The sequence below is a fragment of the Stegodyphus dumicola genome, chromosome 4 (assembly GCF_044657685.1).
Source record: "Stegodyphus dumicola isolate Sdum_Otavi_A_Nest chromosome 4, ASM4465768v1".
Classification (NCBI taxonomy): Eukaryota; Metazoa; Arthropoda; class Arachnida; order Araneae; family Eresidae; genus Stegodyphus; species Stegodyphus dumicola.
In genome coordinates this window covers 158,930,058-160,083,490 of record NC_140771.1, presented here as the reverse complement: position 1 = coordinate 160,083,490, position 1,153,433 = coordinate 158,930,058, and the positions used below count along the sequence as shown (strand labels likewise).

Here is a 1,153,433-nt window from a genome sequence, read left to right as displayed (position 1 = left end):
TACAACGTAAAATTATCAGTCAACTGGTAATAAAGTTGAATATAAAGTCTTCCTTTAAACTTCTTTGAAAGTACAAATATCTTATCACTTCTAAGAGGCGCTGCTAATTCACTGACGACTGCTAATAGCAGCTCAAAATCTGAACTTACCCTTAAAGTCTACCTTCAGATGTTTACTCTTACGCAAAGTAGAGGTATTCATTAAGTCACAACTGGACGGCAAGCAGCAATCATTAATTCATAGCTCTCACACGCGGTTACGAGCTATTCCTCGAACTTAAACCGCTTACCACTCCAATCTGCATAAATTGTGGAATGAGCGTGCCCATGACGAACTTAGGCAATATGAGATATGTAAACTAAAAGTCAATTTGGTTAATGAAACTCTAATATCACAGCCAACATTTGAAGATACGATAATTGAATGACCAGTGGGCTTGGCCACAGCAGACATGCTTAAGCAGGAAGTATTCCTTCAGGGGAAAAAATATAAATGAAATAGAAATTTATAAATTTTGCACGTGGTTTGTTGATTTATTAGTTATGAAGAAATATTCAGGTCAGCTAACTCGATATTGCTTCGGAATGTATTTGGCGAAAACTTTGTGTGAAAAACGATGTTGCATTTATTTTACGCACAAAGAAAAGTATTGTAAGGTTTATCCTAAGTTTTTAACATGTATCTTTAATTAAACTACTTTCCTAACCCTCCTAATTTCAGCTTACAATTTCCTACCAGAATGCGCTTTTAGAATTGCCGTTATTGCAAATGAGTAAGAGCGGTGTTTAGGACGAAGTTCCACTGACTTCGTTAGAGAGCCAGAGATTCTGATTAGCGCGCGTTTGCCTTGTCTCTCTCTACGCTCAGCCGCATTTCAGGTCCTGGATAGCTTCGCCAATATAGATATTTAGGGGCCAAGTACTTAAAATTTTGACAGCTTCGGCTATATCTTTTTAGTTAAGCATTAGTTAAGTTTGATTTCCTATTACTCTTGAGTTTAGGCCCAAGTGGAGGCCTTTCTGTAAGCTGTGAGAAAAGAGCTGACTGTTCAATTCTTATTTTGAGAAATAAAAGGTAATTAACCCTTCTTGCGTTTTACGTATCTGTTCCTGAACTAAAGCGAATATTCGTTTACCTGTTAACGAGTTTTCTACACACTTAGTTGTTAGATAAAGATTGGAACCCCACAATACAAAAATACATGTACTGCCATCCCTTCCGCAAATGGATCGATCCTGGAACGAAATTACAAGCATTCGATAGCTTTACAATCAGCTGTTTGCTCATCATATTTAATAATTATCATTGATGTTTTTTTCAAGTATGATCTTTACTTAATCAGATAGGTTTTCCGAGCATCATAATATTCTTAATTTCTACTAATACAATTGTTTCGTGAACTTTATGGATTCTGTTCCAGCGAAGCTGTCAAATAATATTTCATAAATTAATCAAGCTTTTAGACTATAGTGATAAATAAATAATAACGATAATATCATCTTCAACAACAAATTCTAATTTTGTCACCAGAAGCGTATTTTCACCATTTATTTTTCTCTTCTAACATAATATTTGAAACACAATTACAATATAAAAAGATTTTGTTTTATATATGTGCTAAATAATTCGACACTTTATAATAAAATTTAATTTGTAAAACTTTGAAAATTAAAAGGCAAAGTAATTGCATTGCTTTTTACAGGAATATATTTACATTAATTGTAGGGAGCCTATTTACACCAGACCGTTAGCATTTCAATTGCACTTTCAGATTTATTTCTGACACTTCTAAAAACAAATGCCTGTTATTTCCAGAGCAAGAGAATTGCCAATTAAAAGGAGATGGGACTGACGAAAGTGAGGCTGTTTTGCTTGTGTCCCTGTTAGCGTAATCCTGAATTTTGATGACAGGATTTAAATTAGGAATTTTTAGTGAGTTATATACTAGACATTAGTCACCAACAGTGACAGTGAGTGAGTTTAACTTAATTTATTTAATCAGGACAGAGAGAGTAGGTAGGAGTTTCTCCACTGGCTGCGTGAAATTTAGTCATTACAGAAATTTTGATTAGTTGCTATCATGTTGTCGAATCCACAAGTTACGTAATTCGTACAGTTTTCTCTTCAAAATTTGTGTAGCAGTTTGAGTACAAATAATCTTTATTTTCAAAATCGTAAAAACAACCTTGTATTTAGCGTAAGTACAATGAAACACTCAATAGATTTCGAATGCAGCTAAAGGTCCCTACTCATCAGGAGAAAGAAATACCTAGAAAGAAGAAAATAAAGGAGAAGGAGTCTCAGAAACACGTGGTCCTTATCAGCACTGCACGTGGTTGTAACTGGATTTTTAATCAGAGTTGCACTGGCCGCCTACTTTTACTGAGACAGGCTATCTGATCAAGCATAAAGGACAGGAAAAATTAGTGAAGTTAAAATAGGGAGCGAAGGACAAATGCACCTTCACGCTCAAAATCTGAACTTCAAATAAGCGTGTTTCATTAGCGTTCCATTAGCGTGTTTCTCTTCTAGTCTAATCTTTATTTTGTGTCTGCAATTCTGCGAAATTAATTGTGTATATATAAAGTTTGCACACACAACTTTTGTACATATAAGGTTGATGCATACATTTGTACATATCAATTTAGTTCGTTACTATAGACTTCATAATAAACCATAAAATTAACAAAGTTTGTTCACCGCTTTTCTCAGGTTTATGTTAACACAAAGCATTAAAGATAAAATATCTTAAAATGGACTGTATGGGAAACTATCTGAACTGCAATTATGGTTTCTTCTCAAAAGCAAAAAATAGTGATAAAATAAAGTTTAAGTAAATTTATAAAGTGATATTACCTCTGATAACTTTCACCTGCTTCCTTCGCAGCCCACCTCTGCGTGGTGGTGCTTTTTACCCGTAAATTCCTTTCATTGCTCCTTTGCTCCTTTTTACTTCGTTGTACGAAGTAAAGGAAGAATTGAAGTACGAAATACGAAGTAAAGGTATATTTCAACGAAAATATCCATTTTGACTGTTACCGAATCCATTTGAACGGTTTTTTGGCGGGTGATTTTTTGTGCATGCGGACATAATAAATGAAACGGCTGTACGTATTCACATACGCATGTATGTACGCATGCATTTACTTATGTTTGTATCTCGAATAACCGAAGAACGATTAGCCGTATATTATTGAAATTTTGTATATGAAAATGTTATAACATTTAGTTGTGCACCTTCCTTTTTTTTATTGTAATCAGCAGTTCCAAATCTCTCTCTCTCTCTCTCTCTCTCTATATATATATATATATATATACCCACTCTCAGCTTAAAAATACATACTAATTTACTAATTCAGAAGTCAAACAACAAATATCAGCGTTAATTTTCAAAATTTTCACAGTGAGCTGTGAACATTTTTAAACTGTGAAAGTTTTGAAAATTAACGCTGATATTTGATGTTTGACTTCTGAATTAGTACTTATTCGACGTGTTATTGTGTCTTAATTACATACTAACTTGTTAATAAGTACTTACTTCATTACATACTAATTTCTTAATAAGGACTTTCTTCATTTTCGCAATTAATCGGGTGTAAATTTCGAGAATTTTTTTGGATGTCTTCTTCTGAGAGTGTTCCTATGGTATCTGATCAGAAAAGAAAACATTCTCACGCAGTACGCTTTACGAGGTCATAAACGTCGGCGCAATGGGATATGGAGTTCTTTAGAAGGAAAAACGTCCAACAAGTGATGGAGGGAATAAAATCGCTTGGTAATTCAATCAAGAATCAATTCCTGACGAATCGGTTGGATGTATAGATTTTCATAGTTTTCTTAATGGGTAATGCTAGTGTACAGTCAGTTTTCTATATAAAAGTCTTTACGAAGATATCTCTTTCAATACTCTTAACTTTCATGTATTCTTTCATAATCAATCAGCCACCCAACCAGCAATCTTAGAATGACAGTGCTTATGATTATTTCAAAATTTTATTGAATCAACAGAATTACTTTTACGAAAAATATTCATGTTTATAATATTCATTCACCTTTATTATTCGTGTTATCTTCCACTAGACTTTCTGAATATTTTCCAGCTTAGTAATTTCGATTACGAAAAATCATTTCTTCAGTGAGTGAATTTTCAAGCTTTAATTCATGTTATAATAACAATAAACGCAAACAAGAAATTTATTACCTGGTTTGAATATTTTCGTGATGTGTCATAATGATTAAATTTAGGATAACATAATTCGTGAATATATGTGGAATAATAGAGTATAATTGCTTAAATATGTGTAATTAAATAAGTAAACAAACAAATGTTTTAAAATTACTTCTTGACCAAAGCTGTAAGTTTCACTTACGTGTTTTTGCTTAATATTTCCGCAAAGTCTCACAAAGGCGACTGAAGTGTTTAAAGGATTTTGATTTAAATTGATGAATAATTTCAATTAAATGTTGCATACAGTTCTGAGGAAAGCGAATCGAAAGTCTTCAGTGTATCACAGCTCCATGTCTATAATAGGGTATGCAAATATTATTTCATCCTCCACGCTGATATAACATTCATTAAATTATACAACGATTTCAGCAAATTCTATCAAGCTTAGATGTGTAGCATTTAAACTATGTAATTAGTTCCGTTTCTAAATCTATTTAATCGCTTAACAGAGACTGTGGTTCTGAGAATTTTCGCACTTATATCGTAGAAAGGTGCAAGTACTAAATTATGTAATCACAAAATAGCTAATGCATGAGGAAGCTCAAGGAATTAACTGTCCTGTAAAATTAATTTGTGGGTGTAGGAGACGGACCTCAATTTATTTAATTAATATAAAATTTTCCACAGTTCCTTAATCTTCAAGACGTATCTGTGATAGATCTGCTTAATTTCGATACCTCTAAAGTATTGGATTATATCAACTAATCTGCAGCACAATGATGTGGCTATTTAATTTACAAAGTAAATTAATTTGCACAATTTTAACACGAGATGTGTGTTAAGATGTTGTTTGATTTCCAAACTTATACGAGATGTGTGTATTCATTATCCAAAAGGTAAATTATTAAAACTCTTTGTGAGAAATTAAGCGGATTGGAAATTAATTGACAGGCTTGGTTTCTTAAGCTGATTAATTACTATTTTTTCTAAAATTAATTTAAGATAAAACAACTTTTTTTCTTAAAGCTGACAACGAGAAAATGAATATGCATCCACACGACGGAAAACTCTAATTCTGAAATTTATACTAAAACTGTTATTTCAAAATGTTTCTCTTTTGTCAGTCACCTTTCTAAATTTTATCTTTCCCCAGAAATAATAAAGATCTTATATTAAAAAGCAAATTACCTAAAATAGCTTAAATTGTAGCCCGTAAAGGTAAATCTCTCTATGTTTTCTGTTCAGGCAATAAAACGGCATACTTACCATTTAGGTTACATTAGGTAGATGAAGAGATTTTTTTCCTGCATTTGCTGAATAATGAACAGTTAAAATTCAGAATTTTAGATTTACATCTGTGTGAGGTAGGCATTTATAAAATTTTACACACTTAATGCACACTTAAAAACCCTTCGATCAAAATAGTTCTCTTAAATAAAATGTGAACCACATTCATTCAAGTAAAATTATGTTAATCACGTTCATTCAATTAAAGCAAGCAGTGACTTATGGATAATTGGTTAATTCTGTTTTAGTTTTCTTTTTTTTTACTTGGGTTAGAAGAAATTATTTACATAATTATATAAAGCAAGAGTGTTCAAATCATTAGATGTTGTTGTGTAACACGTTTGCTTTCTAATTTATTTGATAAGAAATTTTACTTTAACTAAGTAGTAGATAAATGTAAAAAAGAAAATTAAACTTTTGTAATTTGTTATGAGACATGTGCTTTCTAATTTAAGAGATTTTTTTTCCTAATATAACTAAAAGTTTTGATTGCATGTAAAAAAATTAAGCTTTTCTAAATTATGATGTTTCTATTACTTTAGATTAATTAATGCAGAATTAATTTATGTAAGTCTTCTTTATCCTTAATTGAACTTGTAGTTTTGATATGACAGGTTTTTTTTCTTCAATTATCATTTAATGATATTTAATTTAAGGGGTATCAGAAACCCCTATACTGACAATGTTAAATTGGCCATTTTCGATGTACTTTTTCTCAAAATCTGCTGTAGATACAAGCTTAAAATTTTTCTGTAATTAAAGTATACTTATCTGATTATACTGAAATGAGCTTTGAAACATTTTGAATTTTAGAGCAAATACAGAATATTTTGTTAGACATAGTAAAATTTAGCACTTTTACTATGCCTCTCACAAAAAAATTTTTAAAAAAATATTTTTCTAAGTTTATTACAAAACGCTCATTTCAGTAAATATAAGGAAACCTAATAAATAAGCCATAAAAAGTTTAGATACCTGTGAGCAGTAGTTCCTGAGAAAAGGTACATCGAGTATAAAAAAATCACGTTTGGAGAAAAACGCGTTTTTATGTAAAAATCCTCATTGATCAAAGCAGTAGATGACAAATTAAAACTAGATTTTTTTACAGTTCTAATTTTCATAGAGATTAAAGAAGGGTATTTTTAGAAAGATAAAAGTGTCGAAAATTTGAAAATGCAAAAATCCGAAATCACAATTTTTTCAAGATTTTGGGGTTCCAGCACCCCTTAATACTTCTTCATTATTTGTATATTAACAGTAAAAGAAGGGAGGCCTTATTATTTTCAAGTGTTCAACTACTGAATCTTAAATTATATTTTCCGCTACCTTCTTAATGAGTGCATTTATTTAATTTTGATAATTTATTGTTAAACTCATTAACTTCTAGCTCTCACTAAAATAGAGAGCTTTTGTAGTGTCATGAAAATTATAGCACATGAAAATACTTTGGTGTAAAATGAAAGAATATATTGAAAATGGTATAATATTGAATGTTGTATCTTGTATTCCAAATTTTTGATATTCTCTATGCGCACGAGAACCTTTCCTATAAGCAACATTTTTATCCATTTACATGAATGTAACAGGCACTGAACAAACATTCAGTGGCAGACACCTTACATGACTTGCATAGCGAGTTCTTGACCTTAAGACTGTACACGAGAAACAACCTTAATGAGTTTTGTGTGTTTTGAGAAGGGACTCTCTGGTAATTCTGATTTTTACCTCTTAGCACTCTAATTTCCATCAATGTTATGAGAGCAGCCTTTTGAACCTGCTTGAAAAGTTTGAAGCTTGGATTTATTGCCAGGCTAAATTCATTCGAGGCCAGAACAGCAGAACAGAAGGTTACTAGAAGAACAAAAAGCTGCGAGAACAGAAAGCCTTACCAGAGCCCTTGAAGAAACCCAAATGGCTCTATAGCCCTTAGTAACCTGAAGGCAGCTCAGAAACTGTAACCAAACCGAAGACCTCAACTTCTCTGTGTTCTTTTTTCCATTCCTTATGGAAGCTCCTCGTTGTCAACAGTTTTCTTTGTCCCGCTCTTTCATCAGTTTTCTCAGGAATCGTGAAGTTGCTACTTTTTTTTAGAATAAAGTTGATACTCTCGGCCAACAGGTCAGATTTTTCAGTTCATAGTTGCCCTTTTTTGAAATTTAATCTCAGACATATTTGATGTCAACTGTTTTCCTTCTCGTTATAAAACCAATTCTTTGTGTTTATTGATAAAAATTGCAAGATATTTTCTCCCTCCTTTCTGCATGCCTTTTTAGTGTAACGGTTAGCCCACTCGACGCGTATTCTAGAGGTCCAGATTCGAGTCCCGGAGAGGGCATTGTTCATTTTTCATATACTCCTACTTCAGAATAACCTAATAATATAAAGAATTAACCTAATAATTATAATAACCTAATAATAGAACCTAATAATAGAATAATTTAACCTAATAATAGAATAACCTACAGTTTCGCCCGAACTAAAATGTGGTGGATGATGATTGTTCACCACCAGGATTTGACGATTCGGCCCCTAATCCCCAGTCGCTCTTTAAAAAGGGGAATTTTCTCCCTCTTTCTTTTCTGCATGCCTTCGTGGTGTAACTGTCAGTACACTCGGCGCGTATTCGAGAGGTCCAGGTTCGAGTCCCGGCGAGGGCATTGCTCATTTCTCACGTCCCCTGCTTCAAAATAACCTAATAACTCTACAAACGTATGAAGAATGTATACGAGCGTCTAAATATTTTTTCATGATGCATGAAAATTTCTGAAACTTCCAAAATGTAAATACATTTATAAGGCTCTCACTACCAAATTTTGTGAATGAATATTCAGATCTAAAATTTTGGGGTGACCACATCCCAGAAAACTCCAGGTATATTAAAATTTTATTTCTTTGTAACAAGAGCTTTCTATCAAGCCACTACTTTTAATGTAGTCTCTTATTTGGGCGGTAGTCATTACATCCACAAAATAAATGTAATTTATTTATTTGTGTAGTAAAAGATACATTCATATAATTAAACTAATTTATTTGTAAAAAATATGTTCTTCATTTAATAATTAACAGCACACCTATATTTTCACTGAACCTCTATTTAGATTATCAGATTTAATGCAATTCATTCCTATTTTTTATTTGCATTTTACTCTAGTAAATTAGCTTTAAGCATTCCATAGATATGTAACAGAAACTTTGATGACCAGTGTGATTTTTTAGGTAAAATTTGATTGTGTATAATAGTCATCTTTTTTTTTTCTTTTTAGATATGAAAACTGTTAATATAATTCCTGGTCAAAACTGCATTCGCTTAGACCATTAATTGTCACTATTAGCAGGAAAGTAGTGCTACGAAACCACCAAATAGCTGGTTATAATTTTCTCAACAGCTGGTTATAATTCATTCGAATAACCTCTAAAACGCTTTGCCATGAGGAAAAGAGCATATGTATTACTCCTCTTGTACAGAATTTCTATCACAGATAAAGGAAGCTGGATAACGTAGTTTATCATGATTTGATTATAAAACAAATTAACTGATATCATGGAGACAGTGGTTTTCATGGTTATGCGAGGATAAACAATCAGATATAGCTCACTTCAGATGAAAGAACATTCATATTAACTATTCAAACTCAACATAGAATTATCTTGGAAATATACTGCTTCGATCATCTTGTCTGGTCTTCATTCACGGTGAAGATGATACCATCGAAACGCTCTCCTCAGCAAGGACCTGAAAGAACGTTTCAGCTCCGTGGACTTCTTGCATAAAAGTCACGCTGATCAAGCTATCAATAAACGACAGTTTTTTATATTCGAATGGTAGTAGCTACTGTGAAATGTTTCTTCGTGTCAGAAAGAAAAAATAACAGTCTTCAACTTTGGCAACTAACCTCGGTCGGCTTTGGTCAATATGACAATCAATATAACTATTCCTTTGCTAAGTGCTCTATGTTTTTCAGATCACATTTTAGCAAATAAACTCTCAGCATTCCTTTATGCTTGATCTTTTTTGAGTCTACTGATCACTGCTATTTCATTTAAATCTCAACTTCTCTCAACTGATCTTCATTTAAATGTCATTTAGATATAAATAACATCTAATCACTTTCAGACTTACCACATTACGTTTATGAAAGACACGTGTACGATATCTGATATATTTCTCTTTTCATTTGCTCGAGGCTTGCTTTATAGAGCTTCGTATACTTTGGCAACATAAACCAACGAGCTCTAGAAAGACTGTAGAGTAATTAACGTCAAAAGAAGGGCGTAAATTACCCTTTATTCAACCCCAAAGAGTTTCACCGACGACTCCACTTGGGTTTACGTAAGCCAACATTTCTGGATTAACTTAAACAAGTAATATTTAACTTAAAATAAAATGTAATTAAACTACTCTAACGGCTCACACGATAATTTAATCGCGCAGAAAGGCTCTGGCTCGTAGAACCGGCGGAACAAGCCTAATGTCTAGTAGCACTAAACGCTACAGAATCAAATCGTTATTAAACCAAACGTGGCCTCCAAGCAGACATAACACACACAAATATCAACTTCCGAAACCTTCGCTTAAATAGCACTTCTTTCTCCCTTAATTTTAATAGACGCGCTAACTGATTAACATTCTGACAGTAAAGCGCGGGTGGAAAGGAGAGTGAAAAGGAAAGGTGCTTTAATTAAAAATTAACTATTAATCAAAATAAATAAATAAATCCTCATAATTTGTATAATCTAGAGCAAATACCAACGTAACAGTTAACTTGTGTATTCAGGAGCGTATAATTGCCTTAAACAGTTATGGTGAAATTTTAAGTTCTCATTGTTCAGTTAGCATCACTTTCAGAATTAACCTTTAATTTTTAATACTGGTTATTTGGAAGATTATTTCCATCCATACTTAATGATGTGACTGATTGAATCTTTATAAGAACCTATGTGCAAAAAATTTGAAAAGAATCGCTGCGATATTAAAAAAAGAAATAGCTAAAATATAATTTTGAAAAACATATTTTGTGATGTATACATATCTCCTTTCGAGACTGTATGTAAGATTTTTAGCTCTGGACCATTTTGTCTTTGCACTATACAACACATACACTCTCAAATTCATTCTCTTTTTATTGTTGATAAGAAAACAGTAAATACATGAATTCTCAGGCTACAAATATACTACTTGTTGTACCTTTCATCATACAGCGAGGATAAGTCTGGCAACAGCTGCAGGAAGAAAAACTTGGCTGTGCTGTAATGGCAACAGCAGATGATATTCTATAGATTTTAATATTTTGATTTTGAGTCGATGTTTCCTTTGCGATACTATTGCGTTAAAACATTTGAGTTTTTGGTGAATGAAATGGAATCCGCTGTCCCGCTGCAGATATTAGTAAAATATATTTAGAAAATTAGCTGCGTTGGAAAGGATGAAACCTTGTGTTTGAATTTGCGATATTTTTCCTCCTAAAGTTGCGTCGAGTTCAGAATATTATGCCAGGCTTATTCATGCTGGTGCAGATAAGTTCAAATTTTGTTATTGTGTTTATAGTGTATAACTTGCAAATATATGAATAGAATTCTATTAAATAAACATTTAAAATTCTGGAATAGTGTTTAAAATTTTAGATGTAGAGTATTCACATTGCTATGTCGGAGCCAGTGGCAGTCAGGTGTAAAGTAAAATTGTTTTGCTCCACGATATAACACTACTGTTACAAAACTTAATTAAGTCTGATCAGCAAAACCTATATTAATATGTTCATCCGTAAAGTAAACATAGTAAGTACAGTTGATTGACTATTTCACTTATTTCGAAATTTTATTTTGAAAATTTGATACTTCAAAAATCCCATAATATTGAAAAAAAAAAGAAAGAGCAAGTACCTGCTTAAGCAAATTGGAAAATTGGTATTTATATCCATAATCTCTGCCTTCTACCACTCACAAATTTTATTGTGCAGTTTGTAAACATAAGTATTGCTGATAGGGACAATTTTAATAGCACAACAATATATCTAAACTGAACGACATAAATGTAAGGAAAAGGATGTGAAGTTTACTTTAAATATGCTAACATCAATTGCAGATAAATTAATAAAAAAGACTAGACTCCCTGTTTTCATGAAAAACGTAATCATGTTTCTATTATTTTCATGACGGAAATTAATGTAAAGATACCTTGTCAAAAGGCAATTTAAAAATGTAATTTTTATGTAATGCTCTTTAGAATACACCAAAACAAAGAAAGTTAAATTACCGCTTAACAGCAAAAATTAAACATATCACAGCTGCAAACTGTTTTTTAAGGAATACATGCCTTTTAAATATAAAGCATTTAAGTTGGAAAAGACTTTTAAACAGAGAAATATAGCAATTATTCAATAACGTAAAATACTTTTTCCAAGAAATATTTAAGCCGCATTGCAATTTACTAAAATTGTTGATTGGTACATTTAAGTAAATTTTCTAGAAAACGTCTTAAAAAGTAACAAAACGGAAAATAAATTGTAATGTTTATCAAAACCTTTTTTAGAAGAAGCATGGAGCGAGAGTCTGATTTATAAAAGCTGATTTCATTGTCTGAGTGTATAAGTGTGGTGTGCATTTGGCTGGCATAAAAATGATTGAAAGAAGAGGTGATTGCTTCTATTGTCAAAGTTAAAAGAAATGTATCCATCTATAAATAAAGATGAATAGGAGTGTATAATTTTATCAGATCTCCTGAAAATAATTTCTTATTCACACATCAAAGCTTTTGGCATTTGTTTCGTCATTACTGCATTTTTGAGCGACGTTCAAATATAAACAGGAATTCGTCAACTAAATTTTATTCAGTATAGTGAAGTAAATTAGCTACTACTTTCCTGTGTAACCACGTGCCGCTACAAATTACGTTGATTACATGTTAGTCTATTCTTATTCTTGGAAAACGTTTATGACCTGATCATTAGATTTGAATTTCTTTACCATTGCATCTTTGTTCGTTTTGACTCATGAATAGTGAACCAATGTTTCATCGCAAATTGTTATAATATGTAAACTTTGTCTCCATCCTTTTAATAACGCTTCAGAGATTGTGCAGCAAAGCTTCAGAGCAACCCGTCTTCAATTGTTTTCAGGCATCAAAAGTACAAAGCTCCTAAATTTAAAACAATCTTTAACTAATGCTTCCTCGTTTTCAATCCTTAGTTTAACGTCCTTAATGATTTTTATAACAATGATTCTCCGATCGATCGGCTTTAAGACATCACCAGTAGTCAGCTAGGCTTTATCAGTTGAGATTTGATTTTCAACCCATGTACATGCTGTACATTTTCATTTCTCATCCGGCCTTCTTTAAAAAATTAACACCGTTCATATAGATTGAGTTTCTTAAATTTTGTATGAATCTGAGATGGAATCATATCTTCGTTAACACAAAATCTAAAGAAGATTTATTGTGCACCTCATTCTCCGAATGCTCATAGTACAACTAACTACAGTAATCATAAAAGAAACTAGCATTACTACTGGCAAGTTTAAACATGCTGTGTGCTTGCCCAAAAAATCACGATTACCTCGAACTCACTACAAAAACGGAGCACAAAAATTCCAAATTTATTTTTGAACATTCTTCGTAAAAGGCATTAAACTATAGAGCACTCAGATCATGCAATACAGCCTTTTATCTAAATGACGTAATTGGATGTATGATTTTACAGCTTTTACTTATTTTTTATTTATTTGTTTACATTTCGAATTCGACATTTTAGATAACTATGATTAATTAATTAATTAATACTGGAAAGAAAAACATCTCGGTCAGCAAAATAAGTTAAAATGAAACAAAATTTTGCTCAACAATTTGATTCAAAGCAAATATTCCTTGATATGTCTTAAAGGATATTTTCTCATCTAAACAATTAAAGTGTAATACAAAACATTAGAAATCAGCATATTTGTTGTAGTATAAAAAATACAGCTTTTAATGTTAAGCAAAGCTTCAAATTAATTTCTTAGCATTCTGTGTTTTCTATCTACTGCGTTTTTGACCGAATGCCAAATATGCAAAGAATCATAGGAAAAGGGATTAGTAGGGACACGTTTTGAAGAGATGATAAATTAGAGAAAGAAATGTTGATGATTTGCATTCAAATTAAATTCTTGATGCAAGAACTATCTCATATATCTTTACATCCCTCCCTCTATACTCGCGAAATGAATTCTTTTAAATATGCATGTTACATAAAACATCAGGCAGCAAAAGAAAAAGCTAATTTATCATCAAAATAGTTTGCTATGTTTAGTAAATACAGAAAAACAAATATTGCGACTGCTCTTAATTACACAACTTCGTGGAAAACAATCTACGAGTTTAATAACTTTAATGAGGTACAACTTTAAACAATGTAAACAACCATTTATACTACAAATAATTTAATTAATTTTTTGAAGATTTTTAAGGCAATAAAAATCAGCTTACCCCACAGCTTTATGAATTATATTCCTTTTTGCTATTCAGAGTTTTCGCCTGAGTTTCATTAGTTTGGTACAAAATTTTCATTATACATATATTTCTTTACACGATGAATATTGCAAAATACAGCATTCATTGGCGTATCTTTCCCGCAGATTTTTCAGGATATGATTTTCCTGGTTTATTGTTGACAATGTAAAACGATGCACAAATAGGAAAGTATTTTGTGTAAGAAAGAACATTATTGAAATCGATAAATCCTTTAAATCCTTTGATATACGAAATATAATAACGTTAGTGTGCCTTTATGTGTGCTTTTAAATGTGCTATGCTTATCATTTAAGCAACCTCTTCGGAATACTCCGCGCATTTTTCCCTTATGGTTTTCAAGCGGTAAAATTAATAAGCAAAAGGGGAAAATTTGGAAGCAAATATGATATTTCGGTAAGAATTTCGACTCCTTTAAGGTGCCTTTTCTATTTATACTAGAGAAACACTGATAAAAATATCCATTGAGTTTTATTTAAACTTTTGAAGACGGGATGGCCATTATAGTGGCCAAAGAGTCCTCTCTTTGAAAAGACGGGGTTGTCCACTTTAGTGGCCATGTCTTTTTCCCCCATTTTCCAAGCTGAAAAGTGGGGTGAAATGTCAAATTTGACATCCCTAGGGTTTTAACCACTTATCTTTTTCAAAAGTCTTCCTTTTGCGACATAGATGCACCCCTCTGGGAATCCATTAAACTACACACAAGAATCTTTGTTGCAAATAGGAGGTGATTTCTGAAAGGGGGAAAGCATTCGGTTCAAGATTCCCCGTCCTTTGGTAGCTTTTACTGCTACCAAAGCCCCGGCCTCAAAAGGTTAAAGGCAAATTTCAGATATGAATAGCAATATATTTAGTTAGTTAGTTTAGTTTTTTTTATTATGAATAGTTAGTTTAGTTAGTTTTGTTTAGTCACTGAATTCTACATCAGCTTCCTCCAGAAGGACTTTAAACTTTTGGTAGTTCATTTGAAAGATCTTTCAATTACGGCATGTTACATAATGTTGTTGAATGTCATTTTATTGCCTTTAAATTCTGCTGATTTACAATGCAACAATTTTAAAGTAAATCTGGGAGAAAGGACACATGTTTTCTTGTTAACTGAACATCTATTAATATACTCATAAACTCTGTGATTTAAGATTTATGTTCATTATGTCTATTATGTTACCTATCCTACTACTGAGCCTTTTGTTTGCATTTGTTACAGACACATTTCTAAAATTTTTTATCAATTTAAATTTGATATGACACCATGGAAAAATACCTATTTGGGTAAATAGATGATATAACTATTCAACTATCAGTGTTAAGATGTAAACAAATTCACTGTATATTTTCATTTTTATGTAATTTGAAATGTCAACGATTCACCTTTGTATTATGATTTGAATCGGACTTTAGGTTTCTAATGTTGCTACAGATTTTGCAGCAAAGTATTTAATAGCTTTTGCGAATACGTTTTCACAAACACATTTGCTCTAGAAGTTCTTGATGATTTCGTAGTAAACCGAAAAGTATCGAAATTTCCTTTAACGTCATTTTTAAAACCATTAGAAAAATGATCGGAGTACATTTTATTAAATGCAGACTTGTTGACATGGTGACAAGGAAGCCTACCACCATATCCTTGGAGTTAGTTTGACCCCCGAAGAAGGTAAAGATGTTTGTAAGAGTACAATACTTTTGCGGCACAGGGCATTTTGAAATTTTGTTGAGCAGAAAGCACTCTAGAGTAGTTGCATAGAGCAAACGAGGGATTCTGCCCCCAGAAAGTGCTCCTTTAAAATTCGAAAGAAGCTTTCCTGTCTTTGCAAGAGTAATTTTGTCGCCCCTAGATAGCGTTTTCGGTGATGGAACACTTAAATGAGCGAACGTTTTTTTCCATTCCCGATCAGTACACTAAGTGTCAACCATTTAGAAAAGCAAGAACAAAATCTTGCTAAGTTGTTAAGTACTAAATAGAGGTAACTTTCTTGCATTTTTCAATTGCTAAAATATCTTTTTATGAAACCTGAATATTTCTATTTGAAATTGTGTTCAAACTGCATTTTTTCAATGCTATCATAATTTAATTACAATTTATGCAAAAAATTATTTCATCACTTTGATTGTTCTTCAGTATCTTTCTGTACATTCAAATCAGAAGACCTCTATTTTCTTCGATTGTTATGCCTATAGCCTAAATAATGTTTTCTTATAAAACATAAAGTGCTAAAAATGCTTGGCTTGAAAAATGAGGCATTAACAGCACATACCATAACCCTGCTGGGATTCAGCCAATTTGAACCAATTCGTCAGAGAAAATTTTTAAGGCATTTTTAATTTAGTAAACTGAACGTTAAAAAGGAATTTCATTATTTATTTAAGTAATTTATCACTAGATAAGAGTTAATTAATTACATCGCTTAAAAAGCGAATCGATTTTAATAACTTTTAAATCGCACCACTGATACAGCCGCCGATACAGCATGCGAATTGCTACTACGCTTTGTGATTCATAGAATGTGTCACGATGTTAAACAACTGTAGGGTAAAAGAAAGTCATGCTGAACTTGCGCAGTAAGATTTGTTATGCTAATAAATTTTGCTCTGTTTTTGCAGACATTACAAAGCGCAAAATTGTTCTCTCTTTATGTTGTGAAGTGTAATAAAAATAGATTTTGAAAACTTTAAAAGAAATTTTAAAAAGGTCACAAAATTTTTAAATCAAGCAGTATGAGGTCCATAGATAGCGATTTGCGTACCATGGCCTGGGTGAATATATTGATTCATCTGATGAAAAGTCATATAACCTTGCATATATTTAAATAATTGCTACATATTTTATCATGAATATATCTAATAACTTCAAAATATTATTTACAAAATATTTAAAATTCTGCTTAATCAAAATTAATTTATAATTCTTCTTATTTCTGCAGAAAACTTATATTAACATTTTCCCCTATTTCTCAGTGTAAGATGGAAGTTCAAGAAATCCCAGGCACTCTTTATTTTAATCAAAATAATCACTTTCGACATCTACATTTTCCACATTCATGAAGCCATAAAGCATAACCATCCTGAAACCCATTCTTTAATTGTGTAATATCTTCGCTAAATTAGTCATCCTTAAGAGCTACAATATTGAAGAACTTTGTAGCGACTCTTCGCTGAGTTTTTGTAAGTAACAAGTAGAAAGAATGGTTAAATTACTTTTATTTCATCTCGAAATAAATGAACAGAATGCCCCTTTTTGACCTTAAAATAAGCCTTCACTTGGGCTTTAACTCAAGATAGAAAATGTAAAACTAGTCTAATACTAAATAAAAGTAGCCAGCCGAAGCTGCACAGAATCAACCAACAGAGCTGAGACTTATTTAAGATCACCGACCTACACTAGTAGGCTCCATTCGATCGACTGTGGCATGCTGGTCTCATTTATAAATTACCTAAATTAAAGCCTCCCGACAGCTTTCTAAAACTTATGATTTCCTACTCAGAAGATCGCACTTTTCAAGTCAGATGCAGAGATGCCCTTTCAAATAAGAAAACGATTTTTAGAGGCCTTCCTCAAGGCTCGGTTATCTCTCCGGCAAATTTTAATCTGTATGCAAGTGACATGCCTAAACCCACAGATGCAAAAATTTTGAAATATGCCGATGACTCGGTGATTTTGTCTAATTCAATGAACCCTCAAGATGCAATAAACAAGCTTAAAAATCAAGTAAAAATCATCGAATTATGGTGCAAAAGAGGAAAAATTAACCTTAATCCTAAAAAATGCTGCATTGTAATGTATCGAAGATACAGAAAATACTTCCCCGTCAACATTGACCATTAGAATAGATAATGCACTCATCCCTACCGCAAGTTCCTACAAATACTTAGGTGTTTACATTGACTCACAGCTTACCTTTGCAGAACACATTAATTATGTGACTAACAAAGCTAACGCCGCTTTTATGGCTTTGTATCCACTCCTCGGAAGAAAATCTAAATTAAAACTACAGACAAAATGGACTTTGTACTTGACTTTAATTTGCCCAATACTTCTATACGCTGTGCCTGCTTGGGCTACTGCCTGCAAGACTCACAGGAAAAAATTAAGTGTTATGCAGAACAAAATACTCCGCTCTATGACAAATGCAAGATGGTTCATCAGGAACATTCAAATTTATCAGGAAATGAAGATCCCTGAAATACAAGAACAAATCTTAATTTTCTCACACAAATTTTTTAACAACGTCATTAATTCGCCGCACAATGCTATAAAAAATTTAGCGAACTATGACCCCACAGAAGAAAATACGGTTAAACGACCACGATCTATTTACCACAATCCAAAGTGGTGATTATGTAAATAGTATATGTAAATATTTCTTCAAATTTCTTGCATTTAATCGCATTTATTCATCATACCAAGTTTCAACTTTGTCTTGTGTTTCGTGTACGTATATTTATCATCTTATTTGCTTTTGGCAAAGCATCAATCAAATGACTATTGTGAACTAAAAGACTTTTTAGCCGATTATGGACTTTGCATTATTGTATAAAAAACTGTGTTTTCAATATCGTTAATCGACTCTGCTTAAAAATGTATCTCTGCGATTGGCCCACGTGACTTCACGCCCACTTCTGATAGTTCTGAAGATTTACTAAGTTTTTAAAGTATTTATTTAATTTTACAGTGTTTAAACTCAAGTAATGCTTCCCATTTGTGACTCATTCAAGTAATTAATTGCTATCAAGGGATTATGGACTCTTTTGAATTGTTTAAAAATGATTTACTACTTTTGTATGATCGACCAATCAGATTGCGACTCTCATTCACATGTACGTTAACTACTCACACGTATCCATGCTCATTCTCAGTCGACGAAGTTCCTCGTTATGATAAACTGCTCCAGCACCTACGCATAATTTTTTACGAACATTTACTGATGTTTTAATGTGAATTAATTCAACAATTATGAATTTCTTCCCCGTATGACTTGCCAGCTTTTCAATTTCGCCTGCGGGCGCGGTGCTACGTCACCCTTACAACTTAATTTTAAAATGTGAGCGGCCTCCGGCCTTACTTGAACTATAGGCTAAAATTCTTATATATTTGTAACCTAGACTATGAAAGGACGATTTTCATTTTCATTTTCTAGTAGTCACCTAAACGTCTTGCCGTAAAACCACTAAGACTAGCAGCAATAACGTTCTCGAAAGGCAGAATACGCTCTTCTACTGATGTGACCCAGTCTTCAGCTTAAATACTCATTTCTACCTTATTTGCATATATCTTAATTGTGAAAACTCACTCTTGTACGGAAATTAAGGTGAGGAATGAGAAGGTAAAGGAAAGGCTTGTTCTAAAATAAAAATAACTACTAGAAAAATAAAGTAAACTTTATAACTGTCTGTCTCAAGTAGACAATGATATTCTTAACAACCATCTTTTTAAGTAGTATTTCAAGCAAGTAAATAAATGGAAACCAACTAGACACAGAATGGAAAAATATATGAAGTATTCTTGCATAATCACGTTGTATGACAATTTTTAAAAATATTACACTGAGATTGCTGTTTTGAAATCTATTTACATTCCATATCCTAGAAATTATTGCATTCATATTGTTATCATTGCTATATTCACATCTGGAGGTTTCCAAGTTCTGATTTTGTGCAAAGTTCGGCCTGTTCTCATTAATTTATGGGAAAGGCCTTGAAAATGCTTTAATAAACCTTCTAGACATTGTCTTTAAGAAATGCATTTGATGACATAGTTTTAGACAGATATTTTTCTCCAGCTCAATTTTTTCTCTTTTCCTTTTAAATAGGCTTTTAGTTTTTTACAAATTGTGCTATCAATATTTCCAAATTTCTGGTTAAATTGAATGTTTTTGGTTAAAGATAAATCTTGTCTGGGATTAATTTCAAAACTGAATTTTTCCAGCTCATATAAATTTGAAACGAGGTTTTGGCTAACTTTTAGAAATGATCATCCTATCGTATATTCGTAATTCGTTTTTTCAAACCGAATGAAATAAATTTTAGTTCAATGCAAAAAAGAAACGATAATCTTTCGTGCTAATTTGAAAGTAATTAAATTCAAAAGTGTGATACTTAATAATTAACTTAATGCAAAAAAACAGCTCCATTTATGGATTCCATGCAGCAACTTCCCGTAAAATCAAAGCTCAAAGCGATAATCCAATTGGAGAATTTTCAAGCAAATAGATATTCATTAAGTGTAAAGAAAATTATTAGATTGTACTCTATATGCTGGTATTTATAATCAGCAGAATCTGTTTGGTTGTCATTTTTATACGCAGAAAATTCATCTTATATTTTAATTTTCCTTAAGATCTCAAAGTTTATGAGTGATAAGTTTCAGCTAGATTACATCTATTTGCCTATATTCAGTTAAATTTATTTATTAATTTTAAGCTGAATTAAACCTGAAAATCTTCACGACACAAAAAAGAAATTGCAATTTAATACAACAAAATTTAATATTTGGATGAAATTTCTATCCTATAAGTATAAAAATATAGGGACTATTGTTATCATTTGCATATTTAAATCGTTTTATGGCATTTTAAACACGAATTAACCCCTTAATATATCAGCGATAAACTTCACCAAAAATGCCTTTATTCTAAGCATAAAGAATAGGAAGCGCCAATTAGTAAATTATATAATTGAATTTCTGTCTATATCTGTGTTTCTTCATAATTCATGGCATTTTCTTCTCCGAAAGCTTTAAAAACAGGCAATAACCGATAGTTTAAGCTATAAATAATTACATCTCCACTAAATGCATTAAAAATTTAAGAGAACGCGGGCGAGCTTATCAAGAATGATTTCTTTAATGAAAAATTACTTATCAAATGATAAATTGTACTTAAAAATAACTTTAATTAATTTACAGGTATTACTAGATTTTGGGGGGATATGTTTCACCATACCTGCAATTATCAAACTGAATCATTTAATTTATTTGAACGCAATTTACTTCGAGTGAAGTTGAAAAATGCTGTTTAGAAAAGTAACTAGAGAGGAAAAAAGTATTTTTCATTGTCTTATTTTGAGAAAATTAATTGCCTTTTCAAATACGAAGTTTTGATTCTGAGATGTTACTTTTGTACCTTTGCTATTATTCGCATACATCTTCTAATGTTCACCGGCTTCCCTCTTAAATTAATTTGGTTGAATTATAAAAATTCTATTTAAAATAAAAGAGTTCAGCAATTTAGTTTAAAATAAAAATATTACCATATTTCTCAATTCGCTTTTCATCTACACTGAAAAACAGTGTAGGGATTATTTTAATTTTCTAATAGTTATTTTTAATTTTGAAACCTTTCCTGTAAATCCTTGTTTTCCACATGTAACTCCCTGCGAGAATGAGATTTCAGTGTCGCGTTTTATGTAAATAAGGTAGAACCAGTACTTAATGGGAAGTTCAAACATTTCCTTAGAAGAGCTCAGGAGTTCTCAATAGACCTTGTTCTGCCTTCGGACCACGTCGTTGCTTTAAGTCTATCTTACTACGTTCGGCCGTAGTCTTACGTGCATTTAGTATTCCTCGGTGAGCTTTAATTACGTGTCAACTCGGTTAGTCATTTTTTGTATAGCTTCGGCTAAAGTTTAGCTAGTTGGAAGTAGTTAAAGTTGTTTTCACTCATAAGAGTAAGTTAATTTAATTCTACATAATCCTTTTCTATGTGAGTTTTAATTGTTTTTTTTTTTTTTTTTTTTTTACTAAATATCGTTTTTAATTCTTTCTTCATCTTCTTAATTTTTCATTTCTAATTACGTTATTCTGCCTTTATTTAGCGACTTTTTTAAGTCCAAAATGGGTTATTAGTCATCTCCGTTTGGAAGACAATTTTTAATTTCGAATTCGTTTTATTATTTATTTCAGATTTTGTAAAACTTTAATGAATTGTTGCTTATGATGCTTTCAAATTTAATTCGTAATAAACTAAGCAATAAATACAGATCCTACTATTTTTCTACTTAAATGCGACTGATGTAAAGTTGTATTGAAATCACGAGACGCATAATTAAAAATATTCAATTTTTTTATGAAATTACATTAGTTCGACTCGCTGAAATCATTATATACATTCTGTATTTTAAGACAGTTTGTAGAGACATTAGGTATTTTGGAAGCAGGAAAGATGAAAAATGAGCAACGCCTTCGCCGGGAATCGAACCACGGACCTCTGGAATACGCGCCCAGCGTGCAGACCACCACACCACGAAGGCATGCTAAGAAGGAGGAAGAAATATCTTGTAAACTACTTTAAAGAAATAATATAGCGAATATAAAAATATGTATGGCAACCTCAAACAATCTGTCGGGAAATCTAAAGATATGCTGTTTTCAAATATTTTGTGATTTTGCTGTTGAATTGAATTTTATATGGCATAAGTTTTAAGAATGTGATATGTAATAAATAAAGTTAATAATAAAAATATTTTTAAAAAATGTAAGACATCTTAGTAAGAAAACTGAACATTTTGATATGATGAACTGAGAAAAAACTGAAAAATTATAAAAACGTACGCCAACACTTAACGCTGCTTCAATAATTTTAAGCATATGCTGTTATGCAGCTGATTAAAAATCTTGTGATTTTTTATTGAACTGTATATGGCTTAAGTGCGAAGAAAACGATGCTTAAAAATAAAAATAAAAAGTCAATAAAAAAAGAGATTAGCAATAGTAAGTGCAACAGCAGACTTGTAGACTGTGAAATCAGCCAGGACATAATAAAATCTCAAAACTCTCAGACTTGTTTCTGTTGTTGTTGTTTTGTTTTGGTATTTTATCGATAATTCTTCTTTCTCGTGTTATATTCAGAATTCGAATTTTGAATTAAATATGGACATCATCCTCGTTACTATTCCGATTAATTCAGAATTGATTGTATTCAGTGTTTATAACGCAGTAGTCCTTAAGCGTTTCATCTTCCATTCCTTTACTATTACCTTATACTTTACTGCTATTTTAATCACTCTACTACTAACTCTGTCATTCCGCTGAGACTTTAATGAAAGCAATAAAAATAAAGTTCAAGAGGCAAAAAAACCATTTATTTTTAAACTTGCAATTCACTAAAAGCACATGCACACATATACCTATATATAATTTTTTTTCTTTTAAACTTTATTGATAGATAGCATGACATGACTTAGAATTTATATGCGTCTTACGAGGCTAGCTAAGGCTCCAAATATTTGCATGCCTTACACGTTCTATTTTACTTAGTTACTTTAAGTCAAAATTCTCTGCGTTCGCTGATGTTTCGACTAAAAGCTACCTTCTTGCGGATTAAGGCACACATATACTCAACTTCGTTTTTTCCTTGTTTGTGCAATACCAGGCAACTGTTTTCACATCAAATGTGTGTAACAACTCAATTTAAAAATTTGAATTTTACTTTAAGAAATACGCTGTCAGAATTTAAATTGTCTTACGTTTTTGCAAGAGCTCGATACGTAAAAGCCAATGAAAATGTTTCTGCATAATTTAACAGTCTTTTGCCGGTATTTTAATGCACAACAGGAATATAAAATTGATAAAACCCAAATTCATGGATTAAAATCCGTGATTGAAGAAGTACATGTTAATAGCTTTCATCTATACTCACTCATTCCAAAATTATCACGGCTGAAATCACGGATTTCTCAGAAACTGAGCATTATATTTTATGAACTTGTGTGAAATGATACATAATATTATAAGGTATAAATACAAAGGAAAACTGGTATAAAACTATAACATGTAGCAAATATATATATATATATATATATATATATAATGTTTTAAAAGAAGAGTTCAAAAAAAGAAGAATAGTTCAAAAGAAATTTATAGTTTGTGAATTTAATATGAAATTAGATCTCTCATGACTTGTAGACTCGTATAACATGTTTTCATATCTTTAATAACGTTGTTAACGAGTTTTGAGAATTAAGTTCCACTCCTTGGACACAAGGCATTTAAATCTCTAGGAGAAGGATGTCTTCCATAACTTCTCTATCGAGTTAAGATCAGAAGATTTTTCTGACCACAGTTTCACTCGATGTCTTCACTTTCAAGGAATTTGGAACGTCAAAGTGATTTTCTCGATTGTATGAGCATTAACGTCCTTAAATAAAACGTTAGACCCATACACATATCTGAAAAGCCTTACATAAAGTTTTAAGACCTCATCCCGATATCTGCGGCCAGTCACAGATCTGGTGTTAAAAATGTGTAGGGGCGTATGTCCATCGACCACTTACCTACCGAAGTCAAATGCTTCGGTAGGTAAGTGGTCCTGCTGTATTGCAGGAATTCACTAAGAAAAACACTTTACGCAAAGCGATTGATTCACTATCACATGACATAACGCCTTTGTTTGCATATCAGTAACCATTTTATCACTTTTGATTGGATAATACTAATTAAGCTTGACTCTCAAACATTCCCTGCAAAACTGAATTTGATATTTCATGGAACCTTAATATTCTTTAGGTAAAGATAAATTTTAACACGAGTGCAAAATTCTTATTACACCTTGCTAAGTCCTTACAATGTATTTGAATTTCGAGTTAACTTTTTTTCTATTTTGATTACATTATAATAAATTTATGTGGTAATTTTCTTTTGATACTTTGCAAAATGCAAAATTGTTTTTCTCTTCTGAAGAAGAAATATTTTATTTTATTTTATTTTATTTTTTTTTGTCGATAAATAAGTTCCATCTAAATAAAATGTTTAGATGGAATACCAATGCATGCATGACTTATTGTTTATTATGAATTAAACAGCTAAATATCTTTACTAGAGTATTTTTCTAAATTGTTAGCTTAGTGTAATTGACCAATATCCTATTCATCGTTTAATAAAACAACAACACAGTTTACTGTGTATTAAGGAAATTGTTCATTCTGTGCTAAGTTAAACATTTAGTATGAAAAACTAATTCAAGAGCTCTGTACTATGATTCTATAATTCTAAACTAATGAGTTGACTGTATAAATAGAGAACTAGCTAGTTTACTAACAGTAACAGTAATTAACTTCATTCAGTTCTAATACATACTCTGGCATGTTGCTTAGCCGAATGCAGGTGGCCAAGTCAGAGTTTCTCTCTATATGCAATCTCTAATCCGCTGTATACTAACTTAACAAGCTCTTTCTCTTAGAATGAATATCCTCATTAAATGTACTGAAATGCACAATAATTTATACTGACATCACGAACAAATTCTTTGATACAAACAGTCCGTTTTAACCAGAGCATCAAAATCAAGTGTCTGTGGTCTCACCCTTTCAGTCGCGAATATTAATCTAAGTAAACATTTACGAACATTTCCATCAATCACACCCAAAACCCATGTTAAATAACTAATTAGTTTCAGCTGTAAAAAAGTGTAAAATAGCACTGAATCAACCTCAGTGTTTACATTGATATATAACAGAAATTGATAGCTAACGTTGATTTTCTGATTTTCAGATTCAGAGAAATTGCATTCTCTGTTCCACCTGATTGATTTTGTCAGAACTGGAGCTGTTCGTTTAGTTAAAATAAAACTTTTTTTCCTCAAAATGCCTTTTTCTAAAGTAAAAACGTAATTTGTGACAATGGACATTCCCTAAAGTAGTTATTGAATTTATTTATAGAATTTGCTTGATATGTTTGTAATCAAATATCTGGGTATTTAAGCATAATAAAATAATTTTAATTTTAAACTTATTGCTTTTAGTTAACTAATTTAAACACGAAATGCTTTGCACTTATAAAATGTATACACAATTTTAAGTACTGTATAATGCAGGCTTCTGAGCATTAATAGCTAACACATGACTTGTGGGTGGGACATAAAATGATTATTCTCCACTCGTATACTTTACACGTTTTATTTTCAGCAAATTTACGTTGCTAAAAGAAGGCGGCTCTTTAACCATGTCAGTTTCGTTCTAACAAGTAAAAGGAAGGGACAGAATATAAAGGATCTTGGACACAACAGAAACTATTGCTGCTAACGAAGTAATTCTGCTCATGTCAAAGAGCTATCGTTTCGTTAACAACGGCATCAAGTAACAAAGGGTTGACTTAATTTATATTCTGGTATCTTATACATGTTTGTAAGATTGAATGTGTTATAATCATGGTGCCCTAGAATTTTATGGGTGAAAACCCAATGAAGGTTCAAGACTTCAAAATTTCTTCAAAACGATATTAATCCGAAAGTTTTCGCAGTCTTTAATTTAGAACAATATCAAGGATCGCAAAGAAAGTTTTTACTGATTGAGTCAAAGTTTAATTATTAAAAGAAAATAGGAATACAATAAGCATTCCTACATTTAATTATTTTATTCAAGAATATTTTTTAGAAATTTTATAATAATGTTCAAGAATACCATCCCCTAACAATCACACACATTTAAAAATTCCACGTATTAAAATTAAAAGGAAATGTTTTGTAATTAGATGAGTAATTACATAATTTTTGTCACTTATTATATTTTGCTGGAAAGCGAAAAAACGTTTATACGGAATTGCCTGTTACATATAATTGCAACAGCAAATACTGAATCCTTAATTAAATAATTAGGACTTATAAAAAATTACTTTTCCTGATGTACTTAAAAAAAAGAAAAAAAGAAAAAAGAAAAAAAGAGCGGAACACTTATGTAAACAAAATTAATTTCCAACCTAATATCTAAAAAGATCTTACGAAAATATAAATTTGATTTGTCCTATTATTTTTAAAGGCATAAAACAACAAATAAATTCCTGCAAACAACTCGATTGGATAAAAAAGTATGATTGTTAGAAAAACCTTATGCGTTTTTATCCATCTCTTCTATGAAAGCATCATCAAAATGCATATTTTTGACGTGAAACGAATGATAATCGAGTTATTTTTGCATATACTAATTAATGCCGGTTATTTAGTCCCACAAAGACAACAACCTAAGTTCCAGGAATCAAAGATATCTTAAGACAAAAAATATTCTTTATTTACAGATATGATATGAAGTGTGTTGAAAGAAATAGTATTGATTGAATGATATTGCAATTTTATCCATATTTCTTACCTTAATTCTTTCTAAAACCTAGAGCTAACATTTAGCTTTACGATGGTTTTTTTATACTTTACGAGAGCTTTCTTCAAGAGCAAAACGATTTTGGGAATTTTTTTGCCCCCGGAGAAGAATGAAATGTGTTTGTTTGCCTTCAATAGTTCAATAAAGTTTTATTTAAACTCTACGCCACACAAGGGCGCTTATTTACCTAAAGTAAAGTTATACATGATATTTAAATGCAAGCAGAAATTTGACCAAATTAAATAACGTAAAAACAGTACTTATGAAATACGTTATGAATTTCTCATTGACGCATGGTAGAATGATAGCTGCATTTATTTCTTTCTGCAGGATAAAAACTTTATATTCTCTAGCAGATAACAGATAAAAATGTTTTTTTGTAAGCCTATTTCTGCATTATCGTGATTCCTGAATTTCATGATCATAAAAGTTTTCTTAATTTATTTAAATGCATTCTACGGTCAACAACATAACTTGCCAGCAGGTAATTCTACTACCAACTAAGTATCACAAATAAACATCTACGGAAAACTAGAAAAAAATATTCTCCATTCATTCCTAGATATTTCATAACAACCAAGAAATCTGAAATCTAAATGTACACGAAACCACACACTGAAAATAAATCAAGCATCCTCTGAAAAACAGATCTTTATGACTGGATAGAAAATTTGTACACTGATTTTATCTCTATGCTCAATTTAAAAAAGTTGCAGATATCTACAAGAATTTTCCACCGGGATCAAGGAAGTGTTATTTATACGCTAAAAATTTGCATCAACTTTCAAGATGCCCATATGTCTTACTTAAAGCCCTCACTTACTTTTATTTAATCACTGGTAGTGATTCATTTGTGTCCTTGCCACTAGGGTTGAGTAATCACTTCTAAATAAATTACCTTTGTACATATATTTTATTATTGCTTTTCTCATCACTTCATTGGTATTTGAAAAGTGCCTAATGCAACACATTCTCTTATCTGAGGCACTCCATTTTAAGATAGTTGAAAGAAAACTTATTGTTCCTTAGATTGTACATTTGATATCCAAGAAGCCTCTTAAACAGTTAGAAAGTCATTCTAAATTAAATCTAACGCTTTTCGCCACTATAAGGTTAGATTCGCAAGAATCAGTATTAGTCTATTCATGGCATTCTACTCATCTAAATTATAAGCAGAATATACCGTCAATATGTTAATTCTTTTTTCACGATTCTTTCACTTTTTTATTAGCGATCACGATTTTTAGATAATTCGTATTTATTTTTTGAATATAAAAGGTGATTTATTGTTTTGTGAAATGATGTTTAAAGTTTTTACCTTTAATGCACAAATAAATATCAGCAAAGAACAGGATTAAATTAAGTAGAAAAAGATTAAATATTTACTCTATCGCTGTATGGTAGTTTATAACAGATTGGATTTGAGAATTTTTACAACGGACGTGAAACAAATAACCTCTTCACAATTTTACAGCTCCTTTGTCCTTTGGGATAATATCAGTACATCCATACATCGTTCATGGATTAACAGATTACAAATAATGCATAAAATCAACTATATACTTCTAATACAGTGTGACATTTTGAATGGAAACTAATTAAAATAAAACTTTATTCAGTGGGCCCAATTTCCGTTAATTGAAGCGAAATGGTCATTTGATTACATTTCTTCTCATTTACTCTCATTTACAGTAGAATATTTGTAATTTTTTCCTCGAAGCCATTTGGCTTCATATATCTCGCAATAGAACAGTGTTTGATGTATTAATTACCCATATTCAGTTTGACTTCTGTAACAAGCCATAAGTAATAGAATGAATAATTTATTTTAATGTTATTTTGCGTTGCCAGCATTAGAAATTATATTCAGCTTGGCATCTTTACCTGTTCGATAAAATGTCAATAAGGTAATCAAATCTAAATCATCACGTTTTTCCACCACTTTGGATTATCAATTTACCGACTGTAACTAATTATAATTAATTCAATAAATTCAAAATCGCAAATTTAATTTCAATTTAACTTGCCGATTAAAATGGATTTACTGATAATTTATCAGTGCTTTTTACTGCCAGGATTTTTGCAAATCATGGCAAGAAAAAGTAGGGGTGCCAGGATATTTTCCAGTACTTTTCCTTTTTACTTCCTTGCACGAAGTAAAGGAAGTATTGTAATCACGAAAACTTCCTGGTACCATATTTCAACGAAAATATCAATTTTGTCAACTATTGAATGCAATTTAACGATGTTTTCGCTTGACATCTGTACGTAAGACCAGAATAAAAGATTTTTTCCGACCAAACGAATTAAAAAACTGACTTAAAATGGATTCAAAATAGATTATTTTTTCTTGGCGTCTGTACGTACATATGAATGTATTTCGCATCACTCAAAATCACGAGTAGCCTCAGAATGTTGAAATTTGGGACATAGGACTGCTATAATACATAGTTGTGCACCTCCCTTTTTGGTTGCAATCGGTCACACAAAAAGTATATATATATATATATATATATCCACTCTGTTGCTCGGCTAATTGAGCTTAGTCTTTTTTTATTTTTATGTGGTGGTAAATTACGCATGTTTTCCTTTAAAAAATGATTAAAGAATGTTGTTTTTACTTCCAGTTAAGGATTTTTATGCCTTTAATTAACCTGCATGCAATGTTTGCAGAATTAGCAACAATTTAAAAGTTGTTTAAGTGCGGCTAGGCCTAATTTTTGTTTGCCATAGCAGCCATATTTGTTTACATTTGAAATTTAGTAGAATAGTAGACTTTTTGCCAGTCTAAAGAAACTAAGATTCGTAACAACAAAGATAACGTCTTCTTTTATTAGTGCGAAGTAAACCATGCTTAATCCATTCTGGAATTAACATTTAAGTTATTAAAGTATCCCATGTATTGATCCGCATAGCGTCCACAAGAAATTAAGTCAGTTTCTACGCCTTTGGTGTCTTTTTACCGACTGAGACCAAAAGTAAACTTTCAATTTTGTGCACCGAAAAATCTGCTTTTTTGCCCGCTGGCCGAATTGCTTGTTTTTACATAGAAACTCTAATTTTAATTGTAAAAGTTGTTCTTTAAAGTGTCTTAACTGTATTTATGTTTCATACTTTTCAATTTTTAATAAAAATATTTTGAGGTTTTTATGTATTTTTGCTTTGTCGCGAAGTGAGAACTGAATTAATTGAATGAGAAATATATCTCTAATGAAACTCGAGGAAATAAGTTTAAATGAAAATCAGAAAAAAAATGCGTATAATTTAATATTACGTACAAGAAAGTCATGTGGTGTATTGTAACCACGAAAAATTCTGGTATCATATTTCAGAGAAAATATCCATTTTGATCGCTATCGAATGCAATTTAACAATATTTTTGAGTGTAAACTGTATATAAGGATAGAATAAAGGAACTCTTTTCCCCAAACGAATCATAAAACTGATTTAAAATGGAATCAGAAGAGATTTTGCTTCGTAGCCTCTGTACGTACGTATGTATGTATGAATCTCGCATAACTCAAAAAGGAGTAACCTCAGAACACTGAAATTTTGTATATAGGACTGCTAGAACATGAAGTTGTGCACCTCCCTTAAAAATAATTCGGAACCTAAAAGCACAATTTTGAGAACTGAACTTTTCTTAACTAAACCAAAACCTTACACTTGGCGAGGTTCCATATCGTATAAATGCGCCACTTCATCTTCTCTCTCTATTCTGCTAGGACGTAATTTCTCTGTGCTCGCGTTCTGTCACAAAAGTATCAAAAACGTTAATGTTCTGTGTACAGGCACGGCTAGAGTGCCAAGTGATTGTGTCCACGAATGATAATTGGATATAAAAATGAAGTTAAAACTGCCTCGACTGCCAAGTTTCTGAGATATTACGAACTCAACTTATTAGCATACTACGCAATCGGATTTCTTCCTCTTCAATATGGATCTACGATCTATCATGTCTAGGTATTACGCATCAATGATTGAATTATGTTGTCTTATCTTTCGGCTAAGGTTTTTATGCCTTTAGTTAATCTGCATGAAATAATTGTAGAATTATCAGCAATTTAAAAGTTGTTTATGTGCGGCTAAGCCTAATTTTTCTACTTTAGCAGCCATATTTGTTTACATTGAAACTTAGCAGAATAGTGAATTAAGTCAGTTTCTGCACTTTCAGTGTCTTTTTGCCGAGTGGGACTAAAAGTCAACTTTCAGTTTTGTGCACCGAAAAGTAGAAACTCTAATTTAAAAAATAGTATTTTTTTTTTTTTTTTGTCTTAACAATATTTGGTGTTTTATATATTTTTCTATATTTTCAATTTTAATAAAGATATTTTGAGGTTTTATGAATTTTTACTTTGTCGAGAAGTGAGAACTGAATTAATCGGATGGTAAATACATCTCTAATGAAATTCGAAGAAATAAGTTAAAATGAAATGCAAGAAAAAAAGGGTATAATTTAATGTTCCGTATGGAAGTCGTGTGTTGTACATATCAGATTTTTTTACTATGCGTTCGTATAACTCCACACTGTTCTTCATAATTTTAATTTTATTCGCTTCATTTAAATTTTCTTATTCTGAAACATCCTATTTTTAAAATCAGGGAAAAAAAGATACTGTAAAGCATATGAATAAGAAATGCGCTTTTCATTGTGTGCTCTGCGATAAATCATTATTAAGTTCTCAACTTAAAACCATGTTTCGATTTTTTACTTTTTCAAGCACGAATTTCAATATACTGCCAGCAAAACGAAAATTACTGTTTTCACAATAAAGGGTTTCAGCAGCAAATTTTTGTCGGTTGCAACTCTAATATTGTATCAGCAACAATGATCAAAATACATTCTATTATAGACAGAAAATTATCTATTTCTTTAAAAGAATACGAAAATAAAGACATTGCATTAATTTTTTAACGAACAACTATTTAGAAAGCATTAAATGTATAAAAAAGGTAAGTACAGTATTCAAAATTACATCTTTTGAAGCTTATCAACAAAGAAAAATATTTTCTAGGCGTAACTTACGCTCAGATGAAATAAATAAATGATATTTATGTAGCTTTTTCTTATATCACGGGGAAAGAAAAACCGCGTATATTCATGGATGTTAATTAGAATCTGTAAAGATTCGGTAAAAAATTAAATTTACTGTTAGGCTTTCTTGTGATCTTCGGTATACCATTCGACCAGATGCATACATCTTGCAATGAAAGGTTAGGTTGGTAATCGTTATTTGGTTACGACAAAGCACACGAGGGCTATCTGCCTTCATGGAGGTCTTTCTAAGAGAAATTGGCTTGTATTCATGCTACATGTAGGAAAACCCACAAAAACCAAAAATGAAGTCAGCTTGTTCACTAGGGTCAATCTCCCAGAATTTAACTCTCTCTTATGGAGAAAGAAAACAGCGCAAATACATATCATAGCCATGCGTGTACTTTGGTAAAAAATGCATTTATACTATCTATGTATGTATATTTACTGTACTATCTGTTAAAAAGGTGCAAATTTACCGATATTTTGTTAACCGGGTAATCTGGTTTTCCAATATCACAAAATCTACTCCCATTATTTCGCAGAAATTTAAGTAGAACTGATAATGTTCTTATTACCATATTATGTAGATACAATTAAATGTCTTAAAATCCATGAATCATGAATACCATTTCACCTGAGTCGGAACACAGAAGTTTTCTGAGTTTTCTGTTTAACACAGAACCAGAACCTCAGATTTTCATCTTTTATATCATTCCAATGGATTTTGATTTCTCTAGTGCGGAAAGTATTTGTCTTATTTGTGTTAATTCGAAATTTAACTAAACATGATATATATAAGATAAAAAATATGTGAATCAAAATGATAATTTAAACTAACGGTAAAACATTAATTCTTCCTCTCTATTCTAAAACTCATAATAACTTCTCTGCATTGCGTCATTTCTAGATCTTTCCTTTTCTTTCTTTTTTGCATGGCCTACGCAGCGCTGATGACGTAATAACTGGGAACTGAAACTGCCATTGTAAACCAACATTTCTCTTCGCCTGCTTCCATCTTGCATAACTATGCACTTCAGCTTTGCTCTCTACTGTACCAACATGTAATTCCACTGGTTTGCTTTCTATCTCAACAATATAAAAAATGTAAATCTTCTGTGGAAAGACACGATTAGGGTGCCAAGTGATCTCTGGCCACATAATGTCAATTGGAAATAAAAATGTAATTAAAATTGCCTCAACTGCCAAGTTTTATTTACGAAGTCAACACATTAGCTTACGACGCAATCAGAATACTTGCTCTTAAATATAGGATAACTACGCATCAACAGTGCTCCGTCTTTTCCTTGCTTTTATTATATCATATATATATATATATAGCAAAGTGAAAATTAAGCATATCATGAATTATTTATTTGTCTGATATAAAAGTATTCTTTACTATGTAATCAATCTTTCAGATAATTTGTTTAAGATGTTGAAGATCATAGGTGGAGAAATTATATTTAAAATAAAAAAAAAAAAAAAAAATTCAATACAAAATTCCTCAGCGCAATCCTCTCAGATTTCACAAATTTATTGCACGCTTAGCAAGAATAATTTCCTATCCTCTTTATCTGAAAACACTTTAAACAGTAACTATTTTTTAAATTAATGTTCAGAGTTTTATTTTTTGCAAAATTTCTCATTATTAAAGTGGAAAGAAGGTACGGAAGTTTAATATTACGAGTACGTGATTTAATATTACGAAAAGGTTACTATAAAGAATTTTATCTAAGTATTGCTAAACTCTTTTTGGCAACAAATTTCTTATTAATTATTACAATTAGTTATTATTAATTAAGAAGTACCAAGAATTAGCTTTATTTGGATTATTGCAAGTATAAACAGAGATAAATTATTTCATATTCACGGGGACAATAACTTCTTGAATTAGTAGCTGTAAGAATTAAAACGATTTCCAGGACTTTCCTGTGATTCAAAGTCTCGCTTGTAAAATGCATTGCGATTTTGGCACAGCTTCAGTGTAGCCCACCCGGAATTTTAAACAAAAAAAAATATCGCCAAGAGCGGCGATAAATGATATGATCTGGTAACTCATACTGTTCGCCAAACGCAATGTAAACAAGAGGATGGAATTGCGGTTACAGCTAATATAGTAGTCAGTTACATTTATTCAGTTTCAACACAAATTACCGACATATCAGTTTACTCAAAGTTTAATGCACGTGCCCTGTATTCTTACTTTTCCGGTATAGATTTCTCTTAAAATTTATCTCACGCTGCGTTGCAGAGGGAAATATAACATTTTAAATTAGAATAGAATTCTACTAAAATTAATATCTAAATACACAATACGTAACACTGTTATTGTCGATTTTATAACGCTCAGATACCGTGAATACTATTTTGTGTATATATTTTTTGACTACTTGAGGTGATATTTTTGCGTTTAGTTATTGCTTGCTCTAAAACTGCTGTTAGTGATGTTGTAATTAAGTATTGGGAGATTATAAAGGAAAATTTAAGGTGGGAGTTTTCAAACAAGCGTAAAATTTTGGAAACAAATATTTTATGTATGAATTAACTAGAGAGTATGAACTTTTTAGAGGATTTTTGATGGATTGTCGATTATTGAAGGATAACGTTTGTTGTGAAAAATATAATTCTAGGATGTTTTTTTAAGTGAAAATAGATCGATGTGTACATGGGCAGAGCTAATGTAGTGCGCAATGCCTAGGTTGTGCAATTCTCTGATGTTTTTTAGGTGGAAATAGATGGATGTGTACATGGACACCGAGCTTTGATGTTTTTCGGGCGAATACGGATCGTTGTGTACAAAGGAAAACGAGATAATGTGTGATGACGAGATGTAATGTAACGTATTTTATATGCAATGTTTAACATATCGTTTGTGTATTTTAAATTTGTATTGTTGTTTTAATTGTGAATTATATTTAAGACATAATTTTTCATTTAAATTGTATTTTTAATTTTTTGGTTTTGATATGCTTATAATGCTTTCCGGCTTACGATATATATCGATAGCCCGACGATCTATTCAACAGTAGCAAAACTGTAAACTTTGACCCTATAAGTAACTTTTACCTCATTATTATAATACATGGTGTTTGCATGTATGTGTGTGTGTATGTGAAGCACTGCTTAGTGTTCGTAATTTGTAGTATTTATTTTCTTATAATATTTTCTTTCATTGTGAGAATTTTTTTTTTAATTTATTTATGTGTAGAATTCTAGTATGCCTGCCTACAGAGAATGTAATGTAATTTAGGAATTTAAGAACCTGTTTTTCTTTAATGTGAAGTTTAAAATTTTTAGAAAATAATGAAAATTGTCTACTTACTGATATATAAGGGATTATGTTGTTACGTAGAAGAACGTTCATTTGTAAATATGATAAAATTGATATGTTCCAGAGTATTAATTAAAAAAACTTTTTTTATTTGTATAAATGCTAAAGCTTAAAAATCTTTGAAAATACTGAAGCTGTATGAAATACAAGTATGAGAGACTGCGAAGTTCTTTATCGTTGTAATAACTGGTAGAATTCGCTTACTGTATCATGATAATTTTAAATATAAACAATTTATTATACTTATTTTCAGTTACGCCTAAGCTCAGTTTAAAAAATTTGATGTTAATTTACAATAATAAACAATTCATTATTGTTTTTTTTTTAAAGAGAAATAGAAATTATGCGTAGCATGGAGAATAAATACATTGTGACATCACAAGCTTATGACGTCACAAGCTTATTCCCGCCCGTTTATGGACGTCACACAGATCCGCCTTCTCAACTATGTTGATGCAACCTATTCTACGCTTTTACCAAATTATTTATTAAAGGTGAAATAGCTAAAGGTTTCTGGTTAAAATTACATCCTTTTATCCTTAATCATTTTATTAATCATTTCTTAATATTTCTTTCTCTTAAAATCGTGTATAATAGTCGTAAATTTATTTCTAACAATTCTGATCTTAAATTTATTTCTAACAATTCTGAATTATTTACGATTTCTGGTGAAATCAAGATAGCCGCCATTTTTTGAAACACGGAGTTTCGTCGAAAATCTGGATGGCAACCATTTTTCAAAACAACATATTTCATGTGCTTTGGCGCTAAACCAAATTCGCCAAACTTTGAAGGTGGGTTATACTGAAGCTGTTCCGCGATTTTTAAATGTCTGTATATGAAATAATTTTGTATAAAAATATGTTGTCGTTACCAGTTTTAGTTATGTTTTCTGTGACGCTTTTTATTTCCTATACTAATAGGTTTTATGAGTTTTGTTGATCTACATTTATGAACACAGCTTATCCATAGGCACTAGCTGAAGCTAATATGCTTTAATTTCCGAGAGTAAACGAATTTAATGTCATTGTTGAGATTGGGATATTGTATTGAGACTTCAAGAAAACACTAGGGAGCCTTGTTTAAAAGAAATAGTCCATAATAAATTTCCTAGCAAGTTTTCAATTCAGCAAAATATCGCAATTGGAAAAACACGCTGAGTACTGTAAAAAATTTATTGCACAAAAAGACTGTTACAGAATAACATATATCTCATGCAAACGTTTTCCTTCATAGCACTCTATTGTATATTTTTCTTGGTAGTTGACTTCAAAATTATTGCTTTACAACTCCTAATGAGCAACCTTCAGCACCTAACAGCCTATGTAACAGGCACTTTTGGTTACAGCTACATAGACAGTGTTTCACACGAAGTGCAGTGTGATAAATTATAGTCAGAACAGCAATTCTTTAAAAGAGCTACTGTGAGGAAGAAAACGACTTCAGAAGCATATCTACACATTTAAAAAAGAAACAGACGTTTCCTTGAGGAAACTCATATGAAATATAATTCTTTATTTCGGTAGGTTTCATCAAAACTTTGAGTATCACACAGTAGCCCTGAACTACATAAATCTGGATGTTGGAGCTAACATCACGAAGCTTTCCATTCTGCATGGTGAATGTAAAAATAATATAACGAGGATGAAATTTTTTGATAAAAAGATAAATTAAATTAATAATACGTTGAACTTTCTAAACTTCTAAACATAAAACTGACATACAGCTTAGGCTTTACCATTGATTGAGAATTTACATTTTTTTCAGAATACTGTTTTCAATTTTGTTTATTTTCGATCAGAATTGTTTAGAACAGATAGAAAATACGTCAAAGAATTGTATTTTGAAATGCAAAAATCCTGTATCTAGTTTATGTTACGGAACGAAAGCAATTCAGTATTTCACTCTAAGGAGTACAAATAACTGAGCCATAAAAATATTACCAAAGTTTCTAAAGTTTGGAAATTTTTACAAAAGTGTTTTTCCTCTGTTTGCAACTAGCAGCTTAAAGAAAGAGTTTTTCCTCTATTACCTCTTCCCTTCAGACAGCATGTGGTATTGGAAACCTGCCAAATGTGCCTCTGACTGCCCACATATTCAAGAGTAGGAACATATATGAATATGATCGAGCTATGTTTCCAATTCTGTGACAAAATCCCTCTGCAGGAGGAAGAATGATAAAGATAGAAAAATATTTCTCACAAAGCGTAGCTTAACTAAAGTTTCCATCGTTGGGGTAAGGGATATGAAGTGGGGATGAAATATGGAACTGGTCTTCAGGGACAACAGAACCATCCTAGGATGCTTTTACCCGCTTAATTATATTGCTGGCTGAAAGAAAAGCAACCTCTTTAAAATAAAGAAAGACATTTCTCGAAAAGTGGTTCGTATACTGTTAATGAGAATTTGGTGTGCAAAAACTGCCTTCGTTAATTCCAGGAAGCAATAATTGTTTTGTTTCTCAACCATTAATTCTCATACCCCGAAAACTTCTCGCTGACTATTGAAATGTCAAGCTCATTGTAGACGCCATTTATGGATCATCAAGAACCACTTTTCAGTGAAAACAGAAACTGTTAAAATTTATGATGTGATATTTTACTAGAAAATTTTTCAGTGACTGGGTAGATGGCAAAAACGATATTGCAAAGGACAGACTATTATATATCCATAAGATATTTAAGATATATACAGATAAGATAGTTAAGATATACAGATACTATTATATATCCTTAAGATAGTTTGGCAGAAAATAGAATTGAAGGGAATTGTGTAAAGAAAAATGCTTCTAAAAGAGAGATATTGATTTTATTCAGAGTTGGATTTTTCATAACTACGCTAAGTGAGCAGGAAGAAATACACACTTTATTGAAATAAATACTAACAGCTTATAGCAAAGTTAACAGTTATAAACAACTCAAGGAGAAACACAAATGATAAACCAAATTTTCTTAAGTATGTGAAGGATATAAGAAATCACCAACATTACACACATAATAAACTTTAAGGCAGTAATCCCGCAATTCTTAACTGAATCATTCAACTCACTATCTGAAGTGCAATGATTTTCGTCTTTAACGCAGCTGCGTATATAGCGTTCCCAACTCCTCTGGAAGATTTAGACAAAAGTGCTTATTAGAACTTCAAAACTTCGTTTTCCAAAAACTTTCCGAAAGTCATTAAGTTGGCGAGAAGTTGCTAATTATTGCTCAAATATGGCAGTAGGACTATCGACCTCAGCTATTTTCACAATTTAAACTTCGACAAATTCAGAATTCTAAGATCAAGAACTTAGAAGAGGTAATAGAAGAGGTAATACATACGAAATAAACTCTTAAACACCAGCACAGAGCCATTAATTCGACGAAATAAAAATACACACTAAAATTAGTGCATAAAATCAAAGCAAATTAATAAATAAAAGCAACAGAGAGCACTACTAAATATATTGGATGTTCGGATCACAAACGCTTCATTTCGCTTACAGTTCGACTCATAAACAAATTATTTGAACAAAAAATGTCACAAATGATAAACAGTGTGTCGATCAAGCATTCAAGTCGGATACTTGCCATATATAAAGATATTTTGGATTAACAACCGCTTAACCCTCATAATTAAAGCCCGATTTCAATTGACTTCAAGAACCACGAATTTGGCCTAGAGGAAAATATGGCCAGATTGGCTTGCAAGATTGGCTATCGCACTTAGACATTGAGTAGTTGAAACTTTTTTGTTCTCTATGATACTGTGCCTGTAGGTAAAGAGATGGCTACGAAGTTAAATATTAAAGGCAAAATATTACTATAGGACTATAAAATAAGTTTACCAAGAAAGAAATTCCAGAAGCATAAATAAAAAGTGATCTTGGAAGAAATGGCTTTAGATAAAGAGGAGGAATGAAAATTTATTTTAGTTCTCTAAACTGTGAACTTTGCACATAATAGTTAAAATAAGTTTCCACCTAATATAATCAATTTCATTAAGGAGTAGCAAGCTACAGTATAAACAAGTTTCAATGCACCATAAAATGTAAGTATTGTAAAAACAAATCATTGAGTGAAACCGAAGCCCAGTGTGTTTCAAGCTGAGCCGAAGGGTGTTTAGAGACAAGTAAGAGATATGCTTCCTAAAAACAGTTTAATACACTCTTTGACAAAAACAAAAACAAAAAAAAAAAAAAAAAAAGACGCACCATGACTTACCGAGAAGATATAAAGCAAATTGGACACAAAATTGATATGCATACAGGTTTCGACGGAAAATGCTAAATTTTACATTTTGGCTGCCAATGAATGAACGGTTGTCCCTACAGCGCATCTAATCTGCGCAACTGGCAGGATATTTAAGAGGAGAAATTATGATTCCAGGTCATAAATTCTTTACGAATTTCATTCCGTGTACTCTGGTAGACAGTAACTATGCCTCGCATACAGGTGCGCGAACGATACGCGCAGATGTCAAAATTTGAGAGAGGACGTGTAGTTGGGCTCAAGGAAGCCGGTTGGTCTTATCGGCGAATAGCTCGACATTTGAGCCGTAGCGATGCCACCATTAGACGCTGTTGGCACGAATGGGTCAACCATGGCCGCACAAAGCGTCAAGAAAGAAGCGGTAGGCCTAGAGGTAACAAAAGGTGAAGACCGAGCAATCATCAGAGCGGCACTCACAGCCTTAGATACATCATTATCATCGATTGTACGTGCAACTAGTGCTTCAGTGACCGCAAGGACCATTCATAGACGGCTCACAGAAAGGGGGCACAGGTCACCGCGCCCCTTGCGCCGACTACCATTGACCTCTGTACAACGTCACGCCCGTTTGGAGTAGTGTCGGGCTCATTCGTACTTGGAATGTCACTGATTGGAGTAGAATAGTCTTAAGTAATGAGTCCCGCTTTGAACTGAAACCAATGACCAGCGAAGGCGAGTCCGAAGACTCCCCGGACAGCGGTGTGATACCAACCTGACTGTCTTTCGGCAGACAGGCCAAAAACTAGGAGTGATGATCTGGGGTGCCATTTCATTTCATCGTAGGACCCCTTTGATTGTCATCCGTCGCAACCTTACAGCACAGAGGTACGTCGACGAAGTTCTAAGGTCCGTTGTGTTGCCCTTCATGTCACGCCACCCTGGGCTTACATTTCAGCAAGATAATACCTGCTTCCACTCTTCGCATGTTTCTACAGCTTGCCGAACATTACCTTGGTCAGCAAGGGCACCGGATCTCTCTCCTATTGAGCACGTTTGGAGCATTATGGGCAGGGCCCTCCAACCAGCTCGGGATGTTGACGATCTAACACGCCAGTTGGACAGAATTTGGCACGATATCCCTCAGGAGGACATCTGCAACCTCTATCAATCGATGCCAAGCCGAAAAACTACTCGCAGAAGGGCCAAAGGTGGACAAACGCATTACTGACGTTTTCGCTTTGTGAAGCTCTATCACTTCAATAAATCATCCAATTTTACTCAAACTCTAATCATTTGTTTTTTTGTACATGTACATGACTTCTACCGATTTTCCTCCCATTCGGATAAATCCTTCTTGAAGCGCTTTTTTTTTTTTTTTTTTTTTTTTTTTGTGTGTGTGTGTGTGTGTGTGTTTGTCTAAGAGTGTATTTCAACGGAATATCTATTCCATTGGTTTAATATTGCGTTTATCTTTTTTTGTTTTATATTTAATAATTTCCATTAATTTTGACTTGTGTACTTGTGTTACCGCCGGGTGGGCGTAGTTTGTGAGCGTCAAGGGCACGCATTTGTAATTTCTAAAGTTGAATAAAAAGGGATTTAAACCCTTCTCAAGTATTGTTGCAATTTTTAAGTAGACAATCATATGTGGCCCGAGAATGAATTAATCCATTTTACAATAATCCTATGAGGAAAATTGTTTCGGTTAGCAAACATTCCAGTTGACAAACTTTCTATCAGAAACAAATCAGTTAATTGCTTCTAGGGTTTATATTTATTTTAACTAACATTTATTTTAAGTTTAAACTATCTTTCCTGTCAAGCCTTACTTTCCCCTGGAATTGCCAATGCCAGAGTATGTAAATTTTAGTAGAACACGCAAGGATTCAAATTGTCAGCGGAAGTAATCTGAGTTAAATAGAAGGGAAACGAGTTCGAAAGTGTGCTTTCTTGCTTCACGAGCGTGGAGGTGGCTAGTTAGAAATTGAAGAACCACGCGTTTCGGCCTGTGTGCTTGCCTCGGCAGATTGTTAATCTTTCAACGTAATATTCAGAAGTTTGCTGAATTATCAGCGGTATTTTAGAACAGAGCCTCGTACTTAGTCACTTGTTACTATTCTTTTCTTAGTTTCTTATTTTTATTTTACCGCCGGGTGGGCGTAGTTTGTGAGCGTCAAGGGCACGCATTTGTAATTTCTAAAGTTGAATAAAAAGGGATTTAAACCCTTCTCAAGACTTTGTCTACTTTCCAGTTCTTAGTAGTCACCACTATTGTTGCGTGCAGGTTGGAAGCGCGCAACATTACATTGGCGCCCGAACACTTGTCGAACTGAAATGGCCCAAAAATTGGATGGAAGTTGCTGGACAACAACAAGAAATGTCAAGCCGATATGAAGGATTTGGATACCTGGTCCAGACGATGAAAGCGTCAATCAAGCCAAACGTCAATTTCGACAGAAAAAATTCGGTGGCGATATTTCTAGAAGGCCAAGAAAATCACTTCCAGCTCTACCCTGTGCCTGAAAGACAAAAAGTTGCCATCGCCACATCTGCACTAAGAGGACAGGCCTCGCTATGGTGGAAGAATATAGGCAAATTTTGTTAGGGGAATTCGGAGGCCAGACATATACATTTGAAAATTTCAAAAAATCGTTATTAAAGGCCTTCCCCATAGTGAAAGATCGAGCAAGCCTAGAACCCGAACTATATATTTTTTATCAACGGAATATAGAAGAGTTGACGGACTTTATTCTGCGAAAAATTAAACTGACGGATATGCTGTATGGGAAGAAACCCGACGCGGAGATTATTGAAATAATCTTACCAAGATTGTTACCTGCTGTTCAAGACTACTTCGAAATTAGAAACCCAAGCACATTGCATGAGCTCTTCGAATTGGCGGTCAAGTTTTAAAATCGCAGAATAGCGAAAAAAGCTAGAGGAGCATCGTATTCTCAAAGTATCCGAAGGCAATCTTCAAATGAGCAGACCAGAAATGCAAACCGCTCTTATGGGGGAAAAAGCTATCAAGCTAACTCATCGAAGCTCGAAGGTCAAGGCCCAAAAAGGAAATTTGAAAACAACCGTCCGCGTACCCAGAAGGCAGAAGTTGAAAGGAAAGCTTTAAACGAGTAGAGGGGCCTGTGAAAGCGAGGTTCCAGACCCCGGAAGTTTTGTAAAAAACCCTCAAGAAGACACTTAAATACGGTCATCGTAAGGAACTCACAGTTACCAATTATACAAGTCCTGGTTGGCGATGTACCAGTAGAAGCCCTCATCGATACAGGAGCAGAAGGTAATTTTATGAGTGATATTTTTTTAAGAACTTTAATAGTTTACGGTTATTTAAAAATAAAAACACAGAAATCATAGCAGCACAAAGACAAACTTGTCAATGTATCGGAAAACTATCTTTAAAGATACAGGTTCAAAATGAAAGCCTTAAAGTATTAATTTTTGTAGAAAAAAACTTGCAAAATCCACTTATTTTAGGTATGGAGTTTTTAAGGGCCGCGAGGGCCAAACTCAATTTTCAGGAAAGTTCTATCGTGCTGGAGATGGATCGGAGGGTGGTGGAACCAGTGGAACAACCGCAAGTTGACCTTAGCCATTTGAATGACCATGAAAGTCAAGCCATCCAGCAAGTGGTGAGTACTTTTTCAAACTTGTTTTCAGAACGGCCTCGTAGTTGTCAAATAGTTACGCATGAGATACAGTTAACTGCCGACAAACCCTGTTGGACTAAACCTTATCGCTATGATAAACAAAAAGAGCAAATCATAGAACATATTCAGGAAATGTTAAAGAACATAATAATAACGCCCATAAATAGTGAGTACGCGAGTCCAGTCGTACTATGTAGGGAAAAGAACGAGTTTCCTCCTTCGGATAAAAGGGCTTGGAGGTTTGCTATCGATTACAGAAAACTAAATAGTATTACTAAATTCCCAGTTTACCCTCTGCCGATTATAGAGGAAATTATTAGAAAGATTAAATCTACAAGATACATGACTACTTTGGTTTTAACGTCTGGCTACTATCAAATAGCTATGAGACCCGAAGACATACATAAAACCGCGTTTATAACAAAATCGGGCACTTATGCATTTTTACGCATGCCCTTTGGGTTGTGTGGGGCCCCATCAACATTCCAGAGAGCTATAGACATTTTTCTAAAGCCTGCCCTAGGAAAATCACCTTCTAGATGTATCTATCTAGATTATATAATTATAACGAGTAGTACGTTGGAACAACATATTAAAGTTCTAGAAGCAGTTTTTAAATTATCAAAAGAGGCCGGTCTTACAATTAACGCCTCAAAATGCAAGTTCGTAACTAAAGAACTTAAATATTTGGGTTATAAAATTTCGCAAAAGGGTTTAGAAACTCAAGATTCAAAAATAAAAGCAATCAAGAATTTCCCACCTCCCAACACCGCCAAGAAACTTTCTTCTTTCCTTGGGTTATGTTCTTATTATCGGTCATTCATAAAAGATTTTGCTAATATTGTTGAACCCTTGTTAGTAATTAAAAGAAAGAAAAGTAAATTCACGTGGACAGCGAAAGCAAATACCGCATTTGAAAGGTTAAAAGAAGCGCTCATCAATGCCCCTGTTTTGAAATTCCCGGAGGGAGACGAAAACCTGGAAATTGCAGCAGATGCGTCGGACTATGCTGTGGGTGCGCTTCTTATGCAAAAGCGCCATCCTTTGGCATTTTTTAGTAAAACGTTGAATCACACACAAAGGAATTATTCAGCTACAGAGAGAGAAACATTAGCCGTATTAATGGCTGTACATAAATTTCGAGTTTATTTCGGCAAAGCGCCAGTAACAGTCTTTTCGGATCATGCGGCTGTTGGTAGACTTTACTCGGGAAAAACCTAACGCCCAGGTTAATAAGATGGGCTTTAAAACTCCAAGAATATAATCTCATAATCAAATATAAACCGGGTAAGGAATACAATGTAGCTGACGCATTTTCTCGTATAAAACTGAACGATGGAAACAATGAACTTAAATGCGCTGTGTTGACTTCAAAAATTTTAGATTCTAGAGATACAATTATTGCTGAATTGAAAGCTGATCCTGAATTTGGAAGTATCTATGCATATTTGAAAGACCCCGAAAGCTTTGAGCACACAGATATCGATGCGATAAGAAATAGAGCAGAAAACTATGAAATAATAGATAATTTATTATTTTATACGAAAACAACAAACGAAAATCTCGAGTACAAACCAGTCATCCCAGCCTCGCTTCGATTAAGCATTTTAAAGGAATTACACGACGCGAATACAGCGGGTCATTTAGGGGTCAGAAAGACTTTAAAAAGGGTACGCGTGGCGGTATATTTCCCGCAATTATACAAAATAGTAACTGCGTATGTCAGGTCCTGCAATCAATGTCAGTTAATAAATGATATTAATTACAGCCCGGCCGGGTACTTAAATAGCATTCGCGCTACATTTCGGAATGAAATTTTAGGCATAGATCTTCTTGGTCCGTTCCCCCAGAGTGAGTTAAATAAAAATCGTTCTCTTTTAGTAATTGTCGATCATTTTTCAAAATGGACAGAAATTGTTCCACTTAAACGCGCGTCAGCCAAAACAGTCGCAGATGCATTTTTGCACAGATACATTTTAAAATACGGTGCACCCATAAAAGTCATTAGCGTAACGGTGAACAATTCGTTAGCCAAATATTTGAAAACATATGCACTGGACCTGGCATACGCCATATCAAAATGGTTCCGTATAGACCACAGGCAAACATAGCAGAAATAATTAATAAAAACATTGTAAAAATAATTCGAAGTTATGTTAGCACACATCACAAGCGCTGGGATGGCTACATAAATGAGTTAACTTATGCTTTAAGAACGGCAAATCACGATACTACGGGAAAAACTCCAGCAGAATTATTTTTAGGACGGAAGTTAATTACGCCATTAGCTAACGTGAAGCAGATTTTAAAGTTGTGGATAAAGTGTTGAATGGGAAATTTTCTTTATCAAGTGCCCCAGACAATTTTACTGTAAAGTTAGCTCCAAAATTTGAAGGCCCCTATGTAATTCAGGAAATCAAGGGAGTCGTATTGTACCTTAAGAACGAGAGAGGGGAAATCTGTAAAGCAAGTCCCGACCAGGTGAAAAAATATTATAATCAAAATGATTTTGAAATCCTTAAAAGTTGCTTGCAGGACTCAAGCGTAAAAGAAGTAGAAGGTCCAGAAGTAACGTCACCCGTTCCACCACCCAAGAAGCAGAGAACTGAAGAGAAACCTAGCCCTTCTACAAGTCATGCGACGGTACCGAAAAGAAGAAATGAAAACGGTCAGACTCCAGCATTTAAGAAATACAAGAAAGCAAAGCCGCCGCGTAAAGAAACTTTGGTAAAGAGGAAAACACCACTTACAATGTATCGCAGTAGAAATTCTACATCGAGGAGAACGCTTCCAGGACCAGAGAGTCAGGTGCAAACAAAGCCGCCGTTCCCGAGAATGAAAAGACAGCAGGAGGAACGAAAAGACCACCACCAACAGAAGAAATTCAAGCATGATTACTGACCGGAGGACTCCAAGAACAGCCGTCCAGGGGCGAAACGGAAAAGACAGCAACCCGACGTCTACCACTCCATGAGGCCAGCATGCAGAGGGCGAAAAAGAAAAAGCAACGTGGACGACACTCGAAGGACCCTAAGGAGACGACTGACGTCGATGAAATCTATAACGTGGGAGCAGTTCTGCCAGAAGAGGATGTCGGAGTTCCAATCATCGAAAACTCAAATATAAGTTAAAATCTTTTATAATTTTTTTTTCTTTTGTTCCGAAATGTTATGCGCAAATACAAAGTTCTATGTTTTGACGGAAGTCAATGTGTCTCGGTTGAGACTTAGTTTTGTTTTACTTTATTTAGCTAAGGAAAAAGTATTATTTTCTTTTTAAGTATAAAATCTAAGAACAAGCAGTTTCTGTTGGTCGAAAGACTAATTCTGTTATGTTAAAGCCAAAATTTGGCCGAAGATAAAAATAACTTCGTATTCTTGTATTAATAAGAACTTTAGTTTCAGTGCCTCCAGCTTGGCGAAGAATGAGTAAAGTAAAAATTTATTTTTCTCTTATTCATTTTATGGTAAATTGTAAAAATCATATGTATTAGAATTTTGTAAATATACGTAAATACTTGAAAGTTATGTAAAAGTAGAATTTAGTCTAGAAGCATAAAATTTTAGATGCTAAAAGTAAATGCTCAAAAGCAATGAATTCAAATTTAAGTATTAAACTGTAGATAAAATCATGCTTTAGAGCGAAAGCCTGCATGTCTAAAGATGAATGAGGGGGAAGTTAGAATGAATGTGTTTTGTAGGGTTCTCCACCTACACTTGAATTTTAAGAATATTAAAGTAGCTCATCGTGTTGTAGAATGTCGAGTAAGGTGTGTCTATTTGGTCGTTGAATTCTAACAAATCATTGTGGTTAGGGGAAGTGTTGCAATACTAAAACACGAATATTCCCGTTTGACACCACACATGGTGGAGAGCCAGGGTAAAGTTAGATTCATGTTTGAATACTTGAATGAATGTGAATTAAGCAGTAACTAAGGAAAATAAATCGTTCAAAAACAAAAACTTATTCAGTGTCAAGAAAGTGTAAATTATAATGTATTTAGAAAGATCCTGATACTTATTCCTTCCAGATGCTGGGAGGAAGAGAACAGATTGATTGCTGAAGTCCAGGAAAGGTTGCTGTAAGAAGAGAGAATTAAATAAGTATCTACAGAAATTTATTCTACCTTTTGTGAGATAACAGATTTTTTTTATGTAAACGAGGCTCTTAAAATTTAGTTCAGAATTGTGGAAACTTTTCAACAGGTCGTTTCTAGGACCTTCTTCCAAGTTTACCAAATTCTGGCAGAGGCAAATGTAGGGTTTATATTTATTTTAACTAACATTTATTTTAAGTTTAAACTAAAACATTTCAGCAAGATAATACCTGCTCCCACTCTTCGCATGTTTCTACAGCTTGCCGAACATTACCTTGGCCAGCAAGGGCACCGGATCTCTCTCCTATTGAGCACGTTTGGAGCATTATGGGCAGGGCCCTCCAACCAGCTCGGGATGTTGACGATCTAACGCGCCAGTTGGACAGAATTTGGCACGATATCCCTCAGGAGGACATCCGCAACCTCTATCAATCGATGCCAAGCCGAATAACTACTCGCAGAAGAGCCAAACGTGGACAAACGCATTACTGACGTTTTCACTTTGTGAAGCTCTATCACTTCAATAAATCATCCAATTTTACTCAAACTCTAATCATTTGTTTTTCTGTACATGTACATGACTTCTACCGATTTTCGTCCCATTCGGATAAATCCTTCTTGAAGCGCTCTTTTTTTTTTTTTTTTTTTTTTTTTTTTTTTTTGTGTGTGTGTGTGTGTGTGTGTGTGCGTCTAAGAGTGTATTTCAACGGAATATCTATTCCATTGGTTTAATATTGCGTTTATCTTTTTTGTTTTATATTTAATAATTTCCATTAATTTTGACTTGTGTACTTGTGGTCAAAGTATTGTTGCAATTTTTAAATAGACAATCATATGTGGCCCGAGAATGAATTAATCCATTTTACAATAATCCTATGAGGAAAATTGTTTCGGTTAGCAAACATTCCAGTTGACAAACTTTCCATCAGAAACAAATCAGTTAATTGCTTCTAGGGTTTATATTTATTTTAACTAACATTTATTTTAAGTTTAAACTATCTTTCCTGTCAAGCCTTATTTTCCCCTGGAATTGCCAATGCCAGAGTATGTAAATTTTAGTAGAACACGCAAGGATTCAAATTGTCAGCGGAAGTAATCTGAGTTAAATAGAAGGGAAACGAGTTCGAAAGTGTGCTTTCTTGCTTCACGAGCGTGGAGGTGGCTAGTTAGAAATTGAAGAACCACGCGTTTCGGCCTGTGTGCTTGCCTCGGCAGATTGTTAATCTTTCAACGTAATATTCAGAAGTTTGCTGAATTATCAGCGGTATTTTAGAACGCGGTGAGGTTAGTTACGTTTAGAGAGCCTCGTACTTGTTACTCGTACCTCTCACTTGTTACTGTTTTTTTCTTAGTTTCTTATTTTTATTTTATTGCCGGGTCGGCGTAGTTTGTGAGCGTCAAGAGCACGCATTTGTAATTTCTAAAGTTGAATAAAAAGGGATTTAAACCCTTCTCAAGACTTTGTCTTCTTTCCAGTTCTTAGCTGTCACCACTATTATTGCGTGCAGGTTGGAAGCGCGCAACATTACATGCTAACTAAGGTTTTATAGAATATAAAAACTAAAATACAATCAAATAAACATAAATATTTGCATAAATTTACAATAAGAAGATATAAAAATTTTTTTCCTTACTTAAACATCATATGCCTACGCTGCATGTACGCATGCATAAATTCGTTCAGCATATAGTTCATTAAGATACGCTGTAAGGATCTTAAGTTTGACAAACGTTTATTTTGTTTTAAAACTTTACTGTACTTTCTTCTTTTCCACTTCCGGTCAGAATAAACGGGTTAAATTTGTTTATGTAAATTGTACTTGGTAACGTTTAAGCATTTAAGTTGTGGCTTTTCGTCAAGAACAAGGTAGGGAGAGAGTGAGCCTTCTTGCCACTTATTTTCACGCGTGCTTTTAATCAATTGCTGTCCGCCTTTAAAGTTTAGTCCTCTTGATATCTAAGACGTATCGTAGTTTTCTGCGGTTTGCGTTTTACATAAGTAATAATCTGAAAGGCCAACCTTAGTGTTAGTCATCTAAGTTAGATCTTATTTAAAATTAGTTAGTTTGTAGTTCTTATATTTTTCTATTCAGATCACAAGTGGTTGGTCTTTGTATCCCGAAGTGCGGGAGCACCTGTAATATCGTGGAGAATAAAGGGTAATTTTAACTCTTCTTGCTTGTGTTGTCCATTCCACACATACACGAGCATAGCTTGAGTAAGCTCCCTGCTCCCATTCAGGGCATTAGATGTTACCTAAACAGATTAGAAAATCAAGAAGTATTCATAACGCCACAGATGTTATTTTTTCATTCCCTTATACGAAATAAAGAAAGTATTGTAAAAACTTTCAACGGGAACTGTTCCTGAATCCAGTTGGACAATATTTTTTACATTACTTTTTTTTTTCCATTGCACCCTCTTTTTTCATTGCAATCGGCAGATTTAAAAAAAAAGTACAAACAATTAAATCTGAATTTTAGTGCGATCTCCCAGCTCCTGTACTTATATTTGGAAAACTTTCCTACTCTTCACAAAAAAATAAAATTATAAGAAATTTGACGTAAAAACCTGAGCGGGATAACTTCAAAACTTGCAGATTTTGATATCATTTTCAACTTACCTTGAAGGATAGTTAATTAAGTGAGCGAGCTAATTGGGCTAGCTATTCAAGGAAATAAGTTTAAATGGAATGTAACAAAAATATTTATAATTCAAAGGGCCGTACAAGCAAGTTCGCATCATAATTTTTTAAATCGCAAATATTAGGTTTTATTGAATGAGTGAAATATGTTTATTTTATTCCGAACGGAAGGAAAAAATTCTACGATTTCCTGCCGGTTTCTTTTCGTTTCAGTTTGTAGTTCAGACTTAACAATTCTTGTTTAATGTGTCCATATGTATATACCTATAAATGTTTATTATTCAAAAAAGATTTCGATTTTGTTTCCTTCATGACCTGCTGTTTTACACTTCAAGATATTCAATTCGCAATGCTAAAATAAAGTTTTTTCTCTCCCAAATCTCTAGGAAATTTCGCTGTGTTTATTTAACAACATTTTCGGCTAGCCGAAAGTCCTTTCGAGAGGTTGGCACATGGAGGTACCTCCATGGGTTGGCGATAGGGGAAAAGGGGTGGGAGAACCTGGACCCGTTCCCCTTCCAAAATTTAAGAACGGAACTCAGAAACGTCGTGCTGCCCACTGTATGGCGCCAAATGCCAACGACAGGCACAATCTTACCTCCTTGTGACGATGAATTTCGTGGACTAGTTCTGATGCTAGACAAGCGAGAATAGTCACAGCAACAGCAATTTTAGTTTACGCTTTTATGCTTGTTTTTATAATGTGCGTGCAAGGCGTTAAACGTATACTTTTTGAAATCCTTTATAATTATACAGAGCTTGAGAGAAACTTGTGAGTCCAATCTGTGTGCTTCCTTTGAATATTTCTCGATTTTATGAAAGCATACTTTTCATTAAAATGCATCTTGTCAAATAATGAAACCGAATTGGTGATGAAAGAGCTATTCTTTCACCATCGTAGACTAGTTTGGTGTTATCGCAAGAAGAAGAAGGAAAAAAAGCAATGGTTTAATATGATCTTCCAAGCAATACATGAACGGTTTTTTTTGTCAAGTAAATAAAATATATATATGAATTTCAATATTCCATTACTACATGTATAAAATGTTTTCGAATAATAGTGAACATTTCTTATCTGACACTCTTTTAATGGCCAGTTCCTGTTAGCCATCAAGCATTCATATATAGCAGAAAACAAATAATATACAAAAACAGAAAATTTAAGAAAACCTAAAACGTTTCAGACTTTAGCAGTCATAGCAATATATGCTTAGAATTTCCGAAACAGTGTTAAGTGTTCGCATACATTTTTATGTTTTGCTCAGTCTTTTCCTCAGTTCATCATATCAATATTCAGTTTTCTTAGTAAGGTGCCTAACGAATTTTTTTATCATCTTATTATTAACTATTTATAAATTAACGGATTCTTCGTACATAGTTCACATAAAATTCAATTTACAGCAAAGTCGCAAAATATTTAAAAACAGCGTGTCTTTTGAATTCGCGATTGAGTGTTAGAGGTTGTCATATATATATATATATATATATATATATATATATATATGTATATATATGACAACCTATATATATATATATATATATATATATATATATATTATATTCTCTATATCATTTGTTTAAAAACTACACCCTCGCGGAGCCAGCGGCCTAAAATAATTATCATAAAAAAATAAAAAGTATCTAATTATTTTAATGAAATCTAGCAATTTCATAAATATATTGACTATCTCTAATTATATATCTCACGATTTTAATCAATTTAATTTATTTGAATCAATCACATTAAAAAATAGGAAAAAAGTATTCTTAAGAACTGTGGCTTTTGCTTTTATACTGCTTAGTTTATTGCTCAATAACCTTCCAGAGAGAATTTGAAAGTACCTTTATTGAACGGAAACTCGCTGGCTCTTGGAGGATAAACGTATCTTATTTCCGGCAGCGGCATAGAGTCGAGTTTTGCTTCCATAGAGCCGAGTTTGATAATTAAAACTTGAAGATGAATATGTTATAGCTTTCCGAACTGCAACAGTCTTGAACACTAGATATATATATATATATATATATATTATTTGGAACAGTGCTGCCACTACTCGCTTTCAAATCGTTGAGTTAATCAAAAATTCATCAAATTTTTATAAAATATGAAATAAATAATAAAGCAAATTCGATATTAGGGCATCTAGGTGCCCATGTTCGAATGGAGGATTGCGTTATTCAAAATTTGATGGCTCTAGGTATCGTCGTTTCTCCACAATACCAGAAACATACATTTATGCATATTCTTCATTATTTAATTTTTTAAATATTACAGGGTGATAATATATGATAGGAACAATTTAAAAAGTGAAATGCCATTTATGGTGAACCAACCCGAAATCCCATTTCGAAACTAATAGCCCCTTTTGGGCTCATTGTGTGGTTAAATATGATATTTTTTGCCATACTTTGTTCAAATCAAAGAAAAAAATACAGTGTTAATGACTGTGTTATCGATAAAACTACGCAGTAGTTTTATCGATTAAGATTAAGATTTCTCTTGAAACGTTACATTACAAGTTAGCTATATCATGACGCACTTCTTTAGAGAATAATTTACTAAACTGTTTGAAAATTTCATACACCAATATGCGAAACTTGAACACGAGTTTCTTTTCTTGTAGCTATTGAGCTGCATGCAACCAGTTTTAGTTTTACACCTAATATAATATGTTTAATGCAATAAAAATTTATCACCATTATCATTCGCCTGCACCTGGTGATGTAGTAGAAAAGGTGTTTATTATTCGTCTTTTCTCTCTTCCATCTCAGAGACGTTGGACAGACGGATGAATAATGAAAGCTCTACTGTACCAAATTATATTTTTACAACCAAGTAATAAACATTATTGCATCTTTCATCTTAAATTGTTGTAATTTTGATAAATATGTATAGACCTACTGCTACTTCGTCGATTTCATCCTATAAACTCTTCAAAATATACAGGTAGGGCTGTTACACTCAGTACACTACACAGTCTGGCTACCGATTTTCGGTAATTCTAATTTAAATCGAGACTTGCTTAATTCGACCACAACAACACTATCTGAATAATATAACTCTCTAGATACGTAATCTGATAAGTTTCAGTTTTTGCAATTCAATTGCTTTTGTCATATATTTGTTTCATGCATCATAGTGCAAATAAAATTCATGAGACATATACGGCTGATTCCTAAAAATTAGGAAATAAAATGCCTTTAATTTTCGATACAAATAAATCAAACTATAATGCTGAAGAAAAAATTGTTAAAATTTTTTACAACTCAGTGGGCATGTAAAGCACATAGGACAGGTTATAATTATTTACACTGCTAGTCATTAAAATTGCAACAGTATGAACGAAAGCAAATATTAAAAAAAAAATATTTTACGCAAAGAGTATGGCATGAAGACAAAATGATTAAATTTGTAAGCAGTTTGGGGTTTACAGGGGTGCGAAAATAGTAGAAACAGCTGCCACCCCTGGCAGCTAAAACGGCGCTTACCCAGTTAGACACGGAGTCGAACTGGGCTTGAATGACAGAAATGGGCAACTCATTCCATGTTTCTTCAAGTCTCTGCCGCACTTCATCAACTGTATAAGCTGGTTGATAAAGTGCGGAAGAGGCGATCCAGTCTCTCAGCAACCCATGACCAGAATGTTTTCAATGGGTGACAGATCTGGAGAAAGTGCAGGCCAGGTCAGCAAACGAATACCCTGTGTATCGAGGAAGGTCAAAACACAACTTGCAATACATGATCTTGCATTATCTTGTGGAAGATGACGTTTGGCAGGCCTCTATGATAGGGCAAAACCACTGGACGTAGTATGTCAGAAATATACCGATCTGCGTTCAAATTACTGTCAATCCGAAATAGAGATGTGCGTGCCGTGTACCCAATGGCTACCAAAACCATCACACCAGGTGCAGGGCCCCTATGCCGACATTGAATGTAAGCAAGCGACGTGCGGTCTTCTCGGAGTCTCCAGACACGTATACGGCAAACAAAATATTGCACACAGAACTGGGACTCGTCTGAAAAGACGACATTGTGCCACTCCTGTATCCAACTTTGCCGTTCGATGCATCAGAGTCACCGTTTCTCTCTATGCTGCATTGTCAAAGGAAGTCGAAGTAATGGTCGCCGTACTGATAGTCCAGTCTGCTGCAAATGTCTGCAGTCTGAGTGCATGTACTGGGCGTGCTGCAAACATGCACATTTCCTGACTAATGGTCCGTGATATTGTTATACGGTTTCTCAGGGATAACCTTGCAATATGTCTATCATCTCGGACGTTAGGTAATGGGAAGGCTTTAAGATCATGCATGCCGTTCAGTATGACTCTCAGAAACCCATTGATTTAATATTCACATGAAACTGCTTGGATGTCGACAAATGCGACGGACGATATCACGGAACGATAATCCACACTCTCGATACGCAACGATTTTGCCTCTATCGAATTTCGACACTTGCTGGTAAGCATTTCTTATTATTATTCGAGGCATAAAATGACCATCTGATCAAACTCCGACCTTACAAATCGCTTTTCAAAAGAGAAATCCAATACACAACTCTTCTTTTATGCAGTGCTTTAGATGTCGTTTACCCTGCCTGAGGCGTTTAAAATGCACGAAAATACTAATCATTTGCATATCCCAGCCTCTTCTTCCTGTCAAGTGATTTTAAAGTTTACAATTTTAATGACCAGCAGTGTAGATTATGGCAAAGCAAGAGAGAGCTATTTGCTAAGGGAAAGAATGTCCTTTGCGGGAACATTTAAAAGGAAATTCTCTCTCATTGACATTATACATAGGAAAAAAATACGAAAACTCCTATGCAACCAGGCTTTTTGTCGGAATTGGAAGCAGAGGTGAATTACCGGTGTTGGGTAGTTTAACCTTTAGGCTGCTGCTGAACTACCTGTAAAACACTTATGAACAATAAAATCTGTTACTGGGGATAAGAGATTTAGATTCTTAGAACACGTGGCCCTAATGAGGTTCTCCTCTTACTTCTACACATAAATTGTTCAAATTAGGAGTTAAAATAACATTTTGTGTTCTCTGGAAATGGGAAAGAAGCACGTATAAAGATCTTGAAAATGAATTATTATTTTAAGACTCTTATAGCTTGCAGAAAATGAATCAAATTCTAGTATTCATCTAAATTTGAAAATATACTTTTTATAATAACGTCTTAAATCTCTGAAAAATAACATTTAAAACAAGAAAAATATTAACAATATTAATAACTACCAGCATATTAAACTTCTGTTTTATTAGTTTTCACCTTTGTTTTTTCAAGACTGAAATTAAAGCATAGAATTTCAATTTTCTCTTTGATCTGCCATACTTAAATAACCGTTCTTCTTTAAAATGAGTATTTTCTAACACAGTGAAAATTAACCACAACGTCGTAATATCTTACAAGAAGAACCAGATTTTTTATGCTTCTTTTGAATTAATGAACTGAGAACGAAAGATTAAATATTTTACTTCCATTTTTTCACCTTATTGTTTTAAGAAAAACATAAATTAATATGATAAACTCCAAAGATGAAGCATAATATATTTACTCGTATTTCTATAAAAAAAGAAAGAAAGATTAATCACATTTTCTGAGTTGAGACATAATCGATAGGATAACAACTTCTAAAATTTCATACACACCAATCGATAAAGACTTTTCACAGAGTAAGAAAATCTTGTTTCACACACATGTTAATTTCAGTTGCGGTCACAGACGTTTGCTACCATGCACAGTCTTTGAATGATGTCGCAGGATTCATCCTAGTCAGCTACATATACACATATATACATATATATATATATATATATATATATATATATGGGGGTGTATATGCATATATATACATATATATGTAAAATATAAAACAGAAAATTAAATCTATAATAAATTATTAACTTAATTAGCAATAGCTCTTTAAATTTCGTCTTTAGATTTTCATATGTCCACCTCCTAGCATCTGCAATGCATCAAAATCATTTCTAGATCAATTCATACATATAACTTAATAATGCTGATGACGTAACTAAGGCGAAACCTTAACCGAAACTCTGACATAGCTCATTCGGAACTTAAAATTTCAAGAACTGAAATTTTTCTCCTGGTAAGCATCCATATTCGGTAACTGCGCACTTCCACTTCTACTCTTGTTATCGCTAAGACGCTGCTTCTTTGTTCTTTTCGTATCTCAACAATTTCAAAATTGTAAATGTTCTTGAATAGGCACGATTAGAATACCAAGTATATTGTGTCTAGAAATGTCAATTGGAATAAAGATGAATATTTAATATTCCTCTACTGCCAAGTTTCCTGTTCATTAACCTTCTACACCATCAATATTGCTAGGTCTCTTTCATTTTATATATATATATATATATAAAAAGAGAGAGAGGTAGAGATATAGATAGATATAGATATAGATATATATATATACATTAAAATTTAAATAAAGGTTTTCCCAAGACATGATTTTATGAATCTTGTCATAGTTTCTCTGATTATACACCATTTTATGTTTCTAGTTAATCGTAATTACGACTGAAGTTGCAATTCTAAATAGAACTGCCAGTGTGAAGGAACCTGTGAAATTTTTTTAATTCTTTGACAAAACATTCTGTATGTCAAAATGTAATCAAAGTAGTATGTGTGATCACCTATAAATAATTTCTACTATCTTAGCACCATCAACTTTGCTTAACAGAAATTATTTCTAGAACAGGATAGTAGGGATATAAAACAGATATTCTGCTTAAACGCATAAGCCAAAATAAGCATCACTCAGTAATCTCAGAAAGATTTTACGCATAATCATGAAATATTATTCCTTCTGCTTCAAACATTAAGCTAGAAATAATGTAAAACCGATTGATATAAATAACAAAGCCTGAAACCCTAAGAAATAAATTTCTTAGTGTAGCTGAAAACGTAAGCAATGAATATATTTTTGCCTGACGATAAATCAGGACCGTTTCATAAATTACGCAAAATTAAGGGATGTAACAAGTCTTAATCTTTACTTCTAATATTCTTATTTATATTTCTTCCTTGTCAGTCTTAAAACAAGAGAAGCATGTCCATCCGAATTGTTTTCCGGGGACTTTAGCAAAAAGTATCAAGGCCATGGCTAACTTCTTTCGCAGATTTCTACTGAATCTTTACAGACATGTTTTTTCATAGGCCAATTAGAAAGTGGTAAGCGTCCACCTTTTAAATAATTTTCTTTTTCAATGTACGTATTCCGATTACTGTTTTAGATTAAATAATGGATGTACTGTCAGATTTGCATATTTTGGTGCATTTTCATAGAAAAAGGAAAACCTTCTTCCTCAGTAATTATTGACAAAGTGGTCAGTTTTCAGCAAATGATGCTACGAAATTCACAGGGAATAAGTTAAAATATAAAAGATGTTTACACATTTTTAGATCAAATGTTTTGAGATACCAGATGTCTGGTACGAGTTTATTGTTTGAAATGAGAACTATCCCCTTTTATTTTTAAATGCATTCTTTTTTTTTTTAATTTCCCATGCAAATAAGCTGTGGATTGAAGGATATATTTTACGTTTTCCCAAGACAAGTATTTCTCTCATAATTAGAAAACGTTGTGAAATGCATGGGATTAAAATTTCTGAGGGCAAAATAAGCAACATTACTAATCAAAAAGGGAAAACCTTCAACTATTGCTTCTACATGGAAAAACGACTCCAAACAAATTATTTTCTATTGTTTCTCGACTTTAATCGTTTGTAATAAAAGAAAATCCAACGACGAACTCAGTTGCAAAGTAAATAATAAACCAAAATTTACAACTTAAAAATAAAAACCATAATGTTCTCTCCAACTTTTTCTGTGGCATGTGACTGAAAGCAGAACAATATTTATAATTCTGGTATGAAAACTAATAAGAAAATATATTGTGCTTTTCGATAAAGCATAGGTTTCCTAAATGACTGCAAAAAAAGGTCTATTTATTATCGAAAACGAAGAGAAAAATCCCAAACCTGGTTTCGTCAATGCAGCAAGTAAATAAGGGGTTTCATTAAGGATTTTATGATTGTCGCAGGATTCTTTTACAATGGGAAATGAAAATAAGAGGACAAAACAAAATGTTAAGATCAACTCTACGTACTACCAAGATAAAGTTTTACGTCCAATATTTACAAAATAAATTCCATTTCTTTGCCATAATAACTTTCAAAAAGATAAAACTTCATAAAGGCAAAACAAGAAATCATACTTCAAAAATTACCATTGCATTCCTTGAAAAAATTAAGACTGATACAGGTATTACATATATATTTTTTCCATGTATACCTGGTAAGTCCTCTGAAATTTCATATATGAACTATTGTGCCTTTGGTCTCTTGAAAAGAGCTCTTTCTAAGCGCAAACCACAATGATTATTGGATTCTGAAAGATAGTGGAAGAAGAATGGAAATCGATACCCTTGTAAATTTAATCAAAAGCCGTTCCATCATGTAAATTATTGTGCAAAACTGGTCTAATATAAAGTGTATCAAATATAACATTTAAAAAAGTACTCTTTACATTTTAAACATCAATTAAGGGACCCTGAAATCGTTCTAAAAATGTGCAAACACCCTCTGTATATTTGCAAGTTCGAGCTTAACAGTTCTTATAGGTTATAAGACATATAAACAACCTCTCTTTGTTATAAACACCCTCTATACGCATCAAAATATTAATAATTAATCTTCAGAATATTAATCGTTACTATCCTTTTTTCTATTCTTTGCTTTCTTTGCTTCTTACTATTCTTTGCTTTCTTAGGATTTAACACATTATACTATTTCACTAATTCTCAGTCTATTATTCTAAAGAATTAGTTCCACATTAACAACGAAAGAAATGGAAATCGGTTGCACAACTTTATGAAAGTCTAGTGTTTAGTTTAACTCTCGTTAGCAATCTATTTACAACAGGAAAATTTGCGCAGTGACGATATTAAAATCTCAGTTAAACACATAAGGTAAGAAACAAAATGTTGACACATTTACAGTCGTCTAACAATGTACGTTAATTAATTTTTTAATTAATCAAAACAGCGTAGAAGATCAGCAAAGCCCACAAAATTTTCTTCTTTATTAAACGTTTGCATTTCTTGAAGTTTGGCAAGTATCATTTATAATCTAATTATCACTATTTGTTAAGGAATTTTATCCTTCTTTACCACATACCTTCGTCGTATATTTCGAAGCGTATCCGGGTAGCAGTCGTAAGGTAGGGAATTCGAATTCCGGTGAGGACGTTGCTGATATCTTCTTATTCCTGCTCTTACAAGTAACTAATAATTCTACAGGTTATGAACGATAACTCGCCGCTACCTGGATTTGGCAACTGGGCACCCTTCCTCCTCACTCGGCCTTTAATTGAGCGAGTACTTAATAAATTTTCTCCTTTTCGCGCGCTCCATTAGTTGCCTAGTGGTTAAGACCTCTGATTACTAGGAGTTCTAACCAGAGTCATTCCCAGGCGAAGGGACTGGATGTTTGGTATTAGGTGTTTTTTTTCGGGGGGGGGTGTAACACTAATATGAGTCAATTTCTCTTAAAAAGTCCTCCACAAAAGGATCTCTCATCTTAGGCAGAAAGTCCTAGTGTGCTTGTTTTTTATTTCAGTAACCTAGCATGACTTCCCTTTTCACTACTTGCCTTCTTGGTGTAACCAGAAGCACGTCCGGCTAGCAGTCGAAAGATCCGAAATTAGAATCCAGTTGAAGATATCAGAGAATTTTCATATTTCTTGCTTTGAAATAATTCTAAGTCATTCTACAAGATTGCTAGATGAAAAATTTAATAAATTCGTTTTTTTAGATCAAAGGACTAGATTGTTACAACCTAATAAAAATATAAACATACCATTTTGAGTAAGGAGGTAATTTCGATCCTGTTTGCTACAAACTAAATTAGCTGGTAAAGTTCGAGGTACTAACTAGGAAAGGAAAATTAATCAGCATGGCTTTCTTGCTTTTAATGACATGTTGATTTTTATGACATGTACCCAATGACATGTTGATTCCTTTTGCACATTGTTAAATACAAACTAAATTCGGTGAATGGATGAGTTGTGTTAGATTATTTAGATTATGGAAGTACTATCAAAGAGCTATCTTCCTAAGTGGAAGGATTCTTCGTATAGGATGTTTTAAGGAACGCTGACTCGTATTCACGTTACACATGGAGAAACCACTAAAACTCTAATACAGGCAAACTGCTCCGCATGATTTGAACACATGTTGAACTAGCGTGTTAAACCGTTTCACCACTTTGTCGCTGTTAAGCTTTCGCGGGTTAAAAATATTAGCAAATGGTAGCATAATTTAAAAATTTATCATGACAGTCTTGAAAACCTATATTAAACAAAACAGTTGCTTCGGAAATAATACCAACAACCTTTGTTTAACAAAGGACTTGATTATTCTTCAAACCGTATTTCGGTTAGACTCATTTATGATCCTATGTCTTTAATAACGTTTTAGAAACAGTTTCGTGTCTGAGATATAATACATTCATCTAGTTGTTATTGTTTCACAGAAAAATTTTCGAACATATTTAAGGGTGACTCAAAAATATTTAACAAAAATGTAAAGGCGGGTAGAAGGGACCGAAATAATGATATTTTGTAATGGAACGTGCATTCAGAGGATAGTATAAAGCTATATTGAGCAGTAGAAACGTTCTTCTTCGTAAATTGCCCTTCCTCGTTCGAATTCTGACTGTTTGTATCGTTATTATATGAAAACAGAGCTCATTAATATGCTTTTTGCCTACAGGTCTGCAGCTAAAACGGAGCGGCTCGCAAAAAAGGCACAGAAATATATTACCGATTGCCTCCTTTGGGAGCTACTCCGATTACCTTCGTATATAAAATACAAGTTGGAGTGCTCTGCCTTCATATAGCAATGCATATCACTCGAAACCACACTGGGAATGACAATTTACGCAGCAGAACTCTCTTACCTACTGCTCTGCACCTAAATGTACCATTTCAGCACACACATTCCATTACTATCTGTCTTTGCATTTCTGCCAGATATTTTTCAATCACTCTACATTACGGAAAACTAAACAGTAGATATAATTTCACTTGAAATGTTCGGTTGAGTCAGCGATGGCATAATAGACTAAGAAAACATCCAACACTTCGCTCATTCACAGCCATTTAAATTTTAAAATTAACAATAACACTTAAGGCACTACATTTTTATCTCCCACCAGTCGTTTCACTTTAGCTAATTTAAATCTTTTTCTGAAATCAACTGTCTTGCAAACAAAAGGAGAAGAGGCAGAGCAAATAAAAATAAAAATAACTAGTTAAAAGTTATAAACTTTTAAAAAGTATTAACAACATTCAAACAACAACAAAATCTTACGCAGACAATCGGAACTAATTACCAGTGTATTATACATTAAGATACTGGGTCATTCAAAATATTAAATCTGATAAAAGATTACCAGATTTGGAAAATAAAGTTAGCTATAAATCTTAGATTTTACTTTCGTATTCAATATCAATCTTATCCATCGTACTGTAGAAATATTGCAAAGAAGAAACATACTTTCTTTTCTATCCTAACTCAATTTGCTACGACTTTCGTTGAAGAATAACATCCGCTTATTGGCTTATTTTCTTTTTTTCTTTACTAGAAAATATTAAGACCGGATTTTCCGATCGTAAAGGTTAAATTTCCCCTACAACATAAGAGTAAAGCAAGTAAAAGAGCTTTGAAAAGGAGTTAGAATTGGGTAGAATGAATCGATGTAATGGTTTGATACGATACTGAAATCTTCTTCCAGCTTTTTTTATACTTTTATTTTTTAAGAACATATAGATATTTATTAGAGTTTATATTGCTTCGACATTGCAGAGTAAATGCTATGCTTCAAGAAGCAATGGCTTCTTCCTACAAAAGTTAAGAGTATAAAGGTAATTGGGAGATAATCTTAACTGCTTTTCAGTTGGTATGGGCGCCAATATGTGGATTTAGTGTGTAAATTAATACCTTAGATGTTTTCAGAAATTCTTTTCTCTATTAAGTCTTTTTGTATTTTAACCTAACTTCTGTTTCTCTTATACCACATAGGAGATAAAGTTAATAATCCTGCCTGGAAGTGTTTTTTTTTTTTTTTTTTTTTTTTTTTTTTTTTGACGGGGGGGGGTTATTATGGCGAAGCAAATGAGAGAGATAATTTGGAGGAGAAAGTTTAAAACGATGTGGTTCGTATTTACGTTATAAGCTGAAATTCCTGTTTTCAATCCGCAAGGCATAATGCGTTTCATTTGTCTTCCAAATTATCACAATATATTTACAAATATAACTATGCCTTGGTTGATGCTTTATGTTGCCTAAAGACTTCTCTAAATATTTATATTTGGCCTTTCATATTGCATTTCATATTTTTACCAGCAAACGCCTGTCCTTTCATTGTAGGAGAAAGCTTGATGCATTTAAAGCTTAGTAAACTTTATAGATATAATCACTGCCATATATAATCGAGCATTTAATTCTTCTCTCGTTTTCTTCTATTGAATGTTTATGTTATTAATACTTTTGTGGTTTAATTTAATTTGTGGGACTGCTTCATAAAGGAGCCCCGTTTTAAAGATACCCGCAACCTTAATCTGGTCAGCCATATTTCGAAAAAGCAGAAACCTGATAAGAATGCTCTGGCATAAAAGGTGCTCTCACCCTTATGGAGATTAATTTCTGAATGAAAGCATGAAAAAAAAATCAATCTTCACACAGATCTGAACATCTTTACTTCAAGACACTTCTTTTCAAAACTTAAATCGTAACATAAGCGGGGATCGTACTTGCATAAGGATGTATCGGCCTAAAAGTGCCCGCACCTTTATGAAGGTTCCTTTTTTTCAAGTTAGATATTGATCTTCTTAAGCGAGTGCACATACATTTACACCGAGAAAAGTTTTCGACTTTTAGAATTGTTGTTGATCTGCGTAGGAATGAGGGCACTTTTATGATGACGCATTGTTATCAAAGCGAACTTATTATTTTGGCTTCATTATAACTTCTACTTTCAGTATTCTCACCATAAATATGATCTGAATTCTTGAAATTTCAAATAACACTTGACAGAGCTTAAGCTGACCGTTATGTCCTACTTTAGTTTTTCTACTGATACAAGTTATCTTGCCGGTGTAACATTTTGCTAGCTGCGATTGCTTCGTAAACACTTAGCCACGGATGGGCAAAGGATTAGTTAAGCGAATTAATTTTTTACTTCACATTCTGTTTAATTTGAAATTGAGTTTTGATTGTCCGCAAGCTAGCAGAGTACTACTTCTGTAAAACTTTAAGTTTGTTAAGTTAACTTTAAGTTAATCCAGGTCGACATACTACTATACAGTTTATTTTAGCCTTTTACGTTAGTTATGATGCTTTTAATTAGAAGGCAGACATGATATAAAGACGTCTATAGTCTCTGCGGTTATCGAAGGGTAGTTTAAACTAATTAGCATAACCATAAATATTAGCAGAAGATAAAATTAACATTTCTGTCACGACAGAAAGTAGAATTTTGATTTAAAACATCGCATTGTTATGCGATGCATAAATGCTTATTACTTCCGAGGTATACAACGTATGACGTATAATAATTGCCACTTCAATGCAAAATAGATATGAGGTATTTCTCCCGCCTTCTTAACATGCCTTCGTAGTGTGGTGGTCTGCATGTTGGGTACGTATCCAGAGGTCCGTGGTTCGATTCCCGGCGGAGGTGTTGCTCATTTTTCACATCTCCTGCTTTAAAAATTACCTAATATCTCTACAGACAGACAGAAAGAAGTACAGGGGGCACCAAAACATCACCATGGGCAAAACTAGTATCGCCCCACTGCACTAACCATCTATGGAAGTGTACCCTGACCGAGCACGCTAACATCATGCTCGGGAATTTGTTTACATTGCAGCTTTCTTAATGCACAGTTATATATTAATGGTGCATAATTTACATTGCAGACAATATTGTCTAAGATATACTTTACACGGGTACTTTGCAATTGGATGGATAAATACAATAATTACAATAAGTTATTTACAGATGTATATACATATTTCTTTTGTGTTTCGGTTTGGAGCTTTGTTGGGGGGGAAAGCGTTTATGGTATGTGGTTCGTTGTTTGTTTGCTTTTTTTGTTACATTGTTCACAGTTTGTAAGTTCATTCATAGTGCAGTTCATAGTTCAGCATACAGTTTATGAATTCATTTCATCTACAGTGGCGCCCGAACTAAAAGGGTAGTGGAGGATGATTCTTCCCACCCAGGATTTGACGATTGGGTTCTCTTAAAAACCTCATTCGCCTTTTAAAAGGGAGCGTATATAAGATAATTCTCCCACCTTCTTAGCATGCATTCGTAGTACGGTGGTCTGCAAGCTGGGTGTGTATTCCAGAGGTCCGAGGTTTGATTCCTGGCGAAGATGTTGCTCATTTTTCACATCTCCTGCTTCCTAAAAAAATCCTAATGTCTCTACATAGAAATTAATTATCGATTGGATGGATATCATAGTCATGTCAATGTGTTTTAAAACTTGAGATACACTTCTCAAAATTTCGCTTCCTAAATGCTATTTTTAATCTTTTTAATATTAACATTTTTTTTTTTATTTTGCATTCTTTCAGCAATTGTTGTCATTCTTCAGCTTTTATGAAATTGGGGAAAATACCTCCTCTCAACAAAGCTTTTTGGGTCTATCGTAGCTGAATTGATTAGAGTAAAGAACTTGAGGCATATCCTCCTAAAAAGAAAAATGCCTATGTGGAGGGTCTTTTTGAGGAATCTGGATTGTATTCATATTATACATGAAGAAAACCATGAAAGCACCCATTCGAGATGCCCATTCGCTTAGATTTGCACTCAGATAAGCCAGTGTTCGTGCCAGTGTTCAAAATTTTTATCCGCTGTGCCGCTAGTGTATTGGGATCTGTGATAAACTTCTCTAATTAGAGATGCTAAAAAATAAAGTTATAACTTATAAAGGAATGCATTTGTTTCTATTAAATCCAGTTGTTGAGGTAACTTAGAGAACTTCTTTGGGAAAGGGAAATTTTCGAATTTTTGTGGAGTACAAATTAAGGATTCTAATGTATCCTTAATTTGCACTTGCCATGAATGGCAAAATCTGAGTTGCAAAAGATTGTGATTTAAAACACATTCATTTTAAATATAGTTGATTTTATTAAACTGTGCTAAATAAATTGTTCGAAATTTTTATTGTCTATTTTCTTAAATAGAAAAGTATGGTTATTCCTTACATTCCCGAAAACATATTAATAAAGTGTCCTGCGACTCTTACTCTTGTTCTTGTGATTAATACTTCTAATCTGAACTGAGCCCAAACTGGGTCCCGAAGTCATCGCATCGAAGAGGGAAGGAGTTGCGTGTGGCCTTGTTTGAGACTTTGGACAGCCTTATACGTGAAGTCCGAGTTTACTGAACTCCATCTTAGTTCTGATCGAAAACCCTCAGGAGGCAAAACCAAAAGTTTCACATTTCTAACCACTCCGTACCATTACCATGAGCTTCAGCTTGATACCTTCAAAGAGGACCCTCAGCTTAATAGTATTTTAACTATCATCTCCTATGCCGTAAAGAAACCATACATTTACAAACATCTATACCTTTTCAAATTGGAACTCATATGGCTATAAGCACAGTTAACCACCACACGAAACAGAGGGACAAATCCAGGCTTGAAAGAAGTTCTTGATCCATGCAAACTACGAAAAGGAAATATTAATCTCAATAGTTCAATATGGCAATCCAACACTGGAAAACTGTCTTCTGAAAAATGCATTAGTGGAGCATATCCCAAGACTTGAACTAAATTTATCAATGAAGTTTAGAAGCGCTCTCTACTAAAGTAAGTAATACTCTACAAAGCACTTTATAAGGAAAGGAAATTATATTTACGTTATACTTTCAGAAAACCATAAAAGCCTCATGAAATTTTCTGAAAAGTCTCATCAGCCAACCTACTCAATTGCCGAAATGGACACGAGACGAATTATCAGCTTCCAGCTATATCAGTATCGGTCACCAACTGGCCTAACTTCTTAAGGAAAGGTATCTTTACTCATGTTACATTTGCAGCAAATTCAAAAAGTTTCATTCTACTAGACGTTTGTTCAGTTCGTCAAATACTGACCTCGGAGGAGTTACACGCATACAATAATTTTATTTATTTGTTTATTAATAGACTTCTTTAAAAGATGGAATAGAATATTTAATAAGGAATTTTAACTAAAGTACATTAATTTGAAAAGCAAAGATGTAATTCCTTTCCTAAATTGACAAACAGTTCTAAGTCTTTGCTTCTAAATTAAATAACATACGCTAATTTTCCACTTGAAATGCAACAAACCTTTTCACTTAAGATTATTGCTTGACAGAGGTCTAATTTTATCCATCACTAGAATTGAAGTTATCCTTATACCTCTTACACTTAACAGAATAGCAAGTTAAAGATGAAAAATTAAATCAGAACACGAGTAAATGAAATTTTGAAAGCAACGGAAACTGTTGATATACTGATAAGCTATACTGAAGATGTAGCTAGATGATTAATTAAATGTAATCACGCAGGGGTTATTCGTTTGTGAAGATTTGTTTGCATGGATGATTAGAGGAAAGAATTGAAAACCGCTAGAACTACACATTTAGAACGTTCATTCTGTTTCGAATGCATTCCTGAAAGTAATAAACCCGAAGTTTTTATCTACTCTGTTACTGTCAGCATAAACAATTAGCTTCTTCATAATTAACACAGATAAAATATATTACAATAACTAACAGGAAAAACTTATCTGCTATTCGAAAAGTCTGCTCCAAAAAAAACCGAACTGCTTTTAAAAACTATATGTTCTGGACTGGAAATTTGTTTTCTGAATGACACTTAGTTAGATAAAAGTTTAAAAGGTTTAATATATTTGTGTGGGAAAGAAAAGTTAAAAAAAAAAAAAGAGAGAGAGAGAGAAAGAGAAAGAATTTACTTTTTTCCATGGACATTATAATTTTTTGCGTTGCTCTTTTAGAAACATTAAAAATTAAATTAGTTTGTATTCGAACGCTTTTAATGTATCTAAGAGACTTTATACATCAGAAGTTTAACTATCATTCAAGGGGGGAAAGTTCATTAAGAGATATCATCAGTTCAATTAACAATCTATGGGCATCGAAGGAAACAAAAAACTAATCTGAAATGGAGAGCCTACTTTTTGTTAGTTTTCTCTCTTTTTTGCGTCTGGAGGGAATTTCACTTTTGTTGAAAGTTGAGAAATGAACCTAAATGTTAACTTTGAGAGAATTGCACCATGAAGAAGAATAGAGATAAAATAATTCTTAATCTTAAGCTTCTCTTTCTAGGCGTTATTAAGTCACGGATAATGTAGTCTCTCGGTAAACCTTCCCTACGTTTATAAATGGAGAGTCTTTAAAACAATTCTTTGTTTAAATTATGGTAAATCAGAGAAAAATTATGAAAAATTTAATAAAATGTTTTGCCAGTTTTGATCGCTATTGTAAATCAGTACAGACATGGGTGAAAGAATACAGAGCAGATCTAACTTTTCTTTGGTACAACAAAGAATTTTTTTTCTTAGCTTTACAACTCTGGTGGACATTTTGTACCCTCGGTCAGTTTAAGCTTTACTTTAAGACAATCTTAGTTTTATTTTAAACTGCTATTCGCATTATATCTTGGGTTCAGTAAATACTTATGGAAACATTTCCAAATAATATACATGGATTGTTTCAAGATTCTTGTGATGTTCCTATCAAATAACCTTTGTAAAACGTTTTCAGATAAAGCAATATTATAGCTGGATTACTAGATTATTTATATTATGGCAAAGTACCCGAGGATTATCTGCCTATAAGTAGGCATGCATTCTTCTATAAACGTTTAAGAGAATCTGCCTTGTTATGGAATTCATTACGGAAAAATATGTATTTCAAAGATAAGGTTATTCCAAAAACAAAATATCTTTACTATAAAATGTATACTTCCTTAAATCTTAATATTTAAAATGCAATGCAAGTTAATAAGAAAAATGCAATGTAATTTAGTAAGAAATCTATGTGCGTTTATGCGAAGAGTAAAATCATCGAAAGCAATAAATGATAATGCTAATATTTTTAACCAGTCTTGGAGATAAATCTAAAATGTTTAAAAATGGGTAGATACATACGCGATCAGAAATCCACCATCAGTGATAAAGAATTTTGTTCACTTAGCTTCAAGATGAAAAAATGAACCTCATGGGATTTACTCGGTCCACTTGGCTGCCATTGTTTTCAAGTGTTACGATATCTAAAACTAACGGTGAGATTTCGAGTAATTATCACTGAAATTAGATTATTAACCCATTCATTGCATTCTCTGTCATTGCATATAGCTCTGCTTGATAAACCGAATTCATTGATTTTATTTTTATTCTCATACTGTCTATCTCCACTCCATGAAAATAAATTACCACAGCGCTACCCACTTCCCCATCAACTCCAGACCTATCTGTAAAAACGTCTATTTCGCCACCAGAAGGAAAATCAAGATCATAAAATAATCCAAATCGTGTCACTAAATGAATAATATCATCATATTCTGTTGTTGAAAGACCTTACTTATGGATATTTTCTGTCCAATTTCAGTATCTATAATAATTCTATTAGCTAATAGAAACTTTTTGTTGTATAATTTGTATAAGATCGAGAAAGGCGGAACATCTGCAAGGAAAGCAGGCAACTTCATTCGAAATAATTCTGAAGGCTCTTGTAATGGCAAGCATCTAGCCTCTCTGCATGGCATCCAATTTCATTCTAATCCTAAGTACCTCCTCCGCCCGGCAGGCTCATGCTCCAACTCCATGTAATATTTGAGGGATGATCACATTTTTAAATATCTCTCAGGGTGGGACTCTTTCTATTCAAAGTATCAACACTAAAATTATACTTCTAAAATTTTAAAGTATTATCTATGATTCTATATATATGCTTAAAATGTTCCGTAAAATTTAATTTGTTATCACTAATAATTCCTAGATATTTCATATTTTCACCAAATTCAATACGATTACCCTTAAATGCATCAAATGTATCCAAATATTAAACCTGTGTGGTTTGGCATAAAAGTAACTTCAAATATAATTATTTTAACAGCATTCAGGAAACTGTATAAGAGTATTTCAAAAGATGAGTTCTACAAATGCATCAAAAAAACGTATACGAAAGTATCAAACGATCTTTATTATAACATTTCATTTTCTTTAGAAACACAAAATGCACGAAACGGTTAAGGACTAGATGTTAACTACCCCCATGTCTTGTAAAGTACCACAGAGAATGCGAAAGGGAGTAAAGACCCTTTACTTAACTGAAATGACAGTTAACAGAAGGTTCCACTCTTGTTTGCAAACACAGCCAGCAATTATGGGTAAAGCAAGTAAAAATAAGTTAGCCTAACGGCTACACAATTCAAGTAATTGAATTATTCAAGTAATTGAATTGTTGTGATTCAAATTGGCTCTGACCCTCAGAAGAATCGAAATTAGCAACATGGTCTTCAGCAGGCAGAACTCGCTCTGATTCTACTCTATAAATGCTAAATTCTTACCTCATTTTATATCACGCGAGCTAGAAATTAATTTACATTCTGGCAGGAAAATGGAATGAGGAGGATAAGAAAATTTATTAACATAAAATAATGGTTCAGAATTAAACAAGAGCTTACAATATCATTGATAAATAGCAGGAAAATATATTCTTCAGAAATCTTTTTTTTTAAACTAGTCCTAAACGTTTGTAAACGCAGGGCATAAAATGATAAAAATAACATTTCGTCTATTAGTAGAATTAAAAGGTAACCAATATCAACATAAAAGCGATGGCTGATTTAGGGACACGGATATCTATGTATAAAAGTCTGCTCTAATGACACAGAAATCTGCACATATTTATACATAGAATTCTATACACTTGGATGTCTTTTGGGGGGGGGGTCAATTTTTTTACCAGGAGGATCTGTGTGTACCCCGAATGTATTACAATGTATTACACTTGGATGTCTTTGGAAACCAACTTCTGGAAATAAAACTGCTGAGAGCGGAGTAGTACGCCACTCTTGTTAATTTGAATGCTGTTGGCAATCGGTGTTTTTCAGCTTTGGGCAGTCGCAAGTAAAGGACAAACAAAAATTTTATCATTCACGTGAGCCCGGAGATTGCGTTTGAGAAAGCATAACTGAAGAAAACAAAACTATTGTTTTAACATCCATAGCCACCTCCCTGTTCACATGATGGTAGTAAGACAACCGGTTACCATACAAGGCCATCTTGAGGCCATCTTGGCCTTGTTGCCATAGCGTTGGACCATGGGGTTGCCATAGTGATGAATTCTAAAATGGGTGCTTGTAGAGTCTTTACAACATGAAAGCATTTAAAATACCGTCGAGTGAAAACTCCCTTGAAAGAGTTAATAGTAGGAAAAATGGGTAAGTGACTATCGGAACTATTCAGGACGGCAATTAGGAATACTTGCGCAGTCCCCTATAAGATACCTGATGCCTTCATCCTCAATTACAACTGCAAGGTCTTTCTTGCTAGATCATGCTGATTTTGTCAATCTGATCTAGATTATGTTCAGATAAGAATAGTATGTGACATCAACAACATTAATATCATGGTAGCCAGAAGTCTTGTAGGGATATAAACAGAAGCACATATTTTTCCCGAAAAAATATTATTATAAGCTTTACAGCTCTAATAAAATAATCTGAAAAGGCGAAATAACATGCAAGATCTGAGACAAAGTACAAATAATGCTAAGAAATATAATCCATAAATGTATTTTAGCAAGTAATTTTATTTGCTACAGGTAGTTTAAGAGTTGTTAATAAATGGAAACAAGGAATAAATGCATTAGTTAATTTTCACAGTTATTTCACTTTGGTTCAATTTCTTTCTCATCTCTCATTTTGAACAGTTTTCGCCAATGAATTTATTTTACTTCAAATGCAAACACGACACCTAATTCTGTACAGAAAAACCTTCAAAAATATTCTTTTCCATTTTTCCCTTGCGAATACCTATCGTTTGTAAGGATTTTTATTTTGCTAGCAAACGCCCCAGCTAATTATTTGAAAGATGTATTTTCTTATTCTGCTAAAAAAGTGAAATAAAATATTAAAATTAAGAAATAAAACAGCATGTTAATTTCAAATGTATGTTTTCCAGACATATACACCTATAAAATGAAGAGATGACTATGACCCTTCCCCTCCTACCCCTTCCCCAAAAATGGGTCAGAAGTTTTACTTAGAAATTAATCAAACAATAACAAATGTCCAAAAATGCTACTTCGATTTCTAAAATCATGTTCAGTGTATAAAATTTCACGGCAAAAACGTAAATATTTCACTTCAGTTTTCAATCTGGCTTTGCAGAGTTTGGGCGCTATTTATGGGACCCTATTTACAATTAACTTCCAGCTTATCGAGATCGGATTAACTAGTATGCGTATTAAACGGGTCTTATTTCTAAACGTTAAATTTATATATTGTGGAATGGTGGAAAATTTAAACATTAACATCAGAATAAAGCCTAATTTCTAGGGATATTAAAAAAGAAGAAGAAAATGTAGGGATAATAGCAATGAAAGCAAATAATGTCCCGGGACTTAGGACTATTCAAAATAATAAATAATTTAATTATATATAATATTTATACACAAATATTGATAAATTATGTGTTTAAAATAGCTTGATAAGTCGTAAAATAAATTTAGTATACAGCCATTAAGCTATTCTGTTCCATTTACTTCTGTAAAAATGCATAAATTGTAGAATATATTTTACATTAATTAATCCATTTTCTTATGATTTGGAATCCAACTATCACTTCTTTTGATCTAGGTCCGAGGTGTGAAAGTTTTATAGAGAGAACTTTTGTCAGCTCACTCAACGTAGTACTTTTCTGTCTGTCAGCCCTGCTACAGTTTCTATCCGCCATTTTACTAAATGAAGTAAACTTCACACTTAATAATTCCAGCATTTCCTTTCTCCTGCATAGAACTAGCGAAAATTTAGTTTGAGTTTAGATTTCCATTTCTCAGTTATTATTTCATAGTGAAGTGATAATTCAGTTCTGTAGCTTGGAAAGGCTGACGAACGTTAATTAATTTACAGAGGCTAAACCTACTAAGTAATATAAACAAAAGCACTATTCTTTGTATTTAAAAGTGTATCCTTACTCTGAATGCTGATTCTTTATAAATTTGCTTAACCAAATGTGACTAATCTCCAAATCAAACTCATTAAAAATTAATATAATTTCTTTCTTCATTATAATATAAGTTATTCTTCTTTCGTCTCCTTCTTATATTTTTAAACTGCTAGTATATTATTCTTAATTTTCGGTTAACCGTGGAAGTCGTCCCTTCATTTTCTCCTGACTAATCTAGAACCTATTTTATTCTTATTTTTATATGGTTCTTAAGGTAGTTCCAAGTACATAGTCTATCCTAAAAGAAAGGCTGCATTAATGGAATTGTGTGGTTTTCTTCATGTGTAATATTAATACGAATTGGTTGTTTTCACACAGTTCAGTATTAAGAAATCTCTATCAAGGCAGATAGCCGTGATATGCTTTGACATAATCAAATAGGCAATCAGACAGCTTTTACATTCATAACCACCTGTGCCTATTTATATTTGTAGAGGATTCATTAGTTGTAAAAATACTGCAGATAAAATATTATTATGCATAAACCTTTATTTAATCAGTGAACTTTTAACTATTCTTTAGTCTGAATGACTTCTTAACACGTAAATCTTCTTAATACGAATTAAAAATTTAAAGTACCTTTCAAATGAGATATAGCTATAATAGTATTGCATTGCTATAAAATCAAACCAAAAAAAAAATCACGTTTTGAATACCATCGTCCGAGGGAACGTCTAGCTTTATTTCTAACATTTTATGAGCATATTGGCTTTGTGTAAGCTAGTACATATTATCGCCAAGGCGAAATTTTCATTTTCAATTTGTTTCATGGCTACTTTCGAATCGATCTTAATAATTATTTTCTATTTTTTTCTAATGAGAAGACATCTTATTTTTAAAGCAAAGAATTAACATATTTAATAAAATTTTGACTAACAAACTGGGATGCATTCTAAAACAACGTTGGTGAAATTAAATGAAAGAGAATTAAAGTTTTCGGCAGAGGTTTGAACAAATACTTAATTAAGACTAAAATATAAATAAATAAAAATTCTAACTGGGACAACATGAGTAGATTTAGATTTAAATGATTTTACGGAACCGAAAATAAATGATTTGTTGTTCAAAAATGATTTTCGAACTTTCTTTACTTTACCACTCGTTTGCATAAGTAAAGAATGTGTAAAAAACATGCATAAGTAAAGAACATTAGGATTTTTTTGGACGCAGGAAAGATGAAAAATTAACAAAGCCTTCGCCAGTAATCGAACCGCGGACCTCTGGAATACCGGCCTAGTATGTTAGCCATTACACCACGAAGGCACGCTGGGAAGTCGGGAGCAATACCTTATATACTTTCCCTTTTAAAGGGCGGCTGGGGTTTTTAAGGGACCCAATCGCCAAATACTGGGTGTGGAGAATCCTCATCTAACACCCTTTTTAGTTCGGGCGCCACTGTACAGACATTAGGAGTTTTTTGGAAGTAGGAAAAATGAAAAATTAACAAAGCTTTTGCAGGAAATCGAACCGCGCACCTCTGGAATACCAGAAGTAAGCCGCACGGGTGTCCAGATTCTGCTCTCAACTGTCAACTGTCAACTGGAATACCAGCCCAGTGTACTAGCAATTACACCACGAAGGCACGCTAGGAAGGCGGGAGAAATACCCTATAAACACAAATGAGGTTTCGCCTAAAATCAGTACATACAATACAGACATATTTAACAACGAAGAACTCACATGAGGGTTATTTGCCTTGGGAGACCCTAGAGATGATCTGAAACTTCCTAAAGAAGGAAAACTAATAGAATGCTTTATTCATTTGCACCTGAATATGCTTAGATTTTTCATTTGAAATCAATGCCGCGCTAAGGTCTAGTTTTACCTACTTTTAACGCTAAATATTTTTTCGTGTCAACAAGTGAACCACTGGTAGAAGCATGCGCTAATGAAAACGTTTGTACAGATTACTAAGCGATTCTTCCACCTGCTAGCTGGACTTCTCGCCAATTACACCAGAGACAAGGAGAATTGGACGGAGCACTAGAATTTCGCCTATAGATTAACAGGTTTTGGCACAACATCCATCACGGGGCATACTGCACCTCGCCTTTTGAACCACCTCTCCAAGGAATCCACTACAGAGTGTGCAGTGTTCTTAGCTTTCTCCTACTGGGCGGCCTCTCCATGTTGCCGGTCTGGATTCCAATGTTGCTGGTCCCCGGCTACATGTTGCCGGTCTCCGATTACCAGTTACATCACGAAAGCACGAACGGGGAAAGACAGTAATTATTTTAGGTAACTTATTATAATAAAGCATTACAGGGTTATCGGGACTACCAGCGGTCAAATGGTAAAAGAAATGAATACTGGCAGTTTGCTCCGGCTTCAGATCTACACAACATGCTCACCGTATGTGAAATTTTGCAGGTTTCTTTTACATGCAGCATGAATAAAGCTAGATTCTCTTAAAAATGATTTTATGGAGGCATCTTTCTGCTTAAACAGATAACGCTAATGGGATTTACAATCTGAACAATCTAGTCGTTTGCTATTTACTTTCGGAAAGATGCATGATAGAAAACTTTATTAGAGAAAATATAAATGCATAATGCAGGATTAAAACAATGAAACCTGAATAAATTACATCATATACACAAAGTGCGTTAATACTATGAAACTTCCATACTTCAGTTGAGTGAGTACAAAGATCGATTATTCTGATGCCCAATGAGTATCCAGACCCCAGAACAGAACTCGGGAATGAATACTAGTATTTTGTGGTGGAATAGGTCTTATCCCTTCAGTTAATGAGAAGTCTAAATAATGAACAAACAAGCCGAGTTCGGCAAAATAAGAGTTATTTAAAAATTATATGAAAACTTTCCCCAATTTAAAAAAGATTGAAATATAATTAACAGCAATTTAGTATAAGCGAACGCAGATTTACTAACCAAAATACATTAATTATTTTATATCTAATGGTTAGGCGTCCTTTATTATCGTAGTCTTTTGAACCAGGGCAATTAGGATCACTTCATCAACTTTTCACAAAAGCCTAGTTCTCTACAGAAGAAAAAACGAACAAAAGATGGCATCCTGTACGTCAGATTATATTTTTTCTACTCCGATGACACTGGGTTTTAACCGAACTGATGATGTCTGTTAATGAATTTTTCCTCCCGGAACTGTAGTTCGAAGACTGAAGTAGATTCCTTCGGAACTTTAAAAAAGTTAAAAGTGTTGAAGTGCAATGTTCATGAAAGAAATATCTTTTTTCCTCTAGTTTTTCTTTCTCGCATAAATGTGTTACACTTTTTTAACCTTTATCCAGCGGATTATTATGCAGAAATTAGCTTCCAGTCAAGATCTTGTAGCTTCGAAAAGATCGTTTCAACTTTTCTTTCAGCAAATAATTTTTTCTGTCGTATAAAGGTAGTAGGTTTCAGACCCATTTTTTGTGAAAATTGCGTGTCTTTTTATTTGTTTTTTGCTGATACTAAAGAAGCAAATGCATCGTAGCTATGCATGGATTTGCAGCTAAATTTCTTCTGTGGCTGATTTCTAATTAAAATCTTGAAGTAAATGAGAATATAAATGTCTGCAATATTTTTTTGCTGTTTCCGAAATAGCAAAATGCATTATAGCGCTGCTATTACTTAACATAAAATTACAATTAAATTTCTTCTCTTGCAAGTTTCAGATTAAAACACTTGTGATATATGTGAGTGTAATAATCTACAGTAAAACTTTTCAAATAAAAGCCGAACCTTTTGTTGTTTATAACGTTGAACTTAACGTTATGCAATTCAAAAGTTATATAAAGTGTATACGCATTTTATAATAATGCAGTTTAAAAATAAATGAGGTCTTACAAGGAAACATAAAACTAGATAAATTTTTTTGAAACCATTTCTTTCTCATCGTGTAAATTGCTTCATATAATAAAAGACCAAATCAGATTTTTTTGCAATCAGATCTTTAGAGTTTTCGTTGTGAAAGTAGTAACCAAATGTAACAGTTCCAATGGAATAGAACAAAAACACATTTATCCTAAATTTCTTAAGCTATATAAAACTAATATTAGAGCAACAGAGTAAATTAGTTTAGTCCTACAAATCTACAATCTTAGAAAAATAAAATTTTTGACAAAGGAAAACTTTTATGTTTTAAAACCACAAAAAATTAATTAATTACAAAACTAATTAATTCACAATCCAACATTTTCTTAAAAAATTATATTTATCACTATAATAAATCAATCCACCAAACAGAAAAATGTATGTTGACAATGATGATTTTTAAAAGAACTCATATTATTAATTCTTAAAATTAACAACAGTCTACATTATGTTATTAAAACGCAGCTATCTAAATTACACTTACCGATCTAAATTGCATCTCTTTAGCTGATGATTTCCATGAAAGGCCGCGTAGATTGGATTTTTAAGCACAAATGACGTATTAGATACTTTTTAAAATTGAACACTTACATTTAGTAACAATTTTGAATAAAATATTTAATAATTTCTAATGCACAATTATTAACCAAAAAAGGCCAATTTCATTTTCAATATTCGTGAAAGCCTGCATTTATAAATTCTGTAATCTGTAAGAACTGAACTTATTCCACCTTTGACACAATTTATTTACGAATCGCTTGAACAAAATATTCCTGGATTATGTTATTCAAGTTTTTTAAGGAAAGAATTAATTTTCATTCTACTTATTCTAACTACAATAGATTTAATTCAGTTTATTTCTCTACATATTATATTAAAGCAATGTTCAAAATTCATCTGTTTGTTTAGTAGCCACAAAATACTCTTTACAGTTTACACATGTGAGAGATAGTTTACTTTTGTAATAATTTGAAGTGCTATTATTAATTTAAAACTCATCAACGTTTCCTTAATTTATCCTTAACTTCTGCTCGTTTTAATTTTATGAATAGATTTTGTATTTAATTAAGATTTCTGGGCTAATAGTTGGGTTTACATCTTGCTCTAAAAATATTACTTTGGTTTCTTATTTTTGGTTTACTTTACGCTACTGAGAAAAGGTACTTGCATTTTTCCAAATTAGTCTTTGTTAGCATATAAATTTTACACACATATTATGCAAAATTTAAACTATTCGTCCTATTGCTTTTTCTGTTCTTGGCTTCATTTACGTTTCTGATTTATTTATTAATTATTTTAATTTAGATAAAGAACCTTCTCGATTTCAGTTTGTAGGAATTGGACAGATAAATGCACGTATCGATTTAATTTATATATTTCTTGACTGAAGATTATTTTTATATATCTGGGCACTCGACATCTCGGAAACAGGCCTTTACTTTTAAGTTTTTCGGTAAACAATGCCCTGACGAAATGTGCTGAGAGATGCAAAACTCCTTTCTTTGCATTTTTGCCTTTCTTTTGCATTTTTCACGTGTTTGATGTGATTTTTCGTTGTTTTGTACTGCTTTTGATTGTATGTAAATTTTGAAACCGAAGTTGTATAGTTTATATATATATGTATATATAACATTTTTTATGGCAACCCTCTTGCACTTCATCACTGAATACAATTACATCTCATAATACAATCATTAGTTTTGGATTTTGCAGATGGGTAGTTTTGTTTTGATTTCATTCTTCACGTTGTTCCTAAAATATATAAATTACTACTTTTTATTAAACTTTAATTTAAAAGATTATTTAAATATTGATTATCTTGTGATTTTGAATTTTTATATTAAAAAATGTATAATTTTGCTTTTACTTTTGAATTTAAATATGAAAGTGTCGGAAGATATTTTTTCTGAAGTAACGATCTCATTTGATGCTGTTCTTAACCAAGAGCTTAAATAGAAAAGAATATTTAACTCATTTTAATTTAGTTATGATATATACATATAAATATATTTATTAACTAGCAGCTGCGCTGCTAGCCTTCATCTGGCTTTTAAATGTATCGTAAAAATGCCTGAAGGGAACACCAAACGTTAAATTTAAAAACTGCGCAGAATTTTACTCTGCAGAAAACTTCCGAAAAAAAAAACACAAATTTAAAAAAAAGATATTACATATAAAAAAATTAACCAACTTTCCGTTGAAGAAAAAAATCATGCAAAACTTTTCAATGTCTTACAAACAGTGAAATAAGCAAAAACTAACATGAAAGAAACTCAAAAAAGAAAAAATTCCGCGCAGAATTTTACTCTTCAAAACAACTTTATATACGTATAAAAAAATCAATAAAATGTATTATATACGTATATAAAAAATGACAATGAAATATGCCAATCTCTTAAAAACAGTGACATAAGAAATACAATGAAAAATTGTTGTCAAACCCACATTTCTAAAAGAATGAAACTATTTAAAATGATGCGATTTCATCAAAAATCTATCAACAACAATGAGAAAGGAAAATTTTTGCCAAAATCACATTTTTAAAAGATGTGAGAAGTGTACTTGGAAGCTTCATTTAAAAAACATTTTTAAATACAAAAAATTATCAGTTTTCCAAAATTCTTTTTGTAAAAGCAGTTGCAAGGATGAAAGTTTAACGTGTGCAAAAATCAGAGAAAAATAAACTGTACATGTAAAAATAAACGTTTTTAGAAAAAATCCCGTTGAAAAGGTGTTAAGCTCCCTTTGTTAAATAAATTCATATTTAATCGATTTATTGAAACACGAAATTTATTTTAAGTTCGTAAAATAGCTAAGTGCCTACGTTTCATGACGATGTGAAAATGGAGTGTGTAGAGTAAAATCTCGCTTTCCTATAGCCCATTATGTCTCAAAATGACGTGATTTCGTCACAAAACATAAAATTAAAAAATACTAATTCGAATTTCGAAAAAATCGCTTCGAGGTGCACTGGCTCTTGTTTAGATGCACCTATGTACCAAATTTCGTAGCCGTGGGCAGCATGAACGATAGACACGCACTCATAACTTATGATCTAACAAAATATAAAAATTTTGTCCTTACTTGGAAAAAAGACGAAACATTTTCAATCAATTGAGTTATTTTTAATTAACAGTAAATCGATTGTTCCCTTTTACAAGTCAATTAATCTGCGATCAATGACATTAACTACGTTTCCAATATTTTAAAATTTTACTTTTGAATTTGGTATTGCTGCGATTCAGCACATTTCTTTACAGATTTTAAATGGTTTTTACTACAATAGAGGACTAGATTATGCTGAGTTAAAATACTGATTAGAATACTGACTAATTTTTTTTCTTATAATTCATGGCTTTAAATTAATTTCTGTTCCTCGGAGATAATATATAAAATAATTTTTCTAGTAATATACGTATATGTATTATATATATATATATATATATATATATATATATATATTGTTACGAATTTGATATTTAAAAAGCTAATGTTAGTTCAATTATAAATTAAATGGTTTTATTTCTCGCGCAGTGCAGCGCGTGACGAATATTAAAAGAAAGCTAAGCCGGAAAAATTAAAAATACAAGAGCGCGTGCGTTAAATAAATAAATATCTCTTTTTGATTTCGAGAAAGTGCTGGAAAATTCTAGCGCGTGATTTTAAAATCTTATAAAAGGAGGAAAACATTTCAGTTTGTAGTAGTTGCTTAGTTTGTTGTTGTTTAGAAAACTACTGTTGTTGATTGTAGCGAATTCGCGGATTAGCGTTCCTTAGCTGTTTTGAATTACGTTCTATTGGACATTTGAGTAGTTAAAAGATAACTACTGTGAGATATTGTAATACTGCATGATAATTTGAGAAAATTTAAGCATTTTTGTTGTGATAATAATAAATTTTTGTTCATTTTTTTCATCGGACTTGTGCATTCATTTCATAACGAACCCGTACGCACGCAACAATATATATATATATATATATATACGTTGCGGTTAAACTCGGATGTCTGGTAAAGCCTAGATTTTAACGGTAAACCCTAGCTTTAACCAAAGTGGCTTGCTAAAAGTCCGAAGTACGGTTTAATATGATTCCATTTCGGCCTTTTGCCAAACACTTGCGGTAAAAACCTAGGAATTACCAACGGCCTACGGTAAAAGCCCGAAACGAGAGATTACCTTACGATAGGATTTTCCGTTCGCATGTATACTTTAACAGCGTGTCCCAGAAAGGTTAAAACACACTTTAAGTTTTTAATTGATAATATAAATTGTAAACGTGATCAAAATAAGGTTTGATTTAATATTATATTAACGGAGTGTCTTACAATTATTTTACCGAGAGTTACAAGAAATAAAAATAAAGAAATGCAATATTTACGCCATTAAGCAAATAAGATCCCATGCGAAAACGCTGAAATAATGCGCAATTCTCTCGGTAACTACTGAAGATATTTCAATAATTTTTAAAAATCATTTTGGCAATAGTTAATTAAATTAAATTAATAGCTGAGAAGAAATAAAAATAAAAAATAATCAATTTAAAAGATAGGAAAAATTTAGTATGTTTTTCTTTAACACTACCACTATAATACTTCTAAACCTGTTGCAACAAGGTTGACTTTTATGCCGTTTTGAATTACAAAGTAGATCAGATGATTTGCACAAACACATCTTCGTAGTACATTTCTTCGAACAATTACATTTTGAGTACTTGTCCTTCAACTAAAGAAAGATTTTTTACTACTTCACGCACACTCATTTCTTCTGTACTAACCTCCTCGATGTTTAAAAAATTTTCTTTGCCATAGGTAAACTGGTTTCATGTGTACAACAATTTTAATTAACCAAACTTAGTATCAAGAAAATAAACTCATCATCTTTAATATCTGCAATAACGGCTATTACTGGTTTTGGATCCATTTTCGATTTATCAATATCAGGTATTTTTATTTTAACATTTTATCCAAGAGTAGGTTTCCGAAAGTTTTTAGTAGATGCAGTCTTCATCTTCTTTGCCTACTTCTCAATCCTTCTTTAGCTGTCTCTCGAAACACTTTCACATTTTAAACTTTGTTGATAATCGCACCCGCTGTGTCACAACATATAATTCTTTTTTTTTTTTTTTTTTTTTTTTTTTTTTTTTTCAATTTGAACTTTATTATCTACTTCCGTCGTTATCCATGATTCTTTTTCACATGTATTATTATTATCTTGCAATTCTAAATCAACTGTTGGTTCGAGATTAGTGCTTTCATCTTTTTTTATTGACCATGCATTCATAGTTAATATTTATAATTTTTCTAAGTCCTCTACCGTGGCGATGTTTTTAATCAAATTACGTGGCAAAATTGAGTTAGTAACTCCCAGCTTCCTGTGACAACCATATATAGCTTCGTAAGGAGAATATTTGATTCCCTCGTGATATGCTTTGTTTGTAATTCCTTGATCAAATTTTAACCCTTTGATCTCTTTTCTTGTTATTTGTTTCCATTCATGTTGCTAACATGTTCTCAACGTCTCGGTTTGCCCGTTCGACTGAACCTTGCGATTAACTGTGTCTCGGTTTACCGTGAACTATTTTTATATTACTCCACATTTCACATGAAATTTGGTTGCAAATATCTCTACGATTGTCGCAATGTAAAGTGTTCGGGACTTCAAAAGTTGTGAAAAATATCCAGAAGGTGATATGCTACTTCGTTAGCTCTTTTAGTGTGTAAACTTCGGAGTAGGACGAATTTTGTAAGATAAGATTGTTACACTAAAATGAATTTCATATCACTATCAGAGTTGGACTGCACATCTATTAGGTCGACTTGGCATCGAAAGTTCATTTCGCTATGCACAATTGGTTTCATTACGGTTCCCTTTCTCACAGTTCTTTTCCAATTTTGCTTCTTTCAGTTCATTTATTAAATAAGTATACTATTTCTCATTTGATAAATACAAGCTGCTGTCGTGCTTATTTTTTACAGATTCAGAAAAATGTCGTAAAACACTTTTCGCATAACATCACTCATTTCCTTTCAGCAAAATCAAAAACGCAAAATATGTTAAAAGGGGAACAAACTATTTCTATTTTAGATCATAGACGCTTACACTTATTTGAATTCGCTCGAAGCTAGATTGAAAATTACGCAAATAATGAGGTGCAGGAACAGAAAAGTGTCGAGACGGAATTTATATGCGCAGGCTTATTCAAGGTAAATTTAAATTTCTTGTTTCGGACTTTTACCAGAAGGCGTTGGCAACTCCTAGGTTTTATGGCAAAGGCTTGGTAAAAGGCCGAAATGGAAATTAAAGCATACTTCGGACTTTAACAAGCCGCTTTGGTAAAATCTTAGTTTCTTCGGTGAAACGTAGGATTTACCATACTTCAGGCTTTAACAGTAACATATATCTATAATGGCTATTTTCATTACAAGTTTGCTATTTTGTGCCGAATCGTTTTTCCAATTTGAATATAACTTAATTTACTAAGATTATGTTTTGAGTTTCATAATTATTGTCACTGAATTAGTACACTTCATAGCACATAACTTTTTTTTAAATTTATTACTGAACTTGGGTTTGGGCTTTTGAGCTCAATATTTCCTTTTAATTAATTACTTAAGTTTTTATGTATATAGCAAATAATGTATTTTACATCTTATACATCAATTTAGATTAAATGTAAAGGGTATTGTACGATGTTCAAAGAAATAAGTAAACCATTGTTTCAAGCTAATCCTTTCTTTTAGTGAGGCCGATATTAAAAACAATGAAATGTGTTAAGTAATACGTAAATACATTATTTCTAAAAATATTTTTGCAAATTCCTTTAAATTGTAAATATTCTGAATAAAATCCATCAAATTTAGGGAACCTTTACATAATCTATTCGTCTTATGCTCCCGGCGAAAGGAAGTTCTACTTTTAAGTTATAGCACCTTTAGCAATATATCAAGCTGATTATTGATTCTTTTCGCTCGATATGAACAAGGTGTACGTCATCCAGAATCATAAATCATCTCCGGTAATGCCTCTGTAAGCAATCGTTCGAGACAAGAATGATGTTTTCAAAGTACGGGGAGTAAAATTTAATTTTGGAGTATATTGAGGGAGTAAATTGAGATGTTGAAATATAATATCGACGAAAATATTTTGATGACTTTCTTGGTTTCCTGTATGAGTTAAACAATCTAACAATTGAATAATAACTGCAAAGAAGTGTATTTATTTCTCTCTTTTAATTGCAGTATGAACTCAAAATTGATTAAATTCTATTCAACCTAACAAATTATACTATACTCACAAAATATTTGAAAACTTCTAATTAAGCTAAACAAAATTTTAAATTTTCTTTAGGAAATTATTCTTGAAATACAGGCTGCGAAAATGTATCGTACAGAAAAACACATATTTATTGATTCCGCTACGCTCATATTCCTCCATGCATCGTTTACCGTCTTTGGTGTCAAAAGAAATGCTACACATGCAACGGTTTTTATTCTCGCATCTTTCGTTTCCTGAATTATCGTTTTACTACATTCATTTTCTGTAAAGCACGTTTCATTGGCAATATCTGCCGTATCGATCATTTTGAAAACAAGTTTAAAGTAACGAATTTGAAGTCCTAATTGAAGTTACTACTATATATATATATATATATATATATATATTTAAAAAGATTTTGGCATACAACTGAAGTTGTATGCCAAAAAAATTTTAAATGTAAAATTCTTCGAAAATGTCGATCGCGAAAAATCGAGGAATGGTTCGATAACTGCTCAACTGAGACGGACTTTCAGTGCTTGAATGATGCTAAAATCGTTTCAAATGTCATAAAAACAAAAGAGGGAGAGAGGGATACTGAAAGTACAAGCGAAAAAATCCTTCCAATTCATTACATCAGTTTCGAAACAGCAATGACTTATGTTGAAACACTGTTGGATTCCGTGAACAAAAAGGGATTCGAATAAAATAATAGTACTTCAAAAAATACACACTGAAATCCATCAGATATCTAAACGTAATCAAAAACATAGTAACTACTTTTTTACGAGATAAATGCATACAATATACATGAAAATTTATAACTTTGATTATCCGTGTTTTTCAGTTATCAGTGAACCTGCGTCTCCCACATTAGCCGGAATAATCGATAGTTTACCGTAGTTTCAATGGGAAGGGACATAGGTTTAAATTATTATAAAGAAATGAAAAATAATGGCCTTAAAGTAAAATTTGAATTCAATATCAATGCAAAATGATCTGTTGCTAGTTCAGGTATTCTAATGATGAATTTTCAATTCTAAATAAAGAACATCTTTTCAAAGAAACAACGCGTTTCGTAAACTGTATTTCTAAATACAGGCCTTCTTCAAAAATAATTACATTTCATGGTTAAGATAATGTATGTAATAATTATTTTTCTGCGCTTTATTACTGAACAGAATAAGTAATTGATTATCACATTTTGTAAGCTGCACCACGAATGCTCGTAAGTAACTTAAAGCTAGTTAATTTTTAAGTAAAATTATGAGTTGAATTCGTTCAAATTTTAGCAATTATGTCTAAAATCAGAATTAGATGCTATAAGAGTTCTCCGATGTATTGCCAACATCATCATTTTAAAGTGTAGAAAATTTATTACGAATCATACGTATTGATTTGCTGATTAATTAAAAATAATGTAATAACTTTGTGATGATGCCGCAAAATTATGTGTATTAATTTTCTCAATGTATGATGTAAATTAAGAGCTTTCTCTGTGCATTTTTTCAGATGTTTCATATTATAGCTAAACACCGTAAAAGTAGCAGCTATTTACATGTGAAAAATTAGTTATTGGAAATATTGGCAATTCTGTTATTACTGTGATATTTTTATAGAAAACTGAGTGTTTTTTGTACTCGTAGATGTTTGACTTCTCGCTTGACCAAAAACTTAAAATTCGTAAATGTATACATTACTTTCTTCGCAAAAAAAGTATTTTGTAACGTTATCAATCAAAGAGGTTTTACTCAACTAATGAAAGCAAAAAGAGGAAAGAAATAAAATAAGATGGATTGTTTTAGAAGAAAATTATATTTGTTAAATATTTTGTTTTCGAGCATGGCACAATGAAATCGAGGTTAAAACATTTTAAAATAAACTAAACAGAGTAGCTTTGCTTCGAAACAAAAAGCTTTTTCGCTTTGTTTTTCTTTCTTTCTTCGCCCGCTTAAACTAGAATTTTTATTTGACAGTTTTCATTTGGCAATAGAGTTTTTGCTTAGGAGTTTATAAAACAAAATTTTTGTTCAAATAAACTTTAAAATAATCTAATTCTAAACTGTCATTCATGAGTATGGGTTGAAAATGAATTTAAAAGGAAGCCTTTTTCAAATTATTCAGATCTTAAATAGACGGGGAAAATTAAGCTACAGAAAATTTACCTCTCTTGTTATGTGATTTAATTTATACCTTGAAATTATTTATTAAGGATTCTTTCTTTGCATCGTAAAGTAATAATTATAAAGTTGATATTTGAGTACTAAAAGCATTAAATAAAAGCTGCAAAAGTTAATGATACTATTCCGGTATATAAAAGATGTTTTACTATTTTTATCTGCAATAGTTTCTAAAATTTCATTTTTATTTTGAAGTAAGATGTAGAATTGTTAAAGATAAATGATCGTGTTACATCTCAAGCTTCATATCTCAAACTATATTGTAATTAATATTTCTTTTTATATCCATGTAATCGCAGCCAAATTGCGGGTTTAATCTTTTTTTTTTACATAATGTAATTTTAGATAATCATCAAACTTTCATACTTCGAAAAGAAAATTCCTTCAGATCCAAATGTGATGAAGGGACACAGGAGATCCAAAAGGTATCAATGGACATCAGGCTTTCAAAAATTATAGAAATTACTAAGTGGGCATTAACGTCAAATTGTTCCAATAGACGATTCTCCTGTACTCTTACGAGTAATATGGAATACGGAAAGTTTAACTGCAATTTATGCCGTTACTTTCTAAAGTTGTTAGCTTGATGCAAGGATAAGGTAAGATTTTTATCAAACTGGATGAAATTTTATGTTTGAACAATAAGTCACAGCGCAAAAATTTAATTGCGGTGCCATCTTTCTCTCACACTGTTTTGGTGATTGCAACATTTTATTTCTGAATTTATTCATTTTATCGGAACTGAGAAAAGACAGGAAGCTGCTTTATGATGAACCCTTCCAATTTCTCTAAATCATGTTACTAAGCGAAAAATCAACATTTGGAAAGGTCTCTTTAAAAGCTTCAACAATTTTTCAGTAAGAATACTCTGCAAAGTAATATTCAGTCATAAAATTTGTCTCTTTTTGAAAGAAATTTATCTCCTTCTTTCATTAAAGAAACTGTTTTTAAAGCTAAGAATCTCAATTGCAATTTAAATTCCAAGTGATGTATTATTTTAACAGAATAGAGATACTATTTATTAGAACAATATGCCACTAATATCCATTTTGGAATTTCTAAAATTTTTTTAAGTTTAATGTACGCTACTTTTAGATAATTTTGCATTTTACACTTCTTTTCCTCGGAAAGATAGCTACGCTGACATCCATTTAAAGACAGATAATCTTTATGGGATTTTATCATAATCAGTTAATGAAAGTTCGTATCTTTGATATAAACGGAGAAGATGAAGAATCATTCCCATTAGCTGTAGATTCCATTGGAGCGGTATTTACAGATAACTGCCTACCTTTTTCATGTGGATGCATAGAAATCATGTGTTGTGGTTTCGTGAAGGCATTCAGTGAGAAGACTGAAAGTTTTCAAGCTAATTTATTGCGACAAATTACCCTGGGGATATCTGTATTGAAACCAATGCTTTCGTGCAGGATTTTGTAGCAAGAAGGAGTTTATAGAAAGAATCATGTTCAGAAATTAAATAAAACTTTTTTTTACTTGATCCAGTGCCGTTGCAATATTTCTGGTTCTGAAGTACCTAGACATCAAAATTTACCCTTTGTAAATCTGCTAAATAATACTTTTTTCTCAATTCTACACTAGGTTTACTGCTAGTAGAAAGCTGATATGATAATAAATAAAATATAATATGCATGGCAGCCCATTGAAGATGGATTGCATACTCAGCGAGAATAACACTCTACGGATTTATTCGAAATTTGGAAAAATTTCTTTTATTTGTGAAATTTTAGAAAATTTCCTAAAATTCACAAAATGTTGCTTTGCTTATTGATACATGCCGTTGTGCTCTTGTAGTTGATTCCTCACGAAAAAAGTGGAATAAACTTGAATATTAAAAAAATATCAAATAAATATTACCTTAATAGAAGAACATCAGGTTCCTTCTTTGATAGCTGCAAATGAATGTGAAAACCGTTAGTCAAATGCTCTCAGTAATTAAATCAAAGGGAGATGGAATCTTTCCCCTTTTCCTTCATTATCCGATATCTGGAGATGGTCTGGTAAACCAGAGGCAGAGAAGAGTAAATCGCATGTTTCCAACTTGCAAATTACCTGGGGTTGCTGATATTTTGTTTTATTAAAATTAGATTCTAAAGTTCCTAAGTTCTATTCGTTAAGTTTCTACTCCAGCCAATAAAATTTTGATTTCAAAGCAAAAGAGATTTTGCTGTGCTACCCTTGCGAGACATTTAGTAGTATTTTTGAGAAGTGTTCTTAGCTTGTGATATCGAAGTATCATTAGCACACTTCAACACGTCATTATATTCTTGGACATGCATAGAAGAGCATTCACGAGCTGAATTTTTGAAGTTTTTTTCTTAACTTTATTTTCTCAATGATATAGCGCTAAAAAGTGGTAATTGTTCTTACGTATTTTAATTTCTTTCATTTTTACTAGACATAGGCATGGGCAGCGAAAGCATATCATGGATATATTATCAAGTTTGAAAATCCTGATTTGTATAAATATGTTTACTTATTTGGAATATTTTTTCATTTTCTTCAGTGCAGGTACCTTCAATGGAGCTTTATTGTACGTTGATATCATGCAAGAAATATAATTAGTTATAGTTCTTGCACTGGCGCTCAGTTTAATACGTACTGAAGAATGTCATTTTCATCCGCATTTTACTAGAGGCTTCAAAATACAGCCTTAAATGGTACATCTTTTTTTCCAAAAGTACAAAATTTCGCCTTTGTTTTCAGAAATGTTTGTCACGGCTTCATCGCACATTCATTCTCTTTGAAAATTAGCTTGATAAAAGCCACAGCTAGAATCTTCTAATAAAAATAATCAAGAGAATTTACATTCTGAGAAATTAATTAATTTTCTTATTGGTTTTTTTAAGTTCAGTATCAACTCACATGTAGTTGATGTCCATTTCTGTTAGTTATTTTGAACGATAGTTCGATCTTCAGTGTAGTTTCGCTAGACTTCTTAGCAGTAATCGAGTCGTTGTAAATTAACTGAATATTCGAATAATTAGAGTCTTGGCATATGTGCTTAAAACTTCTTCTTAGTCCGAGCTGTGGCGTCATGGAGACCTGTTAGCTACCGAGCGAATAAGACCGCTGAATGTAGATAACTCAGTCTGAATTCAGATCTCGCAAACGAAATGGCTGTGTGGGAGTTTTCATAGTTTTTCTCATGAAAATGTAAACCAATTATCCTTAGAAAATCCTCCAGGAAAGCATGCTTTCCTTTAGGAAGGTAGCCGTAGTGTCCTTTCATAATACCAATACAATCCCCTATTACGTCGTGGGAAATTTCGTCCTCGCTTTGTTATCTCTTTCTCCCGTTCACTACTCTAATAGTTAACTGGTTAATTTCAGCAACTATTAGCCTTTTACAGAAGAATCGTTGGAGTAAGTAGAATAACTGATTTAAAAAAAATTGGTTTTGTTTACGTATGAACTAAAAAATGTAAATTGTTTGATTATACCACTGTTGGATTGCTGAAAAAATAAACAATAAATTCCTTCCTCCGATGCAAGATTGTGTTTGGAAACAAGTTCACTAAATAGTGCGGATATTGTCATTACAGGCTATTGTAGAGTTTAACTAAACATTATTACTCATTACTGAATCATTGCTAATTGAAAGATGTGATATATCTAGTGCTATATGTTCACTCGGTTCTGCGACCTCAGAAAAATATGACTTGCCATTCTACGGAAAAACTTATTTCTCTCGAACTTGATGCTTGCGCTATATACCAACTTGCAAAAATAAAACTTTCTAGAATAACTAAGGGAAATTATATAGAGAAGAAGTTTCTTATAAATGTTCATAGCATTTTAAAATCCTTTTTAGGGTACTAGTGGCCTCTATAGTTAAAGATACGTTCACAATAAAAAGGGCTTCAGAATATTTGTTAGTAAAATATGTACAGAAGGCGTATGCGGAATACATGCGTTTAGCAAAGAGAGAATGTTGTCGAATATTCAGTTGAAGTTCAATTAATTAATTACGTCAAATGGATAAGACAGAGTTAAGCTTGCTTCTAATATTAATAATAAATGCAGTTGTTTTTTCTTGGAGGGGGCAGGGATGTTTAGTATCAAAGTAATTATTAATTGTTATGGTATTTATTTGTATATAATGAAAAGCCTTATTTATGCTTTTCAGAGCAATTTTACTTTCATCGGTAGTACGCAGTTAATAATTCCTTTCCATCACGTAAAAATGAAAAGCAAACTGATAGTGACACAAAAGTATTGAAATAGCAGATATGTGTCATAGCATGTTAGATCTTTTCATTTCAAATGTGTGCTTTTATTCAAATTCTAAAAGTCTTTTATTCTATTTGATCTTTTGTTCACGCATTATCATTGAATTGCATTTTAACACAGCACAGATATATAGTATATTGTTTAAAACGCTTCCAAATTTTATTTAATAAATAATACTACATGCTAACAGCTAAGATACAAGTCATTCTCTAAAGCACATTAATTAAACTGAATTTGCAACGCAAACTCATGGAATGTCTTTTATCTCATCTGAGGTATAATTTGAGCTGAAATTTTATAATTTTGACAAACTTCCTTTTCCAGCTTTTATTCTGTTAATTGCAGTCGAACCCTGCATCTATTTTATTTTATAGATACTATTTATTCTTAATGGGTTAGATTGCAAATAAACTGAAATCAAATGCAAATCATGTTGTTGTGTTAGTCAAATTAAATTATTTCTATTGAATTAATCTTTTATGTCAATTATTCCAAATTTTGACTACACAATTGTTATGTTCTTTAATTAAGGGTGTTAGTTATTCATTTGTTAAGTAGTTTTATCATAAGAAAGTTATAAAGTCTATCATTTTTTGTCGCTTAGCTCGGTCGAAGAGACAATGGGTATTAGGTAAAATTTTGAGTATTATTTGTAATTCAAAAATATTTCTTTCATTTGAAATATTTCCATGTTATGCAGAAAAATTTTGCCTTTCTATTGAAACTACTTTTAATAATTTACGTGAAGTATGTCAAAAGTTATGTTCAATTAAGTAGATTTATTTTTATCAGAATTGGATAATTTCTTATTAGTTCGAAAATTACATTTTTAATGTAGTTTTTATCCTCTCTTTCTAAAAAGTGGTTTTTAGCAAAGAAAGGAATTTTTTTTTTTTTTTAGTCCAAAGGGGCTTTGTCCCTGAAGGACTATAGTTTTCTTTTTCCGATTTTGCGTTGAATCACTATAAATGTCTGTTTCACTTTTCAAACTGTTGCCATTGTGATCAAACAACGGTACATAGGGTCATCGGATATTGAATGACGTAATCCTCTTACGAATATGGACAGGTGGAAGAACAAATTTGAAATTTGGAATTTGTTTTATTATCGATTTCATATTTTGTAAAACCTTAACGAATTTTCGATTAACAAACTTAACAATTTGAAAGCGAGCAATGGCAACACTCTACGGGGAAAAAAAAAAACCTTTTTATCTCCAGCGCGCGGAGCTGTGTAACGGAAATTCTAAAGATAAGCTCATTTTAAAATTATTTTGCGACATTGCTATTGAACTGAATTGTATTGTTTAAGTGCAAAGAACATGATATTTAATAAATAAAGGTAACACAGAAAACGTTAAAAAAACGCCCCTTTGGACGTAATTTAAAATCTGAAACCTTTCAGTTTTTTTTTGTTTTTTTTAGATCGGGTAGTCTGTCCTGCGGACCGACTCTGAAGCACTGAATACCTGATGCGCTCATGAAACAATATAAAGAAAGACAGCCATAACAAAGCATACATAGCCGCATATGCTAATCGCGGTAATAAAGTGGAACTTGGAAATTGCAGGAGCTCTCTTTTTTCGACATTTTTGGTTGGCCTACTCTTGCGGCCTATTTTCTTCGTGCGTTGACTAGCACCTTCGACAATGGAGCCACTCTTAAACAATTCATATAAGCAACAATGGATTCTATTACTTTCTGAAGAGTAGTTCTTGATCTACAATAGCTCGCGCTCTGAACTATAGCAATTTTGTCCACATTTTTATGTTTCTATTAAATAACGTAAAGATGATTGCAATGGTATTTCGTGGAAGCTCGGTACTGGAATTTACTATAGTTTTTTCACTTTGCATCAGCCTGTTGTCAGCAAAGCTTGTCTCAAGGAGCTTCTGATTAATTCTCTTGAGGCATGTTCCGGACATCTTGCTTGAAAAAATCGTTGCCTTGTTTTCCTTCCTCTGCGCTCAAGAAAATCGAGTGTGTGAAATGGTGTCAGCAGTTCGTCAGTGGAGAATGGAATTCACTTTTCTTCGTCGACTTACATTAACAAATAAGGATCTTCGGGTTTTGTATGTTTTCCCAGTTATTGGTGGAGTCACCTTGTAATCCTGCCACCCTTCACAGCTATGTGTTCGTTTTTTTTTTTTTTTTTTTTTTTTTTTAGTCCAAAGGGATTTCAGTCCCGAAGGACTATTGCTTTCGTTTTGGCATTTTGCATCGGACTCATAAACGTCGGTTCACTTTTCAAACTGTTGCCACAAAATGTTAGAGTCCTGCATTATATTTGAAGAAATTAAATAATGAAAAATCTGCATAAATGATTGTCTATTTCTCGCATTGTGATAAAACAATGGTACATAGAGCCATCGAATTTTGAATGACGAAATCCTACTGCGAATATGGGCATCTGAAATCCCAAATTTGGAATTTGTTTTATTATAGATTTTATATTTTGTAAAACTTTAACGAATTTTTGATTTACAAACTCAATGCTTTAAAAGCGAGAAATGGCAACGTTATATAGAAAAAAAATACTTCTATCTCCAGCTCGCGAGACTATGTATATCGGAAATTCTAAAGATATGCTTAATTTAACATTATTTTGCGATATTGCTCTTGAACTGAATTTTATGGTTTAAGTGCAAAGAACATGATATTTAATAAATAAAGGTAACACTCAAAACGTTAAAAAAACGCCCCTTTGGACGTAATTTAAAATCTGAAAAAATTTCAGATTTTTTTTTTTTTTTATTTATTTATTTTTTTTTTATTTGGTTATTTAACGAATGACTCAAACAGTTCTGCATAGTTAAAATTTTTATATGATTAAAGTAGTCTTTACTAAAGTTTTTGTTTAGAGAACGCAAATTTGTGTTGGTGAATTAGTTAAATTGTTTTTTTTTTTTTTTTTAATTACATTCTGTAGAAGAGGGCTTTATATATAAGTTTTTTTTCTTCTTTTTCTTTCTTTGGAAAGAACCAAGCATTTTAAATTTTGTAGTATTATTATCCTGTGTGTTAATTCATCTTCAGGTGTTAAAGTTGATTAATTAATTAGTTTAAGAAAATGGTGCTACTTTGGTAGACGGTTGCACGGATTTTGGCGATTTTCCTTTGGCGAGTAATACAACTTATGGTAAACCCATTGCTGGATAAATTATTTATAGTAACCGATACTTTGTTGTCATTTTATTTATAAAATAATGTGTTTTATTGTGCGTAAATTCCGTGTTTAAAATATTATTTATGGCTTCTAAATATTAAAAATCAATTTAATTTTGAACTTTTATTTAAAATAAAAATTTTATTTTTTATCATATTTTATGAAATTTTATTTTGTGGATGATGTAATCAATGACGTCACCTTACTTTAAAAGTAATTCGTTTTAATATGTATAAATTTAATCTAATGTTTTAAACATTATTTATGGCTGTCAAATATTAAAATACAATTTAATTTTGCATTTTTTTAAAAAATGATTTTATTATGTATGAATTTTTAAATAATTTTAATTCTAACCGTGATGTAATAAGCTCTCTGATTAGTTATAGAATATTTGTGCATTAACTAGCTGTAATCAGCTCCCTGATTGGTTACTGACAATTTGTGCATTTCCGCGCAGTTTTAAAATTTAATTCATATATGCGAATTCCTTTAAAGATGTTATCTAAATTATGATTCTGATTTTTTTTGTGGTACTTATCAATAAACAACAGGTTAAATGACTCAAAAAAGTGTAAGTACATATTTTTCTTTTATTTTCTAATTGTATACTTCAATTTTTGTTAAAAAAAATTAATACATTATTTTCAGAAATTGCTGAGATAATTATTGTCCATATGTTTTAATGTTAATTATATTCTGTATAACGTATTTGAATTTAAAGTATTTGAATTTAATAATATTCTAATTATTTTAAATTATGATGTTGCGTGGCCCCAACTTGTCCGCAACAGTAGTAGTGACTGCTATGAACTGTAAATTATACAAACTCGTAAGAAGGGTTTAAATCCCTTTTTATTTCACTTTAGAAATCACAGTTGCGTTCACTTGACGCTCACAAACTACGCCGACCCGGCGGTTAAACCAAATAGAAAAGTACAACTAAAAATAAATGACAGGATGAATAAATAACGAAGTCACTATCTACGAGGCTCTATAATCGTAACTAACTTAACCGCGGTCTAAGATACAGCTGAGATTCAGAAAACTTACTGTTTAAGAAGTGTAAAGATTCAACGAACTGCCGAAATAGGCACACAGGCCGAAACGCGCGGTTCTTCTACCTAGCAACCTTCACGCTCGCGATTCAAGAAGCACACTTACAATCTCGTTTCCCTTCTATTTAACTCAATTTATTTCTGCTAAAATTTGAATACTCTGCGCGTTCTACTAAAATTTACATACTCTGGCATTGGCAATTCCAGGGGAAAGTAAAGGCTTGACAGGAAAGATAGCTTAAAATAAATGTTAGTTAAAATAAATATAAACCCTACATTTGCCGCTGCCAGAGTTTGGTAAACTTGGAAGCAGGTCCTAGAAACGACCTGTTGAAAAAGTTTCCATATTCTGACCTAAAACCCAAGAGCCCCGTTTACATAAAACAAACTGTTTCCTCAAAATTTACAATCATTTCTGGAGATGAATAAATTACCATATCTTCTTACAGGATCCTTTCTGGTCTTCAGCAATCAATCTTTTCTCTTCCTTCCAGCATTTGGAAGGAATAAGTATCAGTATATTCGAAATACATTATGATTTACACTTTCTTAACACTGGATACATTTTCGTTTTCGATCCTTTTCTTTTCCTTATTTAACTGCTTACATTCACATTCATTCAAATATTCAAACATGAATTTAACTTTACCCTGGTTCTCCACCATGTGTGGTGTCAAACGGGAATCTTCGTGTTTTTGTATTACAACACTTCCCCTAACCACAATGATTTGTTAGCATACAAACAACCAAATATGACACGTCTTAATCCAATATACTGAAACTCGATGAGCTATGTTTAACATTCTTAAAATTCAAATGCAGGTGGAGAACCCTACAAAACACATTCATTCTAAATTCCCCCTCATTCATCTTTAGACATGCTGGCTTTCGCTCTAAAGCATGATTTTATCTACAGTTTAATACTTAAATTTGAATTCGTTTCTTTTGAGCATTTACTTTTAGCATCTAAATTTTATGCTTCTAGACTAAATTCTACTTTTACATAACTTTCAAGTATTTACCTATATTTACAAAATTCTAATACATATGATTTTTACAATTTACCATAAAATGAATAAGATTAAAAAAAAAATTTTACTTCACGCTTTCTTCGCCAAGCTGGCGGCACTGAAACTAAATATTTCATTAATACAAGAATACGAAGTTGTTTTACTTTCGGCCAAATTTTGGCTTTAACATAACAGAATTAGTCTTTCGACCAACAGGAACTGCTTGCTCTTAGATTTTACACTTAAAGAAAATAATACTTTTGCCTTAGCTAAATAAAGTAAAACAAAACTAAGTCTCAACCGAGACAAATTGACTTCCGTCAAAACATAGAACTTCGTATTGACGCATAACATTTCAAAACAAAAGAAAAAATTTATACAAGATTTTAACTTATCTTTGAGTTTTCGATGCTTGGAACTCCGACATTCACTTCTGGCAAAATTGATCCCAAGTTATAGAATTCATAGAAGTCAATCTCCGCTTTTGGGTTTTTCGAGTTTCCTCCATGGTGACTTTTCGTTTTCGCCCTTTGTACGCTGGCCTCTTGGGGTGGTAGTCTTCGGGTTCCTGTCTTTTCCGTTTGGCCCCTGGACGGCTGGTCTTGGCGGCCTCCGGTCTGGATTGTTGCTTGAACTTTTTCTGCTGGTTCCAATCTTTTCGTTCCTTCTTCTGTCTTTTTCTTCTAGTGAACGGCGGCCTTGTTTGCTTCTGATTATCTGGCCCTGGAAGTGGTTTCCTCGACGTAGAATTTCTACTGTGGAAAGTTCTATCTGGTCTTTTCCTATTTACCAAAGATTCTTAACGCAGCGGCGTTGATTTCCTGCACTTCTTGAATGCTGGAGTCTGACCATTTTCCTTCCTTCTTTTCGGGACTCTAAAATGACTTGTAGAAGGGCTAGGTTCCTCTTCTGTTCTCTGCTTCTTGGGTGGCAGAGGGGGTGGCGTTAATTCTGGAACTTCCACTTCTTTTGCGCTTTTAGCCCACCAGCGGCCGAGCGGTAAAGACGCTGAACACTGGTAGTTCGGTCCGAGGTTCGAATCCCGCGAACGGGCTGGCTGCATGAGCTTTTTCGTGGTTTTCCCCATGTGTAACGTGTATACGAGCCAGTTTCCCTTAGAAAGTCCTCCACGAAGAGCATCCCTCCCATTAGGCAGATAGCCCTAGTGCGCTTTGCTATAATTAAATACACAAATACACACTTTTGCGCTTGAGTCCTGCAAGAAACTTTTAAGGATTTCAAAATCATTTTGATTATAATATTTTTTCACCTGGTTAGGACTTGCTTTACAGATTTCCCCTCTCTCGTTGTTAAGGTACAATACGACTCCCTTTATTTCCTGTATTACATAGGGGCCTTCAAATTTTGGAGCCAATTTTGCAGTGAAATTATCTGGGCCACTTGATAAAGAAAATTTCCGCTTTAATACTTTATCCCCAACTTTAAAATCTGCTTCACGGCGTTTTCGATCATAATACAGTCTCTGTCTATTTCTTGCCGTATCCGAACTTTTAACCGCCTCATCAATAAGTTTCTGTATATCTTTTTGTTTGAATTCTTCTTCTCTTTGCTGCACAAAGAATAATTTATCTAGTGGCGTAATTAACTTCCGTCCTAAAAATAATTCTGCTGGAGTTTTTCCCGTAGTATCATGATTTGCTGTTCTTAAAGCATAAGCTAACTCATTTATGTAGCCATCCCAGCGCTTGTGATGTGTGCTAACATAACTTCGAATTATTTTTACAATATTTTTATTAACTCTTTCTGCGGTTTTTGCCTGTGGTCTATACGGAACCATTTTGATATGGGGTATGCCAAGTCCAGTGCAAATGTTTTCAAATATTTGGCTAACGAATTGTTTACCGTTATCGCTAATGACTTTTATCGGTGCACCGTATTTTAAAATGTATCTGTGTAAGAATGCATCTGTTACTGTTTTGGCTGACGCGCGTTTAAGTGGAACAATTTCTGTCCATTTTGAAAAATGATCTACAATTACTAAAAGAAAACGATTTTTATTTAACTCACTCTGGGGGAAAGGACCAAGAAGATCTATGCCTAAAATTTCATTCGGAAATGTAGCGCGAATACTATTTAAGTACCCGGCCGGGCTGTAATTAATATCATTTATTAATTGACATTGATTGCAGGACCTGACATACGCAGTTACTATTTTGTATAATTGCGGGAAATATATCGCCTCGCAGACCCTTTTTATTGTCTTTCTGACCCCTAAATGACCCGCTGTTTTCGCGTCGTGTAATTCCTTCAAAATGCTTAATCGAAGCGAGGCTGGAATGACTGGTCTATATTCGAAATTTTCGTTTGTTGCTTTCGTATAAAACAATAAATTATCTACTATTTCATAGTTTTTTGCTCTACTTCTTATTGCATCGATATCTGTGTGTTCAAAGCTTTCGGGGTCTTTCAAATACGCATAGATACTTCCAAATTCAGGATCAGCTTTCAATTCAGCAATAATTGTTTCTCTAGAATCTAAAATTTTTGAAGTCAAAACAGCGTATTAGAGTTCATTGCCTTCATCGTCCAGTTTTATTCGAGATAGTGCGTCAGCAACATTGTTTTCCTTGCCCGGTTTATATTTAAATATTAGATTATATTCTTGAAGTTTTAAAGCCCATCTTATTAACCTGGGCGTTAGGTTTTTACCCGAGTAAAGTCTACCAACAGCCGCATGATCCGAAAAGACTGTTACTGGCGCTTTGCAGAAATAAACTCGAAATTTATGTACAGCCATTAATACGGCTAATGTTTCTCTCTCTGTAGCTGTATAATTCCTTTGCGTAGATTTTAAAGTTTTACTAAAAAATGCCAAAGGATGGCCATTCTGCATGAGCACCGCATCTACGGCATAGTCCGACGCATCTGCTGCAATTTCCAGGTTTTCGTCCCCTTCCGGGAATTTCAAAACAGGGGCACTGATGAGTGCTTCTTTTAACCTTTCAAATGCTGTATTTGCTTCTGCTGTCCACGTAAACTTACTTTTCTTTCTTTTAATTTCTAACAACGGTTCAACAATGTTCGCGAAATCTTTTATGAACGACCGATAATAAGAACATAACCCAAGGAAAGAAGAAAGTTTCTTGGCGGTATTGGGAGGTGGGAAATTCTTGATGGCTTTTATTTTTGAATCCTGAGTTTGCGAAATTTTATAACCCAGATATTTAAGTTCTTTTGTCGCGAACTTGCATTTTGATGCGTTAATTGTAAGACCGGCCTCTTTTAATAAATTAAAAACCTCTTCCAAGTCTTGAATGTGTTGTTCCAACGTACTACTCGTTATAATTATATCGTCTAGATATATTAAAATCGATTTTCCTAGGACAGGCTTTAGAACAATGTCCATAGCTCTCTGGAATGTTGACGGGGCCCCACACAACCCAAAGGGCATGCGTAAAAATGCATAAGTGCCCGATTTTGTGATAAACGCGGTTTAATGTATTTCTTCAGGTCTCATAGCTATTTGATAGTAGCCAGACGTTAAGTCCAACGTAGTCATGTATCTCGTAGACTTAATCTTTAATAATTTCCTCTATAACCGGCAAAGGGTAAACTGGGAACTTAGTAACACTATTAAGCTTTCTGTAATCGATAGCAAATCTCCAAGCCCTTTTATCCGAAGGAGAGAAATCATTCTTTTTCCTACATAGTACGACTGGACTCGCGTACTCACTATTTATGGGCGTTATTATCTGATTGTGCAACATTTCCTGAATGTGTTCCTCAATTATTTGTTCTTTCTGTTTATCATACCGGTAGGATTTAGTCCTACAGGGTTTATCGGCAGTTAATTGTATATCATGCGTTACTATTTCACAATTACCAGGCCGTTCTGAAAACAAGTTTGAAAAAGTATTCACCACTTGCTGGATGGCTTGGCTTTCTTGGTCATTCAAATGGCTAAGGTCCACCTGCGGTTGTGTCACCGGCTTCACCACCCTCCGATCCATTTCCAGCATGATCGAATTCTCCTGAAAATTCAGTTTGGCCTTCGCGGTCTTTAAAAACTCCATGCCTAAGATGACTGTGCAAATTTTTGACCACAAAAATTAATACTTTGAGGCTTTCATCTTTTACCTGTATTTTTAATGATAATTTCGCGATGCATTGACAGGTTTTTCCTTGCGCCGCTATAATTTCTGTGTTTTTATTTTTAAATAATCGTAACTTATTAAAATTCTTCTTGAAAAATGTATCACTCATAAAATTACCTTCTGCCCCTGTATCAATGAGGGCTTCTACTGGTACATCGCCAACCAGGACTTGTATAATCGGTAATTGTGAATTCTGTACCACGACCGTATTTAGGTATCTTCTTGAGGGTTTTTTCGAAACTTCCGGGGTCTGGACCCTCGCTTTTACAGGCCCCTCTACTCGTTTAAAGCTTTCCTTTCAACTTCACTCTTCTGGGTACGCGGAAGGTTGTTTTCAAATTTCCTTTTTGGGCCTTAACCTTCGAGCTTCGATGAGTTGGCTTGATAGCTCTTTTCCCCATAAGAGCGATTTTTGTTTCCGGTCTGTTGATTTGACGATTGCCTTCGGTGACCTTGAGAACAAGATGCCCCTCTAGATTTTTCCGCTATTCTGCAGTTTTGGAACTTGACCGCCAACTCGAAGAGTTCCTGCAAGGTGCTTGAATTTCGAATTTCGAAGTAATCTTGGACAGCAGGTAGCAATCTTGGTAAGATTATTTCAATAATCTCCGCGTCAGGTTTCTTCCCATACAGCATGTTTGTCAGCTTAACTTTTCGCAGAATGAAGTCCGTCAAATCTTCTATATTACGTTAATAAAAACTATACAGACACAGACACAGACACACCGGGCGAAGGACCTCCATCCCAGGTCCTCATTATACGGGACCTATTCAGAGTTTGAAATATCCAACGCCCGTGGGACCTCGTTCTCGCAGGCGCAACCCCCGCAGTCCCCGTCCGGCTTTTACTAAGCATTGGCCAGAACGATACGTTGCTAGTTTAATACGCTGTCACCTTGCCTCCGGGCACCACTCCATCGGCAAAACCACATTGTAGAAAGGTGCTCTGTCCGCTTTGTCAGTCCCCGCCACGAAAACTGAATGGGGTCAAACCCCCGGGAACTCAGTCGACAAATGCACCATGTAGCTCCACCACAGCCGAAGGAGCAGACACGACAATACCAGTACGGTCCCTGCCAAGCCTGAACCAACCTGAGTACAATACTCGGGCTCTAGTACTGTGAAGTCAAATTATATATCCCCGTGGTTGAGACTGCCTAGGCACAGATCCTAACCAGTACTTCCCAGGCATTCGCCTGAGTCAACCCCCGGGTGGGATAAAAACTATACAGCTCGGCTTCTAGCTTTGCTCGGTCTTTCACTATGGGGAAGGCCTTTAATAATGATCTTTTGAAATTTTCAAAGGTATATGTTTGGCCTCCGAATTCTCCTAATAAAAATTTCCCTATAGTCTTCCACCATAATGAGACCTGTCCTCTTAGTGCAGACGTGTCAATGGCAACTTTTTGTCTTTCAGGCACAAGGTATAGCTGGAAATGGTTTTCGAGGCCTTCTAAGAATATCGCCACCGAATTTTTTCCGTCGAAATTGACGTTTGGCTTGATAGATGCTCTCATCGTTTGGACCAGGTATCCAAATTCTTCTAATTGGTTCGCCATTTCTTGTTGTTGGAGTTGTACAGGAGCTTCCATCCAGTTTTCGGCCATCTCAGTTCGTAAGGTGTTCGGGCACCAATATGATGTTGCGTGGCCCCAACTTGTCCGCAACAGTAGTAGTGACTGCTATGAACTGTAAATTATACAAACTCGTAAGAAGGGTTTAAATCCCTTTTTATTTCACTTTAGAAATCACAGTTGCGTTCACTTGACGCTCACAAACTACGCCGACCCGGCGGTTAAACCAAATCGAAAAGTACAACTAAAAATAAATGACAGGGTGAATAAATAACGAAGTCACTATCTACGAGGCTCTATAATTGTAACTAACTTAACCGCGTTCTAAGATACAGCAGAGATTCAGCAAACTTACTGTTTAAGAAGTGTAAAGATTCAACGAACTGCCGAAATAGGCACATAGGCCGAAACGCGCGGTTCTTCTACCTAGCAACCTTCACGCTCGCAATTCAAGAAGCACACTTACAATCTCGTTTCCCTTCTATTTAACTCAATTTATTTCTGCTAAAATTTGAATACTCTGCGCGTTCTACTAAAATTTACATACTCTGGCATTGGCAATTCCAGGGGAAAGTAAAGGCTTGACAGGAATGATAGCTTAAAATAAATGTTAGTTAAAATAAATATAAACCCTACAAAATGTTGGTATGATGGTTTTTAATTCGATATTCAATTTCAGTAATATTTTAATCTAATTAAACGTTGGCCCAATGTTTTTATAGCGGTGTTTTTATTCTCTTCTTTGCTATATGAAAGTATTATTAACCTTACTTTAGTATTTTATACTCATAGTAAATGTATTTATTTACACTTGCCTGCCATCTTAAAAAACGACATTTTCAACAAAATATTAATCCATTACTTTTAATGATATTTATTTTTTTTAAAGTTTCGAATACTTTACTATGCGTAAAAACAGCGTTTTTCAAGATGGCTGACGTTTGTAAAAATCGCGCCAACAATTGCGCCAACGTAAATCGACAAAAATCCGTGCAACCGTCTACCAGAGTAGTACCAAGAAAATCTTTGCAACAATGATGATTTTTTTCAACATTTACTTTTTTAATTTAGTGTAATATTTTTAATTTGTTGTGACAATGGTGCAATCAAAGTCATGGCATTAAACGTAAAATAAAATTGGTGAAATAATGGACTACTGGCCAGTATTATTAACCTTACTTAGTAATCTATTATTATTATTAGTAATCTATTGTGCAATCATTTATATTAGATTTGATTGAATTAATTGAAAATGGTTATATTTTATTGAATCATATTTAATACTTTAATCCCCCTGGTATGATTGAATTGAATATAATGTTAATTGCATAATAAACTAAGATTTTAATTTCAAGCAATTCGTTAGTTTTATTGTTTAGCTCTCTGCCACTAACACTCTTGCTAATAAAGGTTGTTTTGGTTTCATATATGAACACAGGGCAATGGTTATACACACACAGGGCAATGGAATTGACGATTTTTAATTGTGATATTTTTGAATTGATTTTTGGTTGAAAAAACGTTTTTGGAGGATTTACTAGTTGACTCTGTTGTCTTACCAAATTAGCATTTGGTAGCATGGAGGTTCTCTTATGTTATTCAAATAAACTTAAGGAAAATTCTAATAAATAAAACATTGGTGGTAAATTCTATAAATAAAACAATGTCCTAAACATTTAGTATATTATTACATATTCTGGTTGCACGTGCATACTCGAAAATTCCCAACTCTGCATTCCCCACACGTCAAAATTGAAAGTGGGTTGAAATACCTAAGAAATTTTTGAAACAGAAATTGGTTCTTTCCTTTCTTTATTGACAGAAACTTACTAAAGCTTTCCATAATACCTTCGACACAAATGCTATGCCAAGCTATTCTTCACAGAGAAGAAATATGTAAACATTTGTTGCATTTAGGAAATATTTAAAGCGATTTTCAATGCAACAAGCATATGCAAATGATGTATGAAAGCAAAGTACCATTTCATGAAGAAAACATATTTTATATTCTTGGAAAACTGAGTGTTTTCGAAAAGTTTTACATGTGTATAATGGGACAGATTTTATTTTATGAGCAAAGATTTTAAAGAAAAAGGCCTTCTAATATTTTTAAGGTTTATAGTTAGGCAATTTCATCGTTTTGACTTACTAACATGTAATTTTCAATAAAAGCTCTACTCCTAGTGTTAAAATTTAATGGTCTAAGTAATTCTCCCGGGGTTTCGGCACTTATATAGTATTTATCTTAAACTGTAACTAAACGAAACTGTAGATGAAGTTTATGTTTGATCCCTTTTCTTCTTAACTTACAGAAGCTGTTCTGTTTATCTGTTAAAATAATAAATCTCGCTAGGATTTATTTACTTACTTAAATGAATACGGTAAACATACAAGACATGTCTCCCTCCGAGAAGGAATGTTTTTAGAGGATTTTCTAATGAAAGCTGGTTTGTAATAACGTTGCACATAGTAAAACTCACACTTTTGCAACCAGCTCGTTCACAGAATTAGCATAAATTGAGCTTCCAATAAACAGTAGTCTTACAGGTTTGATGGGCACATTTCTACAAAGTTTAAGTTTTAATAAAAGAGTTACTCCAAAAAAGCAGGTAAGACAGGTACATTTTATTTCTTTCTCTCAACTTCGAATTTTCTCTGCTTTGTTTGAATTATTTCTCTGAATAAAATCGGAGAAAATTAAGCTTTGAGATGGTAAAATTCTAATTTGTAGAAAATTGATCCAAGAAAACTTTCCTTCGCAATTTAACAAAATATATCTTTCTAATAATGTGAAAACATTTAAAAAAACTGTAAAAATAAATAAAATAACAATTTTGATTTATCAATTTAAATAAATAGCAGCATTTTAAAATATGTATTTATAGAAGAATGTGATGTAGTCATAATTTTCATACAAGAAGTGTAATCTTCGTAAGGTCCAAACAGTAAAATCAGTGGTGTAAACTAATGGAAACAGTGTAAACTAATCGAAAGATTTTAATTGCGTATTTAACAAGGATTTCAATCAATAGTCGGGAATATATATCATTTTATATATTCCTTCTAACACCACTTTTTTAACAGCTGAATCTGCATTATCCGAAATTAATTTTATTTTAGTCATTGATTGTTTTTGCTTTTGAGCACTTCTTTTTTTATAATCACAACCCCAATACACTAATCACAATCCACTATTTCGATCTGTTTCATTTATATTTCATCATTTAAATTTCTTTCCAGTTTGCTGGTCTAGCTTCCCTTAGAAAGAACTCCACGAAGGTATCCTTTCTTTTTAAACAGTTAGCTCTCATGGTCTCTGCTTTAATCCAAATCTTGGCATTTTCAGCACGGTAGCAGCCTTCACCGACAGCGTTCATTTTGCTGACCGAAAGGATCTTTCACTGCACATCTGTATCTATAATTTAGGGTGTTTAATCTCTTTTTTTTCATAAGTTATAATGCATTGCGTTATTTATATTTAGTGGTTACAAAAGTACATTTGCAAGAAAGGAATCAAAAAGGAATACGATAGCTTTGGCAAACCAACCGGTTTGGGAAAATATTCTTATCATTATTCTTCTGGTTGGTTAACTGACTATCCTAAAGTAATCAAGGACTGTTTGCCTAAAGGGTAGAATGTTTTACTCAGAATTCCTTACGAAAAAATGGCTAGCATTAACATTAGATGTGCGCATTAAGGGCCGAACGATAAGATTGTTGAACACTGGTAGTTTCTGTTTAAAACTAAGGAAAGAAACTTAACTTTGGCGAGATATTCAATCAAATTCAATAGAAGAAAAAATGTTCCTCTTAAAAAGAACCTATATCTAATTCTCTTGCAATCAATAGGATTTTTCTTCAAAATCTAACCCAAACTAAAGATTTTATTTTGTTATGGTTAGCCAATTTTAAATTGCGTGTCTCTCTTTCCATTAGCCTTATAGTTCAATTTCGAATTAATCTCGGTCAATGAGTGGACTGAATTTGAGTTTCCGTAATTTTCTGCATGTTCCATTAAAAAATGTCTCCATGAAGGCGCCGGTCCTCCTAAGGAGATAGTCCTAATGCACATTACCATAATCTAATACAATCTAACGAAAGTGGGTTTTCTCACCGTCAGTATCAGTTAATGAATACGTCTTTCTAGAGGTAACTGCTTGACGCGTGTTGTCTTACAATGGAAAAGATCCAGGTTAAGCTAATATTTTCAGTTAATAAAGTAAAACGCGTAAAAATATTATAACGTGTAACGAATTATGAAGGGCAGTATTAATAAGCGTAAGAAAGAACATATGGCTACCTGAGAAAGAAAATTGAAAAATTCCGTAGATTTATTATCATGACTTGCAGTCGGCAGATTCTTAAAGAAAGATAGTGTACATTTGAGCTTGCAAGGGGTATTTCTGGAAAAGAAGAAAACTTAAAGCATCTATAATGGACAAAAAAAAATTATGTTTATGCTGAAGTGAGGGCGCAGTGATACACCATGCACATTTAAACCCCATATTTCTTTATCGAAACATGATTATCTAAACAAAGATTAATAAGTCTAGCACGATTTTTAGAAAGCTTCTGAGCATTTAAGCGTAATAGAACTCGAATTACTTATCGACAATGATTACGAAACTTTCAAGAATGATCAAACATATCAATAGAACAACAGATGCAAAGTTTGACATTTCGCAGTCGCTCGTGAACCACAAAAGACGGCCAAAAATTTAAAGCTGACGAGCACCATATTTGCAGCTATGGACTGCAAAGCTTAACATAATTGTGAGGTTTCGGGCTCTCTAAAAAGAACAGAACTGAAAAAACAGATGAAGATAAACTGAAAATACAGATCGCTTATCCTACCATAAAGTAGAAAATGTCATACATAAATGTCACTCCATAATATGGTAATATGGCAAGAGAAAGCACGACAGCAAGTATGCCTATATACGTAATAATATTAATAACGTAGGAGTGTTGCGTAATGTTCCACACAGCTAAGTGTTTTGGCAGAACGAAGAGGCGCTGAAGATAGTGAAAATTTATGAGCTGGATTTAAAATTTGGGTAGCTTCTTCTTTGGTCCATTGTTTTAGAGTAGAGCCGAAATTGCAAGGTTATGTTATGTACCTTTCATAACTTGATACACATTTTTGGGCGAATTCGTGTGACTTTGAGTTTTACTGTCACTCCTGTTTTCAAGAACCGTGGAAATTTGCCTCACTTTACTCAGTGTTGCCTTATATTTGGGGGCAAGTGTTGCTATAGAATGTTATTACTGCGACAAAACAGATGATTTTCATAAAAAACGTTTTTCATTAGAACTGGGTAGTTCTAAGTCACATTTGCCAATAATATTAGTATCACAACACGAGGTCTTCACGCAAGTCACTGCCAAACGATAGCCATTGCCACCTGTCATGATTAGACATTATCACACAACGACTTTGTAATTTAAGATCCCTGATGGCTTATGTTTGCAAATCGATTCTTTTATTCGCACTATTCTGGGGATTGCGGATGATTGCGGAATGTTGTACTTTGAACTTGTCGTTTTGTTCACATATTTGATCACCCGTGAAAGTTTCATGGTAATTGACGTCTATAACTATAGCTCTCCTTACAAAAAGAGAGAAAACGAATTAAAAAAACCATCCAGTTAAATAAATAACATTACTACACGTTTGAACCAAAAGGTTTTGCAGACTTGTAAAAAGGTCTTAATTGTAATCGTTAACTTCCTTGGATACTTCGGAAACTTAATCGCGAAAATAGAAATAATGCTTATCATTTTAACTTCCGCGAAATAAACCATCATTACGAAAATAATTTTTTTATTCTACTACACAGACATTGTTTTTTCAATGAGAGAAATTAAATCTTACACAAGAAATAATTAAATCTCCTGGAATCATATATTTTTGTTTTGAACAATATAGTACCATTTTGAAATATTGACTCAATAATGGATAAATCAACACATCACATGCCACAGACTTTCCTCACTTTTTTATCCGAAAGAATAACCAAATTGAAATTCTTGCCTCGTTTTGCTGAATAATTTAATAGTTACCATTAAACCGAAAAGCTTCCTAAGCTGCCCTTGGCGTGCAAAATTTATCTTCGGGATTATTGATGTTCGATGTTTAGGAAGACGTGTTTATAAAGCACACAGTAAATTAGTTCCCTTTTTCTTGCCTTGTCTAATATGGATTTTTTTATTTTGTTTTTTTTTTTACATATACATAATAGCTTAGTCTTTAAAATAAAATAAAAATATTTAAATAAAAGTTTATCTTGAGTCCGAGATATGGATCTTTCTTAGCAGTCAAAGCGTAAAATTCTGTAACCATTGTTTATTATATAATCTAAATAATAGCTTTGTGGGTAATGGCAGAATGCAATTAAGGAATCATTATGTGTATTGTGGTGATCCACGGTTTGAAAATGGTTTCTGAATCAGAAGAGATTCGTGCACTAACCTAGTGCTTCGCATTAGAGAGTAAAGAACATCTATGATATAAAAATATACTTTTATTTACACAGCGAAAACGCGCAGCAACATTATTAACGAAAGCTCCTTCTCCTAATAACATACTTCTTTTTACACTCCGCTTGCGCATGCGCAATGACAATTACCAAAGGAGCTTGGCAGATACTGCCATCTGTTGGATAAACTATTCGCTACATATTCCTCCCACCTGAATTTACTGGGAGGTAAATTCACACATCTGTTAAGTATAATATATGCATAATAGTACAGTATACAATATTGAAGTATAAAATTATGCCTACCAAGATGTTCTAATTAAATTGAAATACAAATTTACCTGGAGATGCAGCATTCCATAATTTTCTAAACATATTAACAGATAATACTAAACCTAGAAAATTAAAAATAAATCAAATTATTACAAAGTATTCAAACAAGTACAAAACATTTCACAGACGTATCACTGGTTTCACAGTTCTACCACTGCTGGTAGTCATAGGAATATTTTCAGTAATATCCTTTTGGACTGGGTTATCCAGCTCAAGTCTGTACAGTCTTTGCACTGGTCTCAGAAACTCAGAAGTCTCTGTTTTTATGAGAGCAAGTCTTATTTGTCCATCACGACCAGGTAGCAGCTTTATGACACGCGCCAGGTTCCAAAAAGCACGTTTTTTGTTGTTATCTTCAAGTAGAACAATTTCACCCACCTGGAGAGGTTTAGCTATAGAGTTTTTAATGGACTGCTGACGTAACTGTCCTAGATATTTCACACGGAATCTTGCTCTAAGTTGTTCTCTCACCTTTTGTAGATACTTAGCTCGTTTACTCAGTTTTTCCTTATCCACTGTATCGATATCAGGTACTCCTAATTTGGAAATCTCCCGCAGGAACATTTCTGGAGTTAATGGGGATGAATCCTCAACGTCTTCCGACACGTAGGTAAGTGGCCTAGTTTTGATTACTCTCTCACAGTCGCATAGTACTGTAAGCAACTCCTCGTAATCCAGGGCAGCACGACCTAGAACTTTTCTCAGAATCTGTTTCACCATTTGAACTAAACGTTCCCACCAACCGCCCCACCAAGGTGCGGAGGGAGGAATAAATTTCCACTGAATTCTTTGCTCAGCGGCCTTTGATCGCAGACTCTCCCAATCAATTGTATGCAGAAGGCTCTCCGCTCCTTTAAAATTACTGCCATTGTCTGAGTATATTATAGATGGTCTTCCGCGACGAGAAATGAAACGTCTCAATGACTGGAAAAAAGCTTCAGTTGTCAAGGATGTTACTGACTCCAGATGAATGGCCCTATAGACCGCACATGTGTAAAGAACAATATAAGCTTTTCGACCATCTTTAAGGTAGAGGGGTCCTGCCAGATCGACACCCACTATCTCAAAAACATTTGCATCACGTACTCTATCTTTCGGCAAAATTCCTGGAGTTACATCACAACTTTTGGATTTAAATCTTTGACATTTAACACATTTTCTAATGCAGTTTCGTACTGTCTTACGAGTTTTGAGGATCCAATACTTTTCCCGCAAATCAGACATCACCATAGAAGTACCAGCATGCAGCAGCTCATTATGTGCATTCATTATTAGTAATTTTACTACTGCATGATCAAATGGCAAAATGACAGGAAACTTAAAGTCATCAGTATCGTCGCGATAAGAAATATTGGTTTTAGCTCTGATCAAACCATCACGATCAACTATAGGTCTGAGGTCTTTAATTTTATCATCGTTCAGACTCTTAAATGATTCTCTTTGAACCAATAACATAAGAGTTATCTCAGCTCTTTCAATTTCCGAAACTAACAAAATTTTGGAGGTTTCGTTTGTAATTCTTCGTAATTTAAAGTAAAACCTAAGAATCCAACCTAACATGCGTACAATTTTCTTTATGGATGAAAAGTACCTGTAATACCAATTGTCAGGTTTAGAATCTTTGTTAAGAGTCGTCAATACTGATTTACGCCTTTCTGAATTTATGATCTCTTCGTCCAGCAAATCGGTGCCTCTTGACCATGACGATTCTGGTTCTAACAGCCATGATGGGCCCTCCCACCATTTCGACAGCAAAAACTGTTTAACTGAACAGCCTCTAGAAGGGAGATCGGCGGCATTCAGCTCCGAAGGGATGTAATGCCAATCTTCTATTTTTGTAAGTGTTCTGATTTCTTGGACACGATTCCAAACGAAAGTTCCCCACCGTACGTCTCGCTGGATCCAGCACAAAGCGGTTGTTGAGTCAGTCCAGAAGAATGTTCTTAAATTTGGCATGTTCAAATCTGAAAAGACCATACGTCCCAAGCGTGCTCCGATTAAGCAGGATAATAATTCCAAACGAGGAATGGATATACTCTTTAAAGGCGCAACTCTAGTGCGTGCTTGCACAAAATTTAAATAAACCTTATTTTCGGTCTTCTCTCTTAAGAAAATACAGGTAGCATCGGCATGCTTGCTGGCATCGCTGAAAACATGAAGACTTAAATCTCCGTTAACCGATCTGTCAATATTAAGCCATCTAGGAATTTTGACATCAGACAGCAGTTTCATTTCCTTTACCCATTGTATGGACTTCTTTTCTAAATGTTCTGGCAATTTTTGATCCCAATTTAATCGTAATTTCCAACACTCTTGCAATATCACCTTTGGGAACAGGGTAACGGGAGAAAGGAAGCCTACTGGGTCAAATAATTTATGCGCGCAAGAAAGGAGTGTTCGTTTACTCGCGACAATCTCCTCTTTCTTTAGTGACTCAATTTTACAGGAAAGAGTATCATCCTTCAAATCCCAGTTTAACCCTAAAACGCAAACGAATGTATCTAATTTAGAGTTGGGAATTATTTCGGTTTCACAATTCGACTGCCATCCTCTATGATTAAACTTTCCCAGTGACAATAACATTCTCGATTCTAGTACAAATCTATTCAATTCTTCAATATTCTTAAAACTAATCAGGCAATTATCAGCATAGAAGGATTCCTTCAAAACATTGGCTGTAACTGCAAACTGATCTGGGGCACGATTTAAATGATAGTTCAACGTAGCGGCTAACAAAAATGGACTACAGTTAAGCCCAAAAACCACGCGACAATGTCTGTAAATTTTAGTATTCTCTTCTTTTGCACCTTTCCAAAAGAAACGCAAATAATCTCTATCCTTCTCTCTTATACCAATCTGCAAGAAGGCTTTCTCAATGTCTGAAATTACTGCAACAGGGTATTTCCGAAAACGATTCGACAATGTTGGAATTATTAGTATTAGGTTGGGACCTTTCTCAAGACAATCATTTAAGGAAAGTTCTCCTTTGGCGTGTGCCGAAGCATCAAAAACTGGCCTTACTCGCGTAGTTTCACTAGATTCTTTAAAAACCGGCCTATGAGGCAAATAGTGCTCTCTATCTACTTCGCCTTCATTTACCTCTTCAATAATTCGTTCCTTCAACCACGTATCAAATACTTCCTGATAAACTTTAATTTGATTCGAATAACTATAATTAGAAAAGCGAGAGGGGTCCAGTACCCAAGGTAATGCAGTTTCATATCTCCCGTCTGAATCCAAATTCAAATTTTTCTCAAAATATTGCATGGTCTCCTCATGAATTTCAGCTTTCTTTTTAGACTCAACTGGGTCATTTATACCAATAACGTCTAACTTCCACAAGTTTTCTGCTGATCTTTCGTTTAGCAATAAAGAAACACATGCAAGAGAATCATTTTACCCATTAAAATCCATCCCAAACTTGTTTCCATCGCGACCGGACCACTTTGTAAACATTTAATATTTCCGGTGAATAATTTTCCAGCAATATCAGAACCTATCAACAATTTAATGTCACTTTCGTTTTCGAGAGCATTACCCTCTACATCTGACACTTGAATATTTAATTTACGAAGTTCTTTCAACCAAGGACCTTTAGGTATTTTCTTAACATCAGAACAGATAACAGATTCACTTAAACAATGCACACTACATACATATTTATTATCAAGGCTACTCAAATTAACTATATATTTAGAATGCAATTTTTCTTTTGTTTCTACACCTCCGAATAATTTATGAACTAATTTCACTTCACCAACACTGTTACATTTCAAAAAATCTGTAATATCTTTCGTTAAATAACTTCTTTCGCAACCCGTATCTATAATCCCTCTGACTATCCTTTCCCTGTTGCCATTTTTTACCCTTACGATTAATGTTTGTAGTAACACATCGGAGCTCGCGGATCTGCTAGCCAAAACATTGACCTCATTTTTCTCCACAGGCTCTACTTGTTTAGTCTCTTTCAATTGAGAAGGAACTTGTTGACACATTACTGCCAAATGCCTTTTCTGGCAAATTAAACACTTAACCTTGGACTTACAGTTACGAGAAATATGGTTTTTCTTCAAGCATAATAGACATAAACCCTTCTTAAATATTAAATCTTTTTTATCCTGATATGTAAGCGTACTAGCTTTAAAACATTTTTCTGTTAAATGTGGCTTATCACAAAATAAACATGATTCCTCAACTTTCTTAATAGGAGCATTTTCTTTAAATTTTTCTCCTGTATACAAATCATTACAAGTAGGAATATTAGACTCATCATTAATGTAACTTTTAGATTTTCTACTTTTATCAAAAGAAAAACGCGCTAATTTAATTCTCTCTTCAGATATCACTTCATTTTTCAAAAACAGAAGAATAGATTCAAGATCGCTCTTACCTTGTTGTGACGAGCTCTCCCGTTCCCTCTCCCACACGCGTAAGATGTCAGGGGGCAGGCAAGATTCAACTAACGGAAAAATAACACTAGCGTATTTATCTTCAGTCACACCGAGAGATTCCAGAGCACGCAGTTTTGTTTCTAAACTGTCGTACAACGATGATAGCGCAAAGTCCTTTTTGGTTTCATTATTATTTATCAACACAAGATTCAATAAATCCCGAACGTACACTTGTATAAGAATATCTTCACGTCCAAAACGATTCTTTAAATGTTCGATGACTTTCGGATAATTTTCTTTAGTTGTCGGGAAACTCTGCACTATTTCCCGTGCTTTCGATTTGGCAGCAGTAGCCTGGATCAGATATACGAATTTCAAATGATCATCTAGCACTGGATCTTCGTGTATCTTACTAAAGGTATTCCAGAAATTCAACTATTGTCGTGGATCACCTGTAAATTCAATCAAATTTATTTTCGGAAGCTTCAAATTCGTTGCCGTTGTTCTTGAATCAACAATTCTGGTTTCATTTACCGATGCATGAGTCAGCAAATTTTTCTCTAGTTTCACAGTGATTTGCTTCCCTTTCATTCTGGCTGCTATTAATTTCTCCTTGTAAGTCTCACATGACTCAAATTCTTTAGTATATTCTTCTTGCGAGACTTCTTTCGATTTTGATAGGAGATCCAATATTTCTTCATCCAACTGTTGTAGTCGAATTCCTTTATCTTCCAGAATTTCCAGGGACGATAATAGAACATCACTGTTCAATTCTGACTCATTCAAATGTCCATGTAGGCTATTATATACTTTCGTGAAGGCTGCTCGCAGTGGTATTCTTCTTACTTTCAAGGCTTCCATTTCTGCTGTTAAACCATCAAAAGTGTCCTTTACCTAACTAATGCGTCCTGTTAGACGGACGCCACTTTTTATTGTGGTGATCCACGGTTTGAAAATGGTTTCTGAATCAGAAGAGATTCGTGCACTAACCTAGTGCTTCGCATTAGAGAGTAAAGAACATCTATGATATAAAAATATACTTTTATTTACACAGCGAAAACGCGCAGCAACATTATTAACGAAAGCTCCTTCTCCTAATAACATACTTCTTTTTACACTCCGCTTGCGCATGCGCAATGACAATTACCAAAGGAGCTTGGCAGATACTGCCATCTGTTGGATAAACTATTCGCTACAATGTGTTTTAAACACATGCGTAAATCCGATAAAATTTATTAATAATACACTTTCGGAAAACGACCAAATGATTAATTTTGGTAATAGCAGGTCAAATTCAGTGTTAATGTGGTATAGTTTTCAGCCGAAGAGAGTCAGCGTACTTAACGACAAAAAAAAAAAATTACACAATGTACCTGCAATCTTATAAAACTAATTTATAACAAATTCTTGGCAGCATTGCCCAGCATTTTTATTATTACATCTAAACTTGCTTTTATTAAAATATCACCCCCGTTTGTTGATAGAATTTTTTATACAATTATTTGTTTTGATCTACTGAATATCTGGTGTCAAGAATTCGGAAGTAAAGCAAAAAAAAAAATCAATAACATTTTGCTTTAAAACGGGAACAGCAAAACTTCTTAAACAAACTGTGACTTGAGATAAAACTTGTTTTAAAATCCTAAGCCGAAAGAGCAATCATGCGCTTTGGTTGGTCTAGATTGAATTACTTAAAATATCACAAAGAATTTGAGATTTGAGATTTATCTGCCGATGTCATGTGTAGAGCACTTTAAGGGTAATTCTGCTGAATTCTTATTGTACATGCTTGGTGTGAAGAAGATTTACGCTTCAGAAATATTCATAAATGTTTTTGACACGTTTTTGATTGGAAAGAAAAGATTCATCAGGAATTAGTTCCCAGTGCACAAATGATTAACTCCATATTTTGTAAATATATAATGGACAAATTTATAAAGAGAATTATTTTACTTAAACCTGAAAAAACTCATCAAATAACTGTATTCTGCTACTCTACAACACAACATCAGTAATTTCTCTTTTGCCAAGCAGTTTCCAGCAAAGAAATGTGCCACAATTCTCGAGCACCATGTTTACTTAATTTGGCACCTACTTCCATATTTGCCTGTAGATTATTTGCTCTTCCCTGAAGTGAAGTCTGACCTCAAAAATTATTATTTTAATTTCATTGAACAACTTCAGGAAACTGTGACTAAAGATTTAAGCAGTGTTTAGAGTGAGTTCCTACTATAATGTAATGAAGGCAAGAAAATAAAATCGGTCAAGTTTGAATTTTGCAATTATTTACGTTAGCTAAAAAATAGTTCATCTATAATAGGTTTTATCTTATGTATTAGATAATTCCTTACGAAGCCTTTGTGGTGGAAATTTTAACACAATTCTTAGACAACATTATTCGGAACGGATGGAAACTTAATTTCTAGCTTCTAGCTAAAACTAGAGAGTGTTTTGCATTGAAATTAATTTCAATAGTAGTTTTAAAAACTTACCAACAGCACGGCATTGTAAGTTGCCTGGTAGAGTACAAATGTGTGTTAATATCAGTTCTTGCAGTTTTATTGAGCAATGAAACAAATAGATTCAAAAAGAGCACTTACAATAAAATTAGGCTAAGCAAGTAACCTTCTGTTTGGCGTCTATTTTAATCAAAACTTTATCGATTTCGAAGGTTGGTTCGAAGGTTTCGATAGCCTTGGTTGAAATATGCGCCGAACACAAGGCTCTTGCTTAGCCTACTATTTTTTCCCAATGGCGGGTACTCGCCTATAACGATATTGGCCAATCCTAAGGCCAGACCTGGTGGCCATTTTATTATGAAGGCATGTAATAGGCGGCCATCGTTACCTTCTATGAAGTAACAGACAATTTTACATCCATGCCTTCTTTGGGATTCGAGCCCGAGCCCTTCGGTATCGCAGACAGGCTCCCCTAACTACCATACCGTCTGGGCAGCCAGCCTAATTTTAATTTTTACTTTGATTTGTTTCCCTCCTCTCTTGAACACTTACAATATTTTAGGCCCAAATCTTCTCAAACAAACCCTATAAGTTACATTAATGGAAAATATTTGGGCTTCCTTCCCAAGCCTTAATCGTTCAAATACTATCTCTGAGACTAATGTATAATCTTCTGAATTTTTAATGTATCAATAATGAAGAAAAGGTTTTTATGTTTTTATGGCATAATTTTTAATAAATATCCTAAAAAAACTCGTTAAACCCAGAAAACGTCTAAGTTTACACAAATTTTTCGGTTTAGGAAATTTAGGAATTATTCCTACCTTTTACGAGCCGGGTTTAATACCATTCTTTTTAATAATGAATCCTAAAATTTCTACTTCAGGTCTCACATTTGGGTAATTTTTAATAAAGTCAAATCAGCTTTTCGTAAAGTTTCAAACACCTTGATTAAATTTTGTAACATTTCTTCCCAAGTTTTAGCATGTACAAAGATATCATCTAGATAGCATTATAAAGTATTTTCTCCCTTCTTTCTGCATGCCTTCGTAGTGCAATGGTAGCACACTTGCCGCGCATTCGAGAGGTCCATGTTCGAGTACCGACGAGAGCATTGCTCATTTTTCATGTCCTCTGCTTAAAAATAACCTAATTACTCTACAATGGCCCACAAATTAAAATGTGGTGGATGGTGATTCTTCACCACAAAGATTTGACGATTGGATGCCCTAATCCACAGTCGCTCTTTAAAAGGGGGAGTATATAAGGTATATTCTCCCTCATGCATACCTTCGTGGTGTAACGGTACCACATTCGGCGCGTATTCCAGAAGTTCAGGTTCAAGTCGCGGCCGGGGAATTGCTCATTTTTCAAGTCTCCTACTTAATTTAAACCAATGACTCTAGAGCATAAGACATTCTTGTTGCATATACGGCCTATTACAAGGTACATTAAGCAATGAAATTCCGCCTAGAAATTAGTTAAACCAAATATCATTTGCTCAAATTAACCTATGTCAACAGGTGTGATAAAAGCGGTTTGTAATTTTGCTTCTTCTTTAGTAGGTACCCATGGGTCAGGTCTAAAGTACTCATTAGCTTGTTCTTCAAATTCTCTGGTGATCAATTTTGTGATCTCGAGAGATAAAAGTCCTAACAAATGAAAATCATAATCTTCTTCATTTAACCCCATCCTTTTGGCTTGAAGTTCAAATATTATTAAGAATGAAGATGTCTCCATTCTTCAAATCGAAGTTTTGCATAAGACTTTTCAAATCGATATATTTCTTATTTTCTAGTGTGGTTATATTACTTTCCGTTGACGTTTGGAACATGAATTTATTTTCGTTTAAAAGTTTTAGTTTTTGTAATTCAAAATTCCTTTGTTTTTCCCGATCTTCAACTTCTAACTGTATTCGTTCTTCGCGTTATTGAAACTCTAAATAGTCTTTGTTTTTCCCGTTCTCTGTTTTCTAAGTGTTTGCTTTTCTAATTTTTCTTCTTATTCTTTCTTAAACTTTTCCTCGGTAAAGCTTTCAAAAACTTGTTTTACAAATAGTTCGTCATAATTTTTACTGTTTCTAATCGTAATTACAATGGCGTCTGATGGTGCAGTTTCCCTAATTTCTGCCGCAAGTTCAATTAGATCGCATTTGTGCCCCTTGCCAAGAAAAGACGTTGCAGATACTTTAAGTTACCATTTTGTATACGCTTAATCGATTAAGACTTATTATTGATACGTTTAAAAGCTTTCATGCATACGTTTAATTGTTTCATTGATACGTTTAATAACTGTAGAAGGGAGCAAAAACGAAATATTTAAATTTTTCGCTTTCGCATCAGACTTTCAATGGCGTTCAGTGACAATAGATTTACATCGACATTCCACTTCTGAATCTGTTGGCCTTGGAATTTTTTTCTTATATTTATATACGCTATGTGTATTGTTTTTACTTCCTTATACGAAGTAAAGTATTGTATTCGCGAAAAAATTACTTCAATGAAATTACTTCAATGATTACTTCAAGGAATCATACTTCAATGAAAATATCCATTTTGACCGTTCTCAAATCCATTTAAACAATGTTTTTGTGTAAACAATGTTTGTACGGACAGAATAAAGGACTCTTTTTTCCAAACCGGATTGTGGATTTAAAATGAATTCGGAAGAGATTTTTTCCGTGTCGACTGTACGTATGTAGTATATATATGTATGTATCTCGCATTACTCAAAAAGGAGTTGCCTCAGACGTTGAAATTTTGTACATGAGACTGCTATAACATGCAGTTGTGTATTTCTCTTTTCGGTTGCAATCCGCCGCACCAACAGTATAGTGATAATTTCATTTATCTTGTATTTACACTTTTCATTGCACTTTATTTTAACTTGTATTAAAATTATTCACCGGAACCACAGCATCACAACGACTTTTAAGCAAAAGCATGAAGAATATTCTTTTTACCTTGTTTTCTAATTTCTGCAGCTGAATGCGAAACATTCTTGACCACAAAGGTCTTTTTTAGTTTGTTCTCCTTTCTTTAATTATATATATATATATGTAAAATATTAAATTAGCAGCATAAATTAATTTCCCTTCTCTATTCTAAAAATAGTAACCCCTCTCTGCACTGCGTCATTTCAAGAAAAATCTATGTCATATGACTCTTGCGTAATTGTGGTGATGTAAACGGAGCTAAAACTCTTAACAACCAATAATAATTTCACAGCAATATTAACCATCCAATCAGAATGCTTTGAGAACCAAAACTAACTCAGTCTGACTTGAGATTTCATCCTGAACATTACGCATTTGACTTCCACGCTTTGGCCTAGCTACATTGCTGTCTGTCCGCTCTTTCTTTCTTATTGCAAATTTATTTATAATGTAAAATTTCTTGGAATAGGCACAATTAATGTGACAAACTGATTGTAACCGTAACATGTTGCGAAAAATAAAACTGTAGATCTCTAATTTCTTGGTCATTTTTTCTGAGTTTGAATCTATTTCAACTGATTCGGCAGGACACATGTCCTGTACGTTGGAATTCCAGTGGAAATGTCATCGCAGTGTCTGCAATAACCAAACATCTCTTCAAACTTCCATGTGTAACGGAAATTCATAATGTATATCGAGTATCTGCAAGTCCAAAAGTGCTAACGTCAGTGAAAACGAAGTGTGCAACCATCTCTTAAATGTTTAGAAGAAAAAAAGTACGTTAAATCATCAAAGTGTGCATGTGCATCACAGAAGTGTTATAATCGAAAATGTGACTACGATTGTGAAAGCGAATTAGTTAATTAATGCCTTCATGTTATAATCTTCAAGATATCTTAGGCTCCGTCAATCTATGTGCGCAACCAGGAAACGGCAAGTCTGTTAAAAGTTTTAAACGTTTTAAGTCAAGATCCATTCTTGGAAATTTAATCTAGCATATACGGTGATTTAATAAGTGCAACGTCGTAATTGAACAGCGATATGAAAATGTGAAAAAAAAATTCGAATCATAGAATTGCTAAGAGTGCTTAAAAATGAAATTTAGTGCCAGCCTTCCAAAATTAAATCAGCGTTTGTTTATAGTAAAATGACGAATGTTTTCCAAGGTGCCAACGTTTCAAATTATTTCAGAACTTTCATGGTCATCGAACTGCATATCTTGATCCAGCTATATGCGAATAAATTAGGATGTTCTTCCGCAGTTATGGGATTATATTTACACTTGAAATAGGTGCCAGAAAATTACATTCGCTTCTGCTTTTGCGTAATTGAACCTACATTGGGAACTGATATTTTTTCTTAATAAATTGTACATAAAAATGTAACACTATGATATAAAAAATATAATTTAATGATATTAGAAATTTGAATTCTAAAAAATTAGTAAAGTAAGTAAAGAATTCTTAGATTTTTAATTATTTTTAGGGAAGGCTATTAAGATAAGTTTTTATATTTTTGAAATTTTGTTGAAAATTTTGAATACGAATTTTATAATTATTCCATAAATGAAGTATATGTAAAAAATAAGTAAAATTAGTACAGATAAGTAATATAAAATTATGGTAAATGCATGTTAAAATATATGGGTGATTGTATGTTAAGTATAGAGTATGTTGAGTGAGTATTGGCTCTCTAAACAAAACTGAGGCCTGTAATTACCTCTGTACAGTTGTTCCTTTTACCCTCTTCATGTAAGATAACGTTAGAGGCTCTCATTTTATGAGTGTGTTTAATTTTTTTTATATTATTATACATTTTTTTATTGTGGAATGTATTAGTGCAGTTCTCAAAGGCCAGTTACCTTAGGAACGGAGGCCTGCTCAAGTAACTACCTAGGCACCCTGGGCCACCAGTACAGAGAACACACTCGTTAGCTCAAGATGACAGCCCTATTGATGGATATGTTTGTTTAGGAGTATTGCGAGGCCTTCCAGATTGGTAAAATCAGGAATTCCAAATAAAAGATAATAACGGTGCAACCATAATTTCTGAAACTGTTACTCCTAAAATAGTATAATTTATCAGTATAGGAATTAGCATCATAAATATTTATGTGTGTTATATTTAATTATAAGTAATAATTATGTAAAAGTTTTATTTTGTGATATACTGTGATAACAAGAACCTTCTCTGAAGAATTTTCATTATGTGAACACTCACACATACGTATATATATATATATATATATATAAGAAAAATAAAGAACATGTAAAAGATTAAGTTATCAACGTAAATTTCCCTCGTCAATTCTAAAAATAGTAACCTCTCTCTGCACTGCGTCATTTGTAGATTAATCCATGTCATGTGACTCTTACATAATTCGCACTGCGTCATTTGTAGATTAATCCATGTCATATGACTCTTACATAATTCTGGTGATGTAAATGGAACTAAAACTCAAGCAGCCAATAGTAAGTTTACGGCAATATTAACTATCCAATAAAATGCATTAAGAATTGAAACTAAGTCTGAATTAAGATTTCATCCGAAACATAACGCACTTGCTTTCTACGCTTTGGCCTAGCTGGACTGCAGTCTGTCTGTTCCTCCTTTCTTGCTGCAAAATTATCAAAAATGTAATACGCACAATTAATGTGCCAACTCTTGTAATACGCACAAATTAATGTGCCAACTTGATGCGTCATTTCTAGAATAGAGAGGAAGAATTGAGTTTACCGTTAGTTTAAATAAAAATTTTAATTCACATATTTTTTATCTTACATATATATGTAGCAATAGAGTGTATATAGACACCCACTCTATTACCCGCCTCGGTAAGCTTAGATTTTTTTATTCTTATATCTTGATACGTATATATATATATATATATAATATTATATAGATCATATATATGTGATGATAAAATTTAGTTTGGCAGTCGGGAACGTTTGAAGAAACACAAAAATCACTTGATATTCCAAATATACCTTTATTACTTGTGGCACTTCGCATTGGGGGGCAATCTGCACCCCACAATTTTGATGATGGCGCATTACATTTTAAACAAAAGCAGCAAAGTAAGAGACGTCCTTCAACCAGCAAGCACAAGCAGAGAAAGAGAGAGGGAGTACGATTGCCACGATATTTATAGTAAAATATTTCGTTAATCTATTTGGCTAAAATGTATAGGCAATGCAGTAGTTTCAAGATGACATAATGCGGAATACTTTTTAAGATATGACGCAGTTTAGAGAAAGTTATTACTAGAGACAAGGTACCCAAATTACAAATGAGCAATTAAGAGGCATTTTAAATTATAATTTTGATTTGCATTTTTTTTATCTTACATATCCCCCCTTCAAAGAGAAAAAGGCTTGGGGACAGAAAAGCCTTTTTAGAAGAAAGCATTAAAATAGTAACGAAAAAAAAGGGAATACAGTTTTAAAAAAATAATTATAAAATTTTGATCTAAATGTTTTTAAATAACAAAATCTTGAAAACATCATTTTTAACAAGAAATGTAAATTAAAAATGCTACTGAAATTTTGAAAGTCTGCAAGTTCCTTTTTTTGTAAACATACTATAAAAAAGTCCCAATTTTTTCAATAAATAAGAGTAAAATTTCACAGTTCTTGGAATATTTACTTGAGTATCATAATCATATTTTGCAATCATTGGCTTGAAAATCCTCGGTAAAAATTATTGTTGCCAAAATAAAACCAAAATTTTCTTTTACAGATTAAAGAAACTTCATAATTTTACCTGATTAGGGAAGGTTTTTTTTAACTATTAAAATATAAATTACGTTACAAAATTACAAGAAATTTCAAAATACTATAATATAATTAATTCATCATTCGAAATATTATTTGAAATATTTTGTCGAAATTATGCTTTTTACTGTTATTAGATATTTATTGTTTACTCATTTTTTACGAAACCTGAAGACCGCACAGTTTTCTCTAAATACTAGCATATCCATCACATTGGTTTATCAGTTGAGCAAACTGGTGTTTATTCTTCACCAGTGTCCAAACGATTTGCCAAATTAGCGGTTGCTGTAGAAAAGACCTGTGTTCCTTGAATAGAGGTAACTGGCCTTTTTCGAACTGTTGTATCATTTCATTACTTAAAAAAATTAACTATACTCCATTATATTAAAAAATAATTATTATTATATACGAAAAAAAAGTGGGAACCTTCAAAGTTTATGTCACTTCATTCTTAAAATGATTAGAAAATTCTTTCTTAGAATTCAAATTTTTAAACAAAAATTTCTTTGTTAAAATAACTTTAAAAAATCAGAATATTATAATATTATAATCAGAATATTTAATAACAATAATGCAAAAATATATTAATCATGTTCATAAATAAAATGTTTACTAATCTTTTAAATTCGTTATTAAACATAATTATGAAAATCAAATTTTTGATACCATAAAATTCTATTCTTCATAAAAGGATTCAACATTCTAAAAATTCTGTACACTACGAAAAACAGCATATCTAGATTTTTAATATAATAGCAATGATTAACTATTAGGTATTTTTAGTTGCACTAAATAAAATATTTTGTTTAAAAAAAAGTCCATATCACAAAACTTAGGAATCAGAAGTTGATAAATAAATCGTTCAAGAAAAATCATTGCCATTTTTCAATTCAGGTTGGACGAGAAAAGCAACTTTGAACTAACTTTCAATGAAGGAGATTGCTGGCTCATAAATTACACGATGAAATAGCTGTAGTAATAAATTATTCACAGTAAAAAGGATGACCTCGATAATCATTAGATCGCGCTATTGAAATAAACTCGGAACCTTCAGATACATTAATTCGCTTTCATTACTCTACTATATTCATTTTTAAGAATGGATTTCTTCACACTTTAAATATTTATACTTTAGGGACAGTGATTTTTCAGCTGGAAATACGTTTCGACAAAACACATTTTAATCACTAGAAGACCGTTACTCTTGATTCTGGAATCAACACATTTTCGCTAACGTCATTTTTTTTCAGGTACTTTATCCATTGCAGTTAGCAGCAGAGATTCATCCTACTCTTTACTGTGATGATAAAATTTAGTTTCGCAGTCGGGAACTTTTGAAGAATCACAAAAATTACTTGATATTCCAAATATACCTTTATTACTTCTGGCACTTCACAATGGGGGCAATCAGCATCCCGCAATTTTGATGATGGCACATTACGTTTTAAACAAAAGCAGCAAAGCAAGAAACGTCCTTCAACCAGCAAGCACGAGCAGAGAAAGAGGGACGGAGTAAGATTGCCACGATATTTATAGTAAAATATTTCGTTAAACTGATTGGCTAAAACTTATAGGCAATGCAGTAGTTTCAAGATGACATAATGCGGAATATGTTTTCAGATATGACGCAGTTTAGAGAAAGTTCCAGACAAAGTTCCCAAATTACAAATGAGCAATTAAGAGGCATTTTAAATTATAATTTTGATTAGCATTTTTTTATCTTACATATATATATATATATATATATATATATATTATATATCTTATATCTTATCTTGGTGAATTGTATCTTGTATTCTTATATCTTTTTTTTTTTCTTTTCTGTAAAAGTGAATGAATTATGTTGTTCTTATATTCCTATTAAAATTTTATGTCTTTAATTAATCTGCATGTAATAGTTGTAGAATTATCAACAATTTAGCAGTAGCTTAAGTGCCACTAAGTCTAACTAAACCGCCATTTGTTTATGTTTGAAACTCTTAGTAAAATACTGAATTAAGTCAGTTTGTGCAATAACTTCAGTATCTTTGTGTCGAGTGGGACCAAAAGTAAATTTTCTGTTTTGTGCACCAAAAAATCTGTCTTCCTGCCTGCTAGCCGATTTGCTTGTTTTTGCGTAGAAACTCTAATTGTAATTGTGTTTTTGGTGTTTTAAGTTGTTCTGTTTTTTACAGTTTTTAATGAAAATGTTTTGAGGTTTTATGTATTTTTGCCTTGCGCAAATTGAAAACTGAGTTAATTGAATGAGAAATATATCTCTAAGGAAACGCTAAGAAATAAGTTTCAATGAAGTGCCGCAAATAATACGTAAAATTTAATAGGCTTTGCAAGGAAGCCATGTGATATCCACATGAAATTTTTTGAGTTATTTATCAGAACAGAAATTCACAACCTACAACATCCAAATACTTTTTTCTATTACATTTTTAAAATACGCATGAGTAGTTAATATCGTCTGTTGCCATGTTTGCATTCTATCTCTCACGTTTTCATTATTATAATTGCTTTTGTATGGTCAGAAAGGCCATCTGGCGGTAAACTGTGGAAATTTCTAGCACAGCACAGCCAACCACTTGTGACGAGATAACTTAAATTAACAGAAAGTCAAATGTAAAATTTAAATTCAACTAAGCCAGTAGCCAAAGGCTACACAAAATAATTTAACGAGAAGTTGGATCAAAACTTAACCGCCATGGTGACTATCGGCAATTGTGAAGCAAAGGTGAAGATTGCAAATTTTACCTAATTCAGCAATCCTAGTAACGTGACCTCGTTACGCTCTGTCTTAAAATCTAAATTCACCTTAAAACATGACACTCGAACTAAATTTGCATTCTGGCGGGAAAACGGAAGGGAGAATTAACAGTAAAGATCCAAAACAAAATAATTGGTTGATAAAAATAAAGGAACCTTACAGTGTGTAATGAAATGAGTTATTTATCATACTTCTAACTGGCTTGATTTTCTATTTGTAGATTTTCTATTCCCCGATGAAATATCATTTTGAGAATATTTAAGAAAAGCATAAAACGAATTTTCCTATAAGTAATTTTTACGAAGGCATCTAGAACTTCTACCAAAGTGTCAATAAATTACATACATCCATTCTAATTCTTTGTTTTTCTCCATGAGAATCATAAATACAACCCCATTTTCCATTAAAACATCCTCCACGAAGGTATCTTTTCCCTTTAGTTAACAGCCATCTCGTGCTTTGCTCCAGTCATTAAGCAACCACTTTCTAACACTGAACAAATTTAAAGGTAATAAATCTCTTTTCTTGAAATCTGATCTTTGATGGATTTAGCCCAAAAATTCTGAAAACAAACTGAGTAACTAGGAGGAGTTTATTTCTGTTACTACAGAAGAATTTTATTGTCTAGTTGCAGTTTTCATAAATCGTTTTATTCGCAATACGTGATTAAATTCGTGTGTGCAGGAGAAAATAAATAAACAGGGAATGTACTTGAAAGGCACAAACGTATAACATACAAATTAATGTTGGTCTGATTTCAGCATCATCACCCTCTTCAGTCTCAGATTGCTGACTGAAGTGGAATAGCTATCTGCATTAAGTGGGATTTCAGATTTGATGTTAACAGTCTGAATTTAGAACATTCCGGTACAGAGATGGCATTTCATCAAAGCATAAATTCTATAGGTAACACAGTAATCATCATTTTAAGCTTTCAAGCATTTTAATGAATTTCATAACATTATACATCTTGGATGTCCTTGAATTAATGCAACGTAGTAAAGATTTGATCTCCCAGAATGTTTGATTTTACTGCGGCTTATGCTTTAAGAATATTTTCCTTGAGTAAATCTTCACCTCAAACTTATGATAAATACTGAGTTGTAGCGATTATTACTTTTCAGAAAGATAAAAAAGAAACTTTTTAATTATCATTTAAAATTTTTCCAAATGAAATTTCCAAAATCCTCAAACTAGTTACGCGGTACATGTACGTCCCAGAATGCATTTCGTAACGCCTTTTAAGTAATGGCATATGTACTCACCAATGGTAATGATGAAAATGTGCACTTGAAAGGAATTTTTCAAAATTCGACGAAGACATTTTAATATAATTTTGACAGGGGTAGATTTTATACACATACCTTCTTTTAACGAAAACCCAAAACATCTTATAGTTTTACTATTTCTACCGTAAGATAAAGAGAACATTATTCTTTTAAATAAAGTTTTTTCAGAGCTTTCAACGTAATTGACTAATATGGATGACAGTGCGAAAATCGTCGAATAATTTTCGACCGTTTTACATCAATTATCTTAAAACACCAGCATCCTGCACCTCAGCTGCTCTAAAGTTGATTGTAATCGCCATATATTATTCCAATGAGAAGTATTTGCATATGTGAAACTTTTAGCACTTTGCAAGCTCAATAAAGAAACAATAGACACATTTCTGAACAAACGGGATTTAAAAGGTCTCTTTAACGTTATTTGGGGCATATTCAGAGTTACTTCTGGAGATTTCGTTTCATTTTATTTTCATATTCCGATTTTTCATTTTAATTATTCAGGGATTGTTAATTCAGCAAAAGGAAAATAAGGTTAGTATTGAATGCTGAAATTAACAGGACTGCAGTTTTAAGCATGACAGTGAAATCATTAATTGTTGGATAGAAATCGCAAAGCTTCAGAGGGTGATTGACTGCAAAGAAATTTCCTTCTCGAAAGAGTTAGAAATTTTAGCAAATCAACAGAAGGGGTATTAATAGGCTGGGCAAATGCTTATATTTTTTAATGTATTTACGATATTCTGATTATAACTGCTGGTTTTCTAGCATAACTATCCCTTCCCCATTCTATCATAATTACACCTTCATATTCACAGAACAAACTTTCGGCAAGTTTCTTGATTTTATGAAAAAAAAAATTGTTTTACCAAAACTATTCATCTGTTACAATTCGCCTCGGATTTAAGGCAAGTAGTAGCAGTAAAAATGACAATGTTTAAAAATACATTTGAGGGTTATTATTACTTGATTTAGGGACATCTCAAGGGGTTTATATTAAAATAATAATAATTTAATTAATCAACGTAAAAGTCACTCATCCTCAGAATTTCAGTTAACACAAACAAGCCATACATTGCTTTCCTCACACATTTAACATGTGGCCTCATTTTGCAAACAGAGTATTGCAACTGTTCTTCATCAGAGCTGTTGAAAGCATCTTCGTAAGATAAGCAAAACTACTTTCTGTTTTGGGGCGTTTATGGGAAGCAAATCGTCTAGAACGACTAGATTGTAGCGAGATTACTCATATTCATTTTGTACAACGATAATTGCCTGCTCGAAAATGCTCTTCTAGATCGTAAATTTTTCGCTCAAAATCCAACTAATACGCTCCGCAATATCCGTATTTTTCCGATTTGGCATCATGTCAGCTATTTTTTTCTGAATATAAAATTGCCGCTTCATGGTCCCAGTTTTGAATCTTTTGTGCCAAAATTAAATTTTTTGAGTATTAAAAGTGTTTCATAAAAATGGCATTGAAATATGGTACGAGGACTGGGGAAAATGGTGGCGTAAGTGAACTCAGTTAAAAGGGGTTAGTTTGATATGTGTACGTATTCAAATGATCAGAAAGTTGTTGATGCTTGTTCCTTGATCTATTGCACCAAGATATTTTACTGTACATTTATTTACAATTTATTTACAAGTCGTATGCCACCTGGCATATTTACAAGCGTTATGCCTCCTGGCATGTACATGATAGACATATTCTGCCACCTGGCATGTGAATTGATACATCATACTAGTTTTCTGCCACCTGACAGATACGATGCAATTACCTCAATTAGCGGTAATACGCCCGACATTTTGGCGTGTCCGCTTCCCTTACGTTCTGTAACGCAACTAACTTTTTGTGCGGTGCGCCCTCTGGGCACAAATCACCGCAATCACCGAGGAGGCCAAAACATCCCCCCCCCCCGATGAATTACATTCATCTTAATACAATCTTCAATATATGCAAACAAGTAAATGAAAAATATAGAAACTGAAAACATACAAGAACCTTCAAAAAGTATAAAATTACATATTACACTTACCAATCTTCTAGCAAAACATCTTATATCTTACTATATTGAAACGTTAACTGTCCCAGAAATTAAATCATCTACGTAAAGCTCTTTTAACATACTGCATGCCTCTTCGTAGGCATCTTCATACTTTTTTAAATGCAGTCTTACTGTAGCTGTTAATAAATAAGGTGAGCACTTGACCCCGAAAGGAACTCGATTGTGTTGGAGAACTTGTAAATTGGGATTACTGTGATCGAGATTTGACCCTTCCTCATTTATCCACAAAAACTTTAAAAAATCCCTATCTTCTTTAGCTAAGCCTACCTCTAAAAATGCACGCTGAATGTCGGCACAAAACGCAATTGAATGTACCCTGAATTTAATGATAATCTTTAGCAAATCAGGATTTAAATTAGGTCCGTTTTCCAAACAATCATTAAGTGATAAATTTCCCTTACTTTTAGAAGAAGCGTCAAAAACTATTCGAACCTTTGTAGAATCCTTCTGCTCGCGCACTACCGCGTGATGAGGCATGTAATACCCCGTTTTCAAACTACTATTTAAATACTTATCTACCCGTTCCACTATACCATCTCTCAAGTGTTCATTAATTATCTCATTATACTTTAAATATAGCTCGCTATTTTTCTGAAACTTATTATTTAAAAATTGTAAGCGCTGTTTCGCGATTTCATAATTGTTATTTAAACCTTCAACATCATCTTTCCACAATAATCGAGTTTCATACCTTTTATTCTTGTAAGTTGTATTTCGTTCAAATGACTCTAAAATTTCTTTATCTGATAGAGATATTTCTTTATCCGAGCTTATCCCAATTGCTTCTAATTTCCATAATTTTTTAACTCTTTCATAATCTAAGTCCTCATTTACAACGGTTATATGATTAACTCTTGCGTCCTTACACTTTGATCCTTCGTCCTTGCCTTGAATCACAAAACCGAAAGTGCTTTCTGTTGCGACTAATTTTTTACAAATCTTCACGTTTCATTCTCCTAAAATTTCCCAAATATAATCCGAACCTATTAATACTTGAATTTCGTCACTCGTACCAGCATCTGCTAATTCTATTCCCTTCTCAAACGCCATCTTTCGTATCCGTTATAGAATCAATGACTATTGCGTTAATTTTTATCTTTTTATTGGGATGGTTTACATTTTGCAATACTATTTCTACGGTATCATACAAGCGCTCTTTTGCATCCAAATGTGAAAATAATAAGCGCTTCTTTATTAATAATTTTCAACCCCAGTGGATCAACCACTTCTCGTAAGATGAATGACTTTGTTGACCCTGAATCTAGCATACAACGTAATTCCTTTTCGTTGCCCCCTTTACACCTAACTGTTGCCGAAAACGTCTGTAAAAGAACGGAAGTCGGTGGTTTAATTTTGTTATTATTTTCATTACATAAGAGCGAAAGAGAAGGTTCAAGGATTGGCGTTTGTTTTGTCTGATTGGAAGTATCCGTCTCTAAATCTTTCGATGCGGGGTCACATATTAACGAATTATGTAAACCTTGGACATTGCACAGTCTGCATTTTTCATCTTTATGAGCACAGAAACGCCTTGGATGCCCTTTCGAAAAGCAAATAAAACATAAACCTCGAACCATTAATGCCTTTCGGCGAGCCTTTAAATCAAGTGCGCAATCATGATTCATATGACAAGCAGATAAACAAAATATGCAGACATTTTGATTCTCTTTCTTAGGCGGGGTAGAAAACTTTCGATTTGGATTAAAATGTGATTTTTGAAAGTATTTAGAGGGAGTTTCGCTTTGACTAGTTAATACCGAAGCACCTTGCTTATTCGTACTGTAATCATTTCTTTTAGAATGCATGTAAGATTTATTTTGATAACCTTGATGGGAACTTTTGTTTCGTATTGATGTTTCATTTACATCAAAATTCTTAGAACGCGCTAACATCATTGATGTTTCCCTACATTCCACTTCCGTTTTCAAGAACGTTAGTAGTTCATTAACATCGAAATTTTGTTTATCACTTCTTTTCCTAGTGAATTCTAGAGTTAAATTCTCGGGTATTAACTTTAACAAAATAGGGGATAATAAATGTCCATAAGAACCACTAGTAACATTTAAAGAATTTAAATTCCTTATTTGTATTTCTATATCGTCATAAAGCTTCCTCAAAGAAGCCGTATTTCCGGAATATTTTACAGGTTCTAAACTCAACAATTTATTCATATGCGCATTAATTAGCAGGTCATCTCTGCCGAAACGGTTTTTTAGTATATCAACAGCCACCGTATAGTTTTCACTAGTAAATGTTAATCCACTAATAGAATTTAAAGCTAAACCTCCCAAAAGCGATTTTAAATAACAAAACTTGTCAACCGAACTGAGACTTTCGTTTTGGTGAATGGAATTACTAAACTGATTCCAGAATTCAAGCCAAGAACAAGGATCACCGTAATATTTTGTAATCGTTAATTTTGGCAATTTTAAAATATTAACTTCACAAGTTTTCAACTTCGGAGATATAGTTTCCTCACTAGAATTTCTAGATTCAACTTTACACGCGTTTTTTCTTAATTTTTCCTGAATTTTACATTTAAAACTTATAATTCTTTCCTGATATTCCTGCGCGGAAATTACTTCTGTTTCTAACTCCTGTTCCGTAATTATAAGTTTTTCAATCTCAGAATCGTATTGTTTCAACAACTGCGATTTTTCAAGTAACATTTCGAGTAATTCTCTTAATTTCTCATTCGCGGTTTCACCCTCTTCTAACAATGCAGAATCTATTTTACTCATCAACTTAGTAGTTAAGCTACGCGTCACCGTACGCAACTTCTTTGCCTTATTCATAGCCTCCATTTTACCATTAGAGTCTATCAACTATAATATTCACCAAGATTTTTATTCAACAATTCTATTCAAAACTGGAAAAATGAAAAAGGGCCTACCTAGAATTTCTTCGCGTTAAATCCTGGCTTTTCAGTCATAAACTCACTAATTTTCTTCGTCCATTCTTCATCTCCACAAATCAAGTCCGGTGTCACCAGAAAAAAATGTACGTATCCAAATGATCAGAAGGTTGTTGATGCTTGTTCCTTGATCTATTGCACCAAGATATTTTACTGTACATTTATTTACAATTTATTTACAAGTCGTATGCCACCTGGCATATTTACAAGCGTTATGCCTCCTGGCATGTACATGATAGACATATTCTGCCACCTGGCATGTGAATTGATACATCATACTAGTTTTCTGCCACCTGACAGATACGATGCAATTACCTCAATTAGCGGTAATACGCCCGACATTTTGGCGTGTCCGCTTCCCTTACGTTCTGTAACGCAACTAACTTTTTGTGCGGTGCGCCCTCTGGGCACAAATCACCGCAATCACCGAGGAGGCCAAAACATCCCCCCCCCCGATGAATTACATTCATCTTAATACAATCTTCAATATATGCAAACAAGTAAATGAAAAATATAGAAACTGAAAACATACAAGAACCTTCAAAAAGTATAAAATTACATATTACACTTACCAATCTTCTAGCAAAACATCTTATATCTTACTATATTGAAACGTTAACTGTCCCAGAAATTAAATCATCTACGTAAAGCTCTTTTAACATACTGCATGCCTCTTCGTAGGCATCTTCATACTTTTTTAAATGCAGTCTTACTGTAGCTGTTAATAAATAAGGTGAGCACTTGACCCCGAAAGGAACTCGATTGTGTTGGAGAACTTGTAAATTGGGATTACTGTGATCGAGATTTGACCCTTCCTCATTTATCCACAAAAACTTTAAAAAATCCCTATCTTCTTTAGCTAAGCCTACCTCTAAAAATGCACGCTGAATGTCGGCACAAAACGCAATTGAATGTACCCTGAATTTAATGATAATCTTTAGCAAATCAGGATTTAAATTAGGTCCGTTTTCCAAACAATCATTAAGTGATAAATTTCCCTTACTTTTAGAAGAAGCGTCAAAAACTATTCGAACCTTTGTAGAATCCTTCTGCTCGCGCACTACCGCGTGATGAGGCATGTAATACCCCGTTTTCAAACTACTATTTAAATACTTATCTACCCGTTCCACTATACCATCTCTCAAGTGTTCATTAATTATCTCATTATACTTTAAATATAGCTCGCTATTTTTCTGAAACTTATTATTTAAAAATTGTAAGCGCTGTTTCGCGATTTCATAATTGTTATTTAAACCTTCAACATCATCTTTCCACAATAATCGAGTTTCATACCTTTTATTCTTGTAAGTTGTATTTCGTTCAAATGACTCTAAAATTTCTTTATCTGATAGAGATATTTCTTTATCCGAGCTTATCCCAATTGCTTCTAATTTCCATAATTTTTTAACTCTTTCATAATCTAAGTCCTCATTTACAACGGTTATATGATTAACTCTTGCGTCCTTACACTTTGATCCTTCGTCCTTGCCTTGAATCACAAAACCGAAAGTGCTTTCTGTTGCGACTAATTTTTTACAAATCTTCACGTTTCATTCTCCTAAAATTTCCCAAATATAATCCGAACCTATTAATACTTGAATTTCGTCACTCGTACCAGCATCTGCTAATTCTATTCCCTTCTCAAACGCCATCTTTCGTATCCGTTATAGAATCAATGACTATTGCGTTAATTTTTATCTTTTTATTGGGATGGTTTACATTTTGCAATACTATTTCTACGGTATCATACAAGCGCTCTTTTGCATCCAAATGTGAAAATAATAAGCGCTTCTTTATTAATAATTTTCAACCCCAGTGGATCAACCACTTCTCGTAAGATGAATGACTTTGTTGACCCTGAATCTAGCATACAACGTAATTCCTTTTCGTTGCCCCCTTTACACCTAACTGTTGCCGAAAACGTCTGTAAAAGAACGGAAGTCGGTGGTTTAATTTTGTTATTATTTTCATTACATAAGAGCGAAAGAGAAGGTTCAAGGATTGGCGTTTGTTTTGTCTGATTGGAAGTATCCGTCTCTAAATCTTTCGATGCGGGGTCACATATTAACGAATTATGTAAACCTTGGACATTGCACAGTCTGCATTTTTCATCTTTATGAGCACAGAAACGCCTTGGATGCCCTTTCGAAAAGCAAATAAAACATAAACCTCGAACCATTAATGCCTTTCGGCGAGCCTTTAAATCAAGTGCGCAATCATGATTCATATGACAAGCAGATAAACAAAATATGCAGACATTTTGATTCTCTTTCTTAGGCGGGGTAGAAAACTTTCGATTTGGATTAAAATGTGATTTTTGAAAGTATTTAGAGGGAGTTTCGCTTTGACTAGTTAATACCGAAGCACCTTGCTTATTCGTACTGTAATCATTTCTTTTAGAATGCATGTAAGATTTATTTTGATAACCTTGATGGGAACTTTTGTTTCGTATTGATGTTTCATTTACATCAAAATTCTTAGAACGCGCTAACATCATTGATGTTTCCCTACATTCCACTTCCGTTTTCAAGAACGTTAGTAGTTCATTAACATCGAAATTTTGTTTATCACTTCTTTTCCTAGTGAATTCTAGAGTTAAATTCTCGGGTATTAACTTTAACAAAATAGGGGATAATAAATGTCCATAAGAACCACTAGTAACATTTAAAGAATTTAAATTCCTTATTTGTATTTCTATATCGTCATAAAGCTTCCTCAAAGAAGCCGTATTTCCGGAATATTTTACAGGTTCTAAACTCAACAATTTATTCATATGCGCATTAATTAGCAGGTCATCTCTGCCGAAACGGTTTTTTAGTATATCAACAGCCACCGTATAGTTTTCACTAGTAAATGTTAATCCACTAATAGAATTTAAAGCTAAACCTCCCAAAAGCGATTTTAAATAACAAAACTTGTCAACCGAACTGAGACTTTCGTTTTGGTGAATGGAATTACTAAACTGATTCCAGAATTCAAGCCAAGAACAAGGATCACCGTAATATTTTGTAATCGTTAATTTTGGCAATTTTAAAATATTAACTTCACAAGTTTTCAACTTCGGAGATATAGTTTCCTCACTAGAATTTCTAGATTCAACTTTACACGCGTTTTTTCTTAATTTTTCCTGAATTTTACATTTAAAACTTATAATTCTTTCCTGATATTCCTGCGCGGAAATTACTTCTGTTTCTAACTCCTGTTCCGTAATTATAAGTTTTTCAATCTCAGAATCGTATTGTTTCAACAACTGCGATTTTTCAAGTAACATTTCGAGTAATTCTCTTAATTTCTCATTCGCGGTTTCACCCTCTTCTAACAATGCAGAATCTATTTTACTCATCAACTTAGTAGTTAAGCTACGCGTCACCGTACGCAACTTCTTTGCCTTATTCATAGCCTCCATTTTACCATTAGAGTCTATCAACTATAATATTCACCAAGATTTTTATTCAACAATTCTATTCAAAACTGGAAAAATGAAAAAGGGCCTACCTAGAATTTCTTCGCGTTAAATCCTGGCTTTTCAGTCATAAACTCACTAATTTTCTTCGTCCATTCTTCATCTCCACAAATCAAGTCCGGTGTCACCAGAAAAAAATGTACGTATCCAAATGATCAGAAGGTTGTTGATGCTTGTTCCTTGATCTATTGCACCAAGATATTTTACTGTACATTTATTTACAATTTATTTACAAGTCGTATGCCACCTGGCATATTTACAAGCGTTATGCCTCCTGGCATGTACATGATAGACATATTCTGCCACCTGGCATGTGAATTGATACATCATACTAGTTTTCTGCCACCTGACAGATACGATGCAATTACCTCAATTAGCGGTAATACGCCCGACATTTTGGCGTGTCCGCTTCCCTTACGTTCTGTAACGCAACTAACTTTTTGTGCGGTGCGCCCTCTGGGCACAAATCACCGCAATCACCGAGGAGGCCAAAACATCCCCCCCCCCGATGAATTACATTCATCTTAATACAATCTTCAATATATGCAAACAAGTAAATGAAAAATATAGAAACTGAAAACATACAAGAACCTTCAAAAAGTATAAAATTACATATTACACTTACCAATCTTCTAGCAAAACATCTTATATCTTACTATATTGAAACGTTAACTGTCCCAGAAATTAAATCATCTACGTAAAGCTCTTTTAACATACTGCATGCCTCTTCGTAGGCATCTTCATACTTTTTTAAATGCAGTCTTACTGTAGCTGTTAATAAATAAGGTGAGCACTTGACCCCGAAAGGAACTCGATTGTGTTGGAGAACTTGTAAATTGGGATTACTGTGATCGAGATTTGACCCTTCCTCATTTATCCACAAAAACTTTAAAAAATCCCTATCTTCTTTAGCTAAGCCTACCTCTAAAAATGCACGCTGAATGTCGGCACAAAACGCAATTGAATGTACCCTGAATTTAATGATAATCTTTAGCAAATCAGGATTTAAATTAGGTCCGTTTTCCAAACAATCATTAAGTGATAAATTTCCCTTACTTTTAGAAGAAGCGTCAAAAACTATTCGAACCTTTGTAGAATCCTTCTGCTCGCGCACTACCGCGTGATGAGGCATGTAATACCCCGTTTTCAAACTACTATTTAAATACTTATCTACCCGTTCCACTATACCATCTCTCAAGTGTTCATTAATTATCTCATTATACTTTAAATATAGCTCGCTATTTTTCTGAAACTTATTATTTAAAAATTGTAAGCGCTGTTTCGCGATTTCATAATTGTTATTTAAACCTTCAACATCATCTTTCCACAATAATCGAGTTTCATACCTTTTATTCTTGTAAGTTGTATTTCGTTCAAATGACTCTAAAATTTCTTTATCTGATAGAGATATTTCTTTATCCGAGCTTATCCCAATTGCTTCTAATTTCCATAATTTTTTAACTCTTTCATAATCTAAGTCCTCATTTACAACGGTTATATGATTAACTCTTGCGTCCTTACACTTTGATCCTTCGTCCTTGCCTTGAATCACAAAACCGAAAGTGCTTTCTGTTGCGACTAATTTTTTACAAATCTTCACGTTTCATTCTCCTAAAATTTCCCAAATATAATCCGAACCTATTAATACTTGAATTTCGTCACTCGTACCAGCATCTGCTAATTCTATTCCCTTCTCAAACGCCATCTTTCGTATCCGTTATAGAATCAATGACTATTGCGTTAATTTTTATCTTTTTATTGGGATGGTTTACATTTTGCAATACTATTTCTACGGTATCATACAAGCGCTCTTTTGCATCCAAATGTGAAAATAATAAGCGCTTCTTTATTAATAATTTTCAACCCCAGTGGATCAACCACTTCTCGTAAGATGAATGACTTTGTTGACCCTGAATCTAGCATACAACGTAATTCCTTTTCGTTGCCCCCTTTACACCTAACTGTTGCCGAAAACGTCTGTAAAAGAACGGAAGTCGGTGGTTTAATTTTGTTATTATTTTCATTACATAAGAGCGAAAGAGAAGGTTCAAGGATTGGCGTTTGTTTTGTCTGATTGGAAGTATCCGTCTCTAAATCTTTCGATGCGGGGTCACATATTAACGAATTATGTAAACCTTGGACATTGCACAGTCTGCATTTTTCATCTTTATGAGCACAGAAACGCCTTGGATGCCCTTTCGAAAAGCAAATAAAACATAAACCTCGAACCATTAATGCCTTTCGGCGAGCCTTTAAATCAAGTGCGCAATCATGATTCATATGACAAGCAGATAAACAAAATATGCAGACATTTTGATTCTCTTTCTTAGGCGGGGTAGAAAACTTTCGATTTGGATTAAAATGTGATTTTTGAAAGTATTTAGAGGGAGTTTCGCTTTGACTAGTTAATACCGAAGCACCTTGCTTATTCGTACTGTAATCATTTCTTTTAGAATGCATGTAAGATTTATTTTGATAACCTTGATGGGAACTTTTGTTTCGTATTGATGTTTCATTTACATCAAAATTCTTAGAACGCGCTAACATCATTGATGTTTCCCTACATTCCACTTCCGTTTTCAAGAACGTTAGTAGTTCATTAACATCGAAATTTTGTTTATCACTTCTTTTCCTAGTGAATTCTAGAGTTAAATTCTCGGGTATTAACTTTAACAAAATAGGGGATAATAAATGTCCATAAGAACCACTAGTAACATTTAAAGAATTTAAATTCCTTATTTGTATTTCTATATCGTCATAAAGCTTCCTCAAAGAAGCCGTATTTCCGGAATATTTTACAGGTTCTAAACTCAACAATTTATTCATATGCGCATTAATTAGCAGGTCATCTCTGCCGAAACGGTTTTTTAGTATATCAACAGCCACCGTATAGTTTTCACTAGTAAATGTTAATCCACTAATAGAATTTAAAGCTAAACCTCCCAAAAGCGATTTTAAATAACAAAACTTGTCAACCGAACTGAGACTTTCGTTTTGGTGAATGGAATTACTAAACTGATTCCAGAATTCAAGCCAAGAACAAGGATCACCGTAATATTTTGTAATCGTTAATTTTGGCAATTTTAAAATATTAACTTCACAAGTTTTCAACTTCGGAGATATAGTTTCCTCACTAGAATTTCTAGATTCAACTTTACACGCGTTTTTTCTTAATTTTTCCTGAATTTTACATTTAAAACTTATAATTCTTTCCTGATATTCCTGCGCGGAAATTACTTCTGTTTCTAACTCCTGTTCCGTAATTATAAGTTTTTCAATCTCAGAATCGTATTGTTTCAACAACTGCGATTTTTCAAGTAACATTTCGAGTAATTCTCTTAATTTCTCATTCGCGGTTTCACCCTCTTCTAACAATGCAGAATCTATTTTACTCATCAACTTAGTAGTTAAGCTACGCGTCACCGTACGCAACTTCTTTGCCTTATTCATAGCCTCCATTTTACCATTAGAGTCTATCAACTATAATATTCACCAAGATTTTTATTCAACAATTCTATTCAAAACTGGAAAAATGAAAAAGGGCCTACCTAGAATTTCTTCGCGTTAAATCCTGGCTTTTCAGTCATAAACTCACTAATTTTCTTCGTCCATTCTTCATCTCCACAAATCAAGTCCGGTGTCACCAGAAAAAAATGTACGTATCCAAATGATCAGAAGGTTGTTGATGCTTGTTCCTTGATCTATTGCACCAAGATATTTTACTGTACATTTATTTACAATTTATTTACAAGTCGTATGCCACCTGGCATATTTACAAGCGTTATGCCTCCTGGCATGTACATGATAGACATATTCTGCCACCTGGCATGTGAATTGATACATCATACTAGTTTTCTGCCACCTGACAGATACGATGCAATTACCTCAATTAGCGGTAATACGCCCGACATTTTGGCGTGTCCGCTTCCCTTACGTTCTGTAACGCAACTAACTTTTTGTGCGGTGCGCCCTCTGGGCACAAATCACCGCAATCACCGAGGAGGCCAAAACAATATGTAATATCGGATATATTTAGGACTATTATAAGTCCTGAACAAAAAATTAAATTTTACGTTTTATTAAATTATTCCCGATCCCGTTTTTCTTTTGGTAATATATCATCATTAGGTAACATGAATCAAAATACCATTCTTAACGCGAAAGATTTCATGAAACTTTTGTTACTAACTCTTAGATTTAGTCTTGTTTGTATTCCATAATTTTATTATTTGTCTCACATTCCTTCCTATATGTTCTATACTCCTGCTATAATGGAGACTTAGAAAGAACTTAAATCAACAAAACCAAATTAATTTAATTCCTTTTTGAGTAACAACTCAACAGATATACTACAGAGCACAGTAATACTATAAAGTATTTCTCCCACCTTTCTAGCGTGCCTTCGTGGTGTATTGGTTCTGCACGCTGGGTCGCAATACTAGAGGTCCGTGGTTCGATTCTTGACGAAGGCGATTGCTCATTTTTCCAAAAATGCCTAATGTCTCTACAATCCTAACATTAGTTGAAGCGCCATACAGATGAATAGTTTCTTGATCAGCCATATTTTGTTAATTCAAATTAATCACTGAGATGTAAATTTTAATATTAATTTACCCTGAGAAAATGAGCATCGTTTTGGGTTTTCGTCTAAAGTTGCTTGAAGCAGTTCTCTATTATAGCATTCACGAATGCACCAAACAGAACAGAATTTTTTCTCAGAAGATTTTACGTAAGAGAAAACAATTAATATAATTATTACCTAAGGAGAGAAAGTCACGAATAAAGTACTAAACATTCTTTTTGACTTAATATCGTAGTCTGAACAAAATTAAGTGCTTATGGTTTCTGATAATTCAGCATTAGGAGTACCAACAAAAGAAACAAATGAGAAATTACTGGTCATCAGCGACAAGTACTATTATTCAGCAACATAAATTGTATAAGTAATACTAGTCGCCAAATTCTGGTGTTGGAGAATCATCATCCACCACCTTTTTTAGTTCTGGTGACGCTGTAGAGACATTAGGTTATTTCGAAGCAGGAGAAGTGAAAAAATGAGCAATGCCCTTGCCGGGACTCGAACCACGGACCTCTCGAATACACGTCGAGCGTGCTGACTACTACACAACGAAGGTATGCTAGGAAGCTTATAAGCTTACTTGCAATAATGTATGTATATCAGATCTGGATAGATAATCTTTCCTGCTAAATTTGAAATACTCATCTTGTGTCGCTTATTCATATCAATACTGAGGTGGTAGATCTTCCTAATGAAGTTAGAAGACTTTCTGTAGTGTATGTGTAACAATATTAGAGAGAGAGAGTTTCCTGCTGAAACTACTAGAATACTTATCTGATTTATTTGAAATGTATATCAATACTGGGAATAAGCGATTTCCTTGCTAATACTCAAAGGCTAATATGTTGTAATGTATGCGTTTCAATTACGGTCAAGAAGTCTTCTTTGCTAAAATTAGAAAGCTCATCTGGTGTAGTGTATTTATAATAATAATTTGTTTTTTCAGTGTTTAAAAAATAACAGATCATTCTTCTGCTGTGGTGTTTGTTTTTGCAAGTGCTTCAAAAAAATAATCTCGTGTAGTGTTTACAGATTGAAAGTAATCTCTCGATAAATTGAGAAGTTCGAATGCCTAGTGAAAAGGAATATTGAATTTGCCTTCGCCGATCTCTACAATATTTAGAAAAAAAGTGCTTTAAATCATCAGTGAATTACCGCTTAGGAATTCAGCAGTACAGCGGGGTTCAAGGTCGATCCGAGTTAGTGTTTGCAAGTATGTGCGACAGAAAATTATTTGCACTTCCGCTTTTTCAACAGCTCAAAAATTATTACATTCGTGTGAATCTAGTTCAGGAACTAAATTATTTAATGTGCTGCGGATTCTATAGTTTTTCATTTCAACATTGGTTAAAATTTCTGCAATTTGTTTTGAGAAAATCTGAAATTCTTGTTCATTAATTTTTCTAATTTTTCATAATTATGTGTGAGCAAATTAAGTAACGAATTTTAAGCTATTTAAATTATTCATAGGGAAGGATATTAAGATAAGTTTTTATGTTTTTGAAATTTTGTTGAGAATTTTGAATACGAATTTTATAAATATTCTAAAAATAAAGATGTTAAAAATAAGTGAAATTAGTACAGATAAGTAATATGAAATTATGGTAAATGCATGTTAAAATTTATGGGTTATTGTGTGTTAAGTATAGTATGCTGAGGGTGTACTGGTTCCTTCAACAGAGGCCTGTAATTACCTCTGTACAATTGTTCCTTTTACCCTCTTCATGCAAGATAATGTTGGAGGCTCTCATTTTATGAATGCATGTAAACTTTTTATATTATTATTATATTTTTTATTATGGAATGTATTAGTGCAGTTCTCAAAGGCCAGTTACCTTAATGCAAGGAACGGAGGTCTTTTTAAGTAACTGTCTAGGCACCCTGGGCCACTAGTGCAGAGAAAACACTGGTTAGCTCAAGAGGACAGCCCTATTGATGGATATGTTTGTTAAGAAGTATTGCGAGGCTTCCAGTTTGGTAAAATCAGGAATTGTAAATGAAAAATGATAACGGTGAAACCATAATTTCTGAAGCTTACTCCTATTATTATATGGTATTAAAATATAATTTATCAATATGAAAATTATTATCATAAATATTTAGGTGAATTACATTTAATTATAAGTAATGATTATGTAAAAGTTTATTTTGTGATATTCTGTAATAACAAGAACCTTCCCTGAAGAATTATGATTATGTGAACTCTCAAACAAAAAGACTTTTGGACTCAAATGCTGAAAAATTCAATAGGACTCTAAAAATTAAAAATTTATTAAAAAAATTTATATTTATAAATTATACTTTACAGGACAAAAATTTTATGATTTATTTTTTTTACATTTGCTAGTGCTTTCACTCTTTCTCTTTAAAAAGGCTTCTCTGTCGCTACGCCTTTTTCTTTTTGAAGGGAGGAATATGTAAGATAAAATTATATGAATCAGAATTATAATATAACTAAAAACATTAATTCTTAGATAAAATTATATGAATCAGAATTATAATATAACTAAAAACATTAATTCTTAGATAAAATTATATGAATCAGAATTATAATATAACTAAAAACATTAATTCTTAATCTCTATTCTAAAATCGTAATAACTTCTCTGCATTGCGTCTATGCAAATATGTAAGATAAAATTATATGAATCAGAATTATAATATAACTAAAAACATTAATTCTTCCTCTCTATTCTAAAATCGTAATAACTTCTCTGCATTGCGTCATTTCTAGATCACTCTATGGCTTGAGCAACTCTGATGACGTAATAATTAAGAACTGAAACTGTTCTTGTAAACCAAAACTTTTCTCTTCGCGTGCCTCCATCTTGCATAACTACGCACTTCAGCTTTTGCCCTCTACTCTGCTAATATGTAATTTCGCTGGCTTGCTTTCTATCTCAACAATATCAAAAATGTAAATCTTCTGTGGAAAGGCACGACTAGAGTGCCAAGTGATTGTGGCCACAAATATCAACTGGAAATAAAAATGGAATTAAAACTGCCTCAACTTCCAAGTTCTTTAAATACTACGCAATCAAAATTCTACTTCAATATGGGTCTAATCACGCATCTACACTGCTCCGTCATTTTCCTTGTGCTTTTATTATGGCATATATATATATGCCGATCGCTTGGAGCTGTGATGAAAACCAGATGCCGTGACGTCATTCTCTCTACGAGCTGCGAAGGCGCCAAGCAAAAATTAGGGGAATTACCGTTTTGAGATGATAGACGATTGACGTGGGAGCAGAGACGCTGCTATTGTTCAAAAACAACTTTGACGAATCATTACTTGTTTAATTCTCTTAAATGTTAAATTTATGTAATAATCGTTTGTCTAATTAAAATGTCTTTCGTTAATTAATTTGTTCATCGTTTAACATCCCCACAAAAATTTTCTCAGAAGTGGGATAGCACTTCAGCACTCGAATGAACTGTAGTTTTACCTGCTTTCCTGGATTACTACCGGTTTTGAAGAATAACTTGCTGTGCTGGACTGTTTTTACGATGTATAATCAACTATGTTTCAAACAAAAACCTCATCAAACTCCTAGGAATGTATGCTGATTTACCTGAACTGAAACTGCGTAATAGTGAGTAAATAGTGTGCGGCTCTATTAAAGACTGGAATTAATTTTAATAATACTGTATGTCAAGTGTCAAGACGTGAATTGTGGCCAAAAATCCATCGGACATAACCTGTTTCTACTCGCCTTTTGTCGACACCATTTGTGATCCATTGGATGGTATGGAAGTAATTTGTTTCGTTTCTGTTTACGGATTATAGAGCCAGAAACATCGTGGATTACCATTATATGAAGTGAGTGATTTTCTCAATTTTATTAACTATGTTTTTAATTGATGTGCCGGGAATGGAAGATGTCCTGAAAAGTGAAAAAGCGCGTAATATAAAATTATTACACAAAATAATATTTAACGATGTGGGCGACAGAAATAATCGAAAAAGATTTCTCTTTAGAAAGTTTCTCTTTAGAAGAGAATAGTAAAAAACTTAATGAAAAACTCGAAAAAATCAAACAAGATTTTCAGGCTTATGAATTAATTTCCATTGCCAATGTTTTATGCATTGATAGCTCTGGCACACAAGATGACTTAGCAACCCGAATTGTTTCTTATTTGAATAATTTAGAATTGCTTAAAAATAATGTAATTTTAGAAGAAAGTGAAAACGAAAGTGATTTAGAGGGTGTCGATGGTGGGGATAAAAATGAAGTAGATGATAATGTTCGAGATGAAACGAAACTAAGAAACAATTCTGGTGCCACAGTAAGACAACTTCCTTCCCAATGTGCTAATGATAATATTCTTAGTACAATTGAAAACAAGTCGAATGTATTTCATAACTGTAGTATAAATGTTACTATTGAAGACATCAAATCTTTTGTTGCTCAATTTGATGGCCAAAGCCACGAAAATGTCAGTAGTTGGGTCGAAAGTTTTGAAGATGCAGCTACCATTCTTCAGTTAAATGATTTACAAAAACTGATTTTTGCTAAACGCCTGATGACAGGCAAAGCAAAACTATTTGTTCTTAGTGAACCAAAGTTGAACTCATGGCAAATTTTTAAGAATGCTATTCTTGATGAATTCCAGTGCAGCTTCAATTCGGCCGAACTGCATGAGTTATTATCAAAACTAAAAATGAAGAGCAATGAAACATTTGATGAGTTTTTTTTTAAATATGAAAAGAATTGCTAAAAATGGTCAAATTGAAGATGTTGCTTTAATACGATATGTTATAGATGGTATACCAGGCTCCGCGTTTAAAAAATCTTGCTTGTATGGGTCACAAACATTAACTGATTTTAAGAACAAATTGAAGCTTTATCAACAGATATGTGATGATGAAGAAAAGTCGCGAACGTCTAAAACAAAATTTGAAAGTAAACAAAAAATTGAATCTAGGCATAAATATGACTCAAAAAATTCTGTTAATCAAACAAAGCGTAACGTAACCGATAGTCGAGGAACAATTGCTGAAATTAAACGCAATACAACCTGTTTCAACTGCGGTGAAAGCGGTTATATTTCCAAACAATGTGTTCATAAAGATAAGGGAGTCAAGTGTTTTAAATGTAAAGAATTTGGGCACCAAAGTTTTGAATGCTCAAATATGAATACGAAACCAGAAGTATCAACCGTGAATATTGATGTAGTCTCGAAGTTGACCAAAGAAGTAAAAATTAATGATGTATATGTAACCGCGTTAATAGACACAGGAAGTCAAACTACTTTGTTATGTAGATCGATTTTTGATAAACTGAATATCGAAGGCCTCGTGCCCGTAAGTTCAACGCTGAGTGGGTTTGGTAAATGTCAAGTAAAACCTCTAGGTTTCTTTAAAGGTAATATTAAAATTAATGATTTCCAGTGTACTGCAGATATTTGTGTTGTAGACAACAATGTAATGACACATGAAGCCATTTTAGGCTTAAACGTAATATTAAAAGGTGAAATATTAATAAATGAAAATGGGGTTACCATAAAAAGTAAGTCACAGAGCGTAGAGAAAGTAAATATTGTATCTGTTTTACCTGTTGACCTAGCTAGTAACGAAGACGAAATAAACATTGCACCTAGTGTTCCAAACTACTTTAAAGAGACTGTTCAACAGTTAGTTTCGAACTATATGCCATGTAAGACCAAATCTACGGACATACAGTTAAAAATTTTCGTTTAAAATAACGAACCACTATCGCATCGACCGCACAGATTACAGTTTGCGGAAAAGAAAATTGTTGAAATCCAAATATCCGAATGGCTAAAGTCAGGAATTATAGAACAGAGTTCTTCGGAATATTCCAGCCCATTGGTCATCGTTAAAAAGAAAGACGGGACACCAAGAGTTTGCGTTGATTATCGTCGTTTAAACAAAGTTGTCGTAAAGGATAGATTTCCCCTTCCCCTGATTGAGGATATCCTAGACCGCCTTCAAGAAGCACGTGTTTTCAGCAGTATTGATCTCAAAAATGACTTTTTTCACGTGGACGTCGAAAAGGAAAGTCGGAAGTACACATCATTTGTTACGCATGAAGGACAGTACCAGTTTTTGAAAGTGCCGTTTGGACTCTCTAACTCACCAGCTGTATTCCAGAGATTCATAAATACCATTTTTCGACCGTTAGTTAACGATGGCATCGTTTTGCCGTACATGGACGATATCATCATTTTGTCCGCCTCATACGAAGAGGGAATCGAGAGGCTGAGTCAAGTTTTAAATCTAGCGAGTGAATACGGATTGGAAATAAATTTTAAAAAATCGCAATTCTTAAAGAAACGAATTGACTTTTTAGGCCATGTCATAGAAGAGGGTAAAATTTTCCCATCCATTTTGAAGACGCAAGCTGTTATAAATTTCCCTGAACCATCTAATTTAAAACAGATCCAAAGTTTTCTTGGGCTGACAGGGTATTTCAGAAAATTTATTAATAAATACTCTATAATTGCCAAGCCACTTAGCGACCTGCTAAAAAAGGGTAATAAGTTCGAATTCGGTGAAGAACAAAAGATCGCATTCAATCGTTTGAAATCAGCGCTAGCTGAGAAGCCTGTACTTGCAATTTATAACCCTAATTATGAAACCGAACTACACACAGACGCCAGTATAGAAGGATATGGGGCGATTCTAATGCAGAAACATCCAGGTGATAGCAGTTTTCAGCCCACTTATTTTATGAGTAGGTAAACCTCTGATGCAGAGAAAAAGTACTCAAGTTACGAGTTGGAGGTCCTCGCGATCGTAGAAGCACTGAAAAAGTTCCGTGTTTACCTTTTGGGAATTTCATTTAAGATAGTGACGGACTGCTCAGCATTTCAACGGACGATGGAAAAAAGAGATTTAGCGACGCGTGTTGCTCGTTGGGCTCTGTTGTTACCAGAATTCGATTATGTTATAGAGCATCGTAAAGGCGTTAGAATGCCACATGTAGATGCTCTAAGTAGAGCTCCTGTAAACGTCTTATGCATTTCTATTGAAAATATCTTACCTAAATTAAAACTTGCACAAGAAAATGACACTGAAATAAAAACCATTAAGGAATTATTGAAAACCTCAAGTTATGAAAATTATTGTAATAGAAATGGCGTACTATACAAGTTTATTGACGGTAAAGAATTGATAGTCGTACCGGAAAGTATGCAGACTGAAATCATAAAAGATGCTCACGAGAAAGGGCACACCGGTATCAAACATACAGAGAAACACCTGGATGAATACTATTTCATTCCCAAACTTCGGCAGAAGATAGAAAACGTTATCGCGAATTGCGTTCATTGCATCTTAATAAATCGCAAAGCAGGGAAAAAGGAAGGATTTTGACATCCGCGATTCAAGGAGGACATTCCGTTGCATACTTATCATATAGATCACTTGGGTCCTCTGGAAAGTACCCATAAAAACTACAAGCACCTATTAGTAGTGGTCGACGCCTTTACTAAATTTACTTGGATTTATCCAACAAAATCTACGACCTCAGCCGAGGTGATAGCGAAGTTAGAGAATCAGAAAGCCATTTTTGGAAGCCCTTGTCATATCATTTCTGATAGAGGAACGGCTTTCACATCCAGTGAGTTTTCTGACTACTGTGCTAAAGAAGATATTAAACATCATCTAATCACCACAGGCCTGCCGAGAGCAAATTGACAAGTCGAACGAATCAACCAAGTCATTATATCAGTATTAGCGAAACTGTCCTTAAAAAAACCAACCGAATGGTATAAACACACACACGAAGTTCAGAGGACGCTTAACTCAACATATCAAAGAAGCATTAACACCACTCCGTTCGAATTACTCTTCGGTACTAAAATGAACAGTGAGGGCACCGATCAGCTCAAAGAACTGATAGAAAGTGAGTTTCAATCTCAATTCGAGTCTCAAAGAGAAGAATTACGAAAGCAAGCCAAGAGGCAAATATTCCAAGTCCAGCAGGAAAATAAAAAGACATATAATGCCAAAAGAAGACAAGCGCAGCCGTACAAAGTTGGTGACTTAGTGGCAATCAAAAGGACTCAATTCGGACCACACTTAAAATTAAGAACGAAGTATTTCGGACCTTATAAGATCAAGAAAGTTAAGGGTGGTAACACCTATGACGTAATAAAGGAAGGATGCCATGAGGGTCCCATATGCACCACCACATGTGCCGAATTCCTCAAGAAATGGACGGCGCTTTAAAATTTTTCACGAACACTTATTTCTGTTATTGTATATTCTTGCTTGTTGCTTTTTTTTTTTTTTTTTTTTTTTTTTTTTTTTTATGTATTTTGCAGTGTCCTGGAGGGCCAGTCCACCCTCGGATGGCCGAAATGTAGTGCTGATCGCTTGGAGCTGTGATGAAAACCAGATGCCGTGACGTCATTCTCTCTACGAGCTGCGAAGGCGCCAAGCAAAAATTAGGGGAATTACCGTTTTGAGATGATAGACGATTGACGTGGGAGCAGAGACGCTGCTTCTGTTCAAAAACAACTTTGACGAATCATTACTTGTTTAATTCTCTTAAATGTTAAATTTATCTAATAAGCGTTTGTCTAATTAAAATGTCTTTCGTTAATTAATTTGTTCATCGTTTAAAATCCCCACATATATGTAAGATAAAAATATATGAATCAAAATTATAGATTAAACTATAAACATTAATTCTTCCTCTCTATTCTAAAATCGTAATAACTTCTTTGCATTGCGTCATTTCTAGATCATTCTATGATCGGCGCAGCTCTGATGACGTAATCATTGGGAACTGAAACTGTCCTTGTAAACCAAAACCTTTCTCTTCGCGTGCTTCCATCTTTCATAACTACGCACTTCAGCTTTTGCTCTCTACTTTGCTAAGATGGAATTTCGCTGGCTTGCTTTCTATCTCAACAATATCTAAAATGTAAATCTTCTGTGGAAAGGCACGACTAGAGTGCCAAGTGATCTGTGGCCACATATGTCAATTGGAAATAAAAATGGAATTAAAATCTCTTCTACTGCCAAGTTTTATTTAGGAAGTCAACAAATTAGCTTACGACGCAATCAGATTACTTCCTCTTCAATATAGGATAACTACGCATCAACAGTGCTCCGTCTTTTCATGTATTTTACCAAACTGGAAACCTCACAATACTTCTAAACAAACATATCCATCAATAGGGCTGTCCTCTTGAGCTAACCAGTGTTTTCTCTGCACTGGTGGCCCAGGGTGCCTAGACAGTTACTTTAAAAGGCTTCTAAACAAACATATCCATCAAAAGGGCTGTCCTCTTGAGTTAACCAGTGTGTTCTATGCACTGGTGGCCCAGGGTGCCTAGACAGTTACTTGAAAAGGCCTCCGTTACTTGCATTAAGGTAACTGGCCTTTGAGAACTGCACTAATACATGTAAGATAAAAATATATGATTCAAAATTATAGATTAAACTATAAACATTTTTTATTCCTCTCTATTCTAAAATCGTAATAACTTCTTTGCATTGCGTCATATCTAGATCACTCTATGATCGGCGCAGCTCTGATGAAGTAATCATTGGGAACTGAAACTGTCCTTGTAAGCCAAAACTTTTCTCTTCGCGTGCTTCCATCTTTCATAACTACGCACTTCAGCTTTTGCTCTCTACTTTGCTAAGATGGAATTTCGCTGGCTTGCTTTCTATCTCAACAATATCTAAAATGTAAATCTTCTGTGGAAAGGCACGACTAGAGTGCCAAGTGATGTGTGGCCACATACGTCAATTGGAAATAAAAATGGAATTAAAATCGCTTCTACTGCCAAGTTTTATTTACGAAGTCAACAAATTAGCTTACGACGCAATCAGATTACTTCCTCTTCAATATAGGATAACTACGCATCTACAGTGCTCCGTCTTTTCCTGTGCTTTTATTATGACATATATATATGATGGTGTGTGTGTGTGTTTATCAGAAAGTAATAGACAGGCGGTGCCGTTCATTCTCTGGTGCTAAGTGGTAGAAGATTCACATGCTTCCAGAAATTGTTTTAAAATCTGCAGTCTCACCTCTTAGTTAAATGTGTTAATAATAAAATACGCATGCATTTTTCAAAATCCGTATGCATATTACATTCATTATAATATTTGTTAAGAAAGGTACAATCACAATAATAAATGCAATAACAGAAAAACAGCAAAATCAAAAGGCGTACATTTACTAAGTGTACTATCTGTTAATCTTTTTTTTTTATGGGACAGTCTGTTTTCTTAAATACATGCTCATACAAAAATACTAACTTAACTAAATACTAATGGCTAACCTTTATGACCGAAAGAGACTATGTATTGTCATTATGTTAAGTATTGTAAGTGTCATTGTATGTTAATTATCTTTTTTCTCTTAAAATTTACAAATAATAGTAGATGAGATTTTTTAACAATAACAATACATGAGAATATTTTAACCAAGCACTTAGACTTCTCAACACATTAAAAGGCACAATCTTGTTTTAGGAGTTTATAAGAATTCTGTTGTCATTTTTTTCTTTCCATCGATTAGCTATAAAACTACACGTGTTTAAAGAAATTTAAATTTCGGGTCGTTTTTTCTCCTATCAATAAAATTCTCAGTTCCATACTCAAGGATCCTATTCCGGATATGAATTCCTGGAGTATTTACAGGATTCCTTGCCAGTGTGGTTTAATCTACTCAGCTCTTTTCGGGATCTGTATGCAGCCACAGGAACCCGTGTAACAATGGCAAATGTTTCCAAAAGACTGAATGAGAGGGCTGTTTGCCAAAAGACAGGCTGAATGCGTTCCGCTCACGTCTACGGACAGGAGATTTCGATTAGCATCGTACAGGCAGAATAGTGATCTGAGTACGGAGAAATGGGCAACCGTTCTGTTCACCGACGAGTCCCGTTTTAGCCTAAACACCGATTCTCGCCGTAATTTCATATGGAAAGACCCAGGGACCCACTCGTGGCCTTCGAGAAGGCCACGACCCGCTACCTACCCTCCAATGTCCGCGAAATCAACAATTATGGCGGTGGCAGTGTAATGGTCTGGGCAGGCATCATGTTGGATTGCCGCACACCTCTTCACGTCTTTAACAGAGGCTCTGTGACTGGTATAGACATGGAGGTAGGAAGTAAGATGGAGTGGCCCTAAACAGGTTTCTGCCATACCCTGCTCTGAAGCACTGGCTATCCCTACGTGGTGACCAAAACATTGGGTCATTTACCATTAAGTTCAATGAGTTTTGACGCGATCGGATGTAAATATTTTGTAATTACGTCGTAAATATACATATAAATGTATATATTTTCTTTTTCTACAATACTTCAGAGTCCTAAGTATATGAAAACAACATATTTTTAAACAACATTTCATTCTCAACGGAATTAAATGCTATACTTTTCGAGGAACAGTTTTCTCAAAATGGTTTAATTTGAATGAAATATTTTCACAAGTTTTCGTTAATTCCATTAGAAAAAAAATTAAGGTAATTCGAGTTTATTCGGTTAAGGTACAAAAATTAAGATCAAGGTTTGTATTATTAATATTAAAATTATGCATTATTTCTTTTCTATTTATAGAGCTTCTTTCTAAAGTACTTTCTTAAATATGACATGATTTTTTGGCTTATGAGGCATCTTTTAAAATTGAAAAATATAAGTCAATTTATAAGTAATGCTCTATTCGGTTCATTTTAAATTAGAGAATTATTAGAAATTAGCGAAATACTTTAAATAGTACTTAACTTTCTCTGAACATTTCTGAAAGGGAATAAAATAACGATTTTTTTAAGTGTTATTTAAAACTTGTAATTGAGTTATTATAAAATGTAAGGGGACTAATTCTTTTAATTATACTTATCAGATTTTTTTTTACCCTTCATTTCAACAATACATATTCCAAAACTCTTTATTACGTTCTTAAGTGCGCATCTCATAGCATTTGCTTTACAATGCCTTTTAACAGATTGCTTTCCAGTACGAACAATGCTTGCTTAAATAGTTTTATAACGTATTTGTCAACAGGATTTATGTTTACTATTCAATATTAAGGTTATTATATATTTAGATAATATTTATAATCATTATAAATTAGATACATTTAATAATTAGATTTCTTCACAGTTGTTTATAAATGAATAAATTCTTCATTTCAAATACATTTATAAATAATTTAATGAATATTTATGTATTTTGTTAAAGGCAGATACATGCATAAATACCCATACATATTTAATATTTTTCATTTCCGGCATGTGCAAATCTTTAATTTCTGTGCATTCACTATATTTTATTTTCAATTAACCCAAATAGAAAGTAAAACGTGTAAGCCCAAAGGGATTATTTTTCAGGTATATAAAATTAAAATGATGAGTTCAAAATGAGCAACAGTAAAGCCTCTCCTTTAAAAATTTTTAAAAGGTACATGTTACAATAATATACGGATGTGAAAAAAATTTATTTTATTTAAAACATTTTGACGTTTGGAACATAAAATAAAAGTAGCGAATACTCTATCAAGGGTATCGAAAGACATATACAATTTTAAAGGTACCGTAAAGTATTTTTCATTCTTTAAGCATAACATTTTTGTTAAAATTTATATTTTTGTAGTTCAACAGCTTAGAATTTTATAAAACAAATTCATAATCAAAATCGCCGTTGTTATTTATCGAAAAATAACCAAGATGTGATTTTTGCATAAATGTCACTAAACTATGCAAATTGCTATTATCCATCACACTATGAATGTTTTTTCATGTGAAAGTGTCCTTTTTTCGTTTTGTATGGAACTGTCATGTGTCGAAATACTATCAGAACACTGTCAAGCGAGCTTCTGAATGTAAACAAAGAACACCCCATCTGGTGACCGAAGCTTTGAAGCAGTGCTTCACTTCTAATGCCGGTTGGCCACTCCTTCCTTTCTCACCTCCATGGGTATAGAGGAGGGGAGGTATGACTGGTATAGAGGTATAGGAATGAGGTCTTGGAGCCCTATGTTCGCCTTTTCCGTGATGCAGTGAGCCCCGAGTTCATCTTACAGGACGATAACGTGAGGCCACATAGAGCTCTTGTGGTCGACGAATTTCTCGAAAGTGAAGATATTCGCCGGATGGATTGGCCATCCAGGTTTCCAGACCTCAACCCTATAGAGCATGTCTGAGACGCTCTGGGGAGGGCAAACCCCCTCCGAGAACCATTCAGGAACTGAAAACAGCGTTGCTGAATGAGTGGGACCATTTGCCACAGGCACTGATAAACTGCTTTATTTCTAGTATGACATCATGCTGCGAGGCCTGTATGGCTGTAAGAGGAGACCATACCCCCTATTAACCCATTTCTTTGTGTCTCCTGCAAGTGCTGTTTCAGAGCGTCAGACTGAGTGTTACACACGAACATGTATGTCTATTATAACTATTGAATGTTTATTTTGTTTTTTTTTATATCAAGCTATGTTCACACCAAATTTTATTAAAATCTGCTTGGTAGTTCTGGAGATCCTAGATGAAATATGAAAATTCTCTTAATTTCTTTCACTAGTGTAAGAGAGCCTTAACATTTCGCGGTAAAGAACATAAGGCATATGTTAGGGAAAAGGAAACACAGAAATCCTCTGTTGCCCAGCACTATTGGCCCGAAAATCACACTTTTCTTTTTTCTGCAGCCTTTCTAGAGCCATTTCACATTAAAAAAATCTTTCTATTCCAGTTAATGACCGTAATTCCAATCTATCTTTACTTTCAGCCTTTAAGGAAATTATGTTTCAGTTTTCTTGTTTTATCAACAGATGGCGCCAGTAGCTTAACTTCTGTTCAACTATTCTTATCTTTCCTTACCTTATCGCCGTATGTTATCTCGTTCATTTGCACTTAGGCAACTGAGGAAGAGGGTTTTGCAGTTAAATCACCGAAACTAGTTCTGCAAAATTTACAAATATTACGCTGGATCTTATTGTTTCATTTCTCCAATAATCAATATTCGGCGTGTTATTTAAACCTAATTAATAGTAGTCTTTGAATACATGTAAGTAATTTTTCTACGACCTTCGATTGAGAATTAATGTTTTGTTCGACTTTTATTATGTTAATTTATGAAGTTATTTAACAATTTTGTTAAAGTTATTAATTTTACGTTAAGCTAACATATATTAAGTTATTTAAGACTTTTAATAAGACTTTTAATAATTTAAAGATTAACGACAACTAAATTTGATTTAGTAATTAATGACTGCACTCACAAATTATAATTAGGCACTAATTGAAGATCTAAAAAAATATTTTTTATTAATTTAAAGATTATTTTTGTGGCCGAAAAAATTGTCCTTATTTTTATAAAGAATTGCCGATTTTTTAGTTTTATGACTTAGAGATAAATAATGCTTTAACATATACAAAAGTGTTCACTTTATTATTTATAAGCTTTACGGAGCAGCGATTTTTAAGTATTTGCAAATTGATTAAAAAAACATCGTATTTGAATATTATCCTTCTTTTACTGGTTTCCTCAGTAGCTATCTTATAGTAGATATATTTTACGGGATTCTAAATAACAAACAAACTTCTTAGACCTACATAAAGTTTAAAATTCAATTTCTTTCATCAAAATTGTTCTGTCTTTGCCTTATCCACTATTTATAGCAACGTGCATAGAAAGCCTCTGTAGTTGTTATATTCGAGAAAAATAAAATATAGAATCAGAAGAGACAAAATTTTTATGTTTGTATCCGTCTCTTCCAGAGTGCGAATGAGACCCCAGATACCCATTCATACGTCAGTTCTATACCAACTTTGTGATTTCTCTTGCAGGTACGGGATTATCGTGTTGCCTTATTTCGATTCTTTCAGTGCTAGATACTTGCTTACTCGTGTCTTTAGAATCTGAAATGTTACTCTGGGGTGATGCAAGATCAGAAATATTGGAGAAATTACTGAAGTATTGTATAACATTGTATCCTTTAGTTGGCCTAACTGCAATAAAAGAGCAAAATTCGTTTTTCAGTTTTGTCATTTATGAATATTTTGTTTCAACTTTTCTGAATACATTTGAAAAAGATCAGCTTTTCTGTTCCCTGTGTGATTCTTTAAACTTAAGCTTTGATACGCAGATAATATTATTTTTTGTTTGACTGTAGTATACTGAATTCTGGAATTTAAAAAATGTTAGACCTAAATCCCCCATTTACATAAAAAAAATTCCCCTTAAAAGATTACGATTACAACTCAAATGTACGCTTAGGAAGAATTTAGCTGCCATTTCTTAAAATGTGAAATAAGATGCCTACAGCGAATACCAAAATAGTCTTCCAAAGATCAGCAAAGTTTACTAATTTATTGTGACCTTAGTGCGTTAGCCCCTTCTACCTTAGCCTGGATGCTTACGTAAAGTGATTTCTAATTAAAACTATATTGTATTAACTTTATGTAGTCATCCTGTTTGAAATAATCACTTACGAAACCCTATGATTAAGGCGCCTTATCCATTGTTCCACTTGTACGAACATTTTCATTAATTTCAAATGATATGCTTCGGAAGACTGAAAAAGGTTTCTAGAAACTCATGATTGATTTGGTCCCCAGGAATGAAACAAATTGTTTGTCGAATAGTCGAATGAGAAAGAAAAAGGAAAAGGCTTTTTATTGTGTGTTAAATTCTCCATTTCTCGAATTCCCTATACTGGTAAAATAGACATTATCACCACTCTAACTGAGCGAAATATTTATGATAAACATCGTCAGCAAGCGATCCAAAGAAATGTCTTTGGAATTTTTTCAATAATTAAAGGTTTTCTTTAATAAATTTCTCCAAAAGCTTCAGAGTCACGATGCATTATAAATATTCTACTAACTTTGCTACGAGAAGCAAAGTGAAGTAGATGGAACCTTGATTTGCCACTGCAAATAACTCGACTTCCTTTCTGACTCGTTGGCCAATAAAGTAGAATAATTTACTATTATTTTTTTTTTACCTTAAATGTCATTCTATGATATTCATTTTGATTTACTAGCATGTAAAATTCTTATATTTTTTTTACGATTGGTATTTCGAAAGAATTTTTATAAATTATTTGAAAGTTATAAATTATTTATAACTTTTCAAACGCTAAATATAAATTCTCATTATTGTCTTAAATAAAATTAATTTTCATTACTGTGATACGTATAAATGCCATCACTTCGTTCTTCAGTTTATGTACGGCCTATGAATACAATCTAAAATTTGAATATTAAGCAACTCACTCAGTCGATGATTTTGGGGATATGGAATCGACACTTTTTGAATTTTATATTTTTATCAATGAGTATAAAAGTTTCCTAAGTATAACTCTTTAGGTGCGGAGTCCACGTAAAAAGTTCGATTTCGTAATTTTTAAAATTTAAAAATACCAAAATATGAGTATTTGCATTATAGTCATAATAGGAACAGATTATTATTTGTACGTAAAAATATTTTATAATCCAAGAATAAATGCCGTATGTAATCCTTTAAGGATTTTTTGGACACAGTTTGCATGTTTATTAAACCCTTTAAATAGTTAGACTTCGTAATTTATATATATATTTAATTTATACTTACATTTATTTTTAAAAGCAAATGGAAAAATTTAATAACATGAATCTCCCTCCTCCAGAACCAATTTAAATATGCAAAGTGTAATAACAAGAATAAAAAAAATAATATGTAAAAATAAGAATTAAAATAAAAATATATGACTATTTGGTGTAAATTATAAGGGAATTTCAGATGTGCGAAAGTTAAAAAAAGTGAATAACCAAAAAAATTCCATACTTTCTCAAAATTTAAAAATAAGAAATATGAGATGTAAGAAACTAACAAAGCTAAGCATTGGGCGCAAGAAATGCTAGCATTGGATAACGAAATTATAAATATGCCACAGTTTCAGAATTTTGTTTTTCCGTATCCTCGGCTAGCTTTAAATAGTATGAAGAGCTAAAGGCAAACACCAAAGAAGACCGTCTGTCTTTAACTCTTGAAGACAAGCAAGCTGTCTGCTCGCTTACTCTCCGCTCTCATCCACGTCTGGACGCTATCTGACGCTGTCTGGAATGCTTCCTATTGAGCTATGCTGCGATGACGTCAGTATGCTCGGTATTCTAATTCAGCATTGGTCGTCGTTGATCTCTACAGCTTCGGCCAGCCTGAAGGGGCATCGTCCTCGATGTCTGTTAAGTGTACATCACCATCATGTACCTGCAAAGAGATTAAAAAAATAAAAAAAAAAAAAATAAAAAAAAAGAGTATCAGGTCCTTAGGTTTCGAGCTGATACAAACATCAATCAATTTGACCATGGTTTCATATGGTCAGCCGCAGTAGATGTCAAATTCACTCAATTTCAAAGAATTTATAACATCTTCAAATTCGTCAATCCCTTTATCAACATTTTCATATGCATTACCAGAAAAAGGATTAACAATACTTTCAATATCAGAAAAACTAAGATGAGGTTTAAAATGATATTGAATTGGAAGCTGCATAGTGTTATTTACTTGAGACTAGTTAAAACCAGGATTGTCTCTTTGATTATCATCAAGCACTACTTCAGAAATTTTATTAACAGTTTCATCTTCAATATCACTATTTTCTTCATGCAAAATATTTTCAAATAATACTGATAAATCACATAGGAAAGAGGCAATTCGGGTTACGACTTCCGATTTTAAACCTTCTGAATTTATGCACAATGCATTGCAAACTTTAATTAACTCATTCAAAGTAAAACTATTCTGCACTGTATCTATTTTCTTATTAAATTCTTCAGAATTTGGTTTAAATGTAAAGCCAGAAAATTCACGTAATCTTTTCCAGTTATTTCGGTCTCCATCAGTATTAGAAATAAGCTTATGCAAACTTTTGATTTCAGAACTTTTACTGTTCTTTAAAGCTGCTTCCAATTCTGGAATTTCTACTAACTTTATATTGGAAAGAAAGTTTTGTACTCACCCGACAGATGATCGTCTTCAATTGGGGTAATCCACACTTTATACGAGTAATCCAATAAATCCAATAGCTTGTGAGAACAGTTCACTGTCAGTTCAATACACAGTTCAAAATGCTACTCGCACACTTTCGAGTTCGTTGATGAGCTCGTTGCCCCACGTTAGGCGCCAAAGTTTGTAGGTTTTAATATCGATCAGAGCACGAATATTGCATAGTTACATGCTTTTATTTTACTAATAAGAAATAGATACAAGTAATAGAGGTTAATGAAGTAAAGATTAATGTTGCAGGATTCATGTAATGATGAACAATCACAGACAATATTAGTTCCACAAGCGTTGATAGAATACGTTATAGTTTAACGTCCACTTCTAGCTTTAAATAGTATGAAGAGCTAATGGCAAACACCAAAGAAGACCGTCTGTCTTCTTTAACTCTTGAAGACAAGCAAGCCGTCTGCTCGCTTCTGTTACTCTCCGCTCTCATCCACGTCTGGACGCTATCTGACGCTGTCTGGAATGCTTCGCACTGAGCTATACTGCGATGACGTCAGTATGCTCGGTATTCTAATTCAGCATTGGTCGTCGTTGATCTCTACATATATATGTATATGTATTTATTTATTTACCATCAGATGAGCAGCTGCACCGCCTTTAAGACATTCAGCTTTTACGCTCAACTGATGGAATCATCTACCAACTGTGTTGTTATGTAAAATACAATAAAATTTTAGAATTTTGATAATTACATAATAAAAATAAAATATCAAGAAATAAATATATAAATAATGCGATAAATAAACATAAATAGATACAATAAATAAAAGTTAAAAATTTAGAATAAGATAAATACAATGTTGTTATATATGAAGTTAAATAAAGTATCAGAATTTTGAGAATTATATAATAAAAATTGAAGAAATTAAATATATAAAAACATAATACCTAAAGAAATATGAAAGTAAATGAAACGTATATAGATAAGTAAATACTTAAGAAGATCATTACAAATTTTGAAAATGAACAACATAATGTATAAGAATAGTAGAGGCTGAGAATGTAAGATATGTAAAGAGTAAAGTATTTCATTATGGAGAATGAAGAGCAGTAATTGAATAAAAGTTGATGAGAAATAGTATTTGAATGAATTAGGATGACCTGAATGAAAAGTTCGTGGAAATTCTTGATAGAGAGTCAATCTTGAGTAAAAGACTTGACTAAAAATCTTGAGTTGAGACTTTATTAATATATTAAGGAGATGGAGTTAGAAAATATCCTTAAATTCTTGATCGAGCTTGAGAGATCTTGAAGATTTAAATAAAGATAGTCTTGAGTGAAAGCATTAAAATGAGGTAGTAGAAAGAATGGCTTATTAAGTAAGGTAAATGAACAAAGAATAATGATTTCAAGTTCCTTTAAGATTATCGATGTTTGCGGAGATATAATTTATTATATTATGAAGATTATTTCTGAGAATATTACTTTTTAATAACTGTTGAAACCATAACTGAGCAGAAGTTAAATTGTAGTATGTTTAAGGTGATAATCTTTAGTAAGGTTGCAGTGAAAGAGATAATGATCTATTGTGCCTTCATTACCACAGGTACAGAGATTTGTATGCTGAAGTCCGAATCTATGAAGGTATTCTGGAAATGGACCATGAGCTGTTAGGAAAAATGTAATTGAACGGTTGGTAGATATTAATGATCTTGAAGGTTTTGATATGAAAGTAAAAGTTCTTCTGCCGGTAGTTGCTTCAGTCCAGGTTTGCTTCCATAAGTGCATTAATTCTGTTTCTAATTTTGTTTTTAGTAATGATATTGGATATGGAATTGAGTAATTTGGGAGGGAAGAATTGTTTGCAGCCCCTTTTGCTAATTCGTCTGCGAGCTCGTTACCACTATTACCGATGTGTGCTTTAATCCATTTGAAATGTGGTCTATTATTGTTTTGAAATTGAGAAAGTAGAAAATGGATTTCTTGTACAATAGGCGATCGACTGTGTCCAATTATAGCTTGAATACCAGATGCACTATCAGAGAGAATTAAGGATGGTAAAGAAAGTTCTTTTGCGAAGCATGTGGCTTCTTTGATTGCAAAAAGTTCTGCTTGAAAAACTGAGTTGTTATTGTTTAAACGAATATTCCAGTTTTTAATATTTGAATTTTTTCGGAATGCGCAATATGCACTACCAACGCCTGCTTCAGATTTCGAACCATCAGTATATATGGTGAGTTCATATTTATTGAGTTCAAAGGTTCCCAATAGGGATTTTGTGTAAAAAAATGTAGGATGTAGCTCTAAGTTGTGTTTAAGATATTCAAAATCTGTGGGTTGAAATACATTATTATTCATTATGCTTTGAATTCTTAGTTTTGATATTCTTACATATGTATATGTATGTATGTATATGTGCATATGCATATGTGTGTATGCGTGTATGTGAATGCATAAATATAAATAACTTTTGAGATAGGAACACAGGAGGACCCAGAAGAAATAGGTGCAATATGATGCTTTTGCTGCTGAATTTTTTTTATAATAAGCAGTGGTGGATATTCGCAGGTTCTAAATTTTTTGTATAATTCGATGAATAAAACACTGCGCAGTATTACACAAGAGCAAAGACGTGTGACCCTATGTTCCACCGTTAAGTTTCACATTATTAGATTTGGCGACAAAAAAGAGACTGTTAACAAAATTTATAGCCTAGAAAGGCACGAAAAAAAATGTGCCGCATCCAAGATAGAAATTCCTGTTTAGAATGATTTGATTTTGGATCAACTTTAATCTTATCGATTGCTTAAGCTCTTGTTTGCAAATTTAAGTGTTCTGATTGGCTGAAGCGTGTATAAGCTCTGCATCATTAACATAAGCATCAAGTGAAAAGATTTAATTTGAAATGACGCAGTTTAAAGAGATTTATTATAAGCAATTACTATTTTAGGATAGAAAGGAGAAATAAACAAATTTAAAAGTTATTGAACGCACTATTGTTAAGTTAGCATTTTTATTTTTGTAATAATACTGCTCTATTATTGTAATAAAACTGCGATATTATTGTAATAAGATGACTTGGTAGAAGATAAGTTGCAAAGGAATGACGGCGGTTCTCGACATTAATTGCGTAGTTAGCAAGATGACACTCGAAGAACACACATAACGATAAATTCCGAACATTTTATTCCTTGATAATGCACATCATCGCTGCGGGTGCGCTATGCACCCCCCAATTTTGTACAGCTTACATCTTAAACAATGGACGAAAAGTAAACTCTATGTAAGCAAGGCGACACAAGCTTCTAGAAGCAGAAGGGAAGAGAGAAGAAGGAGGAGTTGATACTTTGGATTTTTTCTGCTGGCATTCAGCAGGATGATTCCTTCCTGCTCTTACCAGTATCCTAAGAGATTCCCGACTTGACCTGACATATGATGAAGTCCGAAGATGAGAGTTCTCCACACGAGGTAGAATTGAAGGAGAAGAAGAAGCCCTCTGCTTCGATGTTTTCGATGTTTTGAAAGCAACGCATGAGACTGCTCACATGGAATGTGGTAGCAAGTCCGCAACTCCTAACTTGTAAACTGCTGCACAAACTAAAACATACAAGATACAAACAGTAAAAGAAGAATCAAGTAATAGTTTACTATTTACATTATATGAAATAGACAGTCAGCTCCTAAAGATCGGAAATAAATATCTGCGAATTTGTAAGCATCTGGGGGCCAAGAACTACCTGGCCGATCAGCGGCAGTTGAAAAGTCCAGAATTTGGAAAAGCAGAAATAGCATTTCGCACATGAACACTGGAAGAATCGTTAAAAATATAGAAAGTAACCACTCAACGACGCAATAGTTTTTCTAACTAAATGAAGAAGATCCGTCATCTTATCAGTATTGCGCACTTATCGATGAAATTTTGACCAAATATCTAGACATTCAATTGTTATGTGATCTGAAATGTAATCTGGTCGTATAAAAGGCTAATTGCGTCGCAATTCTCTCTCTTCGCCCACAGATATATATTATTACAGATAATATTTGGACATCCTCACGTCTACAAATTGCCCAACAATTATCGCCGGCAATTTCACCGCAAGACACCCTTCATGGAATTTAAGAGGACTAAATAGAAACGGTTTTATGCTTAATAATTATCTCATAAATAACGATATTAAAGTTGCTGGAGCACATCCCTCACACTTCACAGCTCGAAGTATTAGAGGAATTATTCTCTGATCACTTTCCTGTGAACTTTGATTTTTATGGGTTTTACCCCATCCCTGCCTAAATACTCAACTAAAATTGACTGGAATTAATTCACTAATCAATTAAGAAATATTTCTAGTAGAATTGAATACACACACTGTTGTGACATTAAAGTAGATGTGTATTTGCTAACCAATAAAATGCCACACCCAGTTCAAGACACTTCCTATCCATGTAAAGTTCAAACTGGTCTCACCCTTTCAAATAGTATTCTGGATCTTATTAAACTTAGAAACCGCAAAAGAAAAATTTGGCAGCTTACAAAACATCCTTGCGGTTAAAGCCACTTTAACTATCTGAATAGAAAAATTAAACAGGATATTATCAATTATAGATCGCAGAAACTATTTATTGTCAAACTTACACGTTTAGAAAATAGCAAACTCTCTCAGACAATTCACCCAATTGATCACGTGGGTCGAGTGTATTAATCGGAAGCCGAAATAGCAAACTTAATGGCAAACTCGAAACAGCATTAAAAAAAAGATTTAGAAAACTCTGAACGTGAAAAAATGATTCAGCACTCTGTCAGCAGTTTAATTAATAGAAGTATAACCAGGGGCGTAGCTAGAGGGGGGCAAGGGGGGCATCTGTCCCCGGGCGCAGAATCCAAGGGGCGCCAAACTGATGTTACGACATTTTAGAATTAAATGTTTTCCATCCTTGGCAAGCAGTAGAGGGCGCGAAATCTTCAGTTGTCCCTGGGCGCTGAAAACCCTAGCTACGACTATGAGGATAACCAATTATATCCCATTTACATCATAGTTAAGCCAGAAGTTTAATAAAAAATCTTAAAACCAAAAAGGCTAAGAGATTTGACCTTATTAATAACGAAGCGCTGAAAGCTCTGCCAAGAAATTGTATAGTCATACTTACCAACATATTCAACGCATGTATAAAGCTCTGCTATTTTCAGCAACGATGGAAGCATTCTATTATCATTACTCTATTGAAGACAGGTAAAAACCCAAAACTTGCTTCTAGCTACAGGCCTATAAGCTTATTTTTCGTCGTGGGCAAATTATTTGAAAATTTTTACCCGATGCTATTTTTGAAACTATATATATATTTGAAACTATACTCGAAACTATATTTTATTACTATTTTTTTAATTTACTTTTTTATTTTATTTTTACTCATCTTTAGTAAAATGAATGGAGTTGCTGCATACTTCCTCGACTTCGAAAAGGCTTTTGATAGAGTGTGGCATGCAGCCCTCATTCACAAGCTTTCAAATTTCTTGCTTCCAGCAAGCTTTATTAAATTAACCATCTCATATCTTAAAAGGAGGACATTTCAAGTTAGATTCGGGCACACGTTATCCTCTGAAAAGGTTATATATAGCGAGGTCGCGCAAGGATGTGTATTCGAACCAAAATACTTCAATATCTATATAAATGATTTACCGCATCCTTTAAGTTTAAGAGTCTTAAAATATGAGGACGATACCGTAATTCTTACGGAATGCAGAAACCCTGGGCTGGCCTTAAATAATCTTCAACTTCATGTTAATATAATTTTCAAGTGGTGCAAAATTTGGAAAATTAATCTAAATACCGCCAAATGCTATGTTATCCTTTATCGACGCTATAAAATTTGAATGCGAGTCAATACAGACATACGAATCGATAATCTCACTATTCCTGTTGCAGACTCGTATACGTATCTTGGTAACTATACTGACAAGAGCTTGAACTTTAACTATCATATCACCTACATTCTAAATAAGGAAAATGCAACCTTTATGTCAATTTACTCACTAATAGGAAAGAAATCTAAACTGAATTTAAAAGTTAAAAAGATGCTTTACATTTCATTAATTCGTCCAATCCTGCTCTACTCTGTGCCAGCTTGGGCAGCAGCTAACAGAACGGAAAGATGAAAAAAATATGTTCTTCTGAACAAAATTCTACGCACCACTGTGAATGCCCCATGATTAAATAATACCCAAATTCCCACTGATCTAGGAATTGAACCAATTCATAGCCAAATTTTAATAGCAGCGCACAACTTTTTTGAACAAATTTTTCCCTGAGTACAATCTAGTTACCGCCGCATGATCAGAATATACTGTTATCGGCGCCTTTCCAAACTAGACTCGGAACTTTTGCACTGCTAACAGAACTGCAAGTGCCTCTCTCTCGGTCGCGGAATAGTTTCTTTGTGTTTGATTTAAAGTTCGGCTAAAAAATGCCACGGGCTGCTGATTTTGCGAAAGTACCGCTCCTACCGCATAATCCGAAGCATCCGCTGAAATTTCTAAATTTTCATCCTTTTCAGGAAATTTCAACACAGGGGCTTGCGTTAATGCTTGTTTTAATTTTTCGAAAGCACTATTGGCTTCAGCCGTCCACGAGAATCTTGCCTTTTTCCTTTTTAATTTTAACAATGGCTCAGCGATAGCCGCAAAATCTTTTATAAAGGACCTATAATATGAACAAAGTCCTAGAAAAGAAGAGAGCTTCTTTGCTGTGTTTGGAGTCGGATACTTTTGTACAGCGATTATTTTTGATTCATCTGTCTCGATCCCTTTTTGCGATATTTTGTAACCTAAATATTTTAATTCAGGGGCTGCAAATTTGCACTTTTCGACATTAACTTTTAGACCGGCCTCATTTAATAAAGAAAACACCTGTCTTAAATCCTGTATATGTTGGTCGAGATTATCACTAGTAATAATGATATCGTCTAAATAGATAAATGTGGACTTTCCAAGAACAGGTCTTAACACAATGTCCATGCATCGCTGAAATGTTGCTGGGGCGCCTGAAAGGCCAAACGGCATACGCAAAAATGCATAAGTGCCAGACTTGGTTATAAAAGCAGTCTTAGGCACGTCCTCAGGCCTGACCCCTATTTGAAAATAACCATTCGTTAAGTCTAAAGTCGTCATAAATTTGGTTGATTTTATGTTCCTTAAAATTTCTTCTATGATCGGCAACGGATATACCGGATATTTCGTTATGGAATTTAATTTACGGTAATCAATAGCGAATCTCCACCTTTTTGGATGCTCCAAAGGATAATCATTATTTTTCTTACATAAAACCACCGGGCTAGCATAACTACTTGAGATGGGCGTTATGATCTTTTTACGTAGCATATCGGTAATATGCCATTCTATAATTTTTTCCTTATTCTTATCATACCGGTATGGTTTTTGACGAACTGGCAATGCATCTCCGGTGTCAATACTATGGTTAGTAACCTGAATAAATCCTGGAATATCACTAAATAACGAAGCAAATTCACTTACCACTTGTCGGATTCTATCTTGCTCGTCATTAGGCAGGTGGTCAAGATTTAACCTTGGCGGTTCAACCTTTTCTACACGCACTGGTTTCATCGTCAGCTTAAGGGACGATTCATTAAAATCCAGTGTAGCTTGTGCGTCTGAAAGAATGTCTATTCCTAGGATTAAATTTGCTTGCAAATTCTTTACTATAAAAAACATCACCTTTACTTGTTCGTCCTTGATACGGATGTACAAAGGTACTTTACCTACGCACTTACATTGTTCTCCTTGCGCCGCTAATACTGTTGTATTATCCGCATTATATATGCGGTATTTGCGAAAATACTTTCTAAAAAAGACTTCTGCCACACAGGAACACTGCGCGCCGGTATCCAGGAGTGCGGTGGCCGGGATATTATTTACCAAGACTTCAATCTTCGGAAGAGTTAAAATTTTTCACCATTACTGTATTTAACTTGTAGGAAGAGGGGTTTTCGTGGCCTTCGGATTTCCGCACCCTCTCGTCAGCAGAAATCCGTTTTAGTTTAAATTATTTTTCCTTTCCGTGCTTTCCTTCTTTTTCCACTGGCCTTGAGACTTTTTTCCTGGGTTGCTATTGAACTGTCGACGTTCGCCGGCTGTTTTTGAATGCTCGGGTTTCCTTGCCCACTGATTCGCTTTTTCTCCGTAGCCGTATGCTTGAGTTTGCTGTAGTCTTGGCGTACCAAATTGGTTTCGCTGTTGATATTGGCGTCTTCTTTCGACGTCCGCCGTTCTTCTACTTTCAAACTGGATTGCTAGCTCAAATAATTTTTCCAGTGTAGTCGGATTTCTCAATTCAATAAAGTCTTGCACTTGGGGTAGTAACCTCGGCAAAATCACTTGAATTATTTCAGGATCCCGACGGTTTCCATACAAGAGCTTGAAAACGTGAATTTTTCTTAAAATAAAGCTCGAGAGGTTTTCCATTCTTTGTTGATATACACTGAAAAGTTCTGTTTCTAATTTCGCACGATGCCTTACAACAGGGAAGGCTTTTAGTAGGGCAGTCTTGAAATTTTCGTAAGTATAGGTGGGACTTCCTGCTTGACCCAAGAGACTTCTGCCGATACATTTGAACCAGTTAAGCGCTTGGCCCCTCAAAGCGCTGGTAGCTAAGGTAACTTTTTGAAACTCGTGCACGGGGTAGAGCATGAAGTGGTCATCCAATTTTTCCAAAAAACTGGTTACCTGTGAGTTTTCATTAAACTTTGCTTCTGGTTTCATCGAAGCGCGCATGGTCTGGACGATGTACCCAAATCCTTCCAGGGCGGCAGCTGGCATTTCTGGATTCTGAGCCGTTTCTGCAGGCAGCACAGGTTCTTCTTGAAATTCGGCCATGGTTATTCTTCGTCTGGCGCCACTATCAGGTTCAATGTTTCTTCTAACCTTCTTCGGAAACATACAATGACCTGACTAGGAACAGAGAGCTTACTAAAGCTATGTTCACTAATTGTAGTAAGTAGACAGGATACAGACGAAGGGTATACAAAACCCTTTATTTTTCTTTATATACAATGACTTCCGTACTTCGGAATACAATGACCCTCCACTCGGGGTCTAACGTAAAAGGTATAAAAAATAAAACTAAACTCACGCGATTGGGTCATAGCCATTACGTGACATCCTTCTCAAGGTATTAGTTTTTCACTGCTCAATTCATTCAGAGCTACGACTTCGACGATGTAGGACTTGCCATTTTCGATAATTGCATCGTAGACGACTGACTTCTGCCCGAATGAATAAATTGCTTTATTTTCAAATTTGATTACCTGCGTATGCCATGTTTAGTTTCCTGGATCGCTTTAGAAAAATTGCTATCTCATTGCCATATTAATAGAAAGATTGCTTGTCATGAAAATTCTTGCCTATGGGTGTTGATGCCAAGTGGCATCATTTCTTTATTAATAACCGTGATAAGCCACTGGCACTAGTTTAAATTACGAGTGAAGACTCGAAGAAGTTCACAAGTTCAATGATGTGCATTATCAAGGAATAAAATTATGTGTGGAATTTATCGTTATGTGTGTGTTCTTCGAGATTCATCTTTCTAACTACGCAATAAAGTCTGTGAATGCCCCATGATTAAATGATACCCAAATTCCCACTGATCTAGGAATTTAACTTTAGAATAATATACGTGGAAGATTGGCCTTATAACAATAGGAAGCGTATGTAGCACAGAGACTGTGAACACTACAATACGTTTAATTTATCAAGAGGATTAAAACCTCTGGCCTGGAAGGCAAATAGCAACTGCGTAACTTCTAAGGTAAGCGGCCTGCTTCGAACGCACGGCTTCCTCTCTCTCTCTTGGCAAAAAGGCCACACTTAAATACTTGGCGTTCGCCAGACAACTTTGCATAAACTCCTTCACGCTTATAATTCTGGCCGGAAGTAGAAAATAAGAAGTGATAGTAAAGATTTAAAATAAAATAAACGTTAGTAAAACTTAAGATCCTTACAATGTGACAATCAGAAACATCATTGAATACGATCCAACGGTGGAGAATGTAGTTCGTAGAAAAATCGAGATCCATACATCATAACGCATTATAGTGGTAGCTATATATGCTGTTTACATTTCATCTTTATATTTTCATTCGTTTGTTATTCTGGCAAAGCGGGGTTTAGTTGGACATTGACTTCCCTTTAAAGAGGGTTATTGACTTTACCTGATATTTCATATTGTATTTATTTACTTTTTAATTACATTTAATAGCATTTACTCAAGAAATAATTTTTATTTTATACTATTATCTACTGTTTTCAAGCATCAAATTAATTTCAATGTTAACTGCATTCCCACTTGAGCATCGTCATTTAATAAATAAGCTTTTAATTCAAACTCACGCGATTGGGTCATAGCCATTACGTGACATCCTTCTCAAGGTATTAGTTTTTCACTGCTCAATTCATTCAGAGCTACGACTTCGACGATGTAGGACTTGCCATTTTCGATAATTGCATCGTAGACGACTGACTTCTGCCCGAATGAATAAATTGCTTTATTTTCAAATTTGATTGCCTGCGTATGCCATGTTTAGTTTCCTGGATCGCTTTAGAAAAATTGCTATCTCATTGCCATATTAATAGAAAGATTGCTTGTCATGAAAATTCTTGCCTATGGGTGTTGATGCCAAGTGGCATCATTTCTTTATTAATAACCGTGATAAGCCACTGGCACTAGTTTAAATTACGAGTGAAGACTCGAAGAAGTTCACAAGTTCAATGATGTGCATTATCAAGGAATAAAATTATGTGTGGAATTTATCGTTATGTGTGTGTTCTTCGAGATTCATCTTTCTAACTACGCAATAAAGTCTATTCAAGTTATAATGCAATGAACAATTGTCAATCCGTGTCAACTTACTTTCACCATGTCATCTTATTACAACAATGGAACGGTTATATTATATATATGTTGTGCTTTTTTCCTCTTTGTTGTGCTTCTTCACATATTGTACCTATTTGCAGCTCAATTCATAAATGCGCTATTTCAGTTACATTTAGGTAATACGTACAAAAAATCTTATAGGTTTGAAGGGCTAAGAAAGATTTCCTTGTTCTTCATGAAGCATAATGCCTGATTTTTTTTTTTTTTTTTTTTTTTTTTTGAAGAAGAAGGACTTCTTTCTTGACGCTGTCCAAATCGATAAATTTTCCGTAAAACTAATGCCAGTCTCAGCTGATTTTAAGCGGAGCAATGGCTCGGTGGATCATCACTGACCTCTTGTAGTCTGACAAATCTAGGATTCCGGTGAATGGGGGGTTTCCTTACGAGTAGCGTAACGCGAGCTAATTTCTTTTTGGAAGTCATCTAAGCAAGCATCCTTTCCTTTGGGCAGGTAATCTATTACATATTTGTGTATTCAGTTAAACGAACAAAGGTGAATTTTTTATACCTTATGTTTAATAATTCAGTACGCCTTTTCAGTAAATTTTATAAAAATGTAAGGGGAAAGTGAAATATGTTTAGAGGCTTGTTTGGAAGCTAACACTTTAAAAAAAAATATTCTTCTCCCTGTCCCATATCGTATAAATGTAGAGGATATACAAGCTTTAAAAAACAAAAAATTATTATAATAATAATAAAGTAAAAATAAAGTTGTTTAGGACGCATATTAGAATCAAGTTAAAATGAATAAATTTACACCATAAGAGTAAGGCTTAAATGTGCTAGATCGACACAGTTTAAAATTTTCTCAGCGAGCAATTTACATTACGAAATATTTATGAACATTTCATAAATTTTGCATCGCATTGAATATTATGGCTAGCTTTTAGACTTAACACTCATTTAATACAAAAGGCCTTACAAGGCAGACGAATATCTGACAAATGGTTTAGACAGTAAAGCGCTTAGTGTTTGAAGATCTTCCCTCTGGCTCAATTGTGATTCAACGAATTGTCTCTTAGAATGAGGGCACAGAGCGATAGACATAATGAATTCGAAGCGCAACTGCATTTGAAGTGTCATTCCTGATCTTGCATTTGGCGCATAGCTGTTGTTACCCAGTGGCATTATATTAATACAGCTCATTCTCTACTTGACAATGCTAAATAATTTCAAATCAAATCATTTTCAGTTTGCATTGTTGAATAACTCTGTAATCTTCAAATAATTCATACCACCATCGATTAACATTTAAATAATTGATGATTATCGAATATGGCTTAATGCATGTGATGTTTGGTCTTAAATTCTAAATAATGTGGTTAACCTCATCACTATACTCAGCCAGTTAGCCTTATCGCAAAGTCTGAACCCAAAGTTACCAAATGGGAACACAGATAGGATGTACCAAATTCAAAAGTAGCAAAAAAGTCATCATTGTTTGTGTCAGAAATCATCGAATTGTAATTGTAATTGTAATCTACTTCGGGGACAAGTAAATGAATGATAAGTACCGGAAACAGAATGTGATTTTCGATTAACTTTTCACTAGCTGAGTCCCCCCAAATGTGGCTTACGAAAAGTTTGGAGATATTTTATTACTTTATTGTATAAATTAATTAATTATTAATATTTATTATTTATTATTATTTCACTATTACATTGTTTCATCACTAACAAGCTTCACTATTACATCCCCTTCTCGAGGAATTAAACATACAGGTCACAATAGTTCACAATTATATGCTATGTTTTGTGATAAGTGTCAACTATACAAACGAAGCTACAAAAAAATTATCAAAGATTCGTTCTTCTAATTCTCCTTGTGATGCTTCGCTTTCGTCTAGCTGCAGCCGCAGAAGGCAGTTTAGTTATAATTGTAGAAAGTACCTCTGCTTTAATTAATCCTTACACTACTTAGGTTGATATTTCATTGCTATTAACTTAAAGCTCTTACACAATAGTACTTAACTTCAGTTAATTGCTTGTACCCAACGAAAATATATTATTTACGATCCATTATTCACTTGTTACCATGCATAAATTTTTTTATTAAGATTCTCTTTCTCAAGGCAATATGTTAGAAATAGAAATATAAGAAATAGAAAGGATTATAATAGGGATAAAAAAAACTATTTCGGAGTGAATATTATTTGCGACTAATCATTAGTTAAAAGTTGCTTGGAATGATCACATAAACCATGTATGTGGAAAGAATACAGGAATTATCTAATAACTTTTTCTATACTTAAATATTTCTCTAAATAAAAATTATAGATAGAAATTATCCGTCCAACTTTATGCTACTCATGTCCGGTGTTGGCAGCTACTAATGGGAAAAATGTTCAAAGCTTACAGACTACTCAGAATATTTTTTCCTTCTTTTCATCACTAACAAGCATCATATTATTCCAAATAAACCACAGCAGCGGTCTCAAACTCAAACTGCATGATATTGCAAACTCAAATTGCTATATTGTAAAAGCAAGCTTTCACACTGCGATCTAGGTGAAATAATCTTCATCATTCAGTCAATCAATCAATATCCCTATTGCCAGGATGTTGCTATGAGCACGCGACGTGTGATAAATATGCCACAGAGGTGCATGATAGTACTATGTCTGAGCCGAATAGAAGAAGAAATTGGAATTATGAAGAGGGGGGGGTACTCGAGACGTCACAACGTATGAAAAAATCAAGCTTAAACCAAAGACCAGGAGACGCGTTGACCTAGTGGAGCATGTATGATATGTTCATGACAGGCGGGTGGAAAAGAAAGCCCAATAAACACATAAATACAATTTTACTAAATATTTAATACAACTAAATAATATTCTATAAATAATAATAATAAATAATAATAAGAATAAGAAAAAAATGCTATGAAGAATGTTCTCTACTCTTTCAATTTTTAAGTCTTTGTGGAGGGTATCATTCGACAGGTCGTTCGAGGGCGGGAGAGACGATGCTAAAAAAATTAGGAGGTAACGAGGGCCGTAACCTCATGTAGTGTTGTGTTAAACACTACATGAGGTTATACACTATTTTACTGGATACTTACAAGTATCAAATCAAAGTACAGGTGCCCAATATTTACTGGCTTGAAAAAGATGTATGGCGTACATTGGGTTGTAACACTAAAATAGATAATAATAAAATTACTTCACTTACCCACAAACACATATGCATGAGACTTGCGGAGACACATTTCTTTTCTCAATCTCTCTTTATTCAATCATGTAAACATTATCTGAATTAAACATATCCATTTTATAACACAAGAACGGCACACACAAACACAAGAACGGAAGAACGGAGCCGTCTAGTGAAGATCGAATGCAAAATTTATATGTTATTTCATCGTTCACTTTTCGTATTGGAAATACTTCCACGTTATCTAAACAGCTTGCAGATGTTGCTTTATATACGCGTGTATTATTCTTTTTTTTGCACATATTCTTCTGGTCAGCACAAGGTAAAATCTACGAGAAGACGAGCCGATGACAATAGCAGCAATTTCTTGATGCGAAACACACATTAACAATTTATTTCAAGACGGTTCAATTTTTAGCATAATTATTTGGCACTTACGTATTAAGTCCACCGCAGCAGATGTTTCGATGATGCTCCAATAAAGAGCAATCTTGTTGTTCGCACGCAGTTATCTTTTGGATTACTTTTTGCTTTGTTGTTTGCTGATTTTTGACGCCATTTTTAGTGCTACGAAAATGTGTCTTTGGGATTTTCCAAACGCAGAATATGCAATTTTATTTTATCAGGAGCGAAATATTAAAAAAAAAACCCGAAAATGTACCAATTCGCATGATATGAAACATTATTTAGGTAAAGACAGTGTGATTAGCAATTGGGATTAGAAAAGACAACTGGTTGGAAGGAAGCAGAATTCCATTTTGTTCAGCTTTGAGATTCATATACTGCTGGTGCGAGGAGTTGACGTCGATTAAATTTTGTGAAAAGCAACTTGATTTATCGTATAAAACTGTTATAGATTTGAACAATTATATGCGTGAATTATGTTTGGATATGGAGAATAAACCAAACAAGAAGGTAGGTGGACCAAATTGCATTGTGGAAATTGATGAAAAATAATTGTGGTCGAGTATCACCCGTTTCTTGGTATATGTAGAGAAACAAAAGATTCGTTTTTTGTCACTGTTCCTAATAGGACTGGCTCTACCCTTCTTAATAAAATTGTTGAAAACATTGCAGATGGTAGCACAATTTATTCTGACAGTTGGAAAGGTTACCAAACAAATACAATAGAAAAAGAAGGATTCCTACATGCTAAAGTTAATCATAAATACAATTTTATTGATCATGATACAGGAGTTCATACACATACAGTTGAGAGAATGTGGCGCAGTGCTAAATGGGGGAACAAGAGACATAAGGGGACAGCGAGACATCATTTAGAATCTTATTTAGCAGAGTTCATATGGCGACAGCATCAGGTCAAAGAAAATATAGACTGTTTTGAATCTATGTTAAACTCTATATCAGTCCATTTTCCACCGAAATCCGATTGACTACTTTGATTCTAAATAAAGTGTTATAATTTATGATTTGTAGCAAAAATTTTAGGTGTAGATAAAAACCCCCAAATCCGCAGCTGCGGTGGCGTTAATACGTAAGTACCAGTTATTTTATAGCTGGGTGAATTTTCAACATAATTTTTTTAGGCTAATTTGTGCAATTCTCATGCTGCTTCGCTCCTTCTTCTTCATCGAAAAAGACATCATTCCATGAATGTGAAACATGCAAGGGCCACAGCCCCGCATACTCGTTCGAGACGTAGTCAGCAAACAGAGGGACCTGTTTGGTGGGTATTTATATGCACGTACAGTTCTGCGATTCCGATCAATGTAACGATAGTGTCCATGCTGATGAACTGCGTGGTGTGAGAAATTTCCATTCTCACACCTCAGAAATGAAATATTATACATGATATATAAAAAATGGCTTTGTGGCAAAAATGATAATATAAGATTGATATAAAATATATAGAAATTCGAGTTTGTAATAATTTTTAAAGAATTTGTTCAGGGTAACTTGTAACTTCTTTAAGTCATTTTTCGTAAAGGCCGCCCAGGCTGCGGAGGCGTAAGAGAAGATAGGTCTTATTAATAATCTTCATCGCTCAGAGCGAGAGCATAAAGTCTGACCGAACCGGTTTTGTGACACACAGACATCTCAGCATACGAAATACTAGCAGAAGATAGGAGATATCGCTCTTTTGCTCCCCATCTCCTAATATAAGATCACGGATCAATCAGGACTAAGCAACTCTCGGAATAACACGTACGAGTACTTTGAGACAATTTCCATAATTCAATCTTCGGATGAACGTTTTCTACATTCCAGCGTATTTCTGAACATTTTGAGGGGCCAAATAATTTATTTGTCTCTAAAATTCCTCCTGTAATGGAATTTGAAAGATTATTTTCTTGCATTTCGTCTCTCTCAGCCCTGGCCACGTGAAGGCTTGGACGAATGAGAAGAAAGAAGCTCCTTGTGCACTGCAAAATTACTTCGAATTTTAGTCGTTCAACTACGTGCTACTTATGGACTCAGTAATGTTTCCAGCTTATGAACGTTATTTTTCTGAACACTTTAAGCAGTTGTATCAATGTATTCTTTAATTTCTAACATTGAAAGCAAGTGTTTTCGTAGTTTGAAAATTTTGACATCAAGGACTGCAACTGATCGGCCGAGTGGCACCGGCTTCAAATAGACGGGAATCACAAGCACATTCATTTACGATTGAAATCTGTATATAAAGTATATAATTCAACCTTTCTATTATTATTATATTTGCAACAAGTATTAACAGTTTACTTTGCAATTGTATCATTACGTCAAAGTAGTTGGCAAGCCCAAGTTTCCTGACGCTTCTCGTCACGTGACCCAAGAACTGCTTTCTGGACCTCTCCTTCCTCTTTGAGCACACTAGTCTAACAGCTAACTTCCAAAAGCAAGGGTGCTTCATTTTTCTACCCCTTCTTTTTCTCTCCCTTTTACCTCTATGGGAGAAAATCCCTCTACGACAGAAAACCACTCTACGGAATCATAACTGTCAAACCCAACATGGGATACATCAAGGAACTGGCAAGTGCAGGCTAATACATCGCCTGCTGAAAACCAGTATACAGAGGCTGTTTGCACATTTTTTAAGACGATTTTGGTAAGCGGTAATAAAAAATCGTTTGCTGCAAAAGAAGTAATTGCAACTGTACTATGTTTTTAAAAGTCAAAATTATCGTCTGTGGGTTGAAAGTTTTGTTTTTATTCAAAATGGCGAATTTAACAAAGCAGTGGTTAGAAGGCTACATTTACCCTCTTTCCGAAGAGAAATATGCGTACTCCGTTATCCAAAAACGATGTAAGAGTCATGGTTTTGTGATATCTAAAGCATCGATAGGTAATATCATCAACAAGAAAGGAAACGTCAAATTGGAGCCTCAAGTGGGACAAAAATTCCAAACAAGTATCCAAGGAAAAAACAGATATCTTCGACTATTGCATAGGTACGTTGTTTAATGTTAAAAGAAAATTCCCCTAGTCAAAGGACAGTTGCAAAATCATTAAAATGCTCGGTGTCCACTGTAAACGTTGATTTAAATCTTAAGAAAGCGAAAAAACGCAATGTGCATCGTCTTCTTCCAAAACATATCGCTCAACGCAGGACACGCTGCAGAATTCTATATGAGAAACACTTATCCAAAGAAAAAAGGAAAACAATTGTCACAATAGATGAAGCATGGGTGTATTTAAATGATTGTAACAAAAAAGAGCCATTTATTATCATAAAAGGGGAGAAAAAAATTTAAGTACGTGGTCCAAAGAATCGAAGGAAAGTTTTTCTAAGGGATTCATGATTGTTGCTGGTTTTTCTTATAATGGTAAGTTAAAAATAAAGAGAGTGCAAAAAAATGTCAAGATTAACTCCAAATGACATATTTTATCGCTAATTTTTCTGAATGAAATACCATCGCTTTACCTACGGTGCCATCAATCTGTGAGACTCCATCAGGACAAAGCTAGCAGTCACACATCAAAATCCACTCTAAATTTCCTAAAAGAAATGGAACAAAACATTGGTAGGCCATACCCTTCACTGATATCCCTACTAAATCTCCCGATGTATCACCTATGGATTTTTGTGCTTTCGGACTTTTATAAACTGCATTATCCAAACGTTGTCCCAAAACCCTAACAGGACTCTGGAAAGCTGTTCGGGAGGAATGGGATAGAATATCTCTTCTGCTACTTAAAGGCATTATTATCCTGGAATTTACGGTGTCGAAAGATAAGGGATGTCAAATAGAACATTTAAAACATAAGAATTTTATGTAATTTAGTTTTGTGAATACAATATACATCATCTAAAAAATGTATGAACAGCCTCTTTAACCCCAAAGTTCCAAAATTTGCGACGCATTATTCCACCTAGCGCTGCAAAGGATCCTCGCTGCCATTTCTTTTTCACTCGCGGTTAAGCAGTGAACGTGTGTTCGAAATCTTAAAATTCCAATGTGTTCACAAAAGGATCCTATGTGCACAAAACGAAAACTTTACAGAATTTGCCAGCGAGTAACTACATAACTTTATTTTCGTGGAAATATAATGTCTTCCATTAATGACGTATTCGATCCCCTTCATCTATTGTTCACCATGGGAATGAAATGCTGCAGTAGTAATGCCGAAAAAATTCTTCATGCTTGCCGAAAATATTACAGGTGCTTTAAAGAACATATCCTTCGACGTAATTTGGCAACATATTTTTGTGTCATCATAATAAATTATTGAAAATTAACGAAGATTATTTAGTGTGCACGTGCTTAGCTTTTTGAACAGACGCGATAAAGAACGGTCAAGATGTGTTTTTGTTTCCTTTCTCTTATGAATGATAATTTTGATAATTTTTAATATAATCAAGAATTGATAATTTTGTTCTAGTAGATACTCAGAAATAAAATTAACAAAATGTACAAAAGTATGCGCAGTGTGTGTTCATAAGTAGACTATATTGTCACTATATAAGTAAGTAAAACTGTTATAATATTATTGAAGGTTAAATTCGGTATTTTTTAACAATTGGGTTGTTTATTGCCCGTACACAACGCATATAAGCTCGTATTTCTAGGTGAAATTCATTTGCTTATTGAGCATGCTCAATAACCTTAAGTAATATATCTTGGAGGTATCTAAGTAAACGTTATGGAAAAAGTTAAGTTTAATACTAAACGTTATGGAAAAAGTTATGTTTAATGTATTAAACTTAACTTTTTCCATAACGTTTGGGCCATCTCTACAACATATATGAAAGCAGCTGAAAAGGTAGAACACTTTTTTTAAAAAAACTAAAAAAACATTTTTAGCAAAACCAGAACAGTTTTAACTATAAATTTCAGTCACTGAATATTTATAAAAACTTACATAAACAATAATAACAATAACACCGAGGTAAAAAGTTATATTTATATCTAAGGGTTAGTACCTGCAAGAAATTTCATCTAAGGGTTAGTACTTGCAAGAAATTTCATCTAAGGGTTAGTACTTGCAAGAAATTCCATCTAAGGTTTAGTACCTGCAAGAAATTTCAGCCGCTTATATTTTGTAATTCAAACGTACTGACAATTAAAATATTAAATTTTAGTCGGACAATTATTGCAGTTTCAATATGTTAAATTAAATGCTAAATAACTTACCTTTAACCTTAAATAGAAAGCCAAAAATTTTAGATTGCTAAAGCGCCACCAGCTGGCGACTGGAAACTAACTTTACTGACTGTAGCCTAGGTGGGAATTCTCCCACCTTATTTTAGTCACTTAGCCTGGCATACAAGCATACAGTTGTAAAGCTCCAACCTATTCATTTTGTCTCTTTCCCTCAATAGCAGACGCGCGCATAAGCAGAGTCCATACCTCTATGTCTCAAACTACCGCTATAAATGCTGCTGTATGTTCAGTGCTGGTCGCGATTCGACTTGTAGTGGCCTAGTTATTGCATGAGAAATAATTATTTTTTATCTTATATATTTGTTCATTTGTTTAATTATTTTATAAAATTAACTTTAATATTTTGGTTATTATTCATATTTATATTTCTTTTATGCTGAATGGCAAGAGTTCAAGCTATTACTAACTACAAACGACCAGAAACCATTCATGAACTTAGAACTTTTCTTGGAATACTTAACTTTTATCGTCGTTATATAAAGGATGCATCGAAGAATCAAGCATTGTTACATGCGTATATTAAGGGAGCTAAAAAGAGGGACAAACGTAAAATCGAATGGACTGAAGAAGCTGAAAAACAGTTTGAAAAGTGCAAGAATGACCTGGTGAACACGGCACTGTTGTCTTTTCCTAATTCTGAACTACCTCTGGCGTTACTTACAGATGCTTCAGATACGGCGATTGGCTCAGTGTTGCAACCATACGAAACCTCCTCGTGGAAAGCCAATAGCATTTTTTTTCTAAAAAATTAAATGATACTCAGCAAAAATATAGCACCTATGATAGAGAACTATTAAGCATATATCTTTCAGTTAGACACTTAAAGCATTATCTAGAAGGAAGAGTATTTACAATTTATACAGATCACAAGCCCTTAATATTCGCCTTTCGTCAAAAACTTGACAAAGCAGCACCTAGACAGGCTCGCCAACTTCAATACATCTCCCAGTTTTCGACTGATATCAAATATGTAAAAGGTGAGAATAATATTGTGGCGGATACATTATCTAGAGTTAATGAAATTTCATCGATAGATTATGATAAAATAGCTTATGATCAAACTCAAGATGTAGAACTGAAGAGTTTGCACTTCCTTGAATTTAAAACAATGTTCTCTACCTTCGGGGAAATATTTGTGGTGTGATACACCAACTAAACATATTCGACCGTATATTCCTCATGCTTTCAGAGACGGACTTGGACTATCTTGGACGGACACATTACCAACAGTACTTTTGGGTTTCAGAAAACACGTCTTTCAGCGAATTCATGGTTTATCACATCCAGGAATAAAATCGACTATGAAATTAATGACATCAAAATTCATTTGGCCTAACATAAAAAAAGATGTACAGTTGTGGACAAGAACCTGCATTCCTTGCCAAAAAGCTAAAATCAGTCGGCATACCAAAACAAAATTAGGTGAGATTGAAGTACCACCCGGAAGATTTTCAGTCATCCATATTGATCTCATTGTACCACTTCCCCCATCTAAAGGGAATATTTATTGTCTTACTTGCATAGATAGATTTTAGAGTTGGATGGAAGCAATTCCTTTAGAAAATATTTCAGCTGAGAATGTCGCAAGAGCTTTTTATAGCAACTGGATTGCGCGTTACGGAACGCTAAGTAAACTCATTAGTGATCGTGGATCCCAATTTAAAAGTGATACATTACGAGCTTTGTCCAAAATCTGTGGCATCAATTTACAACACACTACTGCCTACCATCCCTCGTGTAATGGCAAAGTTGAACGCCTTCATCGAGCATTAAAAGCCCACAACAACATACCTTGGACGGACACATTACCAACAGTACTTTTGGGTTTGCGTACTGCTATTCAAAAAGATACAAATCATTCTATTGCGCAAGTAGTTTATGGCCAGAGTCTCAGACTTCCAGGAGAGTTTTTCAGCGAACCAAGTATCCAGACATCATCGGAGACTTTTGCTAATAAACTCCAGAAACAGATGGAAGTTGTTGGACCTAGATTAATTCGCAAAAATTTATCTGAACGGATATTTGTACATAAAGACTTAAAGACTTGTTCTCGTGTGTTTCAGCGAATAGATCGGGTAAAAACGCCTCTGGAACCTCCTTATGAAGGACCATTTCCTAAGGACAAATATTATACTATTAGCATAAAAGGAAAATATGTTAATGTATCTCTGTATCGCTTGAAACCAGCATATATTTTAGCTGAGGAAAATTCTCAGTTGATACAACCTAACTACAGTAACTTGCAGAGACCGGACTCAAATTCCGATGTGAATCAAAAACATTCTCGCACAGGCAGAAGTATACGTTTACCTGTTAGATTCCAGGACTGACTCTAAATTCTTCTGATAGTGGTTAACACTGCAATGCTTGTTACTACCTATTTCTCCATCTTCGTAACGTAACTTAGTTACTGGTGGAGGAGTAGTGTAGTGACCTAGTTATTGCATGAGAAATAATTATTTTTTATCTTATATATTTGTTCATTTGTTTAATTATTTTATAAAATTAACTTTAATATTTTTATATTTTTACTTTTTATATTTTGGTTATTATTGATATTTATATTTCTTTTATGCTGAATGGTAACAAGTAGTTCATATTTATATTTAAATTTCTTTATGCTGAATGGCAACTAGTTCTGATTCATGATTGCTGGGTTTTGGTTTCCAAACGTTGCTAGTAGCGTCGCATTTAGCTGGAAAATAAAAAGCAATAAACTTAGCTATTTGTTTATAATTCATGCTGTTCCTAATCGTAAATTAATTTTAAATATTAATAGCCAAGGCCACAGACTCAAGATGCAAATCGATCTGGGAGGCACTCCACATCCACTAAATAGGCAGCTGATAATGCTATTAGAGCAGAACATCAGATATCTCTTCGTGCGCTCTTATGAGATCTCGGCATAGGCTTTTGTAGCGTACAACGTATTATCCAGCAAGATAATGCGTTGCCAGACTACTGTAGGATCTGCAGCCAGTGGATGCCCTGGGTGTTAGATTCTAAAAAAATTCGAACCGATTGGCTATTTGCCTGAAGTACATGATACATTTCCATGTTCAAGGTAACATGTTTCTTGAGCGCATTGTTGCAGGCAACGAAAGCTGGTGCCACACTAGGAAACTGTGTCGAAAGCATTCATTATATAGTGGTGTCATCCTTCATCCGAAGAAGTTCAAGAGCCATTCATCTGCTGGAAAGGTGATTCTTACCCTGTTCTTTGATTTCCAGGGCCTATTGCCTATGATGTCTCTATTGCTTATGATGATGATTGAGATGTCTCCGTTACTGGAGAATGGTACTGCGAAACGTTGGGGAGATTACGAAATACAAATAAGGCGAAATGTCCTGGAAAACTGCGAAATGGAGTAATTTTAATTAATGACAGCGGACGTCACCATATCAGACATGTTATAACTCCGAGGCAACACAGATTAAAGTGGCAGACATTCGAGCATCCTCCTTACAGTCCTCATCTCTCCCCATACGATTTCCACGCCTTCGATCCCTTAAAAATGTCCCTGAAAAGTTCGTAATTCTGGTCGGACGAAGAAATGTAGAAAGAAGCTCCGGACTTCTTCAAGCAGCAGAGGAGTTTTATCTAACAGACATATTCAATCTTTTGAAGGGCGGCCGAGCGGTAAAGACGCTGAACACTGGTAGTTCGGTCCGAGGTTCGAATCCTGCGAACGGGCTGGCTGCATGGGCGTTTTCGTGGTTTTCCCCATGTGTAACGTGTATACGAGCCAGTTTCCCTTAGAAAGTCCTCCACGAAGGCATCCCTCCCTTTAGGCAGATAGCCCTCGTGTGCTTTGCCATAACTGAATAATCCAATCCAATCCAATCTTTTGAAGCTGTGAGATGATTTCCTAAATGCTCAAGGCGTTTTTGTATGAGTGACCTACCAAACCTGGAATGTACATCCTACATACGGAAACTTTTTGATCGACTCATATATTACGTAGTTCCAAAATAAGGGTTGATGCAACTCGCTACAACTAGTCCGTGACTGCTCTAATTTTTATACTCATTTTCATGTAGTCAGGTAAGTGAGAGACGTCAACTTTAATAAAATGTTAGAAATAGTACACTGTTTTTGAAATAACTTAATCAATTGCATTGTTTTACTTGGAAGAAAGTGGAAGACTTATTAGTCCATGCACAATATAAATATCTTATTCATTTTGTGTCCTGGAACTGCATAAACTGAAAATAACACACTTTAAGCCCAAGAAAAAGCAACCTTAGTATGCCAGAGATTTTGTATATCACTGTATCCATTACGCAGACACAGATTATTAGATACAGATTTTATCACTCTTAAAACCACTGGCATGTTTCTCTTTCAGTCGGAATGACCTTTCTTAACATCTGTAAGAGTCATTCTGATGTACAAATAAAACAATTAGTAAGTGAAACTACATTAACTGAATCTTCCTTTATGAAATAAAGTATTCCTTAATCTCTAAAATAGACAATGTCTATTGAAATTTGAAAAAAAAATTCTTGCCGACTGAAAATTTTAGATTGTAATTCAAAGCCTCAGAATACATACTAATATTTTTAAATTAGGAAATATTAAAAATAATTTTTTAAATTATTAAATATAGACATTTAAATAAAAATAAATCTTGAAACCAATTTCACATTGAACAATATTAAACACCAGAGTATATAGCGAGGCCTAAAATCTATATTTTACAACAAAATTCTTCATTATAATTTAATATTATTTCGTATGCAGACGATAATTTGTACAAAACATTAAATTACAAGTTTCAAGTTCACTAAGTACGAGGTGTTAGCAACCTGTGTGATTAATGATGTGGACACAATCAACACCTTTTGAAACTTTTGTTGCAAAATACATAAAATCTAGTTGTTTAAATGGTTCACCTAACATCGTACTAACATTGTTTTATAATATTGAAGCTGTATAGAAAATATAGTATAAATCGTCGTTTGTATATATCGTCGATTGAAAACATTGTCTGCTTATCATGGATTACAAATTATAAACAGAAACATTTCTTCAGAATTCACATATACGAAGAGTTGATGTTTTTAAATAAATTCTAAAGTGAATGAGCAATCAATTTAACCTGAGATGTCTATCTACGTTCTGTTTTCTTATATAATATGCATAAAAGTAGGTATTTGACAGTAGATTTCTTTAGATATTCTTCCATACTTCTCCTATAACTAACGAAATTCTATATTTCCACCTAGCAGAAAATACTGAATAATTGGTATAAATCAGTTCTATGAAGTGATGAAGAGTTAACCTCTAAACGCAATACTATAAAACTATCTCTAAAACTACAGTACTATTACTAAAAGCAGTAAGTTCAAAAGACACTGTAACTCACCATTAATAAATGACGCAGTCTAGTTCGATTAAGAGCTATACCATCGGGAGCTTCGTTAATTAAAGCTGAAAATCCAGCGACGTGAAATACACAGAACTGTCAGTTTTAACATCATTTGGGAAATCATTGCTTTGACCTATTGCTTCGGATTTTCTTTTGATTATCTGAGCCTTTCTAAAATAAGCAACCAGAACTTTCGTAGGATATACACATGTATATAAAATTCTTTACTTGGCGTGTATTCCGTAACCATTGGTTACTTTCCGTTACGAAAAACCTTTAAATAAACAAAATATTCACGTTATTATAATTTTGAATACAAAAATTCAATTTTGTAAAACGTTACAAAGCCTAAATTTTCAAATGGTTTACCAACTGGTATAGATATATTCAGTAATTTATTTTAATTACAGAATGATGGATTTTCAAATAATTTTCATGTATTATATAATACGCTTTGCTGACAAAACTGCAAAATAAATTTTCTGGAATGGCAGTTTTCAACAACAGTTTTAATATAGTTAGATTCCACAACTTTGCCGTTCTTTTGCTGAAATTAAAATTATCCTGCACTGAACTAGAAAAAAATTAATAGGAAACGTTCACAGTTAGTAATAATAATCTAATAAGGCAAGAGCAGGCTGAAGTCGATGAGTGATGTCTTTTTTTATTATTATTAATTATAGTACAGAATATGAAAGTGTCTACCTAAGGAGAACAATACCTCTGAATTGTATTGATTGTGATGATAATGAAGAATCATAATCATAGTTTGAATCAAGACAAGAAGCATGGATAAGATGCATGAGTCAAGATAAAAGGTAGGAAGTATGATAATCACATAATATGTGATAACCACATAATGTGGTACATGGTTTGCATCATATGTTACTACTAAATGCTATAGGTGGAGGATTATCCATTCCAATTGTACCATAACGATTATCTGTTGTCAGTGGATGTGGTCCTGTTGTAAAGTATCTGCACAGTGCCAGATTTAAATTGGAGAAAATAACTTACATCATTTTTCATGTCTTCAATCATAGTGGCGTATCAACAGCCATAGTGCAATGATGTGTTACTTTAATCTCGGCAAAAATCAACTGCGCAAGATAAGATGCACTAGAATAACGACTACCATTAAAATTACCTCATTGCTTCAGTATTCTATACAGTAGGTTCTCTATTATAAACTATATCAAAATATAAATTTACGCAAAATTCAATCTTAGGTTGGTCTTCGTTTCATAATTAAAACCTTGAAGCTTTAAACGTTCGAGGAAATCTGTAACCAGCTTGATGTTTTCATGAAGCAAAAGTTTCTTCGTCTTTTCCCCTCTTATTATTGAAACTGTTAGAGAGCAATGTTTTTACTGTTTCTTTTTGGAATTCTTCGCTAGTGTTTCGCTTTCACTATTCTCAGATATTATACAACTATTGAAGCACACTATAAATTATTAAGGAAGTAGGAATAATAGCAGTCTCTCTTGGAGCTGTGTGGTCGGTCAAAATCTAGACAATAATAAAGTGTCAACGATAGAACACCCACATATTCCTAATTGCCTTCAGATGATATCTGTACACTTCCTTGCATAAAATCTGAGATGAAAGAAAAGCAGTTCAAAAACCACTACGAGATCATTTCCACTGTCGAAGAATCATCTCAAAGTATTACCAAAGAATAAATCAAACGACTACTTCCTCTGGCTTACGAACATTTGCAAAAGTTCTTAACCGTCCAAAATCGCTATTTCATTAACTTTTATTCCATTAACAAACTCGAAAACTGCTGATTGCTTAATACAGAACTGAGCAAATTAACGCTTTGTATTGTTAATATTTATGTCCCTTAAAAACGGCATATAAAGCATTCGCTTAAAATAAATTTAATAATTTAAATATGTAAAAAAGAGTTATTTTTACTGTGATGTTCTAGCTTATTCCTTGAATGACCATAATTCTCACAGCTATCAGCCACATCCTAATTTTACGAAGGTTTTATTTTTTACGTTCGTAAAGAAATTCCTTTATTCCCTTAATTGCCTCTCTTCTTTTGTTAAAACATGACAATGCCGACAGCTTAAGTTCCAGACTCAACCTGTGAATTATCGTATTCCTGTTTAAAGGAAAGCTTTTGAGGCCATTTTGTAATCAATATGGATGTCTTCTACATCGGCTGGGTAACAAACACAATGGGGATCCGAATTTGGTGATCGATAGAAGCTAGTTCTCTACAAAGTCAAATTTTTGTATTTTATTTCTTTAATATGCCCGAGAGATTACTTTGAGTTTAAAGGAAATTAAAAGCTAAAAAGAGGATTTTGCTTGATGATCTTTTTGGGGAGGAGATATATTCTAGACTAATGATTATTACATTTTAAAAATGATGCATATCGTAAGTTTAGTAAGATTTGACTCATTACTGTATTTGGAGAAGTTTGTACCTTAGTATTAAATTTATTCTTACTGCAGTTCAAATACAAATTGCATTAGATGAAGCAATGTTTTGTAACAATTTAGAATTTTATTTCAAGAGTTTTGATTTGTGCTGTCTGCTCTCGTTTCAGTGCATTTATAGCATTAATATGCACATTTACTCACTTTAAAAAGACATAAAATGGTTATGGGGTACAGCAGATGATGCGCCGTGAATACTTTAAAATTTAGAAAATGAATTTACTTGTAATAGACCTAGTACGAAGAATCTCTTAATCTTTGTGTCTCTGAGTAGAGCTTAAAACTAGTTTTCTCGTAGATCAGTCATTATTCAGAGCTTAAGTTTTCCTGCCTTCAAGCTAGAATTCAGAATCAGATTAAAACAATTTTTAAATTCATTTGAAGCACTGGCTAACCCATAGTTTCGTTTGCAAGTGATTCTTATAGGTTATCTGCTCTAGGAGTACTAGACTTCCTAAACTGACGTAGATTTTAAATTTTCACTGTATTGAATTTTTGTAGATACAAATCTCATTTGCAAATAAATATATTTAAATACTTCATTTCCTATCATTTACCTTAGCGACGATTTACAGCAACAGTGCAGTTGCTCAAAATGCTTAAAAGGTTTAACAACGAGGGTTAGGCCACACATGATGTTTAAAAAAAGAAAGATGTTAAAATTTAATTTTGAGTGTTTTGATGGAATATCTATCAGATCTTTCCAAAAATATGGAGCCAGGAGTGCCCAAGTGGATAAGACAATTGAATACTTATAGGTCAACCCGGTTTAAAATTCCATGGGATGAGCTGGCTGCATGAGCGTTTACGAGGGGTTTTCCTTCTGTAGAGTGAATACAAGCTATTTTACCTCAGAATGTAGTCCACAAAAACATCACTTTTCTTAGGCAACGACCTTTACTATGCTTTACCACAGTCAAACCATCCTAATAAAATGCACTTAACGTTTTCCTCCGTGGAAACTAGTAAAGCGAGGAAAGTTGATTTCGATGGTTACTGTTTCGATGGGTTACTGTTGGGTACATTCACTCGCGTGCTGAATTTTCTTCGTCCCTCACAGAACGTCGGCTCAGGCAATTTGTACGTTGCATATAGGTACCCCCGCGCGGAGCGCTACCCTGGTCGAATATTGTAGCCGATTTTCGATTTTATAAATTTTCGAAACATGCGCATGGCATAACATACATGTGAGATAAGTAATATGCACGTAGATCTGTAAGTATGTCCATGAAGAACAAAATAAACGAGTGCAAACGAGACTTGACATTACGACTGTAACTGATATACCATGTCGAGCTTGTGTGAGGCAGTGCGGAGTTAAAGAAACGCCAGTGATTGCAGGAGAGTCCGAGAGCTCAAATGTGTAACACAATAGATATGATACTGATACATATAATACAAATGCAGCAGGACGACAACAGCATATAGCAAAAGGTAATTAATTACATACATGAAAACAAATGTATTGTGTATACTACGTATAACATATAAGGCAGGAGTATACACAATACATAATAGAACAATATACATGATACGATATAATGCACATAGAATAACAAGTTAGTTAAAGAGTATTTTTTTATTTAGTTTAAATGCATTGAAACCGCAAGTGGCCTTTTTCTGTTCTCCCATGTTTTGAAGTTGTAATTTAGCACAGGCATAGTAGGATTTGATACCATAGGGATGTTGTTAAAGAATCTGCGGGCCAGAGTGGCCATGTAGACATGAATATAAGCCATATTGAATTCGCGGTGGATCGCCGAGTTCCTTGTGAACCACGGACGATCCGCCGCTTGTTTTAATACAATGTTTTGCAGAACTTGCAGTTTTTTTATATTAGTTTCACTTGCATATCCCCAGACAGGGCAGGCATATGTGATTATGGAACGTAACATGATTTTGTAAATGAGTAATTTATTGTCAATAGAAAGAACGCTGTTCCGAGCAATTAATGGGGAGAGTGTACGTTTACGCACTCGGAACTTGGCAATGAGCCGTGTGATGTGTGGGGTTCTATGTGATACATTGGTCAAGGATAACGCCTAGGTAACGGGCCTGCTTGGTCCAAGGGATAAGAGTTCCATACATATTCGCATGGACATTGTAATCAATATTTTTATTTTTCGCAAAGAGAATTGCATCAGATTTGTCCACATTGATCTTAATTTTCCAGGCCGAAAGCCAGGACTCCAGTGTGTGGATGTGATTCTGTAATGTTTGGATGACTGAGCCGTGAGATGCATTTTGTGATAGAATTGCCGTATCATCAGCATACATTGCTAGAGTAGTGTGTAAACATCGGTCATCCACAGAACGTCGGTCATCCTTATTCAGATCCTGCATTTGATATAACAGCGAACGTTCTTCACATTTTCATTTATTAAAATTTGTACCAACATTGCTGAAAATGACGCAGAAACGAATCCATGCAGAACTTTTTCAGATGACTGTCCCAGATTTTTAATATCAGCGTTGCCAAATCTTGCGGTTTTTCTCAAATTTGTTCCCGTTGGTAAACCTGTGATACTAAAATTTATATCTATGCAATTTTGTGAAATTTTTGGACTGTAATCATTTCCTTGTGTTACGTTTTGTTCCCTTCAAAAACTTAAGCCATAATAAAGTACACATTTGTTAATATAATGTATCTAATGAAATTAATGCATAATAAAAATAATAATTTATGTATACTTGAATAAAAATTGCTGACTGGCAATTTTGCAAGCATAAGCCATGAACAAATAAGCCTTCGGTTTTCAATAGAAGTCGCTGGTGTTTTCTCGTGTTTGATTGATTGCTTTGTTTAATATCATGGTAATCTGTGAATAGTATTTCAAAGCCAGGTTATAGCTGCAGTGTTAATTAAAGTATAAATTAAGAGTAACGTGAAAAAATTCAACTTCACCTTTCAAATTACTTTGGTTAAAACTTCCATGTTTGGGAGCAGATTACAAAAAATGGAAATAGATAAGGCAAAAGTATATTACATGCAGTGCAAATGTGAACTAAAGGCAGTTAAAAGTAAATCCCCAACTCCATAGCATTATTATAGTGTTAACAATCCAAAAATGAGAAAGTACCTAATAACGGATATGAAAATATTAACTAGAAATTAAAAACCTAAAATTAACCTAGAATTAATTAAAGTAAGAAATGGAGATTTAAACATTGAAAAATTAGCAATATGGTTTTAAAGTTTTCGTTAAAATTAATATATGTAATATAACGACAAAGAACCTTATTACGTTCTGTAATCCGAGGAAATTTGTGATGACGTTAGAACCCATGTAAACTTGCGAGCCTAAGACGTCACAAAATTCACTTATCTTTGACGAAACGTACGAAATGAGAAAGAATCAAATTACAACTGACTGATGATTTCAGAAGTCATGTGAACTTACGTACCTATAACGTCCAAAAAATCGCATGATCTCTGACGTCCCTTGCTACCTTTTGCGACTTTTTAATTGTTCTCTTTACACTTTCGCTCAAGAACTTCTGGTAACACTCTACTAAAGTAACTTATAACCAACAGTGCATGTACAATCGCGATTTGAACATTCATTATCTCGGAAACATGATTTGAACATTCATCTCGGAAACATTTGTAAGGATCTTAAGTTTTACTAACGTTTATTTTATTTTAAATCTTTACTATCACTTCTTATTTTCTACTTCCGGCCAGAATTATAAGCGTGAAGGTTTTTATGCAAAGTTTGTCTGGCGAACGCCAAGTATTTAAGTGTGGCCTTTTTGCCAAGCGAAAGAGAGAGGAAGCAGTGAGTTCGAAGCAGGCCGCTTACCTTAGAAGTTACGCAGTTGCTATTTGCCTTCCAGGCCAAAGGTTTTAATCCTCTTGATAAATTAAACGTATTGTAGTGTTCACAGTCTCTGTGCTACATACGCTTCCTGTTATTATAAGGCCAATCTTCCACGTGTGTTATTCTAAAGTTAAATTAGAGTTTAGTTTTATTTTTTATACCTTTTACGTTAGACCCCGAGTGGAGGGTCATTGTATTCCGAAGTACGGAAGTCATTGTATATAAAGAAAAATAAAGGGTTTTGTATACCCTTCGTCTGTATCCTGTCTACTTACTACAATTAGTGAACATAGCTTTAGTAAGCTCTCTGTTCCTAGTCAGGTCATTGTATGTTTCCGAAGAAGGTTAGAAGAAACATTGAACCTGATACATTCATCATCTGCTTTAAATGCAGAAAAGCACGAAAGCCAAGAGCAGAAAAGCACGAAAGTCATTCTAACCGTTTTTGCTATCACCTCTTTCATTCAAGGAATAATAAATCACAAAAACGCATAAGAAGATCAAACATTACAAAAAAAATATTTGCTAAATGAAGGTCCTTCAGAATGTTGTACAAGAGGTAGAGTACTGAACTCTCATCTGATTTAAATTTCACATCGAAGCTTCTGAAGATGGAATAAAAATAAATTCACATCGATGTATCTCAAATAACGACCCCAAATTTCTGAACATCAAGATGTCTAGCAATAAATCGTTGATTTACAATTCGAATTTGAAAACAGAGGTATAATGGAAACATTTTTCATCCTTAGTCCGTAAAAGGTGGAGAGCAAAGTGATATTGACTATATTTTTAAGCACCATTTTTCTCCTTCATCAAAAGTGTGCATAAAAAAGTCGTAGCCTTTATGATGATCAAACATCGTAACCTTTATGATGCTTTGCAATGTAAATGGCAGGACATGCGAGTAGCTAGAATTTCGTGTTTGTGTCGCAATAGTACAGCATCCTATTCTTCGCAATAAACAATTGAATACATGAAAAATGTGATAGAGTTACTTCACTATGCAAGAGTGAACTGAGTGAATATAATATTCGTGGTCAAACACATATTCATGTAGTTCATTTGCTCCCTTTTCTTCTAACACCACTAGTTTTAGTTTCTAGCTATTCCGCAAGCTAAAAAAGCCAATGAAAAGACTAGATTTGAGTTATGAAAGGACATTACGGGGAATGAGATTATCCAGCTGTATTCCATTGCCAAGAAGGTTGTCCAAGTACTTCTAACAAACGAGAGGTCCTTTAGAGAAGTGCTCCAAGGGAATGTATTCTGATGAGGTTTCAGATTTTAGACCTGTAACCGCTTTGAAGTAAAGTTATTTTTGCTGGATAAGATCGGATACATTTTGAACAGACCTTATAAATTTTAGAGCTTACCTGCAGATTACCAGTTACAAATTCCTGGTGGTCATTCTATTGTAGCGAATTTTTATTCTGCTGAAGAAAATTTATTATGGAAGAGGCTATTGTTTACAATGTAGCTGAACACAAATTGCTTTTAAGAGTGTAAGATCACATTGAAATTTTTGTCATTTGAATAAAATCCTTCTTTATTGGTTTCTTAATTATTTGCTGTAATGCATTTCAGAGTTATAAGTCAAACGAGATGAAAGCTGTCATTGATAATTTTCTAATTAAAGTTAATTCCTGTTTGCATTACCCGAAAAAAATATATATCGCAAGCGACAAATATATAGCAAATATTTATCGCTTGCCGTCAGTCCGTTCGACAAATGCGAATGAAACAGATATGCCAGGAAATAAAACAGTTAAAAGTTTACATACATAGAATACATGATTGTTTTAAATACTACGAGGTATTTTGTATAAAAAATAAAACTATGAATATGAATAAAAATGTTCGGTTGTTCAATAATATGGCTGTGACAGCGGACAAAAGCATCAATGCTTAACCAAAGAGATTAATACATATTGCTCTTCGACTGCAACTTTCTGTGAATACAGTGCTCTTCCAAGGTTCAACACTACCTTTGTATTTGTGCTTGAGCAGATTTATAAGCAGAAATAAAGCGTGTACATGCGGCATTTTCATTTTTTGACCATATTTGCCAGAAGTAGCATTTTGATATTTACAAAAGTTGCTCAGATAACTGACTATGAGTGAAATCCATGCATTATAACAACGAGCACGATTGTTATAATGCATGGATCTTATAAGTCGTCGCCTGAATTAACATCAAAGCTGCAGAAGGTCATACCGGACACCTCTCAAAATGTATGAGGACAACCACTTCGTCGTTGTTCTGATGCTTGTTCTGCGGTTGGTGGTCGTTCATTTGAGCAATTCACATTATTTCGTATAAATATCTATGATTAAAGCAAATGTTCTTTTCTCCTTATTCTTTAATATTTACTGTATTTCCGTGATCCCATTTCACATTTCACGACAGATTATATTGCGAAATTTGTTACCATTGCTACGTTCTGCCACAGATTGTATCTCGAAAGTTTTTCCTTTTGGTATGTTCCATTCCTCTTTAAAGCTATGACCAACAGTTCTGTTACAGATTCTGTACACCATGGCCACAAAATTCCCTACGCGGCCACAAAAGTCCCCTTCGCAACCGTTAATCTTAGATATATACATCCAAAGCAAAGATATTTAAAATGACGCAGATATTCATGTTTTGAAATTTTTTAATTTAAAGTGTCAGTTTTTTTTTTTTTTTTTTTTTTTTTTTAATTCTGAACGTTAACTCTTCATTCGGTTCATCGGCACATATTTCACTTCAATATTTAATAAATGTTTATACATATTCTACATTAAAAAACTAAACAAATACAATAACTTAGTTACCATACGACAAAATTCAACCGAAATATTTAATTTTTAATTTGAGATTTTTAAATATTTTCCGGCTTTCCATGAGGGATCGATTAAAATATAAATTAGAATAACCTGTGTTGATTTTTTCCTGTTTATAAATAAGTCAATAAAATTATATGAACTGATATTTTTATAAATTGATCAATAAAACTGTTTTATGATTTAGTAGTGTGTAATATTCTTTAATTCATAATTTTATGACATATAGTATGCCGAAATAACTTTCAAAAAAGTAACTTATAATTTTTCAAATGCTAATGACACATTATGAATATTTTCACGCAGTTTCATTATCTTAGTATCGTAATGTAATAACCATCCAAAATGTTCATTAAACTAGAATCATTTTTCAGTTTTAATTTCGGTAAATAAGGTTGCGTGTTGGCTATATCCCAGTACTGTATTCTGCCACTATTTCCTAGAACACGAAGTCATATATTTGGAAAAATTTATATTGATCACTATTTTCACTTCAATGTGTTTAATAATGCTTGCTGTGTAATCTATTAACATACGAAACCTTTATTTAAACTGGTATTTGATCTTTATTTACGTAAAAATCCAAACATTTTGGTCTTTAGTTTGTATACGACCCTTGAATATGGTCCCAAATTTTAAAATGAAATATCTCGGATTAAAATTTAAAAATGAAATATTTTTGTCATACGGAGTCAAATGTTGTTGCAATTATGAGACAATACGAAAAATTTGGTTCCGTAATCTTCACAAAATTATTTTTTAATTTAAAAATGCCATAACATTAATATTTGCCTTGTCATTAGTATAACTCGAAGTAAACGGTTGCGAAAATAAAAGCCACATAAGGAATTTTATGCGCAATATAATGTACAAAGAGAAACACATAAGCTCAGCTTGCGCGTCTCTTTAATATTCAATACTGAATGATTCTTTGCAATTGGAGCCTAAGTACTTCAATTCACACGTACTGTGTATATAAGCTAAAATCTAGGTACACATTAAAACCAATTAAAGTACAGATATTGGCACTAGTCATGAAGTATAAATTCTCGAGCAAGATGTGAAGTTCAAAGAAGATATTGCAATAATAATCAAGGAACAGATTCTTACTCCAAAAGATTTTAATCTATGCATTTTTTATTTTTCATTAATTTACAGCTGGAAGATTTGAACATGGGTTTTTTACTGTACTTCATTATTTTATTCTATTTTCACCTACCTCATTATTTTATTTTGATCGTTGCTATCTGAACATACTATATACTTGTAGAGACATTAGATTTTTTTGATGCTAGGATACGTGAAAAATGAGAAATGCCTTCGCCGGGACGCAAACCTGGACCTCTCGAAAATGCGCCGAGTGTGCTACCGTTACACCACGAAGGCATGCTGAAAAGAGAAAATACTTTATAAACTCCTCCTTTTAAAGGGCGACTGGGAATCGTGGTAGTGAAGAATCATCATCCACTACCTTTTAGTTCGAGCACCACTGTGGAGACATTAGATTTTTGATGCTAGAGAAGTGAAAAATGAGTAGTGCCCTCGCCGGGACTCGAACCTGGACCTCTCGAATGCATGCTGAGTGTGCTATCTTTACACCACGAAGCCATGCAGAAAGGAGTAATTTACTAGAATTAAATGGATCAGTCTCAAGTAAAAGATGCATCACTGAAAAATAAATAAATCTGGATACTTATATGCACAAGGAAGCTTATAATACCTGTAATATATATATATATATATATAAGAATATATTGGTTCTCTGCTAGTGGATTTCCTAGCCTCTCGGTCTTAAATTAAAATTAATAACAACTTTAGTACATGGTATGCGCCCCATCCCCGTCGACAGATGACGTCGAAGACACCAATTGGTTGCCCGTCGAGGATAGTACGTTACCAACGCTGAGAGTACGTTACCGAGAAGAATGCTACGCTAGATCCTGAGTCATACGCAGATGGTCTCACAAAATACGTTTTCAACGGCAATTTGATAAGTAGTGACAATCTATACTACTCGAGAAAGTGAATTATTATTGACTCTAACTCTGTGCGCAGGCGCTGGTTCTGAAGGCCGATGAGTCGAAGTCTGAATTTTAAACACACTTTCACTTACATGATGCATTTAAATTAAAATATTTGCTATGCCATTAAAAAAAGAAATTAAAAGCTACATTTATTACATTTATTATTATTATTATTATTATTATTATTATTATTATTATTATTATTATTATTATTACTGTTATTATAACGTATTATTTTACATACATCATTCTCATTTTAATTTTTATCAAATTATACAGTTTTAAAATAGCTACATTTATTTATTTTTTATTATAATTCTTGAAAATCTCTTTATTCGAATTTTAATTTTGAGATCTTTTGGAACGGCAGTTTAACAATATATGGAAAGTATTTGCAGACAAATCCCCTAACAGTAGTTTCAAAACTTAAATGTGAACAAAACTGCAAGATAATTTATTGAACTAAATTCCTTTCTCGCAGCTAAGGTATATAACTTGAATTTCAGGGAGAAAAATGTTTCTTTTAATTGTGCTGAATTAGATAACTAAAATATCTATTCATCTGGTCTTAATATTTCTCGTAAGCTCGCGAGGGACGGACATTGATTATTCGGAAGAGTTTCTACCTCCTTTAAAAGTTAAAATGCACAGCAGAAATAGCTCCTGGGTGATTGAAAATTCCGAGTATTTTCTTTATCCTATAAGCCAATCGTTAAACAAAAATTAAGAAAAGTCGTGCTAATTATTGATTTGGTGCTAATTATTGAGTCTTTTCGGAATTTAAGACTCGTTTTCGTTTCAATCAAGAAACTTTGTTATCTATTGAACTTAACGATGAAAGTTCTCGTATTTTCTGAGTTTCCAACAATAGTTTAAAGGCTTAATTTTCCAATTTGGGAAGGAAATGGTTAATCTGCTCAATAAGCGAGGGACAGTAATATGATTCTTAAGGGCCTAAAAATCCTTTAAAGGTAAGACACATCAGTAAGGCAGTCAAAAGTTTCGAAACAAAGTTTCCGGTAATAAAACAGATTCCTTTCGAGGAATAACATTATGAAAAAGTGAAAAAAAATTAAGTCTTTATTATCAGAGAAGCAAAAGTTTATTAGAATATGAATGCAAAAGAATTATAACTTTTTGCAAAGAAAAATTAAATTGTTATTCATCTAAAAATAAAAGAGGTTTGATCACAAATAAACAAAATTTTATGATAAGACTGCTCAAACTCCTACCACAGTTAATCCGACTGTAGCATTCAACGTATCGATACAGCCTATAATCTGGCACCCTTTCACTAACGTTACTGCTGCAAGATAGCGCTATAGTCTAATACTTTAAAATAGGAACTTTAGGTTTAATTTCCGCAGCTCGACTTGCATCGTAACGTCATAGAAAAACCAACTGCAGCATGTGGTTCGAATCGCCTGATTCTTACCTTTCAGGGATGCGGCTTATACACGCAAATGATTACATAGGTACATACCAACATGTAGCAGCACAGCAGCGGGTACAACAGCGGATCGTATTTAACGATGGAATATGAGATCCATTGTTATTGAGTGAACGTCACACAGGGCTGTGCGAGTTTAACTGTGGCTGCAAATCCTTTGAAGAAAAATATCCGAAAAACGATGCGCATTTAAATTGCAAGTTACCCGATTCTCTGAGGAAAATGCGAACCGAGCTGCGGCACGTCTTTTGATGTGAATGAATCCATCGTGCGACGATGGAAAAAATAGAAAAATTAATTTCTAGAACAAGCGGCAAGAAAGTGGAAAAGCACTTGGAAAATAATTTTTACCGTATGTGGATGAGGAAAGAAGTTCTGGTTATAGCCTCCCAGACGGAAAAGTGGTTAGTGACGCTGACCGCCATATTGAAAGGCCCGGTTTCGTATTCCTGAACAAGCGCGAATGCTTGTAAGCGTGATGTGTCTGACGGCAAAAGTGGCACTTACAATAGAAAGGAAGCCAAAATCTTCATGAGAGGTTAGTGGTAGGAAAATAGGGATCGGAGACTCTCGGACCGTCCCATGGGTCCCATGGCTCCCCCGAAGTTGAAGCGGAAGCTTAGTAGTTAACATGGCAGGTTACCAAGGTTAATATGTCTACATGAATGCACAGGTGCTGGCATCGCTTCAACCTGTACCTATAACTGTTGATATGCAGAGAGCGTCAGAAAATTGTATACATATTTTGAACTGTCATAGAAAATTTATTTTCCAACCTACAAGGTTAAATTTATGGGAATTTCTGAAAATTAAGTATACTTAATAAGAATTGACTTTTTAGGCCCATGCCCACCTAATGAAGGGAATAAAAATAGATACTTACTCATTATCGTGGATCATTTTTCGAAATAGGTTAAAAGAGTTCTCCTCAAAAACTCCTTCGCTAATATTGTCTCAAGATCTTTTCTAAATGAATATATTCTAAAATATGGAGCTCCATTAAAAGTAATTTCGAATAACGGAAAGCAATTTTATGTGCGACCGCCGTGAAACATAGCAGAGCCGGTAAATAAGAATATGTTTAAGGTTATTCGTAGCTATGTAAGAAACTATCATATTATATATAAGCTGAGATAGCTGCGTCCATGACTTAGCATCTACTTTGCTAAGTCATGAGAACGGCTAAAAATGATACGACAGGGAAAACGCCAGCAGAATTGTTTCTTGGAAGAAAATTTATTAACCATCTGGATAAACTAATTTTTGTTCAAAAAAGGTCTAAATAAATTAAAATGGCAGATATTCAAAAGTTAGACGAAGCTATTCAAAATTCGGATATTGCAAGAAGAAAGCAAAACATTCTCTGTCATGTTAAGAACATAAAGACTTAGTAGTGGGAACACTTATCTAGAATTATGGGCGCTCTATATACACTGAAGTGACAAAAGTCATGCGATAGCAATATGCAAATATATAGATGGCAGTAGTATCGCGTAGAAAATGTATAAATGCGAAGTGCTTTGGCAGGGCTTTCATTTGTGTTCAAGTTATTCATGTGAAGAGGCTTTGACGTGATTATGGCCGCACGACGAGAATTAACAGACTTTGAACGCGGAATGGTAGTTGGAGCTAGATGCATGGGTCATTCCATTTCGGATATCGTTAGGGAATTCAACATTCCGAGATCCACAGTGTCAAGAGTGTGCCAAGAGTATCTAATTTCAGGCATAGCATCCCACCATGGACAGCGCAGTGGCCGATCACCTGCACTTAACGACCGAGACCAGCGATGTCTGCGTAGAGTTGTCAATGTTCACAGACAAGCAACACTGCGTCAAATAACCGCAGAAATCAATGTGGGACGTACGAGAGACGTGTCCGATAGGACAGTGCGGTGAAATTTGTCTTCCTTGGGCTATGCCAGCAGAAGACCGACTCGAGTGTCTTTACTGACAGCACGACATCACCTGCAGCGACTCTCGTGAGCTCAAGAGCATATCGGTTGGTCCCTAAACGAATGGAAAACCGTGGCTTGGTCAGATGAGTCACGATTTCAGTTGGTAAGAGCTGATGGTAGGGTTCGAGTGTGGCGCAGACCCCACGAAGCCATGGACCCAAGTTGTTGTTGTTCAAGCTGGTGGTGGTTCCATAATGGTCTAGGCTGTTTTTACATGGCATGGACTCGGTCCTCTGGTGCAACTGAACCGATCATTGACTGGAGACTACTTGGAGATCACTTACAGCCATTCATGGACTTCACGTACTCAAACAACGATGGGATTTTTATGAATGACAATGCGCCATGTCACCGGGCCACAATTGTTCGCGATTGGTTAGAAAAACATTCTGGACAATTCCAGCGAATGATCTGGCCACCTAGATCGCCCGAGATGAATCCCATCGAACATTTATGGGACATCATCGAGAGGTCAGTTCGGGCCCAAAACTCTGCACTGTCAACACTTTCACAATTATGGACGTCTATAGAGGCAGCATGGCTCAATATTCCTGCAGGGGACGTCCAACGACTTGTTGAGTCCATGCCACGTCAAGTTGCTGCACTTCGCCGAGCAAAAGGAGGACCGACAAAATATTAGTAGGTATCCCATGACTTTTGTCACTTCAGTGTATATATGTATGGTAGCGTAACCTAATCGTCCAAACGTTTTGTAAAAACTGCTTTAAAGGCAATTCTAATAACAGTTCTACTCGAAAAAGAAAATATTAAAATTACTTTTTTTTTAAATTGCATGAAATATTTTTCAGAGAAATCTTGAAATGTTTTGTCATTTCTCGCGAAATAGAAAATTTAAAGCTTTACTTTTCCTAAAGAAAGTGAAGAAAGGCTGATAATGTAAATCAGAATCAATCTTTTAATAATTTATTAATACTTAGAAATATTTTGCAATGAGCATACTATTAATAAAATTAATGCAAGATTTTTTTTAACTCTGCGTTATTTTTCTGTTTTTACAGAATTTGCATTAAGATTTTTACCTTAATATTATTAACAGAACTTCATAACAGTATATAAAACAAGAAAAATTATTTAGTTTCTTTTCCTACTTTTATTTAAATGGTAAAGACTTAATTTACAAATACAAAGTATTTGTTTTATTGATACAAAGTATTTAAATGACAAAACATTTCAAGATTTTTCTGAAAAATATTTCATGCAATTTAAAAAAAAAGTAATTTTAATATTTTCTTTTTCGAGTAGAACTGTTATTAGAATTGTCTTTAAAGCAGTTTTTACAAAACGTTTGGACGATTAGGTTACGCTACCATACATATATACACTGAAGTGACAAAAGTCATGGGATACCTACTAATATTATTATTATTATTTATTAAGAACAAAAACAACATTTTTGCACTGTTCTCTCTTAATGAATGTTTTAATTTATAAGGTATTTCTTCTACTTTCTTGGCGTGCCTTCATGGTGTGGTTGTCTGCACGCTCAGCGCGCAATTCAGAGGTCCGTGGTTCGATTCCCGGCGAAGGGGGGCATATTTTTCATCTTGCCTGCTTCCAAAAAAACATCTAATGTCTCTACAAATTCTTCCAACTTTGAGAACTTAGAATCTCTACAGACCCTCTTTATAATTTACATATCATTCCCGTGAAAGATTTATTTTAAGACATTATTACAAAGAAATTCGATTTTTTTTTTTTTATTGATGTACTCATTCCTCGAATGAGCATTTAATAAAACCATTCAGATGCTGATTTGGAATCTAAAGAATTTGGATTAAATTGGATTATTTAGTTTAAGTGTCCGAGGATTATCTATTTAGCTTTATCCCAGTACTCCCCGCAACTTCCCAGATGTGTTGAATTCGATGGTTTCGTATCTCTGTTCTCGTTACTTCCTTTTCTGGAGAAACTTGCAGCTCAACAGATTTTAATAAATTCCATGCTGCAAGTACACCACAATCACAAACGCTTGTGCTATCCAGGATTCAAGCTCGAAACCAAAGAATCGACGTGAAAGAGAGGATGAACCAAAGAAGCGACATCTTTCAGATCAGCTCTGTATTCCCAGTTTTTTGCCTGAAAGCAAACCTGAGACTAAGGATCAGCGCTCAGTACCCTTATCCATTCATTAATTAGTAAAACTAATCTAGGGTACAAAGGAGACGTTATTTGCTTTTTTATTTATTCAATTACGGCAAAACATGCGAGGTCTGTCTTCTTAAATGTAGAAAGGCATTAGTGGAGGATTTGGTAATTTTAGATGATTGTTAAACAACAATTTATAAAGAACAGATCATTTTAATAAAAAAAATATACGTCGCATTAGAATGACATTAATCTCAACGATAAATAGAGTGTGCACGCGAACTTATAAAACAGGAGGGGGAAAGTTCTTTTTGAAGTCGAGATTCTTATCACGCATGCGCAAGAAGGAGCAGTATTGATACAGTCGGCAATCGGATTGTTATAGAGTTGGCTATGGCAATGAAGACATGACGCCAGCGTCGATACTGAAGAAATGTCAGGGTTCATTGGTCTTATCCAATCGACAATGGGCGGGCAAAGGATACGAAGATGCGTTTCCTTTGCTGTGGTTAACTTAGTTTACGTAACTTTAGTGTAGTTACTAAGAAGTGTTAGTAAAAACTTACAAGAACATGGAAAAGTACTTACAAGAACATGGAAAAAGAACATGAAAAAGTACTTACAAGAACATGGAAAAGTACTTACAAGAATATGGAAAAATATACAACGAAAAATAATTTAAATACAGGAAAAATATACATCCACAGTTATCGGCCATACAGTTATAATACCATATTCGAACTACCCGTGAAACACTCTTTGTTAACCCACGCCCAACCTTATACTCTGTGCCAGGTTTCTCAAACTGGGGGTCGCGGGACCTGCAGCAGGGGGTCGCCAAAAATTTTAGCAGTTTTGATATTTCTTTAATTTATTATAATAATTTTACAATTACCAAATATTTTTACGCGATCACTTACGATCTGAAAATAGATAAATATAAGACAATAGAGACAAAGAAAAAACGAAAATATTTCGACGCATTCTTTTTATAATATAACGTTCATTTTACTTGCTTTGCACTTAACGCTGTCATTTCGTCTGTTAACATTTGCACATTGTTCTATGTCTTTAACATTTGCACATTGTTCTATGTCTTAAAAATAGAAATCAAAGTTAATGACCTAAAACTGTGACAGTGTATTACAGTACAAGTGAAAAAATTGACAGTTCCACTCCCGCGTGTGTCGGATTTGCGCAATACTTATGGGGTCCCACAAAATTTTCGTAAATATTATGGGGTCCTGAGGTCACGAAAAAAATCTCAGTGATAAAAAGGCGTCGCGACAGAAAAAAGTTTAAGAAACCCAGCTCTATGCTAAGATGCGCGATGTATGGCATCAGAAGCACCATGTTTCATAAATAAAAGTGCAAATAATATAAAAATGGAGATCTCATACATTGAAAATTACAGCTCTTAATCATAGTTAGCTTAATCTGTTTGAAGGCATTTAAATTACTCATTAAGCAGTTTTTTTCAACAATTACAATTTTAATTTGAAAAAAGTACATAACGTAATTGCTAAAAATTTTAAAAGACTAAAAAGATGTAGATATAACTGTGGTCACAATATGTATTGTTGCAGTTTCATTTTAAGATCAATGATTTGTTTCAAGCTTAGAAGAAAAATTACAAAATACGACGAAAACAAATTACTCGTAGTTTGCAATCTGTTTTTAAGGTTTTTCTTTAATCTTTAAAGTATTTTTTTTTTCGGTTTCTAGCTATATATCTCTGCTTTGCAGCATCGAAATGACATCTTTGTATTTTTTGTATAATATTCATGGCAAAAGATTACATTCACATGTTCACTTCAGTTCAGTAAAAATAAAAAATTAGAATTATTTTACATTAAAAGATTTAAATGTTTAAATGCGCGTAAAAGTGTTAGTATTGATTATAGAGAATTTCAATATATTTTTCACTCTAATATAACTCTTGCTTTATAACTCTAATATAACTCTTCCAAAATAGGAAAATTACTAGGAAATCCTGCATTAATAACTTAATTATGCATTAATTATTGAGAGAATTATACACTGATTAACGCGTGATACTTGAATGTCATAAATTACTGCGTTGTCGTTTACACATACCACTACTTTTGGCTTCAAAGTTGACTTCGTTATTCAATGCTCCTAATTAATGAAAGTTTTCTTAGTCAAGTATCTAGGTGCCTTATTGCACGTGTCTTAATGGTCGTTGGGGTGCTCGCAAACGCGTTAAGTGCCTTCGTGTTAACATAACAGATCGCAAAGAGAAATAAGTCAGGGAAGAAAATGGTTAATTAAATGTAATGTGTACTGAAAGGCTAAACCACTCGAAGATTCTGTGCAGCTTCTGATTTACCTACAACTTACCGGTTCTTGCAAGCAGATCCCCGAAAATAAACGAGAAGAGGGAACTAATTGGAGCAGTGAGGATAAGCTTGAAGCTAGCTGGAGCTACCATACAAAAATTTAGGATAAAAATGCAAAACAGTTATTTTTGTATATACAGTAAACCAGAAATATTTAGCATTATTCTAATTATTCAAGATATACACATATGGATCATAGGTAAGGTAATATGATTTTGATCATCAAACCTTTTACTTGGATTGTGCCTCTAATGGAAGACTAAGATAAAATTCGGTAAGTTAATTAAATGATAAAAAAAAATTATAAATATATCGCAAATTACTGAGACTATTTTTCTTCCTTTGATAAAATTTGCTTCAATAAAAATTTTCAAGTGTGCGAAGATTAATGAAAAATAAGATCTCAATTACCGTAACAAAAGCAATGATAATTGGCCGCCATTCACAGATGATTTTCTTTCAATCAAAGACAAAACAAAGGTAAAAGGCAATCTGCCCCTCCCTCCCTTTCTGCCGTAACATTTTCTTACTTCAAATCGTTAAGGTATTTAACTAATGTTCTGTAGAAACATTATGATAAAGATTATGATACATTATGACATTCTTTCCAAACCTCTACTTCTGCAAGAACTGTGATCCTAGTTAAGAAATTAGAAAAACTGTCTTTTCAATGATTTTCAGTGAGAATATATAGCTTATTGTTTCATGAAATCTGATTGTAAAGTTAAAATACCAGAAAATTTCTGTTAGATCTTCTACAGCTGCTTGTTGCTGTAGGTTCTTTTTGTCTCATGGCGTTGTTTATATTTGGTAATTAGAATGATTTGTTTGTGAAGAACAAAGCTTACGATTTAAAAATAGTGAAATTTGTCAACAGCTGACACCAGTGAAAATAGTTTTCCGTTGCTCCTCCTATAATATGAGGCCTAAACTCTGTATCTTTCACAACAATTCAGATAATCAAAGTAAAATTGCATTTCGGTCTCAAGCTTTGAGGAGACCACGTCGTTTCTACAACAAATGAAATCTTCTCTATGAAGACGTCCCTTCCCTCCTGCAGATTTTCTCCTGTTCTTTACCGTATATAAGGTGAAAAAATAACTAAATTGGTTGCATATCTGAAATTCCCACACGGGGATCCACTTCTAAATTTAGCCAAATATCAAAGCACAAAAATCCGTATTTAGCCAAATTGACCCAAATATTAACGTATAAAAGAGCTTTTTCGCATAAATTCATTGACATTTTGCTAATTTCTCTCTAAGTGCTGTTTGCGTACCTTTTTAAAATCATTTGTGTTTCTTTAGCGTAAGAAAAAAAAAAAAAAAAAAAAAACGTTCTTTGCCGTACGTAAGAGTACCACTGTTTGTCTTTCTGTTGGACGAAAGAAAATTTTTGTTTGTTTGTTTTGTTTTTATAGGCAGCTAAGCTGAATGAATAAAATCGCGCAAAACATGTTATTATGCAGATTCAGGGAAATTCATGCGAGTTGTAAAATTTCACGCCTATGAATACATTTCACAGCATTTAGCCTTTTCATAACCAGAAGCGACTAGCCGCTCACATAAGCATCATTGACTTACGGAGCAAGCGCGGTAAGATTCAAAGCATGTATTAAAGTTTTATGTAACTTCAATGGTACGCTCTAAATATGCGGCGAACCGGAAGTCCTCTCGAGAGGCTAATGGCAGTGGAAGAGCCTCGTATCAGTCCACCCCGGGCCACTCTACTTCAAAATTGGGAGCTGAACTAAGCAAAATCGTACTGTCACTTTTACTATGCTCAGGGCTCTTGCCAACGATAGGCGCAATCTCACACTCCTTGCCACGATGAATTTCGTGTGCTTGTTCTGATGTTACTCTCAGACAAGCGAGATAAGTCACAACAAGCCTCTGGGGATCTGAGTCTCTGAAAAATAGGCTGTACTCATACCAACTCAGAATCGCATAATTATCAAACAAAAGTTATTACTTTGCATATTTAACAGATTCTATAAATATTTCCTACTTTAAAAACTAACATCGTCATTGAACAATAATTTACAATAATTACCAGACGAGATCAATCGCATGTAACAAATTTTAGTGTGACAAACTACACATCGTATGGTTATTCAATCACATTTTAATAGAATTAAGTATTGCAAGTCTTTAAAACTTTGGAAAACTATTACCTGGAAATTTTAATTTAGCCGTTACAGTGCAAGTGCTTCCCAAAATTTCATGGAAAAGCTACTGGCCCGAGCATTGAAGTTCACGTCCGATTCCAGGCTTCAAAATTGTACGCTAGTGCTGCCATCTCGTAGTGAATTGAAGAAATATTTGTCTTCCCAATTAATCTGGCATTTTCTGTAAGTGCTGCCATCTCTTGGTTACAATAATCATAAACTTAAAACGTAAATAATGGAACAAAATACAAAAACTCTTCGTCGTATTAATACCAATGAATCAGTCATACTCTTATGCATTATAATAGAAACAGTTGCAAAATGTAAAATTATCAAATGGAATTTCCTGAACGACTTTTTCATAATTAGAATTCTCTTGACTCTGCCCTAGTAATTTTGAAATGTCTTTCATTACTTTTCAGATTTGAAACACATCTTTTGTTTGATAATCTTGCATTCAATAAAGCTCATAAAGAAATGAAACTCTCGGTGTGTCATTTTAAATATCAATTTAGAGTTGTTACAACTGATAAAATTCTGAGTATTTGTTTTAAATTGAAACGTTTTGCTTCGTTAAAACTTTTCCCCCTTATTATTGCTTTCCTGAAAGATAACATAAAAAAGGACTTTGTTGAAGCGGCCATATATTAGACCGATTACGAGATTCATGATCTTAGGCGCAGTGTTTCCATATGCCTTGTACTTAAAACCAGCGTGCACAGTGTAAGCACGTACAACTGGAAGAACTAATTTTAAATTCACGAAGGTCACGGTGTAAGTCGGCCAAAAATTCCGTAGCTCCGTATATTAGCAATGTGTAAATTATTTTTCAAAATTTTGGAATTTTAAGCTTTTCAGCTTTAGAATTAAGTTTCAGAATTACAGGAAAGTCATATTTGTTTTTGTAAGTTATTTCAGTGCCAATTTTTTCGTACGTCGTACAAAGCACGTTGAGCACGTAAAGCACATTTTGTAAAGAAATGTATAATCTTGAGGAAATTTCCACAGATCAATGTGGATGGAATAATTTTGCATTAGCCTTTGCAGTATGGAGACTGATATATATTTAATTTATCAAGTTCTTCTTGTTCTCTTCCCTTCCAAATGGCCGGACAGTCACTCATCAAGCATTAGTGAGAATGGCCGAACAATAGGTCATTTAGGCGTTCCATCACCATGGAGGTAGGAAATAATGATTTATTAATTAATTAGGTTATTCTTACCACTATGCTCATTACCGAGAACGTTGCGCAGCGTACACCATAGGGGATAGATTGATAATGCACCCTCGAGATGGCAACCTAGATTTGGCTTGGATTATTTGAATTACGGTAAAATACTTATGACTATCTGCCCGAGAAAATGGATGCCTATATGCAGGACCTTTTTAAGAGATACGTTTTTCGTATTCATGTTAAACATAGGAAAAATTCCATAAACTCTTATGCAGCCAAAAATCCAGCTGTTCTTAAGCCTAAGTAGACTGCCATTGCTCGGCGATTTTTCATTCGAGAAATAGCAAACTCTCAGGGGAGCCAATAGACCACTCCAAGCATTTATATCCTCCTCTTTAAATCTGAGACCAGGGCTATGACAGGCCGCTCTCCTATCATGCCAAGAAAGCAATGCATCTAAAATCATATATAGCTGGATTTTACATGATGCTAAAAATTTCCATAATATTGAAACTTATTAAAAATTTTAATGACAACTTTGTTTTAAAAAATTTCTAGGTTAGGTATCCATCTAAAACTTTCTTTTATAGTGCTAATTTTGGGTATTATTTTCCCCCTGTTATAAAATTATTGTATAATATTGTAATTATTGTGATGCACTTACTCTGTCTTGAGTTCTAGAACTATTAGCGAAAATTAATATTTTTGACCATTTGGATCAATATAATGCCATTCGAAAAATCTTGATTATTTCCAGGTGTAGAGTTTCCTTTACGATATCGAAATATTTTTACTATTGAAATGCCCTTACCTTTTATTCTTATATCTTTTTCTATATAAGAGAAGAAAAAATATTTTGTTAATATTTTATTCAAGATTAATTACTTAGCGCAAAAGAGTTTTGTTTTCGGTTTACACGAATTTAACTTAGTAAAATGGTCAGAGAATAGAAAGTGAAATAAAAATTTGCTTGTATTTTTAAAGGATAAATTCATCATTTGCGGATATTACACTATTCTAATCTTCTGAATATTTTGACTGATTTAACGTTTAAGTTAAGTACTTAGTGCTTAAGAAACTTTTACTTCATTTAAATTAGTAATACAAGATTCGTGATTAAATGTTTGGCTTGAAACAATTTCTTTTTTAAATATGAGATCCGATTATCGGAACAAAGCGGTTATTCCAATAATCCTTATTCGATTTGTTTCGGTAATCGAAACTTTATGGTAAAAGAAAAATAAACGAAACCTTAGACTGCAACAAATTTATTTTAAAAAGTTTTTTCGCTCTAGTATCATGCATAGTTCAAGTGGAGATTGCAATTAAATTTAATTTCAGATGGAACTTCATTTAACATTTTGTTATAGAGATTTCATCGGCATAAAACACAATAATATATTTATATAAATCAAGAACTTACATTTCACATTTTCAAAAACATTCATATTTTAATTCGAAATTTTATAAATTAAAAAATAGAGTAGATTCATGGCACATATTGAAAACTGTGTCTGATGAATAGAAGATAATACATTTTTCTCGAAGTGAAAGTTACATATCCTATCGCATTAGTACGACAAAGTATTTTGCATTACATATATTCGTCTACAAATTTTATCACTTTCAGTCTTGATTTGCATTTAGAAGCACCTGGAATGCGTTGAAGTGTTTCAGACAATTTGTCTTCTAAATTTATACCATCTTTATAAGCCTAAAATTTGAAAATACGTTATTAGATTAAAGTAGAAAACCATAGGGGATAGATTGATAATTTACTTTACAATGTGCAGATGATTAACAGAATGCAGTGTTTTAAATTTTAATGCCTTTACACTGGATGCTAGAAAACTGCTTATCTCTTAATATTAGGTACTTAAACAGATTTTCAATTTAACATAGAAAATTTAATGAAATAGTTTTAATCGAGTGGGTAGATTTATAAATAAAAAACATTATTTTTTTACGTTATTCATAAAATCGGAAAAAAAACTCAAACTAATTTAAATTTTCATTTTGCTTAACTGAAATGCAAATTAATTCCATACATATACTCGCACAATTCCATACATATACGCGCACAATTTAATCAACGAAAATATTAATAACATCCAGTACCATCTTTTAACCTTGGATAGAAATGAAATAAACTTCTAAGTGGCTGTCAAATGAATCCACCCCATTTTTGTATTTGTTGTACGAAGTCACACAAAATGGAACATCAATTTCCTTCCTTCTTACTTTCCCCTTGAGCTCCACTTTGTTTTTTCACTTCTGTTTCTTCAAAAATTGGTCAGCAAAGACATTACATGACTATCATTCCATCGTACTGCAGCTAATTTGTTTTCTTCATCAAATAGTGCATAAGAAGAGCTTCTCTCCATATTTTTTTTTAGTCCAAAGGGGCTTTGTCCCTGAGGGACTATTGTTTTTGTTTTGGCATTTTGCGTTGAAATCTTTAAAAGGCAGTATCACTTTTCAAACTGTTGCCACCAAATATTATCGCCCTGTATAATATTTGAAGAATCTGCATAAATGTATGTATGTTTCTCGCATTGTGATAAAACAACGGTACCTAGAGCCATCCAATTTTGAATGACGTAATCCTGCTGCGAAAATGGGCATCTAAAAGCTCAAATTTTATATTTGGAATTTGTTTTACTATCGATTTCCTATTTTGAAAAATTTTAACCAATTTCTGATTAACAAACTCAACGATTTCAAAGCGAGTAATGGCAACGTTGTACAGAAAAAAAATTTTCATCTCCAGCACGTGAGACCGTGTATCGGAAATTCTAAAGATATGCTCAATTTAAAATTATTTTGCAATGTTGTTTATGAACTGTATTTTATGGCTTAAGTGCGAAGAACATGATATTTAATAAATAAAGGTCATACACAAAATGTTAAAAAGACGCCTCTTTGGATGTAATTTAAAATCTAAAACCTTTCAGATACTTTTTTTTTTTTTTTTTTTTTTTTTTTTTTTTTTTTTTTTGCTAACGAACACGTAGCCCATGAGATGTGAAAAAAAAAATTGTCCATGTATATCCTGTGAAATTTTGGGCCTTCCGCTATTGAAAGCAAGAGTTTCTCAACGCGCTGAGAACGTGGCTCCTTGTATTCTTTTTTAATCCCTTGATACGGAATAATATTGAAGGTGCTATCCATTGTAAAATGTCAGCATCCATAATTTGTATCCGAATTTTACGAATTTATTCTTCATGAACATCTTACAACCGTCTTTACAAAAATAACGCACCACTCTTTTATTGATGGTTAGATTTTCTGAAAACTCTCCGATCTGTTTCTAGGCCATATTCAGTTCTTCTGACAGTGGTCGAATTTTGAAGTAACGGTCAACTTTAACAATTTTAATGTCGACATTCAAATGAATAAAACGTTTGACATCAATTCCTGGACGTACCCTGACTAAAAATGTAACAGAGTCGGGACATTTTCCCAATACCAAATATTATTTTTCACATGTTAAAACATGATAGCTACTACAAAACAAAGCACCTAAAAATTGCTTGCATTCACTCTCAGTGACACTAAAAGTATGATCATTTGCTTGTTTTGCATACTGGTTATTCTCCACATCTCTATTGAACTTGAGTTTTTCCTGAAACCGCATTGACAGTATTTTGATGATATTGGAAAGGAACACATTGGTGAACACATTCATGCTTGGTGAAAGCATGAATTGCAGTTCGCATTTTCGCAGGGCTTTTACTTCAAAATCACGTTCTTCAAAATGTTTTGATAAAATTTCTCTAGTTCGTGTTGTATCTTTTTTTTTTTTTTTTTTTTTTTTTTTTTTCAGATTCCTCACATGGTCCTGATATGTTAAAGTTTGTGACAGAATCACCTATTTGTTCTTTATTACTAACTGAATCAGGCTTAAGGGGAATTACAATTTTTTCAGGTTCATTAATTTCTTCATCAGAAGGGAAACACATACTCAAGAACCTCTTGAGCTGCTAAAAGTTTTCTCGCCAATTTACAAATATTGATCTTTCAAAGACAACCAAAATTTTCTCTCAAATAATAAACAGGAAAATAACTGATCTAATTCAGAAAAAAAAATATACTGGAAACTATATCTCCCAAAAGAGCAAGCGCATTCGCAGTTCTATAAAAAAAGTTTCATCTGAGGTCACAGCTTTGAGTACTCACAAGAGCACTAAGAATCAAGGTAAAAAAGAAACTCTAATTTCTATTTAGAATGTTTATCTATTTTATACAAAAGTAACATCTGTTCTAATATTGCCAAGGAAACATCCTATACATGAACTTTCTTTTATTCAGAAAATCCTATTTAGGAGGTTCTGTGTCATTTCGCTTTTGTAAAGTAACACAAAAGAAACCTACAGAAAATTCCAGAATAATCTATTCCCTAATCCTTTCATATGTCACTTTAATATCATTGTATGAATAGTTATTGTTAAAATTTGGTTTGAAGGAATGTGATCCATGAATGAGAAAAATGATGAGAGGAAACAATTTGGGGATTAGACCGTTTGTCCTGTTTACAGGACACCTATAAAATACTAACAAGATATCTCAAAAAGATAAATTTTTTCATGGGTATTTTTATTTCTACAAATAGTACTGTAAATCTACTAGCAGAAATATGTATTAGAAAATACATATTTCTGCTAGTAGATTTACAGTAATCTAATGCTAGTAGATTTGCACCCTCATCATTAGGTGCGGCAGTGCATTCTCCAGAATCGTCGCTCTGTAAATAAAATATACTTAAATAAAATTAAATATTTCTTTAGGAAAACTATAGACTTTAATCCTAAATAACAGTTCAAACATAAGTCATTTTAAAGGGTACTTTTAAAGTTATTTTAATGATATTAATTATGACAGGCCATGTTTTCAGCCTGCATATGAAACTTATGTCTATTTCAAGGGAGTTATGCAGAATTTTATCTATTTGTTTACTTTTATTTTCCATTTAATGTAACTTAATTGGGCCGTCCTATACTCAGAACAGTGGCCCCATATGGCTTAAATTATATATACTAATCATATTAAAATTTATAATATATTATAGATTATTCATATTGCGGTATTCCAAACCGTCTTCTGGAAGGTTTATAATTTGAAATACTAATTGTAAACCTTCCAGAAGACGGTTTAATCTATAAAACCTGAATAATCCAAGAGAAGTGTGTCACGTTTCGTTCCGTGTCATCCAGAAAGTAAGTTTCCCACATCGCAAAAAGATGGAGCTGCAAAAGAACCGAAATGCAAAGGTTCAAGCAGGGTAGTTCATAGATGTAGCTATTTATATGGCAGTTATAATTTTCTGATAGCTTACATTAACTGTGTTGTATTGCGTTAAGGTGTCGGCTCATATTTTTTCTCCCGCAAACTGCAAGGTGAGACTTTGAGGTGATTTGAAAGCAGAGAATTTTGAAGTTTTTGAACGCAGAGAAGGCCTAGCCGATCGAAATCCATTTTCATGTGTGTTTAGTGTTATGGACCAGATGTGATGAGCAAGCAAGTGGCTCATCGTTTGTGTCGCAAAATTTTCGAAGGTAGGCAAAATGTCCATGACGAACAATGCTGCCCTCATCATTAGGTGCGGCAGTGCATTCTCCAGAATCGTCGCTCTATGGTTAAGGAATTCAGTAGCCATTTTCCCAGGATATCCCGATTGGCTCTTATTTGTGTGGATCATAAAATCGTCATGAGGTATCTATTGTTCCGGAAATTGTGCGCCAGGTGGGTGCCGAAGAATCTTACACCCGAACAACAAATGAAACACATGGGAGCAGTATTGACTTTTCTGCAGCAATACCACGGTGAAGGCGACAAACAGGATCGTTATGGGTGACGAGCCGTTGGTTGCTCACTTCACTCCAGAGATCAAGCAACAGTTGATGTATCTTCGTCACAGTGGATCTCCGTGCTGGACCAAATTCAGGCAGACTGTACCCGCACCGAAGTTGATATACAAAGTTTTTTGAGCCAGGAAAAGCATTCTGCTCGTTGCCGAGGGATGCTATAGTGAACGCTAAACCTTATTTCGTAACACTACAGAATATGCGACGAGCCATTCAGAGCAAAAGACGTGGGACGGTCAGTGCTGGTGCTGCGTTACTCCATGACAGCACTCTCCCAATACGGAGATATCCACAAAAATTCTGCCTCAGAATGATTCTATAGTCCCTTTCTTCCTCCCAGTGACTTCCACCTGTTCTTGCACCTGAAGAAATTTCCGAGCATCGCTTTCTCGCAGACGAAGACGAGCGGGCAACTCACAGTTTTTGGCGCGTCCATTCCCAGGCTTCTATGACACTAAACAACAAAAACTTATCTCACGGTAGGAGAAGTGTTACAGTTCCGGTGATTCTTATGTTGAGAAGTAGCTGAAAATATTGCTATATCGTTCCCAATAAATATTTCCAGCGAATTATGCTTGGTTTCCTTTAATGGGCCGTAGGAAACTTACTTTCCGAATGAACCTTGTATATATATATATATATATATATATATATATATATATAACTATGGATAACTAACTATGGATTCACTCTTTTAAGATAATTCTACTAAAATTAATCTTAGGATATAATATAATCAATATTTCTCATACAACATATATATAGATATATAAAAACTAATAATATGTTTGCAGTTTCCAACAGTAATATTACATATTACACTCAGCCAAAAGTTATTGACAATTATAGTAAACAATTATAGCCAAAAGTTATTGACAATTATAGTTAAAACAATTATAGTAAACAAGTAATAAAGTTTCAGAAGAATAAAGAATAAATAGTAAAGTTAAATTAAATTTAAATAATTCTCTTGCTCCATTGCTGCAAGGAATGAAATTTGAATTTAACAAATATTCTCTCATTCCTATAAAGCTCACTTAAAACTAGTTTAAATTTTAAATTATGAAAACTTAATTGTACGCAAATAAAAGTATTATTATTGCTGCAAATTAATTTGCAATATCATTCAAATTCAGAGAGTATATGTAAATTAAGTGCAAGTATCTAAAACCATGAAAAAGTATATTTAATAATCCAAAAAATTAAGCCTAAATTTTTTTTTAATTTTAAAGAATTTTTAAGACTAAATAATTTGCATAAATTAAGATACAATAACACGCCGAACAAATATTAATTTAGAACTTAAACAACAATCCTGACTGATATCTACATGCATTATTATGAATCAAAATTGTTTGATACTTTAAACTTCCCGGTATGGTTCCGCTACGTAGATGATACTTTTACCCTGTCTGAAAGTAATAAAGATAATTTAAATAAAGTTCTTTCAACAGTGAATTCCATTGATCCTGCTCGACATTTCTCGACATTCTGGTCACAAGTAACACATCCAACTTCAGTACTGCGGTTTATCGTAAACCTTCATCGGTTTGCCTTCCACCACACTTCAAATCATGTCATTCGACTAAACAAAGTTATCTTCATTTTATTCGTATGTTTTCCGTGCTCTTCAAGTTTGCTCGTCCAAACTATCCCTTGATGAAGAACTAAATTATTTAAAAGCAATAGCTATTGACAGAGGCTTTTGACCCAACAGCAATTGATCAAGCAGTTAAAAAATTCTCATCTCAACACACCAAAAGGCACACTCTTGTTTTAGGAGATTATAAAAATTCTGTTGTCATTCCTTTCTTTCCATCAATTAGCTATAAAGTTGCACGTATTTTGAAGAAATTTAACTTTCGGGTCGTTTATTCTCCTATCAATAAAATTCCGAGTTCCATACTCAAGGACCCCATTCCGGATATGAATTCCTGGGGTATTTACAGGATTCCTTGCCAGTGTGACTTAATTTACATTGGCTGAACTAAGAGAGCCTTAAAATTTCGCGTACGTTAAGGAACATGAGGCATATGTTAGAAAAAAGGACACACAGAAGTCTTCTCTTACCCAACATTGTTGGTCCGAAAATCACACTTTTTTGCTGCTAAAATTATTCAAAAAAATATCTTCCATTGGTGAAATGGATTTTCTAGAGGCATTTCACATTCAAAAAATCTTTTTGTTCTAGTTAACGACCCTAATTCCAATCCATCTTTGCCTTCAGCCTTTAAAGAATTTATGTTTTAGTTCTGATTTCATCAACAGGTAGCGCCAGTGGCTTATCTCCTGTCCAGTCTTTCTTATCTTATCTAATCATTATATGGTATCTCATTCATTCGTGCTTTTGCAGCTGAGGATGGTGGTTAGGTAAAACCATCGAAACTAATCCTGTAAAAATTTGAAAATATAACGCTGATTTTTGTTGTTTGACTTCTAAATTAAAATTTGCATAAAATTAATAATTTTTGAGCAGGCAGGAGACAGATCTTTTTGCCTCCAAACATAACTCTTCAATTACTCAATTTGTGTTTCGTCATCCATATAGGCATGTGCATAGTAATATTGAAAACTAAAAGTAAAACCAAATGTAGTGAATTGCTTTAAAAAGAAATTTTAACTATTAAAGAATTTCGAGAAATTCAGTAAGCAAATCGAGTAGGAAACAAAATTATTACTTAAAAGTAAATTGCTAATCTAATTAAAAATAGAAATCCAAAGTAATTTAGAAACCCTTGCCTACTGGAAACTTACCCGACACGAATTATGCAAGTAAACCAAAATAAACTAAATCTATAAAAATACAATAATAATACAAAATAATGCTAAAAAGGGCAAGTAAATAGTAAGTTTTAATTAAGCTTACCTTGCACTATATATTTTGCACGCCGGAGAGGGTAGTAGCATTTGCTAAACAAAGTGAGGTTGAGTAGTTTGTTTCTTCTAACTGTGTAAATAGAGGGCGCTAATACTATGTAATGTTGTGTGTAAGCGTCTCTGAATTTGAATGATAGTGCAAATTACTTCGCAGCAATAATAAAACTTTTATTTGTATACAATTAAAGTTTAAATTAGCTTTTAAAATCAAACAGTTTTTCAGGTTATAATAGTTATTGGTTTTAAATTTATTACAATTTACTTAGGGTTATAATTTACTTTAATTAATTATTGCATTTTGCACATGTGTAAGCAATTTTAGTGAAATTGCAGTATTTTTTGCCCAATGTAAAATGAAATGCTTGAAAGAGAAAATGATTTACCCGCAAAATAAGAATACAGGGGCAAGTTCTTTTAGCATTGTGTAAATCGCTATCTCGCTAAACTGCAGAGGCATCGCCGTGCTAGCGATGCGCCAAGTTTGAGGACTAGTTTTGTGACTAAAAGGTCCCCAAGCTTGGCGTCATTTTGGTCAGATACCTATATAATTTTTAATCGGTATTGTAATTGAATATCTGTAACTGATCCTATATGTAACTACTGATTGTACTCTGTGATACTGGGAACAGCTGTAGCGTATTTTTCTGGAAATTTCCAGAATTGTGAAGTATTTGTTTTGGTAAAATAAATTTTATAAAAACTATCATCAGTTATTTGTGCATTCAGTATGTACACACGCAAAAATCACACGCCTATTGCATATGTAGCAAATATTACCAACCCTTCCATACACTGATTAGACTTTCTACGGAAATGTAATTTTTGCTTGAACTTTAAAAGTAATGAACTGCATTCTGTCTCTGAGAACTAACCCTATTCGGAATTAATGATAAAGGAGTCTAAATCTGTCCACAAGGGACAATATCATAGTACCAGCAATAACAGAATTCTTACTTCCTGGATCCATAACGGAAAACAGAATTTCTCGGTTTGCTATGAACAGCTCGAAAAATGTCTCTAACAGCCCGATGATCAATCTAACAGTCAAATGAAATGATGTCTCTAACAGTCAAATGAACTGTAATAGCCCGAAACGTGCACTAGTAGCTTCAATACTCGTCAACCGAGTGAGGATCGTTATCCGGAGGGGGAGAAGTTGACAATGTAACTGATAAGGCGAAAGTCATTAGGAGAAACGAAATGCTTGCCGCATGTACTCTAGTTACCTACGTTAAACGAATCAGTACTCCTCCCGAATCTGTGTCTTCGGAGAGCGTAAAATCGGAGTTACTGCATAATACGCAGCTACAGAATGAAGGGAGAAATGCTACAGAACGTGTCTTTCAAGAATACCAAAATTTCCTGCTCATCTACTGATGTAGGTCGAACCAGCTTGACACAGAATTGATACAGGAGATATCCATTAATCAAGTAACATCTAAGACTTCTACTGATCGCTAAATAGAAAGAGGTAAGAAAACGTCTAAGCGATACATAGAGAAGAGACGTTATCGAGCCTTCATTAAGTCCTTGGGTCTTTCCCATCTTCCAGGACAAAATTAAAGATGGCGATAGTGATATTTTGCTATCACTATCACCTGCTGAACGACACCACAAAGAAAGACAGCTACGCCCTTCCTAGAATGAGCACATTCTGGACACTCTTTCTGGAAGCAAGCGTTTTCAAAGCTTCATTTAAAGAGTGGATATTGGCAGGTAAAGATACACTTTGATGACCGAAAAAAGAGGGTATTTATTACTCGGCAAGGACTTTGGCAGTGCAAAGTGATGACGTTTGGGTTATGTTAAGCGCCGGCATCATTCGAACGCCTTATGGAGACAGTGCTGAGAGGGCTTTCCTGGAAAGCTTGTCTGATGTAGCTGTATGACATCATCAACATCGTCGGGAAAAGATCTGAAGAGCATTTAGAAAATATTAGCAAGGTGCTTCAGAAACTGAAGGGAGCCAATGTAAAGTAAAGGACCGCCAAATATAGATTGTTCAGACAGAATGTGACTTACTTCGAACATGTCATCTATGTCGAAGGTGTGTGTACGAATCCAGAAAAAGTGTCGGCAGTTAATGATCGGAGACGCTCTGAAAATATCTATCAACTGAGAAGTTTCGTGGGGCTTTATACCTGCTAGATGGTATTTGCGAAGGATTTTTCGCAAGACCCCTTCTCAAACTGACAGAGAGCAAGCAAACGTTCTTCTGAAGAAAAGAATGTGAGGATGCATTTAACGAACTGAAAGAATATTTAACATCTGCGACATTTCTGAAGTGTCCTTGTAGAGACATTAAGTTTTTTTTTAACAGGAGACATAAAAAATGAGCAATGCCCTCGCATGCCTTCTAGAGCCGAAATTCTCAAGGTTAGAATCGTAGACGAAACGACCACAGGGTGTAGCACGAGGAATCACCACAGAACTTTCAGAAATATTCAAGCATGTAAAGCAACAGGTGCAAGGTGGTCGTACGCAACCACCAGCACATGGAACATCACATACGTCCTCAATATTTGTAGCTACGAAGTAGCATAGAAGATAGTGTATCTGTGAATTGCAAAACCGCTGTGTTATAAAACGCATTCCTGGCCGGCGGAAAGTGGGTCGTATGGCAGAGACCATTGCTTGTGCAATATGATACAGCATTCGCCGAAAAGAGAAGACAGTATTGAAACAAATGCGGCAAATTACGATTTACACACTTCACTCGGTGTAATGAGGCACTTTGTTCAATGCTAGCAGGACAGGTGGTAAGATGGAACATACATTTGCGCGAATAAGTGTATATACACCAAATTTCTCAAAGCGCGTAACCAGGATTCACAATTAATACTGGAATTCAGTATTCAAGTCCTTCACCGCCTCAGACATTTCTTTTCTTCTAGGCATAAATGTTATCATGTACGACATGTATTATACCTAAATGTCAGTCTAGTATCATCATTACTCTCTCCTGGTAGACACGCCACCTTTGATCGCAGCCCTGACTTCGCCCGCCAAGTTACCATGCCAATGAAGTGTGGCTGAAGGCAAAGATGGAGGTGTGTGACTTTGCAGATTTTTTAACATGAGTTTTCTTGACGGCCCAAAGCCAGAAACTTCAAAGATATTTTACGTTTTCCAGGCTACGGGTGCAAATATTACGTGCGCACGCCCCCTTTATATGCTCAGTTCTGAGGATTACGGACATGTTTTTGATCCCATGATTAAAAAAAGAATACGTTCTCTCGATTCGGGCTCTTGAATACTTTCTCTCGATTTTCATCGGGAGGTCCTATAACTTTTCTTATCAGAGAAGAAATGCAATTCTATTAAATGTTTTGAATTCAAAATTCGTACATCTTCGGAGTAAATAATTCAGATATATCACAGATAATCAGACTATATTCAGATATATCACAGAAAATATATCGCAGATATATTTTCAAATAACTTAATGTCTCTGTGTTCAGAAACATTAAAGCGATATTCTTCATAGTTGTTTCTTATTACTTTTTAAAGGTTCAAAAACGAAAATCACCATATTTCTGAAAAGTTAATATGACATCAATATAAATATAAATAATGCTTTTATATTTCATTCTTAACTCACTTCTTTTTTCTTAGATTTCCGTTTCATTCCCCATTCAAAAGTCCGCCAGGTTATTTTTTCTACATGTTGGCCGAAATTACATCGCCTCAAAATCTGGATAGCACGCTTCCAGTGTGGCATCTTTCCACCGTTTAAAACCTACATAAAGAAACAGAGATCATTACCGTATTTTCATTCGTAATAGCAGTAAGACTTATTGCTAAAGGCAATTGATCTTTGAGTAAATGAGTATAAGAAAATCAATAAGAAATAACCTGAAAACATATTTAATATTATATCTTTGAGCCAAAACTAACACCGCGTAATAACTTTCAGTTGTTTTAGAACTAAAAATGATGTTGCTGTTGTCGTTGCGAATAGCTGGACTTTTGCAACTTACTGCCTGTCTGGAAAATTACTAATACTCATCAGTCATTCAGCAGTCTCATTACGGAGAACGTTGCCCAGAATGCACCAAAGAGGTGACAAAATTACAAACGTGAGGAAGGAAAATTCTGTCCCAGTTATGATATAGAATACCTCCAAGATATTCCCCTCTCTTTCCCTACTTCCAAACCTATAAAGACGCCCTTCGGCTCTCCAATCCCTTTGCAAGATTTTTTTCCTCCTTAACGCATTCCTTCATGCTGTTATTAGAAACACGTCCAGCTATATGGCAGTTCGAATCGTGGCGAAGGTACCCGGGTTTCCCTCCTCCAGCAAATACTCTAATGATTCTACACTTTGAGGACCCTGTATGAGACACATGCAGTATTAAGTTTCTCTTCCCCCCAAAATTGTTGCAAGGACATGATTTTTCAGAAACCTAGTCATTGGTCTTCCGATAATTTTCATTAGCCTGTCAAATCTTTTCGATGACTTCTTCATTTCTATTCGTAGTCGATGGCTAAGTTAGAACAATCTTCATTGGACTTATCGCCATTTTTGACTTGGAAGATGCATCCCCAATTAAAAGATCCCTATTTTTAAGGACTGAAATTTTTTGCTCTCTGATTTAAAAAATCTAACTTTGTAAGAAAACCATACCAATAATTTTTGGCCAAGATGGGCTATTAGTCTTGAAGTGGAATTTTACATGGTTCGGTCTAAACCGAGTAGCATTCTTCAAATTATTGCCACCGAAGAATCTCCATGTATGTATGCAGCATGTTCCTCGTATTGCGAAAAACGACGGTACTTAGAGCCATCCAGTTTTGAATAACGAAGTCCTCCACCAGAACATGTGTATATGGAAGCTCGAATTTTGAATTTGTTTTATTATTTACTTCCGATTTTGTAAAACTTTAATGAATTTTTTATTAAGAAACACAACGAGTTGAAAGCGAGAAGTGGCAACAGTGTTCGAAACAAAACATTGTTATCTCCAGCGTACGAGTGTTGCCATTCGGAAAATATAAGATATTATTTACCTTTCTTTATTAATTAAGAAACTCGGCTCTATAAAACGTGTGTTGCAGCGGCCGGAAATAAAATATACTTTTATTTACCACGCGGCAGCTTGTTTCCTTTCAGCAGTGCAAAAATTTCTTTCAAATTATTTCTGTAAAGTTACTGAATAATAAAATAAGCGACTTAAAATCAATAAACACAATTCTTAAAGATGTCTAACCAGAAATATTCAATATTTTTTTATAAAATTACACAAGCTCATTAAAATCTTCACATATTTTTTCTTTTTTATAATAACTATTTTAGTCTGATCGGCTACTTTTTAAAGAAATTACTATATGATTTTAAAGAAATTACTATATGATGAGAATGATTTTTTTTTTTGTTGAATTGTATGTTATATGGCGCAAATTCGAAGAGTGTGATATTTAATAAATAAAGTTAATATATAAAGAGTTAATAATAAAAAGACGAAAAAGTTTTGTTAGCCATCTTACTAAAAAAATTATAAAAATAAATATAAAAATTTTTAAAAAAATATAAAAACGTATGCCAACATTTACACCGCTTCGGGAATTCTAAATCTATGCAGGTTTTAAAACTTTTGTGATGTTCTTGCTGAAATATATGTGGCATAAGTGCAAGCAAACGATACTTAATAATAAAGCTAAAACGATTAAAAAAAAGCTCACCAAGAGTGCGTGTAAGAGCAGACTGATAGACTACGAAGTCTGTTAGAACCAAGCCTCGATTTTTACCTTTCATTCATAGTTTGACAGTGTAGAAGTGGAAATAAGAAAAAATAAAATAAAGACTGTTCTAGTGATCTTTGAAAAAAAAAGTGATGCTTTTGAATATTAGCTGCAATATTACTATTTTATTTTAGGTTTATTAGGACGAAGGAGAATTGTTGGTTTTCGCCTCGGAAAAAATTACTGACATCGGACTTGACCGGTAAAAAGAAGTCAAAATCAAAATTTTATTGTTTTTCGATATTTGGATTGTAGAACATTATAAATTGTTTCAGCCTAATTTGGTGACTGAGTTTGAATTTTATTGGAATTAAATCGTTAGTTGAGAAATGAAAATATGTTATATCGTCCTTTACGAAAACAATTAATGCAGTTTTGAAGGAATTAGAAAAGGAAATCTCTGATGAAAAATCTGTGAAAACGAAACTTGTTACTTTAGAACGTTTACCTATTGAACGTAGTACATGTCACACTCAAATACTGAATAGAATCCTCACCCAACACCTTTTTAGTTCGGGCGCCACTTGTAGAGACATTAGGTTAATTGGAAAATTAGCACCGCCTTCGCCGAGAATCGAACCACGGAACTCTGGAATACGAGCCCAGCGTGCAGAACCACTACACTACGAAGGCAAGCTAGGAAAGCGGGAGAAATACCCTATAACTTTAAAAACTTAATTTTCTTCTTGATTTACTGTTTAGGATTGATATTTTTGTGGACAATTTTACATATATATATATGTTAATTGATTAAGTGTATGTCATCAATCAAAAGATGGGAGTATTGTTAAAACCAAGCTTCAATTGGGAGCCCACCAGCGGCCGAGCGGTAAAGACGCTGAACACTGGTAGTTCGGTCTGAGTTTCGAATCCCGCGAACGGGCTGGCTGTATGGGCGTTTTCGTGATTTTCCCCATGTGTAACGCATATACAAGCCAGTTTCCCTTAGAAAGTCCTCCACGAAAGGCATCCCTCCCTTTAGGCAGATAGCCCTCGTGTGCTTTGCCATAACTGAATAATCCACTAATCCAAACTTCAATTGTTAATTTTCCTTCATAGTTTGACATTGTAGAAGTGCCAAAATTTCTCTGGAAAGAGTATTCTATGGTTCTTTGAAAAAATGACGCTTTTGAATAGTAGCTGTAAAATTATTTAAGTTTATTAGGAGAAAGGAGAACGATTATTTCTTGCAAATCTCCCACAAATTCAGCGACCGCGTAAAACACCTTAACGCTTATGGGTGACCGTTAAAATCTGAAACATTTCAGATTTTATTATTTATTTAATAAAACCGATTCAGTTTTTAGCCCAAAAAGGGATGAGCCCAAATGGGCTATTACTCTCGAAACGGGATTTTGCGCCATCCACTACAAACTAATGTATCACTTTTCAAATTTTTGCCACCAAATTTTATTGCCCTGTATTATTTTTAAAGAAATTAAATAATGAAAAATCTGCATGCTTATATGTGTGTTCCTTGCACTGTGAAAAGACGGCAGTATCTGGGCCATCAAGATTTGAATAACGTAGTCCTCCACCCGAATATGTGCACCTGGAAGCACGAGTTTTATATTTCATATGTTGTAAAACATTAATGAATTTTTGATTAACAAACACAAACATTTGAAAGCGAACAATGACGCAACTATTCAGATCGACTTGAAAAAACAAGAGAAGTAAAAGAGAAACAAATATCGCACTGATAGCTACTTATTCGTTCTAAATGTGTAATTGCCATTTACATATAGCCATAAATGTTTAATTGTTCAAGTTTATTTATGAATAATATATAAAAACTATAATAATAATGTATTCTGCTTTAAATTCCGCCCCCCTTAAAAAATCTGTGTATTTATATGCATAATGCGGCCCACCAGAATAAATACATTTCCAAAGCGGCCCACAAAGTCTTTTGGGTTGGATAGGCCTGGACTAAAACAGTTTACAATTTAGACTTCGCAACAATCTGCAATTTTTTCTGAGAGGAAGTAAAAAATCTGGTATATTTCTTTCATTGGTTCTTCTTTGAGGCGATTTCGTCGGAAATACTGAAGCACAGCTAAATTTTTCACTTGCATATGCATGCATAACATTTCAGAAATGCTAATCCTAAGTTTAGCATAAAATTTCCGTCATATTCTGCCATATTTTCAGAGATGCCTTTTTCTTTCGATACAACAACATGTAGTGGGTGGTTTCACGCTCGGGCCAATACTGCGGGTCATCGTTGTTCAATTGTAGATGCGAACACGCCGATGTATATTCTCAAAAAGATTTTACATCCAAACTGGGTATACAAATCATTGATATAGACATGAGTGATATTTAAATTTAACTGCTTCTGAAATAGTAAATATCTCATTAACGCATGAGGTATTTATTATTTCATAAGCAGTTAATTATTATGTGTCTATATTACTTACCCCAAGGGTTAAAAATGAAGCTGCAGCTTTTATATCTAGTGGCATATGAGTTAGTTGAATTCCTGTGATTACTGCTCCCCAGCTTTCATCAGCAGGACCAAGTAGACCTACGAACATACCTGTTTCTGTCCACAAACGTACCGAACACTCTCGGCCGGCGGTAATCACCAGTTTCCTTTCAGTGGAAAATGCAATTTTCAGTACGGCTCCAAGATGTCCTCGGAAACAACTAAGAAGCAAAGGTGCGAAGCCGTATTCAACACCGCCATCAGCAGGAAATTTGTTATGTTCAGCATGATTCTGTTCAATTGATCCTTGAAGCCGCAAAAAAGGATACTTGAGAAAATGGTGGGATTCTGGTTTTCGACAAACTGGAAGCTGTGAACCATAGGCTGAATAATATTCTTCGAGTTCATAGATCCGAATGTAACCCAAAGTATCGCCTATGCAAAGAAGAAGAAAATACATATAACTCATTAAAAAAATCATTCATTCAGAAAGACAGAATGATGCTATCTAAGATAAAAGCATTTTTGTGTAAGAGAAAAATCACTTGCAGCAAAAAATTAAAATTGCCAATGATCTAAGAGTGTTTTGAAAATTTTTAAGATTAGTTTCGTTGAGATATACTAGAGAATAATCGAAAATTTATTTTTCAGAGTATGTACCTTAAGAAGTATCTCTTAGTAGACAGGAGAGAATATAATCACTCATTCTGCTATACCTTAGTTATATGCTTAAATGACCAAAATAATGCAAACAGCACTTGCCAGGGATTCATAAACACGATGATACGCACAGATATAAAACGCAGACTTCAACTGTGTAATATGACACGAGTTCCGGCGAACAATAGAACTATCATCGTTTTCGTTATTTATTATACACAAGGATGCAGTTTTATTTCTGAACTTTACATTACGCTGGCAAAACAGACATATTTCAAATTTCTTTGGGATGGCGACAATTGAAATGGTGAAATCTGAGGGCCACTTTTGAACGAAGGATACTCTAACAGCACTGATTCTGCAACATATCAATGAAACACCTTTATGTGTGGCATTATCTTATATAATAAAACATTATTATGCCATGCCTCAACAAAGCAATTTTCTATTTTCTATTTTTTTATCTTTTTCAAAGAAAGTATGGTAAACTAAAACTTTTCCAAAGCGGGTCCAGGCACCCGGGTGGCTTACTTAACTATTCGGGTATCGTCCGGAGCCCACAACTAACTGTCTAGGACAAGAAGCTCCTGATTCTCTAGGAGCATCATATCGGGAATTTATTTAGATATAAGTACGTACCAGACGTTGATTCACTGAATTATATTAATTCTTTCGTTAAGAGATATGTTGATGCGCTCAAGTAAATTTAAACATACCTGCATATGCAAGCAAAACATTATATACATATGACTGATCGAATCTCTAAATTATTATATACTTATTAAAAGTTCTCTACAGATGTACACCAACAGAATGCATTAGTTTCATCATAGAACACAGGCAGAGTATTCAATATTCCAAAATTTAATTTTATGAGCATTATTTCAAATGACAACAATTACATTTTACACATTTCTAGATGACTCATGAGCCTGATCACGAGAATCACTTTATAGTGGCGCTCTACATAAAGATGCTAACACGTTCATATAAATTGGCCACTTTTCTTTAAGACAGAAATATTCATATGTATGGCCTGGTGTAAAATAGTCGTTATCCTTATGAAGAACAATTCTGAACTTAAATAAAGATCTTTAACACATCTTTATAAGTGTACACGCATCTTTGTGTCTGGTCAATGCTAATCAGATTTTACTTTTCCAATGTGATTAACAAAGCAAAAAAAAATCTATTTTCATAAAGATGTACCGACACAAAGATGTTCACAAACTTATGAAAGTTATCTTCTTCAAGTTCAAAAGTGATTTTCTTTTGTTGCATGACTTCAAACAGTGGTCAACTTCCATAATGTAGTCTGCACTGTTTTGAAGACGTTACTTATTACGAAAGCTCTGCAAGGCTCTAATCCAAAATCGAAGTAATTGCCTCTAAATCGAAAGGCAGTGAAATTGTCGCTTCTGATAATCATCTTTATCTTATATACACGGAAGGATTACCCAAAATAATTGACTTTATTTCTGATTTTATTTTTGAAATCTGCTAGCTTTAGTTACTCAAAGAGCATTAATATGATAATCAAATTTTTGCTGCTCATGCATATGCTTTGTTAATAGAGACTCGCTATATTCCTTCAATAAAAAAGACTAAAATTTGGGAGATTATACAGGGTGATTCTAAATTGCTTTTACAAATTAAGAAGTGCGATAGTATCCATTCAGACGAGCAATGATTACCTTAGAACATAGGGTCGCATTCCACTCTGCGATGCAGAAAAGGAAGGAAAGACAAGGAGACTATCTATGTCCTAAAACTATCAAGAATTAACCGTAAGCAAATCTGAACTGAGAAGAAGCAGCATTTTGCTCTTAGTTGGTACCATAGAAAGCCAATCAGAGCAAACGGTGTCCTTGAAAAAGACACATCATGGCTTCAAGTCACCTTGATGACATCGTCCGAAACTTTTCTTGAATGCTATTGCAGAGAATACGTACGAGGAACTGGCAAATATTTACTTCACATACGGTGAAGCAAAAGGGATGGGACCGGAAGCACGAAGATTGCACGAACAGCGGTTTCCAACTCGTCGGATTTCAAGTCATGTAACCTTTTCCAGTGTTAGTCGAAGACTGAGAGAACCCGGTTCTTTTGCCATTTTAAAAAGCAATGCAGGACGTTCACGAAATTCACAAACGCCAGAAATGGAAAAGCAAGTTTTGGCTAGATTTGAAGCAGCTCCTTTCACAAGTAAGCGAGCGGTGGCACACGAAATGGGTATTTCTCACCTGGTGGTGTAGCGTATTTTACACGAAGAACGCATGCACCTCTTCCACGTCTAAAAAGTGTAATCTTTGGACACAGATGATTATTCCTGCCGAGCATTTGTGCTTGTAATGAGGAATAACGATCCACGATTTCCTGCATTAATATTATTTGTGATGAGGCAACATTTAGCAGAAAGGCCTTTTCAACGTGCAAAATCAACACGTTTGGTCTGACAGCAATCCCCACTGCAGTACCTTTCATAAACACCAGCAGAAATTTTCCGTAAACGTCTGGGAAAGTATCCTAGGTGAAATTCTGTTAGGCCCTTACATCACGCCAGACCGTTTGACCAATGCAACATACCGTATCTTCTTCGAAAAAGTACCTCCCAGTTTATTGCAAGCTGTTCCTCTCCCCATCCAGAGAGACACGTTATTTATGCACGAGAGCCTCATCACATTTTTCTGTCACAGTCCGTAACCTTTTGAATGTTAAATATCCTGCGCGATGAATCGGACGTGGCGGACCTGTAGCTTGGCGTCCTAGCTCACCGGACCTCAACCCACTGGACTTTTTTTCTTTTGGGGGCAGATGAAATCTTTAGTGCTCGAGACACTTGTGGACTCAGCTGAAGATCTCATGGCGAAAATCGTTGTTGCCGCGGACAAAATTAACACGACATCAGGAACTTCGGGAGGGTGCACCAGTCGTTCCTTCCGGTGTCAACTGTGCAACGACACACGTGGTCGGCATTTGGAGCACTTTCTGTAAGTTTTTCACTAAAAATAAATCTGATTGCACAACTTTTGGTCTCGTTCATTCACTTTCCCATCACTTGTAAGTTCAGGTTGGAATTCTAATATTCCTCTTTTGTGCCTGTCATTGTGGAATGCGACCCTATGTTCTATGGTAATTATTACTCGTCTGGATGGGTACTATCACCCCTCCAAATTTGTAAAAACAATTTATAATCACCCTGTATATAGGTCTGTAAATAAAGCTGGCAAAACACAATAATACATATCCAAAGAGAATAGTAGTATATTATGAAAGTAGTTTTATAGAAGGCCGGCTACGAAATATCTAGTCATCGGCAGTGTTTTAGATTCTATAAGGGATTGCTTGCCTTATTAAATTTATTATACCAAAGTACTCAAAGGCCATCTATGAAAGACGTATTTTCATGGTAGACTTTCTAGGAGACACTCGTGTTAAAATCTGCTTCAAGAGAGCGCTTTGAAAGAATGTTTATGAATTCTCTTGAATTACTCATGACATGTACGCATTATTTAATAGATGGTAACATCAATAAAACTTGAAATTAAAGAGTAATTTGAGACTAAAGTTCAAACATTGCGGCACACAAAATGCCTTCAACTCTATATTCATCATTTTTTCGAAGTAGTTCTTTGAAAGAATCACATTGACAATAGCATTATCCTTTTGCACATTCTCAAATTCGAACACATTCTTTCTACCTGATATAAAATTAATACAAATTAATATGCATACAAAGTTATGCTAATGAAATTGGGTCAATCGTTTCGAATAACTGTGTATAATTTATCGCTTGCCGCATATTTGCCTTAAGACTTTTCACTACTGCCTCATATTTATAGGATAACTAAAACGCGTAAGAAAATTGAAGAAAGGCTTTATCTTTTGAACTGGTGTTTTAAAATTTACAGCTTAAGAATTATACTGACAACTTAGGGAAGTTTAAGAATATTGTTAAGCTTAATATATATTATATACGCTAGATATAATATACGCTAGATTTTTATAAAGTCTATAGAAACATCAAAATCTATAACACCTTATAACGAATTATTCATTAAAGGTTAACATAAATCTGATTGCACAACTTTTGGTCTCGTTCATTCACTTTCCCATCAGTTATTGGTTTTCATCAAATATGTTTTACATCTTTCCTTCTTCACCCTTTTCTTGTTAGATTTAAAGGAAAGAATCAAGTGGGAAAGAAAACAACATAATAAAAGAATGTCTCGCTATATTTTTGTTATTGGCGATTACTGACCGATTTTTTGCAATAACCTTATTTTTGAAATAAGAAACGCATCCTGATGTCTGAAATTTCATATTAACATATTTGAAATCAATTCTAGTTTCAATCGAGTATCTTTTATTGTTTTGAATTAATATGCTTTAAGAAACAAGATCATTTCTCTTTCTGAACAACTTATTTTGGTTTCATACGGTTCAAAATATTTCTTCTTTAAAATTTTCAATCAAATTAACTGTTTATAAATATTGCTACTTAAGAAACATTCTTACATTTATAATAAACAGACCGTTTACTAAATTTTTCAGGTTTTTATTAAACAATTTCAGTTTAAATAGTCCTAAAATACTTAAACTGCAAATGTATCAAAATAACTACATACGATGCTATAATTTTCTGTATTTTCTTCTACAGAATGTATTGTTATTCATTTCTTCGTTTATCAAAATCTTACTTTAATTTTCCAATTTACGCGCATTGAGGATAGCAGATTTATTTTGGTGATCAAAGAAAAAACTGTCATAAAACTGATTTTATCAATATGATGAAATATTCATAGAAAAACTGATTAAAGCCTACTTATGCCAAAATGTATGGAGAGAAAATAATGAAACACGGCAACGAATAAAATTTAACTGTTGCATATATATGTAAGTTAACTGCTTCTGTACACCTCCTATATTTTTGAAATAGTGACACATCAATTTTCTGTATGGAGAATAATTTATACACGTTAACTTTCGTTTAATTAAAATTTTGGTATAATACTTTTGAAAATTCTTACATTAAATTTTTACATTTTTTAACTAATATTCTACTTTTTACATACAAGTAATTTTGTATTGTGGGGAGGGGATATGATTATTTCATTCCTTCCGTCAGAGTGCCAGAGAGAGAGGTCCATATCAATGTAAAATAAAGAAATAAAATAACTGTATTTGAATTTTGATTCTCATGCTTCGATTTCAAATTCTTTGATAACCATTTCTGACAAAATTCAGAGAATATATAAATGAACCGTTTCCTTCTTATTCACCCAGCACTTCAAAATAAGTGTCAAATTAACAAAAAAAATATAATAACGCTTCTGCACAGTCTGTTCTTTAATCATCTGTGACAAAGCAAGCAAGAGCTTTTTTTAAAAGAGGCATGACTTTATGGAGGACTTTCTATGAGAAATAGGTTAGTATTCAAGATAGTCCATAGGGAAATCTATTCATGTGCCCATGCTGTCGGTTCGTTTGTCATGTTGTTATTAAAATGTCCATCTGGAAAATAATATTGTATACTTTTCAAGTTTTTGTTGTTGCTATGGATGAATTAAGATATTTAAAACTAAGTAGAGAAGCAGCCTTAGTTTGGAAAAGACTCTGAGTTCAAAATATACATCACTTAAAATTGTTTTTTCGCTTAATTTAAATTTTTTTTACTGAATGTCTCTCTTCTTATTAGAATCAAGTCATGGCTGAAGTTACTTAACAATTTAATGGAATATTTAAAATTAAAAATTAAAAATTAGTCAATAAAATTGATAATTGTCATTTATATGCATTAAATAAAGTATTGGTTTGTTGTTTAAATTTTTTTAATCTTATTCCTTGTTCCATCATAGGTACTACACGGAAAGGGAGGGATGCCCCGTGGAGGAGTTTTTTTAAGGGAAACTTGCTCCTTTACAGATCGAGAAAAGCATGAAAACGCCCATGCAGCCAGTCCGTTCGCCAGAATTTGAATTTAGAATTGAACTTCTAGCGGCCAGCTGTTCTTACCTCTTGACCGCTGGTGAGCCTTATTTAAAACATTTGAAGCGTAATGTTTATGAATCAATTCAATCAATTCAAATCGCGTTGATGAAAAGTAACCATAATCTTTAACGAACTTGATTACTTCGGTGTAATTGTTTTCATCGAAATTATTTATTTGGAATAAAAAGTGTGCCTATATTAATAGAAAAATCTCTGTCCTCAGATTACTTAAGCTAAAAATGGTGGTAGGAGAGACATATCCATATATATATATGTCTAACTGATTAACATATTCAAATGAATTGCATGCTGTTTAATACCTCTAATTTATTATCCTTAAAATTAAAGTAAATTAAATATAGTTTTGTTTATCACTTCCTGATAAACTTTAATCACTATATTTTGCATTTAAATAAGTGAATTTAATTCAGATGAAGTTTAGAAATTTCGGAGCTCTCATAAATGCTCCTTAATTTCGCATTACACGTACTATTTTATCTTTAATCTCATATTAAGAACTTTTAAGTAAAATAAATTTAATTACTAAAATATTATGACTGAAAATTTAGAAAAAATGAAATTCTAACACCTTGAAGAAGTGTTTACCATCAAAAGTTTAAAAAAATAAAAATAATTGAAAATCTTTTAAAAAATTACAAAAATTCAAATAAATTACAATTTTACCGTATCAACATTCCACATTGACCCATAAGACAACAGAAAACAAAACATGGCGTGGGATTAATCCGTTATAAATTAAAGCCCTGTGAAAGCTTTTGTACTTATTAAACAAAGAAAAGGCTATTGAACAGACAGCTGTGCTGTTTTTTTATTGTATATCCCTGCCACACAAGGCTTGCGACAAATACCATTCGCATGCGACCTGAAAATATGTTCTATTTTGCTAAAACATGATATTAGTATAGAAAAATAATATTTCTTCAAGGTGTAAGAAATTCTTCGTCTTCACAAACAATATAATTTTGTCCGATTCTGCTTTTTGTATGATTTATTAAATCATATATCTACATCGCATCAAAATAAGAATTAAGGATACGAAACGTAATCCAGAACGAACCCATTAAAAGCACTGTATTCTGGTCATCCGTTGCTATGCAGGAAACTCCATCACATTGTCTGAACACAGCGCGAAACTTGGATAGAAGTTTACTTTTGTTTACTTTGGCTGTATGTACGATATTCCAAAATCGTATCCGACCATCCATGCCACACGATACCAGATTCCCAGTGTTATCGTCCATGTCACGAGCTTGAAGAAAAAGGATTTGGCTGATACTGCATTGCCGACGTTGTTCCACTACTGTCATAGGAAGGAATTCTTCGTTTTGTTGACCTGCTACGACATTACTGGCAGCTGATAAAATAAATTTTATTATCATTAGGGTACAGCTTATCATCACTGTATTACAGTCAACTCCCGATTAACGTCGAGGGAGGGAGGGATTAACCCTATCTAACGAACATTTCTTTATTGCGGCATGATGGAAAATTTACAATCACGAACCATGAGTGTAAAACAGAACTATCTACGGATAATATTAAAAGCGAAAGGCAAATATAACAGATGAACTGGTAAGAACTGGCAGCTGTTTTTGTCCATAGAATTTTATAATGTAATTGTACATCATCACTAGAATATACATCATGTTCGCGAAAGACCTTACCCGGATTTTCTTTTAGCAATCGTTGGTTATAGACATACATTTCAAATTGTCAAAATATTTTAAATGATGTACACTGCTCAAAAAAAAAAAAAAAAAAAAAAAAAAAAATGGGACAGTGCTATATCTCCCGTTCTACTGGGGCGATTGACAAAATTCAAACTACGTTTTTCATGTCTCGAAAGCGCGACTTAGGATATATATTAGATTTATATATAGTACTATTCTAACATAGGTATTTTGACACAAAATCGGACTTTTTCTGAAATAACATACCAATGTTTTTACATATTTCGATTCTACGACTCAAATTATGCCAGAATACCAAGTTTTGTAAAAATCGTACAATTAGTTTTTAAAATATTAGCTCTCAAAATTTTAGCTCCTCAATGTTAATTGAATTTGGCAAATATTTATTAATATCTCTTTTTTTATTAAACTTTTTTGATTTTTTCTCTCACATTTCGAAATTTTGGTTCATTCCAAATAAAATTTACCCATTTTTTGCGTTTTATTTTTTAAATTTTTATTTTTAAATAATTTCTATAGATTTTTCGAAAAAAATTTTGAATTATAACCTATAAAATTTTTACCATCATCTTAAAGTAGGTGTATTTTTAAGCATATCTGCAAAAAATTAGACTTTTTTACTCAAAATTTTCTAAGATATACACTTTAACTATTTTTTTTTTAAATTTCTCTCGTATCTTTTCTTTTTTTAAAAAATTTAAGAGTAAGTTTTTGTAAGAGTAAATTTTTACCTTCGGCGTTTCATCGTCTGCTACTTTACTTCGTTTAAATCGAATTGTCTAAAACTGAGAATTTTCGTTTGATATTTATTTGAATTTTATGACATTAACTGCATAATTTATTTCTAAACAAACTGTTGCTTTTGAAGTGGGTGAAAGAGCGGCTGATACTATTATCCATATTTTTAAAGCACAATATATTTTTATAGAAACATAATATTTAGAATAATCATTTTTTATAAAAGTCAAATTATGATATAAACATACAACCCTCTAGAGACTGAATTAATGGAAGTTCAATGGTTATGTAGAAATGATCTGCAGCTATTTAATGGCTGGATAAGTCAGCAGATTCTGTGGACAAGTAAGAATAATTATATAAACGACACCAACATTCTGGATTCAATAAACAACGAGGATACTATGTTTACTAAATGAATTAAGAAGTTTTAAAACATAAAAAATCAACTCACTTTTTTCCTAAAATGTATTTTTGTGCGTAGCGTATTTTCATTATATCCTTAAAATTCTAATTTAGAATGTAATTGTCAAGAACTGAATCCTAATCATCAGTAATATAATAAGTAATTATTGCTGTTATTAATAAATCCTTCTTATAAAGTAATTGCAAATATTTCAAAAAACTTTCTGTCTGAATGCAAACATTTTTCTATGCAAATATTTTAAATTTTATATTAATCAAAATTGCACACCATATTACTTATTTCCACTTCAATTCTTACCGTCAGTTGTAGTAGAATTTACAAATCAATTATATTTAATTAAGTATTGAATTGAATTATTTAATTATGGCAAAGCACACGAGGGCTATCTGCCTAAAGGAAGGGATGCCTTCGTGGAGGACTTTCTAAGGGAAACTGGCTCGTATACACGTTATACATGGGGAAAACCACGAAACCGCCCATGCGGCCAGCCCGTTCGCGGGATTCGATACTCGAAACGAACTACCAGTGTTCAGCGTCTTTACCGCTCGGCTGTTGGTGGGCTATTTAATTAAGGAATGACCATCTAAGTTAAGAAACAGCGTACCGTAACAACATTTCAATTATTGGTTCCGTATCTTTCATGTTACTCCCGATTGGCTAGCTACAGGATTTTTAATGAGTATTCGGATTTTACTAGTAACTTCACTTGGAAATCGCGCTTAAACTAGGTTAGTTGGTTATCTGAACATAGAAAGAACATGGGAGCTATTTGATTAAGATGCTTTCATAGAGAATCTTTGTAAAGAGAACCTAAAAAACTACGTAAACCAACCATGCAGCCTGGGTTAGTCTTCGCAACAAGCAATTAGTATTTAACAATCTTCAAATGCTAGGCAACTGATGAGGCTCCAATTAAATCTCCAATTTAATATTTTATTTGTAAATATTTAAAATATTGTTGTATTCTTTGACACAAAAAGCAGATTTTAAGTTTTGTTAACTCGTTAGTAAACTACCAAGCCGTAGTGCAAATGAATATTCAATTTCTTTGGCAATAATTGTATTCACTTAATATTCTTGGAATATGAGCTAAAGAAGGAACGTTCTCGGAAGATTAAAGAAGTGTTTAAATCCAGTGATATTAGGTTTGTCTTACAACCTCAGGATCAAAACGATTCTGCAATTGCCCGAGTAGTTGACTTGTAAATGGATGTGAATTAAGCAGATGACTTTTAATCTTACGTTATTCAGCCAGAAAACGTATTCCAAATGTTTTGTATTGCATGACAATGCATCTTTTCATTATTCAATAACCAGTCGGAGAACCGCTTGTGTTCGGAAAATAAGTATGTATATTCAATCGTCCTGCATGTTCTTCAAATTTGTCTTCTTGTGATTTTTTTTCTTTCTCAAAAACTAAAGTTGCCTCTCAAAGGAAAGTTTTTTGACATTGAAGAGACAAAATTAATATGACATCTACTTTTAGAGGCATGTGAAAAACAGATCTCTACAAACCTTCTCTTCCATTACATGTTGTGCAGTCAGACAAAAAGTTACATCAGCGTAAATTCTATAATCTAGTATTTTTATTACACTCTGATTACTTTATTAACATACAGTGAATATATACTAAATCTTTAACTTTAGCTTAAGTAATTCGGAATTTTTGACGGAATTGTTGTCGGAACTAGGACTTAGAAGATAAGTCAAATTAAATATTTCGATAACCCAGTAAATTCAAGTTCGAAATTTCAATATTTTATTTTCGGAGGGAGGGGAAATGTTTTCAGTTTTGGTCCATTATACTAAGTATATTTGCTTCGATTTTTTATTTTTTCATAAAAGCGAAAATTTTACGCATGGTATACATATAACGCATAGCTTCAAATTAAAATTTAATAATATACAGAGTGGTTATAATTAAAGTTCCACATTGAAACGGTCATAAAAGGAAAACTACTGGATCAAATGTTATCAAACTTGGAAATCGTGTAAAGGAGGTCATGGGAATTTATTTTCCGCGAAAAAAAGGAAGTTCGAAACCTCACCACCAGGGAGAGAAATGGCGCTGTATGCAATATTGTTAAACGAAATATGGGTCGGAATCTAACTTAACCTTTTGTTAAACGGGTTTAATATGTTGTATACCCTTAAGAAACTTTGAAGTAGGAAAATTATTATTTAAAGACGTTAAATTCGATAAATATCGAGTGCGCCATCCCTGTAAGTGAGAATTTCGACCGTGAAAACTACGAATTAACGATTAGAAAATGTGAGATCGCAAATCACTCTCACAAATGCGTACAATCTGGAAATCGTTTTCTTACAGATCGCTAATTTGTAATTTTTTAAGCCTGAATTCGGCACTAAAACATGAAGATACTGATTCAAAACGCTTTTAATCGATTTGGGCCAAAGAAATCTCTCATGTTATCTACCTAGTTTCATTGCATTCTCCTACTGAATTCGATTGCATAACAGTCATTTCACACCGTTTACTCTTGAATGACAGCTAGTTTTATAACTGAACCATTTTTTTCTGAAGAGCAGTCGACAGCTGGACCACTGCGATTGCAGTTCCTTAGAGCCAATATTAAAATGTTTCGTGATACATGAACTGCAGTAACGTGGCATTTTAGATACTACGATTTTTATGCAGGGCTGGGCCCCACCTCAAGAGTGTCGCATAGTTACTTAGGCAACATTTCACAAATGAACGTCTTATAGGCCAACACTTCCCCTCTTCCCACCAGACCTCAACCTCTGTGACTTTTGTCTATGAGGTTATCTCAAAAGCACTGTTTATGGTGATAATCTAAACAATTTGGCAGAAATGAAAAATGTGATACACTGATAACATTCCTCCTGATATGCTATGTGTAACGTGTATACGAGCCTTAAGGGAGGGATGCCTTCTCGAAGGCATCCCTCCCTTAAGGCAGATAGCCCTCGAGTGTTTTGCCGTAATCTAATAAACCAAACCAAAACCAAACCTGATATGCTAAGAGCTGCTGTTGAGAATGCAGTAACATGATTTAACTTGCTTTCGGAAAATGCTGGACGCTACATTGAACATGCTTTGTAACACGTTTCGAAAAATATTAAACACATTTTAAACAGATGTTTTCGTGTCTTATTTCATTTAACAATATCGTATACAGCGCCATTTTTCCCCTGATGGTGAGTTTTTGAACTCTTTTTTTTTTTCCGCCGAAAATAAATTCTCATAACCTCCTTTACACGATTCCCAAGTTTGATAACATTTGGTCCGGTAGTTTTCCTTTTATGACCATTTCAAAGTGGAACTTTAATAATAACCACCATGTAAAATAAGCTTTAAAAGTCTGACAATTTGGTTCAAGTCCCAACTTTAAAAAATATATATATAAATATAAATTTTTATATTAATTCTCTTAGAAAGCATGTTTTAAGAAGCTAATTTTTTCTCACGCGTTATAGATTGTATAAAAAAAACATGATCTTTAATATGATTTAGATTGTTTCAGCCGATATAAGAATCGGGTTACTCTGTGGTACAGAATAAACCCTGCTGGACTGTTTTATTTCTTTGTCATTTAGCAAAAATCTTTTAATTAAATTATTTATCCTTTGGAGTTCGCTTTAAACTTTATTTATAGCTAAAATGACTAAAAAATGAAAAGCTGTCTTTAGCTGAAACGCAATTCATATAATTGATATTTTAAAAAAATGACAAGAATGCAAAATGTATGGAAGTCTAGCAGTCGAAAAATCTTAATTTTCTTGTGTGAGCACTGAAAATAACTGTAGAAGGAAAGAAGAAAATTAGGAAGAAAAGTAAGCAAAAATTTGCAGGGAAATTTGGCTGCCAGACGTACCAAGATGTTAAAAAAGTTGGACGCTTTCGAATATACTTTCAGGATACTTCAAAGAATTTAGGTGTTCAAAGAGAAAACTCTTCGACGAGTACACCAGCAAATACCATCAATTGAGCTTGTGTTAACAGAAAAGACAAAACGATATCATTGCAGATTAAAGTGAAGAGCGACTGATTTTAAACTATATGGTTGTGTAAATTACGTTATAGAACATCATATCGTATCATAAATGGTGAATCCCATGATTTCCTCAGTCGAATTATTTGAAGATTCAGGAGTTTATCCAGTGATGTATGTGGATGTCACTTAAAGATGTTTTTTTCCCTTCCTGATGAACTAGCGGCCGAGCGGTAAAGTCGCTGAACACTGGTAGTTCGGTCCGAGGTTCGAATCCCGCGAACGGGCTGGCTGCATGGGCGTTTTCGTGGTTTTCCCCAAGTGTAACGTGTATGCGAGCCAGTTTCCCTTAGAAAGTCCTCCAGGAAGGCATCCCTCCCCTTAGGCAGATAGCCGTAGTGTGCTTTGTCATAATAAAATAAACCAAAACCTTTTGATGACACCAGTCTTTCCTTTCATCCCATAGCTTCAAAATGTTTAGCCTCTAAAGACTGATAAAGGCTCTGACGAAATACTTCGTGAAGAACTTTCTAAGGGAAACCAGCTGTCATACGCGGTACACATGAGAAAATCCACGAAAACGCCCATGCAACCAGCCCGTTTACCGGGGTTCGAACCCCGGAGGGAACTACCAGTGTTCAGCAACTTTACCGCTCGGCCGTTTGTGGGCCTTTATGAAATGGAAGGCGATAACTTTATTTAAAATGATTGTCAGAAATACCAAAATGTTTCGAAAAGTTGGATACTTTTCAATATACTTTCAGAATGCTTAAAGAAACAGAGAAGAAAAGTAAATTTTTTCGTAAAATTTAGTATTCGTACTTTTTTAAATTTAAAACTTTTCAATCTTATGATATTTGATTCTTGCGATTTCAAAAATAAAATATTTGACTAAAATATGAATAACATTTTAAGAAACCAAATGTAGGATAAAATTGTGTAAAGCAATGGGCACAATGATAAAACTGTTTAAAGCAGTGTATGCAAGTCATCCTAAGTTAAAATATCGGTTATACATCTCTCTTATTTATATATTTTTTTTTTCTGAACGGAACATTGAAAGGCGTGTAAAACTGTGCTTTACTGTATTTTCTCTTTTAATATAGAATGCAGTTTTCAAACGCATCGTAGTCTGGGTTACAAAGTATTCTTCCGAAAAAACGCAGTTCAAATAAATAAAATCAAATTCTGGAAAATTGATATTAATAAATATATTTAAAATGCTCAGTTCAAAGGAATAAATAGAAAATTTTAAAACAATTATCTGAAGAGACAATGCAACACAAACAATTAAAATAAAAGTATAAAAATTTAAAAATGACCTAAAATAATAGCTATGACGAAAAATATATATAAAGAAAACTATTTGAAAAAATAAATAAATAAACGCTGCACCTTTATTTACGCAGTTCGAATAGGTAAATAGAAATTTTTAAAGCAGCTATTCGAAAAAAAAAAAAAAAAAGTGCAACTGAAACAATTAAAATGAAATTCGAAAAGAAAAAATTACTTAAAATAATAAGTTATAATGAAAAATATAATATAAAGAATATTATTTGGAAAAAAGGAACGATGGTGACTTTTTTTCCTAAGGAAACTAGGTTGCCATATATTAAGAAGTTCGCCAAGTGAAGTATTCTTGGCGCAAACTGACAAAAAAGTGCCAACATAAATTTGTGAATTTCTCCGTAAATTTCGCTCCAAATTTTACAAAATTTCATATTTAGGCGTAATTTGAGTCGTAGAATCGAAATATGTAAAAAAATTGGTATGTTATTTCAGAAAAAGTCCGATTTTGTGTCAAAATACCTATGTTAGAATAGTGCTATATATAAATCTAATATATATCCTTAGTCGCGCTTTCGAGACATGAAGAACGCAATTTGAATTTTGTCAATTGGCCCAGTAAATCGGGAGATATAGGACTGTCCCTTTTTTTTTTTTTTTTTTTTTTTTTTTTTCTTTTTTTGAGCAGTGTACTTGTTTATGTTTTGGCATTTTTTAATTTAAAAAGGAAAATTATAAAAATAACGAAATCTAACTTAAATCAACCAACTGGTATGCCGAAAAAATATTCATACAAGTAATTTATAAATTTCCAAGTGCTAAATATACGTTATAAATTCTTCGTGTAAAATTGTATTACCTTAAAGTCATAACCTAATAATCATATAAAAACTCATTAAACGAGAAATATTTTTAATTTACGCATATAATGTCATCAGTTTCTAACGTGCCATACTAAAGCCCGCCGCAGTTTTCTAGAACACAATTTCCGCTCTGTGAATAAGATCTAATCTATTTTTAGTTACATTTATCTATTATCTTTAGCATTAATATAGCAAATTTAGAGTAATCAATACTTTTCATGACAATCTGCATAGAAATGTTTGTCGCTTAATCTGTAAGCAGAAACATTCTTCTAGGATGATATTTGATTTTGAGTACAAACATTTTTTCTTCAGTTTGTATACGGCTGCTGAATGTGATCTTTATTTTTAAAATGAAACATCTTGGTCATTTTTTGCTGCATTAGAGTCTGACGTTTTTGAATTTTATTTTTCCTAATGAGAATAACATTTTTCAAAATAAAAACACAGGAGCCAAGAAAATTATAAAAAGTTAGATTTCTTAGTTTTTTACTAAATAGACTTTTTTAATTTGAAAATGTCTAGAAAAATTTGAGTCATCTAAAATAATTTTGTAATTGGAAGTATATGTGGGAAATGTATTGCTAAATGTATATGTATTTGCAAAACAGAAACCGGGTAAGGATTTTGTGATTACTGTGTATAAGTATTATAAAGTAAAAAGCAAAATATGCTAAATAATTATAGTTCACGAGCGATATTTTACGCTTAGTTTAAATTTCTTGTAAATGTTGTTTTATAAAACAATATTTATAAGAAATATTTGAAATATTTATTTATAAATTAGTTTCTTCATTGCTAATGATGATTATTCTTCTTTTATTTATAGTGTGTTCTTGCTGTTTTGAATATTAATTTATGTAACGAATGCTTTTTTTCGTTGCACTAGTTTATTTTAATTTGAGTCTATCGTGGAGGCCATTAGGTTATTAATTCATTAAATCGAGAGTTGTCTGTATTTTCAAAACAAAATAATTCAAAAGTAATTATTAGGAGAATTATAAAGCTATAATAAATAATCTTAAGGTTTTTTTTTGTGCACGAATAGTATCATTGTCAAATACAACATTAAATGTATAAGTAAATAAGGTGAAAGACAGACAGAAATTTCAGAGTCTCAAAAGATTCTCTATAGTCAATAGTAATAAAAATAAGCAAAAGCATGATTCAGTTTTTTCAACTGAAAAGACAACTGACATAGATTAGACAGAAATGTTTGATTATGGCAAAGCGCACTAGAATTATTAGGTTAAAGGAAGGGATACCTTTTTGGAGACTTTCTAGTAAAATCTGCCTCGAGTTCAAATTTCATTTAATGAATGCCACTATAATGCCCATATTGTAATCCGTCCGCCAGGATTCGCGTGAACCATCCAAAGAAATCTGATGTTTCTCCATACTCATCTACAAAGATATGCATATACCAAGCTAAACGGGAATTCCAATTTGTTTAAAAGTTTTGTCTTCAGCAAACTGAAGAGCCGAGTATTCCAGCAGCATCTGCAGTCCTTATGTACACCGATTCAAAAAAGGGGAGAACAGTGCTATATCTCCCGTTCTACTCGGCCTATTGACAAAATTCAACTTATGTTTTTCATGTTTCAAAAACGCGAAGTAGGATATAAATTAGATTTACATATACGTAACATTTCTAACATATTTATTTTGACACAAAATCGGACTTTTTGTGAAATGGCATTCATATTTTGATTCTACGCCTCAAATTACGCGAAACTGCCAAGTTTTCTAAAAATTGTAGAGGCAATTCTTTTACAGTTAACAATCAAAATTTTAAATCCGCAATGTTAGTTAAATTTTGTATATATTTAATAATATCGACTTTTAAATTAAATTTATTTAATTTCTTCTTTCACAGTTCGAAATCTAGGTTTAAACCAAATAAAATTCATACATTTTTTTCAGATTTATTTTGAAAATCTGTATTTTAAAATAATTTTTATAAATTCTTCAAAACACCTTTTGAAATATAACCACTAAAAGTCTTACTGTCAACTTAAAAGAGACATTTTTAGGCATACTTTCAAAGTGTTATGGTTTCTAATAAAAACTTTTCTCAAGATATAAGTGAATTTATATATTGGCATATATAAAATTTGCCATAATGATGCCAAATGTCTGAACAACTTGAATAATGAAGCTGTGGAAAATTGCTTGTATGCATATCATACTACATTAAAATGTAGATTATACATCTTTCTCATTTATACGTCTCTTCTAAATGGCCCATTGAAAGACGTATTAACCGTGCTTTACAGTATTTTCCGTTTTAATGCAAAATGCAGTTTTCAAAAGCATCGGGACGAATAATGTGTTGCAATTCTTTTGAAAGAAATACTATTCAAATTTTAAAAAATCCTTAATATAAACATGCTAAAGTACACAATGCGGTAAATAAATAGAAATTTTTAAAATATCTATTTGGAGAACTATAATTCAATCCCACAACACAAATAATTAAAATAAAATTCTAAAAAGAAAAAATCTAAAAATAATAACCGTGATTAAAAAATATAATATAAAGTAGAATTATATGGAAAGGAGAAGAAGCGATGCTTTTCCTTCAGTTGGCGCAGAATGAAAGGAAGAGTGAAATATATTTCTGTAAACGGAGAAGTTCGCCAAGTTAATTTGCGCCAAGGTAAATTTCCGAATGGCTGTTTCAATTTCATATCAGATTTTAAGAAAATTTGACTTTTAGGCATAAATTGAAACATATAATTAAAATATGAAAATAAAATGGCTTAACATTTCAGAAAAAGTCCGACTTTTTGTTAAAATACGTATATTAGAACAATGTTATATATAAATTTAATACATATCCAAAGTCACGTCTCTAAGACATGAAAAACGCAAGCTGAATTCTATCAATCGCCCGAGTAGAGTAGAAAGCATAAAACTGTAGACTTCTCCTTTTTAAGTCAGTGTACATTAATCTGCCTATCTTTGTATAAATGGAAATAAATGAAATCAGCCTCAGAATAATCTCAATTAGCAAATTTCGAAGCTGCTGTTAAAACTGGCCGAAATTATATATGAAAATAATTCATTTGTAACGGATTTTTCTTAAGTCTAGGAAAAGCATCTTTTACACGATGAGCCATAACTTCTGCAAAAAGCAATTCTGTTTTTCTTAAAAATCGTTTACTAGAGGAGTTCGCAGCACTGACTAGCGATAAGTTCTTACTGAGAAATTTTGTCACTATGGAACGCTTCACAGGTGAACAGCGTACTTTTATTGGAAAAATTATTTTACAAAAGTAGTGATTCTTATGTAGAAGTTCGTCACCTGCATTGGTTATTGAATGATTTACATGACATTAATCAGTGTTCAAGTATTAATATAATTAAAGAATGGATTAGGAAACGCGAACAAACTGATTCTAAGTGTTCAACAAGTAATGATTTCGCAAAAAGAAGAAAATATGCAAAACTTTAGACAGTCCATATGGATCTTTGGAACAAAGTTGCAATAACTTCGAGGCAGTTACAAGAAGACCCAAAAGAAACTGGATGGTATATATGCCATAGTTTAAGCATGTCGGTACCTGTGTTTAAAATTTATTTTCGAAAGCGTAAAAATTTATGAACTACCTTTTATTTCAAGCATATGTCAGTAGAAACCATGAATAGAAATAAGTCTTCCATAATTATGGTTCTGCATGAAATATGTGCACCAGATCGGAGAAAGGCCTTGTTAAAAATATGTACTTACTTGGAGAATCTTTCATTCTCAACCTGGGATCTGCGCTTTTTCTCAACCAAATTATTATTTCTCCGTCAGAGGAAGCTGTAGCCACAAGATTACGACCATAATAATCAATGCTTATGATAGCACCTGAATGAAGTCTCTCCCAGTCGCTGGATTTCACATCCTCCATTCCATTGTCGTAGAAAACGCTTAAGGTTCCAGAAAAACCACCTGCAAAAATCTGAAAGCCGATGAAAGACAGAGATAGTATGGTAAATCTTGCATGAAATTCTCGAAGACAAAGTCCCAAATGGAAATTCCAAACCTTAATTTTGCCATTTCGATCTAAAACAATAGAAAGATTACTTAATAATGAAATATATTGGGTTGTAAGGATTTATTTACTACGTTCCGATTATTATAAAAACAATTATGAGATAACTATGAGTCCTGAGAACTTTCTTTTAAGTCAGGCTGAAATAAAATATACGTATATATTCTTTTCTGAAATCAGTGCTCGTATGAATTCAAATGACTGAGAATATTTTGTGAGATTTAATTTTCAATCTTTATTTTCTGCCCCTTGGAATCATCTCTAACACTATCCAAAGAATTAATGTCTTCGAAAAGCTTGTTAATTAAAAAAAAAACTCGTAAGTACAAAAATAAATGCAATATTTGCCAGATTTGCCAGTAACGAATGTATTATTAGCTCCACGAAGTTAAAATAATTACAAACTAAAGCTTGCATAGTTGCAAGGAAGAGACATTTGTAGTACATGTACAAACTTAGTAACAATCAGTATCTGCAGGATGCGGCTTACGACGTTAAATATCCCAGAATGAAAATGGTTTACATAATATTTTATTTTTCAAAATATAATATAAAAGTATAGATTAAATTATTCATTAGAATGTAAATTAATAATGTGTCTCCTTTGTTGACCTGCAAATTTATTAACACATGTATAGCATCATGTTCTTAGGATGCCTTCAGATTTATAAATATTCATGTAAAAGACCGGAACTTTTTCACAGCAGAAATTCGCCGTCTTCGAAACATTGTGGACATTGATTGGATAACACATGGAAATCTGGATCGTTTGCTTGAACATTTTATACTTCGTCTGATAGTCGGTATCCAAAATATTTTGGAGAAATTCACTGTGGCCGCCACACAGCTCCAATATTAGTCTTCAAGACTGTAGAGATAGCAGGTACAGGTAGAAGCTAGGCTACCAGCTCTCTAGTACCATAGATATAGGTATAGAGGTATTGTTGTAGTTAACTAACTTGCAATTTGGAATTTCGAGAGAAAACGGTGGTAGAGGAAGAGGGGTGAAAAAGACATGGATGTTTGTATGTGTACAATATTTGTGCAGCAAGAGGTCACTCAAAATACACAGAAAGCCGAAACCCTCTTGAGAGGCTGGTGGTAGAGGAAGAGGCCTAGGAAACCACTCCTCTACTTGGTTTCCCAGCCCTCTTCCTCTAACACCTACCTGTATTAAATTAGTGTAATTAACTAAACTTTTTTAATAAAATAGGTTTTAAAATGCTTTTAATTCGCTAACAGCATTTTTTAATTGACAAAACTTTTTTTAATTCAATTCAATTTTATACCTGCTGTTATCAGACGTCGCTGTGACGATTCAAGGCCAGCAGCCATGATGTCCACATTATTCTCAAAAATATCATAATCTATTTCCGAGTGATTATCAGTGAATTCGAACATTAGTGATCCGGATTCAGGGTCCCAGAGAGCGACCACAAATACGTTTCCCACTGTGATTATGCAGTCGAAGATCTGATTGTAAGCAACGAATATTATAAATTCGCTCCCTGGGTGCGTTGTCAGACGCAAAGATGTCTGACGACTTTCCAGTACAGCTATCCGGTTAGTGGTCAAGAACAACTTTCCTAAAAATCAGACAGAGATATGTTATGTATACACGGCAGATTTATTATGAAAGCAATAAAATACAAAATAAAAACAAAAAGCATTATTAAATCCGTATTAATCACAATAACAAAAGATGCCGATACTAAGAAAGAAAGAAAAAGAAGAAAGGAAAAAAACTAATTGAACATTTTTAATATTTTCATTTTTAAGCTATTAACATCGAACTGTTTTTGAAGTTGCACAACTAATATTCAACTGCGCTTTCTACATTCACTGCAGCTAATAATCTAGGATGCATTATTTCTTAACTTTAGGAAACATTTTTCCGTATTATAAAAGAGAAATGAGGATAAGGAGACTTTATTTTCCTTACGATTTCATTAGATTTTTAGCAAATATTGCCAAACTGCGGCTCCTAAGTGCGTGCTTCTTTCTGTAAGAAATCTCGCGTTGCCTCAAAGAGTAGTTTTACTGAAACGTAAGGGGGAACAGAAATTATGCGACGGTGCTCTATTTTTAGCATTTGAATAATTAAAATTTTTATTACATTATATGTATGATAGTTTTACACACTTTTAAACCGTTCATTTATTGTTAAAGTAATAACCAAATGCAAATTATTTCCATTCCTGCAATATCTACTCTAGCGATAACACTTTTACGTATGGTGATGAACGGATATTCGAACAGCTGAAAAGAAAAATACATTAACCAGGTTACTCATGTGCCTCAGATCTTATATTAATATCATACGAATATGTGTAATTTATAACTATAACGAAGAAACCAAAATTCATTGGATGATCTAATTTTTTACCTAAAAACGAACTAACTAATGAATTAAATAATTTAAGATTAGATTCATCTCCGACGTTTATATGGGGAAAAAAATAAATTATAATTTTTTATGCAAAACACTGATCAATTGATAATATTGTTGCGTGCGTACGGGTTCGTAATAGATTGAGTGCACAACTCCGATGAAAAGTTAACAAAATTTATTCTTATCATAAAAATAAAACAAAATTCTGAAACTTTTCCTCACAGATATTCGTACAATATCATAATATCAAACAGTAGTTATATTTTAAATTACTACACCGTTAAATAGAACTCAATTCAAAGCGCAGTGAAAGCTAATCCGATCTCAAAATTACAGCAGCTAAGTAAACAAAGTAGCTCCTTAAAACAACTGAACTGAGATGTTTTTCTCCAGCATTTTAAAGCTTTTTAAACAGTCACGAGAAACTTATGGTACTTTCGTCGAGGTTTTTGGAAAGTAAAAGAGTAGAATTGCAGTTACAACTAACACACAATTGCATTTATTCAATTTAAATATAAATTACGAGATATCTACTTATTAAATGCGCGTGCTCCTGTACTTTTACTTTTTCGGCATAGCTTTCTCTTGGTCACGCGAAGCACTGCACTGGAAAATAAAACAATTTTAATTACAATTTTACTAAAAACAGCTAGCTAAACACAAAATCCGTAACAATATTAAAGGAACTGTCATGTCTTGAGAATTACAACTCCTCAGCAACATGTGGTATCCAATTTCAATTCATCTACGTTTTTCAGAGCAACTCATGTAGATTAAGGGAAAAAAATCGTTAGTTTTGTTTTTCGAGTTACTGTGCTATTTTTTCCTTCAGCGAAAAGGTTTTTACATTTCTCTGAAGACCGCTAAGTTTTCTTTCACTTTGTAGCATACTCCTATTAAACCATTTGATAGTTATTATGAAAAGGGGGAATGGGAAAAAAATGCTAAGCTTTCTATTTGAAAAAAAAATTCAGCATATCCTGCAAAAGCATAAAAACTGTATATCGTAAAAGCGAACTTTCTTGAATGCGAAGCAAAAACGACATTACTTATTTATTTAATTATGTTTGTAAAATGCCCCATTAGTTAAAAATAATCCTTTTTAATTCACTTCAAATATTTTTGAAATGTTTGAAGTGAATTAAAAAGGATATTCTAAAGGATTTCTATTCGAAAATGAATTTGCTACTTTTAAAGCTAGTTAAATAGTTGTGTCTCTTGAATACAAAATTCAACTTGCGGATCCTAATGACAAGAAGTTTGATCACCCATGATATACAGGGTGATTATAATTAAAGTTTAAGTTTCAAAACGCTATAAAAAAAGAACCACTGATGAAAATGATGTGAAATTTGAAAGGAATGTTATTGAAGAAGGCGGAAAGCGTATGGCAGAAGAAAAAATTTATTTTCAAAAGTTAGCAACAGATGGCGCTGTAAGCGGCAGAATCACGACGAGAAACGAGAAATGATTCGTAAAACAATGGCTAAGGTGGAAGTTACACATTAAAACGCATTGACAAATTAGAATTGTTGAATAATTTTATTTGCATGACTGTACATATCACATCGAAAGGGACAAATCGGTTTCAAGAGTTTTGCCCCGACATACAGCATAAGAACCATTCATCAAAGAAGTTCGGAACTGTCGCGAGACTGGCGCAAAACATGTTCAATATGGTGTCCACCGTTGTGTGCAACAAGTTGAAAGCGACAAACAGCATGTTCCACAACGGATCGCAGTGTCTCCGGGGTGATGTTCAGAATGTGTTGCGAAATGCGTGCCTTTAATTCCGCTAAATTTGCAATTGGAGCACGGAACACAACATCCTTCAGATATCCCCACAGCCAGAAATCACACGGAGTAAGATCAGGCGATCGGGAAGGCCAGGCTGTAGGGAAATGACGGCTGATAATTCGAGCATTTCCGAAATGGCGCCTCAGCAGCTGCTTCACGGGATGTGCAATGTGCGGAGGAGCGCCATCTTGCATAAAAATGATTTCATCCACACATCCACGCTGTTGCAGAGCTGGAATCACGTGGCTGTGCAAAAGAGACGCATATCTCTGACCAGTGACGGTTGCGGTAACAGGACCGGAAGCACCCGTCTGCTCAAAAAAATATGGTTGTAGGATGAATGATGCCGTAAAGCCACACCATACCGTGACCTTTTCAGGATGAAGTGGTACGGGGAGCGTTGCCAGTGGATTTTCTGTTGCCCATATTCGACAATTCTGGGTATTCACGTATCCTGTCAGATGGAAATGGACTTCATCTGTCCACAAAATTTTCCACGGCCATTCATTATCCACTTCCATGCGATCCAGGAATTCTAACGCAAACGTCTTCCTAGCTGTCAGGTCAGACGGAAGCAACTCCTGCACATGGCCAATTTTGTACGGATAGCATAGCAGGATGTTTCATACAATTTTCAACACCGTGCTCGTAGGCCTGTCCAATGTTCGGGCAATTCCTCGTGCACTGCACGGTTGCACACCACCGGCCGACGCCTCCTGTAATGCTGTGGCCACTTCTTCAACTACCGTCGAATGCACTCATTTTCTCCCTCTACCAGATTGCACATAAAACGAACCTGTCGTTTCGAATTTTTGCATCATTTTCTTTAGACCTACGACACTCATTGGACCAACGCCTTCTTTCTTACCCTTCAGTGTCCTGAATTTTTGCAGAGCTACTCTTGCACAATCATCATTCTTGTAATACAGCTTTACCAGCAGAGCGCGGTCCTGTAGTGAAACACCCATGGCGAAGTCTGAGACTCGAAATGAGGAACTTCCTGGTACCTGGCGGCTTTATAACACTGAAATTTAACTAACATTTTAATTTACGACTTCTTCCGCTTGCAGCGCCATCTGTTGCTAACTTTTGAAACTAAATTTTTTCTTCTGCCATACGCTTTCCGCCTTCTTCAATAACATTCCTTTCAAATTTCACATCATTTTCATCAGTGGTTCTTTTTTTATAGCGTTTTGAAACTTAAACTTTAATTATAATCACCCTGTATATAGTCTCAATTAGTTTGGCAACAATTTGAGCTTTAATAATTTAACTCATTTTCGGAAAACTGCCATTTTGATTATAGTTTCTTATTAGATTTATTCTTTATTTAATCGTTTGAGCGGATTACTTTTCTAAAATTGTACTTTTCTGCATTTCTGTCCCTATAATTAACCTAATAAATTTAAGATCGTATTTCTCTTCACCTACTATTTATTTTGCCTAAAATTATCCTGCTTAATTTTATATATGTATCTATCTCTTTACGTGTTTATATACATGCATCATAAGTTGCAGAAATATTACGTTACCCATCTCTGTGTCCAGGAATGCCGAACAGAAGGGATGTCTACCAGGAATTTCGACATCCTTGAATCTAAAATGTTGAAGGCACGTTGGCCTGAGTAAATCCCAAACACGCAAATTTCTCTCTCTGTCCACGGATACTAGAAAAAGACGTTTCTCATCCACCAAAACATGGGTAACAGAACTCATATGACCCGGAAGTGATTCCTAAAATATACAACCACAAATGCTTTTGTTACATGGTTATATCTATTTGAAATTTTAATCTGCAAAGTTACTATTATTTTGCATTAACCAATTATTTACAGTTTCAGCCTCTGTTATAACTTCTGCTTTCCGGTTCCGTCTCAGAAATGTAAATGAGTTAGAAAATATTTAAGGTTTTTGTATTGTATGAGAGGGCGAGTTTCTGCTTCTCGAGCCCACAGTTCTGCCTTTCCTATTAGGTTTGTAATTATTCCGCTTTGCGTTTTTTGTTGCCGATTTAAACTGGTATGCCGGTTAGTGTTTTCTGAGCCAGATAGGCTTAAATAAAAGTGTGTAGCTTTGACTACTAGCCTAAGTTTTAATTTAAATTTGATTGTTGCTTTAGTTTCATCGCCACGTGTGATAGTTTGTTGCCGATTTAAACTGGTATGCCGGTTAGTGTTTTCTGAGCCAGATAGGCTTAAATAAAAGTGTGTAGCTTTGACTACTAGCCTAAGTTTTAATTTAAATTTGATTGTTGCTTTAGTTTCATCGCCACGTGTGATAGTTTTTTTAAGCACAAGACGTACACTTATGTTTAAATTCTGTGTTAATAAAAAGATTGTTTTAAACCTTAAGTATCTGAAGTTACTTCAGACACAGCGATAATTTGCTTTACACCTGTTAAGATATTAGAACTAGTTTATGCTCCCAAAGAAAGTCATCCTCTATACATTAATCTCCGATTTTATTTCAAATGACTAAGATGTAAATAACGGGTGGCCATAATTAAACTGACAGTGCTCACAGTGTTCTGTAGCGCGAACTATTTGCGAGAATGACGCCACATTTTGTAGGAAGATTAAACAAGACGGGGGACGAAGGATTCCGAGAAAAACAAAATTAGTTCCAAAAGTCACCGCTAGGGGAATATTTGGCGCTGTGTAATAGAAAACAGAGTGTTAACAAATGCAAATCAATAGGGAAAATACCTTTTATTTTGCATTCAAATGATGTTCAATGTGGCTGCCGTTGTTGTGGACCACATATTGCATTCTGTGCACAGTATGCACAACAGCAGAAAGTAACATGTCTGCAGGAATCTCCCGTACAGTCCGTAATAAGTTATCCTTCAACGTAGCCAGGTCCTGGACCACTCCTTGATAGACCTTGGACTTAAGGTAACCCCACAGCCAAAAGTCGCATGGGGTAAGATCAGGCGACCGAGGTGGTCATGCAGTTAAAAAGTAGCGGCTAATGACTCTTTCTGTTGTGAATTTCTGTCGTAGCATCTGTTGCACCCGTACAGCAACGTGTGGAGGGGCTCCATCTTGCGTGAAAATGATTTCCCCCAGGCATTGTCTTTGCTGAAGTGCCGAAATGACAAAGCTGTTCAACATGTGGCGATATTTCTCTCCGGTAACAGAACAGGTTTCCAGTCCTGTCGGGGTAATGTTCTCATAGAAGAATGGACCTACGATAAATACCGCTGTGAACATGGCTGATCTTGTACGGATAGAAGTTGATAATCTTTCGTAAGATTTTCCATACCGTACTGTAAGTCATATCCATATTCCATAAGGCATATCCATAATAAAAGGTAATTTTATTCCGTATTAATTTGCATTTGTTAACACTCTATTTTCTATTACACAGCGCCAAATATTCCCCTAGCGGTGACTTTTGGAACTAATTTTTTTTTCGCGGAATCCTTCGTCCCCCGTCTTGTTTAATCTTCCTACAAAATGTGGCGTCATTCTCGCAAATAGATCGCGCTACAGAACACTGTGAACACTGTCAGTTTAATTATGGCCACCCGGTATATCATTATCTGTGGCCCGGCTATTACGTTCGGTAGTCAAGATGATAAAAATGCCTGATTCGTCGATGTTTCTATATTTGCATTCGTAAAATTATTTTCTAATCCAACTACTGCATCACTAACAAAAGTATTTTGTAAAATAAAAAATCCTGCTGTGGAACACCACATGACTTCCTCGCTCAGAATATTAAATTGCACGCATTTTTTCTCATTTCATTTAAACTTATTTCCTCGAATTTCATGAGATATATTTCTCATTAAATTAATTCAGCTCTCACTGCGCTGCAAGGCAAAAATACATAAAGCATCTTTATTAAAAATTGAAAGACATAGAAAAACATGAAACACCAAACAGAGTTATAACAAAAAAAACTTGCAATTAAAATTACAGTTTTTACGAAAAACAAGCAATTCGGCCAGCAGACAAGAAGGCAGATTTTTTTTTTTTTTTTTTTTTTTTTTTTGTTCATAAAACTAAAAGTTTCCTGTTGGTTACCACTCGGCAAAAAGATGCTGAAAGTGCAGAAAGACTTAATTTCCTATTCTGCTAAGTTTCAATTGTAGACAAATATGAGTGCTATAGTAAAAAAAAAAAAATTATTGCGCTTAAACAGTAAAGTTTACCTGCACTTAAACAACTTTTAAATTGTTGATTAGCTGCTCTATTTTTAAATTGTTGATTATCTACAACTATTGCATGCAGATTAACTAAAGGCACGAAAACCTTAACCAGGAGATAAGAACAACATAATTCGATAACTTTTAAAGCAAAAAATGCACAATTTACTAACATATAAGAATAAAAAAACTTTATATATATATATATATATATAAGGTAAATAGGAAATTCTTCATGCTATATATATATTTATTTATTTATTTATATACTTTTGGTGTGAGTAATTGCAACCAAAAAGGAAGGTGCATGACTGCATGTTACAGCAGTCCTAAATACAAAATTTTAACGTTCTAAGGCATCTAATTTTTGAGTTATTCGAGATACATGCATACCTACAGATGCCAAGAATATTCTGTTTTGAATGCATTTTAAATCAGTTTGTTTTATAATTCGTTTGGGGGGAAAAAGTCCTTTCTTCTGTCCTTACGTACAGATGTCATGCAAAAACGCAGTTAAATTGCATTCGACAGCGGCCAAAATGGACATTTTCGTTGAAATGTGGTACCCGGAATTTTTCTTGATTACAATACTTCCTTCACTTCGTACAAGGAAGTAAAAAGAGTGTAACTTTAACAAAAATTCATAGCCTTAGAAAAATACGAAATACTTCAGGCACTAGACTAAAAACAGTGTAATTTATTCAATTTTGTAAATGAAAGCTAGAAAACACCCTAAAAAGTAAATCATTAGGCAAAAACACTTTAATTTGATATTTCAGTTTCCAGCTTAACACCAGCCTTAAGAGGAAATACCCAAAACTAACCTGAATAATTTTAATCTATTATACTGTACTTCATATTATATATTTTATTCCTTTAAAAGTGTTTTGCTTTAGTATCCATACAGGCGTCCCAAAGCTTTATGCAGAAGAATGGAAGAAGAAGCTTCGAAATAGTTCTGGAACTCTTGACCAAGAACGCTATTCAGGGCATAAAATGTATTTTCTTGTACTTCATCTGCCTCAACAGATTGCCTTTTTTAATCATTAAATTACTTTTTGAGAGCATACTTTGCATTTGGAAATAAAAAAACAGTCTCACTAACTGAGAAGTTTTGATAAGTAGCTTAAAGAGAAACACAAGCATAATTTTTTTATTCCACAAAGTTATTGGAGGAAGAGAGTTTCTCCAGAGATTTGTTGAAAGACTCTTTTAACGTTTTTCATTAATAACCCATCGCACTTTCTCAACGTTTTCCTTAGTTTTGTTTGTTAGTGAATATCTAAGTCGTAGCAGACTTCAACTATGATTGTAATTTTTCTCAACTGAGTTTTTTCTCTATAGCGAACGAAATTTCACGCTTACTGTTGACTTTTTGTTATCACACATTATGAAAATGACAGGTCGCTGATAACAAAAATATGCACAAATCAGCACCAAAGACAGTGCAACCGTTGCGATTGCACCTTGCGGTAGCATTTAGGGGCGGCAAAAGTTTTAGAATTTAGAGAGGAGCCTATATAGCGCGGAAAATCCTTAGCAAAGCTAGCAGCATGATTTGTAATTACAGAATGCTTGCATATAATGCTGTCGTTCCTGTTGCTTTACAGGCATACATATCGTAGATACGTACACTGCTCAAAAAAAAAAAAAAAAAAAAAAAAAAAAAAAAAAAAAATGGGACAGTCCTATATCTCCCGATCTACTGGGCCGATTGACAAAATTCAAATTGCGTTATTCATGTCTCGAAAGCGCGACTTAGGATATATATTAGATATTAGGATATATATAGCACTATTCTAACATAGGTATTTTGACACAAAATAGGACTTTTTCTGAAATAACATACCAATTTTTTTACATATTACGATTCTACGACTCAAATTACGCCTAAATATGAAATTTTGTAAAATTTGGAGCGAAATTTACGGAGAAATTCACAAATTTATGTTGGCACTTTTTTGTCAGTTTGCGCCAAGAATACTTCACTTGGCGAACTTCTTAATATATGGCAACCTAGTTTCCTTTCCCGTGAGAAGAAAGAAAGTCACCATCGTTCCTTTTTTCCAAATAATATTCTTTATATTATTTTTTTAATTATAACTTATTATTTTAAGTAATTTTTTCTTTTTCGAATTTCATTTTAATTGTTTAAGTTGCATGGTTTTTTTCGAATAATTGTTTTAAAAATTTCTATTTACCTATTCGAACTGCGTAAATAAAGGTGCAGCGTTTATTTATTTATTTATTTATTTATTTTCAAATAGTTTTCTTTATATATATTTTTGTCATAGTTATTATTTTAGGTATTTTTTAAATTCTTATACTGTTATTTTAATTGTTTGTGTTGCATTGTCGCTTCAGATAATTGTTTTAAAATTTTCTATTTATTCCTTCGAACTGAGCATTTTAAATATATTTATTAATATAAATTTTCCAGAATTTGATTTTATTTATTTGAATTGCGTTTCTTTCGGAGGAATACATTATAACCCAGACTACGATGCGTTTGAAAACTGCATTTATTAAAAGAGAAAATACAGTAAAGCACAGTTAACACGCCTTTCAATGTTCCGTTCAGAAAAGATATATATAAATAGGAGAGATGTATAACCGACATTTTAACTTAGGATGACTTGCATACACTGCTTTAAACAGTTTTATCATTGTGCCCATTGCTTTACACAATTTTATCCTACATTTGGTTTCTTAAATGTTATTCATATTTTAGTCAAATATTTTATTTTTGAAATCGTAAGAATCAAATATCATTATATTAAAAAGTTTTAAATTTAAAAAAAAAATACAAATACTAAATTTTACCCAAACATTTATTTTTTCTTCTATTTTTCTTCAGGCATTATACTTTATTCTTGCTCTTTTTCTGTAGGCATTCCGCAAGTATATTAAAAAGCATTCAACTTTTTGAAATATCTTGATATTTCTGACAATCATTTTAAATAAAGTTATCGCCTTCCATTTCATAAAGGCCCATAAACGGCCGAGCGGTAAAGTCTCTGAACACTGGTAGTTCAATCCGGGGTTCGAATCCCGGTAAACGGGCTGGTTGCATGGGCGTTTTCGTGGATTTTCTCATGTGTATCGTGTATGCCAACTGGTTTCCCTTAGAAAGTTCTTCACAAAGGCATCCTTCTTTTTAGGCAGATAGCCCTGCTTTGACGTAACTTAATAATCCAATTCAATCCATTTCATCAATATTTGGTCAGAGCCTTTATCAGTCTTTAGAGGCTAAACATTTTGAAGGTATGAGATGAAAGAAAAGACTGATTTCATCAAGAGGTTTTGGTTTATTTATTTAGGGCAAAGCACACTAGGGCTATCTGCCTAAGGAGAGGGATGCCTTCGTGGAGGACTTTCTAAGGGTAACTGGCTCGCATACACGTTACACATGGGGAAACCACGAAAACGCCCATGCAGCCAGCCCGTTCGCGGGGTTCGAACACCAGCGTTCTGCGACTTTACCGCTCGGTCGCTGTTTCACCAGGAGGAAAAAAAAACCTCTTTAGGTTACATCCACATACATCACTGGATAAACTCCTGAATCTTCAAATAATTCGAATGAGAAAATCATGGGATTCTCCATTTATGATACGATATGATGTTCTATAATGTAATTTAAATTTATACAACAATAAAGTCTAAAACCAGTCGCTCTTCACTTTAATCTGCAATGATATCGTTTTTATTTTTTCTGTTAACACAAACTCAATTGATGGTATTTGCCGGTGTACACGTCCAAGTGTTTTCTCTTTGAGCACCTAAATTCTTTGAAGTATACTGAAAGTATATTCAAAAGCATCCAACTTTTTGAAACATCTTGGTATGTCTGACAGCCAAATTTCCCAGCACATTTTTGCTTACTTTTCTCCCTAATTTTCTTCTTTCCTTCTACAGTTATTTTCAGTGCTCACACAAGAAAATTTAGATTTTTCGATTGCTAGACTCCCATAAATTTTGCATTCTTCTCAATTTTTTAAAATATGAATTACATGAATTGCGTTTCAGCCGAAGACAGCTTTTCGTTTTCTAGTCATTTTAACTATAAATAAAGTTTAAAGCGAAGTCCAAAGGATAAATATTTTAATTAAAAGATTTTTGCTAAATGACAAAGAAACAAAACAGTCCAGCAGGGTTCATTCTGTACCACCGAGTAACCCAATTCTTATATCGGCTGAAACAATCTAAATCATATTAAAGATCATGTTTTTTATACAATCTATAACGCGAGAAAAAAATTAAGAGAATTAATATAAAAGATTATATTTATATATGTGTTTTTAAAGCTGGGACATGAACCAAACTGTCAAACTTTTAAATTTACATGGTGGTTATAATTAAAATTCCAATTTGAAATGGTCATAAAAGGAAAACTACCGGACCAAATGTTATCAAACTTGGGAATCGTGTAAAGGAGGTTATGAGAATTTATTTTCCGCGGAAAAAAAAAAAAAGCGTTCAAAAATTCACCACCAGGGCGAAAATGGCGCTGTATACAATATTGTTAAATGAAATAAGACATGAAAACATCTGTTTAAAATGTGTTTAATAGTTTCCGAAACGTGTTACAAAGCATGCTCAATGTAGCGTCCAGCATTTTCCGAAAGCAAGTTAAATCCTGTTACTGCATTCTCAACAGCAGCTCTTAGCATATCAGGAGGAATATTACGAACATGTCAGTGTATCACATTTTTCATTTCTGCCAAATTGCTTAGATTATCACCATAAACAGTGCTTTTGAGATAACCCCATAGCCAAAAGTCTATGGGTTAAGGTCAAAGGTTAAGGTCTGGTGGGAAGAGGGGGAAGTGTTGGCCTATAAGACGTTCATTCGTGAAATGTTGCCTAAGTAACTGTGCGACACACGTGAGGTTAGGCCCAGCTCTGCGTAAATATCGTAGTATCTAAAATGCCACGTTACTGCAGTTCATGTATCACGAAACATTTTAACATTGACTCTAAGTGAGCTGCAATCACAGTGGTCCAGCTGTCGACTGCTCTTCAGAGAAAAATGGTTCAATTATAAAACTAGCTGTCATTCAACACTAAACGGTGTGGAATGACTGTTATGCAATCGAATGCAGTAGGAGAATGCAATGGAACTAGGTAGATAGCATGAGGGACTTCTTTCGCCCAAATCGATTAAAAGCGTTTTGAATCAGTGTCTTCATGTTTTAGGGCCGAATTCATGGTTCAAAAATTACAAATTAGCGATCTGTCATAAAACGATTTCCAGATTGTACGCACTTGTGCGAGTGATTTGCGATCTCACATTTTCTAATCGCTAATTCGTGGTTTTCACGGACGAATTTCTCACTTACACGGATGGGGGCACTCGACGTTTATCGAATTTAACGCCTTTAAATGATATATTGCTTAATTCAAAGTTTCTTAAGGGTATACAACATATAAAACTCGTGTAACAAAAGGTTAAGTTAGATTCCGACCCATATTTCGTTTAACAATATTGTATACAGCGCCATTTTTCCCTGGTGGTGAGGTTTCGAACTTCCTTTTTTCGCGGAAAATAAATTCCCATGACCTCCTTTACACGGTTACCAAATTTGATAACATTTGATCCAGTAGTTTTCCTTTTATGACAGTTTCAATGTGGAACTTTAATTATAACTACTCTGTTTATTATTAAATTTTAATTTGAAGCTATGCGTTATATGTATACCATGCGCAAATTTTTTGCTTTTATGGAAAAATAAAGAATCGAAGCAAATATACTTAGGGTAATGGACCAAAACTGAAAAAATTTCCCCTCCCTCCGAAAATCAAATATTGAAACTTCGACCTTGAATTTATTGGGTTATCGAAATATTTAATTTGACTTATCTTCTAAGTCCTAGTTCCGACAACAATTCCGTCAAAAATTCCGAATAACTTAAGCTGAAGTAAAAGATTTAGTATATATTCACTGTATGTTAATAATGTAATCAGAGTGTAATATAAATAGATTATAGAATTTGGGCTGATGCAACTTTTTGTCTGACTGCACAACATGTTATGGAAGAGAAGGCTTGTAGAGATCTGTTTTTGACATGCCTCTTAAATTAGATGTCATACTCCTTTTGTCTCTTCAATGTCAAAAACATTTTCTTTGAGAGGCAACTTTAGTTTTTGGGAAAGAAAAAAAAATCACAAGAAGACAAATTTGAAGAACATGCAGGACGATTGAGTACACATACTTATTTTCGGAACACAAGCGGTTCTCCGAATGGTTATTGAATAATGAAAAGATGCATTATCATGCAATGCAAAACATTTGGAATACGTTTTCTGACTGAATAACATAAGATTAAAAGTCATCTGCTTAATTCAGAGCCATTTACAAGTCAACTACTCGGCAATTGCAGAATCGTTTTGATCCTGAGCTTGTAAGACAAACCTAATATCACTGGATTTAAACACTTCTTTAATCTTGCGAGGACATACCTTCTTTAGTTCATATTCCAAGAATATTAAGTGAATACAATTATTGCAAAAGAAATTGAATATTCATTTGCACTACGGCTTGGTAGTTAACTAACGAATTAACAAAACTTTAATTCTGCTTTTTGCGTCTAAGAATACAACAATATTTTTTAAATATTTACAAATAAAATATTAAACTGGAGATTTACTTGGAGCCTCATCAGTTGCCTAGCATTTGAAGATTGTTAAATACTAATTGTTTGATGCTAAGTCTAACCCAGGCTGCATGTTTGGTTTTCATAGTTTTCTATGTTCTCCTTACAAAGGTTCTCTATGAAAGCATCTTAATCAAATAGCTCCCATGTTGTTTCTATGTTCAAATAACCAACTAACTTAGTTTAAGGCGCGATTTCCAAGTGAAGTTACTAGCAAAACTCGAATACTCATTAAAAATCATGTCGCTTGCCAATCGGGAGTAAAATGAAAGATACTGCGCCAATAATTGAATTGCTGTTACGGTACGCTGTTTCTAAACTTAGATGGTCATTCCTTAATTAAATAGCCCACCAGCGGCCGAGTGGTAAAGACGCTGAACACTGGTAGTTCGGTCTGAGGTTCGAATCCCGCTAACGGGCTGGCCGCATGGGCGTTTTCGTGGATTTCCCCATGTGTAACGTGTATACCAGCCAGTTTCCCTTAGAAAGTCCTCCACGAAGGCATCCCTTCCTTTAGGCAGATAGCCCTCGTGTGCTTTGCCATAATTAAATAATTCAATTCAATACTTAATTAAATATAATTGATTTGTAACTTCTACTAGAGTTGGCGGTAAAAATTGAAGTGTAAATAAATAATATCGTGTGCAATCTTGTTTAATATAAAATTTAAAATATTTGCATTCAGACAGAAAGTTTTTTGAAATATTTGCAGTTACTTTATAAGAAGGATTTATTAATAACCGTAATAATTACTTATTATACTACTGATGATCAGGATTCAGTTCTTGACAATTACATTCTAAATTAGAATTTTAAGGATTGTCCACAGAACCTGCTGACTTATCCAGCCATTAAGTAGCTGCAGATCATTTCTACATAACCATTGAACTTCCATTAATTCAATCTCTAGAGAGTTGTTGCATATCATAATTTGACTTTTATAAAAATGATTATTCTAAATCTTATATTCCTATAAAAATACACTGTGATTTAAAAATATGGATGATAGTATCAGCCGCTCTTTCAGCCACTTCATAAGCAACAGTTTGTTTAGAAATAAATTATGCAGTTAATGTCATAAAATATTTTCATAAAATTCAAATAAACATCAAATGAAAATTCTCAGTTTTAGACGATTCGAATTAAGCGAAGTTAAAGTAAAGTAGCAGACGATAAAACGCCGAAGGTAAAAATTTACTCTTACAAAAATTTACTCTTATTTTTTTTTTTTTTTTTTTTTTAAGGAAGAAAGAGAGAGATTAAAAAAATAGTTAAAAATTTGAATAATATCATCTATAATTTTTAAAAAAAATAACTTTTCATATAGTATTAATAAATATTTATTACGCATCTTTGAGAGAAACAATATCATATTATTAATTCTCCGTAAAATTTTACTTGAAATTTAAGTTAAAAATAGCTGTGGCAATTCACTGTAACAAAAATCCATAAACCACATTTGGCGTTATTATCGCTCAAAAAAAAGATGCCAAATTTCAAAACGCGAAAATATGTAAATTCGTGTATATCGTAGAAAATTTTGAATAAAAAAGTCTAATTTTTTGCAGATATGCTTAAAAGTACACCTACTTTAAGATGATGGTAAAACTTTTATAGGTTATAATTCAAAATATTTTTCGAAAAATTTATAAAACTTATTTAAAAATAGAAATTTTAAAAATAAAACACAAAAAATGGGTAAATTTTATTTGGAATGAACCTAAGTTTGGAAATGTGAAAGGAAAAATCAAAAAAGTTTAATAAAAAAAGAGATATTAATAAATATTTGCCAAATTCAATTAACATTGAGGAGCTAAAATTTTGAGAGCTAATATTTTAAAAACTACTCGTACGAATTTTACAAAACTTGTTATTCTGGCATAATTTGAGTCGTAGAATCGAAATATGGAAAAAAAATGGTATGTTATTTCAGAAAAAGTCCGATTTTGTGTCAAAATACCTATGTTAGAATAGTGCTATATATAAATCTAATATATATCCTAAGTCGCGCTTTCGAGACATGAAAAACGCAGTTTGAATTTTGTCAATCGGCCCAGTAGAACTGGAGATATAGCACTGTCCCATTTTTTTTTTCTTTTTTTTTTTTTCTTTCTTTTCTTTTTTTTTTTTTTTTCTTTTTCTTTTTTTTTTTTTTTTGAGCAGTGTACATACATACCGTATCGTACATTTACGTACATATCACATATTATTAAGCGTATATAACGTATTACATTTAACTGTACGTATACATCGCTCGCACCCCGCTTCCCTCTGTTTCCGCAGAAATGTCACCAAAAATCCACACTTGGAAGCTTTCGATAATATGCAGGCTTGAATGACATATCTTAGATTCTTATATCAGTCCCTTCTCTATTTAAAGGTATAATCCGAGATGCACTTCAGGGGTGTTATGAGCACAGAAATGGTTGAGCGTAAGCGTAAGTATATCAGAGTCCAGTGAATTCAAAATTAAGTATCTAATTAGAATTCTGATAGGACGATAAACGTATCTTGAAATTTTGAAAAGATCTCGATTTTTCAGTGTTTGTCACCTTTAGAAACGATGAAGAAATTTACGAGGATTCAATTTCAATATGACATAAAACCAATTCTCTTTTTTCTCATTAGTCCAGTTCTTTAATCCTTAGTTCTAGCAGTAAAGATGAAAAAATTAGAGTGTGCACTTATTGCTTTCTTTTTTAAATGTCTTACATTATGCACGGTGTTGTAAGAAGGATTCCATATCATCACTGAATGATCAACTCCTCCGGTGGCAACACAGTTAAGTCTCGCACAGTATGCGAAAGAGTTGATGCCACCTGGTGACTGAAAACTAAGACTTTCATTCCGATCCAAGTGATGAATCAGCATGGCTCTTTTTGTGTGTACGGAACAGGAAATGACAGCGCAGAGATTAGGAATATACTGGACCTGGTGGTTAAAGAAAAAAATGTGATTAATTACATTGAGCAACAGCCAATTGCATTTGAAATGAAAGTAACTAAATTTTAATTATCTTATTACAGTCTGCATGCATATAATATATAAAATTATTTATAAATTTGAGAAAACAATTTATTAGAAATAATGCAGATGCAAACCAAATACAAGGTTCTCCTTCCCCGCAGTATAAAATAATCAATAAGAAAAACTTGAAGTTTCTGGGTTGGACGTCAACTCGCTTAAGGCGAGCACGTGTTAACATTAACAAAATTTCGGTCGCGGTAGCGATGGTTATGATCTGATAAGAAGGTTTGTTGGTTTATAATGCTATATATAAATAGGTATTTCTTTGTTAAAGTAGCCACCGCGTTTAATCGGTAAAACTGGTAGATTAAATAACCAAATTTAGGAGGAGTTTTTTTTTTTTTTTTTTTTTTTTTTTTTTTTTTTTTTTGAAGGAAGGGAGGTTGTTACAAAGCTGGTTATAATCTGTTTTAAACATTTTTTTTTCTAATGCTTGCTAAAAATATGACATGAATTTAGCTAAAGGTTTACTGAAAAGGAAGATTATTCACTCCACCTTGTCGTTTCACTTCACAGTAAGTAATAAGCTGAAAGTACTTGTTTCTTAACAAATTTTGAATTAAACAAAGCGTACGAAGAAGTACTATACTTTACCTTTTGTATGGGTGTAAAGTGGTTTTTTTCGGAATACTGGCATTGTAATCCCTTTACCTTTCCTTTCTGTATAGTGTCGAAAGCGATGATGTATGGTCCGAGGTGAAGGGCTTTCCTGTGCAGCTTTGAAAAGAAATCAGAACTCATATTTAAAACAAAAGCATGCCCAGAAAAATCACCGCATACTAGCTTCTCCGACATATAACAATCTAGACTCACAACGATGGAAGGTAACCATGCAATGGAGAATTTATGTTCAAATCTGAAATCAAGTTTAATAACGTTTCATTAATATTTCGTTAGCCTTGGCATTTAAGTTTTGATGAAAACAGCACTTAAGCGGTCATTATATTGGTATTTCAATAAAAACAAAAACTAAATCCAGTTCTTTTTTTTTAATCAAATAAAAAAACCTGATTACAAAATCATGCCATCCGTAGAAATTGCAGCATGCAAAGTCCGTTAGTCGTGTTTTGTTTATTGTTCGGCATAATTAAATAAATAATATTAAAAATCATACAGTTAATTTAAAATTAAAATATACATACTTTATAATTTAAAAAATTAAATAACTAATTTATTACTCAATTACCATATTTTTTTAATCACATGGAAGTTCTAATGGCATTTACCGACGTAAGATGAACATTTCTCAGCAGTCTCATTAATACCATCTTTCAACAGCTTTTTTTATGTTGTAAATTTCTTGCTTTGTGTATCGTCTTCATCCTTATCCTTCTCATTCTCCTAATAATCTTTCTCTTTTCCTTGTATATGCCTGTTTGGTTCGTCGTCATCTTTATAGAATGTGATGGAAACAGAATTGCACCTTCTGTTCACAAATACTAACTCTCTCCGAATATCCAACTAAGCCGAACGTGTTCTAATAAATCCAAGGGAACCTTCCGCACTCTTTTCTTCGTTTACGAATATGATCATAGGCCACAATTTATGGCAATAACTACGTAAACTAATTCTTTACATGTTTGCAAGTAAGACACAAAGTAAATCTGGCTTCTTTTAATGTGCGTTGCATCTGAAAGTCATAGACACTTACTTCAAAGTTCATACCTCGATGCATAGAAAGGAACCGGTAATTCATCTTTATTCTATATAATTCCTTGGTCCAAAGTTTGGATAAAGCTTTTTATATTACACTCCAGAAACATGACATAAATGTTTTCCGTGTTTAAATCTTAAAATTTTTATTCCATTATATATTTTTCATCTCGTATACCTAAATTCCAGATTTAAATTTAGACTTCAAAAAGGTGCCGTTATTTTGATGTTGCTGGTATTATTGGTGAACTGGGTGCCGGTTAGGAGAGATAGTACTGTATTAAATAAAGCAGGAAGAAATACATTGCGTATTTCCTCAAAATATATTTATATGATTAGAATTGATTCTGCAGTGCTTAAAAGTTGCTCTTTCAGATTCCGACACAAGAAAAGAAGAATACTTGTTTTCTTCCTGTAATCGTAAATATAATGTCTTCTATAAAGAGTGTCCGTAATCCTTATCCGACCTTTATTTTCGCAACCGTCCGTCTAGACATATACTTCTAACTACCAAAATGTTTTAGATAACTGAAATACTCATATTCTGGAATTTTTAAATTTAAAAATTATTTTTCTAAAAATTAATGTTTATACCCATTCTAAATATATGAAAACTAAAAGGATTTGCTTCCATACAAAAAAAATTGTTAAGAAATCTAATTTCAAAGTATGCATTTTCGCTAATGTTTGGAGTGCCAGAAACCAAATCTGTTATTATCTTTGAGGGATCTGTTAAAAAAATAGATAAATATAGCTTGACTTTTCTTTCCGTTTAAAGTGTTTGGGATAATCCTTATAATTTGTTAATGTGTAACATTCTTTAATTTCCAATTTTGTTACATTTCATGGGCCGAAAGCATTTTCACACAAGTAAGTTGCAAGTTTCCAGACTCTAAAAATATTTTAATAATGTTCAAGTGTAGTTTTTTTTAGTATCATAACTTACACAAAGTACAAAAAATTCATTTGACTAGAAATTTTTTAATTTCTTATTTATGCAAATACTGTCACGAGTTGTGCCAGCCTGAGACTTGAAGCCTGAAACTTTTTTCTAGAACATAAATTCTATAAGAATAAATCTTTTTTAAATAAATAAAATTTTTTATGAAGAAATTTTTTTTGATTAAATCTTTGATGGAGTTTTCAAATCAATGCCTTTCACTTTATCCATTAACACAGAAAACTTTATCTCAAACTGATTTTTATTTTTAGTTACAATATTGTGTACTACGCTACTCAAATTTATGTAATTTGCTATTCAATTTGTGTAAGAACCCTGAATTTTAAGTAAGACTAACCTGAAATTTAGATTTAGGTATCCCTGCCAATTTCTGTCAGAAGTCTTTTTTTTTTTTTTCCCCTTTCTTCTTATTCTTTTTTTTTTTTTTTTTTTTTCTCTCTTTTTAAATAAGTTTTTACTAAATATAACTAACTATAGAGACCGAAATACCTTATAAGAAGTTTAATCGTAGAAGAAGATCGTCTTATAAGAAGTTCGTAACTTTTACGAAATTAACGTTTTTTAATTTTAAAATGCTGAAATAGGAATATTTGTATCCTTTTAAAACATTTCAGGGAGTGAAAATGAATATCAACGACCAACGATTGCATAAATAAAGTGCGCAAAAGTACTTTTATGAACATTGCGTATGATTGCGTATGCGAGGGAACTGGTGATAATTCGTGATTCCCGTTTCGAAATAAACTTACAACTAGCACCCGAACTAAAATGACGGGAAAGACGATAATTCTCCAATATCCGGAATTTTCGGCTGAGTCCCCTTCTGCAAAATTGCCTTTTAAGTGGGGAAAAATGTAACGAATTTTCACCTTCTTTACCTTGCGACTTCGTGCCGTAATTGGAAAGCGCGTCCGGCTAGCAATCTGGAGGTCCAGCGATCGAGTCCTGGTAGGTCATTGCTGATATTTCCTGTTTCGAAATAAACTTAATGACTCTACAACTGATGTTTCAAAAGTCAAACAATACCTTCTTCTACTGCTGCGAGACCGAAAATGAGACGACAGAAATGCATCGTGATATGTTAGCACCGAAGCGACACATAAAGATTTCTAACCAAATTACAGGAAGTTAAACATCTAACATCATCTGCAGAAGGAAAAGTGAACTATAAAACCTAAAAATCAAATTCACTAAAGACTAAAACATAATCTTCAAATTTCGTCATTGACTAAATAAGCCTTTTATGTATTTTAAGGGCGTCTAAAGAATCTGTATACTAAATAATAATTTTAGCAACATAAAATGAAATATGGTCTTCAAGAAAGGTGCACAATGAATGATTTATGAATTTCATTTTTCCGGGCCTAAACTTCATGTTCATAAAATTCGTAAATATTCTTGAATGATTTATGATTTCGAATTAATGAAACCAAAATTCCTTGCGCCATTATTATACCGACTGTACAACAGTGGTGAATGGTTGGTATGACATCTTTAAGTGGAATGTCGCAGTAAGAGAAAGTTGGCTTTGGCAATCAGATATCTAACTCAGGAGCTACAAAATGTTTAAAACTCTTTTGCAAGTGGTAGGCCGATATTGGTCGCCAGAGACGGCCAGCTTAGAGAAACCTGGCTTACTTAACGAAATCGTGAATTAAATAATGCTCAAAATATTAATTATACCGTAGCTTACTAAATAAAAACATTCCTATTTCGTACGAAGTGAGCCGTATGCATCGTAACAGTTCCTGTGTTATTCAGAATATATAGCTTGAATATTAATGACAACTGTAGCAACTGCAATTTGTAAGAACTTAAGAGTTAATAAAAATTCGACTCACTTGTACATGGTGGCTTGAAAGAACCGTATGTCTCCTGATGTCGTAGATACTGCTACCAACTTTTTTCTCGGTATGCATGCAAGTGCAGTTGCCCACGTGCTTAATTTGCCTATGAAAAGTTGTCAATTATAGAAAATATTGGCATCTTTAAACAACAGTATGAGCTACATTTCATTAAATGCACATATCCATTCCTCCAAGATAATTTTCCAAAACAAATTATTCGATTATTCCTCACTAGATTACGGCAAATTTGCTAACCTGTAAAACTGCCCTATCTTTTAGCTTGGCCTTCTAAAATATATTTCATAAAGAAAATGAAACACTAAAAATTTTATCACGGGGCTAAAATAATTTCAGGATCTATTTAGATAAATAAGCTACATGATACCGCAACAATCACTCAATCACTTGATCTGCATAATAAAAAGGGGAAGCATTCTGTCCCAACAAATGGTGACATTCTATAGGTATTTTAGAAACATTTGGATGCACCAATATCGACAAAATAATTTCTCATTAGTAGATAAACAGGTTGACAACTAAGCCATCACTGTAAAGACTGCCATCAAACACCAAATCACCGTAATAAATGTTTTCAAAGTTGCTGTACCAAAATAACCTTAAGTGAGGAATGACACAGTTTTTACTGTAGGTTATTTTTCCTTTTCCGATTTACCTCGGTGATGATGGTCAATCATTCAGACTTCAGAGGTAACTTGGTAACTGGGACTATATATTTAATGGATGTGGTAATAGTATGCCGATATGTTGATGAGGTGGTTTAACTCAGTACATTACCATTTGTTTTAGGCCTAAAATGCGATATTTTTCAGCTGCATTATGTTCACATGCAGCAAATAGGCAAGTATCCTTTCTTTCAAAATTTAAAGATGGACTTTCTTGCTTGGACTATTCCTTGATCATATCTTTAAGTCAGCGTGATGAGTATGCCACCCTTTATTTAATCATGACGCTTCTTACACTTTTTACTTCTATCTGCCTGTCACATTTTTGCATCAGCTTGAATCACTCTGGCATGGTGTTGCAGTTTCTATACGAAGTGATATATTTCACTAAATGTACTGTAATAATCACAAAGAACTGTTTGAATCTTAAAATAATCATTCAAGTTGCTTCAAAAGGGAAATTAAATTATTAATCCAAAGACTATATTCCACTTTCAGCAATGGATTAATAAATTAGAATATTTTAGTTTCCACAATAATCGTGTTCAGTATTTTATTGTACAATCAGCAATTTTTTTAAACAAATCAGATTATTTATCATCTCTCATCTTATAAATTACAATTGTATTTATAACTTTATATAGACTACTTACAAGATATAGACTATTTACAAGATCATATGTTTTGTTGAAAAGATAGGATGTAAATGGAAGCTTTTTAAAACATCAAAAATTTCATTCTTGTGCTCTGATAACACATAAATAGATCTGATAAACACATAAATGAAATAGACATGTTTTGGATGGATCTGACGTTGGACATGAATTTCTATTTGTAATCAACGTAGCTTCGAAGATGACTATGGAATCGAAACTATGCTGACTTTACGGATCTTTTGCTCAAGATACTTTTGTTTCAAGAACAAACATCTTCATGTTTTGATTCAAGAGCAAACATTTATGATCAAATCACGGTAAGAATTCTGCAGAATTTCTGAAAGAAAACCTCTTTAAAGCAAGTTTTCGTAGTTTACTTTAAGTTTGAAACCGTGAAAGCACAAATTGTTTAATATCTGAAATATGACATGCCAGTTGCATAAAAATACTTTTAAAATACTTTTGAATTCTGATTGTAATTTAATAAATATTAAATATAAGTTACTGATATTAATATTTAACATATTTTTTTCGTTCTGTCGCGCTGTCGGATACAACAAAATTCTCAATTTCTCTGATCTAGCCATCAACTATTAAAAGCTATCTACTAAATTTACATATAGGATTATAAATTGACGGCTAAGGCGTATGAATGTTATTTCAAAAGAAATTACAGAGATTTTTAAAAAAATATTATGATTATTATTATTATCATTGCTGTTGTTATTCTCCTTTCTAAATAACAACGCAAGGCTGCGCCTTATAGAAATCGTAGAGTGGGGAGAGTACAACTGTTAAAAATTCAAGTAATTAAAATTTAACTAATGAAATTTCATTGACTTTCTGTCTTTCCCTTAAAATTCAGCGGCCATATTTGCAGCAGTAGGTTGCATTTTCGTCGCTCCTCGTGTTTCGTCTTTAGCAGCGGAAGTTTTTATTTTCAGGTGCTGAAACAAGTTTTATTATTTAGCCCACATCAGTAGGAATACGTAGACACTAATGTTTTGGTTCTACGACCAACGGTTCATTAATTACGGATTCATTAATTTCTCAGTTTAACATCCAACGGGGCTGAACCTTAAATTGCTTTTGAGCGACCGCCGGAAGCCGAATCATATTGAATTTTATATCGCTGGAAAGAGGACCTTACAAGGAGTATTTACAGACCAGTTTCAAGACAATTGGTTAATTATACCGCTAGTAATTAATTTTTAAAGTAAGTGATTCTGCAGCCACGAGGTGTCCGTGACCCTCGACCTTTTCAAGCGATCCAACGACCACCTGCTGTCCAGCGACCCCCCGGCGTCAGCGACTTCCTTTCTATCAACAAAGGGGAAAGAAGACCAACAAAAGGGACTGTGTTTTAATTCGTCTTTTCGCTAATTAGGCAACTAACTGAAGTAGCTCTTCGGAACCTTCAGTTTTGGACTCCTCATGTGACAGGGATTACAGGGATATAAATTTCAAATTTTTTGGACGACTACAACCCGAGTTTTCATTTTTTGTGACTTTATTTTGGACAGGATTTTCACCTTCGCGCGCCTGTGTTTACGTACAGTGTTTACCTGATTTATGTCCATCTCTTGGATTACACAGTGACAATATTTGAACGATTTCTGCAGAAACTCATTATACAGAAGAAGAGCAGAGAAAATAGCGGCCAAGTGTCAATTCGCTTACCGCGGCTGCTTATAGATAGTACAGAGAAGGTTAGCAACCAAGGTAGGATTGCCTGTTTCTAATTAAATCAATTAGTATAATTAAGAATCGCATTACTTACTGGTTAGACTCGGCTAATTTTAGTCATTAACTTCATATTATAAAATAGGCTTCAGGTATAACACCGGATACTGTATAATTATCAAACTATGTCAATTTGTGTCATTTTGCGCTATCTAATAATATCTATTACTGCTATGTTAATTTAATTACAGTTTCTAACGCTACAATTTTGCTGTGATCGTGTGCATTTAATTTGTACTCTGCACAGAAGGCTCTAGCTTGCATTACAAATCTGTTTTATTTACCTCAGTTCAAACTGGCTCATTAATTATATTAATTGCCAGTATAATTCTCTTGTATCAGTATTTGATAATATGTTTTTACGGAATGCATAAACAGTAGCATTTCTTATCAGAGCATTATGATTTAGTTTCTCTGTACTTTATTCTAAACTTTTACGTGTGGTAATTGGCTTACCAACGTGTTTTAATTAGGCAGTAATTAAACATAAATAGTAATACTATATTATTTGTGTGTATCCCTGTGCATATTATTTATTCCGTGAATGTATAATAGTACTATTACAGCATTCTGGTCACCTTTTGATTATTCTATTTTATTAATTAGCATTAATTAATTTGTTGACCATTACAAATTTCTTCGAATAAGAGCATTAGCGTTACTTAAAGTGCAAGTGTGTGTGAATTACGAGCAGAGTTAGTGCCACAGTGAAATTTTACTGCAGTGAAAGTGAATAAGTGATTATTAAGTGCTTACAGTGATACGTGTGCAAGCAATTAGTGCACAAAAAGTGCATTAGTGATTAGTGCTGATTAGAGTTAGTGTCACAGTGAAATTTTACTACAGTGAAAGTGAATAAGTGATTATTAAGTGCTTACAGTGATAAGTGTGCAAGTAATTAGTGCACAAAAAGTGTATTAGTGATTAGAGTTAGTGTCACAGTGAAAGTGAATAAGTGATATTAAGTGCTTACAGTGATACGTGTGCAAGTAATTAGTGCACAAAAAGTGCATTAGTGATTAGTGCTGATTAGAGTTAGCGTCACAGTGAAATTTCACTACAGTGAAAGTGAATAAGTGATTATTAAGTGCTTACAGTGATACGTGTGCAAGTAATTAGTGCACAAAAAGTGCATTAGTGATTAGTGCTGATTAGCACAAGTGCATTTACGTTCAGTGAGTGCATTTACGAGCAGAGTAAGTGTCACAGTGAAATGTATAAGTGATCTTTAAGTGTAACAGTGATACCTGTGAAGCAACTTCTGTGTGTCTCTATGTGATTTTACTCTTTGCATCAAATTCAGTGCGCCATCTCAAGTCCACAACTGTTTCTCGCACTGTATAGTGCAAGTGATTGCTACTATGACACGGCCATCAACCTCAGTGGCTGAGTACGACAATTCTAACTGCGACTCTGATCCGGCAACTCTTGCTGGCTCAGAATTAGACTATCACACAAAAATCAATAAGCTCTGCGAAAGTCTTAGAAAAACAGCTTCCTTACAAAGACGAGGCAGATACCTTCTTCCTTCAGACGTAAAGGTATCTCTCCTGGATTTGATAGACGCAGTGCACACTTTGGCACTCGAAGGTCCAAATGCCATGCAACCATCCGACCTATGATACCAACTGCCCAACGTATGGACGATACATCGAACGCGTCAGAAGGAGCACTCTCTATGAATAATGAACAAGAGCCGAACAGCACGACAACAGAACAAGCGATACGCGGGCCAACCCAAGAAACTTCAAGTGCGGAAGCTAATTCTAATCAAGCACAGATAAAGTGCACACAAATTAACTTACAACGGGCGGTAGCCGCGACCACGCAGGTAGTCCAGCATGCTATTCAATATAACTTAGATTTCTTGATAATTCAAGAACCTTATTGTCGCGAAGGACAAGTGACAAGCCTACCAATGGCATGGAAAATTTTTCAGAAGAAAGCCAATGCAGAACAAGCACCACGGGCAGCCATTGTCTGCTGCAACCCCTCCTGGTCTCCATACGTAGTAACCACAGAAAGAGACTTCGTTACTATTCTAGTCATCTTTGAAGAGCAGCAATTCCTCCTAACCTCCGTCTACTCCCCGCCCACGGAAGGTCTTACGGATGTGACTTGCAACTTTATACGAGTGAAACAGAAATGCCCAACAGTACCTCACGTCGTTGGAGGAGATTTCAATGCACATAATACTATATGGGGCTACAACGCCTAAAGGGCGAGACATGGAAGACTTTATGGCCTGTCACGATCTACATTTACATAATAGTCAAGGGGCACAACCAACCTATGACAATACTTATCATAAAGGATGGCCTGATCTTACACTCTCAACTGCTAATTTTGCCAACAACTTTAGCTCATGGGATGTTCTAGATGATGAGAGTAACTCAGATCATCGATACATCCACTTCACACTAACACTTGAAGCCAGCATTAATATCCTCCAGAGATTCAAACTACCGGGCGGAAAGATACGACGACTGAAGAATGCCTTTCAGGAGCTGCTCATCAGAGAAGAAGACATACTAGAAGACCTTACCAACCCCCAAGAACTGGATGATTACACAGACCACATTCTGTCATTACTCAGACAAATATGTCAGCAGATCCTCCCTACAAGGACCGCCAAAAAACTCCAAGGCATATCCTGGTGGACGGGAAGACGTAGGCGGCCCTTTCGGCAAGAAAGGGCCGCCTACAAGAAAGCAATTCTTGAAGCTAAAATTAACAGCTGGAGATCTTTCTGCACCAGTAACAGTAATCCATATGGAATTTTACACAAACTGGCAACGCAGAAGATCTTCCAACCAGCGCAAGTACCAGTTCAAACAACAGCACCACATACTATGGACGTAGCGGCCTCCACCGCCAAGGAACTTTTAAATGCTATCTTTCCCACAGATGATACACAAGCAGATACTTCAGAACAGAGGCAAATTAGAGAAGATACAAGCTCGCCATGCACACCGAACGATATACAGTTTTCTGCACAGGAGATACGTAATATATTCCGGTATCTGCCACTAAAAAAGGCCCCGGGTCCAGACGGACTCGATTACGCAATTATCAAAGTTGCATATCAGGCACGATCATCCTACTTCCATAAATACTACAACCAGCTTCTGCATTATAAAATATTCCCCACAGCTTTCAAAAAAGGCAATGTGGTATTATTTTTAAAAAAGGATAAAGACCCCCTAGTATCGAGTTCCTTTAGGCCAATTTGCCTTCTGTCGGCGATGGGAAAGATTTACGAGAAGCTCATCGTCAACAGGCTAAAATTTCATCTACATCAATACCAAAGCATTAGCCCAAGACAATTTGGCTTCAAACAAGGCAGTTCTACCATTCATGCCCTGCAGCGAATCCATGAAGTCATAAATCAGAACAAATCGCAGGGCTACCAGACGGCTTTTATATCGATAGATTTGCAAAGTGCGTTCGATACCCTCTGGTGGCCTGCCATCAGGCAGGCCCTCAGAGAGGCAAGATGCCCAAGAAATATCTTTCAAGTTCTGGACAACTATCTGGCAGACCGGCAACTGATGATCTCTAACAACAGTAGTACTGTTTCAATAACACAAGTGAGAGGATGTCCACAGGGGTCCTGTGCAAGGCCTCTGCTATGGAACCTCACCTTTAATAAAGTCTTAGAGGCAAGGTGGCCACAACATACTGTGTTAGTTGCATACGCGGACGACGCGGCATTACTGGTCAGAGGCCGCACACGCGCTGAGCTTGAAGCCCATGGCAGTGAGTCATGCACTATCTTTGCCAACCTCTGCGAAGAGCTAAAACTCAAAATATCCACCACAAAGTCCACTGCTATCATCTTTCCAAGAAAGGGTACAAATCCAACACGTAGCCCATGTATCAAACTACAAGGCCGGAATATTAAAGTCGTAAAAACTTTAAGATACCTTGGGGTAATATGGGACCCAGGTCTGACTTGGCTTCCGCATATCCAGGCACAAAAGATTAAAACATCTGCAATTGCCAGGAGATCACGACAATTCCAAGGCCGGAACTGGGGACGGAATCCCCACATTCAAAAGGTACTTTATAAAACTGTAGCTGAGAAGGTGGCACTCTATGCGGCAGCTATATGGGCACAACCCATGACCGCACGCAAGGTTAAGCAACTCCTATCACTACAGCGCCCATTCGCCATAGGCTTATGCAGAGCCTACCGCACCACTGCAACTTATGCAGCACTCACCTTGGCAGGCATCATACCACTTCATATCCAAGCGGAGCTAGAGGCCACATATACTAAAATAATACATCTACAGAAAGACGCAACCTTTGCAGGCACCTTACATAGCCCTGCAAATTACGAACATCCATGTACTCCTCTCCACACGCACCCAGCACACAAGGGACTTGGCATTCACACTGTCCTCAAACCGTCACGAAGTCAACCAGAAGGAAACCCTAATATGCACGCGTTCTACACAGATGGCTCGAAAACTGCTGAGGGTGTAGGTAGTGCCTTTATATACTACAGGCAAGGCCATGCTGCACACCATTGGAAAGGGCACCTCAATCCAAATAATAGCATTTTTCAAGCAGAAGTAGTTGCCATAACAGCTGCCATTGAATACGTGGCGCTCAACAACATCACACATGTGCAGCTTTATACAGACAGTATGTCGACACTGCTTGCTCTTGACAAACATAGTCACGCCTCCCCGCTGATCATACGACTGCAGCATATCCTAAAAGATAATCGGCACGCACATGTTGACCTAGTATGGATTAAAGCCCATGCAGGTAACATGGGTAATGAGACAGCGGATGAACTCGCTAAAGAGGCTGCTTCGAACCAAAATGCCAGACCGATATCAGTATCAGCACCACCATCTTTCCTCAAAAGTCAACTGCGAAATGCCGCTATCCAGTGGTGGCAAAGAGAATGGGATCAGGGCGACACGGGAAGGAGAGCGCATAGCTTCTTGCCAAAAGTAACCACGGAGCGCCTTATGGCAATTGCTCCCCTTACCAACTTCATTACTGGTCATGGTCCCTTCCCGGATTACTTCTACCGCCGCACCATCTCAACCACGGATCGCTGTGTTTGCGGGGGTGAGGGGTCACCGGACCATTATATCTTTCAGTGCCCACTCACGGAACAGTTCCACTTCCCGATACCAGCCAATATCTCAGCATTTCACAAGTTCCTAGCCAAAAACAGAGCGGCCATAAATAAAATCTGCAAAATAATAACCACCATTGCAGCATATGGCCAGGACCTCTGTCAACTAGAGTAATATGGCTTACATGCATTACTTGCACTGACATATGCACTCTAATGCTCTACCATCTAATCTCTGACTGCATAGGGAGCAGAAGAAAATTGAACACCATTTTTAGGTGTTTAATTTTCTTCTTTTGTTATAACCTATTAAGTGTTTTTTTTTTAACCGTGCCTGTATGTTAATTCAAATGTACTTCAAATGCCAGATGTCAAACAGTTGCCCCTGTATGGCCATGTATCCACACTTATAACTATTAAATAAACTCCAGGGGAGGACGCGGGACATATGCCTGTTAACCTCTGTTAAACTTCAGGCGTCCCCGTCCTCCGTCACCTGTCACCTGTCTTTCCCTTAATTTCAGTTTTTAAGAAAACATTCTTCCTGTTATTATTGGAAAATCCTGAACATAATTAGTAAACAGTTAATAATAAGAAATCAATTTTTAGAAAAGTATGTCTTCAACTATTTATTAAAACAATAAAATAATAGGAATCGCTTCTTACTGGTAAATTATGTTTTTTTTTTTTTTTTTTTTTTTTTTTTTTTTTTTTTTTTTTTTTTTTTCAGAAGTCTTTTAAATATACATCAAATTTTATTATATTATTTTTTAATAATCATAAACAAATTACTACTAAGAGGTCATAATTATTGTTCTTATCCTGAACATACAGGTAAATAAATAATCGTATTTCAATTAGTTAACTAAGAAGACTTTTTCTTTTCTCTAAACAAAACAAAACTGGATTGTGTCTGCATCATCCTTCTAACTTTTTATTATGCATTATGTTAGTATGTTCTAAGTAGCAACAGCTAGACAGGAACAATCATTTCCTAAAGATTATTTTGATCACATATCTGCAGGTTCTTTCACTTTCCTGTCAGTTGCATCGTTATTATTACGCATGCTTTTAACTTGGTTTCAAAATTCGGTACATGAATTCGCAGTACAGTGTTTCGCAATATTAATTTTCAATATTGTATAAGGTATTTCTCGCGCCTTCTTAGCATGCGTTCGTGGTGTAGTGGTCAGCAAGCTCGGAGCGTATTCGAGAGGTACGAGGTTCAAATCCCGGCGAGGGAATTGCTCATTTTTCACGTCTCTTGCTCTAAAAAAATTCCTAATGTCTCTACAGTGGCGCCCTAACTAAAAAAAGGTTCTGGATGATAATTCTCCAAAATCAGGATTTGGCGAATGGGTCCCCTAATCCCCAAGCGCCCTTTAAAAGGGGGAGTATATAAGGTATTTCTCCCGCCTTCTTAGCATGCCTTTGTGGTGTAGTGGTCAGGACGCCCGGCACGTATTCGAGAGGTCCGAGGTTCGAGTCCCAGCGAAGGATTGCCCATTTTTTATCTCTCCTGCTTCGAAATAACCTAATGTCTCTACAATGGAAACACTCGTTGTCTAGCAATAATAGTTTCTTTGAGAACATGCCAGTGTTAAGGCCCTAGTTACTTCCCCTGCTCAGTTGAACCTTGAACTTTTGAGCTCCTCTCGCTCTATTAAAAACAGTCCTAGGTATCATGCATACAGACCATTGTTAAATAAAACTGCCAAGGTTTAAATAGCTGATATGCCATTGAGTTGATACATTAATGTCTTCCTGAAGGTCGCTTATAATGAATGCAGTGGAATTCAATATACAAGGTTGTAACTAATGAAATTCCGTATCTTTATCTTTATGCATGATTTTGTTTTGGTCAACAAGATTTTTGTTTTTAGGATCCATTTATGGAGTGCTCCGGGATCTATGTATGGAGTGTACGGTTTTCAGGAGTTCGAAGCATGGAGTTCGAATTAAATTGAAAAGAAGAAACATCTCCATCGTCTGTATGAGTTCATCAATGTTCTCAGTGCTGCAGAGACTTATAGATAAATTTGTGTCGCATACGGAGAGCATACTGCTGAAAAGACGAACCGAAAGTAGACTGACAGGTTTACGAACAATGCCGAGAATACATCAAGGATGTGGATCAAGGATGTGGTTTCTTTAATTATGGTTGCAATAAATGTACACAGTTCCAGAAAACAACATAATAACATAATCTTAAGTATTAATCCAATATCACCGCAGTGGATCAGCTAGCTCACTGATTCCGCAAAGTGAACACATATTTTAATATGCATAACTTGTATGAAATACAAAAAATAAGAAAAATTCGAATTTTATATTTCATAAACTACCTCCATCCTCAAGAGTTTCTATAGACTTCTCAAAGCGTTTCTCCATACTTCTTGTGTAAAATGTTAACAGCCCGGTCCGACTGAGCGATACATAATGGCCGGATAGATCATGAGGTACATCTTGCAGCTCTGGGAACAATGTCCATTCTACAACAGCATCCTGGCACCTCACTGCGGAATATGTTGTTGGAGTTGGTTCAAATGGTCCATCCTCTAAAAAAGAAATCAGACAGTTTGATATCAGACAAGATTTGCTTAATTAGGGATATGAAATGAATTTTGTTACCGTAGAAGACAGCTTGTACATAATAGTTGAAACCGCATTGGGAATGGTTTGGTATTGAATTAATTAGATTACAGAGAGGCCCTCGTGCATGACTGTCCAAGAAATATGGCCCATATTCACGTTGCAGATGTGAAGAACAGCCATACAGTCAACGTTTTCACGGGATTAAACTCGAACTAGAACTACCAGTCATTACTAGTCCTTTGCGCTGATATGCTGATGGGCAGTTGTTTGACATTTATTTTATTTATAAAGCTATATTAAAAGATTTATTCTGACTGCCTAGCTAAATATTTTGCATAGCATAACTCTCCAAACACATTCCCACTTTTCGTTACACCTATACCAGAATTACACAGTCTATCAACACAAAGTTCCTCTACTTGCACCTAACAGACTTAAGAACTAATTATATAGTTCTTTTCTGCATTTAAACGTAAATCAGGAATGCTTTAATAGAAATATTGATTATTTTAGAAGTCTGATGATTATCAGAAGGCATTCGAAAGCTATTTGAAGAGTTGGGCCTAGCAACGGCCCAGCGGTAAATTCGCTGAACATTGGTAATTCGATCGAATCCCGGTGAACGGGCAGGGTGCATGGGCGTTTTCGTGATTTGCCTCATGTGTAAAGCCAGTTTCCATTTCCTCCCCAAAGTGATCCCTCCCCTTAGGCAGAAAACCTTGTTGTGCTCAGCCGTTATCAAAAGAACCAAACCATTGACAGAGTTGGAATAAAAATGAACGTTTTCTAATTTGTTGTTTTAAAAGAAATGTTAATGTTTCGGAGACTCTTCAGAATATAGAGGAAATACAGATAGAGTAGGAGGTTTCTTTAAAGTACTTGCAAAGCAAGTAACTGAAGAGTCATATGTTATTAAAGGTCGTCAATATTTGTGCGTTTTACGGGCGTAAAATTTCTCTGGGTCAAGAAATGTGATAAATCCCTAAATACGACTTGCTTCTTTTAATTTTATTATACACTATGTAGCTTATAAATTATAAAAAAAGACAGTGTTAAATTTACTAAACATTAGTAGTTTTACTCCCCTTCAAATCACTGCGAACAAGCTGCCTGTATGGGATTTCGCATCGTTTTCCCCCTTGTGGATATGAGCCAGTTTCCTAAAAAATGTTCTCCACAAATGCATTCCTAAAATGTCAGGGGCATGCCAAATTTGGTGGTTTCGCTCTTAGAAAATAATTTTAATTTGTTAACCTGACCTGCCTCTGCCCCGTGTTTGTGCAACTTTCTGATGCTTTCGAAACGAAAAGAGATCGCTCTATATATGCCCTATAATATAATATATATCATGTTTAATGTATCATGTAATCCTTATTCATTCAAAGTTGTGTTTTTAACAATGAACAATGCTATATATAAATCTAATATATTGTTGCGCGCCTAAACGGGTTCGTAATAGATTGAATGTACACAAGTCCGATGATAGGTTAATAAAGTTTATTTTTATCAAATGAAACATTTGAAAGTTCTGGAATTTTTCACAGAAATACTCGTACAGGCGTTCAGACTGTCACAGAGTACAATCAGTAGTTGCACTTCAAACTATTAACAACGTTAGACACAACGCAATGTAAAGCGCAACTAAGAAGAAAGTTAACCCGGAGATATCTCAGTTCATGCTATACTAACAACTCGCAACAACGATAACTACAACAACTAAGAGCAGATTACAGATTACGAATCATCACTTTGCTACTAGCTTCAACTCTACTGTGAGTTTTTACTATTTGATTTAGTTTATTGCACTACATGGTTGTTTTTTGAATTATGATGCAATCGCACCTCACAACCAGTGGCGTAGCTAGGGTGGGGCAAGAGGGGACATCTGTCCCCGGGCGCAGTATCCGAGGGGCGCCAAATTGATGCTACGAAATTTTTTTATGAAATGTTTTCCATTCTTGGTACACAGAAAGGGGCGCAAATTCTTCAGTTGTCCCCGGGCGCTGGAAACTCTAGCTACGCTCCTGCTCACAACCAGAGGCTGCGCTGTTATTTTAGCAAAGTCAAGAGTTCAAAACTAAGTTCGTAAATTCACAAAGTTCTTATCAGAGAGTGAATTGAGCACTGAGATCTTAAAGTCTTGATATTTAGTCTCTAATTCATATATACACTATTAACACAGTCTTTTAGAAAATTTTTGAGAGTTCGTCTGGTTTCAAACTCGCAACCTCATGTAGTCAGTGGCAAGGACTTATCCCGCTCGGCTATCGCGCGCTAGTAAGAGCAGATGCTCTCTCTCCGGCTTTAGATAGTTTTCAGCAGGCCGCCGAGATATTTCTAGTACTTTCTGCTTCTCGAAATTACTGGAAGACAAAACGAGGGTCGAATTACGGTTACAGCTAACATAGTGGTCAATTACATTTATTCAGTTACAATACATATTACGGTGATGCAGAGACCAGCCCAAAATGTCGCCAAATAATCTCCACGTTTGGCGTCTTTTGACAATTTTACGCCAGATTTGGTGACAAAATAATAAGTCGCCAAACCCGTTGCCAGCGTGGCGATATCTCGCATAATTACGCAGCGTTAAATGAACTTGCCCTAGTATTCTTACTTTTCCGGCATAAATTGACTCTTTTAGATTTTTCTTATATTACATTACACAGAAAAATACAACAGTTTCACATATAATTTCAGTAAAGTCTGCTATCTATGTACAAAATCCGTAACAATATATCCTAAGTCACACTTTCGACACATTAAAAGCAAAGTTAAATTTCGTCAATCGGCCCAGTAGAACGGAAGATATAAAACCATCCCGTTTATTCTTTGTGAAAGGTGTACGCATATATGATTAAAGAAATATGTCCAGCATTAAATAACTATGAATAAGTAAAAGAATATTTCCTAGATCTGAAAATTAATTTCAAATTCTTACAATAAACTTATTTCGACTTGTTTTTTTCCATAATTCCTCTTTAAAAAACTTTAAAAACAAATTTCGGTGCATTATTTTTATGGGTGCTACTGATTAGTTTTATATTCACTTATATTGAAGTCTATATAAAACAAGGTAGCTAAAGACAACTACTAATATATGAGCATTATTCTTTCCACCTCATAGCACTAAAAGACCCCTCACCCCAGGCACAGAGGTTCAACCCCTGTATTCTCACCTTGGAGAAAGGAATGCATCGCTTATGCGACACCGATCGTTGTCTATGATTTGCTACCTGCCAGTCGCTCGGGCTGCCCGTCGCAGAGGGACATTACCCAGCAAACCCGGGGCGCTATCCCCCCGGGCTACTAGAGCCACCTGCTCTAGGACATGCCAGGCCTACGGGCCGGCTAATAAGTGACCTTTCTGGGGCCTCCAACCACTAGTTTCGTAATTTGTATAGTGCTGTGGCCGAGACTGCCTAGGTACAGATCCTAGCCAATAGCTTCGCAGAGTTCTCTACGTCGACCACCGGGGAGGGCTAGCTCCAGACAAACTGAACCCAAAGCAAGTAAAGACATATAAACTGTGAAAGCGATATTATATCGATTGGCACAAGCCCCAAGATAAACAAAACCGGTCATACGGTATTTTGGGGTTAAGTATATCTTGTCCCACCCGGCATTTTCATTAATATTATTTCATTTGTTACATGATTCTCTTAATGTAATATAACGTACCAGTTACAAATACAAAAATCTTAGTCATATGGAAATTCTGTACTGTTGTTTGTATGAAATACTACTTATCTTCTTGTTATTAATATAAAATGTAAGGCAATTTATCATAAACTCGACAAAAGTCGTTTTAAGAATTTCATGCAGCTCGGACACGCAGCGCAAAGTTTATTATGTCGTTACAGATTTAAGATCAATAGAAAATCCTTTTTTAGATTTTTTGCGGTGATGAAAGAAAATTAATATTCTTTTACTGGTATTAAATTTTATAAAATGTATAACTATATTTAAGTGTGCAGTTAAGCAAAAAAATATCTTTCCTTCAGCAATAGCAACAATCTTCTGTTTACATAAACATGGCAACAACATTGGCAGCAGATTTGAAAAAAAAAAAAAAAAAAAGCTGCACTGACGATATACGTATTTTAAAAATTGACCAAAAAGATATTTATGACCATTGTTTAAATTAATTTTAGCTGATATTTGAAAGATGAAAACTTACGTTGCAGTAACCGAACTTCTTCGTAATATTCAAGATATTTATTTATGTTTTCAAGCGTAACGCTATCCCGAGAGTAGCGGTCGATTTGGAAAAATAACTTCTTAACTTCATTTTCTGGTACATTCAGTTGCAACTTTGTTTTCAGTAGCGCACTGAAGGTTACAAAATCTATCCTTTTAGCCGTATCAGTTGAAGAAAAAGCTTCCTGTAATTCATCACTGCTTTTTTGTCGTAACAGTTCCAAAACTGGTTGAAATTTCTTCATCCCGAAAATTTCCTTACGTTCAGAAAAGCTTACGGTAGGAAACAGAAGTTGAAATATTACGCCGATATGAATATGTTTTAAAGCGTGATATAATTTAGCGATTCCTTAGCGCGAGTTATCAGTGTTTACATAGCTCGATATCCATGCTGATTTCAGACCTTAATTTCTCTAGGCGTATAGTCAAGAAGATAGTCATAATTTATGCAAAACTGATGCAGTCATATGTATATTAGCTGTATACTACTCGAGCTTTCGAGAAGATGAGCTACAAATGAAAGAGGTTGAAAACTAGATGAATTAGAACTAATTATCTCTTAATCATTTTTAGCTATTTTTCAATAATTAAACTAACACATAAATAAAGTTGCATTAATAATACTAATGAAGAGAAAATACTGATGATTTTTTTTTTTTTTTTTTTTTTTAAGTTACAATAACATCCATCAGACCTGGAGGAAACCAGATTAAACTAAAAAATACTACAGTGGTTTTCACGAGTTGATCAAAAATGCATCTAAATCATTCTAAGAATTTCAATAAAATACAACTAAAAAAAGTTTTTACGCATTAAGCCTATATTTAAAACAAATAGGATAACTAAGATAACTAATAGACTAAAGGGAGAAAAATAATTTATCGTTTACTTTAATGGGATTATTAGATTGAATAATAAATTCTGTTTACAGAATTCATCTTCAGTTTTAGATCGCGAATAATAAAAGCGTGGGGCGTCGAAATAACGAAATCAAGTAATTTAATTACATTGTCAAATATATAAGCTAATTTTTTTTTAATTTACCATGGGTGCCCATGAATTCTGTAGGTAGAATTATGTTAACTATTATTCTCACTAAACTATATGAGAAATTATGTTTGAGATACGAACGTTTATTATTTTTGAAACCTTACTTTTAAATATTAAATAAAAAATCTAAATCGAATTTTGAAAATAATCGCTTTATCACACTGTATTTTCAGCGAAGAATTATGTGTGTGAGTAGAAAATTTGAATTTGAGAGATTATCAAGAAATAGGTTAAAAAATAGGTGATAAATTTCCACTCACATTGAAACACCATGAGTGAACTAAAAAATCTTCTAATATCTTAAACTTTAAACTTATTATCCCTCTTGTTAATAAACACCTACCCTACTTTTCTTGTGATAGGCAGACTATGAGCAGCAGTGGTTATGGTTAAATCCTAACCATAACAGGCCTTTTGACGACATAACAGTTTGGACCGTTTAAATAACAGCAGCCGTAGTAATAATAAGGTAAAACTTTTGAAGTGTTCTAAAAATTTCTAATCATGTCAATATCTTACTACAATTAATATTGAATAATATCTGTACAAAACGTATATAGTATCTTTGCCATCCTCTTTCTTTAAAAAAAAATTAAATACCTCTTCTTAATCACGTAACGAAAACAATCTTTGAATTAAGCAAATATCAATTCTACACTTATGCATTTTCTTTGCCTACGGTAAGAGTTTAAATGTTTTTCTTCTTGATTGTTGTGAATGCTTACAAATCTCTAAAAACCCGAATATAGTAACACCTGCGACGGTAAACCTGCAAAAATTAATTTAATGAGAAATCAGTCATTCTGGATAAATGCCAACGCATATGACCATTACTTTATAAGTCCCCAAGGATTGCCCGCCGGTGGTCGAGAAATGAAACAGCTAAACGTTGGTAGTCCGATCCTGCCTCAAATTCTGGTGAATGGGACTGTTATGATATAGTTTTCATGGTTTTCCATATGCGTAAAGTGAATATGGGCCAGTTTCCTTTAACAATCTCTACACGAAGGCAGTCCTTCCCTTCAGCAGGTTTTGCATTATCAAAACAAACAAAACCAGAATCATAGTTTTAATTGATTGGAAAGAATCGCTGGTGTTGCTTGCGTCTTTATATTCTTAAATTCATTTATTATAGTAAGAAATATGAAACGACATGTCTAAAGAGTAGTGAACATCGCTACAGTGCTGCTAAACCTATAGAAATGTTTACAGTTTTATCTGAACAGAAAGAAACTCTTTTTATAATAATGGTACACCAGATTATTCTTAAAATTATAAAAAATGCATTACAGCAATTACTGCTATGATTTACTTGCAAAATCCACTAAAACAGCTCCGAAACAGATTTGGTGAAAATTATTCACTTGTCAAGAAATAAGAAAATACTACCGGACTAGCCCGCCAGATGAGCAGACTGAGGCTAAAGCAAAATTTATAAGTTCTATGTAAATCTGAAAAGAAAATGTATAAAATCATTTCAATATGAAATGTTTCAGCTTTATTTTGGCTTGATTAACAATTTTGGGACATACAAAATGGGGGAGTTGTACCAATGTTGTCGTACAGACACTCTGTGACTTACTCTGTATACTGCTGTTTAACTCGGAACCCTCGATCATCATGAGGAAAGAAAATTACATACATCATCGGTTCAAAGTTAGTATTTAAAGTACCTGTAACAACATCTTCGCCCTTGATATACATATAGATACAGTAGCTTCAGACCGAGGTTGTATATCAAAAATTGACCGAGATATTTGATAATTAAATCGAGAATCATATTCAGGGTCCGTATAAATAGTAAAAGAATTTACATTTGTAAATAACTAAAATAAAATATCGTTTAGAAGAGGGCTTCTGATATTAACAGAAAATGAATGAAAAGAATTTCTGTCAAGATTGTTCCACGAATAATCTATGTAAAAACAACAAAACAATACTCAAGTAGTCAAAGTTATCGCATAAAAACTTAATGTAAAAGTTACAGAACGAGATAACTTCAAAATCAAAAAGGGATCATTGCATGATATTTAGGAGAAAGAAAATCAAACTTATCGATCCTTCAATGCAAATTGAATAAGACATCAAAATTCGCAGATTTTAAAATTAAATATCTCCGTTAAATTTTGTTTTACGGAAGTCAATCCTTTTGCGTTTTATTTTTTATAAAGAACACAAAATTTTTCTAATATAAGTATAGGGACCGAAGGAAATTATAAAACGTTAAACTTCGTAATGTTTACTAAATTATTGTCTTTAAATTTAAAAGTGTCATAACACGAATTTTTGTGTCATTTACAATATTTTTATTTCTAGAAGTATGTGTCTGTGAACAACGGTTGTGAAAATGAAGCCCGGGTAAGGACATCTGTGGATGTGGTGTACATGCACTGGGAAGAAAAATTAAAAGGTCAACTATAAAAAGGTGCTTCATGTTTATTGTATTAAGTGAATTCCAAAAGGATTCACCTTCGCTGTACAGAAATTTGAAAATTTCTACACCCGTTCTTTCGGTAAGAGAAAAATGTGCAAAGGAGTAATTTCAGATTTAGCTTTTAGTTACATGAATTGCACAAGTACGTAGTTAGGTGAAAGTTTCACGTATAGAAAGTAAAAAAGTAAAACATGCCGTAATAAGCTATTAGTTACATTAAGAGAGTGGAAGAACGATTAAAATAGCTTAGGATAATAGTCGTATTCCTAAAATCATTTAGACGTGATTCACTTATGACTGTGTGTGCCCCCCCCCAAATTATATAATGTTTAATAAATTGTTTGTTTCATTTTTCATTAAATTTATTAATGAATTTAATAAAAAGTTTTTCTCTAGTTCCTTAACTATTGCATTTTTCAATAAAATAAATTGCTCTTCCAACAAATGTATATGTCGGGCTGTCAAATTACCTATATCTTTCTAATATACAAATTTAATCGATGTTTTAATTTAGAAAAACTTCTTCTTTAAAAGCGGAAAACTTTGATGTAAGTTGCGATGAATTAACTGTTTCTAAAGTACTTTCTTCTTATCCAGAAAAAGTAGCGAGTATTTAAGTAGATTCTCAGGTACTTCAAAACCCTTTCCCGTTTTTGTTTTTCACACATAAAATCCAGATTATTTCTGCTAATACGTAAGGTAGTAAATTAATTTGTTGCTACCCATTAAACAGCTATCCACTGTTTCCTGCAAAGATAAAAGTGCTGTTATTTTTATATATATCCCCATTACAGCCTACAGAGTTAGTTTTACGCTTAAATGTGAAGTATATAAATAGGAACTCGCACCTGTGCTTTAGCCGAGTTACCTCTACAGCAGGGTTATAGGCGCTACAACACCAGGATTGTAGATGTCCGAGCGGGACGCATGTGACCCTCGAAGAGATTTCATGTGTTTGTTGAAAATAAGGTGTTACAATGATTTTAAGATTTTAGTTATTTAACGTTCCAGTTTATATTATTTTCATTTCCATTAAAAACGAATTTGAACTAAGCGTCAGGAAATATATAATTATACTTAATTAATTTACAATATTATATAAATCTTATTCACAGATTTCAAGATACGTATTTCATTAGCTTTTCGTACTTGTGAAAAAATAAGTAAACTCAAATATGAAGTTTTGCACTAAAGTTAAACATTTTATTTGGGAATACATTTATATGCGAACAGCGTTATTTCACAGTTGAAAATTAATAAGAAAAGAACCCAATTGATCGAAAAGCATCTACAGTCTGCGATGAAGATAATTTATAGCAATTTCTCTCCAAGGCTCAACTTCTGAATTTGAAAATAAAAACATAAACGCCGTTAAGTGTCAAGCTTTAATAAGTTTATAATTATTTACATGAAACCACACATATTTTTATATGTGCGTCAAAGAAAAATTTAATAAATAAGGTAAAGAAATTAGGTTGTCATCATTTGTTCTCAAGTTTTATCCACGTAAAGCTTATCTGAAAACTCAGAAATTTTTCATTATTTGTTTATTTTTAGTTTAAATTAAATTAAATTATTTGATGATTAATTAATCAAATTGGAATTATTTGAAAGGAATGTCAGTCTAAGAATTTAATATTTAGCTGTCAGTGTATTTGAACTTCAATATGTGACCAACAAACATATTTTGCAAAAAGCAAACTTTAGATTTCAGATTGAAAGTAACTAGAGATTTGAGTTTTTTTTCCTTTTGCGATATGATTATTGATTTTTATGTCACGTTTTCATAAATATTTAGTTAATGAATTGAAATTTAAAATGTTATTTAAAATATTTTTTATTTTATAAATAAATGTTTTCATTTTAAATTGGCAATAATAAATAAGTAAACCAATAGAAATTTAAGGTAATTTAATGTAAACTTCAGAGTTTTCTTTTCTTTTTTTATTTTTTATTTTATTTCTGGAAAAGAAAAAATCGATAAAAGCATGCTGGAACCACAGCAAAAAAGATCGCATATTCCTGAATAAGGAGTTGAAGTTTGTATTTGCCTGGAAAAGTAATATATTGGTAGAAGAGAATTAACGGCCAATCTTCCAGATAACCACCAGCCAGATGTGCGCAAATTGTTTAATCTGCTAAAGTGCATGGTAAAAGAAAATTCAAATCAGTAATGAGGCCTCAATAACATTTTATACTGCTTTCTACGGAAAAGGATTTCTAAGCTTTCTAAATAATTGATCGATTTCAAAATAGAAGGTTCGACTCTGGAATTCATAAAATTAGAATGATTAGGTTTGATTACTTATTTTGCCAAAGCGCTCTAATAAAAATGGGAAAGCAGGTTCCTATAAATTCTATTTAATTCAAGATCTATGTGAGATATGTTCATGTATGTCATAAAAGTGTTTTAAATCATTGCTATTATAAATACTATTTATTGAACTTAAAATTTAAATTCACATTTCTTAGGATATCCCTATGGCTTTAGACTGCGATTCTCTATCAAAATGTTACTTTTTTTTATCTGCATCCTTATTATAATAAACTAATTTTTTTTAAAATTATTTTAGAACATGGGTGATAATCATCTTAATTTTATTGGGCAAGGCAAAAAAATGAGCAAGTGAAAAAAGGGAAACCAGGTTCTGACAAGAGAACAATATGCTCTTCCTCAACTGTATTCCTGCAAAAACAATTTTCCTTCCACTCATACACTATGGTTTAGTCTTTTCTTCCATCAAAGTAGATGCCATACAAAGACTGTATTATTGGTCTAGCGGTTGACTGAAGCTGGTACCGTACCTTACGACTTTCTCTCCGCATTTTCTCCTGTCAATAAATTTAACTTTATTATATTTAGATACATTTCCCAGAGGAACTTACCTGAGGTAACTTAACTGGGTATGAAGCTTTTCTTTCAAATTTTTTAAATGTCACAGGAAACAATTTCATTAATGTCTTTGACTGAACTAACTATGCCAGTGAATAAAGTATCATCATAAAGTATTATAAAGATTTGCATTTTATAACTAAAAGATACTTAAATAAAACATTTAATGTGTATTTCTACTAAATTTGCAGATTAATTATTATGTTTGGCAGCATCAGGCGAAGTATCATCGTTACGGCGTCAGCGAAAGATTTTTTATAATTTCTATGAATGTCGTGAAACCTATAAGAAAGGTCAGAACGTAAATTTTTCTTTATCTCTTAGGTTATCCTTCTCCTCAGAAGATATCATTAACAGTCTGACCTAAATACAAAAGGACACAGAAAGGGGTTTCAGTGCAGCCTGTAACTGCTGAAGCTCGAAGTATTTTCCAAAAATTTTTATCATAAATGCAACACAGTCTTAAGAAATTTTTCTGTTAATCAACAGATTAGAAACTTCTTAAGTGGGGTTATTTATAATGAAAAAAATGCTTATTTAAACCAGCAAGATAATGAACAAACAATAAAGAGCGGCTGCATGATTAGTCAACATTCGAACGAAGAATAAATATCAACAGCGAATGTACTGTTGCACTGACGATACGATATTTGGCTTTTAAGCCGCAGACCGAAGTTCGACTTTCCTGGTTATTTACTCCTACATGATTAACTTTCCAGGCTTATTAACATATGACACCCAAGAGAGCGGTTAAAAAATGAGCTAACACTGGCTGCCCCACAACTTTAAAAGCCATCGATAACAACGAAAGAGAAAAACTTTTAAATCTTTATAATATTACAAATAATAATAAATTGTAATGTTATAAATAACCTTTACAGTATTAAAATAACTTCAGTATTACAATAACTCATAAATTATAATTTACAAATCTTCTATAATAAATTCATGAAGTAAATATATGTTTATGGTTTGTTTGTTTTATGTGATTACCTCAAAGGCTATCTGCCTAATGGGAGGGATGCCTTTGTGGAGCACAAGGAAAATTGGTTGTATACAAGTTATACAAGGGGAAAACCACAAAAACGCCCATGCAGCCAGCCCGTTCGCGGGATTCGAACTTCGGAGGAACTAGCAGTGTTTAGCGACTTTACCACTCAGCCGCTGGTGGATATAAGTTTAGGGTGTAGGAAGAATTAATGCTGAAGTGACACAATACATGTAGTTTTACTCAGTTTTAAATATTAGTATTCAACAAATGTACAGAGATTGTAATACATTTCAACAGCTAACAGCATATGATCTAGATTAAAAATAAAATAAGACCTCTGTGGGCTTAAAATCATTGCCGATGAATACCATATTTATTAGCTGGGTTTACGAGTACATAATAGTAGTGTGAAACGGGGCGTTCAGCAACAGGAGGAGGTGCGAGGTGCAAATTCAGAGGCGGTGCAATTTCCGATTGCGAAGGCGCATTGCGGATGAGCCAGCACCCGGAGGCGCAGTAGATACGGAGTGTGTCAAGATTTTTCATTTAACTGATAAGATGACGTCACACTTTGATAAGGGATTATCTTTTATTGATTTTCCGGAGGTTCTTTGTTAATCCATGTTTAGACTTTATATTTTCCTTTATATTCCAGCTATTTTACTAAGTATGTGAAGGTTATTTTCTAGGTACCTTTAACGACGATTATTTTCGAATTTAATGATTAATTCAGAAGGCCTTAATTTTAGATGTAAATTTTTTTAAGACTTTCCTATATACTCAGAATTTTACCTTATTTCCTAAATCTTCTGTTCATAATACCAGATTTACTTTCCGTAATCTTAATTACATTACTCATTTTTAGTATTAAATTTATTCTACCCACAATTCCTTTTAATCAATACTTTTAACTTATCTGTTATATTTTAAAAGTGTATCAGGTTCAATGTTTCTTCTTACCTTCTTCGGAAACATACAAGGACCTGACTAAGAACAGAGAGCTTACTAAAGCTATGTTCACTAATTGTAGTAAGTAGACAGGATACAGACGAAGGGTATACAAAACCCTTTATTTTTCTTTATATACAATGACTTCCGTACTTCGGAATACAATGACCCTCCACTCGGGGTCTAACGTAAAAGATATCAAAATCAAACTAAACTCTAATTTAACTTTAGAATAATACACGTGTAAGATTGGCCTTATAATAACAGGAAGCGTATGTAGCACAGCGACTGTGAACACTACAATACGTTTAATTTATCAAGAGGATTAAAACCTCTGGCCTGGAAGGCAAATAGCAACTGCGTAACTTCTAAGGTAAGCGGCCTGCTTCGAACTCACTGCTTCCTCTCTTTCGCTCGGCAAAAAGGCCACACTTAAATACTTGGCGTTCGCCAGACAAACTTTGCATAAAATCCTTAACGCTTATAATTCTGGCCGGAAGTAGAAAATAAGAAGTGATAGTAAAGATTTAAAATAAAATAAACGTTAGTAAAACTTAAGATCCTTACATACTTCCCGCCAGAGTTAATTAGTTTGAAACTGAGGTCTAAAACGACCTTGTTGAAAACTTTTAGCTCTAGAATATAACGCGAGGCCAACCTTTTACAATCATAACTTCGTTAGAAACTAGAAAATTTAAAAGAAAGAAATTTGTTACAATAGCAGCTCCCAGGATCTACAACAATCTTTTTTTTTCATCTGTACTGCATCTAAACAGGAGCTTTATTCAATTCTGGTTCCTTCCAGAGATCTGGAAGGAAAACTAGTTTAATGAAATGTTACACAATGACATTGCAAATAACATATAGAATATACTTCTCTTAACATTCTTATTTCATTCGTGACTATTTTAATTATCTCTCCCCGTGCTCTCTGACATGTGTTGTAAAAGAACACCAAACACGAATGTGTTTCTGTCTACGTGTGCCACACTTCCCCCTACAATCAAAACACTAACGTGTTAAAATTCAACATAACGAGACCTCTTAACACACCCTACTTTCAACTCTAACCCTGAGGTACTATTCTAAAAATGGCTAACTCTAAAGTGTAGCGTCAGAGAGCCTAACTACATCATTCAACCTTTACCACATATTCGCCATGATTTAATCTTTACAGTCACACGAATAACAAATTTTTAACATTACTTTCACTTTTACCATATCACGGTATTTCTTAACATTTAAAATAACAGTTCACATGTATATAAGAACATATCAACATGCCGTTAATTTTACACATTTGAAAACATACATTAGTAGTACATTGTTAACTTCTATTCTTTTCAAAGCAAGTGCCAATTCTTTCTACATTGAAATAATACTACATTTCAAAAAGTCTTTCAGACTAAAACTTCTTTCTTGCTAGAATGTTTTAAATAAAATTTATACAATAACTTTTTACAATATTTAAGTCTTTACACAACGCTATTATACATCAACTTTAGTTTTACGCACGAGTAATTGAAAAACATAATAAGAAAATCGGTCACAACTCATTTCTCGCCCTTTTGGCGATAAAGGTAGACCTCGCATGAGGTAAAACTTCTTGAAATCTGCCACTTGCAGTAAGAATGAAAGATTAACTTAAGTTTGCAAAGTAACATAAAATTTTACTTATCTTTGTAATATTCGGACATCCTTTTCTGGGCCCAGTCTTTAAAGGTACTGCAGATATTAGCCTGGTTTATCCTCCTTCTTGTACGGGCTCGCCCTTCAGTGCTTTCTTCTGGAAGCTTCCGTTTTTCACCAGTACGGCCACCCTTGAACACCTTCCTTTTCTCCTCTGCTTGTGGTCTTGGCCGTTTAAAGGCAGCTGGTCTTGGTGGAACCGGGAAACTTCTGTCGTGATCCTGCTTAGACCTCGTTGTTGGCCGTTCAAATTTTTCTTGTACTTTTTCCTCCGCCGCTGATGGCCCTTCCGCAGTTGGGCGACTTTTGCTGCGGAGAGTTCTGTCGGATGAGTCTATCTTCCGTTTTAAAGCCGGGTTATAGTTGCCGTCCTTTCTCCTGGTCCTCTTCACATACGTCGTCCTTCTCCCTTCTTCATTCTGGGGGTGTTCGTGAACTCTGTTTTCTGGACGGTGGAACGACTTCTTTTTCTTTTTACCTTCAATTTTTCCGCGGGGCAATTTTCTTTTCACTTGCTTCTGTCTCTCATTGGCTTGCCCTTGTACTTGTCGTTTTCCCACCTCTGGAACTTGTACCTGCGGTGTCTGCCGTGCCGGATCCTGCAAAAGATCTGAAAAGATTTGCATTTTATTACGATCGAAGTAGGGCTTAATTTGATCAATATTTGCGGAACAGGTTTCACCATTTCTGGCCTTTAACACTACAACAGCGTGAGTTATTTTTTCTATAACATATGGTCCTTCAAATCGTGGAAAAAATTTGGCAGTTTTATCTTCTGGTGCTGAAGAAAGTGAATGCTTAATTTTTAGTACTTCATCCCCTACTTTATAAGTTACTCCCCGTCGTTTCAAGTCATAATACAATTTTTGTTTTCTCTGTGCTACTTCAGTATTCTTCTTTGCCTCCTTAATTAGTTTTTCTATATCACCCATTTTAAATTCTGGGGCTCTTTGTTGCACATAAAATAATTTATCTAACGGTGTTATAATCTTTCTGCCTAGAAATAACTCAGCAGGAGTTTTTCCCGTTGTATCATGTTTTGCGGTCCTAAGGGCGAAAGCAAATTCATTGACATAGTTATCCCAGCTTTTATGAAAATTTTTAACATAACTACGGATAATTTTCACTATATTTCTGTTGACCCGTTCCGCTATATTTGATTGCGGCCGATACGGGACCATTCTTAAATGACGTATGCCCAGTTTTTGGCACATGTCTTCAAATATATTACTTACAAATTGAGGACCATTATCCGATATAACTTTTAGGGGCGCCCCGTATTTTAAAATATATTTGTTTAAAATAGAATCCGTAACTAATTTCGCGGAGGCTCGTTTTAAGGGAACAATTTCGGTCCATTTACTAAAATGATCAACCATAACAAGGAGATAGCGACTTTTATTTAACTGACTTTTTGGGAAAGGGCCCAATAAATCGATGCCAATTATTTCATTTGGAAATTCGGATTTAATACTATTTAGAAACCCGGCCGGGCGGAAATTAATATAATTAACGGCTTGACATGTTGGGCAGGACTGGACATACGCCCTTGTTAACTTTTGCAGTTCAGGAAAGTAGACTGCCTCGCGTACGCGTTGGATAGTTTTTCGAATACCAGCATGAGAAGCTAAAGGGCTGTCATGGAGCTCTTGCAGGATATTTAATCTAAGACTAGCTGGGATAACAGGTCGAAATTCGTTGTTGGAATTCGTAGTTTTTGTATAAAATAATAGACCATCTATTAGTTCGTAATGGGCCGCCCTATTTCTTATCGCTACAATATCTTGGTGGCTAAAATGTTCAGGTTCCTTCAAATACTCATAAATACTTCCAAACTCAGGATCCTTACCCAGTTCGGTTATTACAGTTTCTCGGGAATTTATTGTACACGCTGTCAGCATTGCAACTTTTACGGTATTACCCTGTTCGTCTAATTTAATTCGTGATAGGGCATCTGCTACGATATTTTCCTTTCCGGGGGTATGCTTGATTACCAGATTATATTCTTGCAGCTTGAGTGCCCATCTTATTAACCTTGGGGATAAATTTTTCCCTGAGTACAATCTAGTTACCGCCGCATGATCAGAATATACTGTTATCGGCGCCTTTCCAAAATAGACTCGGAACTTTTGCACTGCTAACAGAACTGCAAGTGCCTCTCTCTCGGTCGCGGAATAGTTTCTTTGTGTTTGATTTAAAGTTCGGCTAAAAAATGCCACGGGCTGCTGATTTTGCGAAAGTACCGCTCCTACCGCAGAATCCGAAGCATCCGCTGAAATTTCTAAATTTTTATCCTTTTCAGGAAATTTCAACACAGGGGCTTGCGTTAATGCTTGTTTTAATTTTTCGAAAGCACTATTGGCTTCGGCCGTCCACGAGAATCTTGCCTTTTTCCTTTTTAATTTTAACAATGGCTCAGCGATAGCCGCAAAATCTTTTATAAAGGACCTATAATATGAACAAAGTCCTAGAAAAGAAGAGAGCTTCTTTGCCGTGTTTGGAGTCGGATACTTTTGTACAGCGATTATTTTTGATTCATCTGTCTCGATCCCTTTTTGAGATATTTTGTAAACTAAATATTTTAATTCAGGGGCTGCAAATTTGCACTTTTCGACATTAACTTTTAGACCGGCCTCACTTAATAAAGAAAACACCTGTCTTAAATCCTGTATATGTTGGTCGAGATTATCACTAGTAATAATGATATCGTCTAAATAGATAAATGTGGACTTTCCAAGAACAGGTCTTAACACAATGTCCATGCATCGCTGAAATGTTGCCGGGGCGCCTGAAAGGCCAAACGGCATACGCAAAAATGCATAAGTGCCAGACTTGGTTATAAAAGCAGTCTTAGGCACGTCCTCAGGCCTGACCCCTATTTGAAAATAACCATTCGTTAAGTCTAAAGTCGTCATAAATTTGGTTGATTTTATGTTCCTTAAAATTTCTTCTATGATCGGTAACGGATATACCGGATATTTCGTTATGGAATTTAATTTACGGTAATCAATAGCGAATCTCCACCTTTTTGGATGCTCCAAAGGATAATCATTATTTTTCTTACATAAAACCACCGGGCTAGCATAACTACTTGAGATGGGCGTTATGATCTTTTTACGTAGCATATCGGTAATATGCCATTCTATAATTTTTTCCTTATTCTTATCATACCGGTATGGTTTTTGACGAACTGGAAATGCATCTCCGGTGTCAATACTATGGTTAGTAACCTGAGTAAATCCTGGAATATCACTAAATAAGGAAGCAAATTCACTTACCAGTTGTCGGATTCTATCTTGCTCGTCATTAGGCAGGTGGTCAAGATTTAACCTTGGCGGTTCAACCTTTTCTACACGCACTGGTTTCATTGTCAGCCTAAGGGACGCTTCATTAAAATGCAGTGTAGCTTGTGCGTCTGAAAGAAAGTCTATTCCTAGGATTAAATGTGCTTGCAAATTCTTTACTATAAAAAACATCACCTTTACTTGTTCGTCCTTGATACGGATATATAAAGGTACTTTACCTACGCACTTACATTCTTTTCCTTGCGCCGCTAATACTGTCGTATTATCCGCATTATATATGCGGTATTTGCGAAAATACTTTCTAAAAAAGACTTCTGCCACACAGGAACACTGCGCGCCGGTATCCAGGAGTGCGGTGGCCGGGATATTATTCACCAAGACTTCAATCTTCGGAAGAGTCAAATTTTTCACCATTACTGTATTTAACTTGTAGGAAGAGGGATTTTCGTGGCCTTCGGATTTCCGTACCCTCTCGTCAGCAGAAATCCGTTTTAGTTTAAATTATTTTTCCTTTCCGTGCTTTCCTTCTTTCTCCACTGGCCTTGAGACTTTAACCTGGGTTGCTATTGACCTGTCGACGTTCGCCGGCTGTTTTTGAATGCTCGGGTTTCCTTGCCCACTGATTCTCTTTTTCTCCGTAGCCATGTGCCATGTGCTTGAGTTTGCTGTAGTCTTGGCGTACCACATTGGTTTCGCTGTTGATATTGGCGTCTTCTTTCGACGTCCACCGTTCTTCTACTTTCAAACTGGATTGCTAGCTCAAATAACTTTTCCAGTGTGTTCGGATTTCTTAATTCAATAAAGTCTTGCACTTGGGGTAGTAACCTCGGCAAAATCACTTGAATTATTTCAGGATCCGGACGGTTTCAATACAAGAGCTTGAAAACGTGAATTTTTCTTAAAATAAAGCTCGAGATGTTTTCGATTCTTTGTTGATATATACTAAAAAGTTCCGTTTCTAATTTCGCACGATCCCTTACAACAGGGAAGGCTTTTAGTAGGGCAGTCTTGAAATTTTCATAAGTATAGGTGGGACTTCCTGCTTGACCGAAGAGACTTCTGCCGATACATTTGAACCAGTTAAGCGCTTGGCCCCTCAAAGCGCTGGTAGCTAAGGTAACTTTTTGAAACTCGTGCACGGGGTAGAGCATGAAGTGGTCATCCAATTTTTCCAAAAAACTGGTTACCGGTGAGTTTCCATTAAATGTTGCTTCTGGTTTCATCGAAGCGCGCATGGTCTGGACGATGTACCCAAATCCTTCCAGGGCGGCAGCTGGCATTTCTGGATTCTGAGCCGTTTCTGCAGGCAGCACAGGTTCTTCTTGAAACTCGGCCATGGTTATTCTTCTTCGTTGGGCGCCACTATCAGGTTCAATGTTTCTTCTTACCTTCTTCGGAAACATACAAAGACCTGACTAAGAACAGAGAGCTTACTAAAGCTATGTTCACTAATTGTAGTAAGTAGACAGGATACAGACGAAGGGTATACAAAACCCTTTATTTTTCTTTATATACAATGACTTCCGTACTTCGGAATACAATGACCCTCCACTCGGGGTCTAACGTAAAAGATAGCAAAATCAAACTAAACTCTAATTTAACTTTAGAATAATACACGTGTAAGATTGGCCTTATAATAACAGGAAGCGTATGTAGCACAGCGACTGTGAACACTACAATACGTTTAATTTATCAAGAGGATTAAAACCTCTGGCCTGGAAGGCAAATAGCAACTGCGTAACTTCTAAGGTAAGCGGCCTGCTTCGAACTCACTGCTTCCTCTCTTTCGCTCGGCAAAAAGGCCACACTTAAATACTTGGCGTTCGCCAGACAAACTTTGCATAAAATCCTTAACGCTTATAATTCTGGCCGGAAGTAGAAAATAAGAAGTGATAGTAAAGATTTAAAATAAAATAAACGTTAGTAAAACTTAAGATCCTTACAAGTGTAATTACTAAAACACGCGTTTTTTATGTGTTATTTTATTCAATGTTAGATGCAATTTGTAACTTTTTTTGCTCTTTTTAAAGTTAGCGATCTTCAACATACTCTGTATTTTAACTTATTTCATGCATTTTGATCATATAGATGACCTTTACTTTATTTTAGATGTTACATTTTTAGCTTGTTTTATACATTTTAACCTTCATAATTTCAAATATACTTTTAATTTTAGTTTAACTCCTATATTTTCTGACCATATATATTAGTTTTATTTCATTTTAGATGTAATTTTTAACTTGTTTCGTACATTTTAAACCTTCGTAATTTTTAAAGTACTCTAATTTTGAACTTGCTTATTACATTTTCCTGCCATTACCTGACTTATTTAATTTCTAGATGTAAATTTCAACTCCTTTTTCTATTTCTATTTCCAACATACTAAGAATTTTAACGAATTTGTTATATTTTCACATGACTTTCATATAATTTGTAACGACTTTCATACGTTTTAACCTTCCTAATTTCAAACAGGCTCTTAATTTTATCTTAATTCCTCTATTTTCTTACCATGTATATGAGCTTTATTTAATTTTAACTTATTTACATTTTATACCTTCGTAAGTTTTATAGTACTCTAATTTTGAACTTGTTTATTACATTTTCCTACCATACCATGAACTTTAGTTAATTTTAGATGTAATTTTTATACTTTTCTGGCACTGGTTTTCTTTCTAGTTTCCAACAAACTCTAAATTTTAACTCTGTTTTATAATTTTTGATTATAATTACGCTTTTGATTTTACTATTTCAGCTAAGTTAACATGCTTAAATTTCTTAAACATAGAGATAGATTTTAATTAAGCATTTTATTTTACAAACTTTAACTGTTCTTCATATCCCATTCGTTGAATAGCCCCTACTTAGTCCATATTTTATACTACTATTTTAATTTAGCAATTCTACAATTTATCATTCTGTAGTACGTTTACCATTACTTATCCTACTTAACATTCATTATTAACTTCATTCGCATTTTCAAACTTTAACATTTCCTACGTATTCTGGTATTTCCTTTTAATTCTTAATACCCTTTATATCTGAATATATGTTTTTGAACTCTTCAGTGTTACCAGTATTCAGTTTTCAATCTTGATTCTCATTAAGCTAGTTTGATAGATTCCGAATTTTTAGAATAAAATCTCAACTTTCATCCATAATTTTAGAATTATATTCATTCTTTCATGTACACATACAAAATTCTTATTATTTTGAACGCTCAATACCTTTTAATTCAGTAATTTGTACTAATTGAATGCATTCTACGTCACTTTAAAGGTCTCGACTATGCAAAGTTTCACTTTATTACCTTTTTCCTACACTAAGTACGAATGTTTCTGCCTTCATGAACGGCTTTTATGTGAAATTGATGAAATTTGACGTTACATGTATAAAAGAAATTTCTAAGATAAACATTTCCACTATCGAATAAGAGATGAATGACCATCGATTTTACCCATATGTTACAATTTCATCTCTTGGAAGTTTGTTTTATTTCTGACACATAATGTTAACACATTTTTTAACTTAGTCCAGTTCCAACTTAATTCACTAGACAATTTCATACATACTCTATTTTTTAATTTCTTAGACTAAAATATTCTTTTCGCAAATGTCAGTTTGCATTAATTTATTTACCAATTAATTTTCTTATGAACGAAATCTTGTGAAGTATTTTACACAACATAATGTTAACACATTACCAATATACCTATACTTACAGAAGGAACCAAAGAGAGAAAGAGTAAGAGACATTTTACCCAAATCTCCACTATAATTTCGAATATTTTAACCTTCTTCATCACAAATACAGAAATTTCTTCGTATAATACTCACCATAGTAGTTAAATATTCCTTACTAATGCACATTTAATAAGGAATAACTCATTTTCAATAAAAAATTACAACCAAATAAGTGTTACGTTTTCTTATAATTTTACATATATGTTTGCATTATAGGAAATTTCTATGCATTTTTGAGAACTGTAATTTGCTAAATATTACCTTTTTCTGAGAGAAAAACTCCAAAGACCATCTAAATCATTTAACTTTTCCTGCAGTATTTCCAACGTATAGAATAACTATCTTAGAACTATTTTCTTAGTATTAACAACTAAATATGAAATAAGCATTTTTCACTGTAGAATATTTAAGGTTTTACCCAAATGAGGATATAACCTTTACCAAATTCAAGTTATTTACCCAGAATTCCCAACAAATGTTTAGAAAATGTGCGATAGAAGGCAATTTATTTACCTAAAAATGAGTCTTAACAGATTCTTGTCGGCTTAACAGATTCTTGTGGCAGTCATCTGTTTGGTCCACAGTATCTTCGGTTTCAGAAATCTAGAATAAAGGGACGACACTTGTAACTTTTTGATTGGAAAGGAATTCACAAGTAATTTGTCCTAGTAGACAAATAGTAAATTCTATATTTTATAAAGCGCTCTAGATTCTATTAAGATTTCTGAATAGAATTCTGAAACCTGAAAAAACTCAATCTAATAATTAATGTCTGCTGCAAGATAATGCGCTGTCACACATTTAAATTTTTCATTCTCCAGAAACTGTTTCTCATACACAAACGCACACCCCAGAAAAAAAAAATCACAGGTGTTTTTTTTTTTTTTTTTTTCCCTCCCATCTTTTTAAACCTCCTTATTCACCAGATCTGGCACGTGAATTTTTCCTCCTAAGCAAAGTCTCGCTTCAAACCTCATTATTTTAATGGCTTTGAATAGACTCATAAAATCATAAGCAGACTTGCAAAATATTTCAGAAAATGGGTTCTACAGAGGAATCAAGACGCTACATAAATGAGTTAAGCATTTTATAGATTTACAAGGATTGTATACTGAAGGCTAATAAAGTATTTGCTTTCTTCAGTTCTTGATGTTGTGTAAACGTAGTCCTAATGCCCTTTGTAGGCGCACTGTTTAATACACGCAAGCGCTCACAAAAAGAAAAAAGTAATAAATACAATTTAAAAAAAAAAAATCTGAAAGCTTTCATATTTTATACGACGCCCAAAGGGACGCTTTTTTCCTTTTTACACATTTCAAGAGTCGTTTCTACAGTATGTGGGCTAACACCCTGCTGAGCTAAAAATATTTAAAACAGTGTATCTTTTGAAATTCCGATAGACATTTTCACTCAGAAGATAAAAATACTTTATTCCGTACAATGTTGCCACTGTTCGCTTTGAAATCATTGAGTTTCTAAATCCAAAATTTGTTAACATTTTACAAAATGTGAAATATTTAATCAAACAAATTCGAAATTCAAAATTCGGTCTTTCAGATGCCCATATTCGGGAGAAGGACTAAGTTATTCAAAATTTGATGGTTCTAAGTAGCGTTGTTTTTTCACAATGCGAGAAACATGCATACTTTCATGCAGATTCTTCATTATTTAATTTCTTTAAATATAATACAGAGGGATAATATTTGGTGTTAAAAATCTAAAACGTGATTCAGCGCTTTCAGTGATAGGACCCAAAATGCTATTTCGAAACTAATAGCCCTTCTGGACTAACGCCCCTTTGGACTGATTAAAGTATAGGATTTTCCCCATCCTCGCAGTAGTTAAGTGTTCCATCTGATTAATTGCTAATGGAATAGAAATGCAAAAATATAACAAAATTCTAATTATGAGTAAACTCGGCGGATAAACAAATAGTTCATATTGTTTGCTTCTTCCTCAGTCATAAAAAATTTTTAAAAATTAAGCTAGTGCAATCTGAAAAGTTAAATCAAAGGTTTTTTACTAAGAATTTCAAAAAATTGAGAAAATATTTTTTTAATTAAAAATGTAAAACACAAAATATACGTATGTATTAGTAATCGGGTATTAAGAACTTATATAACATTTAGCTGTAGAAATATCTTTTACCAACGACAAAAGAAAGGGGCGCGAAATCTTCAACTGTCCCCGAGCCCTGAAAACCCTAGCTACGACTCTGAGCTAGTTTCTGATAATCTGCTACGAGCGAGGGTGCGTGGAGGATAAATTAAAGATGGCAAGTGTCGCACATTGGTAAGGCTTGTTTTCAACTACCAATTTTAGTAGCACAGTATTTTATACGTTTAGTGAAAACAATACTCTTACTTTGAGATGCAATAAAAATAAACACTTCAATAAATAAAGATAAATTAATAAATAAAAATAAATAAAATAATACTACAATAGTCCTTCAGGGACAAAGTCCCTTTGGACTAAAAATCTGAAAGGTTTCATATTTTAAATTACGTCCAAAGGCCCTTTTTTTAACGTTATGTGCGTCACTTTTATTTATTAAATATCATGTTCTTTGTACTTAAACCATAAAATTCAGTTCAACAGCAATGTCCCAAAATAATTTTAAAATGAGTGTATCTTGCGAATTTCCGATACACAGTTCCACGCGCTGGAGATAAAAAAGCTTCCCCCCCCCGGTAGAGTGTTGCCATTGCTCGTTTTTAAATCGTTGAGTTTGTTACTCAAAAATTCGTTAAAGTTTTACAAAATAGGAAATCGATTTAAAAAAAAAAAAAAAAAATTCAAACTTGGTCTTTCACATGCCATATTCGCAGTAGGCTTACGTCATTCAAAATTCGATGGCTCTAGATACCGTTGTTTTTTGTTTTACCACAATACGAGAAACATACATACATCTATGCAGATTCTTCATTATTTAATTTCTTCAAGTATAATACAGGGCGATAGTATTTGGCGGCAACGATTTGAAAAATGATACAGCCTTGTAAAGTTTTCAAGCCAAAATCGCAAAACAAAAACAATTATCCTTCAGGGACAAAGTCCCTTTGGACTAATAATGGATTGCCTTTTCCTTTGCTAAGTTTCCTAGCAAAATTATCTAAAATTACCATTTCTGAATGCATGCTTTTTTCGTACATTGAATAAAAAAACTTCAGTAATTTCTTTGTTAGGAAAAATACAATTTTTCTCAATATTTTTAAGCTAATGTTAAAATGTTCTTTATACACGATAGATGGCAGCACTATCATTTTCTTGAAGTGACAGATATGTTTTATAGTTGTAGCGTAAAAATAACCAATCCAGTGAAAGTAGACGACGTGGGTGTGTTTCACAGACGGCTACCTGCTGATCGGAAAGCAACACGCGTGGTACTGACAGAGGGACTATGAAGGGATGACCGTCAATGTGATTTTCATTTCTGAAGCACCGTGTTTGTACTTCCTACTCCTGAACTGAACATTTTAATAGACTAATATTTATCCATTTGTCAAGGAATACTTTTACTGAACTTTCATTAAAACTTTACTTTCTTCGATATTTAGAGAAACTTACTTAAATTTATCATTTTTCGGAGACATTTCATTGTCGAAATTAAAAAGAATTAATTTCAAAATGTTTTGGTGTTTTGGGAAAAAACAACGCAATTATCACTGCAAAATAGTGCTTTTGGACGAGACGGAATTTATACAGGAAATTCAGGTAAGAATTATTCTTTTGTTTCATAATGAAACATTTTAAAAATATTTATTGAAAAAGGGGGGAAGAATGGTGTTTGCTCTGCAAATCCGTATGCTTACTTTTCATTGATTTCACTTGATTCAAAAATCTTCTTGCAGCTGCAGTTAGGAAATTTTCAATACTTACAGTTCAAAACATATTTTCCAAAATTATATCTTCCCATCTCTTTTTATTAAAAGTAATTACAACGCTCATTTCCCCTATTTTTATGACATTACAACAAATAATACTGCTATTTTAACTTACGGCATTTGTGTACATTTCATTATTCCGCCAGTTGTTTAAACTTAGGATAAGTTTTATTTATTTAAATTCATTTTTATTATTAATAAGTTAACAGAAATATTCAGTGTCTCAGTAACTAATAGTAATCATGCGGATATAATGATGCAAGAAATAAACATTCCAGCTTTTAAACATAAAGCACTTGAGTTAATTTTAATCAGTGTTAAAGATTTGGTTTTATCAGATAGCAGTCGTAGGTGTTATTTTTATTTAAACAAAGAAACGAAATATTTGAATGATTTCTGGTTTGTATATATTTAAAAAAATACCGTTTTTCTCGTAGAACTGAGATTCGTTACAGTTCTTATTTGTTTACATCTCTTTATAGAGTTACCTTTTCTGAGTGTTTTAAAATATAGGAGGGAGCTCAATTTCTTTTGCTATTACTTATTTACGTACATAATAAGCGCATATAATGCAAGAATAGACTTTTCTTACAATTAGAAAAAACTCTCACACCCCGTCTTTTTCCCCCTTAGTTGCAGGCTTTATGTTGTTGGGAATACAAGTTTATATAAGCTTTCAGAATTTTTTACTGGAACCTGATGAGAGTCTATTTCCTCTCTCCCCTCCATCTGAACTTAGACTTAGACTCTATAATTGACCGAGCTATTGCGAAGAGCAATGTTGCCGGTTCCAAAATAAAAGCCCAAGGGCACTTGACATAAATAGCACTCTTGTCGAGTTTATATGTACTGTTTCACTGACGAATTTATAAATATTATACGTACTTAAATGTAGTACAAGGTAACCCAAGATAAACCAAGGGAAGAACCCATGAACTGAAAATTACATTGGATAGTCCAAGATATAATAAATATTACATTGGATAGTCCAAGATAAATCGAACCGGACATGGGAGACCCGATTTCACTTGCTTTGGGTGTTTTGTTTATCTTGGGTCCTCCAATATCTGGTATATTATGAAGTTATTCAGAATTTTTAATTTCTGTTAGAAACTAGAAAGAAAGCAAGAATGCATGAAAAGTTTTTTGGGAAAATATTGCCGTATCTCTGAAACAAATCAGTTTTGTTTTAGGATGTAACTAAAATGCGTTATTGCGCGAAATTTGAAAAATATGTTTCATCATGAGAGAATTTGCGAACAAACATTTGTTTACTATGTTTATACATACTCTGTCTGTAAAGGTTCTGATTCTTAACTTTTTAATGGTCATCAACTAGCTCAGCTCATATTCCAGTTACGTACCACAGCGAGCACAAACACAGCTCGCATTACAAATTTAACGATTGATAAATATAGCGGGTATTTGGGGAAAACAAATTGCTTATATCGCCGTTTTAATGTTAAGTACACTTTGTCATAAACCAGTTACGTGTATTGAATTGTAAATATATTGTTCGATTAAAATTTTCAATATATCTCTTACACTAAAAAATTAGTTTATTTTGTATTTTATTTCACGGGCGTTAGAATATGTTATATTACTTTAACTACTTCATTTAAATTTATTTATTTTAACATTTGAGAAACGAAATATGATAGCTGATGGGGGGGAGGATTTTATACCAAGTACGTAATATATGACTTTTATATATATATATCTTTTATTAACTACAATAACATTGAAAACTGTAGTTTGGATATATTAAAAATAGATGCTCTTTAATTTGTATTCAATCACATATATTAGTATAAAAATGAAGATAACAATTAAAATTATAATTTTTAAGCCAAGTTTATATTTTTTTAATTCGTTCAGTTTGTTAAGCAGCAACGGATTAGTTAAATTTCAAAGTTATATATAAAATCTTACGTTTTAGCTAGCAGCTACACCTCGAGGACTAACCATGTGCGAGTCATGCGCAAAATAAATTGAAGTCTTTATGTTTCGCTTGTTGGCAACGTTTTCGAAAGCAAATGGATTGATATTTGCCTGATAAGGTAAAAAACGTAAAGGAAGAATGTCTTGAGGAAGTCTCATCAAAAGACACTTCTCGAGCCAAAAAATAATTTATTTAACATACTTTCCGATGGATATGTTTTTAGACTATGGAACATAAAACAACAACATCCTCTGGATTTTCGAATATCTGGATGGGTTATGGTCGTAGTTACCTAAGTTATTCCGTATTTAAATAATGAAGTCGTGAGCATATGTAAATAAAACAAAGAGTATGGGAACTGGACCTCTTTTCATGGGCAGATGGCAAAACCATATTCAGGAACCACCGGAATGGTGACCGTTGCTCGAGGTGAAATTCGTTCCTGCGGTTCTGAAATGGGCGATTTGTGCACGCATCAGATATTCGTGAAATCGGCGGATATTACACTCACAGGAAGTTCTTTATTCAATTGAGCAAGTCAGTTGCTTGTCGCTTGGATACTGGCGCTGTTATTGATTACGTTTTTCATTTTGATCTTCGAAATCTTTCCTCCTGTTTCGTATGGCTTAATTACCGTGTTTCTAAGAACTGTTATGATATAATTTTTTATACATTTAAAGAAAATCAGAATGGAATATTATGTAATTCTTTGCTCAAAAATTTAAAACTGTTTCGAAAAGATGGCAACGTAAATTCTTTAAAGTTTTATTGTGGCTTTTGAGTGTTCCACTGATTATAACCTTTTAATGTCGAGTAATGAGAACTATTTAGGGTTTCACGGTTACAATTATTTAGTATTCTACTAGTTATTACTCTTAAGTGTTCCATTTTCGATTACTATTCTTTACGGGTCAATTCATTATAATCTTTTAAGTTTTCTATTCTTTAATATTAAACGGTGACAGTTATGAAATGTTCCAATGATTGTAACTTTTAAGAGTTCCACTGATTAAAAGTGTTTAGTGTTTTACTGGTTACAGCTCTTTCTGTTTAATAGTATAGTGGTTTTTCATCTTGTTAGTGTCTCATTACTGGGTTACAGCTCTTTAGTTGTCTGCTTGTTCTGATGCATTAGAGTTTTACTGGCTCTTTTGATCATAGAACAGAAGAAGATGACTTAAATTACGACTTTAGATAGTGACAGAAATAAATATACCATATTTATCGAAAACAAATCATATTTTACAACATCCCTTCAAAGTACTTTCTAAGACTTTATTAATTGCTGCATAGCAATTATAGAAGGCTTATCCTTGATAGACAACAAAACTGCAAAAGACTTGCTATCTAACTGGGTTTTTAAATCCAGGGTTCCCGACATGACGGTGTCGGCTCTCTTAACCTCTGAATTACAGAGGTCGTTTACGGACCTCTTCGTTTCTGTTTAAGAATGAGACAGTTATGATTCGATTTTGACAGTATAGCCTGTTCATGTTCACTTTGTAACTCAATAATCTCATCGGTTTTATTTGCTTAAATCAAAACAAACTAATATTAGCGAAGTCTTTCTAAAACTAAATCAATTAATTTTACAGAAGAATGTGGAAAATTTTCAAGGTCTGAATAACAAGCAAAATCAAACTATAAATGACAACAAGGATAAATTATTTTGAATTTATAATAATAAATAAAACAAATAAAATTTATTATAAGCTTGAGAATGGGAAAGAGGATTTAAATCAACGCGTCAAACTACTTTTACAATCATAATTGTAAAATGGCTGACAACATAAATATAGGAAATAAAATTAAATACAGATTTAAAGAATGAGAAACATTGCGTTAATACTTTTGCATTTATTATCAGGCGTAAATGTATTTACTATCGCATTATTTATTTATTTTTATTTTTATTTATTTATTTATTTATTTTTTGAGTTTATTGCCATGAGGGTATATTCAGATAATTTTAAGAAATAAATATTATAAAAAAATTAAATGCTAATGAAACGGAAAAATAGTATCGGCATTCTAAATAATTAAAGAGGGAATTTTAAAAATTAAATTCAAGACATAATAATACAACTAAAATCATTAAAAATATGATTAATGTTCATCTTTAAATATTTACTTATAAATGGAGGGTTTTTTTTTTTTTTTTTTTATAAACAGACTTTATTGGAGCACATTTCATCGCTTTTAACTTTCATCGCCAAAATAACACAAATAAAGTTATCGTGTAATTGTATTCTAGAAATTAACTTATGAATGCCTAGAACAAATAAATTCAGTAGTTAAAGAGGTATAAATAATTTCCGATGCATCTGAAATAGGTGCATGTCAGAAAAAAAAGAACTAGATGGAAAATTTTACCCTCTGAGTAGCTTATAGCGTTCATTAACCTGTCAGTTTTAACAGAACGGAAAAAGAATGAAAATATTAAACACAACTCAGAAAGTAAATGATTTGTAATAAATGGGAAAATACAATAAAAACTTAAAATAATTCAGTGAATTGGGTGAAAAGAGTTTTTATTTAAATATGAAACGTGAATTACTATTGTCTTCATACGCTGAAGGATTACAGAAGTCATTACTGAAGATACGCTAAGACGCTTCAAGAATCGCCATTACCGTCATACTCCGTTCCCGAAGTGCGAACTGTGGTCAGTGAGCCATGATACCTGTCACTGATTACTGATGGTGAGCTGAGACTGGATGCCTTGGGGGTCGTAGCTGATATTTCAAATTCTAGAGTACTGTTATCTTTTTGAACGAGTTTTCTATTTTGTTGCTTTACTACAGTTATAACAGGAGAGCACGTAATGCTGTTGTGTGTTTGATATTATATCTGTTAATTATGGGATTATAAAAATAAATATTTTTATGAAAAAGTCAAAATGTTTGCTGTTAAAGGTATTGAAGTTAAACAAAACTTTATATATGTAGAATCGGTACTTACTGTCTAGGAATATGATGTCTGTAAACTTACTTCCGATGTGGCTGTCTAGGGGCTTGAAATGACTAATTCGACTTATGAATAACTCGAATATTTAATGAAACATAAATAGTTGCTACAAACTACAAAATGATTAATGTGCAGAAAGATGAATTTTCATAGGTGATATATACAGATGAAGAGAAGGAATCGTCTTTTATAAGCAAACATCTTTGAATCGCGTCATCGTCTTAATGGCGGAATCGTCTGACTTCCATCGTCGAGAAAGTAAAGGATTTTTTCTCACAGCTTGTCGCGTCATCCGATTATAATAAACGATGCCATCCCTCACATATATATATATAAATTAAAATCTTGAAAAATCGGAACGAAAAAGTAAATGCCGTATTAAATATTTGAAGGTTAAACCTTTTTTTCTCCGTGTAACAAAATAAACTGTAAGGATTATGTTAATTTTATTAGCAGTTAAATTCTGAGGTAAAGTTCCTTTCCTATCAATTCTTAACTTCCGGCCAGAACGTAGTTTTAGAATCACGTCTGAATATATAATGAGGAAGAGCGGTATATAATATAAAAAGATAGAAATAAAAAAATATATATATTATATATTTATTTTATTTTATTTTATTTTTTATTTATTTATTTATTTATTTTTTTATGTATGTATTTATTTCCATCTTTTTAGTCTCAATCACATTTAGTCTCAGTCAAATTATTCAGTTGAAAAATTTGTTAACAATGAATAATCACTCTTTTACTTCTTTAAGTTCTCTTAACATCAAATAACCGAAAATGTCGAGCAATTTTCTAAAGCTGCCTAAAAAAATCAGGAATTAATTTAAAATTTTATGTAAAATTCATTCACATTTTTTTCGCCCTGTCTAATAGCGCAAGCAGCAAAACTGAGAGTTTTTAATTTGTTCATTAAAAGAAGACATGTATTAAAAGTCGTTTAAATATTAAATATATAAAAAATCTAAATAGATTTTTGAAAAAAAAAAGTCGTTACATCGATTTTTTAAAAATTTACATGATTTTAATAAATTTTATTTTTTTAAACACTTTAAACATTTTGTAACTTTAAGTACAAACTCTTTGCCATTTTTCTAAATATTTTAATTATATGTAAATGTTAAGGTAGTTGTAAATACAGAAATATGTTTAATAAACTGCTGTTTCGAAGACAAACTACAATCTAATGTTAGCGATTCATTTTTAAACTTCTAAAGATGTAATAAAATAAAATTTAGAGAATATAGAGGATTCCTCTGTATTAACTAGAATTCTATATTACTAATTTAAATGATTTCTAGTCTTTTACCCCTAAAATTTTCTCTTATTCAACGGAGCCAATGTAACTTTAATATAATTTCTTATATGAAATAACAGGAAGTCAATTTATAAAATAAAATTTAAAAAAATCAAGAGAAACTCTAAAATGAAAAATTTAAAAAGGTAAATTAAAAATTTCAAAGTTTTTTTAAAATTTAAAATACCATAAAAATAAAAAAACTAGCAATAATAAATGATTTTGTATCAGTTGCGTAACATACACCATTAGAAATATCTTTTATGTTACAACCACGTAGCAAATGTTCATAAAAATAGTCAGTTGAATGTATTATAAATTCATTCTAATTTATACCCATCAGCTAGATTACTAAAACAGTAAAATAAGGATTTAAATTGTTAGAAGTGCATTTATTGCTTTTTAATCTCTCATTTTCTTAAGTAACAACAAACTTTATGATTTTAAAGAAAATTAAGTATTTTGTGTTTTCCATGATGACAGCACACTGGGAACTGTCAACAGCAATATTATTAAGTTTGAAAGTTAAACGAAGATCTTATGCCGCGACAAATAACCATATTCTGACAAGTCTTTATGATTGCTTTGAAATCGCTGAGTTTGTTAATTACTAACAAATTGCTTAAATTTGAAAAATAATATTACGCACCTTATCATTTTTCGTGTGCAGTACTCTGAAATTTAAATTGCGCGAGGATTCGTGGGAAAAAATATAGGTCTTAAGTTTTGCTCAGTATCAAATCTGAAAGCAGTCTTTTGCAGTACCTGCTATGGATCGGCTCTAGATTCTTTCCATTTTGATCATCCGCCAATTTTACAACAGTGCTTTACATAAAAATTAATATCACATCGCTTTCGAGGTGGACCAAAGGTAGAGATAATCTAAAAAGGCCGAATGTATTCTTTGACATAAACTAACCTTAAAGGGAGCTGTATCTTATAAACACACTTAAAAAAAAAAAAAAAAAAAAAAAAAAAAAAACCTCTTTCAGGTTTACGAAGACATATTTTTATATAAATCTCTTTCATAAAATAACTACCTTTATTTCTAAACCTACAGCTAATTTGACTTGCAAAGGAGATGTTCCAATTCAAATAAAATAATTATCCTAAGCACCCATTTCTTTTATGCAAATGGCGAAACCTAAATTCTAAGACTTATCTACTTTTCAAAAGAATAATCTTCTCACATGAAACAACATCAACCGTGAGAAAGGGGGATGATCAACGTATGAAGTCGTCGCTTTTAAAAGACGGCTTTCTTTCAGGTAGCGAAAAGAAGAAAAAAAATTAACCACAATCATATACTGGCGGCTTTTGTGTGTTTTCGTGACTCAAAAGATCCAAAAAAAGCATTCTTTCAGCGTCGTGTGATTCTCGTAAAAGTTGCTCGATTAATAAACAAACTCATTCGGACGAACTATATCTATGACGCCTAAAGCTAGGCTTTTTAAAATGCATTTTATACCAGCGCTAATCTTGTCGTCTAATTAGTGGTAAGGACCGCCATTTATAGAGAACTTGAATGTCGTACATCCTTCCCCCCGTGCAATTTTATTCTTTTCTTCTTCGAGCCATCGACATGAGAAAGTTGTTCTGGATGCTAAAGGTCAGTGTCATTGCCCTGTATTTAATTTGCATTCCATCTTCTGATCGATATTTTTCTTGTCTACCTCATGTTCATTGAAATTGTTCGTTGTTATCTATGTCACTGCAACTAATAGATGTGGCTGTGTTTATATACATTAAAGATTAGCATTTTTTTCCATCAATATTATTGTTGTGATTATTTTGGAGTTTTATTACCTCGTCTAGAACCATTTTTTTAAAAAAAATCTTTTCTCTTTATTTTCAATTTTACCGTAGTTTATGCTTTATTTACGTTACATAAACTCAGTGGGTCTTATTTCTTGCTTGTTCTGCCAGGGTGATCAAAATATCATTTATGCACCTGGTGATAAAAAGGAAAAATAACTTTTTCGTTTTTACCCAGCTGCTGTCTTCAATTCATTCAGTGCATAATTTCTCAAAACTTTCTGGCACGTTACCCTAGCTCTGACATCACTTTTTTTTCATTTCTTTGTTCAGAGCCACGCCAATGCCTCATCTCTAATTTTTACTTAGCAGTATATTAAAAATTCTTTGAATGTGATTTACTGCATGAAAAGGTTTTGGAAAGACTGCACTTAGCTCTTGCAGAATGCTTCAATGGATCAGAAGAATCGTGGGACACTACCTACTATCGCCATATACTCTCATATACTCATTTTTGTCTTCGTATTATTATTCCTGACCTATCCGCTAGACGGTGACTGAATGTGCGCTGAAATTTTAGGCGTTTATTGCATTTTCACTACATTACATTGTTAATTAAACCTCGTTACATAATAAGGAAACAAAAGGCAACGATTAAATACTTCTTAAAGGGTTATAAGAGGCCTAACAAATATGCTCGCATTTCTGCTATGGAACGGGCAGTGATGTATATTAAAACAACATGCTACATGCACATTCTAATTCATGCTACTTGCGCGTTAGTTATGTACACAATTATATGAGCGCCTTGTTTTTAGTATAGTTTGTAATTTGCGTCTACTTGAATGAGGAAATGAACTTCCATACAAATTGGACGAACACATTTGAAAAGTCGACTGAGGTGATTTGTTATGGATCTTGTAAAGATGTGTGACTGTAATCATCAAAAAATATTTAAATGTTCGTTTCAAAACTATGTAGACGACTTATTTTTCAAAGTGTTCTTACTGCGGCCTTGCCTCTTAATGCCCCTTCATAGCTCTTCAAACCAGCGACACGATCTCTGTCTTTTCAGTACCTACGTTGAGATTAGTGTGTGAGGTTTATCCAAAAATGCAATGTTTTTCATTGCACCTCAGAGAAGAACGTCTGAGGAATACGTCTGAGGAGTCAAATATTGTTTTCTTGATATTGTTTTAACCTGCACTGGCACATTTTTCTAACTCTCATTCTCATTGCATTAACTTTGCCACGGCATGGATACATAGATTTTCTCCCACTGACTAAACATAAGGGCTGAAATGATCATTTGAAGAGCAGCTGTGCCGTCAGTGATGCAACGTGAAAAATTCCGATGAATCTGTCCTCTACAGATTATTGAATATGTCTCTGAAAACATGCAAAAGAGCCACAAATTTGACTCCGTGTTAGTTGTATCCAGAGTCGATGTAACCAGTGCGACTGCACTGGGCATCAGAATTTAGGGACGGTAAAATTTTTAGAACTTAGAGAAACACCGAGTATCAAAATTTAGGATCAGAAAAATTTTTAGAATTTAGGCGAGGCATTGGATAGCATAATTTGAGGAGGGTGGGCAAAATTTTTAGACACTAAGCAACAGTATTAAGAACCTTTAGAGACAACTGTAATGTGGTCATTTTATAAGAAACCCAACGACTTCTTAACGACCTACATATTTTTCTTTGATAAATATATTAAAACTTTATTGATTTGTCCTTAAGTCTAATATTTTCTACTAACACCATTTCTTCAAAAAGTTTTTGCTGAATAATATTATGTAGTACTTGGGCTGAAGTTCATAAATTTTCTCAAAAATGTGAAATAGAGCCTTTGCCGATTATAAAATACTGAAAATAACTGAAGTCTATAAATGTTTTAGTGTTTAGCTTTAGGCGTCATAGATATAGTTCGTCCGATTATCTTTTAATTATAGTATATGCATATTAAGATAAATGCATTGATATAGTGCATTTTCAGATGCGATAATTGATTCAAACACTTCTATAGAGATATATTCCCATTATACTGTTACATCATTTACATATGATGCGCATGGAAATACATTGCATCTACTATTATAGTTTGTTATTTATTATTGCAATTGCAGTTAGTTCTTCCAGCTTTCCATCCATTAACTCCTCTCTGGATTGATTTGTGACGCACAAGAAAACCTTCAGTACCTATCTGTAGACCACTCTTCTACCTCCACGGTTGTTGCCTTAAGCAGAGCCTTTCAATAGCGAAAGGCAAAAGGTGGCGTCAATTTCGAACAGTAGGCGAAGAAATAAAGGCTGATAGTGTCTCTGATTGACTCTGGGTGGTCCACCTACTGAGTTAAGAACTTGTTACGTAGCCCCCTCGAAAGATAGATAAAGATAGGAAATACGACTGATAACCACACCCTTGTGCCCTACAGCAACACTCTTGACAGAAAGTACAGAACTTCAGGTAGAAGAGGGGTTGAGGTGAAGTGGCAAGTAAAGAATTAAGAATGTTTGCACAGAGTTGAGACTTTGGGATATTTATGGATCCCATAACGTGCATATCATATATTCTTTCGTTTCTTGAGCAATTTGTTTCATCTGAACAAAGAAAATTCTCTGAAGAAATTTCAATTATTACTGCTAATTTAGTTTTTTTTTTTTTTTTTTTTTTAATTATTTAAATAAGAGGTGCGCAGAATACAACTTACTATTTCAGAAGATGACGCTGCTCGGTACATGATTAGATAATAAAATTTTCTTTGATTAAGTACTAAAATTTTCTTTACACAGTGTACTTCAGGTATCCAGGTATTAAGCATTATATCTCTAGAGATCATGGCTATTGTGTAGCGACCAAGTGGAATTTAAAATCTACTGAATGAGTCTTTGTCATCACGCTCAATATAAAAAGGTAAATCTATGAAAGTTTTCGTGGGACTCGAAACGGAATGGCGAAAGTGTTTTCCTTAGAAACTTCTATGTGAAACCAAATCCTCTGACTCGGACAGCTGTTGAATGCACTATATTGAGTAACTAATTTCTCATTTTCAGTTCCTAAACATTGTTATTTACTTGTTTAATTGCAAAAAGCCCTATAATATTCCAGCATATATTCTCTGAATTCTATTCATTTCAATTAATAATTTCATCTTAATACGCAACTAAGTTCATCTTAATCTTTCTGTTAAGTATCACATAATCACATGCAGGGCCGGTGCAGAGCCAGTCGAACCGGTGGTCAAAGTTAGGGGCGGTAAACACTTTAGCGCACTTTTTTAGAATTAGCACATTTAGCATATTTTTTAGAATTTAGGGTAAACACTCAAAAGCAGAATTTAGTAGAACATTTTTTTAAATTTAAGGAGGCACCGGCGGCAAAATGTTTAGCGCCGACCCTGATCATACACTACTATAAACAGTTGCATCCATGGACGACAATTGGCAAACAGCTGAACTCCTTTTTAAAAACTGCATCCCCCCCACAAAGGGAGGAAAACACCGTCAGTCCTCCCTGCCAGGGTAATTTGGTTGAAAGTCATACGATAAGGCGGTCACTTTATCTGTGATGCAAAGAATAAAAAAGAGAAAGGTTTTCAGAATAGAAATGAAGAAAATATTTTTGTTATAAATACCACCATTTGCCGTGACGATTTGCTGTATACTGTAATGACAATTATTTATTCAAAAACAAATTAAGTTATATTACATCAAACTTCAACAGAAATGAAGGCGATTGATGATTATTATTCTCAAATGGCATTATCCATCCAAGGTATTATTCTGAAATGGCAGCATCCATTCTCTACGGAATTGTTCCATTACTGTGCGCATTATCTCGTCAGTCATTTTCCCTAGTAAGTACCATATTACAACCATTCTTAAATTCGTAAACACACTATTTCCGAACTTGGAAAACATTAGTATACATCACATTTAGTCACAAATGATAAGAAACCATTCATTTCAGTTAAGAATATTAATCAAAATGGCTTCATTCATAAGCTTTCCCGCTTATTCGCTATCCATTGTTCTATTACAGTTGCAGTTAAACATTCAGTCCGGATTACACCCAATGGGATTCCGTTATCGATTACGGTCATTATTTATCGTTTCATTTTTCATTAAATATCAGGAATGTTTAATTAAAATTAATGGTCTCTTTGTCTAGAGAAAGGAATTAATTCATTTTAGTGAAATTGCATTAAGACGTTTATAATGAAATACTGAAATTCCACATACGTATAACTAACTTATCATGATTATTTTCCTTATTAAAGCCATTAAATTTATAAAATGTAGGGTTATTCTCTTCTTTGATTTAGTGTATCGTAATAAAATATGACAAACCGTAAGTGCTACGAATGGACGTTAATGGGTTGAGGGTTGTAATTGAGACGATGAATTTGTTTTTGTTGTTAAAGATCATGTTCAACGTAGTTCTAGGCCGAATTCAGTTCAAATAACCGTGACTAGCGGCAATTCGATCATAAGGGGATGTACTAATGATATTTTCCGTCATTTCCTTCTGATAAAGAAGTAAAGAGAAGAGTAGAACTTGTTTATTGTTCGAGTAGAACCAGTTAAACATTATGTGGAGGAAATAAGCACAGCAGTAACGTGCGTTGAGCTTTGCAGCTCCATTTATATCAAGTACATTTTTTGATAAATATATATATGAAAATTTTCCGTAAATTTGCGATTTTCGGAAATTTTTACGAAGACAACTGCAGCCTAGCCTAGTATAAAAAATATTAAACGAGGACTGTAATAATGACCAAAGTAAGGATTTTATTATTCGTTATTTTTAGCTTTAAATTTTTAGCAGCAAGGTTTATATGGGAATATAGGGAAAATCTCAAAGCTGTTACTTCATTAGTTCAAAAGCTAAAGTTTTTAAGTTCGATTGCAAAAATTTAAATAGTTTCTTTAGATAACTACCATTTGCTAGCATCATAGCTTAATGAAAATTTTATATTCTTCTGCCGCAAAGGTCGAGGGAAGTGAAAGAATAACTACGTGAAATGAAATTTAAATGGTTTTTCTATTATACTGGTAAACTGGTGGCTTTAACAAACGACTGAAAACAAAACTGATTCTTTTCTGGATGTTCATTCTTTAGTCCAAAGGGGCTTTGTCCCTGAAGGAATATTGTTTTCGTTTTGCGATCAATCACTTTCAATGTCCTTTTCACTTTTCAAACTGTTGCCACCAAATGTTAGAGTCCTGCATTATATTTGAAGAAATTAAATAATGAAAAATCTGCATAAATGTAGGTATATATCTCGCATTGTGATGAAACAACGGTACCTAGAGCCATCGAATTTTGAATGACGTAATCCTCCTACAAATATGGGTATGTGGAAGACCAATCTTGAAATTTGGAATTTGTTTTATTATCGATTTCATATAAGTAAAACTTTAACGAATTTTTTAGTAACAAACTCAACGACTTAAAAACGAGCAATGGCAGCACTCTACGGAGGAAAAAAAACCTTTTTATCTCCAGCGCGCGGAACTGTGTATCGGAAATTCTAAAGATAGGCTCATTTTAAAATTATTTTGCGACATTGCTATTGAACTGAATTTCATGGTGTAAGTGCAAAGGACATGATATTTAATAAATAAAGGTAACGCACAAAACATTAAAAAAACGCCCCTTTAGATGTAATTTAAAATCTGAAACCTTTCAGATTTTTTTGAAAATCGTGTCTTTTTTTTTTTTTTTCCTGTTGGTGTTTGTTCACTTTTTTTTTAAACTATTATTATTAAAAGGGCTATTATAGTCTCGAAACACGTTTTGCCTTGTTTTGCTTTTTATTTGAGTCTGCTGCTATTCAAAAACGTAAGATTCATATTTAATATGTTCAAGTTCAAGGTATATCTAACAAAAAATCTTTAAGTATTTTTTAAAGAGTTGCATTACAGTTTTGTTTTTCCCTTCTCAAGTATACAGAAGCTATATAACGTTCCCGTATATCCAAATGCATATCATGCAAAATGTTTCTCTATTCCACCTGGCCCATCTCTAATGATAATCTCTACTGATAAATCATATGAAACTTTAGAAAAGCCCTTTTGGGCAGGTGTTAAAAATCTGAAACATTTCAGTTTTTTTTAATAGAGTTTCAAATTTTTTGCATTTATGTATTTATTTATGATAAAGTTTCAAGTTTTTTGCACATGTTTATTTGTAATTACAAAAATATTTCACATTTTTTCTTCCTATTTAATATGCACATATTGTTGATGAAACTGTGCATGGAATTAATATTAATATTTTTTATTAATTTTTTAAATACTTAAGAATTAGACAGATTTCCGTTTTTTCGGAACACATAACAGCAAAGCAAATTTTAGTTGTATGGAGATGTGAAGTTGCAATTTGCAAAGACAGAAAGGTCTTCGCATCGCCGCTTCAAAAATCACATTCCTGGAGAGTGGTGGGCTGGTATTGTTGATTTATGGCCAACTGAAAAATAAATTGACAACCTTTTTCTGAAGAAATTTGTATTATTGAAATTTTCATTGATGATTTTTATTCCATGATATTTGTATGTTCATTTGGTGACGTGATCGCCGGTTAAACTTACGGTGTATATGCTTTTCCGCCCAAAATTTCCTTTCTCCTATCGATGAGCAACAGTTCGTCCTTCCTCTGATGGTTCTCTCTTTCCCTTCTATACCCTTTCGCTCAAATACTTTTATCCCCTCTTACACCAGCCATGGAGGTAGGAATAATTCCTACCCTACATGCATGCCCCCAGCCATGGCCAACTATAGGACTTATTATAATTGCCCATGCCCCAATGGAAAGGTAATCTTCCCGATAACACTCGCTTCTCCCTCGTTCTTCCAAAAGCCGAGAATGTTCTGTGTTGTTGACATGGAGTTAAGAATAACTTACTTCCTACCTCCATGGTTGTTGAGCCCGTTAAGATGCTATTGGCTTAAATTTTTCCATGTTATTTGCGTAAATATTTTACATAACAAAACAGCATAAATAACAGTATTGTTATTGTATTATTGCATATTCATATGACTGTTACAAGATTGAATAAGCATGTGCAATATTCTAAAATTTAAATTTAATGACAACTATCAACTATTTAAAAAGCCTTTCCCTCAAAAAAATTATGTTTCTAAATTTTCCTAAATTTAAATAAAATTTTCTAAAATATAATACAGCCAGCAATTCCACTACAAATTCAAATATGTTGTTGAAAAAAAAATCAATAAAAATGTTTTTTAAAAATCTTGAAGGGATTCAGATATTAAATTCATAATTTTTTAAAGCAGCTTATTTTTAGAGTTCCCGTGAGAAGGTTAATTGTTGCCATACTTTTTTTAAAACATCACTTTCTTCACCCTTACGCCACATAAAATCCAATAGCAAAAGCACAAAATTTTTAGAAATAACGTATCTTCAGAATTCTCGATAGAGTGTTAAGTCTTGTCATACATTTATTTATTTATATTCGCTATATTGTTTCTTTTAAAATAACATATGCCGGTAATAATTTGGTTCGTTAAAAAAGTATTGCAGGCAAAAAGTGAGGGTGAAGATTAATAAAATCTCTGGTACTTTTTTTTTAAAAAAGTGTTATGTCTTACGTCACCGTTTCTTCCGTTTATTTTTTCTTCTTGAATACATCTGAGCTATACCTTAAAATACGTTGAACTCCATGCGATTTATAATTATACGTAAAAAATGGTCATTTATATTTTCAAATAACTGCACCTTTCTATAGAATTAATTTCGGAGCTAAAATCACGAGCCTGTAAAAGGTTTACTTTTACATGGTCAGTTAATCGTTTCGCTCAAAGTAAAATAATACAAGCTGAAGAATATCTTCGGCTATTATTAATGAAGGTTAATTTGTTCCCTTTCACAATCATGTCATTAATCTATTTCGTGAGAATTTAGCTGAGGAAATAAAAGAATTGATGTAAAATGTAGTACGCGTGAAAGAGAATGAAAGGAATTGCCAGTTCTTTTCCACTCAAATGAAAGATTACTTTCTAATTTATGTCAGCATGGCCTGTTTTTCCTCCTTTCCTGTTGTATGTTTTTAAGGTTTAAATATTTCTTCTTATTTTGTGGGAGGAGAAGCTGATCTGGAAATCGGGTGTTCAGCTTGAAATAGCTCAGATTTTCAACGGTTATTTGCCAGCGGATCTTTCAGTAATTCGTATAACTTATTAAATGACTTCTATTGGCTAAACGTTTTTTATAAGCGACCAATTGTACGATCATTTTATTAATTTTATGAGTATATGAAGTTAACCCTGAATATTTGGAATCAAAATTATTTTTAGTTCTTTCATCTTTTTCCTTCTCCGTACCCCAAATCAGTATATAAAGCACAGCAAATCTATTGTTGCGTGCGTACGGGTTCGTTACGAAATGAATGCACAAGTCCGATGAAAAATGAACAAAAATTTATTATTATCACAACAAAAATGCTTAAATTTTCTCAAATTATCATGCAGTATTACAATATCTCACAGTAGTTATCTTTTAACTACTCAAATGTCCAATAGAACGTCATTCAAAACAGCTAAAGAACGCTAATCCGCGAATTCGCTACAATCAACAAGAGCAGTTTTCTAAACAACAACAAACTAAGCAACTACTACAAACTGAGATGTTTTCCTCCTTTTATAAGATTTTAAAATCACGCGCTAGAATTTTCCAGTACTTTCTCGAAATCAAAAAGAGATATTTATTTATTTAACGCACGCGCTCTTGTATTTTCAATTTTCCGGCTTAGCTCTCTTTTAATATTCGTCACGCGCTGCACTGCGCGAGAAATAAAACCATTTAATTTATAATTGAACTAACATTAGCTTTTTAAATACCAAATTCGTAACACTGCCCCCTTCCCAAGGACTGCACGTCCCGGGCAGTACAATCCCTGGACAGGAAGCTAAACTTACAACTGTGGCATAAATGCATTAATAAGCATTTCATTACAATAATAAACAACATGAACAATAAATGCAATACAAAAAAAACAAATCAAATGCTATCAAATACAAATCAAATACACATTTATAAACAAAAAAGACCATGGTCTGATACTATTTACAATTATTTACATTACGTACTATGGCCACAGTAATGAGCTAACCTGTCGTAAGAGTTCGAAGACTCACGGATCCGAACCATGACGTCATTTAGCCTGTTTAGGATTGTGAGCGAACCATCCCAAGGTGACTGTAAATCAGGCCTGACTCCTTTTCGTCGAATCGGGTTCCACAACCACACCTTGTCTCCTTCGTTGGATCTATGTCCAGCAGCTCTCGTGTTGTATCTGGTCTTCACTTTCTCCGTCGCCAAGTTCACTCGCTTTCGTGCGGAACGGTGCATCACTTCAAAACGGGCCTTGACATCTTGGATGTGTTCCTCAGGCGATGAAGGCACATCCGTACGGCGATGAAACAGGCTGTCACAAGGCAGACGAAGGTCTCGACCGAAGAGCATCTGAGATGGAGAATAGCTGGTAGTCTGGTGTTTCTTTTCGACCCTAGCATGATTTCGGCTGTTTCTCGAGCTGGTTCTTTCGGACAAAGCGTCGGCATTTCCAGGTGAGGATCCCTTCTTAGGATGGATAGTCATGTCTTCAGATCCTGAAAGCAGTTTGTTGTTTTTCAAGTCTAAGGAAAAATTGTATTTCCTTAAAAAGTCCAATCCGAGTATGCATGGATCTGTAATATCCGCCACATATGCCGTGTGATGGTAGGCGGCACTTCCAAACGTGATGTTTACGTTTAACTTCCCAGTTATGTCGATCTTGTCACCAGACGCAGTCTGAAGGGTAACACAGGATGGCGTCCAAATAAGTTTATCTTTAAACTGTTCAGCTAAATCTTTCCTAATGATAGTAAGATTAGCTCCTGTGTCAATGATCATACTGCAAGGAACTCCATCGATATTCCCATTGATGGACAGTCCGTTATTGTTGCCACTCACTGTATAAATTTTAAGAGCTTTAAAACAAGGTTTTTCACTATCTGGCAACCTCCGTTCCTCGATATGGTCACTAATTTGTTTACTGCGTTGTTGCTGGGAAATGGTCTTATTTTCCGTACCTCGGGGTGTTCTGCAGTTTCTTCGTATGTGGCCTTCAACTCCGCAGTTCCAGCACTTTAGAATTAGTTTCTTTTCACTTCTGTTCCGTCTCAAGCCACTGACTTGTCTGGTAAAATCATCTGCTTTATATTCCGTACCCTGGGGTGTTCTGCAATTCCGTCTTAGGTGACCTTCACTACCACATCTCCAACACCTTAGAGCCACTTTCTTCCCGCTCCTACTCCGTATCAAATCTTCGACTTGTCTGGCTAAATCATCTAAACGAGTCATCAGTTGATCCACTGGCTCATGGACTCGCACAGCTCTAACTGGGTAGCGATCTCTACTAGTTGCTTTCTGGGCTGCCTCGAACTTCATGGCGTACAACAGAGCGCTTTTTATGTCCTTTACATCTGCCATTCGAAGAGCTTTCTGTATTTCAGTATCTCGGATGCCGTCGATAAAATATTGTAAGGACAGGATTTCCCTTGTTTCTGTCGGGCATTCCGAAAAGGCGAGATGGGACAGCCTTTCAACATCCGAGGCGAGCTCCTGAAGTGTTTCGGTAGGCTTCTGTTGACGAGATTTTAATTGGAGCCTGCTGTAGTCTTTTAAACACTTCTCCCCAAAGCGCAACTCCAAGGCGCCGGACAGAGCTTCGAAATCTAACCTTTTGTTTTCGGGAAGCGTCTGCAGGATATCCGCTGCGTCTGCTCTCAGAGAAGCGGCGAGATGACAGGCCTTAGCTTGGGAATCCCATCCATTCGCATCCGCCACGATAGAAAACTGGGTCTTATACACTTGCCAGGATGTCTTCCCATCATATGTGGATAGCTTCAGAGATGGACGAGCAGGCATCGGTAAGAATTTAAAATCATCACTCTTACTCCCAGTCGTCGCTACGAATTTCTTTAAAGTTTCCAGTTCTTTGGCAACCGCAGAAACCCGGTCATCAATTTGTTGTTCGATTTGTTTCTGAACGGAACAAACTCTTTCTTCTATTTCTTCTTTAACAGAAGAAACATTTTCCTCAATTTGTCCCACTTTATTCTCAACCACATCTATTCTGCCTTCCATAGCATCGAATTTGGTTTCTATTATGCAGGCAATTTCTCTTTTCATTTCGCATTGACTTTCTTCAATCTTGACTTGAACAGCTTTTATTTCTTCTTTAACAGATTCCTTAACAACTTTTATTTCGTCTTTAAAAGTTAATTGACCAGTTTGAATGGCCTTCATTTCTTCCTTAACGGATTCTTGGCCCAATTTCATCTCGCCTTTAATTTCTTCTTTAACGGAGTTGACGGCTCCTTCCATCTTTTCTTGGAAAGCAGCAAATGCAGTCATCATTTGCCTGAATTGTTCTTCCATCGCTCTTGTTTTTGGCATTCAAATCCCACTTCTGACACCAAAAATTGTTGCGTGCGTACGGGTTCGTTACGAAATGAATGCACAAGTCCGATGAAAAATGAACAAAAATTTATTATTATCACAACAAAAATGCTTAAATTTTCTCAAATTATCATGCAGTATTACAATATCTCACAGTAGTTATCTTTTAACTACTCAAATGTCCAATAGAACGTCATTCAAAACAGCTAAAGAACGCTAATCCGCGAATTCGCTACAATCAACAAGAGCAGTTTTCTAAACAACAACAAACTAAGCAACTACTACAAACTGAGATGTTTTCCTCCTTTTATAAGATTTTAAAATCACGCGCTAGAATTTTCCAGTACTTTCTCGAAATCAAAAAGAGATATTTATTTATTTAACGCACGCGCTCTTGTATTTTCAATTTTCCGGCTTAGCTCTCTTTTAATATTCGTCACGCGCTGCACTGCGCGAGAAATAAAACCATTTAATTTATAATTGAACTAACATTAGCTTTTTAAATACCAAATTCGTAACACTATATATATATTTTTTTCTGCATTACCCACCATTACAAAAGTTATTTATTTCTGGAAATAAGAATTCTCTGCCCATCAATACATTTTAAAATAACTGTATGTACTTCAACATGTAAGGACTTTGCCCCAATGATAGGACGGTCGGTCGACTGGGGTTTTAGCATCTGGGCGATTGAGTTCTCCGTTGCTTGACTCCGTCACAGGTTTCTGTGCAATAGAGCAGACTCTATCTAAATGGCACATACATTCCTTAATATCTTAACGTCACAGATTATTTTCGTAATAGCAGCATTTATTTGAGATAGCAAAATAGTAATTCCTTTAATTTTATTTAACATAAATTTATTTAACAGAAATAAGATAATATTAAAAGATCACATACTAAATTATAATTACTGCATTGTTTATCAGATTTTATCAGCAAAATAATATGTAATGCAGATACACTTAGTAAAAAAAGGGGGGCAGTTTTATATCTCAAGTTCTATTGGGCCGATTGACGAAATTCAATTTGCGTTTTTCATGTCTCGAAAGCTTAAGACATATTAAATTTATATATAGCATTGTTCTTACATACGTATTTTGACAAAAAATCGGACTCTTTGAAATAACACGCCAATTCCCCCTCCCCCCATATTTCGATTCTAGGACTCAAATTATGCTTAAAAACTAAATTTTATAACATTTGGTGTGAAATCTAATTAGTAGGTCAGAAATTTGACTTGGCGCACATTTTATACTTTGTGCCAAGAATAATTCACGTGCGTAATTTAGGTAACGAATTTCATTTTCCCTTTCAGCCTGCATAAGCGGAAAAAAAAGTATTGTTTTTTCTTGCATATAATTTTACTTCACATTATATTTTTTAATCACGGTTGTTAGTTTTAGATAATTTTTCTTTTTAGAATTTAATTTTAATTATTTGAACTGTGTGGTTTAATTATACTTCTTTAAACAGTCATTTTAAAAATTTTTATTTATTCTTTCGCTTTCTGTACTTTAAGCAGGTTTATTCATATATATATTTTTTACATTCATGTACGTGTGGTCTGTCATACTTAAATAACTAACAAATCTAATTTATGCGCAGTTTCTAAACTGAGAAAACCAAAAGCTCACCGAAGCCTAATTTAATGACTAGACTTCATGTCTTTACAAATCACAATTTGACTCTTAAGTATGTGTTTATTCTAAATCCTATGTTTACATAAAAATATATTTTAGTTTGAAAAAAAAAAAGGGTCTTTGATAATAATTAGAGGCCCTTTCAAACGTCAGCAATAGTTTTTAAAATGTATTATGCAGTAAAGACTGCGAAATATCTTTGGACGTAAAACAATATCAAAATCATTTTTATTTGTTGCCTTTGCTACAGTCAGAAAAGGTAAAAATCTTATATTCTAATAAATTTTGCTGCTGTTAAACATTTCTGTAGCAGAAGACAGCGTGGACGTATTCTTTGACTTACTCAGAAATATTCGAATTCGTGTATGATGCACACTTTTGAAATCAGTAAAATAAATTTCATTGCATATAAAATGAAATAAAGTAAAATAGCAGACAATAAAATGGCGAAGGTTGAAATTTACTCTTCTGAAAGGAAAATAAAAAGGCTATAACCTTTTGATTAATGTTCTTCATAAATTTAAAAAATAGCTTTTCTTGTATTATTAATAAATATTTATTAGGCACTATTAATAAAAATTAAAATAATGAAATTCCGTATGAATGATCCACAGTAAAATTTCATTTTGAAATTTAAGGTTCAAAATAATTGTCGTAATTCATTGGAGATTAAAATTCATTCCAATCCTCAGTGTCTTATCAAAGAAATGAATCACGGCCTTCGCGTTGCTGTTTTTCGTCTCTTACATAAGTACACAAAACACATTTGGCATTATTACCGCTTATAACAAATATAGCAAATTTCAAAATGCGCCAATATATAAATTCACGTGTGCTTGGGGAATCTTAATTTCTTGCAGGTATTTTAGAAATACATCTACTTTAAGATGATGGCAAAAATTTGATAGGTTATAAATCCATTTTTTTTTTTTTTGAAAAATTACTTAAAGTGAAAAATAGTAAAAACTAATCATAAAACATTTGCGGATATTATTTGTTTATACTTAAATTTCGGATTCTGAGGGGAGCTGAAATCTTGAGACCTAAATTTTTTAAAAACTCTCCGCGCGATTTTACGAAACACAGCACTTTGGCATAATTTGAGCCGTAGGATCAATACATGTAAAAAAAATTGGTATGTCATTTCAGAAAAATCTTATTTTGTGTCAAAATGCCTATGTTAGAATAATACTACGCATAAATTAAGATATATCCTAAATCGCAATTTTGAGACATGAAAAATGTTGAATTTAGTTGAATTTCATCAATGGGCTCACTAGAACAGGAGATATAAAACTGTCCCAATTTTTTGACTCAGTGTATATCTTGTTCTCGCGTTTATAGTGAATATATATTCTCCACTTGCCGCTTTCCAGGCAATGATATTATAAAAAGTTTTAACACGTACTGTATAAATTAATGACTTTTTAAACATGTCTAATTTTATTTAGTTATTTGTTTCATGCAGCTGCTTGTTAAATTAATTTCTTTTATTATTTTTAATCAATATTTTTAAATAATAAATATTATCAGGAAGCTGTACAAATAAATTTATTTTATTATTTTAAGTCAATTATTTATAATCGATTATTTTTTAATAATAAATATTGCCGTGAAGCTAGAAATTAATTTGCATTACTTGGCAATGAACTCTGGAAGAATCTGCGTCTTATTGAATAATTAAAAAGATAAACAATTTCGCTAAAAGAAAGGAAACTTTTAAAAAATTTTCCTAAAAAAAAGTCATAATTTGTATTTACTTACCATTCTCATTCATTGCCCTCTTTTTAGATAATATCGTTTTATATTTCAGCAATGAAGTAGAACTCTCATATATAAACATGGTGTATGCAAAATTTGTTATCTAGTCTTTATTTCTGTTGTGCAGAAATCATGTGAACGAAGCCACAAAATAAATCTTGTCAATTTTCTTCTTCCTGGATATTTTTTCCCGCTTAAATTAAGTTATTTTTTCATGCAACCAAACGAATTTATGATAAAATCTGAATATTTACTATCTTTGAAAATATCGACACAAAGTATATATTTCATTTTTAATGGACTTGACGAAAATTTCGTATGGAGATATCCTCACGTTCGTTCTAACATTTCGTCGCAGATAATGAAAATTATATCTAGATCAGAGACGGAAATACCAAGATTTAAAATTCATTCCAATCCTCAGTGTCTTATCAAAGAAATGAATCACGGCCTTCGCGTTGCTGTTTTTCGTCTCTTCTTGGATATCAAAAGGTGTCGGGTTGACTCTAACTGTCACTGTATGTGATATAAGGTTATAACAAAATGGGTATTCATATGGCTTGCAAGTACTTTTCTTATCGCGAGCATCCTTCACAGGACTAAACTTCTGCCTTGAAACTCGAAAATGGGATGGCAGATATGACCTATGAAAGAGCCCTGATTGGATGTCTGGAAGCTCGATGACGTCGCTCTAAGTTACTGAATGACGGTACAAAATTTGATCTATTTTCAAAGGTTTTGTGATTTATAAAAAAAAAGGCGAAAATAATTTACAAATATATATATATGTGTGTGTGTAGCGTTAATCCCTGTCATGTGATTTTTATATAATGATTATGACGCATGTACTAATAAACGTCTTTTATTAAAATGGAATCATGATTTCACTATTGATAACCTAGTATTATATATATGTATGTAATAATTCATTAAGTAACTTCTATTAATTATAATAAATTTATAATGCATAGAAGAGAAGACACCATTTTTTTTTTTTTTTTTTTTTTTTTTTTTTTTTTTGTTGTTGTTGTTGTTATGACCGAGATAGTTATAGATGTATTGGCATATTGATGGATTGCGTAATACAAGAAGAAACTTGCAGACGTTGGCGTAGGTAACAAGACTTATTTTATTTCTTGGCACTTAATTCTTGCAGTCCACGTCATTTTTAGGTGAGTCACACGCCTCACAAATTTGTACATGTCACATATCTTTAAACTGTGGTGGCTCGCGGAGATTCGCAAATTCGAGAGTTGAATTACTTGAATTCGTCATCGAAGAGCTCTTTTGTGACTACGTAGAGCAGTGGTTCTCAACCTTTTCACTAAGGCGTACCACCTAAACAAAAATTGAAAACCTTTAGTTCTACCACTGCAAAGTACTACTACAACCACATCTTGAACAAAGCTCAGATCGCATAAATTTACGTGTGTTAGAGGAAAAAAAAACTCAATCAGGATGTTGGAGTTTTAATTTTTGAATTTAATTGTTAAAAATACTTTGCTTCTTTGCATACCACCTTTTTTCTCTTGCGTACCAGTGGTACACGTACCACCGGTTTAGAACCCCTGGTGTGGAGTATTTCACTCTCATGAAACGGACTCAGGTTCTGTCCCCTAGGCCACGCGCCTCCGCTAAAAATCCCGAAAGCACGGTAACAGCGAACCATAAATCACCACACCTCTACGGCCGTTCATTATTTTTTCAAATAACATCTAACTAATTATCGTGAGTTTTTTAAATTTTAAAATTTTATTATATGAAGTCCTTTTTTCAAAGATATGTTCTTGAATGTGATTTATTCTTAATGGCCTAGTTCAAGTTTAGCAAAAATAAAATTGATGTATATCGTTGATGAGAGAATTATTCGGATTTTGTACAATATGCGTAACGGTATACAGTAACGCAATTTGTAACATATTTCTCCTGACTTTCAGTTAACTTTAAAATTTCTTACTTTCCCTCACCTTTTGTACTTTAATATTTTTTATGTGCACTCAAGAACTGGTTCGTGGTAAACGAAATCGCTTAATTTTTCTTTAGATTACTCGCATTTATGAAAGAACATTTTCAATAAAGAGATATTACGGTGCACTACGACTACGCATAATGAGACCAGATGGGTCTGAAAATGTCATATTTCAATTCTTCAATGAGCATCAAGTACCATTATCAATAATTTGGCCTTTATTACTAAGAAACACAAAGCAAGATTGAAGCTGTTCTTCGGTTTAACTGTGTGGATTTCACGTATTCCAAGAAATAATTCAAGAATTTGCGAGCTTTGGCCTTAGTTACGTTCGTGAGAAAAATAAAATACCCGTATTTTTTTCCTTGCTTTCGTCTCTTGCACTGCAAGAAAATTTAAAATTGTTACAAACAAAAAATCTCATTAAGAAATTTAAAGTTTGTACCATTTCTTATTGAGATTTTTCAGATTCATTCAAGGAAATGTCAACATTCTTAAACATGTTCATTATTAAAAAAAGAGGGGATTTCTTTTTAATATTTATTTTAGCGATTAAGAATTATTTTTCCTCTCAGAGAAAAGTTCTTATAATTATTTAAAAAATTCTCTCAGTTTTTGTTTTTGTAGTTTGGCGTCACTCTAAATGAGTATAAAAATTGGTTGCCATTAGTTAAATAAAGTTTGATTCATAAATTTGAAAATCAAGAAATAATCCTCTGAAACGAATCTGAATTTACATAACCCTAACAATTCTTTTTGTTGCTGAACTACAGCAATGAGGAGCTGTAAGAAACGACCCATTCCAGTATATTATTTACGATTTATGGGTGATATGTTTACCCATGTATTCATTTCCATTTTTCAAAATGGATTCAAAAATTGCCTTAGTCTCTTGCCTAAATCTCGGCCTGTATAATATTCGAATTTATTGTTAGTTTCTGCTACTGCAATTCTGAAGCACTTTTACTTTATCCAGAATGATAAAGACTTAAATGTTCATGTGGTGAGAATAAAAGAAGACCATGGGAAAGCACAACTTCCAGGGGGTATATAAATCCTAAAAGGCGTTCGAAAGCGACAAAACTTAACCCCTTATTTGAAGTAGCGTCGTTTTTCATTATTCGCCTCCGACTCCTACGTACTTTAACTGGGAACACGCCGAAGAGCATTTAACATTAAATCACTTCCGAAAATGACACAGGAAATAAAATTTTATGGCTTCGCAAATGGACGTCAACGAGAAGGATTTTTACGAGCTCGCCATCGAGAGTAAGCGTGCGCCCCCACAACTCCGAGCTTTTACTCTGAATAATTTGTCTGCAAGAAGAATGGTCTTCCATCTTGAAACCAAAGTATGTGTACTCAACGCTGCAATGGCGATGTTTTCAGAAGAAATGGAGGGCGACGAACTTCAGCAACAGCAACTGCGCTTTTCATCGTCCCTTCACACACCAGATACCAACCTTTTATTAATTGCTAGTTTATTGGGGTGAAGCTTTTTTTAACCTTAAAACTTAAGACATCAGGTCCAGAGTTATCTCATTCTCGTCTTTCGTCGGTGAAAAATGAATTCTTTTTTGCTGATTTTGTTGTTAAAGAAACTCATTTACTACTTTTATGTGCTTTTCTTTGACATCTTACTAGTTTTATGTACTCACCTTTAACTTATTTTTATGAGAAAGCATTTATTTTGCGTGTTTCACTTCAAATCAATTTCATTGGACGAATTCATTTAGAAGTTAATGCTGATTGATTGATGTAAGAAAGCTGAAATCGCATATCTATATGCACTTGTAAAACATAAACTTTTAATTTTCTGATCATAACTCCTAAAATAAATTTCTCAGTTTTATTTTTTAAGTAGGGAATTCTCTATTCTCTATTCTATTAAACTCTTTATCTACTTAAGATCTGTTTCTTATTACATCTAATTTAACATATTGTTACGAATTTTGTATTTAGATAATTAATGTTGGTAGAATTATAATTAAAATTTTGTTTTGCCCGTGCAAGTCAGCACGAGACAAATATTAAGAGAAAGCTAAGCTTCAAAAATAAAAATACAAGAGAACGTGCATTTAACATTTAATAAATGAGTATCTCTTTCATGTATACTGAAATTGTATATATGTAATTGATTACTGTGTTAGCTGTAACCCAATTCCATCGTCTTGTTGCTTTCCAGATATCTCGAGAAACAAAGAAATTACCAGAAATTTCTCGCGACAGATTAAAAGCTATAAAAAACTAGACAGAGAACATCTCAGCTCAATTTTTTAGTTGTTGTTAATGCGTTTTTTTTTTGTTTTTTTTTAATTTCCGTGCGAATTGAAATATCTGAATTAGCTTTCCCTTTCTCTTTGAACTGCGTTGCATTTTAATGCTTTTAGTAGTTTAAAGTATAACTAGTGGTTGTATTGCGTCCTATTTAATGTATTTGCGTTCTGCTGATTATTACTGCCTGATATTGTAAACACTTGTACGAATGCCTCTGAAGAAAATTCCAGCATTTTGCTGTATTTCTTGTGATAAGAATAAATTTGATTGGCCTTTTATCAGACTTGTGCATTCAGTCTGTTAGGAACCCGTACGCACGCAACACTTTTTGGAGTCAGGAGTGGGGTTGAAAGCCAATAACAAGAGTGATGGAAGAACAATTACGATAGCTTGTGACTGCTTTTGCTGCATTCCAAGACAAGATGGAAGCTGGCCAAGCATCCTTTAAAGAAGAGATTGAAACGGAACAAGAATCCGTTAAAGAAAAGATAGAACCTGGTCAAAAATCTGTTAAAGGAAGAGATGAAAGCTGTTCAACACAATATTGAAGCAGGTCATGAGGAAATGAAAAGATAAATTACCTATGTAATAGAAAACAAATTCCAGGCTATGGAAGGTAGAACAGACTCGGTCGCAAATAGGATTGCAGAAATTGAAATTCTTCTGTCAAAAAACAAATGGCAACAAAAGAGTTCTGTTGCCAAAGAAGTGGACAACTTAAAGAAGTGCATAGGGGCAGCAGGGAGCAGTACTTATAGCTTTAAATTTTTACCCATGCCCGCCCGTCCCTCTATGAAGCTATCCACGTATGACGGGAAAACCTCTTGGCAAGCGTATAAAACACAATTTTCTGTAGCAGCGGATGCGATCGGATGGAATTCCCAAGCTAACACCTATCATCTCGCCTCTTTCAGAAGCTTCGGGCATCCTTCAAACTCTTCTAGGAAACCAAAGGCTAGATTTCGAAGCATTATCCGGCGCGTTGGAGCTGCGCTTGTGTCAAAGATTACAGTAGGCTTCAATTAAAATCTCGTCAACAGAAGCCCAAAGGAACACTTCAGGAACTTGCTACGGGTGTTGAAAGGCTGTCTCGTCTCGCCTTTTTGGAGTGCAGAAACAAGGGAACAAAGAAATTGCAGAAACAAAGGACATCCTATCCCTGCAATACTTCATCGAGGACGGGATCGGGGATCCTGAAATAGAGAAAGCTCTGCGAATGGTGGATGCCAAGGACTTAAAAAAAGTTCTGGTGTATGCCATGAAATTCGAGGCAGCCCAGCAAGCAACTCGCAGAGACCACCACCCAATCAGAGCTGCTCTAGTCAAAAAGCCAGAGGATCAAAGGGCTGCTCGTCTAGACGATTTAACCACACAATTAAATGCCTTGAGACGGAATACTGGTGACAAAAAACCGACCCTAAAGTTTTGGAACTGTGTTGCTGAAGGCCAAATACGACGGAGCTGCAGAACACCCCAGGGCACGGAAGTTAAGACAGCGCCCATAAAGAAGAAGGGAAACTAATTAGTGGCCATCTCGCGGGGCTGAGGTTGCTAGATAAGAAAAAGCCGTAATTTAAAGCGCTTCAGATTTCTGCAGTGAATGGCGGCAGTAATGGACATTTCATAATTGGATATATAAATGGACTTCCTTGCAATATGACCATCGACACAGGAGCCAATGTTACCATTATTTGAAAGATTTGGTTCAACAATTGAAAGGTAACCTCATCTGGACGCTGCCCTGCGTTACCCTCCAGACTCTGTCCAGTGATAAAATCGTTACTAATGGAAAATTAAATCTTCAACATCACGTTTGGAAGTGCCGTCTACCATAAACGGAATATCTGGAAGAAATTACAGATCCTTGCATGCTCGGACTGAACTAAGGAAATACAATTTTTCCTTTAAATATAACGAACTGCATTCTGCCCCATAGGGCATAGCCCTATTCGGAATTAATGATGAAAGAGTGAACTCTATCCACAAAATCATAGCTCAGGACGATATGGCAATACCCGCAAGAACAGAATTTTTACTTTCTGGATCCATAGCCGGAAATGGAAATTTCCGCTACGGCATCATAGAATATCCGGAGAACTGTAACAACCCGAAAGGTGTACTAGTAGCTTCAGCACTAGTCGACCTATCGAGGACCGTTATCCCGGTGAGATTTGCCAAAGTAACTGAGAAGGCGAGAGTTACTAAGAAGGGTGAAACGATTACAGCATGTATTCCAGCGACCAGCGAAACAATAATACTTCAGAATTTGTGTCTTCAGAGAGCATTATATCAGAGATATTCCAGAATGCACAGTTAAGGGATGAAGAGAGGAATACTGCCGAACGCATCATTCAAGAATTTTATGATGTTTTCTCCCGCTCGTCTTCTGACGTGGGTCGAACCAGTTTGACATAACATAGAACCGATATCGACTATGATCCCCCAATCAAGCAATATCCAAGACGACTACCGATTGCTAAATAGGAAAAGGTTCTAAATGATATGCAAGAAAACGATGTCATCGAGTCTTCAGCAAATCTATGGGCATCTCTCATTGTCCTTGTCAGAAATAAAGACAGTTCAACTAGATTTTGCGTTGACTATCGCCGGTTTAACGAAGTTATGAAGAAAGACAGCTACCCTCTTCCTAAAATTGACGCCATTCTGGGCACTCTTTCTGGAAGCATGTGGTTTTCGATGCTTGATCTGAAGTGTGGATATAAATCACTAGAGATACATCCTGATGATCGAAAAAAGACGGCATTTACTACGGGACAAGGACTTTGGCAGTCCAAAGTGATGCCGCTTGGACTGTAATGCGACGGCTACATTCGAACGCCTCATGGAGACCGTGTTGAGAGGTTTTTCTAGGAAGTCTTGTAGAGACATTATTTATTTTTTGGAAGCAGTCGAGATGAAAACATTGCAACGCTTTCGCCGGGAATCGAACCACGGACCTCTAGAATATGCGCCCAGTGTACAGACCAACACACCACGAGGGCATGCCAATAAGGTGGGAGAAATACCTTATAGCCTGTCTGATATACTTGGATGACATCATCATCGTCAGGAAGAGTTTTGAAGAAAATCTTAGAAAAGTGCTTCAGAAACTTAAAGAAGCCAATCTAAAGTTAAGTCATGCCAAATGCAAATTATTCAGACAGGAAGTTACTTACTTCGAACATGTCATCTCTGCTAAAGGTGTTTGTACGGATCCTGAAAAAGTGTCAGCAGTTAAAGACTGGAGCCGCCCCGAAAATGTACATGATTTGAAAAGTTTCCTGGGGCTTTGCACCTACTATAGGAGACTTTTCTTCCATCGCAAGACCCCTACACAAGCTGACAGAGAGCAAGCAAAATTTCTTTTGGACAAACAAATGTGAGGATGCATTAAAGAACCTGAAGGAAGCTTTAACATCTGCTGCAATCCTGACGTGTCCTCAGCTCGACAGACCTTTTATTCTATACACAAATGCGAGCAATGGAAGTGGCGGTGCTGCTTTGTCCCAAGAAATAAACGGCCAAGAACTTGCCTTGGCTTACTGGAGCAAGTGCCTGTCTAAACATGAGAGGAATTACTGTGTCGCCAAGAAAGAGTTGCTTTCCATAGTTAAACCCGTAGAATATTTCCATCATTATTTCTACTGCAGAAAATTCCTACTCCGCACGGATCTTGCATCATTGACCTGGCTTTTAAATTTCGAGAATCCTGAGGTTCAAATAGCCAGGTTAATTCTGAGATTCCAGGAATATGACATCATTATCCGTCATCGGAAGGGATCGTCACACGAAAACGCCGACGCCCTGTCTAGAAGACATTGCCCAGAAAACTGCCGATATTGTTCCAGAGAATCGTTACTAATGGAAAATTAAATCTTCAACATCACGTTTGGAAGTGCCGTCTACCATGAACGGAATATCTGGAAGAGATTACAGATCCTTGCATGCTCGGACTGAACTAAGGATATACAATTTTTCCTTTAAATATAACGAACAGCATTCTGCCCCATAGGGCATAGCCCTATTCGGAATTAATGATGAAAGAGTGAACTCTATCCACAAAATCATAGCTCAGGACGATATGGCAATACCCGCAAGAACAGAATTTTTACTTTCTGGATCCATAGCCGGAAATGGAAATTTCCGCTACGGCATCATAGAATATCCGGAGAACTGTAACAACCCGAAAGGTGTACTAGTAGCTTCAGCACTAGTCGACCTATCGAGGACCGTTATCCCGGTGAGATTTGCCAAAGTAACTGAGAAGGCGAGAGTTACTAAGAAGGGTGAAACGATTACAGCATGTATTCCAGCGACCAGCGAAACAATAATACTTCAGAATTTGTGTCTTCAGAGAGCACTATATCAGAGATATTGCAGAATGCACAGTTAAGGGATGAAGAGAGGAATACTGCCGAACGCATCATTCAAGAATTTTATGATGTTTTCTCCCGCTCGTCTTCTGACGTGGGTCGAACCAGTTTGACATAACATAGAACCGATACCGACTATGATCCCCCAATCAAGCAATATCCAAGACGACTACCGATTGCTAAGTAGGAAAAGGTTCTAAATGATATGCAAGAAAACGATGTCATCGAGTCTTTAGCAAGTCTATGGGCATCTCTCATTGTCCTTGTCAGAAATAAAGACAGTTCAACTAGATTTTGCGTTGACTATCGCTGGTTTAACGAAGTTATGAAGAAAGACAGCTACCCTCTTCCTAAAATTGACGCCATTCTGGGCACTCTTTCTGGAAGCATGTGGTTTTCGATGCTTGATCTGAAGTGTGGATATAAATCACTAGAGATACATCCTGATGATCGAAAAAAGACGGCATTTACTACGGGACAAGGACTTTGGCAGTCCAAAGTGATGCCGCTTGGACTGTAATGCGACGGCTACATTCGAACGCCTCATGGAGACCGTGTTGAGAGGTTTTTCTAGGAAGTCTTGTAGAGACATTATTTATTTTTTGGAAGCAGTCGAGATGAAAACATTGCAACGCTTTCGCCGGGAATCGAACCACGGACCTCTAGAATATGCGCCCAGTGTACAGACCAACACACCACGAGGGCATGCCAATAAGGTGGGAGAAATACCTTATAGCCTGTCTGATATACTTGGATGACATCATCATCGTCAGGAAGAGTTTTGAAGAAAATCTTAGAAAAGTGCTTCAGAAACTTAAAGAAGCCAATCTAAAGTTAAGTCATGCCAAATGCAAATTATTCAGACAGGAAGTTACTTACTTCGAACATGTCATCTCTGCTAAAGGTGTTTGTACGGATCCTGAAAAAGTGTCAGCAGTTAAAGACTGGAGCCGCCCCGAAAATGTACATGATTTGAGAAGTTTCCTGGGGCTTTGCACCTACTATAGGAGACTTTTCTTCCATCGCAAGACCCCTACACAAGCTGACAGAGAGCAAGCAAAATTTCTTTTGGACAAACAAATGTGAGGATGCATTAAAGAACCTGAAGGAAGCTTTAACATCTGCTGCAATCCTGACGTGTCCTCAGCTCGACAGACCTTTTATTCTATACACAAATGCGAGCAATGGAAGTGGCGGTGCTGTTTTGTCCCAAGAAATAAACGGCCAAGAACTTGCCTTGGCTTACTGGAGCAAGTCCCTGTCTAAACATGAGAGGAATTACTGTGTCGCCAAGAAAGAGTTGCTTTCCATAGTTAAACCCGTAGAATATTTCCATCATTATTTCTACTGCAGAAAATTCCTACTCCGCACGGATCTTGCATCATTGACCTGGCTTTTAAATTTCGAGAATCCTGAGGTTCAAATAGCCAGGTTAATTCTGAGATTCCAGGAATATGACATCATTATCCGTCATTGGAAGGGATCGTCACACGAAAACGCCGACGCCCTGTCTAGAAGACCTTGCCCAGAAAACTGCCGATATTGTTCCAGAGACGAAGCGAAATACGAACTGCTTAATACGGTCGCACGACAAATTACAACACCAACATCGGTTGATCGAGATCCATGGAGTGACAAAGAAGTCTGGAAAGACAAGCTGGGAGAAGGCGGCATTCAACCCATAATTGATTTAATGCAGTCCTCAAACAGAAAACCTACCTGGCAGGACATTTTGATCTATAGTCCGACGAGAAAACAATACTGGGCAGTCTGGGATTCAGTCCCCATTCGAAATGGCGTCTTATACCAAAACTTCGAATCGGATGTTGGGAAGGCTTTCCGATGGCAGCTGCTACTTCCTCTGTATACCGTGATTATCGTGTATTTTACCCGATGTATTCCGTCTCTGGCAAATAAATGCCTCAAGGACCCATAATGTGAAACATTTCTGCACAGCTAGTCCCATGAAGGTTCACGATCGAAAGTAAGATCTATTTCTACCCTCTAAAACCTTCCTTCAAATACTATTTCCTTTCTACCTCATTTGAATATCACGCGAGCTTTAAATTTGCAATTTGACAAAAAAATGGAAATAGGAGGAAAGCGAATTAATGTAAAATAGCTGATTAATAAACTAAACTAAACCTTACAAACTTATAAAATGAAAATATCACTCAACTGCACTACAAGAAATCAAATGTTACCCGGTCCCTTTTTTATTGAAGGACAGTTTGATATAAGATTCTTCTTGAAACGGAATTTTTGCCGAAGATTTAAGAAAGGTTAGAGTTAATTTTAATAACACAGCAATTGAATGCATCGTATTTGGCATACTGAATAGATCATTATTGGCTTAATTATTGCTATCCCTGTAGCGTGCGTATAGCTCTCAAATCGCTATCCCTATAGCGTGCATGCATTAGCTTGCAATTTCTGTGAACCTGAGTCTATTTGGTGTGTTTTTTCTGGGTTTCTATTAAAGGTAATATCTACCATGAAGCCCCCAGGTCAACTGATGATCTCAAAACAGACATTATTAATGCTTTTGATAACGGCTGTCAACTTTATTTCAAGAAAATTTTTCTTCTTCATACTCTGTCCTCAAAGGTAGTTGCTGTTTATTTAAAAATAAAGATGTTTATAGTTTGGATTTATTTCACAAAACATGAACTACGCCAAGGATTACACTTTAATCGAAAATTCTGCTATAACGTATCCTTCTTTCTTGTATTAAACACAGTAAGCTTTTGCAGATTGCAGATTGTATCCATACTTGCCAAAGTGCTGTTGCAGTCTGTACTGTATCCATTCATATTTGCATCAATACTTTCTTAGTTGATTCCCTCACTCTGACCTGAAGAAATGTGGGTATATCATCAACCACTTAAGATATATTAGTTAGATAATGCTCACAATCTTCTGAAAAAAATTTTTTCCCAATGTAAAACTTTTTCAAAATTTTTTTCGTGGCAGCTATGTCATTAATCAGCGATGATATGAAGCATTAACTGTAATGGTTCATGTTAGAGTTTTATGTAGAATTTTAGTATTAGTGGTATCCTTTATTTCTTTGATGTTTTTAGGCCGAATTTTCATGCTTGTTTCTTTCTTTTTAATTAAACTATCCAGAATTTACTGTAGATTTCTTTCGAACCATTTGTAAATGTAAGATTCACTTTAAATACATGCTTCAGTTTTACGATAAGTCTAAATTTAAGAACTTAAGTTATTGTCAATGTATTTACATACCCATATGGTTTTGAAAAAAAGAATAGAGGCAAAAACTACGTTTTCCGTATTTAATTTTTTAAAACAGTTTTTTGCATTTATTATTAGGATTTATCACTGCGATTACAATTAATTATTTTTTAACAAGCATGCCTTTAAATGGTAACTTGAAAGCATTCCAGAAATTCCGTCTGTTATTCTACTTGTCAAAAAATGGTTTATGAATTACTCAAAAAATGTAAAATAAACCTTTTTAATTTCTATTTTTTTTTCATTTATACTTGGATTAAAAAAATACCACATCTTTCCCAACAATCTACCAAACTAAAACAATTTCTGGAAATACATCAACATTGGTGTGAAATATGATACCTAGAAAGCGTCATCTCTTACGCTGTGCTTTCTCTTCGCGTTTCATGACAAATATTCCACTTTCGTAACACCTTTTGCTCAGATCTGCGAAATATGATCTGTTGTCTTTTGCGACAATTTTCACGTCAGCTTTATGATTAAGCTGTTTCTCTATATTTATGTCTTATTCAGCTTAAATTTCAAGTATTACTGCTACGTAAGCCGAAAAGAAAATGTTGTCCACACTGAGAGTACAACGAACTTTATACCGCGCTAAGGGAGGGTGTAAAAAATCACCCCTTCCCCAATAAAATCGCCTCATAACACTGAATGGAAAGAGTGCAGATTTTATGATACAACTTTCGGTTATGTCTTACACCCAGCAAAGAAATACTTCTTTTTCCATTCCCCGCCTGATCTTATTTATTAGCCAAGATACTTTACTCTCGCTTTTTCTTCCCTCCCCTCCCTTCGAGCCATATTCGTGTTAAAGCGAAGCGACGGGGATTTTAAAAAAAAGGGGGAGCGGATTTTATGATGGGGAAAGGCCATAAGAGGAAAATCGAAACTAGATTTTATTGGGCTGCATTGGATATAAAGGGATTTCTGTTTATAAATCAGAATTCATTCGTTTTAAAAGAGCGTTTGGATGATGCTCTCTTGCGCAGAAGAAAAGTTTTTGTTCCGGGTACATAAAGAAAGAAATTGTTCAACTTTTATTCTATTTTTGTTTATTTATTTGTTTGAGTCATTCGTTTCGTTACATTCTTTCAAAGCCCCGGGGAAATTCTTTTCGGTATAAAACCGTTTTTGGATGAGACGTTAGATTGGACACAGTTCCAACTCTGTTTTCTTTTCTTTTTTTTTTTTTTTTTTAATGTTGAAGTCAATTGCTGTCAGTAAATTAAGGCCTCCAGGTACATGTACCTAACTGAGTTCCTTTATAAACTTCCTGATTAATCTTTTTATTTGCTTTCAAAATTCGGAAAAAATTCATGAAGCCGGTTCATCTAAAAAATAAAATGTTAACTGCATCAACAATTTGAAAAGTTTACCGCCCAAGAATTGTAAAATTTTGTACAAATGTGTATTCCTTTAGATTAGGTTAGTTTGCATATCTTGAGGAGTGGTATCACTGAGGATGTTTTAAAAGAACTGTTTCTTATTAAAATCTATATTTATGTATGTAAAATTTATACGCATAAAATATCGTGAATTCCATGCAATCTTCTAGCACCTCTTAACACCACCTTTATTTGGATCGAGGTACCTAACTAAATGTTTTTTTTAAATTTATTTAATTTATTTTTATTTATTTTATTTTTTTGTATGCGAGGATTTCATGCTCCTTTTCTCCTTCCACAACTTACGTACTGACACATTTTACGTGAATTTAGTTTGTGTAGTTAAATCAGTTACAAACATTCACATCTTAACCAGGATCAAGAGTAAGGTAACCGGAGTAAGGAAATTACTGAGCAGCAATATCTAATTTTTAGTAAAGGAAATAGGAAAAATTAAGTAATCGTAAAGACATATGAAATATTAGAAATCGGGATATCAATTAAACGAAGCAAAATTCAGAATTGAATATATAAAAATTATATAAACATACAGTTTTTTTAATGTTAAATAAGGAGCATAGCACAAACTGAGGCACACTTGATTTATTTCTAATAAAAAATGTAAGAAATTATCTCATTTCTTTCGTGCTTGCTCTCGTAGTGTAAGCAGCTGTTGGAAGATAATGTGACTCGAATTCAGGAGAGTGTACAGTTCGCTTTTCGCGTCTCCTGTTTTGTAAAACTTAATTATCTCCACAATGGTGCCCAAACTAAAATGTGGTGGTTGTTAAGCCGGCACCATCTGAATTTATTCAACTGGGTCTCAAGTCTCTTCCTAGTCTCCTTTTCGTGTGGAGAATAATGTGAAGCACTATCGCATTTCTCTGTGTATGCTTTCATGGTGTAAGTAATTAGTATGTCCAGCTAGAAGATGAAAGGTACGTGTTTCGAATGCCAAAGAGGATTAAGACCATTAGAGGCCCTAAGCACTTAAAAGATTTTGGTGCCTCCATATACATGTTTACGCCATTTTTTTCTTCATTCCCTTTCTCTCGCGCGCGGTTTTGGTTTAGCTGCATCGTGTATTCTATGATAAAACTTGAAATTTTTTGGTGCTATCCTTCCTGAAAGGCCTTTATTGTAATGTCCTCTTTCCATAATGCCATAAGCACGTGCTTTGCTTAATAGTTAAGCCAGTCTTGCAGTGAGGGCACAATCCATTTTCATGTTTAGTTCTCCGAAAAACTTCTAATAATTCCACAAATATACTACTTTGCCTTTAAATAATTTAAACTTAAGCCTTAAAATGTTTAAAATAGGGTTCCTCTTTATAACTGGTTTAGTGAAATTCTTACATCCTTAATGACAAAAGGTTAGCCTACTAGTTTCCTCCATTTTTTAAACAATAAGTTAGCTAATTAACTTTTCATCTGCCATTTGGTAAATATTTTCTTTCGTATTTATGATTTTGTGTATTTTCTATGTTAATGTTATTTTATTTTAGAAATTGTTAGCTAACTACAACTCTATCTCTTTATTTCACAATAATTTCTTTCAATTTTAGATTATTGTGATTTTTATTTTATCACTCTAATTTTTGTGGCAGAAGAGTTAGAAAAGTACTTGAAATCTGATTTTGTAAATTCTAGCTTTTAACACGTATCATAAACTGAAGGAAATTTTCGGTTTGAAATAAGAGTCCTCTAAAGAACTGAAATTGAATTCCTTTTACAGTATGCATACTTTATTCCTCCATACGTATAGCACGTATGAACTACCTAAAAATTATAGCTTCAGAATTATAAACCAGAACTTTGCTGAAATGCGCACCAGCAGGAAATCAAACAATTTCGCTTTTGAAACAAAATTACATGCCCCCTTGCTATTGTTATAAAAATCAAACCTTTAGACCTTACATAAAATTTAAAAAGTAATAAAAATGTAAAAATGATTGAATCTATTATACGCTATTATAGAATTTTACTACTACGATTAGCTTTTATTTTATTTTAAGGAAGACTACGTTTTGAAGGTAGAAGAGTGAATGAAAAGTTCTATAACCGAGATACGTAAAGTACGACATTAAAAATGTTCTATAGTATTCATTACACTAGTTATATAATTGTTGACAAAATTGTTATTGAAAAATGTCAAAATAATATTAAAAAGCATAATTCAAATTATCGAGCCAAACTGGGACCATAACTAATCCCCATAATTAGGCGTCTTTCCTCCTCCTCCGAATTTTTATTTAATATATTAAAAAAGGGTTTTAGTTTTTTGTATAGAGTATTTCATATCAATAAAGATTACACTACACACATAAAAAAAGGTTAAAAAATCCATGTATGTAATATGTGACGTTAGAAATATATTTATGTGGATAACTGCAAATATTCATAAAAATTAATCTTCTGTGCAGATGGCAACAACTGCGAATGCGTATGGATGACGTAGGAACGCAGCGTAACGTAATTTCATGTAATGGTCTCTGGGAAGACTCCTCCTAGAATATTTTTCAAGTCGATAAATCTTGCTTTCAAGGGTTCAAAACAATGGTTCATTGAAGAAGAGAAATCTGAGATGTTCGATCATTTTAATTTCGATTGATGGTCTTAATGTGGGATGATTTGGACTCGCCGTGTCTGATCCGAGCAACGACAGGGCCATTCACTTCCGCAATTGTCGTCTGAAGTGCGAAACAGCGTTGTCAGGGCGAAGGCAATCCGTCAATTCGAATTGAAAAGGAAGATAAGCGTACAGTGCCGATGGCCGAATGATGAAGAATAATGAGTTGGCGTTTAAAAAAACGTCGTTGGTAAACCGGTCTTCTAACTTCTTTTTGTCTGAAATCCTAAAGTACGTTTTTAAGTTCTTAATTCTTTTAAATAACCTGAATGCAAATATACCTCGAAATCGGCTGCCATTATGTATATATCTAATTACTTTAAAGAAAATCGTATCATTTACGTTATATCTATGTCATCAAGTTCAAATACGGCTCTTTCTACTTAAATGTATGTAGTAGATTGGTACTTTTTTATTAAGAAAAAAATGACGAGTGCTGTCTAATTAATTTTCATCTCATGAACTACGTGGATGTCTAAATTCTGAACGTTTTTTTAAAAGTTCGGATTAATGAGTACAGAATTGTCGTCACCTCGTACGAGAGGTGATGTATGTAGGTACAGATTCATCTGACGTGTGTTCAAAATAATTATTTACGATCCATGAGTCAAAGTGATAACAAATTAAAAAGAGGAAGAAAATTTTGAAATGTAGCTCTCATTGTTTTTAATAAAATGCGGAGATCATCATCAAGTGAGTCATTTCTATCAGAAATGCACATGTTAATTATTTTACTTCCATTCCTTTCTTTTCTCTCAGCTTAAAACATTACAGTGTTGTAAAAATATAAAACAGGCAGTAATTTTAAGTTTATTCTTTCTTTCATTCCTTTTAATTAGTTGGGAGTAAACTACAATTTTTGCGCAAAAAAAAGCAAGAAATATTTGCTCTGATAAAGAATTTACTTCCTAAAAATCTAACAAGTACCCATAGTTATTTCAACATAGATATAGATACTAATTCAGAAGTCCAACAACAAAAATCAGCGTTATATTTTCAATTAATTCAATTAATTGATAACTTCTGAATTAGTATTTGTTCGGCGTGTTATTGTGTCTTAATTATAGATATAGATTTTAATTTTTCGTAAAACAAAAAACAAGTTCCATTTGGTTTTGGGCCTTAAACAAAGTGCCAAGAATGTAGCAGTCCCAGGTTCCGATGAATATGCCGCGAATAGCATGCATGCTGCATGCTTTGTTCCCGCTGTCTTGAAATCATGCTTCAAAGAGCGCATCAGGTAAGCGAATGTTGAACATAGGTCCGGGGGACAAGCTAGTTGGTGAAAGGGAAATGTAGTAGTGCAATTAAAACATCTTTTATCAAATAAATAACAGATATTAGTAGACGTGGGCGGGACACCATAATTTCGCCATTGGTCGTACAGGTATAGTTTCTTTACACGAACTGAGCACTTCCGCCCCAGTTTTGAGGAATCATACTCCGAAGGGCGGTCCGAGCAACTCCCACCCCTCTTCCCATACCAACTTCGGCTCGCCGTGCGTTTTGAGTGTACCTTTGCCGCACAAATTCTATACGCATACTATTATCTATGTCATCTCTAGGATTCGAAGTTGGACTCATCGCTGCGGCAATCAGAGTCACTAAACACTATACCGGCTGGGCGTCTTTATCAAATGACTGAGGAATAAAGCTTATTTCATCAGCAAACCTGCCTGGGCAACAGATTCCATCTTCTGTTGTATCTTTCTAAACTATCCTCCTCAGTCGGATGTAAGTTTATGTTCAGCCTGAAATGTCTTCCTTTTCTACCCTATTTTTCTAGCATAGAGCTTTCAAACGTCACTGAAAGGGGCAAGAAATGACTTTCTAAGAAATTTTTTGAGCTACAACCAGAAATGTCAGTGAATACGTCAGGCAGAAAAACGACGTATAATAGCAGTTATGCGTCGTATAAATGAAATATTTTACTGCATGAGTAGAAATGAACCGGCGCAGAGAAGAAAAGACGTATCAGTGAGAAATATATAAGCAGTGCTTCACCGAAATATTTCAATATATAGTTTACAGATTATAACGAATACATATAATGGACTACCTGCACAGCAGACCAAATTTATCTAAAACTCTAAGCAGAAGCATTAAAAAACGCGATAGTTTGTAATGTTCAATACGGTTACAGTAAAACCCTCTAAAATGACCACGAGTGATTCCAAACAATTTTAGTCTTTTGTGAAAATGGTTAATAAGTAAAGGTGAAGTTTAATACCGATGTTTATTTATATTCTAAGGAGTACTTATCTTTTCAGAGGTGATGGTCACAACGACTTTAACGGTATATATAAATGTAAAATGCTTTAAACAATTTTGTGATGATATTACGACATAGTTCAAAATTAAATTTGGAATAGAAAGGTGGAAACAAGTAGGCTAAAGTTCCTTTTAAAGGATATCATTTCTGGCAACTTTAAAAACCAAAACAATGTTCTTAACAACTTGCAGTTAACAGCAAACACAAAATAAGTTAAAGCATTTTGTCATTTTTCTTCCAGTTATAAGCATTTACATAATTTAAAGCGATAAAATCACAAAATTGTACCAATTGCTTCAATTTAATGCCGTTCAGGTAGGAGACGATAGTAATTTTTTTCCTAACGTGTGTACCCTTCTTTGTTTTTATGTAAAATTCGCAGTATAGATTTATTAACAGCATTAACAGTTATACACAACATTTCGTGCCCAAATTTAAGAAACCGCTACTTTTGAAAATTTTAACAAAAATCCTTACTTCTTTACCTGAAAATCTGCTTGAATTTATCTTACGAACGAACGAAATAAATAGAAATTTTTTTTTTTTGTCTTTTTTAGTAAACAAATAATTTGTTAATAAAAAAACCACTTGTGAGGTAAAAGTCCAATATTCTCGTTTCTTCACCTTTGATTATGTAATCGTAGTCGTTAGCGGATTCGTTCTCTTTTAATACATACACGGGGGGTATTTTTAATACCAGCAGGTAAATGAGAAGCCGTTCGGAATAACAAAACGTAATTAAAAATACCTTTCAGCGTCTAGAAAATAAGAAATTTATGACAACCTTTCAAATAATGGCGTAGTTACATACTTTCTTTTCACTAAAGCTGTAAAGAAAACGGGTCTTCTCAATTATTGTACTTTACCCTGAGGCGTCTGTCAGTTGCCCAATGCAGAATGCTCGTATTTTATTTCAACGCTTTCGCAAGACTTGGGCCGAGGAAACAAAAGAAATGAGAATTCTTAACGAATTTTGGGTGTCGCCAATATGAGCTTTATAAAAGTAATTTTTTTAACTCAATTTAAAAGAAAAAGAAATTGCTTTTTTCCCCAGTTTTCTTCCATGCTACTTAACAGAAGCACTAAAGCAGTGGAACTTAGAATCACCAAATTCTACACGCACGTAGTTCTGCACCTGAACTTGCGCACCTTCAAGCCTGAATTTTGAATTGCAGTTTTGTTTTTTTATTTATTATATATTTTGTGCGAATTGTACGAATGTCATATTAAAAAAGCTTCAAATGCTTATTTCCGCATTACATATGCATGAAAAATCAGTGCATGTGTTATTTCTGCACACGCGTTGTAATGGCGCTCGAGTCTTTATGACCTTGCGAACACGAGAGACTGAATATGAAAATTGCATATAATAAAAATCTAGAGTGCCAAATAAAATTAGTTTTAAGGAAAGTTTATTCTGTAGCTTTTTTTTTTTTTTTTTATGTATTTGAAACCAATGCCAGCATTACTTTAGAAACTTTATTTTATTTTTCAGTGCTAAAAAGCACATTTTTTTAACAGTTTAATACAGAGAATGAAATATGGGTCAACTTATCTTTTTCCTTCACTGTCTTTTCAAATATATTTATATTATCTTTGTTATGTTTATATATATATATATATATTGATTTTACTCAAATAGCTTAAATATCGATTATTCCATATTTTTCAATTTTTTGATTTTTAGTGAAGAATTTAGTGACACAATAATCGTTCTGTATAAGTCATCATTTATGTTATTTTAGTATTTTTTTTTTTTTCTTACCTATGCAAACAAAACCTAGGGAATCTTTCTCAAAGAGAACATCGGATAAAGATTAAAAAAAACAAGCTTAACATCAAGAGGTATGGAGAAGAGCGGGAGGACTAAAATAATAAGCATAATGAATACATTTACATGTAATATATCACTTACAGTTTGTTCAGTGAGTGAAATATAACAACTGTTAAAAATAATGTAAATTTTTAATTAAGAATTTATATATGAATTATGAGCACGGATTCACATGGTATAATTAAAAATGGGGAATATCCAGAATGGACTTATTTGCCTTAGCATGATCAAAAAATGTATTAATAATATCTGTATTTATAATTTGAAGGTTTGGTTTGTTGGTTTATTTAATTATGATAAAGCACTCGAGGGCTCTCTGCCTAAGGGAAAGGATGCCTTTGTGGAGGACTTCTAAGGCGGTGTGGTGTATTTAATTATGGCAAAGCACACGAGGGCTATCTGCCTAAAGGGAGGGATGCCTTTCGTGGAGGACTTTCTAAGGGAAACTGGCTCGTATACACGTTAAACATGGGGAAAACCACGCAAACGCCCATGCATCCAGCCCGTTCGCGGGATTCGAACCTCAGACCGAACTACCAGTGTTCAGCGTTTTTACGGACTTCTAAGGCAAACTAGCTCGTATACAAGCTACACATGGAGAAATCCACGAAAACGTCTTTACGGTCTGTCTGTTCGCCGAGGTTCAAACCCCGGATTGAACCACCAATATTCAGCGAGTTTACCGCTCGACCGCTGGTATATAATTTGAAGGTGTTCAAATATTGCTTAACTTTACGCTTCTCGAAATAACGCTTTTTTATGGGAGTTTTAGAGTTCGAGCGACTCCTTTCGACACATCCCTAACGGCCTGCTTTCATCTTCCTCTTTAGTGATTGCTGTCTTTTATTTGTTCAGTTTCATTTCGATGATATGAAAGTAATTGTAATTCTGAAGGTTCTCCTTAGTTAAAATGCCTTAGTCCTAGCATTCGGTGTCGATAAACAGACTTGGTGTATGCAATTTTGTTCAGTGTTCCTTTTCCAAAAAGCCAACCAGCGGCCGAGCGGTAAAGTCAATGAACACTGGTAGTTCGGTCCAAAGTTCGAATCTCGAGAATGGACTGGCTGCATGGGCATTTTCGTAGTTTCCCCACGTGTAACGTGTTGCCAGCCAGTTTCTCTTATAAAGTCCTCTACGAAGGCATTCCTTCCCTTACGCACATAGCACTCGAGGCTTTGCCATAATTACATAAACCAAACCAGCCTTTTGCAACAAAAATATAAAAAGGATTCAACCCTATTTAGAATTGGATCTGCAATGGCTTCCCTTAACTTAGATGCACACTCCTCGCCTGCTTTACAAAAATTAGCTGAACTACCAATAAAAGCAAATGAAATCTTTTAAACATAATAACACAAAACTTCCTAATCCTTACTAGGATTTAGTTTTCTGAGTGCGAAAAATCTTTTGCTACAACATCGCTGCTGTTACAAATCGCATGAATTTCATTTTATTACGTCGTACCTTTTTTTGGAGGGGGGAGGAGATCAATAATTAAGTTTGCAAACTATTATGCTTCACGATTAACACCGTTCACACGCATAGTGAATCGTGCGTCTACAGTATTTAGTCTAAATTCCTACAAAATAGAAAGCTGAAGAAAACATTTTTACTTCTTAGCGTAAGAATCTTAGTTTTCTTGGCGTCTTTTTATATTCCAATTAAGTAAAGAGGATTGAGAACTGTGACACATTTCTTTGCTAGATTTGCTTCACAAAAATGGAATTATGTGTCGAAGCATTGTCTTGTGACAGAAACCATTTATTCGATTGAGGTTTTTTTCCCCCACCTCCCAGACCAAAGGTACTAAATTCTCTCCAGAAACGCTTTCCATCATGTTTTTGTAAAATACGAGGTTCAGCGGCTATTACCTGAAGAACAAATTCTCTGTAGGTTTTCTCTTTCGAATCAGAAAAGTTCACCAACATGATCGTTAATCGAAATTTCCGAAACCGAGATTTCAGTTGCTGCGGTGAACCTTCTAGAACCTAAGCAGATGACTTCCATTTTGTCTCAGGATCATAAGCAAAGAGCCATTTTTCATCTCTAGTCAGAATTTATTTGTAAAAAGTTAATATTTACTATTTGGATCAACTCATTTGCTTTCCTTTGCTGCTGAACTTTCGAATACCTGACAGCAAATGTTCACTGGAACAAAGTAAAAGATCAGTTGCATAGAATATTCTCTCCGTAAACAGATTATATTTTGCGAAAGATACATTGAAATATCTTAATAATAAATACTGTCAGTTATCGCTTGGCAGGACTGCTCGAATTCATTAAAAAAATATTTTTTCTAAAACTTTGTGAACACACCGTGTACGGTCTGTGTTATTTCAAAGGCGGAAAAAATGAAAAAAAAAAAGTAAACATGATAATTTAAAATGCAGGCTAATTGTAAGGAAGGGATATGAATATGAAACGGATGAGCTAAAGTGAGCATTGTTTATATTTCGAATACAATTACCCCATAAAATATTCCTACCACAGAGGTTTCTGGATATATTTCGAATACAATTACCCCATAAAATATTCCTACCACAGAGGTTTCTGGAGAATCGCTTCAGTATCAACTGTAAGAAATATATTGTTTATCGATTTTACATGCAATTTCTTTGACGAATACCAATCTTCTCTTAACAGTTAACGACTAATCATCACACAAGTCAACAACAGCGCCTGTAACAACGGTTCACTGGGGAAAACCCGGATGGATTGATTTCCAACGTTGAAAGCAATATACTGTTATTGTAGTACCCCCCCCCCCAACTATATGAGAGGAAAGGAACGGTCAGCTTCATCTGTGGGGAGGGGGGAAGAAGAGAAAGAATTAGCCGACGTCTCTCGACTTACCTCGAATCATTACTGATCGCTCAACAGTTCTTTGGAAAAGAGTAGGTGAATTGCTTTATTACTTATTTTGTTTCTTTCCCCTCGGTTAACTATGGGTTGCAACTCCGATCATGAGGCTTTGGTATGGTATGGAATGGCACGCAGAAGAACATACAAAGGTGGAGTTTAAGAACCGTTAACTTTCTCGGGAATTTGCGTCACGCAAACGGCGACAGCACCTCCATCTATCATTTCAGCTGAACAATGGATTAGAAGGCAAGTGATCCCTCACGCAGAATCTGGTTTCAACAGCATCCAAAAGACTTTTAGAATTAGGTATATCGTTTAGAAACTTTTGTTAGAAGCAGTAAAACGTTTCAGGATCTCGTAAATATTCATTGATTTGCATTTTCAACGCCAGTATCTTTGATTTGACAATATGTAAGAGCTAAATAGAATGTTTTCGGCCCATAATGAGTGATAAAGAAAAATTTGCTTTTAACACACGGTCGTTGCTCTGAACTATATCCACGGTAAAAGTGGAACCGTGGAACTATATCCACGGTTACGAAGATGATCCATGCCAGAATCATAAATAAATGCTCTGAATACAATGCCGTAAGGTAAAACAAAGTAGATAAGTTTGCTTTTAAAGTCAAAGTTGAGGAATAAATAATAAATTATCTAAATACGTTTTCCAGATGCTGTGATGCGGATATAAAACAAGTACAGTTAAAAGAAAGGTATTTTTGGGGAAAAACATCTTAGTTTTATTCGGGTTAATTCGGTATTCGCTATGTGAGTTGTCATCCTCATAAATCTATAATACTGATCTCTATAAAATTCGAAGTAAATAAACTGATGTTCTTATTATGATAAATTGTGTCCACTTTCCTTCTGAGATTGGAGCTTCTATTTCTATGCAGTTAATTGCAAGGTCATCTATATGGAAAAGGACTGACAATGCAATCAAACGCATGTGATCAATCACAAACTTGCAACGAAAGGAGGGGCGCCCTATTTCTTACATTACTATATGTTCAAGTTTCAGTTGATAGCTTAGGAAGTTACTTCTTAGGTATCTGGAACAATAGTTTACACAGGTTGAATTTCAGTAATGCAGTAAATACAGAAATGTACGTACAGAAATTTTTCAATGTTTAAGAGAAGTTTTTGGAAGTATTTTATTTCTGACCGACAGTGTATTTCCATTCATTTTTCCTTATGAAAACTCACTTTAGAAAAAAGCATAGAAAAGGTTATATTTGTTTATCCAACTTTTTATTGATGATATAATTAATAATGCTTCTTAGCAATTTATCGGTTTCGAAGCCCTTAAACTCTAAATTTAAGTGATTCCATGGAGAAGAAATTAACTCTTTAGCATTGTTAATTAACTGGTTTAGCGTTGGCTTTCTAAATAATATGATTAAATCCAGGCCAAAACAGACTCAAGAGCCCTTTTTCTCTGTTGATATATGCATGCCGTGATATTTTTCAGAAATTACTTTTACGTTATTTTACATAAATTTTTAAATGAACATTAGCATAAATTTCAAATTTAATAGTTCCTGATCATTAAAGTACCTGATGTAATCTTTAGCTAACATTCTGCATCTCAAGGTTTCTAATCCTGTCTTCTCTTAAAAAAAAAAAAAAAAAATTCCAACCAAAAGTCTAATATTGCCTTGAGTTATTGTAGGCATCTTGATTTATATTACAGAATGGGAAAAAAAACTTCAACTTAGGATGCACAAGGTGTCTCTACATCGAGAAATCTTTTGATCCGAAAGCATTGCAGTGTGAGACACTTGACATCACTTGATTTTTACTTGTGCAATAGCTTAAATGTCTCGGTTTACGCGAAATATTTTGGGGCCCGCAACATCCGAAAAATGTATCTGTTAACCGACTGACTGTCGAATATATATAACTAAATTAGCAGCATCAATTAAATATTTATGTTATAAACGTTGGTTCGTTTTGAAAGGTTGTACAAAAATTCCCTATCATTAGGATTAATAGGGCTTGAGTTATATTTTCCTTCGCTTGCAAAAAACCTACTTCGGTGAACTTCCTTCAGTTCAAAAATAATGATTGTAATCCAACTTGAATCTGTTTTCAGCTGAATAATTCAAGGTCTTAAATAGACTGAATTTTAAGATTCTTTGAAGTGATCTTATCTTTATATAGAATCACAATTCCAGAGACCCAAAATCATATTCATTCTTAGATTCTGAGACTGTCTACTTTAAAATTCATTCTTTCATCATTTGAATAATCTCTTCTTAATTTAAAGTTTCGTCTTCCATCTCTTAATTCTTGCCTAAACTTGTGTATGGTTAAAAATGTCATCAGATTTGAACCTATTAATCTTCTGAAGACATGGATGACTGCATCAGATTCATTGTGTTTTTTATCCATACTGAATATAAATGTGATATTCTTCTGCTTTCCACAGCCGATAACCCTCGTGAATTTTCCGATAATTAGATCTACCTACGTATAGGCTAGAGCGGTTTTAGCTAGAGCAACCTGTAAAGATATTATTGCATTTTAAATATTCTAATAATAGTTAATGTATATTTTAGCTAGATAAAAATAATTTATCATAAATTAACCATAAATCTTTAAAGTCAATCTCCTTTGAAATTAATTAAAGAAGCATAAGTTTAGGATGAATTTGCTTAAAATCAGAGTTTAGCCGCTTTTTCATCACATCTACCCTTTCATTTCGTATACGAACGTCTTGCTTATTTGACATACGATCGGATTACAGACGAAACCTAGGATTTGAAGCAATATTTTCAGCTTACAAATGCAAATTTTACGAAGACGTAAATAAATTACCAAATATATTTTGTGATCCCATGTAAAAGCTACATAACATACTATATTACATGTAAAAAAATTAATTTTTTTAAATTCAACTTTAAATTTAGAAAACACGAGAGATTAGATCAAAAGAATAGATTACTTAGCATCGAATATTTAAGTTTCGGTTTTACAATAAATACAAAAGACGCAACCATCAAAAAGCTGAGAGAAACTTTGAAGAGCCGGCATTTAAAAGAGCAAATATTAAAAAGTATGAAAATGAAATCAAATAAATATATTGCTTCTCTTCTTAACATAAAAATAATATCTGCAGTTGCTGCTAATTCATGCAACTAAATCTTGGCTATTTAATAAATACCATTTTATAAGGCTGTTTTAAAAATACCATTTTATAAGCTCTGAGCTTTCCACATACTTTTTTTCCCTCTTCTTGCACTTTTTTCATTTTATAGAGAAAGTATTAAAATATTAGAGTATAGTACTATTTAAACAAAATTAAAAGCATAAATATATAGTAAGGCTGGGAATCTAAATATGGCCACAAAACTGCATCTTACTCGTTGAATTTTACTCTGTACGCCTACAACAACATATTAAGAAATGAAATTAAAAATTTTGCCATTTACCAATTATAGGTTACTGGAAACCTTTTATTTAGAGCATTTATAGCATAAAGCAATACTTGTAAAATATTGCTAAAACGTCCAGGCAAAATAACTTTTAAGTGATTAAGCCTATGCTGAACAATGTACTTAAATAATACAGGAAGTAAATGAAATATCTTATACATGGTCGTTTATGAATAATGTCACATTGTCACAAACATGAGCTATCGTAAAGGGAAAACAACAAACTTCTCGAACAGATTCTTTTCGATGCCTTTAAAAAATTAAAAGGATGCTTGTATTTCAGAAAACATGTAAAGTTCTAGATGTTAGAGAAACAACAAAATAATAGAGAATTTCTTCTGATGTGCTTTAGCAAGAGTTTATTTTTTTAAAAATACTTTAGATTTTCTCCTCATATGTATTAATCTACAACTTTAGCACACGTTTAGATCTAACAGTTGATATTTTCCCATGTTAATTTTTCATCAAAATGCCTGTAGTCCATGACAAGTATAAAATCGATTAATTCCACATTTATCGATGCCTCGATCGATTAATTTTAAAATCTTGATTATGCGATTTTCTTTATTAGTCATCTGTGATTGGTCATTTTTACTCAGAAGTTGCATTTTTTCCGGAAGGTTTTTCACGCTACTGTGTTGAATAAAGCCTCTTTGTCCCGTGGATCCATTTCTGCTGCTTTCGTGTGCATATTGCGAAAGAGGATTGTGAAATGTTTGCGATGAATCAGCCATTCAATTTTTATGGAATAGCATGTTGAAACAGGACCCATAAATTGCTAAATTGTTGATCGCATTCCTTATCATTTCGGTCTGCAGAAAGACAACGATAATCATGACCATTATATCGAGTGAAGCATTAATAATTGCTTCATCAAAATGACAATCACGATCTCAATACAATGGTCACGAATTATTTATTGCTTTGTTTTTTATTGAAAAATTACGATCGAAACAATTAGTCTGATCGCATGCCATTTAAGAAAAAATCGAGATTGGTTAGATACTACTTTAGGTGAGTACTAATTATCCAGTGCAAATAGTTTATGTAACGTTTAACGAGCTATCAGAAGGATATGGCAATAAAGAACTCTTTTATTGACATACTTAGAACTTAATTTAATACTAGTAACACTTTTATCCGGCAATGTTCCCTGTTTGTAGCCTTCATAAAAATGTTCCATCGTAGATTTTAACGTGGTGACTAATATAGTTCAATGACTACATGTTTTTAAAACAATTTTTTTTAAATAATTTATTTCAGTGAAAATTATTATCGTTATTATTACACCGTATAATGTATGTATTGTTTCCAACTAATATAAAAATTATCGTACAATAACAAAATTCACAGTCCAGCAGCATTACTTGGCAAACTTTGCTACTGCGCAGAGCAGAGCATCGTTACTTTTAATATTTTATTGTTTAATTTACTGTTTTTAATACTGTTTCTACTTATCAAAAAGTAAATCCATTTAATTTGTAATGTAGCCAAAGATAATTTTTATGAATATTTCAGCTTTCTTCTAATTAGTACAAAATTTTAATTTCTGAAATGTTTATTGCAAACTTTTTTTTTTTAAAGTATTAGGCAATATTCTGAAGTCTTCTGACTGCAAGTGCTTTGCTGTTCATTGTAAATAAAACATTCCGAGGTATTTCTGATTTCCTTATTATTTCTTAATGTGGAAATCGAAGAAATTTAAAAATAATTGAAGAAATCGATTATAAGTTCTTCATTAATGGCAAGCTACATATATGAGGTTATATTTTCCTTCCAGATAGATATTATGGAATAGACAACACAAGAATATAATATTAATTTTCTAATTGCATTCATAACTGAGTTCTCGACTGATAAATGCTTAAACAGGAAAAAAATTAATTCCTAAAAGTCTTATATGCTACGATACGATTTATCTGGATTATAGTCTTTAGGATAAGAGCTGAAATAATCATAAATATTTATTCATTAAATGAATATAACGTATAGGAATGGCTTCCGAAAATAAAGCTATACAACAAATACGTACTGACTGCTAGGAGGGTAAGTATGCATATATTTATCCTCCTAGCTGAATCTTCTATTCCTTACTGAATTATCCATCATTTGATTGCATTATTCCCATGTTGCACGTGCTGCAATTCAGTGTAAGATATTTTTATTTCTGTCAGTCTGTGTACGTGTACCAGAGGACAGATTCATATTGGCATTAAGGCATTTCGTCATAAAGGTACTGACTAGCTGACTACCTTATGCAGATCGGCCGTCGTTTGCTAAGCTAGAAATCTTCACAAAAGTGCTTCTATGTAAAGATGCTTACAGCTTTAAGGAAACGAGCTATGAATATGAAAAAAGCAACTTTTGTTAAGGGTACTTTAAATAGGGTTTTTAATTTTCTGTTCTGTTTAATAAAACAAACGAAAACTACTTGCATAGCCATATCCGGGCATAAAGGTGCCAGAACCTTCCATGGCTGACTTTTTCAAATTCAAAACTAATCTTTATAAAGGTGAGGGCATATCCGTCAGTCAGCCAGTCAAAAACTCAAGCGTAAATTGCCCAGAATACTTCTGCCCTGCCTTGATAGCATGGCGGTAACCTCGCTTGATAGTTACATTTCTCTGCTTCTCTGTTTTGTTTAATGTAGAGTTTCACGATCTTTTTACAGCTTAGTGCCTGCTTCGAACTTATTCGACTCGTCCTTTCTTCCCCCACTTTTGAAACAGTGATGTATTAGAAATCCTTTCATTGTGATCCGAAGATACATTTGAAGAACACCATTCAACATTTAAATGCATAAGTGATTACGTGTTAAAGTTTTTTTAGCACTTATTGCACTTGAAATGTATTGAATTATTAACTAAATATCAGATCTCAGTACGGTATAATAACTAAATATCATCTCGTAATACGGTATGATAACTAAATATCATCTCGCAATACGGTAGTAGAATGCCAAAGCGTTATAGATTCCCCAAAGTGTAATGAGGCTTAGTACCTAAGTTTAGAGGCTTAGTAATGAAACTGAAATATGAGTATAACATATCATAACACGCGCAGTGGTGTATATTAGAAACAATGCAGTTATATAAAGTATTTCTCCCACTTCCCTATGGTGACTTCGTGGTGTAACGGTAGCACGCTGGGCCGGTATTCCAGAGGTCCGTGGTTCGATTCCCGGCGAAGGCGGTTGCATATTTTTCACTTCTCCGGCCTCCCCCTCCCAAAAAAATCCTAATGACTCTACAATTTTCATGTTGTGGACCTCATTGGGGTTTCTGTCGTGACTGTAGAACTGTAGACTGATAATTTGTAACTTGTGCTCTCTGGAATAAGGATATGAAACTGCATACTACTTGAGCTAATATGAAAGTTAGTTGATGAGATTATGATTCTTGTAAGGAAGCATGGCTGTAATAATCATACAATCAAATGAATGATCAAATATTTGTTTCAAAAATATTTAGGCAAATAAATTTCCTAAGCGTATTCTTACTGCTCACTTCTTCTCAATGTCCCTTTACTGCCCCTTAGACCTATAACACCCCACTGCAGCTCCCGCTGGTGGGAAGTATCGCCTACGCCGGAAAGTTATGATTTAATTAAACACGATGAGGCCATTTGCCAAATAAGATGGATACATGGACCCTCTATGCTAGCGACACTTATCTTTGGAATTGTAGGACTACTTAACAGATGTGGTTTAAGTGCCTCTTAAAATAAACTCAATAATGAGTTGTAAGTGAATAGCACTGATTAATTTTATTTTTGTCTAATACAGTAATTCCTCGATTTATGTAAATGAAATGCTTAGTTACGTTAAGTGCGGAAACAATTCGTTTATTTGGTTTTTAATTTCATTATTATCTTTAGGAGATGCTCTATGTGGTTTACAAGCTTTAGGTAATTCTGAAGTTAAAACTACTCGTGATTCAATAGTAATACAACCAACATCATACTTTTTTTTATCAAATATATGATTATAATTACTTAGCAATATAAATAGAACTAAAACTCAAACTCCCAATGGTAATTTTACAGCGTATTGATTAGCCAATTAAAATGCAATGAGAACCAAAACTAACCCAGTCTAAATTAAGATTTCACCTTAAACATAACGGACTTACTTTGTACGCTTTGGCCTAGCTGGACAGCAGTCTGTCTACTTCTTCCTTCTTACTGCAAATTTATTAAAAATGTAAACTTTTTGGAATACGCATAAATAACGTGCCAGCTTGTTTGTGGCCGCAACATGTTTGCTGAAATAAAAGTTGAATTAAATATACCTCGACTGCCAAATTTTTTATTCATTGTGGATTGGAGTTTCAATATTTCTAAGAAGTCAAAATCCTCTCTGTTCATTACGGATTCAACCGCCTGCGTTCTACTACAGAATCTATATATATATATATATATATGTTGTATGAACTTAAATCCATTTAGTGCGAATACAAGTTATTATTACTTGCGCAATTGCTGCAAAGTTAGTTAATAATAATTTATTTCCTAAACCGTATTGATTAATTGATTATATTATCTCCTAAGTTTAAATAATTCTTAGGAAATTACGAGTACAATTGAGTATTTTGGAAGTTTTACTTGACATAAAATTCAAGATTACATAAAAGTTTACGGAACGCATTATTTACGTAACTCGGGAACGGGGTTGCTATACACTGCTTCCAGTGTACTATTACAACAAAAAAGAGTACATCACTTAAGATATTATAGTAATTTTTCCTTTCTTGTATATCGCTGTTAGTTATCATATTAACGTACAGACATGCATCTACATGTATACAGGAATAAAATGTCTAAACTGATATTACTTACGATTAAACATGTTTTTATGCTAAAATATAATACGCAGTTTCATTTCATAGTACTTATTACTTACTTAATCGCTTACAGATCAATATACGTCTAATACTTCTTGGAACTCGTTTCCGATGACTAACTCTGGAAGACGACTATTTTTGTGAGTGACTTACCTATATTTTTAGATCTAAAACATCGGCTCTGAACATAACTCTCAAAAAATTTTTTATCTGATTTTGATCTTTTGCAAAAACGACCATTTTTACAAAAGATCAAAATCACCCGGAATTACACCGTAGAGAATTTTGCCCTGTGGTCGCATTAGAGAGAGTTGCTTAATATACAGAGTATTCACTTGCCGCTTATTCCCAATACAGAAGATCAAAATGACTTGGAACCTTGGATGGTTCGCCTTAGAGATAGTTGCTTAATATATAATTTACTTATTGCTTATTCACCTAGCCATTTTATTTCCATAACAACATTTTATTCTTCATGCAACAACTTATTCGTTTTATAGAGCGCTTATGACATAAATTGCGCTTGCAAGTTCTTTTATGTTTGAAAAAGTTGATAGAAGTTTTATTACTTTAATAATATTCAATCTGTATGTAAAATAAAACAGAAACAAATATACTTTTAACTATGCAAGAATGGAAACAAGAAGCAAAATAAGCTATTAAAAAAAAGGTAAAAGTAATAGCATAAATTGGTATAATGTAAATAAAAAGTGAGCTGACCTTATACCTAAGTGCTATTTTTAGCTTTTTTTGTTTCCCCATCTTAACCTATTTCACATAATGTAATTTATGCTTTCAGTAGTTTATTCACCGTTAACAAAATAGTCTGCATTATCCCATTCGAATCTGTTACAGTTTATGCTAACCATTACATGACCAGAACTAAGGTATTTTTTCTAGATGTTTTTGGGAGTACTTCCTCCCTTTATTTGCACTTACAGTAATTTGTGCAAATGCACATTTAATCGGGCAATGCAGTCAATTGTGTGGGAGAGAAACTCATTAATAGTCTTTTTTTGTGTTTTCTGACTTTTTTCTTTTTCATTTATGAGTTTTCTTTGTTATATTCGCATGGGCAGAGGAGATGGCTCGGAAAATAAGCGTTAACCCGATTTGTGATCGCATAATAGCATATAGGGAATCTAATTTCTTTCCATGTTGGAGAGGTGTGAAGACTGGATTAGATCTTCTGATATAGACTCAGCTTTTTCTTTTATGGCGTATTCGGTTCCTTGTCTTTGGAATCTTCGAAGTATGAGATTTCGTGTCCAGATAAAATATATTCGAATTGGCTTATTTTTATTATCGGATAATTTCTGAGATAAGTTGCTGAAAAAGTGGGACATTTTGGTGTTCGATTGGAATCTTTAATACCACGGAAGCGTTTCGTATAACTTAAACATTTCGTATAAAAAACTAATAAAAGCACAAAACGTACATGATGTCAATACCCTTTGTTCTATCAGCAATAATCTTATACTTACTTTGCAATGCAGGGAAAGCTAGATTGAAATTGCTGAAATGGAATATGATCCCCTCGTTTATTGTTTTTTAAAACTAAAATGCCATTAGATAAATTTATTTTAATAGTGCACATGTTAGATTTCATACGATTGATATTATTTTTAATTTAAGTTGTAGTTCTATACTTCACTCTCGCTTTTTTACTTTTACTCAGTCGTATAGTTATGTAATATCATAACTGCGTTATTAATTTCATTCACTATTTTTTGCGATCCTAATCCCATTATTACCGCATTGTTAATATAACTGAATTATCATGAAGACTGTATTATAATTCACTACTAATAATTGCTAATAAGGTAGGAAATCACAACGTATTGTAACCACATCATAAGATTTAAAATCCAACAGTTGGCTCGAAAAAAGTTTCAAAAAGTATATTGACGGAATAAATAAAAAGAATGTTTCTTTCGTAAAGAATTTCTAGTGTAAAGTTAAATAAATAAATGAATTCCCCCCCCCATCTGTTTCCTCCAATAAAACGTAAAATGGAAATGAAACTTGAAGTTTAACCGAATCCAGACAGAATGTTACTGAGTGGAAAAATGTTTAGTTTAAAAATGACTGAAGTCTGACAAAAAATACAGAGCTCTTTCAGTGAAGAGATTTCTGAACAATGTTCCACTTCTATAGTATAACGCTGCTAAACTTTACTTATATTTTAAGCATGACCTATTTCAAAAGAAATCATATAGGAAGGAAATATAGATTTCAAAATGAAAGGTTGAAAGGAAAATAATAAAAAACACTCTTGAAAATTTCAGTAAAATTGTATTTCTGTATGAAAATTCAATATTTTTGCACGCTTAATTTCTAAAATTAGAAATGATATTTATATGAAAGGCTATTCGGAAAGGTGAAGCAGAACATATAAATAAAATAACGATTAGTAAAGTAATAAAAAGAAGCGATGAAATTGAATGTTAAGAAATAAATAAAAATATTGAACTAATTATGATGACAAATTTTCTGGTAATATTGTGAAATAAGCTAAATAACTAGTGTATGTTAAATTTGAGTTAAAATAGCACAACGATTATTAAAGGAGTTAAGCAACAATAATCATCGTAATATTCATAAATTTGCAGAAGTAGTTTCGAAGCTTTGCGTATATGACCCCTTCTTCTGCAGAGAGCTTGATTTGCACTTCCGAAGCTGAAGAAAATTTTGTATTTAAACCTTCGAAACTAGTCTTCCAAATTTATGACTATTACGCTGGTTCTTTTTGCTTTGCTCCAATAATACTGCATGCTAATTTGAAGAAAATATGTGGCAACATCTAGCTCATATTCTAAAATATGCTCTGGCATCAATCCAAATTGAGTCGCAAACAACTACAAGCTTAAATTTCTAAAATTTTCTTTTTAGAAAAGCATACATAATGTTCTTTTTGTGATATGCATGAACTTGAATTTCTAAGCGATTTTGTTTAGAGAATCTAATTATTGCTAAATTTCTACAGTTCAATTAAATAAAGAGAATTTTATTATTGGAAAAATTTATGCATCTTCACTTATTTGTGTAGAGAAAAAAAGTGGGCAATAAGGTACTGAAGTTCATCTTATCTGAAGCTCCGACTCAAATTACGATTTTGTTCAGAACCTGATAAGTACTGGAGCTAATCCTGACTCGAGCCGGCTTGGGTAAAATTTAACCCTGTGCCTTTCCATTATTTTTCTTACAGTAAAATATATAGACAAAAATAAAATTAATAACATTTTGAAATGAATTTGAAGCTCTCTCGATTTATAATATATTATTATTCTTATTATTTACGTCAATCTGAAGTCGATAAAAAAATCTAATTTCGGCATAAAGATCGGCAATGGAAGAATTTTAATATTATCATGTTAAACGTTTGATGGAAATTAAAGTCATAATAAAGGACATTTGTTGAAAGAAGGCGAAGGGAAAAGTGTATTAAATTAATCATATTTTCTCATACAATGAAAAACATTTCTTCTTAAACGACCGAGATTTAAAGCATAAAAATATTTTGACATTTCCTGATTATAAAATGATTTAAAACTTTTATTTCAAAGAGAAGAAAAAAAATCTGAGAAACTGGTTACTTTTATGTGATACTTGTTATTAGAAACTATATCTCCAATTGTTTCGATTTTACTCTATTTAAATATGTAAAGTGACCCAAATTTTGAAAATATCCGTTTACTTTTATTGAGACAGACCGTTAGTTTAAATAACCTTAAAAAATCGCTGCTTCGCCGAAACCACGCGAACTTGAAAAAAAAAAATAAATAAATAAATAAATAAAAAAAAAATCCATCCATTAACGGCCCCACCTCGGTGGTTCAGGAGGTTAGGGGGCCCCAGGGCCCTTTCGTACCTGTAGTGTCATGACCTTCCAGAATAGATGATGTCCTGGAGGAAGATTCAAATGAAACAGGGTGGGGCATCAACCTGGACCAAACGACCCAAAGTGTTCAGAGGAATCTTCAAATTATATAGCCCTGGGATTCGAAGGATACTTGGTTGCATTCGGCGAACTAAAACGCCTCCCTGTAACTTGTTCATTTGGAGACGGATATATACACCTTGCTCTCTTTACTGTTGTTTCATCGACCTTTCATGTAGAGGTCAAGGTTTGATGGTCAACCGCTAGTTGATGAGGGAACGTATCAGATTTTACTCACCGTTTGTGGATTTCGTATTTTTAAAAACTTTCTTTCTGTCAGTCGTTGAGTTTTATAATAGTTTCGGGTCAGGGATAATTAATACGAGAATTAATTCTTATTATTTTCATCTCTGATATTCATTTATTAACCGAATCATAGTCGACATCAGGTGTGGGAATAAATTAGATTACATTAAAAAAAGTTTTTTTTTTTTTTTTTGGTTGTTGTTGTTGTCTTCGGCTATAAATTCTCTATTCCTACGTTTCTATTAAATAGATTTTGCGCAACATTTTACGAAGGCAATTTTATTGAGGATTAATTTTATTCTGAGATCCCCCAGAGACACCATGTAGTGATAAAGTAATTAGGGATTCAAATAGGGATTTAAATTAATCGGAATCCAGCTCCGATTCTTCACAGTTCTCAGCGTTCCACTCGGAGAGTCAAATAAAATAAGCTCATATATTCTGTTGTATGATTAATTAGCAACATTAGAAAAAAATTATCATTAGGATTAATTAAACTTACTTACAAACATTTTAATTTGCTTCTTTGCTGTAAAATATATTTTGATCATTAAATATTTTATCAATTACTGCTGTACTTTTTTTTCTTTTTTGGGGTTCACCGTTTCTAATGATCTTATAAAATTCGATGATCTCTTGAATTTGTAATTTTATAAATTAAGCCTTGGTTAAAGTAATAATTAAAAATATAATTTTATGAGGGGTTCAGTTTACGTTTAATTCAATATGTCTCATTTAGCAATCAAAAGTAACAAAGTAAGATCTGGTTGAAAACAGAAAATATTGAAACAAAAAGTAATCACTTTAATAAAAAATTGTATTGAAAAGTTATTAAATATTGGCTACTTCAAAGGTAATTTCCTGTCACCTATAGGAAAAAGACATTGGTGCTCAGCCCTGAATTCGCGACTATCTAAAAACGAATCATGCAGGATGCAAGAATCACCGCTGTCCTAAATAATTTTTTCAAGTTCTCCATATAGGTAAAATAACCTATCTAAAGGCCAAATTCGAATCTATGTTAACTTAATTATATAAATAACGTATAAAATTCAAGCAGTACATGACGCTAGATTTTTTTGTTTGTAACTGCATTGGCATTTTCTTCTTGAACGGCTCTAATAATTGAGATGTTATATTTAATAAACGTTTACTATGTATTTTTTAGCGTTACACGCGCAGTTATGGAATAAGTTTTGGAAATTTTCTGCAGCATTTTAAAATCGTTAGGAAAGCATATATATTTTTTCATATACACATATATTTACATTACACTCTGCGTGCCCCAAAAAATAAATAAAATATGTAAAAAATTAGAAATTGCTACCAGAATTTAAAAAAAGTGATTCTATAAAGACAAAAACCTCTTTATCAATAGAGTTGCCATATATCCCATGTATATGGGACTGTCACCGTATTTTTCTTCTTAGTCCTGTTTTACTATTTGTCCTATTTTTCTCCCTAACTTTGCGTGAGACAGCCGGCGCGCGGCGATGCAAAGTTTACTTGCAGATACAAAGTATATTGTCATGTCAAATGACGCTATAGGAATATGTATTTGCCATTCCAGTCTACAATGCAATTGCGAAGAGAATATTTTCCCTAATGTCAACTCAATGGTCGGACAAAAGAAACAGATTGTCAGTGATAACAACGGAAGCAATTTTGGTTTGTTTTTGTAATTATAAAATGACTTGAGCCCAATTTTACAATTATGAAAAATTAATAATTATGAATTTTGTTTTTGTGAAAAAAGGAAATTATATAATTAAGAAAGTAAAATAAGCTTTAAAATATATTTGGGCAAAAAAGGATTAGCATTGCATCTCTTCTATTACACTCTAAATGTTCATTTTGAGAGTAAAATAAACCATTTCGTACCCACTTTTTTCATTCTTTGTTTATTTAGCACTTTAACGTCTGGTATCAATGCTTGGCAATTATGGTAACCCTGTTTATCGAATGACAACAAAATAATAAGAGTTTATAAGGATTGACATATTATATCGGGTTGGCAAGAACTTTATTTCGTTTTTTTTTTTTAATGTGAAATGAAACAATTTTTTATACCAAAAAAATGAACTTTAATTAGTCAAATATCTTCCATTCGACGACATTTTGCCATCTTTCTTTTAACTTCATGATTCCGCGCTTATAGAACTTCTGGTTTTTATCAGTAAAAAACTCAATCAAATGCGATTTGAGGTCATCGTTATTGCTGAAATTTTTACCATTTAAGAAGTTTTGTAAATTTCGAAATAAATGATACCCCGATGGTACAAGGTCGTTGCTATTCGGGGGATGCGACATCATTTTCCTGTCAAGCTTCTATAATTTCGCTCATATTGCTAAAGATGTGTGAGTTGTGTGGTGGAACACGATTACTTTGCGATTTGCTAATTCTGGCATTTCCTATTTGATTGCTTCTTCCATTTTCATAATTCGTTGGCTGTAAACATCTGAGGTGATCGTTTGGTTGCCTGGAAGCAGTTCAAAATACACAACACCTTCGTAATTCTACCAGATTGACAGCATGATCTTTTGCTGAAGCAATTTAGATTTCGATATGATTTGTGTTGATTCATCCTGCTTGGACCATGATCGTTTTCGATTAATATTATTGTAGTACTTATTTCGTTTCTTAAAAGAGTCGATTTCATTACGTTTGAAATGCATATCACAAATATAAATTCATTGTATGAAGTAAATTTCTTTAAGTACATGCGGAATGCGGTACCCAAATATCTTAACAAGTCTAAGACAATTTATATGGTTTTTCAATTGTTGTGTGTGATACATTTAAAATTTTTGCAATCTCTCGCGCATTTATAGAACGATTCCGGTCATCATCAGTTTCAGAAGGTCGTCCAGAACATCATCTTCGAATCCATCAACTCCAAACCGAAATTACTATCTTGCCAATCCAATAAATTAAATGTTTTTTTTAATTTATATCAATTAGATTTAATTATAAAAATATAAATTATTAAGATGTGTACTTATTGCTTTTACATTGCTCGGATTATCAATTATTTATCAATAAACGATTGATTAAATTTGAAAGGTAAATAAATATTTTATGTTTCGCACAGTAGCAACACTTGCGAAAAGCTTCTAAATTCTTTTCATGCTTCTCTCGTTATCATGTCGTTTCCGAGGCACGATTTTGCTACTGATTCTATTCCGTTAAGACGCGATTTTTCATATTACCTGAAAACGGGCTGAAAAAAAAAATGGAAGAATATCCTTTAAGGAAACAACATACGTACTCGGAAAATTGTGTGCAAAAGTATTTATGTATGCGTAATTATTAAGAGCTGATCAATTATTAGACATTTAATACGAAATATAGGTAAATATATATATTACTATAGGTAAATATAATATACTTTGGGAAACACTGATTAAATGCAAAGACATCCTGTTGAATTTAGTAATTTTTATTCCATCCCCCAAGTGACTGCGAAACGTTTTCTCAACTCTCCGAAATGGATTCTGCCCGCGGGTAATTCCTCCCTCGGTTCCACAGCTACAGCTCCGGGCTTTTCCGTTTAAAGCATTCTTTGCTGGCCCCACCTTCTTGAGAGAGAGACCGAAAACTGCGGGAAATTGTTTAATTGGATGAGTTTTATTATTATCCGCTGGTGGTTCCTCTACAGGAGCTCTAGAGAGCCTGCAGAACAAGGATCTGATGAAGAACTTTGCTAAAGAATGTCCTCTAAGCAAAGTAATAATGTCTGCATGAGGAAAACATGCTGAACTGTTGTTTGGGGAAGACATCCTTTTTTAAGTTTCGATTGCCTAAAAGAATCTTTTAATTGCAATTTGACCGTCTAATAAAAGGTAGTTACCGATTTTTCGATCCCTATTTCATAAATTACTCACTATTCGTAATGTATAAATGGTACCTACTGACTTCTTACTGATTTTTGAGGTCTCAAGACACAAGTGTTTAACATTTAAAAAAAGTGTAAATATTTAAAAAAATCTGCCTTTAAATTCTGACACTCACTGTTAAATAATTTAAATCTCTAGAATTTTTTTTCAATAATTGCATATAGTTGTATGAGAATATTGCAGTAGCTGAAGTCGAAATTTAAAGAAGGATTATTACCCTTTTAATAAATCTAGTTTTCCATAAATCTGTGGTCACTGTATCGCTTAGTTTTATATCAGGTGTAACTAAGTTTTCGTTTGTATGATTGAATTTTTGGATAAACCAGGAATTAGCTATCAAATTCACGATGTTAATCAGGAGTTACCAATCAAATTCCCGAAAACTAACTCATTTAAGCTTCTTGAATTACTAAATAAAAGGAAGTAAAAAGAAATCTACACATTTTCGGCCCTTTTTAAAAATTAAGTCGAAACGCTTTTCTGAAATACATATAATAGTAATAAATGTTTACCGATCTTTGGATATGCTGGGGTTTTGTAAATTCCGATACTTAAATATATATTAACAAATCAGACTTATTAGTAACATTGAACAATAAGGAGAATATGACTTATAATGAAAAAAAAAACCACTGAATTAATAAAATGGGAAATAACTACTGAACTAATAAAATGATAAACTGGTTCAATAATACTAGTTGTGATGGGCGGTGCATCATTGACAAATATTATCACTGTATAAGAAGTTCTAGTTAGTGTATTACTGAAATACTTTGATGATCTCTGTAAGAGAATCCATTATTAATGTGATTTTGATTATTTATTTACTGCTTCAGACGAAGCTCTGTATTAAGGTAATATCTGGAAACAAACACTTCCCAAGATGGGTACCTGCAATTAAAAAATAACCTGAAAAAAACACTTTAACAGCTTCTTGTCTTTGGTTGCTTAAAAGGTTTTTCCATATTTAGACCTTTAATGAGAAGAAGAGCTTTCTTCGAATAAATGAGCTCGAAAATTAAAAATAAAGATAATGAAGTAACCTGGAAGCTGTCCGATTTAGCCTCCGTCGAGGCTTCAGTTATACGAAGTGTTTTAGCTAATTCTTTGGTTAACTCTACCGACTATTTTTTGCTAGGGTACAGTATATATTTTCCAACTCATAACCTGGGAACAGGCGGCTTAATGAGAATATCAGCTACTTAATAACTTAATATACACATGCGCTTGAAAAATTGGGGAATAGATAGAATCGAAATAAACATTTATAAAGTATTTTTTCCCTCCTTTCCGCATACCTTAGTGGTGTAACTGGAAGCACGCTCGAAATGTATTCGAGAGGTTCGAAGTTAAAATTCAGGTGAGGGCACTACGGATTTTTTCAGTTTCCTGACTTGAAAAAATTCTAAATGACGACAAGTTACGCCCGAATTAAAACGTTTGCACGATAATTCATAAACACAAGGATTTAGGTCCTCTAACCACAATCGCCCTTTAAAGGAGAGGAGTGTGTTAGGTATTTTCTGCCTCTTTCATGCCTTCGTTCTGTAACTGAAAGCACGCTCGACGCATACTCGGGAGGTCTGGAGTTTAAATCCTGGGGAAAGTACTGCGTTTTTCTTCAGTTTTCTGACATCGATAAAATTCTAGATGAATCTATACATTACATAAATATACATACTACAATGCACATGAATATACATGCTACAATGGAGTTGTTAAAAGTAGTGCGTATTCTTAGGAAGGAGACATAGCAAGCCAAAGATATAAACACTTAATTATCAAGATAAAATAAAATGACTCCAACTTAAGTAAGCTTAGAGAAAGGAAAGAAAATAACATTTTCAATTAAAATACCTTTATTTTTCCAATTTGCGGCAAATATCATCGTCTTTCTAATTTCCTCTATTTGTTTTGTAAAAGATTATAAATTAATCAAATTGCTTTATTACATGAAGTTCTATAATTGCAAATACAATATCTGTAAAAGGTCAAATGTGTTGTTCCTCCAAAATTTAGAAAGGCATGACGTAAATGAACTTGCGCCGATTTTCATCTCAATTCCTTCAGCTCCCTCCCGACCTTGCTGGATCTTGCATGAAGGACTGCGGCAATGAAAGGGGAATCGAGAACTATCCTTCATCTGAGATGAATCACCTCCCATCCCATGCCGACAGGCGTGAGGGATCACTGGATGGTGCTTCAGATATTCGTCAATTTGTGCCCGAACCACACCTTCCAGTTCCTGTGCAAATTGCCGAGGTTCTGATGAAATCTTGTTTCGAGGCCAGCATAATTCTCGCCACGAGTGGCGCAATCACCGATAGGACAAGGGTAACAAACTCCAGAAGAAACATTCTTGAGATAATCTCATCTTTATACATCAAGACAGGCATAATTGTTGTGCCCTTTGTTGTATCATTTCAACATAGCTGGTGTGCACTTTAGATTAGATGTCGCTCTCAAAATCCATTTCAAAGTGAATGCATTTCCATACAATGGATAAAAGAGATACTTTTTATAGGAAAACTCTTGTTCACATGAATACGAAATCAATACATCTTTTTTTACGAAATGCATTCATACTCTGCTCTTATAAACTAGACTATCCTTTGCAATTACCGTCACTAAAAATTGTCGATGATGGTCTCAAAATAATTCGACTAATTTTAAATATTTTATTCACTTTTAAAGTTATCAGATATATTTTTCTGATAATATTAATATATTATCAGAAATATAATATTAATTTCTTTTGCTGTTTTTGCATATAAATATTATAAGCAAAGTTGTAAGTACGATACTAAAAAGAACAATTTTGGTCAAAATTTTTTGCGCAATATGCTGCAAAATTAAGGAAATGAAAAGAGAAATTGTAGTTAGCTCGCCAAAAAGTTACCATATATATATATATATATATATATTTACGAGTAATATTCATTTCTTTTGTTGTTAAAATTGGAAACTCTATTTCCTGCTAGAAACATAGATCTCCATTTTTTTAGAGAAACCATCAAATAAATAAATGGAATATTCTGCGGCTAACTAAGTGATTTAAAATGGATATTAATTTGTTAAAAAACAGTGACAATGTTATATCAAATTTTTAAATGGGTTATTGAGTCAGAACATAATTTCCTCTTCAATTCCTAAACAAGTAAACGACTAGTAAAATGAAATTACATTAATTACGTTTCAGAACAAGTGAGAAATGTTAAGATAAATTCTGTTTGCAGTTTTAAAATATCACTATTACATTTTTTCTAAAATAACTTATAGTAATAAAAAGGAAGAGTATATATTGTATTTCGCCCGCCTTCTTAGCATGCCTTCGTGGCGTAGTGGTCAGCACGCTCGACGCAAATTCGAGAGGTCCATGATTCGAGTCCCGGCGAGGGCATTACTCATTTTTCATATCTGCTGCTTCGAAATAACCTAATGGCTCTACAAGCTAATACTTATGGAAAAAAAAGAAGGATGGCAAATTTTAATGTTCAACTTTTTATCTAAATGTATATTTCATTGAAACTGTTTTCATTCTTTATTAAGCAATATTTTATTGTTTTTAAGGAACAGAAGCACAAACACAAATTGTAAAAACATGTTAAATTAGAAGGAAAAAAAAACTTACATCAACATAAGTTTTAAATAAATTAAAAGAGTTTTGTATTTTGCGGGGGAGGGCGATAACTGTACTTTTTATTCGATTTTAATTTTATCTATACGTATGAATAGTGCCACATTTATATTTACATTTTTCCTAATTATAGATTATTTGCTTACAATTCATGGAACAAACTTCTGTAATTCGGTCTCGCTAAAATATCACCGCCATTATTGTTATTACATACGTTATCAGCTTAAGGCAAATCCTAATAAATAAATGCTACATTATTAGCTTAATGTAAATCGTATTAAATAAGAGTTACATTATTAGCGTTGTAGGCAGGTCTTGTGTCAGAACACCAAATCCAAAGACATATATCAGGTGAAGATTTTTACAACAGCAGACAAATCAGAGCTGAGTAATAGAGAAAAAAGGGGGGAAGACAAGTCAAGATTTTACAAAGGAGCATATTAACATATTGCAACTAAAATCCTCTAAAGATGATAATATACTAACTAAAGGAAAGGTGATGGAATAAAATTTTTAGAGGTAACTTGGAGAACTTAAAAGTACTGAGAAACTGTTGCAGTATCACACCTCTAGAGAATCTGCAGTCGCATCATGTCAGGGATCCACTCGCGAGGTATCAAACTATTGCTGTTGTGAATTTTTTCTTTTTTCCAGTCTAAAGGAGCGGTAGCCGAGATTAGCTTCGAAACGCGAGATTTTGCACAGTTTCACGATAATTGTTGCCACCAAATATTATCGCTCTATATTATATTTAAAGAAATTAAATAATGAACAATCTGCACGAATGTTTGTATGCTTCTCTATGAAAAAACAACGCTACCTAGAGACTTCAAATTTTGAATAATGTAATTCCCACCCAAACATGGGCACCTGGACGTCCGGATTTCGAATTTGTTTTATTATCTATTTCATATTTTGTAAAACTTTAACGAATTTTTCATTAATAAACTCGACGACTTCAAAGCGAGTAATGGTAACACTGCACGAAAAATAACATTTTTATCTTCAGTGCGCGAGACTATGTATCGTAAATTCTAACGGAATGCTGTTTTTAAATATTTTATGACATTGCTGTTGAATTAAATTTTATGTGATTTAAGCGCGAAGAACATGATATTTAATAAGTAAAGATAACACACAAAACGTTTTAAAAACGTCCCTTTAGGCGTAATATAAAACGAGGAAGCTTTCAGATTTCATTTATTTATTTTTTAGCCCAAAGGGGCAATTTGCACAGAAGGACTATTAATTTCATTTTGGCATTTTGCGTTGGTTTACTATAAAAGTCTCAATCGCTTTTCAAATTGTTGCCACCATATATTATAGCGCTATATTATATTTAAAGAAATCAAATAATGAAGAATCTGCATGAAGGTATGTATGTAACAACGGTACCTAGAGACATCAAATTTTAGATAACGTAGTCCTCCATTCGAATATGGACATCTGGAAACCCAAATTTTGTATTTGGAATTGGTTTTTTTTATCTGTTTCATATTTTGTAAAACTTTAATGGATTTTTGATTAACAAACTCAAAGATTTCAAGGCGTTGCATTAACATGAACATCGCGTGCGTGCATCTTCAAACACGGATATTTTATGAGCGAGGTTTCTTCACATTTTTTACTGGTATTATGTTGGTAGCGCAGTAACGCAAAGACGTTACAATGTCTAACGGTATTTTGCTTCGAATGACGGAATTTTGAATGCGTGTCACATTTCAAATCAAGTTTTGGATCCCCCGCGGAAAAAAAGATCCCTGTGGGAGTAGTATAAAATCTGAAAGCTTTCAGATTTACTTATTTATTTTTATTTCGTATATACCAAGCATTGTTGATAATTTATCGAAGCAAGGTATTTTGTGAAACATAAAGTTCACTCCTATTGCTACTATTGACAATTACTTAAATAAAGATTGTCTAAGTCCAGTTAGAAAAGCGCAAGTAAATGCGAAATTTTAGCACAATGAAAACAAACATATGTGTTGCCTCTTCTATATTTCTATATATGTATAATCTAAAAAGTATTCCATCTGTGCTACAGTTTTCTATCTCCATTTTGATATTGCTTTCTTGATGGCCTAAAAGCGAAGGACGTTAAGTTTAAAAGGAATCCGTTTGAATGGAAGAAGATCTCAGACGCTGAAGTATAAGCAGCTGGGGGAAGGAATTCTAAAGTGCCCTTCAATTAGCATAATGAAGTCTAACACCAAACATTCTTCTTTTCCCCCCTAACCTTCGGGACAATAAGAGACCATGTTGGTAATAGCCTTGGCCCCTGTGACGCAGTAAATAAATAAAAATTACGCAACAGAAGGAACACGCTAGGGTTCAAAATTCTATTTTCATAAAAGAAAGAAATAGAGGAAGTTTGTCAAGTTGTTCCGAAATCTCTTTATTTCCAGAGTCTTAACCTCTCGCTCCGTGACCTTATTTTCATTGTTTGGTTTTCACTTTTTCTTTGTTTTGCATGGCTGGAAAAGCTGGAGTTAGTTTTAGATAGTGGTTGTCTAATCTCTTCTTGCATCTAGACTCGCATTTGTACTTTAGTTCTGCAGCATAAACACTTCTTGGGCATCCGACTAGAAATTATTTTATTGCTGTTGTGTTTATACATACCTTAAAACAGACGCCACCCGGTTTTTGAACTTTATGAACGTTACCATCACCTTAGATAAACAATATCTTACTTCCGAGCCGAAAAAATTATATTTGAATGCCAAGATGAGAAAAATAGGAACACATTCAATGTATCCACAAAACTTCTATTTCGTGTTTTAATAGTGTAGCTTAAACCAGAGACTGATTATTCTTACAATGTTCTTTATTATATGAAAAGAGATATTAGTTTCACTTTGTGGGTAGAGAATTCGAAACCTAGGATAAAATTCTTTTTTTGCCGAAATAGGAAGTTGTGGCCAATTCCGTTGCAAAGATGCTTTAATTTATTTTCCAAATTAGTGGTTGCTATTTGAATGAAACATAGAATCTGTTCTTTCAATAATCGTTGAATGAAGCGAAAATATATATATATATATTTTAGTAACAGTGGGTAAGTTTTATATGATTTTTTGCTGGTTTGTATTTCACTGAAATTTGATAGATCTCTTTAAAATTCTCTCTCTCTCTCTCTCTCTCTCTCTCTTTTTTTTTTTTTTTTTTTAGTATACACATATAGGTAAATCACAAGGAGCGACGGATTTTACACCCGCAAGAAAGGGAAAGCAAGCTCCATCCCAATTTCAAAAGAAAATCTCTCGGGGAAAAAGATCCGAGGGTTTAATCCCTCTAAGTGCCCCCCTACCATAAAGGTACTTTTACTAGCAACCATAATTTCTACGGGATTCGAACCCGAGTTCAAGGCTATGGCAGCCGCTAACAGAATGGCTATGTTACGCGTCAAGATTTAGTGTTTCTCATCATGAAAGAAATCCAGTTTCAATATTCCGTTTGCATATCATTTACGTATCGATTTAACTATTTCTTTCTGACTGTAAAGAAATTTCAAAGCTCTTTGAAGGTGCGATTTCGACATGTATGACCGTGTAAATTTTCCCATGGTTATGTTTACCTCTCATGTCCATATATTATTAAAGCCTCGAAGCAATGGTAGTTATATTCGAGTTTCCTTCCCGGCGCTTGAAAGGGCTGCCTGCGAGAGATTTCCCGATTATCTTCATATAATAACATAAATACGGTGTAATATCTCTTTGAAAGTCTTCCATGAAGGGATTCACCATTAATTGATATACACAACTATTTCCTTAAAAATTTCTATTTCCTGGTTTCCTTATCTACAATATGTGCTCAATATGTCAAAATTGTGCTCAATATGATCACTTCAATGCATGAATGTATATCAATGTTCCATCCATTAAACAATGACCTTTGAAGACTTAAGAGGCCATTGCAATGATGATTGAGGTTTCAAAACTATTTATTAGTTACTATTTTAAAAAAAAAATACATTCCAATTCAATATCCATACTGAAAAACTCAGAAAGGAATCACGAACAGAATAGCCGAGCGTACATATTGCTGTCGTGGTTACGAATGGTGATTTTATAACATTGTTTGACCAGCATCGTTCTGCGAAAGATCAGGAAATCCCAGGCCATGATCTGAGATCGCCGTAATCCTTTACTTTCCACCTATTTGTTTTGAAGTCAGGACCAGACGCTGAATCTTGGTACCTTAATTACGATTATTCCTTTCGCGATTCATCCTCTTCTTAATTTCGTGCCAATTCATCCACTGCCGTCTAACATCAGTTCCCGTTTTACCGTTTCATCTGCTTTTGAAAAATTAATTTTTTGACGAGAAGAAGGATAGCAGCGGACGAATTGGTACTATCTTACTTTAACATAACCGGAAAATTGCCATCTTGACCGATCGTGCTCATTTCTAAGTTGCTCTCTTCAAATGCCATGCCAATTATAAAAATTATAAAAGCAGATTATTGGATTTATGGATTTTATGCATTCGTTTTCCTCGTAGATACGAAAACATATAAGTACCTACGTCCAAAATTCGATTCCTGATAGAGCGGACTGGCCGAAGTCACCTGGCCTTAATTTTCTTCGAATCACATAAACTCGAACAAGTTTTTCTTTCAAAAATCCTGCGCGAAACTACCTTTTTCAAAGCATTCAGAACTCATATGCTTTGTCATTTTCGTTTTAATGTATATTCTGTAACTGTACGCAGAACACCCACACTGTGCTATATTTGCAAACTATACTTTACTATATTTGTAAAAGACAGCACAACTAATTTGCTCTTTTTATTTACTATGTAAGGATCTTAAGTTTTACTAACGTTTATTTTATTTTAAATCTTTACTATCACTTCTTATTTTCTACTTCCGGCCAGAATTATAAGCGTGAAGGTTTTTATGCAAAGTTTGTCTGGCGAACGCCAAGTACTTAAGTTGTGGCTTTTTGCCAAGCAAGAGAGAGAGGAAGCAGTGAGTTCGAAGCAGGCCGCTTACCTTAGAAGTTACGCAGTTGCTATTTGCCTTCCAGGCCAGAGGTTTTAATCCTCTTAATAAATTAAACGTATTGTAGTGTTCACAGTCTCTGTGCTACATACGCTTCCTGTTATTATAAGGCCAATCTTCCACGTGTATTGTTCTAAAGTTAAATTAGAGTTTAGTTTTATTTTTATACTTTTTTACGTTAGACCCCGAGTGGAGGGTCAGTGTATTCCGAAGTACGGAAGTTATTGTATATAGAGAAAAATAAAGGGTTTTGTATACCCTTCGTCTGTATCCTGTCTACTTACCACAATTAGTGAACATAGCTTTAGTAAGCTTTCTGTTCCGAGTCAGGTCCTTGTATGTTCCCGAAGAAGGTTAGAAGGAACATTGAACCTGATAACTATTCACCTTAAAGTAAGGGTAACTGTAAATTTGATCTTAAAATTATTTGCTTCAATATGCAAATTATTTGCAAAAATAAGTTGAATATTCATTTCGATCATTTACGGAAAAAGACTAAAAATTTCTGAATATCCGATAAAAAGAAATTTTCATTTAGTGGGGTAACGGTTTCATTAACTTTGTTTCATTCTTATTAAGTATAAGCAAGTTATGTCAATTCCTTCAAAATAAATAATTTAATTTATAACTTGAACTGTTGGGAACCAGAGTTAGTTTTAAATTTAAGCTACTTTTTACACAAAAGTGTAAAGTAGTAAGCTCTCTGTTCCGAGTCAGGTCCTTGTATGTTCCCGAAGAAGGTTAGAAGGAACATTGAACCTGATAGTGGCGCCCAACGAAGAAGAATAACCATGGCCGAGTTTCAAGAAGAACCTGTGCTGCCTGCAGAAACGGCTCAGAATCCAGAAATGCCAGCTGCCGCGCTGGAAGGATTCGGTTACATCGTCCAGACCATGCGCGCTTCGATGAAACCAGAAGCAACATTTAACGGAAACTCACCGGTAACCAGTTTTTTGGAAAAATTGGATGACCACTTCATGCTCTACCCCGTGCACGAGTTTCAAAAAGTTACCTTAGCTACCAGCGCTTTGAGGGGCCAAGCGCTTAACTGGTTCAAATGTATAGGCAGAAGTCTCTTGGGTCAAGCAGGAAGTCCCACCTATACTTACGAAAATTTCAAGACTGCCCTACTAAAAGCCTTCCCTGTTGTAAGGGATCGTGCGAAATTAGAAACGGAACTTTTTAGTATATATCAACAAAGAATCGAAAACCTCTCGAGCTTTATTTTAAGAAAAATTCACGTTTTCAAGCTCTTGTATGGAAACCGTCCGGATCCTGAAATAATTCAAGTGATTTTGCCGAGGTTACTGCCCCAAGTGCAAGACTTTATTGAATTAAGAAATCCGACTACACTGGAAAAGTTATTTGAGCTAGCAATCCAGTTTGAAAGTAGAAGAACCGCGGATGTCGAAAGAAGACGCCAATATCAACAGCGAAACCAATTTGGTACGCCAAGACTACAGCAAACTCAAGCATACGGCTACGGAGAAAAAGCAAATCAGTGGGCAAGGAAACCCGAGCATTCAAAAACAGCCGGCGAACGTCGACAGTTCAATAGCAACCCAGAAAAAAAGTCTCAAGGCCAGGGGTAAAAGAAGGAAAGCACGGAAAGGAAAAAGAATTTAAACTAAAACGGATTTCTGCTGCCGAAAGGGTGCGGAAATCCGAAGGCCACGAAAACCCCTCTTCCTACAAGATAAATACAGTAATGGTGAAAAATTTGACTCTTCCGAAGATTGAAGTCTTGGTGAATAATATCCCGGCCACCGCACTCCTGGATACCGGCGCGCAGTGTTCCTGTGTGGCAGAAGTCTTTTTTAGAAAGTATTTTCGCAAATACCGCATATATAATGCGGATAATACGACAGTATTAGCGGCGCAAGGAGAACAATGTAAGTGCGTAGGTAAAGTACCTTTGTATATCTGTATCAAGGACGAACAAGTAAAGGTGATGTTTTTTATAGTAAAGAATTTGCAAGCACATTTGATCTTAGGAATAGACTTTCTTTCAGGCGCACAAGCTACACTGGATTTTAATGAAGCGTCCCTTAAGCTGACAATGAAACCAGTGCGTGTAGAAAAGGTTGAACCGCCAAGGTTAAATCTTGACCACCTGCCTAATGACGAGCAAGATAGAATCCGACAAGTGGTAAGTGAATTTGCTTCGTTATTTAGTGATATTCCAGGATTTATTCAGGTTACTAACCATAGTATTGACACCGGAGATGCATTGCCAGTTCGTCAAAAACCATACCGGTATGATAAGAATAAGGAAAAAATTATAGAATGGCATATTACCGATATGCTACGTAAAAAGATCATAACGCCCATCTCAAGTAGTTATGCTAGCCCGGTGGTTTTATGTAAGAAAAATAATGATTATCCTTTGGAGCATCCAAAAAGGTGGAGATTCGCTATTGATTACCGTAAATTAAATTCCATAACGAAATATCCGGTATATCCGTTGCCGATCATAGAAGAAATTTTAAGGAACATAAAATCAACCAAATTTATGACGACTTTAGACTTAACGACTGGTTATTTTCAAATAGGGGTGAGGCCTGAGGACGTGCCTAAGACTGCTTTTATAACCAAGTCTGGCACTTATGCATTTTTGCGTATGCCGTTTGGCCTTTCAGGCGCCCCGGCAACATTTCAGCGATGCATGGACATTGTGTTAAGACCTGTTCTTGGAAAGTCCACATTTATCTATTTAGACGATATCATTATTACTAGTGATAATCTCGACCAACATATACAGGATTTAAGACAGGTGTTTTCTTTATTAAGTGAGGCCGGTCTAAAAGTTAATGTCGAAAAGTGCAAATTTGCAGCCCCTGAATTAAAATATTTAGTTTACAAAATATCTCAAAAAGGGATCGAGACAGATGAATCAAAAATAATCGCTGTACAAAAGTATCCGACTCCAAACACGGCAAAGAAGCTCTCTTCTTTTCTAGGACTTTGTTCATATTATAGGTCCTTTATAAAAGATTTTGCGGCTATCGCTGAGCCATTGTTAAAATTAAAAAGGAAAAAGGCAAGATTCTCCTGGACGGCCGAAGCCAATAGTGCTTTCGAAAAATTAAAACAAGCATTAACGCAAGCCCCTGTGTTAAAATTTCCTAAAAAGGATGAAAATTTAGAAATTTCAGCGGATGCTTCGGATTATGCGGTAGGAGCGGTACTTTCGCAAAATCAGCAGCCCGTGGCATTTTTTAGCCGAACTTTAAATCAAACACAAAGAAACTATTCCGCGACCGAGAGAGAGGCACTTGCAGTTCTGTTAGCAGTGCAAAAGTTCCGAGTCTATTTTGGAAAGGCGCCGATAACAGTATACTCTGATCATGCGGCGGTAACTAGATTGTACTCAGGGAAAAATTTATCCCCAAGGTTAATAAGATGGGCACTCAAGCTGCAAGAATATAATCTGGTAATCAAGCATACCCCCGGAAAGGAAAATATCGTAGCAGATGCCCTATCACGAATTAAATTAGACGAACAGGGTAATACCGTAAAAGTTGCAATGCTTACAGCGTGTACAATAAATTCCCGAGAAACTGTAATAACCGAACTGGGTAAGGATCCTGAGTTTGGAATTATTTATGAGTATTTGAAGGATCCTGAAAATTTTAGCCACCAAGATATTGTGGCGATAAGAAATAGGGCGGCCCATTACGAACTAATAGATGGTCTATTATTTTATACAAAAACTACGAATTCCAACAACGAATTTCGACCTGTTATCCCAGCTAGTCTTAGATTAAATATCCTGCAAGAGCTCCATGACAGCCCTTTAGCTTCTCATGCTGGTATTCGAAAAACTATCCAACGCGTACGCGAGGCAGTCTACTTTCCTGAACTGCAAAAGTTAACAAGGGCGTATGTCCAGTCCTGCCCAACATGTCAAGCCGTTAATTATATTAATTTCCGCCCGGCCGGGTTTCTAAATAGTATTAAATCCGAATTTCCAAATGAAATAATTGGCATCGATTTATTGGGCCCTTTCCCAAAAAGTCAGTTAAATAAAAGTCGCTATCTCCTTGTTATGGTTGATCATTTTAGTAAATGGACCGAAATTGTTCCCTTAAAACGAGCCTCCGCGAAATTGGTTACCGATTCTATTTTAAATAAATATATTTTAAAATACGGGGCGTCCCTAAAAGTTATATCGGATAATGGTCCTCAATTTGTAAGTAATATATTTGAAGACATGTGCCAAAAACTGGGCATACGTCATTTAAAAATGGTCCCGTATCGGCCGCAATCAAATATAGTGGAACGGGTCAACAGAAATATAGTGAAAATTATCCGTAGTTATGTTAAAAATTTTCATAAAAGCTGGGATAACTATGTCAATGAATTTGCTTTCGCCCTTAGGACCGCAAAACATGATACAACGGGCAAAACTCCTGCTGAGTTATTTCTAGGCAGAAAGATTATAACACCGTTAGATAAACTATTTTATGTGCAACAAAGAGCCCCAGAATTTAAAATGGGTGATATAGAAAAACTAATAAAAGAAGCAAAAAAGAATACGGAAGTAGCACAAAGAAAACAGAAATTATATTATGATTTGAAACGACGGGGAGTAACTTATAAAGTAGGGGATGAAGTTTTAAAAATTAAGCATTCACTTTCTTCAGCACCAGAAGATAAAACTGCCAAATTTTTTCCACGATTTGAAGGACCATATGTTATGGAAAAAATAACTCACGCTGTTGTAGGGTTAAAAGCCAGAAATGGTGAAACCTGTTCCGCAAACATTGATCAAATCAAGCCCTACTTCGATCGTAATAAAATGCAAATCTTTTCAGATCTTTTGCAGGATCCGGCACGGCAGACACCGCAGGTACAAGTTCCAGAGGTGAAAAAACGACAAGTACAAGGTCAAGCCAATGAGAGACAGAAGCAAGTGAAAAGAAAATTGCCCCGCGGAAAAATGGAAGGTAACAAGAAAAAGAAGCCGTTCCACCGTCCAGAAAACAGAGTTCACGAACACCCCCAGAATGAAGAAGGGAGAAGGACGACGTATGTGAAGAGGACCAGGAGAAATGACGGCAACTATAACCCGGCTTTAAAACGGAAGATCTACTCATCCGACAGAACTCTCCGCAGCAAAGTCGCCGAACTGCGGAAGGGCCATCAGCGGCGGAGGAAAAAGTACAAGAAAAATTTGAACGGCCAACAACGAGGTCCAAGCAGGATCACGACAGAAGTTTCCCGGTTCCGCCAAGACCAGCTGCCATCAAACGGCAAAGACCACAAGCAGAGGAGAAAAGGAAAGTATTCAAGGGTGGCCGTACTGGTAAAAAAAGGAAGCTTCCAGAGGAAAGCACTGAAGGGCGAGCCCGTACAAGAAGGAGGATAAACCAAGCTACTATCTGCACTACCTTTAAAGACTGGGCCCAGAAAAGGATGTCCGAATATTACAAAGATAAGTAAAATTTTATGTTACTTTGCAAACTTAAGTTAATGTTTCATTCTTACTGCAAGTGGCAGATTTCAAGAAGTTTTACCTCATGCGAGGTCTACCTTTATCGCCAAAAGGGCGAGAAATGAGTTGTGACCGATTTTCTTATTATGTTTTTCAATTACTCGTGCGTAAAACTAAAGTTGATGTATAATAGCGTTGTGTAAAGACTTAAATATTGTAAAAAGTTATTGTATAAATTTTATTTAAAACATTCTAGCAAGAAAGAAGTTTTAGTCTGAAAGACTTTTTGAAATGTAGTATTATTTCAATGTAGAAAGAATTGGCACTTGCTTTGAAAAGAATAGAAGTTAACAATGTACTACTAATGTATGTTTTCAAATGTGTAAAATTAACGGCATGTTGATATGTTCTTATATACATGTGAACTGTTATTTTAAATGTTAAGAAATACCGTGATATGGTAAAAGTGAAAGTAATGTTAAAAATTTGTTATTCGTGTGACTGTAAAGATTAAATCATGGCGAATATGTGGTAAAGGTTGAATGATGTAGTTAGGCTCTCTGACGCTACACTTTAGAGTTAGCCACTTTTAGAATAGTACCTCAGGTTTTAGAGTTGAAAGTAGGGTGTGTTAAGAGGTCTCGTTATGTTGAATTTTAACACGTTAGTGTTTTGATTGTAGGAGGAAGTGTGGCACACGTAGACAGAAACACATTCGTGTTTGGTGTTCTTTTACAACACATGTCAGAGAGCACGGGGAGAGATAATTAAAATAGTCATGAATGAAATAAGAATGTTAAGAGAAGTATATTCTATATGTTATTTGCAATGTCATTGTGTAACATTTCATTAAACTAGTTTTCCTTCCAGATCTCTGGAAGGAACCAGAATTGAATAAAGCTCCTGTTTAGATGCAGTACAGATGAAAAAAAGATTGTTGTATATCCTGGGAGCTGCTATTGTAACAAATTTCTTTCTTTTAAATTTTCTAGTTTCTAACGAAGTTATGGTTGTAAAAGGTTGGCCTCGCGTTAGTTTCTAGAGCTAAAAGTTTTCAACAAGGTCGTTTTAGACCTCAGTTTCAAACTAATTAACTCTGGCGGGAAGCATGTAAGGATCTTAAGTTTTACTAACGTTTATTTTATTTTAAATCTTTACTATCACTTCTTATTTTCTACTTCCGGCCAGAATTATAAGCGTGAAGGTTTTTATGCAAAGTTTGTCTGGCGAACGCCAAGTACTTAAGTTGTGGCTTTTTGCCAAGCAAGAGAGAGAGGAAGCAGTGAGTTCGAAGCAGGCCGCTTACCTTAGAAGTTACGCAGTTGCTATTTGCCTTCCAGGCCAGAGGTTTTAATCCTCTTGATAAATTAAACGTATTGTAGTGTTCACAGTCTCTGTGCTACGTACGCTTCCTGTTATTATAAGGCCAATCTTCCACGTGTATTGTTCTAAAGTTAAATTAGAGTTTAGTTTTATTTTTATACTTTTTTACGTTAGACCCCGAGTGGAGGGTCAGTGTATTCCGAAGTACGGAAGTTATTGTATATAGAGAAAAATAAAGGGTTTTGTATACCCTTCGTCTGTATCCTGTCTACTTACCACAATTAGTGAACATAGCTTTAGTAAGCTTTCTGTTCCGAGTCAGGTCCTTGTATGTTCCCGAAGAAGGTTAGAAGGAACATTAAACCTGATAACTATTCACCTTAAAGTAAGGGTAACTGTAAATTTGATCTTAAAATTATTTGCTTCAATATGCAAATTATTTGCAAAAATAAGTTGAATATTCATTTCGATCATTTACGGAAAAAGACTAAAAATTTCTGAATATCCGATAAAAAGAAATTTTCATTTAGTGGGGTAACGGTTTCATTAACTTTGTTTCATTCTTATTAAGTATAAGCAAGTTATGTCAATTCCTTCAAAATAAATAATTTAATTTATAACTTGAACTGTTGGGAACCAGAGTTAGTTTTAAATTTTAAGCTACTTTTTACACAAAAGTAGCGTAAAATTTATAAAATGTGAATGCGCGTAAATCCGGCTGTGGCATAAAGATATTAAGTATTCTCACTGATTTTGAGATAATTTAACAATCTGAATTTTTTTCGTTGTTAGCATTACAACGTTTCTGAAAGATGAGAATATATAACGGTGTTCATAACTATTTGCTTAAAAATTTCAATTTCATCGTTTCCTCATCTACAACATGTCATAAGTGTCAAAGTCGTGCTCAATATGTTCACTTCAATGCATGATGTATATCGGTGTTCCGCCCATTAAATAATGGCCTTTGAAGACTTAAGAGGCCATTGCAATGATGATTCAGGTTTCAAAACTAGATTTCTGTTGGCCGAAAAGTAGTTATTTGGAATAATGAATTAGTTTATAGCAATATATCATTGGGTGAGACTTAGTTGACAGTTGATGGAAAGTATCAACAAAGGAAAGCTTATCTCATAATGATCATGATAAGTAGATAATATACAATTGCTTGCCCTTGCATCGAATAAGTTCATAAAAGAGACAGCTTTGAAGCGACGTATCGCCTCAAAATATTCTCCAATTACCTTATTGTATTTGGTAATTATGGGTGTAATCAAATGGATTTGAAACTATGTGATTCCTATTCAGTAAAGAATATTATGTTTTGTACATCACAGAAACAATTTTTACGTCACAAATGTCAGCATTATACCGATGAAATATGATCATGTACTTTTATACAGAACAATATGTTTATATACACCAGTATTCAACAGAAAAACCTATTTAAGTTAAGAGAACGATAAAATGTTGTAGGTAGGTACTAATTTTGGCCCTAAGTTTTGCACATAATGTAGCACAAAGTAATCCAGCTTAGTACTCCAAAATGTATCAGCTGTGTTTTAACTTTTTCGGAAAATATCCTAACGGAATACCACAAAGGGATACCAAAGTTTTCTCCCTCTAATGGTGTATGTTTGTATTTGTTCTACTTGTGCCCGTACAGTTAAGTCCTCGAATTTGAATTATAAATGAACGTCTGGATAATGTCCTACAGGACCAACGTTACAGGACTTGCAGAGAATTCGGTTAACGTGATCCTTAGTTTACAGCACAATCTGATCAACGCTGTGACTCCAAGAGCATACGTTAGAATGCTGATCAGTGTGCTCACAAGTGCGACAAATACTTTGTCACACGTTTGTCGAACAATGATATCAGATTTCTGCAGTGATAATAAGGAATTTTAACATTTTAGTTTAAGACCAGAGCAATACTGTCCTGCTCATAAACTAAGAATTTGTAATAATTTCTCAGGTAAAATTCGTGTGGTTTGGTACCTGAACGTCGTATGGTAGATTAAACATTCCTTCGGCGAACTATTCAACATCTAGAAACTAACAATCAAAGTACTGTTTAGATGCTGGATTGAGGAGTATAATTTTGCAAACTATTCCTATCAGTACATTTTGCTCTGTGACTGTAACATTTATGGTTTTATTTTCCATTAGCAAACAAAATAAAAGGTTGAATAATTTTTAAAGAAAGCGTAGTGCAACAAATGAATAATTTTATGCAAAATTACTCAAATCTGAAGAGTAGCATAATAATTTATTTGTTATAATTTAATAAATCCTTTAGAATCATTAACAAGACAAAAAAGGAATGTAGGAATATTTAATTCGTATAACTCTTCATTTTGTAGGATAAACTGAGAAAGACTTATTTGAGTCTTACTTCATAAAACAGTTGAAATCATACGCGAATTAGATCATCCTAATCTATAGTTCGTAATTTTATATCGTTTGTAATTTCAATATCAGCCTTAAATATTAACTACTATTTTCTTATTTTTACTGATTTTTTAAGGCTAAAATGCCTTTGCAAAGACCATCCTAAGGTGTTCATAATTTATGTTACCATGAAAACATGATCTTGCTAACTAATTCGGTCACCGAGAATCAAAACCAAGAAAAACAACTAATGTTTCGTGTCTTTAGCCTCATATCTATTGTTGGGCGAGTGTCACATGAAGAATTGTTGTATTTCACAAAGATTTGTTATACATATGAATTTACTGAATGTATTTACTTATTTATTAGCTTTATTTGCATGTTCATCCTGAATTATCGTTATTCGCAACTAGCTATAAAAATTCCATATGTCTAAATGAAAAATCTTCACAGAAATTCAGTATTCACTCAATAGGTAGCCTATAAAGAAAACGAGGATATGTTAAAAACCATAAATGCCTTCTACAAAGATGCCCTTAACTCTTACTGAGCAAACACATTCGCCCTTTATCTAAATTTACAGTCCGCCATCTAAATGAAAGCTGCACAATATACCTCCACTTTACTGTAGCTTCTTAACAGTACCAGTCCAATTTGAAGGTCCACAACTCTTCCTCTTTTCGTTTTTATGAGCGGTCAATAAATGGGTATTATTCAGATATCTTCAGACAGTAAAACCCGTGCGGGTGATACCTGAATGGTTTATTGGATACCTCCCACGCGCACAGTCTCCTAAATACCGGAGTTGATAATGCTTCTCATTTCTCAAACGTCTGCTGTCAAGAATGCTATGAATCGTATGATGAGTACTCTTGATAAATGGGATCTATTACACAAGATGACGGATTTGTAAACTTTTTGAATAATAATTTTATTGGGAAAATACTAAACCCATAAAATGAAGACATTTTTACCTATTTAAATGTTTCTAATGAGTAAATCTATTTTCACTCAACTGAAATGAACCGAGTGAAAAATTACATTTACCTTCAGCTTCGCTTAGATCATAGGTTTCGAACCTTTAGGATAATCTGAAATAAACATAAAATGGAAAAAAAAAAAAAAAAAATGCTGTTTCTTTTTAAATGTTTCAAATGCATTACTCTAATTTAACTCAGTAAAATTAGAGTAATTATTAGTAAAATTAGAGTAATGCATTTATTCTAATTTTACTGAAATGTACCGAGTAAAAAACTAAGTGGCGAAACATTTACTCTGGGCATTACTTAGATCGTTAGTTTTCTCTATGTATCAGCGGATTCCAACCATTTTTCCTTTCGCACGTACCCATTATTAAGACTGTATAGTTATGGCTTGCCCGTAACATCCTTCTTCAGATGTATGATTCTTTCGCTTCCTTTCCAGTATTCTTCTTGCAATATATCTTAACATTTGTGTTATTTTAATACCATGAAGTTAATAAATTGTAATTAAAAAGGTCAGAAAAATGTAATCAATAAATTTCTAGGTTTATTTTGAAACAATATCGAATAGTCCATAATACCCACAATGCCCCCCCTCACTGTAAAATTTCAAGCTTAACCGAAATTGGGGGCGGGTAGGGAAGTCTTCAAAAAAGTGCTCAGCGCAGATGTTAGAATCAGAACAGTCATCCACAATAGTTACAATTCAGAGCAAAGATCAACTTTTTAAATTATTTATCTATTTTTACGTAAACAACACTTGTAGACGTAACAATTTTAAAAAGACATTAACTAATTTAAAATTTAACTCCTTTATTCAAACTTCATTTCAAAATCATAATTGTGAAGAAAGATAACTATTTTACTGACTTAACGATTCATTTAATACTGAAAGTATAGCTTATCTCTAAAAAGTCTTATTTATTATATAATTATGAATGTTTTTCATAACTTTTAATTAATTTATAAATATTAACTAATTGTTAATAATTATATACATTTAACTGTTATAGCGCTCTGGCATTTCTTTTATATAACTAAAGCATAATTTCAGCAGAAAATTCTTTTTATCTCAAAAGTTTCATTTTAATGTTTTCAGTAAGCCTTAAAATCGATTCTGAATTCTGAATGCATGTCTTTCCCTGGGAAATAAACCCTTTGACGGAGACTAAAACTTTTGGAAAGAAAAGCTTTCGCTCACATGTCAAAGGGTTTTGGAAGTGCAATGAGTTTATGAGAGCGAATTTACGAGAAAGTACTAAAAGTGGTCACCTTGATCGTGTACGTCGAACACTAGTGACTTCTCTAGGAAAAAAAACATCTGAAGGCATTTTGCAATGACGTAGCCAAAAACGGAGGAGCGAAATATGACAAGTTATACAGGACCTTACGTTTGTTTTCAGATCAACTCCTTTGGATTGGGGGGGGGGGTGGGAATTGTATTCCCCTGTCTCATACAGCCGGACAGTTAAAGTTATATCGGCAAGGTATCGTGGTCAGGAATTGCTGGATTCTTCCTTCTTTGTTTTCATTTCTACACGTGTTCATCAAAATATCTTTCCATAATGTCTTAATGTTTTTAGCATTCTCTGTATTTTCATTATTGCCGCATCAACCGTTTTGCCATTTTTTTTTTTTTTTTTCATTGCCATGCTGAAAAAATAATAATCTTTGTTTCTATCATTTCTTGAAATAATTATATTGAACATTCAAAACTTAAATTCAATGGAAACCCGGCTAAGCTATTTCTTAATTTTTGAGTGAAATTCTAGTTCAGGCTGGAGCTCCAAATAAAACGAATTTCAGTGTTTTATTTTGTTATTTAACTATTTATCACTAATTTAATAATTTTCTAATTTTTAGTTAACTTTCCCCATTTTAGTTTTAATTATTTAATTATTTTATTGTTATTTTATTTATGTATTTTGTTCCCCGTGCTTAGCGGCCTTCCATAGGGTTCGGTCACTTATAATTTTAGAAATTAAGCCTTTCCAAGTTCCATCATTTATAATTCGGATGGTAAATGTCAAGTTGTTAAGATTTTATTAGCGGAAAATGTTTAAAAATGTACTGTACGTTCATCCAAAGTTAAACACAGAAACTGCAAAAAATCTGCTGGGAATGGTAACCGATTCACAACAGTTGTGAATGAAAGGAATGCGTTTAAATCTTTATAATATCATATATAGAGTTAGGTTTATGTTGAATACTTCTAGTTTCAATGCATCATAAAAATTCTGATAATTATTTTACGACGACGGGAGAAGAAATTTCTGCTTACGATGAAGTTTAAAATACGAAAGGAAAGCTCTCGATTTTGAATCCGGGTGAATGGACTATCTGCATGGATGTTTTAGTGTTTTTTCTTATGATTATCTTGAATACTAGAGAGTTTCTTTAATAAAGTCCTTCATGAAAGCATCCCTTAAGTGTATAACTCTCACGTGCTTTCCTATAAATTTAAAGAAGAAAAGAAAGCATGTGTAAATTTGAAAGCTCTATGAAATACAAGATAGTCATTTATCATTTTAAATTGCAATGGACTTTTCGTGGGAGCTATCTCCCTAAGACCACCTTTTAAAGTGGCTAGCGTTTTTAACAACAGAAACAAACATCGTTTTTAAATATCGCATTTTCTAAGGCGACCATCTCCAGAGAAGAGCGAAAATTGGCTGAAACTTTGGGTTGCTTTTTTTAAGTGTTTATTATATTTGCAAGATTCACAGGTACTTAAATTTAAGAATGTTACTATACGTCGTATGTGAAAAATTTTACGGTACTAGTGTCTGGTCACGTACAATTTTTACATCCAGTTAGTTACATGTTAAGTTCTCTATCTATACATTTCTTTTTTATACTAAATTAATTAATACATTTATGAAAGCAAGCCGTTTTTCTTCCTATCTGTGAACCTGTCTAGTTGACTTACCTGATAAATGATTAACGTCGTCCGGAACTGTTACAACTCTTTACTTGGATATGGTTGAAAGTCACGTATCTGGGGAAACCCAATTATTGATTTATCTGCTCTGAAATCACGCTCCGAAGACTCATTTGCATGATGTTCTGCTTCGACAACCTTCGATCTTCATTGACAGGTGGTGTGAAAGAAATACGACAGGAGGCAAAGTCGTTTCCGAAAGTCACGTTTTTTACGTCGGGTTTTTCCCTGGATTCTTAGAGCACTTAAGAAAATTAGGTTGAAACCTTCCCCATTCCGTATTGCATGTGCGCTCGCTTTTAACCAAAATGTAAATATGAATTCTGATCTTGCCCCTTTGCATTACATTTCACATTTGAAGTAAATATCTAGATGACATCCCACCCTCAAAAAATAAAACTTATGAGTTTTATTATGAGAAATGCTTATTTTATAATTTATGTATCATTATTTGAAAATAATGTTTGGCCGAAAGCTTTCTGCATTGAGTGAGGTGGACTAATAATAAGCGGATCACATAATAAGCTTTTCCCTTCTTCTGCAACTTAACGCCGAGTTATCCTTATATTTACGTTATTTTAAGTTATCCGACATCTTACCTATCTTCAATATTAAACATACCACTTGTAGATAAAATAGTCAACGAAGACAAATACTCTAGTTCAAATTCCAGGCAAGACTTTTCGTGACCGACATTCAGAACCTCTATCAAACTAGAAGAAAAATTCCCGTCGAATAGAAACTTTTGGTAAATATTGTGTACTAAATCCCGTGATTTTTCTGGTTTGTCGACTTTACAACACGATGTCGAAAGCAATATTTTAAGTGTCGTTGTCGAAAGCATATGTGGCAGCTTTAATTCTTTGCACTTAGTTTGTGACTTAAGTCGCTACTCAGTGCCCCGTGACAAAGAATACTCTATCCCATATGACTAAGAATCAATTACTGAATGTAAAAGATTAAGCTCATTGAGCATAAAAGTCTTGTTAAAGCTAATGGGAGAAGAAGATGGGTACTGTGTCTTCATGTTCCATTCCCTGTAGTTCTCTCATTTAAATTCTTGGCAAAGCTGTTATATTGTAACTACTAGTGCAGTATTTGTGACTATTAACAGATGCATACGTGATCCACCTTTCATTATCTACAGGCCTTTGCTCTCCGGGTAAACAAAATCAACCGTTTGAAAGCTATGCATTCGGGTTAAGCAACATTAACAATAGTACACCTTGAAAGCAACATTTTTGGTCAGTACTGTTTATTGTCGCCATGGCCCTATGCTTTTGAAATACGCAAAATCAAGGACAACCTGAAGAATAATTTTTGATCAGTTCTGTAAATTCTGTGCATGGGCGTATGCACTCAGGATAAGCAACATCAACAATGGTGTAAAATCTAGAAACAATTTTCAGTTTGATTACCGCAACATTAATGGCACTCGAGAAAAGCAACATTAATGGCACGTCTGTAAGTAGTATTTTTGGTATGATCTACAGAATGACAGAATGATGAACAGAATTTTTTGTTTGTAATGTTAACTATCGCTGTGAGCTTATGCATTTTGGAGAAGCTGCAATAGAAGTGTTTCACCTTTAAGCAGCAATTTTGGTCAGTGTTTGCTAACTGCTGCCTTAGATCTATTCAACAGCAACAACAGCAATGATGTATCTTAAAGCAAATTTTTCGGGCAGTACTGTTCACTACCTCGTCAAAAACCATCCTTCGTCACTGAATAGCTTGTCTATTTAAATAATTAATAAAAAAACAGATTTTAATGTATTTGAAATAGTAACGCGATTCAAGATTACATATAACTTAATTCTTCTGTTTTTTGTAGCCAAAAAAAAAAAAAAAAAAAAGGTAAAGTAATTTGCATTTCCCCCCCTCTTCCTTTAAACATTCACCCTATTAATTTCTTCATGAGTTATCACATGTAATTACCATCTTATGTTTTTAGAATGACAATTAAAAATTTCTGTTATGATCTATAAGAGGAAAGCTGAGACATCTTCTCAAGCATTCATGAGCTGCCTCATCGTATATTCAAACAGAATCTTTAGAAAATTAGTGACGGGGGAAGTTACAAATTATCCTAACTCTGATCGTGCCACAGGACTTTGTTCAGAGAATAGTCATTTTCGTGACGCTCTCCCCAATTATGTCGGCGCGTGTGCTTGTAAAAGCGTGAGACATGAGGCGTTCATCTTGAAATAAACCAAATGGGAGGGGGAAGGTATCAAACGGGTTGCGGATGGTAATTATAAATTTCCGAGGAGGGGTGGTAACAAGTAGTTTTAAAAAATAGATGTTGGCTTTCTTTGCTATGTAACAGGAAGTATTCAAACTTACAAAATAATGATTTTCACAATTTTGTTCACGCTTTTTTCTCCCTCTTACGTACAGCATATTTCCTCTTAGGTGGCAACTCAGGGTAGGCCATGGCCTTCCTACGAATGTTTTTCCACTCTGCTCTCCGTCTGGTTAGAGTTTTCAGTTTGTAGCTTTAATAAATTCACTATCGATACTTTGCAACTATCGAAACTCTGTACATTCCTCTGATTTGTTTTCCCATTGGTTTATAGTTAAGAATTTTAATTGTAAATGAAAAAGAATGCATTCTGTAAATATGACCAGAAAATTGCCTGCATTTAATTTTAATGCATTCGATAATACTACTTTTTTTATGTAATTCATTGTAACAGAACTGTTTGTATGTAACCGAACTATTGAACGCCATCTAGTGGCGATGAGAACAATTTGCAGCAGTCGACCTCCAGCTACGATGAGGATAGGCTCTCCAATATTGTCTCCGCGACTCGAACGTTAATTCTACGTAAATGTTAGATGTTCCGTTTTGGTCTATCTTCTGTTTTCGAGTGTGTTTTCTTTGTAACTGTTTCTGTGCTCTGTTAATAAACACTTTTAGAGCTATCCGGCATTTGTGTTTATAGAAGATCGGTTAAATTGTTATATTTATGTTTTCTCAAACAGTCAATATTTATAGCGGAAAAGATTTTTCTTAGAACTTTCCTTTCAAAAACGTCTAAATGACTTTCTTATTCCTTAGTTAAGATTAAGGTTTCAAATCCATACATATGTACAACTCTTATTATAGTCTTAGTTAAGGTTCAGGTGTCATAGCCATACGTAGGTTTGGTTACTTGAAGATGGCAAAACACACGAGAGCTGTCTGCCTAAGGAAAGCGTTGCCTTCGTGTAGGATTTTCTAAGCGAAACTGGCTCATATTCACGTTACACATGGAAAAAATTACAAAAACCAACCATGCAGCCAGCCTTTTCGCCTGGTTTTTATCACTGTTTTAAATAATTTTGCTCGTAAAACGTTTTTTGAGCAGTAAAGACAGCTACTTGCAACAGTAATATGTTTTTAGAAATTTAGAAACTCTTTCCTATTGAAAACTTCCCCTACACAAATTATGCATGTAAACCTAAAATAAACTATATACAATCTATCAAAATATAATAATAATAATAAAAATAAAAAAGGCTAGTAAATAGCAAGTTTTAATTTAACTTATCTCGAACTACATATTTGAATTCCTGAGTGTGGACAAGCATTTGCTAAACTAGGTGAAGTTGAGTAGTTTGTTACTGCTAACTGTATAAATAGAGGGCGCTAATACAATGTAAAGTTGAGTTTTAAGCTACCATCTGTGAGAGTTATTGTAAAAACCTATACCGTAAACTTTAAAAATGTAAAATGTAAAATGCTTGTCTTGTGTGCAAAAATGTTGCTAACTTTGAGGCATTCTTAAAATGCGTAAAAAAGTAAAAATTGTGAACTGCTACTGTTTGTGAAAATAGATGCTGCAAAATACTAAAGATGTAAAAATTTGAAAAAATGTATTTGAAAGAAAAATTTTAGTAAAATTAAAAGTTCGAATAAGCATTTAAATTGAATTAATTTAATTTTAATTTGAAGTAGAAAATTTAAATTTTTTTTTTTTAAAATCACAAATAGAAAAAATAGAGAATTATTGTAAGAAATTTTTTTGTACTAGACTGCATTATTTAAAACTGAATTTCTACAAGTTTAATCAAAACTTTAACTAAATACTGGCCAAAGGTAAGGAAAATTAGAAAAATTAGATAAAAAATCTTCACTCAATTCGGGCTATAATTGAGACTTTTGAAAAGAGTTCAGTATTGATAAAATATACATTTTTACAAATAATTAAATTATAATTAATTAATATTTACAAGTAATCCTTTAACTCTTCAAAATACTCCATTTTACATCTTTAGTAGCTTGCAACATCTATTTTCACAAACAGTAGCAGTTCACAATTTTTATACTTTTTTACACATTTTAACAATACCTCGCACACAAAACAAGCATTTTACATTTTAAGGTTTACAGCATAGGTTTTACAATACCTCTCACAGGTAGCAGCTTAAAACTCAACTTTGCATTGTATTAGCGCCCTCTATTTATACAGTTAGCAGTAACAAACTACTCAACTTCACCTAGTTTAGCAAATGCATGTCCACACTCAGGAATTCAAATATGTAGTTCTAGGTAAGTTAAACTAAAACTTGCTATTTACTAGCCTTTTTATTATAATTATTATTATATTTTGATAGATTGTATATAGTTTACTTTAGGTTTACATGCATAATTCGTGTAGGGGAAGTTTTCAATAGGCAAGAGTTTCTAAATTACTTTTCTAAAAAATTTGGTTTTCTACTCTTAATTGACATTCAATTAATATTTTAATTCCTAGTCATTTTACTTGCTAAATTTCTCAAATTTCCTACTAGTTTAAATTTCCTTTTTTTTAGTAACTCACAACATTTGGTTCTACTTTTGGTTTTGAAATTTACTTTTACCCTTGGCTATATGGATGACGAAACACGAATTGAGTAATTGAAGAGTTAGGTTTGAAGGCAATTTCCTCTTCATAAGTCTGTCGCCTACCTGCAACAATTATTCACTTATGCAATTTAATTTGAACTTAGAAATTCCTTAAAAAATTTTTGAGATTAATTTTTGGAAAATTATATTTTTTTTTCATGGTTTTAGATACGTGCACTTAATTTATATATGCTCTTAGAATTTAAATGATATTGTAAATTAGTTCGCAGCAAGTATTATTTTTATTTTTTATTTTTGCCATTAAAATTGCTTAATTAAATTTTTAATTTATGTTAGCTTTATACGAATTGAGAATATTTGTTAAATTCAGGTTATATTCCTTCCAACCATGGCGCAAGAGAATTATTTAAACTTAATTCAACTTTACTATATTCTTGTAATCTTAAAATATATTTTAAATTCGTTACTTTGATGGTTGTAAAAGATTTGGACCACTCAGTAAACATATTTAACATCTTTTAGAAAGCACAGAATTTGAGCAAAGTTATTTATATACATCGTAGATAAAAATGCACAGAAAATTCAGATCTAATAAATAACTTCTGTTTTAAAATTTTTTTTTAATTTTTCAAAAAAAAAAAAAAAAAAAAAAAAAAAATTTATACTTTCTAACAAATATTTCTCTCCATCATTTTTTAGATACTTTTAGCGAGTTTTCTTCATATCTTTTAATGAATGTATGACAGTGAAGGTTTCTAGTTACAAAAACATTAAGAGATGATTGGGAGTTTTATAGAATTAGAATAGAACAAAGAACAGTAGGGCTGTCTGCCAAAGGAATGGGATGCTTTCCTGGGCGACTTTCTAACGGAAAAGTGGCTTACAGCTAGAGAAATCTGCGCAAACACCCTTGCAGCCAACCCGTTTGCTGGGATTAGAACCTTCACTCGAGAAAACTCGGGATTCAACGGAGAGCCAGGAAAAACACTTATCATTAAATATACCGACTCATTTTTTTTAAATTAGAATTTTTTATTAGAACATAGAATTAGAGCACAGCATATTTTTTATAACTGATTTTGAATTTCCTAACAACAATAATACTTTTATTTAAATAATTAATTTGGAAAAAATTATTGATTCGAATTCGTCGTAGTCAGTAATTCGAATAAAATCCGCAATTCTAACGCATACCCCATTCTCATTAAAAAGATGTAGAAACATTATATAACTTCAGCTCGGAATAATATGTTATTTACGTTGCATCTTATTAAATTTAAAGAATATTTTCCTTCGGAAAACAGCACGCGCCAAACAATTTTCGCAAATAGATTTATGGTCTGATGTTGCCTCTAGAGATAGCATAGCTGATTTCTGACGTTTAAGATTTAAAAAAAAATAGCCTTCATTACTTTCAATAAGATGATACTAATAGTTAGCAAATATAAAATTTAAATTACTTGCACTGTATTAGACATAACAATGCAAGTTTCCTTTTTTCTTTCATACCAACCTGAAAAGAATTACTTTGATTTGAAAGAGAGAATTCGTTTATAAAAAATGAAATTTTATTAAAAATGAGATATTAGAAGTATAATATTAAATTTCAATTTCAATTTTATGGAAATAACTTTTAATTTCACATTAGAAATTACATCAATATACCCATATCTACGGTATCGATTTGAAATAAATGATCATAGAATGTGAAAGACGCCGAACATGGAAAGGAAAGAAGGACTTAGATGATGATATTTCTTCTTTTTATAATGTGCATTATAGGAATTTAGGTCCATAGGTCCTTCTATTCGTTAATAATTTTCACGGGATTTAGTATGAAACAACTTCTCCTTTTCAGCAACACATAAAACCCTCCAAATGACATCTGAAAAATAATCAATTTCTCCACTGTTCACAGAAGACAGAATCGAAAACTAAAGAATTAAATAAGAGAAAGTTTACATTATATCATTTTTTATGATAGAGGAGAAAATTTTCTTGACGTTATTGGAAAGTCCATTAAGATTTTTCAAATATTCTTCACTATCTTGAGAAGCAAAAAATCATTCCTATCTATCATAAGCTTCAAAAATAACTCACAATTCATTCTAAGCTTGAAAAACAATTATTTAATGATCAGCGTTTCAAAATGATATCATATATATATATATATATATATATATATCGGTACCAATGTATTGCCAATGTATATATATATATACACATACATATTGGTGATGCATATTGGTAATGATATCGATAAATTTTGTCTGAAAATTGCTGGCGCAAAAATAAAATAACAATAAAAATAAATGAATAAACAAAACTGTCTTAGTTTTTTTTTTATTATTATTTTAAGCAATAAAATTAAACTGAAGCACTATTTTTTCCGTTTTCAACATGGCAACAGTAAAAATTGCTTTTGGCAGAATAATGATAAAAATGGTATAACGTTCGAAACTTTTCAGGAAGTTTCTGAGACAACGCAAATACGTGCTTTGCCTTTTATTCATGTCGAACATTAATCACAAATTAAAACTCACATCAATAAGTAAAAAAGCATACTTCTCTAGTAGTTGAAAGATACGTCACCATTGTTTGTTTGTTTTCCATTCAATTCATAGCAATAATAACAATATCAATAAAACTTTTCACGATTATTTTGTAATATATTAAAGACGATTGTTTGCTCAAAAGTCACTACCATGGTGCATGGATGCTGATTTAGAGAAAATAAAGCATATGCATAATTTTTTAATTGTGGGCGAGGGTTACATTCTTAACTGCTATATATATAATATGTGTAATATTTTTGATGAGTAGTCGTGATAGCAGAGCGGCAAAACGGGACGAAGATGTTGATACCAAACCAATTTCAGCTAATTTTAGTTTCTAGGCACATTAAAATAATACTTCGTAGACAATATAATTTTTTGTCTTAAGCAATTACAATATTTTTTATATACACAGATTAATGGGGCGATACCATTTTAAACGGACAAGCAAAGCAGTGTGAATGTTGGCGTGGCGAAAGCTAAGAGAAGGTGACGCAGATGATACCGATCTACGTCGGTATAAGTACCACTCGTAAGCTAACTTACGAGTGGTACTTATACCGACGTAGATGCAATTGTAGAGACAAGCTATGGTTGGTTAATTTGAGGTTGTTATATAACATAGAAGAATCTCGAATTTGGGAGAACAGGTGAATTTAGGGAGAGAGCACCAAATCTAGAATCGTTAATTTTGAGATCTGCAATTATTTTTAAGCCAGCTATCGTATTTTCCTATATCTTACATATATATATATATATTATTAATCTTTTATTCGTCGATGTTAAAAAACTAAGAATATTTATAAAAAGCTATTTGAATTATTCGTCAGATTCCCTATAATAACCAATATATTATAATGAGTACTTGAATGCCATCCTGATCTGTACAATGGTTGAACTCCGATTTGAACCCTGCTAAATGCATGGATGATTAAGTACATAGTGTGTGCGGCCCGGGAAGGGCACTCAAAATACTCCCGTACGGAAAACCTTCTTGAGTGGTTTAATGGTAGAGGAAGAGCGGTAAGCAACTATCGGACATTCCCCAGAGTGTTCTGTATCAAAATACTACACAGTTAAACGTGATGGAATAATGGAAGGTCCATGGATGGAATTATACCTGTATGACCAATTGTGAAATTCTGCTATCCCGCTCACTTGTATCTGTACTTTGTATCTGACTACTTGAATATGTGGAAACATTTCAGACTGATCAATACGACAGACCACTATGAGAATACATAGAAACGCGATTACTCCTTACATCCCCCCTTTAAAGATCCAGCGGACCAAATACTACTGGGGACGAGTTATTTTTCACCGTATTTTTGTTACAGTTTCTCTTACAGATATTTTAGATTTTTCGATGCATAACACGTGCAACAACAACTGTACCATCGCGCGGGATTCAAATTACGGACCCTCTGCTTGTAGCTAGACAAATTAACCCCCTACAAACAAGAGCTCTCAACGGAGAGTGTAACGATTTTTAGAATTTTTTTCCCCAGTACATGATGCAGTGTTATTTATTGGGATATGAAAAAATTCAGATTTGTTTCAAAGCTTTTGATTGTGAAATAACAAAATTTCAGAATTCAATTTAAAATAATTAGGTAGCAATGATTAATGATATTCAATGGAGTCTGTTGCACGATTTTTAAAATAACTCTTTATTTATATATTTTACTATTTCGAACATTCTATCGAATGGATCTGCATAAAATTTTAAATTTCCATTGTTTCTATTAAAAAGCGTCGCGTTATCAAAATTGTTATATCCTGAAAAATACATTACTTGAGTCTTTCAGAAATTAGAACACTATGCCTGTGACAAAACGCTCAAGCGATACTTAGTTGTGCATTAGTTTTGAGTACATTATATCATTATCTTTATTCAAAAAAAAAAAACTTGCCATCAAAATTACTTATCAATAAATTAAATTGATATTAGATGTGTCCTTTAAAAAATTTTCCAAGATAGCATATTAGGCATATAGCCCTCGTGTGCTTTATCACATTTAACTGATCAACAAACCAAATCATCGTTAGGTTTTTCTTAATGAAAACAAAATTGCATAGCAAAAAATTAAAGAAAAAGAAACCTAAAGAATAGTAATCGTGTTATTTTATTTTATATATATTTTTTCGAAAATGAGTAGTAGAAATAAAGTAAGCTTTTCTTACATCCTCATGCATAAAAGTCCCTCATCTAATAATTAAAAGACGTAACTGATTTTCCAATATTCATGCCAAGAAAGACATTACAGAGCTTCATCAGCATGCATTTAAATTATAACCAAACGCTTGATTACGTGTATAAATTGTAATCATTCTTTTGAAACCAAACAAGGATAATTTATGCTTCTACGTCATATATGTTGGCGAAAACGGCACATAACCTGCACTTAAACTCTATTTCAAAAGCGGCTTTCAGACTCAATAGCAGGGGGTGGAAGACGGCCTCATGGCATCAAGGTATGCAACCCTTTCCTGGTTGTTACCTCACATCAAGTGACAAGATCTGTATACCTCCTGAAGTTTGAAGTAATGCTTGGAAATACAATGAACAGATCGCAAGCATGTTGTGCGATAACGCCGTGTAGAGGGGGGGGGTGGAACTATTTGTGTTTTTATATTTGGTCCTGTTGTAAAATGGGGAATAAAGACGCTGTGTTTTCGGGCACAATAAAATGCTTTCTTTTCTAAAAGTGAAATGGGTTGACGGAGGCAGTGAAAGTTCTTTAAAGATGTCATTTACCTGGGAGGATGTTTTAAGTTTAACCTGTATTTACGAGGATGAAGTATTATTTAAATCCCAGTATGCCTGAGGATAATTTTCTTTCTTCTTTTGAATTGCCTGATTCAGCCAATGCTGGAAAGAGGATTTTTGAATTGACTGATTCAGCCAATGCTGGAAAGAGGATTTTTGAATTGGAAAGAAGCAAAGTTCATCCACATCATTAATTTTCTCCGTTGGAAAACAAAAATTAATGTATATATGGGTGTATGTTTGGAAAGAAAAATCAGAAACTGGATATAAATTAAATAAAATACTTTTAATTTTGTCCAAATTGTTACAAAAGTAATTAATCAATTACTTAAGAAAAAGGTAAATAAAATAAATGGAGGAAAATGCAGCATTGCGCCGAAGTTCACAATGTACTTTAGTTCTGTTTGAATTACAACATGAACTACGATGTCCTGGATGATATCTTCCGATACGTTCTTCTACATAAAAACACATTCTTCGATAATGGATCCTGATAAGAAGCTTACCATTTTAGGTTTATATTAAATCTATTTGTTTTGTTTATTTTTTCTTAATTGTATATATGTAAACAACATAAACAAAAGGAAGGGCTATTAATATTTAATATTAGTATTATACTATACTGAAAACTTGAGAAATATCTTATAATAAATGAGAAATATAAAAGTGTAAATTTTGATCAAGAGAGCAGTGTGTAACTATTGAAGCATTTTGAACTAAGTGTAGCATTCGGAATTAGTTAAAGATTACTTAGAAAAATGTTTTTGTTTAATTAAAAAAAAGAAAACCTACAGTTGAAATCCGTATATTAATTATTCATATTTTATTGCTTAAAACAAACTTATCGAAATGTAATTATTTAAAACATTAAAACTGAACAATTAAGGAGTACTAAAAACACGTTTCGTCCTTCTTAATTATTTCAGTGCAAAAACAAAATAAAAATAAAAATGAAATAACCTCAAAATTCTTTACAAGGATACTTAATTCCTATCTCAAAGAGTCAAGAATATACCCCCATGTGAATTCAGTTCACGAGAAAACTTTAAAAATACAAAAATAATACAAAATATTCCAAGAACATAATTACTGTAAAAGGAAATAAAAAAAATAAAAAAAGAAATGAAAAAAAAAAAAGTAAAAAAAAAATGAAATACATAAAGGGGATATTTAAAATAAAATCTGAAAGCTTTTACATTTTATATTACGCCTAAAGGGGCCTTTTTCTTTTCCATTTAAACAGACATACACGTTTCGAGAGCATTGGGTCTCACGCCTGTTTGGACTAGAAATATTTATAAACACCATATCTTTAGAATTTACGATAAACAGTCTCGCGAGTTGGAGATAAAAATATGTTATTCCGCACAGAGTGTGTTGCCACTGCTCGCTTTGAAATCGTTGAATTTCTTAATCAGAAGTTCGTTAAAGTTTAAAAAATGTGAAATAAAACACATTTGAAATTCAAGATTCGAGCTTCCAGGTACCGATATTCGGATGAGCGACTAGATTGTTCAAAATTTGATGGCTCTAGTTATCGTTGTTTTTTCACAGCGCGAGAAACATACATATACTGATTTCAGATTCTTAATTATTTAATTTCTTTAAATATAATACAGGGCGATAATATTTGGTGGCAACAATAAAAAAAGGGATACAGCCGTTTATAGTTATTCGACGCAAAATGCCGTTTCGAGACTAATAGCCGAAATAGCCCAGTTTCCCGATGGAGCCATTTTGAATTTGGGATCTGAATTCTTTCTTGTACTATCTCTAATTTTGAGTGCAAATAAACCGACCATGCCAGGCGGCGATTCGTCCCCGTCAAATAAGTTTGATTGGAGTTGCGTCAAATAAGCTTGATTGACTCTGTATTTGCATAATAACGCAACTCAGTATTTGTTTAATAACGAAGTGGAAACATCACAGGATTGTGAAAATTTGTTAATGATTCAGTTTCTCATGAGGAATATGTGGCCTTTTTAGGCGAAGTTATGCCTTTGGAACAACAAATCTCTACACTTAAAGCTACTGAAACGACTTTTGATTAACTTCGCCCCAGTTCCGAATAGGATTCTTTTACCGAAAAATTCGTCGAATGCTACCAGAAGCTCAATGATATATATTTCAGCTACAGCCCAGGTGACCGTAGAAACAAACTTTTGTTCACAGATATGACTAAGAACCTTTCTGGACTAACGCCTCCTTGGGCTGAAAAAAATTCTAGATTCTTAAATCACGTCCTTATACATTAAAATAAAAAAATACTATGGCCAAATTTTGCTAAAAACATTTCAACTTTTCAATTTTTAAAGAAATTTTTATGATTCAAAATAATATTTCTGTACAGCTTTTCAATAATATTTACTACAATAGAAAACTAAATAGCATTTTTTACTGCAATAGAATTCTAAATAACTTTAAATACTGACTAAAATTTATTCCAATTTCATCGGTTTAATTAAATTTCTGTTCCTTGGGGATGATATATGTAAAATCTTTTCTAAAAGTATACTACAAAATGTATGCAGAAATGTATTTTGGGGGAGGGGCGGAATAAATTTATTATTTAATAAACGGTGCTATTTTAAAGGTATTATTAATAGCCAGATATCTCTGAATTTTGATCACTAGCTTTATTCACCAGCCCGATTTCTTTGAGAACTGTTTTTAATGCCCAAAACACCGTGAGCAAAACGCAAATCTTTTGTAAATAAAAAGGAACAATTCCGCGTAAAAGACCGCTGTGTTTCTGCGAAGCACTTCAGAGATCAAATTTTCTCCTCAAAGAAGTCATCATTTTCTCAAACATTCGCTTATTTACGATCCACTTAGCAGAAAACGTTGTACGAACATCTACTTAGATTCTGATTGTTTTGATTCCACTTTTATACTTCATTAATTTTACCGCTTTTCAGTTTCTCCCTTTAAGCACTCTTGAGAAATGAGAATACATTCATGTCATATGATTAAAGTACAGAACTGTATTGCTCAGTTTTAATGATGTTTGTAGTTAGCTTCTAACGTCATCTCTTGTCGTCACTAGATCTGTTAAAATGCTCACTGGAAAACAATTCCTAGCATCGTTCGCTAAAGTTACAGGTCGTTATAATTCTATCCACTCATACGTTAAAAAATGTGCAAATGAGTGAAACTTTGCTGGGGCTTCCAATTAATGATTTATTTAGCATCAAATATGAAAAATAAAATTCTCTTCAGAAAATAAGGTAGGACATTCATAACCGCTACGTTGTCTATAGACATAGACTAGGTAGGTCTCCACGAAATCCTGTGAAGCTTTCAGTGGATCTGGAGTGGTAATACAGGTTCACTGAAATTTCAACAGTCGTATTATTTTCTTAATGACCGCTTATAATGCGCGTCAGTGTAAATAGGTTCCATCCAAATCCAAATTACTGGATTTTACGTGTATGTAAGTTTATAACATCGTAAGGGTTTTTTTCCCATCCCATCGCCTTCGTTCGTGGTATAACTAAAAGCGCATACATCTGTAGCCAGGAGGTCTGGAGGTCGAATATAGGCGAGAGGACTGCTCATTTTTCATGTTTCCTGCTCCGCTAAGTACCTAATGGCTCTAAAAATCGACATTTATTAACCATTAGTATTTTATTTCCAACCGCGGTTACATTTTGCTTTCATAGAGCCGAGTTTATAAATTAAAACTGAAAGATAAATATTTCAGTTTTTTCGAATAGCAACAGTCTCGCTCAGAGATAAAAATGATGTCTTCTTTCGAACAATGTTGCTACTGCTCGCTTACAACTCGTTGGTTTCTTAATGAGAAATTCATTAAAGTTTTACAAAATAGGAAATAAATAATAAAATTAATTCAAAATCCAGGCTTACAGGTACACATGTTCGGGTGGGTGACTACGTTATTCAAAACTAGGTGGCTGTAAGTGTCGTCGTTTTTCGGCAATGCGCCGAACATACATACATACATGCAGATTCTTCATTATTGAATTTCTTGAAAAATAATACAAGGAGATAATATTTGGTGGCGACAGTTTTAAAAGTGGTAAACTGAACCAACGCAAAATCGAGAGTAATAGCCCCTTTTAGAGGAGAAACTCCTCTTTGGAAATTATTGAAATTATTTAAATATGAAAAATAATACTTAAGATTTAAACGTAATTGGAAAATTCGTGGAGTTATTTAATATTTACTAGATTCGCCTAACATTTGAAAAATAAACCTACAAATTTGTTTTGTGATAAAATTACTATCCTAGTATTCTATCATTCAAAGAAGTAGAAATATATTTATCTCTTACAACCTTAAGGTTGTAAGGCAGGCTCCTAAAACAATACTGGATTCGAGTTTAAGTCTTCAATAATGACATAGATATTCTAGCTAGATGCTTAAGAAAAACAGGATCACTTAAATCACTGCAATGATTCTAAAATCCTATGCTTATGACAGACGACAAGCACATCCTTTCATCAATTATAATTACTCAGAATGTGTCCCAACAATGGGAACAAAAAAGGAACTGAAGAAAGAAAAAATAACTGAATTATTTGAATTCTGTCTTGTTTTGGTACCTTAAATCAAGAAAGTGCCTTTCTTTTGACAATCGATCTAATGGCGAAGACAGTCGGGTGTATCGAAGCAAAACAAGGATGACCTCTGCAATAGCTGAGCATCGAGATCATTAGCCTGCAGCTTTTGTCACAAGGCTAGTGTGAAAAGATACTGGATTAACGTTTCCTGGCAGCATTGGTAATTTGGGCACGAAATGAGGCATTGAAATTTACGGTAATTTCCGATTCGTTGCTGGACAAAAATCTTTCCAGAGCCATCTTGTTGAATCAGTCTGCTGCCTTGTCTTCGTTCGTTGACACTGAGGCGGAAATTCAGTAGATGCTCCAGAGCTGCAGTTGTGTGTATATGTGTAGCAAGTAAAATACAACCTCTGAATCAGTATTACTGTTCGCATGAACTTACTGACATTTTTGCCGCATAGCAGTACTTGGTATAAATGTGGATGGCATTCGAATTTAAAATTAACTTCTTACGGGAGGTTTATTATACGCAAAGGAGAAAAATATTCCGAAAATTTCGTAGATATGAGCTCTCGGCAAAATTTTAGAACAGTTGGATGTTAATATATAATGTATTCACAATCGTGAATTTATTCGGAGGATGAAACTGTAAGAATCATACGAAGTCATTTTTTGTTAGTGAATTATTTTTTGTGGTTATGAGTTTCTGGAGTATAAAATTTTTCAGAGATAAGTTAAAAATAACTATGGCTGTCAAAAAACATTATTTGATCGTTTTTATACGAAAAACTTATATTGAATTCAGTGACTTTCATTTCATCAGAGAATACAGACAAGTAAATATGAGAATAATAAGATAAATATTTCAGTATTTTTCCGTATTTGATTCTGTATGCCTGAAGATCGAAAACTTTAAGAATATTAAGTCTTTTTCTTCTGCGTTTAATTAATGAATGCAGCATCAGTAGCATGACTTGTATTACAGCTTAGTGAGCTGAATAAAGCAGATTGCATATTTGTGTATAAAATAATTGTTATTAATCTAAAACAGAAAAGTGGCCAATTTTTTGTGTACAACAGGACCAATTTAAGACAAGTATTACCTTACAGGCAGTACAATATGTTTTGCTCAACCAATTATTTAGGAATACTTCTTGAAATAATAAATGCAGGTTGTTTCAAGATAATAGTTGTATTTATTTCAAATAACACTAATCCAGTTTGACATTCATGGTAGCATAAACTAGCATCAAACTCCTTGCAGACGTAGAGCGAATTATTGCTGTGCCTGAAGGAGTAACAGAATCTTGAAAAGGTTTAAAATAACATTTTTATGAGCACAAAACTTGAAGATAAACGCAAGTCTTCCGCCTGACAAAATCAACCACCACTTGTGGTGATGTAACTTCTTACCATAGCCTCTCGAGACCACATTACTTAGTGAAACGCAGGAACACGCTCTGCCTTACAATCCGAAACCCTCGACTTAAATATTCTCTAACTGATATACATTTCTGGTGAAGAACGGGAAAGAGAAGTTATAGTAAAGATTCAAATTATAATAACTGTTTAATTAAAATACTAATAATCCTACACACTAATCAACTGACTTTTTAAAGGAAATCATTTGTTGACTTCTCTTGGAAATGTAATTCTTGCTGAAAATGCAATGCTGAATTATATATCTAGGTATAATCAAGTTTAAATGAGTACAAATACTTTTATTCTTCTTTATGAACGTTTTTCATACTTAACTACTGGCTTCTGTATACGATTTTTATTTTTTAATTTTCAATAACCCCGGCATCAAAGCAAAACTGGAAAAAAAAAAAAAAAAAAAAAAAAAAAAAAAAAAAAAAAAGGCATTACTTCTTTCTCTTGTTTTTCAACACATCTGTCTGCTGTACTAATTTTCATAATTTTTACTCTCTACCATTTCTTTCCACTTTTATATGTTAATACCTCTTTCAGAGATAAGATATAGTGTCTAATTAATTCTTTCTTCAGAAAGCTAATATTTAGAAGTGAAGAGCTTTACTTCATAATGTTTGATGACTTGCCTGGTTATTCTGATTTATATCAGGGAATTACTATGGTGTTAGATCATTCAATGTATCCCACTTGCGGGTTCACTCCTAAAGATTCTTTAGAACTGCACCACCATTAAAGATGAGAGTAAATGAAAAATGAAGTTACATTAATCGAACCGCTGACTACTAGAACAGTGGGATGTCTGTCCACGGCGCCGTTAGAACTTAGTTTTATTTCACCCGAATCGTTATAAAAAGTTATAGGTTCTAGTCTGATTAAAAAATGGTGATCAAGACAAGTCTCAGAGCCTTCATATTTCTTGATTAACTTGTGTCAGACTCCTCTCCTGTACGGACAAAACATAAGCAACACAGGAAATTTGCTGTTCCATAATTAAGTACACATAAGAAAACTTCCATCATCCATTTACTTAATTGGTGTCAATGATATCTTTTAAATTACGCGCAATGTGAAATATCCCAATTAGCTGTCAGTCATTAGGGTCTGAAAATGCACTCCAAGGCCATTTTTATACCTTCTGTCTTGTCTCGTAACCACGGTGATTATTGCTGTAGAAGCTGGTTGAGTACTCTTATTTGATGAAAATCCTGTAACCCCAAACTGTATGATCGTTACGATCCTGAAGAGCTTAGGCTAACGCTGCACAGTTATAAGATTTACTCGTCCAAGAGTCTCTGAAATATATAATAATGAGTGAAGTGAGCATGAGGATAATTGCTGTGGCTATTTCAATCGCCAAAATAAACATATTAAACGTGAACCATGATTCAATATTTAAAAGTTTCTCCCCATCTTCTAAATCACAATAAATCCCCGAAAAAATAAGTCTTGAGTGATGAATTAAAGATTTAGTATCTTTTGTCAGGTTGCGTTAATGGTAAATTCATGGTAGTATGTATGATAATATCTTAGTAGCATATGGGTAAATTCTGGGTAGAACAAGAGGTTAATTCCCGGTAGGTTTATATTGGGTAACTTCTTCCCTAAAGACGCCTCTAATTCAAGTTTAGGAAAATACACACCATGAAAGTAATAAATGCATAATTCATAGGGATGCACTATGTTCGTGTATATCAAAATTATATTTCACTTACATTTGTATGTTTAACTTTTATTTATTTATTTATTTATTTTAGTTATTTTAAAAGTAAATTTTTGATCGAAGATAACTGAATGTGATGCATATGTTTTAATGGTTTAAATATTTACAGGCCATCTCCATTATCCACTAATACAGTATCTGCTACGCAAAAGGGGGGACGGGGGTAAGAATTTGCTGTAATTTCGTAAGTTGTAAATTTCAAAATGCAAGAGAAATTTGAATAGTCTGCAACATAGCCGAAATATAGCATCTCACACACGCCCAATAGTGTATTCCCAGCACCTGCATATTCACTTGAGGAATGTAACTAACTACGAGAAATGGAAATATTTCACTCATGTATTTTTAGGTTAGAGGAAATTCCTTAAGCTCTGAGCTCACATCTCGACTTGCTAATAAATATATATACTGGTGGAGAATCTCAGATGCCAGTGATCAGGCGATTACTAATTTCTTAGTATCGCTAGAAAAATAAATAATTGTTATTTCTATTACTATTCGAAACAGCATATTACAAGAAGTGCATGTTTTCCTTTCTATATTCTTCCTATTTCTCGTCGGTGTATGACATTATTTTACTTTACGTAAGTTATTCAGTAGTGCAGTATAATTTAAAGAATTTTAAATTGCAGAAAACTCTTTTATAGAGTTGATAGTGACTTACTCGCATAATTAATTAATTAAACTTAGCCGATCTTTACTATCCGCGCTTTCTAGTCTCTGCGACAGTCCTTGGAACGTACTATCCGCGGATACGAGGTTACTACTATATTTAAAGAAGGTAATAAGAATGATGTTTAGATTGTAGAATGATTGTTTACTGAAATGCTTGTTATTCCGGCGTTGCAATATCTGAGCATGATTTCATGCAACATCCGGATAATATCTGAAACTACGATATATCAAGCAGAGTTATCGCAGCGTAATTTCCGGCGGGAATTTTGGATTTGTAGAATTGAAAGGAACAGTTCACTTGCAGTGGTTCCTCGTTCTTACGTTAAGAAAACATCAGTAAAATAAACTGAACTCTTCAGTCTGTAATATAAACTGAATACTGCATTTCAATCTCGAGAAAGTGATTTTCAAAACACTCCCATTGTTGTCATGTCTGGCAGCGAAATTTTTTTTTTTTTTTTTTTTTTCCTAGGTGTGTTCGGTCTTTGTATACCTACCTCGTTAGGTACCATCTTCGTTACGAAATGCGGGAGAAAACTTAGCAGGTTCAATGTTCCCTCGATTGGACTGAACTCTGATCCAGACAAAAAAAAGGGGATTGTGCCTCGGCATTAATATCTGGCTAAAGAGAGGGCGGCAGGGACCTCATAAAGGAGAGTCCGTGCGTGACCTGGACGACCTAATCAGTCTTGGCTTGGCAAATATGGGGCGGCTCTGGATCCGTAATTGGGGGACCGGTTAGTCTTCACAGCTAGCGCCTCCTTCCCTCTCGAACAGGGTGGGCGGAAGGATCACTTCTAAGGGTTTGCTCTTTTAATCCTTTCCTCACGATTGCAGACTGCGCAGTGACGATCGTAAAGTGATGTCAAATTTTTAAATAGGATTGCTGAACCGGAACGATTTGTAGTCTACCCTGTCGCACTTCTTTGATTAGAGCTGCGCTTAGCGGGGTATAACTTTGCGGTCTACAGTTTCAGTTCGTCTTTCTTTGCTTCGAAGTTTTATAATTAACTTGAAGGGGGCTCATACACCTTAAAACCCCTTATGATCTCCGAATATGGGACTGGGGCAAGAATTGAAATATTTTATTTATTTTAAAAGCAATTACTTCCAACTTTTAATAGCTGACTAAATATAGCTGCTTTGGGAACTAGTAACCAGAAAGTTTGTGTTGCCAGAAATATTTTTGTAATTTAATCCGCTTCGTGACAAAATTTTTCGTCATGTTTCCGCCTTGCGAGCATGATATTTTAAAAATGGCTAATGCTACATACTTGAAATTTAATGGAATTCTTTATATAGGCACTGTTTTTTAACCGAACCAAAAATTTGATGAATATTTTAATACTAAAAATTTTATGAAGAATTACAGATTTTTTAATAAAATACATTTTATAAGCTTAACTCCAAATAAAATAAAAATTTGACATGAAATTCTTAGGATTTTTGGTTCACAGCAGTTTCCAAATGTTATAAAAGCTATATATTAAATATGGAATTAAATTATGCAACAGAATGTTTTAAACTGTGCGCGCAAGGTGAAAACGTGACGAAACATTTTGTCACAAAGCAGATTAAATTATAAAAATATTTGTGGCAAAGCAAACTTTCTGATTACTATTCCAGAAAACAGCTATATTATGTAGTCAGCTGTAAAAAGTTGGAAGTAATTGCTTTTAAAATAAATAAGTTATCCCAATTTTTGCAAGAGTCACATATTCGAAGATTTTATCGGTTTTAAGGTATACGAGTCCCCTTAAACTTACTTACTTAAACAATCTGAAATAAGAACCAACTCTTTCAGATAAAGTAAGAAATACGATTTGATATTCATGATCTTAAAATAAAATTTAAGTTGTGGTTTATGTCTTCATTATTATGGATAAAACGTTCTGTGTTATTAAATAAATGAAATTAAAAAATAATATTTTTTATAAATATATAAAGTTTTGTAAGAATAGCGATAAACTATGATATCGATATTAGTTCACCAGCTTAAAAATATAAAAATTAATGTAATAAAACTTTTTAACTGTCATCGATGGATGCTTTAATTTTCAGTTTTATAAATCTGCCAACCAACGGCTGAGCGATGAAATCGCTAAACACTGGTAGTTGGAGAGCCGAAATCCTGCCGAAAGGGATTGCTGCATGGGAGTTTCATAGTTTCCTTATGTGTAACGTGAATATGAGCCAATTTCCTAAAGGTATCCCTTTCCGTAAGCAGATAGCCTTTGAGTTGCTTTGCCTTAATCAGTTAACCTAACCTAACCTAACCTTTAAAAACATTTCTACGACTTTACAACTGGGAACCTCAGAATTTATATAGGAAAATGCATTACACTTTAAAAAGAATTAATAGTATTACCAAGTGAGATTTAGGAAAATTTTGATAGATCATTCACTATGTTATTTCTCGTATATAGAATGCAAATATTTTTACTGTTTGAATGAAATACAATACAACATGGAAATACTTTCTTCTTCCGGACTCAAGGTGTTTTGAAAATACGGCAAAGCACACTAGGGCTATCTGCCTAAGGGGAGGGATGCCTTCTTGGAGGACTTTCTAAGGGAAACTGGCTCGTATACACGTTACGCATGGGGAAAACCACGAAAACGCCTATGCAGCCAGCCCGTTCGCGAGATTCGAACCTCGGACCGAACTACCAGTGTTCAGCGATTTTACCGCTCATCCGCTGGTGGGCCCCCGGACCCAAGGATGAGAACGAAATGTATATTTTATCTAGAAATTATACATGAGAGCGAAAGACACTTTTTGATAGCCCAAAGGGACAATTTGCCCATAAGGGCTATTAATTTCGTTTTGGGATTTTTAAGTTGTTTCAGTATAAACGGCATTTCTCTTTTCAAATTATTGCCACCAAATATTAAAGCCATTCATTATATTTGAAGAAATTAAATAACGAAGAATTTGCACGAATGTGTGTATGTTTCTCGCACTGTGAAAAAACAACGATACCTAGAAACATCAAATTCTGAATAACGTAGTCCTCCACTCGAATATGGGCATCTGGAAGCCCACATTTCAAATTCGGATTTTATTTTGTTATGTATTTCATATTTTGTAAAAATTTTACGAATTTTTGATTCACAAACTCAACGATTTCAAAGTGAGCAATGGCAACACTGTACAGAAGAAAAAAAAAAAAAAAAAAATATTTCCATCTCCCCAGACTGTGTATCGGAAATTTGAAAGATATGCTCTTTTAAAATTATTTTGTGATATTGCTGTTGAGCTGAATTTTATGGTTTAAGTGCGAAGCGTGTGTGTATGTGATTATGGCAAAGCCTCGAGGGCTATCTGCCTAAGGGGAGGGATGCCTTCGTGGAGGACTTTCTAAGGGAAACTGGCTCGTATACACGTTACACATGGGGAAAACCACGAAAACACCCATGCAGCCAGCCCGTTCGCGGGATTCGAACCTCGGACCGAACTACCAGTGTTCAGCGACTTTACCGCTCGGCCGCTGGTGGGCTTTAAGTGCGAAGACTATGATATTTAATAAATAAAGGTAACACACAAAACGTTAAAAAAAAAAAACGCCCCTTTGGCCGTAATATAAAATCTGAAATCCTTCAGATTTTTTTTTAACTTTTTTTTTTTTTTTTGATATTTTCATTTTATTTATTTATCTATTTTAAGAACTTATTTATGAAAAATAATATATATGTCAAATCATCTGCATGATGAACGTCAATGAATTGCCAAACTGTGTACGAATATATGTTCCCCTTAGAGCATTATTATTCATCATCGTTTGATACTTATTCGAATTTTTATGCAAAGTAAATAATGTTTTACTTTACTCGGAAACCGTACTGATAATATTCCTATTTAACAGGCCTTTCACTTTTCAAGCAGAATACACTTAGTTACTCGCTTCAGATATCGTTTATTTTTGTAAATTAAATTTCTTTTATGCACTTGACCGTGAATAAAACAGGCTGTAGTTTCATTAGACATTTTTAGTACTTTATTTTATATTTCCTCGTATTTAAATTTTTTTTAATTTTCCGTGTAAGCATATCCCGTATAAATATATCCATTTAAACATTTTTATTAGTTTTTTTTTTATTTAACTGAATATTTCAAAATTATTGTAATGAGAAAACTTTTTCATAAATATTACTGTTCGAACTTTCAGGCATTATAGTATATTCTTCCATTATCAAAATTATATAAAACTAAAAAAAATAATTTTAATAATATTTTAATTATTTTTTCTTTCTCTTTTAGGTAAGAATGTTTTTGATAGCACGTTCACGCCAAAATGCTTCTCGAAAGCAATGAAAACTCGAAATTAGTAAGGAATGATAATTGTTATCAATTTTATGTTATTATGAAATTATTTCGAATGTTTTTCCATATTTTCAGATATTAAAAATATTTTAAAACATGTGATATATAAATATTGATTTTTATTTATTTTTAAATGTTATGTATGTAGATAAATTACTCATCCATTTGTAAGATTTATTGAAAAATATTTCAAGGTAAATAATAAATCAAACATTTAATTATCATAGAATTAAAAAACGCTACTCTGTATTCTCAATGTTTAAAATTTCGTTTGCATACAGGCATTTAAATTTCAGTTTTTCGATTTTCAGATGACGCTTTCAATTTAATAACATAGCAGTTATAACTTAGTAAGGTTTTACTTAACTTGGTAGCGTTAATCATTCCAAAAACCCCAGCAGATATTAAGTGAATTATCACTATGTCTGAAGCAACTACGCAGTTGTGAAAAGATTTAAATATTTTTTTTTTTTTTATTTAAACAGAATTTAGAACGTAAACGTACTCTCTTGTACAACAATAGAACAATAGTCAAAAGACTGCACAATTGTATAAATATTACTATAAGCTGGCTGACTGACTATTGGTGCGTCAAAACCAAAGTATCGGCAGCGATAGAACGCAAAACCGAATAATTACAACTATCAGAGCTGGCAGGAAAATAACACGTAGCGTGTAAGCTAAGCCAGAAGCATGTTCGTTCTTAAAATCCAAAAACCTCAGTTTAAATACTGACTAATTCATTTGCATTCTGGTTAGGAAAACAGAAATGAGAAGTTTTAGTAAAGATCTAAATCATAATAAAACCTATGCTGATAGTCCAGATTTTATTATACTAATAAGGGCACAATACTGAAATAAAATAAATCAAAAATTTTAGTTACTTTCAATTGTTTCAATGCTAATATGATAAATCGTTATTAGATTTGCGATCAATAAATTTAAAGCATTAAAGTCTTTCCGATATATCATAAGGATAGATATTATGCATACTTTACTTTTATCTATTTCTGAAAATCAGATTTAGGTGCGATTCCATAAAGTTTATTTATGATGGAACTCGTCAAATTGCGTATAAACCTGGTGAGCAATTTGCGTGAAACGATAATCTCTATAATGTAACAGGTTAAGTGTGACCATTAATCGTGGCTGAATAATAAATGTACTTTTGCTAATTGTAGAATCTATATCTTAAAAATGACAACAAAAAATATTCTTTTTTTTCCCTAATAAAATGCAAAAAACGATGTTCTCATTAGCATAAGCGAAGAACATGAGACTACCTTAAAAAAAATATTAATGCAGAAATAATGTTGAACATTAGGACGAAAGCTTTCCATTTCATTGGACAAATAATTGTTACACATCTGAATTTTTCCTGCTAAGGAGTACAGAAAATTCCATGTTAATAATACGCGTTTTATTTACAAATTTTAGTGGTGTGAAACTGGAAATTTAAATTTTTCAGGATTTAAACCTCATCTGAATAAAATTAAAATCATAGGAAACAGAACAGCTGTACATATGTACAGGAGTACATATGTTTTATGCTCAGAACTTAAAAGCTGTAATGTAATTTCCAGAAATCAATGCTAAGCCGCATTTTTGCGTGGCTGTAGCTGAACAATGACCGAAAGCAAAAACTGCTGTGAAGTTCTTACAATTATAAATTTAATTAGTTTTAATCATGGAATTTGTTTATGTTTCCGTTTTATTATGTTATATTGTAATGTTTTTTCGCCATCTGTATGTATAGAGACATTAATATATTTCTTATTTAATTTCAATGCATACATTTCTGTACAGCAGCACATACTAGTTCTTTGTGACAAATATGCGTTAAGTTTTACTAACAGTTAGATATGAGTTTATCTTATCTTCTTAGTTTTTGTCGCCATATTCACTCGGAGAAGAAAGGTGTGTGAATTAACTGGTATGCGGCATGGGCATAGTTTAAAATTAGATGGTTAATCTTAACCACGAGACTAGTTTTACCAAGTCTCTAACGTGTCCTGACTAAACAATATTTCCTGCTGGTTCCCTAGTCAAGTTGTTAATCACCAGAGCCGCTACGAGATCTGTGCAACCGTTGTGGTGGCACCGGGCGGCGGTAATTTGGGCATTCAAAATGTTTAGGTTTTAAGGAGGTACGGGGTTGTAAAATTTAAGAATCGCAGAGACTGCATCCGGCAACAAAATGTCTATCGCCGACGCAGTTAATCGTTGTACCAGGTATAAGCTTTTACGAAATTAGATATCGCACAGTTGGCAAAGTATTAGTCTTGGTGGTAAAGACTAATACTTAAGACTAATACTTAAGATCTTGGTGGTAAATAATTTCAGTCTTAATAACTAGGACTAGTAACCTCATCTTGCAATTTTTTAGAATGATGAGTTATTTGTTTTAGGTTGCTAGGTTGCGTTAGTATTTTATCCTGTATACCCTAGGAGTGCATAAAGATATGATAACTCTATGGTTAGTCTGCTTAATGCGGGGTTTAAACTCGCATTAAGCAAGCTAACATATACCAGAAAAGTTATATTTTATAATTCTTCTTTAAAAAAATATGTACACCGTGCAGTTTTACACATGCCAGCATTTTTCGTGCTGAGATTCCGCTGGGGGGAAGCAATATACTGATTTGTTCCCCCCCAAAAAAAAAGATCATAAGAAATATTTATAGAGCGAGGGGCTGCCTGGTATAGGAGATAAAACTCAATAGATCGGAAAACAGATTTAATAACTTGAACTCATAATAACAAAAGACATTTATTATTACGCTTGAGCTGCGTCTTTTAATTTAAACCAAGAATTTAATACCGTTCTCTTTCTTGGGTGGAAGCTGCTCGTTGACATTAAATTCCTTATTTTTTAAATCTGCCCGGATGCAATTCAGTGCATCAGTAACTTTTTGCTTGAGTTCCTGATTCAGAGCAATAAACTAATGCAAATGGGCCGAGACTGTAGACGTGTAATTCATGTATTTTTTATTGATTGCCCAAAATATAGTTATTCTGAAGGATCAGCAATAATAATGATCATCAGCTACACAACCATAAATTTTCCGCTAAGTCACTATGTTGTTGTAAAGAGATATAAAATGTTTATTTCTAAGTAATCTGCTTGTAATGTATCTATAAAGTAAAAGTGTTCAAATTTATTCGCTGAATAAAATTTCTAAGTAATCTGCTTGTAATGTATCTATAAAGTAAAAGTGTTCAAATTTATTCGCTGAATAAAATTTCTAAAAAACATTTTTAGATACACGTATAAGGTATTTTTCTCTCTCCTTTCCGCATGCCTTCGTGGCGTAACTGGACGCATACTCGATGCCTATTCGAGAGTCCATTGTTCGAGTCTCGGCGAGGGCAGTGCGCATTCTTTATATCTCCTGCTTAGGAAAAGAAAAGAAAAAAGAGTCTACAATGGCGCCTGAGCTAAAAGGTGGAGAACGATAATTCGTCACCACCAGGATTTGGCGACTGGGTTTCCTAATCCCCAGTCGCCGTTTAAAAGGGAAGGTACATATGGTATTTTCTCCATCTTTTCCACATGCCTTTCTGGTGTAACTACTAGAATCATACTCGACGTGTAATCGAGAGGCCCAGGGTTCGAGTCCCGGCGAGGGCAACGAATGTTTCATGTATGCTGCATTAAAAAACTAATTAAAACTAAATTAATTAAACTGAAACTAAATTTTAAAAAACTAATGACTCTACAACGCGATTTTGATTAAATGTACTACAAAATCAAAAATTATTTTTTTGCAGTAATAATAATAATAATATGCATGTGCAGCTAAACTTCTGGACTGCTAACAGTTACAGATTTTGAATCAATATCTTAAAGGTGTCTACCAGCTGCACAAATTTTGATTAAAAGATCTACCGACTGTACAAGAACCACTGCGTTCTTAGTGTACCATCTGCACGAGACTAAGGAACAATACCCAGCCCCACCTTCTCCCTTAATAGACGAAATATATCACAACAAAAGAAAAAGATACTTGAAAATTTATGAACGTTACTTTTATCTTTTTTCCTAAGAGCCTGAATTCTCAAAAAAAACCTGAGGCTACAAAATATCATTTATCCTTATAAATGTGACATTTAGTTCAGATTACCAAGCGCTGCTTTTGTCTCAGTTATTGTGAAAAGTCTAAATGCAAAATAAATATTAAATAAAAATTTCATAGGCGCTAAATTTAAAATGAATTGTATTAAGTTTTGTCTTGTATATTTAAAATGCTTAAAAGGATCATAAATCAAAATTTAATCAGAAAATGGGAATAATGTAATAAAATATAAGAGAAGAAATTTTTGTACGCACAAAATATGAAAATCATAAAATCAGATATAAGCTACATGTAATAAAATTTCACACTAACTGTCAAAGAGAGCATAAAGTGACTTGATTGTAACATTTCTCAAATATGTAATTTCTGAACTATTTTTTAAGTCGGTGAATGCTCTAATACAATTCATACATGAAATTCCAACAATTTTATTTTTAATTACATATGACCAAGAATATTATGGTAATTTAAATAATTGCTTTTTAATTTTTAGTGCATTTATCTAAAACTAAACAACTTTGCTTTTAAATTTATTTTATTTCATATGTTTAGTCTATATAGAATTTAGGGGAAAAAACAAAGAAGACCATTGCTTGTAAACCTAAACAATTCTTCCTTTCAATCACTTAACACCAAAGAGGGCGTGACATCATCTTTTTTTCAAACTCTTCCGATCTATCCAGTGGCGTAAATATACATTCAAGTAATTTAAATTTCGATTGGATTCAAAAGTTTTATCTCAGCATCAATTCATGCCTTTGTTAATAATGTATGATTAAACCTTTTGTTTAAAATTCACCATTGCATTTATGCTTATAAATGTGTGATAGCACTTCAATATGATTTTCACGATGACTAATTTAAAAAATCTATAATTTGAACACTAAAATTCTATAAGATTACTTTAGAAATTCTAGAAATCATTCAATTCAATGATGTGAAGATTGGAATTCTGCGTTTATTATTTTGATCGTTAAAAGAAGTATGGTGATAAAAATTCAGTATTAATTTAAAATAATCTATATCAAATTCTGAGAAAATTCCTGTGGAGTGTTCTACTATTATTGAAAATAACTCTAGTGTGAAAAGTTTAAAGAAAATCAGCTCCAACTGGGTTAAAAAATTAATTTCACATCTGGCCGTATATAAACCACCAAATAACCGAAAAAGCTAAATTAAATAAAACCGTATAAAAAGAAGGAAAAAATCTCAACTCTAATGATTCGATAATCTTGAAATGGGAAATATTAAATAACTTTAAAATGTATCAAAATTTATTCGCTGAAAGATGGTCTAGTTATTTAATTATTTTACTTAAAATCTCTTTTATTCTGCCTAGTTCCTATTATTGTATTAAAAGTTACCGCTAACATTTTAGGGGTATAGTCATTTAAAAATGGATTTATTTTAGTAATTCAGAAATAATCTCTAAGTTACTGTTAAACTGGAAGATAAACAAGTTTTCAGTTTTATGCTATCGAACCTAATTAAATATTCAATCGATTTCACCTTTTCTGACCCCTTTTGCTTTGTAACCTGTAATCATGAACAGGGATGCAAACATCCAAGATGAAAAACACATAATTATTTAAACAATGTAATAAAAATAACAGCTGACAGGGAAGTATAAAAATTCCAGAATTCCTCTCTCTAAAGTTATTTCTTCAACTTGTGTTAGATTTTTCTGCGCATTTTCAAATAAATTAAACCTTACCTTTAACGTAAAAAAGGGGGATCTCACGATTTTCATCATAATCGATATTTTTATTAATTCGTCTTTGCGTTAAGTTCTATTCAACAATATACAAAATCTTTCTCTCTCTCTTTCTAAATAAATGTTTTTTGTGGCATATAATTTGTTTCATCGAATATGGCGAAGCAAGTGCGATAGCTACATGCTTTAGGAAGGATGACTTCGCGGATGCCGTTCGAAATGAAACTGGCTTCTATTCACATGACATGAGGGAAAACCCTGAAATCCTACGCAGCTAGTCCAATCGACGAGACCTAAACCCGGGATAAAATACCAAGGTTCAGCGGACTTATTCACACGAGCATGTAACTTTTAACAAGTTAATTAAGGATCTGGTTATCAATGTATAAAAAGAAGACCGTCCCCAGGAGCATAATGTGCTATATTACCTTAGAAGCACACACAATACTCAAGTAGTTAATATCCATATAGTGTAACTCGCTTCGGCTTTGAATAAAATATTAAATATATATTAAATGCAATTAATATGCGAACTCATCTTTTAAAACTGCTTACAGTACAGGTTGCAGATCTGCAGGCTTCATCAACTTTTTTTCAATGTGAATATATTATGTAGCTCCTGTGTCATTTGTATGTTGTTTGATGATAATGTTATCTCTAATAACACTTGGCCGCAATATTTTTACTGTTAAGTTCTAAGTATATTTTCGGAATTTTCTTTTATTCTTATAGAAAAAAGAATAAATACTTTTGATTTTGTATTCGACGAATGTTTCTTTTTTCTATTCAATACTTGCGACTGACGATCAAGCATTTAGGAAAATTACTATTTTTGCATAAAATTTAGGAACAAGCAGTTCTTATTTATTTCAAAAGCGTGTAGCTGTGTGCATAATCCGTACTATAAATAAAATGAAACTTAAATCAGGATGTGCTATATTTATTCCTTATTAATTTCGAATCCTCATCACTTTAACCCATTCTACAGCTTATTGAGAAATTTCCATAAATTGATGATTTTGAAATTTAAATATTTGGATTTTAAATTTTAGATGTATTTTTGTTAATAAAATTCTGCCTTCCATTTTCAAGCTGTTTGCAAGACGCATGTTTGTCCATTACATATCTTACATAAAACTCCTTCCATAAATTGCAACTTTTACAAGATAGGTCATAAACTTTTGCAATTCTGGAAATGAAATAAAAAATAAGATTAAGTTACCGAAGTTTTATTTAAAAGAATAAAAATATCGAGAATTTTTAAAAAGAGTTTCATCGAGATGTTCTACCTTTATGCCTTTAGCACAGTTGTAACCGCGCAAATAGGTTTAGGTAAACATGTGCTGACAAATCGCGCGGGAAATGGCGAAAATTTCGTCATGAATATTTGCTCCTGTTAGACAATTGTTATCATTCCTTTTTGTATATAAAATTTCTAAGATACCCTCAAAATAATAGTCGTCGGAAGAAGGATCAAAATTCCTCAAATACCACGGGATGCCATCTCTACAAGAAATCAGTTTACTGAAGAAAGTAATTTTTTTAACCATGGATATGGCATGTTGATTATTATCCTGTTGCATCTAGATCCTCTTATAGTTTTCAAATTCTTGTAACTATGATGCCAATAATTCTGCTCGTTCCTTAAAAGCTGGTCAACGTCTTGCACATTTTCCTCGCTTTGATGAAATCGTAGCCTCTCTATTTACTTCTTATTTATGGTGGAATCAGGTTGTTCGAATTTCCTAACGCATGCTTAAGTCAAATCAATACTTAGACATTGACTAACGTCATATCTATCATAATATAACGGTTTCAGGCGCCGTAAATCTGCATGAGAATCGTTAGTTTAGTAAAAGTGTTGCATACGAAAAGCGCTTTGTATATCTATGAAGCGTTCTGTGATGACTAAAATTCCCAGATCTGATGTATGGCTAGCATTCGTCCTCCCGACCATTTCTGCCAAATGGTTTTTAAACAGGGTTGAATGAACCATTAAGCTATATAAGCACGTGATTAAGACAACAAGAAAAGAGGACACCACAAAATGTGCTTAGGCATTCATGAAAGGGTCACCAAAATTTTTTCAATTGCCGGTTTTACGTTGTCCATTTTCCGTGGAATGTTTGCCATGGAATTTGGAATGTATGGTAGAGTTAAAAACCGAGAGAGAGGAAGAGTGGAGAAAAAAACTAGCATAAACATATGTGGGGGCAGAAAAATCTTTTAGTGCTTAGAGCCTCCAAAAGTCTTTATTCGGCTGTCTTATTAAAAAAACCAGAATTTCTACTTGAAAAAATTTGTGGCCCGTCCCATTTATCCAGCTCATATTGCTTGTCTGGATCATATCTCTTGATTAAAGTGATGGTTATCAAGTAGGGGGAGAAGCTTTTGAATATCGCCGTAAAGTTTTTAAAAAATAAATTCGACGAAAAGCGCTCCACAGTAAAATTTTAAACTATGAAAAAAAATCAACATTTGTTTGGCGCAGATTGTTTATTTTAATTTATTTATTTTTATTGTAAAAATCCCCCCCCCCAGTTACTGAAGAAGTGTTACCTGTGTCTGATCCCCCTGAAAACCTGTATGCGTTATATTAAAAATCTACGTCAATCTAAGGCTCTTTTTTGGCCTAACAAAAGACAGTTATAACCGCAAGAGGTTAATGTCCTACACGGTCAATTGTGGATATTCATTCGTTAAGGAAGATAAAATATCTCGATTTAAGGAGCCGAAACCTTCCGACTTTACTCACTTCGATCCACATTATCATGAAACGTCCACCAACAATTCATTCATCGCCATTTTTTCCCTTCCGATCCATTAGCAGAAATTACATGTTTTTGCTAGATAGAGTAATTAGTTTAAAGCGGACGTTCTGGCGAAGCCAGTTTACTACCGGTCAGAGGGGAACATTAGTCAAACAGGTAGCAAAGTGTGAAGAAAATAATACAGCAAGGCAGTAGGAGCTCAGAATACCAAAATCTGAACAAAAAAATGTTATTCAGACTGATAAAAATCACTTTCGTTGCTTCTTTTTTCTAACTTTTGCATGCTGCTCCCTTATTTATCATCTTTAATGGAAAGTACGTGTAATAGAGTTACATGAAAAGGTGGATCATTAAAAAAGGTTTATATTCAGGTTTACACGTGACATTATTTAACAATGTTAACTTGATTGCAAAGATGGTTGACTTTTTTTTGTCCTCAGTTTTAAGTGATATTTATATTCATGCGTTTCAGATGTACACCCAATAATTCTTAGCTAATTTGAAACTGCAAGAAAAAAAAAACTTGCTTTAAATACGAGTAATTACACTGTTGTAACCCCTTCTCTTTAAAAAAAAAAAAAAAAAAAAAATACATAAAGAAAAAGGTGTCTATCCCCACGGCACAGCAAGCGATTTTGACAGCAAAGTCATTTTCTGAATAATTATACTTGCTTTATTATAAATGATATCTATTTAAAATAATCTCCTTTTTTAAATTTCAATTCTTAGATGTTTTCTGCAACAAAACATAATTTTTGTCTTTAAAAAAAAAACAAGAATTTTGCGTATTCAGGAATTATGCAATGAGCCATTAATTGCAATAAGATATATGTATAACATACATGTAGAAAGAGAATTATTGCTGACTGGAAGGAATGCATCGAAATCACACACTACATTTGTCGAAATAAATTAAGATTTTTTTTTCCAGTTTTACGATTTTGTGAAAGCGCTGCGTATTCATTACAAGCTGTACTTCGAATTCTCAATTTTTTACCTTTGAGGGAATACTAACATGCGATACAATGAGCTGCATGAAAACCCTAGGAAAAATTCTTCATCTTATAAACACTGGACCATCATCCACTCCACATAAAAATATTTTATGGAAAGAATTATGTCGTACCATCCAAAAATTCAGTATCTTCCTGAAAAGCAATACTGTTACCAAATTTTTAGCAAATGCCCGATGTCTCTGTTCTATCACATATTCTTAAACCAGATAGCTGTTCAGAAGACAGAATAATAGAGAACCTTGTAATTCAGGAAATAACTACGCTGAGTGAACACGAACATCTTGCTGTACGTATACATTCAGCCAGATTATAAAAGTTCAATCCAGCCAGTTCGACTGGTATCAAACTCTCGACTAATTATCAGCATTCAGTGGTCTTAATTAAGGTTATTAAACTACAAGGTTTACTCTTGTGTAACGTCATTGTTTTTCCCAATGGCAGATTGTGAACAATTGCAAATGCAACTTAGTCCATTAATCTATTATTATGAAGGCACCTAATAGGTGGGACACCATCGCCTTTCCTATGAAGGGACGGACAGTTACAACCATGCCTTCTCCGGGATTCGAAACCCAGGCCCTTCGGCATCGCAGTCAGCTTTCCTAACCACTATACCGACTGGGCGGCTTGTATAACGTCGTTGACTCCTAGTCTGCACGTAAACAACTACTACCTTTGTGGCTTCTTTTCTCCCAGTGCCAGTAGACAGACGTGTAAGGCTCTTCTCATCACTGTCGTTCATTGACGTCACTTCACTCGTGGGAGAAACAAAGACACATCTTTGGAGCAGACATTGAGTCAATGACGTCACACATAGGCCATGACATCAAAAATTTCTAATGCAGAAGGGCAAACCTTGTAGTACAGTAACCTTGTTGTCTCCCATTTCTGTAAGTATGACACATCAGCGTTGGGAAGAGCCTGACTTCGTCTTCGGACTTTGATCTTAACTACTCGACTACGGTTGGTTCTTAAAACAGAAAAACCTAGTAATAAGGAAGTATCGGTTTTTATATCTGGCTTACTACATGTTTTTAGAATATCATTTTTTTTTTCACTGTGGTTTTTATACGGCAAGTGGATAAAATCATGGAAAAACTATTTACATTTCAATTTCCAATCATAGAAGCGAAGCAGTCTTAATGCATTAGTATTTAATTTTTCCCGGTTAGCTGGTTACTATATTTTTGTTGGAACAAGAATTATTTTTTTAATTCACGTAATAGGCTTTCAGTACTTCTCAGAAGAGTAAAAAAAAAAATTAAAGCATTTTCTGACAGAAAGAAGGCTCAGTGATTCAGATAATTAAGGCTGCATACAAGTTTCTGTTGATGTTTCTGCAATGAATAATAGACTTGACTGCAGATGCCGAGCCTTTCAAGTACTATATTCATTCGTAACGGAAGTCTTCACATGCCAATTTCACTTGAGCAGATATGAAATCTGTCAACAGTTAAAAGTATTTATGAAATATTTATAATAGTTTGTTTTGATTAAAAATTAAAATGGCTTCGTGAAATGTTATTTTGCCAGACAGCATAAATAATAAAAATAATTTTTGTTCATCCCAGTGATGGTAGATTTTGTGTACATACGAGGTTTATTGTTCAGCCAGCGTTTAGGAATGCATCCTGAATTAGTAATCTCGGATTTATTTGAAGGTAACAGATATATTTATTTTAAATTACCTTTGCAGACAGTTTCAAATTACTCACAAAATACATTTAAGATGCCATTTTGAATATATCCATATTATAATAAAATATTTAAATTTCAAGACCTTAAATTAAGAATTTACAGTTTAATCAGAATACTCTGAACTCTAATGCGAATCAAAAGTCCATCAGACTTATTTTTCAGTTACATTAATATGTTTGCCCTGAAAATTATCTTCAAGATGCTCAAAAATATTAAAAAAAGAACATGAAATTTTCCGGATTTTAACTTCGCACCAGATGGGGTTTATTTTAAAGTTCTTTATGCTCTCGTTGGCTTGCAATGTATCAGTCCGCTGTTGGGCTTATTCTTGTTGACTAATTTCTTTTACTTTATAATTCTGCCATACAATGAAAAATTATAAAATTATAACGCATGTAGCCCGCGAGCTACTCTTTACTCATCTCAATTAAAGCGAAGGGCAATTTGGCTACATAACGCGACACGAAAATACAAAGATTAGGTGATACACGTGTCTGATGCCAAAATATGTAATTGGAAATTTTTTCAAATGACTTCCTGGAATGAAATTCCCTTGGATAACAGAGAAGAATGCCGCTGTTTATGACTTGTTTATGACAAGTTTATGGATCTATCGTTGCGAAAGTTAAAACCGTTTATGAAATATTCAGCCTCTGGAAATTACACATTTCTAACAGAACTGCGCTAAAGGACGAGTCCACAAACATGAATTCTTCAACCCCAAATTTCTCTTTCAGTTATCATAATACCTTGTGAAGTTGTTGTTTTTACCTTATTGGGATTCATTATACGTCTTCATTTTTACACTTACAGTTACTTTCCTTTCATGGTTGAACTCTTCCCCCTTCAAATTGAGCTACACAACACTGCCCAAGCGAAACTGTGACCTTAAATATTTACTAATTGCTTGAATCTTTTTTTAAGGGCGTAAATTCGTAAGAAGAGTACCACATCAGGAGCACAAGGAAGTAATGATGTCCAACGGAAGTTGATGACTAATGAGCTCAGTTTGTTATGGACTGTTATTCAATTCATGCTGAGAGACAAAGCATAACCTATTAGTAAGGAAACAGAGATTTGCTCTTTTGTGTACAAAAGATTTTTCTAACAGTAGCATAAAAAAGTTATTGAAATAAGCTTTCACGAAAACTGAACCTTTTTGCTGAGAACACGTTTTTTAACAAAGCAAGAGGTAAATAATTCAATCGGTAGATAATCATTCGCAAACACTGTGTTCGTTTTTATTCTTTCGATTTGATCTTTTACATAAAAATGACAATGCTTATGTTAATAGGAGGCCTCCCATCCGACCTAATCAGTTAAAGTCTGGCTTGGAAAGCTATATGAAAGCTTCTTTATCCACCGTCTAAAAAAAAAAAAAAAAAAAAAAAAAAAAAGAAAAAGAAAAAGGCGGGGTACAGCATTCATTGGGATTATACAAACGTTAAAGGAAATTGTATGTATTGTAAATTGGTCATTTATATATTTGAAAAGGAAGGTAGGATTTGGAAAAAAGAACCAGTGTTTAAAATATCTCCAGCTGTAAGGTAATACAGATAAAATAACTAAAATTTTAATCTTTATAAATTAGAAATCAAATAAAAATTCCTGTTCGGACGGCATTTTTATTTGATTTCTGACAGTATTAGTTCGGATGGGACGATTTAAAAGAACTCGAAAGTCGGGCAAGTTTCGTAGAGTCATGCAAATTTTCAAAAGACCAAAAAGTATTAAAAATAAGAAATCTATGCCTCACTTACTGTATTAATAGATTGGACTGACAAAGTATTTTCAGTTAAAGGACACCAGATGATTTTCGCATAGCCCGCAAATAGATGATAGAAATATGCTGAAAAACACATTTTTACTGTAAAAATTTGATTTAGATCAATATGTCAGTTAAATTTTCTCCTTCTTGTCCGCATGCTTTCGTGGTGTAATTGGAAAGCCTACTCAACGCGTATTCAAGAGGTCCAGGGTTCGAGTCCCGGGAAGGACTATTTTCACATCTTTAGCATAATTTTTTTAATTACTCTACACAGTATCCAAAGCTTAGTTTCTAAAATAAGAACTGCCGGAGCTCTATGGAAAACCGTCAGAAATGCTAATTAAATAAAATAACACGCAATAAGAAAAAACATGAAATGAAATGCAAAGAAACGAAATACGTAATTATTTAAATAAATTAAATTAATGAAACATTGTCAAGTTACAAATTAAAATACCTGACATCCTCTTATTTGAGGCTCCGGCTATAATTATGATTTTACTCAAAGATTTAGAATTACCGGATGCGGGCTTCGGTGGTTTCCAAGCAAATTCAAGCCTTGCCAGTATGAGTAAAATAAAAATATTAAGAGGGAATAAATAATTTTCCACTTTATCCAAGACTTTTAACTTAATCGTTTTTCTTCCCAAAAGGAAAATATGTTTCTTATAAACAGGTAGTAAATGAAATGGAATACGTTCTGAATCCTTCAAGGTAACTGCACCACTATTGGAGCGATGCTCCTTGAGCACTTATAATTTTTTTTTGGGGGGGGGGTTAACTTTGCTGTAAAAAACGGCAGTTCCAGGCAAAAACGAAAGTGAGTTAACTGTATCTAATTAATAAAACTAAAAGCTGCAGCAGAAATAAATTAACAGGAATTCTGGCAAAAGAAGTAAGACTTGCATACCAACTTGACCAACTTGTAACCAGCAAAACTTTGCCTTGGTATCAATACCCATTGCAATAATGATACCTTTATTTCAAAGCAATACTACTAAAAGCAAGTGCGGAAGTTCTACAGTAAAACTATGTTTGTTAAAATGAACTAAAGTACAGCCATTTCAAGCAACATTACTTTTTTTTAGAATCATCAATAAGAAATATTTCCAACAGTTGAAGCTTGAAATAATATGCATTGCAATGTTAAGGAAAAGCGTGTCTTACAGTGCATTTTTAAAGCTATAATTTTTAAAATAACAATTGTTTTCCCTCTCTCCGAGTTATTTACAAGCAAATGTGTTGTGTCGTCTTTTAGCAGTAAAAATAAAATCGTATCTCCTAGAAGATTTCATATTTCCCCCTCTAACATACAACATTGTGAGATAATGTGTTTTATCACACACTATAAGATTACCTGATTATCTGTAAAGCATGAAATTGGGGGAAAATTTTGATTAAAAAAATTGAAGTCATCTGTTTTGGGAGATCCAGTGATTTAGTACCATTATTCTTCACTACTTCGTCTAAACAGTGCTTTGTTGAACCTTTTTTTTTTATTTTAAACGTTGAAGCCGTTGATAATGTTTTTGGTACTGTAAAAATGTAAATAATTTTATTCCTAATTTTATTTCTACAGAAGTAGGGAAAACTGTTGCTTTCCTTCTCAAAATGCATTAATTGTTTTTAAATATCAACATATACGAAGTCAGCTTTTTTTTTTTTATTGTTGCTGTTCGTAAACTGATGTTTAAACGTTTCATGAACAAAAGGTATTGGATGTTTTATTTTAGTGTTGCACGTTATGATACTATACTCTTCATATCGGAAAAAAAAAATCTTGAACTTATTGAAAGCTGTAGCAATTTCCTAAAACTACACAAGAACTATATAAGTGCATGTGCAGCTTTAAATATCCGCTTTCTTTTTTCTGTTTATTGGAAAATAATGGGGGTCAAATGCGAAGTGCGATGAGGCTTATATAAACAACATTTCCATTTCTTACAAACAAAACCATTCTCAATACGCTGTGAATCTTATAGCTCTATCAGATCTACCAATGCAAATCATAATAACAAACTTTTCTCCCTGATTCCGAAATATGTTCTTCCCTGAAGTAAAAAGGAAGAAGACTCATTGATTTACGCGAAATAAAACTTCTGAATATTTTACCTAGCATCATAAAATATTGCGGGTACGTATGCGGAGCAGATCTGTGAATACCAATTTTTTTAAAAGTTGCAGGTAGAAATCTGCCACTCAAACTATTTCTCTCACGAAACGTTAATAACTGCAAAAGTAATGTTTCAAAATAGATTAAAATTACTAATAACAATGTCTAACTCATTATACAGTTCTCTAAAATGTTTAAGCCATTTTTCATTGAGAGAGACTGTGATACTTCCTTACTTTCCTAACAGCACAAAATAGCATCAATGTATCCTAAGAAATAAAAGGAGTAATTCAATTAAAAACCAAATTAAGGAGCATTTCAATTAAAAACCAAATTTATAAGTGCTTGGCAATAAAAGAACCGTTAGGTTCTTTAAGCTATCAGGATCTACTGTAAAATCATTCTGCTTTCCTATCATTTGTTAGCTTGTTACCGAAAGGGAGCTGCTATTCATAACATTTTAATAAAACATTATGAAATAGCTTCGAAATTACTTAACCGATGACCCATTTCATACATTTTATTTCCTTACTCAAGTCGTCGAACAGCCATCAAATGAGAATAAATTCATTTGGGAGGCCATTAAGTAACTCAGTAAAATTAAATTCTTCATTAATAATTTATAAAAAAAACAAGAACAAAGTTAATAACTAGCGATTTAGTGCCAATAGCCTCATATTATGTCTCCCCCCACATTCTATTTCACCATAATCCGAAAATTTCTTTGCCAAAGTTGCTCAAGATCATTAGCATCGTATCTAATGTAGGATTAATATCGATGAGACTATCCTAATAACATCCTTGTTATCATTCAGTCCGCCAGGTGCGACCATGTTAGCTTGCATTCAGAAATGTAAGGCTCCTTTCATTCCATGTTAAAAGAATCTAGTCCTAGTAAAAAAAGAAAATGAATGAGTCAATCTATCAATCATACACCACACTTTATCATGCTGCTAATAACGGGCGGTGCTTACTTTCTCATACACATTTTTTATCCTCTATTTTTCATACCGTCGTCATTTGCCTTTATACATCAACAAGATAATTGAAGGTTTCGTTTTCTGAGTGAGAGTTGGTACAGAATAAACTTCGCTAAAGGATATGTAAGGCTGTGAATTAACTTTCGTTATTATACAGTAAATGGGTTGAAGTTTGTATGCAATGTGGGTATATGTTAATTGAGCAGAAATACCTCAGAATTTAGGAAAATATCCAGCATGAATCAGTACGTATCTAGATCGAAGAAAGAACAAATCCATTCCCTCCGAAAAAAAGAAAACCCTCTTTGTATATTCATTTATTTAAGAAACTCCAGCCCAGTCATAATCTTTTGGATTACATATCAAAGCATTAAATTATTGTTAAAACGAAATGTGAATAAAAATGGACTCATTACTGAAAAAAGTTTCATTGAATGCGCTAATAAAACGATGAACTTAATTCAAATACAAAGAATAATTGCTTCGAGATTTGGTGAAAGCGGTATCTTATTTCAAACCTTGTGGTTTATCACCACTGAAACTTGTGCACTGACGTTCTCCGTCACAAGTCTAGAAAATGTTTCTCAACTGATGTATTTCTGATGTGCTGTGAAGCCAAATGAGGTGTCTATCAAATTTCTTGAATTTAAATACATATTTTAAAATTTCGCTTTCTCTTGAACATCATACTTTTGAGAATAAATTTTTTTTTTCAATGAAAATAGGGAAATCCTGCCAGATAACAAGAGGCTGTACATCTTTAAGTTGATTTGCACATTCGTTCTGTCGAACGTAAGGTCACATGCTTTTGTGATAAAACATAGACTTTAAATTAAAATGTTAATGCGAATCCAATTATTATTATTATTAATAATGATAGTTAACAATTCAGTTTATCTTGTCTAAGTATCACAGGTGTTGAGTTAAACGCGTCATCAACTGGAAGAGCTTAAGGATCATTGGTGTGAGCACGGTTGCATGCTTAGTCTGTCAACTGTAGAATGATGCCGTGGCATCTTGATTTACACTGTAGAACAAGCAAAAGTAGATTTAAGGGGATGAATGTCTTGATATACGTAATTTAGGTCACAGCTCAAGCACAAACTCCAAATCCATCAATGAATATAGATATACATTGATGATTTCGAACTTTTAAAGTAAATGTAACACTGCTGTATACACGCTGTGAAACGCAGCAGATGCTTTTCTCTTAACCACTAGTTAATTTGATACTTAACTAACTTTACAATAAACGGATTCAGCATTTTAATCTCATACACATGCGTCGGAGCGATAAGAAAAGAGCCTCGTTCGAGTTGCCGATCTAAAAAGCTGTTGCTATGATGTTCTCGAAACAGGAACAGCGGAGTTGTTGGAAATACAAAAATGGTTAACTGAAGTCCTGGGAAAAGTCTTTGCTTCATTAGACTGGATGAAAGATATCGTCAGTGTGCCATATTATCGTTCTATTTTGGAACTTCATTTGCTGTCGGCGTTGGAAAAGAAGTGGCGAAACTTTCTGTAGAAACTTACAATCATTTTGTAGGACAATGTTCAGACGCATGTAGAGACTCATCAGATTCCAGAGTTCCAGAGATTCATCAGGAAACAGACCGCTCCATTGGAACTACCAGCAAAACAAACACTGCTATGGATATTGTATGTCTTCGTCATCGATGTTGTGTTGTTACCAGTCCCACTTATCTGAAAAAGGTCAGCACAAGCACATAACATTCATCGTGGTAAAGAAAATGCCCCTGTCGTTGGCAAAAGCCTTGGACATAATATAGATGACAGCCTGACCTTAGCTTAGTTGCATTCCGAATTTTGGGAGCTCCTCGAAAGGGGGGCATAGGTCTGAGGGTCTCCCATTCCTCTTTCCCTACTACCAACATCTCGAGATGACTTCGCCATCTTCGGTTCGCCACTTACTTAGAGTGCCCTATGCCGCACAGATACTATACCTTTAAAAATATTCAGGACTTCTTCGGAATTCGAAACCGGGCCCTTCTTCATGGCAGTCAGCCTCGCTAATCACTATCCCGATTGGGCGGCAATGGTCTTGTAAACAAAGTTATTGATAACATCGAAAGAGATTAAAAAACCTGCAGAAGTGCCTCTTTTGTATTAGAGATAAATAAATAATTGCAAATATTATAGTTATAACCTTCGTAATATATGTAATAATAATTAGAGATTAAATTTAATGTATCAAAAGTTTTCGAGTGTAAAGTGTGTCATCAGAAAAAATTTGGAATCATCAGTCTAAAACATGATTGATGAGTTTTGAAGATTAACGAAAAATGTGTCAGTAATCATGATAAAAGCACAATAAATAGTTTTGATTTATGTTTGGCTTGGCGATATCTGTAAATAAGCTATGAAAGTTTAATGGAAAATTTCTAACTGTATTCTTATATGAAGATTTAGTTAATCTGATCGCCCTTTAAAAAGATATTAATAATGCTTAAATTACGCATGACATTCTCATTTGAAACTTTCTCATGAAGAAATTAATTGCTGATAAATTTATCAGTTTGTCATCTTACTGAGACCGCTTAAGTTACAGAACAGAGAAGTTGCAATTAATTTCTTTACTTTTTCATATAAAGTCTGGAATAATCTAGAAAGAATGGTAGAGTGTTCAGATATCTGATATTGTTTCTTGCTATTCTTTCTGTTAACATTCTTTACCTGGTGCAAGCCTTTACCTGACGTTATGTAAATTTTTTTTATATGAGCAATGTGTATTACATATTAAAAATTATGAGATGCGGTAGGGATGCCTTTTACTTCTGCGGAGATCTCATTAGCATTTCCACGAATAAATGATCGTTTATTGTATTAATCTGAATCTTTTAATTGTTAGAACCTGTTTTGTTATCTTTCAAAATCTAGTCATAAAAGTTATTGAAACTGAAAAATAATTTTAAAAATGTGTGTTGTTTAGTTTATCAGGTTCAATGTTTCTTCTAACCTTCTTCGAAAACATACAAGGACCTGACTAAGAACAGAGAGCTTACTAAAGCTATGTTCACTAATTGTAGTAAGTAGACAGGATACAGACGAAGGGTATACAAAACCCTTTATTTTTCTTTATATACAATGACTTCCGTACTTCGGAATACAATGACCCTCCACTCGGGGTCTAACGTAAAAGGTATAAAAAATAAAACTAAACTCTAATTTAACTTTAGAATAAGATTGGCCTTATAATAACAGGAAGCGTATGTAGCACAGAGACTGTGAACACTACAATACGTTTAATTTATCAAGAGGATTTAATACCTCTGGCCTGGAAGGCAAATAGCAACTGCGTAACTTCTAAGGTAAGCGGCCTGCTCGAACTCACTGCTTCCTCTCTCTTTCGCTTGGCAAAAAGGCCACACTTAAATACTTGGCGTTCGCCAGACAAACTTTGCATAAAATCCTTCACGCTTATAATTCTGGCCGGAAGTAGAAAATAAGAAGTGATAGTAAAGATTTAAAATAAAATAAACGTTAGTAAAACTTAAGATCCTTACAAGTTGACATACAAATTTTAAAAATTACATAATGAATTTCAAACCTTTATCAATAAACATCAAAATCTAAGTTATTTTTAATTTTAAATAATGTGAAAAACATTTAGGTAAATGATAGTTGCATTTCTAATTATTTTAAACTCTTGCATTTTGTTCTGGAACTTCGTTGCCATTTGAGAACATCCTCATACACACGTATTCAAAATATATTCTTTTGATGGTCCGAAGCCTATTAAGAAATAATGACGATTCAATTTCAAATTTCTCTATTGTTTTGATTTGTCATTTTTTGTATTTAATGCTCTAAATTTATGATCCGAGATTTAGCTTCTGTCTGCAAAATTGGCCTGTTTTCGTTTAAGCTTGGAAGCCTCAGACTCACCAACACACAGTTACATATCCCTCAAAAGTCAAGGTTTAACGTGTACATCAGTTATCATCTTTCTCCTTCTCCAACTTTAAAATTACGTTTTTAATAACGAAATTCTAAATCATCGGAGTCTTCAAGGAGAAGCCAATTGCAGTAGCTCTTCAATTAGTAGTTTCAAAGAAGTCTGAAATTTATGAAAGGCACTTGAACCCCTGAATGTTCCCTTGTATTTCATATAGCAGTGAACGAATCTTGATTTCCGATGCCATGAATTACCAAGTAAAAAACTTCATTTTGTGTCACAGACACCAGAATTTCACCATTGGTAATAAAAACAGTTTCAGGGCACTAACTGTTGAGCTCAGCCTCAATTTTGTTGGAAAACGCCCCCCCCCGGGATACGGTTCGGAGTATCTCCCACCCCTCATTCTCTACATGGAGGTAAGAAAGGAAGGAGGGGCCAACCCGCGCTAAAAGTGAAGCACTGCTTTGAAGCTTGGGTCACCAGAGGGGGTGTTCTTTGTTTACATTCAGAAGCTCGCTTGACAAGATTCTGATAGTATTTCGACACACGACAGTTCCATAGAAATCGAAAAAGGGACACTTTCGCATGAAAGAAACATTCATAGTGTGATGGATAATAGCAATTTGTATAGTTTAGTGACATTTACGCAAAAATCACATCTTGGTTATTTTTCGATAACTAACAACAGCGATTTTGATTATGAATTTGTTTTATAAAATTATAAGCTGTTGCACTACAAAAATATAGATTTTAAGAAAAATGTTATGCTTAAAGAATGAAAAATACCTTACGGTACATTTAAAATTGTATACGTCTTTCGATACCCTTGATAGAGTATTCGCTACTTTTATTTTATTTTCCAAACGTCAAAATGTTTTAAATAAAACAAATTTTTTAGAGGAGAGGCTTTACTGCTGCTCATTTTAAACCCATCGTTTTAATTTTATATATCTGAAAAATAATCACTTTGGGCTTACATGTTTTATAAATATAAAATTATGCATGTTAAAATATTTGTAATTAGGCACATAGGTCAGTTTAAGTTTTTATTAAATAGAGTAACGCATGCAAGGGCTATCTGCCTAAAGAGAGAGATGCCATCGTGGAGGAATTTTGAAGAAAAACTGACCTTTGAGTGGGTATTAAAAATAATACTTATAATTTTCATTCAAATTATATTCATATATATTTTTTATGTAAAACTTTCGGGTGTATGCTAAATTAGTGTAAATTACTTTACACGAAAAATATAGTGAATGCACAGAAATTAAAGATTTGCACATGCCGGAAATGAAAAATAGGAAATATGTATGGGTATTTATGCATGTGCTTGCAAAAAGCATGTATCTGCCTTTGACAAAATACTTAAATATTCATTAAATTATTTATAAATGTATTTGAAAAGAAGAATTTATTCACTTATAAATTACTGTGAAAGTACTGTGAAGAAATATAATTATTAAATGTATCTAATTTATAATGATTATAAATGTTATCTAAATATATAATAACCTTAATATTGAATTGTAAACATAAATTGAAATCCTGTTGACAAATACGTTATAAAACTATTTAAGAAAGAATTGTTCGTATTGTAAAGCAAATGCTATGAGATGTGCACTTAAGAACGTAATAAAGAGTTTTGGAATATGTATTGTTGAAATGAAGAGTAAAAAAAAAATCTGATAAGTATAATTAAAAGAATTATTCCCCTTTTTATAATAACTTAGTTACAAGTTTTAAATAATACTTTAAAAAAAAAAAAAAAAAAAAAAAAAAAAAAAAAAAACTTATTTTATTCCCTTTCAGAAATGTTCAGAGAAAGTCAAGTACTATTTAATACCTATTTAATTATTAGGAATTAGCGAAATACTTATTTAAAGTATTTCGCTAACTCCTAATAATTCTCTAATTTAAAATGAACCGAATAGAGCATTAATTATCTAGTAGTATTGCGAATAAAGCATCTGAGGCATCTTTTAAATCGAAAAATGTAAGTCGATTTATAATTAATGCTCTATTCGGTTCATTTTAAATTAGAGAATTATTAAGAATTAGCGAAATACTTTAAATAGTACCGGTTTAACTGAAAACCGCGAAACTCTTGGGTTTTCACATCTTTCGACTCATTACTAGATCTCCCGGATTTTTAATTTTAGCCTTCATTAAGGACAGTTTTTTTTTCAGCAATAAAGGAAATTTATTTAATTAATGAAACTTTTATGTAAGTAAACACTTATGCAAACTTCATTCCTCCACCTGTATTGATTTTCAGCATAATGTCTCGTATGAAATTTTATTTGATCTCACTTGTTTTAAACCTAATGCAGACACTTGTAAAGTTTTTATATAGATTCAGTTAATGTTTAATCAATTTAATATTTATATTTAATTTTGTTTTAAATCAATAAGTGGCGCATTACTGAATTTAATCGCAAAATAGAATTAACATTAATTTGATTATTTAATTCATTTAAATTTATTAATTTTATTTCGTATTTAAAAGTATATTGATAAGTAAAAGCTTTCCTTCCCTACTCAGTATTTTCTCAGTATAAAAGTGTAAGAATATCATTACAAAATGAAATTAGCCAAACAACATAAAATTAAGAACATCAAATTAAATATTAATATATTTTACACGGAGTCATATGAATAGTTGAATAAATTAAACCTTGCATTATGAAAGGAATTTAATTTAATGTTCTTTTGAAATGGTACACAACGCAGCATGAAAACCTCCCTCAAGCTCCTGAAATTTTATATTTTAGGGCTGGCAGTTATAACTTACAAACACAATCTTTCTCATCATCTTCAACATCAGGGCGGAGGCAGGACCGGCGGTGCAACAACTGCGGCCCTGCCGCCGGGCTGCAAAATTTTTAGAATTTAAAGAAAAACCGAACAACATAATTTAGGGATGACAAAAATTTTTAGAATTTAAGAGAAGCATTACATACCAGAATTTAGAACAACAAAATTTTTAGCATTTACAGAATTACTTTGCAGCTAAATTTTGTACTCGCGACAAAATATTTATCACCGGCCCAGCATCCAGGCCTTTTTTTCTTATTCAAACCACACGCCAGCCAGCGTCGTTAACCACTATATCAATCAAAGCAGAATGCCTGCATACGGATCAGAGTGATTATAATATACAGAAGCAGTCATTAACTTAAAAAAAAAAGTATATGATCCAAAAATACTAGCGCTACCATCTGAATGAAGTTCAGCGTATACACTGGTACCTTTCAATTACATAGATGAATGCCATAGAACAGGGCTTCTTAAACTTTTTCAGTCACGACCCTCTTTTATTACTAAGATTTTTTCGCCACCCCAGGACCCCTTAATATTTACGAGGGACTCCGTAAGCATTGCGCAAATCCGACACACGCGTGAGTGGAACTGTCAGTTTTTTCACTTGTACTGTAATATACTATTGCAGTTTTAGTTCATTAACTTTAATTTTTAATTTTAAGACGTAGAACAATGTGAAAATTTTAAATAAGTAACAGACGAAATGACAGCGTTACGTGTAAAGCAAGTAAAATGAACGTTTATGTTATAAAAAGAATGCGTCGAAACGTTTTAATTTTTTTTTCTTTGTCTGTATTGTCTTATCTTTATCTATTTTCAGATGTATTGTGTAAAAATATTTGGTAACTGTAAAATTATTATTTAAAGTTAAAGAAATATCAAAACTGCTGAAATTTTTGGCGACTTCCCCCCTCCACAGTTTAAGAAACTCTGCCTAAAAACTATAAGATAAAAAAAATCACCGAATTTCTAATATTATGCAATTTAACTTCTAGATTCTTGATTAATAGTATGGTGAAGTAGAAGTGAAGTGAGAAAAGGTGAAATAGACATTTTGGAATCTAATTTGGGGTTTCTTACAGAGTCGGCTTTCTTTAGAACTTGATTTTCTGCACACGGTTATATAGCTGGACCAAGAATGAATACGGTGCTTTCGTTTGTAGTAAGCGATATATATATATTTTTTCGATTTTATATGTAATTTTTATATTCATAAAAATATGCATAGAAAGTAAACTTTCAGATTCAAAATTATTTTTATAAATGGTGGTGTATTCTTAATTTAAATCGCTTAGAAATACCTAGCAGTTTCATCCTTAGATATTATTTTGAAATTCATAAATCTCCGAGGAATAATGCCAGTTCCCGTCTTAAGTTAATTTCTGATTTTATATATATGATATTTTTTATTTATCTTCTTTTCTGTTTCCTGGCGGGTTCTCTTATTTACTGCTAGTAATAATTTCAAAATTTTACCTATCGAAGAATATCTTGCAGTGAAAATAAAAAACTAAAACTGGAAAGACTATTGAAAATTTAGTTATCTAAGAAATCAATCAGCTTTTTGATCAGAATAAATGCCTTTTTATCATCCCAAGATGCACGATTTATAAAATGCGGAAATCACGATACGCTAGAATTAATTAAAATTTTTTCGAGACTTGGCATCACGCGGGAAGCTGAAGACTTATTAAGTACCCTTTAGCAACAAAGAAACGATTGGGGTGGAGCGGATATACGTTAATTAACCTCAGGGATAATATATCAAGTCGAGAATCATGCTTAATTACCATTAATACTATCGTTTTTTATCTTTTTAATTCTGGTTTTCGATAGTAATTAACTTTCGACAAGTAAATGTGTGGAGGCAGGCTGTTGATGGCCTCGAAGAAGGATGACGGTTTTTGTTGACTGATAATTCAGCGTAGGCGATGAGTCTTTTCATCGATAGATAAGATCATCGATAGCAAAATTGCTTTTGGTCATAAATGGATTTTGTATTTTGTATGAATTATGGCATACTGATTATTGGCATGAATCATGGTATCTCAGCCAAAATCGCTATCAAAAATAACTGGTAATTTCTCTTATATTTGACAGGGATTTCTATGTCCCTCGCAGTGTTCTTGAAAGATATTTCTCATGTCAAACACAGCGTGTAAATTAAAATATAATAAATAATTTTAACTAATAATTGCAATTACTTTTGACATCAAAGAATGAATGCATTTCGAAAGTGCTGCCAGCCCTATCATTCTGTGGACAATAAACATAAAGTTTGGAGGACTGAGAAGATGACAAAAGTTACACTGGATTGAAGGTAAATGCTGCAAATTCATGTTTTAAAATAAGGAAAATAATTATTAAAAATCCCTAGTTTATCATTTGATGCAGTTGATTGAAAACATTGTTAAAGATAGAAAAATAAAATACACGTTCGTAAAACTGACAGTAATAATCCATGATTCTAAACATAAAAATAGCGTTTTTTTAATGTAAAATCTCAAGATTTTTTTTTTGCTTGCCCAATGTAACCATCTGGCGAGGAATCTTATTTTTTTTAATAATTCATGCAGCATTGTTGGCACTGGATACAGTAAAACAGTGGAGAATCGTGGGTTGAAAAACTAAAATAATAAGCAAATCCGCAGTTGGTCATAGACCTTGATCAGCAGTGGGATGAGCATTAGCTTTTAGTCCTGCACCTTCTTAATTTTGATCGACGCACCTAGTTTTTAAAGTATCTCGGGGTATCTAACCCTTCTATGCCTGCAACCAACTACATTAAGTACTTTCTTGACTAGTAGATTTTAAGTGGTTCTATTTAGCATAGAAGCAACAGTCATAAATAACAATGCTTTAAAAGGATTCAACACTCGTCTATCAATGGCTAGCTACCTTTATTAATTAACTTACAAACTGAGCAATGTTCAAATATGTTACTATCCATATAAGGCTAGAAATGCTAATAAGAATAAAAATCTGATGTGTGCACCACATGACTTCCTTGAACGGAATATTAAATTATACTCATTTTTTCTTGCATTTCATTTAAACTTATTGGATTGAATTAAATCTACTTCGCCGATAGCGCATAAACCGCAGTAGAATAAATGCAATCTTTAAAAATTCAGTATATTTGTTTACTATAGCGACACTCTGGCCCTAGGTTCACTTAACAACGTTACATTTCGTTCATTTTTTAACACAGACCAGATCACAGATCATCAGTTGTATAAGTAGCCTTCAGCCTCAACGGCTTTTGCTACTATATATCACTTCGAAAGTCTTTCATGGGTTCATAAATTCCTGACGTTTCTTAGTAAAAATTTCGGTAAAACATCATTGGTCCATCTTGAGTCAGTTGCACTAAGGTTCAAAAGCACATAAATTCAAAAATTTCTAGATTAAATAAAGAAAGCTTGTAAAAATACACTGTAACTTGCAATAATAACAGAAAAATATAGGCAATAAGAGAAAAATAAAAAATATGTACAAGTCCCAATTTTTTCTCGTTCGGCTGGGATCAAACGCTTGATTTTCTTAGTGCAAAAGGGTCACGGGTCTAACCCGCTCAGCTATACCTTTCTTGTAAAAAAATCGCTTAAAACTCTTTAAACAAAGAGTTGAAGTGCCTGTAATGCAAATTCAAGTTTTTCATTCTCGCTTCGGACATTAATGACTTTATGATAGAGATCTTTTAGTTTAAATATGGAGGTTTTGAATATTTGATATTTTAGTTTTCTTCTGTTTCTTTAACTTTGTTGCTGGTTACGTTGGCGTAAGATTCTGAGAATTTCTTTGATTGAGCTGTTTCGTTTTCAGTGAATTTCGAGAAATCTTCTTTTGTCGGGATATTTTGTTTATTTTGAAATTTCTTGCTGGTGTGTTTAGGGCAATCGGGGCTAGTGGCGCATGAAAACCACTGCACAGGAGACATCTTGCTGGGATTTCTGCTTTACCTTTGATGGGACATTTGTAGCTTTGATGAGATTCTAAGCAACGAACACATCGAGGAGTGTTGTGGCATGCTCTCTGTGTGTGACCATGTCGTTAACACCGGAAGCACTGTACCGGCCCCGGTCTGCTCTTGTAACCAACGATGCGGATTCTCATATTTGTTATGTGAGTGATATTGAAGACTTCTTTTTCTTTAGCATTTCTCGGAGTTTCTAAATAAAACACAGGTAGCATGGCCAGGACACCGTTACGCATACGCTGTAATTGATGCAGTTTAAGTATAGTTATTCCTTGACACTTAAGTTCCTCCTTAATTTCTTCTATTGTCCCTTGATAACTGATTTGAGATTTTTCTCACTAGTGATTAAGAATGTATGAGTTGGGATGGGTGCTTTCTCGAAATAATCTTGTACGGTACGGAAATCATCTTCGCTAAAAAGTTGGATTCTGATGTTATCGCCTTTACTTTCTAAGTTGGTAACTTAATAAATTTTATTTTATGTGCTTTCTAAGTTCATGCCATATCAGTGATGATGAGTGGAGGGATAGATCTTTTTGAATCACTTTCGTATTTTTTATCTAGGGATTTCTTGGTTAATTCATTTATCTTTTGGCTTTCGTTGGTTTTCGTTGGTTTTCGTGACATCTTCTTCCATTTTCTCGTCAAGTAATTCCTCATTATTGAAGGAATCGAATCGCGAACTCGTACTAAGCGCTTGAGATTCTAAAGAGGAGCCGCTACCATGTCTGGATCGTTTTTTAACGTTTAACCTTAGTCCAATCTTATATATCAGAATTGCTCGTACTGTGTGGCGGATAAGCTGCGAAAATTTTATCCATCGTTTTCTTTGGCATAACCGTCGTCAGAAGCGATTCTTTTGTTTTAAGTTCGGCTTGCAATTGTGGTCGAATTTCTACGCTTTCGCCTGTAATCGGCATTTTTTGAACTTCAGTAACTGCATTACGGAATTCTGCAATTCGTTGTAGAAAAGTAACAATTTCTTTAGGATCAGGAGAAATTGCTTTCGGTTTGTTCAGGCAATTGCCTGCGTTATCGATACCTTCTGCTCTATATTTCGACATATCAGCTGGCTGGTCGCATATCAAAAGTCATACTTACAAAATGAGAGAACAATCAGGATTCATTTCTAACTCAGAATTCATATTATAACTCAGAATGCATGAAATGTATATCATTTGAAGAATTATCTAATCGTTGCCTCATTTTTTAACTCAGTTTCATTCAGAAGAGTTTCACAAAATTTATATCATCTTAAGAATTATCTAATCGTTGCCACATGTTCTATTCAAATACCATAATAAATCTAAAACGATGTATAAAAGAAATTAAGCAAAAAGCAATAAAAACAAAAAAGAAACTTTTCACAGACGATTCAATATTTCTAATTCAATTAATTCAGTTTTCACTTCGCGACAAGGTAAAAATATATTAAAATGTCTCTATTGAAAATTATGAAGTAAATCTTAAACACTTATTTCCTCGAACAAATTCCAGAATAGATTAAGCATGATTTAATTCGCAATGATAAAAGAAGGCGTTATCATAGTTATTGCGAAGCTTACTTTTTCTAGATTGACAACAAATCTACTATTCTGCTGTTTCAAATGTAAACAAGCAATGGCCGCCATGGAAAAAATTATTAGGCTTAGCGGCACTTAAACAAATTTTAAATTGTTGAGAATTCTAAAAATATTGCATAGAGATTCACTAAATTAATAAAAACCTTAACCGGAAGATAAGAACAACATAATTCAATCATTTTTAAAGCAAAATGCACAATTTACAAACATATAAGAATAAAGAAACTGTAATCACTGAGCCGAGTAACAAAGTGGATATATACAATATTTATGTACTTTTGGTGCGGCTGATTGCAACTAAAATATGAGGTGCACATCCACATGTTATAGCAGTCCTCTTTCAACGTTCTGAAGCTACTCGTTTTTGAGCTTTGCGAGATTCATGCGTACGTAGGTACGCACAGACGCCACGGAAAATTCTCTTCAGAATTCATTTTAAATTAATTAGTTTTACAATTTTTGGGGGCCAAAAGAGTCCTTTATCCTGTCCTTGCGTACAGATGTCACGCAAAAACATCGTTAAATTGCATTCGATAACGGTGAAAATGGATATTTGCGTTGAAATATGATGCTTGAAACTTTTCGCAATTACAATACTTCCTTCTTACTTCGTACAAGGAAGTAAAAATGGTTATAAAATTGAGCTTAAGCGCAGTTTTCTAGATGATAAAATTGCGCTAATCGTTGGAATATTTCTTATCATTTTTCTGTAAAGTTTGTTATTATTTTTTTTCTTTACTGGAAAAATCATTGTGGCATTTTGATACATTTAAAAAGCATCAAAGGAAAATCCTTCATTTAAGAAAAAAAATCATAGAAAGCAATTTCTGCCATATAATAAAAAAGAAGTTACAAACTTAATAATTATGTACTGTAATGTAACTACAATTCACGTTATTATTACTCAATTTTCCAATCCTTTATTCACAATTTACAAATTCCTTTTTCTCGTTGTTATATGCATGTTTTTCCTCCTTTAATTATAAGGTCGACCTAGCTTCCCAAATTTTGGCATAAAATTCAAATTCTATCTAAAGATAACTCATTTTCCCCCCTCTAGTTTGTTTTGATTTTTAATGAAATGATACAGAATTTCTATTTAAAGTGCCTGTTAAAAATTCGCTTTTATTATATGCAACACTTTTAAATAGTATTCTTTTAGAACACATAAATATTTAAGTGGAATCAATAAAATTCTTCTAGATTCTTTTTTTTGGGGGGGGGGCAAAGCAAATCATCCAAGAATAATTTCATTGGCCCAGTAAAATCAAAATCTAGGTCTAAAAATATTTAAGCTGTCGATCCTCATACTTGGCAGTAGGTGGCCTTTGTTCTAGAGATCATCATCTGCGCGACATCACGTAGAAGCTTATTGTTGTCTAACTTTGATGATAAAGTATTAGGAAGAATGCCAGCAAGGGTCATTCGAAAGACAATGGGAAGTCATCGCCAGGATGGTTATGGAGCTCCAATACCCATTTATGGAGTTATTGCTGTTTAACTATTTCTTGAGACGACGCACGCAGCACTTTTAAAAGACACTTCTTGGAGTGGAAAGTTAGAATTAATCACTTTCTCTCGATGTCTATAATTCATCTTAAACAATTGTTTCTTTGATATTATTTGGGATGGCAGCTTTAAAAAATTTGTGGTAGTTCATAACTTGGCAAACGACAATAGATGTTAAAATGAGAACTTTTTCATGCAATTATTTATTGTCTTCAGAATTAATCATTTATGTCATTTCAGATTTAAAGAGCATTAAATAAATCTAAAACATTATTTGATAGCCAATAGAAGAAGATTTATAATATTTTTAAATTGTGATATTTTGATTAATTATGCATTATTTTAAATCAAGCTGAAAATTCTATCTCTGTCTTCAATAAAAAATAACAAGGGTTTATTTCATTTCTCGTTTCTGATTCAAAGCTTTGATAACATAATTGACAGTTATAGAGGTTTCACAATAACTCACAACAATCATAATTTCAAGGCCACTTCCTTGTTCTGGCAGGAACTAATTGAAGTGAATTACGATGTTCTTTTACTGGCAGGAGAATATTTTTTGAATAAGCAAAAGATAACCTTTGAAGTTTCATTTCAAAACAATAAAATCACTGAAATTAGTGCCAAGCCTTCCTTAGAAGAAACTTTATAAAAAGGTCGTCTCACAACATGGTGGACGGTGTCGGTAAAATATTGTTCGCTTTCTATAAACCCTCTTGTGGATAATCTATCGCAACAAACAACAAGTGTAATCGCATGTGTAATAAAAAAAAAACAGCAAGAACACGCGTAAAAAATATACAAATGAAACAAAAGGAAAAATGTGCACATTTTCTTGCAGGTAGATAATATTTAAAGTAAGCACGGTATCAGAAAATTACTTCCTAGAACATTAAGAGCATCTAAAATTCTGTAATGAATGAAAAGAGCTATAAAGGAGGAAAATGGACTGAAGAGTTATACTCTCAGTTCTTCAGTTCAGAGAAAACACATTTTAACATGTTCCGATTTCCGCACAAAAGAACAAATTTTACGAATTTCTTAAATATTTTAACTATGCAAACAATTTTTATCAGAAATTAAAAACATTCATATAACGTTATCAAATTGTATGTCAAAGAATTAATAAATTATATATAACACATTCATAAGCAGTTAATAGCATTTAATGAACATATCATTAACAGTCACTTAATCGAAGGTTTAAAATATTTTACTTTCTTTCAAAACAAGATCAGATTACAGGTACTTCAATTGAACTTTAATGAAATAAAAAGATACATTTATATTGTGCATTGAGTAAGTTCTCAATTATGCTAAATAAAATGTTTTTAAATTTCACAAATTTCATTTCGCATTTCTTAATGTGCAGTAGCGAAATTACAAATATATATTTAAATTATCAATATACTTGTATATTTAGATTCTCCCACTCCACTGAACAGGTTGTTACCTTTTAGTGGATTAAACCTGAGAACACTTGATTATGTTCTTTATCGTCATAAATTTCTGCTGAATTATGATTAGAAAATAAAATTTAGAGGCTGATTTCTGAATCTTTGTGTATTAATTTTATAGTTTACGATGCAATAACTATTTCTTCTTCATTGAATGCAACGTCGTAGCTATCTTCCTAGAGGATACAGTCATTTTAATGTAATGCTCACTTCACTGGTAGAGAAACCATTTAGTGCCCTAATGGAGAAAGCCTTGAAATATATAATAGTTCGCTTTGAGCTTTAATTATCATGAACGAATGGTTTCTTTTTACCTCCATATTGATTCTAGTTATTAAATAGTATACCTATATATGTGCTATTTTGTATTTTTCTTCATGTGTAACTTAAATACGTGACAGTTTGCCTTAAATATTCGTCCACAAAGACACCCCTTCCTATAGTCAGATAGTATAAGTGAGCGCTTTCCAATAAAGAAATTATCCAATTAATCTAATCCATTTGTCTTTAGAAAACTGCTATTGGACAGGATATGAAAATCTCTTGTTCAGCGATGCTGCAAGCTGTTGATGAAAGGATGCGGAAATTTAGTCAAGAAATTTAATCTTTTGCTGCAAGCAGACTCAGATATGACCAAGAAATTATTTCTTCTGTTAGCACTCTGTTGTAATTTTTCTACGCCACTTTTTCTCCCTTTTTCTTCTTCTTCCTTCCCCCCAATCATACTATGTTTGCTTACGTTCTTTTAAAGATTTACCGTATTTACTCACTTATTTTTCCAATTAGGTTTTTTTTTTTTTTTTTTTTCCCCCCGCAAGCATGGGGTTCAGAAACTTCTGATTTATGCTAACAATGTAAAATGCACGCACAAATAGAAAAGTCTATTGCGTAAGCTGTAAAATTAATAAGAAGGTGGATATGTACAACAAGTAAATAAATACATCACTGAAACGGTTTCGTAGTTTGTTTCTGAGACCGTCATTGTGGAACTTAGTCCCACGTTAAAATAAACGTTAAAGTCCCACGTTAAAATAATCCCACAAATGCTATTATAATAAATAATAGCATTTGTGTTTCCGTCCAAGACATTGTTAGTAATTTAAATAAGCTTGGAGTTATATTAACAACGATTACATGGCAGTTGTTAAAGTCATGGTCATGATTTTATTTCGCGAAGTGCTAATTATTACCAGTGTAGCATTAAACTAAAACCTGATGAGAAAAGGTATTATAACGGTTCACGTCTTTTTTAATGTATAATAAATGCACATATAAACTTAAAAGATTTTTTTATTTAATAAATGCATGATATTTACGCTTTAGTTAAAATATTAATAATTATTTTGTTTAATAAATACAAATGAGAAAGCGTTTCTATTTGTTTCGCTGCCCTTAGGTTATGCTTATGTTAAGCTATTTTGACTCGTTTTGAGTTCGTATGATTTCAGCCGCGTCGCAGTCGATCTTAGCTGGCGAAACTTTGTTGTTACAAAAGAACTAATCTTCGTTTAAAGGAGAATCTGCACCGAGTTGAGAACTCAAGGAATATAGTTGCTGATATATCTTTACCTCCACATCAAAATCATAAATCTGTTAAATTTTTGCTACTAATAAAATGCCATTAAATGTCTTATTTTCCTCAAAATCAAATTACTTTTTACATAATAATTTTTTATATTCATTTCATAGACTTTCAACCTCTTTCTTTCATCATGGTGAAAAAAAAAATCGAAAAATAATACAGAAAACGAATGTAAATGAAGCAGCAAAAATGCAGATTCATGAATGGTGCATGACAGGGATAAATGTTTGCATGGTTGGAATGCACAGGAGTAAATATTTGCACGGTTTGGAATCCTAGGGTCCTGTATCCTTCTTTCCACACCTTTAAATTCTAGACCTTCGGGCCAAGAATTTTATGTGCCTTTTTTCCACATAGCGCACCTGAAATTCGAATTCTTGCCCTATGGCTCAGAAACAGCTTGTACTGACCACCGAGCCGAAAAGGTAGCATTCCTTTCCATCCCTAGTTATTTTAGGTTATGTCTCTTTCTGTTGTCAAAAGTCTTTTTTTCAAAAACATCAAAGAATCAGTAGAAATGTATTCTACTGATTTTCAGTATCTCATTGTAACTCTTACTGATGTAAAGCGTGAGAAAAATACTGACAGGGAAAATATCGAACTTATTTGCATAGAACATGGAACAAACCTTTTCTTTTAAGGTCAGAGGCCTGTTATATCTACCACCTTTTAGCGATTATAAATGAACTTGACTTTGCTATATCTGCTTTGGTATTCATCATTTCTGTATTAGAATAAAACATTCATTATTGACGCTTACTATGGTGGTATCCCCATTAACTAGGGTGTGATACCTTCTCAAGAAACCATTTGTCTTTCCTCTCATGCCCACAACAAAAGAATCCAGAAATCTATTACACGCTTCAATTTATCCCTTGCTTTTTAACTGCACGATGCATACAAAGGAAGCTCATTTAAATTCCCCCCTTGTAGTGTGAGTGACATCATATTATGTCTCGCATCTTTAAACACGGAGCTTTATTACCCAGCTGGAAATATGTGCGCTGCTTGAACTCAGCTCCAAATCTATTCCGATTCCTACGTTGTATCTTCGACAGAATTAACTAGGAATATTTGTTTCTCGGCTATAACGTTTCTTGAAATGCCGCTGTTTCCGTTAATACATAGGTGCTGTTTACAACTGTACATGAATAACGCAGTCCCCTAAATAACGCTCTTAGCCACAAAATAGTGACTTTTCAAAGGTTGATAAATTGGTTTTCTAAGTGTCTAGCCTTATCAAAGCTCTTAATTCTTAAGTACAATTTACTGACTAATAGATTATTTCTGCCATTGGCGAGGTGTCACTTACTGTGTAAATTTTCACTAACTAGATAAAGAACTGACTAAAATTAGACTCTCATGGATTTTGAATAATTCTGTACGGGTTTAGAAGGTGATCTAACGTAAGTTGCTCCTCTTGAAGAGTTAAAAAAAATTACTAGAAATTAAAAGTCACGCTATTTTTTTTTTTTTTCTTTTGGCTATTTGTATAATTTTAAGATTAAGAGAATTCACAACTCATTTGATTTGACTGTTCTCATTAAAACTGGCAAGACAAAAATCAAGACTATAATACATCTTAGAATAGAAGAGAAACACACCAATGTGACAATCAAAATCGCAGTAACAACCTTGTATTTAGCGTACATATATTAAAACACTCGAACACTGAGTGTTTTAATACATCTTAAATTAGCATACGGGATTGTTAAGATATGAGCCTACTTTTACGACCTGCTAGTTCGTACAGATCTTTCTAATAGTTACTTCAAAAGAACACAAAGAAAATGACATTTTATTGCAACAACAACAGCTCAAAATAAACAGCTAATAATATCTGAAAGAGAGCAACATAGATACGACAAATCCTTCGTAAGGCGCAAGGAGTACCGCAGATCGCTGGTCACCCAATTCTGAACTGTGTCACTACAGCTAACGCTCTGCAGTAATTCCTACGACTCAAACGCAGCCATATAGATAGACAGAGAAAGAAAGGGAGTTTGTCTGTCTTGGCCAAGCTTCTGGAAGCTTTGAGGAAAACCCTATGCTGTGGAAATAGTTCTGCTGGAAGTTTCCAGAGTGTCACAAATTTGGCAAGAAATCGTCACATTTCTGACTATACTACAGTTTCCAATGGAGCTTATCTTTACGCTTCAAACGTTGATTGATTCAAAATTATAAAATTATATACAAAGCCAACAAATGGAACTCAATACGTGGCAACAGATTTCATTAAATATAAATAATGCTAATATTGTTGTATAAAATGTGCTAAATAAGTAAAAAAGGAATTATAATTCAAAATACAATAAAGTAATCGCAAATATATATTTAAAACATATATATGAAGTACTAAATATCTGTGGACGCAGTTACTTAATTTCTTCATATTATGCTCTTTTTATTGCCTTGATTGGTTTCTCCTTGGATAAGTTGTAGAATGCAATGTAAAAAAAAAAAACTTTGAAGTTCGGTATTACGAGCTTATACACGTAGCTTATACAAGTTTTACTTACACATTCAAATGTTCGAAATTTGGTCCACTGCAGATTCACTTTCATTATAACGCGTGTTCAAGTCTGCTCCCCCCCCCCGCATAGCCCTCATCATAATGAGCAAACCCTGTAATGATATTTCTGAAGCTTCTTCCATCACCCGATTTTCTTCAGAACGGAAGATTTTAAATGAAGAACTTAATCAAATTTCAAACCCCGTCTCTAAATTTGATGGTACTCTCCATCTTTATTAATTTGCTTAGCTTTACCTTTATCTGCATTCTTTTTTCTTACATGCATGCCAATTATTTTGTCTCAGAAATGGGACGAGGATCTTCTGAGACACGAAAGGAGAGCTTTTTGCTATTTATCTTGCTATTGGGGAGCACTCGACGCCTCTATTTGCGCTCGTTATGGCGAAATTAATGGCGCCATTTTTGCGGATTAATGACTAGCATCTCTCGGTGGATTAATAAGACCATTCCTGGGGAGGATAAGAAAGCTTTTACGCCTTCTGCAGACCTGCCATCAGACAAACGTTTAAATGTTGCACAGAGATAATTTTTGGCTGGAGAATTCTCAAAGAATAATGTGAAAGTTTGATTCCCGTTTACTGCAATATTTTGTTTCAAAATTCCGGTATTTTTAGCTTCCTGAAGGAACCTTGTGTAGATTTATTATTTTAAGTAATCAGCTAGATTAAATTTTTTACGCATTGGCTGAAAGGAATGTCTTATACCTGAAATTCTTGTTCAGCATGTGACGCGGTATTTATGTGAAAAAAGATCACTTTAAAATATCATTGCTGGAATTGAAAAATTAAACAAGAAAGAAAGGAATCAAATTGGAAAATTCAGATGAAGATAATATGATTTATGCTAAATTTTAGACAAACGTTCCCGTATGTTTCTTATAAAGTACAGAAGAAGTGACAATTTGAATTTAATGTATAATTCTGGAAATACGAAAGGAAGATTTAAGATCACATTTAACTTAAATAAATCTGAGAGTGATATTATGACAATTTGAATTTAATGTATAATTCTGGAAATACGAAAGGAAGATTTAAGATCACATTTAACTTAAATAAATCTGAGAGTGATATTATGTCGTTTGCATTTAAGCAAAAATGGAGATGGTTCAAAAATTTCAAACGCGTATGGTGCAAAACAACTCTGCAGATACAGTTAAATTATGGAGAATTATCCAAGAATTTCAAAAAGGTAAATAAACAAATAAAAATCAGACAGGGATTAAAAGATTAAATTGAGGGATTAAATCGTAATATCATACATATGAAAAAGTACATATCGAATGAAAATCTGAAAAACGAAGGAATCCACAATCATAATGGAATGGGTATTGAAAATCAAAACAATGCAAACAGGAAAACTACAAAGTCGCAAGAAATTTCTCGAAAATGTTGCCTGAGAGAAAATTTTTAACTAAAAGAAAAGCAGTTCAAGAAGAAATTTACAGTTAGACAAGAATTAAATATTAGAATTAGATTGAGAAAATTACATCGATTTCTAGGGTGATCAGAAATAGATCTCTCTTCTTCAAGAGTAAAAATGAATTGCTTTTCAAGAAGAGGAACTTGGAGATAAAGTGAACAACCTTCGTGTGTTTTGCCTGAACTAAGTAATTCAAATCTTATTCTTAAACATAATTATGCAAACCATTTTAATAACAATTTGAAATCTGGTTTTAAAAGAGTCCCAGTCTTCAGAATTTAGCCGGGAAATTTCCATAAAATTAAAAGTCTAAAACTATCTTTTATATTTTTAGAATATATTTATTATTAGAATGACTTTACGATATTCTAAAAAAATAATAGAGGATTAATTTAGTGATAATATAAAGCATAAATGTAAAACGCTGTTTCTTGATTATTCCTTGTTTAAAGATATTATTTAGCAAATCAACTTTAATTTGTAAATACATTCCTGCTCAAAAACTAAGCAACAAAATCAAAGCACGAAATAAAACAAAAACTATTTAATGGATATGGGTGAACTTTATCCAAGAGATTGGTGTGGCATTATCAGATCACATAGCAAACATTAAAGCAAAGACATACCAAAACATATATATTATGATCGCTTCGCAAAAGATCAAATAGGTCAGGAAAATGTGCAGTGGAAACGTCACACTAATAACGGGTGTGTTACCTCTTAGCTGAAATGTATGCTTGACAGCGGCAGTAGTGTCCATTCTTGTAGTAATGATGTCGCAACTCGTATAGGGTGCCTGGACGCACACTGTGATCTGCTATCCATTGTTCAGGTTCTGTAATCTAGTATGGTATGGCAGATGTGCAATAATTTCACTCTCCAGATAACTCCGCGCCACTCGAGCTCTATGCAGACGGGCGTTATCGTCCATAAATGTCGCATCGAAACCCATTGCAGCGGTAAAAGGACGCACAAGAGGGTGTAGAACTTCGTCACGATATAAGACGACTATGACGGAACCATTAGAAATCACGTAAAGGTTGGTGCGTCCGCTCGTTCTTATCCCTGCCCAAACAAGCCTTCTCCTAAGTACAGAGGAGAAGACAGTAAGCCTTCTCCTCTGTAATGGCTTCTTTCGACGATGTTTGGCGCCCGATAGCGTGTCCCTGCTTCTCGCCATGTCATTGCCTTTCGGGAATCGTTCTGGATGTTAAATCGAGACTCATCCGTAAAGAGAACGAGACTCCACTGTTCTAGTGTCCAACTGTGATCTTCACGAGTCCAGTTCAGTCGCACTCTGACATGCGATGCCAGCAAAGGAATACAAACCACAGGTCGTCGGGCGTTACAGTGCACCTCCATGCAGTCGGTGCCACACTGTTTAGCGAGATATGGGCCGTTTTGCAGCAGCAGAGAGATGTGACGCCAGGTGTCGTGCTATTAGTCATCTACGGCGTCTTGCGCATAGCAAAAGAAAGCGATTGTCTGCTGCTGTGGTAATCCTACGACGTCCAGACCCACGTCATCTACAGGGGTTTTGATCCCTTTAGAAACGATTACATAGCCTTTTGATGACACTGCGATGCACACTCAACACAAATTTTTGCGCTAGCTTGCAACATTCCGACAGCCCTCCAACGCATTTCATCTTACAGATGGTGTCTTCGGCTCATGCTTTCCACTTTGGCTCTCTCGAATTATACGGAACAATTGCTGCTTCCGAACTGAGGCATAGGTCCAACACACCCCTTTTTATGACTGCAGAACTATGTTTTATTCTAATTTTGACTGCCTATTTGTATTTGGAGACGACACCTCATATGTAAATTGTATGTTTAAATTCTGCTTTTGACATTCATATCTTTTCTTTAACGTTTTTTGCTTATTTTTTAGCCTGAGTGTATTATATATTTTTCTTTAATTCTTTGAATCTTTTAAACGTATGCCTTACTGCATATCCTTATTAACATATTCATATTATGTTAAAAAATAAGCTAACTTTATTGACTTTTAAAGACCAAATTTAGAACCACATAAAATTAATGTGAGATCATGTTATATTTAAACCTTATAGGTGAAAAATGACTTTCTAATGAAAACGATTGCAAAAGTTTTTTAATTAGAAAACAGATCACCCTACAGATGCATTTTTAAAACTTAAGAATCCTTCAAATTTTGCCATACATTAAAGGCTTCAGAAAGATTGCATTAATCGATAAGATAAAATATTAAGCTATGACAAAGCACACAAGTAAGGTGGGGAGTGCCTTCGGTGAAAGACTTTCTAGGGGAAACTGGCTCGTATTCATGCACATGGGAAATCCACGAAAATTAACAATACAATATAGCTAGACTGTTTGCTTAGGCTCGAACATGGGTTAAATTCCCAGATTCCTCGGGAATACTAATAAGTCACTTAAATTAATTCATTTAAATACTCGGCCGCTGGTAGGATATGATATTGGATCTAGAAGAACGTATAAAATATTAGAGTTCTTAATTTTTACAAAATTGATTTTTTAATTTTTAAAATGCAAAAATTTGAGTACTTGCATCCTTTAATACATTTTTTGTGACACATCTATGACCAATGATTGCGAAAATAAAAGCTGGGTAAGGACTTTCATGGACATGCTGAAATGAGTTTTTCTGCTGAAATAAATGTTTTTTTCTTCTTTTAAAAAAGTACCCTTTTTTTTAATTTAGAAGTTACAAATAAAAGAAAAATATGTGCATTTCAGTCTAATATAAATGACGTATTTAATTTTAGGAAAGTTTAACATTTGAAGTTATAAGAGATTCGGCGAAGACTTACATCGAAAATAGCCTGCTTAATATTTCCGATACGATGGATTTCAAAGATCTCTGTAGATTTAAAGCCGTTCTTTTTAAAGAGCTTTCTTCAACAAACAAATATCAAAAACATTTAACTCTTTCATTGACAATGTTTCCTAAATTATTCATATGCGTATGCGCTCAATTTAAGACATGGAGGATATTAACATATCGTCATGTTTATCAGCAACTTAGCTGAGCTAGCGAATCTTAGCTGAGCTATATATGATCTATGTGCAAAACAACTTACTGCGCTAATATGAAATTAAATTCACTGAAACTCCCAACGTTCACGAACTTAAAGACCCATAAAACCGAACCCATGGTGCCCAAGACTTATTGATTTGCATGTTCGTTTGCATGGCGATGCGGTTCATTACAGTGTATAGGACAGGCACATGGGCGGTTAGAGCTCTCTTACAGGTTCTTCCCGTAGGTTACTTTCTAATGTTTAATCAATGGTAAAAACGAATAACTTTTCTTGGAGGAGGGCGTTTTTATTAGTATGAGCCCCACGCGTCTTTTACTACACCAGAGGGTCCGATTTTCTTCGGCACTCTTTATTCGATTCATTTTTGCCGACATTGGGTTTGGTTTCGAAGGAGAATGATCTAAGTCTTCCTGTGGATAATTTAATGCTAATATTTATTGCATATCTTAGCAACGACCCCATTTGTTCAGCATATGTAATGATTTTTTAGTTTAATAACTGTCTTTCAAAACTACATTTATTTTTTTTTTCTTTTTAAATTACTGAAACGCAGTTATCTGCGATTTACACCAATTTTTTTCAAAACTGTATATCTGTTTTTCTCTTTAATTGCTGAAGCTTTTCTGTTTAATATTTTATTTCGTAGCTCTTATTATTCTTGCTGCTGTTACTAATCCAATATTAAAGGACTAATTCGTGAATAAACCTGACTCACTCAAATGGTGGACTTTTAATTGGTTACAATCCGACTTTGGACACCCATACTGACAGGATGATTTTACGCCAACAGATATAAAATCATCGTGTCACCATATATTAACAAATGACTTCAGCGATCCATTTCTGTGTTAATGGAGAACGGAGATGAAAATGGTCAAAACCTTTCTGATGGAATCTGAGGGCTTGTTCTGGTGTTAGATTTTGAGAGCTTTGTACCTCTGTGCTTTATTCACCCATTGGATTAGCAGACCAATGCACTTTAACTACCTTCTTCCCACATATATATTACAATCATTAATGCCTTATTCAGAATTTCAATCTATACAATTACTTAGCAATTAGCTTTTGCTATAACGACCAGTATGACTAAAAGAAATTGATTTTTACTTTTAAGTTGGGGATTAGCTAGGTAGGCTGCTTAGCCCACTAGCATATATTTAAGCGAGTTTAGTGAAATACACAAGTGTGTTTCATTTCTCTTTTCTTCAAAAATTTGTAAAACGCTTTAAATAAGTTCCTGTTTACTTTGTATATTGTTCAAGGATCCGTTCCTCAATGGGTTCTAATACGAAACTGAGATTTCTACAGTTCGTTACGAGCTACATAAATGATCAATAGAGGTTGGTTACTGCATGAAAATTTTAAGGCCATAAAATTTATGCAAACCTAAGAGTGTCTGCGTAGAAATGCAGCTTTAGAAAATAGCTCTATGCCTTTCGAAGAAATCTGGCACAGGACCATGTTTTTCAAGACACAAAATATTGGCCAAAACCTAAAAGCTTTTTTTTTTCTTTCTTCCTTTCTCTTATTTTCCCCTCCCTTTCGTAACGAACTGAGAAGAAAACATTTTGGCAAGTTTACAAGTGATTGAAATGTAAAATATTGAAATATGTTGAAGCAATTGCTTTCTTATTTTGTTAACTTTTTTATAAAACATTCAAAACAACAAACCTCGTCTCTTCTCCAATATTATAATAACTGCTGTACGAGTCTTCTCATGTCTTGTACATAGATGTTGCTTTTACACGTATAATACTCAGAAACGTAGTTTAAGTCTTGGGACCATTCCGAAATCCAATTGATGCTTTAGTTGATCCAAGTGACTCAACTGCAACATTGTTGAAACTTGATATCATGTCTAGAAACAGGAAACTTGTTAAACTTTCCAGAAAAGCTATGAATCAATGATTACGTCTTCTACGTCTGTCGAAATATATATACATGTTTTGATCAATTTAGTGCAAAGTTTTTCAATCATATAGTCCTAAGCTTATAGCTCTCGAATTGCCATAGCTAATTAATAAATAGCTCTCGAATTGCCATAGCTAATTAATTACTCAAGCAATCTGACCAATTTAGACAATATGGGTCCAATACAGCATCTTAGAAAAATAAATATATATCTCCCTTTTCTGTACATTTTATTATACAGTATTTAGTCAAATAAGCCTTTCCATGAGCCACTGCAGTTTTGACCGATGCTGTCAAAAATAAGATTTAAAACTTCACGCAATCGCTCAGATGAGTGGTAAACAAGACTCGTGCCACTTTTGAACTCAGACGTCCATAATGTGGCAGACATCTGCGAACATTCGCACCCTGCTGGCATGGAAACGCCCCCGCTATTTGATTGCTAGGAGTGCGCAAACACGTGCGCTGTATAAATGGGAGCTTATCGTTCATGACGGTCACCTTTTTTTTAATACATATATAATATATCTTTTGAAGAGTTTGTTTTTAGCCACACGATCTATTCTATCATTCCTTATCGTTTGCAAAGACTCTTGAAAGAAGCGGAAGAGGTCATGGAATTTTTAATAGTGATATTTAGTGCCTTTTTGATTTGCATCTTTCTAAGCAGTTAATGATAACTTCAAGAGTTAACTGGAGAGTAAAAGCACAAGCCAGCACCTTCTTATAAAAACAAATATCGTTGAAATCTCCTTTACAACTGCGCTGGTGTGGGGGTCTTCTAAATAAAACCTTTTTAAAAAAAATCAGATTTTGAGTACGTCATAATGTGGTCCATTTATAGACGCAAAAGGTACTTAAAATTTCAAAAAAAAAAAAAAAAAAAAGGTGTAGAGACATTAGGTTATTTCGATGCAGAGGAAGTGAAAAATGAGCAATGCCCTCGCCGCGACTCGAACCATGGACCTCTCGAATACGCGCCGAGTGTGCTCATTACACCACAGTGGCTTGCTAAGAAGGCGGGAGAAATACCTTACATACCCTCCCTTTTAAAGGGTCACTGGCGATTAGGGGACCCAGTCGCCAAATTCGGGTGGTGGAGAATCATCAGTTCTTCAATTAAATACGTCACAAAATCTTTTCATAATGATAAAAACGCTACAGTAAGCTTTGAAAATAGTTTTATCTGTTTCAGATATTATTTTTTATTTTTTATGTAAGGAGCTTTCGCATCCCTCCAAGAATGCTGTCATGGTCTAAGTAGCCAGTACGTCCAGATAGCAAGTGAAAGATTCGTGGTTCGAATCCCATCGAGGACGCAATTGATTTTTCAAGCTTCATGGTCCGAAATGATGCCTCTGCAGAGGCTCCTCAAACTAAGCTATGGTGAACGATAAATCGTCATAACAGGAATCTGGTTAAATGGATCTACCTAATCGCCTTTAGGTAGGGAAGACCATAAGGAATGTTCGCATTCCCCATTCGTGTTCTTGTGCTGCAAGTAAACCAGCTAGCTTGATTTTTCATGCTTCTTATTCCGAAATGTTTAATAGTCTCTACAACTTCTAATTAGAAATCTAAGCATTTCTACCGATAAAAAGCTTGTTAGTAAATTTTGAAAAAGATACGTTTATTATTCTAAGGAGTTAATCATTTTTCCACTTCCGTTAGTGAGAAGACATATAAAAATACCTTATATGCTTTTTCTGTCCACACATTTTTTTTTAGTCCACACATTTTTAACCCTGTTTCTTTATGAATATCATAATGAAATTGCATTATATGAACTTTTTTAAGATGCCTGTAGAGTCATTTGGTAATTTTGAAGGAGGAGACATGAAAAATGAGCAGTTACCTCGGACCTCGGGACTCGAAGCTGGATATCTCCAATGAATGCAAGTAAAGTATAGTCGATGCTACAGATGTATCAAGGTTTATCAGCAGCTGCGATGATATTCGAGGTGCAGTTTGTTTTAATCCACCTTTCTTTTCATAATGAATATTTATTCTGAAAGATTTTATCATAACTTACCTTTATGCAGAATTTCGAAAGAATATTATTTTTATTTCAGGAAATTTAATCTTTTAGTTCATTGACAAAATCATCGCAGAGTTTGAACATCTCTTTCTCCCCTTTTAAATACAGTATTAGCTTCATTCATTCAAAAATCTGAGATCGTAAATATTTACGATTATTTCTTCTAAAAATTCTTTTTTTTAAATCTAAATTTTTTTTTGCTTTTCTACATTTCGGGAGAGGCCGAGGCCCAGTCGGCCCCCACTATATAACCCGTTTGGGAAAGGAGGAATGAAGAGTGATGATTTCGCGAAAACAGGAACGTTTTCACAAACGCAGAAACAGGAAGACGCCCTTTTAAAGGGTGACTGAAGATAGGGGACCCAGTCGCGAAATCCTAATCCTAATGGTGAAGCATCATCATCCACCACTTTCTAGTTCGGGCGATACTGCAGGGATACTAGTTTTTTTTTTTTTTTTTTTTTTTTTAATGCGGGGAACGTGAAAGATTAGCAATGCTCTCACCAAGACTCGAACCTGGACTTCTCGAATACGCGTTGAGTATGCTACCGCTACACCACGAAGGCATGCGGAAAGGAGAGAGAAAATACCTTATATGCTTTTAAAAATTAATTAAATATGAAGGTAATAAAGAGAATAAATTAAAGATATCCAGTATTTTGCTTTTCTGAAATAATAAGCCATTTTCTTCAGCGGAAAGACAGTAGCAAAGGTCAAGAATTTCGATTGCTGACTATTTGGTAGCATCAGTGATGAAGACGAAAATGTTTTACATAGAAAACAGTTTGCATTAGCTTTAAAAGTCACGGGAAAATATAAAACACCTTGCATTGTTTAACGACTGTGAAATCAAAAAAATAAAAATGTAAAAACTTGGTATGTTTCCCAATATCTGAAAACCTTTTCTTGGTGATTTAATTTCTATGAACTGAATGAAAAACTGAAACTCTTGCTAATCCAACCTGCGTTTGATCTTTTATTTATCTTTTGAAGTACAAGCCGTTTCGAAATAATTGTGAGATTTCAAATAATAGCAGCATACCTCAAAAGACTGTCTGGGTATCTAAATAATTAAATTCCATTGCAAAATTAAATGTATTACTGAATATTTATGTATTTGTTCAGATTGTGTTAAAATTATTGTTGTTTATTTATTTAGAATATTTTCGTTTCCTTTCAACGAATTTAAAAATGCAAATATTTTTTGAGAATACGAACTCGAATGTGCTATCAATGCAAAATAGAAAGGCTTCTTCTAGTGGATTTTTATCTTTGTTTATATAGATAATCGTGGCGAAGCCGAAACTTCCCCAGGCAACATACAAACCCTCTCATTTAAAGCTTCGGCTATTTATGAGTATCACGCCTTCAGGTACGGATGTATGTAACAGCATGAACAGTCTGGAGAAAGGAGGGGGAATATGTTGATGAACATAAATAGCGATTACCACCTAAAAAGTTTGATGGCCTTTGGACAACGACACCAGAGCCGGCGTCTTTTACGACGGCTCTCCCAATCCGGCGATGGTTCTTAATTGTTTTGCTTGTTACCCCCCCCCCCTATCTGTTGCAGATTCTTTTTCAAACAACTGTCTCCCTTCTTATCACATCATCAAAATACTGGAGCGTTTTTAAAAGAGACTCAGCCACATGGGAGGTGGGCATTGTTTTGTTTCTGATCGCATGAATGACTGCCTTGGAGAAAAGGCAAGTAGTATCACCGTGGGAAAAAAAGGTAACTCATTATATAAAAAACTGATGATGTTCGTTAAGAGGAACCCATGAGAATCTAGAGGTAGATTCAGTGCATAAAATTATGTCGACTTCTTTAATTCGTGCTGTGTCTCTTAAGTTGATTGCTGTGATAACATGTTTCAAATCTTTTCTTTCCTTCGGAATAGCGTAACAAAAACATAACCAATTCAATACCTTCTCTAAATTAGAAGAGGAAATTGAAGTGAGTCACGCAGACGCCACATGCTTCGAATTTAATGCGGTGTTAATGCTTTAGGAACTTATTCAAACAATGAATAATATGTTAATGAAACACTTGATTTTATGTTTCATTAGAGGACAACTTAACTTCCTTTAATTTTAAAATAAAATAAAAAAAAGAAAAAAAAAATCTGAAAGCTTTCAGATTTTATATTACGCCCAAAAGCCCTTTATTTTAACATTTTGTGTGTTACCTTTATTTATTAAATATCATGTTCTTCGCACTTAAACCACATAAAATTCAATTCAACAGTAATATCACAAAATATTTAAAAAAAGCATATCCTTAGAATTTCCGATACACAGTCTCGCGTACTCGAGATCATTTTTTCCCCCAGACATTGCTCGCTTTGAAATCGTTGAGTTTGTAAATCAAAAATTCGTAAAAGTTTTACAAAATTTTAAATAGATAATGAAACAAAATCGAAATTCGGGCTTCTAATTGCCAATGTTCGGTTGGAGGACTACGTTATTCAAAATTTGATGGCTCTAGTACCTTTGTTTTTCCACAATGCGAGAAACATTCATGCAGATTCTTCATTATTTAGTTTCTTCAAATATAATATATGGCGATAATATTTGGTGGAACAATCTGAAAAGTGAAACGACGCAAAATGACGGTTTGAGACTAATAGCCCTTTGGGTTTAACACACATTTGGGCTAAAAGCTTGCTTAATTTGAAAATAGGTGAATTTCATTCCGGAATTTCTTCTTGGTTGCTTTTGTTAAGTGAATTAGTCAATGAAAGTTTTTATCCTAATCATCTAAAAAGTCATCGAAAATTTTTATCCTAATATTTCAACAATATTAGGGGAATTCATTCTTCCATACTGCCGTTCGATTATTTCATCGGGTAAACGTATTTTGAATCTTATATTATATGTATACAATACACGAAATATACATGCATACAATATACGAACCCGAATATGTATATACATATATTTGTATTAGAATTGTAATTTCTGAGCTAATTTTGCAACTTTTGGACCAAATCTTTATGGAATTGGCTTGCGTTGTATTTTGCGTCATTTTTTGTGATTGATTAATATGGTTTGGTTATAATAAATTGACTACTTCCATGAATGTTTACCCTTTCCAATTTAAATGCTATATGTTTTAGAACAGGGTTTCTTAAACTGTGCGTCGTGACTCCGAAGGTAATCGAGAGACCTGCAGCAGGGGGTCGCCAAATATTTTAGCATTTTTGATATTTCTCTAACATATTATAATTATTTTACAATTACCAAATATTTTTACACAATGTATCTGAAAATAGGTAAAGATAAGACAACACAGACAAATAAAAAAACGAAAACGTTTCGATGCATTCTTTTTATGATATAAACGTTCATTTTCCTTGCTTTGGAAGTGACGCTGTTATTTCGTCTGTTACTTATTTAAAATTTTCACATTGTTCTAAGTTTTAAAATTAGAAATTAAAGTAAATGACCTAAAACTGCAATAGTATATTACAATGCAAGTGAAAAAATTGACAGTTTCACTCACGCGTGCATCGGATTTGCGCAATACTTATGGGTTCCCACAAAATTTTTGTAAATATGGGGTCCTGGGGGTCGCGAAAATATCTCAATGATAAAAACAGGTCACGATTGAAAAAAGTTTAAGAAACCCTGTTTTAGAATATGAAGGCGTTGGTGGATTTTTTTATGTCAGTGTACAGATTGTAGAGTTATTAGTTTTTTTTTTTTTTTTTAATCGTCCTTTATTTCACCATTGTGGAGTTTAGAGGTTTCCGGATATGCGATTTGATGCTCTTTCGCATATCTTAAAACAGAACGGTAAAGATTTAAATTATTAAAAAGTTCGTTCATAGCTATTAAGTTGCTCAATATGTTAATCGACAACAGACTAATTAAATTTGATAGACGAATTAAAGGTCTGTTTCGCCAAACGACAGTACTTTAAGAATCCGCAATCTGTAAGGATACATAAAAGAAAAATTAAGATCTCGTCCAGTTGTAACACTTTACAGGGCGCGTTGTTTGCCTTGTAAGTTTCGAAGGCATTATTGTATCTGTACATGTTCAGTAGGACATCCGAGGCATCAGCATTATCGCGAGTGCGTACCTGGACACTGAAACGCTACTCCAGAATATGTCGTAAAATTTTACGTATCAGCTTCAGCAATAGCATAGTTCTTGCATAATTCATGCTTTAACTGTGGATATATTCCAAGTCAATGATTTCAGATACACGATAACAATGGCGAAATAGTAAATATTTCGCTATGACCGTAGAAGGGCTGACAAAGTTGATCTCAGCTAGAAAACTGTAAGAATACATGACAGAATTTTCTGCATTAAATGAAAATAATATACCTTCTTTGAGATACTTCACATAATTTTTTATTTAGTGAATTTTATCTGTGTAAAATGTGGACAATAGAAGGGAATGCATGGTGTCCATAAATGATGTATACTGATTGAGGCTGTTAATGATGCCAAAGTACAGAGCAGAGCAAAGAAATTTTATGCGTCAAAAATAGACAAACTGTTAAAGTTTTGTACAGCTTAAGCAATGAATGTGTCTGTATATTTGAACCATTGCTTGCACGGAAGGTGTCTAAATAATATTCTATTTCCTGCCACATGCTCAAAGGCTGCGATAATGCATTCACGGAAACCATTAGTAGACCTTACTTTTTCCTCAATATAGTCTCATTAAAAAAAATTCATAACTGAAGACATGACCAAGAAAGATGTCAGTTCAGGCTACTTGACACACGGCGCTACTCTACACAGCCTGAAACTAAGGTAATGTTATCGAACTCTGATATTTGATTTAAATTTGTTTTGAAATTATTTTCTTTCCTGCCAAAAGGGAAAAAAATCATTTTTCACTGTACAAGACGTCGAAGTTGTGGGCATTATTTTCGGAATCCCGATACTTTCTAAGGATGAAAAAAAGGCACTCTGATATTTTTTCGAAACTATCACTACGAACGCGACAAATCTGTAACAGGGTTTAATTCTAAAGCAATATATCGCCCCATGTACACCCGCATATGTTTGCAAAGTGGGGGAAGGGAGAAATAAAACCCTGCTTTGAAGGAATTCTTTTCCAGTAAAACTATTCTCTTAAACTCTAATTCGTTTATCTGAAACTTTCGAATTTTTCTCTTATCGCAGCCCGCTTTTCTTACATCGATTCGTTTTCTTACTCCATTTGTAGAAATTTTTAATTAGATGTCCTCGGAAGAATATTTTGCTCAGAAAAATATAAGAAGCAATTTCCTCATTTCTGCCCTTCTTTGACTCTGTACAGATAACTGCCTTATATTTCTCTGTCAAACTCTTAATTTTATGCATTTGAATCATCTGCATATTTTTCTTTTGAGCGTTAAGACTAATTTCGCTTTTTAATCTTTCCATGTTATGCAATATTTTCTCTGCAAATTCCTCTGAGTCATATCATTTTGAGCTTTGGCATTTCACAACAAGTAGTATTCTATTTTTGCTCGTGAAAAATACACCTATGCTACATTACTCGCATTATGATCTTCATAATTAATATCTTGTAACATGAAATCCTAAAATATAGTATTTATTAAGAGACAAAGAGAAACAGCAGATGTATCTATACAAAAGCTATAAACTTTTTAAATCATTTCTTGATTTCCTTAATTCTAATATATCACGTTACCTTAATGCATACAAAATATTAAAGAACTAAAAAGCTAAGATAAATTAGCATCAATCTCAACAATTAGACAGGAGAAATCTTTTCAATTACAATTATCCAGGTATCCGAAATCCGGAAAATTGCACTTTATTATTGGTATACAGAGATAAATCGTTCTGTCATTCCCTGAGCACTTTTTTTTTAAGTTATGAACTCGTTTCTGTATAATATAAGCACTAGATTAACCCTTTTAGACTGGTACAAGAATTAATTATTGTGTCGTCTTTACCTTTCAATATCAGAACAAGAAATAAATAATTTTACCTATAAACTTCAATTGTTTATAAGTAAAACAATTGAAGCTCGACGTTACAGAAACTAAAACAGTTTAAAAAAAGCAAGTTCGGCTGCCTGCGTCTAGACAAGCAATAGCGACTCAAATTAGTACAAGCGTGGGGGCTCTGCTACCCCACGATTTCGAACGTAATTTCAACCAAAATCAATCTCACCAGCTCATAGCAACAGCGTTAAAAGCAGTAACGGAAGAGCAGTCTGATGTGCTAGCCCTGTCTTTTAAACTTTGGTTCCCGCTCCTATTGAAAGTCATTTCATTTATACTTTCTGGTGGAATAGGTAAAATGTTAGAAGTGAAGGAAAGATTTAACATACGAAATCAATTTATTATTAAAATAAACCTTACAAAGTAGAAATTTTAAAAATGAAGTAGTAATTATTATGATTTATCTCAAAAATAATAATTGCTATTTCATTTGTAAAAGCTACTTTGTAATGTTTATTAAAGAATTTCATAAAAATATCATACGTTTTTTTATAAAGCTTATTTATTCCTTTCCGTTTAATTGTCCCATAATTAAATGATAATGGACAATTTTTCCGCAATAATATAATATTCTTTCTTAATTAACTGCATTATTTTAGTGACGCTGTGGCGCTGCATAGACACAAAACTTGAAGTTTCGCAATTTAGAAACACCAGAAAAAAAAATTTATGCAGTTTTTTTCTTCTGGAAAGATTTTGAGACACTCAAAATAAGTTAAAACAAAATTTGCACTGACGCCAAGACTTTTCATAGAATATGAGCTAGTCATTGCCCCATTTTTTCTTTAAATTAATATTTAACTATAATTGCTTTTGTTTCAAAGAATATTATAAATTTCGGCATAGAATTGATTAGAAATGGTCAAAAGACGTGGAAGGTTTAATTTTTTTGCACTGCAAATCGTATCTTTCAAAAACATTGATAACTATGATTAACTCTATCTTTTACGGCTTTCTTGGAACTTCCTTAATTGTCAGCTAATAATATTAAAAGAAACGAAAAGGATACGTGCATATTAAGTATCAATTTTCATTTTTTTATTTTAATGCTATCGCAAATACACCAGAACAGGAAAACTCTTCGAACAGATGCGATTCTTGGAAACATTTGATTTCAATCTGAAGAGCAATCAATTTCACCTTCGGAAAACTCAACTGAGCAGTCTCCAAAATCCCATTCACAAAGGAGTGCCCAAAACCTTTTGATTCATTGTTTGGCAACTTTCTGTTTCGTAACCACCTTATAAGAATAACAGGCTACTACTGTGGATAGAGTAGTATTTTTTCACCTTGTAATATATTTATTTGTTTGCTTTTTGCGTTCCTTATCTGTCGTCCACGACTCGGGAGTCCAAACGAGTGGGTGGCACGACATCCGATCCTGAATTGACAGGTTCTGCCGAACTGTGAATCTTGACAGGATAATCATTACTCGTTGTCTCTGACTTCGCTGGTTGCCCCACCCTACATAGCCCTTCAGTTCCCACGCTTTTTATTTCCTACAAACGTTCCACTCTTGCTCTTCTCCATCTTGCGTGAGCTTGAGAGACAGAGAGATGGGAAGGGGTGAGTCACCTCAGGGAAATTAGGAATCTTCCGACCTGGTTGGTTGGCTTCCCGAGCACCTTGCCATAAGGCGGAATTTTGAGGAACTGTATGTTGAATATCCATCCTAAGTGTAAGATCTGATCGATACTGTAACTATTTATTCAAAACTGCCTGCAATCAACAACGGATCTTACTATACGTAGCCTTTAGTCTCTAGCTTTTCCATATTTTTCGACTACCTTATTCTTTAGGCTATCCTCTAAGCATTTAAGTAAGTATATTAGATTTAAATACATGATTTAAAAAATTAATAAAAAGAACTTTCAATCTGAAGACTTCAGTTTACAATCAAACTTCTCGGAGAAACGCCTGGCATCATAAGTTAAAAAATAATAATAAAATATAACTGAAACCACAATTTTAGGTATAAAAAGCCATACAAATGTTTCATTCAGAATCGTAGCTAGGGTTCTCAGCGCCCAGGGGCAACTGAAAATTTCGCGCCCCCTACTGCTTGCCAAGGATGGAAAACGTTTAATTCTAAAATGTCGTAACATCAGTTTGGCGCCCCTTGGATTCTGTGCCCGGAGACAGATGCCCCCCTTGCCCCCCCTCTAGCTACGCCCCTGGTTTCATTTCTTTTCATAAATAAAAATAATATTTTTTTTTTACTGCCAGCTATGAAATTAAATTTTCATCGTTGATTAAAATCAACTCAAACTGTGCTCTGACTGGGATTCAAACTCAGTACCCTCCGACTGCTAGTCGTATTTACTTTCCAAGTACATCACAAATGCGGATGGAAAGGAGAAAATACCTTACAAAAGCCTCGTTCTTATTTCTGAATTTCTCTTTTTACCGTATTTTCAACACTATATTATTTTTATTATTATTATATTATTTGAAATGGAAAATTCATACTAACATTTTGAAGCTCAAATGTTGAAAAATGTCATTTATAATGCCGTTCATAAATTAGAAAATGTTCCGTGAAAATAAAATCTTCTGCAAAAATCTCATCAGACTAAGTATTTTCAGATAACTACCCTTAAAACTATGATTGATTCCACCACGGCTTTTACTGAAATATGTAATAGTAAACAAAACTTTTTCATAAAAACGATGGATTAAAATTCAGCGTACGTTGCTGAAATTTGACACTAACATATTATATTATAACACTAACATATACTGCGTGAATACCATAAACCATACCGTGAATACCATATACCATAAAAATTTAATATTATGTATACCAAATTTTAGAATGCTTAGATCATTTGACAGATCATTATAGTAATTAAATAATAAAAATTGTAGGAATATTACTCTTTTTCAAAGTTAGACATATATTCCATCTAGTGTTTGGTCTACTGGTACGTCATGTCGAAGAAGTTTAATTCTGAACCTCCAGCACTGAATACACCCAGATTTTTACTGAATGTATAATTCTGAACCTCCAGCACTGAATACACCCAGAGTTTTACTGAATGTAAAATTCATCATTTTGATTCGTTGGTTGTTCTAGTATTAAGCTTCTATTACGAAGGAGTCATAGTGGTAAATTTAGACTCACATCAAAGTCTACACCAGGAGTCCCCAACCTTATGTTCCCGGGCACGTTGTTTCCCGCCAACTGTATTCCCGCTATTGTGTAACTACGATATTGTTGTTGTCTTGTCCATATTACACGGAACGACATTTGCCAGAGCCTACTTCAAAAAGAAGTCGCAACCACGATAAAAAAAGTTATTTACATTTTCTATAAAACGTTACGTAATTTTTTTATAGTTTATAATTAATTATAGCAGTTTAAGGAGTATTGTTTTAAAATTATTTATTTATAATTATAAATTTATAATATTTAAATGGACTTACCTGATGTTCCGGTTTGATCAGGATTGACCCAGTCTGAAAGTACGGTCCCTGCGTCCCACCTGTTTGTGATTTTGACCCGGTTATTTGTTAAAAATTTTAAAATGTCAAATATCATTGTTCTCAGTAATGAATGTCGCAAAATCAAAGTACAGATCTCGACATAAAGATGAAATCTTGATGATTACTTTACGAACAGGAACGCCATCATACTCTCCTAATTATAAAGCAATGGCCTATGAAATGCAATGCCAAATATCCCAACTTTTGTCTGTACTATTTAGTAATTAATTATTTTACATAAGAATAAAATCAATCATTTTTGTGTCTTCAAATTATAATTTTGGAATAATTTTGTTCTTTGTGCAATATACATATTATTAACTGTGTCAACCTGTAAATTTACCTTGAAAGAACAAATGTGCTCACCACGCCACCGATGTTATAGAGTGTGCTTTAAGGTACAAATAGTTGAGAATGGCCTACATCAGTGGTAAGCAAACTCATTAATCAAGAGTCACAGGTCAACAATAAAACGATCAAGATTTCTTTTGAAAACCAAATTTCTTTTCAAAAACCATGTTTTAAGAGTCGGTTTAAACCAGAGATTAGCATTAAATAAAACCAGATATCATAGTGTTAATAATTTTATTTATTGAATAAAATATTTTACATGAAATTAAAAATATGACAAAACGCTCATTTAATCTGAACAATGACCTTGCATTTCCTCGGAAAGTTTGGATAAGTCAGGTTTATAATTTGTTTTTTTAATTTAAAAAGTAACATTTCAGATTCACTTTAATAAGACTATTTCTCAATTTGCTTTTGTTAAAGCTTTAACAAGATTGTTCGCATGAATATGTAGAGCGAAATAGTAAAAGAACAGCAAATGCTAGACTTTTCAATTGATGATATGAGTGAAGAATATTATTTCAGTTGTTGAAAATTATCATATCTTCGTTCTCCAGGTCACAATTATTTTTTTCTCCAATGTTTTTATTTCATCATTAAGACGTTTAAATTTGGAGCTCCACAATTCTTTGTTTTTCAACCCCAGTAATCGCATTTCAAAAGCGCCCAGTATCAAAATCCAATTCTGTTACTTCTGTACTGAGAGGTTTTTTTTTTTTTCGGAATTTTTTAAATCTCCGTAGAAAAGCTTCCCTCATATTTAAAACTGTTGCTTTGTAAAGGTAAATGCCAATTACTGAATTATTTTCTTGCCATTGTTTCAGAAGGCTTGAAATATTAGTTAATGTCTCTCTTTCAAAATCTTGCGGATAAAGGGATAATTTGCTTTCGAATGAAATGACTTCAACCCGACATCGATAAATCTGTGTTTAGTTTACGATTAAGATCATTTAAATGAGACATAACGTCTACCACGAAATAAAAAGCTTGAATCCATTGATCGTCTATTAGTTCAAGATAGTCAACATTCTTCTCAAGAAGAAATGCTTTAATTTTTAATAATAAGATTTTAGAGCTTTTTAAAACGTTTTCTCTTGAAAGCCAACAGACATTATGCAGCAGAAGATCTGTATCCATTTCAACAAAAAATTCTTTAAATTCGCGATGATAGAGAGCTTCGGCTAAAATTGTGCTTGATCACCAATTACATAACATTGCAAGTTCTTCTCGAAATGTATACGCACGAAGCTCTTCTCAATAAATGATGCAACTCTCCATTGCATTCAATGACAGAGCTTGCAATATCCTTGCTAAGTGTTTGACTTTTCAGTGGCAATAACCTAAAATTCTTCTTTAGGGCCCTTAGACGAACAAAAAGTGAAGCTTGTACTGTGTCATTTTTGTCGCAAGATTTGTGAACAGCTATTGATAAAGCTGAAACCAATATCTTCGATTTGTTGATTGGCTCTATTCAAAGACATTTTGACTATTCTATCTTTCAATATTTTAGGACACAGTGGTAACTCATATTAATAAATTAAGGCAACACAAAAAAAAAAAAAAAAAAGTTAGAAAAGCGCCTCTTTGGGCGTAATATAAAATCTGAAAGCTCTCAGATTTTTTTTTGTTTTATTATTCTTATTTTCTAGAAAAGTAACTTTAGTTCTGCATAGATTTCGAACAAAGGTCTATCGTTTTCGACGGTGATCAGACATTGGTTTTCCTTCTTCAGGAGTAACAAGCATTTGCTAAATTTTGCTCTTGAAGAAAAGGGACCTATGTTTGATTGTCCTGGAAATTTATATTATCTGTGCCAACCTAAAATTACATTTTTGTATAATTTTGAACATATTTTTCATACTTTGTCTAAATTATTAATTTTTAAATTAGAAGTAAGTTTAAATTAAATCACTTTATAAGGAATTAAAATGCTTGCTTCTTTCGATTATATCGAATTCGCACTTGCGTTTTTATTTATCGTCTGTAGATAAAAAAGCTGCATCACACTTTTTTAATATAAAGTATTTGACTACTACATCATCTTCTATCTCAAATGCAAGCAGGTTGAAAGCTTAGCAAAGCACTTAAGTTTGCTATGATTGAACTCCGTGATAATTGGATTTTGGATCAATTTTGGATATTTGTTGCAAGCACTTCTTATTTATGATCTTAGTGGAAGCGTGGTTTTTAACTGATGATCAATAAATAAATAAAGAACCTTTCGACAAAAATTGCTTCTGCTTTATCATACTAATGGCCAACTTCACCCCCATGCACACCCGTCTTCAGTTTTTGTTGGAAACGCCACCAAGAACCATTAGCAGAACCAGTTCATGTTCTTTATTTTCTCTTCCATTCTACCACTTTTTTTTAGACGTGGGTGGTTTTAAGCTAGCTATTTTTTGATATATCGGCTCAAGATTTTAATTTTTTCCCCCACCTTTAAGAGTATTTGAGCGATGAGAAGCTGTTGAAAAGCTTGATTATGTAAAGTGATTGGTGTGGAGGCCGTGTTACAAAGTTTTCACGACTATTCGATTTTCATTTTAATGCTTAATCCTTGTTCACATTTGTAGGGCAATTAGTCCCGTCAAGAGCTGCTTACATTAAAACTCTTTGTCTCTCTCCTTTCCCCTCCCCTTCTGCTTCGCCTGTCTTTAATTTAAAGTGTTTCAATAATCTTTTTTTCTTACTTTTTTAAATTTCCATTTTAACTAATTTCCTTTTACCTTGGCTTACTTTGAGTGATCCATGTGGGTTACAATGACGAAAAAAATAATGGCAGAAGCGTGTTTAAAGTTGGCAGGGATTTCTTGTTGCAATTAAGTAATAAATTGGCCAATTTCGTCCTTTCTATGTAAACGATTTGTAGGAAGTGTATTCTATCTGAGAAATTTTATGTTAAATAGTATCTGCTAATTTGCATTTATTTGCCATATTTATTTATGCCGGAACGAAGAACTGAATTTTCGAGCGTATGAGTTATATTTATTTTTCTTAACATCGAAACAGTCTAATTTATTCTAAAACACAATGTAACACCTAGGGAAAATCTGATGTTAAAAAGGAATTCAATCCACAGAAACCGAAGTGAAATAGAATACGACTAGTATCTACAATCCGTGATGAAGATAATTTCTAATAATTTCTTTACAAGGCTACATCTTTATCAGAATCTAACATCATCAAGTGTCAAGCTGTAGTAAGAAATAAAGTGTTTATAATTATTTACACACAAACATTATTTTTAGTAATGAGCAGAAGAAAAATTTCACAAATAAGAGAAAGAAATTAGGTTATCATTATTTATTTCAAATTTTGTCCCACTTGGAAAAGTTTCTGTGAAAACTTGAAAAATTTCCATGTTTAGCTTAAATTTAAGTAAATTATTTAATGATTAATTGAACATGCTAAAAATGTTTTAAAGGAAAATCTCACTCTAAGAATTTAGTATTTATCTGTCTGTATGTTTGGATAACAAAATATAAAAAACAAATATCTCTTCCAGGTACCAAACTTTAGATTTCAAATACAAAATAAGTAGAAATTCGAGTTTTTTCTTTTATGATATTTTTATTGTTGCGCATAAGCGTCTTCACGTTTTCATAAATATTTAGTTAGCGAAACGAAATTAAAAATTTATTTAGTATATATATATGTGGGGTTCTCTTTTAAATCAGAGCATGAGAGCACGATCATGGCATTGTACATGCTTTTATTTTAATAATAAGAAATAAAAATAATAAAGATAAATTAAGTAAAGATGAAGTTAACAGTATGCAGGATTAAGAGTCCACCGGATTCATATAATGATGCACAAACAGTCCTTTCACACAGAGTTTCTCCGGCGGCGTTGATAGAATATATTAGTACACAGCTAGTTTAAAATAGTATGATCATCTAAAGTCATCACAGCTAAAGGCGAAACATCAAAAGAAGAATCAAAACTCCCAAAATAAGATCTAAGAAGACCGTCTGTCTTCTTCAACTCTTGAAGGCATGCGAGCCATCTGCTCACATCTACCCTCCACTCTCGACCACGTCTGGAGGCTATCTGATGCTGTCTGGAATGATTCTTATCTTGCTGAGCGGCGATGACGTCAGCTGGTACTTCGCTAAGTCGGCACCGGGCGTTGATGATTCCCACAGCTTCGGCCAGCCTGAAGAGGCATCGTCCTCGATGTCTGTTGAATGGACGTCACTATGATGTACCTTCAAAGAGAATAAAAAAAAAAGAAAAGAAAAAGAAAAAGAGTATCAGGTCCTAAAGTTTTGAGCTGATACAAACATCAAATCAATTTGATCATGGCTTCATATGGTCAGCCGCAGTAGATGTCAAATTTTGTCCTTCATGGTCCTACTTTTTCGACTTCATATCTGTCGTTTGATCTAACAGCTATGATTTTATACTGTCCATGAAACTTTGGTCGTAGTTTCAAGCCAGTCCCATATTGAGTTCTCTGAATGGCAATCTCGTACAGTTTCGGTTTCTTACGTTTCTTGTTGAATTGCTTAAGATTCTCTTCTTGTATCTTCAAAATGTTGTTTTTTGCATCTTCTCTCATTTCATCACGTTCTTGCATCAATTGCTTTAGATATTCTTCATTCAATATTTCACTAATTCTCAGATCTTCTTTGTCCTTCATTTTTGTGCCTATAAGAAGCTCAAACAGTGAATATTTCGTACTTCTCGTAGTTGTACTGTTGATGATTCTCTGAACATCTGAAACATACTTAAACAATTTCGTTGAATCTTCATGTGATAATTTTTACAAAACAGGAATCAAAATTCTGTGGATTCGCTCAATCTGTCCGTTACCTCTTGGAATACCGGTAGTAATTTTGACATGTTCTATACCTTCTTCAGTACAATACGCTGAAAATTCTTTCGATGTAAACGCACTACCTCGATCTGAAATTATTCTGGCTGGATTCCCAAATACAGTCTGTTGTTGCTTCAATTTTGAAATGACTTCTTGCGTAGGTGGTGATTTCACTGGATAGAACCAAGTAAATTTCGCAAAAGCATCGACCACAGTCAGAATGTGTTGTTATCTCTTGTTCGTCGATGGAAGAGGTCCAATAAAGTCGACATGATACGTACTCAAAGGAACGTTTTCTTTCGGTACAGGATGAAGAAATCCTTCTGCATTTCCTTGCTTTTTGTTGTACAGTATACATTCTATACAGTTAGCAATTACCTTTTCAACTTTGCATTTCAGTCAAGGAATATAGAATTCTTGCTCTACAGCATTCATAGTTTTATCTACGGCAAAGTGACCTTTTTTTATGTACCTTCTGTATGATTTTGTTCTGTAAGGATTCTGGCACTACTAGCAGATCTTTACCATTTTCAAATTTGTACAAAATATCATTTCTCACGAAGAATCCATTTTCTTCTCCCTTCTTAACTAAATTCTTTATCAATTTCACATGTTCATCTTCATTCTGTTGTTGTACTAACAGAATCTTCTCAGTTACACCGGATGTGTATGATGTTAAAATTAGAGCATTTCTACTTAAAGCATCAGCATGTTTCATTTGGCTTCCTGAACGATGTACAATTTCGTAATCGAATTCTTCAATGAACATTGCCCATCTCGCAATTTTAGGAGTTAAATCTTTCTTATCTAAAGTTTTCTGAAAAGCACTACAATCAGTTACAATTTTGAATTTAGAGCCTAACAAATAGTTTCGAAATTTCTTCAGAGCTTCTATTACTGCAAGGGCTTCTAATTCGTAACTACAGAGTTCCTCTTGCTGCGGTGAAGTTTCTTACTCATATACTGGATTGGGTGATAATTACCATCGTCAGACAATTGGAGTAATATCGCACCAAAGCCTTGACTACTAGCATCAGTATGAAGTTCTAATGGATATCCTTGCCTAAATATGCGTAGGACAGGTGCTTGAGAGAGAATTTCTTTTAATCTGCAAAAAGCTTCCTGTTGTTCGGAATCGAACTTAAAACCAATACCTTTTCTAAGTAAGTCACTAAGAGTTTTAGCTATTTTAGCATAATGCGGAATGAATTTACGAAAATATCCCGTTAGTCCTAAAAAGCTTTGTAGTTGTTTACAGTTACGTGGCTGTGGAAAGTTTCGAACAGCAACAGTTTTGGAAGGCGATGGTCGAATAGTTCCGTTTTCAATTACATGTCCTAAAAATTCGATTTTACGCTTTAAGAATTGGCACTTTTTGAAATTTATTTGTAATCCATATTCCGAAGCAGTTTTGAATACTCTTTCTAATTTGTCTAAACATTCAACTTCATCATTAGCCGGTATGACTATATCATCCATATAAATAATCAGTACACCTTCGTTTAGCAAGTCACGAAATACTGAATAAATATACCTTTGAAAAACATTTGGACTAATACATAAACCAAAAGGAGCTTTAAGAAATTCGTAAATACCATTATTCGTTACAAAAGCGGTATATTTAGTGCAATTTTCGTCTATGTCTACATGGAAAAAGCAATTTTTCAAATCTAGTGTCGTGAAGACCTTTGACTGTTTGTTCTAAACGATCAAGTACTTCCGGAATTAAAGGCAGTGGAAATTTTTCTTTAATAATCTTCTTATTTAATTTCCGATAGTCGATGCATAATCTTTTAGAATTATCACGCTTATTACACAAAACAATAGGGGCCGCATAGTTAGAGTTGCTAGGTTTTATTATTTTTTATTTCAGCCATTCCTTAATTTGATCGTCAACAATTTTTTGTTCCGCGAAAGACATGTATTTTCTATTTTGACAGACAGGAATTTCATAGCATAAATTTATTTGCATCTTGAAGTCAGATTGTCTATTTTTCCGAGGCTGGTACGAATTAATTAAATTACACAGTCTTTTTTTATGTTCTATATTTGAAATATGCGATAAATCAATCTCGTTGACAGAAATAGCATTCACCAGATGTGAAAGATAATTAATTTCCGAACGACTTCTGCTTTCGGGGTTTTTGTTTACATTAACGGAGACGCCAGACAACTGAGAAAGATCATAAACATCCTTCAATGACACAGCAATATTCAAATTTCCCATAACGCAACGAACGTTAGAATTTCGAGACGACTCAGCAGTTATCAAGTTTACATTACTTTTATTCCGATGAGAAATTATTTGAAGGCCATTCTCGGTAAAAGAGAAGTTAAACTGATTCAATACATCCAAACATAATACAATTTGATTACATAACGATTTAACAACATAGATTTTCGTACGAAGTGAAAAACTATCAATTAAAATATCAGAAATAAAAAAGCCGATGGGGTACGCTTGCTTTGATTCAATTCCGTTTAATGTGATATCGCTACAATTTAAATTAGGAGAACCAATCTGCTTGTATAACTCTACGCTGAATATGGTAACATCTGAACCAGTGTCGACTAGACTATCAACTAAATGATTATTTATTCCTACAGTCTTCCTAATTCTATCCTTGTCAGAAATTCGTTGTAATAAAGCTTGTTTCTCGGGGGTCTGCTCTGGACAATCATTTGATTTATGCCCAAAAATTTTACATTTAAAACATTTTATTCCCTTCGATTTGTTTACACAATGCGACAAGCGGTGCCCAAATTCCTGGCAATTAAAACATTTGACATTATTAACGTTAGATTGATTTCGGTTTGATGACGCAAGCTTACTTCTATCTTTAACTTGAGTGTCTACTTTCGGTTTCGGATTTTTAAACTTATCATTGTCCGATCTCATTCTATCATAAATTTTAAGCCTTTGTTTAAATTCAGATATTGTTTCGCAACCATATAATATAGTCTTCCTCACCACCGAATCGGGAATACCATCAATAACATATTTAATTAATGAAGCATCTTCAATGTTACCTCGCGAAAACACATTTCTTTCATTTTCAAAAAATACTATTTAAAGATTCATTAGGCATTAATTTACGCTTACATAACATTTCATGCAATTCAGCTGAATTAAAAGCCTTACCATATTCAGATTTCAAAAGCTTTTTTAACTTACACCAGTCATTAACTTTAGGTTCACTCTGAATAAATAGTTTCGCTTTACCTTTTAATGATCTTTTAGCAAAAACTAATTTATGCAAATCACTTAATTTCAAAGAATTTATAACATCTTCAAATTCATCAATCCATTTATCAACATTTTCATATGCATTACCAGAAAAATGATTAACAATACTTTCAATATCCGAAAAACTAAGATGAGGTTTAAAATGATCTTGAATTGGAAGATGCATACTGTTATTTACTTGAGACTCGTTAAAACCAGGATTGTCTCTTTGATTATCATCAAGCACTACTTCAGAAATTTTATTAACAGTTTCATCTTCAATATCACTATTTTCTTCATGCAAAATATTTTCAAATAATACAGATAAATCACATAGGAAAGAGACAATTCGGGTTACTACTTCTGATTTTAAACCTTCTGAATTTATGCACAATACATTGCAAACTTTAATTAACTCATTCAAAGTAAAACTATTCTGCACTGTATCTATTTTCTTATTAAATTCTTCAGAATCTGGTTTAAATGTAAAGCCAGAAAATTCACGTAATCTTTTCCGGTTATTTCGATCTCCATCAGTATTAAAAATACGCTTATGCAAACTTTTGATTTCAGAACTTTTACTGTTCTTTAAAGCTGCTTCCAATTCTGGAATTTCTACTAACTTCATATTGGAAAGAAAGTTTTGTACTCACCCGACAGATGATCGTCTTCAATAAGGGTAATCCACACTTTATACGAGTAATCCAATAAATCGAATAACTTGTGAGAACAGTTCACTCAGTTAGTTCAAAGCACAGTTCGTAATGTCACTCGCACACTTTCGAGTTCGAGGCCGCACGGGTGGTTGCCATTTGATGTGGGGTTCTCTTTTAAATCAGAGCATGAGAGCACGATCATGGCATTGTACATGCTTTTATTTTAATAATAAGAAATAAAAATAAGAGAGATAAATTAAGTAAAGAGGAAGTTAACAGTATGCAGGATTAAGTTAACAGTCCACCGGATTCATATAATGATGCACAGACAGTCCTTTCACACAGAGTTCCTCCGGCGGCGTTGATAGAATATATTAGTACACAACTAGTTTTAAATAGTATGATCATCTAAAAGCTAAAGGCGAAACATCAAAACAAGAATCAAAACTCCTAAAATAAGATCTAAGACCGTCTGTCTTCTTCAACTCTTGAAGGCATGCGAGCCGTCTGCTCGCATCTACCCTCCACTCTCGACCACGTCTGGAGGCTATCTGATGCTGTCTGGAATGATTCTTATCTTGCTGAGCGGCGATGACGTCAGCTGGTACTTCGCTAAGTCGGCATCGGGCGTTGATGATTCCCACATATATATTGCTAATTTTTTCATCGTTTCGTAAAACAAATTCTGCCCTCTCACTTGTTTCCAGGTTGTGTATGCGGCCTGCATGCAGTTTGAGTTAGACATCACTGTTTTAATGCATGCCTTCATCTAGTTGAATTTTCGCACTAAATAGGTTTCCAACAAAAAAAATTTGGATGGGAAAATTATGTTACAAAAATGATTGGGCATTTCCTGTTTCATCAAAAACAAATCATATCTTAAAAATTTCCAAATTTTTTTTAAACTCTTAAAACATGATTTAATACTTTCATTATTGACTCTATTAAATATTTTGTAATTTGTAACCTAATTTTTCACTGCTTATGTTGTGTTACTAACTACATTTGTTCTTTCAAATATATTTTAATTATATTTAATAAATTTTCGAATTTTATATCCCACTTTTCCTCGAAATATATTCTGTAGGTTTTTTATCTGAACTCTGAAAAGGTTTTTCGAATATTTCAGCCTAATTAAGTAGTAGGCAATTTCGCATATTCATGAATATTTCGCTGAGTTTTCCCTTCCCCAGTAGAATTTGGAATTGTTTTACAATTTTATGAGTTTAACTGTTGATGCTGTAGTCTAAGGTGTGAATTTCTTCCTATTGATCCATTGCGCCATCGATAAACAAAAATACAGTTTCACTGGGAGATTAGCTTTCCCAAATCATAACTCTTCCTGATACTATCGGAACGGATTCAGAAATGTATTTATGCATGTCCGTGTTGTATGTGCATATATGTTTGTGGTATGCACGCCCATACTTACATATGTACATATGTTGTATAACATACGTATGCGCATGTATATATGTATGTATCCATACATACATGAATACATACATATATAGTATTTCTGAATCCGGTCCCGATAATCGAAGAGTACCCTCTTCCTTAAATATGTTCTATTCTTTAAACTAATTTCAGTTTTTGAAATCCTTCTTCGAATCTTCAAATATTACCTTATTCCAGTATTTAGAATTCTTATTTCTCTTAGATTTTGAGAAAGAAAATTCCTTTTCTTTCTCAGGCTTTGAATTTTCTTTTTCCTTGCCACCTGACTGTTACACTCAGCAGATCAGATTATTATTTTAACCATTAGTGGTTTAAAAAATAATCTACTTTACTGATAAGTTTTCTTGCAAATTCTAGAGCAATTTTAGAATAGTCTTCGAGTGTTTGAATATTTTTGATAATTTTCCGTTGTATTTCACAGGAAAAATATCACTGCGAAAGCCTTTTTCATTTTAAATTCTGTCATGTGTTTAAAATGATGACTCTTTATATCAAAAATTAATAAATCCAGTTGAAGAATTTCTTTAATATATTTATGTTCCAGATTACGAATAAAGTAACTAATTAACGAATTGCTAATTGTATGCTTTCCTAAACAAGCCTTGATAAAAAAAAAATGTCCAAATAACCTAAACTTTGCGTAAATTGTAATGTATAGTTCAAGTATACCGTTCTTCAGATTCTGCCTGTTGATTTAATGAAAAATAATATCTTAAATTTTTTAACTATATTTATTGCAGATGATTTTGTTTCAAGTCTCAGTAGTGTATGATGATTTTTGTTACGTTAGTTACTTGTTTTAAAAATCAGACACAAATTTTCAGGTTGTCTAGTTTAAAATTACGTTTCTTTAAATAATATGAATTAAGCATGCCAAGATACATTAGAGTTCTTTGCAACATTACATTTAATGTTTATCATAAATAAAATAATCAAAAAATTTTCTGTTTAAACGCCGCTTTTGCGAGACAAAATTATAAGAAATTCTTGCACTTCCTTGATCCTGCTCCCATAGTGTAAGGGCTTATTACGTCCAGCACGTTCGGTCATGAACTATTTGATTAGTAATATGCAACATTTAAAAAAAAAGCCTTTTTTATTGGACGATTGGTGTGATTTTATTTAAAATTCTTGATAATAAATTAGGACGTTAGAAGTTTCTTTTCATCTGCCTGAATTTAAAGCAATAATCTCTTAAAATTTTTTGCTTTAGAAAAACATAACGTGTATCCATGCAAAGTAAATTCTTAATGAAAAGCCTTGCTTCTCGGAATTTTCCAGTTATACATATATATATATATTCTTTATATGAGAAGTATTGATTATATTATCTCCTAATGTAAATTTAGTAAAATGTATCTAAATGAAGTAACCCAGAAGTATGAAATTTTATTTCGAAGAAAAAATTTAAAGGTATTTGAATTTAATCATGGAAAATAGAAATTCAAACTTTGAAAAGAAAATTAATAAACCAAGTAATTATCGTCATTTAACGGCAGTTAGTTGACTTTTCAAGGGGAACAAACCAACCTCCGTTCAATGAACAATAATTAATATATGCGAAAGTGTTTCGTCTTTTAATTGCGTAGGTACTTTTAACAGCTTGCAGTCGTCATGGCCGAGGATTTATATTTTGTTGCGCTGCAGCTTGAAGTCAATGTAGTTAGATAGATGGTTGCATAAACCGCGAACTTCCAGAGGTCGCCGTTTCGAAATGTAATTTTATTCAATTATAATTCACATCAGATCATTTTTTTAAACAAGGAGTTTATCCAAGCATATTTAAATACGATACATTTTAAGTACGCTGGTTTTTAAAAGTACGACGGGAGCATCTTAGATGGGGAAGCATAAGCGGCGTAGAGTTGTTTGTAGGATAGAAGTTATGAAAAGGAATGACGTAGTTATTTTTGCAAAGCAGTATTTATACCGAATAGATGCATAAGTATATCTAAGCTGCTATTTGTTAATTTTAGGTTGTTATGTAACACGGAAAGATCTCGAATTTGGGAGAACAGGTGAATTTAGGGGAGAGAACATAAAAGCTAGAATAGTTAATTTTGAGGTTACCAATTATTTCTTAGAGCAGCCATCGTATTTTGTTATATCTTACATATATATATATATATATATATTATCAGTAGGTGACTGGAGGATTTTCGGTTGCTTACTTTTAAGCTAATACTGAAATCACTATAAAAAATACATGGTTATACAATAAATTCAAATCATAATTTACGAGTCACAAAATAATAACGCTGTAGCAGTACATTGCCTTAAAAATGAAACTATTCAGTTGCATTCAGAATTATCCAGAAAAGAACTGGAAAACTATTCATTTAGTTGTATCATGGAAAATTCATCAGAATCAGAAGTAACTTCTGTTTAAGTATATCGCTTGAACTGCGGAAATTTGAATTTTTGCCTCAATAGAATTTGCGTCTTTGACATTTTCAAAGTGTTCAAACATTGTTAATAAAACTTAGTGTAAATTAGTAAATAAAAATTAGTAAAATAGTATAAATTGTTAATAATTTTTTTAATGTGTTATCTTCAGTATTGCTTATTTTTTTAAACAAGCATCGTATAATTTTAAATTATTCCTTGAAGGCATCAAAATGCTTTAAATAGGCGAATAGTTATCAAATAAATTAAAATAAATATTAGAATATTGCACATGTTTATTCAATCTAGTAATAATCGTATAAAGACGATATAAAATACTGTTATTTACTCTGTAAATATTCTGAAGTAGTAGAAAAAATTCAAATAAGTTGTAGAAAAAAAAAAAGTAAGCCGAGAGCATCTTAACGAGCAGAAAAACGCAGAACAATCTTGGGAGTAGAGAGTGTAGTCGGAAGGATAATCCCTTCGCTGGGGGTGACGGCGGTAGGATATTGGATTTGGGCGAAAGAGTATCAAAGGGGAAGAGGGGATGAATTGAAAGGAAGTTTGAATTGTTACCCGTTGCTGGGAAAGAATTTTCGGCCGAAATGTCACTGGCCGAAAAAGCATATACACGATAATTTATTCCTAATCGTAACATTTAGTTTGTTGCTCTTACATAGTTTTTTAAGCATGTGAAGCGATTAGGAGGGATGGAGCAGGAAAAAAAAGGCAAAGGTTGTTTATTTATTTACGTGTACTTTTAAATTGACTATTAACTCTTTAAAACATATACTTGTTAATTCAAATTCACGCTTTCTTGGAAAAATATTAGCTTACCTATGCATATAAAATAAAAATACGACCTGTTATCGAAGTATTTATATCAAAATAAATAAATTTGCTTTTGAATTTCTATTTTTTACTTTCTTCGAAAACCCCTCCTTACCTTCTTTAGACTGCAAGTCGAAGTTTGTTTATGTTAGATTATTTTTTCACATAGGAAAGTGAGTTTTGTGAAATAGTTCATTCTTCAAGGTCCGTTGACCTTGAAATGGAAATTCTTTTGTTCTTCTGGCAGCAGAACAGACCTGAGCAGGCGTTCCGGGCTGCAAACAGAGCACATCTGCCGTTGTGGACGATTCGAGATGTGTTTGAAAAATTTTCGTAATATTTGAATCTCCGGACTAGCTGAGAGGTATTTATAGCTCGTTGCGTAAACTAACAGATTGCTTATTGCGCTTTTTTACCATTTCCTGCTCCGTACCTTTCACTGCTGCCCCAGCTGCAGCTTTTCTGGAGTGGCATGATGAAGATATTTTTGCATGCTTTTAATGGTATATTCTCTTCCCACCTCTCGAAATTTTAAATGCTATAGTGAAGAGAATCTCATAATTTTTAAATTTTGTACCACATAAATAAGATTAAAAAAATATATGCGCTATCATGTTCCAATACATGTACCAAAAGATGTGGCCTTTTGTATAAATTTTGAACATTTATTTAAATCTTTGGTGTAAAACTTGCTCCATCAAAAATAATGTAATGTACCATTTGTGGTACCTGAAAATGTTTCTTAGCATTATATTATTTTAAGAGATTTCGCAATTTAATCAGATTCCTTGACTTGATAATGTTAGTAATGAGTTAATGTTTCATCTTCAGTATTGCTTTTTTTTTGGGGGGGGGGGAGTGGAATGTGTTGTTTATCAAATGAGTCTCGTAATAAGTGTTGAATTTCATCATCATCAGTAGAGTTCTATGTCTTGACTGATCTGCAGAAGTAACATAGTATATGAGAAGTATGAAGAACTTCTAATGTACACTTCATACGTATTAACCTAAAAAAATTGCTGACAAGAAAGTATTTTAAAAAATAAAAAAGAAATGAAAGTGATAAATAAAAAATTGTAAAATAAAACTAATAAAAGTTAAAAAGAAAATTAAATTTAAATGAAATTAGAATCAATAATGTAGCCTTTTTTTGTTGTATGAAATAAATAATAAAGAAAAATTATGTCATATTTACTCCCATATTCTGCGCCTTGTGTATTTCTTTGGTTTCTCTTTTTCAGTATATCAGTTAGATCAGGGATGTCAAACTCATAGGTACACTTGGGCCAAACAAACAAGGTTTAACTTAGGCGGGCCGCAAAAAAAAATCAATATTCATAGAAACGTAGATTTATTTCGAATAATACAATAATAAACATATATATATATATATATATATATATATATATATAGAAAAGAACAAGAAAAATTTAATGTTTACGTCCTGATACTTGACATCTCTATTATCTTTCCTATTTCGGGAGAAATTTTGTTTGCAGTGATAACTTTCAACGCTGACCCAAGGTGAGCATCATTAATACGGTTTCTAATAGGAGACTTATTACCTTTCATGAGTGAAAATAACTGCTCGCACCGATAACTGCTACCAAACTTGGAATAATTTCATATGCGAATTTTCGAGTATTTTCAAACCTGGCTGGTAAATATTTGTAAAATTCAGGCACGCCCACTTCAATGAATTTTGCTTTCAAATTTGAGTTGCATTGAATCTCGATCACCTCCATTTGCATATGGCTGGGTACTGAGTCAATACTTATTGAGAAAATCGAAGAAAACAAAACAAAAAAAAAAAAAAAAATTGTCTTCGAGGGAACTAAAATCATTAAACCTCGTTTCAAATTCAGTTGTTAAATTTTCAATTTTTTCTGCGTATTTTTGATACGAACAAGTATCATCTAAACTTGATTTGTTCATGCTGCACGTCGGAAAGTGCGTCAAATCTTCATTTTTAAGTTGTTTTTCCCAAAGAACTAGTTGACATTTGAATGCTTTAATTATGTCAAACATGTTCGTAATGATATGATCTTTTCCTTGTAACTATAAATTTAAATCGGTTAAGTGTTATATCGTACAAAACTATGATTGGAAAACTGAGACCATGAGTTCGGCCACATTCGGCTATCGGGGGATGCGTACAAGTTCTGAGTGCACGTGTCCCCCAAAAGCCGAAGGTAACTGAACGCAAGCTACTAACACGCATTTGTAATTTAAGTAGTGTGTGTGTCAGCTCGCTGTGAGTAATCTAACAACACTGAATAAATTATCGTTAATTACTTAGCAGTAAACATTTCATTTTTTTCTTCGTCGATATGTTATTTTATTATTAGCCGATATATTGGTCGGGCCGCAAAAATATTTGTTGTGGGCCGCGAGTTTGACATCCTTGAGTTAGATTCTTTATCTTACGATAGCAACATACCAAGCACGAAGAGATAGTAAAATACATTTTGCATGTAGATCAAATAAAATTCAAAGTAATAATTTTTGTTGAAATATGGAATAAGTAACATTAATGTGCATCCACTTGTATGTGCTTTTTTGTTCACTAAGTCTTTTTTGTAAGCTTTTCTCTCCAAAACGAGCTACTCACCAGTCGTCGAATGGCTAAAAGCGTTGATACTGGTAGTTCGACACGGACTCGTATCTTAGCGGACAAGCTGTCTCATATGTGCTTTCGTGTTTTCCCCATGTGTAACGCTAATACAAGCCATTTTGCCTTATTAAATCCTTTACGAAGGTATCTCTTCCTTTAGGTAAATAGTCCTTGTGTGCTTTGCCTTAACTGGTTGACCTAACCCAACCGTCAAAAGTATTATACATTGCTTATGCTTTTCCTTCTGATTTCCGAAAGGTGAACAAAAAAGGGAAAAAATAATAAATGAGAAAATGCAGATTTTGCATGACCAAGCACAGAGTACCAGTAGCTTCTTACATTTAAAAAATTTTGTTTAGAAAGCAATATATCATCATGGCATCAAAATTCTAAGCAAAAATTTATAGGCGGCAAACTACCTAATTAAGTTTATGCAAACGGAATAGCTAGAATTTATTTTAGAATACACGGAGGAAAAAACTGCAAAATTTCAAAGGTCATATTGCTCCTAATGTATTGTTGAGTTTTAGGTTGAAACAGTATAAATTGATTCCAAAGCTAGCAAAGTCTCCCATGTCCGCTTCAGTTTATGGGGAACTTACATAATATCGTCGTACAGTTAATGTGTTCGTTGCTTTGGGGTCGGTTTATCTTGGTTCACTTAGTACAGTTTAAGTATGACAATAACGACCACAAATTGGCATGCTGAGAAGCTTCCAGAACATGCTTTTTCTTAGTTGATTTAATTAGATTGTTTAAGTTTTTAGCTTTTAGCTTATTCACTGTTTCCGAAAAATATTAATTTAAAAAAGAAACAGAAAGATTCCCTACAGCAGGGATCATATCCCTTTTTTATTTGGAAAAAAACAAAAATTTTTAATTCCTCATGGTTATTTTTTCTTAACTATTGTTGGAAGATATAACTTCCAACAGCAGTTGCGAACAATTGTAAAGTTATACACAACAATGTTAATTTATTTATTAGTAATACTGGCATATTATTATTATAATATTTTACAGCCATTAATCTTAGAGTTCTTGCATTTTCTCAAGCATGATTTTATTTATTAAAGTATTAAAATGCGGAATAGTTCTTTTTTTAACTATTTTCTCCAAATACATTAAAAGTACATTCTGATAATATTGTTCACCCTCGCCCATAGGTCGAAGCTAAATCAAAACAAAAATAATAAACATATGTTGACGAGGCACAAACACTTTGTGAGTAATTTTTCTTCGATGAGCCCAATCTATTAAAATATTTAATTCTTACAACCGAAACAAAACATTTACAAATTTATGACTTATTAGTTTTATCAGTTTATTATTTTTGTTATTTTTAGTATTGTAATTAGGTCTTATTATCAGGTTAAATATTTATGTCTTGCTATTGAAATAAAATTGTTTTAAATCAGATAAAAATTTAATACACATTTTTACACAACAAAATTGTGTTATAAAAGTGTAATAATATACATTTCTACATAGCACATTGCGTTAAACATGTAAAAATGCGAAATTTTATGATTCTCTTCCAGTTCTAAATAATTGAAAGAGAATTACACCAAATTGCAATTACACTTTTTAATGTTCAATGCAAGTTGCTGATCATCAAAGCTAAATTCTTTCAGACCACTGCTCTTACTAACTATTTATGAAACGAAAATTTCTCCGTAACATTTTGTTCCTAGCAAAAGGAAAAATGTGTTCAGAGAAAATTCTTACATCTTTCCTCTGCTATCAAATACCGCAGGAGACAACTACGCGGCGGTCATTCATCGTGGAAAAATTCCATAAAAATTCTAACTCAGGGCTACAGTGCAGAGAATATTTAATGCATAATCCGTTTAAACACTTTTTCTCAGGCAGCTCTAAATCCGGTAAAGCATTTAATAGTGATTTCCTGTCTGTAGTCCGTGATGCGCGTGGTATTTCCATCGGAATCAGGCAGCGTGTATTTCGATCTTTTAACTAAGTCCGGCGATCGAATCTTTTTGCAACAAGATGTGCACATACAAAGGAATATACTTTTTCAGTTTTCAAGGATGACTGCAAATTTTGATCACAACATGTAGTTACTGGAGCACTTCCGTGGAAAATAAAAGTCATGTATGGAAAGCATTTTTAACGCTTCATGGGACATTGTATCCCTTTTCTAATTTTTCGAGCTGTCGCCCCGGATACTGGTATCTTGGCACGTGAACTAGCACCGGTTACTTGACATGCGAAGTTATTATTTCTTCTGAGAATTTTGTTTTTCTTCTGGTTAGTTCTTTTAGTTAAGTTATGATAACTTCATGACGCTTGGAGTGACTTTCAGAAGGGAAAGCCATTGATAGGTTAAACTCTTAACGCTAATTTATATTTATTCGTAATAAATATAAATTTCTGGCCACGCATTTTATAATATTGTTATTTACTTCTTAAACAAGCAATACTGTAAAATTCGTTTTAACTCGTAATTGTAAAATTCATTTTATAGGTTGGCATGCCTATAAGCATTAAGACCAAATGATAATTCCATTCACATCAATGAGAGATGCAAAAAAGAAAAAAAAAAAAAAGATATGAAGTGATTATGAAAAAATGCAGTTTTTCAACAGGGAAAACACTACAATTTTTTTCGTCCACTTCAAAATAAATTTTACAGTTTTGAGCTTTAATTTTAATAATTCAAATTTTTTTCATAAATTTCTCAGACCAGTGCTTAATAAATAACAACAATTTTTAACAAAAAAATAATCTACCACAAAGCGGTAAATCAAAACAAAGGCAACATGGCGGAAGCCGAAAAAGAATTGTTGCTTTAGTAGGGGAAAACAATATTTCTAGTATATAAAAAAAATTAGCATAAAAAGTCGTTAGTAAAAATGAAAAATACCAATTGTAACGTATGCTGGATCAAATTTTAAAGCAACCATCATTTAAACCCGATCATAAGTTATATTGATAACTTAACATTAAAAAAAATAAGGTCATGATTTTAGTTGAACTAAATGCTAAAATAAAAAATAAAGTAATTTACCTTAATAAAGTAAAATCAGAACAGAATGAAGCAATTTCTGATTACAAATATTTATAGGGTGATGATGATAAAAAAACTTCCGGACTAGTAGACTAGGACTAGGGACGTATCAGCTCAGCCAATTGAAATGGAATTTCAGATTTTGTTAGCTGATGGTGTGCGCTCGAGATTGGTATGATTTAAAGCAGTAGTGCTCTCATAGTTACGGTATAGTGACAAAATTTCCAAATTTTTGAATGGCAGCACCCACTTTTTTCCTGCCCTAATTGACCAGCTCTCTGAAAAACCACGAATAGCTTTGGAACGATAAACGCGTGATAAAAATTGACTACGTAAAACATTTGCAAAGAAGAACGTGGTAAGAACCAATGACAACACAAGAGAAAAGAGGAGGGAAAAACTTTTATTGGAATTACAAGTTTTCAACGTGTGCAACGTTTCAAGACAGAGACAGCTCCCATAACTTTGCAGTTTTTTTTACCACAAGAATTTTCCGACCCATTGCAAAGGATTTCTGGTTCTGGGGGTTATCTGATATCTAAACAGTACACGCCAAACCCACGAGATTTGGCAGAATTAAAAAGGTGCCTTAAAATGTGAAGTTATATAGATTTTTTTCTGCGATATTACATTCGTCATTGTTATGAGCAATCTTCCGCATTTAATGCGTTATCATCTGCGAAGGTAGGCGCGTTGATCCGGCCAAATGATCCCTGTCACCTGATTTAGCCGCATTTCATTACTTAAAGCGACCTTAAAGATAACACATAAGATACACATTCGTTGTACCATTATTGTTATATTTAAGACCTGGATTCGGGTAAGTAATTAACAGATTCCTCAGTCGGTATTTCAAAATGCAGAGACGTCTGTGCTATCTGTGCTATCTGTCTGTGCAAAAATGCATTTAACAGCAAGATGGGTCACGTTCCTATGTTCTGCGTGATATCCAAAACATGATATTACTGCAAAAAATCCAGGACCGTTGTCTTAAATGTATATGAGGAAATATGTGTTTTTATCAGTCGAAAGGGGCTTTGTCCCTGAGAAAATATTGTCTTCGTTTTGCGCCGAATCAGTCTGAATGCCCGTTTCACTTTTTAAACTGTGTCCACCAAATATGATCGCCCTGTATTATATTAGAAAAAATTAAATAATGAAGAATCTGCATAAATGCATGTATGTATGTTTCCTCGCATTGTGATAAAACAACGGTACCGAGAGCCATCCAATTTTGAATGGCATAATCCTACTGCGAATATGGGCATCTGGAAGCCCAAATTTGAAATTTGGAATTTGTATTATTATCAATTTCATATTTTGTAAAACTTTAACGAATTTTTGATTAACAAACACAAGGATTTCAAAGCGAGGAATGGCAACGTTGTACAGAAAAAATATTTTTATCTCCAGCGCGTGAGACTGTGTATCGGAAATTCTAAAGAACTGCTCAATTTAAAATTATTTTGCGACATTGCTCTTGAAGTGAATTTTATGGTTTAAGTGTGAAGAAAATGATATTTGATAAATAAAGGTAACACACAACATGTTAAAAAGAACGCCCCTTTGGACGTAATTTAAAATCTGAAACCTCTCAGATTCCCCCCCCCCCCCCAATTACCCTTCTATTTATTTTCTGAAGCGTCTGTTGATTTTGACGCGTTCTGTATGAAGGATAAATGTGCAATATAGTCTAGGATATATGCAAATTATATTTTATTTACATGTCCTTTATGTATATTTTAATGAGTTTAGTTAAATAATAGATTACAGAGTTTAAAAATTGTCCTTCCTGTATAAATAGTGAAACTTGTCTACGGAGAGAACTAGACCATGACTGAAAATAGCAAAAAGTATACTGGTCTAATTTACACATGTTTCTGCGCGAATTTAAACCTTAATGAACACAAGGAGTGATTCTTATATGTGGTATGGAAATTTTATCGGTCCCTTAGTGCTCATTGTAACCACCTTTCGTATACGTATCACATAATTATAGAAGAAAAGCGACTGCTATCTTAGTCTGAAAATTACTTTAAGAACAAGAGCTGATATTTAAGAGGAAATTAAAAAGACTGGCAATTATTTTCATTAAGCAAGAAAAACAAGGATCTCTAGCTATCAATAAAAGCTAGAGATAAAATCCGATAATAAAAAACAAAGTTTTAACATTACAAGTGCCAAAAATGTAGAAGTCAGAAGTTAGTCCATTTCCATTAATCTTAAGAAGTAAAAGGAGAATAAGCCAATTCAAAAAGACTGTAATTTTCTTTTCCGCTTCTCAGACATAAGAAGCAAAAATTAATTATACGTATGTTCCGCATATATGAAAACAAAGAAAGTAAGATAAATTGAGAATTTACTTAAATCCCCTATAGTATTCCACTTGTGTAGCCAAAATGGAAAACGTACAGGGGTGGGGGATATTGCACCAGATCAAAAGCAGAAAGCATTTTCGCACAATTTAAAATTTGGAAGAACGCTCAAATTGTGTTAAACATAAGTAAAAATATTCAAAATTGTATGCAATTGACACAGTACCGAAACCAAGAATCTGTTTCTTCTCTTTATTTTTATTCGCACTTTTTAATGTTCCTTTTTTATGTTTTATTCTGGGCTGAAGTAAAAATTTCATATTCTGCGATACAAATGAATGAGAATTATTGCACGATTCACTTATCTCAAAACAAAAGGGATGCCAAACCTTTAACATATTTTTCTTGAAACATCGATTTTTGCGCTTTTGGCGAGGTGTAGAATATATGCAGTTTAGAGCATATTAGAAAGAATATAGAATATTGAAAATCAAAGGTTGAAGCTCTTAAGTTTCTCTAATGTCACGACACACATATTGTTAAGGAAATTATAAGCGAGCCCTAGAACAATTTTATTACGGCAAGATTATAAATAGTTCTTTTGGGTAAACTGCTCGGTTATTTCGAAATTAGTGCATTTTTGATATCTTGATAGCATATTCAGGAATACTACTATCTTGAAGGTTATTTACTAGAGAAAAGTGTCGGCAGAAGATTTTAACTACCTTCGAAATTTATTAGAAGGGCATAAATATCATTTTCTTTTATAAAAAAATTGATTATTTTGTTTGTGCCTGTCGCAGATTTAGATTTTGGATGATTAAGCATTATACTGTAGTATAATGTCATTAATGACTCTGGGGTAATTTAGTATATCTATATAATAATATAGGTAAGGTATCTAACTTAAGTAGTAAGGAAGTCATATGCTCCTGTATACTGACATTTTATCATCTTATTTCTCGTCTTAAAAGTATAAATAACCATAAACTTCTGTTGGAAACTTTCAGTTTCGTCAGTAATAAAAAAGGCACTTTTTATGGCTTCCATTATATTAACGAGTTGACAGCCATGATCCACATGTGCCTGTGTGTTCCACGATCTGAAACAAAGTTAATAAAATGTATTATTATCATTATTTTTATTGTTGTTGTTGACCGCGCATTCCTTGATGTATTTATTTTTCTGTATTTACTTTATCCTTAACAATTAAGTTGTTAAACTTGTTAATTGGCATGAATGCCCGTGATGATCTCGTTAACATGTATAACATTTAAATCTTAAAATCTAAGGATATAAATGTTTGAAAACTATACTACAAATTACATTTTGATTTTCCTTGTTGCATAGTCTTACGCTTAGTTTATGTAAAGCTTCGAAAAGCTTTAGAAAGATGGTTTGAAATTTAGAATATATATAATTGCGAGACTTGAGGTCCTAAATGCATATCTCGAGTTCTCCCTCATATGCAGAGAAACTGGCTTCCACTGCTTAAGGAAACACATAAACATTGAGCCGTATCTCCAAGAATCCAACTAATCCAAACAAAAATCGACTGAGAACGAAACTGTCGAAAGTGTATCTCTAAATGTCTAATTAGCTGTAGTCAGTGCAATCTGCCGTACTCTCTTTTAGGATAAAATGACCGTTTACAAAATACTTTCTGGTTATGAAGACAAAAATGAGGGGATAAACTATTAACAGAATCTTTACGCGAATAGAAATACGGTATGGCATTTGAGAAAATACCAGGTAATACAAAGTAATGGGTTGAGCAGGTAATGGGTTGAGCAAGAAATGGACGATAACCTAAACAAGTGCCTTACATTAAGAATGATAATCAGTAGCATTTCTCATCGTTTATACCTACATAGCACTGCGATGAGAGTAAAAAATAATAAAAGATAAAATTTAAATATATCACCGTAGCATAAGACCCAACGAGGTTAAAAAAATCACAAAATAAATAAATGTTTTTATGCAAATTATCGTTTAAATAATGCCTATTAATGATAAAAGTGAAATGTATACAAATACTTGTATAAGTGCTTGTTGGACTTGAGACATTAGAGATACTTTTACTGTCAGAAACTTGTATAGACATTTTTAACGCGTACGTGTATTGTTAGCAATATAGTATATCAGAATGTTTTATAGTTTTTATACAGTAATATAACAAAATGTAAAGTAGGTCTTTCAATGATTTATTAATATATTTGATAGTCAAAAGCACAGTAAAAATGGAGATGGGAAATGTTAAAATATCTCCGAATTTTTTCGAAACTAGGAATTTCATAAAGCATACGCTCATAGAAAAGCATGAGATTTCCAAGACAAACTTGATAGATTTTTTTGTCGTATATTGCCTTAAAAGCGGTATATTTTATGAATATTAAGATTACCTTTTAGGTAGCAATCGTTCCCATAATTTGTATTAGGTGGAGTTTACACAACGAAATAGAGATGTACTTCTGCCATAACTGTCATTCTAATTTTCGCATTTATGTAACATAAATTTGTGCTGATCTTAAATCCCATCCTTTTAATTATCATAATATTCATTCATGTTTCTGTTGTTCAAGACCTCAGTTCTCTACATATCAATGCGTAATTTATAGCCTTAAAATATTAGTTGATCTAAAAAACTAAAAAATATTTGTATTGATGCTATAACTTCGGCTTTGAATGTATAACTTGGATAAGTGAACAGTTTTCGTTTTTTTAGTGCAACTCTGTATACTCAATGACATTTCCTTGTTATTCTCAAAGAAAACTTCCGTGCCTTTTTAGACGTGTGGAGAAGAAGAGCTGGTGCATGCACATCTGCATCCATGAAGCTGGATAGCATGGGACTGAAAGAAAAAAGAAATTTAGAAAATATTTATTCGAAATAGAATTTTTCTGCCTCAATGCTGAAAGAAAAACGGCTGATAAAAGAAACTGGTTGAGATTTTTCCTTTTCTCTACTTGACTCCTTATTATATTATGCTATTTGCAGCATTTCGCTTTAAAGTGAAAAAGTAGCTATAGATTAATAAAACAAAGTACTACTTATTGGCTAACATATCCATTTTGTAATATATATATATATATTGTCTTATAATAGTTTAAAATGACACTACTGCAATATTTCTCATTAGACAAATAACTCTCGCGTACTTTGCCATATTTAATAAATCCATATTAGTTAATGTTCTTACATTGTTGTCCCAAATGCTTTGAAATTTAAACGTTACTTGTTATCACTTTCATACTACATATTATTCAAAAACATCGTTCAATCCACATATCGTTAAAATCGCAAAACAATAATACTGATTTATTCTGTGTTTCCAGCATATAATAAAGGAGACGAAAATTGACATCATCAAAAGTCATTTCTAACGTAATGATACAAAACTACTCTCACAGCCTTTTATAAAATTTGTTATCTAGATCTATTAGAGCTGTTTGAAACATGATGATGAATCCTAACAAACACGAAAGCTGTTGCTATACATGAAAGTACTTAAAATCTTTCAGAAATTTTTTGTAATTTTCATATTTAAATATTTTTAAGTGTATATTAACATATGTAATTCAGAAAAATCTTTCCGCAGAGCTGTATTTCAAAGCGCCATTTTTTAAGCATATTTGAATTAAAAGTAGCTGGAAAGTTTTAAACTTTCAGATTTTTTTTAAAAAAAAGTGGGAAAGACCTTTTTCTTTTCTAGAAAGTAGATTTTTCGTCATTTGTGGCCTTTTCGGCTCTTGTGGTGAAAAGAACTTTCAAAAGACCGTAATTTAAATATTAAATCATACCGCGGGGTTCTTTCAAGCTCTCAGTGTATAACCATTAACGTCTGAAACCCTCACCATCAAAACGGTGTTAAAGTATAATGCATGAAAGAACGAAATCATGTCATTTAAGGTTATGGGTGAGTAATATATGGGCAGTCATTATTACCGTGCGTAACATTAGTCAAAGCAAACTCAACAAAAACCAAATCGATTTTAAATTTGCTGTGTTAAGGTGAGGCCTTCTTCAAATCTCAAACCACTCGCCAGCGCCATTTTAGTGCGTTTCTTGGCTAATTGCTTGTTTTAATCTAAGAAATTAAAGAACTTTTTGTCGCCCAGACGGTGTAGTGGTTAAGGAAGCCTACTACGGTACCGAAGGGCCCGGGTTCGAATCTCAGAGAAGACATGGATGTTTGTAAACGTATTCTCTAAATATGCGGCGAGCCAAAAGTCGTCTCGTGTGGATTGGTGGAAGGGGAGAAGGATAGGAGACCGCCGAATTCCTCGTTCAAAATTGGGGTGGGAAATAGAAGTCCAACCTCTCTTTGGAATAGGCTCTGGTTAACATTTTTCCATGTAATATAGACAAGACAACAATAACAACAAAGTACTTTTTCGGTTAGATGACAATATACGCCAATGAGGTACCTAGAAAGCTATATCCACTAACTTGATATGTTCAGCGAAAAAAACATACTTATGTCATCAGCTCATTTTTAATTGAAATTTCGATTGGATGGACAGAGAATGCGGAAACGAAAACGTCAACTGCCTTGGAAAATATTATACCGAATTCCGAAATTGCGAACGTAATTTAGCCATAGTCGTATTTAAGGAATAAAATTCATATTTGACAGAACGAACTCTGTACCTCAAAGCTGAAGAAATTACGAATTAATCAATATAAACGGGAAAATATGTCTCATTGACCCCCGATTAAAGCAGCTCATATTTGAAACATGCACGGCCCCTTCCCTAGCTTTTATTTTGGGAAAATATATATTCCTCAGACACGAAAGGGGCACACCTGTTATCTTGACCTGTTACAAGCACCAACTACGAAAGTCTTAGAAAAAACTCGACTAAACTAGTACTAAAAAACTCGAATTTCGAAAATATTTTACAAACTTCCTTAAACATTATTTAAGATCCACAGTATTGTTACTACATTTTGATACAAGATCAAGATATTCGGGGCCAATAATTTTAGTAAACAAGTCTTTATCTTAATGAACACATTCTTCAAAATTCTACTGCATAAAACGTTTTTGGAAAGATACCATGGAGCCCCTGTAAGACGCTTCACTGGATCAGTGGCATCACGGAGCAGTACCTGTATCACCATGTGGTAAAGTCATCGTGTAAGTTTTCTAAACATAAGAAATATAACTCTCTTATATATTTCAATAGACTGAAAAGGAAATGGAATGATTCGTTTTAAGAAATTTTATTGACAATGCTTACCTTGAAAACTTAAACGTTATAAGAACCAAAAGCAACACACTTAATTTAACATTGGTTGTAATACCAAACTTGGCGCATTAATAATTTGGTACGAAATTGTTTTGCGTCGCGTTGTTCTAACAAAGGAAGAGTCCAAAAACAATACTAATACTTAATGGGACATTTGTTCAAATCTTCAAATCTTACAAATCTTTAAAAAGCTTCAAATTTCGAAAACTCGAATCTTCGCATTTTTTCAATCATTTGAATCCTAACTTCCAAATTTAAACTTAAAAATTCGTGATATGTTTTAATTCAAAGCTTCGGAAAATCTTTTTCCTGATGTCCGGAAGAATTGTTCAACAAAAAAGTGTACGCTTATTGCAATTTCTGTGGGTTTAGATAACAATTTTACTTCGTTACTGCTCTAAGCATTAATTTTGGGAGCGAAGGTATGTGTTTATAAGTATTGTTTAGTGTATACATACGTTAATTCTCGACTTAATTTTCTCTCTATCTCGCTCTGATAGAAAATAAGTCTGGAACTTGTAAAAAATTTTACTCAAATATTTTTATCAAATGTTATAGAGAAAATAATTTTCAGAATTTTAGATTTTTACGTATAATATTTACTAAACTTCCTCTGTATCGTTTTAGTAAATAGGCGGATATTTTTAAACGTTCTCTCCATTGATTTATTTTCTATTAAAGGTACATTTTAAATTATTCTGTAATTAAAAACTTTTCGATATAAAATTTAAAAAATTTCCTTTTTTTATTATTTTTATATGAAGGTTTCGAGAGATTCGAAAGCCTAGTATTCGGATTCGAATTCAAAAAAAAATTATGATATCTTCTATGTTAATACATTTAATGTAAAATAAGATGATTTCGATTATAAGAGCTTCTTTGAAACCATTAACTTCTTTGAACTTCTTTCTGATTAAAAATAAAATACAAATATATATATAGCCAATATATTTTTAGTAATTCATTTCTGTTTTATTAACAACAATAGTACTTCTGTTTGAATTAATAATTTGCAAAAGTTTATTATTCAGAAGGATAAGTAATTCGAGAAAATCTGTTGTTTTAAGATGTATCTCGTTTGTATGTGTATGTATGTTAGAATCGAAGGAATACGGTAGTTCAGAGGTTAATAGACTTCGACTTTCACATGCTTCGAGCTATCGTTTCAGAAGTGCAAAGATAGTTATTTATAGTATATGGTAAATGGTCAGGTTAGGTTGTTTGAAAATGGCAAAACACATGAGGACTATCTCTCTAGAAGAAGGATATTTTCGTGGATGAATTTCTAATTGAAACCGATTCATATTCTTGTTGCGTGTAGAAGAACCGCTAAAAGCAATTTTGTAGTCAGCCTGTTTGCGTGGACGGAACTGGGGTCGAACTGCCAGCATTCACTCGGCGGCTGTTGCCATAAATGGTAAATGCATTAGATTCCATTACTTAAAATACGTCAGATCACATGAGAGCTATCTGTCTAAGGAGAGAAATGCTTTCGTGGAGAACTTTTTAAGAGAAACTAGCTTGTAGCTACGTCACGCATGGGAAAAAGCAGTAAAACTCCCAAACGCGTCAAACCGCTGTCTGAGGTTCTAACCCAGATCGAATTACCAGTGTATAGTGATTTTTCCTCCGGCCGCTGGTAGGCTACGACATAGTGAACGGACACGTATTTACAAGAAATGGTAAAAAGGACAGATATTTTTTAGAAAATGATAAGCCGACAGAATTTTTGGCTGAGATCAAAAAGTGGACACTTGTACGAAATGAAATGAAAAGTACATATGGTGAAAAATGAGTATATACGTGAGTACTTACGTGATTCGGAATATTTCGAGCATCACAGTAGTCACTTTTAGAATAAAAAAGAATTATTAGGTATGCTTTTTTTAATTAATTAACCAGTCTTGTTTCAAAGTTTGCAATTGTCTGCAGTCTTTTTTAACTTAATAGCATTCCAAGAGTATATAGAATTAATTATTATTTAACAGAAGGAAGCGAAGGTTGCATATAATAGTCAATTTTTACTTTCCGGACCAGGAAGCTTGAAAAATCAAATGTGCTGGTAGTCGAACCATGGATCTTCTAGATGCTAGATGGATACACCAACTATTTATACCTCAAGAGCATGTTCGTTCGTTCGTTCGCCGCTGAGCAGGCAAGAGCATATATGGGAATGCAATGATGTCTTACATTTTGTCGGCGACTGAGGAAAGAAAGGAGACCCAGTCGACTACGTCCAGATGGTAACGATCGTCATCGACCACATTTTAGTTCAAGCTCCAGTGTAGAGGCTTTTTGGTTCAGAAAACGGGAAACATCAGTTTTACCTTAACCGGAATTCGAGCTAAGGATATTTCAGTTGCTACTGGATTATGCTAAGTACTTATATGCATGAGAAAATGCATATAAGTAGGGGGGTTGCATGCAAGAACATGCATGGGGGAATGCGATAATGTTTTACAAATTAACAGGTAAGAAAGCTAAGCTGTGGAAATCTTGCGATTTTTCAGTATCTATACTCATGCTGTCGTTTCACTTAAATCATAGCACAGAACAGAACTAATACACCACCAGCTGCAGAAAATTGATTAATTTGTCATGGTAAATTTTTTATTCAGCTAATGTTAGCCATCTTTTTGACAAATCTCAATATTTAATTCTGTATTACCTGTTATTGGAATTGTAGTTAGTGTACTAACTTCTGGAAGTAGTGCAGGAGCCTTTAGCTCTCACTCAAATTTGTTTTTATTTACAAAGACAGATTTTGACTTTATTAAATATTTTGTTTTGTTTTACTTTTGTTCTATTATACTTAAAGTTAAAAAGAGTACTATCGAAGTCGTTGACAGGAACAACTATGTCTAATCATGTAATTTAGTATACTAGATCTAATGTAGTTCAGATTTGAACTAAAATATGTTTCAGCAATATCATTAATACATATGGATATCAAGTATCCCCCCGACTCTAGCAGGAATAAAAATAAATTTCTGAAGGAATTGCGTCCTTTTGCATCCCGCATATCCTGTCCCAAATCCTTAGAAAGAAACAAATATATACTATAAGGTCCCTGTGGGAGCATGTAGCTTGTGGTTTCCATAAAAACGGTAAAATCCCAGTGTTTCTCAGTTCATCCGTCTTCAGGGAATATATGTCAAAAAGTCCCGACCACCTTCATCTATTCTACTTTCCTTAAATGTTTTTCTACTTTGTTTTTATCACTTTTTTTCCAACAAGGCAACGGCAGTCCAGAAAAGAAAATGTGGCATGGATGAAAAACGTGCCTGAAAGTTCGTTTCGTTTGTTTTTTACTTTGCTGTTTGTTTTCCCCCAATTTTTAATAGTTTTTACATTTAGTTTCTAGTTTTGACCGATCCCGAATTGCCATTTGACAAATGTGAAAGGTTTCTCGTGTGATGTCTTTTACTAAATAATGATATAGAGAATCAGTTTTTCTGTTTTTCCTTTCCCAGTTAACACTGAAACACTTCGCTATAGAATTGTTTTCACTGAAATATATTGTGAGCTACTCTTGCTAAACATCACTTCTTAGCTTTCGATTCGTGTTCTCCAAATGAACGATTACCGTATTATAGATCTAAATACTTATTAGAAACAGATTTAAAGCAAATGGATTTATACTACCAAGAATATTTTACAGATGTATTGCTTGTTAGAAAACATCTCTGGAAATTTATGAATCCCGAGAAGAAAAGCTCTTGAAATACTGCTTGAAAATAAACTGAATGAATATCAAAGCTGTTATGAAAGACCTCACTGCGAAAAATTAAGCTGACTGTTAGACATCAATTATGATTTCGCATGAACTTTAAGCAATGTATATTCTTGCGTGAGTTTTGATATTGTTAAAAAAATTGCAATTTTTGGATTTAAATTTAGATAATTACAAAATTTCAGTGTATCTGTTACTTTTCAGATTTCGTTAGTTTGGTGGCATTTCACGAAATGTAATCAAACGCCACCAATATTTTTAAGTAATTTAAAACTGGAAAAGTACCTTAATAACTTAATTTAGTTATTTCAAGGTATGCTGCTTAAATTTTTCTAACTTCGACGGAATACTGTGACCTAGATTGATTTAAGTGTACCTCCATTAATAAGCGGATGTGTTACCAGTTACAGCACAAGAAACACGCAAGGGAGGGGCTGTGAAGACGAAAATTTTACGTTAGTGAGATTTTTTTAACTGCGTCATTTACTGTTGTTATTATTCAATGAGTAATAGCAAATATATTTTTTCTTTAATTCAGAATCTGAGAATCTTAAATTAGAATTTCGCACATTTTTAAAGAATTAAGGTGGGAATAATAATGATAAATTAAGTTTAACACTCTCTGAAGCGACACGTAAACGATTGTTCTATTTGGAATATAAGGCTTTCGACGCATATTTGGCTAATTACCCTGTAAGATATTTTCTCCCTCTTCTCAGTATGTCTTCATGGTGTAACTGGCACTGCACATTTTTCACGTCTCTTGCTTCAAAATAACCTAACAACTCTACAGTGGCGCCTGAACTAAAAGGTTGTGGACGATAATTCGTCACTACCGCAATTTGTCTATTGGGTCGCCTTATTCCCAGTCGCCCTTTAAAAGGGAGGTATATAAGGTATTTTCTACCTTTTCTCCGCTTGGCTTTATTATGTAACTGGAAGCACACTCGGCACGTATTCGAGAGGTTCAGTGTTCGAGTCCCGGCGAGGTCAAGGCTCATTTTTTACATCTCCTGCTTCAAATTAACCTAATAGCTCTAAAACCCTACTTGTGTAAATATTTATAAAATTATTAAGTATCTGTGTTATTAATTATATCACTTAGATACATTATTAAGAAATGTATTTATTCTTTTAAAATTGCTGAATTTATTAAGCAATGTATAATTTAAATTAGAAAGATTAAATTAAAAAAATTATGATGTGCCGAAAGGAACATTTCGGAAAACTGGCAATTTGCTGTTTGTATCATTGATAAATTAAATTCTTAAGCCACGTGAATTGGCCGCGCTTGGCAAATTATCATACTGGCTTGGAATATAAATGCTTGGTAAGAAAACGTAAAATGAATTGAAAAATGAAGAGATTTGAGACAATGGCTCTCAAAGTCGGGTCAAAACTCGCCAGTTGTCATGATACAATTTTTGATACGTTCTGAAAGTTTTCTACAAGAACCCTTTTGAGTGTGTAATTATATACATTTATTTCTGGCTGCGAAATATCTTGTAATTATCAATCGAATTTTAATAGTTACATCCGCTTATATATTAGTACTTTTATTATTCAACTTCCTTGTAGGAATCTTTTTCCCGGCATCTTTTTTTTAACAAACAGAAGGTAACAGAACTACAACATTATATAACATTATTATAAGGTGTTTGTACCTTTATGACGGGATACTATTATGAAAATACTGTTGCGCAGCTTTTTAACGGGATACTGGCCGACTTGCATAAAGGTGCTTGAACCCAAGGGCTGGATTTAGACTTGATAAGGCCCTAAGCTATTTGAAATATGGGGCCCTTTATAAGTCCGGATATTATATGTCAGTGCCAGATATGATTTTTGGATACCTAGAGGGTTGTGGGGGGGAAGGACTAAACTATAGCTTGTACGTAAATCCTACACTGTTTGCATTTATGCAAGTCACCCAGTGTTTGCCAAGACAGAAACCTTCAAAAGGTTGCCGGCAGTCTTATGAAGACAGTTTTTAACAGGAAGAAACCATCCATCGTTAAGGTACTGGCACCTTTAGCCAGGTCAGCGCTATGTAGGCTGTATTTTTGTTAATTTAATTAATCAGAATTAAAACTTAAATCAGATTTGCATAGTGAAGCCGTCGCGTAAAGGGAGCAAGTGCTTTCGTAACGGGACATTGTTATGCAGAGGTACTAGAGTAGGTCGCAATAAATCATATCATATTGTATATGTATCGCGTTGTATGTGGATCTCGTGGCTAAAAAACTCTGAGAAACATTGCACTAATACATAGAAGTTTCTAAATAGCTAAAAACAACTTCAGCCTTTTGGAAATATGCTCTTCATTTAAAATGAATCATGTATCAGTCGAGCAACGGAAAAATGGACCAAAAATGGCTTTCTTGGTTATTTGGCTTACACATCCGCTACATTGCAAACCGTGCAATATAGAACTTCCACTTAACGCGCTGATGCTGCTTGAAGTAACGCAGCTCAAGATGGGGAGAAGGAGGACAGAGAAAAAGAAAACGTTAGGATGAGTCGTGTTCTTTTTTTTTTACCCCGCTTCGTACAGGGTTCGGGCAAGAGTGACTCCCATTAGCAATTCTCTCACGAAACATTAAATCAGTAGCCAGTAATTTGTCGTTGAAATTGCTGCCAGACATAACCTTGTACGGTATATGCTCTTTCTTGACCTTTGCACGACGACCTTTTGATTATGCTTAGGGGGAAAATACCCTTAGGGTGAAAGAGAAAGTAAGTAAAACGTCTTGCCTGGGCCGGTGAACCCTTTCTCTACTGGCTCACCTGCGAGTATATTCATCTGAGAGAGATATGTCACTAGGCGACTAGTAGTTTGTAGCGTCGCTTGTCACTTAAGACTTCCAATCGGAGAACTGAAGAATAAATGCTGCTGTCCCCCTTTTCTGGTAAAGGGGGTGAATTTAAAAATGCGCCTCCTGAATGTTATTATTCATGAATGAACGGATCCTTTCGGGCAGAATCAATCCATTCATTAAATAAGAAATAATTCGTTCCCACGATAAGGGAAAGAAATTAATTTGGCGAATGATTGTTTTTTAACCTTGAGGTCACCTGGGTTTTAGTGTCAATGTGCCACTGGTTGGATGCAACAAAAAAGCACGATTAACATAACATTTTGGTTTATAGTTTCTTGAAAGCTTATGGGTTTTAATGTCAGTGTACCAGTGGTAAGCTAACCTAAAGAAGTATAATTTTAATAACTTTTAGACATTTTGAAATCATGTGGCTTAGATCAGTCGGTTCAAGTGGTTTGCATCAAATTGTGTAATCTAGCTTTTTGGGAGATCATGTGGCTGTATGTACACTGTATCAATGTGTCATGTGGCTTGCTTCAATGTGCCAATAGCCAACACTTTTTGAGATCATGTGGCTTCTGCTAATGTATCGTCGGTACCCAGTGTTTTTTGTGGTTCATATGGCACTCATAAAATGCTAGACTGCTCTAAACGGTGTGCAATACCATCCATGTGGTGGCGTGGGTATCCAGTATATGAGTGTGTACATTATGTCAACGCATGTCTCTTTGTGTCAATGTGTGATACCGATTGTGTTAATATGCCAATATTCAGGCTGTATGTCCATTGTATAAATGTGTCCTGACATGCTTTGCTTTGAGATGTCAATATGATGCAGTTATGTCTTTGAGATGCGGTTATATCAGTATGCTAGAAACTATTACAAGATCATATGGTTGCATAAATATGTCAGTGCCGAGTATTTTTTCAGATCGTTTGCTTGTTTCAATATGCTTTTCGAGATCACGTGGTTGTATCAATTTGCTAGTATCTAGTGCTTTTAATATCATGTGTTTGTATAAATATACCAGTACTGAACGATTTTGGGGAAAGGCTAGAAATGAAGTATACTAGCACTAATTTTATAATAAAACATGACATATTTGTAGTATGATATAATTTTTCCAATTGTGTCAATATATTTTACGCGAAATAGCTCAACATTATGAATTCCTTATTTCTAATAAGCATATTTAGTGAAAAGAACTTTTCACTTCTGTATGCCAATTTTTGATATAACAATGAATTCGCCGAAGAACTGTGAGGCATGGTGACTTATCACTTGTGGCAAGCAAATTTTCTTCCTGATATTGAGAAGCTAATATTAACTTCACTCAACCTCACTCATTCTATTGATTAAATATTAAACATTATTGCAACTACTGAATTACTAACAATACTGTAGTTCAATATAATGATTAGCTTTTAATATATTAATATTACTATTATAGGTCTACATATTCATGTAATTTTTGTTGCAAAGGAATTAAATTTACTATATTTTATATATAATTTCCATCGAAATTTTTTTGAAAAGGAATAACAATTATTGATCAAACCGAACATTCTAATTTATTAAATTATACGTAAATTAAGTACAATTATGTAGTAGTAATTAAACACAGAAAAGTAGACTGCTTCTTAGAAACTAGTTCAGACAAGAGGATGATAACAGAAACACTTAAATAAACATTTCTGTAGAACACTCATGTCCAATCAGCATGGGCCAACAGAACTAGACGCTGATGCTACAATAGCGTTCTCCCAAATTTTGACAAGAAATTCTCTGTGTTTGATTATCAACTTTTCGAAAATTTACGTAGAGTAATATTTTTTCCCAATCTATTAACTTTTAGCTTGTTTTAAAGTCTAGCGATGGTTTTCTACATAATTTAAAATGGACGAAGTCCATATCTTCAATTTCAGAGTTATCCACTTAGATTCATCAACAAACAGCCATGAGCTGATATTAATAAAACCATACGTAATACGATTTTTAATTGTGTTCAAATCATTAGTATTCTACATAACCAAAATTTTGCTCTGCTATAAAACTGATGAGCTGCAGGAAGTTGCCTTTAATCATAAAAATTGTAATAAATATTTTTTCTGTTTTTGATATTTTACTTTTCAATTTTTTTGCCGATTTTTGCAGTTACTGGATATTTTTATGTATCGGTGACATCATGTTAAAAACCATTAATCTATAACCATTTATTTCGATGAAACAAAAGTGCATTTAACGATATGGTATGCATTTGGCTTTCAAGGAGGAAAACAATCTAGTAGTTTCTAGTAGACTGTTTAATGATTTTTTTAGGTGGTTGGAAAAATCCAATTGTTTATTGGTTAAAAAATCTTCAATTTCATTTCAAATGTTCTCCAGTATCCGAACTAGGGTTTTCTAAAGAAGTTCGTGCAATTTACCTCTCACAAACTATCTCGGTCTTTCTGAACTCGAAAAAAAGCAAAACCACTAAATATTGATAGTATGACTTCACTTCAGATCCTGGCGGTGTTTTCATTCGAATTTGGTGAGTTGCGGCTAAAATTAAGCTTTCAAACGATCAAACAGCTAAAGCCGCTGAAATTAACAAATTTATTAGTTCTGCTTCTGACAGATAAACCACAGTTTATAAACCGCAGTTTATCTGTCAGGAGCAGAACTAATAAATTCTCCTCAGTATTCCTCGATGCTGTTTCTGAATTGTCGGCTTAGACACTTCTTAGTTTTTCTTTTAAATAATATAAAATACAGACCAAAAGTCCTCCACATAAGTCTCCATTCCCTTTAATGTTCACCAGAATTCAATGCCCTTAATCATGGGAAAACTCCATTGAGCTTTCTCGGGTTTAAACGCATTGAAATCCACAGTATCAATGTGCGGTGCGAATTAACCGTTGTGGAGATTACTTATAAATTATTCTTGAATAATACTCTCAGATTGATTCTGAAACTGAGAGAAAACTTATTGCTTTCTGGAAGAAAATGAAAAATTTTATCGCAATGAATTGCACTGCTTTGGTTCGAAATTAAGGATTTATTTTCTAATTCATGGCTGTGGGGAAGGGTAATTACTATTATTTTTAACCAGGAAAGTTGTGTGTTACTCCCACTCGCGGCCTAAGTTTGGATGAAGTTAGGCAGGAATGATAAACGTTACATGGTTTTATGAGACTCAAGAATGCCTGATTTCACAAAATCCAACATAAGAACATGCTAAGATTAAAAGATAAAAGAGCAAAGATGGAACAACAAAGTTGGTTATGATGGAATTGGTAAATGTGTAACCAAGCTGTGAATATGTATGAGTGCTGTAAGAATGAATCAGATGTGTTCGGATTTAATGGTAACTCAGTTTTATGAAATATTTGCTCAGTTATCTGAATAAACGTCAACATGCTATTAGTAAAAGAATTGTAGAGTCATTGGGATTTTTTTTTGGGGGGGAGAAGCAAGAGAGATGAAAATTAACCACAAGTCCGTGGTTCGCCGGGAGTCGACCTCTGGAATACCGGCCGCCCAGCGTCCAGAACCACTACTTCACGAAGGCTCGTTAAGAAGGCCGGAGAAATACCTTATGTACTCTCCCTTTTCATGGGCTACTGGTGTTTTTAAGGTACCCAATCACCAAAACCTGAATGAGGAGAATCATCATCCAACATCCTTTTAGTTCAGGCGCGACTGTAGAGACATTAGGTATTTTTTTTTGGAAGCCGGAAAGATGAAAAATTAGCAACATCTTCGCCGGGAATCGAACCGCGGACCTCTCAATTACGCGCTGAGCGTGCAGACCACTACACCACTAATGCTTGCTAAGAAGGCGGGAGAAATACCTTATAGAATTATAATACTCTTTTTCAAGAAAATGTATGTATATTTTTTATTATTATCTTAATTAAACCAAATTTAAAGAATACACTACATGTTTTTTATATAAACGCTCTGCTAATTCATGATTAAAGGTGGAAGTTGTGCGTTGAGACTGAAAAACATCGCCCTTAAGCGGTAATGTTTTCGCATTAATTAAAATTTTACAGATATTTATCCATGTTTCTAAATTATACATGCATATCTGTATATTAATTAGCATAAATAATCGGGAATTCAGTGTAGTCCATTGCTACATTTCGGATGTATGAACAAAGATCTCAATTCATCCCCATATAGACTCAGAAAATAAGCTACCTAAGTTTAATCCTGTAAGCTCCTTGCAGAAAATAATGATACAGTCGACGCTTAGCAGAGCGACTATTTTGTTGCAACGACCTGTACCAAAAGTTCCCAGTAAATGACAATAAACGAGGGACGCTCAAATACAAATAGGAATTTATTCATTTATTAGCTGAACTTTATTTTATGAATAAAATGAAACTATTTAAACACTGATATGTAGTCAACTGTCACTACAATATACTTCTTTCAGTGCTCAGGAAGTTTCTTAATTCCAGAAGAATAAAAGCCTTATAATCGTTTGTTGATCCATACTTCCACAGCGCCAATAACCTGTTAATTAGACTCAGTTACTCATCTTGCCAAATAATAGATGATCTTTAACTAATGTTTCCATACTACCAACATTTAATTTAAGTTTTTAAGCGAATTATCTGACGGTGATTCTCCGATCTACTTGAATTAATGCATAAACGACAGCCAGTTTGTCTTCATCCATTGATGTTTTTTTACTGCAAGTATGCAATTCAGTTTTCATCTGGCTTCTTTTAAGAATTTGCATCATTTTCTTTAAAAGACTTGCACCAAGCATACACCGTGAACCGTGAGAAACAAATGCCTCCAAACTGATTTTTATCCGGGAGGGTGAAAATTCAGCTCCGAGACGAATAAATCTGCAATGAAATGACACTTTTGTTAGTTAAAAATCTAGCAAGATCCGCTGCGCAACACTGTTATGACACTAGCCGCACAGCTCCGTTGAGCAATGTCAAGAACAAACGTCTTTGCTGCACATAAACATTAGAAAAAAGACACTAGCACTATAGCTGACAAGTTTAAAGAAGTATGTATTGCGTTGAATTCTGTACAAGAACAAAGCTTGAAAATTCCTTTTTACATCTGAATATCTCTTGTATTTTTTGAGAGCCATCATCAGTTATAGAGTCCGTTTTCGATAGAATGCAAAAAGCAATATGTATTTCAGAAGAAGCCCATTTTTATAAAAGCCTTTATGTCTTGAACAAAACTGCCTTCAAACTCATATTCGGATATCCATTATCCCCTAAAAAAAGTCTCAGAGTGCAAAGAGTTGAGCATTGAATGACAGAAGAAAATTTCTCAATCGATGTACTGGATAATCGAGGCTTCACTTAATAGTGTTTCCTCCGGCGTTTCATGAATTGAAAGGCTGATGAAGTGATCAGAAGGGGAAGAGGGGTGAGTAGGTTTGCACGGGGTTTCTAGGCGAGTCAATCACGTACTGTTTAGCTATGTGGTGGAAAGGGTAATGTCGTTTCATTTCCCACGGTTGAGCTTCAAGGTCTGACCTTATCTCGGACGATAGGACTCTGCGTCGTGAATGAGAATTAATTAGAATTGTACAGTCGCAAACTGTCAGCGTACGAACTAACACTGGGGTGTGCGTAAAAAAAAAAAAATGGATCTACTTCACTGTGGGAAAGTCAGTAATAAAACTGCTCTACTATATGAATTGAAATACCTTGTTGAAAAAACGTTGCAGTTGATAAACTTTATAAGCCTTTTTTCTTTTATGCATAAAATATATTTCAAAAGTATGCTTTCGTATTTTTAAATTCAGTCTGTTTCGCACACTATGTAATAAAACTTCAGTCTATGTAATAAAATTAATTCAAGATTCATATTTGTTACGTGTGCAAAGTTTCATTTGAATATAAATTGCAAATTTAACGTTATGCATGGAACTGAATGCTATTTCAATTGGTATTTTTTTAACCGTTACAATCACCTATTGCGGTTTCTTTCGCCTTTGGAGGCCTTTCGATCATCATTAATTTATATTAAGTGGCATGACAGTACCTGAGCATTTATTATCTACATTACTTGGCAAATATATTTCATTCCACGAGATTTAAGATCTTGGATTTATCTTCCATTTGACTTAGCAAATAAGAGTTCCCAGAGTTAATATTTTAATTATTTTTGAAATTATAATTACTTAAAAATTCTTATATTTAAAAATAGTGAACGTACTTTTTAGTAATTGGTATCTATATTTTATTTTTAATAATGATTTATAATATATGCAACTGATAATTTTTAGGAACATTTGCCAAAAAATCGCGAACATTTGCGTTCACTAATGAAAGAAAGATGCTTCTAGACCCTCTATGTTACAGATCTCAGAACAAAAGGATCTATCATATGATACCGAAAACATATCGTTTTTTTAGTTATATGAATATTTAACATATAATCTTGAACTACATCGAGTGGATATTTCAAATCTAACAATTTCATCTTAAAAATGAACGCTCTTTGAATGAGCAAAATCGTTATTCTCATAATCGTTCACCTATCATAGGAAGAGAAAAGGTCATAAATATGTTTTGTCATTATTTAGGCTGATAATCTAACCGAAGTTTGTTGTATCGAAAAAAAGAAAGCTTGGAATATGCCCAGCATGAATATTTTTCGCGCCCCGATATCCTTCTCTTAGTGATAAAACTGTTGATCGCAGACCTTTGCGTAATCGTAATTGTATTCGTGCTCAGCTTTAACATATTTGACTGTTGCTTTGGGATACTGAACAACAGATGATAACTGATAACTTGGTCATGTGCAAAACACTAAATGTAAAATACATTAGTTAGAAAAACTGTCGAGTTTGTGCATTTATTGTATGACAGGCAAGTATTTGAAATTAGGTAACAACAAAAACTGGTACATTTACTTAGTCTTTGTAAAAACACCTACATTCAGTAGCATTCATAACTGTATTTTAGTAGCTATTGATTGAAGTCATGAATTGCTTGAATCCTGCAATATTTTACTACTACTACTACTATATTTTATCAGTTGTTCAGCATCACATTGAAAGGAATATTAATTGTGTTGACTACTGTTTCTTATATAATCCCGGACAACAAATGAGGACTAATCACTTCGATCTTGAAATGCAATTTGCTAAATGTTCTTTTCAAAAACACTGTAGAATCAGCGGTTTTAAGGCACGCGAGAGAACTGGCACTGATGCGCCTGGAATTTAATTAAAAAAAAAATAGCAGCATTAGTTTATTTATATTCTTTTAGGAAAAATCAACATTCAATAATATTAACAGGAATGTTTTGCAGAAACCGTTAACTGGAATCATGTGTTCGAGATAGATCGTCCAACCACATAATTTTCATGCACTTCCTCTATCCAATTATGTGATGTATTGCTTCCATTGCATGTAAATAATGGATGCGAAGTACAAGCAAAGTATCATTGTTGTCTTTCTGATGAAAGAAAGGTGCAGTTGATCCGACATACAGGAAGGTTTCACGATGTTTACAGACATGATATTATTGACAATAGCAATGTTCTCAGATATGTGAAGAACATTTAAGGAAGGTAAACAAGTACTGAAAACAAACCACTCACAGGGAGATTTTCAAGAGCACACCTGAATTCCTTTTTGGAGGAAATTTGCGTATTGGGTTCTACGACGGCCTAATTTCATCACTTGTAGTGAAGACAGCACAGTTACTCTTCACTACAAGTGATTAGAGGGCGCTACTTAGCATAAAGGGAAAGTCATTCTAACAATACGCGGTTTCGACCATTTATGTTAATTACTTATAAGAAAATTATGAATTATTTTCGGTACAATTCTTGCAGTTTAAAACACATAATTTCTTCTCCATCCAATCCTAAAACTTAAATAGAGCTTTGGAAACATAACGGGCAATTTGCACAGTATGATCTGAAAAGAAACTTTTCAACGTATCTCTTTTAACTTTGAAACAATTGGAGAACCATATAATCTTCTTTTCTTATCAATACTAATTTATTCTTCTGTAATTTGCTTGAAATGCTCATAAACTACTGAATTAAGAGTCAGTCAAGCTTCATTTAAAGGTTTTATCATTTATGAATGGTTGACAAATCATTCAGAACTGTAGTCATTTCTTTGGAGCAGTACGTGAAGCACAACTTTTGAGTGATAGTTCATTTAGTAAACATATTAGTGTTTATCGTGATGAAATAACTTACATAAACTGAAATTTCAAAATGAATCTAAGATTAAACTATGGAGGAAGCAGTTTTCTCAGTTTCGGAATATACTTAGCATATAAAGCTACATTCCAATAAATGTATAATTATAAGGCTCATTACGTCTGGAAATGTACTTTTTTTTTTTTTACCTGTAAGAAAGCATTTAAATAATTTAGTTTCAACAAAATTAAATTAAAATTAATTTAATTTAAAGTTATTATGGTATATAACTGTGTCTAACTAAAATCCTTTTCAAAGACATTACAGAGATTTTTTTAAATGAAAATTAATTAACATCTAATTTAATACGTATTGTAGAAGATATATGGATATCATATGCTGTATATTTTTATATTGAAAGAGCTGTTGCTTCTTCTGTATTATCCCCTACTGAGTGTTAATTTATAGATCACTGGTGACCAGCAGCTTTTACCAGCACCAACGTGCTTCGATTTAATTTTAAAATCCAGTACAATTTGTCTGTGTCACCTCAAACAGGTGACCTGTTGCTTGTTCTTAAGTGACCGTCAACCAGTGCTAACAGGCACCGGTGTGCTTTATTTGAATTTAAATTTTAAAATAAATGCATATTTACTGCACCACGCACAACTGAGATTTATGGATTGACTCCAAGTGATTGTCAACCTGCAGATAACCGGTGACCAACATCCTTAATAGACATTAGTGTGCTTTGATTTAATTCTAACTTAAAATTTATCTAAGCTTACTGCACTACTCTACCCCCGTTACCTATTAATAGGGCCGCAGCCAGAACCGCTGGGGGGACAAAATTGTTATTATTTAGGAAGAGCCAAAGCAGCAAAATTTAAATGATAATTTTTTTTAGAATTTAGGAGAGACACTGGGCAGCAGCAATTGAAGGCTTTAAAATTTTTAGAATTTAAGGAAAACAATGGGTAGTAGCATTTAGGGATGGCAAAACTGTTAGGGCTATTTGTCACCATCGGGTGACACCCGTAGAAGTTGCATCGGACAAAAATAGCCGGTCCTACCTACGGATTAACTCCAAGAAACCATCAATTTGTTGGTGACTGATGACCAACCGCCTTCACTGATATCAGAATCTTTCAATTTAAAATATTACCTAAATTTACTGCATCGCCCCACACCGCTGACTTTTTGATTGACTACCAATGATCGTCAACGCCTTGGTCACTAGTCACCGATGCAGTTGATGATCATCTTCAGTTTTTAAGGTGACATATAATTTAAAATATATACAACTAATAGTTATTATGAATGTTTACATTTTTATTTTAATTATTAAAAGGTATTTCTGACGCCATATTTTATATACCTTCAACAGGTTTTTAAAAAAACATTTTTACAGTTATTTTGATTTCTTTTATCTCATTCTTTTAACATAATTCCCATCGTAATCGTTCCTGTACAGCATCGCATTCCAGAAGATTTTATAAAAATTGAATAACTATGCTCATACATATACTGACGGTTCCGTGAAGGACAAGAATGTTGGAGCTAGAGCTGATGTACACAACAAACTTTCTTTCCGTTTATAAAGCAGTCTGTGCTAACACCATTGGTTTTGATGGTGAATTGGAGCAATTCATATAGCCTTGCAACATTTTTGCTGCCATAAAACCTTCTTCTAAAAGCAGTCATCATCTCGAAGTTTAGATCTGTTTTTCATGTATTTATCAACAACAGAACGTTCAGATGCGATTCGAAAGATATTTATTAATGGCAACATTTTGGGAATTTTCTTGCCGACTCTATAGCATTACAATGATCGCCAGGTCATTGTCCAGTAAAGGAAAATGTGAATGTAGATTTCATGGCAAAGGAAGGAAAGGAAAGACTATTTTTCAGAACCCCAGAAATATAATTAATTTTTATTCTGCTAAGAGAGTACTAAAATGGAATTTAGAAAACTTTCATAACTAATTTGTGCGCAAAAGCCTTAAAATGGTCTTAAAAAACGGGCTTAAATTTCTCCTACACAGAAGATATATTGTACCAAATTATTCGCAGGCTACATCTGTAGTATCGTTTCTTCTTTTAACTGCGCATGATTGATTGGCTGAATATTCATTGGTTTTAGAACTCAAAAATTGTCCAGTGTATTTTCTTTGTAACTCTAAAAACACGGAGAAAGAATATTTAAACGGTGCTCTGCACTTAATGGTTTTAATTCTGTAACCTAGAAGTATTTCGCAGAAGTACGCTCAAAAATTAGGCTTTCTTTAATAAATAAATAAATGTTCTATGAGAACTACTTGACTATAAAATATGATATAAGTACTTTGAACTATGTTTTTTTCATTCTGCCTAATCAACAACTTTGTTGTCTGTACCTGTGGTTGTTTGGAAATGTTGAGGTAAAATATACAGATTTCATTCAACAACAGGTGAAGAATAATACCAATGTCATGCCGTGTCAATTATTGGTTAAATTCAGTCACGTGAAGATCACATATACCATGCCTCGCATTTTTCATTCTCCTCCCCCCATTTCCATCTTTCCAAGTGTATCATTGTAATATTTTACTTATTTATTTTTATGCTTTTGTAACACATGTGTCGTGACACGAAACTTGTGGCTTTGTTGAAGAACACGTTATGGCTCTGTATTTGAAATTATACTCCGTCACGAAGCAAGCGTTACAGTTTCATTTTTTCCCGCCTTCCTATTACTGCTCATTGTTTGCTAATGGCAATCATTGTGAAGGGCAGTTACCAACATTCGGAGTTATATACATTGCAGCAATGTGGAACTTGCACGAAAATTATCTCTTGTCGCGCACGAATAGATTACGAATCCTTAATGTTGGAGTTAATGTTTAACAAAAAGGGGTGAAAATTCTTTTGCAATTATCCTCTAAACATTAACGCAAATTTTTTTCACGATATACACGTGAATGAGAAAGAAATTTAGGATACTTTTTTCATCTTCAGGTAAAATTGATATCTTGTAGTGTTCTGAATTCTAAAAAAGGGGAAAAAAAGAAAGAAAGAAAAAGGGGGACGAATGCATCACAACAGCTTTTGTTTTTGATCACTAAACTTTAATATCTAGAATGTTTCAAAAATATTGGTTGACTAAATATTTCTTTAACGGTGGGTTTATGTAACAATAGGTACATGGCGTGCAATATGTTGTACAAAAGCAATCATTCTTCTCAGTGATGCTAATGTCACTAACTGCTCATTAGCATACAAGAAAACTGCAGTATGTATATCATGTAGCAGTTATCATTATAGGGAGCACCACAGTTAATAGCCTGCGGTTCGGCTAGCTTAGGTCAAAGAACGTAATGTATCAGTGTGCGGAAGGTAATGTAACATTCTTTTGCTTATGAACTGCTATTCTGTTTGTTTGCATAATGTGGAGAACAGGACTGTTGAACAACAGGATTTCGCTCCTGGAATTTGTTTCAAGAATAATGATTCTATGTTTCCATCTTCTGTGGTTTCAAGAGTAACAATTCTATTATCTTAGCTTCTATAGTTTTAAAAATAACAATATTATAGTCCCATTTTCTACAGTTTCAAGAAAAAGGGATGTGTAGTTTCCTATCGGAATTTTGAAACACGAAGTTTTCGAAACACGTTGTGTCACCATGAAGCTTCAAACGATGCTAAGTGCCATGGGAAAGTCATTAAGCAGGATTGTTTTCAAATAATAATTGAGAAATGGGTATTCCTACTGCAAAGAAATTACGCTAAGAAACTGCATTACGCTTTGTGTGCTTTCGTACACAAGCACATACTCAATGCAACTCGAAGATCCTCGGTTTGAAAACAAAATCCTTAAAGTCTCGACATGATAACTACTAACTGACATAGCAAATAATGAATTCAAAATTGTTATTAGCTTAGAGTATGATTTTTATTAATACAATTTCAATGCTGCGGTAAAATACCTGATGTTATAATAAGAAGCTTAAATGTGTTCTGATCAATATTGTGATCCAATACAGAAGTACATAGAGTAATATGTAGAGCGATAATATCTAGCCTTAACACTATAATGTATATAGGCTATAATATGTTACGTGTATGAAAGTATGAAAGCGACACTTTATAAGAAAGAGGATGCAAGATACCTCAAAAGGGTGTTACCGGCTAAGGGGCAGTTTTTTATTCAGCTTTGCCGCTTTCTTCCGGAGTTAAGCTAATGGCATTCTGTACTCTTTGCACACCACAAGTGTGAAGTTATACAAAGCGACGTTTTTAAGGGTAACCTGGTGAACCGCGCGACCCGCTTGGAGAATGGGAGCCGTAATCTGATTCGTGTATACTATACTCCCACAGCTAAGACTGACAGAGTACATAATCTCAGCCATATCTAGCGTTTGAAATTAATTTTGTCAATTACGCTAATGGTACAAATAATTGTGGAAATAATTTTAAATTGTGTTTTACTGATATTTTTTGGTTATTACGATAACATTTACGAAATAAATGTATTATAAAATTATATCAAATAAACACTATAAATTGTTACTACTTCTATTATCGAAAAATATAAATTATCATGAAGTACGTATATTAATTTCAAATCGTTGAATGCTTAAGTAATGTACACTGTTAATTCGACACATAGTTAAAGATCTTATCCTGCCGCGTGGATGATGAATTAAATATCTTAACCGTGGTGATGATGGTCATGTCTCTGAGAACCGGCAGTTTGCCAAGATAGATAATTAAATAGTACCAAAACCTAAACGTAACGCGAAAATTGGGGGGGGGGGGACTTTATACTTTCTACTATCGAAAAATCTTTCAGATATTAAAAAGAAATTTCTAACGCAGGGAAGGTTGTAAAATAGCCACATATATGGCGAAAACTTTGCTTGAGATATTTTATATTAGCAAATGTATATCATCTAGTGACAAGTTACAGTTAATAAAAGGGATCCGTTTTAGCTTTCATTTTACTGTATGCCATTGTCTATTCTTCAGCTTATTCTTTTATATCTTCTACTACTATATTTTTTTTATATTATTTATTTTTTATATTTATTTATTTTTATTTTTGTTTTTAACTAAATTTTTTCAGTGACGATGTATATAAATTAGCGATCCCAAATAAAAAGAAACGCACATATTCATTCAAAACACGACTGTGTTGATAAGATTAGCCATTTTAGTGAGCTAAGCGGATTCATATTTTACGATCAGAATCTAACTGCAGGCTCTGAGGAAAAAAAACAGGATGGTTACAAATTGAGCTACTTCAAAAGCAAGAATAAAAATGACGGCACACCTGGGTTATACGATTTGAAGGAAGGGAAGATTTTTTTTTTCCTTGTATGTTGAGTGGAATATATTTAAAGCGTGTAAACACGTAAATGATACGAGTAGTTATGACAAAGGATACAGGAACGATAGTCAGGGCTAGTAAAAGATGGTTGATAATGAAGTTTTCTTGAATAAAATTTCCCAAAACATTGTAATTCGATTTATTTGAGTATCAATAGAAAAAAATAACAGAAAACTGCAGTCTGAAAACTTCAGATAATACTCTAACTTCAAAGAAGAATTCAAATCTTTATAAAATTTGTAAGGTATATCCTCATTTTATAACAACTATTTTAAGTTTATCGCGCTTTCCTATCTCTTCTAGCTTACAATTCCTTACCAGAGTTTTTAGAATCGCGTTAAATGCAAATGAGAAGGAACAAGTATTTAAGTCAAAGTTCCACTGGCTTCGGGAGAGAGAGTTAGGATTCCTGAATACGTCTCTTTCACTGTTACTACGCTCGGCCGTATTATGTTCCTTTTAATAACTTTGCTAGCTAATTTAATATTACGGGCCAACTAGTTTAGATTTGTGTTAGCTTCCACTAAATCTCTTTAGTTAGGCATTAGTTAGTTCTAATTTCTCACGTTTTTGAGTTAATGCCCAGATGGAGGCTTTGTTGAACGCCCTGAGGAAGGGACCATCTATGAATCTTTATTTGAGCAATAAAGGGTAATTAACCCTTCTTGAGGTTACGTTTCTGCTCTTGGACTTCGATTATTCGCTTAGTAGTTCACTAGGTTCCTCAGCGCTTAGTTAATAGATAGTACATAATACTGATATAATATTTAGTTTTCTCGAAATGCAACCCTGATATTCAATTTTTCCCATATGCTCTGTGAAACAATTTCTCATAAAAGTAAGTAAATCCATCCAAACACAGATACCCCTTGTGTGTTGCAATAAGTATATTAACCTAGCTTATGCTCATTCACTAGATATACAAAAATTATTGAATTAATCGAAAAATATATTAGATCTTAATATAGATAGCAAAGTTATAAATTATGTATTCTATTTTAATCAATTTTGCAATTTAGAACTAATATTCTTTTGTAAAACAGAAATGCAAAAATGTGTTTATAAATTAAAAATTTTGTTGAATAATTGAATGAGTTAATATCAGCAAGATTATATCTGAAATTTTTTCTCTTTATCGATTAATTTTCACACATAACCTTCCAAATTTCCTTGCAATCTAGAATTTTATTTTACATTGTCAACCATATACATTAAAATAATAATAAACAGATGTAATATTACAAAAAAGTTCTGTAGCTGTGTATAATGTTGGAAAAAGGTGTTTTATTAATGAATTTTACTATTTAACTAATTACTTTATTATGAAGTATGTGTGTTGTTTGTTACTCTGGCAGGCAAAGCGTGGTAGTACTTTGGAAAATAAATCAAATATATTAAGAAATGGAAAATGGCTTTGAACTGGCTATTTTCCATACCACGTGATTATTAAATGCAGCCATAGCATAGCGATGTTTGATGTAAAAAAATATTATAATTCAGGTTTCTAAGCAAGAGAATTTGAAGTTACCTTTTACTCATAACTAGCGGAAGTACCCGATACCAGTCACGTTAGATTGAGTGTAATGTAACTAACAACAGAGAGAACCATACCTCTGTAATCCTTCTAGAAAAATAAACTAATTCTCTCTCATTATATCAGCAACAATGGCACGCAGTTTGTAATGATTTTCTTCTTTCTAATCAAATGGTCATAAAACCTCAAATTCCATCCAATTTTAGTCGATTAAATGCGTCAAAAAAAAAGGATCATAATTGATCAGAAATCAATAACGCGAACAAACACACAAACATGCATTCTTCTTTATACTTATGGATTTTGTAAAACTTACAAATTTTTGATTAACAAAGCAAGCAGTAGCAACACTTTTCGAAATAAAGCATTTTTATTTCCAAACTATTGCCACTCGAGAAAATGAGTATTGCGAAAATTAGTGTTTTCAGAGTTTCTAATTAACATCTCGACTGATTAAAGTCGTACGAAGATGGGAATAGTCGTAATGGCTTCCCACGAATTTTTGGAATCTGAATAATGTATTTAATGTTTTGCAACGCTAATTTTATTTCATTGTAAAACTTAGGAATTTTTTATTAGCAAACTCTACGATTTGAAAGAGAGTAGTGGCAACACTTCTAGAAATAAAGCAGATTTTTATCTCCAGCTTGCAAGACTGTCGCCACTGGGAAAAAAAAAATGAGGGCGAAAATTAGCGTTTTCAGAGTTTTCAATTCATATCCCTGTTTTTTTTTTTTTTTTTTTTTTTTTTTTTTTTTTTTCAAAGTGGACGTCGACCTTTTTTCAGGACCCAGAAAGCAATTGTAGAAAGTTTGATAGCTATAGTAGTTACTGAATTAATCGCGATCAAACACACAAAGATTCTCCTTTATACATATATATATGTTCACTGTATCCATCAACTGTATTGATTTTAACAGTTTACTCAATACTTTCCGTTAATTTATAATTAAAAATTTGATAACTGCATAATTTTCCATTGCAGTACAGTTTGGATTAATCGTTTTTTAATAATAATTCTTTATTGCATTTTCAGGAAACATCCAAAGGCCAGCAGCTCCTAGACGTCGTCTACAAACATCTAAATTTGATGGAAACTGCATACTTCGGGCTCAGGTTCCTAGATGCGACTGGACAGAGGGTAAGATAAGAGTCAGCCCTTGAATTTTCTTTATTATGCATTGTCTCCGAAAAATATTTCATCTATTAAGCCTTACAATCTTCGGTAAATCTTTACCCCGTAGGCGAAAACAAAAGCTTTTCGTATTTCCTCTTATAAGGTGCAGGATGTTGCCATCAACATAAGCTGCTTTAACGGTCATAAAAATACTTTTTCTTTTTTACTTACTTTTTGTTTTGTTTGTTTATTCATTTTTTTTAAACAAGGATGACGCAGCGGTGAGTTCCTTAGCATCCATGCCGCGAATCGACTTACTCTACACAGAGAAAAGTAAAGTTTTAGTCCTGCTGCTTCACTGCCGCCCTCTAACGCTCGTAAAAAAGAGTTTATTAGCTACATGCTGAGTCTACGCCCTAGGATTGGATGTTGTTTATATCTTTTTAGCAATGCTCCAGACCATATTTTAAATCACACACTTATGGTAACAAAGTATCGGAAAGAATACTACCCCGCAACAACTATTGTAGCGAAAAGCAGAATATAAACACCACGCAAAGTCTTTGAAATTCTCTGGTTGCTAGGCAGAAAAAGAAAAAAGAAAAATTCTTTTGTTATCATGACAGTTTTTTCCAATTTAAAAGAATAACTGCACAATAAAACGGCAACCAGTATATTCGAAGAGGAATGTTTTCTTTTATGTTCTTCCGTTTTTCAAACATATTTAAGCAAGAATACAGCATTATAAAAAAAAAAGTGAAATATTTTTCTATTTTATTTAAGAATGAAAAATTAAATGAAATAAGACCGTAAGACTAGTCAAAATCGTAATTTTAGAGAAATATACTACATGTTCACTTTTCTGACGTATTTTAAATAGCCTTATAAATTTATTAATGTGACTGTGCTTTTCGACTGAACTTTTATGCTGAACGAACATTTTTGCAGCGGCTCACTTTTGTTTTCTGAAACTTGTACTTTTGAAATTTATCTTCAGAAAACATCGATCACATAGTACTGAAGATATATATTTTTGTTTATCTCTTTCTACACCTGCTTGTTAAGGAAGAGGGCGAAGCGCTCAAAACCTTTCTTAAAATAAAATCTTTTACTCAAAAAATTCTAGAAAGGAACTCACATAAGTATTCAGACACTTAATTTACATCGTTAATACAGAACGAAACTATGCGAATGACAGAATATTTAATAATTAATTTAATGTTCTTTGGCTAGAATCTTTCGGCACGGAGGTGTTTTCGTATAGATATGTTCGATTTTGTTCCATACGTGTATCAAAATTACTTTCGATTGGGCTTTTGTATCTAAATATCACGTTTCCTTATTTTCTTCAACTATATGCAATTCACAGCTTAATTTGCGAAGGGAGCCCCGCTCTGATAGTTCTTAATTTTTTAGATAACCCGTAATTGTATTCGGAGCAACCGAAGCCCTAAATAAGAGGGTCGGGCCTTCCTTTTTTATGTAACTGAACCACAGCTTTAGCAGAAAATCTTATTGATCTCGAAAATTTTATTTTAGTAATAAAATAAAATAAATAATTCTTTCTGACTTCTGAATGCATGCCTCTCTTTCCCTCAGAAACAAACTTTTGGACGGAGGTTGGGACTTTTAAGAAAAGAAAAGCCCCCACCCTCATATCAAAGACTTATTCTTTAGGAAGTGCAATGAATTTATAACAGCGGCTAATTTTTCGTTCCAACGTAAGTGACTTCCCGCGAAAAAGACTACTAGAAACAAAAATTTTAACTTGTTACTTTGTTCTTAATTAACCTTAGAGAATTTTTTGTCATTGTCACATTCTGCTTGACAGCTAAATGTATACTGGCAGAAGATCCAGGTCAGAAAATGTTGAATTCTTTTCTTTTGTTTTCATACCTACATGCCATCCGTTAATCCGGTTGAACTGTTTCTTAGTTTTTGAGTGTATTTGTAATTCCAGCAGCAACCCCATTTATCATTTAAATATTATTCATATTTGTCTATGAAATAGGAATCCGATTATTTATTAATTACTAATCTCAGTATTATTAAATATGATATTTTTAATAAAACTTATCTGTTGAATATTTTAAAAAGTATTAACATATTCCTGAAGGTGACTGTAATTATTAAATTTTTGAATCTTGGAATACTGAGTGATTTACGACCGATTAACTTTGGTTGGCCAGCAAAGAAGGGCCACATCACGGGTATGAACAGAGTTAATGATGTTTAAGCCTTAGAACTTTGATAACAGTGATGGCTAGACCATCGTCTGAATGCTTCCTGAACTTTCAATTGACTTGCCGCCTTTTTGTCTTTGCAAGTGTTTTGTGGTCGGGAGAACTAAACCTTTATCGAAGTTTCGAAATGTTACGCTCAGTAATATTTAAGGTATCTGTTACAACAACAACTATTACAACTATTTGAGGTATCGCCGAAAAATTCCGTAATTTTTTATTCTTAAATGCGCTGTTTATTTCAAGAGCTGTGAACACAATGCTCTCAGAAAACATATACTTAAAACAGCCAAAGAAGGAAGTAAAAATCACACTAAAATCTTGAAACAAAGCAGCAAATTTCATCACTGAACTCAGAATGAAATCGAAAACAGTGCTGACTGATTAAAAGCCAAAGATACTCAGTTTTCTTATAAATTACTCGCGAAGGGAAAGGAAGCCCAGAAATCATCGTATCTTTAAGCATTATCTCAAAAACTTAATGATAGCCCTAGAATAAAAAAAAAATTAGAAGCGAAGGTTTAATGAACAAATTGTTGTTGGTAAAATCCCAGCAATCCATGAAGAATCACGAATGGAATTCAGGATCCCATGAATACAGTTAGGGACTTAGGCATAGCGTTCTTTCAGGGGCCTCTAATGCCCATGTCCCAAGTTTTCTGAAGAAATAACAAAATTATGATTAACTAGTGAAAATAGTTAATTATGATTAACTATTCTGATGATTTTATAGATTGAACTCTAGGGCTGATTTGATTTAAACTGTAGGGCTAAACTGTTGATTTAAACTCTAATCCTTGCGGGCCTTGGCAATAATCAGGCCTTGTTTGGAATATTTTTTCGTTTATTAAAGACCTTGTGCTCCTAGTTAAGACGACATAACTTGTGCCTATATCATCCTGGTTTAGATTGAGCAATTCTAGAGCTGGAATCTAAGATTCCGCTTATTGCGTAGAATCGACGAGAGATACATCTATAATTTGCTCAAGAATCGAATTCATGCCCAATGACATAGAATCAACTTAGGTTAACCACTTTAGTGCAAACACATATTGCGTTTTATGACCTCCGTATTTGTACGTGAAGTGTATTTTTTAAATGCTCATCTATCTCTTTTAATACTTTAATTTTACTTACACATTATTTTTTAACAAAATATCTTTGAACAAACTGTTTCCGATTTCCAATGTAAAAGATTATTGAAAGAAAAATGGGCTAAGTTCTCTCCCTACACATGTGATAGAATAGAATTTTTCATATTTAAAATCCTTGAAACCCTTCCTTTTACCAAAAAAAAAAAAAAAAAAAAAAAAAAAAAAAAAAAAAAAATTCATTATGAAAAAAAAAAAAAAATTACGTAATCATCATTTTGCAATCTCCTACGCCACAAACGAAGTAATTTCTTTTGGGAAATGATTCTAAAAAGACAAGCCATACGTCAAGCGATTGTCGTATTCGAACGCCCACTTAGAACTGCATTCAGACAGATGGGAAAAGAATTCCTATTTCTGATTGTTCCATTCGTCACAAGAATCCCTTTTCTTTCTGTTACATCTGTCATTTCCTAACACCCACGTTCGTCTGCCAATCGACGTTTAAGTGGATCAGGCTGTAATTATAGTTTTGACCGAATAAATATTTATGATAATTAGAACAACGCATTTCGATTTGAATGTACTATTGCAATTTTTAACTAAATCCTTTTCGCAAATTAAGACAAGATTAACCCTGCAGAACTAATATTTTAACTTCTAATGTACTTCATTGCAGTTAATTTCACTGTACAATGAAAAAATCAACACTAATAATGAATAAATGGTTATCATAAATATGACAAATATTGTCATTTACACAAGGATTAAGGTCTTCCGAATAAAACTGGCATGTTGCTTATCTGGCTACTATCCATTCCCTAAATGTTTTCTGTATTATTACAGGTTAATTGAAAATAAATTGTATAAAAAGAAAACGTACCAATAATTACTGAGATGACTTTATTTCTCGAATATAAGCGTAGTATAAAAGAATAAATCTCCAGGTTTCAGAGAAAATTCGCAGATGTTCGTTATAGGCTTCCTTCGTTACATAGCAAAAGACTACACGATAGGCCAGTTTTTACCACAAGTATGCCAAAACATAGTTAGATCAATTGAGTCTACCACGCTGTCTCCATTGATCCAACTATCTTGGCATATTTGCTATTTTAAGCGCTGTTAAGTCCTGTGGAATAGAGAATACGAGCACCTGATCCTCATATACCCTTAAAGGAAAGATTCGTGACACATTATGTCCAGTGACTTGGGAGGCCAAAACTTAAGTGGCACATAAATTGAATCAGTACGACCAATCCAGCATTCTGGAAGATACTGGCTGAGATATTCGCGTATTTATCTATGCCAATGAAGCGGAGGACCGCCTTGATGCAAAATGTAGTCAGGTACCTGATCTTCCGTTTGGAGCAATGAACACTAGCATAGCATGTCAACGCGTAGGACGTAGGTAAATCGTCTAACGATAGCTTGCACTAAGAAAAATGGCTCAAATATTCTATGGTCGGTTATCGGGCAAGAACGTTTACATTCGGAAACTGATGTTCCTATTCCAATGTGGCCCACCAGCGGCCGAGCGGTAAAGTCGCTGAACACTGGTAGTTTGGTCCGAGGTTCGAATCCCGCGAACGGGCTGGCTGCATGGGCGTTTTCGTGGTTTTGCCCATGTGTAACGTGTATACGAGCCAGTTCTCCTTAGAAAGTCCTTCACGAAGGCATCCCTCCCCTTAGGCAAATAGCCTTAGTGTGATTTTCCATAATTAAATAAACCAACTAAACTAAACCAAACCTATTCCAATGTGGCATTCCAATTTTCCATCCTCCAGAATCTCAAATTATGCCTGCTCACTTTTTCACGTAAATGTAATGTGGCTGCGTCAATGAGCACTAAACTGCCTGCGAAATCATTCACCTCCAGCCAAAACTTTCAAATCAAAACAGAGCTCTCACCGTTTCGGTTTGTCGATAGTTTGTAGCACGTGAACCACGATAAATTTATAAGCCAGAACTGTCCAGATGTCTATATAAATGCGCCACGCTGTGGCTAGCTTATGTTGTTTGTTGGCACAAGATTTTGACCTCCTGAGGCTTGATTGATTAGTAACACGAAAGTTTTCCACCATTTCATTGTTGACGAATTGCCTTCGTATATGTTAATATACCCTTTTTTTCCCAATGATAAGATTTCCCACTCTGGTGATTGCTAGGTATTTGATTAGGAAAAAGGTCGACTCTTGGAGTTTCGGCCCCTTGGGGCTGCCTATGCAGGGAAAAGAAATATAGATACGATCACACCACGAAACCTGATGGACAAGCTGAACGAGAAGAATGTAGAAGTAGCCTCGGCAAGTGTTGCCACTACGAGATATAGACCATTAATTTCTCTTCCACGCGCCCTCTCGCATTAGCGACTCTTAGAATATTACTAAACATAAGATCAGCATAAGTTCTTTTAATTTTAATCTATTTTTCAGAAGAAATAAGCTCACTTCTTAACAATAAAACATCGTTTTACTTTTTTTAATAATGCATCTAATTCATATGAATTAAATTACATTTACTTTAAAATATACCCAACTGATAATTTTGATGAACCTCTGTTTTGCTGTAATTAACAAAGACGTTTATAAAGTCATATGTTTTGGAACTAGTATAGACCTTTTTTCTGTTTGTTCAACAAATGATGGTGTTTTTTTATGTTTAATATTTTTAATTTTTTGCAACTTTTAAAAATGTGTAACAGTTTAAATTATACTTCGAGATGCTAGGCTGTGGTCTGAAGTTTTTCCGATAAAGCTAAGTGAATTTTTCGTACATGTTATAAGAATTATCACAATCAAATTTTAAAAAAATAAAAAGTTAATTAAATTAAAAGCTGTATATAAATTTGAGCGAATAAGACCAAACAAGAAAATGTTATCCAGAATATCTCATTGTTTAAGCGCATGTAGTGTTTACGGTTATTCGTACAAAAGTTTTCAAGTATCTTTCGAAGCCACTAAAACACAAGTAACCAATAATCTTTCAAACCTCCTACGTCACATATGTGGGGGAGAAATCGATTCGAACGTATAGATGAAATTCTTGCTTGCTGCAAAGCACATTTTAAATCCATTTACTGAATCTGTTTTAGAGATCATGGACCGATGTTTACGTTTTAAGAGTGAACCCATATCTCGCTAGGAGAAGATTCATATTACAAAACGCCGGATCATAAAACGATTTTCTTCAATAATACATTAACGATGATTTAGTTAGAATTTTTGAATAGAGCACTTTTTAGTGAAAATATAGAAATACTGTGTTTGTGTAATTCCCACTTTTTCTGACATTAGAAAGGTTTTCAGAAGAATTTTTTCAAATTTTTTGGACCGTTTCGTTATACTATTATGCATATATCAATTACTCACTTTCGCAAGCACTGGCATAGCAGAAAATATAGTCTTTAATTTTTTTCTATGCAGCCTTTCTCTCAACGTTGTCGTTCATCAAAACATAAACTTTTGAAGTTTACTTTCAAATTTACCCATAAAATAACGATTTAACTGCAAAATACGCGCTTCTTCATAATTTAAAATTATATATAACATATATAATCAATATAAATTAAAATTTAATTTAATTTATATTATACCCAACTGAGGATTTTACCGGTATCGAGACGTTGCACTGGCTTTACGCAGAGTGAAAAGCCTTCATTTAAGAGTACGGGGTTAGTTTCTTCGAGATCTCAGGTAGACAGTGATTTCCCTATTTTTTTATTTCAATGTGAATATGCAAAATTGTACCAAACTCAAATAAAATTCTAGAACACTACAGAACTAACACGGCGGCATGTAACGGTTTTAGTAAGAATAGGAAATAATGATTAGATAAGATAAGATTCTTTCTTATTTTATCTAATCATTATTTCCTATCTTGTTCATTTGCGGTTTTTCAGCTGAAGATGATGGTTCGGTAAAACCATTGAAACTAGTCCTGTGAAAATTTTGTAAATATAACGCTGATTTTTGTTGTTTGACTTCTGAATTAGTATTTTATATGATATTAGAGGAATATGAATCTATACTAACGTAGAAACGTTATATATCTTCTGTACATTTAAAAAGTGAAAAAATATATGACGGAATACTATAAGAATATTTAATGTTTCTATTAGACAGATCATGAATTAAATGTATTTTTGTTTAAATCAATCACTTTAAAATGTTAAATGTTTTTAAATTTAAACAGTTTGGTTTGTTAATTAATAAGAAACGAAACAATAATATCTTACTTTTTTACGAATGGCAACGGACTCGAATAAAAAGAGAAACAACGCATTAAAGTAAAACAACGCAAAACCCTGTGGGATACTAATTAGCTCTTTTGGGCAGAAGCATGATAAACGTACTAAACTCATGGACTTAACCCGGTCTTTTAACGTTGTCGCAAATTCATAACTCGTTCGAAATCTTTACTCGATAGCATAAAAGTGGAGAATTTTCATGTTTGACCACCTTGAAGATTTTATAATGGTGCTGGCACCTTTATGCAGGTCGCTACTATTCACCTAGATCTTTACATGGGCATCCCGGCGTCTTGATGAAGGTTGCATTCTTTATGATAACAGTCATTCATAACATTCTTTATGAAACTTCATAAAGGTGCAAGGCACCGTTTGGCGAACAAGAGCCAACTTGCAAAAAAAGCCCGCACTGCAAGTTGGCCACTTGGATCAGACCAACCAACCTCATCCGCCCCTAGGTAAACATGCTGATATTAATGTTCATATCAATAAAGTCAAAAAAGTATTTTGTTGAATTCTTATGAAATACTGCTTTGAAATTTTATACTTGTTAGTGTGTATTTAAACTATCAGGTAAAAAAAAATAATTTTTCTCTCATTTTTTTCAGCACTGGTTGGATCCAAACAAAGTAATCGTAAAGCAAATGAGAGGTGAGTAACGGAAAAATTTCATTATTTAAATATATCGGGATTCAAGTTTGTTTTGTACTTAAAAAAGCAGCAATTTCTTTAAAATTCTTCAGTGAAACAGAAAGAAGTGGGAAAGCAAAAAACTTTTTCTTTTTAAATTGATTCCATAGATGAAATAACTTATTCATATACGAGTACAAATACTATTTTTATTTATTTTTTTAAGGCCAGTATTACAGCAATTCATTTTGGTAAAGATATATCGTACACCTTTTTTTCAAACATTAAAAGTATATTTACCCATTCTTTTAGCAAAACAGTGGCTATATACTATCTTCAGTTTTATGGTGCAGGAGGCGAAAAATATATTTAAGTTGTGGCGTCTAACGTAATGTAGATGGTGTTGAGTACAAGGTATTGTGCAACATAGCATGACTTCATGTTCTTCTAACCACTCCTATCACTAGTTTTACGGTGTGAAATAATTCTTTGACTTTCTGACACCGATACATCCTTCTGGATTCGAAGTGCAAATAAGTGCAACTCGTCAAAGATCTGTGTCAGCTAAATGTACGTGTCGACTAAATATCCTGTCGGCTAAGTGTTTCGTCAGTCAAGTAGTTATCGGCTAAGTGTCCGCCATCGTATCCGGATTGCGGGCCCCTTAAAGGCCTCTAAAATAGATTTAGGTTGGGAGCAGGAAAGATGAAAAATATCCAACCGCCTTCGCCGGGAATCGAACCACGGACCTCCGGAATACCGGCCCAGTGTGCTGAACCATTACACCACGAAGGCACGCTAGGAAAGCGAGAATAACCTTATAACATAACATGCATATCTGCAAGTTCATTCCACGTATATCGGTTCATATTACTTCTGCAAAGTCACTTAGTCGAATGATGATGGCTGCACACGTCAAACAGCTGTGCTTATGTATGGAAGTTGTGTACACACAGCACCCTTTACACCACCATGCGTTCGTCTGCGCCCATACTTTCCTATGTGGTTTGGTTTGGTTTGGTTTATTTAATTATGGCAAAGCATACTAGGGCTATCTGCCTAATGGAAGGGATGCCTTCGTGGAGGACTTTCTAAGGGAAACTTACTCGTATACACTTTACACATGGGGAAAACCACGAAAACACCCATGCAGCCAGCCCGTTTGCAGAATTCGAACCTCAGACCGAACTACCAGTGTTCAGCGACTTTACCGCTCGGCCGCTGGTGGGCCTTACTTTCCTATGTGAAATCTCCTTCGTTTCCTATTCCCTACCTCCCCACCAAATATTGATGAATTCTAAATCACCCTGTATATGTAAATAAATAAATTAATAACAGTATTTAATATAAGTTTATTGTTGTAAATATCTAACAATATTTAATATCAGTTTATTGTTGTTCTAAAAGAATATTTAATAGGCCATACATGGAAGTCATGTGGTATCCATATCAGATTCAAATGTGCATAATATTTATAGTAAAAATTGTTTCTAAAATATTTCTGTGTTTCATAAACCTAACAGAAAAATTAAATCAGTATGAAATCAATGTAAAATCTAATTAATTTGTTATTTATCGTTATAAACAGTTGTAGATAAAGGTATTATATTAAGTAAGGCTAGTTTGAATAATACGCTTTTGGAACGTGTGAGTCAAACTTAATTTCGAATGAAGAGACTATTTTTTTTTTTTTTTTTTTTCCCCTCTGTGTGTGTGTGTGTGTGAGTAAAGTTTTAACTTTTTTGTTTATTACTTTTTTAATTTGAATGAGTGCACTTTTGCTTGCAGTTGTCAGTTACATAAATTTTTTTTAGGCATTTTCAGGTTTCAAGAGTATGATTTGACCTGTGGAAGGATACTTAACAGAAAATTTCTTAAGCAGATTTAAAAGTATTTTACTAAATACTTTTAAAAGTATTTAAAAGTATTTTACTAAATACTTTTAAATCTTATCATTATGCTTGATGAAAGCGGACTTTCAGAGAAATGAATGATGCATGAAATAGATTCTTTGTTTATCCTTTTCCTTCAGGGATGGAAAAAAAGAATAAACAAAATAAAGTACTTAAAAGTTCATCTTCCCAGATGTTTATACTTTAAAATATTTGCTTAGAAGGAAAAATTTAATTTAAATCGTAATAATATTAAAAAAAATTATTATTTATCTGTTAAAGCCTTTAATATCTGTCATTATCTGTTATTGCTTTTCATAAATACTGCATTTTTTTAATTAAAATTTTTTCTAGATCAAGTATTAACTAGTATTAATATTCTTTTACATTACTGAAAAGAAAAAGCTCTCTATTTGAAAATGATTTCTTTTTCGAAATAAAGGCTTTCGGCAGACGACTGTTTTTTTAGTGTTGGTAAATTTAGCTTTCGAAATCTTTTCAAACATAAAGAAAAAAAGAGATTTTGTTTAAAACTGGTTATTTCAGTTTTTTGCTGCTGTGAAAAAGAATTTTGTCTTTTACCATTATTTTCACTTAAGCTCATCAAGAAAAGATACGCGAAAATAAGAAGTTTTCCGCTTATTTACTGAAACTCATGTTTTAAATTGCAACACTCAGAAGTTGAAACCAGAACTGAAAATTTACTTTTAAATGCCAGAAAGAGTTTATGCCAACTGCCAAGTCTGGGCAAACAAAAGAAAATAAAGAATACGTTTACATTTAAGTAGAATGATGTTTAGAAAGGGGAATATATGGAATGGGCAATTACATCTTCTTATTTTCTTTTCTCGGTTTTCACCTTTTTAATTTTTCTTCTTTGCGCAGTGTTATTGACCCTACTTTTACCTCTTCATTTCGTTTTCCAGAAATTCTGTTTGTTGTTCGCTTATAACAAGAGCTAGAAGAATTGGCCATGAAATTCGGAAAGAATATTCTACTTTTATTTCGAAATTCTGAAAATTCCTCTCCGTTCCCTGTTTTCTTTCTACCCAAACTAAATGCATTCAGAAATTTTTCTAGAATGTAATAATTGCACGCCGTAAGTGAATTTTGATGAAATTTTAATTCGCACCTTTAATGGCACCATAATTACCTACTGGATATTTTCAAGCTCAGATTTCAAATTCTTTACTTAGTATGCCTTCTTGAAGCTTTTCGTTTACAGAATAAATTACATAGTTAATGAAATAATATTAATGTTGGATATGTATGCTTTTTTAATTTATTACTATGGCTGAAGTTTTTTATTTATCATTTCTCTCACAATTATTGCCAATAAAAATTTTACAAGGAAAAACATTTTTACAGTTAATTTTTTAAATGCGAAAGTACATTTTTCTGTGAAAAAGTTATTGTTATACCTTTAGCAATTAAAAATTCTTAACAAATAGCTCTGTAAGTTTATTAGAAAACTTTTAACTCAATTCATTAAAAAATACAAGTAATCGAAGGAAATGCAAAAGGTTAACCTAACGTTTTAGTTAACTGACCCAAATCATCTAAATTCTACACATTTTAGAGGCTTTCTTCTAAGCCAATGTTTAACATTCTCTGCAGTTAATTGCTAAAATATCCTTTAGTCTTTAATAATAAATAAACTCCTAACAAAAATAGCTTTATAATTTTATTAAAGAAATTGAAACTCACACTTTTCGTGTTTTACCTTTTATAATCAGCATAAAATTTCCCTAAATGTAAATGGACCGGAGAAGCGTATAAAAAGTTAGATTTCTTAATTTTATAAAAGTGACTTTTTTTACACTTGAAAATGCAAAAAAAAATGAATATTCGCTCTATTTAAACAATTTTGTAACTTGAAATATATATTTACGACTAACGGTTGCGAAAATAAAACCCAGGTGAGGAAGAGACATAGTGTATATATACTCACTCTTTCAGAAATGATAAAATTATATTCAGGATTGTATAAAAACTCTTAATCCGTCGAGAATTTTATTTGTGACATCTCTTAAAGTATTTTTGGGATAAAAAGGAAATAATACTCATATAAGAATTATATTTAGGGCACTGGCTTAAGTGCTTGGGGTATTTCCAAGCAACCCGTCGTCACCCGTTTTAAGAAACGGAGGCGGTTATTAAGCTGTAGACTAGTTGAATTATTGAACTGTTAGCATACTAGCATGAAACCTTCAGTTGAACTCACACGGAAAGATTATTTTAATGGCACACCCACGTTACACGACGCTCCGGGCGGTCTTCCACTTTTCGCTCGACAGTTTAATAGCTTTCGCCTTCAGACATTAAGAAATTCTATCAGATAGATGGTTACGAGCATTTTGGTCACCTTCCTCAGCTGCACGAATACAAGCACACTGTTTTATTTTCTTGCTTCAAAAAAGGTCTTTTACATTGCGCCATTTCGTTTCACTGGAAATAAGGGGTCCTTCTTAATTTTTATGGATTGGAGCTTAAACGATTCCGTTCTGCCGATCTAGCTTCTTAATTTATGCTCCTCTTTTCTCAGAGGTCTTATCCTTGAACAAAAGATGTTAGATGAGCTATATTAATTCTGAAGATTCGGCGTTCATATTATGAGGACATAAAGTGTCAGAGTGGCAATAAATGTAATTTATTCTAAGCTTTTTAAAGGAGTTAAGTTGGCTTATCCTTCCAGCACGTCTCTTTTGCCTTTTAATGCTAATATAATTTCTGAGAATTGGATTCTTTTTTCATATTTTTCTCTTTGAATGAAGGAGTATTCGAGGAAGTGCTTTGATGACTAAATTTTTATAAAGCATTAAGTTACATAAACAAATGAGGGTCTCTTTGAGCCTTAACTGTTTATTACTATATTATTATTATTTAGAAAATGGTAAGTATGCACTAAGGCGAATGTTTCTTACAGATGCTTGATTTTAGATTTTGCTTCTTTTCCTATTCTACCGTGCAGATGAAAGAACATTTGAAGGCATGTTGTGGAGTATGCTCTATTAGGAACCAAAATATTAAATTACTGGGTGCGGCAGGGAAACTACCTTATTTTAAAAATTAATAACACAAATAGTATAAGTGATACCAGTTTAATTTTTTCCCAAGAGAGACACTTTATTTCTTTTTTTTTTATTACGGTGTAAAAATAATATCATTAAAGTGGCCTCCGTTCTGGTCAACGTATTGAGATAGTCGACTTCTGAAGTTTCTTTCCACTTTTACCAGCATATCAACGGGTATTTTGTCGACAGCAGGTTGAATATTGTTCTTCAGTTGAGCCAGGGTCTTTGGAAGTTAGAGATTTCAGATAGCCCCACAAAAGAAATCACACGGGGCTAAATCAGGCGAGCGCGCCGGCCTCTGACGATCGCCTCGTAAGAAGATAAGGCGTCCTGGGAAATGTTCTTCAAAAAATCATGATCTAGTGATGCCTCTTCTGGACAATAGACACCAAACAGTCACGCGTTCTGTATGGAGCGGCTGCTCATGAAATTCTCGGGGATTCATGCCACTCCATTATCGTATGTTTTGCTTAATGCATGATGCAACCGGAAAGATGAAAATGAGCCTCATCGCTAAACACAAGGGCATCATGAGGCGTATTGTCAAGAATGGCTTTGCATGCATTTTTTCGTGAAAGAAAATCGCGTGAATTAAGTTTTTGCACCACTGCCAATTTATATGGATGAAAATCCAGTACGTTGAAAAGTACAACTCCACGGAGAACACGCGCTCCTCTCTCGTCCACTGCATGATCGGTACTAAACCTACATGACATAAAACTTTAGATACCGCTCTTTTCAATCAGCGCCACCTCACTCTTCTCGGAACAAATGATCGAAATTTTTAAAAAGTGAAGACAATTTAAAACGTATTTACTTAGTATTATTAAATTCAGAGTAAATACGGTATTACTAAAATTGTTGTTGTCGTGTTTCAGACGATTATGATTTTCTGAAGAGGCCTTAAGAGAGAAAGTGTTCAATACTCATGCATATTTATATTCTAATGAATACTGATCACTTTCAGAGGTGATTTTCTTACGGAGGTAGTCGCTATGAGATTTACTCCATATGCATATGGGTAGCGAAGCAAAAAGTCTGGGAAACACTGAATTGGAAATGATAAATATTTGTTAAATATCCGATAAAACTTCTTTTTGTAGAGGTGCAAAAATACACTCGGTACTGAGCCACAAATATCGGTTTTCAATTGTCTTAAGCATGGACCATTGTTTCTAAACAGAAAAGCATAATCCTTCCTGAACTGTCTGATGTATTTGGTTTAGAATCAAATAATATTTCATTTTCCGAAATTTACGTTAGAAAAGAAGAAACCGCTTAAGTAATTTTTCATTTGATGCTTTTATTTCAAACTCTCTTTCGCAAACCTCTTAAATTTCACTTAAAACACTCACAGTGGTTAGCCTAGAGTGTTTACATAGAGGTAGAAGAAGGCACAAAAGTAGTTTTGAATGCAGAGTCTGAAGAATTATAAACATTTTTTTTTCTTAATCTCAAAAGATTGTTATGTTTAGAAGAATAAGTATATCGTTTTGAAACAGAGGATAAGTAAAACAAAATAAATGCCTCAGGAATAAGAACCAGCATTTTGAAAAAAGAAGAAAAAAAGCAAACAAATCGGTGAGATGTAAAAATTAAAAAAAAAAAAAAAAAAAAAAAAAAAGGAGGAAAGAAAGGATTTGAAAATTTTACTTCAAGAAAATTTCACTTCAAGAAAAGTAAAAGAGAGGAAGAGAAATGGCTTTAGGAGAGAGAAAAGTTCTTACTAAAATGCACTTTTTAAAACTGTGGTTGACAACTGTCAAAACAAGTTACTGTCTTAATCTGATAATCACTTTTCATCTCGGGAAGTTTTACTTCATTTCATTTCATTGAAGCTATATGGAAAAAAAAAAAAGGAGAAAAAAAAACTGTTAAAGACGGTGCAATCTGTCAAATCATATTCATCAGCTCATTTTGTAACAGTAACAAAATCTTTGTATAATTGCTATTCAGATGTCGTATTGAAGGTCCGACGTTTCTATATTTATGACATTTTGGAAATAGATTTTTTTTCCTTTTGCTTCGAGTTTTAACTTTTATTCATTCAATCTGCGAATTATTCAATGTTATTAAGGGGCACATCGAATATGTTCTTTCAGATCTAAATCGATAACATATTAAGTACTTTATTTTTAGTTTCTTAGGATAATTTCTTCCAATATTCTATAAACAAACTAATTTGTGTGTTCTGCAGAAAATTTATTAATTTTTAATGTTCTTGTTTTATCTGGATGAAAGACGAATATACTTATGTATTAGTTTTAACTGAGTGCAAGAAAACCAAAGGTAACTGACGTAGATTTTATTTTCACAAAAGCGCTTTCAGCCATTGAACTTTATTACTTTCTTTAATTATTAATCACTTTGCGTACTCTCTCTCTCTCTCTACTGTACGCTAGTTAATTCAGTTAACGTTCAATCTACGTCAATTAACACTGGTTTCCTTGCACTCAGTTTTACTTGGCTTATTCTTTCCCATATGGATGTGTAAAATGAGAACTTATTAAAATTTATCAAAATGTTAGTCATTTCTATATACATCAATAAATTACTTCACTTATTTCTCATTTCCTCGATTTGAAATGAGAATATATTTATATAAAGCAAAAAACAACAATATTTTTGTCAAGTAATATATGCCATTAGAAGTGTCTTTTTGATGTGAACTAACGCTGCAAATATTCAAAAAAAGTATCAGTTGGATGCTTTATAAATTCAATTAATCTCTTCTATTTAAATCTGATATATTATCAAAAAAGAAAATAAAGCTAAGCATTATTAAGAACTGCTTATTATGCTGTATTTCTTTAAAATCGTTTTGTTTGTTAAGCAGTTACTTATTGATTAAGCCTGAAAAGTAAACTACAGATCTTGTGTTTGGCCGAATGGTATCACTCTGATTATTGGTCATGTAACAATGCGATGCAGAAGATAAAAACCTTCTGCTAAATATAATGGCAACATTTATCAAATCGAATCAATGTTATGTGAGTAATAGCATAACGTAACGATCCAGAAATTTAAAGAGACTCCGCTAAGGATGTTTCAGACGTCAAATCAATGAAAACTTACTTTATGAATTACAGAAAGCAGTACTATATTAATTCCTAAAGCTATTTGTAATTATAATATAATATTTTCACTTCTATCATATTTTATTCGACAAGCCATTTTTAACCAAAAGTATATTTACTAAAAGCAAAACAGTTTACTGTTCCCCTTTTCACTTTTCATGGTGTTAACAATCGTGAATGAAATTCATAGTTTTCTAAAAGTATCATTATATTTTGATTTGCTTGGAATTTTTTTCTTTTTATTATTCCATTGACAAGAAAGAATTGAATAGTGACTTCGTTGAATGAATATTCATTTCAGCTAGTAAAGCGTGGGCAATCAATCTGTATGAGAGGTTGATAGGTACAGGAAAAAGTTTTGTATTTTCTAAAATTAAATCAGCAGTATTTCTAGTTTCAATATAGATTTATTATTGAGAGTTCACTATTATATACCATCACTAAGAGTCCTTGAAGATATTTTTCTCTTACGAGGTGGAAAAAATTGTCTCTCTTGTTAAACATTTTTGCAAAAATTCGGAGTCGCTTAATTAATATTTAAAGTATACAGAGTAGTTTTTCAAGAATGTATGCAAGTATGCAAGAATCTAATTGGAATTGTTTACCATTGGGTAACCTCATAAAATTTAACTTCTATTTTTTACTTCCTTGTACGAAGTAAAAAGGAAGTATTGTAATCGCGAAAAGTTTCAGGCAGCATATTTCAACGAAAATGTCCATTTTGGTCGCTATCGAATGCAATTTAACGATGTTTTTGCGTGACATCTGTACATAAGGACAGAATAAAGCCTCTTTTCCTCCAAAAAAATTAAAAAACTGCATTAAAATGAATTCTGAAGAGAATTTTTCGTGGTGTACGTACGTATGTACGCATGAATTTCGCATAACTCAAAAACGAAAAGCCTCAGAACGTTGAAATTTTGTATATAGAACTGCTATAACATGTAGAAGTGCACCTTGTATTTTGGTTGTATTCGGCGGCACCAAACGCATATAAATATATTTATATATATACCCATTGTTACCCGCCTGGGGAAAAGTGCAGAATCGCCCACTGCTTGGCGCGTTTTTAAGAACTGCACATACTCGGTATCCATGTACACATCGATCTATTTTCACTTTAAAAAAAATCCCAGAATTGCACAAATATGGCATTGTGCACTCCCTTGACTTTATCCATGTACACATCAACCTATTTTCACTTAAAAAGTCAAAGAAAATTGACAAAAATCCGATTCTTCTTACTCTTGTAAAAAGCGCCAAACAAATAAGTGGGCGATTCTGCACTTTAGGCACCCGGCTCAATGATCTCAGTTTCTTTACTCTTATATGTTTGTAAATTGTGCATTTTTTACTTTAAAAATGATTGAATTAATGTTGTTCTTATCTTCCGGTTAAGGTTTTTATGCCTTTAGGAAATCTGCAAGCGATATTTGTAGAATTCTCAAAAATTTAAAAGCTGTTTAAGTGCGGTTAAGCCTAATTTTTAAATAATATGGTGGAAATGTTTGTTTACATTTGAAACAGCAGAATAGTAGATTTGTTGCCAATCTAGAGAGACTAAGCTTCGCAACAACAAAGATAACGCCTTCATTTATTATTGAGAATTAAATCATGCTTAATCCTTTCTGGAATTTTTTAGAGGAAATAAGTGTTTAAGATTTACTTCGTAATTTTTAATATAGATATTTTGAGCCTTTTCGAAGTGAGAATTGAATTAATTGAATGAGAAATATTGAATCGTCTGTGAAAAACTGTTTCTTTTTAGTTTTGTTTGCTTAATTTCTTTTATACATCGTTCTAGATTTATTACAGTATTTGAATAGAACATGTGGCAACGATTAGATAATTCTTCAAATGATATAAATTTTGTGCATTCTGAGTTATAATATGAAAATCTTTACAGTGACAAATTTAAGCATAAAAACCCACAAGAATATTAGCAGAAATCATTAACATTTTCAAAGATCAGAAAACCCTTTATCTCATGAAATCAATAACCACAATAGCTCAGAGAATTAAATCAGCTAAATCAAATATGCAGAAACTTTGTCTAGCTTTTCAAGCCATCGAGATTATTTTGAACTTTGCAGATCAAGATTAATTCGCAACTTCCCTCAAGACGAGCATAGCCGAGGGGCAGAAATCCTCAAGATGCAGATCTTCGCATCGTGGGTTCGGTCCTCAGCCCCGCTACAATTTTTGCCAAAAGATGGTGCCACGTTTACTTCTCTTCCAGAGACTCTGCACTTGGTGCAAAAAGTACGTTCCATCTTACTGGATTCAACTCATCATTAAAGATACCCTATTCATAATAAGAGTTGGTAAAGGCTGCATTAGGTCGATTGCCTCTTAATTGCGTTACGACATAGACATAGTTATAATATGAACGAAATATAACGTTGTTAAGTGAACCTAGCGCCAGAGTGTCGCTATGGTAAACAAATATAGTGAATTTTAAAGTTTAAATGAAATGCAAGAAAAAATGCGTATAATTTAATATTGCGTACAAGGAAGTCATGTGGTGTACACATCAGATTTTTTTTCCTAGTGAACAAATATGTAGTGTAGGAATGGTTTTAAGTGCTTTTCGTGTAACTTACCTAAATCCAGGAAAACATTTGTGCTGGTGCGCTTGCATTTGCTAATTAATCTTTACTGTTTAAGCAATAAATTGCAGTGCGGAGCTATAACCTTAAGTCATTAGTCCGCTGACCTCAGAGATTCCACCAGTTAACTTGTCACGAGTCCAAGAGCGGTTTTTTGAAGCTAAAATTTAACTATGAAACATACTATAAAAGTATATTTAAATTAATTGCTAGAGGTTTGGCAAAATGAAATAGAAATCTGAAGATTTAAGATCTGCTTTAAGCAATACTGCCAAAAAATTATTTTTAATTGCATCAGCTAAATAATTTAATTTGTATTTAGAAATGTGTTCGAAAAAGGAAAATAAAATATTTTTATTCTCAAAATTTTCGTTCTATATTCCATGCAATTAAATGGTCAGCTTCTTGAATCTTTCCTCTTTTTAAAGTGATGTATATCACTGTGTCTGCTAATGATAGCATACTTAGATCTCGTAGACTTAAAAAAAGTTGTAATACTGCTACCCATGAAGATTTACTGTGACAGATTTGTGTAGGAATGGTTAAATGTGATTCCCGTAAATTTACAGATTACCTCCAACGTTGCTTGGCAGCTTATCTGTCCTTACTTTTCTTTTATTCGAATCATACCACTTCTGTTCAAAAAGGAAATTTTTTCTTTTCTTTTTTTTCAATTTTATGCTTTCCTTTTGGATCTTCTCAAGCCAGTATATCTATCAAGTTGGTTAGATAAGTTTCGACGGCAACCCAATACGCTTACATAATTGCTTGCATAACTCTGTCGTTCTACATACAGGAAAAGTTATTCTCGCTATCGTTTTCTAGTGACAACTAAGAGCGAGCATTTCTGCAATAAATAGCCAATTAAAAAAAGAACTGTGATGTAAGAAAAAAACGAGATGGAGAGCGTAGTATGACTTGGTGTAGAGTAAATGGCCTTCTTCCTTTCTCATTTTTTAAACTATTTTATACGCCGTAAAAAATTGTAAAACGTAGGAATAATGCTATCACAAATGCAGAAATTTTAAAAACTGTTACGTAATATTCTTTATTGTTATATTATAATTTATGGCATGATGAATTATCTTACATTAAAATTTAAACTTATTCGTATATTGTGTTCTATTTATTCCTTTTTATTTATTATTATTATTATTATTATTATTATTTATTTATTTATTTATTTATTTATTTTTCAGAATTTACTTTCCAGAACTTTTTAAAAAGTGTACTAAACACTGACAGTTGAATACTAATTAAAAATTATTCCAGAATGCATTTCGGAATGAAAGCCATTCAGAATGATTTTAAATACTTATTATCAAAATTAAAATTTGATATATTGTATTTTTAAGCCAATTTTATTTATGAATAACCAAACATGCGGCTACTCAGATCACTACCGTTTAGGGGAGAGATGGTGATTGCAATTCATTTCGTTTTTCATAAAACACGAACGTCTCTATCGCTGGATGGAATAGATTCACCAACCTCTCATTAATGGTTGAAAACTTCTTGCAAAAAAACAAAAAGCAATATGTAGGGGTTAGGCTATTTCACTACGGCAAAGCACGCCTCAATATGGAAAGAATAGTAGCCGATAACCAAAGACTAAAACTAACACTTCTCTCAATAATTTCAGTGGCATTTATTCACATTGTTACAGTTATAGCAATTCACATGCACTATTTCCGTGCCCTTATTATCAAAAATATATAATTCTAAATAGCGGCGAGATGAAGGGGGCACACGCAAGCTCTTTCTTAAATCTGTCTTTAAATTGCTATCAGCTTTTCTTTTCGTTTGCTTGTTTGTTTATTCGAAGAAAAACATATATCTTGCAAATCATGATCATGCCTGTATAATTAAAGCTCGTTATTCGAATGGATTTTCTGAAAAATATTTGAAAATAATTTAACTGCATTTTGTTGCATTAGAATTAGTGCAACATTAGGAAAAGATTCGGGACTGCCAATATATTTTTCTACGAAGCGTTTCTAACTCTCTAATTTTATAGTTAACATTAGACTCTCATAGTTAACTCTCATAGTTTAACATTAGACAATTCGATTAGAAAACATTAATGAAATAAATCATTTTGAAATATTTCTCGATAAATTATACACTTTTTACCATCGATCTCTGAAAAAAACCAAAGGTATTAAACGAATTGGTTTTAAAGTCTCCCCCCCCCCAAATAGACTTTAAAAAATCTTTTTAAAAATGATGTAATATAATGTTAATGGCAAGGCAAATTAGAAAAAGAAAATGTCCAGTGCGCCGTAATCCTAAAATAAATTTTACTAAGTACAATTAAACGGAAGTCGTAAATCCAATCGGTTTAAGTTGAAATGTGAATGATGGTATCTTATCAAATTCACTTGCTTAGCGTTAAAAAAGTAAAGAGGTCATTGAACAAGCGACATCAAATAATAAAGGTTAGTTATTGGAATATGGCAAAACTCAAGAGGGCTATATGCCTAAGAAGAGAGATGCCGTTATGGAGGAATTTCTAAAAGAATGCGGCTCGTATTTACGTTACGCGTGGGGGAAAAACCACGAAAATGCAGCCAACCCTTTCGCCTGGGTTCATACCCGAGACGTCTTACTAGCATTCAACGATCTTAACTCAGTGGTGGGGCCCAAAAACCAAAAGAAAATTTTGTAAACAGTTCTTAGTTTTTGTAAGTAACTTGTTATAAATATCTTCTTAATTGTTGTAAGTAAACCTAGAAGCGTATTAAGAAAATTTCCACGATTAATATATTGGTTTGTAGCACTAATTTGGTTTGCTATACATTTTTAAGATTTTTTTAATGCAGAGAACATTTTATACTTGAGATCAGAACATAGAAATCATTACTTTGTAGAGTCATTAGGTAATTTTCGAAAGCAGGACATGTGGAAAATTGAGCAACGCCTCCGCCTGGAATCGAACCACAGACTTCTCGAATACGACCGAATACGTGCTGACCACGCTACACTACGAAGGCATGCTAAGAAGGTGGAATACCTTATAATTTGAGTACAGAATTACTTCAAGATTAACCTTACTCTTAATGTGCCATCATCGGACATATTTATGAGAAAGATTTGAATGAGGAAAGTGATAAATAATGAGAAGAATTTTTATCATATTTACTAACAAAACAAAACAAAAAAATGAAATTTTGGAATGAAAGTATTATTTGGAAAAAAATATATGTTTGAGATTTTTATATATACTTATTACGTATAAATTAGATCTTACAGTCTAGAAATTTATGAATGTGTCTTCCTTCTGCATTGCTAAAAAACGTGCTATTTGAAAACCGGAGGCAAAATGTTTTTCTTTCATTAAAACCATTTCTGGTTGTCAGACTGATGATTGGCAGACGGGAAATTTGAAACGCAAGTGGAAGAATTCACTTGCAGTTTTGGAAGAATGAAACAAATTCGTTCACGGGCTATTTCAATGTTCATTGAGGAAGCTAATGTTGCATGCATTATTTATGCTTGAAACAAAAGCTGTTTTCGAGTTTCCATTTGGTCTCGAATATGACATTAACAACGAACTGTTTGTTGTAGAAACAAGTTCTTTCGACATTTTAACTGCAATTTCTAACCATTGTTTTATGTAATATTACAAATATAATAAATGATGCATACACATGGACTGTTATAAACAGCAAATTATATATTAATTCAGAAAACGTAAATCAAGTATTTATATGTTATAAAGATTAAAAAATGACGCTACCTCGTGCATTATATTTATTTCATTTTGGGAGGGAGTATCGTTAATTAAATTTCTTATTTCATCTATACTGACTACTGAGTACTCAGCTGCGTTGTTTTTATTCCAACATTACAATCATTATTTTTTTAACTGGTTGTTTATGATAGTTGTTGTTGGTAACTGAAACATGATTAAGGGTATTAATGCTTTACTATAGGGTGGAAGGGTGTTGCTCTACGATTATAACTGCAGGCAATGCTTTTAAAAGTTCATTTCTTCTTAAGAATTAATGCTTAAGCAGAGCTTATGTGAGATTCGAACCCTGACCAAAAGTTAGGGTAGTCAGCATGGCTAACCACTATACCGATTAGGAGAGCACCGACCACATCAAGTCACTAAAAGTCGAAACATACAATAATTTCTATGCTAATACTAATTTAGGCCTTAGTTAATCATTTCTAGCATATACCGAGTCAGTTCCTAGCGACCAAACCTAGAATTTTTGACGGTCGAACTACGTTGTTCTTTGACTGTAATATATGTTATTATTACTATTATTTCCTTCCTGCATTACTTTCTGCTGGGATTCTTCTGTCTCTTTTCTTTTTTTCAGAGAAACATATGCGTGTGGATTGGAATAGATTGCAAATATATGTATGGTAATGGGTATTGATGTTGAAATATTTGGCAAACATTGCATTAAAATAATGTCACTTTTGTCTTTTAAACTAATATTTCTTGAACATACTTTACATGTTATTGTTAAATCCAGCTACTAAAAGCATACCATCGTAAAATGTAATGCTGTATCTTGAATGCATATTTATAATAATATCTTTCACTTCTTTCAGGAATTGAAACCTTCACCTTTTATTTTGGTGTTAAATTCTATGCGTCAGATCCTTGCAAACTACTGGAAGAAATCACTAGGTATGTTTGTTCTGCTTCATCAACAAATTCCATTCTACATTAACCTTGTTCTTATAGCTATCATCTGTAACATAAATAGGCATAAAGGTGACAGGGGAAAGTGTGGGGGACATCAAAACTTTAGTTAGAGATTTTACAGGTATTGTTCTCTTACACTGTCATCCAGAGGAAAGACACTTCCAGACACAAATATTTATGAAAACAGTATCCTGTACCTTTCTATTAAGAACTACACTTTTGCACTCTAAACAATTTATATGATTCACTAAACAATTCATGCTATTGCCGCAAATTTTTTTTTGGGGGGGAGGAGTACATTTTATGATTCCCATATAGTGTTAATACTTTTTCTGAAATCATTCTGTATGAATGCACAAGATTTATTAGTTTATGGAAATATCCGATTTGGACCCCACAGAGAACACATCATGTTTAAGGATGGCCCACGATGTTGACCACGAGTATTTGTAATTCTGATGTCCTCCTCAACATTTTAATGAGAAAACAATGTATACGCTGTTTTCTCATTGGGGTTTAAATTTCTCAAAGCTTCCAGATGCTGACGTTAATAAGGAAATTATTCGCTTCCTTTTCCTTAAAGTTAAAAATTAATTTTTCTCTTAGCATTATCGTTTCTTCTTTTCAGACCCCAAACAGGTGCAAATCCAGCATTCATAAAAATTAGCATCTTCTGTAGGTTTCAGACAGCAGACAGTGATTAGTTTTACTTTTCTAAGATGCATCTTCTTAATACTTTCTCTTTCAATGACACACATTCGCGGAGGTTAAAACTTTCATTCTTTTCTTTCTTGTTTCTACAGGCGTCTCTTTTTTATTTCCTCACCTAACAGATGGAAAAGAACAAGATTCGGAAGCCCTTTGGCTTCTTAACTCAGAACGCCGTTCGTGTTGGTCCTATGATGGTGGCAAAAGCGTGATCGCTGCAGCCCACTCGTCCATAATTCTTCTAAACCTTCTAGACAAATTAATTTCTAACCCTTATCTCTTTTTCTCCTACCGTTTTTGGAACTGCATCCGAGAGCAAACATCGAATGTGCAGAGTTTATTTGGGTTATAATTTTACAAGTTAAGATAATCTTCATTCCAAAATCCACAATTCGTGATGGCCTTCAGGGTGTTTCAATTTTTTTCCACCATCGTTTCAGCAAATCGAATCTTTTGTTTCGGGTTGGCAAAGTATTATCCTTTCCCCATCCCCCCATGAGACACTGCGTTCTTTTTCCCTTTTGTGAATATTACCACCTTGTTTGTAAACGAACTCTATTTTCTTTTAAATTCCTTTGTTTTTTATCGTTTTGTATCTTTCCCCTTTTCGGAAACAAATGCGCCAAATTTAGTATACTGTCATGCAGATAAAATTTTGCTTCGAGCATTTTATCCGATGCCCTTTGTGCATCCATTGTAATTTATTCTGATCTTTAAGATTTTATTTTCTTCTTTGCATGAAAGACGTTTCATAGAGCAATGCTTAAAACGGGGGAAGAAAAAACTTCCGTCTCTATTTATCTAACTTTTTTCCTTTTACTTCCAGACTGGCTTGTAATCTGCGAGATGGTTCTGAGAAAAAGATTTTACTCTATGCAGTTGCATTAAGGATTTTTTTATCTAAGTTACCTATCAGATGTTTTACTTCTGTGTCAGTAATAAGCAACAGTGTACATCTCCCGCATTCCATACTCTTTGTTAATTTGAAGGAACCAGAAGGAAAGAATTTTAATTAAGTCAACTGTATTTATTGGTGTAAAACTGGAGGCTAACGTCCCGATTAATCCGAGAACAGTTAAATCCATATTATTATTTAAATAAAAACACTATTAATAAGAGTTTATCGCATTCTCCATGTGCGTGTTATTGTAATATACGCGGTAGCACTTGAAGATAGCAGGTGGAAGATCCGTGGTTCGAATCTCAGCGAAGGCGTAGTTAATTTCTCGCGCTTCATGTGAAAAATGTTAATGTTTCTCCAGTGACGTGTAAACAAAAAGAACTATTGATAATAATTCAATTAATTAAATAATTGACTTTGGTCGACTGGAACTCGTGCCTCTCTCCAGTCGGCCTTTAAAAGAAAGGAATATCTAAGGCATTTTTTGCATTTCTCAGAGGATGTTCTCGAAGTGATAGCACGTTCAGTTAGCGATCCGTGGTGTGAATCCCGGCAATGACATTTTTGGTTGATTTTGGACGGTTCTTCCTTGAATAGTCTTAAATGTTAGTGGCCTACATAAATTTACCTGTATTTTTCGGGCTGTTTAACTCAAGGGAAAAAATTATTTGATTACGAAAATTAAATCAATATTCAAAGCAAAAAAGAACGCGTTGTAAATAACGGAAGAACAAACTTTATTAGAAAGGAAGCAACGAAATTATAAATACAACGACGAAGTGATTGTCGTACACTTTGCAAAGTGCCCAGTATATCACATACTGTTGGAGCAGCGACGTTAACTCTGCTAACAGTTTCTTTAGAAGGTCAATCTGCGTCATGTAAATGAGACCTGTCGTCGTTGTCATTCACATATTGTACCTGGTGGTCATTTATTTGAACAGCTGTTCTAAATATCAAACGCTATTTTTTATATATATCCGTCATTGAAACAACTTTTCGTCTTTCATGTCCTTCGTACTTACTCGATTTCTGCTTTCGTATTGCATATTTCTACGATGCACTGTATTACGAAAATTTTTACTTTTCCCACTTTGTATCACCTCTTAAATCTGGGATCACCAGTTCTGTTACACCCTGTATTATGGCTCTTAATCGGAAGCTATTGGAATACATACTGCACAGTAAAGAAACTAAATAGTATTACAGTCAGCAAAATCTTGAAAATATAGGTATTCTGTGGAATCAAATACATCTTCAAAAACGACAAGCAAAGTATCATGGGTCACCAAACAGACAGCATTTAACGTCTGCTGGAAGCTAATGAAGTATATTTATTTTCGTTTACTTAACACTGCATTGCTCTGTTAATACAACATTCTGTTATTAACCTTCAATACTCCTTTGTTAGAAGCTAACAAACTGTCTGTTTTTTTTTAATTACCAAATGTTATATGAGCCAAATGTTAATAGCTCCTTGTAAAAAGTAACAAAATATGCTTGCTTTTGACTAACTTCAGCTACGCTGTTTTGATAGCTTATAACGTTTATTCTAAATTTCTAACCATTCATATTTTATTTTTGCTCTATGCCGCCTTTTCTAGTTTCATATGTACAAGCAGAATTGATTTTATGTAGTGGGAGTTTCTCTTTAATTTTTAGGGACTCCTCACTTTAAGACACAAGACACGTTTATAATTCTTTTACATTTTTACATCGTGTTTAACTTTGAAAAAAGATTTAGTTACCCCTTGCAGTCGCGAATTGTGCGTTAATCCGCCTCTGCGCCCAAGAAACTCACTTCATAAGTAAATATTCCTTAGCCAATGAGGAGAAAAAAGGCTAGGGACTGAATACAGATGATGCCTCTTCACTGTAACTAGCAATTGTTTGAAGTAAATTACTACCGTGAGAGCTTCTGTTCTTGTTATCCGTTAACTGGAGTTTTGAGAGAAGAGGATAAATTCTGTGTGCAAAGGATAAATTCTGTGTGCTGAACTAGAAATTTTGAGTTGCACATTTGATCTGCTAAGATTAGTTTCTATTAATTTCAATAAATTACACGTCACAGTATCACAATTTTAGTTTGGTAATAAACTGAGTTGCATTTATATACCTACTTGATATTAATTCTCGAATACTACAGTATAGCCTTCCTTCAGCAGACCGTTACATGTTATAACAGTTTGTTGTAGGCTAGAATTTAAAGAGGCTAAAAATTTAAAAGTAAAAATAATCAGAAGCATTTTGTCTTATTTGAAATAATTCCTTCTGCATCATTTATATCAATCTATCAATAAATACTGTGATTCGCATATTCCCTAGATGTAAACCTTTAATTTTTAGTACTTCTAATATTACTATAATTTCTTTTTTAGCTATCATTTGAATCTCCATTAACAGCATTAGTTTTCCGTACAGCAGATGGCACAGCAGCTCTTCTTTCTGCGCATACACTTCGATTGCAAAACATCTACATTAACCACTCATGAGTATACCAATGATTTTTCATAATTTTAGTTAGCAGTGTAAGATATAAAATGCAATAAAAATACTTTTAAAGATCTTATTCTTGATGAAAAAAAAAAGACCAAAATTTTATGACATCTTAATCTTTCAAAAGATACATTGCAACTACACGCATTTTCTGTACAGGGCAACTGTAAAAAAAATTACAAAAATTACAAGCGAAAACATACACATATTCTGTTAAGGTAAAAGAAAAATTAAGTGGGTGGCAAAATTTCTTAGAATGAGTTACGCTTTCTGTGCCAGAAAAAATCTAGCAGTCTTAAGGCTTGGCATACTTTTACACCCTAAGATATTCGACTCATTTGTCATATAATCAGTAAATGCAGCTCACGTGACCTGTCGTCAAACACCGCACACCTCGTATGTCTAGGTCAGGCAGGCCGAAAGTGAAATCAGGTATCGCAATCTCGTAACATCTTCTTCGTGCAAAGACAGCTTCAATAAATCATCTCCAAATAGAGATGCAAAATGATTCTCGAGTCTCCAGTAACCCTTCGTTGTTACACTTCAGACACCCACCTATACGATATTACGAAACATTTTTTAAGATGCCAACCTACTTTTCGGGAGCCGTGGTAATACAGTTCAATTTAATTTTCATCTTAAATGGCTTTGTTGTCATGACGACTTATAAGAGATTAAAAGCTTATTGGCCACTTCGTGGAACTCTAAGCTCATTTTCCTTTGCTACATTTTGAGATGATATATTGAAAGTCAAGCTTTTCTTCAACTTATGCTTTTTTTTCCAGCTATTACCGAACTTAATAGCCGATTTCGAGATAATCCTCTTAGAAAAGCTATTCTAGAGATAAATTAAGTAGATATTAAATTGAATGCTGATCTAGATATTTTAAATGAATCAATATTTTGTTATTCCTTTTGGCTTAATTTAATTCATTATGTTACTCCAAATAGTTGGATTATTGAATTAAATGTACCATTTTCTTTGAATAAAATTTTAAACTATTCTTTATTGGATTACATTTTAGGTCACTTATTATATGATTTTACAATTAAGAGTTATTTAATATACTTTGTTGAAATTTAAAGAACTATTGGTTTTTATGAGTAACAGTAAGTTTAATGACTACATGGAGAAAGCAAGAAGTGAAAGAAGCATACAGAATGACCAAAATATTAAGAACAGCGGTTATGCAAAGTACATATTAGTAGCCCACAAGTAGAATATATTTTCAAACAAACATATTCAAATCAAACATTTCCGAATATCTGGACCTCTGGAGTGGATTATTCAATTACAGCAAAGCACACGAGGGCTATCTGCCTTAAGCGAGGGATGCCTTCGTGGAAGACTTTCTAAGGGAAACTGGCTCGTACACACGTTACACGTGGGGAAAATCACGAAAACGCCCATGCAGCCAGCCCGTTCGCGTGATTCGAACCTCGGACCGAACTACCAGTGTTCAGCGTCTTTACCGCTCGGCCGCTTTTGGGCTCTGGACTTCTAAGTCGACAAAAATAAATAAATATGACAACTTAAGAAGCTTTAATCACGGATCCATAGTGTGGTGTAAGATTAACCAAAGATGTTTTGAAGTAGATATAAACTTTATTTACCACCACAGAAACGACTATCAAGAGTCTAAAATAAGCCCATTAAGAGTTTGTAATGTGTGTGTGCGTAATGTGTGTGGCAAAGCCTCGAGAGCTATCTGCCTAAGAGGAGGGATGCCTTCGTGGAGGACTTTCTAAGGGAAACTGGCTCGTACACACGTTACACATGGGGAAAACCACGAAAACGCCCATGCAGCCAGCCCGTTCGCGGGATTCGATCCTCGGACCGAACTACCGGTATTCAGCGACTTTACCGCTCGGCCGCTGGTGGGCAAGAGTTTGTAATGAATATAGTAGCCAGCGGGCAATCGATTATAAGCTGAAAAAAGCTGACATTTTACTCACGTGTTACAGCTTAACCTTACCTTATTCGACATCGTTCCTTTCCTGCTGCCAAAAATATTATATAAGTTGTGTTTTTACACAAAATATTCCCTACTACAGCGCTTAAAAATTTTCTTAAACACATTTATTTTCTTTCTTATCAGGTATCAGTTTTTTCTACAAGTAAAGCAAGATATCTATCAGGGAAGACTTCCATTGACTTATGATTTAGCTGCTGAACTATTCGCATATGCTATTCAGTGTAAGTATAGCTTTTCAATATATCATAAATAGTTATTCTTCGTATTTATTTTAGAGCACTTGAAGTCTGCTTTCATCAATTACTTTAATTTAACGCAATATTTGACTAGCAAATATCCCAAGTCGGACAGATCTTGCCTGAAACGATTTTGTTTGCATATAGTAACTATTAATTTTAAATAAATCGATATATATATATATATATACATATACATGGTGTAACTTTTTTACACTCGAACTACAGTATCAAATGTACTTTTAAGCAATAGCTTTTTAGAATTTTCCTCTTTGCTGTATATATATATATATGATGTACCAGCTTTAGTCGTAGCTTAAATTATCAGACGATAAGTTTAAAAAAAAAAAAAAAACAGGATCCATTTATTATTATTCAGGAGAAATAGCAGTTACAAAATCAGATATCCGGAGTAAATAAAAAGAATTACTAATAACTTTTTGTATGTAGTTTACTGCATCGTGACATTTAAGAAAAAGCCCCCGATATTCCTTTGCGAGTCCTTTTATAGCCTCTGGAAAGGCGGAGCTTCAAAGAAATGACGTCAGCCTCGTCAGCCAATCCAGTTCGCTTTAAATATTTCCAGAACATTCTATAACTGTACGTGTAAAAAAGGCGGGAAAAACAACTTGACTACGGGGCTGTGGATTTAATTCCACGTACTTTCAAATAAGAGAACGTCGCCATTAAAAATGAAAAGAACATACAGTTAGAATTTAAAGTGTATTCTTGACTATGGAATTTTATTATCACACATATATATATATAAAACTATATATATATATATAAAAGTTTTTATGTTTTTACGAGATAGCTTTTACTACTTTAGTATTGTTTGTTGTTGTTAACATGATTTTACATTTTTGCTAAGGAACTATAGTGTCAATGTATTTTTTAGCATTAGCTTTTAAACATTCCTCTTACTTAAAAAAAACTATATATATATATATATATAGTATATAGTTTGCAGCAAAAGTGTATATATATATATAGTATATAGTTTAAGGCAAAATAACGAAGAAAAGAAGCATAAAATGTTCTGAATTGCAGGTATAGGTATATATATAAATATTTATTGTGATATAAAGTTGCAAAGTTTTGTTTTAGAGCAGAAAGCTTCTAACGCATTAATTATGAAATATCCATTATTGAACTGAAAGGAAGTATAACTTCTCCTTAAACACACAATAAAAGATGAATGCTTTGAAAGGAAACATACAAAAGATTATTAAGAAGTTGATCGTTTTGCTTTGCAAGCTATCCTTGATTCGAGTAGTGATTTATATCATCGATAATTACGTAATTATCTATTATTAAAACTCATTATTTGGGTTACAAGTATCGGTGATTAAGGTGAAAGAATAATAATAACAGAAAGAAGAAACATTGAAATAAATAAGAACTAACAACGTACTTTGTCAGCAGGTGTAACATAGATAACTTCCAATGAGTTTTCGTGCCATATAGTATAATTTGTTAGTTGCAGTTAATTCAATGATTATTATCCCCCATTGTATGAATATGAAACCTATTACAAATGTTCTTATTTTAGGTCAATGAAAAAATTTCGCAATACTTGTTTCTTTACACATTGCATCCATAAAAGGCTTTACGGGGCCTTTATTTTCGTCATAGCCGGTCTTTGCGAAAGCCGTATTTTTAGACAAGAATATACTTTAGACATATATTCCGAATTAAAACATTGTTTTAATTAAGTCAAATATTTATCTTATGGTAAATTTATACTTAAATCGATTAAAACAGTGTTTTAATTAAGTCAAATATTTATCTTCTGGTAAATTTATACTTAAATCGATTTTGTAAAAATTACGAAATTTAACTTTTGTAGGGTTTCCGGGTCTGTATAGTTGTATATAATAAAACTTAACACTCGTTCTAGAAAACAAAACACGGAAAACGTTTAATTTCTGTACAACGAAAACTGACGAAGATATGTTTGAGACTTTTATAGGTTTTTCAAGACCAGAAAATCAAACCTATGGCTCTCCTTGATCGGTCGATTTGAGGCAGATTGTAGCCTAAAATTGCTCAAACACGATTTTGCATTGATTCATTTAATTGAGTTTTTCACTTTTCATTCACGTTTGTTGCCATTCGGAAAAATGTTATTTCTTCTTTCAGACTAATTGTTATCGATTAATAAATTAAGCTGCTTAAAAGGAATAGATGCAGTTCTAAATATTATTCTTTTACATTTTAATCTGATTGATTTAAATACAAATGCATTTAATTTATGATGTACCTAATTAGAAACATGAAATATTTTTATAGAAATAACTTTTGCACTTTCCAAATATACAGAAAATATATAAGATTACTATGTTAATCTAAATGTATATTATTCCAATATGCTATAAAATGTTTTCGCTATTCCGTTTATCTCAGTTGGTAAACCCTATTGAAATTTCGCAGAAAAACGTTCTGGATGACGCTTAAAATCTGAAACCTTTTAGATTTTGTATCACTGGAGATATTTTTCGGTAGCGTACTACTGTGTAATATTCTTAATTTTTTATCCCACCAAAATTTTGCGCAAATCATTTATAAATGTTCAAATGCAAGTCAGACGCAAGTTAAATATTTTCTCATACTGTTTTATTACTTTCTATTTCTTATTTTTATTTGAAGAAAAAATATTACGAGTTGGCTATATGGCATATCGTAAGAATCGAGTACCAACTCGTATAAAGACTAATTTTCAAGAGCGTGTTTTTTTTTTTTTTTTTTTTTTTTTTTTTTTTTTTTTTGACAAAGTTTTTTATAATATTTTCTACTTTCCTGAAAGTGAAACCAATGAAAATTTTAAATTGCTCTTACGTTTTATGAACCTATGTTTTCCACTCTTCAGATGGTTGAATTAATTCTCCATGAGTTAGATGATCTACCCACGAAAAAATACAATTTGAATCTTCTTTTAGTTAATGCGTAGATTATATTCTCCAAGATGAAAGTATTCGATATGATGCTTTTTTTGCTCCCCATCCTGCAATGTAACTGTGTGATGTTTGTGTCAGTTAGATCCATATTCGAAATTTTCAAATGAGCAATCCATATTTTTTTCGATATCACTGTTTTCTTAATATGAAAATGAAATTTTTGCGATCTTTTTTGACAACGTTTATACCAACATGTCGGAAATCGTTGAAATTAGATAATAATCTTCTAATCTATTTTTCGTGTTTGTGTTTTCTTGAACTCCAGTAAAACCGTTCTTGCTTAATATCACCAGACGTAAACGCTATCGAGCACTAAGAGGAGTAAAACGATCATCTAAGTCTTTCTCTGCCCCTTATGTATCATAAGGCATTTCTCGCACCTTCCTAGCGTGCTTTCGTGGTGTAGTGGTTCTGCACGCTGGGCCGGTATTTCAGAGGTCCGTGATTCGATTCCCAGAGAAGGCGATTGCTTGTTTTTCAACTTGCCTGCTTCCAAAAAAAATATCTAATATCTCTGCAGTATGAAAATGTATTTTCGGGAGTGTCTTGATTTAAACGATGTGTTAAAACGTATGAACGTTAAGATATTTAAAACATGTGCTAGAAATTAGAACACCTTTCTGAAAATCTTGCAATGATTTTTTTTTCTAGTGCCTCTCATGTTTTTTACAATTTTGCAAAAGTTATCTTTGATCCACCCTGAGTTGATATATACTTTCCGTAAGAACTTTTAAAAAGAAATCCAAACACTTTCGGAATATACTAACTAGTGAAAATCTGAAACAAATTATTTATTTCTTTTATAAGATTTGCTAAATCGCGACATAATTTAGGGTCAAACCCAATTTTGTATCTTTCTAAAGTAGCTGTATTTGTCTCTGAAAACAACCGAGTTGCTAAACGTATATTTTGTCGCTGATATTTTTCACATAATATGTCAGCTTCTGTCACTTTACAGTAAATTTTGTATTCATCAGAATTAATTTTAGGCAATTCCAAAAGTAGAGTTTTACATTTAACGGAGTTATCACTTAATACGAAACTAGTATCTAAAAGAAACAGGTACACGAAACTTCTATCTACTACGAATAAACTTCAAAAGATGCAGCGTTTTCCGACATTATACGTCAAGACTCATGGAGGTAGGATATATAAATCTGTTTTTGCCTCCGAGTCCACTCTTGATCTATGCACTAGGCAATAAAGATTATACGAGACAAAGAATCAAGATCAATCAATCCCAGACAAAGATTGAGGCAATAAAGATTATCCGAAACAAAGAATCAAGGTTTGTTAATTACTCGCAGTTGCTACCAGTCACATGAACTTTACATGGTATCCATCTTCTTTTTAACAGCATTTCGAAAATCTCATCAATTTTTTATTTATGATAACTCAAAAGCATTTCAAAAACCATTTAAAATTCAACATAAAAGTAGAAATAGAGTACTGTACACGCATCTTGTAATTTCTCTAGCGCTTCTCTGTGGGCAGAGCATCTGAGAAGAATTATGCTGCAATGGACTTTTGTAATGTTCTTGGGCCTTGGACGTAAAATTCCGTATGGATTTCCGTATTCGTTACACATGATAATTTCTACCAGCTTTTAATGTATCCGATTTCGGGTTAGATGTTGACATAATATTTAGTAAGAATAATTTTGGTCAGCATTACATGTGTAAAGAAATTTAGAAACTGTTTCCTTCCGTAAAAACAATAAATTGTTAGTTGAAAAGTGCCTTCTAATAATGTCATACAGCAACGTCTGGAGTATAGTGCGTTCCAAAGTTCTGTTGTCCGCATTTCCCAAGGCATCCTCAAGGTACCAAGGCACTGCCTAGGCGAAGTCGACTGCACTAAGAGGAACAACATTAGCGAAATATTTGGGCGACCGATTGTCTGGTTGGCTAAATTCACGTAACACTGGTAGTTCATTCTGATTCTATTCTTAAAAGATGAATGTACTGATTGCTTGAGGTTTCCGATATTTTTCTTGGGTATAACACCTGTACTCATTGCTTTCTTTAGAAAATCCTCCAAGAACACATAATCCTTCTCGTTTTCCCTGACGAAGATAGCCATTCAGTGCAGTTTGTTGCTATCAAATAATCTAATCCAGTGTAAAGTAACTATTTTATACGAATGGGAAAGGAAAATGATACTGTGATGAAATCTCAGTTACTATGCAATTAATTGATGCATTTCTGTTAACGGAGCGCCAGTCACCAAATGTTGTAGCCTATTTCTTTTTTAAAGTGAGCACAGATATTGTGCCTATTACATCTGTCTTCTATTTTTGTATTTGTCTGCGTTTTTTGTATTTATTCTGGATTTAATAAATTAGTTATTCTTCCCATGAAGCTTTGCGTGCCGTTATGGTTACCGCCGTCTAGTTAGATTTCGTGCCAATGTTTTTGTTTGGCACTAAGTGGGACCTCGCTCGCAGAAAAGTACTCCGTTTTTTTTTATTATTATTTATAGTATGATAAATATTACAGCTTGAAAACATAAATAAAACTATTACTAGTACAAGTGTATAGAACTAGAGTGCAATGGTTAAAGGGCTCTTTGTAAAAGTTTAATTACTACAGAATGGCAATACTAAGAATAATATCTGGAATTTGAATAATTTGGTTATGTTGAAAGAGCTTCGTATATTTTAGTAAAATATGCTGTAGGTAAAATTAATTAATTAAAGCTGATCAAGGGTTATTATTTCGGATTTATTTGACTAAAGCCCATCAACAGATTCTGCAGAATATCTTACATACCTCAACAAAATTGCCCAGAACACTTTTAAGATATTTGAACTATTTATCCTTTATTATTAGTATTTATCCTTCTGAAAGAAAAAAAAATGTCTTACAGGAATTTTATTTTCGTTATTTTATCTGTTTCTTTTATATCAATTTTTTGAGTTTTCACCCGGGACTTGTTTGATCAGAGAAATATTTCACGATTTTTTTTTACTTAAATAAAAAAATAACTGCTCAAAAATTTTTACTCTCACTCTTATGAAGCATTTCAATTGGCTTATTAAAAATTTCAACATCATTAATAAAGAATTTCAAAATAAATTATAAAAGAAAAATAATAATCTGAAAGTTTCAGTTTACAGTACAACACCTCATAAAACTTTTAGCGGGAAAAAAAGCATTTTTTTTTAAATGCAAAATTTTAAATGTGTAAAAGACCATATAATCATTTTTTTTCTTTCTTAAATTAAAAAATAATATCTACTCCTACCAACTCATGAAATTAAATCCTTATTGTTGAATGAAATTAAAACTCTGCTCAAAAAGAGTTTCAATTTTATGTTTGCTTCGGGACGTTTTTAATATAAAATAGTAAAATAGAATAATAGCAATATATTAAAAAAGTATATTACGATATGAACAAAATTAGAAATATAAATAAAAGCTTGTATTCTGGGAATTAGTAAAAAATTCAGTCAAAAGCGCTAAATTTTACTTTGGATGCAGATGCTTATGGACAAAAATTAGAAATTCTGGACTCGACATTTTATAAATTGTAAGAAGCTTATTATATTTATAATACTCGCGGTATGAAAACAGCACTTACAAAATATTGTTAAACGTTCATTTAAGATGACTTTTTAAGTAATTAACTTAAAAACGCTGTGTTGAGAAGCCCAATTTTATAATACTCTAAGCAAATGAGATAAATTTTGCATTCTGAACTGGCAACAATTTCTATTTATATCGTGTAGAAGTACTATATCGCAAAGTGAAAACATTTCAACAAGGTTTTTCTTCCAGGTGTTTATAGAATTAAATCACAAGGTAAAAACATTTCAACAAGTTTTTTCTTCCAAATGTTCATAAAGGTAACGGTATAAGATTAAACTAAAATAGTCAAATCTTCTAACCTGGAAAAACAATTTTTTTTCCGATTTTTACTACAATATCAAAACACTAAACGCCAGCAAAAGAAATAAAAGCAGCCAAAATTTATTATGCCTTCCAAGTAAATTAGTTATAAATTACAAAATTCAAATAACGAGTATGAACTGACAGCAGAAGAATTCAAATGATTTACAAATCACAAGTTTAAATTCTCTCTTAGCATCCTTCTTGGCAAATTTCACTAACTAAATATTCAGTAGCGAAAGGGAAATTAAAAAAAAAAAAATAGTGTTCGCATAAGAAATAACCAGAACAGTGCTCTATGGCCGGATGATGCCAGTACTCTTTTCTAAACTTACATTCTTATTCGTATTTCAATTGCCTCTCATCTTACATATTCCAGTGGCGTAGACGAAACATGGTACTTTTCTGTTAGCAAGGTCTAGTTGCTGAATGGGTGCAAAATTAGCCAAAAATTAGGAATTTTAACATGCAGTCAACAGATACTCCAAGTGCAATTTTAGTACCAATTCCAAATAGGTCAAAATAGAATAAAGAAAAAAAAATGTGTAAAGAAAAATTAATGTGAAGAATGGAAGTAAATTGGTAAAGGGAAATTGTCTGTCAAGCAATAGCTAGTAGTATAGTAGTAGTAAAGCAAATACACTTTAAATGCAAAATTAAATGAAAATTTGAGAAAAATGAACAATTGAAAAGTCAGTGAGACAAAGCCGACTCATCAGGGGGAAGAACTTATCTCACCCTCTTCCGAATTGTTCATACATCGTGTCATGCATATGAATTCTTAATTTTTTTTAATCTTTAAAAACCATTTACCAAAAATAAACAAACTCGTATATATATATGTATATATACAAGGTATCCAAGAAAGATCTTGCCGTTTTGGACAGTCAGAAAGAAAAAGTCATAAAACAAATAATAATCATCGGTAACCCTCAAAGTAATCCCAATCGGCATCCAGTGCCTTTTGCCAACGATTGTGCGATACCATCGCGGTAAAACTCAGGAGTCTTGGACGCAAAGAAGTCCGTGAGGTCTTTTTCGAGGTCTGGCCGGTTGTTGAAGGATTTCCCGCGAAGATAGTTGTCCAAGGAATGAAAAAGGTGGTAGTCTGTTGGAGCCAGGTCTGGGGAATATGATGGATGGGTTAGTGTCTCCCAGCCCAGTCGCTGGATGGTGTCCCTGGCCTCCCGAGCCACATGCGGCCTCGCATTGTCATGGAGGAGGAGTACACCCTTACGATTGACCAATGCTGGTTCTTTATTCATTAGTGCCTGATATACTCGTTCCAACTGCTGCGATCACAGTCCTGCCGGGATGGTTTGGCCCACTGCCAGGAGCTCATAGTGCACGACTTGGCGACTAGTCCACCGGATACAGAGCATGATTTTGCGTGGGTGGAGAGAAGGTCTCGCAGGGTCCCGTGGTGACAACCAATGTCTGGAACGCCTGGATGTGTCATAAGGGACTCACCTTTCATAGCTGGTGAGTACTCGATCAAATATGGATATATTGCGGTGCCGAGTAAGCAATGACAAACAAGGGGGTACCCACTTGTTCAGCTTGTATGACTTTGCTATGTGGTGCAAATGGAGTCGTTTCATCAGATACCTGGAAGTGCGCAGCAAGCTCACCACTTGTTTGGCTGTCAGGGCCTCATCGTCCAACGCTTGTGGCCGACCGCTGCGTGGTGCATCACTAAGAGACATATCCCTCGACCTGAACTTCTGGAAGCATTGCCTAGCGGTTTTTTTTTTTTTTTTTTCGTTAACGGCATCATCACCAAAAGCCTGCGAAATTCGGCGACTTGATTCTGCTTCTGAGAGGCCCACTTTAAAATCATACAACAAACAACTCCGAACGAGCGCCTTTGACGCGTCCATTTCAATCAGTTATTGTGTGATTTATGTTTGAAGTACCGAAGCAACGCGCTTTTATACTCTTGGTCAACGTCCGGACTCCCATCCTAACCACTTCATTGCCAGGTTTGGTGAATATTTTTATGTTGGGGTTCCCTCTTCAATGTCATGTCAGAAACGGCAAAAACTATATAGCTTATGTTGGAGTTTTCTCGGAGCCACAGTTTTTGGTAACTTTTTGGCGATCTTTCTAAAATTTATCTTCAAATTTCCGTAATTTTGCAGCACAATGCGCAAAATTTTGACCTAAATTGGTCTTTTTTCGTTTGTTCTTACAACCTTACTTATAATAATATATATATATAGTGTGCGTGTTACTGAAGCTGTGAGCAATGCCGAATTTGCACAATTCTCTGATTTTTATTTAGCAAAAGCAGACCCTGCGTACCACGAGGAGGAAAACAGTTACGTTCTCTCCATGTATAAAGCGATATGTTTTCGATTACAAAACATCAGAGGTTTGCACAAATTTGACACCGTGCACAGTTTTGCGATTACACTCATTAAATAGTATATTACAGCGATTCTCAACCGGTGGTACACAAGAGAAAAATAGGTGGAATGAAAAGAAACAAAGTATCTTTAATTATTAAATTCAAAAACCTTGTAAAGAAAAAGAACAATTGATATAAATTTGTGATCAAACTCTAACTGAAGATTTCAAAAATAACACACTTGTTAACTTTCGGATACTCCCCCTCCCAAAAAAAAAGAATTTAAAGGCGTTTTAAATAAAGCTGTTAAATTTTATTGCCTTTTTGAACAACCTATTTGTGTGAACAAATATTTTCTTCGACGTTTTATTTGAAAAAGAAATACAGAACTAAATTTAAATTGGATCCTAATTTACGGTTAAAGTTAAGTGAAATAAGACCAGACATGAAGAAATTGATCTCTCTTCAATAGGCCCAAATTTCACACTAAATTTTAGAATTAAAGTATTATAGCTCAAATTCTGATAATTAAAATGGTAACCAATTTTCCATCTAATATGTTTTATGTGTGCACATTTAATACAAACAGCCAATAAATTGTGCAAATGGCAATATATATATTTTTTTTCTACATTTCTTTAGAGAAAATAAAAAATAGTCTTTGTAAAATGTAGTGGTGGTATTAAAGTTTTTCAATTTTTGTTTAGATGATACGCGTTAGTCAAAAGTTTGGAGACCGCTGGTATATTATATTCATTATACATAAAATAGTTATTCTTTTCATGAAGCCTTATCTATAGTTAGGGTTGCCTCCATTTAGTGTCGCGCCAATGTTTATGTTTGGTGCTATATGATGCCAAAGAAGAATGTACCCGAATCAATAAGATTATAGGACAAATTTTTAACATAAAGAGAAAAATATTTATTACAATTTAAAGGAAGGTTACAAACAAGGGTAAAGGCAACTTAGCTGAAACATTCATTAAAAAAGTAGTGAGTAACTTTCGGACATTTCACGTATGAAATCATTATGAAGAGCAGATATTACTTTAAATTCACCATTATTAAAATTCGACAAGTTTTAAACTCATTTAATGAGTATAATCTTCAGTTCCGCAAATCTATTTATCAAAATCTCCCCTAATATTTTGTGGTAGAAAAAGACAAAAATGCTAAGGGGAAACCAACATGGCGATAACTTTTCATTTAATAATAGCATCAGTAAGCTAATTCTGATGTTGTTTTCCTCCTTCAAGTCAGCCTCTGTTTGGATCAACGTCTGGTGAACATCAGACGACAATTATTGTCTACGTGGGTATTCGGTGAGACGCAATTGGAAAGGTTTAGCCCAAGTTGCAGGGGTGGGTGAACTTATTTTGGGTGCAAGAGAAGGTTCTTATCTCCTACATGATTACATAATTGGATCTTTAACAGAATACTTTACGGCTATTTATTTTTTTCTGGTGTTTTCTTTCTTTCTATATGTATCCTTTACCTTTATGTGCGCCAAAATATAACATAAAGTACGGGGTTTAATTGCAGCAGATGGGTGAATACACGTATAAGGACTTTTTCGTCTAATAGAACTGATTTCATTTTGATTAGAGGGTTATCATACTCCATGTAGCTTCACCGCAGAATATTTTCTAGAATTCACAATTCCTTAATAAAACTGAAAGGATATAAAAACGAGGAAAAATTATCCTTTCCTTTATAACGTATCATTTAAGTCTCTAACCAGTTATTTTATGTTAGTGTGCTATCCTGTCAGACTAATTTCCATTTCCTTGCTAGAATGTAAATTTCTAGCTCCCGCGATATTCAAATAAGGTAAAATATATAGAAAATATTTAAAGGAATGTTTTAGGGGGTAAAATCAAAACGTTTTCTGCCTGCTTGAAGGCCACGTTGCTAAATTTGATTCTTTAGCGATAAGTATTCTGCGGCGTTGAGTTAATCTTGCCATTAGGCTTCTACGCCGACCTCGGTCAGAACCAGCTTGCGCGTTAGTTATTCTGTGAAAAAGTTAGGCCATACTTAATTTCTTTGGTTTTTGTTTATTTATTTTCTTTGATTTAAGCCAAAACTTTTGGCTTTTGTAAACACCAGTTAGTGCCTACTGTTAAACGTTATTTTAGCTAAATAAAGGGTCTTTTAACACGGTATCTCGGTGGAACTTACGTAGTGAAAATTCAGCAATTGTCTTTTAGAGTTCTTTTAGCTTTATGTTACCTAAGAAGACCAGACCCTATATCTTTTATTATTTTTGACTAGCAAATAATTCTTGCATTCAGATTTATAGATCATCGCAAGAATTTTATTTTTCAATATCCTTCGAAGATATCTTTGGTAAATAGCAATAACAATGGGCTAGTGCTAATGATAATGATTTAAAATGATTTTTATACTTAAACTTAATGATTAAAAGTATTCACAAAGCAAAACTTTGGGCATTGCTATAAAACGGTCTGTCATGCACATGCTCTATGCTACCGACCAAACTTGCCGGAAGAACAGACTTATAGCTGAAAGCCAACGACTTATAGCTGAAAGGAGAGAGGAGAAAATCTGGCAACGAAAAGAAGAAGCGTGCTTGATGCGAGAAGGACGGCATGCTCGTGTGAAAAAACAGTTTATCTGAAAGGAGAGGGGAAAATCTGGCAACGAGAAGAAGAAACGTGCTTGATGCGAGAAGAACGGCATGCTCGTGAAAAAAAATTTGAAATTAGTTTGGCTGTATTCCGAGAGTAGAGTTAGCTTTTTTTTTTTTTTTTTTGTTGTTGTTGTTGTTGTTGTTGTTGTTGTTGTTGTTGTTAAGAGCTGAGAGATGCAATGTATTGCTTGTGCGTTTGATGTAAATGTGAATAAAAGCAATAATTTGTGAAAAGTTAAACTGTATTTACAAAATTAAAAATATAGCTCATGTTATTGTTAAACCTGCATAAGTGTCTCAGTTTATTTCCTGCAAATAGAGTTGACTAATAACATTCATAAGTGGATAGAAACGAACCGACAAAGATGAATTGATCAAAGGACCGATATATGACACGGTCCATAGATATTGTGGGGTTCCTACCTTTATCTAACAGCTGAGTGTCTAGGAACCTCGTGAACACTTAAGCGAATAACCGCTTTATTTCAGAAACAGATACGTAAAACTCAAGAAGGGTTAATTAACCTTTATTTCTCAAAATAAAAATTTAACAAATGGTCCCTTTCTCAATACGTACAGCAAAGCCTCCACTTGGGCTTGAACTCAAAGTAATAACAAAGGAAACTTAACTAAAGCTTAACTAAAAGATATAGCGGAAACTTATCAAGATTTCTGAGTAGTTGGCCTCTAAATATCAACTAAGCTGGCGAAGCTATCAAGGATCTGAGGTACGCCCACGCGTTAAAAAGAGTGTAGCCAAAAGCCAAACGCGCGCTAGTCAGAATATCTGGCTCTCTCACGAAGTCAGTGAAACTTCAAATTAAATACCGCTCTTACTCATTTGCATTAACCGCGATTCTAAAAACACATTCTGGTAGGAAATTATAAGCTGAAATTAGGAGGGACAGGAAAAAAGCTTTGACTAAAGATAAGTGTTAAAAACTTAGGATAAACCTTACAGTATATCTAACCGAAACTATAAGTATATGTTACGCAGGAAGTAGTATGGAAATAAAAATAGAAGTTTTTTTTTTTTTTTTTTTTTTTTTTTTTTTTTTTGTAAAAATTCTTCTCGATGTACAGAGGAAAACGTGAGATTCAAAGTAGAAACTCAGGAAATATGCAAGGTCTCAGAAAAAAAGTGCACGATTAAAAATAATATCTGTTGAATAGTTGACTGTAAACATGTAATTTCAATTACAAAAATAGATCATATAAGGTAGACCTTCAAGCTACTAAAATATTGGTCAAATGGTATGTTTTAACAAAACATACGAAACAAATTTTATATGATTTCTAAGATGCGCGGGGTGGGTACCTAATTCCAAAAGGCTAATGAAGCCAGGACGGGAGCCCCCCTGTCGTTCGAGTTGTAGAAAGAAAAGAAAAATGTCTATGGGATCGGTTTCGTTAGCTGTAAAAAGAAATGTCAATGGGTTCGCTTATTTAGTAACTTAAACTAACAAACAAAAAATTACATCAGCATGCAATTAAAATTAAATGAGATATTATTAATAAAACTTTACGTGACTGTATAATAAAAACAAGTTTCCTATATTAATCTCCAAGAGCAAATTTTTAAAAGATAACTTTTACGTTGGTAAACCATGACTATGGAAGCAATAGGTTTTAAAGTACTGTATACAACAATTTTAAAATTCCAAGTCTTACATTCAATGAAATTTGTTTTAGAGTGGTCCCTAGAATTGAATGGGCGGCGGAAAGTAAGAGTTTATAAATTTATCATTGTGATCAGTTATGCAATTAGAAATAACCCGTTCTTCGTAAAAGATCAATAATAGAACAAAAAAAAAATGCATTACTAATTGGCACTATTTATTCGATTAATTTCTGAAACTGGAACTATGGTTTATTGTTAACTATTCAAGAGGTATTTAGCTATGCAATCCGATAGAAAGCTGTACATTTAAGCCATAAAAAAATAGCAAAAGATCCATAAGAGAAGCATAAGGCCATTGCTCTAAATAAGATCTTTGTTCAAGGCTTTAGCAATGTACAAAGCCGAGCTATTTATAAGCCAATGTACAAAGCTTTAGCAACATACAAAGTTTCAGCTCCTATCAGTAGCCCAACAGTTCATTTATTTTGTTATTGTTGTTGATCTTACTAATTTTCTGATCTGAACTGATTAGAAAATAAGCGCGCAAGTACTACTACACTAGTGAAATAAACTAAGAGAATTTGCATATTTTATCGAATTGCATGAAAAGAACTGAACTGAAGGAAAAGTCACTGCTAATGGCGGTGGCGGTGTAATGGTCTGGGCAGGCATCATGTTGGATGGCCGCACACCTCTCCACATCTTTGACAAAGGCTCTGTGACTGGTGTGAGGTATAGGGATGAGATCTTGGAGCCCTATGTTCGTCTTTTCCGGGGTGCATTGGGTCCCGAGTTCATTTTACAGTACGATAGCGCGAGGCCACATAGAGCTCTTCTGGTCGACGAATTTCTCGAGAGTGAGGGTATTCGCCGGATGGATTGGCCAGTCAGGTCTCGAGACCTCAACCCTATAGAGCAGGTTTGGGACACTCTGAGGAGGGCAACTGCAACTCGCAACTTCCTTTCGAGAACCATCCAGGAACTGAAAACAGTGTTGCTGAATGAGTGGGACCAATTGCCACAGGCACTGATAATCTGCCTTATTTCCAGTATGACATCACGCTGCGAGACCTATATGGCTGTAAGAGAGGACCATACCTCCTATTAACCCCTTTCTTCTGTGTCTTCTGCAACCGCTGTTTCAGACCTTCAGACTCCCATGAGTGTTATACATTAGCATGTGTGTCTATTATAACTGTTGCATGTTTATTTTGTTTGTATTGTATCAACCTATGTTCACACTAAATTTTATGAAAATTTGTCCAGTAATTCTAGAGATCGTAGATCAAATATGAAAATTCTCTTAATTTATTTCACCAGTGTATTTTTAACCTTTCAACAAACTCTTTATTGGTAGATATACGTTTTCGTCAACTAAAAAAATAATTTGTACAAAATTTTATTTCGTAACAAAAATATTAATGGAAAAATTCAACTCCATCAAAATTTTTTGCAAACTGTGAAATTTTGTCAAATTTCTTACACGTATTTTTATGACGGTAGTTTATTTTATTTTATTTATTTATTTATTTTTATTTTTATTTTATTTTTTTTTTTTATTTATTTATTTATTTATTTTTTTTTTTTTTGAAAATGTCTGTTATCTTCCTACCCTATCAGCCACCACACGATCATGCCAATTTTTAATCAGGAAAATATCAGTCCATTGCTCTAAATAAGGCCTTTGTTCAAAGCTTTAGCAGTGCACAGAGCTGAGCAGTGGACAAGCCAATGTACAAGGCTTCAGGAATGTGCAAAGCTTTCAACGCCTATCAGTGGCCGCTGGTTATTATTAATTTGTAATCGGGTTCAAATACAGGCAAACCAACTGTCTGCATATGATTCATCAAGGTCTTGCTCATATTTAACATGAACACGAGCTAGCTTGCTTTAAAGCGTTCTCCACCAAAGAATCCTTCCCTTTAGATAGACAGCCTTGTTATACGTTGCTGTAATGAAAATAAACCAACATCAGTGCTTCAGCGTGATTAATTTTCACATTGTGTGTTTACGTTTCATCCTCATTCTCAGAAGAATTTCTAATTTTGATGTTCTTTAGATTTACGCAGCTAATTGCTTCGCGACCTCAAAACATGAGCACTTAATTCGCTGTTTCCTACGTTCATTCATTCCGAAATGTCATCCTATATGGAATATATCTACGAATTTATTGTTAGTGTTGCTTTCATCTTTAACACATATTATCCCCATTCTTTACTGTAATACTCAATAGGAAGGCCATGAAATGACCCATCACTTACAAAAAAGGCCATGAGATTTATTAGAAGAATATAATTGTTAAGAGAATTCAGGAATGTTACTGATTTTAGCTTTGCCCTTTTTTTTTATGTTACTACATTTACTCATTGATTTATTTAAACTGATTGTCGACTCAGCTAATAGAGACCTCGACTGATAAGGGCCTGGTTATCAGAGGCTCTACTCTTCCCATTTTAAAATGCATAGTCTCTTTTCATTAGTACATTATATAGTGTACCATATTTTACATTTTTCATGTCTTGATTCCATGCATTTTGCGTGTGCTAGGTACTGAAGAAGAAAGGTCAGTTTTGTCTGTTCAAATTTGGTTATATTTTTGCTCTAAGATAAGTTCTAGTTACTTTTTGTTTCTTAAGATTTATAGCAGTCTGAATATTTGTTGCATACTTGTTTACAGCTGAACTGGGAGATTATGATCCAAGGAGAAATCTTCCGGGTTATGCAGCTGAGTTCAACTTCACTCCCAATCAGACAGCAGACTTGGAATCGAAAGCAACTGAAATTCACAAGGGTCTCTGGTCAGTATATTTGCAGTTAAAGTGCTTTAAAGAGCAAAATTTTCCTTTATTCTGGTGCAAATTAAAATACAATTTGCTTAGCGAAACTCTGATACCTTCCATGTATAAACACTGCAATAAGAATTCATTAAATCTTGTATCATTCACTTAGTATTAGGTTCTCCATATTACATTAATTCTATAGAAAAATTGTACGATTTCCCACGTTTAAACTCAAGCTTTTTTATTGTAAATTTGACTGCATCAAACTATTTGATTTTTAAACTTTTGATTATTGCTGTAATTCAAAGACGTGAAGTATTTTCTTTCTGTATTTTGCTTTTTTTTAATATCAAGCAATTTTTAACATAGTAAAGAATGAAAGAAAAATCAGGAAATTTTAAGTATGAAACCAAATTCTTAAAAAAAAATAGTTAGTTAAAAATGAAAATATAAAAATACTCTGAAAACAAAACAATATTTTGCGCTTAACTTGTCATAATTTTTTCATTACAAAGTATGTAGTACTTGCGGCAATAATATAGATTAGTAAGAAAGTATTCAAAAATGTAAAAACAACATTGATTTTTTCGGTTTTTTTTTTTTTTTTTTTTTTTTTCAGTGGTACTGTACCAGCAGTAGCTGAACTCAGTTTTTTGGATCGAATAAAGTGGCTAGACATGTATGGCGTTGATCTTCATCCGGTATTGGTAAGTAACAAAAATAATTTTTCAGTTTGTTGACATATGTTTGGATGAAACGCGTCTCAAAAATAAAAAAAAAAAGGTAAATGATTGTAAAGGATTTAATACATTAATTTTGTAAAGTATTTAATACTTTTAATAATTATATAACTTTTATACAGTAATTTTCATATATTGTGGAATATGAATTTTTCTTTTAGCAGCACATAAAGCATACAAAAATACATCTAAATGTTAAAGAGCGCGCTTTTCAATCTAACAGTCATTGGGAATGGGTCTAAATGTTTCAGTAGAGTGGCAAAGAGGGTTAGGCAGTCTGCAGTTGAAAAGTAATTCCTTAGGAACTAGTATTTTTAATTTGCTACTTTTTCTTCTTGGGTCTTATAACAGAAAATCTGTACAGTTATTATCTTGTACAGTCATGTAGATACGGCTTGTACATACAACCAAGATAGTTTTTTTATATTTATTGTAATATACATTATATATATATGCAAGATATAACAAAATACGAAAGCTGCTTTAAAATGGCGACCTCAAAATTGACATTCTAAATTTGGTGATCTCCCCTTAAATTTGTTTGTTCTCCCAAATTCTAGATCTTTCTATCTTATGTAACGCTACTGGAAAAAGGCAACTAAAACTAATATTAACCAGTCTCAGATTAGCTCTACTGATACCTCAGACGTGGTATAAATACTCTTGTCACAATAAACTACGTCATTCTTCCCTTCCCTACTGTCAACATCGCGTCGCTTTACCTTTAACTTAACTGCCTTCGTCTAAATTAACTGCCTTCGTCTTTCCTTTTTAAAAGCCAATGTACAGGGAAATTTATCATATGTAATCATGTTTGAATAAGTGTCTACCCAAGTAATTGGATGTGTGTGAAAATAAAGACTGGTGATTTGTCGAAATTGAGTATTTATTATCTTCATCGGTATGATTTAACCATCAGTCATGACGGACATCGAAAGCTGTTGGCAATTCCAGCATCGCGACTGTGCTTCGAAATTATGACATATATATATATATATATATATACACGTTACTGTTGATCAAAACTTATGTAAAAGAATGCAACTAGTAGTTCATGATGCTTGAAAATACCATAGTCTGTTATTTTAAAAAATGCGCTTCAAGGGCGTAGTCACTTTCCCCTCATTTACAATTATAATATGTGTTGTCATCATCGCACAGAGGAAATTAGGAGATAGATATTTTTTGCTTAGATATTTTAAGCAAATTAGAGGATTCAACCATTTTTTCGCAGCAGTGGGTATTGTAGTAATGAGGCATGGTTTCGGGGAGGAAAAATAGAATTGAAATGCCTATTCTAAAGTAACAGCCAGATGAAATTATGGGTATAAATACTCGTATAAAGCTAAATATTGGCAAACTGATAAAAAAAAAGAGAGGCATAGTTGCTTTCATTCACTTCGAATTCCAGTTTATTACATGTATTGTGCGTATTTATATGTATATAGTGTATTACTATTAATGCATGTTTTGCGATTCTATCTTTAGGGAGAAGATAGCATAGAATATTTTCTAGGTCTGACTCCCAGTGGGGTGTTGGTGCTTCGGAACAAAACGAAGGTCGGAAATTATTTCTGGTAAGAAAATGTCCTCACCCATATATTCAAAATTAAAGAAAGATTTTTCAAATTCGTTCTTAACCTGTGCAATTTGTGAACAGATGTAAAGCAATTTAAAACTAAGTTAGTCTTAAAACTTAGAATGTTTTATAGAGCTGACGGCTATGAAGTTTTTTAGTCCAAAGGGATTTGAATCCCGAAGGACTATTAGTTTCGTTTTGGCATTTTGCGTCGGACTCATAAATGTCGGTTCACTTTTCAAACTGTTGCCACAAAATGTTAGAGTCCTGCATTATATTTGAAGAAATTAAATAATGAAAAATCTGCATAAATGTATATATATTTCTCGTATTGTGATAAAACAACGGTACATAGAGTCATCGAATTTTGAATAACGTAATCCTCCAACGAATATGAGCATGTGGAAGACCAAATTTGAAATTTGAAATTTGTTTTATGATCGATTTCCTATTTTTTAAAACTTTGACGAATTTTTGATTAACAAACTCAAGGATTTCAAAGCGAGCAATGGCAACGTTGTGCAGAAGAAACATTTTTATCTCCAGCGCGTGAGTCTCTGTATCGGAAATTCTAAAGATATGCTCGTTTTAAAACTATTTTGCGATATTGCTGTTGCACTGGATCTTATGGTTTAAGTGCGAGGAACATGATATTTAATAAAGAAAGGTAACACACAAAATGTTAAAAAAACGCCCCTTTGGACGTAATTTAAAATCTGAAACATTTCAGATTTTGTTTTTTATTTTTTTATTTTTTTTCATTGGGTCTTCTTTACTCGTAGCTTTATTATTAAGCATCGTTTTTTTCGCATTTACACCACATACGGTTCAACATACGTTTCAGTTTTTTTTTTTTTTTTTTTTTTTTTTTTTTAATTCCGTCTTCTTAAATGGCAGCTTATCTGTCATTGGGAACTTTCTCTAAATGGGCAGAAATCTTTGAGCCGGATGTCTCGGTGGAGTGTAATACCATTAAGCGCTGATTTTTTAAACTTTGCAAAAAGATTTCAAATTTACAGTTATACAGAACTTAACAAACAATAGATGTTGGACTTAATCACAGTACGCATGACTGCAGTTATTGTATGGCTGGGCTTTAAAAAGTGAGTTTTTTACTCCTTACCGCGTGACGCAACTGAAAGTACGTCCAGCTGGCAATCTGAAGGTCCGGATTTCTAATCCTAAAGATGGCACTGTATATTTTTCATGTTTCTTGCTTTTTACAAACCTAATAGACTCTACAAGTGGCGCTCGAACCAAAATGTAGTGGACGAAATTTCGTCACCATCAGGATTTGGTGACTGTGCCCAAGAAACTATTCCGTCAGGCCACAGCTGATAGGGACGGGTTACTTGCACGTGTTCCTTAAGTGGGGGAGGGGGACAAGTTTCGGCTACAAATCCGAAATCACACCATATGCAGTCAGGTCGTAAATTTACAATCCCTTTTTTTCAGGGGGAGAACTGACAAGGAGGGGACAATCTTGCTCGGGATCTTGAGAAAATGTGGGGTTGTTTAAACATGTAACTTCTCTACATTCAGTTTTATACAGAGGAAAATACAAATTGAATTCTTCGAATGAATGCAATTTTGTACAATGAAAATGTATTACTTAACGATAAACTGTAAGATAAATAACATCTTTTTTTTAAAGCCATAGGTGTAGAAAGACAGATTGTTACACGAATGAATTTGTAGTAAATATTGAGGTTTTCATTTCGAATGCTATGTTTCATGCAAAGAATCTCTAAGGAGAAGAATGAAAGCTTCCATAGACGCAATGTAAACCTGTTTCGCCTCTGCGCCGCTGTACCGAAGAGCCACGGCTATGCAGTGAAACACCAGCGCAGGGTGAAATTTAAACAGCGCAGTTTGAGGAGATAGTAAATTTTTTACTTTGAAATAACTCAAGTTTTATTTTCATACATTTCTGGAGTTTTATGAGCAAAAGGATGTTAGTTGGAATTTTGGGCGAAATATACAAATCCTGTCCAATTTTTACTTTGAATTTAAACAGCGAGCCATACGAAGACAAAATTTAAATGAAATAAATTTCTTAATTCTTTTCTTCTGTAAACTTAAAAAGGGGGGAAAACACATGCCATACAAAACGTAATAAATTTTTATGAATTCATAGTTAAAATTTTATAGTGAAATTTTAAAAGCAAAATTTGCAATAACTAACTGAAACAGAAAAAATAATTAAAGACAATTAAAGGCACCCCTAAATAAATTGAAAACACTGAAATACATTATAATTATCCGACAACAACTTTAAAAACAAATTACCATGAAAGCTTTTAGACAATTATTTGGAATGACCATTGTGAAAACCAAGAGCAAAGTTTTCACCCAATACCCAAAACCATTTCACTTACAGCATTACATTTAAAAAGTCTTTAAAAGAATTTCACATAACTAAAACCAAGTATCTCTGACTACAACAACAAACAACCTTTTCGAACAACGTGGTAAAAGATTGTTAATATGGCCGACGGCATGCTGCTTTGTTGCCTCCTGATGTTATTTCGCACATGCGCAGTGAGGTACGGAGGGTGGATAGCTTTGGGATCGTTTGCCCCTTTAAAGTAAGCTTCAGGGATATACATAATGTGTCTCTTCGGTCTGACGGAGCCACATTTGCCTCGGGGAACCTTTACTTCTTCTCCTTAGAGATTCTTTGTTTCATGTATGCGAAGTAGATGAGTATGTGAGATAATAGTCATAACTGAATGGCTTTCAACCTTTTCACGTCTAAAAAGGACTGTTTTTCAATTACATTGTGGTCGCTGCTTTTTGGTTAATTTTCTAATGGCATATAAACAATAATTGTTTTTATTTGAGACTTATGAATAAAATAACGCAAACTAGACTGCAGAAAATTCTTCAGAATGAAGTTAAATAATACTGAAAAATACATTATTGATGCACTTTTGGGTTTTATATGTAGTAGTATTAACTACTACTATAATCCTTAAATGGAATCCTTAAATTATATATATCTATGTACAGGTATATATAAATGGAACCAAATATAGAACAAGGTATAAAATATCAAAGAAAAATATCTTTATTATACAATGTTCATTACCATACGTATATTTACGTAATATCAATATAAATAGTTAGTTAGGTTTCGTACATATATAATTTATTTTTATATGTTGTATTTTTTGTATTAGATTCAGTATTGTATACGTATCTGAAGTTTAATTTTACTTGTTCTCTTTTTGGGTTACGACTTTAAGTGAGAAAGAATTGTTAAGGCCTTCATAGGGATTACATTATATACAATCAGTTAAGATCCGACTTTTCTTTTCTTTTAATCATTATATATATTTAAATACTACTTGATAAGTATACATAAAATGCAGCAGTTTTTTAAGCTACTTATTTATATATCTATTGTTTGGTCTGGTTTGTTTGATTATAGCAAAGCATTCGACGGTTATTTGCCTAAGGGTAAGGGTGTCTCGTGAAGAACTTTCTAAGCAAAACTGACTCTTATGCACGTTACACGTGGGGAAAACCTCGTAAACGCCAATACAGCCATCCCCGTTAAAATTATTATTTAGAAATGCGCTTATAATGTTTTTTATATTTACGAAAGATACTTCCCGTTTACTCAGGCTCACTGTATTCAAGTCGATAGGACCAATTGAATGGAAAGATCGATTTGTTAATTCATTTCCAAGTTTCAAATCGGATGAATGGACTCGCAAAAAAAATGGCACATTAAAATACGGTCACTGAACTACAGTGAGCTATGAAAATTTTAGCACAGGTTTATCTTATGAAAACAAAATATCAGAATCTAATTAAATGTTTCACTTATTAGAAAAATAGAAAATATAAATACTTGTGAATAAAAAGAAATTGTCTTTAAAAAAATAAAATTTAAATGAAAAAAATAAAAGAATTACAAAATATTGCAGAAATTACATAAAATAGCGAATAAACTTATTCGGCACAAGCACGCTAAATGTAAAACAGATTGTACAGTCGGAAAGCTCGCCTTCACAGAAATATACTGTTCATCGGGTTTAAAGGTTATTCAGACTAACGTGCGAAGTTCAGTGAGTAACATGTAATTTCCTTTGAATGTATAAACTAGCCAAAAGAAAGGGGGGAGCACTTGACAATTAGATGCAAATTTAACAGATGGATTGAAGGAACCCTACTACAACCTATCACTTTGTGTAAGCATTTTCGTGGATTTCCTTAAGGTATGTAAATATGAGCCCATCTTCCCTAGAAAATTCTCCATGAAATCATGCCTAGCCAACCCTCATATGTTTTGCCATATTCAACACAAAATCATTCTTAAGATGATTAATTAATTAATTTTATGTTAGATGATACGAAGCTTTTCAAAAACTAGGATGCTTTCCGTAAACAATTAGTATTAAGAAGTGCTGTTCAACTGGAATTGGGTTGGATTATTTGTTTATAGCAGTGCTTTTCAGTCGACTTACATGTACCTGTATGTATTGCTCAGATGGGGGTGGAAGTAAATTCCTGAACGAAAACAATGTAATAATGAAATGTTAATAAACAAATAAATATAGCTTTTCGTATCCTATGTAATTTGTCTCCATTCTGATACCATGTGCATCCTTATACACATTACTGACTTACAGTGAAGAACAGAGAACTCTAGCTCCATTGAAGATTTTATTTCTGATATACTGATACTGAATGAGACCTAAAAACACTTTTAAAATATATCTCCCCTTATGATCCCTGACACAGCCGTTTATTTTCCCCTTCCGTAATTAACGTCAGTCTCCTGCTCTTGACCGCATTTGCAAAGCCACCAAAAGGCCATTAGTTTCCTTTCTGCCTCAAAATCCACGGCTAAAAGTGGACATCACCGGCACAGTATGAGGTATCTTTTCCCTCTTTACCCCGTGCCATCGTAGTGTAATTGGAAGCACGTCCCGAAAGGTCTGGAATTCGAACGCCGGCGAGGGTACTGCACATTTTTCACGTTTCCTGCTTCGACAAACCTACACTGAGTCTTCGATAAACACTGAGTCTATAAACTTATCATAACATCTGCATAACATACATACAACACATAGTATCAGCATATTCTATGTAAGTATGTTTTATGGCTTTATATACAATACCAATACACACTGGCTAGCATTCATGAGTTGTTACGAACTATTAGTGGGCTCATTCTAAAGCTATTAGTAGGCTTTAGTCTAAAGTCCCATTAGTTAAATTCGACAAACAGTTGTAAAATCTACAAGGAACTATAAATCCAGCATCCCCAGTATTTAGATTACTAGTTTTGTTAGTGATGGAATATTTATTGGTTTTCACAAAGAACAGATCTGAGAATATTATTGGTATGCAAACACTTGGAAGAAATTCCATCACATTTTTTCATCAGACTGATGTATGCGTCATCGAAAGTATGTTATTAAAGGCGAGGATCGACTGGATCCGTGTGTTGTGAAGTGGAAGATTATTTGAACAAGTTGTAAAATATCCACCCTGCTTAAATGTTTGACTTATAGGACATGCTGTAGTAGCTCCTAGATTAAATTCCGAGAAAACTGTTGCTTACATATATTTCGCTCGGAAGCCAAGATTTTCTTCGCTGTATGTCTACCACATCACGGCGCTTCTCTTGAGAAGTGCATATGAATAAATATTATCATCAAGATTCCCACATAGATTATCAGACTGCCTTATTAAAGTGGGATATTTGCTTGTCAGTCGTAGTGGGTAGCTAACGAGGAACCAATTCTCAATTGTTATACTCTGCGAAGAGAAAATAGAATCAAATGCGAAGGTTCGTTTTAACAATCATAAGCTTAAGAGTTTTTGTAATATTCTAGGGCATTCAACAATTCTCCCAATAGTAATAATATACTTATCAAAATATCGTTGACTATACTCGCATATATTATTAAGAAGGTGCTGAGTGACTGAGATATCATATTATGGGAATATTGGACACATACGAAGAAAGGTCTTCCATAAGCAAAATATTGCTTCTGTCCATTCGGTTGTTGTAAGCTAAAAAGAATGCTACTTTATAGAGCTTTAATCATACAATAAGCGGGTTCGAATTACGAACTGAGAATGCGAAAGCAAATAACAAATGCGAAGTATGTACATGAAGAATGCGGATACCATATAGTTATGAAATCGTGTAACAAGTGTAAATATGTATTCTTATAATATGTTGGTATGAAATGTTTCGTATATTGCAGCTCTTCCTGCGTAAATAATCCACGTTAAATGGATGAGAGATAGTGCGTTTGCAGTCGAGCTTGACGATAATTTGAAAATTACCGAAACTTCGATTAATTAATTACAATCAAACACCGCTATAACTAACTTTTACGGTTCGAAAGTTTGGTACATTTATCATTTCCTATAAAAAATTTGGATAATCTTATAACGATCTGAGGGGCGTTTCTAGATAACTATGTACATGTGCTAGCTGCGGATGCTAGTTATCGTCTTCAACTGAAACTGGCTGTGAAAGTAATAAATACATAAAGATGTAAAATAATATTAACCTAACTTTATTTTTCTCACTAACTGTGAGTTAAATTAAAATACTATAAATACAAAATAAGTCTCCTCGACTTGCAGCTACTAGCTGGAATATATAACAATTTAACTGCCTACAGTACCAATGCTCCTAGTCGAAGCAACATATAACACTTAAGTCCAGTAACCTAACTCAGAAATAAAACCACACTTAACAGCCCATGCTCAACGCCCAGCGAATACTTTTAATCTAACAGCAGCTTCTGAGTAAAAACAAGTCGGAGATTGTAGCAAGAGCAAACGTCTTTAATATTATAATTAATGCGGTTACAATTCTTCCTCTCAGTTTAAAATACACCGTTTGCCAATAAATCTGTATAAGCCTCTAAACTGAAGTACGTGACGAAATGAGCATAAAGATGAAAAATAAACTCTTAACTGTTAGTTAAACATAAATGTCACGATTTTACAAATCTGTTTTAAATTCTGGTAATAGTATACAAGAAGTATCTGTATGATAAACTGTGTATAGATGAATCAGTTTAGTCAATTGTCTTAATCAAAATCGTAAAAAACAACCTTATATTTAGCGTAGGTATAATGAAACACTCAATCGATTTCGAGGGCAGCTAAAGGTCCCTCCTCATCAGGAGAAAGAAATACATAGAAAGAATATAGGAATCACAGAAACACGTGGTGCTTATCAGCACTGCACGTGGTTATAACTAGATTTTTAATCAGAGTTGCACTGGCCGCCTACTTTTACTGAGCCAGGCTGTCTGATCAAGCATAAAGAAATATTAGCGAAGTTAAAATAGGGAGCGAGGGGCAAATGCACATTACGCTCAAAATCTGAACTTCAAATAATGGAAAGCAACCACTGAACGGATTTTTATACCCTCTGGTAGTACCAAGTGCGAGGAGGTAACGCCAAGGGACCTTTAGCTGCCCTCGAAATCGATTGAGTGTTTCATTATACCTACGCTAAATATAAGGTTGTTTTTTACGATTTTGATTGTCACATTAGCGTGTTTCTCTTTTAGTCTAATTGTCTTAATGTTTATTTGATTGTTTTTATTAAAGGTTAAGTTATTTGTGTGTGTGTATTTAATTATGGCAAAGCACACGAGGGCTATCTGCCTAAGGGGAGGGATGCCTTCGTGGAGGACTTTCTAAGGGAAACTGGCTCGTATACACGTTACACATGGGGAAAACCACGAAAACACCCATGCAGCCAGCCCGTTCGCGGGATTCGAACCTCGGACCGAACTATCAGTGTTCAGCGACTTTACCGCTCGGCCGCTGGTGGGCTAAGTTATTTGTGAGCTTCCTCTCAAAATTTCTGCTTTATGTGTTATTTTTATTATTATTATTTTTATATGGATAGCTTCTGTTTCGTTTATCCTCAGCTAGATTTATCAGTGATATCTCCAAAAAAGATCGAATATCCGAAACTGATACTGCCCATTGAGAACTGCTACCCATAGTGTGTAGTTTTGTTTGAAGAGAATCGCGTTTTTGTCGTTATTTGGACGATCATTAGGAAACATGGAAATCTAAAACGCGCTAATATTATTTATTAATATAGGCTATTATTAATATAGGCTTTAAATGAGATGCTGACAGTTCCAACATTAATTCATTTATTTGAATAGGTTGGAGAAAGTTTATTTTCCATGTCATCGGATAAACAACATGAAAAAAACAGTTGTTATATTTAATAATCATAATTTCACAAAATTCTAATGGCTAGCAGAAAACACAATTCTTCCTTTGGACCATCCAGTTTAAAAATTAAATAACAAGACTGAATTTATAAAACAAAAAATTAGCAAAAGACAAGGATATTGCATATTTTATATTCAAATTACATCTTTTTCGACCTTTTTTTAATTTAAAACAAAACTAAGTTTCACGTTTTACTCTATGTTGCTTATGTAATAAATAATATTCTCCTTCCAAGTAAAAAGGCGCCATATTTCTCACCATATTAAGTGGGAAGCTTTAAAATGTCATGCAAATTATAAAAGTAGGTCGGCTATTCCGAGAGATGTGTTGCTTCACCAAAGACACTTTTATCTTATCTTGTAACCAAAATCAAGCTCATTCATAATTAAAGTGTGTACGTATTACGCAAACGATTCTTTTTAAAATTCGTTATTTGCTTTGAAATTTAACATATTCTGCAATTTCTTTAATCTTGAATGTGAAAGGGGCAACAGTTAAATTGCGGCCTGTGCCGTGTATGTAAATGCGGCATTTTGGCGAAATTGATTAAATATTCAAAGTTATATAATTACATGAAAACATTTCATCTATTTCATATAAAATTTGTAGTAAACCCTTTTGATTATTTATAATAACATTGCAAAAGAAGAGCAATATGACATATGGGAAAAAATCATAATTATTCATAAGCGATTATCCAGTAAGCAGAAATCACAAGCACTAGCCTTTCAACTTAACATCATGTAACTCTTTAAACTTTAAATCTTAAATTCATGGAGGCCATTCCTTTCAAATTCTTCTCTGTTTAGCAGTATTTAGAACTGTCGCGTGAGAATAATAACCTAATCAATCTTCATTGTCTATTTTGCAATTGGATATGAGTGGAATATTTTTCTTTTAAGGAGGCTAGCCTCTCTTAAAGAAAACAAATCTTGTGTATTTTTGTATGCTACTTGTTCTTAGTGGTTTTCTTAATGACTACGCCGAATTAATAGGATGAAATTGAAACTTTACTAAAATAAATAGCAGCTCAGACACCAAAATAGCAAGTCTAAAGCAGTAATCACCGAACAAGAGTTTAATATAGTCGCACTCTGAACTAAACAACGGAATTGTTTGAGCTGTACACTGCGTCCCATTCATGCGTCCTATTTATTCTTACGATTGCTCAAGAAAGAGAGTAAAATCTTTTGTTAGCTTCGAGCAAAGTAATTCTCAACACTTCGAAAAAGCATTTTCCGGAAACATTCAGAATGTCGCCAAGTTAGTGAGAATTCACTAACTGTCGCCAACTTGGCTACAGAAATTGTAGGTAAGATCCGATAGGAGGGTTTTGGGTCAAATCTTTGATTCTTATTCCAGCTATCTTTACAATTCAAATGCCGATCGATCCAAAACCGAAAGATCCCCAACATAAACACGAAATACAAATTTATAAGCACTAAGAGTTTACAAGCACTAAAACAACACTAAAAGTTTACAAACACTAAAACAACACTAAGGTTTTACAAACACACTAAATAGCCATGAATTCAATTAAACAAAGTGCACAATAAATTACATAAACACAAATATTTACAACAGTATATATATGAGCATACTTATATTGAATCTAGAAAGGAAGCATTTTGTAAAATATCTAACATAATATGTGGCACTGATCTCAACGAATTAAGTTTAGTGTGGGAACAACATAATTGTTATTAAAACACTGTTATCTGTCAGTGTGCTGTTATAACATCAGAAGTTCCGACAGTGAACGTGAAGATGCATAGAATGTAAGCATAATGTAAAGATGAATACTTCAAAACAGAATCGTCTATAAGTAGATGTAAAGGGAATAACAGACTGGCAAGATTTTTTTTTTTTTCTGTCGTGCTAAAAATTGTGAAAAAATTACTTTCTTATTACATTATTACATTTCCATTGTTATCAAATACGGTTCTATTATTTCCTGCATACACCACAAGTTATTTAATATACTGCAAATTTATGTAAATATGTTTTAATATTCTCTATCAACCCAGAAATAAATATTAGGTACATTTATTATTCAAGGTAATAACTGAAATATTTCTAAATGTATTCATGAGTTTGATTCTACTTTTACAGGCCCAGAATCACAAAAGTCTACTACAAGAAGAAGTATTTTATGATTCGGGTTAGAGATAAGAATGTAAGTTGTCTGAATTTTTATTTTTGCTTCCGTTCGATGTGAAACATCATCGAAGATTAAATGTCAAAATACTTATTATTATTAATTGTTTCACTTAAAATATTAATGTACAATGTTTTATGCAAATGTTTTTCCCACCTGTATAAATTTAAAACACAGAAAAAAAATTTTATTCAGTGGTAAAAAGAAGAGGTGACGTTAACTGATAAACTATTTTTTCCTTTCTTTTTACCTTGGCGAAAATTCTCATTTTGTCAGCAGATAGTACCACAGTTATCATGCATTCCATGCTAGCTAGCCCGATGTCAAATAATTATTTAACCTTAAATCTTTCACTCCATTTAGAGTTTTGATTCTCTCCTTTCGGTAGAACTTATACAATATCTAATGGAGTACTTTAATGCAACAAATTTATAACTACTTCTGCAGCTCGATAATGAATGATTTTGGTGTGTGCCGTGATTATATCTATAAAACCGTTGGTGATGCTCCTGATGTCCCACATAATTCTTCCTATCCTTTCCTGTTTCTCCGAAAATATGAAACCTTTGGATGATTCTCGAAACATATACTTCAGATTTCTAACTGTATCGTTGTGCAATTCACAACAATCAGCAATGACGTAAGATAATGCTGTAATTGCTCATAATGAAATCCTGTACACTAAAGAATTTATTTCCATTACTTACACATATTTTCAAATTTACAAAAACAAATTAACCAACATAAATAAAAGAGGGCTAAGCTTAGAAACACTGCATGTTTGCACGGACTGTTGGCCCCAACGATTATCTTCCATTGTTTCGTTTTTGTTTTGTTAATTCTTATTTTCTGCTTCTTGTAAAAGAGGAAACGGGGTCAGTCTCCTTCGAAATGGATAAAGTTTTCCTACAAAATTAAGCACCACCTTAACTTTTGTCCAAGTAAAAAGTAAATTCTTCCGGAAAGCCGCCTTCTTAACTGGCAACTTTACAACATTGGTATTCATTTTGTTGTAATTCATGATAATAATGGACAGATAATATTACGTTTCTGTTTTGTATTGCCAGTTTCCTAATGCAGGTACTGTAACACTGTCCGTAAGCTCTATATTTACGCAGCCTCTCACTCCTTTTTGTAAAGTTACACAAATGCTCTTACTTCCCGAACGAGCAGTAGACTGTAGAACATCATCATAACGAACACAGATGATGATCCAAATAATATTACGTGCAGTGTATTTCCGAATAGCACAGCTATAAGAAAGGTTTAAAGGGAATTTGGATTTGTCTTCGTATTATCTGTTAGTTTAACCCAAAGGTGCAACGAACGATGGCTAAAAAGATGGGTAACTTTTATTTAATTGTGAGTAACAGTTTCTGTTTTAGTTTAAGCAGAAAGCTTTAAATATTATTCAAATAATATAAACGGTTGATCAGACAGCTTCCAGTTGAGGGTTTTTCAAGAAACAACTATCAGTATTGAGGCAGTCATCCCATCGATGAAATCGAACTGCTGATGTCTTTCCAATCAATCCAATTCTTTGCTGTCCGAATTTTCAGACTAGAACTTACGTCCTTTACGAATGTATTTAGTGTAATGTAAGGTCAATGGTTAGATGCAACTGATGTTGTAACCATAAAGTTAGAAAATTATAAATGGTCCACAGGTCTAAACTCTTGCGCAATGGAAGAAGTGAGCATAAATGCACGATGGTCTTCTTTTGACGTATTCGAAAATTGCGCAATCAGGAATATGTGCACCATATTTTTACATACAAGTCTGAACGCAGCAGATTAACGCAGGGCTCACTTAGAATATAATAATACATGTCATACACGCTGCCGAGTCATTTAACGGAAGCTTTCTGATCATCCCATATAAATGATTTCCGATCGCCTAAAATAAGAATAACTTTACACTTATTTCCATTTATTATATGTTTATTTTTGTTTTAGAATGAGGAAAATACCTACGGTTTCGAATTACCAAACAAAAAGGCCTGTAAACATCTCTGGAAATGCTGCGAAGAGCATAAAGCATTTTTCAAGTGAGTAACAGGAAAAAGAATTTTCACGCTTTTGAAAAACTAAGAAATATTAAAATGATACCATGGAGAACAAATTTCAAATTTAACGAGTATATTAATCTATATTCCGAAAAGTCAAGTTTTTGGAAATTTAAAAAAACGAAAAAAAGAAAAAAGAAAGAAAGAAAAAGTTCGCTATATTTATTTTCTAGTTTCTTTCACTTGTAGAATTATAGTAGTGGCTTTAATAAATAATAAAATAAATGTGTTAATTTATATAATATATTTAAATATATATGTGTTATGACAAATAAGTTTATCTTGTTATTAATGCATTAAATACTAATTACATTTTAAATTAAATTTAGCCTAATATATCAAACTTATCAATTTTTTTAAAATATCGACCTTTTTTTACACCAACAACATATTTTATTTAATAAAACTGAAGTATTCTCTTTTCATTAGGAATAAATTTAATTTTTGGGGATTTTATGACTGGGCTGATGCATGTATATTACCTTTAAATCAAAGCAAAATTTAGTCATACCCGAAGCAAGGCACACTTAGGCATTCGAGGCATTTATTTTCAAATGCAAAGGATGTTTGCATATCAAAAGCCAGTTTAATGCGGTCGTGCGAAATGTTTTAAGGCTTTTGTTTTAAATCAGCGCCATTACTATAAAGTTATATCGTGTCTATACTTGTTGTTCTGACTTATCTCACTTCGTCTGACAGTAGCATTAGAACAAACCCACAAATTTCATCGTGGTGAAAAGTGCAGGATTACGTCTGCATGGTTTGGAGCACCTTACAGTACAGCTTTGTCCAGTTTTATCCTAATCTCAGAGGGATGAGAGACGCTTGGATCCTACTTTGGGAGACTGATCTAAAAGTCTTCCTTCTACCACCAAAGCTCTCCAAAAGGACTTTTGGCTCGTCATGTATTTAATGTACCGCCATGCCGCAAAACACGATATATTTATTTACAAGCATCTAAGAGATCTCCTGGATTCGAGTTGCAGCCAACATTGCTAAACACTGAATCGATCAGAGTGTCTTATATTAAATTTATTACATATTTTTTAAGCTATGAATGCCTAGATCTAAAATAACCTCCCACCACTATTTCAGAACTTTTGCAGTTTACTAGAATTTGGACCCAATAATTTAACGAAGCATGCGCACTTTTTACTCGGTAGTTTTCTGTATTGTGTACTTACAGATTACCTCTCTCGGATCTATGGAGATTGAAGCAGTATTTTCTGTTTGTCAAATCTTTGATGGAGGTTATTTAGTTTGGTTCCTTTAATGTTAGCGGCACCTGATCTAGCTTTTCCACGAATGAACAGATTAAGTTTTTCATTACTACCTCCTTCATTATTTTTATTATTAATGTCTTCGATGGCTGAGATAGGTGTGGGAACAGGATGAACTGTTTATCCTCCTTTAGCTTCATTAATAGGTCATGCTGGTAGATTTTCGTTTCATGAATGCACTTAATGAGTGTAAACATATTAATATTTATTACAAAGCATTAACTATTTCATTCACTGCAAAAGTCTAAGTTTATTTCATAAAAATGCACACCACCTCAAACTTCCAAGAAATTTTCTTTTTTGAACCACAAATCCTCAGAAATTTAAATTGATTTTTAGACTAATTTTTAATGGATATGCTTTGCAAATAAAAAGTAATGCAGCAGAATTATTGAAGACGATTATGCATAATAAAATGTATCACTTTTCTAGATTAACGCAGATTCGAGAAGTACCAGGCCACAGTGGAAAAATCGCTGGTTTGGAAAATAAATTTTATGGGTATGAGTATGTAATTGACTTTTCTCGAATAAAAAGGTTTTTTTTTTTTTTTTTTTTTTTTTTTCATATATCGAGACTAAAATCTAAAATAGCTGTATTTATTAATTTCTTTTTTTTTTCTCTCGTTTCTAGAAACAGATTGAACAAAAACTTCCAGTCGCTGGGCATGCAAGCAAGACTGCGAACTCCCCCAACTTTTGTCCGTGTACCAAGCCGACGATTTAATAAACGCATTGGTCAACCAGACGGAGCAGATGGTAAACTAAGAAAATCTTTCTATTTACTTTTTTAACATAAGTAACATTATGCCATTCATGTTTTTACTTCTGTTGTAATTATTCTATTTACATTTCTAACATCGGATTCGAATCCCGGAGAAAGCATGAACATAATTTGTTCATTCCTTCATAGGAGGCAAGGATGGCCCACCTGTTAGGTGCCTTCATAATAAAGAGACCATCATTTCCGGCTTTAGTAGTGGCCAAAGCCTATAAACGGTTAAAGCCCGTCATACGGGGGGGGGGACTTTTTAACATATGTAGCATTTTGTTGCTTATGTTTGTTACTTATGCTAATGCTTGTTATTTATGTTGTAATTATTCTGCTTACTTTTCAGCATAAATAACATTTTGTTACTTATGTTAATGTGTGCTACTTATGTTGTAATTATTCTATTTGCTTTTTGAATGTAACTGACTTGTTAACATAACTAACTAACATCTCGGCAAAATCTTTTTTACGAAATGGTGATCTTGCCTACATTTATTGACTGTGTTGGATCCTTGTTTCATTTCTGCATTTAGAATGTTATTGCGGCATTTAAATCTTTGAGCATTTACCAATCTAAATTTGAAATATGTTATTAAACATATATATACATCGTATCCACATCAGTCGGCTTTTATTTTAGCAATCACTAGGCGTAGACATATGCTTCCGATAGTAAAAATGTTCTAAATGATATAAATATTAATGTTTTGGTGTTTTCAAATATAAAAATACCAATTTTGTAAAGATTAATGAAATCTAACTTTTTATACATTCTACTGATCTGTAAATTTATGTTTAGGAAAACTGTATACTCATTATAAAATTTAGTTTCCAAAATTGTGACTTTCATACGACAAAAATTAACCAAGCTATTTAAATTTAAATTCGTAAATCACATCCATAAATTGAAGAGCGAAATGTTTGCATTTGTATATAACTAAAAATAAAATATCAGTTTTAAAAACGGTTTGATGTTAATACATCAAGCAAGGAATACTTTTATGCAGCTTGTCATAAAAAATATTGATCAATATAAAATTTTAAAGAGAAATCTTATTCACAGAGTATTCGTACCGTACGTTAGGAAACACAGACAGGCTTTAATATTGGCATTTAGCTAACTCATAACTTTATATATATATATATATATATATATATGTATAAATTAAAAATCTTTCTAGCCTAATGAATTTTTGTATGATTATAAGATCATAATTCTAAAGAAACAAAGCTTCCGAATAGCATAAATAACATATTTTTAGCGTTTGAAAACTTATAAATTGCTTGTATAAAAATTTTTACACCATATCAGTTGAAACAAAATTATAAACAAAAAAAGTCACATACTAGTAAATCATTAAAGAATTCCAATGAATGACATTTAAAAATAAATGCAACCTCAAATTACTTTAATTTATTTATTTAGCGACTTCTCCCCAAATGACGTCAAATATCTCAATATTTGAAATTAAATATCTCGATAAACTTTTGTCGTACGGGAATCTAACATTCTGTTTTTTACTTTTTATAATCAGCATAAAATTTTCTTGAATGTAGGTATAGATACCGGGAAAATTTTAGCTTTCGTTAATTTTTACAAAGCATTTTGAGATAATGACATAAAAGTGCTGAATAAGTAGATGAAGGAAAATTTTTTTTCTTGAATCAGGCAGCTTTTGGACTTGCTAATTAATTTTTATAAGTATATTTCGTTGAACGTATTGTTATTCATAGAAAACCAATTAACGATAGAAGAGAAACGACATACATGATGTTAGTGCTTATGATTATTATTGACTGAAAGCTCTTTTGCATTATGTAAGTATTACGCGTATCACGAGCGTTTATAAGAATCGTACGACAGGGACTAGTATTAAAATGTTGCAATTCGGAAATATTTACTATAAACATTACAGAATTATAAATGTATTTAGAACAGGAAGGAAAAACAGCCAAAGGGGAAATTGAAAATTACAGTTATAATTTTATCTTACACATATTTCCCATTCTATGAGCATTGCTTTCAGAACGTTTTTAGCCTCGTGGCCTGCTTATGACTGTGCTCTGCAGGGAAGTGAAACAGGGCTAGGAATAAAATTTCTAGAAGAAAATAATGCAATAATAGATTAAATATATTACATATGATTTTAATGCTGATGTTGTAAAGTCATTAGGTTAACTGGAAGCAGGTAAGATGAAAAATTAGCAACCGCCTTCGGCGGGAATCGAACCACGGACCTCTGGAATATCGGCCATCATGCAGAGCACCACAGCGAAAAGGCACGCTACGAAGGCGAGAGAAATACCTCATATACATTCCCTTTTAAAGGACGACTGGGGTTTTTAGGGGACCCAATCCCCGAATCCTGGGTGAGGAGAATCATCATCCACCACCCTTTTAGTTCGACGCCACTGTATAGTCATTAAGTTAATTGGAAGCAGGTGAGATAAAAAATTAGAAACCGCCTTCGCCGGGAATCGAACCGCGGACCTCTGGAATACCGGCCCAGCGTGCAGACCACCACACCACGAAGGCATGTTAGAAAGGCGGAAGAAATACCTTATAAGTTAATTAAAAGTTATTCACATGATATAAATGAAATTAAAAAGCAGTATTATAAGTAACACTGTCTTGAACACTACAAGGAAAGCTTGCAAGGTTGACAGATCCCACCTATAATCTGCAATTAACCGAACCCAATGTTTTTTTTTTTTTTTTTTTTTTTTTTTTTTTTTTTTTTTTTTTAAAGCGGAACGGTGTAAAAATTGTTATAACAAACCATCAGCGTTAAAAAAAAAAAAAAAAAAAAAAAAAAAAAAAAAAACTATCCGCGGAAAATTCAAAAAAGAAAGCACTGTTGAAATAAAAGAAGATTTCTGCAAGATGAACTCTGCAAAAAAACTTTTTAAATTCTTTCTTTTGAATGTTCTGAATAATAAAGAAGATGTATTCATTTTGTTTAAAACAGTGATTTAATGATACTAATTTAAACAAATAAACTTATTCTCCAGATTAAACTGCTTGAAAATACTAATATTAAAGTAAATTTTAATATTATTTTTAAGGCTGTTCCCTTTTTCTGTGCTTTCCCCCCGGATTAACCGTGGATGTCATCTTCGATATTACTCCGGTTAACTGGGATTTGGAGCCAACCAACAACCGAGAGATAAGAGCTCTGAACACTGATAATTCGACCTTGGCTCAGATCCTTAGTGAACAAATTGACTGCAAGAGAGTACCCCCATTTGTAACTAGGATACGAACCAGTTTGCTTTAAAACATCTTCCACGACGGCATTCCCTTTTAAGCAGAGAGCCTTCCTATGCTTTACCATAATCCAAATAATCCAACTCTAATCGGGCCAATCAAAACCAGTATGCTGATGATCAAGTGATTCCCGCTGAAATTTCAAGAAATGCCATAAATCATAATTCCACCTAAGATATGAGTAACGTAAATAAAACGAAAACAAAGCGTAAGTAATAGTAAGCCTTAAAAGGCAAGGAAACTGTAGAATTGCTATCAATGTTATCATTCTTCCTTTTCCCGAACAACTAACAGCTTCGTTTCATAGAAGGTATCTGGAGACCAATCATAGAAACAAAGGAGAACGTAAAAAAAAAAAAAGACAGTAGACACATTCAGTAGTCTGTGTCCTTCTCTCTACAGCAATTCTCTTCCTAACCGAGAAACTTAAGAGGTATTCCCGGTGGATTCTTTTTCCACCCCATTTTCAATTCAGTCCGAGTGTTTTCTGTCTTTAACAACGCCAACTGCCACTACTCTTATTGTCGATACGCGTGATAGCAATGGTTTTGCCTTCAGTGGTATGGCCAGTGAGCTGTGTGGATACAGTAAATTCTGTTTTCTAATAAACGACACCCTTGAGGTACCGACTTTCCCTGAAAATAAAAATATGTTTCGCTACGACGTGCTAGACTTTTGTGTTAAAGCCTAGGCCATAACAGGCCATTCTTTGTATGGATCTGTTCTTGGAATTAAAGACTGTTATTAATTATTTAATAGGAAAATATATGATGATTAATACTGCATTCTTTGTTTCTGAGACGCATCTTTTTATAAACGCGATAAACATCAGGGAACATCTTAGATTCACTAAGTATTCCGAATTATTAATTATTCGGAAGTAATCTTTTAAAGATACTGATTTAAATACATATTTTGAAGTTGTTGTTAGGCAACTGCTAAAAAATGTTAGATGTATTTGAATGTTTTATTTCATTTATTTTATTTTTTTCTGATCAAAGGTCTCTCCATTTTGTGGATCTAAATTTATAGCTTTTTAGAATCGAAGAAATACGATATTTTATTGGTAGAGATATGGAAAAAGTAGTTGTTGTTTCAGTAGAAAATACAAGATATTCATATTTAATTTTTTAAGAAGGATGCTACCTAATTTTAAATTACATAATATTTACTGCTAACTTGCATTTATACTTTATTCGCTCATTGTTAGCTTGTTGCCTTAAATATGCCAAACGGTTAAATATAGGATTGAACACTTGGCAAAAATCAAATTCAAGTTAGCGATTATCCTTAACTGCAAAAACCCAGTGCATTTCGATTGAGATAATGCGATTCTTGCTTTTCAGGAGCAGATTCAGTGCTGCTGAAACAACTATTATTTGCAACTTGTAACCTCACGGCTGGCCGAATAGTTAAAACCGCTGAATAGTGGTAGTTAGACTCGGATTCGAACCTATGAAAACAGGCTGGCTGTATGGCTGGTTTTCGTGGTTTTCCCCATGTGCAAAGTGAACACGAGGTAGTTTCTTTCAGAAAGTCCTCTGCAAAGGCATTTCATTCAGGCAGATAGTCCTCGTATGCTTTGCCGTATTCAAATAACCTAATCTAACCTGTTTATCGCTCAAAATGCACCGAGGCTATTCAGCTGTTAATTAAGACCAGATTAAAATCCACTTTTGCCAATTGTGATCATTCAGATTCTTTTGTAATCAAGATCAAAGGAACCTTAGTTGGGAGAAAAATTGGAATATCAAAGAAACTGAACACTACATAACTTATTCAAGTAGCCTAGGGAGCATATCAAAAGTATCGATTTTCCCTATATCCTTTAGACTCCCTTTTCTCTTACGTGTTTCTCAAATATCAATCACCAGAATATGTCTATATATATATCAATTCATTACATATGAAACAGACTAAAGCTAACAAATTTCCACCATTTCCTTTAATATCCACAAAACTTCTAGTTCTGTAATAAGTTTGCAGATAAAACAAATCAAATAATTAATGCAATATTTTTTTAGCTAAAACACAAGCAAAAGAAGAGAACAACGTAAAGCAGATGCTTGAGCCAATGACTGTCATGAATTTGCCTCATAATCCTGTTCTGATGTAAGTATACTCCTGTTCTAAACTCCTTTATCAGCAGATTGTATTTTGAGTTTTTCAGAGGTTATAATTAAAGATAATTTCTTTTACAGACCAGCCCTGCACAGATCTACGTCAGTACCATCAGTTGTTCCCTCTCCTTATAAAGTTATTCCTCCTGCTTGGGAAGATTCAAGATTAAGGTTTGTGTGCATCATATCATTCAAACGTACAACGCTTTTACGGACGGAAAGGCGACCTTATAAAACATATCAAAGTAGAATGTAAAGTACATTCTCAGTAGCTGAAATAACAATAACTACTAACAACAGAAGTAAATTTAATATTTGCTTAACAATGCCCTTTCTGCTTCTGCAATAGCAAACGCCTTTGACTAAATGGCTTTGGTGTTAACATCCCCAAATATTACAAACAAATTATATATATATATATATATATATATATATTTCTTGTTACCAAATAGGAAAAATAGGAAAGTAAATAAACAACTTTAAAAAAATTTTTATTTTAAAAATATTAATAATTGATACTGTAATAATTAAGTAAAATTGGCAGATTTTGTTGAATGCAGAAGAATGCTTTTAAGATTTAATTCACATGAATCTCTCCTATTTCACAATTTGGTATCTGTATATGTATAGACAAGTAAAAATTTCTCATTTTTTTTAATACCGAATGGACTCACATATTTTGCACTGCAAAGAACCTATCTGTGATTATTGATTAAGCAAAAATTTGAAAATCAGATTGTAAGCCCTCCTTGCCTTCTTTGCGAATGCAAGCAAACGCCAACATCAATTCTGAGCTTCAGGGGCGTAGCTAGAGGGGGGGGCATCTGTCCCCGGGCGCAGAGTCCAAGGGGCGCCAAACTAATGTTACGACATTTTAGAATTAAATTATTTCCATCCTTGACAAGCAGTAGGGGGCGCAAAATCTTCAGTTGTCCCTGGGCGCTGAAAACCCTAGCTACGACTCTGCTGAGCTTAGCGTTTAGTGACCCTGCTTGGACAACTCCTCGAGCAAAATAGCTTGCAGCGCTTTTTTATCCAACTACAGGAAGTACCTGTATGCTGCGTTGAAGCCACTTAAAAACCAAGTATATTTGCAATTCAAGCAGATTCTACTTGATGGCAAGAGGAATCAAACTGAGAACAAGCTACAATGTCCAAAACTTAAAGCGGGTCTCTTCAGTTACAGAAATAAACTCCTATACCAAGGGATATTCAACACACTTCCAAGTTTTAATCCATTTCAAAAGTATTCTCCACTAGTGCTAGTATACTCTTCTGATTTCTCATTCATTGCTGGAAACATGGAAACAGTTTTGAAACTCATGGTACGTAATATGTTTCAATGCACACATCCGACACATTTCTTACACCTCATCCGATATCACTAAACTTTTTTTAATCTATTTAAATGCCTTTTGAGAGTTTTTTCTTTATACACAGGAACAAAAACTAACAAATAGAAAACTTGAGGAATAGCATGAGTGAGATGTTCATCCTCAAGGAGTGTAATTCTTCGAAAAGAATATCGCCTTTTTTGAATTCGGGAAAACATCAACTTTAAAAATATGCTGAAAAGCGGTTTCAACTCAAGTTTACTTCAGCATAAAACAACATTTCTGTTTTTTCGTGGCTGCACATCACAAAAATCACAGAATGCTGCAAGCAGGATCTCTGATAAATCAACACGAAGGGCAAACTTCTCTATTCAGATTTATGCCACTTGGTAAACAGGAGCGGGAAATCCTTGTTAGGACATAGAAGTACGATCCGAAATAACAAAATCTGAGCTCGCAATGTTATCATTTCGGTTATTTTTGGTTACCTGTACATACATAAAGCCGGCATTAGGTATTCCGTGTAATAAGGTATATTCAACTAGACACTTAATTAGCTGCTTTGATTCATACTTTATACAGGGTGGTCATAAAAAACATCCCTGATATAAGAACCACTAGCGGCCTATTCGCTCAACCAATTAAAATAAAATTATAGATATTCTTATTTGAAGGTATGTGCTGGAGATTGTGATGATTTAAAATAATAAGAGTTCTCACAGATACAGTGAAACATTTTCGCAACAACTATGCAAATTGATCAGCGCACTAAAAAACTATAAATTGCATTGTAACGATACATGTATAATGAAAGCTGCCGGCTTAAAATATTTGCAAAGAAGAGTATTCTAAAGGACTGATGACAGCACAAAGAGAGGTGCATTAACGCAATTTGCATAATTCACAGGGATAGACAGTAGATGCACCAATCACAAAACACCATTGCACCAATCACAAACAAGCACAGCTGGAGGACAACCTTTAATAAGCAATGGCAAGACTGTTTCTTCAGTCAGGGGTCCGAATGAGTTAACAAGATGACACTTACGGGGAAACAACGAGGTGAATTGATATACACTCTTTTGCAAAAACATCGAAGCACCATGAAGGAAGTGGTTGTTTTTGATGAAATTGAATATGTGTATAAATCATACACAGATAACAAAATGATTAAAAAATTAAGGTCATAGTAAATGTTCAAGGCTCACAATCCCCGTGTTCAGATTAGTAGTTGGTCGAACTGCCACTGGCGGTAATGCATGCTTGAATTCGTCGAGGCAAGGAGTGGTAGAGGTTCCTAATGTCATCCTCGGACACGTTCTGCCAGGCATTCATCAGTTGTCGCTCCAGATTTGCGATATTTTGTGGTGTCCGAATCTGGCGGCCTACCATGCCCCAACCATATTCGATTGGTGAAAGGTCTGGTGACTTTGCTGGCCAGGGAAAGAGTATCAACCGCACGCAGACAGTCCAGAGATATGCGGCTGCATTATCTTGTTGGAAAATGGCCCAAGATTACGTGCCATGAAGGGTAATGCAACCGGCCGCAGGATAGTATCAACATATCTTAGCTGTTAAAGATGTACGGAGGATAACTAAAGATAACCTGCTGTCATAAGAAATAGCTCCCCACAACATTACACCAGGCGTTATGGCTGTATGCCTTTGTAAGACAAAGGCTGATTGGGACCGCTGGCCCTGTCCTCTCCAGACACGAACACGGTGATCATCTGCTTCAAGAGTGAAGCGGGATTCATCGCTGAACACTATACGATGTCAGTCTGATGGATGTCTAAAGATGACCTGCTGTCATAAGAAATAGCGCCCCACACCATCACACCAGGGGTTATGGCTGTATGCCTTTGTAAAACAAAGGCTGATTGGGACCGCTGGCCCCGTCCTTTCCAGACACGAACACGGTGATCATCTACTTCAAGAGTGAAACGGAATTCATCGCTGAACACTATACGATGTGAGTCTGATAGCAGCCATGATGATCAGCTGCGACACAACTCCAGACAACCCCGCCGATGTTGTGGAGCCAAAGGCAAACGTCTTAAAGGCCTCTGTGATCGTAACCCTGCCTCAGACAAGCGCTGTGAGATGGTGGACGGTACCACAGGAGGTATAGACGTGGCTGTAGTGCGTTGAATAGTCGAGAATGATACCGTTGGGGCGGTCCAGGCCTAGCGAACAGTCATCCTATCTTGCCTCGCATTTGTGCTCCCTGGTCTTCCAGAGCCCTGATTTTGACGGCAATTTCCTTGTAGCAACCATAGACCTGTTATATACTAGACGGAGCATCGCCATTCAAAACCGGGTGAGAAAGCGGCACAGGAATGAGCTGCAGGAGTTTGGGCATGAAATGGAACTGAATCCAGACTTTGGCGTACTATCGCCATGGCTGGCGATTTTTTTCCCTCATTTCTCTCAGTTCTAAATGCGAATTTGGAAAGATGTCATTTCGCAGAAGCTGCCGTTGAATTTGCAGAAGAGGTTAAATCGATAAACACCAGCCAACATTAATAATTTTCCTGAAATTGGACACTTTATTTTAAAATTTAAGCCAGACAAATAGTCATACTAGCTTAGCAGCACAAAGGTAGACAAAGAGAAAAAAGACAAAAACAGAATGAGACGAAGCAGTGTACAATAAATACAACATATCGGAAAAATGGTAATAGGAATAAATAAAGTACAAATAAAATAAATATAAAAAAAGAGTTTTTTTCATTTAAAAATAAATAAATAAATAAAAAGTGATTTAGGCAAAGTATATAATACATACTAAAGATAGTGGATGAAAAATAAAATAATTAAAAAATTTAAAATAAATAAAATTTATATATATATATACTTATTGTAATGCATAAACAAGGAACAAAGATAATTTAAGAAATGATTTTGAGTGAAAAAGAGATTAAAGTGAAACAGGAAGATTATAAGCCTAAAAGGAAAAAAAGGGCCAGGAAAAAAATTAATAAATAAAATAAATAAATAAAAAAGAAGGTTTTTTAGTACTTAGAACAGAATAAAAAATATAAAAAAAATAGATAACATAAGAAAAATGAGAGAAAACAGAAAATAATACAAAAAGGAAATTTAATATTTATACGAAAAGGTAATTTAATGTTAATACGGTGTATTGCAGAGAACTACAGAGTAGGCAAATCAAAGTGAGAAAGATATTAAATTAAATGAACTAAAAATGAATGTCAATATAGCAGATATAAGTTAAAAGGAAGAGAGAGAGAGGTAAATAATTAAATTATGAAACAAAAAAGTGGTAAATTAAGACTTCCTTTTACTAGCAAAAAAATATATATATATATATATTATGCACGTTGCACAATGTAGTTGCACTTATTTTAAATAATTTTAGAAGGTAAAATTTAAATAATGTTCATTATTTTTAAAAAGAAAATTAAAACTATTAAAGTTTTGAAATTTAACTGCTATATAATTACTATTTTCTTAACACTTAACAAATACTTAATATTTGAATAAATGCCAGAAACATGATATAAGAAAGAAAATACGTGATTGAAAAGTAAACATATTTGTTATATTTGGATGCAAGAAAAGGGGATAAAATAAAGTCATTCATGTCCCCCCTCAAAAAAAAACATAATTTTATGCAGTTCTTACACAATGTTACATGAACATTACCAAGTATTAAATACATACATTACTACTTCGCACATGTCCGCATAAGCAAACGCATACAAAGAATATTTAAACAAAGCAAAAGCAGTCTGTTGGCGTATAAAAAATGTCGCCAAAGCAGAATACTAGACTAATTAAAATTATATTATATTACTAAAATTTTAACATTTTTTCAGAACACAGTTATTAGAAACATACATATATATTAAGATACTTTTATTTAAATGTTATTTCAAGTATGCATATATTATATAAAATTAGAAAATCTATTTTTTATTAGAACACGGCAAGTTGAGTGGATAAAAAAACTCTACATTTTATAAAATTATGTTTTAAAACATTAGAAAAAGTTCTCCTGTGAAATGTTACTCCTCCACCTTTCACGTATCTGGAATTACATGCATATGCGGAGCACGAAAGTACCATTTTTGAAGTTCTCCATAGAACTGTAATGGTAAGGAAGATCCGCGGGAAATAGGATCTGGGAAATGTACCAAATGTCACGTGGTTCGCATTCCTGTTCCCCTTCAGTGTTGCCGTTTCTCTCTCTAGTACATTACAGCTCTATGGTAGCAACCATTGCTGCCAACATCTTTTCACAGCACTGTCTGTACGCTGCAAATGGCGGTCTATTGCTTGGTATAACCACCCAGCTTCACGCAACCCTACAATGCGACCACGTTCGAAGTCGTTTAGTTGTCTGTAAGGTCTTCGGTATCGTCGTAATGACATTTAGTTGCTTCTTTACGGAATTACAATGGCAGCAACAAAAAAATATAAATTTTCCGCCTCTGTTACTGGTTTTATACTTTGCGAATTGCGCACTAGAAATTCACGCTATGATGGCAGTTCCTGTTCATTTGGCTTAAAACTGATCATTTGCATGTTCGATCAAGATGTTTTTACGTTCCAAATTTCGTCACGATCGCACAAGTCCTTTTTTGGTGCTTCAAGTTTTTTTTTCCCAAAAGAGTGTAGCTGTTTTATCTGAACGAGGAATATCGGCGAAATCATAAGTTAAAACGGGAAAACTAAAAAATTTGGCAAACAAAATTTGAAGAAACTGTATGAACATACTATAGACCACTATCCGGATGACCATGTTCTCCTGTTGAAATTGTAGCGGAAGTGCATAATACAGTTACTGCAGGCCCCATTGTAGAGATGTTACCCGTAGTAATGATGTACCCAAAACCACCATCCTCAGGTTTTTGCGCGGCGTTCTGTGGATGTTTCGTTATGTGTTCTAGCGCTTTCAGATGTTGCAAACAAGCAACAGCGTGTCGACTTCGTGAATATTCCTCATTAGATATGATGAAGGCAGCAGATAGGCGCTGCGGATATTATGGAAGAATGAGGAGCATTTCTCCTTAACTGTGAACGTAAACTCCAAGAACTGTGTTCACTGACCTAACAAAAATCCTCACGATCACCAGCGTCTCTACACGAAGCTAAAATGACTGTGTGGTGCGGCATCGCAAGCACATTCGTTCTCGGTCCGTACTTCTTCCAAGAGGTAACTTCCACATGTGTAAAGACGTGTTCCATTACAAGAGCTTGTGCAGCTAAAGTAACTGAGTAGTGCAGCATCGACAGTACGTCACTTCCACTGCTATGAAAACGTGCTCCATCACAAGTGCTCAATGTTGCAAAGTTACGTATGTTGCAGAACTGCAGCAGCAGTGTTGCTCAATGTTGCAAAGCTGCAGCAGCGAAATGTCGTTAATGTCATAGTACGGATGCAAAATGGTTCTCCTTCACACGTCGCCACATGCGTTCGGCAAGTGCTGCAACAGCACATTGAAGGTAAAGTCATCTCCCTTAACTCTGCAATTCCGTGGCCACCGCGATCTCCACCCTGACCTCACTCAGATGGATTTCTGTTTCTGGATATATCTGAAATCTAAAGTGTGCACATCAAATCCACAAGATCCACAGATTCCTCCTGCGATGTTACGTTCGTCATTGTTATCAACTATCTCCCGCAGTGCAATGCGTTATCGTTTGCGAAGGTGGACACGTTGAAAACTTGTAATTCTAATAAAGAGTTTTTTCCCCTTCTGTCTTGTATTGCTATTGGTCCTTTATAATGCTTTCCTTTGCAAAAGTTTTACGCTGGCAATTTCTATCATACATGTATCGTTCCAACGCCATTTTTGGTTTTTGAATGAGTTGATGAATTTGCACAGGAAAAAAGGTGGATGTTTCCTATCGAAAATTTCAAAACTTTTTTCATCGTAAACGTAACCGTGAGAACTCTGTTGTCTTGAAACATGACATCAAATTATCAATTTAAATCATCAGGCCGCTAGGGGTTCATATATCGGCGAAGTTTCTTATGACCACCTTGTACTTATTGCTATCAATAATTTATTTGCAGAAATATAAATGCTTACAGACAGCTTTCTTTAGGATTGCTGATAACGATGCCCCGTCTTAAATGTGCGAATACATTAAGGGCAAATATATTTTTCCTAATTATCTCTTATCCTGACTCTAAACATCTTTTTATTTTTACAGTTCCCGAGGGCTCTATTCGAGTTGCACCAATCCTTCGCCTCGTTCAGTGAGGAGTGCTGGTGCTTTACCTTCTCGCCGATATCCCCTTCACAGCCGTACGGGATCTGTTGAAAGTACAGCTAGCTACGACTACAGGAAAAGAAAGTAAGTGACAGATGTCTTTATAATGATAATCACAAATATATAAGTTTTTAAAATACATCTATTTTTCTGTTAAAGTATTTGTTTTTATTATAATTTTTCCTAAATTTACAGAATTTGCTGCAGATTATATAGTACATCGTTTTAAAAGGTGTTTAAATACACATTATTCTTTTCTGAATACTTTTTTTTTTTACTTCGTAAAAATAAATTTGGTTAAATCTTACCCAGATTGCGTGTTTGACTTAACGCAATTTTTTATTATTATCAAAAAACTTCATCAAATAACATTATCGACAAAAGATTATATACGGCACGACTGGAATTCCGTCCGGTTCTCAGATTGACTATCACTGTACGTTTCCTTGATCTCGATGTCATAAGGAAACAACGCGCCGAGTTAAATTAAAATACACTGTAATGGTCCTTAATTAACTTAGCACTTCCCGGGCTTGAACACTAACTGAAGAGTTCTAAAAAGTATTAATATTAAACTTTCAGGAAGGAAGGGGTAAGAATTATAACTGATCCATGGTGGGACACGAACAACGGACCTCTCGAATACGCGCCGAGTGTGCTGATCACTACACCACGAAGCCATCCTAAGAAAGCGGGAGAAATACCTTATATACTCCCCCTTTTAAAGGGCGATTGGGGTTTCCTAAACCCCCAATAATTTTGGTGGAGAATCATCATCTACCACTTTTTTTAGTTCGAGCGGCACTGTAGAAACGTTTGGTTATTTCGAAACAGGAGAATTGAAAAGGGAGCAATGCCCTCGCCGAGACTCGAACCACGGATCTCTCGAATACACGTCGAGTATGCTGACCACTACGCCATGAAGGCATGCTAAGAAGGCGGGAGAAATAGCTTATAAAGTATACATGGCAACGTTTCACGGAATCTTAATTGCTTTTGTACAGATATTGATTATTCAAGAGCAAGTCAAAACTGCCATGCTATTGTCCAGTCTACTCTAAATTTCATCAAAAAAGGCATTTTCTCCTATCTAACAAAATATTAATAATTTTTTAATTCATTTTTTCCTACATCTTCCTCTTAACAAAAATCTGTTACAGACAAGTTTTTATAGTAGCTCTTCATATTGGCATAAAGTAACGAATTCAATTGGTACAACGACATTAGTTTCTCCCTTTTGAAGTTTGTTTTGTTTTAAAGAAAGGAAGTTTCTTCCTTTAAAAAAATTAGAAATAAGAGAGAGGTAGTACATTAAGCATTAAACCTCTATTTTTCATCAAGTTATGTAACACATGAAGTTATTCATCGTTGTATTTTGCTATCAACCAACGCATTGAAAACGTTGTTGATAGACTTTATAATTTTCTTTACATTTCTTTCTCTTAAGACGTAATCTTCAAAGACACCATGCAAGAGTGACTTTGAGACATGTTATTAAATACATACCACCAACAGTAAATCAGATAAGGAAGTGTGTCATATATTACACTAAAAATAATTCCCCCCCCCCAAAAAAAAAGCTTTTAAATCATGATAATCTTTCAAACTTTAGAAATGATTCTGATTTTTTGAAATTATTAAAATCCAGAGTAACTGAATAGTGTGAGTCATAAATTTTTTAGGATTGTAAAAATATGTTATTTATAAACTATTGAACACATTGAAACGATTCAAATGCTAAATTAGTAAAAATGTGCCAGAAGTTTATATCTTACCCTAGTATATTTTTATGTTTGTTCCATTTGTCACATGGCAGATCTGGAAATTACACTTGAATCTTGCTCCAAATCTGCTTAATCAGTTGTAATGGCTGCTGCTATCTTTTACCCTACCTATTGTACACAGATATCCAATAAGCCAGTTTTGGGCTCTAGACACATCATTTTTTCACGAGCTCCTAACATTTCTCTTGTTTCATCAAGAAAAAACGAGATGCTGAATTAAAAAGAGAATGATATGAGCGCTCTCAAAAATCGGGCAGGCGCAGTTGGTAATCAGATCCTAGCCGGAAATACGTTTTGCCACATGCGATGTTTTCGACTTATTCGCAATCTCAATAAGGTATCGACAAATGACAAATTTGATAAGACCATTGAATACTGATGTCTCATCTTGCTAATGAATTAGCTGCGTAAGTATTTATGCGATTTTTCGCTTGTCCATGAATTTTTCCCGCAGAATGTCCTCCATGAAGCCATCGTTTGCCTTAGACAAAGGGCCTTCATGTGTTTTACCAAAATGAAATGCATTTTATCAAAAATCCTTTGAACAAATCAACGAAATCAGATAGAGCCCTCTAAAACTCTCATGACAGACAAGTGCTCAATGTTCCATGATCATGATTTTCCATGAAAGCAAAGCTAGGCTTATCCAATCCATTCATTGTCAGGCTTAGAACTTCTTTACTCCACCTATACCGAATCTCATATTGTTTTGACACATTTTAACATTATGATTGTTTCGATATGTTTAAAATTTTTCTAGTAATACTTTTTTTATGTAAGCTCGAAATTCTACAATTAGATCGAAAATATCCATTCTAAATAAAAGCATTTTTCAACTGAATTACTGAAAGGCTTTTCTTCTGCGTTACTTGTTTACTCACATGCAGTTGATGTATTTGAAAGATATAGTTATTATAATTATTCTTTCTTAACAAATAGAATAAATTATTTTTTTTTAAATGGCATCTAAATTTTTATAGACTTAACATACTTTATCATTTCAGACACCATCAAAGTAGGAAACAGTCTGATAATGAAAGCGAAATATCGAAATCATCCAGGTGCTCAAAATCTTCCAAATCTTCTCGTCACGGTCACAGAAGGAATGGGTAATTTTCTTGCACTTGATAATCTTTAATGAACATCGAATTAGATGTTTAAATATTTTATACATATTTCTTTTTTCAAATCATTAAGTAATTTTTATCAAACATTTTATTACAACAGTTCTCAGTCTGGTGATGGAAGTGATTCAGAGCCACAGCACAGACACAGAAGACACAGTAGGCGAAAAAAGTAATACATTTAATTTTTCTGTTATCAGTTTTTTACTTGTTGCTACTTTTCTCAATGATTACTTATACTTCCAAATTTGAATTTCGTGATCTTAGTTAGAAAACAACAATAAAAAACTTTTTGTTGATTATTCATAATAGCTATTGGCGTTATTTTATTTTTATTTATTTTTTTTTCTTAAATGAAATTTAAAAATGAACGAATTATTTCAACTATCAGGATCCAAATATATTCTGAAGCTACAATCTCCTCATGAAACATCGCTGGGATCAACATATATTTAAGCATAAATAAAGAAAAGAATTTAAACATGTACTGTGTGATAAGGATATGATCAATATATTTAATTACTAGGTAAATATGTCGAAAAAAGATGTCATTAAACGATTATTACAGTAAAAATAAATAAGTAAGGTTGTATTGCATTTTGCGAAATTAAGTTAGCATCAAATGAGTTATGATTAAGAATCGTATAAATTATTTTTGGAAGTAAATGTAATCACTTTTAACATACATTGCACCAAGAATAACTGACAATTTTTCAGATTCTATTATTATAGTGTATCAAGCTCGGACAAACTACGACTCGTCACACAATTTCGTTCAGCATATTAATGACAAAAAGCCGTAACTTTTGTAATGCCCTTAATCTGGACAAATTCATCAAATTTAAGAATTTTACTCAAAACAAAAGTGGTTATTTTTAGATCGAACAAAAATCTTTTCATGGTGAAGCTCTGTAAAGTCTTACGATCAAGCACACTGATGATAATTTATAAATGGTTCTAAGAATCTTTTCTGCAAAATTAACACCAGAAATTTACGAAATGATGAAATATGTAAAGCAATATCATTCGTCTTATTAAATTGTTGGTTAGAAATTTATTTATTTTTATGACAGAATTAAGTTTTCTGACTAATAATAATTTATATCTAAAAATACTAGTTATATATGCTGCCTACTAAATTTGGCCTTCGGTCAAAAAGTTTGCCCAAGCCTTATTTAGATGCTAATATATTTTATGTTTATAATAACAGTCGTTTGAATACATAAACAAGTAATATATATTAATATATATTTATTGCGCTTATATGATTGCTACACATATATTTTAACAATGTAAAATAAACCTGATTGTAACTGTAGATCAGCAAACCCATTTTATTTTGATTTATTTTTAATTTAAAGGCATGGAAGTACTTATGAGTTGGTGGATTCTGAAAGGCAATGGAAAGAAGTTCAAAAACAACAAGAACAAACTCAGGCCAGGTAAGGCACAATAAAATATAAGCGTAAAAAGCAGTTTTATTCACTATCAATCTAAATATTGCTGTTGTTGTTGTTGTTATTGCTCCTTGGATTAGAATCTAGATCAAACGTATGAATTTCATCATACCTAAAAGAAAAAGCATCGCCTGTCATTGGCCAGTGCCTTTGGTAACTCAAAGGTGACAGTATGACTTTTGCCCAGTTCTATTCCAATTTTGATGGATAAAGATTGGTTCTACATGGTTAGAATCCAAGTTTCTTATACTTCTCTTCCTCTATCTTCAGCCTCTTGACAGAACTCTCGCCTCGACAAAGTGCCCCATGCTGCAGATTTACATACATTATTTATAGCCATGTTTTGTCTTGGATTCGAGTTCAGCCTAACGATATAGCAATAAGCTCCATTAATCACCATACCTAAAAGGGCATAGCAGTTTATGGAATGAGCATTACTATTATTTACTAAAATGGCTGTAAATATAACAAATATATCTCAATGAAACAAAAATCCTCTTCAAGATAAAATTTTTTTAAAATTCAGAGTTTTAAAAAATTTTTTTAAATTGTTTTATATATTTTTACCACTAAGAGTTACTTATTTCCTGTACTGTAAAATAGAAAAAGACAGATTTTTAGGAAATACCATTTTCAACAAATTAGCAAGAAGCATATTAGCGTTAAATTAAAGTTCTTCAATGATACAAAGAATGTTTAATATGAATGCTACCTATCATATCACTGGAAGTATAAGACTATATTGTTGGATAAACAATTAAACCAATTTAAGACTTTACGAACAAGTTCTTATAAGGCTTAGAACCAGTTCGGCCCGTTCCTAACTCAGCTTTGACAGTTTTATTCCCAACGGAGCTTCAGAGGGAAGGACTTGGTTACTTTATTTCCAACTGAGCATGATCTAAAAACTTCTTCTCAACTTGTTTTATAACACAGTCTGTGATTTTACAGCCTCTTTGATCAGCAACAGAAGGCAGAATCAGTGCTCTGAACTTGAAAGAATATTTCGACTAAAGCTTGGTAGATTAACAAACCCATCGCTTATTTCCATTTCTATAGATGTGTCTCGGTCTAAAAGATTTGACATCATTGCCATTATAAATTACGGATTGGAGGCTGAGGCTCCTCAAAATATCAATATACTCAATCGTTCTGTCCTTCCCTAAGACTACTTTACGTTGTAGTCCTAGTCAGGGAACCGGCAAAGCGGGCATCTGAATTTAGGGGCGGAAAATTTTTAGAATTTAGAGACGTAACTTGCAGCAAAATTTTTTTTATTTACAGAAGGCATTAGGCAGCAGAATTTAGAAGTGAGAAAATTTTTAGAATTTAAAGAAGTGCCCCGCAGTAGGATTTAAATCTCTCAGAGATTGTACTAAACGGCAAAATACTTAGTACCGCCCTTGGTCCTAGTGTAAGACAGAGGAGTGAAAAATTATCCATCTGCACGAGGAATTTAACGATCTCATAACGCGAACTGCGAAAAAATTTTTCTTTTCCGTTAGACACCACAAAGGTCTTCATATTTTTCGAAAAAGACATCTAACAAGTTCTTCTTTTCAAAAAATTAAAGGGTTAAAACTAAATACTGTTTTTCAAAGCCATATAGCTGCTAGAGTGCGTAGCAGAAAAAGAAAAACTAATAGTAAAAAAATAAATCACACACTCTTTTGACTGCAAGTGACAGAATTATATTTTCTCATTTATGTTTAGCAAAGATTACACAGTTATAAGGGGGTCGTGTTGGATAGGGTCATATAACGGTTCTTCATAGTGTGACAATTATTTATTAACAGGTTTAAGTTAGACACGGACATTACATTTACCTTTAAGAAAATTACAGAGCAAAAGTCTAAAATAACCTATCAGGTTAAACACTTGGCTTTTACTGAAGTCCTTCTCTGGCTACTTATATTAAAGGATTGGTTTCACAGTTAAAAAAATCATTTTCATTACCCACAAAAAAGTAAACTATTAGTAAATAATAAAATAAAAAATACTAAACATACTTTTTACGTAAAAAATGAACAGTTAATAGTAATTTTATTTCAAATACCTAAATGCACCCACCGCCCGTTTCTATTGTATTTGAAATAAAATAATTAAGTTAATGTTAGAAACATATGACTAAATTAACAACCAGCTTAATTTCATTTAACATGAAACAAATAATTGATCAGGAAGATAACTGAAGTTTCAGATATCTGGAATCCGCATAACTGGAGTTCTATTCTATTTTATATAGGTTGCATATAAAGTAAATAGTCACGCTTGTGAATAAACGAAGACTGTACTAACAGTCAAGAAAAATTATAAAATAATGCTTAAAAATCAAATTAAGGTTACTATAATTGTCAGAGCTACAGAAATTCTTCTAAACTTCCATTTTAAGTCCTTATGAATGTCAAAATTTATATGCTACATAAAATTTTAAATATGCTACATTTATAATACTTATGAAGTTTTGTGAGAGATTTATGTATACGTATTTTGTAATATTTCAATTTTATTTTCAATGCCAGTGGAATGGGTATGATTTTCTATAACAATTTTCATAAAACTGAACCTTTCCCCATTTGTCATCTTAGCACTATTTAGTAAATTCTTTTTTTTTTTTTCCCTTTCCAGTTTTCTACTTTTTATTATTCTTTCTATTGTTGTAAATGTTTTACTATTCTAAAATCACTTTAAATGCTCAATGGAATAGCATTCATATCACATTCCTGTTGTGAATAATTTATTACGAAATTCAAAAGAAAACTAATATGGAAAAATTTATTTTGTTTTAATAAAATTTTACTTTTAAATGCAGTTTTTTAATACAATTTCTAATATAGCTTCCAGTAAAAGAATATATTAGCTTTTGAATATATATGTAATAATTCTATTTTTCTAAATATATATATATATATATAATAATTCTGGTATTAGTTTAATATAATTTAGGAATATATATAATGCTTGTGATATATCAGCTTAATATTAGCATCTGAAGCTCAAATCGTATATTGCATAGAGACGTTTTCGGTTAAACGTTTATAAAGTTAAACGTTTTCAGTATGGAAAAGAAAATAGGGATTAACATGTTAAGTAAGTCAGAAGAAATTTTTCCTATTTTAACGATATCCTATAACCTCTGTGTCTTTGGAAAAATTTATAGATAGTTTGCGCAAAGGATCGGTCATAGGACTTGAGTTAATCCCTATGCTTATTATTTTATTATTAAACGGATTTGCAAACAGGATAAAGTAGATTAGCTGCTAAGGTAAAGGTGAAAACTACTAATGAATAATACTTTGCAGCATTTTTAAAGAATACATTTTGAAAATATGTGTTACTGCATAAACTGAAGTTTTTACTAAGCTTTAATAAGAGCATTATTTCCATATTAAATACGTACAGAAGAAAAGAAGAAATTGAGATTGGTCTGATTTACTTGGACTATGGCAAAGAACACAAAGGCTATCTGCTTATGAGGAGAGATGCCTTCATGGAAGAAAACCACGAAGACCAACCATGTAGTCAACTCGTTCTCCTTGAACCCTGATCGAACTCGCAGCATTTAGCGGTCTTAATCATTCGACCATTGGTAGGAAAAAAAATTGTAAGGCAAACTGGTTCGTATTCACGTTATACATGAGGAAAGCCTCCTTACCACGATGAATTTCGTGGGCTTGTTCTGATTTTAGACAAGTGAAATTAGTCAGAACAGCAACATGAAGAAAACCTTAAAAACTGTTCGAACCGGATTGAAGCATGGATCTGAGAAAACCATGGAACTGCCCGACCCGGATTTTAAATCCCGGTAAAAGCTGTTTGTCAAACCTTTTATTAGGATTTGAAACCGATCGAACTACCAGTATTTATGAATTAAGGTTTGGTTACTGGTGAATGAAATAGCTCTTGAAATTAGGCTAATGCTATGTCTTGAACAATGTATTAAAGAAAATAGAAGATATGGTACTAGTAAACAGTAAAGCGTGCTAATTATAAATTTGCATGATTGGTATATGCGTTATATTTATGTCTACACCATTATGAAATACAAATACTTGTATTATATCATAAAAGTACCAAGGAAAAGAATACGTAACCTAAACAATTCTAAGTTAAATATAGGGCATTAAGAGCATCTGCTAATAATTCCAACGATGTTGAAAATTTTTATAATAATTATAAAGGAGGTATACTATATGAATTATAAAGGAGGTATACTATAATCACATGAACTCGTTGTATTATAAATTGCAACAGTTAGAGATATTATTAGAATAATTTAGCAGTCTCTATATAACTTAGCAGTTATTATTAGTTTCATGTAACTTAGCAGTTATTATAACATAGATTTAGTATAACTCTTTACAAATGATTTAATTGAAATCTAAGCTAATTGAAAAATAAGTTGCATACTAAAGATTAATTAATCTATATGAACACATTAGAAAAACCATCTTAACTAGAGTTATGATGCAAATGTTTATAAAATTTATCATTTAGATGTAAACTGCATGAATACATGTTAGAAACATCTTCTTTTAACTAGAGTTAAGCAAAAGGTTATAAAATTTATCATTTAGATATAAACTGTATGAATACAAAACAATAATATATAAATTCTAATAGGCAATATACACTATAAAAACAAATATATTGCTTGCGTACGGGTTCGTAATAGATTGAATGCACAAGTTCGATAATAGGTTAAAAAAATTTATTCTTATCAAAAGAAATTTAACAGAACGCTGGATTTTTCCTCAGAGATATTCGCTCTCAATATAATCAGTAGCTATACTTTAAACTACTAAAAACGTTAAAATACAACGCAATGCCAAGAGACAGCTAATCCGATCTCAGTCTCAGCTCCCAAAAATAACAACAGCAGCTAACTAAACAACTGACCTGAGATGTTCTCTCTCTTGCTTTTTATAGCTTTAAATCTGTCGCGAGAAATTTCTAGTAATTTCTACTTCTCGAGATTTCTGGAAAGCAAAAAGAGTGGAATTACGGTTACAGTTAACATAGTGTTCAATTACATTTATTCAATTTAAATGCGAATTATTGAGATAAACTTTCACTCAATATTAAATGCACGTGCTCCTGTATTTTTAATTTTCCGGCACAGCTTTGACTTGAATCTGTCTAGCGCTGCATTGCACGAGGAAAATCAATTTTAATCATTTTAATCATTAATTTAAAATCAATTTAATTATAATTCTACTAAAAATATCTAACTAAATACAAAATTTGTAACACTGCTCCCTTCCCAATGACTGCACGTGCCGGGCAGTACAATCTCTGGACAGGAAACCATACTTACAACTAAAGTTTCAATGCAATAATAAGCATTGCAATACAATAACGAACAACATAAACAATAATTGCAAAAAAGTAACTTAAGACAAATCAAATCCAAATCAATAAATTAGTGCACAAACTTACAAATTTAGAAACAAAAGAGGACCACGGTCTTATACTATTTACATTATATACACTGCATATAGTGAGGAGCTAGCCCGTTGTAATGAACAACTTTAGGCTTAGAATTTGATGACATCCGGATCCGAACTACGACGTAGTTCAGCCTGTTTAGGACTGTATAAAGACCATTCCAAGGTGACTTTAACGCCACTGTGAGAGCTCCCGACCTAAGGATTAACCTAACGTGATTGTAGCTCCCACAGCGGAAAAGGATGTACAGCTCTAGCTGCCGCCACAGCCCAACAGACCAACGGCATTTTTTTATAATCATAATCAAAGGGGAAAAAAAGTTTACAGATACATTGCCAAGATTGAGTTTAGACGAACTTTGCACTAAGTGCAGCGTACACATTCATATTGAAATGGGTAGATGCAATTATAAGATCAATGGTAGTTAAAATATTATCACTGGATTAAACTATTAACATAAGCTAAAAATAAAACATTAGCAGAAAAATATATACAAATCTTAATTAAGGATAACATACATCGCTATATACCTGCAGTACTGGAATAAACTAACATTAACAATATGCTGAAACCAGCTTAGGACAGAGTCCTTTTTGTCCAATCGGATTCCACAACCACGTTTTGTCACCGTCGTTGAATCGATGTCCTGTAGCTCTCGTGTCGTATTGTGTCTTCATCTTTTCCGTTGCCAAGTTGACTCGCTCGCGTGCAAACTTGTGCATCACTTCAAAATGTGCATAGAGAACATGAACACACTCCTCAGGCGATGAAAGCGCATCCGGAGGGCGACCAAACAAGAGATCGCGAGGCAGACGAAGGTTAGGACCGAAGAGCAAGAAGATGGGAAATTGCCAGTAGTCTCGTGGATTTCACTGCGGTAAGCAAGTAGAGATAGATATAACTTCTTGTTCCAGTCCTGTTGGTTTCTGGAAACTATTATCGAGAGGTTATTAAAGATGGTTCGATTAAACCTCTCTACTATGCCGTCTCACTGAGGATGTAAAGGTGTCGTTTGGTTTTTGTCAATGCTGCGTAGCTTGCAGAGTTCTTTAATTAAAGCCGAGGTAAAATTCCTTCCTTGATCGGAATATAACTGAAGAGGCACTCCGAATCTGAAAATCCAGTGCTGTATCATTATCTCTACTATTGCGACAGCCTCTAGATCAGGAATAGGATACTCTTCAGGCCATTTGGTGAAGTAATCTATAACACCCAGGATGTATTTGTTACCATCAGTTCGTGGCAGAGGTCTCAGGATGTCGAGGCGATACTTTCAAAACGTGCTCTTACAGTGTAACGTTGCAGCTTGCCTCGGCTCCGTTTCTTCGGTCCTGTCCTATCTGCACAGCCATCGCAAGATCATCCTTTGCATTACGCCAATAGAAGCGCCCACGACTCTGAAAAGTCTTCTTTATTCCGAAGTGACCTCCTGCAAGGCTGCTATATAGTTCTTTAAGGACATCCGGGATCATGGAAGTATCAGTTGCCATCGGGAAGATTTTCCGTCATCCTACTCAAATTTCTGGTACAAGACGTCGTTTCGAATATGGAGTGAGTCGCATAGAGCCTAGTATTGTTTTGTCGTAGGACTACAGATCGAAATATCCTGCCAGGTAGGTTTTTCTGCTTGAGGACTCCATTAAATTAATTATGAGTTTAATGTCACCGTCTTCCAGCTGGTCTTTTCAGACATCTTTGTCACTTCATGGGTCTCAATCAGCCGATGTTGGTGTTGTAATTTATCGTGCGACCGGACTACGCAGCTCGTATTTCACTTCCACCTTGGATCGGCAGCTTTCTGGGCAAGGTCTTCCAGACAGAGCGTTTGCGTTCCCAGGTAAGCTTCCCCTCTGATGATGGATAGTTAAAGTCGCCTGCTCGACTATATGCTACGAAAACCATGATACGATTTGATTTGATTTTGATGGATAGTTATGTCCTCAGATGCTGAAAGCAGTTTGTTGTTTTTGAAGTCCAAGGAAAAATTGTTTGCCTTAGAAAGTCCAATCCGAATATGCAAGGATCTGTAATATCCGCCACATATGTCGTGTGAGGGTAAGCGGCACTTCTAAATTTGATGTTTACGTTTAACTTCCAGTCAACCGTGGTTTTATCGCCAGGCTCAGTCTAAAGGATAATGCAAGATGGCGTCCAAATGAGTTTATCTTTAAATTGTTGAGCTAAATCTTTCCAAATAATGGCAACTTTGGCTCCTGTGTCGATGGTCATATTGCAAGGAACTCCATCGAAATGCCCATTGATGAATAGTCCATTACTGTTGCCACTCACTGCAGTAATCTTGGGCTCTTTAAAATGGAGTTTTTCATTATCCTTCAAACTCCGCTCCACGAGATCGAGATGGTCACTAATTTGTTTCATGCGTCCTTGCTGCGGAATGGTCTTATTTTCTGTGCCCTAGGGTGTTCTTCAATTCTTCCGTATATGGCCTTCAACACCACAGGGTTTTTTTCTTGTCACTTCTATTACGGCTCGAAACACTAAGTTGTATAGTTAAATCGTCTGTTTTATTTTCCGAGCCCTAGGTTGTTTCGCAGATCCGTCGCATGTGACTTGCAGTACCACATTTCCAACACTTTAGAGTTAGTTTGTTCTCAATCCTATTCCGTATCAAAGCATCGACTTGTCTGATAAATCACTTAACGAGCCACCACTTGATCCACTGGTTCCTGTATTTGAGTAGCTCTGACTGAATGTCGGTCTCTACGAGTTGCTTGCTGGGCTGCCTCGAATTTAGTGGCGTATACGTGAGCCTTTTAAAGTCCTTGACATCCGCCATTCGCAGTGCTTTCTGTATTTCGGAATCCCGGATGCCGTCGATGAAGTATTGCAGGGACAGGATTTCCCTTAATTATTTCCGAAAAGCGAGATAGGACAGTCTTTCAACATCCGTGGCGAACTCCTGGAGTGTTTCCGTGGACTTCTGTTGATGAGATTTTAACTGAAGCCTGCTTTTAAACATTTCTCTCCAATGCGCAGCTCCAACGGGCCAGATAGAGTTTCGAACTCCAGACCTTTGGCTTTCGGGAAGACTCTGAAAAATATCCTCAGCGTCTGCTCTCAGTGAAGCGGCGAGATGACAGGCCTTAGCTTGGGAATCCCATCCATTCGCATCCGCCACTATTGAAAACTGTGCCTTACACACTTGCCAGAAGGTCTTCCCATCATATGTAGGTAGATCAGTTAAAGAGGCAATTGGAAAACAAAATATTAAACAAATTTAAGCATTTCGAATATCAAAGTATGGAATCTTATTGAAATATGGAAGTTAAATGACTTCTAAATAGCATCAATGATTAAAAACTGGAAAGATGATTAACAAGTGAATAACGCATATATTAAAATAATACTGTTGTAAATTAAAGACTGCTTTAAAAAAAATTCTAGATTTTTAATAAACAGAATTTCTAAAATTAAATTAGAATAGTTTACTTAAAATGGTAAATTTAAAATAAGTTAGAACCATTTTACTTTGGAGATTTTTTAATATCTATCTAGAAAAGAAAACTAATATTAAACTGCAATACAAATTAATATTAGTATCTTCTCTCAAATCTAATACAGTGTATCCTCGCGAATTTTTCTCTCCTTTTTTTACTAATTTTATCGTCCAGAAATCCAGAGAGGAAAATTAAGCAAATAATTTAATTTCCGAAGGATGCGATTACAACAAGAACGTAACAAATAAAAAGTAGTCATGGATAAACTACATGTAACTATAAGACCATACTATTTCTAAAAAAAAAAAAAAAAAAAAAAAAAAAAAAAAAAAAAAAAAAAATTACATTCCAAATAAGAATGCATAGTAATGTAACATTATAATATCTAATAAGGTATGTTCATTTCTACTTCTCTGTAACTGAATCTCACCCCTTATTATTGTTGTCTGTGCTTCCTTAGGCCTCAAATCATTCAAAAATAATTAGAGAAGCTGAATGTACTCAGCGAAATAGACTAAATCTTAGTTCATGTGTGTTTCGCTGTGATTGGTTGGTTCCCGTATTAGGCTAGCATAAAGTTCAACAGTTAGAAGAAAAATTTCGGTGTGATCTTCGCAGGTAGTTTGAGAGGGTTTTTCTTTCTTAGTAAAACAGAAACGGTCGCTACGCGGACGAATTCATTTTAAAATTTAGAGAAGCTCCTTCACTGAACGCATCGAGGAAGGGGACAATTACGTGAATATTCTTATAATTTTCAGAATCTGACTCTGAAAAGCTATAGCGAAAAATACGTGAAGAAATACGGTGTTTGATAGATTGATGACAAATTTTGTGTTTGTCAAAACTGACATCTATATCAACAAATAAAATCTGTGACTTGAACTTTTTTGCAGGAAGACTTCGAACTCGTTGGAAGCAGTAACAAGTTCTAGTTCATTATTCTTTTAAGCGAAATATAAACGAAAATAGATGTTTGTAGTCTCACTCAATTATCCCTTTTATAAGAATAAATGAATTTTTGAAGCAACCATGTTCTTCTTGGAAATTCAAACTTTTAGAATAAAGGGAAAATCACAAGCAAAGTCGTGCAGTTCACAGTTTTCTAGCATTTCCTTTGTTGAATTTAACCTTTGCCTATTAAAGTGAGGGAAGGAAAAGTTGGCTATTGTTCGTTGTTCTCGTGCAGTTGGCTCATTGATAAGACCCCCGTTAATTAAATTTCATACAGCTGGTACACTACCCTATTTTACTTGCTATCATAAATTAGGCGTTTGGAGCACCTTTGAAATTCAATATATTCCATCATGTTTTATGAGATCTTTTATATGTTTTAAAAGAACTTATAAATATAGTGCAACTAGCGTATAGAAGAAGAAGACGAAGGAAAAAATTGCAAGTAAAGACGTCCCCCATCAATTCTGTCTTTCTTGTTCCTTTCTTTCTTTCTTTTCCTCCCTCCTTATTTACTTTCTGGTGGAACGAATACTTGCTTTCATAAATTAAAACGGTTTAAGCGAAGTAGGACTCACGCTTTCACCTGGTTTAGCTTTTGATTTCCGATATTTATTACCCATTTTCTTTCGGCAATTTATTTTACAAATTTCTTTTTGCCTTCGAATATTAGCGTTGGATGCCTCTCGTGCATTTGGCTTCACACTCATTTGGTTTTAAATATCACGTTATAAACAAAAATGCATGAAAATATTTTGCGGCAAATTAGAATAATGACTTACGGCTGAAAATAGAATTGCATCATACTTTTGTTTCGTCCTAAAATTTCTTTATAATGTTAAGTGTAACAAACCAACAGGCATTCATCTCGCAATGTTTCCTGTTTCAACAATGGCGTTTTGAAAAGAAGATAAAACGGGACGAATCAGAAAACCACCATAAAATTTGTTCTTTAGGAATGGTCAAATCACATGATTGTTTTGGTACTTAAAAAAAAAATATAAATAAATAAATAAAAAGCGAAGAGTTTAAAAAAAAAAAATCCCTTACTTAACTTTTGTGCGAGAGAACTGGAAACGAAAGCTGAATTGGGAATAACAATCAAGGGATATTTGTGGTTCTGGTTGGGTTGGGAAAGGCTCAATCGCAGCATCACTTTTTTCAAAGAGCCCACATTTTTCCTTTTTTTATGAAAGTAAAACAGGCTTCGGAGAAGGGGCTTCCTTAAATCTGGCGCCATAGGTCCAGTCCTTGTGGATTTAGACAGTGGGATCACTAGAGATTTAGAGATTATTTTGAAAATCTCCAGAAACTATTTCCATCTAGCTCACTATTTAATTTACGTTTCTTCTCTTAGATGTGAATTTTTGCATTTAATTGAACTGTATCAACGGAATGCCCGATCAGAGATAGTTTCAACGAGGAAAAAGCTAACAGCTATTTTAATAATCAGTATTGGCGCTAAAGCTTTCTGTGTCCATTCCTGAATCTTCTAGAACAGAACGTAAAAGAATATGGGCACATATATTTTTATTGTCTTCAATCTGTGTTTATGCATTTATAAGGATACAATATATTGCATATCTCTGATTAATGCAGAATTCTTAATATTGTATTTCTTTTAAATATAGAATGCAAAGTGCTGTTGTTAGAGATTTAACAAAAAGAAGAAGCGGGTAAGTAATTTATATAATTTATCTCGAAATACGTTTACATTTATTTATTTATTTATTCAAAAAAAAAAAAGGACATACAATTTCATTAATATAGTGTATTTGTTAAAATTTACAACATTTAAAGTACACAGATGAAAAGGCCTTTTTATGTAAAGTCCGGTTAATGATATCTAGCATATGAAACAAGCCGTTTATGTTACTTAAAAATACAAAATATTATTATTTAAAAAAAAAAGTTAATTCGAATTTACTTTGTAATTACATTCAATCTGGCTGCCGAGTAGATCTTAATCAATCCATTAGTTTCTGTTATAACAAGAAACCTTACTTTTTTTTTTTTTTAATGAAATTCACCCAAAAATTATATGCAAATATAATGGATCGTTACATCTTTTCTTTTTTAATAGCTTAGTTATACCGTTCTAAAAATATTAAAATGTCTACATCGCTCGACCGATAATTCGTGATTTTGTAACACGTTAATACAGTGTGACAATTATATAACTACATGAAAAAACACATGATAACTTTTGAACTATTGGCGAGATTCAGTTAGAACTTAACGATTGAATGCAGGGCATGTTGGAAATTTGTTTGAGCATGCGTATTCATATTGTTGTTCATTTTTCGTTGCAAATGTCGAAATACAGCATTTACGCATTGTCAAAGCCTAACGTTCGAGAAATAACAGTTGCGGCTCAAAGGAAATTTGCTACCGAATACAAGCTGAAGTCGGTCCCAGTGTTATAACACTAAAAAAATTGATTAAAAAGTTCGAGAGAACTGGTAGTGCTTGTGATGACGATGTTGACAAAATTGGTCACCCAGCAAGTGTGAAAACGCCTAAAAATATCGAGAAAACTCGAACTGTCTTTTAAAATAGCCCAAGGACATCGATTAGACGAGCTTTGCAACAGGTCGGAATCAACCGGGAGACTTCGCGACACATTATTGCTCAAGATCTGCATCTCTTTCCGTACAAAATTCAAACTCATCAGTCATTGAACACCATTTCCATTGAACAACGTTTGTGTTTCACCAACACTATTGTTGATATGATTGACTAACAAAAATTTGATGTGAATATGGTTTGGTTTAGAGACGAAGCCCATTCATTTGGATGGGTACGTCAATAGGTAGAATCGCCGCATTTGGGGGACTGAAAACACTCATTTAGCGATCGAGAAGTCTCACTCCAAACGGCTAGCAGTTTGGTGTGCAATGTTAAGTCGCGGAATAATTTGTGCAATATTTATTGCAGGCACGGTGACTGCTGAACATTATGTCAAAATTTTAGAAAATGATGTTATCCCTCTTATCCAAGTTAACCCAGATTTCGAAAAGATGTGACTCATGCAAGACAAAACACAACTCCATCGGACTAACAGAGTTTCTGAAGTCCTGGAAGAGCACTTTGAAGAGCACATTCTGGCTTTGGGGTACGCAGAGGCCACAGGAATGGGACTCGTTTGGCCACCATATTCTCTTGATCTCAACCTCTTATAACTCATTTTTGTGGGACAATATTAAAGTTAAGGTTTACGCAAATAACCCCAAAACGATCGCTGAGCTCAAAACATCCATTCAGAAGGTCATGGAAATGACTGATGTCTCGACACTTCAGCGAGTTTTGGCTCTTCGTCTGGCCCACGTCATAGCCATTGATGGCAAGCATATCGAACATGCCATAAATTAAATCCGAATATATGAAGTCACTTTTCAAATCTTCAAATTTGAATACAATTTTTGAACTCTGCAGTTTTTGAAAATTTGATTTTTTATTTCACATAGCTCAATAATTGTCACCCTGATCACAATAATATAGTAAATACTAGAGGGATTAAGAAGATTTAAGTGGCACGTACTTTAAAATACTTTTTTTTAGTCCAAAGGGACTTGAGTCCCGAAGGACTATTGCTTTCGTTTTGGCATTTTGCGTCGGACTCATAAATGTCGGTTCACTTTTCAAACTGTTGCAATAAAATGTTAGAGTCCTGCATTATATTTGAAGAAATTAAATAATGAAAATCTGCGTAAATGTATGTATATTTCTCACATTGTCATAAAATAACGGTACATAGAGTCATCGAATTTTGAATAACGTAATCCTCCAACGAATATGAGCATGTGGAAGACCAAATTTGAAATTTGAAATTTGTTTTATGATCGATTCCTATTTTTTAAAACTTTGACGAATTTTTGATTAACAAACTCAAGGATTTCAAAGCGAGCAATGGCAATGTTGTGCAGAAAAAATATTTATATCTCCAGCGCGTGAGTCTCTGTATCGGAAATTCTAAAGATATGCTCGTTTTAAAACTATTTTGCGATATTGCTGTTGCACTGGATCTTATGGTTTAAGTGCGAAGAACATGATATTTAATAAAGAAAGGTAACACACAAAATGTTAAAAAACGCCCCTTTGGACGTAATTTAAAATCTGAAACATTTCAGATTTTTTCCCCCATTATTATTATTATTATTATTATTATTTTGTTTTGTTTTGTTTTTTGTATGAATTTGCTTTTTACGTTGATAGCATTCTAATCTAAAATATAAGAAGATTTAATGCTTAATTTAAATGATAAGGCATTTAAATTAAATTATATTATAAATGTATTTACAAAACAAATGAGCCTGTTTGGTAGTTTTTATTAATTTATTTTCAGTGCTTTTTAATATTTATTATTGCTTTTGTAGTTGATTATATTATGTTCTATATTCCAGGTACATGAATTCAGGTTTAGAAACTGAATCTGAAACTAATTTTAGTCACAGAAGGAGACATCACAGAAGGTAATATAATAATTTCAGATTGGTATCCTTTGTATGTGCAGATATTTTTATTGTAAGATAAGGATGATAAGCATTTTCGATTACCCAAATATTGCAAGAATATATGCTTTCGTTTAAACTATTTTTTCAGACATCGATCGAGATCGAGATCTCCAGACAGCAAAAGCGTTCTACCTCAGGAAATCAAAAGATACATTGAGTAAGTTTCACAGGTATTTCCATTATTCGAGTATCAAAATATAAAATGACTGCAAAAATATATATACCATATTTACTCTAGTATAAGACCCGTCTCTGCCATCAACTGCCATATTTACTCGAATATAAGACCCATCTCTTTTTTTTAGCCCAAAAAGAAGATCTATTAGTCGCGAAATGGGATTTTGCGTAGGTTCACTATAGATGCCCGTTTCACTTTTCAAGTTGTTGCTGCCAAATATTTTCGCCCTGCATTATATTTTAAGAAATTAAATAATGAAGAATCTGCATGAATGTATGTATGTTTCTCGCATTGTGAAAAAGCAACGGTATCTAGAGCCATGGAATTTTGAATAATGTAGTCCTCCGCCCAAATACGGGTACCCGGAAGGCCGAATTTGGAATTTGCTTTATTGTCTATTTCATATTTTGTAAAACTTTACCGAATTTTTAATTAAAAAATTCAACGATTTCAAAGCCAGCAATGGCAATACTCTACTTAAAAAAAAAAAAATTATCCCCAGCGCGCGTAACTGTATGTCGGAAATTTTACAGATATGCTGTTTTTAAATATTTTTATTATCCCAAATGTTCTCGAAACGTCTATGTATGTGTAAACAAACAAACGCCCCTTTGTGCGTAATATAAAATCTGAAGGCTTTCAGATTTATTTTAAAACTAGGTAGGTACTACAATCAAGTATTTTAATAAATTTAGTTGCAAAGCGAGACAAACTATACATGTAATTATAATGTGCAATAGAAACTCCCTACACACACACACCGATTAACCGAAAACAACAACCACGGTTAATTCAAAATCAAGATTAAATCGACAACAGTTTAAAAATGAAAAGGGGAAAACACGAAAGATGAATATCCTATGTTATAATTAACGGAAAAATACTATTCAGAAATTACCTGTATTTTAAAGATCTAATTTGGACACAAAGCTCAAATTGATTACGTAAATTACAAATTAGAATTTAAAACAGAATACTATATTACTATTGTATTTTGATAGGAGTCAATAGAAAATACAAAATTAACGACTGTACATTTAATTTATTTGTAAGATTTAGTAATTTATTTTGAACAAAAGATTAAACAACGTATTCCAGATTACACACAATTAAATTACGTATAAAGCAATAATAGAAAAACAATTCGTAAATACTGCGACATCATCTGCTATCAACCTGTCATTACACGTTATATTTCCCGTAGAAATTTTGCTTCCTTCTGTTTGTTTGTAATAATCTTTTTTCGATCGTTTGATAGCAAGAAAAACATTTTTTTTTTTTTTTTTTTTTTTTTAGATGTAGAGTCATTAGGATTTTTTTTGGAAGCAGGCAAGATGAAAAATTAACAAACGCCTTTGTCGGGAATCGAACCACCGATCTCTGGAAAACCGGCCCAGCGTGCAGAACCACTACACCACGAAGGCACGCTAGGAAGGCGAGAGAAATACCTTTTAAAGGGCGACTGTCTTTTTTAAGGGGGGGACCCAATCGCCAAATCCTGGGTGTGGAGAGTCATCATCCACAATCCTTTTAGTTCGGGCGCCACTGTATAGTCATTAGGGTTTTTTTTTTTTTTTTTTTTTTTTTTTGAAAGCAGACAAGATGAAAAATTAGCAAACGCCTTCGGCGGGAATCGAACCACGGACCTCTGGAATACCGGCCCAGCGTGCAGAACCACTACACCACGAAGGCACGCTAGAAAGGCGGGAGAAATACCTTATATAGGTAAGACCCAGTTACTCAGTAGTCAAATGAATATAAAGTACATAACTACCACTACACTATACTGGTTACTTGAATGCGGATAATAACGTATTATTAATTTTCCTATTTTTTTCCCTTTACCAAAATAAAGTATTATATTTAATTAGGTAGCATGCCTTTCATTTTAATCAGAACATGCTGTTATCAAATACCCGCTTACCTTTTTACCCTAAAATGTCTTATTTTCCCGTAAATACAGAAGTTTATGGTGTAGGCAATGTCAGTTATTACAAAACACTAAACAGAAATAAAAAATAAAGAAATTTCAGGCTAAAAGTTAAAAGAAGAATTGAGTTTTAATAATAAATGAATAAATGGTTACACACGGGAAGGAAAAAAATTCAGTCATATACACAAAACTGCACTATAATTACCCAGCACTAGAATGTATAATAGATAAAATTTTTATAAATCCCGACCTCCCACAAAGTTATTTCTATTCTAATTTCTTAAACAGTTTCGACAATTTAGAGTGTTATAATAATCCATCATCCATCAACTGCTGATGTCACATTAAAAACTATGGCTTATATTACTCACTAACTTAGGCCAGCTATGGCTAAACGGCCAAAACTGCAAATTTACAATATTCTCAATATTAGCGCAAAACGAGAATAGATTAGAATGCACCGGTTTTCTTCATATTACCAACACCCTTTAAAATATCATCCTTTAAGAAATTCCTCCTTGGGCATACAGATATAGATTACCTTGCTATTAATAATTAACCGAATGTGACCTTATCATTATTCGTTATTATATATATATGTAATTCGTTGATTTTGTTAGCTTTAATTTCAAAGCATATTTATGTCTCTTATACCTCCCCCCCAAAAAATTATAATTCAGCGCTCACATTTAATTTCTTTTCCTTAATATAAAAATTATGATTTTTTAAAGATTTTTACTTTTTAATATATAAACAGTGTGATTCAAAAGTATCTGACAAGAATGTAAAAAGTACGAAAATCGAAATGAGCAGTTTTGTAACGGAAAGTTTATGTAGAAATAACGCGTTGAGATAATACAAGGTGCTGCTGAGTGGTAAATAAAAGCATAATTCGTGATTTCACGGGCTACACGTAAAAAGAGCGTACAGATATGTATTTTATTTTAATTTTTGGGCTTGCGAAGCCCAAAAAAGTACTCGAAAATCTTTTTCTTTACCCACTTTGTGAAGCTTCTCCATTTTAGAAAAATTTATTGAAATTTTCATTTTTTCCTACGTTAGTATAATTTTAGTAAACCATGCTTTTATGTTTTTAGCTACAACTTGATTGATCCAACGTGTCTGACTGAAGAAGAGAAACGTGATATAAAATACACAAAGATACCGTAAGTCTTCAACATAACATTTATAAATTGAGTAAAAATGTCATTAATGTTATGTTCTTAATTTCCTTTTATATAAAAATATAAACTTGTGGGTTGATTAGCCTCGTCTTTTGGCTGATAAATTGCTAGTATTTCAAAGTAATTGTAAAACATGCACGCCGATCAGTAGGCTACAGCAAAGTAATTATTTCCGTAGATATACTGCCTATTTATATTCAAATTTGAACCCTCCCAAATTAGAATTTTGTCTGGCACCTAAAGCGTTGCAATTTTCACCTATCTCACGGCAATCTGAAAAGCCTGCTTTCTCAAGATCTTACGTGCTGTTTTTAGCATCAAACCATCAATGCTCTTTTTCTTGAATATTTAATGGTTTCCAGCAATAATGTTATCTGTGTCTTCAAGATCTTAACTTGCTGTAGATTTAACTTCAAAATATGCTTTGCAACAGCCGATTTTTGTTGCTGAAATAATTATACACTCTTTTGCAAAAAAAAATCGAAGCACCATGAAGGAAGTGGTTGTTTTTTATGAAACTGAACATGTGTAGCTACCGTTGCTACCAACATCTTTGCACAACACTGCCTGTACGCTGCAGGTGGCGGCCTATTGCTCGGTATGACCATCCAACTTCGCGCAACTCTACAATGTGACCCATGGAGGTAGGAAAGGACTTCCTACCTGCATGATGTGACCACATTCGAAGTCGCTTAGTTGTCTGTAAGGTCTTCATCATGGCATCTTTAGTTGCTTCTTTACGGAATTACAATGGCAGCAACAAAAAAAGATAAATTTCCCGCCTCTGTTAATGGTTTTATACTTTGCGAATTGCGCACTATAAATTCGCGCTACGATCGCAATTCCTGTTCATTTGCCTTGAAACTTTGATCATTTGCATGTTCGATCAAGATGTTTTTACATACCAAATTTCGTCACGATCACAAAAGTCCTTCTTGGTGCTTCGATTTTTTTGCAAAAGAGTGTTCATGCTATTATGTTCTTTCACTGCAGCTGTTACATTCCTTCTTATTTGTCCGATTCTGCAAACTGATTCAATGCAATTTTATTCCTACGTACAATATTCGTCTTCAGTCCAACGTTATTTTAAATTCACATTTATTGTTATTTTTTTTTTATGTGTACATAGGGTGCACCGAAATTCTAGGCATCTTAGGCATTTTTAAATAGTTTTTTTTTTTTTTTTTTTTTTTTTATATATATATATTACTAAAGGGGGACAAATATTATCTAACAGAAATTATAACATCTAGCTGGCCTCTTTAGAATCAATAGATAGTATGTCCATCAAACACACTGCTGTAAAATATATTAACTTAGTGTTACTTAGTGTTAATATATTTAACACCCAGTCACACATCCAAACAATAGCAATCTATCAGCTAATTATGTAGCAATATATCCCAAATAATTGTAGTTCTTTTTTAATTGATTAAAGTACAAAAATCCACAGCAGTTACTTAATTATTATTTCATTTCATCTTTTCAGAGCAGACAGTCGTCTGTTCAAGATACGATATTCATCAAACCAAGGACAGCTACAAGGAAATCAAGCATCTATGAGGTTGATTCTTTTCTATATTTGAATATTTTCAACAATGTACTTTATCTTAAATGAAGGAATATGACCTGGAATTTATATGCTCCTTACATATGCTCCTCTTGAAAAATCTGCCAAAAATAAATGCTTTTCGGACGTGTTCAAAGCTGTTTAACCTTAATTATAGCCAATATTCTTTCTTGGTTAGAAATATTACTGATATCACCTCTTACATATTTCCTTCTTGCATATTTGATTTGAACATAAATCTACTGTTGATTTTTACGTACCATTAATATTAGCGATGGTAATATTCTCAATTTGATAAATAAAAGTAAAAATTAATCAGCATTCAACAAAGAAGATGTTTCAAATGCAAAATAAAAAGGACGTAAAATCAATTAGTAATTATAACTAACCCTTCGCTGCAAGATCAAAGAACAAATATCAGATCATTTATATGTAAAATTAAAAATAGTCAAATCTGTGTATGTAAATGAGTTTCATGTGCACATTTAAAAGCAGTTAAATTTGCATGTGACGGGTTTTTTCCCTTTTGCTTTTGTTAGCCCAAAGGCGCAATTTGCCGAGAAGGGCTATTAATTTCGTTTTGGCATTTTGCGTTGGTTCACTATAAAAGGCGAATCACTTTTTAAATTGTTGCCACCAAACATTAGAGCCCTGTATTATATTTAAAGAAATTAAATAAAGAAGAATTTGCATAAAGTATGTATGTTTCTCGCATTGTGATAAAACAACGGTACCTAGAGCCGACAAATTTTGAATAACGTACGCCTCTACCCGAATATGGGCATCTGGAAGCCGGAATTTGGAATTTGTTTTATTACCTATTTCATATTTTGTAAAGCATTTATGCGTTTTTTATTAAGACACTCAACGATTTAAAAGCCAACAATGTAGTAGCAACACTATACGGGGGAAAAAAAAAAAAATATTTCCATCGCGCGAGACTGTGTATCGAAAATTCTACATATATGCTCTTTTAAATATTTTGTGATATTGCTGTTAAATTGAATTTTATAGTTTAAGTGCGAAGGACATGATATTTAATAAATAAAGGTAACACAAAACGATAAAAAAACGCCCCTTTGGGCGTAATATAAAATCTGAAAGCTTTCTTTTATATATATATATATATATATATCATTTAATACAAAATAAAAGAATAAATTAATAAAAACAATATATATTTTATACTTTGACATGAAATTTCAGAGTTTGTTTTAATTTCTGAAGTACATATTTCCCCTTCGAATAGGAGCAAACACCTCTACTGAAATTCCTTCTCCTGAAATTTCTGAATAAAAATCTTTAGAATTTGGCCTTTTGGGACTGAATGGACAGATACTTTTTTAATAATAAATAATTATTTTAACAATTATTTTATTTATAATCACATTTTATTTTCATAATAATTACATTTGCTTTGTGACCATTTCCTGTTAATTTTAATATTAATTCCAGGAAATCAATTTTTAGACATTTTCATTACTTTCTTTCGTAAATAATTTGATTAACTATTTATTTAGAAAATTTCCAATCATAAAGATGCTTTTTAAAGCAACATATAAAAAAAGAAATTAATTTTCAAAATATGACACTAAAATAAAGTTCTAAATGATTCCCTTTCTGAAAGCAATGGAACGAGTTAACGGTATTTTAATTGTAACTTAAAAATTGCCAAATATTAAAAACTATTTTCTTTTAAATTTTACGTGATTTTGAAAATCACACAATTTACTTTTTTTCTGACATAGTAAGTAGAAAAGTAACATACAGACATATATATATATATATATATATATATATATATATATACACATAGAGAAAAAGAGAGAAAGAAAGACATAGAAAAATATGTAAAATATAGAATAACAGAGAATATAGAAAAATAATATAGATATGTGTGTGTGTAGAAAAATAGTAAATGTATATATATAAATATAGCTTCAGCACAAGTTTTAGGCTTTTTTAGTATATAATTCTTGCCTTTTTATACATGTGTATATATATATATATAATAATAATTACAGTAATCATAATAATTTTTATATATAATTAAATGATATATAAAAATAAAATAACATAAATAAAAAATATAAATAAATAAATAAAAATATCAGTAATTAATAATTTATACATATATATATATATATTAATTATTTAATTTTATATATACATATTTAATAATATATATATATATATATATTAATATAATTTAGTTAATTATATTAATAATATATATATATTAATATATATATATATATTAATATAATTTAGTTAATTATATTAATAATATATATATATATATAATTTCTATTTTTCATTACTAAAATTCAAGTTCCTTTTAAAAATATTATTTTTTGGATTCAATTTCAATGCTTCTGGGTTACTTCATTCAGATACATTCTACTAACTTTATATTGGGAGATAATATACTTAATATTACTTTAGTAAATAAATTATATGTATATATATATATATATATATATATATATTAATAATTTCAGAATGTCAAACAATAGTTTACATAAAATGCAAGCATTAGAAGATCCTGGTCCACCTCCCCCTTACTCGTCCGATCAGCAAAATGGTTTCTTGCCACAAACGCAGCAGCGTTTGGTGGATATCGAAGAAAAAAATGAAACTCCTCCAGAATCTTTAAAAATTCCCAAAGCATCATCTAATAGCTTGCATCAAAACAGCACGGCAACAAACTTCATAAAAGGAAGGTAAGAAGAAAGAGCATTTCAGATTTTCTATTATAAATATCTAATAAATCTTATAAATATCTAAAAGTTTAACAATTCAAAAATTAGGAATAAAATATATTTATATTTATGAAATAAAATGAACACACAACTGCAATTTTAAATTATGTTCTCAAACCCTGAACAGCTTATGGATATGAAAAAAACAAATATATAGGAAGAGGCCAAGTCAAAATTATAATAGAGAATTGTATATTTTTCTTATGCTTTCAGACAGTAGAAAGTTCCTCATAAGCTTGAAGACGTTTTCAAGATTTCAGTTCCTTCGATCATATATACAGGGTGAATAACGTTTGAACGCAAAAAGCTAGAGAGGAAAATAGTGTCCATCTGAATTGACTATGTGAAACCAACTGCAGCGCCGTCTGGAAGCGAATTTTAGAATTAAGCGATTTCATCATGGAATAATGAAATTCAGGGGGAAAACAATTAGTAGCAAACGTGTAGAGCGATACTGCTTTAGTATAAAATACCACTTTACCTACACCAGGTATCTTGGACAGAACCTACGAAATATATATCCCTCGGTCTCTGATTGCCAGCGTCAGTACTCATTAAAGGCCCGTCCACACGAGTACGCTCGAAACGTAGCTGACGAACGCGCTTTTACGTTACCAGCGTAAAAGCGTCCAAACGAGTACGCTTGCGAAGAGTGCGTTTAACCAATAGAATTATTTTGCGCAAAAATCACGTGACGCTGTAATATAGCGTCAACAGAGCTGTATCTTATTACTTCGCTGTTCTTCTGTATGTTTGCGGCAAGTTGTCCGAATCAGATGATTTTTTTATAGTTGAAACTTTACTATTAAGTGCAATTATTAAGCAGAGGCAAAACCGCAAAAAATGGCAAGAATGGGTCCGAAAGATTTATTTAGAGCGATCTGTTCAAAGAGATTTTTTTTACTGCCTTTTTTGCGAAAGGAATATACGGAATTATTAAATTCCTACTATTAGCTCACACTCTCCCTATATCTTGTTGAAATTTTCAGTACATAAAATGCTTTTTATTCATCCACTCAAGTTCAAATACAATTTTTTAAACTTGTAGTGAATGACACTTGATGTTAATACAGCTTTTTGACATATTAAAATTTTTAAAATTTTTAATTTTAAAAATTTCTGTTTGTATTTTTATTTATTTATTTTTGTATTTTTTAAATTTTTCTTTATGGACCTAAGTAGGAATTGACTTGATTTTTTTTTTTTTTTTTTTGTACATTACTTTTTTTTTTTTTAATTACTTCAGGATGAGTATCTACCAGTTTGACAGACTTGCAGATTCTATATTGTATGAAAATTAGGATTTATAAAATTGGTTTGGAATACAGTATATAAAGAGAATTAAATTACTTAATTCTCTTTATATACACCATCCACCATATAATAAAACCAACTTCATATTTTTTTAACTCCCACTCCCTTGGCCTTTTGTTTTTCTTTTTATTTATTTTTGAATTTAGAATGAGGTTCAAACTTTGGACAATTTATGAGAAATTATGTGCATGATAAAATATGCAATAAAGTAAACGTAAAAAGAGAATTTACAGATGATATATGATAAAGAGATGGAGATATATTATTACATAAGGATTTCTATTTACACTGCGCATTTTTAAACTAAATTAAAAACAATAATAATAATGAATAAAATAAGAAATGAAAACAATAGTAATAGGTAAAATAAGAATATAATGATTCATGATTAAATATAAGAAACACGTTTCAAAATGAGAAAAGCTAACTGAATTATATATACCGTCTACGGGTGAGGCTCGAACTCGCCACCTTTCCATTTCTCCACCACCAAAGCAGCACGCTGACCACTCAGCTATCTGTGACAACAGTGTTTGCGAAAAATAATGTAAGAAGTAGAAGTCGCTGCGAAGGTAATTTAATTAAACTTCAATAAATGATTACCGTATGACACAAGTCATAACTTTCCTCCAAAATTTCGTAATTTTATTTTATTGAATACTCTTTCACAGTCAACTGCTTTATTTTAGAAGTTGTTATATTGCTGAAGTTAGTTTTTGGTGTATTTAATATTGGGATATTTATAGAGCTTTTTATTACACATGATAAAGCCAATATTTATAATAATTAAGGAGAATTTTGTAAGGCGGAAACTTTGATTTCGTAGAAACTGTAATTTATTTAGGTTCTTATTACTTACAGTGTTATAAATAGGTGAAGCATATGGATATACTGGTCGGATCATTGCTTTATAAGTACACAGTTTTTCCCTTTAATGAGAATTTTAAATGTATACTAATATGTACGGTTTGAGAAATCTGAAGATGGCGTGAACAATGCTGATTATTTTATTGCTGTATACAGTTATGATATTTCTAAGCAAAAACTCATCTCTGTGTGGTTCTGACGCCATATTGAAACGAGTAAGCAAGAAGGTTTTCTGATTATGACACGTGATAAGAACTCGGTCGGCTATTGGCTATACGCGCGCGTCGCGGGCGAAAAAGCTGAACAGGAGCGTACTCAGTTTTACGTCTTCTGCGTCACGCGAATTTACGCCGGCGTCAAAAAAGTTACGTCAACTACGTCGGGAGCGTCCTCGTGTAGACGGGCCTTAATGGTACGCGTGACATTATAATGCGGATGCAAATTATCAGCTAACTGATAAAACCAACATTTGTCAGCTGGCTGAATTTATTATTTTAAGGAATTCATATAGCAATACCAGATTATGAAGAAGGGGAAAAAAATAGTATTTCAGAATTATCAGTGTTAGTACTAACATGTGTAGGCAATCTATAATTTATAATAGTAAGAAATTACAAAGAAAAAAACCACAGTGTTCTGCAATGATAAAATATCAATATTAATTATTAAGCATGCTCGATGTTTCCACTACCGGCAGCAATATTCTACATCTGTTATTCGATCTATAATTTCTTGTTAAATCTTCTACAACATTTCAGATGTTACGTTAGGTTAATTCATTACGGCAAAGCCTCGAGGGCTATCTGCTTAAGGGAAGGAATGCCTTCGTGGAGGACTTTCTAAGGGAAACTGGCTCGTATAGACGTTATAAATAAGGAAAACCAATTAAAGATTTTATGACCAAAACTGCCCGACAAGAAACTTCCGCATTGATGCCACCTAATGTGGTGAGGCGCCTTCGTGAAGAAATCACACAGAACGTAGATGGATTAATAAGAATCATTTAAGAAATCAGATGTTATGCTTCCAGTAGTTTAAAGTAACTTCGTGCAGTTTATCGTAGAACACAGGTCCTATGAAATCAGTATTCCAAATTTCGCACTAGATAATGAAGAACCACTCCAGTTGCATCAATCATACCATATCTGATAATCTCTTGGCAGCAAACTTTGAGTTAGTGTTGCAGTGTACACGTGAGCTTGCAATTCATGAAAATTTGTCCCATATGACTAAATTTAAAACCATTTGCCACACTAATGTCTATCGTACTGCAACATGGGTAGTAGAGCATGGTCCAGGATGTCTACCGGTCCTACACTACAAATGTTGGCTTACCTGAATGGAAGCGACATGCAATGCTTCCTTGGCGAAAGGCACTGATGCTAGTAGCCGCAAAACAAACATGAGAAGATTAAGGAAATGTAATGCAAATTCTGCCGTATTGCCTTCCTTACCTGACGACTGCATTCCCCGTACAAAAAAAAAAAAAAAAAAAAAAAAAAAAAAATCCATCTTGCAGTACTTTTTATTGGTTTTACTAGTCATGTTTAGACACGAAGATCTCCGTCTTCGACAAACCTTCCCTGACGGCCAATTTATGCTTCCCGATGAAGTACGACGTTTGTATTTGCATATTTTCACCCATCCATTCATCAGTGTTCTGAAGGTAAATTTTGTTCAAAGATTTTACACTTTGTAATTTCATTGGTGACGTATTTGCGCCAGTGATCGGATGCTAAAAGTTCTGCACTTCAGAACTTCTATTCAAACTACTGGTGTACAAAGGATATCATTTTATAATAAATTAGCAATGCTGCTACATGTTTCCTATTCATATTGTTTTCGTTATCTTTGACAGTTTTCACAAGAAGGTTGATAACGTCCGAAATTCGTTTCTAGAGTCGCTACAATTAGTTTAGATCAATGATAGAGCATAGTCACTAAATACAGATAGAACATCTTCTACAATTCTAGCTTTCTGCATTTTAAGTGATTTCAGCGTTTAAAGATTTTAATAAGATTATAATTAAAAAGATTTTAATAAAATTATAATTAAAAAGATTTTAATAAGATTATTATAAAAATTCCAAATGTAAGTCTACAAAATAAGACTTGGGAAAGCTGAGCAGATAACGTTGGACTGAGCTTTCAAAGTAAACTTGGGATACACTGTGATATTAAAAAACAATTAATGGAAAAGCTGTTTTTATACAAATAATGGCAACTTGCTATTGTGGTTATATAATGGCAACTTGATATTGTGGAGTTTTATAGTTTTGCTATTTAGGTTTTGGTTTTCCTGGCCTTTCCCTTTAGCACTTCACCTGCTTTCTCAAATAATATGTGTAAGCACGATTGCAAATTATTTAATTGTTATTAGACAAAATATCTATTGAGAAAATGGCAACAGCTAATTTCTGGATGTCGTTCTATTTTATAATTTTAAAAATATACATTGAGATGATGTACGCTTGAAATGTTTAATGGTACGATGCAGTAAGTATGTTTGTTATGTTATGTACGTTTACGAATACGTTACGTGTAAGTTATTAAGATTTATCTTTAAATAAATGTTTGTCTTTTACAACCATTTTACGAGTGATTAATTTAATTACAAAAGGAAGTTAACATAAATCAGAAGCGGGATTATTCTGAAGCCTAAGCCTAAAGCTATAAGAATTTGCTATACGTAAATAAATTGAAAAGAATTTGAATTTCAAGGTATGTGCGTTGATTGATGTAACATATTTATTATAGAATTTAATTTTGTTATTTTTTTATCATTTTGGAAAGAGAGTTTTTTTTTTTTTTTTTCATTTCTTTAAATTTTGAAATATATTTAGAACGTCAAACAAACTTATAAAATACCAATAACTGTGTTCTACTAAATTGTCTAATTAGAAGTTAATAATAATAGCATATATATATATAATTTGCATTTTAATTAGTACGAAAATGTCTATTTTCGGTAAGGCAAAGAAATGCGATTTAAGAATATTAGCTGAAGAATTGGGAGAAGATGTAAATGAGAGTCATAAAATGAGCGATTTGAAAAAGATAATTTTGGCTAGCAAAGAGTACGATGAAGAATGCGCCAAGGAATGGTTAAACGTTATAATAAATGAAAGAAAAGAAGAAATTGAAGAACGAAAACGTCAAGAAGAAACTGAAGAACGAAAACGTCAAGATGATGAACGTAGGCGAAGAGAAGAATATGAGGAACGAAAACGAAAGTATGAAATGGAATTTGAACTGCAAAAACTACGTATTGAAGCAGAAAGTAAATCTACAAATTCTGGCACCAATGAAAATGCTAGTGGTGCACACATGAATCCAAAGTTAGAGCTTCATCGTTTGATGCAAAAATTTAAACCTGACGAGAATGATATCAGTTTATATCTAATCATGTTTGAACGTTTGGCTAAACAAATTGAAATACCAGAAAATACATGGGTTACTCATTTGCTTGGCTTATTGCCGTATGATATTGCTTAGTTAATCGCCAGAGAAACCGATGAGATTGCAAACGATTCTAAAGAAGTTAAAAGGATCTTATTAAAACGGTACAAGATGACACCTGAAAAATTTCGCCAAAAATTTTTTACGCACAATAAGAGTGTAGGAAACACATGGAAGAATTTTGCGTTTTTTTTAATGAATGGATAAGGGGAGTTAAAGTAGATACTTTTGAGAAACTTAGCGACCTTATTGTAGCGGATCAGATAAAACGTAAAGTGTCTCCAGAAGTAAAAGATCATTTTATTGACATCTGGTCTGAGTTGATTTCACCAATTGATTTAGTTGAAAAACTAGATGATTATGATACCTTGAAGTCAACTTTCAACAATTAAATAATTTGCAATCGTGCTTACATTAACTTTCAACAATTAAATAATTTGCAATCGTGCTTACATTAACTTTCAACAATTAAATAATTTGCAATCGTGCTTACATTAACTTTCAACAATAAACAACCGCGTAAAGAAGGGTCTTACGACAAACGAAACTACTTTAAAGATGGTCCAATTGCTACAATCAACGAAAAGAAAAAACTCTACAGTATCACACATAATGAAAAAGGTGAACCAAAATGCTTCAGCTGTAATAATTTTGGACCCATCTCAAAGGACTTTCCGCTGCCCAAACCAGTAGTAACATGCCGAAAATGTAATAAAACAGGTCATAAAGCTAAAAATTGTGTTACTAAGGCTGAAAATAATCATTCAAATGATAAAAATTATTCTGTTGAGCAAGTTGGCGAAAATTCAGAAGAGAGCAATTCATATTTGAAGAAAACAAAACTGAATAATTCTGAAGAGGTACAGGCTTTAATTGATACGGGGAGTTCTTGTTGTCTCTTAAGGACTTCAGTTGCTCAGAAACTTAAAGTGAAACCAGAACCTGCTATGAATGAATTGTACGGTTTTGGAAATCAAAGGGTGCCTGCAGTGACCTCTATAGGAATGATTAAAGCCGATATTGAAGTTGATAATGTAAAAGGCCAAGGCATAAATACAGTGGCGTAGCTAGGGTGGGGCAAGGGGGGCATCTGTCCCCGGGCGCAGCATCCAAGGGGCGCCGAATTGATGCTACGAAATTTTGTAATGAAATGTTTTCCATTCTTGGCAAACAGAAACGGGCGCAAATTCTTCAGTTGTCCCCGGGCGCTGGAAACTCTAGCTACGCCCCTGCATAAATATATACCTTGTACCTTATAATGCACAGCCAGATGATCTAATCATCGGACGGACATGGCTTGATCTACCTCACATCGCTTATGTCAGAATAGGAAAAAGATTTCACTTCGGGTATAGGGAAGATGAACTATTTAGTAACCTCCAAATTGATGAAAAAATAAATCGAGTCTGCCTTAAAGCTCTTGAGGAAAATGAATTAGAGAAAAATACGATCAGTCTTGTCAGTTCTCAAACAGATTCTGTAGATAAAGGATTAATTATGATAGAAAATCCTTCCGAAGGTATAGGCTGTTTATTAGAAATTAAAAATGGCGAAACTTGTATACCAGTGATTAACGTTGGCGATAGAAGTGTTAAGCTCCAAAAAGATCAATGCATTGGGAGAGCAGAAGTTGAACTATGTTTAAATACTGAAATTTCTGAATTGAGCTCGAACTTAGCAAAAACGGAAAATATTAACAACATAAAAGTTCCTATAAGTTTAAGCGGTACTTTTCCGTTTTGCCGGCGCAAACGGTAAAGTCGCTAATAATGGTACAACTGATGCCAAACGGAATATCTTCGCTGGTAACCTTTAACACCTCATTTTCAAAACAAGTCGCAGCCATTTCTTATCAGATTGATTGTCTTTCAATACTGGCATACAATTACATAGAATTTTTACAAGACATAGCTAAATGCTATTCCCTAGGACCATTCGCGATGAACCATGAAACTATAGTAAAGTCAATTATGATGCAATCAATACACCCGCTGGCGAAAATATAGAAGAGGCAAAAATCAAGGATTAAATTCATCAGTTCTAATGAGAATACACTAGCAAAGTAAAGCACTGCGGTTTTACATAATTTCTGAGTAAGCTATTCGTACGAATTGAAATAATTCTTACATTTAAACATGTATTCCAAATTAAGATTTAACTTGAAATTAATGCAGATAATTACTGAGAGAATTAGTAGTTTATGTGAGATGAGATCACTTGGGGTCACGTGATACGAACCGGCGAATCAGGATGTTAAACCATGAAACTATAGTAAATTCTTTAATTAATGTCTTTTTACAAATTTATTGTCTTTATTTATTGGCTTTTTTCAAAATTTTAAACCATATTAAAATGTTTATGCCTTCAAAATGAAAAGTTCTTAGATCTAACATTTGTTAACGTTTTTTATGTGTATACTGTACGTTGTCGCCAACAAAGTCTGCTTGGCGAGATTTGCGCCGGCGAAACGGAAAAGTACCGTTTAAGCCAAGTTAAAATTGGCTCGGATCTCGACGTTGATCACCAACAAGAATTATTGCGTCTTCTGAATGAATATAGAGATTGCTTTGCACTAAATATTTCAGAACAAGGATGCACAGATCTCCCAAAAATGGACATTAAAGAAATCGAAGGTTCAAATCCATTATGTATAGAAGAAATGGCTCTGAAAGAGCTGCGATCAAAGAAATAGTTCAAGAATGGAAAGAAAATGGAATTGTAACAGAAACGCGATCCCCATATGCTAGTCCTGTCATACTAGTAAAGAAAAAGACCGGTGAATACAGATTAGTTGTTGATTACAGACGTCTCAATAGTCAAACTATAATGGATAAATTTCCCCTGCCTAAAATAGATGATTTATTAGAACAATTGCATGAGTGTAGTCTGTTTACAACGCTAGATTTAGCACACGGATATTTACAGATTCCATTAACTGAAAGTGCAAAATTGAAAACTGCTTTCGTAACACCGGATGAAAGTAGACAATTTGAAAGAATGATTTTTGGCTTGACTAACGCTTCTGCGGAATTTCAACGATTGATGTATCATGCATTATCCTCATTATGTAATAAAGAAGTATTGTGCTACCTTGATGATATACTTGTTCCAGCAAGGACTTGGGAAGAAATGATTCAGAAATTAATTAAAGTATTCGAAGCACTACGTGCAGCTAAGCTAACCCTGAAGTTACCGAAATGTGAATTTGCCAAACAAGAAATAGAATATTTAGGCTTTATCATCAATAAAAACGGAATAAAGCCGGAATCAAGAAAAGTTGAAGTAATATCAAAATTCCCAGAACCTAAAAACCTTCATGAAGTTCGACGATTTCTTAGTTTAACAAGTTTTTTTAGAAGGTTTATTCCAAATTATGCCATTAAAGCTGGACCATTGACTCAACTAACTAAGAAAAATCAAACATTCAGATGGGAAGAAAGTCAGCGGAATTCTTTTACTGTGCTGAAAAATGAACTGACGAATCAACCAATTTTAGCTTTGTACAACCCTAAAGCTCAAACAGAAGTCCATACTGATGCATGCTCAGAGGGTATTGCTGGCATGTTACTTCAACTTGGAAGTGACGGCAAATGGCATCTTGTCTACTGCGTGAGTAAAAAGACAACGGAAGCTGAAAAGAATTATCACTCGAGTAAACTTGAGCTAATGGCAATTGTCTGGACTCTAGATAGACTACGACAATTCTTACTCGGAATTGAATTTACGGTAGTTACCGACTGCCAAGCATTGGTTTACATGAATGCAAAGAAATCTAGCAATCCCAAAATTGCTCGTTGGAGTATCCTTATTCAAGAATATAATTTTGAAATATGCCACAAACCAGGAATTAAAATGTCTCATATCGATGCAATCAGTAGAGCTCCTGTTATTAATTCATCAGACACCATGCATTCTTTGATAGAAGATAATTTAGAAGTTTGTCTGACCTTAAATTTAGATATTAAATATATAAATTCTTATGATACAGCATGCAGATGAAAGTTAAGAGAATTGATAACAATTTTGAAGAATGACCCAAGTGAAAGAACCAAAGAAGAAAATCAAAATGTGGAGAGTTATATTTTGAAAAGGAATAGACTGTTACGTATTGTGGAGGATGGAGAAAAAAAGAAGTTATTATACGTCGTACCTAAAAGCATGAGAAAAAGCATAGTTGTGAAGTTTCATGATGTTATGGGACATTTTGCTGTTGATAGGACTATCTCAAAAATCAAAGAACTGTACTGGTTTCCTGCTATGAAGAGATATGTTCGTCAACATATATCAATGTGTTTCGAATGCCTCATCAACAAAGTTCCGGGTGGAAAAAGACAGGGTCTTCTGCATCCTATACCCCCAGACCGCAGACCTTTTGCAACAATACACATTGATCATCTTGGACCTTTCATCACAAGTTCTAAAAAAAAAAATGTTTATTTGTTGTTTTAAGAGTGAATTTTGAGAAGTATGAATGTAGCCTTTTGGCAATAGATGGCGCTGACCGTTGCGCCTGCTTTCTGACGTCAGAATAACGGGTTGCTAGGTTTGGCAGGATTCTCGCCGAGGTGAAAATGAAATTTTTTGCCAAAGAGAGTTGACGCTAATGACCCGGGTAACCATAGCAACACCGCATTAGGATTTAAATAACACAACCCCTTAAGCTAAGAACACCATCTGGAATACTTTGGAATGGAAAAAGACTTCATAGGTGGTCTATATGCTTTTTTTTTTTTTTTTTTTTCAAAGCAGAAAGGATATACATTCAGTGATTGTCCTTTCACTTGTGCAATGTTAAGCGCTGTAATAAATTAATACTTTCTATTCGTTCATTGTCTTCTGTAGATTTAGTAAATTTCATTTCCAATATTTAAAAATGCTAATTTGCTTTTCGATAAGATCATAAACTCTATGATAACAATTATTAATAATCAAAGCTATCTTTCCTTCTTCCCCCCCCCTTTTTTTTTTTTTTTTTTTTTTTTTTTTTGTCTTTGTGTTGCATTGGTACTATTTTTTTTTATTCTTGTCTTATTTAGGAATTTTGATTTGCCTATTCTGCATCGGACATTATAAAATTTTTACCGCATTAAAAAGTAGTAGGAGCTGTAAAATAAAAATGTAACTCATATGTTTTATAGCCAGATATTTTGTGTGATAACTTAAGACGACCACCTCTTAAAATGACTAGTCTTTCTGAAAATATACATAAAGCATTGCTTTTAAACAACCGTCTTTATAGAAAACCAAATCTTTTAGACATGTTGAAGATTGTCTTAGAAAGGCTATAATCTATTCTGTAAATTTCTTCAATTTAAATGATATTCGGCATAGCTAGAACATTTGGCGCTCGGGGCGGAATCTGAGTGTGTCCGCCTACGCAGTCTTTGAATTTGTCTCTCAAATGACTGAATGTACCTTAATTCTGAAAAAAATTTTGATTCCAACATTTTAAAATTTCAAAACAGACAAATATTTGTTTTGCAAAACCACCTATTATAGAGTACTATGCTGACAGAACTATTTCTTAAATACAAAATTAATCATTTGTAGTTCTAAAATGATTTTTATTTAAAAAACTCTTATCACGACTAGAAACACAATTGTGAAAAAATTCTCAACAGTAAAAAATTACATTATCTGAAGAACTGTGTTTTAGAACAAATAGTAAACGTCAATAGGACCCACATTTTCATATTCCCGTTTCGCTTTCTTTAGTAATAATAACGGAAATAAAACTTTCAAACACTTCTCCTTAACTGAGGGATTACTTCCTTACTAACCTTTTGATAGTCCTCAACCGAGCTCAGCTCATATTCCAGTTATGCACAGCAGTGGTCGCAAACAAACGCAGCTCGTATTACAAATTTACGTCTGACAGATATCGCTCGTATTTGAAAAGAAAAATTTGCTTAATCTCGCTACCCCCCCCGTAGGTCTAATGCACCGAGATCACAATTTAATTGATATTCGTAATTTTCAAGTTTTGAATGAATAAAAATGGTATAAGACTGCGTAGCTCTGGAAATCTCGCGTGTAGATTAGTATCCTTTGGATACTAATCTACAGAAAAATTTATTTTTCTTCCTAAATTAATTTCATAAAGTAGTTCAGAATCATATTGTTCTTTATTTGCTTGAAAGATTCACAGGACTAACCTCCATCAAATATTTTTTCATATGAAATTGGCGCCTCAAAATTTTGCTGTCTGTGGCGAACTAGCCCCCTCTAGCTACGCTACTATGTCTGACATCACATGAATTAAAGAAATGAAGATGGAATTTTCGTATATAATTAAAAGCCTTAATAAACTTTATAAGAAAAATACAAAGAAAATGGAAGCGAATTATCTGAATAAAAATATGTGCCTATAAATTATAAAACATGTGAATATATTGTAAATTTTTCTTATTTCTGCATTTCAGCTCTTTATTAGCACTTGGAGGTAGGTCTTACAATTTTTACTCGAATGGGAAAATTAAAACTCGCTTCTTTTTAAAATAGGAAACGTTGCTAAACTACGTGCTATAATACCTATGATAAGGAACTCGCTGACCAATTATGTATTGATATTCAATATACATCAACTTATGCACCATAAAGAATATAAGGAGCAGTGTTGCAAAGCATGCATTCGCTTCAAATTTTTATCAATATTAAAACTATTTATTGTTAAGATCCATTAGCGGCCCACGGTAATATTGCTGAAAACAGCTAGATCAACTCCATTTCACATTCAGGCGAATGAGCTATCTGTATGGGAGTTTTTCGTGGTTCCCTCCCCAAGAAAAGATGTATACTTTTATAACCTGTAAAAATACAATCAGGATCTCTTGAAGCGAGGTTGGTAACATTAGCAAAATTGGACTGGTTTTTTATGGATGAAAAAAGTATTAAAAAAGGTATGACATATTGTTTCGTATATGATACTTTTTGGAATTATAATTGAGATCATAAAGATTCCGAAGATTTATATAATACCTTCTTTATTTAATAAATCAGTAACTGAAATTGAAAATCGTACTTGCATAAGGATGCCGATAATCAGTTTCAAGGAGAAACTGAGCTTCAATTTGTGCACGTTACCTCTTGCTGCGGCACCGTTATGAAGGCATCCCAATTTGATTGCATCCTCGCCTCATGATAAAGTTCATTGAACTACCTAAAAAAAATTATAGTTTAGCATTCTAACCGTTACGTAGCCAGGGACTGTTCCCGTCACTGGGGGGAACTTTAAATACATTTCCTCGAAAATTCATTCTTCAAGAAAATAGTGAGCTATTTTTTTACGTTTTCAAAAGTTTATTGAGGTCATTATGTTTTAATTGAAAATGATTCATGCAGGTTTTATCCTGTTGAATAAAATGAATTTTAAAATAAATCTTTCATGTAATAGCCAAAAACGTGTAGAACTATGAGATGTAAGTTTTCACATTTTTTTCATAATACGCATCTTAAAATATATTAATTTAACGATAAATAACAAATACTGTACTCAGAAAAAAATCTGAAAACTAACAGTCCCATGAGTAGCCGAAAGATTAAACCGCTAAATACTGGGAGTTCGATCCCAGGCTAATGGGTTAGCTGCAAGGTTGGTTTTCAGAGTTTTCCCCTTATGTTAAGTGAATACGAGCCACTTTCTCTTAACGTCCTTCGCAAAGGCATCTCTCCTACTAGGCAGATAGCTGTTGCGTGCTTTTCTATATCTGTATAGCCTAACCTGAAAACTAGCAACAAAAGAGAATAAAGTATGAAAAATCCTTATACAAATATCTCATTCTTTTATAATCGTTTAGAAGTACCATACAAAATATTCTGCGCCAATGAAATTATTAGATTGTATTCTTTTTTAATACTAACAAAAGTGATGGTTGAAAAGGATACGGCATTTCGAAAGGGAGCACTTTTGAAAGTAACTCTTTATCTATCTAAAAAAAAAAAAAAAAAAAAAAAGGGCCCACCAGCGGCCAAGCGGTAAAGTCGCTGAACACTGGTAGTTCGGTTCGAGGTTCGAATCCCGCGAACGGACTGGCTGCATGGGTGTTTTCGTGGTCTTCCCCATGTGTAACGTGTATACGAGCCAGTTTTCCTTAGAAAGTCCTCCACGAAGGCATCCCTCAGGCAGATAGCCCTCGAGGCTTTGCCGTAATTACACACACACACACACACTTTATCTAAAAAAGCAGATGATTTTTAATCCTGTGTTCAATCGAAAACTTGTTCTAAATGCATTGTGCAGGACCTCTACAAAAGTCAATAAACGTATGCAACCAGCTGTGGCCCCCAACAAATGTTCGTTTACTCATTCCTTTCCCCCCGTTTGAAAATTTGTCTCCATGTGACTAATTTTTCTTTCAAAAATTAAACCTATCTGCTGAATGAGTTTTTATTTTGATAATGAAGAGATTCAAAGAACTGAAACATGTGTGTTTAGAAAAGAAAGGTATCTACGAGAAACGTCCCGTTCGCTATCTAATCACGAACTTCCACGCAAGAGGTTTGTATTTCGAATAATATTCATCAATATCAGTTCTCAATATTGATGCTTTCCTTGTTAATTCCTCCGGGTTAATTTCTATGTTCTGTGTTTTTCCATGTTAATTGTTCCATTTTTACTCAAAGTGATCTCATAAAATATAATAGTTTCTAAAGGAATTCTTGACTTACTTATAAATTACTATCTTTAGAAAACTGTGATCAAATATTTCTTTCTTCCACTAATCCAGAGTTTCTTAAACTGTGGGTCGCTAAAAATTTAGCAATTTTGGTATTTCTTTAACTTATTATAATAATTTTACAATTACCAAATACTTTTAAATAATGTACCTGAAAATACATAAAGATAAGACAATACAGAGAAAGAAAAACGTTTAAGCATTATATATATATATATATATATATATATAATAGAAACTTTCATTTTACTTTAAAAATTAAGGTCAATGACCTAAAACTACAATACTATATTACAGTACAAGTGAAGAAACTGATAGTTTCATTCACGCGTGTGTCAGATTAGTGCAATGCTATGGGGTCCCGCAAAATGTTCGTAAATATTAGGGAGTCCCCACGCCCAAAAAGTTTAAGAAACCCTGCACTAATCAAAAAGTCACAAACTTTCCCATATTCGACTAAAGAAATAAATTTCCATATCGTTATCACATTAATTCATTCCGGTCCCAATGAAAGTGCTACTTTCACCTTGGCTTAGCATCTTCCAGTATCAAGGCCATTGAAATTGAAGCTCAATTCATTACTTACACATTATCTAAATAACACCTTCATTCATATTACTTCTCAAAAGTATATACATTAGTATCAGTAGCGTAGAACTCTTGGGCCCCTATGCAAAAACTTTTCTTGAGCCCAGCCCCCAAAATTTAGATACTAAAAAAAATAAACAAATAAAGGTTTTAGATTTTAACGGCCATCCAGAAGGGTTTTTATGCTCTCGCGCTGCTGCTATCGCACTCCTGCTAACCGAACTTTTTTTTTTTTTTTTTCTTTGGGTCTTCTTTACTCGTAGCTTTATTATTAAGCATCGTTTTTTTCGCATTTACACCACATACGGTTCAACATACGTTTCAGTTTTTTTCCCAGTTCATTACATTAATATTCAGTTTTCTCAACAAGAGGGCTACTTTTTTTTTTTTTTTTTTTTTTTGTGTGTGTGTGTGTGTGTGTGTGTATGTGTCTTTTCTTATTAACTTTTTATGTGTTTAATTTATTAGTCAAGTAAGTAGACTCACCAGCGGCCGAGCGGTAAAGTCGCTGAACAGTGGAAGTTCGGTCCGAGGTTCGAATCCCGCGAACGGGCTGACTGCATGGGTGTTTCTGTGGTTTTCCCCATGTGTAGGACATATAGAATTTTTTTTTAAATTATATTTGATTATTTTTTCCTACCTACTTATTATATTTTGTTGCTGTTTATTTGTTGCTTTAATGTATGACAAGATTTGGTTCAATTGAGGACAATTGAAAAGTCAGGATGGTCGAATGTAAGCACAATTGCAAATTATTTAATTGTTATTAGACAAAATATCTATTGAGAAAATGGCAACAGCTAATTTCTGGATGTCGTTCTATTTTATAATTTTAAAAATATACATTGAGATGATGTACGCTTGAAATGTTTAATGGTACGATGCAGTAAGTACGTTTGTTATGTTATGTACGTTTACGAATACGATACGTGTAAGTTATTAAGATTTATCTTTAAATAAATGTTTGTCTTTTACAACCATTTCACGAGTGATTAATTTAACTACAAAAGGAAGTTAACATATGTAACTGACAGATTAAACGCAATCATCCCTAATTGACGCTTACCCTAAACTTCAATAATTAATTTAGCCAGACCATTCGATTTTCTGTGAGGTTCTACTTTCAAAAATAATCTATTCTTAATTAATGTAATATAGATAACTATACATACCTCCCAGGTTCCGGTTAAATAGTTGTATTGTTGCAAATAACGCCAGCTCCAAAGAATATATATATATATATAGAATTTAGGGAAGAAACGGACAGCAAAGATTCGGAGTCACAAATATTGTACCAGGCGGCAAAACGGCCTAACGCCGGCACTATTTGCAGTCTCTTATGGGAAGTTGTCTCGGATTATTAATGAGCAAACAGCAGTTGTTTACTCATAACAATTTTTGTTAGTTTTATTATTATAAAAATGCTAAATTAATTTCCTGTCCGTTCGTTTTTATATAAGTCAAATCAGAAAAATGAATATATTTTTTTTAAAAAAGTTTTAACTGGGGAAAAAATAAATACTTGAAGTACTTGAAAAAGTAAAACTGAGGGGGTTAAATTAAAAATACAAGGTTTAATAATAATAATAATAATAATAAAAAAGCAGCTAAATCTCGAAGAATGTTTGGGGGAGGGGAATGCTAAAGAAAACTATATAGAAAGCACAATAACATCATTTTATAAATTAATAGTTGTTAGGTAAAATAATAATAAGAAGAATTATTGCTAAAATTCGTCATGAGATTGCAGAACTGTGTGGAACAAATGCAATATCAATGAAGACAAGATGCAAAAATATGCGTAACAACTTAATATAAATTTTTGTTTGCTATTCATTTCAATTAACATTTACTTCTATGTTATTCTGCTAACTGTATTAAACATAAATTTTAGGTATGGAAGCGACAGTCCAGTACTTCCAACTTCAAAACAAAATACTCAGGAATGGCAAGCGAATAAGAATACCAGCCTTAATAGGTCACGGGTGAGTACGTTAGACAAAAAAAAAAAAAAAAAAAAAAAAAAAAAAAATTTAATTTGACTTTGCAAGTAATGTGATACATTTTTCCTTGAATAAATTCTTAACACACTAAGAACTTTTTATAATATAGTAAATTTGAAATTTGAGCTTGTAATAAGTAGAAAAACAAGGTGCTTGTTGGTTACACGGTTCTTGCCAATACATCACCAAAAGAAACCAGCCATGATTCTTAATTCTTGCAATCGTTCGGCAACCCTACACGCAAACAATGGAATGTATATGAAGACTAGTAAATGGTGGAATATGCTGCAGTGTGATACAGCTCATAATTATCAGTCTTCTTATTTATCAGAGATAAGTTACAGGCACTAACCATCTGTCTGGTGACATTTTGAATTTGAATGCTAAACAATACTCATCAGACCGGAAAAAAACCTGGTTTCATCGCCAAGTGACAGCAACAGATTTTAGCAGTGCATCAATTAATGCTGGATAACCTACAAGTATCAAAAACAATTCAGGTGTACACAATTCGTACCATAATTCGCACGAATACGGCATTAATTCGTTCCAGATCCTTGAAGTATAAACTGGACGTGTACCAAATGAACTTTAGCAACAAGAATAAATGGAAAATATATCTCATTGTTATTATTATTATAACATTATTTAATACTAAATACAAATGGAGTACGTGAAATATATACTGTATGTAAATGAAATGCTGTACATAATTGTTTCTCTATAATCCAGATAAAAAGCAATTTCTCAACATACTTTAATGTCTCGGATCTATGCTTGGTAATCAATTTCACCCTTAGCCCCACGTTAGCCGATTTCATAGCGTCTTTGTTTTTCGCAAATATAGATACCGTTGTTCTCGGCATAGGTTATGCAATAGCCAAGTCCCGGATATGCATGCCATCTTCATACTTTTCAACAATCTCTTATTCCACCTCTGCGGTGAACTTAACCCTATTCTTCATTGCTTGACTCTTTTCATAAACTTTCTTAAAACTCACTGTTAACGTATTTACAAAAAAAAAAAAAAAAAAAAAAAAAAAAAAAAATACACGCGAAAAAACAGAAAATCACGTAAAATTTCATGTTACAGCATATATTATTTACTGAATAGTAACAACAGAAATACGGATGCCCATTGCCAATCTTAGCATTACCTCCAAAGAGGTAAACAAGACCAATGTACGCAATCATGACTCATCGAACTCGAATCGTATTCCAGACAAATACTACATACCAAACGAAAGATTTCATGGCCAAAGGAGGACGTACCTTAAGTTGAACGTATTTCAAAGCAGACTTACAGAGTTACTACTGTATATAAATGAACGGAGGGGTAAAAACATATAAAATATTGCATAAAACAAATTATTGTTGCGTTTTTTTCTTCCTTTACTTCAAGTTCGTGCGTGGTTCGTATGGATTTAGAGTGAATAACGACGACAGCACTTGATGGAATATCGAAACACACTTTATTTAGACAATATTAATCAGGGTAGCTCCAAAATCACGTTTTACAGTCGTCGAAGATCTACTACAAACACGCTGACACAATCAGCGACACAGCCTTCACATTATCAGGCTATAACGGTCGAGACGGCTTCACTGCAAAGCACCAGAGTACAGCTCCCGACTCTGCTCGGTCGTTCTCGGAACTCCATGTACTCTTGAGACTCTCCAAGCTACAACTCGCGATGCACTCGACGACACACAGAGCACAGCTCCCGACTCTTCGGCGCTCCTGGAGCTCAACACGCTCTCTCCACAATGCACTAACTGCGATACACTAAGATACTCTTTCGGTGGAGTGCATAAACTTATGCTATGGAAGAAAAACGCCAGTTGCTTTGTGTGAGATTTATCATTGCTTTTAACTGCTTTAGTTACTAAATTAAAAGATGTTGATTTATATTCAGCATGAGCACATTTTTGCGACAGCCAAAAAAGTTCTCAATGTTTACACATCACAAAGTCATTATTTCATATGAAAGCCAGCTACTGTTTCCCATCGATAAAATCAGTTTTATTTAGGATAGCAACTGATGTGAACATGTTATTAAAATATTAAGATATTAAATAAATAAACAAATGAAAGTGAAAGCTGTACTAGAAAGAAGAGTAAACAGCTGCGCCATTTTTTATGTTAATTATTTAACACATCTGAATTAATGATCGTGATAATAAAGTACATTTTAGTAACTTGCATCTACTTTAAGCATAATACATATATAATTTAAAAGTTATTAATGTAGACTGTTTCTCCCCCTTTAATCTTTTCTTTAATAATTCATCATGCTATATTTCCATAGCTAAGATTAAAATATATTATCATGGAGAAATTAAATTTTATAACTTCGTTTTAAAGATATTACTAGAGCACTTCTATTGAAATCTTATGCAAACGCAATATTTTCACCGACCTTAACTAAGCAGAATGAAAGATTCATAGTACTGATTATTATGATATCAATCTCGGATTAATTTTAGTAAACAAGTGAATAATGCGGACTGTTTATCGAGAGCCGGATTAAGACTTATAGATGTCCCAAGCACTTAAAAGATTTTAGAGTGCTCACACACATTTTTGCTAGATTTTTTAACCCATTTCTTCTCTCTCAGTTTTGGTTTAGCTGCACCATACATTCCATGAGAAAGCTACCAATGAGAAATTTTTGTGGTTCCGCCTTTCCTGGCTCTCTCTTTCCTTGATTCCTAAGCACACACTTATTTTGCTTAATGCTAATCAAGCCCTGAGTTTATCTTGGCAGCAGTCATATAAGGATATTTAAATATTTTTATTTTCAAGGCTATCTAATATTTTTATTTTCATGAATTTAAAAATAGAGCATGACACTGCTGAATTATAAATATTGAATAATTACTTAATAAACAATATACTGAAGAATTGCAGAATCAAATAACATTGCCACATATTCATAAATTCATGATCTTGAGATACATGAAGTAAAACTTACAATTGAGTAAAAGAAAACAAGACGTTGACTGATACAGATTCTAACAGATTTCTGGAGAATCGCTTTCAGTTATTTAACAAAGTGAATTCACCAAAAGTTCACTTTCAGTAATTCCATCTTCATCTGCAACTAAATGAAAGCTAAATACTACAAGCAGAAGGAGAGTTTAAAATAATTTAGTGCTTCTAAAATAAAATCTACTTAATCAATGTTGTTTTTCTTATACTCAATAATGATCTCATCCTAGAAAATAGGTAAATATTTTAATCATGAAAATTTACTCCTGTCTAACAGTTTTAATGAAGCATAACAAATGCTATATTTCAAACTTTCATTTTAACCATAGTGTCTTCCAAGTTACTATTAAATTACATATTAAATTTTGATTTGAAAACAGCTTATTCATAAATACTAGAATCTTAAAACTATTAAATAAATTTAGAAATGTTGACTAATTTTAAAAAAAAATTTATTTACCTAGCAAATGTCACCAGAAAATACTCTCAAAGGAGGAGCATCCCAGCGACAAGAAAGTGTACAAAATTTATCTACGGATCAAATAACAAAAAACATAAGGTAAAAATTAAATGTTTTTTCAATATTTATTTGTTTATACATCTCGCATTTCTTTTTAATGAATTTAAACTGAAATTCCTTTTTTCAGTAGCAGGGAATGACAATTATTTGGCATTTCATTTTTAATTAGATGAGTAATATTTCTGGCAAAGTATGACAAAAACTTTACAAATCTTTCATCACAAATAATCATTCTTTTGCTTTTATTTTCGAGAAAATTACTCAAAAAGGAATTCAATTTCCTCAAAACTTCTTACATTTATCCAACTTTGTCAATATTAATTTATGATTTAAATGTCTTCCATGTTAATTCAACAATACTTACATGTCTCATTCTTTGCATTGGTTAGTCTTAAATTACTGTTGTGTCACATAATGATCTTACATTTTGATTTACAAAGATGGTATATTACTATCATTTTATCATTTCATACTAAACCATCAAAAACAGAAAAGTATTTTACTTTTGCAATACTACTGTACATAGCAATGCCTGATAAGCTTTATACAAACAATGAACATACATGATGCTGTGTTTACTGCATTTAACAGACATTCATTACGATTTGCTAATAGATTGCAACATTAGCAATAGATTCAAATCAGACATCTCACTTACTAGGCAAATCCTTATACCAGTAATATGTGAAATCATATGCAAACAGAAGAAAATTGAGGTTGAATTGGCTTAGAAATGGTAAGGAGTAATTTTTAATCTAAATAAATAAGAAAAGAAAGCTTTGTATAAAAAGCAGCAAAAAAGTCATAATAAAGTCTTGTCTTTAGTTATGTGCACCCTAAGGTAATACTGACATTAATACAAGTATAACATATAAATATTTCATACCTCAAGTTATAATATTTCCCTGGGTAGATATTGGATATAATCAATCCACTTGTCTTACAGTCATTGGTAGATGCTGAGTGACATATTGTAAAATGCTCAAAATGTTACTGGTCATAGACCTTCATCACTAGAGAAGATAGTATAATTTTTCCCAGTACTATACAAATTTTGATCAAAAATGGATGGTGATCAAGTCTTATACTCTTCATCTCCATATCACCAGCATTCTGAAAAGGCTCTCAGATCAATGTGCTTTAGTGTCCTCATTTCCCAAAGATATTACAGTCACAAGCATCCGTACCTCACTAGATTTGAGCCTGAATTCTTTATCATAGATGCAGCCTCTGCTGATAATCGTAACAATAGGATTGCAAGAACAGTTCTTTTAAAACTGCATTGTCCTGATAATTTAGGAAATGTGTCATGATATGAGACTGCATCTTAGGATTCGACTGATGTCGCTATTTAGTATTAAATTCTGTCCAAGTAAAATCCCCATTTGAATCTTAAGCAGTATATTTAGGATGAATTAAATTGTCAGACATATGTTCATCAAGATCATCAAAAAATAACAGTGGCTGTGTTACTGAGGGCAGGTGGGTAAACATTTCACCTGATGTTGAGCAAAATTTGATGATCTATATATCTAGAAGCATGAATTACTGTCATAAAAAATATAGAAGTATTTCAGAAATTAAGGGGGAAAAGTAAAATTATTAATAATAACTGATAGTGAAGATGAAAAAAATGTAATCACTTAATTATCCAGAATAGTTATATTTGGTAGTACTCTTCCTTCATATTAATTAAATACAGAAGTGATGAAGAAAGTATTCCAATGCTAAAAAAAAATTACGTAGAATTAAAGAAAAAATTCCATGAGTTCTGCATCTGTTAGAGAAAAATCCCTTATTATTGGGTATATTTAAAGGGATGTTGAATAAAGATTTAATGAATTTCTGTCTACCAAGACAAAACAACATAACATTATCCAAAAAAGTATCCATTCCCCAAAAAAGGTGAAATCACTAAATTACTCAAAACTGCTACTGTTGCTGTATTTAATCCTTTAACTGTCGAGTTATTTTGATGATTTGGGTACACAAATTGTCAAATTTTTTCATTGCAAAAACCAAATGTTTAGTACAAAATAAAATATACTTAAGTAGTTAAAAATTGATATTTTGACGTACATGGGTAAAATTTTTAAAGTTTTGTAGCCACTGCATATTTGCTTTGAGGCGGCTGCCACTCAACATGGCAGTTGCAAAGTTCGCTTCTAGTGGAGAATTATTTTCTAAAAATGAAAAAAATTAATTATTTTCTAAAACATAAATAAATATAAGTGAATACCTATTAGTAGTTCAGTAATTCAGTCTTGTGTGGTACAACTGGAAACACTTTTCCAAGCACAAACCAACTCCACAATCACTACACCAGAATCGTGATTCCTTCCTTATCTTTTCCCCATTTTTATCCTTTTTCAAACAACACACTTTGCACTGTCTGTAGGCTCATGTTTCGCAGGAGTAAGAGGAAAATGGGATATAAAATGTCGTTCAGTAAGACGGGCAGGGTTATCTATTGTAGGTGGTCTGCCAACATTCTTTTGTTCAGAAGCTGCATCATCATATTTATGTAAAAGCTCTTCTACAACTTGGATTCGAAATTCTAAAAATGTAATACGTTTCCCAACTACATTTTTATAGAGCAAATATGAGTTCCAGAGTACCTTGTTTAGTAAATGTAAAAATATCTTTTTATAATATTTTTTCTGACGTTTTCGGATTGCTGGATGAAACGATATTTCCTGATCACAGCGATCTACACCACCCATAGTTAGACCGTAATTAGAAACAATCTTCGGCTTGAGTATATCTCCATTTTTTATTTTTGAGGCTGACCATGGAAGTATCATAAATACTGCTCATCAAACACACATCCTTCACCTTCGGTTGAAGAATCTAAATCATCTATATAACGTTTCAAAGAACTGGAGGCTATTTTACAACAAAAAGACCCCATGCACTTTGAACCAAATAACCTCTAACCTTTGAAATCTTCAGTAAAGTGCTGTCATCTATTGAACTGAGCGCACATTAACTTTTCCCGAGATACAGACGGGTTTGACAAAGAGATGAAGCCGAAATAAACGTCTCCCGATATATATTCAGGTATAACAATACGATGCACTCAAAAAAAAAAAAAATTACCCCGAGTAATACTCGGGCGTGACATTTTCGAACACCAGTACTGTACCCGAGATTATCTCGGGCATGACAGTTAAAAGGTTAATAGTACTTTCCTTCATAGTAATGGATTTTAATTTGATGAAGAAAATATTCCAATACTGAAAAATTTTATGTAGAATTTTGAAAAAATCCCAGAATTCTGGATCTGTTAGAGAAAAATCCTATATCAGTGGATGTATTTAAAAAGATGCTGAATAAAGATTTTAGGCAATGTTGTCTATCAGAACAAATAAACATAACATTATCTAAAAGTATCCATGAATAAAGTATGGTTCTCTTCAAACACAAAAGATATTAATGCACGATTTGCTTTATATGTTAAGATGTAGTCCATGGAAGATTCTACATGAAAATAAACTGTTCTAAAAATAACTATGCATTCATATATGAATACATTATCCTCTTAATGCATTTTTAGCTCTTTACTTTTTGTAACAATTAAGGGGGCTGACAAGTCATTTGACAAGATAAGTACTATCAGATATGAGATAGATCATCTGAATGATAAATAAAAAGCATTCCAGATGAAAATTTGTTTTGAGTAAATATAAAGGTTGTATAAAATATTAAATTATGTCGATGCCATTTTGGCATAAAATAATTTAAGTTACATGAATTAAATTCAAGCTACTGTATTAGTTATGTATTCAATTATACACAAACAATATTTGATACAATATTAATTTGAAATGATGTGAAGACCACTTTTAAATTAATTTTATTTCATTAGTCAGATAATGAAAAATGCATCTCATTTTTTAAATTTGTCAAATATTTTAAATAAATTAATTAATTATCTGTCTTTCCTCTCATTTTTGTTTTGTTTTGTTTGACAGACTTGTGAATGGTCATTTTTATCCAACATCACAGAAATCTCTGGTCACAATGCCATCAATGACACATAGGGTAACCTTTCAGAATGAGGAATTGACAAAACAGTATCCAAAGGTAAGTGACTGGCAATATAATCAAAAAAGATAATGCTTTTTATGAGTTTTTTTTAAAAATCAGAACTGATAATTATAATTAATAAGACCAGTCTCAATGAAAAACCCTCTCTCAATATGATGCTGATTTCAGTTCAAAAAGTGGGGAAGAAAAACAATTTTGCTATTGGAAAAAGATTAATTTTGTTAATCGTCAAAATCAGATAGTATGCCTAAAGCATCATTAAAAGTATTATTATAATAGGGCATAATTCTGTTCTTGGTCAGTAAGACAATACTTAACACATTTTTTGGTACCTATGGCTGTATATTATAAATTTTTCGATTCATTAACATTTAACTATTCCCACCAATAAACATTTAAATATTAACATTAATATTGAACATTTAACGGATGATATTAAGTGATAATATTAAATGATATACATCTAAATGAAATATCTAATTTGTTTTACAATAAAAGACTTTAAATTAACATTTTAAATCTCTAATATGCTTTTGTTCATGCTACATTTAGTTCATATTTTACTTCTGTGCTCCAGCTATACTTCTTGTGTCATCCAGTCACATGGGAGTGAAACAGAAAGCAATACAGTCAAATACCGAAAATCCGCCAACTCCTGAAATCCACGTTGCCTCTCAAAATATAAACATTCAGTTCATAGGTTCCAGAAACCGCAATATTGAGTACGAAATATCGAAGAAAAAATACTTACTGAATGATGACGTCATAATTACCGAATAATAATGAGTCATAACAGAAATACCAAATTATTTACATCATGATAAAAGTTTTTCCCCTCTAATCTGCATCGAGGTAAAAAAGCAGACGATTCACTCAACCCTTCTTTCAAGTTCACTATTTGTGTTGTTGTATTTTCTGAGCTTTGTTATTTCACAAGATTATTTAGTGCTGCCTTTTTTTTTAATCCGAATATTTTGTGGATATTAAGAAGAATTAACAATATTTTAAATTTCAGCCCTTTTTAATACAATGTCAGATAAGAAACACATTCATGATTTTACTACTTCCAACATTGAAAAACGTAAACACGTTGCATTGACGATAATGAAGCGCAAATTCTGCAAAAGATGGAGGCAGGTGCTACTCCTCGGTTTATAGCAGAATCGTATGGTATTGCGACACGATTGTGTATAATATATGGAAAAATAAAGAAAAGTTGTAGAAATTTTACAGCAACAGTGATTCTAACACCAGAATCCGAAGCAAATCTTTGCATGGGGCGAAATCGGCAAACCTCGATGCTGTGTACATATAATACAATGAATAATATATAATGAATTTATATATGTAATAATAATTTCATACATATAAAAACTTAATTAAATGTATCTAATACACCTTATTTATTTTGCACTTTTAGTCTGAATATCATGATTTATCTTTCCTGTCCTGAAATCTGCAAAATCCTAAAATCCGCACAACCTCTGGTCCCAAGCTTTGCAGATTTCTGGACTTCTACTGTAATATAAAAATGACATGGAACAAGGAAATTTATGTAGGAAAATAAGAACATTATCATTCATAAATGTCTATGCCTCCTGTTATTCACAAAGTTAATTGTATTAGTTGTAAACATGAGTTTAGCATCACTATAGAACAACCATGACTTCAACCTTATATTTGCATGGATGACAGGAGATGGATGTGTTTTCAAATTTAGATAAAGCTTTGGTAACACTGTAAAGATTTTATCAACACTGCACACATACAGTAAACATAGCATTAGCTACAAAAACATGAACTACATTAGTAAATTGCTGATTAATAATTCCCACGGCAAAAAGCTGTTTTGAGATAAAACAAAAGCAAAAGCTATTGTAAAAAATGTTCTGACACCAAGAAGTGGCAAGACTACATTTAAATAACTTTCTAAATTATGCATCTTGTACTCTACTGCAATTTATGTCTCCAGCCATGAAAATCTGAAATCATTCTAATTTTGTTTGGTCAGAAATTCTTTGTCAGTTGCAGTTAGGTAGCTAACAGTTATTAGGCTATAATCAACAGTCAAAAGGTTAACAAAAACTGATTGACCTTCTTTAGTTTCATGATCGCCATGATGTCTTTTATGATGGAAAGTTGGTCACTGCAACAACAGGCATTATTCAAAGATGGTAAATTAAAGCAATCTCATCCAAAAAATATCAAAAGAAAACTCTGCAAATCATGTGACTTTTTTAATGCATTTCATATTTTTTATGTACTGTGCTTGAACATCTTTAGGCTGAAGGATAATGTGGATTAAGACCACTCCACTGGAAATAATATACATACACACAAAATCTGGAAAGACAAAATATGCATGCAACAGCAGTATTAAAACTCATGCTAACACATTTCTATTAAAAAAAAAAAAAAAAAAAAAAAAAAAAAAAGGAAGGAAAGAGAAGATTTTCATCCAATAAAACTATTTCTAGTTCTATTAAAATAACAATGAATAAATCAAAAAAGTACCAAAACTTAGCTTAATTCATTTAACCACAATAAAAAAACTCTGAAAAATGAAGATTATTTCGATTAACTTAATTAACACTGTTATTAATTTATAATGCGACATTCAGTTTTGCTACACTCAAGCAGTGTAAACTTACATTACATTTTACAGTTGCATTTATTAAATTCCAGATCAAATTTTAAACTGAAAATTATATAAAATATTACCCTGGAAAAACCCTTTTTTGAAGTTTTTCATAAACCTGTAGTAATCTTGAGAGCTCATCATCACAAGCTATTCAAATATCAGTATTTGGAGGCCCACCAGCAGCTGAGCGGTAAAGTCGCTGAACACTGGTAGTTGGGTCTGAGGTTAGACATGGGTGTTTTCGTGGTTTTCCTCATGTGTAACGTGTATACGAGCCAGTTTCCCTTAGAAAGTCCTCCACGAAGGCATCCCTCCCCTTAGGAAGATAGCCCTCGAGGCTTTGTCGTAATTAAATAACCTAACCTAACAGTATTTGTCGCACAGGAGTTCTTTTGGTTAAAGACTACCATATAACAGACTCAAGATTGAATCCCAAGGTCATAATCTTCAAGGGCATGCAAAACTCGTGCACTGCTGCACTTGTTATTGGTGCTAATAGACTGCTACACATGCAAGCAGTACCAAGTGAGCATATCACCAATGCGATGGCCATAAATACATTAAATTTTAAGACTAACCTTCAATATCAGAAGCAATTCATAACAGCACTATTTATTTAATTAAACATAATCCCAAAATTATATTTGATTTAAATCCAGTTGGTGAATCTACTGCAGCATATAACATGTCCCCTTTCCCAGATATGTAACATAGATATTTTAAGTCTAGTTACTGGGAAAATTTCTCTTTAGTTTCCATCAGATATTTTATCCTTTCTATCATTATAAATAATGCGACACTGGGAAAATTTCTCTTTAGTTTCCATTAGATATTTTATCCTTTCTATCATTATAAATAATGCGACTTTTTAATTCTGAAGATATTTCAGGATATTCATTAATAGCTCATACAGTACAAAGTCTTTAATCCGGCGTCGGGACTTCGGCGATTCCGGATTAGGGGTTTTTCCGGATTACAGATCATCAATTTAAATGTGGTAAGACGGCATGCAGAAATTATAAAATTAAAAATATGAAACCGTAATTTATGAAATAAAGAGCAATTATGATCTAAAGGGTATCAAAATTTACAAAAAAAAAAAAAAAAAAAGAAAGAAAGAAAGAAAGAAAGAAAGAAAAAAAAAAAAAAAAAAGCTTAATATTTATTTGTTTACATTATTAAACATTTCTTTCAATGTAAATTGTTTAAATTGCTTCATTTTTTGTGCTAATACTTTCTCTTTAATTCTATAAACAGACATAATTTCTTGTTTAGTTCCACTGTTCAAGTCCCTGCAATTGCTGTGTCGAGAATACCAACTAACTTGTCAATCGAAATTTTTGTTTTTTCAATAACCTATCTGTCACTTTCTTCACTATCGGAAGCGGTACATCGAAACATGCCTTCACTTTGTAGATCCTTTGGCAGCTCCAGAATGGGAAACTCTTTTTGACATAATCGAAAGTTCAAGCTTACTTTTTATAAAATGGCTCTAAAATTCTGCAAAAAATAAGCCGGATCCAATTAGAAGATTAAGGAACACCGCTACAACATTAACTGAAATAGATAATATTTTAGCCTAGCTTATACCGTCTGTTATACATTAAACGCGCATGCGTAAACATATTATGCGCATGCATAAACGCATTATGCAGAAAGTTTGTAGCTTTGAGGTACGGATTATAGATCATTCCGGATTATGGACGTCCGGATTAAAGACTTTGTGCTGTATTACTTTTTGATATTATAAATAAAGTATTATTTTAGCAAACTAGTACTGAATAATGCATATTATTGATTTCAGACTTTTACATCTTCCCAATCTTGGACACAGTGTTCCCCAAGACCAAATGGTGAAGTGCCAAAGTCAAGTGAAACACAATCATCTCATAATAGCCATGAAATGAGTACAGAGTTATAATTGTGTAAAACTTTTAGTGCCAAGGTAGTAAGTTATAAATCAGATAGTTATCAACAATTTGAAACCAAAGCTTCAAGTACTGAAATCTTTGTGATTTCATTCACCCTGTTGTATAAATAAGTGGAATTTGTAATAATTACCAGCAGTTGTAAAACAGATAGATTTTTAAATTCATAAAATGTAATGTAATAAACTGAAGTGAAAAACTAATTAAAAGCAATAATGCTGAGCATTTAACCAAACATGTGCAATTTAATATAACAGTGTTTCGAAAATGACATAATATTTATTATTTCTTCTAATTCTCATGCAAAAAATAAGGTTATGAAATTAAATGTATATAACTGTATATTTGTGTTTTATGTATTATAATGTAATATGTTAATCTTAAATATAATTTAATTCATACAATTTATTATGCTCAATTGAATACATATTTTATTTATAAAAAAATTCTAACATATTTAATTGTAAAGGATTATGTATTTTTATTTCTAATATTGAAGAAAAACTTTTTTTTTTTTGTAAAGAAAAACGGTATTACTTCCGATACTTAACATTATCAAAATGTACACATGGTTTTAATATAAAACTGCTGGTGTTGGATATTTATAAGTTATCAACTAGCTAGCAATAAATTTATGTACTTTTCAATATAATAAATTTCAGTCAACACAGAACACCACAGAAATGTTTTTTATAATAAAAATATAAACTGTATATATTGATGTTACTGTGTGGAAATTAGGAATTTTTCCTTTTTCGAAGAGTTTTAAAGAAACTAAACCTAAGTCGTGTTTAATTATTTTTCTATCATTTTAAAGCAGTAATTTTTTAAATTTTACAAAAATTTTTATGTATTTTGCTAAATTTTGTAATATTTTCTAAAAGTGTCATTTACAATCTGTGTACCTAATTTGTTAAAATTCTCAATGGTATTGAAATAAAAGACTTCCAAAACCGTACGTCTGAATATCATTTAATAATGCTATACCACAATAAAGTGTTTGAAAATAATGCAGTTTATTTCATAAATTTAAAAAGCATAAAATTCATTACAAAATTCATCTTTCTTAAAAATACAGAATTGTCATTTATCAAGTATAAACAAGAATCACAATTCATTTTTACTTCAATTATTTTAAATTTTTATACATACATAAAATAACAAACATTATTTGGCAGAACTACGAAATTTGTAATGTTCTATGGGCAACTGTCTCAACTTCTCAGCAGCCTATTCAAACAAAAATTGAAAATGTGTGTGCATAAGAAGATATATAATAATATATATAACTAAAAATGATAACAGTACATAAATATGCCATGACACAATACCTTCCTCAAATTTTTTTAATAATATTATAAACAGGATTAACAGAAGCACAATATTCTTTCATAAGCATAAAAATATATTAATTAAAAATAACAGTAATTCATTTTTTTTGTTAATAAGCACAATTATGCAAAAATACTTTCTTTAGTACAAAGTACATTTACCTTCTGAAGGAGACTATATCTGAAACATTAAATTTCAATGTTCTGCTCCCTTTTTGCCTTTTGAGAAACCTTTATATATGAGAATTTCCAGCATATTAAATATAAAATTATGGAAAATTTTTTAAACAACTATTATGCCATTTTTTGCATTATGCATACTTGCCAACCTGTGACACTCAAAAATCAGGAGATTTTTTTAAGAAATCGGGAGATTTTTCACAATGTTAAAAAGACTTTTTAAATGATGAAAATATAGTTTTTGATAATGAATTTAAATAGTAACTAATTCTTAAATGCAAGCAACACAAAAATACCTTACACATAAAAAAATTTTTTATTACTTGCATCGTTAAAAAAAATTTTTTTAAAAAAATGAATCAGTTTTTGTACAAATGTTATAAACAGTGGCAGATTTTGCTTTCTTTAAGAAAGAAATTTCATAATTTTGTTCATAGCAATTGCCACGTAGGCCTGCTTTTGCTAATAAAAGTTTTTCTAATGTGTCATCACTAATATTAGATCTAAATTTAGTCCTCGTTTTCCCAACAACACTGAAAATCCTCTCACACTCTGCATTACTATGGGGAACTTGGCAAGATGGCCAACATAATTCTAGACAGTTCACTATATTTTAAAATTCCATCAGCATCTTTCAGTTTTCCAATTAAACTCCACTGGGTGTCAGTCCTAGCTGATTTTATAACTTCATCCAAGTTTTCTAATTGTAAACTGCTGTTATGCAGTTGTTGGAACTGTTTCAATTTTTCCTTCCTTTTAGAACTCCTTTCAAGATAATAATAAATATCAACAACGTATTCATCCACATTTATTGGTAAAGAAGCTTCTCCTTTTTCAGCTGCTAAATTTAAGAGGTGACAGGTGCACCTCATAATCTGCAAATCTGAATTTTTCTTTCTCAAGATGCCTGCAACACCAGTCTTCAAGCCTACCAATACTGGTGCATTATCGGCACCAAGTGCTACGCAGATATCCAGAGGAACTGCATTTTCTTTTAAAGTTTTAATAATTAGCTGTGCTATATTAAAACCTGTCAAATGTCCTTCTAAAGTGGGAACAGAAAGTAAACTGCATTCAATTTCTAAAGACTCTGGATTGGATACAGTTTTGAACAACAATTGGATACAGTTTTGAATCGGTATTATTGCTTCCGCAGAGAGGCAGAACGGAGCTGTTTTAATGCAATCAATAACTGAAGATTTATTTTTCAAATCTAGTTCTTTAACAATTGCACCTGTTTTGATTCTTGAGTATTTCTTAGCGATTTCACTATTGGGAAACATTTTTCTAAATAAAACTGCAGCGTGATCCGATGCATTCAGTGGCAGGTTGTGCTCTAGTAAAAAGGCAGAGAACAGATATTCTGCATTAATAACCTTTTGGTCCTTTGTTTCCGAAGAAAAATTTAATTTTCCATTTTTTTCAAAACAACTCCTGTTGTCCTTGTGTTTTTGTGTACGCACATGTTTGAGAACATCCGCTCTTTCACCATGCGAAATCGAAAAATCACAAGGACAGGCGGTACACAGCGCAAATTTATTACATTTCCTTGAGGAAATAATGGAAGGAAAGTCAACTGTGTACGATTTTTTAAACGTACACGAGTATTTCACTTTTCTCGCAGACATACCAAAAGATGATAATTTCTAAAACTATTTCCCGAAGGCACGTGTACTCACACAACTCAGGACAAAATGACCGAAATAAGTAAAGAACATCCAAATAACAGCTTGCTTTGTTCTCATTGGCTAATATATTCCAGATGACACTCAGTGGAGCCCATTGGATGCCCATTGGAGAACTGGAGAACGAAGTTTCTGGATACGTATATGCTCTCTCTCACAAAGCAAGAAGTTATCTAATTCACAAGGTTTTGTTTTAGATATAATCTAGAGAAAATTCAATTGCTTTCAGACGTCCAAAATCACTTTTTTTTTTTTTTTTTTGTTTATATAACAAAGTATTAAGCCAAGTTCCATAAAAATCGTGAGAAATTTTAAGAATAAGAAAAAGTCGGGAGAAATATATTGTAAATCGGGTTGGCGGGAGAGCGGTCGAAAATCGGGAGTCTCCCTAAATCGGGAGAGTTGGCAACTCTGATTATGTAATATTTAAGAATCCATAAAAATAGCATACCATAATTTCAAGCTGAATTTAGTAATATTTAATACAAAGCGGATATTAGTAAATTCGATGCAATATTAATGCTCACCAATGGCTAATTAAGTAAGAAAATTTGAATACTGATAGCTCAATAGAGATTTAACCTCTTCGTGACAGCATCTTGCTGAACTGAAAGCCTTCTGGAAATAGGTGTGTCATATATGCATGAGTCCCAAATGTCACTAGCAGCCAAGGTGCATTGCCTGGCTGCACCTTGGTTGCATGGTGGTGGACTGGTGCATTGATCTTCCAGAAGGGTACATCAGATATGCATTTTCAAGCTTACATGTTACTTTAAATTTTTTTTAAATCACTAGATGGAGCTTCATATCTATACAGTTAGCTTATTTGAACATATACATTGTTGATCTTGTGTCTGTAAAGAACTTTTTGATTCTGGTGATCCATTTAGATGTACGAACAGAAGATATAAAGCAAACAAAACCCAGCTGAAGTGCAGTTGAGGCTTCACGTGATATAAACATTAAACAGTTTCAAGGCTTCAATTTATTTATTTAACCTTTGGGAAGACTGGGAGTGGAGCTGTGGTTTTGGAACTCTTCCTTGTATTCAATTTGCATTTCTTTTGATAGCAGACATAAGTTTTTTGCATCGGTGAAGAGAATTCAACTAATCGTGCAATGTCTAACAGAAAGAGTTTTTAACCAAGGAAGAGTATATTTTAAATTGTAAATGAGGCAATGAATGACTATTTTGACACCATAGATTCTAGATTTAAGTGAGGAGAGTGACTTGGATACTGAAATTTTGTCAGAGACTGAACTGGAAACCTATTTTGCTATCACCTCACAATGCAGCACTCAAAGTGGTTACTCCATCATAAACTCAACCTTTGAAGCCTTATGAATTTATGGGAATTGCAGAAGTAAATTTAATTCAAAAATATGCAAATGAAATTGATTTTTTCACAACTTTTTTATGATGATCTAATGAGCATAACAGCTGAAGAAACTAATAATTTATATAAAGAAAAGATGAGTGAAAATCTATCTTCATCCAAAATCAACACACTGCTGTATATGTATCTAAAATGCGGGAAATTACTAAAATTAATTATTCTGCTGGGATAAATTAAAAGGTTCAACCTGAAAATGTATTTCACAACTTATAAAATGCTAGCGACTAGACCTATCACACACAGTATCCTTTTTAATCATTTATATCATCATATTTAACCATACATTTTATTATGTTTCACATATGTTTTAGATACAGATTTAGATAAGCTTTGTACAACATTTCGTCAAATATTTTATTTTGCATTTAGATTTTAATTAAATTTTTTTAGACTCTCTTGATATTCTGTATTTATCATTATATTGCTGTTAAATACCACTACAGAAAAAAATCAAAACAATTGATAAAAAAATATTTTTAATGAAATTTTCTTTAAAGTTAGGTTTAGCAATGCAAAATACCCCATCCTGCAAGATCGTACTACTGCAACAACACACCACCTCCAAGGTGAGTTGCACTAATAGTCTTGCCGTCATATAGGAGGATTAAGTAATGATGCATATATGATACACCGGTCATGAGGAATTAAAGCCTGGCAAACAGAATGGCTGCATAGGCAGGGCCGGACCACAGCATAGACAAATAAGAAAAATGTCTAAGGCCAGGATATGGCAGGGGGGAGGCAATCAAACCGTCCACTTTGAAATAAAAATGTAAAAATAAAATTTTCATTTCATTTCACAAAATAAATAAAAGTTTATCCATATATGCAATTTAAATTTAATCTAAATCTTAAGGTTTCCTTTTTTATTGAGAAGGACTGATATAAAGGGTCTACTGTACATGAAAACATTTCACTGACTAGCTGATCTGCAGGTGGGGCATGGCACGTGATATTGAGTGCATATGGCATGGTGCACAAAAGTCTAGCAAAAACATTAAACATAGCAAGAATAGAGACTATTTTTGTCACTAAATATTACTTTTCTGGAAGTGATTAGTTAGTTGAAATGTTTAAGAAGCTTTTTAATATAATAAATTGTATAAATATTTATATAAAATCAATTATTGCCACACTTCCAAAAAAAGAAAGCGTAAGAAGAAAATGCCATAAAAAGAAAGCATAAGAACAAAATGCAGGAAGAAACAAATAAACAAAAAAGTGCTCTGTTTAAATATGTTGTTTATACAAAAACAGATGATATTGATGCAGAAGTTCAGTCTGAAGCAAAGATTATGGAAAAGGAAGTTAGTGAATATTCTGGAAACCAGGAAATACATGCAGAAATGACAGAAAGCAATGAAACCAAAATTGAAGTAATAGAAATGAAAAACATAAGAGGCATACCAGATATTGTGGAGAAAACCTAAAATCCAAGTGATGAAGAAAAAATTCAAAATGTAGAATATATTCCTAACACTATTAATGATACTTCAGTTTTGAAAAATTTGGACATTTCTTTGTGGCCTTTAAATTTAACAACAGACATACAACATTATTTGCTTAAAAATAAACCATCATCAAATATTTCATTTACACATACCGCTAAAAATATAGTTACAGAAGGTGGAAAAACAGTAACTCGCTCATTAAAGTAACAGTAACTCGCACATACTTTTATGTGCAATAAAGCAAATGGTGAAAATTAAAGAAATTTACTGTTGTTTGCAAGATATTTTAAATCAAACAAACAACTTTTACAGAAGGATACTCAGATTGGAAAAATGCAAGTTTAAGTGCGCAAGAACACAGAAATTCTACTGATCGTAGACATTCTATTAAAATTTTAATAGCAAGAAATTTAGTTGAGGAATGTATAGACACTATCATTGAAAAATAGTATTTAGAAGAAAAAAGTACTGCTATGGGTAGAAATGAAAATTGTTTGGGATGCTCACAACGGTTACTTATAAAGGCCTCCGTTCCTTGTTTAAAGGAACTGACCTTTTTGAACTGCACAATAACATTCCATTAAAAAAAAAAAATTAACCATACTCCATTATATTAAAAATAATAATTATTATTATATATGAAAAAAAATTAAAGTGGGAGCCTTCAAAGTTTATCAGAACATATAATGACCTATAAATTTTAAAATCAGTTAACATAATTCCATACTACTTATGATAATTATTCAGTTTCTTGAATTACTCATATTTTTATATATTATTACACTATTCTCTGACAAAAAATTTAATATTTTCTATAGGAATACTCAAAAACACTATTTGTTTCTCATATTCTACACTAATTTCCAAAATTACTTCATTCACACAAAAATACTTTTCAACATAAATTCAAAAGCATAATTATTTATCTTAATATGCTTCTTTAAAAATAGTTTATGTATTCGTTACTTAATTTGTTACTTAATTACTAAATTCGTAAACTTTATTACTAAATTCATTACTTAATTTTATCACATGTAATTATAAAAAGTTAAAATTTTAAAAACAATTTCAAATGAAAGTTCAAGTGAAGACAACAATTTTGAGCCTTGAACTGAAGAAACGCTATTAGCAAAAGCAGAAAGAAGTGCAAATAATTTCTTCGCTCACACTCGAAACAAAACATAGATCTATGACCTTGAACCAACTGTAATGCTGAATCTCCTAGGCATTAATGCACTTACAATTTAAAACACATTTTTTGTCTCCTAAATATTATTGAGGTGGCCCAAATCTAAACTTTGTTTTCCCATTCGAAATTTTGGATTTTGGACTTGCAGATGAACAAGCACACTCTTTTGAATATCTTGGATATTTTAACGAAATCCATTTGGGAAATAAATGTTCCACTGAAATTAGTAGCACATGATCCAATCCTACCGGCAAAAAAATGTAATGAAAGCATATTTAGAGATGTACTGACGGAACACTGAGATGTATAAGCGCAGAAATTATATTGAACAGGAAGAATTCTGATTGCGTAGAATGCTAATCCATAACAAACAAGAACCTTAGCAGTCAAGGCAGATTAAATTAAATTTTTATTTAAATTCACATGGCACTCTAATCGTGCCTATTTTCAGAAAATTTACACTTTTGAATACTATTGCTATAGGAAGACAGCACAGTGCAATACAAGCAAAATGCATATTTATCCAATATGGAAGATCGCCAAGAGGAAAGTTTTGGTTTAGGTTAAAAAGGTTTTAGTTCTGAAAATCTTGAGTTCAAGTTCCCAATTAGCTACATCATCAGTATTACACAAGCTTTGCAGCATAGATTAATCTAGAAATTGTGTAGTCCAGAAATATTATTATTTTTAGAACAAAGGGGAAATAACCAAATTTAAAAAGAGGAATTAAAAGGCTATTACAAAATTTATAAAGCTGATTTACATATTTTTTATGAAACTTGCTCCAACCTTCAGAACAAGAGGAAGTTCACTGTCTTCATAAGATTTTTGAAAAATAAGCCCATGGGATCTGCACTCTTTGTGTACATATACACTGCCCTCCAAAAATTATAGAACAGCATGTTTTCCAAAACTCAGCATAACAAAAATGTCAGTAACATTTAAATTCGCAGTTTATATGCAAAGTAACAAAGAAAATATATGCAAAAACAATATCTACCACTTTTATTTTAGAAAATGAATACTTATATAGGAGTTAGAGAAAAATGCAAAAACTAAGTTTTGTTCGTGAGTGTTGATCATCAGTCGTTGATAATATCCAGGTCATATCATCAGTCGTTATTAGCAAAGTTAATAATAATTTCGTTGATAATATCCAGGAAAGTCTATCAGTGTCCAGGAGAAGTCATTAACCCAATTTATTGAGGTGGCAGGCGATCAAATGAATGGAAATGAAGATGTCACAAGCTGCTGCTGCTGCTGCTAGGCATCTCAATGTCTCTCGCAATGTGGTCCCACCTTCTATGGAAACAGTCTGAATCTGAGGATTCTGTGTCTAGAAGACACGTTGCAGGTAGACCAAGAATTACAACACCTGTGGGAGACTGTTATTTAGCTCTTTCGGCTCGTAGGAGAAGCAACATTACTGTGCTTCAGCTCATGGCAGATAATTTAGTGGCAACAGGAACACGAATCTCAGCTACTACAGTTGGCAGACGCCTCCACAATGCAGATCTGTATGCAAGACGACCAACTGTTTATGTCCCCTTGACTTGAGGATAGAGAGGTGCATGTTTATATTGCGGAACAGAACATGTCTCCTGGACAGGCCAACAACGGGAGTCTTTTTTCTTCAAAGACGAGTCCAAGTTCACAATGGATGACGGAATGAGGTCGTCAGCTGATATAGAGGAAACAACAAGCCAGATGCAACCAATCTCACATTGTAGAAAGACACAGTTACAGAAATGGTACAATAATGGTTTGCGCTGGGATCTCTCTCGGTGGTCACACTGACCTTCATGTGTTCCATAGAGGAACTCTGACCAGCGTGAGATATTGAAATGAGATCCTTGATCAATATGTCTGCTCGTGATTTCTTCCGATGGAAGACAATGCATAATAGCAAAGAGTTTGGGTTGCTGAAGAATATCTCGAGAGTCATGGTATGGAACGAATGGAAAGGCCAGCTCAATCCTCAGAACTGAATCTGATACAGCATCTTTGGGACTACCTTGGGAAACAGGTTGCTGCTGTAGGTCCTCTTTCAAAGTCATTAGATGAGCTTGAACAAGGATTACTCTGTGTCTGATCGTTGCTTCATATTTTATTGACTGACAATTTAATTACCAGTATGGTATGTTGCTGCCCCCAATGTATTGCAACTAGGGGTGGACATATGCCTTATTTGAGCACATTTTTGTAATGTTACTACCACATTTTTCCTCAAAATACTATGATGTACTGTTTCTCCAAGACTGGATTTCTCTGCATACAATGCAATCTTTTGTTATAATTCATGTTTGTGTTGAATTTTAGAAATATTCAATGTTGCATTCATTAAACTGTTTAGCGAACATATCCTCTAAATTTCTTGTTTATATGTTGTATGTTGTTCTAAGTTTCTTGTTTTTATGTTGCTTCATTCTCAAATTAGACACAAAACGCTGTTCCTTAACTTTTGGAGGGCAGTGTATTTTATGCTAATTTAAAACATTTTTGATTAAAAACTCAGAGATTTAAAAGCTTTGTATTGTCATTCTGCAGAGAATAAGATGCATATGCTTCAAATTTAATTAGAGAATCAGCAATACAAAAAAAAAGTGTTGCCATTTGAAAAATGCAATTATATTAATTTTGTATCGAATTTAATACATAAACTTGGCTACTTAAGAAAAATGTGTCGCCGTTACCCATATTTAAATATTTTAAAGTGTGTTATCTTCCAGCAAAGCATAAAATATTTAATTTTTCATGCATTAGCATGTGTTATTGCATCACATGCATTTTCTTTGCTTTCTGAAAGTGAATTTACAACAATCATCACAAAGCATTATTTTTGCTGTGAAATCAATTATGCCACCAAAATGAAAATCTATTGTTCGATTGACACCTCAAGCATGAAAGAAAAGGGGATCATGAGCTTCAGAAACAAACAAGGAATGGGAAGCAAGACTGGAAAACCTTTGTACACACTGCTCAATCCCATTATTCGTATGACACAAACGAGCAACAGGAAGGAAGACTGGGAAACATTCAAGTATGTACTGCTCAAGCCTATTCATCTGAAGCAGACAAACAATAGGAAGCAAGACTGGAAAACACTCGAGTATACATTGCTCAAGCCCGTTCGCCTGAAACAGAGCAACGGCAAGTAAAACTGTTCAAAGTTCGAGTATACACTGCTCAATCCAGGGGAACACTGCATGTTGATTTAAATCTTGGTGCATTCCATTCTGATGCTAATTATGATTATAGTCTTCATAGAATTGTGGTCATTGGAAAAATGGATAAATTATGAGTATATTTGCACAAGGCTTAAATTTAGGAATGAAGCACCAGGAATGCACTGCATGGGTAGAAATTGAAATTGCCAGAATTAAGTTCACCACCTGAGCCATTATCAACCTTGCTATCATGTGACAGAAGCCCTTCGAAATATGCAAAATATGTATAAAGAAAAAAATTAATAACAGAATTAAGAAGCACAAACACCATCTTTCCTTTAAGTAGTATTGCTACACATGTCAGATAACAGCTAGTATATATAAATATAGTACAAAGTCCGAGATCCAGACGTCCAATATCCAGAATGATCTAAAACACAGACCTCAAAGCCACCACTAACTTTTTGTTTTGTGTGTGTGCTTTAATCATGAGTATTTGATTCCCCCCCTAAGGCATAATAAAACATGTGGAGAGTCCTGATTCTTAATTTCACTTCCGACACTAAATAAAATATCTCGTTACTGAAGAAACAATCATTTTAGCATAAATTTGTATCATCAATAATTTGGCCCCGTAGCTGCATATCTGCTTGGCGTACATCTCAAACCGAAACTTTCTACATACACTGTTGATTTTACACCTACTAATATTTTATATCCCTGACACCACAACCTGGCGAATCATTATTTATTATATTTTGCTTTCATCACCTCATGTTTATCAACACGTAACAAAGCGCATGGTAACCTTTTATGTTGACATTATGCTTGGTGATGATTACAGATTTAAGTTAAATGCGCTAAGAAATGTTGACACGAAAAATTTGACAAACATTTCTTTCCAGGTGCTAAAAATAGATTTTGTTAATGATGCTTATAGGCCAAAAGATTATATTTAATGCTATTTGAATTAAGAATAACAGATTTTTTATTCAAACCCAGAACCACCGCCAGAGCTCGTGTGGCCACATCGAGCAGCAGAATTTAAGGAAGACAAACGGAGGTACTTGGTAGCAAAATTTAGGACTCGCAGAGACTGCATCAGGTGGTAAGATTTCTAGTGCCAGTCTCCAATATGTGAGAATTTATTTATTCAGGACTCAGATAAGCCTTAAGTTTGCACAACTAATAGATGTAAGTATAATAAATAACTAATACAATTTCAGGCTTAATTGTCTCAGTGCACGATAGAATCAAGCTAAAATTTAGCGGAACAATTTGTCTTTAGTCACCAATCTCATGATACATAGCCAAATATGTATAGTGAACGATAGCTAAATTTTATGATGATAGCTGTGAATCTGAAGGTTTTCCAATATCACAAACCAAAGGTGAAATTTTCTAATTAACAGATTTTGTAAAGAAATGTGGAGAAGTGGTAATAAATCAAGATGATATAAAGGAAGTTTTTCATTGTGATGACAATGCTCTTCAATCATCAATCAATTAATGGATGGCGAAATCTGTAGTTCATTCTAGATCCAGAAAATACTGATACTACCGATAGTGAAGAAAACAACAAAGAGGTTACTGAAAACGAAAAAATTTCGATTGACAAGTTAACATGAATTCTAGACACAGCAATTACAGGACTTCAACAATGGAACTTTGTAACTGAAGAAGAAATTATACCTGCCTATAAAATTAAAGAGAAAGTATTCGCACAAAACACGAAGCAATTTAAACAACTTGAAAGATGTGTTTAATAAAGTAAACACATAAATTTTAAGCTTTACCCCCCTAATTTTTGATACCCTTTAGATCATAAAAGCTTTATTATTTCATAAATCATGATTTCATATTTTTAGTTTTATTTCCACATGCCATCTTACTAGATTGAAACCGATGATCTAATATCCGGAAAAATCTCAAATCCGGAATCGCAGAAGTCCCAACGAGTCTTGATCTCGGACTTTGTACTGTACATATTCTGTAAGAATCATTTGTGAGCTTAAACATGAATTTTTTTTAGGTTACACTATTAAAGAAATATTTAAATTTTTATATTTAAGATTTGCACACCAGTATATGTACTATATTATTATAGAGTTAATATTCCTTGAAACTAGGCATCAGTTATTATTAATGCAGAAAATCCTTCAAATTTCCCTGCTTTTGTTTATATTTACATGCTTTAAAATTCTTACTTCTCTCTTTTCTACCCTCCCCCCCCCAAAAAAAAATTAACCTTAAATCCTCTTAAATCTCTGACCATATGCGGAAACATTTTTTCATTCTATAATAATAATAATAAAAACTGGAGCCATGTTTGAACCTACACAGGAAAAGCATTTCAAAATACAGGGTCTGTCATGTATAAATTAAGGACCCCATCACACATATATAGTAAGTATAAGCAATGTAATTACATCAACGATACTAAATAATCATAAATGGATCTCATTAAATATTCAAATATTACGCATAAATTAAGATTAATGTTTTTAAACTAAAAATTTAATTAAATTAAAAAGATTAATGTTTTTCAATAACAAATCTGATACATGACTGTACCTGAAATAAAGCAATACAAAATAAAAAGATTACAAGCTAGTGGATTTTTATGACAACATGCACATTAACCAAAGGCTTTCACACATTTTTTTATCTGGGAAAGCTTTTGGTGAATTATGCATCAGGATATTAAATGCCATCTCTGCTCTGATTCTTAAACCTATCTACACAAGGGGACATATTTGTCAACCAGATCTCTGCAAGTTTGCAGTACCTGTGGCAATCCGTCTACACAAGGAAACATATCTCTGGAGCATTAGATGCATGTCTTCAGCACTCGCACAAGAGTCATGATCATTATGCATGATGGGATACATTGTCCTAGAAACACTTTTGGTGACAGCCAATGCAACTGCGTACTGTAATCACCTGCCCAAAAATCAACAGTGGCTACTCTCAGCATTTAGCTTAGTGAATAACATGGTACCAATTATTTAGAGATTTTATTATTACTTTGACAAATTTAAATAATTTACTATACAATAAGTCTTCTGAATTATTATTTCGAATTGATTTCTTTATAAATATAATATTTTTCCTCTTTAATACAAGTGATTTGTTATTGTAAACTATAGAGCGATATATTTCTCTATATTTCATTTCTTAGCATTAATTAAATCTGTTAGAATATGTTTTCCATTTCAAGGAGATTACTATAGTATTTTGATGTTCCGAGAGGTCCAAGAAACAATAAAAATTTAATTTACCATACGTTTGTGCTTGATTATACTTTTGATTTTCTATTGTAATTGATTTTCCAACTTTTGGGTTAGGTCTAACTAGCTCATTTAGCACATTTAGCGAAGTGTTCAAATGTTTCATGATTTATAAGTTTGAATACAAGTGAGCTATTTTCTGATTTGCATTAAAAATAAATGTTTCATAGTTTCTGTAATTAACAGTTTGTTAATTTAAAAATTATTAAAATTTTTTCATATAGCATGTAATAATTTACATTATCTTATTATTATGTCACATAAAATTTCATATCAATTAGTTATTTACATAATAATTTTATAAATATGATTATAAGATTTTTGCATTATTTAAAAAAGTGATAAAATTTGTTTTCTCTCTTTCAAGTATTTAAAATGATGCTTTATTATGAATCTAATTATCAGCAATGTATATTACATTTTATGCTCCATATGAAATAATCAATTTTCTTCTTCTTTCAGTAAATGGATTATAATAATATATATATGTACATACATATAAACATATGTATGTACATATAACATAAACATATGTATGTATGTATTACATATGTATAAACATATGTAATACATATAAACATATGTATTACATTTCATAATAAATTACTTTCCTTTTTCCACTGCATTAATTTTTTTAAAATTTACAATTTTTATTTATTTTTCTCTTTTGCTCTTTTCATTCTTATTGCCATTTTTACCATATGTTCACAAATACCACGCACCACTGAATACGACGCGCACCCGATTTTTTTCAATGCATCAAAAAAAGTCCACAAATATGAAGTGCATATTTTCATCAAGCCCACTGAAAGCTTAATTTACAGAAAAAAACTTTTTTCTGGATTATGAGCACAAAGAAACAAAGAAATATGATATTGATCGATGGTTATCGACAAAGAAATCTGAGTTACTACCTGCAGCTTTTGCAGCTCCTGCCTAATTAGATACATTTTGCAAGAGAAGAAGAGGAAAAATGTGGTCACATGGTTTAAGAACGACAACATCCACATGTGCTATGTTTACAATGATGTCGATAGCAAATATTCTGCTGAAATTAATTGATTTTTTGAAATTTTGAAATTTATGATTTTTGCAAGAAATTTAAAAATACGCTTGGAAATTTCTCTTTCCTTGACTTCAACAAGAAGGGTCTTTTGCTATTCAAGGAAAAAGATGTGAACAATATTTGTTTTAAAGTAATGCCGGACAGCATGGTACTAATAACAAGCTGTGTTAAGGCCGACTATAAATTTTTCTTATGCATGATGCTTACCAGTTTGAATAATGTTTTCACCAAGAATATTAATTGTATATCAGTTAATTGATAACTATTCCCGAGATCTTGAATAGCATTTTCTAAACTTTTAAATGTAAGTGTAATAATAGTATATTCATAGTTCATGAATAGTTGTTCTAAATTATAGAAATAGCCGAATTCGTGAAAGATCTGTTTATCTGCAAGAACATAAATACAAAGCCAATTTTCTCTTATTAATATTAATTAGTGTCATAAAATATTTTATGCAGCTAAAATTTTATTAATTTAATCATGATATGTTTGAATATTTTAGCTGTTGTAATGAATTTTTAATGAATACACATAAATATCGGAATGTTAATTTTTTAATACAGTCACAAGTCTTTAATCCAGATTCGTCGGGACTTCGGTTATTCCGGATTGTCGTATTTTCCGGATTATAGATCATCAATTTAAATCTGGTAAGCAGAAATGCAGAAATTAAAAAATGGCATGCAGAAATTATAAAATTAAAAATATGAAACCGTAATTTATGAAATAAAGAGCAATTATGATCTAAAGGATATCAACATTTTATAAATATTTATCTAAAGGGTATCAATATTTACAAAAAAAAAAAAAGCTTAATATTTGTTTACTTTATTAAACATTTCTTTCAATGTGCGCATGCGTAAAAGCGTGCATTACGCATAGTCGAAATTTAAAAATTGCAACCAGAAAACTATTTGATGTGCATTCGTGATATTTATAATGAATTTGATTTAAATCATATCAAAGACGGAGTACATCAAGATGAAATACTACATTTAGTAAGGAATTATAAGCCGAATAAAATAAAAACATCTGCCCTGAAGATAAGGATAGTGCTGACAGATCAATTTCCAGTTCATTGTGTGCCGCGACGTTTCCCCCCTCCCCGCCCGCAGAGCAGTGTGAAATTGATAAACAGATTTCAGAATGGTTAGAGAAACAAAGGATATGCCTTTATCCATTTTTTGCAGCATTTACGTATTCCACTTTTTGTTTGATGGACATCAAAACATGCTTTCGCTTTGTAGATCCTTTGGTAGCTCCAGAATCGGAAACACTTTTTGACATAATCGAAAGTTCAAGCTTACTTTTATAAAATTGCTCTAACTCTCTGCAAAAAATAACAAGCCGGATCCAATTCAAAGATTAAGGAACAACGCAATCTGCAACATTAATTGAAATAGACAATTAGATAATTTTAGCTTAGCTTATACCGTCTGTTATACATTAAACACGGATGCGTAAACGTATTATGCGCATGCACACACGCATATGCGCATGCATAAAGGTATTACGCGCATAGTAAACGCCTATGCGCATGCGTGAACACATTATGCGTTGACGCATGCGCAGAAAGTTTGTAGCTTTGAGGTTCGGATTATGGGTGTCCGGATTACGACTTTTGACTATAACTTCCATTGTAGATATTAAGAATACCAACAGCTGTAATATTAGAAGCATCAGTAATACTGAAACATTTTAATACAAAAGGATGCTTTTATAAGAATTTATACCTAATTCTAAATTTTCATGGAAGATTGCCGAGATTTTTAGTTTAAATATTAAATTAGCATTTATATTTAGTCCTTGAAAATCAGTGGTTGTATCAGTCCATAGTTTGAGATAACGTGCCTTAGGTATATGGATTAGAATTACACTAGTCTATTTCCTATGGTAGATCTTTTTAATACACTTGAAAATCTTTTTGAGCTACATGATTTTAAAATAAAAGATTCTGCACATAAATTATGTAACTTACAAGATTAGAAATAACTTCAAATTTATTGAGTACTTAAAATGTATACAAATAGTACTTTTTTATTATTTATTATTATAAAATGAAAAAATGTATTATGAAAAATTATTAGTTTCACAGCTAGTATTGAAGTGAACTCAGTTGGACAAATCTCTATATTTTTCTTTTTGACACTTTTATTATAGTACACAAAATGTGTTAATTTGCAGTTTACACTATCAATAGGATAATAGTCAGTTGCTAAAAATTAAATTTTAAGTTGTATAAAATTATATATTAATTTTGAACTGCGCAGAACATTGGCATTGTTATCCTTACATGATTTAAGGGCCAACTGCATTTACAGTGCTCCGGAAATTCGACTAGGTTTTCAGAAACCGACTATATATTTACTGTTCTGCTTGTTAAGCTGATAAAATTATGACTTAAAAATGTAAGTAACTTTCTTTCAGTGTAGGAAAAAGAAAGAAAGTAACTTTCTTTTCAGTGTAGAAGAGCAATCTATGTAAACATTTTATGTATTCATTTTTACATTTTTTATAAATGAATTAAGTATCAGATCAAGGAAAGAATTCATAAATATATATTAACAATCAAAACATGGTAAAGCAGCAAACAAAAGAGTATCATGAAGATAACATTAACATATAAGAGTTACCAAAATTATACTAATCAAATGAATGGACAGTTAATTAATGGATGAAATAATAATTAAAGATGAAATGCAAATTTCATAACTAATTAAAAATTTTAAAAAAGTTTCCAAATTTTCAACACATCTATCACAACACAAGCTTGAAGCTTGTTTGTTTACATAAGCAGTTCTTACATCACGTGACATATGACGTCACCAGAATGTATCTCATTACGTAGCAACACATGGCCAGTAACATTTGAATGGAAAGGAATGAATCAAGTTAGCAGAATTTAATTCCACAACAGAAAGAAAAAACTCCTAATCTAAATATGTTATATAAAATTTTATTCGTTAAACAATAGCTTCAGTCGGCAACAATCACTGCACTAAATGTGGATTTAAAAGTCCAGAGTGATCCTTTAAAATCTACGAGCAATCTAACAAAGGCAGATAACTTATCACAACATGGTACATCTTCCTATTTTTTCAGTCTTGGAACTGGTTGTGTACTGGAATTCCTTTTTCTTTATCAGCTGAGCTCAGTGCTGCTGCAGCTGTTATGACTAAGAAGCCAAGTTTGGTAAAAACCCATTCAGAAAATAAAAGTTTGGTGAAAATACTAAAAATCTAAAATTTGTAGAGGATCAAAAAATCATCTACAGATCATCTACAAATCCTTGGCTGCAATTTATTATTTGACAGTACAGTAGCTTCAATTAACGTTACATTTTTCGGGGATACCTTAGCTTCAAAAAGAAATAATTTATGCTGACCAACTTGTGTTTACCTGGGCTATATTGCTTTGTTTCACGTAAGCCACGCACCTCGATTTTTCCGATTAAACTTATCAAAAAAAAAAAAAAAAAACCTGCACATGGTATTCGTGAACATACAGAAATCTGCTGCTACTATATGGGTTGTACAGAATGGTTGACACAATGGCTCTCACAATGAAACTATTATACTGTGCCACGGAAAAACAAGTGAAATAGACACAAGGGGGTGTGAGCTACTCAAAACACATAGAAGGAGCTGGCTGCAAGCAAATGATATAAGTCAGCACCCATCCCTTTCGCTATCGTCATTGAAAGCGTGGACAGCAATGATGGAAGGTGATTATCCCTATCAGTGTTGGATAGCGTGGTTCCTTTGGAAGGAACAGATACAGATTAGTGATATCCATCATCGCATGGTGTTGGTGTGCCAGAACAGAGCACCCTCAAGGCGTACTGTACTTCGTTGGTTGGCCAAGTTCTGCAGTATAGTGGAGACTGCAGCCAAAGGTATCATCGTGGGATGACCCGCAGCAAACGTGGCAGCGGTGTTGGATTTGATCATTGCAAACAGGCGCATAACGTTCAACAAGATGCAGAAAGATACAGGGCTTGCGCAAGGAACATTGCTGGCGATTGTGCATGGTGATTTGGAGATGACAAATGTGTGTGCAATGTGGGTGGACTTCGAACCTCGAACCAAGACCTCAGCTTGAGTTACTTTAGATAAAGGGGGATGTGGTGCTATACCAATTAACCGCTATGGTAGAGAGATGGTGCTTGCGTCCTCCGTCACTAAACTAAACTAAACCAAGACCTCAGACTACGCCTTGCTTGACTAGATAAAGAACGTAGTCAGGGACCAACATGTTGAATCTTCTGCCAAATTGCATGCAAGTGGTGAACCAAAGCCCTTCAGGACTTCCCAGCCAGATGGCAGAAGTGCACTGATATGGGAGGGGATTATTTCTACTTGATGTACTATCAGTTTTTTGTTAATAAATTGTATTCCACTTTGTAGCAGCATTTGTGTCATTCATTTCTGTACGGCCTAAATACAAAGTCCGAAATCAGGAATGATCTAAAATCCAGACCTCAAAACCACCAACAACGTTTTTCTCGTAGGCTTTATGCATGCACATTTGATTCACCCCCTCGGCGCATAATAAAACATCTGGAGAGTATCAATTCTTAATTTCATTTCGACACTAAATAAAATACCTTGTTATTGAAGAAACAATCATTTTAGCATAAATTTGTATGATCAGTAATTTGGCTCCGTTGCTGCGTATCTACTTCGCACATATCTCAAACCGAAGGATTTCACATAGATACATTGTTGATCTGATGCCAACCTGGCGAATCATTATTTATTATACTTTCCTTTTATTACTGCATGTTTATCAACACACAACAGCTTGAGTAATGACTCATATAGTGATGCCTAAAAATTTTTTTATGTTAGTAATTTAATAATAAAGGAGTATGGTAACCTTTTATGTTGACATAACGCTTGGCGATGATTGCAGATTTAAGTTAAATGCGCTAAAAAATGTTCATGAAGAAAAATTTAACAAAAATTTCTTTCCATATGTTAAAAATAGATTTTGTTGATGATACTCATAGACCAAAAGATTACATTTAGGGCTATTTGAATTAAGAAAACTGATTTGTTATTCACATAAACCCAGAACCAGCGCCAACTCTTGTATGGCTGCACCGTGTTGCAGAATTTAAGACCCACAGACACTGCATCAGGCAGTAAGATACCTAGTGCCGGCCCTCAATAAGACTTAAATATATGTAAGAATTTATTTATTCAGAACTCTGATATGCATGTGCGAGAAATAGACATAAGTATTATAAATAACTAATACAATTCAGGCTTAACTATCTCAGTGTGTGATAGAAGCAAGATAAAATTTAACAGAACAACTTTTCATTAGTCACCAAGCTCATGATGCATAGCCAAATATGTATAGTGAAGGATAGCTAAATTTCATGAAGATAGCCAGTAATTTTAAAGGTTTTCGGATATCGTAAAGCAAAGGTGAAATTTTCCAACTAACGCATTTTGTAAAGAAATGTGGAGAAGCGGTAATAAATGAAGATGATATAAAAGAAGTAGAAAGTGACAGAGAAGTTACTGAAAACAAAAAAATTTCAATTGACAAGTTAGTCAGAATTCTCGACACAGCAGTTACAGGACTTCGACAATGTAACTAAACAAGAGATTATGTCTGTCTACAGAATTAAAGAGAAAGTATTAGCACAAAAAACGAAGCAACTTAAACAACTTACATTGAAAGAAATGTTTAATAAGGTAAACAAATAAATATTAAACTTTTTTTGTAAATTTTGATACCCTTTAGATCATTAATACTTCATTATTTCATAAATCACGATATCACATTTTTAATTTTATGATTTCTACATACCATCTCACTAAATTTAAAGTGATGATCTAATATCCGGAAAAATCCCAAATCCGGAATCACCAAAGTCCCAACGAGTCTGGATTTCGGACTTTGTACTGTATTATTCTCTTCTCTTAATCACTTGCAGTTTGCTTAAAGAATTCAACCCTGGAAAATAATGGTACTGAAAACTTTACAAATCATTATGCTTGTTATCAGACTGATGTCGATCTCCTATTGGATACAAACCACATCATGTCCTTTGAGTGCTCCAATTAGCTTAGTAGTTCAGAGCAACTTAGATACAAAGTCTCCTCTGTAAATGAAATGCTGTCAGGTGACATGTCTGCAAAGCAGACTTGTTTAAAGATATGTCTCCTTGTGCAGACGGGACTTTATTCATAATAAGTACTTTAGAATTACTGATTCGCATATGGAACATAAATATCAAAGATTAAGTTTATGCACTTAAAACTAGGTTAATATTAGTTTTATTACAGTCTCATCCTGCATCATCAGCTGGAAGTTCGAAAATTGTCATAGTTTCCTTTTCTTTCACTCTGCTCATTTGGCCTGACTGTAGGTAACATTTTCAATGATGAGACAGACTAATGGGCTTTGCTATTCCTCAAAAAATGCTTTACTAGCAAGCTGTCTTATTAGTGGAACATTTTCTTCTTTATTAAATATTCAACAGTGATTCTTCTCTTTTAAAGTATCTTTATTTTCTCTTAATGTCTCATTTAAGTTATTAATACAAAAACAATGAGAAGTTAACTTTCATGTATTAATCTTTTCAATTTTTTTAATCATGTAACCAATAAAATTTGCAGAAATAATTAAACAGTCAGGTAAATGTTGCTTAGATTTTGATTTTATTTTTTTATTTATACATACATGGCATGCATTTATTTTATTTGAATTCCTGTTAGGCAACATCTTGTCAGTACATGGTTATATATTTTCTGCTCTTATATCTGACAATAGATGTTTTTTTTTTTTTTTTTTTTTTTTTTTTTTTTTTTCTTTCTTAAAGCTAAGTGGATCTTTGAAATTTGGAGTTGGATGTGATAAAAATTTTAACCCAAAAAAAGTTATTTATAACATACCTGTTCAGGAGTGAGATCTCGCTGATGTTGGGCTAACATTTCATACGCAACAAAAAATTTTTTAATTGTAGCTGAGCGCAGCAATGGTGGATAATAAGAAGCATGAAGTTGCCAATAACTATAATCAACTCCACTCGTGTCTCCTGTAGGAGCTCCTGTTAAATATTTTATATTCAGAATATATTTATCTACGTAATAATAAAAAAAAGTAAATTTTAAATTCATATTCCACAAAAAATTAAAATGAACAAAGCAGTGAAAATAGTTACTGCAAAAAACAGAGGAAAGTGTTATACAAATATAAAAAATCTTAAAGATGTAATTTTACATTTTTCATGTCGTCATTAGAAGGTTTGATGCTTTAAGAAAGTAAAACCCATGGTCTATTTTTGAGCTAACCACTGTATTATTTTGTAAGGCCTAACATTTCTTAAAAGCTTAGAAAACTTTATATTAAATTTTACATTAACTGCCCAGCCCCGACAAGCTACGAATGTAAAAAAGATATTCATAGCTTGGCTAAAAATCACATAAATAAATACTTAGCCTATTTCAAAAAAACCAAAAATGACTGCAGAATGAACACAGAGTGCTTTTCAAAATAAAAATTCAGTTCGTAAAACATTAATAAACTGTCAAAAAGTATGTTAAGATGATCAGAAAAGGTTAATAATTTGACAGCAAGCATGTATAAGATTGAAAATATTAACTCTTGAGGGGGAAACTGACAGTAATTGCCATAAAATATAAGAAAAATTCCTATGGAGGACAAATTATGAATATAAAATAACACCAGCTAAACAAAATTTTAAATATTTTTTTATAGTCAGGCTATACGGGAAAAAATTATACATACATATATATATATAGATAGATAGAGAGAGACATGATGATGATACATTAACCCTTTTTGGACAAAACACCACATGTACCAATGTGACCAGCTGATTTTTTTATGAGCATCTCTCCAAGGCTGTAGGTTTTTTTCTTTTTCATTTTTTCCCTGCTAAGCCCAAATCCACGAAATTATGGAAAGATGTATGCATTGCTAAATAATATTCTGAAAATTACATATCTGGTATATGCTTTATATATTATTTTACTTACATACTTCATATAGTTAAGTTTTTTCCCCTATAAAGTATATATCTGGTATATGTTTTATATATTCTTTATTTACATACTTCATACAGTTAAGTTCGTTTTTTCCACATTAATTTTTGTTCAGCATTTACTTCCCTGTTAGTGATTTTCATCATTACACAATTCACAACAAACATTTTACTTAAAATCCATTTTTAATGTGATAAATTTCAAAGCACGGATCTACACACAGTTCTGTGTTACAATTCTTGCATTCACAACAGCTCATTATTTGCCTTCGTGGAGGATTTTTGTAGGTGTGTGAACTAATGAAGCATCACCATCGTTTCACAATGGAAAATTTTGAATCATTCCTTTCCTTCTCCTCATTACAGTCCTATGAGTATTTATTCCAAGTCTAAAGAGTTCATCTGCAATGATGCAGACATGAAAAACCTATCAATATATATAAATGGTACCCTTGAGCAGAACATTCTTCAAGTACAGATTTAACAACTCTTTCCCCATATAATGGTGAAGATTTTTTAACCCTTTCCAACACGCTACCTTTTAAAGTCGAAGTTTTGATTAAAAAAAAAAAAAAAAAAAGGTAGGCAGTCTTATTAGGCCTAGAGGAGTACACAAGTAAAATTTTGTAAAGCTAGCACTTATCGTTTTAATTCTGTGGGTGTGCCCAAAGTGGCACACTGATTGAATTGAAAAGTGGCACGAAAAGAGCATTGCTGAAATGAGCATTGTTGTCAATGAACTGACCGATGAGAATCGGAGAAACAAATACAGGTTCTCAGTTGTCCTAGATTATCGGTGAGCCCGGTCTGGGCATACTTAGGGTTCGCCGTTTGATTTTAGGCAAGATTTCAAGGTAAAACTAATATAGAATAAGGAGATTAGCATACAGGCAAAAAAATAACATAGAAATTTCTTTTCAAACAATTTCTTTTATACCCTAAAAAAAATTTAGAAGATTTCTTTGAAAAATGAGGGTCTTAAAAAAACTAAAAACGGCTAAAATATATGGAATGGTTTGTGTTTAGCTGCGATTTACTATAAATAAAGAAGGTTCAGAGTAATCTATAAATCCTTTTTCATTCAATTTTTCTGTGCATACAGAAAGAAATTTTTAGGTGTGTCCAGATCGGACACACTGCGCCGCAAAGGGTTAACACTGTTTCTTTTTCCGTATAAATGCTACAGTTAGATATAAATGTAATTTAGATTCACGCAATTCGTTAAAGATTTTCAATCCTTCAACATTGTAACACTCAAAACAGAAATATTTCACATACACGAGGTACAATTATTGATTAGAAACAGAAAATGGACTACAAACTCAAACGCTCAACAATAAAAAAATAACAATTATCAATAAACACTATGTGCACATTTAAAAGCCACTAGGAAGCCTGAGAGTCTCAAGAATATGCCTTTTGCCTTATGTTTATATAATCAAAATTGAGTCATCTTTGTCTCGTTTTGAGCAGAAGATAAAACGTAGAAGGTAAAATCTACAGGCATCTCAAATCTTATAAATGCATAATGCAATCCTGTGCCAAAAATATTAGTTTCTAAAATGCTCCAAAATTCTGACATGAATGAGCGATGGGGGGGGGAGAATCAGAAAGCACTCTGTCATGCATGCATGCCAGCCAGGAACTAAGAGTGCTTCACACTAGCACATCTGCACAAAAAAGTTACATAAAAATAATGGAAAAACCTCAAAAATTGCTCTCTGGGCAGTAATACATACACAAAAAGAATTACTCTATGATGATAATAATTTAACAGAGCTTACAAAACCTAATTTGACAAAATTAAAATTGTACGTTTGTATGCCTGGAATGGAATTAGGCATTCTTTTTAGAGAAAAACATTTAGAATTTATTTTTTTATTTATACATGCATTGCATGCATTTATTTTATTTGAATTCTTGCTTGGCAGCATTTTGTCAAGGTCTAGGACTTTCAGCTGTTGCTGTTTTGCCAACAGGACAATCCGTCAGCAGATGATATGCCAAGGGCCATTGCACTGGCAAGTAAAAATAAAATACATAATAAAAGTTGCTTATATGATTACTTGTTTAAAAATATGGGATATAAAAAAATTAGGCAGAATTAGTTAGAAAATTATGTCAATGTAAAATACAACAAAATCATCGCATTTCATAATTATGGGCTAAACCTCTGAAACATACTGTTATATTATCATTTCTAAAACAGTTTAATTAATGAGAAATCTCTTTTATCAGCTAGCCTATACTTTTTCAATTTTTAGGATGATTAGCAACCATAAGTTTTTCATAACATGCATCTCTTCCTCTTTGAACTCTTTTAATACCCTCAGTGAATTTCCGAATGGGTGGATAATCTATTCCTAATTTCAACTGTAATCTTCTGTGGGCAGCCTCTGCATGGTTGCTCATTCAATGGTGGTCATTTAATGAGCTCAGTCTCTGACATATGTTCCATTTCCTGGAAGGTGAGGCAATATTGAGCACCTACCATTGTCTCACATGTTCAAGTATCCAACATAATTATCTTCAAACCAGCTGAGAGCTAGTTGCAGTTCTGCAGGTAAATTTTCAGCAAGAAAATCAAAACTCTCATACAAATATTAAATAGGTAAAAAGGCCAGGGAAGCTACCATCCTTGCCTTTAATGTGAATTGAGGATTATTATAGTAATCCCCAATAAAATTGAGGATTATAATAGTAATCCCCATTGTGACCCAATTTTTTTTTTTTAAATTTAATTTAAGACTGCCAGAAGTATACTATAGCAAACAAAATTATTAAACTAAAATTTAATATAATATAGTACAGGCACATAAATAAAATTACGTCTTGATGACAAAGCGGCAAGGGTGAAATGGTGGCTGTGAACAGTCTCATGTCAGTATGTGGCTGCAGCATTACTTCTGAATTCATATTTTGACAATGAAGTTTGAAATTTGAACTTAGGTATACAGTCAAAGGTCTTTAATCTGCACTTGTCGGGACTTTGGCAATTCCGGATTATCGGTTATCAGTTTTTCCGGATTACAGATCATCAATTTAAATCTGGTAAGATGGAAGGCAGAAATTATAAAATTAAAAATATGAAACCATAATTTATGAAATAAAGAGCAATTATGATCTAAAGGGTATCAAAATTTACAAAAAAAATGCTTAATATTTATTTGTTTACTTTATTAAACATTTCTTTCAACACGCGCATGCGTAAAGCATACATTACGCATAGACGAAATTAGAAAATTGCAACCAGAAAACTATTTGATGTGTATTCATGATATTTATAATGACGAAGACTTTGATTTAAATCATATCAAAGATGGAGTACATCGAGATGAAATACTACATTTAGAGTAAAGAATTAAAAGCCAAATAGAATAAAAACATCTGCCCTGAAGATAAGGATAGTGCTGACAGATCAACTTCTAGTTCATTGCGCGCCGCGACGTTCCGTCTTGTGACGTTTTCGACGTTTTTTGCAGCAATTCCACTTTTTGTTTGATGGACATCGAAACATGCTTTCGCTTTCGAGATCCTCTGGCAGCTCCAGAATCGGAAATTCTTTTTGACATAATCAGAAGTTCAAGCTCACTTTTATAAAATTGCTCTAACAGTCTGCAAAAAGCCGGATCCAATTCGAAGATTAAGGAACAACACAATCAGCCACATTAACTGAAATAGATAATTAGATAATTTTAGCTTAGCTTATACCGTCTGTTATACATTAAACGCGCACATGTAAAGGTATTATGCGCATGTGTAAATGTAAAATGCATTAATGCGTTTATGCATGCGCAGAAAGTTTGTAGCTTTGAGGTCCGGATTATAGATGTCCGGATTAACGACTTTTGACTGTACTTGTATTTGTGTTTCTAAATCTTTCTGAATGATCATAATATTGGCACACCAAGTTAAAGGTTCTGAAAAACATACAGTAGCTCCCAAAAGTGTTCATACACTTACGATTTTCATTGAAATAGGGCTCTATCTGTTAATTAAAAGTAAACTTTCTAAATGAGATTTTAATAATAAAATCTATAATCTATTCGTAACAAAGTTATATGAAATATTTTCAAAATATAGCGAAACTTTACTTTTAAGAAATTAATAATAAAAAAATGACAAACATTTTATCTCACAAAAGTCTTCGTACACTTCAAAACAAGCTTGACATATTAGTAAATATTTTAATTTTTTGTGAAATTAATATTTAGTATTAATAATGAGTAGGAAATTAATAATTAGTAGGATATCCTTTAGCATTAGTTTTTAAGCATCTGGAAATAGATTTTACATTTTTTTTTTTTTGTGTGTGTGTGTGTGTGTACTTTCTGTATTAATGTTCATCATGACTGTTTTGAGTTCGCTTTTCATTTTGATGTTGTGTTTTCATAATTTAACCCCCAGTTCTTTCCAGATGTGTTATGAGGTTTAAATCTGGCGACTGAGGTGGTGTTTTCAAAACCTGTAGACAATTATAGAGACACCACAGGCGAACGTTGAGAGCCATATGCTATAAGATCATTATCATGATTAAAAATAAAGTTGTTTCCAATATTCAAATTTTGGGCTGATAATTTTAAAATTGTCTCTTAAAATATTTAAGTAAAGAGAATGATTCATTATGCTATCAATAAATATCAAATTACCTAATCCTGATGCTGCCATGCACCCTCCCACACAAGAACACCTCCACCGCCATGCTTAACTGTTCCAACTAAGTTCTTAGAATGAAGTTCCTCATTTTTTCTTCTCCATGCAGTTATTCGACCATCAGAACCAAAAATGTTAAATTTGCTTTCGTCACATTAATTTAGTACCTTCCGGGTGTATTTATCATTGATTTTGCGAATGAAAGCCTAAGCTTTCTGTTTTCCTCACAAACAAAAATTTTTTTACGGGCAGAACGCCCATGTAATTCAGCTTCTCTAAGAACTCGTCGAACATTTTCAGGTGAAACTGAAGTAGAAAACTTTGCATTAAATTCTGCAAAAACTTTAACAGCATTCAAACGTGGGTTTTTCACAAATTTTCTAATAATAAATCTCTCATCACCTTTAGTTAACTTTCTCGGTCGACTTTTTCTTACTTTGTTCTCAATCAGATTTTCTTCTTTAAAGCGTTTTATCACATACTGCACTGTAGAATGGGATAAATTAACTAATTTTGCAATATTTCTAATTGATTTACCACTACTATGGTAAAAAGTTATCAATTTTCGAATGCTGTTTGTAATTTCTTTACGACTGCGACCCATTTTTCAATAATAAATAGAATATTATGAAGTAAACAATAAAAAATTAAAGCAAACGATTTTTTAAATGCCACCACAATGCAAAAACTAAAAAAAGTGGCAAATGATAATCCTAATTTCGATTTTATCCAAAAATATTTCAGTGTACGAAGACTTTTGCGAGATAAAATGTTTGTCATTTTTTGATTATTAATTTCTTAAAAATAAAGTTTTGCTATATTTTAAAAATATTTCATGCAGTTTTGTTACGAATAGATTATAGATCTTATTATTAAAATCTCATTCAGAAAGTTTACTTTTAATTAATGGATAGAGCCCTATTTCAATGAAAATCATAAGTGTATGAACACATTTGGGAGCCACTGTAAATTGAATATTTTTTTTCAGCTTGAAAATTTAAATTCTGTCAATATATTTATGGTTGCATTGCATGCAGTTATTTTATATGAATTCTTCATTGGCGACATCTTTTTAAGCATGTCACAGTATAACTTCTGCAGTCCAATTTGCTGATTTTTTTTTTTTTTTTTTTTTGACCTATGTGGAAGTCTGAAACTTAAATTTGGGTATGTTTGTGTTTTCTTACAGCTTTCTGAATGGTTAAAATATAAGAATAAATCAGAATGTTTGATTAGATAGTGAAAGAGTGCCCAATTTTATACCTTGACTACTAATTATTTCAAATTAAAATATATTAGCATGTTTTATATATATATATATATATATTGGTTAAAGAGTACACTCAACTGAAATTCTGTTTGTTCATTTAATTTTTGTACTGTGAAAAAACTACATCTCACTGCTAATGAGACTATTTTTGAATTGTTTATAAAATTATTATTATTCATTTGCTCATTTTAAAATTTTTTCCAACAACTTGTTTTCAAATAATACAAATCCCTGTGCATTAAAGTTTAGAAACATAAAAGTTTTGTATGGTCTGGGACTTACAAATTAAGATTATTAGCTAAAAGGAGCAATTCGCAGAGAAGGGCTATTAATTTCATTCTGGTATTTTGTGTTGATTCACTATAACAGCGTTTCACTTTTCAAATTGTTGCCACCAAATATTAGAGCCCTGCATATAATTAAAGAAATTAAATAATGCAGAATCTGCATGAATGTACGTATGTATGTTTCTTACACTGTGAAAAAAAAATGGTACCTAAAACATCAAATTTTGAATAATGTAGTCCTCCACTCGAATATGGGCATCTGGAAGCCCGAATTTGGAGTTTGTTTTATTATCTACTTCATATTTTGTAAAACTTTAACGAATTTTTGATTAACAAACTCAACAATTTCAGACCGAGCAATGGCTACACTGTACAGGGGGAAAAAATAAAAAAAACGTTTTTATCATTAGCGCGAAAAACTGTGCATCGGAAATTCTAAAGATATTCTCTTTTAAAATTATTTTGTGATTTTTCTATTGAATTGAATTTTATGGTTTAAGTGCAAAGAATATGATATTTAATAAATAAAGGGAACACATAAAACATTATAAAAAGCATAATATAAAATCTGGAACCTTTCAGTTTTTTTTTTTTTTTTTCTTTTTTTTTTTCAATTTTACGCAGAGATTTTACTGGCACAAATATTACTGCGCACTTCATGCAAACAGCATATGTAAAAATATTCTTGTTATTTTGACTTGCGTTTGTCGATATGCGTTTTGGCAAACTGTTAATTTATTAATATACAGAATTTTCTCTTTCTTCTCGAGGATGGCTTACATTAAATTAAAAGTAACTCTGAGCTATATGTTTGCATTCAAACTTACAAATACATGCTGTAGACTACAGAAATTAAAAATTTCAATAACTTTAAACAGACCTGAAAGTAAGTAAAATAGTTAAAGGAAACACTATTGCACAGAACATGATAAATGTAAACACTGCCTAAAATGATGATAATGGTTCAAAGCTGGTAACCCAACAGAGTCATTTGCTCAGAGGTAGCAACCATTTCTCGTACGTTCCAATTGGTTACTTTCATTGCTGTTCAAAGTTCTGCATATCATAGAATCACACTCACCATTTGTCTTGGCACATTAATTTATTCTTAACTTATTTATTGTTATTTTATCTGATTTTGAAATATTTCTTCTGAATTTTAAAAATGAATAAATACAATAATTTTTTTGTTTGCAGTGGAATGTCTCAGCAGGAACTTTGCCTTTACTGAAAACATGTTCACAGCACACAACATCACAGAGATTCTAATATTGCAAGCACGTGGCACAGGGAACAAGTATTATGACTGATGAATGTCAAACATACTCATCCTCAGGCAATGAGGCCCACCAGCGGCCGAGCGGTAAAGTCGCTGAACACTGGTAGTTCGGTCTGAGGTTCGAATCCCGCGAACGGGCTGGCTGCATGGGTGTTTTCGTGGTTTTCCCCATGTGTAACGTGTATACGAGCCAGTTTCCCTTAGAAAGTCCTCCACGAAAGGCATCCCTCCCCTTAGGCAGATAGCCCTAGTGTGCTTTGCCATAATTAAATACATCAACATCAACCTCAGGCAATGATGAGTATTATGCACATCACGTTATTAATCACAAATTTTGTTAATCTGGCAAATGGTACACATACCCAGGCCACAGAATCTAACAAGGCAGCCCCTGAAGGCAAAATTACAAAAAAAGTAGTTTTTCACAAGGAAAAACTAGCTGATCACCTACTCAAATACCGTTTCTGACATGAAGTTAAACATATCAGTAACACAACCGAAATTTTAAACATAATTAAAGATTATATCCCTTACATCACTGATAATTTCCTTAATAACACAAGTTTTTGAAAAAGGAGGCACCTTTTTCAGGGCCATAAAAATCTGAAAAAGAAGTGCTAGATGTGAATATACAAGTTTCTTTTAATTCTTTTATAATAACAAAATTAATCAGAAATCTATTTCAATAATAATATTAACTTTTTTATGCTAATTTTTACTTAAATATGCATATCACATTTTTCGGCTAACCTGAATTTAATTGTATTAATTATCATGTTTAACATGCCAAATTTAACTTACATAGGCCTTTATGACATTTTATTTCAAAACTTAACCATATATCACTAAAATCATTGCCATTAGCGAGTTTGGCAATAAAAAAATGCAATGTCCTCCACAGGTTCTTTGCAGTAGTAAACCCTAATTATTTATTGCTAAAACTGAGTTCCAGTGAACAAATTTGGGTACTTTCTGATTGTCTGCACCCCCACCAAAAAGTCAGGAACTTATTTCAGCTTTGGAAAGCATTTGTGCATCTAATGTTGTCAATTTTTTTTTTTTTTACATTCAAATAACTTTTATATTGGTAACCTTTTAATATTCATTTTCAAAACAATTTTTTCACTGCTATTCCAATACACCTCAAAAAGCAATAGCTAATATAATTTAAAATCAAGTTATTTAATATTCATGATTGTCAGCAAAAATGAAATTTATTAATGCAATATTATTTGTAGAAATGAATAGAATATGTATTGCTTATGAACTAATTAAATTCCTTTTCAAGTATAAGTAATAAAGTCAGCATTAATGTAGATATTTTAACATAACATTTCCATTTAACACACATTTCCTTAATAACATGAGGGGGAAAGAAAAAAAAGAAAAGAAAATTAATGCTAGAAATAGGAGAACCTAGTGACTAGCTTTTGTTCAAATTATTTGCGCATATATATATATATATATATATATAATGCCTTATAAGTGAAAAGCAAAGCATACCATGCCATCCCATTGTATAAGGAAAAGAAGTTTCAAATAAATTATCGTACTTGATTAACAGCTTCTTCATGATATCTGCTAGAGCTGCAGAAAGAGGAAAATGCACATAAATTAATTGTTAAACTTATAATGATATTAGAGTATAACACAGTTGTTTATTAAAAAATAACATTACCTGTTTAAAACATAATTTAAAAGATACTAATAGGGTTTATACACACTTATGTACATGGAAATTAAGTACTTTTAAGGACATTTAAGGTGCGCCAATGAAATAATTAAGGACCTATGAAGCATATAGGAACTGAATAAATTCAAGCAATTATCTACATCCATATTTCACTTCTGAAATTTGTAAGAATAAAATAAATCTGTAAGGAGGATGCCTTATTATTAAACATAATCTAATAATTATAAAACAAATTCAAAAATCTTAATATAAAAATTCTTGAAACATTTATATTTTACACTTATAATACTCCTCCATATTTTAAAAAAGATTAGTAGGTTTTTACTAACTATTAGCTTATACTGAGTCTTTCCTTTATGCATCATTTCATACAATCCAGAGAGTACTCACACAGTCCAGAGGTTATATGCAAATTTTATGTCAAGTGGCATAAGTTAAATTGTGAAGTAAAATAATAGTCAGCATGACTCATAACAGAAGTCTGGCTGTTGCCATTACAGCTGATTGGTTAGAGACAGAGAATTGCTGATCAGAACAGACATGAACATCTATTGTTGGTATGGTTGGTTAAGTGTTGAAAGTTAGCTACACTTCGTCTGACCCACTTAGCTTTGTAGTTTTGTGTAGATTTGCTAGAGCTGTAACCTAGTTAATGCATACTATTTAATATAAAGGTTCCAACAAGCCACTGAAGCACCATAGATGATAGTTGTTTTGTATTATTTTAAGTCTCAATAGCAGTAAGAAATAAAGTTTTATGTTAATTTTTACACTTTTGTGTTGTAAAAATATCTGTCCTTCTGCTTCTCTCTTATAGCATGGAGGATACATAAAAACAGCATATGAGAGGCAGGTTGCCATATGACACGTCTTGCACTTATATTAGCTTAATCTTCACTTAAGAGTCACCAAATAGCATGTTTCACATTTGAGTCTTTTTGGAGGTATCTGGGGATCATCGTAATTTTGAGGTTTTTGTTCTTGATTGGAAGCATATCTGTTTAATTTTTGTTGTAAATGTACTGGACTTAAGACTTTGTTGATCAAATTGTCAAAGCACAAGTTCAGTAGACAGTTGTTTTATGAAAGAAGTTGTTCTATCGTTTAAGTGTTGTATACCCATTACCTACATATATGACCTAAGAATTTATTGAAGCAATGTTTAACATTGTAAAAAAGATTACCATAGACCCCCATTTTACATTCCAAGACACATTTTATGAACTGCATATTATATCTATAATAGCTACTCTTAACTTGGTTTCATTGTAAAAACTGATTATTTCTGGTTTCTATTTTTCACAGTAGAAAAACCAATAGCTTGATCATAATGCAATGATGATACAAGAAGGACATTTTTGTTTTTTTTCTTGGCACATAGGACACCAAAACATTACCATTACTACTGAAGCCAAAATTACTGGAGTGTTGTGGTCTAGCTTTGTCACAAATAACTTTTATTTAAGTTTAATGAACTTTTTATTCAAGTTAGTATTTTTTTCAATGTCATTGTCTTCGCTTCCCTCTTGTTCTGCCTGTGATCTATCTTCACGTTCCTCTACACCATCTTCAGAATGAATATAGCTATCGACATCAAAATCATCTTCTTCATCTAATGCCTCCAATAAACAACGAATTTCTTCAAGTATTAGGATTTCTCAAATAAATCAAACATCTTTTTTTTTTTTTTTTCCTTTACATTTTACATTTTGAAGCCTGAATCAAATAAATATTTATAATGTTGTTATGAAAATGCCTTTGTCAAATTTTGTAATAAGCAATATTTTAAATTATTAAAACATTTTACAATTCATGACATGATCAGGTGCAATGTGCTTGAAAAGCCAGAGCCCAAAAACATACTCAGGTTTGTAGATAATCATAAATATTTTAATATACGAAATTGTCACTAACCAAAAAAAAATGTGATACAGTATTAAAAAATCACATATTAAATTAAAAATCACAAATTAAAAATAGATCATTTCATCTGTCAAGTGGAAATGAAGAAATATATTCATTGACTGACCTTACAACTGACAGCGGCACTAGAATAGGGGAAGCTAACTGGATGGAGAAGGAGCGATGATGTTTCAAGGAGGTAAAGCAAACAAAAGTGCTCGAGGTGTACCTAGCACATCAAATGCACCCAACAGAGTGTTAATATGTAGAGATAACTTCTAAGGGTGAGCAGTTAGTTACAAACAGTTAAATTATGTAGTTAGATACCCTTAGTCATAATAGATTTACATGGTTTTATATATATATATTTAATTTTGAAATATATATCCATTAAAAAAGTGCTAAGAATACTTTACAGCAGTTGAAATTTATAATATTGATTCGAAAATGATATTAGTGTAACTATGCATTTAAAACTGTAAAACAATTATGTTTTGTAGCAACAACAAACAACAAAATATTTATGCATCTTTATTTGTTTTGATAAACAAATAAATATTCCCACTAGTCTCTGCTTTATCTCCTAATCTGTTAATGTTTCAACAATGTACCTTTGAAAAATAATTTCCTTTCTCTTTAAAAATCAGTTTTTTTTTTCAATGAATTGCCTCTTCATTTTCGAATTTTCCAATTTAATTAAACATTTCTGTTATTCTAAAAAACTGCTTGTATTTAGAATAGAATAGTACAAAAAAAAACTCTTCATTTTATTTCTTTAACAATATAAGTATTGAGAATAAATATGAAATGATATAAGGTCAAGGCTGGTGCCAGAGCCACTGTGGCAGAATTTTTAGAATTTAATGAAGCACTGAGCAACAAAATTTAGGGCAGGCATTGAGGTATGTGGTGCACAGAGACATATATGATGAATCTTTTAATAAATTGTCAGTTTTTTTTTTTTTCCTTTGATTGCTTCAATGCTTGTGTCTAGTGGAAAGATAATAAAATAAAGGGAAGATAAGTCTTATTAAGAAAAAGACTCCTGGGATCAAAAAGAGAAAATTCAAATAATTTTTTTTCACTGTTCAAAAAATTCGCCAAAAGATAAGAAATCAATCTGGAATTTCCTATAAAACATATCTATCGCTAATGGAGAAGTCAAACAACAAGAATCAGCATAATATTCATAAATTTTGAAGGACTAGTTTCGATGGTTTAACTACAGAACCATCTTCCTCAGCTACCTAAGTGCAAATGATTCATTCATTGCTCTTATTCATTATAGTTCATTTGCACTTAGGCAGCTGAGGGATATGGTTCTGTAGTTAAAACATTGAAACTACATGTATTGCACTTATTCACTGTAGTTCATTTGCAATTAGGCAGCTGAAGGAGATGGTTCTATGGTTAAACCGTCAAAACTAGTCATGCAAATTTTACAAATATTATGCTGATTCTTGTTATTTGACTTTTTCAATATTCCTTATTTAGTGTGTTATTTAACCTAAATGCCCATTGCTTGTGAATACCATAAAGATACTTTTCATTTTGTCATATTTTCTGGAAATTGTAGGTCTATAAATCCTGCCTTTTAGACCTACGTGCAAAGTCTAAAATCTGAAATAAAAATTATCCCTCCCAACTCTGTAAGAACAAAGAGCCAGATCTTTTTTGAAAAAACAAATTCAGAAAAAAAAGAGTAAAGTAAATTTTCAAGAGAAAACTGATATACATTTAAATATTCTGAAGCAATCACATGGGAAAAAATCTCTTATTGTGAAAAATTATAAAAGAAGACAAATGAAATAAATTTTTAAATAATTACAGCAGTAATTTTGTTTTTTTTCTAAAAAGTGCTTCAGAAACTGTGCTTTATTGCATTTATTATATTGTTTACTTTTCAGAATCAAAATCCAAAGTTACAAAAATAGAAAGTAATATCACTTTAAATTATGGCAAGAGAAAATAAAATTATTTATTTTAATGTTTTTATTTAAATATAATTTTATATAATCATTATTTCTATGATATTTATCATTCCAAGATGAGTAAAATGTATGTAAAAAGAATCATCAAAATTTCGCAAATGTTCAACTAAAAATTTTGTATACAAACTGGAATCACCAGATGTTGATATGTCACCAAGTTTAGTACCACATAACAAAAGAACTAATATCTTAAAAAGGGAAAAGTTGTTTTTGATGTAATATTTTATGAATTCTTCATTCACAAAAATAAAATAATTTCAAAATGTTTATATTTTAATTGGGCAAGACTTTGTGTCTAAACTCCAGCATCCACCATATATATTAAAAAGTAGGAAAGAATTCAAATATTAACTCAACAAATACATTTGTCAATGCATTGCCAAAAAATACTCCTCCAAAATGCCAATTCACTCTCAAAATTTCAGTCGTAAAAGAAACAGACAGAATTGTCAAATGAGTAAAATTAAGGACCTTTTGCTGCTGTACCTGACCAAAACCGTGGCCTTCGAGATTAGATGGCCTGGTCAGCTGCAGAATCACGTGATTTGACGTCACGTAAGGCGTCTGAACTTTCACCCTTCGCACTGCATTGTGTGGACACTGCAAGCGAAGACTTCTTATTACGTTGATTGCGTGCTGTGTTTTTTTTTTTATTATTATTATTCGTGTCTTTTTTATTGCTAAATTTGAGTAATGTTGTTAAGGATATGTTCGTTTTTAAATTGAGATTACTAGTTAACTTATTTGTTAACAAGAATAACGATCGACGTCTATGTAGAGCTGTCTTCATCATGCCTGCACGATGTTGCGTTCCAGCATGCAAATCCAATTACGATGGCACCGATGAATATGTATCAGTATTCAAATTTCCAAAAGATACAGTAAAACGAGATTTATGGATCAAAAAAATTCCAAGGAAAAATTTTATTCCAAGTGATCGCAGCGTTGTGTGTGAAAAACATTTTCGAAAAGATGATATTATTCGCTATGATTATTTACCAACAAACGAAGATACTTTTATTCAGATGTGTAGAGGGCATCCTAAATTAAATAGCGATGCTTACCCATGCATTTTTTCTGGCTGTCCTAAATATTTATCTGAAATTCCAACACCTCAGAGGATGAGCAGGGAGGAAAAAAGAGCTAAGATGGAGAAGCATATTTTTAATGAATTTTTGAGAAAGGACAAAATAGCATCATTTGAGGATTTTTCTTCTATGTTACCGAATAAATTAAATATTTCAGATACTTCAAATATTATTTTACACAAATCTGTTGAAGGCATTTATATTTTATTGCTCAGTTTTCATCTACATCCTAAAATCGAGAAAAGTATCTTTGTATCACTTCATATAAATATAGCAGTTTATATAGGCAGGGGCATAGCTAGAGGGGGGGCAAGGAGGGGCAGAAGGATCTGTCCCCGGGCGCAGAATCCAAGGGGCGCCAAACTGATGTTACGACATTTTAGAATTAAATGTTTTCCATCCTTGGCAAGCAGTAGGGGGCATAAAATCTTCAGTTGTCCCTGGGCGCTGAAAACCCTAGCTACGACTCTGTATATAGGAGATGAAGTTATTGGAATGGAAGTTATTAAAAATATATTAAATGAGAATAATAAACTTACTTTATGGAGTGAATTTGAAAGCATTTATAATTATGCCAAAGGAATGGTAGTTAAAGACATTAAAAAATCGAACTATGACTTATCAGTATATAACTGGGAAGCACATATTGAAGAAAAATCACCTGAGAATTTTACTTACGGAACAGAACATTTTATTTTAGAACAACTGATGATGTGCAATAAAAGTAAAATGGCTAGGAGGTATAGTAGTGACATTTTGGTCTTTGCATACTCATTATATATCAAATCAGCTGCTTGTTATCGTTGCCTTTATAACAGTCAACTAATCTGCCTTCCATCCATTGATCATCTCCGAAAACTCCTTGGCCTGTTAAAGCTTGATGGATCGACAAGTAGTGAAGCTAATAGCAGATATGTAAAAGGTAAAGCTAAAAAAGCTACTGGAACATGAAAAACTGGTGAATCTATTGATTGATGAAGTTCATGTGAAAAAAAAAGGTGACATATAAAGGAAAAGCATTAATTGGTTTTGCTGAAAATTTTGAAGGTGTTGAAGCAACGTCTGTTCAATCCTTCATGATTTCTTCCTTATTATCAGATTACAAAGACATCATTGCATTAGTACCAGTGAGTAAAATGACTGCAATGGATCTTCATAGTTTGATTTTAAAATTCTGCAGTTATTAGAAGAGGCAGGTTTTAATGTTTTGTGCATTATATCAGATAATAACCGAATAAATCGCAATATGTTTCAGAAACTTAGCAAAGGATTCGCATCTGGGCATATAAAAAATCCAGTCAATGAATCAAAGGATTTATTTGTCCTTTTTGATTCTGTGCATTTGTTAAAGTCGATCAGAAATAATTGGATAAACCAAACTGATGATGAGAAAACTTTTGTGTGCCCCGACTTTAATAATTTTTACAAGACAGTTTCTCCTAAATTTTCATTCTTGAGGAAAATGTTTAGCATTGAAAAAGAATCCATTATAAGATACGTGCAACGATTAAATTTTAAAACATTATACCCCTCAAACTTCGATCGTCAAAATGTTCAACTTGCTCTGAACATTTTTCATGAAAGTACTTCTGCAGCTTTACAGATGTGTGCCAGTCAGTATTCTTCTTTTCTTAACTGGGACGATACAGGATCATTTTTAAAACTAATAAAGAAATGGTGGGACATAATGAACGTAAATCATCCGAAGAAAGGATTTAGACTCCGAAATCACAACTGTGAACCATTTCTATCAGTAAACGACGAAAGATTAACTTTCATGGAAACTTTCTCGAACTGGTTGAAAGAATGGAAAAAGCTAAATCAAAAACCCAGATGTGGTAGCTTAAGTGAAGAAACTTTCTTTGCTTTAACTCACACAACATCCACAATGGTTCTCATAATCAAACATCTTTTGTTGAGAGGCACAAAATATATACTTACAGCTAAATTTCAGACAGATAATCTAGAATCTAGGTTTTCTTCATATCGGCAAATGTCGGGAGGATCTTATCTTGTATCTGTACAAGAAATTCTTCAATCCGAGAGAAAATTGCGAATAAAATCGATTCTTCATTTACTTTCCAACAGATATGGAAAAGTTCAGTAAAAAATGTTGATATCTGATGTCTGTGCAGTACAACCTCTTGAAGAAATTGACTGTTCTCCATTTATAGAAATACTAAATGATATTGATATTGATTCAGTGAATAATGCTGAAGCTGAAGTCCTAACATATGTGTCTGGCTACTGCGTGTTTAAACTGAAAATTGACTGTTTTTCATGCAAGTCGTTATTTTTTACTGATAAGAGTTTGATTTGCGATAATGAAAACCATGAAATGCACGTAGATAGCAGTGAAGTGATGTACAGAAACTATTTAAGCCTTATTAACCGAGGTGGTTTAAAACTTCCAGCTTCAAATATTGTATCTGTTGTGACAGTGTGTTTCTTAATATTTCAGAAACTTTTATCTCCTGATTACGAAATTTTATTTCTAAATTCTAAACAAAAACAACATTCTTTACTGGTCAAACTTACCGAGATATATGTACAAAACATTAACATGTTTGATGTTCATGAAACTTGTTTAATGTGTGGAATACCTTTTTCTAGCAGATTAAAAAAAATAATGAGCACTATTTCAAATATTTGTTAAAACAATTATACTAAAGTTCTTCAAAATAATATGTATACAAAAATCGATGAAAGGAAAATTAAAAAAGTCAAGAATACGTGATGAAAAGATATGAGTGGTATGTAAATGACATTGCATTTTTTTTTAAAATAGTGTACTAAATATGATGCAATTCAAATATATTTTCAATAATGTATCTTTTACATTTAAATTTATTAATCTTTTTGCTGTTTCCTTATTATTAGATAATACTTCATAATTTTCAAAATAAATTATCAATTGCGATTAATTATTGCTTCAGTATACTAGTACAACTTGCACAGTCTTTGCTAATTAGACAGAAATGATGGTTTATTCTATGTATAGTTGTTTTGAGGTTTTCGTTGGCAAATTTATTGATTTTACACTTTTGTGAAACATTATATGGATGGCTTTTATTTGTAAATATATTATTTACTATGCATCTACATATAAGTAACAATGTAAATATTATTAAATGATGTAAATATTATTATAATTATTGCTATAGATAACATATAAATATGTGAAAATTATTCGTTATCTGTAATGTTGCGGCAAAATTGTAATTTATTTAATTTACAAAGTTTTGAGATTTAAATTTTTTCTGTGGCTTTTGATCAGCTGTTCATTTTATTAGACAGTATTTTAAATGAATAAAAAATACATTTGCATAATGTTTGGAAGTTCTTAAATATTTATAGTTTTAAGGAAAAATAATTTTTTATGTCTTTTAATTTGCTAAATTATATTTACTTTTGTTAGTGAATTATTTATATTTCTAAATCTTTTCATTGCTTTCATTCCTCTCCTTCTCAAACTGTAAAGACATTTTTATGTTAATAAATAACAGCCTTTTTATTTACTTATTTCAAAACCTTCTTTTTTTTGAGTGTATCCTAACAAATTATTACAATACAGTGTAAAAAAAAAATGCACAAAATAACCTAAAACATGGCATAGAAAATTTCGTGAATATTCCTTAAAAAACAATATTTATTAAGTTATTAATCTTAATTGCGAATGAATATACGACCTTTTATATTTGTTTTCCCGTCAAGTCTCTGAAAATTTAATTATTATGCATTATTAAAAACAAAACACTCTAAACATCGAACGAAATGCTCGCATTCAAATCTGAAGCAAAGAAAGTCACGGAAGGATCGGACGCCTTTCGTGAAGTCACTCGCAGCTAACCAGGCCATGTTATCTCGAAGGCCACGCTGAAACTAAGGACTTTTAAAGACCAAAAATCATTTCCAAAAAAACCTAAGGACTTTTAAGGAACATATGAAGCCTTTACTAATGAGATGTTACAAGGTAACCAAAATTGTTCTTGGCATTTTTGATGTCTCATTTGATGGAGTACTCACAGAGAGGAAACAAAAAGACTCATGAATCAAAATAGCAAGAAGGTTCATATAGCTACCAACAAACACTAATATACACAGCTCATACATTGTTGAAGAGAAATAGAAGTATGAAAGCAACTCATATGCAGTTGCTTGACTGAAAGAAATTAATCCAGGGAGTTAGCAATTGAATTAAGTTGTTTCTTGTGATCCAACTGCCCATTCAATTCTTCCTTCTCTGCACTTCCTCCTTCTTATTATTCTTGATTCACTTCCTATTCCTGATCTAATTTATCATGGCAATTGTTATGGTGAATCTAAGTACAGAATCAATTTAATTGAATGAGAGAACGGTTCTTATCTGATCCCATAAAAGAATGGTTCTGTTGGTTATTTAAGATTGGCATATATATAACATTCTCAAAAGAATCATCCACTTCTAACAAAAATACATTATGGCAATATACAAAAAGAAAACTTTATTAAAGAAAATCAGACATAAGAAATCTTACCACATTCTACCAAACCACCATAATGAAAAAACTCTCTTCCAGATACATTTTTAACTTGTTCTTTTTACAATTTAATATCAATGTTGCCAAAATATTAAAACTTAAAATTATGCTTTATAAACAAATACTATCAATTTCCCCTTATTTGTATTTAAAGATATAATTTTAATCAGTCAGTCATGTCCATACTTTAATAGTTCATCTTTTAATTTCACCCTAGGTAGATACTTTGTTAAAATGTCCGCTTCTTGATTTTGTGAACACACAAACTGAGGAATGATTTGATTCATTTCATATTCATCCTTAACAAAGAAATATTTTCTATTAATGTGCCTTGAACTGCTACTTTGTTTTGGTTTTTTAATCCAATCTATTAATGCTTGACAATCTGTTTTAATTCCTATTGGTTTGTCAATTAGATCATCTTGACCCAATTCTTCAAGTAAAAAGATGTACCATTTAACTTCACAGGCACATTCGCAGAGTGCTAAAAGTTCAGCTTCCATTGTAGATAGAGCAACTATTCTTTGTTTGTTGCGCTTCCAATTTATGAAATTTTTGCCTAATTTAATGAAAAAACCTCCAAATGATTTTCCATCTTCAGTTGTACACCAACTTGCATCTGATGTAGCATTTAATTTCCCATTGTCTGAAGTATACACTAAACAAGTATTTTGTGTTCCTTTATTATATCTAAATATCCTCTTTACAGCTTTCCAGTGTTTCTCTCTGGGATCTTGATTATATCTTGACAAATTACTTACTGCAAAAGCTAAGTCTGGCCTTGTGCCTGTTGCTAAGTATATTAATGAACCTAATGCTTCTTGATATTTTGTCTTCGACACAGGTGGTGAAGATGCTATGTCATCAAGATTTTCACCCAATATTCCTGGAGTCTTGATAGGTTTACATTCATCCATTTCAAAGTTTTTTAAGATTTTAGTTACATAGTTTTCTTGACTGAGTATAAGTTTTCCAGATTCTTGCCGGATGTCTATTCCTAAAAATTTTTGAGTTTGAGTGACTTCTCGTAACGTGAACGATTTAGATAGTTGAGAGATGATGTCATTTATCTCAGAATTTGAATTTCCAATCACCATTAAGTCATCCACATATACTGCTATGATAAAATATTTGATCTTATCTTTATAAATATAAACACACGGATCTGACTTTAATCTCGTTAAATTTTTTTCTTTAAGAACTTTACATAATTCATCATACCAGCATTTTCCTGATTGTGGTAATCCATATATACTTTTGTTTACAAGATATACTTTGTTCGGATCTGATATAAAGTCAGGTGGTTGTTCCGTGTAAATTGGTTTATCCAAGTATCCATTTAAATATGCAGTTTTTACATCAAAAAATCGTATTTTGTAGTTTTTGTAAACTGCAATCGATAGTAATGTTCTAAAGGTTGCAAGTCTCATTACTGGGCTAAATCCATCTTCATAATCAATTCCTTTTCTTTGATTAAATCCGGTCGCTACTAGTCTTGCTTTGTAAATTGTTTCTAAATTACCCTTTTCATCCCTTTTTGAGAATATCCAGCGGTTTTTAATAACTTTCTTATCGATGGGTCTTTCAACTAATTCCCAGTTCATTAGCCTCCACTGAACTCAGTTCTTCTGTCATTGCTTGTAGCCAGAATTCACTTTCAGCAGATTCTATAGCTTCATCATACGTCTTAGGTAATCCTTCATTTGTATTGTATACTACATAATCTTTTAATTTTTCTGGGGGCTTCGTAATTCGCGCTGGTCTTTTCTGTACAGGATTTCCATGATTATCATTTCCGGGTTCTTCATTTATTTGCGGATACTCAGTTGGCTTTTCCAATGAATTGTTATCATCGTGTTCATCATCACTATTGGATGGCAAAATTTTCTCAGCTTCTTCATCTGTTGTATTATCTTCTCTATAGTATCTGTTAGTTATTTCTGAATTATTTACATTTCCATTAGTTTGTTCCTTATAAAAAATAATAAGTTCTTCTAATATTTGATTTTTATCGAAATTTAAATAATTTTCTTTTAGTAAAGGTGATCCGAGTTTCTGTTCATCAAATTTTACATCTCTCACTTCTTGAATTTTTAGTTCAGGGATATAAATTTTGTATGCTTTTCTCTTCATGCTATAGCCTATCATAATTCCTTTTTTAGCTTTTAGATCCATCTTTCTACGTTTTTCTCATCTTATATGAACATATGCTTCACATCCAAATCTTTTAAGATAAATAATGTTAGGCTTGCGTCCTTTATATAGTTCATATGGTGTAAACCTTTTATCATTTTTGTGACTCCTGTTATTCACATGTACAGCTACTTTAACGCTTTCAGACCAAAATTTTATCGGTAATTCTGCATCAATTAACATAGTTCTAGCAGATTCAATTATAGTGCGATTAAAACGTTCAGCTTTTCCATTACTTTCCGGAGTATAAGGGGTTGTAAGTTCATGTTTAATTCCCATTTTTTCAAAAAACTCTTTTATATTTTTAGCTAAAAACTCACTACCATTATCACTACGAATTCTTTTTAGTTTCTTTCCTGTTTGTCTTTCTTCTTGAATGATAAGTTTGATTAGAGCTTCTGAAGTTTCACTCTTCTTCTCAATTGTTATCACAAATATGAAATTACTGTAATCACCTACCACTGTTAAAAAATAACAACTTCCATCTATTGATTTCTCAATTGGTCCAACTAAATCTATGTGCCATAATTCTTCAGATTGCTTAAATTTCACACTTTTATAAGATGTTCGTGTTATTTTACCTAATGTACAAGGTTCACAATTGTTTTCAGAAATTTTTACATTTTCTAATCTAATGACCGATGAGTGTTTTTTCATTTCTATGAGCCTTTGATAATTTATATGACCTAGTCTCTGATGCCATAGTACATCATTAACATAATTAATTTTAGCTTCTTCAACAATATTTCCTTCAACTTCAAATTTATTTCCATTTCTGTTAGCTATATATAGAATGTTTCCATGTTCATTGATCACTTCTGCTTTATTTTTGGTAAAAATTACTTTTAAATCATGATCTACAATTTTTGATACTGACAGCAGATTTTCACTTAAATTCGGTACTTGCAGAACATTTTCTACTCTCAAGATGTTCTTATTTCTATCAGTTTGCATTTTAATGTTACCAATACCAACTGATTTGATCATGGCCCCTTTTTCAGCCGTCATTATTTGTCATTCTTCATCTTTAAAATTAGTAAATATTTCTTTATTAGTTGCCATGTGAGATGTGGCTCCTGAATTAATAATCCATTTAATTTTTCTATTCTCTTGTTTATTCATTTTATTCTTTCCATCATTTCTATCTTGATTAAGATATGAGCTTTCTATTTTCTTAGATACTTCAAATAAGCATGTAGCTGATTCATATTCTCTTTCCATGCTTGACATTCTATAAGTTTTATTTGTTGCATTTCTCTGCTGTCGGCGTTTTTGTTTAGTTTTCATTTTGCATTCAGTTGATTTGTGGCCGAATTTTCCACAGCAAAAGCACTTTATACTATTATTATTATTTCGACATTCTTTTATTAAATGTCCTAATTTTCTACAATTAAAGCATCTTCTTTCATATTTCGATTTTATCCAGTTTTCTTTTGCCTTAGAACTTCTATTTCTTTTCCTCTTTGTTTATTTTTTCCTTCTGTTTCTTTTAAAGCTTGTCTAATTGAAGCTAGATCTTTCTCTTTATTGCTTTTAATAACTTTAACATCAAATTCCTTTCTAAGTGCTTCTAGTATGAAGTAAATTAATTCTTTATCTCTTATTTCATCTCCAACTTGAATACTTTTACTTTTCAGAATAACAGCTCTATTCATATAATCATCTACTGATTCATTTTGACTCATTTTCAGTTGAGCTAATTCTATTCTGCATTTGATTTGAATATCTTCTGTTATTGCTGCCATTTCATTTTTGATTTTCTCCCATAACTTCTTTGCGTTCTTTTCATTCACATATTTTAACGCTTGTGGAGCTGTCATAGTTTGATTCATTATATTTCTTGCTATCGTGTTATTATCATCCCATATTTCCCAAGTTTTTATTTCATTTTTGAAATTAACATCATCTTTTTTATATGGTTTTGGTGGTTCATCAGCTTCTATCACACTTCTCCATATCTTTAAACTTCTTAATTCACTTTCAACTCTGTTGGCCCAAATAAGATAATTATCGCCACTTAATTTTTCTATATGACTCAAATTTATCATATTATATGCCATATTTTCTAATTTATATTCACTAATTATAATACAAATCTAATTTATCTCTTAGAGAAATTGGCTATTTTGTTAAGCCTAAACAACATCAATGTTCTATCTGAAAGTTTATTAACAGAAGGGGCAACCACGCTCTGATACCAAATGTTGGTTATTTAAGATTGGCATATATATAACATTCTCAAAAGAATCATCCACTTCTAACAAAAATACATTATGGCAATATACAAAAAGAAAACTTTATTAAAGAAAATCAGACATAAGAAATCTTACCACATTCTACCAAACCATCATAATGAAAAAACTCTCTCTTCCAGATACATTTTTAACTCATTCTTTTTACAATTTAATATCAATGTTGCCAAAATATTAAAACTTAAAATTATGCTTTATAAACAAATACTATCAGGTTCTGCCCACTGCTACAATGAAACATGTGGTGAACTTGGTAAATGAGTTCAGGGTTCTGACGGAAAAGTCAGCATATAGGGAAGGTATCAAAGCTGAGCAAGTGAGTCCCCACACATGGTCAGATGGTCAGCAGCCAACAAGTGACAGTCTGTTTGTCACTGCTGCTTTAACATTGCACCACACCCGTAATTGGTCAAGTGCTCACTAGTGATAAAAAATGGATCCGAGAAAAAGTCCGCTTTTGTGTCAAAATACCTATGTTAAAACAACGCTATATATAAATCTAATACATATCCTAAATCGCACTTTTTTCGTCAATCGGCCCAGTAGAATGGGAGATATAGAACTGTACCCCCTTTTTTTTTGCATAGTGTATGATGTACTTACTGTATGCCTGTCTGTTTCTGATGACCACAAATTGAAAGATTTTTTATATTTCTTTAGTCAATAAATATAAAATATTCTTTTCTCTTAAGGTTAATTTTTAAAACTTACAATTGATATACAAGTATTACAGATACTCACAATATTTTTCATCAGCAGAGAGATCAGGCAATCTAAGCACATGGCGAAGTGGCAACAGCATGGTTTCATATGGCCAAATAGCCCAATAAGGGACTAATACAACCCAATGTTCATTCATGAGTACGATACGCTCCTTAAAAAGGAAATACAGACCTAAAGAAATGTACACACTGCTTCTAAAGTTAGTGAAATCTGACAAAACAATTTGATATAAATTTAAATTCAGTCCAATCTGCATTTAACTAATTGCTCCGGGCTGCTGATACAATTCATAAAATTTAATAGTTAGAGACACTGAAATAGATACAGACACAAAACCCAATAATAAATACTATAAATATTTTTTAATTTTTAAATTCCTCATTAATTAACCAAGTAAACTACAAAACACGTTTAAATTGTTAATCATATAAAATTAACTGTAAAAAGTAAAATATACAATAAAAATCAAAGTCGCTAATAATTAAGCAACAAATGCACAAATACAAAAATTTAAGATTGATTCAGTCACGCTATTTTTCTAGGAGGAAGATTTAATTAATATTAAAGGACCTTTTTTTTTTTTTTTTTTTTTTTTAACATTATTATGAAATGAATTTGAACCATAGTTCGGAAATCTTTAGCATAAATAGTCAATACATAATTAATTAATGATCATAATATTTAAATGAATTTGAACCATAGTTCGGAAATCTTTAGCATAAATAGTCAATACATAAATAATTAATGATCATAATATTTATCCTACTCAATGCTATCCTCAAAATGGTCTTTTTCTTTACAAACAAAAATTGATGAAATAAAAAAACATTACTGAATTTCTAAATCTAGTAATTCAAACACCATATAAAAACAAAAATTAAGACAATAAAATTCCATTATTTAATAAATAGTCAAACATTAATTTATTAACATTATGAAGAGGCATTGCCTAAAACTTAAATTTAAAAAATGAGGAAAAGAGAAGTAGAAAATGTTTTTAATGTTCACAGAATCACAAACTTCACATACTGAATCCTTCTTATAAATTGTTAATCTGCCAAAGTTGCCAACAAAAGCTAAATTAGACTTAACCAAGTTGAACTGATTGAATTTCGCAAATAAACTGTCGAAAACAACAAATCAGAAAAGTAGGAAGGATTTAGTAGACAGATTTAAAAACTGGTAGCTATTTCGTCAAACTTCTGCAATAAATGTTCTATTGTAAATTGGTGAAAATATTAGGTAAAAAATGATATCTAATTTGATTTTTAAAGCAAAGACTTTTGAGCTTTATGTACCAAATGGTGAAAGAGGTAAAATAAAAAAAGTTTAATATTTTTAATAAAGATCTTAAACTGGAATTTTTGAATATTATAAAGAGGATGTGTTCCAAGCATTAAAAAGTAAGTAACAGAAGAAGTAAGTAAAAAAAAAGTTTCCATCTTATTAAAGAACATGAGAGTTTGCAAAACAAATTGGCTTAATCCCATGATGGGTACTTGGAAGACAATTAAAGTGTGTGACAAGTGTAGCAGAGCAGTACAGGATTGCTCATACCATCATTTCATGAGACTTGAGAGCATTTCAAAAAGCAGGAATAGCTGTTCAAACATTCAGCAGTGGTTATCCACGAGCAACAACGACAGCCTGGACAATCAATACATTATTTTACTGGCGAGAACAGACAAGTGGCAGACAGTAAAAGATATTCCAAGGCACATGTAAGAATGCTTGTTAAATAAATCGATATCATATGAAGAAGCAAGTCGAAAAATAAGAAACGTATCTTTTCACATTTTTTATTTAAACTTAACAACACGTGCACAACATTACAATGGTATCCATAGCTCGCACGCAGAGAGAGAAACTTCATGTTGCCAATATGGTAAATATAAATGTACCGAACTAACACGCCTCCTTACATTTATATTTACTAATTACAAATAAACATACATATAAGCAACCTTTTCATCTTTACCATTTACAATTAAATATAGATATAAGCAATAACATTCAACACTTAACACAAATTATTTTAAAAAAAGGTTTCTTTCATTAACTTAAATGTTAAAATCAAAGTTAAACACAATTTAGTTTACATAAGGACATTACCAAAATCTATTTCATTTCAAGCAAAAATATTTAAATAAAGATCACTTAAATAAACAGTATACAAAATTTATTTCAATTTCAAACCTTCTCTGAGTTCCATAAATTTAATCTTTCCTAAAGAATTAGTAAAGATATCTGCAATATTTGATTCTGAATCAATCTTTACAATTTCAATTACTCCATTTTGAACATTTTCGTGAACATAATGATATTGAACTTCTATGTGTTTTGAATTTTTACAGGGTTCGTACACATTTCCTTACATGAAAATTAAGGACTTTTAAGGACCATCAAAGAAAAAATTAAGGACCTATCAGAAAAAAAAAAAAAAAAGAATAAAGCAATTACCCATTTAAGAAACTAACAGAAGTGTGTATTATGCATTGTTATTAAATTCAATTTAATACTTAACATAAAACAATTTTAAAAATTAAACTAACTCCCTACAAGTTATGAAGAAGATAACATTAAATTAAGAACATAATTTCTTGAAAAACTTGTATAAGTGTATTTCACACTAATAACAGCCACATATATTTTAGAGATTTACATGATTATTATTTAACTTATTTGATATTTATTTAAACACAGTCAACTACTATTATAATTGCAATGTAAGAATATTTTTCAGATTAAAATAACAGATTTGTAAACATACAATTTATTTCTTTGGTTTTTTGAAAGATACTAGAATAATAAACTATGCAATAAAAGATACAAAACATTTATACTTTTTTAAAATCTGAAATTTTTTCAGATATTTTAACATCTAATTTATTTATGTTTATTTCCTTTTCTTTAACTATTCTTCTAAGTTTATATGTTTTAATAAACAAATCAATGTTCCTGCTCGTCTCGGCTTCATCTGCTGAAAGCATCTACCGAAGCTGCTGCTGATCTCATTTCTTTATTAATTTCGATATTAAGAATACCTCCAGAAAATTTTATGTAATCAAATACTGTACGTTGAGAAATGTATGATGAGTCACTTAAATTTTCAATTTCAACTGCTTTATTTATAGAGAAGCCCCTTTCCACAAAGGCCTGTCCATGTGACAAGATAAGAATCATTTTCACTATTTTCCATACTTTAGAATAGTGGAAATCATGAAAATAAGAAGTGAGAAATGTGTCAAGAGAAAGATTTTGAGAATCAAAAGTAGAAAATTCATGTAAATTTCTCTTAACTACTTTGTCTAGAATCTCTACAAACTGCAGCAGAATTTCATCACAATTATCTTGTAAAACATGTTTATTCCACGTTAATACGATTAGAACTATTTTCATTTTGTTCTGGGCTTTTTCTGGACTTTTAGCCATCAACTTGTTGAAGGTATTCATGGTTCATTTTTGTTTACTGTTACAACTTCGCTAAATCGAGACGAGCAGATGAACAAAATAGAATTAATGTTCTTACCTTAATAAAGTGTAATCCAAGCTGCGGAGGTAAGGAACACGATCATTGTATTAGCAAACACAAAATAACATATTTATTAGGTATATGAAGAAAAAAATTATAGCGATGATTACAAGCGTTGTTTACTGTCTGTCTCGCGTTAGTCATGAGAGAATGTTTCTCCTTCTTTTTTTTTTTTTTTTTTTTTTTTTGGATCAAGTCCAATCACAGTTAGTGGGGGTGAGAGGGAAACTAACGTCGGAGTTGTACAGCCTCATCGCCTCCGTTATGAATTGCTCCACACAATTGTGGGTCTATACAAGATGCATTTCGAAAAAGAGAATAATTTATTGGACATTTCGCCATTAAGTGTTGTACCATTGTTAAGACACATTGTTGACCTTCTTGTTTCAATGCAAAACTTGCAGCTTGTGAAATGTCCTTCTTGCGGCATTTATCATTCCTTAACTGCTCAGCAATGAATCCCAAATAAACTTTACTTTTATCATTATAACAATTTGGATCATTAAAATTAAATTTATAAAGATTTTCTGCTTTAATTATTTTTGAATATTCTAGTTTCAAAATTTTAAAGTGCTAAAAGCAATCATTTACCAAGTTTTAAGATATCTTCAGCAAAAAAGGGAATAAGTGGTTTATCACTTTGATAATATTCAAGGAAAGGCAATAATATTTTCGACAGAGAGAGAAAAAAATTTAATTTTATAAGAAATGTTTTATCCTTAGTTGCCTCCAAAATATTTGAGAAGGATTTCAATGACTTTTTTTTAAACTGCCCCATTTCAACTTTTTTAACGTATAGTAGCAAGTCATCTCATATTTCAATGGCTCTTTCAACTGCTGGGAATTTTGAAACCATCGGTAAAAGCAGAATTTCACAGCAGAAAATTTTATTTAAAACATTATTTCTTTATCTATAAGATGATGGAGCAAAGATAAAAATTCCTCAATGGTACTTTTCCGTTTTGCTGGCGCAAGCGATAAAGTCGCCAATAATGGTACAACCGATGCCAAACGGAATATTCTCGCTGGTAACCTTTTACGCCTCATTTTCAAAACAAGTCGCAGCTTTTTCTTATCAGATTGATTGTTTATTTCAATACTGGCATATAATTACATAGAATTTTTATCAGATAGTTCAGTTTTATGTCTAAGGCCATTTTCGATAATTAAGTCAATTAGGATGCAATCACAGCGCTTACCCGAAGCCTAAAATATAGAAAAGGAAAGTCAAGGGTTAAATTCATCAATTCTAATAAGAATGCATTAGTGAAGTAAAGCACTGCAGTTTTACATAATTTCTGAGTAAGCTATTCGTACGCATTGAAATATTTCTTGCATTTAAACTTGTGTTCCAAATTAAGATTTAACTTGAAATTAAGATTTAACTTAATTACTGAGAGCATTAGATTTTTGTAGAATAGTTTACGTGAGATGAGATCGCTTGGGGTCACGTGATATGAACCGGCGAATTAGGATGTTGAACCATGAAAGCATAGTAAATTCTTAAATTAATGTCTTTTTATAAATTTATTGTCTTTATTTATTGGCTTTTTATAAAATTTTAAGCGATATTAAAATGTTTATGCCTTCAAAAAAAGATTTCTTAGAACTAAAATTTTTTAAATATTTTTTATGTGTATACTGTATGTTGTCACCAATAAAGTCTGCTTGGCGAGATTTGCGCCGGTGAAACGGAAAAGTACCTTCTGCAATAATTGGTTTTGATTGTTAAATAAAAATGTATGAATTTTTCTTACGCATTATATTTTAACACTTAAAAAATGTACTATATCGATAAAAAATTGCGACATCGCGAAATATTCTAGGCAAGCATTCCTGCAGAGATTCCGTTACATCGCTAAAATTGCCATAAGAATGCTCAGTGGCGTAGCTAGGGTTTTCGGCGCCCGGGGACAAGTGACGATTTTGCGCCCCTTTCTCTGTGCCAAGAATGGAAAACATTTCATTCTAAAATTTCGTAACATCAGTTTGGCGCCCCCTGAATGCTGCGCCCGGGGACAGATGTCCCCCCTTGCCCCACCCTAGCTACGCCACTGAGAATGCTATATTGGCAATACCATGAACACGTTTTCTCTGTGTAGCAACCATTCCGCTTATCGGTCATTTTCTTTTAATTTATTAATCTTCTGTTTCTTTTATATTTTCCTTATCATTTCAACACTGACTTTTTATTCAGGATTTAGCTTTCATTTTAATTTCTAGTTATAAATAGGTGAAATTAGCTTAATAACAAAAGGTAATTTCAATCATTATCACAATGAAATTTTATATCAACCAACTATTTGGATAACTGATGCGATATTAAAATTCAATAACATTCTTCTGAAAGCAGTATTCCTTTTATAAAAATACTTAATAAAATTCTAGGGTTTTCATCCGCAGAGAACCCGTTGGCACCGTTGCAGTTTTACTCGCCAAGCTCAATGAGCCAAGCCGTAAGCGTGATATTTTGTAAACGTGGTTTTTAGTGATGTAAATTTAAGTTAGCAGATAATAAGTTAGCAGATAATAAGTAAAATTCACAGATAATAAGTATGTAGATGTAAAACTAACAGTTTAAACGTGATATACGAAAATAAATTTGTATTAAATTCAACTTAGCACAGAAAACAATGTATTAAACATAACGGGAAGTAAAAATTCATTTAAAAATTAACAATTAGTATTCTTATACTTACGTTTACAATATACTTATATGTATTTTCTGTAATTCATATAAAATACTAATATTTCTATTACACGTGTCTTTTTTCACTATTAAGTACTTTGCCTGTTGATTGATGTATTTCGGTAAGAGCCATGCCCATGTAATAAATTAATGAATGCATGACCTTTAAATACATCCATTTTACATAGTTTTAAGTATTTTTTTTTTTTCAAGTTGCTTGCATACAGCTTAAAGCATTTTACGTTGAAACAAATACCTATCCCTTTTCATAATATATTTCACAATACAAATAACCTTCAACAGTAATCAAATTTTCTTCAGTAGCATTTTTAATAAAACTAGAACTTTATACATTTTAAAATTATTATAGGGGTTGGAAACCTCATGGTTCTGCGTGCTTACAGCTGTTAATAATTAAGAACATAAGGTCCCTCCCGCCATAATTTCTTCCTTTGATCCCGAAATGACGACCCGAGAACCGGCATTTTTCGACGAAAACATTTATATCTATTCGTTGTTAAAAAATTCAGAAAAAATAATAATAAATAAGAGAAAAATAATATAAATCTCCAAATGCGAACAACGACAACCTTCGCATAAGCGAATAGGATGAATTAGCTAGGTTACCAGGTTTGAACTATTATCGCCAAAGTTGGTGATGTTTACATTTACCTGGTTCTCTCCAGAAGTGCTTCCAAATTCTAGTATACGATGCAGCCTTGGTGCAATTTTGAAAATTATCGCCAACACCAAAATGACCCGTTTAACTAGTAATCGTATATGTCCCGTTTACTGCTCATCATAAAGTAGCCAAAAGTAGCCAAATCCCTTATGCAATGGATACCTTGTGCATAGGATTAAACCAAATACTTAATTGTCTATTGAAGCTTCAAAACGTATTTCCGAACGTCACTTTTTTTCGGCTAGCGTTACCGAATTTGACCTTGGCAACCTAAAATCGAAATGGAACCAATAGATTTCCCGCGAAATCGATAACAGACCCTCTGCAGAAATAAACACATAATTCTGATATCCCATACATATATGTGCAAAAGAGAATAAACTCCATAGAAGGTGATCAAAAATTAATTTATGACTTAATTCAAACAAACACAGAAATTAAGGTAAGCAAAACCGTGTAAAAACAAATTGAAATGATAAAACGAAGCTTAGCTTTCATGTGAATTTTCAGCGCTGACTCTCCCATTCTAGAAATTTCAATTTGTTTCAGACAAAGACCACATTTAGCTTTATAAGGATTGTCATCCATCAATATCCAGTCTTTGTAGTCAGCTTGATGAAGCCACAGTTTATTGAAAATGCACTTTCCAGGCATCTCGTTCCTATTGGCGTCGGAGGAGTTGTGGCCTTCCAGGTTGGAATTGTTCTAATTTCGGAAAATATTTTCAGAATCCCCCCTTTTTTTTTCCTCGAGCTCCTTCATCATCACTTTCGCCTCTTAAAGAACTTCCGGCTTCACACTTTCATCACAATCTGCATAAATTTATGGATAACAGTTTCGAAAGATTGAGTGAATAGCCAATCAGACACCCTATACTTTCGTCCTAGGGTAGCTAATTGCTTTTTTATCGTTTGTAACGCAAATCCGCCAACAGATTGCTTAAGAGCCGTGTAATTTTAATTCCATATTCATGAGAAATCGCATTTCACACTTATAATGGCAATCATTAGAAATGATAAGAAATGTCAAATGAGCAAAATTAAGGACCATTTATTCATTTTGACCAAAATTAAGGACTTTTAAGGACCAAAAATTTAAGATCTTTTAAGGACCGTACGAACCCTGTTTTTAGTGAAGTTCCCATAATTAGCTATGGCTAAAGCTCCTGAATTATTAAATTTTAATAGGGTTAGTTATATCAGCAAAAACACCATTCACAACATTTTTTAAGAAATTAATTTCTGTCACAGCCTCGGATAGAGCAATATATTCGGCAAAAGTGGAAGATTTTGTCACACAACTTTGCTTTTTGGATTTCCAGTAAATTGGATTACCAAATAATTCAATAACAAACCCATTAGTTGACTTTCTGTCAACAATATCACCTGCCCAATCAGCATCAACATAACAATTCATAATACAGTCAAAAGTCGTTAATCCGGACTCGTCGGGACTTCGGCGATTCCGAATTATCGATTTTTCCGGATTATAGATCATCAGTTTAAATCTCCTAAGATGGCATGCAGAAATTCTAAAATTAAAAATATGAAACCGTAATTTTTGAAATAAAGAACAATTATGATCTAAAGAGTATTAAAATTTACAAAAAAAAAAAAAAAAAAAAAAAAAAAAAAAAAAAAAAAAAAAGCTTAATATTTATTTGTTTACTTTATTAAACATTTCTTTCAATGTAAGTTATTTAAGTTGCTTCGTTTTATGTGATAATACTTTCTCTTTAATTCTATAAACAGACATAATTTCTTGTTCAGTTACAAAGTTCCGCTGTTCAAGTCCCGTTAATTGCTGTGCCGAGAATACCGACTAACTTGTCAATCGAAATTTTTTCGTTTTCACTAACCTCTCTGTCACATTCTTCATGTCTTTATCCATTTTTTGCAGCAATTCCACTTTTTGTTTGATGGACATCGAAACATACTTTCGTTTTGTACGATCCTTTGGGAGCTCCAGAATCGGAAATTCTTTTTGACATAATCGAAAGTTCAAGTTTACTTTTATAGTATTGCTCTTACAGTCTGCAAAAAATAATAAGCCGGATCCAATTTGAAAATTAAGGAACAATGCAATCATCAACATTAACTGAAATAGATAATTAGATAATTTTAGCTTATACCGTCCGTTATACATAAAACGCGCACGCGAAAACGTATTCTGCACTTGCGCACACGCATATGCGCAGACGTAAAAGATCTTACGCGCACGCGTAAACGCCTATGCGCATGTGTCAACGCGGCGAATGCGCAGAAAGTTTTTAGCTTTGAGGTCCGGATTATACATCATTCCGGATTATGGGTGTCCGAATTAACGACTTTTGACTGTATCAGTTTTAAGATTTTTACTATAGGTTAATTTTAGATGTTTTGTTAAGTACAAATACTTTAAAACTCTCAAAGCATGTTTGAAATACATTTCATCATAACAATTTTGAAATCTACTTAAATAATTTACACTATATGTCTGGTCTAGTACCATGACTACGATATGTCTGGTCTAGTACCATGACTTATATACAAGAGTGCTCCTATTAGATTTCTATATTTGACATTTTGATTTAAATTAGATTGGCTTAGTTTAAGATTAATCTCCATTGGTGTAACATAAAGCTTTGAATTTTCAATACCATACAGTTTAGCTAAAGATTCAATATAATTTTCCTGACTCAGTGTTAAGATATTACTTTTCTCATTATCATATTCAATATCAATTCCAATATAGCTTTTTACTTTATTTAAATCCTTCATTTAAAATTTATTATGTAGTTGTTCCTTAATATCATTAATTACCTGAGTATCTTTGCAACATATCAACAAATTATCAACAAATAAAAGAATATATACAAATACATCATTTTCAGATTTTACATAAAGACAATAATCCTATTTACTTCTACGAAATCCTAGACTGTCAATATACTCGTTAAAACACTCATACCAAGCATGAGGGCTTTCTTTCAAAACATATAGTGCTTTCTTTAATTTATACACTCTGTTCAAATTATCATTATAGTCTTGTGGTTGTTTAACATAAACCTCAGACACAACATAACCATTTAAAAAGGCAGTCTCAACATCCATTTGATGAATATTTAAATTATACTGACAAGAATACGAAAGTAATAATTTTAAGGTTTGCATCTTAATGACAGGGGAGTACGTATCCTCAATACTATCTTTTTGATGGAAATCTCGAACCACTAATCTAGCTTTAAAAACATTACCTGGTTTTCTTTTGAATACCCACTTCGCATCTAAAATTGCTTTATCCTCTGGTTTAGTCACTAGTGTCCAAGTGTTATTTTTAACAAGACTGTTCATTTTACTGTCCATTGCCTCTTTCCAATGTCCAGCCTCACTGCATGTTGTCGCCTCCTCAATGTTACCTGGAACTGTAAAAACACAAAAATTTGCACTAACACAGTAAAACCCGAATTCTTCATGAAATCGAACTGGCGGTTTGATTTGCCTTCTTGGTCTCATTCCAATTTTTGTTTCATCTTCATTTATCACACTGTCCTTGGAGTAATCATTACTCGATTCACATGATACTTCTTGAGGTTCATTCTTATTTGTATTATCATTCTTATCTTCATTATCACAACCTACATACATTACGTCTTCTTCAATAATTTCAACATGCCTGGCAACAATTATTCTGTTATTCATCAAAACTCTATATCCAACTTCTGTATATCCAAGTAAAATTCCAAACTCAGCTTTTTATCCCACTTTCTCTTTTCTTCTGGTATTCTTACATACACTCTACTTCCATATAATTTCAATTCATTAGCAGATGGTTTCCTATTGAAAAATATTTCATATGGCATCTTCTGTACAACAGTATTTGTTAATGTCCTGTTTTTCAAATAAGCAGCAGCTTTAATTACTTCAGGCCAGTAACGTCTGTCAACTTTTGCTTCGGCTAAAAGACATCTTGCCATATCCATTATAGCTCTGTTGTAACACTCAGCAGTACCATTTAATTCATGTACATATGGTGCGCATGACTTTATCTTGAAACCTTTTTCTCTTGCAAATTTGTATATCTTGCTATTCATATATTCACTACCATTATCACATCTTAGTTCTTTGATAGTCTTCCCTGTTAAATTTTGAATTTCATTTACATATTCAATTAAGCAATCAGAGACTTGATCCTTAGATTTGATACAATAAATTTTTGCCAACTTGCTATAATCATCAATAAAACTCACAAAGTATTTCTCACCATTACATCCACTTGTTCTGTGAGGTCCATTTACCATCTGTATGTATAATCTCCAGAATATCTTCTGCTTTTCTTCTATTATTCTTGAATGGTAAATTGTGCATTTTATTTTCAATACATATGGCACACTTCATATATTCGGTTTCTATTTCTTTAGGGATTCCTTCTAATAGCTGATCTTTGCACATAATATCCAGATATTTAAAATTTACATGTCCAAATGAACGGTGCAATTTTTCTTTTAATGTTAACTTACTGTTGGTCAAATTTGCAAATATTTTACTATTTTTGACATAACTCTTTATATAATCTTTCTTCTTTCTTTGCTATTGCTACTAATGAACCATTGACATCATATATTTTAGAGAACTTTTTTTTTAAAACTATTTTATGATTTTCAGTAATCTTCGAATAACTTAATAAATTGGCTTTTATTTCTTTTACGTAAAATACATTCTTCAATGTTACGATAGATTCATTATATACAGGAAAAGGAACTATTATATTGCCAACCTTTGTAGCTTTCAAAATCTTTCCGTCACCGACTTTCACTTGAATAGGATCCTTCAAAATGACTTGCTCTTTGAAATATTCATCACTGTTTATAATGTGGTCTGTGCATCCGCTATCCAGTGACCAATTGATTTCATTTTTATTCGTCACAGTATTTGCACTAGAACTTGTCATGTTACTTTCGATAACAGTGGAGTGAAAACTATTGCTTTGATGACTCTTTATTCTATGGTTAGAGTATGCTCTACGTTCATGATGTCCACTAAAAGCACGAATACGTCCTCGATTGTTTGAAGAACTTCGACCACAATAATTAGTGGAGCCATTAACACGATAGTTCCTTTGATGGACATGCCAACAATTCTTTTTAATGTGACCAGGTTTTTCACAATTATAACAGACACTCCCTTGTGGACCCGATTTGTTTGTTTCAATTTTGAACATATTTGATTTTTCTGCTGGTGCACAATCTTCATAATCATTTTTCTCCTCAAGTAATTTTGATTTGATTTTGCTCTTTAGGTAATCGACTGTTCTGTCGTTCTCTGGTAATACATCTATTAAGTCACCAATGCGATTGTAATTTGAAGGTAATATTCTTAGCATATAGTTCAATTTTCTTGTTCGTCATGGTGGCGCCGGCATGTTTCAGTTTGTTCACATACTTCTCAAAATCATCGAAAAATATATTTATACAGTCAAAAGTCATTAATTTGGACACCGAGAATCCGGAATGATCTATAATCCGGACCTCACAGCTAAAAACTTTCTGCACATGCACATAGGCATTTACGCGTGTGCGTAAGACCTTTACGACTGCGCATATGGGCGTGCGTGTTTTATGTATAACGGACGGTATAAGCTAAAGTTATCTAATTATCTATTTCAGTTAATGTTGATGATTGTGTTGTTCCTTAATTTTCGAATTGGATCCCGCTTATTATTTTTTGCAGACTGTAAGAGCAATTTTATAAAAGTAAACTTGAACTTTCGATTATGTCAAATAGAATTTCCGATGCTGGAGCTCCCAAAGGATCTAGAAAGTATGTTTCGATGTCCATCAAACAAAAAGTGGAATTGCTGGAAAAAATGGATAAAGACGTGAAGAAGGTGACAGAGAGGTTAGTGAAAACAAAAAAATTTCGATTGACAAGTTAGTTGGTATTCTCGACACAGCAATTACGGGACAGCAGATCTTTGTAACTGAACAAGAAATTATGTCTATTTATAGAATTAAAGAGAAAGCATTATCACATAAAACGAAGCAACTTAAACAACTTACCTTGAAAAAAATGTTTAATAAAGTAAACAAATAAATATTAAGCCTTTTTTTTTTTGTAAATTTTGATACCCTTTATATCATAATTGTTCTTTATTTCATAAATTATGGTTTCATATTTTTAATTTTAGAATTTCTGCATGCCATTATACGAGATTTAAACTGATGATCTATAATCCGGAAAAATCGATAATCCAGAATCGCCGAAGTCCCAACAAGTCTGGATTAATCACTTTTGACTGTAACAGGATAATTTTTCAGTTTCACACATTCTAAGTTATTTCAACAAACAATTTGTAGAGATGTTGAAGTTTTTAAATACATTGCATCAAATTTCGCGATTATATCAAATGCAGTCTCACACTCGTGAATATATTCCAATTGCTTGTTTGTTATGGCGCAGTAAATGTAATTTGTAGCTTGGATATCCTTTTCTTCCCATTTTTCCACGTCATCGTTTTCACTGACTTTTCTCTGAACCACATCTTTACACTTTTTAAATTGAAGAAATTTCATCATACGCATTTTCCAATTAAAATAGTCCGAACCATCAAATAGTGGTATGTATGCTGATATCACTGCTTCTTGTACATGCCATTTTTACGCTAGTGCCGGTAACTTTTAAAACAAATTATAACTACTAAATTCTTCATTCACAAACCACGAGAACTGCTACCAGATTAAATAAATCGATATCATATGAAGAAGCAAGTCGAAAAATAAGAAACATATCTTTCCACATTTTTTATTTAAACTTAACAACACGTGCACAACATTACAACGGCATCCATAGCTTGCACGCAGAGAGAGAAACTTTGTGTTGCCAATATGGTAAATATAAACGTACCAAACTAACAATGCTTCACACACATGATCTATATGCATGACAACCAGTTACAATGAGTGTCATTAATACCTGCTCATTGAAGATGCCAGTTTCTGTGACACAGGGAACATAAGAAGAGAACACAATGGATGGTTCACAGGGAACATAAGAAGAGAACACAATTGGGATCAACTGTTGCTAATGAATGAGATTCGACATAGTCTGATGAGCAACTCTGTACACATATGGAGAGAGGTAGAAACATGCAATCCTCCTCAACATCATCAAAAGGCACCGTTTTGGAGGAACCAGAACTCTTGCTTGGGGTGGTATCATGCTTTGTAGCTGCACTGAATGCCACATCTTCCAAGGAAATTCAGACATTGGTGTCTGCTAATGTACTCAGATTCTCTTGCCTCACAGGCATCTGTTTAGATAGAGAACGAGTCTAGACTTCCTCTTCATGGATGACAACACAACTCATCATATAGTAGCTGTCACAGGCTTCTTGGAAACTGGTCATATTCAATGCATGGATTGACCTGCAAGGTCAATGGGCCTACATCCCATGGATCATGTATGATACCTTCTCTGGAAATGCTTGGCAGCACATGGTCAGCTGCCAGCAATGCTTTTGCAGCTGAAATTGGCACTAAAAGAAGAATGTGGAGCAATGCCTGAAAAAATCCTTGACAATCTTTCGCTCATCATGGATAAAAGCTAGAATTCTTGTATTGTAGTAAGGGTGATCATATCCTCTTCTAAAAGTTTTTTTTTCTTTTTTTCTTTTACAATGATCTTGTCACAAAGACATTTCAGTCTTTTCTCTAGTTATGCTGAGAGCTATTTCTACAATAAGGTGACTTTTTATCCTTTCAATTCCTTGTTTGCATAATTTTGCTTACTTGTTTCATATTTTCACATCTTGGATATTTTACAGTACGATTTGAGTCACTTCTTCCAGGATGTTACATTTAATAAAATGTCTCGTCTTTAAATTTTGTATACCAGTGTAAATTCTCTTTAATTTTAGAAATAAGAATAATTTCTTGTTCAGTTAGAAAGTCCCACTGCTAAAGTCCTGTAATTGCCATGTTCAGAATTCTAGCTAAAATGTTAGGTGAAATCTTTTCATCCTCAAAAACCTCTCTGTAACTTCCATCACTATTGGTAGTGATATTATCTGGATTTAAAACCACACAACAGATTTGTTGCCTGTTAGTTGACTGCTGATTAGGACATCCTCATCGGAATGAAAATCTCCTGTTGTATCACTTTCATTTATAATCACTTCCCCTTTTCTTTCTTTCTTCACAATTGCTTAATTTTGGAAACATTTTTTTAAGCCTGAATTGCACCAATGCTGCTATAGAAGGCAAGTACCAAATATGCTTTCATTTTGCAGATCTTGCTACTCAAAAACTTTTCAACATAAACAAAAATTCAAACTTTAATTTTGACAAGATAGCTGTAATAATAATAACAGCCTGCAAAAAATAATAAGTTGGATCAAATAAGAAAGTTAAAGAAGAGCACAATTTGTGACATTAACTGAAATGAAGTTCTTTAATATCTTATTCTTTCTCCATTCCCTGCTACTATGGCAGCAAAGGAAAACCAGTGTGAGCAACATCCCACTCCAAAACATAGGTCTCGGGGCTTCACTTTTTTATTAGGTTAGCTCACAGAACTTCTGACCACTGAAGTGTTGGAAGCATAATTGTCAATCAATATCATAATTCCTTAGCAAGCTAAAGTGAAATGCAAAGCTACTAAAGAAGTGGCACTATCTGATGGCCATCCATGTGTTGAAAGTAAATGAGTAATTATTTTAATACTGGACTTTAGTTACAAAGTTGGACTCCTTGCCTTATTGGCTAGCATATTTTCTTCAACTCTGTGATGGTGCTGACTAAAGAGCAATCCAAAGCTCCTAATTGTTTCTTACGATCATATGCCCAGCATTCTCTCTATAAGCCATGTCCTTCAAACCCAGATTCTCATCTCTCTCTCCAGGCAAACTCACTCCTGTGCCGACTGGATCATTTTTTCTTGATTCAGTGACTTTTTAGAGGCAAAAGTGCCACCCTTCATTTTCATTTCAGATTCTCTTGAAATATTATCTAAAGAATCTAATCTATCAGCTTATTCATGGAATCAACTGACAGTTAAGGGTGATGCAAGGTAGCACGGTGCAATCAAACAGGCAAATTAGGTATCACTGAGCATTGTTAACTGCTAAGCTCCTGCCCTGGATGGAATACCCTGTGTTGCAGTCAAGGGTCCTCCATCTCTCTTCCCTAGCACCAATCTCTCAAAAGGATTTTGGCTTGTCATGTATTTTGACAGCCCCCTTTCCACACAGAAATGCATGCTTACAAACAACCATGCCTTCCCAGGGATTCAAACCCAGGCCCTTCAATATGATAGTCAGAATCTCTAAACACTATTGTGTCTGGGCGGAGACAAGTGGAAAGAGCTGTTAAGACTAGCTACTGAATGCCAGTTTTAATACAAGTACCCACCCAATTAATATACTGTTACTGCCACTATGTGCTTCCCCAACCAGCAAGTGCTTGAAAGTGACATACACGAATCTCAAACAGGAGAAAAATAGCTTTTACAACACACTTGCCTTTTTTTTACTAATACATTCTTATTTCCTAGACTTCATATAAAAAAAAAAAAAAAAAAAAAAAAAACTGTTGGTGATCTGAAGGTTCGGATATTTGATCTCAGACTTTATACTGCATTAAATTTGGTTATTTCTCCTTTTTATCCTAAAAATAGTAGCATGCTTATATAGTAGACATCCAATGATCCACCCCTGCTTAATCAGCTAATGTCTGTAATCAGTGCTTATTTTTGGATGTAAACAAATTAAATCCCAATTAAAAAAAATCAGCATATTAAACTTAGTGGTATTTTTTCCAATATGCAAATAAACTTTTCTAAAAATTGCAGCATGATATTTGCAACATAAATTGATAAATTAAATTAATTTTATTACTGAAGTTATTTAATGTATTCTGCAAAATCTTTTTAATAGTATTCATGGTACATGAACTTGAATATTTTTCATTTTATACACAAATCATTGCTTTTGAGCACGTTCCATCATTTTTTAATATTAATTTTGAATTATGTGGTTAACATCTGTAAAGAACTTATTATTCACAGAAATAAAATTTTCAAATATTCAATACCAACTGAAATGCTCCTCGTAACTTGTATGTTTACAGCCTGTATGACAAAATGGAAATTTGTTGCATCATTAACGAACAGGGATATATTATTTAGCCTGTATAGAAATTTATCTCATTCTGAATATCAAAAACATATTAAGAATGACATCTACATATTAAGAAAAAAATAAAAATTTTCTTTTAATAAATCCAAAATTTCAATTCTATCCCTTCCTGTAAGCAGCTTTTAATGTTACTAATCAAACAGCATATGAGATAAATGCCATAGTGGATTTAACATAAATAAATGTGAGGTTTTTGCATACCTGTATTTACTTATTTATCCTCCCCCCTTTTAAAAGTATAAAAGTTACTTAAAATAATTTCAAGGTGGATATACAACTAAATATTTCAATATGTTTCTAAACAAAGGAGTTCGCTTCCTCAAAAAAAATTCCCTATCATTTATCCCTTTTTCTCTAAATAAGGTTTTTCTCACATACTGATATTTTTATAGATTATCTTTATATATATATATATATTTTTTAAAATGTAATAGTTTTGTATTCAACAAATCCTAATTATATAATTACTAAAGTATAATTTGGTTGATTAATTATATGAAAAAAATAGACATTTTTAATTTAATAATTTGTACAATCCATAGCCTCAGAGTGTGCAGATCATGAGAAATCTACTGAAATAAATCTCCTTGAAGTGCATCATTTAAAAAAGAACCTCTGTTGTATGATAGTTACATAATGCTTACGATGCAATTATTTAAATAAAGTTTCAGCCAAAAACAATATTAAAATTTGCAAACTAAAACCTAAATTAGTTAATTGGAAGAAACTGAAAACATAGCTTTACAAACATTTATATTTTCATTTGTGTATTCTTCTCTCGTTCGGCCGTGCCAACACGTTGATGCTTATCTTTCTTTCATTGAAATTAATTATTACATAGATATAATAAAGGCCCAAATGTGCTCAAGAACAGGTGCACAAACTGCACTAGTTGCATTTGCATTATGTTGAATTGGCCACAGCAAATGTTATAATCTTTTTATATGCCAAACAAGGTGTTCATGCATCTACATCATTTACCATAAAACTCAAAATTTCTATTACATTTACTATATAGATGTATATACTTACATTTGGTACATAATTATATATATATATACATACACAAGAAAGCATACATTTTTTAAAAGTGAATAAATGAAACTTTTAAATTTAGAAAAGAAATCAGTTATTAAATTGATACTGGGTTCAAAGATTTCACTCTCTTAACTTCTTGATCACTTTTTTTTTGGGGGGGGGGGGTTTGTCTTTTATTACATATTCTCTTAAGCATTTATCTTTACAGTCTCTGAACTAGAAAGAGAACTCAAAAATGCAATCTGTGGCATTTTCTTCTCACTATGTTCAGTACTTGCTTGATTATCATTTACACAGTACCCAAAAATCAATAAATCATCATTAAAAGCTACAAAGTCTGAAATTTAGTAGATCTGTGGAAATATAAAATCCATCCCTTAGTAGTACATTACTTATCTACAATATGAGTAAACTGGATACAATGGCAGTTTCTAAAAAAAATAATGTATTTTAAGTGACTATTGTTTATATCTAATGTTCTATGAATTTAGAGCTAAATTAAAGCATTAAGAATATACAGATTAAGTGCTGTATTTGAAATATTTCATTTCAAAATTCTTCAGCATTTCTCTGACTAATAGTTTTCCATATCTATTAATTGACTGAATAAATTATGTGAATATTTGCACTTATTTGATTGTGTTTGGTTTTTATGTATTTTATATTATTATGCATTTTTCACTTAATTTATATGTTTAGTGTATTTTATGTAATAATTTTACTGCGTATTTTTGTTTAATATAAATTGTACCTATTTAGCAAGCATTTATTTCATGTATAGATTTTTTGATTCTAAATCCATTGACATTTAAGTAGTAAAGACAGCTCAAACAGAGTCTGAGATACCACCAGTAGGCCTTGGTGACACTTGGCAATACTTTGGCCAACTTAATGAAATTAGAAGATTCTTTTTTGATTTTCTTGGTAACATTCTAGAAGTTTTGAAACTGTAGGTAAGATTTCCTTAAATGCAGGGCAACACAATGGCCATTTAGTTACTTGAATGATTCTGTTAATATTAATATGGCTGTGATGATTACTTGAGAATTTGCAGCTTCTGGTCATCTGTGATATTTTTCACATGTATGAATTTGTCTTTGTTTTTCGATATTTGCAGCTGTTTACTTTGCTCTAGTTATTATTTATTTAAAAATTGTGTCAGTTTCTTTCTATAAATTTGACATAGTTGTTAAGAAGATCTCTAGGAGCCCACGGTGTGCAACAAACAGAAAAATCGGTTTTATTTTTTCAGTACTGAGTTTTTTTTTTTTTTTTTTTCTGCTTCCGTATTTAAAATTTAATCTGTCAAAGTAAGGTAACTATGTGCTTTATAGCTCCCAAACTATAGCCAGACTTGAAATAAAACACAATATATATTAGTTTTTATATCAATATTTGAAATTCAAATTTCTGTACACACAGGCAGTTTATGATATTTACCTGCATGTATCCTTGCATGGAACCCTGATTAATATGAATGACAACTATTTGAAAACTAGAAAGTTAAAATAATGCTGCATTTACTCAAAAATATGACCCTCTTTATATTCTAGAACATATTTTTAAGAAATAAAAATGTATGTTAATATTTTGTCTTACAGTATTTCTGAGAAAGAGAATCTTGGGTTTTTTCCCCTTCTTTCAGAATTTCCTTGAAATAACAGCCCCATTAGCTGCGACCCAAAGGCATTGTTAGTGATAATTGCTACCAATTTGTTTTTAAGCATATCAGTGACCAATACAGTAGATTCAGAACTGTAGCTAGGGTATTCTGCAACTGAAAATTTCACATCTCCTCCTGTCTATCAAGAATGGAAAACATTTCATTTTAAAAATTCACAACATCAATTTGGCATCCCCTGGATGCTGCGCCTGGGGATAGATGTCTCCCTTGCCCCCCCCCTTGAGCTACACCACTTCGTAGATGCAGACTTAAATTGAAATTGTGCAGCTAGATGTGGTGGTAGTGATAATTATGAAATATACAAATATGAAGATTAAAAGTAAAAAAATTGATAAGATAAAATACAAACTTTAATTTAAAGTAGTCCTTTAACTCTCCTTTTTAATCTGCTTTTTCTCTTTTCTGTTTTCCCATCCAATAAATTAATATAAATTACATCATTTCAAAATCAATTATTCTCACATAATTCTTATGGAACATTATTGATGCAGGTATTTACATAATGCTTCAGCCAAAAATAATTAAAAACTTTTTAAACAAACCTTTTAATTATCAAGAGGGAAAAGCTAAACCAAAATAAAATCCTTTTGATTTGAGATGTCACATTCACTCTCTTGCTTTCCTCCTCTAAGCTTGATATATGATACTGCTCTTTCATTCTTCAGATATAATTCCTTACTTCAAAAATATGAAAATTCCTTAAAGTACAGGTGCATTTTGAGCGCCAATTTATTTGTACCTGCATCAAAATTTGTCAATAATAAAGGAATTTCCAAACTGGTCAGCTGCAAGCATCTCCATCTTTAACTTCTGAATTATTTCATATATATTTATGATAATTACTTATTTAGTATTTAAACTAAATAGGTGGCTTATTTAGTATTTAAACAATGCAGTTATTATATACAGTATGATAGTTTGCTTCCTTATCTTTATTATGCAATTTCATATATCAAAACTCCTAACTATAAGATACAACCTAATTTTAGAATAAAAATATAGCACAAAAGGTCGAGATTGTATTCTTGAATAAGGCAAAGGTACTGGAATGATAATTTTATATAAATACATAATGGCTACTTAGAAAAAAATTACTTTGAAATTCAATATTACTTTATTCTAATTTATAATATAAACATATAATTAGTATACCTTTCTTATGATTTCCTCATTTAAATACTCCAAAAGCAAAGGTATCTTATGTTTATTAAAATATTCATGCTGCTGGGTATCTTCAATTCGAGGCTCATCAGGAAGAAAAGAACTGGCCCATATCTATTTTGAAAATCAATACTCTAAATGAAACAATTACATAAAAATATATTAAAAAATTAATTTAACATATAAATATTATTTTTTATAATTATTATTTACTTTCCCCCTAAATGTATGCAAAATAATAGTAATAAAAAGATAAAAATAAAGCTCTCTACTGAAAATATATCTTTTTTTTAAATTTCAGCATCAAGCATTGAAAATTGAATAACTAAATTCACTGCTCTTTTATGTGATAAATTTTTAATGTGTAAATGTGATCATATATATATATAGTTAAAGCACTCTTCTTACGATCAGCTAAAAATACCTAGCATTTTTAAAAAATATCAACACTTGCTTCCTGACCAACAACTTCAAATTAAGCCCTGTTTTAAATTTGAAAAGACCTTAGGTCAACTAGTTATCAACCACCATGTTATACAAGAAAATAGCATATGTAATTGCCTAATGCCTGTCTACAATAAATATGACGATCCTTTCCACCAACATGTTATTATTGGAGATATCAATATCATTGAAGATATAGAATTACGAACCCTTATGCAACTTGGCACCAAATTTCGTCCTACTTTTGGTATTAATAAGCACTTTTGCCTCAAACAATTCAATAATGATCTTGATAAATTTATCATATTAAGCTAATAATAGATCCAATTTGCCTACTACAACTTTTCTTGAATGGAAAGCTGCACTAATTAAAGAATTTCAACATTTGCTTTTCAAGTCACCTTATTTCAACTCTTTACACAATAAAAAGCATCTAGAAGATCTTATTCAAAAACTGCAAGATAACTTTATCATCACAAAGATTGACAAAGCCAGCAACAATTTTAGTGTTATTTGTAAACAGTTTTACTTCAACCTTCTGCATAATGAGTTAAATAACACATGCACTTACCAAAAAATTACTACCAGCACTAAGATTCTTCTCAATAAATTTAATGCACTACATAAAAGACTTAAAATACATCCCCAGAAATATAACAACAGGTTTGCAAATCTCTATGCACTACCAAAATTTCATAAGTCTCCGATAAAATTCAGGTTCATAGCTAATAGTACCAAAAGTTATCTTAAAGAAACAGATTATCTTTTTGCACAAAAACTTCGACTAATACGTGACCTAATTAATAACTATGATTTTTAAGGATCTGCATTGCAACTGGATGATTTCAAGTAACGAACTAGTTCTGAAAACTGTAAATTCACTCAAAATAAACCATATCCAATGCTACGACTTTGAAAATCTCTATACTACTTTGCCACTTGAAGAAATTTTTACAAGCTTACTTGCTCTTGCAGATTTATTTCCGCAAATTTCTACCATTATAAGCAACGAAAAATGGCAACTTTTCCTCTCCAGCGTGCTTTTCAATAATTTTATTCAATTTAACAATAGCATCTTTAAACAAATACAGGGAATTCCAATGGGAGGTAATTTTTCAAGTTCTGGCTGTGAATTATTCCTTTTTACAAAAGAATTGACCTTTGTCCGTTCACTCAGTAAAGAAGAACATAAATTTTACCAACACATCTATAGATATATTGATGATGTCATTGCATTTAATAACTATAACAAAACAGAAGTTGCTAATATCTACCCTACATGCTTAAAACTAAATAATACAAATACAGTGCAATATAATGTAGTCTACCTTGATTTACATATTATTGATTACAATTTTATAAAAGTTTACGACAAAAGAAGAGAATTTAATTTTTCAACACTAAAATTAACCAGCTGGAATTCTAATATTTTCAAAAGAGTCATCCTTAACACAATTTATTCACAGCTACTCAGAATAAAAAAAATCTGCAATACTACAAAACACTTTCAAGAAGAAATATTATACTTCGTAACTATCTTGAAAAATAACCTAATTCCTCATAAAATAATTAAAAATACATTAAAAAAAAGGTGGCATTAGCCTTACCAATTTTTAGATTTTTTGAGTTAGATAGTGATATTTTATGCTTAAAGCCCAATGGGACGGTATAAAGTGGATGGCCGATTCAGAGAATCTAATGTAAAAATGTACAGATAATTCTTGTCACTACATTTTCTTTCCTCCAAAAAATTTTGGCACAATACTTTTAATACTATTGTTTAAATAGTTTTAAATTACTTTGATGGCTACTTTTATTAACAAATCGGGCCTTTTCGTTTTTCACTGTAGCTTGACTGCCCTCTAGCTTGAAGAATTACGACTTTTATTAACAAATGACTGTTTTTTCCTTTTTACTCTTACTTTTGTGGCCATGTTGAGTAATTTTAGCTGAATTAGCCATTTTCACTTTTAGAAGCAGTTTTTTCTTTAAACAACTTGACTGAGGCCATTTTGAAATCTTTTCACGTCTTTCCGAGTCTTCTGACCCCCCTTTGAAAATCAGGGACGAGTTACAGCCAATGGGCACTCTAATCACATTGGCTGTTGCCCAGTGACATTGTTCTCCTCTACTTACGTCACACGATGAGTGGGATGGCAATGAAGGACACAGATGGGAATTGCAACCCCTTTTCAACTTAGTTACACGATGGAGAACTCTGCATAACCACAGGTCTGTTTTTTCAGTTTCTTTTACAAAAAAAATTTTTCTTGGTCTTAGCAAGACCCACTGTGTTTGTTTTCGTTTAAATTTAATTTCAGATTTCTAAAATTTATAAAGGTATAATTCATTAAGCTTGCAGGTCCAGCCCGTAAGTTTTTGTATTTTTTTACTAATAGCAGACTGCTATTTATTTTTATTTTTATCTTAATTCTTGTACATCGGAATTGTTTTTACATCTTTTAACACCTTAATGTGTCATTTTGTGCGGACGCGTTGGGAAATTGGAACAGAGAATTGAGACTAATAAATTTTCTAAGACAATTCGTCTATTTAATTAAAATTTTGTAACGTAAAAGTTTCAATTGCCTTTTTCGGCGAAACGCGTAATGGAGTTAGCTTAATTCGACGTTCAAGTAGAAATTTCCCTTGAAAAGCCAGGTTGGACTTCGAGTTCAACTAATTTACCATTTTCTCCTTTATATTTTTATATGTTTATGTTTGTTTTATGTTTTAACTTGTTCCATCGATTGGTTTTTCTATGTTTTAACTTTTCACTTGTCACATCGATAGGTATTTACTGTATTTTTTGCCATTACTAGTTTCCAAAGATTAGTATTTTACTGTGTTTAATTTAACGTGTAGCATAATTTTGCACCCTTCGATGACATTGTTTTTTTAAAAAATGTTTTGAACTTTTCTTGGAGCCACAGCTCCTGGTAACTTTTTGGCGAGCTTTCTACAATTTCTCATATCCTTAATTTTGTAGCATATTGCACAAAAAAATTATTTAGACCAAATTAGTCTTACGGTATTGTACTAACTACCTTGCTTGTTAATTTTATAATATGATAATATATACATATATATATATAGAGAGAGAGATCCAGTACACTACTTTAATAGCATTTGTAGGTCAAAGACATGTAAAAAAAGTGAACATCCTGTAACAGATATAATAGCTATAGGTACACAAATTTCAGAACATCATAACTTTTGCATATCCCTTAGGTAGTCTGAATTCTTAAATATGTGTGCAGTTCCTATTGGTGTGAAAAAGCCTGCTCTATAAGCAACAGACCTCTATGTTGTCTTTAGCCATAAACTATAGTTCTGATGATAACAAGGACAAATATTCATTCTAACCATTCTCACTTCTTGCTCTCAGAAAACATGTGCATTGACTACTTGATGAATTTATGAAATGAAAAGATATTTTAAAAATTAGCTTTCCTTTCTAAAAGAGTGAAGCATTTATTAGAAAAGATGTAACAAAAGAAAGGACTAGACTAGTATCAAATTGAGAAATGCAGATATACTAACTGTAATATGGCCAAAATCATACGCCTTACAGAAAGATACTAAGGAAGTTTGATCGAAACTCGTCTATATTTCAACCAATAAAACAAAACGAAAAGAGAGAGAAAAAATGCCATAAAATAAAATCTCTTTTCTAAAATATATGATAAGAATGCTGGCTGAGGAAATTAATTGCATTCATACAGCATTATTGGCTAATAAATACTACTTTGAATGAAGATGAATTCAATTAAAAATGAAATATATGAATATACAGGTAATGAAAAACTTCCACTTTTAATGAGTAGCAAATTAAAAAGTTTTGGTGCTTCAAGGATACTAAAACTTTGCCAGTAATGTGCTGAAATAATGCAAAATTGTGAATGATAGCAAGTCTTTTCTAGACAAGATATTGTTGTTTGAATAGATAAATGAACACAGAAAACTATTTGTCACAAGTGATAATTATAAAGCTCATCTCAAAATTAAATTATTAATAAATTAATTAAGCCCATAAAAGTAGAATACATACCATCAAATCCTACTTTTTTTTAATAAAAAATACAAAATGCATCAAAAGTGATTTTTATCAAAATTTCTGCTGTGATTTCCATTTTCTGGCGTAGAGGGTAACAAAAAATGCAATTCAATATATTATTCCTTGTTCATGTGATGCATGCATTTCTTACCTTTACAAATAACTCAAATTCACGAATAGTGGGCTATAATATCACTGTATTATTTTATAATTCTAATCACACGTGAGCCATTTTTCAGGGTTCGCACATATTTCTGAACATGGAAATTAAGTACTTTTAAGGACAATTAATGAAAAAAATTAAGGACCCATCAACAAATGGGAATTGAATAAATTCAATTAAAGATATTAGATTTGCCTGAACTTCACTTAAATGATACCAACCTAAGAATAAAATAGATCCACAAGTAGAATGCATTATTATTAAACATAATTTAATAAACATAATTATAAAACAAATTTGTGAATAAAATCAACTTTATAAAATTTATCAGGTAGCATAAAATATTTTACCCTTATAATAGTTGAACATATTTGAAAGAAGATTAGTGACATTTTATTTACGTTTTACTAATTTAGCTTTAGATTGATACTTTCTTTTATGTCTCATTTTGTCACTTACTTGCTCAGTTCCAGAGTTTAGTAAATAGCAGGTAGATTTTATGTCAAACAACATAGGTTAAAATGTGAAGCAAAATCATAATCAGCATGATTCGTTACAGAAGAATGGCTATTGCCACCGCTACTGCTTGTCTAGAGAGAGGCCTGCTGACAGAACAAACCTGAAAGCCTTATGTAGGCACGCTTGGCAAGTTTTGAAAGTTAGTTGTGCTCTGGCCTATCTGACACAGTTTGTGTCATAATTTCGAGTTCCTGGGTTTGTAACCCAGTTAATATATTTTAAGGTTCCAATAAGCCACTAAAGCACCAGAGGTTATAAGCTATTTTGTATTAATTTATGTCTCACTAGATGCAAAGAATTAAGTTTCACGTTAATTTTTACATTTTTGTTCTGTATCTTGTGACCATGGTAAAGATTATTAAAAGGCAATTACTCGCTTTAATATGCACAGATAACTTTTAAGGATGACCAGTTAGTTACAAATAATTAAATTAGATAGTTGGATAAGGATACTTAGTCATTTTAGTTTAACATGGCTACTGTTAAATTTATTTTTTAAAAACATTTGTTAAAAAGGCACTATTGAAATCACAATCAATTAACATGTCACAATACAAAATACATGCTATTTATGACATTGATTCGTAAATGATATTAATACATTAAAAGCTACAAAACATTTACACTTTGTAGCAACAGTACTCAGCAAAATATTTGTGCATCTTTTTAATTTGAAGCCATGCAAGACATTCTGGATATTATCTCAATTTCCTTCTCTTTAAGCATCTTTTCTAACTATAAGAAATTTGTTTCACTATGCAAACCAATATTTTTGTTTCTGCATGTGTCGTCTCCTAACTTGGCAATCTCTCGACAAAGTACCTATCAGGTTTTACTTGATCTGGTAAACATTAATTAGTCCAAAATCCCTGATAGACATGAAGCAAATTATTGCTATGGCTAAAGGTAACTACAAAGTTGGATAAAGATTTAAAAAAAAGCTACCTCTTTTTTAAAAAGACCTTAGAATATAAAGGCATGTTCTTATGCTAGCAAAATCTCCAATTAAACAGTAACAGTCAAATTCAAATTAAAAATGTGGACTAGCGGTCAAAGACCGGACAATTTAATTTTAATCTAAGCTGGCTCAGTAACAGGCCTTAACAAACTCATAACTCATTGTAACCTGGTTATTGTGTAACAAATTCAAATATCAGCAACGAAAACACAAAGATGAATCATTACAAATTATCGGAGCTAGTAGGAACTAATGCAGGGTGCAAGTGGTGGCCAGAAACAAATTCTGTCTTACAACTCCAAAACCTTACTTTAAAAACTATATAGGTGATTTTCATTCTAGTGAGGAAACAGAAAGGGAAAATTATAGCAAAGGCTGAAATTATAAACAACTGCTTAATTTACATAATAATAACTGTACATATCTTTGAAAAATATATTTTTTTTTTCTTTATGTATTCGGTTTCTTTTTTCAATATGTTTCCTCTTCATTTTAGAATTTTTGGACTTAATTTAAAAAATTTTATAAAGATTTCTATTATTATAAAAAAAATAAATGCGCATAGATTTTATATGAAAAGGTGATAATTTTATTTCTTTAGTAATGTGAACATTCAGAATAAATATGAAATGATATACGGTAAGGGCTAGTTACAGAGTCGATGTAGCAGAATTTTTAGAATTTAGTGGCACAACAACAAAAGAGCAACAAAATCAAGAAAAGGCAAAATTTTAGAATTTAGGATCCACAGAGATTGCATCAGGTGGGAAAATGTGTAGCGTCAGCCCTGTGTGTGATGCAAAAGCTGTAGCTAGGGTTTTCAGCCCTAGTCCTTAGTTGTGTGGTAAACAATTGAAAGAGAGTTTTTTTAGCCTTTACAAAATCAAATAGTTTATTGACCATTAAATTAAAAAACTATGCACATTTCAACAAAAAAAATGATTATAAAAAAAATAAATGCGCATAGATTTTATATGAAAAGGTGATAATTTTATTTCTTTAGTAATGTGAACATTCAGAATAAATATGAAATGATATACGGTAAGGGCTAGTTACAGAGTCGATGTAGCAGAATTTTTAGAATTTAGTGGCACAACAACAAAAGAGCAACAAAATCAAGAAAAGGCAAAATTTTAGAATTTAGGATCCACAGAGATTGCATCAGGTGGGAAAATGTGTAGCGTCAGCCCTGTGTGTGATGCAAAAGCTGTAGCTAGGGTTTTCAGCGCTAGTCCTTAGTTGTGTGGTAAACAATTGAAAGAGAGTTTTTTTAGCCTTTACAAAATCAAATAGCTTATTGACCATTAAATTAAAAAACTATGCACATTTCAACAAAAAAATGATTACCTTTACAATAAACACAAGTTTTGAAATTTTCTGAAAGTGATGTAAGAGCTTTGGCATTAACTGAATGCTTTGTAAGATCTAATTATTTTAGCTACTATGCATAGATACGATCTTAGTAATAAACCAGGCGACTGCTCGCACAGGCATGAAGAACTAGAGCACAGAGAACAGGTTTAAATTGCCCTTTTATTTGATTAAAACTCTTTGATAAAAATGCACACACTTTGTTCTCACAATATCACCAACTACTTGTGGTGGGAACTTAAAAATAATTTAACCCATTAGCCGTTGGTGTTGCGTTGACGCAACGATCAAAATAAATGCGCATATAAATATAACTACCCAAGATATTTTATACCAGCAGATGATTTTGTGTAGGGAATATTATGAAGATTATTTCTGTAAAAAAATATTTGCTTTCAACAGTTATTTTATTTATAATAATTAATCTCATACTTTAAGCAAAATTTTCAACCAGGTATTTTTGCTGAAAATATTTAACCGAAAGAATCGCCCTCTTTACGAGTGGTCTATTTTTAGTCAAGGTCACCGTTTATCAGAACATTACATAAATCAGATGTTTATATTTGTGTTGGGAAAGAAGGAAAGACAGGTGTTGCGCTGAGGCAACCTCAGCAGGAAACAACGGGTAATCTCTCTCTCTTTTTTTTTTTTTTTTTTTTTTTTTTTTTAACTCATTCCTTTCGATGTTCTGGTTCATGTTCTGGCTGCTTTAAAAATGTCTATAATGAGGTATCTCACATTAGAAGAAGCCCTTTAAAGATTTTTTGATGAAGAAACAGATGATGATAATGTTAATAATGACCAGAATGAAACTGATATTGTTGCTGTTCCCCCAGAAATTGCAGGAGCTAGTGATGAAGAAAAAGGGAATGACAATGTTTTAAACAATGATAATGATCTTTTACCAAATGATATTGCTGGGGAAGTTGAAATTCACATAAGAAATAAGTTTCAGCCTTCTAAAGACAGTGGTAGTCATACGAAAAAGTTTAAAAAGCAGAAAACTAAAAACTTGAAATGGATAAAAAAGGAAAACTCAGTTATGCTTCAGGAAGAGAGATAGAAGAGAAAATACAAAAGACAAAATACAGTCAAAAGTCATTAATCCGAACACCCCTAATCCGAAATGATCTATAATCTGGACTTCAAAGCTACAAACTTTTTGCGCATGTGTCAACGCATAATTCGTTCACGCGTGCCCATACTCGTTTACGCATGTGCATAATACCTTTACACATGCGCATATGCGTGTGTGCATGCGCATAATACATTTACGCATGTGCGTTTAATGTACAATGTATTGGCTTTAGTTTTCCACATGCAAATTTTGATAGGAGGTCGATCGGCGGTAAGCTAACGTGGTTGCCGCTGATTGGCCGATGACATCAAGATCGGCGGGTTGGCCGAGTATTATATATATGTACGCCGGTAACAGCGAATGTTCTTGTTCTCTTGTTTGATTATCAGTTAGTATTATGCTAGTTTTTCTTTCACTTAATGATTTTAAATGTAAAGGCTACAGTGTTAGCTCTTTTATTTTAATTTATGGAATAAAGCATGAATTTCATTTAGATTAGTCTTAGCTTTATTTAAGGAAAGCAAAATATGCTTTGCCTTGATCACCACTGCCAACAGGGTTATGGGCCCAGCGCCAACAGCCAATCGGTCATCCAGTTCAACTCAGCATTGAAGGAATGTAGGTGAAGAGGGCCGTTTTCCACGAAAAGGAGCTGACCTGTCTTAGAAGTTTGTTCAAGTCGTTGTGCTCACACTTAATTGAAGATGTCATTACTCCCTGAAGGTTTTGAGCTGTTAAACCATGACAACTGGGATCGATGGAAAGTCGATATGAAAATGCTGTTACTGGATAGAAATTGTTGGAGCTTCATAGAAGACAAAGAAGAAGAATTAGATAAAAGTGCAACAAGGCGTGAAAAGCAGGAGTTCACACTGAGAGAGAACAGAGCCTTCACTACATTATATTACGAAATTAAAGCTGAGTTCAGGCCACTGATACAAGAATGTTCAAGTGCTAAAGAAGCGTGGGAAGTTCTACAGAAGCAATTCGAACTAAAAACAAGTGCAAGGATAATTCAGTTACTGGATGAATTTTTTAGTATTAGATATACGCCAAATGAAGAAATAGGATTATTCATCGCGAGGATAAGAATGACTGCAAAGAAGTTGGCTGAAGCTGGTCACAACTTGGCAGGGAAGAAAGCCGACTTCGCCAGGTAAATGCCGATTTAGAAGACAGCAAGGTAAGCGTGTTTAATACTATTGATACAAATGCAGGGAAAGATAAAGTTGAAAATAAAACTAAAGCTAAGAAAAAGATAGGGAATATGAGAATAGGATCTTGTTTCAGATGTCATAAATTTGGGCACTTAATCGCTTAATGTAAAGAAAATGTAAGTAAAAATCAGAAGTTTAAAATAGACAATAAAAATGGACAGTTTAAAGATAAAGAATTAATGTTAGTAGAAAATTATGTAACAACTACAGATAAAGGAGGTAACGCAGATAAATTTAATTGGGTCGTAGATACTGCAGCTACAACTCATTTCTGTAATAATAGAAATTTAATGACAAATTTCGAAGAAATAAACGATATACGTATGCCTTTAGCTGTACAAAATTGTGAAAGTAAAGTACTAGGAAAGGGTACCATCAAATTTGCAGTAAAAATAGGCAATCGAATAAATTGGATTGAGTTAGATAATGTGTTATATAATCCAAATCTAAGGAGAAATTTATTATCGGGACCAAGGTTAGAAAAGGCAGGTGCTCATTTTGTAATTTCAAAAGGAAAGATGTGGATATACTTTAATAATTGGGATAGATTATGCTACGCTAAACAATATGACGGACTTTATCACGTAAACCCATTTAGATATGCAACAAATAAAAGGGAAGCTGGTTACGGTACAGAGATTGGAAAGTTAAATAAAGCAGACGATGCGATGCTATGGCATTGGAGATTTAGCCACATAAATTTTGATTATATTAAGAAAACTAGTAAGAATCAAAGCGTGAAAGGGTTACCAGAAATTGGAAAACCAATGGAGAGATGCGAATCGTGTATTATTGCTAAATCTAGTAGATTACTTTTAAAACTGTTCCGAAGAGATCGGATAAACCATTGCAGTTGGTTTATTTAGATGTTTGTGGCCCACTACCAGTTCCATCTAAGGGTGCGAGTAAATATTTTCTTGCTATTGTGGATGACTATAGTAGATTAGTAACAGTGTATTGTATGAAAAATAAAAATGAATCGTTCTACAACTTTAAGAATTATCATAGGCAAATGGAAAGACTGACGAATAAAAAATTAATAAATATACGCACCGATAACGGTGGGGAATTCTGTAACAAGCAATTCGAAGGGTACTTAGCCAAAAATGGAATTAGTGTTGAACGCACAAACGCGTACACCCCAGAAGAGAACAGTGTGTGTGAACGTTTTAACCGAACAGCATTAGACGCAGTTAAAGCTATGCTTAATGATGGTAAAACGGGAAAAGAATGGTGGGCAGAAGCTCTTGGCTGTTTCGTACATATGTGGAACAGAGGATGTCATAAAAGCAACCGAACCCCTTATGAAATGTTCCTAAATAGAAAACCCAGTGTTGTTTATTTTAAAATATTTGGTTGTAAAGCCTATATTGGCGTGCCAAAACAGATTAGAAATAAATTACAAATGAGGTGCAAAGAAGGAATCATGGTAGGATATGCGAAGGAAACTAGGGGTTATAGAATATGGCTGCCAGAAGAATGCAGATTAATAGAAACCTGTAATGTGAAGTTCAATGAAAAACTGTATACAGCAAATGGCATCCTGGAACAGAAATCAAAACCTAAATTTAAACGACTAGAAGAATCTGAGCTATTAGCAGAATCAGATGAAGAACAGGAAATTTCTAGAGAAGAAATAAAGTTGTCAGATGACAAATCTACTCCGAAAGAAGTATCAGACTTAAACTGGCAAAGAAAAGCAGTTAAAAGGCCAGATGGAACATGTACAGACATATATTATTATGTAGAGGGAACAGACACCCGTTTTAGATCTTATAATGATATTGAAAAGTATTGTGAGGCAAGAAATATTAAATTTGAAAAAGATAAGTTCGATTTTAGTGGAAAAAACGAATACTTGGGGAAAGTTAATTTTGTAGAACAGGAGACTAGCTCCGTGTCTGAAGAAGCAAATTCCGTAGAAATAATTATCCCACAAAATTTTAAAGAAGCACGAAAATCAGTAAATGCCGAAGAATGGGATAAGGCAATGAAAGAAGAAATTCACACAATGAAGAAAAGAAAGGTTTGGGAATTAGTCGAAAAGCCAGAAAATAAAACTATGATAGGAAACAAATGGGTCTATACGCTAAAAAGAAATGAAAAGAATCAAGTGGTTAGATACAAAGCACGTTTAGTAGCACAGGGATTCAGGCAGAAAAGAGGTGAAGATTTTGATGACGTTTACAGTCCTGTAGTAAATTTTTCAATCATAAGAATATTTTTCACTATCCTGGTATGTTTATATGGATGGGCTAATTGTCAGTTAGATGTAAAGAACAATTATTTGCTTGATTAACAATTATTTATATGCAAACCTAAATGAGAAAATATATGTGACCCAACCAGAGGGATTCATCAAAGAGGAGAATAAAGTGTGTTTATTACACAAGACCATTTACGGTCTACATCAAAGCGGCCGTGAATGGTTTTGTGAAAGTACTTTAGAAAATCTACATTTTAAGAAAATACAATGGTGTAATTGTGTTTATAAGAGTTCAAATGTAATTCTCTTGTTATATGTAGACGATATTGTGATTTTTAGTAAAGATCAATATAGTACAGATAAAGTAATTTCACAGCTGAGTAAGTTTTTTATCTTAAAGTATTAGGCAAAACTAAAATGTTACTTGGAATTGAATTCTTAGAGAATGAAAATGGGGTTTTTATACATCAGCAAAAATATATCGAAGAAATTTTTGGAAAATTTAAACATTTCCAGATACCAATAACTTCACTTCCCATAGCTAAAGGCACTATTCTTACAAAATTAGATTGTCCATCTACAAGTGCAGAAATTGCGGAAATGCATACATTACCCTTTAGAAATCTGTTAGGATGTTTAGTTTTTGTAGCTAACAGGACAAGGCCTGATATTACATATGCAGTGAATATCTTATCACAATTTCAGGAGAATCCTGGAATTAGGCATTGGGAAGCATTATTGAAATTGCTTGGTTATCTCAATAGTACTAAATTATATAAGTTAAACTTATCGAAGATTACACATCTAAATTTATATTGTTATTCAGATGCTGATTATGCAAGTAATAGAGATGACCGCGTGTCCATGGGAGGATTTATATTATATTTTGATGAAGTACCGGTAATCTGGAAAACTGTTAAACAAAAGTGTGTACGTTTATCAACCATGGAAGGAGTATATCGCCTTATCTGAAGCAGCGAAGGAATTAATGTGGACGAAAAATGTCTTACAAGATGAAATTTTAAAGTTTAATTTAAGAGAGTGTAAACTGTTTTGTGACAACAAGTCTGCCATTGATTTTTCTAGATCGCCAATAGAAAATCGCCGAACTAAGCACATAGACGTAAAATATCACTTTGTTAGAAGACTAGTAAATGATGGAGTGTTTGACCTTGAATTTATCACCAGTAAATTAAATACTGCGGACTTATTTACAAAAGCAGCAACTGCTGTTAATTTAAGAAAGTTTTGTTTAGATGTTTTCAGTGTTTAAAGACAACAAGTGTTTTCGTATAATAGAATTGAACAATGAACTTCTGTGTAAGTTTTGTTTTTGTCTTTGCATGACGAAAAGAGGGCCGTTTGTTGGCTTTAGTTTTCCACATGCAAACTTTGAGCGGAGGTCGATCGGTGGTAAGCTAACGTGGTTGCCGCTGATTGGCCGATGACGTCAAGATCAGCGGATTGGCCGAGTATTATATATATGTACGCCGGTAACAGCGAATGTTCTTGTTCTCTTGTTTGATTATCAGTTAGCATTATGCTAGTTTTTCTTTCACTTAATGATTTTAAATGTAAAGGCTACAGTGTTAGCTCTTTTATTTTAATTTATGGAATAAAGCATGAATTTCATTTAGATTAGTCTTAGCTTTATTTAAGGAAAGCAAAATATGCTTTGCCTTGATCACCACTGCCAACATAATGGACGGTATAAGCTAAGCTAAAATTATCTAATTATCTATTTCAGTTAATGCAGATTGCGTTGTTTCTTATCTTCGAAATGAACTGGAAGTTGATCTGTCAGCACTATCCTTATCTTCAGGGCGGATGTTTTTATTTTATTCAGTTTATAATTCCTTAGTAAATGTAGTATTTCATCTCAATGTACTCCATCTTTGATATGATTTAAATCAAATTCCTCGTCATTATAAATATCACGAATACCCATCAAATAGTTTTCTGGTTGCAATTTTCTAATTTCGACTATGTGTAATGTATGCTTTACGCATGCGCGCGTTGAAAGAAATGTTTAATAAAGTAAACAAATAAATATCAAGCCTTTTTTTTTAAAGTAAATTTTGATACCCTTTAGATCATAATTGCTCTTTATTTCATAAGTTATGGTTTCATATTTTTAATTTTATAATTTCTGCATGCCATCTTACCAGATTTAAATTGATGATCTATAATCTGAAAAAACCGATAATCCGGAACTGCCAAAGTCCCGAGGCGTCCGAATTAAAGACTTTTGACTGTACAAGGTAAAACTAGTGGAGAGATTTTCGATTTTCATTTTGGTTTAGACATTTACTCTCTTCTCATTGAACAGACAAATATATACGCTCAGCAAGAAAATCTCCCAGAATTTTATTGCATCTGAAGCCTATATGGGAAGATTTATTGGAATATTATTGCTTACAGGATATCCTTCTTTACCTCAAGAAGAAATATATTGGTCTCTTGATAAGGACATTTATTTCTGTTCCTATTGTATGAAAATCCATATCATGTTTGCAGTACAGGAATCATATCACATTTGCATATGAAGCAGAATTTGCATTTAGCTGACAATATTCAAACTGACAATACTGGTAAATTATATAAGGTGAGACCATATCTAAATATCATGACTTTATACTACTGGAAATAAAAAGTCTCTTTTAAATTTCAGGTGCGAGATTGCATTATTCCTTTTGCAAACTCCTACTGAGAGTGTAGAATTAGCCAGAAATAGATCAGCAACAGGAAGACCTAGTAAATTCGGCATTCAAAAACCACTGCATGGAGATGGTAGACATTTTATCGTGAAGTCCGATGATAACAAAAGACTTCGTAGTAAAGAGTGCCATAGATACAACATTATTTACATCATGATTGTAGTGAAGCTTTTCATGCTTGAATCTTTCAAATGAAATAATCTGTATTTGTAAAAAAAATATAATGTACATTTTAATATTAAATATATGACAAGTAAAGTGATTTGTAGATTTAAAACGTTATACAGCTAAAAGGTAATCCAGTGCTCCACTCAAAGTAAACATCGCACGAGTACAATCCTATTCACTAAACATCAGTAGTCTTATTTCGCTGACGTTGTGTGAATGCAACACTCGCTTTTTCCACAGGTAAGAATTTTTTTTTTTTTTTTTTTTTCATTTTCAATGTAAATTTATGTTATAAATGCTTAATTTAATATTTGTTATTATTTTCATGAAAAAAATAATTCCTTGTAGTTTTGGTGGTTAATGGGTTAACAATAATTTAAATGGCAGTTGCAATAATTAACAATATTTTAATGTGCTGGACCACTTCAAGCTAACAGGCTGACTCAGCAACCTACCTGGCGATATACTTTAACAAACGGCCAGAAGGCATAGCAGCAACCAATATTAACAGCAGGAAGGGCAAAATAGCAACATGCACTATACTAGCAAAATCACGCTCCATCTAACTTTCTCTTTTCACCCATATAAATACTCTTCTTCACTTTAACTTAATTTGCATCCTGGCAATGAAATGCGAGGAGAAATGAGGAGTTCAGAAAAGACAACAAAAATTAGAATAATTGTTTATTCCAACTAAGGGAAACCCTACAGCCTTGGTTCCCTTTGTGGAGGTTTGTAGACTGTGAACAAATTCCTTCAAAAAACATATCAGTTGTTTAACTGTTCCTAGCTCATCTTTTGTTCCCATCTCATCCTCTGAAGTATCTTTCCCATCAACAAAGGGTATGTCTATCCAACTTTTCAACGAATAAATAAACAATTAACATATCAGAAAATTCTTCTACAATTTTCCTCTAATGCTTCTAATTAACTTCTTCATTGAATTGATTAAATTTTTTGTTGTTGTTGGAATAGTATCCAACCAATAAATTCCATGGTTTGTGATTATTGGAATCAAAAATTGGAATGGGATGAATGATATTTAATGCATCTGCCTTACAAGAACTCCTTAAATACTGCAATTTTTATGTATAAGTTAATTGACGTTTTTCATGTAGCTGAAAAAAATAAATCCTCAGATTCAATCCATTCTTTGATTTTCCCACTAATATAGGAAGTGACAATTTAGGCAACTTAATCCGAATTAATTTTGTTTTTACTTGAACCATTTTCATTTGAACAACTATGCTTTGAGAACTGATAGCAAAATTTTTCTTTTAATTTTCATATACATTTCAAAACTAGCTACTATATTTTCAGTTTCCTTAATGAATTCATCAGTCTCTTTTTCCTCACAATGTGCAAATAAAGAATAAAAAATGTTACGGAATTCCTTTCTAAATTCTAATATTTTTGATTTGCATAACTCCAACTCTATTATGCACTTGAAATAAATAATTTCCCACTTACCATGATTGCAGACTTCTCGAAAGCAAAGAGAGAAAACAAAACGTGACGCAATTTTAGAGCCAAACCATCCTAAAGACACAATATTCATAAATGCTGCTGCACTATCATTCTACTTTTCAGATGGCATTTTTGAAAGACATGTTTAAACGACGAACAATTGTACTGTTAGACAATACTTCACACTATCAAGTGTATAATAGGTCCATCACCCCAGGAAATCCCGTTCTGTGTTGAACAATATCTGGGTCCATGGAAATGTTGTCACGGCAAAAGAGCATCTTTGCATCCAGCAATGACAAGCCATTAATGTATGCCCAAAACTTCAAAGAGACTTAACTAAAAATCCACATGAATCAATTGCATTGATGGGGGCTATGCAGTAGGGCATAAGCAACTGTTCAATCACTCAAAACTAAATGCCCTTACAAAAGAATTGCTCCACAGAGACTGTTATTACATTGCTATATGCTCAGGTTTATTGAAAAATAATTTAAAAAATTTACACTGCAAATCTAAATTTCAGATCTTCCTATTAATTAATTCCTATTAACAATTTCAATCTGAATCACAACAAATCCATTACTATACTTTTTATTGTATTTCAGTATATTCTACTCAAAAAGGGCTTTATTAATTTTGCTATAATTATATTTTGACATATACCACAAAAGTGACTCTTTTATGAAAAGTGAAACATGGAAAAAACTAGTTAAGTTTTAGAGTGCTCCCCCACCATTAACATACATACTAAAAATTCAAAATTTGTTGACTATTTGTAGATCCCAAAATATAATTTATGCATAAGACCCTCCAGGTCAGTCATTCATTCCTGAATCAAAGGATTTTAATCTTAACCTTTTAATTTTTAAATATTCCAGAACTAATTAATAATGTCACTTGAAGAGCAACTACTATAATAATATCAATTTTATTATTTGTAGAAATTTAATTTTATGCATTTTACCAAAAAAAAAAAAAAAAAAAAAAAAAAAAAAAAAATCAAAATTTTAACCAATAAATAAATCATGGTCCCAGCAAGAAATGAGCATCACATTTTAGAAAGAGCAATTTTTACATGGAAATGAGAACAATTTTAATAGTACAAATTAGTAACATATCAATGCATGAAAATTCAGCAAGTTTCTTTTAATTTTCATTTAATAAATAAATTCATACCTGACAGTGGGGATGAGGATTTGAACAGCCCATAATTTCTCCTTTATTTTCAAATATCTGAGGGAGAAATATGCAAGTTATATATGAATTATTGTATGCTGGATAAACATTTTAAAAGCTTAATGAATTTACATGTGTTTAGCAGAAATGTACCTAATTTTAATTAAATTGTACCTAATTTTCTAAAATTCAGTGAATTTTTGATTTGCTTTCTTCAAAAAATTCAATATTTATTTATTCATAAAAAATTAAATGCCATTAAAATGTTTAAAACCATCTGTTTGACTGCTGATAAATACCCACACTCAGAGAAACTTTTTCAGAGAAATTTTTAACTAATTGGACCTCTTCCATTGTCTTAAAATGCATATTAGCTTATGAGACTTGATAAAATAACTGCAAGAAATAATTGAACAGGAATATTACTTGCAGTCACTTCATAAAGTTATCCATTAGTTAATATGCATATTGAATAAATTGCATGAGAAAGAAAATGTTACAGTTCAATGCAATGTGGCCTTTAGTTTTTCTTATCCCATTCCTACCTTCTCATAATACATCAGAACGTACGATGATTCAAGTGATGCATTAAAATAATATGTAAAATTGAATATTTTATATTTTGATACTCTAACAATGCATGTGAATTTGAAGTTTACAGTATACTCTTGCTGAATGCAGACTTGCAAAATGGATTTTGCATGCCCACAATATCTTAAATATCTCCATTTAATTTACCCAACATGAGAATTTCAATTACACATCATGATATGCTACACATCATTGGCCACTTTGCGATAGCAATAAACCTATACCAAGCTTCAGGCATACAAAAAGGTTTACTTTCCCTAAGAGAAATCTTTTACATGTGGCACTAGTAACCCATAAGTCTCTTCACTCACATTATCAGACATTATTTGTAATCAGACATTCATACATATTTATCCTCTTCCACTTTTTGCATTTGTATATTTTTTAATTTAAAAAATTCACTATGACATCTAAAAGAAAGAATAAAGATGATAAAGCAAAAAAAAAAAAAAAAAAAAGCAAAGTTCTGACATTATCTTAGAAAATTGAAATTTAAAATAAACTGAATAATGATGCGTGTACTTCATTACTTGCAAAGGAACTAGATGCAAATAAATCAAACATAGCAGTAATATGGGAGAATGAAAAAAAAAACTGATTCGGTCAAATGTCAAAGCTTCAGGCGATTCTTCGGCAAAGGTTGCTCAAATTTAAAAAAGAATTACCCAATGGGAAAAAATGTTAATAGCTTTGATTGAGAATAAAATAAACAAAAAAAGCTGAGTTGTGGCTGATACTGCTATTGAAACAAAGCTTTAGATTTGTTTTCTTTCATTTTAAATAAAGACTGCCAATCTTCAAAGAAAATTTACTTTCAAGCAAGCAGTGTTTGGCTTGAGAACTTTAAGCATCGTTTTAATTTGCACACTGTTGAGTTTCAGTTAGAAGCTGGCTCTGCTGATAAAGAAGCAAAATAAAAATACAAACCTAAATTTTTGAAAGGGTTATGTTCCTTTGAAGATAAGGTTTATAATCTAAAACAAGTTTTCGATATAGATAAAATAGGCTTATTTTATTAATGAATGGGATAATGAACCTGTTACCGCGAAAGGTTGGTTTAATTCTAATTGAAGCCAATACTTCAGCAATCTAAAAAAATAATCATTTTATTTACAAAGCAACCTGGATTGCATCGATGGTTCACTACTAACTACGTTGCAAACTGAAAAACCAACATTCTTTCTCAGAAGCGAAGCGCCCTCTAACGGTGATACAGAAATCATTTGTGGGGTTTTTCCACACTCCCCATCTGATAATTTTTGTAAAAATTATCACTATTTCAGCATACAAATAATAAAAATGTAAGAAAGCAACTTACATATCAAGTACATTCAATTGATGTAAATATAAACTGCAATAGGAAATTCTATAAAATAAACAAATATAGTTAACTGCATCAATTCAAATGTTACTCAATACGTAAATATTAATTCGAATTACAAACAGTAAATTATTAGTAATAACTAAACTAATTATCTAAAATTAATGTTCGTGAACATGAAAGATAAGAAATAAAATTAAAAGGTTACAAAATTCGTTCATTTCCAGTCTGATAGTTAAAGGGGGTATATCAATTGCACAGGTCTCTTAAAGTCCCCATTTTTAGTTTTTACTACACATGATCGTACAAAACCATCACATTTTTTAAAGACTTGAATTACTCGACCTAAATCCCAGAGGAACTTAGATTTAGTTGTTCCTTCAAGTAAAACTATATCACCAATTTTAAGATTTTTCTTGGATTCTAGTGTACCGAAGAAGTGAGCATTTCTTAGCTCAAGAAGATACTGATTTTTCCATTTTTTCCAGAACTGTTTTATAAATGTTATCTGATATTCTTTTCATTTTATTAGACTCTTTCTTGTTGGAGAACTATTCAGGATCTCAGCAAAGTTGCATGGATATTCATTCTTATGTCCGATCAATAGAAAATCAGCCGGCGCAAGTGGTTCAGGTTCATGTAAATCATTGTAAACCTAGGTCAAAGGACGTCTATTCACAATATTTTCGACCTCTGTCAACACAGTCATAAATTCTTCAAAATTCAGTTGAGCTCTGCCTAATATCTTTTTCAACAGTTCCTTTATAGTTTTCATAAGCCCCACCATGGCGTTCATAAAAAGCTCCCCACCATGGAGCAAGCTCGACGATAAATTTCCAAGTCAAGCTTTCACTTGCTAGAAAATTTTGAAAGTTTGTACCTTTAATTATGCTGTAAAAATACTGTAAATCTTTGGCAGCATATTTGAAAGTTTTCGCATTGTCTGAATAAAAGGTGCGACAGTTTCCTCTTCTCTGAAACGTCTGAGGGCCAAAATAAATTTGTTTGCAGACATATTGGAAATGAGCTCTAGATGCAACGCTTGTGTAACAGCGCACGTAAACAATACGATGTATGATTTCTGAATGTCGTTTCCAGACTTGATGTAAACTGGACCTGTGAAATCCATGCCTGTAACATAGAAAGGTGGAATTTCAACAATTCGGTCTTTAGGTAACTGAGCTGTCATTTGTTTCACTGGTTTTACTGCGTATTTCCGACAAATTAAACAGTTCCCTAAGACTTTCTTTACCAATTGACGGCCTTTAGGAATCCAAAATTTCTGTCGTAGTTCGGCTAAAATTGCTGTAACTCCCGCATGCAGAATGTTATTATGTTCCCTTTTTACAATTAATTCAGTAAATATGGAATCTTAGGAAGATGACCTGGATGCTTCACGTCAACTGTTTATTCGGTTTCTTCTAATCTTTCCTTAATTCGAAGAATTTTATTTTCATCAAGAAACAGTGTTAAGCTGAGCTCGGTGAAATTGACTTGTTAGATTGAAGAGCCTTAATTTCAGGTGTGAAGAAATCCATCTGGGCTTTACGAGCACAAAAAATTTCAGTGTCCTGAATTTCAGAAGCACTTGATGTTCCACTACTAGCAAGCAGTTTTCTTGCCTTAGCAATGAAACGTCTAATCCATGCCACAATTCTGAGATATTTCAGCACATTACTGAATTTTGTTATATCCAATAGTTGATCATCTCTTTTCACAACAATATCATAAACAGCTATCTTACTACAGCGCTCTAGTTCTTTATCGTTTCCCACGTCAAACTTCGGTTGAACAGGCCAGTCTATACGTTTGTTCTGTAACCATTCTGGTCCAAACCACCAAAGTGAACAATTTCTTAAATAAGCAATAGTAGTTCCTTGTGATATGAAGTTGGAGGGATTATCTTTCCCATGGCAATAATAGTCCAGTTGAAGGGGATTACTTCGTATTTTAAACATTTTGCGATTTTATCACTCAATCTAGCGGATAAAAGCGCACCCAAAAGCTCCAATCTAGGAAGTGTAAGTGATTTCAGAGGTGTAACTCTACTCTTGGAAGCAACAAAAACTGTTTGAAAAGTTCCATTGTTCAAAATTATTCTTAGATATACCACGCATCCATAAGCTTTCAAACTAGCATCAGAAAAGCTATGAAGTTCTATTTGTTTCACATCTGCATCTAATATTCCCTCTAAATAGTAGCGGGGAATTCTGAGGTGGTTCAGTTCTTCAATTTCTTCGAGCCAGGCTTTCCATTTATAACTAAGATCAGATGGCAGTTCATCGTCCCAATCAATTTTGGCAGACCAGAATTCCTGAATCAGACACTTTATTCTTATAGTGAAAGAGCCATAAAATCCGACAGGATCAAAAATATGGCCTGTGGTTTGCAACAGAAAACGTTTTGAGTTGATTGATGAGGAAATGAAATTTGCTGAGTGTCAAAATAAAAATTATCATTATCCGTATCCCAGTTAATTCCTAACAGTTTGATCGGGACAGTTTCAGGAGATTCTAGCATCGAAAATTCTTTGCGATGCCAAATGTCCTTGAGATGTTTTGAATTAGTATGCCATTTAAGTAGTGACATGCTAGCTTCATTAAAAATGTTCACAATTTCTAAACTTGTTTTCAGGGCTTGTTCTAAATTTTGTTGACCACCAATAATGTCATCAACATACAGGCAGTTGTTTAAGAGTTCTACTGTTTGAGGATATATTTCTGAGTATTTTTTAAGGTGATGCTTAATAGTAGCAGCTAGGAGAAAGGGACTAGATTTTACTCCAAACAAAACTCTTGTAAATCTAAAGGTTTTCAAACTTTCATTGTTATCATCAGGATCATCTTTCCAAAAGAATCGTGTAACATCCCTGTCTTCTTCATTTAACTATATCTGTAAGAATGCTTGTGTAATGTCTGCTGTAAAGGCTATTGAATTTTGTCTAAATTTTATCAATAAATCAAAAATATCAGGATATAGGTTTGGACCAGTATATAAACAGTCATTTAGAGAGAGGGTTTTTGGTTTATGGGCTGAAGCATCATAAACTATTCTTAGTCTGCTTGTTGCTCTATTATTTCTGATGACTGCTCTATGAGGTAAATAAAATAGGGTTTGTAAAGATCATGACTTGTGAAGATCGTGACTTTAAGAGAACGTGAAATATAAATAATAGGACAAGAACTTGCATTTTACGGTGTGGCAACAAGAAGAGGATTGGAAAGATTTTTATATATATTTTTGTTTAGAGAGTTTTAATGTTTTAGTATTTTTGAATAGTTGTAAGAGTTTTAACTGCAGTAATTAAGAGTTTAAAATTTTGATAGTTTAGAACTGCAGTATTTATTTTTTTTGGTTCTGTTTTAAAATTTAAATAAAGGTATTTTGTTTATTCTGAAAAATTAGCTTTATTCTTCCTACAAGATTCAATATTCATTATATTGAAATAAGGAAAGGATTTTTACTGGGTTTTATCATTTTGATTGTCTTCCTGAACTGGTTCAATAATATGTTTTAACTCGTAATCCTTTAAAACCTCTGTGTATTGAACAAACAAAGAGTTATCAATTTTAAATTTGTTACTCAATTTCTTAAATCTTTCAAGTGCTATATCCCTATTATATTCCATTAAATGTTTTGAATTCGGTTTCCAAGGTAATTTTACTTGGTATCTGCCGTTCTTATACTTGATATCAGATTCGAAAGATTTCATAATTTCTAAATCAACAGTTTTGTCGTTTTGAGTATCACTTTCCAAACCTAAGTTTTTTAGCTTCCAAAACTGTTGTAACTGATCTGATATCAAGTTTTTATTTACTATTACTTTCATAGTTAATAATTCACTATGATCATTATTTACTTTACCCTGCAAACACCACCCAAATAAAGATTTTATGACTACTACATTTTCTGAAATTCTTTCAATTTTACCAGTAATTATAGAATAGTAGAAATCTACCCCTATGAGAATATCAATTTTGTCACTTTTTCTACAATAGTCTGCTAATTGTAAGTTTTGTTAAATTTTACTTTTCTTAGCAAAGTTCAAATCAGGAGGGGAGATAACGGTATTGGATATACTTTCGGTTTCAAGAAGCTCAATATATATATTAAGATCAGGATCGCTAACGTTTTCTAGTTTTGCTCTAACAACATTAAAGGTTTTTTTCTAACACAGTTTTATCTCCAAAAGAATAAACAGAAAATGATTCTTTTCTAACAATCGGAAGCTCCATTTTACTAGATACATCTTTAGTTATGAAAAATCTCATTGAGCCATTATCAAAAAGAATTCTGACATTTTCAGATTTATCATTATTTCGAACCAATGCAGAAGTCGTTTGTAATAATATTTTGTTAGATCTATTTTCATCGGAATTATATGACGAAACAGCGGAAATAACGCTCGAATCCGATGTTTTCTTTTCAGGGTTTTCATTATCTTTTTTCTGATGGAATGAATAACAAATGGCTTTCGAGTGTTTATTAAAGCAGAAGGCACAGTTTAATTTTTGTTTACAGTTTTTGATTCGATGAAATCGACCCAGGCATAAAAAACACCAGGCTTGCCGTTTCAAAATCTCTTTTTTCTTTTCCACACTTAAAATTTCACAATCTGTAGATTTATGATTTGCGTTCCTGCAGAACAGATGCTGTGATTCGGCTGACGCAGCTAATAACTCAACTGTAGACTGCTTGCTTGTTATGGCTGGAGAATGATAGATTTGAAGGGCAGTTGCTTTTCCAATCGCGAATATTTCTCTCTAGAGTTATAATTAACAGAAGCCGTGCGTTCTCTACTGAATACTTCGTTCCTCAAAAAGGCTAACAGACCTTTTAAATCCCAATTTTCGTCTTTAATTTTTCGGCTATAATCAAGAACGAATTCATTAGGAAGTAATTTCAAAACTAAAGGCGTTAATAGATTTCCATAGGTATCAGAGTCTATTTTTAATGCTTCAAGATTTCTTATCTGTTCTGCGAGATCGAGAAGTTTTCTTAATCTGTTTATATCATTAAGATTTCTAACAGGTAAAGTACTTAAGAGTTGTCCTAAATGCGAATTAATTAAGATGTTCATTTCACCAAATCTGGAATGTAACAGTTCAAGAGCAGCTTCGTAATTATTTTCGATGAGAGCGAAACCAGAAATAGCTTTGGCGGCTGAGCCACCAAGAAAGCTTTTCAAGTAAATTAATTTTTCTATTTTTGATAAATTCGGATTTTTATCAATCGCATTTTCAAACTGACCTATAAATTCTAACCAATCCGAAAGATCACCATAAAATTTAGAGATGGTTAATTTTGGAAAACGAGTGAATTTATTACTTTCATTTTGGAATTCTGTTACAGTTTCATTAGAAATGTCCCTACTTGCATTGTCCGAATTTTTGAGCTTATTCAATTCTTTCTTTCCTCTAAACTGCCACACTTGAATTTTCTCTTCATATTCCAAAACGGATGAGATTTCAAGTTCAAATTCGTCCGCTTCGACTTTTAATTCTCATTTTATTTGAGTGTCTAAATTGCTGAAGGATTTTGATTTTTCATTTAACTGGTCTAAAATTTCTTCTAATACATTTATACTACTATCATCTTTACTCAGTTCGTTTTCAATTTTCTTTAATATCTTGGACACTGCGGTCCTCAATACCTTTCGTTTTGATTTCAGTTTAGCAATAAGATCTTCCATATTATATCAAAATAGAAAATACAGGCTTACCTCGGCTGTCTTCGCATAAAATGCAATCCAAAATAAAAAAAAAAAACACAAATTTCTAAATTGCCCAAAGTTTCCAGGCACCGATGCACAATATCGTGAAAAGATGGTTAATTCTAATTGAAGCCAATACTTCAGCAATCTACAAAAATAATCATTTTATTTACAAAGCAACCTTGATTGCATCGATGGTTCACTACTAACTACGTCGCAAACTGAAAATCTAACATTCTTTCTCAGAAGCGAAGCGCACAGAAATACAACGGCGAAACAGAAATCATTTGTGGGATTTTTCCACACCTGCATCACAAACAAAGAAAAGCTTGCCCCAGGTTTTAAAGCTTTTAAAGATAGATTCACTTTCCTTTTTTGTGGAAATACATCGGACAACTTCAAATGGAGTTGCCGGTTATGTGGAAGTGGAATAGAGAAGCTTAGGTAACAAAAGCCCTTTTTAATGATTGGTTAAAAAATTCACTCATTAAACAAGCCAAACATTATGAGAAGAGCAAAACCTGCACTTTAAAGTTCTAATTCCTCACAATACTCCAGGACACAGTGCTGAAACACCCACAATATTGCATCCAAACTATACGGGTTTTATTCCTTCCACTGAACACCACTTCCTTAATCCAAGAGTCAAGGAATCATAAAGACATTCAAAACCTATTATGTCAGGCACATTTAAAGTGCAACACAGTAATGACATTTTGGAACCAATTCAACACAAGACCCTGCATAGAAATGATTAAACTCGCATAAGAACAAGTGAATTCATCAACAGTGAATGCTTGTTAGCATCAGAAGTGGTCAACAATTTTAAAGAATTTCCATCAATTAAAATTGAAGCCAAAGAAATCATACAAACTGCAAATGCATAGGCAGTGAAGGATGTTCAAGTATGGAAGAAGGAGAAAGCAAAGAATTAATCAAGAATGATAATCACAAAATGACAAATGAAAAATTGGGTGATCTTATACTATCAACTAATGGTGAAAACAGCAATAGTGAAGAAGCTAAACAGCTTTTAATACATAAGTTAAGCAAATGGTCAAAAAGGGCATATGACTTGCCTGATTCTGAAATAGAGATTGACCTAAATGAAGAAAAAATAGGACATTTTATGAGATATTGAAAAGCTCTGCACTGCTTATCTCCAAACATTTAATAAGTAGTGTTACACATTTTGCCAAACAAAAATTAGCGGTAATTTTAAACAAAAAATTATATCATGTATCTATTAACTAGTAATAGAAATCCTTTCAGTTAACATTTGTTTCGTGTTTTCTTTTTAATTACAATAATATTTAAGTTATTATAAATTATACACATTTTCTTAATTTAAACTATGCTAACTCTTCCCCCCCCCCACACACACAGAAAGCTTACTTCGCGGAAAGCAATTCTGCCATATGCACAATGTGTAAATAGTGCAACCCCCATGTTGGGCAAACAGTTTACTGTTAAGTTTAACAAATTGATATTATTTTTATATTTACTAACATATAAAATTACTATATTTAATAAACATCAACAAGAATATATTTACGTTGATTTTGCTGCAATTACATATATGCTTATGATTGATGTTACAAATCTTTTCAGATGAATGTGGTATAGCAAGTCAGATTAATATGGTATAGGTTTTAAACGTGTAATAAGTCTTTGCAAGAATTCCTTTGTTATAATTTGATACCAGTGACATAGTTAGGGTGGAGCAAGGGGGAACATCTGCCCTCAGCTGCAGCAGAAACTAATTCCACTTGTGAACATGGATATCTGCCTAGTTGAAAACCATGAGGAATGACAAAGTCTTAATAGACTTGAAAATGCCTAGTATAGAATAATAATGCTTTGTAGTAACAATCTGATCATTTCATGAGGTACCCAGAAAAATCCTCTACACACAAATATTGGATTTCAGACATAACAAGTAAAATGTTAGCTAGCATATAACTACGATATGCATTCAGAGGTAACCCCTCCCTCCAAAAAACACTCAACAATTGTGAACATCAGCAACCTACAGCCCCCCCCAAAAAAAACCATTTTATTTCTCTTGTTAAATTATAAACATAACCATTTAAAAATAGTGTTCATGGTTCTTCTAGCTAATACATAATCTATTTTGTTCTGAAACTTTCTTAGTTCATGAATTTGCATGGATACACATAGCTAAGAAAATACAAAATATGATACAAGCTCCTGTTCAACTGTATAGTTTTAATTCTGTAAATGAGCACATATATAATTGTGCTGCTCTGATCAGTACAGTGGTTAAAATTGCTAGCTGCTGTGTGGTTGGGTATGGGTTTGAATCTCGGAAGAGACCTCAATGTTTGTAAGCATATACTGTTTTTGCTGCACACAGCACTTAAAAAATACATGGCGACTCAAAAATCTGCTCTAATGTTTTGCTGGTAAGAGAAGAGGGGTGGAAGACACTCAGACATACTCCCTGCAGGATTCTCCTTCAAAACCGCAAATTGGAACTGGATAAAATCATACTCTCACCTATAAAGCATAAAAAGCATATGCCAACAACAAATGCAATTATGCTTTCTTCCCTGCAATAAAATTCATAAGACTTGATCTGAAGTTTCTGTCAGCTAGAAACATAAGTCAAAATAACATATATAACTGAAATGCATATTCAATTGACTGTACATACATTTAAGTGTTATATTTATGTGTTATTTACGTGTTTTATCACACGCTTGTGTGAACGCACATAATGCTAAAATGAATAATCTAAAAAATGTATTAATATTATGCAAAAATATTAAAAACAGGAATACAATAACAGAGGCATTCTTGTTATAAACATGAATACAATAACAGAGGCATTCTTGTTATACTCCTGTTCTTGATATTTTTACAGTTTAGCACACACCCCCTCATTTAACTGACTTTGTAGCATCTTTTTCTTTTATTATAGATTCCCGCAATAAGTTTGTTTGCTATAAGACATATATTAAAATATACCTAACTATATAGGTGTTTAAATTACCGAAACCTATATACATTCATTATCAGATGAGAATTCAGTACTATGACAAGTGTATTAATCATTCATAAGTATACGAGGGTTGCTATTTATATTTCTGGCCTAATAATGAAAAAACAAATTTTTTTGATCAAAACTGGTTTTAATATTTTTCAAAATATTCTCCATGAAGATCAATACACTTTTGCATGCATTTGAACAAATTTAACAAATTTTCAAGGCACTTTTTCCACTCCAATTGAGATAACTCCAAAACATGCATTTTGAATGCATCAACCGCTTCTTCAGATATCACAAATTGCTGACCACGTAATTTATTTTTGAAATGCAGTAATAAAAAAGTCACTGGGTGTCAAATTAGGGCTATTACATCAGATGACCCATCAATTCGATGTTTTAGGCTTGTCAAAAATTTCTTTGTTTCAGCCGACGTGTGACAGCTCACAATTTTGGATGATCTTTGCAGAATTTGTCCTGGAACAAATGCTGACCATGACTGAATTCATTATAATAGTTTTCTACAGTGCTGTGCTTTATCGCTGTATAAAGAATTAAGTTCATTGAAGCACTCTTGTCTTGATAATCCATGTGGAAAGTTATGAAAAATAATCGCACGAAAATGCTCGCAAGTTAATTCCATTTTTTGCCCGAGATGAATTTTTCAATTTACTGTAAACAACAAAAATCACACTAAAATGGCAAAACGTTCTGAAGAAGTTATTGTTAAAAATATCAAACTTTCCATTGGAATCATCTACGGTCACCCAGCAACACTTACCGTTGCCAAGGCCAGAAATATAAATAGGAACCTTCATATGAATAGATTGAAATGACTAGCTGTGTAGAGGGTTCTCCTCGCCTGGATACAGGAGTGACAAAAGACAACCTTACTACATTAGAGAAAATTATATGGAAAAATTGGCATACAGTGTGCACTGCTTGATGTGATCATGTTTGTCCATGTCTATTTGGATAACACTAAGTAATTAGAAAAATACCTTTCAAAATATCAATGGAATTTAATATATTTAATATAAATATAACTAGAAATATATAAATACTTGCTTTAAGAGCATTTTCATTCAAGAGAAAAAGTCATTAATTTTTGATTGTATGACAGTCATGCAAAAGTTCATTTATGGATTGTTTATGCTCATAATGTTCCTGAAAATTATTTGATTGATGCTAATATTTCTATATTGTCCCTAACCTTAATACTTGAAGTGCATCCCTTATCTCAGCATTTGAAGAAAATCACAGATTTCATATTATCAATGCCTTCAGAAAGCTTGGATGATGTGCTTAGATTTATTTCAGAAAGCAACTGAAAAATACCTTCTTCAGTCATTGATGCAGGAGTTAAAATTTTTTCATTAGTATCCACCCAAGCTTTAAATTCTACACAGTTCATGCGAATGGGGCATGTGTTTTAGTTCTTTAACTTCCTCCATCATCACCTATTAAAAGACTAGCATACTTAAAACAGTTCTTTATTGTCTTTTCTGAGATGTGGTTTGAAGATATACTCAACAAAGCATCAAGAAGACTAGTTTTCCTTGTTAAATCACTTATATTTGTATCACACAGGACTCTAATACTTCTATATTACTCTAATCTCTTCATCTGAATTATGGCTGTAGTAGTTCCTGGAAAATATACAACTTCAGTATGTTTAAGGGCAACCAATTGCATTATGCACCGTGCAGTTACTTGTCAAAGAAAGATATTACTCTTTAGTTCATTATCCCATTTCAAAAGCCATTCATTAAAAATTACTGATGTCATCTATCCCTTTGAATTATAATCCACTGGTAAACACTTCACTCCTTTGAAGCACCAAAGACTTTTCGTTTTCCAATCACTTTTATAATATATACATTCAAAAGTCGTTAATTCGGACACCCATAATCCGGAATGATCTATAATCTGGACCTCAAAGCTACAAACTTTCTGCACATGCGTCGCGTTAATCTTTACGGCTGCGAATACGCTTGTGCGCGTGCGCAAAATACGTTTATGAATGCGCGTTTAATGTATAACGGACAGTATAAGCTAAGCTAAAATTATCTAATTCAGTTAATGTTGCAGATTGCGTTGTTCCTTAATCTTCGAATTGGATTCGGCTTATTATTTTTTGCAGACTGTTATAGCAATTTTATAAAAGTAAGCTTGAACTTTCGATTATGTCAAATAGAATTTCTGGTATATATTTACTAATGTAAATATTTACTAATGTAAAGCGAAAGTATGTTTTGAAGTCCATTAAACAGAAAGTGGAATTGCTGCAAAAAATGGATAAAGGCATATCCTTTGTTTATCTAAACTTTTAACGTTTATCTTTAACACCGCGGCGTGCAATGAATTGGAAGCTGATCCCTCAGCACTATCCTTATCTTCAGGGCAGATGTTTTTATTTTATTTGGCTTATAATTCTTTACTAAATGTAGTATTTCATATCGATGTACTCCGTCTTTGATATGATTTAAATCAAATTCCTTGTCATTATAATTCACTTCCGATAGCGAGGAAAGTAACACAGGTTATTGAAAACGAAAAAATTTCGATTGAGAAATTAGTCCGTATTCTCAAAACAGCAATTATAGGACTTGAACAGCGGATCTTTGTAACTGAACAAGAAATGCCTGTTTATAGAATTAAAGAGAATGTATTATCACATAAAAAACGAAGAAACTTAAACAACTTACATTAAAAGAAATGTTTAATAAAGTAAACAAATAAATAATAAGCTTTGATAACCTTTAGATCATAATTGTTCTTTATTTCATAAATTACGGTTTCATATTTTTAATTTTATAATTTCTGCATGCGATCTTACCAGATTTAAACTGATGATCTATAATCCGGAAAAATCGATAATCCGGAATCGCCGAAGTCTCGACGAGTCTTTATTCAAAAGTCGTTAATCCAGACTCGCCGAAGTCCCGACGAGTCCGGATTAACGACTTTTGACTGACATAACATAAAAACATAATCACATAATCTTTTGATAGTTTGCATCCATTTCAACTTTAGTTTTAAATAAATACTATGTAGAGGTAATGCACAATAATACAGACCTGTTTTATCAGCATTATAAATGTTTTGAGTACAGTATTTGTCAAAAATTTAGACTATTAATTTGACAACCATGTTACTGCAACAGGTAAATCAGCATCTTTTTTCTACACCATGCATGTATTTGTAAACAATGTTTTCTTTTTTCTTTAGTCACTTAAATCAGCTATCTGTTGCTACAAAATTATCTTTTCTAACTTTTACAGATTATTTTGTCAACTTTCTACCATATCAATGGACTGCTACTAGCACACCTTTTTCACATAAATTTGCAAATCAAATCTTCAGTACTTTTTCAACACAGTGATTTTTCCCACTACACATCACTTGTTACATCATCATGTTTTCATTTTGATTTTCTCTTGATATGCAAATAATATCTTGATTCTTCAAAACTTTGGACAAGAGGGATTGAGAAATACTTAATTTAAAAGCAGCATTCTGTTGATTCATTCTGGAAGTTGGCCATAGCATTTTACCAAGAAAACTTTATCCCTTAGAATCAGATTATTATGCCTTTTGCTAGACTCCATGATAAAAATGATTAACAGACTAAAATAATGAGCATTTTGTAACAGAATATTCATCAAGTATTGAGCTAAAAAAAAGGAAAAGTATAGGGGGTGAAAAAGCAAACCTATCTAGAATTCTGCTTCATTGAACAATTAAACGAGCAGCCCTTCCTAAAACTTGGAAAATAGGCTCTTGTGTACATGAGGAACTCACCAGTGCCCAGGCAATTAAAGATTGCTGAATACTGGTAGTTTGTTACATGTTTAAACCCTGGCAGATGGCTGGCTGCATAGTTCATTTTCATGGTTTTCCTCGTGTGTAACATGAATACAACCAACTTTTCTCAGAAAGTTCTTTATGAAGGCATCCCTTCCTTTAGGCAAATAGCCTTCATATGCTTTGTCATACTCAAATAACAAAGCAACCAACCTTTGTACATGATTGCCTTAAATCAAAATCAAATTGCTTGGTAACATGTTTGTATCATTCAGCAATTTTTATATTTTATTTCAGGGCTTCTTGAACTTTCTAAATTTTGAACCACATAAATAAGAATTAAAAACATATATACCCTCATATACAAATATATGTAACAAAAGGGGTGCCATTTTACATTCATTCTGAATATTCATTTATATCTTTTATATAAAAATTTTACCACCAAAAATAATGTAATGTAACATTAGTAATAGATGTACCACAGTTTGAGAACCTGAAATTTCATCCTTATTTGTCAATTCTATTTTTTATTTGGTAATGTAACATTAGTAGTAGATGTACCACAGTTTGAGAACCTGAAATTTCATCCTTATTTGGCAATTCTATTTTTTATTTGGTAACTTAACTGACTACAAGTTTAAAAAATTTATTCTGTAGTATTTTGATAACATTAACTGTATTGTTGATCACAATAAATGACATATTTTCCATGTTTTCATACATAAATGGGAAGGTTAGGTTAGGTTATTTGATTATCATAAAGTGCACAAGGGCTATTTGCCTAAGAAGACGAGTGATTTTGTGGATGATTTTTCTGAGAGAAACCAGCTTATATTCACATTACACATGGGAAAACAATCATGCACCCAGCCGATTCACCTAGATCTGAACTGGGATCAAACTACCAGTATTTGGCAACCCTCAGGCACTACAAGGACTTCAGTAATTCATTAACAATATCTGAATGACAACATTAACTGCAATTGCATTAAATGTTGCCTACTGTATCACAATCACAAATGTTGCCTACTGTTTCACAATCATAAATGTTGCCTACTGTATCACAATCAAAAAGATGATATCACTATTAAAGAAGTTCCATAAAGTGTATACAAGATGGGTACACAACAGCCCAACAAGAAAGATATGTTGATGCCTGTTAAAAGCTCCTCCATTGGTACTATAATCCATTACTTTAGAATAGATATTTCAGGGACATTTCTTTGCCTTCAAACTATGACTTAGAACCATAGCAACAACTGACTAGAAAAAAATCAAAACCCTAATTTGCTAAAATCTCTCAATTCCCTCTGTAAGATGATGACAACTCATGTTAACAGATGAAATGAGAGGGGTTGTTATGATCTTGAATTGTTTATTTTAAAGCAACAGACTGTAGGTTAATAGTGAAGCATTTTCACAGAGTGTTATTACTGGAGATTAAAGCCAGGTACACTTCTAAGTGGAATAAGGTTCTGGATTCACTTGACAATGAGGTTTGGTTAATGGTGTATGAATGGCTGTGCACCTGTCAGAAAAAATTCATTTCATAGAGCACCTATACAATTGTCAAGTATACTGAACTAAACACAGGGAAACTATGTTGAACAGTAATACCAGAGCCGGGATAAGGGTGAGGCACGTGCCTCAGGTGAATCATTAGAAGAGAAGCCAAATTAGCTATATGAATTCGAAAATTATTTTAATTAAATTTTTAAGTTTGTCAGTTATTATTAGGGGTAATAAGATTTGGAAAATTTAAATTAATAAAACAATAGGAAGAATTTCAAGAAAACCTGGAAATTAATGCAATGTGCATTTTGATGTTATTTATTATTTATCAAAAAGGAATTTTTTAATACTGTCATTTGAAAGTTATAAATAATTGGCTATATTATTTTTCTGAAATTATAAAGCTATGATTAAAAAATACATTAAAATTATGACATAATTATGCTATAAGAATTATGATATTTTGATTTAATACAGTTACTTTTGTTTAATACAAATATAGTTATTTTGATATATATATATGTGTGTGTGTGTGTAATAAAAACAAACTTAAAAGTAACGATGAGCAGAAATTTTGATGGCATAGAAATGCTGATCTATAATGAATAGGAAGTTGGCAGATTAAATCTTCATTTTTTATTTTAGCAAATATGTTGCGGCCACAAACAAGTTGGCACATTAATTGTGCCTATTCCAAAAAACCTACATTTTAGATAAATTTGCAGTAAGATAGAAGGAGCAGACAGACAGCAGTCTACCTAGACCAAAGTGTAGAAAGCAAGTGTGTCACGTTCAGGGTGAAATCTTAATTCAGACTGATTAGTTTTGGTTCTCAATGCATTTTGACTGGATAATTAATACTGCTATAAAATCATTATTGGCTGTTCAAGGTTTAGTTCCATTTACATCACCAGAATTATGTAAGAGTCATATGACCTGGATTAATCTAGAAATGATGCAGAGCAGAGAGAGGTTACTATTTTTAGAACTGAGAAGAGAAATTTATGTTGCTAATTTAATCTTTTACATAGTCTTTAATTTTCTTACATATATAAATATATAAGGGCGCGCATTTACCTTTTTGCCTCAGGTAAAAAAATATCTTGGCACGGCTTTGAGCAATACTATACTTATTTCAGTGCTTACAATAAATATTCTGTGAATAAGAATTCCTGGTTTTCTATTTAATGCAGTAATATTAGCATACAAATTTCAAAATTAAATAGAGAAGGCTGAAAATTCACCAATACTTTAATTCGACACAGCCAGTAAGAACTGCAATCTTATACAGTTCTACCTTTAATAAAACTGCAGAATCATCTTTATACTTCAGGTTTTTATTTAAAAACTTTAAATGCTGTTCAGAAGTTTTTGTTGATGTTAACTCAATCTGCATCATTCAAAAGCAAGCATTATTTATAAGGAAGACAAATTTACAGAAAAATATTACAGATATAAACACCTTTCAAAATCTAACAATAAACTATTATTATAATATTACAGAGATGCCGTCTGATTTGACATCATAACAATATTACACATAAGACAATGCCATTTTACATTATTTTTACAACGCTAATATGATAACAATATATTAACAGTATGACTATTATCTTATATAAATATTTTTAAAAAATTGTAACAATATCAGAGTTTTATCTCATTATTAAAAACACATACCTGAACCCACTTGTATTTGGCCCCAAGATTTAACATTTCCTTCACCCACACATTTATAATTTCGAGAATTTCATCCAAGGACATCAAAGGGAGAGTTATGTTTGATTTTGGATGAAAACACATAACACGGCAAGTCCCTTTTACAGATTCAGCTCTAAATAAAGGATGAAGAGGCTTGCCTGAAATTTTTACATCATCAGTTGAATGGAAACAAATCTGTTTCAGTAAAATGTGAAAAAAATATTTAATATTTTTATATGCATTTCAAGAAAATATCATACAACAGTTCCATTACTAAACTGGATTAAATGCCTTCATTCATACAGTTTTTTTCTAAAGGTTTAAAAATATCTCTACAGATTGCTTGTTTTATAAAAACTGTTGATGCTTATTATGACACCCCTTGCATTCTACAGAATAAGGACGGTATAATTAATTATAGATAAAATGAATTTAATATACCCTGATCAGCTAGGAACCATTTAGTCCCAGCCATTGTAATGAAATGGTAGCTATAATGAGAAGTCTTTATAACAGTGCCAAATGCAAATAAATAAATTTCAATAAAATATAAATTCAAACATATAAAAATATTATATAATAATAATTTACAAAGATTGGAAAGCAACTGATTTCACTTAACATACTTAGTTATATTTTCTATTTCTAATTATGATTTCATAATATGAGTTATACATTTCTATTATGCATTATTAGTCTTTCAATTAATTTTACTTCCTCAATTTTAACTAAAATTAGATCATAAAGTGAAACAGGAATGGGATTATTTATATATGCTAAGTTGCCCAAACAGCACATCAACTGAAAACAAAATACTTACATTACAAATGGCAATAAATGGATAGTATTTTGTCATTTAGTTGATGTGAGCAATAATGTGTTCTACTGTAATCAATGTCAAATGGTGATATAAAAGTAGATTATATCAACAGATTAGAGTTATGATTTAAACCTTCTAAAGTTCCACTCTTATTCAGTTATTACCATAAATCCAAAATTTGCTATAATTTCCACAAAATTTCCGTTATTTTTGTTCAGTCTAGTTTAATTACTTTTCAAGTCCTTATAGAATGTAAAATTAGTTAATATTGGGATTTTATTTACATAAATTTATACTACACATGAACAGGGTTCAAGCACATAATCTGCACATAGAAATTACGTACATTTAAGGACTTTAAAAGACCATTAATGAAAAAAAATTAAGGACTTATGAATAAATGGGGACTGAATAAATTAAATTAAAGGTATTATCTATGCTTGAACTTCACTTTTGTAATAACATCCTAAAAATAAAATAGATCCATAGGTAGGATGAATTATTATCAAACATGAAGTAGCATTAAATATTTTACACTTATAACAGTCAGACAAATTTGAAAGAAGGTAAGTGACATTTTATTTAGGTTTTACTAATAGTTAACTTTATGCCGATTTTTTTTATGTCTCATTTTGTTTCATACTTGCTCAGTTTAGAAGCTTAGTAAATAGGTGTTGTAGCTTCATGTAGAGCTCCAGGGTTTGTAACCCTCTTTAAGGTTCCAATAAGCCATTAAAGCACCAGAAGTGATAAGTTGTTCTGTATTATTTTAAAGCTCACTAGATGCGAAGAATAATTTTACATGAATTTTTTACATTTTTGTGTTTTATCTTGCGACCACGATAAGGATTAATGAAAGGCAATAAATAACTCACTTTAAAATGCAGTTAGTTATTAATAATTAAATTAGGTAGTTAGATAACCTTAGTCATTCTGATTCTGCATGGCCAATATTAAATTTTATTTATTTTCAAGCCCTATTAAAATCATAATCTAATAAAATTTCAAAATTTGCTATAATTTCAAATACAATAAATAATAAAAATACATGTAATTAAAAAAATAATAAAAATAAAAAAAAATACATGTAAATTATGTAATTTAAAATACATGTAATTTATGACATTGATTCTTAAACAATATTAGGATAATTGCACATTAAAGCTATAAAATATTAATGTTTTGTAGTAATAACACTAAAAAAAAAATATTTGTGCGTCTTTTTAATTTGAAGCCTTCCCAGACATTTTGGCTAATTTATATAGATTCCCTTCTCTTTAAGCATCTTTCCTAACAGTTAGAAATTTGTCTCAGTATGCAAACTAATGTCCTCACTAGTTTTTGCATGCTTTATCTCCTAACGACTTAGATTATCTATTAGCTTTATATATAGCTTTGTTCGAATATGGGTATTTTGACCCAAAACCGGAATTTTTCTGAAATGACATGCCAATGTTTTTCCATATTTCGTTGCTACGACTCAAATTATGCCAAACTGCCAAGTTTTGTAAAAATTGCACAAGTAGTTTTTAAAAAAATAGCTCTCAAATTTTAGCTTCTGAATGTTAATTGAATTTGGTATATATTTGTTAGTATCGCATTTGTTTATTAAACTTAGTTTATTCTTCCTTTCACATTTTCAAATTTAGGTTCATTTCAAATAAAACGCACCCATTTTTTATGATTTAGTTTTAAAATTTGTATTTAAAAATAATTTTTATATATTTTTCAAAAAAAAATTTGAATTATATAAAATTTTTAACATTATCTTAAAGTAAATGCAATTCTAGGCACATTTTTATAATAACAACATCAGTTACAGCTCCTGGTGGTCAAATTCAAACTCAAAATGTGGATTTGTAGTCAAAGACTATATAATTTTAATTTAAGCTGACTCAGTAATTCTATCATCATAACAAATTCAAATGTCGGCAGCGATAATGCGAAGACGAATAATTACAAATTTTCAGAACCGGCAGTAACTAATGCAGCGAGCAAGCAGAGGTCAGAAACACACTGTCTTACACTATAAAAACCTCAGTTTAAAAACTGTTTAAGTGATTTGCATTCTGGTAAATAGAAATGGAAAACTATAGTAAATACTGAAATTATAAACAACTGGGTAATTTACATAATAAAAACTGAACATATCTTTGAAGAATAATTTTCTTTCTCTTCATGTATTCAGTTTCTTTTTTCAACACATTTCCTTTTCATTTTAGAATTTTTGGATTTAATTAAAGATTTTTGTGATTCTAAAAAACTAAATTCATTTAGAATGTTTAGAAAAAGCTGCTAATTTTATTTCTTTGGTAATATGAACATTCAGAAGAAATATGAAATATATATGGTAAGAGCTGGTGTGACAGAATTTTTAGAATTTAGTGACACACCGAGCAACAAAAATCTAGAAATGATAAAACGCTTAGAATTTAGAGCAGACATTGGAAGCAGAATTTAGAAAGGCTTTAGGCAACAAAATTTAGGATCCACAGAGATTGCATCAGCTGGGAAAATGCCTAGTGCCAGCCCTGCGTATGACGCATTAAGACACATTAGATGAATCGTTTAAATAATCAGTTTCCAATTTCTTTATTAATAAAAAAATTCCTTTCTATAAGGCCTTTCCATGTTATAAGATTAGAAGCATTTTTTGATATTTTCAATGCTTGTGTCTAGTGAAAAATAGGGAAAATAAAAGGACGATGAACAAGTTAAGAAAAAGATTCTAGTATCAAAAGTAAAACATTCAAATATTATGTTTTCATTATTCTTCTGAAAATTCTCCAAAAAGTAAAAGTTCACCACAAACTTTCTGTAATGTACATCCAACTACATGTTAATAACATGAAGACATTTTTCTGGAATCTTCTATATTCAGTCTATAAATTTTGCCTTCAAATCCTTCTAAACTTTCAAAGCCGCAATGTGTAAAATCCTAAAGTAAAATTACCCCTACCAATTCTATAACAGCTAAAAGCCAGAAATATTTTTTTTAAAAAAATTAGAGGGGGAAAAGTGTAAAATTAATTTTACAGAGAAAACGGTTGCATATTTTGAGAACTCTGAGACAATTACATGGGAAAAACTCTTATCATAAAAAAATTTTTAAAAAGACATTTTTAATTAATTACATAGCTATTTTGCTTTTGCTAAGAACTGTTTTGTAAATTGTGCTTTATAGTATTATACCTTGTTTATTTTTCAAATTCAAAATATTGCATAATAAGTGACCACAGTGGAAATTGTCATAATATGACAGCAAAAAATAAAAATGTTTAATTTAATGCTATTTTTTAAATATAATTTCAATATATTACCATTATTTTAATGAAATTTATCAATATTACAATGTTTAAAAAAATAGTCAACAAATTTCAAGATCTCGGAATTAAAAATTTTCTGTAGAAACTGATCTTAATATCGCCAAATTTAGAACCGTTTAATAAAAGAATTCATACCTCCAAAAGAGAAAAGTTGTTTCAGAGCTCTTCATTAGAAAAAATGAAATAATTTCGAAATACAAATGTTTCTCTTCTTGCTTGGAAACTCGAGCATTCCACCATTTATAGGAATAAAATTATATCACATGAACTTATTCATCCATTCAAAAGATAACCATATTTCTTAGTGAATCGTCAAAAATATTCCACCAAAATGCTAATTCACACTCAAAATGGTAGTCGTAAAAACAGACAGAAATTTCAGATGATTAAAATTAAGGACCTTCTGCCGATTTTGGCTGAAATTAAGGACTTTTAAGGACCAAAAATTGGTTCCAAAAAAACTAAAGACTTTTAAGGACTTTTAAGGACCGTACGTCTAAAGACTTTTAAGGACCGTACGAACCCTGATGAAACACCTGTGAGCACATTTGCTATTCAATTATACAAACTTAAAACATGACTGTCACGAATTTTGTTATGCAAGTAGACTCAGCGCCGGCCTTGGCATTTTTCTTAGGTGGGGCAAAACCTTAAAACTGCCGCCCTCACTTATTTTCCTTTAAGTTTCTCTAACAAATTTCAATTTTTTTTAAATAAACATAGAAATAGGTAGGGTTGAGATAAAATGTAAAACCCATTTTATAGAAAGAAATTCTTTATGTGCCATTTTTGTTATAAAAGGAATATACATAACAAATTATTTAGTTTCTTTACTTATGGCAAAGCATAAGAGGACTATCTGCCTAAGAAGAGAGATGCCTTTGCTGAGGACTTTCGAAGAGTAATTGGCTTGTATGCAAATAACGCATGAGTGAAAAGACGGAAACGCCCATGGAACCAGCAAATTTGCCGGGATTCTAACCCCTGACCGAACTACCAGTGTTCAGAGTTTACCGCTCAGCCGCTGGAGGCCCGACATACGGAGTATTTAATTATGGCAAAGCACATTAGGGCTATCTGCCTAAGGGGAGGGATGCCTTCCTGGAGGACTTCCTAAGGGAAACTGGCTCGTATACACGTTACACATGGAGAAAACCATGAAAACACCCATGCCGCCAGCCCGTTCGCGGGATTCGAACCTCGGACCGAACTACCAGTGTTCAGTGACTTTACGCTTGGCCGCTGGTAGGCGGAGGCCGGACATACATATCAAAAGTTACACCGATAAAAACCATGTGAACCCTTCCAATGCAGCTGTCTCTCCAGTGCAATGAAATAATCAAATTTACATTTTCCCTGAAATATGCATTTTTTCAATATTTGCAGCAATAGTTACTCATACTAATAAATGATACTAATAGAAAACGATTCAATACAAAACACTAAAATAATAAAAATTTTAATTATTTAATAATGTGCACAGTAATCGCACATTAATAAATAATTAAAAATTTCATGTAAACAAATCTAAGCAAATTACAAATCACTGATGCAATGGATTGAATAATTTTATACCAATTTCTTTATACTAATGGAACTTTAACCTAGCACGTTAAAATTCGCAATAACGCCTTTATGTAAACTATTCAAGAACTCTATAATCTTCTTCACACAGCTCGATAACATATATTTATATATTCAAAATATTTACATATCCACACTATTTTTGCACCGTAATAATCAAATTTACATAGAAATTCTCTGAAATACGCAGTTTTGAAATATTTGCAACAATAACTAGCCAAACTAATGGAAAATGATTCAGTCCTAAATACTAAAGCAGTTCAGCATAATACAAAAAATAGGAATGACACATTACTAATTAATATCTGAAACAAATATATACAAGTTACAAATCACGAATGCAATGGATTCAGTAATTAACACACCAATATCTCGAAATTAACACTGATTTTAACCTAGCACTTTAAAATTTCATTTCACTATAACGCCTTTATGTAGACTACTCAAGAACTCTATCGTCCTCACACAACCCGATAACAGTATAAATATTTACATATTCACACACAGAAAAGAGCTCTTGGTTTGTATGTTATGGCAAAGCACCCGAAGGATATCTGCCTCAGAAAACTTGTTCGCTTGCGTTTGAATCTAGCGTACAGCGGTTTTCAATTCGGTCACTAGTAGGAGCAAATTTTCAAGATAAACTGGCTCATACTCACGTTACATATGAGGAAAAGCCACAAAAACTGTCATGCAGCCAAATCATTCTCTTGAATTTGAAACTTCAGTCAAATTAGTAATGTTTAATGACTTTACCGCTTGATTGCTGGTGAACACACAGCTCTTGAAATTAGTCTTATGAGATGCTGTGTGTTAACAATATATTAAAGAAGATAGAAGGTACAATATTAGTAAATGCAAAAGTGCGCTGAATATAGATTTACATATCTGGTAAATGAATTATATTTATCTCTATGCAATCATGAAACATTATACAGTCAAAAGTCGTTAATTCGGACACCCATAATCCGGACCTCAAAGCTAAAAACTTTGTCACTTTGACGCATGCGCGTAAGACCTTTGCGGTTGCGAATATGTGTGTGCGCGTGCACAAAATACATTTACGAATGTGTGTTTAATGTATAACGGACGATATAAGCTAAGCTAAAATTATCTAATTCAGTTAATGTTCCAGATTGCGTCGTTCCTTAATCTTCGAATTGGATTCGGTTTATTATTTTTTGCAGACTGTTAGAGCAATTTTATAAAAGTAAGCTTGAACTTTCGATTATGTCAAATAGAATTTCTGATATATATTTACTAATACGTAAAGGATCTAAAAAGCAAAAGTATGTTTCGAAGTCTATTAAACAAAAAGTGGAATTGCTGCAAAAAAATGGATAAAGGCATATCCTTTGTTTATCTAAACTTTAATGTTTGTTTATCTAAACTTTGTTTATCTTTAACTCCGCGGCGCGCAATGTATTGGAAGTTGATCTGTCAGCACTATCCTTATCTTCAGGGCAGATTTTTTTATTTTATTTGGCTTATAATTCTTTACTAAATGTAGTATTTCATCTCGATGTACTCCGTCTTTGATATGATTTAAATCAAATTCCTTATCATTATAATTCGCTTCCAATAGCGAAGAAAGTAACAGAGATTATTGAAAACGAAAAAATTTCGATTGAGAAATTAGTCCGTATTCTCGACACAGCAATTATAGGACTTGAACAGCGGATCTTTGTAACTGAACAAGAAATGCCTGTTTATAGAATTAAAGAGAATGTATTATCACATAAAAAACGAAGAAACTTAAACAACTTACATTAAAAGAAATGTTTAATAAAGTAAACAAATAAATAATAAGCTTTGATACCCTTTAAATCATAATTGTTCTTTATTTCATAAATTACCGTTTCATATTTTTAATTTTATAATTTCTGCATGCCATCTTACCAGATTTAAACTGATGATCTATAATCCGGAAAAATCGATAATCCGGAATCGCCGAAGTCCCGACGAGTCCGGATTAACAACTTTTGACTGTATCACAAAAATATAAAGGAAGAAGAAAATATAATCAAAATATTAGGAACATTTGCTATTATTTCTGGTACGGCTGAAAATTTTTATAAAAATTGTAAATGAGCTATACTATTAATCATGTTAACTTATATTATAAATAGCGACAGTTAGAGATATTATTAGCATAACTCAGCGTCATCTCTCTTTAAAAATTGTTTTATTGAAACCTAAACCTAAACTGAAAAATAAGATGCATACTAACGATTCATCAACACAAACACGTTAGAAACATCTTCTGTTAACTAGAGTTATGATGCAGAACTTTCTAAAAATTATCATTTAAGTACAAATTGGATGAATACAATACAACAATATACAAATTCTAATGTATAGCAAAAAAAAATATATAATGCAAGTTTAAAAAGAAATGGGTGAACAGGACATTAAAAATTTTAAGCGATGAATAGAAGGGAGTTAGAAATTTTTTGTATAATTATGAACATGTTTCATATGTTCATAATGATTAATTAAATGTGTATGTGTTTAATTAAATTAAATGTGTTTCATTGCATATCGGTGAGAGAAGTATTGGGAAACAAAATAAATTTTTTAACTTTTCTTATGTTTCTTAAAATATGGAGTCTGTAAGAAAGTTAAGTAACTTCAAGTTCAGTGATTAAAAATTGGATAAGTAAATAATGGCTTAATATGACATACATTATAACAATATTTGTATGAATTTAGAACCGTTTAACAAGCCGAATTTTGGGATTCAATGAAAAGAAATTTAAAATTAGTTCATAACTATTTATCTAAAATGTTGAATTTGAAATTTAAGATCTAAGAAAATTCCTAAATATTTATCTAGACGAAAAAAAAAAAATTAAACTGCGCTACAAATTAATATTAGTACCGTAGTATCTTCTCTTAAATCCAATATTTGATAGGTTGATTTAATATACAGTGGTGGCCAAAATTGTGGACACTTTTGGAAATTTTTATGTTTCTGAACTTTGTATGCTTATAGAAAATGTTACGTTTCGCAAAATGAAAACTTGTATATATCATTTTAAAGAGAATTTATTACTGAATTCAATACAAAACACAAAATTCAATTATTTGCAATACAAGTTATATGTACTTTAATATAAATAAAAAACACAGTTATGAAGTGGTTTGTAATGTCTAGCTTTCGTTGCCAATCACTGTTCTTGTTCTGAGAACCAATCAAATGTTAGTAACTGCCAGTAGAAGCTGACATCATGTTTACACTTGAAACAATTCATTATTTTGCTTTGTTCTGTAGAAAGAGGACCTGTTTCTTATACACTGCAATTACAAGAAGGAATTTTTGTAAAAATTTTTAATATTTAGTCAGGAAGCAAAGACATCAAATAAAAGAGTAGATTGGACACCTAGAAAGAGATGTAATATTATTGTGTTACGAGAAAGTGGTCTTTCCTATGCTGAAATTGCAAGATAGGTGGGTGGTTCAGTGACTACATCTGGAGTCCGAAAGTTTTGTTTACGATCTCAGGAACAAATTTAATAAAAAAACAAAGAAGGAAAAGGCCAAAAAAGGTGCACCACATCTATTGATGACAGAAGAATAAAAAGACTATGTCTCCAAGATAGAAAAATGTCATCAGCGGCCATCAGAAGTGATCTGAATGATGCTGGTGTTTCTGTCAGTTCAAAAACAATCAGGAGAAGATTAACAGATGTTGGACTGAGAGGTAGAATTCCACGAAAAAAGCCTTATCTTAATTTTCAGCAACGAAAAAAAAAAAAAAAAAAAAGACTACAGTGGGCAAAGGAACACATTAATTGGACAGATGATCAGTGGTCACAGGTTATATGGAGTGATGAAACTAAGATATCGTTATTCGGTAGTGATGGGCGAAAATATGTAAGACGTAGAATAGGAGAAGAGTTACATTCTGACTGCATTCAAGCAACTGTGAAGAACCCAGTTAGTGTTATGATTTGGTCCTGCATGTCAGCAGATGGTATTGGTCGCCTTCATGTCATCGATGGGACACTGAATGCCAGAAAATACATTGACACTATTCTAGAACCAAAACTTCTACCTTCCATCAGAGATCTCTTTCCCAACAATGCTTCGTTTATTTTTCAGCAGGATTCTGCTCCTTGCCACATGGCCAAAATATCGAAAGAGTGGTTTCATACAAAGAGCATTAAATTGTTGTCATGGCCAAGAAACAGTCCTGACCTCAATCCTATCGAAAATTTGTGGCACCATTTGAAAACTCTTGTCCGAATGAGACGCACATCAAATAAAAGGGAACTAATTGGGGCTATAACTGCTTCCTGGCATCATGTAATAATGAAAGATGAGCTTAAAACTCTTGTCAGCTCAATGAAACATCGATGTGAAGCTGTAATCAAAAATAAAGTGTATCCTACTAAGTACTGATAACTCACTGCAATATATGTATCTAATGTATATCGATAACTATTATCGTTTAACTTTTTTTGTATTGCAAATAATTGAATTTTGTGTTTTGTATTGAATTCAGTAATAAATTCTCTTTAAAATGATATATACAAGTTTGCATTTTGTGAAACGTAACGTTTGCTATAAGCATACAAAGTTCAAAAACATAAAAATTTCCTAAAGTGTCCACAATTTTGGCCACCACTGTATATAGTAGATATATATATCAATTTCTTGTAGGTTCATTAATTTATCTGGTTTACATACGTCAAAACTGATATATTAAACATTACCTCCAAAGTGAAGTTAAAAGTGGACAAGTAATGTTGAAACTAAATAGGAGAAAATTCAAATTAAACTCGGTTATTACACTTCTTAAAATTACATCAGTAAATATGAATGGTAATTTTAAGAAACACGATAACTCAGTTTCATTTCAATTTTTTCCTATTTAGTTTTTGACATTAATTGACCACTTTTAATTTCAAGAATTGGGAGATAATATTTTAGTACATTAATTATCGCTTTGCAAGATTTTAACTACTTAAGTCCCAAATTTCTTCTTTATATAATAATTGTCAAAAATAACATATAGCAGCTAAAAGTTGCAACTTGAAAATTTTTTAATTCCTGTTCCTTCCTAATTTTTAATTCAAGTTCTGACTCATCATTCTTTATTATAAAAATATAATATGAGTATAAAAGAATATAATTCGTTCCTAATTCATAGTTTCTTCTTTGTGTGTCACCCTTTGTGCATTAAAGTGAACTACAGAAAAGTTGACCATTGTTAGTTGTGGAGAATTGCATGGAGGTAGGAAATAACCTCCTTTCTTACCTCCATAGAGAATTGAGGAGGGCTTCAATTAATTCCGCGAAGTTGGTATACGACTGGGCAAGACATTTTGAAGTGAGCTTGCATAAAAGGGGCAAAAATCCCTTTTGGGAAGGCAAGTGAATGGCAGTGAAAAATCAAATGAGGTTGGTCACCCCCCCCCCAAGATCTATTATATTTAGGCTGTGTTGAGTTGGCAGAGACGCGAGCCTCGAGGACAGGGTCGTCTAACCTTGTCAGTGACGCCTGGAGTTCCTCGATTGTCCTCTCTCTGATCTTATCTTTACAGTCGTATTTGGATATACTTAGCTTTCTTTTAACTGTTTGTTTCATTAAAATGTTTCTTAGTAATTAATTATAAATATTCTTAAAAGTGGTCTTTAAAATTACTAATATTGTATCAAAAATTAGACAACATTCTAAATACAATCCAGTAACACGCTTGAATTTGCCGCCCGGGGCACAGAACCCGGCTTGCCCTCCTCTAGATCTGGGACTGCAGACTGTTAGGTTACAATATACATTATTGAGCATTCAAATTTAAATGTGCTTCTGAGCAAAATTCTGCACACAAAATCAATTTAATTTTTAACAATAGCTATGAAATTAAAGAAGTGCAATATTCATGAATAAAAAAATTAATGGAAGATAGAAAAATCATAGTGATATTCAGCACTTCATTATTATATAGGCTATGGCAATATAATTGCTTAAGAATAAGATTAATATCAAGTTTGATTGTAAAACCAGTAAATATTGAGCCATAACATTCAAATTTAAATTTAATCCTTCTTTCAAGTTTATCATCAAATGAGACATTCATAATCAAAACTTTTAAATTATTTGCCCTCTGCCAGTTATTATGAAAAGGCGTATTCAGGAAATATGTTGATAACATTTAGTTACTACTGATTAAGAAAGATGATGTGACTATTTTTTCCAGAAAATAATTTTACTTTTTCATTAAGTACGGAAAAAGGCTTGCAGTCATATATTGGTAATGTACTCAAAAAAAAACACTGAAAATGCAATGTAAGTTACTGTAACTAAGAAGAATGTTATTCATATATGTTAAGCTAAAACTAAACTTTTGTAATTATTTAACAAAATGACTTTATTGTTTCTGACCAAATGTTAAGCATTCTACAGTCATGCCTATGTCACTTTCCCAACTCATAAATGGGAAAATGAGTGAGTAATTTTTATATTCTATGATAGGTAAGACTGTATGCAACAGTATTCTTCCTCACCAGCATCCACATCAGAAATTGATCACATGTTTCAAGAATATCATTTGCTACAACAAAGTTACATTTATTGCAGATAGAGCATTTCTATCACACAGTGTAGAGGCAGCTGAATATTTATGAAAATACAACTACAGACTAGAATACTTATACATATGAGGCGAGTTCAAATTTTTTAATAAAAGAGGGAAAATAAGTACACATAGCAGAATTATGCGGATAGATACAAGTTTCTCCATTTGGCATGCAAAGAGAGCAGCACGATTCTGCCATAACAAAGTATTATTAATGGTACCAACAGAGAAACTAAATGGGTCTTTGATAAAATATATGACTTCATTTATCTAAATTTATTTATCCATATTTCTGCAAGGATCTGAATAGAAAACTTAATAGGAATAGATAAAATAGAAGAGGAAATTTTATTCTCAAATTAGATTTAGGAACATACAGAAGATCCATAATTTATCACAGAGCATTTTTTGCCAGTGTGTTATAACACATTACCATGATGTGAAGCCCAACAAAGTCTGATGCAAAATTTTACAGTTGAAATATACATTTAATACTTTAGGAATACTATTATCAGAAAGTCCTTCAATAAAAGTCTGCTATATTTGGTATGATGAGATTAATCCATTTTAAGGCTTGGCATAATGACATTAATCTCTTTTGAAGTAAGGTGTAACAAATTGTTCCAAGACAATGCTTAGTTTACTTATTAGGTTATACTTAGTTTATTTCATATAAGAATGATATGACAATTGATTTTGAAGTAATACAGTTTATTGTATTACTTCAAAATCAATCAACAGTGGTACTGTTTTCATAAGCAGTTACTGTTTTTAGGATAGAAAAGGGAAATACCCAAATTAAAATATAGAGTTAAGGAACTACTATAAATTAAAGTTAGAATTTTAGTTTTCACATTTTTGATCTTATATATATATATATATATAATAATTTATTTCCTAAACAATATTGATTAATTGATTATATTATCTCTCAAGTTTAATTAAGGTAGAACTATTTTAAAAGAGTGAATCCATACTGGTAAGTTATATTTTGAAAGATGTTTTGAAGTATATATACAGTAGTTCTTTATGTCTATATTTTAATTTGGGTATTTCCCTTTAAAGAAATATTGATTATATTATCTCCTAATATTAATTTTAGTAGAAGCATCACAGGGTGTTTCATGTTGAACATGACAAAAACAAAGCAGACCTGTAAGCACTGTAATTACTTTATTTAGATAAATCAAATTTATGGTGAAACTATGCTTATCCAAGTTTCTACAGAAGTTCTATGCGTGTCCCTCCGGTGACACGGAAAATACCTATGCAGTATTCCAGTTCCTGCCATATTGATGAAAGATGATTCTTAATGATTCAAGCACTTAAATTATCCATTGCTTCAGTTGCTGTACGTCCTGGGGAAAACCTCATAGGGAAAAATCACAAAGGTATAGGAATATCAGTAGCCAACAAAGTAATGGCATATCATTTGACCCAATAACAACGAATCCAGAGATGGGGGTTGTCTATCATTCAGGTACTGACATATGTTTTTATGCCAATGTGATTGCCAATTTTATTCCAATTTGAATGTGGCTGTCAAATTCGCTATGCTATTAGAATGGTGGTTTGGCTTGCCAAATTGGTGGTTGCCAAATTCCAATTTGAATGTGCCTGCCTTCTGCTGGAACAACTATTCTAAAAGCATAGCTTGGTAGATGCAGCCGTTAATCAATTTTTCCACGAAGAAAAAAGGACTAAAAATACAACTGCTGGAAATGGTACAAAAGACACTCACCTTTGGAGAATCACAATCATGCTCCATGAATACCATGTGGATTTTCCTTGCCCCAAAATCATATATTATGGTGATTAACTTTGCCAGAAACATGAAAAATGGCTTCCTACATAAATATAAGCCTGTTCATGAAAGCATCTACCTCCAACTTATCTTGCAAATTCTCACAGAAAGCTATATACAGTGTTTTCTCGGAAGGTTTAAAGCCTACCTTATCTGAAATGTGTATGGCCGGAATTATCGACATTTCTGCAATACATGCCGCACTATTACATGAGGCACACTGAGTTTAAAACTCGCACGACACGTTAATTTCGTGGGACTTTGTAAAAATGTTTCATGAATTTTTTCAACCCTTTCAGTTTTGGCTGTTTGTCCTGTGCCGGTTTTCTTACACAATGTCCTAAAACTGCTTTATCCACCGTTCAATGTTGTGATGATGTTATTTACCGAATTTTATGCAAAAGTACCTTTGAACAATGATAAATGACGACGTTTTGGCATATTCCAAAACACAGTATACTTTCTTTTGCATGGATACCATCATTTTGATTAACAGTGCCTTTAGCAGCAATTTCATAACTGGAAGACTTTTACCTGTTTCCAAATAAAACTTGTATAACTGCACTTTCAGAATTAATTTGTTTCAGCTTAATAAAACAATTACAGAATTTATACTATGATACTTTTTATGTCCCATTCAATATGAAACAACTTGTTCATATATGTATATCTATCTCGCTCTCTCTCTCTATATATATATATAATTTAATAATAGCACTGGCTTTTCAAATCAATGCTAAAGGTCATAAATATTGCATAATACGAGGGTTGGAACTTTAATAGTGGCAACTATTTATTTACAAGGAATACAAACGTGATTCATGTCACCATGATTTACAGTCCTTCAATATAGTCGCCAACATTGTGTACAACCCGTTTCCAACAATGTGGAAGTCGCAGAATACCTGTAGCAGCGCCTGTTTTGTTGATAGTTTGAATGGACCGGTCTACTGCCGCAAGAATCTCAGGAACAGTTTGGAAGCGAGTGCAACAAAGTGGTTCCTTCATCTTAGGAATTAAGTCATAGTCACAAGGGCTTAGATCTGGGGAGTATGGTGGATGGTAAAGCACTTCCCAGCCCCACTGCTTGAACAAATCAGTCACAGCTTGCGCTGCATGCGGAGCACTGTCATGCAAAATGAGAGGAGTGTTCTGCAGAAAGTGTTGCCGTTTTTTTCTCAAAGCTGGTCAGAGATTGTGCTCCAAAAATGAGCAGTAATACTGCGCAGTGACGGTCTGCTGTGGGGAAACGGTATGCGTTAGGATGACACCATCACATTCGTACACGAGAATCACCATAACTTTCACATTGCTGGGGTTCTGACGAAATTTCGAACGTCGTGGTGACACGTGATGACGCCATTCGTTTGATTGGCGTTTCAGTTCTGGCTGTTACGATCGGGCCCAAGTCTCATCCAGCATAACGATACGGCATTCATCCAGCGTAATGATACGGTGTAAAAAAGCATCTCCTTCGCGCTCATAGCACTCCAGGTGGGTTCGGGCAGCATCGTATCGTAGCCATTTCTGCATTTCCGTCAATTGATGTGGAACCCATTGTGAAGCAATTTTTCTCATGGACAGGCGTTCCTTCAAAATGTGCAGCACAGTCGTATGCGCTAATCCTGTTTGTCCGGCCAGCTGACGAATCGTTTGGTGGCTATCACTGTCCATTAGTGCGGCAACAGCTTGCACGTCTGCATCGCTGACACTCGGATGACCCGGCCGCAGCATGTCTGCCATGTTTTGGCGTCCTTCATTGAATGCTTTCACCCATCTTGCTACGGTTCTGTAAGGCAATGCAGATTCCCCGCAAGCCTCTTGAAGCCCATGATGACACTGTCGTGCTGTACGACTTCTGGCACATTTAATTTTTATCCAACATCATTGTTCTTGTTTTGAAAACATCCTGACAACACTTACTTTAGACCGCGAGCTAATACAAGGATCTGTTCTTCGCGTCACTCCGCATGCGCGTGACGTAGGCAGGACGAGTCTTTTTGCTGAGAGGTAAGGTAGGTATGTAGTTCCCGTGTGGTATACGCGATATTCTTTGGTTTTGTTGCATAGCGTTTTTTCAGCTGTGTTGCCACTATTAAAGTTCCAACCCTCGTATTTAAAACATTATCAGATCTTGTCTTTTTGGCTATCATGCAAAATGCCTAGATCTCAAAGTTTAACCTGGCAACTTCTTGCACAAACGTGAAAGTAATACAACACGTATTTATCATAACTCTTTAATAGAAAGGCACAAGCTTCGTACTCACAAAAACACGGACTACATGCAGTGAGAACTTAAAAGGTAAATTTAACAATAAATTCAAAAGGTAAGAAGTAGTGTTAGACTTCACAATTTAATTTACCATACTAGGCTGACTCAGCAACGTACACCAGTGACAGACTAACTAAACGGTCAGAATGCATAGCCACTACCATAGATTAAAAGATTAACCGCATAGATTAACAGCTGAAGGACAAATTAACAAACGTGCTACACTACCGAAATCACACTCTGTCTAATCTTTTTGTTTCATCCATTTAAATATTCTCTTTCACCTACTTAATTTGCAGCCTGGCCAGGAAATGCGAGGGGAAATAAAGAATTCAGAAAAGATACCAAAATTAAAATAACTGGTTAGTGAACTAAGGGAAAACCTACAACATAATCAGGAAAGTTTTTTTTTTTTTTTTTTTTTCAAACAAGGATTCTACTAAAATTTTTACATTATATCCTAAATACAGGGTTAATAAATTTAAATTTTAGTTTTTGCCCTTGAATTTGTAAAAAATGTAAGTTTTATAATTTTTCTTTAAACTAAGTGTTATATTAATAGTGATATAAATAATCAAAAACTATTCCCTAACATTTTTAATTCATTAAAAATGTTCTGATAAACTATTCAGAATATCAATTTCACTGTAAATTTCACTTTAGACTGTATGTTATAAAAAACTCACGATAATTTTGAATTAATATTGTATAGATTGGATATTTGTCAAAGATCTGATAAACACTGGCTTTAATAAATGTTTCATTTAAAAAAAAAAAAAAAAAAAAAAAAAATCTTACCTGATTCTGGCACATCCTCCACTAAAGCTGGAAAATCATTTGGGAAAACAAATGTACTCCTATACCATGGATTAACCTACAAGTAAAAAAAAAAAAAAAAAATTGTAAAAATACAAAATTAAGGAACAACTCTTATATGCGCCCTCAAGTCGCCAAATTTCTCGCCAAATATTTTTGGCGAGAAACTCCATGGTGCCATATTACTACAGTACAAAGTCCGTAATCCGGCGGTCGATTATCCAGAATGATCTATAATCTGGACCTCGAAGCCACAAACTTTTTTTTGGTATGCTTTACGCATTACGCGCATGCGTAAAGCGTTTATGAATACACATTTAAGCATGCACATGTGCATTGGGAGGATGTGTCTTGATACGTTAAAAAATGCTTGGCATAATTTATGGCCAGCTGCCATATTTCATTGTGAGGACGATGAAGATGATTTGATGATAACAGCTAATTTGAAGGTTTTTGGACATTGCAAACTAATGGTGAAATTTTCCAGTTATTGGATTTTGTAAAGAAATGTGGAGAAGCGGTAATAAATGGAGATGATATAACAGAAGTTTTTCATTGCGACGACAATGCCCCAATCATCAATCAACAAACAGCGAAATCTGTAGCATGGTTCTAAATCCAGAAAATACCGCTTCCGATAGGTGGAACTTTGTAACTGAACAAGAAATTATGTCTGTGTATAGAATTAAAGAGAAAGTATTAGCACAAAAAATGAAGCAACTTAAACAACTTACATTGAAAGAAATGTTTAATAAAATAACCAAATAAATATTAAGCTTTTTTTTTTTTTTTTGTAAATTTTGATACCCTTTAGATTATAATTGCTCTTTATTTCATAAATTACGGTTTCAAATTTTTAATTGTACAATTTCTGCATGCCATCTTACCAGATTTAAACTGATGATCTATAATCCAGAAAAACCCCTAATCCGGAATCGCCGAAGTACCAACGACTCTGGATTACGGACTTTGTACACTATCTAAATTTTTTGTTCACATTTCAAACTTTAAGCCTCTTAAAATGTCTCCAAAAATGCGATTTAAGCTAAAAATCTGAAACAAAAACAAAAAATTTAGTTAGCAAAAACGTAAAGTTTCTAACCAAAAATATTTGACAAGAATCTATTTACACAGCGATATGTTTTAACTTAAAAGAACATTTACGAATTGCACAATCTAGGCAGCGAAAGAATCTACAAACTAAGCACACCTCGCTTTAATAAATTAACATAACAATAAATTTCAAAAAATACCATGTACACAGCGTTCTGTTTCAACTTTAAAAAACATCTACGAATTGCACGATCTCAGCAGCGAAAGAATCTACGAACTACGCACACCTCACTTTAATAAATTAACATAACAATAAATTTCAAAGAATACCATGTACACAGCGTTCTGTTTCAACTTCAAAAAACATCTACAAATTGCACAATCTAGGCACTATGCACTAATCAACAAAATAAACTAAAATAAATTTCAAACAATTCAAAAAAACAACAATAACGACAGAAATTCATACTAAAAAAAACAATGAACATTCTACAAAATAAGAACAAGAATAAAATAAAATGCACTTACGATGAATGATTGCTTTTTTGAATAGCAGAAATCCCAATTTCATGCCGCCTTTAATATGCCACGTAATCACTATCGTATTTATATGACAGCCAGACACACTATCCAGAAAATTCATACTATGGTTCACAAATAAATGTTAAAAACCTTCTTTTCCTAAATCCTTGTTGTAAGATTTCCAGCCATCCGAAAAAATAGTTGTACGAGGCTCAATCCACTCTTTAATATACTGCATCATCGTTTCGTTACTTCTATCATGCACAGCCACTAAAAATAATCTCCCAGACCCTCTTGCAACCACATCTTTTATTGCAACATAGGCCATTTCAAAACACGCATGACATGAACCAACAAGCAATTAAACCAATCCACCAAAGGAGTAACATCAAATGGGTTACCATACAACATGCAATCGTGCCAGAAACCAGCGCAGAACACATATAGCCACATTTGGTGGTCTCAGGGCACTTATAAGAGTAGAGCCAAAATTAAAAATGAATTGAATCACAAGAAATAAGAAGAAGTAGTAACATTTACATCAAGTTTATTTTAGAAATTTTATTTTAAAACTGACCTAAACAAACTAATAGAGATATTTTAGAAATAACTAGGAATCAAAGAGTAATGCTAAGAAAATACTGTATTACTTTTTACATGTTAAATTGTAAGGTTTTACTAGTGTAGAAACTTAAATGTCCTTCCGACACTACTAGATTGACAAGCAAGTTAGTACTCATGTCTGAATTAAAATGACCAAGTCTTACAAAGGTTAAAATAACCTTTTCATTAAATCTTTAAAAAGAAGGCCCCAATTGTGTATATAAACAAAACTCCACTTCTTACAGATATTTAAAATAATATAAGCTGAAATTCAATTTCAAGTAATGTAGTCAAATTATACAAAATATCTACTTAAGCTGGTTCAGATATTTTAAATGGTGCATTTTAAACATCACTGTATGGAATTTTCACATGGAAACTGGAACAGTCTTGATTTTTCAACAATATTCCATAATTCTGAAGAAAATTTATAGCTTCAATCTTATTATTTGATAAATATTACAAATCCATGTACAAAATTACATATGTTAGACAATTAAAAACAGGAAAGCTAGATCAGGTTGTAATAACAAAGTAGCTATTTAATGATGAGTTAGACACTTTTGCTGTCTACAAGAAGGTCTTAATTTTAGATATGACACATGTACTGCTTTCAGCAGCATTAGGAGTTCCATGAAATTTTGCATGATCTGTACCTTGATTTACAGCATAACTGGTTGTTTGCTTCTCATATTGCTAACATTTGCAAATGGGGCTATTCTTGAAGGTTGAAAGCTGTGCTCCACACAAAGACACCTATTCAGGATGGGCACCATTCCAGAAAGGTAAATCAATGATGGATGAAAATATATTTTAGAATTCTAGCAGAAGGCATCTTTGACAAATAACAAAATAATATTTTCCTTTATTTGGCATTCTATCACTTCTGTCACCCCAAGAAGCTTCTTGTGTAGTTCAGTGCCACATTAAAAGGTGGCTGCCTTAAGTATAGGCTTAATACACCTTTATACAGAGTTAATTTTAAAAAAGTGTTTTAGTTCTAAGATCATATTAAATGATACAAGTATCTATTTCCAGGGTTAGCAGCAAAAATATCTTTGTCTGGCAGTGATATAGTCAACTCCTTAATTATGTGTTATGGGAATTAATTATAAAATTTTACACAGTGATTTTATTCATGAGACTTTGTTGCGTTCATTTTGAAAAAAAATATTTCATACAGTGTATTAGAGTTAATAAGTCAAAATTTTACAAAACATTTTCTTAAAAATCCTATTTTATATGGAAATGTAATGTACATATACAATATAGCTACAGTTCCCACTGCTTATTAAACTCGATTAATAAAATTAGCTGCTTAATTAGCTGCTACATTCAAAAGGAACCAAAGCAAATATGTACTAATCAATAAAGAAATCGCTATTTATTATCATCTCTGCTGCTTATAAAACTCGGGCAAAAACTGATTTTTCAGTGTCAGAATATCTTGGTCGCATTTCTTAAAGCTTTTCAAAGTTCTTCCATTTCAGGTACTGTGGCTTTATCTTCAGATATGTAGTGCTTCAACAAAATGGATTTGGGCAAAGTTTTCCTTCCCCAGTCCTTGCAAGACACTACTTCCAGAGTTCTTTATCCTCATTGGATTTAAGAGGCAGAATTTTGAAGTCAATAAAAATAATCCTAGAGATAGATTAGATCGAGAGAGATTATAACTGTAAATGAGAGAGAGAAGGAAGAAGCTGATCAACATGCAACTAATGATTGGAGAAAAATTTGTTCACTTGGGCTGCTAAATGATTACACGTCACAAGAATTTTTTAATACAGACAAAGCTGGATTGTGCTAAATAACATTACCAGAGCACACATTATTTAAAAGTGAAAAGCCGGTTTAAGAAACTGAAGGAATGAGTTACTGTGTGAATAATATGCAGTGTGGACCCAAAAATTAAGAAAACCACAATGATTATTGACAAAAGCAAAAAATAAATAAATAAATAAATAAATAAATGTTTGAAAGAAGTCAAGAACTTACCATAGCAACCAGAACTCATGGATGACAAATAGTATTTTTACTGATTTTGTTTTGAAATGGGATAGCTAGTGGAAAAATGAAAAAAAAATGGCTTAACTAGTTAGATAACTGTGCCATGGAAAAAGAAAATAGTTTCTCATGCAAATGCAACTTCTAACACTCAACTATTATACCAAAAAAAGTTTTCAAATGTCATTACAGAAAAGATATTCAGAAAATGATAAACAGAACTGAATTTCGAGAAAATGCAAGCACTTCAAAGGAGAAAATTCAGTCGATATCTCTGCTAGAAGACATGCATATTATAACTGGTTTACATAAAATCAATTAAAAACTATTTTTGAAAATTTATGTGCTTTCGTACATTTATTCAGGTGAAGTCAGAGGAATTTCAAACTACAGATATTGTTTCAGACATCAATGTGGGAAGTTATGAATATTCATTTTTAAAATGAACATCAGTTCACATTTTAAAAATGAAACACATTTTAAAAATGAAACAACAATATTGAGACAACATGAATAAAAATTGATTATAAAAGTGTGAAAAGAACTGCAGAAACTAACACGAAAATGATACAAGAAAAAGTGATGATATACCAACAAAAATTGAATGTAGAAAAGCACTGCAAATTCTAAGAATTAATCAAAAAAGCTTACTATCAGTTTTATGAAATAGATAATACAACTGAAAAACTATTGCTGAATAATATGAAACAAAAACAGACAGAATAGTTGTTTATAAAAGATAAAATTTCATCAAAAATACAACTATATTTTTGTAAAACATTTTTTTAATTTAATTTCAAATTTGCATTAATAGTTTAATTTTAGCATTAATTTTATTTTTTAATTTAATTTCAAATTTGCATTAATAGTTTAATTTTAGCATTAATTTTAACTTATTATTTTAGGATTAGTTACTGAATTCATAGTTAATTATTATCTTATTCGAAAAGTTTTAAAGTGATATCACGATTAACAGTACAGAAACCACTGTTCATTAAACTCAGCTGCTTAATAAACTCATACATTTGGAACAGAAGTGATTTTAATAACCAGCAGGTACTGTATATCATACACTTTTTTGTACCACTTGATAAAATATATATAAACAAATTACTTCTCCATGAGCTCTTGTAGCTCCAGGACAAAGCGGGTTATTCAAATCATGAGGTGGAACCTCTTTCTCTGGTACTTTTTCTAACTGCCCTTTCCATGGCCTTCTAGCTCTCAAAGGTGAAACAATAATCCATTTATCACTTAATGGACTATATCTCACATGCTGATGTTCTGTAAATGTAAGAAAAATTATACAATTGTATACTAAATTGAATTTTATTGAAAAATTATAAAACTGCAACATTTAGTTGCAAAATCATGTTTTTAAATCTATAATGGAAAAGAGTTTAATTTTGTTTTACCCATTTTCATTCTAAGTATGATATTCCTGAAGAAAGCTTTTTCTGTATGCATGTCACTCATATTTTTGCTGTTATCAACAAGCTACCCAACAGAATGTCAAAAGAATAAAATAAGTGACTGATATCAACATTAGTTTCTGAGGAGTTATAAACAAAATGGTATTAAAAGCTTTAAAGAAATCCTCAAGGAGGATTTGACCATATTCTCCTGCTGATATGAGGAACAAATAGAAATTTCTTTCACTCCTGAATGACTTAAATGTCATTACAAATAGTCACACCCAGTCATTAATCTAAAAAACAATCCCTAGGAAAAGAACTGGGATACATCTATTTTTGTCCATATGTATCAGGTCTTAAATGTAGTTGAATCCTTATGCACTGATTACCTATTTTCTTTGATTTTAGAGAAAATAATCTACTTGATGTATGATAGTGGTAAGGGTGGATTTAGCCAGATTTATTTTAACAGATGTTACAGGGGTTCAAAATCTACAATAATATTTTGTTCATATATCTTGAGAGGATTTAATGTCATGTTACAAAAATAGATCAAAGTATTAGCATTAAAATCGGGGCTAGTAATTGCAGCCTAAGAATCTATAAAAATACAGAGGCTGGACAAAAATATGGAAACACCAAATTAAAAACATACTGATGTGATTAATACAGTATACGAAAACTGCTGGCATTCAAAAAGCTTCTCAGAATGGATAAACAGAGGTCTTGTATACTTTGCAATGGAATTTTTTACCATTCTTCCTGTAATATGTTGGCAAGTTCAGTTAACAATGAACGGCGGTGGATAACACTCACGCACATGTCTCTCCAAAATAGCCCACAAAGGTTCAATAATATTGATATCTGCTGACTGTGGTGGTCATGGTAGATATGAAAGTTCACCCTCATGCTAAAAAAAACCAGTCTTAAACGATGTGTGAGCTTAGTGAACAGGAACTCTGTCGTCTTGGAATATGGCATCGCCATTGGGGGAACAAAATTTGTACCATGAGATGGGCATGATCAGCCAGAATGGTCCCATAATCCTTGGCAGTAATGTGACCTTGCACAGAAATTATGGGTCGCATGGAATCTCACGATAGGCTGCCAAACCATGACCAAACCCCGCCATGTTTAACTCTCGGCAATAAGCAGTCTATATTATATAATTGGGATGCAAATGTCAGTCCTCCATTGCTCTACAGTCCAGGTTTTATGACTTTGGCACCACTTTCTCCTCTTACAGGCATTTTGATCCCTCATAAGTGGCTTTTAAATTGTGGCTTGCCAAAAAATGCCCTGCTTGTGGAGCTCCCTTCACACTGTTTTGATGCTGCAGGATTTGTGAATGCAATATTCAGTTCAGCAGTCACTTTTCAAGCTGTAGTCCTCTTACTTTTTGTCATAATCCTCTTCAATGATTGTTTGTCATGATCACTCAACACACATTTTCGCTCATGCTATGATTTAATGGATGCAGTTTTTTCTGTTTTCTTGTATGACTTAAAAATCTTTTATATTATACCTTTTGAAAAACCAAACGCTTCAGCTACCTTGGTTATGAAAGCACAAACCATACAAGCTCCAACAATTTGACAACATTAGAATTCATTTAACTCTCACATGGTGCACTCACAACTGCACAGAACATGGTCTCGGTAATGAATGACACTTGCAATATATTGAGGATGTTGTATAAATGGCGTTAGTGAGCAAACACATCAGTGCCACCAACAGCTTTTACAAGAATACACATTTCAATTCTAACATGCATTTTACGAGGTGTTTCCATATTTTTGTCCGACCAATATTATGATGCTGCACCTAAGGTTAGTTTTAATTTTATCAAATGCAAACAAGACAGTAAGGTAAAAGTATATTTAAGAGTGCCCCTTGGCGAAACTTGGTGATTTTTGGCCGGTACATGGATACCGAGTTTGACCAATTCTTTGACTTGTTATTTTGGCTTGTGTAGCGGAGATTTTTGGGGCAAAAATTGGCACTACACAAAGCCAAAATAACAACAAAAAGGATTGCACACCCACGGTATCCATGTACACATCGACCTATTTTCACTTTAAAAAAAATCTCAGAATTGCACAAAAATTGCATTGCGCACTCTCTGGACTTTATCCATGTACACATCAACCTATTTTCACTTAAAAAAAATCAGAGATTTTCACAAGCTAGGCTTTGCGCACTCCCTTGATTTTGTCCGTGTATGCATCGAACTATATTCACTTAAAGAGTCAAAGGAGCAGCCAACAAAAAAAATATGTAATCTAAACAAACTACATTTTAAATCAAACAATGAAATAACACAAAAAAAGGAAATTCGGCTGATCTTTAGAATATGGTAACTGGTAGTTTGGCGACATTTTGGAGGCGATAAAGGTTACTACCTGGCACTTTGGTAATAATGTGAGCAGTACTCAGTTCCGATTACGCATTATTTTGTGTGGGGGAAATGAGAGATCATGGGATATGTCATGTGATATTAATGGACGAATTACGGTTCTTTAATCGGAAAAGGGGGAAAATCGGGAAAAAATCTGGAAATTTTGTATTTGGGTGTATTCTGTGTTGTGTGAAACAGTGTTCGTTAATTTTTGGATCCCATGGCCCTAACTAAAGTGAATTCGAAATGGGTATTTAGTGGGATTGAAAGGGGTAGTAATAAGTGTTTCTTTAAGGTTGTGCGAGAGAGAAGTAAAGATGTTTTATTAAGTTATTTATTTTACTTGGTACCTTGCTGTGAACTATAAGTATGATTTTAAAGATCCTGAAACATGAATAAGAAAAGTTTATCGGACACGTAATCAAGATTCTGAAGAAGATTAGGTAAGTTAGTATTTTTAATTATTTGAGGATATTATTTTTATGCATTGTTCTAAATGTAAGGAGTAAATAAATTAATACGGTATTATTGGAAAATTGTTATTAGCAATGATTTAGTTTAAAGTAATTAGGATTGTAAGCTAATTTTTATTAATTTAATGTATGTGCTTATTTATATTTTAAGTAGTGTTTTTTAATTTAATTATATTTTAATTTAATGATCGTGATTTTGAGAGTTATATGTTTGTAGTATTTTGGAATTCGTTTGAGTAGAAGTAAATGTGCATGGAAATAATTTAAATATTTGACACTAAGTATTTGTAATGTTTGCGGAATGAATTCGTTGGTGACATTTATATTATAATAGATAATTTAGAGGTAAAAGTTTTTGGATATTTTATTTAATTTATACGTGGAAATGTTCATATTTGGAAAGGGTATATACTTTTTCGTTATTAGGTAATTTCATATATGTTCTTTTTAATGGGTTTAAAGATTCAGAAAATTGTTATGCATTTTCGTGAAATTTTTCTAATTTATGAGAAAAAAGGAGTGTACATGGATATGGTGAAGAGTGTGCGCAATGCCATTTTTGTGCAATTCTGGGATTTTTTTTTAAGTAAAAATAAGTCGACGTGTACATGGTTTAGTGATATTTTAATTAAATGATAGTTATTTTGTGAATTTTATGTTTGTAGGAATTTGGTATACGTTTTAGTTGAAGTAAACGTGCATGGAAATAATTTAAATATTTGACACTAAGTATTTGTAATGCTTGCGGTATGAATTCGTTGGTGACGTTTATAATATAATAGATGATTTAGATGTAAAAGTTTTTGGATATTTTATTTATTTTATATGTGGAAATGTTCATATTTGGAAAGGGTATATACTTTTTCGCGATCAGGTAATTTCATATATGTTCTTTTTACCGGGTTTAAAGAGTCAGAAAATTGTCATGTATTTTCGTGAAATTTTTCTAATTTATGAGAAAAAAGCAGTGTACATGGATATAGTGAAGAGTGTGCGCAATGCCATTTTTTTTGTAATTCTGGGATGTTTTTTTAAGTAAAAATAAGTCGACATGTACATGGTTACTGTGTATGTGCGATTTTGAAAAACGCAGCTAGGAGTTTGCGATTCTGCACTTTTTCCCAATTTTGCAGTTAATATTTGTCATGATTAAGCAGTTTTGTTAGATAAAATTTCTAGCATAAGTGTAATTCGGCTAGTAGATTGTTGGAAGAAGTGTTCAGTAGATAAAAAGAAAAAAAACATGTCTTTACTTCGTGAAGACAAAATGGCGGCGGGGAAAAAAAAAATAGAGGGTTGCTGTAGGAGAGTTGGTCGCCAAATTTTCGCCAAAAAATCGCCAAGTTACCATAATGTAAAGATCAACCGGAAATTCATCTTAGCACTACACGAAGGAAATATCCACTTACCTTATTTACAAATTTACGCGTCTTCAGTCAAACACAATTCCTTAACAGCATCCAAACGCTTCCCAAAATTATCTGAACTAGAATCCGTATACTGGTGTCACCAAATAAATTCACAAAAATAAGAGCAAAAAATATCCTCCATTCGAAAATATCCGATGTTCGACCATACGCATTTCTTTCCTCCAAACAGGATACTTAATAATGGCTACTAAGTAAACCTTCATTTATACACCAGTCAATTAATGCTTTTTTCCCTTTCGTTCCAAATCCTACAGAAACTTCAAATTAATCTTACCACATTCAGCCAATTTATTGTGTAAACAACATACTAATCCATCACCCAAAAGCCCTTACCCAAAATCCAACACACACTTTCCAAAGTTTTCCCCATGGTTCAAATTCACCGCAACCAATTACGTCATAATAGGGTTTCCATAGCATTCAACTACTCAGGTTGTCATAAATGAGACAACAACTTGGCAATAAATGAAACAACATTTTCACGATAATACAATGGGTACCCTAAAGTCAACTCTAACCGACAGTAATTATCTCTCTTATCAAAATCATCATACTATTTCCCAAGAAGGCAGCAAATAAGGCAGCACTATCAAAGTAAGCATCAGCGTAGGTATCTTCAGTTACATTTTTAACAGTCGCCTGCGTACACATGCTGTCGATGGGAAATCTGCCATAAACAGATGAAAATAAAGTGAATAAGAATCAAGTAGCATTTCTAACTACAGTACAAAGTCTGTAATCCAGACTCGTCAGGACTTCTGCGATTCCGGATTAGGGGTTATTCCGGATTATAGATCCTCATTTTAAATCTGGTAAGATGGCATGCAGAAATTATACAATTAAAAATATGAAACCGTAATTTATGAAATAAAGAGCAATTATGATCTAAACAGTATCAAAATTTACAAAAAAAAAAGCGTAAAATTTATTTGTTTACTTTATTTAACATTTCTTTCAATGTAACTTTCTTCACTATCGGAAGCGAGCATCCGTAAACGCTTTACTGGCTTTACGCGCGTGCGTAGCGAATGCACCCATCAAATGCGAATGCGTAAGTTTGTGGCTTTGAAGTCCAGATCATAGATCATTCCGGATAATGGACGTCCGGATACGGACTTTGTACTGTATTATTAAGTTTAATTACGGATAATTAGTAACTGCCAAATAATAAAATAATTTTATTTTTTAAAAACTGAAATTTAGATGCGTAACAGCTGACTTTGATGCAGCATAAATAAGATAAACCTATTACAAAGAATAATATCCTCATACAAAATTTTAGCCTTTTCTAATTCAGAGATAAAAAGAACAAGTGCAAGAAAATCTACATCAAAATAAAGCATATGAAATTCAGTCTTGATAATCATTTTCAGAAGACAATGGAGTTTTATATGTTTCTTTGATTTCACTTTTGTTCGTGTGTTTTAACTCTTCGATAAAACACAATTGCATAACAGAATGCTGAACAATTCAGAAAATTGAAAATAACTGCAAGACATCCTCATCAACCAACTTCACAAACGAAAAGAATAATCCAAAATTTTGTTCCGTTTGTTATATATGAACATTTATTAATTTATAGACAATAAAAGATGAAAAAACAAACTGAAAGAAAATAATTGAGAAAACTAAGATCTTATAAGATTACAAATGCTACTAACAATTTTATAAACTAAATTAGTAATATTTTTATAGATTAAATTTTAATAGGATGTGGCAGTTTCATAAATTTAAATTTAAAAAAAATTGAAATTTAAAAGTCTGAAAACTACAAATTACACTCTAATATTTCATTTAAAAAAACATATACATATTTTGCAGCTCTTCTTAAATAAATAAAAAAAAAATATTTACTAACTCACAAAATGTAATTGTTGAATGTTAAAAAACATTTGAAACCAACTCAAAATGAATTTCAACTTTAAAAACTACATCGTTCATTTTTCCATTTCTTTATTCCATGTAATATAGCATGAACTAACATTAAACTATTAAAAAAGAATATTAACATTCGAAAAAAAAAAGAGAGGATTGGAGGGGATATAGAGACTTGTAAATAAAACCCTACAATAAAAATTCATCATAACTACTTGACTAATTTTGGATGGACAAGAAGTGTCGACAAGGAAAAGTTAGAAATTTTACCATTAAACTATCATAGGGTATTATAAAACAAATTTATATGTGATATTTGTGCTATTGAATAATACTGATTTCAAAATATTGCTAGGAAGTCCACATTAAATGAGTTTTTATTAACTTAAGCAAGTTAAATATTAAAAAACTCATTTATAATATCAAAAATATATGAAATATTTATTTTTCAAAAGCATTTATAACATAAAAAATAAATGAAGTATCTTCGATATCAATTGAAAATGTCAGCATCCTTATGTGAAGCAAGGAAAGCTATTGAGAATCTAAATGATAACAGGGCTGTAGGATCAGATGGTGTTAAGGCAGAACTTATTAATATTGGCCTACCTGAACTGATTGATGCTATTCATGAGGTTATACTTAATGTTTCGACTATGGAGCAGATGCCCACTGAATGGGAATATGTCCCCTTTTTTAAAAAGGAGATAGACGGAATGAAATTGTATAACAACTATCAAGGTATTACCCTCTTAAATGTGACATTTTAAACTCTTCTCCCATAATTTATATATTAGGCTATTACTGTATGCATCTACATTTATTGGTAGCTACCAATAGGGATTTCAATCCATTAGACAAACTTTGAAAAATAATAATTGAACATAATATTAATGCTTTTCATCCTTTTATAGATTTTAAAGCTGCTTATGATAGCAAACACTGTGAAAAGCTATTTGAAGCTATGCTGGAATTCAGACTTCCTAGAGAATTGACTGATCTAGCTAGAACGACTTTAAAGAGAGTAAATTGCAGAGTTAAAATCATGTCTTTTCTATACTGAAAAAGGGTTCAGACAAGGTGATGCCCTTGCATGTATGTTTTTTTAATATTACCCTTGAAAAGGCTATTAGAGAATTATAACTATAAATCATATATATAGGTTTATATATTATTATAGACCAGAATTCTAACTAGAGGTACCTACAGTTACACACTGAATGAGCATATTCCCATTCAATGGGCATATGCTGATGATATCAATATTATTGGCAGAAGTAAACAGGTGGTTGAGGAGACTTTTATTTTTGCAACCAGAGACATTGGACTAAACATGAGTGCAAAACAAAATTTTCGGCAGTAACTAGTACAGCACATAATCCCCTATCACAAATAAATTCTTACACTTTCGAGAGCATCTCTCAGTTTACGTATCTCGGTACTATCATCGGTTGATCTTTGGATTATGGTAACTTGGTGATTTTTTGGCAAAAATTTGGCGACCAACTTTGCTACAGCAATCCTCTGTTTGTTTGTTTTTTTTGCCGCCATTTTGTCTTCACGAAGTAAAGACATGCTTCTTTTCTTTTTATTTACTCAACACTTTTTCCAACAATCTACTAGCCGAATTACACTTATGCTAGAAATTTTATGGAACAAAACTGCTTAATCATGACAAATATTAACTGCAAAATTGGGAAAAAGTGCAGAATCGCAAACTCCTAGCTGCGTTTTTCAAAATCGCACATACACAGTAACCATGTACACGTCGACTTATTTTTACTTAAAAAAACATCCCAGAATTGCATAAAAATCGCACTGTGCACACTCTTGATCTAAACTGCTATTTTCTCATAAATTACAAAAATTTGCACGAAAATGCAGGAAAATTTTGTGAATCTTTAAACTCGGTAAAAAGCACATATATGAAATTACCTGATCATGAAAAATTATATACCCTATCCAAGGATGAACATTTCCACGCATAATATAAATAAAATATCCGAAAACTTTTACCTCTAAATTATCTATTATAAATGTCACCAACGAATCTATAACAAAACATTAAAAATGGTTACAAATACTTAGTCTCAAATATTTAAATTATTTCTATGCACGTTTACTTCCACTTGAAACATATACCAAATTGCTACAAACATATAATTCACAAAATAACTATCATTTAATTAAAATATAATTAAACCATATACATGTCGACTTATTTTTACTTAAAAAAACATCCCAAAATTGCACAAAAGTGGCATTGCACACACTCTTCACTATATCCATGTACACTGCTTTTTTCTCATAAATTAGAAAAATTTCACGAAAATGCATGAAAATTTTGTGAATCTTTAAATTTGTTAAAAAGGACAAATACCTGATCTGAAATATATGAAATTACCTGATCACGAAAATGTATATACCCTTTCCAAGGATGAACATTTGCACGTATAAAATAAATAAAATATCCAAAAACTTTTACCTCTAAATTATCTATTATAAACGTCACCAACGAATTTATAACGAAACATTAAAAATGATTACAAATACTTAGTGTCAAATACTTAAATTCTTTCCATGCACATTTACTTCTACTCAAACGAATTCCAAAATACTACAAACATATAACTCTCAAAATCACGATCATTAAATTAAAATATAATTAAATTAAAAAACAATACTTAAAATATAAATAAGCACATACATTAAATTAATAAAAATTAGCTTACAATCCTAATTACTTTAAACTAAATCATTGCTAATAACAATTTTCCAATAATACCGTATTAATTTATTTACTCCTTACATTTAGAACAATGCATAAAAATAATATCCTCAAATAATTAAAAATACTAACTCACCTAATCTTCTACAGAATCTTGAGTGCATGGCGGATCACAAAATGTCCATTTTCACCAGATTTCTTGCACCGCCATTCAAACTTATCTGTAATATCCTTCCTTTCACACAATCTCATTTCATACCCACATGTTGGACATTCATACTTATCCACAATTAAGCAATTCTTTTCAATTACACATAAACTCAATAAAAATTTTGGATTTACTTTATTTAGGGCCATGGGATCCAAATATTAAACAACACTGTTTCACAGAACATAGAATTAAACTAATGCTGTACAGCAGATATTTTTACAAATTTACCCCCTTTTCCGATTAAAGAACAGTGATTCGTCCATTAATGTCACATGACATATCTCATGATATCTCATTTCCCTCACAAAAAATAATGTGTAATCGGATCTGAGTACTCACATTATTCCCAAAGTCCTAGGTAGTAACCTTTATCGCCTCCAAAATGTCGCTAAACTACTTATTACCATATTCCAAAGATCAGCCCTATCATCTCTAATAATGACAATATTAAATTTGAAATTGACAACAGATTATTTAGAGGTAATAGATGTTATCATGGTTTAAAGAATTTGTTAGTGTCTAAATTATTAAACTTCAAGACAAAAATAAATATTTATGTTACTTTTATCTTTATGTTATAAATCTTTATACAACTCTTATTAGACCTTTCATACTGTATGGCATTGAATGCTGGCAATTAACAAAAACAGATGAAGAAAGACTCTTAATCTTTGAAAGAAAAATCGAGAAAAATATACAGCCCAGTTACAGAAAATAATAGATGGAAAATTTTGTTTAACCATGAAATATATGGAAGACACAAACAACCTAATATTCTCTGAGTCGTCAAATCTTATTGTATCAGGTGGCTTGGACATATTTTTAGATTTGGCAACTTGTATCCTGCTAAAAAGGTGACCTTTGCAAGTGCAGAGAGTACCAGGAAAAGAGGAAGACCTCGCACAAAACGGATAGACTGCTTAAAGGCAGATCTCAAGACTAAAAATGAATCATTGACGGACCATAGTGACTAACTGAATCTATTGGAGGAAGTTTCTTCATACAGCATTGGCTTGTGATAGGCTGTGGTGCAACTAAAGAAGACTTTCTGCAATCTTTTAATGTTTTAGTCATCCCGCTCCCTTTGTCCTTTTCTTCCCACACGTTTCGCACAAAACCCACTATTAAAACAATTAACATCGGGCACTTGAATAATTCTTTCAAACCGAGTGGAACACATTTTTATGTTCCAACATAAAACATTAGGATGAACATTGCCCTAACTCTTGTTAAAGAACACCTGAATTTATCTCAAACCTTGAGATCTCTCACATGTGTCTCATGATAATCTCTCAATACCATATGAGAATTTAAAAACACGTGATAATTGAGAAAGATTAGATTTTACTAGAAGCTTCTCCTGCATTCATGTGTCATGGTTAGCTACAAGTAATTATTAAAATTTCTTCCTCTCTTCTTCTGTTCTGGTACTAGTATTTGATTTGTTTGCAGCTAAAGATAATAGTATTGAGTCACTGAAAGCACTTCAGCTAAAATAAAATCTAGGCCAATTAATTTTCTTGGAATTAGTTTTAATTGGAATACTATTCTCAGTATTTCAATCATAACAAGAATCTGAGCACCACATTGGACCACAGGCCTGAACATAGAAGCCTGGACTTAGAATGGCCTCAAATCTTTCTACACTTTCTAAAATGAGCATTATTAGAAATCACTGTACCTGGACTTTAAACTGTATTAACTAGGACTGTGACCATGATAGATGTACTGACTCAGAAACACAGAAACATAATAAATTATTATAGAAGAAACATTATAAATAATTTCGGCATTAACCTAGAAATATTGCTATAACTAGATCATAATTTATTTTTACTAGATTAGTTTCTTGTGCAATGATAGAACAACTACCTGTTTTGCAATAAAATAACCAAAGTTTTCACACAATTCATGATAGTCAATCTGTTGAACATTAAACCATTTATAACTTCAAACATTCTTATGATAGACTGCTTGTTTCTGAATAACACGACTTAAATGCATTAAGACTGAAAATGCATGCGACTTAAATGCATAATTTTGAACTGAAATAAGTCAAATTTTTAACTTTAAAAATGAATAGCAAAATTATAATAATCTGCACACCTTTATGTAAAGGTTCCTCAGAACAAAATACTGCATTACTGGTACATAAAAAATAAAGTGTCGGATACAATTCTACTATTTGTCAATCTTAAATTAATACTTTTATTACTAGCATAATAACATTAGCCTTGAATTACATAATAATACATGAAAAAATCAACTAGATTCAAATTTTGAGAGAAAGGAGGGGAGTCCTATGAAAACATTTTTATAAAAATACAAACATGACATTTTACAGAATTACTGAAATCAAATAAATGTACAAAGTTTAGGGCTTTTATAAAATATTATTAACATTTCCTTTTATGAAATCTTTGATACATTTTAAAATTTAATCTTTCTAATTTCTGACCATTTTATATTTTCAGTTATACATAATGTATGAAGGTTTAGTAAAGCAGTCAAATTTAAAAAAAAAAAAAAAAAAAAAAAGAAAAGAAAAAAAGAAATGAAAAAATAATACTTGACCAAGCTGTAATTTATGAAACAACACCTGAGAGCAACTGTTTTCGCAAATAACAGCATCCAGCATAAAATATTCTTTTAAATAAAAAATTGTACTATTATCTAATTCCATTCCACCATTATTTTATCATAACTGTATGTATTGGATTGTGATAGCAGTTCTAGCACGTCATTTTCTATTACTTCATAAGTTTGGTTTATTTAATTACGGCAGAGCACTTGCTATCTGCCTAAGAGAAGGGAAGACTTCGTGGAGGAGTTCCTAAGGCAAACTGGTTCTTATACACGTTACACATGAGGAAAACACGAAAACATCGATGCAGACAATCTGCTCGCTGCGATTCGAGACCCAGACTGAACTACCAGTATTCAGCGACTTTACCACTTGGCCACTGGTGGGCGAACTACTTTACTTTATGGGACATTATGTATACCGAAATTGTAAGATTTGATATTATGATCAAAAATGACAACCTTGAATAATTCAAAATCACTAATGTTATAAATAAATTACAAAAGCCTTGCATTGATCAATTAACAGTTTTAAAATATTAAAACCAAAACTGATTATTCTGTAACTTTTAATAAGGGTTTCATATCAGAAGCGCAATATTTTAAACTAATTACTTAAAAACATGACAGGGAGAGAATTCTGTAATGCTTTCAAATTCTGTAAATCATGATTTACCTTCAGGTATAAATGAAGTCGCCATTCAGAAATATGTAGTTAGAGATGTAATTTTTATAAGTTTTTGCATCATCGTCTAAAAGTACCAAATCGGTATCGAACAAGGAGGTTAGAATAGAAGGAGGGAAGGTTCAACTTAAACGGTGAAGCTTGACGGCCATGTTACTGTTATCGCTGTGACTTGCGCAAGGAAGTCTGTAATTGTAACATTTTTTCCCTTTTCTTTTTGAAGCTTGTCAGCTTATATTGCATATGGATGCACAAATAGATTTTCGAAAAATATTACTGGGATTACTGTTCATTCGTAAGTATTGATTTTCTTTTTTTCTATGTAATTTTATAAGTATGTTAAAAAATATCACAATTCATGTTGTTTTCTTTCCAGATGTGACAAAAATGACTTAATAATAATCGAAACATGTTAAATACATTTTAATGTTTTTGCTTACAGCTGGTATCTTCGTTCCTTAACATACAATGATATATGCTAGGATTTAAACTGTATAATTTGAACGTTTAGATAATTCGTTTTATAATTTTCATGAAAAGTAAGAAATCAATTGTTACCATTTTTATGAATTGTGAAGGTGTTAAATAAAGCAACGCTTTTCTTTATGTATTAATTACAATTCATTCTTAAGTTTTGTGAACTGTTACGGATATAATTTGTGCATTTGATCAAGATAAACTGTTCTGTTGTTAAAATGTTTTTGCATAAGCTTACAAATTTCTGGGCAGTATAGCGATAAATGTAAGTTAAATATTTACACAATTGAACATGTGAAAAGATATATCGAAAATTTATATAGGTATATTTCTGTAATTCAGCTTAATTCAAGGTAATTTCTCTGAGATTCATAAATATGAAACGCGCATAAACTGAAATCATTGAATTCACATAAATCTGTTTTATTTTATTAATATTTATTTTCTTGTTGATATAAGTTGATTATTGGTTGTGAAAAGAATCGATTTAAAACTTTCATTTAAAAAAAAAAGCAACATGTTACCATTTTTTAGATAATTATCTGTTATTAATTTCAGGTAAAAATGATTCTTTAATAAATTATAATAATATTGCGAATAAATCAGAAATATCACTTCTTAAAGAAACAATTGGAAAGTATAATACCCGAGAAGTTGCTAATAAAACCTAAGCAAATTCTTGAAATTATGCAGAATCATAATTTTTAAAGGCTTTAATGTTATGCACATGCATTTAGATTTCGAAATATTTCTTAATGATTTTCTGTACTTAGTAAATTACGGATATCATCTTTATATCTTTAAAACAAAAAACTAACAATAGAGAAGCATTTCATTATAAATTTAACATATTTTTACTGGAAAATGCATGCATAGAACAGCTTACAAACACGTACGTTTCACTGCCGTATTGCAATGTTTTGAAGTAACAAACATGGACGCTGCTTGTTCCGTGGAGTTTCATTCGACGATAGTGGAGGAAACTGCGAACCCTCCCTCCTTCTATTCTAACCTCCTTGGTATCGAACGTAGATAAAACCAAACGATTGCGATTATCGCATCAAGTCACATGGTGTGCTGTAGCCGCTGCCGTGTTAGCTGCTTCGATGCTATTGGTTAGAAGAATAAAGACATGAGAAGGAGCTTTCTGGCGTCATTTGTTTTGTCACGTGGTAAAGTTTACGATAAGTGATAATTTTCTCCCTCAGTAGTCTTACCACGATATACGTAAAGAACTCTCTCCAATCATTATCAATCCAATCATGATTAAACAGTACAGAAATAATGGACAAGAGTATGTCACTGTCTCCGTTTTTTCTTCAAGGTTATGGAAACACTTATTTCACAGCCTTCTATAACCCACCCAGATACCCTTTAGAAGCTGAATTATTAAAGGACATCTTATTCACAAATCTTCCTGTTATATTAGCAGGTGATTTTAATGCGAAACATGAGGAATGGAACTGTCGTGAAACAAACCCAAATGGAGAACAACTCTTTGAATTTATAAACAACGAACCTGTTTATTTCTTTGCGCCTGAGGAATTCACTTATCTTGCACACGACCGGAACAGAGGGGACATTCTTGATCTACTACTTACCTCCGCTTCAATTCCAGTATATCTTGAAGTTGTTAATGATCTAAGCTCGGATCATTTACCTGTAATGGCCACACTTGGAATCCTAAAAGACAAAACGACGCAGGAGAAAAAGATTACAGACTGGAAGCAGTATAATCTGATCTTAAGTAATAGTACCTTCCTGAACACAGCTTTAAGAACCAAGCAGGACATAGACTTAGCTGTGCACCTGTTTACTAACAGTATCATTAATGCAGTCAATACTGCCACCAAGAACATTCCCATTAAACAGACATCTGGAAGACTTCCCCCCCCACATCAAAGATAAAATCAGAGAAAGAAATAGATTAAGGAAAGCCTGGAATCGAACATGGAACCCGAGTACTAAAACGGAAATTAATAGACTGAATCGTGACATCAAGCAATCAATTCATCAGCTCAGAAATGACCTTTGGGATGAAAAAATCATGAATTTTAATGAACCAGACAATGCGTTCTGGTCTTTTGTCAGAAATCTAAAAGGAAAGGCTGTAGCGAACAAACCACTTCACTTCAATAATAGCGTGGCTCTCACTAATAAATAAAAAGCAAACGCCTTTGCAGAACATTTTGAAAATCAGTTTAAACCGAATGAGCGTCCTTGTGACATAGACTTCGCTTATGATGTAAGATACTGCATTAATGGCTGGTTTACCTCACAGGAGGACTTAGAGGACAATCTGGAACTCACCTCTCCACATGAAATCCAAGAAATCATAAGGAAACTGAAAAACAGGAAGGCACCGGGTTGCATATTTCACAAGTGCACATCTGTGTAGCAACCGAGGGTGTGGCTTCTAGAATGGACCAATGGGCATCCAGTAATAGTTCTGTCATGTCACATGAACTTTCGTCGCGTGCTTTAAGATTTAAGCAAAATGCTTGAAAATATTTTGCCACGCAATTTTCTGTACAAAATAATTAAAGCATCGTCGATTTCTTCTGAAAATTTTCATTGCGAAGTTATATCAAATATAAGCAAATGTGAAGATTTCACTACCTGATTGAAAGAATTTAAAATAAATACAAACACATTTTGGATACTTCAAAAATATTCATGGGAAATATTACTTAATAAGTGGTAAATAAGATCAAGAAAGAAATATGTGATAAGCATTTTTGAGCCCAAATATTATCTTTACATAAAACTATGTATATGAGAAAAATATTTACACCAATTATATATGTATATAGAAGTCAGCACTTTTTATTGCAGTCTATATGAAAAAATATTTAAAAAAAAACTATGCACTTGAATTTTCTTAATCCACAGATGTTAAATAAATGCATAATATTCGAGGCTACTTATAGCTTGAGTCATTTTCTCAGTGTAAAGAGCGATAGTATGCCGTGAACATCAATCCAAATATTAATGCGTGATAAAAATCGCGAACGTGAAATATCAGAAATTAATTAAACTTGTCAGCGATTAATTAAACTCATGAAACGAAAGCACTACCAGATTTTCTTCTACTACGCCATACATTTTTTACCGCGAAACAAATGCCAATTAAAACGTAAACGACATACGCTCACATGCATGAAGATTTAGCGTCACAAGAGCAGCAGAAGCTCATTGGTCCATTTTCGAAACTCCTCCCTTAGTGGCTACGCTTATGTGCACTTGTGAAATATGCCACCGGGTTATGATGCACTAACCAACCTAGCGATCAAGAATTTACCGAAAAATTGTATTGCAAGATATGCCAGCATTTTAAATGCTTGCTTAACCATCAGATACTTTCTGCTTGTCTGGAAAAAAGCCAAAATGATTGTCTTACCTAAAGCCGGCAAGGTTATCACTCGCCCAGAAGGATTTAGACCTATCACTTTGCTTCCCGTTTTAGGGAAAATTTTTGAACGCATTATTTATCATAGAATGCATCCATACTTAGAGAAACTACCAGAAGAACAGTTTGGTTTCCGAAAAACCCTTTCCACCACGAAACAATTGGTCAGACTTTCTGAGTTCATCGGCAGTGCGTTACATAACAGACAAAATGTGGCTTTACTCATGCTAGACGTGGCCAAAGCCTTTGACCTCGTCTGGCATGAGGGTCTAATTTTCAAGCTCCGTTCCCTTGGCTTCACCAAAACTTTAACGTGTCTCATCTACTCATTCCTGAAAGGCAGAAGTTTTCAGGTTTCTATTGGAAATGAAATTTCTGAAGTCAAACGAATTCACGCCGGCGTCCCGCAAGGGTCAATTTTAGGTCCGAACTTATATCTCTTCTTTGTGACTGACTTCCCTAAAACAGGCTTTAACTACAATTACTTCATTGGCTGTTATGCAGATGATACGGCGCTTGCTGTAAAATCTATGTGTCCTAATCAAGCTGTCCGGAAACTTCAACAAGTCATGCCGCAAATAGAATTTTGGTGTACAAAATAGCGTATTTCAATTAACGCAGATAAATCCAAACTGCTCATTATCCGAAAGAAGAACTCTGCCACTGAAATAACAGAAAAGCTTAACCCTTAGCCTGTCGAGTGATTTTCTGCGAATCCCTTTAAAACTGTCGCTAGTTTTGGACCGAACTCCCCGTAAAATGTCGCGAAAATAACCCTAAACCTCTGAAAATTGTCAAGCAGTTCTTTTGTTATTTCCCATCCCTCCCAGAATTTTACTTCAATGATTCCGCTAAGTGAGATTGATTGCTAAGTATTGTTCGGTGAGCTCTCAAGAGAATTGCAAAAGGCTAGATTCTCCGTGATGACCGTCTTAATGCCGCGGGGGGTACAGCTGCAAAACTTAAAAGTTTCCTTCCCTTAAACAATCTTATCTCTACATATCTTCTCTACATATAATAAAAGAAAGAGTCTGTCTGTGTGTGTGCCTTTCGTTCGCGCTGCGCGTAAACTAATAGACCCACGGCTACGAAATTTGGTACATAGGTACATCTACACAAGAGCCAGTGCACTTCGAAGCGATTTTTTCGAAATTCGAATTCGAATTTTTTTTTATTTCATGTTTTGTGACGAAATCCGTGTCATTTTGAAACATAATGGGCTATAGGAAAGCGAGATTTTACTCTACACACTCCATTTTCACATCGTCATGAAACGTAGGCACTTAGCTATTTTACGAACTTAAAATAAATTTCGTGTTTTAATAAATCGAGTAAATACGAATTTATTGAACAAAGGGAGCTTAACACCTTTTCAACGGGATTTTTTCTAAAAAAGTTTATTTTTAAAAATGTACAGTTTATTTTTCTTTGATTTTTGGACACGTTAAACTTTCATCCTTGCGAATGCTTTTACAAAAAGAATTTTGGAAAAATGATAATATTTTATATTTTTAAAAGATTTTTTAAATGAAGCTTCCGAGTACACTTCTCACATCTCACATCTTTAAAAATGTGATTTTGGAAACAATTTTCCTGTCTTATTGCTGTTGATAGATTTTTGATGAAATCGTATCATTTTGAATAGTTTCATTCTTTTAGAAATATGGGTTTGGCAACAATTTTTCATCGTATTTCTTATGTCACTGTTTTTAAGAGATTGGCATATTTCATTGTCATTTTTATATAAATATAATATATTTTTATTGATTTTTTTTTTGATAAAGTTGTTCTGTGGAGTAAAATTCTGCGCGGAATTTTATGTTTTTTGAGTTGCTTTCATGTTATTTTTTGCTTATTTCACTGTTTATAAGATATTGAAAAGCTTTGCATGATTTTTGTTCTTCTACGGAAAGTTGGTTAATTTTTTAATTAGGATAATTCATATTTGTATTAAGAGATATAGCTTATTTCATTGTAATTTTTTCCCTTGAAAACATAAGATAAAATATCATTAATTATACTTTGCTTTTCAGAATTTTTTGTTTTTTGCATTCCTTTATTTTATTTATTGCTCATTTCACTGTTTCTAAGTTATTGAAAAGTTTTGACTGATTTTTTTAGGAAACAAAGTTCTTAACCTCCTTTATACCATTTGAGTTCTTAAGATTTTGCAAAGGGAATTTGGTTAATTTATTTATTAGGATAATTAATATTTGTATTAAAGGATATTGCTTATTTCATTGTAATTTTGTTATACGTAATAACTTTTTTTATGAAGTTTTTCTGCAGAGTAAAATCCTACGCAGTTTTTAAATTTAACGTTTGGAGGTCCCTTTAGCCATTTTCCCGGTACATTTAAAAGCCAGACGAAGGCTCGCAGCGAAGCTGCTACTTTTCAAATAAATTGGTTTTAAAATTTACCCGGTTAAATTATAAATTATTACGCATTTTTAACCTAAGTAACCTAAATCTGTATGTCACTGATTATCTCCGGAATTTCAATGCAAACTGATTAAACTGCTATCACTAAAATTATATTCTGACAAATATCTGGTGCAACTTTCATTCCTTCTGAGATATTGCTGAAACATTTCGTATTATTTCCGATTTTCTGTATTTTTGTCATTAATTAAAAATCTTTAAAACCTTCAGCATTTTCCTATATTCTTCAACTGCATGCAACTAATAATTATTTTAAATTATTTCTTTTTCCTTAATTATTACGTAGTTTTAAGAGAGTAATAAACGAAATATTTGGGTGTTTTTAAGGGTGATAATATTGTTGTGTGCGTACGGGTTCGTTATGAAATGAATGCACAAGTCCGATGAAAAATGAACAAAAATTTATTATTATCACAACAGAAATGCTTAAATTTTCTCAAATTATCATGCAGTATCACAATATCTCACAGTAGTTATCTTTTAACTACTTAAATGTACAATAGAACGTAATTCAAAACAGCTAAAGAACGCTAATCCGCGAATTCGCTATAATCAACAACGGCAGTTTTCTAAACAACAACAAACTAAGCAACTACTACAAACTGAGATGTTTTCCTCCTTTTATAAGATTTTAAAATCACGCGCTAGAATTTTCCAGTACTTTCTCGAAATCAAAAAGAGATATTTATTTATTTAACGCACGCGCTCTTGTATTTTTAATTTTTCCAGCTTAGCTTTCTTTTAATATTCGTCACGCGCTGCACTGCGCGAGAAATAAAACCATTTAATTTATAATTGAACTAACATTAGCTTTTTTTTTAAATACCAAATTCGTAACACTATTAATATTAAATTTGCATTTTACTTTTTCATATACATTCAAGATATTCAGAAAGGGAATTATAACTTGAAACCGTTTTCAGTGTATCATAAATTTATTGATTCAAATTAAAAATTCTTGCTTTCCTGTCCTAGAAACACTAGTAAATTTTATCTGAAATAGGAAAGATGAGACATATTAATAACAAACAAAGCAATTAATTTGGAAGTCAAAGAACAAAAATCAGCGTTATATTTTCAAATTTTCACAGGACTAGTTTCGATGGTTTTACCGAACCATCATCTTCAGCTGCAAAAGCGCAAATGAACGAGATAAGATATAATGAAAATTAGATTGTGAAAATTTGAAAATATAACGCTGATTTTTGTTGTTTGACTTCCAATTTAATGTTTGTTCGGCTTGTTATTGTATCTTAATTAAACAAAGCAATGTTGTTACTTATTAGCTTACAATATAATTTATTCAATATGGTATTTTTGTAAAGAAAGAGTGTTGCTGTACATTTGGTAAAGTATAAATAAGCATTTCATTTAATAATTATAAAAGTTATTAATTATTTAATAATTAATCATAAGAATATGAATAATTAAATATTTTTTCGGAGATATATTTTCCGGCGATATTTTTTTCCTAGGGATCCCAGCATACATTTTTGAAGCATTATGCTCTAAATAAATGTCTTGTTTGAACAAAGCATTTATTGTTGACAAATCTCCAACCAAAGGAAATACCGTACTAGGGAGGATATTCAAACAAAAATTTTTATTAGAATAAATATTTTCGTTATTTTAATACTACTAATAATATACAAGCATTAGTTTAAGTTCACTATAGTTGAGTGAATAAGATTGCTGGATGTTGGTAGTTTGTTGTTGGCAACCGAACAGTTTAGCTGCTTGTGGTCTTTATGATTTTCCCGATGCGTAATGTGAATTCAAGCCAATTTTATTTAGAAAATTGCCCACGAAGGTGCTCTCTTAAAGCAGATAACCCATGACTTCTTAAAAACTGTAAAATATAATCTGTGGATATTTTCCGTTATACGATAACACGAAGAAAATGATTTCCTATACGAAACATATGATCAGCGCTGTTATTGCCCGCCGTTTAATTAAATGCATCCATCTTATTCCCTACAATTAATTTTCCTTTTTCAAAGAAAGTTTGATTTCAGTAAAATGTACTATTTACAATGTGTCATTTTGTTTTGCTCGTTTTTTATGCAAATATTCAAATTCAGATACATATTGCGTAAGTTCAGAAAGCCAACTAGTCTCCAAGCGGTAAGATAGCTGAGCACCGGTAAATTCTAGCGGCTGCATGGGAGGTTTAGGGGTTTTTCATAAGTACAATTGATTGTGAATTAACAGTTTGTTTCCCACAAAAAACATCTACCCTGAAGACTACCTTTCCCTTAGACAAATAGGCCCTGTGTGCTTTATCATAATCCAAAATCTTAAGCCTAAAAATCTTTTATCATAGCCGATGACGACGATAAAATATTTTCTATCTGATGTGTCAAGTTAGCATAATTGTATATTTCTAACGAAAATTGTTTGGCTCATGCTACCCTATAATGAAAAAAAGATTCAAATCGGTTTTTAGCTTAAACAGTATTTTCATTATTAATTATATCACGAATTTTATCAATAGTATTCTTAGTATTAATTGCAGGCATGTATTCAAGAATATAATATACACAAAGCTGTGTCTAATGATTACGGCTAATTTTTATATAAAATTTTATAGTATAAAAATTTAGGTTCATAGATCAGCCATATTTGAAAGAGTACTTGTGTGTCATAAGAAAAGAGAGAGAGAAATTTAAGAATCAAAAAAATTTACCAAGAAGTAATATAAAAATGCAATAGAATACAAAAGAGTGCAATACTATTTCATGTTTTGTGGATATACTTGAAGACAGAAACATGTTTCAGCTGTATTCGTTCATCGGAGAAAATCTTTTCATATGAAGCTATTTTTTTCAAATCTTTCACTATACAAGTAATACAAAAGCAGTATAGGAATTTCTTTTCTTAATACCCAACCGAAGAGCTGAGGGGACGTACAATGATTAACATACAATGGGTGCCTTGAATTATTTTGCTTTACATGCAGTTTCCTTATATATGTAAAACAAAATAAACTTTCACCCATTACAAGATTCACACAGAGAGAGAGAGAGAAATATTTATAACAAATTTTATTGCTGTTTGACTGATTGCTTCGGCAATGTCTTCCAACTCAAGCTTTCAGGCTTCAAGCTATTCAAATACGAACGCTTCTCAGCAAAGCCATTTGGACCGCATCTGCTTTGTTAAAGAAAACTTTTTGGGGTAAAATCATCCACTTCATCGGGTTTTTCAAACAAAGCAGTCAGTGGTCCTGTTACTACCTGCTGACCTAGAGAAATTTCTCAGAAACTTTTGTTCGAAAAAAACGAGTTTTATATTTTTAAGAATTTCCATTCTGACAGCCAGATTTTGTTTTTTTTCATATATAGATGAAAAGAAACTAATTTGTTTTTAATAAAGAAGAAAAAAATTAATAAGCTTATTTAAATTTTTTACACAGCACCGAGTAAGGAGACGAAATTTAATTTTCTTTATAAATATTTTTTTCAGACAATACTTTAGTGTTTTTCAAATTACGAGAATAATGAATTAGTGCATGCATTTTCAAATCAGATTTATTTAATTAATATATATGGATATGCCGAACAAGCACACTTTCACTGTATATTAGTACATACATAAAAATGAAATAAAATTTGAAAACAAGCAATTTAAAAACTACTGTATTGAAAAATTATTGAAAATTTGTTTTTACCTCATTTTTACTTAATTTTATTTTCTTATATGCATTTACTTAATTTTATTTTGTTATATGCATCTGTTAGTCTTTTTGAAAAATTTTTAGATTTTTTGAGTATGGCAAAGGAAACGAGATCTATCAGCCGAAAGCAATGAATGTCTCCATGGACGACTTTCTAAGTAAAACGTACTCATGTTCATGTTACACATAGGGAAAATCACAAAATTCAACCAGTTCGTTTGTTTGGGTTCGAATATGAGTCGAAATAGCGATAATCAGATATCTTAGCCAGGACGCCATTGATTGGGTTTGACAGATTTGGAAACCTAATAAATAGTATTTAATAAATATAATATTATTAAACGAATCGGATTTATATAAAGCAAATAAAATTCTTATATCGAACACAACTAAAACTCGATATAACTTACACTGATAAACTGATGTGTAATAACACTGATAAATTAAAATACTAAACGGAATATACATTAATTCTGCATAGATAATTTTTTGTAATGTATTTCGCTTCGAATGCCTGGCCGCATAATCCTGATTATATATACCCTTATTTTAAAGTTATCACATATCTGATGGTTTGACTTTTACCTCAAAACACAAAGAATCCACAAAATTCAGTAAAATTAATAACTTTATTTCCCTGTTGAAAATTCTCGGAATCTTTTCAAATATAAAAGCACACGCGCCAAGCAGTTTGCTTTAAATAAATATATGCAGCAACGAGAAGATGCGCTTTTGACAGCAACTCGTTTCGAAAATCGAAAATTTTTCTAAATGTAAGAGATTTGTCGCTTAAATTAATTTTTCATTAAACAAAAAAACAAAATAGAATCGCATATTATTAAAAGAATTTTATTGATAATTCAGATTCTGAAAACAAGAACATTGTTGTTATAAAAAACAAAGAAAAAATAAACAACATATTTCATTCAACGGGGGCCAACTTTGGCGCATGAACTTTTCAACATAAAAATATTTGAAGCATGTTATGGTTTATTTGATTATGGCAAAGTACTCGATGGTTGTTTGCCTAAGGTGAAGGATGCCTTCGTTCGAGGACTGCCTAACGGAAATTGTCTTGCATACATGTTACACATATGGAAAACTAAGAATATCATCCTGGCAACCAGCTCGTTTGCTGGGATTTGAACCCCGGACAGAACCACCAGTTGTTCCGTTAGACTCCGCTCAGTCGCTGGTGGGCTGTCCAATAACGGAAAAGTTCAAAATTTCATATTAGAGGAAAAGTGGTAGCATAGTATAATTCGAAGTTAGTGCCATTTCAGTAATGTGAAGAGATTTCAAGAATGTTTAATTATTTTATTTAGCTTATGAAAAACTAAATAAAATAATTAAACATTCTTGGAATCGCTTCTCTTAACATACTGGTAGTTTGACCTGCATTCAAACTCCCGTGAACAAGCTGATTGCTGATTTTTATGGTTTTAACTTTTTGTAGTGCGAGATTGTTTCCCTTAGAAAATCTTTCACGAAAGCATACCTCCCCTTAGACAGATCGCCTTCACGTGCTTAATAATCTAACAAGCCAAACCAAACACAACCCGAGCGAGGACTCGTAATCAAGGCACGTCATCATGAAAAGCTAACTAAAACTGGCTCATATTCACATTAAACATGGGCAGGAAAAATTCGCTAAAACTGCTATGCAGGCAATCCATTCGTCAGGATTTGAACCCGCGTCAAACTATTTAGTATTCAACGATTTTACCGTTACTTCGTTGGCGGCCTTTTGTAGTATCTATAAGAAAAGTAATCGCAAAGACACAAACAATGCGTACCGACGGATGAATTAAGTTCGAAATTTAAAGAATAATTTTCATCCGTGCTATTGCTGTTAGCATTGACATTTGGACAGATGTTCATTTGTTTTAAATTCTTTTAATGTAATTAATTTATATCTTTAAAAAATTGATCTTCTGACTGTAATTTTTTTGTGCGGAGTATATCTAACCCTTCCGTACACTAACTGTTTTAATTAATTTACACTCCATTAATTTTAAGAGATTTTATATCGATAGATTTCTTTCCAAAAATGTTTCAAGGATTACATATTTTTTTTCTTTAGATTTCAAAACATTTTGAATTTAAAATCTTAATAATAAAATTTTTAAAACAAATATTTCTAGAAATTCCTTCGGCGTATTCATTTATTCCATTTAGTTGAAGTTTCGAGTAGAATATCTTCCTTTCAACATTCATATAATTTTTATATGTCATTTCGCCATTTCTACGGAGCATAGAGCCACACATACGAGTACAAAACTCAGGCATGCTGAAAGCACAGTTTTAACATTTAAGAATGTAAAAAGAAGAATATACCATTATAATAACGCGCATTTGAAATACGAAGGCAAACAAGAAAGCTGGTTGCAACATTTTATATTTTTTCCTGATGAATCAGAAATTGTAATCATTTTTCAATACAAAAATACTCGTAAAATATTTGATTCTATAACATATAGGCGTAAAGGCGTCCTCCGTTACAATTCTTATTTTTTCTTGTTTCTACTAAAATTCGACAATGTACTATAACAACGTCGGATCCTGTTTGACTTTCATTTGTATAAAGTACCACAAGGCAAACAGTTGTAAAACGATTTATCTTCTTTCGCAAACTATGAGTCGGCACACAGATAATACATACCTGCTGTCTGACAAAGATACTTCACTCTAATGACTTTTTCCTGAAGTCCTCTTTTCAAAGAGACTTCACACCCTATTAAGACCTTTGTGTCAACTGACAGCCGCCTGCAGAAAGGTAGGGGAAGGAAGACCAGATCGCGTCGTCTAAACACGTCTTAAGCAATCTTCGCGAAATTCTGGCTTCGTGTATACACGTCTTAAGCATTTTTCGTGCGATTTGAAATTCGTGTAAAGACGTCTTAAGCATTTTTAAAGAAATTCCAAAAACGTTTAAACACGTCTTAAGCAGTTAAATGGTTAAGCTATTTGACACAGAAGTTCCTAGAGTACGCAAGGCGAATTACCTTGGCGTTATTATTAATGATAAATTTTCCTGGAAGGATCACCTGACTCATGTCAGGGGAAAAACACTAGGAGTCATACAGAGTCTTAACCCACTTATTAACGAGCATTCTAAACTGGACTTAAGAAGAAAACGGCACTTATACATCTCTGTTATACGGCCAAGCTTCACGTATGCTTTCCCTGCGTGGGCATCAGTTAGAGACAGGGACATATCTAAATTACAAATTACACAGAACAAGTTGCTGCGCACCTTCACGAATGCGCATTACTTTGTATCTAATAGGACTTTACACAAGGATTTGAAAATTGAAACTGTCATAGAGCATCTTCATCGCTTAAACTCCAGCTTTTTCCAGAAAGCAGTTACATACCCTCACATGTCAAAATTACATGTGTTTGACTACATTCCACTACCGGAAGATAATGAGTTACGACCGCTGGCAGCCCACCTAGCCAGAGATCTGAACTTTCCTACATAAAGTAGAATATTCCTGTATATAGTTGTATATATTGTTTATAGCCTTTATGAATACTTTTCTCATTATTTCATCGAAACTTTTATATGATATCTGATCTTGCAAACTGCACTTTTTCTCATTGTAAATCTATATCTGCAAATGTATGCTTTTGAGAGTTTGTATTCCTACAAACTCGTTCTATCATGTAGTATATTCTCACAGTAGCTTATCATAAAAATTCATGATTGCTTTACCTTGTACTGCTCCGTCTGCGGGGCGTCTTCTTGTCTGGCCTAATTCCTAGGCTTGCGGCATCTTGCTCGCCCCCCTTCTGCCTCACCTCATTCTCTTAACTCCTACCACGTCAGACTTCCTACCGTCATGTGCCTACTGGCTCTCCTCATGAGCTGGAAACAGCGCGCTACTCCAGCCATACTTGTTTGGATCGGATCGGATCGGATAGTCTTACCAGTGGCGGCTCGTAATAAGCACTGTGGAACTGCAGCACCTACTATTTCCACTTATTATAATTTTTAATATTTAATAAAGTGTGCCTTTTAGTCTTTAATTATTTCTTTCTTTATACTTTTACAATACATAATCCTTAAGCTTAATGTCAGCCCCAGTTTGTGAAAAAGGTACTTGTTTGGAACTGCGCGCTTCACAGTTCCAGTGACGTGGTATTTGGCTGTTCTGCGCATGCGCACACAGAAAGCAGCACGCCGAGCCAGACAGAGAGAAAGCACACAGATCGTATGTTATTCTCGAGTGTTTAGATGTAGAAACATCTTTTTACTCGACTTCTGATAAAGATCGGGTGGGAGGAAAAACAGAAGGGTGAAAGGAGTGTGGTAGGCGGATGAAAGAGAGTGAGGTTCGCACTAGCGGCGGCGAAAAAGAAGGGGGTGTCAAGTTCAGTGTCGTTATAAGATGGAGCCGCGGGTGGTAAAACCGCAGAGTCAGTTTGGCGTGAATGAGTCAATTAATTCTTATGTGGGAAGGATGTCACAAGGGTAATGATGTTTCTCTCTGGGACGCGGGGAGTGTCTGAGAGTGCTAATAAGGCTATTACTGTGGATTTGTACTGAATAAAAGAAGTTGACCGCTAATCGTTTAATATACTCTTGAATAAGTTCGATTCGAAGGTCTCTGTGAATATAGATGTTGGGAATATACCAAGGAGCATTGATAATTTCTCGTAGAATTTTATTTTGTAGAATTTGTAATTGTTTAATATTGGTTTTAGCTGCATGTCCCCAGATCGGTGCTGCATAAAGAAGAGCTGGGCGCAGTATGGAGCGATATACAATTAATTTGTTTGTAGTAGATAAGTTGCTTTTTCTACCAAAAAGAGGTCGCATAGTAGCTGTGGCGATTTTAAATTTTTGTACTACGGATCGGAAATGGGTTCTGAAGGTAAGTTTTTGGTCAAGGGTGGCTCCAAGGTATTTGATTCCATTAATCCAGTCTATTTCTTCATCAAATATTTCAGGGGGTGGAGGATAGTATTTCATGTTTCCTTTGCGGAAAATTATTCCCTTAGTTTTATCACTGTTAATTTTAATCCTCCAAAGGGTAAGCCATTTTTCCAGTTTTATGAGATAGCTTTGGAGTTGGTTTCTTACGGCGATAACTGTGCAGGCTTTAGTAAGTATGGCGGTGTCATCGGCAAAGAGTGCAAGATGAACAGAAGGGACTTTAGGGATGTCTTGTGTATAAATATTAAAAAGGTACGTCGAAAGTGCTGACCCCTGTGGGACACCAGCATTTATTACTCTGGTGGTGGAGTAAGCAGTACCGATTTTGATTCTTAATGTTCTGTTGCTGAGAAAAGAGGCTATTAAGCGAATAAAATGATCTGGAAAATTAAGAGTGATTAGTTTGTAAATAAGGCTTAGATGCCATACCCTGTCAAAAGCTTTCGCGATATCGAGAAATATAGCACCGGTCGGAAGCTTGCAGTTGTAGCCTTCAGTGATAATGTTGATAACTCTGAGAAGTTGGTGGCAAGTGCTATGATGATTACGAAAACCGAATTGTTCTTCTGGGAGAAAATTCATGGAAGGGTGAATTTTTTGGATATGGAAAAGTAGGATTTTCTCAGTAACTTTAGACAGGTGGCTAAGTAAACTGATAGGGCGATAGTTCTGTGGGAGAGTTGGATTTTGTTGCGGTTTAGCAAAAACAATTATTATAGCTTGCTTCCATGAGTTAGGAAAATGAGCGAATTTGATAATGTTGTTGATTATCTTAGTTAGGCAGGTAAGAGCGTTGATCGGAAGATGCTTCAGTGCTTTGGTCGAGATGCCATCATGTCCTGGGGCTTTCTTCGTTTGTAAGGCGCTGATGGTGTTGGCAACGATTGCTGGGGTAGTCAGGAAAGTGAAGTTGTACGGAGCAGGAGTATTAAGGAAGTTATTGACCACCTGGTTGACCCGTTCAATATGGTTATTGTCGTACGGAGTGGGATTAAGAGTGAATGAATCTTCCATATAGTCCGCAAAAGATTTAGCTTTATCTTCTTCTGTATATGAAGTTCCAATAGGTCCATGGATAGGTGGAATAGGTTTATAAGGTTTCTTGAATTGGCGGGAAATGTCAAATAGGGAATTGTCCTCTATAGCTAGGTTATTTAGGAAATTGGTCCATTTTTGGTTTTTGAAGTTCTTGATTCTTCTGTTGATTTCTTTTTGCATAGAGTTTAGTTCGTGTTTGAGTTGTGGATCCCTGGTGGTTTGCCATCTTTTGCGGATTCGGGTTTTCTCTTTAATCCTATTTCTTATATCAGCAGGCAGGGGAAGGAAAGGCTTGTACACATAAAAAATATTGGAGGCTTCCTTTAAAGCAGAATTGATGCTGGTGATAAATTGAGACTTCATGTTCTAAATCTTCTGTATTGTTGATGCATGGGTTACCTTGTATGGAGTTATTCAGAATTTCAGAGTATTTGATCCAATTTGTAACTCCTATACTTCTGTCAAGTGAGGGGAGGTATTTATTAACGGGGATTTCAAATACAATGGGGTTTTGGTCGGAAGACAGGGCTGAAATTACAGAGATATTGCATCTGTTAGTAATGTTATTTGATAGGAAGAAGTCAATTGTGGTGGCGCTATTGTACCCGTAATGGGTGGGCTCGTCTGGAGCATGAATGTTATAATTATTTGATTGAATGAGTTTAAATATGTCATTTCCATTTTTGTTAACAGGGCCTCGGTTCCAGTAGGGGTGTTTGGCGTTGAAGTCCCCTCCGACAATGGTAGAAATATTAGAATTAAGGAGGTGAATCAATTCTTGTGCGCTGGGATTGTTATTTGGTGAGATGTATATATTCGAAATTTTGAATTTTTTATGTTCTATTACAATTTCTATTGTGTTACTTTCGAAAGTAGTGCTGGGATTAGGAATTTGAGCGTGTTTTATGCTCCTTTTAACCGATATTTTTCTCTGGTATGCGGGGACTGTCTGAAGGCCCGTCCAGACGAGTACGCTCGAAACGTAGCTGACGAACGCGCTTTTACGTTACCAGCATAAAAGCGTCCAAACGAGTACGCTTGCGAAGAGTCCGTCTAACCCTTAGCCTGTCGAGTTATTTCTACAAATACCTTTAAAACTGTCACTAATTTTGGACCGAGCTTCCCTTAAAATGTCGGGAAAATAACCCTAAAATTCTGAAAAATGCCAGCTACTGCTATTGTTATTTCTTTCCCCTTCCTGAATACTAGATCAAGGTTTCCGACTGTAAGTAAGATGGATAACTAACATAAATATTAGTACCTGTAGATGGGAGTTGTCAAGAAAGTTGCAAATGACTATAATAGTTTCTCCGTGATGACCGTCCGAATGCCGCAGGATACAGGTTCGAATACTATCTTAAAGGTTTTTCTTTCCTAAAACACTCTTATTTTGAAATAACTTGATTTTAAAATTTACCCGCTTTTCTTTTATTATTATTATTTTTTTTTCATGTTTAATCTAAGTTACCTAAATCCCTGGGTCATTGATTATCATCAGAATTTCAACGCAGATTGGTTAAACTGCTATTAATAAAATCCATATTAAAAAATATCTGGTACAATATTCATTCCTTCTGTGAGATTGCTGAAATATTTGTAAAGCAATGTTTATAGTTCGATTGCATTTGATATTATTTCTGATTTTCCATGTTTTTGTCATAAATTAGAAATGCATTTACATGCAGATAATAATTATTTTAAATTTCTGTTTACTTAAATATTACCTATAATTTATGATATTTAGCATAATATTTGAATAATTACTATGAAAAATATCTGTTTTATTATTTCTGGCAAATTTAATCAACTTGATGTGACTTTTAAACTTTCTTTTAGAGAAACTATAGTTAAATATTAAGGAGATTTCAAAATTTAAACTTTTAAAGCATATTTAATGCTGAAATTTACTTAGTTTTTAAAACGGATGTTATTTTCTGAAAAGATTTCGTTTTTTGAATGAACAATATATACTTAATGTATACCAAATATGTTCTGTTAAGTAAAGTTAAGTATTCAGCGAGCTAAGATTTGGTAACTGAATATCTTAATTTCAAGAGCGGAACAAGATTTTCATGATTATACCTGGATAGCTAGCTGATTTGAAAAAGGGATGGGTTTCAAATGTGACTTTTTCATCTGATTTATGACAACAAAAAATTAGGTGATTTCAGGATATAACATAAACATTTGCTTTAAAATATCTTCTCGATCTCAAAGAAATTAAACTTGCGTAGGTATAAATAAATAATAATGCCTTTGTTTCTGCTTTTTCTTCAGCAATAATTTCGAGATTTTTTTATAATACAAAAATTATGGTATTAACTTTTAAACACCTGATCTGTTTTTAAGAGCAATAAACAAAACATTTAGGAGTTATTTAAGGGCTGAAACAATGATAATATCAGTGTCAAATTTGCATTTCACTTTTTTATATACGTTCAAGATATTCTGAAATTGAATTTTAACCTGAAATAGTTTTTCTTTATGAATTTTCAGGTGATCATAAATTTATTGACTAAATTTAAAAATTCTTGCCTTCCCGTCCTTGAAACACCAGTACACTTTGTCTGAAATAGGAATAAAAACATTATCCTATAACAGAAAGCTGAAAAGGAATGATGACACATAGTTTATAAGAAATAATACAATGTTGTTATTTTATTAGCTTATAATATAATTGTTCAGTATGGCATTTTTGTAAATAAAGGGTATTATTGTACATTTTGTAAAAAATAAGTAAGCTTTATATTTAATAATTAAAACAATTATTAATTATTTAATAAGTCATTATAAGATTATAATTCAATATTTTTTTTGTGGAATATACTTTTTGAGGATATTTTTTTCCCTAGGAATCCCAGCATTCAATTGTTTGAAGCATTAAGTTCTAAGAAATTGTCTTGCTTCAACGTAGAATTAATTATTCACATGAAGTCCCTTAACCAAAGAAAATGCCTTACATGGGTGTATTTTTGAACAACAGCTTTTATTAGAATAAATATTTTTATTTTAATACTATTACTAATATACAAACAAATATTTACGTTCACTAGAGTGAATAAGAGTGCTGGATGTTGATGTTTGTTCTGGATTTGTCGCTAGCAACCAAACAAGTTAGCGGCTTGGTGTCTTTATAATTTTTCCCATGCGTTATGCGAGTTCAAGCCAATTTCAATTTGAAAATTTTCCAAGAAGGTATTCTCTTAAAACAGATAGTCCAGGACTATTTTAACAACTTTAAAAAATAATCTACGTATATTTTTTGTTATACGACAGCACGAGCAAAATGATTTTCTCTGCAAAAACATATGCACCAGCATTGATTATCGGCCGCTGTTAAGTTAACTATATCTCTTATTCTTTGCAATACTTTTATTTTTTTTCAAAGAAAGTTTTGTCAGTAAAATGCACTATTTATAATCTGTATTTTGTTCTTCTGTTATGTAAAGAACCAACTTAAAATACATATTTCCTAAGCTGAGAAAGCCCAATAGCGCGAGCGGTTTTTTTCTATTCAAAACTGTTTAGCGCATGTTACCTTGTAAGGATCCTAAGTTTTACTAACGTTTATTTTATTTTAAATCTTTACTATCACTTCTTATTTTCTACTTCCGGCCAGAATTAAAAGCTTTAACTTATTTATGCAAATTTGTCTTGCTAACGCCAAGTACAAGTTGTGGCTTTTTGCCAAGCAAGAGAGAGGAAGGAGTTATTAGAAGCAGGCCGCTTGCCATAGTAGTTTTACTCGGTTGCTGGTTGCCTTCAAGGCCAGAGGTTTAATCCTTTGCTAATTTTAAACGTATCGTAGCTTTAGCAGATCTCTGTACTACCTACGGATTTTGTTAAATAACGGCCAATCTTAAAGTTAGGCACTTGTATATTAATCCAAACTTAGTTTTAGTTAGAGTTTTAGTTAGTAGTTTTATATTCTTACGTTCAGACCACAAGTGGTTGGTCTCTGTATTCCGAAGTTCTGGAAATCGTTGTAAAGATAGAAAAATAAAGGGTTTCGTATACCCTTCCTGTGTGTATTGTCTACTTCACAATTTATTGAACATAGCTTGAGTAAGCTCCCTGTTCCGAGTCAGGACAGTTCATGTTTCCAAAACAAGTAAAAAGGAATACAAGTCCTGATAGTGGCGCCTGACGAACAAGAATAACCATGGCCGAGTTTCAAGAAGAACCTGTGGTACCTGCAGAAGGGGCTCAGAATCCAGAAATGTCAGCTGCCGCCCTGGAAGGATTTGGGTACATCGTACAGACCATACGCGCATCGATGAAACCAGAAGCAACATTTAATGGAAACTCACCGGTAACCAGTTTTTTGAAAATTTGGATGACCACTTCATGCTGTATCCAGTCCATGAGTTCCAGAAAGTCACCTTAGCTACCAGCGCTTTGAGGGGCCAAGTGCTTAATTGGTTCAAATGTATAGGCAGAAATCTCTTGGGTTAAGCGGGAAGCTCCACCTATACTTACGAAAATTTTAAGACTGCCTTAGTAAAAGCCTTCCCTGTCGTAAGAAATCGTTCCAAATTAGAAGCGGAACTCTTCAGCATATACCAGAAACGAATTGAAAATCTCTCAAGCTTTATTTTAAGAAAAATTCACGTCTTTAAACTCTTGTATGGAAGCCGTCCGGATCCTTAGATAATCCAAGTGATTTTGCCGAGATTACTTCCCCAAGTACAAGACTTTATTGAATTAAGGAATCCGACTACACTGGAAAAGTTATTTGAGCTAGCAATCCAGTTTGAAAGTAGAAGAACGGCGGACATTGAAAGAAGACGCCAGTATGAGCAACAAAGCCAATTTGGTGCGCCAAGACCACAGCAAAGGCAAGAACACGGATACGGAAGCAAATCGAATCAGTGGGCAAGGAAACCTGAGTATCCAAAAACAACCGGCGAACGTCGACAGTTCAATAGTAAGCCAGAAAAAAAGTCTGAAGGCCAGCGGAAAAAGAAGGAAGGCATGGAAAGGAAGAAAGAAAATTTAAACTAAAACGGATTTCTGCTGACGGGAGGGTGCGGAAATCCGAGGGCCAAGAAAACCCCTCTTCCTTCAAGTTAAATACAGTTATTGTGAAAAATTTGACTCTTCCCAAGATTGAAGTTTTGGTGAACAACATCCCAGCCACCGCACTCCTGGATACAGGCGCGCAGTGTTCCTGTATGGCAGAAGATTTTTTAGGAAGTATTTCCGTAGATACCGCATATATAATTCGGATAATACGACAGTGTTAGCTGCGCAGGGAGAACATGAGAACCTAAAACACACAATACATTCAAAATGAGAAAGGAAAGTAATAGAAGTTAAAAACTTACTTAATTATACAGTACGTTCTAAATGAGAAAATAAAATAACAGTAATAAAAAACTTACTAAATTATGTGATTCAAATCTTATTTATTGCAACAACTTAAACTATTATGGCACTTTATGATCTCTCTTTTCGACTTTCACCAGAGCATATCTGTGATTTTCGATATACACCGGTGATTAGAATTGTTCACAGCACTGGAAGATTATATTCCTAAAAGGAGTTGCGTCTCGTAAAGGACGTTTAAAGGGAAAGAATTCGTATTCGTTCACATGAGGAAAAACGAAGAAACCTTCCCTGCAATAAACCCATTTGCGGAGATTTGAATTCCTTCAAATTACCAGTCTTTAACGAGCTTACCGATCTTAGCGCTCAGGGGTCACGCATATTTAAAAAACTGCTTATGTATTATAAGAAAAGGGGAACAGAAAAATTTAGAAAAATGTAATAAGAGCACAATAAGAATTTAATTCACTTAAAAGAGCATCCTTTTTGTTGGGGAGGATTTACAGAAAATAGTAACGTGTTTTCAGCTGAGTTCATTCATCAGAGAAACACTTTGCATGTAAAGCTGTTTTTTGAAATGTTTCACTATACAAGTAATACAAAATGAAGCATAGAAAAATTTTTTTTCTCACATGCACCCAAATGCACGCATTACCATTTCCTGGACGGTTATTCTACGCTACGAGAGTCGACAGCAAGTTGTGGGCCGCCAGATGTCGCTGCTAGTAAAAAACAGGTTTGCCCAACATCCTATATTCTCTGAGTACGGAAGTTGTCGAAAGCGCGTGAAAAAGTGTTGCCGCGTCGTCAATCAGGGTTGTGCAGTTGACGTACTAAGTAGACAATGGCTTTGTATGTGTTTTCGCTGCTGATTTTTTCATATTTAAACGAAGAATACGGCTGGAGAACTCTGAATCGGTGGCGAATTTATAGAAAATATATTGATGCTTTTGCTCTGCCAAAAGATGTTTTCATTGCGTATTTCAGATTGCCAAAATTTATAGTTATTTCAATTTGCGATGAACTGAGAGAGTACTTGGAGCCACATTCAGAAAACAAGAACGCAATTTCTACTGAAAGAAAGGTTATACTATTCCTGAAATTACAGATATAAATTGTAATTGTATGCTTTAAAAATGTAGAAGATAATAAGTTTATCAAGCACATACACCTTCTTCATTTAATACAAATATGAACGTCCGATAAGCTTCTACTCAATTTATGTACAGCAAGAATTACGTTGTAGGGTTTATATTTATTTTAACTAACATTTATTTTAAGTTTAAACTATCTTTCCTGTCAAGCCTTACTTTCCCCTGGAACTGCCAATGCCAGAATATGTAAATTTTAGTAGAACGCGCAAGGATTCAAATTATCAGCGGAAGTATTATGATTTAAATAGGAAGGAAACGAGTTCGGTGTGATATTCTTACTTCACGAGCGCGGAGGTAGTTTACGAGAAATTGAAGAACCCCGCGTTTCGGCCTATGTGCTTGGCGGGAAGTAGTGTTAATCGTTCAAGTGAGCTTCAAGTCTGCTGAATTAGCAGCGGTGTTGTAAAACGCGGTGAGTTAGTTATTTTAGAGAGCCTCGTAGTTAGAGTCTTGTCTTTAAGTTCTTTTCAGGTTATTATTTTTATTTGACCGCCGAGTTGGCGCCGTCTGTAAGCGTCAAGAGCACGCAATTGTAATTTATTACGTTGAATAAAAAGGGACTTAAACCCTTTACAAGACTCTGTGTTTTATCCTGTTTTCACAGTCACCCCTTGGTTGCGTGCAAGTTGGAGGCGCGCAACGTTACAACGTTTACTTTAAAATCTAACAGTTAAATGCCTTACGTATAATATTATGAACACAAAAAGGAATGTCGTTCAATATTACGCGAAATTCACACTACTGTAAAATAAAATTTAAAAAAATATATATATATAACTATAAAATAGCTTTATAATATCTTTTTCAGTAGTTGTACTACTACTAGTGTGATACTTTTAAAAATAAGTTTTAGCCAGTGGCGTAGCTAGGGTGGGGCAAGGGGGGACATCTGTCCCTGGGCGCAGCATCCAGGGGGCGCCAAATTGATGATACACATTTCAGAATGAAATGTTTTCCATTCTTGGAACACAGAAAGGGTCGCAAAATCTTAAGGTGTCCCGCTTAAAACCTTAGCTACGCCTCTGGTTTTAACCCAGAGGGGCTATTAATTTCGTTTTGCCATTTTGTGGCGTTTCACTTTTCAAATCGTTGCCACCAAGTATTATCGCACTCTATTATATTTAAAGAAATTAAATAATGAGGAATCTGCAGAATGTATGAATGTTTCTCGCATTGTGATAAAACAACGGTACCTAGAGCCATGAAATTCTGAATAACGTAATCCTCCATCCTAATATAGGCATCTGGAGGCCCAAATTTGGAACTGAGAATTTGTTTTATTATCTATTTCGTATTTTGTAAAGCATTTATGAGTTTTTGATTAAGAAACCCAACGATTTCAAAGCGAGCAATGGCAACATTGTACGAAAAAAAACATTTTCATCTCTAGCGCGGGAGACTATGTATCGGAAATTCTAAAGATATGCTTTTTTAAAATTATATGATATTGCTGTTGAATTGAATTTTATGTTTTAAGTGCGAAAAACATGATATTTAATAAATAAAGATAACACGCAAAACGTTAAAAAAATGGCCCTTTGGAAGTAATATAAAATCTGAAGGCTTTCAGATTTTTTATTTATTTATTTATTTATTATTATGTTTGTGTGTAATTTTATTACGTTTTAAAATTGGTTTCTAAGTGAGGAGTTTCTAAGGGAAACTGGCTCGTATACAAGTTACACATGTGGAAAGCCACGAAAACGCCGGGCAGCTCGTTCTCGGGATTCAAACCTCGGACCAAACTACCTGCGTTCAGCGACTCTACCGCTCGGCGACTGGTGGGCTTGTTAGTAGAATTATACTGCATTATTATTGTATTATGCTATAAACTAACAATGCTATAAGCCTGAGGGTTTGTTCATGGAATAATACTTTTGTAACCTATTATAGTATTAAAAAATCATCGTTTCTTTGCAAATTAAAAAAAAAATACTGTTCATAGCATTCTCATTTTTATATTGTAAAAGAGATATTGATTATTATTAGTTTTCTATTTAAAATGTGTCGAAACGCTGGTTTGACAAGGACTTCAACTGCAGGAGACCTACACTGATTATTTTTACTTTAGTACTTGCACTGTGAAAATATTACTATCTTTTAATTATTTTCACAGAATAAAATCTTTTGAGAAGGAAGAATATTTAAACTGAGCATTTCTTATATATATAAAAAATTCAAATAACAGCAATGTAATATTAAAAAAAGATATTAGTAATTGTGTGACAAAAATTGCAAAACGAATTACTCACACATACAGGATAGATTAGTTTAATTTTGGTTATATATTTTATATTGAAAAAATATGTTAATTATAGAATAAATTTTTTAAAATAAAGCACTTTGATGCGTGTGTGATTGTTGAATGCAGCAGCAATCGGCCATACTGTAATAGCGAATGAATTTTCTTTTCCTGAAAGAAATAATTTCCATAGAAAAAGAAAATAAAAAAATCTGATGTGTACACCACATGACTTCCTTGTACGGAATATTAAATTATACGCATTTTTTTTTTTCATTTTATTTAAACTTATTAGATTGAATTAAACCTACTTCGCCGACAGCGCATAAACCACAATAGAATAAATGCATTCTTTAAAATTCACTTTGTTTACCATAGCGACATTCTGGCGCTAGGTTTACTTAACAGTATTATATTTCATTCATATTATAACTCAGAATGCACAAAATGTATATCATTTAAAGAATTATCTAATCGTTGCCACATGTTCTATTCAAATACTATAATAAAGCTAGAACTACGTATAAAAGAAATTAAGCAAACAAAACAAAAAAGAAACAGTTTTTCACAGACGATTGAGTATTTCTCATTTAATTAATTCAGTTCTCACTTCGCGAGAAGGCAAAAATACATAAAAACTCAAAATATCTATATTAAAAATTACGAAGTAAATCTCAAACGCTTATTTCCTCGAAAAAATTCCAGAAAGAATTAAGCATGATTTAATTGGCAATAATAAATGAATGCGTTATCTTTGTTGTTGCGAGGCTAAGTTTCTCTAGATTGGCAACAAATCCACTAGTCCCCTGTTTCAAATGTAAACATCAATGGCCGCCATTAAAAACAGGCTTAGCGGCAATTAAACAACTTTAAAATTGCTGATAATTCTAAAAATATTGCACACAGATTTACTAAAGGCATAAAATCCTTAACCGGAAGATAGAAACAACATAATTCAATCATTTTTAAAGCCAAAAATGTACAATTTACAAACATATAAGAGTAAAGAAACTGAGATCACTGAGCCGGGTGATAGAGTGGATATATATATAAATATATTTATATACGTTTGGTGCGGCCGATTCCAACCAAAATACGAGGTGCACATCTACATGTTATAGCAGTCCTATATAGAAAATTTCAACGTTCTGAGGCTACTCGTTTTTGAGTTATGCGAGATACGTACGTACGCACGTACGTACATACGTTCGTACAGACGCCACGCAAAAATTCTCTTCAGAATTAATTTTAAAGCAGTTTTTAAATTTTTTTGAAGAAAAAGAGTATTTTATTCTGTCGTTACGTACAGATATCACGCAAAAACATCGCTTAATTGCATTCGATAGCGGTCAAAATGAATATTTTCGTTGAAATATGCTGCCTAAAACTTTTCGCGATTACAATACTTCCTTTTTACTTCGTACAAAGAAGTAAAAAGGGAAGAAATATTAAGAAAGAAATATTTTCTTTCAAATTTCTTATTTAAAAAAATATTTTTCCAATAGTAACTGTAAAATAAATTGCGGGAAGACAGTTGTAATGTATGCATGGAAGAAAAAAAAAAAAAAAAAAAAAAAAAAAAAACACCTTAGTTTGCTATTAGATTGTAATGCAAATTATTCATATTATAAATTTAAATGATTAAAATTGTTTATTTCTTAAAGGATTTGAAGTAAGCTTAATTCATTTACTTTTATCTATTTACCATTGCTTTCGTGGTATCCCATATCACTCTTTATTTTTTAGCTCTAAATTCCTGCGTTAAATTTCTCCTTAAAAAACGGAATTTTCCTTCACATAACACATAATACTGGTTGTTCACATAAAACATAATGTTGGTCATAATACTGTTTTGTGCAATTTTTTTCGAACTACAAATGCAGCGTGTGAGTTAGTGAAATAATGGGAGAATATTCCTAGAACTTCAGCTAGCGCGCGCTATAAATTTCGTCACTCGTCTGTACTGCGATTGGTCTAAAGCTCCTTGAAGCCTTGTTCCCTTTCAGTAAAGTTAAATGGACTCACCCGTCCACCAGCTGAGGACCACAGAATGGCTTTCTCCGTTAAGTTGTGTGGCTGTCTATACCGGTTTTTTTGAGTCAATATTGTTCGCTTAAGTTGTAAACAGATCCAGTGATCATAGAATAGGCGATTTGAATAGAAATTTGAAGAAGTCACAGAGAGAGAGAGTAGAAATACGGACAACAGATTTTTATTGGTGTCTGACTAATAGCTTTGGGAATAAGTAGTCTTTCACAAGCGTCTAGCCCCTCAGACGCTAGTTTCCTCCCGGTTCCTCCCTGAACATCTGCGCAGATTACTGCGCATGTCGTCATTTTCCTGAAGGCGCCTCGTATTTACTGTTACTCTTTGCACCCGTTGTGGTAAAGAGTGATTGATGATACAGTTCTCTTTTTTTATTTTACTTCAATTATTATATTTTCTGCATAAAATCAAGAAAAACTGCCCATTTCAGGGCCAAGTACTTCTGTTTCCTCAGAAGGTATTTTTGATTCTGAATCGAATCAAAATCAAGAAGGAGTAATCGTGTGTGATAATTCTGATTGTGTTGCGAGTGATATGGTTCATTGTGCAAATGATTTTAGTATAGCTGAGACTGATTTTGTTTGCCGTGTGATTGTTTAAAACTTTCAACTATAGATACAATTTGAAACGCCATGCATATAAATTTCTGTACAATAATACTACATTAATTGAGTCTCTGAAAACTAAGTTCTAATAGTATGGTTGATTGTGCAAATAATTTTAGTGTGGCTGAGAATAATTTTGTATGTTCTGATTGCTTAAAAACGTACCAAAATAAATGCAGTTTGAAACGCAATACCAACACATTACACTCTAATAATACTACATTAATGATTCTTCAAAAAGTGGTTGATCACCAAGCTACAAATGTGAGGACTGCCATCTGAAATTTAGTGACCTAAAAAATTGGAAATATCATCAAAATAAAATTCATACTTCTAACAGGTAATTATGTGTGTCCTGTATGTTATGCTAATTTTGAAAAGCGAGAAATAATATTTCATTTCAATAATGTTTATGATGTTGATTTGAATCATACTGAACTAGAATTTAATTCAATTAATGATTTTTTGGCATGGAAGGCAGAAATTGAAAATAATACGAAGTCAAAATTTCTTATGGAGTAAGCATATTTAATATACATGGTGTAATGCCACTGTTCAGGAAATTTTATATCAGAAAGTAAAGGTTTGTGTCACTTAAAAATCCTTGGTAAGCAATAAAATAAATACATATTGCGCAGCTGCATTAAAAGTAGCAGAACATACAGATGGCAAATGTGTAGTGTCATATCAGAAAATACATACTGGGCATCGGAATGATTTAGGTCACTTATTTTTAACAACAGATGAAATAAAAAATATTGCATCTAAGATAGCAGCAAAAATTTCTCTGGATAATATTTTAGATGAAATTAGAAATTCTCTATGAGATGCTGGGCTTGAGAGGTTTCCTTTACTTACAAAACAAGATTTACATAACATCAAAAAATCTTTCAATTTGTCTTCTAATTCTGTTAAACATGAAAATGATTGGGTTTGTGTAGATACATGGGTACCTGAAATGCAAAATTCTGAACATCAATGCATTTCATTTTATAAAACCCAGGGATCAACATGGCATGAGTGAATATTGCACACAATATTAATTTCTAAAAGGATATGATTTTGTTTTGATAATGATGACAGAAGCACAAAAAAAGATACTGAAAAAATTTAGTTCTGACTTGTATATGTATTGATGGTACACGTGGGGTTAATGCAAACAGATTTGAACTCATAACGTTACTTACAATAGGTGATTTGCACCAAGGATTCCTGTGTGGATTTTTAATTTCTAATCGATGTGACCAACCTGTGCTGTCAATTTTTTTTCATGCATTAAAAAAAAAAGTTGGGCAAATACAACCACAAATATTTATGTCTGATATGGCTGAATCTTTTTTTAATGCTTGGAAGTCTGAAATGGGTTTACTACAGAAACATCTTTTTTGTGAAAAGGCATATTGATAGAACCTGGAGAAACAATTAAAAAAAAAAAAAAAAAAAAAAAAAAACTGTGGTGTTGAAAAACAGGCAAAAACATATAAAATTATTACCGTATTTGATGGCTTTATAAGACGCACCCTTATTTAGACGGCCACACACAAGGAAAAAATGTTTCAATAGCGTGGTTTCTTTTAGTTCTCACGTTTCATAAAAGCCAAATAAACAATTATTGAATGCATTTACCTTCACATATAAGACGCAAGTAACTTTTTTGAGACCAAATTTAGGAAAAAAAGTGCGTCTTATATGCCATCAAATACGGTAGGTCTCACTTAGAAGAACAAGACATTCATACACTGAAAGAAGCAGCAATAAAATTACTTAAAGAAGATCCGGACATTATTGAATTTGAAAATTACTTTGAAACATATTATTTACAAAATAAATCTAGCTGGGCATACTGTTATAGACTTCACAGTGGTGTTAACACAAACATGCACATCAAACGAATGCACCGAACATTAAAATATGTTTACCTTCATGGAAAAAATGTTAAGAGATTGGATAACACTATACATGGTATTATGAGATTTGTAAGAGATAAAATGATTAATCGCTTAATTATAGCAAATAAAGGTAAATTAACAAGTAAGATTTGGAATTTAAGAATCAAACATAAAACAAATGAAACAATATGTTTATATGCAGTTGAGAATGGGTGGTCTGTTTCATCAACACATAATACAGAAATATACACTATACATGAAAGTAACAAAACTTGTACATGTCACATACAGTGCACTGATATGCATTCATTGATATATATGCTGCTGTATTAATTCATCAGTTTGTAGAGACATTAGGTATTTTTTTGGAAGCAGGCAAGATGAAAAATATGCAATGCCTTTGCCGGGAATCAAACCACGGACCTCTGGATACACATCACACCATGAAGCCATGCCGAGAAGGTGGGAGAAATACTTTATATACTCCCCCTTTTAAAGGGCGACTGAGGTTTTTAGGGGACCTAATCGCCAAATCCTGGGTGTGGAGAACAATCATCTAACACCCTTTTAGTTCGGGTGCCACTGTACAGACATTAAGATTTTACATTGGAAGCAAGAGAGAATGAAAAATTAGCATTGCCTTCGCCGGGAATCGAACTGCAGACCTCTGGAATATGCGCCCAGTATGCAGATCACCACACCAAGAAGGCGGAAGAAATACCTTATAAGTTAGGTAGAGTATGTGCAAGCACACTAGAAATACTGCTACTTGTTAAATACATTACTGACATCAGCACACTAGAAATACTGTTACTTATACTACAACTACAATACATAATGAATTATCCACTTATTATAGATGATGAAAATGAATTTTAATTTTGAATTAAGTAGCCAAAAAAAAAAAAAAAATCACAGACCCTCTCACTGGAACACAAAGAATGAACTAAATCAAACATGTTTAGAATTAGTAGATTCATTAAAATCTGACAAACAATGGAATGTGTTAGACAGGATTCTAAAATCAGCACCACTACAACTAGATAATAAATGATATGTTAAATGCACAAGAAATAAAGGTAAAAGTATATTGTAAGGTACCCCTTGGCGATTTTTGCCGGTACATGGATACCGATTTTGTGCAATTCTTTGACTCGTTAATTTTGGCTTGCGAAGCGGCGATTTTTGCCGAAAATAACAAGACAAACAATTACACAAACTCGGTATCCATGTACACATCGACTTATTTTCACTTAAAAAAAAATCCCTGAATTGCATAAAAATGGCATTGTGCACTCCACTCCTTTGACTTTATCCATGTATACGTCAACCTATTTTCACTTAAAAAAAATTCCCCGAATAGCACAAAAATGGCATCGCGCACTCTTTTAACTTTATCCATGTACACATCGATCTATTTTCACTTAATAAAAAATCCCAGAATTGCACAAACTTGCATTGCGAACTCCCTTTACTTTGTCCATGTACACATCGATATATTTTCACTTAAAAGGTCAAAGGAGTACCAAATTCTACAATATAGGCAAACAAAAACGACATTATCTCAATAAAATACATTTTAAACCAAACAATAAAATAACATAAAAAAGGAAAAACATGTTATACATTTAAGCACTACCAAAAGCAAATATTCACTTACCATGATTTTTGAATTCGCTTAGTACACCCACAGCCACGTAAAAATCAAAATATCAATCACACTCAAATGACTTTTTTCAAACCAAGTACTCTTTCTGATCGAACACTTTACATAGTGACCATCTGAACCTTTCTTCCTACAAACCCATTCACATCCATCTAAGCGGTGTATACATTCGACTAGATGCATATCCTTCCTACTGGGTGATCAGCGAATAAGCCGTGATTTCAAAATTAAATATCTCTACAACAAAGATCGATAGAATTATGCGGTAAGCTGTACGTTTATTAGAAAAACTGTAAAAATGGTGTACAAAAGTTTATAAAATTTAGTTATGAAAATCTCTAACAGATGGCGCTGTAATCGCAATGACCTAACAATAGCCTTTAAAGTCGAAAGTAATCAGTACAACTTTTGGCTAGTGAAAAGATGCTAGCGTAGAAAGTGAAATAATGTATTTCATTGAACAATGTGTATTTTGGTTCTGTAATTTCTCTGATTAGAACACAGTCCTATGGCAATACGTCGCAGTTTTCAAAACCGATTCAATGTTCCAGTTGGAACCGATGCGAAAACCATTCTCATGCTCTTCACGGAATTCGAATGGACTGGCAGCAGGGCTGATGATCGAAAGGGAAATGTTGGGCCTAAGCAAACTATAGTCACTCCTGAACATGCAACCAAAGCTTCTGGATTTGTTCAGGAAAAGCATCCGATAGATTGCATCAGAGACAGGTTTGAAAGGGCACACAAAAAAATATTTAAAAATAGCCTACGGCTGTTTCCATACAAAATCCAAAGTCAAATACCCATGAAAGCTGTGCAACAAAGGGTTGACTTTGCGAATCAGATTCTAACAATGATCGACAACGACAGGTTTGATGGGAGCTGTATCTGGTTCACAGATGAAGCACATTTTCATTTGAATGGAATCCTTAATAAACAAAACTGGAGATTTTGGGGTACTGAAAATCCTCATTTGTGTGAAGAAAAAGCACTGCATTCGCCTAAAGTTATGGCATGGGCTGCGGTATGTGCCAGAGGCATTATCGGACCCTTTTTCGTATGAGAAACGATAACTACTGAACATTACATTACAATTTTAGAACAATTTGTCAGCACTCAACTAGTCTTGGAGGGTCGACCAGGTATCGACTGGTTCCTGCAAGATGGGGCTCGACCACATCGAACAAATAAAGTTTTTCACTTTCTTCATGAATACTTTGAGAATAGAGTAATTGCGTTAGATTATCCTCAATTTACTGACACAGGAATAGCTTGACCTCCATATTCTCCCGATCTGAGTCCATGTGACTTCTTTCTGTGGGGCGCATTGAAAGACGCTGTCTATCGAAACAATCCTGCTACTCTAGATGAGCTTGAATCGTTCATTGATGTTGCATGTTATTCCATTTCCATCGAGACATTGCAAGACGTGATGTCAAATTTCATTGTTCATTTACGCCACCTCATTGTTTCGAATGGTGAACATTTTGAAAAATTGTATTTTGATTGCAAGGGCTGCTTTATTTTTTTAATTATTTTTTTGACTCCTTTTAGAAAGAATTTTCAGTGCAGAGTGCCATCTGTTAACGATTTTCGTAACTAAATTTTCTAAACTTTTGTACACCATTTTTACAGTTTTGCTAATAAATGTACAGTTTACCACATAATCGATTTTTGTTGTAGAGATATTTAATTTTGAAATTAGGTCTTATTTGCTGATCACCCTGTACATACAGGACACTTATAATGGCTACTAAGTAAACCTTCATTTACACACCAGTCAATTAAAGCTCTTTTCCCTTTTCGCTCCAGTAAAGTAATCGTACAGAAACTTCAAATTAATCTTACTACATTTGGCCATTCTACCATCTAAAGAATCAAACCAACACACACCACAAAAGCGCTTACAAAACATCCCATGATTCAAAATTTCCCAGAATCATGCATGCACCCGATTACGTCACAATAGGGTTTCCATAACATTCAAGTATTCAGACTACCATAAATGAAACAACAACTTGGCGATAAATCAAACAATAACTTCGCCATAATACAAGGGTCTACTCTACCCGAAATACATTTCCCAACTGCTAATAAAGATATTCCACCTAATAAAAATATAATACTCAAAAGATTCTCAAATACAAAAAGAAAAGGAAACTGACAAAAATTTCTACAATAACTTCACAGAATGAAGACAATAATACAATTCTAAAAATTATTTTGGATCACAAAAATTTTACACATAATTCCACTGAAGAAACTTAACATATCTAGTGAAAAATATATATTTTAACAATAGTCATTAGTACCTATTCACAATTCCTTTTGTCCATTTTTATCATCTAAAACATCTTTCAACTGCCTGTAAGTGTTTTATATGTGTCAGATGATATTTTTTTCTTATTTATATAATACTATCTCGCTCTCATTCTTCAGAACTTCTCTTTAATAATAAGATAATTCCAACTCTGATCCTTAAAATGATCAGGAACAGATGTAGAAGGTCAGAACAGGGTTTTGAACCTTTATCTCAGGTCCTCGTGATAGGCTGATATATTCTGTGATTAATGAGTAAGTCTATTTTTGTTCATCCTCTTTGCATTACTGTCTTCCTTCCCCCCCATGTCCAACAATACCAAATATTGTCCATACAATCAATCATTCATTGACTTTTATACTGTTCAGTCAATAGATTATTACCAAACATTTTAATGTAGATAAATATATTTTGGTGAAACTGAGTCAATCCCAAATTTGAACAGTAAGCAATGTTTTGTACTATTCAATACTTGCTATTAAATATTTGTCAAGTTTTTTATTTTCTAATTATTCAATCCCATGTACATTCACATGTTGTGCACTGGCCATTTTATTATGTGTAGAATTGCTTAAAACTAACTGAACATGGTAACAAACACATCACAGTTTTGAGAATTGCCACATTTTTATTTTGGGGTTTTAATTATTAATAACATTAAATAATAGAAACCTTAAGTTTTTTTTAATACTAACTAGCTTTACATATCTGCTGTGCACCTTTAATAAGGCTTTCTTGTACATTATGTAAACTTGTATTTTATGCCAATCAGTCCCCCTCCACACACATGTTGATGTCAGCATTTATTTGTATTCCTTACATTTTAGAGCAATAATTCATAAGTCTGTCTTATGGATATCTGAGGTATGAAGGAATATGTGAAGTACACGTTCCCCCCCTTTCGGGGCCGAATTTTGAAAACGTTTGAAATTGGTTTTTAGGTATTCATATTCCATACATTTTAAAGCAAGAATCTTATGTACATCTGTTTCTTGTTTCTGTTATGAAAAAACATAAAAACATGTTTTGCCCGCCGAATTTAAAAAAATCGCTTCTTAAATGACATCTTCGGTACAAAAGTAATAAGCTCTTAAGTTTTGATATCTGTATCTCTAATAGCTTCGGGCGATGATCTGTAGGTGAATAAATGAATAAATCAGGAATTCTTCCTTTATGTATAGATTTATAATAAAAGATCTGAACAAATAAATATATATACCAATTAAAAAGAAAACTATTCCAGAAAAACTAATCAAATTAATAATTTACATTCAGTAATGCGGACCAAATTCGTAACGTTTTAAACGCGTGGCGTTTTAAAAAAATCGGCTTTGACCACGCCGAGCTCCTTGGAGTAAACACGCTGCGCGTGAATCTGCGCAAACGATCAGGGAGGAATCAGGAGGAAACTAGCATCTGAGGGGCTAGACGCTTGTGTAGTCTTTCAGTCACTCAAGCTCCGACGCATTCAAATGCAACGGTTCTCAGAAGCTATTCGAACAAACAGGGCCAACGGGTTTAGTTATACTACATTACAAAGAAGATAAAAGTGGCGTCCACTATGTTAGAGAAAAGGCCTTTTGGTGGTGAAATCTGTCAATGCGTACATCAAGGGTTGGTCTCATCAAGGGATCTACGTCTGTAAAGAAATACCGCAGAAACATGTGTTCAAAAAGACCACTTTTATACTTCTAAATACTTTCGTTCTGACAGCAAGATTTTTAAAAAAAATCAAGTTGTTTTCAATATATATAGAAAAAAAAAAAAAAAGAAGTAATAAGCTAATTTAAATTGTTTTTCAGAGAATCAAGTAGGAAGATAAAATATTATTATATTTTCGTAGAGATTATTTTGCGTGTATGTTTTTCAAGTTACGAAAATCTCACCTAACATACTCGCAAATTAAGATTTATTTAATGCTTAATTTACTAAGTTGTCTTAATTTACTAAACAATCGTACTTTCGAACATATAAAATATACATTAATACACACATAAAAATTAAATAAAATTTGAAAATAATGCAATTTAGGAATTAGTGTATTAAGAATAATAAAAAATTTGTTGTGATATCACTTTTTACGTTATATGCATTTATTTTATTTTTGTAATATGCGTTTAAATTTATTTTATTTCGGTATATGCATTTATTAGCCTTTGTTGTCACATTTTGTCCGATTATTTGAATATGGCAAAGCAAACGGGATCTGTCTGTCTAAGGATAGACAAGTCGCCGTGGTAGGCTTTTTAAGTAAAACTCACTCATATCCATGTGACTCACATCCATGGGAAAAACTATGAAACCCAACTATGCAGCCAATTTGTTCGTTTTGGTTTCAGTGCGAGTGAAATTAGTAGTAATCAGCGTCTTAGCTGGGTGGGCCATTATTGGGCTCTGATAGAATTTGAAAACCTGATAAATCGTATTTAATAAACATAATATCAGTAAACGAACCAGATTTATAAAACAAAAATAAAATGCTTGTATCGGACATAACTAAATCTCGATATAACACATAATTACACTGATAAAGTGAGGTGTTATATCACTGAATTCTAATACTAAGCGGAATATACATTAATTCTACATATAGAAAATTTTAGCAAATTTCGCGGGTAATGTCTGTCGGCAAAATCCTTACTATATACATCGTTATTTTAAATTCATTGCATATGTGGCGTTCCGACAGATACTTCAACTTCTATTCATGAGATGGCGCCACGTGTAAAATCCAGTTCTTAATCGGAGCAGCAAAGCGACATCTTTACTCACTCAGACTTCTCGTCGGACAAGTGTACGCGACGCTAGCACGAACTGTGTTCCGAGCTCTGTGTTGATCTCTGCAATGTAATTTAAATTGTAATTTAGTACTTAATATATTCTTTTGTTATAGGAGATTGTCTACTCTTATTTTCTTTAATTATATCATGCATTAAGCACACACGACCACCAAAAGTGGTGACCTTTTGACTGAGCACGCTACTGAGAATGGATTTTCAACGACCCTAAGCCACGTGCATCCAAGGCATTCTGAAGAACTGACTAAAAATAACAACGAGTATGGACATTAAACGTATGCTACAACGTACCCCTTCAATTATTTCTAGAAGTATTGATATATATTGCTTGTGTTTTTTTCAAAGTCGTGCATATCATCGCAAGGAGCTTCAGCAAATCATCAATGTGATCTGTTCCGTTCCGCTGACTTCGCCAGTAGTGCAATAATTCTTCGATCATTCAACTTTTGTGACAAATGTGATACAATGGTGATTTTCGCTAAATGTGCTACATCAGTAATTTTTCTGCAACGTGCTATGGCAAAATTCTTCCCTCAGTGTTCGAAAGTAGCGAATTTTTTTCCCATGTGCTACAGGAGTGATTTCATTTTTCCTTCGAAAGTGCCTTTCATTGTGAAGTGGTGATATTGTGCGTGCGCAATACAAAATGAACGCATCATTTTTTTTTCTCAAATAAGGGTTTCTTTTCAAATGCATTTCGGTAAAATATTATTTGTGTGTGTAATTGCTGACCCTGTATTATTTGTGTGTGTATCATTACGTAAATTTTTTATGCATGGTTAAAATATTTATTGTTATGGCAAAATATCAATAGTGTATCATCTTGCTACAATATTTGTGCTGTTAAGTGTTTATTAATTAAAGTGAAAATTATCTATCAGTATGCCCGACGATATTCCACCAGAGCCACAAATCACACGCGTTGCGGTGAAGCCACCGCCTTTCTGGAAAAATAATCCTTCATTGTGGTTCGCTCAGATCGAAGCACAATTTTCTATCGCTCGCATTAGTGAGGATTCTACAAAATTCAACCACGTAGTTGCAGCAATTGAGTCTGATATTCTGAATTCAGTGCATGACTTAATTCTCAAACCACCTGATTGTGATAAATACTCCAAACTGAAACAGCGGCTCATTGAAATCTATTCAGAAAGTGAATCTTCAAAAATACGTACTTTACTACAAGGACTTGAACTTGGAGATCAGCGACCTTCATACTTGCTGTCACGAATGCGTGATCTGGCAGGAAGCCATTTTAGTGACGACTTGTTGAAGTCACTATGGCTTTCGAGTCTCCCTAATAACATACAAATAATTCTTGCTGCTTCCAATGAAGATCTAACCCGTTTAGCAGCAATGGCTGACAAAATTAATGAACTTGTTACTCCAGCTTATGTCAGTGCTGCTAATGCTGCACCTTCCAGTTCATCCCTCGAACAAAAAGTGGCTGAATTGACCAATAAAGTATCTGAACTCTCTACAAGTCTTCATGCTTCACGGAGATACAATCGATCAAATCAGGGCCCACGTAATAAATTTCGTGCCCGAAGCAGGAGTCAATCTCGTCACAATACTCGAACGCAGTACAAAGAACCCACAAGTGGCATATGTTTTTATCATATGAATTTTGGAGATCAAGCTCGCAAGTGTGCCCCCTCCATGCACTTTTGTACAAGCGGGAAACTAAATGGGCGATCTTCTGCTGGCCAACAGAATGTCCGCCACTTCGACAGAATAGTACTGGCTGATCGTTCAACTCAGTTATGTTTTCTAGTAGATACTGGAGCTGACATATCAGTGCTCCCGAGAACTAAAACAAATGCTCACCAACTTAATAAACTTGTACTGTATGCAACCTACGGCACCAAACTATTGACACTTGATTTAAACTTGCGCCGGACTTTCAACTGGCCTTTTATTATTGCGGATGTAACTCAAGCAATTATTGGTGTCGACTTCTTGACACATTTCCACCTTCTAGTGGATGTCAAGAATAATTGCTTAATTGATGCTACAACTCAGCTGACATCACAGGGCCAAGCTTCTCACATATCGAACGTACCTACCAACATAAGTGTTTTATCGGGCAGCACACGGTTTCATCGGTTATTAGCAGAATTCCCTGACATTTTAAACCCACCCAAATCAGGGCAGCATACTCATCAGCCAGAAGTGTATCATCACATTGAAACACATGGCCCACCTGTATTTTCCAAGCCTCGTCGTCTTTCTCCAGAGATGCTAAAAGCTGCTCGCAAAGAATTTGAATTCATGCTAGCACAGGGAACCATTCGCCCATTTAAAAGTCCATGGGCCAGTCCACTTCACATGGTTAAAAAGTCTAATGGTGACTGGCGGCCTTGTGGAGATTATCGTCGACTTAATGCCATCACAGTCCCTGACAGATATCCAGTCCCACATATCCAAGACTGTACCCATCTTTTTCATGGAACAAACATATTTTCTACCCTCGATCTTGCCAGAGCATATCATCAGATCCCAGTGCATGCTGAAGATGTGCCTAAGACCGCAGTGACTACACCATTTGGTCTCTTTGAGTACTTATATATGCCATTTGGCCTTCGCAATGCTGGCCAAACATTTCAGCGTTTCATACACCAAGTACTGTCTGGCCTCGATTTCTGCATTCCATATTTTGATGATATCCTGGTTGCATCTACAGATGAGGAAGAACATTTTCAGCATCTGCGTCAGATTTTCACTCGCCTTAAAGATCATGGATTAAAACTAAATCCATCCAAATGTGTACTTGGTCAACCCTCAGTTTCATTTCTTGGATGTCTTATCACCCAGAACGGAGTTAAACCTTTACCGGAAAGAGTCAAAGCAATTAACGACCTACCTCAACCCAAAATCATCTCTGAACTGAAGCGTTTTCTAGCAATGTTAAATTTCTACCGACGCTTTCTGCCAAATGCCGCAAAAACACAAGCCTGCCTACATGAGTTTCTGAAGAATAGCAAAAAAAAAACGATCAACGAGCTGTCCCTTGGACTGAATCTGCATCTGCAGCATTCGTGCAATGCAAACACGATCTGGCAAATGCAGCCACACTTTCTTATCACTCACCTAGTGATCAGCTCTCTATTATGGTAGATGCATCTGACACGGCCATAGGAGCAGTGCTTCAAGCCCATACCACTAAAGGACCTTCCCCAATGGCATTCTTTTCCAGAAAACTCACTACTGCAGAAAGGAAATACAGCACATATGACAGAGAGCTACTTGCTGTGTACAGTCGGTCACAAAAGTATTCGAACACCGGTACCCTATCAGAAAATGACAAGATGGCGTTTTTTTTTCTCTTTCTCTCTGTGTGTCGTGTTATTCCATCCTAGGTTTTCTTCTCCCCCCCATCTTGGAAAAAACTGGAAAAAATTGGTTACGATCTCTTTTTGAATGGGGAGATGCCATTTTGAGAAAAAGCTGACGACCCTATCTTGGAGAATGAACATGACCGCTCTACACACCCTTTTACTCTCTCTCTTTGAATTGGGAAGCCATTTTGGGAAAAATGCAGACGACCATATCTTGGAGAATGGAAATGAACGCCTCTCCCTCTTTCTTTGAAATGGAAAGTCATTTTGGGACCTTCTATTCTTGGGGAGGGAGAAAACTGAAGTCTGCACTTCGCTGTCTCTGAAAAGCGGACCCTCTTCTTCTGATCTTGAAGAACTGAAAATGAACGCTCTACACGATCTCTCTTTGAATTCAGAAGGTATTTTGGGACCTTCTAATGTTGGAAAACTGAAATGAACGCTCTACGCATTTTCTCTCTCTCTCTTTGAGATGAGTAGCTATTTTGGAGGATTCTCCACCACCATCCTAACCTTGGAAAACTGAAATGAACGCTCTACACCTTCTCTCTCTCTTTCTTTCTTTCTCTGAAATGGGTAGTCATTTGAAAACTCCCTAACTTTGGAAAAAAACAGAAATGAACGCTCTACACCATCTCTCTTTGAAAATGGGGGGGGGGTGTCATTTTGAGACCTCCCTCCCCTAAACTTGGAAAAAAAACTGAAATGAACGCTCTACACTTTCTCTCTTTGGACATGGGTAGCCCTTTGGGGACCCTCTCCTCTTGGTAGGAAAAAAAAGAACTGAAGGGAAGGCTCTACACAATCTCTCTTGGAATCGGATGCATATTTCGGGAAAGGTGGATCACCTCATGCTGGAAAACTGAAGTGAACCACCAAGATTGGACTCTATATAATATTTTTTTTTTAAATTGACATCATGACTCCCATTTGTTATTAAAAAAAATGTTTTTTTTGTTTTGGTTTTTATCCCATTTCCGATGTGATTTCAGAAATGCAATTCCATAACAGTTCAATTTCATTCGAGGTTAAATGATCTAAACAGTTTTTGACCCACCCATCCGTATGATTATTTTCTTCTCCTTCCTGTTGCACCAAATTTTGTAAGTCCATATAATCATTCCATACGGGAAGGGCTGGATCCTCACAAGGCTGTCTTGAAACACTTGGAGTCTCTTTGGGATGAGTGGAGGGATCTAGGATGTCTGGACCCGGCTGCGATTCTACCTCCATGATTTCTGAACCCGTTGGAACTTGTTTACCCGGCTGAAATTCTGCCTCCATGATTTCTGGACCCGTTGGAAATTGTGAACCCGGCTGTGATTCTGCCTCCATGATTTCTGGACCTGTTGGAACTTGTTTACCCGGCTGACATTCTACCTCTACGATGTCGGGACTTTTTGAAGCTTGTGGACCCGTCTGACATTCTACCTCTACGATGTCGGGACAGGTTAGAGGAGGAGAAGAAGAAGAAGAGGATACTGGAAGAGGTTCTGTCTGTGAGGAGTCCAAAAGAGGTTGCCTGTTTGAACAAGTCGGGGAAGAAGAAGAAGAAGCTTCTGGATTCTGAAGCGGATCTTGCACGCCAGGTAGGTTCCGGTAAGTCGACCGTTTTTTAAGAGGTAATTTTTTTTCTTCCTCCTCATCTTCAATTGTGATGACTTCAATTTCATTCCGTTGCCGGGTCGATTTTGTTTCGGGAAATAACGGTTTGGTCCAGCTCCTCTTATCATCTAAGGAAGGGATGGGTAAAGGTGGCGGAGGGTTTTCTTCTTCTTTTTCTTGAAACATCATCGGCGATTGGAAAGAAATCTCCTCTTTCAATTGTTTCCAAAGCGAGTACGAGCACCGATCGACGAGAAAGAGACTCTTCTGGGTTGTGACGATGAGATATTGCGTTTTTGGGGGAACGACATAGTTTTGAAAAGGTCTTAGAATATATTTCTTATATTTCATCCTGTCGCTGACTTTAAAACTTCTTTCCTTCAGATTGGGGGACGATGATTCGTAATAGGCGAGAGGAGCAGCTGTGGTTTGAACAATATGAACTTCGTCCTCAGCCGTCGTTCTCACTCCAAACGTAAAATATCGTTTCGTGAGAAAAATATTCCTCCACCGAAAACTCGTGCGCGGATCTGTATATCGCCGGTCTGTTTGAATGGGCCGTCTCAAAGCTCGATCCATCCGATTCCAAGAGAAGGGAGATTCCTCTTTCGTTTGTTGCGATTCGAATAAATTTCTGTATATATTCTGAACGAGCAGGTTGGAGGATTCGACATCTTGGTTGAAAGAAAAGATCGCTTGATGAGGTGGTAAATGCGGAATAAATGTCGCACAATGACACGCCAAAAAAATTTTCAAGTTGGAGATTTGCTTTAGCGTCTTCAAATCCTCCCCGTTCGAAATCCGTTGAGTTGGAAAAACGTCTAATAGCGACATGGCTCCCAATGGAAAAGAAATGATCTCGCCCAGTACTCTCGTCTTTTTATATATCTATATAGACACACACAGACACACATAGAGGCTCTATGACGTCCGTTTTATTTGTTTTTTTTTTGTTTCTCTCTCTCTCTTCTTTCCAAGAAATCTTATCTCCATGACCTCTTTTTCTTTTCTTAAAAAGATGAATGTGTGTGGGAATGAGGAAGTGAAAGTAATAATTTAATAAACAAAAAATTATCCAACCATGACCTTCTTTTTTTTTTCAAAGTCACCCTTTCCAATCCAAGGACGTCCAGAGATAGAGGAACCAGGGAGAGAGAAGGAGGAGAGAAGGGAAGGTCACACTCTCTTTCTCTCTATAAATAAAGGGGGAGAGCCCCAAAGTCGTATTTTTGTCCAAGTGGATCATGAGGAGGCATCCCCAGCTCACTACGTGTATTCCTTTCAAATATAAATATGTTGATCTTTCCTTTTATATCATCCAAGGAGTCGTTTACCTGAAAGCCTCCGATTTTTCAAAATGTGCGGGTTATTATACCGTGCGGAGTTATCAAAAGATGCGGGACGAATTTTTGTCCGACGAAAACGTGTTCATGGCTCGTGACATTCCACCTTTGGATGCACAAATTTTGTTAATGAAACGAGCCAAATATTTTTACGCGTCCCACTTTCTAACCGTCTCGCAAATGAATAGGATTATGGATCGTCTTGAGAAGACAAAAGGGATTCTCGTTCATTTTAGTGAATGGTTGCACAAATGTTTGCACGAACCTCTCTCGATCGAGAAGACTGGGAAGAATACCTATTATATTCTTCTCGAGGACTCTCCTCGTTCGTCTCATCTTAGAGAAGCTACGACTTTTGAAAAAATCCTCGAGCAAGAAAAAATAGAATGGTGGAACAACTACCCCATCCCTCTCCCCGAGCATCAAGAGGAGCCTGTTCAGAAGAAAAAGAAAAAACCTTTCCAAAAGCCTATCCTCATCCTCCTCGATAATGATGGGGATGAGGAGAAGCCTGTTCAGATTCCTCTCCGTTTGTCATTTCCCGTCGAGGATGAAAAACCTCTCCCTTCCTCAAAACCCCTTGAGGAAGAGAGACCCCTCGAGAAGGAGAGATCTCTCCCATTGTGAAACCTCCTCGAAGATGAAAAACCTCTTCCTTTCTCACGACCCCTCGAAGATGAAAAACCTCTACATTTATTAAGACCCCTCGAAGATGAAAAACCTCTTCCTTTCTCACGACCCCTCGAAGATGAAAAACCTCTACATTTATCAAGACCCCTCGAAAATGAGGGACCTCTCGATTTGTCAAAACCCCTCGAGGATAAGGGAACCAAAACTTCTCTCTCTTTCGAAGAGGAGGGACCTCTCAATTTGTCAAGACCCCTCGAGAATAAGGGAACCGAAAATCCTCTCCCTTTCTCAAGACTTCTCGAGGAGCAGGAGAGACCGCTTCATGTCTCAAGACAGGACCCCCCTCTATCTCTTGAGGATCCGAGGGAAACGATTCCTATTGAAAAACCATCTATCGACGATCCCCAGAAAAGGTCTTCGGAGGAGATTAGACTTCCATGTAGAAAACGAATCTGCCACAATCATCATCATCATAATAATAATAATATACCCCCTTCTCAACAACAGAATCCTACAAAATTTGCAGATAAATGCATTCAAACCAATCCGTTTATAGTAACCCTTTTGATTGGAGAACCCGTGCATTAGCCTCGAAAAATAAAATGAGATTCTAGACTGTTTCTATGACCAGAATGTTAAGCCAATAGATAGGTCTAGCTCAGAATTTTTCTTTTTAAAAGAAAATAAATAAATAATCCAAAGACTATTCGTAAATATAAATGGTAAAGTCTTGAGTCGGCTGGAAAAAAATTTTCAGAGCTGAGAAAAATTCTACAATTAAAAAAAAAAAAAAAACTTTTGTCTTAGACATGATAAAAATTAACGACCCCCTTCCCTTTTCGTCTGGGAATGTTGTCTCACTCTTTTGAAAAACAAATCGTGATTCATTCATGGAATGATTGCCATTAGAGAAAGGATGAGTCATGGTCTATTTTTAGAACGGGTGAGACATCCTTCGCAGACAAAAATGGAGGGTCATTAATTTTTATCATGTCTAAGACATGATAAAAATTAACCAAAAGTTTTTTTTTTTTTTTTTTTTCATTAGAGAATTTTTATCTCACCTCTGAAAAATTTTTTTTTCTCCCAGCCGATTCGAGACTTTACCATTTTATTAAGAATGATTTCTCTCTGATCTATTATTTCAAAATTCCAAGTTTCACTTCAGAACCATCTATGCTGTTGAAGAAGTAACGTGATATATGTATTTTTTTAATGAGTTCTGTCAAGATTGAATTGTGCAGGATCGACCTTGCGAATTTCTTCTCTGTGTCTTTAAATAATAATTTTTTCCTTCAGGACACACAGCGAGAGAGAGAGAGAATTTTGTTTTCTTTTTTTCCTCAATTGAAGAAGATGGACATTTTGAGTACCAAATCTCTCAAAGATTCCTACATTGTTCTGGACATGGAATACTTTCACTGTTATGATCCAAAGACGGGAGATATATGTTTCATCTTGAAAGAACTGGGCTACATCACTTGCGATTTAACCTTATGCGGATCCATGATTTTTCTCCCTCCTGTCCATTACGATGACTTATCGTCCCGCAATCAAGCTGTGGTCAACCAGACTACAAATAACCGACACGGCCTGCAATGGACCGAGGGTCGTCTTTCCTACGAGCATCTTCCTACAATCCTGAAAATACTGACCGAAAATGTGGAGGTGATCTACGTCAATGGATACGATAAAGCCGAATTTTTCAGCAAGCTCTGCCAGCGATCCGTTTATGAGTTTTACATCCCAGGGAAAACCGAGTGGCGGAACAAGTCGAAATGCACGCGACACCAATATTTCCAAAAGATGATTCATTGTGCCGAGAACAAGGTGAGAAATTTTCGATACCATTTGATGGAGGGTAGTTACGTTTTCCGGAAATTACATTGTTACCCTTCGAGAGCAAAGCTCTCGAAGACGAAGAGGAGGCGGAAGAATCTCCCCAGGAGAACTCGTGCGACGATGAGGAGGAGGATGAACTTTCTAATAATAATAATAAATGTCTAAGTTGGGATGCTTTAGAGACCCAAGAATATTGGTCTCAACCCTTATCTCACCTAGACCTGAAAGACGATCCTCAAGTGTACTCTTTGTTAATTTTTATCATGTCTTAGACATGATAAAAATTAACTCTACCCCCCCTTTTGTCTGGGAATGTTGTCTCACACTTTCTAAAAATAGACCATCACTCCTCCTTTCTTAAAGAATAGAATTCCAAGAATGGGATCTGGTCTATTTTTAGAAACGGTGAGACCCTATTCCCAGACAAAAGGCGGGTAGAGTTAATTTTTATCATGTCTAAAGTTCAGGGTCCATCCATCTTCTTATGTGAAACGGTGACCCTGACAAGATCGAGATAAACAAGTCCTGTGAGTTGTTTTCTAATCTTGACGCGATCCAAGAAAGACTTTTTATTATTTTTTTTTTGAAATAGGCGGGGGGTGGGGAGAGAAAATGTTCTCACGACCCTCAGATATCTTTTCATAAATATATTTTTTATCAAAGTGTTTCTTTCATTCCGATCCTTTTAAGAGGTTGGAATGACCCTGACATTTAGATGGGGTCGCGATCCCGACAGATGTCGCGCGAGTATAAAAGTGTGTGTCCTCCGCGAGATTTCTTCATAGAACAGAAGAAGACGTGAACTGAGCTGGTAAGTCCCTTTGGTCCTATGAATATGGTTATCTATAAACTCGATTTGATTCTTAGTTTTTTTTAATAATGATAATAATCATAACTTCATTTAAAAAGACCTTTGAAACTTCTTAACCCTTTGAAAAGAAAAATGTCTCTTTCAAGACGACGACTCTAAAACGTTTTATTGTTTCCCCCCCCCCTTTCTAGATCTTCCCTGTTATACATATATACCTTTTCGATTCTCTTTTTTGCTCCTGTTTGTGGAAGACATCACCGTATTCATCGCCATGGCGTGTTCAGAAAACTTTATCGTGCTCGATCTAGAGGGTTTCCAGTCCTACAACCACAAGAAGGGTGAATTTACCTACGTTTTAAAAGAATTGGGCTATGCGACAAAAGATTTTTTGACCGTGGGATCGTTGACGTTTACTCCTCCTCACCCCTTCCACCAACTGAGTGAAAAAAACCAAAAGACAAATGCCTGGCTGACAAGAAACCGGCACGGACTTCGTTGGAACGAGGGTCATATTCCCTACAACCATTTAGGACGCATTCTCCAATCGCTCACTCACAGCTTCTCCACGATTTATGTGGTGGGATGCCAGAAAGCTAAATTCTTTGCTAAAGCCTTGGATTATCAAAAACCCGTGACGGAAATTTATGTGCCAGATGGAATCATTTGGAAGTATCGGGAAAAATGTGCCCGACATCATCAAAGGATGAAATATTTCCATTGTGCCGAAAACAAAGTGCGCAACTATCGATGGCATATTATGGAAGGAGATTTTCATATCAATTACGTCTATCCAGACGGAACGGAGAAAGAGGAGAGGATTCAGGAGAAAGCAGACAATCCTCTGCAAGCTTTTGATAAGGCCTACGATCAGTTAGAGAAGGATCCGTCCCCAAAAGCGTACGATAACCTCATCCAGAAATGGGATAATCTGGCCTGTTTCCAAGTGATGGTATCAGGTTCAATGTTTCTTCTTACCTTCTTCGGAAACATACAATGACCTGACTAGAACAGAGAGCTTACTAAAGCTATGTTCACTAATTGTAGTAAGTAGACAGGATACAGACGAAGGGTATACAAAACCCTTTATTTTTTCTTTATATACAATGACTTCCGTACTTCGGAATACAATGACCCTCCACTCGGGGTCTAACTTAAAAGATATCAAAATAAAACTAAACTCTAATTTAACTTTAGAATAAGATTGGCCTTATAATAACAGAAAGCGTATGTAGCACAGAGACTGTGAACACTACAATACGTTTAATTTATCAAGAGGATTAAAACCTCTGGCCTGGAAGGCAAAGTAGCAACTGCGTAACTTCTAAGGTAAGCGGCCTGCTTCGAACTCACGGCTTCCTCTCTCTGCTTGGCAAAAAGGCCACACTTAAATACTTGGCGTTCGCCAGACAACTTTGCATAAACTCCTTCACGCTTATAATTCTGGCCGGAAGTAGAAAATAAGAAGTGATAGTAAAGATTTAAAATAAAATAAACGTTAGTAAAACTTAAGATCCTTACATACTTCCCGCCAGAGTTAATTAGTTTGAAACTGAGGTCTAAAACGACCTTGTTGAAAACTTTTAGCTCTAGAAACTAACGCGAGGCCAAACTTTTACAATCATAACTTAGCTAGAAACTAGAAAATTTTAAAAGAAAGAAATTTGTTACAATAGCAGCTCCCGGAATATACAACAATCTTTTTTCTTTTTCATCTGTACTGCATCAAAACAGGAGCTTTATTCAATTCTGGTTCCTTCCAGAGATCTGGAAGGAAAACTAGTTTAATGAAATGTTACAGAATGACATTGCAAATAACATATAGAATATACTTTTCTTAACATTCTTATTTCATTCATGACTATTTTAATTATCTCTCCCCGTGCTCTCTGACATGTGTTGTAAAAACACCAAACACGAATGTGTTTCTGTCTATGTGTTCAACACTTCCTCCTACAATCAAAACACTAACGTGTTAAAATTCAACATACGAGACCTCTTAACACACCCTAATTTCAACTCTAGACCCTGAGGTACTATTCTGAAAGTGGCTAACTCTAAAGTGTAGCGTCAGAGAGCCTAACTACATCATTCAACCTTTAACACATATTCACCATGATTTAATCTTTACAGTCACACGAATAACAAATTTTTAACATTACTTTTACCATATCACGGTATTTCTAAACATTCAAAATAACAGTTCACATGTATACAAGAACATATCAAGATGCCGTTAATTTTACACATTTGAAAACATACATTAGTAGTACATTGTTAACTTCTATTCTTTTCAAAGCAAGTGCCAATTCTTTCTACATTGAAATAATACTACATTTCAAAAAGTCTTTCAGACTAAAACTTCTTTCTTGTTAGAATGTTTTAAATAAAATTTATACAATAACTTTTTACAATATTTAAGTCTTTATACAACGCTATTATACATCAACTTTAGTTTTACGCGCGAGTAATTGAAAAACATAATAAGAAAATCTGTCACAACTCATTTCTCGCCCTTTTGGCGATAAAGGTAGACCTCGCATGAGGTAAAACTTCTTGAAATCTGCCACTTGCAGTAAGAATGAAAGATTAACTTAAGTTTGTAAAGTAACATAAAATTTTACTTATCTTTGTAATATTCAGACATCCTTTTCTGGGCCCAGTCTTTAAAGGTGCTGCAGACCGTAGCTTGGTTGATCCTCCTTCTTGTACGGGCTCGCCCTTCAGTGCTTTCCTCTGGAAGCTTCCGTTTTTCACCACTACGGCCACCCTTGAACATCTTCCTTCTGTCCTCTGCTTGTGGTCTTGGCCGTTTGAAGGCAGCTGGTCTTGGTGGAACCGGGAAACTTCTGTCGTGATCCTGCTTGGACCTCGTTGTTGGCCGTTCAAATTTTTCTTGTACTTTTTCCTCCGCCGCTGATGGCCCTTCCGCAGTTCGGCGACTTTTGCTGCGGAGAGTTCTGTCGGATGAGTCAATCTTCCGTTTCACAGCCGGGTTATAGTTGCCGTTCTTTCTCCCGGTCTTTTCCACATACGTCGTCCTTCTCCCTTCTTCATTCTGGGGGTGTTCGTGAACTCTGTTTTTTGGACGGTGGAACGGCTTCTTTTTCTTTGTACCTTCAATTTTTCCGCGGGGCAATTTTCTTTTCACTTGCTTCTGTCTCTCATTGGCTTGCCCTTGTACTTCTCGTTTTCCCACCTCTGGAACTTGTACCTGTGGTGTCTGCCGTACCGGATCCTGCAAAAGATCTGAAAAGATTTGCATTTTATTACGGTCATAGAATGGTTTTATCTGGTCAATGTTTGCGGAACAGGTTTCACCATTTCTTGCCTTTAACACTACAACAGCGTGAGTTATTTTTTCTATAACATATGGTCCTTCAAAGCGTGGAAAAAATTTGGCAGTTTTATCTTCTGGTGCTGAAGAAAGTGAATGCTTAATTTTTAGTACTTCATGCCCTACTTTATAAGTTACTCCCCGTCGTTTCAAGTCATAATACAATTTTTGTTTTCTTTGTGCTACTTCCGTATTCTTTTTTGCTTCTTTTATTAGTTTTTCTATATCACCCATTTTAAATTCTGGGGCTCTTTGTTGCACATAAAATAGTTTATCTAACGGTGTTATAACCTTTCTGCCTAGAAATAACTCAGCAGGAGTTTTTCCCGTTGTATCATGTTTTGCGGTCCTAAGGGCGAAAGCAAATTCATTGACATAGTTATCCCAGCTTTTATGAAAATATTTAACATAACTACGGATAATTTTCACTATATTTCTATTGACCCGTTCCGCTATATTTGATTGCGGCCGATACGGGACCATTTTTAAATGACGTATGCCCAGTTTTTGGCACATGTCTTCAAATATATTACTTACAAATTGAGGACCATTATCCGATATAACTTTTAGGGGCGCCCCGTATTTTAAAATATATTTATTTAAAATAGAATCGGTAACTAATTTCGCGGAGGCTCGTTTTAAGGGAACAATTTCGGTCCATTTACTAAAATGATCAACTATAACAAGGAGATAGCGACTTTTGTTTAACTGACTTTTTGGGAAAGGGCCCAATAAATCGATGCCGATTATTTCATTTGGAAATTCGGATTTAATACTATTTAGAAACCCGGCCGGGCGGAAATTAATATAATTAACGGCTTGACATGTTGGGCAGGACTGGACATACGCCCTTGTTAACTTTTGCAGTTCAGGAAAGTAGACTGCCTCGCGTACGCGTTGAGTAGTTTTTCGAATACCAGCATGAGAAGCTAAAGGGCTGTCATGGAGCTCTTGCAGGATATTTAATCTAAGACTAGCTGGGATAACAGGTCGAAATTCGTTGTTGGAATTCGTAGTTTTTGTATAAAATAATAGACCATCTATTAGTTCGTAATGGGCCGCCCTATTTCTTATCGCCACAATATCTTGGTGGCTAAAATTTTCAGGATCCTTCAAATACTCATAAATACTTCCAAACTCAGGATCCTTACCCAGTTCGGTTATTACAGTTTCTCGGGAATTTATTGTACACGCTGTCAGCATTGCAACTTTTACGGTATTACCCTGTTCGTCTAATTTAATTCGTGACAGGGCATCTGCTACGATATTTTCCTTTCCGGGGGTATGCTTGATTACCAGATTATATTCTTGCAGCTTGAGTGCCCATCTTATTAACCTTGGGGATAAATTTTTTCCAGAGTACAATCTAGTTACCGCCGCATGATCAGAATATACTGTTATTGGCGCCTTTCCAAAATAGACTCGGAACTTTTGCACTGCTAACAGAACTGCAAGTGCCTCTCTCTCGGTCGCGGAATAGTTTCTTTGTGTTTGATTTAAAGTTCGGCTAAAAAATGCTACTGGCTGCTGATTTTGCGAAAGTACCGCTCCTACCGCATAATCGGAAGCATCCGCTGAAATTTCTAAATTTTCATCCTTTTCAGGAAATTTCAAAACAGGGGCTTGCGTTAATGCTTGTTTTAATTTTTCGAAAGCACTATTGGCTTCGGCCGTCCACGAGAATCTTGCCTTTTTCCTTTTTAATTTTAACAATGGCTCAGCGATAGCCGCAAAATCTTTTATAAAGGACCTATAATATGAACAAAGTCCTAGAAAAGAAGAGAGCTTCTTTGCCGTGTTTGGAGTCGGATACTTTTGTACAGCGATTATTTTTGATTCATCTGTCTCGATCCCTTTTTGCGATATTTTGTAACCTAAATATTTTGATTCAGGGGCTGCAAATTTGCATTTTTCGACATTAACTTTTAGACCGGCCTCATTTAATAAAGAAAACACCTGTCTTAAATCCTGTACATGTTGGTCTAGATTATCACTAGTAATAATGATATCGTCTAAATAGATAAATGTGGACTTTCCGAGAACAGGTCTTAACACAATGTCCATGCATCGCTGAAATGTTGCTGGGGCGCCTGAAAGGCCAAACGGCATTCGCAAAAATGCATAAGTGCCAGACTTGGTTATAAAAGCAGTCTTAGGCACGTCCTCAGGCCTGATCCCTATTTGAAAATAACCATTCGTTAAGTCTAAAGTCGTCATAAATTTGGTTGATTTTATGTTCCTTAAAATTTCTTCTATAATCGGTAACGGATATACCGGATATTTCGTTATGGAATTTAATTTACGGTAATCAATAGCGAATCTCCACCTTTTTGGATGCTCCAAAGGATAATCATTATTTTTCTTACATAAAACCACCGAACTAGCATAACTACTTGAGATAGGCGTTACGATCTTTTTACGTAGCATATCGGCAATATGCCATTCTATAAATTTTTCCTTATTCTTATCATACCGGTATGGTTTTTGACGAACCGGCAATGCATCTCCGGTGTCAATACTATGGTTAGTAACCTGGGTAAATCCTGGAATATCACTAAATAAGGAAGCAAATTCACTTACCACTTGTCGGATTCTATCTTGCTCGTCATTAGGCAGGTGGTCGAGATTTAACCTTGGCGGTTCAACCTTTTCTACACGCACTGGTTTCATCGTCAGCTTAAGAGACGCTTCATTAAAATCCAGTGTAGCTTGTGCGTCTGAAAGAAAGTCTATTCCTAGTATTAAGTGTGCTTGCAAATTCTTTACTATAAAAAACATCACCTTTACTTGTTCGTCCTTGATACGGATGTACAAAGGTACTTTACCTACGCACTTACATTGTTCTCCTTGCGCCGCTAATACTGTTGTATTATCCGCATTATATATGCGGTATTTGCGAAAATACTTTCTAAAAAAGACTTCTGCCACACAGGAACACTGCGCGCCGGTATCCAGGAGTGCGGTGGCCGGGATATTATTTACCAAGACTTCAATCTTCGGAAGAGTTAAATTTTTCACCATTACTGTATTTAACTTGTAGGAAGAGGGGTTTTCGTGGCCTTCGGATTTCCGCACCCTCTCGTCAGCAGAAATCCGTTTTAGTTTAAATTATTTTTCCTTTCGGTGCTTTCCTTCTTTCTCCACTGGCCTTGAGACTTTTTTCCTGGGTTGCTATTGAACTGTCGACGTTCGCCGGCTGTTTTTGAATGCTCGGGTTTCCTTGCCCACTGATTCGCTTTTTCTCCGTAGCCATGTGCTTGAGTTTGCTGTAGTCTTGGCGTACCAAATTGGTTTCGCTGTTGATATTGGCGTCTTCTTTCGACGTCCGCTGTTCTTCTACTTTCAAACTGGATTGCTAGCTCAAATAATTTTTCCAGTGTAGTCGGATTTCTCAATTCAATAAAGTCTTGCACTTGGGGTAGTAACCTCGGCAAAATAACTTGAATTATTTCAGGATCCGGACGGTTTCCATACAAGAGCTTGAAAACGTGAATTTTTCTTAAAATAAAACTCGAGATGTTTTCCATTCTTTGTTGATATATACTGAAAAGTTCTGTTTCTAATTTCGCACGATCCCTTACAACAAAGAAGGCTTTTAGTAGGGCAGTCTTGAAATTTTCGTAGGTATAGGTGGGACTTCCTGCTTGACCCAAGAGACTTCTGCCGATACATTTGAACCAGTTAAGCGCTTGGCCCCTCAAAGCGCTGGTAGCTAAGGTAACTTTTTGAAACTCGTGCACGGGGTAGAGCATGAAGTGGTCATCCAATTTTTCCAAAAAACTGGTTACCTGTGAGTTTCCATTAAACGTTGCTTCTGGTTTCATCGAAGCGCGCATGGTCTGGACAATATACCCAAATCCTTCCAGGGCGGCAGCTGGCATTTCTGGATTCTGAGCTGTTTCTGCAGGCAGCACAGGTTCTTCTTGAAACTCGGCCATGGTTATTCTTCGTCGGGCGCCACTATCAGGTTCAATGTTTCTTCTTACCTTCTTCGGAAACATACAATGACCTGACTAGAACAGAGAGCTTACTAAAGCTATGTTCACTAATTGTAGTAAGTAGACAGGATACAGACGAAGGGTATACAAAACCCTTTATTTTTTCTTTATATACAATGACTTCCGTACTTCGGAATACAATGACCCTCCACTCGGGGTCTAACTTAAAAGATATCAAAATAAAACTAAACTCTAATTTAACTTTAGAATAAGATTGGCCTTATAATAACAGAAAGCGTATGTAGCACAGAGACTGTGAACACTACAATACGTTTAATTTATCAAGAGGATTAAAACCTCTGGCCTGGAAGGCAAAGTAGCAACTGCGTAACTTCTAAGGTAAGCGGCCTGCTTCGAACTCACGGCTTCCTCTCTCTGCTTGGCAAAAAGGCCACACTTAAATACTTGGCGTTCGCCAGACAACTTTGCATAAACTCCTTCACGCTTATAATTCTGGCCGGAAGTAGAAAATAAGAAGTGATAGTAAAGATTTAAAATAAAATAAACGTTAGTAAAACTTAAGATCCTTACAATGGAACATCCGGATGAGCATACGCCTTTCCACTTGATGGGCTCTTCTTCTTTGTCGTCAACTTCCTCCAGTAACTCGAGGAAGACGGAGGGTTGGGGAGACATACCTGAAAGTATTCCCCATTACGATCCAGCAGCCTGTTGGGACGAACCTTCCAAAGAATCTCATGAGACCCCCAAAATATCTTCAGAGGATCCAAAGACAAAATCCACTGAGGGTTGGGACGATGAACGGACGACTCATGCTCCAAAATCCACTAAGACTATATCCACTGAGTGTTGGGACAATGAACGGACGACCCATGCTCCAAAATCCACTGAGACTATGTCCACTGAGTGTTGGGACGATGAAACCGAAAAGACGACAGAGAATTGGGATGACCGTTCTCAAAAGTATTTGAATTGATATATACATAAACTCAGGAGAAAAAAATAAAGAAAAGATTTTTAGAAATAAGTAGGGAAAGGTTCTCCGCTTTCCCTATATTTATGGAAATGGACTGAGAAGAGAGAGAGAGAGAGAGAGAGACGAATCAGGAGAGCAAAAAAAATGGGTCTTGGAAGGAATGAGTGCAAATGCATTCGATTCCTTCCAAGACCCATTTTTTTGGGTCAATCTCTCATCCAATCTTGGAAAAGAACTTTGTCCTATTTTTCTACGTCCATTCAAAAAGAAATGAATCTATCCATAAATTTTCTTAAAAGAAAAAAAACAAAAAAGATCCTTTACCTCTTGACGGTCCAAAGTCGAGAATCTTGGAAAAAGTCATCCACTCTCTCCATCCAATCAAGCTTCTCTGTAGAAAATCTAGTAGGTGCATCTGCATTCTTGAACACCTGGCAGTTATTATTGGACGCGAAACGTCGAATGCTGAAATAGTTAACAGTGAGCCCATTCTTAAAGAAACGGGGATGTTTTATTCATCCAGTCGAGTGCGGAAAAATTTCTGAGAGCCGGAGAAAAATTTCTCTGGCTGAAAAAAAAAAAAAAAAAGAAAAAAAAAAATTGAAGACATCAATTTTCAAAATTTCAGAGTAAAAGGGGGGGGTATTTTTTTTTTCTTTTTTTAATATCTAACTTTGAACCACAGAAATTTTTTCCGGCTCTCAGAAACTTTTCCCAACCGACTCGATGTGAATAAAACTTTACTGTTTGTTAAGAATGTTATTTAATGGATCGATTTCAACCTATCGAGTTTCGCTTGAGTTCCGGCCGTGCTGTGGGCCCACCTGGATACAAGTTTTCCCCTTTTGGAATAGAATAAAACTTTACTGTTTTTTTAAGAATGTTATTTAATGGATCGATTTCAACCTATCGAGTTTCGCTTGAGTTCCGGCCGTGCTGTGGGCAAACCTGGATACAAGTTTTCCCCTTTTGGAATAGAATTTCCGTCAAGGTAGGCTACTTTTCCTCTTTTTGCATTTTTCATGTCATTTCGTTTGTATTACAATATACTGAAAACGGGCGTTCGAACTGATATCTAGGCTATTTCTATACAAATGGAGCTCGATCCAAGAAAGAAATGATGTCTTTTTTTTATTCTGTGGACAGCCAATTTGTATTGGAATATACTGAAAACGGGTGTTTGAGTCGATTTTCAGTATATTTCAATACAAATAGAGCTCGGTCCAAGAAAGAAATGATGCCTTTTTTTTTATTTTGTGAACTGCCAATTTGTATTGGAATATACTGAAAACGGGTGTTTGAGTCGGTTTTCAGTATATTTCAATACAAATAGAGCTCGATCCAAGAAAGAAATGATGTCTTTTTTTTATTTTGTGGACTGCCAATTTGTATTGGAATATACTGAAAACGGGTGTTTTAGTCGGTTTTCAGTATATTTCAATACAAATAGAGCTCGGTCCAAGAAAAAAATGATGTCTTTTTTTTTTATTTTGTGGACTGCCAATTTGTATTGGAATATACTGAAAACGGGTGTTTGAGTCGGTTTTCAGTATATTTCAATACAAATAGAGCTCGGTCCAAGAAAGAAATGATGTCTTTTTTTTTATTTTGTGGACTGCCAATTTGTATTGGAATATACTGAAAACGGGTGCTTGAGTCGGTTTTCAGTATATTTCAATACAAATGGAGCTGGATCCAAGAAAAAATTATGTCTTTTTTTTATGTTGTGGACTGCCAATTTTGTATTGGAATATACTGAAAACGGGCGTTCACGTCGGTTTTCAGTATATTTCAATACAAATGGAGCTGGATCCAAGAAAAAAATGATGTCTTTTTTTTATGTTGTGGACAGCCAATTTTGTATTGGAATATACTGAAAACGGGCGTTCACGTCGGTTTTCAGTATATTTCAATACAAATGGAGATGGATCCAAGAAAAAAATGATGTCTTTTTTTATGTTGTGGACAGCCAATTTTGTATTGGAATATACTGAAAACGGGCGTTCACGTCGGTTTTCAGTATATTTCAATACAAATGGAGCTGGATCCAAGAAAAAAATGTCTTTTTTTTATGTTGTGGACAGCCAATTTTGTATTGGAATATACTGAAAACGGGCGTTCACGTTGGTTTTCAGTATATTACAATACAAGTGGAGCTCGATCCAAGAAAAAAATGATGTCTTTTTTTTATTTTGTGGACTGCCCTATTTTGTATTGGAATATACTGAAAACGGGCGTTCACGTCGGTTTTCAGTATATTACAATACAAGTGGAGCTCCATCCAAGAAAAAAATGATGTCTTTTTTTTATTTTGTGGACAGCCAATTTTGTATTGGAATATACTGAAAACGGGCGTTCACGTCGGTTTTCAGTATATTACAATACAAGTGGAGCTCCATCCAAGAAAAAAATGTCTTTTTTTTTATTTTGTGGACAGCCAATTTTGTATTGGAATATACTGAAAACGGGCGTTCACGTTGGTTTTCAGTATATTTCAATACAAGTGAAGCTCCATCCAAGAAAAAAATAATGTCTTTTTTTTTATTTTGTGGACAGCCAATTTTGTATTGGAATATACTGAAAACGGGCGTTCGAGTCGGTTTTCAGTATATTCAAATACAAATGGAGCTCTATCCAAGAAAAAAATGATGTCTTTTTTTTTTATGTTGTGGGCAATCAATTTTGTATTGGAATATACTGAAAACGGGCGTTCGAGTCCTTTTTCCGACTATTTCTACACACATTCCACTATATTAAAATGACGTCATGGTTGAGTCCAAACAGAGTCGTCCCCGGACAGAGTCGTCTCCGGACAAAGTCGTCCCCGGACAATTTTATACCGAATTTGTATAGAGATATACTTAAAATGGGCTTGGAGGGGAGGGCGCTTTCTAGTATATTCCTATATACATTCGGTTGCATTCAGAAACAAAAAGAATGTCTTTTTGAATGGACAGGATGACTATGGAAACCGGATCTCTCTCTCTCTCCCCCAAGATTGGATGAGAGAGTGCCTCCTATTTGTATTGTAATTACTGAAAACGGGCTTTCGAGTCAATTTCTAGACTATTTCTATACAAATGGAGCTCTATTTACGAAAAAAATGATGTCTTTTTTTATTGTGTGGACAGCCCTATTTGTATTGCAATATACTGAAAACAGGCGTTCGAGTCGGTTTCTAAACTCTTCCTATACAAATTCAACCATCTATATAGAAATGATGTCATCTTTGAGTCTAAACAAAGTCGTCCCCGGACCATCTTGATGACCAGACATATTGCCTTTTCAACAGCCCACATTATTCTGAACAAAAACGTGGAATACTTTTATAGAAAAGAGAAGAATTGAAAGTGAAAGTCAAAAAGCAAAATGGGATCGGCTGGGAAAAATTTCTGAGAGCCGAGAAAAAATTCTGAGTCAGAAAAAAAAGAAAAAATATATAATATATATATTATATAATATATATATTATATAATATATATTATATAATATATATTATAAATACTTTTTGTTAATTTTTATCATGTCTTCTAGACATGATAAAAATTAACTAATCCCTTTTGTCTAGGAATATTGTCTCACCGTTTCTAAAGAAATAGACCATGATTCATTCTTTCTAAAGAATAGAATTCCAAGAAAAGAATGGGTTCTGGTCTATTTTTAGAATTGGTGAGACAACATTCCCAGACAAAAGGGGGTACATTGAGTCTGTGCTGTAGACCCTGAACAACCTATCGGTTACCGGTAATATATCTGGAAGGACCCCAAAAAGCTATCCACTGTCGTTGGAATTGTGTTCACTGGAGGCCATTTCTTTTTTTTCGCAATCTCGCTTTTAGTTTTCTCTGAGATTCTTTAGAAATGGGTGAAGATGGGTAGCGTGAAGCGGGGGACACCTGTATCAGGATTCCCGATTAGGGTAGAGAGGGAGGCGTGTTGCCTTTTCAACAGCCCACAGTGTTCTGAACAGAAACGTGGAATGCTTTTATAGAAAAGAGAAGAGTTGAAAGTAAAATTAACTCACCCCCTTTTGTCTGGGTATGTTGTCTCACCGTTTCTAAAAATAGACCAGAACCCAGTCTTTTCTTGGAATTCTATTCTTTAAAAGGATGAGTCATGGTCTATTTTTAGAAAGTGGGAGACAACATTCCCAGACAAAAGGGGGGGTGAGTTAATTTTTATCATATCTTCTAGACATGATAAAAATTAACAAAAAGTTTTTTTTTTTTTTTTTTTTTTTTACATCTCAGAATTTTTTTCTGAGCTCTGAGAAATTTTTCCTAGCCGATCTCATTTCGTTTTTCGACTTTCACTTTCAACTCTTCACTTTTCCTATCCACTGTCGTTGGAATTGTGTTCACTGGAGGCTATTTCTTTTTTTGCAATCTCGCTTTTAGTTTTCTCTGAGATTCTTTAGAAATGGCTATACAAATTTCACCATCTATATAGAGATGATGTCCAAACAAAGTCGTCCCCGGACCATCTTGATGACCGAATATGTATAGAAATAGTCTGAAAATGGGCTTGAGGGCCGGTTTCTGGACGATTCCTCTACAAATTCGGCCGCATCCAGAAAAACAAAAATACATAGTTTCTTTTTGGGTGGACAGGAGATGATAAATTTCTTTTCTCTCTCTCTCTCCCAATATTGGAGGAGAGAGTGGCCCAAAAAAATGGGTCTCGGAAGGAATCGAATGCATTTTGAAATGCACTCATTCCTTCCAAGACCCATTTTTTTGGTCTCCTGATTCAACTCTCCAGTGTATGGAATAGGGAAAGCGGAGAACGTTTCCCCTTCCTTAAGCGACTGGAGACCATATCGCATCATCATCATCATCATCACCATCACCATCGTCCTCTTTCTGATACTTTTCAACGAAGGCTTGATGTCTCTGGATGATTTTGGGGAGATGATGGATCCCGAATTGAGTGATGAAAAAGAGAGGACTCTTTTTCCTTTCTTGTTCGTCTTGCACAGTCTCTCGGAGGGTGATATACGTTTCCCCGTCCTCCTCAATTTTCGTCAGAGGTCTCATGAATATTTTACACATCCAAGGGAAGAGCGACTTGTTATGCAGGGATTTCGAAGCGACGAAGGCCGCTTCATTCGAAGTGAGGACAATCTGGTTCGGTTGACCCCATTCTTTGGAGTAGTTGTCCAAATCGCCTAGTCGAAGAAACTGGTGTCGATTAGGAAAAAAGACTTGGAGAACACTCGTCGTATGCGAGACGTTCGTAGGTAAGAGAGTCAAGATATCTTTGGCATTCCAGTACAGGAATCCTAGATCCACATACGCGTGCACGTAATAGTCATCGTTATATTCCAGTTTGAGCAGCATGGCTTTTGTATTTTTTTTTTCCGTTCTCAAGGCGAAACACTCGTCTGATATGAACAAGAACTCGCTGGCGATCCGTTTATATAGACTCCTCAGAGAGAGAGAGAGAGAGAGAGGAGGAACAAGGTTGATGAATTCTAAAATAAAAAAAATGATAACGAAATGAGTGTTTGTGAAGGTCATAGAGAGATGATTATAGAGTTGTTTTATTTTTTATTTTCTCAAAAGAAAAAACCAAAAGGGTCCCATTCCATACGACATGGCCTTTGAGAAGGTGACGGGGTCCTGTGTCTACAAAGTTGATAAGCTTTACAATAAAAAAAAAAGCTTTCATCACGTAGCTCTCGAGAAGAAAATGACAGGGGTCTCTAGGAGAAGGTCATAGGTAGTATACAAAGGATGGTTGTTTTTTTTTCTTTCGTTCCTCTCAATCCCATGACCTTTGAAAAGGTGACGGGGTGTTCTTTAGGAGAAAAAAATAGAAGGTCGTAGAGAGAGAGAGAGATAGACAAAGTTGATTTTTTTTCTATAAGTCAACCGTCACGTCGCCCATCACGTGGTCTTCTCGTATATATAGAGAGGCGAGTGGAAGACAAACTCTATTTCCCAGAGAGAGAGACTGCTGTGCGTATCCATATTTCTACTCAAGATGATGATCCGCGTCTTATATAATGAGTTTGTGAGCATTCGCTTTTATGTGGATGACGGAAGATTGTTTTGGAACGCTACGGACATTTTGCCTCTGATTCATACTTCCAGTAAAAGAACCTGGGACATTCTCTCCGTGTTTTTCGACGAACACCAAGTCTTCAGGAAAATAAAAGATCTTGAGAGTCTCGGCAGTTCTCAAGAGGGATATGTCCTCTCCAGCGAAGAAATGTTACATCTGGCCGAAAATAATCCTAAAAATAATCAGCTTCTGGCCTGGGTGTATAGCATTTTAACTCAGCCGCTGGTTCGAGTTGTACCCAATCAACCCGTTTACCGACTGCTCTATCCGGGGGAGAAATTTCCCTTCATCACCCTCTTTAATCTGGGAGTGCGCTACATACCGCCTCATCCAGGCATGACGGATTCTTCTACTTACCCTAAACAATATGCCGGCGCTTATTGCCAGACAGACCCCCGTCAAGAAAAGGTCGTCGAGACTCAAACGGATCCTCTGGTGGTCTCTTTAAATGTCACTAAAGTTATCACCTTCTAAAAAAACAACCACCACCACCCAAAAAAAATTTGCTCCTCCTCCAAATTTTTTTTTATCTTCTCGAAAGAAAAAAAAAGAAACTTTTCCATCTAGCCTCTTTCTTTCAATCCCTCTTAAGAGAGAGAGGGAGGAGAAAAGAAAGAGAGTTCTGAGGAGGTAAAAGAAATGGGTCTGGAAGGAAACGGGTGCATTGCGAGAAAAAGAGGGTCCTCTTTTCTTTTCTCGAAATGCACCCTTTTCCTTCCAGACCCATTTTTTTTATCACTTCTTCAAACCAATCTTGGAAAGGTGGGGACACAATAAATTGTGCGTAAAGTCCATTTCGATCAAGACTGGATTTTTTTTTTGAAAAGAAAACATAATGTTATATATAGATAGCTAAATCTTTATCATGATATTCTTTAAGAATTTCTTAGCCATTTGTCAAAGAAGGGGACTATAATTGAAGAATTTATGAATTTGGGAACATGTCACCCATGGCAAATCTAAAATCTTGGAAGTGGATACTGGAAAGCCCCGCTCTGATTATAATTCTGAGTTCTAGCATGGGACATTTTTTAGATCAATAAGCTAAACTATTTTTCTAGTCTCATATTCTCTTGTGACTAGGGTTTCAGATTTGGGTAGAGAGACACACTGTTCTGAACAGAAACGTGGAATGCTTTTATAGAAAAGTGAAGAGTTGAAAGTGAAAGTCGAAAAACGAAATGAGATCGGCTAGGAAAAATTTCTCAGAGCTCAGAAAAAAATTCTGAAATGTAAAAAAAAAAAAAAAACAAAAAAACAAAAAAAAAACTTTTTGTTAATTTTTATCATGTCTTCTAGACATGATAAAAATTAACTCACCCCCCTTTTGTCTGGGAATGTTGTCTCCCACTTTCTAAAAATAGACCATGACTCATCCTTTTAAAGAATAGAATCCAAGAAAAGACTGGGTTCTGGTCTATTTTTAGAAACGGTGAGACAACATACCCAGACAAAAGGGGGGTGAGTTAATTTCTCACTAGTTTTTTCTAGTAATTTCTCACTAGTAATTCTATTTTCTAGACATGATAAAAATTAACAAAAAGTTTTTTTTTTTTTTTTTTTTTTTTTTTTTTTTTTTTTTTTTTTTTTTTTTTTACATCTCAGAATTTTTTCTGAGCTCTGAAAATATTTTGCCAACCGATCTCATTTCGTTATCATTTTTTTTATTTTAGAATTCATCAACCTTGTTCCTCCTCCTCCCCTCTCCCTCAATCTCTCTCTGAGGAGTCTATATAAACGGATCGCCAGCGAGTTCTTGTTCATATCAGACGAGTGTTTCGCCTTGAGAACGGAAAAAAAATACAAAAGCCATGCTGCTCAAACTGGAATATAACGATGACTATTACGTGCACGCGTATGTGGATCTAGGATTCCTGTACTGGAATGCCAAAGATATCTTGACTCTCTTACCTACGAACGTCTCGCATACGACGAGTGTTCTCCAAGTCTTTTTTCCTAATCGACACCATTTTCTTCGACTAGGCGATTTGGACAACTACTCCAAAGAATGGGGTCAACCGAACCAGATTGTCCTCATTTCGAATGAAGCGGCCTTCGTCGCTTCGAAATCCCTGCATAACAAGTCGCTCTTCCCTTGGATGTGTAAAATATTCATGAGACCTCTGACGAAAATTGAGGAGGACGGGGAAACGTATATCACCCTCCGAGAGACTGTGCAAGACGAACAAGAAAGGAAAAAGAGTCCTCTCTTTTTCATCACTCAATTCGGGATCCATCATCTCCCCAAAATCATCCAGAGACATCAAGCCTTCGTTGAAAAGTGTCAGAAAGAGGACGATGGTGATGGTGATGATGATGATGATGATGCGATATGGTCTCCAGTCGCTTAAGGAAGGGGAAACGTTCTCCGCTTTCCCTATTCCATACACTGGAGAGTTGAATCAGGAGACCAAAAAAATGGGTCTTGGAAGGAATGAGTGCATTTCAAAATGCATTCGATTCCTTCCGAGACCCATTTTTTTGGGCCACTCTCTCCTCCAATATTGGGAGAGAGAGAGAGAAAAGAAATTTATCATCTCCTGTCCACCCAAAAAGAAACTATGTATTTTTGTTTTTCTGGATGCGGCCGAATTTGTAGAGGAATCGTCCAGATACCGGCCCTCAAGCCCATTTTCAGACTATTTCTATACATATTCGGTCATCAAGATGGTCCTGGGACGACTTTGTTTGGACATCATCTCTATATAGATGGTGAAATTTGTATAGCCATTTCTAAAGAATCTCAGAGAAAACTAAAAGCGAGATTGCAAAAAAAGAAATAGCCTCCAGTGAACACAATTCCAACGACAGTGGATAGGAAAAGTGAAGAGTTGAAAGTGAAAGTCGAAAAACGAAATGAGATCGGCTAGGAAAAATTTCTCAGAGCTCAGAAAAAAATTCTGAGATGTTAAAAAAAAAAAAAAAAAAAAAAAAAACTTTTTGTTAATTTTTATCATGTCTTCTAGACATGATAAAAATTAACTCACCCCCCTTTTGTCTGGGAATGTTGTCTCCCACTTTCTAAAAATAGACCATGACTCATCCTTTTAAAGAATAGAATTCCAAGAAAAGACTGGGTTCTGGTCTATTTTTAGAAACGGTGAGACAACATACCCAGACAAAAGGGGGTGAGTTAATTTCACTTTCAACTCTTCTCTTTTCTATAAAAGCATTCCACGTTTCTGTTCAGAACACTGTGGGCTGTTGAAAAGGCAACACGCCTCCCTCTCTACCCTAATCGGGAATCCTGATCCAGGTGTCCCCCTCTTCACGCTACTCATCTTCACCCATTTCTAAAGAATCTCAGAGAAAACTAAAAGCGAGATTGCGAAAAAAAGAAATAGCCTCCAGTGAACACAATTCCAACGACAGTGGATAGCTTTTTGGGGTCCTTCCAGATATATTACCGGTGACCGATAGGTTGTTCAGGGTCTACAGCACAGACTCAATGTACCCCCTTTTGTCTGGGAATGTTGTCTCACCGTTTCTAAAAATAGACCAGAACCCATTCTTTTCTTGGAATTCTATTCTTTAGAAAGAATGAGTCATGGTCTATTTTTTAAAAACGGTGAGACAACATTCCTAGACAAAAGGGATTAGTTAATTTTTATCATGTCTAGAAGACATGATAAAAATTAACAAAAAGTATTTATAATATATATTATATAATATATATTATATAATATATATATTATATATTTTTTCTTTTTTTTCTGACTCAGAAATTTTTCTCGGCTCTCAGAAATTTTTCCCAGCCGATCCCATTTTGCTTTTTGACTTTCACTTTCAATTCTTCTCTTTTCTATACTTTCCAACCCCATTTTAAGTATATCTCTATACAAATTCGGTATAAAATTGTCCGGGGACGACTTTGTCCGGAGACGACTCTGTCCGGGGACGACTCTGTGTGGACTCAACCATGACGTCATTTTAATATAGTGGAATGTGTGTAGAAATAGTCGGAAAAAGGACTCGAACGCCCGTTTTCAGTATATTCCAATACAAAATTGGTTGTCCACAACATAAAAAATAGGGCAGTCCACAACATAAAAAAGACATCATTTTTTTCTTGGATGGAGCTCCATTTGTATTGAAATATACTGAAAACCAACGTGAACGCCCGTTTTCAGTATATTCCAATACAAAATAGGGCAGTCCACAACATAAAAAAAAGACATCATTTTTTTCTTGGATGGAGCTCCATTTGTATTGTAATATACTGAAAACCAACGTGAATGCCCGTTTTCAGTATATTCCAATACAAAATTGGTTGTCCACAACATAAAAAAAAGACATCATTTTTTTCTTGGATCGAGCTCCATTTGTATTGTAATATACTGAAAACCAACGTGAACGCCCGTTTTCAGTATATTCCAATACAAAATTGGCTGTCCACAACATAAAAAAAAGACATCATTTTTTTCTTGGATCGAGCTCCATTTGTATTGAGATATACTGAAAACCGACGTGAATGCCCGTTTTCAGTATATTCCAATACAAAATTGGTTGTCCACAACATAAAAAAAAGACATCATTTCATTCTTGGATCGAGCTCCATTTGTATTGAAATATACTGAAAACCGAGGTGAACGCCCGTTTTCAGTATATTCCAAAACAAAATTGGCAGTCCACAAAATAAAAAAAAGACATCATTTTTTTTCTTGGATCGAGCTCCAATTGTATTGAAATATACTGAAAACCGACTCAAACACCCGTTTTCAGTATATTCCAATACAAATTGGCAGTCCACAAAATAAAAAAAAGACATCATTTCTTTCTTGGATCGAGCTCCATTTGTATAGAAATAGCCTAGAAATCAGTTCGAACGCCCGTTTTCAGTATATTGTAATACAAATGAAATGACATGAAAAATGCAAAAAGAGGAAAAGTAGCCTGCCTACCTTGACGGAAATTCTATTCCAAAAGGGCAAAACTTGTATCCAGGTGGGCCCACAGCACGGCCGGAACTCAAGCGAAACTCGATAGGTTGAAATCGATCCATTAAATAACATTCTTAAAAAACAGTAAAGTTTTATTCTATTCCAAAAGGGCAAAACTTGTATCCAGGTGGACCCACAGCACGGCCGGAACTCAAGTGAAACTCAATAGGTTGAAATCGATCCATTAAATAACATTCTTAACAAACAGTAAAGTTTTATTCACATCGAGTCGGCTGGGAAAAGTTTCTGACAAATAAATTACCCCCCTTTTACTCTGAAAATTTGAAAATTGATGTCTTCAATTTTTGAAGACATCAATATTCAGACTGAAAGGTTTTTTTTTTTTTTTTTTTTTTTTTTTTTTTTTTTTTTTTTTCAGCTAGAGAAATTTTTTTTCGGCTCTCAGAAATTTTTCGGCACTCGACTGGATGAATAAAACATCCCCGTTTCTTTAAGAATGGGCTCACTGTTAACTATTTCAGCATTCGAAGTTTCGCGTCCAATAATAACTGCCGGGTGTTCAAGAATGCAGATGCACCTACTAGATTTTCTACAGAGAAGCTTGATTGGATGGAGAGAGTGGATGACTTTTTCCAAGATTCTCGACTTTGGACCGTCAAGAGGTAATGGATCTTTTTGTTTTTTTTCTTTTAAGAAAATTTATGGATAGATTCATTTCTTTTTGAATGGACCTAGAAAAATAGGACAAAGTTCTTTTCCAAGATTGGATGAGAGAGGGACCCAAAAAAATGGGTCTTGGAAGGAATCGAATGCATTTGCACTCATTCCTTCCAAGACCCATTTTTTTGGTCTCCTGATTCGTCTCTCTCTCTCTCTCTTCTCAGTCCATTTCCATAAATATAGGGAAAGCGGAGAACCTTTCCCTACTTATTTCTAAAAATCTTTTCTTTATTTTTTTCTCCTGAGTTTATGTATATATCAATTCAAATACTTTTGAGAACGGTCATCCCAATTCTCTGTCGTCTTTTCGGTTTCATCGTCCCAACACTCAGTGGACATAGTCTCAGTGGATTTTGGAGCATGGGTCGTCCGTTCATTGTCCCAACACTCAGTGGATATAGTCTTAGTGGATTTTGGAGCATGAGTCGTCCGTTCATCGTCCCAACACTCAGTGGATTTTGTCTTTGGATCCTCTGAAGATATTTTGGGGGTCTCATGAGATTCTTTGGAAGGTTCGTCCCAACAGGCTGCTGGATCGTAATGGGGAATATTTTCAGGTATGTCTCCCCAACCCTCCGTCTTCCTCGAGTTATTGGAGGAAGTTGATGACAAAGAAGAAGAAGAAGTAGAAGAGCCCATCAAGTTTAAAGGCGTATGCTCATCCGGATGTTCCATCACTTGGAAACAGGCCAGATTATCCCATTTCTGGATGAGGTTATCGTACGCTTTTGGGGACGGATCCTTCTCTAACTGATCGTAGGCCTTATCAAAAGCTTGCAGAGGATTGTCTGCTTTCTCCTGAATCCTCTCCTCTTTCTCCGTTCCGTCTGGATAGACGTAATTGATATGAAAATCTCCTTCCATAATATGCCATCGATAGTTGCGCACTTTGTTTTCGGCACAATGGAAATATTTCATCCTTTGATGATGTCGGGCACATTTTTCCCGATACTTCCAAATGATTCCATCTGGCACATAAATTTCCGTCACGGGTTTTTGATAATCCAAGGCTTTAGCAAAGAATTTAGCTTTCTGGCATCCCACCACATAAATCGTGGAGAAGCTGTGAGTGAGCGATTGGAGAATGCGTCCTAAATGGTTGTAGGGAATATGACCCTCGTTCCAACGAAGTCCGTGCCGGTTTCTTGTCAGCCAGGCATTTGTCTTTTGGTTTTTTTCACTCAGTTGGTGGAAGGGGTGAGGAGGAGTAAACGTCAACGATCCCACGGTCAAAAAATCTTTTGTCGCATAGCCCAATTCTTTTAAAACGTAGGTAAATTCACCCTTCTTGTGGTTGTAGGACTGGAAACCCTCTAGATCGAGCACGATAAAGTTTTCTGAACACGCCATGGCGATGAATACGGTGATGTCTTCCACAAACAGGAGCAAAAAAGAGAATCGAAAAGGTATATATGTATAACAGGGAAGATCTAGAAAGGGGGGGGAAACAATAAAACGTTTTAGAGTCGTCGTCTTGAAAGAGACATTTTTCTTTTCAAAGGGTTAAGAAGTTTCAAAGGTCTTTTTAAATGAAGTTATGATTATTATCATTATTAAAAAAAACTAAGAATCAAATCGAGTTTATAGATAACCATATTCATAGGACCAAAGGGACTTACCAGCTCAGTTCACGTCTTCTTCTGTTCTATGAAGAAATCTCGCGGAGGACACACACTTTTATACTCGCGCGACATCTGTCGGGATCGCGACCCCATCTAAATGTCAGGGTCATTCCAACCTCTTAAAAGGATCGGAATGAAAGAAACACTTTGATAAAAAATATATTTATGAAAAGATATCTGAGGGTCGTGAGAACATTTTCTCTCCCCACCCCCCGCCTATTTCAAAAAAAAATAATAAAAAGTCTTTCTTGGATCGCGTCAAGATTAGAAAACAACTCACAGGACTTGTTTATCTCGATCTTGTCAGGGTCACCGTTTCACATAAGAAGATGGATGGACCCTGAACTTTAGACATGATAAAAATTAACTCTACCCGCCTTTTGTCTGGGAATAGGGTCTCACCGTTTCTAAAAATAGACCAGATCCCATTCTTGGAATTCTATTCTTTAAGAAAGGAGGAGTGATGGTCTATTTTTAGAAAGTGTGAGACAACATTCCCAGACAAAAGGGGGGTAGAGTTAATTTTTATCATGTCTAAGACATGATAAAAATTAACAAAGAGTACACTTGAGGATCCTCTTTCAGGTCTAGGTGAGATAAGGGTTGAGACCAATATTCTTGGGTCTCTAAAGCATCCCAACTTAGACATTTATTATTATTATTAGAAAGTTCATCCTCCTCCTCATCGTCGCACGAGTTCTCCTGGGGAGATTCTTCCGCCTCCTCTTCGTCTTCGACAGCTTTGCTCTCGAAGGGTAACAATGTAATTTCCGGAAAACGTAACTACCCTCCATCAAATGGTATCGAAAATTTCTCACCTTGTTCTCGGCACAATGAATCATCTTTTGGAAATATTGGTGTCGCGTGCATTTCGACTTGTTCCGCCACTCGGTTTTCCCTGGGATGTAAAACTCATAAACGGATCGCTGGCAGAGCTTGCTGAAAAATTCGGCTTTATCGTATCCATTGGCGTAGATCACCTCCACATTTTCGGTCAGTATTTTCAGGATTGTAGGAAGATGCTCGTAGGAAAGACGACCCTCGGTCCATTGCAGGCCGTGTCGGTTATTTGTAGTCTGGTTGACCACAGCTTGATTGCGGGACGATAAGTCATCGTAATGGACAGGAGGGAGAAAAATCATGGATCCGCATAAGGTTAAATCGCAAGTGATGTAGCCCAGTTCTTTCAAGATGAAACATATATCTCCCGTCTTTGGATCATAACAGTGAAAGTATTCCATGTCCAGAACAATGTAGGAATCTTTGAGAGGTTTGGCACTCAAAATGTCCATCTTCTTCAATTGAGGAAAAAAAGAAAACAAAATTATATCTCTCTCTCGCTGTTTGTCCTGAAGGAAAAAATGGATAGCGTTCTCTCGCCGTCTCCTCTTTTATAGAGAGAGAGAGAGAAGGTTGCACGTGACAGGTCGTATGAATTCTGGGAAAGGTCACATTCGTATATATATTTGTTTTTTGAATAATATCGTGCGTATCTCAATACACATCCATCATAATAATAATAAAGGTCACCTTGGAAAGAAAATGAAATAAAAAACATGGAACTCGTGCTCGACTTTGAAGGTTTCTACAATTCGCAAGGAGCGTTTATTGTGAAAGAATTGGCTTACGTCACATTGGACGGTACTTCTCGAGGGGTATTTGTTTTTAAACCCCCGTTTCCATGGCAAATGCTCACCGAAAAAGAAAAACGAACCGCTGTGTGGGCGAGTGATTATTATCACGGCTTGTCGTGGTACGAAGGAGAAATTCCGTACAGTTATTTTCCATGGGTGTTAACGATGTTGACGGAACCTTTTTCCATGATTTGGGTGCGAGGAGAAATGAAACGGCAGTTTTTAGAGAAATGGTTGCAAAGATCCATTTATTGCATTTCGGGATCGACGCAAGAGATTCTCAAATACAATGGGATCGAACACATGAATTGTCCTAACCATACAAAAGGTTTTTTCCATTGCGCTCTACAAAAAGCGGTTCGGTATCATTATTATTTAAAGACACAGAGAAAATAGTCGCAAGGTCGATCCTGCACAATTCAATCTTGACAGAACTCATTAAAAAATACATATATCATGTTACTTCTTCAACAGCACAGATGGTTCTGAAGCGAAACTTGGAATTTTGAAATAATAGATCAGGGAGAAATCATTCTTAATAAAATGGTAAAGTATCGAATCGGCTGGGAGAAAAAAAAATTTCTCAGAGCTGAGATAAAAATTCTCTAATGAAAAAAAAAAAAAAATTTTGTTTAATTTTTATCATGTCTTAGACATGATAAAAAATTAATGACCCTCCCTTTTTGTCTGGGAAGGATGTCTCACTCTTTCTAAAAATAGACCATGACTCATCCTTTCTCTAATGGCAATCATTCCATGAATGAATAGCGATTTGTTTTTCAAAAGAGTGAGACAACATTCCCAGACGAAAAGGGAAGGGGGTCGTTAATTTTTATCATGTCTAAGACATGATAAAAATTAACAAAAAGTTTTTTTTTTTTTTTTTTTTTTTTTTTTTTTTTTTTTTTTTTTGAGTTGTAGAATTTTTCTCAGCTCTGAAAATTTTTTTCCAGCCGACTCGAGACTTTACCATTTATATTTACAAATAGTCTTTGGATTATTTATTTATTTTCTTTTAAAAAGAAAAATTCTGAGCTAGACCTATCTATTGGCTTAACATTCTGGCCATAGAAACAGTCTAGAATCTCATTTTATTTTTCGAGGCGAATGCACGGGTTCTCCAATCAAAAGGGTTACTATAAAGGGATTGGTTTGAATGCATTTATCTGCAAATGTTGTAGGATTCTGTTGTTGAGAAGGGGGTATATTATTATTATTATTATGATGATGATGATTGTGGCAGATTCGTTTTCTACATGGAAGTCTAATCTCCTCCGAAGACCTTTTCTGGGGATCGTCGATAGATGGTTTTTCAATAGGAATCGTTTCCCTCGGATCCTCAAGAGATAGAGGGGGGTCCTGTCTTGAGACATGGAGCGGTCTCTCCTCCTCCTCCTCGAGATGTCTTGAGAAAGGGAGAGGATTTTCGGTTCCCTTATTCTTGAGGGGTATTGACAAATTGAGAGGTCCCTCCTCTTCGAAAGAGAGAGAAGTTTTGGTTCCCTTATCCTCGAGGGGTTTTGACAAATCGAGAGGTCCCTCATTTTCGAGGGGTCTTGATAAATGGAGAGGTTTTTCATCTTCGAGGGGGTTTGATAAAGGAAGAGGTCCCGCCTTCTCGAGGGGTCTTGATAAATGGAGAGGTTTTTCATCTTCGAGGAGGTTTGACAATGGGAGAGATTTCTCCTTCTCGAGGGGTCTCTCTTCCTCAAGGGGTTTTGAGGAAGGGAGAGGTTTTTCATCCTCGACGGGTTTTGACAAACGGAGAGGAATCTGAACAGGCTTCTCCTCATCCCCATCATTATCGAGGAGGATGAGGATAGGCTTTTGGAAAGGTTTTTTCTTTTTCTTCTGAACAGGCTCCTCTTGATGCTCGGGGAGAGGGATGGGGTAGTTGTTCCACCATTCTATTTTTTCTTGCTCGAGGATTTTTTCAAAAGTCGTAGCTTCTCTAAGATGAGACGAACGAGGAGAGTCCTCGAGAAGAATATAATAGGTATTCTTCCCAGTCTTCTCGATCGAGAGAGGTTCGTGCAAACATTTGTGCAACCATTCACTAAAATGAACGAGAATCCCTTTTGTCTTCTCAAGACGATCCATAATCCTATTCATTTGCGAGACGGTTAGAAAGTGGGACATGTAAAAATATTTGGCTCGTTTCATTAACAAAATTTGTGCATCCAAAGGTGGAATGTCACAAGCCATCAACACGTTTTCGTCGGACAAAAATTCGTCCCGCATCTTTTGATAACTCCGCACGGTATAATAACCCGCACATTTTGAAAAATCGGAGGCTTTCAGGTAAACGACTCCTTGGATGATATAAAAGGAAAGATCAACATATTTATATTTGAAAGGAATACACGTAGTGAGCTGGGGATGCCTCCTCATGATCCACTTGGACAAAAATACGACTTTGGGGCTCTCCCCTTTTATTTATAGAGAGAAAGAGAGTGTGACCTTCCCTTCCCTCCTCCTCCTCTCTCCCTGCTTCCTCTATCTCTGGACGTCCTTGGATTGGAAAGGGTGACTTTGAAAAAAAAAGAAGGTCATGGTTGGATAATTTTTTGTTTATTAAATTATTACTTTCACTTCCTCATTCCCACACACATTCATCTTTTTAAGAAAAGAAAAAGAGGTCATGGAGATAAGATTTCTTGGAAAGAAGAGAGAGAGAAACAAAAAAAAACAAATAAAACGGACGTCATAGAGCCTCTATGTGTGTCTGTGTGTGTCTATATAGATATATAAAAAGACGAGAGTACTGGGCGAGATCATTTCTTTTCCATTGGGAGCCATGTCGCTATTAGACGTTTTTCCAACTGAACGGATTTCGAAAGGGGAGGATTTGAAGACGCTAAAGCAAATCTCCAACTTGAAAATTTTTTTGGCGTGTCATTGTGCGACATTTATTCCGCATTTACCACCTCATCAAGCGATCTTTTCTTTCAACCAAGATGTCGAATCCTCCAACCTGCTCGTTCAGAATATATACAGAAATTTATTCGAATCGCAACAAACGAAAGAGGAATCTCCCTTCTCTTGGAATCGGATGGATCGAGCTTTGAGACGGCCCATTCGAACAGACCGGCGATATACAGATCCGCGCACGAGTTTTCGGTGGAGGAATATTTTTCTCACGAAACGATATTTTACGTTTGGAGTGAGAACGACGGCTGAGGACGAAGTTCATATTGTTCAAACCACAGCTGCTCCTCTCGCCTATTACGAATCATCGTCCCCCAATCTGAAGGAAAGAAGTTTTAAAGTCAGCGACAGGATGAAATATAAGAAATATATTCTAAGACCTTTTCAAAACTATGTCGTTCCCCCGAAAACGCAATATCTCATCGTCACAACCCAGAAGAGTCTCTTTCTCGTCGATCGGTGCTCGTACTCGCTTTGGAAACAATTGAAAGAGGAGATTTCTTTCCAATCGCCGATGATGTTTCAAGAAAAAGAAGAAGAAAACCCTCCGCCACCTTTACCCATCCCTTCCTTAGATGATAAGAGGAGCTGGACCAAACCGTTATTTCCCGAAACAAAATCGACCCGGCAACGGAATGAAATTGAAGTCATCACAATTGAAGATGAGGAGGAAGAAAAAAAATTACCTCTTAAAAAACGGTCGACTTACCGGAACCTACCTGGCGTGCAAGATCCGCTTCAGAATCCAGAAGCTTCTTCTTCTTCTTCCCCGACTTGTTCAAACAAGCAACCTCTTTTGGACTCCTCACAGACAGAACCTCTTCCAGTATCCTCTTCTTCTTCTTCTCCTCCTCTAACCTGTCCCGACATCGTAGAGGTAGAATGTCAGACGGGTCCACAAGCTTCAAAAAGTCCCGACATCGTAGAGGTAGAATGTCAGCCGGGTAAACAAGTTCCAACAGGTCCAGAAATCATGGAGGCAGAATCACAGCCGGGTTCACAAGTTCCAACGGGTCCAGAAATCATGGAGGCAGAATTTCAGCCGGGTAAACAAGTTCCAACGGGTTCAGAAATCATGGAGGTAGAATCGCAGCCGGGTCCAGACATCCTAGATCCCTCCACTCATCCCAAAGAGACTCCAAGTGTTTCAAGACAGCCTTGTGCGGATCCAGCCCTTCCCGTATGGAATGATTATATGGACTTACAAAATTTGGTGCAACAGGAAGGAGAAGAAAATAATCATACGGATGGGTGGGTGAAAGACTGTTTAGATCATTTAACCTCGAATGAAATTGAACTGTTATGGAATTGCATTTCTGAAATCACATCGGAAATGGGATAAAAACCAAAACAAAAAGAAAACAATTTTTTTAATAACAAATGGGAGGAGGGTCATGATGTCAATTTAAAAAAAATATTATATAGAGTCCAATCTTGGTGGTTCACTTCAGTTTTCCAGCATGAGGTGATCCACGTTTCCCGAAATATGGATCCCATTCCAAGAGAGATTGTGTAGAGCCTTCACTTCAGTTCTTTTTTTTTCCTACCAAGAGGAGAGGGTCCCCAAAGGGCTACCCATGTCCAAAGAGAGAAAGTGTAGAGCGTTCATTTCAGTTTTTTTTCCAAGTTTAGGGGAGGGAGGTCTCAAAATGACACCCCCCATTTTCAAAGAGAGATGGTGTAGAGCGTTCATTTCTGTTTTTTTCCAAAGTTAGGGAGTTTTCAAATGACTACCCATTTCAGAGAAAGAAAGAAAGAGAGAGAGAAGGTGTAGAGCGTTCATTTCAGTTTTCCAAGGTTAGGATGGTGGTGGAGAATCCTCCAAAATGGCTACTCATCTCAAAGAGAGAGAGAGAGAGAGAGAAAATGCGTAGAGCGTTCATTTCAGTTTTCCAACATTAGAAGGTCCCAAAATACCTTCTGAATTCAAAGAGAGATCGTGTAGAGCGTTCATTTTCAGTTCTTCAAGATCAGAAGAAGAGGGTCCGCTTTTCAGAGACAGCGAAGTGCAGACTCCAGTTTTCTCCCTCCCCAAGAATAGAAGGTCCCAAAATGGCTTTCCATTTCAAAGAAAGAGGGAGAGGCGTTCATTTCCATTCTCCAAGATAGGGTCGTCTGCATTTTTCCCAAAATGGCTTCCCAATTCAAAGAGAGAGAGTAAAAGGGTGTGTAGAGCGGTCATGTTCATTCTCCAAGATAGGGTCGTCAGCTTTTTCTCAAAATGGCATCTCCCCATTCAAAAAGAGATCGTAACCAATTTTTTCCAGTTTTTTCCAAGATGGGGGGGAGAAGAAAACCTAGGATGGAATAACACGACACACAGAGAGAAAGAGAAAATAAAACGCCATCTTGTCATTTTCTGATAGGGTACCGGTGTTCGAATACTTTTGTGACCGACTGTCGGATTATACTGGGAGAACCATAAAATCGGAAAAGCGATGGGTTTCACAGTTAACGAGGCAATCGAAGACAGACTGGGAAAGAGAGATCCTTTTTTTTTAGCTGAGAAGCAGATTGCCCTGAAATCCGTGACTCTGACCATATAATTTCTCCATAGACTCTTTGAACGGTATTCAGGAGACATCCTCCATGAGGAAAAAAAAATCTCCCCTTCCCCTTCTAAATCGACTGGAAAGAGAATGAGGTGGAAGAGATCCATCCACGAGAGATCATACTCTTGAACGTCAGACAAATATGAAGTCGAATAGCTTAAACAAAAAATGCTTGAAAAGTCATCGAGTCTCGAAAATATAGGCCTCTCTCTCTCTGAAGGAAATGAGAAAATGGGAATCTGTGTTTTTCTTCCTCAACGGCTGACATTCATCTGAAGTGACATTCGAAATGCTTAAATAGATAAACGAGAATCCATTCTTAAAAAAATGACGCTGTGTAGTCAATTGGAGAATCGAGTCGGCTGGGAAAATATTTTGAGAGCCAGGAAAAAAAATTTTCTAACTCTATAAAAAAAAAAACTTTTTGTTAATTTTTATCATGTCTTTAGACATGATAAAAATTAACTACCTTCCCCTTTTGTCTGGGAATGTTGTCTCACCGTTTCTAAAAATAGACCATCACTTATCCTTTCTAAAAAGAATAAAATTCCAAGAATGGGTTCTGGTCTATTTTTAGAAACGGAGAGACAACATTCCCAGACAAAAGGAGGGTAGAGTTAATTTTTATCATGTCTATAAGACATGATAAAAATTAAACAAAAGTTTTTTTTTTTTTTTTAGAGAAATTTTTTTCCCCGGCTCTCAAAATTTTTTCCCAGCCGACTCGATTCTCCATTGACAAGACAGCGCCATTTTTTTTAAGAATAAACTCTCGCTTATCTATTTAAGCATTCCCAGTTTGGCTTTAGATGAGTGTCAGCCGTTGAAGAAGAAGCATCCTGTCACTTGGGAAAAACATATTTTGAGGAGTCAACATGTTGTGTGGACCGTTGAGATCGATTTTTCTCTTCCCGTTGTGTGGACATTGTTGAGCGTTTTGTGAAGCTTTGAAAGAATGGAGGGGTTTTGATGGAGAATATTTCTTTTTATTGAATTTTTAAAAAAAGATTTAAGATTCACATTTTATAACAGGTTTTACATGATAAGAAGGTTTTTCTTCTAGTTTGACGACTTCTTTTTCTTGGGAGATGTTTCTATTGGAAAGATGGAAGGAAAGACGATTCCCACATTGAAGAAGGTTCATGAGAAACTCGTACGGATCTTGGTTCTCTTCTCGAGCCGATATATCATACGGAATCCGGGACATGTTTTGCAATCGCTCCAGTTCCTCCTCGTATTTTTGCTTGCTCGCCAATTTCATGCGGGGACGAAACTGGTCCAGAATATACAATCCCTGGGGTTGAGTCACTCGAGAAAAAGCGACATATTGTTGAAATCGATTAAAAGGTCCGTGCATGTAAATTGCGATCGACGGAAAGGTGGCTCCTTGGGCTTTATGAGCCGTGATCACTTCGGCTAACATCAAAGGAAACTGTTCGCGATAAAATGCGAGTGTTTTTGTCGAACAGGTGTCAATACGAATGGAGACGCGATCGATAGGAGCTAGACTATTCGAAAATTGCAGCCAGACTCGCGTCACAACTCCGTCTTCATCCTGGTCTATTTGGTGTAGTGTTCCAATCGCTCCATTCATCCATCCTTTGGATCTGTCGAGCGTTTTAGTCAATTGATATCGCGCTCCTCTTTGTAAATGGAGGACGGATTCGAGACTCGCCATCTGAGATCGATGTAAATGTTGACTCCGTTTCATCATCCTCTTCCGCAATTTTTCGCTCTCGGAATAAATCACGTCTCGAGCCAGACACTAACAGTACGTCCCTCGGGATTGGAGACGTTTCATATTATATTTCTCTGCATCCTTGCTCGAAAAACAGAGAATAATAGCTTCGCGAGGAATTTCGTCGAAACTGCGAACGCGGGACTGGAAAAATGCCACATCGTCCGGTTCTAAAAAGTGATTTCTCGTTAAACGATCGAGTCTCTCCTCGTAATCCAGAGAGAATCGCATACATTCGACTAGTTCATAGTAGAGCGTGGATTGAGTCGTCCACCACCCTTCAGAATAAAAAATGGGCATGTCGCGAATCGGTTGGAGCTGCTGCAAATCTCCGAATTTAATCATATGCACATTCCCAAACGGTTTATCCGGCACATGACACAATTGTCGAAGTTGCTGGTCGAGGCGCGAAAATAAATTGGATCCGATCGTGGAAACGTCATCCAAAATCACCATCCGTAAAGGAGCATACAGGGGTCTGTAATAGTCTAAAGTGTCTTGGGTCAGAGGTCGAACAAAAGTCCCGTTCATTTGAAGACGCAGGGCATGATGCAAAGTATCTCTCGTAATGTAAGCCGCTCCTTGAGCACTGAGTGCGAGTTTGAGAACCGAGCACGCTTCGCTAAAAAGAGGCGTTCGAATCAGAGTTTGGTATAAAGCTTGGATCAGGAAAGATTTACCCGTTCCGGCAGATCCTTGCACAATAATATCCAGAGGAGGGGGACGTTTCGATTCAGGTAACGCGTAATAGGTGTACAAACGGACGAGAACGTAGATCAGAAAATTGTATTGCTCTTTATTACATTGTCGAATACATTTTTGATAGGCTTCTTCGGACCACATATCCTTATACTGCAAATTCGTATAGCTTTCCCACTGCTTGGGAGGAAGATATTCCTTTCGCGGTCGGGAGTTCTTTTTAAGAACAGCATAACGTTCCTTTTGAAGTATTCGTTCTCGCTCTCGATTAGCTGAATTGCTTCGCCAGCGTCGTTTCTGTTCACGCATTCTTTCCCTAAGACGTTCTCTACTGGATAGGCTCATCGTGACACCACTCAAAAAGGTGAAGTGTGTGTATAGAAAATCACTTCCTTTAATTTATGTACATATACTTTTTGAGGAGGAGGAGGGGTGTGTGTGAAATGACCTCGTCTCGAAACGAACCAATAGCACTTCGAGAAGACTTGGAACGAGATAGGTTTCTTAGAAAGAGAGAGAGCGACACAAAAAAAATATATAAAAATCAGAATGATTTATCCGTCGACCTCTGGGCTAAAAGTAAACAAACAAAATTTGAAAAGGTCAAGGTGAACTCACTGAATTCATCTTAGAAATCAGATAAGAAAAAAAATGAGGGTACCCATGTTTCCTCTTCAACAACATAGACTCATCTAAAACGAAACTCGGAATGCTTACACAAATAAACAAGAATCCATTCTTAAATAAAAAATGGGGACGTCTTGTCGATTGAGTCAGCTGGAAAAAATTTCTGTTACTCAAAAAAAAAAAAAAAAAAAAAAAAAAAAAAAACTTTTGGTTAATTTTTATCATGTCTTCTAGACATGATAAAAATTAATGAACCCCCTTTTTGTCTGGGAAGGATGTCTCACTCTTTCTAAAAATAGACCATCACTCACCCTTTCTAATAGCAACAATTCCAAGAATGAGTCATGGTTTGTTTTTTTCGAATGGGTGAGACATCCTTCCCAGACAAAAAGAGGGGACAGTTAATTTTTATCATGTCTATAAGACATGATAAAAATTAACCAAAAGTTTTTTTTTTCAGTCAACTTGGCTGGACAAGACATCTCCGGATTCTTTCTGGAATGGACTCTATGATCTATTTAAACATTTCGAGTTCCGAGTTTCGCTTCAGTTGAGTGTGAGCCGTTCAAGAAGAAGAAACCATCCTGTGACTGGAGAGAGAACTATTCCTTTTTCTATTCACCCATTGTGTTGAACCGTTCAGATATTTGCTTTTATTAATATTTTTTTTCCTAACCCACCCGTCTTTAAACAATAGAATAGTTTGAAAGGGTCAACCCATTTTATAGATATCAACCTCATACCCTCATCTCAACGGGTCTCGAGTGGGAGGAAGGAAGGAGCAGGCGACGAGAACTAAGCATGTCTGTTTATCGAGTAGACGCATCGGGGAAAGAACGATACCCGACCGACCCCCAACATCCTCATTACGAATTATACGTTACGGATCCTGAAGGAAATCCTATCTTGGCTCGAGACGAAAACGGTCATGAGTATTACGCGGTAGATTTAAACGGAAACCAATACATTTTAGCTCCTCGACGGTATGCCCGAACGTCTTTTGGACGAGAATACTACCCGAAATTTCAAAATGGGGACGAGTATTCGCTTTATACGTCTGTTTTATCCCCTTATGCCAAAGACGAATCGGGGCATGAAATGTATCCTAAAAAGGCGGATGGAGTCGAATATTGTTTAACGGCCGGCGATCGAATTCGTTATGCTCGCGATGCTTGGGGAAACGAGTTTTATCCTCGAAGAGCGGATCAGCAAACGGAATACCTCTGTGAAGAAGTGGGGTATGCGAAAAGAGCCGACGGATCCGAAACGTATCCTAAATTTTATATCTACACTTCTGGTTAAGATCTCTCTCTCTCTCTCTCAAAAGAGAAGAAAATAATAAAGAGTGTGTTACTGCAATGGAGCATTCTGACGCGGAACCTGTTTCGTATTCCATTTGGTGTGTGAAATGCCGAACCAAGACCGATACGGTCGACGTCCACTATCGCATGTCGAAAAATCGACGGCCGATGGTCACGGGAAAATGTCAGGCGTGTGGAACCAAGAAACAACAGTTTATTACAAATGCTTCCGTTCCACCTAGAATTCAGTTCCTGGATGAGGAGGAAGAAAAAGGAAAATGTTCCGAGTAAGAAGAAACAAGTATATTCAAATCAAAAATTGGAAAAAGATGGATCTTACTATTATCTGCTCTCCTAAAGCGGGTGGTTCACCTTTACAGTTTGGCATACAGACGGATTCGCATAATCCGATTCCAAGACTCGTGAATTTTCCTCAACCGGCAACTCCACCCTTAGATACTTCTTCTTTGAATGAGTTTTCTAGCATTCTGAAAGAATATCTAAACGTCGTGAGAGAATTGATTCTTCCCCTGCATCGAAATGTTGAAGAAAAGAGCTCTGAATGTGGAAGCAAGGACACGGATCCAAAGCCAAATTCGGAGGGTTGAAAGGGATAGGTGAAAATCCATTATTAAAAAATTAAAAAAAAGTTTTTTTTTTTTTTTTTTTTCAATTCAGGAAATTTTTCTCTGAGCTTTGCCAATTTTTTTTCCCAGCCAGCTCCATCCATAAAACAACACCTCTCAAAATCTTTTCTCACTTATCTATTTAAACCACTCGAATTTTTTTGCTTCCAATGAGTCCCCGCATCTTGGCCTTTTTTCCACTCTGCTCTGAGAAAGATAAGGTAGATTGTTTTGGGTGGACCGTCCTGTTGACGCTTCCGATTTATATAGAGAGTTATATATAGATAGGGTCCCTCCTAACTCCCTCTATTAGTCTTTGACAATTAGTCTTTTCTTCTTTTTTTTCCCAAGAAATATACAAAGAATGATCCACAGTTTTTTTTCCGTTAATGAAAAAACAAATATGCTTCTACCTTCCGACTTCTTTTTAGTACCTCTTTAGGTGTCTCCTCCTTCTGGATCTTTTCCTTCTCCTCTCTTCCTCGCGAGCAGGGAATTGGAAATGCTGTTCAGGATGCAACGCTCGTAAAGACTCGATTTTCTTCCTGGAGAGGGCGTCTACGGCAAACACCGTCTTGTCATGAAATTGGAGTTGGTAGTAAAGAGGTCCGTGAATAATGTACACGGAGCGAGCTCGCAGTCGATAGGGAATCATACGATACCCGTCGGCTTCTGATTCCATTTCCCATCCATAAAGACGGATAGAAGCTTCTCCGGTTTGAAGAATATGAACCCACTCGGGTGAAACGTAAAACAGTTTTAAAAAAGTTCCAGCATCGACGGCGATCACATTTTCCCATCGCAGATAAGCGTGTAAGCGAAAGGTTCCTGCCTCCATCATCGATTGGAAAGCAAAGTGCTTGAAAACTTCGATGGACGAAAAACAATGCAGGATTTTTCCATCGTAACAGGATAAATAGCACATGGTTTCTTGGACGACTTGTTCCATACGCTCCGGGTCCCGAAACCATTCTTCGAAACGGGAGAGCGGTTCCCATTGATCAGCTACATCGAGATGACAGACGGGCGTGATTTCCACCAGGGTAGGTAGAACTGCAACGGCATCGGTCGACATTTTAGTTTTGCTCGGTTGAGAAGGAAGAACGAGAATGAACCCTGTAAGCAGAAAAACTCGGATCTATATAAATACTAGAGGAAAAAAGGAGGGGGGAAGGGAAGTTCTTCCTTCCTCCCAAAGAATAAGAAAAGTGGGTGGAAAGAAAAAAATCATTTCACTCTCAGGAAAAAAAAAAGAATTTTTTTCTTGTCAACATGTTGTCTACACATGTTTCTAAAAATAGATTTCCAACAAAGGTTCATTCTTTTCTTAGAAATCTATTTTTAGAAAAGAATTGACATATCCTTCAAAACAAATTTCTTTTTTTTTCCCTCCCTCCAGCAGCCAACTGGATGGGGAAGCGTTTCGGGTCAGATCAGTCCGTGCTGACATTATTTTTTTTAAATACAATGGAATTAGTATAGGAATGTACTAGAAACTGACCCAAGGTTGAAAAGAAAATATCAAAATCAATACTCACTTCTTGACGATTTCTTTTTTCCAAAAACCTGTTGAAAAATTCTTGATGGGTTATCCAATCTCTAGATCTGTCTGAAGGGAATCCAATCTATGGTGAGCGCGCATTTACCTGACGCGAAACTCGGAATATCTGCATAAATAACAAAACGTCCATTCTTAAAAACTTATCGTCTAGTCCATTGAGTTGGTTGGAGGGGGAGAAAAAATTTCTGAACAATAAAAAAAAAAAAAAACTTTTTGTTAATTTTTATCATGTCTTATAGACATGATAAAAATTAACTGTCCCCTCTTTTTGTCAAGAAAGGATGTCTCACCGTTTCGAAAACGAAACAAAAACTCATCCTTCTCATGGCAATTATTCCAAGAATGAGTCACGGTTTGTTTTTCGAAACGGTGAGACATCCTTCCCAGACAAAAAGAAGAGAGAGTTAATTTTTATCATGTCTAGAAGACATGATAAAAATTAACAAAAAGTTTTTTTTTTTTTTTTTTTATATCACTCAGAAATTTTTTCCCAGCCGACTCGATGATCCAAACAAGACAGATCCAAATTGTTTCTAGAAGTAACTCTCCCTTCTCTATTTAAACCACTCGTATTTCCAACTTCAGTTCAGTCTGTGCTGTGAATTCGACCTGGATACACACTTCTCCCTCCTGGAAAGAATTTCTGTGAAGGTATGCGAACATTTTTCTCAGCTCTTAGAAAAATTTTACCAGCTGACTTGATCGACGAGAGACATCTCGAACATTCTGTTATCTGCGGAAGTCGTTTCATTTTCGTGCAGTCCATGCTGTGGACTCACCTGAATATCCATTGCTCCCTCCCCCTTCTGGAAAGAGTCGTAGCTTTTTTAGATCCTCGTCGCTCTTTTTACGTTTCGTTGGATATCTAGGACGAACTTTTTTACCTTCTTCCTTTCAAACTCTAATATTGAGGTTGGACAGCCGTCATGGAAAATCAGCCATGATCCTGACGAATCTAAACCGACTCCTTGAAAGCAGAGCTATGTCATGTTTTTTTTTTTGATGACAGATTTCCAAGCTCCGAGTGATGAGAAATTTAGAAATTTTGCAGTGTTAACGGAAAGGAGGAGACAGAAACCTGGAGAATGGAAATGAAGCTGAGAAAAAATGCTAAGAGCTCAGAAAAAAAAAGGCTTTTTCCAGGAGGGAGGAAAAGCGCGTATCTAGGTTGAGTGCACAGCACACACGAATCTGAAGTTGGAAACGCTAGGGGGGGGGTAAATAGAGAAGCGAGAGTTTCTTCTAGAAACAATTTTGGATGTCTTGTTGTTTGGATCATCGAGTCGACTGGGAAAAAAAATTCTCAGAGCTCTGGAAAATATTTTCTGAGTAATAAAAAAAAAAAAAAACTTTTGGTTAATTTTTATTATGTCTTCTAGACATGATAAAAATTAACTGTCCCTCCTTTTTGTCAAGGAAGGTTGTCTCACCGTTTCTAAAAATAGATCATGACTAATTCTTGGAATAATTGCCTTGAAAAAGGGTGAGTGATGGTCTATTTTTAGAAAGGGTGAGACATCCTTCCCAGACAAAAAAGAAGAGAGAGTTAATTTTTATCATGTCTAGAAGACATGATAAAAATTAACAAAAAGTTTTTTTTTTCTTTTTTTTTTTTTTTTTTCCAATCTGATCTAGAGAATTTTTTCTAGCCGACTCGATCGACAAGACATGACATGACCATTGTTTCTTTTTGAATGATGTCTCACCGTTTTGAAAAATAGACCATCAATCATCATCCTTTCTAAAATAATAGAATTTCAAGAATGGGATATGTTCTATTTTTCGAAACGGTGAGACATCATTCCCAGACAAAAAGAAGAGAGAGTTAATTTTTATCATGTCTATAAGACATGATAAAAATTAACCAAAAGTTTTTTTTTTTTTTTTTTTTTAAACTCAAAATTTTTTTCCACAGCGCTGAGAAATTTTTCCCAGTCGACTCACTCATCCAAACAAGACATCTAAAATTGTTTCTAGAAGGAGCTCTCATTTTTTTCTATTTAAGGAACTTGAGTTTCGGCTTCCCATCAGTCTGTACTGTGCATTCAACCTGGATACCCATTTTTTGGAGATAGGGGGAAACTTTCGCAGTTTTTTTTTCCTGAAACGCTCTATGGATCAGAGAATCTCACACATATCCTCCTCCGTGGATCGAAATGGACTGACCGCCATATCTGTTTTAGATAATAGTTTTGAATTTTCCACCTCCTCCCCAAGATTGGACTATCTCAATATTTTTTTTAAAGAAAAACAAAATTATTTTTTATGATTATTCTACAATTTTTAGTTTTCCCCCCCGACTCTTTAAGAAGAAAAAAACATAAAGCACATTGAAACAGTTCCGATAAATTTTGAAAATGAAAGTTCATCACCTTGTTCTCCACGGGACTAAAATAAGTTTCCCCGGTCTGAAAATCTTCTTGGATTTGAAGAGGTTCTCTCATCACACTCTGAAGCCAGGTCGAAAAGAGGAGAGCGTCTGGACCCAAATCGTTGAGCAGTCTTTCCAGGGAATCGAAGGTGATAAAAGGAGTATAGCGGAGAATCCGGCTGGGGCGGTCCGACGTATCGATCCAGAGATCCGTCGTTAAGGATCGGTAAGGGCGAAAAGGGGCTCGAGAGATCCATTGCTGAATAGTCCGTTGACTTTTCGGACTCATCCAAGTCCCTTGCTGGGAAAGGCAAGTTACGAGTTCCGATCCTCGAAAATAGAGCGTGCCCGATCCCAAGTAAAACGTGAGGGGAATTGTCTTGGCGAAACGGAAATGAATCGCGAGGGAAAAAGACTCTCGACGTAACCACTCCATGGCGTTTGGTTTTCTCTCTCTCTCTCTCTCTTTCTCCTGAGGATGAGATGGAAAAAAAAAAGAAAAGACAACTTTTCTCTCAGCTTCTTTTATATATAGGAAGAGAGAGGAGAAGGAGTGTTCTCGAAAAGACTCAAGGGAAATTTCCTCTTCTTCTTCTTTTTGGGGTAGGTGGGAGGAACTCGTTTTTTTTTTTGGTGGAGAGAATGCGTCGGATGATATCCCGAGACATTTAAAAAAAGAATAGATAGGATGGATTCTTCAAGTGGGAAATGCGGGGTGGCTAAGGGATCTTATTTTAAAGAATATTATTACCATTCTTCGAGGGTGAGACGTCTTACCATTAAGTCAGGTAATCCGAGATGATGAGCATTCCTTTTGACATGCCTCATATGTTTTCTAATAGTTATGTAACATAAATTTTCCAGGCTAAGAATACGTGGTTCAACAGCATAATTGAGTAACCGCATATTTTCCTCTTCCAATTTTCCATTTTTTCGCCAGCGTTCTAAAACGGTTTTGGGATCGCAACACCGGACATTCGCACCAGCAAGCAACAACATATCCACGATGAGTTTGCATCGTAATTGACAGGCATAGTGTAAAGGGGTAAAACCAAAAATATCATGTTTGTTCATGTCGCATCCAAGAAGAATCAGTTGCCGAACGATATCATCCATTGAGAACAAAATAGCGAAATGTAAAGCATTTCTTTTCGTTAATCTGTGTTCATAAAAAACGGGTGGTTCCGCGTTTATTATTAATTTTGTGAATATCCATTGATGAAAACTGTTAGAAAAACTCATATTGAATTCAACTCTATTAAATTTACGCGTAGCTTCTTTGATAGACAGGTAGGAGATATCCTTAAATTCTTCACTGGACGGGGTTCTTGAGAAGAGAGGGTAGAACCATGTTGGAGAGCACACACTCATTCTAAAAGGAAACACGGATTGAACTAAAGCGAAACTCGGAATGCTTAAATAGATGAGCGATAGTCCGTTCTTAAAAAATTGGATGGTTTTGTCCATCGAGTTGGCTGGGAAAAATTTCTGAAAGCCAAGAAAAAAAATTTCTAAACCTTAAAAAAAAAAAAAAAAAAAAAAAAAAAAAAAAAAAAAAAACTTTTGGTTAATTTTTATCATGTCTTCTAGACATGATAAAAATTAATTACTCCCTTTTTGTCTGAGAATGATGTCTCATCCTTTCGAATATGTTTCTAAAAATAAATTTCCAAGAAAGAAATGAGTCATGTTCTATTTTTAGAAGCATATCGAGACAACAGGTTAACATCATTTGAAAAAGAGGGTATAGTTAATTTTTATCATGTCTAAAGACATGATAAAAATTAATTTTAGTAATTTAGTAAAATTAATTAATTTAGTAAAATTAATTAATTTTTAGACATGAATAAAGTTAATTTTTATCATGTCTAAAGACATGATAAAAATTAACAAAAGTTTTTTTTTTTTTTTTTTTTTTAAGGTTAAAAATTTTTCTGAGAGAAATATTTTTCCCAACGACTTATCTTTTTTACTCCTACCTACTTTCATTCCCCCCTCTCACTCTTTCTCTATATAAACGATTGCAGAAGGAATCGCGGCTCATTTTCTTTAGCAGATAGGTCGAAAACAGATGGCTACGGGAGACTTAATCATGACGTGTGAAGACGATAATGAACCCTGTTTGGACTTGCAACCTTCTTCGCCTTTATATGAATGTGTTTCTTCGGAGAATGAGTATATCACGTCGTGGTCTGATATATCGCCAACTCCTTCTCCTCCACCTGTCCGCCGTAGGATCAAAAAGAAGAAACCTAATCCAATTCGTGATACTCCTTCTCTGAATTTCAATCTGCCGTTATCACCCATTTCGTCTTCTTCCTCTCATTATTCAGAAATAATGGACCAATCCTCTCCACCACACATGCGTTCTACAATCGAAGAAGATCTTCCCTCCTCATCTCATTCTACTTCTTCTACTAAAAAAAAGAAATATCGAACTGAAATTCATCCGAGTGTTATAGGTGTGCTGGCCATCACGTCTGATGGATACACTCTGACAAACAGTGTCCGGTTTGCCTCTAGAGACATGAATACGTATCGACCGCATACCAAATGGATTCAGCAATTGAATGAGGATCTGCGAAAACTTCATATTCAAAGACTGTATGTCGCGAATGAACATTGTCGAAAAAAAATTTATCAATTGCTCCGTGTTGAATCTGTATGGACAGTAAGCTATAAACCTTCTCGTCGTCCACAGCAATGTGAGTATTGTGGAACGAAATATTGTCATCGATTTATGGCTATGATTGCCCTGCAACAAATAGTGAAATATGGTGTCAATAAATATATTCATTGAAGAACCAAATGAAGTGTCTTTTTTTTTATAGATGATGATTAGTATTTTGTCCAACCTCCTCTATGTTCTATGACAGATGCAATTCGTCGAGGCATGGACGCGATTAATGTTTCAAAATAAGTTTCTTCCAAACTATAAAAAGCATCGCGGACCAAGTCCCATAATTCCAATCGGTTTCGAGCTACCCGATTCGCTAATCGACGTTCTAATTCCGCCCAAACATTTTCGACGGGATTCAAATCAGCTCCTTTAGGAGGCCAGTCTTCGACCATAGGAATTTCATGTTCTCGAATCCATTGTGTGACGCGTAAACTCGTATGGATCGGAGAGAGATCGTGCATAAACAAGAGACGGTGTTCGGTGATCAAAGGGTTTAAAGAAACATCGGGAGGTTGACTATGATCGAGAAGCACCGGCTCTAAAATATTAGAGAGGTAATAGTCGGCATTTAAATGCTGGATCCCGATTCGACGGATTTGGTTGGGAAATTTTCCGCTCATGCACATCCAGACACTGAGATTAAAACGACCGGAACGTTGACGGCCTTCTAACGCAGAAGAAAAATAACGTTCGTCTTGATAACGCAGGACCTGTCGAGGCCGCCATACGCGAATAGGACCGTACCCGATCGAACTGAATACTTTCTCGTCGGAAAATATAATCCGAGACCAATTGTCGACCGTCCATTCCGCACGCTGAGAAGCAAAGTCGTAGCGTCGTTGACGATGAATCTCCCGCAAATAATCTTTTCAGACGGGGATGCGCGACACTGATCCTTTTTCTTTTAATCGTCGACGAACCGTTTGAGCGGTGCAAGGCACTTGTAATCGACGACCAATATCAGTCGCGGGTAAAAAAGGATCACCCGTCGACATTTCAAAAATACGTTGATCCATTTCTTGGGTCGTGGCTCGAGGTCGGCCGGATTTGTGTTTGGTTTGATAGTTCTCCTCATTTTCCGAGGAGCGGGAGATCCAATATTGAACTGTGGAAGGAGCGACATTCAAGTGTCGAGCAATTTGACGAACCGTTTGCCCTCGTTCATAATACAAACGACGAATTTCCCGTCTTATTTCAATAGGTGTATACGGCATGATAAGAATAAGAATAATACAAGTAGGATCTTGGTTACCATGTTCCTTGATTTCATTTCAACGTGTCACGGTCCCGATAAAATCGTAGCAGGTGTCAATGGTCAATTGCAGTGCACGGAATGTGATCAAATTCAAGATGCGTATGCTTCTATTTTACGAGCGTCCTTTCCTAATGACAGTGATCCGTTCTTATCAGCTCGTCTAGCTCGAGAATATGCGAATTGGACGGGAGATTTGAACGTACCCTGCACATTTCCTCTCATAGGGATTCCTGGTATTTTACCGATCCGTAATGTTTCCGTCACGTTACGTATTTTATTAAACGGGATTCGATTATTACAATGCGTGAATGCCCCTTTTCGATCCCAGGCCGAACCTTTTGAATCGTATGAATCGCTCGAACGGTTCATGATCGAATACATGGACGAATACGCCCAGCATATTGAAAAAATCGCCAATGAAGAGAATCACTCCCAAGTCGATAAAGCGGCTCTGCACGCTCTTTTCACCAACATGAAATCGCTCATGGAAAATGTCCATCAAGACGAGGACCAACCTTTCAATTTCTTAAGTTATTATCACAAAGTCCTAGCTCCCTACGTAAAAATATGTGACGGCGACGATGCTTCGTTCCTTCTACCTCCTACTTCCAAGGATGTTGAAAAGGATCCCGCTTATCAATTATGTTTGGAAATGAAAGCCTCGAATCAAATTCGGGCTCGTTATTCTCCTTACACGACCCTATTTGATCTTGTGCACGTCATGATTTATTGCAATTTATGCCGGAACGAACTCAACGTGGTGGCGAATTTCGTGTTTGAGTTTGGAGTTCGCATTTGTCGTCGCCCCTTCTTCTTCAAAGAATCGTTCTTGACCCAGCAATAGCGAAAACTGGTTACTTCTCAAATTACGTACCATCGGAATACAGAATTCTACTACCTCCTTCGAGAGATTCAACAAGGCGGCACGTGCGATGCCTTATCATTAGAATTTATTGAAAAAATGAGTCGAATCGAAACCTTTTTAGCGAAAGTGTTCCTAGGAAAAGCGGATGATCGAATAAAGCAGTTTGCGTTCAAACAAAATTTCCCCTACGTCCTGTTTGTTCCGAAAGAAGACGAAGAGACGACGAAAAAAGCCACCCAAATTGATGAGTACCTCGGATATCTTTTCGGGACCGGGTTTATTATTTCCAAGCTAATAATTCCATAATTCCAATCGGATAAATAGGTAAAGGATTAGTGAAAGGTTCGATCGCGACGGGTAAGAAATTTTACCGTCTTGTACAGAAAGTGGCCTTGAAAATACGCGAATTTGAAAAATCCGACGAAGAAATTTTCTGGACGATGGAAATGGTGAAACTGTTCTTATGTTCCGACGGGTATATGGAAAAAGAATTGAGAATGTTACTCAATGTAGCGACGAAGGAATCTCAAGTTCCCTCTCGTCAAGAAATATGTCAAGGAGGAGGAGGAAGAAGAAACGAAGATGGCGAAGAGATGGATATGTCATAATCAAGTAAATCATTGGAAAAAATGGCAGACGCAGAGGAAGAAATCTGTGGAATTTGCTTGAAGGCCTTCAAAGAAACGAAACGCCATAAAGTCTACAATCTCGATTGTGAGCATTCCTTTCATATTAAATGTATAAAGAAATGGATTCAAGAGTATGGTAAAAAGAAATGCCCGACCTGTCGGACTCGTATCAGCCAGGATGATATGCTGTATTTTACCAGCGGAACATTGCAAATGGAACATTTAAGAATAGATTCGGATGAAGAGGAGGAGGAGGAAGAACCAGAGGTGGAAGAACCGCCAAGGCAACGACGAAGACGAAGACCCGAAGAAGAATTAGTCGATCTGGGAGCGCATGGTCTCATTTTTTCAGGGCCTAGTACCAGTCAAACGAGACCCAGAAGACAGAGAAGAGAAGATTTAGTGGGAGATTATGCTTATATGGATACACCTAGACAAAGTTCACCTACCTCAGATGATGAAGAACGGGAAGTCAATCCTTATTTTGGTCGACCGAATGCATTTTGGAGAGAAATGAGACGACAAAGACGAAGTAGAAGGAATTAGATGATTCTTAAAATAAAAATAAAAACAGTAAACAAAAATGGAAAAGTAAGACTGATGACTGGTGTATAATATTTCGTTATCAACAGATCCATCTCCTATACATCGTTATATCAACAGATCTATTTCCAAATGGAAAAGTAAAACCGACCGACTGTTGAAAAATATTTCTCAAAAAATCTGATAGTAAAAAAAAAAAAAAAAAAAAAAAAAAAAAAAAAAAAAAAAAAAAAATTTTGTTAATTTTTATTATGTTTTTTAGACATGATAAAAATTAACTGTACCTTCTTTTTTATTTTGAATGATGTCACCTTTTCTAAAAATAGATTTCTAAGAATGAATCATGCTTTTCTTGGAAATTTATACTTAGAAACATGTCTAGACAACATGTTGACATCATTCCAAACAAAAAGGAGGGTAGAGTTAATTTTTATCATGTCTAAAACATGATAAAAATTAACAAAAAGTTTTTTTTTTTTTTTTTTTTTTTTTTTTTTTTTTTTTTTTTAATACCGCATTAGATTTTTTTTTAGAAATATTTTCCACCAGTTGGTCGGTTTTACTTTCTTTTTTTTTTGGAGATGTTGATAACGATATATAAGTCGATATATAAGTTTCACTCACTGGGTTCTGATTCATTCGTTTTCGCCTTTGCTTTCACGAGATATCGAGACCGCTTCAGCATTTCGAAGGAAGCCCCTTTGATGTTATACTGTTTCTTCAATCGTCGCTTTAGATTAAATAAATACTGGTAATGATTTTTTCCAAATAGTTTGGATGGAGGAGCATTGAAAAGAAACTGGAATAACTTTATCTGATTTGGATCCTTATAGACTTCTAAAGATTTAGACGCAAACGCTTTTCGTTTCTCTGGATCATCGTTTAGATAGCCCAAGATGTGAATCATCCTCAATTCCGTTTCTAAAAGTAATAAGACTATCAGCGACAGTTCATCTGTTTCATAATTGGAGAGACAGTGATTACGGATTTGATTCATCTGCTCTGCTGTAAAAAGTTGGTGTTTTCGACGACGAGGTTTCTTGACCACCACCTCATCTGCAGAAGGTAAGAACCATTTTCGTCGAATAGCATTTAAAGCATTTGAAATATATTTCGCGCAACGTTGTTTTTGATCGATAAGATATTGGTGATATTCTTGAAGTGTTTCGGTATGATTTAGATCTTTATGCATTTGTAAACACCAAGTTTCATATTGATTTTCATAAATAGAGTAGACTAATTTACTAGTTTTTGAGGGAGACATGATGCTTCTTTTATTTTTGGTATAATGAAGAACTCTTACTTATTTATAATTTTTTTTAATAGGTTTTGAATCAAAAAAAAATATTTATAATAATAAGAAGAAACAGTAGAAACAAAATGGCCGAATGTTGTCCAATTTGCTTAGACGAACTCATTGCCGAAGATGTAGAAACCATTTCTACTTTAACGTGTCAACATCAGTTCCACACGAAATGTATTGACATTTGGAGAGAAAAAGCATTGACGTGTCCTGTCTGCCGAGAACCGTTTGAAGATGCCCTGCAGAAATTAATTTCTATGTTTCTCCCTTTGCGACGTTCTTTTTTATATGATGTAATTTACGATTATGAAAACCGCATCAGGTTTTCAGACGATGAGGCTGATTTAGATGATTTACTCATGTATGAATTATTGGGACCTTGGGAAACTTCTGATGAGGAAGAGGAGGAGGAAACAGAATCAATCGAACCTGAGGAAGAAAACCAGAGTGAGGAAACTAATTGAGACTGGAAAAAGGAATCGAGACCATAGATGGGTTTGAGTAAATTAGCCGATGACGGATGTAAGGATCGGACTCGAACCGATGGAATGGATTGGGACTGATATTCATCCCATTTCTTTAATCCCATCCGAAGATTTAAAGAAATGACAATGACTTTTTCATATATTCGGAAAGAAGGAATCGCCAGGTTTTGGGACGATACTTTCCAACAATCTCGAGAGCGTTTAACATGCTGAGATAGCATTCTTGAGCTGTCCGACACAGTTTCAAATGAAAGACAACATCCATTTCATTCTCGACTTGCTTCCACCATCTCCCAGTTTGATATTTCCTTGGGTACAGCACTTCATTGTGTGGATATATTTCAGCCTCATCTTCGATCCACGGTTTCATGGTACTGGAAGGAAGGTCGTAGGGATCGCCTAAATGATAATTCAGTAACTGACAATTAGATAAATTGAAATGAAGATGGCTCGTGAAAACAATGAGACGATCGGCATAGGCTGGTTTGACCACCGAGTCTCCAAAATTCGGTTCGATCCAGATGAGAAGATCGCAATGCGTGCCGTCGCATTCGTAAGACGGATCTAACCCGCTGACGAACCAATCGTTGGAATCGTCGAGAAGAATATGAACCGTTTTATGATGTCGAACAAAAAGGGTTTCCAAATGATAGGATAAGAGGGAAGGATGCCTTCCTAAATTACCTAATACAACGGTCACGGGTGCATCTTGACATTTCTTGAAAAGATCTTGAATGGAACCCATGCTGGTTGTTCCGCATACTTGATTCCCGAGACGAGTCAGAAAAGATCCCATGCTTCTTTATTTTTTTAACGCAGCTCGCATATATTCTTGATCTTTCTGGAATTCCGATTCAGGATAAGGTGGCTTTTGAAGACTGGCATTCACTTCATTATGAAATTGAAACCAGACGTGGGCAAAGTGTTCGCCTAAAAACCGTTCTTTATACGTTTTGAGTTTGGATAAGTAATGATACACACAAATCCCGCATCGGAGAGTTCGATATAAAGATTCTGTCACAAAGTCTCTCCAAAGAGTTTTCGCGAGACGAATATCCTCGTCCTGCTCGTCCTGAACTGAAAACGCTTCGGCCATCCAATGTAAAAGCCGCCAGTAATAAGGACCAAAGACCAACGTGTTATGGTAATTGATGTGATGAAAATAATCTTCGGCTGAAAAAGGTTGTGGGGATACGGAAATGCCGATCCGGGTCATCAAGTCTCGAATCGCCTGACTTTTCCCCTGGAGTAATTCAATCACCGCTTCGTCTAAAAAGAAAAAGTATTCGCTCTTCCATCGAATACGGTACAGGAGCGTTAAGACGCAGTACGTGGTCAATTTAAAGAGTTGAATCCAACTGTATTCGCCTACCCAAGCTCCAGGTCGTAGAAATGTCCGTCCCCATTTATCTTGGTTCATTAAATTGGCCATGAATAATAAATAGGTGACGACGACTTCATCTAATCGTTGTTGGGGCTTTTCTTCTCGGAAAGCGGTCGTAAAGTGGGTGACGTCAGTACCCGGAGGAGGAGGTGGAGAAGAAAGGGTTATGAAGTGTAAAAGTTCATGAATTTTATGAGCCACGAACGGTGAAACACGAGCCTGGCTTTCTTGGAGTTCGTTCGAAACGATCGGTTCATCTTCTAAATAAGTTCGTTTTAAACGTTTAAAGGTTTGAGCATCCATTCTCTTTACTTAAACTACCATTGACGAAAACGGCAATACCAATCTCCCACGTCTTTATTTTGCACCAAACTGCCGAGCAATTCGCCGAAAGTTGTAAAAATCGTCAGCTTGCGAATGTATCCAAAAGCCAGAAAGAGAAAAATGAGTCCGTTCATGAGGAGGAAAAGGAGAAAGAACCAGCTTTGTGTTAAAATGAGACAAAACAGGATCACGAAGGACGTATACGCTCCAGCGACTAAAAGCGTTCCTAATGTTAAGGAATCCATTTGTTTTGTTTTCTTCTTCTTCTCTATTCTTGACCTAATGTCTCGTAATAAAGGGTCCGATACGTAATATTCTGGTAAGCATTATAAACGGGATGGTGTATAAAGAGAAATAATAAAATCCATAAGAGGATCGATACCATATTTTTGTTTTCTTTGTTTTGAGTCAGAAGAGAAGAGATAATAATAAAGTAACTCATATTAATTAAAAAAATGGTTCGAAGGGATAAATCCAAATCTGATAAAGCGGAACGAAAATTGCTTCGAATGGAAGCAGCTCCTCCTAATCATGTAGGAGACCCAGTCGTTGACAACCCTCTTAACAATCACCCTCCAAGCAATCCATCTAACCATCCTCCTCCAATCCATGACAATCCTCCTAATAATGATAATGTAGGCAATATTCCCATGGACGTGGATGAGGAAATAATTCGTCGGCATAGGCGAGATCTCCTCAATTACGAAGAATACTACCCCGATCGAATGAAATCAGATAAACGCTATGCCAAATTGGCTGACGGAAATGAGATTTATGCTAAGAATCGACAAGGAGATGAATTTTATATGCTGGATCCCGATGGAAATATTGTGTTTGCAAAACAAATCTCTCCCATCACCGGTAAAATAACCCCTGTCTATGCCGTCGATCATCTGAACCGTTCTATTTTACCCGTCGACGCTCAAAACCGTCCCGTGTATGGATTTGATAGTGATGGGGAACCCATGTTTCCCATGGAAAACGGAAAAATGGTGTATCTGTTCTACGGAGGAAAAGAATGGTATCCGAAAAATCCTCAGACCAAAGAACAAATCTATGCTTTAGACGAGCACCATCGACCCTATTTTGCCAAAGACGAGCATCAAAAGCCTTACTATGCTCGAAAACTCGATGTCAATCAATTCCCTATCGAATATGCCCCTCTCGATTCCAACGGTCAACGGATCTATATTCCCTTAGAGAACAATAAATTCCAATACCCGTTTAATCTCGTCACAAAACGACCGCTGTTTGAACTCTCTCCGGATCAGGACGAAATGTATTTCCGAAACAATACGCTAGGTGAATATTATCCCGTCAACGAATTCAACGATGAAATTTACGCTCGAGATCGTTTGCACAATGAAATGCCGGCTAGGAACATCGATGGAACCCCTTATTACGCTAAGAGAGCGAGTGGGGACGAATACTATCCCAAGCAACTCAACGGTCTCGAAACGTATATTCGAATTGGAAATAGGGACGAACCGGCCTTAGATGCTTTAGGAGGAGGCATTTATGCGAAAGATGAAAACTTGGACGAATATTATCCGAGAATTTACCACAACGACAATGACGAATAAAGCAAAACGATTACCAAAGGATCTTCGATGGCAAAAGATGAGTATTATGCAGTCGACAATCTTGGAAATCAACGATATAGAAAGGATCGAAGGGAATTTGAAACATATATTACCACTGACGATCCCAGTCTACTGTATGCCCTAGACAAATATAAAGTTCCCCGTTATGCTAAAAAACCCGTGTATATCGGAGAAAAAAAAATTTGAGGAGTATTATGGAAAAATCAATAACTTGCCTGTCTTTCTAAAGTACCAGGGTCGAGAAATTTATGCCAAAGAGCATTCCGGGGCCGAGATGTATCCCAAAGATTTGTTTGGGAACGACATGATTGCTCGAGATGCCGACGGGCGGTATTATTATGCTAAAGATGAGACAGGAAATGAAAAATATCCCTTGTTGGCCGACGATACGGAACACAAGCCCGAATACATGTCTTACGCCCTCGATAAAAACGGTATTCCGTTCTATCCTATCAATTCTCAGGGTAAACCCATCTATCCTAAAAATGCTACAGGCGATGAATCTTATCAAATCCTTCACCCTTTCACTCAGCAAGTCATCTTTGGAAGAGATACCGATCAGAACCAAGTGTATGCGCGGAAAGCGGATGGAGGCGAAATTTACCCGGATAGCGGTCAATTCGCCATGACGAGGCTGAAAGAATTCTTTTATGCTCATGATAAGAACGGGGTCATTATTTACCCGGTCGATCAACACGGCAACGAACGATATTTAGTGACGGACAAAGGATCGTACGATCAATTGATGAAAGATCCGGCCGTGAAACGATACGCCAAAGATGCAGACAATAATGAAATCTATCCGGAAATTATTCATGCCGATAAGCGCATTACCCAAAAACCTTTAGGAAACCGGTACGCTCAAAATAAATTGGGTGAATATTACTACCCGGTCGATCGATATAATAACGAGTACATTGTCCAGTTCAAGAAAGTGAGTGAGGAACAAATCTTTGCGAGTGGATACCCCATCACGTGTGATCAAATCATCATTGTTCCCAATTTAAATGACAAGCCCTGGACGCCTGCGTTTATACGAGACCCTAGAATTGAACCCGAAAATTTGATAGGCTACTTGTACCGATCGCATTCGAAACCGATGGATTATTTGACCAATTTGAGATCTAAACGCGCTTCTCGACACGGGTTCCAACCCTATAAAGTTATATATAATAACTCGGAGGGTAAAGTGGTCGAGAAAGTGGAAAGCGGTCTTCCAGGACAAGAAGATCCAGTGGAAGAGGAAGAGAAAAAGAAGAAAAGAAAGAAGAAAATATATGCCAACCCGATACAGTCTGACGAAAATAATCATCAATCCACCACCAACTGGACAAAAATCATTCTTTCTATGATAGGTATCTTGGTCATACTTGCGTTCCTAATCTGCATTAATATACTGTTTAAAAACTAAAGTCGTGAGAGAAAGAAAAATATCTGAAACAATCCATTCTTAAAAAGATTGGGATGTCTTTTCAATCCAGTCGGTTGGAAAAAAATTTTCAGAACTGAAAAAAAAAAAAAAAAAAAAAAAAAAAAAAAAAAAAAAAAAAAAACTTTTTGTTAATTTTTATCATGTCTTCTAGACATGATAAAAATTAACTATCTACTCTTTTTGTCTAGGAATGATGTCTCACCCTTTCGAAAATTAGACCATGACTCACCCTTTCTAAAAATAAAATTCCAAGAAATAAATGAGTCATGGTGTATTTTTAGAAACATGGTGAGACATCATTGAAAACAAAAGGGGTTAGTTAATTTTTATCATGTCTAGAAGACATGATAAAAATTAACAAAAAGTTTTTTTTTTTTTTTTTTTTTTTTTTTTTTTTTTTTTCCATTACAGAATTTTTTCTTAGCTCTGAGAAATTTTTTCCAGCCGACTGGATTCACAAGTCATCACCATTTTTTTTAGGAATGAACTCTTCCTTATCTATTTAAGCATTTCGAGTTTCGCTTCAAATGTGTACGTGCTGTTGAAGAGGGACCCACCTAGATCCTAGTTGACACATTCATGGGGAAGGAAAAAAAAAGTATTCTATAACGTGATGGATAATGTTGGAGGTAAGTCTCTTTCTTTTTCATTTTCTTCTAAAGATTTATGAATGACAAACGGAAAGGTTTCTTTCTTGTACTCTTGAAGGCGATGAAAATAAAACAAAGCTTCTTGGAAAGCACAATATTTGGTCCGACCTATATGTTTCGGACAAAACGATGAATATTCATAGTTCATTGGTATGGGCGCGGTATGAAACGCCTCCTTGTTCTTGGAGACGAAATTGAAATAAATAGGACGGGCCAGTATCTGGTACAAAACATTAATTTTCCAATAATGAGGGCAGTAAATGTTTTTATATCCTGCCGTTAGAGCTACGAGAAACGGTTTTAATTGATCGTACGGCAAATGACCCTCATTCCATGAAAAGCCATGCGTTATTCCGCTAACGGTAAATGAACACTCGATACACTTTGTTTGGCGGAATAGGATAATTCAGACCACGGTATGGGTGGTTCCACGTAGATAATGCCTTGGGAACGATCATGGGTGATATAAGCCACTTCTTTAATAATATAGTCGGAAAAGTCATCATTATAAGAAAGATTAAGTTCTTTGGCGAGAGGATCACCATTCAATTCGAAACCTTCGAAATTGAGAACGATATAGGATTCCATGTTTTATTTTTATCGGTCATCTTGTTTCAGGAGAACATTGAATCTAAAATCCTCTACGGTTATCATATGAAAATCTCTCAATTTGCCTTTTAGATAGGTGGCTCCAACTAAGTGGATGGATTGAGTTCCATATTTTTTCTTTAATTGTTGGAAACAAATCCGCTCTGATACTTGTACTGCAATAGGTCCTAGACGTATCTTATCCTTGCGAGTGAACCGAGTTATATATTCTATACCCACTCGATGTTGACGAAACTTTTGTAGAAATTGTATTAAGGACCAAGATTGAAGACCCAAGGTCGATTTTAAATCTATTTCCAAATTAAACGTGGCAGTATGGGAAATAAGAACAATATATCGAAAGGAGGGACCTATTTGTCGATTGAACCGTTCGGTGATTCGCCATGGAAGAAAGGTTGAATGATTCATTTTTTTTTTCAATTTAATTTAATTTTTTTTTCTTCTTCGGTTCGAAGGATTAAACAAGCATGGCAGAGTATTACGATATTTCTGTTTTGAAAACTATTCAATTACCGATTGATCGACTCATCCGATTCGTGATTGGGCAAAATCCTCAACTTGAAAACTATCAAGCGACGTACCGGTTTCTAAATTTATTTTTTGAGATTACGCCTCGACTCGTTCGAGATTTTCAATCACAGGCCGTTGCTCATATCCGTCACGTGTTAGATAATATGTCGCAATATGGACACCTATATCTTTTAATCGATCAGCAGCCCCTGTTTAATGCCCTGGAATGGAATGATGAAGAATTTATTTTATCGAATGAAGAAATCTTAGACCCTATTCGCAAAATGGCCAGTCAGTTTTTTCCTAAAGATTCTGCTCATTACCATGTCACTTGCATCTATCTCTTATATTTTTACGCACTACTCGCGAATCCGAAATATACTTGGATCACAATGGTTTATTTAATGCACGGCAATAAATATCATCAATATTTATTAGCTAAACATACTCATGAAGAAAAGTAAAAATAAAATCATTAGACGAGAAATTTATTTTTGAAAAGATAAAGCAATATAATGGAATTTTATCCGAATCGATATGGTAGCGAATATTACAAATATCGAAAAAAAGATCCAGTCTTTGTGAAAAGTGAATATGGTCATGAAAGGTATGCCATTCACTCCCAAAAGGGGGAAATCTATCCCGACAAAGGTGATCCTTTCGCTAAAGCTCGAGACGGCCTTCCATATTATGCCAAAGATCGGAAAGGAAATGAAAAATATCCTCTACAACGTAAAAAAATCCCTCGTTATTCAAATTCAAAACGAATTCGTTCTGGCCAAATACGCGGACGGAAAAGAACGATACCCGGTGGATTTCCGAGGGAACGAATATTATTTAGTGAAAAATGAAGAACCTTACGTCCTGAAAGATGGCCAAGGTGAAATCTACTTTGCTAAAACATGTAGTGGAAAAGTCCTCATTCCCTGGAATTATTTTGAACAGTACAAGTATCTTCTCTTAGAACATTATAAACGCACATGCGATGCTGCAGGAAACTGCGTTTATCAATCCACGGTACCCGTTGAAGAAATTCTTAAAAAGTTGTTTCCATGCCTCTGTTTGTGCTTAGCTGAAATACCTACAATGGCTTTTATTCTAGCAGCTACGTTAATGTCAATACCAGGACTGTAAGAACAACGTTCTTATATATAGTCAGTGAGAAGAGAAAGAATGACTCGAAGCTGGCTGAGAAAAAATTCTATTAAAAAAAAAAAAAAAACTTTTTGTTAATTTTTATCATGTCTTTAGACATAATAAAAATTAACTCTACCCCCCTTTTTTCTTTTTGTTGTGAATGATGTCTCACACTTTCTAAAACTAGATTTCTAAACAAAAGAATGAGTCATATCGTTCTTGGAAATTTATTTTAGAAACATGTTGACACCTGATTCAAACCAAAATAGGGGTGAGGGGTGGTAAAGTTAATTTTTATCATGTCTAAAGACATGATAAAAATTAACAAAAAGTTTTTTTTTTTTTTTTTTTTTTTTTTTTTTTTAAATCTTTAGAATTTTTTTTCAGCTGTTAAGAAATTTTTCCAACCCGACTCGATCGACCGGACATCACCATGTTTTAAGAATGGACTCTCACTTATATATTTCAGCATTGCGAGTTTCACTTCACATGATTCTGTGTTTTTGAAGAAGAAACATCTTGAAATCTGGCTTTCTTCAGTTAACTTTTGTTTTTTCCAAGTCATTACACAATGAAATGTTGGGAACCTACCTCATGCATATGTAAAAAGGTTAGTAATTCTTGTCTTTTTTCAGATTTTTGATGATAACATTATCGTAATAAATAACTTGTCTTTTATGCTGAGGCAGATCAATGGGTTCATCGTCCACTTTTAAATGTTTCGTGGTTGAGTGTTCTCCCTCTTCGTCGTCATGCTTTCGTTTGAGAGACGAATTCAATTCGGCATTTTCAAACTGAAGGGGTTCTACTATATCCAAAGACGAGGAAATATTATTTTCGGCTGAAAAGGAACTGAAATCCATTTCGGTCCGTTTCAAATGTCCAAATTCATCATTGAAACGCATAATGAGTTCTGTTTCGTGGATGGAGGTGTCGCGCATCGTTTTCAAAAATTGTCGAATGGCCGATTTCAGTTCGTTAAAGGTCGTAACAGAACCGGGAATGATTTGTACATCGGCATACTGTTTGAATTGTGTAAAAATATCGGTCGAAGATAGAAATTCTTTTTTGAATTCTACTAATATTTCAGGTTTGGAACGGTAACGGATCATGCCGTCCTCCATGTTAATATTGTGGGCCAGATGCAGATAAATCATTAAAAAGAAACCTTTATAGGAATCTTCGACGATAGAATCTTTGGTTTCGAGTAAATATTGATCCTGCATCACTTGTTCTGAGGTGAGGGATGGAGCAGTTTTCGTAAACACGGCGTCAAAAGGAATTGCTACCACGCGATCATTAAACGCCTCTGTGGCCGTACACACTGGGAACGTATTGGTAGAAGCCATGAGTTTGGCACTGGGAATCGCTCCTACATTTTGCTCGTATAAATTCCGAAATCTGGTGGTCGAATTACCCGTGATTTCTTTCACGAGGTTTTCGTTTAATTTTCCCGACATTTCTTCAACAGTCACTACTCGACAACAAAATAACGAAGAGGCCAGTTCGGGTTGGGCTGATAGTCCTTGACCACTCGTCGTTTGTAAATTGACGGCTCGAATACCATGACTATAGCCTCCAAAAACCTTCGAAATCATTTGAAAGAATTTACTTTTTCCATTGCGCGTGTTGCCTTTCAAAATAAAAAATTTGCGACCGTAATTGGTCGCAATGAGAAGACTGGCCAAGACATCTAAAAGGTACATGAACAGATCGTATTCGAAACACGTATATTTACACATGTGCACATAAAAATGAAGCATGCTTTGAATGAGCGGGTTGGTTTCTAGTTTGTCATGAAACTCGCGCACTTTTTCCCGCAGCGTATCCAGTAAATCGTCCGTGAGGTCGAGAAAACAGCTTTTCAGGTATTGTAGAAAAAATTTCCGGTCGGTTAATAAACGATAGATGGCTATCAAATCCTAATCGTGACGAAATTGCATCAACTCGTGTCGACTAAAATTGATGCCCAGACGTCGATCCGATAGGTAAAATTCCGGAACCGTCTCTCCTACATGACCCGTCAAGAGATTGAGAACCCCATCGTGGGTTCGAATATGCCATTTATGTCGATCCATTTGAATGATTTTACGATCAATGTTGGTTCGACTCAGAATGGACGAGCTCACATAATTAATGTTGACCTGTTTCATAATGTCTGTGAAAGGACACATGTTTTTAGTTTTATCGGCAAACTGATTCCGAGCATAGGCCTGAATGGAGGACCAGATGGCATTCATCAGGTTTAGAATTTCTATCTGGTGGGGCACTTCTTGCCAGTACTCGTGGATATTATTCCACATATAGCGTTGAGGTTTCTTACAGGAATTGTGCATGGTAATGACGAGAATCGGAAAATATCGCTCTTGAATTCGATGAATTTGTTCCACGAGCTGATCTCCAGACACCGAATATAAAATAACGCCTTTCATGGTTTTGATAATAGCTTCCAGTTTATCTTTAAATTTGTAAATTTTAGGATTGAGATTCGAACCACAAAAGAGGATTGTGTCAAGAGTAAAATCTTGGGAAATGATATCTATAATTTTACTGTTGATTTTTTCTACAGAATCTATGAGTTCGTGAGATTCTAATATCGTACGCAAATGGGATGCGAGTGTATGGGAGGACATTCGTAAATGTTGACACAAGGCACAAAAGACAGGTAAAAAATAGTAACCTTGATTGTACTGCATAATCGTACGAAGGGGATTGGGATCGGAATGCAAACTAGGATTGTCTAACTTGAGAGCTTGATTCACCGTCTGGAATACATCGTTTTCGATGACGATAGAATTTTAACTTTCCCGGTACCATCGTTTTAGAGCCCGGTTATTCGATTCAAAGTCTGAAATCACAAACCCGTTAAACTTGATAAAGTAAAACGTTTTTAACCAATGATGACCTTCGGTTCCAAAATCCTTCCCTTTGTAAATATACATCGGGGTTTTTAGTTTATACACAAACGTAGCCACTTTTTCATCGTCGGGTCCAGCTTCCTCATCTTTGCTAATAAGCGTGGGATACGATACTCGATACAAAGGATCGTACAGTGTCACCACAGGCATCATATATTCATAAAGTTGTTTTTGAATATCCATTGGCTGGAGGTGGAGCAGTTTACGAAAAAAGGAATTGGTATTATCCTTGCGACGTTTAAATTTTGATTGAATGCCTAACAATCGCATGCTGAAAGCATTAGGATTGGTCAAATCTAAACGCCAGGTGGTTTGTTCGTCTACATAAATAATCAGCATGGGTTCGTATTTATTCGTATAGGGCTTGGACGAATTCACAAGCGTCGCATTCGCTAAAATGTCCAACTGGAAAATAAATTCAGATGTTTCGTGATAGAACCGGGGTTGAAGTTGGCTGCAGAATTGAATATAATCATCATGAGCGATCGAGATTTCCGGCAAATGGACATGAATACCACCTCCTGGACGAACAGCCACAATAAAAGTAAAATGCTTAAGGGATAAAAAGTAAAATTTTAAGGTTGAGAGAATAACAGAATCTACATAATCGTAGAGCATAGATGAAGGAAGGGATGCATCGCATTCGGTTTTAATATCAATATCTAGGATAAGGGAATGATGGGTCGTCGAGCAAAGATCCATCGTTAAAAAAAGATTTTCGGCAGACGTTCGAGTATAAAATCGAGAAAATTGTGCGTAGTCTTTTCGGTTACAGTAAAAGATTCCTCCCGACATCTGGTAGAAAATGTAAGCATCGTTGGGCGCATCTCCAACCGAATTAATCCTTGTTAAATAATGGAGGCTCTGCGACATGATTATATATCTTTAACTTGATTAATATTTCTTAAAAAAATACAAGCAATGCTTTGTAAGTAAATATCCTATAAAATCTCCACGTGCTCCTCTAAAGAATAAATAAACTGAGCACTTTTACCTTCATAAAGTCTGTTCCTATATACTGTTGAATTCACGGCACAGAATGATTTAGAGTGAAATTCGTTTCGCACATCTTAAATAGATAAACCAGAGTTCTTTCTAGCCAGAACTCAGAAAAAAATTCTAAAGTAGATATATAAAAAAAAAAAAAAAAAAAAAAAACTTTTTGTTAATTTTTATCATGTCTTTAGACATGATAAAAATTAACTACCTTCCCCTTTTGTCTGGGAATGTTGTCTCACACTTTCGGAAAATAGAACATGACTCATCCTTTCTAAAAATAGAACTCCAATAAAAGAATGGGTCAAGGTATATTTTTTAGAGAGTGAGACATCCTTCCCTGACAAAAAGAGGGGACAGTTAATTTTTATCATGTCTAAAAGACATGATAAAAATTAACAAAAAGTTTTTTTTTTTTTTTTTTTTTTTTTTTTTTTTTTTTTTTTAATATACATTTCAGATTATCTGAGAAATTTTTCCCAGCCAGCTTTTACTTTTCTAGACATAAACGTCCTTGTTTATGTCCTTGAATGACGTCATTTCTCATGTATATATAAAGCGTGTAAGTTGGCTCTGTAGACTTATTCCTTTCGAGGAAGAAGGCGAGATAAAGTAAGCTCTGTCATGGATAATGAAAAGTACTACAATGTTTCGGATTATGTGGAAGTGTATGGAAATGTTTATAGACAATATTATTTTATAGCTGTTCGTTTCAAATTACCCATCTTCCATGTCGATACTTTGAAACATTTTAGCCCGGGTCTCGTTCGAGCACCTTGTATTCTCGTGGTCAGTGAAAATCGACTCATTTTCCAAGGAGAAAATTTAGACAAAGACTATCCGTTTCCTCGTGGGTCTTTAGTCTTTTGCGTGCATGGAACAAAAGAGGATCCTCGCTGGATTAACGTCTCTAGAGATACGACCGATCAGTTTTTACAAAGTTTATTTCCCTCTCGAGATTTTATCAAGGTCTCCTATAAAAATAATACCTTATTTGTTTGTTCGACCATCAATCCGTTTTCCTTGTTCTGGAAAGTACTTCCTCGCAATATGGCTTTTCGCGCCTTAAGCGATCTGACGATGACCTACATAAAAAGAGAACCTTTCCAGTTAGAGCATTGCATGCGCCTCCGATTTTTCAAACGAAATACGCACGTCTGGGAATCGTGGTCCAACTGGTATCACTATTTACATCCCATGCTCATCCTCCACTTCATACATTTAACGGGACAAGCTGCGAGTGCTCAATTGGCTGCCAAACTTCATAAATTGTTTAAACGCTCCCTTCCACCTTACCTGCATACGGATTCTATTCCATCGGACTTTTATACTTGTGAAATTACTTTTGACGACACGAAATTAACCGGTGTTTGGTTTGTCGTTTTGAATATGTCTTTAGTGATGTATGTTTCGCCCATGATTGCGTCATTCCATCATGAAACGTTCCTCGACGTGAATCGTGAACAATGTAATTATTGGCTACCGTTTTACCGAAATAATGAATTATGGACCCGAGAAGGAACTTTTTCCCACTTTAGAAAGAATCGTCGCTACTTGAAAGAAGTCATGATTTGGTTATCGTCCCGCTCCGAAGAAAAATATCAATATATGTTGCTCGATTTGAACAAAGTAGCCTACCTTTTAATGATTTAAAAAAAAGCAAAAAGAAAAGAATGTTACGAGAACTGGTTCGATGTCTTATTCAATACCAGTCCGACTCCACTTTTATATCTTTAAATGTCGTTGATGGTCTCAAACAAAATCTTCGAGACGACGTGATCGATGCTTTTCTCCTGAGTCGACCTTTACTCCATCTCTATCCTCAACTGTATAAAAAGAGTTCGAGCATCATCGATTTCTTGTTTCGCATTTCGGGCTTGCATTTGGAAGAGATTGTTCCGATGGAATCGCAGGACCTGGAAAACAAAATCGCTTCTTTGGAAACTCAATTGGAGGCAGATTGGAAAGCTTTTGAGAAACAAATCGAGACGCTCCAACAAGAGCACAGGAACGAAATGCGTTATTTTCTAGCGGAAAAAGAACAATATGTGAATACCGCTCGATTCGGAAAAGAGCATTCAGTCGTGGATTTGCAACGACAATTGGAACGCCTTACATGGGAGAAAGAAACCCTGCAGACTGAGTTGGAGCAGCTGAAACGGAATCACGAAACCTTACAAACTCAGTGGGAGCAATTGAAACGAGATCACGAAACCTTACAGACACAAATTCGAACGCACGAGTCTGAAAAAATACAATGGCAGAGGCAAATAGTAGAAAAACAACAACAACAATTGAATAATAATAATAATAATAATAATATCGAGTTTCCAAACCGTTTGATGAACGAATGGCAAATGCTCCACCAACGCTACGAAACGGGACTTGAAGAATGGATGCAACGAACGGAAAGTTTAATCCGCCCTTTGCAAATGGCTTTACAAGAAACGATCGAGCAACTGAAACTTCCTCCTTCTTCTACAACTACGGTCATTGAAACTTTACCGCTCGAACGCCTCCTTCTCAGCAGCTCATGATCGAGTCGTCGCGATCTAAATTAGAGCAATTACAAGAAACCCTCGACCAGTTTTTAACATCGTATCAATCGGAACAAAAACAGCACGTCCAGCAATTGAACGAGGAACTGAAAGGACAATTGACCCTTTGTCAAAACGAAAAACGGATGTTGCAAAAGCAGTTGGAGCAGGGTCAGAAAGAACGAACCGACCTCCTGCAAAAATGGAAAATCGAGTCCGAAACACATTTCCAGGAAGGTATTCAACGCGTTCTTGACACGCTGCAAAAGAAAAATCCTCATATCGAGACGATTCTTCGAGACGAAATGGCTAAACAAATGAAGGAGTTCCACGAAACGCAGTTTATGACGTTTTTACAGACGATCCTTCCCCCCTCATTTTGGAAACCTTTAGGTGCGAACCAAGATTGGAAAACGTTTTTCTTCCAGCAAATTCAAACGTATATCCAGTATTTACAAAATTGGCAAACCCAGCTTTTGAACCAATTAACACTTTTCGGGAATGCTTTAAATCAATCGCTAACGCCCGACAATTTAGCTCATACCATTCTTCACAGTCTCCCTTCTTCCTCTAAAAGCATGATGGAAGACACGACCCTCTTGCAACGATTGCACGATCTTCAACAATCGATTGAGAACCAGAACGAAGCGAAGGAGGTCCTACAACAAATCCAAGCTCAACTCCATCGGGATCGTAGCCAAGAACATAAAAAATTACAGCAGAGTCTAGAACATGAAAAACGGCAACGCGTCGCTTTGGAAAAGAAACTGGAGGTCCTGAAAACGAATTTGGTAACTCTGATACGGACTAAATGGAATGCGTATTTTGGGGCCACGGATTACGATCAGATTCTCGCGGAACTCGAAAAAGTATTCCATTTCAAAGAAAATCTAGAGAGGACCCTCGAAACGCAATTGGCGCAACTGAAAGGTCATTTTCCCGAAATACCGGTCGTTCAATTCGATAATTTGGCGTCGAGCATGATCGAATGGGCTCGACAGGTCGAGAATCGCAACGATTGTGAAGTCGAGCTCCGTAAAACCAAAGAACAACTTTTCGAATTGAAACAGAAACTCGATCAAGTCGAAAGTAATTATACGAAATGTAATGAGTACCTTCTCTACGCCAAAACGAAATTAACCACGTTCCTAAAAACGATCCTTCAGAATGACCCTAGTGATCAGAGGGAAGATTGGCCGCAAGCTGTTGTCCATCAACTCCAAAACGTGATTCACGAGCATCGACAATTTCAAGATCTCGTTTATAAACAAATTGTCACGCTTCGAGCCCAGTTTCCGAACATACCGGATCCCATTGAAGAATTGGCGAATTCGGTGATTTTATATTTCGAGCAGGAACGAGACCTATACCGACGGCAGTTAGAGGAACGTCCTCACATTACCGAAGTGAAAGAACCCACTACTGTACCGGCCATTACGTATCCTACGGATCAAGTGGAGGAATTACAGCGGGAAGTGAAAGATTTACAAAACCAACTGGAAGTGTCTCGGTCTCGAAACCAAACTTTAGAAAACCAACTGGCTAAAGCTCTCGTAGCTCCGCAGGATGTAGAAATGTTCGATACTTCGAAATATAAACGAAAGCACGTATCGACGGTCGACGAAGACTATGTAAGAGGTCTGTCATTGGATTTACAAGAGGCCAAACACGCTTTAGATCGATGTCTGGATGAAAAAGCCCACTTGCAAAAGGAATTGGAACACATTAAAACCGAACTAACCCCTTCTCCCTCCGTATCGTCCGATTTCAAAATGCTCAGCGACCTGTTTTATCAATTATACGTGTCCTATTTTCGATTACGATTTGATGTCGTGTACGGAAAAACCGTTTTTTCGTCGGAGGAATATATTAGATCCGTGCTGAATAAATTGGATTTCGTGGATCGAAGCATACGATCCAATATGACTGTGAAAGAATGGACCGATGTTTTATTGCAATACATCAAGTGGGACGTACAAACTCTGACAGGAGGGTTAGATTGGCAGGGGTCGCATACAACCTACATTAAAGATGAATTCTTAACCTATTGCATGAATCAAACGATTGAAATCATTGACCGGTACGCGAAAGAATTGAGGAAACAGACCGAGATGTTTAGAAGTCCATAAAATAATAATAAAGGGGAACTATGGAATATTCAGAGTTAATCGATCGTATTCTTGCGCACCCGATTTTAAAAGCGGGGATTGACGAAATCGTTGAAAATAACCCGAGAACGTTAAACCTCGTGAGCCGGGAATGGAAAAATATATTAGCCAACAATCCTCAGTTTCAAGATTTTCAAGCTAAAGCGATCCCGTTCCAGCATCCCGTAGAAAAAGGTTATATTCAGATTGAAAATATTAAAGATTTCAATCATCATTATAATATTCTCGTAGCGGGGTATTGGGTTCTCTGCGCTACTAATTATAAGAGGAATCTGAATGCCCATTCTTTCATATGTAAACTCTGTCCTCCTCTGGTGGACATTACCAAAGCCGTGGCTGCCGATCATTCCCAAATGCTGATTTCAGAACAATGTCGGTTCTTCATTCAAAAATGTAGACCTTCTCTCTGTAAAGCGTGTCGGCAAATGAGTCAACGAAATGATTTGAATTCTCAGATGTCTCAAAATCAATGGTGTTTACGCAAAACCAAAGTGTTTGATGGAACGACCCTTTTAAACGTGTTTCAAGAAACCCTGGACCAAGAATTTGTGAATAACGATATGTTTATTGGTATTTTAAATATTAAAATTAATTCGCGGTACTTTTACGAAACGGACGCTTTGTATTGTAGAGTAGGAGGCATTTGTAGAGATATGATTCTCTTTCAAGAAGATGCTCTGAATATGATCGAAAAACCCGTGTTTCAGTTAAATATTTTAGAACCTTCTTCGAGAAATATTATTAACGAAACCATTTCCACTACCTTCGATAAAGAGAAAATCAAAACTGAAAAGGTGGATCCAGACCAGGTTCCCATCAAAAGCAAGATCAATCCAGATCTGTGCAAACCATTCAAGAAAGAGAAGTCTAAGAAGGAGGCTGAGGATGTAAAAGGCAATGAGGATCCAGTCTATTTAGGTGAGGTTTCTGCCAGTTCTATGAAGAACAAGTTTAGTAAATTTGCGTATAAACCGTACGCTCTCAGGTCTCGTCGTGATCTGGATGATCTGGATTAGAAGTAAAAAAAAAAAAAAAAAAAAAAAAAAAAAAAAAAAACATTTTTGTTAATTTTTATCATGTCTTTAGACATGATAAAAACTAACTACCCTCCCCTTTTTGTCTGGGAATGTTGTCTCACTCTTTCGAAAAATAAACCGTGACTCATTCTTGGAAAAGGATGAGTTATGGTCTATTTTTAGAAAGTGTGAGACAACATTCCCAGACAAAAAGGGAAGGGGATTGTTAATTTTTATCATGTCTAAAGACATGATAAAAATTAACAAAAAGTTTTTTTTTTTTTTTTTTTTTTTTTCAGATTTTAAAAATTTTTTCCAGCCGACTCGATCAACAAGACCATCATTTTTTTTCAAGAATGTGTTCTCACTTATCTATTTAAGCCATTCGAGTTTCATTTCAGATCGTTTGATGCTGTGGCCTGTGTACAAGCTTCTACATGATGAAAACAGATTCTGTGTCAAGGTATATTACCATTTTGTTTTTTTTTTCCTTTTTACATAATAGAAATTTTTCTGTACTGACTTTTTAACCCCCAACCAAATCAATTTTTTTCTCCAAACCTTTTCGCATTTAGCAAGTTAGGAACCGCGTATCAGAAAACTGCATGGCATTTTTCATAATGAGATTATCGGGCAAATCCTTTCTCGTCAATTGTTTATTTAAAGCCGTTTCTTTGGGATACGTGATGCATTTGGATTGATAGAGATACGAAGATCCTGTTTCTTCTCCCATCACAACAATCGGTTCAGGGTGACAAATATCTTCTAACGTATAAAACCCAACCCCTTTCTTGTACGCGACATTCGAAATGACGGTTTCGGGAACGAGGTCTAAATTGGGTAGTTTATGAAAATCGAATAAACAATGCGCCAGCAGGAAATTGTAAAAAGGAGAGAATTCCGTTTTAGGGTCGACAAAAAGACCTCCATTCGCCATGTCGCATAAATTTATCTTGTCGAAAAGCGTCGCTACATTTGAATTATTAATATAGTGATATAAACCGCAAAGACGTTGCTGAAGCGTGCTCTTGAAATGAACCATCATTTCTTCTTGCATCTTCGTGGTATTTTTCACGCCTAAACCAATTTCGTTCGTGTTGCCAACACTTAAATTCCGTAGCAGTTCGTAATGGAAACGCCGATCAAACACATCCATGGCGTTATTGCGTTTCAAGTCGGTCGGGTCTTGAGAATACAGGTGGTTGATATAGTGCTCGATGCACGGGTTGAGTTTAAATGTGAGATCGTCCAACTGGACGTCGTGTAAATCGGGTCGGAAATGTTTATCCAGGAACTCGCGCGTCGGTAAAATGACAGTATTTTTCGGAAACGAGAAATTTTCCTTCACAATCAGGAAAGGTCCAACGACCTTGGTATGCGATTCCGATTCCATTCGATGATAATAAATTTGCAATCCATAAGGATTTCGAAGATGGTTCAGGCAGAGAATATTCCGAAACGCCGAAATATTGTCCGACCCACAAGGAATTTTTCGATTACTAAAAATACAATTGGATTCGTTCATTGTCTTGGTTTCTGAAAATCCGGCAAGGGTCAAGAGACATGCGATTTTTTAACAAGTCTGGAGGCAAAGTCGCTAAACAATTTAAACAATTCGACATTCCTGTCAAACGAGCAGGGGAGGTCGCTAAAGTCGTCGCGAAGAATAAACCCCTTCAAAAAGCTTTTGATAAAGTGTTTAGTAAGAAAGCTCTTCTGACCGCAGGAGGGGTGACGGCCGTCGCGCTCGGTTCTCAATATGTCAACCAATACATTCGGGACAATTCGGGCTGTTTTCTCTACAACGGAGGGGACATGGTTTGTAAACTTAAAGAATTGAGTTGTTGTCAACCCGAACCTGTTCACGGGATCGAATCGCGCACGGGATTTCCTATTCAGCAATGGAATGCGTGTGAAGGGTACGACAACGAGAAAGAGGATACGTGTTGTCGATTATGTGATTGTCAATATCACGATTGTACACCGACGCAAGAATTGAAATGCCGTCGACCCACGATCGCAGAAGCTTTAACGCATTTCAGTCAAGACGTGACGGGTTCCATCACGAGTGGTACTTTAGATGTTTTGGGTAATATACCGTACCTAAAACCAATCTTGTTGGGAATCGTTCTTGTCATCATCGGCCTTATTATTTGGAAATTCGTATAAGAAAAGATGGATATCGTTACACTTCAATCCTTAAAGACTCCTATCGATCACCTTCTTCATCATAAATATCGTCCTCGACTGAATACCGTGGTACCTCAATATATCAAATTTCATAAATTTCCACCCTTCACGAGCCTCGTCACGCTCGAACTGGTGCGCGATCCAGAAGTACGGGAAGCGGTGCGAGACTATATTCAAACGCTGTTTCGAGAAAAAGAGAAATACGGCTATTTGTATTTTTTGAGTGAACAAAACCTCGTACTTCCATTTACAATTCAATGGAATACAGAACTGGTCGTGGATCCACTGAACTTTTTTACTATCATTACGGAAATAGATCAGATAGCCGACCAGTTTGCTCAACGGGGAGATATGACGTACGAAATAACTCGCGTTGAAATACTCTATTTTTTAGTGTTGATTGTGAATATTCAACTCAATTGGATCACGGTCGATTATTTGCTACGATGTAATCAGATGTATGATTACTTGATTGCTGCTCCTAATCGAATCTTGACCAATTCCGAAATGGAAAAGAATACAATATGATCTCCAAGTGACGAAATGCTTCTTCTTCAACCCTCCTGAGCGATCTGAAGTAAAACTTGAAATGTTTAAATAGATAAGCGAGAGTCCATTCTAGAAAGAATTTTGAGATGTCTTGCCAATCGAGTCGGCTAGGAAAAATTTCTGAGAGCCCAGAAAAATTTCTGTAAATGAAAAAAAAAAAAAAAAAAAAAAAAAAAAAAAAACTTTTTGTTAATTTTTATCATGTCTTAAGACATGATAAAAATTAACTCTCTCTTCTTTTTTTCTGGGAAGGATGTCTCACCGTTTGAAAAAAACAAAAATCATAACTCATCCTTTCTCATGGCAATCATTGCAAGAATGAGTCACGGTTTGTTTTTCGAAACGGTGAGACATCCTTCTTCGGAACGGTGAGCCAAAAAGAAGAGAGAGTTAATTTTTATCATGTCTTAAAGACATGTCTTAAAGACATGATAAAAATTAACAGAAAGTTTTTTTTTTTTTTTTTTTTTTTTTTTTTAAGCTCTTAGAAATTTTTTCCAATTCGATTCACAAGACATTTCAAGATGACGTCATCGTTTCAAGAATTGTGTATATCAGTGGATAACTTTCGCACTTCTTGTGAGTTGAGTTCCTAGCTGAGCTAAGGGAATCACCATTTCTCAATCTACAGATATATGATTTTTTTTCTCTTTACAACAGAACACATGGAGAGGAAACTGGTCGTTCCATAAATTCAATTCCTAACCGGACAATATCGAGAAATTTTCGAGCTTCCCGACTTAGGCGAATGACGATCGGGGACGATGAATTTCTTGGTATAATGATACCTTCTTCTTCTTCGGTTTCGACCGTTTCGGCCGAAAAGCATATTTTATGTCGAGCCAAAGTTAGAGCCAATTGAAAGAGTTTCAGATTGCCGTACCTGATTTCTGGATCCGTGGAACGATTCTGATGATAAAATTCCAGCCATGATTGAACCAGGTAAGGTAGATGAGCATAGGGTTTAGCAAGTGGAACTGGTTTTTCTTCTTCGATTTTGGTCAGACACCATAAATCATGAGGAATGGAAGCATATCGAACTCGGTGAAGCGCATGCTGACAATCGTATTCGTAACTCTCGAGAAACGTCAATTCGCTCACATCTGTGACGGGATGGAACAGACACGCTGTGTTTCTATTAGCAGGTTGTTTCGGATGAGATTCGAGCATGACATAACTTAAACATAAGAAAGCCTTTTTGTATTCAAACCCGATGATCGTCGAACAGAGTACGACCGGTTGAAGTGGATACGTGGTTTCTGGTTCGTAAAGAATAGGAATCCAGTGCACGGTCGTGGGGATGGCTTGATATTCCATGTACCGCTGATACGGTGATCGAACATATAAAATCGTTTCCGGTTCAGAACCGTTGACGACGAGTCCAATGCATTTCCCGTTAGGATTCGATCGAGTAGCATTTTCGAACCCGATTTGAAACGGGTATTCGATCAAGAGTCCGACCTTCTCAAGCGAATTTCTCTGATCGTACGTATTCAAAATATCTTGGACAATATATTGAGGATGGTGCTGATACGTGCATTGTTTTTGAATGAGCGCCGTACTCTTATTGTACTCAATGGGAAACGGGATGGGTTTCTCAGGATTCACGGACGGTAAAAATTCAATAAAGGAAGACGGAAAAGCCGTTCGCGTTTTCAGAGGATCGTAATAAACGTCCGGTCGATCTTTCCATTCGTTGATGAAATTATGGACGAGGTCATTCTCGTGATGGACCTGGTTGGATAAAAAACAAAGACGATACCTTTTCCCTCCGTCATCTTCTGGTAAATGTAATCTGGGCCCGTTATCATCATCAAAGTAATGTCCTCCTGGATACGCTATATCCCATTCGTCTAAATATAGAATTGTATGATTATTTTGGGAGCGGTACACGTTTTCGAACACGGGATTTTGTAAATACCGTTCGATCGTTTTAGGATCTTTCACAAAAAATGGTGTGGCGAAAAGTTTGAAAAGATTGTGGGAGGATTCCGATGAATTCGGGATCGTGGGGAAAATGACCCGTTCGTTTTCTAAAAGAAGGATCCATGACGCATTGCGTTGAAGAAAAACGGTACACGACAAGTCCGACATTTTACAATAGGCGGCTAGGGCGAGAACGAGTGGTTTCTGACTCGGGACGACTTTATCGAAATTAACGAGTTTTCGAATCACAGAAGGTTGAAGCCGCATATGGGCTAAGGGAAAAAAAATCGTATCTTGAATCACATTGAATCCTCCTAAATGCAAGCCATGAAATTGGCTGTAAAGTGTAGCGTATTTATGAATATTCATTATCCTTTGTTTTTGAGAGGGTCGGATTAAAAAAAGAAGAAAATAGACATCTGAGAAAGTATCCGCAAGTGGAAAAGCTTACGATGAGCCGATTTTATAGTTGGCGTAGTATCCGAACTGACATTCGCTAAGGGGTCTAATAAAATCTAAAATCCATGGCTAGAGAATAGATGGGAAAATCTTTTATGCTTCTGATAAAAACCGCTCGTTGTAAATCCAGAATCCATTGGTTAGAACAGATGCGGGAAATGTATTTGGAATTCTAATAAACAGACCAAACTGCCTTGAGTATCTGCAAGTAAAAAATCTTACGATGAGTCAATTTTATGGTTGAAGTAGAATCTTGGATCCATTAAGGATATTGATAGAACTTGTATGTAAATAGAGAGAAAGGAATGAACAAGATAAAATGAGTTATGAATCATTTCTCCGATCCGTTTTTGGATCTAATTATAAGACATTTATGCCATTTATTCATACTATTCAGCTTTACTGTTTATTTGTCATTACATTAGTAATTTGTCTGACCATCTACATGATTTATGAAACACAGCAAGATAAACATTAGGAAAACTATGTTCCCCCTTCATGGTATTTGTTTTTCAGACATATATATTATGGATTAAGTTATTTCTTTATCAATAGCGTCAGATCCTGGCACCCATTCAAAAAATCATTAATAATAATTTAATATCATTAATAAAATTTTGAAACCTTCTAGTATAAACCTTTTTATCAAATTTTTAGTAAAATAAAAAAGATCCTAAAATCCTTACCTTTTAAATCTAGTGTGTCCCATAGGACAAACCGGTTTGTCCTATGGGACACTCTACATTTAAAAGGTAAGGATTTTAGGATCTTTGTTATTTTACCGTCAAGGAAAATTTAAAAGTTTTATGGAATCCTTATATTTTTTTAATCAATTTACTTTTTAGGTACCAAAAAAGGATTAGATTAAAAAATATAAGACGAAGTGAAAAATAATAGATAATAATTAATAATGAAGGGTAGGAGTCAAGATGGATACTGAGGAACCTACAATTTTATCTGAAAGGAAAAGAAAAAGAAAAGCATATTTGAAACATTATTGGTCACTGGAACGAGTAAAAGAAGCAAATCGATGGAGAAAACGAGAAAGGCGAAAAGATCCAAACGTTCGATTCAAAGAAAAAGAATACCAACGAATGAGACGATGGAAATGTTGGGATAACGCTCTTCCTAAACATAGACATAAGCCTGACAATACAGTATTCAAACAATGTCCGTCGATGGAGGAATGTCAAAATATTATTAAACGTATGAATATTTCGGAAGGAACACGAGCTAAGTATGAATTTTATTTTAATGAATTCTATGATTGGTATCAAAAACATGGTGACGGTATAAAATATCATTATAAAAGAGCACTAGAGATATATGAAAAGTATCTGACTGAGGAAAAGAGGAAATCGTATAATAAAATAAAAAATAAAATCGTGTTTTTATACCGTTTGCTCGGTGAAAAAAGGGAGTGCTCGAAACAAATTCATATTAAAAGATGTCAAGGTCCTCTTCTTACATTAAATGATCTCAAAAAACTTAGAAAAATAGTTATAGATCGCTATGAATATGAAGAGATGGCTTTATTTATTCTTGTCATTCTTGAAACTGACTTAAAAGCAAACGAAATTTTAAAACTTCTGAACGAAACAGATCTTCGACGACATTATGCAGAAACGAAATTGGCATTGTCCAATATATGGGATCAACGTAATCGGTTTTTGTATGAATTTTTGGCTTGGGTTATTGCCGGCCCACTTTTCCCTCGATCATTAGATGGTTGCTTAAGAAAATTAAAACGATTCTTTCAAAAGTATTTTCCGAATCGATCCTTTAGTCCTTCCTTTACCATCATTAAACGTTCTATGAAAATTGCAGGTTATCGTAAATATATACAAGAAGAAGCTAAAAAGGAGATGGAATCAGTAACACAAGAGTCTATTCTTTAAAAAACTTTCAAAAAATATAGGGATCATTGCTTTTATGGATTGAAAAAGATAACCAGATTGGATCTTCAAAAGCACTTCGTAATCTGAAGTAGAACTCAAAACACTTAGATAGGTTCAAAAAAAATAGGATAATCATTTCTTTCTAGTAAAACGAAAAATAATTAAGAAGGAAAAATCTCTTACCTTTATTGAAGCATTTGTCGTAACGTAGAAGCTGCGTTGAAAGATGTTACCTCTTCAGCAGTACAGACTGATCTGTAGGGAATGTCGGATTGTTTAAATAGATAAGTGAGAGTCTGGATAATTAAAAAACCATAAGGATCAAGTCGATTAAATTGGTAGAAAAAAAAAATCTCTCTTTTTCGTCCGAAATTGATGTCTTCAATTTTTCGAAATTGTGAGACATCATTTTCGGACGAAAAGAGGGGTAATTTCTAATTGCACCCAATGTAAGATAGAGTCACGGTTTGTTTTTTTTTTAAAAAAAAATTTGAGACATTTTCAGACGTACATTTTTTAATGATCCAGTTCATTACGGATCCCGATAAAACCGAGCTATATTCCTATGCACACACTGAGGTTTTCCTTGAATCATAGCCTTTACTTGTGGAAATTGACACATGCATTCATGCTGATTGAACCCCCTATAGATAAATGTACCATTTTAACAAACGTCTTTCGCCAATTCTCCACAATCCGGTCCATTGTAAAAAGCTGGATCCGTACAGTAACACGACCACTGATAGAATCCATTTTTTTCGGTAAGAATAATCATACCCCCTTTTTCAGTTTGACACGGGTAAGGATTCAGTTTGGGCATACAGAGTCCTCGAACACATTGCATTTCTTCCCCGTTTGTGCAAAGAAAATCACATGTATCCACACACCAGACTTTTTCTCGTCGACAATCTTTAAGCGGTACAGATTCGTTCATGGGGATGGAATCCGATTCTATGACAGAAGTAGGAAAGAAAAATAGAAAGAGACCAAACATCATCAAGAATATATACATTTCAGCCATCTTTTTTTTTCTTTGGAAAAAAAACAAAGGATAAGGATATGGAAAGACGAGTTGATCAACACGAAGAACGTCGATCTTGTCGTCAAACGGCTCTTCAGTCTAAAATTAATACTTGGCGAGATGCTTGTACGGCATGCTTTAAAATCATGGATGATTGGGCCACGATCGATTTTAAAAAATTCCATTTCATATTTGAACGATGGGTATCGATTCTCAATCGTATCTTGGAAAATCCAATTCGTCGATTGGACCGTTACGAAATGTCCATGTATTATTGTGAAGAGCCAGGAGGACCCGAAGAGGTTATTCAGTTATATATTAATGAAACCGAAACCGAGGAAGGAAAAATTCCCGTCTACGTTATTTTTAATCTTTTCGAGTTTATTAAAATTCATCGCAATTACTGCTTAAACTATTCCACTTCGAACAAGATGCTAGTAGATCAAAACAGGGGCACGATCAATATGAACACCTATTATGCTAATCAGGTCAATGTAGATCAAACTCGATTTTATCGTAATGAAACGACATGGCAATTATTATTCATTTTTACTTTACATGCCTTGGCTCATTAAGATGTGTTTGATTTATACGATCACGCTTACTATGATACACACCAGCACGTTCGAGATTCAGTTTTCTTCCGATTATATTTCTATGGACAAGTCATTTGGGGAATATAAAGCAAAAAAAAATGTCTTATCCTTCCAAAGTTCCTATTGAGTATGTTCAAAAAGTGTTAGAAGAGAATTTAAATCGAAACGTGCATCGTTCTGAATTGACAGGGACATGTTCGTTGGGGCACGTTTTATTCGACTTGTCTCATTTACAAAAATTTTTTCCCCGCTATAGTCCAGAAGAGTTTATAAAGTTTCGAGACGATAAATTTATAATCATTCCGGGAAATTACTGGTATGACGCTATGAGTGAAGAACCTCGTGTCCAAGACTATGTAAAACGTTTCTTAAACCGTAATAAAGTAGAAATAAATCCAAATATGCGGCGTCGATCTCAACGTCAACGTTCTAGAAGTCGATCGAGAAGTCGATCTCAAAGTCCAACGAGAGTCCGAACACGATCTCAAAGTCCAACAAGAGTCCGAAGTCGATCTCCAAGTCTAACAAGAGTCCGAAATCGATCCCGAAGTCGCTCTTCGAGTATAGATATACCCATTCGGCATTACTTGGCTCCTCTACCCAAAAAAAGAGGGAGAAAGAGAAAGTCCAAACTCAAAGCTCGTGTTGGCTACGATCAAAAGTTTATAAAAGCCCTCGAGACAAACGAATCGGGTCTGATTCTAAAACCGACTCGAGGAATGGATCGAGATTTAAATTTGCCGGGATCTATTTGTCGGGGTATTCGCCAAGTCTGTCGCTACAAGGATCCTCAAACGAAACGTTACATCAATTTTGTTCGTGACGGGAGTGAAGATGATGAGTACGTGCTGCAACTGGAATATTAACAAATGATGGGATTTTCTAACGGATTAAAAGCCAGCGGGACAAGAGCCTTCCAGTGATCCGAATAATATAAATTATAAGGATCGTAATCATATACATAAGACGGTAAAATGGCTTTATCGGTATGATTCTTCCAAGCATAATCATCTCGAAGGGACAATAATGCTGATTTAGAAGTGCACGGTGACAATAAACCTTGAATCATGCGTGTTTCCAGTAAAAGAGATGAACGAGGTCCAAAATATTCGGGATCCATAATTTGATGAGTGATCTTGGCCGTTTTATAGTTATACACCCATAGTCGTATGGACTGGGGTAAATATCGAGTACTTTCGTCGTGAGTTAAGTTCAAAAATTCTCGAATGGCAGGAATGTTACTATTCAGATACATTATGAAATTATAAATTTGTTCTTCGAACATCTTGTATTTAAACATATCAAATTCAGCAAGATGGTGACTGGACAGTTTAACACGAAAACATTTTTCCGGATATTGATTTATATTAAAATCTTTAGGATCGATTTGTCGTCGAATAACCAATTTACTACTCTCGTCCGAAGTGATAAATTCCAGTTTATATGGATTGGGTTCTTCTAAATATCTTTGATTCAACTCGAAACATGGGGAGTCAAATCGTTTTACTTTCCCGTCTGATTTATAAACCTCTTTGTAATAAATATCCATGACCACATAACCCACTAAAATGGGATATTTTTTCTGTTTCAATAAATCGAGGACGAGTTGTTTATAATCCATCTTCTTGTTTATCTCGCAGAAAGCCACGTTCGAATGAGTTGACGAATAGGCTCATGGGGCATGAGTTCTTGAAAAGTATCTAAAACCTCGGCCAGACTGCGTTGTCGACTTTTACAAATCAGTTGATGCGTTACATCGTTGAAGACGACTTTCTCGGAGAGAATGCATTGACCACGACATTTCTTCTTAAAATAATCCGGATGCATGAGTTTCACGTACCGAATAATGTCTCGAGTCGTTCGTCGTTTCAAGAACCGATGCCATTTCTTCTCGTTTAAAAATTCTCGATGACCGATGCGTTCTCTCTTTTCCACATTCAGAGCTCCAATATCCACGAGCACGGGATGATGGTCCGTGTACACAAAAGAACATAATTTTAAAACGGGAGCCGTTCCTCCGAGTCGATAACAAATACTACACAAGAAAACAATGAACGTGTAAAACGTTTCTGCTAAATATTCCGGTTGAAGAATGCGAGCACTATAAAGTCCAGGATTCATTTCAAAGAGACCTATTGTATATCCCGAACGTTCTCGGAAATGCGTCGCAAAAGGCAACACATACTCCGAACTCAATTGTCGATGAAGAAGGATCAAATCGAAAAAATGTTCGGGCAAGTCACAAGAGCTGCTGGCACTGTAAGATCTCCATTGCATCGAGTGGGAAGTAAACAGGCAGTGGAATCGTCTTTGATTGAAATTATTTAAAATGAGGAAACAGGCATAATCAAAATGCCAAGGACATTTGGAAGGAGCATAATAAACAATTTCTTTCACGTGTTCAATAATAGTATGAGTGGTGGATCGACTCATCTTCTTCTTTCTTTAAAAAAGAAAGATGGTGGTGGTCTGTGTCTTAGATATGGATGAGACGCTTGGATACTTTGAAGGAGAAACATTTCAAATTCGACCCAAAACCAATTTCCTGATCCAGTTTTTACGTCTTTGCAATATTGATATCATTTTGTGGAGTAAAGGTTCGGATGATTATGTCGAGCGAGTGATCAACAGTTCATTGCACGATATTGCACGATATGCGTATCGGATATTTGGCCGCACACAATGTGGAAAGTCGTGCCGAAAGTATAATATTTCAAAATGTTCGGAACATATCAGAGTCTTGTACGATTACGACATTCTTTTAATTGGGGTCGATGATAACGTCAATGAAAATATGGACGAGCGCTATGATTTAAGAATTCACGTGAAGCCGTACAAGCAGATAGATCCCCGTGATCAAGAACTGTATAAAGTCGTGGAAAAAATTACCCAATTTTGTATAGATCATCAACGAGAGTTGTAGATGAAGCGAGATAGGGTTTTTGCTATGTCAGCTGGGAACCCCATTCCGTATAGAGAAGTGAGTACGAGAAAGTTATGTGTATATAGTTCTTGAAGCAATGACGTCATTTTTAAACAAACCAATAGCGAGCCAGTTTTAAAAAATGATGATTGGGAAAAGGTCGGTTGAAAATCTGGCTGGAAAAAATCTGTCAGGAAAAAAAAAAAAAAAAAAAAAAACTTTTTGTTAATTTTTTATCATGTCTTCTAGACATGATAAAAATTAATGACCCCCCCCTTTTTTGTTTTCAATGATGTCTCAGCACCATGTTTCTAAAATACACCATGACTCACCATTTCTAAAAATAAAATTCCAAGAAAAGAATGAGTCATAGTTTATTTTTAGAAATGGTAAGACATCATTCAGAGACAAAAGGGTGGTAGTGTTAATTTTTATCATGTCTTAAGACATGATAAAAATTAACAAAAAGTACTTTTTTTTTTTTTTTTTTTTTTTTTTTCCCTCCAGATATTTTTCTTCCAGCTCTCACAAATTTTTTTTTTCCACTCGACTTCATCAACCAAACAAGACATTGCAAAATTCTTTCTAGAATGAATTCTCGCTTATCTATTTAAGTCATCCCATTTTCGCTTCAAATCAGTTTGTGCTGCTGAAGAGGTAACATCTCCTAAGGCCAGTAGTCTAATAACCAAGATACTACATTCTACTTTGTTCGAAAAGAAGAAATCTATTGAGTAAGAATGGATTATTCGTTGATTATCAAGAATATTCTTTCTTCTCCCATCCTTGAGAAAGCTATCGACGAATTAAAAGAACGTCAAGGTGCTCTCAACTTAATATGTCCCGACTGGGAAGATGTTTTAAATCACGATCCGCTGTACGAGACACATTGTCAACAAAAAGTTCAATTTTCCAAAGGAACTCGAAAAGATACTGTTCACATCCGAAACATTATTGGTTTACAAAATTGCTATAATGTTCTCGTGGCTGGTTATTGGTATTTGAAACCGGGGGAGAATAATAAAACAGGAACTTCGTTCATGACTCGACTGTGTGCTCCTTTAACTAAAATTGGCGAAAGCATGAAAGAGAATCCGCAACACAAATTTGCGGAGAATTGTCGTTTTTTCATGGACCGGTGCGATCCCGCGTTCTGCTCTGCTTGTAAAGGAGCCCAAGATAAATTTCAAATTCATAGAAATATGTGGTGTATACGAAAGAGTCGGATCTTTAATGGAGAGGGTTTAAAAAATACTTTTCAGTGTTCGATTGAAAATATGTTTGGTACGACAACTTCTTTTCTAGGTATTCTAAACCTTCAAATTTCTAACCGGTACACGTTCGGAGAAAATTCGTACAAGGTAGGAGGTTTAGTTCGCGAATTTATCTTATTTAAAGAATCTGTCCTGTTCTCGACCGATCTGGATATTGAAACTCCTCTTTCCCTCCCTGTAGTCGAAGAGATGGAAGAAGGGGAAGAGAAGTGTCCCGAAATTATCGGCATTCCCAATTACTTCAAACCCGTTACTCATTTTTAAATAAGAAGAAAGCATTTAGAAATGGATTTATGGAAAATCCATCGTCGACATTTATTATCCAAACGACGTTACCGATTTTTTGCCAAGATGGCTCAAAAAGAAATGGATCAACTTCCCTATCTCACCCCTCATAATATGTTAATTCATCGAGGTTTATCGGAATCGCTGTTGAGTAACAGTTTTGTGATTACCGATCATATGCTTTCCAGCATTATACACCGAAAAGATAATATTGATCCTCAGTACAGTCAATATTTGAACAAAATCGTTCCTTGCCGCAATTTTAATCAACCACTCCTCCTTCAGTTAATAGCCACCTCGATCGCGGAAAAGGTGAAAACGGAAAAGAAAGAATTACCGATGGACACAAGAGGACTTCCTAAAGACCCAATAGAGGATCCAAACGCTAGGAAAGTAAGTGTTATTAAGGGGGGTCCAGGAACCTACACGGAGGATGCACTGAATCAAATGTTTGGCGTAAGCAAGTAATTTAAAAAATAATGGACGACCCTGTCAAAATGGTGAAGGCTCAACGAAACGATATGGTCTACAGTGTTCGAAAGTATTTATTATCGATCCAGAATCTACAAACCAAATATAAACTTTTGCAATATTTTGAAGAAATAGGGGCTCAACGAGATAATGCCGGTCTGGTGCATGAAGATCGAGGCGATAAAATAAAAGTTGTGAACCTCTATTGAAAAAAAGAAGATGACGCTTTGGATATTTCTTCTCGTCTTTTATCTTTACCTGATCATGATCTACCTGTTTCGAAACGAGTCACAAACGACTACAACCCATCCTTGGCAATCCATTTCTTACCACCCTCCTCAGCGGACGACGCTTTATTCGACTTGTATTCACGCAACCGATTGTGACGACGATCAAATATGTTTTCGGGGTGAATGTCTTCCCAAACTCCTTCCCCATGCTACTTGTTCTTCAGCTACGGGAGAGTGGGTTCTAGTGAATCAAAAAGGATTGAAATTCGCGACCTGTTTTTGTAAATACCCTCATCTCGTCACGCAAAAAGAACGCGGGAGGAATTGTGACGTGGACATTGCTTGCGGACCTCACGGCCGATTAGAAAGTTTAGACAAAGATCCTTTGAAAGAAGGTAAATGTGTTTGCGATTTTGGATACAACTTTACTTTTGCAAGGTTTCGGGTGTGAAGAAATGACCGCTCACGAACGATTAGCGTTTTCGAAGGAAGAAGAAAAAACAACGTATGGGATCCGACTGTATTTTCCGAAAAGTATCTCGCGTCTTTCCAAAAACCCGGTTACTTCCAGCAGCCCTGTTCCTTCGATGCTTTTACAGGTCAGCCTTTAAAACATACTTTTTATCATGCAGAATTTGGAAGTTGTGTGTGTGATCCGAGGTATGGGAATATTGGGGTGCGACTCGATCATCCCTATTATTTGAAAAATAACGATAAGGGCTATAATGCTTGCGCGAATATTTTTAAAAGCGAACCCGATTCCCCGATCCATCATGTGAAACTGTTTGCCTATTTCTACATGTTTGATTATTCGCCGGTCGCGTTCATCGAATTTGAGAATTTAGACCCGACTCAATTATCCTATCCTTTCAATTATTACGTGGTCCAATCCAAGAAACACCATCTACAAATCGAAGAAACGTGGCCTTTTGACTACATGCAATATGTTTTTAAGTACCTTCCCTTTACGGTGCATACGCGTCACTGCCACGAAGATCCTATTTTTCATGTCAAAACGTGCTACGAAACCATTATTCGACAAAACCAGCTCACACGTTGCCAGTTGATCGAGCAAGAACTGGATGGAAAATTAAGTCAACACGCGAACGCCTACACGCTCTTGTATCGATATCCCGTATGTCTTTTTTCAGAGGAGGATCGACGCGTTCCCGAAATTTATCAAGGCCATGTCGTTCTCAATCCTTTCCATTTACTGTTGAAAGCCCTCCCAAACCTTCTTCGATCGAACGGTATTCAGATGAAACCGAATGAGGAAGGCATGTGGCACGTCACGTTTGCTCGAGCTCCTTATGTAGAAACATATGCGGCGACGTTAGATCCAGCCGTCTTTCCCGATATTAAAGGAGAACCCACGAAAGCGTTGGAAAAAGGTCATTTCTTTTAAAGAGAAAGAGAGAGAAAATCAAAATAAAAGAAAGGGAGACATATAATCAAAATAAAAATGAAACGCGCTCATGAAGAATCCGAAAAGGAAATGGACCATGAAGAGGGGGAGAAGGAGGAAGAAGAACCTACCCATAAACGAATTAAACAGTCGGACGTGTCTGTATTATTAGAGCTTCAAAATAAACACACAGATCCCGGTCAGCAAATGAATCGAGAATTGGAAACGGCTCGCGAAAAATATCTCGTTTCTTATCTACGGAAAGTCATTGAAAAACTGCCCATGAGTAAACACGTTCTAGATTCAACGACCGAAATTCCAGAAGGCTACGAAGGATTTTTAAAAATGTACAGTATCGCTAAAACATGCGTCCATTCGGAAATTCAGTTAAAAAAATTGATGGCGTTTAATTCCATCTTTGACATGTTGAATGGCGTGATCGGGAAAGTCATTCACGATAAATATATTGCTCCATATTTAACGAAACTTGTTACCGATCACGATTTGAATCGGGCTTTTGCCGTATTCCAAGAAACTCTGCAAGCAGATGATACGAACGTATCCACGAAACTCCATTGCGTTTCGTTTTTGATTCAAGGCGAATTGTCAAAGAAGGAACCTCTCAAAGTCCCCAATCCTTTGTATAATCGTTTCACGCAGCAAATGTATGCCGTCAGTAAATACGTGACAAGTATATTAATGGCGATCGCAGCGAATCATGCAACTGCATCTACGCCTGACTTTGAAATGATCGGAACACCTAGAAAAGGAGAAAAATAACCAATGAAAAAAAAAAAAACTTAGGAATACGAAAGTCCATTAGTAACAAAACATGACAATGTCAGTTGGAAAAATTTTCTAACAACTGGAAAAAAAAAAAAAAAAAAAACTTTTTGTTAATTTTTATCATGTCTTTAGACATGATAAAGATTAACTCTACCCCCTTTTTCTTTTTTGTTGTGAATGATGTCTCACACTTTCTAAAACTAGGTTTCTAAGGAAAAGAATGAGTCATATCGTTCTTGGAAATTTATTTTAGAAACATGTTGACACCTGATTCAAACCAAAATAAGGGGTAGTAAAGTTAATTTTTATCATGTCTAAAGACATGATAAAAATTAACAAAAAGTTTTTTTTTTTTTTTTTTTTTTTTTTTAAGTCAATTCGATGTGGACAAGAAGTTACCCTTTTTTAACCAGAATAAACTTTCACTTAACTATTTAAATCGTCAGTCAGTGCTGTGGACTGGATCCAAGCTTATACTCCATCATAAGAAAAAAACCTTCTTATTTGGGTCCATATTCTTAAAAGAATTTCTTTTTTTGAATGTCTATTCTCCATTCGATAAACCACGCAACCAACACCAGAAACACGATCCATCGAAACTGAAATATATAGAAGAGTTTAGGAAAGAAATGAAATCCATGGAATATAGTTTCGGCCGCTTCATGATACCGTAAACGCCGATCAAGGTTGACGAGCTGTTTAACCGGTTCAGGAGCGATTAATAATTGTCTGTTTTGATTCACCAGAATCACGGAATGAGCCCAATCCACCTCATTTAAAGAATCCACGTTGAATTTTTCTGCCGAGGGGTAATTGGGATAAACATGTTCCGTTACATATCGTAAATGCGCATCTAAGAGTTGAGCTGTAAAAATAATATTTTTGGGATACGTTAATAACAATTGACTTCTTAGAAATTCTTCCTGATAAGGAATCCAAGCTGATGAACGATCAAGAATCGTTTCCATCATGATATTATTTCATCTACTCTGTTTTTTCCTTCTTTAACTATTCCAATGTTTCATGTACCAAAATTTACTCGTCTATTATTCGGGACAATCGATCCCTTTACATTTCAATCTTCTTCAATGGTATCGACAAGTCCATCAAGAAATCACATAATAAAGGAATCATTAGTGGATAAAACAATGTTTGGTTTTAATCTTCGTTCGACTCTCGCCATAACCATTTTAATATGTCTGGTGACAACACTGGTCATCATGGCACTCATCGTATATCGTCTCTCCTACGGCAGTGTGGCTTTCGTTTACGATGCTGCTGATCCGAATAAAGTCACGACCAAAGGAACGACAGCGAGCGATTTCTGGGCCAACAATAAAATGTTGCTCATTGCTACAACGGTTGTCAATGTGATCAATATACTAATGGTCGGTTTATTACTTTACGAAAAGAGAATAAAGACTACATTCAAAAATACATCACGATGGATACAAAGGCTATCATGGTAATTATCTTATTAGGAATTGTATTTGTCTCGTTACTCAATTTCGGCTACCTGGCAACAGCTATTTACAGTGATGCGACACCCAAAACAGGAGCCGAACATTTTAATCAACGCAACTGGATGTTTTACGGAAATATAATGTTACATATTATAGCTCTGATGCTAGGTGGAGGCATTTTTATGAAAAAGTAATGATTTAATTTAAAAAAATATGACAAGACCTACCCAAGATGAATCCAAAATCTTTCAGAGAAATACTTTCATACATAACGATGAGTCACTCGTATTCATAAACACGTTCAAGGTGATGGACGGGCGTAACTTAAATCCAAGAAGAAATATACCAACAACTGCTTTTATTGACATCTTGCTTACTCAAGAAGGAAGAACAAGAATGATCAGAGTCAGCTAGAAAAATTTCCCAAGAGCTGTGAAAAAAAAAAAAAAAAAAAAAAAAAAAAAAAACTTTTTGTTAATTTTTATCATGTCTTCTAGACATGATAAAAATTCACTCTACCCTCCTTTTCGTTTTGAATGATGTCAACATGTTTCTAAAAATAGATCTCTAAGAATGAATCATACTTTTCTTGGAAATCTATTTTTAGACACATGTTGACATCATTCAAAACGATTCAATTTTTTTTTTCACTATTAGAAAATATTTTTCTCAGCTCTCAGAAATTTTCCCAGCCAACTCGATTGACCAGACATCACCATTTTCTTACAATAATGAACTTTCACTTATTTATTTAAACCATCCCAGTTTCACTTCAAATCAGTTTGTGCTTGAATACAAGCTTCTGTTCAGGTATGTTAATAATATATTTTTTGTTTCTTTGGCTTTTCGCGTTTAGTTTATGTGATTCGTCTTTCGCTATAGAGATCCAATATTTTATAATGGCAATTTTGATTTAAGATGGTCACCATTTTTGCCATTTTCCGTAGCGCTTGATCTGCTCGAGTGTCCATGTTGCGTCTATCTTCATAAGACATATCTAAATACAGCTCATTGGCGTTCGGTTCAATATTTAGGTGATACACTTCATGATTGCGTTCTTTGTCCATGAGAAACTTGAATACATCAAATTCATTTGGCCGGCGATCTGATTTGAACGGTTTCAGGACTCTCGGACTGTAAAGTCGTTTCCCCTTCGGATCAAAGACGAAACCCGGACAAGGTCCACCTTTTTGAGAACGAACTTCCACCTCGTCCGGTTCGACATCTTCTTCGACCTGTCGGCCATTGTCGGAACGATACTGTAATTTAAACCGTCGCCAATTGTCAATAAACGCGTCGAGAGTATCCTCCGATTCTGGAAAATATTGTCGGTAAAGCGTTTCGGCTTGAGTTTGTTCTTCGGGTAATAAATTGGCATACTCCACATATTCAGTGAACAATTTCCGGAAAATAGGATCTTTCTCACTTAAATAAGTGGCTATTTCATCCAACGTCATTTCGTATAACTGTTCGACAAAATTCATGATGGAAGTGCATTTTTCTTCTTATTATTATTATTGAATTTTCAAAGCGGACATTATATCTTCCATTCTCTCACATTGATAACGGTATTTTAAATATTTGAAAGATGTGATGGCCATGAGCGCTAGAAAAATGACGAGCGTTAAGACCGTGAAATGAAATTTAAAGTGAGTTTCTTCCTCATGCACAATCAACACGCAAATGGAATAGAGTAATCCGCTCGCTAAAGCAAAGATACCGAACGGTTCTAGCTTCGAAATATTCATGGGGATCCTAAAAGCGACTGGGCAACTCTCAAGTTAGTAAATACTTTATTCCAAAATTCTTCGTGAATAGCGAGCGAATTTTCTAAACAGGCCTGGAACGTTTCGTACTGAGGCAGAGTTTGAGCAAACGATAAAATACAGTCTTTGGGATTCTGCATCGGCGTATGAACTAACCATTCGCGTAACCGGTTCCACGTTTCGGGCCAACATTGAATTTTTTGGTTGAACCGATCGGCAATTGAGGGACCGAACGTTTCATTCAAAAACCAAGAAATGCAAGCTACAGTTTGTTTCATAATCGTTTCTGAATTCATGGTTCCTTATTTTTAAATATTTTTTTTCATTTATTTCAGAAAAAGAAAAAGAAGAGCAAAGAATGAATCATTTAGACGAATTGTTTCAGTACCTTCTCCAACACAAGAAAACAATTGTGTTTGGGAACCTGAGTCGATTACCCTATGTGATCAACGATTACATTTCCAAACATTTATCCCACCTCACCATTTTTGTCATTTGTCCCTTTTATACGTACCCGTCTTCCCCTCATGTGCGTGTGATTAAACCGGAAGAATTGAGCACAAACACGTGCGATTTATTATTCTACATTGAACCTTTTCCGCATGCCGTTTTACACCACGACATTAAAACGGCTCAACACCTCGTCATTTTAACGAGCCACATGATTTTTTATCGATCGATACCATACGTGTTCCTATTTATCCTATTTTCATTTCCCGGGAAGTTTAGAAAGGTATATGGAAAAAACCAAACAGCTGATGGATTTGGAACAGACGTTCCTTTACAAAACGGATCTACCCGAAGTTAAAGAGTCCAAGAAAGCTCTTTCGATCGGTCCTAGTCCTACCCTGGATCGATGGATCAGTCCCGAGAATCCCGATCCAACTCCCTTAGAAAACACGTCATGGATTTTAATCGATCTCACGTCCTTCCGGAATACGTCGTCACTGTTATTTCATTTTTGGACAGCTTTTGATTACATGCTGAATCATATCGATCGCATTGAAGGCTGGCAATTGTGTTTTAAAACGTCCGCGGAAGCTCGTGCTTATAAGAAACTCGTTCAGAAATGGATCGATTATCTCTGTTGTAGGGAATTCCAGCACGGGAACGTAATACAATTGAATGAAATTCTCTCCCTCACGCCTTTTTATCGAGCAGGGACGGTCGATCTTCCCATTATTTTAGAAAAGAAACGATTCGGACCTTTGAAATATATTCTTTGCACATCGGTTCAAGATGCGTATCGAGCTTCTATGCGATATAACTTAGATCCTGTCGTCGGATCCGTGTTTCGATTGAAATAAAGTCAGAATGAATGATCCTAACGAGGATGATGTTTCGAAGGAAATTCCACCTCTTGGAACACCCGAAGTTATTTATTATGACGATATTCTACCTTCACAAATTCAAAACCAAGTCGACCTTCCCGACGATTTCGAACTTCAATTTCCTCTCCACACGCATGCCAAATCCGATGTAACCACTAGCCCTTACATTATTCGACCGTCCGTTTCTCCTTCTTCTCGAAGTTCGAGTCCAAGTTCAAGAAGAAGTCCAAGAAAACGCAGTCCTAGTCCAAGAAGGAGCAGAAGTCCAAGTCTAAGCAGGAGCAGAAGTCCAAGTCTAAGCAGGAGCAGAAGTCCAAGTCCAAGAAGAAGAAAAGTCAGAGAAATCGTAGTCGTAGTTTAGAAATACGTCATTCTAGAAGAAGAAGTCCTGTAAGAAGAAGTCGTTCGGCTTCCTTTTCATCGTCTGCATCTTCTTCTTCCTCTTCTTCCAATATCAATCGTAGAGGAACACAAAGACCCATTCGTAGAAGACCTATGAGAAAACGTCGAGGATACGTTCTTGGATCTCGAACCGTTCGTGTGGGTCCTAATCGATTGCTTCATAAATATGGTAACCATTCCATTACGTTTGTGACCGAAGGTGGGGCCCACATACGAAATAAGAAAATTCCCAATAAAGCTTGTCGATATCTATTAAGTCATTGCTCACGACGGCATCCAACAGCTCGAGATCGATTGCCACGACAAGCTCGTATTGTTTTGAGAAAGAAAAGAGCTTAAACACAACGAGTTGAAAAAGAAACAATATCCAAGCAATTCACAAAAGCCAAAAAACAATTCAACAAAATAATAAAGTTCACTTACCAAAATGTGTATATAATAGACTTTAACTGAAGATCTTTCGAGGCTGGTATCCAAAGCACAAACTGATCTGAAACCGAAACTCGAGTAATTTAAATAGTTAAGTGGAAATCCTTTTTCTGGTTTTATCGATCGAACCAACTGGGAAAAATTTCCAGAGCTATATTTAAAAAAAAAAAAAAAAAAAAAAAAAAAAAAAAAAAAAAAAAAACTTTTTGTTAATTTTATCAGGTTTAATGTTTCTTCTAACCTTCTTCGGAAACATACAATGACCTGACTAGAACAGAGAGCTTACTAAAGCTATGTTCACTAATTGTAGTAAGTAGACAGGATACAGACGAAGGGTATACAAAACCCTTTATTTTTTCTTTATATACAATGACTTCCGTACTTCGGAATACAATGACCCTCCACTCGGGGTCTAACTTAAAAGATATCAAAATAAAACTAAACTCTAATTTAACTTTAGAATAAGATTGGCCTTATAATAACAGGAAGCGTATGTAGCACAGAGACTGTGAACACTACAATACGTTTAATTTATCAAGAGGATTAAAACCTCTGGCCTGGAAGGCAAAGTAGCAACTGCGTAACTTCTAAGGTAAGCGGCCTGCTTCGAACTCACGGCTTCCTCTCTTCTGCTTGGCAAAAAGGCCACACTTAAATACTTGGCGTTCGCCAGACAATTTTGCATAAACTCCTTCACGCTTATAATTCTGGCCGGAAGTAGAAAATAAGAAGTGATAGTAAAGATTTAAAATAAAATAAACGTTAGTAAAACTTAAGATCCTTACAATTTTAATCATGTCTTCAGACATGATTAAAATTAACTATCCCCTTTTGTTCAAATGATGTTAATCTGTTGTCTCAATATGTTTCTAAAAATAGAACATGACTCATTTCTTTCTTGGAAATTTATGTTTAGAAATATGTTCGAAAAGATGAGACATCATTCCCAGACAAAAAGAAGAGAGTTAATTTTTATCATGTCTAAAGACATGATAAAAATTAACAAAAAGTTTTTTTTTTTTTTTACTACCCAACTTTTGCTTCTCCTTTCTACCTCCCCCCTTTCGTTTCACAGTATATAAACAGCTGGAGCTGAGACGATTTTCTCATTTCATACTGAGGACAAGATGGATCAGGAAAACACTGTAACCCTGGAGCCTTTGACATTACCCTTGAAGGATCGTCTCAAGTACGTGTTGGATGAAGTTGTGCTGGAAGAATTTAATCAATCTAATTTGTTTACGACTAAAACCACCGTTCAGTTGAGAGTTTTAAAAAGAATAGCTAATATGATGATGTTTCCGTGGACCTTGATTCAAGATTTGAAACCTCTTGTACCCGTCCATCGATACTGTTTAAATACCATTTGGCGTTTATGGATGGATGTGCAACAGCAGTTGGTACAAAATAAAACCATCTCCACGCCAGATGAATGGAATATGATCGAGAAAGTTTTATCTAAAGACTATTCTAGATCGACCGATCTAATAAGACTTTCCAACATCTTATTCAAACGACAGGAAATACTTAAGATAGAAGTGTATAAATTATTTGCCGTAGACGGATTGCTGGGCGAGGATCTGCAAAAGTATGTTTTTAATCTACAGTACGGAGGAGATGAAAAAACACATTTAAACGAACAAGAAGTTCTAGATTTTAAAGCAGTTCATGCTCGAATCGTCCGTTGTTTATATCACGAAGTTTCCAAACGATCGGAATCTCTTCTCTACGTGGATGTGATTCGACGTACTATAGAAGAAATAATAAACACTACACCTTCTACCAGTGATGAAGTAAGCGAATGGGGTGCATTGTATTTAAAGTATCTTGGAGAGGATCTATTTTCAAATATATTTTACGAAATTAAAGTCTGGAAGACGAAAGAATTGGAACAATACCAGGCGAAAAAGAATCAACAAGAAAATAATTCTCAAAAGAGAAAGAATGTGAGAGAGGATCCTAGAATCAAGAAGAAAAACAGAAATAATATGTCGGACCCTACTTTAGCTTCGAGTGATTATTTCGACCCTTCGATTGTCGATTTGCAACCTGTTCGTTATCCTTCTCCCAAGAGTCCACCTCCATCGGAAAAGGGGGAAGAAGATCCTATTTCTCCCGAGAGTCCACCTCCATCGGAAAGGGGAGGAGAAGATCCTGTAGAAGCTTCCTTCGAAAGACTAGAGTATGAAGACGAAAATGTAGAAACTACAAGTAGTGAACAAGGCAAAATGAACCCCTAGAGACTCGGAACATTTTTTCCATGGCTCTTTAATGGAATATAATGAGTGAACAGTCCAATAATACATTGAAGGTATGTGGGAGACTATATATATATATTTTTTTTGGAATAGATTTAAATACTTTAGATGCACAAATATTAGACGAAATGAACTTGTTTTTGTCCTTTACAAGAAGAACTACTAACCATGATAAAATGTTTTTCGAATAGCATCCTTTCCAAAATATTTTTTCATCAGGTTCCATCCTCAACTGTAAAAACTGATTTTGACAAGATTTCATAGATAAGATATTTCATTAAAAACATTTTTGAGAACTGGTTTTTATCGCTATTCCATACGCAACTGTAAAAACTAAAATTTATAGGATTTTATAGTTGAGACAATTTATTTTTTAATTAAAAAAATTTTTTTTTCGAACTGGTTTTTGTATATGTTCCATACGCAACTGTAAATACTGAATTGAATCTCATTTTATACTTGTTACTATATAAAAAAAAGAATCCTTTTATTTTTGTTGTTAAAAAAGCAACAACATCGAACATTTTTTCGATATATAGGAACAAAGCCCTCCTCCAAGATGAAATGGGATTCGTTTCAAAATAGAAATGAATATACTGTCACTTCTTACGATCTCGATCACACTATTCGGTATGCTCAAGAAGCGACTCAACTCTATATTTACGAACAAGCTCTTCAAAGTCGGTACGCTTTTATTTTTAAACATACCACCTTCCAAATAAGAAAAGCCGACTCCAAACGGGATTACTACATACCTAAAACCCTCGATCCGGAACAATGTCACGTCGTCGAAAAATTTGTTTTTACGCAAACGGGATGTGACATGATTGCCTGCTTCCCTTTCCAAGAAAATTTAGAATCGTGTTCCCCGGAAGATGAACCGCGATGGATTCGACTCGGAACGGGTTTCAGTTTAGCTTGCCAACCCGCCTGCGATCGTTTATATTCCAACACGCAGCAGAGTATGGACACGGAATATCGAAATGGAAAATGTGTAGCCGTAAATCTCGCCAAGAAATTATTAGCTCTCTTGCCCGAACAAGTTTTCTTTCAATCAAATCATCCTTCTCTTCCTCGTCATCATGCCGGCCTCAATCTCGTCGAGGGTCATTTACGACTCAACCAGCCTTATTGTGAAGCGTACGGTCTTGTTTTCAACGGGTCTGATTGTGTGACGACGACGGGGCAAGATATTGGCGAATTTTTCTTGGGAAGCAGTATCTATCGATCTATTTCCACTCTGCAAAAAAATCATACGTTACCACCATATCCTCCTCATCTTCCCGACTTTGTACAAAATTGGCCCAAGAAACATGTGAAACGGTCCTTGGTTCATGAATTGGCGATTGATGTAGGGATCGATATCGGATTAGAAGCCGCGCAAAAAATCCTTGAAAAACGGATGCCTAAACTCTTAACCAAATTGAGTATGCAGTCTCTTCCCATTCAATCGGCCATCCTTCAAGCTGTCGTTCGGACCCAATTAAGTACGCTCGCAACACTTTCCAGAATCGCCGCGACAGGATTCTCGGTTACTTCCAATGTGCTGACGGGTATAAGTATTCTGTCCGCCGTACTCGATATATTGGATCCGTTTCATTTCAATAAAGTGCTGACCGCTCGAACTCTTTACGATATCGACTGGCGATTAGACGTTCAGTTTTATCAATCGGAAACGGACCATGTTCTAGAAATCACACCCGATCTTCTATGGGACGTGTTAGAAGAAGATGCGAGCGATCGATACCTCTTCTTTGCCGAGAAAGTGCAAGAATATTTAGATGCTATCCATAAAGTGCCCATGACCGATCGACCCCAAACGCGAATGTCATTTCTCCAAAAATCACGAACAGACGAAAGAGCCCCGAAAAATTGGATTTATTTCACGATAATTGTTTATTTGTTAACAGGATTCACCTTCCTATTTCAACCCTACATGCATTACTTATGCGTGACCATCTTTTTCCTATTTGTGTTTTATTTTTATCGTCATTCTAAATGAAAGCTGAAGATTTTTGGAGGGGAAAAAAAACGAATGACTTGGAGGGGGAGTAACTAACCAGTGAATAAACTAAAAATCAGTTAGTACTTACAAATTATAAGAAGATGTTTCTTCTTTCACAGCACAGAGTGATCTGAACTGAAACTTGGAGTTTAAATAGATAAGCAAGAATCCCTTCCAGAAACAATTTTGACATGTCTGGTTTTGTGGATCAAGTCGGCTGGGGAAAAACTGTAAGAGCTGAAAAAAAATTTCTAAATTAAAAAAAAAAAAAAAAAAAAAAAAAAAAAAAAAAACACTTTTTGTTAATTTTTATCATGTCTTTAGACATGATAAAAATTAACTACCTCCCCCTTTTGTCTGGGAATGTTGTCTCACACTTTCTAAAAATAGACCATCACTCCTTTCTAAAGAATAGAATTCCAAGAATGAGTCCTGGTTTGTTTTTTCGAATGGGTGAGACATCCTTCCCAGACAAACAGAGGGGACAGTTAATTTTTATCATGTCTATAAGACATAATAAAAATTAACAAAAAGTTTTTTTTTTTTTTTTTTTTTTCAGCTGTGAAAAATTTTTTCCCAGCCGACTCGATGGACAAGATACCATTTTTTAATAATGGACTCTCGTTTATCTATTTAAGCTTTCCAAGTTTCGTTTCAGATGAGTCCGTGCTGCGGATACTGTTCTCCTGAATATCTTTCAATAATACCACTTTCTCGGATAAAATTCATCACCATTCGCTTTTTTAGCATAACTTAGATAGATATAGAGAAATTCCTCGTTTTTATGATCTTTCGGGTAATACTCATTTCCATTTTCGTCTCGTGCATATCGGATGTAATTCGTCTCTGGCTTTTCCCGAATTCTATCCTGTATATAATATTCTTTTCCAATGCTGGATTTAGGATAAATCTCTCCTCCCCTCGCATTGACAGCATACGTTTTCACATTTACATCCAATGAATTTAACGGGTATTCTCCTCCATTGTTTAATTTAGGATAAAATTCGTCTCCGGAATTGGATTTGGCGTACCGACGAGGAAGCGCTATATATTCATGACCCCGATATTCCACAGCGTAATATTCATTTCCATGCCCGTCTTTGGCAAAAATAGGTCGATTTTCATTATCGAAATAATATAGCTCCTGTTTAGGTTTTTTAGGATCTTTTGGATATCGTTCTTTTCCAAATTCATGTATGGTGTAAACCGAAACCATGTTTTTTTCCTTTACCGATCTTGATATTTACATGAGTCACCTCCGATTATCCAGTTATCTTTTGATACATCTTTCGAATCCAGTCTTCAATCGATTGGCCCGTCGTTTTGAGATGTTCGGAATTATGAACGGTCAAATAAGCCATGTAAGCAGCTAGACCAAACGTGAGGACTAATAAAAATAAAAAGATGAGCCGGTTCGTTAAGAGGGTGACTGCGACTAGGATGATGCTGATATAAACCGTAGAGTAAAACAATATGCCTTGACCTAAATAACGATCCATTTTTTTTTCTACTTTATTCCATTTGAATCAACGAGTCAGCCGAAACCGGATAGTCATCGGTCGTGACGGGCTTTTCGGTCATTTCACCTGTGTACAACAATGTCATGTCAGGATCGGGGAGGGATTTTAATTTTCGGTCTTCCCAGTAAGCTGAACGAGGATGCGTGACGAGAATTCTAAAAAACAATTTCATGTCGCGCTCGGTCCAAATTTCATAGACTGAGGTAAAGAGGGGGATACCTTCGGGATGCTGCGTCGCATCAAAAACAGCTTCTCGTCCATCTATTTTATATCGCGCTCCATGTTCCGGTATAATACGACTCAGCTCTTGAACTTCAAGTCGAAGGGTTAATCCAGCCGGTAAAATCCCTTCATAGGCTTCTTCTTTGGGTACGCATACGTGATACCCGTACGGAGTGGCTCGAATTCCTTCTGTGGAGGAAAAAGGACAAAAGACAAAAGGTTGACGCCAATTACAAGTGGCATATAATACGGAATCAGGAATAAATCGTCCCGATCGTATGCGATGGCCTTCATGACACGTTTCGGGAACGCTATAAGTCGAAGCTTGTTTCACGAATCGCTGCGACCAAAATTTCAAACCTTGCCGTCGAACGCGTTTTTTTCGAATTTTTCCCTTTTCGAAAAGACACATGTGAGGAGAAGTGGGTAAATAAATAGCCGTTTTCAATTGTTTGAGGAATGGGTACGGCGTGCAGTCGGGATGAAAACAAATATTATAGCCGGGAATATAAACTTCTTCGTTGGTTTCGTCACAAGAGGTACGAGGTTCATGATCAAGAGTCGTCCAGGGCCGAATCCAATTCGCAACGATCGATAAATGATCGAATTTAAACACATCGAGATGCCGATACTGAAACGCGCCGGGGATGCGCGGTCGACATTCATTTCCGTCAAAAAATGTTTGAGGAGGACACGTTTGAATTTCCCTCCGAGCGCAATCAAAATATTGATCGCTCGTATCGCCTATCGCGAGTTTCGACGATGACGACTTATCCTCACAAGCCCATTCAACCGTATATTGATCCGACACTCGATAGCCTGGTTCTAGAACCATACGTTTACGGGTTGGATCACACGTGTAAGCTACAGCTCGATCCAAAGATGTTGAAAATTGATAGGACGGGAGATGTTTCGTATACTCGTGAGCGGGAACGACAGTTTCTTTTGAGCTCGGTTGAACATTTTCACAGAAAAGAGGCGGTTGACATGTTTGGGACGTTTCGTCGTACACCATCGGTAAATGGAATAAGGCATCGCCGATCCATGTGTCCCAGGAAAGAGGACAGGATATAGTGTCGCGAACCATTCCGTTTTCACAAATCGCGTAACCCGGAGAGTACAGAAAAGATCCTTTTTGGACGATGGGGAGAGGTCGTTGCGTATTATCCGGAAATCCGTCGCAGAGATCAGACACGCATCGCCGATAATGTGTCGAATATTTTTCTCCGGGCGAACATCGAATCATTTTCGGTCGATGGCCACGACACTCGATATACGTCACCTCGTCAATCGGAAAATGTTGACCGTCTTCACAGTAAGATACGAAATGTTTTCGCGAAGTGCAAGCGTCGTAGTAGAAAAATGTCTTGGGCGGACAGGCGATTCGAATCGGTTGTTCGTTCTGGCATTCGTAATAAAAACGTCGATTGGTTGGATCGGGTAAAACCGATCCGTCATGCTGATCGATGCAGGGATTGACAGGAATGCAGGTAGAAGGAGAATGTTCTTCTTGACACATGAGCACGTCTAGAACACGACCGTGCCGACATCGATAATAATAATACATCATGGACTTTTCGCGGGGTACAAAACTCTGCGATCGTAATAAAAACAGGTAGAGGTTTTTCCCCGTTGCGGGGAGCTGAGTATCATCGGGCTGTCCAAAACATTCATCTTTTTCCCAAATCCGTCCTTCCGCGAAATAATATTCGGGTGGGAGAGGAAACGTCCATGTTTTTCCCGTGGAGGTGTGAAACGAAACCTCGTTGTCGTTTGAGGTCTCGATCTGATATTGGAAACGCGTCGTTGTCGTCCGAGGAGAAGAAGGAACTTTCGGGGACGGGACCGAAAAATTATAGAAATACAAGTAGCAGTAGTATAAACCCAAAAGGAATAAAAGTATGGCGAGCATCCAGCCTTTATTCATAAACGAGATGTGCCAATTATGAAAAGAGCAAAAAATTCCGAAAAAGGACGCAGCAGCGTGTTGTTCCAAACCGAATTATCGACATTTTTTAAAACAAGATCGCGCGTTGGATGAAATGCCGGCTCTGTATCGTGAATGTTTATCCTGTCAACAAAAAAGAAAGATCTTGGCGCGATAAAAAAGTAAGTCAGAATGGATTCGTATCGTCTAACCCGACGTTATTTTCGTCAATTGCAACGGCTTCACTTCCTCTCGCAAATGCGGCAACGCGATTGGTATCATCATATCGTCATCCAATACGTGATGGATCCCCAAAAAGGACGCCATTTCACACTTTTTCATCCGGCTATGGATACCCATACAGAAGAGTCGCTGGTTTTCTTTGGAAAACGTCGCTTGTTTCTTACGTTTATGTTGAAACGGATCGTTCACCAAGGTTTGAATGCTGAACAACGGTTACAACCGAACGCGTTATTACCTCTCAAATCGCTCGACGATCCCGTCTATGAAACACAACGCAAGGCTATTCAAAATATTTGGGAGGTCGATGCTCATTGGTATACTACGGAGAATAAAAACGATATTGCCGTGAAGAATACGGCTCCTTTCATCAAAACCGAACCTTAAGCTCTGTAATTTAAAATATCCATCGGATGGGTGAGATGATTCGGATACGACACGATTTCAATCGTATGAGGCCATTTTAGCATGTATTTATAATGTAAAAGATCGTGCCGCTTCAGCGTATCGAGCCGGATAGCTGAAATATAGGTTTTTTCTTCGTTGGTTTTCTCGTACAAATAACAAATACCTTGATCGACGAACACGTAAACGTCTTGAGGAAACAGTTGCAGAAGCGACTTGTCCTTGGAAAAGTGTCGAATCACAGTATAATGAGAACTCGTAGGGATTGGAACCGGTTCTAATTTATAAAGGAGGAAAGAAAGAAAAATGATACACCCGAGCGCGATCATTCTATGCATTGTATTTCTAGTGACTCTCTTGAATCTTTTTTATAAACCCGATCTCCGGATGCCTTCTATTCCTCCCTCATCATCATTAGCCTTACCAGAAATTTCAACCGAGACGTATTGCCCTTTCCAAATCTTTCAGTGTCCTGATAGCCATTGCGATTGTTCTCAGCTTTGTGAAACAAATCCCACGTTTTACGAAAAACTCACTCTTTCTGATAAAACATGGAATCATCTCGAACCGGGTACTTATTGTATTCCCCAAGGAATCCGGACCGCTTGTCTTTCTTCCTCGGAAATTCCTATTTTTTCGGCCTCGGGATGGCTCTGTGCTCCTCGTTCCTCTTTCACCCATCCCTGTCAACATCCAGAAGCCCGTGATCCTTCTCTCAATGTTTTAATAGATCGTCGAACCCAACAACCCGCTCAAGAAGTAGCCGATTATTACGAAACGTTAGAAGATGGATCGTTCCGATACCAATGTCAGTGTCATTCTTTAGATCGACGAGGTAATCGAATGATTCAAACATCTCCGTGGGTCTGTTCTGTCGATTATTGCGTTCGAGATTTGTGGAACGTGCCCGGACTAGGATGGGACGCCGAACGACACGTCTGTGAATGTGGACCCTACGTGCATCGAGTTCTGGGCGATCTATCTTCCCCCTGTGTTTTGGAATATACACACATAGACGAAAAGCATAGGTTAACGGGAAAACGAGAATGTATGACCGACCAATCTGTTGAATTCCGACCGATTTATTGTCCAGAGAATCAGTTGGTGTTACGGTTCACAAAACGGGTCTTGCGAGGCAACACAGCGTACGATTATGTCATTGTACATGGAACAAGTGTTCCTAAAATTTCAAGAGGTCAAGAATGACATCTCATTTCAAACGAATCGAGAAAAACTTTCAAACGGACCAAGAATTGAGTCGGTTTGAAAAGGAAGACGAAAGCCCCAAAGAGGAAGGATGGTCGAAGAGACAAACGTTCGCCATTCATTTACTACTGGTAACGGCAGGTCCTACAATTCTTTTTGCTTTACTGGGCAACGTATTGAAGATTCATTATTATGTCGTCTGTTTAATTCTATTATTTTACTTTGGAGCTTTGGCCTACTTGATACGATACCGATTTCAGTGGCTATTGCAAGCTTTTAAAGAAAGTCAGAAATATATTCGTTGAATATGGGACTTGAAGAGTGGATTATATAAGAAAAACTTTGAAAAAAAAAATGAAGAGGGAGAAGAGTAATAAAAAAGGAAGAAGCAATAATTTAACCATGGCGATGGATCCTGTACTTATCCATCTATCTCCCAAAAATTCTGAAGGTAAAGAGTTAGATTTGGAAATATGGATAAACCCCGATGATACGGATGACAAGATTATAGAAATACATCGTCATAATCGCAAAGACAAAACGAAAGAATTTGAACCCTGTTGTCAAAATCCTTTTTTAACTCCCGCTATCCTCCAACGTAGAGAAAATGAAAAGAATAAAACGATAGATAAAACATTAGAATTGACCAAAGAAGCCATCCACATGTTGAAAGAAGTCTTTTCGGGAAATGGAGAATTCAGTACAATGGAATTTGATGCATCGTCCACTGAGGTAAGAGCTGATTTTAGACAGCCGACCAAAGAACCTGAAGTTGAGAAAGCAACAAGTTGTCAAGGTCGTAAACATAAGAAAAGAGTTAATAAAAAGAAATAATACATTTAAAAAGACCTCCCCATCTTTCCATGAATTTCTTGAACAATGAACTGTTTTCACGAGACTCAATCCACATCTTTGCTGGATCTAAAGAGAATCTTGAGAGAAGACATGGCTTAAACTGTTTCCAGGAGAGTTGAAGTGCAGGCTTTTTCAACAGCACAGAGGGATCTGAAGCAACAGTTGAAATGTTGAAATATATAGAACAGAAATTCCATTCTTAAAAAAAACTGGGATGTCTTGTCAATCGAATCGGGTAGAAAAAATTCTTGGCTGAAAAAAAAAAAAAAAAAAACTTTTTGTTAATTTTTATCATGTCTTTAGACATGATAAAAATTAACTCTACCCTCCTTTTTGTTTTGAATGATGTCTCACCTTTCCTAAAAATAGATTTCTAAGAATGATCATGTTTTTCTTGGAAGTCTATTGTTTACAAACATGTCTAGACAACATGTTGAATTCATTGAAAACGAAAAGGAGGGTACAGTTAATTTTTATCATGTCTTTTAGACATGATAAAAATTAAGAAAAAGTTTTTTTTTTTTTTTTTTTTTTTTACTGAAGAATTTTTTCTCCTAGTTCTTAAAAATATTTTTCAACGATATCTCGATACCTCTACCTATTTTATTCCCCCCTCTCTTAGTATATAAATGGTTGAAAAAGAAATCGGGGTTCATTCTGTTTCGTAAAAAGATAGCGAACACATGGCAACGGATAACTTAGTCATTTCATGTGAAGAAGATCCCTTTGAGGATATTCCAGATACGGAACCCACTTTTTATGGACCATTTTCCCCCGTTTTTAGAGTACCGAAAAAGTCTTCTCCTTCTCCAACTCATTCTTTGGAAATACTGTCTTCTCCTCCCTCGTCATCCACTCATCAGTGCTCTAGAAAGAAGAAGTCCTCACAGACCAAGCTCCACCAAAAAATTGTTGGTGTGTTGGCTGTCACCTCTGATGCATATACTCTTACGAACTGCGTCCGGTTTATAGCCAGAGACCTGAAAACACATACGAAGGAATTTATTCAGCAATTGAATGCGGATCTGGAACGACTTCATATTGAAAAACTGTACGTGGCGAATGAACCCACTCGAGAAAAAATTCATCAAAAGGTACATCTCAAGTTTTTATGGACTGTTATTTACAAACCTCAACATCGTCAGCCACAGCAATGTCCATCTTGTCGATCGAAATCTTGTCATCGATTTATGGCTATGCTAGCGCTCCAACAATTAGTGAAATTTGCTGTTCATAAATGTATTCATTGAGTGGATAGGTAATCAAGGAATTTTTCTCTCTTTTTCCTTTTTTCAGATGATCCAGAGAAACAAATACTCTACTTCATATGGTTTAGTGGTAAAGACCTCATCAGGACAGGTGGTGATGATTCATCGAAAAATGCCGTACTGTTTTCAAAATTATTTAATTCAGCTTTTAAAAAATAAACGTATCGAACCACCCTTCGATTTGGAAAAAAATATCGGTGCTTCAAGATGAATTTGAAAACCATATTTATCCGACTTTCCATCCCAATTTACAAGACGATTATGATCGGTACAAGGCTAAATTAGCTTATGACGATGAATGGGATTTCCCGCATGGACAAATGGATAAAAGACGCTTCAAGAAAGACGACGACCCTCGATTCAAATGGTTCAGAGTCGCGTATCAGGAATTTGAAGAAGAGTCCGGCTACCGATTCGCCTACCAACCCTCGGACGTGGCTCAGTATCCCTTAATCAAACTAGAATTTACGGGATTAGATCAATGCATTTATACACAATATTTTTTTATAGTCGAACATCCTAAACATTTACGCCGTAATACCTACTTTGATAATTATTCTCCTTTCCAATCTCAAGCTGCTTATAGAATGGCTCTCGAACGCAATATCGTGAGTATTGATGATCGGATGGTCTATCGGGGTTACTTAATTAAAATCGAAGAGGCTCTAAAGTATCTAACACGTCAACAGGAAATGAAAAAGGACGGGAAGGATCAAGTGTTGCTATATTTTTAGAAGGAGATAAATGGAATCCACCCGATTCTATTTGTTATTTAGAAAAGTAAAAAAAATGGAATAAGATCCCTTAGCCACCCCGCATTTCCCACTTGAAGAATCCATCCTATCTATTCTTTTTCTTAAATGTCTCGGGATGTCATCCGACGCATTCTCTCCGCCAAAAAAAAAAAAAAAAAAAAGAGTTCCTCCCACCTACCCCAAAAAGAAGAAGAAGAAGAAATTTCCCATGAGTCTTTTCGAGAACACTCCTTTCCCTCTCTTTTCCTATATATAAAAGAAACCGAGAGAAAAGTTGTCTTTTCTTTTTTTTTCCATCTCGTCCTCAGGAGAAAGAGAGAGAGAGAGAAAACCAAATGCCATGGAGTGGTTACGGCGAGAGTCTTTTTCCCTCGCGATTCGTTTCCGTTTCGCCAAGACAATTCCCCTCACGTTTTACTTGGGGTCGGGCACGCTCTATTTTCGAGGATCGGAACTCGTGACTTGCCTTTCCCAGCAAGGGACTTGGATGAGTCCGAAAAGTCAACGGACTATTCAGCAATGGATCTCTCGAGCCCCTTTTCGCCCTTACCGATCCTTAACGACGGATCTCTGGATCGATACGTCGGACCGCCCCAGCCGGATTCTCCGCTATACCCCTTTTGTCACCTTCGATTCCCTGGAAAAACTGCTTAACGATTTGGGTCCAGACGCTCTCCTCTTTTCGACCTGGTTTCAGAGTGTGATGAGAGAACCTCTTCAAATCCAAGAAGATTCTCAGACCGGGGAAACTTATTTTAGTCCCGTGGAGAACAAGGTGATGGATTTTCAGTTTCAAAATTTATCGGAACTGTTTCAATGTACTTTATGTTTTTATTCTTCTTAAAGAGTGGGGGAAAAACTAAAAATTGTAGAATAATCATAAAAAATAATTTTTGTTTTTCTTTAAAAAAATATTGAGATAGTCCAATCTTGGGGAGGAGGTGGAAAATTCAAAACTATTATCTAAAACAGATATGGCGGTCAGTCCATTTCGATCCACGGAGGAGGATATGTGTGAGATTCTCTGATCCATAGAGCGTTTCAGGAAAAAAAACTGCGAAAGTTCCCCCCCTATCTCCAAAGAATGGGTGTCCAGGTTGAATGCACAGTACAGACTGATGGGAAGCCGAAACTCGAGTTCCTTAAATAGAAAAAAATGAGAGCTCCTTCTAGAAACAATTTTAGATGTCTTGTTTGGATGAGTGAGTCGACTGGGAAAAATTTCTCAGCGCTCTGGAAAAAAATTTTGAGTTTAAAAAAAAAAAAAAAAAAAAACTTTTGGTTAATTTTTATCATGTCTTATAGACATGATAAAAATTAACTCTCTCTTCTTTTTGTCTGGGAATGATGTCTCACCGTTTCGAAAAATAGAACATATCCCATTCTTGAAATTCTATTATTTTAGAAAGGATGATGAGTGATGGTCTATTTTTCAAAACGGTGAGACATCATTCCCAGACAAAAAGAAGAGAGAGTTAATTTTTATCATGTCTATAAGACATGATAAAAATTAACAAAAAGTTTTTTTTTTTTTTTTTTTTTTTTTTCAATTCAGGAAATTTTTCTCTGAGCTTTGCCAATTTTTTTTCCCAGCCAGCTCCATCCATAAAACAACACCTCTCAAAATCTTTTCTCACTTATCTATTTAAACCACTCGAAATTTTTTTGCTTCCAATGAGTCCCCGCATCTTGGCCTTTTTTCCACTCTGCTCTGAGAAAGATAAGGTAGATTGTTTTGGGTGGACCGTCCTGTTGACGCTTCCGATTTATATAGAGAGTTATATATAGATAAGGTCCCTCCTAACTCCCTCTATTATGACTATTAGTCTTTTCTTCTTTTTTTTCCCAAGAAATATACAAAGAATGATCCACAGTTTTTTTTTCCGTTAATGAAAAAACAAATATGCTTCTACCTTCCGACTTCTTTTTAGTACCTCTTTAGGTGTCTCCTCCTTCTGGATCTTTTCCTTCTCCTCTCTTCCTCGCGAGCAGGGAATTGGAAATGCTGTTCAGGATGCAACGCTCGTAAAGACTCCATTTTCTTCCTGGAGAGGGCGTCTACGGCAAACACCGTCTTGTCATGAAATTGGAGTTGGTAGTAAAGAGGTCCGTGAATAATGTACACGGAGCGAGCTCGCAGTCGATAGGGAATCATACGATACCCGTCGGTTTCTGATTCCATTTCCCATCCATAAAGACGGATAGAAGCTTCTCCGGTTTGAAGAATATGAACCCACTCGGGTGAAACGAAAAACAGTTTTAAAAAAGTTCCAGCATCGACGGCGATCACATTTTCCCATCGCAGATAAGCGTGTAAGCGAAAGGTTCTTGCCTCCATCATCGATTGGAAAGCAAAGTGCTTGAAAACTTCGATGGACGAAAAATAATGCAGGATTTTTCCATCGTAACAGGATAAATAGCACATGGTTTCTTGGACGATTTGTTCCATACGCTCCGGGTCCCGAAACCATTCTTCGAAACGGGGGAGAGGTTCCCATTGATCAGCTACATCGAGATGACAGACGGGCGTGATTTCCACCAGGGTAGGTAGAACTGCAACGGCATCGGTCGACATTTTAGTTTTGCTCGGTTGAGAAGGAAGAACGAGAATGAACCCTGTAAGCAGAAAAACTCGGATCTATATAAATACTAGAGGAAAAAAGGCGGGAGGGAAGGGAAGTTCTTCCTTCCTCCCAAAGAATAAGAAAAGTGGGTGGAAAGAAAAAAATCATTTCACTCTCAGGAAAAAAAAAGAATTTTTTTCTTGTCAACATGTTGTCTAGACATGTTTCTAAAAATAGATTTCCAACAAAGGTTCATTCTTTTCTTAGAAATCTATTTTTAGAAAAGAATTGACATATCCTTCAAAACAAATTTTTTTTTCCCTCCCTCCAGCAGCCAACTGGATGGGCAAGCGTTTCGGGTCAGATCAGTCCGTGCTGACATTATTTTTTTTAAATACAATGGAATTAGTATAGGAATGTACTAAAAACTGACCCAAGGTTGAAAAGAAAATATCAAAATCAATACTCACTTCTTGACGACTTCTTTTTTCCAAAAACCTGTTGAAAAATTCTTGATGGGTTATCCAATCTCTAGACCTGTCTGAAGGGAATCCAATCTAAGGTGAGCGCGCATTTACCTGACGCGAAACTCGGAATATCTGCATAAATAACAAAACGTCCATTCTTAAAAACTTATCGTCTAGTCCATTGAGTTGGTTGGAGGGGGAGAAAAAACTTCTGAACAATAAAAAAAAAAAAAACTTTTTGTTAATTTTTATCATGTCTTATAGACATGATAAAAATTAACTGTCCCCTCTTTTTGTCAAGAAAGGATGTCTCACCGTTTCGAAAACGAAACAAAAACTCATCCTTCTCATGGCAATTATTCCAAGAATGAGTCACGGTTTGTTTTTCGAAACGGTGAGACATCCTTCCCAGACAAAAAGAAGAGAGAGTTAATTTTTATCATGTCTAGAAGACATGATAAAAATTAACAAAAAGTTTTTTTTTTTTTTTTTTTTTTATATCACTCAGAAATTTTTTCCCAGCCGACTCGATGATCCAAACAAGACAGATCCAAATTGTTTCTAGAAGGAACTCTCCCTTCTCTATTTAAACCACTGGTATTTCCAACTTCAGTTCAGTCTGTGCTGTGAATTCGACCTGGATACACACTTCTCCCTCCTGGAAAGAATTTCTGTGAAGGTATGCGAACATTTTTCTCAGCTCTTAGAAAAATTTTACCAGCTGACTTGATCGACGAGAGACATCTCGAACATTCTGTTATCTGCGGAAGTCGTTTCATTTTCGTGCAGTCCATGCTGTGGACTCACCTGAATATCCATTGCTCCCTCCCCCTTCTAGAAAGAGTCGTAGCTTTTCTAGATCCTCGTCGCTCTTTTTACGTTTCGTTGGATATCTAGGACGAACTTTTTTACCTTATTCCTTTCAAACTCTAATATTGAGGTTGGACAGCCGTCATGGAAAATCAGCCATGATCCTGACGAATCTAAACCGACTCCTTGAAAGCAGAGCTATGTCATGTTTTTTTTTTTTTTTTGATGACAGATTTCCAAGCTCCGAGTGATGAGAAATTTAGAAATTTTGCAGTGTTAACGGAAAGGAGGAGACAGAAACCTGGAGAATGGAAATGAAGCTGAGAAAAAATGCTAAGAGCTCAGAAAAAAAAGGCTTTTTCCAGGAGGGAGGAAAAGCGCGTATCTAGGTTGAGTGCACAGCACACACGAATCTGAAGTTGGAAACGCTAGGGGGGTTTAAATAGAGAAGCGAGAGTTTCTTCTAGAAACAATTTTGGATGTCTTGTTGTTTGGATCATCGAGTCGACTGGGAAAAAAAAATTCTCAGAGCTCTGGAAAATATTTTCTAAGTGATGAAAAAAAAAAAAAAACTTTTGGTTAATTTTTATCATGTCTTCTAGACATGATAAAAATTAACTGTCCCTCCTTTTTGTCTAGGAAGGTTGTCTCACCGTTTCTAAAAATAGATCATGACTCATTCTTGGAATAATTGCCTTGAAAAAGGGTGAGTGATGGTCTATTTTTAGAAAGGGTGAGACATCCTTCCCAGACAAAAAAGAAGAGAGAGTTAATTTTTATCATGTCTAGAAGACATGATAAAAATTAACAAAAAGTTTTTTTTTTTTTTTTTTTCCAATCTGATCTAGAGAATTTTTTCTAGCCGACTCGATCGACAAGACATGACATGAGCATTGTTTCTTTTTTTTTTAATAATGGATTTTCACCTATCCCTTTCAACCCTCCGAATTTGGCTTTGGATCCGTGTCCTTGCTTCCACATTCAGAGATCTTTTCTTCAACATTTCGATGCAGGGGAAGAATCAATTCTCTCACGACGTTTAGATATTCTTTCAGAATGCTAGAAAACTCATTCAAAGAAGAAGTATCTAAGGGTGGAGTTGCCGGTTGAGGAAAATTCACGAGTCTTGGAATCGGATTATGCGAATCCGTCTGTATGCCAAACTGTAAAGGTGAACCACCCGCTTTAGGAGAGCATATAATAGTAAGATCCATCTTTTTCCAATTTTTGATTTGAATATACTTGTTTCTTCTTACTCGGAACATTTTCCTTTTTCTTCCTCCTCATCCAGGAACTGAATTCCAGGTGGAACGGAAGCATTTGTAATAAACTGTTGTTTCTTGGTTCCACACGCCTGACATTTTCCCGTGACCATCGGCCGTCGATTTTTCGACATGCGATAGTGGACGTCGACCGTATCGGTCTTGGTTCGGCATTTCACACACCAAATGGAATACGAAACAGGTTCCGCGTCAGAATGCTCCATTGCAGTAACACACTCTTTATTATTTTCTTCTCTTTTGAGAGAGAGATCTTAACCAGAAGTGTAGATATAAAATTTAGGATACGTTTCGGATCCGTCGGCTCTTTTCGCATACCCCACTTCTTCACAGAGGTATTCCGTTTGCTGATCCGCTCTTCGAGGATAAAACTCGTTTCCCCAAGCATCGCGAGCATAACGAATTCGATCGCCGGCCGTTAAACAATATTCGACTCCATCCGCCTTTTTAGGATACATTTCATGCCCCGATTCGTCTTTGGCATAAGGGGATAAAACAGACGTATAAAGCGAATACTCGTCCCCATTTTGAAATTTCGGGTAGTATTCTCGTCCAAAAGACGTTCGGGCATACCGTCGAGGAGCTAAAATGTATTGGTTTCCGTTTAAATCTACCGCGTAATACTCATGACCGTTTTCGTCTCGAGCCAAGATAGGATTTCCTTCAGGATCCGTAACGTATAATTCGTAATGAGGATGTTGGGGGTCGGTCGGGTATCGTTCTTTCCCCGATGCGTCTACTCGATAAACAGACATGCTTAGTTCTCGTCGCCTGCTCCTTCCTTCCTCCCACTCGAGACCCGTTGAGATGAGGGTATGAGGTTGATATCTATAAAATGGGTTGACCCTTTCAAACTATTCTATTTTTAAAGACGGGTGGGTTAGGAAAAAAAATATTAATAAAAGCAAATATCTGAACGGTTCAACACAATGGGTGAATAGAAAAAGGAATAGTTCTCTCTCCAGTCACAGGATGGTTTCTTCTTCTTGAACGGCTCACACTCAACTGAAGCGAAACTCGGAACTCGAAATGTTTAAATAGATCATAGAGTCCATTCCAGAAAGAATCCGGAGATGTCTTGTCCAGCCAAGTTGACTGAAAAAAAAAACTTTTGGTTAATTTTTATCATGTCTTATAGACATGATAAAAATTAACTGTCCCCTCTTTTTGTCTGGGAAGGATGTCTCACCCATTCGAAAAAAACAAACCATGACTCATTCTTGGAATTGTTGCTATTAGAAAGGGTGAGTGATGGTCTATTTTTAGAAAGAGTGAGACATCCTTCCCAGACAAAAAGGGGGTTCATTAATTTTTATCATGTCTAGAAGACATGATAAAAATTAACCAAAAGTTTTTTTTTTTTTTTTTTTTTTTTTTTTTTTTTTGAGTAACAGAAATTTTTTCCAGCCGACTCAATCGACAAGACGTCCCCATTTTTTATTTAAGAATGGATTCTTGTTTATTTGTGTAAGCATTCCGAGTTTCGTTTTAGATGAGTCTATGTTGTTGAAGAGGAAACATGGGTACCCTCATTTTTTTTCTTATCTGATTTCTAAGATGAATTCAGTGAGTTCACCTTGACCTTTTCAAATTTTGTTTGTTTACTTTTAGCCCAGAGGTCGACGGATAAATCATTCTGATTTTTTATATATTTTTTTTTGTGTCGCTCTCTCTCTTTCTAAGAAACCTATCTCGTTCCAAGTCTTCTCGAAGTGCTATTGGTTCGTTTCGAGACGAGGTCATTTCACACACACCCCTCCTCCTCCTCAAAAAGTATATGTATATAAATTAAAGGAAGTGATTTTCTATACACACACTTCACCTTTTTGAGTGGTGTCACGATGAGCCTATCCAGTAGAGAACGTCTTAGGGAAAGAATGCGTGAATATAAACGACGCTGGCGAAGCAATTCAGCTAATCGAGAGCGAGAACGAATACTTCAAAAGGAACGTTATGCTGTTCTTAAAAAGAACTCCCGACCGCGAAAGGAATATCTTCCTCCCAAGCAGTGGGAAAGCTATACGAATTTGCAGTATAAGGATATGTGGTCCGAAGAAGCCTATCAAAAATGTATTCGACAATGTAATAAAGATGACATGACCGCTCTACAGACCCTTTTACTCTCTCTCTTTGAATTGGGAAGCCATTTTGGGAAAAAGCAGACGACCCTATCTTGGAGAATGGAAATGAACGCCTCTCCCTCTTTCTTTGAAATGGAAAGTCATTTTGGGACCTTCTATTCTTGGGGAGGGAGAAAACTGAAGTCTGCACTTCGCTGTCTCTGAAAAGCGGACCCTCTTCTTCTGATCTTGAAGAACTGAAAATGAACGCTCTACACGATCTCTCTTTGAATTCAGAAGGTATTTTGGGACCTTCTAATGTTGGAAAACTAAAATGAACGCTCTACGCATTTTCTCTCTCTCTCTCTCTCTCTTTGAGATGAGTAGCCATTTTGGAGGATTCTCCACCACCATCCTAACCTTGGAAAACTGAAATGAACGCTCTACACCTTCTCTCTCTCTTTCTTTCTTTCTCTGAAATGGGTAGTCATTTGAAAACTCCCTAACTTTGGAAAAAAACAGAAATGAACGCTCTACACCATCTCTCTTTGAAAATGGGGGGTGTCATTTTGAGACCTCCCTCCCCTAAACTTGGAAAAAAAACTGAAATGAACGCTCTACACTTTCTCTCTTTGGACATGGGTAGCCCTTTGGGGACCCTCTCCTCTTGGTAGGAAAAAAAAAGAACTGAAGTGAAGGCTCTACACAATCTCTCTTGGAATGGGATCCATATTTCGGGAAACGTGGATCACCTCATGCTGGAAAACTGAAGTGAACCACCAAGATTGGACTCTATATAATATTTTTTTTAAATTGACATCATGACCCTCATCCCATTTGTTATTAAAAAAAATTGTTTTTTTTTGTTTTGGTTTTTATCCCATTTCCGATGTGATTTCAGAAATGCAATTCCATAACAGTTCAATTTCATTCGAGGTTAAATGATCTAAACAGTCTTTGACCCACCCATCCGTATGATTATTTTCTTCTCCTTCCTGTTGCACCAAATTTTGTAAGTCCATATAATCATTCCATACGGGAAGGGCTGGATCCTCACAAGGCTGTCTTGAAACACTTGGAGTCTCTTTGGGATGAGTGGAGGGATCTAGGATGTCTGGACCCGGCTGCGATTCTACCTCCATGATTTCTGAACCCGTTGGAACTTGTTTACCCGGCTGAAATTCTGCCTCCATGATTTCTGGACCCGTTGGAACTTGTGAACCCGGCTGTGATTCTGCCTCCATGATTTCTGGACCTGTTGGAACTTGTGGACCCGGCTGACATTCTACCTCTACGATGTGGGGACTTTTTGAAGCTTGTGGACCCGTCTGACATTCTACCTCTACGATGTCGGGACAGGTTGGAGGAGAAGAAGAGGATACTGGAAGAGGTTCTGTCTGTGAGGAGTCCGAAAGAGGTTGCCTGTTTGAACAAGTCGGGGAAGAAGAAGAAGAAGAAGAAGAAGAAGAAGAAGAAGCTTCTGGATTCTGAAGCGGATCTTGCACGCCAGGTAGGTTCCGGTAAGTCGACCGTTTTTTAAGAGGTAATTTTTTTTCTTCCTCCTCATCTTCAATTGTGATGACTTCAATTTCATTCCGTTGCCGGGTCGATTTTGTTTCGGGAAATAACGGTTTGGTCCAGCTCCTCTTATCATCTAAGAAAGGGATGGGTAAAGGTGGCGGAGGGTTTTCTTCTTCTTTTTCTTGAAACATCATCGGCGATTGGAAAGAAATCTCCTCTTTCAATTGTTTCCAAAGCGAGTACGAGCACCGATCGACGAGAAAGAGACTCTTCTGGGTTGTGACGATGAGATATTGCGTTTTTGGGGGAACGACATAGTTTTGAAAAGGTCTTAGAATATATTTCTTATATTTCATCCTGTCGCTGACTTTAAAACTTCTTTCCTTCAGATTGGGGGACGATGATTCGTAATAGGCGAGAGGAGCAGCTGTGGTTTAAACAATATGAACTTCGTCCTCAGCCGTCGTTCTCACTCCAAACGTAAAATATCCTTTCGTGAGAAAAATATTCTTCCACCGAAAACTCGTGCGCGGATCTGTATATCGCCGGTCTGTTTGAATGGGCCGTCTCAAAGCTCGATCCATCCGATTCCAAGAGAAGGGAGATTCCTCTTTCGTTTGTTGCGATTCGAATAAATTTCTGTATATATTCTGAACGAGCAGGTTGGAGGATTCGACATCTTGGTTGAAAGAAACGATCGCTTGATGAGGTGGTAAATGCGGAATAAATGTCGCACAATGACACGCCAAAAAAATTTTCAAGTTGGAGATTTGCTTTAGCGTCTTCAAATCCTCCCCGTTCGAAATCCGTTGAGTTGGAAAAACGTCTAATAGCGACATGGCTCCCAATGGAAAAGAAATGATCTCGCCCAGTACTCTCGTCTTTTTATATATCTATATAGACACACACAGACACACATAGAGGCTCTATGACGTCCGTTTTATTTGTTTTTTTTTGTTTCTCTCTCTCTCTTCTTTCCAAGAAATCTTATCTCCATGACCTCTTTTTCTTTTCTTAAAAAGATGAATGTGTGTGGGAATGAGGAAGTGAAAGTAATAATTTAATAAACAAAAAATTATCCAACCATGACCTTCTTTTTTTTTTTCAAAGTCACCCTTTCCAATCCAAGGACGTCCAGAGATAGAGGAAGCAGGGAGAGAGGAGGAGGAGGGAAGGGAAGGTCACACTCTCTTTCTCTCTATAAATAAAAGGGGAGAGCCCCAAAGTCGTATTTTTGTCCAAGTGGATCATGAGGAGGCATCCCCAGCTCACTACGTGTATTCCTTTCAAATATAAATATGTTGATCTTTCCTTTTATATCATCCAAGGAGTCGTTTACCTGAAAGCCTCCGATTTTTCAAAATGTGCGGGTTATTATACCGTGGGGAGTTATCAAAAGATGCGGGACGAATTTTTGTCCGACGAAAACGTGTTGATGGCTCGTGACATTCCACCTTTGGATGCACAAATTTTGTTAATGAAACGAGCCAAATATTTTTACACGTCCCACTTTCTAACCGTCTCGCAAATGAATAGGATTATGGATCGTCTTGAGAAGACAAAAGGGATTCTCGTTTATTTTAGTGAATGGTTGCACAAATGTTTGCACGAACCTCTCTCGATCGAGAAGACTGGGAAGAATACCTATTATATTCTTCTCGAGGACTCTCCTCGTTCGTCTCATCTTAGAGAAGCTACGACTTTTGAAAAAATCCTCGAGCAAGAAAAAATAGAATGGTGGAACAACTACCCCATCCCTCTCCCCGAGCATCAAGAGGAGCCTGTTCAGAAGAAAAAGAAAAAACCTTTCCAAAAGCCTATCCTCATCCTCCTCGATAATGATGGGGATGAGGAGAAGCCTGTTCAGATTCCTCTCCGTTTGTCAAAACCCGTCGAGGATGAAAAACCTCTCCCTTCCTCAAAACCCCTTGAGGAAGAGAGACCCCTCGAGAAGGAGAAATCTCTCCCATTGTCAAACCTCCTCGAAGATGAAAAACCTCTCCATTTATCAAGACCCCTCGAGAAGGAGGGACCTCTTCCTTTATCAAACCCCCTCGAAGATGAAAAACCTCTCCATTTATCAAGACCCCTCGAAAATGAGGGACCTCTCGATTTGTCAAAACCCCTCGAGGATAAGGGAACCAAAACTTCTCTCTCTTTCGAAGAGGAGGGACCTCTCAATTTGTCAAGACCCCTCAAGAATAAGGGAACCGAAAATCCTCTCCCTTTCTCAAGACTTCTCGAGGAGGAGGAGGAGGAGGAGAGACCACTCCATGTCTCAAGACAGGACCCCCCTCTATCTCTTGAGGATCCGAGGGAAACGATTCCTATTGAAAAACCATCTATCGACGATCCCCAGAAAAGGTCTTCGGAGGAGATTAGACTTCCATGTAGAAAACGAATCTGCCACAATCATCATCATAATAATAATAATAATAATATACCCCCTTCTCAACAACAGAATCCTACAACATTTGCAGATAAATGCATTCAAACCAATCCCTTTATAGTAACCCTTTTGATTGGAGAACCCGTGCATTAGCCTCGAAAAATAAAATGAGATTCTAGACTGTTTCTATGACCAGAATGTTAAGCCAATAGATAGGTCTAGCTCAGAATTTTTCTTTTTAAAAGAAAATAAATAAATAATCCAAAGATTATTCGTAAATATAAATGGTAAAGTCTTGAGTCGGCTGGAAAAAAATTTTCAGAGCTGAGAAAAATTCTACAATTAAAAAAAAAAAAAAAAACTTTTGTCTTAGACATGATAAAAATTAACGACCCCCTTCCCTTTTCGTCTGGGAATGTTGTCTCACTCTTTTGAAAAACAAATCGTGATTCATTCATGGAATGATTGCCATTAGCGAAAGGATGAGTCATGGTCTATTTTTAGAAAGGGTGAGACATCCTTCCCAGACAAAAAGGTAGGGTCATTAATTTTTTATCATGTCTAAGACATGATAAAAATTAACCAAAAGTTTTTTTTTTTTTCATTAGAGAATTTTTATCTCAGCTCTGAGAAATTTTTTTTTCTCCCAGCCGATTCGATACTTTACCATTTTATTAAGAATGATTTCTCCCTGATCTATTATTTCAAAATTCCAAGTTTCGCTTCAGAACCATCTGTGCTGTTGAAGAAGTAACATGATATATGTATTTTTTTAATGAGTTCTGTCAAGATTGAATTGTGCAGGATCGACCTTGCGACTATTTTCTCTGTGTCTTTAAATAATAATGATACCGAATCGCTTTTTGTAGAGCGCAATGGAAAAAACCTTTGTATGGTTAGGACAATTCATGTGTTCGATCCCATTGTATTTGAGAATCTCTTGCGTCGATCCCGAAATGCAATAAATGGATCTTTGCAACCATTTCTCTAAAAACTGCCGTTTCATTTCTCCTCGCACCCAAATCATGGAAAAAGGTTCCGTCAACATCGTTAACACCCATGGAAAATAACTGTACGGAATTTCTCCTTCGTACCACGACAAGCCGTGATAATAATCACTCGCCCACACAGCGGTTCGATTTTCATTTTCGGTGAGCATTTGCCATGGAAACGGGGGTTTAAAAACAAACACCCCTCGAGAAGTACCGTCAAATGTGACGTAAGCCAATTCTTTCACAATAAAGGCTCCTTGAGAATTGTAGAAACCTTCAAAGTCGAGCACGAGTTCCATGTTTTTTATTTCTTTTTCTTTCCAAGGTGACCTTTATTATTATTATGATGGATGTGTATTGAGATACGCACGATATTATTCAAAAAACAAATATATATACGAATGTGACCTTTCCCAGAATTCATACGACCTGTCACGTGCAACCTTCTCTCTCTCTCTATAAAAGAGGAGACGGCGAAAGAACGCTATCCATTTTTTCCTTCAGGACACACAGCGAGAGAGAGATATAATTTTGTTTTCTTTTTTTCCTCAATTGAAGAAGATGGACATTTTGAGTGCCAAACCTCTCAAAGATTCCTACATTGTTCTGGACATGGAATACTTTCACTGTTATGATCCAAAGACGGGAGATATATGTTTCATCTTGAAAGAACTGGGCTACATCACTTGCGATTTAACCTTATGCGGATCCATGATTTTTCTCCCTCCTGTCCATTACGATGACTTATCGTCCCGCAATCAAGCTGTGGTCAACCAGACTACAAATAACCGACACGGCCTGCAATGGACCGAGGGTCGTCTTTCCTACGAGCGTCTTCCTACAATCCTGAAAATACTGACCGAAAATGTGGAGGTGATCTACGTCAATGGATACGATAAAGCCGAATTTTTCAGCAAGCTCTGCCAGCGATCCGTTTATGAGTTTTACATCCCAGGGAAAACCGAGTGGCGGAACAAGTCGAAATGCACGCGACACCAATATTTCCAAAAGATGATTCATTGTGCCGAGAACAAGGTGAGAAATTTTCGATACCATTTGATGGAGGGTAGTTACGTTTTCCGGAAATTACATTGTTACCCCTTCGAGAGCAAAGCTGTCGAAGACGAAGAGGAGGCGGAAGAATCTCCCCAGGAGAACTCGTGCGACGATGAGGAGGAGGAGGATGAACTTTCTAATAATAATAATAAATGTCTAAGTTGGGATGCTTTAGAGACCCAAGAATATTGGTCTCAACCCTTATCTCACCTAGACCTGAAAGAGGATCCTCAAGTGTACTCTTTGTGGTCCTCTTCTAAAATTTGGTCTTGGAGAGAACCCTTGAATGTTCATGAATGAAATGGTATGTAAATCCCTAGAGAAAAAAATATAGAAAAAAAAAGTTCCTTTTTTTTGTAATATGTTGATTTCTTTCCAATCCCATTTCTTTTTTATAACTCCAGCCCAATCGACGAGAAGAAGACGAATTTTCCAAGTTACACAAGACGAATCTTCCAAGTTACACAAGACGTAGAAAGATTTCACAAGGATTTATAAATCACACTCTTCCACATGATATATATATAGAGAGAAAAAGACCCTCTGTTCTCTAGCCAATACGTCAAGACTTCCCTAAACTAAGAGAGACCATGAGTACCGAGGAAACCTTAGCAGAGCAAGTGGAAAGACTTTCAAAGAGATTAGAAGAGTTAAGACGGGATAGATTTACAGTTCCGCCGACTAAAGAGGAAATTATCATCGATTTCAACAAACCGCTGTACTTTCATCCCCTACCCCAAAGAATGAGACGAGTGGACTCGCCGTTGAACAGTTCCAATGAGAAACAAAATGTCACTTATTTGAATAGCCAATTTCAACACATAAATATTTCATAAGTATTTTTTCCCTAAAGCGTAGGGAGATCGGATCAGTAGTTTTTCCCTTTTCATCGTCGAAAAAGATTGGGAGGAAAAATCTTTCTCAGCTCTCTCAGAAAAATTTTTCTGCCTTAAAAAAAAAAAAAAAAAAAACTTTTTGTTAATTTTTATCATGTCTTAGACATGATAAAAATTAACTCTACCCCCCTTTTGTCTGGGAATGTTGTCTCACACTTTCTAAAAATAGACCATCACTCCTCCTTTCTTAAAGAATAGAATTCCAAGAATGGGATCTGGTCTATTTTTAGAAACGGTGAGACCCTATTCCCAGACAAAAGGCGGGTAGAGTTAATTTTTATCATGTCTAAAGTTCAGGGTCCATCCATCTTCTTATGTGAAACGGTGACCCTGACAAGATCGAGATAAACAAGTCCTGTGAGTTGTTTTGTAATCTTGACGCGATCCAAGAAAGACTTTTTATTATTTTTTTTTTGAAATAGGCGGGGGGTGGGGAGAGAAAATGTTCTCACGACCCTCAGATATCTTTTCATAAATATATTTTTTATCAAAGTGTTTCTTTCATTCCGATCCTTTTAAGAGGTTGGAATGACCCTGACATTTAGATGGGGTCGCGATCCCGACAGATGTCGCGCGAGTATAAAAGTGTGTGTCCTCCGCGAGATTTCTTCATAGAACAGAAGAAGACGTGAACTGAGCTGGTAAGTCCCTTTGGTCCTATGAATATGGTTATCTATAAACTCGATTTGATTCTTAGTTTTTTTTAATAATGATAATAATCATAACTTCATTTAAAAAGACCTTTGAAACTTCTTAACCCTTTGAAAAGAAAAATGTCTCTTTCAAGACGACGACTCTAAAACGTTTTATTGTTTCCCCCCCCTTTCTAGATCTTCCCTGTTATACATATATACCTTTTCGATTCTCTTTTTTGCTCCTGTTTGTGGAAGACATCACCGTATTCATCGCCATGGCGTGTTCAGAAAACTTTATCGTGCTCGATCTAGAGGGTTTCCAGTCCTACAACCACAAGAAGGGTGAATTTACCTACGTTTTAAAAGAATTGGGCTATGCGACAAAAGATTTTTTGACCGTGGGATCGTTGACGTTTACTCCTCCTCACCCCTTCCACCAACTGAGTGAAAAAAACCAAAAGACAAATGCCTGGCTGACAAGAAACCGGCACGGACTTCGTTGGAACGAGGGTCATATTCCCTACAACCATTTAGGACGCATTCTCCAATCGCTCACTCACAGCTTCTCCACGATTTATGTGGTGGGATGCCAAAAAGCTAAATTCTTTGCTAAAGCCTTGGATTATCAAAAACCCGTGACGGAAATTTATGTGCCAGATGGAATCATTTGGAAGTATCGGGAAAAATGTGCCCGACATCATCAAAGGATGAAATATTTCCATTGTGCCGAAAACAAAGTGCGCAACTATCGATGGCATATTATGGAAGGAGATTTTCATATCAATCACGTCTATCCAGACGGAACGGAGAAAGAGGAGAGGATTCAGGAGGAAGCAGACAATCCTCTGCAAGCTTTTGATAAGGCCTACGATCAGTTAGAGAAGGATCCGTCCCCAAAAGCGTACGATAACCTCATCCAGAAATGGGATAATCTGTCCTGTTTCCAAGTGATGGAACATCCGGATGAGCATACGCCTTTAAACTTGATGGGCTCTTCTACTTCTTCTTCTTCTTTGTCGTCAACTTCCTCCAATAACTCGAGGAAGACGGAGGGTTGGGGAGACATACCTGAAAATATTCCCCATTACGATCCAGCAGCCTGTTGGGACGAACCTTCCAAAGAATCTCATGAGACCCCCAAAATATCTTCAGAGGATCCAAAGACAAAATCCACTGAGTGTTGGGACGATGAACGGACGACTCATGCTCCAAAATCCACTACGACTATATCCACTGAGTGTTGGGACAATGAACGGACGACCCATGCTCCAAAATCCACTGAGACTATGTCCACTGAGTGTTGGGACGATGAAACCGAAAAGACGACAGAGAATTGGGATGACCGTTCTCAAAAGTATTTGAACTGATATATACATAAACTCAGGAGAAAAAAATAAAGAAAAGATTTTTAGAAATAAGTAGGGAAAGGTTCTCCGCTTTCCCTATATTTATGGAAATGGACTGAGAAGAGAGAGAGAGAGACGAATCAGGAGACCAAAAAAATGGGTCTTGGAAGGAATGAGTGCAAATGCATTCGATTAAGGAATCCAAGACCCATTTTTTTTGGGTCCCTCTCTCATCCAGTCTTCGAAAAGAACTTTGTCCTATTTTTCTAGGTCCATTCAAAAAGAAATGAATCTATCCATAAATTTTCTTAAAAGAAAAAAAACAAAAAGATCCATTACCTCTTGACGGTCCAAAGTCGAGAACCTTGGAAAAAGTCATCCACTCTCTCCATCCAGTCAAGCTTCTCTGTAGAAAATCTAGTAGGTGCATCTGCATTCTTGAACACCCGGCAGTTATTATTGGACGCGAAACGTCGAATGCTGAAATAGTTAACAGTGAGCCCATTCTTAAAGAAACGGGGATGTTTTATTCATCCAGTCGAGTGCCGAAAAATTTCTGAGAGCCGAAGAAAAATTTCTCTAGCTGAAAAAAAAAAAAAAAAAAAAAAAAAAAAAAAATACCCCCCTTTTAGTCTGAAAATTGATGTCTTCAATTTTTCAAAAATTGAAGACATCAATTTTCAAATTTTCAGAGTAAAAGGGGGGGTAATTTATTTTTCAGAAACTTTTCCCAGCCGACTCGATGTGAATAAAACTTTACTGTTTGTTAAGAATGTTATTTAATGGATCGATTTCAACCTATTGAGTTTCACTTGAGTTCCGGCCGTGCTGTGGGCCCACCTGGATACAAGTTTTGCCCTTTTGGAATAGAATAAAACTTTACTGTTTTTTAAGAATGTTATTTAATGGATCGATTTCAACCTATCGAGTTTCGCTTGAGTTCCGGCCGTGCTGTGGGCCCACCTGGATACAAGTTTTCCCCTTTTGGAATAGAATTTCCGTCAAGGTAGGCAGGCTACTTTTCCTCTTTTTGCATTTTTCATGTCATTTCATTTGTATTACAATATACTGAAAACGGGCGTTCGAACTGATTTCTAGGCTATTTCTATACAAATGGAGCTCGATCCAAGAAAGAAATGATGTCTTTTTTTTATTTTGTGGACTGCCAATTTGTATTGGAATATACTGAAAACGGGTGTTTGAGTCGGTTTTCAGTATATTTCAATACAAGTGGAGCTCGATCCAAGAAAAAAAATGATGTCTTTTTTTTATTTTGTGGACTGCCAATTTTGTTTTGGAATATACTGAAAACGGGCGTTCACGTCGGTTTTCAGTATATTTCAATACAAATGGAGCTCGATCCAAGAATGAAATGATGTCTTTTTTTTATGTTGTGGACAACCAATTTTGTATTGGAATATACTTAAAACGGGCATTCACGTCGGTTTTCAGTATATTTCAATACAAATGAAGCTCGATCCAAGAAAAAAATGATGTCTTTTTTATGTTGTGGACAGCCAATTTTGTATTGGAATATACTGAGAACGGGCGGTCACGTTGGTTTTCAGTATATTACAATACAAGTGGAGCTGGATCCAAGAAAAAAATGATGTCTTTTTTTTATTTTGTGGACAGCCAATTTTGTATTGGAATATATTGAAAACGGGCGTTCACGTTGGTTTTCAGTATATTACAATACAAGTGGAGCTGGATCCAAGAAAAAAATGATGTCTTTTTTTTATGTTGTGGACAGCCAATTTTGTATTGGAATATACTGAAAACGGGCGTTCACGTCGGTTTTCAGTATATTTCAATACAAATGGAGCTGGATCCAAGAAAAAAATGTCTTTTTTTTTATGTTGTGGACTGCCCTATTTTGTATTGGAATATACTGAAAACGGGCGTTCGAGTTGGTTTTCAGTATATTCAAATACAAATGGAGCTCTATCCAAGAAAAAAATTATGTCTTTTTTATGTTGTGGAATGCCCTATTTTGTATTGGAATATACTGAAAACGGGCGTTCGAGTCCTTTTTCCGACTATTTCTACACACATTCAACTATATTAAAATGACGTCATGGTTGAGTCCACATAGAGTCGTCCCCGGACAGAGTCGTCTCCGGACAAAGTCGTCCCCGGACAATTTTATACCGAATTTGTATAGAGATATACTTAAAATGGGGTTGGAAAGTATAGAAAAGAGAAGAATTGAAAGTGAAAGCAAAAAGCAAAATGGGATCGGCTGGGAAAAATTTCTGAGAGCCGAGAAAAAATTCTGAGTGAGAAAAAAAAGAAAAAATATATAATATATATATTATATAATATATATTATATAATATATATTATATAATATATATTATAAATACTTTTTGTTAATTTTTATCATGTCTTCTAGACATGATAAAAATTAACTAATCCCTTTTGTCTAGGAATGTTGTCTCACCGTCTCTAAAAAATAGACCATGACTCATTCTTTCTAAAGAATAGAATTCCAAGAAAAGAATGGGTTCTGGTCTATTTTTAGAAACGGTGAGACAACATTCCCCGACAAAAGGGGGTACATTGAGTCTGTGCTGTAGACCCTGAACAACCTATCGGTCACCGGTAATATATCTGGAAGGACCCCAAAAAGCTATCCACTGTCGTTGGAATTGTGTTCACTGGAGGCTATTTCTTTTTTTCGCAATCTCGCTTTTAGTTTTCTCTGAGATTCTTTAGAAATGGGTGAAGATGAGTAGCGTGAAGAGGGGGACACCTGGATCAGGATTCCCGATTAGGGTAGAGAGGGAGGCGTGTTGCCTTTTCAACAGCCCACAGTGTTCTGAACAGAAACGTGGAATGCTTTTATAGAAAAGAGAAGAGTTGAAAGTGAAATTAACTCACCCCCTTTTGTCTGGGTATGTTGTCTCACCGTTTCTAAAAATAGACCAGAACCCAGTCTTTTCTTGGAATTCTATTCTTTAAAAGGATGAGTCATGGTCTATTTTTAGAAAGTGGGAGACAACATTCCCAGACAAAAGGGGGGTGAGTTAAATTTTATCATGTCTAGAAGACATGATAAAAATTAACAAAAAGTTTTTTTTTTTTTTTTTTTTTTTTAACATCTCAGAATTTTTTTCTGAGCTCTGAGAAATTTTTCCTAGCCGATCTCATTTCGTTTTTCGACTTTCACTTTCAACTCTTCACTTTTCCTATCCACTGTCGTTGGAATTGTGTTCACTGGAGGCTATTTCTTTTTTTGCAATCTCGCTTTTAGTTTTCTCTGAGATTCTTTAGAAATGGCTATACAAATTTCACCATCTATATAGAGATGATGTCCAAACAAAGTCGTCCCAGGACCATCTTGATGACCGAATATGTATAGAAATAGTCTGAAAATGGGCTTGAGGGCCGGTATCTGGACGATTCCTCTACAAATTCGGCCGCATCCAGAAAAACAAAAATACATAGTTTCTTTTTGGGTGGACAGGAGATGATAAATTTCTTTTCTCTCTCTCTCTCCCAATATTGGAGGAGAGAGTGGCCCAAAAAAATGGGTCTCGGAAGGAATCGAATGCATTTTGAAATGCACTCATTCCTTCCAAGACCCATTTTTTTGGTCTCCTATTCAACTCTCCAGTCTATGGAATAGGGAAAGCGGAGAACGTTTCCCCTTCCTTAAGCGACTGGAGACCATATCGCATCATGATCATCATCATCACCATCACCATCGTCCTCTTTCTGATACTTTTCAACGAAGGCTTGATGTCTCTGGATGATTTTGGGGAGATGATGGATTCCGAATTGAGTGATGAAAAAGAGAGGACTCTTTTTCCTTTCTTGTTCGTCTTGCACAGTCTCTCGGAGGGTGATATACGTTTCCCCGTCCTCCTCAATTTTCGTCAGAGGTCTCATGAATATTTTACACATCCAAGGGAAGAGCGACTTGTTATGCAGGGATTTCGAAGCGACGAAGGCCGCTTCATTCGAAGTGAGGACAATCTGGTTCGGTTGACCCCATTCTTTGGAGTAGTTGTCCAAATCGCCTAGTCGAAGAAAATGGTGTCGATTAGGAAAAAAGACTTGGAGAACACTCGTCGTATGCGAGACGTTCGTAGGTAAGAGAGTCAAGATATCTTTGGCATTCCAGTACAGGAATCCTAGATCCACATACGCGTGCACGTAATAGTCATCGTTATATTCCAGTTTGAGCAGCATGGCTTTTGTATTTTTTTTTCCGTTCTGAAGGCGAAACACTCGTCTGATATGAACAAGAACTCGCTGGCGATCCGTTTATATAGACTCCTCAGAGAGAGAGAGAGAAAGAGAGAGAGAGGAGGAGGAACAAGGTTGATGAATTCTAAAATAAAAAAAAAATGATAACGAAATGAGTGTTTGTGAAGGTCATAGAGAGATGATTATAGAGTTGTTTTATTTTTTATTTTCTCAAAAGAAAAAACCAAAAGGGTCCCATTCCATACGACATGGCCTTTGAGAAGGTGACGGGGTCATGTGCCTACAAAGTTGATAAACTTTAGAATAAAAAAAAAGCTTTCATCGCGTAGCTCTCGAGAAGAAAATGACAGGGCTCTCTAGGAGAAGGTCATAGGTAGTATACAAAGGATGGTTGTTTTTTTTTTCTTTCGTTCCTCTCAATCCCATGACCTTTGAAAAGGTGACGGGGTGTTCTTTAGGAGAAAAAAATAGAAGGTCATAGAGAGAGAGAGATAGACAAAGTTGATTTTTTTTCTATAAGTCAACCGTCACGTCGCCCATCACGTGGTCTTCTCGTATATATAGAGAGGCGAGTGGAAGACAAACTCTATTTCCCAGAGAGAGAGACTGCTGTGCGTATCCATATTTCTACTCAAGATGATGATCCGCGTCTTATATAATGAGTTTGTGAGCATTCGCTGTTATGTGGATGACGGAAGATTGTTTTGGAACGCTACGGACATTTTGCCTCTGATTCATACTTCCAGTAAAAGAACCTGGGACATTCTCTCCGTGTTTTTCGACGAACACCAAGTCTTCAGGAAAATAAAAGATCTTGAGAGTCTCGGCAGTTCTCAAGAGGGATATGTCCTCTCCAGCGAAGAAATGTTACATCTGGCCGAAAATAATCCTAAAAATAATCAGCTTTTGGCCTGGGTGTATAGCATTTTAACTCAGCCGCTGGTTCGAGTTGTACCCAATCAACCCGTTTACCGACTGCTCTATCCGGGGGAGAAATTTCCCTTCATCACCCTCTTTAATCTGGGAGTGCGCTACATACCGCCTCATCCAGGCATGACGGATTCTTCTACTTACCCTAAACAATATGCCAGCGCTTATTGCCAGACAGACCCCCGTCAAGAAAAGGTCGTCGAGACTCAAACGGATCCTCTGGTGGTCTCTTTAAATGTCACTAAAGTTATCACCTTCTAAAAAAACAACCACCACCACCCAAAAAAAATTTGCTCCTCCTCCAAATTTTTTTTTATCTTCTCGAAAGAAAAAAAAAGAAACTTTTCCATCTAGCCTCTTTCTTTCAATCCCTCTTAAGAGAGAGAGGGAGGAGAAAAGAAAGAGAGTTCTGAGGAGGCAAAAGAAATGGGTCTGGAAGGAAACGGGTGCATTGCGAGAAAAAGAGGGTCCTCTTTTCTTTTCTCGAAATGCACCCTTTTCCTTCCAGACCCATTTTTTTTATCACTTCTTCAAACCATCAAGACTGGATTTTTTTTTGAAAAGAAAACATAATGTTATATATAGATAGCTAAATCTTTATCATGATATTCTTTAAGAATTTCTTAGCCATTTGTCAAAGAAGGGGACTATAATTGAAGAATTTATGAATTTGGGAACATGTCACCCATGGCAAATCTAAAATCTTGGAAGTGGATACTGGAAAGCCCCTCTCTGATTATAATTCTGAGTTCTAGCATGGGACATTTTTTAGATCAATAAGCTAAACTATTTTTCTAGTCTCATATTCTCTTGTGACTAGGGTTTCAGATTTGGGTAGAGAGACACACTGTTCTGAACAGAAACGTGGAATGCTTTTATAGAAAAGTGAAGAGTTGAAAGTGAAAGTCGAAAAACGAAATGAGATCGGCTAGGAAAAATTTCTCAGAGCTCAGAAAAAAATTCTGAAATGTGAAAAAAAAAAAAACAAAAAAAAAACTTTTTGTTAATTTTTATCATGTCTTCTAGACATGATAAAAATTAACTCACCCCCCCTTTTGTCTGGGAATGTTGTCTCCCACTTTCTAAAAATAGACCATGACTCATCCTTTTAAAGAATAGAATCCAAGAAAAGACTGGGTTCTGGTCTATTTTTAGAAACGGTGAGACAACATACCCAGACAAAAGGGGGGTGAGTTAATTTTTATCATGTCTAGAAGACATGATAAAAATTAACAAAAATTTTTTTTTTTTTTTTTTTTTTTTACATCTCAGAATTTTTTTCTGAGCTCTGAAAATATTTTGCCAACCGATCTCATTTCGTTATCATTTTTTTTATTTTAGAATTCATCAACCTTGTTCCTCCTCCTCCTTTCTCCCTCCCTCTCTCTCTGAGGAGTCTATATAAACGGATCGCCAGCGAGTTCTTGTTCATATCAGACGAGTGTTTCGCCTTGAGAACGGAAAAAAAAATACAAAAGCCATGCTGCTCAAACTGGAATATAACGATGACTATTACGTGCACGCGTATGTGGATCTAGGATTCCTGTACTGGAATGCCAAAGATATCTTGACTCTCTTACCTACGAACGTCTCGCATACGACGAGTGTTCTCCAAGTCTTTTTTCCTAATCGACACCATTTTCTTCGACTAGGCGATTTGGACAACTACTCCAAAGAATGGGGTCAACCGAACCAGATTGTCCGCACTTCGAATGAAGCGGCCTTCGTCGCTTCGAAATCCCTGCATAACAAGTCGCTCTTCCCTTGGATGTGTAAAATATTCATGAGACCTCTGACGAAAATTGAGGAGGACGGGGAAACGTATATCACCCTCCGAGAGACTGTGCAAGACGAACAAGAAAGGAAAAAGAGTCCTCTCTTTTTCATCACTCAATTCGGGATCCATCATCTCCCCAAAATCATCCAGAGACATCAAGCCTTCGTTGAAAAGTATCAGAAAGAGGACGATGGTGATGGTGATGATGATGATGATGATGCGATATGGTCTCCAGTCGCTTAAGGAAGGGGAAACGTTCTCCGCTTTCCCTATTCCATAGACTGGAGAGTTGAATCAGGAGACCAAAAAAAAATGGGTCTTGGAAGGAATGAGTGCATTTCAAAATGCATTCGATTCCTTCCGAGACCCATTTTTTTGGGCCACTCTCTCCTCCAATATTGGGAGAGAGAGAGAGAAAAGAAATTTATCATCTATTGTCCACCCAAAAAGAAACTATGTATTTTTGTTTTTCTGAATGCGGCCGAATTTGTAGAGGAATCGTCCAGAAACCGGCCCTCAAGCCCATTTTCAGACTATTTCTATACATATTCGGTCATCAAGATGGTCCGGGGACGACTTTGTTTGGACACCATCTCTATATAGATGGTGAAATTTGTATAGCCATTTCTAAAGAATCTCAGAGAAAACTAAAAGCGAGATTGCAAAAAAAGAAATAGCCTCCAGTGAACACAATTCCAACGACAGTGGATAGGAGAAGTGAAGAGTTGAAAGTGAAAGTCGAAAAACGAAATGAGATCGGCTAGGAAAAATTTCTCAGAGCTCAGAAAAAAATTCTGAGATGTAAAAAAAAAAAAAAAAAAAAAAAAAAAAAAAAAAAAAAAAAACTTTTTGTTAATTTTTATCATGTCTTCTAGACATGATAAAAATTAACTCACCCCCCTTTTGTCTGGGAATGTTGTCTCCCACTTTCTAAAAATAGACCATGACTCATCCTTTTAAAGAATAGAATTCCAAGAAAAGACTGGGTTCTGGTCTATTTTTAGAAACGGTGAGACAACATACCCAGACAAAAGGGGTGAGTTAATTTCACTTTCAACTCTTCTCTTTTCTATAAAAGCATTCCACGTTTCTGTTCAGAACACTGTGGGCTGTTGTAAAGGCAACACGCCTCCCTCTCTACCCTAATCGGGAATCCTGATCCAGGTGTCCCCCTCTTCACGCTACCCATCTTCACCCATTTCTAAAGAATCTCAGAGAAAACTAAAAGCGAGATTGCGAAAAAAAGAAATAGCCTCCAGTGAACACAATTCCAACGACAGTGGATAGCTTTTTGGGGTCCTTCCAGATATATTACCGATGACCGATAGGTTGTTCAGGGTCTACAGCACAGACTCAATGTACCCCCTTTTGTCTGGGAATGTTGTCTCACCGTTTCTAAAAATAGACCAGAAGCCATTCTTTTCTTGGAATTCTATTCTTTAGAAAGAATGAGTCATGGTGTATTTTTTAGAAACGGTGAGACAACATTCCTAGACAAAAGGGATTAGTTAATTTTTATCATGTCTAGAAGACATGATAAAAATTAACAAAAAGTATTTATAATATATATTATATAATATATATATTATATAATTTTTCTTTTTTTTCTGACTCAGAATTTTTTTTCGGCTCTCAGAAATTTTTCCCAGCCGATCCCATTTTGCTTTTTGACTTTCACTTTCAATTCTTCTCTTTTCTATACTTTCCAACCCCATTTTAAGTATATCTCCATACAAATTCGGTATAAAATTGTCCGGGGACGACTTTGTCCGGAGACGACTCTGTCCGGGGACGACTCTGTGTGGACTCAACCATGACGTCATTTTAATATAGTGGAATGTGTGTAGAAATAGTCGGAAAAAGGACTCGAACGCCCGTTTTCAATATATTCCAATACGAAATAGGGCAGTCCACAACATAAAAAAGACATCATTTTTTTCTTGGATAGAGCTCCATTTGTATTTGAATATACTGAAAACCAACTCGAACGCCCGTTTTTAGTATATTCCAATACAAAATAGGGCAGTCCACAACATAAAAAAAAGACATCATTTTTTTCTTGGATGGAGCTCCATTTGTATTGAAATATACTGAAAACCAACGTGAACGCCCGTTTTCAGTATATTCCAATACAAAATAGGGCAGTCCACAACATAAAAAAAAGACATCATTCTTTTCTTGGATCCAGCTCCACTTGTATTGTAATATACTGAAAAGCAACGTGAACGCCCGTTTTCAGTATATTCCAATACAAAATTGGCTGTCCAAAAAATAAAAAAAAGACATCATTTTTTTCTTGGATCCAGCTGCACTTGTATTGTAATATACTGAAAACCAACGTGAATGCCCGTTTTCAGTATATTCCAATACAAAATTGGTTGTCCACAACATAAAAAAAGACATCATTTTTTTCTTGGATCGAGCTCCATTTGTATTGTAATATACTGAAAACCAACGTGAACGCCCGTTTTCAGTATATTCCAATACAAAATTGGCTGTCCGCAATATAAAAAAAAGACATCATTTTTTTCTTGGATCGAGCTCCATTTGTATTGAAATATACTGAAAACCGACGTGAATGCCCGTTTTCAGTATATTCCAATACAAAATTGGCTGTCCACAACATAAAAAAAAGACATCATTTTTTTCTTGGATCCAGCTCCACTTGTATTGTAATATACTGAAAACCAACGTGAACGCCCGTTTTCAGTATATTCCAATACAAAATTGGCTGTCCACAAAATAAAAAAAAGACATAATTTTTTTCTTGGATCCAGCTCCACTTGTATTGTAATATACTGAAAACCAACGTGAACGCCCGTTTTCAGTATATTCCTATACAAAATTGGCTGTCCACAACATAAAAAAAAGACATCATTTTTTTCTTGGATCGAGCTCCATTTGTATTGAAATATACTGAAAACCAACGTGAATGCCCGTTTTCAGTATATTCCAATACAAAATTGGTTGTCCACAACATAAAAAAAAGACATCATTTCATTCTTGGATCGAGCTCCATTTGTATTGAAATATACTGAAAACCGACGTGAACGCCCGTTTTCAGTATATTCCAATACAAAATTGGCAGTCCACAAAATAAAAAAAAGACATCATTTTTTTCTTGGATCGAGCTCCACTTGTATTGAAATATACTGAAAACCGACTCAAACACCCGTTTTCAGTATATTCCAATACAAATTGGCAGTCCACAAAATAAAAAAAAGACATCATTTTTTTCTTGGATGGAGCTCTATTTGCATTGAAATATACTGAAAACCGACACAAACACCCGTTTTCAATATATTCCAATACAAATTGGCAGTCCACAAAATAAAAAAAGACATCATTTCTCTCTTGGATCGAGCTCTATTTGTATTGAAATATACTGAAAACCGACACAAACACCCGTTTTCAATATATTCCAATACAAATTGGCAGTCCACAAAATAAAAAAAAAGACATCCTTTCTTTCTTGGATCGAGCTCTATTTGTATTGAAATATACTCAAAATCGACTCAAACACCCGTTTTCAGTATATTCCAATACAAATTGGCAGTCCACAAAATAAAAAAAAGACATCATTTCTTTCTTGGATCGAGCTCCATTTGTATAGAAATAGCCTAGAAATCAGTTCGAACGCCCGTTTTCAGTATATTGTAATACAACTGAAATGACATGAAAAATGCAAAAAGAGGAAAAGTAGCCTGCCTACCTTGACGGAAATTCTATTCCAAAAGGGGAAAACTTGTATCCAGGTGGGCCCACAGCACGGCCGGAACTCAAACGAAACTCGATAGGTTGAAATCGATCCATTAAATAACATTCTTAAAAAACAGTAAAGTTTTATTCTATTCCAAAAGGGCAAAACTTGTATCCAGGTGGGCCCACAGCACGGCCGGAACTCAAGTGAAACTCAATAGGTTGAAATCGATCCATTAAATAATATTATTAACAAACAGTAAAGTTTTATTCACATCGAGTCGGCTGGGAAAAGTTTCTGAAAAATAAATTACCCCCCCCCTTTTACTCTGAAAATTTGAAAATTGATGTCTTCAATTTTTGAAAAATTGAAGACATCAATTTTCAGACTAAAAGGGGGGTATTTTTTTTTTTTTTTTTTTTTTTTTCAGCTAGAGAAATTTTTCTTCGGCTCTCAGAAATTTTTCGGCACTCTACTGGATGAATAAAACATCCCCGTTTCTTTAAGAATGGGCTCACTGTTAACTATTTCAGCATTCGACGTTTCGCGTCCAATAATAACTGCCGGGTGTTCAAGAATGCAGATGCACCTACTAGATTTTCTACAGAGAAGCTTGACTGGATGGAGAGAGTGGATGACTTTTTCCAAGGTTCTCGACTTTGGACCGTCAAGAGGTAATGGATCTTTTTGTTTTTTTTCTTTTAAGAAAATTTATGGATAGATTCATTTCTTTTTGAATGGACCTAGAAAAATAGGAGAAAGTTCTTTTCCAAGATTGGATGAGAGAGGGACCCAAAAAAAATGGGTCTTGGAAGGAATCGAATGCATTTGCACTCATTCCTTCCAAGACCCATTTTTTTTGGTCTCCTGATTCGTCTCTCTCTCTCTCTCTCTCTCTTCTCAGTCCATTTCCATAAATATAGGGAAAGCGGAGAACCTTTCCCTACTTATTTCTAAAAATCTTTTCTTTATTTTTTTCTCCTGAGTTTATGTATATATCAATTCAAATACTTTTGAGAACGGTCATCCCAATTCTCTGTCGTCTTTTCGGTTTCATCGTCCCAACACTCAGTGGACATAGTCTCAGTGGATTTTGGAGCATGGGTCGTCCGTTCATTGTCCCAACACTCAGTGGATATAGTCGTAGTGGATTTTGGAGCATGAGTCGTCCGTTCATCGTCCCAACACTCAGTGGATTTTGTCTTTGGATCCTCTGAAGATATTTTGGGGGTCTCATGAGATTCTTTGGAAGGTTCGTCCCAACAGGCTGCTGGATCGTAATGGGGAATATTTTCAGGTATGTCTCCCCAACCCTCCGTCTTCCTCGAGTTATTGGAGGAAGTTGACGACAAAGAAGAAGAAGAAGTAGAAGAGCCCATCAAGTTTAAAGGCGTATGCTCATCCGGATGTTCCATCACTTGGAAACAGGACAGATTATCCCATTTCTGGATGAGGTTATCGTACGCTTTTGGGGACGGATCCTTCTCTAACTGATCGTAGGCCTTATCAAAAGCTTGCAGAGGATTGTCTGCTTCCTCCTGAATCCTCTCCTCTTTCTTCGTTCCGTCTGGATAGACGTGATTGATATGAAAATCTCCTTCCATAATATGCCATCGATAGTTGCGCACTTTGTTTTCGGCACAATGGAAATATTTCATCCTTTGATGATGTCGGGCACATTTTTCCCGATACTTCCAAATGATTCCATCTGGCACATAAATTTCCGTCACGGGTTTTTGATAATCCAAGGCTTTAGCAAAGAATTTAGCTTTCTGGCATCCCACCACATAAATCGTGGAGAAGCTGTGAGTGAGCGATTGGAGAATGCGTCCTAAATGGTTGTAGGGAATATGACCCTCGTTCCAACGAAGTCCGTGCCGGTTTCTTGTCAGCCAGGCATTTGTCTTTTGGTTTTTTTCACTCAGTTGGTGGAAGGGGTGAGGAGGAGTAAACGTCAACGATCCCACGGTCAAAAAATCTTTTGTCGCATAGCCCAATTCTTTTAAAACGTAGGTAAATTCACCCTTCTTGTGGTTGTAGGACTGGAAACCCTCTAGATCGAGCACGATAAAGTTTTCTGAACACGCCATGGCGATGAATACGGTGATGTCTTCCACAAACAGGAGCAAAAAAGAGAATCGAAAAGGTATATATGTATAACAGGGAAGATCTAGAAAGGGGGGGGGAAACAATAAAACGTTTTAGAGTCGTCGTCTTGAAAGAGACATTTTTCTTTTCAAAGGGTTAAGAAGTTTCAAAGGTCTTTTTAAATGAAGTTATGATTATTATCATTATTAAAAAAAACTAAGAATCAAATCGAGTTTATAGATAACCATATTCATAGGACCAAAGGCACTTACCAGCTCAGTTCACGTCTTCTTCTGTTCTATGAAGAAATCTCGCGGAGGTCACACACTTTTATACTCGCGCGACATCTGTCGGGATCGCGACCCCATCTAAATGTCAGGGTCATTCCAACCTCTTAAAAGGATCGGAATGAAAGAAACACTTTGATAAAAAAATATATTTATGAAAAGATATCTGAGGGTCGTGAGAACATTTTCTCTCCCCACACCCCGCCTATTTCAAAAAAAAATAATAAAAAGTCTTTCTTGGATCGCGTCAAGATTAGAAAACAACTCACAGGACTTGTTTATCTCGATCTTGTCAGGGTCACCGTTTCACATAAGAAGATGGATGGACCCTGAACTTTAGACATGATAAAAATTAACTCTACCCGCCTTTTGTCTGGGAATAGGGTCTCACCGTTTCTAAAAATAGACCAGATCCCATTCTTGGAATTCTATTCTTTAAGAAAGGAGGAGTGATGGTCTATTTTTAGAAAGTGTGAGACAACATTCCCAGACAAAAGGGGGGGTAGAGTTAATTTTTATCATGTCTAAGACATGATAAAAATTAACAAAAAGTTTTTTTTTTTTTTTTTTTTTTTTTAAGGCAGAAAAATTTTTCTGAGAGAGCTGAGAAAGATTTTTCCTCCCAATCTTTTTCGACGATGAAAAGGGAAAAGCTACTGATCCGATCTCCCTACGCTTTAGGGAAAAAATACTTATGAAATATTCATGTGTTGAAATTGGCTATTCAAATAAGTGACATTTTGTTTCTCATTGGAACTGTTCAACGGCGAGTCCACTCGTCTCATTCTTTGGGGTAGGGGATGAAAGTACAGCGGTTTGTTGAAATCGATGATAGTTTCCTCTTTAGTCGGCGGAACTGTATATCTATCCCGTCTTAACTCTTCTAATCTCTTTGAAAGTCTTTCCACTTGCTCTGCTAAGGTTTCCTCGGTACTCATGGTCTCTCTTAGTTTAGGGAAGTCTTGACGTATTGGCTAGAGAACAGAGGGTCTTTTTCTCTCTCTATATATATCATGTGGAAGAGTGTGATTTATAAATCCTTGTGAAATCTTTCTACGTCTTGTGTAACTTGGAAGATTCGTCTTGTGTAACTTGGAAAATTCGTCTTCTTCTCGTCGATTGGGCTGGAGTTATAAAAAAGAAATGGGATTGGAAAGAAATCAACATATTACAAAAAAAGGAACTTTTTTTTTCTATATTTTTTTCTCTAGGGATTTACATACCATTTCATTCATGAACATTCAAGGGTTCTCTCCAAGACCAAATTTTAGAAGAGGACCACAAAGAGTACACTTGAGGATCCTCTTTCAGGTCTAGGTGAGATAACGGTTGAGACCAATATTCTTGGGTCTCTAAAGCATCCCAACTTAGACATTTATTATTATTATTAGAAAGTTCATCCTCCTCCTCCTCATCGTCGCACGAGTTCTCCTGGGGAGATTCTTCCGCCTCCTCTTCGTCTTCGATAGCTTTGCTCTCGAAGGGGTAACAATGTAATTTCCGGAAAACGTAACTAACCTCCATCAAATGGTATCGAAAATTTCTCACCTTGTTCTCGGCACAATGAATCATCTTTTGGAAATATTGGTGTCGCGTGCATTTCGACTTGTTCCGCCACTCGGTTTTCCCTGGGATGTAAAACTCATAAACGGATCGCTGGCAGAGCTTGCTGAAAAATTCGGCTTTATCGTATCCATTGACGTAGATCACCTCCACATTTTCGGTCAGTATTTTCAGGATTGTAGGAAGATGCTCGTAGGAAAGACGACCCTCGGTCCATTGCAGGCCGTGTCGGTTATTTGTAGTCTGGTTGACCACAGCTTGATTGCGGGACGATAAGTCATCGTAATGGACAGGAGGGAGAAAAATCATGGATCCGCATAAGGTTAAATCGCAAGTGATGTAGCCCAGTTCTTTCAAGATGAAACATATATCTCCCGTCTTTGGATCATAACAGTGAAAGTATTCCATGTCCAGAACAATGTAGGAATCTTTGAGAGGTTTGGCACTCAAAATGTCCATCTTCTTCAATTGAGGAAAAAAAGAAAACAAAATTATATCTCTCTCTCGCTGTGTGTCCTGAAGGAAAAAATGGATAGCGTTCTCTCGCCGTCTCCTCTTTTATAGAGAGAGAGAGAGAGAGAAGGTTGCACGTGACAGGTCGTATGAATTCTGGGAAAGGTCACATTCGTATATATATTTGTTTTTTGAATAATATCGTGCGTATCTCAATACACATCCATCATAATAATAATAAAGGTCACCTTGGAAAGAAAAAGAAATAAAAAACATGGAACTCGTGCTCGACTTTGAAGGTTTCTACAATTCTCAAGGAGCATTTATTGTGAAAGAATTGGCTTACGTCACATTGGACGGTACTTCTCGAGCGGTATTTGTTTTTAAACCCCCGTTTCCATGGCAAATGCTCACCGAAAAAGAAAAACGAACAGCTGTGTGGGCGAGTGATTATTATCACGGCTTGTCGTGGTACGAAGGAGAAATTCCGTACAGTTATTTTCCATGGGTGTTAACGATGTTGACGGAACCTTTTTCCATGATTTGGGTGCGAGGAGAAATGAAACGGCAGTTTTTAGAGAAATGGTTGCAAAGATCCATTTATTGCATTTCGGGATCGACGCAAGAGATTCTCAAATACAATGGGATCGAACACATGAATTGTCCTAACCATACAAAAGGTTTTTTCGATTGCGCTCTACAAAAAGCGGTTCGGTATCATTATTATTTAAAGACACAGAAAAAATATTCGCAAGGTCGATCCTGCACAATTTAATCTTGACAGAACTCATTAAAAAAATACATATATCATGTTACTTCTTCAACAGCACAGATGGTTCTGAAGCGAAACTTGGAATTTTGAAATAATAGATCAGGGAGAAATCATTCTTAATAAAATGGTAAAGTATCGAATCGGCTGGGAGAAAAAAAAATTTCTCAGAGCTGAGATAAAAATTCTCTAATGAAAAAAAAAAAAAAAAAAAAAAAACTTTTGGTTAATTTTTATCATGTCTTAGACATGATAAAAAATTAATGACCCTCCCTTTTTGTCTGGGAAGGATGTCTCACCCTTTCTAAAAATAGACCATGACTCATCCTTTCGCTAATGGCAATCATTCCATGAATGAATCACGATTTGTTTTTCAAAAGAGTGAGACAACATTCCCAGAAGAAAAGGAAAGGGGGGTCGTTAATTTTTATCATGTCTAAGACATGATAAAAATGAACAAAAAGTTTTTTTTTTTTTTTTTTTTTTTTTGAGTTGTAGAATTTTTCTCAGCTCTGAAAATTTTTTTCCAGCCGACTCGAGACTTTACCATTTATATTTACAAATAGTCTTTGGATTATTTATTTATTTTCTTTTAAAAAGAAAAATTCTGAGCTAGACCTATCTATTGGCTTAACATTCTGGCCATAGAAACAGTCTAGAATCTCATTTTATTTTTCGAGGCTAATGCACGGGTTCTCCAATCAAAAGGGTTACTATAAAGGGATTGGTTTGAATGCATTTATCTGCAAATGTTGTAGGATTCTGTTGTTGAGAAGGGGGTATATTATTATTATTATTATGATGATGATGATTGTGGCAGATTCGTTTTCTACATGGAAGTCTAATCTCCTCCGAAGACCTTTTCTGGGGATCGTCGATAGATGGTTTTTCAATAGGAATCGTTTCCCTCGGATCCTCAAGAGATAGAGGGGGGTCCTGTCTTGAGACATTGAGCGGTCTCTCCTCCTCCTCCTCCTCCTCGAGAAGTCTTGAGAAAGGGAGAGGATTTTCGGTTCCCTTATTCTTGAGGGGTCTTGACAAATTGAGAGGTCCCTCCTCTTCGAAAGAGAGAGAAGTTTTGGTTCCCTTATCCTCGAGGGGTTTTGACAAATCGAGAGGTCCCTCATTTTCGAGGGGTCTTGATAAATGGAGAGGTTTTTCATCTTCGAGGGGGTTTGATAAAGGAAGAGGTCCCTCCCTCTCGAGGGGTCTTGATAAATGGAGAGGTTTTTCATCTTCGAGGAGGTTTGACAATGGGAGAGATTTCTCCTTCTCGAGGGGTCTCTCTTCCTCAAGGGGTTTTGAGGAAGGGAGAGGTTTTTCATCCTCGACGGGTTTTGACAAACGGAGAGGAATCTGAACAGGCTTCTCCTCATCCCCATCATTATCGAGGAGGATGAGGATAGGCTTTTGGAAAGGTTTTTTCTTTTTCTTCTGAACAGGCTCCTCTTGATGCTCGGGGAGAGGGATGGGGTAGTTGTTCCACCATTCTATTTTTTCTTGCTCGAGGATTTTTTCAAAAGTCGTAGCTTCTCTAAGATGAGACGAACGACGAGAGTCCTCGAGAAGAATTCTTCCCAGTCTTCTCGATCGAGAGAGGTTCGTGCAAACATTTGTGCAGCCATTCACTAAAATGAACGAGAATCCCTTTCGTCTTCTCAAGACGATCCATAATCCTATTCATTTGCGAGACGGTTAGAAAGTGGGACGTGTAAAAATATTTGGCTCGTTTCATTAACAAAATTTGTGCATCCAAAGGTGGAATGTCACGAGCCATCAACACGTTTTCGTCGGACAAAAATTCGTCCCGCATCTTTTGATAACTTCCCACGGTATAATAACCCGCACATTTTGAAAAATCGGAGGCTTTCAGGTAAACGACTCCTTGGATGATATAAAAGGAAAGATCACCATATTTATATTTGAAAGGAATACACGTAGTGAGCTGGGGATGCCTCCTCATGATCCACTTGGACAAAAATACGACTTTGGGGCTCTCCCCTTTTATTTATAGAGAGAAAGAGAGTGTGACCTTCCCTTCCCTCCTCCTCCTCTCTCCCTGCTTCCTCTATCTCTGGACGTCCTTGGATTGGAAAGGGTGACTTTGAAAAAAAAAGAAGGTCATGGTTGGATAATTTTTTGTTTATTAAATTATTACTTTCACTTCCTCATTCCCACACACATTCATCTTTTTAAGAAAAGAAAAAGAGGTCATGGAGATAAGATTTCTTGGAAAGAAGAGAGAGAGAGAAACAAAAAAAAAACAAATAAAACGGACGTCATAGAGCCTCTATGTGTGTCTGTGTGTGTCTATATAGATATATAAAAAGACGAGAGTACTGGGCGAGATCATTTCTTTTCCATTGGGAGCCATGTCGCTATTAGACGTTTTTCCAACTCAACGGATTTCGAACGGGGAGGATTTGAAGACGCTAAAGCAAATCTCCAACTTGAAAATTTTTTTGGCGTGTCATTGTGCGACATTTATTCCGCATTTACCACCTCATCAAGCGATCGTTTCTTTCAACCAAGATGTCGAATCCTCCAACCTGCTCGTTCAGAATATATACAGAAATTTATTCGAATCGCAACAAACGAAAGAGGAATCTCCCTTCTCTTGGAATCGGATGGATCGAGCTTTGAGACGGCCCATTCAAACAGACCGGCGATATACAGATCCGCGCACGAGTTTTCGGTGGAAGAATATTTTTCTCACGAAAGGATATTTTACGTTTGGAGTGAGAACGACGGCTGAGGACGAAGTTCATATTGTTTAAACCACAGCTGCTCCTCTCGCCTATTACGAATCATCGTCCCCCAATCTGAAGGAAAGAAGTTTTAAAGTCAGCGACAGGATGAAATATAAGAAATATATTCTAAGACCTTTTCAAAACTATGTCGTTCCCCCGAAAACGCAATATCTCATCGTCACAACCCAGAAGAGTCTCTTTCTCGTCGATCGGTGCTCGTACTCGCTTTGGAAACAATTGAAAGAGGAGATTTCTTTCCAATCGCCGATGATGTTTCAAGAAAAGAAGAAAACCCTCCGCCACCTTTACCCATCCCTTCCTTAGATGATAAGAGGAGCTGGACCAAACCGTTATTTCCCAAAACAAAATCGACCCGGCAACGGAATGAAATTGAAGTCATCACAATTGAAGATGAGGAGGAAGAAAAAAAATTACCTCTTAAAAAACGGTCGACTTACCGGAACCTACCTGGCGTGCAAGATCCGCTTCAGAATCCAGAAGCTTCTTCTTCTTCTTCTTCTTCTTCCCCGACTTGTTCAAACAGGCAACCTCTTTCGGACTCCTCACAGACAGAACCTCTTCCAGTATCCTCTTCTTCTCCTCCAACCTGTCCCGACATCGTAGAGGTAGAATGTCAGACGGGTCCACAAGCTTCAAAAAGTCCCCACATCGTAGAGGTAGAATGTCAGCCGGGTCCACAAGTTCCAACAGGTCCAGAAATCATGGAGGCAGAATCACAGCCGGGTTCACAAGTTCCAACGGGTCCAGAAATCATGGAGGCAGAATTTCAGCCGGGTAAACAAGTTCCAACGGGTTCAGAAATCATGGAGGTAGAATCGCAGCCGGGTCCAGACATCCTAGATCCCTCCACTCATCCCAAAGAGACTCCAAGTGTTTCAAGACAGCCTTGTGAGGATCCAGCCCTTCCCGTATGGAATGATTATATAGACTTACAAAATTTGGTGCAACAGGAAGGAGAAGAAAATAATCATACGGATGGGTGGGTCAAAGACTGTTTAGATCATTTAACCTCGAATGAAATTGAACTGTTATGGAATTGCATTTCTGAAATCACATCGGAAATGGGATAAAAACCAAAACAAAAAAAAACAATTTTTTTAATAACAAATGTGAGGAGGGTCATGATGTCAATTTAAAAAAAAATATTATATAGAGTCCAATCTTGGTGCTTCACTTCAGTTTTCCAGCATGAGGTGATCCACGTTTCCCGAAATATGGATCCCATTCCAAGAGAGATTGTGTAGAGCCTTCACTTCAGTTCTTTTTTTTTTCCTACCAAGAGGAGAGGGTCCCCAAAGGGCTACCCATGTCCAAAGAGAGAAAGTGTAGAGCGTTCATTTCAGTTTTTTTTTCCAAGTTTAGGGGAGGGAGATCTCAAAATGACACCCCCCCCATTTTCAAAGAGAGATGGTGTAGAGCGTTCATTTCTGTTTTTTCCAAAGTTAGGGAGTTTTCAAATGACTACCCATTTCAGAGAAAGAAAGAAAGAGAGAGAGAAGGTGTAGAGCGTTCATTTCAGTTTTCCAAGGTTAGGATGGTGGTGGAGAATCCTCCAAAATGGCTACTCATCTCAAAGAGAGAGAGAGAGAAAATGCGTAGAGCGTTCAGGTCAGTTTTCCAACATTAGAAGGTCCCAAAATACCTTCTGAATTCAAAGAGAGATCGTGTAGAGCGTTCATTTTCAGTTCTTCAAGATCAGAAGAAGAGGGTCCGCTTTTCAGAGACAGCGAAGTGCAGACTTCAGTTTTCTCCCTCCCCAAGAATAGAAGGTCCCAAAATGACTTTCCATTTCAAAGAAAGAGGGAGAGGCGTTCATTTCCATTCTCCAAGATATGGTCGTCTGCATTTTTCCCAAAATGGCTTCCCAATTCAAAGAGAGAGAGTAAAAGGGTGTGTAGAGCGGTCATGTTCATTCTCCAAGATAGGGTCGTCAGCTTTTTCTCAAAATGGCATCTCCCCATTCAAAAAGAGATCGTAACCAATTTTTTCCAGTTTTTTCCAAGATGGGGGGGGGAGAAGAAAACCTAGGATGGAATAACACGACACACAGAGAGAAAGAGAAAAAAAAACGCCATCTTGTCATTTTCTGATAGGGTACCGGTGTTCGAATACTTTTGTGACCGACTGTACTGTGCTGTTAAATACTTCCGGCACAACTTGGAAGGACACGATTTCATCATTTTCACCGATCATCGACCATTAACCTTCGCTTTTAGGAAAAACTCTGACTCATGTTCTCCTCGTCAGCTTCGACATCTGGATTTCATCGCCCAGTTTAGTACAGATATCAGATATGTCTCTGGTACTGATAATTGTGTCGCTGATGCCTTGTCTCGGGTAAACAATATCAACCTCACTACCCCAGATTTCTCTGAAATTGCAAAAGCTCAATTGCATGATGAGGAACTCAAGAACCTAATCTCAAATCCACAAACCTCCCTTCAGTTACAACCGCTGCACATTGATCCAACGCTTAAAATTTACTGTGACATAGAGAACAATAGAATACGTCCATATATTCCTGTCAATTTTAGACGTGAAGTGTTTAATGCCTTGCACAATTTGGCACATCCTGGAATCCGTGCCACCAAAAAGCTGATCGCAGACAGATTTGTCTGGCCAGCAATGAATCAAGACATCACAGAATGGACCCGTTCATGTATTAGATGTCAACGGTGTAAAGTATCCCGTCACACTCACAGCCCCATTCAACAATTTAACCTTCCAGCAAGACGCTTTGATCATGTGCACTTAGACTTGGTTGGCCCATTGCCTCCTTCAAATGGTTACACTTACCTCCTCACTTGTATTGATCGGTACACAAGGTGGCCTGAAGCCATTCCTATTGAAAATATATCCGCTGAAACTGTAGCTCGAGCATTCATCTCCCAGTGGCTTTCAAGATTTGGCATGCCTACCACCATCACTACTGACCAAGGCCGACAATTTCAATGTCACTTGTTCGCATCCCTCACCTCTCTTCTTGGCATTCGCCCTATTCGCACAACACCATACCATCCATCTGGAAATGGGATGGTGGAACGCTTTCACCGATCTCTCAAACAAGGTCTGAAGTGCCACAGTAGCACACACTGGACAGAAGCCTTACCCCTAGTCTTGCTTGGTCTTCGCACAGCATTCAAAGAAGACATTGGTAGCACTTGTGCTGAAATGTTATATGGTGCAACCCTCCGTCTGCCAGGTGAATTCTTTCACCCGGAATCTACTCCAGTTATCGACCCTCCAACATTCCTTCAACGTTTACGTGAGACCATGAGCAATATCTCGCCAACCCCAGCATCTTCGCATAACCAGCCAAGCTATTTTGTACATCCTGCGCTTGAGACATCTTCGCACGTATTCGTGCGCAACGATGCAATTAAGCCAACTTTAACACCTTCATATGATGGTCCATTCAAAGTTGTCAAACGAACACCGAAACATTTCACCATCATCTGCAATGGTAAACAATCAGTGATTGGAATCGATCGTCTCAAACCAGCATTTCTAATGCAAGATCCAACAACTTCCTCATCAACATCACTCCCGGAAGAAAGCTTACATCCCGTTAAAGAGCAACCTAAAACTACCAGATCTGGAAGAAAGGTTAAATTTAACCCAAAGTACTTATAACGTACCGATGGTACTTGGGGGGGAGTACTGTGGCGTTCCGACAGATACTTCAACTTCTATTCATGAGATGGCGCCACGTGTAAAATCCAGTTCTTAATCGGAGCAGCAAAGCGACATCTTTACTCACTCAGACTTCTCGTCGGACAAGTGTACGCGACGCTAGCACGAACTGTGTTCCGAGCTCTGTGTTGATCTCTGCAATGTAATTTAAATTGTAATTTAGTACTTAATATATTCTTTTGTTATAGGAGATTGTCTACTCTTATTTTCTTTAATTATATCATGCATTAAGCACACACGACCACCAAACATATCTCGTATTTTTACTCTTGCCTCAAAACACATTTAATTTACAAATAACTTTATTTTTTATTTAAAATTAATAACTTTATTTCCCTATAGAAATTCCTCTTGAACTTTTCAGTTATAGGATAACATGCGCGAAACAATTTTCTCTTTACAAATATATGCGCTAGTAAGAAAATGCACTTCGACAGCAACTCATTTCGATAATGGTAAAATTTTTCTAAACATAAGAAATTTGTTACTTAAATTCATTTTTTCATTAAACAAAAACAAAACAGAATGAGACATTATTAAAAATGTTTCATTGACATTTCATATTCTGAAAACAAGAACATTGCTATAAAAGCAAAGAAAAAAAACCGCATATTTCATTTAACGGGGAACAACTTTGATACATAAAATTTTCAATACAAAATATTTTAAGCATGTTATGCTGTAATCGTTTGGTTTATTTAATTATGGCAAAGCACTCGAGGGTTATTTACATAAGAGAAGGATGCCTTCGTGGAGGACTTTCTAAGGGGAGCCGGCTTGTGTACACGTTACACATGAGAAAGACACGAAAGCATCCATGTAGCTAGCATTTCGCCGGGATTCGAACCCCGGATAGAACTACCAGTATTCCATTGTGGGCTAGCTTGGATAACGGAAAAGATCAAAATCTCATAACAAAAGCAAAATGATAGCCTGTATAATACAAAGTTATTGCCATTTGAATAGCATAAAGTGACTTTCGCTATATTGTATTTTATTTTATTTAGCTCATGACAAAATATACGAGGACTATTTGGTAGTTTGACCTGGATTGAAACCTCTGTGAACTAGCTCACCACATCTGCGTTTTCGTGAATTTTACCTATATGTAACACCGGTACGATATAGTTTCCCTTAAAAGGTCTTTCACGAAAGCATACCCTCTTTAAACAGATCGCCCTTTGAGAGCTTTGTCATTAATCTAACAGTCCTAACGTAATCCCAAGCGAGGACTCGTAGTTAGAGCACGTCTTCGTGAAGGACTTTTTAAATGAGATTGGCTTATATTCGCGTTAAATATAGGCAGCAAAAATCCACGAAAACTGCCATGTAGCCTAGCATCGCGAACACATAGTTATTGGTTTTAATTTGGTTTGGTTTTATGTGATTACGTCAAAGCCTCGAGGGCTATCTGCCTAAGAGGAGGGATGCCTTCGTGGAGGACTTTTAAGGGATACTGGCTCGTATACACGTTACACGTGGGAAAATTCACGAAAACGCCCTTGCAGCCAACCCGTTCGCGGATTCGAACCTCAGAGAGAATTATCAGTGTTCAGCGACGTTTACTGATCGGCCGCTGGTAGGTCACAATTATTGAGTACCAACGGATTAATTAAGTTAGGGATTTAATAACTTTCCTTCGTAGTGCTGCTATCAGCACTGACATTTAGAGAGGTTGTTTTCTAACGAAATTCTTTTAATGTAATTAATTTAATTCGTTAGCTAATTGTTCCTCTGACTAATTTTTGTGCGCAGTATATGTAACTCTTCCATACATTAACTGTTTTACTTAACTTACACTCCACTGATTTTAAGCGATTTTATACCGGTAGATTTCTTTCCAAAAAAGTTCCAAGGGGTGTACTCCAACTGCGCTGATGAAAATCCCCCCCCCCTCGTCCTGAGATAGTCCAACTGCGCCGATCAAAATTTCTTTCCCCCGTTGGCCACAGGGTTACAATTTTATTTTTCGAAGCCAACTGTAGCCAAGAGGAAAATAAAAATAAATAAATATATTTTTTATAAATGAATAGTGGATTTGTTGCCAATCTAGAGAAATAAGCTTCGGCAACAACAAAGATAACGCCTTCTTTTAGTATTATTATTGCGAATTAAGTCATGCTTAATCCTTTCTGGAATTTATTCCAGGAAATAAGTGTTTAAGATTTCTAGAGTAAATTTCTTAGGGGTTGAAATTTAAAAAATACAGCAGAAATGAGAAGAGAATTTAGATCTCTTTCATATCATAAGTTTATTAAGCATTATATACCCTACACGGAGCACGCATTCCTTGAAACTGAAATACGGACATAGCGGCACAGAAAAATATTTTTTGAAAAGAACTATGTAGTAATGCATAAATGAAAGAAATTAAATAAAAACTATCAAAGAAAATGTAATAATTATTACATCAAACACTCCCTTGACCGCAAGTGATAGAATTTTGTTTTTTTCGTTTATCTTTCAGCAAAGCTTATACAATTAAATAATCACTTTCATTTGCATAAAATTAAAAACAAATGTAAATTATTATAGAAAACGCATAAAGTTAAACACTACAGTGTGAAAGGAAAGTTCTGGAATAAAAATGTTAAGAAAATTAGATGAGAAATAATACATAATTTATTGATATCCATATAAACTCTATGCTTTTGGGAAAAGTTACACATAATTTGCACTGAGGTATCAATCACCGAAACCAAGTTAATTTCTTTCCTTATTTTTTCTTACCAGAGGGATTTGTAAAAAGACACTAGGGTGAAAAATTTTGCAATATTTTTAAAGAATAAATTTTAAAAGTATTTTTACTTCGTGAACTGAAATTTTTACTATACATTTTTACACAGTAAATAAGTACAAAAAAAGAAAGAGTTAGGGGATCACTGGGACTAGAAACTCGAGTCGAATTACCAATGTTTAGTGACTTTTCCGCTTGATCATAAGACCTTTTGAAATTAGGCTGAGCAGTACATTAAAGAAAATAGAAGATACAGCACACGTAAGAACAAAAGTGGGCTCAATTAGAGATTTACATGTTTAATGACTAAGTTAAACTTACCTGTATCCATTATGAAATATTAGGAAGTAGCATAAAAGCATGAGTGAAGAAGGCAATGGCAACCAAATCATTCTAATCTAAATGTATAACATTATCAGTATCTGCTATTAATTTCAATACTGCTGAAAAAAATTATAAATGAATTGTATTATAAATCGTATGAACTCGTTGCATTATAAATTACAACAGTTAGAAATATTATTAGCGTGATTTAGCGACCATCTTTGTTAACAAATAATTTCAAGTAACTAATTTTACAAATAAGTCAGCCTGAAACTAGGTTAGAAAATAAGCTACATGCTGAAGATTAAGCTTTGCCAAGGTGTTAGAAACATCTTCTGTTAACTAGAGTTATGAAGCAAGAATTTCTAAAAATTATCATTTAAATATAAATTGGCATAAATACAATACAAATTGTATAACTTTTACATACATGAAAACTTGAGTACAGTGCAACAATATGTGAAAAAGGAATGGATTAAAAGGGAGACTGAAAATCCCAGGATATGAATATAAGGGAGTTTGAATTTTTTTTTTTTTTTTTTTTTTTTTTTTTTTTTTTTTGTTAATTATAAAAATTCTGATGACGCTCATAATTATCAATTTATTAATTAAATGTGTATTAGAAATTAAATGTATGCCAAAGTACGTCAGGTGGAAAACAGAATAAATATTTTCTAGTATTAGAATATAGGATTTGTTAAAAGTTCGTTTCTAGTATTAAATATAATAAAGTTAAATATAATAAAGTTCGTTTCTAGTATTAAAATATGGAATTTGTAACAAAGTTAAATAACCTTAAAATAACTTCAATGATTAAAAATGGAAAGCTTAATACGGGAATATATTGCAATAATATTAGTGTGAATTTAGAACGACTTAAGAAGTCCAATTCTTAGATTTAATAAAGATAATTTTTATAATTAAATTAGAACTGTTTACCTAAAATGGTAAATTTGAAAGTTAAAACCATTCTGCTGTCTAAGAAGATTTGTTAATATTTATCTAGACAAGAAACTTATTTAAGGTGAGCTACAAATCCGATATTTGATACGTTGATTATGTATCAGTTTTGTGTATGTCATTAATCTATCAATTTTACTATTCAAAACTGATATATATATATATGTAATATTAAAAGCACAAGGAAAGGAAAAGCCGGAGCAGTGTCGATGCGTGCTTAGATCCATATTGAAGAAGAATTTTGATTGCGTAGTATTTAAAGAACTTGGCAGTCGAGGCAGTTTTAATTCCATTTTTATTTCCAATCGATATTTGTGGCCACAATCACTTGGCACTCTAGACGTGCCTTTCCACAGAAGATTTACATTTTTGATATTGTTGGGATAGAAAGCAAGCCAGCGAAATTACATATTAGCAGAGTAGAGAGCAAAAGCTGAAGTGCGTAGTTATGAAAGATGGAAGCACGCGAAGAGAAAAGTTTTGGTTTACAATTCGGTGATTAATCGTCAAGAGGCATCTGGTATTAACGGTTACGTAAGATCGCATGATTAATTTGAATGACGCAATGCAGATAAGTTATTACGATTTTAGAATAGAGAGGAAGAATTTATGTTTATAGTTATATTATAATTCTGATTCATACATTTTTATCTTACATATTTCCCCCCCTTCAAAAAGAAAAAGGCGTAGCGACACAGAAGCCTTTTTAAAGAGAAAGAGTTAAAAAACTAGCAAATGTAAAAAAAATAAAAATAAATAAATCATAAAATTTTTGTCCTGTAAAGTATAATTTATAAATATCAATTTTTTTAAAATAAATTTCTAATTTTTAAAGTCCTATTGAATTTTTCAGCATTTCAGTCCAAAAGTCTTTTTGTTTGAGAGTTCACATAATCATAATTATTCAGGGAATGTTCTTGTTATTACAGCATATCACAAAATAAACTTTTACATAATGATTACTTATAAATATTTATGATATTAATTTTCGTACTGATAAATTATAATTTAACATCATAAATAATAGGATGAAGATTTTCAGAATTTATGTATTCACCGTTATCATCTTTCATTTACAATTCCTGATTTTACCAAACTGGAAGCCTCGCAATACTTCTAAACAAACATATCCATCAATAGGGCTGTCCTCTTGAGCTAACCAGTGTGTTCTCTGCACTGGTGGCCCAGGGTGCCAAGACAGTTACTTGAAAAGGCCTCCGTTCCTTGCATTAAGGTAACTGGCCTTTGAGAACTGCACTAATACATTCCATAATAAAAAAAAAATATTATAATAATAATAATAATATAAAAAAAATTACACACACTCATAAAATGAGAGCCTCCAACATTATCTTACTTGAAGAGGGTGAAGGGAACAACTATACAGAGGTAATTACAGGCCTCTGTTGAAGGAACCAGTACACCCTCATCATACTATACTTAACACACAATCAGCCATAAATTTAACAGGCATTTACCATAATTTCATATTACGTATCTGTAATAATTTCACTTATTTTTTACACCTACTTCATTTTTAGAATAATTATAAAATTAGTATTCAAAATTCTCAACAAAATTTCAAAAACATAAAAACTTATCTTAATATCCTTCCCTATGAATAATTTAAATAGCTTAAAATTAATTACTTAATTTGCTCACACATAATTATGAAAAATTAGAAAAATTAATGAACAAGAATTTCAGATTTTCTCAAAACAAATTGCAGAAATTTTAGCCAAAATTGAAATGAAAACTATAGAATTCGCAGCATATTAAATAATTTAGTTACTGAGCTAGATTCACACGAATTTAATAATTTTTGAGCTGTTGAAAAAGCGGAAGTGCAAATAATTTTCTGTCGCACATACTTGCAAACACTAACTCAGATCGACCTTGAACTCGCTGTAATGCTTAAATTCCTAAACGGTAATTCACTGATGATTTCCTTTTCACTAGGCATTCGAACTTCTCAATTTATCGAGATATTACTTTCAATCTGTAAACACTTCGCGTGATTATTTTTTTGAAGCACTTGCAAAACACCACAGCAGAAGAATGATCTGTTATTTTTTTAACACTGAAAAAACAAATTTGATGATTCACTTCTTTCACATTATCTTGGATTTATAACAAAACGATGATTCGAAGAGCTGAATTAAATTTTCCATTGAGGTTTGCGGCTGCAGGAAACTATCCTACCGGCTTAATTGTAATAACTGTAATGTTTTCAATTATTCCAACACATCGTGGGCGAATGGTGAAGCTATTCCATTACACGTTCTGGTAGATGATTGAAGCACGGAGAGAAATGACGACTCAGGACTTTTAACAGCAAGCATATCTTTATTTTATTTTAGAGCAGTATTCAGTAATTGAATTATTAGATACGACTGTCTTCAATACGTTATAACATTCTAACAAAGAAAGAGGAGCATAGCGGAGGAGTTAGCAGAACGAAGGCGAGAAGGCATCTGTGTAGGAGAACTCATGACGCAACATTTATATGAAAGGTTATGTAACAGAGTAGCTTCTAGAAAAATGTAGAAAAACTTATGACGTAGCATTTATATGAGGAGGTTATGTAATAGGCGCGAATGTTCTAGCAGGTACTGGGTTAGGGGACGATCCTGAATTGCAGAAAAGTAATTAAAGGTTGCTGGTTCGCAAAGAGCAAAGCCATCGTATTTTTTTTTTTTAATATATATTTTACACACATATATATCAGCGACTAAAATCTACAATTTGGAAAGTTTTTAATTCTTACAGAGAATAAAAAAGATCTGGCTCATCATTCCTTTAAGCATCATAAAGCTTTAAAATGAGTGTAAAAGAAATTTATTTTTAGCACACGCCAGACTTTAAATTAATATTTGTTTTACATGCACAATTTTTACAATATTGATAAACGAAAATAAAGGCTTGCAGTCTCAATAGAATGTCTCATTAATGGCGATAAACGACTTCTTGTAGTACTGTAGTGACCCAGTTATTGCATGGGAAATAATTATTTTTTATTTCATATATTTGTTCATGTGTTTAATTATTTTATAAAATTAACTTTAATATTTTGTTAATATTCATATTTATATTTCTTTTATGCTGAATGGCAATAAGTAGTTCATATTTATATTTAAATTTCTTTATGCTGAATGGCAACTAGTTCTAGTTCTGATTCATGATTGCTAGGTTTTGGTTTCAAAACGTTGCTCGTAGCGTCGCATTTCGATAGCTGGAAAATAAAATGCAATAACTTAGCTATTTGTTTATAATTCATGCTGTTACTAGTCATAAATTAATTTTAAACATTAGTAGCCAAGGCTACATCGTGGTGACCCTGATTAATTTTCGAAATGTCAACAAATGACTCTTCTGAAACTGCTATGAAAGATACGATGCAGTCACCGGAGCTTCATAAGGTGAGTGTAAAAATACCTCCTTTTTGGATTGATAAACCGGAAATATGGTTTTTTCAAGTTGAAGCTCAGTTCAAACTTAGTAATATCGTTTCAGAAGAAACGAAATTTAATTATTTAGTTTCACAGCTTGAACCTAAGTTCGTCGAAAATATTTGGGACATTGTAACGAACGATAGTGCCACAAAATATTCGGATGCTAAAATTAGGTTATTACATTTATTCAAAGAAAGTGAAAATGTACGGATTAAACATTTGATTACTGGTATCGAACTTGGAGACATGAAACCAAGCCAACTTTTGCAGAAGTTGAGATCAGTTGCTACTACAGATGTGTCTGAAAATCTAATCAAAACTTTATGGCTGGAGAAGCTACCTGACTCCATAAAAAATATATTATTAGTTAGTGATGAAGATGTAACCAAGTTAGCGTCTATGGCAGATAAAATTAGTGATATGAATCGGAAACCAGAAGTATTTAGTACTAATGCTCCTTCCGTTCCCGAAAATGATTTGTTGCAAAGAATTACCTTTCTTGAAGAAAAAATTGATCAAATAACCATTCGCTCAAGACGCAGGGACTCGGATTTACGTAATTCACGTTCACGATCTCGAAGCCGATCTCGTAAACGATATGACCCTACTGGCAAATTTTGTTTTTATAACTTTCGTTTTGGAGCAAAATGCATTCCAGAGAAATGCAAGCCTCCGTGTGCTTGGGTAAAAAACGATTTCAAAAACCAGGAAAACTCGAATCTGCAGTAGGTTCAGCGGCAAACGCTGCTGCAGAAAATATGAAGGATTGTCGCAAATTTCGTTTATTCGTTCGTGACCGAAGAAGAAATTTGCACTTTCTTATTGATAGCGGAGCTGACGTAAGCATAATTCCTGCTACTTCACAGAATAAATGTAAAATTAATACAAACTGTATGCAGCTAATGGCACAGATATTTCCACTTATGGCATAAAAACGCTAACTCTTGATTTGGGATTACGTCGTGATTTTCAGTTTCCATTCATAATTGCTGATGTCACAAAAGGTATTTTAGGAGCTGACTTTCTTCACAAATATAAATTGCTTATCGATATAAATAAGAAAAAATTAATTGATGGCGTAACACAGCTTTGTGTCCAGTGTGATGTCGCTGCTATTTCCAGTGATTACTCAGTAACCACATTAAATAAGTCCATAAAAATTTTCGATTTACTGTCGAAATATCCCGAAATTTCTAAACCTAACCTTTTTCCTACACAAATTAAACATGGTGTTACACATTTTATTACGACTGATGGTCAACCCGTTTATTCAAAGGCACGACAGCTCGATCCAAAACGCTTAGCTATAGCTAAAGAGGAATTTAAATTTATGCTTGACAATGGAATAATTCGTCCATCAAACTCCCAGTGGTCAAGCCCCTTGCACCTTGTTACGAAAAAGGATGGTTCATATCGTCCTTGCGGAGACTACCGACGATTGAATGCGCAGACGATACCTGATCGATACCCAATTCCTCGCATTGAAGATTTTCATCATATTTTAAGAGGTACAAATATTTTTTCTAAAATTGATTTATTCAAAGCTTATTTTCAAATTCCCATTGCAGAAGAAGACAAATGTAAAACGGCTATCATCACTCCTTTCGGTTTATACGAATTTAATGTAATGAGTTTCGGTTTAAAAAATGCTCCTGCAACGTTCCAAAGATTTATTCACGAAGTCTTTAGAGGATTAGAATTCGTTTTTCCCTATTTAGACGGTGTACTCATTGCATCCAGTACCCATGAAGAACACGAAAATCACCTTAAATTAGTTTTCGAAAGATTACATACATTTGGGTTAAGAATTAATGTTTCAAAATCTGTCTTTGCTGTTCCCCAAATCGAGTTTCTAGGCTACCTAATTACACCTAAGGATTCCCGTCCTTTGCCAGAAAGAGTTCAAGCTATTACTAACTACAAACGACCAGAAACAATTCATGAACTTAGAACCTTTCTTGGAATAATTAACTTTTATCGTCGTTATATAAAGGATGCAGCGAAGAATCAAGCATTGTTACATGCGTATCTCAAGGGAGCTAAAAAGAGGGACAAACGTAAAATCGAATGGACTGAAGAAGCTGAAAAACAGTTTGAAACGTGCAAGAATGACCTGGTGAACACGGCACTGTTGTCTTTTCCCATTTCTGAATTACCTCTGGCGTTATTTACAGATGCTTCAGATACGGCGATTGGCTCAGTGTTGCAACAATATGAAAACTCCTCGTGGAAGCCAATAGCATTTTTTGCTAAAAAATTAAGTGATACTCAGGAAAAATATAGCACCTATGATAGAGACCTATTAAGCATATATCTTTCAGTTAGACACTTTAAGCATTATCTAGAAGGAAGAGTATTTACAATTTATACAGATCACAAGCCCTTAATATTCGCCTTTCGTCAAAAACTTGAGAAAGCAGCACCTAGACAGGCTCGCCAACTTCAATACATTTCCCAGTTTTCGACTGATATCAAATATGTAAAAGGTGAGAATAATATTGTGGCGGATACATTATCTAGAGTTAATGAAATTTCATCGATAGATTTTGATAAAATAGCTGATGAACAAACTCAAGATGAAGAACTGAAGAGTTTGCAAACCACTACTTCCTTGAATTTCAAGCATTGTTCTCTACCTTCGGGGAAATATTTGTGGTGTGATACATCAACTAAACATGTTCGGCCGTATATTCCTCAGGCTTTCAGAAAACACGTCCTTCAACGAATTCATGGTTTATCACATCCAGGAATAAAATCGACTATGAAATTAATGACATCAAAATTCATTTGGCCTAACATAAAAAAGATGTACAGTTGTGGACAAGAACCTGCATTCCTTGCCAAAAAGCTAAAATCAGTCGGCACACCAAAACAAAATTAGGTAAGTTTGAAGTACCACCAGGAAGATTTTCTGTCATCCATATCGATCTCATAGGACCCCTTCCACCATCTAAAGGGAATATTTATTGTCTTACTTGCATAGATAGATTTTCGAATTGGATGGAAGCAATTCCTTTAGAAAATATTTCCGCTGAGAACGTCGCAACAGCCTTTTATAGCAACTGGATTGCACGTTTCGGAACGCCAAGTAAATTCATTAGTGATCGTGGATCCCAATTTAAAAGTGATACATTACGAGCTTTGTCCAAAATCTGTGGCATCAGTTTACACCACACTACTGCCTACCACCCCTCGTGTAATGGCAAAGTTGAGCGCCTTCATCGAACATTAAAAACAGCATTAAAAGCCCACAACAACATATCTTGGACGGACACGTTACCAACAGTACTTTTGGGTTTGCGTACTGCTATTCAAGAAGATACCAATCATTCTATCGCGCAAGTATTTTATGGCCAGAGTCTCAGACTTCCTGGAGAGTTTTTCAGCGAACCAAGTATCCATACAGCATCGGAGACTTTTGCTAATAAACTCCAGAAACAGATGGAAGTTGTTGGACCGAGACTAATTCGTAAAAATTCATCTGAACAGATATTTGTCCATAAAGACTTAAAAACTTGTTCTCATGTGTTTCAGCGAATAGATCGGGTAAAAAAAACCTTTGGAACCTCCTTATGAAGGACCATTTCCTGTTATTGATCGCAAGGACAAATATTTTACTATTAGCATAAAAGGAAAACATGTTAATGTATACCTGGATCGCTTGAAACCAGCATATATTTTAGCTGAGGAAAATTCTCAGTTGATACAACCTGACTACACTAATTTGCAGAGACCGGACTCAAATTCGGATGTGAATCAAAAACATTCTCGCACAGGCAGAACTATACGTTTACCTGTTAGATTCAAGGACTGACTAAATTATTTTGATAGTTGTTAACACTGCAATACTAGTTACTACCTATTTCTCCATCTTCGTAACGTAACTTAGTTACTGGTGGGGGAGTAGTGTAGTGGCCCAGTTATTGCATGAGAAATAATTATTTTTTATTTCATATATTTGTTCATGTGTTTAATTATTTTATAAAATTAACTTTAATATTTTGTTAATATTCATATTTATATTTCTTTTATGCTGAATGGCAATAAGTAGTTCATATTTATATTTAAATTTCTTTATGCTGAATGGCAACTAGTTCTAGTTCTGATTCATGATTGCTAGGTTTTGGTTTCAAAACGTTGTTCGTAGCGTCGCATTTCGATAGCTGGAAAATAAAATGCAATAACTTAGCTATTTGTTTATAATTCATGCTGTTACTAGTCATAAATTAATTTTAAACATTAGTAGCCAAGGCTACAGTACCCAATCTTCTTGGAAAGAAATGGGGGACAGGAAACGTCGGGCAGTTCGTGGATTAAAAAAGATTAAAAAAAAAAAAAAAAAAAAAAAAAAAAAACGGGGATTTTCGATATTTTCGATCAAATTTGGCGCAGTTCGTAACCTACCGTTCCAAGAAATGCATACTTTTCCCCTAGATTTTAAAACTAATTTGTATTCTAGAAATTCTTGCGGCATATGAATTTATTCTATTTAATTGAAGTTTTCGAGTAGAATATCTTCCTTTCGATATTCAAGAAATTTTTATATGTCAGTTCGCGTTTACAAAGAACACACAGCCACATATTCGAATACAAAAATCAGGCATACTGAAAGCACATTTTTAACATTTCAAAATGTAAAAAGGAAAAATATACCATTAGAAATACCCGCACTTGAAATACGAGTACAAACAAGATAGTTTGCAGCATTTTATATTTTATCCTGTTCTTGATGTTGTAGTCAACTTTTAATACATTGTATAATATATGGTTTATTAAAAAGTACGTCTTACGTTACAATTGTTACTTTTTCCTGTTTCTTCTAAATTTCGGTAATGTATTATAACAACGAGCGATTCTGTTTAACTTTCATTTGTATAAATAACCACAAGGCAAACTGTTGTAAAACGATTTATCTTCATTCACAAGCTTGCAGTCGTTGGAAAGATAATGCACACCTGCTTTCTGACAATGATTCTTCATTCTCAGGACCCATCTGTAAAGTGTTCTTTTCAAACAGACTTCACACCCTATTAAGACTTTTGTGTCAACTGACAGCCGCCTGCAGAAAGGTAGGGGAAGGAAGACCAGATCGCGTCGTCTAAACCCGTCTTAAGCAATCTTCGCGAAATTCGGGCTTCGTGTACACACGTCTTAAGCATTTTTCGTGCGATTTGAAATTCGTGTAAAGACGTCTTAAGCATTTTTAAAGAAACTCCAAAAACGTTTAAACACGCCTTAAGCAGTTAAAGGGTTAACCAATAGAATTATTTTGCGCAAAAGTCACGTGTCGCTGCAAAATAGCGTCAACAGAGCTGTATCTTATTACTTCGCTGTGCTTCTGTATGTTTTGCGGCAAGATGTCCGAATCAGATGATTTTTTTTTATAGTTGAAACTTTACTATTAAGTGCAATTATTAAGCAGAGGCAAAACCGCAAAAAATGGCAAGAATGGGTCCGAAAGATTTATTTTTAGAGCGACCTGTTCAAAGATATTTTTTTTCTTTAGTGCCTCGTTTGCGAAATGAATATCCGGAATTATTAAATTCCTACTATTAGCTCACGCTCTTCCTATATCTTGTTCAAATTTTCAGCACATAAAATGCTTTTTATTCATCCACTCAAGTTCGAATACAATTTTTTAAACTTGTAGTGAAAGATACTTGATGTTAATACAGCTTTTTCACATATTAAAAATTTTAATTAAAAAAATTATGTTTGTATTTTTATTTATTTATTTATTTGTATTTAAAAAAAATTTTGTGAACCCTAAGTAGGAATTGACTTTTTTTTTTTTATATTACTTGTTTTTTAATTACTTCAGGATGAGTATCGACCAGTTTGACACACTTGCAGATTCTATATTGTATGAAAATTAGGATTTATAAAATTGGTTTGGAAAACAGTATATAAAGAGAATTAAATTACTTAATTCTCTTTATATACACCCTCCACCATATAATAAAACCAACTTCATACTTTTTTAACTCCCCCTCCCTTGGTCTTTTGTTTTTCTTTTTATTAATTTTTGAATTTAGAATGAGATTCAAACTTTGTACAGTTTATGAGAAATTATGTGCATGATAAAATATGCAATGAAGTAAAAATAAAGACAGAATTTATAGATGTATTAGTTCAACTCAATGCAAATTAAACTGATTGGAAACTTTTATTCATAATCATGAACAACACTAAAAACTTATACAGAAAAAAAAATACAGACTTCCACCTTCAGCACACCCAACACCAACACATGGTGAATGAACAGACAGACAGACAAAGTAGACAGATGTCTTGTTTTGCACCCGCTAAGTCTTTCTGCACCGATGGGCGAAAAATCAAGCATAGGTGCGAAGGAAAGGTATATAGAAAGAGGGGCAATTTCGTATTTGAGGAGAGTAAAAAGGAACTTCGTACATCTTGTACGAGTTCAAAAGGCCAGGAAGAAAAGATGGGACAAAATAAAATTTAAAATAAATGGCCCAAAAATAATAGAGGGAAAAAGAAAAAAAAAAAAGAAAAAAAAAAGGCCTATAGAAAGAAAAGGAAAAGAAGTAGAAAATATCCTAAAATACGATTGTGTCCATGAGTGTAGTTAAAAGGAGAAGAAACTGTCTTCATTTACAATAAATAGTGTCTCACAGGTGTGTTTGTGTAGTGAGTGTGTTTGGTAATGGTGAATAGATGTGTTACAGGGGAAAAAACAAATATTGACGGTGTTAAAATGCTTCGTATCAAGGTATTTAGCACGGAATATAAAGTAATATGTACGCTTGCATCCTGAGATATCAACAAAGGTCATCAAACAAAAGTATATATTAATTTAACCAAAGTAACTTATGCTGCTTTCATTCTCAACATTTTCATACATTTTTCAAAAAGCAGCAGCAGACTAACAACATAGAACCATATACAATACAAGACCACAATCGCATACACCCAAAAAAATAAATAAATAAATAAATAAAGTAAAATATATATATATATATATTTATGTGTGTAAATTACTGAGTATATGTATTAAAAACACAAATTAAACAGTATTTATTAATTTAACTATCATAATTTATTACAAGATTAATTATTTTACTATCATAATTTATTACTAGTTAAATAATGTTAATATAACACAATGAGGCACACTGTTATTTATATAAGCTCATAGTTCTAAAAATTCATTTAAGGCGGTGAAGAATAAACCATCCCTTACATATGGACATTTAACAGATAGCAAAGAACAGTATGAGAAAAAATCGGTGAGGTATAATATTATTTAAAGGCGAAACTATATTGAAGCGATCTAGAAAGAAAAGAGAATCCAGAAGATCCGAGAGGGAAATAGCGCGATGCCCAAATTATCCCTCTCATCCCCAAATTTTCCCTCTCTCGAGATTCCTTAAGGGCTTTGTAAGTGTTGACAGACGTGAACTGATAACGCTGGCGTCTGTTTCGAGTTGATACACAAAGGAAGCCACAAGCAGTGGCAATTTCAAGTATTTTTTAATGCTTTAAACTGATGAAAAATTAAGATTTATTGATTTAAAGGCATTTATTTATAGAAATTTGATTTAGTTTAGATGAAAGAAAAGTACTTATCTTAAAATTCCAGGCTTTTGGAGTATATCCTTACATTGTCCACTGTTTTATTCTCGTCAATATCGGAGCCGAAATTTATTGGAATGATATAGGTTTTGTAGGGGAAAAATAAACATTTTTCAAAGAAATTTAATTGATAATCACCAAGAGGAAGGGAAAAATTTTCACTTTTTTACGGAGCGCAGCGATCGTGCTGCCGCTTGCCTCGGTGATCACACAGCCAAATACCACGTGGTCAACAAAACTCTTTAGTCAATGTTACAGTTACATATGAAAATTTAAAAACAATAACACAGCAAAAAAAAATGTTCTGAAAATTCACACACTTAATTTAAGAAAATTGAATACACATTATTACAGTTATTAGCAATGACAAATAATTATTACACTTTTCTTTCATAATTTAAATTGATTTTTTTACCAATTTCTGAGCTATCACCAGGCCACTGAAATGCTAAGTTCAAATCCAATGTATTGGACTGGTGCAGCCATCTACTGACAAGGTAGTGAAATGCAAAGTGTTCTAACCGATGATATATGATAAAGAGATGCAGATATATTATTACATAAGGATTTCTATTTGCAATGCACATTTTTAAACTAAATTAAAAACAATATTAATAATGAATAAAATAAGAAATAAAAACAATAATAATAGGTAAAATAAGAATATAATGATTCATGATTAAATATAAGAAACACTTTTAAAATTAGAAAAGCTAACGGGTGAGGTTCGAACTCGCCATCTTTCCATTTACAAAGCAGCGTGCTTACCACTCAGCTCTGTGTGATACCAATGTTTGTGAAAAATAACGTAACAAGTAGAAGTCGCTGCATAGGTAATTTAATTAAACTTCAATAAATGATTGCTGTATGACACAAGTTGCAACTTTCCTCCAAAATTTCGGAATTGTATTTTATTGAATACTCTTTCACAGTCAACTGCTTTATTTTAGAAATTGTTATATTGCTGAAGTTAGATTTTGGTGTATTTAATATTGGGATATTTATAGAGCTTTTTATTACACATGATGTAGCCAATATTTATAATAATTAAGGTGAATTTTGTAAGGCAGAAAATTTGATTTCATAGAAACTGTAATTTATTTAGGTTCCTATTACTTACGGTGTTATAAATAGGTGAAGCATATGGATATACTGGTCGGATCATTGCTTTATAAATATACAGTTTTCCCCTTTAATAAGAATTTAAAATTTATACCAATATATACGGTTTGAGAAATCTGAAGATGGCGTGAACAATGCTGATAATTTTATTGCTGTGTACAGTTATGATATTTCTAAGCAAAAACTCATTTCTGTGTGGTTCTGACGCCATAATGAAGTCTCAGGTGCTGGGCACTTCATCAGGCGCCTCGGCTGGGAAAGCCGCATCCTGTATGTAGCACGTGAGGTGGCATATCTTAATCCTGACATATTACCTAAAAGAGGAAAAGTTCCTCGTGATAAGCAGTGGATGAGCCTTTCGCATATACAGCACGGAGAGTTAGTCGTATTCATAGCTGGAGCTGTGAAAAACCTAAGTTTGAGTAACGTAAGCTACTACTACGTTGTCCGGCGCTCTTGTGAAGATGGAATGGTAAGCAGAGATGGTCGATGAGGTGCAGGGAGGAGCTACTGGTCACGTGCGCCAATGGTTGATCTGGAAAGAAAGTGCACATTCTTGCTTGTCAGCCATTGGATGGGGGGAGGGGCTTAGCTAAAAGTTTTTTCTTACTGAGGATTCGCATTAAAAACTAGTAAATATTTGCAAAAATACACATTGTAACTACAAAAGAAAACGTTTGAAAGTGAAGGGATCATGTGCTAAAATAATAAGTGGCCTAAATAACTATTATATGTGGCAGTAACAAAAATTTTAGAAGAGTAATGAGAATAAAATTGGTAGTTCGTGGGATTGAGTGTAGATGGCGACACTTATGCGTGTCTTAGAAGACTATAAAAATATTATTGCTAATGCAATTGTATTTTACGAATTTTTGGTACGAAATATAAGAAAATGTACCTAAAATGTGGGTACAGCTACATCAAATGCCGGAGTACAGCTCCTGGTCTCTTTTTGTTTTCTTCATCCGTGTAGTCGTAGGTCAGCCTGGGGATGGAACTATTATTGACTTTTTCTATATTATTGAAGAATTTTTTTGCTATTTTGGCAATACAAATACTGATACTGTCAATATTTAATTCGTTGTGGATGGCTTCATTTTCTGAAGGACTATTAGCGATTCTTCTTAGCGTAATATTCTGGCATTGCTGGATTTTTAGCATGTGTGTTTTACAAACATACCCCCAGACGGGACAGGCATAAGTAGCAATTGGTCGCAGCATGGATCTGAATACATGAAGTTTGTTATGGATAGATAAAACAGAGTTTCGGGCAATTAGGGGGTTAAGTAATGCTTTAGTACCCCGAAACTTATTCAGGATATGTGTGATGTGTGGGGTCCATGTGAGTTTTTGGTCTAAAATGACACCGAGGTATTTGACTTGCTTGGCCCTGGGAATGTTGACTTCATACAGCTGGAGGGTGATACTCAGATCGACGATTCTTTTTTTGGTGAAGTACACAGCTTCGGACTTTTCCACGTTCGTCTTTATCTTCCATTTGAGCATCCAGGACTCTAATGCAGGGATGTGTTCTTAGTGTGTTGGTTTTTCAGGAACTACAAGGTGAATATTGGCCGCTTGGGATGACTTTTCCGTGTTGGTTAAAATCCCAGCAGTTCCACTCGCGGTGGTGTGCGTTAAAATCTCCACCTATAATAACTCGATTGTTAGTGTTTAATAATGTTTGCAAATCTGCCTTGACAGAATTTGTAGGTGAGTGTATTGGAAAATAGGTGGAGATGACTGGGATTGGTCGTGATGTGTTTGGCGTGAGTGTAATAGCTAGGGCTTCAACTGCTAAAAGCTGTGGCAATGGAGTAACATAATGAGGGATGGAGAGCTTAATTAAAATAAGCAAACCTCCTCTTGCGTTGCCTCTTGGAGCATATCTGCCTTTTGTAGGTCTGTCCCAACGATGCGTTTCGTAGTTGCATGCTCTGAAGTAGTTTTGGGGGCCAAGCATGTATTCTTGTAGGAATAAAATATCAGGGGAAACTTCATGTAAAAACTCCTTAAGCTCATAAGCTTTTTGGAGCAATCCATTTGTGTTCCAAGTAACAAAAGTAAAATGCATATTATGGTTGACCTGATACATTATTGTGAATTTCATTGACTATTTCATAGAACATAAATAATTTGTCTACAGGATCACATAATTCTTTTAGCTTTGGTAAATAAGTTTTGCACACATTGTTTATTAATCTAATATTGTTAATTCCTAAAACATTATTGAATTCAAAAATATTTTTCATAAAGTACAAAAATTCGGAGCCTTGTGGCTTCTCTTGATTACCAAGTATAACCTTTTCATTAGATTTCAGGTTAGATTTGCTGGCATTAAACATATTTAGGTTTTTTAATGCGTTACTGAGATCACTTAGCTTAATATTTTCAGAGTTTTCATTTTGTGCAGCAGAAGCCGATTTTGGGACTTGCATATTTGGATTTTTATTAAACATATGTGCCTGGTTTTTTAACATGACTGCAAAAGAAATTCCTTATTGAAACGGGTAAGCAAGAAGGTTTTCTGATTATGACACGTGATAAGAACTCGGTCGGCTATTGGCTATACGCGCGCATCGCGGGCGAAAAAGCTGAACAGGAGCGTACTCAGTTTTATGTCTACTGCGTCACGCGAATTTACGCCGGCGTCAAAAACGTTGCGTCAACTACGTCGCGAGCGTCCTCGTGTGGACGGGCCTTGAGAGTGCTAATAAGGCTATTACTGTGGGTTTGTACTGAATAAAAGAAGTTGACCGCTAATCGTTTAATATACTCTTGAATAAGTTCGATTCGAAGGTCTCTGTGAATATGGATGTTTGGAATTTACCAAGGAGCATTGATAATTTCTCGTAGAATTTTATTTTGTAGAATTTGTATTTGTTTAATATTGGTTTTAGCTGCATGTCCTCAGATCGGTGCTGCATAAAGGAGGGCTGGGCGCAGTATGGAGCGATATAGAATTAATTTGTTTGTAGTAGATAAGTTGCTTTTTCTACCAAGAAGCGGTCGCATAGTAGCTGTGGTGATTTTAAATTTTTGTACTACGGATCGGAAATGGGTTCTGAAGGTAGGTTTTTGGTCAAGGGTGACTCCAAGGTATTTGGTTTCATTAATCCAGTCTATTTCTTCATCAAATATTTCAGGGGGTGGAAGATAGTATTTCATGTTAAAATTATTGGCTTAGTTTTATCAGTGTTAATTTTAATCCTCCAAAGGGTAAGCCATTTTTCCAGTTTTATGAGATAGCTTTGGAGTTGGTTTCTTACGGCGATAACTGTGCAGGATTTAGTAAGTATGGCGGTGTCATCGGCAAAGAGTGCAAGATGAACAGAAGGGTCTTTAGGGATGTCTTGTGTATAAATATTAAAAAGGTACGGCGAAAGTGCTGACCCCTGTGGGACACCAGCATTTATTACTCTGGTGGTAGAGTAAGCAGTACCAATTTTGATTCTTAATGTTCTGTTGCTGAGAAAAGAAGCTATTAAGCGAATAAAATGATCTGGAAAATTAAGAGTGATTAGTTTGTAAATAAGGCCTAGATGCCATACCCTGTCAAAAGCTTTCGCGATATCGAGAAATATAGCACCGGTCGGAAGCTTGCAGTTGTAGCCTTCAGTGATAATGTTGATAACTCTGAGAAGTTGGTGGCAAGTGCTATGATGATTACGAAAACCGAATTGTTCTTCTGGGAGAAAATTCATGGAAGGGTGAATTTTTTGGATATGGAAAAGTAGGATTTTCTCAGCAACTTTAGACAGGTGGCTAAGTAAACTGATAGGGCGATAGTTCTGTGGGAGAGTTGGATTTTGTTGAGGTTTAGCAAAAACAATTACTATAGCTTGCTTCCATGAGTTAGGAAAATGAGCGAATTTGATAATGTTGTTGATTATCTTAGTTAGGCAGGTAAGAGGATCCGATCCCTCATAGGCAGGATCGGAAGATGCTTCAGTGCTTTGGTCGAGATGCCATCGTGCCCTGGGGCTTTTTTCGTTTGTAAAGCGCTGATGGTGTTGGCAACGATTGTTGGGGTAGTTAGGAAAGTGAAGTTGTACGGAGCAGGGGTATTAAAGTAGTCTTACGACTCACTCATTGCTCATTAATTCACTTGATATGATAAGTTCTAAATGAACAAAATATTAAATCCTGTCAAGAAAAGATTGATAAAAATCATGACTTAAACTATAATAATGATGTTACTAACAATACTTGCTTTTCAGATAATGATAGGGGCCGCAGCCCTGTTAAACTACAGGATGACTCCTCGTGCTGAAGAATTAACTTTAGATAAGGCTATAAGCTCGGATGAAGACCTCCTCAAACGTAGGTGTGATCAAACCATCAGAAAAAGATTCCCGCACATGGCGGCTAAAAAAATTAAATTAAGTACACATACCCAGAATCGACAATAATCCTCAAGAAGTCAGAGAAAACACCTCTCATAGCCCCACTGATAAGGTAAATAATAAGGAGGAAAAGAATCAGAAAACTACAAGTTTGCAAGCGAATAATCCGCTCATGGACACTTCAAACCGAGATGAACCGACTGAAATTTCTACTGAAGGTAATCCCATAAATTATAACAATCAGGAAACACAGCAATACAAACTCCCATCCATCATCTTAAAAGAAAATAAATTTCCCTACGGAAAAATCAAAAAGATGTTTGATCAGCAAAAATTCCAGTTCAATGGAAATAGCATACCAGATGGCGTAAAGATTACCACTACGGGCCCAGACACATACAGGGCCATGGTTAAGATGCTCAAAGACTTGGGGGTGGAATCAGTGGCGTAACTAGAACTCGTAGGCCCCTATGCAAAAACAAATTCCTGGGCCCCTCTCCCAATAAATTTAATGTGCTTAAAAATTAAAAATAAAAATTAAAAAAAGTGAGAAGTTTAAAGGATTTCAGGAGCCAATGTTTTTATCATGATTTTTATAACATCTGGATTAATTTTTAAAAAATAAAAGCACGTTCTCAGAGAAACAGTTGAAAGGTTATGAAGAAAGAATAAAACGAAAAATATTTTCCCTTGACCAACTGGTTAAATGTAAATTTGCTTTAGTCTGTGTATTTCAGGTCAGATGATTTTAATTCAGTTATTTAAGACTTTTTGTGTGCGTGCGTTGTGAGGGCGAGAAACGGATTTTTCTCTTCTTTCACTGAGATACGTACTGATAATAAATGAATACGTCTATATAAAAAAAAAAGAACATGTCGACGTAAAGTACAGCATTAAGAAAAGGAAGAAAGCCTAGATTTGCGGAGATTTTTATATAAAATCCAAGAAGTTTTGCATACTAATGTTTTAAATTTTTATATAAAATCTGCGCCTAAGTTTTTCCCGCTTAATTTAGCAAACTTATAAATAATTGGTTATATTATAAACTGACAGACAAGATAATTGATAAACGTACAGGAAAGATATTACATTAATGCAGAGTATTCTGTGATTTACTCAGCTTACGAACATGATTTATACAATGATTCTTTTTATCAATTTCAGGCTGCTGCTCTGCGGGGGGGGGGGGATGGAACGTCGCAATGAACTGGAAGTTGATCTGTCAGCACTATCCTTATCTTGTTTTATTTTATTCGGCTTATAGGCAAATGTTTTTATTTTATTCGGCTTATAATTCCTTACTAAATGTAGTATTTCATCTCGATGTACTCTCTCTGATATGATTTAAATCAAATTCCATGTCATTATAAATATCAAGAATACACATCAAATAGTTTTCTGGTTGTAATTTTTTTAATTTTTAAAGGCAATGTGGTGCGCAATGCCGAGGTTGTGCGCGATGCCGAGTTTGTGCAACTCTGGGATGTATTTTAAGTGAAAACAGATCGATGTGTACATGGGAAAAGCCAATGTGGTGCGCAATTCCGAGGTTGTGCGCGATGCCGAGTTTGTGCAACTCTGGGATTTTTTTTAAGTGAAAATAGATCGATGTGCACATGGTCGAAATCAATGCCGAGTTTGTTGCGCAGTGCCGAGTTTGTGCAATTCTCTGATTTTTCTTTAAGTGAAAATAGATGGTGTTTCAAAATATTCTAAGATCTATAAATCGACGTCAATAACTTTTAAAATGTAACTTTTAATTTGTACAATATTTACAGGTCATAGATCAAAACATCGTGGTTCAGTTGACAAATAAATCTATATGCTTTCATAATCGAAAATCGAAATCTTTTAAATAGGAACCGAAGTGTTCCTAATCAAATAGAGTGCGAAGTATCAGACATCCATCTATCAAACTGCTGGTGAAGAGTCTATCGAAATTCAGAAGGCACGTCGCGTCGCGTTACCACGCAACTCTAGCGCCATCTATCAATTAATCAAAATAATTTCCACACACTCCCCACCTGAACTCTGTCAAGAGTTCACATTAATCTAATAACAATCAAATTTATATCAATAAGTATTTTAACATATAACTAAAAAAACAATTGATAAGTATATTAAATGAATAGAAAATATATTCAAATTATAATCACTATACTAAATTCTAAAAAAAGGTATGTTATCATCAAATATAATTTGACACTCAGTAAATCTAAACTATTCTTAATCTAATCATATTACCAGGCTCTTCGTTCCGCCTTACTTGCTTGGGGAGCATTCAAGAACCTGACTCGGAACAGGGAGCTTACTAAAGCTATGTTCAATAAATGTGGGAAGTAGACAAGATACACAGGAAGGGTATACGAAACCCTTTATTTTTCACTCTTTACAATAATTTCCGGACTTCGGAATACAGAGACCAACCACTTGTGGTCTGAACGTAAGAATATAAAAAATATTAACTAAACTCTAACTTAACTTTGGAATAACAAACAAGGGTCTCCGAGAAGATTGGCCTTATATTAAGAGGAAGCCGTATGTAGTACAGAGAACTGTTAACACTACAATACGTTTAAAATTATCAAGAGGATTAAACCTCTGGCCTGGAAGGCAACCAGCAACCGAGTAAACTGCTAAGGCACGCGGCCTGCTTCTACTAACTCCTTCCTCTCTCTCGCTTGGCAAAAAGCCACAACTTAAGTACTTGGCGTTCGCCCACAAATTTGCATAAATAAGTTAAAGCTTTTAATTCTGGCCGGAAGTAGAAAATAAGAAGTGATAGTAAAGATTTAAAATAAAATAAACGTTAGTAAAACTTAAGATCCTTACATACTTATTAATTAGTTTGAAACTGAGGTCTAAAACGACCTTGTTGAAAACTTTTAGCTCTAGAATCTAACGCGAGGCCAATCTTTTACAAACATTTCTCACTAGAAACTAGAAATTTAAAAAAAAAAAATCGTTTTTTTACATTATCAACTTCATGGACAATTACTTTTCATCTGTACTTGCCTCTAAACAGGAGTTTCTAGTTGAAATCTGGTTCCTTCCAGAGATCTGGAAGGAAAACTAGTTTAATTAAATGTTACACAACGAAATGGCAAGTAACATGAATATTTATATTTCTCTTAACATTCTTATTTCATTCATGACTTTATTTTAATTATCACTCCCCGTGCTCTCTGACATGTGTTGTAAAAGAAAACACCAAACACGAATGTGTTTATGCATACGTGTTCAACACTGCCGCCTACAATCAAAAGACTAACGTGTTAAAATTCAACATAAGAAGACCTCGTAACACACCCTATCTTCAACTCTAAACCCTGAGGTACTATTCTGAAAGTGGCTAACTCTGAAGTGTAGCGTCAGAGAGCCTAACTACATTCATTCAACCTTTAACACATATTCACAAGACACTTTTCTCTTTTTTTTTTTTTTTTTTTTTTTTCAGTCACACGAATAAGTTTAAAATTTTTGGCATTACTTTCACTTTTACCATATCACAGTATTTCTTAACATTTAAAATAACAGTTCACATTGTATATAAGAACATATTAACATGCCGTTAATTTTACGCATTTTAAAACATACATTAGTAGTACATTGTTAACTTCTATTCTTTTCCAAGCAAGTGCCAATTCTTCTACATTGAAATACTACATTTCAAAAGTCTTTCAGACTAAAACTTCTTTCTTGCCAGAATGTTTTAAATAAAATTTATACAATAACTTTTACAATATTCAAGTATTTACACATTCCTATTATACATCAACTTTAGTTTTACTCGCGAGTAATTGAAAAACGTAATACCAAAATAGGTAACAACTCATTTCTCGCCTTTTTGGCGATAAAGGTAGACCTCACATGAGGTAAAACGTCTTGAAATCTGCCACTTGCAGTAAGAATGAAAGATTAACTTAAGTTTGCAAAGTAACATAAAGTTTTACTTATCTTTGTGATATTCGGACATTCTTTTCTCTGCCCAGTCCTGGAAGGTAGCGCAGATTCGTGTTTGATTTATCCTCCTTCTTGTGCGGGCTCGCCCTTCAGTACCTTCCTCTAGGAGCTTTCTTTTGCCTCCAGTTCGGTCACCCTTGAATACCTTCTTTTTCGCCTCTGCCTGTGGTCCTGGCCGTTTGATGGCCGCTGGTCTTGGTGGAAACGGGACACTTCTCTCTCGTTCCTGCTTGGACCTCGTTGCTGGCCGTTCAAATTTTCCTTGTATCTTTTCCTCCGCCGCTGGTGGTCCTTCCGTAATTCGGCGACATTTGCTGCGTGAGTCCTGTCTGATGAGTAGATCTTCCGTTTGGGAGCCGGGTTATAGTTGCCGTTATTTCTCCTGGCTCTCTTTGCATTCGTCGTACTTCTCCCTTCTACATTCTGGGGGTGGTCGTGCGCTCTCTTTTGTGGTCGGTGGAACGGCTTCTTTTTCTTGTTACCTTCAATTTTCCAACGGGGAAACTTTCTTTTCAATTGCTCCTGCCTCCTAATGGCTTGTCCTTGTGCTTGACGTTGTTCCACCTCTGGAGCTTGTGCCTGCCGTGCCGGATCCTGCAAAAGATCTTTGAATATCTGCATTTTATTACGGTCATAGTATGGTTTTATTTGATCAAAGTTTGCGGAGCATGTTTCACCATTCCTGGCTTTTAACACCACTACAGCCTGAGTTATTTTTTCTATGACATATGGTCCTTCAAATCGTGGAAAAAATTTGGCGGTTTTATCTTCTGGTGCTGAAGAAAGTGAATGCTTAATTTTTAATACTTCATCTCCTGCTTTATAAGTTACTCCCCGTCGTTTCAAATCATAATAGAGTTTCTGTTTTCTTTGTGCTACTTCAGTGTTCTTTTTTGCTTCTTTAATTAAATTTTCTATATCACCCATTTTAAATTCTGGGGCTCTTTGTTGAACATAAAATAATTTATCTAACGGCGTTATAATCTTTCTGCCTAAAAATAACTCAGCAGGAATTTTGCCCGTTGTATCATGTTTTGCGGTCCTAAGGGCGAAAGCAAATTCATTGACATAGTTATCCCAGCTTTTATGAAAATATTTAACATAACTACGGATAATTTTCACTATATTTCTATTGACCCGTTCCGCTATATTTGATTGCGGCCGATACGGGACCATTTTTAAATGATGTATGCCCAGTTTTTGGCACATGTCTTCAAATATATTACTTACAAATTGAGGACCATTATCCGATATAACTTTTGGGGGCGCCCCGTATTTTAAAATATATTTATTTAAAATAGAATCAGTAACTAATTTCGCGGAGGCTCGTTTTAAGGGAACAATTTCGGTCCACTTACTAAAATGATCAACCATAACAAGGAGATACCGACTTTTATTTAACTGACTTTTTGGGAAAGGGCCCAATAAATCGATGCCAATTATTTCATTTGGAAAATCGGATTTAATACTATTTAGAAACCCGGCCGGGCGGAAATTAATATAATTAACTGCTTGACATGTTGGGCAGGACTGGACATACGTCCTTGTTAACTTTTGCAGTTCAGGAAAATAGACTGCCTCGCGTACGCGTTGGATAGTTTTTCGAATACCAGCATGAGAAGCTAAAGGGATGTCATGTAACTCCTGCAGGATATTTAATCTAAGACTAGCTGGGATAACAGGTCGAAATTCGTTGTTGGAATTTGTAGTTTTTGTATAAAATAATAGACCATCTATTAGTTCGTAATGGGCCGCCCTATTTCTTATCGCCACAATATCTTGGTGGCTAAAATTTTCAGGATCCTTTAAATACTCATAAATGTTCCTAAATTCAGGATCTTTACCCAGTTCGGTTATTACAGTTTCTCGGGAATTTATTGTACATGCTGTGAGCATTGCCACCTTTACAGTATTACCTTCTTCATCTATTTTTATTCTGGATAGGGCATCTGCTACGATATTTTCCTTTCCGGGTGTATGCTTGATTACCAGATTATATTCTTGTAGCTTGAGTGCCCATCTTATTAACCTTGGGGATAAGTTTTTTCCTGAGTACAATCTAGTTACCGCCGCATGATCAGAATACACTGTTATTGGCGCCTTTCCAAAATAGACTCGGAACTTTTGCACTGCTAACAGAACTGCAAGTGCCTCTCTCTCAGTCACGGAATAATTTCTTTGTGTTTGATTTAAAGTTCGACTAAAAAATGCCACGGGCTGCTGATTTTGCGAAAGTACCGCTCCTACCGCATAATCCGAAGCATCCGCTGAAATTTCTAAATTCTCATCCTTTTCAGGAAATTTCAACACAGGGGCTTGCGTTAATGCTTGCTTTAATTTTTCGAAAGCACTATTGGCTTCGGCCGTCCACGAGAATCTTGCCTTTTTCCTTTTTAATTTTAACAATGGTTCAGCTATAGCTGCAAAATCTTTTATAAAGGACCTATAATATGAACAAAGTCCTAGAAAAGAAGAGAGCTTCTTAGCCGTATTTGGCGGCGGATACTTTTGCACAGCGATTATTTTTGATTCGTCTGTCTCGATTCCTTTCTGAGAGATATTTTTTAACCTAAATATTTTAATTCAGAGGCTGCAAATTTGCACTTTTCGACATTAACTTTTAGACCGGCCTCATTTAATAAAGAAAACACCTGTCTTAAATCCTGTCATGTTGGTCCAGATTATAACTAGTATTGATGATATCGTCTAAATAGATAAATGTGGACTTTCCAAGAACAGGCCTTAACACAATGTCCATACATCGCTGAAATGTTGCCGGTGCCCCTGAAAGGCCTGAAAGGCAGGAATGCATAAGTGCCAGACTTGGTTATAAAAGCAGTCTTAGGCACGTCCTCCGGTCTAACCCCTATTTGAAATTAACCAGTCGTTAAGTCTAAAGTCGTCATATATTTGGTAGACGTTATGTTCCTTAGAATTTCTTCAATAATAGGTAACGGATATACCGGATATTTAGTTATGGAGTTTAATTTACGATAGTCAATCGCGAAACGCCACCTTTTTGGATGTGTTAATGGATAGTCATTGTTTTTCTTACATAAAACCACCGGGCTAGCATAACTACTTGAGATGGGCGTTATGATCTTTTTCCGTAACATATCTCTAATGTGCCATTCTATAATTTTTTCTTTATTCTTATCATACCGGTATGCTTTGTGGCGAACTGGCATTGAATCTCCGGTGTCAATACTATGGTTAGTAACTTGAGTAAATCCTGGAATATCACTAAATAACGAAGCAAATTCACTTACCACTTGTCGGATTCTTTGTTGCTCTTCCTTAGGCAGGTGGTTAAGGTTTAACATTGGCGGTTCCGTTTTTTCTTCTCGAACTGGTTTCATCGTCAGCTTAAGGGACGCTTCATTAAAATCCAGCGTTGCTTCTGCCTCTGAAAGAAAATCTATTCCTAAGATGATATGTGCTTGCAGATTCTTTACTATAAAAAGCATAATTTTTACTTGCTCGTCCTTGATACGAACGTATAGCGCTAATTTACCTATGCACTTACATCTTTCTCCCTGCGCAGCTAACACTGTCGTATTATCCGAATTATATATGCGGTATTTCCGAAAATACTTCCTAAAAAAATCTTCTGCCACACAGGAACACTGCGCGCCTGTATCCAGGAGTGCGGTGGCTGGGATGTTATTCACCAACACTTCAATCTTCGGAAGAGTCAAATTTTTCACCATTACTGTATTTAACTTGAAGGAAGAGGGGTTTTCTTGGCCTTCGGATTTCCGCACCCTCCCGTCAGCAGAAATCCGTTTTAGTTTAAATCCTTTTTTCTTTCCATGCTTTCCTTCTTTTTCCACTGGCCTTGAGACTTTTTTCCTGGATTGCTATTGAACTGTCGACGTTCGCCGGCTATTTTTGGATGCTCGGGTTTCCTTGCCCACTGATTCGCTTTGCTTCCGTAGCCGTGTGCTTGACTTTGCTGTGGTCTTGGCTCACCAAATTGGTTTCGTTGTTGATATTGGCGTCTTCTTTCAATGTCCGCCGTTCTTCTACTTTCAAACTGGATTGCTAGCTTAAATAACTTTTCCAGTGTAGTCGGATTCCTTAATTCAATAAAGTCTTGCACTTGGGGAAGTAACTTCGGCAAAATCACTTGAATTATCTCAGGATCCGGACGGTTTCCATACAACAGTTTGAAGACGTGAATTTTTCTTAAAATAAAGGTGGAAAGATTTTCGATTCTTTGCTGATATATGCTGAAAAGTTCCGTTTCTAATTTCGCACGATCCCTTACGACAGGGAAGGCTTTTACTAGGGCAGTCTTGAAATTTTCGTAAGTATAGGTGGGACTTCCTGCTTGACCCAAGAGACTTCTTCCTATACATTTGAACCAATTAAGCGCTTGGCCCCTCAAAGCGCTGGTAGCTAAGGTAACTTTCTGGAACTCGTGCACGGGATACAGCATGAAGTGGTCCTCTAGTTTTTCCAAAAAACTGGTTACCGGTGAGTTTCCATTAAATGTTGCTTCTGGTTTCATCGCTGCGCGCATGGTCTGGACGATGTAATCAAATCCTTGCAGGGCAGCAGTTGGCATTTCTGGATTCTGAGCCGCTTCTGCAGGCACCACAGGTTCTTCTTGAAACTCGGCCATGGTTATTCTTCTTCGTCGGGCGCCACTATCAGGTTCTTCCTTCCGCCTTACTTGCTTGGGGAACATTCAAGAACCTGACTCGGAACAGGGAGCTTACTAAAGCTATGTCCAATAAATGTGGGAAGTAGACAAGATACACAGGAAGGGTATACGAAACCCTTTATTTTTCACTCTTTACAATAATTTCCGGACTTCGGAATACAGAGACCAACCACTTGTGGTCTGAACGTAAGAATATAAAAAATATTAACTTAACTCTAACTTAACTTTGGAATAACAAACAAGGGTCTCCGAGAAGATTGGCCGTATATTAACAGGAAGCCGTATGTAGTACAGAGAACTGTTAACACTACAATACGTTTAAAATTATCAAGAGGATTAAACCTCTGGCCTGGAAGGCAACCAGCAACCGAGTAAACTGCTAAGGCACGCGGCCTGCTTCTACTAACTCCTTCCTCTCTCTCGCTTGGCAAAAAGCCACAACTTAAGTACTTGGCGTTCGCCCACAAATTTTCATAAATAAGTTAAAGCTTTTAATTCTGGCCGGAAGTAGAAAATAAGAAGTGATAGTAAAGATTTAAAATAAAATAAACGTTAGTAAAACTTAAGATCCTTACAATATGAAACAACTCGTAAATTAGCAAAATAAACAATTGCACAAAACATATTCAATCATATTCATATTATTAAATCATAAAAAAATTTTTTTAAAGTTCTAAAGGATATAATAATTGAACTGGTCGTTTTATTATTGTTCCATCAGCAGTTTTTAGTTCACAAGAGCGAACTTTGTTGTCACGACCACGAAAAACGTTTATCACTCTACCACAATTCCACAAAAGTTTGCACTTATTGTTGCCTTCAATTAAAACAAGATTATCGACTTTAAGATCATCATAAACGTTAGGATTTTTTAATCTTTAACAATGGAATTAAAGTTGATAGGTAATGTAGAATCTTTGTTTCCAAAAATCAAAAACTTGACTGCCTTGAGTGGCAACGGTTCCTTGTGATCATTGTATACATATGTCAAACGACGAGAATTCAAAACAGCTTCCACTTGTGCTAAAACTATTGACAATTCTTCAAACGTTAGTGAAGCTTTACCTAGAATTTTTCTTAAGCACTCTTTCACTGATTTTACTAATCTCTCGTAGAAGCCTCCCCACCAAGCCCCTCGTTCTATTATAAACTTCCAACTGATTCTTTCATTCGACAGAAAATCTTGGAATTTCTCATTCGACAATGGTTTAGAGAAATGTTCGAGTTCCTTTTTTCCCTTTTTGAAAGTTTTCGCGTTGTCCGAATAAATTACTCGACAATTGCCTCTTCTAGATGTGTATCTTTTGAATGCCATCAAGAACAAATCTGTAGAGAGATTCGGTAGAAGTTCCAGATGTATGGCTCTAGTAATAGCTCAAGTAAATAATGTTACATAGGCTTTTTGACTTCCTTCGATGTTTTTTACGTAAATCGGTCCAGCAAAATCGATGCCAGACACGTAGAATGGTGGTGCCTCATTGATTCTGTCTTCTGGAAGTTGAGAAGTGGTCTGTTCAGCAGACTTCAATGAATATCTTTTACAAATAAAACACTTGTTTATTATTTTCCTGATAAATTGACGTCCTTTTGGGATCCAAAAGTGACTTCGAATTTCAGCTAAGGTCGTTGCTACTCCTCCATGCATCATTTTAACATGTGCACTTTTTACTATCAAATTCGTTAGCCAGGAGTCTCTTGAAAGAATTGCCGGATGTTTTTCATCATGTGACAAACTAGAATGTTCTAATCTTCCACCTGCTCTCAGTATCCCGTTCTGGTCTAAAAATGGGTTAAAAGATATAAAGATGATTTCTTTTCGACTTTATTCGCTTTCTTCAGAGACTCAATTTCTTTGGTATAAAAACGTTCTTGTTCAGATCGAATCCAATAATTTTTGGCATCTTCTATTTCTTCAGTCGTTAATGGACCTGTCACATGGTTTGTTTTCCTAATTTTACCGATGAATCTCTTTATCCAACCAGTTATTCTCAACAATTTTCTTAAATTACTATATTTTGAGATGTCTATAAGCCTTTCTTCAACTGCTGTGCACACAAATTCATAAATATCATTAATGTTCTTGCGGTATTCTAATTCTTCTTCAATGACAGGTTTCTCTTCATTCTGTCGAGGCCACAATTCAGACGACATTCTAAGCCATTCTGGTCCTTGAAACCAGACAGGATTGTTTTTCAAATCTGGAAGTTTAGCTCCTCTCGAAGCCAAATCAGCAGGATTACATTTACCGGGGCAATAATGCCAATTTTCTGGGGATGTCAAATTTTGTATTTCCTGAATATGATTTTTAACGAAAAGCTTAAATTTCTTTGCGCAGTCCTTTATCCAGAAAAGTGTGATTTTCGAATCAGTCCAGAAAAAACGAGAAAGTTGTAACTTCAAAACTTTGGTGATGCTAGTGCCCAGTTTGGCTGATAAAAGAGCTCCCATTAGTTCCAACCTAGGTAAGGTGAGCGGTTTTAAAGGTGCTACTCTAGTCTTTGAAGCAACAAAAACCGTAAATATTTGTTCATTGCTAGAAATTATACGCAGATACGCTACTGTACCACACGCCTTTTTGCTAGCGTCAGAAAAACAGTGCAATTCAATCCTTTCCACATCACTATTACCGATTGCAAAAAAATAATATCGTGGAATATCGATTTCGTCCAAATTGGAAACTTCTTTGCACCATGTTTTCCATACAGAACATAAATTTTCTGGTAGTTCATCATCCCAATCTAAAGCAAGTGTCCAAATTTGCTGCAATATGATTTTGACTCTAAGTACAAACGGTGATAATAGACGAATAGGATAAAAAATTCGTCCTATTGCTTGTAGGAGAAAACGTTTAGTATTAACTTGTTTTGATAGAAATGTTATCAAATTTTTTACATCAAAGTAAATTATGTCACTTTGATTGCCCCAAGCGACTCCTAATACATTCAATGGAGGATTTCTAGCTTCCGAAACATGACTAGATTCCTCGGATTCAAAACTTTCTTTAATCCATAATTCGCGCAGTTCTTGAGAATTGGTGTGCCATTTATGTAGAATCATACTAGCATCTCTAAAAATGCTAACGCATTCTAAACTGGTATTGAAAGCAAGTTCAACGTTTTGGTGTCCTCCAATGATGTAGTAGTTCGATCACTACGAACGATTTCTCTGTGAGGCAAATAAAATGTAATTTGAGATTCACTATCAAAAGTGTCTGGAACTGGTTCAATGATGTTTTGTTGTAAATAATCTTGTAGAACTGTTTGGTACGAATAAAAGAGTTCAGGGTTATTCTGAAATCGTTTTACAAGTTTCTCAAATCGTTTCAGCGCAATCGCTTTATTGTCATGTAACTCATATTGTCTATTAGGCTTCCATAGCAGCCTAACCTTGTAACGAGAATTTTTGTATAAAATTTCCGATTCGAATTTTTCCATTATAGTATTGTCTGATGTGTTGGATGATTCATTTTCAGGTTTTATACCTAAACTTTCAAGCTTCCAAAATTTCTTTATCTGATCATATATTATATCTTCCTCAACGATGATATTAAAGGCTGTGGACGTGTGTGTTGTACACTGCTCAAAAAAAAAAAAAAAAAAAAAAAAAAAAAAAAAAATGGGACAGTCCTATATCTCCCGATCTACTGGGCCGATTGACAAAATTCAAATAGCGTTCTTTATGTCTAGAAAACGCGACTTAGGATATATATTAGATTTATATATAGCACTATTCTAACATAGGTAGTTTGACCCAAATTCGGACTTTTTCTGAAATAACATACCAATTTTTTTTACATATTTCGATTCTATGACTCAAATTACGCCTAAATATGAAATTTTGTAAAATTTGGAGCGAAATTTACGGAGAAATTCACAAATTTATGTTGGCACTTTTTTGTTAGTTTGCGCCAAGAATACTTCACTTGGCGAACTTCTTAATATATGGCAACCTAGTTTCCTTTCCCGTGAGAGGAAAAAAGTCACAATCGTTCCTTTTTTCCAAATAATATTCGTTATATTATATTTTTAATTATAACTTATTATTTTAAGTAATTTTTTCTTTTTCGAATTTCATTTTAATTGTTTAAGTTGCACGTTTTTTTTTTTTTTCCCTCAAATAACTGTTTTAAAAATTTCTATTTACCTATTCAAACTGCGTAAATAAAGGTTCAGCGTTTATTTTTTTTTCAAATAGTTTTCTTTATATATATTTTTTGTCATAGTTATTATTTTAGGTAATTTTTAAATTCTTATACTTTTATTTTAATTGTTTGTGTTGCATTGTCTCTTCAGATAATTGTTTTAAAATTTTCTATTTATTCCTTCGAACTGAGCATTTTATATAAATTTTCCAGAATTTGATTTTATTTATTTGAATTGCGTTTCTTTCGGAGGAATACTTTGTAACCCAGACTACGATGCGTTTGAAAACTGTATTTATTAAGAGAGAAAATACAGTAAAGCACAGTTAACACGCCTTTCAATGTTCCGTTCAGTAAAGATATATAAATAGGAGAGATGTATAACCGATATTTTAACTTAGGATGACTTGCATACACTGCTTTAAACAGTTTTATCATTGTGCCCATTGCTTTATACAATTTTATCCTACATTTGGTTTCTTAAATGTTATTCATATTTTAGTCAAATATTTTATTTTTGAAATCGTAAGAATCAAATATCATAAGATTAAAAAGTTTTAAATTAAAAAAAAAAATACAAATACTAAATTTTACCCAAACATTTATTTTTTCTTGTCTTTTTCTTCAGGCATTCTACTTTATTCTTGCTCTTTTTCTTTAGGCATTCCGCAAGTATATTAAAAAGCATCCAAATTTTCGAAATATCTTGATATTTCTGACAATCCTTTTAAATAAAGTTATCGCCTTCCATTTCATAAAGGCCCATAAACGGCCGAGCGGTAAAGTCTCGGAACACTGGTAGTTCACTTCGGGGTTCGAATCCCAGTAAACGGGCTGGTTGCATGGGCGTTTTCGTGGATTTTCTCATGTGTATCGTGTGTGCCAACGTGTTTCCCTTAGAAAGTTCTTTACAAAGGCATCCTTCTTTTTAGGCAGATAGCCCTGCTTTGACGTAACTTAATAATCCAATTCAATCACGATTACCTTTACACGATTACCAAATTTGATAACATTTGATCCAGTAGTTTTCCTTTTATGACAGTTTCAATGTGGAACTATAATTATAACTACTCTGTTTATTATTAAATTTTAATTTGAAGCTATGCGTTATATGTATACCATGAGTAAATTTTTTGCTTTTATGAAAAAATAAAGAATCGAAGCAAATATACTTAGGGTAATGGACCAAACCTGAAAAAATTTCCCCTCCCTCCGAAAATAAAATATTGAAACTTCGACCTTGAATTTATTGGGTTATCGAAATATTTAATTTGACTTATCTTCTAAATCCTAGTTCCGACAACAATTCCGTCAAAAATTCGAAATACTTAAGCTGAAGTAAAAGATTTAGTATATATTCACTGTATGTTAATAATGTAATCAGAGTGTAATAAAAATAGATTATAGAATTTGCGCTGATGCAACTTTTTGTCTGACTGCACAACATGTAATGGAAGAGAAGGCTTGTAGAGATCTGTTTTTGACATGCCTCTAAAATTAGATGTCATACTCCTTTTGTCTCTTCAATGTCAAAAAACTTTCCTTTGAGAGGCAACTTTAGTTTTTGGGAAAGAAAAAAAAAATCACAAGAAGAGAAATTTGAAGAACATGCAGGACGATTGAGTACACATACTTATTTTCGGAACACAAGCGGTTCTCCGACTGGTTATTGAATAATGAAAAGATGCATTGTCATGCAATGCAAAACATTTGGAATACGTTTTCTGACTGAATAACGTAAGATTAAAAGTCATCTGCTTAATTCAGAGCCATTTACAAGTCAACTACTCGGCAATTGCAGAACCGTTTTGATCCTGAGCTTGTAAGACAAACCTAATATCACTGGATTTAAACACATCTTGCATCTTTAATCTTTCGAGAACATTCCTTCTTTAGCTCATATTCCAAGAATATTAAGTGAATACAATTATTGCAAAAGAAATTGAATATTCATTTGCACTACGGCTTGGTAGTTTACTAACGAATTAACAAAACTTAAATTCTGCTTTTTGCGTCTAAGAATGCAACAATATTTTTTAAATATTTACAAATAAAATATTAAATTGGAGATTTACTTGGAGCCTCATCAGTTGCCTAGCATTTGAAGATTGTTAAATACTAATTGTTTGTTGCGACGTCTAACCCAGGCTGCATGGTTGGTTTTCATAGTTTTCTATGTTCTCCTTACAAAGGTTCTCTATGAAAGCATCTTAATCAAATAGCTCCCATGTTCTTTCTATGTTCAAATAACCAACTAACCTAGTTTAAGCGCGATTTCCAAGTGAAGTTACTAGCAAAACTCGACTACTCATTAAAAATCATGTAGCTTGCCAATCGGGAGCAACATGAAAGATACCGCGACAATAATTGAATTGCTGTTACGGTACGCTGTTTGTGAACTTAGATGGTCATTCCTTAATTAAATAGCCCACCAGCGGCCGAGTGGTAAAGACGCTGAACACTGGTAGTTCGGTCTGAGGTTCGAATCCCGCTAACGGGCTGGCTGCATGAGCGTTTTCGTGGATTTCTCCATGTGTAACGTGTATACCAGCCAGTTTCCTTTAGAAAGTCCTCCACGAAAGCATCCTTCCCTTTAGGCAGAGAGCCCTCGTGTGCTTTGCCATAATTAAATAATCCATCCAATCCAATTCAATCCTTAATTAAATATAATTGATTTGTAACTTCTACTGGAACTGACGGTAAGAATTGAAGTGCAAATAAATAATATCGTGTGCAATCTTGATTAATATAAAATTAAAAATATTTGCATTCAGAGAGAAAGTTTTTTGAAATATTTGCAGTTACTTTATAAGAAGGATTTATTTATAACCGTAATAATTACTTATTAATCTACTGATGATCAGGATTCAGTTCTTGACAATTACATTCTAAATCAAAATTTTAAGGATTGTCCCCAGAACCTGCTGACTTATCCAGCCATTAAGTAGCTGCAGATCATTTCTACATAACCATTGAACTTCCATTAATTCAGTCTCTAGAGGGTTGTATGTATATATCATAATTTGACTTTTATAAAAATGATTATTCTAAATCTTATATTTCTATACATCTATATTTTCTATACATCTATATATCTATATTTCTGTGATTTAAAAATATGGATGATAGTATCAGCCGCTCTTTCAGCCACTTCATAAGCAACAGTTTGTTTAGAAATAAATTATGCAGTTAATGTCATAAAATATTTTCATAAAATTCAAATAAACATCAAACGAAAATTCTCAGTTTTAGACAATTCGAATTAAGCGAAGTTAAAGTAAAGTAGCAGACGATAAAACGCCGAAGGTAAAAATTTATTCTTACAAAAATTTACTCTTATTTTTTTTTAAAAAAAGGAAGAAAGAAAGAAATTAAAAAAATAGTTAAAAATTTGAATAATATCTTCTATAATTTAAAAAAAATAGCTTTTCATATTATTACGCATTTATTACGCATCTTTGAGAGAAACAATATCTTATTATTAATTCTCCGTAAAATTTTACTTGAAATTTAAGGTTAAAAATAGCTGTGGCAATTAACTGTAACAAAAATCCATAAACCATATTTGGCGTTATTATCGCTCAAAAAAAAGATGCCAAATTTCAAAACGCGAAAATATGTAAATTCGTGTATATCTTAGAAAATTTTGAATAAAAAAGTCTAATTTTTGCAGATATGCTTAAAAATACACCTACTTTAAGATGCTGGTAAAAATTTTATAGGTTATAATTCAAAATTTTTTTCGAAAAATTTATAAAAATTATTTAAAAATAGAAATTTAAAAAATAAAACACAAAAATGGGTAAATTTTATTTGGAATGAACCTAAGTTTCGAAATGTGAAAGAAAAAATCAAAAAAGTTTAATAAAAAAAGATATATTAATAAATATTTGCCAAATTCAATTAACATTGAGGAGCTAAAATTTTGAGAGCTAATATTTTAAAAACTACTCATACGATTTTTACAAAACTTGGTATTCTGGCATAATTTGAGTCGCAGAATCGAAATATGGAAAAAAATTGGTATGTTATTTCAGAAAAAGTCCGATTTTGTGTCAAAATACCTATGTTAGAATAGTGCTATATATAAATCTAATATATATCCTAAGTCGCGCTTTCGAGACATGAAAAACGCAGTTTGAATTTTGCCAATCGGCCCAGTAGAACGGGAGATATAGCACTATCCCATTTTTTTTTTTTTTTTTTTTTTGAGCAGTGTACCTTTAGTGTAACATAGCAGAGACTAACCGAATAACGTTTCAGCAGCTACTAAATGTTTATTTAAACGCTTAAGTTTCCAAGTTACTACATCATAATAATGATCAGCTCCTATAAAAAGAGTAATTTTTTCTTTGCAATCCCAAGGGTCTGCGAGTTGTAAATCTTCTAACTGTTTGCCTAAAATTTGTCTATCAAGATTTGGAGGAGGTAAATCAGAACTTGAAATTTGTTCAGTCACGAGAGCTTCAATTTCGATTTTCAAATTCTGTGTTTCCTTGGTCTGTAATTTTATCTTAACACGTCAATTGTTTTTCTAATGGGTGTTTTATTTCCAAACGTAAATACCGAAAGAGTCTCTGTTCGAATAACAGGAAGCTTCAATTTATCCGCGATTTCTTTTCTCAGGAAGGAACGCATACTACCTGAATCCAGTAGAGCTCTAATTAAAACCGACTGCGTAGTTGTTCGAAGGGTTACGCAACACGTTAGAAGCGAAATAGTTTTAATTTTGCTGCGTGAGAATGCTGAAAGAACATGCGAATCTTCTATACTTTTATTTTTTCATTTCGTTCTTTCTCAGCGCGAAAGCATATTGAACGGTTATGTCGATCTTTGCACTTGGAGCAGACGAGATCGCTACGACATCGCTTTATGCGGTGGTTTGATTTCAGGCAAAGGTAACATTTGGTGTGTTTACGTAATAAATTTCTCTTCTTATCAACTGTCAGTGATTCACAATCTTCAGTAACATGCATGGATGTATTACAAAACAGACAGCAATTAGTAGTTTTGTTTTCTTTAACCGGCGCCAGCAGCTGCTGAGTGGAATGAACGATACTCCCCTTCTCTTTATAAACACAGGAAGTGCTTTCTGATTTATGAGTGGAGAGCAAAAGATGGCTACTCTCGCGACTTTCCAATTCTAAACGAACAAACTGCAATAATTCGTCAATATTAAAAAAGATGACGAATCCGTTTTACGATTGAATTCTAAGGTTATATCAGACGGCAGAGTTTTCATTATGGCTGGAATCAACATATAACTGTATTTATCCGGTGTGACTTCTAATGATTTCAAGCTGCGTATTTGAGTTTTTACAGTATCACAAAGTTTGCGAAGTTTTAAAGTGTCACTGGATTTGGTTACTGGGGTAAGATTCAGGAATTTTTGCATATGTGCGATTATAATTATATCTTTTCTGCCAAACCTGTTTTTAAGTATTTCGACAACTTCATCGTAATTTGGTTCCGAAATGCAAAATCCTTCTTTCGCGTTTGCAGCGTCGCCGCATAAGTACGATTTTAAATAATTAAATTTTTCGATCTTTGTTAAAGATTCATTATCATGGATTGCTACCTTGAAAAAGTTCCAAAAACTTGTTCACTGGGTATAATCTCCATAGAATTTAGCGATGGTTAATTTTGGCAGACACGTACATTTATTGCTTTCGATTTTAGAATTAGTTTCGTTAAGAGAGTTTTATTATCCGAATTTGTTACTTTACTTAATTCTTTCAATTTTTTTATTTCCTCTGAATTGCCATAACTGAATTTTCTCTTCGTATTCGATACAAGATAGAATTTCTGTTTCAAACTCTTCGGCCTCTGATTTCAAGTCACGCTCTATCTGTGCATCTAATTCACTCAGAGCTTTCGATTTCGTGATTAATTGGTCTAAACTTTCTTCTAATGTATTTGTATCAATTTCTTCTTTACTCAACTCCGATTCGATTTTTTTTAGAATCTTGGACACGGTGGTCCTGATAACTTTTCTTTTCGATTTTAATTTAGCAACAGACTCTTCCGCCATAGTTACTCTACAAATTAGAAAATTTAGTCTTACCTTTTTGCTGACTTCGCACATTTGCAATGTGCTAAATCCAATTCTTTACGGCCTCAAGCACCAGCCGTTTCAAAATATTCTAAGATCTATAAATCGACATCAATCACTTTAAAATGTAACTTTTAATATGTACACGGCTCAAAAAAAAAAAAAAAAAAAAAAAAAAAAAAAGGGACAGTGCTATATCTCCCGTTCTACTGGGCCGATTGACAAAATTGAAATTGCGTTTTTCATGTCTCGAAAGCGCGACTTAGGACATATATTAGATTTATATATAGCACTATTCTAACATAGGTATTTTGACACAAAATTGGACTTTTCTAAAATAACATACCAATTTTTTTTCCATATTTCGATTCTACGTCTCAAATTATGCCAGAATACCAAGTTTTGTAAAAATCGTACAAGTAGTTTTTTAAATATTAGCTCTCAAAATTTTAGCTCCTCAATGTTAATTGAATTTGGCAAATATTTATTAATATCTCTTTTTTTATTAAACTTTTTTGATTTTTTCTCTCACATTTTGAAATGTAGGTTCATTTCAAATAAAATTTATCCATTTTTGTGTTTTATTTTTTAAATTTCTATTTTTAAATAATTTTTATAAATTTTTCGAAAAAAATTTTGAATTATAACCTATAAAATTTTACCATCATCTTAAAGTAGGTGTATTTTTAAGCATATCTGCAAAAAATTAGACTTTTTTATTCAAAATTTTCTAAGATATACACGAATTTACATATTTTCGCGTTTTGAAATTTGGTATCTTTTTTTTGAGCGATAATAACGCTAAATGTGGTCTATGGATTTTTGTTACAGTGAATTGCCACAGCTATTTTTAACCTTAAATTTCAAGCAAAATTCTAGGAAGAAATAATTATATGACATTTTTTCCCTCAAATGATGCGTAATAAATATTTATTAATATGAAAAGCTATTTTTTTAAGTTATAAATGATATTATTCAAATTTTTAACTATTTTTTTTAATATTTCTCTCTATGTTCCTTTTTAAAAAAAAATAAGAGTAAATTTTTACTCTTATTTTTTTCGGCGTTTTATCGTCTGCTACTTTACTTCGTTTAAATCGAATTGTCAAAAACTGAGAATTTTCGTTTGATATTTATTTGAATTTTATGACATTAACTGCATAATTTATTTCTAAACAAACTGTTGCTTTTGAAGTGGCTGAAAGGGCGGTTGATACTATCATCCACATTTTTAAAGCACAGTATATTTTTATAGAAACATAATATTTAGAATAATCATTTTTATAAAAGTCAAATTATGATATAAACATACGGCCTTCTAGAGACTGAATTAATGGAAGTTCAATGGTTACGTAGAAATGATCTGCAGCTACTTAATGGCTGGATAAGTCAGCAGACTCTGTGGACAAGTAAGAATAATTCTATAAACGCCACCCAACATTCAGGATTCAATTAACAACGAGGATACGATGTTTATTAAATGAATTTAAGAAATTTTAAAACATAAAAAACCAACTCATTTTTATCCTAAAATGTATTTTTGTACGTAGCGTATTTTCATTATATACTTAAAAGTCTAATTTAGAATGTAATTGTCAAGAACTGAATCCTAATCATCAGTAATATAATTAGTAATTATTACGGTTATTAATAAATCCTTCTTATAAAGTAATTGCAAATATTTCAAAAAACTTTCTGTCTGAATGCAAATATTTTTCTATGCAAATATTTAAAATTTTATATTAATCAAGACTGCACACGATATTATTTACTTGCACTTCAATTCTTACCGTCAGTTCCAGTAGAAGTTACAAATCAATTATATTTAATTAAGGATTGGATTGGATTATTTAATTATGGCAATGCACACGAGGGCTATCTGCCTAAAGGGAGGGATGCTTTCGTGGAGGACTTTCTAAGGTAAACTGGCTCGTATACACGTTATACATGGTGAAATCCACGAAAACGCCGATGCAGCCAGCCCGTTCGCGAGATTCGAACCTCGGACCGAACTACCAATGATCAGCGTCTTTACCGCTCGGCCGCTGGTGGGCTATTTAATTAAGGAATGACCATCTAAGTTTAGAAACAGCGTACCGTAACAGCAATTCAATTATTGGCGCCGTATCTTTCATGTTACTCCCGATTGGCAAGCTACATGATTTTTAATGAGTATTCGGGTTTTGCTAGTAACTTCCCTTGGAAATCGCGCTTAAACTAGGTTAGTTGGTTATTTGAACATAGAAAGAACATGGGAGCTATTTGATTAAGATGCTTTCATAGAGAACCTTTGTAAAGAGAACCTAGAAAACTATGAAAACCAACCATGCAAGCCTGAGTTAGTTTTCGCAACAAACAATTAGTATTTAACAATCTTCAAATACTAGGCAACTGGTGAGGCTCCAATTAAATCTCCAATTTAATATTTTATTTGTAAATATTTAAAATATTGTTGTATTCTTAGACACAAAAAGCAGAATTTAAGTTTTGTTAACTTGTTAGTAAACTACCAAGCCGTAGTGCAAATGAATATTCAATTTCTTTTGCAATAATTGTATTCACTTAATATTCTTGGAATATGAGCTAAAGAAGGAACGTTCTCGGAAGATTTAAGAAGTGTTTAAATCCAGTGATATTACGTTTGTCTTACAAGCTTAGGATCAAAACGATTCTGCAATTGCCCGAGTAGTTGACTTGTAAATGGCTGTGAATTAAGCAGATGACTTTTAATCTTACGTTTTCAGTCAGAAAACGTATTCCAAATGTTTTGTATTGCATGACAATGCATATTTTCATTATTCAATAACCAATCGGAGAACCGCTTGTGCTCCGAAAATAAGTATGTGTACTCAATTGTCCTTCATGTTCTTCAAATTTGTATTCTTATGATTTTTTGCCTCCCCAAAACTAAAGGCCTCTCAAAGGAAAGTTTTTTGACATTGAAGAGACAAAAGGAGTATGACATCTACTTTTAGAGGCATGTCAAAAACAGATCTCTACAAACCTTTTCTTCCATTACATTTTGGGCATTCAGACAAATAGTTGCATCAGCGTAAATTCTATAATCTATTTTTTGTTACACTCTTATTACTTTATTAACATACAGTGAATATATACTAAACTTTTTACTTCAGCTTCAGTAATTCGGAATTTTTGACGGAATTGTTGTCGGAACTAGGACTTGGATGATAAGTCAAATTGAATATTTCGATAATTCAAAATTCATGGTCGAAGTTTCAATATTTTATTTTCGGAGGGAGGGGAAATTTTTCAGGTTTGGTTTAATATCCTAAGCATATTTGCTTCGATTCTTTATTTTTTCCATAAAAGCGAGAATCTTACGCATGGTATACATATAACGCATAGCTTCAAATTAAAACTTAATAATATACAGGGTGGTTATAATTAAAATTTCACTTTGAAACGGTCATAAAAGGAAAACTACTGGATCAACTGTTATAAAACTTTGTAACCGTGAAAAGGATGTCATGGGAATTTGTTTTCCGCGAAAAAAAGAAAGTTGGAAACCTCACCACCAGGGAAAAATGGCGCTGTATGCAATATTGTTAAACGAAATATGGGTCGGAATCTAACTTAACCTTTTGTTACACGGGTTTAATATGTTGTATACCCTTAAGAAACTTTGAAGTAAACAAATTACCATTTAAAGGCGTTAAATTCGGTAAAAGTCGAGTGCGCCATCCGTGTGAGAAATTCGTCCGTGAAAACCACGAATTAGCGATTAGAAAATGTGAGATCGCAAATCACTCGCACAAGTGCGTACAATCTGGAAATCGTTTTCTTACAGATTGCTAATTAGTAATTTTTGAAGTCTGAATTCGGCACTAAAACATGAAGATACTGTTTCAAAACGCTTTTAATCGATTTGGGCCAAAGAAATCTCTCATGTTATCTATCTAATTCCATTGCATTCTCCTACTGAATTCGATTGCATAGCAGTCATTCCACACCGTTTAGTGTTGAATGACAGCTAGTATTATAACTGAACCATTTTTCTCTGAAGAGCAGTCGACAGCTGGACCACTGTGATTGCAGCTCACTGAGAGTCAATGTTAAAATGTTTCGTGATACATGAACAGCAGTAACGTGGCATTTTAGATACTACGATTTTTATGCAGGGCTGGGCCCCACCTCACGTGTGTCGCACAGTTACTTAGGCAACATTTCACGAATAAAAGTCTTATAAGCCAACACTTCCCCGCTCCCACCAGACCTCAACTTCTGTGACTCTTGGCTATGGGGTTATCTCAAAAGCACTGTTTATGGTGATAATCTAAACAATTTGGCAGAAATGAAAAATGTGATACACTGACATGTCCGTAACATTCCTCCTGATATGCTAAGAGCTGCTGTCGAGAATGCAGTAACAGGATTTAACTTACTTTCGGAAAATGCTGGACGCTACATTGAACTTGCTTTGTGACACATTTTGGAAAATATTAAACGCATTTTAAACAGATGTTTTCGTGTCTTATTTCATTTAACAATATTGTATACAGCGCCATTTTCCCCCCTGGTGGTGAGTTTTTGAACTTTTTTTTTTCCGCGGAAAATAAATTCCCATAACTTCCTTTACACGATTCCCAAGTTTGATAACATTTGGTACGGTAGTTTTCCTTTTATGACCATTTCAAATTGGAACTTTAATTATAACCACTATGTAAATTAAACTTTAAAAGTTTGACAGTTTGGTTCAAGTCCCAGCTTTAAAATATATATATATATATTATTATTATTATTATTAATATATATATATATATTATATGCCTGCTACAGGTAAACCCAAAAAACAATTTCTATGAAAAACATTTAACTGTATTTACATGATTACATGCGATACTTGACATATTAAATATATAGGACAGACTAAAAACAATCTTAACTTTCGAATCAATAACCATAGAGCTCAAATCAAAAAATTCAACGCACAAAAAAATAACATTAAAATAAGTACACCATCACAACTTAATACAGCAGAATTAGAACACTTTAAACACCATGACTTCAACTCTATTCAACTTCAGATACTAGATATAATACCCAATCACAAAACACGAATTTTTCAGGAATCTCTCTATATACTAAAACAACGTTCACTTTATCCATATGGACTTAACACTTATATACATAGTCATAGAGATACTTCTAAGAAGTCTATTTTCAGCCAATTTAAACTCTACAGCATCAAAACGCAGAGAGGAAAATGAGGAAGCAAAATAAAAAATAATGCGAGATTTTTATCCACTTTGGATACACTTGCATTGAAAAAACAATTGAAATGTTTTTTTGACTCAGACTGCTTTCCCAAGAAACTTCTCAACTGGTTACACTCCTGTACTAATAAATTCCTTATCAAACTAAAAAAATTCATTCAAGAAAGCTACGACGACATACAAATCATTAAAGACATGATTCTTGATTTTAGTCTTTTCAGACTCTCTAATAGTCTCACTCAACGCAAAATTTATTTTAAAGTCAATTTTCTGCATCCGCAGTTTGACAATATTCATTTCTCAAGAATCATCAGAGATTGTAAAGATTACTTCCCCGCAGTTGACACTATACCAATGATTGCATTTAAATATCAAAGGACCTTAAGCAACTTGCTTACTAACCACCATGAAATAGATGAAACTGCAGAATGACATTGTAAGACACCAATTTACAGCAATTACGTAGATTCTCATCACCAGCACATAATTACTGGCAACCAGAATATCATACAAAACCATCAACTTAAAACACTAATGAGTTATGGTACAAAATTAAGACCAGTCAGAAACATGACTACAAATTACTGTTACAAGACTTTCGAAAACAACATCAACGAATTTATAGTTAAAGCAAGCTATCAACTGAATTTTCCCATAGATACCTTCTTAAAATGGAAAGATAAAATTCTTCAACGCATATCCACAGAAATCAGTCACCTCAAATTTAAAAGTACACTGAACTGGTCGCAACTTACATCTGATATTAGTAAATTAAAACAGCTTTTTACTATTACAAAAATAGATAAAGCAACTAATAACTTTAGCATTATATGAAAACAATTCTACACTGAGATTATTCATAAAGAACTTCTCAACGCAACTACTTATCAATCAGCCAACCTTACAGAAACATCTATAATAAACAGGATTAAAACTTTTCATAAGAAACTCAATATTACTTTCAATGCAAACTACAACAGATTTACTAATCTTTATGCGATTCCCAAATTCCATAAAACACCATTAAAATTTAGATTTATAGCTAATGGGACTAATAATTACAAGAAAAATATAGACTATTATTTTTCAATTCAACTTAATAAAATCTGTAAATTTATTTTCAATGATTGTAACACTAATCATAACTATTGCTGGATCATTCATAATAACACTCCTGTCATTAATACCATTCATACCATTAACATCCAAAACATTAACTGCTATGATTTTGAAAACTTATATACCTCACTTCCTCTAGAAGAAATCTATACCAGTCTACTTGATCTACCAAAACTTTTCCCTAATATACTCAATATCATGACTCTTGACAAATGGAAAACCTACCTAAAATGCACACTTTTTCATAACTACATCAAGTTTCAAAATCAACTTTTTAAACAAGTCAGAGGATTGCCAATGGGCTTACATTCCAGCACCTCGATCTGTAATATCTTTTTATTTGTCAAAGAATTTAACTTCCAAAAAAATCTACAAGCACAAGAGTTAAATTACTACAAACACACCTACAGATTTATTGATGACCTTATTACAATTAATAATTTTGGTAAAATTGAAAACTCCGACATTTATCCGAATTGTCTTAAACTTAATAAAACTAATAATTCACAAAATAGCATAGACTTTCTAGATCTTCAAATCATTAACTACAAAAAAATTTTACTTTTTGACAAAACAAGAAACTTCAATTTCAATACTAACAAATTAATAAATTAGAACTCCAACATATCCAAAAAAGTAATTAACAATACTATAATTTTTTTTTTTGATCCTTATCAAAATTCTCAAAAATAATCTAATTCCCTTTCAATTTATCAACCATTGCCTTAAAAGAGCAGGCGTTAAATACTCACTCTAAATCATTTAACTGATAGGGATATGATAATTTATTCCTAAACCTGAGAAGGCGGTATAAGTTGGATGACTGTCAGTTGAAAGATTTGTATATAGTGTAATTACTCAATTGTATATATTGTAAAAAGCTAATTGTCTTCAGACATATACTGTTACTATACTGTTACTAAAAAAATGGGCCTATTTCCTGCCTTTAGACTGTCTACTAGCTCTTGGACAGCGAAAATGCCTTTTTCCTTTCTTAAATTCTTAATCATTGCGACACGACAATTAGCCAGAAATTAATTAATTTCCATTCACTAGTATTTTTAAAAAAATCTTAACAGACGGTCTCTCTCAGATAAGAACTCCACAAAATACATCCCTCAAGAATTCCAAGTCCCACCCACTACCATAAATTTCTTCACCCAAGTCTTACCGACTGATATAATTCAAAGCCCCTACTGCCGCTAAGAATTTTCGGACACCCTACACTTCTGAGTCAGACACGAAGAGAACACATTGCCAACTCCCCCACTAGAAAGAATGTAAGTTACTTAATACCTTTCTGGCCTTTATATCTTCATGTACATTCACTGATCTTATTTATATTATTTTCTATTTTATTTTTATATTATTTTTATGTTCTCTTTGATTTGTTTTTACAAAGTTTGCATTATTTATCTTTTTTATAATCTTCTATGTTTATTTCAACTTTACTTTGATTTCGATTTCATAATGACAATTTCCAATGTTTAATTTCTACAAATAATATAGTACTCAAATACATAAAGATGATAGTGTCGGGGACGGTTACTCGAGTTTTACAGGATTTCTCTACAGTAATTGATTTTTACTCCAAATTGAATTGACTAAAATGCTTCATGAGAATAAGTTCTTTGAGTAACAACTATTCGCGGAAATATTTGGCCTGACTAGAATTGCCGGTTTGGCTTTAACTTATAACTCGAGTAAAGACGAAACACTTTCATATTTACGTATTTTTATCAATTATTGATCATTGAACGGGAGTTGGTTTGTTCCCCTTGAAAAGTCAACTAATTTCCGATCAATGACAATAATTACATGTTTTAATTTTTACTTTTACAATTGTAATATTATTCTTCGTGATGATTTAACTCCAGTCCCCGTTAAAACATTATTAACATTTTGCTTTCAAATTACTTCGAAACATCTTTCAAAATATAACTTACCAGTATGGATACACACTTTTAAAATAATTCTATTTTAATTAAACTTAGGAGATAATATAATCAATTAATCAATACTGTTTAGGAAATAAATTATATATATATATATATATATATATATAGATATAGATAATCTTTTATATTAATCTTCTTAGAAAAAATGTTTTAAGAAGCTAATTTTTCCCTCGCGTTATAGATTGTATAAAAAAACATGATCTTTAATATGATTTAGATTGTTTCAGCCGATATAAGAATCGGGTTACTCGGTGGTGAAGAATAAACACTGCTGGACTGTTTTATTTCTTTGTCATTTAGCAAAAAATCTTTTAATTAAAATATTTATCCTTTGGACTTTGCTCTATACTTTGTTTATAGTTAAAATGTCTAGAAAATGAAAAGCTGTCTTCAGCTGAAACACAGTTGATGCAATTGATATTTTAAAAAATTGACAACAATGCAAAATTTATGAAAATCTAGCAATCGAAAAATCTTAATTTTCTTGTGTGAGCACTTAAAATAACTGTAGAAGGAAAGAAGAAAATTAGGGAGAAAAGCAAGCAAAAATTTGCAGGGAAAATTTGGCTCTTAGACATACCAAGATGTTTCAAAAAATTGGACGCTTTTGAATATACTTTCAGGTTACTTCAAAGAATTTAGGCGTTCAAAGAGAAAACACTTGGGCGTGTACACCAGCAAATACCATCAATTGAGCTTGTGTTATCAGAAAAGACAAAAACGATATCATTGCTGATTAAAGTGAAGAGCGACTGGTTTTAGACTATATGGTTGTATAAATTTAAATTACGTCATAGAACATCATATCGTACCATAAATGGAGAATCCCATGATTTTCTCAGTCGAATTATTTGAAGATTCAGGAGTTTATCCAGTATTGTATGTGAATGTCACCTAAAGGCGTTTTTTTTTTCCTCCTGATGAAACAGCGGCCGAGCGGTAAGTCGCTGAACTCTGGTAGTTCGGTCCGAGGTTCAAATCCCGCAAACGGGCTGGCTGCATGGGCGTTTTCGTGGTTTTCCCCAGGTGTAACGTGTATGCGAGCCAGTTTTCCTTAGAAAGTCCTCCACAAAAGCATCCCTCCCCTTAGGCGTAATGGCAGACCGCACATTGAGTTGAACAGTGTTAAACGAATGTCGCATACTGCGCATGCCCAGAAACAAATTTGGCGTAATTATTATGTTGGCGCGATTTGAAAAGAGGATAAATACGGTATGTGGTAGATGTACCGCCATCTGATTGTAAACAAATCCGGCGTTTAAGTCTTCGTAGAGTATATGTGCAATGTAAAGTAATTACTGTGTAAAATTAGATTTTTTTCCTGTACTGCTCCAACAACTGGAAAGTTGAACGATACGATCAAGTTTAAATTCGATTGAAGAGTGCACAAAATGGGTAAAGGAAGTCAGCGTAAATGCAGATGCTCCAGTGGATAGCTCGAGCTTCAAACCAAATGCTATTGCGAGATTGCTTTCAGGTATGTACAGTCAAAAGTCGTTTATTCGGACACCCATAATCCGAAATGATCTATAATCCGGACCTCAAAGCTAAAAACTTTCTGCGCATGCGCCGCGTTGACACATGCGCATAGGCGTTTACGCATGCGCGTAAGACCTTTTACGTCTGCGCATACGCGTGTGCGCAAGTGCAGAATAGGTTTTCGCGTGCGCGTTTTATGTATAACGGACGGAATAAGCTAAAATTATCTCATTATCTATTACAGTTAATGTTGATGATTGTGTTGTTCTTTAATTTTCGAATTGGATCCGGCTTATTATTTTTTGCAGACTGTAAGAGCAATACTATAAAAGTAAACTTGAACTTTCGATTAAATCAAATAGAATTTTCGATGCTGGAGCTCCCAAAGGATCTACAAAACGAAAGTATGTTTCGATGTCCATCAAAAAAAAAGTGGAATTCCTGCAAAAAATGGATAAAGACATGAAGAAGATGACAGAGAGGTTAGTGAAAACGAAAAAATTTCGATTGACAAGTTAGTCGGTATTCTCAGCACAGCAATTACGGGACTTGAACAGCGGAACTTCGTAACTGAACAAGAAATTATGTCTGTTTATAGAATTAAAGAGAAAGTATTATCACATAAAACGAAGCAACTTAAACAACTTACATTGAAAGAAATGTTTAATAAAGTAAACAAATAAATATTAAGCTTTTTTTTTTGTAAATTTTGATACCCTTTAGATCATAATTGTTCTTTATTTCATAAATTACGGTTTCATATTTTTAATTTTAGAATTTCTGCATGCCATCTTACGAGATTTAAACTGATGATCTATAATCCGGAATCGCCGAAGTCCCGACGAATCCGGATTAACGACTTTTGACTGTATATATTTTCCCATACAGTAAATTTGATATGTTATATGTGCAATATGTGATATATTGTATTTTAACACATATACAGTTCATTAACATTTCCTAAATTTCTTTATAATGTAGCATTAAGAAAGATGTTTTAAGAAATTTGTTTCCTTACTGTTTTAATTTTTTCGAAAAGAAACATCATTTTCGAGAAACTTCAAGAAGAAAGTTATTAGCGTAATTTTATTACAGCTAAAACTGATGCAAGGTACTTGAGTCTTTTATCTCAAAATGTGCTGAAATGTTTTGGTTGAAGTTAATATAAAATAATGTAATGAATTGTGGTATAACTGTAAAGAATTGGTAAAAATAAAATATAATTAGCTCAAATTTACTTAACTCCTTATATTATCAAATATCTATTGAATAGAAAAACCTGTTGAAATATTAAATGTAACAAGTTCTATTTTTAAAAGGCAGATGATTGTACAGCATGTAGGAATTGATGATGATTTTTAATAATCCTAAAGTAATAGTAAAGTCAACAATAAAGTATATTTTGATGTATGTAATTTTCATCAATGATTACATAACATTGCACTTTAATATAAAGTATGCTTGGATTGTTTTCATGTATGCTATATATTATTGCAAATTAGTTCTTCATAAAATTGTATATTTCTGCTGTGAAAAAGTACGTATGCAATCATGCAAGTTGTAGGAAAACATGTACGTGTACTGCACATGTACCAGGAAGACAAGATAACAATTATGACTGTCAATCATCATTTGCTGACTGTATCTGTCAAGCTGACTACACAGACTATAGTAGCCAAAGATAAGTTGTAGAAAGTTTGTTTCAGAGTTGAATATATGAATTAAAGTTAGTAGGATAATTATTCTTAACTAAATAATAAAATTTAAATAAAACCCCTTATTTCATTTTTTATAAATTCTCTTATTATTATGATGTGATTTCACAACCATTGACCCTCTCCTATTGTTAAATAATTCATTCAGCACTGAACAACATATTATTTTATTGGTATAAAAAATAATATATTTTGTGTGCATGACCAAGTTATGATCTAAGATTTTTCAATACTTGAATCATCCTTTTAAAGATTTTTATAAAATCATTTTTTTAATTTCAGGCATTGGCACAGTGAATGGCACCTGAAAAATTTTAACCCTTGTTTCTGGAAGTGAAATGTTAGATGTAAGTAATGATGTCTGAGGCTCTTATCACACGGCATTTGTTTCACATGAACAACTTGTTTCGGACAATTTTTCTGCCTGGTTTACTATTGAAAGAAAGACATACGACGTTTTCCTTCCTTTTAAAAAAATTGCAAATTGTTCGTTTTCAATCAATCAACTATCAGCTTGTTTGTAATGGGGAACCAGTTTCCCATGTTAACCCCAAAGTGATCTATGATAATTGGCTGTTGTGACAAAGCAGAAAAATTGTGCCAAACAGTTATTCTTCCGAAACAAACTGATGTGTGATAGCATCCTTACTGTTAATAATACTGTGAAGCACTTAATTGTATGCTTTGCTAATGAATATGTACTAGGCAATTGTGGTTATTATGAAAGAGGTGAAATTTCAAATACAATTGTTTCAGTTACAATTATTACAGATATTATTTAATTTTGTAATAATGGTAATTAAAAATATGAATTAAGAAAATGCAAAAATTAGTGTATAAGCATACTAAATAGTTCAGAGTAAGACTTGTACTTAATTTATAGTACGCACTCATTCACACATATGATGACTTGTACACTGATATAAATTTGATATGCTTTTATACTGTTTACATGTCTTCTATATTCAGATTTGAATCATCATCTGCCAACAAATTCAGTTAATCAGGCATTGTTGACCTTATTAGTTTCTTGCAGATGTGTGAACTTTGGAAACATTTTTAGATTTAGTGTAGTTTCTGTTTGCTTTTCAGGTTTTCACATAATATCAACTAGAAACATTACCTCTTCATTTTAAAGGTCAAAGAGATAAAATAAAAAAAAAAAAAATTAATTAGTTAATATCAAACCTAAAATGTTCTTTTAATAAAGAACTATTATTTAAGCCATCCAAATGGGCGCAATATTTTTATAATACTTTTATTTAATTTTCCAGTATATGTTATTGAAGCCATTCAAATCCCACTTGGGCATTTTCAAGCATATTAGTTGTTGAATATTATGTCTGACTGTAAACACACAGGCAAAGTATGTATAATTATTATGTAATTTAACCTATCTTTCCTTCAAATATTTCTTTAAAATTACATGAGACAGGCATACATTTGAGCTTTGATTAACAGACTTAGTGTAGTCGCCATGACGGATAAGAAAACAGATGAATAATAGACCACCCATAATCACCAACATATAATGCAAGGATTTGAGAATAAAGATTGCTTATTAGCATAATAGTGCACTGAATATTAGATATAAAAATTATAGAACTGAAAGATTTGTCACGTATCATCTTTGCTTATTATTATATATATTGAAAATAAACAGTTTGCTTCTGCAACAGAATAAATATCGAGTGTCTTGAAATGTTTTGTATACCTGGAGCTTTACAGTTCAGTACATTATACAAAGAGCAGTATATATAATGATTATCAGGTCTGCACAGAAATTTTTAATGGAAAATTCTTGTGTATAGATTTAGTTGATATTTCTTATCTTGTGTACAGGTTTAGTTGATATTTTGCAAGACATGGCAATATTTCAGACTTTTATTGTAATTACTGTGACAAAACAATCATTAGAAAATTATACATGTATGAAAATTATTAATATTACATTATGTAGCTTATATTAATAATTTTCATACGTGTATATGTAATATTTTGGCAGGCACAGGAATGACCAAAGCTTGACAATATAACTACATCATAGGCCAGGCATTGTTATGGCTGGATAGAAGGTTGCAAAATGATGACAAAGAAGGATTTAGCTTTTTAGATCGCACATCTTTATTCAATTCTCTCAGCAGATCATTTTGCCTTTAGATGAAATTCTCAAAATTATATATTCAATATTGATTTAAACTAAGTAAGATTAAATTTAGACTTTACGTCATATCTGCTTTAACAAAGGAAAGAACACGATGGGAGGAGCAGCTGCAAGGTCTTGTAGCAGCGGTAGAAGAAAGCAGTCTGACGAAAAATGGCACGTATTCAGTATGTGTACTAGCGGTTATATAACATGCCAGAATGTTCTCGAAAGTACTGGTCTAGGATAAGATCTTGAAACTGCAGTAAGTTAATTATAGGTTGCATGCTCGCGCAGAGCAAAGCCACTGTATTTTGTATATTTTACATGTATATAATACATATTCTTTGTGTCTTGGTGAATACATTCTACCTCGCTGGCAGGTAACAGAAACTGACGATCAAAAGATTGATGAATATTTAATAATTTTGATGAGATTATCTAGGAAAGTAAAATAGTTTAAAACGTATTAAATATGGTTTTCCAGAATGTTTCCTAGCATAGTTTTTAATCTCAGACTAAATGATACACATTATCTGGAAGTTCATATTCTTGTGTCATAAAGTATGCTTTATTGTAATTAGTCTTAGATGCATGTATTAATGTCATTACAAGTTAGCATTTGATAATGTTTGTTTCAACAATTTAGGGTTTGATGAAGTGCCACAGACATTATCGCTTAAAGAATGCGTGCAGGCCAACCACCAACACAAGATATTAAAAGAGCAATGAAAATGAAGATTTAACTCTAAAGAAAAATCTGACTAATATTATTACTCATAAAACTTAATTGTTTCATATTATTGTAAATTTATGCGAGTTTTCCTGTATTCTGTTTATTTTGCAACTTATGTTATTGTAAATTCATGTATGTTTTCATTCTTGCTCTGTCATGCATTTCATACTAATCGTTTGTTGTGCATATTAATTATATGTGTATAAGTTAAATTTATGAAAATATGATGAGTTAAAAATGTCAAGCTAGATTAGATATTAAACTAGATTTTTATATGCAATTTTGAAGATTTATATGCAATAGTCAGATATTAAACTAGATTTTTATATGCAATTTTGAAATTTTAGAGATCTTGCTTCATGTAATTATTTTTAATGTTTTTATTAAATTCTTAATTAATGCTATTAATGCATGCATTAGAAAGTGAAATGAAATAATACTCTAGATATCATTTGGCTGCATTCTGTTGTTTCTCAGTTAAACTATTCTGCATTCAAACAATTACTCAAGGATTCTCACGAATACCAGCTCAAACAGTTCCAAAGTATTTCTGCAAAATATACGTAATTACTTAAGAATTGTATCTTTTTGATAATATTATTTAGCCTTTACAAGTTACTGCCAAAATTATTTTGTAAATCAGAAATCTTTGAGGGGATTAGTGTGTCTCGCATAGTTACCCTGGTGCCACACTATAACACTGAAATTGATAGATGTATAATTGAATGTTTAATCAAAAATGTCTAATTCCTCTTTTATGATATTTCAATAATTGATACTACTGAAACAAGAAATATTGGTACATTAACATTTTCTTAATATTCATTGTGTATTTGTTATGATGCATGTATTAATGTCATTACAAGTTAGCATTTGATAATGTTTGTTTCAACAATTTAGGGTTTGATGAAGTGCCACAGAGATTATCGCTTAAAGAATGCGTGCAGGCCAACCACCAACACAAGATATTAAAAGAGCAATGAAAATGAAGATTTAACTATAAAGAAAAATCTGACTAATATTATTACTCATAAAACTTAATTGTTTCATATTATTGTAAATTTATGCGAGTTTTCCTGTATTCTGTTTATTTTGCAACTTATGTTATTGTAAATTCATGTATGTTTTCATTCTTGCTCTGTCATGAATTTCATACTAATCGTTTGTTGTGCATATTAATTATATGTGTATATTACATCATTGAATTACTGTATTTGAATTTTAATAAACCTTTTTACCATTCAGTAGTACTTTTCCATAAAACCCTGAACATTCTAAACATCCCATATCACTAATCCTCAATTCTAAATAATACTTGAGTTTACTTAATTCATGTATTAATAACGAATTTGAAAAATAATACAATAGTGACATATTTTGAGGTAAAATAAATACTGCTCAATTGGACATTTTAAAATGTTTTTCCTTTTAATAGAGGAACATTTTTTAAGGATTTAATTATTAGTATTTGAAAATTGTATTAATATATGATTAATTAGTATATGAATATACTGTGTGTAATGAATAAGTAAGGCAGTGAATAAATTTTGAACAATAATTTCATATGAAGAAATATGATCTGCCTGGGTTAAAAAATTAATCTTTAAATCCTATTTATGAGATTATATGGCTGAAATCTGTAGCCCAAAAGCAGTTAAAGCAACCCACCCCCAAAAAAGAAGACATTTTAAATAGTTTCTTCCAAAACTTGAAATATTTAAACATTACACGACCCTAAATTTCTAGTGAATTTAAAATACTCATTTCATTCAGTTCAGCTACTGGCCATTATATGAAATTTTCCTATATTATTAAAATGTTCCTCATGATTTTGCAAGGTGAAGACCGCAAATGTTCTGCCCTCATAACTAATGATGATATAATCAGCATGAAGTAGACTTCAGCGTAAGGAATATGGAACTATATATTTTGCTCTTTGTTTATTAATTAGCTCACTTTTAAAAAATTCATATCATATAGTAAGTAGTATTCATAATTTTTCTCATTTTCTTAATATTTCATTGTATTTAAATGTTAATTTAATTAGCAATACCTAATAATGTCAAATGCATATATTATTATACAGAATGGGATTCTGACCATAACACTCAGGCAAAGTGATATACATGTTAATTTTTCAACAAGTTTCTGCATTATGCTTTTTACTCTCTACACAATGTTTAATTTTTAATTATTATTTTTTAGGTCCTACAAATAATAAAAAATAATACAGGAGACCTATGTTCTCATCTTATATTTTGAATTTACAGTTTTCTTTTGTAGATGACATATTAGACACCATATATTCAAAAGAAATTAACATGCTGTTGGATATATGCATGTGTTTTTCATATTTACAGCTGTTGCATGTGATGTTATGTAATCGGGTAAAAAATGAAAGAATTAAGTTTATTGACACCAAAACAAATGCATACTTCGATATAAAGGCTGCATAAAAATGAAAATGGCTAAATTAAAATAGTGAATTGAGGTTGTAGAGTTCTCATTTATTTTTATTAACCAGCTATTTTATGATAATTAGCTTTTCTTTCTTCCTTTCCATTTTCCTGCCAGAATGCTAATTTTGAGTGTATTCAAATGAGGTGAATTCATTTCGTTACTTTTGATTTACGCCATAAATGCTAGCTGATTCTGTATGAACAAGCTGTGCACACACTGTTAATTTGTCCGAGTCTATAAAAGGGTTTTTTTACACCTATTCCAAACCTCTGTTGTAATTTCCAAAACATAACGAGAAGTCGCTTAAGTTTTCCAGAGTTCTCACACAGTATATATTACCAAAGTGGGTGAAACTCGTATAAGGTGTAAGAAAGACCAAAAGGAGATTTATTAAATCAAGAAAAGTAATCGGTGGAACATTTAATCTTAATAATGAAAAATCGAATTTTACACCAAATATTCAGACTTTTGTAACTGTTTTATATTTAATTAGCGAGAGTTTAAAATAAAAATTACCTTTATATTCATAACATAGGTTACATTCTGTTAATTTCCCATAAATAAACATAAAGAATACATTGACAAAATCATTGTACTAAGCTATTTTCATTGTACTTCAAATTTATGTTTTCATGAAATTCTTTTATTAAACATTAACTTATACTTGATAATCAATCTTCAAGTTCGAAAATAAGTTAACTGTAATTGCATTTGTTTTATGATCAAATATTTTAATTTGGCATTTGAGCATTTCTAATGGCATTTCTTTTTCTGTTTGACATCTCTGCTCTGTTAAGGTTATAACCAGTTAAATTGTTACTGTGTCTCTGAAAAATCAACAGCATTCTTAAACACCATTTTAAAAATATTTCTGTGTGTAGTATTTTATCAGTATAATTTTTCCTAAATAAATACAGAAGTTGTTATGAAAACATTTGAGAGTACATGTCTTGAAAGAGAAACAGTATTCATAGTGTTTAGTCAATTATGATATATTAACAGTTATCATAAATTTGCATGTATGTTGTATGCATTATACATATATATATGCATAAAGACCCAATTTTGGCAATAAGTAGAGCTATTACAAAATAATCATGAAGTCTAATGGAATGTACTCGTCACACATACTGGGGGGGGGAATCAAATTTATGTATGTATTTGCCACTCTTAAAGAATTTTTGGGGGGAATTACAAATGTAACAATTTCTTATTAATATATAATCATTTGTTAATATTAAAGAAAAATTTATTTCTTAACTTAACTAAGCCAGCTATGTCATAGACTGAAATATGTGTTTCTGCAGATATTCAGAACTTCCGGAACTAAATACATTCACAGTTACAAAATACAGTAAGACCCCGCTTAACGCGGGGGATACGTTCCATCGAAGTAGAGCGTAATGCGAACAGCGCTAAGCGAGGCTATCTTAACATGTAAATAATGGGGTTAGGGGAAGACGGATAAAAAATGGTTAGGCATTAAATTTAATAATGTTTTTTTAATAAAAATAAAATCAAACATTTATTTCTTACAAAAATAAAAACAATATAAACGCATATGTTAAAAACAAATAAAATTCTCAGTCAGATCATTCAGTCTATTCTGGGTTTCCAATTTTCTGCCTTTTTGTCAAGAAGGCATTATGATAGATTGGCTTAATGGCATATTGCGTTCAATTTCGTCGTCAATCCATATAGACAGTCGTTTTTCCATTTCCTCTATAATGTTATTTCTAGAACGGGTAATTCTAGTTGCAGAGCTTGACGTAGTTGCAGTTGCCGATGACAGTATTTTATCTTTATTCTTAAGAATTGTCCTTATTGTTGAAGTTGCCAAAATCAATGCAGCACTAATTTAAGATTGACGTTCACCAGAATCTAATCTTCTAATCACTTGCATTTGAGTTTCCAGTGAAATGCTTTTCCTGGTTGCTTTCTTTTCTTGTTTTTTATTATCACCCATGATAAAAACTAAAGATCATAATATTTGTCACTGTATTAATCATTATAGTATTATACAAATTTAAACTTACAATAATGTCAACAAATGTTTCAAATGATAAAAATGCGTCCACAAAGCAAAAAACACAACTACACTGTTTCGGATATGTTATTTGGAAACCTAGCGCTGCGCACAATTTCGGAGAATCCCCGGGTTGAAATAAAACAGCGCTAAACGAAACAGCGTTAAGCGGGGTCTTACTGTATGTAAAATATATTTCTTTTAAATGCTTGGAATATTCGGAAAAATATCTAAATTTAAAGAAATGGTAAAATACGTTTCACTTGCAGATTCTTTGTTATTTATTTGATTATATCACCATTAATAACAATGTTCACCCCCCCCCAGAATAAAAAATATATTGTTTATGTAGTGAAGTCTTGGTTTGTTTCCCTTGACAAGTCAATTAATCTATCATCAATGACAATAGCTACCTTTTAAATACTTTTAATTTTGGCACTTAAAATGTTTGCATTTCAAAATAATATTTCTATGCAGCTTTTAAATAATTTTTAATGCAACAGAAATCTAAATAACTTCAATTGCTGGCTAAAATTCATTCCAATAATTCATCGCTTTAAATTTCTGTTCCTTGCAGATGATACAGGAAAAACCTTTTCTAATAATATATTTCTAATTCTACCAGAAATTATTGATAAATAACCCGATGAAAAAATTGATACAGGCATAGATGGAGGAGATGTAAATAATTATTACGAAATAATGTGAAGCAGTGTTTGCATTCAAAATGTAAGATGTTATACTTATGAAATTCTGCACTTCACTTTGGAACTGTACGAATTTTCGCTCAGAAAAAGACTGAAATTCAGGATATATTAGTTACACTTTTAAGGAATAAAAACAATTCAGAATTTACCATACGTTACATTCGTACATATGCAAAGAAACACGGACATACGTAAAAAATATAGCAAGTGTTTGCAAATAACATTGAAGAAATTTTACAATTCCTTAATGCTGTTTATTTAATTCTTTTAAATAAGAAATAAAAGCGCGAATATACGTTAACAAAGTGGGAAAATCCAGTTTACATTACTGAGAATTACAATATGTAAACAAATTACATCTAAATAACGAATTATTAAGCACAATATATGGTAACAATTATTAAACGCACTGTTAGATAAATTAAAATGAAACATATATTAGAAAAATAAGCAAGTGCAATCGGTATGAATGTTAAAATAACTAATAAACAAAGTTCCACAACATTGCAGCTGTACACATCACTCGACAGCCATGGAGATCACGAATGAGCTAGCGTAGCGTTGCTTTTAGTCGCCAATATTTCTTCCCGCGCCAAAGGTACACCATCAAGCATGCGGAGTAAGCGAAATTCGCTTAACACTGTTCAACTCAATGTGCGGTCTGCCATTACGCTCCCCTTAGGCAGATAGCCCTAGTGTGCTTTGTCATAATTAAATAAACCAAAACCTCTTGATGAAACCAGTCTTTTCTTTCATCTCATACCTTCAAAATGTTTAGCCTCTAAAGACTGATAAAGGCTCTGACCAAATATTGATGAAATGGATTGAATTGGATTATTAAGTAACGTCAAAGCAGGGTTATCTGCCTAAAAGGAAGGATGCCTTTGTGAAGAACTTTCAAAGGAAAACCAGCTGGCATACACGGTACACATGAGAAAATCCACGAAAACACCCATGCAACCAGCCTGTTTACCGAGATTCGAACCCCAGAGTGAACTACCAGTGTTCAGCGACTTTACCGCTCGGCCGTTTGTGGGCCTTTATGAAATGGAAAGCGATAACTTATTTAAAATGATTGTCAGAAATATCAAGATATTTCGAAAAGTTGGATGCTTTTTAATATACTTGCGGAATGTCTAAAGAAAAAGAGCAAGAATAAAGTAGAATGCCTGAAGAAAAAGACAAGAAAAAATAAATTTTTGGGTAAAATTTAGTATTTGTATTTTTTTTTTTTAAATTTGAAACTTTTTAATCTTATGATATTTGATACTTACGATTTCAAAAATAAAATATTTGACTAAAATATGAATAACATTTAAGAAACCAAATGTAGGATAAAATTGTATAAAGCAATGGGCACAATGATAAAACTGTTTAAAGCAGCGTATGCAAGTCATCCCAAGTTAAAATATCGGTTATACATCTCTCCTATTTATATATATCTTTTCTGAACGGAACATTGAAAGGCGCGTTAACTATGCTTTACTGTATTTGCTCTTTTAATATATTCAGTTTTCAAATGCATCGTAATCTGGGTGACAAAGTATTCCTCCGAAAGAAACGCAATTCAAATAAATAAAATCAAATTCTGGAAAATTTATTTAAAATGCTCAGTTCGAAGGAATAAATAGAAAATTTTAAAACAATTATCTGAAGAGACAATGCAACACAAACAATTAAAATAAAAGTATAAGAATTTAAAAATTACCTAAAATAATAACTATGACAAAAAATATATATAAAGAAAACTATCTGAAAAAAAATAAACGCTGCACCTTTATTTACGCAGTTCGAATAGGTAAATAGAAATTTTTAAAACAGTTATTCGAAAAAAACCATGCAACTTAAACAATTAAAATGAAATTCGAAAAAGAAAAAATTACTTAAAATAATAAGTCATAATTAAAAATACAATATAAAGGATATTATTTGGAAAAAAGGAACGATGGTGACTTTTTTCCTCTCACGGAAAAGGAAACTAGGTTGCCATATATTAAGAAGTTCGCCAAGTGAACTATTCTTGGAGCAAACTGACAAAATAGTGCCAACATAAATTTGTGAATTTCTCCGTAAATTTTGCTCCAAATTTTACAAAATTTCATATTTAGGCGTAATTTGAGTCGTAGAATCGAAATATGTAAAAAAAATTGGTATGTTATTTCAGAAAAAGTCCAATTTTGTGTCAAAATACCTGTATTGGAACAATGCTGTATATAAATCTAATACGTATCCTAAGTCGCGCTTTCGAGACATGAAGAACTCAGTTTGAATTTTGTCAATCGGCCCAGTAGATCGGGAGATATAGGACTGTCCCCCCTTTTTTTTTTGTTTTTTTTTGAGCAGTGTACAATATTTACAGATCATTAATCAAAACGTGGTGGTTCGGTTGACAAATAAATCTATATGCTTTCATAATCGAAAATCGAAATCTTTTAAATAGGAACCGAAGTGTTCCTAATCAAATAGTGTGCGAACCATCAGACATTCATCAATCGAACTGCCGGTGGAGAGTCTATCGAAATTCAGAAGGCACGTCGGAGATATAGGACTGCCCCATTTTTTTTTTGAGCAGTGTACAATATTTACAGATCATTAATCAAAACGTGGTGGTTCAGTTGACAAATAAATCTATATGCTTTCATAATCAAAAATCGAAATCTTTTAAATAGGAACCGAAGTGTTCCTAATCAAATAGTGTGCGAACAATCAGACATTCATCAATCGAAACTGCCGGTGGAGAGTTTATCGAAATTCAGAAGGCACGTCGCGTCGCGTTAACACGCAATGCTAGCGCCATCTATCAATTAATCAAAATAATTTCCACAGCTTTATTTTATTATATGCAGGGTGTCTCGGAATCAGCATTATAAACTTGTATGAAGTGTGTGATGTATTCAGAATCACTTAGCAATGAAGGATCGGAAATGATATCGCATGGGTATCACAAAAAAGTGAATATGTGATTTAATATTAAATGCACATTCACAAAAGCAACAGAGGTACGATATTTCCTTCATGAGCTGTAATGTAGGTTTTACATCTCTATAGCATGGAATTCCGAATACTTTGGATGATTCAGGGCATGAGGGCAATGCACACAACCACTTCCTTGGTGCTTTCATACAGAAGTATTTTCATACGTCCCCAAAGAAGTAATAAAGATGTGATAGATCAATGATTAAGCAATTCAATGCACTAGACGATCAAGCCTGATCCATAGTGGATCAAACATAATGTCTAAGTGGTCTTAATTACCAAATGCATATTGTCTAACTCCATTCATACAATCATCTCAGTTGCTGAGTTATTAAGCTCGATGAATGCTGGGAGTTCGACCATTGGCGGACTGGCTTGCTGGTTTACGTGCTTTTCGTGAATACGAGAGAGTTTCCTTTCCTTACAGAGGCATACCTTCCTTTAGGCAGACTCTTCTGTACTTTGCAACATTATAAATAAATTAATGTAGAATCACTTACCCTAATGTGAATGAAGCTTCTTTGCAAGAACACTCACCAATGTTACCTACCACATCCGGAAATCGTTTTTCACCCTGCCTACCTATGCAATTCCAGGTTGTCTGAGGGATTTGAATCCCTGAGAATAAGCTGATCGCATGGACATTTTCATGGTTTTACCCCAGTGTAACATGTATACGAGCCAATTTCCCATAAAAAGTTTTCCATGAAGGCATCCCTACATAAATGGCATAACTAAATAAATAAAACCAAACAAACCAAATCCAGCCAGGTACTGATACATCGTAGATGACTCCTCTATGCTTCAATCTCATGCACACTGTGAGGAGGCTTTCTTGTCCAAAATTTTGCATTCTGTTTACTTATAGGCCTATTCATATAATGTACATATGATTGGTAAATCAAGTGCTCAGAAAAAATGGCAGTGTTTCATTAAATACTGTAAAAATTACTATTTCCTTTAGAAATATAATTATTAATAATAACACACAGTTTGAGGGTATATCCATGACAACTTTTATCCACTTGGTGCCAGAAATAAAAATGGACAACCAACTTATATTTTAATATACAGCTTAGAAAGTATGCTAATGAACAAATGAAAGAGATCTAAGTATATTTAAATCTATAGAAGGTAATCAGACTCTCTTATTAAGCATGACTGGTAATCTGATTAACTGCAAAAGGAGACCTCAAAGCTGACATTTTTGCTCTATAAGCAATTAAATGTTACGAGAAGTTTCATAATAAAACCATTATTTGCTTTCAAATCAATTTCCAGTATTCTCAAATACAAAATAATTAGCAAAGACAGCAGTCTTAAGCTGCGTTCAGACGGGGGCGTAAAGGGCATAAGTGGTTAAAGCCAAGCTCCGTTGCCAAGGCAACCAGTATGTGCTATGTCACAAAATTTGGTTTAGGGCTCGTAGCATGGCGTTCAACGTTTTCAACTTTTTGCCGAGTTTGGGATAAGCGTCGACCAACCAGAGAAATGCTAAAACGAAGCGGCATTCTGCAGAAGATTTCGCTGTCACAAAACAAGCAGAGCGCTCGCGGGAAATCAATCGAGCAGGAGAACAGCACAGGAAAGTTGTAGACACATCCACGCATGCGCAAATTTAGCTTCTTTCGTTGGCCACGGCTTACACCCCATTCTCTCAGGTGTGAACCGAACTCCTGTATTTTATGCCCTTATAACTACGCCTCTATGCACTTTATGCTGCCGTCTGAACGCAGCCTTATGCCACTTGCAACTCATACTTTTGACCTTTGTTAGTCAGACATTATATTGTAATTGTAAAATATAATTAATTTACATATACTTGTGCATATACATTACATGTTTTTTCATCGCAGCATATGTGTTTATTATATACACTCGCCTGTTATGGTATGCTCCTCTATCCCTGGTAGGTTCTGAATCCTACTTTTATATGAAAATTGTTTCCTGCCTTGGAATTAATTAGATATCCAAATTATGGTCACCTTTCTCCTGCTTTCTCCACACTGGAAGAAGTAGGCCCAGAATTTCATCAATTGTTTTACAGGTATAGTCCCATCATAGTACAATACTTACTGTACATTGCTGCCTCAATTTTGATGGAAAACCCTAGGAATGGATGTAAAAGTCTCTCACCCCTTTCTCTAAAAGCACTTTTGACCTGTAATGCCTCTAGCCACACAGGCACTATACACTTATAAATATCCACACCATTATTGAAATTTGTTATACTCAGAGGCTCTACAATGAGCATGTAACGGCCCAATTTTCCATCTGAGGCTCGAGACTCATTTATCTTGACTTACATTTATCTTCTTACACTTTGTCTTTTCTTTGTAGAAGGTCCAGTTTCGAAACATTGTCTAAAATGGTTTATTTCTCCTTCAGAAAATACCTTTTCTCTCAGTCTTCTTTCTTCTGCATGCATCGCCATAAACATAATAAGGCATTTTTCCTCATCATCTCACTGGGTTTTCATTGTAAAAGTTTCCGTTGCAAAGTAACTGCATGAAAGCAGCTGTTTTGCCAGTGAACGATTTACATAAATATTTATAAAAAAATCAAATGACGCTAAAGAAGTCCAAATGAAGGAAACTAAGATCTAAACTTACTATTAGATGATTAAGTATTGATTGTCGTAATAAATAAAAAATCAGCTTTTCAAATTTGAAATCAATGCAGTAAATCGAATTCTTGCAGGAAAGAAATTTGCAACAAAAAAAAAAAAAAAAAGTGTGCAAAATGCAATAGCACTTTGTTGCAATGTTTAGCATGATTAACAATTTGTGGCATGCAAATGTTGAAATGAAAGAGATATACAGTAGGAAGTCCGAAATCCAGACGTCCATTATCAAGAATGATCTAAAATCTCGACCTCAAAAACCACCAACAAAGTTTCTCTCATAGGCTTTACGCGTGCACATTTAATTTCCTCCTCCGAGCATAATAAAAACATCTGCAGAGTCCTGATTCTTAATTTCACTTTGACACTAAATACCTTGTTATTGAAGAAATTATTATTTTAGCATACATTTGTACAGTCAATAATTTGGCTCTGTTGCTGCGTATTTGCTCGGCACACATCTCAAATCAAAACACTCCACATAAATACATCACTGATCTGACGTCAACCTGGTGAATCATTATTTATTACACTTTATTACCTTTCATTACCACATGTCTATCGAAACATAACAACTTGAGTAATAACTCATGTAGCTATGCCTAAACAATTTTTTTATAATAGTAATTGAATAATAAAGGAGTATGGTAAACTTTTATGTTGACATTATGCTTGGCGATGATTACAGATTTAAGTTAAATGTGCTAAAAAATGTTGATGAGGAAAAATTTACCAAAAATGTCTTTTCCTACGCTAAAAATAAATTTTGTTAATGATATTCATAGACTCAAGGATTACATTTAGGGCTATTTGAATTAAGTATAACTGATTTGTATTCACATAAACCCAGAACCAGCACCAGGGCTCATATGGCCGCACCGAATCACATAATTAAGGACCCACAGAGACTGCATCAGGGAGTAAGATATCTAGCACCGGCCCTCAATAAGGCTTAAGTATATGTGGGAATTTATTTATTCAGAACTCTGATAAGCCTTAAGCATATGCAAGATATAGACATAAGTATAATAAATAACTACACTAGTTTAAGCTTAATTGTCTCAGTGTGCGATAGAAGCAAAATAAAATTTAACGGAACAACTTGTCATTAGTCACCAAGCTCATAATGCATAGCCAAATATGTATAGTGAAGGATAGCTAAATTTGATGATGATAGCCACTAATTTTAAAGGTTTTTGGATATCGCAAAACAAAGGTGAAATTTTCCAATTAACGGATTTTGTAAAGAAATGGTAATAAATGAAGATGATATAAAAGAAGTTTTCCATTGTGATGACAATGCTTCTCAATTATCAATCAATTAATGAATGGCGAAATCTAGTATGGTTCTAGATCCAGAAAATACCGCGACCGATAGTGCAGAAAGTGACAGAGAAGTTACTGAAAACGAGAAAATTTCAATTGACAAGTTAGTCGGAATTCTCAAAACAGCAATTACAGGACTTCAACAATGTAACTAAACAAAAGATTATGTCTGTCTACAGAATTAAAGAGAAAGTATTAGCACAAAAAATGAAGCAACTTAAAACAACTTACATTGTAAGAAATGTTTAATATGGTAAACAAATAAATATGAAGCTTTTTTTTTTTTTTTTTTTTTTTTTTTTTTTTTTTTTTGTGTGTGTGTGTGTGTAAATTTTGATACCCTTTCGATCATACTTCACTATTTCATAAATCATGATTTCATGTTTTTAATTTTATAATTTTTACATGCCATCTTACTAGATTTAAACTGATGATCTAATATCCAGAAAAATCCCAAATCTGGAATCGCCGAAGTCCCAACGAGTCCGGATTTCGGACTTTGTATATTGTTGTTTATATCTGCTGATATCTGTACAAACAGAATGTGATGTGATTAAATCAAAATCGTACAAATGAGAGCCTTAGTTTGGATTTTGTAATCTAATCACACATGGAATACTACTGCTTTTGATGAATTCAAGAGATATTTTCTGTTATCACTGTTAGCAAAAAGAATACCATGCTACCTTAAAAGAAGAATTATTTGTTATAAAATAAATAGTAAGAAAGGTCCAGGACAAAATCGATTGCAGTGACTTTTGCTGTTGAAGGAATTGGTAAAATTTCTTTTCTATTAGATTCAGATGCAATGTCACATATGTTTAAAACCTGTGAGTACTTCAAAGAATTATAACCTTTCTCTATAACTGTTATATGTAACTTCTAAAATGATAAATTAAAATTACTAGAATAAGAACTGTGCCTGGAATATTATAAGAGAGGAAAAGTTACTCTGATGAACTCTTATCTATACCATAACTAAATGCAGTACTCATATCCTCAAAAAACATACACAACATTTCTTACACAGTTGTATCTATTTAAAGATAACAAAGCTGTTGTTGAAAAGAACAATGATTAATTTATGATTGTTGAACTGAATGAAAAAGGTCAATATGTACTTGATTTTATATTTAATAAAGCTGCAGTACTTGTTGCTTAAGAAAACGTTTTATGGCATTGATGAATGGAACATTCAGTAAACACGGTTTTGCATTCAATATTTGAAGATTTTTGCTAAGAATGTATATTAGCAAGAAATATTGTAATCAGGCATTTTGGAAATGTCCTTAATAAAGAAAGGATGCACTAATGGGAGAGTTTTATACTCACATATGCAGTTCGATTTGTCTTCCAATTGGTACAAATTAAAAACACTTTGCATGATACTTGACATTCAGATTTACTGGAATGCATTGTTGAAAAATAAAAGTGATAATGTTAAGATCTTAATGTCTTTCTTCAAGAAAAACTTTAAAATTTATAAAATTGCATGTGATAATATTACAGAATATGTCACAAGTGAGATTGTTCATTGTTATAGAAAAAAAAAAGTCTTAATAATTCTGTGTCACATGAACTTAGTCATCTGATCAAAGAATATATGAAAGTGATAAAATACAATACCTACATACAAATTCTAGATAGCCAAAAGAATAAGTTGATTCTAAATCATAAAAATGATTTATGTTGAGAATTTTAATATGTTTTATTGCTTTCTTTTAGAGCCAGCAACGACAAGAGTCACGTTTTCACAGAATCTGATATTCAATGAAGACAAGAAAGTTTGTGACACTGTTATAGAGTTTACCAATGTTAAAACAAACAAGAGAAAGATACCTGTTAGTAGTAAGCATGTTATAAAAATGAATAATTATCTCTCTGATGATTTCACCAAAAAGAAATGAAAAAAAAAAAAATAATAATCACAGACCAAAAAGACATCAGTTCTTTTTTAAAAAAGATTATTATGTACATGATGTTTTAAATAATAACCTTGAACTAAGTATTTTGTGGTGATTTGAAAAAGCTAATACATAATTATCGTTGATTTGCAGAAGTTAGTACACAATCTTATGATGATTTGATTATTTATCGCTACATACGAAATGGCTTTCTGGAAAAGACACACATGACGGAACTTACATAAGAAAATTTTCCAGATTAATAATAATCTGGGATGCTAATTAAAGACTTCTTTATCACTTATACAACTTAACTCTTTGATGCGTGCTATATTATTTAAAAAAATTTTTTAACAAAAAACTCTAGAAATTGAATATCATGATTCTAGAAACAAGTAATATATGAATTTAAAAAAACTACTCTTGCCCATTGTTCTGTGGGTGGTGGTCGCAATGTGAAACCAGCTCGTGTCTAGGACTTTGAAACTTACTGAAGTCGTAGGGAAAAAAAACTTACCTTTTCCCATGCGCGTTTCCAATAAATGATGAAATTTACGAATTTTAGAAAAATGTATGTAAGAACTGCATTATATGTAAATTTTTTACATTATTTTACACAGTAAATCGTCAGGGAAAAATTAAAAAATAAACATTTATGTAATTTTTCTATAGCAGTAAAAATATACGTACCTACACAACAAGGACATTCGAATAAATGCACAAAAACTCAGTATAGTAAGGATTAAAAAAAACTCTGTATTTTTTTCTAATTTCAAACACATTTTTTTTTGTGACACTGTTCAAAGCATGTTTTGTCTTTTTGGTACGTGCATGGACCCACACTGCATATTTTGCATATTTATCTTGTTCTTTGAGGTTTCTTCCTTGTGCTACAAAATGTACACTTGCCTGGATCTTCTAAATTTCACTGGTATATGTCCAGCGTTATTTAGTTCCTTTCCATCTGGCACATGAAATTTGTGGTTTTTTTTATGTTAATGGGGAAGGGCTTGTTCTTTTTGGTTTAGTATGGATCATTCGTTTCCCACTCATATTTATTTTACTCGTATTTTGTCCCAAAATATTTAGAAAATGTTTTTATTTTAAATAAAACTTTTACGAGATTTCTAATTTTAATTATTATTATTATTTACATTAAATTTAATATTAATTATTATTAATATTTAATATTAATTTAATATTTTAATTATTATTATTTACATTAAATTTAAACCACACCAAATAATTTATAAAATCACAATACTAGCTTGGGAAGCAAGTTTGTTGAGATCAGAAAAAAATCTCTGGAAAAGAAAGACCTTTTCACTGGGAAGGTGCATGTACTGTTTAGTAATAAAATAACTCTGTAGTTTCAAAGCCCCTTATCTATATCCGGATAAAAATAAACATTCCTATTTGAAAACCAAGCAAACGTCATTATGAAGAGCACTGGTTTCAAGGCGTGACCACCGAGCCTCTAGAGCAGGGGTGGCCAAGCTCCTTGCTAGTCCGAGGCATTTTTCTAAATTTGAAATTTTTTGCGAGCCGCAATTAAAAGGTATGCAAAAAAAGGTATTAAAATTTTTTTTACAAAATTATATTTATTGAAAACATATAAATAACAGTACAAAATATGTATATTGAATTTAAATATTAAAAATTAAAAACATTTATTTTATTTCTCTTGATATTTCTTTAAAATTTGAATAATTGGTGACAGCACTTCTCAGCAATTCTTTGAGATGCTGGTTAGTTAATACTGATCGGTGTTTGGATTTTACGAATTTTAAAGTGGAATAAAATGATTCACATAAGTACGTTGTTTCAAATATTGAAATAATTCAAAAAGCCGCCTTTTTAAATTCAGGATACTTTGATTCTGGCACAAATTTCCAAAATTCAGTAATCGGCGTAGATTTATATTTTAATTGTACAGCTTGATCTTCTTGCATCTCTATTAATTCTAATTCTCCAGATGCTTTTTGGGTCATAATTATATTGGAAATGGAAAACTCATCTTGAATTATGTTAATTTCGTATGGATTGAGAAAAAAATCAAGATACAATGGATGGAAATTAAATTTGTTACAATGTTGCACTTAGTCTTTCATATTTGTTGTCTGTAATTTAAAAGGCATTTTGAAATACATACGGAACGATAATAATTTTTTAAAATATAATAACACAAAAATGAAAAGGGAACTGGGGTACATTTATCGAGAGCTACAAGTAATCTTTCAAAGAGCCGCAGGTTCGCCACCCCTGTTCTAGAGGATTGCGAGTATAGTAGAAGTCCAGAATCCGCAACTCTTGGGACCAGAGGTTGTGCAGATTTTAGGATTTTGCGGATTTCAGCACAGAAAAGATAATATTCAGACTAAAAGTGCAAAATAAATATGGCATATTAGACACATTTAATTAAATTATATACATTAATACAATAATTAATTATATGCATTAAATTATTATTATATATATAAACTAATTATATTATATTGTCCATTTACATAAGCTCCTCTATTTTTAAATCAGCATGAATCTCTTTTCCTATTCTCTCAGGAGTACTCCTGAAATAGGTAACCCATCACTTCGCCGCTGCCTGAACCCCTTGTACAAGACAGCATCGAGGTTTGCCAATTTAGCCTCATGTAAAGATTTCCGGTTTTGGATTCCGGTGTTAGAATCACTGCTGCTGTAACATTTCAACAGCTTTTCTTTATTGTTCTGTATATCATACACAGTCCATGTGGCAATTCCATAAGATTCTGCTATAAACCGAGCAGAAGCACCTACCTCCATCTTTAGCAGAATTTCCTGCTTTTTTATTTACCGTCAATGCAACGTGTTTACGTTTTTCAACATTGCAAGCAGTAAAATCACGAGTGCATTTCTTATCTGTCATTGTATTAAAAAGCGCTGAAATTAAAAATATTCTTAATTTATTCACAAAATGTCATCTGCTTTTTTACCTCGATGCAAATTGGAGGGAAAAGAAACTCTTATCATGATGTCAATAATTTGGTATTTCTGTTATGACTCATTATTATTCGGTAATTATGATGTCATTATCCAGTAAGTACTTTTTCTTCGATATTTCATACTCCATGTTGCGGTTTCCAGAACCTATAAACTAAATGTTTATATTTTGAGAGGCAATGTGGATTTCAGGTCAGTGGATTTTTGGTGTTTGACTGTATTGTGACACAAAGCTCTAGTGGCGCAGTGGTCGCACCCTGAAGCCATAATCAATAGGTATTTTTTATATGTGCAGTTTAATTATTGCAATTTTTTATTGTTCACGATAGAAATCATGATGTGCGATGAATACCTTTTGAAATTTAAAGTTGTTTATATTAATAAAAGGAAGTTATTTTTTCTGATTGAAAACAAATTTTAAAAGGCAGCCGATTTGAAATACTAAGACTTAAACACGTATGATTCTGCAGTCATTTTGTGTTATTTAGAGGAAAAAGATTAGTAATAAATTGATTTTCACTCAAAAATTTCGGAAGAAGAGGAGAAAAAAACTCGAAAATTGGTGGTTTCAAGGCGTGACCACTGCGTGTCAAATGGTTAAAGCAGGCTCTTAGGCAGTGGTTCAAAAGATTCTCCAATTTTGTACTTCAACCAAAATTTTGTATGTTTTCAAAATGTATCCAAACCTCTGAAATAATATGATTCTACATATTGATGATTACTGGAAGGATTAAAGCAACATGAATCAGTGAAATAATCATAAATTCTCAAATAGTTTTGAAGGTTTTAACATAGAACTTCTCATTCAGCTGCAGAAGTGTAAATGATTGCACTTTAATTTGTGCTTCTGCAGCTGAAAACAAAAGTTCTACATTTAAATCTTTGAAACTAGTCCTACAAATTTAAGATTATGATGTTGATTTTTGTTGCTTTAACTGCTCTAGTAATCATTATTTGGTATGTTATTTTTTTTTCAAATATTGATAATCTTTTAATTTCAGATTCTAATGAGTTAGAAGTTCAAACCGTGATTCAATTGCTAGGAACTAATTTGAAATATCTAAATGCTTAAATTTATAGCAACTGACTTTTGAATACATTTAAAATGAACGACTGAGCCCAGTAAGACATCTCTTATTACCAAAATTAGCACTACCAGAGTTTGAATACAGTGAGTTTTTTTTTTTTCAGACATTATTCTGAATTAGCAGAAATATCAGCTCTAAGAGATGTCACTCACTATCTTATATTACAATAAAAAGAAATTTTCAGTTGTAATGAAATACCTGTCCATATTTTTACATGATAATCAGTCAGCTATAATAGTTGTATTAAATGAAAATCATTGTAGAAAATCCTTAGAAATTAAACTGAAATATCTTAGTGCAATGATAAAATTTTATAATATCAATTTAAAATATACATCTACTGAAAGTCAGCTGGTAGAGTTGTTTAAAAATATTTATTTAAATTTAAATTATGACATTTAAGGTACAATAGTTGGAATATTTAAAACTGTAACTAGCAAAAAAACTGTAACTATGTTTTTAGCTTTTGATGAATTGTTACTATTCTTCTTTTTGTGATGTTCTATTTATATGCCATTCATGTTAGTTATGTTTAAAATTCTTTTCCAACATGTAATAAATATGCATATCATCAGGATCTGAAACCTTTAATATAATTTCACTAAATCCATGCAGTTTGGTATTTCATTTTCTTTAAAGTGATGATGCAAAATAACTTAAAATTAAGTTATTAGATTATCAAGACTGGAAATTAAAATTTTGATTTGAACTACTTTTTTAACCTCTTTGTCGTCCATAACGTGTCTAGCATGTTCAAGTGAAACTTTCACAGGGCGGCCATAATGTGCTTCAAGCGTTCTTCTACATTTTAAAACTTTTAAATGTTTACTTGTTTGAGTTTTTATTTTTGTTTGTTCTAATACCTCCTGGAGGGCAGCACTAATTAGGCATTCTATTTCTAATTGAATTTGCCCTGGTTTTGGGTTTTATGAATATTCGTGCCATTTTACATAAGATAGACAGTGAGAGATGGCTTCAACGTCTACTCAGCAGATAAAGAGAAAAAATGAGGTTGTGAATTGGAAAGACAAGAAGGATATACGTTTGATGAGTACAGTCCATAATAACTCGATCATTGATGTTGGAACACAGAAAAGAACTGTAAAAAACCCAATAATTGTAAAAGATTAAAACAACAAAATGGGAGGAGTGGACTGCCTCAATCAGATGTTATCAAATTATCCTGCTGTTAGAAATAAGCAGAGATATTATTATTTTTCCATTATGCTTTATTTCCTTATAATTTTACTTAATATTAATTGACATTCATCCACTACGAAAGTCACGTATGCAAAGTTATGATGTACAGAGAAAAAAAACATTACACACTATGAAAAACAGACGAACGCTGGGGGGTATTTTTGCGGACAGGAGAGGACGGGGACTAAAGGGGGCGAAATATGATATCAAGTAAAATAATTAAACATATCATATGATTAAAAATTTTGCCCTATGATTCTAAACAACAGAAGCTATATAAAGTCATATTAGATATTTTTATATTCACTTATGTAAAAATTAATAAGAAAAATCAAAATAATAATCTAGTTTAAAATTGCCTTGAAACAAACTGGAAGTTATTTTGATATACTAGCTTATTTAATACTATATTGTTATGAATAACAAATAACTATTTTTTAAATTGTAATAAAGAAACTGTAAATTTTTATGTTTCAAAAAAAAATATTAATTCTCAGATAAATAATATTTCAATATGCAATAGCTCCAGCATATACTATATACATCAATAAATTGGAATTTTAGCATTCTATAAATTAATGGGTTAGAAATAAAAGAAATTACATTTTAATAATTGGTGTTTTTAATCATTTTAATATAAATTTTGTCTCATTTATTCCACAAATTCATAAACTGTATTTGAAAAAAAAAAAAAAAAAAAAAAAAAAGAGATATTCAAAAATTACAAATGAAATGAGCCCACAGCTAAACAGTATGAAAAAAAATTCTGAATTTGAAAAGATTTCAAATTTAGAATCATATAATTTATTTTATAAACCAATAATTTATAATAAAAGATTTTTCAATTCATATGCAATTCAGAAAAAGCATCACATAAAATTAACAACTAATGAAATATTACAAAACTATGATATTTGATATTGTATACCAAATATAAATAGGAATAAGTTATTTTCATTATTATTTCAATAACAAAATTATATTATATTTGTATAAATAGATAGATTTCCATACTAATCTACTATAAGATTAATTTTGAAGTTTATAATGTTCTTCAGACAAAAGTCTCAATTTCTCAGCAGCCTATTAAAAGAAAATTACAATGTTATTAAAGGAAAGTAGCATACTAATATGCTTATATGAAATTAAACAATGACTATAATATATTTAATTTTGGCCTTATGTAAAAACATATAAATTATGGTATAGTATACATCCTCTCTCCAAATAAAAAATGGTAGCTTTTAACTGATTATGAGCTTAATGTTTTTTATTATTTATTTCCTTCATTTAAAAATTTTTGTTTTCTAATCTAATAATTATTTTCATATACTAAAAGGCACGAAATCTACAGTAGTTACCTATGTATTTTTATTCTTTGTGTTATTTGCATATGATTAGAAACTTTATTTCTGGAAGTAACATACAAGGTATTGCGATAAGGTCACATAAAAGAAGAGACTGAAGATTTATATGGACAAGGATGTCTCGTGAGCATAAGCTGAAAATTATTATTTTTTTCAATAGTTGTTAAAATAGTCTTTATTAAAATAATTAAATAGTTGGCAATATTAAAAACGCAAGCTCGAGAGCCACGAATTGCTCTTGCACGTAAAATGTATAGAATTTGATTTTAAGGAAAAGATTTAGATTTTTCTCTTCTGTATTGTATGTAGCCTTTTTTTTTTTTTTTTTTTTTTTTTTTTTTTTTTGCGTTCAGTAAAATTTTTATGTGATGTTCCATCATTAGCGTTTTCATTGGAGTTCAACATCACACCGTTGAAGCATTAACACTACACCACAGCAGTAAATATTAAAAGTTGGTGGCAGCTTTTAGGGATTGTTCCTGAGAGTAAATTTAAGAATGGACTTTTTCACCTGTGAACTTGAGTTTTATGTTAACAGTCAAGACTTTCTTCTCTTCAAGAATGATCTAATTTTGCGTGCAAGGACAGTTCGTGTGGTGAAGCCTCTTCAGTGACATATGACAGTGTGTCAGAAGGGAACGCCGGAGGAAGCGTGATCTAGTGCCGCAAAATTGTGAAATTTCCCGGAAGAATATCCAAGCCTGAATAGTCAATCGAAGGCGTCTTCAAAATTGGCGAGTACCATTTTTGTGATTTTGGAGAAGTTATGCCAGTTATTCGAGACTAGGTTATTTTGGATATAGTTCTGTTTTTGGGGATCAAAAGTTTTCTGGTGGTTATTGAAAGTTAAGCTTGTGATTACTGTTGCTAATTGAAATTAAATTGTTTGTTCTATTGTTTTAGTAACTGTTTAAATTGTATGAAGTATTGTAACGGTATGCTTTAGAAAAATTTAGTTTTAAATCAGCCCAGAGTTAGAGGTTAATATTTATATAGTTGATATAGAGCAGGAAAAGGTTGTCTCTTAATTAGCATTTTTTTATATACGCTTTGTATGTAGGCGTAGGTATTATCATTAAGTGTTGTAAGGCAATTTGTGTTCAGAATTGTTAGGGAATTATTCAGTTTTGGAGAGATAGACCTGTTGTTGTTTTTGTGTTATTGTATTTCGGGGTAGGTTATTTTTCTTTAATTTTTCACAATGGGTGAGTTTATGAGGAAATTTACTAAAGCTCTGCTATTGGAGTTAGCGGAAGAGTTTGAAACAAATGTGTCTCAGGTAAATAGAGTAAGAAAAATGAGGCAGGCTATTCTAAATGCCGAAGACTGTGAAGAAGAAGCTGCAAAAGAATACGCGGCAAGAATTTGGGCTGCGGCTGAGCAGAGAAAAGCAGAAGAAATAGCCGAACAAGAAGCAGAGCGGGAACGTGAACAAGAGAGAGCGGAACGGGAGTGAGTTTTTAAATTGGAAAGGTTAAAACTGATGAATGTGACTCAGACTAATAGTCTAGCTTCCACGGTTTCGAAAGTTGAACAATCTAGAGAAAAAAAGGTTAATTTGAAAGATCTAGTACCGCGTTTTGAACCGAGTAATATAGATATTTCATTATTCTTTATGCTATTTGAGAAACAAGCTCAAAAAGAAAACATTAATGAGATTGATTGGGTCTCGCAATTAATTCCTTTATTACCTCACGATGTAGCCCAGTTAATAGTGAAAGAACCAGCGGATAAAGGGGATGATTATCAGCATGTTAAGAAATTACTCATGCAGAGATTCAAGCTTAGTTCTTGGGTACTAAAAACAAAATTTGAAGAACATTCTAGAAAAAAAGGAATGTTATGGGTGGATTTAGTGTATGAATTGAGAGTATTTAGAGAATTAATTGGATTCAGTAGAAGTTCAAGATTTTGAAAGTCTTAAGGAACTTATGCTCACTGAGTAAATTAAGCGGCGAGTCCCTCTAGAAATAAGAGAGCACTACTTAGACAATTGGGAAGAATTTAAAACAGCTTCCATTTGAGCAGAGAAATGCGACAAGTATGAGGCTTTGCGAAGAGATACGAGGAAGTTAGAACAAAGAGCGGGGTTAAAGAAACCATTTGAGAAAGATAGAGAGCGGTATGTAAATTCTAACTGTAGTTATAATCAGAAAAGTAGTGGTCATCAAAGAATTAAATCAAAGGAGCATAGAAAAGTGGAGGCTCCTAAAAAAAAGCAAGTTTTCAATGAAGCAGGTTTCGAGAAACAGCGGAAAATAAGGTGTTACCAATGTGGAAAGGACGGACATATCCGACCTAACTGTCCATCGCTGGAAAAGAATAAGGCTAATCTGCTGAATAATCTAGGAACGGAGAGTTTAGGAAAATGTTTTGAGCCATACTTCAAGAAAGCGGTATTTAATGGGATAGAGAGAGAATATCTGAGAGATACTGGAGCTGGTATAGATCTGTGTAATAGTACTTGGATTAATACTACTGGCTTATTAGGGAAACTGTATGGGTGAAACAGCCTTTGGACACAGAATGTAAATGTTTACCTTTGGCGAAAGTCACCCCATTGAAGGTGATTTTGGTGTGGTCACCACAAAGGCAGCGGTTACTCCGGTAGAGTTAGATAAAGAGTACTATTTGTTAGGAAATAAAACTGCACAGTTGATTGAGGAAATTAGGGAACGACCGTTTCTCTTGACTGCTGTGGAGACTCGTATTCAGGCGCATGCGCGCAGGAGTCTAGAGAGAGCGAGTGCAAAAGACTTAGATTCCAGATCGGAAGAAAAGAAAGAGATAGAAAGTGAAAGGGCCGTCAATAATGAGCATTCGGAAGAAAGGAAGTTAACCAGTAATACAGAGGAGGCAATTAAAATTGCAGACATCAGTTTAGAAGAAAGGTCTATCCTTGCGGATGTTTCGCCAGCAGAATTCTTGAAAGCACAAAAAACTTGCGCTAGTTTAGCGACCCTGTGGAAGAAAGGGGAAAGTGAAAATGAGAAAGAGTTTATAATAGTCAAGGAAAGACTATTCAGAGTGGCAGGTTCTAAAAAAGGGGGAGATAAGCATCAGCTGTGTGTGCCTCTTGTTTTTAGGAAAGGGATCTTGAAGTTATGCCACGAAGAAATCTCTGGTCATTTAGGGGTAACAAAAACCAAGGATAGAGTTTTGACACACTATTTCTGGCCTAATTGCTACCAGGAAATTGAAGAATTTGTGAGGACGTGCGATATTTGTCAGCGTGTAGGTCACAATAAGGATAAAAAGAAAGCCTCTATGAAGATTGTGCCTGTTATATCAGAAGTGTTTAGCAGATTAAATATTGATGCAGTAGGACCTCTGATCCCTAGTTCTTGGAAAATAAATACTTAATTACGTCTATTTGTGTTGCTTCCGAATATCCAGATGCCATTCCTGTACAGAATTTAAACTCTAAATGTGTGATTCAAGCCTTGATACAAATCTTTTCTAGATCAGGTTACCCTAAGGAAATTCAGTGTGATTTGGGTAGATCGTTGTTTACTAGTGAACTTACATCTGAGTTTTTTAGTAAGTTCGGAATTAAGGTGTATCATTCTTCTGTGTGTCACCCTCAAAGCAATTCTGTTGAAAGGTTGCATTCCACCTTGAAAAGGGTATTGAAGGCTTTGTGCTTGGAAAGCGGGAAGGGTATTGAAGGCTTTGTGCTTGGAAAGCTGGGAAGAATGTTTGCCATGTGCTTTGTTCGCCCTCAGAACTGTTAGCCATGAGAGCACAGGTTTTAGTCCCTGCGAGTTAGTACATGGAAAAAAATTGAGAATGCCTCAAACGATTGTGTATGAAAACTGGCTAGAGGAAGAAAGTTCAGACCCCACTGTGGTCGAGTATGTTCTAGACTTAATAGACAGATTAAAGAAGTGTCAGGAGCTGGCTGTAGAGAGGATGAAAGAGTGTCAGATTAAAAGGAAACTCTGGTATGATCGCAACGCTGTTACGAGAAGGTTTAAGGTCGGAGATCTCATGCTTGTTTTAGCCACGTCTAAACCACACAAAATGGCTGTGAACTGGATAGAGCCAGGTAAAGTAACTAATGTGATTTCCGAAACCATTTATACGGTAGAGATTCCGGGTAAGCGTAGCAGTGACACCATTTATCACGTAAATTTGATGAAACCTTATTATCAGCGGCCCGAGTTTGTGAATCTTGTGATGGAGGAGGTCATGGAAGATATTGAGGGAGAAGTGGATATTCCTTATCCCTTGGCTGATCCAACTCAGGTAGATTTTTCGAAAATAGTTGGAAATAGTAAGCTAGAAGAAAGAGCTTCAGAAGAAATAGGAAAATTCCAAGAAGTTATAAGGAAGTATGGAGCGGTGTTTTCGTCTGACCCCGGCTGTACGTTTTTGGTCGAAATGGATATTAAATTGTTGGATGAGACTCCGGTTAGAGTCAGGCCTTACCGAATGTCGGCGAGACACATCAACATCCTAAAAGAGGAAATTAGGCGGTTGCTTGAGTTAGGAGTCATAGAAGTCGGGCAATCTGATTATGATTCGCCTATGATCTTAGTAGAGGTCCCAGGTAAAGATCCTCGTCCTTGTATAGACTACAGAAAATTAAATTCAAAAACTACGACCGAATTTTTCCCTCTTCCCAATATTGAAGAAGTGGTAGAAAAAGTCAGCACAGCTCCATTTATCACAATCATGGATCTAACCAAAGAATACTTCCAGATACCACTCACGGAGCGTGAACGGAGGTATGCCGCATTTGTGACGCCTTTTGGATCTTTCATCCCGAAGAAAATGATGTTTGGGCTTTTAAATGCGCCTTTCTATTTTTGTAAATTGATCGCTCAAGTTTTAGGAGGGCTGGACAATTTTGTTCTACCGTATATTGACGACATCGCAGTCTTTTCGCCGACTTGGGACAGGCATATGAAGGATTTGGATGTGGTTTTAGGTAGCCTTCATGAGGCTAAATTGACTGTTAAGCCCTCAAAATGCAAATTCGCACAAGACCACGTCAAATTTCTGGGTCATGAAGTAGGGTCTGGGAAACGGTCGTCTAGTGAGGCCAAGATTCAAGCAATCAGAGATTTTCCGATCCCCACTACTAAAACACAGATACGTAGCTACCTTGGTACTGTGGGCTACTATGCAAGATACATAAAAGACTACGCCCGTATTGCGGCACCTTTGACAGATGCTTTGAAGGAGAAAAACAAAAAAGAAAAAGTGATTTGGACAAAAGAGTGCGACGAGGCTTTCAATCCGGTTTTATTTGCACCAGATTATTCTAAAGAATTTATTGTGCAGATAGATGCCAGCTTATATGGTGCGGGTATTGTGTTGTCTCAAATTCAGGATGGGGAGGACCTTATACTGTATCTTAGCAAAAAGTTTACTAAAGCGGAGCGAAATTATAGCACCATTGAAAGAGAACTAACAGCCATTATTTATGGACTGAAGAAACTAAGTCATTACTTAGACAGACAAAAATTCAAGATCCAGACGGATCATAATCCGTTGACTTTTTTAAACAAAATGATGGGATCAAATCTCGTTTGACTCGCTGGGCATTGTGTCTCCAACAGTACAACTTTGAAATTGTTCATAGGCCAGGCAAATTACACGGTAATGCGGATGGCTTGAGTCGTGCTATAGTCTAGTGACTGAATATCACAAAGTAAGGTAAAAAGTAATGAAAATGGGTGAAAATGATTTTTGTAGAGTTTTGGAATTATTTTTGTGTAGATTCAAAATTGTTTGCATTGTGTGTTTCATTTTCAAAAAAATTGTTAGAATTAAATGTTTTATCTTAAGTATTAACAGTGAGTAAAATTTGAGGAATATGTTTTGTATAAGGCAGACATTAGGAGTAGTTTAAATTATTTTTGTTGTATTTATGCAGTTATGTTATCTAGAAATAAGTGCAGGGTAATGTAACTGGCTTCTCTATTATCACTTAAATGGTTACCACTTGTGTTTTGAAAGCAGTGAATTGTATTTAGAATTTTTCCTTCCATAGTCAAGAAAAATTTCTTTATGAGGGAAGGAGTTGTGATAAGGTCACATAAAAGAAGAGACTGAAGATTTATATGGACAAGGATGTCTCGTGAGCATAAGCTAAAAATTATTATTTTTTAACTTACAAATATGTTTTCAATCGTTGTTAAAATAGTCTTTATTAAAATAATTAAATCATTGGCAATGTTAAAAACGCAAGCTCGAGAGCCACGAATTGCTCTTGCACATAAAATGTATAGAATTTGATTTTAAGGAAAAGATTTAGGTTTTTCTCTTCTGTATTGTATGTAGCCATTTTTTTGGGCGTTCAATAAAATTTTCATGTGATGTTCAGACATTAGCGTTTTCATTGGAGTTCAACATCACACCGTTGAAGCATTAACACTACACCACAGTATAGACAGAAAAATACATTGTAGAGAAAAAAGGAATAGTTATCTAAGTCAAAAGGAATCGGACAGAAATTTTAAAAATTAGCTTGTTGTTCTGACTGAACATGAATGGGTGGATGATCAGGACCTATGAGTATTGAAGTAAAAGACATGAAATGAGAGAAGTAAAAGACAAGGAACACTCACTAATTTTTTACAGGGAAGGGAAAATCTTAACCACAGTGTAAATGTTTCAAGAACAATTTTGTTTCAGAAATGGCTTTCCATTTAAGCTTTAAATATTCTTTAAGGTTCTTTAATTGCTCTATTTTGATTGCAATGCTGTAATTTCTTGAAATCAAGTCAAATGAGAACTAAATCCTGTTTTCATCACCTAATACATCTCAATTGCATAACTATTAGATGCATACACATTCACAGCTATATAAGCTTACTCTGTGCAAAGAATGTTGTAATACCTATTGAAAAACATGAACAACAATCAAAGTGAACAGTGAGACTGAGTTAGAAAACTCAATTATTTAAACATAAACTGTCTCATCAATATGAAGAATTTTTAAACATGAGATACTTTCACAATAAATGCTTGTTGATTCAAATAACATCCAAAAATATTAACTGAGGGAAGAACTCCAGTGGAGTGTGGATTCAGAGGAGAGTTCAAAATGGAAGTTGTAAGACAATAGAAAAAACTACAAAAGGAAATTTTTGCCATAACAGCATTATTAATAGAAATTAAGAACACTGGAGTACACAGAAGATTTTATCATAGCTCAGAGTGAAAAGGAAGTATTAGAGAAGAAGCAGAACTGGAAGATGTTTAGCCAAATTTTACAAGACAGAAAGGAATTCAATTTTTCTAAATGACAATTTTCTAAATGGAGATTTTTCTAAATGACTACATTATTGAGTCAGATCCTATTACGAAGATGTAACTGAAGTTTAAAACAGTGGCTCAAAATTTACAGCAATAATATACACTGAATTTGGATTTTACAATATATTTACTTACTTTTTTATTATTTGTGATTTAATAAGTCTATTCCAGCTAGTTTATACAGCACACATACAAAATAGAAATAGAGTGACAATTAAATAATAAAAACTTTTTTTAAAATCATTTTAAAGCAGATAAGTCTTGCATTGTATATTGAAAAATTGTATTACATGGCAGAACAGATAATTTTTAACACTGAAAATAAAATGACTATTGTTAATGTTACACTTTGCATCATCCGGTCGAAAAAATTGATTCAAATGATACTGGATGATAACACACCTCTACACTGGTCAGTGATATACAATAATGTCTAGTCTGAAAAGAAGAGTGTAAAGTGAACTATTCACCTTATTCTCTGGATATGTTTTCTTTTAGCTAAATTAAAATTGCCTCTAGATGGAAAGCTTTAAAATAAATAAATAAGATAAAATAAGTGAAACTATCTAAAGAATTTTGGCAGTGTTATTTATTCCTGAAGACATGCCAAAAACAGACATTTGAAAATCTTCCCTTACATTATGCAATCATTGCATGCACTCTGTTAAAATTGCTACACAAGGAAGGAAAGCAAATAGCACAATCTTATTTACTGTATATATACTGCATGTAATGGAAGGAAGAAACATGATTGAATTTGCAGGTGGTTTGTGGTACACAGCATGCTAAATATGGTATACAGAACTGCTACCTCTGGCAGCAACAATGGCTGTAATCCAGCTGGGCATCTAAGGCGAACTCAGCTCAGATCACAGATGTGGTTACTTCATTCTATGTGGCTTCAACTCAATTCTAGACCTCATTAACTTCTTTGCTCCCAACACTGACAGAACAAATTTCCCCATGTGTCTGTGACCTAGGAGCACTTGTCATTGAGTGCCAAAGTGTATTTTGTAATCAGGCCTAACTTTAGAAAAAATTCCTATGAAATCTAAGTACAGTACAAAGTCTTTAATCCGGACTCGTCGGGACTTCAGCGATTCCAGATTAGGGGTTTTTCCGGATTATAGATTATCAATTTAAATCTGGTACGATAGCATGCAGAAATTATAAAATTAAAAATAGGAAACTGTAATTTATGAAATAAAGAGCAATTATGATCTAAAGGGTATCAAAATTTTAAAAAAAAATTAATATTTATTTGTTTACTTTATTAAACACTTTTTTCAATGTAAGTTGTTTAAGTTGCTTCATTTTTTGTGCTCATACTTTCTCTTTAATTCTCTCCTCTATGGATCTTGGATCTTATCTTTACAGCTGGCATTAACTACAAAGAGTTCTAACCAGTATTCTGAAAATTATAACTATTTAAACATTTGCTTGGTTTTAAATGAAATCAAAGATGTACTTCTAGTACATCGTCGCATGAGGCGAAAGTTCAAAATGCGAGTTCATGAGTATGTAAAATAAGAACGAAAGATGTTCTTCGTCTTGTCCTATGCTGGCGTGGAGGCAGTTAGAGGAGAAGTCATGTGATCTTGAGAAGGCCCCTGGTTGATCGAAATCAGTAAAGTTCATTAAAATTTCTTAATTTAATGATTAAAAACACTTAATATGTAATAAATTTATGTATATTCCTTTAAAACATCTCTTTTCTATAAATAGTATCTCTTCTCTGGACGATGTGCATAAAGTTTGTAGCTTTGAGGTCCAGATTATAGATCATTCCAGATTAAAGACTTTGTATTGTATATGGATTTTTTCATATTTTATTTAAATGTTACTTCTCATAACATAAACAGAAAGATCCTAATACTCAAAATTAAAATAAAAATTCAGAATAATTTAAAGTGCAATATTAGTAATAATGATTATATTCCCAAATTGAAAGTGCTGGCCAGGGCAACTTGAACATCCACAGTACTGAAGAGAGTCAAAACAGCAGAGACAACATGCTTTTGTTCATTATTTTATTGAAAGATGGCAACATGCAGGCCTTAAAGATAGGGCACAGGCCTTAGCACAACAGAAATGGAATGGCAGTTGTCCACATTACCTACCATATGAACAAGAACTGACCAAAATGTGTAATCTAATTGGTTTGTCAGAGAAGCACATCAGATGTTGGGCCCATGTGATGATGATAAATTCAAGCTGATAACATTCATCCTCATCGATGCCTTCATACATGATATGTCTATGATGATACTGTACACAGAACCAGTTCCAATTCTGTGTCCAGTATCATTGTTCACCACTGTAAACACTCTCTGCTGCAGCATCAAAGGAAGCTGCAACAATGGTGGCCACAATGGTGACAATTTCTACAGTGCCACAATCCATGGCACTGTAGAAATTGTCGCAATGTCCATGGCACTTGTCATTCTGCACATGAGAAGTTCCCGACTCGGTGTTTGTGATGTGGCTTTATGATATTGTGAGGCCGAGAGTGCAGCAAGTCTGTCCTCTCAGACGTTAGTGGCTCTGGGACACTGAGATCCTGCATGACATTCAATATAGCCCTCCTGGTCTCATCAGTTCCATATTCAGCTGACGCTCATGGGATCCTGACAAACATGAGCAGCAATGTCACAGAATGATAAATCATAGTCCTGAATAGCCCCGATCCTGCTGCAGTCAATTCTGACATAAGCTGGTAGGAGTTTTTCCTTCTTACATGAGGCATAACATGGCCTTTACACAAATAATCAATGTTTGAAAGCAATTTCCAAACAAGAAACCCTCAGTGCAGTGTTCCAATTTACACACAAATTAGACATCAATAATCATACCTGCTTTCTGCATATGCGGAAGAATGCTAATCATTTGCATATTCCAGCATGTAGTACCTCTCATGCAAATTTGGCATTTGCTGCATGCTGCCTTCATGTAGCAATTTTAATGTATTTCAAGTAATGTATTTATATCAATGTAAAGTCTATAGCTTTTACTTTTTTAAAAATATTCATTTGCCACACTACCTACAATGAATAGTAATTTAATGTTAGAATTTTATATGAATAGTAAAAAATTAAAGCAATTTGTACAATTCTAATGACATCAAAGTATACTATGTATAATTTTTAGCAATTATGAAAATATGAGCTTTAAATATCATAAGAAAATAAATCTTCAACTGATGGGAAAATGTTAATATTATCATATAAAAATAATGTTTTCTGGAAAGTTTATAAAAATGATAAACACTTTTATATTTTGAATATAATGAATTGCAATATGTTTCTATTTCCACCAAACAATATTCTTCCATTTTGAAAACAGAAATGTTTTAAGTTGATTATCTCCTTTCCATTACTGACTCAATAAGTATTGATTTAAACAGACAGCAAATGAAAATATATAGTTTCAGTACTTCTCTTTTAATATTAAAATAACTCATAATACATAAAATTAAAAAAATAATAAAAAAATTGGACCCTCTGTTTCAACCTTTTTTAACAAGACATGGATTTTAAAAATAACTTTATATTTTAATTAGAAATGAAACACAAACATTTTTAGATGCATCATTACTACATTTTAAATCATTTCTAAATAATAAATATTTTCCCTCAAGTTTTATAATATCCTATTTTTATGGTAGAGGAACTCAAACATTTATAAAACTACAAACAGAAATTTGAAACAAACCTGTTCAGCAGTAAGGTCTCTCTGAGGTTGAGCTAACATTTCATATCCAACCATAAACTTTTTAATTGTAGCTGAACGTAGTAGTGGTGGATAATATGACGCATGAAGCTGCCAATATGCTAAGTCACTTTTACCCATATCTCCTGTAGGAGCACCTACATGACAGCATTTCCGGATTAATAAGTAACAGTACTTTTTTAATGCAAATAATTTCAAAAGGTAAAAAATTAAGTTTCAATTAATTTTACTTGTAACAGTGGAAACTGCTCCATAAATAATAAATGACTTTTGTTTGTTTAGTTGATTACCACAGAGCTTACATGTCAAGTGATGACAAGTGACATCAAGCTTAAGTCAGTGATGACAAACCTATGACACATGAATCCATTTTGGATGACACGTATCACATATTTTCAGACCTTTTGATGCAGACAATTGCATAATACAAAAACACTTGTCTCTTGCAACAGCCCTGCCATTGTCAACATGTGGTGTGCTTACTTCAGGTGTATTTGAGTGCATTTGCAGCAGATGGATGATTCTATATGTGACACGGCACCAGAGTTAAGCTAGGGTTTTCCAAAATTTTGACATGCCAAGCTAAAAAGGTTTGTCATTGCTAGTCTAAGTGGAAGGATGTTTTTGGGAAAAGATGTACTTGCGGAAACTAATTCATATTCATGTTACTCATTTGGAAAGTAAGAAACTCAATTGCTGAAATTTAAAGAAAAGCTGAACTCCCACTGTTTAGTGTCCTTTTCAGTCATAAGTAAGAATAGATTAGTTTTAATGTAGGCATTTCCTACTTTATATGTTAGGTTAATTTCACAGAATATATTATTTTTGCATTACTTCTTTCCTGTAACCTCTGTTTCTTCTCATTAGACTCATTAGAATGCAAATCAGATGAAGCATAAACAGTAAGTGAATGTATAATTTACAGAGAGAGAAAGCTTTGGTAATGCATCAGGAATAGAATATATTTTCTGAGCTGCCCATCCGTTTGTTACCTAGGCTCTGACGAATGTCTTGTACTTGCTAGTACTTTAGAACTAAATAATGGCTTTTCTGATATCTCACAAGTAGCAGTGGATAAATTTAGTTATATTTTACTTGCATCTAGGTGATGCAGCATTAATAAAAGTTTAGTTAATTTTTACACCTTATCTGTGTTCTTAGATTTCTAGACTTCCAGTTAAGTGCAAAGACAAGATGTCTTCAGCCACAGAGGATGGTTAAACAAATTGTGTTTAATAGAAATTAGGTTTAGTCTAACATAATAATTTTCCCTTTGTAATGCTTGCCCAGAAAGTGAAGAACAATTGTGCACCATGCTCCTGCATGACCACTTGTCGGCATTTCACCATCTGCCTCCGCTAGTCAGTCTGAGCAAAATCTCATTGCTGAGCTATCACATTTGCATTGCTAGTTCAAAATGACCCTTCAAGTACGAAATCTGAAATGCATAAAATGTTCAGTCTACTGAAATTTTTGGCAAAACAAACGAATTTACGGTGATGGGCAGAATGTAAGAAATTAGTGCATCATATTCAATGAAAGAGAGACAAACAAGCACAATGGTTAGCCATCACTCATTACTAAAATTAAAAATAATGGACAAAAAAATTTGTGAACAGTTCATCCTGGCCATCTTTACATGATTATTTCCCAGAAATTTTGAGAATTCTGATACACAAAGTGATCATAGATCACCTAAGGTGTAAGAAAATGAATACTTGCTGGATATTTAGACATTTAATAAAAATCCTCAAGACAAACAGATGGGAGCAGCCTTTTAGTTTCTTACTTGATATCATGAAGATGGTGACATATTTTTTAAACCCCACTGTAATAGGAGATGAGATACAGATTTTGTACAAAACACTTTTGGGACTGCAAAGGTCTACAACTTCTTAAATTCATGGCAAGTAGGCAGACAACAGTATTAGTAGCCTATTATAAGATTCTTCAATGGCTTTTATGTGCCATCCAAAAGAGGGATGGATTGTTGTCTGTTAAGATATTTTTTAACCAGGAAAATGCTGAATCCATACAACTGCAATGACAAAACAAAAAATGCAGCAATTCACATAAGATGTTTTTGAGCATCTCTCTCATACCTCCAATTTGGCACCTGATTTCCATCTTTTTCGAAAATGAAGGACTTTTTTAACCCTTTGTGGCACAGTGTGTCTGGTCTGGACACACCTAAAAATTTCCTTTTGTACACACAGAAAAATTGAATGAAAAAGGATTTATAGGTTACTCTGAACCTTCTTTATTTATAGTAGATGGCAGCTCAACACAAAACCAGTCCATATATTTTAGCCATGTTTAGTTTTTTAAGACCCTCATTTTTCAAAGAAATCTTCCAGATTTTTTTAGGGTATAAAAGGAATTGTTTGAAGAGAAATTTCCCTGTTGCTGTATACTAATCTCCTTATTCTATATTAGTTTTAAATTTCTACCTTGAAATCTTGCCTAAAATCAAACGGCGAACCCTAGGTGTGCCCAGGCCGGGCTCACCGATAATCTAGGACAACTGAGAGTCTGTATTATTTGTTTCTCTGCATGTCATCGGTCAGTTCATTGACAACAATGTTCGTTTCAGCACTCTTTTTTAAGCTCTATTCAATCAGTGTGCCACTTGGGCACACCCACAGAATTAAAATGATAAGTAATAATCTTTACAAAATTTTACTTGCGTACTCCTCTACGCCTAATTAGACTGAAACGAGAACTAAAACACAATTCCTTAAAGGCTGAAGGCAAAGATGGATTGGAATTAGTGTCATTAACTAGAACAGAAAGATTTTTTTTGAGTGTGAAATGCCTCTAGAAAATCCAATTCACCAATGGAAGATGTTTTTGAATAATTTTGGCAGCAGAAGAATTGAAAGTATGATTTTCGGACCAAGTGGGCAACAGAAAACTTCTGTTTTCTTTTTTCTAACATATGCAACATGTTTCTAAATGCAAAATTTTAAGGCTCTCTTAGTTTGACGAATGCAAATTAAATCTTACTGGCAAGGAATCCTGTAAATACCCCAGGAAATTCATATTTGGAATGGGGTCCTTGAGTATGGAACTCGGAATTTTATTGATGGGAGAATAAACAACATTAATACATTTCACCATCTTTTATAGTGCAATAACGTCAAGATATATTTAAAAGCAAGGTATGAAAAACCTTTCCCTTACACCCAAGAATTGAGAAGAAAAGTTTAAACCCCTCTCATTTTTTGAAAATCTTCAGCTGATTAGGCAATGAAGCTGCAGAAGAACAAATTTATTACAGTTTTAAGGAAGTATATTATTATCATTCTTCCCTAAAATTTTTTTTCTAAACTTCACACACATATCGATCAGTCTTTCAATAAGAAATATATTATTCTGTTCGACTTCCTTCTTTCATTCCAATATAGCATTTGGCTGTTCTTTTGAAACTAAAATTTGGTAACAGTGTTTTATACATGTAAACAACATCTAGCAAAGTGTAAAATTGAGCAAAAGTAATACTCACTGAAGCTGTTGATAATAGCACTTCATTACAACTGCTTCATTAAATGCTCTCATAGTTATCCTTCCGAACCTTTCTGCTTATAAAAAAATTAATTTTAATTTACCTCCAACATTCATATATTGAGATTAAGAGTGTAAATGTTAAACCCTTCGAGCCGGGTAGCGAAAACGCGCGCATATCGCCGAGGCCGACAGTGTCTTCCGCGAGCATCTCTCCAGGGCTGGGGGCTTTTTTGCTACTAAGCCTAAATCGATGAAATTTCCGAAGTATCAACGCATTGTTTAATAATGCTCTGTAGAGTATTTAAACGGCTTATGCTTTATAGATATTTTTATATATATACTTTAATTACCTTATTTCTTGTTTAAATGCATATTTTACACATTTTATTTTAATTACTCACCATTTTATGACTTTTAACATTATACATCTGAAAACTAAATATATTACTTAAAATTCTCTTTTCGTATGAAAAATTTGAAAACAGGGATCTACACACAGTCCTACGTTACATTCCTTGAACTCGTAATAACTCATTTGCCGTTTTGGAGGATTTTTCTGGGAATGTGAACAAACGAAGCATCGTCCTCTCATTTTCTTATCAGTCTCTTCTGAACAAAGTTTTGGAAAATGTCTTTCAGTTAATCTTTCAGAATCAATATCTGAAATATTTTGCATAATTTCTGCTATTTCATGCTCTGTTAAACATTTTCGACACTTTGACATTGCAACGGTAAAAACAGAAAGAATTCATGTCTAACAAGATATAATTATTTTCTAAAAACTGAATTGTAAACCGAAATACTCAACGCTTTAGCGCATATAAAACTTCTACTTACAATAAACAACTACCACGTGCGAATAAAGTGCGATTTAAAGAGACATCATAAATCACGCCATTCGGAAACATTCAGTTCCCCGTTTGTTTATATAATCAAAAACACGTGTATGTGAGTCAAGCTTCTCGCATTTCGAGTAGTCACGCCTGCGTATCGGCCGGTAGGTGAGTGTGTTCGTTGCTGGCACGTAGACGTGACAGTCGGCACGAAGGGGTTAATGATTTACAAAAATTAAAAGATTTAAAGGAATTTAAAAGATGTTTATAGGAGGGCCATCTTAAATATGGGCACTGCCTTGAGGTCTTATGAATACAGAAACCCATATTTTGACAAATGTAATCTTTGCAACAATTTGAAGTTATATGGGTAATAATTGCCATATTTTGCAAATGCTTCTTAAAATACTACTATCTGTTGCCCTATTGTTTGGACTCATCTTAGCAACACTGGTTGAAAGCTGAAAGAGCCAGCAGCATAATCAAATTTTAAGGTCTAAAATGCACTTATAGCCATACAGTGAAGGAACTTCATAATAGTTTACAGGGACCTATATTATGAACAGAAAAGTACCTATAAAGAAATTATGAAGCACCTATAAAGAAAGTAACAAATAATGAATATTTTGGTAACAAATTTTCCAAATTAAAAATTACAAAGAAACAGAACTTGGGGAGGAGGACTATAGCAAGAAGATAAAAAAGGAGGTAGAAAATGAAGTTCTTACATGCTTTCCCCTCCCCCCCAAAAAAAGAGAGAGAGCGCGAGAAAAGAAAAACAGAACTTTCAAACATAAAATAAAACATACCATGCCATCCCATTGAGTAAGGAAAAGAAGTTTCAAACAAGTTATCATATTTTATTAGTAGCTTCTTCATAATATCTGCTAAAGCTGAAAATAAGCAGAAAATTTATAAATCAGTTATTATTCATGGAGATGATATAGTAAATCACATTACTGCATCACAAAAAATGTTAAATTTACTCTGAAATAAAAAGAATTTCCTAATTCAAGAGTAAATATATATGATTAATTACTTTCTTCAAGATCTATAATTAAAATAATAAATGATGAATTATACATTACTTACAATGTTTTTCATCAGAAGTAAGATCAGGCAGTCTAAGCACATGACGAATTGGCAAGAGCATAGTTTCATATGGCCAAATAGCCCAATAAGGAACTAATACAACCCAATGTTCATTCAAGAGTACAATGCGTTCCTGGAAAAAGCAATATCAAATACACACATGCAGTCAATCAGATGAGCAGTTCAAGCTTAATAAAAAATTATAATTAATAAAAATTACTATTGTCAGAATTTAAAACCATTTTATTTAAACATATGAAAGTCGGTTTAAAATTCATATATAATCCCGTTTCACCAAAGACATGATTTCAAATTTTAGCATTTTTACATAAATGCATTTGAAACCAATACAGTCAAAAGTCGTTAATTCGGATATAATCTATAATTTGGACCTCAAAACTAAAAACTTTCTGCGCATGCACCGCGTTGAAACATGCACATAGGTGTTTACGCGTGCACGTTTAATGTATAACGGACGATATAAGTTAAAATTATCTAATTATCTATTTCAGTTAATGTTGATGATTGCGTTGTTCCTTAATCTTCGAATTGGATGCGGCTTATTATTTTTTGCAGACTGTAAGAGCAATTTTATAAAGTAAACTTGAACTTTCGATTATGTCAAATAGAATTTCCGATGCTGGAGCTCCCAAAGGATCTACAAAACGAAAGTATGTTTCGATGTCCGTCAAACAAAAAGTGGAATTGCTGTAAAAAATGGATAAAGACATGAAGAAGGTGACAGAGAGTTTAGTGAAAACGAAAAAATTTCGATTGACAAGTTAGTCGGTATTCTCGACACAGTAATTACGAGACTTGAACAGCAGAACTTTGTAACTGAACAAGAAATTATGTCTGTTTATAGAATTAAAGAGAAAGTATTATCATATAAAATGAAGCAACTTAAACAACTTACATTGAAAGAAATGTTTAATAAAGTAAACAAATAAATATTAAGCTTTTTTTTTTTTTTTTTTTTTTGTAAATTTTGATACCCTTTAGATTATAATTGTTCCTTATTTCATAAATTACGGTTTCATATTTTAAATTTTAGAATTTCTGCATGCCATCTTACGAGATTTAAACTGATGATCTATAATCCGGAATCGCCGAAGTCCCGACGAGTCCAGATTAACGACTTTTGACTGTACTTTTAAATTAATGTTTTCCCATGTAAATTATTTCTTTTCAACATCTTAATTGAAAAAAACTAAAATGCATAGCTATTCTACGAATTTTTTCATTTTTTAGGAAAATCTTTCTTCTTGACGACCTTTTCTTACAAAGTTGGTTTACATAATTATGGCAAGGAATACTAGCGCTATCACATATCCAACCCCTTACAAGCTCTGACATAATTATCACAGTCCTCATGCATATGTTATTCATTCATTTGAAAATCATGAGTCTATGATAAACACTTTGTAGAGACATTAGGTTAATTCAAAGCAGGAGATGTGAAAAAGTGAGCAATGCCCTCGCCGGGACTCAAACCATGGACCTCTCAAATATGCGTCGAGTGTGCTCACCACTACACAATGAAGGTATGCTAAGAAGGTGGGAGACATACCTTATAATACTCCCTCTTTTAAAGGGCGACTGGGCATTAGGGGAGCCAATCGCCAAATCCTGGTGGTGGAGAATCATTATCTAACAACTTCTTTAGCTCGGGCTCCACTGTAAAAACATTATGTTATTTCGAAGCAGGAGAGATGAAAAATGAGCAATGCCCTCGCCAGGACTTGAACCACGGACATTTCGAATACACGTTGAGTATGCTGACCACTACACAGTGAAGGCATGCTAAGAAGGCAGTATACTTAGAGAAATACCTTAAATACTTCCCATTTTATAGGGTGACTGGGGTTTTAGGAGACCCAATCGCCAAATCCTAGTGGTGAAGAATCATCATTCACCACCTTTTTTTAGTTTTGGGTGACAACATTAGTTTTTTTTGGGGGGGGAGAAGGAAAGATGAAAAATGAGCAATGCCCCCACTGGGAAACGAACCACGGACCTCTCAAACACGCGTCGAGCATGCTGACCACTACACCAGAAAGGTATGCTGAAAAGGCAGGAGAAATACCTTATACCTTCAAACAGATATCTCTGTTGCCATATTATTATCGGCTTATTAAAATATTTAAATAATATCACAAATTGTATTTATGAACCTACAAATGTAAAAACAAGAAAATTAGCATTGAGAGTTCTATATCTTCCTGTTTCATTCAGTAAAATTATTATTATTCTGTCATTTACGCAAGTAATTTGTTGTCCAGTTTTTGAGTATTTAGAATAAATTTAAATATAAAAAGAATGTAAGATGATAATATGGTTTTAAAAGACTTGTTTGTTTTAGTATTGAAAGCTATTTTGGCTCAAAGTTGCATTTACCATAAATTCTTTTACTAGACTTTTTAATGTACTATATTTTGAGGTATTGCCTCTGACGTTTTTAATTACAATCTACACTTATAAAACAAATTTTTACCAAAAATACGAAAAGCTCATAATAGCATTTATGCTATTATGAGTTGAATTTGCTATAAATTCTTTTTGATTACATTTTTTGTTATACATTATTCCTTATAGCACTTTATTTTAAAATCTTACTTTGAAATTTTTATTAAAATATATCTAATTTCATAATGCATAATAATGATTATAAAAATTAATTAATGTTCAAACTAAACTGGAGAACATTATTCAAAACACATACATAATTGAGATACCTTTCTCTTTATTTCTTCATTTAGGTAATCAATAAGTAGTGGAGAATTATTTTTCTCATAATATTTACGCTGTTGGGCGTCTTCAATTCTTGGTTCATCTGGAAGAAATGAACTTGCCCAAATCTACATTAAAAATTTATTATGAATAATATGAATAATGCAACTACATGAATAATAAGTATTTATCAACACCCAGAGAAGCAAATATGAAATAAACATTTTGGAAATGAATGCATACCTACATGATGAGCTGATTATACTAACAAAGGAAAAACTTTAAGAAAATGAATCAAATTTGTTATCTAGAGTTCTTGCATACAGTCAAGTTACAAATTAAGCTGTTTATGTCAATTAGTAATTGATGATATTATGCAAAACAAGCAGGAACTAGAAAGAACATTTAAGAATCCTCCTTAAAAATGCATCAATGCTTTAAAATTGCTTTCCTTTTACCTTATGGCATTTTTAGTACAACATTTTATATTTTGGATTTTTCAATAAAATACCTTAATGTTTTTCCTTTATCTCAACATATAATTTTCCTTCTTTAAATAAGATCTTTCAATTAATTACAATTTAGCATTGATGCAGTGTGCAATTTATCACATAACTAATTAATTTATTTCTGAGATGATGCCCCAAAAATGGTAATTTGAAATACAAATATAAATCAAAATCCAAACACAAAAAATATAAATGAAGATGATTCTATTTATTAATTTAATAACATATTACTATTTAATTCCATGAAATTTTACAAAACAAAAGCAGGAGTGGACCTTAAAAGATCCATTTCTATGAGATGGTCAGCTGTATACATTATTTATGAATATCATGCAGCATGGCCAAAAATAAACATCATCTTTCCTAATGAATGTCCACCATGCTTCTGTGCGATAATATGGAAGCATTTTCAGTGTGTTACTCCACATGTTACACAGAATCTTTAGCTTCAGAATCTGTATTATGATTCAACTGTTTGAGGATTAGTACAATGTAAAGGACTAAAAAAATTCTTTTGGTGATTTTCATTTTGACGATAACATTTAATCAGCCTAGCTGTTGAGATCTCCCATAGAGAGTGTTATAGCACCCCTCAACTGTGTGAGAAAAGTTTCAATTTGAGAGAGAGTTGGCATGGATTTTGAGAATGTAGTGTGAAGACCTGTATAAAATGTATTTACTATGTAATATGTAATTAAATGTGTTTATTTAAAATGTGGAGCAAATTTGAAGAAGCATACTTCACATTTTTTGGAGCCATCAAATAAATGAGGACGAGTCGGTCTTGGAAGCTGTGGATTCTAGAGGTTTAATTGCAAGCTTTGTTTGGGAATTTGTGGAATTTTGCAGGAAGTGAAGGTAGGAGTTGTTTTGATGTTTTGTTTGAAATTTGAATTGTTGTAAAATGTCAGAATTACCTAAGTTGAGAAAGGAGCGTAGCGCACTTAGGTCTACATTAACTAAGTTAACAAAGTTGAAGCTTTTATTATGGAAGATTCTAGCGAGATAAATGTTATGAATAAGGTAGATACTTTAAAGGAATTTTGAGCCCAAATAATAGAAATAGTAATAATAGAAAAATTTAAATAATAGTAGATTTAAAATAATTAAACACTGAAGAGAAAAGTCTTTTAATTTTGATGATATAGAAGAGAAACCAAAACAGTTAAACTTTTTAAATTGATAATCAGTAAATATTATGGTGATCCTGCTTCTCGGCTAGAATTTTATAACCAGTTTGAAAGTGCTATTCATAATAAAAGTAATCTTACAAAGATAGATAAATATAATTATTTAAGGTCATATTTAGGAGGTATGGCATCTAACTGTATAAGTGGTTTCGTGTTAACAGAAGAAAATTATGATGCTGCTTTGGATATATTAAAAGGTAGATTTCATAACAAGAATACTCTTATACAGAACATTTGAATGAGTTACTTAAAATTCCTATTATTAGAAGTATAAATGATTTAGCTGGATTGAGAAGGCTGTTTAACAAAGCTGATACTCAAATTAGAAGTTTAGAGTCATTAGGAGTTGAGACAAAATCTTTCAGCACTTTATTGATTTTGTTAGAAAGAATTCCAAAAGAACTTGTTTTAGAATTCAATAGAACGTACCCAGATAGTGATTGGAATTTTAAAGATTTATTTTACTTTTCTAGACAAAGAGAAGAGTATTGCTTTGCAGCATTGTTTTACGCCAAGCACAGTTTGACTTTAGTGTAATCCTAAAGTTATTTCATTTTTTTGCTGATTAGAACGTATGCAGATTGTTTTGATGTAAGAGCATACGGTTGCTCGCTTTTAGCTACGTAACTATATCAGAACTAACTGTTCTGTGTCTACTTTTGGCAAACATAATGGTCACAGTATCAAGGTCCTGATCTTGAAACAGTGAGCTGAATGCAGTTATGTTCTTGGGAGTGCTAGAAGAACTACGTCAGAAGGGTGTAAAAGACTTTTTTATTTAAATCACTATTTACAGCAACTCCCAGCTCAGGAGTGATAACAGAAAAATAATGACCGCGCTTGGGTCTAAACTGAACAATCAAACAAATTAAAGTAAAGCTTAAATCAGGGTTGCCACTCAAACAGGAGAATGAAATTCCCTGACTTTTCCAGGTTTTCCAGGTGTGTTTCAAGAAAATTCCAATCTATCCGCGTAATGTACGTTGGGTGTGCTAAGAGGTAAATTAATTATGGTATTACTTGTATTGTGTAGCAAATTCACTTAATTATTCAATAAATCCCAGAGGACATTTATTCTTAATTATTCTTGGTATACTTTGTTTGATAATTTTGTTTAGTTTTCCACTTAAGAAACTTAATAAAATTTAAGATATATATATATTGGATAACAAATGTATGTTTTATTTAATTATTACTTATGATCATCACCAGTTCAACACGAGGCTAATCCGGTCCTTATAAATCACAATGCAATGCTAAATAGTTAGGTTAGATTTTAGGTAAATTTAATTTGCGTGAGGTATGTTCTTAAAAGGCACCTTAACACATGAAAACACAAATATAATTATAATAGTTATTTTCTCCACTGAAGATTGAGATTAGAATCCTCCCAATCTGGAATAAAGTAAGGCTTTTTTTTGCAGACATTCTGCAGCTAAACGAAAGAAAGAAATCTATTTTAATAAACTGAGGTGTTTTATATTTATTTCGCAGCATACATAAGGAAAAAATATGTGCATTAAATTTCGTGATGGTATGTCATCATACTGCTATAATTAATTTCAGGATTATGCCAGAGAAAATTTCCTGAAATTTGGAAATATTATTTACTAATAATAAATAAATTTAGAGGGAAGAAGCAACATTAAATTATATGAATAACATAAAAATAATTACTTAAAAATTGAATTAGAATAATCAACGATATTTTAGCGAATATAGTTATATTACATGGCTAGCCTAGATGACTGATTACTATTTTTTTTTATTTTACTGCAAAATGGCAAGGCATTTATTTAAAAAAAAAAAAAAAAAAAAAAAAAAAAAAAAAAAGGTTTAAAAAGATTTTGCGGTAAAATTCTAGTATACGGTAAGGCTTTGGCACGATTTTGAAAATTGTCGCCAGGACCAAAATGACCCGTTTACTGCGCATCAAGATGTCGCCAAATCCCATTATTATTCTAACCAAAGAACGTCTATGTAAAGAAGAAAAGGTTCCATACAAGTAAATGCTATTACGTCGCTAGAATGCGGAGGGAAAATTTGCCAGGGGATTTGGCGACGGAACCTGGCGGCCAGAATTTCCCTCTCCGCGATGTGTACAGGAAATTGAGAAACGCGTGTTAAGAAGAAACGCTCTTTGACAAAAAGAAAACTACGAAAATCCGTTTTTAAATTATTGCGAAAAATCCAAGAAGAAACGTTTTATCAAAGGACGTTTCTTCTTGGATTTTTCGCAATAATTTTAAAAACGGATTTTCGTAGTTTTTTTTTTCCCTGCAAATAACTAATCCATGAATTAATTTACTTGCGCCAAAAAATATTTTCTTTTCCTTTAGAGTTTAAACACTTGCACTAAGACTAAACTTCACGGTTGCGGTGCCGTGTGCTACAATATAACAAGTGGTAAAGTGTCTCATTTTACGCCGCTCCGCATCTGAGAGTGCAATCCAGAGCTGTAACTCGAGAAATAAACAATCCTGTTGTTAGGCGACGTGTGCACCACGTTATTTTCCTTTTTGCGGTAAATGCTTATCGACGTGCACGTCGCTCGCGGTTTGAGACAAAAGCAGCTTGACGTGCGTGGCACGTCTTTTTAGCGCAAGTGGTTAAAGAAATTTTAAACGATATTCATTTTATGAACTCTTGATAACGTGACCTTCGAACTTCGACACCGGTTTCGAGCTTTGGCAACAGATATATCAGACATGCACAGCTGTTTTCCTCTATGATGGAACGGAGCCACAGCCACATCTGTTGCAGAGAGGTTTTCCTTCTTTACAATACATATTCTTTGATTCTAACCTCCATGGTACCGTATACTAGGATTAAACCCATTGTGTTTTATACGAGAACGGGTACATTCTATAGTTCATGCACTGCACATGCGATTCTCGAGAATATTGGAAACCAAAAGTTGCGGGAAAGTTGCTTTGCCTTTCTAAAAGACAATCAAATTGGAGCTGTGAAAATTGGCTCTATGCCAGCTACCCAAATGACACTCACGTGATACATAATTCGCCAAAAAAGTTACCTCTTCCGACGTCGGCGCAAAAATCGCTTTTCTTGGCAGGATCGTTGTATGAACTTCCCTGACTTTTCCAGATTTTGACAAAAATACTTAAATTCCCTGACTTTTCCCTGAATATTTTGGTCAATTTTCGAATTCCCTGACTTTTCCCGGTTCTCCCGGTTTTCCAGGTAGCGTGGCAACCCTGTTAAATAGAAATTTAAATAGTCGCTGTTCTCAGAGCTTAAACGCGAGATTGGCCTATCTATGGTGCGTAGCAAGCCTTTACTAAGTACTAACGCACTTAAATGACTTCAATCAGTATTTAGAGTAATAGCGCTAAGGCGTAAGAATTTAAATACTAACTAATCTGGCGAACATCCACCGAACCGAAGTGGTCTGAAACTAAAAGCTCTCTCACACCTAAGAAGTTTCTCACTAACCTTTAAATACAAAACTTGGCTCCAACACAAATTAGCATTAAGCTGAACCGTGCGCTCATTCTGAAGTGAAGTTGAAATAAGAGTTTACAGGAAACGGTAACTTAAAATAAAAAGAAATTTGGTTAGGTTAACTTAAAACCTTACAACTATAAGCACATGCGTGTGCTAGTATTCAATAATGTTGTTTTTGTTAAAATTAATTTGTTATTGTTTATAATACAGTCCATTTACTGAAGTTAAGTTTCATTAAATAAGTTTGAGCTATCTCCAGCTCGACGGACCGGTCTAGCTAAAGGACATATTTATTTAGCAACAAAACTGAAAACTATCATAGTTTTGGTAATAAATATAAAAGTAATTCTAGGAAATTTGAAAATAAAAAGCTTAATATTAATCAGAATATATCAACTGCTAGTTATACTACAAATGTTAAAAGAAACTGCATATTTTGTAATAGCAAAGAACATGAATTTTGTGAATTTGAAAGTGTCGCGGATAGGAAAAATAGATTAAAAAGAGATAATCAATGTTTTTGCTGTTCGTCAAAATTCCAATTAGTGCGATTCTGTAAAACAAAACTCGACCCATGCAAGAACTGAAACAGCTTAGCTCGCCGCTCCCTGCTATGCGAAAATAGTAATAAATCAGCTGAAGTCAAAGGAGGGAAAGAGAATTCAAGCGCGGTGACTCAATGTAGCTCTTCTCATCGGAGGTCAAATGACAGCGTTTTACTGCTAACTTATACTGTCCTGGCTTGTTCGAAAGAAAACTTTAAACTAACTCAGGTGTTAATGGATAACGGCAGTGAGAGATCTTGGATAACAAAATCTTCGGCAGATGCCCTTAGACTTAAAACCAATCGAAAGGAAAGAGTGTCGGTTTATGCTTTTAGGTCCACAAAAGCCATAAATAAAACATACAGTGTAGTAAAGTTAACACTGAGAAACAAGAGCGATCCAAAGAAATATATTGAGATAGAAGCACGAGTTACTGAAATGATTACTGCTGCACACATTGCATTTTCCAATATAAATGTTCAAAATATTTTTGAGCGAAGGGGTTTAAATTTAGCATGACATGGATTCAGATGAAGGTATTCACGTTTTAATAGAAGTAGATTTTTTGGGGGGATGTCATTAAAGAGTCAAAAGTAGAAAAAATAGCCAAAACGCTAAACTGCATACAAACTGTTTTTGGCCTTAAACTGCAGAGAATACATAATAATTCTGAGGATAAAATTTGGGGGAATATAGTATCAACAAATTTTTGCTTTGGCACCGATATGCAGTTTGCTATGGAATTTAGAATCTCTAGGGATTACAGATTCTAATAAGTTATCAATTGCAGATGAGAATTGGATTAAAAAATTTGAAGATAATTTGAGGTTGTAGATGGAAGATACAAAACTTGTCTGTTATGCAGAATAAAGCCAATGAATTTAAAAAATAACTTTTGTCTTGCTAAAAAAAGACTTGAGGACTCAAAAAACAATTTTGAAAATAATGAATGGTTGGCGAATGCATACAAAGGCATAATTAAAGATCAGCAGAGTGAAGGAATAACTGAAGAATGTTCTAGGGATGCGAAGGAATATTTCATGCCACACAGAGCAGTTGTGAGAACCGAAACTACTAAAGTTCGCGTGGATTTCAATCGTAGTTCGAAATTGAAACTAAATCTTTCTTTGAATGATTATTTAGAGACTGGGCTGAATTTTTGAATCCCAATGTACTAGATGTTATTTTAAATTTTAGGAAATTCAAAATTGCATTTTGTGCTGATATAGAGAAAGCATTTTTGATGATTGGAATTTCAGAAGAGGATAGGAAATTTTTAAAAAGTTCTTGTTATCAGAAAATAGGAATGAAGACTACATAATAATGCGTATGATACATTTGCCTTTTGGTTCTTAAGTCATCGTCATTTATTTTAAGTGCAACAATAAAAAAGCACTTAAAGCAATACAGGAATAATAAACCTGAATGTGTTGAAATGTTGAATTCTTCACTGTATGTAGATGATTTATATTTTAGGGGAAATAGTGTTGAAGAGGCATTTAAGTTGTCTTCTGTAGCTGTGTTGATTTTAATGGATGCAAGTATGATTTTGCAAAAATTAAAAAGTAATTCTGAGAAACTGAGGTCATTGTGGATGCAGAATGGACTTAGCAATGATACTTATATTTCTGATTGTCAGTTGAAGGTTTTAGGCTTGAACTGTAATTCAGTAAATGATACATTTTCGTTAGAGATAGCAAGATAAATGGAGAGTTTGAAGAGCACAAAGCGTTATGTCTTGCATGTTGCAGCAATGATTTTTGATCCAGTTGGTTTTGCAGCTCCATTTGTAGTTAGGATTAAGTGTTTGCTACAGGAAATTTGGGAACATGGTACTGGTTGGGATGAGGAATTGCCAGATGACCTTAAAATCAAGTGGACTAACTGGTGTTCCCAGGTTAAATATGTGAAGGATATTTCAGTTCCGAGAAATTTATTTGCATATTGTGAGAACGTAAATTCAAAAATGGAAATACACATATTTTGCGATCCGTATCCTATAGCTTATGGTGCTGTAGCATACTGTCAGTACTTAAATTATAAGGGTGACATTTCCGTGTCGTTTGCCATGTCGAAAAGCAGAGTAGCTCCTTTGAAGAAATTGACGTTGCCACGATTGGAACTAAAGGCAGCAGTCATAGGAGCTAGAATAGGAAAGTATCTGAGAGAGGTTTTTAAGGATCTTATTGATAAGTTTGTGTATTGGACCGATTCCTTGATTGTCTTGTTTTGGATAAAGGGTTCTACGAAACAATGGAAACAGTTTGTCGGTAATAGAGTAGTTGAAGTGCAGGAAAAATCAGATCTCAGGTCTTGGAATCATTGCAGTGAAAAGGAAAATCCTGCTGATTTAGTTAGTAGGGGTGTGCCAGCTCAATGTTTGTCAGAAGGTGATCGTTGGTGGTATGGTCCATATTAGCTAAAAGGAAAGGATAGTTTTTTCCCTAAGCATCCACTGAAGGATATTCTATTGGAAGTAGTAGAAACTGAGAAGAAAAAATGTGTTGCGCATACTACTGTGATTAAGAATTACGAGATTGATGAAATGCTTCATAAATATTCTTCTTGGACGAAACTTTTACGAGCTATAGCTTGGTGTCTCAGATTTATTGCCAGTTTGAAACGGTCATCAATAACAAAGACAAAATCAAATTTTCTCCAGACTAGAGAGAGCTAGCCCTAGCACATTCTTGGGTAATCAAGTCTGTGCAAATGAAAGAATTTCGTGAAGAAATCGATCATTTGAAAAAGAAAAAAACTAGCGAGTTCTTGCAGTAAACTCAATATGTTGAATCCATTCTTAGACGATGAAGGTATTCTAAGAGCAGGAGGACGACTAAGAAATGCTAGCATCGCGCAGAATATAAAATATCCAGTCATTCTTCCTAAATCACACTATATTACAGAACTGATAATACGATATTATCACTATAAATATCTTCCCGGAGGAGCGCAAATGCTCCATTCAAAAATCAAGCAGAGATACTGGATTATTAATGCACGAATAGCTATTTGCAAGATGATTTGCAAATGTGTAGCATGCTGTCGACATAGAAGTGAGCTGTCATATCAAACAATGGGTGATCTTCCAGCATCCAGAGTGAATCTCGCAAGAGCTTTTTCAAAATGTGGTGTAGATTTTTCTGGTCCTTTCCAAGTTAAACTGAAGAAAGGGTGCGGTATTCGGGCAGTGAAGATCTATGTTTGTGTTTTTGTATGTTTTAGTACAAAGGCAGTGCATTTAGAACAAGTTGAAGACAGGGCGACAGATTCCCTCAAAGCTGCTCTAAAACAATTCACTACTAGACGTGGAAGACGAGAGGAAATGTATAATGATTGCGGCACTAATTTTATAGCTGCCAACAGACAACTCAAATCATATCGTTCTGACCAAAAGGTAGCTAGATACTTAATAGAGGAAGAAATTAAGTGGAATTTCAATACGCCTTCTGAGCTGCATTTTGGTGAACTGTGGGAAGCTGCAGTAAAGGCTATGAAATATCATATGAGAAGAGCAATTGGTTCTCAAATTCTAACTTTTGAAGAATTTGCTACTTATCTAGCAGAAGTCAAGGCATGTCTGAACTCAAGACCGTTAGCGATTTCAAGTGATCCAGATGATTTTTCCGTGATTACACAGGGCCATTTTTTGATAGGAACATCGTTAAAGGCTATTCCGGAATCAAATGTTTGGGACGAGACACTAACACTTCACAATCATTGGAAACTAGTTCGGCAAATGTCACAGTCCTTCTGGAGCAAATAGTCTAAGGACTATTTGACTCAACCGCAAGTTCACACAAAATGGCATTGTGCTTCAGCAAATATTAAAATAAATTACCTAGTAATCATTAAGGATGATAACACACCTTCCTTAAAATGGAAATTGGGACTTATCACCGAAATTTACCCAGATAATGATTACAGAATTCGTGTAGTAAAATTAAAAACTGCAGATGGTGAATTCAAGAGACTCATTCACAAATTGTGTGTGCTACCAATAGACAGTTAAGTATCGTGAAAAAATTTGAACTTTACGTTGATATTCATCAATATTCATTTCAATTCTTTAAATTTTAATGTTATTATTTATATTATTAATTTTGCATAATTCATTGTTTACATCTATTTGTTGTTTAGGCTTAGTATTACTCATTTATATGCAAGAACTATTTAATCCAGAAATTATATGTTTACTAAGAATAATGTTAATTAATCATTTTTTGTAAGAGGTAGTTTGATGGCCTGAATGGTCATCCGTGGGAAGTATGTTGAGATCTCCCATAGAGGGCATTGTAGCACCCCTCAAATGTGTGAGAAAGGTTTCGATTTGAGAGAGAGTTGGCGTGGCTTTTGAGAATGTAGTGTAAAGAGCTGTGTTATGTGTATTTGCTATGTAACTGTACTATGTAATATAATGTAATTAAATGAGGTTTTTTTTTTTTTTTTTTTTTTTTTTTTTTAATGTGGAGCAATTTTGAAGGAGCATACTTCACACTAGCCTTTATGAGAAGGTAGTTCATGATAACTGAGCCAGGTATTACTTCCTGCTGGATTATGGGTATTGCAACATCTCTTTGTTTTGGCATTAATTTCAAAAAATAAGAAATTCAATAGTTTTCATATTCAAATATGCAATAAAGTGGTGCAAAAAAGAAATGAATAAAAATCTAATTTTATTGGCACCATCTAAAAAATAAATGATAACTAAAATTGGCAGATTGCATGCTATATCATTACCCAAAATTTTATATTTAAATTAACAGTTGTAATGCATAAGTTAAAATTAAAAAAAAAAAAATCAAAAAGAGTAGTAATATAAATAAATTCTTACTTGACAATGTGGATGAGGATTTGAACATCCCATAATTTCACCTTTATTTTCAAAGATCTGAAAGGAAATACCTTATTTAAATACAAATTAAGTCATAACACATATAAAATTTCAAATCTTATTCAATACAATGGCAGTATTTGACAGTTTTAAGAAAGAATGTTTGTTCTAACTTTAAAATACATGATTTAAAATAAGTGAAATTAAAAAAAGTGTTTTTAAACATGAAAAAATTATTAAAAAAACTTTGATTAAACAGACAAATAGGAAAAGAACTGTAACAAACTTCAAAGATAAGAAATTTGTATTTTGTAACTTGTGTAATTTTGTAGAAAATTCAATATTATGTATTGTACATTAAAATAAAAATTTTCTATTTCTTTTGCATGCTGAATATGAAGTTAAAATATAACTTTGGGAGTTTAAAATCACAGCTAGAACAGAGTTTGATACAACGTTTTGTTTGTCTTATTTTTTCATAATCATTGCCTTCTGATTTAATGCTCATATCACAAAATCTTGATAAACTTGGTTAAAACTGGCTCAACTACATTGTTTTAAGAATTTTAACCACGCCAGAAAAATCAGGATCTCAGATGATTTCATTTAGCTGATTTTCAAGGGGATATTGAAATACGACCATTAGTTTTGTCCTAGTCTATTGCTGCATCTTCACAAATCTTACCAAGACAACGAAATTACATTCAATCTCAATCTTTAAAACATTAGATTGTGATCTTCACACCTTCCTTGCTGTGGTGATAAATTCAATTAATACTCGCTTACCTCAGTTGATAATGTTTATATAAATGGCTTAAAAATTGAAAAGCAAAGTAAATCACAATAAATGCCTATGTCTATAGGCATATATTATGATCTGCTCTCTATTACATGTCTAGGGAAACTTCTAGTATAACTTTAGTGAAAAGCCTGAGCTATTTCAATTCCCCTTTTATTGCAATGATGATACAGATGCTCATTTTCTCATCTCATAATATTATCAGAATCTCTTGCAGCTCTATAAGTTGTTCCAGACCAAGACAGACTTGCAGCAAATATTTTAAAAGCATATATTGCTTCTAGATTAGCTAGTTCATGTCAATTTTTTTTTTTTTTAGACTCCTTCTCATTTTTGCAAACCATGCAACAAAATTGAGAATGCACTTGTAAAGGCACAACAATAATCATATAATTTTGGAGTAGGATAAATATGCAGTATCTATTAGTTAACAGAAAAATCAAACACTTTTAGATGACCAAATTCATGAATACAGTGGAATGTAAAAGAAAGCCTTGAAAAGAAACAACTTTTCAGCTTTCTCCTTACAACCTAACAGCTTAGGTCATTCCAAGATCATGACTGACCGCAATTATTTTGAAAAACATCAATATTTTTATTTAAGATTTTTTTTTTTTTTTTAATGTTGCTTCTAAGTTATGCATGCCAATTGAATTTTATCCAGTTCATGGCTGTTAAGTAGATTTTAACTGTTACTGAAAAATAACAGAATTTTTACATGTACTTTCCTTACCTGCACACTTACAATCTGTATGTTCACTTGTACTTTTTATATAGTTTATGTTTTTCTGTAATTTCATTGATTTTCTTAAAACTTAAGGATCTTGTCCTCAAGGGAACATTGCATCAGAAATTTAAAAAAAAAAAAAAAAAAAGTAGTCTGGGGCAAAATTTTTACATTTAAATCTTTGTGAAATAAAATTTATTGTACACTATTTGAAATAAGATTAATTCAGAATATCAAAAAATTACATATGCATAAAATTTGTTTGTTAAGCAAAAATTATATCAAATAATCGATATATTACACACAGATCCTTAGCAGTATTTGGATACCATTCTAATATAAATGAGAGTTTTAGTGAATTTCTTCCTTAATACAGTACAAAGTCCAAAATCCGGACTCGTCGGGACTTCCGCGATTCCGGATATGGGATTTTTCCAGATATTAGATCATCAGTTTAAATCTAGTAAGATGGCATGTAGAAATTATAAAATTAAAAATATGAAATAGTGATTTATGAAATAATGAAGTATTTATGATCTAAAGACTATCAAAATTTAGAGGGGAAAAAGGCCCTTAATACTTATTTGTTTACCCTATTAAACATTTCTTTCAATGTAAATTGTTTCAGTTGCTACGTTTTTCATGCTAATACTTTCTCTTTAATTCTGTAGATAGACATAATCTCTTGTTTAGTTACATTGTTGAAGTCCTGTAACTGCTGTTTCAAGAATTCCAACTAACTTGTCAATCAAAATTTTCTCGTTTTCAGTAACTTCTCTGTCACTTTCTACCCTATTAGTACCGATATTTTCTAAATCCAGAACCAAAATACAGATCTCACCATTCATAATTGAGAAGCATTGTCATCACAATGAAAAACGTCCTTTATATCATCTTCATTTATTGCCACTTCTCCACATTTTTTTACAAAAAATTTCACCTTTGTTTCACGATATCTGAAAACCTTTAAAATTAGCGGCTATCGTCATCAAATTTACCTATCCCTCACTACACATATTTGGCTATGCATCATGAGCTTGGCGACTAACAACAAGTTGTTCCGTTAAATTTTATTTTGCTTCTATCGCACACTGAGACAATTAAACCTGAATTGTATTTAGTTATTTATTATACTTATTTCTACTTCTTGCACATGCTTAAGGCTTATCAGAGTTTTGAATAAATAAATTCCCACATATACTTCAGCCTTATTGAGGGCCAAGGCTAGATATCTTACTGCCTGATGCAGTCTCTGTGGGTTCTAAATTCTAAGACTCTGTGCACCCATAAGAGCTCTGGCGCTGGTTCTGGGTTTATGTGAATAACAAATCAGTTATTCTTAATTTAAATAGCCCTAAATGTAATCTTTGGGTCTAGGAGTATCATCGACAAAATCTATTTTTAGCATACGGAAAGAAATTTTTGGTAAATTTCTCCTCGTCAACATTTTTTAGCACATTTAACTTAAATCTATAATCATCACCAAGCATAACCTCAACATAAAAAGGTTACTATACTCCTTTATTATTAAATTACTAACATAAAAAAAAAACTGTTTAGGTATCACTATACGAGTCATTACTCAAGTTGTCATGTTTTGATAAACATGTGGTGATGAAAGGAAAGTATAATAAATAATGATTCGTCAGGATGACGTCAGATCAGCGATGTATCTTTGTGGAATGTTTCAGTTTGAGATGCGACCCAAAAAGCAGATATGCAGCAATGGAGCCAAATTACTGATCGTACAAATTTATGCTGAAATGTTTGTTTCTTCAATAGCAAGGTATTTTATTTAGTGTCAAAGTGAAATTAAGAATCGGGACACTCTACATGTTTTATTATACGTCGAGGGGGCATCAAATGCGCATGCATAAAGCCTAGGAGAAAAACATTGTTGGAGATTTTGGGGTGCGGATTTTAGATCATTCCGGATAATGGACATCCGGATTTCGGACTTTGTACTGTACTGGGTTGGCATTATATTTATCCCTTCACTGACTTCATGCTCTGCAGCTGGCTTCTAAAATCACTGGATCATATGCTATGCGACATTTTTTTTTGGACAGTGTTGAAAATGCACTTTCGTTATTATTTCTCCAAACCTGTAGGACCTCAAAAATCACATTTCAAATACTGTGAAGACAAAAGATATCTTACAGAAAATGTAGCAAACATTTAATTATCATCATGAATGTATTATTTGCATCAATGGGATTTTCTATGGAATATACCTATGACATTATGAAAATAAGGAATTTGCACTATTTATCAATATGGAAGCAGAAAAAATACAAAACAAAGTGATTTACGCGAATTTCTTAAAATTTTAAGATGACTGTTGTAACAGCTATACTTTCAGAGTAGAACTCCCTAAAGGACAATGTAGGGCTATTGGCAATATTGCCTGCCACATAAGTGTTTAAGAATAAATTACGCCACAGGGTTTCCCTTATACATTAAACTATGGTTCGGTGATTTTGTAATTTGTTTATTACAGAACTTTTTATAAATGTGTTTTAAGAGAGAAGACATTTTCTTGCATTAACTCAAAACTATACTCAAGTCTAGTTTAAAGAATAATTTTATACATAAGTACTCAGCATGGAATGTTGGATGAAATTCTTCAAAATGTAGTAACAGATCATCATTGTAATTCTATTGTGATGTCATTTGATTTTGTCAAATCAATTAAAAAAACTATAATGCTTAGTGAGTTTTCAGATCTGCAATATAACATAATTCTCATCCGATATCTAATAAAAAAACCTGTAATATAATTATAATATAATTATAATATAATTATTGAATATTCAAAAGTCATACTTGAACCCATCTGTAATTGGTACCAAGATCTAATATTTCTTTAACCCAAGTGTTAATAACCTCAAGAATTTCATCCAAAGACATTAAAGGGAGAGTTATGTTTGATTTCGGATGAAAACACATCACTCGGCATGTACCTCTCGCTGCTTCTGCTTTAAATAAGGGATGAGTGGATTTATCTGAAAAATGTTAAATATAAATTTAATGTAAATAACTTTTTTTAACCTGTAAAAATGATACATTATATTATACACTTTACATTCTTTCTGACTATCTGCACCCCTACCAAAAAGTCATGCTTTCATTGGTGACTTTGGAAAGCATTCATAAGCTCACTGTTAACCCGACAGGAACATTTGGTAATAGTATTTTTATATCTATTTCAACAATGCACAGTGCTGTTTATTTCTTTGTCTTCCTCTTTTTCCATACAAAATACATACACTTCTCAGTTTTTTAGTGTCGTTGTTCTCCTTAAGAACACAGCGATCTGTTTTTGCTAAAAAAAGTTGCAGAAATGCATAAACTCAGCATAAAATCATTTACAATATTTGTACTAAAATTCTAAAATCTGAAGAGAAAAAGAGGTACAAGGTGATTTTAAGCAAGCCACATTATGTTCTTTGCATGAAGAAAGCTAATTCTGAGATTTCACAGATGATGAAACCTGCAGCATGTGGTCCAGCGCTATGCTAAAAGGCTGAAATTCACATAGGAGGGGTCACAATCTCCAGATATACTGGCGAAAATGTGCAGAAAAGTGGAAAGTTGTTTTGGAAGGCATGATTAAAAGCAATCAATTCCTGCCTTTTGAAGTGAGCTTACCTTATTACTCTTTTGTGCTACATGTACAAAGAGTAACATTTAAACCTACACAATGGCTTTCAATTCTTGTAAATTCCTTTTTACTTCCTTGTACGAAGTAAAAAGGAAGTATTGTAATCACGAAAAGTTTCAGGCAGCATATTTCAACGAAAATATCCATTTTGACCGCTATCGAATGCAATTTAACGATGTTTTTGCGTCATATCTGTACGTAAGGACAAAATAAAATACTCTTTTCCTTCAAAAAAGAAATATAAAACTGCTTTAAAATTAATTCTGAAGAGAATTTTCGTGGCATCTGTACGAACGTATGTACATACCTAAGTACGTTCGTGCGTATGTACGTATCTCGCAACTCAAAAACGAGTACCCTCAGAACGTTGAAATTTTCTATATAGCACTGCTATAACATGTAGATGTGCACTTCGTATTTTTGTTGCAATCGGCAGCACCAAACGTATATAAATATATTTATATATATATCCACTCTATTACCCTGCTCAGTTTCTTTACTCTTATATGTTTGTACATTTTTTGTACATTTAATTGTACATTTTTTGCTTTAAAAATGATTGAATTATGTTGTTTTTATCTTCCGGTTAAGGATTTTATGCCTTTAGCAAATCTGTGTGCAATATTTTTAGAATTATCAGCAATTTTAAAGTTGTTTAATTGCCGCTAAGCGTGTTTTTAATGGCGGCCATTGATGTTTACATTTGAAACAGGAGACTAGTGGATTTGTTGCCAATCTAGAGAAACTTAGCTTTGCAACAACAAAGATAACGCATTTATTTATTATTGCCAATTAAATCATGCTTAATTCTTTCTGGAATTTTTTCGAGGAAATAAGCGTTTGAGATTTACTTCGTAATTTTTAATATAGATATTTTGAGTTTTTATGTATTTTTGCCTTCTTGCAAAGTAAGAACTGAATTAATTAAATGAGAAATACTCAATCGTCTGTGAAAAACTGTTTCTGTTTTGTTTTGTTTGCTTAATTTCTTTTATACATAGTTCTAGCATTATTACAGTATTTGAATAGAACATGTGGCAACGATTAGATAATTCTTTAAATGATATACATTTTGTGCATTCTGAGTTATAATATGAATGAAATATAATACTGTTAAGTAAACCTAGCACCAGAGTGTCGCTATGGTAAACAAAGTGAATTTTAAAGAATGAATTTATTCTATTGTAGTTTATGTGCTGTCGGCGAAGTAGGTTTAATTCAATCTAATAAGTTTAAATAAAATGCAAGAAAAAATGCGTATAATTTAATATTCCGTACAAGGAAGTCATGTGGTGTACACATCAGATTTTTTTTTTTTTTTTTACTCACAGTTTATGTTGACTCACAATTTATTTAGTGCCTTCATAGCAATTTAAGGCTAAGAAAGCTTTCATTGCTACTTAATAGCAGTTACATTTCAAAAATATTTGCTTTATTTTAGAAAAGTAACCAAAATCGAAATAAACATTTTATCACCAAAACAAAATTATACAAAATACAAGTATTCACTAAGAATTAATAATTACAAAGAGAACCAAATCTTTTTATTATATATGTTACCGGCAAAGAATGAAATACACAATGCTGGACAATTTTAGGCAAAGTATGAAATAAGAGAATTATTACGTACTTTACCTAGGCATTGTATATAATATCTAGGCATTCTATAGAATGACAAATGCTCTTTAAGGAAAGTATGAAAAAAGAGTTATGATGAGGATATTATCTCACAATGGTGGTTGTTCCAGTTCAATATAATTATTACGTGTAACGTTTTTGTAATTGGTTGAAAGTTCTTTCAACATTCTGTCACATCGTTCCTGTTGCAGTACTCAAATGAGTTTTCATGAAATAAGGAAAATAACTCAGCGTCCATGACGTAATACTGTATAATAGTAACTCTTTCTTTAACAGGGTAAATGAATGCACTTTAGTTTTCTACGAACATCTCATCCTAGCGATTCAGCGGCCAGTAGTCCTGTGGTTCCTGTTGATACAGCTTAGTAGTTGATACAACTTAGTAGAGTTAGCTAGTTAGCTAAGGAAGACAAAACCAGTGCATTTTCTAGTCATGATCGAAATTACTTTGCAGATGATAGCTGTAATGGAATTGCAATGGTTCTTGCATAAATGAAATGACAGAGTTGCAGACAGACGTGGCCAAACTCAGCAGAATTTTATTGTTCAATAAAGTAGTTCTAGAGAGACAATATTTACTTCACACATGCTTATGGATGCAATTCACAAGATATTTCACAATTTTGCCTATACAGCTTACATTTTAGACAGTATAAAAAGAAAAACAGTGAAGCAGGACATATAGATTATCCTGGCAGCAGCAGGTGAAAAAGTGAAAGCGTTGGAGCTATTTATAAACTTGGTTTCTTTGTTTGAGTTCTGGACAGTGATTCGGCAAAAGTTTACAGCAATGAACAGAAACTGCAGGGAAAGACTTATGTCAATGACACAGTTTAGATGTGCTGAAGGTAGTTGTCTTAGGATTAACATTAGGATTAACCCCTGCGCAACAGAATGTTGCTGAACTGAGAAACTCCTTGGAGACAGGTGTGTCATATATGTATCGTTCCCAAATGTCACTAGCAGCCGGGTGATGCACTGGTGCATTGCCGCTTGCATTAATCTTCCAGATGGGTGTGTGATATATGCACTTTAAACATACACTGCTTTTAGAATTTTTTTAAAAATCACTTTTTTTACATAATTTCTGAGTAAGCTATTCATACAAATTAAAATTATTCTTGCATTTAAACTTCTATTCCATATTAATATTTAACTTGAAATTAATGTAGATAATTACTGAGAGAATTAGATTTTTGTAGCGTAGTTTACGTGAGATGAGATCATTTGGGGTCGCATGATATGGACCGGTGAATCAGGACGTTGTACCATGAAAGCATAGTAAATTTATCTTCTTTTTACAAAATTTTAAACAATAATAAAATGTTTATGCCTTCAAAATAAAAAATTCTTAGAACTAATATTTGCTAACATTTTTTATGTGTATAGTGCGTGTTGTTGCCAATAAAGTCTGCTTGGCGAGATTTGCATAGGAGAAATAGAAAAGTACCTTCAGGATTATAATACAAAATAAACAAAAACTGTCACCAAACATTGTGATTTAATGCTAATAACTCATAATATCAAAATACATATAATTATAAGATCTTTACCTAGGTTTTACAAAAACCCAATCAATTCTCGATAATCCAGTTTAGTTTTTGTGAAAATTACTTACTAAGTTAGCTGGGTACTTTCTGATTATCTAGAAAGTCACCACCTCATCTACACAGCAATTTGTTTTAGTTTTAAAAAATATCAGAGGTAGACACTTGCAGCACAGCTTGGCACTGCACACATGGCCACTTTCTCCATACATATCTTTTTTTGTCTTGAAAAAATCACAGAATTGCGCAATTTGGGAATGCATACACTGTTGTTTTTAAAATGTACTGTAATTTGTTTTCCCTTTAAAAAAGACCAGAAAATTGGGCAGATTTGACACTGGCACGCAAACTTTGATTTATAAGATTTGATCATTTAGGAAGAAAACTTCATGGAATCCAAATTTTTGCATTCTCCACTCTTAGGCAAATTGATATATTTCTGAAGAAGTGCAATGCTTTCTTTATCATCAGCTGGCAAACTCCATGGTCCCATTACAATTCCTTATGATGGAAAAAATGAACTCATGGATTGCCTATTTTGGTAATGTACAGCGTTGGATGCTAAATATTTTTTCAGAAGGTACGAATAATCAGAAATATCCATTAACTTACGATTTTTCCTTGCATTTTACAAAAAAATCAATAACCCTCTCACTGCGTAATTTTTATCATCAAAATAGGTTCAAAAATTGCGTATTTTTTATTACATATTTCAAATTTGCATCCATTTTAGAGTTGAAATATATAAAAATTGTTTATAAAAGTTTCCCCCATCCAATACGAAATTAGATCATAGGAAAAGGTTGTCAGAATACTGAAATTGAAGAATAATGATATAAAAGGAAAATTCTGAAAATTAATATTGTTTAAATTCTGATTTATTTTATAAAATACAAAGGTAAAACATATATACTATACATCAGGGGTGGCCAACCTGCGGCTCTTTGAAGGATTATTTGTGGCTCTCGATAAATGTACCCAAGTTCCCTTTTCATTTTTGTGTTATTATATTTAAAAAAAATTATTATCATTCCATATGTGTTTCAAAATGTCTTTTAAATTACTGACAACAAATATGAAAGGACTAAGTACAACGTTGTAACAAATTTCATTTCCGTCCAAGTTAATTCTTTCGCATCGAGAGAGGGCAAACATGGAAAAAGCCTGTGTCTACGAATTTCTCCTGGAATGCTTTTCCTTCCCCCTATGACAAATTGAATATTTTACAGCACTAACAATAACCTACTTAAGCAAAGCGAAAACTTCTTTATTGGATGCTTTCACATGATACATCTCTTGAATATAATTTGACCCTGTGTGAAGTTCCCCCTTGGGATGGGATTGCAACTTCAGGCATCAAAAGCTAAACATTGACAGTAAACAAAGGAAAGAGAAGAGGCATTAAAATAACAGAACTACTTTTAGTTGCTTCTAAAGAATGATTGACATGTCATTTAACAACAGCTGAAAGCAATGAGCAATGTAATAACGTGATGGGGGAAAGCACTAAATAGGAAATATTCAGGCATTTGGGGCGTCCAAAGTCCAATGTCTGAATGCAACTCCAGACCGATTTTGAATTTGTAAACTTTCATTGCAACGGTCAGTTCACATGGTGCTTTGGAGGAAACAATTTGTATCACTCTTGCTACGGATACGATTTGTAATCTGGGATTTTAGGTGAGTTAACTATAATTTGCTTCGTAGCATGTAACACATGTTGTTATTGTTTTCATAACACAAAACTTGTATTTTCTAAATTTCTTTATTTATTTCTAGTTCTTTTAAAAATATGACAGAGAATGAAAATAAAAAAAGAAAATATGAGCAAGAAAATAGAAGTTTTAATAATGAGTGGGAGGAGAACTTCTTTTTTATTGACAATAATGGAAAAGCATTATGTGTTATTTGTAATTCTACGGTTAAAAATTATAAAGCTAGCAATTTATATCGACATTATGAAACCAATCATCCTCAGTTTTATAATCAGTATCCACCAAATTCCAAATTAAGATCAGATAAACTTGCTACTTTAAAATCAAATTTAAATACACAACAGTCAATTTTGATGACCTTCAGCAATCAAGCTAATAATGTGGCAGAAGCCAGTTTTGTTATTGCCTGGAATATTGCTCATGCAAAATGCCCGTATGGAGAGTTTATTAAAAAAAAAACTTGGAAGATGTACTTAAAGTTTTAGATCCAAATAATGAAGCATTGCACAAAGTTGTTTTGCAAATTCCTATCTCGAGACACACAACCGAATGACACATAACTGCAATTAATAAATCTCTTGAATATAATTTTAAAAAAATGATTTGAAGAATTGTATTGCATTCAGCTTAGCCCTTGACAAATCTACAGATATCATAGATCTTCCACAATTGACATACAATTTGTTTCACCTGACTTTGTTGTTAAAGAAGAATTATTAGATTTAGTCGCACTTCAAGAGTCAACCCGCGGTGTCAATATTAAAAATGCATTAGATTCCATAATGAAAACTTTTTATATGCCTCTTAATAAACTTGTCAGCATTGCAACTGATGGAGCTCTTTAAATGCTGGGTAAAAAAAAGTCGGTCTTAATGGGCTTTTAAGAGATGATTCTCAAATTCCACAATTCACTGTTTAATTCACCGAGAACATCTTGTTACAAAATATCTAAAATATCCTGATGTTATGAAAACAGTGTTACACATTGTAAATTACATTTGCACCAATGCAAAATTCATAGACATTTCAAAAATTTCCTTGAAGAATTAAAGCACCAAGAACTTCTAAATGACATTAATTTCTTTTGCATTGTTAGATGATTATCTAGCTACAACGTATTAATCGATTTGTAGATTTGTTTGACCCGATAGCTGCATTTCTAAAAGAAAAGGAAATAACATATTCAGAATTAGACGATGCCGAATGGTTACAAAACTTAATGTTTTTGACTGATGTCATGGAACATTTACAAACACTGAATTTACAATGGCAGGGGAAGGATAAAATAATATCTGACCTCTCACAGTGTATATTTAGTTTTTAAACTAAATTACAACTTTTTCAAAAGGACATTAAAAATAAAACATTTTGTCATTTTCCTCGAATTAAAAATTTTTTTCCCATATTAAATAAGAAAAACTCAATGAGTATGTAAAAAAGCTAGAAGGAATATTGACGGAATTCCAAAATAGATTTTAAGACTTAAAATATTTTAAATCGTCTCTTGATTTCTTTATGAATCCATTTTAAATTAACATAATTTGAGGTGATTTTTTTCCATTTCCAATGTAATCATAACCCAAAAAGCATATGGAGAATTAGAATTAATAGAGATGCAAGAAGATCAAGCTCTACAATTAAAATACAAGTCAACGCCGATTACTGAATTTTGAAAATTTGTAGCAGAATCTAAGTATCCTGAATTAAAAAAGGTTTGTTGAATTATTTCAATATTCGGAACGACATACTTATGTGATTCATTTTATTCCACCTTAAAATTCGTGAAATCCAAACACCGATCAGTATTAACTAACCAGCATCTTAAAGGATTACTGAGATGTGCTGCCACCAATTATTTAACAAATTTTAAAGATTTATCAAGAGAAATAAAATATATGTGTTTAATTTTTAATATTTAAATTTAAAATACATATTTTGTACTTTTATTTATATGTTTTCAATAAATATAATTTTCTGTAAAAAGTTTTTTAATACCTTATAAATATGTATTTAATTGTGGCTCGTGAAAAATTTCAAATTTTGAAAAATGGCTCGAACTATTAAGGAGCTTGGCCGCCCCTGCTATATACCATATATATAAATTTTTTCAATCAATCAAAACATATATATCAATTTTGCACTGCTTTGAACGTTTTCAATAGAAATTGAATTTTCAGACTCATCACTACCTGCAGAGGATTCCGAGAAATTCTCATCAGTTTCGCTATAACTATCTTCAATATACTTGAAATCAGAGTCAGAACTACTATCACTGTCGGAAATATCGTCAGCAATATAGGTTATACCACTCGCGAAACACTTCCTGCCAGACATCTTTGAGCTCTGAAAAGCGTGCGCAAAATGCTACATTACGTATTCTTGTAGATTTGGCAGAAATGTGGACAACTAACATCATCTGTTAGCCCAAATCTAAATAAAGAAGTAAACACTGAACGGGGAACGAGCGGGTTGCACAGTTAAATAGACGGCAGAAATTCATACCTGCAGAAATCGTGGGTTGCGCAATTTTGCTACTTCTACGTTGCCCGTGGAAATCGCAGGATGCATAGCGAGAAGGTTAAAATTTGGGCTTGATAAATAAGCAATGGGTGGAGTATTTACAAATTACAGGAATTAATGACATCAAGAAAAGTGCACCTTAATGGGCAAAATATGTAACTTTATTTGAAAACAGAGGGAGGGGGGAACCACAGTAATACAACATAAAAATTACGATAAGCAATTTACGTTTTTTAATGCTATACAAGTAACTTGTATCTCTTGATTACTTAATAACAAGTGATCAGTTTTTTAAAACTTCTAAAGGACTAGCACAAGTTTAATTGATCTTGTAATCACATAACATATTCTACATTCAATATTTTTAAGGCCTATGAAAGTTGTCAACTTTTATGTTTGAAATGCATTTTCTTAAAAAAATCTCACACAATGCTAAATATAGCTTTTATATAGTTTAGCTGATAACAGATTTTTATAATTTTAGACCAGAAATTTCTTCTTCCACTGATTTGGCTTTTCATTTATGAACTGCACTTTTTATATGGTCAGTTCCCCAGAATTTACACTTATCCAGCATGTCTTTCTGGATAGTCAAGCTTTCACTGAATTTGTAGAAATGTCATTTTTCAATAATGAAGTAAATGCATGATGACGAAAGCTGACTCATGAGGAACACATGCATGGTGACAGAATGATGATGCATAAAAATGTTGCGATTATATACTTTATTTTTACCAATTTAATACTTTATTTTTGAGAAGACATTCTAAATACAAATTACACAGTGTAAAAGGACCATTCTTGATCATATCTGTGCTTTTACTACAACTTTATAACAATTAATTTCAACAGAAGAAAAAGCAGCAGACATCAGAAAATCACTAGAAAATAATGACATAGATAATGCAATGTCTATGATGAAAATATTGAAGCATTATGCCTGCATAGTTAATTTTATGTATGCACAGAATTGATTTTGAAATGATGCAATTTAGTTTAAGCAATCACTATTTTCAGGTAAGAAAGGGAAAATAACCAAGTTAAAGTGGAGAATTTAGGAACTAATGCAAATTAAAGTTAGTACTTTGATTTTTACATTTTTAACTTACATATAAAATGGCTTCTAAAAGTTTAGCATGCAGTACAAATTTGTTTGCAATGCAAATAGTAATTTTTAAAAGCTTAGGTGAATTTGAGTGGCTGAAAACTGCTGCGGATGCAGATGGCAGTGTGTAGTTATTATATATACAGCCAATAATTATTGCCTGCAGGAACATATGCTGATTAGACAGACGATGAAGATTGCAGCATTTTGAAGGGTATGAGGAGATTCAGGTGAATGCAGATTGAAGTGTTTATATGAAAATATTCATGTTTCTATGATGGAACGAAGATGAATCACAGATATTGAATAGCAGGATGCTGTCAGATCCATTGAAGCTGAACAATCAGTCAAAGATGTCATCACTCTTTCCTTTGCCATTGATCATTCAGTAATTTCTCAAATGTGGAAACAATTCAAACAAGTCAAACAGTTGCCTGGATATCAACGCCCAGTTGACCAAAGATTATCACCCCTTCTGTAAACTGGTATATTGCTATATTAGACAAGCAAAATTAAACAACAAAAGTAACCTTAGGTTAGTGGAGACTCTGGGAAAACTCTTTATTAAATTTGGACAATGGTCTCTTTTATTCAGAAGCAAAATATTTTTTCAAAGTTGGCAAAAGCAAACAACCCAATTTACAGGGAAAATGGGAAAAAAATGGGAGGAAATAAATGTAGTGCCATCTGGTCGAAGAAATTCAAAATAATTTTTTTTTTTTTTTTTTTTCTTTTTTTAAATTTTATACGGGTATGTTTCTGATTCAAGTAGGGCAATTAACTAACTAAAACTATGTGAGGGCACTTCTTTTGCTTTCCTGCATACATTTAAAAAACACATTTCTAAAGCTGTACTTTATCATTTCACTGTAAGTTACAAGCTAATTACATTTCTTGTTCTAATCATAAAATATAACAATTATAATTTCCAATAACCAAATAAATATAACAGGCCATAAACAAATCAGTACCGTCCCTACAAAAGGCCAAGAGGATGAGACCTTCAAACATTGGTAGTTTATATCAGATTTAGTTCTTCCACTAAAGGCATCCTTTCTTAAGTAGAGAGCCCTCAAATCTGTTGCCACTATAAAAACCTAAAGTAATCTAAATAATATTCCAGATTCTTATTAAATTTAAATACTTAAAATCAAAATTACCAATTTCTTGAAAATTAAAGAAATTATGGCAAAGATGTTCAAAGTTCCTGTGATTCTCCCGTGAAATAAATTGTGTATTCCAAATAAATAAACAAAATTTGTAAGGATCTTAAGACTTAGAATTCAGAAGTTTTCAAAAAGGTCGCTTAGACCTTATTTTTCAAATTTCTTAATTTTGGCGGGAAGTATGTAAGGATCTTAAGTTTTACTAACATTTATTTTATTTTAAAACTTTATTGTCCTCTCTTATTTTCGACTTCTGGCCAGAATAAATTTATGCAATATGTTTATGCAAATTGTACTAGCTAACGCTTAAGTATTTAAGTTGTGGCTTTTCGCCAAGAACAGAGTTAGATGGAGAGAAAGTGATCCTCCTTGCCACTATATTCCATGCAAGATTTCAATCAGTTATTGTCAGCCTTTAAGGCCAGAGGTTTAGTCCTCCCGATATTTAAAACCTATTGTAGTTTTCCGCAGTTTGCCCTCTACATACGTAATAAACTAAAAGGCCAACCTTAGTGTTAGACATCTGTATAAAGTATTCAAAGTTAGCTCTTATTTAAATTTAGTTAGTTAGTACTTCTAATATTTTTTAAGTTCAGACCACAAGTGGTTTGCCTTTGTATCTCGAAGTGTAAGAGCACCTGTAATATTGTGGAGAATAAAGGGTAATTAAACCCTTCTCATCTTGTCGTTTCTTTTACACTCCATAAGACATAGTTTGTAGTCAGACTCACTGTCTTGTTAGGACACTTCATGATCGCCAAGCAGATAAGGAGGAATAGGAGTCCTGATAGTAGCACCGAAAGAAGCAAACCCATGGCCAAGTTTCAAGAAGAATTTGAAATGCCTGCAGCATCCGTTCAGAACACAGAAATGCCAGCTGTCACCCTAGAAGGATTCAGGTAAATCATCCAGACCATGCGGGCAGCGAAGAAGCCAGCAGCAAGCTTTGATGGGAATTCATCGGTGAATAATTCTTTGGAAAAGCTAGATAACCATTTCATGTCATATCCGGTCCACGAGTTCCAAAAAGTAACTCGGCAACTAGTGCTTTGTGGCAACTAGTGCTTTGAGGGGACAAGCGCTTAATTGGTTCAAGTGCATCGGGAAAAACTCTTGGGTCAACCGGGAAGTCCCACCTACACTTACGAAAATTTGAAAACCACCTTAGTAAAGGCCGGTCCCAGTCGTAAGAAATCGTGCGAAATTGGAGGCGTAACTCTTCAACATATACCAACAAAGAATTGAGGACCTCTCAAGTTTCATTAAAAAAAAAAAAAAAAAAAAAAAAAAAAAAAAAAAAAAAACAAGTATTTAAGCTTTTCTATGGAAGCCAGCTGGATAATGAAATAATACAGGTGATTTTGCCTAGGTTACTTCCCCAGATACAAGACTTCATCGAATTAAGGAATTTGATGACTTTAGAAAAGTTACTTGAGCTCGCAGTCCAGTTTGAAAGCAGAACAGCCGACAACAAAAGAAGATGCCAGTATGAGCAACGAAGCAAATTTAGTGCAGGAAGGCCACAGCAGAGGCAAGATCACGGATATGGAAGCAAATCGAATCAGTGGTCAAAGAAACCTGAATATTTAAAAACAACTGGTGAATGTCAACAAAATAAGCCAGAAGGCCAGTGGAAAAAGAAGGAAGGCCCGGAAAAGAAGAAAGAAGATTTAAACTGAAACAGATTTCTGCTGACGGGAGGGTGCAGAAATCCTTAAGACCAAGAAAATCCCTCTACCATCAAGCTCAATACAGTTATTGTGAAAAATTTAGTTCTTCTGAAGATTGAAGTGTTAGTGAACAATATTCCAGCCACCATCCTCTTGGATACAGGAGCTCAGCATAGCTTTGTAGCAGAAGACTTTTTTAAAAAATAGTTTCGTCAATATAGAATCTATAGTTCGGAGGATACAACAGTGATAGCAGCCTCAGGGAAGAAAGATGCAAATATATAGGTAAAGTACCATTGTATATCCAGATTAAGGACAAGCAGGTAAAAAGTATGTTCTTTAGTGTAAGAAATCTTCAAGCATGTATTATATTGGAGGTAGATTTTCTTTCAGCATCCGAAGCAACACTCAATATCAGTCAAGCATCCCTTAAGCTCTCCATGAAACCAGTGTCGGAAGTGAAAGTGAATCCCTCCCAAATTAAATCTCAAACACCTGCCAACCGAAGAGCAAGAAAAACTATGCCAAGTGGTAAGTGAAGTAAGCTTTGTTCAGTCACATTCCCGGATTTACACAAGTGACCTACCATGAGATAAATACGGGAAATTTACAGCCAGTTCGCCACAAACCATACCGCTGACAAATCTAAAGAAAAAAATTATAGAATGGCACATAAAAGATATGCTAAGCAGAAAGATCATCACACCCATCTCCAGCAGTTATGCCAGCCTGATTGTTCTATGTAAAAATAATAACGAATATCTGGTTACGCACTCAAAAAGGTAGCATTTTGCAATTGACAATCATAAACTAAATAGCGTCACTAAGTATCCGGCTTATCCATTACCCATTATTGAGGAAATCCTGAGAAATATAATGTCCACTAAATATATGACTACATTAGATCTAACATCTGGGTATTTTCAAATAAGCGTAAAGCCTGAAGATGTACCAAAGACCGCATTTATAACTAAGTCTGGCATTTATGCATTTTTGCGTATACAGTTTGGCCTTTCAGGGGCACCAACAACATTTCAACGACGTATGGACATAGTGCTAAGAACTGTCCTAGGAAAGAGAACATTTATATATTTCGATGATATTATTATTACCAGTGATAATTTGGATCAACACATAAAAAGTTTAAGAGGTGTTTTCGTTATTAAATGAGACCGGTCTAAAAGTTAACGATGAAAAGTGCAAATTCGCAGCGACGGAATTACGTTATTTGGGGTATAAAATTTCTCAGAAAGGATTTGAAATGGATAAATAAAAAATAATTACAATTCAAAACTGCCCACCACCAAATACTGTGAAAAAAACTATCTTCATTTTTAGGGCTCTGCTTATACTTTAGGTCCTTTATAAAAGATTTTGCCATTATTTCAAAATCGCTATTAAAATTAAAAAGAAAAAAATATCCTTAAGAACTCCGTCTATTACTTCTAAGTAGCTTAGTTTGCTAATCATTGGCAGATAGATTAAATTTTAAAAATAAAAAACAAAATATGAAATGTTTCAGATTTCGAATTACGTCCAAAGGGGCGTTTTTTAACATTTACATGTGTTACCTTTCTTTATTAAATATCATGTTCCTCGCACTTAAACCATAAGATCCAGTGCAACAGCAATATCACAAAATAGTTTTAAAACGAGCATATCTTTAGAATTTCCGATACAGAGACTCACGCGCTGGAGATAAAAATGTTTTTTCTGCACAACGTTGCCATTGCTCGCTTTGAAATCCTTGAGTTTGTTAATCAAAAATTCGTCAAAGTTTTAAAAAATAGGAAATCAATCATAAAACAAATTTCAAATTTCAAATTTGGTCTTCTACAATGCTCATATTCGTTGGAGGATTACGTTATTCAAAATTCGATGACTCTATGTACCGTTGTTTTATCACAATACGAGAAATATACATACATTTATGCAGATTTTTCATTATTTAATTTCTTCAAATATAATGCAGGACTCTAACATTTTGTAGCAACAGTTTGAAAAGTGAACCGACATTTATGAGTCCAATGCAAAATGCCAAAACGAAACTAAGAGTCCTTCGGGATTCAAATCCCTTTGGACTAAAAAGCAAGATTCGCCTAAATGGCCAAAGCTAATACTGCTTTTGAAAATTAAAACAAGCATTAACACAAGCCCCTGTTTTGAAATTTCTTGAAAATGATGAAAATTTAGAAATTGCGGCAGATGCATCGGATTATGCTATAGGCGCGATACTTTCCCCAAATAAGCAGCCCGTGGCATTTTTTAGCTGAACTTTAAATGATACGGAAAGGAATTATTCTGCCACTGAGAGAGAGGCACTTGCAGTTCTATTAGCAGTACAGAAATTCTGAGTTTATTATGGCAGTTCACCAGTAACAGTTAATTCCGATCAAGCGGCAGTCACTAGATTATATTCGGGGAAGAACTGATCCCCAAGGTTAATAAAATGGGCACTTAAATTACAAGAATATAACTTGATAATTAAACACGTTAATTAAACACACGCTGAGAAAGGAAAATATCATAGAAAATGCCTTGTCAAGAATCAAAAAAGATGAAGAACTGGGCAAGGATCCGGAATTTAATAATATATATGATTATTTAAGAGATCCTGAAAACTTTAGTCACCACAATATTGTAGCAATAAGAAACAGGGCAGCCCATTATGAACTGATAAATGGTCTATTATTTTATATGAAAACTACGAATAATAACAATGAATTTCGCCCTGTTATCACAGTTAGTCTTAGATTAAATATATTACAGAAATTGCATGATTCACTTCTTGCAGCTCATGGTGGCATTCAGAAAACCATCCAACGCATGCGCGAAGCAGTTTATTTTCCTGAACTGCAAAAGTTAACAAGAGCGTATGTCCAATCCTGCCCAACATACCATGTATTTAATTGTGTTAATTTCTGCCCGGCCGTTTTCTAAATAGCATTAAATCAGAATTTCCAAATGAAACAAAAGGCGGTGATTTATTGGGCCATTTCCCAGAAAGTCAGTTAAATAAAAGTCAGTATCTCTTTGCTATGTTTCATCATTTTAGTAAATGGATCGAAATTGTGACCCTAAAACGACCTCCATGAAATTAGTTACTGATTCTATTTTAAATAAATATATTTTAAAGTATGGGGCACCCCTAAAAGTTATATTGGATAATGAACTTCAGTTTATAAGCAATATTTTTGAAGACGTGTCAAAAACTAGGCATACATCATTTAAAAATGGTCCCGTATTGGCCGCAATAAAATATAGTTGACCGGGTCTACAGAAACACAGTTAAAATTATTTGTAGTTATGTTAGAAATTTTCATGAAAGCTGGGATAACTATGTCAATGAATTGGCTTCCGCCCTTAGAACCGCCAAACATGACACGATGGGCAAAACTCCTGCTGAGTTATTTTTAGGCAGGAAAATTATGACTCCGTTAGATAAATTGTTTTATGTTCAAAAAGGGCTCCTACATTTCATATGGTGGATATACAAAAGTTAATTAGTGAAGCAAAGAAAAACACTAAGGTAGCACAGAGAAAACAAAAACTTTATTATGATAGAAAAAAAGACGAGAAGTGACTTATAATGTGGGGGATGAAGTGTTAAAGATTTAACATTCATTTTCATCAGCCCCAGAAGATAAAGTAGCAAAATTTTGCCCACGGTTTGAAGGGCTATATTTGATTGAAAAAAGTAACCCATGCTGTAGTAGTCTTAAGAGCCAAGAATGGTGAAACATTTACGACAAATATAGACCAAATCAAACTGTATTACTATCGAAATAAAATGAAAAATTTTCAAGATCTTTTGCAGGATCTAGCACGGCAGGCACCATCTCAAGACATGGCACAACAACGACTGCCAGTGTCAGCCACAAGTAAAGATATAGGCAAGAAAAGAAAAGCCCCTCGATGGAAGACAGGAGGTAACAAGAAAAGGAAGATATCCCCCCCCCTAAAAGTGAGGACACGACCAGCTCCAACAGGAGGAAGGGGAAAATTCTAACAGTACGAAGCAGGCAAGAAGAAATGGCCACAGTCATAGTACCTGTGAGAAAAGAAAGAGTGAACCATCGGAAAGGACTCCATGCAGCAAGTGTCCACGAATTGACCCGAGAAATCCAGTTGCAGTCTCAAGGCAGCAACAAAAATTCGAACAACGAGCAATCAGAACCTGGCAACAACCGACTAGAGATGTCCCGACGCCTCCAAGGACAGCACCCATCAAGCGACCGGGAAAGCAACCAACAGATAAGAAGCTTTTCAAGGGGCGACAAGAATGCCCCAAAAGAAAACGGATCGAGGAGGAAACTGAAGGTCAGACCCGGACAAGACGTCAGATCAACCAAACTATGGTCTTCGCCAATTTCCAGGAGTGAGCGGGTAAATGGATGTCCGAATATTGCAAAGATCAGTAAAACTTTATGTTACCTTAAAAATTTAAGTTAATTTTTTGTTCTTACAGCATGCGGCAGAATTAAATGAGAAGTTTTACCTCACATGAGGTCTACCTTTATCACCAAAAAGGCAAGAAATGAGTTTTACCTACTATTTACTACGTTTTTCTACTACTCACGAGTAATCTAAAATTATTATATAATAGTAAAGTATAAATACTTGAGTACTGTAAAAGCTTTGGTAACAGTATAAGAAAGGTACCTTACGAACATTGTAAAAATATTGTACAAAGTTTTACTTAAAAGATTCTGTAAAGAAAAGACATTTTAATCTGAAGGACTTGTGAAATGTAGTATTTAAATGTAAAAGAAACAGCACTTGCTTTGAAGGAGAGAAAGTTAACAAAACATTTTATTGCTACTGTATGTTTAGAAATGTGTAAAATTAATGGCATGTTAATGTGCTCTTATATACATGTAAACTGTTCCTTCAAAATTTAAAAAGTACTGTGATATGTTAAAAGTGAAAATGTTGTATAAATGCCCAAGGTTTAAAACTTAATGGTATGACTGAATATGTGCTAAATTTGGAATGAATGAATATAGTTAGGCTCTCTGACGCTACACTTAAGACTTAGCCACTTATTTAAGAATAGTACCTCAGGGTTTAGATTTGAATGTAAGGTGTGTTCTGAGGTCTTCTTATGCTGAATTTTAACACATTAGTGTTTTGATTGCAGGTGGTAGTGTTGAACACTTGTACATAGATACGTCCGTGTTTGGTATTTCTCTCTTTACAACACATGTCAGAGAGCACGAGGAGATAATTAAATATACTTAAGAATGAAATGTGAATAGTTTAATATTAATATATATATACATATACATGTTCATGCTATTTGCCATTTAATTGCTTAACAAAATTAGTAAACCAGTTTTCCGTCCAGATCTCTGGAAGGAACCAGATAAGAGACAAGAAAATTTCTGTTTTTAAATTCAGTACAGATGAAGAATATTTGTCCCTCGAGAATATGTTGTAAATTGCTTTTTATATAATTTCTAGGTTAGATAGTTTGAGGAGTTTTTGTAAAAGATTGGCCTTGTGTTAAGACTTATAATTTAGAAGTTTTCAAAAAGTTCGCTTAGACCTTATTTTTCAAATTTCTTAATTCTGGAGGGAAGTATGTAAGGATCTTAAGTTTTACTAACATTTATTTTATTTTAAAACTTTATTGTCCTCTTTTATTTTCCACTTCTGGCCAGAATAAATTTATGCAATATGTTTATGCAAATTGTACTAGCTAACGCTTCTTAAGTATTTAAGTTGTGGCTTTTCGCTAAGAACAGAGTTAGATGGAGAGAAAGTGAGCCTCTATTCCATGCGAGATTTCAATTAGTTACTGTCAGCCTTTAAGGCCAGAGATTTAGTCCTCCCGATATTTAAAACGTATTGTAGTTTTCCGCAGTTTGCGCTCTACATACGTAATAAACTAAAAGGCCAACCTTATATAAAATTATGATGGTACAATTTTAGCTTTTAGAAACTATTTATTTACAATCTTAGAATGTATAATCACAGAGAACTGCAATACCAGCATAGTTCTATTTTTATATCTGTATCCAAAGTGTTGCCAATTACAAGTTACTAAATATTAAATGTTACCATTTACAAATTATTAAATATTACATCTTCCATTTTTTTAAAGAGTTCAAAAGTTTTAACAGTCTAATATCAGTCCAAATACCTGGCCGGCTTTCTAATCACTCTCCCACTTCTAGTTCTTAGCTCACCGTTTCTTGTTTCTGAGTTAGGAGAGTTTGGTAGTTGATCTTCTAAACTTTGCCCTTGAGAATATCTGGAATCATATCCTTTTACATCTGTTTCTGTGTATTAACTCCTTTTCTGTTCCTCTGATATTCTCTTCAACAGCTGAACTGTTTTCTCTAATATCTTTTCTATTTCTTCTCAATACTGATCCTGATCTAAGTATATATGATCTAGGCATCTTATGCACTTCTTCTACAACTGCTGGTTTCCAGCGATTATCTTGATATACCCGAACACAATTTCCTTTATTTAGCGATGGTAATATTTTTGTATGACGATCATAATATGACTTCTGTTTAGTTCTTTCTTGGTTGATTTTTTCTTTTACATTTTTCACAACTTGAGGTTTAAGCAATTCTTCAGATGTAGGAAGAATTGTTCTTGTTCTTCTACTCATAAGTCGTTGAGCTGGTGATCCTAGCATCTCATTAGTTGGAGTGATCCTATGAGCTATCAAAGCTAAATAAGGATCAGCATGATCTGCTTGAGCTTTCTTTAACAATTTCTTCGCCGTTTGTACTGAACGCTCTGCTAATCCGTTCGACTGTGGATGGTATGGATTGCTTGTTATATGTTTAAATTGGTATTTCTTTGCAAATTCTGCAAATTCTTTACTTGCAAACTGAGGTCCATTATCAGATATCACTATCAATGGTATACCGTATCTTGCAAAATGAGATTTCATGTAACTGAGCACTGTCTGACTTCGAGTATCCGGTAGTTTGGAGATTTCAAAAAAGTTGGAATGGTAATCTACAATTAATAAATATACATCTTTGTTAATCTCAAATAAATCTGTCGCAACTTTATACCAAGTTAAATTGGGAATTTCATGTGGTATCATAGGCTCTCTTACGTTTTTGTTCTGGTATTCATTACATATAGAACATTTTGAAATTTTATCTTCTATCTGCTTGTTCATAAGTGGCCAAAACAAAACATCTCTAGCTCTTTTCTTACATTTTTCTATACCAAAATGACCCTCATGAATTAAATTTAACATTTCCTTTTGCATAGATAAAGGAATAATTACTCTTCCTCCTTTGAAAAATAAATCATTTTCCATTGTCAACTCATCTCTGTAGTCCCAAAATACTTTGACTTGAGGCTCTACCTGATGTTTCCTTTCTGGCCAGCCTCTCAGAATATATTTCTTTAAGCACTGTAGTGTAGCATCACATTCACTTTCTTTCTTTAATTCATAAATTTTGTCATCAGATGCTGGAATCAGTGTACGAATTTCTGTATCTTCATCATTATCTTCTTCTGTTGTATTCAAATATGCTCTACTTAAAGTGTCTGCTATTAATAAGTCTTTCCCCTTTTTGTATCAAACATCTAGATCATATTTTTGTAAATTTAACAGCATTCTTTGCAATCGCTGTGGTGCTTTAAAAAGATTTTTCTTAGTTATGCTTTCTAATGGTCGATGATCAGTTTCAACTGTAATACATTTGCCATATATATATTGATGAAATTTAGAACATCCAAAAGTAATAGCTAAAAGCTCTTTTTCGATCTGAGCATAATTTTTCTGACTTTTTGTTAGAGCTCTGGAAGCATAAGCAATTGGTTGGTTTTCTTGTAGTAAAACAGCACCTAATCCTTCAGAACTTGCATCTACTGAAAGAGATCATCCTTATTAACATCATAGAATTTTAATACGGATGATTTTGCAATCAATTCTTTAAGTGTTTCCAAAGCTTTTTGATGCTTTTCAGTCCAGTGCCAGAGAACATTTTTCTCAAGTAACTGTCTTAATGGTGCAGTAATAGTAGTTAAGTTAGGAATAAATTTGGCTAAATAATTAATCATTCCCAAAAATCTTTGTAGCAAAGGCACATCTGTAGGTTCTGGTATTTTAACAATTGCTTCCACTTTAGAAAAATCAGGTTTTAGTCCATTTTCACTTAACTCGTGCCCTATATAATTCACACGATTAACTTTTATTTTACATTTAGCCTTATTGAACTTCAAATTATTTTCTCATGCTCTCTGGAGTACTTTTTTAAGTCATAGCTCATGTTCCTTTTCATTAGATCCTCATATTAAGATATCATCTATAATACATTCAACGCCTTCTAGATCTTCTATTATTTGGCTTAATTTTCTTTGGCAAATTTCTGGAGCTGAACATATGCCAAAAGGTAATCTTTTAAATTTGTATCTGCCAAAAGGTGTATTGAATGTACACAAATTACTATCTTCGTCAAGCTGGATTTGCCAAAAAGCACTATTAGCATCTAAAACAGAAAATATTTTTGCGTTAGGCATTCTAGTGACAACTTCGTCAATGGTTAACATTGGATAATGTTCTCGTTTTATAGCTTTATTTAAATCTCTAGGATCTAAACATATTCATATTTTGTTCGATTTGACAACTGTGACCATTGAATTTACCCATTCAGTTGGTTCTCTTACTTTCTCAATAACATTTAAATTTCCCATTCTTTGTAATCCTTTTTTAACTTTATCCCGTATAGCTATAGGTATTTTTCTTGGAGGATGAATGACTGGTGTTACATCTTGTTTTAACTGGATTTTATATTCTCCATTCAAACAACCTAAGCCTTCAAATACATCTTTGTATTCCTCCAGTAAGTCTTCAGTGTAAACAGACATTACTTTCTGAATCAAACCTAGTTGCAAGCATGATTTTAATCTTAATATAGAAGGTACTTCTTTGTCAATAACTTGGAATTCCACAACATAATTATTTTTCCCATATTGGCAGTTAAGTACTACTTTTCCTAAAGTATCCATTTTATTCCCAGAGAATATAACTAATCTTTTAATTTCAGACTTCTGTATCGGAATATTTAGCAATTTCAGTTTGTTTTTAGAAATAACATTGCACATTGCTCCAGTATCTAACTGCAAATTTAGTTTACTTTTATTTACATTAACGTCAACAGTCCATTTCTCTTCCTTGTTATCTGAATTAAGGTTTAATGTGCCAACATAAAATTCTAACTCTTCCTCAGAGTCATGATTTATTAATTTAATTTGTCTATCTTTTTTGGTTTACCTTGGCTGCTTCATTTTTTATTATATAGCTTTTACACTGATTCGCAAAATGATTTGCCTTTTTACATTTATGACAGATTTTTCCATATGCTGGACACATTCAATACTCATGAGATGTTCCACATTTAGAACAAACTTTTGTCTTTTGTTTATCGGTATTTACCTCTTTGTAGGTATTCTTATTATGTTTACTTAGTTTCTTTTTCACTAAGTTTACAGCAGTTTCCTCATCTTTTATGATTTTCATTTGATGTGCACTTATTTCAGCAGATCTGCATATATGAAGAGCTTTTTCTAATGTTAATTCTGTTTCATGTAACAATCTTGCTCTCACTACATCATCTTTAATACCCCAAACAATTTTATCCTTTATTAAACTGTCTGTTAACTGTGCAAACTCGCATGTTCTTGCTTTATTTCGAAAGTCAGTTACGTATTCATCTATGATTTCTGACGCAGTTTGATTTCTAGTAAAGAATAAATGTCTTTCATATGTAATATTTTTCTTAGGAATACAATATTCCGTAAATTTTGTTTTAATTTCACTTAATTTAATTGCCTTACCCTCTTCTATAGGAAATGTATTATATATTTCAAGACCACGAATTCCTATTACATGAAGAAAAGTATTAACTCTTACCTTCTCTTCTTTATTATGTAATCCACTAGCTACTTCATATATTTCAAATGATTGCAGCCATCTCTGCCAATTCGAAGCTAGATTTCCATCAAATTTCATCGGCTCTGGTGGTTTTAAACTTTGTTTTTCCATTTTGAAAGCAAAACACTCCTGACACCATATAAAATTATGAGGGTACACTTTTAGCTTTTAGAAACTATTTATTAACAATCTTAGAATGTATAATCACAGAGAACTGCAATACCAGCATAGTTCTATTTTCAAATCTGTATCCAAAGTGTTGCCAATTACAAGTTACTAAATATTAAATGTTACCATTTACAAATTATTAAATATTACATCTAGTGTTAGACATCTGTATAAAGTATTCAAAGTTAACTCTTATTTAAATTTAGTTAGTTAGTAGATCTTATATTTTTTAAGTTCAGAACCACAAGTAGTTTGTTTTTGTATCCCGAAGTGCAGGAGCAGCAGTAATATCGTGGAGAATAAAGGGTAATTAAACCAGGGCTGTGGAGTTGGAATCGGACAAATTTTGGGGTAAAAGGAGTCGGAGCTGTAGTCGCTAAAAACAGATCGACTCCAACTCCAGTTTTTGTTGGAGAGTTTGAATTTAAAATGAATTGGAAAAAAAAATTAATGACAAGCTGAGTTATTTTTATTTATGAACTATATACATTAATAAATGGCTATTTTCTATTTTATTGACATATTAATAAATAAATATAAGGGAGGAGGATGGATGTGATATTTGCCATTAGTGGTTAAACTGATTCATTTAGTTACAAATCTCACTGGTAAATTTAGGTAAGCAGCAATACGTGCAATAAGGAAATACATATTTGATGATAAAGAGGTTTTTAGAAATAAGAACTTTTTTAGAAGATGTAGATAACCCTAATGTTTGACTAACAGAAAGACTGTGGAATGATCTTGCAGAATTGGAAACTCTTCTTTCTACACCGTATAGAGCAACAAAAAAGCTGCAATCTGAAGAATTGACAAGAGGCGAGAATGAAAGAATGTGATGGTTGTTCTTTCTGAAATGGAGGGCTTATTGCAGGAGGAATCATTTCTTCAATGAAGAAAAGAGAAACTAGTTTGCTAGACAATGAGATCTTGCTGAGTTCAATATCTGTAGATCCAAAACACCGAATTTTCTTGGATGACAAACAAATTAAAAAGGCAAAGAAAGCAATCTATGAACTTTCATTAAGAATGAAATTATTCTCAGAACAATTGGAGAATTTGAATCAGGACAGTCAAACTGCAGACATTGTAACTGAGTCTCTATCATCCTCTTTAAGTGATGAATTAGATTTTGAGAAATAGTTTTAGATAATATTGAAAAGGCTAAGGCAAAGCGAATGAAAATAAAGAACCAAGAACCTTTAGATATAAAAATGAAAAAACGCAAACAAGATTTCTACATGGCCTTTGAAGAAATATTGAAATATGATTGCGTTTGCATCACATCTCTTTTAGAACTTATAAAAATCTATCCTGAGAAGTTAACAGAAGTACTCGTAACAGCTCTTTCTCCTACTCCAGTTTGTATGGAAAGACTCTTCTCAGCTCTTATGAAATCGGATCTATGGCCCTCCAACAAAGAAGATCTTGCCAAAGCTAAACTCTTTCTTAGAAATAACTAATGCCAGTTTTTCCATTTCATGATAAATGCTAATTAATATAAATAATTTGCTATGCCATCAATTTTTTTTTTTTTTTTCTGTAGCATCTATTACTTCTTTTACATTAAAAAAATAAGCTGTAACCCAAGCGTATATGTTTACGTGTATATATATATACATACACTCTGTAAAACATATTCAGACTCACTGTCTCGCCAGGACACACGTTTGCCAAGCAGATAAGGAGGAATAGCAGACCTGATAAATTTACATAATTGAATACATTATACATTCAGAGAGATAACCACAATTCTTAACATCTGAGAATTCCACATGTTTCAGGAGAAATAATTAGTGTCATATGCATTCAGTCTGAGATTCATGGTCTTTGGTTTTGCTTATGTAAAATTTTATAATATTCATCAATACAGAATTTTATTTTAAAATATCTACATTGTACAAATAAACTATAAAAACAGGATTTATTTCTACATTTACGCATTAAATATGTTTTGTAAATGCATAATGACACTCTGGTTGATAAAAATCTACAGTATAAATTTTTCAACAGTGTACATGTCATATTAACTACAGCCTTTTTTTATTTTTTAACAAAAAAGCCAATAATTATTTAAAGAACAACATTAACCTTGAAAATATATCTGAAAGGAAATTATAACATTTCAGAAGTATCTAACCTGGTTTCGGAACATCCTGCAGCAAAGCTGGGAAATCATTGGGAAAAACAAACGTGCTTTCATAACAGGGATTAATCTAAGAATAATAAATACATACATAAGCATAAACTAAAATTTAAAAGAATAATATCAAATATACAAAACTTACAAGTATTTTAATTTAAACTCAGTTCCCCTTGTTAATATGGTTCCCCTTGTTAAATTTTATGCAAATTAGGATTGATATTTGGTTATGGTCATTTCATAGCTCTATGAAATGATATTTAAGATTTACTTCAAATTGCTTAACACAGCTATTTCTAACTTTGTTATGCAGACTTTCAAAAATTTGACTATACTCTAGATTCTACATTTGAATATTTGAATGAGTATTTGAGGAAGGAAACACCAATCAACTTTTGTCAATTACCAAATATTCACTGAATATTTATAAACTTAGTGATTAAATCTGAACATCTTTCTTCCTAATGATGGAGCACATGTTCACATTTATAGTTCTTCTAATAGGCTATGATTCAATCTTATATCAAGCAATTTTTTACATCATTTGCTATTCATACAGGATAACCAAGTAAGAGACTTTTGGTTTCTAGGTAAGATTTGCAGATACATATGCATAAATTACTTGTATCCAATATCTAGGTAAGTACCATTCGCTTCCCCCAAAAAATCACATCAATTAAAAATAAAACCTTCATCATAGCATCAAAAAATATTTTTCTATATATAACAAGAAACAAGCCAAACATATCTTTAGGACAATAAAAGCATAAAAAACAAAGAACAAAAAAAATAAAATATTGTAATTCTTAAAAGGCCCATCTATACGAAGCAATTTTCTCGGCCGACTTTCTCGTAGAGAGACAATTTTAAGGATTTGCTCATGCGCCAAAAATCGATCATGTTTTCTGCCGTGATTTTCAGAACTGGTATTCACTGCTCACTAGCGTACGATAAAATCGGAGTCTCTAGCCAATAAGATTGCTTTGAGTGATCATGTGCTTTTCTCCTCATTTGGAATAATAAACATGGCTGCACTTTTCAACTAATAGATTTCTATAGAGAGAATGTTGTGTTGTGGGATATGAGTAATGTAAATTTTAAAAATAAAAAATTAAGGAATTCTCTTATTTTGGTAAGATTTGTCTTTCCCATTACTTTATATATTCAAGTATTTTCTATTCAGGGTGGAAATTATTTTAACTTCCCCAAGAAAGGTTCCAAAAACTATTGATGATGCCATATCATGGGTACTAGATGAAAATATTCAGAAACTTCTTGAAATTGTGGTCACACTTATTGAAAAATTCAGAAAGCAAAATCTTCAGTCGAGAATAAAGCCGAAAATGGGAGTTAATCAGGTGACGAAGTACATAGCTTTTCCGAAACCTCCTACACGAGCGATCATAGCCCAGTGTTAAAGAGCAGAGCAGGTTTTCTTTGTACATTGGGATCGTGGGTTCGATCCACCACCTTCGTTTTGGACTTTCTGTGCCTGCAAGGACCTTTTTAATTTTGTTTCTCTATCACTAAATTCAAACTGCATGACTTAAAAGTCACTTTTTAGTTTTTCGCCTACGGGTGTGGTATTTATTGAATTTTAATGCCTTTCTTTTTATTTTCTGAATGGCCGTTGGCACGTGTTTTAGATCTACTGATGAAAACTTTAGTAGTTGCGTAGCAGCTCAAAAGAAAGTTACAAGTCATAAACTCAGTTTGAGTTTTACGAAAACAAATTACAGCCTAATTTAATACAATATTGCTAAATTTTATTAGCTCATTAACTGATAGAGTCACATGATCATAGTTTTTAGACTGTATTAGTTATTTAACTATGCTGATATTAGTTTTTTAATGTTCAATAAATATACTACTTAAGACTTTGCACCTTTATGATATTTCTTATTTGAATTTTTTGCACTGAAATTACACTGTTGCTTTGTAATATAGTAATCTTTATTCTTTATTACTACTCGTACTAGTTTGATATTCATGACAGTATTGTCTATTTATTCATTAATAAAGGTTTTGATTTAAAGCACAGTAGTTACTTATTTTTTCTGAAACATGGTTATGTTATTATTTCAAGATTTAAGTGCACAAATACGAGTGCCAGAAAATGAAATTTAAAAATAAATAAATAAAATAAAAAAATAAGTAATCTGTGTACTCAGTACACAAAGGAAAAGCGTATTTTTTTAAAAAATTTTGCTGCAAACTAAATTTAGCAAAAAATCAAAATCATGCAGTAGCATCCATAAATATTTTCCGAATTGTACCGCGACTTCAATACGCAACTCCCAGAGCAGGATATTAAGAAGGCACCATGGTAAATTATTACGAAGGCACCATGAATTTCTCGTTGTTTGACCCAATTTCTGGTCCAAACGCATTCCCCCCCCTCTTCTGTAGCAGTAAGCTAAGTTCAAAATTGTAGCTGTATCTAGTAACAATTTAAAGTAAATTAGTCATCCATTATTTTGACTATTTGACAACACCGTAAGCTTTTTTTTGCAAATCGTAGACAGTGTGACGCTGTAGAGGGTGGGAACACTTCCTTTCACAATGATTGGCTGAGTGAATTCCTGCACTAAAGAGAAAATTGTTCCATGTGGACAGACAAGCTATATCAGATATTGTCGGCCAGCTAAGTCGGCCGAGAAAATCACTACGTTTAGACGGGTCTTTAAACGTAAGTTGGTGAGAAATTGCCAAATGTCACAAACTTGGATGCAAATATTTATGGTAACAGTCAAAAATCTCACAGAGAAAATAATGTAAGGGAAAGCATACTGAATATCATACAGAACATCATTTAAAAAAAGATAGAGGGAGAAAACATTACAGTTCTAAAATATCATGTTAGAAAATAAAGCAGTATAAAACTTTGCAATTTTTAAAACATCCCCCCCCCCAATGGTGGGCGCTTACATATAACAGCATTGGCCACTTCTAAGGCCAGAAGTGGTGGCCATTTTATTGTGGAGACACGTAATAAGTGGCCACCATTACTTCCTATGCAGAGACAGACAATTTTACATCCATGCCTTCTCTGGGATTCAAACTGGGCCCTTTGGTCTTGCTATTTCAATAAATTAGTTAATACAAATATATGAAATACAGAGATAAAACTATTACTTAGTATTTCTTCTTGAGCTCGCAGATCATTATATCAAAATTCATAATTTTTTTTTAATTAGAAAACATATTTAAGCAGTGTTATTTGTAGATGTATTATTTTTTACAAGGACATTTTGCAAGACCATGTTTTAAAACTGAGAAGTTTTGCGCAACCTTGTTTTCAACCACAGTGTTTTGTACAACTGCATTTTCTCCTCGCATTGTTTTCTCTGTGTTTTTGCTGTATCTGTAACCATCATTTATTGCCTAGGTAAAGTAATTTCAATCAACTTTCCTTAAGCAACCTTCAAAATCCCAGGGTCTACTTATACAGAATTTTAACTGCTATCATATAACAAAAGAATAAACACATGAAAATAAGTAATGAATGCCAATCAATTAAAAACTACAAAAAATACATCATAAATTAATACAAAATTATGAAAACTAATGTGTAAAGTAATAAATAAATAATAATAAAAATTAAACAAAAACCTATATAAAACTGAATATAAACAGATAAATATAAATTTTTACATAATAAATAACAATGGAAAACATACCACTAACAAAAGCACACAGTACCATAAAACTACACTGTTACTGCAGTTACAAAATTAAAAGCATACAAAAGGAAACTAATAGTTATAATCAATGAATTAAAAATTTTATAAATTTTCTTTGTTTAAAACTGCAACTAGAAAATTAGTTATGTGATAGTTTTAAAAAGAACAAATCTCGGATTTACAATCAGGAGTGAAATTCAGAAGCTCAAAAGGATGTACGCCTTCTGTAAATGGACAGCCAGTCAACAAAATATGCACAAAAATGTGGTAGCCTATTTATATATCTCATCACAAACAGTATTTACTATTTAATGCCAAACTTGTGCATGGTGTCAAGGTGTGTGAAATTCTCTGTTTTTTCTTAAGCAAAAACAGATCACTGTGTACATGTGAAGAACCAGTAGTTCCATTCTACCCATGTATACCGTGATCTATTTTTGCTTTAAAAAAAAAAAAAAAAAAAAAAAAAAAAAAAAAAAAAAAAAAGAACTGCAAAAATCAGGCATTATATATATTATATTCAATATATGCAATAATACTACTACAATATTACTATCATTATATATAAAACAGTTATTCTTTTCATAAAGCTTTATTCATCATTATGGTTACTATCATATTATATAAATCAGTCATTCTTTTCAAGCTTTATTCATCATTAGATTCACGCCATGGCAACACAGTCTGGCACTAAATGGTGCCCTGTTAACAGAAAAGTATCCTAAAATGCCACTTATCTTTATGAAGTCCTGTAAATATGTATATGATTGTATTTAATTTAAGTATGTAAATGGGCTGGGGCTAAGCATTTTGCCAGCTGGCACAATATCTGCGGGTCTTAAATTTGGCTGTCTATTTTCTAAAAATTTATCACCATTAAATTCTGCTGTCCAAAGTTTCCTATAAACTCTAAAAATTTTGCCATCCCTAAATTCTGCTGCTTGGTATTTCTATAAATTCTAAAAATTTTTCTGCCTCTGAATTCTGCCATTTGGTGAGGTCACATCAGCTCTAATGCTTATCCTGGGTGGAATTATGAGTTATTATTATAGCAAACAACATGAGGGCTGTGTGCCTAGTAAAATCCAAATTTTGAATACAGTGATATATAGATAATAATGAACACAAAATGTATACAGTCACCTCTCCATTAGCTCTTGTAGCTCCAGGACAAAGTGGATTATTCAAATCATGAGGCAAAATCTCATTTTCAGGTAACTTCTCTATTTGCCCTTTCCATGGTCTTTTAGCTCTATGAGGTGAAACTAACACCCATCTGTTACTTAATGGATTGTATCTCACATGTTGATGTTCTAGAGAAATATTAAAATATGTATTTACACTATTTTGTGTTCTCTTATATAAAATTTCATTTAAAATAGTAAGTATTATTGAAACATTCCTATAAATATAAACTGAACACGGAAAACAAAAAATAATTTAAAATGATTCTATAACAATTATTCAACCTATTAGCATTTTCATCTTAAATTTTATTTGCATTTTCTCACCAATAAATCATGAAAGAGAATAACATATATCACCTATTTAATTTTTATATACATGCCAATATACAATATTAGATCAAGTTTTCTAATAAAGAATATTAATAACTAATGATTAAGATAATGAAATGCTTATGAATATTCTTTCACAGCATTCTGCAAATTGTAAGGAATAATGCAGCCTTGCTACCTATGGAAATAATCTAAAATTAAGCTTGGTCACATTACTCTGCAAAATCTTAAATTCATTTTTGAGAAATGAATTTTCTGTTAGCCAATGTTTACCACATTCATTTTCCATGTAGCAAGTACATATCAGTTAATGAATAAAACTTTCTAATCTTATTATTCAAAATGCAACACTTAAAAGTTTAACCATATTACACTCATATCATCATTATGTTAAAGTTATACAGTCAAATACCGAAAATCCGCCGACCTGAAATCCGCTTTGCCTCTCAAAATATAAACATTCAGTTTATAGGTTCTGAAAACCGCAACATTGAGTACGAAATATTGAAGAACAAATACTCACCAAATAATGACATCATAATTACCGAATAATAATGAGTCATAATGGAAATACCAAATTATTGACATAACGATAAAAGTTTTTTTCCCCCTCTAATCTGCATCGATATAAGAAAGCAGACAATTCACTCAACTTTTCTTTCAAGTTCACGATTCACGCTGTTGTATTTTTTTTAGCTTTGTTATTTCTCAAGATTATTTAGTGCTGCCCTTTTTATCCACATATTTTGTGGATAAATTAAGAATATTTTAAATTTCAGCCCTTTTTAATACAATTACAGAAAAGAAACGCACTCATTTTACTGCTTGCAATGTTGAAAAACGTAAACACGTTACACTGACAGTAATGCAAAAAGCGGAAATTCTGCAAAAGATGGAGACAGGTGCATTTTATGGCAGAATCGTATGGAATTGCGATATGATTGTGTATGATATACGGAAAAATAAAAGAAAAGCTGTTGAAATATTACAGCAACAGTGATTCTAACACCGAAATCCGAAACCGGAAATCTTTGCATGAGGCGAAATCTGCAAACCTCGATACTGTGTATATATAATACAATGAATAGTATAATCAATTTATATGTGTAATTATAATTTAATGCATATAATAAGTTATTGAAATAATGTATATAATAATTTTATTAAATGTATCTAATACGCCTTATTTATTTTTCACTTTTAGTCTGAATATTACGATTTATCTTTTCTGTCCCAAAATCCGCAAAATCCTAAAATCTGCACAACCTCTGGTCCCAAGCTTTGTGGATTTCTAGACTTCTACTGTATAATCATAACTTTACATTTAGATAAATGATTTACAATTTAAGTTAATTAATAATCTAATGCACTCATACTAATTACGTTTAAACAGAAATAAAATTAATAAAGGATTTCACAAAAAAAATCTTATTACTACACATTAGAGTAAATCATAATAATGAATAATAAACTTAACTCTTTGAAATCCAGACCCTTTGATAAAATGTATTCTCAAAATACCCGAACCGCCGAAATACTTTTTCACAATACTGTTTCACAGCAATTTTCTCCCCTCCCCGTCCATTAACACAGAAAATAGGTGTGAAGATTTCGAATGACATCCTTTGTAATTTCTAACAAAGATTCCATTAGCCTTTAACCCCGTTCTTTATAAAACTATTCTGAAAGTCAGACCAGCAAGTTTTTCTCGCTTTGTTATGATCACGACTTGCATTTTGTTTATTTCTGTTATTTTTATAGGAAGGAATAAATTGATTAAAAATAAATATAATCCTTAAATTTTTAAACTGCACTTTTATTGCTGTTTAAAGCTTAAAAGCACACTGTACCACAAAAGAATCAGCAGCGAAATGTCACGAGCAAGCAAAAATAAGAAACTTCTTAGGACAAGCTGTCTGCAGTAAACTGATACAATGCATTTAAAGAAAATGCACCTGCTAGTGCATACCTTAGGAGGAAGGAAGAAAACAAGATTACAATCTCGGCCGTTTTCAGGCGGTTCGGGTTATTTCAATGTAGGGCCGTGTCAGGCGGATTGGTTGTGAAAGAGTTAAATCAAAAGATATTTAATTTGATTTTGAATTCAACGATCATACATTAAGTACAAAAACTTATTTCAATTTGAAATTTTCATATGTTCCTTAAAACTCCTTTTAGCTGTTTGACTGCAATTAATCTATCCTTAATTAGCTATCAAAATATGAAATTTTCTAACTGAAAATGCTAAACTTGATTTACTTCAGTATAAGAGATCGCCTAAAATGAAATTAAACCTTCTGATAAATCTAACAGTCTATTTTGCATCATCATCTGACTTCATTCAATCTTTTCAGAACTTTTCAGAGAATCAAAGATGAAGAAAATTTCCCTAGAAAAGATGTTTACTATAGGATCAGTGCCTTACATTTAACCCTCTGCCTGGCAAGGTCATAAGGAAGTATACATATGTGCTTCCTGAAATATATCTAAGAAATTATGGGAAAACATTAAAAGCACCAAGTCCAGGTGGCATTAAAATTAAAAGGGAAAAAAAACCTCTTCGTCATGACAATTTAAAAAATTGAGGGCTTATTTAACTGAAACTCCATCTCAGCAGAGAGCTAAGAGCATTCATTTCTGTATCATGATTTTAGCAGCACGAAGGTGTGTTACACTATACAGCAGCATATGGTCTTTTTATAAAGGGTACAAAAGATTTTGCCATATGTTGCAAATGAATTTTTTTTAAAAAAAAAGAGAGAAAATTGCATATTGATATACTTTGAGAAATTTGATTGCAATTGAATTGCATCAACATGCAATCCAAGCATTTCACAGATAATTCTAAATGCACAAGAATGTTCTATTAAAGAAATAAGAACTTTTACATCAGTTCACTCAAGGCATATTATATGTTATGCATGCAACTGAGTACTATCAACCTGAAACATTTTTAACATTCCTTTTATATTTACAAAAAGTTACCGAGTTGCTGGAAATGTTCTTACCAAATTAAAAATTTCATGAAAATTTTCTTCACTGTACCATACTTGAACGTTTTGCTGTAATATTATAAAAACTGAGTATGAGGCATTCAGATTAAATGCATCCTTTAAGCTTTGATGCACCTTTAAGAGAGTCCTTTGTTCACAATTGTCTACACAGTATTGTAAAATTCAGAGTCAGGATTGATTAGCTGACTTGGCTGTTTAATACTATTTTTGGTAAGAGCATTGTGATAGAACACACAGCAAACTGCTTTTTTGCACACTTCTATAATGCCAATTTTGAGAACAGTTTTAAGCAGAGAATCAAAATAAATCGCATATAGCCAGGACGCTTATTCTATGATCACTGGATCTGTCTACAACTTAAGCGAACAATATTGACTCAAAAAAACCGGTATAGACAGCCATCACAACTTATCGGAGAAAGCCATTCTGTGGTCCTCAGTTGGTGGGCGGGTGGGTCCATTTAACTTTACTGGAAGGGGACAAGGCTTCAAGGAGCTTTAGACCAATCGCAGTACAGACCGAGTGACGAAATTTATAGCGCGCGCTGGCTGAAGTTCTAGGAATATTCTCCTATTATTTCACTAACTCACACGCTGCATTTGTAGTTCGAAAAAAATTGCACAAAACAGTATTATGACCAATACATGCTGAATATGCTGCTGTGTTATGTGAAAGAAAATCTCGTTTTTTAATGGGAAAGTTAACGCAGGAATTTAGAGCTAAAAAATAAAGAGTGATATGGGATACCACGAAAGCAATGGTAAATAGATAAGAGTAAATGAATTAAGCTTACTTCAAATCCTTTTAGAAATAAACCATTTTAATTATTTAAATTTATAATATGATTAATTTGCATTACAATCTAATAGCAAACTAAGTTTTTTTTTTTTTTTTTTTTTTTCCATGTTTACATTAAAACTGTTTTCCCGCAATTTATTTTACAGTTACTATTTGAAAAATATTTCTTTAAATAAGAAATTAGAAAGAAAATATTTCTTCCCTTTTTTATTTTCTTTTTCTATGAAAATTATTTCTTTCAGGAAAAGAAATAAAATTCATTCGCTATTACAGTATGGCCGATTGCTGCTGCATTCAGTTATCAGACACGCATCAAAATGCTTTATTTTAAATAATTTATTCTATAATTAACATGAAAGAAAATATTTTTTCAATATAAAATATATAACCAAAATTAAATTAATCTATCTTGTATGTGTGATTAATTCGTTTTGTAATTTTTGTCACACAATTACTAATATCTTTTTTTCAATATTACATTGCTGTTATTTTAATTTTGTATATATATAAGAACTGCTCAGTTTAATTATTCTTCCTTCTCAAAAGATTTTGTTCTGTGAAAATAATTAAAAGATAGTAATATTTTCACAATGGAAGTACTAAAGTAAAAATAATCAGTGTAGGTCTCCTGCAGTTCAAGTTCCTTTTCAAACCAGCGTTTCGACACATTTTAAATAGAAAACTAATAATAATCAATATCTCTTTTACTATCAAAATGAGAATGCTATGAACAGTATTTTTATTATTTATTTATTTATTATTATTTTTTTTTTTTAAGTTTGCAAAGAAACAATGATTTTTTAATACTATAATAGGTTACAAAAGTACTATTCCATGAACAAACCCTCAGTCTTATAGCATTGTTACTTTATAGCATAATACAATAATAATACAGTATAATTCTGCTAACAAGCCCACCAGCCGCCGAGCGGTAGAGTCGCTGAACGCAGGTAATTTGGTCCGAGGTTCAAATCCCGCGAACGAGCTGGCCGGCGTTTTCGTGGCTTTCCCCACGTGTAACGTGTTTCCCTTAGAAAGTCCTCACTTAAAAACCAGTTTTAAAACGTATTAAAATTACACACACACACACAAAAAAAAAAAAAAAAAAAAAAAATTATGAAAGCCTTCAGATTTTATATTACTCCCAAAGGGCCATTTTTTTAACGTTTTGCGTGTTACCTTTATTTATTAAATATCATGATGTTTTTCGCACTTAAACCATAAAATTCAATTCAACAGCAATATCATATAATTAAAAAAAAGCATATCTTTAGAATTTCCGATACATAGTCTCGCGTGCTAGAGATGAAAATGTTTTTTGCCATTGCTCGCTTTGAAATCGTTGGGTTTCTTAATCAAAAACTCATAAATGCTTTACAAAATATGATATATGAAATGAATAGTAATACAAATTCCCAGTTAAAATTTGGCCCTCCAGATGCCTCTATTAGGATGGAGGATTACGTTATTCAGAATTTCATGGCTCTAGGTACCGTTGTTTTATCACAGTGCGAGAAACATTCATGCATTCTGCAGATTCCTCATTATTTAATTTCTTTAAATATAATAGAGTGCGATAATACTTGGTGGCAACGATTTAAAAAGTGAAATGCCACAAAATGGCAAAACGAAATTAATAGCCCCTCTGGGCTACAACTTATTTTTAAAAGTATCACACTAATAGTAGTACAATTACTGAAAAAAATATTATAAATCTATTTTATAGTTTTATAATTATTATTTTTTTTCTTTTTAAATTTTATTTTACAGTAGTGTGAATTTCGCGTAATAATGAACGACATTTTTGTGTTCACAGTATTATTCGTAAGGTATTCAACTGTTAGATTTTAAAGTAAACGTAATTCTTGCTGTACATAAATCGAGTAGAAGCTTATCGGATGTCTATATTTGTATTAAATGAAGAAAGTTTATTTGCTTGATAAACTTATTATCTTTTACATTTTTAAAGCGTACAATTACAATTTATATCTATAATTTCAGGAATAGTATAACCTTTCTTTTAGTAGAAATTGCGTTCTTGTTTTCTGAATGTGGCTCCAAGTACTCTCTCAGTTCACCCCAAATTAAAATAACTATAAATTTTGGGAATCTGAAATACGCAATGAAAACATCTTTTGGCAGAGCAAAAGCATCAACATATTTTCTATAAATTCGCCACCGATTCAGAGATCTACGACCGTATTCTTCGTTTAAATATGAAAAAATCAGCGGCGAAAACGCATACAAAGTCATTGTCTACTTAGTACGTCAACTGGACAACCCTGATTGACGACGCGGCAACATTTTTTCACGCGCTTTCGACAACTTCCGTACTCAGAGAATATAGGATGTCGGGCAGACCTGTTTTTTACTAGCAGCGACATCTGGCGGCCCACAACTTGCTGTCGACTCTCGTAGCGTAGAATAACCGTCCAGGATCGAAGCAGGTCGTTTCGACACTGACGGTTCGACGCCAACAGTTTGATGCCGTACGTTTCGACACAGGGGCAGTTCAACGCCATATTTTTTTTCCCGTATTTTTATTTATTTTTAGAATAAATATGAAGTAATATAAATAAGTAATATGACTGATTTTATTTATTGAATTAGCAATTGTTTGCATGCATATTTGAAATAAATATATGTGTGTATATGTGTGAAAGTGTTCTAGATTTTTGTTTGTGTCCCAGATTAGTGAGAAGCCCCCTCATCAACTTCAAGGCCTCGGAGAGGTTTCTTTTTATTTATTTATTTCACAAAACAGCATCAAAAAGGCAAAATACATAAATGGTAAATAAGATTACAGATAAATAAGATTACATCACAGAAATGTTATTATACTAATCCATTGCAAAATGATGCGCCACACCTTTCAGGTATTCAATTATTTCTCGATTTTCAAAATCTTCAACTATAACTTTAATTCTCATATCAGCTCGCAGATACCTGTTCCGCTTGTGCAGCAGTTAATCTCCATGTACAAATTGTTCATAACTTTGATGAATTGATTTTTGAACACGCCTGAGACCATCTATGAATTCCCATATTGTGGTGTGGGAAACACCAAATGATGATGACACCAAATTTATTTGAATGATGATGCAAATTATTCTAAAAATAAATAAAAATACGAAAAGTATGGCGTCAAACAAAAGCAAAAAAAGTATGGCGTCGAACTGACCCCACGTCGAAATGACCTGTGTCAAATTGACCACACGTCGAAGCGTTGGCGTCGAACTGACCTGTACCGAGCCAGGATCACCTTAACAAAAAAATAATGGCCTTCTTGGCTTTTCCAGTAACCTGGAGTCTTTTACTACAACTCTCAAGAATAACAATAAATTTGCCAAAACATGGCTCCTATACTTTCAGACCACTGCATATAACTGTATGCAAGATTACAGAAATCTTGGAGATACAAATGTGAATATTTGCCAATATCTGATGTGGTGAACAGGTTTCAGTAACATGATAATCCAATCAACAACATTCATATATTCTGTCTCTACTGTCTTTTCATTGCAGTAATGGCTAACTTGATTCAATAAATAAAGAAACCTCAAAATAAAGTAAGAATTGGATCATCTAATTACCAACAGCACATTAAGCGTAGCTACTTAAAAGAAAAACAATTCATGGAACCTTTTGACTTTTTAACCTTTCGATGGTCATCAACGAGCTTAGCTCGCATTCCAGTTAAGCACCACAGTGGGAACATATGAACACAGTTTGCATAACAAATTTTCAATTGACAAATATCACGCCTATTTGGAAGGAGAGAATTGCTTGATGTCACAACCGTCGAAGGGGTAAGGGAAACTGATTCATAATTACTAACTGAAAAATACTTAATTCAGTAACTTAAATAAAAAAATATGGAGAAATTTAGAAATAGTTCAAAATTTTTCTTTTACATTACGTTAAATCTTTTTGCCGCCCAGCCTGTATAGTGGTCAGTGATCCTGACTGCCATAGCGATGGGCCCAGGGTGTCTGTGGGACCCTAAAAAATCCCCTGAAACTTTTACGGACTTACTACCGACATTTTGGAGTTTCGAGAAGGGGGAGAGAAATGAAAAATTACAATTATGAAGTATTGAATGACCTAATTATAAAAGTTCAATGAATTACATTTTTTGCAAAATTAATAACCATAAATTTTCAAACATATAAACTACTACAATTTATGTAAATATTTTAAATTACCTGAATTAATTCTTTAAAAAAAAATTATCTAATTTCTGCTGCTTTTTTTTATTTTCTGATGTTTGTGAGCTTGTCTTTCTTTTGTGGTGAACTTCATAATTGCAGGAAGGTTGACTTTTATTTTCCTCATTTTACAGTTGAAGAAATTTCTTTGAGAACTGCACATGCAGAGGTAGAAGCAGTTTGCTTTTTTGCTAATGTAGAAGGCTTTTCAGAGACTTTTATAGGTGAGTCATCTGAAATACATGTTTTTAAGTCCTCTTGATATGTTTTCCAACTTCTGTTCATATTCAGTAAAAGATCTTTGTGAATTGGATCAGTCATTGGATTTTTTGAGCCATATTTTTCACATGAGGTTACTTTAGAAGCCATTAAATCATATTTAATAGTCTGCACAGCATCTAGGGAATCAATCTTAAGAGAGGTTCTATAGTCAGTGACAAGTGTATCCATTAAGTTGAATGCACTTTCCACTAATGGGCCATGGAAGCAACTAAGGCAGGCTTTGACCAATTTAGCCAATGTAGGATACTTATAATCATTTGGGAAATCATCTTTTAAATTAAAAACTTTAGACCAATATTTATCAATTGTACACTTGACTTGATTTCCACTTTCATCAGATGTGTAGAGCATTTCTTTGGTGATATCACTATCACTCTGGTATAACTTTATTTCAGCTTCTACTTTTGACTTTTCATTATCAGTAAAAATATGGGACATAAAAGATGATAATTTTTCAAAAGCTAATATTGTACTGGTTTTACCTCTTAGCTCTGGATCTAATGCTGTAAAACTAATTAGATATAAATTTTTAAGGGGTAATTTCTATTTCATATGCTGTGCTGTATTAGTATAAGCTTTCATCAGATAAATTTGGAATTCTTTTGCTATTGGATGATTTTTTGATAATTTCTTCAGGAGAGTGGAAGCTTCTGCACCAGTAAATATTACTTTGCTAGGTAGATGGAATTCTGGATTTGTGACATCAACCTTTAATAAATCATTATAAGATGTGCACTCTATATTTTCTGGCTTCATAAAAAAAGAGAACAATTTTGCCATCAATTTATAAATACTGGAATGTATTAAATGAAGCATTGGTTTTTTTGTTTCAAATAATTTAATATATGTGTTGAACTCTGGTAATACTGCTGAATATAATGCCATATGCAATAAAGTTTTGTTTTGCATAACAAATAACCCATTTAGTATTCTTTTTTTTTCGAGCTAAAGCATCCTTTGTGAGTTGTTGGGAATGCAAGCAAAAATACACCCCTTCAACAACTTTTTTCTGAGCTTCAGAAATATTTCTTTTATTGCATACAGTTTCAACATAAGAAAAACAATCCCCTTTATCAGTTTTATCCAAGTAGTGAAAATAAAATGCAATATGAGCATCCCACAGATCTTTGATTCTTTTTAAAACACATAAAATGTGCACCCACCTATGTTCTGGTCTCTTCAAGAGCTTAACTTTTTTAATGGCAAGGGATTCACAGATTTTGAAAAAAATTTCTCTTTTACTGCGGCTTTTCATATCAAAATAGATGTCATCAAACAAATCTTCTAAGTATCTATCAAAACATGAAGCAAATTTTTTTGCACAGTTATTAGCTGTGTGACATGTGTTAGCATCAATATCTAATAAGTAGGGTGCTTTGTTTGATCGGAGTCTGGTTTTAACACCCTTTTTTTTTCCACGCATGGTGTTACATGAGTCCATTAATACACTAATTAAGTTTGCCCATAAAATATTATTATCTTCAATAGTATTAAAAACTGCTTTAAAAACAGCTTCTGAATTGCAAGATTCCATCTTTAGAGATGCAAAATGATGAACTACAACTTCATTTTGATTGTTGTCATAAAACTGCACCAATATTGCCAGTATACTTTCTTGAGCATTGCTAGTACTTTCATCCAAATTTAGAGAAAATGGAGTCTCCTTTAAAGTTTTAATGATATTTTCCTTAATAGTTTTTGCGAGCCCATATTTCATCTTATAACATGCAGTAGTCCAGGACATTTCCAATGAGTTTAGTGCCGTCTGATCGCGGCTCAACTGTTTGCAGAGTTCAATTAAATTGGGAGCTACATTGAAAGAAAGAGAATTCTCGGCGATAAACGAAGTTATTAATCTCTCTTGGCGTGCTTTTCTTGTCACTATATCCAATGGCCGAGCATCAGTCTCCAGTAAGTCATCAGTATTTTTTTAATTAGCATAATTACTTAAAGTCATTGAATGTCTAATGCACTTTGAATATTTTTATGTGCGTCACAGTTTTAGAATGATTTGTGAAAGCCTTGAATCCTTCCCCACCATACGTCAGCAGTGAGTTACAAAAAACAAAATATGCTTGTCCAGCAACATTATTTTCTTGCACCATGTGCCGATGGTATCCCCATTACCATCTCTCCGTTCAATCCAATTCCACCTAAATGCATTCCAGACACCTTCTTCTAATTGTATAATATCACTATTTATATCGAGAAATTTTATAGTGAAATTCTCTTGCGTACATAAATAAAAAAATATTTCAATAAACGAAATGAAAAATTTACACGTGCATCAATAAATGAAACGAAAATTTTACACAGCGGAGAAAAAAAAGTTGAGAAGCGATCAATGACAAATAGCTAATACGGCGAAAAATCCCCCTTCTCTACTTATTGGCGCCACGGCAGGAAAGATAAGACCTTTGAACCCAGAGTCACGTGATCACACATCTGGTCGAATGAAGTCTCTCCCTTTTTTTTTTCTGCCGCGCCTACTTGCCGAAAAGAATCCAGAAGAGAATGTCAGAGAACCGGGGGAATGAGTCATAACTCGCAATAAGGAAAGAACAAAAAAGAAGTTTTTTTCCCCCTTTTCACGCATTATCACTGCCTTTGGAGAAAGAAAGAAAAAGTTTTCACCACACACACTGACCTTGCATTTTCTGCTTTCCAAGCAAACAAAATTACCCAGATTAAAATAAATAATTCATTATTATTCCTACTTCCTTTTGAACGACGATCCCCAGAATTTCCGGGTATCGAAGTTCAAAATCCCCGGAGCACAAACATCCCTGTGGGCCTGTGTTTGAATCATGGAGAAGTCATAGCTGTAACTGTCGGTCCCTTCATAGGAGACAAGAGACATATTAGTTGCTTCAATAATGAAATGGCCACTACTTCCGGCCTTTGAAATGGCACCAGACTAATGGCTATTAAATAAAGCACACGGCTATTTAAAAAAAAAAAAAAAAAAAAAAAAAAAAAAAAAAAAACCCTTATCTTTTGAATACTCATATACTACTTTGAGCAGGTGGATATTCAGAACAAGCAAAATAATTTGCAAAAGAAAATTTCATATTTAAACTAAATAATACAATCTGCGGAACTACTCTGATATGCGCCCTCAAGGTGCCAAATTTCTCGCCAAATAACTCCACGCTGCCATATTGCTATCTAAATTTTTTGTCTACATTTTGAACTTTAAGCCTAAAATGTCTCCAAAAACACGGTTTTCGCGAATGCAAAAACCACGTTTTGAACACACAATTTAAGCTAAAAATCTGAAACAAAAACAAAAAATTTAGATAGCAAAACCGTTAAGTTTCTAACCAAAATTATTTGACAAGAGTCCATGTACACAGCGATATGTTTTAACTTAAAAAAATATCTACGAATGGCACCATCTAGGCAACGAACGAATTTACGAACTACGCACACCTCGCTTTAATAAATTAACATAACAACAATAAATTTCAAAGAATATCATGTACACAGCATTCTGTTTCAACTTTAAAAAACATCTACGAATTGCACAATTTAGATGTAACGAACTAATCAACAAAATAACTAACATAAATTTCAAACAATTCAAAAAAACAACAATAACGACAGAAATTCATACTAAAAAAACAATGAACATAACATTCTACAAAATATGAACAAGAATAAAATAAAATGCACTTACCATTAATACTTTTCGAACAACAGAAATGCCAATTTCAAACCGCCTTTAACATACCGCCAAGTAATCACTATCGTATTTATATGACAGCCAGACACACTATCCAGAAAATTCATACTATGGTTCACAAATAAATAAAATAACAAATAATCACAAATCCCTACTTCTATCATACACAGCCACTAAAAATAATCTCCCAGACCCTCTTTCCACGTCTCCAAATACCCACTGCCCCTCAGTTGGATGGCCACGACGATATTTCCTTTTGCCGAACTTCAATTCAACAACTTCCACCATTTTATCTTTCCCCCCTAGCTTCTCAGACACAGAGCATGACGCGAACCAGCGAACTCCAGCGAAAGATTTTTCAACGTCAACAGGGTTGCCATACAACACGCAATTGCGCCAAAAACCAGTGCAGAACACATATCGCCACATTTGGTGAAATTAGGGCGTATATCAGAGTTGTACCCAATCTGCAAAAGAAAATGTGGTTAGAGTAGAGAGAGAGGTACCCCTCGTATTATCGTGGAGTTGTTGTTTCATTTATGATAGCCTGAGTAGTTGAATGTTATCCTATTATGATGTAATCGGTTGCATGATTGCGGTAAATTCATATGGGCTTGTGGTGTGTGTTGGTTAGGAAGTATATTGCTTGTTTTGTGGTTTAGATGGTAAAATCGCTGAATGTGGTAAGATTAATATGAAGTTCCTGTACGACTTGGAAAGAAAGGGGAAAAGAGCATTACTAGACTGGTGCGTAAATAAATAAAAGTTTATTTAGTAGCCATTATTAGGTGTCCTGTTTGTACGAAGGAAATGCCTATGGTCGAACGTCGCTACAGAGGATATTTTTTACTCTTCTTTTGTGAATTTATGTAGCGACGCCAGTATACAGATTCTAGTTCAGATAATTTTAGGAAGTTTTTGGATGCTGTTAAGGACTTTTGTTTGACTGAAGGCGTGTTAATTCGTAAATAAGGTAAGTGGCTATGTCCTTTGCATAGTGCAAAGATGAATTTCCTTTTTTATGTAATTTCATTGTTTAAAATGTAGTTTATTGAGATTATATATTTTTTTGTTGGCTCCTCCTTTGACTTTTTAAGTGAATATAGTTCGATGTGTACATGGACAAAGTCAAGGAATGTGCAAAGCCTAGTTTGTGCAATCCTACGATTTTTTTTTTTTTTTTTTTTTTTTTTTCTAAAATGAAAACAGGTCAATGTGTACATGGATAAAGTCAAGGGAGTGCACAATGCCATTTTTGTGCAATTCTGGATTTTTTTCAAGTGAAAATAATCGATGTGCACATGGATAACAAGTTTGTGCAATTCTTTGTCTTGTTATTTTGGCTTTGTGTAGTGGTGATTTTTGCATCATTATTGGACAAAAATGCAAGACCAGTCAATCACATTATTCATGACAAGCTAAAGTTCTGAAGGGTGAGTACAAGAAGAATGTACAAGACTTGATCATTTAAAACGGGGGGGGGGGGGGAAACATATTGATGCTTACAGAGAGCTCTTCTTTTAATATGAGGCTAATCATTAAATATTTCTATAGCATACTACTATAGGAGACAAGAATATGGATACTTCTGGAGAGAAAGAAATTGAATTACCAAGATGCTTGGTCTATTATAAACATGGATGTAAGAAAGGAAGGAGTGGTCAAACCGGTACTAGAAGTGAAGTACTGCTTCAAAGCTTCGGTCACCAGATGGGGTGTTTTTTTGTTTACATTCAGAAGCTCGCTTGACAGCGCGCTCTGATAGTATTTTGACACACGATAGTTCTATACAAATCGAGAAACGGGACACTTCCGCATAAAAGAAACATTCCTAGTATGATGGACAATAGCAATTTGTATAGTTTAGAGACACGCAAAAATCACATCTTGGTTATTTTTCGATAATTAACAACAGCGATTTTGATTATCAATTTGTTTTATAAAATTCTAAGCTGTTGAACTACAAAAATATAGATTTTAGCAAAAAAGTTATGCTTAAAGAATGAAAAATACCTCACTGAACCTTTAAAATTATGTACATTTTTCGATACCCTTAATACAGTATTCGCTACTTTTATTTTATGTTCCAAACGCCAAAATGTTTTAAATAAAATTAATTTTTTTCACATCCACATATTATTGTAACACATACCTTTTAAAATTAGTGTAAATTACTTTACTCGAAAAATATAGTGAATGCAAAAAAATTAAAGATTTCCACATGCCGGAAATGAAAAATATGAAACATGTATGGGTATTTATGCATGTGCTTCCAAAATGCATGTATCTGATTTTAACAAAATACGTAAATAATTATTTAATTATTTATAAATGTATTTGAAATGAAGGATTTATTCATTCATAAATAACCATGAAGAAATCTAATTATTAAATGCATCTAAATTTATAATGATTATAAATATTATCTAAATATATAATAACCTTAACATTGAATTGTAAACATAAATTGACATCCTGTTCACAAATACATTATAAAACTATTTAAGCAAGAATTATTCGTACTGGAAAGCAATCTGTTAAAAGATATTGTTAAGCATTTTCTATGAGTTCCGTACTTAAGAAAGTAATAAAGAAGAGTTTTGGAATATGTATTGTTAAAATTAAGGGTAAAAAAATCTAACAAGTATAATTAAAAGGATTATTTCCCTTATCAGTCATATATTCCCCTTACATAAGTGACTTACAAGATTTAAATAATATTTAAAAAATAATCCTTATTTTATTCCCTTTCAGAAATATTCAGAAAATGTTAAGTACTGTTTAAAGTATTTCGCTATTAAATTAAAAGGTGCTCTAATTTGAAATGGACCAAATAGAGCATTAATTGTAAATTGACTTATAGTTTTCAATTTAAAAGATGCCTCAGAAGCTAAAAAATCAAGTCATATTTGGGAAAGTATTTTAGGAAGAAGCTCTATAAATAGAAAAGAAATAATGCATCATTTTAATAATACAATAAACTTTGATCTTAATTTTTGTAATCCTTAACCGAATCAAATCGAATTACCTTAAATTTTGTTTTCTAATGTAGTTAACGAAAACTTGTGAAAATATTTCAAATTAAACCACTCTGAGCAAACTGTTCTTTGAAAAGTATAGCATTTAATTCCATTCAGAATGAAATGTTGTTTAAAAAGTATTCTTTTCATATACTTAGGCCTCTGAGGTATTGTAGAAAAAGAAAATATATACATTTATATGCATATTTACGACGTAATTACAAAATATTTACATCCGATCGTGTCAAAACCCATTGAACTCAATGGTAAATTACCCAATGTTTTCGTCACCAAAGAAGAGATCGCCAGTGCTTCAAAGCAGGGTATGACAAAACCGGTTTAGGGCCACTCCAGTTAACTTCCTACCTCCATGATTATAAATGATTTTTTCCCCATTTTCCACAGTATCTACATTTTTTTAAGTATGATGACATATTCAATTGACAGGAACTACAAATAGTCATATTATAACTATTTGCAACGAATATTCTATAAGCAACATATTCTACTTTTCATTAAACACAGTAATTCTTATATATTAACATTCTAGTACTTTATATGCTTAACATTCTAGTACTAAAAGAGAACAGACAAAAATTATTTTCTCTTATCCATCCAAATAGCTAATTTCACTGATTTTTATAAAATGCACTTTTTTCTAAAACTGTGGAAGATTATTTAGTGTTATTTATTGTTTTGGTTTTAAAGAGGATAATAATTAAAGGGGTTATTTGAACAAATAAGCTACGAGAATTTTTTTACTGAGGTTCTTTGAAGAAGTTAAGGTCGAGAAGGTTATGTGAAATACTCGTGAATATGTTAATTAAGAAAAAAGCTGTTATGATAGATGCTATTGAGATAAAGATAAGATAAACATGAGTTCAGTTTATAGGCTTAATTATAATGAAAATTTCACTAACAGAGTTTACAGATGGATGAACTGATATCTGAATAAAAGCCATATTGGCAGATTTCAACACTCAGAAAATCCTATAATTACACTTCCTAAATACTTTTCTTCCATAAGAGATTAAACATTTCTTTGTATTTGATTTCCTACAGGTTAAAATATAACATTATGCAAATAATTACACTTAATTATTTTTTTTTAAATGCACAAATGCTTTTATATGCTAAATTTTTACTTACATATTCAATGAAAGGACAATATTTCTTCTCATAACTTAAAATGATGCGGTTGATATAATAATAAAGAATAACAGTGCATTGAAGAATAACAAACTAACAGCATAAATACAAAAAATATGTTTTTAACCACATATAATTACAAGACTAACTCCACATATCATAATCATCACAGAGAAATAAAAGGTAGTTCCTGAATAGCATAAAAATTTTAAGGTCTAAAAAACTTCAGTTTGACTTGCACCCTACTTGAAAAAAAAATTTAATTAAAATTTGTGTAAAGGATTTCTACGTTTCATTTAATAGCTACAATATGATATTTGTTCTGAAAATCTAGTTACTATATATATTTTAGAAGGTTAATTTATACCAAAATTTTAAATCCTGCCAAAAGACTGTGTTTAACGTTTCACTTTTACATTACCACACAAGTTCTCAGACAAACAAAATGGAAAGATAATTACAAGTTATTAACCACTAAGCTCGTTGCTTCAGTAGAAAATTGGTAAATTACAAGAATGCTAACACATTTATTTAGTTTTAATGGAAAATTTGATTATAACTAAATTTTGAGGACTATTTTTATAATTTTAAATTTCTTATCCAAGTGTGATTAAGAAAATATTTTAAATTCATTCTTCTTATAGTAATCCATAATATCTAAATATATATAATTCACCTTCAGGGATAAAAGTTCCCATTACCAGCTTTTTAAAGATATGCTGTTTAAAAAAGTTTAATTTTTGTTACAAAGAAAAGACGGATTTGCAATCACTTAATATCCTCTAACCAAAACAATGAACATAATCAGTTGAGTCACATGCTTTAAAGCTTCGTTTTGTAAATAATTCTATTGTTGCCACTCGCAAATTTGTATTTAGATTTTTAATACTGTGATCATCTAGATTTTGATAAATTTCATTTTATGCTTGGGATAAAGTTCTCTTGATGAGCGATCTTAATTGTATAGTATCCAGTATATTTATTTGTTTCTACGTAGAAAATGGCTAATGAAATGAACGTAGAAAAGTGTCTAATGTAGTGCGCAAGTTTACTACCTTTGGAGCAAACTAAAAGATGTAAAAAGAAAGTTTGTGTGCAAATTATTATGCCAGAAGCATGTTTTTTTATTACGCAAAAAGCATGGTTTTTGTTTGGAGAAAGTGTTTTAAATGTATGTGACAATAATCATTATTTATTACTTCTGCATCTGGCAACAGTGATTGTATTGTAAATTGTTTGGACTTGAAAATGAAAAAATTTTCCTTGCTTATGTTGATGTTTAGTTGAATTTGATTGTATTATCATGGATAAAAGTCAGAGTGAATTAACTGATAAAATCAGATCTGCGATAAAGAAAAAACTGACTGAAATAAATGCTTTCGTTGATGATGAACTTCCAGAGTATATAATGATTCTAGTTGCTAACAAACGTAGCAAAGCTCATATTGAAAAAGATTTGTCTCTTTTTCTTGGCAGTGATACTGTAGATTTCACTAATTGGCTGTGGGACTTGCTAAATAGTTTTAAGTCTGGATCTAAAGGAAATTCTGTTTCCGGGAGCAAAAGGCATGAAGAAGATTCTAATACAAAATATGTGGATGAAGACGCAGATGTATTAGATTATGATCCTGCCGAACAAGAAGGCGATTTTCTTTGCCAAGAAGATACGAATGAAAGTCTTATTAGTCATTCTTCAGCTAGGCAAGATCAGTCGAAGTCGATGAAAGTTTCTGAAGCACCTTCTAAAGCGAAAGATCTACTTCCCGTACATCTTAAAACGAAAGAAAAGGTGATTGAATCTTTAAACCCGGTAGAAAAAAAAGCTGCGAAAGTTCACCCTCTGCAACCTACTGCTATAATATCTCCTTATTCTTCAGTAGCACCTATTAAGAAAAGAAGTGAAGTTGATTCTACGGATGAGTATGACCCAACCAAACCAGACTATGTTGGAAGCATGCCTAGTGTAGTGTGTGTTACTCAGAGAAAATATGGTGGTAGTGCTGCTCTTCAGGCAAATAAATTATTGTTAAGAGCTGTGGATGATGCTACAAAATCGGTGTTAGATGGTAAAAGTCTGAATGATTACTATAAGCCTACTCCTATAAAAGTTTTGGCTTCTAAACAAAAGGAAGAAACTGTAAGTTCTGATTCCCATGATATTTTTAATGTTACTTTTGATGGCAGTATTTTAAAATCAAAAGTCTGTGCAAAAAATTCCAAATATATAGATTTTGATGATGATAGTAATTTTTCATCTTTGGACATTGTAATGGATGATAACTTTGGTGCATTACAGCCATCATGTAATCGTACAATTCATTTAAAAGAAGCAAATGATATTTCTTCTGAGTCTTGTTTTGATAACATGGAGGTTATTTCATCAAATGATTATTCTGTACGCAATGATGAGGAGGAACAAAGCTCTAAGTCACCTCATTTTATTGTAACTTTAGATGGTGTAAATTTAAAATCTCTCAAAAGGAAAAGACACGAAATTTGTAGCTCAGAAGAGGAGGAAGAAAATGAAATTATTCAAGAGAAAGAACTGACTGACCTTATACCTCCCAAAAAGCAAAAATTGAATGAGAGGTGCAAATTCTGGCCTGCTTGTAAAAATAGTGATCAATGTACATATCATCATCCAACTTTACCGTGCAAATGCTTCCCTAATTGTAAATTTGGTGATAAATGTATGTATATTCATCCAAACTGTAAATTTGATGCTTTGTGTAGTAGGAAGGATTGCCCATATACTCATGTAAGCAAGCGCAAACTACCACTTGCTGTAATTCCCATTATTAGGCCTGTGAAGAATCGAAGTATCAAAACAGTGTGCAAATTTTATCCAAGATGTACAGCAAAAAAATGTCCATTTATTCATCCAAAATTATGTCGTTTTGGTACTTTATGTAGGTCTCCACAGTGCCCTTACACTCATGTTAATGTACCTTCACGTAATCAGATGAAATGGCAAGCAAATATTTAATAAACTTTTGAAGCCCTTCATATCTTGTTTCATTTAGTTTATTATTTAGTAACATGCAGTTAGTTATGCAGTGTTTCATATGAATTACAAATATGGTTTCTGAATTATATGTATGTATTTATTACTTGATCAAATAATACAATCTTTTTAATTGCAAAATGCACATTTTATATAATTGAAGTTATAACGATTGGTTTATAGAGTATTTATTGCATTTTCAAATATTTTATATTATAAAATAAGTTGAAAAGTTCTTCATAAATTAGAAAACTGAATATTTTGATTTCTTGGGGGGGGGGAGGAATTGTATCTGTATTCAATCTATCTCAATTCAGGATCAAACTATTTTAGAAAATATTTAAGGGTACCCCTTGGCAATTTTTGGTGGTACATGAATACCGAATTTGTGCAATTATTTGACTTATTATTTTGGCTTGCGTAGCATTGATTTTTGCACCAAATATCGCTGCTACACAAAGCCAAAATAACAAGACACTTTCTTGACTCTTTGCCCATGTACACATCAAACTATTTTCACTTAAAAAGTCAAAGGAGGAGCCAACAACAAAAAAAAAAAAAAATTATCTGAATAAACTACATTTTAAATCAAACAATGAAATAACATAAAAAAGGAAATTCATCCTAGCACTACACAAAGGAAATATCCACTTACCTTATTTACAAATTTATGCGTCTTCAGTCAAACAAAATTCCTTAACAGCATCCAAATGCTTCCTAAAATTATCTCAACTAGAATCTGTATACTGGTGTTGCCACATAAATTCACAAAAATAAGAGTAAAAAGTATCCTCCATTCGAAAATATCTGATGTTTAACCATACGCATTTCCTTCCTTCAACCAAGACACTTAATAATGGCTACTAAGTAAACATTCCTTTACACACCAGGTCAATTAATGCTTTTTTTTCCTTTCGTTCCAAACCCTACAGAAACTTCAAATTAATGTTACCACATTCAGCCAATTCACCGTGTAAACCACAAAATAACAATGTACTAATCCATCACACATAAGCCCTTACCCAAAATTCGACGTACACTTTCCAAATTTTTCCCCATGGTTCAAATTCACCGCAACCAATTACGTCATAATAGGGTTTCCATAGCATTCAACTACTTAGGTTGTCGTAAATGAGACAACAACTTGGCGGTAAATGAAAACAATTTGGCGAGAAATGAAACAGCAATTTCTCTATAATACAAGGGGTACCCTAAAGTCAACTCTAACCGAAAAGATAAACTAACGATATTTATTGGACATTCAATGGACAAAATGAATTTAGATTCTTTTGCTTTTGAAAAGATGAGTACTTCTTCATTAAAGCAAAAGTCTATGGCAACATTTGAAAGCAGCTTATTATGGATTAGACAATTAAATTTGCTAATTGGGCAATTAAGTACGGTGACCACTTTAACACAAAAGTACAACAATATTCATAATGTGTGATAATCAATTTCACAAAAGACAAGTTTTAAGTTTGTTTTAACATGAATGAATACTGCATATATATTCTTATATATGCATTTTAACAAAAATATATATTGTATATATTGCACAAATAAATGTTTGTTATTTCTAAGTTTGTAGAGAATTTTTTTAATAATTTAGTGTATATTTGGTAATGCAGTTATTTCTTGCTATCGAGAAATGTAACCTTTAGCTGAGGCAGTTTTTTTAACTATGCTTATATAAATAAACAATCCTGAAGTGTATCTATTTGGTTTAAAACTATTTTAGGAAGAATATTTCCTGAAAGTATTCACATTCAGCAAATATTCTTCCTAAAATAGTAACTATGAAAACATATCAATATCACTTATAACGTAATTAACTATGGAAATGTTTTTACAAAGTATATGAAATTTGAAAATAACTATGAAGTGGTCTTGCCATTCAGTTGTTAAACAAAGAATATAACCATTCAAATTAAGCATATATTGATTGATATGTTTCAATAGCTACAATAAATTAGAAAAGTTACTTTTTAAATTAAAAAACATTTTCAATTAGTCTAATCTGTTTTTGAAAACCATAAACTAATTATGGATTGCATTTCACAAAATAATGAAAAAAGTAAATAGGTATTTCTATACATGAAATGTGATATACAGTACAAAGTCTTTAATTGGTTGATCTTTACAATATGGTAACTGGTAGTTTGGCGACATTTTGGAGGCGATAAAGGTTACTACCTGGCACTTTGGTAATAATGTGAGCAGTACTCAGTTCCGATTATGCATTATTTTGTGTGAGGGAATTGAGAGATCATGGGATATGTCATGTGATATTAATGGATGAATTACGGTTCTTTAATCGGAAAAGGGGGGAAATCGGGAAAAAATCTGGAAATTTTGTATTTGGCTTTATTCTGTGTTGTGTGAAACAGTGTTGGTTAATTTTTGGATCCCATGGCCGTAACTAAAGTGAATTCGAAATGGGTATTTATGTATGTATTAATTTAATGTATGTGCTCATTTATATTTTAAGTAGTGTTTTTGAATTTAGTTATATTTTAATTAAATGATAGTTATTTTGTGAATTTTATGTTAGTAGGAATTTGGTATACGTTTTAGTTGAAGTAAACGTGCATGGAAATAATTTAAATACCTGACACTAAGTATTTGTAATGGTTGCGGTATGAATTCGTTGGTGACGTGTATAATGTAATAGATGATTTAGAGGTAAAAGTTTTTGGATATTTTATTTATTTTATATGTGGAAATGTTCATTACTTTTTCGCGATCAGGTAATTTCATATATGTTCTTTTTACCGGGTTTAAAGATTGAGAAAATTGTCATGTATTTTCGTGAAATTTTTCTAATTTATGAGAAAAAAGCAGTGTACATGGATATAGTGAAGAGTGTGCGCAATGCCATTTTTGTGCAATTCTGGGATGTTTTTTTAAGTAAAAATAAGTCAGCGTGTACATGGTTTAGTGATATTTTAATTAAATGATAGTTATTTTGTGAATTTTATGTTTGTAGGAATTTGGTATACATTTAAGTTGAAGTAAACGTGCATGGAAATAATTTAAATATTTGATACTAAGTATTTGTAATGGTTGCGGTATGAATTCGTTGGTGACGTGTATAATGTAATAGATGATTTAGAGGTAAAAGTTTTTGGATATTTTATTTTATATGTGGAAATGTTCATATTTGGAAAGGGTAAATACTTTTTCGCGATCAGGTAATTTCATATATGTTCTTTTTACCGGGTTTAAAGATTGAGAAAATTGTCATGTATTTTCGTGAAATTTTTCTAATTTATGAGAAAAAAGCAGTGTACATGGATATAGTGAAGAGTGTGCGCAATGCTATTTTTGTGCAATTTTGGGATGTTTTTTTAAGTAAAAATAAGTCGGCGTGTACATGGTTTATGTGTATGAGTTATTTTGAAAAACGCGTAAGGAGTATGGTATTGTGCACTTTTTCCCAATTTTGCAGTGAATATTTATCATGATTAAGCAGTTTTGTTAGATAAAATTTCTAGCATAAGTGTAATTCGGCTAGTAGATTGTTGGAAGAAGTGTTCAGTAGATAAAAAGAAAAGAAACATGTCTTTACTTCGTGAAGACAAAATGGCGGCGGGAAAAAAAAATAGAGGGTTGCTGTAGGAGAGTTGGTCGCCAAAAAAACGCCAAGTTACTATAATGTAAAGATCAACCCTTTAATCCAGACTCGTCGGGACTTCGGCGATTCCGGATTATAGATCATCAATTTAAATCTGGTGAGGTGGCATGCAGAAATTATAAAATTAAAAATTTAAAACCGTAATTTATGAAATAAAGACCAATTATGATCTAAAGGGTATCAAATTTACTTAAAAAAAAAAGGCTTGATATTTATTTATTTACTTTATTAAACATTTCTTTCAACGCGCGCATGCGTAAAGCATACATTACGCATAGTCGAAATTAGAAAATTGCAACCAGAAAACTATTTGATGTGTATTTGTGATATTTATAATGACGAGGAATTTGATATAACCCATTAACTGCCAAAACTATAAGGAATGTTTCTTTTCTCATGAAAATAATAACAAATATTAAATTAAGTATTTATAACATAAATTTACATTGAAAATTTAAAAAATTCTCTTACCTGTGGAAAACGCGAGTGTTGCGTTCGCGCAACGTCAGCGGAATAAGACTACGCACTTTTAGTGAATAGGATTGTACTCGTGTGATGTTTTTTTTGAGTGGAGCGCAGGATTACTTTTTAGCTGTATAACGTTTTATAAATCTAGAAATCACTTGTAATTAATTTAATTTTAAAATATACATTGTTTCTTTTACAAATACAGATTATTTCAATTGAAAGATTCAAGCATGAAAAGCTTGATTACAATCATGATGTAAAGCTACATTACATACTTTACATGTGTAAACAGTCTGGCTATGGTACTCTTTACAACAAAGTCTTTTGTTATCAACGGATTTTACGATAAAATGTATAACATCTCCATGCAATGGTTTTTGAATGCTGAATTTACTGGGTCTTCCTGTTGCTGACCTGTTTCTACCCTCTCCGTAGGAGTTTGCAAAAGGAATAATGCATTCTTGCGTCTAAAATCTAAAAGAGACTTTACATTTCCAGTACAGTCAAAATTCGTTAATTCGGACACCCATAATCCGGACCTCAAACCTAGAAATTTTCTGTGCATGCGCCGCGTTGACGGCTGCGAATATGCGCGTGCGCAAAATACGTTTATGAATGCGTATTTAATGTATAACGGATGGTATAAGCTAATCTAAAATTATCTGCTTCAGTTAAAGTTGCAGATTGCGTTGTCCCTTAATCTTCGAATTAGATCCGGCTATTTTTTGCAGACTGTTAGAGCAATTTTATAAAAGTAAGCTTGAACTTTCGATTATGTCATATAGAATTTCTGATATATATTTACTAATATGTAAAGGATCTACAAAGCGAAAGTATGTTTTGAAGTCCATTAAACAAACAGTGGAATTGCTGCAAAAAATGGATCCTTTACATATAAAGGCATATCCTTTGTTTATCTAAACTTTGTTTATCTTTAACGCCACGGCGCACAATGAATTGGAAGTTGATCTGTCAGCACTATTCTTATCTTCAGGGTAGATATTTTTATGGTACTTATGTATTATCACAACCAGGTTGGTGTGATTTGTAAGTTTGATTAAAAAAGTATGAATAGAAAGAAAATGTACATTTATTAATTACAGATAATTTTTAATACAGTTTTTTATATTATTTTGTTTTAAAATATAAAATAGCAATTAAACCCTTCCGGTTTCGAATTTGAATAAGTTGCGGAATTATTTTTTCGGCGGAAATCTTTTGGCTATTGCCTTTTAGCACTGATTGAAAACTGTCTTTGCCATTAACAGCTTCAGCTTGGCGCCATATAAATTCGATAAGGTATGAGTCAAGATGATGACGGGCTGTTCCTCTCTGTTTTTTGTTGCGCCATTTGGCTGAGCCCCACATGCGCTCTACATGTTGTGTGTGTTGGGATCCACAAAGTTATATTTGTGATTAACAGTTCCATGCAGAAATCCAGCATTTTCGAACTCACTTTTATTGTATCCTTTCCAGCAATTCAAATAAATGATGCTTCCTTCGTTGATATTTTCGCAAATTTTTTCCATGAGGGTAACGGCGCTTCTGTAGGTTCAGTAACCAAAAAAGACTCTTTCTTTTCTCGGCAAATTCCGCCGAAAACCCATTGCTGTGGTAGTACACGCCCAGTGTTATTTTTTCTTTTTACAAATAAACTTTCGTCTATTTCCACACACGTAGGGTTGCCGTAAGTAGGGTCGCCAAATTTGGCGTTTTATGTGAATTTTGGCCTGGTAGCGTTAATACATAAATACCGTTTTTATTTTATTTGGCTTATAATTCCTTACTAAATGTAGTATTTCATCTCGATGAACTCCGTCTGTGATATGATTTAAATCAAATTCCTCTTCATTATAATTCGCTTCCGATAGCAAAGAAAGTGGCAGAGGTTATTGAAAACAAAAAAATTTCGAATGACAAATTAGTCGGTATTCTCGACAGAGCAATTGACTTGAACAGTGGAACTTTGTAACTGAACAAGAAATTATGTCTGTTTATAGAATTAAAGAGAATGTATTATCACATGAAACGAAGCAACTTAAACAATTTACATTGAAAGAAATGTTTAATAAAGTAAACAAATAAATATTAAGCTTTTTCTTTTTGTAAATTTTGATACCCTTTAAATCATAATTGTTCTTTATTTCATAAATTATGGTTTCAAATTTTTTATTTTATAATTTCTGCATGCCATCTTACCAGATTTAAATTCATGATTTATAATCCAGAAAAATCGATAATCTGGAATCGCCGAAGTCCCAACGAGTCCGTATTAACGACTTTTGACTGTAATTAGAATTAGTTAATCCTGATATTTGAAATCCAGTCCTTAAAAAATAGGCAATAATGTAACTATTTTAATCCTTTTTTATTCTATTTTTGCTTTTAGAATGGTAATTTTATGGTTTAGTTTTCATTTAACCTTTTGAAGACGGGATGGCCATTATAGTGGCCATAGAGTTCACTCTTTGAAAAGACAGGGTTGTCCACTTTAGTGGCCATGTCTTTTTTCCTCATTTTCCAGGCTAAAAAGTGGGGTGAAATGTCAAATTTGACATCCTTAGGGTTTTAACCACTTATCTCTTTCAAAGGTCTTCCTTTTGCAACATAGATGCACCTATCTGAGAATCCATTAAACTAAACACAAGAATCTTTGTTGCAAATAGGAGGTGATTTCTTAAAGGGGAGGAATGCATTCGGTGCAAGATTCCCCGTCCTTTGGTAATTTTTACTGCTACCAAAGCCCCGGCCTCTAAAGGTTAATACACTTTGGGGCCACGTCTTACATTTAGGTGCTTATTTGTTGCATAGAATTAGAGATTTTTTAATTCAGAGTTCAAAAACTTTGAAATTGTGAAAAAAGTTCAATTTGAAAGTGAGATATAAGTAATTTTAGTTTCTAAGGAGCCTTAGCAACAATCTGGAAGATCCATGAAAACACCTTTTCGAAGCCTTACAACCAAATTTTTAGAAGTTTCCTGACCCACTGGTGTAAGGTACAAGTATAGGTTGGAGAGCTAAAGAGTTCAGCTATGAATTAGCTGTGAGACCAAGAAGTTAGCTGAACTATAAGTTAGAGTTTACCCCAAGAATGATTTGAGGAACTTTATGATTTATTTTGTGTGCTAAGTAGGAACTGCTACCTATCCACAACTTTTTTCAGCTATTTCCAGCCATTACTGTGCCCATTTTCCATAAATTTTTCCTTTCATCCTGCTTATCTGAGTTTATTATCAGAACTCTAGCTAGGGTTTTCAGTGTTACAGCTGAAGATTGGACAACTGAAGATCTTGTGCCCATCTTGTTTCCCAAGCGTGGAAAACATTTTATTTCTAGACATTTGTAAAATCAGTTCAGCGCCTCATGGATGCTGCGACCAGGAACAGACGCTCCCCCTGCTTATTATTTAAAGAAATATAAAAAAACTCCCAACTTGCAACAACATGTATGTATGACAGAACAAAGTAAAATATAAAATATCAATGGCAAATATCCTAAAAATGCCACATTCATTAATAATGTACAATTGCAGAAACTACGATATTTAAAGATATTAAAGCAAAAGAAGCTTTAAAGATCTCTTAATTACCTTGTAAAATTCAAAAATGCAATAAAAATAAAATAATCAGAACATTCCATAATACCACTGCATTTACTAGGTATTACCGAATCATTTTTGAGATTTGTATTACTAAATTGCTGTTTCATTTTCATGGTTACGTTATGAGGTAAATATAGATTTTTTTTGGAAGTTTATTTTTAATATTTATATAATATTCTTTTTTGTATAAATTTGCAATTTTTGTATGTTTTTGTTGTTGACACCTCATAGACATTAAATGGTACACAGCACAAGTGGCAAACTGAATGATAATTGAAAACGCTTGCTTAAAACTACATCAGAATCTTTTGTTTTGCCAGAATTTTGTGCATGTTAAATTCCAGCCATGTGGAAGGAGGCCATCCAAAAAAAATTTTACAGAAATATGTAAACTCATAATTTTACGAGTGCAATTTTTCATTACAACTAACTACTTCAGTATAACTAATAACTTTCATTCACACAAATAAAACAATATCTGAATTACATGTGTAATCTTCTAATCAAACCAACAGAGAAATCCTGAGCCTATTTTAACTTTAAAATTAAGCACACTCAGCCACATCCAAAATTTACATTTGCATCAACGACTGACTGATTTTTCCTTTCTCAGATCTTTTAAACCTTAACCACAGAGGTGATGTCTATATGACCCCGCCAATATTTTAGAACTGTGAAACTGTTTATAAGTTATATATTTGTCCTTCTCCTTTTCTACTTTCAAGTGGACATAAAATGTAAGTATTCCTAAATTTTTATTAAACTGTACCATTAGTTTTTTCTAAAATAATTTTTGAAATTGTCCTGCAGTCATACAGATCTCATATCTGCGTATACGTTACTTTTTTCTGGCATGAGGGGAAAATGACTTTATTACTACTTGACTGTCGAATGTATACAACAATTTAATTCTAAAGATTTGACATATATCGGTACTATGAAAAAAATAAGAGAGAAATACCAGGTGAAGTTTTTCCAAATAAAATGAAAAGTGCAGAATCTTCTTTTTATGCATTCACAGATAGAATGACTCGAATTTCATATGTGCCTCAAAGATTAAAAAATGTTAGTTTCAGTTCTTCAATGCATCATTCAAAATCAGAAGACCTTGAAACTGAGAAACCAGAAATAATAACATTTTACAATGTGACTAAAGGAGGTGTAGATGCATTGGATGAAAAATGTTGTAAACATTCTACAAGCTGAAGAACAAGGCGATGGCCAATGGCTATATTCTTTAGCTTACTTAATCTAAGTGGAATTAATGCACATGTAATGCATCAATCGTTAAGAGATAGTGCCAAATTGGGGGGGGGGGAGACATGAATTTTTCATGGAGTTATCATCAGAAATCGTCAAACCACATATGAAACAGAGGCTTCAAAAGCCAACTGTGAACCGAGAAATAAAAATGTGCATTCAGAGAGTGCTTCGAGTTTCCAGCGGAATCTATTTTATCCCAGATGTAACTGATACCCCTAAAGAGCGTAAAAAATGCTTTTTTTTTTTGCCTCGCTAAAATGAGAAGAAAAAATACCTACCTGTAATTCAGCTTCAAGAATTCGATATGTAATGAATGTGCCAAGAGAATATGAAAAAATTGTGTTGAAAATGCTTAAAATAATGTGCTGCAGTTTTTTTAATATTTAATATACTATTTTTTGTATTATTTTATATAATCCAGGTTCTGTAGATGGAAATTTTATTAAATAATTTAGTTTGTACACATTTGCAAGTAACTAGGGTTTATTTTATTTATTTGATTAAGTGTTCCATACTTTTTTGTTTGTGATTTAAAAATTAATTTTTAATGCACTAATTTTAGTTTTAAAAAGAGTTAATTACTTCAATATAATAAGCAAAGTGTGTTCATGCTTACAAAATAACAATAGCATATTATTTAAAAATTTTATATTTTTAAAATGCATAAAATAGAGCATGGTATGAAAGATCCCTCCTTTGTCTTTATGTAACAGAAAATTAATGTCTGTACTTAAAGGGTTAAAGTGTGAAATGTGACAAATGTCTTGTAGACGCTTAAATTTACAGCATTATATTACACATATTGTGTCATGTAGCTACTTGTTAAAAAAATTGACCACCTTTGTGTCATTCAACAACTTATTTTAATAACTATTAAAAAATTTATCAGTAAGGATAATAAAAAACTTAGCGAAAATTCATAGATTTTCAAATCATCAACTGAAACTGTACACGCAAACATTTGTGCATAGCTAGATAGTTAACTTTCTCTTAACAGTTTTACAGCATTACCTAAATGGTAAATTATGACAACTCTAATTTAACCTCCTAAAGCCGGCAGTACAGCAGTTGTACCAAGAAAATGACTTTCTTTAATGCCGACTGTGGTACAACTGTCGTACCAGCCATCCCCTCCATATTTTAGAGAATCGCCTATCTGTAGATCTCTGGGTGGTCCATTGTCGCTGCTCAGAATAGCCGTTGGCTATGCATTGTTTCCCTCTTCATATCAGTTTGGCTACATTTTGGCAAAAACAGCAGGTTTCATCTCGAGCCAATATACTTGAAAATGAAATAGAAACCATCTTTTTCTCAAACTGTCTCATAATTTTAGTGCTAACTTTTTTAGTACTAACTTTTGCTATGATTAAAACATCAGCGATTTTGCATGCTGTTTAAGCTTACAGATTTAATGCTTTTTAATCATAGAAAATAAGATTAGGTTAATATTTTAGACTTAATGCCCTTCTAGAAAATAGGTAAAACCACTTTTATCGTTTACTTCCTTTTTATACTTATGAATAATAAGATGTTATTTTGACCCCCCCCCTCTTTTTTTTTTTTTTTTTTTTTTTTTTTTTTTGGAGTGCATAAAAGCCTTATGAACTGTTAACTCTTCAATAAAGTGCTTCTATTATGTACGCAATTTTGTCTGATTTATCGGGAGATAAATAAAAGACAGCTGCATGCATAATGGTTTTTGTGATTTTCATTCATTCAATGATTGATTTCAATGATGGCTTTGAATGATTTTCATTGTAAATTAAATAAAACCAATTTATCTTTAGACCCTCTTTTAGGATGGCATCTGCCAAAAAGCATTTAAATATCATTAAAGCTCACATAACTTCTACTAAATTGAATCAAAACATCAGTTACTTTGCATAAAATTTCGGCCAGTTTTGGAATTCAGACAAGTTAATAAAAAATTTATCTTTAAAAAAGGAATGTTATTTTGTCTGTAATAAAGAGTATGTCAACTTACTATTAAATCTATGAGAATTAGGATTGGATTAAGGAAAAGCACGTGAATGCTATCTGCTTAAAAGAATGGATGCTTTAGTGTAAACGTTTTTAAGAGAAAATTGCTCGCATTTACGTTCCTGATGGAAAACTCCACATGTAATCAACCCGTTCTCCGGGTTTGATTGGATTAATTTTCTTCGCTTACTGAATTACATCAAAGCCCACAATTACCTGCATAAAGGGAGGGATGCCTTCGCAGACGACTTTCTAAGGGAAGCTGGCGTATATTTACGTTACACAAAAATCATGAATCCAACACTTTAGCCGGGATTCAAACCCGAGTGAGCTACAAGTGTTCAGCCATCTTTGCCGCTCTACTGAAGGGCCTGTAAAAAAATTGATAAAGAAAAAGTATTGAAATAACCGGTTTAATTTACTAACCTATATTTCTCAATCGACAATACATAAATTAGGCATATGAGGGGATTATTTGTGAATAAATAAGCTGTATTGCACTATTCTCCACTATTTCATATTACAATGGAATTATTGCATTTCAAAGTTATTTCTCATGAATTAAATTTGCTCCGTTCATGATTTTTTATTTTTTAGAAAATTTCACACTTTAAATAAAAAATATACAAGAAGATACTTTATGCAAAATTTGGCGTAAACAGTTTTCTTAATTTTGCTTTGAAAATATTCCAGGGTAATTGTTTTCATTACTGGAAGAAATATGAAAAACAGATTTACTACATTGTAAGTGTCAAACACCCAGTAAGCCCTTATTCTTTTGAAAACATGAAAGATTTCTCGTTCTAAAATAAATTAAATATATCATGTGCAAATAGAATATTCGTTGAAAATGAAATGACTTCAACCTTTGGATATAATAATTGTTTTAGACAAAATTTCTGCCTATGAAAGGAAATTGACGTATAATTCCTCATAAACATTTAAAACTATACTGAAAAATTCTTTTGATGATTGGATGTATAGGTCACAGATTTTTTTTTTCTCTGCTAACATAAACAAAAGCCAATTTTACAAAGAAAAATTCTCGTTAAAGATATACCTCCTCTGCCTGATAGTCCAATGTAATATTTGTTAAAGTTAAATGATGAAATGCAACCAATGTATCTCTGATTTTCTTTTTGTATATTATAGCAACAAAATTATCGAAAAAATCATATTTAATGCTCTGTTATAGTTATGCAAAGCTTTATTATTTATTATTGCTGAAAGTTCATCTCAAAATCTAATTGTATTGAATCTCATTCTAATCATTTAATAGTAATAAATATTATTAATGAATTTATTATTATTATTATTTTATTAAATTAGTCATTACCATTATTTTGTTAATGAAATTATGTTATTAAAAATCGCATTTCAACCTGCAGACTTACAAAGCTAGTTTGTATTTATTATATTTTGTAAAATTTTCTTTTCGTTTTCTAATTTCTAATATGAAAATATGTGAATATAAATGAAACGTGAAAACGAAGTTATAAAATTCACAAATTATTGCTGAGATTGATCAGAAATAGTAAATGAAATATAAACATTGCATACGTTTTGTTCTAAATAGAACTTCATTTAAATGAAAGCAAAATAATCATCGAAAAAATCGCAAATCTAGCAACCCATCTACTATGGAAGAGCATCCGACAAACATGTAAATTTTACTGCATCCATGGAGGGGGACTAATGACTTTTCTCATTAGGAAAATGTCAAAGAGGGGGGCAAAAGTGTTTTGGATCGCACTGGTCTGAAGGCTATATTATGAGAATTTTGGCACTGTTTTAGAAGGTTAAATTTATAGCAAAAGTTTTCTTCAAAACCTGCTCCTTCAATATCTTACTAACAGCACTGAATTGGTAGCCCGTTAACATTTAATATAGTATAGATGCTCTCTTTTGATTTTAAAAGAAAAATAATTGGCATGACATGGTTTTACATTCAATCTGAAATGTTTTTTAATGCTAGTATTTGGATGCATGCAAGTTTTAAAGAAATATACAACTTATGTATTTTGTTTAGCCATGTTCAAAGAAGTATAAAAATTTAAAATTCATTTTCATTTGATAAGATAAATGCAGCATTTTAAATATTAAAAATAAAAATGGTACTTGCATATTAACACAACCATCAACTTGGCGATTTCAGGAAGATGGCCAAGTGCTGGTTATCTGAGTGTCCCTGGTTTTCAAGAATTTTTTTAAAGAAAGATTCCCAAACTATAATGTCTCACAAAAATGATTGTTTACTATAATGTTTTTTATTTTTTTAAGTAACACGAGAAAAGCTTTGGAATAAAATAATAAAGAATATTTTCCCTTTGAATACAAGTTTTCTTAGCTCTCTCTCTGTATTAATTAAATTTCAAAAAATTAAATAGTAAATTTAAAAAATAAAGTTTTAGGCGAAATGGAAAAAAAAAAAAGATACCACAAAATTAATCATAAAATTTTCATAATTTCTAATTAAAACTGTCTGCAGTACATAAAAAGCGAAATTTTTGGAGAATTTATTTTAATTTAATTTTGTTAATTTATTTTAATTAATAATTTAATTTTTGGAGAATTTTATGAAGAAATTTTATTTTAGATGAAGAAGCTAGGCAAAAATCTAAAAAAGTTTGCTTTTAAAATTCAGTTTCTTTTTAGAAACTATTCGTTAATTTAATGTTTCCTTGCAATAGCTTGGTCAAGAAAGGAAATATCATTAGAAACCCACAGATTAGTTATAAATTTGCATAAAAAAAATGGAAATCGTTTTTTAAAAATTGACTATTTACGTAATTTAAGTAATTCTACAGTTTTTGATATTGTTAAGTGTAATAAGAAACAGAATAATATTCAAAACGAAAGAAGACCTGGAAGACATCTAAGTTATCTGATTGAATGAAATGCTTTAGTCTAAGGAATATTAAAAAGAATCCCAGACTGAGTGCTCCTGAACTTGTTGCAGAACTTCATGAATTATATGGAACATGTGTAAATTCTAAAATTTTAAAAAGAGTAATGGCAGGATATCATGGGTGAGTAGCAAGAAAATTTTATGTGAGTAAAAAAAACCCCCAAAACTTTGACTTGCTTTCGCAAAATCAACGTAACAAAAGACACCCAGACTACTTGAAAAAGTGTTCTTTGCTGATAAAAGCAAATTTAACTTCACTTAAATTTAACTTTAAATTGTTAATCACAACAGAGGAGGAGTTATGATAAAGAGATGTATGCCACATATTCCGATGTTGCTAATATAGTTTATATATGGAATTATGGATCAGTGTAAGTACCTTGACATCTTCAAGTGAAATTTAGCATCATCAGCACAGAAAATTAATATACAAAGTAGTTTTAAATTCGACCAGGACAATGACCCAAAGCAATGCTGGACTCTGGCTGTTGTATAAGGGCGCAGAAGTAATTAAGGCTGTGTTCAGACGAGGGGTGTAAAGGGCATAAGTGTTTAAAGCCGAGCAGCATTGCCAAGGCAACCAGTCTGTGCTACATCACATAATCTGGTTTAAGGCTCGTGGCACAAGGTTCCAAGTTTTCAACTTTATGCCGAGTTTGGGATAAGCGTCGACCAATCAGAGCGAAGGTAAAACAAAGCGGCTTTCTTTAGACAATTTCGCTGTCACATTGAAGCCGACATTTTTTTTAAAGTGGAGCACATCGTATCCGAAAAAAATAATGAGTTGATCTCCCAAGAAATCTACGATGATGACATGCATTTTTTAATGAGTTTTAGAATTTATATTGAAAAATATAAATGAAACTCATAAAGCGAAAGTTAAGCTCAGGATTATGCATGCTGTGTATGATCCTGTAGATGATTGATCCCATCCAATATTTTTCATTTTATTATGAAAATTCTTTAAAAAATGCATGCTTGCAAAAATTTTATTTTTTCTGTGTAAATTATTATTATTACTTTCTTTCTGTTTATAATTTCGTTTAAATTATTACTATCATTTTTTTTCCTGTTTAATTATTTTTGTATTTATTGAAAAAGCTGGAAATATTGTATTGCTATTTGCTTCAAATGCTGATTTTCTTTCCAAACAAACTTCATGAATTAATTTTACTAAAACATCAAATCAATATCAAGAACCTGCTGTTTTTTTTAACAGTAAAAATATTACTTAAAAAAAAAAAAAAAAAAAAAAAAAAGAAAAGAAATTATTTTCACTTATTTAAGAATAGTCACAATAGTCAATTCAATGGTGTAAGCTTTGTATAAGTAATAAAAGATTAATCTTTTGAGAAAATGCTGTTATGAATTCTAAGAAGGAAAAAATGTAATGAAATATCCTTAAAACAACAGTCAACAATCTAGACAGTTTTGTCTCCTGTTGAAATTCTGTTCTATTTTTTTAATTACGTTCTCCATGAAAGGAATTTACTTTTAGTGAAACTGAATAGCAGACATAATTCATAACATGGACTATAATTTAATGAATAGTATTTGTTATTATTATCCACTCTTTATTGCTATCATTTGAATGGAATTTTGATCATTAAATTCATGCTATTTCTCTGGTAGGAATTCCTGGATAAGGTATGAATGTTTATAATTCTGTTGTATTTGAAGACTTGGGTACCTAAAATTTGTCAATGTGAAATTACTTTTGAAATTTTGTCGTAAATAAAAATGACAGCATATGTTGAAATTAAATTCAAGGGTGCGGCTTATACATGCAAATTATTAGAAATAGATGTATACAAACAGCTGGCAACATGGCAAAATGTATTTAATGATTGAGCATAAAATACATTGTTGGGTGAACGTTTCCGAGTATTGTACTAGTTGTGGTTGCTGGTCATTGTGACCAGTTGTGGGATACTGGTACTAGTGATAATTGATACTGGTATCGCAGCCAACTACTATACTGATCGACAGTGACAGTGAATAAGGAGTGCTAAGCACACACGTTTCAGCGTCACAGAAACATGTTCCTTTTGAGTGAAAATTTAAAATAATAATAATAATAATAATAATGTATGTTAAGTACTATTTTTAGCTTAACTGATTTCACACCTGCAAAATAGAAAAATATTATATACAGGCTATCTGTCAGTTATCCTCAAGATTTTTTTTAATTAAGCATATTTAGACTATCATATATCTCCTAAGAGAAATTATATATAAAAATTGAAGAAGGTTTTATATATATAAATATGCATGTGCATGTTTATAGTATAGAGAGTACTACAGTACAATGCAGAAATATTCCATACTGCTTTGCTCAGAAATATATGTGCCAACCAAGCATTGGTCTTTCAAAAAAATATCTCTAGACCATTTTGTTCTTTTTCTATTTTCACCTTCTTCCATTGCCTCTTGGCTTATAACAAGGGCAGATAAAAGAACATTCTGTTGAACCAGTAAAACTTTATGGTGAGCTGAAAAAGCCATATCACAAAATAACGAAAACAAGCAGAGCAAGCGCGAGAAATCAATTGAGCTAGAAAACTGCGCGCGAAATTTGTAGACACATCCACGCATGCGCAAATTTAGCTTCTCTCATTGGCCGCAGCTTAGACCCCCGTCTCGCAGGTGTGAACAGATGTCCCATATTTTATGCCCTTATGACTATGCCTCTATGCTCTTTATGCCGCCGTCTGAACGCTGCTTCAGGCACCACTCCAATCACCAGATCTTAATTGTATTGAATATATTTGGCAGGAAGTGGAATCAAAAATTTGAAAACAGAGCATATCTTCACGGCAGAAACTGACAGCAGTGATTCAAGAGGAGTGGCATAAAATAAGTTCAAACGTAACAAAACAAAAACTTGTGGAGTCAATGCCCAAAAGCTTAAATGAAGTGATCAAGTGTAAAGGTAATCAATCTCACAAGATATTCAGAAGGAAAACAATGTTAAGTTTTTGTCATTTTTGTTTGTTACTAAAAGTGTTCGTTTAATTTGTAAGAATATTTTTCCTTATTAAACAATGCCAATGATTATAAGTTACGGAGTGTCTATGGTTCAAAACCATGTACCTCCACATCAGAAAAATATCTAAATAGTGAGCAGAAATTGGAAAATTGCATAATTGGTTATCAGGATGCACACTAGAAGGAGCTACATTAGCTCGAGAAAGTTTAGAGATAGGAAAAATCAAGTTTTCATTTTTTTTGGAAGTTTTATGATTTTAAACTTTTTTTCTATTTTTTAATTTTATGTACTGTTCATGGTAATTTTTTTTTTGTTTAATCTTTGGATTATGGTAACTTGGCGATTTTTTGGCGACCAACCCTGCAACAGCAACCTGCTATTTTTTGTTTGGACGCCATTTTGTTTTTTACAAAGTAAAGACTTTTTTTTTTCAACAATCTGCTAGCCAAATTACGCTTATGCTAGAACTTTTAAGCTGCGTTCAGACATGGGTGTAAAGCGCATAAAATACGGGACATCCGTTCACACCCGCGAGACGGGGGTCTAAGCTGCGGCCAATGAGAGAAGCTAAATTTGCGCATGCGTGGATGTGTCTACAAATTTCGCGCGCAGTTTTCTAGCTTAATTGATTTCTCGCGCTTGCTCTGCTTGTTTTCGTCATTTTGTGATATGGCTTTTTCAGCTCACCACAAAGTTTTACTGGTTCAACAGAATGTTCTTTTATCTGCCCTTGTTATAAGCCAAGAGGCAACGGAAGAAGGTGAAAATAGAAAAAGAACAAAATGGTCTAGAGATATTTTTTTGAAAGACCAATGCTTGGTTGGCACATATATTTCTGAGCAAAGCAGTATGGAATATTTCTGCATTGTACTGTAGTACTCTCTATACTATAAACATGCACATGCATATTTATATATATAAAACCTTCTTCAATTTTTATATATAATTTCTCTTAGGAGATATATGATAGTCTAAATATGCTTAATTAAAAAAAATCTTGAGGATAACTGACAGATAGCCTGTATATAATATTTTTCTATTTTGCAGGTGTGAAATCAGTTAAGCTAAAAATAGTACTTAACATACATTATTATTATTATTATTATTATTTTAAATTTTCAATCAAAAGGAACATGTTTCTGTGACACTGAAACATGTGTGCTTAGCACTCCTTATTCACTGTCACTGTCGATCAGTATAGTAGTTGGCTGCGATACCAGTATCAATTATCACTAGTACCAGTATCCCACAACTGGTCACAATGACCAGCAACCACAACTAGTACAATACTCGGAAACGTTCACCCAACAATGTATTTTATGCTCAATCATTAAATACATTTTGCCATGTTGCCAGCTGTTTGTATACATCTATTTCTAATAATTTGCATGTATAAGCCGCACCCTTGAATTTAATTTCAACATATGCTGTCATTTTTATTTACGACAAAATTTCAAAAGTAATTTCACATTGACAAATTTTAGGTACCCAAGTCTTCAAATACAACAGAATTATAAACATTCATACCTTATCCAGGAATTCCTACCAGAGAAATAGCATGAATTTAATGATCAAAATTCCATTCAAATGATAGCAATAAAGAGTGGATAATAATAACAAATACTATTCATTAAATTATAGTCCATGTTATGAATTATGTCTGCTATTCAGTTTCACTAAAAGTAAATTCCTTTCATGGAGAACGTAATTAAAAAAATAGAACAGAATTTCAACAGGAGACAAAACTGTCTAGATTGTTGACTGTTGTTTTAAGGATATTTCATTACATTTTTTCCTTCTTAGAATTCATAACAGCATTTTCTCAAAAGATTAATCTTTTATTACTTATACAAAGCTTACACCATTGAATTGACTATTGTGACTATTCTTAAATAAGTGAAAATAATTTCTTTTCTTTTTTTTTTTTTTTTTTTTTTTTTTTTTTTTAAAGTAATATTTTTACTGTTAAAAAAAACAGCAGGTTCTTGATATTGATTTGATGTTTTAGTAAAATTAATTCATGAAGTTTGTTTGGAAAGAAAATCAGCATTTGAAGCAAATAGCAATACAATATTTCCAGCTTTTTCAATAAATACAAAAATAATTAAACAGGAAAAAAAATGATAGTAATAATTTAAACGAAATTATAAACAGAAAGAAAGTAATAATAATAATTTACACAGAAAAAATAAAATTTTTGCAAGCATGCATTTTTTAAAGAATTTTCATAATAAAATGAAAAATATTGGATGGGATCAATCATCTACAGGATCATACACAGCATGCATAATCCTGAGCTTAACTTTCGCTTTATGAGTTTCATTTATATTTTTCAATATAAATTCTAAAACTCATTAAAAAATGCATGTCATCATCGTAGATTTCTTGGGAGATCAACTCATTATTTTTTTCGGATACGATGTGCTCCACTTTAAAAAAAATGTCGGCTTCAATGTGACAGCGAAATTGTCTAAAGAAAGCCGCTTTGTTTTACCTTCGCTCTGATTGGTCGACGCTTATCCCAAACTCGGCATAAAGTTGAAAACTTGGAACCTTGTGCCACGAGCCTTAAACCAGATTATGTGATGTAGCACAGACTGGTTGCCTTGGCAACGCAGCTCGGCTTTAACCACTTCTGCCCTTTACGCCCTCGACTGAACGGGGCCTTACGGAAAGAAAGTGCTTAATCATGATGAAGATTAGGTGCAAAATTGAGAAAAAGTGCAGAATCGCAAACTGCTTGCCGCATTTTTAAGAATTGCACATACACGGTAATCATGTACACATCGACCTATTTTCACTTAAAAAAACATCCCAGAATTGCGCAAAAATGGCATTGCGCACACTCTTGACTTTATCCATGTACACTGCTAAAGTCCTAGCTAGTAACTTTTATCGCCTTACCAAAATGTCGCCAAACTACCTGTTACCATATTCCAAAGGTTAGCCTTTTTTTTTTTTTTTTAATTCTATAACACATAAATACGACACTAAAGCAAAAAGCGGAAAGGAAAGATTTTACAGATTAATAGGCACTTTGGCATATGGCACTAATCATAGCGAAGTAAAGATTAAATTTTCGCGACGAAATATCCAGGGCTGTGGGCATATGATGTGATTAAATAGTGTTAAATCTGAAAATTTTTGTTTTTAATACTTTTAACTTTAAACTTTGATTCATGGTGCCGGACAAAATTAACAAAAAAAAAAAAAAAAAAATCAAATATCAAATAATTCACATTCAAAATCTAATTCATAATATTCATATATCATATCGACATTCTTATAAACATTCATATATCATATCTATCAATCAATCGTATAGTGGTAGTACAATTTGACTTTTAGGTTTGCGTTGTGAGTAACCTATGCCAAGGAAAATCAATAACCCCAAATTAATTAATTACTCCATGTTTCTTAAAAGCCTTCCGGCTCAAACAAATGCAGGGGACATGACAGACCATAGTAAAATATACACAACATAAATACACAAATGCAATTAAATTTTAAACACACATTTATTAAATTCTTGACTATTTTATATAATTAAATAATGGATAACTGATCAGTATCCTACCACATATTTTTCTAAGCCAAAATAACACATCACCTACACCAAATTACAGCTTACATTAATTAAGATTAACATTATTTTTTTCAAATTAAGTAGGTGTAACAAAATTTAATCCTCCAAATAACAGGTTCTTATTAGAAAGTAATGTTTTTCTAGCTCACAAAATTCAGTAGGTGAAACAAATTTTAATCCTCCCAAAACTGGCATTCACTTGAAATTATAAATAACTTCTCAATTTTTCTAACTGTAATATTTAATTTATATAAGCAATGACAATATACAGGTAGATAAATCATTATTAACATTTATTCCAATTTAAAAGGATCTTTTATCTGTCCATTAGGTGGGAACCAATAGTCCAATTCAGAAGGCTCTTTATTTCAATTGAATAACAGGTAGCTGAATACACACCAGTTTTTAGCACAATCACGTGCATCATCGAAGTGGCAAGGCAACATTTATGCTGAATGTTTCGGAAAAAGGCTCTTGGAGATTAACCGGCGATTCAGGTGAAGAGAGAAAATCTGTGCTAATTTTTCTCTATACATCTCAATCAGCTCTCAGTAAAAATGCTCTTTGCAGCTCGCACACATTTCTCCATACATCACGCAAGAAAATGTTCCTTGCATCTCGCACAAAACTTTTAAACATCCCGCAGAAAAAGAATTCTCTAGAGCAAAGAAAAACGCAACTTAAGTCCTCTTGCCTCGGCAACCGGCCGCACGGCAAAACGCCCCTCGTTCGCTTTTTTTTTTCTTTCACGTTGCAGCTGCTCAAAATTCACTCAAATCAGACTCGGCTACAACCATCACCGCAGCCCGCTTGTACAAGTCGCTCACCCCGCAAAACTTTCTGCTTCTCCTTTTCGCTCAAAAATCTGAATCAGAATGATCTCTAGCCTGGTGCAAGCACCGAGGAAATCTCGGTTTCTCCGCCTCTGTGAGTTCATAGGCTTTCAAAAAAATCATAAAATTAAATCTTACCAATCCCGGAATTTTATGTTATCTACATTGAGAAAATGACACACCCATGACGAATCAAACACCAGAAAATCTGACAATGCAATCCGAAAAACATCTGCACACATAACGTGAGAAAAAGTAGACCCCCCAACTAACAAGCGGAAAATAAGCTCCACGAGAATCCAATTACCCAAGGTTAGTTTAACCACCCAATGTCTTGAAGTAATAAAAACTGCAACTTTAACAAAGCGACAGGAAGACAATTTCCGTTTCCCACGCATTAGATAAAAGGGCGACAAACCAACCTACCGCCTCCATTGTTTGGTAAAAAGGCCATAAACCCGATGGCTCCCGCAACTGTTTCCCGCCTTAGTTACAATTCCTACTCAAGAACAACAAGTTAAAGCCACCTTAAGAACAACACCTTAAGAGCCTAAGAATACTCTTTTCCAGATTAAAATACACATGAATACAAATAAAAATATTAGAATAATAATGACTTGAAACACATATTAATAATTGAAATTCGCGACATAACGACAGTGAACAGATTGATAAGAATGCAGAGTCATTAAACAAATGATATTGATTTTTAAATTTAATTTTCATCTTTTCAAAAATGTATTTACTATAAAAAGATGCTGAACTTGTATATAATCAAAATAAAAGCCTTTCTGTTTGTTTTATTTTAGTTTTTATATTCCTTAAGAATTAAAGAGATTCAAAATTCCCGATCACTTTTGTGAGCCACTGTATCAATATTTATTGTAAATTATTGGCAGACATTATGAACATATGAAAAGGAAACATACTTTAGTAATTTAAAATACCAAATTTTAATTATTAAATATGTATTATGCAATACATTAAAAATAAAACCCATTTTTCTCTAAATCTTTTTGTGTTATTCTTTCTTTCAATTACACAGTGATCTGTCTATTCTTAAAACAACATTACAGCACTGCACAGATACTGCATCGCACAAACTCTGGCAACATACCAAGCACATCCCCTTGTTGTTCCCTTTCGATATTTTATGCCTAAATTATGTGTTCCTGCGCATAGAAATATTACTGCAGTTTCTTCCATTGCTGGCAAATTCTACATTCTGAAAGTTTAATGCATATAATATTACAATTTGTTAAAAAAAGCTGTTGGAATACAACAAAAGAATGTATTAAAAAATGGTGACGTTTGAAGGATTGTTATAAGCATGGTTGCCCGACGAATCATTATGCTTCTAGATACCACAATTTGATTAACTGGCTACTCTTTGAAATATGGTAATAGATAGTTTGGCGACATTTTGGTAAGGCGATAAAGGTTACTAGCTAGGACTTTAGCAGTGTACATGGATATAGTCAAGAGTGTGTGCAATGCCATTTTTGTGCAATTCTGGGATGTTTTTTAAAGTGAAAATAGGTCGACGTGTACATGGATGATACCGTGTATGTGCAATTCGTAAAAACGCGGCAAGCAGTGGGCGATTCTGCACTTTGTCCCAATTTCGCACCTAATCTTCGATTATGGAATAAAATCATGACGAAGATTTATGGAATAAAAGTTCTAGCATAAGCATAATTCAGCTAGCAGATTGTTAGAAATGCTGAGAAAAAAAAAAAAAAAAAAAAAAAAAAACATGCCTTTACTTTGTGAAAACAAAATGGCATCCAAACAAAAACTAGCAGGTTGCTGTAGCAAGGTTGGTCGCCAAATTTTCACAGAGTTACCATCATCCAAAGATTAACCGATTAATTTTCCTAGAATGGTCACATTCTGGCTGGCCTTGAAACCATGGCAACAACTGCTCAAAAATATGGCTTTTCTCTAATTTTCTAAAATCCCCTCTCTGCACTGATGATATTATCATCTTGAATGAAGTAAGGATTGCTATGGCTTTGAATTACCTATTCTAAAGTAACAGACAATATAGGATGAACTTGATCTCCAATCAATTTTCATTTCAAATTAAGTAAACATGTAAGTTGCATTTACACTCAGTCATCTTTTAATATTCTTTTTTTGCATTTGCATTACGGAACTTAAATATCTATCTCAGATATTATTATAACTATCTCAGAATATGGGTTTACTTTTTTAAGAGTATCATCACTACTTAGATTAATGAAACTTTCTAACATAATAAGTAATAAATCAGTATGGATAATTTAATAGGCGCTTTTTACTATTTGCTTAAACTTACCTATTTTGCAAATGAATTTCGTACGAATCATCAAGTGAATTCAGTTAACACAACTAAAATATTATATCGTTTGAAATTACATGAGAGACTAAAAATTAATGTACATTTTCTGAAAATAAGAACATGCCTGTAATTTTACAAAATTTCCTACCTGAGCACATCTGAAATTAACTACATCTTTCAGCAATAAAACCTTTACCTCTTAAAAATCTGAATGGCTCATAAAATAAGTGTTATAACAACAGATAACATAAATTATATATTTTCACTATTTTAAAACGTCACTACAGGTAACTAACTACAAATGAAATTACATGACTGAATTTACTAGAATAATCTGAAGATACTATTTTTTAAAATTTAGGTGCCTATTCAAGTTAATTAGTATTAAAAAGGCTGGTAAATAAGATTTAAAATATTTTATTTCAATTATAAAATGCAATACAATTTCCTGAAAAATAAAGAATTTATTTTTGAACGTGTATTTGAAAACAAAATCCTTACAAATTCTACTTTTAAATAAATCTTTCAAACATATCATTGTAAGAACATCATACAATGCAAAATAAACTCCAAAAATACAAGTTTTAGTCACATATTAATATTATGTTTAAACATATTTTCATAGTTCCAATTTGTAAGGGGGGGAAAAAAGTATTTTAAGACAAAATTGGTCAAAAGACTAACTTGTCTGGATCCACAAATTTTCTGCAGAACTTTCTATTCACAAAATAATTCAAAAGATGAAACAGCTTAATAATACATTATTTGACAGTGAAACGTTTCCTATTTTACAGATAATTAAGTGGTGGAATGGCTGAGAAGTTTATGAGAAATGATCTTCACGGTCTGCTCCAACACCTTCACTATCTTCTATATTGCTAAAATTCAGGAAATGAGATGGCCGATGCAGTTCATGATAAAATTCTTTAGGATTTGCCAACTGCAAATCGTACTTCATAGCAGCATCGTGACGGACACCCATGAAATTATAATTCCACGAACCTTGGGCAGGAACCATGAAAAATCCCAAAAACCTATGAGTCAGTAGCATCTGCACTCTTTCATAATGAGAAGGTAAATAACCCTTAGGATTGTTACCTCTGTCAGTATTTTGTCGACCCCAATCGTAACCACTTGGGGTTAATTTATAGGCAGTAAGGGAGCATGAACCAGGAGTAAAACTGCAAGTTATAACAATAGTCTTTTCTCCATCCCAAGATGGGTTATCATTCATAATATTAGCATGTGTTGTGACATCCTGGGGTGAAAGCTGGGGAAGTTCATTGGGTTGAGTGTGAATCCATCCTAGTGGCTCCATTTCTTGCAGATACTCATGATTAGGAAGAATATTTGGTAAATGTACCATCTGATGTGTCCCCCACTGAGGTGGCATGACAATACAGCGGATTTCTTTCACCTGTGGCTGATCTGAAGGACTAACACCATAAAGGTAACCGGCTATTTGAGTACGTAAATCAGATACAATGATGAATTTCTTTAGAATATTTTTAGGCAAAATGTAAGTATATCCAGTTTCTTTAATATCATCTGATGAAACATAAATGTGATTGGTTCGCAAATGAAGATTAGTAGCTGATATAGCACGCACTCGCCATTCGGTTTTGGAAGCAAAAGTATCTTTTTCATAATTACTGGTAGTGGATGTAATTATTTCATCACCATGCTTATTTATTGTTCTTGTTGTTGTGGCTGTCAACTGCGTTTGCTCTTTTGTTTGTTTTTCAATTTCTGCAATTTGCTGCCGTTGGGCTGAAGGTGCTGAAATTTCCATTCCAAGAATAATATCTCTAATTTCTGATTGTGTGAGAGAAGCTACATTTACATTATTCTTTTTACCATAATCAGCAAGGATAAGATCTTTGAGCTGGACTTCAACTTTGATCCATTCTTCATCAGAAAGTGATGGCCAGATATGGTGCAGTTCAGTTACTGTGGTTTTATCTGGCTTCAGTATCACTTTGGTTCTCTCATTATTTACATGAAGTGCTCGAAGAATCAAAATTAAACGAGAAAATGCAGTGTATGATGATATTGTTTTCAGCCAATCATCATACAAATTGAAAAGAACCATTTGAGGTTCAGTAGCTTTCAAAATTAAATCTCCAAACTTTTCTACTTTCAAGCATGCTTGAAATGGTAATTGCAACTCACTACCTTTAATAACAATATTAGGGAAATCAAGTAAATGGACTTCCAGTGGGTCCAACATTCCTTTTCTGGTCACAATAATCTGTTTCGGTTGTTCTTCAACAGGAAGAGATCGAATTAAAGCAGCAACTTCTTCAGCAGTTTTCCATTTTGCTAACTGTCCCAGACGTTTTTGTCCAGCCCACACAGAAGTATGAATTATCTTCAAAAATAACTGTCCTGTACGAGGATTGAAAATGAAAATCGCACCATTAATTGGCTTTGTGGTCAAATTACCTTCAAAGGTTTTATGTATGGTAACACGATACACATTGGTATCATCCACAAACCAAATAATTTGATTTGAAAATAATTCACCATAGTTCTGAGATGATAAATATGGTTCAGTTGGCTCTGACGAATAGAGCTGCAAGCCTTTACGGATTCTTTCTCTCAATACATACAAAGCAGGATTTGCCTTCATTATCTTTGCCATAGCTTGCTGTATTAAAGGTTTATCTCCTGGGAACCAATTTCCATAAGCACTATGAAGATTATATGCTAGATCAACTGCTATTAGCACACCAGTTGGAGATGGATAAATACTCATGTTGTCAGTAGTGTAATCAAGGAATTTAGCACGAGCATATCTCTCAATATCATGCGAGTCATAATCACCCCATCTCAGCTGAACATCAATCCAGTACTTTTGAGTAGTTGTAACATCCATTGTATCTTTTGAATCAGCTAACAACGATGGTCTTGAACAGCTCCATTTATACGCAGCAAAAAGTAAGATATCAGCACAAGAACTATTCATTTTATATGATTTTCTAGGATGGATAGTTTCTTTTTGAACAGTTTCAATTTCAAGAGCATCCAGTTCTTGATCAAACACTTGGCAGAGATCCATGACAATGCTTTCATGTATTTTTTGCCATAAGTGAGCTCTAAATATCTGAATTAAAGAAATCTTCAAAGTAGGAATTTTTCCATGCATAAAAATACCAGTTAGATCAAGTTGAACCTGAAAGCCTACATATACGTTTGCTCTGTTAATTGTAGGCGACCACCATAAGGTGAATCGACGATTTGGGATCTGGTTTAATCCCGATCTCTGAGCATTAGTTAACTTTTTATACTTCATTGATTCTTCAAAACCACTAGCTTTTTCCCAAAACAGTCCTTCCCAGGTTGGGAAATAAGTTCCTTTAAAAAGCGTGTGTTCCAGTATACCCTCCACACCACCTAAGGCTTGAATCATGTCAGTACGATAATTGTTCAAATTCCACAACTTACCATCATGGCGTTGATGTGTCCACCAAAATGGATTTTGTTTTAAAACCTGGTACTGCTTGAAATCTGTGCGAACTCTCCAACCTTTATCATATGCAAGTGTATGTCTATCTTTCTGGAACAAAGTATTTATTCTAGGAATACCACGGTCCCAACTATCTTCTAAATCCTCTAGAGTTAAACGTCTGTTCTGAGCTAATGCTTCTTGTCTCTTAAGAGCATATTCAGCCCAAACTCTTTGAGAATCAATGAATTCACTTTCCCATGGCTGAATATAGCGATACAAGTTTGGAATAACTTGGTCTTCATCATGGCTCATACCAGACCTAAAATGAGTAATTCCAACATCAGTTTGTTTTGACCACCTGAGATCAGACTGTGGAATCAAAACATGTCCCATCGACAACATTCCAAGACCTCCAAGTTCTTTTGGTGTATAAAACACAACCGGAGGAAATCGACTAGGCATTTTAGAATTTAATCCTATCTTAATACGAGTCTGAATCTTATTTTCACATTTCACTAATAGATCCAATAGTTCTTGGGTATTTACAACAGCTTCTCTGAAATATGTCATCAAACCAATCAAAGCAGTATTCCACTTATTTACTATTTTGGTGAATGTTGTTGATCCAGAAGCCATCAAAATTTGTCTCACTCTATTATGAAATCGTTGCATTGATTCATCATCAACTCTTAAGAAACACTGGGCAGTTCTCTCCTTCGTTACTTCATTTTGCAAATTCCAAACTCCATCTTTGTGAGTAAATTCCTCATGAGTCATACGGCATTTTGGCAGAATTCTACATTCAAATCCACTCATATTGAAAAGCAGATTAGGATTGTCTTTACTGTACACTGAAACAAAACTACTTTCCCACTGAACAGTTGTTACAGAACGAGGTAATCTGTTCTTGATGTCCCAAAATACAGCCCGACCAAGATTTACATCATGCTTCATAAGTCTCATTCTAGCATCTCGAGGCCAGCATTTCTTATTATTGTACCCAACAATATTTTCATTATTGGGATCTGGATGTTGCGTTAAATATCTCTGAATCAAATCTCGAGCTTCCTCAGCTGTAAAACGGAAAAAAATATGCATTCTTTCAATGTAACGAGAATATAAACGTATTGGATGCGCAGTTTCAGTAGCAACATCTTTATATGTCAAAAAGTCATTTGGCATTTGAGGTGGCCCAGCCATCTCACTAGCTCTCTGCAGACCAAGAACTAATAAATCAAGCACAAGCCCATAATACTGAACAATAAAAGATGCAAACTGAAGTCCTCTAATAATACCGTATGAATTTGTATGATTCATATCTTTATAATTAATAACTACATTACTTTTTGCAGTCATGTAATCAGCAATATTGTGGTCCACGATCAATCGCAACAACCTGTTCAAAAGAGTCAAGTCTATCTTTTCATACATTTTTTCATAACGTGATTCTAACATTACACAGCATTCTCCTTCTGAAGTATCCCACACATCTTGCAAGTTATTAATACCTTGACACCACTTATATACTAAGAGAGGTGGTGGTTCAGAATCAGCTGGTTTTATCCACGGTGGAAACAAGCGACGCTTATCAGCTTCATACCACAGATACTGATCTAAATATGCATCAGTTATCTTTTCTAAGGGTTCTACATCATAAACAGGAATTAAATGGCTGTACAAATCCATAAATTCAATACCCACTTCTTTAAACTGTCGATGAGTCAGAAGATGACGCTTAATGCGAGATAATGCTTCATGAGGATTATCATAAGCTTGTTCAATTAAACCCAGTTCTTCACGCTGAGACTGATTTAGTCTGCTCTTTACGCTGTATGCTTCCTTTAATCTTTCAAGTGCAAGTATCAGCAATTTAGTGTCATGCTTGTATGATAATGGTGGAAATGGAATGGGAGAAAATCTACGACTTTCAAGCCAGTGCACAGTTGTTGTATAAATAGCAACAGCTTCTTCAGCACTAATATAGGGACCATCTTTTAAATAATTATGTTGCCTTTCTTGTTCAGCTTTCAGATACAAACGAGTAAGTCTTCCAAGATTCTTTTTGCATACTGTTTTGTCAACAGTTGCCCCACGGCGTATGCGTTCTCTGTTGTAATGTGCAGTATTTGTCCACCAATCAGCTTTCATCTTTACATAACGCAAAATCATGTTTTCTATCGGTGTTGGAAGACCGGGCACTTTCCATGGAATATTAGCTTTCCAACACCGCCAAGCTTCACTTAAATGCTGTAATATGGTACGAGCTTTGTTTTGTTTCATACCTTCAGGCATCATATCCAAGATATCATGCATAACAGATGCCCGCAACTCCAAATCAAAATGACTCTCAACTCGCTGTTTTGTCACCGTCTTTGCAACACCTTTAGAATGCCTTCCTTCAAATTGCCTAGACAGCAGGTTTCCTAACCAACGTTCCAGAAGTGGTGTTACACCCCGCATGAAAAACAGCCACACTCTCCAACCTGGAGCCCAAAATCCACAACCTGGTCCTTTTCCAATTGGTCCAGTATTAAATCTGTAATATATCAAATGCTTCAAATCTTTGCACATACGAATCTGTCGCATCAATTTATATTTATATCGATACATCCCAGTTAATTGACCAACATGAGCAAATATATATTGTAAACCATCTGCCAGCTGAAATGCATCAACATTGTTCAAACGATATTGGACATGGCTGTCAACAACAAGTTTAGTAAGTCGGAGAATTTCCCTGCATAAATGAAATGCATTTCCAAACCTTGACTTTTTCCTTTCTTTAGTAGTCAAAGTCTTCACAGGTTTCAAATTGAAATTATAATCCAAATGTAAATAATTTAAGTTCTTACGATGTATGAGTAAGTTTAACATATTGTACCCTTGACGACAAACATGAAGACCAACTTCAACCCAATCCAATGTAGTAGTTTGGAAAAATTTAGTAGATTTGAAAGAACGAAACAAATAACGTTTTTTCTGAGGTTTTGGAGGTCGATGTTTCAAAGCATTTAACACATAATACTTTAAAAGTTTCTGATAAGAAACTCGAACTTTTACTGGCATTCCCGGAGGACAGTGTTCACGATACCAAGATTTAACAAGAGGTACATCAATAGCTCTTCTTGTTCTTCCAGAGCGTAAGTTGAATGGGCGAGGTGCCCAAAGAAGTGCAATACCATTTGCAGTATTATCTGTATATAATGGACAGTCTTGAAGAAATGGCTGAACATACTCAGGAAGTTCAAATTCTTCATCATCATCTGGCAGAGGTTCTGCTCCTTTAACTGTATGTCGATGAGATATTGGATTTATCAATGGGTCAAAATAAAAGGCTGGCAAGTCTGGATCTTCTGTTTTTATAAAAACAACATTTGGAGTATGATACCAAGATAGATGAACATAATGTGGCAAATTATTGTACAGGTAAGGGAAAGCAATTCTGTATTCAGTACGAATAGGCTGTCTAATTATTATCTTGTTTATGTCGTTAAATTCATTCCAATCTTCATCAGCAGGATTTGCATCCTTTATTAGCGGCTCAAATTTTGGGCCACCGGGAATAGACATATTAAGAGCTTTTGCAGTGAAAAAAGACTTTAAATCAAAAAGGTAGAAGTAATTATCATCAACTAAATCAGTCAGCAACTGGTTGGCTAGACGATATAATGTTGCTAGTTGTGGCAAAGATAGATTCCACTTGCGGTAAGTTGAGCCATTTACATGTTTCGTATCTAATAACGGCTTATGATCATACAACCATCTACATACTTCAGCATCTTCTTCAGAATCTAGTTCCATTTGAATGGCCTCAAGAGGCTCTACATCGAGTATATTATCTGCATAATCAAGAGGTGGTTCTTCATCATCAAAAGGAGGAAATCTCATTCGCTTAAAATGTCGACGATCTCTTTTTTCTCTCCGCATCATAATCCACATAGTACCCCACTGTGCAATATACACCGGTTCGATCACCCATGGTATTTCATTTACAAACGTTATAGCTCCAGTAATATGGTACAGTACATTCACATCTCTTATTTGCTCCCATGGCATAGGCATATTTTCCATTAGCTTTAACACTGCGTGAGGCATATACTTTAAGGCACCTAAATAAACTCGTTTATCGTGACGATACTTTCGGCTGCTCATGTCTCCATGATCACGAATGATTTTTCTGATATGCTCGGGTGGCATTTCCTCTTTCTGTGCATCTACAAACCCGAATTTTCGTTTTTCTGCGTATCTTTTGCTTTGGTGTTGCTGCCATTTTCTAGCTTTTTCTTGAAGCTTTTCCTCTGATAAAACTTCAGGTTGCTGCTGTTGTTGTTGTAATTGTTGCTGTTGGATTTGCATATGGGCAAGCTGAGCAGCAGCAAACGCTTGCTGCTGGGCAAACATGCCCATTACATACGGATGTCCGATCATCTTAAAACAATATTATTCCATTGATCACTGTCAATTTTACGCTGCAAAAACACAATAAAAATGGCGATGCGGTTACAGGTAAGACGATTACTCTCGTTCCCCGACGAAGCAGATGTTTACGAACATTATAGTTGCAGTGTTTTTTCCTCCTTGGTTTTTTCCGATAACAATCATTTGTTGGTAGGTATACTCCGTGGGTGGTAGACCGATGTAAGCACAAAAATACAGTGAGAAAAACTACTCAGTTACAACTGTTTGAGCAATGAACAACTTTTAGATCTGTTTTTAATTTTTAAATAAAATTAAATAAATTTGGTTTTAAAGTTTTACTTTTAAACAATGAGTAAAATTAATAAAGTAAATTCTAAAAGGAAACACAGAGGAATAAAGAACTAGTACCTAAACTCTAAGTTTAATCTCAAAGTGGATAAGGTTCGGAGAACAGCCTTGGCTGCGCCAACTTGGCTTCTTTAAGGATATGGGCGACATATCATTATGCCACGGAACAGCCTTGGTTGCGCCATTTGGCTTCTTTAAGGATATGGGCGACATATCATTATGCAACGGAAGTAAATATCATGTGGGGAATAGGTGCTAAGGAGAAAAGGAAAATACATGGGGAAAAACGGGATTAAGATGTGTTTATATTTGTTTTGTATCTGATTGCTAATTTTGAGCTGTTATATTGCTAAATTAGCATTAAAAGTCGAGTAATGTGCGTCTATTGCGAAAACGCAGGGCAGTTATTTTTCGATCCGATTTTATATATCTATTAGTATATCACATTCCTGCTCATATGATCTACATATGTATCAGATAACTAGCTATTTTTGACATTTATTTCTGGATGTGTATTATTTTACAACTTTTTCTGCTTTGAAAACCCGAATATTGAAACATTATGTGTAGGCTTGTGAAAATATTATTTAAGATATTCTCGTATAACTAACTATACTATAATCTCATATTATTCAGTTCTCATATAACTACGATAGAAATATGCTTCTATTATTTACTTTAAAAATGCAGTATTTGATAGCCTTCCACATAGTAGCCATTCTAGAATTAGTTCTGTAATATTATATAATGTTAATTGTCTTATGCATTATTTTGTCTAAATATTCATTTTCATAAAGAATATATAATCAATGTAGAGAATGCGAGTTCATTTTATTTTAAAGACAGAGATAATAAAAAATAAAAGGGAGACTACACATGCAACCAGATAAAAGTGACCATATTCTAAAGAAAGTTAATAAACTCAAAATGATGTTAAAGTATAGCCCATGCCATAAAATTCACTTAAGTATTATTTCTGAGTGGTAAAGCAGAACATATATATCTAAGTGCATTTTTTATATCTAAAATGAAATCTGTTATTAGTTGCTGATGAAAAAGTAAGAAAACAATTTTTATGGATAGAAATTTATGTAGCTGAGTATTGAAAGTCTGATACTTCATTGACACTGAAATAGCAATTTATATATTGTATGAAAGTGAAAAAGTGTTGTTTTTTGAAAACTTCAAAAATCGAATTAAGAATATACCGTTTCTTAGAAGTTATTTTTTTATAATTATATGCCATATACTTTATGTACAGATCAAGTGTGGCCAAACTGAGACTCGGAATTAATAATTCACTCACGTTGTTTTGCTTTTGAAACATAATTGTCATTTGAAAGAGAATTTGTGTGTTTTTTTAATAATTACTAATTAAATTTTTTGAAATCACATTGTGTGTATAATAATTTGAAACTATGCCTTATTTGCTAATCTCTGATAAGTAAAAACAAAAGTCAAACAGTGCCATATCTGTAACTGCCATGTTGATATTACTCTTGAAATGTGTAGTGGTCATCAGCATAGCAGAAAAGATAAATGTTTTTTATCCTGGTAGCACCTGCATTCATAATGCACCTGAAATTGTACTGAATGCCCTATAAATATCTGTACTGTGATTTACATTAGGAAGTACAAAACATATCTAATGATCCAAATTTCCAACGAATTAGTTGTTATGTGATGCAGTAGTGAGGTCTGATCCCTATATTGATCCTGAAGTGGGCTGAAGGCTCACGCAATAGCAAAAAACTAATTATACTTTTCTATAACCCCAATAGTTTGACAGCTTACAGTCTCATTTCCCTCGTTTTTTTTTTTTTTTTTTCCCATGCTTTTTACCATTACCATGAGGAGATTGTATAGATTATGAGTCAAGTAAAAATCCATAGTTGTGTATTTTCAAAGTACTGCTTTATTTTTACATTATTGTAAACAGCAGTACGTCGCTTCTCTTATTTTCAATTTACTGCTATTAAAATCTGTTTTTAATTATAACTGAAAAAGAAAAATTTTAAATCTGAAGGAAAAGCTTTATTTATTAGCTATAAAAAGTAAAGTATAGAAAAGTTTACAATTTGTACATCCAAGGAATATGCTTCCTCGGATACTGAGCAAAAGCAATAACAGTTATTTTGGTACTGTTCTATGAACACATATATTTGTACTTATGCATACAATGAACACATAAATGCATACGTACATTTCTGAGCTCGATCCCAATAACAGAACAGTACTGCTATTTCTTTATTCGTGTAAGTAAGCATTATTGTTGAAATAAGAAACCCTTGGCAGTTTACTTAAAATATTTCTTTTTTATTGAAAAGCTTTGCTAATTTTGAAACATGATATACACTTATTTGTGTTTCTTAAATATTTCTGAATTGTAACATGCAGTTCTTACTGACATGATGTCTGATGACTTTGAAACAGAATTAGCTAATACAGGAATATAACTGCCTATGCAAATATTCTTAAATCTTTGTGAAACTTGTACAGTCTTTATGAACCAACATGAGCAAAAGATCATTAAACACCAACAGGTGGTTTCTGGAGTTGGTAGCATAGTATGATTTTTACTGTTTTCAACTCTTCTTAATTTTTAGTATCTACTCAACATTTTGTGAACTTATAAGTTCTGTACAATAAAACATTTGTGAATTTATTTTCCTTTTTAGTCAAACTAAAGTTGTAACCTGGAAAATGATAATACAGTGTACAGGTTTTGAGAACATAAATGTTACAGTAGCATGACTAATCTGAGAATACAAAGGAAGTACAATACTTTATGGCCTTCCCTTTCACAAAAAACACAAAAATATTTCCTATGTACACATTTTAGATGAATATTTATGATGGTAATGTGTTTTTGAATGAAGATTAAAAGGATATTACTTTGATTCATCAATTATAAAAGTATCTGAAAGGCATGGTTTTAATTATAATAAATACTATAACATAGATGTGTTAAAAATAATAAAACAACCTATGCAGCTCTTGAAAAATGCATATACATTTATTTAGATTCAGACTATGTTTCAACTTGTTTTATAAATTAAACAACAAAAGTGTAGAAAATGTTGATAAGTGCCAAAACTTGAACAAACGTAGATTTTGATATTCATGAACTAAAACTAAATACTTAACATATAAATAAAAGGCTGACCATGTTCTTCCCTCTGAAGCCCCCTTGGTTGAAAATCCCTGTTGTAGAATATATATCAAGATAGGAGAGGAAAGGAAATTTTTTAAAAAGTAATATGTTTTTCAAATCAAGTTGAATGTTTACCTTACAAAAACATTCAAAGGATGCCTGCTATGAAATATATACCTGGTTAAAGGGTTTTCTCTAAGGATTATTAATATGTGTGTATGTTAATTTTTTCGCCACTGGGAAGTGAATGTTTTGTCAAGTATATTTTGTAAAATATTTTAGCTAATGGAGATAAATTTCATAAAATATTTAGAAAGTTTCAATTAAGCATTAGCAGTTGTTACCTGTTATATACAGTGATGAAATTATATTACTGGATATTCAGTAATGATTATTAACTTGTTTAATTATGTGTACACATTCAGTGTATGTGACACCATAAATACTGGATCAAAGTATCACTAATAACAATCATGGCAATACAGTAAATTTTAACTTCTCTTGAAATCAGTAATCTATATTTGTAACATGTAATACATTGTAGCATTTAATGGTGTTAAAATTAACCAGCTCTATTTTCTAAGTATAATGATGTTGGTACTGTTACAATGGACTCGATTTAAAATATTGGAGGCCATCTGATGTTTTGAATGTGGCAGATGTCACTAATGCATGTTAATGATGTACAGTACATTCGCATATAAAGTATTTTGTGAAGTAGCCTTATATTATTTAACAATTTTAATTTGTTGTTATTTAAAGAAAAAATATGTCACATTTTTGAATGTTTTGTTTTTATGGTTTCAGTTTATTATCTACTGTATTAAATATAAACTTACACATTTTTAACTCAGTTTTTTTTTAAATCTGAAAGAAACAGAAAATGTGAAGTACTTTAAAATACATACTGAATTTGTGCTAAACTTTTATCAATTTACAGATATGTGACAGTTTAATGCAATTAAATTGTTTATCAATTCAACAATGAAGTCTGTGAATAAAATATAAAATTAAAAAACTTTTTTTTTCAACTGTGAAAGAAATAATTTTGTCTAATGAATCTTCCTTTGGTATTTATATATTAAAACCATCTTAAAAATTAATTTTGAATTGTTTAAGAAATCATGTTATTTTGCTTTTCATAATTTATTATATAAAAGTTTAAATGAATAAAATGGCAGTTCTTTTTATATTTTATATCTCTATAATTAAATAGTCATCAATTAAATTTTTTAAAAATGCTTAAGTAAGTAAAATATTTTAAACTGCCCTGCAAGAGTACGAGATAAAGATACAAATTCTGATAAAAAGCTGAAATACAAATTTTGACATTTCATACCTACTTCTTGTAGTTTTTCTAAGTAGCCCACAGCGACCAAGTGAATAAGAAAGCTGAATATTGTTAGTCTGACTCGTGTTCAAATCCCAATGAGCAGGCTGACTGCATGAGTGTTTGGATGGCTTTCTATATGAAACATAAATACAAAGCAGTTTCCTCTAGAAAGTCCTCCACGAAGATATATGTCTCCTTGAGCAGATATTCTCATGTGTTTTTCTTTAATAAATTAATCTGACCTAACCCTGATTATCAGTATACCCCTATAGAGACTGAAATCTCAAGCATACCTGAATTCTGTAGATGTTTGTGTCTTCCATACTATAAACAAACATCCACCAGTGGCAAAAATCCCTAAATATGGATGCTTCAAATCCTTGTAAATGGGCTGGCTGCATAAGCGTTTTTGTGGTTTTGGACATGTTTAACGTAATACAAGCCAGCTCACCTTAAGAAAGTTCTCCACAAAAGTAGCCCCCCTCCTGCAGATAACCCTCATGTGCTGTGCAATATAAATAATCTAACCTAAATATCTATTAACAAAAAGTAAAAAAAAAAATCTATTAACAACAGTTTTGCCATATAACTGTGGCTCAAGTCTATGGTATTAATAAAGAATTATCACCTATTTTTTTTTTTTTTCCTTTAAGAATTAAAACTAATCTGCCTCTTTTAACTATTGCCTGTATGTGTATATCATGCTTTCAGACATAACATGAACATTTTGATTTTGTATCCTATCACATGCAGAACAACAAAGTTTTTTAATATTATCAAAATATATTGAAAATCTTGTGTCATTACCAAACTAAATTTAGTGACAGTTTTCACACAAATTGAAAAATTTTTTATTACCAGGTAGATTCTTTAAACAATCTCTGAAAACAATACATTGTCACTTGTGAAATGTGGTGTTACGTAGTTTACTGCCATATGATTTTTTTTTTTCGGAATTTTGTATAATCTTTGCTTTATTTTCTCATATAACAGCATTAGTGCTATGTATTAAAATTTTTTTATTACTTGCATATTGAAATCTTGCTTTCATGTTTGAAATCATACACACTGGAAAGGAATGGAACATAGGAAACACACTGAGATGGCATAAAATCCATGTGATTAACAACTGTATCTATAATATATACAGCCTACCATGGAATCTGGTGGGTAAGACTGCTGAACATTGATAGTTAGACAAACTCCAAATTATGGTGAACAAATTCGCTCCATAGATGCTTCCGTGGTTTTCCCTATATATAACATGAACAGAGGCAGTTTTTCATAGAAAGTTATCCATGAAGGCATCTTTTTTCCTTCACAGCCCAGCAGGTAAGACAGCTGAGCACTGATAGTTCAGTCCAAGTTCAATGCCCAGGGAGCAGATTGTTTTCATAAATTCTCCCTTGCATAACATGAGTACAAGACAGTTTCCGTCAGAAAGCCCTCCTTAACAGCATTATTCCATCAAGGAATATACACTAGCGTACTTTTCCATAACTTAATAAATCCAAATCTCTTTAGGCAAACAGTTTGTGTCTGAAATCTGAACTATAGATATTAAAGTCTTTTTCCGCATATATATTTAAAAAATACCTCAGAAAATAGAATATTAATTTTTTAATGTTTTTTGTATATTGTTAAGTGTATATCTAGAGATTGATAGATAAAAACTATGTAAATCAAGATTCTAATTTAAATTTGTTTTGCCCTTAACTCATCATTTTAATTTAGGTATTTTCAGTTTCTGTACTAAAAATAGTAACTGCTTATAATAAACCTCTCTGGACTGCATCATTCCTCTATTAATCCATGTCAAG

General features: G+C 33.6%; 6 protein-coding genes and 1 long non-coding RNA gene across 18 annotated transcripts; 2 read left to right on the top strand and 5 right to left on the bottom strand.

Annotated features, from left to right (window-relative positions):
• Positions 1–204,814: 204,814 nt before the first annotated feature.
• Positions 204,815–246,448, bottom strand: WDY (WD repeat-containing protein WDY). Of its 2 annotated transcripts, XM_085815679.1 has the most exons (7): positions 245,887–246,448; positions 241,455–241,751; positions 239,856–240,176; positions 228,200–228,496; positions 220,463–220,905; positions 215,899–216,036; positions 204,815–205,270 (listed from the first exon to the last, which is right to left on the bottom strand). In XM_085815679.1, the coding sequence occupies exons 1-7, from the start codon at positions 246,068–246,070 to the stop codon at positions 205,151–205,153; spliced, it is 1,800 nt and encodes a 599-aa protein (XP_085671805.1). In that variant the 5' UTR covers positions 246,071–246,448; the 3' UTR covers positions 204,815–205,150. The 2 variants fall into 2 exon arrangements, with proteins under 2 accessions (XP_085671805.1, XP_035221835.2); XM_035365944.2 differs by lacking the exon at positions 228,200–228,496.
• A 10,526-nt stretch (positions 246,449–256,974) lies between these two features.
• Positions 256,975–303,690, bottom strand: LOC146997735 (uncharacterized). 2 transcript variants are annotated; one of them, XR_015040811.1, is made up of 4 exons: positions 303,468–303,690; positions 295,194–295,283; positions 273,177–273,389; positions 256,975–258,091 (listed from the first exon to the last, which is right to left on the bottom strand). It is a non-coding gene; the product is annotated as an uncharacterized LOC146997735 (long non-coding RNA). The 2 variants fall into 2 exon arrangements; XR_015040812.1 differs by lacking the exon at positions 256,975–258,091 and adding an exon at positions 262,643–262,751.
• LOC118194746 (band 4.1-like protein 4A) lies at positions 298,013–640,475 on the top strand. 3 transcript variants are annotated; one of them, XM_085815671.1, is made up of 28 exons: positions 298,013–298,394; positions 508,139–508,243; positions 516,405–516,447; positions 531,648–531,726; positions 537,949–538,046; positions 554,210–554,330; positions 554,932–555,019; positions 556,541–556,629; positions 566,988–567,051; positions 568,989–569,080; positions 570,811–570,879; positions 571,012–571,136; positions 576,442–576,529; positions 576,619–576,708; positions 584,058–584,201; positions 586,906–587,010; positions 587,129–587,197; positions 588,387–588,467; positions 599,971–600,015; positions 602,743–602,811; positions 602,942–603,010; positions 606,062–606,130; positions 607,638–607,712; positions 610,220–610,441; positions 627,278–627,368; positions 630,843–630,937; positions 634,873–634,984; positions 639,394–640,475. In XM_085815671.1, exons 1-28 carry the CDS (start codon positions 298,308–298,310, stop codon positions 639,508–639,510), a joined length of 2,601 nt encoding a protein of 866 aa, XP_085671797.1. In that variant the 5' UTR covers positions 298,013–298,307; the 3' UTR covers positions 639,511–640,475. The 3 variants fall into 3 exon arrangements, with proteins under 3 accessions (XP_085671797.1, XP_085671798.1, XP_085671799.1); XM_085815672.1 differs by lacking the exon at positions 298,013–298,394 and adding an exon at positions 405,131–405,178; XM_085815673.1 differs by lacking the exon at positions 298,013–298,394 and adding an exon at positions 483,091–483,203.
• A 36-nt stretch (positions 640,476–640,511) lies between these two features.
• On the bottom strand, positions 640,512–778,920 carry LOC118188712 (galactose-1-phosphate uridylyltransferase-like). Of its 6 annotated transcripts, none has more exons than XR_015040810.1 (10): positions 776,799–777,162; positions 764,809–764,978; positions 759,495–759,570; positions 742,288–742,466; positions 724,651–724,707; positions 707,098–707,220; positions 686,169–686,301; positions 671,342–671,375; positions 661,188–661,342; positions 640,512–640,747 (listed from the first exon to the last, which is right to left on the bottom strand). XR_015040810.1 is itself a non-coding variant. In XM_085815675.1 (10 exons), the coding sequence occupies exons 1-10, from the start codon at positions 778,903–778,905 to the stop codon at positions 640,685–640,687; spliced, it is 1,080 nt and encodes a 359-aa protein (XP_085671801.1). In that variant the 5' UTR covers positions 778,906–778,920; the 3' UTR covers positions 640,512–640,684. The 6 variants fall into 6 exon arrangements, 5 of the variants coding, with proteins under 5 accessions (XP_085671801.1, XP_085671802.1, XP_085671803.1 ...); XM_085815675.1 differs by lacking the exon at positions 776,799–777,162 and adding an exon at positions 778,866–778,920 and having other exon boundaries at positions 671,292–671,375; XM_085815676.1 differs by lacking the exon at positions 776,799–777,162 and adding an exon at positions 777,484–777,641 and having other exon boundaries at positions 671,292–671,375.
• A 248,518-nt stretch (positions 778,921–1,027,438) lies between these two features.
• Positions 1,027,439–1,113,153, bottom strand: LOC118203991 (galactose-1-phosphate uridylyltransferase-like). Of its 3 annotated transcripts, none has more exons than XM_085815667.1 (10): positions 1,112,996–1,113,153; positions 1,095,790–1,095,959; positions 1,090,961–1,091,036; positions 1,066,538–1,066,716; positions 1,062,186–1,062,242; positions 1,051,648–1,051,770; positions 1,048,913–1,049,045; positions 1,048,630–1,048,713; positions 1,043,463–1,043,617; positions 1,027,444–1,028,228 (listed from the first exon to the last, which is right to left on the bottom strand). In XM_085815667.1, exons 1-10 carry the CDS (start codon positions 1,113,015–1,113,017, stop codon positions 1,027,959–1,027,961), a joined length of 1,269 nt encoding a protein of 422 aa, XP_085671793.1. In that variant the 5' UTR covers positions 1,113,018–1,113,153; the 3' UTR covers positions 1,027,444–1,027,958. The 3 variants fall into 3 exon arrangements, with proteins under 3 accessions (XP_085671795.1, XP_085671793.1, XP_085671794.1); XM_085815668.1 differs by lacking the exon at positions 1,027,444–1,028,228 and adding an exon at positions 1,031,861–1,032,198; XM_085815669.1 differs by lacking the exons at positions 1,066,538–1,066,716; positions 1,112,996–1,113,153 and having other exon boundaries at positions 1,027,439–1,028,228; positions 1,095,790–1,095,929.
• Positions 1,113,154–1,113,534: 381 nt separating this feature from the next.
• On the top strand, positions 1,113,535–1,116,903 carry Nab2 (Nuclear polyadenosine RNA-binding 2). The gene has a single exon (XM_035376312.2). The coding sequence runs from the start codon at positions 1,113,623–1,113,625 to the stop codon at positions 1,115,303–1,115,305; it is 1,683 nt and encodes a 560-aa protein (XP_035232203.2). The 5' UTR covers positions 1,113,535–1,113,622; the 3' UTR covers positions 1,115,306–1,116,903.
• Positions 1,116,904–1,139,309: 22,406 nt separating this feature from the next.
• Prp8 (pre-mRNA processing factor 8) lies at positions 1,139,310–1,146,878 on the bottom strand. Its single transcript, XM_035376311.2, has one exon. It carries the CDS (start codon positions 1,146,785–1,146,787, stop codon positions 1,139,732–1,139,734), a length of 7,056 nt encoding a protein of 2,351 aa, XP_035232202.1. The 5' UTR covers positions 1,146,788–1,146,878; the 3' UTR covers positions 1,139,310–1,139,731.
• Positions 1,146,879–1,153,433: the final 6,555 nt, after the last annotated feature.

Bases quoted from the DNA above. Each gene is read 5' to 3' on its own strand.
- LOC118194746 (XM_085815671.1), top strand. From the start codon at position 298,308: ATGTTTTGGTGTTTTGGGAAAAAACAACGCAATTATCACTGCAAAATA. The intron at 516,448-531,647 runs GTGAGTAACGGA...CACTTCTTTCAG, and splicing joins AATCGTAAAGCAAATGAGAG to GAATTGAAACCTTCACCTTT. The intron at 555,020-556,540 runs GTAAGTAACAAA...TTCTATCTTTAG, and splicing joins TTGATCTTCATCCGGTATTG to GGAGAAGATAGCATAGAATA.
- LOC118188712 (XM_085815674.1), bottom strand. From the start codon at position 776,907: ATGGAATTAGATAATAGTACAATTTTTTATTTAAAAGAATATTTTATG. The intron at 707,221-724,650 runs GTATGAATTTAT...TTTTCAAAATAG, and splicing joins ATCCTCATCCCCACTGTCAG to ATATGGGCCAGTTCTTTTCT. The intron at 671,376-686,168 runs GTGAGTATCTGT...CTCTTTCTGCAG, and splicing joins CTCTGCTGATGAAAAATATT to CTCTAGCAGATATCATGAAG.
- LOC118203991 (XM_085815667.1), bottom strand. From the start codon at position 1,113,017: ATGGGAACTTTTATCCCTGAAG. The intron at 1,095,960-1,112,995 runs GTGAATTATATA...ATATTTCTCTAG, and splicing joins GGGAACTTTTATCCCTGAAG to AACATCAACATGTGAGATAC. The intron at 1,091,037-1,095,789 runs GTGACTGTATAC...TATTATTCTTAG, and splicing joins CTACAAGAGCTAATGGAGAG to ATTAATCCCTGTTATGAAAG.
- Nab2 (XM_035376312.2), top strand. From the start codon at position 1,113,623: ATGGATAAAAGTCAGAGTGAATTAACTGATAAAATCAGATCTGCGATA.
- WDY (XM_085815679.1), bottom strand. From the start codon at position 246,070: ATGAGTTCTGTTACCCATGTTTTGGTGGATGAGAAACGTCTTTTTCTA. The intron at 241,752-245,886 runs GTAACGTAATAT...TCTGATTTTTAG, and splicing joins ATTCCTGGACACAGAGATGG to GAAAGTTGTTCTTGACCACT. The intron at 216,037-220,462 runs GTAAGTAATATA...TTCTTTATGTAG, and splicing joins CTTCATTTTTAACCCTTGGG to GTTTTAAACGGTGGAAAGAT.
- Prp8 (XM_035376311.2), bottom strand. From the start codon at position 1,146,787: ATGATCGGACATCCGTATGTAATGGGCATGTTTGCCCAGCAGCAAGCG.